This window comes from Desmodus rotundus, chromosome 13 (assembly GCF_022682495.2).
Source record: "Desmodus rotundus isolate HL8 chromosome 13, HLdesRot8A.1, whole genome shotgun sequence".
Taxonomy (NCBI): Eukaryota; Metazoa; Chordata; class Mammalia; order Chiroptera; family Phyllostomidae; genus Desmodus; species Desmodus rotundus.
In genome coordinates this window covers 19,703,019-20,856,451 of record NC_071399.1, presented here as the reverse complement: position 1 = coordinate 20,856,451, position 1,153,433 = coordinate 19,703,019, and the positions used below count along the sequence as shown (strand labels likewise).

At 40.5% G+C, this 1,153,433-nt stretch overlaps 1 protein-coding gene, 1 long non-coding RNA gene and 1 other non-coding gene across 6 annotated transcripts; 1 reads left to right on the top strand and 2 right to left on the bottom strand.

Annotated features, from left to right (window-relative positions):
* Positions 1-57,177: 57,177 nt before the first annotated feature.
* On the top strand, positions 57,178-135,053 carry LOC123479976 (uncharacterized). Of its 3 annotated transcripts, XR_008425920.2 has the most exons (5): positions 57,178-57,393; positions 84,640-84,805; positions 96,820-96,909; positions 105,971-106,072; positions 115,183-115,731. It is a non-coding gene; the product is annotated as an uncharacterized lncRNA (long non-coding RNA). The 3 variants fall into 3 exon arrangements; XR_008425919.2 differs by lacking the exons at positions 84,640-84,805; positions 115,183-115,731 and adding an exon at positions 134,522-135,053; XR_006655816.3 differs by lacking the exon at positions 84,640-84,805.
* Positions 135,054-203,181: 68,128 nt separating this feature from the next.
* Positions 203,182-203,287, bottom strand: LOC112306816 (U6 spliceosomal RNA). The gene has a single exon (XR_002974991.2). It is a non-coding gene; the product is annotated as a U6 spliceosomal RNA (small nuclear RNA).
* Positions 203,288-351,983: 148,696 nt separating this feature from the next.
* UNC5D (unc-5 netrin receptor D) lies at positions 351,984-831,843 on the bottom strand. 2 transcript variants are annotated; one of them, XM_053916817.2, is made up of 17 exons: positions 831,495-831,843; positions 568,165-568,383; positions 553,881-554,024; positions 529,661-529,764; positions 461,390-461,570; positions 460,380-460,547; positions 458,465-458,629; positions 436,660-436,692; positions 421,250-421,435; positions 414,373-414,750; positions 409,583-409,667; positions 390,774-390,942; positions 388,961-389,188; positions 381,368-381,517; positions 374,283-374,447; positions 366,960-367,138; positions 351,984-354,310 (listed from the first exon to the last, which is right to left on the bottom strand). In XM_053916817.2, the coding sequence occupies exons 1-17, from the start codon at positions 831,601-831,603 to the stop codon at positions 354,106-354,108; spliced, it is 2,868 nt and encodes a 955-aa protein (XP_053772792.1). In that variant the 5' UTR covers positions 831,604-831,843; the 3' UTR covers positions 351,984-354,105. The 2 variants fall into 2 exon arrangements, with proteins under 2 accessions (XP_053772792.1, XP_053772793.1); XM_053916818.2 differs by lacking the exons at positions 436,660-436,692; positions 460,380-460,547.
* Between the last annotated feature and the right edge of the window lie 321,590 nt (positions 831,844-1,153,433).

Sequence of the window (1,153,433 nt, the reverse complement as noted above, 5' to 3'; positions counted from 1 at the left end):
GAATAGAACAAAAGACTGAGCAAGAGAAAAAAAATGGCTCTCTGCCCGGTGGTCTTTGAGTTGAGGCATCAGTCTTCTGCTGCCTTCAGGCTTGGACTTGAACTTACATCACTGGCTGTCCTGGTTCTCCGGCCTTTGAACTGCAGATCTTGAAATATTTCAGCCTCCACAATTAGATGAGCCAATTCCTTATTATCTACCTTCTATCTCCTATCTTTTTATCTATCCATTTATATATCTATATCTATACTATCCATGCTATTGATTCCATTTCTTGGAGAACACTGGCTAGCATAGGGATACAGGACCCATGAAATTCCCCCAACCAGTTTTACATTTCCCCCAATATTTTGTATTAAGATATGAAAAATCTTACCCATATATTAAATAAAATGAGCATAAAATGTGGAATACTTCTATTCCTTTTCATTGCAAAATGAATACAAGATGTATATCTCTCTACATGTGTTTATATATACTGTACCAATTATATATTTTTAATCATTTTATTAGAGATATAATAGTGAAGAGAAGGGAACTGGGATCTCAGAACTAGAAAACTGTTTCTGCGACAGGCCTATCAGCTAGGCTGACCAGGCCAACATAGTTAGGGTTCATAAATACAGTAGGATACCTGGTACATGTGGCCCTACCGTTAGTGGAATAACATGGGCCACATGTCAGTTCCCCCAACTACTGTGAAATAGTCGGGGGAACTGTTACTTCCCTCAGTCCCAACATTTCATGGTGCCATGAAATAACCTTCAAGACCATTTTGGAGAATCTCTTAGTCTGTTCTTCAATTTTCAACTGTGTGTGTGTGTATCTGTATTTGTGTGTGTGAATGTGTGTAAAAGATTTTCAAGTGTTAGAGGCATTCATGAGAACAAATATCCAACATGGTAAAATGTCCCACCAATAAAACTTATTTATATTTGTTTTTCTGTAATTTATGAAACATTGGTGAGACTCAATGACCATGAAGAATATTTTCCTAGTAAAAGCAGAATTCTAGATAAGTTCTCGTGTGCTGTATAGGGGTAACTATTTTTGCAAGGTCACTGACAAATAAAAAGCAATATAAATACTTAATTCTTCCCATTTTAGTTGACTATATATTATAAAATATTAACCTATGTTTTTAAAAATGCAAAAAAAAAGCTTGTTAAATAAATGTTTAAAAATATATATCTATACTGTGGCTGGTGTAGTCTGAGAGACAAAAACAAAGAAAAGAGAATGTAATTGGGAAAAACGAAGAGATAAAGAGAAGAAAATAGTTTGCACAGGAAGATACTGAGTGTTGAAACTGGAGTGAAAACAAAGGAAGAGAGAGAATATGTATACAGGACACATTCACAAACAAACATACAATAAACAATCATGAAATAATTTATCCATGTCGTGGTCTCTTCAGATCTACTTTAAACATTCTAAAAAGTTGTTCTAGTGAAAACGGAAAAAGTACTTGGAAATGTGAAAACCATACCAGCCGATCGATACTTGTGGCCCCTCCACCCCCATTACTGCTTTGCATGTGATCTTCAGTTCTCTTCCTGCTTCAGCCCCGCTTCTTCCTCCCCGCAGTTCCTTTCAAAAGTGACAGCGATAACCTTGGTTCAGATTGTTAAAAGTATTTATTTATGCCTGTGAAACACTCTTGAAAGTTTGTCTTTTCCCCCCTATATTAAATAAAAAGAGCTGTCCCCCTCTCCCCCTGTGATCTGTAGGGTTTTATGAATATTAATTTAAGATTTTGTTGTTGTATTAAGCCTTTTATAGACTTGAAAAGAGAAATAGGAATATAATTGATCTCTTTGTGAATGTCAAAATTTGAAACTAAGCAAGTAAAGCCAGCTAGCTGGCCTTGAAGTAGACTACAAACTGTTGTTTAGAAGAAAGCTTGGGGGTGAAGGCTGGCTTCCACTTTTCAGAACACTTAGCAGGTGACAAATATGATAATTGTCTTTGAGCACATCTGAAAATACATCTGCAAATGAGTAAAACTGCAAACATCAAAAAGATAGTCTACTTTTCAATAAAATTTGTAGCAGGTTCATTAACAGTGTCAGCCCCTCATTATTCCAAAGGCACGGGAAAAAGAGAAAGTCGTGCACACAGCTGTAGCGTACCATCAGGATGCTATCAAGCCCATCATGAATTTTTTGGTTCATTTGATTGTTTGGAGACATCTCAGTACCACACTCTGTTTACTAATAAACTAGTTTTATTATTGGACCCTCATAAACCTTAGGGTCCAATTCAATGGCTTTAACAAGGTTTCTTGTTGCTCTTTAACATAAAAACTCAGTCACTAGGATTTGGTTTTGCAGTTTGTGGCTTTCTGGACCTTTAAATTAAACACATTTTTAAAAACTGCATGCATCTAGCAAAGATTGTAAGGTCATTCATCAGCCTTAGAGACCGTCCACTGCCCTCACCTAAGAGGGGGCAGCAGGTGGGTCTGGAGCAGTAGAGAGATTGTTCCAAGGTTAGTTTAGGGCAGAGCTAAAAAGCAGACCCAGGTAAACTGGTGTCTGGTCCTGAGGTCCGGTCTGAGCCCCACTGCTTTGCACCATGTGACACTTTGGGGAATGTTTCCTCCCGTTTGTCAAGTGCCCTTCCTTCAAATTCAATAGCTGAAAAAAGTACAATAGACTCCCACTGTGGCTGAGAGAGGAAAGCTGTGGTTTCTGGCTCCATTAGAATAGATTCTGGACAGCACCTCCAGCGTTCCTTAAAGGAAAAGAACATTCAGCTGGAGCCCCCAGGGGGCACCTTTACTAATTAGCATGCTGCTTCCTCCTCAAAGTAAAGGTTAAATGTTTGAACTTCATATATCACTTCTAAGCCAAACCTGCTCTTGCTGTACTTCAGGGAAAGATGAGGCACACCCTCTGATTCAATAGGTGGAAAGGGAACAGATTATTTGACTTTTGGACATCAGTTAACAATATGCAAGTTGCTTTTCAAGGAGACGGTCACCGGCACTGGGCATCTGCTGAACTGAATTTCACACAGAGGGAAATACGGACTGAGCACATGTTTTATGTCAAATTCTGTGTTACCTGACAGTGACATCGGGGCAAAAAAAAAGACACCACCTCTGCTTTGAAGGAACTCACAGGCTGATGGGAATAAAAGACTGCTAAAATTGTATCACTACATAATAAGGAAAGTCAAATGGTAAAGATGGGAGGAGAGCATAAAGGAGATGTGCTTGGTGGCTGAGGGTTTAGAAAAGCCTTTTGAAGGAGGTGTCTCAGCTGAGTCCTGAAAGAGAGTAGCCGGATAAAGAACAGTAGGAAGGACTTCCCATGCGGAGGGGGAGAACATACACGAAGACGTGGAAGAGGGAAATAACATGGAGAATAAGAATTCTGAGGAATTTTGCAAGACTGATGTATTAAGAGGTCATTAAAATGAGGCTAAGAAACCTTCCTGTGGTCACCCAATGCAGATCCTTGAAGGCCAAGCTAGGGGGGTCTCAATTTTATTTTGAAGGACACTCAGGGGCATTACTGGGGTCTAAATAGAAACGAAACCAGCTTAATTTATAATGCATGTAGATTATTCTGCCACGTGGTTTAGAAATCTTATAAAAGAAAGGACAAAGGTAGGGAGGAGCATTTGAAGGCTATTGAAATAGCTCATATCAAAGCTGACTTACACCTGAGCAAAGGCAGTAGTGGTCAAGATGGAAAGGAAGGAAAAGGGAACACAAGGTGAGATTTGGGGATGCGCTGGAACTGAGGGTTAAAATATTAGGAGGAAATTAAGATAATTTAACTGGTTCAGGGACAGAGTTTTCTGTTTCCCATTTTTTGGAGGAGGATAAGCAAGTCTCCAGTTTTTGAAGGATGGCTGCATCCAATTCGGCAAAAGCATTAATGTATGGTCGCTATTCTATGAAAGTTTAACCTGCGTTCAGGAGAGTATATACATGCTGACTAGCCAAGCAAGTGACTGGTGTAAGCTACTGTCTCTCAGCTCGCATCCTCTGAGCTGTTTGGTGGAGCGGGGGCTGAAACTACGACAACTATTGATCTCCTTTGCCACTGGGCTCCCTCCAGCACCCGCCCCACCCCCTGCCCACGCATAGGGTAACCCAAGGGGGATGGATATGTTCCGGGACCCCCAGTGGATGCCTGAAACCTTGGATAGAACCAAACCGTATTTACATATGTTTTTCCCTTTACATACAGACCTATGATAATTGTATAAATTAGGAACGGTAAGAGATGAATAACTAATAAGATAGAAAAACTATAACAATATACTGTTATAAAAGTTATGTGAATGTGGTCTCTCTCCCAAACTATTTTATTGCAACTGTACTCACCCTTCTTGTGATGACGTGAGATGCTAAACTGTCTCCGCGATGAGATGGCAAGACGGGAACGAGACATTATCAGGTAAAATGAGGGTGGCCCGAACACAAGCACGACCCACCACGCCACAACCCTCCACTCCTCACCAAAACAGCCGCTAGCAACAAACGCGGGCTGAGCGCGTGGCCGCGGGGGAGCCAGGCTGCGGGGAGATTCACATCCCGAGCCTCGTTGAACAGGGCTCCAGAGGTTTCATCGCGCTGCTCCAACAGCGCGCAATGGAAAACTTAAGAGTTCTTTACTTGGGGATGTTACCAGTTCATATTTTTGGACTGCGGTTAACAGTGAGGTGCCAAGAAAAGCAAAGCTGGCTTAGGGGGAACTGCTGGGCCAAAGCAGCCTCCTTGTGCGTCCTGGGAGGCGCCAGCCGCACTGCGGTTTGGCTTCAGACGCCTGAGCCCCGGGTCTGGGCCCCTCTCGATGAGCCAGGCGTGTCCCCTCGTCAATAACTTGTGCTCCAGGCCTGCAGGAGTTCTTGTCTCAGCTTGTAAATCCTGAGAACCCACGCATCTCCTTCGCTTCCCAGCGCCGGGTCGTAATGCTTCCGGCAGGAACTGTGCTTATGTTCCCTCAGTGTCCTGTTTTGGCTTTTCCAGTACAGTGTAGCCAATTCCTTACATTAAAATCTGTTTGCTGAGATGTGCAGTGTCCTTTCCTGACTGGACCCTGCCTCATTCAGGCTTGAAGTAGGAGAATTTTTTCCGTCAGTTGTGGTTGAGATGCCTATTCAGGTTAAATTGGTAAATCCAGCAAGTCATTGGGTTTTATGAGTCTGAAAATCAAAGGAGAAGACATAGATATTTATTTGGAACTCCTAGTATATTAGTGGTAGTTAAAGGCTTAGAGTATATGTGAGATTACGGGAAAATCTAGGACAGGAGATACTGTTCCCTGTGAATTCTGTGGTACTGAGAATTCCCCCAAATCATACACCTCTGAGGATTATGTATTTCCATTTATGCCTTGTGCTATGTTTGGCATAAAGAACTTAATTTTTTTTTGAGCGAATGGAGCAAATGAAAAAAGAAAGCTGAATAGGAGCAATTTCAGGTTGAAGGGCACAGTAGAAGCTAAGAGTTGCTTACTCAATATATATTCTGCCTATGTTATTAAGTGAAAGAGTCATGATTTTCTTGAGGCCGTTAATGACTCTATTTCCCAGATTCCCTTATAGTCATGTGACTAAAGTATGACAAGCTGTTACAGAACAGACGGGGGTGGTGACTGAACGACATAAAAGACCCCCCCGCTTTTCTCTGGAGGTTCCTCCCCCGTCCTAGGTTTGCTTTGCCTGCTGCCAGAGGGAAGACGTCTCTCAACGCCAGAGATTGATAAAAAGGAAAGGAATTATTATTTATTTGAAATAATATAGACTAAAGTTCTTTAGAATACCCACAAATGCACACAGTCCTACCTTCTCCCCTTTGTCTAGTCTGAGGTATCATATCTCAGGAAAAAAGTAGAAGTCTGTGATTCAGGCTCCCAGCACCATCCACGTGGCAAAAAGGGAGCACTTCCGAAGCTGCATGGTCTTCACTCCGCCAAAGCCGCGTGGTCCCCCAAAAGATGCCCAATGCTTCGTGGTCCCCGAAAGGATGCATGGTCCCAAAAAGAGATGCCTGATGGCTGCCACGCCTGGGTTTAAATCCCAGCTCCAATCTTCCTCTGTAGCCCCATTTCCGGCCCCTTCCACAATTGGCCACAGCTGCCAGCATTCCGGGCAGGTATGACTCTGTGGTGTGGAGCCAATTATCTCCAAGCTCTTCTGGATCTCATTACAACTCCTTATTTGGGGTCCCCCTCTTGGCTGCACCCTGTTCCCGAATGACAGAATGTGTAGTATGACTTTCAGGGAGGATCCCTAAGGGAACTGATTCCACTAGGGATGCATATCTTTTATATTTTTTCCTTCCTGCTTTCTGTTGTGTGGATGCAAGGGCAGGAGCTCCAGCAATCATCATGGATCATGAGGTGACCTTGAAGATAGTGGATTAGAAAGAGAGGAGTCTGGGATTCTGAAGGCTGAAATGGTCATGCACGCTCCAAGCTGCCTGCCTGTCTGTAGGTGTCTTTAAATGACAGAAATAAATTTCTCTTTGTTTAGCCAATTTTTTAATTGTATATAGTTCAATGTAATAAAAAGTTTTATAAATGGGCCTTAAAGATTATCAGGGGTATTTGAATGCCCTATTTGACCTTTTCATCTTTTTGTCAACCCATACATGCTGGCAAGAATGCCTCCTGAGGAAATTACTCTAGTTTTTGGATAGTTTGAACTATTACAATTTTATTAAATAAGAGAAAGAATTTCTATTTGTTGTTCCTGGATCTAATCTACAGAATGTCATCAAAAATATCAGTTTTTTTCTTCATTAGGAAAGTATTCAGATTTCTAAGAACTGTTACTATGCTCTCGCACGTCTAGGCTAAACTTCCCAGCTTCTTCCTGTTTGCAATTAGACATGGTGCAAAATTTCCATCTTAACGTAATTTCCAGATGATAGCCGAGTGGAGGAACACCTACATATTTTTTCCCAATAGTTTTCTTATGAGACTCCCACTGCTATTGATCCTGAGACTATGGGAGTGTTAGTGAAATCTTACAAATAGTGTGGTTGCCTGCAGGAGCCCTCTGCTCCACTGGAGAGCCACGGAGACAGTACTGAGAGAGACAGAAGCATTTTCCTAGTGAACATTCTCCTTAAGAATGTCTACATGTATCAGTTAGAGGTTTAGGTTTTTTCAAGCCATATTCTCTATTGAGAGGCAATGTCCATAGTCACTAGGAGTAGACCTTGGAGCCAGACTGCTGAAGGTCAAATCCCAGCTCTGCTTCTCACTTGGCAATTTTTTAAGTCAGCATCTTCATCTGTGAGAAGAAACCCTGATAGTATCACTTTCATACAGTAACCGGGAGGATGAAATATAAACTCCATGTAAATTTCTACATAGATATTTCGAAGTGCTGGTACCTCTGTCACATCAAAGTTTCAGAAAGCCAGAATAGTAGTTACTCCATAAAAGTGTTCTATTTTTACTAGTGAAATCTGATTCATTGGCTGTGTCCATGTTCTATATTGTTCTGAGAATCTTGATGGACTTTCATATTTGCTTCCTAAATTGGGTAATAAGAAATATGATTTTCTTTTCCTGGGATAGGTCTTACTAATACTTTAAGACTCAATTTAAACCTCCCACATTCCTTGTTGACTGCCTTGTCCATTAACATAGCAAGTTCCTCCAAAGCAAGGACAACATTCTATTCATTTTTAATTACCCTAATGTCTACTGTAATATCTTGCATTCCATAGGTGATTACTAGAATTTTGTTGAATTATAATAAATTATTGAGTCATGAAAATATTAGCTGTTAATAAAACAATTATTTTATATCACCTTTTTTTTAAAGAGAAGACTTTAATTTTTTGAACCAGCATATTTAATTTCAGGCAGGTTAACTCTCTTTTAAAAGTAACACTTTTCTGTCACTATGTATCAGACTAATACTTTAGTGTGTTAAGTGCTTTACATATATTATTTCATTCAGTTTTTTCAAAAATTGCATGGAATAGATATTATTAGTCTCATTTGACAAACGGGGAAACTGAGGCTTTATAGAATTTCAGTAACTCCTCTAAGCTCACATGATTAATAAGTGGTAGGTTGAGTATTCAAAGTCAGTTCCCTTTAATCTCAAGTCTGTACTTTCAGTCAGGATGCTCTACAAGTCCTGTTTGAAACTCAACATGAACTAGACAAGTCCCCCGGGGCTGTTGCTAAATGCAGATTCTGATTCGTTGGGTCTGAGATGGACCAGAGACTCTACATTTCTAATACCTCCCAGGCAATGCTGGTGCTGTGCACAGACCACATGTTGAATTCTGTGGTTCTGCCCTCCCTCCAGATGCGTCTCAGCTGCTTCGCTTCCCTCTGCCCTGTTTCTCACTCACTATCCCACCCTGACGTTTTGGGCTCACCTTGCCTGTGATTCAAGCTTATTTTTGAATGTTAGTTGAGAGAACTCTTTGGCTCTTGGCTTTTTGAATTTAGAGTTGCTAAGAAAGATCTTCAGCAACATGAAAGATTTAAAGTAACATGAACCCCTTGTAGTTCTAAACACAAAGTAATCCTGGATTAAACAAAAGAAAATCAGACACATATAGTTAGATTTGAAAAATGGTGAAATTACTTTCTCAGATATAATAGAGAATTTGTAACCAAGGCATTTACTGTACAGGCCAACTCAGTGGCAGTGCAAAGGGTATTAGACCTAGATAAAGGCCTGGGCACTTTGGGGAGATGGCTATTTTATTTAACATCCACCCGGGAGCAAGAGCTGTATCCTTGGAGACTACATGAGATAGAAAACTAGAACTAAGAACAAAGTACCAAGTAAAGTCTCTGGAAGACCTGCCTCCTCCAAGAAAAAGGGGTAGAAAATCTCCGCTCATTGCCACGCACAGCAACATGAAAACATATCTTCTTCCAGGATCTTCCAGAGGGAAGAAAAACCTGTTCTGAAAATCAAGAGGCCAAGACTTCATCATGGACCAACATGAAATTTTAATTTATACCACACACGCTACAAGTATCCCAGCATAATGAATTACCATATAAACTGAATTCAGAATAGCACCTGTCATGAGGCCTCCAGCAGAAGTGCTTGCCATACTGCTCTGTTTGTGAAATTTCAAAGGACATTGTGCACAGATATCCATCCCCCAACTCCCACTACACACACATACACAGAAACCCACAAACTCCCATGAAGGTGAGCTCATAAGAAAGCATTGAAAATCTCAAGACTTTACCATGGACAGATGTAACACTTTAATTTGTACCACATGGGCCACAAGTATCCAGGGTCATAAACTGACACATAAAAAACTGAGAGAAGTCATTTCCCCCCAAGGACTGAAGTAGAAGCTCATGTCATAGCGCTTTATTCAGTAACCACAAAGACCTAAGCTGCACAGACGTCCCGTATGTGCACATAAACTCACACACACACACACATGCAGAAAAACAAATAAGCAATAAGAGTTTTATTGAAGATGAACTCATAACAAGACACTACAGATCTCAAGAGTCAAGACACTTACGGTGAATTAACATATGAACTGAATTCAGGGTAGCAATATCCCCAGTGCTCTGCAGTAGAAGCCCATACAACAGCATTTTCTTTGGAAATTTCCAAATCTCACAGTGCATAGATCTCTCCCCGAAAAATCAGCTCTGCTGGAATATGGGCTCATAATAAGACATTATGAATCTTTATGGAATTGCTTTACCTTGTGAGTGAGTTGACACTGAAAACACAACCTCAAAGAGACTATAAATTTATTTAAAAGTATTAAAGAGCACAAAGGAAAATCACACGAAAGAAAGGGCACTATGAAAATTAAGTAGGAAGACTTTTAAAAGAAGCAAATCAGACAAGTTATTTAAAATACAATTATCAAAAGTAAGGACTCAGTGGATGAATTAAAAAGAAGATTTGACAAAGATTTAGTTAACCAAAAGAAAAAAAATGATGGAGAAATTACTGATAATTCAAAATAAATAAAAAATATAAAAGTGAGATTAAGAGACAAAAGATAATATGAGGTGTTTTAACATATGCATCTGCGAGCTTTCAGAAATTAAAAAAAGAGAAAATGAGGGAAATGCAATATTTAAAGAGATAAAAACAGACATTTTCTGGAACAGAAGCTATACATGGATTCTCAGATTAAAGAAGCTAACCAAATCCTGAATTCCTATAAAAAATCCTGTAGAACAACAAAAAGAATAAAAAAATGGTCATAGAAGCAACCAGAGGAAAAGGGCTGATCACCTACAAAAGAAAAACGAGTTCAACAAACTGGCAGCACACTTTTTTGCAGCACAGCCGGGAAGACAAGGTAATGAAATGATATCTTCACTTGCGTTTAAAAAACAACCATCTACATAATATTTTATATTCAGTGTTTTCTAATAATTTAATAAAGGTAAAATTCAAGTTCTTGTCTAAAACAAAAGATCAAGAGACTTTTCCTAGGATGGATTTCTAGAAGCAGGTTACCACATGTAAGCATGGAATCATTTTCAAGCCTCTAGATATCTACTGCCAAATTGCTGTCCAGATAAACTGTATTTGTTTAGTCTTTCGTAGGACACGAGAATTTTCATCTCGTGGAATTCTTCTCAGACCTTAATACTAAAATATTAGGAGAAAATTATATTAAAAAAAGAGAATTTTGTTCTGTACACTTTGGTGAAGGATCTCTAAAAGGATGCACTTAGTAAGAAGATTGGCTAGAACCAATAATAAGCCAATAAATTGTTAAATATGAGGGTTAGTAAATAATAATTAATCTTTTAAAATTTAATAATTATAAAGTTCTAAAAATTTTGGAGAATTAACTATAAGGAAAATTAGAACACTGGATAATTGCATAAAGTTTGAAATGGCACAATTAATGTGTTCATATTTTCCTTTATGGTTTCAGTAAAATGTAGAGATGTTGGTTAAATTTATACCCTGCTAAGTCCAATACCCATTTTCATCTAAGGGCTAAGAGAACAGAATGAGAATAATTTTCAATCCAGAGAAAGGAGATATAGGTATATTACTTTTTTATGGACGCCATAATAAATAGCATAAGTTGGATGGCTTACGACAATGGGAATTTACTCTCTCACAGTTCTGGAGGTCAGATGCTCAACACGTTTCACTGGGCTCAGTCGGTTCCACAGGGCCACACTGGCTCTGGAGTTTCCAGGGGAGAGTCTGTTCTTGCCTCTTCTGGTTTCTGGTAACGTGGCTTTCCTTGGCTTACAGTCACATGACTCCGATTTCTGCCTTCATCACTTTCTCCTGTGTGTGTCTGTCTAATCCCCTCGGCTTCCAAGGCCACTTGTGATGGAATTTAAGGTCTATAAAGATCATCCATAATGATCTCATCTCAAGATTCTTTACTTAATCACATCTGCAAAGACCCTTTTTTGCAAACAAAATAGTATTTGTAGGTGCCAGGGATTAATATGGGACATGTCTTTGGGGCTACTATTCATCCTTCTGCAACGGGAACGATGAAAACACAGTTTATTAATAAACAACAAAGAAAGAGAGGTAATAAGAGCAGTATAGCAAATAACCATTTTTGTCCACTTTGAATACTTCTGGCCTGTTTCATTTCAACTTATCCTTTTTACTCTGAACCTAGATTGAAGTAATTAAAAGCCTTAGAAAAGAAAGAGTCATTAAACTGTGGCCAGAGGACCAAATCCAACTCCCCACCTGTTTGGGGGAATAAAGTTTTAATGGAACATAGTCACATTCATTCTTTACATATTTTCTATGGCTGCTTTTGTGCTCTAACAGCAGTTGAGTAGGTTGCAACAGAGACCATATGGCCTGCAAAGCCTAAAATATTTACTATCTGGTCTTTTCTAGAAAAACTTGCCATACCTTGAATTAAATATTTTACTGTAAGTGAAAATAGGAAAAAAGAATTAAATAGGTTAATTGATGGACTGTATGTATGTTATGCACTTTTGAATTAAGGTCCTTACTGATAGTCTGATACTTTCAATGGCGTTGAAGACCTCTCAGAGAATTGACAAGGAAAAAAGTTTTGCTTCCTTGGATTTGGAAGTTTGGATTCAGGATTTTCTTCGACCCTGCAGAATGTTCTTAGAAGATTTGCAATGAGACCCTAAGCATATCGAACTGGAGGGATAAGGAGCAGTAAATACCGCCACAACTTTTACGAGAAGTGCATGCAGCCCATATTTTACTTCTAATGGGATGCACATTTTGGCCTCATTTTAGTTTCACTTCCATTGGAAGCTGGCTCAGATCATTTTGGTGGAAGTAGATGTGGTATAAATAAATAACCGTACACGGACAGCACAACAGAAAGAGAAAATGTGGAGTAGAAAAAAATAAATCTCCTAAGTAGTTGTATTTTAAGTGGAAGGTCAGGCTTGGCGTTAGGTAGTATTTGTAAGGCATTTGTGGAGTGCCTCAAAATGTCATGAAAATGTCAACGATGGTCACAGCTCTTAAAAACAATAGTGTCGGAATCAGCTAATGTAGTTTCTCCGTTGCTGCTTGACTTTCTCTTCTGTGAAACAGGAATGGGATGCCTGTTCCTCAGATTTCGTGTCAGGCTCGGAGGTCACAATTCTCTCTGGCCCGGGAGCCAGGATAGCCTTTATCCTGCTAGCGCAACAGGACGGATACAGCTGGGCTCCGTGAATTCCCAATAAGCGTGGCTAAATATTTAGGAACCTGACAGTTTGAGTTTCTTTTCTTTTTTTTTTTTTTTCTGCGAGTTAGAGGGGAAAAAAGGATGGAAATTTTTATTTTATAAGAAATCTCCTACATTATTTACCTTAATACCTATCTGAACTGCCTTGAAAATAAGTTGGGGGAATTATCCCTCTCTGGCTTGAGACAGACTTCTTCATAAAGAAAGCTGACAAGCATAACAGGGTTATGCCACCCCTCACTCAACCCTCAATTCATTATGCTTGGTCTTTCATCTTGGTCCTGCCGGCTTTGGGGATTTTCGGCAAAGGAAGAATTCTCTCAGGATGGTGTCTGTAAGCAGTACCTGGTGGAATAGGGAGGGAGTCAACTCCGGACTCCCCAAAGAAGATCAGAAGATGTATTGATGAAGCGACCCTGTTTCTCTGGCCACTTCAGTACCGGAGGGTACAGCCCCAGTAGAACCTAAACAGTGTCTGGGAAGAGGGAGTTGAGCAGAAGCTGTTTGAAGGGTTTTGTCAGTTAAGGAAATCTTTTCAGGCAAGAAAATGGCTGGATTTGCAAGGAGGTATTTTTACGCGGTATTTTAAGACTGGTGGGCACTGTGAAGTGATGGTTTTAAAGCCAATCTTGATAAGGAAATACTTTTTGGATACATGAGCTGTTTGCCCTAGGGGACAATTTATTTATCCTGGTAGGAGAGCTATTTACTCAGATAAACAGACTATTTGTTCCCATAAATTGATTTGCAGAAATTCCCTGAAGCAAACAGTGATATTGTTTTTATTGCTTTACAGCCTTACCTTTCTGGGCAAGAGTTAAGTCAGGTTGACACAGGTGACCTCTTTTTAGTTCTATCGTAGGTAGTTAGGGATGAGCATAGCAAGGAGGGTGGGCCAGGTACCAAAGGTCACCAGGGGGAAAAGCCCTGGATGCCTAGGGAGGGATAATTGTAGGGTGAGACCTTGCCCCCAGGGTGACCTTCTGTTCCTTCACAGCCACTGAGGTCCTGCTGCCCTCCAACACCCTCTGGGCAAAATTCCAGAAGCAAAGATTTGGTGGTAAAGGAAAGGAATCTTTATTCAAAAGCTTCACAATTTTGGAATAGAAGCTTTCGACAGGAATTAGTCACTTAGGCCTATCAGTTAAGGCTAAACTCTTGAACTCTTTAGTTGCAGCTTTAATCATTTAAGCCTACCGGTTAAGGTTAAACTTTTTAACACCTGAGTTCTGCTATCATTCCCCCTGTTAGTTTTAATTATCTTATTTCCATAGGGTTAGTTTACAAGCTAAAACAACATTAGATACAAAAGCTACACAATTTTGGAAGAATGGCAGGTTGCTACCTCAGAGGTAGTCCCCTCTAGGACACCCAAAGAAGAATGACCTTGCCACCCTCTGCCAGGCCAGCCCAATCCTAGGTTGTGCCCTCAGTTCCTGCGGCACAATCAACCAGGCATCCTCGAGGAAGAAAAGCCCCAGCCAGCGAGCCAGCCCATCTGAGATCCTTCTTTATGCCAAACCTCACCCATAATTCCATGTACTCTGGAGGCATTCAGTTTCTCAGCCAGTCCCTAGGCTGTTTAACCATTGCCTTGGACAAGGTCCTCCTATGGGCCCTCCCTACTTCTCCCCAGTGATCTGATCAGATTTCTCTGTATCACTTCCCTCCCCTAGCGTATCACTGGTCATGCTGCTTAGACCCTGAAGCTTTCGTATTGCTGGCCATGCAGTTCGGACTCTCCCCTGACCTTTCCTCCCTGAGCAAGTCACTAGTGCGCTAGATCTCCTTCGAGGAGAAACAAGGTGACTGGAGAATAGCCACATAAGACTCCCATACAAGCCCTGGCAGGACCACTCCCTTAAGCTCTAACCCCTCAGGACAGTGAGGTTCTGACCTGCATCAAAAGATCTCGAAAGCAGAGTCTTGGGTCTGCTGACCACAGACAGAGTTTTGGTCAAGCTAGAGAGGACATCTAGGCTTCAGCTGTGTTTTAGCTGCAGGCCTAGAAAAGCAGCAACTCCAGGCAGGGCAATGCCATGGCTGACATCAGAAACAACTGCAGTGACTAATGACTCCCTGCTCTGGCACTGACCAATCTGTAAAGACCAGGGCCATGACCCTGAGAGGACATACCTGGAAAGCTGATGAATATTCTGTTGAGATCCTCCCCTGGAACTGCCCCTAAAGTCCCCACCCTTAAAAGTCCTTAGGATGGAGGACACAGGGCAGCTCTCTCTAGCGCATACCTCGCCTTTCCCCATTCCCTTCTGTCCCCAACTCAAGCACTCTTTCTGAAGCATGCCCAAGCCTTTCTCCCGCTCCTCCCCTCCACGCATGTATATCCTTGCTTTCTTTCTCCCAAGCTCCAAGGGCCCTTCCTTTGCCTCTGTAACTTGTCTCCTGAGCCCGCACAGCCAGCTAGCTCACTTCTACCTCAGTGACCTTCTAAATAAATTTTTGCTTGTATTTGAGTTTTGGCTCTGAATCCTTTCTTAGCTGTAACTCAGGGACTGAGGTTGCTGAACTGTGGTTGAATCATCTGTAAGATTCTGATGTGCTTTCACTGCTAAGAGGCCTGAGGTTATATGGATTCAGGAGAGTCTCCATTCTTAAAGGTCTTGCCCTAAAATGTGACACAGGTTTACAGGTGAGGGTCATTCCTGTTTCAACACTCTTGGGAATTCAAACTTATTCATTACATCTCCAAATATATTCTCTGAATGTAAGTATCTAAAGCTTATGATTGTTTTGGGAACTTCGTTAACACCTATTCTGGTCTGGTCACATTCAGGTCTATGCCTAAGTTCCTTTTACTCTCAACACTTGCCCAACCTTCGGTGGTATTGCAGTTCTCTTAAAGAATTGATAATTGAAGAGAAAGTAGTTAGTCCCCTTGGAACTGGAAATATGGACTCAGGATTTCTTTCAACTATGCATTCTGCTTTCTTACATGAAAGGTTTCGGTTAGAGACTAAGCATGTTGAATTAGAGGGAGAAGGGTTTATAAATGTTGACAAAGTCATGCCTACTAAGCTGCATTCTTTACTTAACCTACTCACTAAATACCAAGTTTCAAGGAGAACACATGTATGAAATTTGGACAGATGACCATATTTTTGGAACCTGATTCTGCTTACGGAAGCCTGATGGTTTGTGTGGCTTTGGTTTTGCCCCTCCAAAAGGCCTGGATCATCTCTGTAATGCAAGAGTTGGTCCTCATATATTATCAAATGCATCTAGAAGTAAAGCCCGTTACCAATCAGATTTTTCATGCAACCACTGCCCAGAGGCTTCTGGCAATAAGATTAAATTTCTCGATTGGCATGAATTGGCCATGATTATTTGTTCTGTGATTAGAAATGATGGCACCCTCTCTTACTTCACCAAGTCTCCTAGAGACCATTAATTTCTTTGTTCTTTACATGTCACTATAGATCCTGAATTATTTTCTTTACTTCATCAGCCCACAAATACAATTTTACCATGGCTCTTGGGCCGGGTTCGTATAATAACTTTTGGCAGCCGAACTATGGGGAAGGCTGCCATGTCCTGAACGTGTATTCCATTGAGACTATCTTTTTTGTTTGCTTGGGTTTTGTGTGTGCATGTGTGTGTATTTAGAGAATTTTTATAAGAGTTTATTTGAGCCAAACTGATGACATATGTCCAGGAGCAAGATCTTAAATGCTCCAGAGAATAACAGTTATGCAGTTCCTCTTAGGCATTTGAAGTTAGGAGGGGGTGTAAGGAAGATTATATGGAGGTGGGGGTAGGCAAAGAGAGAATTACATTACAGGATAATTAATAAGATTAGGTGCTCTCCTGAGGGTGGTTAGGACTTATTTCTAAGGTGTGTTAACCTAGATACATAGAAATAATGGACAGAGCTTGCTTAAAGCAAAGATAAACCTTTTACTAAAGAGTTATATGCCTGGGGCATGACTACGCATCGTGACCTGCCCAGTTAGGAATGTATGATGAAATCACTCTGTGAGGTTACTTTCCATTAGACCCCCTTTTTTTCAATCCCAGTTCCTCCTTTTGGTATAAATCAATCTGAAGGATGCATTGATGACCTTTCGGTTAGTCTTTCAGCACTAGAAAGGCTCATTCCTGGGAAGTCTCTTTATCTACATGCTCTTGTTGACCGTTGAGAATGGGGCAATACCATTACCATGACATAGGAGTTGAGGCCGAATTTTTCCCAAAAAGAAAGGACAGGTAAATGGATGGCAGTGAGGTCTCACGGCCTTCATTGAGAAAAAGAAAAAAAAAAGAACCATTCTGGATTATAATCCAAGTTTTTGCTTCTATGCACTGAGGCTGTCTTATTATTTAAAGCCAAATCACTTCATCTGAACTGGTGAAAAGTTAACAAGGGAGCTGTTGTTCGGTCCCCATGGCCCCAGTCCCCTTTGAACCTTACCTTCTCTCTAATTAAGCTCCTTGATTCTCATCTTTGCTGAGTCTATTTAAGGTTTCAGGGGTGTTTGTTTGTTTTTAAATTTCAGAAAGCCAGCCCAGGCTCTGACATGGCATATATACAGAGGCCACTTCTAGCAATTGTTACTAAGATCTGTACCTGAAAAGCCACGGAAAGAAGACCAGCTGTCTCTACACCAAGCTCAAATACCCCAGTCACCAACTCTAAAGGCTTGAAGCACCAAGATTCTGCCTCTACATGGAGAGGAATCAGATACCACCATGCAGCCCAGACCTAGTTAACATGGAAATCCAAGGGGAAGAAATTACAATCTGAGTTTCTCAACTGGACTTCCCTCCTTTAATGGCATTTTGTTTTGTTTTTTTTAGCCACTCAGCACCTCCTAAGACCTTCTGAGGTGTTAAATCCTGGTGCCTCATGCTGTAGAGGCAAAGGCAGCTCTTCAAGTCTTCTTGTCCAAACACTGCCTCTCAATGCCCCTTCACCCATGATGCGGATAATCAGCCATTCATTTGGACTCTCGTTTCTCAGGGGAAGGACGGAAGTCTCTGAGGTTAGGCTCCTGGGGACATTGCAGAACTAGCTCTTCCTCCTGTTACCACTGCCTGAAGCCATCTGATTTCGTCTCTTTCAAGCTTGGTTCTGGCACCCTCTTGCAACTTCATGCATTCCCTCTGCCTTTTCTGTGGATTCCCTTTTAAAAAAGTTAACCAGAGCCTGTTTCTCTTGCCTTCAGCTGCAGTGCCTACCCAACTTTGGTTGCCTTCAAGTGGCTGTGCATTACGAAGTTGTTTTTGGTGCGATCCAGTTGAGGGCTGACCTCTTTATTACAGCAGGCTGGCCCAGGCCCTTCTGTGGTAAATGGCAATCAAATGCACATATCCTCAGTCAGTCATGGTCAGTTGTCCACACAAAACTCTATAGAAGGGGGCATTCTTACAGGAAAAACATTTTCTCTTAAATTGTATACTGTATCTGGTTTACTTCTGAGCTCAGGGACAAGTGATCTCCTCCACTCATATGATAAGCCAAGTCTGCAATGAGACCATTTCAAAAAGCAGTGACTCACTATCAATTTGGGCTTAAATCTAGTCAGTCAGAAACCAGCTCCTTTCTGAAATTCAAATTCAGTTTATATTCCTGCCTGCCTCTGTGTGTGTGTGTGTGTGTGTGTGCGTGCATATGTGTGAAGGAGGGGGGGAGAGTGAGCCGCCCTAAAATAAAAGGAAGCCCAGAGCTCAACCGAACACCCCAGCAGTGTTTGTTCAGTGCATAACAGCTTTATCCCAAGGGAGTGCTCCTTTGTTCTACTTTCATTTGCTTCTAAACTGGTTTTAAAATCTCCTGTCTTTCTTATCTAGTCTTTCTTTTGCAATAATGATCAAATGGCAATTCGAATGGCACTAAAGTTAAGATTTCCCATGAGCCTCGTATCTTAAGATTTCCCTGTGAGGGGCAATGGCCTTTGTGACCAGAGAAAGTCTGTTTGTGCCCAGTGGCCCTCATCTACCATTCATCTTCCTCCTGGACTTTCTTTCCCAGTAAATCCTGTGACTGTAAAGAGCAGAGGCTGTGATGGAGAGAAAGAGGAATCATGAAAGGTTAACAGTATGGAGAGTGCTCCCACTTGCCCTTTTTCATAATCATGTTAACGATAAAGAATAGACATGGGTCAGTGATTCATCAATAATATTTACATAAAGCATTAATAGACATGCTACATGCATGCATATACATATGTAAATTAAACATAGAGTTCTCAACTTTATTTCTTACAACCTTGTTATGAGATAGGTATTCAGTTTATTAATATTATTAACTCTAATTTATAAATAAATAAACCTGATGGTCCCAGAGTTTCAGTGACTTGCTTCAGTCACAAATTAGTAAATCACAGAGGTATGTCTCTAGACCAGTGATATTCAACCTTTTTCACCTCATGGTACCCATAAACTAATTACTGAAATTCTGCAGCACACCAAAAAATATATTTTTGGCCAATTTGACAAAAAATAGATACAATTTTGATTCATTTATACCAAATGGCTATTGTTGTGCTGGCTATTTTCATTTTTTATTTGACAGTGTAAAGGAGAAGAGGTCAGTGCCCCTGAATAGCCAGGTATTACATGTTTTTAAAATTCTTGTGGCATACCATTGAAAATTGCTGCTCTAGACTCTTGTTAAATAAAGGATGTCTGTGAACCAGCAATGTCAGCATCACCTGAGAGCGAGGTGGGATCCAGACTCTCGGGCCCCACCATAGAGCTGCTGAATCAGGGTTGGGATTTTAGCGAAAGCCCAGGTGATTCTTTCGTGCAACAAAGTTTAAGGAGTATTGCTCCAGATTGAGTGTCTGTTATGTGTCATGAAAGCGTAATGGTTTTAGTCACCGGCTACTTCCTTCTTCCTCAGGATCATTTTCTAGGAGTCTGGCCAGTAGAGTGAGAAATCACAGTCTGTGGCCTGAGTTTATCCTTGGCTTTCCTTCAGTCTCAGAAGTCATCCTTTATCATTTCCAAGGTTATCACTATTGGAAGATTAAAGTAAGCATAGCTACAAGAGGTCAGAAAGCAGGAAAAGAAAAAGGAAGTGTTCTCAGTAGATTATTTCCTGTTCTTTCTGATTTGAAGAGTTGCAAAAAACACAATCTGGATTAGATTTTGAGTAGAATGAGCAGAGCTGCAAGGAATCATTTTGCTGTGTCTTGTTAATGTAATCTCCTAGGTAGACAGATGTGCTTTTGCTTCATTTGTATCAGGGCTCTAGTACACTCTGTCCACTGTAAAATTTTCACGATGAAAATAGTATTGTTGAACAATGTGCAAAGTTCTCTCTCTCTCTCTGGGAGATCTAAGCTAGTAGTACTATCCGCTGAGGCCAGGACTTCATTATAAAGATGCAAAGTGGCAAAGACTGACCCGGGAACTTGGAGGCTGAATTCTGCTCTTCTAGGCGTTGCCCAGCCTGCCTGCTCCCACAGAGCATCAGAAGGTTAGCTATTATCCGCAAAACAAAGAACAGTAAGCTGAGATGCTGCGTCAGTGCTCTTGTTATGATCACACGTAGGGCTGGGTGTTAATGCACGTCTGGTCCATTATCTGACTGATGGAGCTCAAAGTGCTGCGGTGGTTCTAGTTTGGCACTGTACCCACCCGCCCCCAAACCAAGCAACGCCTACCTACTAAGTCTTTTTAATTTCCTCAATTTACTCCATTTCCAGACATTTTCCAACAGCTTTTCCTTGGCTGATATGTATTTTTCACTTTAAATCAAAAGATGGTTTTTATTGTTGTTTCTTTTGTTTATATTTTATTCCAGAAAGTTAAAAGGCATAGTGCTCAAATAGGGTGTGCAGGAGCTGAATGGCTGGAAGCTGGGCCACATGCCCATGTTACTTCAGCAGAGATCTCAAAACTTTCTTCCCTGATGGAAATAAGATCTAGTTAACAAATGCAGAAAGTTTCAAAATTCTTCTGGTATCTTTTTCTATAAACTTGTGTTCACCTTACTGAACATATGAAAATGTCATTGGTGAGGACACATATGATTCTGAGAATTATCTCTAGTGAAAACACTGATGTAACAGGCCAGAGACCAGAAGAGAAAGACTAGATAGGACAATTAAGTCAAACAACCTTCACATTTGGGGAAGAGTGCCTTTGCACAGTTGCTTTCCCATCTCCATTTGTAGCATGTCACATTATTTGTCATGGGGTACTCTTTCATCCAACCCTATCTACAGAGTATCTCTGATATGCCAGCCTCCTCCAGCCATGAGGTGAAGAGAGAGCAGGGAAGTGGGCAAGTTTCCTATTCTCTTGGCTCTTATACTCTAGTGCTGTTGATTATTATGATGGCAGAGGAGGGAAGTGACCTGGGAGAACAATAAAAATGACGTTTTCATATGAAAGGGATATGGGTTACACCAATCTTTGTGAATATATTCATGGGAGCTGGTAAAGTAGTCAGTGTCCTTGATCTCAAGATGCCAGCCTGTATCATGATGTCAAAAGCTTTAAGAGACACTGCATGCCAGAGTGCCTGTCTGTGCTTTTCCCTTCGTGATCAGGTAGAAGGATGCCACAACCACTGACAGAAGTCCAGTTCCTGAAACCGATTTCATCTAATTATTAAGGTTATTAAATTACCTAGATAGTAAAATAAAACATAAGGGACCACTGAATGACCAGCATCTAGGGTTTATGTTTTGCCCACCAAATTGATTCACCCCAGGTGTTCCACTTTAAGAGAAATGAATTCTTACATTTACTCCACTTCCCATGGAATAAGCTGTACTAGCAGGCGACCGCAACGGCTGTCATCTATCAGCAGTTATTACCGACCATTAAAGTTAAAGGGAGTGTTAATGAAAAATATTACAGCATGCTTTGCAAAATTCACAAGCCATTTTAATATTACCCCCTGCCAAGCTGAATATAGAGGTCTGCCTAATCACGAAATGTTACCTCTCTCATCCACTCCCCTACCCAACTTGTCAGATATGCAGCATCCATCCAACCTGCAGTAACAAAGGCTACATTCCATTGCTTAAAACAGAATTCAGTCATATTTTACCAGAGGTTATTCTGCAAGATTCTTTTGTGTTTTGTCTTTCCATGTTCTGAAAAGAGTGTGTATTGAAGGTTGCAGACCATTCTTTCTGAGTATAGCTTTACATGGACTCAGAAGCCTTGATGCGCTGGCTGCTGCAGCTGTAGGGAAGCTAAAACAATGCTCTTCAGTAAATCGGCTTTGTCTGCCCACACTGGCTAACTGCTCCAGAAACAGTACATAGGCACGATGCTACTGTGTGTTCCCTACAGGCATTTAGCACTCCTGCACATAGCTTCCAAATCTGTCATCTTTCTATTCTGCTCTAGCCAAATTCCTATTCTCCATGGCCAGGGCCTTAAGACATAAGCTTCTGTTCTAGTCTCAGGGGCCCATGGTCATTCTAGTCTTGTGAATGGTCACCGCGGTGGGGGTGGTGTTGTGGGACTAATTCCCCATGGCTTAAGAAGTAAATTGCATCTCAGTGCCCAGAAAGTCATATGCTAATTGGTGGTTCTAAATGCAAAAAATGAAGAATGGTGAGTAAACCTATAATCAGTAAATTGTAGACAGAGTTATTTCTGAGCTCTTTGTCATATCTTCCTGTCTTCCCACTGTGACTGTCCTCAGAATGACCTGGACAAGCACGATACTGAGGAGAGACAGAGACCTAGTGAGGCGAGGCGGCCTGCCAGGGTGCACCCAGTTAGTGTCCAAGCTGGGACCAGAACACACGCTTCCTGCTCTCCATTTGACCAACTGTGAGTTGAGAAACTACTTCAGAGAGGAAGAGAACTTTGAGGTAGGTCTTGCAAGTAAATATGTGTTAGGAGAAGGAAAATCTGTGAAAAAGTAAAGCCGCATACGCAAAGGCAAACACATGCTAACAGACGGCTTTCCAAGAACCCAGCAAGGAGCCCAGCGAGGTAAGACACAGAGCGCGTGACAGTGAGTCGGCATGGAAAACTCCAGAAGTCTTTGGGGGTGGATATGGAGGGACATCCGAGTGCCTCTAAGGAGCTGCTGTTTATTTCTTGGGTGATAGGGACAGGATTAGATTTCGGTTTAGACAGATCATTACACAGTCCTGCTCACACAAAAACAATTGTCCTTGATGTTGGAAACTAAGAATATCAAATGTAGGCAACAGGTCTCGCTCTACACCAAAGTGTCAAAAGAAAAATTCACTGAAGAAATTTAGAAACTCCAGGTTTCGTATGCTAGCTGGAAAGATAAAGACATGTAAGCTCGGTTCTTTAGAAATGTGGGTTCTGATTGGATTCAGCATTTATAACAAGCATTGTGATAACATCTAGCAGAGGACGAGCTTAAAGAGTGGCTAAACAGATTTTTCTGACGAAGAGGCATTTTGTTTGGGTTTTGATGGATGTGAGAAGTACGAATAAAAGAAGGAAATAAATACTAGAAAAAAGCAATCTATGGATACATGGAGTCAAACTATTTGTTTGAAATGTTTGGTTTAAAAAAACAAGCTACACAGATGTTAGTGACAAATGACTGTGGGGAAAATTCTAGGGGTGCCAGCATTTGATTGGGACACTGGACGCCAGACCAACAGCCTCACGGCTTTAGCAAGTTACCCTCAGACTAGGTTCAAGGAGTCCATCTAATATTATTCAATGGCTTAAACAAAGGTTTTTGTCACAGCCAGAGTTATTTGTCAAAAACCACTGAAACTGATCTCGGCTGATTTAAGCAGCAAAGGGATATTTTGAAAGGATATCAGGTATCCCACAGGTTTGCTGGCAGTTGTGAAAAATGAGCAGGAATAAAGTGAGAATATTTGGTAGACTGTAACCAACATAATACTACAGAGACAGTTCCCTGGGGCGATGTCACCTCAGTTGCTGAACACCAGGCGGTGACTCACAGCCCACATTTGTGGTCACCAGAGCCTGATGGCATCAGTGCCACTGCTGCCAGGAAGGGTATCTCCTGCCCTTAATCCTGGCTCAAACCCAGAGGAGGTGTGACTGGCACACTGAGACTAGGTCACCGACTCAAACATTGAGTGGGATTCAGATAGGAGGTAATACCAACACCGGTCATATTTACCACAATTTTCTGTCATTTTCATTGCTTTTGGAGTATACATTCTTGCATTATTGTCATTAATTTTATGGGAATTAATAATATGGCTTCTAATTTCCTTAAGTCGTCTTCTAAATAACTGTAGTCTTTATAACAATATCAGAAACATCACTTGACCCTCCAGGATTCTTGCTCTGCTTTACCAAAACACTTACAGGAGGCCAAATTTCCCTTTTCTCCTTTTTTCATTGAGATGACACTCACCCTTGTAGCCATTTTAAAGTATTCAACTCAGTGGTTTCAGTACATTCATGGTGTTGTGAAACCATCACCATTGTCTAATTCCAGAATATTTTCATCATTCAAATTTTTAAAAAGAGAGAGAGGAAGAGAGAGAGCCTCTGTACCCATTAGCCAGTGATGCATTAATTTCCCTCCCTCCAAGCCCTGGCAACCACTAATCTACTTTCCGTTTCAATGAATTTCCTATTCTGAAGGTTTCATATGAATGGTATTATATAATATGTGAATTTGTGTGTGTGTGTGGTTCCTTATTATTAACATAATGTTTTCAAGATTTATCCATGTTGTAGAATATGTTAGTGTTTCATTCCTTTTATGGAAAAATTATATTCCACTGCTTGTCCATAACGCACTGTTTGTTTATCTTTTGATGAACTTGGGCTGTTTCTACTTTTTGGCTATTGTGTGAGTGAGGCTGCTATGACCATTAGTATAAAAATATCTGTGTCTCTGTTTTTAATTCTTTTGGATATATACCTGAAAGTGGAATTGTTGGGTCATACGGTATGTTTCACATTCTGAGGAATCACCACCTATTTTCCACAGCTGTGCCATTTTATATTCCCACGAGCAATACATGAGCTCCAGTTTTCCACATCCCTGCCAACGCCTGCTTTTCCCCTTATTATTATTATAATTACTATAACTATTACAGTGAATTTGAGGTGCTATTTAATTATGGTTTGCATTTTCTTAATCGTTAGTGATGGTGAGCTTATTTTTATATGCTTATTGGACATTTGTACATCTTTGAAGAAATATCGACTCAAGTCCTTTTTTTAAAATTGGATTGTCTTTTTGTTGTAAGGGATTTATGAATTCTTTCTATATGGTGGACATTGGACTCTTGTTAGAGATACGATTTGCAAATGCTTTTTCCCATTCTGTGGACTGTCTTTCTACTTTCTTGATAATTTCCTTTAGTACACAAATGTTTTTAATTTTTATGAAGTACAGTTTATTTTTTCTCATTACCACGCTTTGATTGTCATATTGCCAATGCAAGTTTGTGAAGATTTCCTCCTGTATTTCCTTCTAAGAGTCTTATAATCTTAACTCTTACATGTAGGCCTTGATCCATTTTTCGTCTGTTTTCATATACGGTGTGAGATACATGTCTAACTTAATTTTTTTTTGCATGTGAATATCCATTTGTTTCAGCACCGTTTGTTGAAGAGACCATTTTTATCCCATTGACTGCCCATGACAGCCTCAGCAAGAAAATCAATTTACCATAGACATATTACTCTCTAGTTCTGGATTCTCAATTCTAGTCTGTTAATCTAAATGTCTCTCCTTGTGCCAATACCATACTGTTTTGATAGCTTTTAGTAATTTGGAAATCAAAAAGTATGAGCCTTTCAAGAGTATTGTTTCTAGGTTGTTCTGGCTACTTGGGTTTTCTTGCAAAGTCCAAACAATTTTAGGATCAGCTTGTCCATTTCTGCAAAACAAAGGCTGTTGGAGTTTTAATAGGGATTATATTTAATCTGTATATTGATTTGGGGGGTACTGCCATTTTAACAATATTAAGTCTTACCATGTGTAAATACATAATGTCTTTTTATTTATTTGTGTGTCCTTTAATTTCTTTCAACAATGTTTTTTAGTTTTTAAAAAAGATTTGCAGTATACAGGTCTTAGGCTTCCTTAGATGAATTTATTCCTAAGTATTTTATTTGTTTTTAATGCTATCATAAATGGTATTATTTTCTTAGTTTCCTTTCAGACTGGCCATTGGTATTGCATAGAATTACAGAGATTTTTGTATATCAATCTAGTAGCCTGAAACTTTGCTAAATTAATTCATCTCTACTATTTTATGGAAGGTGAGTGGGAGGGTTCTTTGGGATTTTCTATACATAAGATCATGTCATCTGCAATTAAAATCAGTTGCATGTCTTTCTTTTCAATCTGTATGCATATATTTTCTCTTCTTGTCTGACTGCCCTGGCTAGAACTTCCAGTATTGAATACAGGTAGAAAGAGTACACATCCTTGCCTTATTTCTGATCTTAGGGGGAAACCTTTCAGCCTTTCATCATTAATTATGATGTCCGCTTTGGGGCTTTCACAGGTGCCCACTTTTAGAGTGAGGGCGTTTCCGTCTGTGTCAGAGGTTGCCAAGACTTCCCTCAGGCTTGATGATTCACTAGGTGGACTCACAAGACTCAGAAGCAGTTATACTACTCAGAGTTTTGGTTTATTAATCAAAATGATATAGACTAAAACCAATCTAGGGAGCAAGTGCATGGGAAACGTGCAGAAAAAATAGCAAGCTGCCAGTTGTCCTCTCCCAGTAGTATAGCATGGACATGCTTAATTCTCCCAGCAGTGATGTATGACAACATATGCAGAGTGTTGCCAGCCAGAGAAGCTCAGCCAAGCCGTGGTGTGTAAGACTTTTATTGGGGAGGCATTCACAAAGGCATGCGGTGCCCACATGACTGACTACAGCTACTAAGGCTCGAGCCAGGGGTGTCCAACCCGCAGCCCATGGGACGCACGAGGCCCAGAATGGCTATGAATGCGGCCCAACACAAAATCGTAAATTTACTTAAAACCTTTTTTTTTGCTTATCAGTTTTTGTTAGAGTTTGTGTATTTAATGTGTGACCCAAGACAACTCTTCTTCTTCTTCCAGTGTGACCCAGAGATGCCAAAAGTTTGGACACCCATGTGACCCTCTCAGAGAAGAATGAGAATTTGCCATAAATCTTGTTTATTAGTATATATTATCTCATCAAACTGGTACCACATACCCCAAGGCCTCAGGCAAACAAAAGCAAGTGTTCACTCTAAATCGTATTTGTTAGCCAATGACCAGTCTGAAGACAGGTGTTTTTTGGGGATATACAGGGTTCGAGCAATCCATGCCAGCTAATTAACCCATTTCCACACATTCCACATCTTGGCCTTTGGCATAGACTCTCATGAAGCAAACTGATCATATCCTTCTGGGACTGTGCACGTGACGTTGCATCGATACATCCGATCCAGCAATAGCATCTGCATGAGTCTGCCTAACATTTGGAAGGGGCAGTGTGGAGACAGACGTAAGAAAACAAGCAATCCTTCCTCCAAAGCCATTACAAATTATTTCATGCTTTTGCACTAATTGGATACTTATCTCTCCCTTGATTTACTATTATTTATACCCTGTGATAAACTTGTGTGGGGCTATTTAAAGTAGAAACTAGTTGGTGATTAACTAAATCCCATTCTTTAGGTGATTTATTTTCCATTAGCACCACATCTGAGGAAGTTTTAATCTCAATTTCTCAATAAATTGTATCATTAGTAGTATCATATAACTTATGTACACAAGTGAATCTCACCAAAATACCAATGTTATACTCTATCTCAATATGGTTGTGGTACAATTCAGTTTTAATACATAATTAATTACTAGGAACTACAGAGGTAATTTCCCAACTGAATCAGCCTTTGCTCATATGACAGATATCACTATGCATAATCATTGTTACAATTGACCCATTATTCCGTTATTTCTAAGTTGCAAGTCAGTTGGAGACAAAGCCAGTCACCCTGTCTCCGTTCTCAGGCTGCACTAAGACAGGTATCAATTGTGTGCTATTGTATAGCAAGGTCCACTTCCTTCCTCGAAGTAGGTCATAAGTGTTACTCAGAATTGTATCTGTCTCTGCTGGCTGTACTATAGGGTGTGTCTTATTCTGATATATTCATGGAGTGAGTGCAGTCATGGTACATCAGTGTAAATTGCAAGTACCCACAGAGATTTTTGAAAAGCTTGAAGGTTCATAAGATTCTCACAGGTGTGCCCTTCAGGGCTTAGCAGCCAAAAAGGGGAAGCATTGCCATACAGCTAGTTTGCTCTCCATCTTTATTAATACAGTCAAGAGGCCCTGTTGGGTCAGCATACAATCTATTTTCCACCCCTGCTCCTAAACATTATACAGCATTAGTTCTCAAATCTGCTGGACCCAAGTCAATAAAATTGTTATCTTTCCAGGCTTATTCCCAACCTTTGCCTTCTCCTAAAAGAGAATTCCCTCTAATTGTCTTATTATAGTTAATAATTATTTTCCTCTGAATACCACTCCTTATTAAAAGTGAATTCAGCTTGTCCCATGGTGCCTAGACTGGTACCTTTCTCTCCTAAAGCTCCTCTCTGTCTTGTGGGCCAATGTTATTTAGTCCATTGTGAATATTGTTGCCAATATATACTAGTGGTGTGAGTACAGTTAGGATACGTGTTCTATACCTAAAAATGTTGAGTTTCCGTTCTAGGGTTAGGTGAGTGGTAGCCATGCCCAGATGTAATTTAGTCTGAGTATTCATTCCATCAGGCCTCCCAGAGCCTTTCTGGTCTTGGAGTAGAGAGGTTTGCTCGGGAATTCAACCCCCCACGTTAAGCCTCCTGCTTTTTTTCCAGTTGGAAACCCATCATTCCTTTCTCTTCTGTTCAATAACTTTTCATTTACAAAAACTAGGGTGCTCTGTTTTTGTTAACAGCATCGTCATAGATGCAGCTGCTATATGTTTTTTGTTATGACCAGGGACCTTCTAAGCATTTGATCATCAAGGTTTATTCTTACAGTCTGCTGGGAATTGTACGCTACACAGTCTGATGGCCAGGGGATTAGTTCCTGGAAAATCCTTCCCAAATGATATTTTTTGCGTAGCTATAGTCTGAAAAATGAAGTTGAAAGATACTGACACATTGCTAGAGTTCTACTCAGTTATAAACAATTGGCCCATTTCATTATCGTGCCATGTGACCAAAGTGTTTCCCACAGCAGTGCCACCCAGGTTGGGAGGCTTCCATCTGACCATGTCAGGTCCAAAAGCAGAATGTCTTGGAAAACATATGACCTCCCCATTTTGAGCACATTGGGTCATTGTGATAAGACAATATGCTCTCCTACTCTGATCCTCTCTCTAAGTACCAATGTAATGTTGGATTTCCCTCGTTGTGTAGCCCATTTCTTTGTTCATTTATCCTCAGCTGCTAAGTCTCCTGCTCTCTCTCCATTTGTCATTGATTTAAATCCAAACTGTCCCACCTGTGGAAAGAACATATGTTCAGTCATCGTGCTGGTCTGCATTGCTGGCTGCAGTCCCACACTAGCAAGTGCCTCCTCCTCATCCACTCCTATTCACACAAGGTCAGGTTACATAGGCACAGAACTAGTGGGCTGTCCTAATCACTAGGCAGTACAGTTGTGTTCAGTACTAGGCAGTACAGAGAGTAAGTGTCTGTTTACTGTCAGGACCCATTTATAGTTTCCCAGGTTTACTGGTAGTGATCCAATGACATCTATGTGCCAGCCATGTGTCGGGCCTTCCCCCGATGGGGAATCTGCCCCATAGCCATCTGCAGTTTCACTCTTGCTGGTATTTTGGCCTTAGAAGGTGCAGGATGACAAGTGGTATCGATGTTCAGCTCCTCTTGACATTGCTGGAGTTCCCCCGTGTCCACTCACTACATGGGCCCAGGTAGCCTGAAGTGAGTGCAGGAGGATATCCATTTGATGGGTTCAACCCCATGTCGATCCTGGAAGAGGATTCATCTGATGGGCATCCATATGTTCTACTTTAATATGTCTCTTAAACTCCCATATTGGTTTAAATTAGGACTGTGCACATATAGGCATGCCTTTAATAATCCAGTTCTCCATTGCTCATCTGCCTGACCACATGCCAGACCATTGGTCACTATCCAGAAGTCTATATACACCCAAACATTAGGACTGTTATTGTCCAATTCTTCCATCACTGCAAGAAAATCAGCATGCAATTTAGCCCAGTTAAATGGTCTGTTCTTACCTTCATCAATCAGAATTTTTCCAACAGTCAAATATAGCATGGTAGCCTTCTTCTGAATAGGATGCTTTCTGTCCACCGTGGAACTTCCATCCATAAATCAATCACTCTTGTTGGTCAATCAAGAGTTAGTCTCACTTATATGCGGAACCTGATGAACAAAATAAACTGGCGAACAATATAAAAACGAGTCATGGACACCAGGATCAGACTAACAGCTGTCAGAGGGGAGGAGAGAACTGAATGAAAGAAGGTGATGGGATGAGCCAAAGAACGAATATTCACAACCCATAGACACAGACCACAGTGTGGCGATGGCCAGAGGGCATCGGGAGTAGGGACTGGGTGGAGGCAGGCAGAGGGGGAGGGAAAATGGGGATGACTGTAATAGTGACAGCAATAAAAACAAAGAAAACAAAGAGTTGTTAATACTGCATGGGGACTGCCCATGTATAATAAGGACCCAAACGTACTCAGCTGGTTCCAAAATCAGCCCCAGAGGAAAAGGAGCTCCCTATTCACGGGCACTGTGAGTACCACCTTGCATTCTTCCTGTGCTGTGTTCCAGCATAAACCATTTATATTTCATTATGGAACTCTTCCCGTCACTGCCTTTGTTATTAGAGTGTTTCTGTAACATCACCCATGATGTTATAGGTATTTTAGGTTTTAAGATGATTTTTGGTCTTTAGTCATATGGGCAGTTTCAATTAAAGCCCAGTAACAAGCCACTGTCTCTCAAATGGTGTGTACCATTTGAACACATGTGAAAATGTAGCAGTCAAAAATCCCAGCGGTCACTGCTGGGCAGCTTTCACAGATTGTTGCCACAAGCTCTAGTTGACATAAATAAGTGCAAGTAGCAGATTCTTCCAAAATAATTTGAGTGTGAATCATAAGGACCTAATGGAATTGACTGAACCACAACTATTGGCAGTTCTGACATAGCCTCATGTTATTCAGGTCCCCATTCAGATGCTTCTTGCAGGTAGTTTTATGGGTAAGATGTAGCAATATTCCCAGATGTGGAACATCCATCCTTGCAAATCCAAACAGTCTGACCAAGCGCTGTGCTTTTTGCTTAGTTCCAGGGGCAGACAACGACGATAGCTTATTTTTAGTTGCCTGTGGATGTTGTGCCCTGGATGGCCCCTGGCCAGCTTATTCTCAGAATGTCACCATTTGGGCAGGCCCTTGTGTCTTTACTAAACTTACTAACCAGCCTCTCTTAGTCACGTGTGTCACCGCTTCATTAAAGTCAACTCTCACTTGTTCTTCAGTTTCTAACATTGTCGTGATATCATCAAATGTAGCATATTATCACACAGAGGACCTGCATCAAGTTCAAATCCCTTCTATTAAAATGATGATAGAAGCTGGTGAAGTCAAATACTCCCGTATAACATAGTAAATGTAAATTGGGATTGTTTCTACGTGAAGGCAAACTGCGGTTGGCTCTTTTCCAAGATCAGAATTGAGAAAATAGCATTTGTAAGACCAGTCCCTGAGTTCTAGTCTCGTTCAGATTTTTGTATTTTTTGCACTGTTGAATTCATATCATAGTTTTCTGATGCTCTAGGCAGTACTACTTTATTCCGGCTTTGAATATCTACTGTTAGTCTCCATGAGCCCCATGCCTCTTTCATGGGCCACACAGGGCGATTTGTTGGTACCGATACTCCAAATTCTAACATGTCATGAATTAAAGTGGTAAGCTCTTTTTGCCCACAAGTTATTCAATACTCTTTCAAATTAACAAGCTGTGTGGATTTAGGCAATTCTAAAGCTTCTCGTTTAGCATGTCCAATTAATATTGGCCAAAGTATTATAATAATAGGTAGGGGAAATGTTCACCAGTCAGACATAATTTTCATCTCAGTAATGTATTTAAATAAAAGAGACACAGCCACTTTACATAAATTCTGTTCAGAGATTCCAATTTCCGTCCAAATTCTTGCCTAAATATCATCAACCACTGCACCCCTATATCCTCCCAATCTAATTGTAGCCCATTTGAAGATGTCACCAACAGTTTTGGAATCACTGTGCATTATGTTTCTGTGTTAAGGAGCACCGGAAAGGCTTCTTCTCCACTCTTGGCCACTTTATCCACACTCATGCTTATGAGTGTGGGTCCCTAGCCAGGAGCTGTGCTCATAGACCGTGGCCACTCCTTCAACCTTCATTTCCATTATAATTTGCCAGACCATTGACATCTGCATTTTGAGGTTAGATTTACTATTGTTGTTTTATTGTCCAGCTTTGTACATTCCTCCACACTAAGACAGAGTGGATTTGTTTAGGGCTCTTCAATGCTGAGGAACAATCAGGGGCTCCCACCAGTCTACCCAACCCCTAATAGTGTTGCAGGAAAACCTTTGTATTGACTCATTCAATAGCCACAGTATTCATACCATTCCTTAATAACACTGTACAGTCTTTCACTGCACCAGGGCAAGTCCCTCGATGTCCACCTTGTCTTTCCCCATTCTCTCATCAATTACTGTAATTTTCTTGGCGTCTGTAATACCCAGAAGGGGGAGCTGAGACAATAAAGCTGGCATGGCTTCTTGTGTCATCGCTTTTTCAGCAGGAAGGTGACATGCGATATCCATGTAATGGGATGCATTAACCAAAGCATTTACCAAGACCTTAGTAAGAAGCATATTAGGTGAGTGAACATTTGATTATCATAAACCCAGTCCAGCTTAATTGGCATATACAACATATTGGCCACTTTATCTGGAAAGTTCCACTTGGCATTAGAGGAGCAATGACAGTTACCATTCTCGGGGTGGGAAAAAAAAAAAAAACTGCATTAGCTTCTATCTAGAGCACCAAGCTGTCTCTGAAAGAAAAGCAGCTGTGGGTTTGGACCATGAACGGTCATCTGTAATTGTCAATAGTAAGTTGTATTACCTGCATCAATCAACCCAAATATGCTTCTCCATTCAAAATCATGAAGACTGTTTCTAAGTTAGTCACTCTCACAGTCCATTTGGATAAAGGTTATTCAGGAACTAACAATATCAATCCACAAAATTAGACAACTCCATCACACTGTAACTCCTGGTTTCAGTAGTTCCTTAGTTTTGTAGATTCAGACTACATTTTTGGTGATTAGACATTATAAAGGCTCTGTCTGTTGTTCCAGCAAAATGTTCCCCTTTGGTAGTGGCCCTGAGGTTAGTGGTCATAGTTTAGACTGTCCAAAACCTGAACTTCACACAGTGCCAGGATATAGCCCAAAACTCTTCTTCACTTCAATCTGGACTATTACAGATGAAAATAATCAAGATAGTGTATATTTCAAGCATGCTTTTCATTATTTTGCATGCCCTGATGTATCTAGTGAACGATTTCTTAGGAGTTGAGTCCATCATTGCTAAGTCCCACTGGTAACTTCACTCCAGTCACTGATTTCAGGACAACTGCTGTCTCATACCGTGAGTGGCTCAGTAGTCAAAGATACAAAGGTGGGCAATCCTCCACCCCATCATCTTTCATTTTCCCAAATACCACTTTCCTCAGAAATGTGTGAGTGAGTCAGAGTCAGGCTGGTGAACCCCACTTCTGATGTCAGTTATGCCAATGTCTCCAAGACCACTCTCATGCAGCCCATTAAACTGACAACGCATGGCCCAAAGCCTCAGAAATACAAGTACACTCTTATCAGGCAGCATATTCCAAGGGTTATAACACTCATGTCCTAGGAGTCAACTAAGAAATCATACTGAAGACACTTTTCCAGGGAATGTGCAGGATTTGATCAAACTAGGCCTATTACACATCTTCAATTCCTAGAGTTTTGACAATCATTTATAACCGAAGCGTGTTGGATTTTGTCAAATGCTTTTTCTGTGCCAACTGGGATGATAATGTGCTTCCCCCCTCTATTATATTAACATTGAGGATTATATTGATTGACTTCTATATGTTAAGAGACCCTTGCATTCCTCAGATGAATTCCACTTGGTTATGGTGTATAATTCTTTTCATATGATGATGGATTTGGTTTTTATTATTTTCTTGAAATTTTATATGTATAATACACTCATCAGATACATGAGTCTGTAGTTTTCTCATAATGTTTTATGACTCTAGTATCAGATTAATACTGGCCTTATAGAAAGAGTTAGAAAGTATTTTTACCTCTTTTATTTTTTGGAGAATCTTGAGAAGTACTGGTGTTAATTCTTTTTAAACATTTGGTAAAACTTACCAGTAGCTATCTGGTCCTGCGGTTTTCTTTTCTTTTCTTTTCTTTTTTTCTAATTGATTCAATTTTTTATTAAAAGTATATTTATGTTTTCTATTTTTTCTTGAGTTAATTTTCATAGTTTATTATTTTCTAAGAATTCACTCATTTTTTAAAAATTTGGATAAAGTTGTTTAAGTATTCTCTTGAATTATTTTTAAAATTGTATAAGGTCATTAGTAACATCCCTAATTGTATTCCTGATTTTAGTAATTTAGATTGCTAGTCTTCTCTCGTTTTTCATTGGTCATTCTAACTAAAGGTTTGTCAATTTTGATGATCTCAAAAAAGTAACTCTTGGTTTTGTTGATTTTTAAAAAACTTTTCTAGTCTCTATTTCTGTTGTTTTTCATTCTGATCTTTATTCTCTTTTTTCTCTTTGGTTTGGGTATGGTTTTTCCTAGTTTCAGAGGGTGAAAGATTAGTCTATTGATTTGTGGTCTTACTTCTTTGCTAATTTGTGTTTAGAGCTTTAAATTTCCCTCATAAACTTTTTTTTTGCATCCCATAGTTTTATTATGTTATTTTTTAATATTTATCTCAAAGTTTTTTTAATTTATCTTTGGGTCATTGGTTATTCAATATCGAATTGCTTAATTTTCACATTTTTGTGAAGTTTTTATATTTTTGTCATTTAATCAGCCTTTTATTGTTAGACACTTAAAAACAGTCTTCCAATTTTTTAATAATTTAAGTATGTGTTTATTATAGTCCATGTGACTTTTTAATATTTTCTTCTGCTAGTGATGTCTCATTTTATTTCATTGAACTCATAGAAGATACTTTGTATGATTTCAAGCTTTTTGAACTTATTGGGGCTTGTTTTGTGGTATAAAAATAGCCTGTCCTGGGGAATGCTCCATATGCACTTGAGAAGAATGTGTATTCGGCTGTTATTGAGTGGAGTGTTTTATATATGTCTGTTAGGCCTTACTGGTTTATAGTGTTATTCTAGCCTTCGTTCCCTTGCTTATTTCCATCTAGGTGTCCTGTTCATTATTGAAAGTCGAGATTCAAGTCTCCACCTATTGCTGAGCTGCCTATGTCTCTTTTGATTCTGTCATCATTTCATTCATGGATTTTTGAGCTCTGTTTTCAGGTACATATATGTTTGTAATTGTTACATCTTCTAAGCTGACCACTTATGCCCAAATAATGTCCTACTTTATCTCTTTTAACAGTTTTTGTCTTTAAGTCTAGTTTGCCAGATGTTAGTACGGCCACTCTAGTTCTATTTTGCTTGAAATACCCTTTTCCAGCTTTCACTTTTAACCTATTGTGTTTTTGCATGTAAAGTGAGTGTCCTATAAACAGTATAGAGTTGGGCTATATTTTTAAATTTACTCTGACAATCTCTGCTATTTAATTTTAGAGTTTATTTATACATAATCTACTTATTAACAACTTCTTTGTGTTATGTATTTTCTAGTGAACCATTACATTTTTTCTTTTACTAAATATTTAAGTTACTTTATTAGCTTACAATGATCTATCAATAGTTCAGATTTCATTTTAATAGTATACAAAAATTTTGTTCATGTATAGTTCTGCTCCTCCATTTATGTTGTTATTGTTAAACATAACATTTCATACATTATACAACTATCAATTTAGATTTATAATTATACTTGTTGTTTTACATAGTTGTTTTTTAAGTTATATAAAACAAAAAGTTACAGCCCCCAAACATATTAATTTTGATTTTGATTTTTACCTACATAGTTACCTTCTTGTTGCTCTTTATTTCTTCATGTGGATTAAAGTTACTGTCTGAAGGATTCTCTTTAGCTTTGCTTGTAGAACGAGTCCATTACAAACTGTCATTTTTGTTTATCTGGGAATTTCACTCTTAATTTTTCTGTATTTTGAAGGATAATTTAGCCCTCTGAATCTTTTCTGTGCAGCTGAGAAGTTACTGCCAAACCCTTTTCATTTAAGGGTAGTCCACATCGCATCCTGTTTCCTATCAATTGTCCTGCCTCTCTCCTTCCCTTTCTAGCCAAATTTCATTGACTTATTCTGATTATAAAAACTATAATCCCTCTATCCATTTTACCCTCTATCCATTTTCTCAGCATTCTTCAAGTGAAATGTACAAACATTTACCAAAAATAAACAGCAACTACAATGAATGTTTCTTACTGTTTAATTTGCTCCTTTCATCAGATACCGTAATGGTGTAATTTAATAATTTGTTGATGTCTTTCGAAGCTCCTTACACACACACACACACGCACGCACACACACAAATTCTAGTGAGGGAAAACTTTATCTGGAAATTTTTTATCAATGACTTTCTTACAGGGTGGATTTGTGTTCTATGCCTTGAGGCAACTAATTAATAATTAAAAAGAAATGCGGCATTTCAAAATTCACCTTAAACATCACTCTATTGTGAAGACCTGCATTTCGTGGACTGAGAACGTTTGGACTGGGTCAGACAAGAGTTTCTGAGTAGATAGAGTCAAGCCAGATCTACTTCAAAAACTAAATGTAACGTCAATGGCTGTACCTACTAAACTCTTTCTGTCTCCTCACTCAGGGAAGCAGTGAGCGTATACAAGTAGGTATTCAGGAAAGCCCATACTTATAAAAATGATGATTCCACCCCCATTTCAGGAGCCAGTGGATAAGCCATCTGTGTCTGGGCTAGGTTAAGCAATTCCCCATGAATTTCAACACATTGAGGGGTGAATGGCTGAGGCTAGCTCTTGATCTAGACCCTGGCACTGTACAAAAGACAGAAACAGGTAAATGCCCCCAGCGGGTAAACCTGATTTGCAGAAACATGCATTTAAGTCAAGTCCAGACAGTTAGTCTAAGGGGAAGAGTGTCTTTCAGCTGAAGGATGGATCCAGAGATTTAAAAAAAAAAATCTAGGGCAGGTTACTACTAGAGTTAGAATCACGGGCAGCAGATTCTACGTAGGCAGCAGGAACTCAGTCACTGCGCCGGGCTCCAGGTGTGTGTGGATAACGGTAAAAACATGACAGGCCCGCAGTCTGAAGGCAGTTAAGGCAATGTGAAAATCGGAAGTGTGTGCCATGGAGAGAAAAGACTGCTGAACAGATACATCTGAACTGCCCCATACAATTGAACACAATTAAGTCAGCAAATATTTACTGGGCCTGCAGAACAGGAGAAATAGATTGAAGATAAAAGAAGGATCATAAAGAGTCTTTATTCTTTAATTGGTATTAGTTTGGGAAGGCAAGATATAAATAGCAAAAAGTGTTAAATAACAACGCAAAAATCTCACTAAGGTAACATATTAAGATATGTCACAATCTAGGACATAATTCAAAGGTTTGTTTTTGAATCAAACAGCATTCATTTGTTAAAAGTATTACTAATATTAACTAGAAGAAATGATAAATGCATTATGAAAGTGATTTTAGTTTATGTTACTGAGTAACTTGTCCTGTATTTTATAGCATTTTTAAAGATGAGATATCCTGGGATGCCCTTCCTAATTCCTCCTTCCTCTTGCAATTACTTTTCTCCAAGTTTTTCTGAAACAGGTCACAGTGAGAACCTCTTGTCTGTTGGACCACCCCCAGGGCTGGCTACAGACAGGTGGCACCCAGGCCTCGGCAGCCTGGCTTAGTGAGGGTGCTTCCTGCCAAGTTTACAGCGAGGCTCACTTTGCTGTGTTCCCCTGACAGTACCCAGTCTGGGAGATATCCCTTCGATGACCCAGGTGCTACAGCATTTTGCGATGCCAAGGGACCATGTGAATGACACCCCACTTGTGTGATTACCATGACTGCTTTTAAGCTTAGATAGTCCTTATTTCTGAGTGAAATAGGTTTGTATCATACAATGACGATGAACTAGTTTTGTTCACCAATGAATTAGCTGCCTTTCCACGAACATACCACTTTCATGGACGTGACATGGCTGTTGTTCTAGGGGACAGGGTAGCAAGTAGGGTTTTCTTCCCTCTCTACTTTCATTCTTCTCTCCTTTTCTTAACTTTCTAAAGAAAAAGTGAGCTAGTAGTCATGTTAATGTGTCAAGTTCTCCATCATACAACTAAATTGCAGTAACACACATGGGCAATGGGTGTGAAGGAAGCACCTAATTTCCCTCCAGTTTCTCTCCACATACAGTTATAATAAGATATCCTCTTTCGTGAACATTGCATTTTAATAAATTTTAATGTGTAAAGTTTTTGAAAGTTTTAAAAATAATTCTTTTCATTTTTGAGATCACTTAAAGAAAGGATTTGAAAAGCTTTGCCAAGGAGGAAAAAAATAGTATTCTAGAAAAATCCAAAGTAAAGTGTTTTGACTTTTTTTTCTTGTGTTAAACTAATGGCAGTATTATGCTAGCAATTACCATCTTTCAAGTAAAAACTTTTAAGAATCACTAAATATCAGCTAATCAACGACATTGTGCAAATCACTAAGAAAGATTTGAAGCTCAAATGAAGGGGAATGATTTTCAAGTGGTTTTGATAAGCTCCAAAGATCAGTCTTTATCTGAAAAAATCTGATGGATTCAGAGTGGAATGGAATGTCATAATAAACCAGGGCCATTTCTCCATCTAAACCATTTTTCCAGTATTGAACTTAAAACTAATTCAGTTTGAAGAGGGCACTTTCTGATTTCTCCAATAAGATATTTTACAGGTCTGCATGAAACTATCTTTCTTGAAATCAAAATTAAAAAGGTGGAACTCGCAAATATGAAATTCAGCATCAGAAAACACCTTTTTAAACAAAATTTGTTATCTAGTTAAAAGGGGAGTCTCATTTCATTATGGTGCAGTCTTCATCGACATTCGTTCCTTTACGCAGGAACATGACGTTGGAGTGAGTTAACTTGCTGGGAAACTTTGTCCATCTCTCCTAAAAGAGATGATTTTCCTGAAAATGTACTATTTACTTTCTCCCTAAAACAAGAAAACAAATGAAAATCTAGAGATGTATAATTGATTGTTTTATGAAGTTTAAGGGAAAAATAGTTTTGAGTCGCACTTTCATAAGGTTTATCTAATTTTCTGACTTCATGACAGTTTTCTTAAAAGGCAGATGCTCAGGATAAGAAATCGTCAACCCTCTCTTGTGCTGTATCATCGTGACTAACACCTACCCTTTCTCCTCCTTTGCCCTAAGTTGTGAATTAGAAGTTATTTAAGTCTTTCTTGAATCAAAGCAATCAGTTTGTGCTGGGTTTTAAGTGCTTTTAGTAATTTAATAATTGTTTCCATTTTTTAAATATTAACAATTAGCATTAAGAGACTTAGCAAACTCTGCCACTTAGTGGCTGTGTGACCTTAGAAAAGTCACTTAACCTCCCTGGGCCTCACCGTCCTCATCTACAAAATTAGTGGGTGACCATCACAATAATGTAGGAGATATGGGCCTCAAAGAAATGACTCCCATAAGGAACTACCAAGGGTGGTAAGGGTAGGACAGAGTTCTGGGAAACTTTGGGATATGGGGGAAAATAATAAATGCATGGGTAAGTGAAAATCAAGAGGCTTTGGAATGGACAGGAGAGTGAGGACTTTGCCAATGCCTGTGGATGTAATTTAAAACCTTGTGTGTTTCAGGAACGGAGAGCCAAGTGCATAGCTTTGGGATGTTGTGAAAGGCCCAGGAAAAGCCAACGACTTAGAAGTGGTTCAAACAGCAAGAACTTTGCTGCTTTTGATTTTACCCTCTAGCCTTTGCCTATAGGATTGAAAAGCGGGGTGATTTAGAAGGAGAATGGGAAATCATCGTAGCAACCTGACCTGTGGACCAACCTGGGGTATAGAACCTAGTTCTATGACTCATAGCACACAAAACATCGGGGAGGAGGGCTGGTGGTTGAAGGTAGCCGTGAGCTGTATAGGCTTCCAGTCCTTGGGAGCTATGGGTGACAGGCTAAACAGAAAATGGAATTTGGGGTATCAATCCTGCCTATGCTCATTGTTTGTAATAAGCATCCAATTACAGTTACCAGCCTAACACCTCTCTGTAACCAATGGACACCATCCTCCCAGGTTACCTCAGGGTCCTCACTTCTAAAATCACCAGTGAATCATTTTTGTTTGTGTTTCATACTCTTTTCTGGAAGACTGAAATTTAAGGTAAATGTCAGAAATCTTGATATTTTTATGGTAACATTCTATCACACTTTTTTCCATCTTTTGGCCCAAAGCACCAACGCAACATACAATCTACCCATCTGCCCGCCCTCAGTTGTTTCCTGCGGTTTATCTACCGTCATATATGGTTTCTGGTCCCTGAGGAGTCCAGTGAATGGACCTGCTTTCTGAGAGGAACATGTGAGCTCTGTGTCTCAACTAATCCCTTGCACCTCACCAACCTTGCCTTTATTGAATTAACTCGCCAATTTAATAACCCCATCTGTCTCGTTGAGTAGTGCTTTAATACTTTCCAAGAAGCCACCACTCACACAAGGGGTGGAATTTAGAACTCTGATAGGAGAAATGCCCAGAACTACACCATGAATACTTTTCTATTGTTTTTCTTGGTAAGTGACTCTAGACAACTCCCCCCCTCCCACATTTTTTTTCCTTCTTCTTAAATCAGTTTAAGATGGTGCTTTCCCTTGTTTACAGCCAAAGACAATCTCAATGATGAAATACCTGTTCTAATGTAAGCTCCAGGCTCTTTGGTGTCATTAACATGGTGTCGCACCTGAGATTTCTCTGTGGGACATGATTCCCTTATATCTGAAACATGGAGATTGAACTAGGTAGGATACACTTATAATCATTTCCGCACATAAAAATCAATGATGTCCATGAACATGATCCCAAACTCATTTCAAAGTCTAATTATTTCTAGACCTTATCTTGAAAGTCAGATGCAGTAGAAGAAAAAATGATACCTGAAAGCCAAGTGTAAATGAAAGGAAACAAAAGCCATCCAGGCTACATTTCACTAGCTTTATTTAGAGTTTCAGACAATTTGTGAGCCCTGGGTTTACATTACTACTCTGCTTAGGAAACACGTCGATAACAAATGGAAAATATATTCACTGTGATATGGAATTGTTGATGATTTAAAGGTGTGGGCACAACAATTACTGAGACAATCTGACATAAAGCAAAGAGGACATCTCTGGTAGAAGAGTTAAAGCAAATTTGAAAATTAAGGAACATCAAAATAAAGTCAGTCCTCTTCAAAGTGGAAATGCTTTCTTCAACTTATCCATGGTGTCTTATGGAACTAGCAAAGCATTCGTGTTGACATTAATTCCATGGGAATTATTTTCAGAGAATATTGCAGTAGCTTTCTTATGTATTTTCCTTAACTACCCTGTCCAGCGGCATTCCTGGAAATATCTAAAACCCAGGGCTGATCCTCTAATTGCATTGTTATCTCAATGAAAATTTGTAATGTGACAAAATAATTTGTAATTTAAATAATGTTTGCATTTTACATAATACCAAAATGTGTCTGAAATCACACCTTTGAGTGGTACTTCACCCACATGAATAAAGTTTTTACATTTTTCTGGTGTCATCATCCCCCATAATCTGAGTGAAGATGACTAGAGCCATAGGCAAGAACCCTCTCTGCCTCCACCTAGTTGTAATTTTTAAAAAATTTTTATTTATTCAATTACAGTTGTATGCCTTTTCTCCTCATCCCTGCACCCCACCCCAGCTGAACCCCCCCTCCCCCACCTCCACCCTCCCCCTTGATTTTGTCCATGTGTCCTTTATAGTAGTTCCTGTAATCCCCTCTCCTCACTGTCCCCTCCCCACTCCCCTCTGGCTATTGTTAGATTGTTCTTAACTTCAATGTCTCTGGTTATATTTTGTTTGCTTTTTTCTTCTGTTGATTATGTTCCAGTTAAAGGGGAGATCATATGGTATTTGTCCCTCACCGTCTGCCTTATTTCACTTAGCATAAAATGTTGATGTAGTTGTGCGAGAAGGCAAGCCAGGTTTACCTGTGCCACCATCTTGACTGGAAGTCCCCCATTAGGCATCTTTTGCCCAGTGGTCCTCTAATCTCCCTTAGATTGAGAACATTTCCCTGAATATAACCACACTATTATTTTTTAATGTCAATTCAGTGTTTTAAGAAGACAGTTTGTTATACAACCAGGAGAATTTTCTGCCAAGAACTGAAAATTTCAATGTGTCTACTATAGAGGCTAAATTGGTTTAATGTATTAATATGCTACATTGGTGACTAAAATCATAGTCATAGGTTGCTTCATATTTAATTTTTATAGACCAAATCAATTAGATTTAAACTCATCATGGTCTCTGTCCCTTAATCTATTTTTGAAATACAAATAAATTGATAATGTGGCAAGTACTTAGAAAATAAACAACTTTATCAGCTATAATATAAGCTTAGTAGATGGCCAATTCCATTGCAATAAAGATTAAACTTTAAATATGAAATAATAATCATCACTCAGTTCAGTTGGGTGCACAGTTATTGAGCACCTTGTCTGTGCTAAGCACATGCTGAGCACCGTGCGAGGAACTATGGTAAATAATTGCTTCCAGAAGGTTATAGAAGAGACCCGATAGTCTTCTGACAGCTCTCAAACATGAAAAAAACTAACATGATTCTGGCTGACCATGACGAATTTAAGCAGTATGCTTCGGATAAATGGAGAAAGGTGTGATTAATTCTTTGAGAGGAAATTTAGTAAGGAACAAAGGACAAGACAGGCCAAGGATCCAAATAAACAAAAGCTCTCCACTAGAAATTCTTACTTCTGGGAACATATCCAAATAAACCCAAAACACTGATTTGAAAGAATGCTAGATGCACCCCTAGGTACATCACCCCTAGGTCCAAGATTTTGAAGCAGCCCAAGTGTCCATCAGTAGATGAATAGATAAAAAAGCTGGACATTTGCACAATGGAATACTACCCTGCAGTAAAAAGAAGGAAATGTAACCTTTCGCAACATCATGGATGGACCTAGAGAACATTATGTTAAGTGATATAAGCCAGTCACAGAAAGACAAATGCCGTATGACTTCACTTATATGTGGAACCTAATGAAAAAATGTAACCTAACAGAATAGAAACAGACTTATAGGTACAGGAAACAGACTGAGGGCTCTCAGAGGAGAGGGGGGTCTGGGGGCTGGGTGAAAAATGTGAGGAGATTGAGAAAAAAAACCTCACGGACAGAGACAATGGTATGGTGATTACCAGAGGGAAAGGGGGTGGAGGGAAGTGGAAGAGGGATAACGGGGAATAAGTGGAGATGCAAGGAAACTTGACTTGGGGTGGTGAACACGAAATACAATATACATATTATGTGTTATAGAATTGTACACCTGAAACCTACATAATATTATTAACCAATGTCACCACAATAAATTCAATAAAATTTTTTTAAAGAAACCCTTACTTCCCATTGTTTTGCCTATACTAAAGATACCAACTATCAGAACAATAAAGTAACTATAAGCACACACAATTGTATTTCATCTCAGGACCTACCCGATCACTGAGATGGCGCCAGTCATGGCAGGAGAATGAAACTGCACGTAAAAATTGACAGCATCTCATCAGTTTTTAAGTTTCAACATGCCAAGGAAATTGTTTTTAATGCATATAAGTGGGACTTTCTTGGAGCCCTGAACTGTATTGCAGCCCACTACCCTCTTCAAGTCAAGCCAATAAAGTATCTAAATAGAGCTTACCATGGCTTGCAGCCTGCCTGTCTCAGCAATCTCACCATCAGCCGCTTCCCCACACAAATGTCGTTTTCCAAATTCGCAAGCCTTTCTGCTCTCCGCCTTTATGCTGTAGTTTTTCTTGACTCTGTCTTCGTCTGTCTGTATTGTTCTCTCAGGAACACATGCTTCTTTTCCTCCACCTGCCTCCTGGCTAACTGCTTTCTATGAGAGCTCAAGATCGCTCCTTTTGGAAATTTTCAGTGACACCCTCTTCGGGAATAAGCACATTAAGAGACACCTTCCCAGATTATTAGGGGTACTAGAGACTAGAACCACTTTTGTGACACTTAGTTTACTGATATTTATCTCCCACTAGGTCTGGTGATTTGTGAAGATTGGGCTTGTGTGCTACTTTTATCTATTTTTATCTATTGGTGCTTATGCAGAAATAATAAATGCATGACATATTTGCCCTCATTCTCTCTTTCCTCACATACTGCAGACAGCAATAATCCATCACTACATAATTTCTTCCTGAGTCCTTGCTCAAAATCATTCTTGTCCTAATTCTTCAGCCAGATACTGCCAATCGTTCAAAGCTGGCACACATATCCATGTGGCTCTTTTGCCTTGAGTTGGCTCTGAGTCCTCACATAAATAAATAATGTGTCAAAGATTGCCCCTTGTTTTCCTAATAGCACACCTGGAACCGGTCTAATTGGTACCTGCTTTGCTCACACCATCTTGCTATGTTATTTATACACATTACCTCATGTGATTCTCACAAGAATATGTTTATGCTATTGTTTAATTTCTTCATTCCCCTCGTATGAGGATATAGACCCAGAGAAGTTCAGACACTAGTCTACAGCTATGCTAGTACGTCTGGATTATAAGCCACAGCTACAAAGTTTCAGTTATACAAAAGGAATTCATCCTAAAGGTCTACTGTACAGAAGAGTGGCTGTAGTGAATAATACTATATTGGAGATTTGAAACTTGCTAACAAGGTAAATCGTATGTTAAGTGTTCTTATCACACACACACAAATACTAAGAATAAGGAGGGGCAGCGGGAGGAAACTTTTGAAGGTGATGGATATGTTTATAACGTAGATGGTGATGATGGTTTCACGGATATACACTTACCTCCAAACACATCAGGTTGTCTAATCCAATACACACAGCTCTCTGTATATGACGCATACCTCAATAAAGTGGTTTAAAAATAAACAAATCAGCCACGGCTGTTTGGCTTTCGAGCCTAGGCTTGTTCATTGTCTGAGGCAGCTAGGATTTATTTTTGCTGTTTGTTATAAACCACAGCTTCTAGCCATGTGTACTTGAAGAACTCCAAGTCAGGCATTGACAGTCACTGTTCCCTCTCTTAACTGGCAGGACCTGCCTTTGTGCTACAGTCAAGAGACAGGTAGACCTGCCTGGTGCAGTGAGGCAAGGAGAATAGTCGAGCTGGCCACGCAGAGAAGGGGGTTCCTGGCTGCATACGCATTCCAGGGTCTTCATGACCCTGCAGAATTGGCATTTTCCTCACCTTACTCCCATCACGGTTCCCTCACTGGTCCTTATAATTGCCCTGGGGAAGTTGGAAATGGTGGCTGCTTTTCTAACCACAGACACTCTCCTGGTCCGTCACACACACAGGCTGATCTGTTATTTCGGGGATGTTCCTGAGGGCTGGGCTGTTGCTGATCATTGATTTTTTTTCTATCTCGGAAAAATGAGCTGCAAGGCATTGCCTTTCAAAGAAAAAAAAAAAGAGCTAGGGAGAGAGAAAAACCACACACATCTGAAGGATTCCATGGACTTCGTAAATAGATTTGTTCCCAAAGGTTTTTATTTTAATCCAATCAAAACATTGGAGCAACCTGTGTGGTGACTCTGCCTTTAAAGGAACTAGGCTGCAATTTTGCAACAGAAACACACCACTCTGAAGTTTAACTTAACGTGAATATGCCTTTAGATTTAGTCGCTAGGAGTGAAAAATTATCATAGAAAGTGGCAAAAATGTGTCTCTTTCTAGTTGCCGTTGCCTCTTTTATTCTCAGTGCACGATCTTCCCCACATGCTTGTGCTTTGAACTGACTTCAGTTCTAAATCAGCTTGGTCACGCCTCTCATCTTTCAAATCTCAGATTACATTACTATCCACTGCTCCCTGCCTTAAACCTCTGGCCACCCCCAAAAACCCTCTGCAGAATTAAGAGTGAAGGTAGGAACTGGCACTAGGTCACAGATATATGAAATGCTGTTCTTTCCACCACCGACGCCATTGCAACAGCTGATTGCCGTTGGGAACAGTCCAGCGAGGGGGAAGGTGGCTGTGAAAAGATTTTGCATTGTATTTTTGCTAAAGTGAGAGAATATAAGCAGGTGCAAAATAATGAGCCGTTATTTTGCATTATGCTTTACTGCTGAGTAAAACTCATACGTACAGCGATGATCATATCTGTCTTTATCATTCTTAAGGTGAAGGGATGGGCATTATTACTCTACTTTAGAGATGAGGACAACATGACTGGGGATTTGAGAGTATTGCCGGGGATAGATTTGCATTGTTGGCTGAATGCCTCACCCCTCCCTGTATCAATCCCCTCTGCCCTGTGTCTCGAACGTCCTCCCCTGAAAGGAGTGGAGAATATTTGCCATGCTCAGACTGTGATTGTGCCTTTATTGCTCACATTGGCCAATGCAAGAGCGAAGCGATGTGTCACCAATTCTGTTCCAGCCCCAACAATCTTGTTTGTTTACATCTACACTCTGATTCTCCGCTGACAGTATGAGAAGAACATGCCCCCTGTGGCCATCTGGGTCTCAGGAGAAAGGTGAGGGTAACAAGGAGCAGAGCCACTCTGCTAAGCCCAAGCTAGATCCGCTGACCAGCAGTCTCATGAGAAATAATACGCGTATATGATCAGAGTTTTAAGCCACCAGTTTTTGGCTTGGTTTAGTAGTAATAACAACTGACACCTCACCCAAACCACACAATTCTTTAGGAATAGTCAGAGATCACCCATTACTTTGGACTCCAAAACCATCGATAGTCCATCACGTCAAATTGCCTACTGGACATATTGTTAGAAGCTGGACAGATTTTCAGGTATAAGGTTAAAAACTTTCTTTCAGGAAGCTGTCCCTTACCTAGCCAACGTAGGTGTTATTATTCCCTAACACAGTTCTCTGCTATAAATAGATTGGTGTCCCTTCCAGCAACCTTTCATACACATTATCTTTCCTTCTCGACACACTCAGTCCTATTGGCCACTTCTCCCTCTGTGCCCAATCAAATCTTTCACTTACTTAACACCCCACTTCTAATCCATCCATTTGTTTGTGAGTTCTCCTCTGTTCATCTATTTTCTGCTTACCTAGTACTTAGCATTGATTCGTGGTCTCAACCCCACACAATTACACCCTTAATCCCTGCTCTTGGTGATTGTATGTCCTGCCTCCGTAGTTAAGTATAAGAGCTTCTCACAGGGGCCAAGACCTCTGCTTCCCTGGTGTCCCTATGAATAAATCGATGAGTGAATAAATAAATAATAATTGAACTCATAATGTATCAGCTATAGTATAAGGAGGCTAAATTAGCACAACATCTTTTTAACTACTTATGTAATTGCTTCTCATTTCTAGAATGCTAAAGAGCAAATGCAAAGATTCTGTGACATTACCTTGATTTCTTATCATCTGACATAATATTGGAAAAGAAAAAAAATAAGTACACCTTATCCAGAGAGAAAAATGCTTTCATTCTCCACCAGGGGTCTCCTCAGGTTCAGCCATTGTTAGCAGCATCCCCAGTACAAGATGCGGTTGTGGCTAGGTGTAGCTTGCTAGGAAGCACAATGCAGAGGAAGCTCACCTACTGTAGAGGACTGCAGGGTTTTCTACACACCAGAGCAAAGCAGGCAGAGATACAACTTCAAAAGATCGCTTCCCCGTGTGTGTGCACGATGTGCGCACGACAGTTACAGTATTTCAAAACGCACACCTTTTGAAAACATAGTTCATGGATCATTACTTATAAAAGATTACCCGTTCTTCTTTTAAAATGTCATTTCCACCTCAGGGAAAAACTTAATTTCTATGCATCTCACACTCATTACCTTTGATACATAGGTGGCCTATTAGCAGCTTTGGGTTTGCTTAAAGATTGCTCTATGGGAACGTTTGCATTTGCAAGGAGACCAAACCAGCAATAGCAAGTCAGCACTGGCTCTGCCGTTCTTTCTAACTGCTGCACTCCCAGTCATAGGCTTGCATGAGCCTTAGCCAAAACTGTCAACCTAAAGAAGTGTTCTCACCCCAAGTAGTTACCTCGTGAGTCTCCAAAGCTGAAGAGTTTCCCAAGATGCTTTCAGGGCCAGGTCGTTAGAGCCGCATAGTCGGTGAAGGAGAAGGAGGTGAATGTGCCAGCTTGTGTACAGAAAGACACAGCTTTTCAAGTGTCTTTATACAGCCAGGCCTTCCTGGGAAGGAGTTTTTTTCTATTATTATTATTATTTTTTACATTTAGCATGTGTGGTGTATCACTGTTTCTTGCTATATCTTTTCAGGGTTTTCCCTGGATATTTATTTTCACACACATTTCTCAGACGTGTTTGTGGAGGGGGTTGTGCATGCCCACACACCTGTGCAGGCACGATCTATAAAAGAGACTCAGTACTGCTTTGTCCTGAGCACTATACCTTCTAGGAGTGGTCTTACCTGGGGAGAAGAAAAAACATTATTCTTCCACTGATTAGCTAATCCCTATTCCCACCGAAACCCATGGAGTTGAATGATTTCGTGTTAATGTCCTGTCTATGACCTAACATCAGATCAGGTCAGAATGAGGACAGAGATTAGGCATGGTCAATGCATGTATTATGGGTTGAAATTTGTACCTCCCCCCAACCAAAAAATACACTGAAGTCCTAAACCCAACATCTCAGAATGTGGCCTTACTTAGAAATAGATTTTTACAGAGGTAATGAAGTTAATATAAGGTTATTCAGGTTGTCCTAACTCGATATAACTGGTATCCTTATAGAAACAGGAAATGTGAACACAGAGACAGACATAGGGAGAAGGCCATGTGAACATAAGACAGCAATCAAGGTAATATATCTAGAAGCCACGGAACTCCAAAGACTGCCAGCAACCACCAGAAGCTAGAGGAAAGGCACGGGACAGATTCTCCCTTCCAGCCCACAGAAAGAGCCAGGCTTGCTGCCACCTTCATCTCTGGCCTCCAGAACTGGGAGGAAATACGTGCAGCTACTCAGTTCGTGGTCTTTTACAGCTGCCCTCAGAGACTAATACAAATTGGGAGGGAGCAGAGATTCGGTGCTTCTGGCCTGATTGATAAAAGTAGTTTAAACCTTGTTAGGAACTTTTATTTAACTTGTGGTGGGTGGAATGAGGATCAAAGGAGCTGAGACAGGAAAGGCATTCCTGGTTGAGAGCTGCACTTCTGTGTTAATGTTTATGAGCTAACCGGGTACTCTGACTCCAAAAATTAGGGTAACCTGTATCCAGTAGTAGGGTCAGTGTAGTAGAGTTTTCAGTAACTTGCTAGTTATGTGTTTAATAGGCTTCCTGCAAGATGTAGAGTTCTGAATATAAATGCTTGATATTTCCTCATTTTATTGGATAATATTTAATGTATCATAATCCTGGTGTAAAATGGGTCTTAGGGGTTGGTCCTAGCTGGTCTCCCCATTCACAATTAGCCCCATCTATTCATTAAATCCCAAGGAGATTTTGTGGTTAGGGTTATCATTGTTATGTTAAGCAAAAATTGTTCAAAATCCCAAGGTGATGTATTTACCTCTAGTGTCAGTTTTGTCCTGCCTTTTGCCTTGTACAGTGTTTGGATAGGAAGGCGTCGTTAAGCTTTGTAACAGTAAGGATCAAATAGACGTTATTGCCAAGTTCTGTGTCACTTCACTCATCACATTTCCCTCAGCTCTGAAGCAGGCCTGGTGTGTGTGACCGTGGGGTTCTGATAAGGGCCTGGATATCAGCATTCCTATCTTTTACTACTGTTGAGATCTTCTCAAATGCATCTCAAATGCAGATACTGTTGTGGGCGTACAGTAACGGTACTGACTACTACTCATGGTCTGGTCTCACAAGTCTGTAAGCTGGTCAAAGCAGTTTCAGAGTCGAAGGGGGAGTGAGTAAACCTCTCGATATATTCAGTGACACATAAAAGAAATGCGTATTTGTCAATTAACCAGCTCTACTTACATGATGGGAGTACTTCACAGCGCACATGGCGCTCCTTAGGTTCCCATTCAGCCCAGTTTAACTCAAATGCATTACAGACCCACCATGCACAGAACGTGGCGTTGGGTTTTATGCAATGTTTCTCCTATTTTATTTTCTTGCTTTCAAGAAAAAGAATTCTTCCAGATTGCTTCCCCAGTCAGATTTCTTTCTTGTTAAAATTGAACAACAACAAAATAATTTAAAAATTACAAAACCAATGACTTTCAAAGTAATAGAGGAAACCAAATTTCCCTTTGATGAATGTATTGGTAAGTGTGTTTTCCCCGGGACCTGAGACCCAGGAGTTTGAAGCTGGTAACTGCTTGTGACTAGGGGAGTTCAGGTTCCAGGTGAGACACGATAGTGAGAAGCTAGGAGAATTCCTTGGCTAGTGGTACAGGGAGACTGAGAGGTGAATACAGTGGCCCAGCAATTTGCAGCCAGGTACAAAAGGTCACCTCCCTAGAGAGAACACCCTGGTCTCAGTGGTGTTTCAGGTCCAGGCCCAGAAAACCAGCAAAACCAGATGGGCAAGGCCAGAACCAACTGCAATAACTAAAGATTACCTGTCCTGTCACTGACCAACCAGTGGAGACCATGACCCTGAAAGGGCGCACCTGCAGAGCTGACAACAGTTTACAGAAGACTTCCCCTAAGGTTCCCATCTGCAAGATAGAGACAAAAGCCTCAAGACAAAGGACCCAGCCCAGCTGGCATCATTACCTCTCCCTTCTTCTTCCCCCACTTCCTTCTTCATAGGCACACATCTCCTAAACTCTAAGGCAATAGGCAGCTGGCAGCTTGTCCCATACTAATCCCCTGAACCTGTCCCCAAAGCCGCCTTTCCTCTGACTTCCCAGCGAGCTCAGGCAGCCCAGCCCAGGCTCTCCTGCTGCTTTCTCTCTGCTAAGCCCTTCCTTGTTTCACTGTCCCCAGCTTTAATGCATGGATCCTCATAGTCACCGGGACTGTGTTGTGAAATCTTTCCTACAGGAAGTCAAGAACCCACACACTACAGCTGGCCCTGGGCAGACCCCCTCAGGGCCAGGTCCCTGTCCGGTAACACAGAAAGTTTCACTCTGGGCCAAGTGATAGATACCTTTGACTATAACACTCTCCAAAAAGAGCAGTTTTGAGTGACTACATAAGAAAGCACACAGCTGGAAAGGGAGTGGTGATCAAAATAGAGTGTGGGCCTTCTGAGGGAGACGCCCTGGGGGCAGGGAGAGCAGCTTGGTTGCCTTTAATTCCAAGTAGCTGACGTAAGGCCTGGCCCCAAAATGAAACCTCATCAGAGAAACTCAGTGAATTACAGCGGAGTGCTCATGACCGGACTTTTCAACACTGGGCCACATACTCATGTCTGGACCTTGAGACTCTACCCTCAGAATCCGTGCTACTCTTTCTTACTCAGCATCAAAGTGAAGTTGTTAAATCAGCAAGTCTCAAACCCTGTGTTGCTTGAGACTTGCATCTCTTGGCTTGTCGGGTGCTGGCATGGAGGAAATAAGCGGTATTATATCTGAGAGTGCTGTAGTGTTACTACCTACAGTGGGGAGCCTTTCTGAAAGATTCCTACAGGGACTGGCCGTTTGAAGTTTCCTCACCCCTCCCACTCCCCCAGCACTGAAATCAGTTCAGCTCGTGCAGGATGGGTGGGGTGAGTGACGGACCAACCCGAGAACTATAGCACACTACAGGTAGAAAAGTCGTCCTCAGGGTAGCAGCCTGTGCACCCAGAGCAAAAGAAATTCAGCCTTCAGCTCTCAGCACTGCCTGGATTTGTGTATCATTAGAAATAGCAGTCGCTGTAGATCCAGGAATAGTTGACGTGTTAATTATTAGCAAACACACAGAGAGAATTCTCTGAAAAAGGTCTTTAGCGTCAATGCAAGGAAATAATTAACTCAGGGCAGGAACGTTTAGGACACAGAGAAGGATTAGCAGAGAGGCCGCGACCAGGATTCTTAAAACAAATGAGGCTCCAAATAGGCCCAGGGCACAAATACTCTTTCTCTCTCATGAGGCGGCTGGATGTGATACCAACCCTGGGACCACAAGCATACCAGTGGCAGTTGTAAATATGTGTTTACTCTTCAGCTTACTACGTAGCTAATAGTTTACTCCACCGTATGGACCTGGTCATTCCTACTCAAGCCCTGAATGCTTATTTAATGATATCCCAAATAAAAGATCCTCTCAGTTATTATAAAGTTTTTTTTTCTCTCTCTCTCCGTGGCTTCCAGTTGACAAGTGCAGTCAAGATCCCAGCTTCTTTCTAGGTAAGAAAAACAGGTGAAAAGCACCTCGTGGAGAATGCTGGTACTGAAGGTGTGCCTCTCACTACATTGCCTCACAAATTCTGAAGCCGGCTGCACCTTAATTGCTGTTTGGATGGCTAGCAAAGCAAAATGCTGAGGAAAACAGCATCTGCTTATGAAAACAAATTCTGGCTTTGAAGCTCTAGGTAACAGAAGTAGCCGCGACGTCAGTGGTGAAAGCAAGTTATTTTCTTTTAAGTTGTGACAAACGCTAAACATATACTTTTCAGTCATTCTTCCCTTGGGAAAAGGGCTGCTGCAGGCTCCCTGCTGACTAATTCATTATCCTCCTTTAACAATAAAAAGTGTTTTTTCCATAAACAGAAGTGAATTTGCTACATTATAACTCAATCACCAACAAGGAGAATTTTCCTTCTGCATCAGTTGAAAAGCATTTAAATCTTTCTCCATTCTTTGCTGCGTAAGAATTCCCGTGCTTTTATATTTGCATTTTTAACCCTGAAAAAGTGGTTCCTTTCATCCTTGAAACCCAGTATGTTCTAGGCACTTAATTAATCAAATCTCCCCTTATCTTCATAAAGTTGGCATAAGTTACCTGCATCTCAAAAGGCACTAACTCTCAAATCATTAAATCCATCCAAGTGAATGAACCAGAGATAGAATTGGGAACCAAATGTAAATCAAACTGATGCCCAGGTTTTCTGGGAATTCTTCCCGTAATTCACTTATTTTTTCTTATTTGTAAGTATTTGCAACCTAGATTGGATGCAGTTGGGCTGAAGATACATTAGAAAATAATATCCTTTTCTGTAAATAGCTAGGACACAAAAGGGGCAAACATTTAAAAAATACGTTGCTTTCATAATGGTCATTTAACTTAGAAGATAAAAATCAGTAAGTAATTAAATATCAGTTGATTGTTGAAAGATTATGTTGGAGGCTATATGTATCTAAATGTAGCTGTGGTGCTACTTTCTCCAAGTTACACAAGTATCGATGTACAGTTGGGGTGCTGTTGTGATTTAAAATGGTGATGTTGTGAGTCCGGTACCAAGGAGTGCCCCGTATGAAAGAAGAAGGCAAGACCCATCACCCAACAAGGTATCTTGGGGTGCTCTGACACAAGAGCTGTGTCTATGCAGTCAAGTTTAATTCAAGTGTTATAGAGCATTCCCCGAGAGGTCCAGGCTCAGCTCCATTGACATTTACAACATTTACATCCTCAAAGTAAGAACAGTTTCCAAACTTTGCTGCACATGGGAATCACCTGAGCACCTTTCAGTGCCGACACCCAGGTCAAACCCCGTCTTCATAATCATGCTATCTGGGAGTGGGAGCCGGACCGGCAGTTTTAAAAGGCCCCCCAGGTGATTCCCTTGTGCAGTAGAATTTGAGAATCACTGACTTATTAAAAAAAAAACAAAACATTTAACAGATTATAATCAAAATTAAGTGTCCAGGCAAAGAGTCACATTTTGATAGGATGGACATAAGTATGGGCTCTCATTTCCTCGTGTGAATCCTTCAGGAATGAGTGTGTTTTACTATTCAGTGTTTAGAAGTTATATAGTGCATATGTTTATAATGTGTAAGTCCCTGATCAAGATATGGGGATGGAGCACTCAGAACCACAAAACTGGTATTTCTACAGGAAACGATTCACACTAAGTGAGAAAATCGAAGCTAGATAAAATCACATCTACTAGAGTCAAGTTTTGCCACCAAATGTATTTGCCAACACTTAGAAAACCACTTTTGGTTCTCAGACCTTTTGTGAATGTATTATTATTGATAAGGGTACATGAACCTTTACTGAATCAAACTTGCAGCAAACCAAACCAAGACCTAACACAACAGAGCCCATTTGGTTGTACGTACTTACACACAATGTACATATATCATACACACATATGTGTGTGTAATTACAATGCCAATCCATATATAGGTCATATACCTTAAACAATCAACCAGCCACATTCCATAAGAGTGCACAGTAGTCATGGATTCCCTGGCGTGTATCTTTCAAGGCTGTCAAACACAAACTATGCCATCATTGACACTACGCTGTCATTTAGTATCTGTAAACCACAGCTGTGGTTGGATAGCTTATGGAGTCAGGCAGCCAATCTCATTAGAACCAAAACAGAGCATGCTGAGTCACTTATTGGAAATAGTGTATTGGCTTTCTGTCCTGGGGTATATTTGCTCACTGGTATTAATTAGATGATGAGGAGACTCAGAATTTTACTGGGGCAAGATGTATGGTCAATGAAAACAGAACCAACCCCCAAATTGAAGCTTTTAATCTGGAAGCACCTAGAAAAAATATAGCTTCATGAGATCCAAGCTGGTTATTCAGCTCTGATAGTATTTAGCCAGTGGAAGACACCCCATAATGAGGCTCTACAGGGATCTGATAGGATTAGCAAATGAAAAGAAGCTAGAATGATCGCCTTTGTGGCCTGAGTTCCCAAGATTTTCTTTAGGGACTTTTTGAGGAATAATCAGCCTTACCAGACCCCCTGGGTCTTCCCCCAACTCCCAGGGATACCAAACTCAACAATCAGGCCTCTCTTTCCAGCATTGTTCCACACAGCCAAATACAGGTTTTATCACACTAAGAGAATTACCAAGGACAAGAGCTACCATCTCCATTTGAAAATCACAGCTTGGTTTTCGAAAATAGCCAAATAATCTTTTACTTGTTGCTATTCACCTGCCTCTAACTGATTGTAGCATTCAGTACAAATATAATTATTCTTTCAAAGTCCTCTATCCTCTGTCTCGCAGGAAATGAACCTACTTGACTGAACACAAAAAGCCTATGATATTTAAATTCCCTCAGCTTCCTCTCCAACACCTACAAATTGATCAGCGTCCACACACACTTTCTAGTCTCCTTCCTTCTCTTCCAAGATTTCCCCTCTGTTTCTCCAGCAGCTCAGGGACCTCTCTTCCGCATCTTCTATATCCTCTCCCCAAAAGTTCTCTTCTTTATCTATAAACATACTCAAATCTTTCCCACCTCCAAAACAGCAAAAAGAAGTTACGAACTTAAGTTTGCCAAAGTTTCACTATTTTTACTTTTATAGCTTTGTTTCTTGAAAGGGGTGAGTGGAAGGTGAAGAAGTAAAAACACTTAACTCGCCTTCCCCTCCCACCAGGACACTGAGTTTGTCAATAAAGGGTCAATTATCCTAACAGCTAAATTCAATGAACGTCTTTCAGTCATCTCATATCTCACCTCTCTGCAACATTTTTCACTCTTTCTGAACTGGAATTCGCCTTTTGTGACTCCACTCTGTCTGAGTTTCTTTCAGGCCTCTAGGTAGAAGCTTCATTTCACTTTTCTTCATGAGTTCTTCCACTTGCCAATGAAATGATTTTGATTCCATGGCTCCGTCACCGATTTCAACTACACCCTTAATATTACCCAATCACATCGTCTTCTCTTCAGCACCATTGACATTAATTGATTTAGAACTTCATCACTTCTGTTTTAGATTTCAGCAGCAGCCTTCTATCTGCTTCTTCCATTGTTCTGGTCTTGTGTCATTTGCCCGCTCTTTGATGGCAAATATACGGCACATCATCTACACTTCTCCACTACTGGGCCCTCGACAGCCACAGTTATTTTTTTTACAATGGAGAAACATTGTATTTCTCTTGGGAGCTGAATCTTTCCCTGACATACTTTTATCAATATTAAATCTTCAATATGCCCCACATTTCCTCGCTGTTGAGTGGTCAAGTGAGATGTATTTTTTGGAAGTGATGCCGTTACAGGAGATGTCTTTTGGAAGTTGTTCTGGAATAACAGCCATACGTGAATACATAATGATGGCCTTGGTTCCAGTTTTACCTAAATATAGCACCTAAGTAATGAACATAGTGCCAATTAATGAGAGTTTGATGCTGGTTGAAATCTACTTGTCTTTCTTATTTTGAATAATCACCATTGTGCTACAGTGTGGTCCTCCTAAAACAAACAAATAAACACAAAATATGGTGCTGCCACAACCTGTTGAAATGTTTAAATTATTCTTTGCTGATAGGATACAGTCTATGATTTTATTCTGCAACAGAAGTTCCTCCGGGACCTGGTTTTGCCTATCTTATCGATCTTCCTTCTAGCACTCTCAACCTTTCCTGGTCTAATCTGCAACTCTCACAACCTACTTACCATTATTGAGAGTTCCATGTGTTCTTTTGTTTCTGTAAGATGTTTAAGAGTTGTATCTGGTGCCTAAGGTTAACAATACTGTGTTGAATCTTTAGAAGTTGTTAAGAGAGTGGATATTAAATATTCTCACTACCACAACAACGAAAATGTGTGAGGTAATAGATATGTTAACTAACATTACTGTGGTAATCATCTTGCTCTGTATGTGTACCAACTTATCACATTGTAAACCTTAAACTGAAACAGTGCATGTTATATGTCCATTATATCTAAAGAAATAAAGGAGACGAGACTTCATCTCTAAGGGTAGAATAAGTCAACCAAGAAATGAGCACTTAAATAGGAGACAAAAGAACTCAGAAAAAAACATGGGAGGAACATATATGAAAGGGATTAAAGAAAAGAGAAAGACTAGAGAAAGAATGAGAAAGAAAAGGAGAATTGTCAGAAAAACTAGTAGAGCAAAGTGTCACAGAAATTAATGAAAGAACAAAAGAAAAAAAAATATGTGTGTTTGTGTTGTATCTGCTTGCACTAAAAATGCTAAGGGAGGGTGGTAAGGGGGGCCAGAAGGGTGATTAGTAAATACAAATGTCACAGTAAATGAGAACAGAGTACAAGCTGTTCAATGTGGTGACTATATTGACATAACTTGAAATAGGTGTTTCAGCTGAATAGTGAGGACAAATTCAGATTTCAAAGGATTATGAAATAAGTAGGGAGTAGGGAAGTAAAATAAGGTGAAGATAAAAAAAGGTCTTCCTCATTGGTGAATAAGTTTCTTGAAGGCAGAAACTAGGATCTAGGACAAGACCTGTGCATGAAGTTCTTGAATAAATATAACTTATAAGATATCCAGCTCTGTAAAATCTGCAAGCCAAGACCTAATTAATACTGTGAAGCTGAAAACACAAGAATGACTTTAATTGACCTTTATCAAAGCTTGCTTTGGGGGACAGGTAAGACATACTATGTTCCAGTGGATCAGAGGTTGGGTGGTTTTCATACGGAAACAATCAGATTTCAGAGTCAATGGCTTTTCATTCAAAAGTGATTTAATACATTTGAATGATCCAAGAATAGACCATCTGATCTCTACTGGAGAATTATTTGAATGACAGAGTATTTAAATGAATTTTCTTCCTCATTTTTCTGTGTGTTTTCTTTTTTGTTTGTTTATTTTGCTTTGTGCTACTCTATAATCAATATGGAGCTTGTCTCATTTTTGCCTTCATCCCTCTAAAAGGTGGACTTCACAATTGTAATTATACCATGTCTTAATTCCTTCCTTTTGTTCCCACGGTGCTACTTTATTCAGAACCTCTTCACTTTTCACCTAAATTTAATAGCCTTTTTGAACCTAATGGTGTCATGTTTTTTTAAATTTCCTTATAGATTATTTTCTTGTTAAAAAGGAAACAAAAGAAATAATTTAAGATTCTTTTAAATTGTTCTCTAGTACCATCTAAAAAAAACTTAACCTGATTTTCAAGGCTCATTAATCTAGCGCTCATTTTTAATTTAATCTCCAATTACTTCTTATAAACTGTACTCCAAACAAACCAGTAAGTTCCATTTCTGTCCGAGTCTTCTGCTCTCTGACTTATCCACATAGTTTCCTCCTCTTTTCCTTACTTCTCGGTATGTCCAGATTCTTTTTCTTTATATTATGGGCAAGGTAATCCACTCCGTGGAGTCACTCTTAGTCTTCCCCACCTAGAATTTACTTTGTTTTTTTCATTTTGTGAATGTTCATAGTCCTCTATGCCTCTCTGGTGAGGTCTATCATGTTCTGCCTGTATTATAGTTGTTTGCATATGTCTCGATTCTTCCACTGGATCTTCACACAATTCTTTCCCCAGTGCCATCCACCTTGCAAGTACTCAATACACATTGGGTGCATGAATGAATGAAAGAAAGAATGAGTGAGTGAATGAGAATACAGATGCAAGGGTAACTGGAATTTAAAACCAATCTTTGGAGATTTCCTAAGTGGTCTATTTCCTTAAAATACGTCAACTTCTAAACTGGCTAAATTCAGCAAACAAAATATCATGACATGTCTTACATTTTGCATTTAGTATCAGATCCAGGAAGACAGTCAAAGCATCCTCTTCATTTCTGACTGCACTGATAGTGTAAGCAACTATACCAACTAAAAAGGACAAAGGATTGGAAAGTCTGTTTGATGTTAAGCAAATCTTTACTGCACAGTTCTATGTTTTAAATATTTATTTCTACATGCTGACCAAAGAATTACTAATCTTAGGTTAGCAGTGTCCCAAAAAGTTTTTAATGTAATCTTTTAAAAGCAATTTCAACAAATAGCTGCATTTCTTCTTAAAATATTTTTCCATAAAAAACCTAAATATATTCAAACCAAGCCTTTTAAAATATATTAGAATTAGGAATGGGATTAGAAAGCATAATGGAGCCAGCTTAGATTAGAATCAGGTCAATCAATTACTTGGAACATGATGTTAATGAGGTTGGGGTTACATATTCAATCCACACATTGACCAGTTAGCTGGACTCCATTCAGGTACCAAAGTCTACACTCCAGTCCCCAATCCAATGAGAGAATAAAGCTGGATCAGCACAAATGCATCCTCATTCTTAGAAATTAAAACAAAAAATTGTCCCTTATGTAAAGAAAGTCAGAATAGTCATCGAGTTATAAAATATAGCTCATTAAATTTGGGGCAAGTTTAAAGATAGAAGAGTGGAGAAATCTTGGATAAAAAGAAGTATTCTACGGTTGAACAGGGAGCACAATAGCTGTGGTCTCAAAAGGAATTTTGGAAGTTGAAGGATTAGGGTGGGATGTTTCAAAGTACCTTAGTTTAACAGAAAAATGTTTTAAAGGAGATCTGTGGAAGACTGAGCGCCATGAAAAGCTAGAGGAGAATTTTGTAAGCTCTGCTCTTGCTCACTTCTCAATTTCGGGTATTATCGCATGCTTGTCATACTAGCTTACTGCATCTTTTGGGGGAGTAATAAGAATAACACCATTATCAAAGGGTTTACTCTCAAGATAGTTATGCTGCTGAAAAACAATTGAATGCAAAACACCATTACTTGTAGGATGCAATGAAGCAAATATTTTTTTCTTTTATTTTAAATTTACCAGGGATTTTTCTCCCCAAGGCAAATATAGTGGGTTGGAGTTAAAAAGTAAACAATTAGAAGTTGGGAACTGGACGAACAGTCAGAAAATGTTACTGGAACTTGAACTTTTCTTAAGCAAGTAACCATGCTTGTCTATAAAACTGCTTCAAGTGAGAAAAAGAAAGAACATTGATTGAGGCAGAGAAATCCACTATGAAATGCTCATGTCTCTTTGGTGTGCAGCACATTTCAAAGTAACTAATGCTTCCAAATTACTTTATCCTGGGTGTGTATCCACTTCCTGTCTCTCCCTGTACCATATGTGTTTATAATGACATATTGATTTCAAGTCCAGCTTGAAATGGAATGGAAGCTGCACCTCCACCAGAGAGGGGGATATTTTTCCTGAGTCAGCTCGCCCTGTGCACATTCTCAATGTACCATCTGTCTACTGGGTGATTGGTCCTTGGACCATGTGGAGAAATGAGGTTGAAGAAAAGGGGGTAGGAGAGGGACAAGAAAAGAAATGTGACCTTTCTCATTTCAGTGGTGAATTGAGTTCCCGGCTTGGGTTAGTAGTTGTCTATCAAATACTGTCCGAATCCTTTTCAAAGTCAAACACTTCAAATTTAACAAACTTGACAACTCAGGATTTACATTTTAAGCCACAGAGCTCACTCAGCATTCTACCTATGCATTGACAGCCGCTGCCAGAATTATATGATAGATTTATTATCCTACCATGATTTGTGTGGGGACTCATGAGTAAGACACAGACCAAGCAAACAGAAGACCTCAGAGAGTTTCTATTCTAATCTCAGTTAAATGAACATCCTTAATTCTGAATAATTGGTAGCGAATAAAGTACACAGTAAAATACTGCAGCAACAAATCACATGAAATTACACAGAAAATATTAGATACACAGAGGCCAAAATAAAATGCATACAAAAAGTAAGCCAAAATTACAGATGTTTAAAAAGCAAATATAGTTTTATTGCTTTCAGCTGCATGCAGTAAATATTACAAGAGTGTTTACAATTATTGAAATGACTGTTTCAATAACCTTCAGTTTTCATAGAAACACAATAGCATGTCTTTAAAAAGGCACTTTGAAGTAAGGTAAGGAGCAACTGTTCATGGAGTCATTACTAAATGTTGAGACCTGAGTTAGGTAATTTACATGTGTCGCTTCCTTTCAATTAATTTAATGATAAAGAGTATTTAATATCTCCTTTTTTATAGATGAGAAAACTGAGGTTTGAGAAGGTTAAATAACATGCCCAAGTTTATACAACTAGCAAGTGATAGAACTCAAATTTTAATTCAGTTTGGGGTATTAAAGCCCATGGGCCAGGTTAAATGTGCCAAAGAACGCATCTGTGTCTATTATTAAAATGCACCATAGGAAATGTGGCCAAAAAATAAAGACTGGCTTATCAGATGAGTAAAATTATCTATATCAATGTTTTACAGAAGTAAATTAGGAAGGTTTTAAACTTAGACCACTAATACCAGCAATCATAAACATTTTATATATTTAGAATTCCTCTATGGAATTTCCTTTAGAGTCAGTATGAAACTATATTTACGACATTTATTGAGCACCTTCTAAGTCACAATCACTAATATTGGGAGAAATAAAAAACATGTTTAAAAATTCAATAAGGCAATTCCTGCTCTCTAGTAATTTGGAATCCAGCTGAAATACAGGGTGATGAAATTTTTATATATCTACCTCAACATAAGGCAGTATAGCAGTGCACACCCCCCATGACTGGCAAATTATTACATATTGTGTGTGAGAGAATAGACGGCTACTCTGTAATTAAGTTTGGCCCCCTGGAGAATTTTGGCTTTAATTAATTTTAAATTTTTTTCCTTGAAAACGATTTCAATAATGTACAGAATGAATCTTACACATGTATCTGGAAGAAAAGACACCAATATATAAATGGAGGGAGTTCATTTTTAATTCCAGTCCAATAATTATTAGACATTCCCTGTGTGTGTTGAAAAAGTTAAAAAAAGATAAATTCTACATGAACTGATATGACTTTATTTTTTGGGCAGTTTACAGGATTAATTGATCATTCTGTTTTACCGACTGCATCCTGGCTAAAATAATGGGTCTCATTGCCTAATATGGCCAATGATAAATATGGCCAAGAGTGGATTCAACTCCTACCTAAGTTATTTAAATTTCATCTTTTAAGGACTTTTTTAGAAATGAGCAAAATTGTTCAGAGCTATAATAATTGAAAAATTTAAAAATGCCTTATCATAACGCTGATGACAATTTTAAGAAAGAGTCAAGATGTGTGCATGACTCCTGGGAAAGGGACAACTTGCCTTTGTCAGAGTGTCAGACCTCGTATGTAGTAAAGCACTTACAGTGAACAGTCAAAATCCTCCAGTCATTGGAAGCTAAACTGGTGAGATTTTATTGTTGCCATGAAGTTAAATGATTTGGGGCGAGGGGTGGCCTGGCTTTCTTCACTTTTCTGATGGGCATAGGCAGCAAAATTTGCTTTAGCTCAGAGACCTTCCAAATCAGCCTTTGTATTAAACACAATGCCTTTTAAGCAGTTGTCAGTCCATATTTTCTCTTGTTTTAGTTAATCTAATTCAATAAATGTATGTTTACCTGTGGACAAAAAATGGGGACATTTAGTAATTATCTGGTTGCTAGTTGATGCAGAAATCCATTGCAAAAAATTCAACAATTCTGTCATGTAAGTGGATTTTTTTTTTTTGGCCTGAACCGTACAACTAGGCTATAATGAGCTGTGTATAACCATGAGATTTTCTCTTTGTTAGTGCTGTAAATCAGTGGCAAAATGAAAAGACTTCCTAAGTGTGGTGTAGATAAAAAGAAGGACACAAAAAGCAATTTTGCTTCTGCGTTTTCCTTCTTAAGGCTTTAAAATTCTTTATTATTCATCTGCTCTGGGATGTTTCTGTCTGTGCTTTTTTCTAGTTACCTTCTAAGCAGTTATTCTAGGAGACTTGCTCTTTTGAAATCTAACCTTTCAATAGGTAAATAAATATTCTAAAGGCTGGGACATCAACAAAATTATGTTTTTCCCCAACTAGTCACCAAAAACAAATATCAATAACGTATTATAGGATGGAAATGGCTCAGGCACCACTCTGTGTGGTTGAAACACCTGCACTCACTATGTCCTGAGCAAGGAGAAAAAGTATCATGTTATTGCTGATTTCCATGGTGCATTGCTGTAAAGATTTGCACAAGATATGCTTAGGGAGAGACTTCAGGTCAAGATGGCAGCATAGGTAAACACAGCTAGAATCCTCTCACAACCACATCACAATTACAAATAAAATATAGAACAATTATCACTCAGAACTATCAGAAATCAAGGTCTGACAACTACAGAATTAGAAACCACATCCATCCAGACTAATAGGAGGGGCAGAGATGCAGAAGAGGCTGGTCCAAAATCCATGTGTGGCTGATTAAAATTTGTGAGGGATATCTCAGTAGTGAGGAGTCCCAGCCCTATACCAGGCCCCCCAGCCCAGGGTCCCAGTGCCAGGAAGATAAGTCCCCATAACTTCTGGCTGCAAAAACCAGTGGGGATCGAGTCAGTGGAATAAACTTCTGGAGTCCCAAGCAGGTCCTCTTAAAGAGCCCACACATGGACTTACCTATTCAGACTTTCTCCCTCTGAGCTATGGCACCCAGGTAGCAGCTTGAAAAGCACCAGTAGCATAGGAGGAACTAAAGTGTCTGGCATCAAGGTGAGAGCTAGGGGGCAGCTTTCTCTCTAGCAGAAAGATGGGCAGTGGCCATTGTCCCTTTTCTGAACCCTCTGCCCCACAAAGCCACAGAGCCAGCAGGCAGGTGCCATATCTGAGACTCCATCAACCTGGCTAACACTCTTTGCCCTGCCCTGGAAATCCCCTATGGCTCCATCCCACCCAACTTACAACTGTTAACAGTGGCTTTTCATATAAATGGCTGGTCTTGGCTCAAGCTTCACAACTTCCTAAATCCTTTCAAACAAGCTCGGCAGGCCTCAGTGAGCCCCTGATCCTGAACCTCTTTATAAGTGGCCCCAGGCCTGGCACTAGCAATAGCCAGCCTAGATTCACAGCTTAGCTTTGCCTGGGAATCTCCAAGCCCTGCACAAGTAGTAGCCATCTCAGATTGCTTTATAACTTAGGCAGGCTGTGCCACTGGACCTTACAGGTCACCTACTACATTAGGCCACACTACCAAAGCAGGACTCAAAGCATCTCTACCTAATACCTAGAAAAAACCACAGGGAAGCTGCCAAAACAAGGAGACAGAGAAACATGGCCCAAATGAAAGAACAAATAGAACCTCCAGAAGAAAAGCTAAACAGAATGGAGAGAAGCTATCTATCAGATGCAGAGTTCAAAACACTTGTTATAAGTATGCTTAAGGAACCTAGTGAGGACCTCAACAGCATAAAAAGATCTAGTCTGAAATGAAGGATACACTAATTGAAATGAAGAAAAATTTATAGGGAAACAAGAGTAGAGTGAATGAAGCTGAGAATCAAATCAATGATTTGGAACACAAGGAAGAAAAAAACAACCAATCAGAACAAAAAGAAGAAAAAAGAATCCAAAAAATGAGGATAGAGTAAGGTGCCTCTGGAACAATTTCAACAGGTCCAATATTTGCATCACAGAGGTGCCATACAGAGAAGAGAAAGCACAAAAAATTGGAAAACTATTTGAAAAAATAATGAAAAGAGCTTCTCTAATTTGGTGAAGAAAATAGACATGAAAGTCCAAGAAGCACAGAGAACCCTAAACAAGATGGATGCAAAGAGGCCCACTCCAAGACACATAATTAAAATGCCAAAGGTTAAAGACAAAGAGAGAATCTTAAAAACAGCAAGAGAAAAGCAGTTAGTTACCTGCAGGGTAGTTCCAATAAGACTGTCAACTGGTTTCTCAAAAGAATCTTTGCAGACTAGAAGGGATTGACAAGAAATAGTCAAAATCATGAAAAGCAAGGGACCTACAGCCAAGATTGCTTTACTTAACAATGCTATCATTTAGCATCAAAGGATAGATAAAGAGCTACCAGATAAAGATAAAGAGCTCTTTAGCAGATAAAGAGCTTCCCAGATAAGAAAAAACTAAAGGAGTTCATCATCACCAAACCATTATTATATAAAATGTTAAAGGAACTTATTTAAGAGAAAGATGATCAAAATTATGAGCAATAAAATGGCATAAAATACATATATATCAACAATTGAATCTAAAAACAAACAGCAAAAAAGAAGAACAGAGATAGAATTATGGATACAGAGAGTGTTTTGATGGTTGCCAGATGGGAGGTGGTGTGGGGGAATGGGTGAAGAGGTGAGGGGATTAAGAAGTATAAATAGGTAGTTGCAGAATAGCCATGGGGATATAAAGTATAGAAGAGGAAATGAAGTAGCCAGAGAACTCATACATATGACCCATGGCATGAATAATGGTGTGAGGATTGCCTGAGGGATTGGGGGTGCTGGTTGGGGGGTGTAAAAGGGAGAAATGTTGGGACAACTATAATAGCCTAATAAATAAAACATAATTTAAAAATATACTTAAGAAAGCCAAGTTTTTTGCTGGGCCCAGAGTTGAAAAGGTAATCTAGAGAGTGGAATAGTTAGAAAAATAATATAGTAAATATTCCTACCTTCCTGGCCATTTTTTTTGAATAAGAACTAAACCAAATATGAATTAAATTTCTATTCGGTGTCTTTCCTTACCTTCTGTACCCAACCCTTTTTCATCATGCCTCTGGTAGCATGCTCTATCCCTCTTTCTCCTCTCCTTTACCCATAATCCTTCACCCTCATGGCCTCCTTGTAGATTTAGAAACCACAGGTATGGACTCTAAGCCAGCTTCCAAGGTTCTCACTTTTGCTACATCTGGGCAGCCTGTTGGCACAGGGAGGTGATGCTATTCTCATATTCCCATAGGTGAGGATGAGGAGCATTCCAGTAGCAGAGGAGAGACAATGAGGGACACGTGCTGTACAATGCTCCAAACTAAGATGCATCCTTATTTTTGTAGTCATGGATTTGTAGTAATTTTACCACTTTTACAATGTCACTATAATTTAATAAAAAAATTTTAAGTTAATTATGATTCCAAACTTATTAATTATCCCTAATGAACTGAATTCATTCACACACACACACTCATGCCAGAATACAGCATATAATTGGGCTCTTGATTCTTGTCAGTGAATTTGAATATTGTTCAACTGGCATCTGTATTCAGGTGAATCAAAAAACTATGCCATTTTCCTGAGGGCAAGATCTACTCCAAATTTTGACTTGTTGGATTGTGTGATGTTGTCATTATCTTCTAGCGTCCACAGGGTCATATAATCAAAGAATCATCTTGAAAAACCACCTAACCAATGCGTGGATTTTCCTTTACAATATCTTCCCATTTCTGGTTGAAGTATCCAAAGGGATTTGAAACTCACTGCCTCGAATTGCATCTTGAATGGCTGCAAACATTAGAATCTCTATTGACATGAAATCTCCCTCCTGTCAGCACCATACTTTGGTCCTCTATTACTCTTTGTCACCACGTGGTTTCATTCCTCCACAGGGAAACATTTTGATAAATGTTACAAATGGAAAAAGTTACCACTTATTTATGTAATTCAGAAGCTATAGATACCAAAAAAATCCCTACCCATTTGCTGCTTCTGTGTATTTTTTGTGTTGTTACGTTGTGAAATAATTTCTGTTAAAAACATATAGCAGGATCACACACATGGGTAGAGGATAGGGTTTCCCCACAAGGGAGTGGATATTCAGACTGTTAACTTTCCTGAAATGAATCCGAGCCTGGAAAAAAAGATTTATGACACAGAAGATAAGGAGAAAAGTCTATTTTCTCTCATTCTGACTCTATGGAGACTAGGCTGCTAGAAATATGGGGAAGCTTAAGGGTACTTCTAGCTGGCAGGGAAATCTGCCCCAAAGCATCCCTGTAGTTGGACATGGCCATTGCTCTGTAGTTTCTTAGAGACGTCTCTCGTTAGAGACTCAAGGGCCTCTGGGTCCTGAAAACAGCCAGATCTAGTAGTTGTTGGCAATATTTTCCTGGTTTAAGACATTCTTTAATCTTCAAATGTCCTTTACTCTGTTAATAGTTACACAATCTGGGTTTAGCTAGGGTAAGAGTTGGACTCCCAGAGCCAGTGTATTAAAGGTAGCAATCTCTAGAGCAGTGTTCTCTGACAAGGCAAGCCATGCTTGCTCCTCCAGGGAATATTTGGCAACATGTGAAAATGTTTTTATTGTCATAATTGGGGTGCTACTGGAAACTAGTGGATAAAGGCTAGTGATTAAGCTAAATATCCTATAATGCACTGGACACCTTCAAAACAAAGAATCATTTGGTCTGAAATGTCAACAATGTCAAGGCTGAGAAACCCTGCTCCTAGGATAGCCTGTTGCCTCAGATCAGGAGGAGTTGCAGAGTGAGGCCCATGAGTGAAGGCACGACTGGCCACCTGAGCCAATTAAAGTGAGGGGCAGAAGTAGGGGTTGGGACCATATCAGAAGCACATGTGTGATACCCACTGTAGATGCAATGGAGTTTCCTGGAGTAGAGAAGAAAATTTGACAGGGAAATTGAGTTGCTTTTATCATTCTGGTGACTATGAGAAACATTAGGTTCTACCAGTTTGCCTCTCCAATCAGCAGAACTCTTCCAAGATTCGGTGAGTCCTAGACCACTCTGAAGCAGGCAACCTTGACTTGGACTTGGCCGGTATTGCCTTAGGCCCTCATCTACTGCAGCTTTCAAGGCAAAAAGTCAGTACCTCATTGTCCAGAGCCTAGCTGTTGTCATCGCCTTGTGCATGTAAAATGCACAACCTTTTACAAGGATTTCGTGTATGGCTCCACAGTCCTAATAGGAAAATGTTTCATTCTTCCCTTCCTCAGCCTTATCTAGCTATTAGTTTAGTGTTTGTCAGGATTTTTAATCCCTTTTATCTGAAATATCTGATTCTTAGGTTGATTTTTAACTTGCATGTTGCTGAGTCTTTGATTCCAGTTCAGTATGTGCCTATACATTTTCTGTTATCTTGGCACACTAGATATTTGCCTGGAAGGAATCACAATGACAATAGCCTTTTTGTTCTAGGGTTGATTCTGAAGTATTACTGTGCCATTTAGCATGTTGCATCGTTTCTACATCCTTCATCATAGTTACTTATCCATTTGTTGATGGGGCTATGCCCATTGTAGATTAAAATGCAGTAAATATTATTACAGTGTTGATAATGTTGAGGACATATTTTTGCAATAACATTGAAATGTCATAAACCATCTGCTTTATTTCTAAAATAGATGCCTTTTCTATAACCATGTAGTTATTTAATATCTATGTATCCTGTTCTTGGTAATTTTGCAGTTATCTTGAATAACTCCCTCACTTGATTTAGACATTTTTGCCTGTTTTTTGTATCAGTGACTCTGTTTATGTAGTAATTGTCATGTATTTTTTGAAATCTCCTAGGGTTTTATAAGTTCATGTACCACTAACCAGAACTGATTGACTCCACTCTGTGCCTGGGACTTAGAGGATGGAGGTTATTGTTGCAAATGGTGTATAGAATCCACCAGTGTTTAAATTCAGGGGAACTATAATCTACCTTGAAACCCAACCCAGATTCCTCCTCCCCTGATATCAATTATTTCTGTGTAATGATGTTTCTGCAACTTTTTGAGATAAGATTCACCCTGGATTCAGGTTTGCAAATTATGACCTTCAAGAGGTGTTTCCGATAAAAAGGGAGAATGAAGATACTGAGTGTACACATTCTTGTCAAGCTTTACAAAGTTGTCTTGAGGACTCTTTAAGGGTTAATAGCATGAATCCACCTCCCTCCTTCTAGTTGACTTGGCAAACTCAATGTTCTATGATACAATTTAAAACAGAAGGAACAAAGAGAACACACAACAGTGGTTTATTAGGAATGTATTATATTCCATGCTAATGTCAATATAAATGCAAAATGAAAAGCCTTAGAAAGATTTCTTCGTTATTCTTCAGAATTTCATTAATCCAGTCACAAATAACAGAGGGCTGGTCTGTCTTCCCACCCCACCTCTGTTCCCCCACCTCCAAGTCATTGTTCATTTTAAACAGTTTTAATGGCTCTGGAAGTATTCATGAATTCCAGTTGCTTCACTCTCCTAATCATGTTGTCGGCTTAAAATTCACATTTAATTAACCTCTTCACCCAAGGCATAAATCAATAATAAAACTCTAAATGCTTACCATGCCAATAGTGATTTTCATTTGGAAGAAAACCGTTGAAAAGTAGACATTAGAAAGCCTGAAGAAAAGCAGAGAACTAGTGGCGTGGAGCAAAAAGGAGCTAACACATAAACTGTGGTAATGAAAGCTCTGGATTTGAGAGAAAGTATTCATTTATTCAAATTTCAGAGACAAGTATATGTTTAAGATGGATTCAGAAAATGCTTTATCTAGAAAAATGAGAGACAATCTAATGCATTTTTAGAGGAGTAATATAGCACTCAAATTCTCAGTAGAGGAAATGATAAAAGAAGAGGTGTTATTTAGGGAAAGGAGCGAGGCTTGACAAAATTGGTTCAAATTCAGGCACCAACATTTTAAGTATATGACCTTTATGATATATTTTAACATCTCTACATGTTAATTTTCCTATATGTGATATGGAAATACTGGCATCTACCTCATAGAATTATCTGAAGAATTAATTAGGATTAAGTAGATTAAGGAGATGGAGGAGAGGTTTTGTGTGTGCATGTGCGTAATTAAGACCACAAATGCAAAACACATACACACAGACACCATATAGCAGAGAGCCTGACCTTCTAATTGCTATTGATTATTGATTGACGCAAAGGAGCATTTGAACCCAAACCAAGACAATTAGTGTTCTTTCCTGGAATTTTTAACCAAGAAGTCAGTGGTTTCAGTCCCTCTCCACTAAAAATACTATTAAGTATAAGCCAAGAAGCCATGTTTTCCTGACAATGAAAAGTGGTGTGCAGGAAGTACAGGTCAACAACATACACATACAGGCACACAGCGAGACACAAGCACGCGTGCACACAAACACGGAAGTTGAGATGGAAGCTACTGAGATTGATTCATGGTATCGAAGATAAGGGTTACTGTGGTTCCCAAAGAACAAGCTATATTCATGTCCCACTCCTTTCGACTGGATGACCTCTCTCTTTATTTTCACCTTTAACAGTTAAATTCTCATTATAACAGTTTTATTATTTAACAGAGATATAAGTTACATATCATAAAATGTGCCCATTTTAGGTGTGTCATTTAATGATTTTTAATACATTTTTAGAGCTATGAAACCATTAACACATTTCAATTTAGAATATTTCCGTTACTCCCAAAAGTTTTCTTGTGTTGTTTTACTGTCAGTTCCCATTCTTACCTTCAGTTCTAGGCAACCACTGATCTGCTTTCTGTCTCTTATAGATTTTATTTTTATAAAATTTTGTACACACAATCATACAGTATCTGGTCTTCTGAGTCTGTCTTCTTTCATTCAGTATAATGTTTTCAGGTTCATTTATGTTGAGGCATGTATCAATAGTTTGTTCCTTTTAATTGCTGAATAATATCCCATTATATAAAGGCACCATATTAGGTTCATCCATTCACCAGCTGATAAATGTTTTAATTATTTTCAGTTTGTGGTTGTTATGAATAATGCTACTAAAAAGTTTGCATATATATTTTCATGTGGTCAGGTTTTCACTTCTTTCTCTTGGGTAGGATTTAGAGTATAATTGTTAGGTTGTATGGTAAGTTTACATTCAAATTTTTAAGAAAATTGAATTGAGTATAGAATTACAGAGTGATAATCATAACTCCTTTAATCTGATCACATATTTCTATAAAGGCTTTTTTAAAATACTTCATTTAAAAAAATAATCATCTTGACAAATCACCTTACACAGAATATTTTGAAATTATCAAAAGCCCTGAGATCCTTTTATATAAACTGCTATTAAACCAGAGCTTGCATACCTTACTTCCCCTTCCATTTTACCTGAACAATTCATTTAATTGAGACTAAATGATAAAATTAATATTAACCAGTATAATTTTGATATCCTTGAATACTGATTCTATTGTTCAACTTCTTAGCTATTCTTCTTAAATTTTGTAATTTGCACATTAAATGACTGTGATTTTTATGTCTTCACTACATTCAAAAAATTATCAAGAGTAAGAATGATTTCAGACATGAGAAAATAATAGGGTCCAGATTTACTCTCCTACTTTAAATAACTGGAAGGTTGGAAGAAATATATAAAACAATGGTTGTCAGACTTTGGACAATAAGCAGTTTGAGACTGATTCCTGAAAGAAGAGAAACAAATTAAATGAGGTCTAAATATACCCCAATTTATTGTTTATATTAAATTTTCAGGCTGTAGCATAGGGAGGAGATACGTAGTTGCAACCTAATTGCCCTCATGAGTTGAACAGCTTGAGATTCAAGTTTAAAAAAAATAAACAACAGAAAACCCCTAGTATTTGTGAAGCAGATTACCAGAGAAGAGAAACCTTCCAGAGAGAACTCCAGAGATCTGTGTAGGTAGGGAGTCCCCTTCGATCTTTGGCATATAAAGGAAGTAACTACTTAAGGCCATGGAAGAACCATGAAAAGCAGTAGGACAGATAATCTTCAAATTCACATAAGAATGGGAATGTTTTACAACCCATCCAGGCAGTGAGATGATCTCAGTGCAGGTGGCTTGAGACAGGTTCCTGAGAGGATACCTTAGGGATTGAACTAAATTAGCCTAAGACTAAAGATTAAACTGGCCCCACTTTAACAAACTCTGAAACCAAGACTTGAACTGATCAAAGTAACACTCATTTTATCATTAGGGCTCTGAAACACTCTCAGGAACTGAGGACAAGAGACCAACTATTAAAACAAAAGATGTTCTTATTGCCTTTATCACTCAGGAAATTACAAGGGTTTTGGGAACTGTGAGCCAGGAACCATGGATGAAGACCAAAGATATATGAGAAATGACCAAAAATACATACAGAGTGGGGAAAAAGTAAGTTTACAGTTGTTTGTATGGAAAATAATGCAAGAATTAAATAGCAATATTGTACAGGAATAAACTCTGTTTCATGTACTCACGATTGTGAACCTTCTTCTGCCACACCTGTATTTCTTATAAATCACACTATCACCTGACATCCAATAGAAAATTACCAGGTGTTCCAACAAGGAGGAAAATAGAGTGTGGTGGAGAAATCAATATAAACTGATTGAGAAATGAAAGGGATGACAAATTTAGTAGATAATGATATTAAAACAGCTCTCATAAATATGCTAAATGTACTCAAGAATGGAACATGTAAATATGTCTAAGAGGGGAATAAATGACACCAAAAAGATACAAATTAAACTTCTGCATATTAGAGATACAGCATTTGAAATAAAAAGTGCACTGGACAGAATTAATAGCAGATCATACACTGGATGTGTTTAACAATGGATTAGATAATACAAAAGAAAAGAATGGTAGACCTGAAGACACAGCAATGGAAATTGCACTAAATGGAGCACAGAGGGAAAAGAAAGGAATGCTAAATGATGAAAAGGCATCAGTGAGTTGTAGGACAGTACAGAAAAGTCTAACACATGTGCTATGTGACTTCCAGAAAAGGAAGAGAAAAAATATGTGCAAATATGAATATTGGAAATATTCCAAATTTGATTTTTTAAAAAACTATAAACTCATACATCTAATACACCCTGCAAATTACATGAGAAATAAACATAAAGATAACAACATCAAGGCATATTACAATAAAATTATCAAAAAGTAGTGATAGATAAATATTAAAAACTATAAGAGGAGAAAAGATATATTCTGTACAAAGTTTAAACAGTAAGAATGATGACATACTCTTCATAAGAAACTGCACAAGGCAGACAACGGAGGAATTTTGAAAAAATATTTAAAGAATAGAAAACTTGTTAACTTAGAATTCTATATTCAGTAAAAATATTTTTTGAAAATGAATGTAAAATACTTTCAGAAAAATGAAATCTGAGTAAAAACTTGCTGACAGACTTGCTCTACGTGAAAAGTTAAAGTTTTCAGGCAGAATCATATACACAACACAATTAAGAGTGCTGGTAAGAAAATCAAAACAACCCAAATATCCATTAACTATTGAATGAATAAACTAATTGTGGTATATCCAGGCAATGAAAGACTGATCAGTAGTAAGAAATAATGAACTAGTGATACATTAAACAATATGGATAAATTGCAAAAGCATTATTCTAAATGGAGAGAGAGAGATTCCATGCTTTGTAATTCCATTTATATAAAATACTAGAAAAATTAAAATCTAGTGACAGAAAGCAGATCAGCGATTCCAGGGTTATGAGCTGGTGGGGGAAGCAACTGACTGCAAGGGACATGAGGGGGCATTAGAGTGATGGAACTGCTGGATATTTTGTTAGGGGTGATGGTTACATGTCTGGAATTTACAAATACTCTCGGAATTGATCATTGTTATGGTATGGGAATTTCATGTCCATAAAGTTACTTTTTAAAAAAATTATCAAGCATTTCTTATGATCTAGGCCTTGTGCTAGATACTCAAATAAACAAGACATAGTCCCTTCTTTTATAGTCTAGTTGTAGAGATGTTATAGAACAGGCGGGGGGTGGTTCACAATAAATTATTACAGAAAGGATCCCCCCTTTCTGTCTCTGGAGGTTCCCCCCCCTGCCACACACACACCTACTAGGTTCGAAATGCCCACCGCCAGAGGACAGATGTCTCTCAATGCCAGAGACTGGTGAAAAGGAAAGGAATTATTTATTTAAAAGTCACACAGACTTAGAGTAATGACTTAATGTCTTCATTAAAATACTACCCACAGATGCACAGTCCTTCCCTCCCCTCTGCCCAGTCTGGGATACCGTATCTCAGGAAAAGAAGTAGAAGTCCATGATTCAGGCTCCTGGCACCATCAGCTGTGTGGCTGCTGCAATCTCCAGTTAATCCAAAGCCATGTGGCACCTTCTCTTGGCCCACCAGCAAGAGCCCTTTTCCTCCTTTTCTTCCCAGCAGAGTCTCTCCTGCTGCCTAAGCCACGTGGCAAAAAGAAGCACTCCAAAACCACAGGGTCCTCTCCTATTCATTCCGCCAAAGCTGCATGATCCTCTCCCTTCTTTCCCAAAACCTTGTGGTCCTCCCTCTTCTTCTTCAGAACCGCGTGGTCCTCTCCCTCTATGGCTGCTGCACCTAAGTTTAAATCCCAGCACCCATATTCCTTTGCAGCCCCATTTCCGACTCCTCCTACAATCAGCTACACCTGCCAGCATACCCCTATTCTTCCAGCTTTACTGGGCTGCCATAGTAAGTTTGGGCAGGTGTGGCCCCTTGGCATGGAGCCAATCTTATCCAAGCTCTCACGAAGGCTCTGTAACCAGGGGGAGTTGCCTCCCAGCTACATCTTAGGTGGAATTCGCTCCCATCCCCCTGACTCAAAGCATGGGCACAGCTATTTAACATATCCATGAAACCAGTTAAAGGTTATAGATATGTTAAATGACCATGCCAGGGGTTAGCTGCAAAGCTGTTGCTATACAAAACAGCTCTGAATGTCCCTGTTCCATGTGTCCCTTCCCCCGGCTCAGGCATGTGGGGGTGAGGACATCCTATATGTATTTCTAATATTTCCTGGACACATTGAGTTCTGGACCCCATTACAAATCCCTTCTTGGGGCCCTCCTCTTGGCTGCACCCTGCTTCAGAGATAGACAAACACATTATGCATGATAATATAACATGTGATACAATAGGTGTATACACAGGATTCTATGAGAATAGAATATTAGAGATTCAGAAAAAGTTACCAGACGAGGGGCTAAGGAATGGAAACCACACATCCCTATCTCAGCAACCAGTTGAATTCACATCTCCCACTAATACGCATCACGTAAAGGTAAAGAAATTTGTATGCAGCATTTTGAAAGGTTTGGTAAACAAGATAAATATAAATTTAAATTCTAAAGAGAATGCTCTATTTTTGCATTCCTTGTGTTCTTATACTATCATTTTGCCCTCATTTTTATGAATGATAATATATATATATATATATATATATATAGTGAGCTACAGAAATCTTAATTGTACCACACAATGAATTTTTATGAATATATATTTCCTTACAACTGTGATCAAGATTTAGAACATTCTTAGACTCTTCTCTTTATTGGAGGCCTTTGACTGCTGGTTGATTATTATTGGCATTTTTGAATCAGATACAGAAGGCAATGCTGTTATTCTATGGAAAAACTGTAGGGGGAGAACAGAATTGTCATTGCTACTTACAGGAAGTGTTCAGGATGATCAATTTGACCCTGTTGGCTTCATTATGAAGATGGCTAATTTAGGTAACATTTGTAAGCACTCCCAGGTGAACCCTGTCTTTCTAAGGAGGTGAATATCAATATTCTGCCCTTGGGAAAGCTACTGGGATTTTAAAATAATTTCTCTGCAGGTAGAAAATCATAATTTTCAGTGGGAGCACATAGAACCCTGAATAGAATGGGTGCCTTACAGTGAGGCTCCTCTGTGCTTTTGCATTAAAAAAATACCTTTGTGAATTGACCTTAAAATACACTTTAATCTATAGCAATAGTCTATGGCTAGCCACTTGAAATAATAATTAATGCTAATGAAATCGATGATTAGGAGCCATTCTCAAATTTAATTAGACATACAAGTATTTTAATTAACCAGTTTTGGAGTTGGTCTTGAAGTTGAAGGTCCTTCTATTCCTTGACAAAGGATACAGACAGCTCAGGAAAAATGACATTTTGTACCACAAACTGCTCTTACCACTTGCAAGCATTCCACCTTCAGACTTTTATCAGAACTTTTCTGCTTCTGTATCTCATCTAGAACTATTCCTGTCCCCAATTCCAAACTCACAGTAAACAGGAACTGGGTATGTGCTAAGTCTGGGGCAGTGCCGTAAATGTCCTTAGCTGCAGGGTTTTCCTTTTGTTATGTAAGAAACATTGAAATCTGTAGAGGATTTTTGTGAGTTTATTTAAGATAAACTGAAGACAATTGTTGGGAGGCAAAATCTCAACGGATTGAGAAATGCTCCAGAGAATGGCAGTTAGCACCTTATTTTATACATTAAAGGAGGAGGCCTAAGGGGGTTACAGGAAATCCATTGGTGATTGATTACAGAGGCGGGAGAAAGCAAAGCAGGGAAACCTCTGGGATTGGATGAAAAGTAAAATGATAGACACTTTTACACAATGGGTACAGAGTAGTTAATAGTTGACAATTAACATCATAACAATGACAATGAGGGGATCTGTGGTCTGCCTCTGGTGTGGTCCTGTGCTTTGAGGGGTCTGAAAAAGGAAATTTGACTCTCCAAAGGTATGTTATCATAGATGCAAAAGACAACAGACAGGCTCAGTTAAGGTAAAAATTGACCTTTTTTAGGGAACAATACTGGCCTAGGACATGACTACCCGTCATGAACCACTTTTAGTTAGAAAGTTTTAATTTCAGACCATGCTATGTGGTTACTTTAGGTCTCGGAGTTGGTAAGGCTGCCACGCAGGCATCTCCAGAGCTCATCAGGTTTTGTTTGTGGCCCCTTTTCTTCATCAACGTGAGTGAGTGATGAGAACTGCAAGCCCTTTTCAGCGTTAGCCAGGCGGTGTTTCTGGCACATCTGGCCGTTTGCCTTCCTTTGGATCACCTTGTGTGGGCAATCGTGTATTCTGTCTCTGTACAATGCAGGGCTGGCTCTGAAGGCCTGGATGCCTGAGCCTCTGGATGGCAAATAGATGACCCTGAGGAGGTCACATCTACCACAAGGAGCACTATTCCTGACGGCTTGTTTAACTGATCTCATCCTGAAAATACCTTTGGAGAACAAACCCTGCTTTCTTTCGTAGCTGGGGAAACTGGCACAGATTCTTACTGGCTTTCTGCGAGTTCACTTAAAACTCACACCACAAAGGCTGTCTCGCTGCTTGGGATTCAAGTAGGTTAATTTTCTTTGTGTCGTCCATCATTCCAGTATCCCCGCCTCATTGACTAGAAGATGATGGTCTCAGTATCCAATTCCAAAGACGCACGCCGCCACTCACAAACACCCCAGACTCCTGGCGTCTCCACTGCAGGCGACAATACTACAGTGCACACCATTAGAATGAGAGGGGTTTGTTTCACTTTCAAACAGAATAAAAGCGGTGGCTGGCCAGCCGGTCCGGGTCTTTACCCATCATCTTTGTAAGACAGGGTTTCAAAATGTCCTAGAACATCAGGGCTGAAGGACATTGTGCAACAGCTTCCAGATCCTTTTTTTAATGCTGGATTTCTTTGGAATAACTTGGGGAAAACATATTGTCTGGGATCATTTTAGATTTCTAGACAAGGTGCAAAGATAAAGTCCCTGTACACTCTCACCTGGTTTCAGTGTTCCCTGGTGTTACCCTGCCACACTGTGGTGCCTTTGTCAAAACTAAGGAACTGGCACCAATACAGTAACTGAACCCCGGATTGTATTTTAATTTGCCCAGGTTTTTTTTTTCCATTAATGTCATCTTTTTGTTTCAGGATTCTATCTCAGTTGCCTTCTCATCTAATGTGTAGTTCTTTTGATCTTCAGATATCAGTGTTTTCTGTCCAATAATTCTTTCGGTATGCCTCAGATCTTACGGGGACGGTAATTAAGCCCTACGTTCCATGTTGCTTATTATTTTGTTTCTCTCAACAGCTAACACACCTTCAAATGCTTACTGCTCTAGACTCAACCAAAAGGGTTAGAAGGGCAATAGGTTTTTAAAAGGTACCTCATTTGGTTTTTACCAAGGACACCATGGCATAAGCCAGCCTTCTTTCATTCTTTCTTCTGAGTGAAAACATTTAGGTCAAATTTAACTGAACTAAAAAGCAGCTGAAATTTTCCCTGGAATCAATAGAATGCTTCCCCAGCATTCACACCGAAACAGAGAAAAAGCCCTTAAAGTGCCTGGGATTCTGTCCTCTGTGCACCTGCAGGGTCACCCTTAGGCTGCAGCCTTTAATACCAGAGTCCTTTTGAACTCAAAGAATAACCATAAGGGGAATGTTTCCTTGGCCTGGGAATAAGGGCCCAATAATGCATCATAACAGATTCATTTTGCAAAACCATTTTTGCTAAGATTAGCTCGCCAAGTATACAGCTCTGGTGTTGGCTCTTTGAAGCTTATATAAGCAGCGACCTTTAGTTGCTTTTTTTAAATCTCTGAACCTGAAGTTTTCCATCTCTCTAACCAATGTCAGTTCACAGTAACTCGATTTATTGATGCATGTAAATAGAAGGAAGGCAATTATTTCCGAGAGTAGCCAAACCTGTGTTCATGGGGCGGGGAGGAAATGGTGATGAGGATTTTAGCACATTTAATTCACTTACTCATCAAGTGAAGGAAAGGGCAAGAGGCAGGAGGAAATTAAATTACAGAGTTTTTTTCTTCTTTTTTATGTCCACTGCCTAGAGAATTATTACAGGCCTATCCTATTACACAGTTACATGGACAACACAGCCCGCTGATACTATCACTTAGAATTGATACCTAACTCTTCTGGTTAAACTTTTAAGCATGTGTTGGCTTAAAGCTGAATTACTTTAAGATGCTAAAAGCATGTTGTTTTCTTAGTAAGTTAACACTGTAAACAAAGAGTCCTTTACAAAGGTTTAACCCACCAATAAGAACAGCTGCTATCAAATGGAGAGGGGCTTGACTCATTGGGCTAAATTAAAACATGAAAGTTTTTTGTTTTTCCACTAGCTGCTTGGCTGAACTCCTGCCCACCTTCATTAAAGAATAGGCTTTATTATTTAAAATAAAGTCTAAGTGTACAGTCTTCAATTACATTTAATTATTAAAACAATAGCTCTGTTCACTTAAAAACCATTATTATCATTACTGATTCGGAAATGTACTCTCCCCACCCTATAGCAGGAAGAGGAACTGGTGGCACCAGTGGTGCTCTGGAAAATTCTGCACTCTCCTGCTCTCTCTCTCACCTGCGCATGCGCCACACACACCCACCACAGCCCCACCTCATTCCCCCTTGCCCTTTGCTTCCTGCCCATCCCGCAGCGGGTGTGAGTACACAGCTAGCTGGGGGAGACAGATGTCAAAGCAGTACCACAACCTCAAACTCCCCTTTCAGCGGAGCCAACGGCTAGATGGAGGGTCTCTTGTGGATCCCCCTTTGGCTATTATTCATGATAAGTGTATTAATTTAAAAGTACTTATGTGTATAGTTAACTTTCATTTCATGTGTTAGTTAGAACTTCGGAAAATGACAAATACTTCACAAATGCTTGAATAAAATAAAGAAAAAAACCCAAAGATGATGTCATCAATTTCAACATTTCAGTTGGGTTTTTTTTTTTTTTGGCTCTATCTTATTAATTATAAAGTACATAAATAGTTTTTGAGGGGAAAAGTAGATACAATTTTTAAAATTGTTTATGACACAAACCAAAGAAGTCAGGGTTAATAACCAAATGAACTATTAACCTAAATTTTTTGGCTGGTTTTTTTTTTCTTTATCTTGTCTATTGCAATAATGCAGCAACGTTGAAATGAATGCACTTCATTTGAATGAAATTAAGATGATGATGATGATTATAAAACCTCTTTTTATTTTAATGATTGATTTATTTTTTTGTTTTATATAATTGATTTAATTCTACTCTCAGTCTCACATACTCCAAGGAGAGAGAAGCGAAATCACCCATGGGGACTTTCTTAGGACAGTCCAGATGTTTGTATTCCCTGCATTCCAAAGAGATTTAGATTTCAAGGGGAAAGCAGAGAACTCAAATCTGACTTCGTGCTCCTTGCACTATCTACCCCCATTTCCTCTCACCACGAGGAGCCTCCTTCTTGCTCTTCCTGTGCAACCACCCCGCTACTTCTATGGTCCTCTATGTGTAAACCCTTTAATATATTGTTGTTCCTTTCCCTGGGGCCATGCTCCTCACAGTCTAGCTTTAATGGTAGAAATGCTACTGAAGAAAGAAAAACACAAATTGCTCACCAATAAAATATTTCCAAATATTATTCTCACTGCAGAACTATGTTAGACTAAGTTTATGGTCGGAAGAATGTTACCGACTTAATTCTTTCTTGAATCCTGAGCTGTTATCAGTGACTCTGCTTTCATTAAACTGGAACATGTGGATGGTGTGTGCACTCTAGGCTTTTTCTAATGTGGCCGAGAAACTCTTTTCAGACAAATGATTATTGTACTTTGCTACTTATTTATCTGGGAGCCACCCTGCTATGTAAATCAATGTTTTCTAATCTTTATTTCACTTAAAATGTAATAAAGACGCCCACTCAGTACATACATAGGACCGCAGGGAACACTAAGAGCCACTGTAAAGCACGCTATTGCCAAGCAAGTGGGAAGGTAGTTGGTAACCTGGACACAAACTTGAACGATGTTTGAGCAGTTCACTTGACCGTATTGCGGTTGCCCTATGCAGCCCTGCCTGTGGGGGGAAATGTTGGTGAGTAGGTTAAAGTAATTAGAGAATGTATCCTTCTCAAAGTTTTTAAGTTTACTACACCTAACTGAGACCTGAATATATGAATATAGACCTTAAAAGTTCTCAGCTCTAATTTATTTCCTGTGAATTTCGATGAATGGCATTTAGCTACTAATGTGGAGGCTTTAGAAGTTAACCAAAACTGCATTTACGTTCCTAAATACATATAGTTTTCTTCCATTAGCAAAAAGCCCATCATCTTTGAGCAAGCTCTCAACTTTGGGAGGGTCACATACAGAAGCGCAGTGGAAGGAGACACTGGCTGTTTGGGTGAGCTGAGCAGTGCGACATCTGGGGACACAGCCCAACTCGAGCACCCCTAACCCCATAGATTTGTTATTTTTAAAGACTGTATTGTAATGATCAATTTATTCTAAATTAGGGCAGTTCGAAGGTGTCTCTTAAAAGTAGTCTCCTCTAGGCACCAGTGTATCTTTTAATTTAACCTCAGAGATTGAAAGTTCATCTTCTTAAACTGAGTTAAAGAGATACTTTCTAGACAACAGCAAGGATGTATAAAAGCAACCTAAACTCTCTGGAAGTTTCCTCAGAGGTAAAATGAAGGAGAGAGAGAAGTAAGGTCTCAATCTTTAGCTTGTCTCAGAAAGGAACAAAGACAGATATTGAGCGTATATTTTCTGACTGATTTCCTTCAACAGCAAAATGAGGACAGAGCTCAACGGCAATCAGGGGCCTGACGTGCACATGCCATGATGATTTCTCTCCTGCGTTAAGGACGAAAGAGTTTTGCCGAAGGTTGGAGGAGCCCCCTGAGGGCAGCCCCATAGAGACATCCAAGGGCAGGGTAACAGGGAGAGTTTGCGTGTGGTTAGTCTGGGTGAGAGGTAAACACATTTACATTAATTTGAGCTTTCTAGTATTAAACAACAGAACCTCTCACTCTATTAAAAGACCCCAGAGAGAGGTATTCTGGAGATCAACTTACCCTAGACAGGAACTTTTTCACAAATAGTGGCACCATGTAATGGGCCTGAGTAGCTAGAGTTTGGGGAATGGCACCAACAGTTTGTGAGAAGTACCAACAGAATATGGGGCATGTTGGGGGGAAACCTGGGTGCAGACGCACCTGGTTGGTTCTGGTAGGCTTGGATAAGTCATCGGTGGGTTTTCTTGAGCCTCAGTTTTATCATCAGTAAAATGAAGAGGCAGGTGACTACCAAAGACCTTCCCTTTCAACTTACTATTACTGTCAACCAAGTCCCAGTGTTTTAACCTTTTCCTTGACTAACACAAACAATTCCATGGAGAGTCCAGTGATGACACCATGTGGACCAAGTTCTCCAGCAGGAGAAAGAATGAGAATTCCATCCATAAAATTTATTTCTGTTGAAGTAATACTTTTTTACTAGCAAAAATCCTAGGAATCCAAAAGGGGCAAAACACAACCATGTGAGTTCAGTACCCTAGCATTCAAAACACAACACACAAGCAAATGCAAATACTTTAGGACAAGGTGAATTTGAAGTACTGAAGGGGCTGACTCTTAGCATATTTGCAAATTAATACAATTTCATTATGCATTAGGACTTCTAACAATTTGGATTATAGGGCAAAGTGAAAATGTTTAAAGTTTCAACAATTCAAAATAAACTAAAATTAAGGTTAGTAATAGGAATTTCAAAAGGATTGGATACTACTGGATTTTGATACTAAAGGATTTTCCTACAAAAAGTTTATTCTTTCAAATAGTTTAAGCCTCTTGGTACCATTTAATAAAAATATATACATTTAAAAAATCAAATAATAAACAGAGTTAATATGAAGGTAGAGTTAGTCTTACTTCATTTATGATCAATTCTGAGTCAGTGTAATATGACTAAATAAAATTTACCAAAGAAAGTATTAACTCAAAATGAAACAAAATTTTGATAACAGGAGATCTCATAAAGGAAAGAAAATTAATCATCAACTATGTGCCCTAAATATCTTTTTTATCTTTCCAATGTAATATAGTATTGCTTTCAAAATCAGTTGGGAAATGCTTTCCTTTTTCGTACTTTTTTTTTCTTGCTCTCTTCTTTTACTTACAACAAGCGTCCTTCAGTGGGCATCTTACTTTACTCTTTCTGACATGATTGGCAAAAACGGCTGCTGCTCTGAGACTGTTGCTCTTTATCAACCAGATGGCGATGATTTCAGTAGTAACTTCACATTTAAATAGATCACGTCTCACAAGGCCCCTCACAGTTCCTCACTTGCTCATCTTTCCAACTTCGGAGTTGAAGACATGGTTTGGCTAATCATGCCCTGGAGTGGAGAAGCTAGAGATCCATGTGGATAAAGAAACGACAGGGAAAGGCAGCATATTGGAATGTCACAAGCCAAAGCCACCCTAAAAAATCAGAAATGCCGAGAGAAGATTTCCTTTTTTTTTTTTTTACAGCCGAGTAGTATTCCCTTGTGTAAATGCACCACTGCTCTTTTATCTACTCATCTACTGATGGGCACTGGTGTTGCTTACACATCTTGGCAATTGTAAATAAAGCTGCAGTAAACACAGGTGGGATAAATGGTAGCAGGAAAGACTTGACTTTGGGTGGTGAGCGCACAATGCAGTGTGCAGATCCTGTGTTCTAGAGCTGAGCCCTTGAAACCCGTATGGTTTTATGAACCGATGTCACCCACATAAATTCAATTAAAAAAAGATATGCTGAAATGTTTCCAAGGCCACAATTATACTTCTAAATATATTCCCTCCCAAATCCTCATTTTATTCATCATCATTTAGGAATGGAAAAGGAAATTCACATTAGACCATTCTTTACGTGGTAGATCAGTATTCTTGAAGATATCTGCGATGCCTTTTGCCCTGGAGTTTCTGCCCCTAAGCAGGAAGGCAGATCTCTTTCCAAAGACCTTGCCTGGTTTAACCCTGAAAGTAACCCTGGCACCAGGGCCTGCAGAAGTTTACGCCTTTCAAACTACTGCTTCCTGGGCTGTGCTACAGACATGCAAGTACTGGTAAGGACTATGAATGAATTTACTTAGTTTTTGACAACGCAAATTACTTTTAATTATTATGTAGAGAGTGTTGATAAGTAACACTTACAATGCAAAGATTTTAATAGACTTATACTGTAGGTTTATGCACTATTCATTCAAAATTTTAGGATTGTTTTGGGGTTCATTAAGGATTAAAAGACTGTACTTAAGGGGGAACAAAACCCAAAAGTGGTTTTTATACCTGAGTGACAATTTGTTTCTACTTATATATCAGGGGAAAAGAGAATCATAACTTTTTTCCATGTGATTAACTTTTATTGGGAATTCTGTGTTTGGTGCTAGGAAGACTGGTGAAGGCTGCAGGGCCCATGTGATTGCTCAGTATCCTCTATAATGAACTATAAGAAACAGATTTTTTCTGGCCCCAACCCACAAAGGAATAATACTTATTAAAGTCATAGAACAATAAAAAGCTAATATGTAGAATATAGTTCAACCATGTCATTTTTAAATACTTAAATGTGTTTTATTTTAGTGTTAAATGTACAGAAAAGTTGCAATGATAATACAGAGAGTTCCCATATACCCCACACCGAATTTCCCCTATTGTTAGCATCTTGTATTATTATGGTCCATTTGTCACAAATAATGAACTAATACTGATACATTATTATTCACTAAATTTCACTCTTTATTTGGATCTCATTAATGTTTCCCTAACCTCCTTTCTCTGTTCCAGGATCCCATCCAACAAAGCACATTACATTTAGTTGTTATGCCTCCTTAGGCTCCTCTTGGCTACGATGGTTTCTCACTTTCCCTGTTTTTTGTGACCCTGGCAGTTTTGAGAAATACTGGTTAGATATGTTGTAGTATGTCTCTCAATTTGGGTTTGTCTGATTTATTTTTTTCATGATCAAGTTGGAGCTACGAGTGTTGGGGAGGAAGAGGATAAAGGTAAAGTGCCCTCTTATTACATTATATCAAGGGTACATGCTATCAACAAGGCTCATCACTAATGATCTTCACCTTGACCTTAACTATATACTGTTTGCCAGGTTTCTCTACTTCAAAGTTACTTCTGGTATCACTGCCCATACTATAATATACTCTGGGAGCAAGTTGCAAAGTATAGTCCTCACTTAAGGGCTAAGAAGTTGTGCTATTCACTTGAGGGGGAGCAGTCTATGGAAATTATTTAGAATTCTCTGTATGGGAGATTTGTCTCTTAGTCCCCATTATTTATTCCATTACTTATTTATATCAGTATACATTCATAGATAGGTATTTTATATGTTGGCTTATACTTTGAGTTTTAATCCAACATTATATTATCTACTTTGTTGCTCAAATTGCTCTAGCAGTAGTCATTGGGAGCTTGTTCGGTTGGCTCCTGTGCCCTATCATATTGTTTTTTGAGATCACTGTTACTTTCTGTCACTACAGGTTGTTCCTGGCTCATCTGATCTATTCCCTGCTTCAGTCTTCTTATCAGACACTTTTTAAGTAGCCCCGACTTCTTTCATTGGAGAATGGTATTAGAAACCGAGATCTGTGTGCTGGCAACATTGCCCTTGCACAGATTACATAGCCGGAGCTCAGAGGAGTTAAGGTATTTATTTGCTCCAGGTCTAAAAGGGACGAATTGCAAAGCCAACACTGGAACACAAGTATCCCGATGCCTGGGTCACTAACTTTCCACTACACCACTGTGCCTTTCCTTTCACATTCCAGGATATGCAGCCTTCACGGCCATGCAAATGAAAACATACGTCCTTTGTTCCTGCAGTCTAGGCATTCTGAGTGTCCTGCAGTTACACGCGTTTTTATTTATGCAGACTTTTGAATGCTTGCCATGAAAGAGAAGATGAAAGCAAAGTAATAGTTACCTTTATCAGGACAAAGGAAACAATGAAGGCTCATTTCCCCAAGCAGGGTAAGGCTTAGGTGACACAGAGAATCTTGGCATGTCTTTTTATGCTCAGAAAATCTGCTGCGTCACTCAGGGGCATACCTGGCTCATCAGTTCTAAGATCTCCATGTATCACGTTGGAGTGTGTCACGTTTCTTTCAGACATGTATCTCTACATCCGTGCAGACCCAGAGCATGTGTACTAGCTTGTACATCTCAAAAGGGCAAAAATGATTCATAGAGCTGGACATTTGAAATCTGTTGTAATATAATAAAGAGGAATGCTTATTGTTGCTTTTTCAAGGGGTATGTAGCCGATTTCCCTATGGTCTTTGAAATGTGCAGGATTTAGAGATCAGTTAGGACATAAAACATTACCAGAAACTTTGACAATATTCTTCGGTGACAGAGGACAAGCATAGTAAACATTTCATATCACCTTATTACATATATTATATAGAACAATTTTATATTTTAAAGGTCAGTAGCTTATTTTAATATTAGTGCTTAGACTTACTTCTTTTTATCTATATATGATGTGTTCCTAGTAGATTCCATGCACTTAATAAACAGTAATGCTCATTACTACTGCTGGGTGTTATTAAGACTGTTCCAGCCATTATGGGTGATATAAAGATGAGTAAGTCCCAGATCCTGTTGATAAAATGGAACCCTGACTTACATTTTACTGTGAACGCCCATAGCTCCCAGTGCAATATAGCATACACAGTAAGCATCAAGGAAGCAATCATTGTTTAACGAATTGATGGTCAATCTGTAGGATGTTGGGCTTTTGCTGTGTTTACTGGTAATTGTTTCAATCAAAGTATTTACACTGCAATTGGTCAACAGTGCACAATCTGTGTTAGAAAAGCTCTTAATAATTACTTTGTATGTCTGTCAACATCTTTGTACTTTGATAACAAACCCTGTAAGTTAACAACTGAGTCTATGGCTCCACGAAGACTTTCTTTCTCATTTATCTCATCAGTGAAGACATAGTGAGACCATTCTGATGTATCATTTTCTTGAATGTTTATACATGTTGGTCACCCCAATTGTCCCCAGTAGCAAAGAACCTACCCATTTAAGTTTTCTCATTTTTTTCCTAAAATGGAGACTGTATTTTGAATCACATCCTTAAAAGCAATTCCTGTCAATTATTCTAATTTTAGTAGATGAAAATATTTTATATAATTTTGAAATTTATGCACATTGTTCAATTTCACAGTGTGAGGGTTTTTTTACCTTTTTATTATTTTAAATTTTATCTTAAGTTGCTATTTTTATATGTGATTGCAATTAATGCAAATTTATGACATTTACCAATTGCCAGTCCTGTAGCAACAACCAATTACTTGTACCAAATGTTTAATGCAGGCAAAACCTCTCACTCAGTAGTAAGAATAATCACATTGTTACTTACATTTTTAGTGGTTTGTCAGTATCTGTCTATTATGTAATTTAGTGAAACGTTATCTGAAGGAATAGTCAAAGGTATAGCGAAGGCTTTTTAATAAGTCATTTTGAATGGATTTGTACTAAAAGAAGCTAATTGATGTTAAAGGCAATATCTTCAACAAGCTTATTGAAGAATTTTAGATGCCGAAATACACGTATTTCTTCTTTTTTCCTGATTTATGTAAGTGGAACACACCTATACCTCCTTTGGAGATTAGGTGAAGTTCTTCCCATGTAACAAAGGAGTGGATATTAACAGACACCACAACTACTTGTTTATATTTTGGTAAATGATGTCATTTGAAAACAAAAACAATCCATGGTTAATGTTGAGACTGCAGTTGTATTCTGAATATCTGAATGCTCAGCCCTAGAGAATTTTGAACACCCCCCATGTTTTTGTGGTGCTAAGAGAAAGATATGAACCAAAATTTTATCTCCTCAGACAAAATTGGATTTGTAGAACATAATCCTAGTAGAAGTTTGGTTGGCCTCAGTAGATATCACCTTTAGGAAAGGGAGTGAGGTAAATATATCATTCAAAGAGAATTTGGGGCATAGTAACATCCCCCATGCCTAGAAAAACATGCAGTTTGACATAGGACTCCTTTTTCTTCTCCCTCCTGACTCTACAACTCCATCTTAAACCTCTATTTTATGGTCTATATGTCCAGGGACAAACTGTGGAATGTAAATGAAAGGAGGAGTTGGCAAACTATAGCCTATTAGCCGAAATCTGGCCTACTGCCTGTTTTTGTAAATAAAGTTTTATTGGAACACAGCCATGCTCATTCACTGCACATTACCCATGGCTGCTTCGGTGCTACAACAGTAGAGTTTAGTAGTTCCAACAGAGATTGCATGGCCTGCAGTTCTGAAATATTTCTTACCTGACCCTTTGCAGAATAAGTTTGCTAACTGTGAACCGAAGGGTCGACTTTGGATGTGCAAACATGGCAGTATTTGCTGGCTCAGAAGGCCACCACTAATCATATATATCACATATTTTTTCATGAAATGATACAGCATTTCAAACCTTAGACCATTTTCTCATTTTCACTCTGCAAAGAGAACTACGTATTGCATGTTAGTGAAGAAAATAAGTAGTTCAGCAGGGAGGAAACTCAGAGTCCTTCATCTGACTCCATTGCTTTTCTCCACCTTAGTGACTTGAAAACCATGTGAATTTTGAGGACAATAGCATTTCATATTTCTTTGCAACCTACCCTTGTGACTTCATGGCAGAGTACAGTTCTTTTGCATGCATGCACACACACAGATACACACACTGCACATACATACACACAGCACACACCTATAGAGCTAGTCTGCGCGGACACCCAGCTCCTTTTCTCTTTTTACATCCGCTCAGGTACTGACCACCAGCTGGCACAAATGCCAGATGATCCTAACTTTCAACAGATGTCTTTTTGACCTCAAAGATAACGGAAATGACAAACAATAACTTTGTAATTACCTTAACTTCAACCAAAGCATAAGCTGAAAAATAACCAGATGAGAACTACAGGGAACATGTGGGACTGACTTCCCATTTAAGCCTGTTTAAGTGTTCTTTGTGCTGTGCAGCTCAGGAACTGTGCCAGGAGAGTGGAGAAGGCAGCGAAACATGCACCCAACCATAAATCTTCTTGGCCCCATGATAAACAGATAAGATTGTAGCATCTGCACGCACAGCTGACAAGAAATGGAAAAATGAAGATTAAATGGGAACTAGGGCAGGCAGAGCATGGAGTTTCACAGTGCTTTGGATCAGATTAAAGCCCTCTAATTAAAAATACATTTTTAATGCTCACATTCTCCTTTCTGTTTGCTGGGTCTGGTCCTTGAGAAGAAACAATGAAAGACTAAAAAGGCAATTAAACTGATGAGAAGACATGCCTTTTGCTGATATTCTTGGATTGGAAAGTGGGTTAGACAGCAGTTGTAAAATGCAGTGTGTCATTTCTACCCTTGACCAATGCCATGGCTGGCTGGGCTCCATGCTTTGAGGAGATCCAAAAGATCTCTGAGCATGGTGATACTTATTTTTTAGAATCTGTAGCTTTTTTCAGCAAAGTCTTTGACTAAATATCCAGAAGTAAATTTGTTTAGTTGGACTGAAAATCCTAACCATGGTTTCTGGAGATCAAGCACTCCATGGGTAGAAATGGTTCTTACTTGTGATAGCTATTTTTGTGTCAACTTGACTGGGCTGTGGGGTGTCCAGATATCTGGTCTACCATTATTCTGAGTATTTCTGTTCGGGTTTTTGGATAAGATGAACATGTACATTGGTAGACTGAGTAAAGCCGATTGCACCCCTTAATGTAGGTTGGTGCCATAATCACCTTCAGCAGGCTAAATATCTCAATTTGATCTAACTATTCCTCATTAAACATAGTTTAAGTTCTCCTGCCCTCACAGTCACTTTTCTCTAAGTGTTCTGTAGTTTGGGATAGAGCCTCCTTTCAGTACAGAGTAGCATTATTTCCCCTGAATTCTTCTTCTTCTTTTTTTTTTCTGTTCTGCTTGTTTGTTTACATTGCTTTTTAGAAGCAATTGTTGATATTTATTTATTGCCATTTTATCATTCATATTTCTTCTTCTTCTTCCTCCTCCTCCTCCTTTCCCTCTCCTTCTCTTCCTTCTCTTCCTTATCCTCCTCCTCCTTCTTATTTTTCTTCTCCTCCCCCTCCTCCCCTCCTTTCCCCCTCCTCCTTCTTCTTCCTCTTCTTCTTCAAGAAGACCCTTTACCATTTCTTATAAAACTGGTTTGGTGATGATGAACCCATTTAGCTTTTTCTGGTCTGGGAAGATCTTAATCCATCCCTCAATTTTAAATGATAGCTTTGTTGTGTAGCAAGTTCTTGGTTATAGGTTCTTGCTTTTCATCATGTTGATTTTTTTGTTGCCAATCCCTTCTGGCCTGCATAGTTTCTTTTGAGAATCCACTGATATTATAGTGGGAGCACCCTTATAGGTAACTAACTGCTTTTCTCTAACTTCTCTTAAGATTCTGTCTTTCTCTTTAATCTGTTGCATTTTAATTATGATGTTTTTTAGTGTGGGCCTCTTTGGGTCCATCTTCTTTGGAACTCTCTGAACTTCCTGGACTTATATGTCTATTCCTTTTACCAGGGCAGGGCAGTTTTCTGTCATTGCATTTTCAAATAGGTTTGCAATTTCTTGCTTGCTCTCCTCCTCCTCCGTGATGCTAATGTTGGTACACTTAAAATTGTCCTGGAGCTTCCTTAGACTATTCTCATTTTGGGGGATGCTATTTTCCTTTTGCTGTTCTGATTGGATGTTTTTTGCTTCCTTACATTCCAAATTGCTGGTTTGATTCTCAGCTTCATGTACTCTACTATTGATTCCTTATAAATTATTCTTTATTTCAATTAATGTATCCTTTATTTCTGACTGGTTCTTATTTGTGCTGTTGAGGTCCTCACTAAGTTCCTTGAGCATCCTTGTAACCAGTGTTTTGAACTCTGCATCTAGTAGATTGCTTGTCTCCATTTTATTTAGTTCCTTTTCTGAAGTTTTGTTCTGTTCTTTCATTTTAGCCATGTTTCTTTGTCTCTTTATTTTGGGTGCCTACCTGTGTTTGATTCTTTTTTTTTTTTTTTGAGATCATATTTATTTAGTGAAGTGAAAACTTTACATATTAAGGTCCTTGGAATTTTTGTGATTTTTTTTAATTGTTATTCAATTACAGATGTATGCCTTTTCTCCCCATCCCTCCACCCCACCCCAGGTGAACCCACCTCCCTCCCCCACCTCCACCCTCCCCCTTGGTTTTGTCCATGTGTCCTCTATAGTAGTTCCTGTAATCCCCTCTTCCCACTGTTCCCGCCCCCCCCCCCCCCCCCCGCTCTGGCTATTCTTAGATTGTTCTTAACTTTGTATTAGGTAGAGCTGCTACATCTCCCAGGCTTGGTAGGGAAGCCTAATGTATTAAGTATCCTGTAGGGCCTAGTAAAAAAACCTCCCCATTCATCCAAGCTGGGCACTCCTGGTGTGCCCGCACCCCCATGTAGGTTGTTACTTCCTCCTGTTGTAGTTAAACTTTGATTGCTGTTGGCATATCAACAGGAGGGATTTACCCATGCTGATCAGCTGCAAGGACAGGTTGTGACCACTGACCACTGACCTCTGACCACCATGGAGGATCAGCTGTGCAGGGGCCCACTCCACAAACCAGGACTTACTTCAGCAGGGCTCTGGTGCCTGCTGAGCTTGCCCCTTGAGTGTGTTGCTTGTGGAGGTAGTTAGGTGGTAATGCTTTGATGTGGTCTGAAGCTGTCCACTGAGTGCGCTGTCTCTGGGTCCTCCTGGGAAGAGCAGGCTGAGATCAGCCACTGCCTGTGTTTTGCCCAGGGACACCCAGCATGAGCCACAAAGCATTCTTCAGATGGCTGCTACTTGTGTTTGGCTTAGAGGTGCCCAGGCAAGGCCAAGCTGTGAACCAAGGTTGGCTCCTATTAGTGCTGGGCCTGGGGTGACTTAGTAAGAGGTACGGGGCTTGCTGAGGCCAGATGGTGCTTCTTTGAGAGAATTTAGGAAAATCTGAAGCATGAGCAAGGCAGCCATTCCTATGGAAAAGCTGCTGGAAATAGCTTGGGTGGACCCAAAAGTTGTGGGGGGCAGGTCTCAGGGAATCACCAGAGTGGAGCAAACTGTGATCCAGGTTGATGGTGTCTCACATATGGTGTCTGCAGGGCTCATCAAAGGAATGGTGGCCTCTGCCAGCACTTTTGCATGGGAGAAAGCTGTCCCCTCAGCTTTTGCCCTGATGCTCAGCAATTCAGTTCTTCCCTATATGTTTCTGTTGCCTGTCAAGCTTCTTCCCAGCACTGGAGCTCAGAGAGAGTGAGTCTGAGTGAGTCTGTGCATGGGTCCTTTAGGAGGAACTGCCTGGGACTCCAGGAGCTTCCATCTCCCTCAGGCTCAATCCCCACTGGGTTTTACAGCCAGAAATTATAGGAACTTTACTCCTAGCAAAGGAACCCTGGGCTTGGTGACCTGGTGTGGGAGATTCCTCGCCCTTGTGGGGGGACCTCCAAGCTGAGTTATCCCTCCCAATTTTTATCCATCCTGGGTGTGTGTGGAGTCAGCCCATTTCACGTTTCTGCCCCTCCTACCAGTCTCAATGTGGTTTCTTCTTTAATTCCATAGTTGTAGGTCTTCCATTCACCTCAAATTCAGGTGGTTCTGAATGATGGTTGTTCTGTAGTTTGGTTGTAATTTTGATGTGGTTGTGGGAGGAGGTGAGCACAGCATTATCTACACTGCCATCTTGACTAGAAGTCTCATCACCTGAATTCTAATGCTGTCTGCTGACTAATGAAGCATGCACTGGCACAGGTTTTCCATGATTATATTAGTTTTGACCCACATCAGCCTAAAACTCCTGCTACATTAAATGTTTCTGCTAAACTACCTCCTTCTGTGTAGTAAAACAAAATTAAGTACAGAATAGTTTCCATTGTTAGCTATAAGCTGTTCTCCCTTGAATCATTTCTGGACCAAATCTCTCATCTAAGCTCCAGCACCAATTCAGTCACCTACTGGAACATTCACACCTACACTGCTGAGTGTAAGCTGTCTGAAGGCTAGAACTACTGTTTGTCTTATTGCTGTATGTCCAGTGCCTAGAATAGTATCTGGCATTGAGTGGATAGGGTCTCTGCAAGTATTTTTAAATATATATTTTGCAATTATATAGATGAATCTTACAGTAAACATGTTCTAATACAGTCTTATCGACTTATTCCACTTTCTATATACCCTCTCAGGAGAGTGGTAACACCACGCATATTTGTACCAAAGCCAAGTATTTTAGAGTCATTCTGTATTTCACTCTTAATGTCAACTCACATATCTAATTAGATGTCAAGGAGCACTGATGTTTTTCCTGAATGTCTCTCACATTGATCTCTTTTCTCTTTTTGACCATCATCACCTTAGTTTAGGTCTTCATCTTCTCCCTGTTGATGTCTTTCAATAGCTCCCTAAATAAATTAACTTTATTCTTGCCTCTACTCTTTTAATCCATTCATTCTTTAAACTTCTGTCGAAGTTGTCTTTTTAAGACACAAATCTGGTCAAATTATTGTACTGCTTAAATCTCGTAGTGGCTTCTCCTGGTGGTCACAGGAAAATACAAATCCCTTGGTAAGGCATCATCATTCACAGCTCTTTAATGATCTGACTCATTCCCACACTTTCAGATTTATTTTTATATGCTTGCCCACCAACAGTCCCATTCTTCAGCTATAATGAGAATGCCAGACTCTGACCTCTGACCTGTGCATGTGTTATTGCTTTTGTTTGTTCTCTTTATGTATAGAGTTAGCTATAACTCACCAAACTATTCAGGATGTCAGGAAGTGGTTGCTGATTATCACCAGGCTTGGTAAGATACTTTGTCTACACTCACAGAACACCTTTGCCTAACCTCAATTGTAGACAATCATAGTAAAGTATGATAAGGGCACTCTCTCACACTTGACTCTAAAATTGTGTGAATTTGTATTATCAGTGCTCATCCCAGTGTTCAAGACATACCAAGTACTCAGTTGAATGATTTGCACTCTATTTAGCACATTTCAAAATATGGTTGGTAGAGGGTGGTGCCTGGGGGACATTTCAGAACAAGCAATCCATGTGAGGAAAAGCACAGGGGCAAGACAATTTTGCTTGTATCTGGGAGAGCCAGGCACATGGAATTCAGGAAGGGAAGTAGGGAGCAAAGGACTAGAAAAAATGTGCTTTGCAAGGAGAATTTCTGAGGTCAGTGAGTTGCCATCTGGCCATCCTGCTGACCTAGTGTTCCATTCTAGTCTTCCCGCAAGCAATAAATTATATGCATCCTACAGACTTGCCTCTGAGTGTCCCACATCTCCCATTTTGCACTGTCTCCCCTTCATCAGCAATACCAGAAAAAGCTGCTGAGTTCGGCACATAGTATCTTGTTAGCAAGGTTTTCCCTCCAGGGCTGCCTCTTTGCATCCCAATCTCTCTAATGCTGCCCCCCTAAAATGGCCTGCTGTCCAGATGTAGATTCAACATCAGAGTCAGGAGCACTAAAATCTGTGGCAGTATTGCACAAATGTGCTGGCAGGCGTGATGATGGTTTATCTCTTGCACATATAGTGGAACATTCCAAAGCTCTCAGCTGAAATAACTCACTTTTATGGAGTATTTGCTTTGTACTAGTTATTGTTCTAAGTATTCCACATGCGTGGCCTCACAGCATTTCTATAAGATATTTACTATTGTAATCCCCATTTTACAGATGACATCATTGAGAAACAGAGAAGTTAGGAAAACTCTCCAAGTCATGCAGCTGACAAGGTTTGGAGTCAGAATTTTTTAAGTGTAGCTCCAAATTCCAGGAACTTAATCATCATCCTATGGTGCCTCTTTAAAATGGGCAAGAAATACAGGACCAAGAAAGAGAGCTTGACTTCTAATATCGACTTTGCTATAACTGTGTGATTTGGGATCAGTCAGAAGCCCATGGAACTTAACTTATTTCCCTGCACAATGGCAGAATTTCTATACAAGAGCAGACTTCTAACATTTTTACTTCCCCAGCCACTAACAGAATTTAAAGAAATATATTGTATCCCTTTGTACATTTTAAAATAGCATCTAGGTTTCAATAATATGTTTAAATATTTGTACAAAAGTACATCTTATAAATATAGATTTTTAAACGAAATTTTTATTATCCTTTTTCTTTTAAAGATTTTATTTATTTTAGACAGAGGAGATGGGAGGGAGAAAGAGAGGAAGAGAAACATCAATGTGTGGTTGCTTCTTGCACATCCCCTACTGGGGACCTGGCCTGCAACCCAGGCATGTATCCTGACTGGGCATCAAACTGCTGACCCTTTGGTTTGCAAGCCAGCACTCAATCCACTGAGCCACTCCAGCCAGGGCTGTATTATCCTTTTATAATGTAGGCACTTTGGCTCTCTTCTTGTTACTGTGTGCATTGTATACATTTTCTATCCTTTAACTTTCAACCTGACTATGTCTTTAAATGTAAACTATGTCTGTTGTATGGATCATATAATTAAATCTTGCATTTTCTTGACTGATGATTGATTCATGCCTTTTGATTGGAGTCTTTAGTGCATTCATACTTAATGGAATTTTGATATAGTTAGATTTTTGTCTGTCATTTTGCTGTTTGTTTTCTATATGTCTCATGTATTTGTGTTGTTGTCATTGTTCCACTGCTTCCCCCCTTTACTGCCTTTTTTTGTAGTAAACCAATATTTTTCTTATAAACCACTTTAATTACTCTGTTGAGATTTTAGCTTTGATTTTTTTGAGTTAACTTTCAAACTGTTTTACACCGTGGATTAAAATATGCATTAAAAATAAAACTGTATATGTGTAAGGTGTACAGCATAATATTTTGATATGTATGCATAATGCAATGATTACAAGAGTCCAGTTAATTAACATGCCCATCTCTTCACACGGTTGCCATTTTTTATGTATGGTGAGAGCACCTCAGATCCACTCTCGTATCAAATTGCCAGGATTCAATGCAGTGTTATACTGTCGAACATTATTATACATTAGATCTTATTCGTCCCACATAATTGCAACTTTGTATTCTTTAACCAACATCTATTTTCCTCAACTCACAGTCTGCTTTGGATTAATGCTGATCTAATTCTAATAAATATATAGTTCCATTTCCTCCTCCTTTGTGGTATTATTGTCATATACATTATATTTATATATACTATAAACACAGTAACAGGGTTATAATCATTGCTTTAAACAATCCTTTAGATATCTTTTTAAAACTAAGAGAAAACAAAATATATAGTAAGTACTTTATGTTTACCCCTATATTTATCATTTTCTGCTCTTCTTTTTTTGTGTATTTTACTTCACATCTGGTGTCATGTTCTTTCAACTTAAAGAACTTCTTTTGTAGGACAGATGTGCTTGCTAGTGAAAAAATCTCTCAGTTTTTGTTTATCTAGGAATGCCATTATTTTGCCTCATTTTTGAAGGATAGTCTTGCTAGATAAAGAATCCTTGATTGAAATTTCATGAATGGCTACAGTCCACTAAGTTGGGGCAATTAAGATTTGGAGCAACATCCCCCAAAGAAGTATATCCTTTGAAAGTTCAGTTGATATGGAATATCTGGGGTCTGTTACAGTTCAACAATGCTGGTTTCTTTACAGTAGGGGTTCTCAGTCTTTCAAATGCTAATATGTGTCTTGACTCTTGAAGAAGGTAGAGCTTGAAATGCTTCCAGAACTTCTTTTTTCTTTTTTAAAAATTGATACTACTTTTCTTTTTATTAAATTGTTGTTCAAGTACAGTTGTCTGAATTTTCCCTCCACTCCTCCCCCCAACCCCAGCCATCCCCACCTCCCTCCCTGATCCCACCCCCCTTGGTTTTGTCCATATGTCCTTTATAGTTGTTCCTGAAAACCCTTCCCCCTTTCCCCTATTACCCCTCCCACCTCCCCTCTGGTTACTGTCAGTTTGTTCTTAATTTCAGTGACTCTGGTTATGTTTTGCTTGCTTGTTTGTTTTGTTATAGGGAACTTTTCCTTCTGAGAATCTCACTGTACTAGTGTTGTACAAGCTGTATGTTGACCAATGTTAATGTAGTTTGGGTAAGTAAACTGAGGCAAAGGAAAGAATTGAATGTGGCACCATGGATCCAGTAATGGTACAGTGAAAAGAAAAGCAGGATGATTATATTTCCATCCCATTCATTCCCAGCAGTATCACAGCCAGAATCATGCTATTGGAGAAGCACGGGTTATGACATTTGTTGACAGTCAAAAAATATGTTGTAATTTATTACTGGGTTGTTTTGTTGTTGGAAACTATTGCATGTACTTGACCATACTAGCTTGATAAGTAATCTGGAACTTACTTTTATCTTCACCTTAATGTAATTACACATTTAACAGTTACAGTTCACACTGAATAGGAAAAAAGTATACATAGCAGTTGAAACATCCCTGCTTTATAATTACCTTTTGATTGCTGAGGCCTTATCAGGGCATCCTGCAAAGCTCAACTAATGCAAACATAATTCTCCTTTAATACAAATCCCAGGAAGAGTTTAACTGAGAACAGTAAGATTTATTTTTGAGTCTGTAGATTATTTTAAATACTTGGTTGCTAGATTTTGTGCACTGTGTATGAGGGAGAAAACATAATCAGAGAGTTCTACTCTTTCTACTCTTCTGCAGGGGCAGGGAAAGATAAAATGCTCACAGCAGTCAGCTATGTGGTCCAGGAGGTGATGTAGGAAATCTGGAAGATAACTGCAGGACAAACAGGTATACTCTCACCTACAGCATCTAACTCTTCGGGTATGATATATGAGAATAAACTATATATTTTATAGAACTATAATTAACAGTATGGTTAACAGGTACTGAAGTCTTGCTATATATCTTTCCTCCACATGATTATCTAATGAGGGAGCTACTATTATGTTTTATAAAAATCAGGAAACATAGCCCAAAAGATTAAGCAACATGTTTAAGAATCAACCCAGTATCTTGCCTGTAACTTAGTATGTATGCTTTTAACCACTGTTCTACATTCTAGATAACCATATAGCAGGGGTTCTCAAAGCATCGTCTCTAAAACACATCAACACGACTTGGGAAATTGATAGAAATGCAAATGCTTGGGTTCCACCCCAGCCCTGACTAAGTCAAACACCCTGGGGATAAACCTCAGCAATCTCTTTAAACCAGCCTTCTAGGTGGGTCTGAGGATCTCTAAAATTTGAGAACTACTGCTATTTAGCATGATACTTGATAAATGTACTTTTAGTTGAGGTTTATTTTAAAAGACAATGTAAGGAATTATTTTTATGACTCATTAGAAATTCAGCTCTCAAATTTTCATTGTCAACTTAAAGAGCACATTATAACATTTAATTTAAGTCTTATTTATAAAAATGCAGGATAAAATTTTGTTTTGTTTCTCTTTGTCCTGTTTCCTGTATCAGCAAGTGTTCCCAGGGCCCTGGAATTGTATGGACACCTGATGCTGCTGCCTTTGGAGAAGCCAATCTTGCTGACATTCAAGTCTCCTGAGCTTTAATTTCCTTATGGATTTACCTCATTTATTCAGCAGAATTCACCAGTGTCCAGCACGGTCTCTGGCACATAGCAGATAATTAATAATCAAAATAATCTGTTAAATTAAGCTCTGATGTAAATTTTAAATGATTATTATAGATACTTTTTTTGAAAGTGGACTTTTAATTCTTTTTGACTCTCTGATTTGGGTATGAAGAGTATCCCAAAACCAGGCTTCATCATATATCAGTGAGACATACCTGACAAAGGTGGTCATTGGCGGTCTTCAAAGAAGGATTCTCCAATGAATAGTGCTTCCCAGGAATCATGTCCTGTGTAGTGACATTGTATTAATTTCAAGACTAGATCATTAAAAGCCATGCAGTTTCTGCACTGGTCTCTTGGATTATGTGTTCAAGGGAAAATTAGGCACCATGTAAGAATTCTAAATGGAGGCCTCCATGCTATAAGAAAGTTGAAACTATCTAGCCAAATGAAGAGGCTCTATGGATAGACAGCAATGCCCAGTCATTCTCAGCTTCCCTGAGCTTCCCAGGTTGAAGCCCAAGACCTGAGCTAGGAAGCTCTCATGGGGAGCATTTGAGACCTTGTTTCCTGGCATATGTCATCAGTTTGGCTCAACTAAACTCCTGTAAAAATTCAAAAAAAAGAAGCCATCATGGACATCCAGCTCATCTGAGCCTTTCAGTTGGTCTCCATCGATCATCTGACTGCAATTCTGTGAGTGACCTCAGGCAAGAATAGCCCATGTGGGCTCCATCATTCACAAATCTGTATGATAAATCTTGTTTTAAGTCACTATAGTTTGGAATAGTTTGTTATATAGAGATACATAACTATAACAATAGGTCAAGGTTTAAAATTCTCCCATATATCGGAATAATTGGAACACATGTCATAGTGTCTAAATATATTACAATAAGCTAAGGGAGAAGGGGCAGGTCTGTGCATAAGTTATTTCCCCTTGCTAGCTTTAGGAGCACCTTTGTGTTGCTTAACCGTGAACTGTAAGTGCTCTTACTGTAAGTATGAAAACTAAATTTGCATGGCAGGCAGTGTTGCATATTGCATAGTTCAGTTGAGTTAGAAATTTCATTAACAGCACAGGGAATATTTTCATGAGTGTCCATGAAAGAAAGAAGGATAAAATTTGTATCCTGTTAAAAATTTTATAACTTGAGTTATACTGTGCATTAAGGAGATCAGCTTCTTATACAGCCTAAGAAAAGTGACTAAATGTTGACCGGTACTGCTTCCATAAACCTGTGGACTTTCGTCTCATAAAGCAGCATCCGGTTCTCATGCGACCATGTGCTCATGGAGCCAGTTAGATACACACCTTCCACACTGGGGCTTTCTCTGTGACAGCTGGTAAACCGTCTAGTTAGCACACTGCAGCTTAGTGTTTGTCAAATTCCTGACCCTGCAAAAACCATCTTTTATATTAAAATTCTTGTTTCCTTACCTCCCTCCTTCTCTGATATATAGTGGACTAAATACATACCTTTATATACCACTTACCATTTATCACATGGTACATATGCTAGCTTTATCCCATATACAACTAAATTATAATGTATTTACAGGCAAAGATTATTTTTTTCAAGTTTTATTGGGCTAAAATTGACATATAACATTGTGTCAGTTTAAGGTGTACAATATACTGATTTGATACACTCATATATTGTAAATGATTACCATCATAGAATTAGCTAACACCTCTAAATGTTACCACCTTTATTATGTGGCATAATTACCATTTCTTTTTTATGGTGAATACATTTAAGATCTACTCTCTTAGCAACTTTGAAGTATATAGTAAAATATTATTGACTATACTCACCATGTTGCACATTAGGTCCCCAGAACTTATTAATTTATAACGGAAAGTTTATACCTTCTGACCAACATCTCTTTGTTTCCCCCAGCCCCCAGCCCTTGGGAACCACCATTCTATTCTCAGTTTCTATGACTTAGGGGTGTTTTTAGCTTACACATGTCCATGAGAACATACTGTGTATGTCTTTCTCTGTCTCACATATTTTACTTAGGACAATACCCTCAAGGTTTACCCATGTTGATGCAAATGGCAAGATTTCCTTCTTTCTCATGGATATATACCGACTTTTGCCAACTCCTGTACATCTTTTTTGGACAAATATCTATTCCAAAGTAGGATAAGTAGAGTAAAGGGATGCATTTTGCAGCGAGATCTGGAATCCAAGTAACAAAATCTACAAAAATATGGAATTCTATATTCATTCTACTCAACCTATTTCCTCTCTTCATTCCACCCTCCTCCTCAGAATCCTCAGAAGCGATTTTTGAACTTATATGTACAAAATTCTCACAGCACATATTGACAGCTCTGCCTAAGACTATATAAGTTATGTTATAATGGTAATAATGCTGCTGAAAAAAATTAAGTCAGCACTTTCTCATTTCCATACAAGTCCCAGGAAAGCAGCACATCTGTGCAGCTGCCTGAAACATCTTTCTGTGCTTTTCAAACCATGAAGCCTTAATTCTTTGTCAGAAAATCGCTAGTGAGGCTATTGGAGATGTAAAGTAGCAAAGAAATACTAACCTTCAGCATCCTTACATTTCAAATTTGTTAGCCATGGAAGTTGTTTCCATTTTCTTTTAATGAATACTTGCGGTTCAGACATCCAGATACAACAGACACTCAAGTTCTAGTGATGATTAGCAGGTGACACAGCGACCTGCGTCCTGCCCCACAGTTCAATCACCTCTCTTGTTTCATCTCATCCTGCCAAAAAGCCTACCCCTCCCATCTCAGATGCCACTGATTCACGAGCATCTTCCTTCCTCCTCAAGTCAGATATGCCCTCTTCCTTCTTGCACTTCTCCATTACCTGTGGTCTTTATTGCATCCTGCCTTGGATTCTACTTATGCATCAGCATCCTAGCTCTCATTGTAAACTATCTACTCTCTGAAGGCAGGATTATAGCTTGTTAACCTTTGTATTGCTCTTAAGTTTTATATATAATGGATTATTGTGATAGGCACTACATTATGCCCTTTAGCTCATTATCTCAATCTTTAAGACACCAGCTGTAGCTGTTTGTGTCCTTGAGCCTGGAAATTGTGATGCTCCCAGGACTTCCTGATGCCAGGACCAACATCTTTTTGCCAAGAAATTACTCTGAAATCTGCTATGCCAAAAGGCACGGTAGGTGAAAGTGCTGGAGAATTAATGTTTATTTCCAACACTGTCTCTCCAAGAGTCTTCAGTAATGACTGACAAGAGTTGGTATATAAATATCCCAGCTACTTTTTCCCCCTTGATTGAGTAACTCTTGGAAGGGTGTTCTGCACATGCTCCCAAAGTTTCCTAGCTCATCAATTCTCAAAGTTGAATGAGCAACAAAATTATCTGCAGGGTCTTTAGACCAGATTGATGGGCCCACATGCAGGTTTTCTGATTCAGTAGGTCTGGAGTGGGACCAGACCTGGAGAGAATCTTCATTTCTAACTAATCATTGCCCAGATGATGCAGATGCTTGCCAACCATGAGCCATACTTTAAGTGAGTCCTTGCTCCAGGTGTAACAGTGACAACTTGCTTCTTAGCTGATCCTTCATTGGTTACCTTCTCTTCCCTCCCTCTCTTGCTCTCTCATTTCTGAGATAACCTTGCTGTTAAACTATTTGTATCCAATCCTAATTTTGGGGTCTGCTTCCAGGGAAACAGAAAACTACTATCTACAAGACAACCATAATCTAGGTAGTTATTCTTACCATGATGTACATGAGAACCTCTTTGCTTAGAGAGATTAGGCCCCTTGTCCCAGGTAACACAAGAGGAAAAATCCAACTATTAACTGCCAAATGAAGCTGTCCACTTGGCATAATGCTTTCCCCATATACAATGCTCTATAAATGTTAGTAGAATTAAATTCAATGCTGTTGATCGACTGTCTCACAAGTATTAGAATCAGAACCTGCTTACTGTTTGGAACTCTCAAAGGTATCACTATGAGTATTTGATGTCTTAGAGCAGAGCCACGTATCTGGAACAGTTACCAGATTTGTTTAGGCAAGTCTAGCACCTAAAGAGTACCATTGGCTTGGCTCTGCATCAACACTCTCTGGTCTTTTGGTGAAACTGAGTTCTGCTGTTGCACTCTAAAAATGCAAATGCTAGACAGGAGAAGTTTACAGCTGCTTGACAGCTGGAGTCCAGACCTTATAATGCCTCCCTCAGGAGATAATTAGACCCATTGTCTGCTGTCACAGCTACACTTTGATTCATTGTTTTATATTAGCCAAGAGCCCAGCCAGATCCATTTCTCTCCAGAATGCATCATCTTTGCCTCAGCTCAACACTCTTAAAAATCTTGTTGCATTTTTTTTCTTTTTTTCTTTTTGTAGTGATGAGAGTTGTTTTTCTCACACAGAACAAACCATATGTTGTCATTTTTGAGAGGTCTTATAATTCAATCACACTACTCTTTAAACAACCTTGTCAAAAATTTAGAGGTGGTTGAATAGTCAAAGCTCAAAATCAGACAGGACTCTGGCTTCATCGATCAATCATCAAGTATTAGGCACCCAGAGAGCATTGTACAAAACAGGAAAATAATATGTAATTGTGTGAACAATTCACTTTATTAGTTTCCTTGGGATTAAGCTTGTACCATCTATAGTAGCTTTGACAGAAAAGGAAGAAAAAAGGGAAAAACTATGTGCAATTCTCATAACTTATTCTGTAATAGAATAGAATTTGAATTGAATTGTGTGATAAGCCAAAAAGAAGAAATACTTAAAGTGAATATAAGTTCAATTTGATTTATTTTTAATTAACTTCAGTGATGGTGAAACAAGCCAGATTTCCAGCTTGGGAGTTAAGACAATACCTAGAACAACAGAAAAAGTGAGAAAAGAAGGTAATTTTGCATATTCCTTGTAAAATGTCAATAGCACTTCCACCATGAGAATAAATACCTCAAGTCAAAGGTTTGGAGTTCTTATAGACAACCCCTTGGAACAGCCTCAATTGTATCAGGCCCCATTTCTTAAGTATATTTGTGCAAAATAAGAATGAGACCGGTATTTTGAAACAAATAAGCATTGTCTACTAAGTGACCGATATCCACAAAATAGTACTGTTATCACTATAAAAAATAATAGCAAACACTCACATAATACTTATTTCCAAGGACAGTTTTATGGGTGATGAGCACAATCCACAGACTCTTGCACTCAGAAGGGAGACCCTCACTGGTCTTTAATATTCTATAGTCACCATCTTAAAATTCTTTATAATCTTTGATCTTTGCATCTTTGATCTCTGTTTTCTAATAGAAATCCAATGGCACAATGGAGCATGAACTGGAGGTTCAGAGTCCCAGCCCATGTATATTGCCCCCTCTGAGTGCCCCCCGTATCTCTAGGAGATGGGCTCAGCCACCTGCTGTCCCACTGCTTCAGGCCTCCCTTGCCACCCTCTGCCCCCAACAGGGTCCTAGGTGTAGATTAGGTCCATCCCTAATCCCTAAAACTATGAATATGATGAGGTATTGTACCTTGATTATGTTATGCTACAAAAGGAATTTTAAGAGGTTATGAAGGTTACTAATCAGTTCACTTTGAGTTTATCTAAGTGGGCCCAATCTACTCACACAGGATTTAAAAGCAGTGAGGTTTTTTTTGGCTGAGAGCTTAAGGAGAAGTCAGAGATAGTCAGTGTGTGAGAAGGACTTGGTGTACCATTACTGCACTGGGTAGTGGGGGCCATGTAAGAAGGAATGTGGGGACTTTGGGGAGCAATGAACAGCCTTTGCTTAACTAACCACCAGAAACTAGGACCCCAGACCCACAGCCACAGGAAACCCGACTGTGAAAACAACCTGGATGATCTTAGGAAAAGATTCTTCCCCGGTTCTTATATAAAAACCCAGCCTGATCTTGATTTTGACCTTTTAAGAGCCCAGACAAGTGAGCCTGGGCATCTGACCTATACAACTGTGAGCTAGTAAATGAGTATTGTTTAAGGTGCTAAGTGTGTGGTGATTTGTTACCTAATAATAAACACAAATGGAAAACTAATACACCTCCATTCTTCGTAAGTGGTCCTTTGGCATTTTTTTAAAAGAGGAAGCCAGTTATTATATGAAATTAATGGTTGATTCAAGTAGACTCTCCAAAGACAGCTTTTTTACAGACAGTATGCTTCTATGAAATAATGTATGACAATGCTGACTAGTTTTATGAGTGATAACATTTATAGTTATGTTAAATACATATAATCAAGTATGCATTACAACATAAGAACTCTGTAATGTTCTAAAACAAATTTCTAGCCACACTCCTATTTTGTGCAGGATACTATAAAACTTAAGAGTAATGTTATTTTTACCTCTCTGAAGGTCATAATTATTCTAAAAAAATGTGTCAAAGAGAGGGCAAGAGAGACCTGTTATTTTTGGCTTAATTTGATCATTGTGTCTTTCTGGTAAAAATTATTTTCCTGTGAAGTAAAAGGGGGCTCAAACTTCAGCATCGATGAGAAACATGTTGGTGAATAAATGGGGCAAGAAAAGGGAAGGGGATTTGTGCTGAACTGAAGGGAACCCAATTCACGAGCAGCCAGGATTCAGGCTTGGACCAATCAGAGTTGTCCCCAGTCACCAGCTTGTATTTAAGTTCATCATCATTCAGTTTCCCTGCCCTCTTTGTATATCAGCCTTTCCTCCCTGGTCCTCCTCAATGTGGGACCCTCCAAAGGCTGACTTTTGAAATGTTTAGGGAAATCCTTTTATCTGTTCTTCTGAACACTGTGAGCCAATTACTATTCCAACAGCTGATGCTCTCTTTGTAGTAGAGTGTAACCATCACAATTTCAAACTTTTCTCCTGAAGCATCTGACTAATCCAGAAACAAAAATAATTAAATCAATGATCCATTACGAATAAATGGAATTTAAGTCAAGAGCCGTATTGTCATTTTAGATTTAATCCAATGGAGGAAGATTGATTTCACTCTGTGTATGTGTGTGTGTGTGTGCGTGTGTGTCACTCAGCCAGGAGACTTTTAAGCACAGCTTGCTACCAACCATTATTTATGCTCCTTCTCTGAGCAGCACCTAATAACTGCTAATTAAGTCTTTTGTAGCCTGACTCTGAACTAATTAGGGTAAATTGACCCTGCTTGTGTATTAGCTATTCTAGCTCTTGTTCTGATAATCAGGATTTTGGAGCACATTGGGTATTTAGTCAGTTAGCTTAGACTTCTCTCCACTAGGCATTCAGCTGCAGGCCTTTGTCATCTGTTAATGGTCAACAGTGCACCACTCTGCTCGATTTGCATCTTGCTTTCTGGTGTGTGTGTGTCCAACAACCAAGGAATGTTACAGGTGAATGAGTCCAAAAAGAATGGACAAGCAAGAGGGTTAGTGTCATGTTATTTCAGCTTTGACGTTTAATCTCTAAGGGTTCTCTCTTCAAGGAGAATGTGAATGGAGTTTCTGAGGTTCTGTGTTTGTGGTGCATAAATAAAACTCATTTTAGTCTTCCTTCCTAGTCCTATTTATTGGTTAGAGGGTTGTGTCTTTGAACCGATTCTGGATTGTGGTGTGCGTGTTATTGAGAGACCTATGAAAGTCAGCTCCATTTCATGTTATTTAAGACCATTGACAATCCAGCCTATTTTTGAAACTGAAATAAAAGATTTGATCACTTAACTTGGAATCCCATCCAATTATTCAGCTGCATTTATAATAAAAACAATTCTACATAAAAACAAATTTCAAAACATGTTTACTCTTTAGTTCTCATGGTTGTACTTCACAAGACAATTAAGTTGAACAAGAACTGAAGATAATTTTTAATGTTATCTAATGACTTTCCTAATCTCACCAATATCACCAGTTATTCAACAATTTATGATGTATGTATTATCTTATTAGCTAGAATTCATAGCAAGTAATCTGGCCATAAAAAAGATTAAAATGGTATTCTTTGATGAACCTCTGACAGGGAGGTAGAGAGAGGTCACCCTTGAAGCAAGCAACTCAGGCTATTTTTCTTGCATATCTAATATATACCTAACAAGTGTTTGCTAAATAATGAGGGACTGAATGAATGAGACAATGAATGAATGTGTGTAAAGAACATAGTGAATGATAATGTTATCTTCTCTATCTCCATTTATATGTGCAATCCATATATTTATGTTATACAGTTCTTTAATTCTATATTTTTGCTAGGTTAGCAGTTGAAAAGATATTACCGATCATTCATTTTAACCTCTCCCTTTACAGATTATGAAATTAAGGATTATATAGGTCAAGCGATGGACCCAAGTTCACTCACAATCAAACAATAGCAAATCTGAAATCCAGGAACAAAGTTGGTCTGTGCAGGTAGGTTTCATTGTGATTGGAAATTCTGAGCACTGATACGGTCTGTGTCTCGTTATCAGCTGGAAACTCCTTACCTTCAGAAATATGACTAAACCAGTCACAAAACCCTGAATTACAAACCTCCATCTTTGCGCTAATGCCCATACGGCATCCTGTAGCAACAGCCCATTTGACAGCATGCTATTGATGAATATTCATTTTACTTTATGAAATTTATGTAAATGTGATCCAAGAAAAGTCTTTATTACAAGGCTTTTACTTTAGAATACAAAGCTACCTTTAAAAACATATCCAACTAATGTAACTAACTAGTTATCTATATAAAGATGAGCCCATACATGTAAGGACTCAAAGGTTATATATAAAGCATATAACTTTATAAGTAAAGACTGAATAATTTGGTTTCTTTTTAATTGAATCCAAAATTAATCAATAAAATTAATGTTAATATATTGTCATTGAATTCTCAAACCCTTGTTCCAATGGCTTTAAACCAATGATTATTTTATATGCATTAAAAAGCATTGCCAACAATTGGCAGTGCCTTGAAATAATATCTAATTACTTCAGTAGGTAAGGGAAACAATAGAATCTGTAATTGTGCCCTAAAAAATGCGGTTTAAGGCATGCGTGCTGCTGTTAAGATTTATGATCATACTAATCAAGTTGCTGTCAGGATTTATTTCATAATGGGAATTTTATGATTCAGAAAAACAACCACGACGGCTGAGAACAAGTTAAATGGATTTTGTCCAGAGAACGATGCGAACATATACTGCAGTGTGCCAGGGAATCCCTCCGCTTCTTTTTCTCGTAGCTCCTTGCATTCTAGTGTGACAAATATTACAGGCAATTTTTAATTTTTCTGGTATGCTTACTGATACAGGCACTTGGGGGAAAGGGGCATGCAGCATACGTCCTTGAGAAGGAATGGGCGAGGTAGGGTAGGCAAGGTTAGGATTAGACAGATTAAAAGCTTCACCAGGCTTGGGCTACAGGGCTGGTCTCCAGGTGTCTGGTACAGACTCTGGGGGATTTAGGGTAGGGGAAATATTGAGGCTGTAGTGTGTGAGAGCTCCATGAAGACGTGGTTGGGCTGGGGATTTAGATTGGTCGGGGTGCTTATGAAAGGTGTGCTCACTGGAGAGCCATTTTGGTTTTCGGAATCAGCGAGCCCGGGGAGGGGCAGTCTTTCCCAGTCAGCAAGATACCAAGGTGTCAAAGCATCATAAAATATAGAAACTTTAAAAAAAAGATAAATACAACTATCCCTTAAGCTTTCTCTCTACTCTTCTTAGTTTGTACAATTTCAAAAGTAAACATCGATCAAAGGAGGAACCAAATTGAAATGAGGGGAAATCAGAGGTTTTACTGGGTTTCCTACATAAACAGATTGTTTTCACATTTGACTCTCTGGTGTGTTTCCCATCACTTACATGCAACACTGGGGAGCTGGTTGTGTGTGTACGAAAGTCACACAGATGTGTGTCACTGCTGTCTAGCATTTCAAACTGGTATGGGGTTATTTGCAAACCACGACCTAATGTGCCTCCTGTACAATCTTTTGCTTTCCCTTCAGAAACACACACACGCACCAAAAAAAAAGAATTTTGAAATTCTAAATGCAAACAAGGCCTAGATTTCATAACTGAGAATAGGCATTAATTAGCTATAGATTATTTTGCTGAGTCTTTTGACTCTATATTGGAGAGACTAAATTCAGATCTTCATGTTTCATTAACTAAATATCTATTTTGGTTTTATTTCCTAAATTTTCCCTTTTCTTCTGCTTCTTACCTACCTCTTGCCTCTTTTGCTTGTCTTTTGTTTTCTGTTATCTTCTTTTAACAAAACATTTATTGAGCTCAAGTTGTACAATAAGCTGGGTAAGTACTGGTGATGCAAAGATAAAGAGACATGCAAATCCTCTAAGAGCTCGAATACAGGCACAAAAACACTGCTGAAACGTGAATGTTCACTGGACATTCTAGGAGCTATTCTAGCTCCGAGTTATGTGAGGAGGCAGCATAGAGCAGGGAGATCAAAGTGTGTTGAAGGAGTCAGGGAGATGGTCACAGAGGAAGAGACTCAAGCTGAGAAGGTGTGAGCATTTGAAAGGCAGACAAAGGATGCCGACATTCCAGGAACTGTGAGAACACGTGCTCAGCAGCAAAGGGAAATCTGGCGTCTTTCTGCCTTCAGGGAACTGCAAGTAGTGGAAACTGACTGTAGCTTAGGGCTTATGGGAAGGGGAAAATATACGTTAAAAAAATAAGGGAAGTCCCAGATAATGACAGATTTCATGTCATGCTATAGAGTTTATATTTTACCCCCACCTTTCACAAATATTTATTAAGAACATATTCTTTGACACATTTTGTAACATTGGGAATATGACAGGAAATTAGGCATTCAAAGTCCTCTTACATTCCATTGGGAACACATAAACACACAAATTGTATCAGATAGTGATACTTGTAGAGAGAAGATCTGAGATTTAGGTGCTTTTTAAAAAGGGTGATCAAGAACATTCCCCAAAGCACAAGTCAATTATTTATTTATTTGTTCTTTAGAGAGAGAGAGAGAGAGAGAGAGAAACATCCATGTGAGAGAGCAACATTGATTGGTTGCCTTCTCCTACGTGCCCCCACCGGGGATTGAACCCACAACCTTTTGGTCCATGGGACGATGCTCCAACCAACTAAGACACACTGGCCAGGGCCAAAGCACAAGCCTTTTAAACAAGGGTTGATTGAGCTCTAAGGAAGTGGCATTTGAACAGATGGGAAGGAAGTGAGGGGGAAAACCATAAGAATGCTCTAAGCGAGGCAGGGATGAGCTTGTAATATTTGAGACAACGAGGAAAAACAATAAGACATGAGCTATGTGTGTGAGGGGCTGGCTGCTGAGAGGGAAGGTGGGAGAGACGGGCACACCTATGTAATTACACAGGTAAGAAAGAACATTGAATTTCATTCTGTGATGAGATGTTTTTGAGATTTATGACAAGTAATGTAATGTCATTTCTTAAAGATAGCTTTGATGTTTTATGTCTTAATTGCATGGTGGTGTCACAAATGTGTATATACATCTATACCTATATATTTTCAAAGCTCATCAAAATGTATACCTGTGTTCATAAATGTAATGTTCAATATCTGTGTTTTATCATATTTAAATTATGCCTCAACATTTTTTTAAAGATGCCTTTTCCTGTTATATGGAAATTTGTATATAACTGAATAGAGACACTAAAAGCTGGATGGCCAGATTTTTCTTCTTAGCATCAATTGAGGGTAATTGAAAATTGAAAAGTCAGAATTATATGTATACTTTTGAAAAATAACTTGGACAATGGAGTGCAGATGGACTGGGGAACCTGAGAACAGGAAGCCTGATTAGGAATACACAATTGCAGTAGCCGGGTAGAAAATGATAAGGGCTAGTGCAGACAAAGAAAAGAGAAATAATTAAAGTATTCAGGAGATAGATTTGACATGATTCGCCCAATTGGGTAAAAAAGGAGAGTCTAAAAAGAATGACTCTCAGGTTTCCGGCTTTGGAAGCTGAGGAGAATATAATATTGAGATAGAAGTTATAAAAAAAGAACCTGATTTTAGGGGGTGCAGTTCCATACGTGACATGTTTAATTTGGGATGTGTAGGTAACACACAATTGGAAGTGACGAGAATGCAGGTGTAGATAGAGGTCCCAGAGCTGACAGTGGGCTAGAGTGTAAATAAAAATGTGTAAGTTGTTGCTAAATGAATATTGGTTAAAACTATGAGTGTGAATATGAACGCCCCAAGAGAGTTCTGAATGATGGTCTACAAAATATCAAGATAATTACTTAGTGTGAATGGATGATTTACCACTCATACATTGCCCATATCATTTAAACACCTTTACTAAGCACATATTATGTACTCGGTGGTGAGCTAGGCAGTGTGGTTGATAAAAAAAAGAACTGTAACTTACATAGAATTTTTCTCTTAATGAGAAACATACATATAATAGTTAACAGAATCATCATACCTTTTAAAAATCTATCAAGTCTTAACTCCCTTTTATAAAAAAAATTACCATTTATTATATGCCAAGTATTCACCAGGAACTGGGTGATTTTCCCATAGATTGTATTGCTTTATTAAGCTGCATTTGAAGGTGTCCCCAAGATATCCTTCCAGTAACATGTATGCTCTGCAAAATGCTGCATCTGTGAATATGATAGATTTTACTCCTGAGATTAGGTTACATTCAATAGTTGGCTTTAAAATAGGGAAATTATCCAGGTGGGCATGACCTAAACAGAAAAACCAGTTAAAAGCTGAAACTTTTCTCTGGCTAGTGGCAAAAGAGGAAGTCAGAGAGGAATGCTGCATCGGGCCTGGAAAACTGCAAACATCCACCTTGTGAACCACACGGGGAACCCATCGCGAGGAACTGCCCTCAGTTTTCAGTTGCCGGGAGCAGTTGCAGGCCAAAAGCTAGTAGCAAAACAAGGACCTCAGTGTTACAGCTCTAAGGAAATGAATTTTGCCCACAGTCTGAGCTTGGAAGAAGGTCCTAAGTGCCAGGTAGAAGCCGAAGTCCTGGTCAACACCTTGGTTTCAGGCCTGTGAATACCTGAACAGATGCCAGCTACCCTGTGCCTGGACTTCTGGTGTACAGAAACAGTGAGCTAATAAATGGCTGTTAAATGGGTGGCAATTTGTGATACTCTAGTGAAAAACTAGTACACACTAGCTGCCTAGAAATTCTCCATGCTGAGGCTCAGAGAGGTCAAGGCAACATGCCTAAGGCTCAATGCCTAAGTGGAGCAGCAAGGGCTGCTACCCAGGTCTGCCTGACTTCAAGTGCCCTGCTTTCCTCCTTCAGCTCATGCAGAGAAACAATGAGGCAGCAGTATGGTAAGGTGGTTTTGTGGGAAGAACTGAAGCTTAGCATCCTCACTGTAAGCCTTTTTGCCTCTGAGCTGCATTACCTCTGATCCTATCTACCAAACGGGAGCAACATCTCTTCAGCATCAGTCTATCTGACTCCATGGAGAGCAGTGAACACTCTTCTCATGTAGCAATTAATCTTTGACCACCAAGAGTGCCTAAAACAGGCAGAAGGTGAAATGGACTCTTGTTTTTAGGAACTGAGCTGAGACCCCTGATTTACTTCACCTTGTTTGTGAAACAGCAGCTAATGATTTTGTTTCATGGCCCACCTGGATGAGACTCAGGCAAGGTCGTTTGGATGGAGTCACAGGAGAGCACACTTCGGTCATCAGCCAGCACTCTTGTGTCTTGGCTGTGATTCATCCATCCTCTCTCAGGTTCTAAAGGCTTGGGTAATCAGGGAAACATTTACTATGGTCTTAAAGACCTAAAGATTATTCAAGATCTTAAAGATCTTAAAGACTGTGCATGAACCAGTGTATATTTCAGTTCTTCCTACACTCCAGATAACCCAATAAATATTCCCTTTGTGTCAATAACGATAAAATACTAAAAATCCCTGGCCCTTAGATTCCTTATCTTTAACCTGAATATAGCAACAACTTATAAAAATATTGTAAATGTTATAATGCACACAAAAGTCATTAAAACCTCTTAAGAGCTAAGTGTTATCCACAATTAAGATGTTATCAAATTAGGCTCAAGGTAGATGTCAATAAAAAGCAAATTTGTTAAAATACTTGAAACTTTATGCAAGTAGAGGCTGCTCATAGGATTATCCACTTTAACATCTCCAATCCATCCTTAAATCACCTTGAAAAACGCTCAGGTTTTATATCAAGTGTACCCCATTACTCTCAGACTCATGCTACCAACCTCTTAGAGGCAAGGGTGGCATTACTTACAGCTAAGTCTGTACTTTTCTTACAGTTGAGTCATTCCGCCTGGGATAAATGGGATTGTCTTGGTTCTAGATATATGAGAACCATATACTAGGATAGAGAAAACTGTCAAATAAGATGCTGAAATTGGTAGAGAACAGAAATAGAATTTTTCAGCTCCTAAAAGGGAATTACCCTCCATGGTGAGTGAGAAAAAAAGAAAAATTACTGAGGCGTATAAGAGAGTTACTGAAAACACATTTTTATGCATTGGACAACAGCAAGAAATTTGTCAACATTGGGCAGCATTATGGTTTGCCAGAGCTATAAAAAGGTTATGCAAACAGTAACCCAAAAGGAATAGAAACACATTAGAATTTATAGGCCTAAATTGCTCACTATGTAAATGAAGCTTTCAAATATATATGGTTTATGGAAATTAATGTCATATTTATTACTCAGCTCCAAGATTAAAATTGGAAACACTGATTAGGTAACGTTATAAATCAATTCCCATAGAGAGAAATAATAATAATAAATCAAAGTACAAATGCTCTGATTAAACAAGTTGATATATAAGGAGGAAAAAGACGTGTGCTTTTTCTGACTGCTGCTTCTGAATGCTAGTCAGTTTTCTCCTTATTCTTTCCAAAACAATGGGCTGAAAGTAAACAGACAAGCTGGTTGTGACACTTCCTATTTCAGTAAACACCCAGGGAGGAAAAAAGGGAGAGAAAGATCTGGGCTCCTTTCCTGCAAGTTAAATATCAAATCATGTGAAGCTTGTATTGCTGAATTTGGCAACACTTCGAGTATCACAATTAATATAGCATTGAGCCAAAGAGAACATAGGGAGGCAAATAATGTATTACTGTCCTTTAATGGACCATCCTTTAAGTCCAGGCTCTCAGGGAAGGAGGGTTATAAGATAGAAAGGACAATATTAAAAGAATAAAGCATTAATTAATTCAGTCAGGTGTACTAATGACCTATGGAACCTGTTAGGATGGATCCAAGATGTCTAAAAAACATTAAAACATTTTATCCCAAAAAGGAGGAAAGATTTTACTAAAAGATAACAGAAGGAAAGTAAATTTAAATCTCAGTGCCTGGTAGGCTGCCATGCGAAGAAGGAGAAATTTCTAGAAGTGTGCCTCAAAGCCTTCCGTAGGGGGACCCTTGAGCAGAAGCAATGCTGATGAAAGTGTTGTACCTGAACGATGTAGCACAGGCCTCTGTACGTGAATGGGTGCAGTTATTGGGAGGGGAATTACCAACAGATAAACAAAACAAACAATTTAAAAATAGATGTTTTTTTTTAACTAACAAAAGTGATTTCCCTCATCATGTTGCTTCTCTCCAGACTCACCACAAGCGTCTCATTTATAAAGTAAGTCATAGTTGCTCACAGGCTAGCTGATGGAGAAGGGCTTTCCACTTCACTGAAGAAGAATGCGGTAGACTTTTAAAGCAGCTTCAGTATTTTACAGCGATTCTGTTTTCCCAGTCACGTCATTTATTTACTATGGGAAGTATAATGACCGCATTCATCCCTAGTGTTGGGGTCGTCAAGGTCGCATGGAGAGTCTGGCCCCCGGCCTCTTACACCTGCAGGTGTTGGTTAATATGCCCAGAGTTGGACCTCTCAGGCTTCAGTTATCTGCAGTGTCACGGTACTGTCAGAACTGTAAGAAGAAACATTGGAACTTGCTGTCCAGTTAGCGTGTGCCGTGTTGATGAATTATATCTGGTAACTTCAGAACATCACCATTTTGTCTAGAGACTGCCAAGTAAGGCGGCATGCTTGTGGCACGGGACTCGCCAGTCTTTGAATTGACTGCTGTGTCAATGCTGGGATGGTTTTGACACCATCCTGGACATTTATGCCTTGATGTTGTCATTTTTAAAACAGGGGGTCTGGGAGTGATGTGTAGGGTACTGTCCCAGTGAGACGGGGGACACCAAAGTGAAGGAGGTGAGAGCCCTGCCTTTGAGGGGTTTTTAATCCAGTAGTGGAGATAGGAGAGATAAATAATGACTTCCTTATATTATTATTAAATTTAGTGTCATAAAGGAGATGCAATGAAAATACACGGGCAGTTCAGGTAAATCACCAGGGGGCATTGCCACCAGGAGGAACAACAGCATTGCCCAAGGCTGGAGTTAGGAGGAGTGCTGACGTCTGCCAACCCACAGTACAGACTTGTTACATCCCTTCTGCAGTGCCTGGCCCTCCGGTGGAGCATCCCCACCCCAGGCCTCTACAGGGTCAGTTACTACTCAGTCTCCTCTAACTCTTCACTCAGGTCCCACCTGCCCTCATCCTGATATCCATTATGGGATTCTGACTTTATCTCACCTGTTTCCTTTTATTCCCAAACTAACCTTCTATTTTGTTCTTTTGGTACCAGCCATAAACTCATTTCAGTTTTTGGTTTCATTATTCTTTTTCTTAAAGCTCGTATTCTCTGAGAATAGGAGAAAGCTTCATGAAGGACTCAGCATGGCTTCTGGTATTTGAAAGACAGAATTTGCTTGTATAGAAATTGGTGTGAAGGGAAGGGGGGCCTTTCCTGCAGAAGGAATATCATGAATCAAAATAGAATAGGGGGATGCATATATGTTGTTTTTTTTTGCAGTTTAGCTGTAGCACAGGGACAAAAATAGAGACAAGTGGAGGAGAAAGTTTTAACAGTCCTTCTAAGACTAACATGGAAGATTTCAAATATCTGAGGTATGTGAAGATTTAATTTCATTGGTATTAGAAAACAAGGAAAGATTTTTGAACCAGAGATCACAAGATCAGAGCTACTCTTGGGGAAAATAACTTGTGTACAGAATGCTTTAGAATGCAAGGGGAGAAAGAATTAAAATTAGAGAGAAAGTAATTACAACAGTTCTTAAAACACTATGCTGGTCTAAATTGGAAACACAGGTATGGGGAAGAGAAGACTCATTATTATTGCCTCAAGAGAGCTGTGGCTGGGCCCATAAGCAGAGGTAGCCTGCTATCTTGGCTTTCGTTTCCAAGAACTGAGCTCTATAGTAGACCTTATGAAGTTTGTAGGAAGTACATGCGGAAGCAGGTGCTTAAGAAGAAACAAGAGAAGAATGGAGATTTCTCGAGAATCTAAAAGGTGTTCCTCTGGGCTGGAAGGGAGAGAGAGGTCTGCAGCTGGCAGTGACAGAACTAGGGCCCCAGGGATGCCTGGCAGCAAGGACCAAGCTGAGCGCTGAGACACCTGAGTCCCCAGCCTCAGGAGATTTTTTTCCTCCTATGCAGGGTGAGAAGGGCCCAAAGGCACCATGCAAACAGGGAACAGATATATGTCATCGTCACAGATACCTAATAAATGGGGACTCTCTCCAGATCGATGCCTAATCATAGATGTCTTGGAATTGCTCATGGCATTATGGAAACAGGATGGAAAAAGCCCAGATATACTGAGTTTGAATTCCTTGCCAACACAGCAGGAGTGAGCCTCAAGAGAGATATTAAATGGCTTCAAACAAAATGAAAAATTCACCGTTCTTATCCTCCTGGATTTGTGTACTGAAATTCACATACTCTAAACATCTTATGCATTTTTATATTCTGAGCATATAACGCAGCACCTGCCAAGCAGCCTATACTCAATAAATAGGTGTATGTAAATGTTAGTGGATGAGAGTCAAAATGAATCCTGTTTATTTAAAAAATTGCCCTATAGTACATAATAATAGAAATATTTGTATGTATTTTTACTACTGATAATTGCCTCCTTTTTTCTCCAACTATCTGATTTCCTTGTTTTGAAAGTCAGATGACCAGACTGCATACAAATAAAATCCTATTTGCTCACTGAAAGTTCCTGAATTTGGGTTTTTTGGTTTTGTTTGGTTTTCCTTTTCTTTTTTTTTTAACTCAAGGAAAGCCTAATATTGTTCATAGATTTTAAACTACAGGAAATAAATTGCTCCATTTACTTATGACATTAACAGAGAGTAAAATGGAACTATTCTGCAAAGGAAAAAATTAATTGTGGATTTAACAACAACAAATGTCTAGTTTTAAATCAGACAATCACTTGCTTTTTTGCCCCATTTTAATTTTATTGATTAATGGTTTGCATCAGTTGAAATCAGACTGGAGTGCAATTGCTGACAGAACCTGCCCCAGATTTGTGATTGTCATACAAAAGCCATATTTAATTCCCTTGCACTGAAAACATCTGGAAAGTTTCAGAATAGCATCCAGCTGGGAATGTCCTCTCTGTGGGGCCATTTACTTGTGGGGCCAGGCATTTTTCAATGGAAAGGACACCTCCATGCAGTGACTGAAACCTCATTATGCTAAATGCTGAACAAGAAAACTAGGACCTTATCATTCCCTCCCCCCCTCCAAATTCCAACTTGGTTATATATTAGATTAAGGTTCTACTTGTCTTATAGTGGAAAAGTTGGTCTAAAGAATTCAGCAAGTTTTCATGCCAATGATTTTTACTCATATTTCTGTGGTACTAAGTTTTCAAAGTGTTTGGGGGTCCTTTGCCTTATATTTATCTTGATCTCATGAGGTAAACAGACATACAAATCAGGCTGAGAGATACTGGGTTGGCCTAAAATTCATTTGTTTTTTTTCTGTAAGATGGCTCTAGTAGTGCTTTGTTGTCTTTAACTTCATTCAAAACAATTTTTGTTAGATTGTATTGTGACAGCTGTTATATAAGTGTGCATTTAAAAAAACATCAAAATTGGTGAATTTTTGCATAGCCATTTTAATATTGAAGATGGAAGAAAATAGCAACACTTTTAGCATATTATGCTTTGTTACTTCAAGAAAGGTAAAAACACAACTGAACCACACACACACACAAAATTGTGCAGTGTATGGAGAAGGTGCTGTGACTGGTGGAATGTGTTGAAAGTGATTTGCAAAGTTTCATGCCAAAGATTTCTCGGTGGACAATGCTCCATGCTCAGGTAGACCAGTTGACCTTGTTAGTGATCAACTTGAGATGTAGAGAACAATCAGCCTTATACCATGCAGGAGACAGCCGACATGCTCAAAATATCCAAATCAAGCATTGAAAATCATTTGCACCAGTTTGGTTATGTTAATTGCTTTGATGTTTGGGTTCCACATAAGTTAAGCAGAAGAAAAATAAAAAATCTTCTTGACCATATTTCTGCATGCAATTCTCTACTTAAACATAATGAAAACATTCCATTTTTAAAACAAATTATTACAGGTAGAGGATACTTTATAATAATGTGGAATGGAAGAAATTGTGGAGGAATTGAAATGAGCTACCACTAAACACACCAAAGGTCAGTCTTCATCCAAAGAAGGTGACACTGTGTATATGGTGGGATTGGAAGGCAGTCCTCTATTATGAGCTCCTTCCGGAAAAAACCCAACAATTCCAGCCAGTACTGCTCCCGATTAGACCAACCAAAAGCAGCATTCCACAAAAAGCGTCTGAAATTACTCAACAGAAAATGCATTATCTTCCATTAGAATAACGCAAGACCACATGTTTCTTTTTTTTTTAAATGGCTTATTAAAAAATAAAGGCCACATAATAAAATAAATAAAGACCACATAATAAATGCCAGAATAAATTACAGAGCTTTTAAAAAATACAAGCACTTAAGCTTCTCCCTGGAGATTCTAATTCAGAGGCTCCCAGATAGGGCCCGTGCATGCTTTTTTCAGAGCTCCACAAACGATTTTGATGTACACCAGAGTGAGACCCACTGAGACAGACCCAATAGTCTGTCTGACCAGAAATAGCAATACAAAGACAACTTAAAAAATGGAAACCTTTTCCCCCAATAAAATGTGTTCTACTGATGAGCCTCTTTCATCTCTATGTATTTAGTTGTACTCTGATAAATTGGTAGCCTGTGAACCTAATCCAGAACATGGAGCAGACATTTGATAAACACAAACAAGACCACATGTTTCTCTGATGACCAGGCAAAAACTCTTACAGCATGGCTGGGAAGTTCTGATTCATCCGCCATATACACCAGACATCGCACCTGTGGGTTTCCATTTATCTTAGTCTTACACAATTCTCTTAATGGAAAAATATTTCAATTCCCTGGAACACTGCAAAATGTACCTGGGACAGTATTTTGCTCAAAAAGGTAAAAAGTTTTGAGAAGATGGAATTATGAAGTTCCTGAAAGATGGTGAAAGGTAGGGGGAACAAAACAGTGAATATGTTGTTCAGTAAAATTCAGTGAAAATGAAAATGGATCTTTTATTCGTACTTAAAAACAGAATGAACTTTTTGGCCAACCCAATCTAAAGTGACAATTCAGGTTCAGGTAGGAGGCTTAAGGCTTTTTATCTCTCTGATTTCACCAGATCACTTGCAGAATCACTCCTCTCTATGCATTTGTTCTGTTTTCTTGTGTGAAAGGTAAAATGCACTGAACAATGAAGGTGATTTTACTTAGGGTATTGCCTTAGGGAGAACACTTATTAACGAGGGTCATCTTAAAGAAGAGGGAAAAAACTTGGTATTTCTATGCAACAGAGCAAAGGAGGAAGACTGAAGGTGGGTCTTGTCTCAGAATATGTAAGGGCAGATTGATTCTTTATGGTTCTCTGTTTATCCTTACACAAAAGGATCCCAAGAGGGTGGGGGCATTTCTCCCTTGCTCTGCAGGACTTCACTTTGCAGAGAAGCGTGTCCTGCTTGCTCTCCAGCATACATGACCCAAAAACAGCCGCTGAGAGTCTACCTTACCTCCTGTCTCCAAAGACAACTACAAACCAATTCCTGATTGAAATTCTCAAGAGGAAGAGGGTTAGAAGGGATCAGATATTTACCCCTAGAACAATTACCTAGCAAAGGCTGGGGTTAGTAAATATTGTGTTGGTGGGGAGGCAGAAGGTCAGAGTTCTCTGAGAAGAAATTTTGAGCAGAGAAAACACACCAATAAATGTCAGCTACTTATATGATAACTCTGGTGCAGCTGCTTGGAATGCCAAAACTTCTGTACTAAATATTTTAAGGGGAAAATGTTATTTATATACTAAAGTAGATGGAATACTGATCAAAATGGTAGATTCTGTAAATATACCTAACTTCATTTCTACTGAAGATCTCTAGAAATGAGCAAAAATATATGAAAATAAAAATGAATTTCTGCCAGCATTGGAAATCAAGAAAGTAAGCCAGTGGCAATTTTGAGGAGTTCCTGGAAGAAAATGAAAAAAGTTACACTGAATTAACCTATTGAGAACGTTGATTGACATTTAGAAAAAGTCTTTACCTTGGGAACATAAAGATGATTTGATATCACGCAATTTATTGACCTATCTCACTAAAGAAACTTATAAAAGAAAAACAAGAGAAGGTGAGTAATATTTTTTTTTAAATTTCAACTCCCATTTTCTATAAACACACAAAACAAGCTAGGAACAGAAGAATGTAGCCATCATTTATTTATTTAAAAGTATCTTCTAGGAACCAATAGTAAGCATCATTCTTAATATTGAAAGCTGAAAATAATTCCCATTGTAACAGAACAGCAAGTTTCCTCATGTTTTCTTCATTTTCCAAAACTCCTTTCATCTCTCTTTTAGCCACCCACTAGTAAGTAGCAGGAGCTGAAGCATTCAGTTTAGTCCCGTTTGACTACAGATATAATATGACCCAATAGTGTAGACAGTTTTTCTAGGTACAACTGTATATTACATGAGATGTTTGCTCAGCCTTTTAGTTTTCGCCCCTTCTCCACAGCTCTCCAGTTGCACCTGGTCCATGACGAGGGCCTTAACAACTTTATGATGTTGGACAGAAGGGGAACTTCCGACTTGTAACAAGCACTGTCTGCCATTGGAGGCATGTGCACTCTGCTAGTGTCTGCATTTACCTTTTGTGACTCTTAAAACTTCCTCCTTGGTTCTGTCAGAGACTGATGACCTCTCCCTCCTCAGTCAGTATTCTTGCAGGTCTCTTTGACATAGCCTCTCTCCATGAGCCCTTGTCCCATTTTCCTTTAGACCTTGGATAAGGCCACCATCACTCAGTGAGTCAGTCCACCAAGCATGCCCTGCGGAAAGCCTTCTGGCTCTTAACTCAGCATCCAGGACACACTGGAACTAAAATAATCCCGAAGAATTCCTTGTTCACTCTATCTCTGCCTGACCTACACTGCACTTGACTATTATATTCATTGTTGGTGCAACCCAACTTGCAGAGCAGAAAAAAAAAAAGAATCATTCAGCTACATGGATGCCAGTAAGACGGTGGAATAGGAATTTCCAGTGCTCCTGCTATAGCACATACATCAATTTGAACAAGTATCCACACACAAAAATACCTTTATAAGAGCTAATGATTCCAGAGGAGAGATTAAAGCACCAGGGTAGGTCACAGAAATAAGGAAAGATGCATCGAAGAGGGTAGAAAGGAGAGTTTCACATTACCCCTATCACGTCACTGCTCCCACAGGTCTGGGAAGCCCAGCATGGGGAGCGACAATTGCCCATTAGGGGAAGAGGACTGATGTGAGCAGCCAACTTCAATGCAGACCCCAGCACCAGGCACAGCCCTGTGAACCAGTGCCAGGCCTGCCCCCACAGCCCTAGGCACCTGAACCCAGTGTCCGGATTTGCCCCAGTGCCAGGGGGCCCCCCAGCCCCAGCTCCAGGCCAGCAACAGTGAACCCAGTTCCTAGGCCAGCTCCCATGCCGAGGCTCCCAGTCTGCTGCAGTGCCATGCCAGACTCAGAGACCAAGTCTCCAGACTGGAACCTGTGGCTCAGACAACAGAGTTGTCCCTGTGGTCCCAAGCTCCCAGCTTAAGACCCCAATGCATCCCAGTACCAGGCCAGTCCTCAGGCTTCATTTCAGCACCCATATACCCAGGCTTCAGACCCATTCTCGCAACCCCAGGCTCCAGGTCTGCCTCAACACCAGGTCAGCACTCATAGATCCAGACTCCTGGCTGGCCCCCACAGCCACAGGCCCCAGGCCAGGACACACGGAACCAGGTTCTAGGTTCCAGACTAGTTCCTGTGGCCCTAGGCTCCAATGGAACCAGAGTCTAGGTCTGCCCCAGTAGACCTCAAAGACAAGGCCAGACACCATGGACCCAACAATGGCAACAAATGGAATGAAGGGAAGGAGGGAGGGAAGGGGGAAAAAGTAAAACAACAATCAAACACAAACCAAAACAAACACACATAAACATACATACATACCTACCTAACTAACTAAATAACCCAAAATAGGCAGTTCACAAAATGGAACTCATAAAGGATTAATAAACACTTGAAGAGAGCTTCACATTGTTAGCAATCAGGGAAATGAAAAGTTAAACAACAGTGGGATATAATTTTCCCCCCATCAAGTGGACAGGGATGGTGTAATGGTCAAACGTATGGACTCTAGAATGATTCTGCCTGACTTTGAGTCTCAGCTGCATAATTAATTAGCTATCAAATCCTGAACAAATCACCCTCTCCTGGTCTCTTTTCTCATCTGTATAATGGTGATAGTAATAATACCTGCCTCATAGGGCTGTCGTGACCATACGACTGGTCAATATGTGTAAAATGCTTGAAGCGGTACCTAGACAATAGTAAGCACTCTTAATATGTACAGTAAATTGATAAGACTAGTGTTAGCATTTAGCTGTATCATCTAAATCATCACGGCAGAAATTAAGAGAAAACTTACGGAATGAGTATTTAAGTGTCCAGGATCTGTCACAATAATATTAATTCCAAGTCTCACTGCTCACATTAGTCTCTTTCCACAGTGAACTGCCATACATGGCCCATTTGGGAGGTTAGGCCAGGGTCTGAGGTCAGTTTTGGGTTCCATGAGTACAAAACTGGGATGAGATACTCATGAGAGGGAACCAGGGGCACCAAGGCTAGGGGATAGCCAAATCCCTCTCAGTGGGGAAAGCCAAGATTCAATTACTAAAACGCCCAGTTTAAATTCTGAAATGAGTTTAGAGGCCCAAATTGAGGTGAGAGTGATAAAGCCAGCAGATGAGAGTTGCAATGCCCAACTAATTCATGAAGGTGGCCAAAGCCACTTTAACAGGCCATGAACTGAGCAAATCCCATCAGACTGCAAATCTGAGCCTGAGATTGCCTCAAAAACAAGTAGAGTGGTTGAGTCTACAGTCGAAGTTTCCCCATAGGAAAGAGGTCAAGGAAGAAAAAGACTCCAGGTATGATGGAATTCACTTTCCTTATTCTGTGCTCAGCCCAGTGTGGACTATAGTCACCATAGTCCCTCCCAGGCCAAGTCACTGCCACGTAGCACTCCAGAAAAACCTCTTTTTCCCTGCCAACCACCTTACTCCATTTTCCCCTGATAGCATAAAACTTAAACCTCTGACAATGAATGGTGTCCCATAAGAAGTGGGATACCCTTGCTAAAACTCCAAGTGCAGCTTTCTACTACGACTCAATCAAGAATTCAGAGTCAGGACCTGGAAGCAGGAAAGGAAGCTTTTAATAAGTATGGAAATGTGTCTGGGTCTCCCATGGGTAAGGGTTAAGACAGAGCGTCAACAGCAACTTTATTAAGCAGACATAGTCCAGAGAAAGACCTCTGGGAGGCTATAAGGGGGGAAAGCAGATCAGTCAAGTCCCTGACAGGCTGATGGAGAGAAGTCAAGGCCTTGCCAGCTGAATTTCTTACTGACTTTGTTGACAGAAGACCAACGTGCTCCTGGAGGCCTCAGCCAAGAATAGCCCTTCAGAACCTCTCATTAGGGGAATATGTGTGCTTTATACTGTGCAGGGAACCAAGAGGGAGAAATTGGCAAGCCCTTGACAAAAGTTGTGCAGAGCTTCCTGCCAGCCTCTTGTCACACTCAGGTTTATTGACTATTTCAGTCTTTGTTTTGTGTGACTTATCTCGTGTAGGATCTCAGAAGCCCACACACTCCTCTCCCAATGGAGCGGATTTAGTAAGAGTCATATACCAGCTCTCAGAAGTGTCTTCCAGCCAATCAATATGCTGAGAGGCTCTATAAAATAGGCGATAGCCATCACAGCAAGTCCAATTTCCCTGTGCGTTCGCTTTTACATCTGTTAAAGGTCAGAGACTATATTTATCACAACCAAACATACATGGATATTGAAAAGATAGCTTTGCTGCATATTGTTTTGAAATGGGATGGGGTATGGAAAGGCTGCCTTCTGGTTTTTGAAAAGTTCACACTGAATTAAAAGCACAGTACACTTTTATATATTCCTTTTCATCAAAAGATTCCAAAGTACTTAAACAACTTTAATTAAGCATCTCTCAAGAGTAAATCAATATTTTTCATACTCCTTGTTATAGGCTAGGGATATAAAGTCTAGCCCCTTCCCCTAACCTCAATTCATATTTAACATTCTTTTCTTGAAATATAAAAAATTCCTTTTGAATATATTTCATTACAAGGGAGTAAAATTTTTCTCTTAATGTGCCTTCCCTTTTTACCTATTACAGATGAGAAGAAAAGAAAAACAAAAAACGAACGCCAAATAAGAATCTGAGAAAATACGATTTTTTAGGAGGCCTAGATATGAAAAGCAAATACAAAATATATCTTTCATCTCTCAGGCAATATGGGAGACTATCTGATTTTTTCAGGCTGTAAACAAAAGAAGTATGGCCATATTTTTAGAGCCCTAAAAGATTACAAAAAAAATCTAGATTTGTGAAAGCAGCAGAAGTAACTTTTCACTTCAAAAGTGCCACCAGAACAAATCAGAAATTGTCCTTCTGTAAACCGACGAAAGAAAAGGGGAGAGTGCTGACGGACTTCTGTTCTCTTTGTGGGATAACTGGGTTTAGCTGTGTCGTTTGATTGAGGATTGACATTCTCTGCTCTCAAACGTCTAATTGTCCATTGGGGAGAGAGTGGGCTTCTACAGCAAGCAATAGATGTTGGGCTGTACTTAGTGTGGCAAGAGGACAGGAAAAGGCCACTCTGTCCTCTCTGAGGTGGCACCATGGGGACCCTGGAGAAAAAAATAATCCAGGAGGAAAAAAAAAACAAGTTAACTGCCCACATTTCTCCACAGGGGGGCTGCTGCTTCTAGGAAACAAATTGCTATAATAATAGTTACACTTCTGCCACCTTCCTAGGTTCACCTTGGAGACGGATTTAAGCTCCTGAGATGGAGGCTCTTTGCTGTTAAAGGGAAAGTGTGAGTGCTTGCAACTCTCCGTTAATGGCTTGTGGAAATAGAGGCTTTCTGCATGTCCTGCCCGGGAAAGCTCTCAGTCTGAGAGCATCTTAGCTGAGCTGTATCTAGACTTATGTTTAAGCAACAGTTTCACTGCACAATGAAACAACCTCCATTTCTCTATTCATAGCATAAAGCAAAGGAAAATGGCAGCCACTGGGCATGAGAAACTGATATTTTAGGTTTATAGCTATTTGTGCCTTGGTGATCTCTTCTGTGACACTTCATCTCAATATTCCCTGAGGCAGTTTTGGTGGACCTTGGGGATCAATACGGGTTGACATTCTCCCTCCCTGTTCACACCTGCGCTGCTAGGGAGAGTAACCTTCCCCGAAAGAGAATTGGTTTTTGATCTAAGGTACACGAAAGTAATAGGGTGGGTTTGAGTTTATGAGAAAGGCTAACCAATGGCAGCATCTTCTTTCCCCGTAGGCACCTCTAAGAAAAGAAATCAACATTGCATTTCTAAAGAATCCCGTAGGAAGTCCTACACATAGGGTAATTTTATACCCCGGTTATGCCTGGCTTCCTGGCATGGTTATTACTAATGCTCCCTTTTACGCTTAGAAGTGTCCTGATTTGGCTGATACGCTGTATGGTCACACTACATGTAAATACCCTCCTCCCAAAGTGTGAATAGGGAGAAATACTTGGAGATTTAAAGGTCTTGGATAAGGAAAACATTTATAAAGACTGGAAAGAAAACTGTTTTGGCCAGTTCCCTCTTAGCACCTGGACCTGCCAGGTATGTTTACTGAGGTTAGATGCCAGGAGCTAAAGACCTGAACTATGTCAAGACCCCTACTCGCAAGCTGGGACTGCATGTTGCATGTGGATGGCGTGGACTTGAACCATGTGCATACCAGCCACCACTGTACTAGACCGCAGACTGCAGAATTTTTCTTCGGTTTATGGACACCAACATAAGCCACCTGTCTCCCAAACTATTACTGAATTTGAATTTCTCCCAGCCATGACTAGTGTGGGCACAAACTCAGAACTAATTTGATTTAGAAAAATTAAACAAAGTGGTATTTCTTACAGCCAGGTGCATAGGAAGAAAAACATACATACAGGGTCCAGCAGAAATACCACCTGCTTGAGTGTGGTTGCTAGGGTAGTAATATGGGTGTGATAATTCACAATTTTAATTTGAACATTTCACCTACAAAGTCATATGGTGTGCTTGAGTGTGATATTGTTCTGTTGTAGAATTACATGCTTATGGTTTTGTAATAAGAAAAGGGGCTTTATTTGTGCTGGACCCAGTACTATAGAAGCAACTAGGAACTTCTGTTTGCATCACTAAAATAATTGGTGGACAGGTGGCGGTTGAGTTCAGGACCAGGTGGTTGAATCAGGAGCCTTTATCTCCTTCAGTAAGCATGTAAAGTTAGAGTTCTCAGTGGCCTGAGATTTTCTCAGAGCCCGATGAACCAAATGGATAGGAATGGAGGGAACTGCTCACAGAGGCACTGTAGAGTAATTAATTTATTCAGTTGATTCCACAAGTATTCATTAAGCATCATTAACTCTTCCTTGGCTGAGATGGAATATTTTGTCTCTTGCCCTTAGACTCTTTGGCTATGCCCTAGTCCCTCTTATAAGTACATGTTGCCTCAGACTGAAGAGTCAGCTGTGGGGGAGAGACTTAACAGGAGAGGTTTTAGGGTACAGGTAAAACACAGTACTTCACTACACATATGGGTCCATGGATTATTATCTGAGTTGAAACACAGGAGAAACCAAAGTGATAATAATTAAAAGACTAAACAGAGATATGATAGAAAAGTGTCCAGGGAAATTATAGATTTAAATACTGTTAATGAGCTAATTAATTAATTAATTAATGTTCTACCTGTTTTTTTAATTACATAAGAATTCTAAGGTGTAAGCTGGGTAAGGTAATTAAGAAGATAGCTTGAGAGAATGTACACCCACCTTTTATATAAGTACTTTATATATGCTAGGAATAAGGGTGCAGGTGGTGTGTGGCTGCTATAGGTAACTTCTGGAGTTGATATATTAAGGAGGACCTCAGGGAAGGACTCCTTGGAGGAAACCACAGTTGTTCAAATTAGGACATCTGAGGGCTAGGCTAAGCCAAGATTTATGAGCCAATGAACTTACGGAGATTTTAATGCCCTACCTGTTTCCTACTTGAGCATCCAAATGAGAGTACAAAACAATTTGATAATGAATGATAATGAGCCATAGACTGCGGAGGAAATTGGAATTCATGGGGCATCATGGGATTACTGGTCCCAACAGCTTTCTGGTGGGCTGGGCCCCGCGATGAACTTTGAAGTGTGGTTGGGACATGAGCGGAATAGAAGTAATGAACTTCACACTTGTTCCTGACCATCCTGACCAGCAACAAATGAAGCTAATGTGCTTGTTTTTTTTCCAAATTGGTATTCAGCTAGATGCCCTTTAGTGTATGCATGATGATGATAATAATAATAGTAATAATAATAATAATAACAATAACAACAACCAGCCATGGCCTAGACCTTGAGGGGACACAATGATGAATATCTACCCTAGGGCTGGTGCTCCTGTTTGCCGTAAGAATTAGCCCTGGGTGGTTGCCCAGGAGAAAATTGGACAAGTCCACTATCATTTACTGAGGCCACAAAGGAGCTGGCAAGTGAAGGTGACCTTCAGCCACAATCAGCTTTGGCCATGGAGTGAGAGGCACTGGTTATAGACTATCCTCTCTCTGACAGGCTCAAGGACTCTTGGCGTGTGGTCCATGTAAGCCTGGCAGCTGTTGCACTGAACACTGTTTGTGATGCCACCAAAATCCTCGTCTTCCTGCCCCCTTCTCAACATAATCGTCAGTTACAGCACGGATATTAAATGGTGCTTTAAAAAATTAAAATACAGCTCTAAAAAAAAAACCCATATAAATGTAGAATTAATTGCCGTCGGTACATGCTTTATTTTATTTCTGTCACAGCAGAAAGTGCTTCATCAGGAAGAATTCATGTGAAGATCCAACCACATGCTAGTTTTTTTGTATTTAATATGCTTGAGATGTTTAATTATTTTTGATTAATTCATTTGCCATTTAAACTGCCCAAATACTTTGACATGTTCTGCACTGTGTGGCTTGCCAGCATGTTAGCTCTATGGTCCCAGCCTTACAGGAGTCAATGCAAAAACCCAGCATTGGGGGGTCAAAACAGATTTGGATGCAAATCTGGCTGCACTGCTTACCCGTTGTGGGAATTTTGACGGTAAACATCTCTGAGCTACAGTTTTGTCATTTGTACAATGTGTGATGCACTGAATCTGACTTCCTAAACTGTAATGAGAACTAAATGAGAAAAGGAATGTAAAGCATATTAAATTATGACCAGGGCAGGCATGCCCTCAACAACTGCGAATTATTACGGTTATTGTTATTCTGTAGAAATGCTAACCATCTAGTATAACAAAAGTAAGATACACCCGGTCACTACTTGCTTTGTCCTGTGGTCACAGGCAGATTTCTTGAGATGAGCCCCAGTCCCAACTCAGACAAATCTGAAAGACATCAACTTAGGGACAGGTTCTGGGCTGGGCCCATATCACCTTTGTGTCTTATCTTCTCCCTTACTAATACCCCCAAAGAACACTGCACATTAGTCACAAAGCACTCCCACACCCCACTAAGCACTCCCACACCCCACTTACTTCTCCTGCAGCCTGAGAGGCCTTCTGGAGCCACTATACCCTCCCTTGTAATTCCCTCTGGCACTTTTTGGAGAAATTGCTCACAGAATCAGAGAATTTAGAACGTAGAAGACCTCACAGAATGTCAAGGAGAGACAGGGCTGTGGAGATCATTTAGCCCTCTTTTAAAAACAAGCAATCTGAACCCTGGAAGATTAAATAACTTGTTCAAGGTCTTGCAACCAGGCAAAGGAATAAAGACCCAAGTAGAAGCGGCATGAAGACACAAGACTCCCCACTCTATTGTTCTTACCACCCTTCCTTAGCGACTTGGCTTGATTTGTTTCAATTTGGCAACTTCTTAGACAAGAGTAACCTAAAATTCCCTGAAGGGAGATCTTGGGGTTACTTAAGTAGCAGAACAGGAATTAGAGGGAAGTATTTGCCCTCTGTCTTTACTACCCATGTGTAAGTGTCTATCCCTGGGAAGAAGGAAAAAGAGCAAGGAACTAACTGTTACTGAGTCCTGACTGTGTAGCTGGCCCAGACGGCCATGTCCTTCTCTGGCCTCACATCCTCTAGGCTTCACCAACCTGGAACTAAAATGGGAACAATAAGTGCCTTTACCCACCTGGTAAACCCAGGTGTCCCCCAAATTCCTTTTCTGAACTCAATTCTGGGCACCCTATAAAGAGTCTCACTTCTACTATGCACATCCTCACAGCTTCTAAGTAATGCCCACCTGCCCGCCATTTTCCACTTTTTGAAAAAAGAATTTCCTACAGGTATTGAACACCGTCTTTTAACACCACTAACGCGGCCGATAAGATGCAGAATGTGCAGCCACTGCCATGTGGCCTGTGTTTTGTGTTTCCTCACACGGATGTGCCTCACAAATCAAGCCGCTGCGTTTTTCTTCATCACATCACGTTCTGGCGGAACTTTGGAAGGAGGAAATCGCTGTGCATCGGTACAAGCACAACACATAGCTACTACAAAGCAAGTCTTTTACTCTCAGCATGCATCTGGTGAAACGAGGCTTCTGTTGTTGTTATTCCTTGTAGTCCATCTCTTAAGATTCAGAAATAGGTCCACATGGATTCTATTAGTCAGTGTATCGCCCTGAAATCACACCTTCACTCCAATACTTCTGTCATGTCCTTAAACGAAATTTGTCATCTCGGCTTTTCCCTTGCCTTAGAATGAGTTACCTCCCCGGCCCTCGTGAGCCTCCATCCTCCCACAAAACGTCCTGCAGCAGCTATCCTACCAGTCCTATCTGAACACTAATCTACATTTATGGGCTTGTGTTGACACAAACTTTAACTCATTTGCTTTTTATAAAACTGTTAGAGGTAGGAAATATTGCTTCTGTTTTTCTTGCCAGCTGAAGGTCATAGAACCAGTACCCACAGCCAGGAATTAAAGCCAGAAATTGACCCTCTGAGCTCTTGCTCTTAGCACTGCACAACTATGCCTCCCACAGGACTTGAAAGACTCCATTCTCCACCTCCCAACCACGGTCCTCCAGTACCCACCAGTCAGTTCCACGGGCCTGATAGCTTTCTTGTGTAAGAGGTTCTGTCATTTTTATTATTCCTGCTGTGAATAAATTTATTGCAGTGTTCTTACCCAACCTCCATTGACCTGCTTGGGACCACTCTAGAGTCTCCAATGTTCTCTTACAATCCAGCAACATATGTCTCCTGTCTGACTTATTATAACAAGCATTTTCCATGGAAAAACACAACTGCACCATACTTCTGATGAAAACTTATGGTAGACTAGGTACTAGCAAGAAAAACTGTTAGGTATCCTGACAATGACTAATAGTGGCTTGTGTGTTTATGTATCTTTTAGTGAATTATATATGCTGCATTGTAGATACAGATGGAAAAACGTGCTATTTATCTCCTATTCTCTTTAATGGTCTGGCCCATGAAAATAGGTCAGTCATGAAGAGGACCTATTGGAATGATAACCTGGAAATAAAACTTCCATAACGACACTCATATAATTAAAAATCCAAAGGAAGGAATGGATCCCTTAACTCTGATTTAGCCTGAAGTTACTGCAGACACATACGACTCACCAAGGAGATTCCCATATATTCTCAAATCTGGGGGCCATTGATTATAATGAGGATTGCACACAGGAAAGGTTTCTGACAGGCTGGTCTCTCAATATATGAGCTTCAGTAATAGGGCTTCCAGGAATTAGCGTCATGGATGATCACTCTGGACAGCAGATGACTATGCAGTGAGAACCCTTGTCTTATATGCCCCATGCTGAAAAAGTGCCAGTGCTCTTAACATCTGGGAAGAGATGCTGTCGTTGAACTTTTACTTCCTTATATAACTTGTTGTAATTTTGGGAACAGCAAAGACATACGCTGTTCTGTCTCTTTGGGATTAGAAATCTCTATCAGTGCCAAGAGGAGGCTGACATTGATACAGACGTTCCAACACATTTGTGAATCTGTTATTTAATTGCATTCTTTAACCTTAGATCAGTAGAGAAATAATATTAGCAGCAATGACTAGCGCGTAGGTTTCTCATTATTATTTCCAAAATATTTTCAGAAACATCAGTTGATTTACCCTCACCATGTTGTGTCATAATGTCTTCTGTAATTGTCTTGTCTCCTTAAACACAGGCTTTAATCACAAATCAGCCAACTTTTCTCCAGCTAAAAATAAAAACATATATCCCTTGTCCTCAATCTAGCCTTGTTTGCTATTACTGAAATTCTTTCTGTTCTTGTCTTGAAACATTTTCCTAAAGGCTGTAGATCTGAATTGTCCAATAGAGAAGCCACTAGACACATGTTATTATTTAAATTTATTAAAATTAAATATAATTAAGATTTTGGTTCCTCTGATACACTAGCCAAATTTCAAGTGCTCAATATGTCTTGAAATAGCCATGTCTTCTCATGGTTACTGTAGAGCAGCAGTTTTTTACCGGTGTGCCATGACAGACACACTGGCCTCAATAACTTTTAAAACATGCAATGCCTGACCATTTAGCCAGGGGTACTGATTCTTTTCCCTTAGATTATCCAATACAAGAGTGATACCAGCCAACACAACAATAACTGTCTGGTGTGAATGAATTCAAATTCATCTTTTTTGTCAGGTCAACAAGAAAATGTATTTCTTAGTGTACTGCTGAATTTTAGTAATTAGTTTATATGTACCATGAGTTTTTAACAAATGTTATAAATCACTGTTGTAGAGCATAGTACAGGTGCAGAACATTTCCATCAACTCAGAAGTTCTATTGAACAATGTTGCTCTATGGTGAAGAACCAGTTATTGGTGACATGTTGTTTTCTCAATCTATCACAACTTATTTTTGATCTACCCTTTATTCAAGAATTTCTCTTCAGCCTACAGTGGGGTAACAGGACCATAGTTATCTTTTAGTTTTAAACAACTAGAAAACGGAAGAAGTACATGAACTATATTTTTAGTTTTGAGGCATTAGAAAAGAAGCAGCACAGAACTTGACCTCTGAAATAAGTAAAAAAAAAAAGCTATGTTCTATGATTCACCGAACACATGCTCAGTGACAGCCTAGAAGTCCTCGTGAATCTCTGTAGAGGAAACAGATATTAGAATAAAGGGTGGTCAGCAGCACTGGAATGTATGAGGTGGAGTGCCAAGAGAAGTGACTGCATAATCAAGAAGGAAATCCCGATTTTTACAGAGAAGTCCCTTTGTGTCTTTGACTGATTACTGATCTATACATGTATAACAAGAAACTACCCAGGGCTGGAAAAAGAACCACAGAAAAAATAAGCCAAAAAATTCTCAAAGAGGACTGTGAATAATTTTTGTTCCCATGAAGCCAGAACTGGAAAAATCCACACAGTACTCATCAGATCAAGTCTTGGAAGGGTTCACCTTAGTAGTGGGTATAAAATAGCCTAAAAATATAGAATGCTCTGGACCCCCTTTAACAAAGCTTAAAAACAATATTTAAAATGATCTAAGGATATACCTACCCCTCAGTGTCCAAACTGAGTACCAGAACAACATATACTTTTTAAAGAAATTTTAAAAACTCTAGCTCCCCAAAACATAAAGTTGACAATATCTAAAATTCAGCAAAAAAAGCAACAAGTATACCAAGAATCATAAAAATAGGACCCAAAAACCAATAGAAAATTAATCAATTAAAACATACAATTCAAAGGCACAGATAATGGAATTAGTAGATAAAGGACATGTAAACAGCTATCATAAATATGCACCATAAGACCAGCAAGGCAGAAGAAAACAAGAATATAACGTGGAAAGAAATAGAACATATGAAAGGAACCCAAATGAAACTTCTACAGATTACAAATAAAATATCTACAATAAAAAAAAACACACATTAGATGAAATTAATAGCTGGTTGTACACTACAGAAGAAAGATTAGTGAACTTTAATACAGCAATAGAAATCATTGAAAATGAAACACAGAAAAATGACTGAAATAACGAAAAGAATAGAAGAACAAAGGCAGACATGTGGAACAGTATCAAGTTACCTAAGAAACATATATTTCAGTTTCAAAAGGAGAAAAGAGAAGGAAAAAATAACTGATTAAAAAGTGACCCTTTTTTTTCACATTTGATGAACACTTAGAATCCACAGAACCAAAAATCTCAATAAATTGAAACAATAATGAAATAAGACCATACCAATATGTATCATAATCAAATTGTTAAAAACCAATAATAAATAGAAAATCTTAATAGCTTTCAGAGAAAAAAGCTATGAAATATAAAGAAAGAAAGAGAAGAATGTTAACAGATTTCTCATGAAAAACTAGGCAAGCTAGAGGACAGTGCAGCAGCATCCTTAGTCGCTGAAAGAAAAAGCAGTCTACAGAGAATCCTATACTCAGAAAAAATATTTTTCAAAAATAAAGGTGAAGTAAAGACTTTTCAGGAAAATAAAACCTGAGACAATATATCTCCAGCAGACCTACACTACAAGAAATGATATAGAGATATATTCAGCCAAAAGCAAAATAATACCAGATATAAATTTTGATCAACTCAAAGAAATAGAGTACCACAAATATGGGTAAATGTTAAAAAAATAAGTTTCTCAAGAATTTTAATCTCTTTGAAAACAACTGCCAGTTTAAACAAAAATAGCAACCATATATTATGGGTTTTATAGTATATGTATATTAAAACATATAAAACATAGTCACAGCATATGGAAGCTTACTCTTTTAAGGTTCTTGGCTATACATAAAGTGTCTAATTTTATTTGAAAGTAGACTGTGATAAGTGAAAGATACTGTAAACACTAGAGGAACCACTAAAGAGTTATAGCAAATGAGACTACAGGAGAGAAAGGAAATAATAAAAATAACAGCAGAAGTCAATAAAATAGGAAACACAAAGGCAGTGAGTATCAATTAAACTATATGCTGGTTCTTTAAAAAGTTAGCAAATTCGAAACACTATCCAGACTAATGAAGAAAATAGAAACAACACAAATAATCAAAATGAGAAATATGAGGGATCAATAATACAGATTTTTTAAATATTAAGAAATATTATCAGGGGCTGTTATGACTAACTTTAAGAAAAAGTGGATACCATTGATGCTGTGCAAAATATCTGTAAAAGACATAAACTACCAAAGCTCACAAAAGAAAAAAATAGGTGAATAGTTCTATATTTAGTTTAAAGATCGAAATCATAAACTAAAAATTCCACAAACAAAATGGCAGACCCAGATAACTTTAGTGGTGAATTTTATTCAACATTTAAGAAAGAAATAACACAAATCACACAAAAAAATTATCCCAGAACTTAAAAGAAGATGAACCCTCTCCAGATGATTTTTTAAGGCTAGTATTAGCCTGACTCCAAAGACAAAGATATTGAAATAAGAAAAATTACAAATCAATATCCTTCGTGAGCATGTTTACAAAAATACCTGACATACTTTTAGCAAATCAAATCCAGCAAAATATGCATCATGACAAATCGAAGCACATTCCAGGAATGCAAAGTTGGGTTAACTTTTCAAAATCAATATGATTTACTGTATTGACAGTCATACAAGAACAACTGTATGATGACCTCTAGGAAAAGTATCTGACAAAATTCCACACCCATTCACAGTAATATTTCTCAGTAAACTTGGAATGAAAGGGAACGTCCTCAATCTGACAGAGGACATCTATAGTAAAACCTAAAGATAACATCATAGTAATGGTGAAAAAATGAATATTTTCTCTTGAGATCGAGAATGAGGCAAGAAAAACCCACCTTATCACTTCTATTCAACATTATTCTGGAGGTCTTTGGTAGTGAAAAAAGAAAGAAACACAAATAAAAAATACACAGATTGGAAAGGAAGAAATATGTACCAGACACTATACTAAACACAGGATTCCCCAAAATGAGCCAGGCTCAACTTCAAGGATAGGTCCCCAGTGTAATATATGTGAGACAAAATAAGTATGTACGTAATAAATATTTAAAAAATATGTTTACAACCATAAGTGATGAGAAATTATTTGTATTTGAAGAATGGGAGAATAGAAATGTAAGAGGAATGCTGTTCAGGAAAATCTTAATGGTTGAAAATATATTTGAATTCACAACAGAAGTAATACAGCAACCCAAGCCAACCCACCTAAGAATGAACTTAATGAAAAGAACTTGATGTCTCATGTTGGTTATTTATTTTTATTTTTTCCATTATTTCCATGATGCCTTCCATGCACGGAACAGCGGGAAGTGTCCACTGCAGCTGCTGTCACTGCACGCCATTAACAAAGCCAGAATGCCAACTTTCATGTAAACATAAAGGCATCTGTGGATGTGAATGAAGGGCTGGAGACAAATCCCCCAGGTATCTATTTATAGGACCGCAGAATAAGCCTCCTGTCAAAATGTGGCCCAAACCAAGAAGAGAAAATGGAGGGATGGGGCAATCAATTGTTATGTACTAAGCCATCATTGAAAGGATGAAGCGGAAAACATGAGGTCGTCACTGAGATAATCCAGTTCTTTTTAACTAACACTTATGACCCAGAAACAGTAAAAGCTGCAAGATAAATTTCAATAAAATATCACTGTGACACTGAGAGCAGTATTGGCCTTGGCCATGGCATTTGCAAAGGCAACAAGAGCAGTGGTACTGGCAAAATTCATAGTGATGGGGATGATGGCCACAGCTGATTTGTTGCTTCTGTCAGCATCAGGTTCGCCTATAGTGTTAACCTAATACTGAAATGTGAGGGTCTTCTTATTTCCATATCCAACCAGCAAATGGATTCCAAAGCACATAAAACAAACTGAAAAAAAGATCATAGAAATCTTCAATAAGACAGGTAGTAGCATATCCCTGTTTTCAGAAAACTAAGTCTAAATATAGAACAAATGGATTTTAACAAATGGACTGCTAGAAATTTCATTATCTCAGGGCATTTTCTCTCCATCATCTCTCTTCTTCTCACAGACCCAGAATATCACACAGCTTTCTGATTCACATGCAGAAACAGACATTTTTCTAAAAAATTAAAGCTTTTTTAAAGAGCAATGGCTCTCACATTTTAGTGTGCATTGGAAACACCTGAAAAGCTTTTAAACCCCAACTGATGGGTTGAACCACACAGTCTCTGATTCAGTGTGTCTGGGGTGGGGGCTGACAATTGGCATTTCTAACAAATTTCCACATGTTGCTGATGCTGCTGGTCAGGATACTCAACTGGAAGAAGCACTGCTTCACACTATCCCCATCACTATGGGGATATTTCCTGCCATCACTATGTAGCAGCTATTGTGTCTGCCTCTGTCCCTGTAGTTTAGGCAGGGCACTGAGTAGGGGTTCAACACATATTTGTTGTGTAAGTAAATTAACAGATAAATGAACAAATAGTGAATTGTGAATGAATGACAGCATTTACTTTTTGTTTGCTTCAAAACCATTTAGAACTACCCTAAACGCAACAAAAAAATCTGCATAAACAAGAACCCAACCAAAACGATTATATCTCAGAACGGCAGAAGAGTCTCTCCAGAAGATAAATTTCCTGTTATGCCTTTCAAACCATACAAAGCAAATTTCTGGCACTTTTCAAATGTTTGCATTTTCTGATACACAGGCTTTAAAAGTTTGCACACTGAACACTAGTCTCAGCATGTCTTTCTGTATAGTCAATGCATTATTTTATGATTTTAAATCCAAATATTATGTCTTTAAAACAATAATACCTTCATTAAATAAGGTAAGTTGCACACATACACTTATGTCTTCTCCTTCCTAGAATCCACTAAGTCATCGATCCACAAAGACAGGGAGTTTTGGAGAGAAATGCCACAAGAAGAGAGAGGTCAGTGATGTTCTGGAAGATAGAAAATACGGGCTGAGTGGTAACGGTCTTTGCACAGCAGTGAAAGCAGGATCCCAGGTGACTGCAGAGAAAGGAAGCAACAAGGAGCAAGTGGACCTGTGTAGAGAACATGAAGAGAGCTCAGGAATTGGAGCATCCAGATGCCTCAGATGGTCATGATAGGAAGAAGTTAAAGCAGGAGTATTAATTAAAAGTTGAATAATGTGAAGTTTGACTTACAGACATCCTTTCCAACCACATGCTGTTAACTCATATTTAAGATCTCAAAACATTTGAGGAGCACCATTATCATCAAAGGTAGAAACCAAGTCAAACAAGAAAAGGACAATTAAAGGAAGCAGAACAAAGAGGAGACCAAAAAAAATTTTAAGGCGTATATCATCTTTGAAGAGATGAGAGAAAATTTTGCATGCCTGAAAGCAAATAAAAACTGTAATAAAAATATTTTTAAAAGTTCTTTCAAAACTGCCATACACTTGGATATAATTATATGAGAAACTATTCCATTGCAGAAACAATGCTTTTGATGACTCAGGTCATCAAGTCAGGCAGCTGCTGTTGCTTCTCCAGCCGGGGCTTGAGTGCATGTCTGTTCCATGCAGTGGTGCCCTGTCCAGACCTCCACTTGTTTAGTTCTGGGACATCCCATATGACCACACACACTGATCTGAAGCACACAAAGCTAGACATGTAAAACCATTTAACCAATTTTGACGTTAGGAAATACTGTCATCATATCTATGAGGTCTGTCCAGTAGGTTGCCAGCTATATAATATGAGAAATAGAGGCATTTATTGAAGAAGATGCAAGATACAGGAGACATTGTACATAGGACAATGACGCCTCAGTCCCCTCAAAGTAGGCACCGTGGGACCTCACACAGTTCTCCTGATTGCCATCAGCTGCCTGTTGTATTTTACTGAATCTCATTGATGGTCTGAAATCTCTTCCCTTTCAAAAGTGATTTTAGTTTTGGGAAAATCCAGAAGTCTCAGGCTGCCAAATCTGGGATGCAGGGGGCTGAGTCACCTGGGTGATTTGCTGTTTCTCCAAAAAACTCTGCATGAGATGTGATGCATGAAGCTGCCAATCACCAGTTGCCCATAGCTGTGGCCTTTTGAGTCACCCAAATAATTTCCACAGAGGAATATTCAAGCTTAATGCAAAATTTGGTGCAGATTCATTGCTCTACTCGCTCAGTCATTTTGAATGCCACGGCCACACAGTGCACATGCTCATTCAATGGCGTCTACCGCCCCCCACTGACTAGTACCGTGAAATTGTCATTGTTCACGCATGCACATTCCTTGGTTGCCAGGTTATATCACTGTCCTACAAACCATTCTCATTATATTAACAATGGTTGGACTTTTTCTGGACAGACCTCATATTTCCAGTGCTAGGCAGAGTTGTCCAAAAGACAAGCTCATTGTAACATATAGAAGCATGGAAGATTCTGCAGGCATATATAGACCATTATTGTATAGTTATAATGAGCACATGGATCTTCCCTATTTCTAAAAAAACAAGAGAAAAAGAAAGAAAAAAGAAAGAGTGGGAATAGAAAGTATCTAAAGATAGGTCACATGATTATAAATAATTTAAAGAAGAAACTGTATTTCATTGATTCCAGCCACACTCTTAGCATCCCTACCCATGAACCCCTATGGAACTGTCATTTAAGACAATTAAGGTTGCTCCAAGAGAAATTAGAGCCCAAACTCCTGCCAGCCAGCTGGGTCCTGTAAGTGCTGAGCTCACTCCTCCTTCCGAGTATTCTGTACCTACTTTTCTCCTACTACCCCAGGCCTTTGTCTCTGCCAGTCTGAATCCTACCTGTCAATCAAGGCTTAGTTCAAGTATTGTTTCCTTCAAAAAATGTGCCTATAACTACTATCTAATGATTTCTCATTATCTTCAGGATAAAAATCCAGACTTCTTAAGGAGACAGACTAGGTCCTTCGTGATTAGGTCCCAGCTTTCCTGTCCAACTTAATCCTTTGCCACTACTTTTGCCCACCTCTAGTACTCTATCTTCCAGCTTTAGGGTAACATCTGGCTTTCTCAGACCTCTGGGCCTTTGAACACACTGCTCCTCCTCTCCTTAACTCCTCCCATCCTTGAAGGCCAGCTCAGGTCATCTGTACCTTCATGTGGCTTGAATAACCCAACTACATATTACTCCTGTTTGCCTTTTAAAAAATCCCCAGTTATATCTATGAATAACTACTATTTATTGAGCATCCATGATAGCAGACACTGAGATCAGTGTTGTACTTATGTTACTTCTTTTAATCACTACACCACCTGTGTACTACATTCCATTACACCTATTTTCCAGAAGAGAAAAGCAAAGCTTAGAGAGGTTTAGCAACTTGTCTAGCCTTCTAAGTAGCACAATGAAAAACTAAAATTCCAACACAGGTTGATTTTACTCCAAAGCTCATCACAGTTTTGTATTTAGCACTCTGAATTCTTTATGTGAATGAGTGTATGATTATAAACTATATAAGGGCAAGGATCACAATGAGCATCTTAGCATTATCTCTCCATCATGCAGCATAGTGCCTGGTTTATAGTAAGTGCACAGTAAATATTTGTTGAGCGAATGAATGACCTGTTTGTCCAACATTTTCTTTATCATCAGTGTGTTCCATGAGGCTGAGAACAGTATATGAGTCCCCTTTGTGTCCTGAGATACCAGCGCAGTATTTGTTGAAAGAATAAATGAATATGTCACACAGTTTCTTTCTTTCTTTCCCTCACTCCCCGACTGCCTCCCTCCCCCCCCAACCCTCTCTTCAATACAGACGCACAGACACACACACCACATGTCTCCGTCTCTCTCACACTCACACATACACTTTACTAGTTATCGATTACTCATTAAGGGCACTGGAATCATACTCTGCTGGTTTGGGGCATGCGTTATTACTCAAACACATCTCAGACCTTTCAAAGTCAAGAACTGTGTCTTTTAGGTTGGGATATCTCTGCACTGGTTAGCACAACACCAGGCACATACTCGATGTTTAAAAATGCTGCTTTTGTTGCCTCTTCTTGCTGCCTTGCGATGAAAAAGATGAATCTGTTCAGTAGTTTCTACTAAAAGCTTAGGTATCATTTGCTTGAGCAACTCTGGTTTATCCCTTCAAGTGAAACACATGTTTGGCTGTGGAGATTTGAAAGCCATCCGACATGGACTGGCCAAAATGATACTCTGGTGCTAAGGGGAGTTCTGCCAGGTTGTAAATTGTGTGGATTCCTGTGATGAGAGTGTTCCAGCAAAAAAGCCATACCTGTCTCTCAGAGCCAGTGCGGACGAGGATATGGGTGAAAGAAGAGCATTAACATTTTACATCTAGAAATTAGATGTTTTGGCATCCCTGGGAAAAAACAATGTGGCTTTTTAAAGCCTGCAGGAGCTGCTGCCAAATGTCTTTCCCCTTGAAACAAAAACTGTGTTCAAGTCTAGATAATTACCACTGAGCTGTGCCAAGCCCAGAAATCCCTCTCAGCCAACCAGCCCCACAGGGAGTTGAAATTTACATTTATAATCATTTACCTCCAAAAAAACAAAACTTAGTTTTCAGGACCCAGCTTCACATACATGACCTTAGGGTTGTATGTGATTTAGACCTGAGGCTGGACCTACCCACATCAGCCAAAGAAACCCGCGTAAGCAACAGCTTTTTTCTTTCTCTTTAATTTAATGGAGGATGCTTGGAGGGGAAATATTGAAGGAATAGAACAGCTGAAAAATCAAAAGCAAGATAACCTTTGTACTACCATGTAGCCTGTTTTTCTGGAACTTTGCAATCCCAGAAATGAGCAAACTGTTTCTCATTTGATCTCCAGAAGACTCTCCTAGACTCAAGAGAGACTCAGTTCTCAAATCCTTCTGATCCCCTTTGCCAATCCAAGCAGAATTAAAACACAGAAGCCCAAATATTTGGCCAAACAACAGAAGTAGCCAGGCAACAGATACTTACTTTAAAAAAAACTCTAAAAAGACAGATTATCATCTGCCTTTTCTTCTGGTAAAGACCCAGTCTTTGTTGTCACTGGAAACACTCATCGATATTATTCATGTCTGATTAACTCATAATAAGTCCCAGTTTTCTGTTTTTGATCCCATTGTTTTACGAATTCAGCATCATGAACAAATTGTGTTTCAATGCCTTACACTTTTATTTTTTCCCTGGGGAAATTAGTGTCAGTCCCCGTTGATTTCTCCATCTCCCCCTAAATGAGTTACCCAAAAAAGCTAGAAGATTCAAAACAGAGATATTTGATTGAAGTGTGAATGGTGGAGGGGTGGACACTGGTAGTTACACAAAGTGGGGCCGGGGTAGTATTCAGCTCTCTGCATTGTCTTCCCTTGGGGTTCACCAACAGTGGGAAAGATTTAATTGTCCCTCCTTCCTTCTTGAAGTGTGACAAGGGTAATATATTATGCCAAACCTTGTGAAAATGTTAGGAAACACTATTGCAGCTGTTAGAGTCAATGAGCAAAACCATGAGTCTTGTCAATTCCTTCTGCTACTTCACAGCATAAATCCGGCACTTCATTAATTAGATGAGTGTGTTGCCACGCAACGCCCATACACTCACTCTTCATCACCGATCTTTGTCAATTTTGGTAATAAAACAGCAATTTAATAATCCCCTCTCACACATTAGGAACTGCTTTATGATGGAATTCCAGTTTCCTGGTGCACTTGATTAATCAGTCTGGGGAGGTCTTAAAGAGATGTATTAGGAGCTTAATTAAAAGGCTGGCTGCAAAGAAACCAACTGAAAGACACATCTCAAAGAAAACAAGTTCAAGTGATGACTATGTGATGAAATTAAATATTCTAGATAATCAGTTTATTATATGAGTCAGGCTAAAGGCAGATGAATAGACTCACAGAGGGGCACCATAGAAATCTCATGTTCTGTCTACCCAGTTCCACAAAGGTGTTTTCTTTATTGTCTACTACCCTCGCCCCACCTTTCACCTGACATCACCCCCTCCTCCCATGGCTGGAAGTGATTCAGATGGCCCAGCAAGCCCTTTCAGTCTGTGTCCAGGACCTGGTAATAACCCTTCTTGTGTCTCTTGGCAACAAGAGTTGAGATACCGCTTTCTTTCTCTAGGAGGAGATTCCATGGAATATTTAAAAGTAACCTGATTCCTCTCTCATGGAGGGGAATCTCAGCTATCATTAAGAGGGTATACATTAGAAACTTCAACATATAAATGGGACAGGAAAAATTGGCTCCCTCTCTTGCACACACACAGCTGCTGAGGAGCAGCCTGGCGAACTAAGAAGTGCATCAGTCCAAAACCAAGAGAAATGGGTTCTTGCCTGGCCCTGCCACTGGCCACAACAACTGTGCCTTTGAATTAACCAGTTAACTAACTGAGTGATTTGGGGCAACTGTTTTCATCTCTCTCTCTCTCTGCTTCAATTTTGCATTTATAAGACCTCTAATGTCCCTTCCACTTCCAACACCCCTGACTCTCTGCTAAGCCTTGCCCATCTTCCCTGCCCCCTGCCCCTGCCCCACCTGTGTGGCTCTGACCAGAGCTCCAAGGGCCCTGAGAGGAAAAGGAGCTGGGGGTACAGTTTAACTAGGAAAACATGTGGGTGCAACCTTACTAACAAAATTCACAGGTAATCGTAAGACAGTGCCATCGCATTTCTAGTTTAAATTATACATCACAAAAGGCCTAGACTCTGAGCAAAATAAGGGAGAAGATGAGTCTGTGAAAAGAGTACTGTAATATCTAGGTTAAAAGAAAAGGTCCCATAATTCAAGCAACTATAAAGAAATATCAGAGAATCTTTTTAATCGTTAGAAAAGACGAAATCTAAGGTCCATATAAACAGTCAAATTCTGTTTGTTGTGAGCCCTTGAAACAGAAATAGAAAATATTGGCAAATCTTGCTCCCAACTTTGATCAAGAAAGACACATCCCACAGTTTGCTTGAGATGAAATGTGTCTACCCAGGCACCAGTGCATTTCACAGGACTTGCCACTCAGCCACTTGTCTTTTCTCTTCATCCTTGCACTCCATTCCCCGAGAAGTCCTGCGAGTTAATGAATTCCAGCTCATAAGCGTTCGTGCTACAGTGTACAGAATCGGGTTAATTATAATCCTCAGTTCATGATAACCTGTCATCAGTATCTGACAATAATTTATTTAGTTTATTAGTTTTAAAAATATAATAAACATTCATAAATGCACTACGCAACTTAATTAGAACTCTGACAATAACTTTTATCAGTTTACATGCTCCTCCCAATCCTGTTTTCAAGCCTTTCCACCTAAAAATAAATTCAATTTCGAACTTTATATTAATTATTCCCTTTAATATTTAATAATTTTAGAAATATAGATGTATGCTTAAATGATATATTTTTTAGTTTTACTTGTTTTTGAATTTTGTAAAATATATGTTGTTTATAGCTTTTAAATTCCATTACACTAGCAAGATTCATCCCCATTGTAACGAATATATGGGGTTGATTAAGTTCGCTGCTCTGTAATATTCCATCATTTGAATATATTATATTTTAATTGTCCATCCCCTTAAGGTTGTTTTCAGGTTTTTTCTGTTTTGAACTGTGGTGATGTAAAAGTTTTTGTTTACATTTCTGGTGCTCCTGTGCAATGATTTTTTTGGGGGATATATACCAAAAAATTGAATTTGGGGGTTATAAGATATGTAACTATTCAACTTTCCAAGATAACACTTTTTCTTTCCCAAAGATGTTACATCATTTTACACTTCAACCAGCAATTGGCAAGAGAGCATGTTGATCCACATACTCTTTAATACTTGGTATCCTCAGGCACCTAAATTTTTTATTGATGGAATGAGTAAAACATTTATGTCATGGTGGCCTTTTTATTTGTTTATTTTTTTTTGCGTGTCCCTCATCACTAATGGAGTTGAAAATCTCTAAATATGGTTATTGGCCATAAATATCTTTTCTGCCATGAGATGCCAATTTTCCCATTTTAATATTGTATTGTAGAAGTTCCTTATTCACTAAAGAGATAGTGACTACCCTCTCTCACTTGTATGCGTGGCACATATACCCTTTTCTCTTTGTAGTATTTTTCCATTTTTTCTAAAGTTATTTTTTCATTATCAGAAATTTTCAATTTATTTATTTTTTTTATAAAGGTCTTCTTTATTGTATTTTTTCCATTACCATTTAACCCCTCTAAGAGATGTTCAATTTAATATACACAAATTTATCTATCTTTTCCTTTATGGTTAGTAGTTTTGATATTTTGTTGAACAAAAAGTTTCCTATCTTTTTGTCAGCTCTGTTATCTACAAAGTTTTACTTTTGATATTTAAATTTTCAGTGCATCTGAAGTAGTTTTTTTGTATAGTGTGAAGGAGACATACAATTTTCTAGTCAGCAAAGTAAGCTGGGGGAAAAAAGTAAGGTATAAGCTTTAGAAAGGAAGAAGAAAAACTGTCATTATTTGCAGGTGATATGATTATGGATGATATGATGTTTAAATAGAAAACCTAAAAAAGAGTTATTATAAAATCTATTATATAAAGTCACAAGTATTAAAAAATAAGAGAATTGAACTGTTTTTAAAAGGAAAAATATATAATTATACTGTATTTATCTACATCAAAAGCAAATAAGAAAATATAAATTTCAAAATAAAGATATTAACATATCAAGTAACTATAAAATATTTAGGAATAAATCTCACAAAAGATGTATAAGGCCTGAGAGCAAAAATTATAAGGGTTCCACTGGTCAAGATGGCAGCATAGGTAAATTTGGTACTTGCCTTCTCCCAAATCCACATCAAAATTACTAAACTACAGAACAGTCAGAACCACCTGACATCTGGCTGAACGGAAGTCGTAAAACTAGGGAGTTAAAGAAGAAGCCTCATGGAGACTGGTGAAGGGGCGAAGATGCAGAACATGTTGGTCTCATACCCAGGTGTGGTGGATAAAAATTGGGGGAGATAGCTTGGCTGTAGAGGTCCCCCTGAGGAGGAGGGGTCCCAGCCCCGCACCTGGTTCCCCAACCCACGGTTCTAGTGCCAGGAAGAGAAATCCTCATAACTTCTGGCCATAAATACCAGAAGGGATAGAAGCTGAGGTAGACAGAGGGCTTCTGAAGGCCCAGGCAGTTCCTCCTGGGCCTATGTATGGATTTACTCGCACTCACTCCCTCTGAGCTCCAGCACTGGGGCAGCAACTTGAAAGGCACCAGAGGCATGCAGGGAGGAACTGAACTGTCTGCCACCAGACTGAAAGCAGGGAGGCACCAGAGGCATGCAGGGAGGAACTGAACTGTCTGCCACCAGACTGAAAGCAGGGAGGCAGCTTTTTTTCAGACAGAAGTACTTGGCAGACGCCACTGTTTCTTTGATGAGCCATCCCCACTCAGAACCAACAGGCAGACACCATATCTGAGTCTCCATCAACCTGACTTATGTTGTTTTCCCTGCCCTGGTGATTCCCTGACATCCAACCCCACCAAACTTTCAGGCCCACCCAAGCTGTCTCCAGTGGCTTTTCCATATGAAAGTCCTATTGTGACTGATGCTTCAATTTTCCTAAAATCTCTCAGACAAGCAGCATCTAGCCTCAGTATACCCTGTACCTCCTACTAAGTAGCCCCAGGCCCAGCATTAGCAGCAGCCAGCCTTGGTTGAGAGTGTGGCCTCACCTGGGCATCTCCAAGCCCAGCACAAGTAGCAGCCATCTTGTACCTTGCTTTGTAGCTCATTCTGAGTGGCCTAAGAAAGAACACTGGTGGTGGCTGACCTTGGCCTGCACCTCCCGAGAGGCCCTAGAACCAGCACACCCAGCAGACAGTTTCAGACTACATGAAAGCATCACACCCAACTACCTCCACAAGTGAAACACTCAAGGGGTGGACTCAGCAGGAACCAGAGCCCCACTGAAGTAAGTCCTGCTCTGTAGAGTAAGACCCTGCACAGTTGATCCTCCATGGTGGTTGGTGGTTGCAGCCAGTTCTTATAGCTGATCAACCTGGGGGTAAATCCCTCCCACTGATGTGCCAACAGCAATCATGGCACAACTACAACAGGAGGGTGTACACAACCCACACAGTGTCGCACCTCGAGTGCCCAGGTTATAGGATCAGGGATGCATTGCCACTGGACCCTACAGAACACCTACTATATTAGGCCATTCTACCAAGCCTGGGAAATGTGGCAGTTCTATCTAATACATAGAATCAAACACAGGGAGGCTACGAAAATGAGGAGAAACATGTTCCAAATGAAAATAGAACTCTAGAAAAAGAAATAAACAAAATGGAGACAAGCAAGCTACTCGATACAGAGTTCAAACACTGGTTATAGGTGTGCTCAATGAACTTAGAACTTCAACAGCATGAAAAAGGCCAGTCAGAAATGAAGCATACACTAACTGAAATGAAGAACAATTTAAAGGGAATCAACAGTAAAGTAGATAAAGCTGAGAATCAAGTCAGCAATTTGGAATATAAAGAAGCAAAAGACACCCAATTAGACACACACACACACACACACACACACATAATCCAAAAAAAATGAGAGTCGTGTAAGGAGCCTCTGGGACAACTTCAAGCATACCAATATTTGTGTTGTGTGGTTGCCGGAAAGAGAAGAGAGAGAACAAGAAATTGAAAGCCTATTTGAAAAAATAATGACATAAAACTTCTCTAACCTGTTGAAGGAAGTAGACATACAATCCAAGAAGCACATAGACCCCAAACAAGATAAACACAAAGAGGCCCACACCCAGGCACATTATAATTAAGATGCAAAATGTTAAAGACAAAGAGAGAATCTTAAAATCAGAAGAAAAAAACAAAACAAAAAGCAAGGATCTACAACCAAGATTACTCTACCCAGAAAAGCTATCATTTAGATTGAAGGACAGATAAAGAGCTTCCCAGACAAGAGAAAGCTAAGGGAGTCAACACTACCAAATCATTATGATATGAAATGTTAAAAGGTCTTCTTAAAAAAGAAGAAGAAATAAATTTGAACAAAATGTCAATAAATACATATCTATCAACAATTGAATCAAAAAATAAAACAGAAGCAAAACAAACAAAAAAACCAAATAAACAGAAAACAAACAGACTCATAGATACAGAGAACATTTTGACAGTTGCCAGATGGGAGGGTGGTCAGGGGGATGAGTGAAAAAGGTGAAAGGATTAAGAAGTACAAATTGGCAGTTACAGAATAATCATGGGGTTTTAAAGTACAGTATAAGGAATATAGTTAATAGTACTTAATAACCACGTATGATGTCAGATGGGTGTAAGACTTATTAGGATCATCACTTAATAAGTTATGTAATGTCTAATATCTGGTGTGTACACCTGAAACATGTAATAATGTACGTCAGTTGTAAGTGAAAAATGAAAATGAATTAAAAATAAAATTTACAAAAACCCTGGCTGGGTAGCTCAGGTTGATTAGAGCATCATCCCAATACACCAAGGTTGCAGGTTCAATCTCCAGTCAGGGCACATAGAAGAATCAACCAATGAATGCATAAAGCAGTGGAACAACAAATAGATGTTACTCTCTCTGTCTGTCTGTCTGTCTGTCTCTCTCTCTTCTTTATATTTTTATATATATATATCTTTAATATACATATGTTAAAGATATATATATATATATATATATAAAGAAAAAATTATAAGCTTCCAGTGAGAGGCACTGAAGAAACCTAAATAATTGGAGAGCTCGTGTTGGCGATAGAAACACATCACAGAGATGTCAATTCACCCCAAAGTGATTTATAGACTCAATGCAACTCCAGTCAAAGTCATAGACAGACTTTGGATGAGGCTGATTCTTAAATTTTTATGGAAATGTGAAGGGCTAACAATAATCAGGATATGTCTAAAGACAGCTAAGAGAGGAGACGTGTCCTGTCATATATCAGAATTTATGATGAAATTACAGCAATTAAGACTGCATTAATGCAGTAAGAGACAAATTGACAAATGATGTAGAATAGAATAGAGAGCCCATAAAAAGATCAGCACACATATGGAATTTTAAATATGATACAAGTGGAATAGCAGATCAATGTGAAACAGAGATTATTATAAAAATGAAACTGGAAAAATTGTTATTCATAATGTCTGTAGGTAGAAAGTGGCTTAATGCCATTTATATCATCAATTGGTGTTCTTTAAATTAGCATTTCAAAGCTCTCAGACTTGTCTTCATTAATAACAAGCTCCTAGAGGTCTTTTTATTTTAAAGGAGAGTCGGAATGTCCTCAGGGTACTGAATTAAGATCTCTAAGGGACATGCTTGAATAACAACAGGTAGTCTTTATTGCCCTTTCAAGAAGGATGAGGCTGGCAACTGAAAGCTTTGGGCTGGGGACTGAGGGATGTAATTTGAGAGCAAAGTTGAACTGCATGGGGCAAAAAGGAGAAGCTGAGCCTAAGTACAGCAGTCATCCTTCTTGGTCCTTCTCCGCCCACCCCCACCCCGCCCCACCCATCGCATTCATCCTCTCATTCAAAGAAATGAAGGGTAGGTTTTAAAGGATTTTAAATATTTAGCTCATCTGAACACTGCTATACATGGGTCTGCTTTTGCCTCGACAGTGATTAATAAAGTCACAACTCGTTTTCTTGGGTCTACATTGTAGTGCACTTGCAAGATGTGTATTCATCACTGACCTATGTGTCTCTCTCTTCACCCCAAACTTCAACCCACTGTAGTCTCCATATCTGAAGCCTATGCACACTCATTTATTTCAGCCCATAAGTGCTCTCTTGTGGAAATTTACATGTTGTCAATGGAGGCATTCACTTCACCATTCTTTCAACGACTCCACTGATAATTTATTAAAATGTCACTTCAGGGTTCCTGGACAGTACTCAGTAATAACACAGTGTCTCCCCCTTATTCAAGGGCAACACATCCCAAGACACCCAGTGTATTACTGAAACCGTGGGTACTACTGGATAGTACCAAACCCTATACATACTATGTTTTTTTCCTGTATATGCCCACCTAATTTATAAACTAGGCATGATAAGAGAGTAACAACAACTAACAATACAACAGGACAATTATAGCCATGTCCTGTAATAAAACTTGTGTGACTATGGCCACTTATTTCAGGGGATCTCTTGCTGAAGTCTTCATGTAGGCTCGATGCTTTCTAGTGCAGTACGTTACCTTAATCAGCACCCATTTTCTGTGCATGCCTTTCACCCACAAATGTAATGCCTTTTCCATCCCAACTAATGACATACACTGTGTCCGTACTTTTTGCAGTTTGAGGTGAGACAACAAAGTTAGCGCAAACTTCCTTTTTCCTTCCTCACAATTTCACAGATAAAAGGTTCATTATTATTGTACATCTTAGCAAGCTCAACATATAATTGTTTTTCTATATTAAATTGGGAGCTTTCACCTTTTCATTTGAAGAAAGCACTTTAAGGCTTCTCTTTGGCATAACTAAATTGTCAGCATCAGCTGCTCTTGCCTTCGGGCCATTATTAAGTAAAATAAGGGTTACTTGAACACAAGCACAGCAATACTGTGACAGTCAATCTGATAACCCAGAGGCCCGCTAAGTGACTCATGGGCAAGTAGCATTTGGCATGAATACAGTGAACGAAGGATGATTCACATCCCAGGTAGCACAGAGCAGGATGCCATGAGATTTCATTGTGTAACTCAGAACAGCGTACACTTTAAGCCTTAGGAATCCTTTATTTCTTAATTTTTGTATTTTATATTTTTGGACTGCTGTTGGCCACAGTTAACAAACTGCAGAAAATGAGACCACAGATAAGAAGGGGCTACTGTAAGTACTCAAAACTTTTCCTTTTCTCACCACATCGGACCTGAATTCTTCTGATTCATTATACCCTATACTCAATGTCCCAATATATTACTGATCTTCTCTTGGCTTAATGCTTTTGTGGCAGAACCCTGCCAATGCTGTTCTGGAACAGCTGTGAGGTTCACTTGCCCACCACCAAGAAGTGTGACTCCCAGTGCAAGAGTTTGGTGGAAAAGGGTTGTTTATTGAAAGGTTATACAGATTTAGAATAAATGGCAGATTTCTGCCATTGAGTCCTGCTCCCTTTAAAACACCCCAAAATACATAGTCCTGCCTCCCTTTGGCACAACAGGCCAGTTTCAGAATATGCCACTTGGAGGTACCATCTTTCAGAACAGCAGAAGTCTACAGATCAGCATTCCCGGTCACAGTTCAGCCTCAAGCATCCCTCCTGAATTCGGGTGGCTAGGCAGGTCCCCCGCATGTCCATCCGCTTGGCTGTCATCTTCTCCAGGCAGACTCAAATCTGGGTGGCTAGGCAGGTCCCTGGCCACACCAGCAGTTCTGGAGACTCACTGAACTTCTGACGTGCAGACCTCCTCTCTCACTCAAGACCTCATGGCTCTCTCTCTGACTTTCAGTGCCCCCCTAATTTAAATGCTCAGCCCAGAACTTCCTGTGTGCCCTCATATCTAGTCCTCTCTATGGTGTGTTCATGTCTGCCATTTTTTCCAGTTACCCAGTATCTTTGACCTTCTTTTGGCTGCCATCTTTAGTCAGGGCAAAAAATTCCCCAGCGATGAGCAGGCCTCAGGGTGGGCATCCGGCCCCTGCCTCTGGTGCAGGTGCAGTATGAGCTCCTGCCTCACCTGCAGGCTATGTCAGGAGCCACTGAACATTTTCACAGTTAGTACACAATTTTCCCCGGGCAGCAGCCCTCTTCCCTTCAGGAAGGCACAGCCATTAACTTTCCATTGTTATGTAATGTACCTTAAATGCTGTACCATCTACTCTTCCCTTCCACAGTCAAGGATTGTGGGGGTTGTGTTCTGTACTCTGTCACAGCTTGTCTCTTATCTATTGACTCAAATCTTTGACTCCTTGTGTTAGCCTGCAACTATAATTTCTCTTTGTTTCTAACATTTCTGGATCATTTCAATCCCATTCCCAAGAAGCAGGGCCAAAGCATCCAGTTTTAGCACCAGTTCAAGTCTCTGGCTTTCCCATCAGGCTTGTTCCCAGCAGGCACATACATTTAATAATTACTGTAATACTCCCAGGTTAGCCTATGACTTCTGTAATATCTCTGCCTATTCAGATACATTCCATGTTTCTACCTGGAAGAATTCCACCTCTTGTGGGAAGTCTTCTAATTACCTAGTTTACAATTTGGATTAGAGCTTTCTCTGCACAGAAAACAAATAAAAGTATTCCCAAATCAGACAAGACCTTAGAATGGACTTGTTATTTGGAATCTTTTCCCCATGCTGGAATCCCTATAGCCATTAATGACTGTTTCACTCATTTGACAGATACATTAAAGACAATTAACTATAGATTATAGAATATATGGCTTGTTTCCCCTATTAGTTCCTTGAGAACAGCTCTTCTTCCCTGCAATTTTTTCTTTGTATCCGTCTGAATCCCAGAGGAAGCGGATGGCTTATTCAGACTGGTATAGTTTGAGGAAATTTGGTTCAGGGACTACTTACTACCTTTAAAAGATAGTGTAGTGTGCAGAGACTAGTAATTGTGGAATTGATTCCTTGACTAGTCTTAAAAGACAAAAAGAGAGAACAGTCATCATGGCAGAGAAAGCTTTGTGGAGCATGCTGACTGATCTCTGTTCAAGGGAAGCGTCTAGGAGTAGTGCTCCTATAAGGAGAGTACTAGGATGCAGGATGCAGAATTAGCATCCTGCTCACAGTTGCCTTACCCCCTGCCCTGCAGTCCCCTGGCAGTACTCCCCATTGAAAAATCAAAACTGAAGCAAAGGCCAATGCAAAGACATTTGGGGAGAGTAGGGGATGTGAAGTACCTACCCACAGGGACAAAAGGAAGATGTATATAGCACAACCTCTGGGCTCAAGTTACATACATACAAGACAGACCAGACCAAAATGGAATTAAATCAGAAGTAAATAACAGAAAGATATCTGTAAAATCCGCCAATACTTGGAAAATGGTGTTTTAATTTCTTTGAAATTAGAAAGCATAACATATCAAGATCTGTGAGATGCATACGAGACAGTACTTGGAAGGAAATTTATAGCTTTACAATGATCTTAGATTTAAAAAAGGTTTCAACCTAATGACTTCAGTTTCCACAGCTAAAAAAATGAAAACTTTGAAAAAGATCAAATTAAACCTTAAGAAGCAGAAGAAAGGAAATAAGTTCTGAGCAAAAAAGCAATGTAATAGAAAATAGAGAAAAACAATGAAACTAAAAAATGGTTATTTGAAAAGATCAATGAAAATGACAAACTTCTAGCCAGACCGATCAGGAAAAAGAGAGAAGACAGAAATAGTATCGTGAATGAGAAAGGTGACATTACTACAGGTTCTTCAGATTTTAAGAGGATACTAAGGGAATATTATGAAACAACCATATGGCAATAAATTTGACAACTTACATGAAATAGCAAATGCTTGGACACAAATTGAATTTATAGTTAAAAATCTTCTCACAAAGAAAACTCCAGACCCAGATAGCTTCACTGAGGAATTCTATCAAACATTCAAAAAATAAACACCACCAATTCCACATAAAATCTTGCAGAAGAAAATTAAAAGGAAAAAATAATTTCTAATTAATTCTAGGAAGCCACCCCCCTCTGAACCCTTGACACTCTCCTTCCCTCACACACACAGGATCGACCCACAAGTCCTATGGGCTCCATCTTCACAATATATTCTTAATCTTACCACGTCACCCCGCCCCCACTGCGGCAACTCTAACTGCGGCCCGCCTGACATCTCTCCTACGCTGCGCTCTCTTCCTTCACTTCTGTCCCCTTAAAATCAATTTGCCTTCACTTAGCAGCTAAAGTGATCTTACTCCAGCTTAAGTCTCATGATGTTCAGAACAAAATTCACACATTTGACCGTTATCGATTCTGCTGCGATCCGTAGGGTACCACATAACACAGCCCTTCCTAATTCTTCTACTTTATCTTCCACCTTTTCTTTTCTCTCACTTTGTTCTAGGAACAGTGGTCTTTTTTCTGGTCCTTGAATGTATCAAGCTTAATCCTGCCTTTAATACTTTGAATTCTCCGCTCTCACTGCTTAGAATGCTTTCCCCCCAGACACCTGCATCGTGAGTTCCTGCAATTCAGTCACAGTTCTGCTCAAAATTCCCTTGCTCTGAGAGGCTTTCTCTGGCCAAGCTATTTAAAATCGCTCCTCTTTCTCCAATTGTCACTTTTCATTTCCACATCCTGCTTCACTTTACCTTACAATTTGTATTTATGTGTTTAAGTGTTTATGATCTACCTCCCCAATAAGAAATTGAAGTTCCTTGACGGCAGGTTCTTTTCCTGTCATGTTCGCCCCTCTACACCCAGTGCCTAGAACAATGTTTGGTCCCTAGTAAGGGCTCAGTGTATATCTGTTCTAAAGAAATGGGGAAAATATTATACCAGATCTATACATTCCGTTAAAACTTGACTCTGCATTGTGATTTAGTTATTCCCCTTTTATATGGCCTCTTGTTAATTCCATTCTGTAAAATAAAAAAGGAAAAGAAAAAGAAGTGACTTCAATAAAATAAAAAACATCAAGGCAAGTTTAGATTTAACTATTAAAAGCATGAATCATAATAATGCCCTATGTTTCAATAACATTTATTGGTTTTCTTGGTACTCTCTTATATACTATCCCATTTAATCCTCATAACAATCCTTTATTAGCATCTCCATTTTGCATATGAGAAAATGAAAACTCAGCAGAGCTGAGGGACTTGAATCAGCTTATGCTGCGAAGAAATGACAGAGACAAGATTAGAAGCTGTGTGTATCAGACTCTTCACCAAGCATTCGTTCCTGATATCACACACCCAAAGCTAACCTGAATATTTTCTACTCCGTGCCAGGTCAAAGGTAAAACAAACGCACAAAAAACAAATTAAAAATTTTGAAAATGACATTCCATGGCTCGCATTATGAAAATGTATATCCTTTTTAAAAGCCAAACTCTAATATGAAAAACTATTTTTTCTGATTCTGGAACTCTGAGAATGAGCCAGACAAGGAGCTCAGCCCTGCAATACAATGTACAGTAAAGGGACAGGGGCTCTAATGTGGGTGTGAAGCAGAGAAGACCAGCAGGATGGGGGCACGCCTGGGCCCTGGCAGGTGAAAAGAGCAGGGGGGTCAAGACTCAAGTGACTCAATACAGAGGAGCAGCTGTAAATACATAGCTTATGGGTATTTTAGTTGGGGTTTTATTTTATTATTTTATTTTTATTTGGTCCCTACTAATGTGGTGAAAACGATTAGTTCTTTATTTTAAATTAGTTCCATATACTTCATATTCAAAGGACTTCACATAAAAGTTTCCCAGCTTTTGTTTCGAAATTGGAAGGCAGAAAGACAGCTCGTTTACCAGGTAAAATCCAGACAAACCATCATGTGGAGTTACAGCTACCTCTTTCCATGGGGCATGTGCTTCCTGTTCGACACACTCCCCCTTCTTTACTCATAAATTCCACCTTGCTGCTTTGCTTATTTACATTGTTTGCTTGGCTGCTGTAGATATTTGAGCTTGAGCCTTTTGATTTAGGGATTCCGAGCTATGAAATATGCCGAGAGAAGCAGAAAATCGTCAGTGAGGTGAGGTGGTATAAACGGGCTGCAGGAACCTGAATCCCCGAACTGAATATCTTTTGTTCGGGGAAAGTGTATGCTCATAATAAATGTATTATAGCTAGGTTAGATAAGGAGCCAAAAAATCAACTTGCCTAGCAGGGCTGATTCCCCAATGTAACCCACTGCCTTGATGTATGAGCTGAGGGCATTTATTATGAATTGCTTCCCCTTAAATATCTTCTCCAGCAGTCTCTCATAAAGACTTGGAGGGATACCTCCAGAGGTACAATGCAATACCTTATTTATAAAAGGGGGAACACACTACCCAAAATACAGATCAACCGTTTCTGTTGGTGGCATATAGAGCAGAGCCAAAAGGAAATGGGGAACGAGAGAGGGAAAAGGCGAGAATGTCAGGTGTTTCTAGCAAGACAGTACTAGGATAGTACTAGGATAGGGTATTTTTTGAAAGTCCCCGTGCTACTTAGGATAACGCCTGGGCATTGGGTGTTGTGAAGAAAGAATGGTACCTGCAGTAGGAGAATTTCTCCTCTACACCCTGAAAGAGAAGTGTATGAGAAGGACTCTTTCACTCTTCCAACTCTGAAGAGGAGGGATCATTTATGTTACAAGTCTTACATTACCAGCACATGCTCAACTCAGATTCTTCATGCTCAACCCCAGCCAGCCTGCAGAGAAGATGTCAGGCTCCCTGGGGAGGGACACTTGAACCAGCCCTGACAGATGGACAGGAAGCAGTCATTGAAGATCTGTAGGAACTGTGCCCCTGGCTCAAGAAAGAGACAGTAAGACACAGAATTTGTTAAAGACTGCCTGGACTTACCTATTGTGCAGTTTCTGGTTGTCAGACTTTTGATCTCCATAGGTAGGGAGTAGCACCAAGTACAAGTATAATTTTTAAAACTACTATCAAAGACTTAAAATTTGGAACTATGAAGACAATAAAATAATGTGTTGAACATAAACAAAACTATGTTTTAAAATGAGATCACATAAAAACAGATTTTTTAACATAATTACATGCAAAATATAGTTAAGGTTTTAACATCAAGTTCTAGTTCCTTTTCACTAAAATACTGGTTAAAACACTATCCAATAGTGGGGCTACAAGACAAGTTTTGGTCCAGTGTGGGCCTACTTTTGTCTGATGCACAATTGCTTTTGTCCCACACAATCCGACCCGCTCAGAGTATTTTCTTTTCTTTATACAATGGAGTAGAGATAGTCTATTAAATAAATGGTGCTGGGAAAATTGGACTTACACATGCAAAAAAATGAACCTAGACCAACTCCTTATACCATATAAAAATAAACTCAAAATGGATTAAAGCCTTAAAGGTGAGACCACAAACCATAAAACTTGTAGAAGAAGACATAGGCAGTAAACTCTTTGACATTGCGCTTAGTAATAATTTTTGGATGTGTCTCCTTGGAAAAGGGAAACATGAGACTACATCAAACTAAAAAGTTTTTGCACAGCAAAGGAAACCATGACAAAACAAAGAGACAAACTACTAAAACAAAGAAGATATTTGCCAATAATACAACCAATAAGGAGTTAATGCCCAAAATTTATAAAGAACTTTTACAACTTGACACCAAAAAGAACAAGCAAATCAATAAAAAAAAAATGGTCAGAGAAGCTGAATAGACACTTTTCCAAAGAGGACATACAGATAGGCAATAAATATATGAAAAGATGCCCAACATCACTAACCACCAGAGAAATGCAAACTAAAACCACAATGAGATATCACCTCACACCTGTCAGAATGGCCATCTTGGATGAATCAACACACAAGTGTTAGTGAGATCATGGAGAAAAGGGAACCCTCGTGCACTGTTGGTGGGAATGCAGATTGGTGGAATCTCTATGCAAAACAATATGGCAGTTTCTCAAAGTATTAAAAATGTAACTGCCTTATGACCCAGCAATTCCACTTCTGGGTATATATATGAGACACTAATTTGAAAGAATATATGCACTTCAATATTCATTGCAGTGTTATTTACAATAACCAAAACATGACATCAGTAGACAAGTAGATAAAGAAGTGGTGGTACACATTTATATAATAGAATGTTGCTCAGCCATAAAAAAGAATGGAATCTTACCATTTGCTACAGAATGGATAGACCTAAAGGATACTATGTTAAGTGAAGTAAGTCAGCCAGAGAAAGACAAATACCATGTAATTTCATTTATGTTTGGAATCTTTAGAACAAAATTGGTAAACAAAATAGAAAAGGCTCATAGATACAGAAAACAGCCTGATGGTTGCCAGAGGAGAGGACGGTTAGGGAGCTGGGCGAAAAGGTGAGGGGATTAAGAACTACAAATTGGTCTTCACAAAATAGTCACAGGAATGTAAAGTACAGCATAGGCAATACAGGCTGTCATATTGTAATACCTATGTACAGTGTCAGATAGGTGCTGGAAATATCAGGGGAATTGTAAAATATATGACTATCTAACCACTATACTGTATACCCAAAACTAACACAAAATAATTTTGAATGTAAACAGTAATTAAAAATAAAATTAAAATAAAAGAAAGCTAGAGAAATTCATAATACCAATAAGGTGTTCCCAAATTTTTAGATTAAAAAAAAAAAAGAAGAAGAAGGAGAAGTATTTGCTTCTTATTTCAGGGTCCTTATTTACTTATTAGCCAGAGTTCTTGATCTTTTCTAAATAATCCTAGAAATGGATTTTAGCCTCTAGGAAAATTTACCACAGCCTCAGGTGAGAGTCAGTGCTCCGCCTGTAGGAACAGAATTCTTTGGTTCTGGCCTTCGCATTCTTTGTATCGTCTCTCCTTTGTTTTATGTACTGTGGTGTTGGGGAGTGGCTTTAAACCTCTTTCAGAGGTCTGTATTTCCACGCTGTGTGGGACTAGGGACTGAAAATTTATTTCCAACATATTTACAGTCCATGAAGTTTCCTACCTTCCATCATAAAAATAGTGACTTGGAACATTATTTTTTAATCACTTCATTCCCAGTTCAGTGATTTTCAAATGTCTTTGTGCGGATGAGCTGCATCACAATTTCCTGGGAAGTATAATAAAACTATAGATTCCTAGGCTCCAACCCAATCATTTGGGAGGAATTCTGGGACGGAGAGCTTTTAATCTGTAGTTTAAACTAGGACTAAGTAAATTCTTATTTCACCCATTTTGGGAATGCATAAGAACACAATGAATATTATATACTTAACATCAGCAGGTACTATTTTTGAATTAAAAAAATAATCAATAAATGGATGACATTCACAAGTATTACAAAGACAAAAAAGAACTCTTTTGAGCCTTCCAGAACCTAGATTCCAGACAAGTGAAAGTCAACCATCTGTTTTAAAAACAAGGCAGTCTACACTTCTACACATGGTTAGAGTGCAATGGTAAGACAGTGTAAGTCCCAACAGCCAGAAAGAGTCAGATGTATTGCTCAAACCCACATATTCTAAGGCATCAAAGAGCTATGAAAGCAATTAGGATTAGATTACCTAAAATTTAAGGGCAGAATATTTCCAAGATGACCTGATCATATTCAGCTTGTACCTTCATCTAAGAGCATTTCCTAATGGGCATGAACCGATGAAAGTCCTAGCTGAGTGCCCCTTCTGTGGGAATGACAATTAGTAAAATTTGGGGGAGCTTGTGTGGTGGTGGACTAAATTTAGAAATTTGAGAATACAAAAATACCTGGTTAGTTTTTCCTGTGAGACTCTTGCTAAATTTTGGTGTTGTAAGGATAGTTTCTCTGATGAATTGTTTTCAGCATTTAAGAGATAAAATATATAATTTTGTACAAAATCTTCCAAAAATTAAAAAAGAGGAAATACTTTAAATACTCTATTTATAAGGCTAACATGATCATAATTCTAAAACTTTTCAGAGGACATTACAAAACAGTGAAATTACAAATCAATATCTCATATAGTTATAGGTGCAAAAAATCTTTGACTGTATTAGCTAATCAAAATCAATAATATCTAAATATATATTTTAAAAGATAATACATCACAATCAACTTGAATATTCAGAAGTACAAGCTTGTTTTAAAATTTGATAATTAGCCTTTTTAATATACTTCATTAATAAAACAAATGAGACACTCATGTGATCCTTTAGATAAATGTAGAAAAATCTAACAAAGCAATCCACTATGATTTCAAAAACTTTTAACAAACTATAATTAAAGGATATATTTAAAAAATAAACCTAGAGCAAATACCATGTTCAATAGTGAAACATGAGCGAGTTTGCTCCTGAGATAGAAGCAGAACAAGCGTGCTCACTGTAGGCCACTCTGCTCAGCACCATGCACTTGAGGGCCTAGGCAGCGCCATAGGGCAAGAAAAGAAACAAAAGGCAAAGTGATTAGAATGGAAGAGATGAAGCTATCATTATTGGCAGACTATGAGATTGTGTATAAAAATCTGCCAATTAATGGAAAAACTTAGAAAAATATAGTGTAACTTGTTGGGAACCGCCCTGCCTGGTTTCAGGAGCTATAAACCCCCATGGCTAAGACTGAGTCAGAGACCTTGGGACCATAAGTCAGTAAGGAGACAAAGCTGATCTCCCTGGCAGGGGTGCCACCTCTACCCACTTTACTTCACCCTGCTTGGCCTTGAGCCTGACCAGTTAGCCAATGACAGGTAAGATTCCTCAAGGGAGGGATGACCTAAGACAGGCATGGTCACGATGAGGCCCACAGGGAAGGACTTGGGGGGCTATAGAAAAAGGGGGTGACAGACCCTCACCCTTTGGCTTTGACATAGTCTGAGTCCTCATTCTGTCTGCCAGAAGTCTCCTAATCTCTTGGCTGACTTACTTCCGCTGCCTGACTTAAGCCTGAAACAATGACAGAGATGGGTGCAACCCTGTGCTGGAAAGGGCAGGTTCCCTGGGGGAGATCAGGCCTAAGAAAGAATACATAAAATCCTGTGAAACCTGCTTTGCTAATACCCTCAATTTAAATGATAAGGGTCCAAGCCTGAAATGAGTTTGTTTCCCAAAGTCTTATAGCCCTTTAGCTAACTGACCCTGACTCAGAATAAGCCCTCAGAGTTCTTTGTTTGTTATCTATTATTTGATCCTTACTGCCTGACATTGATTGATGAGCTTTACCTGTATTCCTGTACAAATTGAACCCAATAAAAGCCCATTGAGGAAAAGGGTCTTGGCCCTTCTCCTTTGAGAGATCGGTCACCTTTCCTCCCCAAGCAGATTATGTCTTGGTAGACTTATTCTCATCCATGGAGGCTGAGGGGCCCCTGCAGGTGGAGCCCCCCGACAGTAACTAATAGGTGAATTTGGCATTTTTATACTAGATCGATAATTAAAAAATCAATTTTATTTTTATATACTAGCAAAAATTTTAAATACTATTTATAATAGTATCAAAAAACTTTAAGTGCTTAGGAAAATATCTTCTAAAAGATATCCAGGGGTTGGCCAAAAGGAATTAGCCAAGAACATATATGCGTAAATCATAGACATAGAAAGCAATGTGGTGGTGGCCGGAGGGAAGTGGATGTGGTGGCTGGATAGAGGTGGGCAAAGGGGTGGGAATGGGGGCATCTGTAATATTGTCAACAATAACAGTAAAGTAAAAAAAAAAGATATGCAGGATTAAAAACTAAAAATTACAACATATCTTTGAGAGAAATTTTAATAAACCTAAAGAAATGGAATATATCACTTTAATGAACTGATGACTCAGTATGGTAAAGACATCAATTTTCTCTGAATTAATGTCAGAAATCAACATAATTTTGCTTTTTAAAAATGCAAGTTTCTGGTAGAATTTGAAAAACATTCTAAAACTAATGTGGAAATGCAAAGGCCCAACAATATCAAGGCAATCTTAAAGAATCAAAAAGCTGACTTAGTTTTTGGCTTCATGTTTTCCTGACATCAAAATTCATTACAAAAACTCAGATGTAAGGATAGACAAACTGACCAATGCAACAGAACGGAGTCCAGTGACATCTGCATATCACATACAAAACAATTCTATTCAATAAATTAATAAATATACATATGCATGTATACATGTATTAGAATGTTCACAGCCATGATAACCATAAGAGCCCCAAACCAAAAGTTATCAAAATTCCCATTAGCGGTTTAATGAACAAGAATATTATGATAATTACATGGGAAATACTATGTAGTATTGTAACTGAATAGTTTCTAGCAATTCTAGCTACATTAAAAATATTAAAAAGTTAATGTTGAGCAAAGGATGCCAGTCAAAATTACGCAAGCAGAACATAAACAAACTCATAGACGCAGCCAACATTTTGATGGTTGCCCGATGGGAGCGTGTTAGGGGGATGGGTGAGAAAGGGGAAGGGATTAAGAAGTACAGATTGGTGGTTACAGAGCAGCCATGGGGGGGTGAAGTACAGCATGGGGCATGTAGTCCATAACCTTCTAATAACTGTGCATGGTGTCAGATGGGCTGAGATTTATCAGGATAATCACTTAGTAAGTCATATCATGTCTAACCCCTGGGGTGTACCCCTGAAACTAAGATAGTATTGTATGTCGACTGTAATTGAAAAATAAAAAATGATTTTAAAAAAGCCTATAGAAGTCAGGATGGTAGTTGGCCTGGGACAAGCAAGTAGTGACTGGAAGAGAGAGTAAAATGGGTGCCGTGGTGCTGGGAAAACTGCGTTTTTGTATCTGAGTGCCGGTCGTGTAGCCATGTTCAGGTTGTGGAAAACCGGACTAAAAGCTGAATCCTTATAATACAGGCTGTTCTCTGTGTGTATGTATATACGGGTTTATATTTTTTAATAAATCCAAGTCAGCATAAATTACTACAGAATTCTAAGCTAAAAGTCATTCCAAAGCGTCATTGTAAGATTTAGATACTTATGGAATGAATGAATGACGGACATAGGATCTTGTAGGAAATTAGAAAATTGAACAAAAATTTATAGAGCACTTACTATACAAATGCTGTGATGAATGTGAAAATGACCAAAATCCCTCTTCTCAACAAGTTTATAATATATGAGATTACAAACTCATAATAAGAAGATTATTAGAAGGTCTGGTATAGTAGGTGCCATATGATAAATATAAATAAAGCACTATAGGATAATATCTAACTGGAAGTGGGAAGACAAAAAGCCCATGGTAGAATGGTATTGAAACTAAGGTTGAAACAACGGTATTGTTGAAACAATGGTAATGAAACAATGGTATTGACCCTGAAAACTAAGGAAAATTTCATCAATTGAGGATGAAGCCAAGTTACAGTAGTATTCCAGGGCTATTTGTTTCAATTCTCATTTTTACTTCATATTCAAAGAGATAATAGTTCATAAAATAAAACATTGTTTTTTATTCAACTCATTTCTAGGGGAGGCAACTGCCACTCCCCTTGCCCATCACAATATTTTGTTGTTGTTGTTAGAATACTTCCAATTCTGGCCTCATTTTCTGGTGCACATTTCAGCATTGTATTTTTTGCCGTTGCACTTTATTCTGGTATGTTCAAGGTCATTTTGAAAAATTTTTCTTATCTTTCAGATGGTTAGCACTCATCACAATTTACACCAAGTCTATGTGATGGTATGAATTGACTGTAGCATGATCAATTTCACATTTTTAACCCTCTTAGTGATTGGCCACATAGCAATTGATTGAGATGAAAGTATAAGGATTCAGCAATTTTGATCTGTAAGAGTCAGAATGGACCATATATCAAGGTTTATGTATTTTGAGTGTCTAGCTTTGGTGTCAAACTTAATCGCAATAAAATGATAAATTAGGAAAACACACTTTACTCTATTTGAGACAAAATCCAATCTCTGACTTTCTTACATGCTGGGATGCTTCTTTATCACATAACGGATGAGAGGCATTTATGCCTGTCCCGAGCCTATTTGCCCTCAGATCCATTGTCCGTGCCTTCTCTGCTTTACTCTACATTGTAAGCAAAGCAGAAAGCCTGTTTCCAGCTGCTTTTGTCCATTGAAAGTAAAAGGGTGAAGTGTGGAAAGAAGAAAATATCAAGGCCTTCCCTCCTCTTTCAGGAACACCTTTAGGACAAGCTGCAAGTGACATCAGCAGGGTGACAGAAATCAGACGTCCCCTTGTTGTACTCTCCTCTCAACAGCCACAACTAGCATCTGTTCACGGACAAAAGTGCTTTTATGGAAGACGTATGATCCAGCACCATATGCCAAAGACCCCAGCAGTCTTACCCACCCAAGCATTAGGTATTAGGCAGACAGGCCTCAGTCCCAGCTTTGGACCCTGACATGGCCCATGACCTGGCTTCAGCCCCTCCTGGCCACAGTCTGGGAGTCCCCAGAAAACACTGACTCAGATAATAATACATGGATAAAAGCCTTTATAAAGGTTTAGCTGTCCAATGGAGAAATCCCAGCATACCATTGAAATCCCAGCAAACAAACAAAAATGTCAGCTCGGACTCATTGGAGAGGATAAGAGGAACAGTTTGACTTTAACCTCATAACCCTTCCATCAAGGCAGCACAGCTCAGTGCCAAGAGAGCCCTTCAAAGCCAGTGATTTTGCTGTGGGGGAAAATGAGAACATGTGAGTGAGTGCCCAACTTCCCCAGCTGCATGGGACTCTGCCAAAGAGGCCATTTTTTTCTCACCCCCTCAGGAGTAGTAAGTCAAGAGCTGTACAACTAAGAGATGGTGAGCAGAGGAGGGACTAGCATCCAGGGCCCAGATAATACCAAAGGGATGTGCCACTAATGGCATCACAGCCTCCACTGGGAGGTCTGCCAGCTGTTGAGGCATCTCACCTGTAGATATGCCCAGCAAGCTTCTCGACATCCCCAGGACTCTGTGAGCCTCTCCCACACACCCCTCCACCCAGTGGCTGGCTCCCTGTGCGCGCGTCTGATAGTGGCGAGTGTAAACTTTTGCAGAAGACTAGTGGGCATACGCAGAAAGCTGGCCCAAATTTGCAGGCCAGAGAGAGACCTCAAAGTTGAACACTTACATTGTTTAGGGAAGGCATAAGGGAGGCTATCACTATCGAGTCTGATGCATTGCAGGATGCAAAGAAGGCATGCAAACTTAAGAAATCTGCCACAGAGGGAGCAGAAGTGGAGGACAGGCATATCCCTAGAAGATCTGAGTTATTTGCAGCATCCAAAGCACATATATGGTCATGTAATATTTGGCAAGGGATCCTAGAATGCCAAATAGGGGAAATATGATCTTCTTAATAAAATGGTGTTGGGAAAACTGGGTAACCACATGCAGAAGAATGAAATTGGACTCATGTTATACCACTCACAAAAAATTGATTGAAAATCTAAGCATAAGGCCTGAAACCATAAAACTCCTACAAAAAAAAAAAACAGGAAAAATCTTGTTGACATTAGTCCTGGCAACAATTTCTTAGATATGGCACCAGGAAAACAAGCAACAAAAGCAAAAACAAATGAGAATGAGTCACACTAAAAAACTCTTCCCAGCAAGGAAAACATTAACAAAATTACAACATAGCCTACAAAACTGGGAGAAAATATTTGCAAACCATATATCTGATAAGAGGTTAATGTTTAAAATATATGAAGAATCATACAACTCAATAACAAAAAGACAACAATCTTGTTTTTAAATGAGCAAGAGATATGAATAGATATCTTCCCAAAGAGGACATAAAAATAGCCAGCAAGTACATGAAAAGATTCACAACACTGGTCATCAGGGAAATACCCATCCAAACCACGAGATTTCCCCTTAGAGCTGCTAAAATGGCTATCACCAAAAAGACAAGGGGTAACGAGTGTTGGCAAGGATGTGAGACAAAGAGGATGTGGTGCACCGTTAGTGGGAATGTACACTGGTGCAATCATGGAAAACGGTACAGAGATTCCTCGAAAAATTAAAACTAGAACTACCATGTAATCTAGCTACCCCACTTCTGGGCATTTCGCCGAAGGAAATGAAATCAGAATCTCAGAAAGATATCTGCACTCCCATGTTTATTGCAGCATTATTCACAATAGCCAAGATACTACCCAAGTGTTCATGAATGGAAGCATGACTAAAGCTGTGATGTGTATATGTATGTATATGTATAGGTACATTAAAGATGTGAGATATATACATGTACATGTATATGTGTGTATGTGTGCACACACACACAATGGAGTATTAGTCGGCCATGAGAAAGAAGGAAGTCCTGCCATTTGTGACACGGATGGAACTTGAGGGCATTATGTTAAGTAGAAGAAGCCACACACTGAGAGACAAATACTGTATGATCTCACTTATATGTGGAACCCAAAAAGGCTGAACCAATAGAAACAGAGAGGAGAATGGTGGTTTGCAGGGCCTGGAGGTTGGGAGAAATGGGGAGATGTTGATCAAAGGGTGCAGATGTCCAGTTACAAGATGAGTAAGTTCTGGTACCTAATGTGCAGCTCGGTGACTACAGTCTACAATACTGTATTATGTACCTGACTCGAGTGGCTGTGTCAGTGATCTTAAATGTTCCTGAAACGCACACATAGGTAATTGTGTGAGGTGATGGAGATAATAACTGATCCCAGTGTGGCATTTATTTTGCAACATATAAGTCTATCAAATCATCTCTTGTATACCTTAACCTCGTACCATGTTATATGTCAATTGCATCTCAATAAACTTGGAGGAAAAAATGAAGGAGCTGCACTGCTTTTGCTGTTGTAACTTTTCCCTGATGTAATCATTATGGTTGCAGCTTCTGCTGGGAGCTCTTGACTCTTGGCTTCAGTAAAATTTCCTCCTTCTTCTGTTCCCCTGACTTCTTTTCTGAATGACCTCTCTGCCAGTTTTTGACTTCTCTGTTCTTTTATTCCATTATCTATAGAAGTAATTCCCTACATTTAGTACTTTCTCTCCTAAATACTCTAAATATTGTTTGATAAATAGATCCTGACTAATATAACTCTCCATGTTTCAAATTACAAATTGACAGCCATATTTCACTCACACCAGCACAAGTTGATTATTTCATTAATGTCACAAGGAGTAGGAGACCAATACTCTTATTTGATACAGTCAACAGGTTGTGAATCTGGAAATTCTTGTGTTAGTTTAATTAGCCAGAGAAGTTCAAGATTGATTAGCATGCACTTGCTTGTCATCACATGTAACTGCCAAAGTCATAACAAGACAGAGAACAAGACATGCATTACTTCCCTTTTAACAGATGTAAAAACTGAGTCACAATAAGGGATCATATTCATAGACTTACGGTCTAAGGGATCAGAGTGATCATCCTGAACAAGATTCTCAAATCGGGGTAATGCGTAAATGCTGCGCTGGCACTTAATCTAATAAATACCCTGAGAATGCCCATCGAAATGCCTTCATTTATAAATGCATAAACTGGCACCCCAGAAGGATCTCAGAGAAGGCTTGGATCTGTCCAAAGGGAAGGCTCAAAACTCTCATGATTCTTGACTTTCAAAACCATACCCCAATGAAAGCAAGGCTCCAAAACTACTCTTCTGCTTATGTCCCATATTTCCATTCTTTTCCTGAAAACCAAAGAGAATTAAGCTGTTGTCGTGGTCATTCATAGTAGATATTAATTTTATAATGGCAAGATTAGTGTTTTATATGATACATAATCCTTGCAGATTCTGCAACAAGGCTTTCAATTTCAGTAGCTGCATAATTATTAATTTTCTACTACACTCGAGACACCACGCTATGTACATTTATAGCCATTCAAGATTTAAATCAGATTCCCTGCTACACACAGCATTCTGCTATGTGAACAGTTAATTTGGACTAATAAATAAAATATATATGCATTTATTTATTCATTTAGCAAATATATTTTGAGCACTTACAATGAAATAGACTCTGTTTTAGCTACTAATGATTAGCAGTGAATAAGACAGACATGGTCCCTGCCTTCCTAGAGCTTTGAAACCGTGGAGGATTAAGACATAAACGATAATTTCAGCATGCAATAAATACTGTGAATGAAACCAACTGGGTGCTTTCATGAAGACTCAAAGGTTTTAGGAATGCTGTGTACAATCATGCACGTTTTACAGAATACAACTTTAGGGGGCGCCGTTCATGTCATGGACGTGAGAGATTTGTATATTTATGGCAAAATTTTCCCAGCAGACATCAGTAAAGTGTCTTGTTCAAAGAAGTCGGTATATTAAAGTCATTTGCTGACCATGTATGTGAAGAGTCTTGAGGAAGGATTGCTTTTCTCCAGTTTGCCCAAAGACATCATGTGGACTATCAGAGGCCCTGGAAAGGGGAGGTAACTTTGAAGAGAAAGTCAGATAAGACAGTTTTGATAAAGTGGCGTTTAAGTTGAGGGTACGTAAGAGTCAGTCATTGGAGAGTTGGAGTAAGAACACTCCAGGAAGGAGAAAATACAGATTACCCACTCTTATTTTTGGTTTGTCTTGACATTATGTTCCCACAATTAAAAATTATGAAGTTCTTTGTAGATGAATGTAATTTTCATCAACAGAGTCTCTGTTTTGTGTGGTTTATTTTTCCACGGGTGATGACCTCGTATCCTTGTTCTCTCCCTCAGCTTTTTGCTGAGGTTGGGAATATGATCTTTGGCCACATAACCTAGCTGGTTGACCTCACATAAACCAAGGACAGAGAAAAATAATAGTAGCAAAAATTTAAGAATTTTCATGACAGTTACTGTCATTTGTTGAGCATTGACTAAAAACAAGGCAATATATTAAATGGAAAAATGAATTTGAACAATTGTACTGAACAATTAATCTGATCTAATTAGTCACCACTGAAGAAACTTGAACCGTTATGCATTTATCCTTTCCATCTTCCTTCCTTCTGTGTACCAGGTAAGGTACTTTGCCTTTCATTTATAAGACAGAGTTTAAATATCTACAATTTAATGTTGTTATGGTAACTGCTAACACTTGTAGAGTGCTTATTAAATATCAAGTACTATGCAAAAAGCTTGCTAACTTTAGCTCGTTTAAACCTCAAAAGCCTAGGCCGGATATTATTTTACCTAACTTACAGAAGAAGCTGAGGCTTAGCATGCATTAGATTTATTGAGTTGGAATTTTCCCCAAGTCGCCTGACTTCAGAACTCATGCTGTTAATTCTAAATATGGTACATGGTCTATAAAAAAGACTTCAATAAATGTTTGCTATTACTAGAGGCAGCATAGTAGAGTGATAAAATGTATAAACTCAGTAAGTGCAAATCTCTGCCTCCCATGTGGTTCTAATAATAACCCTGAGAGAAGATGTTTTCAGTCACCAAGATTTTCTTAGAAAAACAGGCCAACCTAACTCAACTAACATCGTTTTATTTTTCTGTGTGCTTTCATAGGTTTTCTGACCCCCTTTGTTTCAGAAGGAAGTCTTCACCTTCCCCAGTGCAGTCCTCAGAATGAAGCACATTTACTTGTCTCCTGAAAAAATACCTGATTGCAAGGAGGAGATACAGAACATGGCTCACATGGTCTGTATTCACTCAGGTGCACCCTCCCAAGAGGCTCCTACAGGCATGCCTAGATGATGGAAGTAAATGGCAAAGAACACCAATTAACAAAAAAGTACTTTCTCTCCTCCTACGTAGTGTAGGAATAATGGAAGAATATTTACAGTGTTGTGGGGTAGACTTTGTAGAAATTTGCAATTCTGAAGTACAAGGAAAACCCACATCATGATATTAATTTGATAAAAAGACAATTCAAAGCCAGGAGACTATTTAGACATGTCATTTTATTAAACATCATAAACTCTGCTGTGTTATAGGCACAGTGGAACCAATAAACCATTAATATGGCATCAAGCAATAGCCAAGAGCAGAATATCAACCAGCTTTGATCAAGAGCAGGTGTGAGCACAAAGCAGAAAGTAAATTGTTCAATCAATTAATGGGAACAGAGTTAAACACTGTTGTCTATCAGTAGGTTATAAATCATTGCATCTCAGTGGGAAAGGCTATAATAATTCCATAACAAAGCTCAGTGATTCAAAACACTCTGCAGTAAATCTTTTATCAGCTTCAGCCTGGCATCTCTGTCTCAAGAGCCAATTTTTACTTTGTGTGTTCAACCCAAATCAGTGCCCAGAAAAGAAGATTTCAGTGAAAGGGACTTGTGAGCAAACCTCCAAATGTTCACATTCCAGATCTGGATAAATACCCACAAGTTCAGTGGCTTATGTTAACTGTTGAAACATGAAAAGCCAAGCTGGAATATGTGAGAACAGGCGTTTGGGGTAGAACTAAATAAGCCCTTCAGAGAAGCCAGGAAAATTAAGCCACTCCAGGAAACAGGCATCCAGACATTTTGCATTTTTTTAATTAGCATATTGAAAGGTATTTTTGCTTTTGTTCCTAGACGGCTGTGCTCCCAAGTCTCTAAATATGGCTCCCTAAAGCTGAAAACTCCCTCCTGCATTGCAGCTGAAATGCGAAACAAGCACTCTGAAAAGGCAGGGCTTGCATTTGGAAATCTGAAAATTTGAAAATCACAAGCCAAACCTCAGCCTACTTAGAAATCTGAAAATTGGTTCTTTTTTCGTCTCCTGCCTTTGTAATTTCCATCCAGCTCCCAGTTCAACAATAATTACCTCAATATGCTTACTGAAATTCTGCCAAGCAAGCCAGCTTCTACCCAGACTCTGAGACTAATCTCTCACTTAAATGAGGAACATACATGAATTGCTCACGTGTGGCAGTAGCACACTAGCTCACCCTCAAGGTCAGTCTTACTATCCAGTCTTTCTGACCTTGGTAATAAGCTTCCCAATAACTGGATTCTTGCCGTGTTCCACAGTGACAATGAAGTTGATGCCTTGACCCCCTAAATACCAGTGGCCAGATTGTGTCCCTGAACCTTAATTTCTCCAGTATTTGTTCTAAGTCTCTACACAGGTTACCACCCTATTTGCTTTTACTCTTCACTGCTCTGCATTAGCTTGACTTGCATAGATTTTCCTCTGTCACAGGAACGAATCTCTCAGCTTTAAATTAAATTCTTACTCCTTCTTCTCTTCCTTCCAAATCTTTATGGCATGTCTATTTGGAACTGGGGTCAGAGAGAGAAAATAACGAAACCCTTGACCTTAAGAGTAACCATTAGTATCAAGATCAAAATTCTGATTTTGAGTAAAATCAAGATACTGCCTAAGCTTTAGGTCCTATTGTACCCCACATAGGAAACTGAAGCTGAGACCCTAAAAACACACCAAATATATTACCTGAAGCTGATAAGCCTGCAGTCTTAATTGATAGCCTCACCGAATGACGTTCTTACTGCTAACTGATTTGACTTGGTTTCCTTTTTTTTTTTTTTTTGTCTATTGTGCCTAATTAGATTGGGGTATATCAGAGTTAGAGTTCATCACAAATTAATCTCTGCATTAAGGAAAAAATATTTAGTAATTTTTACCATAGACATATAAACTTGATACCTAACTAGGATAGTCTTTTTTTAAATTTCAGTTAGATTATTTGCTTTAGGTGGTGTTCTGTCCTGTCCTTTGCCAAATGAAAGCTTGAGGTTTTCCACACAGGTATGTGAATGGTGGAGATTCACCCAGTAATCCACCCAATAGCTTCTAGCTCTGATTTTGATTAACAACACATAAATTTATGGTTAAACTAAGAAATTATATTCCTTCATAATGAAAGCATAAATGTAATGTATTTTCTTACTTTTCTTTCTTGCTGTGACATTTGTCCATGTTTCTCAAGCCAAGTGGAGTCCGAAGCCTTTGCTGTTGTAAGGAAACTCTCCAGGCAACATGGATCCAACGTATTCACCCTTCCTCTCTTCCTTTCTTCCGCTCTCTCTCTCTCTCTCTACACACACACTTTTAAAATTGTATTCACTCTTTTAAACAGAAGATAAAAGTAGAAAGGCAGCAAAAACGCAAGAGCAGTCCTCTATGTTTTGTACTTTCGGCAGTGATGGAAAAGACGTCCACAATTTCAGATCTCAACCAAGGGGACAAACACTCCCAAGATCATGCAGAAAATAACAACACAGTTTAATGAGAAACCGGTATGCACATCAGAGTATTAATAGTTATCTTCGGAAATTACAGATTTTACCAATTAGCAAGTTGTTGCTAAACACATCACTTATTCATGGAAATGGATTTTCTTTTCTTCACCAAACCATAAGTTGCCTTATTCAGTTACGTTACAAATAAAATACCTGGAATTATTCTGTGTTCTTGGGGGACTTTATAAAACATTTTGCATTTCTAGAAAAGAAACTAGACTTTCAGTCAGAAGATACGAGGTTGAAGCTTAGTCCCTGTGTGCATTAATTGTTTTATATTAGAAGAGATAGTTAACTTCTCTGTCACTTGGCATTTCCACATATTTACAGCTTGTTAACAACAGTATAATAACTGCTATATATATTTGATTAGAGTTTTGTGATTTTTAGTACACTCTTATTGTGGTAAAAGATAACATAATAAAAGTTACCATTTTAACCATTTTTAACTGTACAGATTTGTGGCATTAAATACATTCACATTGTTGTGCAAACGCCAGTACCATCCAGTTTCAGAACTTCTTCGTCTTCCCCAGTTGAAACTCTGTAACTCTTAAATAGTAACTCCCCATCGCCCACCGTCCCAGACCCTGGAAACCACCGTTACACCCTCCGTTCCCACAAAGGCGACTATTCCAGGAACCTCACCGGAAGGCAGGTGTGAGGTTTGGTGGTACAATATTTATCCTTTTGTTACTGGCTCGTTTCACTTAGTTTAATGTCTTCAAGGTTCACCCATGTTGTAGTATATGTGAAAATTTTCTTTCTTTTTAAGACTTACTAATGTTACACTGTATACTTACACACCACATTTTGTTTATCCACTCATCTGCTCACGAACACTTGGGTTGCTTTCCCCTTCGGGCTGTCGTCAATAATGCTGAGGAGAACGTGGATATTCAAGTATGTATTCGAGTTCCTGTTTGCATTTTTTTGGGATATATATGCATCCAGAAATGGGATTTCTGGATCATATATATGGTCATTCTATATTTAAATCCTATGTTTAATTTTTTGAGGAATTACCATACTATTTTTCTTCTTGTTTTTTAAATAAAATAATCTTGGAAAGAGCTTTGAAACTCTTAATCTCTATAAAAATATAAGTTAGATGATAGCACAGTATGTACTTTGAGATGTTTGGAGAATTTCTTCTTCAGAATTTTCCTTTTATCTCTAACTCAACTTCTGGAAGCCTCAGAATTGTTGCTATAAAGTGAGGATCTTAATAGCGACATTGCAAGTTTGTTATAAAGTTACAATGTAATAACAGTAGGTTACACTTCTAAAAGTTGTTATAGGTTCAACTTGGTCCAATGTTGGCAATTTTATATACCTCAACCTAATATGTCTGTGTTAATACTTATGGGCACTTCCAGACTCACTCGTCATCCTCTGCCACGTACTGTGCTCTGGGTCCTAAGAGACAGAGCTGCAGGAACAGCGCTCCTGCTCTTCGGCTTCCAGTTCATTTAGGAGAGACAGACGCGGATTGCAGGGCAGAAGAGGGTGTTTGGGGTGTTTATGCCCCAGCTTCCCACTGCCAGATGGCGGTTGGGCCAGCAGCTTCCATCCTCCTGTAGATTTCATAGCTCTTCCCATGTGGACTCCTTCTGCCATTACAGCAACAGCTTCAGCTTCGTCCATATTATGTGCTCCTCCAGACCTAGGGTGTAACAGCTCTCCAACATTGATGGTCTCGGGGTACTCCACACCGTTTCTTGGCTTCTCTTAAACACGTCCTCACCTAAATAATTCCTCTATTTAACTCACTTGAATTATCCTGTTTGAGTGTGCCATGTTTCTTCCTGCAGGGAGGTAAACTGATATAACACATAACATCTTTACTATATGGCCTCATTTTTTAATACATGCTCAAAACTGGTAGTACCTGTAATTGTCATGAAAAGTGCTTCTAACTTTTGCTGCTATTATTTTTCTCTGTCTTTGGTTAACTATATATTTTTATCAAGTCAAAATTACTCATATGCTGGTGGCATGACCAGGAAATCATCTTTGTCAAAACCATATCTAAAGGTAAGATCTTCCTTCAAGTATGCATGTTGGGTTGTCCAAGTAGGCAACAAGCTGGAAAACAGAAGTAAGGTAGCTGAGTCTAGCTTCCAAAGTCCTTAATCTTATCTTTGTTTTGTTATCCAAAAATAACTTATTTGAGAAGCTAAACAACCCAAAGGTTACTTTTGGTTTCCATGTAAAGAAAGCGGTTGACCTCCTGTTAAAGATGAACTGTCCCTTAGTCAACAGGTGTCAATATGGAGAAGAGCCTAATTGCAATGCTAGTTCAGACAGAATAATGGCAAAAATGGATTTACTGTGAACTCATGAATCTTATTAAGCTGCAGGGCCTCTCACTTGCATAAGCTCCTTTCAAGACTCTGGCAAGAGCCCAATAACTGTGTGTTCAAGGTCATATGTGTTTGTAAATTTGAAAAAGTAAGACAAATTACTCTTTCCACGGTGACTTCCCTGATATTACATTTTCTCTTATGGTGGGTCGAATTGAAGTGGCTGTGGATATTTAGTGGGATATGACTAAGAGCAAGTTGAAGTGGGCATTTATTCACTGGGTTTAGTGGGAGATGTTTATGCTGTTTAATAGTATTTCTCAGTAAAGTTAATTTAGTGCTAGCTGTTCCATAAAAAATGACTCTGAGAATTCTAATATTTCTGGCCACTTTGCCGACTCAACCACTGTGACATTAAGATGCAAAAATAGAGGCTGTTCCACAAAATAAATGTGTCCTACAACACTTGGCACAGAAATGTGTGAGTCGTGCAGGGAAAATAAGATTTGCAAATATGAAGCTAGATGCTCATCTATATAAAAATCCTTTCAATCATTAGACAGGAAAATTGTATGCAGAGAGCTCAGTTCCTGTCAATGTCTAGTCGAGACAGGAATATACTCAATAATGCAACATATAAAATTAGAAAAGCACCATACAGTTGTATTTTTGTATGGTGATCATGCCAATTTTTTTTTAACCTGAATTCCTGTTATTGTAGAACACTAACCATAGGAATACAACAACAGCAATGAGTATGTCTGTAATAGTTCATAAATGAAAGAAACTTGACAGAGGTTTTTAAAAATTTGGCTACACTACTAAAAAAATATTGCATGACAGTATTATAATGAATTGTGAAGCAAAAGAAGAAACTTTTCTAAACCCTATTTCATAAAAAAGAATGATAAATCATTTATTACTATGATTAAATTTGTGATATCCTTCCTAATTCTAAATAAATATTAACTCTAATTAAAAAGATTTATTACCTATTCTATATAATGTTTTCTGGAAAATAGAAAAGAAGGAAACATCAGCACTAATATATTCTCAAAGACAATACAATGGCATCTCCAAACTGCTGAGAGAATAAGGTTGCTTTCAATGTGAAATTCAGTACTCAGTGAGGTTACCATGCCAGAGTGGAGAGCAAAAAGTATTTTGTAACAAACAAACAAACTGAGATAATCTATATATTACTAACTTCAAGTGAAGGAACTTCTAAATAGTCCTGTTTCATTTAATAGGAAAGAAAATGGAACCAGAAGAAACAGGAAGATATAAAGTTAACACGAATAAAGAATTTTTTAAAAATAAGTTGGTAGAATTTAAAATGAGGATAATGGGGATATAAAATGTTAGTATGAATAAGGAATTAAAAATATGTTAAAATTTAAATGAGGATAACTATTCACAATATTACTAATGATGTAAACTGTTGTGCTTAAACATGATATAAAACTAAAATAGAAGCGATAACATGAGAATAAAAGTAAATCTGAGTTAAAATATTCCAAAGTTCGTGTATCATTCCACAAAAAGATACAGACGTGGGCTAACTAGATAGTTACGTAAAGAGTGCTAAAACTTTTAAGTGTAACCACTAAGAGAACAGAAACAAGTTATATAACTCAAGAAGTCAGGGGGGAAAAAAAAGAAAAAGAGAAATAAAAATAATAGTTTAAAGTTTAGAAATAAGTTTCAATACGCTTGTGAGAAAGAGAAAAAATAGTTCCTCGGGTCCAGGAACTAGCCTGACAATCACAGGTCGACCTCAGAATTCTTAGACGTAGGCCTGTCACTCAAAGCCAGGCTGCGGTGCTCTCTGTTGGACGTGAATCATCTCACAGAACCCCAACTTCAGACGAAAATCGCCGTGAGACCACAATAAAGTGACACGCAGCGAGACCACTTTACAGTGCTGTCTAAGCACAGTCCCCTCTCTGTGTGACACAGAAAACACCAAACATCCCCCTCTTCTGGCCGATGTGAGTGAGTGCTGCTTTTTCTTCAACAATCACGGCTTTTGTCCCGCTCTGATCAGCTCTCTCTACAGCTTAGTTTTGCTAAAATACTCAGTTTTACAGTCTCCCCATTTTCGGTCAGTATTCAATTCAGAATGAACCTCCCTTTTTCTGAGATCCTCTCCCAAATCACACAACCAAAGCCCGAATCTGGTGATAGGTCCTTAATGACAATTTCTTAGTGAGGCCACCCACCCCATCAGGTGTTCCCAAAGGTGCATAATCTCCCACGATTCAGTGAGTTATGGACCCAACATTCTGTTACAGGTACATGGCTGGGGTCTTCGACTGGAGAGCAGCAACACCTACCATCACAATAAAATAAGAGGGTGTTTTAGTTCAGTCTTCCGATCACTTCGCTCCTAGGTGAACTTTGAAATAGTTCTGCCAACAGTCCTGAACCATACGTACCCCACCCCCCAAAATCCTGTGAAAGTTTAGAATACTGTGGTAAGCATCGATATTCTTCCACTGTTGAGGGTTCCCTTTCAGAAATATGATGTATCTCTCTCCATTTATATACATCGTGGTGTTTGGTTGTAGTTTTATTCACATATATATTGCATATGACTTGTCAAATTTATTTCTAAGTAATATACAAAAACTTATTCTTTGATATTTGTGTAACCATATTTTTACATATATATACATTTCCTTATATAGTTTATAGACATACTTCGAGTTTATTCCTATGCACTTACATATCTTGTGCTATTACATATCAATAGTATATTTTTTGTTTTCTAATTAACTAATATCTTTTTTCAACTCTAAGTTCTTTGGTATATTTTCTTGATTTCTTTCTACTACTTAGAATAAAATAATTTGCTAATTTATTTTCAATAGGCATTTCAGAATATGGATTTTCTCTGAACATAGGTTTGAACATGTGCTATAAATTATCATACAAATATAGAGTTCTTCATGTGTTTAATTCCTAAATAATATGATGTTGTCACTATCATATTTTATTTTAGTTATTTAGAAAAGTTATTTTTCAGGTCAAAAAGCTTTGTCTTTAATTTTTTGTAAACAATTTCTGTTTTTAGAACATGATGTTAATAGAATCTTACCTGTAAAATAACTAAAATTTTTTATTTTCCTCATGTATCTTCATTTTAAGTGATTTTTCATGAATATTAAAAAGGTAACATAGTCTCCAGAGGATATCAACATATAGCTATATATTCTTAATACAAATTCTTAATATATATGCATCTTTACAGATAAGCTTTTCCATATACATTAAGCTCCAAAGACTGTATTTTTCCTTTTCACTATTATGTTGTTAGAGCACAATGCCAGGCATACTCAAAAAATATTTGTAATTCAATGAATTAATAATCATTTGTGTTTATGCTTTTTTCCTAAATTATCTTTCAAAAACTAAGAGATGTGTTTAAAAATCCCCTGCTGCTATTACTATGTCAAATGCTCCTTACATGTTTAAAAGCATTCTTTGAATATATTTATATTCTACGTTATCTGATGTGTTAAGGCTAATAACCATTATATCTTATTGTCAAATTCTCCATCAAAATAAGATCATCTTGTCCCACTTACTGCTTTTAGAATTGATTTCGGTTTTGATGCAGGCAGCAGCTCCTGCAATCTTTTCCTTGCTGTTGCCTGATCCCGATTTTTCCCGATTTTTAACTTAATGAAATTCACCCATAGTTGTTTCTTGTAAAAAAAAAAAACAACTATATAAAGTTTGTGTTGTTTTAACTAATGTAAGCCTTTGGCAAATCTATTATTTCATCTGCTGTTAGTTTTTATGGTTCCTTTTTTTCCTTTACTATATGGTGTTTTATAAATGTCTCTCATTTGCTTTGTTCTTTTTCCTGATAAGTCAGAAAATAAACATTGTATTTTAATAGTATGCGCTCTCAAATGCCTAGTATCGGAAACTTTCTCGGTACATCAGCATAACAAAGGAAATAATGTACTGCTTCCCATCTATGTTCTAGGTCCTCAAACTCGCGGTGATTGAGAGCGCGCATCACCTCTGGATTCCCCGTTCATCAGGTAAGTCCACTCCCCGGTCCAGTTGCTCACTGCCTTCCGGGGCAGGTGTTTCCGCGGGGTCCCGGGAGGGTTTCTGCGAGGATGGGCAGGCTGGGTGCTCAGCATGTGACATCATCAAGTGAGGACTGAGCTAGCTCTGCGCGCAGCTGCTTGGTTTGCAAACCAGGACTGTAGGTGGGTGAGAGGGACTTTAAATTCCAGCAAGGTTTTCAGAGTTAGGCCTTCCCCTTCCTTCTCTTTCTGCTTCTATGCCTCCTTGTCTCCCTCTCCATCCTGCTTCTCCTCACTTCCCCACAGTGCTTTGTTGACAAATAGAAGGCAAATGCAAAGAAGATGAAAGAGAGAATATAGTGTAGCAGATGAATTTGAGAGGAAAAATTGGTGATGGGGTGGCAGGTTGCTCTTGTAAGTTCAGTACTTTTATAAGATGCTTACCCATGTATCTCATTTTGTTACTATTGCTTGGCAGTTGTTTTGATTTTCAGTTTTTAGTCTCTCTTGAACTTGAGAAAATTTACTTTATGCCTTTATTTCTTCTCTTTCATATGTTCTGGTGTCATCATAAGGGATGTAGCTTATCTATACTTTTTTTCTTTTAGATCATGGCTTATTTTTTAAAATTTTATTGTTGTTCAAGTATAGTTTTTTGCCTATTTCCCCACCTCTCCCCCCGACCCCAGCCATCTCCACCTCCCTCCTGATTCCACCCCCACTTAGTTTTGTTCTTGTGTCCTTTATAGTGGTTCCTGAAAACCCTTCACTCTTTCCCCCACTTTATCCCCTCCTATCTCCCCTCTGGTTACTGTCAGTTTATTCTTAATTTCAATGTCTGTGGTTATCTTTTGCTTGCTTGTTTGTTTTGTTGATTAGGTTCCACTTAAAGATGAGATCATATGGTATTTGTCTTTCACCACCTGACTTATTTCACTTAGCACAATGCTCTCCAGTTCCATCCATGCTGTTGTGAAGGGCAGCAGTTGCTTCTTTCTCTCCGCTACATAGAATTCCACTGTGTAAATGTACCATCATTTTTTGATCCAGTCATTTGCTGATGGACACTTAGGTTGCTTCCAGCATTTGGCTATTATAAATTGTGCTGCTAGGAACATTGGGGTGCATAAGTTTTTTGGATTGGTGTTTCAGGGTTCTTAGGATATAATCCTAACAGTGGAATTGCCGGGTCAAAAGGTAGTTCCATTTTTAGTTTTCTGAGGAAATTCCATACTGTTTTCCATAGTGGCTGCACCAGTCTGCAATCCCACCAACAGTGCACTAGGGGTCCCTTTTCTCCACATCCTCTCCAACACTTGTTGTTTGTTGCTTTGTTTATGATGGCCATTCTGACCGGTGTGAAGTGGTATGTCATTGTGGTTTTAATTTGCATCTCTCTGATGGCTAGCGACGCTAAGCATTTTTTCATATGTCTCCGGGCCCTTTGTATGTCTTCCTTGGAGAAGTGTCCAAGTCCTTTGCCAATTTTTTAACTGGGTTGTTAGTCTTCCTAGAGTGGAGTTGTGTGAGTTCTTTATATATTTTGGAGATGAAACCCTTGTCTGAGGTGTCATTGGCAAATATGTTTTCTCATACAGTTGGTTCTCTTTGTATTTTAGTGCTGTTTTCTTTAGCTGTGCAGAAGCTTTTTATTTTGATGAGGTCCCATTTGTTTATTCTTTCCTTTATGCCCCTGGCTCTAGGGGACATATCAGTGAAAATATTGCTGTGTGGAATACCTGAGATTTTCCTGCCTATGTTCTCCTGAAGGACTTTTATGGTGTCATAACTTGTATTTAAATCTTTTATCCACCTTTGTATAGGGTGTAAGTTGGTGATCAAGTTTCATTTTTTTGCATGTAGCTGTCCAGATCTCCCAACACCATTTGTTGAAGAGGCTATTGTTACTCCATTTTATGTTGCTGCCCCCTTTGTCAAATATTAATTGACCATAGAGACTTGGGTTTATTTCTGGGCTCTCTGTTCTGTTCCATTGGTCTGTGTGTCTGTTCTTATGCCAGTACCAGGCTGTTTTGATTACAGTAGTCTTGTAATACAGTTTGATATCAGGTATTGAGATCCCTCCTGCTTCGTTCTTCTTTCTCAAAATTGCTGCAGCTATTTGGGGACATTTATGGTTCCATATAAATTTTTGAAGTGTTTGTTCTATATCAGTGAAATATGCCATTGATACTTTAATAGGTATTGCATTGAATCTATAAATTGATCTGGGTAATATGGATGGACATTTTGATGTTGTTAATTCTTCCAATGCATGAATATGGTATATGCTTCCATTTGTTTGTGTCTTCCTTTCTTTCTTTCTTCAGTGTTGTGTAGTTTTCTGCTTATCTATACTTTTGACCTCAAATCTCTGTCTTCCAAGTGGATATACTCTCTTACTATTTCTGTTCTCTCCACGTTTGAAAAAATAGTGTCAGTATGTAATCCACAATTCAATATTACCCAGTGTTGATTCTGTTCTCTACTGAAATTAATTTTGATTTAGTTATTCTATTGCATTTTTTACTAATAGTGCAGTCTTGCTTTGCTTTATCTCCTTCAGCTCCCTATTTCTTCCTGTCTCTCAACCGCCGCCTTTTAAATTTCCTTTTCCTGTTATTATTTTTGTCAGCCTCCATCTCTTATTTTGGGGGGTCTCTTAATTTTCTTGAATGTATACACTGCATACTTTGTAAAATTTACTTTTGTATCCAATTATGAATACCTTCCTCTTTTGCAGCTTTAATTCTCATTTGTGTTGCAGATTATTTTGTAGACCTTATCTTGTTTGTTTTTCCTTTCATATTTCATTGCCTCCTTCTTTAGGAAAGGCAGATCCATTCACCTAAAAAGGGGATATAGTTTGATTGGCTCTCATTATTGATTGCTTTCTGACTCCTCCACTTGGATCACAAGCAGAAATGCTAAGATGCACAGACCCATGCCAGATAGCTGGTAGCTATTCTGAACAGTCTTTTTCTATTCTACTTGTTTACCTTTCCATTAGGAGCAGAGTTTAATCTGTACAATCTGAAGTGAACTGTGGTTCTTCACCGATCAGAAATGCTAAGTGAGAAAATATAGGTACACGTAACTCTCCTGCAATTGTCAACCCACTGCCTTTAAAAACAGGAGGTCTGATTTATAAAGCAGCCTCCTTTCCATTTACCCATCAATTCTATTTCATGTTGAAAAATGTGTGGTAGAATCATGTCAAAAGGGGAAAACAGGACTGCTAAACCATCCCTGCTCAGGGGAAGTTGGCTTTCTTCCCTTTGAAAATGGTAGGCCTTTTTTCTCTGAAGTATGTATATATAAAGTTTTGGATTGAACATTTTATCAACTTTTTCTCCATGTGGCTTGTCATTCTGCCTCAGGACTTCATCTGAGCTATGGCGTGTGAAAATTCTTCATTAAATCTGCTGTGTCCCAGAGTCTAGGCTCTAGATGGTTATTCTGTACTGTTGAAAATATGCATACTCTGCTGTGTATTTTCAATGATAAAATGAGATTGGTCAGGCAAATACACATATTTGTACAGGTTTTCTTTGCCTTAGTAATATGTCTCTCCCTTCAAAAAGAAACGGGCCCAACTCTGGCCAGGTAGCTCAGTTGGTTGGAGGGTCATCCCATTAACTGAAAGGTAGTGGGTTTGATTCCTGTTCAGGGCAAATAAATACCTGGGTTGGGGGTTTGATCCACGGTCAGGGTGCGTGTGAGAGGCAACCTATTGACGCCTCTCTCTCACATCAGTGTTTCTCTCCTTGTCTCTCTGCTCCCTTCCCCTGTCTCTAGAATCAATAAGCATGTTCGCAGGTGAGGGTAAAAAAATAATACTAATAAAAGTAAAGAAATATTTAAAAAACTTACATTCCTCACTATGGAGTAAACTGTGAGCTGTGGTAAAGAACTCAGAGACTCCTTCTCCATTTGAATTGAGAAGAATGAGAAGTAACCCATTTTGTAAAGTAGTGTGAGGGTGACAATTTGTGTTCTACTCCGACCTGGACGAGGGAAGGCCCTGAGGCAGAAATTAGGAGAGTGACTGGAGGATAATGGGAATGGAGCCATACCATGCGATTTGGAGAGGTGGGCATAAACCAAAGCACAAATATTTTGAAGGTAAAGCATAACAGATAAGTTCTAAGTAGTGTGGGAAGCCATTGAAGGATTTTAAATAGTGAGTAACATGGCATTTTAAATAGAGAGTAATGCCATATATTTCAGAAACGTGATTCTGGGGTACAGCATGGAGAGGATGTAGAACAAGAGTGGAAACAAGAAACCCATTTAGATGATTTCAAAGTCTACACCAGAATCAGACATATTTGAAATGTCTAACAGGTGGAATCAATAGGGCTTCCACTATTTGAAGCAAACAGGGGTACCCCTCGGGTTCTTGCCTGAGCGCCTGAGCAGATGATGGTATGCGCCACTAAGACGTGCAAGTGTAACGGAGGGCCAGGTTTATAGAGGAAAGTGAAATCAAGGGCTCCTGTTTGGATGTGATGAGTTTGCAGGATCCTTGAGTCATAAGTATAAACATAGTATTTAAAGACATATAAATGAAACGTATTACCTGAGAAGAGAGAGTAGATAAGTAAAGAATTTTTTTCGATACAGAGAACAGACTGACATTTGCCAGAGGGGAAGGGAGGTAAGGGGGCTGGATAAAATAGGAAAAGGGAGTAAGAAGTAGGGATTGGCAGTTACAAAATAGTCATGGGGATGTAAAGGACAGCATAGGGAATACAGTGAATAATACTGTAATAACTATGTACAGTGCCAGCTGAGTACTGGAAATATTGGGGACAACACATTGCCTAACCACTATGCTGTATATCTTCAATTAATACAAAAGAATGTTGAATATAAACTGTAATTGAAAAATGAAATTTTAAAAAAGCATTGACCATAAAAAGAAAAGAAATTTCCTGGCAATTCCAACATTTAGAAGTTGAATAGAAGAGGAGAAGCCAGCAAAGGACACTTACAGTGGCAGAGAACAGGGAGATGCAAGGAAAACTAGTGCAGTGCAGACAGATGAAAGCCAAGAGAAGAAAGTGTTCAGGGAGAAGTTGTAGTCACGTGTGTTAGAGCTGCTCAGAGGTTGAGGAGGTTGCTATGTCTTCATATGTCTTCAAACTTGTAATCACAAAGGTAACTAGCCATCTTGACAAATGCAATTTCATTGGAATAAATGGAGGTGGAGGAGCAGGAAAGGAATTTGGAAAAATATCAAATTTAAAAATTAATTTAAAATGAATGGAAATAAAATAGTGAATTACAATTGGACAAGTAAGATAGCATGTGTTGACAATTGTTCGAGATCTTTGTCTCTAAAAGGGGCAAAAGAATGGGACAATGTCTCCAGGGGGACAGGATGTCAAAGGTTTTTAAAAGATGGGTGATTTTAGAGCATATTTATCTATGAGTCATAATGATGCAAAAGGGGTGAAAGAGGCCAGTGATGCAATGCAAAGAGAGATCATCTGTAAGAGTAATATTCCTGGGAAGCTGAAAAAGAATGAGATCCAGACACAAACAAGGGATTGAATTGGCTAACAGGAGGGAAACTTTAGCTATTATAATAGGAAGAATGAGGAGGAAGAATGGATGCAGATAGTTTTATGGGCCTATAGAACAAATCCAGACTTTACCAAACCCTCCTTGGTCAGAAGAGCAAATAAGTTTTAATTTCGTACAGCAAAGAGATAAAGATTAAACCAAATCAGACTTCTCCTTGCTGTCAGATCAGTAGAGCCCTACATTCTAACTTCTCCAGCGGTTCCCTGGAAGTTGGATGCCAGATTTGGGGTAACAACACAACAGTGATAGTAAAAGGCAAATTCTGCTTATCATCTAGAATAGCTTTCCCTGCATTTACTCACATACTCTATACCTGCTGCTATGAATTCTTTCTTATCGATGGTATAAAAAATCATTTTAGTTTAGCAATAAGGGTTTTTAAGTTGTCACTTTTGTTTTAAAAGTCTAAAAATAAGAAAGTGTATACAAAGACTGGGAGCGGAATGCAGTGTGCCTTCAGACTACACAACCACAGCCCCGGAATGCTGAAGAATAAGACACCAGCACGGCCTGTAAGCCATTTTTCAGCTCACTTCTTAAAAAATGTTTTTTGCATTATCTTCAATGCAGTGCCTTGGGATTTTGAGCCACGACTCATATAGCTGGCTGACACGGACATAGTTTTTTGTAGACACATCTGACAACCCACAGCCCCACTAGTCGGCCGGCCTACAGTAATATTTATGGGCCTTTGAACTCCAGCACACAGCAAGACGACAGAAGAAAAAAAAGCAACGACAACTGTTAAATAACACTTGGCTTGCTTTTCTATTTCTCATTACGTCAAGGGTTAAATGCATACATTGGTGGGGGAAATGCCTGCTATTATGGAAGAATGAGCTGTATAGTATACTTAGAGGAAAATTTCAAGAAACGTTGCATAGTAGAGGATTTTTCTCCCCCGAAAATGAAACATCATCTAAGGTTTCCATCTATATCTGACATTTAAACTATAAAACAGATTTTATAAATCAGAAGCAACAATGGGGTGCTGGGTGAGTGTGTGTACATGTGCATGTGTGTGTAATTTTTAAATATTTAATGTGCACATTTTACACTCCAGAGGATTAATCGAACTGTCAGGTCCAAGACCAAAAACTGAAAAGCACACACAGTATGTCATGGTAACTTAGCAACCAGAGCTGAAGAGGTTAAGACAGAAATTGCTGTCATTTTCTTATATTTAAGAATTTCTACATTATAATCTCCTGGCCCCCTCACTAAACACACTTTCTGATTCCTCCAGGTGGTAGCTTACTGAATCAAATCTTTCATATATTTTAATGATCTTGTATTTGACAATTTCTATTTGTGGAAGATAAGAGGGCTCACCCACTGAGTGCAGAATCTCAAAACATCTGTGGACGCTCCACTGATCAAGGCTCTAAGTCTTTGTGCACAACACAGGTGGTGCCCACTGCACTCACAACTTTTCATCAAATCTGAACATACGTGTACAATGAGACATGGTAGACATGTAAGTGTAGCGACAGAGGGACGTGAGCAGTTCCATGACAGGTCTGTTCTGGTGCTAATGGCAATCGCCTCTGCCAGGATGACGGTTGTGCCGCAGCCCCTGAATGGACTCCAGTATCAGGCCTTTCTATGGTAGGTCCGCTAGTCTGGCTTAAAAAACATAAAGGAGTTCTTCAAGTTGAGGCCTGAGCAAAAAGTAAAAATTAAGTATTTGCAAACAAAGGAGGAAAAACAGCACGATTAGGGTATTTAAAATGCTGGTATATTTCACAGTTTACTTAGTGCCCCAAATGGCCTTCGATTAGTTAAAAGATAGAAGGAATGCTTATCTCATTTCTCCTAATCCCATCAACAGCAGCCTGCCACACTGGGCACTCTTTACACCGGCTTCTTACATCCAGGAGAAAGGCTTATGTGAGGGTAGCAGTGGGCAAAGGTGAAGTGGCACCAAAGGCATAATCCTTTTTCTCCTGTGCTGACCCGAGGACAGGTTGCTTATAAGATTGTGTTTTCTTTAAGATAGATGTGGCTGGTGGTAGGTCAAAGATTAATAACCCCTTTTTACTGTAGCCTAACTGTGCTGCATTTGTGGTGAAACTTCTAAAAGAAAAAGTCAGAATTTTAAGATACTGTGTGAAAAAGAAGAATGTGATTACGCCAGTCGTCGTAACTCCTTTTCATGATTTGAGAGTCAGCTCTGTTAGTGTTCCTGGCCACGCCCCCGCCCATCCCAAATAACTGCACCCGACTCCTGGCTTGTCGTTCCCAAGACTGTTAAATTCAGAGTGTTGAATGTTCATTGGTTTATTTACTCTTAAGATGAGCCAGAGCTCGATTATTGGTTCATTGTTTCATCTTAAGAAGGACAGTTAAATAATATTCCAGAAATAAAAATATTCCAGGGTCAGACATTATTGGAAATAACTGTTATAATTTTTTTGTTTGATGTTGTTTTTGAAATCACAGTTCTTGCAGTTTATAAAGATGTTAACACTTTTTAAATTTTTTCCTCACTTCCTATGTGGATAGTCTATTAGGCTTATGGAAGCCCTATAGATAGACAGAAATAGGTAGGTACACATGCAAACAAGCAGAAGAGAAGCGATAAGACTTCTTTTGTGTTTATTCCTACCCTGATTTGTATTTTTCGGGGGGTTGTATACTTCCTGAGCCTCAAAAGTTGCTGACCACATATACTTCTGCTTGTGTCTGACGTCTGATGATCATCACACTAGGTTTTATACTCACATGAGATATATTTTTTCTTTTTTTGTCATTGATAAGGCTATTTCACTATGCCTTTCTCTCTGTGGTGTCATTTATTTATTCATTCACCTAAGGAATAGGAAGTGAGCTCCTTTTGGGCCAGGTATCACAGACTCAGAAAGAAATAGGTGATTTTCTGAACCCTCAAATGTATGAAAATAGATACACTTCACGTTATGAGGCATTCCAGATCAACCCCAGCCTTGAGCTTTCTCTAAGCTCCGCTCCCTCTTGGTCAAATAGCACACTGGTCATTTCATTGTCCTCTAAGTCAGTGGTGCCTGAGGAGAGGTGTGTACACTTTCTGGATTGTGGGAGATGATCCTGTGGAAATAGGAAGAAAATATTACAACTTTTTACTTTTATTTTTAATATATTTTATTGATTACGCTATTACAGTTGTCCCAATATTTCCCCTTTCCCCCCCTCTACCCTGTACCCTCCATTTCCTTTAGCAGTCCATTCCCTTAGTTCATGTCCCTGGGTCATGCACTAGGTTCTTTGGCTTCTCCATTTCCTATACTGTTCTTAACATCCACCTGTGTATTTTGTACCTACCAATTTATACATTTTAATCCCTGCATCTTGTCCTCCATTCTCCCCCTTTCCCCTCCCAAATCACAACCCTCCAAATGATCTCAATATCTATGGTTGTTTTTGTTCTGCATGTTTGCTTAGTTTGATTTTTAGATTCAAATGTCAATAATTGTGAATTTATTGCCATTTTAATGTTCATAGTTTTGATTTTCTTATTTTTCTTAAATAAGTCCCTTTAACATTTCATGTAATGATGGCTTGGTGATAATGAACTCCTTTAGCTTTACCTTATATGAGAAGCACTTTATCTGCCCTTCAAATCTACATGATAGCTTTGCTGCATAAAGTAATCTAGGTTGTAGGTCCTTGCTTTTCAACACTTTGAACACTTCTTGCCAGTCCCTTTAGTTTGCAAAGTTTCTTTTGATAAATCAGCTGACAGTCTCATGGGAACTCCTTTGTAGGTAACTCTGCTTTTCTCTTACTGCTTTGAAGATTCTCTCTTTACCTTTAACCTTTGGCATTTTAATTATGATGTATCTTGGTGTGGTCCTCTTTGTGTCCCTCTTGTTTGGGACTCACTGGGCTTCCTGGACTTGGATGTCTATTTCCTGCATCAAATTAGGGAAGTTGTCTTTTCAAATAAGTTTTCAATTTCTCGCTCTTTTTCTTCTCCTTCTGGCACCCCTATGATTTGAATGTTGGTACTTTTGAAGTTGTCCCAGCAGATCCTTACCCATGTTTTTTCGGATTCTTTTTTCTTATTGTTGTTCTGATTCAATGTTTTTTCCTACCTTATGTTCCAAATCATTGATTTGATTCTTGGCTTCATCTCCTCCACTGTTTGTTCTCTGTAAATTTTTCTTTATTTCACTCAGTGTAAGCTTCATTTCTGCCTGCGCCTTTTTTTATGCTGTTGAAGTACCTAATGAGCTCCTTGAGCATCCTAATAACCAATTACCCAGTGTTTTGAACTCTGCATCTGATATTTTGCTTATCTCCGTTTAGTTCTTTTTTTGGAATTTTGTTCTGTTCTTTCATTTGGATCACATTTCTTTGTCTCCTCATTTTGGCAGCCTCCTTGTGTTTGTTTCTGTGTATTAGGTAGAGCTTCTATGACTCCCTGTCTTAGTAGCCTGGCCTATTGTAGAAAAGCACACCTGTATGTTGGATGGGGCCTAGCCTTACACAATCACCAAGTGGGGCAACCCTAGTCATCTCTGTGACCCTGGGTGGGGGAGGGCTCAGAGGGGGGACAGTGCTGCTGCCTGGCTTCTGGGGTTTTGTCTAGGAAGACGCTGTCTCCCAGCACTCGCCCTGAGGCCAGTCACTTCACTTTCTCCCCATATGCCACTGGTGTCCTTCCAGCTGTTGCCCTGGTACTGAAGCCCAGAGGGAGTGAGTCTGCTTAAGTCCAAAGTCTGTTGTGGGCCCTTTAGGAGGAGACTAATCCCACCGTTTCTTCCACTGCCCAAACCCTGACTGGCTTTTACAGCCCGAAGTTATGAGGGATTTTCTTCCTGGTGCTGGAACCTTGGGCTAGGTGGTCTGGTATGGGGCTGGAATCCCTCATTACCAAGGTATCTCTCCCAATTTTTGTCCACCATATGTGGGTGTGGGACCACCCACTCCAAGTCTCCATGCCTCTCCACATCTCTGTCCCTCCTAGCAGTCTGGGTGAATGTGGCTTCTTTAATTCCTTGGTTGTCAGACTTCCATAGAGTTTGATTTTCTGATGATTCTGGGTATTATTTGTTTTGTAGTCTAGTTGTAATTTTTGCTTTGATTGCAAGGGGAGGTAGGCCATGTTTACCTATGCCTTCATCTTGACCAGAAGTCCAGACCATTTTAAACATAGTTTTTTTCAAGGAAAGGAAAGAAAGTATATGGAGAGTCACATTAGCTCATTCTCATGGTTTTTTTCCTACTTTCATAGGATCTCATGTTATACCAAGTGTATCAAGTGCCCAGAAGAAATAGGCGAGTCTGCCACACAGGGTCTAATAATGGCATCCTCATTTGCTTTTAGAGTGTTGTGATATTGTGCAATTTAGATTTTCCCGTTTAAGTGGCTTTATAAATTTTATTGTCCAGTTTTAGCTGAACTAACCCTCAAAATGTACAATTGGCTTAATATATTATTCATAAATAAAACCACCACTGATTAAAGATGATAAGGCAAGTACAAGGAAACAACAAAAACTGATGGAGTTGACAATCTACATTTCCTGCATATTTTCTGTGTGAATTTTACTAGGGAAAACAATGGCAATGTAATGAGGGCTCATGAGAAGTTGCTAGAATTTTTAGAAATTATTAAGAAAGTAGCTTAATATATGTTTTTATATCCACTCTTTAAAGACGTCCCTTAGCTATGCTTCAAAATGAACTCCAACCCAAGTGAATTATGTTCTTTATGATGTAAGCTAGTGCTGGTGTTGTACATACATCATTTATGAATAAATATGTATGCATTTATCAGGGTGCATATTCCCAAAAAATTTAATAACGTGGGCCTGTTATCAAAAAGTTTGGGCACCACAGCTTTAAGTAATTATGCTGTGGTTCCTTTTCTGGTTTTGGTTGCCAGTCCAAGTACAATGGCTCTATAGGCTGAGCCCCCTTGACTAATCTGTCCCTCGGACCAGAATTGATCTGCTTCGCATCTTGTTCACATTTCCTCTCCTGATCAGACTGTATTTTGTATCAAATCCTGAGGAAAATGTCTGGATTTTAATGAGAAGAATCATTTCATTAGTGCCTCACAGAATACTGCCTCCTGCTAAATGTGGAATATGTCTTTTCTCTTTGGCCTTTTCCTCTTTTTGTCTCAAAAGGTTGTCAGCCCTAGATTTATCCTTAAATACGGCTGAATCATACTATCCTTCAACAAATATTCTTTGTGCAATTTGCTCTACACAGTTCCACAAACAAGCACATTGGAGAAGCCAGCAATTTGGGGGATATGTTTCCATATTCACACAGCGCGCCACAAGCATAGAGACCACCCCTTTCCACCCAGAGGTTGACGGCCGACCTGAGATTCCCTCCATGGATGCTTCTTCCCCAAGTCCCATTTCTTCAGTCTCCTAGCTGGCTTGCCAATTCTTGGCTCACAAACTTTGGGAGCTTCCCAGGTAAGATCTGAAACTGGCCTTATACATGGAGGTCAAGGAGAGACCAAAGGAAGAGACAGACCATCCAGATTGGTAGGTGGCAGGTCTAACAACAAAGGAAACTTACCTTCAAGGTCTGTCTTGCACAGCTGCACGAAAAGTAGAGCTCTGTACCCACCGACCAAAATCTGAAAGGTTTACATGGAGGCCTCAGCAGGGGTCAGTCACGTATACCCTCCAGACGGTCTCAACAGCGCATTGCTCCTCGGGGCCATGTCCCTGAATATGGCTCCCACTGCGGGAATGTGGGGCAGAACCTATGCTTTAAGGAAGGACAAGGAAGGGGATGAGGAGCTTTTAATTGCCCAAGTCCAGCTCACGGTCAGCCAGTGGTCATGACCTTGAGATGACCCTCCGACAGGGTTTCTCATCCTCAGCACTACTGATATCTTGGGCCAGACGATGTTCTGTTGTGGGAGCTGTCCTGTGCATTCATTGCAAGATATTTAGCAGCATTCCTGGCCTCTGCTCACTATATCCCAGCAGTGAGTCCTCCCCTTCCCCCCAAAATGTCTCCAGACTTTACCAGTTGTGTTCTGGAGAACAAAATCACTCTTGACTGAGGTCCAACTGTTTAAAGTGCTAAAGAATAAATGAAAGATTGCTATGGTGGAAAATATTAGGCAGAGAATATTTAGATAGGGCTACCTGAGAAAACAACCCTGAGGGGAGATATACAAGCTGATGCCTAAAGAATGAGAGGAAGCCAGTCTTCTAGTGTGGGTGGGGAAGAACTTTCTCGATTGTGGGAATAGTGAGTGTGAAGGCCCTGAATCCTGAGCTTGATGGACTTGGGGGACTGAAACAGGCCAGAGTGGCTGAAGTACAGTGGTGAAGAATAGGGTGGGAGATGTCGGCAAAGGCCAGATGACTCAGGGCCTTGTAGGTCATGGTGAGGATCAGTCCTGGAAAAACCCTAATCTGCAGTCAGCCTGTGCTCATTCTGTGTGTTTAGACGAAAACTACCATGAATACCCTTGTGTGGCTTTTAAGGAAATGGTGATACTGGAAGTTGCAGATGAGTTCATCTTTCTACGTATTGAAGTATTTAAACTGTGGAGTCTGGGAGCAGGGACTAGTTACACAAAAACAGAATTTACTTCATGGGGCAGGGGGTTGGTTTCATCAATAAACAGATTGTTAGAATTAGCTAGTGAATATTCAGAATATTTAGTTGTTCTTGGTAGAAATGAAAAGTTGATGAGAGGAGAAAATTAAGATGTTATTTCTGCAACTCAGGAAGTACAATTACCAATTTCTCTAAGAAAGTACTTGAGAAATTAATCTGCTGTATTCCAATTTGCATAATTAACTGTGTCTAGTGCCCAATCTCTAAATTTACCTGCTTTTCTTGGGGAAGGTACTGTTTTGGCAGTTTCAACTATTGGACCTCAGTTTCACTATCTGTAATATGCTGGGATCTTTAAGGCTTATTCAATATCTAAAATGTTTAATTCTCTGATCTTTTATATTTGCCCCCCAAAGTAAATATAAATTAATTTTGTCTGAAATCGTCATGGCTATGTAGAATAACTGGAAAAAATATTCTCTTTGATCTCTCTTGTGTTGATTGCTTGGATTTGAGTTTGAGGTGTCATACAATACCATACTTTTTCATAACTCAATTTCCTTATCAAAATCTAAGGTGAAACCTGTAGCTGTGTCTGGCATCTGGCCAAAGATATATCCGGGAGCAACTCACTGAAGACAAATGAGAAACTTTCCTTTCTGCCAAACTTCTCTGTGCCTGCTACTCTTGAAAGGTATTTCTACAGAAGACAAAAATCTAAAAAACAAATATAAAAAGCAACAGTTGCCTCTGTTCAAGTTCCCGTGACATGTGACCTGATTTATCAATCCTCTGTGATGTCTGGACCCTTGTTTCCCAGCAAGAGCCAAAGCAAACTGCTTTCAAGAGTCCCCATCTTCTGTCTGTTTGCAAACTATACCCAGTTGGCCCATCAGGCAGACATCTGGCACGGGGACAACAGCACAGCTTCGTCATGGAGCCTCAGTCTGAGGCAGCCGCCACGCTCTAGTCTGTCAGAGCTCATTTGAAGATGCAGAGGTCACTGATGGGCAGGATAAATGAACTTGGTTTTGACACTAGAACTAAATAGAAAACAATGTGGGACAATGGGTGGCCTGAGGCTGATAATGTTTTCTGGAGAAGAAAGGTGAAGAATACAGCTGTCTGCCCTTGAAAATGCTGCTGCCAAGGGAAAGAGTGCCTGGGTTGTCTGTGTGTGTGTGGTGTGTTAGAGAGGGAATATAAATATGCAGTTAATAACTGAAATTGATGACTATCATCATATCAGTCTATGGTAATTCCCCAATTCCTTCAAGCCCTTCTTAAGATCTATTTTTAAAGAGCTATTTTTATAAAAAGTAACATGGATTTCCAGTGTATTTTGCTATCATTTGTACCTGCTTTTTGCTGTAGTCATTTACTGAAGTTACTTCCTGACATTTTGGACAAAACCAGTGCTTTGAGAGCCAAATCAAAAATGTTGTGAAAGGGTGCTTTTGTACTCTGGCAAAGGAAATTCTGCAGATCTCCTTTGTGTGTGAGAAAATTGTGATGCCTGGGGTTCCTTAAACTTAAGGGTATGTCCTTGATAACCTAAACCCTCTAATAAAATACTACTTGGATCAAGTTTGTTATCATAGCATAGTAGGTAATTCCAAAACATCACGGATTAAACCAACATGCATTGATTTAGTTCACATTCCTATGGACTGGAAATGTAAACCGTCTTATCTAGTGGTTCTTCCGGCCTTGGTGCGGTTCCCTAGCAGTCAAGTGCATGTCAGCTAGGCAGTGCTGCTGCTAGGGCTGTCCGGCTGTTGGATGGAGTGATGGCAGTGACTGGGCTACATTTTGCTCCTCTTCCAGAATGCTAGCCTCAATCTATGGCCATACCACCCTGAACGCGTCCGATCTCGTCAGAATGCTAGCCTCAGCATGTTTGCACGTGCTCACAAGGGTCCAGGAAAGCAAGCACAGGCCTTGACTCTGAATGGTGAAATGTCTACTAGCCCAAAGCAAGTCAGACGCTGAGGCTCAATTTGGCAGGTAGGGAATTAGACTCTACGATTTAATAGAAGGAGATAAAATATTACCTCGTAAAGGGTGTGGACACAATAAGGGAGGAGCAATTTTTGCAATCTACCTTACTACTCAATAGTACATGCCACATGCTAGGAAACTTACATTTTCACCAAATTTTACAAGAACCCGGCAAGTTAAGTATTTAAAAATTAAATATTTTTGCATTTTAGAGTTGAAGAAACTGAAGTTAGAGAGACTAAGTAGCTTGTCCAACATCATAAATAAGCAGTTAAGCAAAGTCTTGAACAAGGACTTGTGTGACCCCAAATATTAAATTTTTCTTTTATTACATATATTATTTTCATAGTTATCAAATTATGTGAAATTCTGTTGTAAAAGTCTTATATCTATATTCCTCCATCTCTTTTAAATATTTTATTTGACTTTATCACTGCATATATATAAGTTATTCCAGCGTTCTCTTACTAAAAGAAAATTTGAGAGTTGCTAGATTTGGTAAAGGCTAAAACTAAAACATGTTCACCTTCCTAACTAAAACCTAAATAGTAATCTAGACTATGGATTTATTTCATACTGAAAATATTTCTTGGCTATTCAGTCTTTGTGGCTACACTGGTTCTGGGTAGATGCATAATTTTAGTGGCTCCTCATGTCTTGACTCTGCCCTGGGAAGATCTAGGGTGAGAGCCCTGCACTTGGTGTGGAGGGAAGAGTCACGTGCTGGAAATCGGAACTCTGACCTCCTGAAACCCCTGGATGAGTAGCCAGTTGCTTGAAGATGGTGTATCATTTTACTTCCCTTGACCTCAGTTTCTTCACTAATAAACCACGAGTGTTAGAGGTTTAAAAACCCTTGGATGTACACTATTCCAGCATTCTTATTTATTGCACAAGGACACTTGGAGGAGGGGATTTTTAGGGCTGAAATTCAGCCTGCCGGCCATGTTGGTTTCTGCCTGCCAGAATAAAGTGCTATCTCTGCCCAACTTGTAAAAGAGTCAGCTTTTAGTAAGAGTATGAATGTTCCATGTGTCTACCAAAAGGGGTACCTTTTTAAATTCTCATAAATTGCCATGTGGTTAGCCTCGGTATTGCCCTTAACGGCCGCTACTCATTGCGTGAGACCCTGCACACACTCTGTGTTCTCCTATTGAACTGTGGATTCGCATAGTCACCAGTTTGTTCTGATTGAGTACAAGCACGCAGCGGCTACAGCAGCGCTTCCCCCTTATAAAACTGTCACCTCATGTTCACTAATTGTTAGTGGCATTCTCCCCACTCATGCTCTGTGTCTGAGATCAGCTTCCTTTCAGAAAAAACGATTGAAGAGAAAGCTTGAGGGGAATGTTTAGAGAAACTTTGGTCAGGCAATGTCTGCTCTGGGCTTCAGGAGGAATGCTCTTGCCCTGATGTCTCTTCTGGCTTCTCAATGTGACCTGGGGGGTAAGAGCCTTAGGAGGTCTGGTTTTGGTGGGCGGTTTTAGAATAGCAAAGGATGAAGAATCCCCATTCCCAGCTGATACCCAGCCAGGCACATCAGGTTTGGGGTTCCACACAGTGATTGGGACAAGAAAATCAGTTTTTAATACAGACATTCATTGGCTGGCTTTATCAAACTTCTAATACCCTCCAGAGAGGAGAGAAAACTAAATGATCGTGCGAGTGTGTGTGCTGGGGTGTTCTGGGAGAGATCCCCTTCTAACTCTTGAGAGGCAGTCTTTGCTTCTTCACCAGGCAGCACAAGACTTATCTTAGCATACCAATAAATGTTGTGCCTGGACATAAAAACAGTCAGTTCTAGCATAAATCCAACTTCAGTATTTAATTCCTTGACCTTCCTTGTCACTGATTCCCACAAGCAAGCTACATGCCCTGTGAAGTGTCTCCTTTTTATTGGCTCTAAATTTACTGTCTGATCACTTTTTAGCTTCTGCGCTCGCCGTGTCGTGAGACAACATAAAAAAGGACTGTCCTAGAGACCTTCATATTTTGGAACATCTTCATCTGTCCTACTCTGACTATTCCCTCTGCCCCAACTCTTCCATATGGTAATGAATCTCCTGCGGAAGGCGTGATTTTTTTTTTTTTTTTACACAGAGTTGAAGCACATGAGAGAAATTCTTCATTTCAATTGAGAATGATACTAAGCTGAGTCTTCTGGAATATGGTTTCTGCTTTCTCTGTTGCTTTATTGGGAATATAATAACTTAAAAGATTTCCAATTCCCATTGTTCATGCTACAATTTTTTAAAGGTGCTATTCAAAAGTACAAATGATGGAAATGTCTTTTTTAAAAAATAATTCTTCATAGAGATTGTTAATAGAGCCTTGTTTATTTGTAAGGGTGTATTTTAAACAGTATGAAAAACCTCCTACCCCTATTTCTTTTACTCTTGAAAAGATTTCCCTTTTTACTATTTTGAAATTTTAATTTCCACTTTATCACAGTTTTTGTCTTTAATTACTAATTTACCAAGGAAAGGTAAGACAAACTGTTTGCCTTAGCCTGGGAGCATCTGTGCCTACGATTTTTAAACAGAGTTTGACAAAATAACTCCTGGGGATTTTTCTAAACTGTACTGCATGATTCTTCTTCCTGCAGAGATGCAGATACACTCTGAGGTGCCACAAATCACAGAGTGACTTTCACCAGTGCCAGCCATCGCGTTTCTCAGCTATGTCCGGGCTGTCAAATAAGATCGAGAACCACCAGTCTGGATTACAGAAAATATTTTGTTGAATGGAGTTTGTTAGAAGATAGAGGTTTAGATATTTTTTCCCTGAGTATTTTGTCTTCTTCCTATATAGCCTTACCGGTGCTGCTCCCTCAACCTGGATGTCCTTTTCTGCTTCTCCGATTCATCTTTAAATGCCAGGCAGAACCATCTGCTCTCTTGAATGCCTGCTCCAGGCTGCCAGGCAGACTTAGGTGTACCGGCCTCTGGACTCTCATTGCACCTTGTAGTTAGCTCTTGATGCCTCACCTGTAATCATTTCGGAGTCTTTCCTTGCTCTTACTAGACTTCTATCCTTGAAAGTTAGGGTGATAGGGATCATCTTTGTATCCCTAGTACGAAGAAACATGTCAGAAACATGTATTGGGGGTTCAATGAATGGATGCAAGTTCACACTTTAGGGAGAGGACACGCCAAGTTTGAGGGAAGTGAGGAGTGGGGTGTGGGGAGAAATGTAAACAATGCAAAGACAAGCTGATGGGCCCTTAACCTGGCTGAGGGATGAAGACCAAAGACCCATTTTGCCTCTTTCACAAACTAGCTGGTTAGAAATGGACAGCGGGCTGGAGAAAGTTTCTCTGTAAGCATTAACATGTCAAGGTTGCTTCTTTAGCCTCCTACTGTCCAGCAGACCGTTCATTCTAATTTGAGTGAAAGTGTGAATGTTAAAATTTCGCCCACCAAGAAGCACTGATACTTTTCTTGCTCCAGACTCAACATGGCAAGCCAGCGGAGATGTCGCTGACAACAGGTTAAAAATAATAGAGATGTTCTGAAAATTTGATGAAAGCTTCAGGGTAAATGTTATTTTAATATCACAGGCTGCAACAAGAAGACTAAATCCTAGAACTTATGAAAAAATAATGAAAAGAATTTGAGAGTGTTGTCATTTCTAATAATAAAAAGGATAATGTTATCATTTAAGTCAGTCAAAACTGAAAAAGCCTGACAGACCCCACAAGAAGCAGCATCCTGAGAGCAGGCGGAAGCTCCCTTTGCTGTGCCCAGAGCAATGAGGGACATGTTCGCTCCTCCTTTATGTTTCAACACAGATTATGTGCTGGAGCAGGACCTAGGGCTCTGCAGTCAAAAAAAAAAAAAAAAAAAAAAGGCCAAGCTCCTTAAATTTCTTCCGACTTTGCAGATAGTCATTTGTCCAGCTACCCAAGGCTAGTGGAAATTAAAATGGTTCTCGCCTACAGTAAAGACAGGATGGTTCCTCCTGAAAAATACTTAAAATGTATACATGAGCTCCTCCTCCACTTCTGCAGCCTGCTATCCTACTTCTCATCTGAATGCCCTTTCATTCTCCGAGGCCCAGCGCTCCTTAAAAAGCCAGAGAAAATGAACCACGAAGTAGCTAACTCACACATTAGGAGAAAGATCTGTTTGGAGAAAGCCTGGGGTAAAAGTACACACACCTGCGTGAGATCTGACACTGGGAAGCAGAGGAGGGAGCACAGGAAGGAAACGCTTTGGCTTGGGAGGAGCGCAGTGAGCATGAAACCCAGGAAAAGCCAGCCATGCTGCGAGCCAGGCGCCCTCAGGCTGCCTTTGTGGGGTCCCTGCTCATTTCTTGGCAGCAAGTGGGTATTGCGATTTAAATGGCTAATAGGATTTTTTCCCTCTCACCTACTAGAGCTCCTATCTACAAATCACAGGACTAGGCAAAATACCTTGCTAGAATCTGTGTGAAGTCGTTATCACAAAACTTAATAGAGTAATGACAAACTCCTGGCATTGAAGCGTCCCTGTCAGAATTCAAGTTTTCCGGAGAAGGTCAAAGCTCAGTTTGCTTCTCTGTTATCTGGCTGCTCCTTAAATCCTTCTGAGAGAAGCTGTGACTTTTAGAATGACTCAGTGGATGGCGAATAAATGGAATTTGTGAATATGCCTTCTCTCCTCGGGATGGTCCCTATGCTGAGGAGTTTAATGAGCTGAATTTAAAATAGGGACCAGGAATGACTACTAGCAAAAGGGAAGCCGTCCGCTGTGAAGAGCAGCCAGATGGTGGTGTGTCCTGTGATTGGCCACTGACTGAGGCAGAGACTGTCACGTGCTCTCATAGCTGGCCTTGTGGTCCTGCTGGGCACAAACTGGGCCACATTTTCAGTCTCCTTGACTTTTATACGAGGCCATGTCACTGGCCGGCCAATGACAGGAGAGTGGAAGTGATATTCGCTACTGCCATGCCTGGCCCGTAGAAATGAACTCCCTCTTTTCTTCCCTACTTGCTTCATGGAGAAGACGTGGCAATCAGCAGGACAAGGGTGTTCCCACACCATGGCAGGATAACGGAGCTCACTGCTTCCGTTTCTTTGTCTGTAAAAGGTGGCCAATACCTGCCTGTCCTCTTTCACACAGTTCGGGAGCTACTAAGTGAAAGAATATACACATCAAAGTTTTGGAACATGCAAATTATGACACTGGCATTATTGCTTTGCTCTGTGACGGACCCTTGCACGATGTCCCAATATCCAGCAGTTTTCCTATCCCATTTGCCATCCCCTGTACCTGAGCCGCAGCGCAGGCCTCTCCACTGCAGTGGGGGCCATGGATCCCAAACACAGCTGGGAGGGGGGAATCCCCGCTCGGTCTTTCTTGGAGACCATGGCGATGCTTAGTGATGAATGAATTCATCAGGTTTCTTCCATCAGCAGGACTGTGTTTGATTTTGTTTTCTTAGAAAGGAAGTAAGAGAGCAGGTTACTCCAGATAGATAAGAAGGGCACTATTGTTGTCCAAGAAACATTTCTAAGACAGTTTCCCCAAGAGTGAGGGTAGGCAGAGTCGCCTCCTCGGGACAGCCTCTGGCTGCTTCCAGGGTTCTGGAACAGGAAAGATGAAGATCACTCCCTGGTTTTGACCAAGAACAAGCTCCCAAAAGAAAGAGAAGACCCAGCCACAATAGTGTGTGAATTAAGTGGAGACTTCTGTGATTTAATTTGAGGAAAGCAAATTAAACACTCTCTACTATCCTAAGAGTAGTAATGTTCTGACAAGAAAACATAAAAACAGTATTCTTCATTCTTAACTTGGTAGATCATGTTTCTGTGCCTACAAATACAAAGTATCATTATGGCCTTGACTGTAGCAGGTGTCATTTTGGATAGTTGTTCACTCTGGGGGTGGGGAGGTTGGGGTAAAGGACAAAGGTACCATGCATTCCCGTCTCCACACAGTATATGTGAATGCAATAAAGAACAAAGTTTCCTTATATTTATGGAAAAAGTACAAATTTTGTAAGTTCTTAGTAAGAGCCACGTCATAAAAACTATCAGGGTATAGGCATCACATTTGTTTGACAACAGTTAGCCTTTCACCTCAGCCAAAGAAAAGCAGTTGGAACAGAGCTGCTGACATAAAAACACCCAAACCTACAAGAGAATTTGTAGGAGTTTATCTGAGCCAAGCAGCGGTCATCCTGAAAGCAGGATCTCAACAGACTGAGAAAGTGCTCCAGAGAATGACAGTGTTGCAGCGCGCGCGCGCACACACACACACACACACACACACCCCGCACATCAGGAAGCAAGAATGGAACTGAAGATATGGGAAAGTGGGAGAGAGCAAGGTGGGAAAACCCCTGTGGTGGAATTTCGGGAGAGCTGACAGGATTATGTTCTCCCTTGAGGGTGGTTATGCTTCCCAGGGGTCTAAAAAGGAGGACACTAGCATTTCAAAAGTGCCATAATTTATCCCCTAACTGGTGTGGTTCAGTGGGTTGGGCATTGTCCCACAAAGCGAAAGGTGGCCAGTTGGATTCCTGGCAGGGCACGTGCCTGGGTTGTGGGTTCTCTTCCCAGTTGGCGCATGTATGAGAGGCAACAGATGGATGTTTCTCTCTCACATCTCCATCTACTTCTCCTTCCTTTCCCTTCTCTCTCAAAATAAATAAACAAAATCTTTTTTTAAGTGTCTTATACTAGACAAACAAGAACAATGGACAGGGGAAAGATAAACATTTTATAAGTTGTGGGCCTGGTCCGCCCACTTAGGAATTTATGATCAGATCATCTGTGAGGTTACCTTCGGTCACCGAACTTGTCAGATTTGTCATAGAGCCCCCTTTTCATTCACATAGTGAACTTTAAGTTATGCCATCGATGGGCAGATGCGGGGCCCTTTGATGACAAAAGATACAATGAATAATATTGTTTCTTGGCTTTCGGCTGCTGCAGGCTGGCTGAAGTTCCAAAGACTGGTCACATCACTGCAGATGCATCCTGGAAAACTCAAAATGTATTAAACGGATCGCCTTAACTATATGCTTTCCCAGACTTGCTCCACCTAGACCTTTCTCATCTTGGTTAATGTCAAACAGCAAAATTGCCAGAACAAAACGAAACAGAAAGTAACTTAGACTTGCCCTAATTTATCTCCTTTTCTTAGACTCTGCATGCAGTCTATTAGGAAATCTCGTCGGTCTCCCCTCAATATATGTTCCAATGTGACTTGTTTTGGTCACCTGTACCACATCTAAACCATCATTATTTCTTGCTTGGATTTAAATATAGCTTCTTCACTGGTCTCTCTGCTACTCATTTTGTTCCCAATCACCTGCTATCCCTGATTAGAATAATCCTGTTAATGTGTCTGTCAGATCTTGATCTTGTCATCTCTTTCCACCCAAAACTCTCCAGCAGCTTCCCATCTCTCTTAGGTCAATAGCCGAAGTGTCTGCAATAGTTCATAAAGCCGCCCATCACCCAGCCCCCTCCTACAGCTCTAACTTCATCCTCTGCTCCTCCACCCTCACTCACCGGCTTCCATCGTACTGGCCTTCTTACTGTTGCTCAACAGGCCACTCACTCTTCCATCTTCAAACACTGAACACTTGCCCTCTCTTCAACCTCGTACACTTCCTCCTAGGGAGTCACGCAGCTTGTCCATCACTGCTGGCCTTTTCTCTGAAGCCACCTTCTCAGTGAGGTCTCTAATGGCTCCATTTAAAATGGAAACCTCCCCTACCTTTCCTGCCTATCCATCCTTCTGTGCTGTGTTTTTCCCTGTACTTTTTACCATCCTATAGTATAGCATATTATTTATGTTTTTAATTGTCTTACCTCTTTAGAATGTAACCTGTGGAAAGGCAGGATTTGGGCTGTTTTGTGTGTGGTGGTGTATCTTCAGCACTTAAAATAATGCTACTCAAAAAATAGCTGTTGAATGAGTGGATGAGTGAATGAAGGATTGGGAAGTCAATGAATAGATGAAAAGCTCAGTGTGCCTGGGATTCAGGCAAATGCTTACTTTTCTGCTGTTCTTAGAGATCAGCTTCAGGGTAATGAGTTCTGCAGCGGCAGCCTGCAGACTGCAGAGCAGAGCTGTCTTCTCTCCTCCGCAGTGTTGCTTTTGTTTTCATTGAATTAAATGCCTTTAGGAAGATCATGAATTCCTATTTAGCACTCCTTCTGCCCTCATATGTCTTACACTTGGCCAATTTACAGATTTATCCTACCTGCCTGCTTGGATTTTGAAGGTGTTTGAGTTTGTGACCCTGTTAATTTCACTTTAAAGCCCGCTCTAGAGGGCAGTGTTACAGAGGTCAAAGCCGTAATTCATTGATTCATCGTGAATTGGGCATTTGTCATGGACTGGGCTAACACCAGGGAACCAAAGATGCAGACGTCCCTTCTTCAAAAGCTAGAAATGTAATGAGTTGTCACAAAAAGTCTGACTCCCACACTCAGTAGACCCTCAGGCTTAACACAAAGAGCCCTTCTTTCCTCCCCCGGAAGGCTGCATGTCAGAGATACTGTCATTTTGACATAGCATTAGATATTTCCTTCTTTCCTTCCCATGGCTCAGTTTATTTTTTCCCCTCATCTTAACTAAATAAATTGATCTCTCTCTGAGAGGTCAGGCTCCAGGCCAGACAGAGTCTAATGTGTAGTCTTTTCTGTCCAACCAGGCTTTGCCTGTCACCTCGTGGGGAGAAGCTGCCCTCCCCAGTCCAGACTTGCTTCACAGCCAATGCCCTGTGGTTTCCTGGAGAGGTTTGCAGTCACGTGCTTACCCAGCCCCACCCTGGTGCAGCCACGCTGGTGTGTGTGCCTAGCTACGGTCCCAGCCCGGGGCCTCCTTTCAGAGGCCTCCTTCTCAGGGGCCTTAACGGAGGTCCTTTTTTCTACTTGGACTCAGTACCCTTCTACTCCTCACCCTACCCAGACCCGGAGGTCCGAGAAGAGGCAGGGGCCTTTTGTTCAGGATGCTTCAGCAGTGAGATGATTTCCCTTTTCTATATTGCTTCCATCTGACCCTTGCCTGCTGCTGTTCTGCGGGAGGAAACTGAACACCAGGGAGCTGGCACTTCTCTGTGCCTCTTGCTTGTTACTGATTTGGGGGTACTCTGTACATCCCAGAAAGTTATGGGAAACTAAACTGACTCCTAATTCTCCTGTGTTTCTCCACTTTTATTTATCACAATATCTTGGGACCAGTAGAAAGCACAGCATTCTCTTGGTTTTCACCTATTTTTTTTGAGAATATGACTTTTCACTTCTGTTCAATAATCCTTCCTAGTTTGGAGTTAATCCCATCCACTAAAAGCCACTGATGACGTCCAATTGTACTTCAAATGACATTTAAATTCTTTATTATTATGGGTAATCATGCCCCCAAATATCTGACCCTTACTTCTTCTCAAACCTTACCTCCTATCGGTCTCTGCCTCACTCATTACATCACAGCCATGCCAGTCTTCCTTCTTGAACACATCAAACCCTTTCCTGTGTCAGGGACTTTGTACACAGTTTTGCCTCTGCCCCAGCTCTCAGCCTGGCTGGCTGCTCATGCCTCAACCCAAATGTTGCCTCCGAAGCGGGTTGTTCCTGTTCGGGTGTGTTCCTCATGCGGTCATTCTTATTCCATTGCCTTGCTTTATTTTTATTATAGTTAGCACTACCTTAAACATATGTTGTTCATTTCCTTACTTGTTTATTACTAGAATGATGTTCCCATTACCTCGATTCCAGGGCTCAGGACAGGGTCTGGGGCATAAATAAATGTACTTTCTTTCTAGCCTCCTAGTTGACTTCCACTAACATCCAAGTCACTCCCTGTGCTCCAAATGCACTGAGTGTGGGTGCAGGCCACACAAATGGCCTATTTAGTGCCCTATTGCACAGTTCCGTGAGTCCCTCTCCTGAAGAGTATTTCACCATCACTCTACCACAGTGAGCTGCTCTCAGAACCATAATTGACCATCATCTCAAACTTTTAAAATTCTTCTCTCAGACGATTACTACACCTCTTTCTTCATTCCTACTTAATTCTTCCTTGTAGCTCTTACTGATTTTAGATACTAATCCTCCTAAATTCTTCTACTTCCTAACAAGCCCTCTAAATTACATTTTCTCTCTTTTTGGCTTGGAACTCATGACTCGATATTACAATGCACTCTTTCAAGCTTTTATAAAATTCCTTTGCAACATAACTATACATTGGACTTACTTTGGCAATGTACTTGGTCTTACAGTATTGATATAATTGATTTAACAATGAATGGACTTAGCAATGACAATATTCTTTTCCTGTTGTCCTGTTCCAGGGTAGAGAGTATAGCTAGAATCTTAGCTCTGCTTGGTAACCCTTGAATTCACCTCTATTGTGCTAGGCTTTTTGTTCTTCAAAAAATAAAGGAAGAAAGAAACAGATCCTCTTGTTTGCTCAAGCCTCCAACTATACCCTCATGCTTCCTAAGACCACATCTCTTCTATGGAAAAAAATTTTTTTGAACAGATTACCTTACCACCTTGATTCCAAACTTATCTAAAGCATCTCCTGTCCTTGTTTTTCTCTGACTTATCTCAGAGCAGAAGTACACAATTTAGTTACTTGTGTTCAGCACCTAGTATACTTCTGATAGGCATTTGTTATATGTTGATTGAGTAAATAAAATATTAGCAGGTAGGCAGTTCAAACTTTATTTGCAGGATGTTTAGGATTCTGAAAACCAATACAGATGTGCTTGACAGCTCTGTGGTCTGGAAGAGAACAAAGCTAAATACTAAAAAGCCTTTTGACTTGGTAAAATTAGTAAGAGCACTTAGCTTCACTGTCATACTGGGTCACACGTGACAGTGTGGTTAAACAGATGCCACGCTGATCCTGGAGTCAGGAGACAAAGTTTCTAATCTGGACTCTGCTAATAGATGTCATTAGCTCTCCAGACTTTAATAACCACATCTGAAAATGAGGGGCCCGATAGTCTCTAATTTCTCTTCTGCCTCTAAAAATCTGTGATTCTTTTATTCTCTTGTCATTGTATCAGATTCACAGTGAACAGTGGTGACTTCATTATAGAACAGGTGAGCCTAAGCGATAGGCTAAATATCTCAAGCTAGACTCTGGAAGGAGGACAAGCACTGTGGACATACTGGGTCTACGTCATTGTTTTATTTGGGCTACTCCTGTGGAAGACACGAAGGCTTATTTCATAATACAGAGTTAGCAGTCAAGAAGTGCATCCGAGTAGCAACAGGTATTAGAAAGTTTGTTGCATACTATGCAAGTAATCTTGCAGTTTTAGTGTTGCTGCAAAAGGAAAACATGGAGGGCTTCTGCACGGTGACGTAGATCTTCATTTCAGATATCGTAGAGACAGCCTGGCTGTGGTGAGCATAGGAAAGCCTACTAATTTTCCAATTAGTTTAAATGGGCTATAGGACACAGTTCATGATTGATTTTGAGTGTGACGTGTCTTAAGTGGCTATTTCATAACTTTTCAGCTTATGGCCAAGAAAGATGAGGAAATGGAATAAGGATAGGTAAAATTATTGTCCCTTACTTTTTTGAGACTATTAATGCTCCTACCCATCGCACACTCAAAAAAATGATTTTAATTATTAATTTTAAAATCTGTTACATTTTATACTTTTTGTCATTTAGTTTTATCCTAAAGCTTCATATTAAGCCCAAGTGAACTATGTATACAGCTTTGCATATGCTATTATTGACAAGCCCTTCCAGAACCAAGAGGATACAAATAAGCAGAACTCTGTTTCTTCCTTTCTCCAATATATTGTTTCTGTGTAGTTCTGAAGCTGAGACTGAACTCAATAACAAAGTTAGTGAGAAGGTAGATATTTTTGATGTTATTATTTTCTTTATTTTTTAAAATACGGACTGCTTCACAGATTTGCATGTCATCCCTGCTCAGGGCCAAGCTAATCTTCTCTGTCCCGTTCCAGCTTCAGTATATGTGTTGCCAAAGCAAGCACTGATGTTATTTTTTTCATTGTGTGTGTATGTGTATTTATTTAAAGTTACAAATTAATAGACATTTTTGAATAATTAGATGCCAAATGGTAGGTACACTGGTGGGCAAAGGAGTGTGTGGGGGCACTATCTCAATTGGACTTGTTGATTATGAACATGTTGTGAAACCAAAATAGTATATTTCACTTCCATCTGGAATAGCCAGCGTTGGAGGAATAAAATTTTTGATTCAGTCATCTAGAAATGAGTGCTGCTGTCTTTCCATGAGAAAAATTAGGTAAACAGGAGTTCTTACAAAGACATATCTCATATACATGCCATCATCTTTATATAAAACAAAAACTACATGTTTATTTATGTGACCATTGCCATTTATCAGCAGGTCTGTGCCATTATTGGTTACTGGAAGTGATGGATTCTTTACAAGCAGGAATAAAGGAAATGAATTATACCGCATTGGGAAGACAGTTGGATGTTTAATAAATGGCTTTATTTTTTTAATGATTGAGAGCCATTTTCAGTTGCATTTAGTTTTATTTACTTAGTGGCTATGGGGTGCCTGGCATTCTGAGGATGACATGTTCTGCAGAAGCTTCCACTGTTAGCCTAGGCAGCTAGTTAGTATGAATAGAGGATGGGGGCACCGGGAATCAGACGGTAAGCATAATAAACTGGGGAGCTAAATCCGACAATAAGCCTGCTGTGCTAGGCTTCACATACTCCCCAGGGGACTGCTGCATCCCGTGCCCTGGGGACCTGGTCCTTCCTCTGGGCAGGAAGGATCCTTACTGGTCATTAGCCTGGATTACCAAAACAAAACAGGAAATTCTTGTGCTGGGCTTCGCCCAGGGGAGGCCAAGATGACACTGGGGGCGGTCCTTCTACTTAGACGCCTGTGCAGTGGGAACTAAGAGGTCGCCCATGAGGGGAGGAGTCTAGCTGGGACAAGGATCGGATTGGATAAGGGACACAGAAGCCTGGAAGGTCCAGGAAACGGATTGGTTAGGGAGAAGGCCCGTCCTTCTCAGACCTGTGAAGGATTGGGAAGTTGGTTGGTTTGAAAGAGTACCTGGGCTTTCCGGAGACCAAGGTAATATAATCAGAGCCTAACAAAGTCAAAGTCCCTGTCTCTCCCCCTTCTCTCTCTCTCCCTCTTTCCCTCTCCTAGTAACAGGCATTTGTTTGCCCATTTATTTGTGTGTCCCGGCTCCATAATAGCTTTGCTGGCCTGGCAGCCACGCAGGGCCCAGCAGGCACACAGGCCCCAAGCACAGGCCTGAGTACAGCAATGCAGCGCCAGCCAGAGTGCAGAGGAAGCAGAGGTCACGCTAGCCCGGTGGGGACAGAGACTGAACTGGACCAAGCTTTGACATGGCCAAAGCAAGGGCAAAATTTCGGGGCCCTGGCCTTTCTTCTGGGATCGATAAAGACAAGACTGCACTTATTCCACGGTGGGACGGAGCTGGACCGGGGACAGTCCTTTGTGTTTGCTCCAGCTTCAATAAGTCTTATCACCGTTTCTCAGCCTCCCATGCGTGGTTGATGAAATGCTTTTCTCGCAACATTGGAAGAACCCCATTTCCACCAGCAGCACTACCCTTTAATGCAGATGGTCCAATTCGGACAGTTATGCAGTCGCATAGTTTCATACACCCACGAAATGCACTAATCTAAATACTGCATGGGTTGGGCACAACTCTACTCATCTATGAACGAATAAAAGTGATAAAAAGCAAAACAGATGCTGGTTTAAAAGAAAAGGCAATTTAATCACCCTTTAACTTTCCCCTTAATAGCACTAAAAATGATATAACATGGATTTATTCACTGTTTACTTGAAGGAACTTTTGCATCACTATTTCAAGGTATTCCTTTTAAATATCCATAAGACATATATTTTAAACACCATGTATTAAAACACCTGTAAAGTCACACAATCCCAACTCCTTCAGGCCCATGGTAGATGAAATACCAAATAAAAACAAAAACAATTTCCAGGTTCTTCTTTTCCTAACAAGCAGGAAAACCTATTTTAATACCTGAATATTCAGCTGTAATGTGTATAATTTTGTAGTCTTGCTGTAAAGAATATTTTTCCTCCTTGTACAAAGATATAACAGATGCAATCAGAGAATATTATATTGTCATACACATCAGAGGAACAGAGTTGGTATTAAATCTTCCACAAGGCACGCGAGCAAAGGCATCGAAAAAGGAAATGGCATTACTCTGAACCCCTTTCACCTTTCAACCCCAGGGGGCCTCATTATATCCGAGGAAAGGTATTTGCAAAAGTCAAATGCAGAATGGACTATAAATTATCATGGGGAGTGGTGGGGAGAGGAAGAACTCTCCTCATGTCAAAAGCAGCACCCTCTCAAGGACCAAATGAAGTGCTGATTTTACATGCTTTGTGGATCGTCCAGATACCGAGTACAGGAAGGGGAGGTGTGATAGATGAGACAGCCCATTTAAGGTGGCAGACAATGGTAGGTGATGGCATTGAATAACAATGGCTGGAGAGCAATTCATGCACAATCACTTGCAAATCCTGGTTACAGACAAGACACCTACAAATGACTGAAATTTGGAGGTATCATAGTCCATGTTTATCAGCAACTTGGAGCAGCCTCTGTGGGGTCATCAACCGCCAATCTTCATTGTATTAATATTCTAGGTTTTATATTCATTCTGGTGAAAAAGTAATGAAACTTCAAAACAATGTAATCATATTACAGTATGTCTAAACCTACCTTCTAAGACACCTTCTGTGCTTTGGGTAATGCTTTTTGTCATTCAATGACACTCTATTTTTTTTATGCTGCATTGGATAATAAAAATTGCTATTGCAGAGAAATGGCAATGTCTGTGAAAGTTTTCTGATGGCTGTTTCTCAGTTCCTAAAATATATTCTTCTTGAATGAAACTTTTTCTCTATAAATGGGAAGAGAAACTGGAACTTAACCAAATTTTTTCTTACTTTGAACTTGTACATATCCTAAAATGTATTTTTCAATTTATTGAGTACTTACTAAATGCCATATATTTTTACATATGCTATTTATTTATTTAACAAATACCTGTTAAGCAGTAAATGCTGTTCAAAGAACTAATATTATAGCTGTAAACAAAGTAGACAAGCTTTCTTTATTCATGAACTTGCATTCTATTTATAGTAGGCAACAAATGAACAAGCTAGAAAATAAGGACACAGTCTGTGAGACATACTATAGTAGAAATAAAGTGTGTGTACCAGACATTAATTGAACATCTATCATGTGCAAAACAATGTACAAGATGCTTTAGGATGCAGAAATGAATAGCAAAGTTAATTTCCTGCCCTCAAGGAGCTTACTGAAGTACAGAAAAATACAAATCATTAATCACTTTGTTCTTGCTAAAGTATTACATATGTGATTTGTTATATAGTTTTACCTCTAAACTTAATTACTTAAAATCTATTCATCAAAACTTTGTGTTTGAGAGTGCCATAATAAACAAAGGCCAAATTTTAGGAGAGTTAGATACAAATCTGAATTTAAATCCAAGAGAGAAAGTTAACTGACTTTCTATCCAAGAATCCAATTGAATTGTCTGAGTTTAGATCCAAGAGAGGTGCTTCATAGAAAATGTTTTATGAATAATTTTATAATGTCAACCTGTATTGGGGGACAGCAATGTGAATTTCTCATGTTTTTTTCAAAGTTTGATAATTGGCCAGATTTGTGAAGGAAGAACAGAAGTTGACCAGGTTGTGGAGAGTGGAGGTGTGTTATAGATAAAATAGCCTGTATACTGGCCCTACATTGGTTGGCTGGAGTGTGAAACACTCAGAGAATTGAAAAAGAGGGCTGAGTAAAACAAAGTGAAGCTACAGATGGAAAGATGCATAGGAAGGGTCCCACAAATGTCATTGTTAAGTAGGTTAACAATGTTAATTTTTATTTTAAGATTGATAGGAAGGCATTATAGTGCTTTAAGTAGAGGTCAATATGATCATAACTGGTTTTTTAAAAAAATTTTAAAGCAGCATTTTATTACAAAATCTGGAAAGTATAGCAAAATTAACATCATAAAAAGTTACCCATAGGTCTATGATCTAGGATAATGACAGTTAACATTTGGTATGTATCTGTCCAGCTTTTATTTTATTTTTATTGTGTTTTTTCCATTACCACTTATCCCCCCATCCCCTCTTCCACCCCCAGTCACGCCCCTCCTCCCATAGTCACCACACTGCTGTCCATGTCCATGAGTGATCATAACTGTGTTCAGAAAACATCACTATATTGCAAAATAGAGAACTGATCGAAGACTAGCACAATGTGCGCACTAGAAGAGCTGGGCGGCTCTTGAGCTAGTCTGCTCCAGGCACAATAGTAGCTTAGGCCAAGTTCCTGGCAGCAGATGGAGAATGGTGGATACCTGAGAGATAATTAAGAGGTATAGTTCATAGGATTTAGTTACTGAATACATATGAAGACTAGAAGGAAAGGAGACTTACAGGAAAAGATCTGTTTTTTAAGTTGTATAATAGGATGAATAGGATGAACAGTCATGCCTGCAGTTCACTGAGATGGCTAAGTTTGGGCAATCAGTAAAAATTTGTAGGCCGTGATGAGTTTGAGTTGCCTTTTAAACATTCGAGTAAAGTTGACTGTCGAGTAAAGTAGCTGTTTTACAGGTACTATATCAGTCAGGGTTCAACCAGAGAAGCAGAACCAGTAGAAGATATGTCTAGATATCTACATAATATGTGTATGTGTTCTAGAGAATTGGGTAACAAAGTTTGGGGAGCAGGTGAAGCAGTCAAGTCTCTATAAGGATGTTGTCTCTGCATCTGATGCTGGAACTCGAAGTCCATAGGACAGACAGTCTGAAGGGAAGATCACAAGCAGACTGGAATCCAGGACATAAAGAACTGGACCCCCATGAGAGCAGACCGAATCTCATATTTGCTCTTATTTCTCCTACCTTGGTGATGAGGGTATCTCATAGACCCTTCATCACAGAGCTACACACACACACATACACACATACACACACTCATACCTGGCCCAGGAGTCAAAGTAGCTGAAGAAGGATCTAGGGAAAAGAAGAACAATTCCAGGCCCAGCTGCTGCTTCACGTGAATCAAAGTGAATCAGCAGATTAGCAATGTCCAGAAAGTATCCAGTCATGTACTATGAAAAATAAAGACATTTATTGAAGAAGACACAAGATACAAGAAACATTGTAGATAGGACAATGACTCCTCAGTCCCCTTCAAAGTAGGCACCCAGGGACCTCACAGAGTTCTCCCAGCATCTCTTGCACTGTTCAAAACACTCCGCAAAATCCTTTGTTGGAATTACCATCAGCTGCCCCATTGTATTTTCCTGAATCTCACTGATGGTCTAAAATCTCTTCCATTTCAAAGGTGATTTTTGTTTTGGGAAAAGTCAGAAGTTGCAGGGTGTCAAATCTGGGCTGAGTCATCTGGGTGATTTGCCGTTTCACCAAAAAACTGCATGAGACCCGATGCACGAGCAGACACGTTGTCATGATGAAGCTGTCAATCACCAGTTGCACATAGCTGTGGCCGTTTTCATCATACTGTATCTCTCAACCAATGAAGAATATTGAGGTAGTACTCCTTATTAATTGTTTGAACTAGATGGGCATACTAATGATTGACAATACCTTCCCAATCAAAAAACAGAGTTAACATGGTCTTGATCTTGCTGTGCCTTTGCTATGCCTTCTTAGACATGGAGAACCAGGCAACATCCATTGGGATGACTGGGCCTTTGTTTCTGGATCATATGTGTAGCTGTAGACCAACGATTCATCTCCGGATATGATATTCTTGAGGATGTCTGGTTCATTGGTAGCAGTTTAAATCAAGTCATTAGCAACTGCAGCACAATGTTCCTTCTGCCCTCGTAGCAGAAACTGCAGAATGAATTTTGACATGACATATTTCACGCCAAGATCAAAGTCTTGCACATAGTAATTTTTGGAATCCCCAGATCAGCTTTTAGTTTTCACACTATCAGTCACCAATCTTTTTTGATTGCAGCCCGTACACGTTCAACATCCTCAGATATTCTGCTTGATGCAGGTCTTTTAGAGTGTGGGTCACTTTCAACAGATTCTTGACCATCTTTGAAGCATTTGTGCCACAGTTTTATTTGCTCTGCACTCGTTGCATCATCCCCAGAAGCCTTCTAAGTCATCTGAATCATTTCCACAGAGGAATGTTCAAGCTTAATGCAAAATTTGGTACAGATTTGTTGCTCTGCTCACTCAGTTATTTTGAATGCAATGACCACACAGTACACATGCTAACTCAACAGCACCTACTGCCTCCACTGACTAGTACAGTGAAGTTATCGTTGTTCACACATGCACATTCCAGTCCATTTGTCTCGACTGCCAGGTTATATCAATGTCACTCAAGTCATTCTCTTTACATTAACAGTGGCTGGACTTTTCCAGGCAGACCTCATCATATGTAACCTACAGAATGGATGCTACTTCTCTTCTGCCTTCTGAATTCCCCAAGACTCTCTCAGGTGGCCTGCCCTACCAGGAAATATACAAAAAGCAAATTCTGGAGATTCTAGTTCAGCCTAGCCAAGTTGAGATTTCACAAAGCCATCACAGGCACAGTGCTATTTTGGACGAGTACTATGATGATTAAGACCATTTTTTCTGTCTTTGCATAACTGGCAATTTTCATATTATTTGGTGGGCTTAAAAGTAAAGGTACATATACACAGGTGCTATTGGAGCCTATAGGGGCATTTTTCCAAGCATGAGAGTTCAAAGGAAACTTTCTAGACTGAGTTAAGTTTTAAATAATATGTGTGAAATAAGGAGACAAAGAATGCCAGAAATGGAATTGCAGACAAAGAAAGCATCAATGTGAAGACACAGAAAAGGTACATAACTCAGCTTTCATTAGGTTGTTTGTTTTGCTCACATTAATGTCCATTGCATTTGGCTGCATCTTTCCTTCTAATCTTCTTCATTCTAGCCCCAGTCTGAAAAAGCAAACCTCACCTAAGAAATACCTGCCTCAAAGAAGAGGGAAAAAACCAAATAATCAAATGATACAATGGCTCTTAAAGCTACCTGGGAAAATTACAGAGCTTATTTTCTCTCATATTTCATTGGCCAAGGAAAGTCAATGAAGTAGAGACATATAAATATAATCATCTACATAGAGCAGTAGAAAACATTTCAAACAAATAAAATATCAGTGTCTTGGTCACAAATATTCACTTTCCTCCCTCTGTGCACTAAGTTCACTTACTCTTTCTCCTTTCAAGGGAGACAACCCAAGAGTCTCTTTCAGGCTTAAAATCTAGGATCTTTTGGTGATCTCTGTATCAAATCTGGAGACGGCTCTTCTTGATTCAGTGACCCGTAAAGCAAAAAAATAAATTACATTTCCTTACATCTAATATGTCATAGTGGATCAGGGAGATTGTAACTAAAATAAACCCTCCCATTTGGAAAGGAGACACTCATTAGATGTTGGTCAATAGCCATCCAAAAATTTCATGGGTTAGAAGTTGTAAAGCCCATATGAAGGCATAAAGGCATATGAAAAAAATGTTCAACATCACTAGCCATCAGAGAGATGCAAATTAAAACCGCAATGAGATGTCACCTCACACCTTCCAAAATGGATATCATTAATAAATTAACAAACAACAAGTGCTGGAGAGGTTGGGGAGAAAAGGGAACCCTTATGCACTGTTGGTGGGAAAGCAGACTGGTACAGCCATTGTAGAAAATAGTATGGAATTTCCTCAAAAAATTAAAAATAGAACTTCCTTTTGACCCTGTGATTCCACTGCTGGGATTATACCCTAAAAATCCTGAAACACCAATTCAAAAGAATTTATGCATCCCCATGTTCATAGCAGCACTATTTACAATGGCCAAGGTTTGGAAACAGCTTGAGTGCCCATCAGTAGATGAGTGCATAAAAGAAAGTCTGGTACATTTACCCAACAGAATATATGCAGCAAAAATAAAAATAGAAAAGGAAGACTTCCTACTTTTTGCAACAGGGTGGATGGAACTGAAGACTATTATGCTAAGGTGAAATCAGTCAGTTGGTGAAAGACAAATACAGTATAATCTCTCTTATAAGAGGAATCTAATGAATGAAATAATGTAATGAGCAAAATAGAACCAGAGGCATAGATCATGGAAAAGACTGATAGCTATAAGGGGGGAGGGGCAGGGGGGACTGACTGAAAGAAGGTGAAGAGATTAGTCAAAGAACATGCATGAAGGATCCATGGACATGGACAAAGGTAGGGGCACTGACTATGGAAGGGAGGAAAGAGCTGGGTGGAGGGGGACAAAAGGGGGAAAATGAGACAACTGCAATAGCATAAATGATAAATATTAAAATTTAAAAAAATAAATAAAGTTTAAATAGAATAATTTTAAACTGTTTAAAAAAGTTGTAAAGGGTTTCTAGCCTGGAAATCTGACATTTTTCTGAAATTTTCCCAAAAGTTCTACAACCTAGGAATAGCTCTTCTCTTCATCATCCTCTGTAACCTTTGTCTCCACTCTTTGTGGATCCTTTATCCTCCTTTTACTATAATTGGCTACATCTGCAGGTGATATTGGAGACTGTGTCCTCCTTTGAGAATCAAGAGCACCCTAAGCCTGCTTCCTGTCTGTGAAATATTTGGGGTCCCAGATTAACTATGTTCTCTGCATTGATTCAGAATTTTTACCAGAAAGTTTGTTGGCAGCACCCTAAATTTGGACTGTGCCATTAGGCTGTTTTAATTGGCCCTTGGTGTCCATGGATCTTCTAGATTTTATATCTTACAAGTCAGAAATGGCAATCAATTGCATCTTCAAACTCTGGAAGTCTCATAATTTGGGGTTTTCTGTACTCCTTTCAGTTCTGTGCAAATGCATTGGTTCCTTTCTGAGCTTATATTTTGTCCTACAGTACTTTGTCAAATAGATCCAATAGCAGTCATGTCCCCAATATTCTTTTTTTCTCTTTATTTCCCTAAACCCACAAGTTTACCACGTATATTATTTGACTTCTGAGCTATTACAAAACAGAGGATGGAAGAATAGTGACAAAACATGATCCCTCAATTTATTTGACGTAGAAGTCAAGCTACATATTTAAGTCCTGTTACTAGGAGGCATCGGTTTTCATGTTAGAGTCCCTCACACTATGCCACAATAACAAACAACCCCTGCACTTCAGTGGCTGATAGTAATCAAGGTTTGTGTCTCACCTGCATTACTGTCCATTGTTAATGGGCTGTGGCCATGCTCCACGCACTCTTTACTTTGGTGCTCAAGTGGAAGGAGCGGCCCGGCCAGAACAGGCCATCCTAATGGCAGAGGGGACAAAAGTGAATGGCTAAATGAGCCAGTGGCTCTGACAGATTCTGGTTTGAAGTGGAAAATGTTACTTTCACCACATTCTGTTGGCTAAAGAGAGTCATATGATCAAACAGCATGATGGAGTACGGAATTGTTATCATATCAAAAGGAAGAGCAACACATATTTTGAACAGATACTGCCATCTCCTACAAAATTTAAGGTGAAGGGTGTTGTGAAGGGTGTAGTAGTAGAATGTAAAGCTAATACTGGATAATACTAGAGCATTAAATACAGACATACATTGGGAAGAGGCTGTATACAATGTTAAAAGTGTACTTTTGTTTTAGAAGCAAAGGGGAATTCTTGAAGGTCTTTAAGAAATGGCATAGTGATATTTTTAGTTTATGCAGCATTCCGACAGCGGTGGATACAAGGAGCCTGGGATGTTGTTTGTACAGATTCAGTGAACGATGGTAGCGCATGAACCAGGGCCATGGTGAGAGGAAAAAATGGGGGGGTGTGTATTCGCAGTTGGTAGATAACATAGTCATATATAAAAAAAGGAAGCATTAAGAAGGGAAGGGAAGTTGACTAAATTGAAAAGAAAGAGAATAATGACTATCCTAGGGGACATGGCAGACAATAAGTGAAGTTAAGGATACATGTTGTATGCAGTCAAAGGGGCAGGCTGTTTGTTCCTGAAGGCTTCAACTGCCCGTGTAAAATATAGGATGTTCACTTAAATTAAAGGATACAGAACTTAGGTAGGAGGTTTGAATATAGTGCCAAAGACAAAGTCTCTGAGAGGAGTGGGAGAGAGAACAAATAAAAGTTAAATCAGTAAGGTAATCAAGAGCCTTGCCTACTGAGTTTGTAATGACTTTAAAAGGCACATTTGGTGGATTGTCTTCACCAGCATTAAACAGCCTAGGGGTTTGAAGAGAATATAAAGCTGGGATTATGAAGGTCAGGTACGGTGGAAATGCTGGGTTTCAAGGTAATTGAGGATGTTAGTGAGAAAGTGATTGAGGTAATAAACGAAGTAGTTTAGACAAGTTAGGGGAATGAGAGAGGGGAGACTCAGAGGCAGCTGATAAGCTAGAAAAGAGTGAACAGTCATAGGGCCTTTCTCCATCTGCAGCCAAAGAGCAGAAGTCAGAGTGAGGGCATGCGAGAGATTGAGAGAGTCTGAGGTGAGAGGAGGGAGGGTTGCATTCAGGGTTTTGGATTCAGTTCTCATTCCTGCTTGGTGATGAGGATAAAGTGTACAGCTTGAGGCGTGCTCAGGAAAAGGAAAGGTTTATATTGAATAAATAAAATAAATGTGAGTATAGTTGGAGTAGTTATGAAAACTGATATTGAAGTCATTCTTGATGATGTGAAAAGTAGAAACAATTGACGTGGCTTTTTTGGAAAGGTGCAGTTACTACAAGGATGGCTGGGAAGAAGTAAGAAATTATTGAACTTCTTGATTCCTACTTGTGGTTGGAAGAAATCTAAAATTACCTCTAATGATTCAGACCCTTGTTAGAATGGTGTGGGCTTGAATGTGGGTGGGACCTATAACTTGCTTCCGACCAATGGAACATGCAAAGGTGACAGGATGTCATTCCCATGACTCTGTTATGTCACATGACATTGCTGAGGGATTTTTGCAGATGTAATTAAAGTCCTGAGTTGATTGACTTCTAAGTTTATCAAGAAGATGATTATCTTGAGTGAGCTCGGCCTTGTCAGATGAACCGTTAAAAGAGGGTCCAGAGGTCACAGATGGAAAGTGTCAGAGAAATGCTCTCCTTCTGTCCATTAAGAAGCCAAGATGATGTTAATTTCCATCAGGGGTCGGGGGAGGTAGCCTTCAGGAGCTAAGAGGCTCATTCCTACAAGCACAAGGAAATTAATTCTGCCAACCACTGCACGAGCTTGGAAGAGGACCCAAGCCACAGATAAGCCTGGCTGACCCCTTGATTGTAGCCTTGTGAGATCTTGAACAGAAGGCCCAGCTAAGCAAGGCCCATCCTCCTTACCCATGGAAACTGTGAAATAATACATGTAAGTTATGCAGCAGTAGAAAGCTAATATACTAAATGAACTATATCACCTGTTAAGAGACTAAAGTCTTTTCATAAACTTTGTACATAATTCTATTTTTAAAAAGTTTTCAAATATTTTTCCCTTAAACTTTAATTCACAGAGACAAAGAAGAGACAGTTTCTAATTTAAGATTGTAAATTACAGCACAAGAAGCAAGCTGTGCGGTAGATGGATATAGAACAATGGGACGGGTCCCAGTCATTCGTCTCATTACTCCTACTCCTCCTTAGTCAACTCGTCCGCATGGAGCAGAAACAAAAGGAACAGGTGTGTCCACTCAGAGGGGCGGATCTGCTGGCAGTCAGCACCCCAGGAAAGGGAGCTGGGCGAGGAGGGGAGTAAAGGATGTGAAATTGATTGAACAAAGTGAGACTGAGAATGAAAAAGTGGTCGAAAGGGAAACAGAGACAAGGGAAGGAGAGGAGAGAATCAGCTCAGTGGCTGCTTGATAGACATAGGACTTTATGATGGCTTTCTGGCATTCACCCTCTCCCCTAGAATAATTCATCCTTTCCACCAGTAGGGGGAGCTTGCCTAGCTAGCGAGTACTGCCAGTGCAATTTTCTCTGCATTTCCTCTGCATTCTGAGTTCCACCCCTGCAAGATTACTAGCAGTAACATTTAACTATTCCAGGACACCAAACAGATCTGTATAAAAGCTTCTTCTATTTTTTTTATTCCATCATGCCTGTCAGCTTCCTTCTAAGTGAGCAGAAGGGGCTTAATATCTGTTGGCTACAACAAAAATTAATGGCCATGCAGGAAGAAAGCATTAATGGTTAAATGGAAAAAAGTATAAAAACGTTTAGTAATGTATGAATTCACATCACTTCTACTTCCATAAAACACATTTAACATTTCAGTTCTGTTCTAAAGGTTCACTTTGGAGCCAGAATGCAAAACTTTATGAAATTGCTAAGTGTTTCAGACGAAATTATGAGTAATACTTTGGGATACGGTTAAAGATTCGTTACCCACACCACAGAGCAGTTTAAAGTGTGCAGTGATTCAATAAGGCGCAGGAGATACAGTGGGAGTATGGGATTCGTCATTTATGGAATTACACTTGAGCCATCCCTACACGGTAGTTTTTTAATAGTAGGCATGCATTCTTGACTGCTGTAGCTCACGGTTACGGGTAAAGGAAAGGCGGAGCTGATTACCAATTCAAGATGAAAAAAATGTCTTTGTTGACTCAAAATGCTCTGCCGACCCACTGAGAAAAGGCAGAAATCACAGCAATAGCCAATATAAACTTCTCACCATGGTGTGTGATTTGAGAGTAATTTGTATGTTTACGACACTACTTTTAAACCACAGTGCATTCATTCATTCAAGGACTGTTTTATAAACACATGTATATCCTTTATTCGGAGTGATCTTGACATACCTTTCGCTCAAAGAGATAAATTAATACCTTTTCTTTTCCATTTATAAAAGCTATTGGACTAATTACATTACATGATGGTCTTGTCAAAGTCTTTATCTGGTGAGGACTGAGTTAGGTGGGGCAGGCAGACTTGATCACTAATATGTTTACAATCTGTATATCTAAGTCTGTGGCAAAAGTAGTCACAAAGGAAACTGAGTTGGCCAGTAAGTTAAAGATACTTCTGTTGCTGGTCCACGGTATGTACAATGAATGAAGTTGGTGTTCAGAAATGTATCATTTGGACTGAGCTAGGGTAGATGTGCAGAATTTCAGAGTCCCATACTTTAATAAAGTTACATTAGATGTTTTGAGCCTATGTTAATCAGATGAAAAATTAGTAGAAAAATACCCCCCTGGGCAAGATTAGAAAGAAAAGGATCACAACCAATAAGTTTCTGGTAAGGACCATGAATAAGTATCTGAGGGAAATTGTACCAAGACTGAAATATGGAGATGGCCCAGTGAGAGCCACTCCTGCCTCTGATTTTTCAAGCAATGGGCAAGAAAAGGCGTTCTTACCACCCTCCATGGCCGCCTCCTGCAGGTGAAAACCTTTCAAAGCAGAGAGCACGTTTTCCTCCTGCTCTGTCTAAACTCACATGTAATATGGACTATCTCCATGAACAACTTCTCTCTCTGTCGACCTTAATAATATTTTGTCATGGAAAGAATGACTATTTTTCAAGAACTTTTTAGCTCCCAACTCCTCCAGAATAAAAAAAACCCAATTCCTTTAGACTGCTTAGGAACTGTTATTTTCCCGTGCCATTTAATTGTCTCTCTTGCCTTTGTTACTGGCCTCCGTTCGGTTTTCAGACATCTCTCTTGCCACACGGAAATTGAAATGGATACAATGCTCTGTTAAGGTCTTGGCCACTTGTGAACAGAATCTATGTTTCAACTTCAGAGTCATTGACTGTGGGGTCCTTTTCATGATAAAGGTCAGGAGAGCCTGTCTGAGCCCTCTTACAACCAGAATAGTGTAAGTGATAACTCTGTCCGTGCTCACTGACCACAGGAAGTTGCGGGTTCTTGGCTCTCTCTAGACATTGTTAACATCGGTAGCTCATAGGCAAAGCACTTTAAGCAGTGTTTATTTATAGGCTCTCCTTCAGCAAAGTGACGTGAGGCTCCCAAATGCTGTTCAAATCACTACATGATGAACGGCACATGAGATGATCTTCTGGCACCTCTGATACTAACTCCCAAGGATCACTTTAGACATGTGTATCTCCTTTCTACAAACTGTGGATAAATCAAAAATGGTTGTTTGACTTCCCAGATTTAGAGCTGATCTACAATATGATTTTCTCCCTTGTGGAGATAGTCATCAGCTACAATTTTTTATGGTAAAGTCATTAGGTTACCCAGTAACTCAGCACTCACAGGTTGAAGGGGGGGAAGATCCCAATTATAAAGACCTTTGGGTTTGTTTTTGCTTATCCCTCATGGTCATCTGCATGCCTTGCATACTGCTGGGTGTTTTTTTTCTTTTTAATCACAAGATATTTACATTCCTTTAAGATATTCTGACAGTGGAATTGGAAAGAATCCGTGATTTAAATATTGCACAAGAACCCAGCGTTTTAAAGGGGTGATTACAGATGAGGTTTGTATCCAAGCCATTTTCCCCAAGCAACTTCTCAGCTGCAGGCCACTTAAGTGCAGTTAATTCATTAGAACAAGAAGAACTTGAGTTAAATACATTAGTGAAGACCTGTTCATCTGTAATAAGGCTGACTCATGCTGATAATTTCTTGCATAGTTATTATTTGACATGTGCTCTCAAGTCCTGGCTGAAGGCTAGGAAAACACTGAGAAATGCAGCTTGTCTTTTGGAATCTGAGTTTAAGAATTCTCTCTCCATGGTGCTGGCATAATTTGAGCATCTCAGCTACACTTCACAGACAGGTCACAGTTAAAACAGACTAAGCACATTTCTAGAATACCAGACAATTCAGGGAAGTCTGGTGACCCAAGAAATTTAGGGAACAATGTCAGAGGATGGGTGAGCTTGTTCTCAAAGGCTCACGTCTTCCACTCTGGGCCTCACAATTATCTCTTTAAAACAAAGTGAACCCTTCTTACAGCCAGTGACTCACCAGCAGTCCCTTACTCCCTGAGCAAATAAATTAATTTTGCAGTTTCTATTCCGCTCTCCAGACCAGCCACGTGCTCTAATTGCCTATTTCCTCTTCCCCAGTTTGGAATGAAATACCTTCCCATCACTTCCTGTGTTAAATCAAAGCATGTGCTAGCATCTGCTGGCCTCTGACCAGCGCTCCCACTTGCCCTTCTCCCCTTCCTGCCCCTCTCCACCAGCATGCCTTCCATCCTAGTCAGTGTGTTCAAACCCCTCTCTTCCCTCATTTCTTGCCCTTTCTCGAGATTTAGAGTCTCCAAGGCCTCTACATTGTATGAATCTTCTTCAGGTGTTGTACTTGTAAAACTCAAACTTATAAAGTAATAATCAATAATCTGAATAGAGGTTCTTTAGTAAAAAAACCCCCCATAATTGCACCTTTAAAATCAGTGCTTTCCTGCTAGTGGACGTATAAGGCTCCCTAAGTCTCTCTCCAATCCTAATCAGATGTTCAGAAATGGGTGCTTTGCAGGATTCCTATTATTAACCAGCATACATTGCAGTACCAAGGATTAATCTCTAATTTTAAGAGAATCTTACTGTTTCTCTTGAAAAAATAAGAGAACGCTGTGTGAGATATATTGAAGAATGAGGACTTACAAAGCACAAGCATAATGAGTTGAAATGTGTTTAGAAGTCAGCACTTTCTAGTACAGTGGACTCGAGTCAAGACTAGTATCGGAATGCTAACTGGGGTCCTTGTTAAAAATGCAGACTCCACAGCCCAGCCCCCGGACCTACCGAAGCACGGGTCGTTGGGGCTCGCACCTGAGAATCTTTGTTCTTAAGCCCCTCACTTAATCATTGTAATTGTTCGGTCTCCATCTTTTAGGAAATAGGCTCTTTTTGATTGTTTTGCTCACTGTTATATTTTCATGCCCGATTAGTAGCTGGCACATATCAGTTGCTCAGTGTTTTACTAGTTGAATGAATAAACTCTCATTTGGAGCCGGGCTCCATTGGATTAGTAGGAGGAACCTCGGAGCCGGATAATAATTGGTTTGAATCTCAGCTCTGACTGTTAGTACCTGCGTGACCTTGGGCCAGCCCTTAATCTTGTTGAGCTTCCATTTCTTCATTTTTAAAATGCTGATCATAAATCCTAAAATAAGTATTTGTTGACTCAGTGAATAAAACTCGCAGGCCACTGTAAGGATTGGGGGTGATACATGTTAAACACAATGTCTCACTCAATAAATGGCATCCATTGTTATTATTTGGGTGTGGAGGGAGAGAAGATTGGTTAGCAGAGGTCATTTTTATGAAACCTGTGGAAGCTCATGGGAAGACCAACGTGACACAATGAGGTGAGTCTCTGGCCCTCAGAACTGAGACTGCTGTGCTTGATTCACGTCCTCTAGAAGAACCGAACAGTGAGTTCTCTCTGTGATGGGAGTTAGTGTAAAGCCACATAGCAAGAAGGGGGGGAATCAATCTCACTGGCAGTGCCGTGGAGCCTCGTAGGGACCTGGAACGTTCAGACCCCCCGCAGCCCCGGTGAGCCCACAGAGTCTCACCATCTACCTTCTCCAACTCGCCTCTCTCTGCTCTGCTTCTACTCTGCAGCTGCCAAGTGCTCTTCAACAGAATCCCGCTTCCTCTTTCAACCCCCTTTTTGAATCCCCGCCTTTCTTTAGTACTTTGCAATCTTTCTTTTTGTTTCAGAAACAACCAGGAAAATGTATTCTCACTTAGAAAGCTTAGTCATATTCTAGTGTAGACCACTTAGCTTGAGTAGACTTTTCACACCAAGCCACCTCACAGACTTTGGGCAGCCTCTGCAGGCAATGGCTCGGTGCAGAGCATCAACCCACAGTGTAATCCGTACCCGTGAGGGTCACAGGGTCACTCCGACTTTGACAACATGTGTGTAAGAACTTGCTTTCGGTCATTCTGTCCGGGAGAGTTAAGAGGTTGTTATTTTACTCTTACTGCTTGGATAATGTGTTTAAGAAGTAGCTGGATACTCTGTGTACCTGTCACCCTATCGATCCCTTTGGGATAGTTTCTATTGACATTTTACATCATTATAAATATCGCGTTATGGTAATGCTTCCCGTCATGTACCTGATGAAAAAAGTTATCTAGTAAAATATTGGAGAGCATATCACTGTCTGCTTATTAAGTTCTTAATTTTAAAAAGTCTGTCTTTACCATCATAGTCATGTTGTTGTACATGTGTTAAACTTGTAGAGGACACAAAATTAGCTGGAGTACTCGGAGGGAGAGGATGTACAGACACCGTGTCTGGGGTAGAGGTCGGTAGTCCCAGTGTGGAAGGAAGATGAATGTGTCAGGGCGTGTCATCTGTCAGACTACCCTCCAGCCTTGCCCCTCGGGGACAAACTGTGGTGGCTTCCTAGGAAAGGATACACTGAAACCTGAAGCAGGCAGGCGAAAGAGTGACATCCTTAGAGGCCAGGCTAGAAGATACATAAAAAACAATTCTCTTTTGTGGCTTTAGTGGTAGACTGCAGCGCAGGAGAGGAGGAGTGACCTTTCTCTAGATCAGCGTGGTGGGAGCCGGCACACGACAGAAGACCACCCTACAGCGGCAGCAGACGGGCTGTAGCAGAGGGTAAAGCCTCCCAGGACCAGAAGAGGGAAGCCAGGTGGAAGCAAGAAAGGCAGCATCATTCACGAGCCCTGGAAGTCCGTCCCACTCCCTCCCACATATGCACATGCCCCCAAAAGAGAATTCAGGGGCTGGGGTTCCAGAGGCTCTGCTAGAGGGTGACGAGTCTTCTATTGGTTACCTCGTGCTGCATAGCAATGCACCCCCAAACTTTGTGGCGTAAATCAAAAAAAACTTTGTTATCCCCTTAGTTTCTGCAGACTACGACCATGAGTGTTTCCGGCCCAGGGTCTCTCATGAGGTGGGGACGAAAATATCGGTCAGGGCTCCTGCCATATGAGGTCTGGTCTCGAGCTGGGTGACCCGCTTCCAAGCTCACTCAGTGGTGTTTGCCGGGAGCCCCAGTTCTCACTCCGTAAAGCTGCTCGAGTGTCGTCAGGATATGGCAGTTGGCTTTCCCCAGGCAAGCAATCCAAGAGTTACTAAAGGGAGGAAGCTACAATGCCTTTTATGTCCTCGTCACAGAAGTCACACTCCGTCACTTTCCTCTAACTGTTCATTAGAGATGAGTTCAGCCCACACTCAAGAGGAGCAGTAGTAAGCTATACATCTTAAAAAGAGATATATCAAGATTTTCTACACATGATTTAAAACCATTGCAATTTGTACTCTGGCCACAATTTATTTATATTTGTCTCATATGCAAAATATGTCCACCCCCCACAAGCACCCCAATACAATATTAGCTTGAAATCCAGAATGATGCCATATAAATGCCATCGAGGCTTGAGTTAAGCCTCTCAGATGCAGTTCCTTAGGTAGAGATCTTTGAGTGTAGTTCCTCTTGACCCAAAGACCTATGAACTAAAGAGACAGTTATTGCTTCCTCCCCTCGCCCTATATTTAATGGTGGGAAAAGCACAAGATACTCACTATAAAAATGGAAGGAACGCTGGAATCACTGGTCTATACCAATCCTGAAATCCACTCTAGCACAGGCTGGCAGTTTCTTGATTGAGACTCAAGGCCTGGGAATAATTCTCCGTGGCCCTTGGCTTCTTTCTTGTTTTTGCCTTCTAAGTCATCCTTCCTTTTTTTTTTTAATAGTTTATTTTTATTATATTTTATTTTCATTACTATTTATCCCCCTGATGCCCTCTTCTACCTCCACCCCTCCCCCGACCCCCACCACAATCACCCCACTCTTGTTTGTGTCCATGAGTTCCTTTTTTTTTTTGCTCCATCTCTCCACATGTCCCCACACCCTGAGCTGTCAGCCTTCTCTTTATGAGTCTGTTTCTATTTTGTTGTTAGTTCAGTTCGTTAGATTCCACATATGAGTGAAACATATGGTATTCGTCTTTCTCTGATTGACTTGTTTCACTTAGCGTAATGTTCTCCAGGTCCATCCATACTGTTACAAGGGGTAAAATAATCTTTTTACATCCAAGTAGTGTTCCATTGTGTAAAATGTCCCATAGTTGTTTTATCCACTCATCTACTGATGGACACTATTGAAGCTTCCATATCTTGGCGATTGTAAATAAATCTGCAATGAACATAGGGGTGCTTATGTTCTTTTGAATTAGTGCTTCAGGTTTCTTTGGATCGACTCCCAGAAGTGGAATTGCTGGATGATAAGGCAGATCCATTTTTAATTTTTTGACATTTCTCCATACTGCTTTCCACAGTGGCTGCACCAGTCTGCATTCCCACCAACAGTGGAAAAGGGTTCCCTTTTCTCCACATCCTCACCAGCACATGTTGTTTGTTGATTTATTGATGAGAGCCATTCTGACAGGTGTGAGGTGATATCCTACCCTTCATTTTTAATGAAAAGTAACATGAAAAATAACATGTGTTTTATGAAAGGTACATGGAAACTGCATTTTCTGAGCCCTGTTCTTGCCAGTGTGTGTGTGTGGGTGGGGGGGGCGGTTGTGTCCAAAAGCCTCTTTTTATTTAGTACTATCTCTGTCCCTTTCAGTTCAAGCTGACAGTGTTTCTGCTGATGTAATTCTTTTCTACAACTTTGCGGGTCTCCTGTGAATGTGTATGGGGCTCCAATTCATTAGATAAATCTACACATATAAATCAAGATAAGCTCTTCTCTATGTGGGGCTTCTGCTGAGGGACAATGTCCTTAAGCTCCTTAAAGCCACACTGTTTGATTGAGGGGAGCTCTGAGACAAGTGGATCTTCCGAGAGCCCTTTTTTTCTTACTAAATGGTATTCTGAAGGTGCAGCATCGATCGTTTTGAAGTCGTAATAAGAGATTTTATAGCCACACCCTCAGCTTCATTGTTAGACCTGGCAGAAACCTTGATTTGATATTTGTACAGAGACTGTATCTTAATTTATCATCTTCACCATCTGGAGAGGCTGGGAATTTTTGAAGCCAAAACACTAGCTTCTTTTTATTTATCAGACCTTGCATATGCTTATCTCCCTCCTCTTATCTTTCACTATAGATGGAAAGAAACCAAGTAGCACCTTCCACACCCTGTGTAGAAATTACCTTCCCCTGTTCCCTCAGTTCATGAAGTCATTTTCTACTTTCCATATTACTGCAGGTTACAGTGTTGCTAGTCTGCCTGCCACTATGTAACAAGGGTCCCTTTTCTCAGTTTCTAAGAAGATAGTCCTCACTTTCCTTTGACTCTCACTGACAGTCTCCCTAAAAAGCTCCAACTTCTGCTAATAACCCGTTCGAGGTACGTAAGCTTTCACTAACCCTCTCTTCAAAGTCTTTCTCCCTTCCACACATTATTTGGTTCCAAAGTCACTCCTCATTTTGAGAGTATTTGTTAGAACAGCACCTTATTTCCTGGTACTAAAATCTGAATAAGTTATCTATTTCCACATAACAAAGAATCCCTAAAGTTAAAACAAGGAACATTTATTAGCTCACAGTCTCTGGGTCACAAATGTGGAGGCGGCCTGGCCGGTGTGGCTGTGGCTCACAGTGGCTCCTGAGGTCACTGTCAGTTCCAGAAGGACACCGCAGTACTTTACACCCTAACTGACATCACATGCTTTCACTTCTGTCACAGACAATAGAAGTGAGCCACTAAGTTCGGCCCCCCGTTAAGGGACAGGGTATTAAGCCCCATCTTTTGAAGGAGATGTATGAAAGAATTGGTAGTCATATTTTTAAACCACCGGAAGCCTAAAACTATTTTATAATTGGTATTGAAACCATATTGTACCGTAGGAAGATACGACAGGAAAATGATGACTACGTTGATAATAAGAGAATTTGCCAAAGCTTTCAGCAAGCATTAAACTCTGCATAGCTAAATCTCAGTCCTCGTCTTCCTTAACCTTTTAGTAACATTGGGCGTAGCTGACCACTCTTTGCTTCTTGAAATAGTTTCTTCATTAGGCTTCCAGGACATCCCACACTCTTGGCTCTGCTCTTGGCTTTGATAACTAGCTGCTTGCTTTCAGTCTCACGTACCACTTGCTCATCTCTCCAGTGTCAAAACATTCGCTCGAGCCCTAGAATCCACGACTCGAGCCTCTTCTTTTCCTACACTCCTTCCCTTGAGGACCACAAGTGCTCTCGAGGACCTAAACACAATGTGCACTGGTAACTGCCCGATTTTTGTCCCCTCCTGTGAGGCTTTCTCAACCCAGCCTCGCCTCTACTTGGAAGCATAATAGGTAGTAGCATCAACCTCACTTGCCCCAAACGGAGCGTTTGATCTTTACCTCAAACTCACAACCTTCTGCATTTCAGTTCATGCAACCCCACCCTTGCACCTGCTCAGAATTTATTGTCATTCATATTCTCTGTTCCTTTTCTTTGTCTCCCTCTCTCATTTCCTTCCTTCTTCTCATTTCAATTTTAACCCATCAGCAAAATCTGTTCCTTGCACCTACCAAATATGACCACTTTTCACAAGTTTCACAACCTGTGTGGCCCCAGCCACCACCTGCTGTCTCCTGGATTACCAAAGCTGCTAACTTGCCACCAAACTTTCTTTCCATCCTTGCCTCCCTGTAGTCTCTTCTCAGCACATCATGAAGTAATCCTGTTAACCATAAACCAGTTCATATTACTCCTCTGTTTTAACTCTCCATTGCCTCCCCAGCTCACTCAGCGTGAAAGCCTCCTTCCTTAAAGGGACCCGCACAGCCCTGCAGGACCTGGCTCGTGTCCCTGTCTGATCTCTGCTCCTGTAGCTCTTGCTTTTTCTCCGCCTGCCCCAGCCGCGTTTCCCTGCCCTCTCTCCTTCAAACACACCCGGCACGCTTTTCCCGAGTGCCTGATAACTACTTCAATACTCTGTCCTTCAATCCTTAAGATTTGCTCCCTCCCTTCTTCAGACATTGCTCATGTGGCACATTCTAAATGAGACCTACCTAAATGACCTTATTTAAAGTTGTTCCCCCAATAGTCTTACACAGCTTTCTTTTTCCATAGCTCTTATCACCATCTAACAAACCATTCAACTTACTTATTTTTATGGCATGCAAATGATGAGGGAGGGAAGTGATATTTTATTGCTTTATCCACTGCTGTATTGTTAGCACCTAAGATTCCTCTTGGCACATAAGCATCATTCAATGTTTTTTGAATAAATAAGTAAACTGTCTGTTGGTTTCTTCCTTCTTCTCTGGGATTTTCTTCCTTCTCTCCTCGGATCACCTAAATGCTGAACTCACTCCGCAGACTGGCCAGTCAAGACCTGTCTTCTCCAAGAGCCTCTTCTCACCGACTGAGCCTTCTTCATTTGGACTTTCTTCAGCCCTTGTGGTCACAGGCAGGTCACATTATTGTGCGCCCTGTTGTTCTTCATCTTGCCTGGATGTTCACGCCTTGTTTGTCTAAGTGGACCCTTGAGAAACCATAGTCACGTCTTTTTTTTTTTTTTTTGGAACACGCTTTGGCTGCTTTGTAATTATGCAACATGCACTTTACAAATCCCTGCTTCAGAAACAACTGCAAACCCGCTGAAGTGAACTTCCTGACCCCACGCAGCTGATGGAAGATGCTACTTCAGGACAACACACTGTTTCTGTAAAATGCATACAATCGTTTTCAATTTTTACAGTATTAAGTTCCAGGCAAAAGCAGCTGAGCTACACAAGAAGCTCCATTCTAATACTTACACACTTATTATACTCTCTTTAGGAAACAGAATCCACTTTTCCACATGGACTGGAAATCCTTAGACGTTAAAAAATTTTAAAAAGCTCCGCTGAGATTCAGCTTCTTGCCATGATATGCTAAATTATTTCAGCATTCTATAAGGCATTATAAAACACTGTAATTTACATGCTCCTGAGCAAGCGCCTCTAAAGTGCTTGCCAATTAGTTTTGTTTCAGAACCTGCTTCTGATATCCCTAAAGGTACACAAGAAAAATCTCTTTGTATGCAACCTGAGAACTATAAGACAATATCAAAATCAGTTAGGTCAGCTAAATATTGTCATAAGAACAACTCTAAATTTTCTGATATTTTGAAACGTTAGAGAAGCTCATCAAATGATTATATAAGAATTATGCACATAGATTTTTACTTCTGTGAATTTAACATAACTATTTTTTCTAAATTAATCTGCTTTTTATAGCATGGCTCTGATTTCGCTTAGGAAGAAATAGACTGAAACTCTCTCAGTCAGCTCAGCTTCCTCTTTCTCACCTCACCTTTGAAATTATGTTAATACATGTCCACTTTGGTTACAATCCATCTTCTTGGGTGCAGACACACCTGTACTCACAAAGTCTAAGAGCTTGTGACTAACTGTTCTTGGAGCAAGAATGTTAGTGTAATTAAAAAAATAGAAATTTTCTCAACTATATTCATGTGTTGAATTAGGACTGTCACCTGAGAGCATCTAACCCTAGTCCAGTTTATTGAACTCTTTTATTGAGTTTATTTATAAGTAAACTAAATTAGATACTTCCTTTTCTCATAAAAACTTACCTATTCCTTTTATGTAGCAACTGTTAATTTAGAATTTTAAATAATTTTGGAGAACATATAAAACAATATGAAAAATATTTACCCTATATATTACATTAATTTTACTGTAAGTTCCTGGTATTTCTCATACATATAATTGGAATCTGTTGCTCTTGTTTTTATCAGAGCCATTACTCAAGCATCATCTTAAAGAGTAACTCTGAAGACAGGAATTTACCACATGAAGCTACAACATGCTTATCATAAATATGTATGATTGCAGAGATAAACAGGCCTTGGTGGTCATCTAATCCATGAGTTTACGACCTCTCTTGCACTCAGCGTATCTGAGAAACACTTTGATCGTCAGCAGAAACTCATGGTAGTACACTGTTTCCTCATTGCTGCTCTAAAAAGTCACCACAAGCTTAGTGTTTTCAAACAACAACATCTGTTAGCTTGCACTTCTATATGTCAGAAGTCTGGAGTGAGTCTCACAGAGCGAGAATTGGGATGTTGACAGTGTGGCCTTCCTTCTGGAGGCTCCAGGGGAGACTCTATTCCTTGCCTTCCCCAGCTTCTAGAGGCTGCCCCCCCCGACATTCCTCAGCTTGTGGCCCTATCTGGTGGTCACATCACTTAGACCTGCCTTCTCTTGCCTCCGCTCTGAAGGACACCCATGATTAACTAGCCCCACCCAGATAACCCAGGATAATCACATCTGCGAAGTCCCTTTCATAAATTGCAAGGGCTAGGATTTAGAGACAGTTTTTATGAGGGGCTGGGAGGCATTGTTCTGTCACCACAGTTAGCAGTCTCAAGTAAGGGAGGAAGAGTACAGTGGCACGTGTCACTTGGAAAACCGGCAGTGTGCCCTCGTGCTTGAGACTGTGGACCCTGGTGCCAGATGGCCAAACTGCAAATCCCAGTTTTGCTGTCCAATAGCTATGAAATCTTAAGCAAATTATTGAAACTCTTCGTGTCTCAGTTTTGAGTTTTATAGCATGTAAAACCAAAACTGACAATATTAGTAACTACTTCATATAGTCGTTTTAAAGACTCAATGTATTTATACATGTAAATGTACTTAAAATAATTCCTGACATATAGTTAATGTCCAATAAATATTAGCCATTATTATGTGCCCTCATGGTCTGAGAAGATCAACTTAGTTCACATGTCTTTAACAGATGAGAAAATTGAGTTGCAAATGATTTAAATGATTTACACAAAATTCTATAGTGGTATTAGATTATAAAGCTAGTCATATTAAGATTATTTTATATTGTTGAATCAGCATCTTATGAAGCAGTGTTGTCATAATTGTAAAAGTACCTATTTTCTTATTACTAGTAATTCTTAATTACCCTGGTGGCATTAACACTCTTCGCTCATGTTTTAGTAATGGCAACCACATGAATATATTTTATCTCTTCCTCAATGTTCTGTAGCCGATAGGGCTATACTGCTTCCTGAGGGTAAGATATTCTGACAAACTAACAAGAATTTGAAAAGACCCCGAGGCCAAGTATTTCAAATGATTAACTTGTCTTTGACCTTTTTACCTAGATAACAGTATAGCATGCCATTAAAGGGGTTAGATGACAGTGAACCTCTGTTTAAAATGTTTGTAAATTTTTTTATGTTTATAGATTTGATGGTATCCATTTATGAATTGTGCAACACAACCAACCCACATAGCCAACTGACCATTAGAATCGCCAAATTAAACAGATGGCTCAAGGTGATGAGTTTTGATAACTTTTATTATGTAGAAATTCTCACAGGTTTTTAATTTTTAAATATGCTTAAGACTCTTTCCAGTCTAGAATTAGGATTCTGAGAGTAGATGTTATATCTTTTATATTTATGATCCTTCTACTTCTATCAGGCTTGAGATGATTTTTTTGACATCTTTTGTTACTGATGTGTTAAGCATAAAGTACAAAGAGAAAACTATTTTATATGGAGAATTGCTAAAACAAAATATGTTATTTTATCTTTGTGATAAAATAGAAATTTCCTCCTAAAAGTTAAAGTCTTTCCCCTCATTCCTTAACTAACAAATTGAATAGGTCATGAAATTTAAGAACTAGAAAGGAACATAGATATTTTCTTGGTCAAAAGCCCTCATTTTGTAGATGAGGAATGATACAGGGAAATATAAAACTGAGCAAGTTAATTTTAGACATCTGAAAAAAATTCAATCATAGAATTTTTTTGACTGTAGGCTCATAACCTTTCATTTGATTGTGCATAAGGTACATTTTCGTGCACTCTAAGCTTTTTCCTCTCACTGCTCTATTCTTTAGGAAAAGGCAAATAAGTGATAATCATCACACTGGCCTTGATAGCGCTGTACCCTTTTTCTAAATGATTTCTGCTGTTGTTTTGCTGCCAGCTTAAGATGGCCTTGTGCTTTTAACATATTTTGAATTAGTTTTTTATAAGAAATGTTTGCATATTCCTAAACTACTGTGCTTATTCAGTTATCAAGCATCAACTTTGCATTCCTCCATTTTTTTTATTGAATATGCTGTTCTTTTTTTTTTAAAGTTGAAATCCACTCTGCAAGAAAAAGTGTAAGCCCTTCTTAGATTCGACAACGAGCTCTACTGGTCGCCACCCCCCTCCCCTCCATGACCTTGATCAAGTCACTTAGACACAGTGTCTGCCTTTCCTGTCTGTAAAATGAGGGCAATAACACATTTGAAATGGGATAATTATAAAATGGAGGTAGACTTCATATATAAATGATCATTGTGATTGCTATTCTTATTTCAATTAGAAACATTAATTTTGGGATGGCTCCCTTATATGCCCCCCCATTAACCAGAGGCCCCCGCCCCAGGTTTCTTGCCTTACTGATGACCTACATGCTGGGTGCTCCAGCACCACCTCCCCCCCAGGGGGTGACTGGCTGTGACATCACAGAATTAAATAATCCCTTACCTTTCTCGGTCCCTCTATTTTTTAAGTCTCCTAAATTTTAGGTGATTCTCTATTATGTCTTCTTCGACATGGCAGGGCCAGACTGAGCTCACCCCACACATACTCAACTTTGTGGAGTACTCGCATTGTCTTAGGTAAATTTACATATAGTATTTCCTGTAGTCCTCAAATATACCTATGAAGGAAATGTGGTTATATGTTAAAAATGCTGACCAAGGCTCAGAAACATTAAGTGACTTGCTTAAGGTAATTCAAAGTAAGTGACAGTATCATGATTTGAACCTGGCTTAGGTTGCTCATAGTCCTGAGGAAGATTAGTCCTTTCAGCTGACATTGTTGGTCTGAAAGGGCGAACGCTTTAAACACTCTTTGGTCCCACTTTTAACAGCTATTTGCTGATATCATCATGCCTCTGGAATAATCTGGAGTTTTACTTTTAGCCAAAGAAAAGGTAGCTCCTGTACCTCATTTTCTCTTTAATATGATTACCATAGCTGGTCTATACAAGAAACATCTGAAAGGAGTATCTGAAAGCCACAGGAAACTGCATTCACATGTATGATGATCACACAAAGTAGTGTAAGAGACGTGGCTAGAAAGAGACTTTAAACCTGTTTTGCTGTTATATGATGTCACAATGGGATACAGAGCAGGGCCCCTGGAAAACATGGGACCCCCACCAGCAGAAGGCACAGCATTTGAGGCACATTGCATAACAAAGGTGGAGTAACAGCCTGTCCCTTCTGGAAGGGAGGAGCCCTGTAAGAAGGCTGCTGCCCAGGGCAAATTGTGCATGTGACTGTGAGAATGTGCACTGGCCCGGTGACTCATGACACAGCCGGGGGACAGGGTGGAGCTCATACAGCACCTGTGTGAGCTGCAGGGGCCGGATGCGCACTCTGGATGCCTGTGTGTGGCTGAGAACTCTTGCCCTGACTAAAGATGGCAGCTGAAAGAGGGTCAAAGATACTGGGGAGCTGACAAAAGTGGCGGACACTAATGCACCATATGAGGATCCTGATATTTGGTCATGCAAGAAGTTCTGAGCCAAGCATTTAAAACTGGAGCAGGACAAGAAACACAAAAACTAGAGGTCTGGAAGTCAGTGTGGAGGTCTGCCTGTGGAAGAGCTGGCGACGCTGTGGGGCACCTGCCTGGCCAAGCCCACAGACACCCAGGTGAGTTGATGGCTGGAGTAGAGGCAGCTCCAGAGGAGAGAAACGGTCATTGTGAGAAGGACGCGGGCTGGTGCACACAGACTCGTGAGAGATGCTTGGAGTCGAAGTGTGACCAGGAATGCTGAGCTGCAGGTTTCCGCATTTCTGAAGGATGGTACTATTGAATGGCATGCTCTGAAACTGGTCTGGCTTGGCAGAGGAAGGCAGGACTATTTATTCTGGGGTGTTTTTCAAAGGGAGCGGGACTTAACGGCAGAAAGGCTCATATTCTCTCTCTCTTTTACAGGGAGACTATTGTAAGAGTTAGAATTTCCATGTGAAAATTCCTTCCCACATTTATCAGGAAATTTATTTTTCACAAGAAAAGTCAGTCAAAGTTCATAAAAGCAGGAAAAGTAACATAGTCCTCCTATGAGAATTAAAGCTCCACAATTCACATAAAGACTGCTGGCTTGAAGGAATCCACTGACATGAAGTGACAAGCCAGCGCAGGAAATGTTGACATGGATACACGGAGTAAAAGGCTAATAAGGTCAACACTTCCAGGACCTGAGACAGAAGCACACAGGCGAGAGGTGCTCACAGTCTAATCAGTTAGTCTTGCTTGTCGTTCTTGTTCCATCGCAAGTGTGTATCTGCAGCCCCTTATGCTGATGAGGTTGAGTTGTTCTTACAAATATAATCAATTAATAAATTTTGTCCCATACAACACTTCATACAAATTCTATGTTTGATGATCCAAAAAATAACAAATGTGGGATGCAAAGTTCTTCATTTGGCAATTTTGAAACATGTATCTGAGTAGCGTTATTAAGCTTGCTAGGAATTCCAATGTCATGTTATTTTAACACTTCGCAATAAATGATTTGCTGGTGCTTTCTAGTGTTTGAATATTTACTATGGCTGTAGTTCAGTATAAACATTTTTACAGAGGAAGTGCAAAGAGAAGGGGATGTTCTTGTGGACACTTCAACACAAAATTAGAAACTGACCTAAAATTAGCAAAAACAATACAGATTTCATGGCAAAGCCAAAATTGGGGCAAGCAGACAGAATACTTTTGTTGATAAGAGAAAGTGAGCTTCCTTGAAGCAATATGTATCTTAATACTCAGTTTGAAATCCTTCTGGACTCTTAAAAATTTGACTGCCAAGGAATAATGTAAGAAATAGTTTTGCTTCTGCAATATTTGTCATGAAGCAAAGTTCAAGGCTATTAGGGCAATGAATGCTTTGTTTTTAAATTTTATTTTAAGAATAACTTTATTAAATAGTTGGAGTTTCATATTTTAATTTTTGGCACTTATTCTTTATCAATGTTTCCTTTATTAATGTTTTTGGTTACTAAATGTCTTAAGCAGAGATGACCTCTATTTTTATGACTTGTACTAGGAAAAGTACAAGAAAGAGATGGTAGTATCTGGAACTATAGTGGTAGCAATGGGGATGGAGAGAATTAGATAAATTCAAGAAATATCAACGAAGTGAAACTCAAAGGAGCTGCTGACAGCTGGAAGTGGGGAAGGAGGTAAGCAGAACATCAGGAGTGGGTTCTAAGTGTCTGGTTTTGTGATGGTGGGTGCCAATTATTAAGAGAGAGAGGATAGAAGACGACCAACGTATCAGCTGAGTTATTCTTTACAAGCAAGCATCCCCAGATTATTAATGATGCAAACAACAGAGCTTCAAAGACAGAAAGCAGATTAGCCTTTGCCTATAGCTGGAGGTAGGGATTGGGATGGGTGGGATTGAAAAGTCACTACTAATGTGTATAGAGTTGCTTTTGGAGTTACTGAAAATGTGCTAAAATTATATTGTAGTGATGGTCATACAACTTTGAACATACTAAAAACCTTTGAATTAATTTATGGTATATGAAATAGACCTCAACAAAGGTGTCACAAAGCCTGTAGTTCTTGTCTCGTTTGCCCTACATGTCCTTTTCATGTAAGACAGGAGCTCTGCACCATGGCACATGCATTTAGGAAAGCATGTTGATGACGTCTCCACCACCTGAAACGTTGGTGATTTCTTTGGCAGAAGGGAAGGGACAATCACAGATTTTACAGCAGCTCTTCAAGGCTGCTCATATCCCATGACCAAAGCCATTTGTACGACCACACCAAACTTCAAGGACACAGAGAAGTACAGTATACCAGAAAGAAGAGACCCACAGACAGCACTGATGACCTCAGTCCCCAGCGCTGAGGGGAAGATCAAGAGTCCGACTGTACACTGGTTGAGTTTGAGATGCATTTAACACATCCACAGTAATGTGTTAAACAGGCAGTTGGCTTTGCAGGGCTAGGAACTCAGAGGAGAGGTCTTGGCTAAAAATATAAGTCAGGTGGTCATTGATATGTATGTGGTTATTTGAAGTCAAGGACATGGAAGAGATTGCAAAACTAGATGCCATCCATAAATACCCTACAAGGTCACAGTTCTCCTGTCATGCACATAAACACACACACACACACATCACATCACATCACATTCCATTGTGACTTCTCTCCAGAGCTGTCTGGAATTATAACCATTAAGAGAAATGGATAAGGTGTCAAACTCTCTTTGGTGTCTTAGAAGTATTGAAGGTGACTGGAAAGCAATTGGTATTTTATGTCTGTCAAATTTTATTTAAAAGGCCACCTGGTCAATGAAAGTCCTGAGATTATGTATGCTCTCTTTGTTCTTCAAATTCCAGAGCATTTCATTTAGATCTCTCTTATAATAAATTTTATACTGTATCACTAAATGTGTTTATATGATGTCTTATATCTCCTTCTAGGCCATAAGCCTTTTTAGTTAAGGTCTGTGCTTAATCATTTTTTATAGCTATTAAAACACCTACCACCTTACCTCCTACATGGTGATTCAAAGCAAAAAAAAAATGTTACATTTAACACATTATTTTTAGAGATTATTTGTATTGCTTCTAGGTGAAAATATATGAACAAAAATGCCTAATAAATTCCCTTTAGCTTTTAGCAATTCAAACTTTAATATTCAAAGCTATTAGCTACTATCAAGAAAAGGATTAAAGATAAGTTGGCCGGATTAAAAATAAGTTGGCCTTCTCTGTCTCTGAAGTTTCAGAAAAATGAGTTATTGTTTTGTCAGATACTTTATTCTCTATAAGGTATTCCATGCCTGTGGAATCGTATTTTTTTAAAGATTTTATTTATTTACTTTTACAGAGAAAGGAAGGGAGGGAGAAAATAGGGACAGAAACATTGATGTGTGATAAAAACATCAATTGGTTGCCTCCCACACGCCCACAACCAGGGACTGGGCCTGCAACCCAGTCATGTGTCCTGACCAGGAATTGAACCGGCAACCTTTCGGTTTGTGAGACAATGCCCCTCTCACTGAGCTACACTAATCAGGGCTCTGGAATCTTATATACAAAATTTTAGAAATGCTTATATTACTAATTTTTACAAATTAAAATTTTGAACTAAATATGAATATATTTATGTATTATACACATGTGTGCACATATATGGACATGTATTATAGTATGATCATTAATTAAGTCATCCCAAGTGACTCAGTTTATAAGCACTTTAAAATATAATGAAATATTAGTCACATAGACCCAATATAATTATATATTAATTTCAATATATAGCCCATATATAATTGACAGTAATAATCAGTTCTAGAATATAAAAATATGAGACAAATGCTCAAGTAAAACAATTTGCCTTGCAAAGATTATTATTTAAAAGTATCAATTTAACTGCGATACAAAAATGTTACATAAAATAGCAAGACTTCTGGTCAAGATGGCAGCATAGGCAGACATGGCTCACCTCTTTGCACAGCCACATCAAAATTACAACTAAGATATGGAACAACCACTCAGAACCATCAGAAACCAAGTTGAATGGAAGTCTGACAACTATGGAATTAAAGAAAAAAAAATCCATCCAGACTGGTAGGAGGGGCTCAGACATGGAACAGGCTGGTCCCTCACCTATGTGTGGTGCATAAAAATTCGGGAGGGATATCTCAGGAATGAGGAGTCCCAGCCCCACACCAGGCTGCCCAGGATTCCGGTGCCAGGAAGATAAGTCCCTACAACTTCTGGCTACAAAAATCAGTGGGGATGGGTCAGTGGAACAAACTTTTGGAGCCCCAAGCAGTTTCTCTTAAAGAACCCACACATGGACTTACCTACTCAGACTCAATCCCTCTGAGCTCTAGCACCAGGGTAACAGCTTGAAAGACACCAGTGGCATATAGGGAGGAACTGAAGTAGCTGGCATCAGGGCCAGCAAAGGCTAATGTCCCTTTTCTAAACCCTTCCCCCACATAGCCAGCAAGCTGGTGCCATATCTGAGACTCCATCAACCTGGCTAACACTGTTTGACCCACCTTGGAGATCCTCAGAGACTCTGCCCTACCCAAGCGGCTTTTCCATATGAATGGCTGGTCTTGGCTCATGCTTCACAACTTCTTAAGTCCTATCAAAAAAGCAATAGCTGGCATCAGTGAGCCTGAGACCCGGCACTAGCAGCAGCCTACCTAGATACAAGCATGGCTCTGCCTGGGAATCTCCAAGTCCAGCACAAGCAGCAGCCATCTCAGATTGTTGCGTAGCTCAGGCAGGGTGGCCCTAGGAAAACACAGGTGGGGACTGACCTTGGCCTGCACCATCCAGGAAACCCCAGAGCCTGTTCACCCAAGGAAAAGTGTGTCCAGACCATGTTGGAGCACCATCACTCTGCCCCTGCACAGCTGATCTTCCAGAGGCTGGTGGTAAGTGGTCATAGCCAGTTCTTGCAGCTGACTGGCCTGGGTAAATACCTCCCATTGATCTGCCAACAGCAATGAAGGCTCAACTACAAGAGGAGGGTGTACTCAGCCCACATGAAGGGCAGACCTCAATTACCCAGCTTGGGTGAAAGGGGAGGCTGTGCCACTGGACATACAGGGCACCTACTAAATTAGGCCACACTACCAAGACACGGAGTCAAAGCAGCTCTACCTAATTCATAGAAACAAACACAGGGAGGCTGCCAAAATGAGGAGACAAAGAATATGGCCCAAATGGAAGAACAGATCAAAACTCCAGAAAAGAGCTAAACACAGTAGAGATGAGCAGTCTATCAGATGCACAGTTCAAAACACTGGTTATAAGGATGCTCGAGGAACTTAGTGAGGACCTAAACAGCATAAAAAAGATCCAGTCAGAAACAAAGGATACACAAATTGAAATAAAGAATAACTAACAGGGAAACAACAGTAGAGTGAATAAAGCTGAGAATCAAATCAATGATATGGAACAAAAGGAAGCAAAAAACAAACAAAAATCAGGACAAGAAGAAGAAAAAGAGAATCCAAAAAAGATGAGGATAATAAAAGCAGCCTCTTGGACAAGTTCAAGAGGTCCAACATTCACATTCTAAGGGTTCTAGAAGGAGAAGAGAAATGGCAAGAAATTGGAAATCTATTTGAAAAAATATTAAAACTTCCCTAATTTCATGAAGGAAATAGACATGCAAGTCCAGGAAGTACAGAGAGTCCCAAACAAGATGGATGCAAAGAGGACCACTCCAAGACACATCATACTTAAAATGCCAAAGGTTAAAGATAAAGAGAGAATCTTAAAAGCAGCAAGCAAAAAGCAGTTAGTTACCTACAGGGGAGTTCCCATAAGACTCTCAGTTGATTTCTCAAAATAACCTTTGTAGGCTAGCAAGGATTGGCAAGAAATATTCAAAGTCATGAAAAGCAGATACCTACAGCCAAGATTGCTCTCCCCAGCAAAGCTATCATTTAGAATCAAAGGGGAGATAAAGGGCAAGAAAAAATGTTTCCCAGACAAGAAAAAACTAAAGGAGTTTTTCATCATCACCAAACCATTATTATACAAAGTGTTAAAGGCACTTATTTAAGAAAAAGAAGAAGATCAAAACTATGAACAATAAAATGGCAAAAAATACATATCTGTCAACAATGGAATCTAAAAAAACAAACTAGGCAAACAAGAACAGAGACAGAATCATGGACACAGAGAGCATTTTGATGGTTGCCAGATAGGAGGGGGATATGGGGAAATGGGTGAAGAGGTGAGGGGATTGAGAAGTACAAATAGGTAGTTACAGAATAGCCATGTGGATGTAAAGTACAGTATAGGAAATGGAGTAGACAAAGAAGTTATACATACCACCGATGAACATGAACAATGGTGGGGGGATTTCCTGAGGGAGTAGGGGTGCTGGGTTAAGGGAAGTCAAAGGGGGAAAACCAGGACAACTGTATTAGCCTAATCAATAAAATATAATTTAAAAAATTGAAAAAGAAAAATAGCAAAAATAAAATACAAATCTTTAAGAAAGGTCATAGTCAAATATTGTATGTATACAGAATCTAAGCCCAATAATTAAGAAGGCTGGAAGACTAAAGTTTATTATTATATTTTATAGAATTTTCAAATAAAGCCAAAGTCTAGAGACAGTGAAATGGCTTTAAAGACATAAAACTCATTCAGCTAGTTCGTAATTGTTGCATAATCTTCCAGGCCTCTTAATAAATTGGAAATTGCTCCCACCATAAAAGATCCTCTCAAAACAGATTCTCTTTTTTAATTTGCAGTGCTTGAGTCATTGCTTTGTAAATCCAATGTAAATAAATATTTATAAATTAATATAAATAAATATAAATTTATACTTATGCAAGCCAATATGTAAAAGTACATAAATAAATGTATTACAAGTGTATAAAAATAAATATAGACCCAGAACAAGCTTGCTATTGTAAATTTAACAGACCAATGGGTATCGAATCACAAGAAGGTGGGATTGAATTGGACAGTGTTAAAAAAAATTCATGAAACAAAATACAACCCTGAATTGTGATTTGGCTTTTTTAAATCATTGCCACTATTGCAGCTGTCCCACTTTCCCCCACTTTGCCCCCCTCTACCCAGCCCCAGCCTTTGCTACATTGTTTTCTGTGTCCCTGGGCTATGCATATATACATACATGTTCTGCTTCAGTGAAATACTGCACATCTTTATTTAGCACCTATTTTGTACCAATTATTTTTCTATGATTCAAAAGTGAAAAGAATACAATTTTTGCCTTCAAGGAATTTAGACCCTAATTCTACTATAAATCCTAATTATTTTGAGAGTTGATTCTTCCTTTTCACTAAAGACTGTGAAATTCTAGTTTTCACTTCCTTGCACAATAGCAGGCCCTCACCTCCCTTGGCCAGTGAGTTAACTGCAGATCTGTGCATTTTATTTAGCGAGGCAGGAGAACGCTAGCTGTTCCTTTTGAGAAGAAGACAGTCTGATGTGGGGCTGTCATCCTAAACGTGCAAGAATAACCAATCACCATACCGATCCCAACAACAGACTTTTAATCACCTCAGCTTTAGCACAAGGAGAAACAATTGCCTCACTCCCCCCTTTCTCAGACAGAGGATAAGCCCTGCGGGCTGGTGGCTCCTGAATGCCGGAGCAGGGCCGCTGCAGGCCCCCTGAGATACCCAGTCCAGTATAATGAACTGTAATGTAACTAGCTGCTAAACTAAGGTGATAATCCCAGCCCCTGAGACTTACCCGTGCGGCTGAGGCATGGGCTAGCTCCCAGTCAGATTCCAGCTCAGCATTTGCTGCTACGGCAAAATCATTTCCCACCACCAGCAATGCCTAAAGATAGTCATGAAGACTCACGTAGTTGCACCCCTTGTGCACACGGAGCACACGGAGCACACACGTTCTTCCTGCACCGAAGCGGAGACCCACTGCATCGGAACACGTCAGTGAAACCGTGAAGCTGAGCCTTGGCAGTGGACGCGTTTGCCGTGGGAAAGGCAGGGCTTAGACTGACAATTTAAGACTTAAATGTCTTTACTTCACGTGGTAGGAGCATTTTAAGACATGTTTCCTTTCTGTCTCACCTCCATCACCCAAGCACCAGCCTGCAGGCCTTCCGCCAGAACCCACGGAGAGCCTGCAGGTATCACAAAGGTAAATCTCTCGACTTTGACCACATTTTATTACCAGGAAGCAACAAAGAGAGGTTCAGACTTGTCAGAAGTCCTGACAGATTCTAGGCTTTATTATTTCTACCAGTTGGGTAAACTAAAGCAAGAAGTATAATATCACTGAGCCTCAGTTTTTCATCTGTGAAAATGACTATAAGAACACTTAATTGTAGAATTTATAAAACAGGAGGAAATGGCCAAAATTTTTTTTTTTTTTTTACAAAAAAATGGCTGTTGGACTGCTGTGGCGAGGTCCCCACAGAGCAGTGTTGTCGTGAAGAGAGATTTTTACAAAATCGCACTTTCCATTTCCGTTGTGCAGGCTTGGTGACAGGGACAATGGTTGGTCTTGCCAGTGCGGCTTCTCATTAGCCACATACAGGTATAACTCCTGAAAGCTTATGCTTAATTTATTTTTTGTTATTTTTTAATCCTCACATGCATGCTTCATTTAAAATGAAAACCGGAACTACCAAGGGGCACTGGAGTTCTCTGACCAGCACACTGTCTCCTTGGAGGAGGGGTCCATGGGAAGCCAGACTATTGTTAGAAGAGTGTTTTCTGAATAGGCAGAACATTTAAATCTCTGACTCTATGTCTGAGTACAACATACTCAGATCTATGAACCCATCTTCATAACAAGAATACATCTCTTACACAATTGGGTAGGTCAAGTTCTTGGGCACTCTCTGTCTTAGAGAGCGCTTAGTGGTCCCTGACAAAGGAGGGCCCCAAAATGCTCCTTTGCCTAGGCTCTGTTGGGGGACAAAGCTCTTCATAGTTGGTGTATATTCTTTCCTTAATAAATTTAATTAATTGATATTTTCAAATTGTAATCAAGTGTTTCTACCTGGAAATATTCCTGACTTTAAATGGGGATTTCCCATACCTTTGCTTTGATCAATTACATACATACTGATTTTAAAGACACTTCCCCGAGGAATACTTATTTCAAAGTTTTACGTACATTTGTGAGACTTAGAATGGGGAAGGGAATAGGAAACTAGATGTACAGAATCTCATTAATTTTCATTAAATGAAATATATGAAAAGTCTATAAGCTTCTATGTGCTTTGCATAATGAAAGCACTACAAGAAATGTTAAAAGAACTTCTTTAAAAATAAGGAAAAACATAAATGTGAATAATAAAATGCTTATAACTACATACTTACCAGTAATGTAAATGGATCAAATGCCCCAATTAAAAAGTATAGGGTAGCTGAATGGAGAGAAAAACAAGACCCATGCAACTGCTGTCTACAGGAAATATAAAAAGATACACAAAGACTGAAAGTCAAGGGATGGAGAAAGGACATTTTATGCAAGTGGAAACAAAAAACAAAATCTGGGGTAGCAACTCTTGCATCAGATAAAGTGGACTTTAAGACAAAAGCTGTAATAAGAGACAAAGAAGGACATGGCAGAACAATAAAGGGATCAATCCGGCAAGAGGATACAACCTGGTAAACATTTATGCGCCCGGCATAGGAGCACCTAATTATATAAAGTAAACACTGACAGACATGAAGGGAGAGACTGACAGTAATGCAGTCAGAGTAGGGGATTATAACACCTCCTTGACATCAATGGACAAATCTTCCAGACAGAAAATGAACAAGGAGACAGCAGCCTTAAATGACACATTAGACCAGATGGATTAAATTGATGTTTTTAGAGCATTTCACACCATAGCAGCAGAACATATATTCTTTTCCAGTGCACATGGAACCGGCATTATTTACAGCAGCCAAGGTATAGAAGAAACTTAAGTGTCCATCAGTGGACAGTCAGATAAGGAAGATGTGGTACATATATAAATGAAATATTAGTTGGCCATAAAAAGAATGAACTCTTACCATTTGTGACAACACAGATGGACCTGGAGGGTATTATACTGAGTGGAATAAGTCAGGCAGAGACAGACGAACACCACGATTCTCCTTATATGGGGAATTGAAAGAACAACATAACTTTGAAAAAGAAACCATGTTGTAGATTTTCAATGCCACATAAAATACTTGCAGACTTTTAAACTCTGAATAGAATGTCCTTCATTAGGATGTCACTTTTTCATTCATTTCCAGAAGAGACTCACTGTCCTTTACTAAATGTTGAAGGCTGCCAGAGTAATTCAGAATGAAACGGCTACTTGCACAGGGTACATAAGACAATTATGTGAACTTCAGTCAAAATTAGAGACTAAAAGAATATTTGAACTATGTCTTCCCGAAGGATAAATTCTTCCTACAGCCAATAAACTTTTATTTAAAAAAGTTCTGTCTCTTCCTGCTGCCGTACCCACATACACCAACCATCTGTACACGAACAGCTCTCCTCAGGACACAATCGGGTCAACCCAAGCTGCTTTTCTTCAAAGCCCTTTGAGTGCTTTTCCTTCACACTCACGACTGATATTTTTTCCATCTGTGTTGAAGGGGTATGTGTGTCTCATGCCAGGGCCACAAATGGCAGGACGGAGAAGGGCAGACAGTCAGTCTCACCAGTGTATGCTGAGCACTGAGTAAGCAAGAGGGGCAGAAAGAGAAAGAACCTATGTAAACGCAAAACCAATAATGAGAAAAAATAAAATAAACAAATTAATGGTTTTAGATTCATTGTATCATCTTTTTACGCAAGATGACATCCTCGTGTTCTATCCTTAAACATTTTTCTTTCACAAAGCTTACCTTGCTAAGGAGCCCCTGCATTTCAATTGTGAAAATAAATCATTTCAGAGACCAGAAAGTAAGAGGATTGGCTTTTGAAGTACAGATAGACAAAGAATATTTGATACTTCTGTTTTGCTATCTACTTTTTAACTAGATTTCAGGGAGGTGGGGAAATGGTGCTAGCTGCTTCTGGTGCAAAAACACCATTTATTCCAACTGAGATAAACTGAAAACTGCTGAACGAGTTATCGTCAAACTTTTCAAGGCAATTTATTGCCAGCACTGGAGCAAAAATGATTATAGCCTTCACACTCTTCAAATTGTATCTGAGGGTGTGTTTAAACACACACAATTCTAATTGTACACAGGCATATGTAGAAAAGCTTTCATTTGGCAAATAGTTTGATATATGTCAAGACTTTCTGATTGGGTGATTCAATATTTAGAATAAATGGCCATGTAAGAATCTGTGAATGAAGCTTTCCAGGATTTCAATTATAATTATCTCACTGTCCAAATGCCATCTTTTATTTCCTAGCTTATGGCCTCTGGTATGCTAACTCCAGCAATCCACTGACATGATTAGGACCTACAGCCCACTGGCCTACCACCTCTTTACTGCTCATGTCCTCCTTTTTCTCATTGCCCATCCAGCTGCCTTACCCTCTAGCTGCACGTTTTGTGCTGTAGGGCAGGGCCAGGATGCCCCCTTCAGGACAGAAGCATTCATTCACTCAACTGCTAAGACAATTGGCTATTCTTGGCTTCTAAGTCCCTCCCCCACCAGCAATTACCCTCCACCAAAGGGAGCTGACCTATGCAAAATTATACCTTCTCCCCAGGGGCACCTTATAGTCAATGACTGGTTGATGTAGGGATACAAAGGCCTGGCTTTTTTGTTGTATTTGTTTGTTCAGTCAGAGACATCTCTGAAGGACCATCCCAACTCTATTCTCCCAGTGAATCAGCTAAGGACTTGGCTCTGTGGGACCACATTGCAGTATAACTTCTCCCTCTGCCTGATCCAACTGCCCCTGCCCCTATGCAGGTGTGTTCCCCCATCGCTGCCCTATGAAACGCCTGTTCACCAATCTCCATCTAGGAGTCTGTTTGGTGGGGAGGAAGACTTAGACAGTTAGTATGCGGGGTGGTGCTAGAGAGCAGATTCTAAAGTCCAGTTTTGGAACTGTCTCCAATTGGGGAATAAGGACACATCACTAGAGGGAGGTGGAGTCATGACAGGGTCTGGCTGTGCAGTGGTGTGGTTGTCAAACTGCCTTTGGTGGTAAACTGAGATGGGAGAGGATTCCCTGAGAGATACAAAGTCCCAAGCATTTGAAAGCTGTAAGAGTTTCTAATTATGAGAACTGTACAGTTGGATGGCTGTTCCTGGGGGTTGTGAAAGCACTGTAGAAAGCTAATGAAAAGGTCAAGGGTAATAAATCCTCTATTTCAGGCAAACAGTGAAAGCCTCCTTGACAACATGCAAAGAATCTCTCATCTGCTGAAGCTGGAGAAGAAAAGAAAGATAAATATCAGGCCCAGGACTTGATTGACATTTGAGTGCCATCTAAGGTTGAATTCTGAGACCTGGAATGTTTGCTCCACCAAGGTTAAGGCCTTGGTTGGGAAGTAATGGGACTCGGAGACTTGAGATGGGAACACATAGGCATCTGAAAATTTTGAATTCCCAGATTTCCCGGAACATTCTGGGACTGCGGGCACGGCCCATTTCTTTCTGTTAAAGGCTAATGCTCTCCCCTTTGCTTGACTGGAGATGAATCCGCTTCCAGATTTATTAAAGTTGTTGGAAGAATTGATTTCCTTGCAACTGTAAGACTTAGAGCTTCAGATTTTCTCTGCTGTCATTCAGAGGATGCCCTCAGCCGCAAAAGACCATCCATGGATTGCTGCCATGTGTTTATAGTTGGCTCCATTATACAAAAGCTTGGACTTTCAGAGCCAGCAGAAGAGTATGAATTAGTCCACGGGCAACACAGAGTCTTATATATCTTAATATAATCGTGAGAATTACACCCCTCACCTTTACCATATTTTGTTAGTTAAAACAAGGTCAGAGATTCCACCTATATTTGGGGGGAGGGGATTACCCAAGAGCACCAACATCAGCAGATAGGCATCCCTGAGATCACCTTAGTGTCTTTCTGCCACAGAATTCATTTGCCACCTTGTCAGTTAGGGAACAGGTGTGAGTAGTCTAGGATGAGTGATGGCAGACGAAGACCTAGAGCATCAGTTGTGGCTCCAAGACCAGCACCAGCAGTAGAGACCATAGTTCATCCTACCAATATTTGTCTTGCAAATTTCCCCAGTAGAAGAGACCATCTGGAATCTGGAGGAGCTAGTCTCAGATGGTGAGAACTTATGCAAAGCAAATGGATTTAAATGGCAAAAGAAGTGGATGGTAATGAATTCTGTGGTATGCTTTCCAGATCTCCTCTTTTGATACCTAGGCGATCATTTCCCCTGTTACCAGAAGCATTGCCTCTGGTGATTCACACCTGACTCCCTCTCCAGGCATCGTCCTCAGCCAAATAAAACTACCTTGCCCAGAGTGGCCCTCCATCCCTAGGGCAGATCACATCTAGTTACTGATGGACATGGCGGTATAAGGCTCTCTGCCCCCTTTCCCACATCGAGGACATTCTTCAAGGGTCACTCCGGTTTCAGAATAATGAGGATCTCTTAAAGTCCACACCACGGATCAGTTCATCTTCTCTTTCTCCTCAAATCAGCTTCTCTCACTTCCTTAGAAGTGTTTTTCCCAAGAGTACTTCCTACAAAACCACCTATATGCAAATATCTGCTTCAGAGTTTATTTTCCAGGAAACAAAACCTATGACCTTTATGCTAAAGCACACCCTGGTTAAGTATAATTCTCTTCTCATTCCATGTTCACATTCATGAAGGCTAGAGAAAAGCACATAGCGATGCTTACTGGTCTCACTTTAAATTCATGACCACCAAGTTCAAATAGACATTTAGTGTTACACAGAAATCTTAGCGTATTTTCTTTGTCCATTAACTCTCACACTAAGAGCAATTCCCAAGAGCACTTTTTTAGATCACTACTTCATATCTCCCCTTCCCTCCTCAAACCTCCAGTACCTCAACATTCTCCGTTTCAGCTGACAATCTTGTTTATATGAATATATTAATGAGAAAAATAGAAGAGCAGTGATAGAACTTCCATGTACTCCCACCATCTCATCAACCCACCTGCCTGCATGTATTCCTCTTCCTGTTCATCCCATTTGAGCTCCTGGCAAGGGCTCCTTCACAGGTAAAATATTATGCCATCTGCTTTGTCCTCAAGGACATTGCTCCAGAATTTCTTGCTTCATTACACATTTCTTGTGTAATCCTGCTTTGTCTCTCTATTAGATACTCCCCATCGGCGCATAAACATGATGTTATTTTTCTCTTCAACATCATTTTATTATCCAGTTACTGCCTAATTTTCTGTTCTTCTTTTAAGCTAAGATCCTCAAAAGAGTTGTCTATACTCGAATCCTCAGTTCATCTCTTCATATTCTTTCTTGAACTTATTACAATAAGGCTTTTCCTTATCTACTCCTTAGAAACTTCTTTTTTGAAGATTGCCGATGAACACCATGTTACTAAATCTAACAGGCAGCTTTCATTCTTTGCCTTGTAATATCAGGAGCATTTGACATAGTTAATCCCTCTCTCTCCTGAAACACTATTCACTTGACTTGTAGGAATCCATGATATCCTGGATTTCCTTCTACTTTATTAGATATTCTTAGACTTTACTACCAATTCCTCCTCACCTTCATAATGTCTTATAGGTGGAGTACCCTAAAATTCAGTCCTTTTGCCTCTTCTCTACTGGAGCTTCCTGCCTTGATAAATTTATCCAGTCTTATGGCCCCCAGAACAATATAAAAGATAGTAACTGTTATTTCTTATTTTTTACCCAGAACTTCCCTCTGAACTCCGGATTCACCTGTCCAATTGCATTTGCAATATCTACACGTGAATGTGTAATAGACATCTCAAACCTTTAATATGCTGAAACTTCAAGTCTAGTTCTGTAGTCCCAAACCTTTTCCTCCTACAGTGCCTCCCATCCCGCTTAATGGATACTCTATCTTTCCATTTGCTCAGTGACAAGCGCTGGAGTGATTCTGGAATGTACTCTTTCACACACTGTCTTTGTCCTTTCTAGCTGCTATAACAACCCCAGACATTTATTTTTCATAGTTCTGGGAGCTGGCAATTTCAAAATCAAGGTGCCAGTAGATTCCTACTAGCACCTGGTCTGGTGGGAGCCTGCTTCCTGGTTTGTGGACAACCATCTTCTCACTGTGTCCCACATGGAGGAAGGGACCAGGGAGCTCTCAGGGCAGTAATTGCACTTATAAGGGCTCTTCACTCAATGCTTAATCACCAAAGGCCCACCAAAGGCCTACCAAAGGCCCCACCTCTGACTGCGATTACATTGGGTGTTAAAATTCCAAAATATGAATTTTGGGGAGACACATTCAGTCTATACTATACACCACATCCAATCCAGCAGTAAAGAGTAAATCTGCCCAGTGCTGTTTTTTAGAGTGTATCCATAAGCTGACCACTTTTCATCTTCTGCCACCTCCCTGCTCCAAGGCATCAAAATCTCTCCACTTGATTATTGCAATAGCCTAATAGGTCTTCCTGATCTCACACTCTCACTTCCCTGTAGCCTATTCTTAGTACAACATTTAGAGTAATCCTTTTAAAACTGAAGTTTCATATGTTATTCTTCTGCTCAGGACCCTCCAATGGCTCCCTGTCTTACTCAGGGTAGAAGTCAAAGTCCTTCCAATGGTTGATTTGCCCTGTAGATCCTGCAACCCCCTTAGTTATCTGAACTCATCTCACAGAATTTCCCCCCTCCCATTTTATCTTAGCACACTGTCCCAGACACCCCCACATTCCTCTGCCTCTAGGCCTTTGCAGTTGCTATTTCCTCAGCCTGTAATACTTTACCTAAATAACAGCTTTTTTTTTTTCTTGTCTCCTACACCCTTTACCCAAATGCCACCTTCTTCATGAGACCTTCCCTAACCTCATTAACTAAAATTGCACCCTGCCCTTCCTACATATATGCTTTCTATCCCTCTTTCCTCCTCTATTTTACCTGCATAGCATCTTCCACCTTCCAACATACTGTAATTTAGCTGCTGCTTTTATGTGTTGTCCATCTCCCCTGACTAGATGTAACCCTATTAAGGATAGAGATTTCTTGCCTTTTTAAAAACAGCATTTAGCCCTGGCTGTTGTGGATGAGTGAATTGAGTGCTGGCCTGTGAACCAAAGGGTCGCTGGTTTGATTTCCAGTCTAGATCACATGCCTGGATTGTGGGTCAGGTCCCCAATGGGGGGCCCATGAGAGGCAACCATACATTGATGTTTCTCTCTCTCTTTCTCCCCCCTTCCCCTCTCTAAAAATAAATAAATAAAATCTAAAAAAAAAAACCACCCTAGAATTGATATTTCAGGGCCCAGAACAACAGATAGCACATAGTATATATTCAATATTTATTGAATAAGTAAATCAATAAAAGAATAGATGAACAAGATGAATGAATGAATGAATAAAGCTAAACTCTTCTGTAACTTTTCATGAGCAGGAAGCACATGAAAGATTCAGATGGGGAAATTTAGGTAAGTTTAAAGAAGAGGGTATTTACAAAAGTGTGGACAGGAGTGAGAGAGACCAACCTGGGGGTGAAACACCCAGGGGCCAGGAACAGTGGGGCGTTGCTGTTACTCCTGTACATAAAGGGGTCAGGAAAGGAGTCAGATGCAACCATATGAAGAGTAGTTGTAGACAAAGCTGCCCGACAGGATGTGCAGACTCCAGCAGAGGAATGCAGCCGATCAGAACTGACTCAGTAGGGAAAGAGCCTAGAAGGTAAATACTCAGACCTCTGCCTCCTCTTGCCCTCATACATACTGACGAGACCTCTCATTGGCCAAGCCCAGCTATAGGTCAGAGAACAAGGAGCCTGTTAGTACAATTCCAAAGAGCAGTGCCCAGCCCAAGAGTAAGGTAAGAAAGGGTGGAGAGCAAATCTGGAAAGGCAAATGCAGACTATCTGCTTTTTCCATCTGTCACTTACAATATCTGCTGCATGGGACAGAATGAAAGTATGATTTTAAAATTAGCATATTTTTTCTGTAGAAGATAAATTTTATTTAAGCTAGTAGATCCCTAGCTTTCTTTCCCATTGCCTGTTTATCACTCATTTCTTTCCTTTTAAAATAAAAAAAAATATTCAATTCTTGGACAGTTTAGATTTTTTTTATTTTAAATCACTACAGTTGAGATTGTTTTCCCTAAATCAAATACTAACCTTTAACAGAATGTCTAAAGGCTACGTTCTTTGGCCTATTCTATTTAGATGACTGGGAAAAAATAGCATTGAAATTTGCTGAAGGCATCTTTAGAAATTTTTTGAAATGAGTCTTTTTTAAATAAATGGAAGTAAAATAAAAGGAACAAAACCAACAGCCCTGTTGTGGAAAGATAAAACTCAGCCCAGGTTTAAAATAGCATCATGATTGCTGATGCAAAAAAAAAGGAACATCTGGTAGAAAGAATACATTTATCAGGTGACACTTTTGAGAAGGTGCCTAAGGCATTTAGGACATCATAGCTATACCAATGCTGTGATAGCCCTGAGAAGCTGGAGCAGAAAACAAAAGTGGTGTGAGGCTCTGTCCTGTAGTATCAAGACTTTCTACTTGTGAAAGCCTTCCCTTGCCTTCATTGTGCCTTTACTTAAAGAAGCTTAAAAAGAAGAGGAAGAAAAACACATACTTGCAAAAAAAAGAGGTAATGAGTGACTCAACAAAGAGGGTAGGTGAGATGACTCAGTCACTGGAAGACATTGGCCCAATTCCGTAGACTCAAATGGAAGTTCTGTAGATGCAAGGGGTGCTAGTGTAATCCGGAATTGAGTAATAGTACTGGAGAGCTCTGCAATGACTTTGCGGGGGTACTATTCCATGTATGGTAGTACTTGTGAACCCTGGGAGGCATGCATGTGCTGTGGAAATGATCAGGGGGGTTGTTTTGCTTTCCTTCTGAATTTTGTTACTCTGCAATATCTCTCTTTTCATTAGTCCCCAAGCCCCTGGGATTTGTGATCTATTTCTCTTGTCTCCCATTTCTCCCATACAACTCAGACAAGCTCCCTTTTGCTCCCTCATCTTGGATTTGTGACTTTTTTTTTTTTTACCATTCTTTATCTTTTTTTTTTTTTTTTTTTTTTTAAATATATTTATTGATTATGCTATTACAGTTGTCCCATTTCCCCCCCCACTCCACTCCATCCTGCCCACCCCCCTCCCTCCCACATTCCCCCCCTATAGTTCATGTGCATAGGTCATACTTATAAGTTCTTTGGCTTCTACATTTCCTACACTATTTTTACCCTCCCCCTGTCTATTTTCCACCTATCATCTATGCTACTTATTCTCTGTACCTTTCCCCCCCTCTCCCCCTCCCACTCCCTTAATGACAACCCTCATGTTCTAGTTGTTTGCCTAGTTTGCTCTCGTTTTTGTTTTATGTGTGGCCGTTAATAACTGTGAGTTTGCTGTCATTTTTACTGTTCCTATTTTTGATCTTCTTTTTCTTAGGTAACTCCCTTTAACATTTCATATAATAAGGGCTTGGTGATGATGAGCTTCTTTAACTTGACCTTATCTGAGAAGCACTTTATCTTCCCTTCCATTCTAAGTGATAGCTTTGCTGGATACAGTAATCTTGGATGTAGGTCCTTGCGTTTAATCTTGGGTAATGTAATTATGATGTGCCTTGGCGTGTTCCTCCTTGGGTCCAGCTTCTTTGGGACTCTCGGAGCTTCCTGGACTTCCCGGAAGTCTATTTCCTTTGCCAGATTAGGGAAGTTCTCCTTCATTATTTGTTCAAATAAGTTTTCAATTTTTTGTTCTTCCTCTTCTCCTTCTGGCACCCCTATAATTCGGATGTGGGAACGTTTCAAGGCGTCCGGGAGGTTCCTAAGCCTCTCCTCCTTTTTCCAAGTTCTTGTTTCTTCATTCTTTTCTGGTTGGATGTTTGTTTCTTCCTTCTGGTCCACACCATTGATTTGAGTCCCAGTTTCCTTCTCATCACTATTGGTTCCCTGTACATTTTCCTTTGTTTCTCTTAGCATAGGCTTCATTTTTTCATCTGTTTTTCGAATAGATTCAACCAAGTCTGTGAGCATATTGATAACCAGTGCTTTGAACTGTGCATCCGATAGGTTGGCTATCTCTTCGTCGCTTAGTTGTATTTTTTCTGGAGCTTTGAAGTGTTCTGTCATTTGGGCCATTTTTTTTTTTTTTGTCTTGGCGCGTCTGTTACTTTAAGGGGCGGAGCCTTAGGTGTTCACCAGGGCGGGGTAACGGTGGTCGCTGAGCTGTGACGCTGTACGAGGGGGAGGGGCCAAGTGGGAGCAATGGCGCCCGCCTCACTCTCCTCCGGATTTCAATCCTTCACTCCGCTACCCACAATCAAACTGGGCCACTCTGGTGCTGGTTCCCGAGTAAGTGGGCCTGTGCACACTCTAGGCCCCTGTGGGTCTCTCCAACAACCTCTTCTGTGAGGCTGGGAGTCTCTCCTGCTGCCGCCCCAACCCCCAGGGGCGCTTTCAATCAGAGGTTTGAGGCTTTATTTCCCGGAGCTGGAGCCCTGGGTTGCACGGTCTGCTTCGTTGCCCGCCTTTCGTCAGGTTTATCTGTGGGCGAATTTCGTGCCGCGGGGTGCTACCCGCTGCTCTGCCTGCCCCGCTCTCCGCCACTCTGAGTCCGGCCCTCTGGGTTTATCTGTGCAAATATGGGGCCGCAGTGTCTGCTAATGCTCGGACTGCCTGCGCCATTTGTCCCACACTCCGCCAGTCTCAGTCCCACCACAGCCAAGTGAGTCCTCTCCACCCCGGTGCCCGTCTCCGCCCCTCCTACCAGTCTGGATGAATGGTTATTTTCTATTTTCTTGGTGTTGGTCCCCCTTGCTGTTCGATTCTCTGTCAGTTCTGGTTGTGCGAGGAGGCGCAGTGTGTCTACCTACGCCGCCATCTTGGTTCTCCCCTTCCATTCTTTATCTTTATGAGCTCCGTGTGATGGTGACTATTCCTTCAGTAAGTGCTAGCTGACTTTCAGTAAATCCCACTGTCAAATCACTTTCCCCCACTATGTCACCTCTGAGTCAGTGACCCTCCCATACTGCGTTTCCCCACCTCAGTAAATCTTCACTGTAAATGACAAAGAAGTTTATCTTTCATCACTTCTCTTTAGCCTTGAGACTCACTCAAAATTCCATTTTCTGTTCCAATTTGGGACAACGTAGGGGAGGAGCTCTCGACTTGGATGTCACAGTTTTTGTGCCCTACACAAAATGCATTTGCCTGTGGAGGCAACGGGTACCTATGCTAAGGCCCTGTTCCATCAGTGATCGTGTCTGACCCTTGTAACAACTCTGCAAAGCAGTATTGTCCTCCCCGCACCACAGTTAAAAACCCGGAGGTGCAAATGAGGAATCGTCCAAGGTCATAGAGTAGGTAAGTGGAAGAAGCAAATAATGAGACCACTTATCCAACTTAGTACTTCTCAGCCTTGCTTGTTGGAGTCATCTGGATCAGTCTTTGTCCATATTTACCGCACACACAGATTGCCTGGGCATCTTGGAAGGATGCAGATTATGTTTTAATAGATCTAGAGTAGAGCGCAAGGTTCGTATTTCTAACAAAGTCCCAGCTGATGCCAGTGCTGCTGGGGGTCATGGGACATACTTTGAGTAGCAAGGACTTAGGGTGGTATTAGGAAAATATTTTCGCCAGACCCCACCAAACTAATAAAATGTTTGAAGACATGAGGCCAAGCAACTTACTTAGAAATAAATAAAAAATAATATGAATTTATGAATGGATACATAGGTAGATATGTGATAAGGCAAGAATATAGCAAAATATAAATTTCAGAAGTTAAATGGTAGATATATGGATTTTCACTCTAAAGTTCTATATTGTAAAAATGGATTGGGAAGAAAATCTTTTGGGGGCTTTGAAACCTTCCTCTTCTTCAGTGTATATCAATTATACCATTCTTCTCATTCAAAATAACCCCATTCGTTACACCTTCAAATAATTTTTATTTTATTTTTGCTATGAGGTTGTTTGTACTTGTTTCACTGATGGGGACAGCTGAATTCTTTGCGATGATGTAGTACATTGCAGAGCATAAAATTTGGGATCAGCTAAACATACCAAGGTTTACGCTGTAAATGCACCTTGCCCTTCGTTTACTAGTAGGCAATTTTAGCTAAGTTACCTTGTTGCCTTTAGTTTGATAATCGGAAATTTGGTAATGATGCTAATAGTAATAATAATATTGTGTTCATGAAATCATTGTGAACATTGGTATATTTCACTTCCTGTTTAAGGACACTAACCCTGCCACTTAGTGTGTGCTGTCCCACATGGCCACGTGCGACATGGCTTGCTACTGAACTACCACCACCCTCCCCAGCACACTCGCACAGAGGAACAACTCATTAGACAAGTTTTAGACTGGTAACCAGGAACACTAACTAACAGTAAGTGACATCTAAGTAAGTTACTAAGTAAGTGACATCTTACTTGTGACTTCTTTCAAAAAGATGCACTAAAACCATAAATATGTCTCTCAGGAATATAAACCAAGTGACTGAGAAAGAGGTGGCAGTTGGTAGTAGGTTCTGAGCTAGAAAATCATATGGAGATAAAGTCGGGAGATCATCCCCATTTGTGTCATATTTATGATTACTAAGTATAGGAAAGTTTATTGAGGGTGGCAGAAGAAGTAGCAGGTGGCAGAGAGAAGCAGAAACATGAGAGGTGGTGCAGCTTCTAAGATGGGAATAAAATGGCACCAGTTTCTGAGTTTTTAGTTTCCTGTCCCAATGAAACCTAAGTGTTCTCGGTTCTGATCCAGGTTGTGCCTAAGACTGAGTCCCTGTTGAATCTTGCACTCAACTCCGCTGTGTTTGAGCTAGATTGAATGGATCTGTCAGTCAGGATACACTGTAGTACGCTGCTGTAACACAAAAATCAGTGGTTTATAGTAACAAATGTTTCTACCTTTCACTCATCCTACTCATTGTTTACAATAGAAAACATTTGTTTCTCACTCAGCTCAAGTTAGCAGGGACCGTGCTCCACATTATCTGGGGTTCTGATGAACAGAACCTTCTTCTTGAAACATAGCAATGATTAATTACATGGTTAGCCACCGTGATCTGCTTCACAAAGTTACTGCATAAAAGTACGCTTGTCCTTTTGGCTCCCATTTCACATGACCGTACCTGAGTTCAACAGGGCAGGGGTGTATACTCTTAGGGAGGGGCACTGATTACTGGCCAATAAAACAATCTATCGTGATATCTTTCTTTCTCTTTTCTTTTTCATAAACAGCACAAATGAGAGATAATACATAGAAAATGGCTGGAACATCATAGATAATAAATCAGGATGGCATTTGTCCTTGTGAAGTGTTGTTGCCTGTTAAAGGCCTTTCTCAAAGTGGTAGAATGTTCTTTATTCAGCCATTCTTCAGATATATAGAGTGTTTTCTCTATGTCAGGCAGGTGCTAAATGCCAGAAGTAAAACGAAGAGCAAGACAGACCCAGATCCTACACACACGGTGCATAGGGAGAGAATAATGGGTCATATAAACCAACACATTGGCAATTCCAATGCCTATTATGATTCCTGTAATAAAACAAGTAGTCGGTGCCTGAAACACAGAAGGTAAGTTTAATTTAGATCCGGGTCACAGGAAATGTTTCCTAGAGGGAGTGGCAACAGCTGAAACCAGATGAATGAGAAGGAATTAGCCAGGCAAAGGACGAGAGAGAGAGAGAGAGAGAGAGAGAGAGAGAGAGAGAGAGAGGTTTCCTAGATAGAGGGGCCAGCAAAGCTACAGACCCAGATGTGAAGAGCGCATGGGACATGCAAAGAACAGCAGGAAGGGAGAAAAGCAGGGCAAGCATTTGTCAGCTGTACTACAGAAACTGGACTTTATTCTAGGCAATGAGGGGTCACGAACGGGTTATAAACAGGAAAAGAATTTTAACAAATTTGTTTTCTAGAAAGAACTGCGAGAACATGGTAAGTTTCTAGGGCCAATTGTAAAAGCCATGCGTTTATGGGCCAATGCTTACATCCTACGCACACGCCCGTGCTTATTAAACAAAAAAGAATGGATTGGCATTTTCTCCATTCCTCATCGTTACTTGCGTGTGTGTGGCATGCAGTCACAGTGTGCTGAAGTGGGAGCCCAGGAGGCTAAGGGAAGTGAGACACACAGGCTGTATGTAGCTCCATTCCTGTCGCCTCCTCAAAACGTGCCTTTAGACCAGTCACTTAACTACTCTGAAAAACTGTCTTAACAAGTTAACTTAAGGACTTTGAAGAATGTAAATCTATTTACTAGAAAGAAAGTCCAGTTGGGGAACAAACCAGATTAGTGTGGCATAATTTACTTTATCCTGTGGATGCATTTTATCAATAATCTCTTTGGCAAATAAAATACGAAGGTGGTACTTTTCAGATATTATCCAGACACATTAATTGAAATTTTTCTTCAGTTCTGTGGATGACAGAGTAAAACGAGAGCCTTTGGGAGACTCGATTAGCTTGACCCAGGAGCCGTTCCTGAATACTGAACTTAGTCCATTTACACACATTGTCCTTTCCTAGTTTGGGTTGGATTTTCCAATTTGCATTTGAAATTCAAAATGTCAGGCCTAATACTCCTGCTGCATCTCTGAGGGCATGACATGGCCTTTATAACTAAATGTTAAAACATAACTCGATGCCTGATAGTTGCAATTCCATTTTCCAATTCTTGGTGCTGTCAAAAGCACTGTGCGACGTGCTGTCAAGCCAGGTTGGTCAGGCCGCACCGAATGCAGTCTCCTTTCTGGGTACCACTCTCGGAGTAGGGCGCATTTCATAGGCACTCTGCTTGTATCGCAGCATACCGGCCATGCCTAGAGTTCATTTTTGTCTCTTACTTGCAGGTAATTCGTGAGTTAAATCCTTTTGGAGGATCCAGATGTTGCTAAAGCTCATTATTTATTTCTCCTATTGAGCAATCTATTTTTATTATTTTTTTAAAAATATGAGGCAACTACTCAAAGGAAAAGTGTCCTACAAATAGGCAGATTCACTCATTTGTCAGGGACTGACTTCCACAGGGCTCAACAATCTGCGTGGGTGAGGGCAGAAGTACGGTTAATGTGTTCTAGGATAGAGGTGGCCTAAGGATTCGAGAATAACATAAGTATCAAACAAGTGTGAAGAAGAGATGTCCACGTGAAAGCTAGAACTGAAATGATTTTTTAATTCAATGAACTCAGTCACTGTTGAGAGTATCAAAAAGCCAGCTTAGTAAGGGCTAAATAAAGACTGACAAAAGACATTTTTGCCCATATATCGATGAATGATGAATCTTGATGAAAACAAAGACATAGCACAGGTTGTCACTTCTCTTAAAGGAAATAACACAAATGGGGGAAATTATTAAAATCCGCACATACACACACACATTTCTGACCTGTTGCTGAAGCTTAAATAAATATGGAAATTTAGGAAAATGAAAATAACATAATAAAGAATTTTTCCTTCTGGTAGTGGAGGAGTTTGTTGAAAATCAATCGTCCATCTAATGAAAACTAAAAAAGCTGGGCAATTTTTAAAACTTCTGTTTGAAGGCATATGGCATTGCTATGGCAGCCAGGACTTGGGAGCTTGGGATTCCAGAGAAAAAAGAATTGAGACAAATGTTTTTCTCTTCAAGCATTTATTGAGAACTAGGACCAAAGACAAAGATGCTAAGTGCAAATCAGTGGTTGATTGGAAAATTTAGCAGAACTTTCAACAATCTCATGAGGATGGAATAACCAAAATCTATTTTAAGGCCCACCAAGCTGTAGGGATCCTGGCAAACATCACAGACTCTAGTTAAGACCCAGAAGGGTTACTACATTCTAAGAGTAAGAACAACAAGACGTAGACTCAGTGTCACAAATTTTAAAACCTTAACTTGAGATGCACAGTCCTAAAACTCTAACTGCCTGTCCCAAAGCAAAAGTAAATTTTCTCTGGAGAACGATAACTTGACACAGAGTCTCGAGACATTTATATAATTTTTCGTAATAATGTCTGGTATTTAGTCAAAAAATGTGCCAGGAATAAGTATAAAATGACTGAAAACAAGGTAAAAATATTCTACATAAGTAGAATCTTAGGTGATCCAGATTTTATAGTTATCAGACATGATATCAAATCACTGACAACATATTGAATGTACTACAAGAAAAGATGGAGAATTTCACCAGAAAAAGGAAATCTATAAAAGTAGTCAAATTCAATCTCTAGATCCAAAAAATAAAATTAAGAACTCAATAAATTTCTTCAAAGTAAGTTAGACACGACCTCAGAGAGGGGAACTGGAGATAGAACGAGGGAAGCACCTGGGAAAAGGGAAAGAATGTAAGATGCACATGAGACGCAGTCAAAAGCAATGACGTATGCGCGGTTGGAGAGGGAAGGGAAATCAGTGGATCAACAAAGCTTGTTTTCAATGCTGATTAAAACAAATTAGGCCCTCAAAGCACAAAGCTCTCTACACTCCCCAGGCTGGTTAACTATTTTTTTTTTTTTTAATGCACCTGAACATATTGTGGGAAAACTTGTGAGGACCGCAGACAAAAGGGAAAATTTTTCGAGCGGCCAACGTAGGCTGGAGGGGTGGTGGGAGGTGGGAGATTTACCTTTTAAAGAAGCAAGGCAGAGTTGAAAACTATTTAAAAGAATGGGGGGAGGAATAATTGCCAATATAGAATTCTATTATATCCAGCAACAATATAAAATATACTTTAAGAACTAATGCAAAAAAGTGTTTTCAAACAACCCAAAACCAAACCAAGTGATGATTTTCCACCAGTAAACTTGCATGCAAAGAACTATTAAAACGAATCATTCAGGACACAAAATATAGTTCCACAGAAACATGGGAATGCAGGAGAAATGACGAATAAATGTAAATAAACATAAACTAATCCTGATGATGTGGAGTCAGTCTTTACAGGTAGCATATAGGTGGAATGCAAAACATGACAAATACAAAAAAGTAAAATGAGTAAAGGGAATTAAGTGCTTTTGGGTCCCTGCATTGTCTGAGAAATGGTAACGATTTCAATTTATACCAGATTTAGTAAGTCATGGGTTCATTCCATCATCTCTAAAATAACTGGAAATGAAAGATTGGAAAAGTACAACTTACAAACTAATAAAATGGGAAAGTTGATCTAAAAAAGTGAGGAGAGAAAAAGGAATAGGATGGGTGGGGTAAAAAGAAAGCAAATAGTAGGATGGTAGATTTAAAATAAATCAGTAATTACATTAAATGTAAACAGAGTAAATATTCCAATTAAAAAACTAAGCCAGCCAGATTAGATTTTAAAGTATATTCAATCATATGCTACTTATCCAAGAAATACCTTAGATTTTTAAAAACTACAGAAAGATTGTAACAACAACCAAAAGATATTAGAGCAGATTTATGATTTTTAAAAAGTGGATTTTAAAACAAAGAACATTACTGTAGATAATGAAATTAATGATAAAAGTGTCAATTCACCCAGAGAATGGATTTTTTATGGAGATAAAACAGTATATTGAGGTTTCAGCTCCAGTCAAGCTTTCTCTATTAGAGTTCACAAAGTTATTAATTTAATATACATTTGTTTATATAATTATCAGTTTACGACTTGTCTCCCTATTCATATTATAAATTCACTAAGGGTGGCAATTTTATTTATTATTATATAGCCAAGATCTAGCATAGAACCAAGCATAAAGTAGGCACTGAATAAATAATTTTTAATTGAATAAATGATTGGTTGAATGAATGGACAGTCAGTCTGGGCCCCATAAAAGCATAATATTTTGTTTACATGACAAAATTAAACTATTTCTGGGCAATGATTCTATAACTTTCAGATATTTTTAAAACTCTAAGTATAGATTTTTATAATGTATAAGGGAATACTAGGGATATCTGAGTTACAAAACTAAAACAATAAGTTTTAATAATTATTATAACTTCACTTATGAGTATGGCATATTAGAAACTTCCTCAAACCTGATTAAACTTGACCCTCTCTCTCCATCTATTTTGCTTGTTACTAGACCTTTGTATACACCTTTTTAGGGTTGCTGGAAGTCAAAGTGTGGACATGCCTGGGTCCTCTGGCCAAATGTCATCAGTTTCTCTCAATTTTTGCTAACAGTTATTTCAGCTAAGCTTGGTTTGATGGGTTTTGTAAATTATTTTTTCACTGCCAGCTGCTTTCCCTTTATTTCTTGTATTATTTAGATCACAGGTGTTTAGATAAGAAGATGGCAAAACACCAATGGCACATAGAATGAAGACTCTTTTAATGGGAACCACAGTCTTCTAATTCAGTCATTTCCTATGGTTTTATTGCCGATCATGTTCCTGCTTAACCTCTTCTTAATCTGTCACATTCATGGTCCGTGTCACCAAACCAAGTTGTCATAAAGAAAGAAAATCGAGGCATTCACTGTGTTCTTTAGAACATTTAAATTCTCTAGGCATCTGCTCAGTTTTAGTTTTTGCACAGAAAAGTACCTGCATCATAGTCATAAATACACTGCACCTTCCTGCAACCTATAATTGAGTTACTTTGGTTTCCCTGGCAACCACCACAATTAATTAGAATACTTGAGCATGGTAAGTTTATAGATGCAGAAAATATGTCATGTATAAATAGTGCAATATGTTTATGCTCAAAGGAATTTTCCCCCTCGGTTGAGAAATGGGATTTTTTCTCTTTTTTCGTGTGGATTAATCACATTTTCTCCCCCATAAACTCTGTAAGTAATATTCAAGAATTAATGCTGATTACCTTCTTTCAGCCAGCACTGGCACTTGTTGGGTGATTTCTGGCCTGAGTCCCGGCCCCTGCTGGGTGAGGCGTGATTGCACCCACGCTATATTTAGTGACAAAGCTGATGAAAGCATCCTCTGGGTCCCATCGACGTCCCTGTTTTTTCCATAAAATTAGCATGTGGCACAAACAATTGGATATTAGAATATTTGTGTTAAAATTGATTCTTCCCTATGGTAAACCTTGCACAACACTGAAAGGAGCTCATCAATTGGTTTAAAATCTATATATATTTCACCTTAGGAAAAAAGATATGGGAACTATTATTTATTAAATATTTATGTGATGAGTTAGTCATTTATTCCAGGGTATCACATAGGCTATTTTATTTAATCTTCACAGTATTCCTAGGCGATGGGTACTATGAATCTCATTTACAGATTTAAAAGTGGAGGCCTCAGTAAGTTCAGTAAATCCCTCGGCATCACTCACACACAAGCAGTAAGTATGGAGTTTGAACCTATGGAGGCTTCTCGAGATCAAAAGCCCAGGCGTTCACATTTCTGCCTGGGCTGTCACGGAATTTGCTCTGAAATGGAAGAAGAAATAAGAGAGATTCTGACTTTATATCAAAATAGGACACCCTGACTCCCTTGGTTTGCACAGAATCCATCTCTACTTTTCTTCTTAAAGAGGTGGAATGGGGCATATGTATGCTGTGTCCTTTTACTGAGATGTACCAGGCTCAAACTAATTTTTCAATCAGCAATAACTGGATGTTAAGCTGCCTCTCAAAAATATTTTTTAGCACATATGTGTAGCTCTTGTACACCCAGACTGGGGATGGGGGTGAGGAGGTCAGCAAGGTAGAGTGGAAAAGGCCTGGCCCTGGTACCAAGGAGTTCTCTCCCTGACCAGCTATCTGTTCGGGGAGTGCACTTCTCCAGTGTTCAGAGACAACACCATATGGTGCCACTTAGAATTTTACCTGGCAGAGGCTATAGGAACAACTACTCATGGAGGTAACAACCTGAACTCCCCCCATTCAATCTACCTAGAAAATACTCTCTAGGGCTATTATTCTATTTCTTTCCAAGCTATAGGTACAATAGTAACTACAAAGATTCACCTTTTTCCTCTTGTGGGAAAAAAGTTAAAATCATTGTAAATACTAACTCTGATTCTTTCTATGGCTCATCCACCCAAGATTATGTCTAAGATGATGGCATCAGGCCAAGTTTGGGAGAAAATGATCATCTTTCATGGCATCAACCTTAGAGGTGAAGGATCTCCCAGATCATAAACGTCTATACTAATTCTTTACCTTGAAAAATGAGAATGTTTTAAAAGACAGACCAAAAATAGTTAAAAGCTCTGTAACAACTTGGGCAACTACTTATTCCTATATCGAGATACTAATGAAATATGCATTGACTATTTTCTCGTATTTGCCTTTTTGTAACTTTTAAATGAAGTCCCCTAATTCTTCCAGCCTGTACTTTGGTAAACTTATGTCCATCTTATTTACAAACTTTGCTTTTTCATGTATATGTTACTACATCCCCTTTTGTCTATTGCTTCTATTGTTAAGACTCGTCATCATTTATCTTTCTTCATACGGCAGTCCCAGACCTACAATTTCTGAGGCATTTCAGATTCTTTCACCAAATTTCTTCATATCACAAATCTATATATAGGTCTGACCCCAGGAAAGGGACTAAGTTCAGCCTAGGGTTCAAGTAATTAGTCATGTAGACGTGCTTATCAGCAGCCCCAACTACTGTCCAAGGCAGGCTCCAGGTAGATAAAAACTGGTGCTCACAATCTAAATGTCCTTGCTGAGGACCAGCAGGATTCACCAAATGGCAGTGGTCCTTCTTCATCAAAGAGATGGCAGAATTGTGGCTGTTATGCAAACAAAGTACTCTTGGCCCAATAGCCCCCAAATGCATAACAGCATAACATTTGTCTCCTCTGATAAGTGTCATTAGTTTTTGGCCTTTGTTTTTTTCTGGTGGTTTCCAAAAATGGTACCTCACATGCCCAAAGACCAGTCATTTGCCTCTAAGCACATGACACATGCCCTCTTTTACTCTGGTTCCCACTTGTCACATACATGAAGTCCCCTCTCCACCACCACAACCCATGAGGCAGGGATACAGCCTCTGACGTTTCCAAATTTGCCATTTCTCAGGGAGGCAAAGCAGATCCGGGTTCTGTGTAGAAAGTAGAGAGAAGATCTTTCTTTCTATCACTGAGGTACGTTTTGTCACCTGGTACCTAAAGCAGCTTTGCTTGAAAAATAGAGAGGCACAGATTTTCGCATAAATGGTTTTATAATTAACAGAGCTCATCCCTTAATCCCAGACGTCCATCCCAATGAAGAAGAGAATTGGAGTTACGTGTCCCGTTTCCTCCTCATCCTTTATCTTACATTAAGAAGCCTCTCCCCCAACACATGATCTCCCCCATGAAGCCATTTTTTATCTCTCCTTTAGAACCAGAATTCTTAAACATAACTATTGGGTTGGCCAAAAATTCTGTATTTTTTTTCCATAAAATAAAAGACACATTTTTCATTTTCACCAGTAACTTCATTGATTTGGATATTTGCAGTGTGTGGACTATCTCCCACATGGTATAATGTTGATTGCTATTGATTATTGTCTCTAGTTGATTGCTGTCAACTTCAACTGGTCTGCCTGACCGCGGAGCATCTTCCAGCAAGAAATCTGCAGCACGAAACTTCACAAATCACTTCTGACGCCTTCTTCATACACTGCACAAATCTTTTTTTTTGCATTTCAGTTGCATTTTTACCTCTCTTGAAATAATAAAGCATAAAATGCTGAAAATGTTGCATATTTTCTTCTATCTTCAATATTAAAATAGCTACACAAAAGTTTACCAATTTTGATAAGGTTTCCTTTTTTTAATGCATGCTGATATGACAGCTCTTACAATAGAATCTCACAAAATTGTTTCAAATGAAGTTAAAGACAACTAAGTGCTACTAGGACCATCTTATGGAAAAAAAAAACTTTTGGGGTAACCCAACATTGTAGCAAGGCCTATGTTTGGGGAAAATCTGTAATAAATAAGCTTTTCAGTTATGCAGAAAAAGCAATCAAACCTTCATGTTTGAAGAAGCAGGATGTTCTCTTGCAGCTTTTAAGAAACAAATATTTCAGTGTTCATTCATCAAAAATCCAAGAAAATTCAGAGCAGGATCACCTGAGAGAAAAGGGTCACTGTGGAGAATTCTTTGAATGAATTCTGACAGTTCGATTCTTTGAACTGAGCAGAAGGTGGTGTGAGAAGGATCTACTCCTCACAGAGAGGGAGACAGTGGAGCCAAGTCACAGAACTCTAGGGGGCAGTGCACAGGCCTAGAGCTGGGCGGAAACTCAGGCACATAGACTGGGCTCCTCCTACGGGGAACAGAGGGAAGAGCCAGCCCTAGAAAGGCTCTACGCAGGCCACAGATCAGTCAGGCTCCAACATAACAGGGTGCCAGTTTCAGCCCGCAGTGACCCACACTCAAGACGGCAGATTTCTAATCCTCTTCTGTGACGGCTGGTCTTCAGGCAATGAGTGACACTCCAGCTTGGCATATAGCAACCAGAATTGAACTCCTTTGCACAGGTGAGGAAAAGCCCTCTCCACACCCAAATGGTATGGGATCAAGACAGCAGCCTTTGCTTTTTGGTTTTCAGCATCCTCCACGGTAGGATTGTGCCCCCAGGGGCCTGTACGCTACCCAGTATGTCAGGCAGGGAGAGGCCACTGCACATTTGGAGCAGTCGTTGGTTCTGTAACATCTCCGGGTGACCTTCCGCTGGGGGTCTGATGCTGCTTTTGAGAGGTTACAAAGTATTTATTAGGATCTCTGTGCTTATAATAGAGATAGTAATAAAGTTACCTTTTATTGGGTCTGTACTTTGGGGAGTCAGAAGAACAGCACATAAGGAGCACCAGGACCAGGCAGTTCCCACCCACGCTCACTTCCTCTCTGGTGCCCTCCTGGGAGTGTCACCTGCCCCAGAGTCCAGTTCCCACCTGTTGTTTGAGTTCCTCGTGCCTAAAAATGAATGACTAACTTGTGAAGAATAATCCAGTTCGTAAAGCCCTTGCACATGCAGTATCTTGCTTTTTTAAAACTTTTTATTTCTCAATTACAGTTGACATTCAGTATTGTATTAATTTCAGGTGCACAGAATAGTGGTTAGATATTTATATAATGTATGGCGTGATCCCTCCGATAGGTCTAGTGCCCATCTTACATCATACATAACTATTACAATGTTGTTGAATATTTTACACCCCCATGACTATTACACATCTACCAGTTTGTATTTCTTAATCCCTTCACCTTTACTGATACAACAATCCTGAGAAGTAGATGAAATAACCTTTCGTCTCTACCCACCCACACCTCACCTCTTCACACCCACCCACCCTTCTTTTTCCAGATGAGGAAACTAAGACTTAACGAGTGAGGTCACACAAGGCAGTGTGAGTGGAAGTCCTGTGAGCAGAGTCCTTCCCTCAGCACTCCCCCTCCTCCTCCTCGCTGCTGCTTCCTCCTGCCCAAGGAGCCCCTTCAGGAGGACATGCTCTGGTGGGTTGCCATGGGAACTGGAGGGGGACTTCCAATGGTCTTAATACCAACAGGCCATTCCTTCTCTTTCCTTTTGAAAATCCCACCTTAGAAGGTCAAAAACAAACTCTTTGGTGGCAGGTTTTGGGGGTTTTTAATGACTTTTTTTTAAATCCCTACCCTGAGTAGTACAAACAGTTGGTACTTTATATGCATTTGCTCACTATACTGCTATTGGCCAGCTGCAGAGGTGCAGAAAGCCTGTGTGATGGGTCAGATTTCAAGGGCACATCCATGGAGGAGCTGCCTGCTTCCTGTTTGCCAGCTTTCTGTGTTATTTGTTTGTATTTTATGGTTTAAATTCCCCAAGTACCCCTACATCAGCTCCCATTTCCAGTTGCTGTTGCTGTGTGTTTATTCATCATCGTTGCTATCAAAGCACAGAGCATAAATAAACTACTTAGTAAAGACTTCTGAACCCAGCACAAGGAATTGTTCAGCAGTGCAGAAACAGATGCTCATTCACTCCCTGACAGCTTCGGAACACGAGGTTCAGCGCGCCACGACAGAGGGACGCGGAGAAGAGCTGCTGTCTGGCAGTGGATTGGGCAGTAGAGTGACGTGCGTAAGTGGCCCAAGTACTCACTGCCAGGTAATCAGGTTATTCCCACCACCTGGCCACAGGGCAGGTGATGCTGTCTGCGTCTTCCCACTGCAGATGCCTGAGACGATGGGAGACGGACGGGCGGCACACACCCAGGACACAGCAGGCAGTGACTGAGCAGCACTGCAGAGGGAAGAAGCAACCTGAGAGCCCCTCACGCTCTGGGGAACAAACCTTTCCACAGGGTTGCTCTGAGCCACCTGCTCCATTACATGCACAGCCTTGGTGCCTCCCATCTACACACCTGACCACACACATATGTACATGCACACACACACATGGATGGGCACACACACAAACATATCCTTGACAGATATCTGTCAGCCTGTGGCTACCCAGTCCTAAAACAACCAATGAGAGATATATCTCATGCCTGAAATTCAACAAATCTCCCTTCAGCTTACACCTTGAAAAGATGCCTTTAAAAGTTCATACAATCCACACAGATGATTGGTGTAGAACAGGTGGCAGGAGGCAGGTCATGGCCAATGTCCCTGCCCACCAACTAAACTCATAGGCCTCAGGCCTCTGAGCCTCGGTCAGGAAGGAGAAAGTTGGAACAGAGCAACCGCCAAGTCTCTCTGTCCCCCAAACCAGTGAGTAAAACCGTCATCTTTCTGTAGCCACATGCAAAGAGGGGATCTGGAGCTGCAGCTCCTTCCTCGTGCTTGATGCTGTTGAGTGTGAGCTACTCCACAATCTGCATTAGCCATTTAAGACCATCTCAGTGTAAACAGAGTCGAATTCTTGGCATTTGTTAGCACACACAAATCCATTTATCTCTGTCCCTTTTTTTTGCTTCAGGAACCAACCTTGCATTGCAAAAGAAATGTACACATTGCTCATAAAGACTCGCTGATGGAGTGATAGATCTTTTTTAAACACTAGGGCATTACAGGATTTTATGAAGCAGTAAAACTTTCTCCAGGCATGAAAAGTGCAGACTGACAGAGACCATTTTATCTGTAAGGCATTAAAGTGTAAGTGCCACGTCGGACAAGCATAATAGAAAAAGAAAAAAATAATAATTTCAGGAAAGGCGGCTAACTCCTCGAGCAAAAAGGATCAGACCAGAAGGTACCTAATGATCTTCAGGAAGCCTGAGAAAGGACCCGCCTCTGCAGTGCCTGCAGTTTCCATCAGAGCAGCTCTTGCTGCCACGCCGTCCTAGTCTCATTGCAAAAACGCAGCAGGAAACGGAAGTAATTCCCAAAGCCCTTTTCTGAAGCAAGAAGTTTAGACACTAAGAGAAACAGAGGAAACTGTTTTCTCATCTCATTCTACCTTACTTTCCCCATCACTTTAACAACTATGTGTCTCCCCCCACACACAAATATTTATTGAGCACCTACTATGTACAAAACAAGGCATGATATTAGGGGGAGGTAATTTCTCTGCCCTTGGGGATCCCATATTCTTATGGGAGAAGAGGCACTATACTAATAACTAAACAAAGTGAACCAGGTCATTGCAGAGTAGTGTTGGCTGTGAGAGAAATAAAGGAGGGTGTTACGAGAGACTGATGAAGGGTGTGAGCAGGGATTATGTGATCAAAAAGAAATGTGAAAAAAAAAGAAGAAAAAAGAGAAATGTAAGAAGTAAGTAGTGACAGCTTTGCTGCATGCCCCCATTCCTTTGTCTCCTAAGATTCCATTTCTGGGAGGAATTTCCAATCTTCGATTCATCCCACTTCTCGCTCGTTCAATACTTTGGTTCAGAATCTTTCTTTCAGGGGGTGTCTGTCCCATTTTAAAAGAGGTGGATTCCAAATATTGTTTTTATACCATTCTAGTCTTCTAAATATCTTTAATCACGACATTTTTACTTTGATACAATTTCATGCATTGTTTAATTTAAACATCTGTCCAGTTTTTCCAGTTTTAGTAGAAGACTTAAAAACTGTTACTGTCTCACCAGCAAGCCTTCTGCTCTTCAGATAGACATGTTTATTTTCTTTACTTAACCTTTAAACATAGTTTCCATTTTCTAAGCTTTGGTTGTTTTAAAGTGACCTCCTCTGGGACATCTCGAGTGTTCTATCTTGCTATACAGGGTGCTCCATTTCAGTAAAGTAAGGATGCACAGTTCTTGATTTGAACTCAGCATGCGATGCTCGGCAACTCAGAGACAGACTCAAATCACTGTCTCATCCAGGGATACAGATCATACCCAGGACTGCCTAGAAGAGAATTATTCCCCAGGCTTCATTTAATCTGTTTGCCTCCCTTGCCATGGCCCTAACAGATAGAAGTTTGAGTTGGGGAAAGTCATTCCCTAAAACTGGCTTTCTCATTTCACTCTACTGCTCAGAAGTGTCCAGTGGCCTCTCATTGCCTAACACACTATGCACCCCTGACCCTGAACAGCCAAGAGGTAATTCGCATGTAATTCACAACCACAGAGCTTCCTTCCTTCAAGCTGTGTCTGCATAGACAGCGTGTTTCCTTTGCTCTTTCTAATGCTCTATCCCTCTGTCTTTCCTCTTCCTTGAAGCCATCCATTTATTTCAGGCCTCGTTGTTCTCTGTTTTTCGGAAGTCCTATTGTGATTATTATCCAAATTTCTCTTTCATAAGAGAATTCATATATCAGAACAAAAATTCTGTTATATAACTGGGAATTGAAGGTCCAGACAATATACAAGCACCATTCATACAACTACATTAAATTAAGTAGCATGTGGTAGGAAGTCACCAAAAGCTTATTGAATGACATTAACATTTTTAGTTGATTTTTTTATTTTTCAGTTACAGTTTACGTTCAATATTATTCTGCATTAGTTTCAGACGTGCAGCCAAGTGGGTAGGCAGTCACATGGTTTACAGAGTGCCCACCTGGCCCTGCACCTACTTATCTCTGTGTTATTGAGTTACTCCCGTGCTTCGATCCACATCTCTGTGGCTGATGTGTTAGCCATCAGCTTGCACTGCCTCACGCCTTTGTCTTTTTCATCTAGCTCCCCAACCCCGCCCCCTCTGACAGCTGTTAGCCTATTCTCGGGATCCGAGTCTGTTTCTGTATTGTCTATTTTGTTCATGAGATTCCACATACAAGTGAAATCATATGGTATCTGTCGTTCTCTGGAATGACAAAAGATTTTCAATGTTATACCTTATTTTGAAACCCTCATTGGGTTGGGTTTAAACAAATGAGTAAAATTATTGTTTTTCTTTTTTTTAAGTATGTTTTATTGATTATGCTATTAAAGCTGTCCCGTTTTTTTTCTATGCTTTGTCCCCATTTGCCCTGCACCTCCCCTCCCTCCATCATTACCCCTGCCTTAGTTTATGTCCATGGGTCATATGTGTAAATTCTTTGGCTTCTCTATTTCCCAGACTATTTTTAACCTCCCGCTGTCTATTTTGTACTTAAACCAATTATGCTTCATATTCCTTGTACCTTTTCCCCTATTCCCTCCTTCCCCTCCCCTTCCCCTCTGATAACCCTCCATGTGATCTCCATTTCTGTGTTTCTGTTCCTGTTCTAGTTGTTTACTTAGTTTGTTTTGTTTTTTTTAGGTTCAGTTGTGGATAGTTGTGAGTTTGTTGTCATTTTACTGTTCATAGTTTTGATCTTCTTCTTTTTCTTAGATAAGTCCCTTCAATATTTCATATAGTAAGGGCTTGGTGATAATGAACTTCTTTCACTTGACCTTATCTGGGAAACACTTTATCTGCCCTTCCACTCTGAATGATAGCTTTGCTGGATAGAATAATCTTGGATGTAGGTCCTTGCCTTTCATGACTTTGAATACTTCTTTCCAGCTTCTTCTTGCCTGTAAGGTTCTTTTGAGAAATCAGCTGATAGGGTTATGGGAACTCCTTTGTGGGTAACTGTCTCCTTTTCTCTTGCTCTTTTTAAGATTCTGTTCTTATCTTTAATCTTGTGTAATTTAATTATGACGTGCCTTGGTGTGTTCCTCCTTGGGTCCAAATTCTTCGGGACTCTCTGAGCTTCCTTATAGAAGATTTTTTTTCCTTCTTGGAAATTATTTTCATATAAGTTAATTTGTAAAGGTTACATGAGAAAAAAAACATTTTATTGTATGTTTATTGGAAAATGATATTGTATAATATCTATATTATATAACATCTTCTGAAAAAAATCTGGGAAGTATAGTACCAGCAGTACAGCCTAGTCTGAGTGTAAAGCATTTTCAGCGTCAATGGAAGAAAGCCAGAGGATACTAAATTAAATACATACGCACGTAACTTTCGTCTGTCCTGGACTCCAGCTAGACATTTCAGAGTGACTTGTCCTCTGATGAGACCAGTAGATCAGTCACGGTATTCCGTATCAGTATGAGTGTGATAGCTGCCCCAGATGAAGCCATCCTTGTTCCAACAGCATGCTGTTAGCTATGCCAGTGCTGGTGGATGGAGAACAATGTGGCCACCCTATTGCATAAACTTCTGTCTTTCTAGCACTTTTGCTGATCCCCATATCATTTAGCCATTGTATTCATCATCCTGTAGTCAAACACACCAGGGAATTCTAAATGGTGTGTAAAGTGAACATCTGTCCACTGCAGGACGGGCACATCTGCACCCATTAATATTTCATCATTTCCCTGAATCAGAGGTCAGATGTTTGCAATGTGCTAATGTCCTGGTATCTCTCTCCCATGGATTTTATGCCTCTGAAGCAGATCTTGCAATTATAAGAAAATGGCGTAGCTCTGGCGGAAAACGTGTTAAGAGCTGTGGAGAGCCAACTCCCATTCTCAATGGGGAAAAAAAATCTATTTTGAAAGATTGCATCTTCAAAGAGGATGGAAACAAGGAATGCACTTGCTGCTTATTAAATATGGATAGTCATCTCTGTTATTTCTAGTATGATTATTTAGAATAAGCATGGTATTCTTGCCTGAGCATTCCCTCTTTTCTATTGTTCTAAATGTAATGATCCATGGCATTATCTTCTTTTTCTTTCACCTTCTATCAGAACAGCTCACCAACTGTTATCTTTTTTACCTCTCTGTATTTCTCAGTCTTTTAAGTTTTACTTCATGTATTATCTTTTTATTCCAAAAGAAGAAGGCAATGATCTGGTGCTTCCGGACACCTTCTCTTAGCCAGCCCACTTGCTCAGGCTTCCTGGCCCTTCCCCTTTGTCTCTCATATTGGGTTGGGTGCAAGGTAGGAAAACAATTTATAACGATACAGGTAATTGTGACCTTTGTACATGGCTGGCAGGGATTAATGTCTGTGATGAGCTAACAAACATTTGCTGCAGAGGAGAAAAGTCCTCATGCAAATATTACCTTCGCGTATAGAAGCAAACTATTCTCAGAAACATCGCCTTAGTTAATTACCAATCTCATGGTGCGTTAAATATCTAAAAATAACTATTGATTGTCCTTCTTTGCAGAGAGTTGAAATCACAGCAGAGAGCCACAAAGAAAAAAGATGTTTTTAAAACTTGGACGGTTTCCCAGCATGTGTGTGTGTGTGTGTGGCTTCCCACTTTCCAAAAATACAAGGTAACTTCAGAGATTTCCCAAGCTGTCCTGAGGTTTGGAGACAGCACGTCAGCATGCTCGCTGCCCCTCAGGAAACAAGGCTCTCTGGTTTTCTTTCCAGCCTTGCAGTCCAGGTGAGCATTTTGTTAACAGCAGGTCAGCTGTTCCGAATTCATGGTCATTATCAACATAGACCTTGTTATCAAGGATAAGAAAATACTTTTTCTCAAGCCTGTTTTTTTTCTTTTTTTGAAGTCTCCCCTTTGTTAGAAACTGTAGCCATTACTGCTTTTGTAAATATATTTAATCAAACATCCTTTGTTCCTTCAATACATTCTCTGGCTCCATTCCAGGCTTTTCACAATGACTGTACTGCACAGCCAACCGCGGGCGCTGGCTCCCTCAACGCAGTCACTCTGTGGACGTAGTCAGCATAGGGCTTCTCTTTCTTTTTTAATAAAAAAGAGTAGCTTGGCATCCTGGCATCAGTTGAAGTGTTTGAGTTCTTGCTGTCTTTAGTCTTTATCAATCGATCACTCCAGACTTTGTTTCCGTGGAGCTAACCTTGATCAGGCGTTGTGGGAGGCGAAAGGGAAGATAATGATGCATTTTACATATGTATAGCACTCCACACTTTACAAAATGTTTTCATGAATACCGTGTTTTCCTTCCAATAACAGGTTAGGTAGTATAAGATAAGATACAGGAACAGTCTGTTTTTGGAGATAGGATTTATACGTGTCCACTGTGTTTAATTGGGAAGGAAGGCAATATTTACCTAACATTGCGCTAGGCATTGTGGTAAATTTTTACATATATTATCTTATTTTTCCTCATAACAAACTTGTAAGATAAATTTTACTATCCAAATCCACCTCAGCAAGATGAAGTAACTTGTCCTAAGTCACATATGTGAAGCCAGCTCCAACACCTGTTCCTTCTGCTAAATGACACAGACTGATGTTTGGGACAAATATTTTTCTGCTATATATTTTTTTTAAAAGCCTTGCTGCTGAGGAGCCGCAAGGCATTGGCTTTCAGTGCCCCTCACACTAGTTGTGTTAGTGAGGTCAGCAAGGTGGGGTTGCGCCGACCCTGGGGACCTCAGCCCAGACGGATGCTCAGCCTCACTGTGTCAGTGTGACCCAGTGCAAATGGGACCCCTGTCCTGATCTCCATGGCCAATGGGACCCCTGTCCTGATCTTCATGGCCAGCTTTCTGCGCCGTGCGGATGTGTTCGAGTTTCAGGTCCACCCATAACACTGGGCAATTGGAGTTAGATAACGACTTAGAAAACGCAGAGAAGATGCTGTTTGGTAGGTTCTGACCAAGGCTGAAAATAACAGACAGTCCTGCACGGGACTCCTTTCTCCTGTCTTCAGGCCCACGAGCACTGATTTCTAGAACCAGGCACTGTCCAATTTGGGGATGAGTTGGTTGTGTTCCATCTGCTAATTTACCCAGAAAAGAATTGCACGGACTACAAAGTGAGTTTAAGTCATTCTGGTATAAAACGGGCACAAATAAAAGTAGCTTCCCGATTGTCAGAAAACGGGCATACATGTATACTTCCAGTGGGACTTGAAACCTTAAGACCTACTTGATGGGAAGTCGTGCCAAAAGGTTTAAATGTTCACACCATTTCCCCCCACACTGCCAGGAAAACAGCCTCTAGGAATACATTACAAGAAACAAAGTTTGTGGAAATAGATTTATGAACTCAGTTGGTCACCACATGTTAACACACTGTTGTCCTATCAAATTGTAGAGTTTTTAAATGACTGAGGTATCATGTATGTACACTAAACAACATAATTAAAGTGTAAAGCTCAAGGAATTTTGATTTATATTTCCACCCATGCAACAATCAGAAGAATCGAATAGTGCAGGAGCATTTTCATCACCTCCAAAAGTTTTCTCCTGCCCCTCTGCAGTCCACCCCTCCCACCACCCTTACCCTCTGACACCTGCTCTCACTTTGTCGTCTGTGGGATGTATGCACATGGAACCACACAGCACACATTTTGTGCTGGACTCCTTCAGTCTGCACGATGGTCTCGAGATCCATCTGTGCTGTTGTATATATCGGTAGCTCTTTTCTTTTGATTGCTAAGCACTGTTGCGCTGTACGCATATACCACATTTTGTTTACTCATTCACCCATTGATGGACATTCGGGTCGTTTTCAGTTTTGGGTATTCCAACTACATCTGCTATGAATATTTGTATATAAAACTTTATAATGACCAACATTTTATTTCTCTTGGGTAAATATCTAAGCAGTAGGATGGCTGTATCATGTGACAGGTGTATATTTAACTCATTAAATAAAAACATGTATACTACCAAAACAAAAAATAATAAGGGAATTAATAATGCTATCTCCAAATGGAATACTATGCAATAATGTATAATTTTAAAATTATGATTCCGATGAATATTATGAACATGAGGAAATGTTCATAATACATTGTCAAGTGAAAAAAATTTAAAACAGGCTGTCAAACAATATGTGTGCTCTTTAGAAAGACAATGAAGTTTGTACAATAATGTCAACAATGGTGATCTCTAAGGGTAATTTTAATTTTTTTCCAGCTACCATTTTTTTCTAAATATTCTGAGACAGAAATGTATTATCAGAGAAAATAAATATATAATAAAATATTATATAGTTATGTATACGCAGGTACATGTATATACATGTATATACATCTATATATGTGTATATGTGTATGTATATATATATGTTTTTTAAAGTCTCCCCAAAGGTATATCTTCCCCCTGAAGGAAAGTGTTTTCCAGCATGGGAACTCTGGGGAAAGATGGTAGAGTCAGAATAAATGTTTAAATGTAGTATTTCAGTTGCTTTGCTCCTAGCTGAAGGTAGATGGTTAGCTATTAATAGAACTATAAATAGTATGTTTTAACTTGCTTCTAGAGCAAGACTTGGAATGAACAAATGAGTAAATTTTTAAATATTTCTACCATTTTACTATTTACCAAGTGTTTTTCACATATATTAACTGAGGTTAATCTTAACAACCACCCTTTAAGTGGTCCCAAAGGAGTCTATTGCTAGAGTAAAAGTATAAATTGTGAATTTAAAATTTGCTAGCAGATAAAGCCACCCCTTCACATTGTATTCAAAAGCATAAACTTAAAAAGAATCACTTTATCACCCTGACTGGGTGACTCAGTGGGTTGGGTGTCATCTGGAAAAGTGAAAGGTCACTGGTTTGATTCCCAGTCAGGGCACATACCTGAGATGTGGGCCAGGTACCCAGCTGGGGGTGTGAGAGGCAACTGATCAATATTTCTTTCACACACTGATGTTTCTCTCCCTCTCTTTCTCCCTCCCTTTAAAAATAAGTAAAATCTTTTAAAAAATCACTTTATCATTGGTTTAGTTTGCTCAATCTCTGTGCACAGGTGCTTCATGGTGCTACCAGTGAAGGAATAATTCTGAGATGCCTTTGTGTTGCTTTCAGCGATTTAGCGATGGGAGCAGAAATGTAGGTTCTGTGTCTCTGTGTCTATAAATTCAAGCACAGGAGTAGAAACCTACATAAGGAGATGAAGGATACCGTATATACATATATTCTAGCTATATACCTATATATTCTATCTATATATATTACATAATATATATATACATGCAAGTAGTGTATATATGTGTACATATACTATGTATAGGTAGTATCTATGGCTATATCTATAGCTGTACCTATAACTATAGATATCTATATAGACTATCTATAACTGTAACTATCTATAGCTAATCTCTCTATATTCTATCTTTACATGTCTATATATTACATATATACATATATGTCTATGTAGACATATAGACATACATATTGATATATAGATATATCTATATATGGTATATATATATTACATATGTATGTAAAATATATATATATAGTCCTTGCCTTAAATTCAATATCTTCTGCTCTCTCCCCATCTCAGATAATGTTTTACTCAATAAATGATGAGTGGTTCCAACTCTAAGGACTAAGTTGAGTAAATTCAGGTCAGTGCCCCGAAGGCTTGGGCATGTCTAGGAGACCTTGTAATGAATGTCCTCTCAGTGTTCCCATTCCGACCTCCTTCAGGAGCAGCTTGTCCATTAACTTTCTGTTGGAATCACACAGACTGATCAGAGACACGGAGCTCACACAGATGGACCCATGCTAGAACAGCAAACTCACCTACTCCCTTCCTTTAAAATGTCTGATCCCTTCTTTCTTTCACCTCTTTATTTTTATAGCATTTATACAATCCACTTAACTTCATTCAAACTTGTAATATGATTTCGTACAAATATTTTCCCACCTAAATTAGAAGCTGTCTTATATTTCTCCTCCTATTCATCTGTGCATCATTTGTAGAGCTCAGCATAGTGGCTTTGTACCTAGTAGGTGTTCAATATATTCAATATGTTGCTTGAATTGAATTTGTTTCATTGATTTACAGTCCATTTTACAAAATGCTAACAAATTAATGTACCTTAACAAACTGCTTTCATCGTACTTTTTCTGGCATAATGATCTCCATGAGTTCCCCACGGTCACCCGATGTCAGTCTCTTTAGTGCTAGCTTAATGCAGACAATGTACTTTCTGCTTGCCCTGTGGAGTTGTTCTGTGTGTGCCCAAAACGTCTCTTTCTCCCGCCGCAGCAAGAGAGAAACCTGCCAAGGTTTCAGCATCTTAAGAAAGATCAGTCTTTGGTATGATCAGTGTTATTTCTAGCTCTGTCATGTAACTCCTCTGAGCAGTATAAGAATTAAGAATTTTACTCCACCTGCAAGCTAACAAGTTGGCCTGCCACAGTTTTGTGGATTTCCTGGTAGAAAACATAGCACTCCTATGTCAGAGACAGAGGACGTTTATTATTCACAGTAGCAGCGATTGCCAGAGTATTAGCATTGCTGCTGCTTTTCTGACACAGTAACACAAAGAAAGCCGAATGGAACCATTGCATGAAGTGGGGTTCATTACAAGACAGGACCCTGCACTTAGGGAACTGGAATCTTTCATAATGGTTAGAAAACATGCATGTCCTTTGTCCCAGAGGAGACACTATGTCTGACTTCCAAGACTCTAAGTCTGTCATTTGCTGTGAAGGTAAACACAATTCCTACCTTTTAAGGATGTTTGCTACACAAGTATAGAAGGAAGGGCAGTCAGTGACTTGCTTCACAAGCTGTTCAGAAATGCAAGAGATGCATGGCAAATCATCTCCAATAGTATCTACCCCTCTTTTCTATGTTATCCCTGCTTTTGGCAAATTTTCCCGTGACTATCCCACTCCAGTGCCTACTCTGGTTAATCTGACCGACAGAGGCTAGGAAACAATCTATTCAATTTGTCTGAGACGACATTTAATAAAGGCTTCTGTGAACAAGACCCCGAGCAGCAGGGTGAGGCCGCCCTGCAGCAGTGAGCTCAACCGTGCCTCCCAGGATCCCAGATCCGGCCAGCTGAACAAACCATATCAGCCATCAGGTTCTACTTTAAAAAGTCAAGGGACTTTCTCTTTAAGTTTCTGTACTGAGTTTTCCACTTAGCCTGAGATATTAATCCAGGTATTGCAAGATGTATAAGGATTTTTCCAGACTCTGTACTTTGACCCATAAGAAGTTTAGGGCAATTTTATCCTCCATAATAACCCTTGCCAGAGAATGAGGGCTAAACCAAATGCCTTCTAGGGTAAAATTTGTGTAATTGATGACATCAGCTTGTATCAGACACAAATCTCTCATCAATTTTTCTAATTATATCGCACTTATCATACAGAGAAGTGTAAATCCTGTGGATGACTGTATACAGGGCGAACATAAATAATGAGCCACTTATGCCTCTCAGAAATGCCCCCTAATATTCCAGGGTAGCTTTACTTTGGAGAGATCTTGCAGTTATCTGAGGTCTGCATGATCTATTGTTGGTGTTTCCTTAGACACTTTAAAGTCTCTTATGATCCCCTGTAAGGTACAAGTCATCATATTTTTGGAGAGAGGCAAGTTAATGAATGTCTGACTTTCCCACAAGAAGTGCAGTGCTGAGGGACCACATGGTAACACTTGAAAAAGTTGAAAATTGTTAGGGCCTGTCCAGTAGAATTTGCATCAGTCTGATGGCAGAGGTTGACAGTACCTCCAGTACAGCCTCCCAGCTGCAGGTTTCAGGTTTTCCTGCTCACTTTGAACAATTGTGTTTGGAGGAACTTCCAAAAAGCAGTCAGCCCAATCCGTTGTGTTTACCCACACCACACTCTGGATAGCATTGGCCTGCCCCATGGAATGACCGGGAATGGTGTGCTGAAGACATTAGGAGGCGATGACAGGTAGAAACTGGGGCCATCCCCTGTTGTTTCAGATACGCCTGTCTGCAAGGTTCAGAGGAAACGTGATCAAGTCATGGTCAGGACCGCGCAGTCAGGAATCGCAATCCGACAATCAGCTAAGTTCAAGGCGTTTGCAAGACAGAGATCATTAATATCTGCCCCCACCAATCTCTCCTGAGGGCTAAAGTGTCCCTACCCCTGGTGCCTAGATTGTTGTTTTTATCCTACTGCCAACAGAAAAAAAGTGTTCTGTTCCCTACATGCACTCAGAACTTTTGTCTAGGAGGGTCAAGTGCAAAAAGAAAAAGGCAATTTTTATCAATCTTACGAGGACCCATTATTCTCCCCAACTTTGGCTCACATGGCCTCCAAATTGGGTATTCTGCAAGTGGAATACTCAACCAAGTGGTCATTATCTTTATGGTGTTGTACCCTATTGATTAAACAAGACATTCTAAAAGTGTGAGCCAGAATTAAGTTTCAATCTCCTAGGTCCCCTTGGGGCTGGGCAGTCATTCAAAGGGTATGCCAACTGAGCTGACCTGGGGTTATCATTAGAGAAAAGAAAAAGAGTATTATGCCCAAGGAAGAATCCCAAATTTTCAAAATAGGTCTATATTATTTTCTACTCCTTTCATCCTGATCATTACCCAGGAAACAGCTAAGAGAAGATGAACCCTTTCTAGGGAGAACTCATTCTGTGGTCAACTCCCCTCTAGAACTCTCCCTACAGAAGATAGGGAGATATAGTCAAAATCTTTTCTAGTCAATTTTTGGGGCCATTCCAAGCTCAATAAAAACAGATGCCTATGTATGATGAGGAATGTGAAAAGTTCATCAAGTATCTTTACTGTTAGCTAGTTGTTGAGTGGTATACCACTGTACCACATTTTCAGTCTGAAAATGATCCAGAAAGCTGAAAACATGGCATAATCACCATATTTTGCTGTGTATAATGTGCAGTTTTGGGCCCAGATTTTTGAGGGGAAAATAAGGATGTGCATTATACATGGGTATAATAATCCCATGTATAATGCGCACGAAAATATAGGTGCCCATAATACATGGCAAAATATGGTGATTTCAAAGGCCACGTGGTGGGTCCGGAGTTGGCTTATTGGACTGACACAGCAACACGACTACCTGCACCAACAATGTGGAGTCCTTTGTGCCCAGCCTGTGTGGTTGATGGGTTGCCATATATGGATAAGGGTGGACCCAGGCTGACGTGGTTATTTATACAGTGCAGCCCCCGTGAGCAGCCTGACTACAGTCAGTCTCATCAGAAAACAGGCCCTCACCATGGGCGTTTTTGTGAGTGATGCAGTGTTCAATCAGCAGTGCCAAAGTGCTGTTAATATGCTCCAATGCATGCCTTTAATATGCTGGGGGACCCAAAAACATGGAATTTATTTATTAAAAATTGTGCATTTATTCTTACATGTTGAAACCTCAGTCACCCTTAAAGAACTCCCCATTTGATGCAATACAACTATCGAGATGTTTTTTGCACTGCTCAATACAGTTTTAGAACTCATTGATTTTGATGCCTTTTAGTGCTTCTGCCACTTTTTTGTTTCACTTCTTTCGGGTAAATAGGGAAGATGGGGCATAGGGGTCATGCCATTTTTGGTCCAAACTTGCTGAATACTCAGCACAGTGGGGGCAGGCGCTATTATAAATCACCCACCATGAGATGGGCAAACTCACTGAAAAAATCTTCAAAAAAATTCACTGAAGCAGAACAGTGTCTCACAACGATGCCAGCTGGTACACTGATACAGATGGCTTCCTACAGTTGATACACGGATAGAGATGGGTTTCTAGAACACTCACCTAGCACAGGAAGCCTGAACTACAAGGGGCCTGCCCTCTAGAAGATAATTCCAGTTTTTGGGGGGTCCTCCCTTGTATGTGCCTTGGGTACCCTTAATTTGCCCCAAAGGATATCTTTAATCTGCCCTTCTCCAGTTTTCCAGGGGGCAGATCAAAGAGCCAGATCATCAGCAACAGCTCAAGAACCAGTGAAAACAACAAAGTTCATGAAGGTGGGTATTGGCCAGAGCTGTGAGAATAGTTCTGTCCGCATCCCTTTTCCCTGGTATGCAGTGGATGCAGCAACACAGGGGCCACATCAAGGGAGAGCTTAGCCAGACCACCTGTTAACCAGGCCCAAGCATTCAGGAGAACCTCTGGAATTCGAGTTTCATTGAGCCAGGGACTGTGCTACAGGCATTGAGCTGGGAGTGAAGTTCCTCTACATATAGAATACCTGTCATTTTTTTTCCCAAGGAAAACAGATATTGCTGAACACAGGCCCTCTACATGCTCAAATATGCCATTTCAAGTTGAAAAGTGGGTCTTGCTGGGCCCCTCCCACATTGCCAGTACAAACTGGTCCACCCCAAACAGAAATACCAGGCTGTAGAGGATTAAATCCTCCATGAGTTAAGGGTTTGATGTTCACAAAACCCAACAGCAATCTAATAGATGCTTTTCAACAGGGAGTCACCAAATCCAAAATCCCAAGGAACATTTCCAGGTAGAGTCTGGCACTCTCTGTCAGAGAATCCACTTGAAAAAATCCTAAGTCATGGAGACTAGTAGTTCAAAGTAGTCTATAGAGTTATAGGACCCCAAAGGCATGAGTACCCCTCCACATGCAACAACTGCTGATCAGAATAATCCTCACTGGTGTTTATGAGACAGAGACATGAAAGCATATATATTAATTCTTTCTACACATTCGGGTATAGAAACAATATAAGTACATTCAATTTGCCCAAAGCCCCACCCACAAGGTCATGTTCGTTTTCCTCTCCTACTAACCTTGTCCAAAACCCATGAGTTGAATTCCAGTGCCCACTCCCTTTACAAAATTGGGTAGGGTGCTGACTTAGTTGCCTGTGTCCAACAAAGCCATGAGTTTAATTGAGTCCCTCTCCTCCCAGAAGATCCCTAGCCTGAATAGACTAGTATATATGGCCTTTGGTAGTCCCTGGGGACAGAGAGACCTCAACCCTACCTCTCATCACCTCATAGAGTTGGGCAACCATCACCACAATCAATTTTAAAACACTTTCACCCTCAAAGTAGTACTCATGTGCATTAGCGTCATAACCGCTCACCCTCCCCACCACTGCCAACCCCTGGCAACCCCCACTCTACTTCTGTCTCTGCAGATTCTGGACATTTCATGTAAACAGAATTACACAATATGTAGACTTTAGTGTTTGATTTCTTTCCCTTAGCAGCGTTTTTTCAGGTTTTAGCCATGGATTTTTTAGCAGTTTTTTATTACTGAGATATAATTCACACAACATAAAATTCACTATTTTAAAGTACACAATTCAGTGGTTTTTAGTATATCCACACTGTTGTTCATCCACCACTGCTATCTTATTCGACAGCATTTGCATCGTCCCGAGGGGAAACTGAGCCATGTTAGCAGCGATTCCCAATTCTCCACTTTCTCCATCCCCTGGCAAGATTTATCCATAGTTTACCATGTCTCAGTTCTTCATTCCTTTTTATGGCCAAATGTTCCATTATGTGAATGCCATATTTTATTTATCCATCCATCAGCTGATGGAGATTTCAGTTATTTCTACTTTTCAGCTATTATGAATAAAGCTGCTATTAACATTCATGTACCAGTTTTTGTGTGGACACGTGTTTCCCATATTCTTGGGCATACAGTTGGGTGTGGAATTATTGAGTCATATGGTAACAATGTTTAACTCTTGAAGGAGCTGCCACACTGCTTTCCAAATCAGCTGCTCTGTTTTGCCATCCCAGGGACAATGTGTGAGGGTTCTAATTTCAACACATCTTCACTAGTTTTTGTTATTATCTGTCCTTTTTATTTTAGTCATCCTATTAGGTATGAAATTGTACCTCATTGTGGTTTTGATCTGCATTTCTCAAATGGCTAGTGATATTGAGCACTATTTAATGTGCTTATTTATATGCTGATGCGTCTTCTTGGAGAGATGTTCACTTCTACCCTTTGTGCATTTTTTAATTGGAGTCTTTATCTTTTTTTTAAGCTGTAGGCATTTTTAATGTGTCCTACAAGTAAATCTCTTATCGTATATATGATTTGCAAATACTTTGTCCCATTCTATGGGTTTTCTTTTTATTTTCTTGATGATGTCCTTTGAAGCTCAAAAGATTTTAATTTCAATGAAGTCCAATTTGTCCTTTTTGCCCCTTGTTCTTGTGATGTCATAGCAAAGAAGTCTTGGCCTGCCCCAAGGTCATGGAGATTCTCTACTGTGATTTCTTCTAAGAGTTGCAAAAGTGTAGCTCTAGCATTTAAGTCAATGGTTCATTTTGAGTTAATTTTTTATTTTTATTTTTTATTCAGTTACAATTGTCTGCATTTTTGAGTTAATTTTTTTTAGGGGTAAGGAAAGGATTTAAGTCCATTTTTTTTTTTTACACACAGATACCAGTTGTCCCAGCACTTTTATAAAAAAGACTATTCTTTTCTTTAGTGAATTGTCTAAGTATTTATGTTGAAAATTAACAGACCCTAGATGAAAAGGTTTGTTTGTGGCTTTTTTATTCTATTTATCGACATATATGTCTATTCTTATGTCACAGGAACACTTTTTTTAAGGCATCCATCTTAATCCCGAGCATTTGCTGCCCCTTGTTGTGACAACTTGTAAGTTCTTGCTGATTACAACACAAGACATAAAAGTATTCTTGGACAATGGGGCTGATCACAAGAATGTATCTGAATTCCTTTGAGACAGTTTCTCATTCTCTAATGGTTTAGCTTCAACAGCAGTGAAATGCATCCTGGGGCAGCAAAAGCCCAAGGATTATTCACTGCCTTATCTATGTTTCCTACAGGACATCTTCTCTCCCAGGGAAATCTCCCCAAGGAGGCTATACACTCTTATAGCTTCCAAATCCTATTGCGAAAAGCTCTGATACCTTGTACTGTCATCTTCAAGTAGATCGAAAGTTCGCGTAATAGCTTCAGGAAAGGCTGAGCCCTAAGATGGCCTTGCTGTTCCTTTTCTTCCTTCACAAGCATTACAGTCCTGCACCCCTTCTCCGGTTTTCTAACAAATTGCCTGAATTCTGACCATAATGACTCTGAATTTCATGATTGTATAGATGCACATCTCAACAGCTGTGAAAGCTCTGAAATTTGATTTCACTGACAAACTAACAAGTTAACCTGCTGCATTTTTCATAGATGCTGGCAGAAGACACGAGACTACTAAATCAGAGACAAAGAGGAATGTGTTACAGCAATATCACGAGTCAGAATAACTGTGTGCTAGTTACCTAAGCCTGTGTTCCTACCCGGTGGCATAAAGAGGGACATACGACATCTTCACATGCAGTAGGCTGTAACCCAAGAGAGAAACCCAGAGCTTTGGGAACCCAGTCTTCTATAATGGGCATAAGCATATTTAGTCTTTGTTCCGGAGGAAGACACCCCCTTTACCTTCCTTTACCTTCCAAGGCTTTAATCAAACCTGCCTTTTGCTCCAGAGGGAGACACTCTTATCTTCTAAGGCTGCTCTCCAAAAGAACATCCTTTAAAAGATAATTTGAACAAAGACTGGACAATGTGTCACTTAGCAAGGAGTGCAGAAATGTGAGACCCATGAAGATGTGTCTCTCAACAAACCACAACTGCCAAAGTTCAGTGTTTTTCTTCTGCTTATTGGATCCTTCTTAAGGTCTTATTTGAAAAACATCAAGCATGACTCTCCAGAGAACAGCAATAAAATATGAGGCCATGCATCCTATCTTGTTGATCTTTTTCCTTGTAAGTTTTTCCAGGAGAGCCTATTCCACTTAGTATCAACTCAAGCGATTTTGGAGGGGTGGGGGTGGGTATTTGGTGTTCTTCAGGAGTTCTAGTTTCACCACACTCTTCTGTCAGATACTTTAATGGATTTGCTTTTGTGTGGTGGAAAGGAAGAGTTGTGAGGGATGTGTGTATGTGTTTACATTTTTTAAGATATTATGTTTTTAGAACGCTTTTAGGTTTACAGCAAAATTGAGTGGAAGGTACAGAGGTTTCTCAAATGCCCTTTGCCCCAACGCATGAGTAGTCTCCTCCATTGCCAACATTGCCCCCAAGAATGGCACATTTTTTACCAAGGATAAACCTACGCTGACACATTATAACCACCCAAAGTTCACAGTTTGTCTCAGGGAGCATTCTGAGTGTCGTACGTTCTGGGGTTCGGACAAATACATGATGACACATACCCCTTGTCAGTATATCATGTAAAGTGTTTTCACGAACCTAAAATTTCACTGCGCTTGACTGAGCTTTTTGTCGTCTCTATAGTTTTGCCTTCTCTTGTCACATAATTGGAATCATTTCGCATGTATGTTTTTCATATTGGCTTCCTCTAAGTAGAAACACGCATTTAAGTTTCCTCCATGTTTTTTTTTTTACACCTTGATAGTTCATTTCTTTTTCGTGCTGAACAATATTGTATTGTCTAGAAGCACCATCGTTTATTTATCTATTCACCTACTGAAGGACATCGTGGTTACTTTCAAGGTTTGGCAACTATGAATAAAGCTGCTACAAATCTCTGTGTGTGGGTTTTGGTGTGGACGTAGTTTTCAGCTCCCTTGGGTAAATACCAAGGAGCACGATTGCTGGGTCGTATGGTAACAGTAGGTTTAGTTCGATGAGAAACCACCAGACTGTCATCCAAAGTGGCTGTGCCATTTTTCACTCCTACCAGCAGCGATGGGAGTCCCTGTGGCTGTGCATCCTCACCAGCATTTGATGGTGTTGGTGTTGCAGATTTTGGCCACTCTAACAGGTGTGTATCTCATTGTTGTTTTAATTTGCATTCCTTCATGATATATGATGTGGAGCATCTCTTTATGTGCTTTCTTTGTCATCCGTATATCTTCTTGATGAGGCGTCTGTTAAGGTCTTTGGCCCATTTTTTTAATCCAATGGTTTGTTTTCTTGTCTGTGGTTACCTTTCAAATTTCAGGACATTTTTTTCTCTTTGCTTCTTCTTATTATTATCAAAAGATGCTTCGTACTTTCTTTATTCTTTTCTCCAAGAATCTATGTTTTAAGGTTGAACCTTCAAACTGTACCTACTTTTAAGTCCTTTCCCTGTAATCTATGCTCTGATCTACCAGCATTCTTTTTTAGTCATTTTCTATGTAAGGTAGACTCAGTCTCTCCAGTGGTACCCTGAGATTGACCTACAGCTTCTTCCCTGCTTCCCCTTTCTGTCTTCCCCACCAGTTTTTCTTAGTCTGACTTTGTACACCAGACACCCTGCTGTGGAGAAGTGGGATGTGGAAACCTGAGAAAGAGTGTACTGAGATTGGGGCATTTTTCTTTCTTTTTAATTTAGAGTTATTTTGAAATTTGGACATTCTTTGTCTTTATACTGGGGGCGTGGCTTTTGTATAGACTTACCTTTCTTTTTTTTATTATTCTATATTCTGGAGAAATTATTGTGGGGAGGGAAGCTAGTCAACCACCATTGCCGTCAGGTACCTAGAAGTCCAAGAGGGTTTATGAGAACACAGATTAAAGTACTGATGCTTAAAGCACTCCTGGAGTTTCTGATTCAGTAAGTCTGGGGTGAGGCCTGAGAATTCGTGTTTGAAACAAATTCCCAGGTGGTGTTTGGTGCTGCTGGTCTGGGAACCATATATTGAAAAGCATACTTTCTTTTTCTGATGAAAACCTGCCACTTGAGAAAATAAAGAAAGTGGAAAGGATTATTCCCATAACAGAGGAGTGTGCACTTGACCCCAGATTAGATTACACTTAAACTGATTGCTTCCATCTGACATGGCTTCAGAAAAAAAATAAAATAAGGCCAGTCAAATTATCTTAGGAATTGAAACTGTAAAATTATGGTAGTAGAAGATAAAGCTGAAATAGTACCTAGAAATGGGGGTCACAGTTACGAGGCCATGAGAGTGATTCTGTCAGAGCTCAAGGTTTGAGGGAACGGATACAGAGGAAAGCAGAGCAGCCAGGACTGAGACAAATACCTATTTTAAAGTAATGATAAAGGTTATGAGGAAAATGAAATAAGGTTATCTAACAGAAAGTAAGTGCTTACAGATTTAGGGTTGGGCAGTGAGGCAGACAGCTTGAGACGGGTATAAAGCAAAGACGACTCCTGCTGAAGAGGTAATATTTGAGCTGAGGACTGAATGTTTAGCAGCAGTCAGCCATGGAAAAATCAAGGGAAGAGAATTCCAGAGGGAAGACCAAATGTGAATGTCCTGGAGTGGGAATGTCAACAATAAAAATGGCAGCTTCGGATTAACATCTTTATAGCTCCATGACCTAAGGCCAAATGTCACTTTCTCACCAGTTCCTGCCTGAAAAGTAGGAGTAGAAGACCTGGTGAACTGATGTGGTCCAAGTGCTTATCACTAAACCAATTGTTGTGGCCAGGGGGTAGGATATTATTTAAAGAAGAGGGGAAAGGCATGGAAACAGCCACCAGGGATGTGCTGGAAGCCAGGTAGCCACACCAGTTTGTATCTATTACATTATGTCTCTAAGATTCTCGGTGTATCTGTACATGTGTACACACAAGACCCTCTCCTGTACATACAATTTAAAAAATATCCTTGCTTATAATATGCAACTGTGTATATAAATAAGTACAACCATACTGATTTTCCCCACTGGAAGAAAACCAAAATCATGACCACCTTCTACCTCTTATGTTCAAATGTAATTAGATCCATATACATTCCTCATGATTTTGCAATCCTTGAGCTAAGGTTGCAACCATCTTTTATCATTTCAATGGACAATGTATGGGAAAAGTGGGATCATCACATTAGAAACACCAGTGTAGAAAAGGGGACATGGAAAATAACATCTAGTATGACACCCTGCTTTCTAGAACAGCACCGACCCCTTGTTGAAGTAACCTAGCCACCCTCAGTTTTATTCTTTGGAAGAATTTCTCTTGTCCATTATCCTTCAAGGCTAAGAAGGGCACTGAACAGGGCTTTTCTGTTAGGGGCCATTCCCTTTCAGCAGACCCTTTATTATTGGCACAACTATAGCAACTCAGAGGCTTCCTGAAAGAAGATAGAAGTTGTAGGCCTTAAAATGTGGTGCAGTGCAGATGATGTTCCGTTGAGTTGTACACTTGAAACCTGCATGGTTTTGTGAGCCAATGTCACCCCAATTAATTCAATTAAAAAATGTGGTCGTGGCCGAGCCAATGGCAAGCCTAAGAAGTGAGAAAAGATACCAGCTATGTTCAATTTACCTCTGACATGGGACTCAGTTCTGTTAAAGCAAAGCTTGGTTCACCTAGGCAATGGCTATAAATCTTTATAGTCTGTGGGAGGTCATAGCTGTTGGAACCTGTGATACAATAAATGAGAGAGTAGGAACATTTCTTAAACATTCATACCTCTACAGTTACAGATTTATTATTCGTGAATATATTTCTACTTTTCGGTCTTTGGGGATAGATCACACCTGGTGAAGAGAAGTAACTTTGTAAAGAGATCATTTTCTCTAACCAAGTTTAATAGATCCTCTGTTTACATACCACTGGGGGAGGAGGAAGTATCACCAACTCAGAATCCTATAAAAAGGAAAGGGGAAAATTATCTACAGAATTTGATGCTAATAGAGATCCTGGATAAGTTTTGTAAAATCCATTATACACACACACACTTACACATACATACATCATACATGTAAAGTTAATCTAGTAATCCACCCATGTAAAAAGTCCTTAGACACCTAAAAACTATTTTCTTTCCAGGGAGCTATTTTATTTGAATGGTGTCAATAGCTCTGATACTTCTTCAGCATTCCTGTTATCCTTCTATAGTCCAGTGATTTTCAAATTTTGTAGACACAGAATCAAATTTTGTAATGAGGTGCACAAAAGTCCCAATAAGTAAAACAAAATTATACTTATTAGTATATTTACACATGTAAATAGAAGCAATTCCAAATTTATAACATGTACTTAAATCAATAAGTAGTCAAGATAATGCATTGGCCATTTGCAATGTGTTAAATGTTCACATAATACATTTGAATATGCAGATTTTCTTTTTAATGAAAGTTTTAAAATAGTCTGAAGTAAAGTGAAGTGGGATATTGGAGCTTCCTGTGGGACCTGTAGATGCCTCTAAGGAATAAACTTGGTTGGGAAGGCACAATCTATTTTACTTCAAGTTTCTGTGAAGCAGTGACTAGTACTAGTTTAACTTGTTTGCAGTTTTTAAAAAATTATGGTCCTATAGTTCTTTTAAGAGCAAAGTATCTTCAGAGCTATTAATTCACTTTCAAACAATTATCCTGGTTAGGTAAGTGACCCCCAAAGCCGTTAATGAATTATGTGGTTAGTACATGCCCAGGAAATAGTGTTCATAGATTCTATTATATTTTCCTTTAGGACATTCTTCTTGGAAATTTGCCAACATAGAGATGGCTGTTTTCAATTTCCCATTGCTATAATCCTGTTAAATGTTAACTTATAAGGGGGTGTATTTGATATCCTATATGAACAAGCCTGCATATTATAGGGTTCTCTGCATACTATATTCCTCTCTTACCTGTGGTCATGCCTTCTGGGGTTTCAGTTACCTCGTCAACCAAGGTCCAAAAATATGAAATGGAAAATTCCAGAAATGAACAATGAGCTTTAAATGGCACTGTTCCGAGTAGTGTGAGGAAATTTCTCAGCATCCTGCCTGGGACCTAAACCATCCCTTTGACCGGTGTCTTTTTGTGGCAGATGCTCCCTGCCCATTAGTCAGTCAGTAGCCCTCTTGGCGATCAGATCCACTGCTGAGCTATCGCAGGGCTGGTGTTCAAGTCGCCCTGATTTTGCTTAGTCATGGCCCCAGCGTGCCGGAGTAGTGAGGCCGGCAATTCGGATACACTGCAGAGAAGCCTCGAAGGTCTTCCTTCCAGTGAAAAGGTGAAAGTTCTCAACTTAATAAGGAAGGGAAAAGATCTTATGCCAACATTGTTAAAATCTATGGTAAAAACAAATCTTCTAGTAATAAAAATGAAGTAAAATATTTTGAGAGACCACATTCATATAATTTTTATTACAGTATATTGTTAAAATAGGTCTATTTTATTTTTGGTTATTGTTGTTAACCTGTTACTGTGCCTAACTTATAAGTTAAACTTTATCATAGGTCTGTGTGTGCATGTGTGTGTGTGTGTATGATTTGGTTCTATTTGAAGTTGCAGGCATTCACTGGGAGTCTTAGAACATATTCTCCATGGATAAGGGGGACCCCTGTTCAGACAGGAAACTGGGAGTCTGGGTGGTATGTGTTTGTGTCTGTGTATAAAGAAGTATTCAGACAACCACTGATAAAGTAAAAAGCCAAACAGCAATGGCATTCTATTATGGAAGGATTTGGACATTATTTGAGCAAATATATTAGACAACTAAGTACTTGAAACATTTTCACTCTGTGATTTTTTCCAAAAGAGGATTGGTGACTATAAAACTTAATTAATAATATACAACAAAATAAACATGATTTATGACAAGTTTAAGTATTAAGAACTCTTGGGTTATAGTTCAAATTAGCTCTGTGACCTTGGTGAGCACTTTAATTTTTCAGAGACCCCCCCCTTTGTTTTATTTGCATAATAAAATTATTATGCAATCTGGGTCTCAATATAAATCAACTAGGGTGTTCTTAAAGATACTGATTCTTAGAAGAATCAAAACAAATCAGAATTTCTGGATCTGAAGACAAATTGTGGTATTTAATACATATATTTTTTCTAGGTGGTTCTGGTGTATGGACTGGGTTGAGAACCATTGCTTTGGTTAGATCTAGGCGGCCACTCAGAGCCTCTTCCTCATTAAGTCTCTTCTGTTTTTCTGGTTCTGTGTTCCTCAAACTTTACTGTGTATTTTAATCACCTTGGGAGGGGGGCTTGCTAAAATACAGGCGTTGGGCCTCCTCCCCAGGGGGCCGGGCGTGGAGCCCACAGTTTGCATTTCTGACAAGTTCGCAGGTGCTGCTGGGTGGCGGGACTGCACTTTGCCCAGTGTTGCATTAGCCCCTCACCACGTCAGCCTGCTCCGTGAAGCGTAAGTGGGCTCGCTTCCATCCTATCTATGGAACCATGGAGGTTTTCAGTTTGAATCAAGCTTTGAGATCCTCTCCCAAACACTTCACTTTATAGCTGACGTAACTGAGGCCCAGAGGATTGAGGTAACTGACAATGTCATGGTTAAAGACTATGTGGCTATTAGAATTACCCTCTTCTGCATTCTTTCCAATGGTTCAGAGAAGGGGAAGAAAGAATGTTTGCTTTCTAAACAAATTTTGTCATGGACAACTATCTTATTAATAAATAATTATATTAAATAATAGATCAATTATAGCTACATTTAATTAGTACTTACTATGTGTCAGACACTGTGCTTTAGATACATTATTATAGTCAAGCAAAAACTTAATGAGGCCTTGTTATGTGCCAGGTACTATCCCTAAGTGGCTTTCCATGTATCAATTCATTTAATCTCACAAAACTCCCGTGGTAGGTAACATTAACATCCCCAGCTAATGACTAATGATGAAGAGCTGAAGCAGAGGAGGGTAAATAATTTGCCCAAAGTCACAGAATTAAACACAAGCACTCAGCCACACTGTTCTGCTGCTGTCTTCTCATCTAGTCCTTGTAACAATCTCATAGGATCGTTATTATTGTCCCTCATCATAAAACAGCCAATATCACAGAAAAATTAAATAGGAAGAAAATCAACAGATCCATACAGAGCGTTGCAAACAGTCAATGAATCTCATTACACAACTAAGAAAAATGCCCCTTCCCCACCCCAGATAAACAACCATGAAACAGAAGAAAGCTGCAAAAAAAAATCACTTGAAATGGAACTAAATCGACTCCAGCAAGCATTTGAGAACATTAACCAGTTTTCAAGATACAAGAACTTAGGGGATTCTGCAGCATCCGCATCCCCTGTGAACTTTATAGAAATGCAAATTCCCAGGCTCCACCTTGGACCTACTGACTCAGAAACCCTGGGAACAGAGGCCATCAGTCTGCGTCAACAAGCCCTGCTCAGGACTCTGATGTGCGCTGGATTTGAAAATCACTGATCATTGAGGGGTTGAGAAGGGAAATCAACAATCAATACCTGGGGAGTATTTTCAAATTGCCTATTTCCAAACCACAGCCAGTCTGCAATGTCCCTTTAAGGTTTCTCTCTCTCTCTCTCTCCCTCTCTCTCTCTCACAAACACACACTTACACACGCACACACACAGGCAGAAATTCCCAGACAAATCACTTTGCCCCTCTGAAGGAATCTAAATTCCTCTTTTGTTTGCTTGTGTGTGTGTTTTTCACCCAGCACATTTCACCATCCCCAAGACCGTGTGCAAGTGAGTGCCTTGATCTGGGAACTACACAGAAAATCTTTGCTGAGCAAGAAAGTGAGGATGGGCCTCAAGTTAAATATCTTCTCTCACCTTTAGAAAATGGCAAAAATAAGCAGATGGATTTGTTATATTCACGTTGTTGACAAGATTACCATGAGCGCTACCGGCAAAGGCAGCGGTACAGAGCTTACTTCATCTGCCAACTGTTCTGTGTCTTAGGGGAATGTGTTGGCTCACTGAATGACTGAACTAAGCCATTTTGCAGAATATATGAATCTTGCCTCTGATCCTAGCACTTGATGACTGTGTCTCGGGACTGTGTTCTCCATGTCAGACACTATCTGTCACATGGTAATAGCACTAGCTCCTTTCCGCTCTTTCTCTCCCTATTTTTCTAAGGCTAAGAGAAAGATTCTGTCACTTACCACTAATATTTGAATCTTTCAACTACTTTTCACAATCCAACCTGGAAGAAGGTGATGGACTTCACTATTTTTTAGGTTTTAGTAACGATTTCTCATGCTCGTAGAATTGTACCATAATTATAAGATGGCATTTGTCTACTTGTTCATTTCTATCAGACCAGAGATCTGGAAAGGCATGTTCATAACACATGCAAAATCAACTGAGAAGGGCAATAATACATTTTGTTCTATGCATTTGTTTTGTTCTCTAAAATAACCCGGGAGCCCGTTTTACAAGGAACCCAGTCTGAAGCTAGTTTGGGTCTGACATCCCATTACTTCCACTTCCCTCCTTACATCTTTCTAGTCTAAAGTCCACAGTGGAGATACCTCAGGGCCTCAACTCTACCTTCGTTCTTTGCTTTCCACAGAACACATTTAACATACTCCAGGGATAGTTTTTATTGCTCTCTGTTCCCAGAGCCGTATGGAGCCAGAGGACTAAAAGAACCACATTCTTTTCTAGAGGAACCATATTGGGAGGCTATGATGCCCTAATCTGTGACCACAAATCATCCAACAGCAATGAGTGGCCTCAAAAGGCTAGCCTAAGCTCTCTTCCATTTGAGTATCAATCATCCCTTTGTCTTGGACGTGTCTTTGCTGATATTCTGCATCTTTAGTGGTTTCATAGATTACCAAGGAATGCCTGTCCTCTGGATCCCTTCCTCCCCCTCCCCATGTTTGCTAAAGAGCATATCCTCATTTTTTAACTCCCAACAGTCACAAGAGCAGTGAAGATATGAAGAGGGATTCTCACTAGGTGTGTTTTGAATGATCAGCTCACTCTTCTGCGGTGGAACGGAATGATATCTGGGCTTCACACCTGCGCTCTGCCACATGACGGCCTCATGAGCCCTTCAAAGCCTGTCTCTCCTTGTCTGTAAGCTACTGTAGATTATATCGATTGTGAGACATTGCTGTAAGAATTCATTTGTTATTTTAAACGTTCCAGCTGGGATATTCAATATATATTAATTCTCCCCTTTTTAAATTTTCCCTCAACTTATATCAATAGTAAATATATTTAAGCCTTGGGGTATTAAACATCACAATAAAATTCTAAACCTCAAGGAAACTAGCAATGGCATATGACTAAACTTCTAATGGTAGAATTTTTGTTAACAGTATATTGTAGTTCTTAGGGAAAATAATTCATTTTCCTTTTCTCACTTCTCTAAGCTTCTCAGAAAGCATAACTAACAGCTAGAGATGTGATCTCTACTTATAACCAACCCCTGTTACCTGGTTCAAACATGTCGATATTGCTAAACTTGTGTTTCTATCTAAAAAATTACTGAGTCTCCTGGACATCTTTAGAAACTATATTTTGCATTTTCTATCATTGGTATAAAATTTGAATACTTTTGCTATAGATGTGAATGCTATTAAAACTGCAGATGATTTTTAAATCTCTATAATCCAAGGATTGGATTCTTCATAAGTGTATGTATTCTCTGAGCTTCAACCGATTATGGTCTGAAACTTTTTTCACTATTAAGTCTGAAGACCAGAACTTTCTCTGAGTGTCAGTGTGGCTGCAATTTTGTACTGTGTGCAGCTAATAAGGCAAATGTAATCCCAGGGACAAGGTGACATTGTCAGAGCTAATGATCCTCAACATTACCGACTAACAACCTCAACATTTATGTAGTTGGAGTAAACATAATATTAGAGAGCAATTAAGGATCTACATTTCTCCAGGTTCTAGAGCAGCAACTATGCACCAAGTTAAAAAAAAATGAAATGCAGCTCTCAGATGTTATGAAAACTACTGACTTTCTTTTCCACAAATTATTCTCCTATTCCACTATATTTTGCCCCACATTTAAATTAGCAAGACAATATGCAACTAAAAATTCTGACACTTTCTTGTGTGGGGGGGGGTTTGCCCGCAGAGACCCACATCCGCCATGGATGAAAATAAGCCTACCAAGACATGATCTGCTTGGGGAGGAAAGGTGGCCGATCTCTCAAAGGAGAAGGGCCAAGAGCCTTTTCCTCAATGGGCTTTTATTGGGTTCATTTTGCACAGGAATACAGGTAAAGCTCATCAATCATTGTCAGGCAGTAAGGATCAAACAATAGATAACATACAAAGAACTCTGAGGGCTTATTCTGAGGCAGGGTCAGTTAGCTAAAGGGATATAAAACTTTGGGAAACAAACTCATTTCATGATTGGACCCTTATCAGAAAACTGAGCACATTCTTAGCAAAGCAGGTTTCACAGGATTTTATGCACTCTTTCTTAGGCCTGATTGCCCTGGGAAACCACCCATTTCTGCCCAGGGCTGTACCACCCTCAGGCATTGTTTTAGGTTTAAGTCAGGCAGGGAAGTAAGGCAGCCAAGAGATTAGGAGACTTCTTGCAGACAGAATGAGGACTCAGGCTATATCAAAGCCGAGGGGCGAGGGTACATCACCCCCTTTTTCTATAGCCCCCCAAGTCCTTCCCTGTGGGCCTCTTCATGACCATGCCTATCTTAGGTCATCCTTGAGGAATCTTACCCATCATTGGCTAACTGGTCAGGCTTGGGGCCAAGCAGGGTAAAGTGGGCAGAGGTGGCGCCCCTGCCCAGGAGATAAGCTTTGTCTCCTTAGTGGCTTATTGTCTCTGACTCAGCCTTAGCCATGGGGGGTTACAGCTTCTGAAACCAGGCAGAGTGGTTCCCAACACTTGTGAAATGCCTGATTGGAGAAGCTTCTACTTCAGAATCACCAGCTTCTGTAAAGTCACAGAGAAGGGCGTGAAAGCGAGCCTGGGACTGTCATTCCTAGCTTGTATTGGCCTTGTCCTCTGTAACCAAAGCAGAATTTGTTGATTTTCAGGATCCAGAAGAGCAACAAAAATCACAGAGCAAAAAAATACTCTTTTCTTGGTTCAACTCTCACTTGTCAAACTTTGAAAATGTCACCTCGTGTCCTAACAGTCCAGGTTTATTTTTCCAGTAAAATCTATAGGCCTAGTAGATTGATTTTCTCAGTGAATTTTTGTGTGCGTGTGTGTGAAATCAGATTTTTTAAAGGTAACATCTGAACAATTTCAAGTTGGAGACAATATTTCTATCTGTAACTAAAATCAAAACAGAGAAATAGTTCTTCTTAGTAGCCATTTCTGATTACCACACAATCCCTCTCTGTCTTCCATCTTCCTTCAAAAACACCTTGTATGCATGAGAGAGCAGGAGGCATAAAGTCATTTACCTGAAGGGAAAGCTTATGTGTCATAAAAAAGGCACAGCTTGTCATTGCTGGGAAGGAAGAAAGGCAGGAGAAGATGGGGGCAGAAAAAAGCAAGAGAGAAAGAAAGAGACTGGAAAGCAAAGGGAGAATCATTTTGTTCTGTTGGTATTCTGCTGGGTTTTCAGCTGTCAGATCTGACAAGCCCCGTGCAATATTCAACTCAATCCTCTTCTTAAACTGTTGGGCTTGTATTGATAAAATTAATGCTCTGCAATCAATCCTTTGAGTGTAGATGGATTTCTAGTGCCCAGTTCAGCAAATCTATTAAGGAGAAAGTTAGGGTCTTATAAGCTGCACCTATCAGCTTTTCTTTATTTAGTGGCAGAAACATGACAAATTTTCCTTTATTTCTGGCATTGACAGAATTATTCAAATTGTAAATGCAGAAATATGATTTTAATTTGCTAAATGCTCCTGTTTTGTTTACAAGGCAATTCCAAAGTAGTCATGTTAATGGGCATTCTATTGCCTAATGTGATGAAGGAATGGCACTTTGAATCTCTCCAGAGACCCTGTAACATTTTATACCTGCTTCATCATCATCCATCAATATTCATAGACACATCTATAATTTTCAGGATAACGAACAGAGCTGTTGGTGCTGCAGGAGAGAAAAACTAGCCCCTGGAAGGGCACTCTTATGAGGGAAGTATGGCGTCCTCTTTAAGACCGTCTGCCCAGGTTAGTGTCTCTTCTCCAGGTGTGATTGTCTTCCCACTGTCCACCGCTACCCAGAGCCCATGTCTGCTTCCCTTCCTCTCTGTTCCCCAGACATCTCGCTATAGTGCTAAAGTGATTGTAGCTATCTAATTTGCATGCACATCTTACTTGTTTATAAGAGTTTTTTGTGTGTTCCCCTGCCAGGCAACATGCTTACATACTTGCATTTTGGGGCTTCAATCTAAAGAAGAAATGCAACATTCTCAAAATGGTATTTGCTGATTATAATAGAGCTCAGGGCTAATTCCCAGACCATCTCATATCCATCCACTTGCAGGAAGAGCAACCTTGTTCCACCACCTTTTTGCTGAAATATGAAAAATCAATAACCAGCTTCTCAAAATGACTCTGTACTGGTGAGTCCATCCTAAGCAGCAGGAGCTTACTTCTCAGGTGACACCCTCTGGACAAACACATCAGCCCTTCGTAGCACTGCTGGCAGAAGTCCAGATGCATTTGTCACTCTGACAGCACTGTCATATGAGTGCCCCTCAGTCACTACATCCAACGAAAGGTACAGGTGTTCAGCACAAACAAAGCAAAGCACCTTCAGTATTATTGATGACAGGGAGGGGTACCCTAAAGGAAAAACTGCACGAGCTAAAAGGAGTATCTCTGGGGGCCCACTGGTCATTGCCCTGATCCCTCTGCACTTTGCAAACTTCCTGGCACCATCCCCACACCCTCATTCTCTATTGTCCTAACAGCAGCACAACTGTAGGACCCATTTTAAAGATATCTAAGAAATGCATCCTTCTTTGTCACACAGAGCTTTGGGGCTAAAGAATAAAGCATTTGCAGGCCTGATTATTTTTCACAGAAAGAAAAAATCTGCAGTTACTTGGGAAGCTTTTGTTTTCTCCAAGTCCCCTAGCTTCAGATATCCACTGTATAGACCTGTTTGGTGGCACCGCTTTGTACCGAAGACACTCTTTTGTTGATATTTTTTCCTTCCCAAGTAACTCTGGAACCATCTGGCATGCAGTAAACAGGCTTATGCATTAACTGACTATGCTTAGGAAACCTAGCAGTTAGCAATTAATTTTATCCCTGAATAATGCACTGGAAACGATAATCGATGGGACCAAAAGGGACAGCATTGGAAAAGAGCTCAGCAAACACTGCATGTCTACAGATGTGGAGGTCCCCGTGCATTCACTCAGATCAGAAATCGAATCAGTGTCCGATTATCTCGCAGTTTATGGATCCTAGTTGGTTGCGTAAATGGCAGCCCACTGATCATAAATTCCACACCATCTTCCCTTAATGACCTTAATGGATTGCCATTATTGCTCTGTGCTATCATTCAAAAAAAAGCCCATCTGGTATTCATAAATCCATGCAGAGGAGGGTGGACTTTGACATCTGTAAATGCGATTGAAGAATATCTCCAGTTCAGGTGGCATCAGGAGCTGCTCAGGTGAAACAGGCTTTCCTTCCATGAGTTTCCATAATTTCTGCCGTAGATGCCCACCATCAGGGACTGATGAAGTAAATCATGTTGTTTTGCATGATGAATTGTTATTTTAAAATACATATGCTTAAACTCAAAGGTGATGAAGAGAGTTAAGTGACAGAAGGACAACACAACTACCTCTGTACCATAATCTCTACCATCTAAAAAAACTGCATAGACCCATGGGCAACTAAACTTAACTCTCCTGGTCTCACTTTCTTCTCTATAGTAAGTGTCCTGGCTTGAGGTTCTGCAGAATGCACCCTGATGAAGGAATTTCATATAATATAATGGTTCACTAGGGTACTGACTCCAGGAAGCACAGTGAACAGTGAGAAAGTGAGAAACAGGAAAGGAAAGGGGTGTTAACTAGTGAGTTACTCCAGTGGAAAACTGGAGATAAGTCCTTCTGGAGACCCTCTGAGTTGCCCACTTACCACAATTGTCCACCAGCTTATTTATGTATTAACACATCTCCCTTATTGCTTGCCAGTTGCTCCTGGGACACTTAGTCCTACCCATTTGAACCAAATATGCTTCTGCTCTCCGAGTCCAGAGAGTTGCAGGAGACCATCTGAGCATAAGAGAAACCATCTAGGGTGGGCCAAGAAGGTATAGGCAGGATACCACCAGTATTTGCTAGAAGGTAAATGGATTAAATGATCTCTAATGCCTTCAACCTCTGATAAGTTGTTTAGCAGACAGGGATGGTACTGAATGATCTTGTACTACATTTAGAATTTTATACCATAAGCTTCAAAAGGCAAGAAATAAGTAGGTGGCAGGAAGTTGGTAAAATTGCCATCTTTGTTTGACTTTCCCAGAGATCAAATGCAAGTTGTTTAGCTGGGAGGTTATTCCAGAAAATATAAGGTACAGGAAAATGAGAGAGGTAAGGGATAAATCCAATAAAGAGTGTGCTATTAATTAGTTATTAGTTACTACAGTTGTAAACTAGCCCTCAATCCCACTGGTAGGTTCTGAAAGGCAGTATAGGTTATACCCCAGAGATATGTCTCCGTGAGAGCTGAAGAACCTGAGTGTTTATCCACAACCTTCCATCAGTCATCTGTGGAAAACTGCATCAACTAGGGCATGAAACCCCCAGTATTTCTGGCCTAAGCTATGGGTGGCATACATAATGGGCTTGGGTGGTCAAAGAGCATCCTCAGGCAAAGAGAGCAGGTGCATGGTGTCAGAAGTCAGCCGGATTGCACGGAAATGATGAAGACAATGGGAAGAGTGGAAAGATCGAGAGAACCTATAGAGGAACTTAATTTTTCAAGCCCTCGTGTTATATACAGAAGCATCTGTCGGCCCTGTGATGTATTATGCACACATCCTGTAGTTTGTTGCATTAATCTAGGGAATCCACTGCAGGGCAGGGAGACACAAACCCGAACACATCAAAGCCAACTCAAGGCCACTGCCTTCATTTCAAGGGTCTCCTAATCCCCACAGCTAAGTGTCTTCATCCTCTTCAAACTCTTTCCACGACAGTTCTCTCTACCTTTCATCCAGAACTGATGACACCCTTTCTGATTCTATAAGACAATGGCTGATCTTCCTCACTGTACTGTAAGTTTCCGTGGAGTGGAGCCTCTGTCTTCTCTTAGTGCCTAAAATACAGCACTGCTCCAAGTACTTGTTGCCTTGAATAAACTGTAAAAATTAAGTATGGAAAAACACTAAAAGGAAGTAGCTCTTTAAAATGATATCTATGGCGGGTGCAATTGTTTCTGGTTTTTGTTTTTGCTTTTGTTTTCTTTTATTTTTAACTTTTGTTTTTCATAAAAGCAATATGTGCTTCTTAAGAGGATATGGAAGGTATAAAAGAGTAATTTTGTTTAAATCTTACTCCTTTACAATGATGAAAGCAAGAAAGTAGCCTCCTTCTTCACATCTAATTTAGCCCTACATGCATGGCTGACTCTGCGTAGTACAGAATATCTCAACTCTTGGAGCACGTGGTGATTGTGTGTGTTAAGTTCCAGCTTCTCAAGGGGTTCTTTACCGATTTCCTTCTGGAACTCTCCAGATAACATAGAATACTTCCAAGTATAAAGCCTGCCTGATTTAATTTAGAAGCCAAAATACAGGTTAGTATAGGGCTAAGCTTGAGAATGAGCTTTGAACTGTAATGACCCTCCTTAATTTCAATATATCATTATAACTACCAGTTTAATTTTTCATGTTTTAGAGAAACCTAGGGCTCAATCAGCACATTATTAACAATTAATGGTCAGATTTAGGATGGGATACTCTAATTTTAATAAAAGCCTTCACAGTAAAAGTCAGTGAACTCTACAGAATCAATCATTTATAAGCAGTCTTTGGTTTTCACTGAAATATTTATGAATGATAAAATTATTTTGACAAAGCAAAGTTCAACAGGGAGGCCATTACTGAAAATATGACATTGTTTCATAAAAATTCCTGGTTACAATTAAAATAAGGCAAAAATCTAAGCCAGAAGAAGTGGATAATTCCATTTTAAAATCATCAAGGAAGAAGAGCATCTAATGTGGATATTTACATGATCATATATGCAACACATTCTCAGAGTCAGACCCAAAAAGGCAGCCAAGAGTCAAGTTTGAAATAAATATATGAGAAAATAAAACTGTTCTCCAGTGTCTTAGCAAGCAGATGTTTGGATGTCCCCCCAGCATAAGAATGGCAAAACTGTTTATACACATAAAAAATCAAGTCAACATTATTTTTAATATAGAATTGCCTATTCTCTTGTGACCAACTTGCTACCCTAGAAACCAACAGCATTGTGCTATTCAACACAACTGTAGCAGAGATCATAGCAAGTTAAATTAAGAGTGTGTACATGATGGGCATGGTGAACTGGGCCCACCACCTTGGGCATCACTGGAAGAAAGGGTTGCTTTTCAAGCTCTTTTCTTTCTCTAACATGTGTGTAAAATTAGCTGTAGATGCTGGCAGCATCACCAGACAAAATGGTGGTTCGTATTTGTTTTAATTCACATTCATACAGACAGGAGTCCAGGAGGAGGCCATTGCTAAATGGGCTGAGCACAAATGACTTGCCTCTCACCCCCAGTGTGCCCACAGGTCCACAGGCCCAGTGGGAAACCAAACCAACAAGGCCTTAGTGTTTGGCGAGAACTACTGTTTATTTGAGGAGCAGAATCAGGTGTGGTGAAATGAATCAAACAACCTTATAGGTCAGCAGCTTGGTTTACTTCCTTTCCTGTTTCATCCCATAATATAAAACATATGTAAATAAACTGGAGCCATTTAAACTTTCTGGAACTAGTTTGAATTTACTTACACTTTAACTTTATTGAAACACAGGACTTCTTGACTATGTAGAATGTTAGGAAAAGTAAAAACATTTATGGGTCTGATACATTTATAAATTTTGCAGTGTCCATAAAGTCACATTAATTTAGAATTATTAGGCAGAAGTGAAATACCCAGAATATAGGAATGTTAATGTTATTTTAAGCACATACACATATACATAATATATTATGTAATTAAACTGTTTCCAACAAGAGACTGTGAAACACTCTAATTGTAATATTCATGACACTTTTCTATTTTTAACATTAATTCTATGCCATTAACTATTTTCAAGTGGTCTCAGATACATACAAACAATTTTCTTTAGATTTGGAGGATGATGCTGGCCTGCCTTTATTAGTAATCTGCCTAAGGAGAAATTATTTTCTACAGATGGTACAGAATTTCCAACTAATAGGCCCTACTCAAGTGATCATAGATTCCAAATTAGTAAAACTACAGCATAATCAATATTTATTCTATCTCCAAGATAATTTGTTTCTGGAAGAATAGAGGTCAAATTCCATCAATACAATTACTAATACAAGATTTAACCTTCCGACCTTGTGACAGATGAGTTTGAAGACGTGGGTGCTTGCAAAACTGTGGTGTTTCTGCCAACCCAGAGTGAGCTCTGCCTCCATTTCCCTGTGCCAGCTCCCTCCTGCCCCCAGGCAGGTCCGTCTCCAGCATATTTGAGGACTCTCATTTACAATCCCTTCACAGGCCTCCCTTCCTGTACATTTCATTCAGTATCTCACTGGTGTGGTCTCTTGTCCCTCCTGGGGACCATGCCCCACCTTTTCCAAACCATTTTGGTTATATTCCTTTTTAAAATTGCATTCTATTCATTATGCTTTTACAGTTGTCTCAGTTTTTCCCCCTTTGCTCCCCTCCACCCAGCACCCCCAACTCCCTCAGGCAATCCCCTCACCATTTTTCATGTCCATAGGTCATGCATGTAAGTTCTTTGGCTACTCCATTTCCTATGTACTGTACTTTACATCCCTCTGGTCATTCTGTAATGACCTATTTATAGTTCTTATTCCCCTCACCTTTTCACCCATTCTCCCTTTCCCCCCATCTGGCAACCATCAAAATGCTCCATATCCGAACACAATCCTGACATTGGCATTTCTCTGTTCTCAAATCAGAGCACCCATTGTCTGATGTATAAAGTTCAAGTCCATGGGCAAGTAAGTGAATATAGATTGAGTAACACAATTAAACAGTTGTATTGGTATGGTGTGAAAAAATGTACTTGTTTTTGTAATTTTGTTCTGTATTAATATTCTCATCTGTCAAATACCTACATTAACTGTATTCTAAAATGATTGGGAACATTATTAAAAACATAGAAGTAAGAGTGCTCTGAAAGGTGTGAAACTCTATACAGGTATGGGTTCTCACTATAAGTATTTTGTAAAGCCTGTTGGCTTCTTTGCCCAACAAAGTCTGGTAGTACCTACCAGGTTTCTCAGGTTATCAAACACAATATGGGGGACACATTTCCTTCACTGGTCCTTAATTTCCCTTCTGACACAGAGGTAAATAAGCTGAAATCAGACACACTTAGCCCCTTGCTGTGAAAACCATTATTATTCTTTTTCTATAATTATTGTGCTTACAGATTTTGTAATTCTTCCCTTGCATTTGACATTTTATTTGGTATTCTGTGTCTAGTTTTTGTGTAAATCAATTCAATTTAATCTCACCATCAGCTTCTTGAAACCACAGTTTCAAAACACCAGGCTTCAAAGTCTCTCTCACTCCCGCCTTCTCTGACTCTTCACTTGGTATTTTCAGCATTTCATGTGGTCTCTTTAGAGTTCACCACATAAAAGAAAGGATGCAAACATCCATAAGGAAACATTCCAAGATGCTTGTAAACCTAATTTTCTGGGTCCTTACGAAGAGTCACATTTATAAAATGTTCACTAACAAAAGCTCAGGTACCTATTATAGTACATTAAACTTAATCCTCTGTGGACTTTTCTATCAGACTGAACTCCCATTTGATTAGGAATAGGAGACCCCCAGACATCAAAGCTGTCCAAACTGGATGGGCACACACACACATACCACACACGAAATCTAGCTCTTTAGAAACTGTGCAGCAGACATTCTTGCAAAGGGTCCTCAAGGTTTGAACTTGACGTTTTCATCTTTTGCATTTGTATAGATCCTCATGTGACAGATTATTTTGTGGCATTTTATTTTTCTCCACCAAAGAAGAAATGATGGAAGGAAGGAAAAAAGGGAGCGAAGGAAGCAAGGAGGGAGAAAGGGAGGGAGGAAAGAGAGGAGAAAAGACGGGAAAAAAGAAGAAAGGAAAGAAAATGGCCAATGTGTAAATGACAATTTTTTTAATTCCAAAAAGTGAGATAAGAGTGCAGAAAACACTCTTTGAAAGGCCAACTCTAATGCATCTCCTCCATCTCCTCCATCTCCTACATAAAAGACAGCTGAAGCAGTCATTCATTTTCTGAGTTTACTTCAATGCTGATATTCAGTGATGTCTGTTACTGAGAAAAAGGTTCTCTCTCTGTAGTTGAGAAATATAATAGAATATTGTTGCTAACACATGTATTTATGAATGAGCATGAGCCAACCCCGCTTTTGCATTTAAGGTTCGGGGTAGTTCATTCAGGTTTAAAGTTTATTGCAAGGCAGAAGCTTAACCTTTGCTCCTTTCCATTCCCCATGTGCAGCTATTTGGTAATTAGGCCAGACGCATCAACATAATGTATGTCTAGACTTCAGTGTGCACCTCTGTGGCTGCGGCTGGCACTTACATGGCGTTACAAAACAATGACAAAATACGAGTTGTGTTAAGAGTCTTGACAGAGGACATGAAGTATAATTTTCAAAGGAAAAGGGGCCTTCTTTCATATTTCAAAAAGGCCTGAGTAAGTGCATTTAAAAATACATATGATTAATTATTTTTAGTCTTTGCATTTGGATGATACATTAAAAAGGAGGTTCAATGATCAACAATTATCATTAAGATAAACTTTGTTTCTTCTAGTTTTGTCTTGCTGTGTTAAATTATGTCATAATTTTTTTTAAAAAGATAAAGTATGTTTCTTTCCTCAAAGATTACTGAAAGTTATTCTAGTTTATTACTCACCTGCATGAGACAGTGAACAAAGAAAATGAAATCAATAAACAAAGGAAGGAGAGCGAACGCAGGCAGAGTTGCATTATAAAACAGAATCTGCGTTACAACAGGAGTACATTAATTTAGAGGAAAATTAGCAAGGTTCTGTTAACAGAATAATGAATTGTTTCAAAGGTTTACCATATAAAAAAGCCCTAATTGTGTTCATTAATTTCCAACCCAACATTACTATGAGAAAACTAAACATGAACAAAGTAATAATGTTCCTCATATTCTCAGAAACCTTCTCAGATGCTTGCAATCCATTACATTTACTTTGGAACATCCCATCTTAATCACCATGGCGATATGATGAACGCAACCCTCTCTAAAGAGGAGAACAGGCGTTGACCTGAAATACGATTTTCACGGGTTGTGTGGGGAGAGGTTGAGAAGAATATATGTGGCCTTGTAGGTCAAGATAGAGTTCCAGAGGAAAAAAAATAAGGTAGTACAGTTGAAGAATTTATAGCATATAGTGTAGCTTTAAATCTGTTGTATTCCAGATATGAACAAGAATCTGGACTCTCAGAGAACTGAATTTATACAATTCGGTGGGAAAACAAAATTAGTCCACTTGGTGATTTGGAAACGTGCAGACAGGATGTTCAGATGAGTGACTGGAGTTTCCCCTTCTCGGACTGGTTGTTTTGGCAATACTGGACTCGACATTGATGTCTGTGTTCTAGGGGAAATAGGTTTCTGTGTTGCAATTTTTCATTTTTAATAATATTAGTGCAAATTTCTCCAGTGCCTTTTATTCCATTAGCTCAAAGCACTTTTTAAACCACTAATGAATTATATTTCCTGACATTCTAGCACAGCGAAAAGCATCCCATTCATTTTTATAGCAAAAAGCTTCACTTCTAGCAGTACTGGCATTCGAGAGTAGCCACAATTCTTTTAAACTATATATTTATCATTTTCTCACTTCCCATTTTATGTTCTGTTTCATAAGTAATCTGAGGCATTAGGAAGTTTAACAAGATCATCAAAAAGGGAGAGTCCAGCCCCTCAATCCTCACTAATTTTGTCTGTTTTACAGTTTAAATCATCCACAGGATTTTGATCTACTCAGAGGTTTCAGAACTCTCAGTGGGAGGCAAAGACCAAAAGAGGGATGCTCCCCAATCCAGTCTCTCATCAGTAGGCACCTCCATTATTCCTTTCTTCCTCGCCAGCCCTAACACGAAGCCCTGGAAAGAGCGGGTTAGGTGACACAAGGTATTTCCCAAAACTGAGTGAGTCATTGACAACATCATCCATCATATCCTGGGAGAGAAAGCCATTGCCACAGAGAACAATGTTAATTTCAGGTTCATTTCAATTCCGAGTCACTTCTTTATAGAAATCTGTCCTGAATGTGTCCTTTTGGGTTTATAAACAAATGAGGCGAGATGAGCACAACTGAATGAGCCCTTTGTTTGCACTTCAAATAATTAAACGTAAGCTTTTCAGTTATCTGTTCTGCAATTTTTATTGCTAAAATTTTTCACCGAGGGTACGGGATGGTTCTTATCTGTTCTTTGTCTACTGTATTGGCCATACTAAAACATGTAAAGTAACCATGATATTGTTGCCCCAAGTTACCTACCATGATTGCTGCATTTAGATCTTTAATTGCATGTTGCCATCACTAGAAAATTAGACACTTTGTTCTTTCTAAAAGACATAGGCCTTTTTTATTCCCTCCAGGCCAAAAAGAGTGGAGAGAGCGCTATATCGCAAGGGACACAATTATGGCTCCATAAAACCTAACAACTGCAGAGCTGCAGAGGCAAGAGAGGGAGGGAAGGGAGAAGCAAGAGGACTCAGTAGGGAAATTCAACAGCTGAGTCAGAACTTTGTACAGGACCGTAGAAATAGATGATAAAATCTGAAATTATTAGGCATATCTATAGTCAAATGGTAGTTCAAACATATTTGGAAGTTAAATGTAAATCCTATAAAAATTATTCGTTACCATGATAAAAACAACACCAAAAGGTATATAACAGCTCCAATTTTTGGATAAAGAACAGCCTGTCTGGATGTGTCTGGTGTGTTTCAAAGCACGCACTAGAAGGCAGATGAAGTGGAAAACACATTTCATAAGCTTCTGGATAAACCCGTAGTTACTCCCCGACGACACCAGGTGGCCTTATGCAGCCAAGTTCGCTAGGTGTCCCCCACATTAAAGAAAAGCCACGGATATTCAGAGAGCTAAAAACAGAACAAAAACAAAAGCCCTAAATATGTACATTGTAAGCACTTTAGATGAGCATATCCGCCAAATTTAAACCTATAGAAAAGCTGAGGCTACCTGTAAAGTTTTTTTTAAAGAGTTTGGTGTGCTAGTTTATTGATATAATTCTGTTACATCATTGATATTCGTGACAACTCCCTTGGAAATAGAAAAATGGACATTACTTCTTCTATTTGACTAATGGATATCAATATGGCACATAGAAATCAAGTTCATGGCTAGAAGTCAGTGAAAGAAAAAAAAGAATTTAGGGAAATGGAAATCACATGGACCTTGGACACCTAAGTAAAAATTGGATAAAATATAAAATTAGAAAGTCACTATATGTCATTTTCTAACTTCGTTGTGAAATTACCTTTCAAAGAAAGATCAGTCTCAGGCCCCAAGCAAAATATGTTAAGATCCCAGAATAAAACGTGCCTGACACTTTTTATTCTTATACTCCTATGCCCTCCCTTTGCTTTCTCTCCTTCAGATGTTAACGCTGGAGTATGTGCACATGTGGTACTTTGCCCAAGGTGTGGAGAACGCAAGTCACCGAGATATTTCTGTTGCTGTGTAGCTCAGACTCAACATGAATAATTGAAGCAGATTAAGACAGAGGGACTAGATGAACTGCCCTTGACAAGTTTCCATTCATGCTCCTGAGGAAGGAAAATGCATCTTTGCATAACCCACTTGGCACACACTCCTTGATAACGGGCATACATCACACTTCTCCTGTGTGTTTGCCATGGTTTTTTCAGGTGAAGTTGAAGTCACTAACAATTTTCTGTCCCAGACAGTGGTTATTGCTTTTAGTTTGGGTGATGTGTGTTATTTTAAAGGTGGACCCATTCTCAAAAAAAAAAAAAAAAAAAAGGAATCCTTAAACCGGTGTTCAATATGTAAATTTTGTATTTTAGCAAAATTGTCTTTCAGCTTGCAAAGATCTTCTCTTTCTGTGTTCATCTGCTTAAAATAGTGCCAAAATGCCAGTTACCTCTGTGTGAGCACTTCCAGAGGGCAGGCGCCAGACCATACCTTTCCTGTATCACATCATACAAAGGGAGGTAGGCCAAACAAGGTGCTCCTCTATTTTCCTTATTCTCTCTGGGCAAAAATAGTGCCTTCTCCTAAAAGTCACTAAACAGGAGGGAGGGGAAGAGTGGTAATGCCGAAGGGCTATTACTTTTGCAAGTAACAGCAACAAAAAGACTTTTTTTCTACTCCTTTTTGGGAGGTGGGGGCTAGGTTTTAAAGTGTTCCAAGTTTCTCTTTGACAATGGTTTTGGGTGCAGCTAAAAGGAAGAAAGGCCAGGTCTGCACCTGTATGATTGGTTGAGTTCCCACTCCTACTGCCTACAAGAGTTGTAATCCTGGAAAATTTTACTTTCCCTAAGCGCCTGTTTTTGTAAAATAGATATAACACTTTATTTGGTTTTAGAGTTAAAGTTGGGGCTAGAGTGAGGATTTACATAATATGGTGATTAAATGAGATTTTTGCATGTAGAATGTAGTAAGTGCTAAATAAATATCTGTTCTTCCTATAATTCAACATGAATGAGAGCTCCACCTAGACTTTCCCACATTTATGGGCAGTATTAGTTTATAAAGCCACAACATCTAATTCAAGAAAGAGTAGTTTTCTCATCCTGGTTAGTGTCTCATAAAAATTAAAGACAATTATCTGGTTTGTATAGCATAAAAGCAAAAACATTTTTCAACTTCCTCATCCAAGCCTCATTTTGCAGAGAGCCTCACAAAAGTACCTTCTCTTCTTTCTTCCCTCCCTCCTCTCTTACCTTCTTCTTTCCTTTCTCTTTCCCCCTCCCTTTCCTCCTTTGTTTCCTCCATCTTCCCTTTCTTCCTTTTTCCTCTTCTCTTCCTCTGTCTTTTCTTCCTTCCTTTCTTTTTTTCTTGTGCAAATGTCCCTATGTTTACTCCCTAATTCTCTACCATCTTACATTTGCTTCAGGGACTCTCTCACATTCAGACGAAACAAAATTTTCTTCCAGATTTTTAAAGGGAAACGACATGTGAACAAGCATGTGTGTGACACTCACTTTGGAGTAGAAATACTGAGTCACGGGGCACACGTATTGTTCTCAACTTTCCTTGGTGATGCCAAATTGTCTTCTCGTGTGGTTTTCATAGTTTTACTCCAGCAGTCTCTGAAAGTTCCTGTTTGCCCTGGTTCAGACCAACCTGTGTGGCATTGTTTAGTTTGTTAATTTTTGCCAATCTTGTGTATATAAAATGATATTTAATAGTTTAATTTGCATCTGTTATTGATAAGGGTTTTGATCTTCTTTTCCAACATCCATTGACCATTGGGTTTCCTCTTTCCCAAAGTGCTTTTTTATGTCTTTTGGCCTTTTTTCTACAGGACTGCAGGAGTTCTGTGTTTATTCTTGACACAAGCCCCTTGGTAGGTATGTGTGGCAGATACCTGTTTTCACTCTGTGACTTACCTTTCACTCTGCTCACGGTATCTTTTTTATGAATACGAGTTCTTAATTTTAGTGTTGTCATTTTATTAATTATTTTCTTCATTGTTGGTGCTTCTTACCTGTTTTAAGAGAAATGCTACTGTATCTTGATTTTGTCAGTTCAATTCTCCTTCCCCTTGGTTTGCCAAGAAGATTGAGTTTACCAGGCATTGAAAGCTACTGATTCCGGCTTGAGTCAAAAATGTTAAACCACACTCAGAACAAAACTCACATTAAATGGAAAAGTGCTTCACTGGCAGAAATAATATTTTATCCTTTTATTGGTGTGATGACATTGTCACATGTTCTTACTGCTTGTAGACCTGCACATTTGCTGGCTCAAAGCCCTTCATAGAAAATTATCAGTAAAAGATACATTCCTACTGATAGCTTAATCCTAGAGAAATGCTACCGAAATATTGGTTCTTTACTAGATAAAGTGGTAAGAGACAGAAGAATGGCAGGATCATTAAAGTATCATTCATTGTACTTCAGTTTTATTCAGGAAGTAAGAAACTTTATGCTATTAAATTAAAAAAATAATTGCTACCATCCCAGCTCTAAAGAAGTTAAAAATATTAAAAAGGATAGTGTAGAAAAATCACTAGGACATGGTTAAAATCTCATAATGTGATTCAGCATCTTTCTGCCTGGTCTACATCACCACAGAAGTATAGTATTTTTTTCCCTATGGCTTTCAGTTTTAATAAACATAGTAAAGACCCTCTTCTTAAAAGGTACCCTCCATGGCTTCTGGCCAAGATGGAGGCATAGGTAGACACACTGTGCCTCCTCATGCAACCAAAAGAAGGACAACAACAATTTAAAAACAGAAAACAACCAGAACTAACAGAAAATCAAACTGTATGGAAGTCCGACAACCAAGGAGATAAAGAAGAAACACTCACCCAGACTGGACCGGTAGAAGGGGCGGAGATTGGCAGCTGGGTGGAGAGGACTCCCGGCAAGGTGGTGGCTGGCAGACCCAGCGAGGTGGCAGATTGTGGAACGGGGCAGGCCAGGCTGCAGCTAGCAGACCCCACAAGGTGGTGGCTGGCAGACCCTGAGGCCCCACATTCGTGATAGATAAACTGGGAGGAACGGTGGGGGAGCGAAGCAGACCACGCAACCCAGGGCTCCAGTGCAGGGAAATAAAGCCTCAAACCTCTGATTGAAAACACCCGTGGGGGTGGAGGCGGCAGTGGGAGAAACTCCCAGCCTCACAGGAGAGGTCGTTGGAGAGATCAACAGGGGCCTAGAATGTACACAAGCCCACCCACTCGGGAATCATCAACAGAAAGGTCCAATTTGATTGTGGGTAGCGGAGGGAGTGACTGAAATCCCCCAGAGAGTGGAGCAAGTGCCATTGCTCCCTCTTGGCCCCTCCTCCACATACAGCATCACAGCGCAGCAACCAGCGTTACCCCCCCCCCCCCCCCCGCCCCGTGAACACCTAAGGCTCTGCCCCTTTAAGTAACAGACGCGCCAAGACAAAAAAAAAAAAAAAAAAAAAAGGGCCCAAATGACAGAACACTTCAAAGCTCCAGAAAAAATACAACTAAGCAACGAAGAGATAGCCAACCTATCACATGCACAGTTCAAAACATTGGTAATCAGGAAGCTCACAGAATTGGTTGAATTTAGTCACAAATTAGATGAAAAAATGAAGGCTATGCTAAGAGAAACGAAGGAAAATGGACAGGGAACCAATAGTGATGGGAAGGAAACTGGGACTCAAATCAATGGTGTGGACCAGAGGGAAGAAAGAAACATCCAACCAGAAAAGAATGAAGAAACAAGAATTCGGAAAAATGAGGAGAGGCTTAGGAACCTCCAGGACATCTTGAAACATTCCAACATCCGAATTATAGGGGTGCCAGAAGGAGAAGAGGAAGAACAAAAAATTGAAAACTTATTTGAACAAATAATGAAGGAGAACTTCCCCAGTCTGGCAAAGGAAATAGACTTCCAGGAAGTCCAGGAAGCTCAGAGAGTCCCAAAGAAGCTGGACTCAAGGAGGAACACACCAAGGCACATCATAATTACATTACCCAAGATTACACAGAAGGAGAGAATCTTAGAAGCAGCAAGAGAAAAGAATACAGGAGTTCCCATAAGACTGACAGCTGATTTCTCAAAAGAGACCTTACAGGCAAGAAGGGGCTGGCAAGAAGTATTAAAAGTCATGAAAGGCAAGGGCCTACATCCAAGATTACTCTATCCAGCAAAGCTATCATTTAGAATGGAAGGGCAGATAATGTGCTTCTCAGATAAGATCAAGTTCAAGGAGTTCATCATCACCAAGCCCTTATTATATGAAATGTTAAAGGGATTTATTTAAGAAAAAGAAGATAAAATATATGAACAGTAAAAATGACAGCAAACTCAGTTATTAACAACCACACCTAAAACAAAAACAAAAGCAAACTAAGCAAACAACTAGAACAGGAACAGAACCACAGAAATGGAGATCACATGGAGGGTTATCAACAGGGGAATGGGAGGGGGAGAGAGGGGGGAAAGGTACAGAGAATAAGTAGCGTAAATGGTAGGTAGAAAATAGACAGGAGGAGGGTAAGAATAGTGTAAGAAATGTAGAAGCCAAAGAACTTATAAGTATGACCCATGGACATGAACTATAGGGGGGGAATGTGGGAGGGAGGGGGTGGCAGGACGGAGGGGAGTGAAGGGGGGAAATGGGACAACTGTAATAGCATAATCAATAAAAATATATTTTTTTAAAAAGGTACCCTCCACTTACCAATGGAATTGCATATCTCATGCTCCACGCAGAAGTACACCATCCTTGCGCTGTGATTAATGTTTACCCCTGGGTTCAAAATGCCCATTCAGACTGCTGAGGCTTATAGGCACAAATCAAGAAGATGCAGCCACAAATCATTCTCCTTCAATAAAAAGGTCAACTTGTATTAAATTAGTTCATTTACAGAACTCATTGAAATTAGCAGCGTGTTCTTAAATTGCTTCTTGATTGAGGACATTTGCCTCATTAATTCTAAACAACCTGAGAAGACTATTAAAGTCTCACAGAAAAAAAATGACCAAAGGACAAGATGCACGATACACTTTTCACTTCGGGGGAGAATACTAAATCCCAGAAAATGTATACGCACAGAGAGAAGTCCAAGATGAAGGAGTTCAATTTCCACATTCTGTAACCGAGCAGACCGGGGCTCCTGTGAGTGGTGCCTTGATGCACGACCCAACGATTAGTGTTGAGGGAAACCGGTTTTCATTTACAGGGTTCCCACCTTTGGGGGCTGGGAGCCCTCCTGCTTGGAGCCCTGCTCTCCCATGAAACCCAGCACTTCCCTTGCTCCCCACCAGGCAATAAGCCAAAACCACACCCAGGAGTTCCCTATATGCTTATCTGTTCTTAAGCCAGATATGCAAACAGTCCTCCATCCCCTCTGGAAGGTGCCCTTGTGGGTTGCAAAGTCGCCATCCTCTTAAAGTAGCTCTCTCCTTCAGGATCTGGAGTACGTTGTCCTCGGCCTCCATGTAATGGTCCAGGAAAACATGTGCCGTGTTACACTGGATCATGGTGAAGTCCAGGAAGGCTCATGCCCCGAGAAAGTGGCCTTTCAGTATGTCCTTCAGAGCAGCAGAAGTCTTCAGCATTCCAGGAATCTCTCATGAATCCGTGCTTGGTTCAGCAGCTTCCTGTATTTCCCAGCTCCAGCAGCTTTTCTGAGTCTTTGTACAGTTCCATCAGCTTTCTCTTCCCACCCTTTCCTTGGCTGCCTCCCTACTCTTTTGTTCCTCATGGCAGAATTCTCAGGGAAGCAGAAGTAGCTCCTTTCTCACTAGAGACAGCATGGTGGAACCTCTCGCACATGGCTGCCCTCTTTGCTACAGACTGGGATTCTTGTTGCTTCCTCACTACTCCATGGCAGACCTGCCTCCCTTTCTCTGCCCACCCTTATTTTAAATGCTGACCTGGAACTTCCTACATGACTTCATATCTGGCCCCTTCTACAGTGTACTACTTTTGCTGGCTCACCCATATCTTTTTACCTTCTTTCGGCCGCCATCTTTAAGCAGGGCAAGAGTACCCCATGACACAGGAGACTCCACTTCCTGGCCTCTTGAGTAGATGCTGTAGTAAGTTCCCTCAGCTATGTCACAAGTCACCATACATTCTGAACGTCACATACACTTTTTACCTATGGCAGCAGCCGCTTCCCTTCAGGAAAGACATGGCTATCAACTTGACTTTGTTACAAAAAGTATCTTAACCACTGTATCATCCCCTTCCCCCGTCCCCCAACCATGGGCTGTGGGGAATATCTCCTATATTCTAGGGACCTCTCGCTCTGCACCCCATTACAATTCTACTGTGGAAATCTTCCACACTGGGAGTCTTCATCTTTTTTTTTTTCATTTATTTGTGCTTTCATTTTTTTTTTTAGCCAGAAAGAACTGTCTAAAACACAAACTCAGTTATAAAATTCAGTGAATCCATGGTTCCCTTTACCTTTAAATGAAGTCTTTGAGGATCTAGCTCTGATTTCCCTCCAGCTGCCCAGTTAAACTCCACAGCCTGACCCTTTTTATTCCCTGGGTTTGTCGTGCTCTGGCTCACCTTGGGGAAGCTATATGCCTTAGCTTCTGTGTCTTCAGCCTAGGCTTATTTCTACTCATCTTTTAGGACTCAAGTGTGTCTTTCTCTGAGCAGCCTTCTCTAAATCCGAAAAGCCTGCCCTGGGTACCCCTTTTCTGCAGTTTTTCTTCCCATAACACTTGTCATACTGATGTGATTGCCTGATAGTTCCTCTGTATCATCTACTGTAAGTTTTGAAAGACAGAGACGATCGATCTTATACACCATTTTATTCCTGGCACAATTGCCTGAGCTGTGCTGGCAACTTAACAAATAGTTGAGTGAATGAACCAATGAATAAATTGATCAGTCCAGCACTTATTGAGCCCTTTCCCTGCGCAAAGCGGTATTCTTGTGGAAGACCCATGATGTCACAGTACTGAGACCTATCCACAGTGAGCACTCAGTATGGTACTGGAGAGCCGTCAGGCGCCCAAGGTCCTGGAGTGTAAGGTACCGAAAGCTTCTAAACTTGAGTGTTCTGAAGAGGGAGCGATAATTGTGGAGACATCAGGGAATTGTTCTGGCATGGGAATAGGTGGCAGCAGGAATACCACCTGATGGTCTATAGAATGTGGGATAAAAAAAAGGAACAGAAAAACTCATTCTGATTACAGGGAAGGAAAAATATGAACAAAAAGCCAGAGGAAGAACATTCTTCATACATTCCTTTATTCATTCACTTTTTGGTCAGTCATTGAAAAGTTATGCAGTGCCTCCCCAGGATGGTGAGACACTGTGCTTGGCACCGGATTTATAGTAATGAATTAGACAAATTTAGCCCCTGCTCTCTAATGCTTTCATTAAAAAGAAAAAAACATTATATAGCTAATTATATAATTATCTACCTATAACTATAAAGGTACTTATAAGTAAGACGAATATCATATTAGAAAAGTGGGATTGAGGAAGGGTATTTTTACGAAGAATGAAAGGTGAGCATCCCGATAGCCTGGATCTAGAAGATAAAGTTATCAAAGAGCAAGTGACCAATAGCCTACTGTCCCATGAAAAGCTGAAGGGGGCGGTCTCTGGAGGACATGAAACATGATGACCTTAGATTGAAAAAACAAAGCACAGAAAACCAAGAGAAGTTGGGCCTGGGAGTCAGGTTAGTGCTTCAGGAGTGGTAAATTAAGGGTGCATCTGTGGTTGTTTTCCTGTGAAACCGGAGACTAGATAATTCCCTGACAGTAAAACACAGAGAAAGGGAATGCTGGACGAGGTTTGAAGAGCATGAAAATGAGCCTTTAGGGAAAGAAAAATACAACTCAGTTTGACTTAGGGTCTGAGTGGTGGGAAATCAGACTGGGAGTAGAAATCGGGGCCAGTGGTAGAGTATACAATTTAGCATGCCTGCCCTTCAGCGTCTGGCTGCCTTATTGGAGAAGTGAGAAAGGAACCTGTAGCTGAAATCTGTTTTTTTTAAAAAAGACTTAAATAAAGGGGACTTTCTTTAAAAACACCTTTATTTTTCTCAGTGGTGCTAGGGGAGAGACAAGGGTCCTGGTTTTATTCTGTGCTACTTCTGGACTGGTGAGAGAAAAAATTCTTGGACGAGAGAGTACACAGAGCACCCCTTCCTGAAAAAGTGCGCAGGCCACCTCACAGTCTCCGCACTAGCGGTGGACAGAGATGGCCCTCACCAGTGGTGCGGCACAGCGTATCGGATGGCACCATCACGACAGACAGCTGGAACAGAACTTAGGGACCATTTCGTTCACATGCTTCCTCTCCCCACTCACACAGCAGAGCTGGGGAGCGGAAACCCCCCACAGGGCACACCACAAGACCGAGAGTCTGGCACAGCTTCTGTACGGCATTTAAAAAAATTACTTAAAGCCTGTGTTCTTCAATGGTACAAAGAAGTTATTTGATTTGCCTAATTATGGAGTACTTTCAATTGCAGGTATATAAATCACTATTTTCTTTGCCAGCACAGCCTCCAATCACTCCTGTTTTAAATATGACTCTCCACACTACAGAGGTCACAAAATTTTAGTTGGCCAGCTTATAGCAGCCCCTTAAGTCTTCTAATGAATTTGGTGTTCTTCTCTGGACCCTGTCAAGACTTGCGAGACATGATATCTATTTTGAAACCGAATCAAGAACAGCGTCTCATTCTGGAAGGGTACACTTGGTTTGGGAGAAAGACAGGGTTGTATTTTCTATTTCTCATTCTACTCTGTCTCAGTGATGCCTCGGGTTGTGTGGTTGCCTTTCAGTTTACAGAATAGCTGTAAGCTGGTGTCTTTGGGACCAATCTATAATGTTCCCTCATGTCTTATTTTTCTGGCTTATTCACTGTCATTCTTTCACATTGTTTCCCTGGGGACATTCCCTTGAACATTCTCACACTGAAAATACAAATAGATACCTCACCATCTTTTTAACAAGACTTAGGGAAATTATCTCCATGTTTCTGTTCCTGAAATGCAAAAATAGTAAAAGAAAAGCACAGGTGTGAGTCCAATCAGCCCCTTGCTCTGCTGCTGAGCTTTACCGAGGCCCTAGCTGACTCTGACTGTGGAGGGAATTAGGAGGAGCGTAACTGTGGAACAGACTCCTATTTGTTTGCATATATAATTATGAGCAAGACCAATATTGATCTCTCAGACTACCTGCAGGCACACGCATTCTATAAGCTGAAATATGAAAGCACACTCTAAGGAAAGTTGGAGTAAGTAGGTGTCCCACCACCCCTTTCTGTTTACCATCCCCCCCAAAGGTGCTCCTTGGAATGGAATCACCTCGAACCTATTTTCTGTCATATCTAGAGATCCTTTTATGTCAAACTACATAGTGTCAACCTTACAGGAGACAGACGTACTGTAAAGCTGCATGTGCTCAGGTTGAGTTATTAATTTAGCCCCAAATTTTGATTTCGGACAGCCCGAGGCTGGCCTCCCTGGTTACCAGTGCTCTCATCATCCGAAAGCCCTCTGCACCCCCTCACCTCTGGCTACCTCATTACCCTCTCTTGCATAAGTATGAGCACTGGGTAAATGAGTTTGAGGGAAAATGGAGCAAAGCAATGTGAGAGAGAGCAAGGAGGGGTCTCTCTACTCTGCCACCCGACCCGGCGACACACCGGCCAGCACAACGTGGGCGCCAGGGCGACTAGTCGGAACGCTCTTTATGGCTGCCTAATTTCTAGCACGCCTTTAAAAAAATATCTCCACCTGACGCTGTGTTCCAAGGTTATTTTTTTAATGAGCTGGTATGTGTGAAATATTAATCCCGACACATGAAAACGGAGCCACTGCTGACAGGAGGCCCAGGGTGGTTTTCAAACCTTATTTTTATAGTTCTTTTATTATTTTTAACTCTTAGTTTTTATATGCACTTATGTGGTCTGGAAACATAAAGGATGCCAGAGTCCAATAATACAAATTCAAAATGTTCAGGCCGATTGAGTGAGTTACATTTCATGGTTTCATCACAGCAGAATTTTATGCATCCTCTGACTGAGAGTCTAAAAATCCCTTCCTTTTATAGAATAACACCTTTTGGCTACCCCATAATTCCCAAATTTATCTTTGCAAATAAATAGGAATGCATAAGAGATGAGAAAATCCCATCTACCCCTATATTTTCTCCTTTTCATGACCCAACCATACTATTCAGCCAAACTGCTGATTTCCAAAGACAATGGAAAGAAAGCACTGAAGAAAAGAAACTATAAAGTACTGTTTTCATTTACTTATCTAGCACAGGGAGGCACGTCTCTTAGGAATGCTTCTTCTGATTGTGTGTATGTAAGAGTGGAAAAAGCAATATGCATATACAGAGGTGAGCAAAAATAGGTGTGCAGTTGTTCATATGGAAAAATACAATAATTATTAAGTAATGATACAAGAATAAAGTCTGCGGGCCTGGCTGGATAGTTCAGTTGGTCTGAGTGTCTTTCCAATACGCCAAGGTTGTGGTTCATTCCCAATCAGAGCACATATAAGAATCAACCAATGAATGCATCAATAAGTGGAACAACAAATTAATGTTTCTCTCTCTCAAAAAAAAATCAATAAATAAAATTTAAAAACAGAAGAAGAAACTCTGTTTTAAGCACTTACACTGTAAACCCACTTTGCCCACCCCTGTATTTATTATCTCCTTTAAGTGAACTAATTATGGTGGACGTGCCTGGGCTGCTCAGTGGCAATGGGACTGTCTTCACATTCTGGCTGATCATCCTCATGCATGTGGTCTCTTAAGGCCATGGCAGCTCTAAGCCCCTTTAAAAGGAAGTCAAGGCAGTAAACAGGGATGTGGGGGAAAGGCTACACCTTTCCTAGGGAGGGTCTGTCTTTTTATCCTGAAGGTGACATCACCCCCTCTCCCACATCTGACTTTATGTCTTGTTGCTGGGGACTGAAGCTCGCACCCACACGGAGGGCGAGGTCTGGCACATGGATGGGATCGCTGTGGCTGACTTACACCAAGCACAGTTCATCTCCCGGGTCTAGGAACAGGGCTGACTTCTGCGGGAATGGAGGGTCTCCTTCTAACTTAAAATCAGGAGTCTTTCAGCAGCTAAGAGGAGAAGGTAGCTCCTGGGTAAGCAGTTAATGAGATCAGCCATACAGAATGGACATTGTGCTTCCAAAGCACGTGAATGTCTTCCTTCCATTGACAACAGTTTGCTGCTATGTCTTCACCCGTTACCTTCAGCTCACAGTTCACTCCTGGCAGACCTTGGGTCTTCAGAAACCAGGACCCTCATTCTCAAGTCAAGCACACTTTCCTGTGCCTAGACTATACCACCAACCACCTTCTCGCGACACACAGGAATACTCCCGAAAGTAGCCCTGACGGAGCATCCAGGAAATGATACTTGATGAACATATAAGCTACATAGTCTATGAAGTTTTTCATCAGCATCATTCTATTTTACCATTGAAAGAGTGAAATCGCTATTTAGGCCAGACCTAGATGAAACTCAGGGGAGGAAATCGGCTTGCTTGTCCAAGGTTACGTAGCTGTGTGGTCACAGAAGAAGAGCTTAACCAGAGACCATCGGCCCCAAACCCGGGGCCTTTTCCTCCGCTGCTCTGAGGCCACTCCCCTGTGACCAGAGCCGCTGCAGCAGCTGCGTCCACGCTGTCTCTCCACTGCCACTCTCAGCCCCCAGCCACTGTGCTGGTTCCACGCGAATAATGTCTTGATGTAGCCCCTCAACCATCGTTTAGGATGTCAATGATTGGCTTCGTTTTGTAGACCAAGACAGCGAGGTGCAGTTAGAGCTAAATTTCCTTGACCAAAGGTAGAGTAAGTGCCAGGAGGGGGACTGACACCCAAGCCCCAGTCACTCCAAATGCTATACTCTTTCCAATACGTGGTTTCCCTACCACTGTTCCCCCAAATGAGGAGGGAAAGGTGAAAGAGGAAATGAGAAGGGAAATACTACTGCTCTCTCGTAACATTAATGGGAATTCTCAAAAACTAGCTGATCCAATGTGCTTATTATCTTGAGATTAAGAGATTGGACAAATGGCCATTGGGGAGTTCAAAACAAACAGAGTGACCTTATTACTTATTGTACTAACTGGAATAATTTTGAAGGTGGAAGAAGGCCCTTTTGAAAATTATACAGGATATCAGGTGTAAACAAGGATTGTCCTAGCAAAATTAGGACATATGATTGCCTGAACTATACTATAAAAATAAGAGTTTACAGAGAACAAAACCTAAGGGGAACCAAATCAAGTGACATCCAATTTAAAGTTCTGGCATCGATGTTCACTCTCTGTGCTCCAATTCTATCGCCACAAAACTATTTCCACAACTGCTCTGTGGACAAAGTGCATCTGAATTGCTTTTACAAGTGGAACTCCCCTTATAAGATTTAAGTCTGGGACGAGTCTGGGACGTGTTGGCTTCTTTGTTCCAGCAAATCTTGTTTATCTGCCTTTCTGGTTTCCCCAGCCTCATTCTCAGGGCCAAGCTCTTAGGGAGGGGAGCTTCCAGGAGAGCCAGCTGATGAAAAGAGCTTTGTCCGCTAAAACTGCGTGGAGCAATGCACCATGGATCCAAAAGAGATTTTAAGAGTGCTGTTTGTGCTGGTTTTCCTTCAGTGCCCTCTAGGGAAAACTCGCTGGGAAGAAAATTGGCACTTGAGCCTGGCAGGATAGTGGGAGGATCTTCGTTCAACTTCACAGACTGTGTTGAACTGTTTGGAGCCTCTAAGGAGATCCACCTGAAAGGGAGCGAGCTGGGAGTCCGAACCAGTACACGCGGGTGTGATTCGGGATAGACGCTAAAACTCGGTAGTTCTTGTGTTGTTTCTGTTTCTTGCTGATTGTCCAAGTGAAGTCAAAGCTTCTGGCCATCTGGTTGCTGGGGCAGCGGGGAGGGGTAAAAGGCAATTTTATTTCACTTAGTCTGACTTCCTGGGAACGCTGGGGGAAATCAGAACAGGGGTTCTGTAGGCATGTGAACGGTACATGAGGACAGTACAATATTATTGTCTATGTATCACTATACATATGTATCACTATCAATATGTATCACTATATCAGCAATCGTATTACAATACCAAAATGTATCAAAGTAACATTGCATACCTTACACTTACGCGATGTCACCTATCAAATTTATTCAATTAAAAAATAGCGTACTGAAGGCAGCTCTGAATTAAAAAGGTGCCGGTTGAGGAGCAGCACATGCACAAAGGCAAAGGGATGACTGATCCTTCAGTCAGGTCCACTCTTCGTACACTGCAGTGGCATCTTGTACTCATGCCAGCCCTGGCAGCAGGGGTGGGATGTGTTGATTGAAACAGTCCGAGCCCTTTGGTTGTTCAGCAGGGATGGAAAAGCCCACTTGCAGCTCTGACCAACTTGCCTCATGCTGCAAATGCTGGTTTCCTGCTACTCAGCCCCTGATTGATGAGAGAAGGTGGTTGGAGGGGAGAGGGAGGCGAAGCAGAGTGCGTCAGGTGGTCCAAATTAGGGATAATTCAGCATATTAGCCTAATGAAGTCAAAAAGTTAATTTGTAGTTGCCAGCTGTTGAAAGGAAAGTTCTAAGCTCCACAGCCCCACACGGCCCAGTAGGGGGAACGCTAGGCAGAGTGAGACACGCAGAGGACTTTGAATAAACACAATCAACGGTGTCTGCTGAGAAAAGCTTAGCAGTGGCCAGGTGGCCTCATGGAAGAAGAGATAATGGAAATAATGATGGTGGGTGTCCAGAACTCCAGTGGAGAGAGAAAGGAAGGTTTCTTTGCTCTGGCACTGGATCTAATCCCTGGCTTACAGCATGCTGTTGTCAGCTGGTGCCAGGCTCAGAGGCCTCTGTTACCACAGGGGTAACAGTGTCATTTCTTGATTTCCAGCCTCATCCGGCAATTTATATTCAGCTCTCTTATCATCCAGGCTTTTTCTTTCTTTCTTTCTTTCTTTTTTTTTTTTTTTTTTGATCTACCAACTAGATGCTTTTTTAAAGCTGGCCCATTCCCTGCACTGACTCAGGAAGAGTGCAGTTCTAAGACAAAAGCAAACTTGCCGTTGTCATGCAGGAAGGAAAGTGGGTTCTTTCCTAGCTCAGAGTTAGGTCCAGGTTACCATGAGCTCCATCACTTACCATCGCCCATCCACAGGTAAATCTCACTGGGCATCGGGGAGGCCTCCAGTTCAGGGCAGTCATCCACCTACGCTTTGACCCTAGAGAAAAATGTAAGTGGTGTGGGAAGGTAGTAAGTGTGCTGTGCTTCAAAAAGTGTGCAGGTGAAACAATAAAAATAAAAGGCTTGCTTAATTTGTAAATGTTTCTTGTAAATCCATAGAAGTACTCTTAACACCTCTACAACATTCAGTAGACATCAGCAATACAGCACACCTCGTCCATCATGGTGTTCCTGTGTCGATGCGTGCTGTTTTCTGGTACGCTACAATCTCCTCCACGGTGTTCCAAGTGCCTGGAAGAAAGAAAGGTCTGAATAAATATCTACTGAATGAATTAAATTAAAAGCTACTCTTTAGATGGCAGCCATCACAATCAACCCTCGTGCTTGTTTTTCCTGCCATCAGATACGGAAAGCTGTTCACAGCATGCGTTTGAACATTAATCATCCACAAAAGTTTTTTAATTGCCCTGTATTCTCCTCGGCCCTGAACAGGGCTCTTTAAGAGCGTTGCAACTAATTCAAATGCATATTAAACTGACCTGCTTTCTCTGGGCTTGGGTCTTAATCTAAGAAAAGAAAAATGCTTCCATTACATCAGAGACTGGTTATATGCAAAAAGATTATCCTTTTGCTTGTTGGAAAGTTATGTAATGTTGTGGTCGTAAAATCGGGTCTTAATATCTGGCTGGTGATTAAGTCTATAATCGCCCACTCATTGTAGTGATTTAGGAACAGGCAAACAGACTGTTGAGGCTTTCCCCCTGGGGCTGGAGACTCCCTCAGCTGCACTGCTTGCAAAGTCAAGTCCAAGTTCCCTAACACTTAGATCTATCTGGCAGGGCACTCGGTATGTCTCAATTCATTAAGTCCTCATCACAACACCGCAATGCTGATTTTCTCACGGAAGCAGGAAGGATGATCACCACTTTACAAAGAAAGAAGATGAGGTTTGGCAAGGTGAAGTGAACGGCCCAAGTTTTCCGAGCTTGTAGATTGTGAATGTACCCTTCGAGCCCAGAATCACGCAGATTTTAAAACCCGTCTGTTTTTCAGTGTGGGGCTCAGAGTTCCTATTCCCACAGGTCAGAGAAATTTTTAAGAAAATGGGTTAATTTTCTGTTTAATGTAGTGATCGTGCGCACGAAAAACATAAGCACCTCCATCACCGTCTGCTCCCCAAACATAACCGTGTAACAACCTTGTAAACTAAATGTTCGGGTTTGCGTTTATGAGTGTATTTCTTCCGAGTGATAAGCAATAAATAATACAAGGGGACACCTTACAAATCAGTACTTTATTTTGATATCAGTAGCAAGAAGGAGTAAGGAAACAGCCATTCCATGGCCTGCAGTCTCAGACAGCGAAAGCTGTGCCCACGATGTCCAGGCCACGGGGCAGATCGCTGGGCAGATCGCCAGCCAGCGTCCTGCAGGGACGCAGTCTCTCCGTGAATCCACAGTGACAGAAAGGCAGTAGTAAAACGAAATGGTAACTGTTCCTATTCCTAATCCTACTGAAAATTGGCCATTGGAAAGCAGACTTCAATCATACAGCAATGCTGAGATTATTAGTATCTTTAATTGAATAAGACACTTTACAGAATGAAACTCCATTAAAATCTGCAATTATGAATTGATTGGTGGCAGTTTTGATTAAGTATGTGGTCTGATTAACTTGAACTAGCCAACAATGCCTTAAAGGTATTAATACTAATTTGTAAAACACAATTACAAATGAACATTCTCTGTATTATTGAAGTAAAAATATTGAGAGAAATTAAATATAGGCCCAAACTTGAGGCTATATTGTTCAATCATTAAACCAAACATTAGTAATTTTGTTTCATCAAAACAGTGCTATGTGTTATATTAATGTTATTAATTTAACATGTATTGATTTTACAGGGTTGTTTTTATATTTAATTTATAAACTTGCTTTGGTTTTTTATGAGAGCTATAAATATCAGGAAGACTGAGTTATATGTTAGTGTATGTCAGGTAACATTTTAACGAAATAACTACAGTCAGTAATCAGAGTTTACAATAATTTTATTTTTATTTATTTTAAAGGAATCCAAAATACTCAAGTATGTGTGAGATTGTCCTAATTCCTTTAGGAAACAAACAAATGCTAGAATCTCAATTTGAAAATGAAGCAAGCTGGAGAAAGTCATGGATAAAATTTATATATTAGATTAATACCCTGGTTATTTATTTTTAAATAAATCCAGTGATTACAATAGCATTTTTTATGCTGCTCTTTTTCTGTTAAACAGCTACACACACACGTGCCTAAAGAGATGCATATAAGGGTGGTCGTCAACATGCTGATAATGCTGTCTCAGGTGATGAGATTTTCATGTTTCTTTTTATATTTTATATACTGTTCATTCATTTTTCAAGGAGCTTTCAAAATTAGTACTATGTTATGCATATGCTTTTAAGATTGTATCTGCATATGAACAATGTTTGGAGAGGAACATTGGATATTGAGATCAATATTGAAAGGCGGAGGAGGTGAGAGTAGTGTTTAATTTTGTTAAGTTTGGGTTTCTGATTACTTTTCTGTGCAATTATGAAAACAAACACTCAAGTGCTATCAGAGGAAGAAAGGAGCAACAAAAGGAGGGAGGGAGGAAAGGAATGATGGAAAAATGAAGCAGAAACTGAGTTCCAGACCAGATTTCCTACCTCTAAATCCAGAGTCCTTCTCACAAAGAACTGATATTCATTCAATAAGCATGCATCGAATGCCTACGCTGTTGTAGGTGTCAAGAGACCAAAATCCCTGCCCTCACGGAGCTTAACTGTAGTGGGGAGAGAGATAATAAGCAAATAAGTAAGTTAAATAGTACAATAGAATCTGGTGTTACAGAAAATAAAATACATCTCAGAAAGTTGACTTGGGAACGAAGGAGGAGCAGGACATAAAATTTTAAATGACTGCCTCATGGGATTTTGAGCAAAGGTGAGGGAACATGCCAAGTGGTGGTAGGGTCGGGGAGAAGCCCTGTGGATATTTGGGAGAACATTTCTGGCAGAAGGGGTAGCCAGTGCAAGGGCCCTGAGGCAGGAACAAGCCTGACGTGTCCCAGTGTCACTGAGAAAGCCAGACAGAGAGGGGAGCATGGAAAGAAATAAAGTGAGACTTAATGGGTAGCAGAGGGCGAGTCACAGGGAGCCTTCCAGACCATTGTCAGGACTTGTGCCATTTACTCAGTGAGAAGTGGGGAGCCACTGGACTTTGGAGCAGACGAGGGACATGACCTGACCCTAGCAGGGTCATTTTAGCTGCTGTGTTAAAAACAGACTGGGTGAGGGAGGTACGTGGGTACAGGGCTATTGCTATAATCTAAGTGTATCAGTCAAGATCCGGGAAGAAAGAGTGGCATGCTACAGTGGGTAATTTGAAGAACAGCTTAGCAAAGGAACTGTTGTAAAACAATGGGCAGGATGTCAGGACACCACAAGGAATGAGGCATTTACTGTTACCCTCCCTAGGCCTGAAGAGGTAAGGGAAAAAAATCTGTCACAAGAACCCAGAGACAGAGAGTGCTGCACGCATAATGGGCTGCTGGATGAAAGCTGGGCCTTTGCTCCAGGGATGTAGCCGGGCTGGAGTGACTCTGCAGGTGCCTGTGGAATGCATATGCCAGCCTTGTCTGCAATCTCCCTCCCATTTAGTGTTGACATTTCCCCATTGACTGAAACCAGTGGAATCCACAGGGCAAGGGAGATCCTTGGTACAGTCCAAGTGTTGGCCCACCGTGGCCCGCAGGCCAGATCTGGCCTGCCACAGTCTGTTTTTGTAGAGACAGTTTTCCTGGGACACATTTTCATTTTCTGTTTACCTGCAGCTACTTTCACACCATTGTAGTAGCATTGAGTAGCTGCAATTGGAGACCCTGTGGCCAGAAGAGCCTTAAGCCTTAAGTATTTACTATCTAGCCAGCCCTCTACAGAAAAGGCTTGTTGACCCCTAGTTGCCCACACAAGTTTGCCTCTAGGGCACGAGACAGAAAGCTGGTAGATAGTGGATCAGGAGAGGTGAGGGGCAAGCGGCAGCATCTAGGGCCTCAGGCAGGAGGTAATGAGGGCTGAGATGTGTTTTGTTTCCCAGGATATGGTCTATCTTGGCACATGTTTGTTTCAGGAGCAATTGAAAAGCATGTGCACTCTCCTGCTATTTGGCCAAGTATTCTATACATGGCGACTATGTCAAGTTTATTGTTAGCAGAGGAGATAGTGAGAAGTGACTGGATTCTAGAATTATTTCGAACTTAGATCTCCAAAGACTACCACTGAATTAGATTGGGAGTTTGAGAGAAAGTGAGGAGCCATGGCCATCGCAGAGATTTTGGCCTGAGGAGTGGGAAGGTGGACTCTGAGAGGGGAAATGTTGGTGAAGGGATAGCGAGGGGTAAAGAACTCAGGTGGGGATGTGCTTGGTTGCAGAAACCTATCAGGCATCCCAGAGGTGTCTGGTAGACAGGTCTGTCTACAAGTCTGGAGTTCAGGGGAGAGATCTATTTCAGACATACACATTTGGGGGGTCATCAGCATATAGATGATATTTGAACTAGTGAAAATAGAGGAGACAAGAGATCTAAACACTGTAACCCTGGGCACTTTAAGTGCTCACGTGGAATTCTCAATATAATCCCATAATATAATTAAGGGATTATCCCTACTTTATAGATAAGAAACCCTATGCTCAGAGGTCAGCCTAGTCCAGAGTCACACCTCCATGAGTACTCAAATCAGGATTTCAACATCACTCTGAACATCAGAGCCCATCTCCTTAATGTTCCAGTGTGAGCCGTCCCATGCTGCTGCCCTGGAAGGTTCTTTATTTCCCAACCTCAGGCAGGACCCTCATTCCCTAGGTCCTTCCTGAATCTCTCAGTGTGTGTTCTACTCTAGGACTCATCTGCTGCTGAAGAAGTGGAAGAATGAAAGGAAGCAGAATTAACCAGAAGAAACAAGGAAAATAGGAAACATTTAGTTCATGCAGGATGCTATTTAACTTGTAGCAATAATGCCAATTTTTATAATGACTGTTAAAATATCCATGAAGAATAGTTCCAAGTGTATTTGCACGGTCAGTGGATAGGTGGGTAGTCTTTCCATTAAGCTATATCAAAGGCAAAATTAGCTTGCACGTAAATGTATAATATGTGTGTATATGTTTATATGTATGTACAAATATACATGTATATATTGATTCCCTACCCAAAGTCATTGCAAGGTGATGATAATCCTCTGTTCCGTAGCAATATGTGGAGTCTCTGTGGCTGAATTGGTTTTTTAACTTGTGACTTCAGAATCAATTTTAGCACTGAATATTTTGGAGTTTTTCTATTATTTAAGCTAAAATTATGAGACCAGTATCTACATTAATGAGATGACAAATCAGGAAAACCAATAGTCTTTCTGTTCAAAGGCGGTAGAACCACACGATGTCTAGTTTCCAGCTGGATCACAAGCAACTGCGCTATGAAGAAAACAAGGTGTTTCAGCAGAACTCTGTCAGTTGCTCATAAAGCCACGATGTGACTCTGAACATAACTTCCTCAGAGGTACTCGTAAGCATACCTAAGGAAGCCATGCTACATTCCCAATTCTGACGTTCCTCATTTACCTTCTTACTAGCAAAAAGTTTAAATTGAGTTCTTTTTAATGGACTACCAATTTAAAAAAACAAGCATGAAGTAAAAAATGTATGTTCAAATGATCCCATGTCATGTTAAATATAAAGTTCTATGATGGCTTATACTGCTGAATCTAATCAATTTATACACAGGTTTATAATTTATAATATATAATTCATATAAGTCATTAGATAGATAGATGGCTTGGAAACAGTTCTAGAGAAGTCGGCCCTCTGCCCCTCAGCCAGAGTGAACACACTGAAGGCTAGCCTCACACCGTTTTAGAGTTACAGGAACACCGTGATGACGGAGCTCCCCGATGCCAGGAATGTAAGTCGCCGTGTGTGCAGGGGCCCCTCTCACGACGCTTCGCACCAGTGTGCTCTCAGTCAGCATGGGCCTGTTGCAGTAAAAGAAAGTCAGCCCGTCAAACTCTGCACTTCCACTGCAAAGATATATGAAGACTTCCTCCTCCCGAGCATCAATTCACACTCGCCAAGCATGCGAGACACGGTCTGGGCCTCTCCCTCCCAGAGTCTTGGCAGGATAAACTGATGGCTCTGCACTCACCTGTGCCCCGCCAGCCTCACTGCGAGGGGGAAATCAGCAGAAGTGCTCCAGGTCCAGCTGCTTGGGCTGGTGTTGAAAAATGTTGAATAATCAAATTGCCCATTTCTGCTCAATTGCTCTAATTTATTATCCTAGGCATTCTGGATGCTAATGAAAACTACCTATCATGCCAGTGTATGTCATTCTTCTTTATAATCTTATTAAAATCTCTGTGTTCCTTAGCCCAGTGTGGACGGGTAGAGAGAGCGGGACAGCTGTCCTCCTGCCTCCAGTGTGGTTCATGTGCCCGCCCTGTTACTGGTCACGGCTGAATGCTTTAGGCCACGTGAGCAGCCTTGGAGTGATATTTTTATACCTGTGACAGGATTGTATAACTTCGAGAAAGGCCATTAGCAACCACAAAGCAATAAGCAGGAGAGGGGAGCAGGCAAGTAAATCTTTGGATTTGACTCTTCATAATAAAATGCCCTTCACATTTAGACTTAATGAGCTGGTTATCTCACCAAAAGGGAAGGGGCGATCTGTTGCCCAAGCTTCCCGGCTTTCCTCAAGATGTCCCCAGTTACAAAAGGGAGACGCCATGGACAAGAGATGCTGGCCCTGACTGCTACAGGGTGCACTGTGGCCAGGAAGCAGCCCCAGGGAACAATAAGCGGCCCTCAGATCTCCAACATGGTGACTTGGAAGGGAAGCCAGGAGGTCATGTGTGGGACCCAGATATGATAGAAAGCAAATGAATTATTAGCTAGTTAGCCTCTTAACATAACCGTTAGTTCTTTGTATCTGCTTCATCAAAATGGAAATAATACTATGTTTTTAAATTTGATTTTATTGATTTTAGAGAGACGAAGGGGGAAGAGGGAAAGAGAAACATCAATTTGTTGTTCCACTTACCGATGCATTCATTGGTTGATTCTTTTATGCACCCAGACCAGGGATCGAACCCATAGCCTTAGCATACCAGCACAATGCTCTAACCAACTGAGCTACTTAACCAGGGTAGAAATAACACTCTTTTGCTAGCACCATATGGCGGAAACATTTTACAGAGGCCTAAAACCATACTGCCTGGTTGGGTAAGGGGAGGAGCCAAGATTCTCTATTTCAATATTTTATTTTAATATTACTATGAAAACCATACAATATGAATGCTTCCAGAGAAAAAGTATTACTACCATTTTCTATTCAAGGAGTACATACCCTAGTTTCCTCTTGTAAACAATTCATTTGTAAAAGAAAAACAATATATTTGATATTTATGTGCACATATTAACACTCATTTCTCAAATTTCTATGTTTTTTAGTTGTAAATGTTAGCTCTTGTTTTAGATAAGCTCATATATAAAGCTGTGGTTTTTATTTTAAGTGTTATATATATAATATATGTGTATGTATGTATTTGTAAGTAAATATATAAAATTCCTTCATGCCCCCTAAGCTTACCAGCTTGTGGGTCCTAAGTCAGATTCCTATAGTCATCAGCCCCTGCATCTATACTATTGATAGCCTCCTCCCGCTGCACAGCAGGAGTTCATCGCATGCCTCCTGGTGTTCAAGGAGAGCTGTAAACTGGACATGGAATTTGTTTTACACTTAGTTGGGCCCTGGACTATACATCTGCTTTTCTTGCTAGCCCACCAAGTTCTAGTGCTTGCTCACCTATACCTGTTAAAATGGGTAGTGCCGCCCTGGCTGGTGTGGCTCAGTGGATGGAGTGCTGGCCTGCCAACTGAAAGGTCACTGGTTTGATTCTCAATCAGGGCACATGCCTGGTTGTGGGCCAGGTACCGGCTCCGGGTGTGCAAGAGGCAACCAATCAATGTATCTCTTGCACATCTATGTTTCTCTCTCTCTCTGTCCCTTCCTTCCCCTCTCTCTAAAAATAAATAAATAAATAAATAAATAAATAAATCTTTAAAAAGTAAATAAATAAAATGGGTAGTGCAAATCCCCTTACCTTCCACCCCCTACCCACCTGACCCCTCCCCTATTCACAGACCCCTGGGCTGCTGTGCTCACCTCTTTACTGTTTGAAATTCTTACCTCATGTCTCTGATGTTATCTCACTCTCTGGCTTGTCAGGAAATTCCTTCCTCCCTCTTTTCTAGCATCATCATTTTTACTGAGATGGGGGATGGTTATAGCAGGGGCGCATCTCCCAGCTCAGGTGCTTGTCCCCGCCCTTAAAGAATGCAGTCATTAGAAGTTTAACTCACAGACTTCCCCTCCCAAGGGAGCTGAGGTACCTTCAGGGGACTGTTTGGGAGGCATTTTAACATAGCCTCAGCATGTTGAATGATATACTTTTCCCTCCAATTTAGTCCATGTTATTGGTCCAGACTCCTTACGGTGATGCTTTCCCCCAAAGCCCTGTAGTCCCTCCCTGCAATCCAGTTTGGGTCAGGATCTGTTCAACCCCTCGTGAACACCAGTACTATTCTGAATCCCAGCTGCGGTCAAGGTTTATGTTCTGAACCATTGGCTCCTAGATCCCAGGCGAATCATGAAATGTGTCTATTCTTAGGGGTGGGTATATAAAATGTTTTCTTAACCCCACATTCTTTCATATCCCAGATTGAGATATCCAGCAGGCTCCACTTACTAGATAAGGAAGACAATTAGAGGAAAAACAAATGAAAAAAAGCACATGAGTCTGGAACTTGCTAGCCTGAGGTTAACTGATTTTTCTGGATATTTACTAAATGATATATTAAGATCCAAGCTAAACAAGGGGGAAATGTTATAAATGTTATTATGTGATGTCAAATCTGGACCAAATAACCATGTTAACATTGATCATGGATATGCTGCACTCTCAAATTTGTCAAATTTAACCCCCCGGAGGGTATACCCACAGAGCATACTGGTTGTCTGTTGTATGCGTCACCTGCCATCCAGATGTGGTTTTATATGTCTGAGGGTATCCATGTGGATATGCCAGGAAAGCAAAACCATTTTAATGTCTGACTCAGCCTTCTTCTTCTACTCATAACACTACTCTGGGAGGACAAGGACAGGGTACAGCATTTGTTCTAACTCACCAGGACAAATCAAGCCACTTAATCTATTTCAACTCTCCTCTGGGAGGATCTCCATGTGAGAGGTGTGTTTGTGCATTCATGTATGTGAGTGTGCATGTGTGGTTCACACGTGTGCAATGATCATCATTGCCACTGACTGTGAAGAGAAACGTTTAAGAGAGATTACACTAATAGTTGTAGCCTTTAAAAGCAAGGCACACTTATTACACATCCCAGGGTCTGAGAGGTCAGAATTGTTCTTATCTCAACTCTAATGCTCCCTCCTTTGCTTGGGGCTTCAGTAAACATAAGGAACTGCATGGCAGAGCTGGGCAGCATGAGTCCGTGAAGCAAGAGGATGGAGCTTCTGCACTGGTGCTGCCGGCCCCTTTCTTAGCCTTTCTGTGCCATGCCCTCCCTCTGCCACAGAAGAAAAGGTGTATGATCCAAATCCACCTGCTTATTCAAAGTGTTCCTTCTGTTAAACGTGCACACGCTTTCAAAGAAAGGCATCAGAAGAACCTGATAGCTAATAGAAAGAAATGAAGGGTTGAAAGTAAATCCAGAAAACCGATAAAGGCAGTGAGTAGGTGTTTAAGGGGAGAAGAGACAGGCTGCCATGGCTCCAAATCCCTCTGTAGCTTGTCACACTTCCTTGCCCAGCACTGAGACAACTGCCCGGAAAAACGGAGCTGGCAGGCTGAGTTTGGCTGTACAGGGGGACATGTTCCAGTTGGGGTAGAGAGCTCAGAGGTTAGTCAGTATCGTGTATCTTAAAAGAAAGCCAAACACACACAGAAGAATTGAGGCAACCGCTAACTCCAGGGAAAACCAATGGTACAGAAAGTGTAATATATTGCCCCACATGACTCATCTTTGAACACTGAGTATGTGTTTAATTACTAAATATGTTGGGAGGATAGGAGTGGTGGTAAAAGTTAGGTGAAAGTTGTAGTATAAGAATTAAATCCTCATCTTTTATTTAGAAAACTTAGAATTTTCTAAAACTGAAAATTTAGAAATAGCAATGTCATTCGGAACCATGCAAGTAAACAATATTAAAAGCGCCTGCCTCTGGAGAATGACTGTTTGGAAATGGACGTGGCAGGGACCTGCTGTTTGTCATTAGAGCGAGGGCTGTGGACCATTTGATCTTTTCCCCAAGCATGTATATGTATTTTCATAAAAATAAAAACTAAATTAAAATGTATTTTAAAAGCCTCAAGACAGGGAAAGCCAGTAGTGCCATCTTGCAAGGTAGGCTGTGGCTTTAGGAATCCAGGCCAGTGGGAGAAAGGCAAGTGAGTTTTCCTCGTGTCTCTCTTCAGGGATGAAGAACCCTCTTCCAGAAAGGCCCCTGCAGGTCTCTTCTCATCAGGACAGGTCAGATCCCCCTCCTTTAACCGACTGCGGGCGAGGAGACGAGACGCAAAGACTAACTTGGGCTCATCAGATTTGACTCTGCGCCACGTGGGGGATGGATGGGAACACCCGGCACAACAGGTGCTCCGCCAGCAAGAAACGACAGGACAGAGTTGGTGGGCTGGTCAACCGATAGTGTTGTCTATTGTCACACAAAACGTTTTTTATAAACCTACCCTTTATTGCCTTTCCTTTTGGTTTTTGTTTTAAATCAGGGAAGCAATGCTGAAAGGCTGTAAAAGTAAAACACATTTGAGTTCTTATAATTGTGAACTTATCACGACTTGATGTTTATGGGCTTTAGGCCTATATTCAAGCTGAAGGAAAAGCTTCACATACATAATGCTAATATGCCAACATGTGAAACTATGTGTTACTCATTTTTACCTGTTTTTTAGAAAGGGCAACTGCTTTTTTTCCCCCTGATGATGTATTAGTTCTCAGTACTTAATAGAGTTAAACAGTCTTATGATTCTAATGACTAAGATCTGTAGTATGTACTAAGAAAGGTTCTTAACTCTTTCAGACACTTCCAGATTATGCTTTGCTGAAGCCACACTTCCTAAAGAAGTTGGCCTGCTCAGTATAGTTGTGCAGGCAATATATATTATAATAAAATATTACCCATCCATCAGTACAAAGGACATCCTGTCCTTTGCACCCACGTGGTTGGAGCTCATTAGCATCATGCTGAGGGAACTGCGCCAGACACAGAAAGACACATATTCCATGTCCTCGCTTCTATGTGGAATCTAAAAGAGCTGAATGCATGGGATGGAGAGTGGAGTGGTGGTTGCCAGGAGCAGAGGGGTGGGGGAGTGGGGGGATGCTGGGCAAAGGGCACGGACTTCAGGTTAAACATGAGTAAGTTCTGGGATCTAATGTGCTGCATGGTGACTACGTGGTACCGTACTGTATACTTCAAAGTTGCTAAGAGCGTAAGTATCAGGACACACACACTCAAAACAAAATTATTTGAGAGTATGAAGGTGTTAACAAACATTATTGTGGTAATTATTTCACAATCTTATGTGTAACAAATCAGATCGTCAACCTTAAATTTATACATGTTATGGATTAATTCTTCGATAATGCTGGGAAGAGCCATCATGCACACTTATTACAAACACTCGGAAAGTTTTCAAGACTATTAGGCAGGATGTGAATGAAAATCATGGGGGATCTCGCTCCCCGGAGGCGACACCGTGGCCAGTCTCAGCAGGTTGAGGAACTCCCTTCCTGGCCTCTAGCTGCGTGCGTACCGCCAACCTGGGACGATACTTGGCAACCTGCTCTTGTTTTCTCCCGGACATCCTGAACTTTTTCTCAAGTCCGTGAAGTCTGTGACAACTGGGCTGAAAGAGAGAGAGACTGAGAGACAGACAGAAAGACAGACTGATAGACTGAATTGTCCAAATATAAAACTTTAAATGGAGGACAGCCCAAATTTTCACCTCATTGTACCCCACCTCATTTAGTCTCAATTATAATAAAAACAATGTGGATTTATTAGGAATTTATTTAGCAATTATTAGGAAATGAGATTTCAGGTGTCGTCTACTCTCTGGAACAGAAGAATGACATTTTTGTTTTTGAGTAGAAAGGAATCTAAACACAATGGACTGTGTAAAAGATTCTGTTTTATGAGGCCTGTAGGGTTGCTTGTTTCGTTGTCATATATATACCGCGTTCCTTTGAACAAACAGAGATTAACCTCTCTGTGTATTATAAGGGCATGTTAATGTCTTAGGTTCTCTTTTGAATGTTCTTTCCCTCTTAATGATATATTACACTAATGATGATGGAGATACCAGTGAAGTGTCTAAATGTTTCAATAGTGTCTGATATATGGTAGGCATTCCATGATGTTTACTTCTTTATACTCCATCATAGTACTTGGCAACTGTGTTCAGCACCCCGTATGTTCTCTGGTCACTTTTGAATATATTGCTCACACAAGCTGATGGAGTAGTTGAGGTACTAGATGGAGAAGTAGATTTTACAAGATTATGTGGAGGTTGGGGTACACGGGTGTGATGGGAATCCAGGTTCTTTGGCCTCTAGCTGCAGGATCCTGCTTGGCAAAATTGTGATCTCTGCTTACAACAGATTCTAATGAATAGAAGATACATAACAAAAATTTTCCTAATTTCACCCAAAAATGATGTTTAATTTTACATTTTAAAAACATAATTCTGTTAGCAAGCTCTGCCTTCACGCCATAGAGGCAAAATCTTTAGATTATTCTTAAGAAGCCACCAGGATGGAAAAAGACAACGACGATGTAATTCCTGTGTATTTCCTAGGCCTAATAATAATAACAGCAAGTAACATTGATTAAGCATTTGCTATATGCCTATCACTGTGCCAGGCACTTTTTATATATTCTCTTATTCAATCTCTAAATAAAACAAAACCTCATGTCTCAATGAGGTTTTGTCTCCCAAATTATTTCCCCCAAATTACTGAAGAAGTATATGACTTTTAAAAAGATTAAGTAGCTTGCCCAAGGTCAGACATCTAGTGAGTGGGATGAAATGGGAATTCAGATCCAGGTTTTTCCAATTCTAAATCCCAGGGTCTTGGAACAACTAATTTCTAGTTTTCCCTGCCTATTTCCATAAACAACTTTCCCACTGAAAAATACTATTTAGCTCTAAAATTATATGCTAGACTTTCTAAGCTAAGTCTCCAGTCTCTACTTTGTTGAGTCAGGCATCTAATCTTCCTGGACTTGCTCTACAAAACCTAATGAAAACACAGCTCAGGTGTTTTCAGGTGACCATCCACATGTAAACCCACTCTCTAGAATCTCAATACTTCTTCATTTACCTTGACTTTGCTCTGCTATGATCTAGTCCTGTTCAGCTGTTATTAGGGTGAAATGGAAATCTACTTATCTTACCCCTTACTATATTGTGATTTATAATATGAATTATATATTTGGTCTGTGTCCCTATTTCTGGCACAGAACTCTTAAAGCCTCTGGAATTTCCTGTGATTAGAATGATAAAGGTATTTTGTTATGCTAACCAGCAATTTTGGAAAGCACCCGAGGACAGGGTCTGGTTGCCAGTGGAGCCAATCATATGATTGGAGGGTTGGTCAGTCCCACCCCCCACCTCAGGGAGAGAAGCTGGAGGTTGGCCAGTGGTTTAATCAATCATGATCATGTGACAAGGCTTCCATAAAAAGCCGAAAGTCCAGGGTTTGGAGAGTTTCCTTGTTGATGATGATGAGGACATTGGTGGGTACTGCTCAGCATGCAGAGGGCGTGGAAGCTTCACACACTTTCCACCAGCTTGCTCCTCTTCCATCTGGCTGTTTCCAAGTTACATCTTTTTGTAACAGACCTGCAAGCTACTAAGTAAAGTGTTTATTGGATTTTTTGAGCTGTTCCATCAAATTAATTGAACTAAGGAGGGGTCCCCTATCTGCAGCTTGTGGGTCAGAAGCACAGGTGACTAGTGGGCTTTCAACTGGCATCTAAAATGGGGGGGGGGACAGTCTTGTTGGACTGAACCCTTAACCTGTGGGATCTGATGATACTGCCAGGTGGGTAGTGTCAGAATTGTGTTAAATTGTAGGACATCCAGCTAGGGGTAAGGAGAAAAACCCTACATGTTGAAATTGGTGTCAATACCCTTCTGCTTGGACATTTTGTGTATTTTGTATATTATTATTGTTTAGTTTGGGGCTCCTCTGAGGGTTGGTCAGTCTTGCTCAGAGAGTTGGTCTAACTGGATTTTGCCTACCACACAGCAGACAGTATTAAGTTCTTTAGAAATACTTTGTTCCCCTGCTTCCCCAGATTTCTTTTGGTGAGGAATTCAGTAACTAAACGATCATAATCATCCTATCACAAGAATTTCCAGAGACAAGAGGTTTACATTTAAAGAAACTCCTATATACAACTTCCCGTTTTAGCTAGGAGTTCTAGGCTGAATCTTATGAACATTTGTATAATGCACATGGCTATTCCTTCAGCCTCTCAGAAAACCGAATAGGCCCTGGAGGGTCACGCCTCAGGTTATTACCCTTGCCTGGGCAAAGACAGGGAAAGATCCATATCCTGAGAGGCATTTTGAGGAACTATGTAGCTGAGAGTAGTTCAGAGTTCAAAGTAAAAGAACGACAAACTCCAGGCAAGCACTCCTACGGCCATGACATGCTCCCCCAGGTGAGGAAGAGGAAGAAGAGTGTGGACACCTCTCTTCACAGTCACTTCTTTCCAGCTACCAGGAGAGGTACATGTAGCCATTTATCTCGTCACACGAGTAATCCTTGCAAATATAAGATCTTTTTATAAATGTTAAACTAGTTGTGTTAGAAGGCAGAACTCTGAATCTGTATTTATGGACTAACATTAGATTAGTAGAAATTATCCTATTTAGCTGCAACCCACTCTTAACCTAGTTAGAATCAAAGGACAAGTGGAGCGAAAAGGTTAAAGGAAACAAACATTGTTCTGCTTTATACTCAGCTTGTCTGATTAATCTGAGATTGGAACTATTCATCATTCACTTCCGTAGGCCTCCATGATTTTTCCCACCTACTGAAAAGGTGATCAGGGGGAATTTGGGGGAATGCCAGAATGGCCCATTGGCACCTGGCCCAGTCTCAAAGATCCGCTTCTACAGAAGGGTTCCCAAAAGGCCTCATGGGAACCAGGGGCACAGGTGGCTGCTCATGGAAATGCCTTGGCCTTGGAGAAGCGACACTCCAACTTGTGGTTGGTTTCCCCCTGTCTTGTTTAAAATTAATAGCTGATTACTTTCCAACCCCCACCTTTCTGCTAGATGGACCGTTCAAGGATGTATTCCAGACTGTATTTGTGGTGGAAAATATTTTCACTAGGGAGATGAGTTTAATGAAAAAAAAATCACTGTTCCACTAAAGGGAATTTAAAAGTAAGACAACATCAACATATGTTTTTAAACCATGTGGCAGCTGGTGGGTGTTATGTAATCACTGTAGCCATAGTCTCCCAAAGAAAAAAGCTAAATGATAGACAGGGAAATACACCCAGAATTTAGAGTAAATTGATAAAAAGAAACATGAAACCCTTAATTCCGACCAGTTCCCTGTTCTTCCCACCCCCTACCCCAAACACAGTGTGACTGCTTCCAACTCAAATGTCTAAACTATGAATAAAATTCAGACACCTTCCAATCACCAGCCCCAAACCACACCTGTTCCTTAGAGTCTCCCTCAAGGCCTCTCTCTATGAATCCTCTTGCTCTACTTGCCTTGCTCTGAGCCCTGTGTCTTACAAGTTTGCCTTTAATTTTGGTTACCTGTTAGTCATTATAAGAGTGTCCAAATCCTTTCTGTACATTTGATGTAGGCCAGTCACTGCCCTCCCCCCCAACTAGACTGCGTGCTGCCTGAGAGCAGGAACCGCATCCCATTTGCCCTGTTTCCTGCAGAACCTGGCACCGGGGAAGAGCATGGTGATTTTCTTGAGTGATCTAATTCCTTGCCTAGCTCATATTTCTCAATCAGACTATTGTGAGTATTCACCTTCTGGGGCTTGAAATACATTTAAAAAAATTCAGAACAGAGAGATATATGATGTATGATGAAATACTTGGTTGTTTCTGGTTTATAACTCCATGTGATTTTAAGCAGTTTGTCTGGACTCCCACAGCCTATTCTGACTTGGATTCAATCTTCTGCGTGTCAGAAAAAGCCACCTACCCATGGGATATTTTCAATTAGGCTTAGTACACGTAACCCACCCTCTAAGCCCTGTGTGCGCTGAAGATAATTATAATTCAGTTGCATCTGTAAAAGTGTGCTTGGCATTGAACATGGCGGGAGAACCTTGTAAAACCTCAGAGCAAAGATGATCACAGTTAACCTTTGGCTTCATGCTGGTTTCTGCTTAGCTCAGTCAAGGGTTTTAAGTTTATTGACACGATTGGTAAAGTTTCTTTGTTTGCATTCTTCGGTTTACAGCGAACAAATACATGCTGTGGGCGTTCACTCCAATTACGTACTTATTCTTTCCTTCTACTGTAAATTGCCTTTGCCAAAGAAATCTTTTCTTCTTTTAGAAATGCCTCATTGTCTTTTGACGTATTAGTTCCTTTTCTCTTTCCCTCTTTCTTTATCACAGTAAAATATACATGTAAATTTTACAACATTAAATGGTACTTCTGAGCTTACACCAGAAAAGAGCAGTTTTTCTTCTCCATCCTATGCACTCCTAATTCTTGGTCCCCTGGGGAAACCCCTTTCAACTATTTAAGCTACTCTTTTATATTTACTTCTGTTTCTGTTAATACTATTTCTGTACTACTCTTTATTGAATTATTTATTTAAGCTTTATACATGCTTCATTGAATGCTTACAAGGTGGGAAGAGAAATTGGTTCTCTTAAATACTTAAAAACACACCCACTCCTGTACACACAGACACACACACAGCGACATGTGCATGTGGCGACCGCAACTTCTCATTAATACCCTATTCCTTCAGTGTACTCTCCTTCAATATAGTTACATCACATTTTTGTTAAATTAATGTTACAGGTTTCTGTTACTAAGACTATGAAACAATCATGTACAGCTGAACCAAGTGGTGTATCACAATTTTCTTTCTTGAGGCAGGTTAGGCCCTTCCTGAGGTCTCTCGTTGCCACACTGTAATTTTAATTTTTGCTCAGAACTTTCACCAGCATTCTGGGAGTTCCTTTTGCTTCTCTTCTGTTTTGAATCTTTGTTTTCTGAATTCCAGATTTATCTCTTTCTAGCTTTCTCTCTTGTTTGCATTACATATCTTTTTGAAGTTTCCTAAGAAAATTGAGAACTTTTCTGTCTTAAAATATCTTTTTTCTATCTGCCTAAATTAGTGTTGGTTTGGCTAGTTACAGAATTTCAGATTATAAATTATTTCCCTTAGAATAGAGATGTACAATGATAACCTTTCTCATGGTGTTTTTTTTTTTTTTCTTTTGTCTTTTTTACTCTGAAAACATTTAAGGACTTCTGTTTGAGGTGTTTTGAAATAACAACGTGGTATGTCTAATTCTGGATCTTTCATTTTCTTTAATTCAGTTTTTCACAAGTGTTCTCAATTTATGTCATGTTCTGCCATTTGAGTTGTATTTTTAAAAATTCCTTTGGCAATTTCATTTTTAATGTTTTATTTGTTCTCTCTGGTATTTCTATTATTTGAACACAAACTTCCAAGTTAAATTTCTTAATTTGCTTATATTTTTTGATCTAATTTTTGTATCTTTTATTCTAGGTTTTGGTAGTTTTTCTCAACCATTAAGTTGAAACTAAACATTTCTATGGAATTTTTTAACATATTGGTATCATTTTTTAGGTTATCGGAGCCCCTTTTTGTTCTCTGATACTTTTTAATAGAATTTAATATTTCATAGTTGCTTTATCCCTCTAAGAATATTAATCAAAAATATTTTAAAGTTTTTAAAACATTTTTAAATTATTTTTTCTGCCTCTTATATTGCCATTTTTTTCTCAGTTATTTTATTCTCTCAATTGCCACCTTTCTGTTGGCTTCTTGATGCTTTCTCCGAATATGGGGTCATCATTGTGCATTTGTATTTCAAGGTGAGGCACACCGATACAAACACACTTTGAAGAGCTCTGAGTGGGAGGGGCTTGTCAGCTGAGGAGATTCACGGTTGGGTAATCAGGGTGGCCCAGCCTGTCTCTTTGAGGCCCTCCAAACGTCAGTGTCCGGTGTTCTTTTCTCTCAGGCTTGCCCCTTTTGCCTCAGGGAAATCCATCAGCTTCCTGCCCAGGTGAGACAAGCTTTGTAGGGGACAAGCAGGGGTGGGAGGAGCATCTGGTGGTCCCACTGTTCAGTATATTCACTGTCACTCTCACCGTTCTAAGCATGGTACACACTTTATGTAGCTGTACTTGAACTCTAGAGTTCTCTAGAGCTGGTTCAGCTCAACTTCTACAAAGTAAACAACTTCCGTGATGGGCACAGGGCAGCGACCTGTTTGTGACGGGGCAAGTGTGCTGGGAGTGGAACTGCAATTGTGTTAAAGCCTGTTTTTAAGTATTGTTTAAAACCAGCCCTGCCTGCTGACTTGGCCTCCCACCTTCACTATTTGTTCACTGCATATCCTCACTCTTAGAACGACGCTTGGCACATATTAGGCACACAATAAATATTTGTTGAACTAATGAAATGCATGACTTTTTACATCGGCCTCGGACTGCTGAACATTTTTTATGCTTGGTTGTGGACATCCACCCTAGAGGCCTAGGGTTCAAACGCTTTCTCAGATATGCTACTTCAGGTACCACCCTTCTACCCAGATTTATTTCCTCTCTGTTCTTTATCCTTCCCGTTCTTCCTGTCTTTGTGGGTTTATGGCCTGTTTATTTCTTTGCTGTCATTTTTGTGGGCACTGGAGATGGGAGAGATGGAGACTAACATGTATTTACTTTGCCACATAGCTACATAAAAAAATTCTCTGATTTAATTTTGTCATAAATATTTTAAACCTAATATTTCAAACATCAAGAAAGTATAGAAAATAATGCAGCGATCCACACCTGCTTTTTTTTCCCTGTGTTGTAGCAATCTTGGCTTCAGATCACTCTCCCCATATATTTGTACACACATGTCTCTTTTTAAAGAACCGAAGTATCACACAGAAGTGTAATTAAAGATTCTTTTAATTTCAATTTCAATCTTTTCCCTCATTTTACTTATTTTAACTTCACTTGGTATATTTTATTCCCTCCTATGTTTATATCTTAATGTCCTTATATGTAGCCCTAAGTAATTTGTGGTTTCATTTTGCATGTTTGAAATTCTATGCAAATGGTATCATATTGTACCGTATTTTTTCGGACTATACAATGCACCGGACCATAAAACGCACCTAGGTTTTAGAGGAGGAAAATAGGAAGAAAAATTTTGAAGCAAAGAATGTGGTCTTGCTCCTCCCTCCTGTGACCCTGCTCCACAGCTGCCCACACCCCTCCCCCCCGGCCCCCTGCTGGAGAGCCAGGTAAGCTACATTTGCACCATGAGGCGCACCCCCGTTTTCCTCCCAAATTTTGGGGAAAAAGTGCATCTTATCATCCGAAAAATATGGTACATATTGTTCTGTTACCATTTTTTTCCCACTCAACATGTTCCTGTGATACATATATGGTGGTGCATTCCCTTTAACAGCCGTAAGGCATCCCATGCATATACTCCATACCCTTTACTTTTGTCTGTCTTAGCTATAAAACTACCATAAACACGAATCTAGTCCTTAAAGCTCACTGCATTCCACCACTACAAAGAAGCAGCATCATTTTATGAGCCTGGACCCTGGTGTCTAGTAGATCTGGATTCAAATCTAGACTCTTTCATTTACTACCTGTATTACTTAGGGCAAGTTTCCTAACCGCTTAGGCCTTGGTATTTATAATATTTATAGCATTTATAACATTTAACATTTATAACATTTAAATACTAGTAGCATAGACCCTAATATTGTATTAAATAAGTATATAGATTTCAGTACAGTATTTGACAATAGTAAGTAGTCAAATAATGGAGCTGCTATTATTAATGTACAGTGGTCAACACCTCACTGATCTGTGGGATTTTAGAACTGGTAGTTCAACTGTTTTAGGATGCTCGAATTCTCTTTATAAAATTGCCCCAAAGTAGTAGTCTGGCCTCTGTATTTTCAAGTCACCTTCAGTGACTTGAAATTCTGAGCATTTATTCCAGATTTGGACAGCTCTGTGAAGAGGATGCTCAGTATAAGGAATTAAAAATAAAGTCTCTCTGTTTCTGCAGAATTGGTTCTAGTCCTATCACGTGGGACCAGGCAGCCCTGATCTAATCCCTCTTTCATATGACAGAATCTCAAATATTTAAAGACAAATATCAGGTCCCCTTGAGTCTAATTATATTGAAAATGGAAAAAAATAGAACAGAAAGAAAAGTAGGGGGATTGGTATGTGTCAGTGATGGATGGAGCCGCACACACTGAAACACAGGTGAAAGTGGAGATAAATGCCTTAGAAATTCCCATCCACTACTTTCGCCAAATTGAAAACTTGTCACCAGAGCCTCCCTTTGAGGAAGTCTTGTAAGTGCTATTGAACTTTTTTGCTCCTACCTTTTGGGGACCTGCCTTGATGGCATTAACATCAGTGCTACCAAATGGACTGGGAAATAATCTTTAAACTATCTTCTAAGGAGTCTTTATGACAATCTGTTATACTTTAAGCCTGAAGCAGATAACACTGGGAGGGGTGCCCCGGTTTTGCAGGGCAGCGATGTGGGGTCTGGGTAGCCCACCGGTGTGGTGAGGGGGCCCGCCACACACTCCAGCCCACAGGAGCTCCTCTGACAGGTGTGGGCCTGCTGTCTCTCTCACGGCCTGACCAGGCTCCGAAAGGGTTTCGTTAACAAAGTTCTGCTCCTGCTTCCCCACTGTGAGTTTCTGACTTTTACCCCAGGTATTTTGTTCAAAATACATACACCAACAAAATATCTTCAAATGGAGCCACTTCTTAAAACTGCCGACTTAGGTTTACAAAACATTATGATAGGAAGACTTCTGAGTGAGCCCTAGGACTTTTCTGCCCCGAGTCTCAGCAGGCTCTCAGCCTGCAGGGCCTCCTCTGAGATGCCAGTGAATCTTCCGTGTCCTTTGGGCAAGTTACAATGAGAGGCGAGGGCAGGAGTTGGAAAACTATGGCTCTCGGGGCCAAATCCAGGCTGCTACCTGCTTAGGAATGACTTGTAAACTAAGAATAGTTTTTAACTTCTTAACAATGTGTGATACATAAAAAATTATAGGTTAGGCAAATTTCAGTGTCCATAAATAAAGTTTTATTGTAACACAACCACTCTCATTTGTTACGGCGGCAGAGTTGAGTCGTTTCAACAGAGACCTTGTGGCCCACAAAGCTTTGTGTTTACACTCTAGCTTTACCCAAACTGTTTGCTCATTCTTGGGTTAGGGAGTGAAGATCTAGTTAGCGGGAGGAACCGAGAACCTCAATCTGAAGGGAAAAAGAAAAATTAGGTATATTCTAGTGGCAGCCTGGGAGGGAAGGATGTATCCAAAAGTAAAAAAAATGTGTCAACAAAGAGTGTGTGACTATTTTCATGTTTCATTGCAAGCCATGGAGCTTGTTTAAGGTTCCGTAGAAACTCCCCCCAGATTTGGACAGTTCTGTGAAAATGATCCTCACGATGCAGGGGTGTCCAACCGTTTGGTGTCTCTGGGCCGCATTGGAAGAAGAAGAGTTGTCTTGGGCCACATATTAAATATGCAAACACTAATAACAAAAAAGTCATAATGTTTTAAGTAAATTAATGATTTTGTGTTGGGCAGCATTCATAGCCATCCTGGGCCACTTGAAGCCCATGGGCCACGGGTCAGACACCCCTGCAAGGGACTAAAAAAGTCTCCTTGTAGTTTCTGCAAAATTAGTCCTAGTTCTACCACATGGGACCGGGCAGCCCTGGTCTAATCCATCTTCCATATGACAGACTTCCAGATATTTGAAGACAAATATCAAGTCCCTCTGAGTCTAATTACATTGAAAATGGGGGTAAAATAGGCAAGAAACACAAGGAGGGGAATTGGTACATGTCAGTGATGGATGGAGCTTCACACATTCGCACTGAAACAGGCTTTTTTCACCCCCAGCTCCTCCAGGCTTGCTATTTTATAGTAACTATAAAAACCAGTTTTCAAGTTCAGGATTGTCAATTGCTTAGATTTAGACAGGAATGGAGATAGAGGAGACGCCAAGCAACTTCTATCTTCCCCTCGTGGCCTCAGATGTTGAGTTACTGAAGGGAAACAAGCCTGCCAATTCTTGGGGTAGCAGAAGGAAAAAAAAGAAAAAAAACAGTAGTGACTTGGAAGGTCGTTGAGAGATGATGCACGGGTGAAGGCTCTCAGCAGATTTCCAGGACACACTCAGTATTGTCCAGAAGAAGTTGTCAAAGGCTTGAACTTGCACAAAAGAAAGGACGAGTGTCTTTTCGGTGAAGTGTTGGGTGTGGCTTAGCAGACCAGGGGATTGCTTGACTCCACAGGGGTGTGCTCCTTGGGCGGACCTCTCTTGACTTGCTTACATTGTAGTTCCTGAGGGAGAGAAGTTAAACTAGAGAAAACTGGAAGTACTTAACCTGATTTTTATCTGTACCCAGATACGATTGAGTTCTGCTATGTACAAAAGACAATGACAGCCCTGACTGGTGTGGCTCAGTTGGCTGGGTGTCATCCTACAAAGCTATAGGCTGCCAGGTTGAGCCCCAGTCAGGGCACATGCCTGGGTCGTGGGTTCGGTCTCTGGCTGGGGCGCGTATAAGAGACAACTGATCAACTCGATCTCTCTCCATCGATTTTTCTCTCCCTCTTTCTCTCTTCCTTCTCCTCTCTCTCTAAAAATCTTTTTAAAAAGACAATTACAAATATCACATTTTTATTGCACTCTAGGATATTAATGTATGTGTTATTCCAGTATTTATCAATATCTGATAGGGTTCTGTTATTACCCATGAGATTCTTGGCCCCAGAGACAGGGAATGTAGAGCTCAGAGGCTGTGTAACCAAATGTTACTTCAATATTTCCCACCTCTAGCCCAAGCTTCTTTGTCCTGTCAGTTCTTCACATATTTATTATTTCTTTGTTTAAAAGGTATAAAAACTTTCAGCTCTGGTCACTCCTTAGGGTCCTCATTTTCTTGTGAAGGCTCCCATTCACACAGAACAGTTTGATACAATGTGTGTTTTCTCGTTAATCTATTTTATATCAGTTTAATTCTGGGGCCCAGACAGAGACCCTAAGAGGGTAGAGGGAAATTTTTCCTCCCCTACAAATCCTACCTCTGAGTCTTTTCTTCTTCCTTTTAGTAAAACCTGGCTCTTCTTTAAAGAAACTACTTCCTCTGAGACCCTTTTTGGTGCTTTCTATTTCTTCTATAGTTTCTGTACCACCAGAAGTGGGGCAGAGTTCTCTTTTCCTTCTTGTGCCCATTTCCAGGCCATCTATCTCTGTCTTCCCTAATATTTTCCACTTTTGGTGTTTACATTTTGAAATGATACCAGCCACACTGTCTATCCTGGTTGCAATTATTTACAGATGCCTAAGCCAGTTCGTGTTTTTCACTGAAGAGTTAGGTCCGGGCTCACTCTCATTCTGTGCCACATACTCCTGTTTTAATTTTGGAGACTTCAGCCTACAGAGAGATGATTCTTCTAAGCTCCCTGCTCACTCAGTTCCTTGAATTTTGATTCTACAATGACTTTATCTTTCACCCTACCTCAGCTACTTACTGCGACCTAGAAACACATTATAGACCACTGGTTTTCAACCGTGGTCGCTCTCCAGAGGATGTTTGGGAATGTCCAGAGAAGTTTTTGGTTGTCAGAGTTGGTAGGTGATATTGGTGTTGGTAGGTGTTCTTGGCATTGGTAGGGTATAAGCCAGGGATTACTCAGCATCCTACCGAATACAGGACAGCCCCTCACAATGAAGCATTCATCATCCAGCCCCAAATATTAATAGCGCCAAGATTGAGAACCCCCATGAAGACCTGTTGTTTGTAACAAATATACCTCTCCATAATCTCCATTTCAATGATCACACTTTCTAACCTCCCTAAAAAATATTTCTCCTTTACAGTAAAGCTCCTCAAAAGAACTGATTACACTTGCTATCTCCCTTTTCCCATGTCTTTCTTGAATCTACTTTAAATAGGCCCCCCCACCATACCCCATCTGATAATACTATTGAAAAGAAAACCCACATCGCACCCTGGAACCCCATTCCTTGTTCCTGTGTCTAATGGACTCTGTATTTCGTTATTTAGTCAACACTCTTTGTCTCCTCTCAGAAGAATGAAATCTCCGTGACAGCGGGGTGTTTCGTTTTTGTTCACTGTTCAGTTTCTGTTGCCCCATAGTGCTTCCCCCATAGTAGACAGTCAATAAATATTATTTTTTAATAAACTCAACACCTGGGTAAACAAGTGAGTCAATATAAGGCACAATCAAACAGTAAGTTGTTTTTCCTTTGTTGCCAAGATTGTAAAGGACTATAAAAAGAAATCATAGTTTGGGCCCATTACTCTTCTTTCAGTGGTAACAAAAGGGTAGTTGACTTTGACATTTTATATAATTTCTTTACACTTACGATGTCAAAAACATACTGATATTGATGATCTTTCTCAAAGTATTTGGATTTCTAGAGATACAATGCTAGGAGAAAAGACCATTTCTGGTTTTCTGGGTGTCCTGGGCAAATTATTCAACCTAGGGATCCGAGGAGAAGAAGGAGCAAGTACAGGTCACTTAAAATTTTTACATGCATGTCTGACAATCAGTTTGGCTTAAATGTATGAATTTCTGATTTTTTGTTTACCACTGACAGTCACTATGTTGTCCTCATTCTATTAAAATACCTAGGTAGGACTTGTTGGAATATAAAGGTTTTTTTTTCACACACAGCATTTCTTTTGATACCTGCCATAGCCACATACAGGTAATGAGACAGGGTATTCATGATGCTGATGTTACAGATGTGGAAACTGAGACTCAAAAGGTAAAACTGTCCGAGACGCTGCTGGTAGGCATGAGCGCGAAGATGAGAACCTTCTTCAGTCGGTGCCTTTGCCGGCTCTGGGCTCCTTCCGTTTACTGCACAGCATGTTACCCATGCTGGACACCCAGCAGTCACACTTTGAAAGGAAGGATACAGACTTTTTTCTTGGAGCTTAGAGACAGCAAGGCTATTTGTTACAAGTCATTTCATTATTTGTAAAGATGCCTCCAGCTTTTAAACGTAGTCTTTATAAGGTGGAGCCAAATATTTATAATTCATTCCTACCCGTTTTAAGGGTGCATTTATAATTAGCTACAGAAAAACATGGCTAAATCAAGCATTCACAGGCAAGAATTAAAATGTTGGAAAGGTTGCCCTGGACTTACCATATGTTTAGAGATAAGAAATTCTGAATAGGACAAAGAAAAGGGTCGATGAGAAAAAAGAAGCTGGAGAAAATTTGGACTCAATCAATTTCAAATGGGGGGCCCGATTTCTCTCTTATACATCTTAAGAGGAGTGACTCCCCAAATGCGAACTGTGAGCTGTCATCACAGGCTCATTAACTAAGATTAGTTGATGATAAATATTTGAAAAATGTTGCAGACAACAGCCTTGGTTGAGTGAGTACAAATACATATTAGCATAACTTCTTTCCTCCAGGTTCCCTGTTTACAAAATGTGAGTAATAATAGTATTGACTTCGTGCCATTCAAGTGTCTAGGGTCCATTCACAGTGCAGTCCCTGCTCCCCTCACCCGTGCTTCCCTCTCTGTGACTTTACTTTCCTCAGTGTGTTACCTGTTGTCAACCTTGGTCTGAAAATATTAAGTGGAAAATTCTAAAAAACAATTCATAAGTTTTAAGTTGCATGCCATTCCAAGTAGGATGATAAAGCCTCTCTGTCCCTCCAGGGCTGTGACCCGTTCTGTCGTCCAGGGTCTGCATGCCCATCAGTCGGTCCCCTTCATAGTTACCAGATCGGCTGTCCCGGCAGCACAGTGCTTGTGTTGAGATTAGCCTAATTTTACTTAAAAATGCCACATTCACATAACTTTCATTACAGTATATTGTTATACTTGTTCTACTTCATTATTAGTTCTTGTTGTTAGTCTCTCACTGTTCCTAATTTATAAATCAAACTTATCATAGGTCTGTCTGTACAGGAAAAAACCACGAGATATATAGGGTTTGGTATGATTCGAAGTTTCAGGCATCCACTGGGCAGGGGTGGGGTGCTTTGTACATATCCCTGTGAATAAGGAAGGACCGCTCCATCCAAAAAGTGTCGACTATTGTTATGTGCAGAACTTTGAGAGGTCTCACAACAAAGAAATCTCTGTAAATGTGTTCATTCAGCCTTTCCCATACATGGCTAACCATAGGATCTGTACCTAAAGGCATAGCGTGGATGTTTGGAAAGGGTTGTTGTAGAAGATCCCATGGGTCGAAAGGACTAGAGGCACGAAACGCAGTGTGGCAGCCTCTCCTGAATTACATGCTTATTAATGCCGAATGTCCCATTTGAATGCTCTTCCTCCATTGTTTGCACCTGACAAATTCCTCTCAGATGGAGAAACTGAAACCACAACCCATATTCTCCATCCCTTCCTGGATCCACACCTTTTGTCCTGTGATTCTGCAGCATTTCCCACCAAGAGGCACTGTTTTCCTGTGGGGCTCATATTTTGTGTTATGTTGGCTACTAGAATATCATAGAAACGATGGTGTTTCAAGACTAAGCTTGAAAAGACTCTGCATGCTTCTCTTCCTCTACCTTTGCCATGAGAATGTACCCAGCCTAACCTCTTGAATCATGAGGCATATGGAGCAGAGCTTAGTCCTGCTGTTCTAGCCAAAACTCCAGACATGTAAGGAGGCCAGTGTGCAAAAGCCTGCCCAGCTGACGTCCAGGCTGACTGCAGATACCTGAGTAAGCTCAGCTGGGGTCAGCAAAACCAGGCTCAGAACAGGAGGACCTCCTGGCTGACTCAGCCATTTGTAAGAATAATAAATGGATCTAGGAAGCTGCAAATTAAGGGGTTTGTTACAAAGTATTATTATAGAAATAACTATATTAATATATCATTTTAAAAATATATCTGTCTTAGCCCAGTGGCAACTTGTCCGTGTAATTTTTTCCCACATCATACAACCTGGTCTTAATGTTCCTTTTTTATTCTCTCTCATCAACGTGTGCTCACCGCTTCAGTAACACTTGGCGGATGGTATGGTAATCTCTTGATGTCGAGAGAGGAAGCTTCTGGAGGCTGAGTCAATGTCTTTTATTTGTGAATGCCTGACTTGTGGCGGAGGGTGTGGCACACAGCAGGTGATGTGCCCGGGCAACTGCTTTTGTGCTTATGTTGTGCAGGCTTTTGGGTTTTTAAGGCCCCGTGTCATCAAAAACAGCAGAAATGGGCTCACCTCGTGGACGGAGCATCTGCTCCATGCAAGGTCACTGTAAGACAAAGTACTCTTTGTCTTAGCAGTAGACGCTCTTTAAGTGTGAACTTGTATCATCACGTGTCTCAAGTCTTTTCTCTTAAAATCGGTCTGTGTGATGTTGGCATGAACAGACCTACCGGTGCTGCCGGTCACACAGTAAAGTACAAGATACTTCACACTGATCATAAATGACTGTTACTGGTTTATATATTTACTAACTTTTTTATTGTTCGTTTAGAGGGTGCTCTGAACAAACAGTATGCTGTGTTACGCCAGTGCAGCCTCATACATGTCGTGTTTGTGTCTCTCGATTGCATCCCTTTTTTCTCGCATTTGATTCAGTCTCATGCTGTTTTGCGCAGTAACGTGCTGTACAGGCTGGTAGCCGGGGAGCCTGGGCCGTGCCACAGAGCCCGGGTGTGTTGTGGGTGAATACAACTCAGTCTTCTCCAAGTGCACTCTGTGGTGTCCACACAACAAAGTCGCCTAAGGACACGCGTCTTAGAGCTGTCCCCGCTGTGAAGCAGAAGACAGTAAGCTATTTCTTGAACACTTATTTTGGGCCAGTGAGCCTGCTATGATTATCTTCTTGTAAAGATAGTTTCTTGGCTAAAGTCACGTATCCAGAGGACAGCAGACCGGGATTCCCCAGCACGGGTTGATCCAAAATATTTTGTTAACTGCTGTGCATGCTACCTCTCTAAAACAAGATTACAGCTTATTTTTGAGGGGTAGTTGGTTGCTTTCTCAGTACCATGTAATGTGCTAAGGGTTTTATGTATTATTTTTTTCCCATTTAATCTTTAAAAATGTCAAGTATTTTGCCTGATATCAAATCTAAATGATAGTCAGGCCTTGAATCCAGACTTGGTTACTATGTAGTAAATGCTTAATAAATATTTTTAATGAATGACTAACCCCTATTAGAATAAATTGGATCAAATTACAACAAATGCTGGCTACATAGGACAAATGTAAATTAGCCCAAAGTAGCTTAAATCACTCAGAAGTAGTTCCTAATGAGATAAAATATTTTTTACCAAAAGATTTAAAAAATTATTTTGAACAGTTTATTATAGGTGTAAGTTGGCCTGTGAAGTTTTCATCTGAATGAACTAGTCAGAGCTGGATCTTTAAGTCAGTCACAGCATTTTTTAGTTAATGTCTACTTTGACCAACTGAAATCAGATGTATTTGCTCTAACCAAACTTGGTTTGGCTCTGCCTAATCACAGTAATCTACCTAGTTTAGTTAATTAAAACCATTTTATCAGTAACTTTAAAATATACATTAGTCAGCTTTACTGTACTGTGTAATTTAAAGTGCTCAGAAATAACACTAGGAGCTACTCACAGCCCTTTGTGGATGCTCATACCCATTCTTAGTGGTTCCATAGAGCGGTGCTAAAAGTGGGTCACATGGTCAGAAATGCTGCATGTACTTCCCCCTCACCCACGTTAGAGATCCATTCTATCTCTAAAGCAATGTTTAACCTTTTTAATTTGTAGCCACTAGTTTAAGTGGATCAGAAACCATGCTTGAGAAGATCATACTGTTTCAACGGGCTCTGACCAGCTCTCTCCACAGCTATTATTCAATATTCGGGAGCTCCCAGCATTTTAAAACCATTTCAAACCGTTTGACTCAGTCAGGATGTATCTGAAATGTACAACATTGTACTTATTTTCTTAACCTTTCCTCATGAAGAGGTGGAACATTTTCTGTGTAGCCTATAAAAATAACCCAAGCCTTTGGACGCACAAGGTAAATGGTTGCCTCACTTAGGGTAGGGCCGGGATTAGCTCAGGACACCTCACACTATATCCCCAGGAAGCTGTGTGTGTTTGTGTTGGGGTGAGGTGGGAAGGTACCAAGATAATCTCATCTTTGCTTCGGGAGCCTCAGAGTGTCTCCTTCGTGAGGCCAGAGGAGAAATTAGGTCTAACATGTTAACAGGTATTTGGGAATTGTCCTCGATGCGGGGGGCATTCCAGGTCCTGCCAGGGTGTGGCAGGTGGTATATACAGAGGGGTTCTCATTGGGATTTCAGAGTTCCACTCATGGAGTACCCCAAAATGTCAATAAAAGACTCTTTATTCATAAATAACTGGTAAGTGGTAATTTACGTCTGTACATTAACCTTGAAAAGTCTGTAACCATCCAGTTTTTTTTTGCAAACTCTACATAAAACATCCAAACCGTCCATTTTGTTCAATACAATATAACACAGCTGTTTGGCATTACCAAATATATATGTATATATATTTATAGATATGTACATGTGCTGAAAAAGAAGCCAGTGCAGCCTTTTCTAAGAAGTCCGCCCAAGTATTCACTGCACAACATTCAGAATTTACATTGATAATACAAGGCACAAAAAGTGTGGTATGAAGCCACGGCTATGCTGTATTCAAACCTCTCCCCTGGCTTGCTCGCGCCTTCAGCCTCATGTCAAATTCAGTTCCATTTGTTTGTTTGTTGGCTTTGAACACATCAAATAAAAGTTGAGAGTGGTATGGGGTTGAGAGATGAATCACTTGAAAGAACCACTCCCCCACCCCCCGCCCATGCACCTTCTCCGAATGAATAGAACAAAATAAAACCTGTTCTGAAATTCTTCCACATAGAAATGGAGGTCAATAATTACTCCTATTTTTCGAGTTTGGGCAGTAGAATATGCAAATTTTCCTCTAATTGCTTCTATTTGCAATGTTTCTAGATTGACACTTGAGGGGGTTGCATGTAGCCACTGAATCAGTTATGAGGAATGGGAACTTTTAAGTCAGTCTTTATTCCACTTTAGAAAAGGATTGAATTGTTTCCCTGATCAGAAAGCTCCCACAGATTGAGGTTTTTCCCACCTTTTATAGATAAGTGTTGAGTCGAATCAATGGATGTAATCTAGGACAGAATTTGGAGAGTTTCAGATTGAGTTTTAGTTACCCTCTGATGAGGCTTAGATTGAAGCCCCCTGGTGAGGGGGGATCTCCCTTCAGCATCATCAGACCTCCCTGCTGGAGGGGTATTAGAGTTATCAGAGCTATTTCTGCTCGTAACGTCTGTGTCTCAGTATTAGAGACATAAGGCATGCCACTCTGCTTACACACCCCCTCAAAGACCATCTTTCCTTTCCGTGATTCAGCAGAACCACAGTTAAGGCTCCGCCTCCCACATCAGATGTTAAGAGAATTGTTTAATTTGTCCAATTTTGGAATTTGTATATAAATAATGCTTGAAATAGTGAAATACTTTTAGGGGTTAGCAAAAATTCGAGTCAAAAGGCCACTTTCAATATAATCATGCCTTTTGTAAAAGTATTTAACATACATTTCCATTCATGCAAAGAATTACATTATTGAATTTAGTGACATTTTATGATTCCAGGCTATAACTTTTTTTGGAAAAAAAGATGTACCCCCTGCCGAACTCAGTAGTAGGGGTAGGGGAGGACACTTTTAAGCTTAGGCATGAACATGAAGCTTACTGCCTTTTTTTTTTTTTTAATCTTTGGGTTCAGATGAAGGGTGGGTTCTAAGACATGAAGTTGAAAGTTACTGCCTTAGGCCCATCTCATGAGGACACTCCAAATCCATGATCTTCACAGCAAAATGAAAACGCAAAGTAGCTGCTTCAGAAACCACAATTATTCTATGTGAGTGACATTTCCTACTTCAGATCACAGTACTACACACTAGTGACTAACGGCCAGGTCTGATCTCCATCCCCCTTGGTCTTCTGAAAGAACACGGCCAACAAACTGCCATTTTGCTTCTCGGGGACAACCCTGCGGGGGATGTGAGGAGTCCATGGCAGACGCTGGCTCTCCTAGAACTGCTTTTGCAAAAGACACCACATGCTGTCAATACAGCCAAACAGCTTTGTAACTGCAGCTTTTGAAAGAGTTTAGAAAGTAAAAACACAAAATATGCAACACGTCTAAGTGTAGTAACATTTTCACTTTGTGACATTTGACAAAATACAGTTTTGCTTGTAGCTCAGGAAAATTCTATGCAGACAAAACAGTGGAAACTGCGAAAAACGGTGGTCATTCAGCTTTTTGGCTAAAGCAGCAATTTTCAAATACAGAGCTATGACAACTAACACCCAAGGGCTAATAAAATTTTGTCACTGTCTGTGTGACAGCATTTTGCTCTCCCATTTGCTGTGGATGTCACCTCTGGCCCAGTCAATGGGAGTTGCTAAAGATTCAGAACTTGGCAATGTTTCATGAGGAAAATGAATGACAATGTGCCACACAACGGGCCAGAGAAGCACATTTCTCAGCTCCTTCCTGGTTCCTGTGACCTCCACAGATCTGAAACAATGACCTCTGAGAAAACGTCACCTTCAGCACCTCTGATGGCTATATTATTCAACACCTTTACAGAGGGACTAAGAAACTGGAGAAAAGAATGGCAAAAAGGAAAGACAAAAGCACATCAAAAGATTTTAGGACACACTGAAATTCACAGGTTGATTTGCCAGAACTTTGGCAAGTGGAGACTACCATCCAAAACCAATGATACCGTTATGTTATTCTACCTTGCTTACGTATCCTGATTTTGAGAATTTCTGTTAGGGAAAATAGTTGCAATAAATCCAGAACTTTTAATATAAAAAGAACCCCATTTTAGTCATCTGACTTAATATTCCCTCTCAAAGTCAACTGAAAAAAAATATAAGGGCCATGGCAAAGGAAATCACTTACAGTTGAAGATAAAAATAATAAAAAAAGAAGTCCCCTCTTTAAAGAGAACTGTGTCGATTTCTATTCATCTCTTACAAAAAGACCAATAAAATTTTTGCAAGACTACAGCTAAGTTTTATGAGCCTTTCTGCACCAGTAAATGAAGTCTGCATTTAAATCCATAGAGGGAGCCTCCTTTTGGCTTAAAAGATTTTAGTGTAAATTGCAAAGACTGCACAAGCAATGTTGTAAAAATTGTAAATTACCTTTATGGTGTTGGAGTCTGGTGCAGCTGTGAAGTGTACCATTTGGGTGGCATGATTTTAAGTGAAGTTTAAAGCATGACTATGAGATGCCTTTGAGGACTGAAAGACTTGGGATTAAGTGGGATATTTTGTAAAAATTTTAAGTAGCCTACCAAGTATTTACAGGCACTTTTAATTTCTTGGTTTATGTTGCATTAGGACAATAAGACTTCTGAAGTAAGTGCTTGGACGGATGATTAAATCTTTCAAGAGGGGGAGTTTGTGTTGACTGGCAAATATTCACACAGAACAGGGTTTAGGTCACAGTGAGTAACTGCGGCTTCAGTGTCAGTTAAGTCACTGTGATCTGTGATTTCATGCCCCTCTGCCACCGTCCCCACCCACACACCCTGGGGCTTGTAAGTCTCACAAGCCTGGGTTCTTGTGGGAACGCGGCTGTAAAACACCACACAGTCCTGACATGCAATGGCCACAGAATATCATACGTTTCTGTAGAAGTCAGTCCTATGTAGAATCCTCGCAGAATTCAGTAATAATGCACACAGGGAGCAAAATGGGCTGAAATATGGATTTGGACCTTGGGCTAAAATCAGGTGAATTATGTGAATTTGCTTCCTTTGTCACTCAATATGACATGACGAAGTGCATTTACAAAACCCAGACCAAAAAAAAAAAATCCATGGAGGATATTCCAGATATTCAGGGATGGATAACCACCACTTATCTTAAAATAAACTAGATTCTAAGAAAAACATTAAAATTGTTCATGTTTTTAAAATATAAAATATGTATCAAAAATCTAAAAAGGATCTGTGTGGATTCACAGAGTAGATGAAACAGTTATTAAGTCCAATTAGAAGGGAAGAGGATGCAAGGGTAGGATGGTTTAAAACAAAAATTCCCCAAGAGGGATACTAACAATCTTCATAATGTGTGTGTGTGTGTGTGTGTGTGTGTGTTTTACTAATTATTCAACAGTTAATGCAGATTCTTTCTGCATACTGACCACACCAGTTAATCTCAAGTTTATTTTGGATGCTTGACCAGCTACTCCTACTACTTTCTCTTTCAGAAATTTATCAGGGATGTCAATGATTTAAACTTTCATGCTTTCTCTCCATTGTTCCGTAGAATGAATAAACAAATTGAGCACACTAGCAAAAGTATATTTTCATGATCTGGATGTGGTATTTTTGAAATATGTTTGACAGTTCTAAGAGGACTTGGTTGTTCCATGTAATATGCCTTTGGTTCCTGAGAAAAACAAGATGCTTTTGAATTTTACGTAGCAGAGGCTTCTATCAAATATAAGGGACATACCCATATATACCACACATCAGTTAGAAAATGGCCAACACCTTCAAGGGTTCTTCAAAGCCTTACTCATGGTGTCGTAAATTTATCCTAAGTCTTTTTTCACTTATGTGGAGATTCACAACGTTTGCTTTTAAACATGGGATCTACAAAAAAATTGTTTAAAAAAACTGATCGTATCTCCAATGCCAGGTACTCCCCCATTCCCTGTACATTTTTATTTTATTCTAATGTAGCCAACGGCTGAGTAGCTGCTCAGCCTTGTGGTTAGTCTTAAGTCCTTGACTTTGGTTGTCCTGACTGTGGACAGCTAACGAAAGCATCCACCAGAAGATGAGCAGGAGCAGACCCTTTCATCTTCAGTCTGACATTTTTATCTTGTCAAAAATGATTAAACAGGATAAAAGATGAAGTCAGGTGTGAAGATGGGGGTCATGAATTATCTGCGGATTTTGATCTTCCACAGTATCATCGCCTCTTATTTAAAACATAAAGCAGTACATGACTGGTGCTACAGAGAAAGTGTACTTGGTGAGGTCTAGTTATCAGACCTTAAGCTTCCCCAAACAGTGCACATGTTTCCAGGACATTTCGGTAGAGGTCTGTTTCCTTGCATATCATTGAGAGCAAAGACTATCTGCTAATTTCCCAAGAGGCAGAAGGAGGGGACCTATGGCCTTGTGGAGAAATTTGGTGATAACATAGTACCAAAGGCTAGAAGATGTCAAGAACCTGGATAGGAAAGTAGAGTAAAACCCCTTCATCCCTTATAACATCCATGTTAGGGAAGTGGGGAAACACCCGCATCCCAGAATTACAGCTTACTTGACGTCTATGGCATCTGCAGTTCATGTTTCCTTGGGTCTAATTTGACCTCTCTCATCTCCAAATCCATGTAATAAGCTGTGTGCTATCAGCACTCTGCAATTCGAGTGGCTTAACTGGGAATAGAGATGGCCCTGCTTTGCTGAGTGAGAAGAAATAAATTTCCATATTGAAAAGTCTATGGCGCTCGAAACCTTCCCTCTACTATGAGTAAGGATGGGGAATGCGGGTAGATGTGTCCTCGAAGAAAATGAAGGTGGGGTGCACTGCAAGAACTAGTCTGTGGTCTATCTTAGCTCTCGATCTTGTCTCCACTAAGTGGCTAAGACAGATAAGGAATCGGTTGGTGCTGGTGTGATGTACTCAGATTCTAAATTCTAAATACCCTCCTTGATGTTGTTACAGTCCTCCAAATGGGTTGATGACCCTGTTTCACTTCTAAAAGCCAGTTTTACGGTGATTGCTGACATCACAGATGCCAGCTGGTAGAAATCTCTTGACGGTCTGGTACCGGAATTAGCTGGCCCTTCCGGGCACACCATTAAAAACCCGATGAAAACATGCACTTATTCGTTCTCTGCCTCCCCAGCTTTTTTGTAGCTCATCTTCTCCCACAGTTACTTCTCTCTAGTTATACCTTCACTTTTATCCTTGCCACCCCAAATCTGAAAAGTTCATCAAATGTTAACCCACATGTGGATTCCAAGGAGACAGGAGAGCCCTCTTTTATTTAAGAAAGCTTGTACTTTTCCCTATTAACATGTTTTAACTATATTAAATTCAGTTTCTTCAACCAGGGATTGTCACTGGTTATAAATGAAGGCTGAATTTCCCAAATGCCACTGGGCAGAAAGCTGCCTCTTTCTTCCATTTAAAGCATATGTCCCGAAGCTGGCTGTCACTCTGTCTCTTGAGAGGAGGTGGACTAGAGTCCATTTTGCCTGCTGTAGTTGAAGTCGGCTTCATCAAGCTGGGATTCCGTAATGTTTGAGAGTTTCGTGTGTGTCCTCCCAATCTCTTCAAGGGCACAGGCCAGGGAGTCAAGGTCACCATCATGCTGATGACGAGCTTCCCACAGGTTCAAAATGACAGCAGATGGGCTACTTTGTGTAGCAAAATAAGATAAATTCCTAGACAGAGAGTTAAATAAAAAGAATAACAAAGCAGAAATGAATATAGAAATAAAGGTAGAAATAAAAATCACTGTAAGGAAATTAGAAATGAATTGTAATGGATATTATTGTAATAGAGGTACCAAGCTCCCGCGGCAGGTCTGGGAGAAGTCTACTTTGTATCCAAACACTCAACTGCAACTGTACATTGGAATATCACCAATGACCTTCTTATCCTCCAGTTCTTTTCTTAGTCCTCATCTTCCCTGAGCTCTGGGTGTTTGTGTATTTCTCCCTGATTATCCCCCTTGAAAATTTCTATTTAATTAGCTTATGTGATTATATGACTCATTCCTATATTTTCAAAATAGCTGACCCCTTTTCATCTCTCCCTTGGTAAACATAAGGGCTGTCAATTATTTTATCTTTGATTTTTTCTTTCTCTCTTCAGTAGGCTCATGTACCAAGTGGATTAGTTACCACTCTAAGTGGATAGTGTCTAGATCTGTTCCTCTGGTCTTCTAGGTTAATGTGAGCCTGTTATAAATATTTAAATGGCCTTAGAATCACTCCAGTTAGATATGTCTCCTCATCCTAAAACTTAACACATCATAAATTTATATAATTATAGGCATTAATATATGTTAATTATATTATAGATAATATATAATTAATGTGTATATTATAATTGATATATACTTTTATATATAAATTTATATATATATAGTCTTCATGCCTCAAAATTGGTTCTCAATCTGGTGATGATACATATGTATCTCAGTAATTACCACTATGATTCTAATATCTCACGCTAGGGCATTTATTTTTGGGCCTTCCCTTTATGTTTCTTTCTTTGTGACATACTCATCTGTTTCACCCTTCTTTTCCATTCATAGTTCTTCTATTTAATTTATGCTCTATCATTTTATGGCTTAAATCACAGCAAAAGCTTTATAGCTCTTTGTGCATCCAAACTCTCATATACCCTGCATTCTGCTTCTTCCATTATCAGCTATCTATTTTGTTTTCAGTCTAGATCAAGCAACACGTATACATTTTTACTCAATATTCTTTTGTCCTTTCAGCCAATGATGCTCACTTAGGTAATACCTGGCTTCTTACTTGCATTCAGTCTATTTTGTTCACTGGGAATGCTTACTCTCTCTCTTTATCATCTGTTCATCAATACCCTACACTCCTACAACCTGGTTCAATTCTCATCTCCTCTTTGCTCAAAGTGATTTATTTCCTCTCTGTACTCTTTCTATGCTTGTGCTTCAATTTTCATGTGAGTAAAATGCTTATATAATTCATGTGTATGTGCTTGGCCTTTCCAGTGTGATTACAGACAACTTAAGGGGAAGGATCATAGCTAATAATTTTCCGATTCTGCAACAGCACTTATCATAATAGTGTGACAGGCGTTTATTCAATATCCATCGACTGAGTGATTGGCACGAGCTTTTTTCAGATGATATGGGATCTTCAGTGAAAACAAATGGTAACCTTTTGGATAATAACTTTGCTATGATGAAGACTAAGGCAACACAAAGTATTAAAGGTCACAGTTTTTCACAGGTACCGTTTACAGCAGGGATAGAAATGTCAACTCTGGTAAAATTGTGATAAGTTGAAAAGAGTTTCCAGAGTCAACCAAGGGTTGCCTATATTGAGGGTGGCACTACTTTTCATCAGCACACTCAGCATATGATCACAATGTAGACTCACACAGGGAAGAGCACTTAAAAGAGAAGACAAGCTCTTAAGGGCACATTACCATTCACAAGCAACACACAGTACTTTTTGAATGAATAAAGTTCTGTTTTATTCAAAGGTCTTAAGGGACTGCTTAAAGCCAGTCGGTTGCCAAATAGCATAAATATCAGGGTATCGTATATGCTTTCACTACATCTGAATCTTTAATTGAGAAAGGGAGAAGGCCAGCTTAAATGTTCTCTAGTGTCTTTATCTTCCCTTCCTTCCTTCCTTCTCCACCCCCACCCCCTTCCCCACCACCACAGTCCTAGAATCAAGATTGTTGTTCATTTTTACACTAATAGAAATGGCAAAGCAACCTTGCGTGGGTAGTTGAAGGGATTCTATTTTCTCTTATTTAAGGACCTTGTTTTGAATATTGTCCCTTCTTTATGTGGACGTGCTTGTAGGGAAGTCGTTACATCACCACATCGGTCTATAAGTAAACAGACACACCCCAGGTCTGAGTGAACTCTGGCTGGGCCCTGTGACAGTCTCTTCCCATGTCCTTTAGGTCAGTAATGACCCTGGGACACACATTTACTTCTGACATGGGTAAATTCCTTATCCTCTCCATTTTCATTTCCAAAAGGAAAAGAATGCCAGCAAGCACAACAATAAAAGCTGCACAGATTTGTCATCATTTTATTGAGGGTTTATATTTTGTATATTTGCTGTTTAACAGCCATGGCCAATGTCCTATGGGAGTGACTTCCGGAATTCTTGTGATCCTAGTAACCCCGAAGTCATACTTTATTCTATAGCAAGGATTGAGAAACGTTTTTGTAAAGGGCCAGAGATAATTTTTTTTTTTTATAACTTAACCTCATATGGTCTCTCCAGCCACTCAGCTCTGCATGAGTGTGGCAGTGGCCATCGACAGCACAGAAGTGAAGGGGCATGGCTCTGTTCCAATAAAACTATTTAGAGACACTGAAATTTGAACATCATACAGTTTTCACATGTCACACAGTATTACTCTTCTCTGGTTATTTTTTTTCCTGACTGTGTAAACAAGTATAAAACCTAGTCTAGCTTCTGGGCTGTAGAGAGCAGGTGGTGAGCCAGATTTGGCCCCACGGCCATTGTGCTGACCCCTGTCCCCCCCCCCCCCCCCCGCATTAAAACTATGGTACATTTACACAATGGAATTCTATGCAGCAGAGAGAAAGAAGGAGCTTATACCTTTTGCAACAGCCTGGATGGAACTGGAGAGCATTATGCTAAGTGAAATAAGCCAGACGGTGAGGGACAAATACCATATGATCTCACCTTTAACTGGAACATAATAAATAGAAGAAAAAAGGAAACAAAATATAACATTGAAGTTAAGAACAATCTAACAATGGGCAGGGGGGAGTGGGGAGGGGACAGTGAGGAGAGGGGATTACAGGAACTACTATAAAGGACACATGGACAAAATCAAGGGAGAGGGTGGAGGTGGGGAAGGGAGGGGGGTTCAGCTGGGGTGGAGTGGAGGGATGGGGAGAAAAGGCACACAACTGTAATTGAATAACAATAAAAAATTAAAATTAAAAAAAGAAACCCAGCCTAGGTTCCCAGAGGTAATAGCCCTTTGAGAGGAGCTTAGACTCAGCTTTTTGTTTTGTGCTGCATTTGAAAAGAAGCACCTAGAGGGTCAAAGTTGCTGGATGCCAGAGCTGCAAGTTCTGCCTCAAGCACTCTGACTGCTTTATCTTCAGGAACTAGATCTAGACCTAGTTCTACATCTTTGACATTTCAAGACAGGTGAGGAGGAAGACCTGGGCATAAAAGCAGTGCACGAAAACTTTAGGAAAGGCACATGGATGGCTGTGTTCTGGAGGTTTTAATGAATCTTTGTCCCAATGCAACATTAGGAAAAAATCGCAAATCTATGGGGGTGAGTGGGAAGGTTAACAGTGGAGAATGACTTCTGCCAGCCACATGGTTCTGAAATGTCCCGCAAATGTCCTGCTTTGTAGAGAAAGCACCAGGGCTAAAGGAAGCTAAATGATCGATAATGGCAGAAATACAACACTCATCTGGCACAGTTCTCGGAACATATTGGAGCAAGTGAAACGTGCTCCCCAAAGCCTGTTTCAGATTTTTTTCTCTGAATTTATACAAGGACGCTGGCTCAGCACAACACACAAACCTCAAATTCCACTCCATTTTAGGAGATACATATAGGAGCATATCGGCCTTATTAAAAATGATTCAATTAGCTTTGTGATAAAGAGACAACCTATGAAACTACATTTACCCATCTATGACAGAATCATTAATATATTAAAAACCCTAAAACCCTAATGCAATGGGCTATTGCTCAGACAGGTGAATTATGTTACTGCTTGCATATGTGCAAATGCACTATGATACTTTTTGAAAACTGATACACCATATATTCATTTGGTTGTCTTCACGCCACTCTTTTTAAATTATTCTGATCCCAATCTATGTGATCCATTTCACTTCACAAGGATGCTGGTGCATTCGGACACCAGCAAGTAAATGCACAAATAACTCAGGGAATGCTGTTAATACTAGAAAAGAGAATTCAGCAACATTTGATTTTAGGAAATTCCCTGAGTATCTTTGATTATTTATTTGAAGTGAAATAACATTTAGCAAAAACAGTGGTCCTGAAATTCAGGTGAACACCTTTAATACAACTCATTTTTTTTCTTTTTAAAACATGTTTAAAGAAGTGAATGTTTGTTCTCATCTTAGATGCTTCCAATTGTTCTATTAGGCACTGAACTTTGGGGAAATCTTTTGTCATAGCCTTTTCAAATTCTGATCGACCGAGGTAATTTTGAAAAATAAGGGGTTTTTTGGTGTCATAAAGACGCAGTATGCTATGCAAGTGAGATGATACACTCCGTAAATTTTAGGGATTTACTTTAGAATCATTCTGTGTCTTTGGTGCAATTCATCCCTCAGTGACTTTTATCTTTTTCTTCGGAACTATCACGGAAAGAGTGCGGATAAACTGTAAAAAACCCATGCTAAGACAGCTTAATAGATTCATCCACCTAAGTTCATTGCATAGCAATGGCTTACTAAGTTTAATATTGTTTGTTAGCCTACATACTTTTTATTCACTTGAGTTCCTGGGGTTTGTTTTATTACCTTGATAAATTTCATCCGTTTGAGACTTCTCTCTCCCCCAGCCTTGATCCCCAGTTAAAATCCCATGCTTTGTGTGGAAACAGGGGCAGAGCTGGGAACACAAATCTTCACCTTAGCAATTTTGCTAGCTAGACACAGGCCAACTTTATAACGGTGTGTGCGAGGGAGAGGGGTGTCACAAACTGAGTTTTTATATAGAATCTCAGGTTTCAAAATACATCTTCAAACTAATGACCTTGTTAAACCAAGGATGGAAATTAGGTTAGATATGGGGATTTTTGGAACGGCTTACTGTGCCTTCTGTTTTCTTCTTTGGGTACAAAGAGGGGAGGCTTGAAGGAACTGTGATAAATAGCATATAACATACTATTGTAACACAGGGCTAATTTTATAAAAAGGAAAAGTGTCTAGGAGTCCATTCAGTGTGGACTAAGAGATACCACTCTTTCTTCACACCGGAAAGCTGGATTCAAATGCCAGCGTCTTAGGGAATAGAACCATCTAAACCCCCAATCAGTGAACAGAGATTACACAGCAGTAATGGAGGAAGGCGCAGGCCTGCGGCTCTGTCTAAGCCTTCGGGGAAACGCATTGAAGAGCTATCAAGGGCACATTGCGCTTATAGCTAGATTTTTGTCTGAATTCCAGATAACAAAGCTTTTATTTTAGTTACTCAGAACCATATTACCAGGGGGCCAATATACCTATTCACAAGCTGTGAGCTCTTCTTGTGACTGAGGATGATTCTCTCACTAAGATATAGCCGGGGACCACACTTGAGCTGCCCATCGCATCCTTGGCGTTGAAGATACCGCACACCAGGTGCGTGCCATAATTTCATTCAGAGCTGAGGCTCACACCCGGCACTTCCACGGAGAAGGGAGCACTTGCACCTCTAACGTGAGGGCAGCACGTTTGTTCATATTCTACGAACTGCTGCCACGCACGTTAAGACACCTTTTTTGACATTAAAAAGGATATTTAAAAGGTACCTTCCTTCTGAGTAGGCTGGCAGTATAAAAAGTAAAAGCTAAGTTTAGCTGCCTGTAATAAGTTAGGAAACTTGAGTATAAGAATATACATAATCCTACTGTGTAGTACCAAAAAGGGAGCTGAAATACAGTCCTAGTGAAAGAAAATAATATTCCTGCCCTCAACCTAATTGTCTCATTTAATGTAAGCCTCTTACGTGACCAAACCAATCCTCCACGTGGTTCTTTAAATGCAAATAGAGGAGGAAAAACCACCATTTATTCCGCACAGTAGTAATTGCACGCACCATAAGCATTCGGCCCGTCCAGCTTTCCCTTACAAACTCAGCCTCACTGGGCACTCAGCAAACAGCAAAGCAGCTTCCAGGGTAACGCACGTCAGTGTCCCCTTTCTCCAGAATGAACACACGTGCACCATGATGTGCCTCTGCCTGCTGAACCCTTGTGCCTTCAAATGAAAGAAAGCTGGTGTGGAGACCCCAGAAGGCCAGCTACAGGCAGTGAAAACACGCCAAGCAACATTCTGTGTTGCCCTAAGAGGGCTGCCTTAATTTTTTTTAGGCCAATCAGTTTGGCAACAGAATTCCCCTCCTACTTCTTCCTTTCGCCTATTCCACTGTCCAGCTCCTGGAAGGGAGTAGCAAGGATTCTTCCTCCTTTGGAAAAGGTAGTGAAAGCCCCGGAGCTCTCAGGACTGCCTGTGAGTCGCCCAATGAGAATAAAGCCAATCGTACACCCTGTTTCCAGTTCTCCAGTTTCATCCCCGGCAGGCTAAGTCTATGTTAACTTCTCATATTTGGAACTGAAGGGCATTGAAAACTACCACATCAAATCTCTTCTTTGAATTGGGGTATGCCATGGAAAAATAGGTCACATTTCTATGAATTTTCCACTTCAATAACCTTGAGACATTTTCAAGCATCTTGAGGGTGATGCAGAATGACCACCATTTGTTCCAGGAGAGACCACTGTGCCGAGGCTGAATGAGGGAAGGGTGAAATATTCATACTTCTCCTTTTGCAAAATACTATGTGTTTGACTAAAAGCTCACAAATCATTGAAAAGGAATAGTTAATCACTTAAAGGATACTCTAATGAATTAGGTATAATCCTTCCTCTGATTCCACTTTCTCAAATTATGAAAACGTCATATTCAGGCACCCCGATATTGTCAGCATTTTCAAGTCCTGCTTGAGACAGATGGGGATTATTTAGATGCCAAAGGGGACTTAGCATGTCCATCTTTCCTGAAAACTGTAATCACTTCAAGGAGGAAAGCTTTTTTCTTCAGAGATCAGGACAAACTCACCCTTGCCTAGAAGGTATGCAAAATCCCTCGTCACCTCCCGTCCCCCCACCAGCGGGGGTTTGCAGTGGGAGGGTGACTTTGGTTCTCCTAGAGCAAAGGTGGCAAACACAAGGCCTGCAGGCTGGATCCAGCCCCCCACCTTGTTTTATCTGGCCCGGCACCTTGTTTCTACCTGGCGGCAGTGCCAAGCTCCTTGCCACTAGTTAAGGAGTAGTTACATTTATACAGTCTTAAAATTACATTCGGCCTTTTGAAGGCAACCGCGAGGCTGATGTGGCCCCCGGTGAAAATGGGTTTGACACGCCTGGACCTAGAGGAACATAAAAAGCTACTCTTCCATATTGCCTTAAGGGCGGACACCTGCCACTTACAAACCATGTACAGAGTGTTCATAGTTAAACCTGTCCCAGGGCTGTTTTCAGCTTCACATTAGTGGGGAGTTCATGACTCATTGACTTGGGTGGACCAAAGCCCAGTCAACTCACCACTTTGCTGTGTTGGGTCCCTCTGGCTTCACTGCAAGGCCTCTCTACATTTCGGACCCTGAATAAGTCCACTGGGCAAGAACCTGGAAATCTGATTTGAGCTGCATTGTGTTTTGCCTCCAAGGACCGATGCAGTGCTGTACCCCATGTATTAATTCTCCTTAAAAGAGGCATGGAGATTGTGTTTTAGAAATGGCAGCCTCCCATCCATTTTCATATCGACACATTAGAGTGTATTTACTAGCCTGTAGCTCGCAGAACTGAGAAAGCTTAGTTTGGTGTAATCGTGGTAAATCCCAAAACCCAGGATGAAGAGACTGTCCCAGTGGTCACGGGAGTGACCACCCACAGTGGCCTTCCTGTGAGGCAGGTACTCTGTGTGCATTTTCTCATCATCTCCTCTCTGTTTTCTCCTCCGCCTTCTTCCTCCACCCCATGGGAAAGCTGGAGCTGGGACTGTTCCACTTGTAATGAATTCTCAACAATTATTCGGACACAGATTAATAAGCTCCCTTGTGATCTTCCTTTGTCCTCTCTCCCTGCCCTCTGGCCATTTCACTGTTCCTGTACATCCAATTAGGAGGGTGGACAGAGGAAATGAAAGGATAGGACCTTAAGGTGAGAAGAGTCCTGCTTCTCACTAGAGGTCCTATTAAAAAGATTTGGTGGAAAAACAAGTTATCATAGCACTGCCGGTCAGCCATGAGGTGTGAAGTATTTTATTCATACATTCTTCACCATCACCCACGAACACTAACATCTAAAATACATTTGAACTATTATTAACCAGTTGGCCAATAAGAAATATATTTCTCTGGAAGTGCTTGTACATTTTCAAGTAAGTATACTATTATTAGTATAATAATACTAATTATTATAGTATTAGTTTAATACTATACTAAGTATTACTAAGTATACTTGGAAAAAACCAATTACTAAGATGCAGTTTATCTGCTATTTTCCATTTTGGAATTCTTTCTTCCATGTTGGCTGCTTCCTCTCTATTCATCCTCCCGTATCTCACGCAGTTTGTCCATCATCTGTTCCCATAGCGGCTTGGTCAAGCTGGCTAGGTTTTCACAAGGGTTTTTGGAATATGAAAATCCTGAGCCCTTAAAAAGAAAATGATCTAGTAGTATCGGGTAGTACATAAGACCTGAAAGAAAGCCAGGAATTCTCCACAACGTAAACTTGCTTTCTTTTGAAGCCAACTTTCAAAATCCTTTGATGCTTATTTTGTCTAGTGTATTATTATGAGGCAAAATTTTAAGGTCAAGTACACTATCCAATGAAAAAGTTCATGTCATTCATTTAATAACAAATTATTGATTTGCCCATAATATGATATGTTTAACTGTAATTAAAAAATAAAGTATCATAAAAAGACAAAGTGCTCTGGAAGCTGAGGGATGGGAGGACACTTCCGGCTGCAGCAGTTAGTGTCCAGTACTATCTAGTGTGTTCAGTTCTCAGCAGTGCTGCCCAGCACCTACTCCTGTGCAATCAGTCCTTCCTCTCTCAGCCCACCCACCTCGTGCAGCCAAGAACATTGAGATGGAGAGCACTGCACCGCAATTTATAGAATAAATGCACAGTCTCCTCTGGGATATGCAGCAAGTGGGGGCTCTGAGTAATAGTCAGAGTTTGCTCGCAGAATCTATAAGCACCACTGTTTTCTGTGACATTCTTTGCTAGGCTGCGGTGCTTACTTAGGGCGATCCACATGCCCGGCAAGCTGCAAGGCCACCTGTGTTGCTCCTTTATAGCACAGGCCACTGACATTTCTCACATTCTCATCGTTTGCTAAGCCTTTAACTTTACATTCCATGCCTTTAACCTATTCAGATCTAAGTAGAAACTTGTTTGGCAAAAAGGCAGATATCATCAGTGATATTTGCATTTACAAAAAGGAGGGGAAGAGAACACTTGCAATGGCAACAAAATAAAAACAAATGTTTCCTCCGCTTCCTTTGCAAAAGCCTCCTTTGAGGGCTGTTGCTTCACTAGCTTTTAAACACTTGGAAATTGAGAGAAGGGGAAGAGTTAGGTGAATGTGCTGTCACAAAATCAGGGCCAATGAATTCTTTCAATAGAAAGACTCACTATGTGACTTGGGATCATCTTTCTCTTGTGAGCCCAGAGTTGATGAAATCTCAAGGTACAGAAAGGTTTCTTACCCAAGGATATGGACACATTGGCAATGTCAGATTTCTGTGTTTTCACACACATTGATGATCAGTTCTATACTATAGCATTTATAGCCATAAGAGAGCAAGACCAGTGATTTGGGATTACACAGTAGAAAGTTGTGACAAATCACATCTGAAAATCCCCTTCATCTCTGTCCCATATGTTTCTTCCCACGTACAAGAAAAGGCTTGGATACAGAGTGGGATGGAAGGCCCTAGCTCCCAGTGTTACTATGAAGCGATAAGATCCTGAAGTTTTTACTAAGTAAGGGCAGACTCATTTCAATGAGGGGTCAGCAAACTATGTACTATAGGCCAGATACGGGTCTTTGTTTTCGTAATACAGTTTATCGGCACAGGTTCATGCCTATTTGCTCTGGCTGACTCACACACTCCAGAAGCAGAGCTGAATAGTTGCTGAGTAGTCGCAGCAGATCTGCATGGTCTGAACGGTTTACTGCGGTTCCTTAACAGAAAGTTTGCTGACCCCTCGTTTACATCATTCTTAATTAGACTACTTTGGGAGAGCTGAGTTGGAGGATACAGAGGAGGGGAGGAAATGCCATTCACTGATGTTAACTATGTTAACTAAATGAGATTTAACAATAGAAGTAGATTACATGTATGCATGCTATTCCAATTTATTATTAATTGTGAACATTTCAAAGGAAGTAACTAGCATTTATTGAAAATACCATTTTCTGGGGACCATGTTAGAAACTTTCCTAAGAGTAGGGCATTTGAATTTCTTATGTCAAGGAAATTTAGGCTTTCCTGAAGAAGGGATGTTAGGGGGAAAAAGAAAATCAAGCAAACAGACATACCAAGAGCTAATGTTTTATGACCCTACACACTGGAGGAGGGGCGGGCTGCTCCTGTGTAGCCCATTACTGCTCATTAGAGCCCAGAGCCCAAAGGATGTGAACCTTACTCTCCCAGTTTGAGATGCATTTTCCGTCCTTGGCAAGGTCAGAAGCCGATGCCTTCGGAGGCGCTCACTGTAGCTCTCCTGCGTGTGCTCCAAAGGGAGAGTAAGGTGAGACAAGGCAGGCTCCTTCGTGCACACGCTCACTCAGCGAAGCACGGCCAGCACCCATGGGCACGTGGGGAGCTTGGGCAGTTACTTTCTTATCAATGACGAACGAAAAACCGTAGACTCTTACAGCCAGAACGGGTTAGAAAGTGAGTGTAGCATGGCTTCTGGGAACTGCATTTGTAGAAAAGAAACAGGAACACTCGACACCAGTTGCAGAATCAGGAGGGCCCTGCAGATCTTTCGAGTCCCTGCCCAGTGTTCTTTTTTAAAACAAACTCTGTTTTGTGGGTTAGTTTTTTTTTTTTTTAAATTCTTTTAAAGATGTTATTTATTTTTTAGAGAGGGGAAGGGAGAAGGAGAGGGAGAGAAACATCAATGTGTGGTTGCCTCTCGCAGGCCCTCTACTGGGGACCTGGCTCACAACTCGGGCATGTGCCCCGACTCGGCATTGAACTGGTGACCTTTTGATTTGTGGCTGGCACTCAGTCACTGAGCCACACCAGCCAGGGCTGTTTTCTGGGCCAGTTTTTCATTCTTGTCCCCACGCTACTCAGAAAGTGAACTTGCTATAGTCGTGGTGCTCACGTGACAAATGAGACATCTCATTCTTTTTCAAAGTTGCTGGGAAACAGTCAAATTATTACTTTTATTTGTGTCCACACGTTCACCTTCGCATTCTTACATTTTCAATGTATGTCCTTCTCAAGTGTCTATTCTTTTCAGGCCTGCTGGCTCTGTAAATTCCATTTTCTCTTGTGGCAATGCCTCCCCTCTTGATTTCCCTCTGTGAACCTGACTGCTTTCTCGTTGGGCCCTTCCCTCTTGGATTCTGGATCCAACACTCTATTCTTTCTTGGCAGACATCCACCCTCCCTTTCAGAGATGAAAGAGTCAGGTGAAAAGAAAGAACAAAAAGTGGAAATGACAGAGCAAGCCAAACAGTAAGAAAATAAGGCTTTGCCTCAAAAGAAAAAAAAACATAGTACCAAAGAAAAGGGAAGTAAGTTGGTTCTGGCAAAACTTGTTCTCTTGTCCGTTCATTCTGGGGCATGCGAGGTGGGATAGGGAGAGGGAAGATACTATTTGTCGATGCCTCCCCCCACTAGGTGTCCGTGGAGTGCAGCCAAAACCTGCCTGCCCAGCCCTGCTGCTCTGGATAGCGTTGCCCTGCTCCTTCTCATCTGATGTCATAGAGCCCATTATGAATCTCCCCGTTCTGCTCTCAGCTCAGCTACAATGTTAGTGCAGTAATGAGCGGTGCAGTTTAAGCAGCAGACTCATTCACAGCGCCTAGGCACCCTTTTGCTTGTTGAATGCCCTCTGCCAACTTCCTTTGTCATACTGAGGTACCCACTTAGGCAGGCTGAGCTTGTCCCCACGAAGTGTAAATGATGCTTCAAGTTACCTGCTGGTAGGGAGGGGGTTTGAGAAACTTGCTTGTTGGTCTCTCTAACTCACAGTCTCAGCTTGGGACCCTCACAAGCACTGAGGTGACCTGGTCCGAGGCTCACATTTGTGTGGCCCGGTTAGCAAACCTGGGGATGGGACCAGGACTAAAGCAGCACTTTTTTGTAATGTCCCCCCAGCAAAGGCAGAGTGGGGTGGCAGCAAATGCCATGCACAGTATCACATACTTGCTCTTTTCCTATCTACTTAGTTGGACCTCTCGTGAAATATGGCCGAGGGAGGAAAGACAGCAGAGGCTGGAAGGCACACGGATACCCCCATCCCACGTCATCTGTGAAGCTCTTTGAGCAAAATCCTCTTTCAGCAGTTGCCCCACTTACCTGTTGATGCTGTTTTTCTGTGCTAACATCTGCCAGTCCTTGCCTTTGGCATTGGGGGTATCGAACGTAGCACAAATCCGCTGTCTGATGGAATAGGGGATTTTGAAGGCTCTGGGGCCAGTCTGCGCAGGGAAAGTGCTGTCCTCTTGTGCAAAGAAAGTGATGGTCTCTCTCTCACTCTAAAGCGAAACAAGGAGAGCATGATCAGATCCAGGTGGAAGCAATGCTGCTCAACACTTTCCTTTTTTAAAGGAAATCTGTGTTAATACACATGCACGATGTGCTTGCCTATTGTTATGAATGCTAGAAAATATATTGACAAGTTCCTCTCTCTTCTAAAATATTAAATAACTTCTCAGTAGCCTAGTAAATTGTGTACTGGAGATTTATAACAGCATCTTGCACTCAGGGAAGTCACAATGATCAGCTTCCTACATCTGAGGATCTATCAGGTGAGAGCAGAATCAGCCTTTGTTTGTTTGTTTTCAGGGATAGATCTAGAACCCATAGGATGAAACTGCCAAAGAGCAGATTTCAGTTCAGTAAGGAACAGCTCTCTGACAGGGCCGGCCGAAGATGAATGATGGGCTGATGGCTGGGAAGCCACTTGTCAGAGAAGCTACTGAGGGGGATGGATTGTACGTTGATCATCTTTAAGTTTATATTTTCCCCAGTTCTAAAGTTATGTGATTGTATAGTAAAAAACTTTGGCCTTGTTTTAGAATAAATTGCTTTGGTAAAATGAGCCAGCCCTGAGTCAGTGATGAGATCTAGACTACGGTGGAGAGGGGCAGGCTGGAAGGTTCTGCCTGCTGCCTGCCCACCCAGCCTCGGAGTTAGAGTTGCTCAGTGAGGATTTGTTATTTCAGTACATCATCGCAATCGGGTCATCTGTCCAATGTGGGATCACGTGAAAATTGGTCACATTGGAGCGGATGCTGATAAGTTTATGTGGACTAACAATGTTAGGGCCTGAAAAGGATGTGGTCGACTCACTCCCCTGATTACGATAGGTTAGAAGACAAAGGGGATTCTGCAGATGTATTGTAATTGAGGTCCTTAAAAAGTTGACTGAATTGATCAGGAGATTTTCCTGGGTGGGCCCGACTCGATTAGTTGGCCCTTAAAAGAGAGAAGAGGAGGCTCTTGTCTGGAGTTCTCTCCTGCTGACCCAGAAGGAAACAAGCAGCCATGCTGTGAACTGTGGGAGAAGGGGCCGGAAATGAGGCTGGATGTGAGGGTGCTCCCTGGGGGCTGCGGCCCCTACCCAACAGTCAGCAAGGACAGGGGAACTTCGGGCCTATAGCTGCAAGAAACTGAGTTTTTCCCACAACTTGAACAAGCTTGGAAAAGGGCTCTGAGCTCCAGCTGGAAACGTGTGTCTTGCCACAACTTAGCGAGACAGCCACGCCTAGGCTTTGATCCCAAACAAAATGCTGGACGGTAAATGGGAGTTGTTTCGTGCTGTTAAATTTGTGGTAAGTTTGTTATACAGCAAAAGAAAGCTAATACAAAGGGAAATTAAAACATCAAGTTTGAGATTGGGTTGAGTCTACTCAGGACTGAAGAAGTCCTCTACTTTAAACCCCAAGAGGATGTCCTTTGCATTAGGAACTTGTCATCTTGGCTGTCCTTCAAGTCAGCATGTGCCTTTTTGGAACTGCCCTGGGGTCCTACCCTTATTCTTCAGGTCATTACGTGTCTTCTCAGGGAGGGCACCCAGCCATGGTGGCCCTTTTATGGCTAGTGCCCAGGCTCACAGAGTTATGAGTCTTACGTCCTCAAACATTTAATAGAGGAAACTGGTTCATGCAGGGCTCTTATTAATGACTGACAATGTGTTTTGTCTTTCTATAATCATTTAACAGAGTTACATTTTGAGGGCTGTGTTTTGGAAATAATGCCTTAACCCAACATTTCCAAAAGGGTATCTCAGGATATGTTCCAAGAAAGAGCAGTCCCATGGTCAAATCCATTTGAGAAATGCTGCATATTTTATCTTTTTGGGAAATCAAAGCACATGGTACCATATTAGACAGATTCTACTCTCTGGTTTTAGTTCCATTCCCTGGAATACTATACAGCAGTGCCCACCAAAAGTCTTCCAAGAATTTGAAGTTAGTGTGGGCTAATAAAAGCATGGTTTTCAGGGTCAGAGTAGGAGTTTGCTCTTCTAGCTCAGTGACTGTGGGTGCTGCACGACCTCTGTCAACCTCAATTTCCTAATCAGTCTTATGGCATTTTTCATAGACTCCTGAGAGGTTATGAAATTTGGTAAAAGTCACCCAGGTGGTTTGTGATGTAGCTAAAACCAGAATCTGATACCCTAATACCTCCAGCAGGTCTCATTTCACTGTATTGTCCTGCTTCAAGACAAGTACCAAGAAATCCACAGAGCGGGGTGGTTAAGAAAAATGCTCTCTGAGTGATAATTGGCATTATGTTTCAGGAGTTAAGAGTAGGAAGGGCTTCAAGGAAAAGGCATTGGAGTTGGCCTTGAAGGATGGGTAGCTATTGACTAAATAAAAGTTGAGTGGATAAGTCATTCTTTTAGGCAGAATAGAGAATTCCTTTCTGATATGTTTTGTATACTTATAAAATAAACCAATTCTGGCTTCTTACTGCGTACAATAGGTTACAAGATACATCAGTTTTTTTAAATCATAGTTTGTAAAATGCCTTCTAGCTTTTAATAAAATGCAAATCAAGTAGGAACTGTTTCCTTAAATATTTCCTGACCTAAGGCAGAATAATGTCCTTAGAAAGGATGATAGAGACTAGGAATAGAGGAAGAAAAGGGATTCTATGCGGGAAAACATGGTAGTTATGATAAAATGGCACCAAACGTGTTAACGCATGAAAAGCTGAAAGGTGGCTTGCCAGTGAAGCTGAAGACATTGAAAGTATCCATGCCAAAGGACTGCAGGGGAGAGAGACCGGGCTGCTGGAAGCCCTCCTGGCATCTACGAATTGACCTAGTGCACCAAGCTCTATCTTTACTGGTAGTAGAAAAAAGACCACCTTGATAAATAAAAGCCTTCAGAAATAATTGAGTGCAATTTGAAGGTGAATGAAATATTATGAGACTAACTAAAAATAAGTGTTTTTTCTATTTATTACCCTTTACTAAGAGGACCCCCATTTCCTTATAGTTTCCAAATTTAAATATTTTCCATGCATAAAGATGACACTTTATGTAACATTTATGATGCACTCTAAAAGACATCTGGGCCAAGTAATAAGAATCCTGTAGATACGTCACGTTTTCTGATTGTTTAAATATTCAGCGGAACAGTAGGTTTTCATGCTCTGCACATCTGAGATAAGCAGCTGCTACCTGGTTAGCTTGGGAGTTGTAAATCAATGAGAAATTCTAAGTATTCTGTCTGTTTTGTAACAGACAGATCACCCCCAACTTCTGCCACTTTTGGAAGAAAGATAAGAGAAATTGCTCGAAGGGAAAATTGTAATGAGTAAGATTACAATTTAGAATTGTTTCTACCAAAAAGTATATTCTTCGATAATATTACATTAATAAGGAATGATGAAATAAGTTAATTAAATATTCTTCTCTTCAATATTGCCAAAATTATTTTGCTTTTGTCCACAATTTTTAGAGAGATGATATCATTGCTTTCTAGAGTATTGATTGGTGATAATCATTAGTTATCTCACTTGGGTTAAATTTGAGGAGAACCAACCTACTTCTAAAGATTGACATGATAATGGCCACTCTAAAGAACAGAAAAGATGTCTTAAGTTGATCACTGAAATAATTTTTAGTGTGAGAAGATATGAATGATTGTGTTTATCTTGCAGATAAGAGAGGCGTGGAAGAATATGATGGGTGTGAGGCTGACATGAAGAACCAAACACCTTTAATGAGAATAATCACTGCATTTAGATATTTAAAATCAACATTATTTTGTATATATAATATTATATATCATTATATATACATATACATATATGTATCGCTTTTACCTCTCACAGTTCCATTGTTAAAATCATGAAATAGCAGCACTAAGATAATCCAATAAAGTAAGGTAGAAATTGGGAGCCTTAAACGTAAACATGCAGGGACTTTTGGAGGAAGGGAGGTATTAAAAATGTATTTCAACAAAATCTTTTAAAATCTTCAGAAATTTTAGTTCCTTATTATTATAATTTTATTATTAACCAATAAAACCCTATTATTTTCTGATTAAAGCTACCTAGTGAAGCCTCTTTCAGTCTAGTGGCTGCGAAATATACAATTTAACAACTGATGTATTACTCCTGATCGATACAGACCTGTATCTGGAATGTATCCTACTTTCTCCCCAGGTAATCCCAATTTTTCAGCACTTTATAGATCTTCACTTTTTCTTGAACCATCTACCACAAAGGCCAAGTCATTTTTAAGAAGGAGATTGTTTTTGTTCATCAGCTATAACACCAGACGTATGTTTTTCCAACGGGTGAGACAGTCCTAGGGTTGGAAGGACCTGGAGTGGTCATTCAATCCAGACATGTCTTGGCAGGACAACCCATATGTGGGAAATTTGCTCTGTTCTTCAAGATCTACAGAATGAATTCTTATTTTAGCCCATCACACAAATAGTTACATCTCATCCTTCTGCAGTTTCAAGGAAAGACTACCCCAAATTTCATGTACTTTTATATTCAAAGACAAAATTGCTGGTGCTGTGATGTCTGTCACTAGTGCTGAAGTCTCCAAAGAGAGAGCTCACATCATGGACGAGGCCAGAGTTGGGACAGCTAATGTGGACCTCCTTGACTGGGATCCTGAAGCAGCGTCGTATGGAAATCCAGTCTTTGACCTTGAAGTCAGGTATCTCAGTAGGGAACTCTGGCTACCCATCCTATTAGCTCTGTGACCTTGGATATTAAGCTTGACCTCTTTGAGACTGTTATAGCATGTAAAATTGTCATAGGATAATACGAATCCACAGAGTTTTGATGGTTTTGTGTGAAAGCCCATGAAATGGTGCCTGGAAATATAGTGGCTTTCAGAAGTTATTAATTTTCTTCTCACATAAGAAATTATAACAAATTAGATTTGCCTAAGAAATGTAGTTTATTCCAAAGAGCTGAAGCTGTGCTGGGCCGGATTCCAGCAGTGACACTTGAAGCAATTAATAAAACGATCCTTACAGGATCAGAAGGGCTCATAAAGCTTCTAAAAGTAGCCTACAAATTGGATGACTATAGTCCAACATTGAATATCTAAATATTATTCACATACTTGCCTCCCTTTACAAAGACAGACTGTGATGTTATCTTCTTCAAGGCATTTCAAAGTGATTGTAAACTTTGTGAAGCATTAAAAAAGGAATTGGAGAGTAAAGGATAAGATTATGTTTATTAGCTCATTTTTCTTTCACGCACTTCAAGGATTTATTTAAGCACGGAGCAAAGGTACCGGGATGTACCAACTCTACCACATTCCTTTTACACAGATACCCTGTAATGGCAGAAGTTGATCCTCAATACCTGAGTGCCTGAAAACATCTTTTAAACTTAGAATTCTTAAGTTGACCTGTTGACAGACCCTTTGGGCAGTGTGCAACAGAGCCGTCTTTATTTTCTGCTTTTTCCTTCTCGCTTCTGAATACCAGAAGGAAAACCTTAGTGTTTCCTTTGGTTTTTATTTTAAAACTTTATTACAATTTTTATTTCACTTTGAAATGTATTGTGTTAAATATGCCATGACTGCTCAGGGAAGATACTCTAAAAATAGCCTACCTAGGTTTCTGGATATACCTTTCCCATCAAAACTACTTTAGCACATGATGCTAATTGGCAATAATGAATGCAAATACTGTATAAACATGTCAGTTAAGACAGCTATCAATTTTGAGGCACAGTCCTTTGGAAAGCCATCCGCTCTTCAGAAAAACTGTTCAGGGAATTAGCAATATTCATTTTGCATGAACAATGAACTGAAATGAGAATGGAGAGAAGTGATAATACTATAAGGCTACAAGTTTTCAAAGAAAAAAAATCCCTGAAATTGAGATGTATGTATACAAAATGCATTAAACCTTCTCCCAAGCCAAAATGAATATGCATATATTATTTATATATTTACACAAAATATGTATGTGTGCATGAATGTGTATATACACACACATTCTACGGTTGAACAGTAAATGTATGTTTTTCCTAAACTAGCCAGGGATTAGAATTGCTGAACAGAAGCATCACATGCTTCCCCTGATTCTACTCCTCAGCTCTCTTTCCCTCCACTCTCAAAAAACCATTGGGGGTGGGGGGGATGCCAATCAGAATCATGGCAGGCATCGGGTATCTTTTTTTAAAGGTTTTATTTATTTATTTTTAGAGAGAGGGGGAAGGAGGGAGATGGAAAGGCAGAGAAACATCTATGTGAGAGAGCAACATCGATCCGTTGCCTCTCATACGTGCCCTGACTGATGATGGAACCTGCAACTCGGACATGCACTGCGACCAGGAATTGAACTGGCAAACTTTCACTTTGTGGGACAATGCCCGATGATCTGGGCCACTCTGGTCGGGGCAGCTATCCGTTATCCTTTAGTGAAAGTTCCCTTCGACTCCCATTCTAACTCTGTCCTTCAATAGCGATATGACATTGGACAAGGTCCTTCCTCTCTTTCCACTTCTCATTCTGCAAAGTATGAAAATGGGTTAGTACCTACTCCATCTTACCGTGTTGATGAATCTCAGTTTAATGGAAATGGGGATGTGCAGAACCTTGAGCCCGGAGGGTCAGCTGAGGCCCTGACTGGGAAATAACGCAAATGGGGCCACTGACTCCTGGAGAACTAGTCAGAAGCAACAGAAAACTACCCGATGGTGACATTGTGCCTCTTCTGGCACATGCATGTCTCAACTGTACCATCGGACAATAATGAATTTCAGCTGCTATTCCAAGCCCATGTGGACTATTATTAGATTGCCGGTGGATTTGTGAATAAACAGCTCTGTAGCAGTTCCTTCCCCAAAGGTCCCTTCACAGATCCTAAGTTCTGATGCATTGTTTCCCTGACCAGTGAGTGGGGAGCTCAGTTCAATCTGAAGCCTGAGAAAAAGTTTCTTCTCCCTTATCAGTAATGAAGATTAAAAGAGCTGAATGAGAATGAGTGAGATGGTCAGTTTTCAAAAGGTAGAGCTGCCAGAGAAAGTAAAGGCCAGATGACTTGTCCAATCAGTAATGAGGGTTAAAAGAGTGCATTTTGAAGCTCTTTCCAGCTCCTTGTTTAGCACCACTGTGACAGGTATATTATTCTAATTGTCCTCTAGAAATGGGGTCAAGAGGCCTGTAGACCGAGGACTCACCTCTAGGATTGATGTCTGCACTTGGAGGATCTGTTCATGGCCTTTGAGCTGCCGGATGCAGATTTTGCAGGACAGCTGGGTGGTGGTGGGCGTGTAGCGCTCCAGGGAGAAGGCACAGTGCAGGGGCTGCCAGTTACTGCACCACACGCGGGAGAACGGGACTTCCTGCAGGGAGAAGCGGGGGAGAAGAGGGCTGTGGCATGCAGAGCCCGGCCGCGATGAGTGCAGAACAGGAGAGACTTAATTGCAATAATTATGATGGTGATGACGATGATTGCAGCAGAGGTAATTGCCTAAGTGACTTTGGTGGAATTGTTGTAGAAATAATGTTCCAGCATATGCCAAGCAGTACAAAAGTAATTAATGTCAATTCCAATGGATAACATTCAGCTTCCAAAACCACACTGCAAGAGCTCAGATTTCACTTGGTGACACAATTAGAAAGAACGCCATCAAACATGAATCATGTCACTTTTCCATTTCAAACATATTCTTAGAGCGCACCTATGGTCCATCCTTCAACCTAAGCCTGGGGTACGGTTTCTTTTCTCACATAAATGCATATTATGCTAAAGAACTAATTGACCAGAATTTGTCCCCATACCACACACTCATGCTTAATTGTATACACAGACCACAATACTGCTAATGTACCCAGCATAAAAATTATGCCTGCTGCAAAGTCACACACATATACCCACATTCCAGAAAGACACAGACACACCAGGCCGCCCCTAGCAGTCTGGTTTGCCCGCTCCTCACTCAATCATCCATTCCACAATGCTGTGCGGGCTGCCTGCTCATGCCCAGCCATTCCACTGGTTAGACCATAAGAAACAATAAGAAATTAGGTTCGGTCCCTACTCTCCAGGGACTTAGAGACAACTGGGCAGCAAAAGATAATTTTTCTAAATGAGGGCGGACATTGTAAAGTCTACAGAGATCCCCTTCCATCTACCCCCTAACCAGTTAGCATTTGCCACTGAATGGACTGTGCGCAGGTCCAGTCAGTGTCCTGCAGTCAGAACATCAGAAACTGATATACGTTCATCTACTAAAAAGTCTCATGCCTGCTTGCATCAGGCTGGGTCCCTGGCAATGATCCTGCGTGTTCAGCCTCTAGTAATGTTAACCCTCACTTTTAAAAAAAATTTTTTCTCTCCTCTCGTTAATTTGCACCTGTATCTGTTGCCATAAATACAGTTTCCTCTGATACTAACATTGAAAGGTGGTCTGGAAGTTTGAAAGTCTGAAGTGTGACTGGTGATGAAGTCAGTGTATGTTATGAGGCCACGGGCCATGATTAAAATTCAGTCTCCTCACTTGGAGGAACTATGAGTTACCTAGTTATTCCTGAGCTCTGCCGTCCACACTTGTGGTTTCCTAATTTTCACGATGGCAGTCTCACCGAGCCTGGCGTTGGACGGTCCTTGGGGGGACAAGCGTGAAGGGAGGGACTTCAGGGTGCTGCGCACTTGAAGACAGGAGAGTCGGCTCTCAGGGAGTATGAGAGGGAAACTCAAGCATTAACCCCGAGTCCCAGCAAGAAATGTAAGCACTGTGTGTTTTTCTTCATTTGTTTGCTCTTAAACCTGAATCAAGGGAAAGGCAGCGGGCCTTTGTCTCAAGAGGTAGAAACAAGGACTCGGAGAAGGTCTGTGTGTGTGACACTGTGAGGTGTTTCATTGACTTTAATCTCGTGCAAGATGTGGGCTGTTAGGACACAGTGCTGCTTTGCCATTCTCAGTCCTCCCCTGCGGGGCAGGGGCTGGAAGCCTGAACACTACATTTCCCAGACGCCCTAGTCAGCAGGGAGTTCACATTTCCATCCCGCCCCCGGGGGGCACTTGTGCTGGACTTGGACAGTGGAGGAAGAACTGAAGCCATCACTGGCCCTCTGACGTCGGCAAAGGCTGTCGGCAAAGGCTGTTGGTAAAGGCTTGGCTGTCGGCACACATGAGCTTTGCAGTGGCTTCTGGACACTCCCCTGAGAGCCGTCTGCCTCAGTGCTGCTTCCTGCAATTCCTGAACTGGCTGGTTTCCTAGTATCATGGGTGGCTTTCTCTGACCCTGGCTCTCCCAGACTTTCTAGCAAGCTCGTAACTCCTTCGACTGAATTTCTCCTTGTTTGAAACAGCTTAAGTGGTGGCTGTTTTCTTGACCAAAACGTTTCTCTAGTTAGACTCCAGTGGATCTGAAGAAGTTCTCTGAGAAGCTGACGCAGGCTGGACGACACCGAAAGGTGCCACCCATGGGAGCCACACAGAGACTGTCCTCTACCAGGGAAACGCTGGGAGAAGCGCTAAGCTAATGCCACTAAGGGAGCCCTGGCTGGGCCACGGCTTGCTTATACCAGCAGCAGGCCAGCACAGGCGCACGGAATGGTGGTGTTTTTCCACTTTCTTCCTATACAGAGGCTTCTATTGATGATCTCGTCTTGGTAGGCACGGCAGCAGAGCGCACTTCTGATTGGGGCACCTGCCAGCAAAGTTTAGGGGAAGCCATTTCCCTAAAACGCTCAAACATGACTGGACCTGCAGGCACGAAATCCTACCCCGATAAAACAGTGTGTGTTCACAAGCTCTGCCACGTCTTCCCATCGACCAATCTGACCCTTCTCGCGCCGCTCTCCCTCCCTGAGCCTCCATGTGTTTTGCAAAGCATCCGTAACCCTTACCTGGTATTTCAGCCTCCAGCACTTCCCTGTCTGCCAGCTGAGCTCCTAAAGGTCCCCACTTACAGGTCTCAAATATGCCCGACTGCCATCCCTCCGTGGGGGATTCCAGCAGTCACCTCGCTGGCACTGACTTCATTCCCACCCATCACTGGCACTGTAGGCTGAATCACTGCAAATCACGTTAGTTGGCCTTTCCTCTGGCAATCTACCTTTTGACAACTGATGATCACCATCTCACGCTCACTGGCATGCTTTTACAATTTTCCTGTTTCCATCACGATCCTCTTCCCTCACCTTATCATAGCAAACCGCAGTAACCTAGTCCCCTGGTCTTCCTGCCGCCAGTCTCCACTGCACAGAGCTGACGAGGGGGCCAGCGCCTCCCTGAAGAGGGGAACAGAAAGCAGTTGATTGGTGCTGTTCAGGAAACAGCACTGTGGTCTCTCTTTTACCTCTTGTGGTGACCAGATCACCTCTCATTACAAGATTCCTTTGCTGGGGTGGTGGCACCAGAATGGCCCCTTGATGCCTGCCGGGCTAACACAGTCCCCTGCCGGGCCCTCAAGAGCTTCCCTCATCTGTTGTCCTATTCTCTCTCTCTCTATTGTCATGTTCATGGCCCTCAAAGGAGTGCTCTTTCTCAAACCAGTCAAGGTTTACAGAGTTACTTTGCACCACACCCTTCAATGAAAGTTAACCATAACCTAGGTCTCTGGTGAATAACTAGTTTTGCTTAATTAAGGTGGTTTTGCCTTATTAACCTAGCTGAGGAAGCTTTTGTTTCCTAAAACTGAAATTTGATGCGTTACATTGTAATATAAGCTCTTGGATCGGCAGGGCCGGACAGAGCTGAACTCAGGGTCCAGCTCTGAAGCAGACCTACATTTTCGGTAGCGGATGTGAATCTTAGGTAAATCTCCCTCTCCCTCATGCTGCAACGACACTGACCGTTTGTTGGAAAGTGTCTTCTCTGGTATCACTGCTAAATTGCTCATACATTTTCTTGAAAACACCGGAAGAACGGTAGGAGAGGAATGCCCATCGCAGAAATAATCTGTCCTTGCCTAAAGATATGAGAATCAGCACACAACACAAAAATCCCTTTTTCTTTCCATTCCACTGCACACCACCAAGACGCTTTAAAAATCTGATTTTAAGACAGTATCAAAACAATGTTTTTTTGTTGACTTGAGTGGCAGCTGCCATTAGTGCTCAACAAAACATTAAAAAAATAGAATTAGAAGCACTGTGGTTAGTGTGTTTTCAGGGCAATCATCTTTGCTTTCATTTATTCAAAAAACAAAACCAAGCCCAAAACACCAAGATGCTCTCTGAGCTGAGAGGGATTATGGGGTAAAGAATGGGGGAGGACAAAGGGGAGCAAAGGTATGCATGTTTAAAGAGTTCCAGAAATGTTTTCATTTTGATTCCCATTATAATCAGGTTCCTAGCAGATGGAGAGAATGTACATCGCGTCCCAGCAGGGGAGAGGCACTGGGTTCTCCAAGCCACAGAGCATGCTGAAAAGGCAGCTGCTTTTATCCCGGGGAGGTGACAGCCTGACGCTGTGTATCGGAGGATTTTAAAAAAATAAATTAATATTTTACTGTAGATTGTTTATTATAGCTTCTCCACTCCACAGTTAGCAAGGACTAAATGAAACCACAATTAAGCAGCACTCAGGCCTCAGGAACCTGTTGAGAGCAGTTATTTACGTCCGAGAGGAGGGTTTCTGAATCTCTGGAGGGGACAAGAGCATGACCCTAACTGTGGCAGAGTCTTAAAAAAAAGCCTGAGATGAAAAGGGGGATCATTAATTGTTGATTTGGGGGAAGATTCCCATCGTGGGCCTCATTTTTTCTTTGAAATCAAAGTTGATGGATGCTGCTGCACCCAGATCTAAGAACTCACACAGCCTTCTCTTTCCTCTCACACATCACACCTGGCTGCATAATCAGCAGGGCTGTAGCGCAGCATCCCATGAAGTGTAACCCTCCAGAACCTCAACCGACAAGATTTACAACCCAGCTCGTCCTCCTAGACAGAGGCTCTCATCCCAGAGCTCTTGGCCTAAGCTTGAATTCACGGCATTCGAAACACATTTCTCCTGTGGTTGGCTGGTATCTGATAGAGCACGTATTAGCTGCCCTAGGTACCTCCCAGGCAAGTACCTCCCTGGGACAGCCCGCTTTTCCCGGAAGAAAACAGGAGTGTTTCTTAGGAGAGTTGGCCTTGGGTACCAACTGGAATATGTTGATTGCCAGATTCCTGATTTGAAGTGAGAGAAGAGAAGAGAGGAATAAGAAGACAGGATGCCACAGGTCTTCCATGTGCGAGGTTGGGAGAGGAGAGAAAATGGCAGGGAGATTTACCAGTGGTAGGAGGGGACCTGCAAATGATGTCAGAAATGGTCATGAGAGTTTCTGTCCCTCGGCAGCTCTCTCTTAGTTCCTGTCCCCTAAGGCCTAATGCAAAGCCACCCTCTCTTCTCCATGCGGAGTTTGTCAGCGCACGCGGCATGCTGCCTGAGGTTCAAGCAGGCAGAACACAAACCCTCCCCAGAGCACTTACATCCGACGCCCCGGAGCAAACTCAGCATGGCCATTTGAGACAAGCACCATATGTACTCGCACAGGCCGCGGACTTTTCAGTGATGACAGGGGCAAGAAAATTGGTGGTGGAGATAGAAGGGGAATAAAGCAGAAAGTCATCTGTGGGTAAGAAAACTGAAGTGGAAAGGAAAACTCAGCGGCCAGCTTCGTGGTACAGAGAAAATTAAATTGTTCCTCAGCCTTCCAAGACTCTTTCAAATTATGCTCAATTACAGAAGGCAAATATTTATACATGTTCACAACCTCCATGCAATCCAACCCGTCCCAGCAGTAAAGCTTGTTGGGTTTCCTCAGAGCCAATGCCCTGTAGCTTTGCCTGGCTCTGCCGCATCCTCTGAGGTCGGCAAGCATTTAGCCTCCCAAGCCTTTTCTGCCCAGGGTTCCCTCTGAAACCCCTGGTGTTGGAATTAGTGTTTAGGTGCTGCTGAAAGGTTATGTTTCTGTCACCTGATTTTTGATCTCCAAGTGTTAAACTTAATAGTTACTTTGGACTGAGTCACTTGCATGAGATCCAGTGAGGTGACAACCTTAAACCTATAAAGGTTAATCCAGAGGAATTTACAGGACGGTTAGTACTTGTTTTAATAATGCCCTGATCTTCAGTTTCGACTAGAAACCTTGAATACTGCTTTCTGGGAAACAAGGAAATAGGCCTAGAACATCTTAAACAATATATTTATTCATAGAAAACCTTCCTCCACGAGGAAATGTGCTGAATGTGCCAAAAAAATTGTTCAGAGCTGTGAGAGAAGTTATTATTCCCTTGAATGCACTAAAACTGTACATAAAGGGGCAATTCCCACGGTAATGAGACGCCTGGAAAGTAAATAGGAAAATACACAGCTTGTCCAATTTGAAAATTCTGCATCTCAGAAGTTGAAAGGGTTGGCAGTTCAACTTTTTCTAACTCTTATGGTGCAATCAGGGTTTTTCTCTTTGTGACTTGGCTTACATAACTTGTGGAAGTTCTTTTTTTGTTGTTTTTTTAATGAATGCTGCAAGGATAGAAAGGTTAAAACCCCACAGGGCTCTGCATGTTATGTTGATGAGAATGAAGTTCGAAAGCCTCCTGTGATTCCAGATCAATATGAGTCCGGCAGAAGCTTTTCCAGAGTTAGGGAAATGTCCTGCCACTTGAAGCACCAATGACTCTGGCTTAAGAAGCTACGGTAGACCAGCTGGCTGCTTACGACAACAGCACTTACTGGGAATTTCCAAATACTTCAGTGACAGTCACATGTTAAGAGATCTTTTTTACACATTATCCTCTCTTTGCCTCTGAATTTATAATTTCTTCTTCACATCTTGCCCAGTTCATTGGGCAGCGGGCAATTCATATATTTAGGGCATGGACCTCTTGTTCCCACCTGGCCAGTTACCGCTTTCTACAGCTCAAAACCACCCTTGCAAGGTTTCGCATTGACATCCAGCTTTTTAATTACTGAACACAACTAAATGAGTTGATTTTAATAAAAACAGACCAACATGCAAACCTTGGTCTCAGTCGTTAAAACGCTCCACCTATACTGAGCAACAATATGAACAGGACAGAAGAGAAGTGTCACATTACCTGGCAGCAAGCACCTTTTCCCTCACCTGTTAGAAACCTGTGGATTTATGACAATATGTTTAAGTCCCTATGTGTAGCCTTAACTGTTACATTTCTCTGACAGTTTTGAGATTAACACTCACTCTTTTAGAGGAGGAGGAAAGTCAAGAGTACCCTCACCAGGGTTTGTGACATGCTTGCTGGTTAAAGCAAAGCTGTTTCTGTTAGAAACCCAACGGGCCAGTACCTGACATGCAGTGAATGGTTTAATTCTCCAGAGGAATGGGGGGATATCGAGGACGGAGATCTGGAGGCTAAAGGTATTCCCTTTGAAATGCAGCAACTTTGGTTCTTCCAGTAGCTGTCCACCTTGATGCCTTTCATCTGAAACCACTTCCTATAGGACGGGAAAGAGAAGAGCGTAACAATGAAGTATCCAATGACCTCCACCTTTTCTTCCCATAGATATGTATGCTCACTCCCATGTATCTCCCAGAACTAGACAAACGGCATAACAGATGCGGTCCTCTCTTACCCCCTACACCCTTGCAAAGTCAAGACTAAGGGACTAAAAGTGCCTAAGTAATAGGATTTGGGCAGAAAGAAACAGTTGCTTTTTGTTATTATGTTGCTTAGCCTTTTAAACACACTATGCCTATCTTCAGAAGACCTTCATTGCACCAAGCAAGTTTTAACAATGATGAATCTCCACAGCTGTATGAGTGGCATTTTGACATTACCATAATTGGGATGTTTTTGTACCTAACCTGACACATCATCAGGTTTCACAATAAAGGTAGAAACAGGCCCGCCTCCCTGTCTGGTTCACTTGTTTGTCACTAATGTTGACATTATCCATATTTATCCTTTAGCTCAAAGCAGATGCTACTGAGTGAACATATCATGTTTATTTGTACTAATGTACATAGAAGTTAATATGCCAAAGGCCAAGGCAAAAAATAAGTTATCAATTCAGTTTTAGCTCAGAAAAAAATTCAAATTCCTGAGATAAATACTTCTGCATTTTTCACTGAGAAATCATTGTCAATATATCTCATGCAAACACAATATATCCTATTGAATGTATGTGCATATACAATTCAACCACTTAATTGCTTCCAAATTTGTGTGGTTCTGAAACATTGGAGAAATGATAGGGCATGTGAAATAATAGATATGGCTTCTGTAAAATCTTAAACTGCTGTGGGGGTGAGGCTTTTAGGGGCTGCTAGAGATAAGAGACCTCCCTAAATCCATTTTTTAAAAAATCACCATTAATGTAGTTATAATTTTCCTACAGAGCTAGAACAAATAAGAAAATTAAAATCTTTTAATTATATCCTATAATCTTTTTAGATTCTAAAAAAAGATTGTAAGAACTCAGGCAAATCGGTTTACAAATACAATATAAATACATTTTAATTATAAATATAAATTTCAGTTACCAGTGAGTAAAACAGCTTCAAAGTTTATCTATCTCTTGTTTAGGTATAAAATAACATTAATAAAACATTTCTAACTAAGAAGCAGCTGCCCAGCTTTAATCCTTCACGTATATGTAAATAGGCTGCCAGTATCTTGTCTTAGGCTAAATGATCCAATTCCATTGTCATTTCCTCCAGCTTTCTGGTCTTGCTAGAGGGAGGGTGTTTCTTGGGGCCCTTAGGTCAGTGCTGAACTCTGTGATGATGGCAATGTTCTCTCTCTGAGCTGTCTAATTGGTATTCACTCGCCACAGCGGCGTTACACACTTGAAAAGCGGCTAGAGTGACTAAGGAATTGGATTTTTCATTTTAATTAATTTAAATTTGAATCCTCACACATGAGTAGTAATTACTGTACCTTACAGTGCTGTGCTAAGTGGTCCATAACACTGTGGACCTAAGAACTGGCTAGAACAACATGGCCGCCAGCGTCTGCTGAGGGCCTCAAGCCGTGGAAAGAAAGTGGCAGGGTGGGGCGAGAAGGAAATTCATTCCAAACGCTGACTTTAGGTCTTGTATAGATGCTAGTCCCTGGTTCTTTTGTTTGAGATTCATGTGTGTCCACTGGAGCTGTCCTTGAACTGGACTTTTGGTGTACAGAAATGGATCTGTCTCTGCCACCAAGAGCTCAGTCTAGTGAGCATCAGTGGGCCTATGATGAGCGTGTCAGTAGGATCCGTCTAGTCAGAGCAACAGTAGGCACACGGTACTTGAGTAACGCGATGTATGCCTGCCTGGGAAGTTAAGGCAAGACAAAGGGTGCCTGACCCAGGCGGGAGGAGCGGGCGAGGAGGGAGTCAGGAAATTAAAGGAGGCAGCGATATTTGAACTGAATCTTAAGGTACAATTTGGTCTGGCCAGAAGGAAAGGAGGGAGAGTGCTTTCCAGACACTGAGCAGGGCATGCGAAAAGGCACGGAGGCCAGCAGAGCCGGAGTAGAAGGTTCAGGTGGAAAGTGTGTGGCTGGAGATGATGACAGTGTAGGGCAGAGACCAGGTCATGGGTTCTTGCTTGCTATGCTGAGGTCCTGTATTTTAGTTTAGAGGAATAGTGCTCGGGATTTAAGGTGCAGACGAATCTTCTGGGGGCTACATATACTTCTGAAGAGTACTCATCTTGTAAATCGAAATGGAAACTCAGGATTCTAATCTCATTTCTGTGTGGTCTTAGGTAAGCTACTTATTTTTCTTTAGGGTTCAGCTCCTTAGTTGAGTTTATGCATAGCCAAGCAAAATAATCTGCTTGATAATATACTAACCTTGTTTTGCAATTCTAGTGCAAGCTTAGAAACAAGTACTAATGAGAAATGTGTTTATTAAAACCATGTTTAAGCCACAGAATAACAACAGTGTTGACTCTTCAAAGTATACTTGACTAGGCTTTCTATAGTGTAACCCCTTTTCTTTAAGTCTAACCGGCCTGCAGGTACGGACAAGGAAACTGAGGTCAGGAGGTGAAATGACTTCTTAGAGGTCATGCAACACTTAGTGGAGAGCTAGCCCATTTTACTACTTAGAAACTACATAGAATCATCACCAGCAGGGAATTTCATCCAGTATTCAGTCACTGAGGACCTTCTTTACAGGAGAAAACAAGCACAACTCCTCCCGCAAGGAAGTTATTTGCCTAAAGCCACATGGTTAGTGACCACGCTAAGACTAGAACAGGGCAACTGGTTCATCATCTAGTACTTTTTTCTACTAAATTTCCCTGCATTTTCTCTACTGTGCTTGCTTTTTTTCTTTTAAAGGAGAAAATAATGTGATGGCCAGCCTACTATTAACTCTGTCCCATAAATAATTTTTCATTGGTGTGAGATACATGTAAAGATAATATAAGTTAGTCTGTGGTTGCCCCAGGGTAATATATGCTAACTAGTCTCTGAAATGTGGAGTAGAGGATATTAGGAATTTAAAAATGGGTATCTCTTTAGAATTATTACAGAGGAAAATGGTACCTTTGAAATTTTTCTGCTACAGGGCTCCAAATTCAAATACAACTGTGATTTATTTTTTCTTTTTTTAAAAAAGCTTATTGTGTATTGAACCAACTATATAAAAGTGTCTCATAATCTTCCATAAAATATTAAGCAATTATAGTTATTCTGTAACAAAACAATTAATGATTAAAACTGAAGAAGCCCAACAATGAACTAATCATTGTACTTTTATATTTGTAAAGGCACGGTTGGCTGTAGAATTAAAGAAATGAACTCCCAAGTTCAAGCTTTAAAATGCTCTTCAAATAGAATAAATTGTACTTAACACAGAATTCCCAGCCATGCCCCTAACTTATTGTGCTCTCCCTCAGGGGCTGGACCTGAACATCTAGATTTTTAAACACTTCTCAGATGATTTTGTTGCCTGGCTGGGTTCGGAATCAATGGTACGAACGACTCTGTTGAGCTCCTTCTGAGTCATTCACAGGGATGTGTCACCCCAAGGGAGGGGCTTGATGTTCACTTGTTTTTTTTTCCTATCTGCTTCTTATATAACAAAGACCTTCTGTTAACTCTATTGTAAAACTGATATCTGAATTAATTAAACTAGAAAATAGGGTCTGGCGGTTTCTTGTATGTAACACATAGCTAAAGGCTCTGGTTGGTGGTTTTCCGAGTCTACTTCATCATTTCACACTGGGGGTTGCTAGTCATCCAGTTCCAGGAGCTGTGGCCGTGAAACTCGTGCTCTGTGCCTCACTGAGCTCTTTATGTTGATTTAATGAGACAGGCAACAAAATTCAGGTGAGCTTCAGGGATACTAAACCAAGTAGGCCAAATTTACATATTTATGAGACAAAATTGCACTTAAGCGTGCTCACACACACACAGAGAAAAATTATGTCGCTGTGGTGTTTTCCTTTAAATGCTTTACGTGAACAATATTTCCCAAGGTTGCATTATTGATAAATGTAAGAACTACATCTAGAGGAAATCCTTTGAAATTAGATTCTAAATCCACATTAATGCCAAGTAAGTAATGAGTATCAAGAGGTACTGAATAAGAGTGCTGGAGGCAGCAGAGAAGAAAAAAACCTAGGGTTTGCTTTTTTTTGTTTTCTGAGATAGGGCAAGTGCTTAATTCCTTGCTTTCTCTATGTCAAGGTTTTTTGAGAGGTGTGTGTGTGTGAGAGAGAGAGAGAGCGGGAGAGGGGGAGAGAGAGAGAGAGAGAGAGAGAGAGAATAACAAAAACCTAGCTCTTCAAATGTTACTGCTTTGAAAGTCTATCACCATTCTTCAACCTTTGCTCTGAATTCATCAAAGGAGGTGATGTCAAACATTCAAACATAAAATGGCAGCTCTAATTATTACAGAAACACAGCAGCAGCAGGACAAGAAGTCCTTTGGCCCTTCTCACCTCCTTCTCACTTTAGACAGATGGCATTTTTATTTTTAAAGAACCTACCTGAGCTGATGTAATTTTCATAGAGATGTCCTTAGATCTAGTTATCAGAGCAGATCTTCAAAAAAATCTGAAACTAATTTAATTATGTTTTGCCAAGGTGTTTGAGGTACTTGTTTTTGTTGTTCAGAGAAACTACTATGATGCAGATACAGTATCTCCAGAACAAATGAGAAGCAAGAACAGTAGCTCTGCGTGCAAGACGTACAGGGAAAGAGGGCATGGGTGAAAACGGAGCATGTGTCTGTTTGATTACTACAATTCCTCTAAAGGCATGTTTTTTTTTGGTGGGAGCATTACATTGCCAGGCCCTCCCCAGCTCTGAGAGGACAGGAGAGGTGGGTCTGGAAGCTACCCTTGTCCCAGTAAAGGGCGGGCTCTGGAGGACGTAAGTTCCCAGGGCAGTATGAATGGTGGGAGAAACGCAGCCACGCCCATTAACCAGGCTCCTGTCTTGGTTAAAAGTGCAGCTCTAGTTGGGCACATATTTGTGTTATCATTTCTCTGAGATATAAAAAGTACACTACAACAAATACAGCAACTGTGCAAGCACACTTACATCTATTTCCAAATCCCAACAAACACTTTTGTTATACTGACGACTGCAGCAAATTCCTGGAGAGACAGTTTCTGTGGAGATGCTTCATGAAAACTACATGTTGATTCTGCTGAAGTCTGGGTTCCACCATAGTTGTAGAGACTGGGCAAGCTCGTATTAACACGTGAAGCCTCTCAGAGGTTCAAAAAGTGAACTGATGCTAAGGTTTTCTTAAAGGGGAACGGTTTTAGTGGGTTAATAACTACCTACTCTCCTCGAATTGAATACTACATTTGAAGTCATGAAAAATAAGACAGAGGTGATTTGGGATATTAAGGTGGTTTAAATGAGCCTGTGTAAAAGGGCCTGAACACAGTGACTTGGCAGGGTTAAAATCCAGACAGCAAGATCCTATCACAAACTAAACCCAGAGAGTAAGACGAGGGAGTAAATCGGTTCTGTTCAGAAAAGCTACAAGTTATGTTTTAATCTTTCTGTGGGTCAGAGAAGTTATTCAACCAAGGCTGATGCTCTGTCAGAACCCCAAGGGGTAAGCGTGTCCTTTGCTGCCCTGACGGCTACCACAGCCACCCTGTCAATAACGAGTACAACCAAACCCAACTTTCAAATCAGCTTTCTCTGACACACTCGGAGAGGGAAAGAATCACTGGAGGTAAAGAGATGTGAAAAATGGAGTCACAGATATTTCCACTGCAAAATATTTCTCTAAAGCAAAATTAAGTGTTTTAAGAAACATCTCTAAATGATGAAATTAAGGTATTTGGATTCAATTTAGAATGAGAATACCATTTTCCCTAGCATTGACTAAGAAGAGTATATTACCCACAGGACTGGAGAGTGGTTGGAAAAGCTGTGTTTAGGGCCTCATTTATAGTCATCGGTGCACGGTTGAGCTGTTGTAGAATGTGGTAGCATTCGACAGAAAATGAAAACAGCATATCAGGAAAGTCTATCAGAGTAAAATGTTTAACTGACAAGTTTAACTCAAGAGCAGTAGCACCCTTATTCAAAGCAAATTTGAAATTGGTTATGAGGGCTGACGTCCCAGGAGGCTGTGCTGACCAGATCCTCATAGCCACAGGGGGCAGCAGTGGGCTCCCCGCATGGGACTGGAAACGCCCCACGGCCCTGCAGGTTTCCTCCAGTGTTCTCAGCCTTTCGAATCCAGGAGAGTTACTAACCGTCCAGCTTGAGTCATGGCGCCTTCCACAGTTGCTAAGTGATAGCAACACTCTCCGTCCACTCTTTCTTTCTGATTACTGAAAGTCGCAGGTATTTTATCCTCTTAGCAGGGGTGGTGAAACCAGATGAAGTGCATAGAATGCCAATCATAAGATGAGGTGTAAACTACTCACACTGAAGTTCTTCACTACAAAATTGCACCGCCGTGAAAAACTTTTTGATGGGCAGCCAGATTATTAGACATGCCCTTCAAAATGACCTGTGCTACCTAAGACAGTCAGGGAGCGTTTGGAAATATGGGTTGGCACCGTGTGATCCTTACTGGCTTATGTTCAGGATTCAGGTCATTGTAGCTCCTCTCTTGGTAAACATGAGTTTTCCAGCTCAGTGTCTTAAAAGCTAGTTACTGAGGAAATGCTTTGCATAATGGACTTAATGATCCAGGACTGGAATAGCAGGGATCTGGGATGAGTTGTGTCAGGAGAGCTATGCTATTTATATGGGCAGAGCTTACACAGGCACTTCTGTATTATCCTTGCTGCTATTAATAAACACACACTCTCTGTGAGTAGCTAATTTAAAGTAAATCTTATGTGATTAAAAGCACCAGAAACGGAAAGGAACCTTGAACCATCTCTGCCCTAGTAGCCCTAGGAAGTAATAGACTGTGTGTCTAGAATATAATATAACTGTCTGGTGATAGGTATGACTTATTATTGTTGTTCTTTAACTCCAACTGTCAGAGTTGATTCAAGCGATGTTCTCAATGCCTGCTGCCCACCAACTAACTCTTGTGTCTGTAGCTCATGCCATTCTCCTTCCTTGACATGGTTTCCCTTCCTCTCTTCCCCCTACATCTCATCCATCCATGCAGGTTCACCAGAAGTTCTCCAAAACTCTCCTCCAGTTCCTCTGTTGAATTGGGTCTCTGTTTTTTGAATTCCAACTACACCTCTAGTCAGTTTTATAATTTAGCACACAATGTTCCTTACATGCATTTGGTTAACCCTTCTCTTTCCATGGCTATCAAGCCCCTAAGCACCTGGCTGGACATCCAGTAAACACAGGTCTTTCTTCAAGACAGGTATCCCTGCCAAGCCAGTGGTGTGGGTTCACTTCCCAGACCTTCAGCAATAGAATTCTCTTTCGATACCAATCTTTAGGAAGCCCTATATTATGATGACACCCCCAAAATTATAGAGACAAGACTGACCTGAAATGCACAAGGGGTGTTGTCCACACAATAGACTCTCAAGTTGTAGTCCAGAGAGTTACAGGACATGCAGCCAAAAACTGCCACTTTGAGTTGCTTCACAGCACAGTCTGTGATTGGTTCTCCAGTGAGGGCGTATGTCCCAAAGCTGTCCAGGAGTACGTGACATGCAAAGGGGTCCAAAAGGCAGTAACAGGATGTGGATTCATCCTCCACTGACATCACTTCCTGTTGGGAAAAATTGTGTTAAGTTCTCTCAGTTTGGAAATAAGATGTGAATTAATAATTACTTTCTGAGGACATAAGCAAACAAACTTTTTTTTTTTCAGAATATTTTCAGTGCCCTAATTTTCTTGATGTTAAATGTTTTTCCATCAAAATAACTGCTTACATCAGAAACTCAAGAAATGGTTATTTATACTCAGTGTTCGAAATCTGCTTAATAGGTTATAACAAACATCAGTTTCAATGTACTTCTATTTTTGGTTAATTTGTTCAACACTAAATTTTAAAAAAGTGTTAATCATTAACAGCAATAAGCAAACATTTATGTTTTAAAAAAGATCTATTTCTGAAAATGTCTTTCAATATCCTTAAGGAACTATATATTTTTTCAAATATTTTATCCACTTTCATTTCACCAAAATCATCCATGAGGAACCATTAAATAAATGGTTTGGATAAGATGTACTAAAAATATTTCACCCTTCCTGATAAGAACTTAGGTACGTGTGGCTGGTTTGGTGGAGCATAAATATAACACCATCTGGACGTAAAAGATTGTGAGGAAGTGCTGAGAAGAGAAACTGAAGTGGCGAAAATCCAGGCAAAGCAAAACGCAACGAAAAAGAGACTCAAACGTGGCCCAGTTAGGAAACCCGTGGAATGTCATGTCCCAGGAAATCTGCGAGTAGCAGAATGCATTTTCAACAAAGAATGTAGACCAGTTCACAGACATAGCCGGGCAGAGTAAATGTAATCCATTGCAGCAACTGGCATTTTTCTTCTCATAGAGAAACATGACTTTGCTTTTATTCTTTTTGCTGGAAGCACCTCCTGGGAGGTATGATCCCAGGGCTAGCTGGAACAGGTCATTATGTTCCAACCAGATAATCCAGCTGCTTTCATGCAAAAAAGGAATCCCTATCAGACAGATAAAGCAGAGGTTTCACTAAAACAGCCATTCCACTGCAATCTTTCTTTGCTGACTTTCTCCCTTGTTGTTGTTACCCTAGTCTCATGCAGCTTCTCTTTCCTTTCTTGTTCTGTTGTTTTTGCTTTGTACTGTAACTTTTTTACATGTGCTCATATACACAGGGAAACACTCAATTTTCAATGCATTCATTAATTCACCAAAACACTTCGTATATTTAGCACCCACTGTGTTCCTGAATACTTAAATGTAGATTTGCTATAATCCCTAAAATGACTAAACAGATACAGTGATTTTATATAATCCCTATTTATATAATCCCATATAATCCCCATGATGACAACAACAGATAGAGTGACAGAGCTGTATGTACCAAAGACAGGTACACAAGGGTACACGCCTGTGTGGGTAATGACAACTGTATTCTAAAACCAAACAAAAAGGCTCAGGATTCTCTCATCTCTCTCTTCCACTATCCTGGAAAACCACAAGCCGATACCTTCAGGGTGTTATAAAGCACATGTCACCAACCCTCTGGAAAAACAAGAAAATGCTCACAATGTCACAGCTCACTCTTGCTGGTGAGTGAGTATAAGGTAAAATCTGTCCCATAGGTGGAAGCCAAATCCTGTTTTCCAGAAAGGAAGAATAGGGTCTCACCTCCCACGTGCCCTGCTGTGTCCTCTTCTTTAAATGGATGTTCCAGTGCTCAGAACTGACGTCCGCACAGTGTGGTATGGTCAGTGCAAAGGGAGTGGTGACCATCATGTCTGGGGGACCACAGGTGACTTCAGGACTCAGGAGCACTTCAGATCCATCTGACTGCAGGCTTAACAGTTGGGAAGGGATAAAAGAGAGAAGCATTTAAAGGAGGGGACATATTTGAGAATTTGCTTCCAGGCCTGGATTCTCTTTAGGGTGAGCAGTCCTCTGCCAGTATTCCTCCTGGAGAGCACCACACATTTCAGAGAGCTGGTCTGACCACAGCCATTCATCCTGAGCTGTTCAAGCACACAGATGGAGCTTCAGCCTAGATTTCAAGTCTAGGCTTTGACAAGCAAATGACAAATGCTTCTTCCAAAATAAAGGGCAGAACAGAGGGAAGCAAAGATGCTGCTGGTGTGTCATACACCAGCTGCCGAATCCTGATAGTCCTTTCGCCAGTAATAATGGCCAAAGCCAAGAACACTATAGATACACTAATCTGGTAATGTTACCATCAGATCTCTTTCTTCTAACACATTCTCCAAGTATTTTTAATGCTAGAAAGTGATAAAAAAATTATTATGAAATAAAGCAACACTTCAACAAACTCACTTGAATCGAGGACGTCTCTTCTGCTTTTGAAAACATTTATTCTCCGCCACTGCACAGACACGTAGGTTACAAAGTGATAGCACAGTACACAGTTCATTGTAATGTGCATAATCAAATACATAAATATACATCTTTCACGTCTTCTCTATTTTAGATCTAAATTTAAAATCATTCCACCCAATGCTGGTGCTCAGGTTTTTCTGTATTGTGAATTATTTACAGTGGGGATGCAGAGTTATGAAACCGATAAAAGAAAGTGAAGTTTAATTAAAGGGAAATAACATCACTTCAGTGAATGCCTCCTTCTTTCATTTTCTGTCTTTTGTTTTTAATCTCTGCCCCCAAACAGTAAGGTGGGGTGCTTTATAGGGTAGTAGTCAGTTTTGAACAGCTTTTTTTTTTTTGCTGGATTTTCACTTGTAAGAGATGTAGTGATACAGAAGATATCTGTAGATTGGCTAATCAAGTCATTTAGGGCTCTCAGAAGAAACAAAGGTAGCTACACGGGAGATGGGACTGGTATTGTCTATGCTTTCTCTTACCTCACCTAAAAAGGATATTTAAATGTGTCATCCCTGGTACGAAAGTGACCTCTTGAGCAAGATGAAGATGAAAATCAGTACTAAAAGATACCATGTATCTGTGGTTTTCTGTGATCTTGTGAGAACAGTTTTTCTTTGAGTACATCTAAGGTGTTATTCATTTCTGACTTGTTTTTGTTGACATTGCTTGTTTTCGCTCAAGTTGGTCCTGGTTACACTCTAGTTCATTATCTCTAATTTGCTGCTGCAATGAAAGCCACGGCACATAACTGAGCAGAAACACCTTTTATCTACTGCATCCAGAACAGACCTGAATAGATCGCACGGCCTCCCTCCCTCCCCAAAGCACGGGAGATGACTCCAAAAAATTCACTCTTCCCCGTAGGCAACCATTGTCCAAAGCTGACAATTCTTTCTATACAACCAAACTGTAGGGTAACTGAAAAAATGTCTGCATTTACCTTTAGCAGGGGAGGCAAGCTAGGGGGTGGGTTTGGAAAGGGGTGTATTAGCAATAACAAATGCTCTATGAACAACCTAGAACAATAAGGTTTGAAAAAAAAACTACAAAATGACAACGTGAGCTATCAGCAGCAGGAAGCACCAGCCTGTGCGTGGACGCGTGCCAGGGGCCATTAGAGAGGGTTAAGCGCTTTCCCTGTAATTGCCGTCTGCATTCATCACAGACAGGAATAGCAGGGATGCTTATGAGTGACCGATGACAAGCTCTCCTAAAAGAACTATTTAATTGCTTTCAGAGAATCATCCCCCTTGTTGAACATATTGTTCAAACATATGGGAATTTGGGGAATTATTTAATGCCAAATGAACTGAAATCAGCTAATTAGATGAACTCTCACACTCACGAATAGCAAGGCTCCTTTCGGTAATAACTTAAACGGCATTAGGACTCGCAGGCGGAGCACATCCAGCCTTCGGCGCTGCATGGCACCGGGGCTTTGCATTAAGCAGGCACTGGGCCTTTCCACAAGTGCAAAGGAAGTAAATCAAAATTTATAGCTAATCCTCCCACTATGAAAGACAGTGTCTGGGTGTAGGTGTCTCTCTGGCAAAGGAACACGACTGAAAATCTCTCCATGTTTTCCCTATGATTAATAAAGATTTGCCCTTTTCTGTTACCTTTTATCTGTGGCAATCAGGGAGATTTACAAATATTAATTAAAGCTCTTCACACACCTGGGGAGGCAGGTGTTAACAGCAGAAGGTCACAGAGAAGTCAGTCAAAGCACTGGCAGCAAAATATCCCTAAACTTCTGCTCACAGGCTCCTGCTCTTGTGGCCAGATGCACTTTCCTTTTCTGTTACCAGCAGGAGGTTCCTGGTTAAATTGCTGGCTCTCCCGTGACATCCCAGGGAAAGATGGGGGTGGGTTGGGGGCAAGCACAGTCTGGGTGTAGTCATGGATATAGACCGAGGGCCTCTGAGGACCGAGGGCCGGGGAGAGATGCCTTTAATTGGACCTGGGCGAAGGTGAAGGTTCACCAGGAAAGCACTGACCACATGTGAGTTTTCCCGCATTATGGAGTACATGACAAGGAAGTAGCCATGCTCCAGCTAGAAAAAAAGGTGACACGGTTTGCTAAAATTGCTGTGGGCTAATAACAACTATGAAATAATAATGACTGATTTCAGGACCATAATATGAACCACCTCAGGGCATCACATACCATAGTGTAGATGGAAAAGTCTGATCATATGGGACTTTTTTTTATTGTGTTCTCTGTGTGTGTGTGTGTGTGTGTGTGTTTATGAAGCTTCCAGATAGGAAAAGATTAATAATTAAAGAGTCAGGTCTGTATAACCAGGTGGCTTGCTGAGCAACTGTATGGAAATATGGTTGTGAATTCAAATTTCTGCTCACACAGGGCAGCGGAGGGTTCTGGGGAAAACGGACAGCTTTGCAGCTTTGACGCGGAAGGCACACGGTGGGAGAGGGTGCACAGGAGCATTCTGCCTGGTAATCCGGCCAGACAGGAGGACCAGCATGGCTGACCTTGTTTAGTTACAGGAAGGGAAGCCTAGAGAACAGCAGCTACAGAGAACATGAGCTCCGGGCCAAAAGAACATTCTGTGTCCTTTCTGTGCAGTTCACGGCATCTCTCGTGTCATCCTCCCTCTGTCATTAAACCAGACAATGTGGCGGGAGGGAAAGCCCCTGCCTTCTGCGCCTCGTTTTCCTCGCATGGCAAATAACAGCTACTCTAATATTGTTTTGAGAGTTAAAGAAGAATAAAAAGCACTGAGTATGTGCTCATTAAGTGAAGGTTCTCCTTCCCTAACCCCAAACTCTCACCCCTCCTGCCTTTTTATGAGTCTTACTTCTATCGGGACTGTACTTCTTTGAGTCAGCCAATATACTCAATGAATTGTCATTGTATCAACACATGCTTTGACATTTTCAATGCCTTAGAGATGTGCACTATGGGGATTTAAGGTACCTTGTAGGTGCTTTTTCACCCTTACCTCCCAATCTGAGCTCAACTCCTCAGCCAGAGGAGTCCCACTGAAAGGCCAATTTGTTCCTGCCTCGAGGAATTACAGCTGCTCCAGAGTGCTTAGTGCTGCCTTGGAAGAGTGTCCCTCCAGATCCACACGGTGGGCTCCCCCACGCCCTTCGCTCTCAGTTCAAATGGCTCCTACTAAGGAGGTATTATCCCCTGAGCGTGCCTGAGCAGCGCAAGTGCGACCTCTCTTCCCCCGAACGCTGGCCTTCTCTCTCTCCATAGCACTTACTGACCTTTCATGCACTCTGACATTAATTTACTTAATGTTTTTTTTTTTTTTGCTTTCCACAGACTAGAATGTAAGCTCTATGAGGCTAGAATACATTTCTTTTCTGTTTTTTTTTCATTGTTGTATCCCCAGTGCCAAATATATGCTGGTGGTAAGCAGTAAAATGTATTTGTTGGAAAGGACATGGGAGCATGAGGTGGTTCCTATTGATCAAATCTGGAAAATTTTGAGCATCAAAGTAAACCATGGTCCTAAAGGATAATAGTAATTCATCGAGTAATGTAAGAACCCATCAACTATATGGCTATGAATGAATGATGGAGAAGGGAAAACTCTTCCATTCAATACAAAGGCAGCTAATATATGTAGAAAGTCAGCATTTGGCAACTAATATTAACATTTGACTCAGTTGAGAATTATGAAGGGATGCTAATCTATTTGGTGAAAGTTTGGAGAATAATAAGGAAGTGTTTACATGGTTTCAAAATATCTTTTAAACTGATTGCAAAGGGTAAAATATTACTGTATATGGGGAATCTTGGCAGGCACCACCTAACCCAAGTTGTCAAAGTCAACACTGCCATAATGATGAGTCAGCAGAATGTACCTCCCGATAGGACATAGTGAAGAGAACTCAGCATCACTTCCGCAACACTGCTGCCAGTAATACATAACCCGAATCTAATTGTAAGAAAATATCCAACAAGCCCAAACTGAGGGATATCCTGCAAAATAAAAAGTTATCGACCCTCTGAAAAGCCGTCAATGTCATAAAACACAGACAGACTTAGGGGCTGTTCCGAACTAGGGACTACAGACCCGTGGCAACAGAATGTAGCGAATGCACTCAGATTTTCATTTGCTACAAAGGACACTGTTTGGATAACAGGTGAAACGTGAATAAAGTCTGTGGAGTAGATGGTGTTATGTTAGTGTTAATTTTTTGATTTTGATAACTGTGCTGGTTAGGTAAAAGAATTTCTTGTTTTTAGGTATTTAGGGGCAAAAGGACATCTTGTTCACAATGGTTAAAAAAGATGTACATGCATGTTTTGTGTGTGTATGCACCCGCATGTATAGAGGATATAGCAAATGTAGTAAAATGTTAATATTTGGGAATCTGGATGTGGGATAGCTGGAAATTCTTGATACTGTTCTTGCAACTTCTAAGGTTGAAATAGTGTCAAAATTAATTTTTTTTATGAGTGGAAGTAGAAGCCAGGGAGAATTTTTTCCCAAATTCTTACAATACCATCAGCAAGGTCACTGACTGCTGTGTAAAATGTGTAGTGGAGGGTGACAGAGGTGCTGCATCGGGTCGTGAAGAGGTGATGGTCCACACCTCGCCACTCGGTAACTAGCGTTCTGCAGCACCCACCCCCATACTAATGCCACCAGAAGGTCACGCTGGTTGAAGGTCAGCAACGCTGCAGAAACTGCTAAGCACAGCAGGTCTGGAGGTGTATCTGTGCACATTTTGCTTCTGCTTTCAATATTTTTTGACCTGATTCTAGACTTGTAACATGTCACTCTCTTCAGGCAAAACAGCCAGCTCTGTATTTTGAGATGAGATTTTCATTGTTGTTTTTGTCTGCCATGCTGCGCTTGGTAATTATTGCTCCCTCCTTTCCTCCTTATGGTTTCTATTATAGATTAATGTAGGTTTGATCACCTTTACCCAGAGTATCACTCAGGAGTGCAGGCAGGAGAGTAATGATAGTTTTACTATGCCAGACCCTGGGTCGATACATAATTAAATCATATTTTAATGGAATAGACATAAAAGGCAGATAGATGGAAGCTGTATTTTGTCTTAAAGCTCAGAAAGCAAGGTAGCTCCGGTCTTCTACAGTTTCCTACCCATGAAAATACATAGTTTTAACTAATATTATCCTCTTTTTGTCCTTTCATTAAAACCCTCATGGTGACCTGGGGTGCTAACATTGCTGTGGATAAAAATCAAGGTTTGAGGTTTATTGTTTCTGTTGTTTTTCCTTGAGTCAGAAACCTGTCTCACTCTCTAGCTCTCAGATCAGCAAGAATAAAACAAAGAATGAACTCTGTGTTTTGCATACTCACGATTGTGAACCTACTTGGGCCCACCCCTGTATTCCATTAGTTGGGGCTGCGGCAGGAGCAGTTATAACGGTGGACTCCAAAAAGCAACAAGTATAGTCACCAAGGATGGAAGCACACTGTTCTATTATTAAAGGGTTTAAAGATCTGGGTCACCCACCCGGGGTTATCTGAAATAGCATCACAGAAAGGGAGAGGGTACAGGGGGAGCTGGGTGGGAGGGGAATTACATATGCGTGAGGGAGGATCTGAATTTGCTGAAATTTGAGCAACACCACACTGCGAGATTAAACTGTTTGCATATGTTAAATGGCTTTCGTTTACACACACATTCTTAGGGTGTTTACCAATTAATATACTAAAGGAATCACAAATCATGTGTAAATCACCAGTTCCTAGACACAATTTAAGCCTCATCTTTCATGCAGTGTCAGGCTTGCGTTCAGCGTGTTTACTACAAGAAGTGGAATGATGGCTCACTGAAGGTACTTTAAAAATAGTGAGGGAGAGGAAAAGAGTGATCTGTGCAGCGTGCTGCTACGGCATCTTCCTATCTGCTAGGCTGTTTATTCATGCACATTCTGAATGGGGAAAACAGCCTTCTCTAGGGGAAACCCGAGTCCCACTTCACAGAATCATTTCACTTTAGGCGGGGAAAGGAGCTAGGAGTAGCCAGACCCAACAGCACTGTGCAGCTGAGGAAAGGGACGGGCAAGGCCTGCGCTGGCGAGACATGGCCTAAGTCACACCTCACTGTGTCAGGGCTGGGACTTGAATCTCCTGTTAGTGCTGGTGGCCATGGGTTGCGGCGGGGAGGGGTTTGGGTCATGGAAAGAACAGCTGTTCCCTGGGACACAGTCTCCAACCTGGTATTTTTAAGGTAAAATGTTGGCATGAGAGTCGTTAAGACTGTACTCATAGACACTGGGCAAAGCCATAGGAAAGCAGGACCTTGAGCTATGGAGTGCTCAGAATAGAGCCTTGCACTTTTCCTATTAAGGCTGTGCCAGAGACTTATTGACTTAAAACAACACAAATTTATTATTGTATGGTTCTGTAGGCCGGTCCTCTCACTAACCTAATATAAAGGTGTCGTCAGCCCTGGCTGGTGTGGCTCAGTGGATTGAGCACTGGCCTGCAAACCAAAGGGTAGCTGGTTGGATTCCCAGTCAGGGCACATGCCTGGGTTGTAGACCAGGTCCCCAGTAGGGGACACGTAAGAGGCAACCATACATTGATGTTTCTTTCCCTCTCCTTTTCCCTCCCTTCTCCTCTCGGCTGCCTGCCTTGCTTGGCTGAGTCCCCTTCTTCTCGGAGCCAGCAGTGTGGCATCTTCCAATCTCTGCATCTGACCCTGATACTCCTGCCTCCCCCTTATAAGGACCCTGACGTGGGCCCACTTGTGTCATCTGGAATCATCTCTTCATCTCAAGGTGCTTAACCTGAATCACATCCACACAGTCCCTTTTGCCATGTACTGTAACATCTGCACGGGTTCCAGGGACCAGGATGTAGACATCTTTTATTTTGCAGGAGGAGGTGGCACCAGGCTTTTCATGGCTTGTTCACTGTAAAGTGAGAACCTAGAGACCCCTCTTAGGCCCCCTGATCCAGTATTTTCTCCCAGAGACCACAAATGGACCGAGGTGTCGGCTGACCTTTGCGTTATCGTCACTGTTTCAGCTGCCAGCATCCCCACCGTAATTTCCATATCTGCATCCGACCTTATGGAGTCCTGGGAAGTTATTATGGTTTGTCTTAAAGATTATAACTAAGGCAGTCAGGAGGCTGACCGCCCAGGTTTTTGAGGAGCTGGGGGGATTGTGTTAGAGAGCACTGAGGGCAGCCCCAGTGTGGGCTGGTGTCTTCTCCCAGCATTTTTATTGAGCTGTAACTAAGCAAAGTGGAAAGGATGATATATATTAAATATCTTAATAGGACAGGTTATTTCTACTTCCAGCATGGGCAATAAAAGACATGGCACATACAAATAAAAATAATTACAGTATGTGGTGTTCCTTCACAATGTGCAATTAAACTCGTGAACCAGTGGCTTTCCTCTTATTGAATTAAGGTGCACCTTCCATTCAGCTCTATTAACAACATTCACAAACCTCTGTTATCTAGTCGGTGGCATCTTTAATTAAAGACTCCTCAGGACCACTCTAATCACTTCACATTGTGAGCTCGTGGGGGCTTCAAATGCACGTTGATTAAAATGACGGCATTTTTTATGTATGTGTGCTTGTTTGTGGACCGAGGGGATGTGAAGTGGAAGGGGTGGTAATAAGCATGGTACGGTGAAACTCTCCTTCCCCCCAAAAGCAGATCATAAAATCACAATGTGAGGATCCCTGCCCCCCTTTTTCTTTTCCCTCTTTCTCTTCCCCTCCTCACTTTTTGGAGGTGATGGCATTATATTCCAACCCAAATGTCTTTGTGAAGAAACTGTCGTGATTTTACTGTGGAAAAGAGCACACCCTTCTGCTAAAGGTGCATTAACCCTTCTCGGCCATTAAGATACCATTTGATAAATTGCCCCTTTTATTACACTGCACAGAACTGGTAGCCTGAAAGAATTAATGTGTTTCTGAAATAGCAGCAATTTGCTCCCCTTGCACTAGCAGAAAGAGCCCCTTTGTTTGTGACTTAGGAAGCACCTTACCTGCTCAGCAGTTCCCTGTGCCTGACGTGGAGTAATTCATGCCAAATTCCCCAGAGGGGATAGGTATGTGCCTTTAATTTGACTCTTCCAAACGTTTGTAAAACTCACAGCAACAAACTGGATTCGAATCCACAATGGACCATTGAACAGAAATGGTGACAGAGATAATTTGCTCATTTCCACCCTCACTATTTAACAAGGACAGCCTGGCGAAGTAGACAGGGACAAAGCTGTTCAAGGTGGCATAGGCCACCTGCCCACTTGACTGGTCACTGATCTCCTAAATCTAACCTCAGCCAACCTGGAGTCCCTTGTTGGGTCCATAAAATCTACCTCTAAAGTACAAATCACGGGCCAGAATGTTCAGAGAACTAGAGGGAGACTCGAAGGGGCTGGTGCAGGGTGACCTTCGTGTCTTCACAAGGCTCGTGATTTGAGAGTGAGCAGCTCCTGTGTGCGTGTCACTGAGTCAGTCTTTCCTCTGAGTCTAGGAAAGTGGTAGTAGTCCAAGGAAAGATCCTAAAATTTTTTTGCAACATTCTCACAGAGCAAATTCCATGGACTTTAGAGAGCTTATCTATGTAATTCAAAGAAATGAGGACAGCCCCCAAAATAATATCAAAACATAGCATTCATATGACACTTATATTTTATCCCAGACTTCTCATACATAAAGTCCCTTTACTGTCCTTACTAAACTCTTGGAATGTAGTTAATAATAGATAAAATATGTAAGTGGTGGAATTGTAGTCTAGAGAAAGAAAATGACCTGGCTAAAGCCAGTTAGGCTGTAAGCGGCAAGGGAGATTGGAACTCAGGCCTTCTGAATCCCTGTGTTCGCCTCATTCTACGATGTCACCTCATTTCTGATCATTTTTTTTTTTAAAGATATTTAGAGTAAATGAAAGAGAGGGAGAAAAACACTGATCAGTTGCCTCTCGAACATCCCCAACTGAGGACCTGGCCACTACTCAGGCACATGCCCTGACTGGGAATCGAACTGGTGACTTTTAGGTTGTAGGATGATGCCCAGTGCACTGAGCCACACCAGCCAGGGTTCATTTCTGATCATTCTTTTTTCCTCATGTGATGTCAGTGACCAAGTCTGCACTACTTTCCTGACAGGTTATGTACATACTCAGTTCAGTTCAGTGAACTCCAGGATTGGCAGATCCTTACCGGGGAGGAAGGCACAGAAACCAGTGGATGGCAGGAGATTTCACCCTGCATGAAGCAGGCAGGCACAGTCTCTGCCCGATACTGTGACATTTTGCTCCAAGCAGTACTGCGGCCACGTGCCGTGGCCAAAAGCTTGATGTGGGATTTCCATTCAGCAGTCACATTTTTTCTTGGTTATAAGTATTATTTTCGCCTATTTATTCTTGAATCAACTTTCTTCCTATCACTTTTCTTGTAAGTCCAAGAGCTGTGTTTATTCACTGGAAAGAAATCCAGAGTGGCTTCCCGAACTATTATCACAAACTCTCAGGTGAACTTCAGCTGGCAAATCTCTCTACTAATTAATCATCAGTTCCCACGCCAATATGCTGGGAATTACTACCTTCAACTCCATCTCCTTCAACACACACACATGGGCACACACAGCCGACCTTGCTGAGTTCCTCCCAAGTCTCTCAAATCTCCCCCCTGACAGCAATGTTAGTATTACAGAAAGAATGTAAAACGTTTACAACTAGAGACAAGGACTCTCAAAAGTAGAACTTACTATCCAAATTGAGATACTACTCAGGGTGAAAACAGTCACTGTTAATAACTGTGCTAGGCAAAATTTTCACTGTGCTCACGAGGAGGGTATGGGTATAATGAAGACTTGAACTTGGGTAGTGGAAGTGGAGATAAAGCAGAAGATAATATATCTAAAATGTAAATATGACTAGGTCTCCTGAATCTTAAGCCTCGTCAATACCTACCCACCAGTAAATTTTACTTTCCCCAATTTTACTCTCTTTCACATGCTATTCTGATTTGCTTAGTTCTAAATTACTTGCTGGTATTTATTCATCCGTTCCTCTGAATGGTTCTATTCTTTTAATTTTAATTTTAATTTTTATTGTTATTCAATTACAGTTGTATGCCTTTTCTCCCCATCCCTCCACCTCACCCCAGCCGAACCAGAAAGAAGGAGCTTATATGGTTCTATTCTTTTTGATGGGAATGGCTTTTACTCTCTGTCTTCCAGTTTTAGGTCAATTGTCACTTTCTCTCTGAGCCTCTTCTGAGCCTCTGGACAGGGCTCATCTGTTCACTCCTGACTAACAATTGTGTAACTTTGTCACCACATGAATCACACTGCCATCTCGTTATTCTTTTGAGTAACTGGTTTTGCTTCTGCAGCTTCATCTATTAAGTATAAGTATTAAGTATCTAATTTTCCTAGTAGTTGCTAACAATTATGCTTAGTGAGAACACTCATGGTAGCATTTCATTTTGATTCTGTAGCTTTTCAGTAACATCTAGTTATTCAAATAGTTTGAATTTGTTTTTAGGACTCATTCTTGTTCATTTAAAAACTTTAATGTCATATCTGATTCACCCTCCATCCCCATCCCCCAGTACTCATGCACACGGACACACACATTTGCACACACACGCACACACAGGGCTCCGGATGCTCTAACTGGAAAGGAGGAAACAGTTGGAGCTTATTCCTGTGACACCGTGAGCAAAAGAGAAGGAAAACATACATCTTATTTCCGTGGCAAGAGGATGATCATCTTCTTGGGTGACTTAAAAGTTTCTGAAGATAATCCTTAATGGATTCAGTAGTGATGGGTGGTGACTGCAAAGGCCTCACTGACAGAGGGTGCAGGTGACTAGATTGTGAACAGTTCCCCCGAAGCATCTGTAGCTCCCTGTGGGTTTCAGTTACGTCTGCTAACTGGCTCCCAACTGACCACATCTTGACCCTGCTCTCTGAGCCTCTTTGCCTCACGTTGAGGTAGCCCCTGGGAAACCCGTTTTCTCGCTCACTTATCCAACTCCCAGCCATGGTTCATTCTCTGTGCCTCTTGGGAGTATAGGAACCTGGGAGTTATGGAAGTGCTCTTTGGCTTCAGTAGTACACCCTCTCTTCTCAAAGGTTTTTCTTTTTTCTGTTCTCTGGTAGCACAGAACAAGGCAACAAACTGATAAACAACCAGAAAATCAGGTATCCTTGTCTACTTCCTGCAGATGACCTAAAGTTTTGAGGAATTCTCGTGGGGCTATTTTCTTTGACTTTGGTGGGGGCAGGGACAACCACTTTTGATACCTGTACTCCTCCAAGATGTGACTTCTCTTTTTGTCTCTTTAAGTCCCAACCTGCTATCAGTAGGGAGAAGGAGGGCATGGTATGTGAGTGGGGGGGAGAGTGGTAGTGCCCCTTCTGAAGAAATGATGCTTCTCAACAGGTTCTGTAGGGAGGCAGGGGTACTAGCCTTGGCATTATAGCTGGCAAATAGCTGAAATTAGAAGGTCGGGGTGCTTAGTTCTTTTTAAAAAAAAATAAATCAGTTCTGAGCTTTGTCAATGTCAGGAATACAGAAGAAGTGCACGGTGTCCCCAAACATCATCCTGCTATGTATATACAAACTATATCTTGCAATCAACACCTCCACCAGAAACGAACAACATCATATAAGGGATCCTATTTTTCTTGGTACAGAGTACCAAATACATTTGGTACCTAGTAGTCGTTGACTGAGCTGAGCTCACGATCTCACTTGTGAAAACTGTCCTAGACATTCCATAACTTTACTGCAGTGAGAAAGTACAGTGTTTTTGTTGTTGTTGTTTGTTTCATTTTGTTTTGGTCTGAGGAGGGGATAGCTTGAGGAGGAATCTAGTGAGGAAGTTCTCTAAGCTGGAGAAGGCTAACAGAGAGGCAAATCGACCCAGAAGGTTCTGGTCAGGTTTTCTCCCTGTGGCAATGTTCTGGTAGAGCCAAAGGTAGACGCTTTTATTTTGAGCTGAAAAGGCAATTTTTGACAGACCACTCTACTAACTGCAATCGCCTGGTGCCAGCGGTTTCTTCCCTTGTAAGGTGTCAGAGCCTCAGAGTCCCCAGAGGAAGGGTGTGCGGAGTCCTGGGTCACTGGGATGGGAGGTTTCAGGGTGGCCTCAAATGTCTGCTTGACATAAAGGGGAGTTTACAAACAGACTCATTTCATTAAAACTCCATCTCCACACGTAACATGGCCGTACAAATCCACGTTTCTTTTCACCCTTCTAGAAAGGAGGCCCTCCGAAACAGTCTAAGGACATTTCTGAGGGCATAAGTTCTCTTTTAGGCATCATACGTATGGAAGAGTGTGTGTGTGTCTATAATTTTGGTTTTGTGTGCGTTCTGGCTACCGTGAAGGAGGAGCCACGTGAAGGCATTCAGGGGTAGCCTACACCACAGTGCTTCATTGTGAGCCTGTTTCTGAGGAAGAAATGCCTGCTCCTCTCTTCCACTTCCCATCGCTACTTTTCTCTGTCTTTCCAGTCTTGGATTCGGTCTTATCTCATGCTTGGCAGGTAAAAGTCGCTGTACCACCAGGCACTTTAAAAAAGTTCAAGCTTCATACCAACTCCATGTTTCCCTTCCTAGTCCTCACCCTGAGATGGGCCCATTTGATGGGGGGGGGGGGAACCCAGAAGAAAAAAGTGGTTGAGATATTCCTCTAGGCTGAGCCCAAAGTCTAAAAAATATGTCTTTTTGTAAATTCTGCAACAAGATTACATACATTTCCAATTCTAGTCTAAGCATTTGGTCAGGAATATCCACTTGACAGTGTAATTGGAAAAAGAAATGAATGTTTGCCTTTGGTTTCCTTGCTTCTCAGAAGAAAGCTCCATATAATGATTTTCTGGTCTGGTTCTCTACTCTCCAGCTATGGGGTGGGGAAGGGTGCAGAAAGAGCTGGGAGAGGACCAGTGGGGAGACCGTGCTGCATCCATACCATTTTCCTACTGGAAATACATGTGGCGGAATTTCTGAAATGAGACAATTGATTTTTTGATCCTCTTGTTTAAACACCTTAATTTAATTTTATAAAAATCAAAACCTGGTTAGAGAGGATTAAAAATTATTCCTCCCTAAAAGCTCCTGGAGAAAAAAAAAAAAAAAAGCCAAAATGCTTTCCAATTGATGTTGGGGACTAGAGGCAGGCTTTTTGACAATGATTACTGCCAGCTTGCTGCCCTCTGAAGAGGTATCAGAGGCGGTTTCTGGCATGTGCTATCTGCTCCAGTACCCCCAATCCAGGAGGACCCTAGGACTTCTCACCACAAATCCTCCGGCAGCCCAAATTTCATGCCCTTGCGTTTCTGTGAGACTACTCTAGTTCCCATTCTTCTGGCGTCACATCACTAAGCGCCCCCATTTTTGGAATGGGGGACTACCTGAAACCTAACTCTGTTCTATGGAAAGGCCTGGTGTAGGGTTGGATGGAGGCTGCTAAAGGCAACATTCTGGCATCAGAGTGACTTCAAAGCAGGGGGAAATCCCTGGATGTAGCCACTCTTAGAGACTCTCCCCCCCACCCCACCTACTAGAAAATGTACCCTGGAGCTGAAAATCATTGAGTTGCAGCTTTTACACCTGTCTTTGTCTGGCTAATTTCTACTGGTCTTCTAGAGTCAGCACAAGTTACATTTCCTTGGAAGCTACTCTCCCCAGCATCCCCTCTGAAGTCTACCTTGGAACAGATTAAGGGGCCCTTCTCTATTCTTCCACTGCTTCTGGGAAATTCACTGCTGCAGGGTAATTCCACACCGAATGGCAAACTTATCACTGTCTCCAAATCTGGGTCCGTCTCTGTTCGTTTCACGATGCATTTCTGTAACTAAGCATAAGCCCTGTCCCTCATCAAGCCTGTCTTACTGGACTCGAGAAAAATACGCCTAATTAAGCCTAAATTGGAGAGTGTGATATAGCCTAAAACTACATTATAAGACAGAAAACCTTGCTTTGGTGCTCCTTCCTGCTACAAAATTTAAGGTTTGCCTCTTAAGGCAAACCTTAAGTTTTCTTGGTCTTAATTTTCAAGTCTATAAAAATTAGGGTGATTACATATTGCTTACCATATCAAACTGATGTGAAGCTTAAAGGTCATACCGTAGGTAGGATGCTTTATCAAATATAAATGTATCAATTAGGGTTTCTTATTTTATTTTATCATCTTAGAGAGAGTTTTATCACTTTGTGGGATCATGAAATCCCACAATGTCCCTATAATTTAGGTTCCCACTATTGTTTTTCAGATAAGGACAGAGTCACAAAGAGCTTCATTATCTTACCTAAGGTCACACTGGTAATAACAGGGAAGCTTAGATCTGAACAAAAGGCAGTTGATACCTGAGCTCACACTCTTAGCCTCTGAGCTCAACTGTTTCTAACATCCTACAGTGTCTTCTAAGGATCCTCCCTGGAGTGAGACTTGCTTTGAGTCCTCTCTCAGGTCTCTAATGTAATAATAACAGCAATACCCCATGCAATTCCAAGAGAAGTTCACCTTGATCCTGCCTCTCCTAGTTCTCAGTTTGCTCTTCCAGAGCTCTTCCCGGGAGGCCTCTCTCAGGGGACAGGAGATGGAAGGCAATCTCAGAGAGCTGTTTCCTTAAAGTCTCCACCATCCAGGAGAGGTGGCGTCCTTTAGTCCATGAGCTTGGGGATTGGAGCCAAGTACTCTGACAGCAAACCTCAGCTCAGCCAGTAAGTAACATGCCTTGGAAACCAGGTTTGCTTCTTGGAACCATTTTTTAGATTTTTGTCTTACATCTCTAAAATTGCTATAAAATCCTCCACTTTTTGAACATTACTGTGGAGATTAAATGAGTCCAAGGTATGTGAGACACTTTGTAAAATTACACTAAAACAAAAGCAAGTAATTACTAACTTTTCCAAGGATGCAAATTCCCCTCCCAGCAAACCATTTAATTTGCATATATGTACAAAAGTCAACAGGGATCATTTCCTAAGCATCATAACCAACCCAAAGGTCCAGATTACTAAAAGAGGTTGGACAAAATTGATTAAGATGGTTGTTCAAGTCTGAAAGTTTAGATAGACCAGGGATGTCAGGAAGGAAAGTGACATTGTTCCACTTTCTGGAAAGTACAGATTGTCTTCTCTTGGAGGCTCCCCAGGAATGCAAGCAAGCTCCCCCAAGAAAGACCGGGCACATTCCATTCAGACACTGAACTACCTCACTCAAAACTTCCCCAAATATCGAAATATAACCAGCCCTCTGAGGCTATTTGAATACAGGGTGTTATTTTGAGTCTGTGATGCATTCCCCACAGCCATGTCCCTGGGAGGCCAGTAGAGAATTTGGATCAATGATATCAGTTACAGTTCCACTAAGTCATCTCCCTGCTACACCAGGGATTAGTTGAGAAAGGAGCAACAGAAATGTAACATCAATAGGAAAATGGAACAGACCTTAACCTAAATACAGCCCAGAGGTGCTGTTTGGAAGACCCCCCTCTAAGCCTGTGGCCTGTGTGTGGAAGCCATGAGTCAGAAAAATCTGATTTTCACACCTGCGCACTAAGAGGAAGGGCCCTGTGGCAGCCCTGGGGCTGAGATGAAGGGAACAGTGGCGGGGGACAGGGGGCCTGCTCTGCGCACAAGTTCAGAAGGACTCAAGGGCACCGTAAAATGAAAATGGGTTTTCAAATGACATCAGAAAGAAAAGGTGACAGGAAATGGCCTTCTCCTGATTAATCACTGGATGGAAAGCTGAAGGACTCAGATCCAAACAGTCTCCTGACAAGGAGGGAAAAATTTCAAACTGAGCTTAAAAAAGAAGAAAAAAAGCAACAGAAAGAAATTTGCTATTTTTAGTGGGTTTTGGGGGCAGGGTAAGTTGTTTGGAGCTCCTCAAAAGGGAGTGAAGATCGCCAAGGCCACTAATGGGCAGGGGGCCAGGCACTGGTCATTTCCTTAAATAGGAGCATCTGGAAGGTTTCAGCAACATGAAAGAGAATGTATGTTTCCTGTAATTTTAATTTCTCCTCCATTTAATAGATGGGAAAATGCACACACCTCACAGATTTGAAGTCTTGGGTGAACGGCTTCTGTCCACCCTCCTAGACAGCAGTGATGAACTCAACAGCTCAGATACAGGTAGAAAAACCAAGCTGGTTAACATGGAATTTGCTGAGCCAGCAGCGGTGCACAGAGTGACCATGTTAAGCCAAACCTGTCTTGCAAGGTCTATGGGCTCTGCTGAGTTTTTATGTATTTCTCCTCCTTATTTTATAACTACAGGATGCCCCGAGTGATATTTCCCACATTTTTGAGCCATTTTATTTAAGTCCTTGTATGTTTGATGCCTTTTGGCACATTCTAGTTCTGACCTCCTAAGAAGAAACTTCTAGTAAGAGACAGGGATGGAGGTGAGCTATAAATTAGGTGCCTTTGAAAATGCGAAGTTAGACCCAGGTTGGTGCTCACATAATGAGGTGGAAGACCCGGGGGATGGAATTGAGGGGACAGATTCTGATGAAGGAAGCAGGCTGCAGAGGCAAGGGTGTGAAGGAGGCCGTAATTCAGGCTGGGTTGAATACATCCTGCCTCACACAGGTTATGCCGGGGACACGGTCTGAGACATGTGTCATTAGGTGATTTCATGGTTGTGCAAACATCACTGAATGTACTTACACAAACCTATATGGTACTTTTACACGACTGGCAGGAAGGCAGGTTCGTTTACATCAGCATCACCAGAAACGCCTGAGTAAAGCACTGTGCTATGACGTTGCTAGGTGATAGGAATTTTTCAGCTCCATTGCAATCCTTGGGGACCACTGTTACATACATAGTCCATCATTGATCAAAATGTCATTAAGCAGCGCATGGTCGTATTTGAGTTTTGCAGGATGACGTGTTTACAAGCGTACGTGTAATTGATCTAGACCTTAATTTTAAACAGATATGATTTCTTACATAATTCAACCCGAGGGATAACAGAAGAGGTGATCCTTAGCCAGAGAACTCCATTTTCAGGTTTGCTTAACAGATTTTGAATAAACTCTTCAAATCTTTCTGTTTCTTAGTTTCCTCTAGTTAAGTAGAGGAAACTAAGAGGATAATTGAAAACTAGCATCCCACGTTTTCAAGTGCAAAGTAAAGGACCTAGCTCCACAGAGGACACGAAATCCCAACCTAGTCCAGTTCACATGCAAACCCTCTCCAGCCTCTCCAGCAGCCAGCTAGCAGGGCCTTTCTCCCATTTCTGCCCAACCCTCTGCACTCTAAGCCTTGAGATAAAACCACCAGGCCGCAAATCTGGAGATAGCCATCAAAATCTGTTCAAACCATCTGTTTCTCTGGCTGTTTTTCCTTTCTGTGTTTTTCCTTCATGTGTTCTTTGCTAACAACAACAAAAAATCTATTCTAAAATAACCAAGATATTAAAACTGAAAATGCCAGAGGAAAATACCCAGTTTGGGAGAGAAATCGCTTTCTAAAGGGGAGTCAGCTTTATCGTGTGTGGTGCAAGGGAGCCTTTCCACACACATTGCAGTCGTGCTAAGAAAATAACCCACTACTTTCATTAAAAGAATACGTGACAAGATTTGTATTTGTTCATGTCACTGAATTTAATGCTGCTGAAATTTGTCAGGCCTGAAAGCTATTGAAGCGAAGACCATATTTTTACATGAGGAAAACTGCCCAAGAAATTGTCTCTCCTGATTAAAGCAGGTCTTCTATTGACCTTAAAAGGTCACAGGCCAATCATTCCCTGCATTTGCATAATCCCTAGCACTAAAAAGTACCTCCAGGGTTGATTTTTTTTTTTTCCTTTGGAGAGGAAGACTAAGGGAGGCAGTCAAGGTTTGTGGAGAAGCACTTCTTACCACTTGCCTCCCAATTCACTGTTTTACATTTAGTGTCTGCTGTCTAAACGTCGGAGCCTTAGGTTAATTACCTAAAACTGTGAGGCTACCTGTGTGTTCCTTCTGGCCAACAGATTGGCAACTATGTTTTTCCTCTGCATCATCCAGTAGCTCGTCTCTCACCTACACATCTCTGCGTTACGGGTCTTAAAACCTTCGGATTCTCTGCAGAGCCCCCGCTCCGTGTTTAAGACATCATTAATACATCATCGTTTTCTGTCTCTCACCTGGGTTCACCTTGGTTGATAGACATATAAATCTCCCAAGACTTCTCCTCTGGGATGGCGCCGTGGGGTATGAGTAAACTCACTCCTGAAACAGAGAAAGCCCAGAGGTTATGTGTAGATTGTGCAATTACTGTGAAGCACCTCCACCGGGCACCTTACAACTGCTCGCAAGTCAAGGACCTTCTCACAGCAAGTTGTGCAGTCCAAGTTGGAGAGTTTATCAAGTCCAAAATGATAACGGGGCAACGTGGCGGACTAACAGTGACATATAGAACATATCATTCAACTCTGTATTCAAACTCGTTTTTATTTAGGGTCTTCCTACCATGTTTAAATTCTCTTAAAAAATTGGATGTCGTGGACTCTCAGACATATTTGAGGATATAGTTCATCAGTATATGGGTTAATCTGCCCCAAAGTTAAAAAACGTGCTTCTCTACCTTGTTTCTATGCGTTCATTTACTGAAAACATATCTGGGACGATGGGTGGACTGCACAACATTTCGCTACAAAACTGTCTTGTAAATTGTGCATCTTGAAGTAAGTTTGGGCAAGAGATCAGAGGAGTGCTGCATTTTGTCAAGGAAACTGGAGAAAGAAAAAGCTTGGATAAGCTTAGGAAACTTACGGGTTGCTGATGGCCACTATTTGGCCCTATATTTGTCAACGGAAGCTAGAAAAGGTCAAGGTTAAAGGTGACCAAATCATATTCATGTCAACATGACACTGAAAAAAGCCACCTCAGAATCTTTGCTTCAGTAAAATCCTGTAATGGAGGGAGTGAATGCAAGGGGTGCTTCACTGAATTTGAAATGTCCCCCCTCCTCTTGAGGGATGTGAAGTAAATATTTCACTTTGGCCAAGAGAAAAGAGTCTAAAGGGGGATTCTCTTTGATGTGGCTGCTTGTTTACCAAAAAAATGAAATAGAGACATAGTGAGATCTTTACAAAATAACATCTCAAGGCATCCTTTTATTCTTTGAATAATGCAGCTCCCACCCTTCCTCCTTTCATTTGAGCTAATATAATCACACAGAAAGCTTTCAGGTTGCTGATAATTTAAATCTAGAGATGGCAGGCTTTAGTGACATCCTTCTGCATGCCTGTTAGCTGCTGCAGAATCAGAATGCAAGACTCATTGCAAAACAAGTTATTTGTGATTCACATTTATGAGCATTACTCAGTAACATCCTAGTGATCACCAGTGTCTTTCACGAGCACCAAGAATGAGGCACATTTAAATTTTGCTTACAGCTTTTCAGCAAGGGTATCCATGTGTATTCTGGGCCGTAACGCCCATAATAGGAGGACTGCAATTGCCATATGTGGGGACCTCTGAGCAGGCTCCTCCTTGCATTGCCCATTTTTCCTTCAATGTAGTTGAGCAGAAGTTGTAATACATAGCACATTCAATGTGTGTGGATGTCAACTTGAATATACACCCTGGACATTGCATATTCTGTCTCTGTGTGACAGAGTGCTTTTTCTCTGTTGCCTCTTGTTCGGACTATCTAGGCCATTATGACAAGAGGCATTAAGTCACTACCTTTAGTTATAGAAGCATAGGAGACTACCATCAGGAAATTATGCCGTCTTAGGCAGTTAACCCCAAAGAATACCTTTATAGCTCACGTGTGTGTGTGTTTAGTGAGGTGGAATTCATGTGTGTGTGTGTGTGTTTAGTGAGGTGGAATTCATGTGTGTGTGTGTGTTTAGTGAGGTGTAATTCATGTGTGCGTGTGTGTGTGTGTGTGTTTAGTGAGGTGGAATTCATATGCGTGTGTGTGTGTTTAGTGAGGTGTAATTCATATGTGTGTGTGTGTGTTTAGTGAGGTGTAATTCATATATGTGTGTGTGTGTGTGTTTAGTGAGGTGGAATTCATATGCAAGCAAATGCATGTTTTAAGTGTGGAAACGGATGAGGTCTGACAAAGGGACACCTTCCTGTCACCATCATCACGTCCGGACACAGGGCACGTTCATCGCCGTACAAAGTTCCCTGATGCCCTTTAGAAGCCAGTTCTTTGATTGCGAGCCCAAGAGTTCGCTCACTTGCTTTCTGATATATTGACTAGTTTGCCTATCCTAAACTTTCAAATCAATGAAATCATAGTGTTTAAAAAAAAGGCAATAACGGCCTAGTGCCTCCATACATAGAGCACACAGCCCGGTACAGAGCAGGCCCACAACAGACAAATCACGAATACATGCCTGAATGAGGAGGATTCAAAATTCTGAGTCAAAAAAAAAAAAGGCCAGGCTTTGAGACGTGCGATGTTCTGTATGTCATGCGGGTCTGATGGTCAACTCCCAGATCCAATCAGAACAAACGTGTGTGGACTTTTGAGAAGGGGCTGTTTGTAGAGCAGATCACCTGTCATTCCTTTCGAGTGAGCTTACTGCTCTGTGTTTAGATTGAAACATTATTCATAACACTCCCAAATTCCACCCGGATCTACAGGATCATGGAGCTCTACACTATTTCATCTTTCCTTCAACCGGAGAGTGTATGATTATCCTTTAAACACAATTCCCTCCTTCCAGCCAGAAATGCAAATTGTGTATGGAGCCTGAAGATAGTAAACCGGAGGCAAGCGTGGTGGCAGGGTGGCAGTGTTGTGTGAAGGATGAAAGGCACTGTGGGAAATCTTCATACCTGTGGCCCCCTAAAGAAGTATCCATTTTCAATATGTCATTTAACAGTTACCTCTAATTAAGGGAAATACACTGTTCCCAAACTCCACCTGCCACCCTGATGGCCTTTTATTCGATATGACAGCAGAATCACCTGTCTGAGTTTCTTGTTTCATGTTTGGCACAGTAAATGATTTCAGGAGTGCCCTTTTTCAAGAAATCACTGCCAGGCACCAGACTACAGTTTGGGCTGGACCGGCAGTAGAACAATTTAATTGCTGCATCTTGCTTCTTTACACTTAGCTCCCTGAGGCATATTTTGCATTGATGTTCTGCAAATAACAGAGCATATGTTTCACTTCTGCACATTTATTTTTCCTGAAATTCATTTCTAGTGAACAGCTTCAATCTTGTGTGGGGCTTCTTGTTAGGAACTTTAAAAATGCCCCTTTACGGAGGAAGCCTTTGGAAATCAGCGACAAGGCCGTCAGAACTTTTTGTTTTCAATGCCAGTGCTTCTCAAGTGAGAAGGGAAGAAAGAAACATCTATTTATCATTTCATCTTTTTCCTTGATGAACATTAAACAAAACTAGCCAATGAATGGTCAATCTTGGTACTCCTTCCACACATGTGTAAACACATAGACACCCTGACAAATGAGGATAGGAACAGAGAGGAGGAGTGTGGCCAGTCTGTTCAACCAATAACTATTGAGAGCCTGCTGAATGCCAACCACCAGGTTAGAATGTGGAGATAAGTTAAATGCACAGCAACTCAATGTGTAACTTCTGTTTCTGACGAATATTCCTACTCTCCTTGAAAGGGTAGGGTTTGCATCCTTTAGGTTTCTTTCCTGCAGAACCTACACTTGCAGTTGATACAATTCTTCAGGAAGGGTACTGGGTAAGTATGGCTGACTGACTCCCTCCACACTGACCTGTCTGCCACTGTCACCCAGGAGTGCCTCACACGTAGACACTCACACAATGCCACGTGGACATATTTGATCAAAGACCCTTAGCACGTCCTAAAATACCGACCAAGGAAAATTTAGAACGTTGCAAATTTAGAAAACAAAACCATTATTAGAGCTATACTTGAGGGCTGTCTGCCTGAAATGAACTTTGTTAAGAAATTGACGCAGGAGAACAAGACTATTCATCAACTTGAAACAAACTGCAGTCTCAGGCCACTGAGCTAGCAGAGGACCAGTCGGCGGGAATGGTGGCATCAGACTAGTTCTATTACGGGTTTCATTTTATAAGATTAAATGTTTCATTGGAGAGGTAGGTTCGCTCTCCTCTAGAGAGAGGTCCAGCAAGGCCCCCATGGTCCCGACTCAGTGCCAACTTATGGTGTAGTAGGACTGGCGTACCCAGGGCCCTCTTTTCCCGCAGCAGCCAGCCCCAGTGGTGATTGAGAGCACACCTTAACCCTGTTGCTTAGAAAGCAGAGGAGAGATCGCCCTCTTCTGCCACCCAGTTAGGTCTCAGATGGCAACCCTGAAGACTAATCTGTAGACAGAATGTCATTTTTAAAGAGATCTGGGCTGTACACCTTAAGTATCCTTGTCAAACCATCTAACCAAAAGGAGAAAAAGTTCTTGAGAACTAAGCGTGCTTACGATACAGCCTTGGAACTATAGTTTTAATTAAAACATGATCCCTTATCAGTGCTCATCACAAAGTAACATTACAGCAAGGTCTACAGACACTGACAGTGTATGACAGGTCAGTCACTGAGAAAGTTCAACTATGATTTCACAAAATTACCTCCTGGTGCATAAGCCATGCGCGGCATGAACATGGTGTTTGTCGGTCATGTCAGAGAATGTTCTCAGTGCTTCCTGATCATGTCCTAGGAAACATGTTTCAAAGGAGCCTGAAGTCTGAGGACCACCCAAGTCTTTTGAACTAGTACTGCCGTCAGCTCTAACAGGGCATCGCAGGGTTCACAGGGGATGGAGGTTGAAAACTAATCTCAGCGCTGGTTCTGGTTGGTTTGCTGCGTCAATCAAGTAGACTGTCGAGACACAGTATAGATCTGATAAGCGGAGCTTAAACACCTTCGAAGTTAATCTGATGGGAGGTAATTGTGTAAATACACATGTTTAAACAAATGCTAGAAGATACACAAACGCACACTTACCACCCACCTGTATTTGGCATTACTAAGCGTCCTCCCAAATGGCCAAAGACACCAGTTGTCCTCAGTTCCGTTCTTGTGGGGAGCGAGGACAGATTGTGGAGGTAGGGGGCTTTGTTTCTGGGGTGCACCGTACTGAAGCTGCGGTTGTTTCCGTGGGGAAAAGTCCCGGAATGGTTCTTGCCATGGTACTCAGCTCTCTCAGACACTCCCAGGGAAACCATGAATGAGCTCTGAACCTTGACTTTGATGTCTGACAGAGGGTTAAAGAGGGAAGACTCAGTCATCAGTTCCTTGTCCAGAGGGTCCTGTAGGCAGATGGGACCACTGTATGTTCGACTCACTGTCAGGTCTGGCTGCATGGAGGAGTTCAGGAGCAGGGAGTTACCTGGCGAAAGAAAATGGAACTGTCACTCAGAAACTCAACGGCAGCACAGGTACCTGTTCACGTGTGCCTCCACTAAGTGCAGAACAGCCAGCCCGTGTGCTTGGCCACTGCTCCAGCCACAGCTGGGCCTTCAGGGCCACCCTGAGCACCTAGCGTGGCTCTGTTCAACTGGCCATTAGTGACCAGAGCCTTGCACTCCTGGAATCTGGCTTTCCCAGGCCATTCTCTGAATGCCGATGACCAAAATATTCACTTTCCAGAGTTTCTCACATGCTATCCTTTCAAAACAAGTATTTCTGGCACTTCAGGTATCTTTGTTTATGTGATTTTAACTGGCAAAGAGAAACTTAAAAAAAAGAAAAGGAAGAAAGATGTTTTGTAATGCAGTTTGGAGCAAAAATAACATCTGTGCATTTTAAATGGCAGGAGATGACACAGCGTGGTGACTACTAGGTGGAGCTGTTTATAACCGAGGCTCTGCGGGGCCCACACATCGCATGGGAAATTCGGGGCTGTTTCTGGGGCTGGGAGAGGAAATGATGTGTCCTCAGAGCAAAGGGTCAGGGGACCTCACAAATCACTCCATGTCTGAGTAGCCAATTTGCTCTTATAATGTGTATGCCGCTCTGAGAGGCAGAGGAGGCGCCACGCGGGGAGAGGGAGAAACATTCTGCGTGGAGGGCAGCTCGGAATGGCTTCCTTTCTGTCTCACAACAAATGGAAAAAAACAGTCTTTACAAAAACACGAGAGATTGGACTTTCTCATCTGGTGGGGCTTACCATTTTTTTTCTAAGCCAAATAGTACAACAAAATGCTGTGATATTTTCTTGTGATGAAGTAATCTCATTTATTAGTAAATAACAAAATAACCCTCAGTCCAAACCCTGCCACCCATATCAGTCCGTCAATGTGACATCTCAAATTGAAACCCAAACCATATTAAACCATTTTCCTTTGGGGTCTGACAAAAATGTTTAAAGTATGCTATTTTTGAAAATGTTGCAATTCCAGGCCACATTGTATTAGCCTCTATTGTTTTTCCATTTTCATAATCTGTCGCAACCCCAGCAGGAAATGTGTAATCCTGACTTTTCCCACCTCTTGTTCTAATGCTCTAAGAATCCAACATCACAGGGACAGAGGTTCAAAATGAGATGAAATAACCTAACAGCTCCTTGGTGATGCGATTTTTTTCATGCTTGAGGCTCTCTCAGTCAAGGGGCTGTGCTTTCTAACTGAGCTGCCTTGAATTCTACAGGCACCAGCCTTGCTCTTGTTTCTGGTTTTCCCAGGCAAGAAGCGGGACTTGAGATCCAGCTGGCATCTGAAAAGAGTTGGGAACAGGCGTTTCCACTGAGACCTGAAAAATCGTATCCCTGAGTTTCATGGTTATTTTATCCCAAGCCCTCACCTTCTTACCTATGCTGCCATCTTGGTTCCAGGCCCAAGCCCTCACCTTCTAAAGTTTAATTTCTGGCTGCTCTTAAAAGACCCTCCTAACCTATGTGAAGCCATGACACAAAAACATTCCCTAGAGTCAGACGTAGGCCTCACTTACACACTTAAATGGGAAGCGTGATTATACAGGCTCGGGGAAAAGGAGGTTTACAGTTACAGTGCAAATCAATAATACAAGAAAAAAGCTCTGTGTTTCTCCTACAACTGTAAACCTACTTTTGCCCGCCCCTGTGACAGCAAGTAGGTGCCACAGAGTCCAGAGTTGGCGAAAGGTGGCTGCCAGGTTGATTCAAGTCTGATCAGGGACACTCACCTGATCACCCCACGTTTCTCTTTGGAAACCCTTTTAGTTAAGCTCCTGGTCTACTCTGTGTGCCATCTTATTTGACCTTCTCACTGTTCACCTTTCTGAGGCTCTAGCTATATTTGCCCAAGAATGGATGCCCCTAAGATAATGGAGGGGAGAGCCAATCAGCATCAACGTGAGGTGGTATCATAATGGATATAGGGTAGAGTGGAATTTTAATAAACAACATTGCTTATATCGCTAGTTTTGTGAGATTCCTGGTTTTAAAAAAATCAAAATGATAAAGTAAGTTTGGAAAGGCTACATATTGTCTCAGAGATTTGCTGTGCATGTAAGCTCCACAGTTTGGAGATGCTTATTGCTTTCAGCTTATGCCAGTCAGCATTCTCCAAATGAGCGCCCACCTCTCGTCTGCTGCCTGGTGCTGCACGGAACACGGCAGCCTCCCGTGCCAAGGCAGGAGGAAACAACCAGCTGCTAGAATAATGTTCACTACATTTATTGAGCAGCTTCCGTATGCAAAGGTCTTGTTATTCCAGGTAATTTCATCCTCATAAGAACCCTCTGAGGTGGATGTGATCATCTCCATTTTACAGCTATAAACTGAGACTCAGAGAACGTAACTGATTAACTAGGTCATATAGCAATTTTGGACTTCGAAGACTCTGTACTTGAACACACAACTCTCAGACTACTACTTTTCCTCCATTTTTCAGTGTTAGGGTCTAAGGCACTGATATCTTATTGATGGATATATATTTCTAAGTTCTTAACATTTTTTTCAATTACAATTGACATACAACATTATATTAGTTGCAAGTGGACAACATGGAGATTAGACATTTATACAACTGACAAAGTGATCACCCCGATAAGCTCAGGATCCACCTGACACATACTTTGTTACTATAATATTATTGACTGAATTCCCTATGCTGTGCTTTACATCCCTGTGACTGTTTTTATAATTGCCACTTAGTACATCTTAATCCCTTCACCTTTTCTTCCACTGTCCACCGCCCCTTCCATCCGGCAACCATCAATTTGTGTTTGAATTCCTTTTTCTGCACTTCTTGTATATCTCTTGTAGATTTTTGGTTTATGGTTACCATGTGCTTCCTATATATTAAGCTGTGTTATAGCAGTCTGTTTTTAAGTTGACAGTTGCTTAGACTTGAACACATGTGAAAATCACTATAGATTTTACTCACCTCCTCCATGTTTTTGTCATTATTGTTTACTTTTGTGCACGTGTTTGTGTACATCTCTTAATATATTATTGTAATTCCACACGCTCTTCCTACTTTTGCCTTTTAGCCTTTGTACAAGCTTTACAGTCGGTAGATCCACGGCTTTTACTAAATGTTTGCCTTTGCTAGTGAGAATTTTTTTCTCTCCTATATTTTGTTATTGATGGTTTTGATCTTCTGAAAGAAGACCTTGTACTCTTTTTTGCAGCACTGGTTTAGTGGAGATGAACTCTTGTAGTTTTTTTCCTAGTCAGGGAAACTCATTGTTTCCCCTTCAATCTAAATGATAGCCTTGCTGGGTAGAGTAATCTTGGCTGTAAGTCTTTCCTTTTCATAATTTTGGATATTTTGTGCCAATCCCTCTGGCCTGCTAAGTTTCTGTTAACAAATCAGCTGACAGTCTTATGGGAGCACCTTTGTACATACCTAACTGCTTTTCTCTTGCTGCTTGTAAGGTTCTTTGTCTTTAACTTTAGCATTTTAATTATGATGTATCTCAGTGTGGGCTTCTTTGGGTTCATCTTGTTTTTGACTATCTGCGCTTTCTGAACTTGTATGTCTATTTCCTTTGCCAGGGTAAGATTTTTTGTCATTATTTACTCAAATAGGTTTTTTATCCCTTGCTCTCTTCTCCTTCTGATAAATGTTACACTTACTGTTGCCCCAGAGGTCCCTAAAACTATCCTAATTTTTAAAATTCTTTTTAAAAAATTTTTGCTGTTCTAGCCATTTATTTTCTACTACTTTGTCTTCCAGTTGCTAATTTGATCCTCTGCTTCATTTAATATTCTTTGATTCCCTCCAGTTAATGTGTTCTTCATTTCAGTCATTGTATTCTTCACTTCTGATTTGTGCTTTTTTTGTGGTTTCTATCTTTTTGTTGAAATTCTTCCTGAGTTCACCTATTCTTCAAAGTTTATTGAGCATCTTTAAAACCAGTGTTTTGAACTCTGTATCTGGTCAATTGCTTGTCTCCACATCATTTTATTTTTTCTGAAATCTTGTCCTTTAATTTAGGACATGTTTCTTTGTCTCCTCATTTTGACTAACTCCTTGTGTTTGTTTATATACATTAGTTAGGTCTGCTATGTCTTCCACTGTTGGAGGTGTGGCCTTATATAGTAGGTGTCCGTTGGGACCCAGTCCTGCCATCTCCTTGGTCACCTGAGGTGGGTGCTCGTGGTACCCCTGTGAGGGTTGTGTGCGCCCTCTTCTTGCAGTTGAACCTTGATTGCTGTGGGCATGTCAGTGGGTGGGACTGTCCCTTGGGGAGACTGTGAGGAATGTGTGTGACTATAGTGGACATGGTGTTGTGCAGGGCCTGATTACTTGGAGTGGGATTCACTTGTGTGGGGCTCCGTTGTCCGCTGAATCTGCCCTTCGGTGTGTCATGGTGGACCTGTTGAGGGGTGCTTTGGTGTGATCTGAAGCTGGCCACTGGGTATGTTGGTTCTGGAGTCTCTTGGGAGGGACTCTGGTGCATCCCACGGTCCTATCCTACTCTCTGTGGCCTGGAGCCACTTGTGCTGGCTTCTGCGTGCCTGGAGAGGTTGGGCTGTGAGCTGAGGCGCACTGTCACTAGTGCCAGGGGCCAGTAAACAAGAGGCACAGGGCATGCAGAGGCCAGCTGCTGCTATTTGGAGGTTTGTGGGCCTTAAAAGATTTCAGAAAGTTAGCAGTGTAAGCTGAGACAGGACACTTCTGGAACAAACCATCGCAAGTAGCATGGCTGAGTGAGGAAGTTAGGTGGGGCAGGGTCACAGGGAATCACAGGTGTTTAGCCAAGTAAGTAGAGAGCTCAGATTCGGCTCAGGCCTAAGCCTGAAAGTTGGGAGGGGCAAAGCTGAACAGAGCAACAGTGGCCTCTACTGGCACTTCTCCCCAGGAAGACACAGCTACCTCGACCCCTGCTCCTCCAGTGCTTGCCCTGAAGCTACACAACTCAGCTCGTCTCTGTATGCCCCAGTGCTTTTTACTGTCCCTGCACTAGAGCTCAGAGACAGTGAGTGAGTTTGTAAGCCAGTGAGTCTGTGCACAGTCCCTTTAAGACCTAAAGCTACTAGGTCTGTAGCAGCCTTCCATCCCATTTGAAAACAATTACCGCTGTTTTCACAGCCAGATATTATGGGAACTTCTCTTCTCAGCACTGCAGCTCTGTGCTGTAGAGGCTGGTGTGGGGCTGGGACCCCTTGCAGCTGAGATGTCCCTCCTGTTTCTTAATTGCCACATGGTAGATGTGGGCCCTGCCATTCCACTTCTGTGCCCCTCCTACCTGTCTTGGCATGGCTTCTTCTTTATGTCCTTGGTTGTAGGAATTCCATTAAGCTCGATCTCAGGTGGTTCTCAATGATGACTGTTGTGTAATCTGGTTGTAACTTTGATGTGGCCATGGGAGGAGGTGAGCACAGTGATTACCTACTCTGCCATCTTGACTGGAAGTCTCTATTTCTAGTTGCTTATGTAACATAAAGCTCAGTTCTTAATTGGATTTACTTCTAATTAAATCATATACATTAAACCCTATATGAGACTGAGAAAACTCAGACCTGTAACTTTGGTGCCTAGAAGTAAGCGGTGAGCAGCAAAGCACTTTGTTTCTCCCCTGCCATCTCCCAATTCCTAGCACCCCTGGGCTTCCATTCCAGAACCTGGTCTCTGCTGAATCACTGCCAAGCAGCGAGACTTCTTGTCCTGTGGGACAGGTGCTATTGACATGCAATAAGCAGAAACAGGGGTGATGATATTGACAGTGAGAGTCAAGGTAAAAATCTTCATCCACTGAAGAGTTTCATTATTTTTTTTTCTAAAATAGAAGCAATGTATGTCTCATCACCATCTTTCAATCAGAAATAGATTTGGTTCACATAAGAGAATTAAATGACTTTCTGTTTTGAAAATGAGTATCGCTGTAGTTCGACATGATAGATTTTCCTCCCCCACAACAGGAGATTGCCTGACTGGGCAGCACCTGGGAGTCATTTAAACTGGGAATTTCATTTTTTTCCTGGATAACTGACCCATCGTATATCCAAAATCCTTTTACTTATTTAAAGCAGAAGTACAAAAATAACTCCACCTAATAAATATGCCTGGGAATTTGTGGTATAGTAGTTGGTCCTCAGCCTTGAATAATCAGTATTTTACTTAACTAAATTAAATGTACATTCTTAAAGCAGACTTGTTTAAATAGGAAGTTGGGTAATCCGCAATAAAATAATTTATTAAACTTGCTACATATCAAAGATGGAACTGCCTCATTTAACATGTTCCTAATTATGAATTGAAAGCCATCTGTCCTCCAAGTAGCCAAGCCTTTAAGCAGACCACTCCGCTGAGTCAGATTTCTTCATGCATGAAGGCAGTTAGGCAGTGGCTCCCAGGGCCAAGAGCTATGTTCACACAGGACCGAAGAGCATGGGGTTCCTGTGTGAGCGTAGTCTTTGGTCCTGAAGACACGGTGTTGGGGGGACCTACGCCGCTGACCTTGACGGACTGTTTTGAAGTTGAAGGTCTGGAAGCCACCTGTCAATGCAGAAGAGTCAATGACGTCCACGCCGTAGTCACTCTGGCTCCGTCTGTAAAGAGTGACACCAATGACCAGGACTGCAACAGCCACGACGGCAGCACCCAAGCCCGAGTACAAGGCAATGTCACTGGCATTCTCAATGCCTGCAAAAAATAAGAGAAATTCTAAATGGCCCACCTGGGCACAGAGCCAAAGAGCCACCCCAGAAATGAAAATGCTATTGGGTTGTTGGAGCTGCTGCTCAGAGAACGCAGCTACCCACAAGTTATCTTCTCTTTCATCCAATAATTATGTTTCTAATTTACCTTTTATAAATCAAAGAGATTCTAGTTAAATATGTTAATTGTGTTAAGGTAGCTTACCATGTAATAGAATCTCGAAGACAATCAATTGCACAAAGAATCTAGTATTTTTCAAGTGAAAGCAGGAAACTTCTTAATTTACTTATTTTAGGAAGTCGTAGTTACCTGAAAATTATTTTTTTACATTTTTACTAGCGGGAACACATGAGACCCACACGCAATGACGAAATATGGGTGAATCACTCTACTTGTACAGGACCTGGGCACATGCATTTGGAGAGTGGTCACGGGTGAGAAAATAACACGCGGTCTATGAGCCAAAAGAGAGTAGAGCAGAGTTCACGATTTTGACTTTTAGCTTTGGCACACATCATTCAGTTTAAAAGGACAGTGACAACATCGGCTCAGGGTATATACGATCATTATGAGACACCTGCTGTTGTGAAATATGAAAAGGTCTTGGTCCTAGGTACACTTATGTCCATGGTAAATGTGTTCTAGCACCAACTAGATGCTAGACTCTGATACTTTTTCATGGAAGAGGACTGGTTTCTAAGAGGGCACATGCTGTTTCTCCCATACCTCTCCTACTCCATCCTATTGAATGCATGGGCAAAGCAAAAATAAAAGCATTAGTTTGAATTTCGACTGTGGGCATCTCCCCACCTCCCCGCCAAGATATGTTGTAGCCGATTTTCAACTCTTTGGCTCGATGCACGTCGGGTGTGGTTCGGTCCTGAACAGATCCATAATGACTACTACAATCCAGCATGAGATTTACCCAAGACTACATAATCCCAAAGGAGGTGTAACCTTGGAAAGTGTGTGGAAGTGGAAGGTGGCAAATGCTAACCACATAATTAATCTCCCTACAGATTATGTGGTCATACACTTAATAGGTCCAAAAGGAATTACTGTGTCGCCCTGTGTTGGGCTTGGAGGATAAAACAAACCCATCATATATTTACCTTGTGATCACAGCACTTGCTATGCATTCACCACACCCTAATTTGGTACTTATGTTATCAAATGGGTAATACTAACTATACAAGTAAAGTGAATTTATTTTCAACAAAGTTAGCAGACTGCAAAATAAGGCGTTGCCCAATTAAAGAGTGAACAAGGAAATCAAGCAGAACCAGTTCAGTAATAGGGCAGTAAACACAGCAAAAATGATTCGCACAGGAGAACACAATCCCCCGAAAGAAGACAATCTGAAAGGGTGGAGGATTATCGGACACTTTTAAAGACCACAACGGCCTCGGAGGTACTGAGAAATGTGTGATTTAGGCTGTAGTTCCAACTTCATGGTGGCTCGAGAGAGAGAGGTAGAGATGGAGGCCTCTGTGGTCGTCTTCTCTGACCACCCGGAACCATGGGCACAGTGGTTGATGACAACTCCCGAGTTCCAATGTCTGCCTGTGCCACGTGGAGGGGAAAGAGGAGGGCAGCCATCATCCTACTTAACACTCTTACCCTCCCTCTACTCCATTAAGTTCCTTTGAGGGAATAATAAATTATGCTCAGAGGAGAAAGAAGACACAGAACACGACAGCTACAGCAGGCCAGGGTACCAGGAGCAGTGAGAGAACTTTGGGTTGAAACCAATTAGCCTTTTCTCCCACTTCCCTCCAGTTCCTTGGGCACCAGTGACTGATGACACTATCATCTTAAAATGTGTATCTGGGGAGAACACACCTGCTCAGCAACTGAGCACATCCAGAAAAACAGCCTGGCAGTGCACTGAATGCAGCTGCTCTGTTGCTGAGTCGGCAAAGCACAAAGACATCTTTAGCTTCCCAGGTACTAAAATAGGAAGGGCCAGGAGGATGACCAGGGCAAAATATTTCTGCTGAAAAGGGACGTCAGTGGACACAAACATTTTGAGACAAAACTGAGTAGCAGGAACAAGTTGTCTTTGCTCCTCTGGATTCCTGTCTTTTCTTTATTTTCCAATCCCCCAGTACCCTGGTAACCAGGTAACCAGAAATCTCCTCCACCCTCCAGATACAAATCCTGTTTTTAGAAAAGGGCCCTACATGTGCCTTCAGACTGAGGTTTAGGCACGTGAAATGGACCATTGTGTTTCCTCTCCAAGGTATGTTTGCAGAATCTGTGTGATTTAAGTCAGGGAAATAGGCTGACTTATAGGATTTATAAAAATGAGTGGAGGGACTTTGGAGATCGGGTGTGGAAAGAAGGGAGAGGCCTGTATGGAGAATTCTGCACCCTTATAAGGCTCACCCTGGCACTTTGTGGGACAGCCTGATGTATAAGCCAGAAGTCAGACAAATACCATATGATCTCACCTTTAACTAGAACATAATCAACAAAAGAAAAAAGCAAACTAAATATAACCAGAGACATTGAAATTAAGAACAATGTAACAATAGCCACAGGGGAGTGGGGAGGGCATCATGGGGAGAGGGGTCTATAGGAGCTACTATAAAGGACACAAGGATAAAATCAAGGGGGAGGATAGAGGGGGGGTAGGGAGGTGGGACTGGCTGGGGTGGGGTAGAGGGATGGGGAGAAAATGCAGACAATTGTAACTGAATAAAAAAATAAATTAATAAAAAAAAAAGGCCAGAAGTCAGAGGACTTCTACGAAAAGATAAACTGGTGATATTTATTTTATAAGAATAACCTGTCCTGGGAATTAGAGAGTTCAGGGTCTAATATTTTCATTCATTCAACCTTTGTTGAGAGCCAACCATACAATGGAAATGAGGATGCATGGCTGAATTAACACATGGTCCATATTCTCAGCTTTCTTGTCTAAAAGTGGTAAATCCTGGTATCCAGGTGCAGATACAGAGGTAGACACAGGGACTCAAAGCCACATGTGTACACCTCAAGAGACTGAGTCAGGCATTCTCACCCACAGCTCAGATTCTTCTGAATTTGGACCGCAGTGCTTCCTCTGCTTCCTCTGCACCCCCTGCTCTTCCTTATCTGTCTGCTTTTAGTTAACCTCATTCTTTATGTTCCTTATTTCTCCTCCATACTGTTATCTAATCTGTCCTTCCAAGAAAGTAGAGTGGCTTTCCCTGTAAGGATTTCTGTGTGCTTCTGAACTCTGCCACCGATTTTCTTTTTGCGTATGTTTAGGACTGGCCCCAGAAGAACCTGAGGTTTAGTTCCACATATTCCACCACGGGCACATGTGGGCCTGAGCACATGGACACTCGGAGGGGTGCCACTGCAGAATCATCACATCCGTGTGCGTGTGCGAATGCGCGCACACAGCACACATTCAGCTCTTGCCAGGAGAACACCAGAAGGCACTGCCACTCCTGCCCAGGGGACCTGCTCTGCCAACATGACCATGTGGCGCAGGCACTTCGCAGGGCCTGACAGCTGCTCCACGCCCATTCCTGTGCTCTTGCTCTCCTTGGCTGCACTGCCGCATGCCCCAAATGCGATTGTAATTAATTTCCTGCTAGCTGGACGCCTGCTAGTGAAAGGCCCTGTTTACCTTTCCCATTGCGGTGACGGGTCATTGTCATACACCCCATCCCCTATTAGGCATCTAGGCACTACTCATCTCCATCTCCCCATCTGTCAGGTGACAGCTGAAGGCCCCCTTTCCCCAAGAAAGTAACTCTGTCCTGGACAATGTCACCAGCCCTGCCAGCCTGTGGTCATCTAATCTCTTATATCACGTATGCTTCCTAGAACTCATTTTGGATCATACTTTTTATTGGTAAGTATCTGAATGCCAGTACATTCCTCCTTACTGCTTCAAACTCTTCAATATCAGTAATATCTCTATCATTTTCCCAGAAGTTTTGCAAATCGTGTGTGAACCTATTTATCGATTACTTGCCTCGCCTCAAACTCTGGGAAGAGAAATATTAAAGGAACCGCAGTCTGCGGCTGGTTTGCAGAACCCGGCCACAGCAACCCTGTTTCCTTTTACATTTGCACACACATACGTTGGCACCTGTCTGCTCACTCACACACACGTGTGGTGCTGCTTTCTTTGCTCAAAGTGATTCTGAACAAACGCTTTGATACCCCATGACTGATCAGGCCGGTCTGCTTTTTGTGGGCACAGGATACTTTTCTGACTTTCTGTTTTATAGACAAGCTTTGCATACTAATGTCTTTGTGATGTTTTCCCTGTGTTTTCATCTCTATTTTCCTCTATCCAAGAACCACACAAGCTTTCGACAAAACAAGGAAGGATCCAACACGTGGCAGAATACATTGTTGCGTACAATGTACAGGGCTGTTAGAGAAACAAACAACCCGAGAAATTTCTCATATCCCAAATTACTCAGAAGGACCAGGTCCATAGAGAGTTGGAAACTAGGACCCTGGCAAGGAAATGGTTATGGGTTCATTGGGCCTGGAGAAAAGAGCTGTAAAGCCACCTGTGGCGACCTTTAATGCAGAAAGGTTGTTACAAGAAGAGAACAGGCCCACCCTAGTGCTCAGTGACCCTTCATTTATGATGAAGCTAGTGACCGACTCTTCCGCCATCTCTAACAAGGACTGAAGAGGGGGACGTGGCCTTTTATTATAGCAACTGGGGCTCTGGTTAGATATTAAAATGACCTTTTCTACAGTGAGGGTTGTTAAAAAACCGCACTGCATTTCTGAGGAAGATTATGAAATCTCCTTTCAGAAAGACAGCATGCCTTTACAATAGCCTGCAATTATTTATTTATTTATTTATTTATTTATTTATTTATTTATTTATTTATTGGGTCGAGGCTGGTGAGAAGAGCCAAATGACCTTTCAGAGCCTCTTTGAACTTCTCAGCTCAAGGAAGAGGTATTAACAAGTTTGATGGCTTTATGAATTACAGTCATACCTAGTCATTTTTAGTAACCAATGTCCCCACGGGATTCAACAGAAGGGCTGTCTACTTAGTTTGCCTCTCTCTCTCACATGACTCCTCTCTGAAAGACTTATTAACGCCACCTATGAATGGACATTTAAGTTGTTTCCCATGGTATAAGCTTAACGACGTATCAGGTTAGAATCTACTTTACAGGATTAGAGAGCTGCACAATATTGATGAAGGAACATAGCAAATGCCTGGGAAAACACACTACCCTTTTTTGCTCCCCTATTTGATATTATAGAACGCCCGTCGATCCCATTGCAGAAAAAAGCAACAACTTGAGTTGGTGTACAGACGAGACAGGCAATTCCTAAGGCATCCACACAGTGAGGCTTCACAAAGAGGGATGAGAGAGGCAAACCAAGGGAAGATGGAACAACTGTCTGCTGTGCTGGCCTCCCACAGAAGGCCAGGGAATAGCCATCCCAGGACACCCCACCCCCCAGTGGCTACCCAAGTGCAGGCAGTGCTGAGGACTGAGTGATGTGCCAAAGCAGTAACGGCATGCTGAAACACGATATATGGAAGTTATGATTAGAGTTGCTTATACTTGCTATCATCGAAAAGCAACTTTTTAAATTTAACACATGAGAAAATAGCCTTTAAATGGTCGAGTATGAGAAATTCCACTTACATTTCCATTGCTTGGAATTTCATAACCCCTAAACCAATCAACATCTCAGCTTCTTTCCGGTCTCCCACCCTCGAAAACCTCATTATTGTTATTGTGGTGATTGTTTTATTGTTGTCATTAGTGACAACAATAGCACATTCTTAAGTAGTACTTACTATACGTCAGGCACTAGTCCAGTACTTTAAACTTAGGAACTCATGCGATCTTTCAACAACCTTGTAAAAATGCCCCATTCAAGTGTATAAACCAAAGCAAGAAAAGCACTTGCCTTGCCCAAAGCCTGCTGGGTGGTAAGGAGCAGAGCTGGGATTCAATCCCAGACACTGTGGCTCCAGAACTGATGGATGAGGATAGGCTCCGCCCCTCTCCAGCCGTTAACCCCTGTCCTTCTGGTCACACTACTGACTACCTCTCCACAACAACAGTGACACAGTAACTGAGCACTCAGTTTGTGCTGGAATTTTTGAGAACTACAGATGTGACCACATTCTCATCCTCACCACCAAACCTATTTGCCGTATTATATTTTCTCTTACAGATATGACGTAGGTTCAGATAAGGTAGAAACTACTCTAGGTTTTGTAACTAGACAATGGAATAGTCAGGGTTTGAATACACATCTGTCTTCACCCCCAAGCTGCTTAACCATTACTCTGTGTGGCTTCCCAGCACCTTCTCCCTGCTAAGTGCCCGCACAAGGTTAACTTGCTTTACTTGGAGAAAGCCATAAACTCTTCTGGCTCTATCATCCGAAAAACCGATGCTCTGCAACCTTACCTGGGCCTTCCTGCAGCTGAGTCATTTATTCATGTCCTATAACCAAAAGCATTTGTCATCAAAACAGTTACTCTGGACTTCGTTTCCTCTCTTCAAGACTTCTACTTCTCACCTGCCCCTCGGTTAGGTGAAAAAATGGAGGTAGGTTATCCTATGTGAGCTCATTCCCCTACAGCCCAGAATTTCACTGCTCCTTCAATCAGTTTTTCTTCCCTTTTCTCTGCTCCCTGAGGAGCTCCTCCTCTTCTGTGTCAGGCCAGCTTGGATGGCACCCTCTCCTGCCTCCTCGGGGGCCTGGCCTCATTCCTGTTTTGCTTTGCATCTTCAAAATTTTCCTCCCACCCTGAGCCTTGCCCTTTGCCTGCAAACATAGCCTAGTCTCCCCAATCCCTTCCCCAAATCCTTCCCCCAACTTATTTTCTAATAAACTTCTCCAAGATGCAACAATCTTTATGTACACATAATTCTTCGCTCTTTGTTTAAAAGAATGTTAAGAATTTTTGACATTAAGCGTTTCTTAATACATGTTCCATAGTTTTCCTAAGCTTTGAACCTCTGCCCCTGTTAAAAGTAAAGGAATAAATAGAATGCATGTATGAAATAAGAAAATGTTTTAGGAAATATAAAAGTTACACTCTGCAAAGAGAAAACTTATCCTCCAATTACCCTTTCTCTGAAGTAACCACTTGGGATAGTGCCTTTGAGACCTTTCAGGAAAAAAAAGAAGTAAATAGCCTTCGCTTACTTTTCTTTACCCTAAAGGCTTCAGATTATACTTCCTTTTCTGTACTTTGCTTATTTTGTCATGTATAACATCTCATAGATCTTACCTTATCAGAACCTACGGAACGATATACTTCATTTCTTATATTTGTCTAGCCTATTGACGGGATGCAGGATAATTTCACGTGTTCATTGTTTCCAGATTATTTTATTATTCCCATAAAATCTGCCTTTTCCCAAACCACTGTCTGCTGGTTATTTTCAACCGCTGCATCAACAGCCATGTTCAAGGTCTTACTCTTCACCACTGCTCTGCAGCAGTCGACAAGAACAGCCAGACTTCCTTCCAGAAACAACAAAAAGCCCCTTAAATTTGATTCTATCTTTTCCTTTCTTATCATTCAGTAACTACAGTTGTATAAACGGGCATTAAAGTCCAGGTCTTGGCCCTTTTTCCTTTCTCTGTGCTCCTCTAACGGGATAATTTCTCACACAGCAGCAGCGCTAACTATTCCCTTGATGCCAAATAGTTTCTCATCGAGACCTACAGCTTCGTTTCCTGTCGGGTAGACATCATCTGATATTTCTGTCCTGCTTGATGAACAAAACCACCTGTGTGCTGTGCTAACATCTCAAATTTCTCATCTGGTGTACAAATTTATCATCCTTACCTGTTCAAATATTTTCCTCTCTGAGTCCCCTTTTCCTGGTGATGACACCACCAGTGATCAGGCTTGAGATTAAAGAATTGTCTTTCATTCTGTTTCCCTTGATTCCTACCCCTAACCAATCACACACCTTAATGATTGTATCCCCAGTGACTGTACCATTTCGATTTCAACAGGAGAGACCCCTGCTGACACCCACATCGTGGTCCCGTCTTATGAGTACCCATGCCCCCAGTCTTCGATCACTCAGAACCATTTTACACATGGGTCACCCTTCCCGAACGTGGTTCTGATACTCAGTACCTTTCAGTGACTCTGCTGTGAGTCCATTCCAATAGGAACGTATCTTACAGCTCGAGACACTTTATACTCTGCCCCACCCTGTTTTTCAACTGCTTTGCCTACTTCTCATCCATATGAACCCTACTTTGGCCAAATGTGATTACTCACTCTTTTCAAGTAGCCTTTGTATTTCCATGGACTTTTCCCCCCTCTAATCAAAGGTTCTCCCCCACCAAAATCTGTTTCAATTCTAACCATTCTTCCAAGATTAGCAATACAGGGAATCTAATTTATAAAATATTTCTTGATAGAGCACATTCAAACATGTTTTATTCCTCTTTTTTAAATGACATTGCCAGATTTAGCAAATAAAAGTATGACAGTTAACTTTGACTGTCATATCAACAAAGAATAAATTTAATATAAGTATTCCCCATGTAGTAGTTGGGACATGCGTATGCTGAAAATGCACTCGTTGTTTATCTGACATTCCAATTTAAGTAGGAATCCCCAATTTTCATCTGGTAACTGCATTTGGACTGCAAAAGAACTGTGCTTTTTCTCATCAGAGCCAAAGACCAAGTTAAAATGGGCTGGAATCAAAAAGGGCAGGATTTGAACTCCAGCCCATAAAACATGACTTGACTTTATTGAAGATATTACTCTATAAACTTTGAATATGCTAACAGGAGAGATGGGACCTGTGAACTCACATTTTTAGTAAGTACCCTGGGTGATTACGCTGGTGAAGGGCATATCGTCCTACTATGTACTCACCATGTCTCTGCTTAGTTCTAGGGCATTTCATGAACATGATCCGGTATGTCCGTTAAGAGCACAGTCACGATATCATCAAAAATAGCAGTAAGAAAAGGCCTATGCTTAGGAAGGGATAGAAAGTAGGTAATAAAAAATGGAAAGTGGTAAGACAACCACGGATTTTGCACATATATATGAATGGAATCGATTCACAGTAGGGACAGTTTTGAAGGACAAAGCAAGTCATGCAATTTGTGGAAAGTGCTGTAGTTATGTAATTGAAAATTATCAGTAGGGGATGAAGGAAAATGATGGGCAAAATAGAAAAAAAAAGTGTTTTAAGGCATGGGTAGAAGATCGGCGTTGACGCACATAATCTAATACCAGCTTAGAAGAGTCTAGAAGTCTGTTGGGAATTTAAAGTACCGCCCTAAGTGGTACTAGCATTATTCCACTACAGAGGAATCTGGGATATCCTGGAGAAAGAGGCAGAGTGGAATGTCTGGGAGTGGGGAGAAGAGTGTGCCCAGTTTTCAGACTTTAAGGAAACAAGCGCACTGTTCTGTTGGAAATGGTCTGGGAAGCATACATTTGGGCTTTAACCTAATACCTAGCACAGAAGAGATGATTATTAAAAGTTGTCTCCTTACTTCCCCTTTTCTTACATTAGTTATCTACTACCTTGTATTGAAATTGTGGGCAAGGAAAAAAAGTAAAAAATAAAATAAAATGAATTGTGGGGAAGAAACTTTGCTTATTTTTTTCCGTTCATGCTTCACTGGGCCGAGATTATTATATAGAATAATTGTATAATAAATACCTACTACATGACTGAGTAGCAATGAATGTGTCGAAGCGAAGTCTTTATTTTCACCTTAACAATAAAAGGCCCAGCGAGGAGTTAGCAGGAAGATGTCAGACCGCAACTCAACAAATAGTTATCGAACATCTATTACACATGCACAGTGGCAAATGCCACAGGTACACGGGTGAATGAATCTGCCTTGTCTACCAGAAGGCAGAGATTCATGTCTCTCAGAGAGGGGATCTAGGCCAGTATAAAGACACTGAAAATACTGTGTAGAAGGAAGGAAGGAAGTAGTCTGCTACTTGGCAGATTACGAGAGTAGTAACTAATTCAGACGTGGTAGGGTGTTGGTAAAGGCCCTGCAGAGACTGGGCACCTAAGCCAAAACCTGGAAGAAGAATAAGTTAGGTTTAGGATTAGGTAGAGGAAAAGAGTTTTCAGGCAGAAGGAACAACATGGGCAAAGGGTATTCTGAAAACTAAGCAGCTTTGTTTGGCCAGAGAATACAGGAAGTAGTGAGAGGGCAGGTGGAACAATACTAATAATTAGGATGACTGAGAGAAACCAATATGAATAAAAAAAGAAGGCTGAGATCAGATCATACACATATTAAGTACTTTCGACTTCATCTTACAAGTAACAGTGAGCTGTTGAAGGTGACTCAGCATGGCGGAGATGCCACCAGAATTTGTATCTTAAAAAGATCAGATAAATTGATGTGATGAGGGCATGACTAAATACAGGGAGGGAAGTGTAGAAATCCTGGTTAGGAATGCGATGGCCTGAACTTTCAAACTTTTCTGGGACACCGTTTTCTTATCACGTGGTTTTTCTCTTATCATGCTGGCTGCTACATTTCTGTCTCCTCTGCAGTGACTTCTGGCCTCTTCTACATCTAAGTGTTGATACCCTTCAGGGCTCAGTCCTCAGATCTCTCCCCTTCCCTCTTCACGCTCATTACCCAGTGATCTCATTCATACTAATGGCTTTAAATGCCATCTGGACACTGACACGCTCCAGATTTATGCCACCAGCCAGGACTCTCCTCTGACCTCCAGGCTCATATATTCAACTTGCCCACTCTACCTCTCCATTTAGATGTTTAATAGGTGTCTCCAACTTAGCACTGTAACACTGAACTCTTGATTCTCCCGGATTGCTATATCCCGTTTTTCCCGTGTCAGTAATGACAACTCCAACCTTGTAGTTGCATGGCTACAATTTTGTAATCATCCATAACACTTCTCTTTCTCTCCAACTCCAACCAATCCATCAGCAAACCCTTTTGAGTCTGCCTTCAAAAGAGATGTAGGATAGGAACTGTTTTTATTATTTCTAATGTTATCTATCTGGCTCAAGCCACAATCACCTTGAACAGAGATACTGCAGTAGCCTAGGTAATTGTAATAGATTATTGTTACAACAGATCATTCTAAGAGGTCTCCTTCCTTCTGCTCTCCTTCCCTGTATGTTTACACTCAACACAGCAGGAACAGTTTATCCTTGAAAATATTAGGTCACACCACCATGAATAAAATCCCTCAAAGTCATTACAATGGCCTCTACTATGCTTGGTCAGTTGCCCCCTCGCCCCATATCCCTGATCTTAGTTATGGTGACTCCTCCCTTTGCCGCTCTGCTGCAGACCTCCTGGCCACCTTGCTGCTCCTCAGAGAGTCCGAGCAAGCTTCCACCTGCAAGCCTTCGCATCCTGCTGTTCTCTTAGCCCGAAGTGCTTCCCCCAAGATATCCAGAATGTTTGCTGCTTTGCTTTTTTTCAGGTCCCTTCTTGAATGCAATTTTATTACAGAGAACTTCTCTGAACACCTGATACACAAAAAAGCAACACTCCCTCCAACCTCCCCTGAACCCCTTGCCTGCTTTATGTCTCTTTACAGCACAAATCACCATCTCCATGGCACTCAGCACTATACCTTTTCTGAATTCTCTGTTTCCATCTCCCCTCGCAAAAACCGTGAGCTTCATGGAAGCAGAAACTGTACCTGCTCTGCTCAGTGCTGCCTCTTCACCACACAGCACATTTCCTAGCACATCGTAAGCAGTCAGCAAATAGCTGTTGAATGAGTGGAGCATGTGTATGAGTAGAATGAAAATGGAATACGGGTGATGAACTTGAGATCTCTTTAAGTGATAGAACATTCCGACTGTAATGATTTACTGGGTACTGAGCAGGAGAAGGGGGAGGAAAAAGAGAGATTGAGGGGTCGAGAAGGCCGTCCGAGTTTCTGATCTAGACAACTGAGTCGCTGGGATGGTATTCATTAAACCGGAGAAGACAGGAGCAGGGCTGAATTAAGAACATGGACAAACAAGGATAAATTCAGTTTTCATAAGGTTGAGATTAAGGTTATCGAGAGAGAGAGGAAGCTAGAGATGACCTGGAGGTAGCTTACTGTAGAATTATTGATTGGATTCCTACTTACTCTGTTAGGTACAACCAACTCTGTGCAAAGCAGATGAAGAGAGAATCCGTGGTTCTGAGTTACTTTTTAAGGGAAAGCTAAATTTTTTTGACTCGCAAGGTGAACTTGCACAACTAGTCACTCCCTGGGAGCTCACGGCCTCTCAGAAAGCCACATCCCCAAACTTCCAAGGAAACTTATTGTCTGAACACAGCCATTTTTCAGTCTGACTCTGGGGGTGCGTGTTTGCCACTCAGAGCCTACTATATTTTACCGCACCTCCTGACATTGTTACACAACATTTATTGAAAGCACATTTGATGGTAATGAAGTTTCTATTAACTATGATTAAATCTCATAAAGCACCTGAAGATAATTTAAGATGTGCAGAAGCAGAAAATGAAACATTCAGTTTAGTACATTAGGAAACATAATTGATTAAATTATCTCATTTACAATAAGTGCTTTCGTGAGCTATGCACTGCGCATATTCTCCCCAGTTTGTCATTATGATTTGCCAACACGCACCTACAGATTTCTCTTTCTCTTTAATTTTTTCTCCTTTTCTAAACTGAATGTATTGGGGTGACATTGGTTAATGAAAACCACACAGGTCTCAAGTGGACAACTCTGTAACACGTCATCTGCACCCTGATGGTGGGCTTCTTCCCAAAGTCAAGTCTCTTTCCACCACCATTTACCCCCCTCGGCCCTCTTCCACCTCTTCACACCCTCCTTTCCCTCTGGCAGTCACCTAATACTGTTGTCGCTTGTCTGAGTCTGGTTTCTTTCTTTCTTTTGCAAAACACTTTACTTTCTTTTTACACCTCCCCGCAACTCAAAGCTGGTTCCTCTGTCCGCCAGCTCACAGAGGACTGTGTCCTGCGAGGCTCTGAGTGACGTTTTCCATCCATCAGGCCTCACAGAAGATCATGTGCACAGCTATATATAGGAACAGGTTGTTTCTCAATTATCTTCATAATGGACTTTGATTTTGCATCAGCGATGATTCATGTAGCCTTAAACTAAGCCCCTCTTTCACCGAGCAACTGCGGCCTCAATTTGTATACGGCACTCCTCACCAAGCAGCTTACAGAACCCCGATTGGATTCCTCTGGGAGCCTTTTGCAATCACATTGATTCTGTTAAGGTTTTATTTTTAGGAAATGACAAATTAAAACAGTTTAAGCAATTCGGTGGCAGTATCCAGCAATTAAGCTTGGTGTTCAGGAGAGAGAACCCCGAGCAAAAACTAATTCAGGAGTCCCCGAGGACTAGGAATAGCTATTGTGGGGTTTATGGCTGGAAGTACAGATGTAACCAAATTAGAATGGCACAGGACTCATAAACTAAGCATGAAATTAATTTTTAAAAAACACACATGCTTTTCTAAATAACTCTCACACTGGCCGCCACATGGATACCCGTGATCTTGCTTGTGCTAATCCCCAGAACTGCGGATGGGACGGGCTCTGTGAGCAGGAGGCAGCCCATTGAGGGTCCACTTTCCCAAGCTGTCACCCTGAGGTCAGGGCTCAGGCACAAGCCACATACGCAGTGACCCACTTTGAATTCTCCCTCCCTCAACATGCACGTACACAGACACACAACCACACGTACACAACCAGGTTGCTCCACGTTCGATCTTCCTGTGAGTTCAAAATCAAGCAATACGTGATGTCAGACGGTTGCCGCCCACATACCAAAGATTACTTTGTGGGCAGCAGACAGTGCAGAAAAGAGGTTAAGACAGTTTGCTTTTGTTGTTCTGCAAAGATCTCAGACTCTGCAAGCAATGGCATCTTTATATCTCAAGCCCGAATGAAGTGACATCACAAACTATGAACATAATAAATAGCTTTACTGGATCTTTCTCTCCTGTCTCCTGACCCCCTGTCCCAAGGTACCTATTTCTGTCTTCAAAGGGTCTTAATTCTTTCAAAAAGGTGGCTAACAAGAACTATTAACTCTTCAAAGCTATTTGAATTTTAATACCCTAGGATTAAATGATCAAAAGCCACTTATTTTATACTCAAATGGGCAATACTGGCCAGGGACATTTTTGGCAAGATTTACAAACGGAACCCTCCAGGCCAGGCCTCACTGCCCTGCTGCTAAGAACAGTGTTGCTGGCATCCTTCGATCTCTAGTATGTTGTACATAGTCCTTGGCACCTGAGAATCCTTTGGGGAACATATTACAATGTAGACTCTTGGCGTCCCTCACTTCATCCTAGGGATTCCAATTCATTTGTTCTATTCTGAGCTGGGGCATATGTAACAGGCTCCCACCACACCCCAACATTCTCATGCATGTGGTTGCTGATCCACCTTCTGAGAAACGCTTTTGTAAGACGGTGCTTCTCAAGCCTGGTTGCACACTGGAGTCACCTGGGGAGGCTTTAAAACTAGAGATTATCGGGTTCTAGCCATTCTGATTTCTGATTCCACTGGTTTGACAGTTTGGGAACTGGGATTTTTAAAAGCTGTCCACGTGGTCTTCAAGTTCAATCAAGGCCAAGAACCACAAGGTCAAAGCCGAGCTGCCAACCATTCGATCTCTGCTTCTTTCCCCAAATGTACTGGCTGCATAAGATGGAGTTAACGCAAAGGCCTGTCCAGTTTGTGAGCCTGTATTTAGAGAGCTCGAGCCAGCACCAACCCTCTACTTTTCAGCTCCTGCTAGTCTGACTGGGGAATACTGGCTCCTGGGTTACCTAGTTGCCATGGATTTCGCAGTTTGCATCCCAGGCTCCTCCTCCTGGGTGGAGAGAGGCGTAGTCAGGCTTTTGTCCAAGGCTGCTTTCATGAATGTGTGTGCTGACAAATATTTATTAATTTTAATGCTGTAAATCTCCTCAGAAATAAGAACTCTAGATGATATTTGCAGAGAAATGGACTTATAGGCAGGAGGAATCAAGAGGAGAGATTTACTATTATTCTGAGGGAGGGAGAGGCGTGCATATTTCTTTCTGATTTAAACCTCTGCTATGTGACTCCAAACCCAATGAGCAGAAGCCCCGAAAGCCCTGGCTCTGTCGCATGAACTTCAGTTCTGTTTGGCTCCTAAGCAAATATAACAGTAAAGCAGCAAATATGAGAATGAATTATATTCACAAGAGGAAAAATAACTTACTTTGGGGTTTTATTTCATGAAGAGGTTTTTTATCTAAAAGAAAGAAAGAGAAAAAAGTTGCATTTAATAAATTTCCACAGAGCAGATATATTTCCTATATCACTCTGTCTACCTCTGTAAATGAAACATTTTCTTCAGTTTTGCAGACAACATGGACTATGTTGTCCACAATTTTCCTTTTCATTCTAATTTTTTATTTTTTCCTTTTTGCTGTATGTTTAGGATGATTGCCTCATTCGTTTTTTAATTTTCCCTCAGGCTGCCTAGAGTTTCTCTCTCTGTTGCATTTGCTAGATTCTTATCAGCATGAGAGCAGTGAGCTTGCAGCCTGCCCATTTATATAGACAGCCAGAAGACGGCTCAGGTAAGGGATGCTATTTCACTATATATGCTGATAGAAAAATGAACCAGTGAATAAATACTTCAAGGGATCCTGAACTGGTCTGCAGTTATCACAGCCTGGATAAAAAGTTTCAAACCATGTCATTTATGTATTCTCGTCGTGTTTGCGTGCGGCATTGCGAGCACGTTGGAGGTTGTTTTTAAGAAATTGCACTTTGTTTCACATCTCTGTTATTTGCTAAAATGTGTACAGTTCCTCTGAATGGAAAGGCGTCACTTTGTAAGCACGGTACTGAGCAGTGCAGCAGTCAGGGGAGGTGGGTATGGAGGAAAGACACCCAGCCTCTCACTGAAGCTGGCCGCCCCAGCAAGAGCCCAGATGAGAAGTTTTATTAGTTCTCCCCATGGCTCTCCATCCGCCCTCTCCTGCCCTGTGTGTGTCACTTTGAGACTTACAGCTGGCGCTGACTTCGTTTTACACCCCAGCCCCTCCCATCCCCATTCCCCTTCCTGCGCCCCTCCCAGGCCAAGGACTGCTTGGGAATGCAGAGACCTGGGAAGCCTACACTTGAGACACCAATGCCAAGATTCCAGAAGACTTGCACAGTGAGTGGTCCTTCCTATTGGTCCCTGCTAGGGCTCAGAGGGAGCACTGTCGAAATACAAGCATTGAGGCTACTGCTGGGCTGTCACAGAATCACAATGTGGTGGGGTGACCTTGAAAGGTCACCTTGTGCAGTTACCTTTCTCCTTTTGCCCTAAGGAGAGCCCAGCGGGGTGAGACACTGTCATTTTGGATTGTATTTGTAACTGAGTCAAATCTAGTACAGTCCACATTTGAGAACTTCGTACATGTTATCTGACTGGCTACGCCGTACCCCCTCCCAGGCAGATAGACGCAGCTCTGTTCTGAATTCTTCACACACTTTGTCTTACCCTGGCCTACTCCTCCACTTAATGCCGATTTTGACGGACACCCCTGCACTGTGATTGAAGTCCAACTCTCGTGTGTTTTGCTGATTTGTTGAGGGAGTAGCTGTTAAAAGATGCATGTAAATCACACTCTTGCAAATGGGCCACCATTTTTTTAAATATACTGGGAGAGTTAACTGGCAAATAGTAATTTCTGGCAAATCTTTCTTTAAAGGAAAAATCCTCATAAAAGATAATAATTTGTTCCAGTTGATATGATCACATTCAGATTTTTATACAGCCAGGTTTCTTACGAAAGACAACACATTCTGCCTACCACGTAAATTTAATGCCACTCGCCTTCCTGAGAGCAGGTGCGGCCTCCCAGAGTCCAGTGCGAATGTGCTCAAGAATTAGAATGAAGACACTGTGGTGGTTTGAACCTGACTTCAGGTTCTGCTTATCGCATGCCGTCTCACAGCATTTGGCACAGGCACAGCGATGCAGGAGGGCCAAGTCTACAGCCCCTGAAAGTGATGCATTGCTAGCACGAGACAGGGAGGCTGCAGAACATCTGTTTAGAACCTTGGCTGAGCTGAACTGTAGTCTCTTCCTTCTAACCCCCGGGAAGGGAGATTATGCCAGGTAGCAAAATGCAACTCCATTAAAAATGAGTGATATATAAAACTACTCCCCAGAAAAATAAATCAGATACAGCCAGGCTGCAAGAAATTGGGGTGTCGCACTGAAGGAGAGAGTGAACGAGACCGACAAGCCTAGGGCTAAGGTCCCAAGACAGAGCTCAGGCCCCCCGGGCACACAGGACAGAGGAGTGGGGCACCCCCCTCTCCATTGGCAGTATGGTGATAGGGGATTAGTGCAAACTCTCAGAGTAAGAACAGATTTAAATCTTGAATTGTTTGTACTCATCTATGTGATCTCAGTGTCTTTCCCCAAAGTAAAGTGGGAATGATAATTTCCTTGAAGGTTGGTACTGGGGATTGTGGGTGATGAATGTGAAGTGTGCCCCACAGGGCCGGTGCATATTAAGCATCAATAAATGGTAGATAATAAGTTATAATTTCAACATGTTATAGACAGGATCATCATCATCATTTGTTCAGAGTTACACAAAAAAAGACTCTTGGAGATGAATCACAACTCCAAGTTCCCGTGAATTTCACGGGGGCCCGACAGGAAGTTAAGACACTTGTATCTAGTTCTGGCCTTGCTTTATGAGACTGAGGGGATCAGAACTCCAGTTTCCTGACATGGATAAAACGGGGCAGGGACCAGAAGACCCCATGGGCTCACTAGTGGGCTTTTGCCCACTATAAATCAGCAGAGTAGGAACGAAGCACATTCCATTTGAAATGTACTTGAAGTGATTTCCTAGAGCAGAGTGAAAATTATTCAAAGGGCTCCTGCTCTGCCGAGGGATTTGTCAAGCTCAGGTCCAGTGCGCCCTGTGTATCAGTGTGCCTCCTCTCGTGGAAACGGCTGGCAGCCCCTGGCGCCCAGGAGAGCTGTAGGCCCCTCGCATCAGCATCAAAACTGGGTCCTGCTGCATTCTGTGAAACACCACCAGCATCATGTCAGCCAACTGCTAGCACAGGACATTTTCCCAGCTTGACATGTCTAAATAGTCTCTGATCCAGGAGCTTGCCAGAGGGCTGGCCATTGACCTCACAGTCTTTTGCAAGAACTGCCCACCCCACTCCCCATGTTCTTTTATTCTGTTCGCATCATCATTTCCTCACAAGGCTGAGGGCCGTGCATCCACTTGGCCTTGGTCAAACAAATCCTCTCTGCTTTAATTTTACCTCTCTCCAAGGCCATGTTCAGATGACCCCTTATTAAAAGAACCCATTAGGGCCATAGCTCTTCATGTTGGCTGCACATCAGAATCACCTGGGGAGCCTTTTAAAAAAATACCCATGCCTGGGCCTTACTCCAAGAGCTCCTGATTAATTGGGGTTTGTGTTTTTGTAATTACCGAGGGCACCACCGCTTCTTGGCAACAAATCTGGGGCTCTGTGTCCTGAACCTCAGTTAGTCTCTGCCTCCCTAGGAGGCTTTGGGGTAGCGGTAGTATCCACATGGTTCCAGAAAGAGCTCTTTTTAATTTTGTAGGCCAAGGAACAGAAGTTTGAGCCAGTGGCAAGTGAGCTGAAGTTTGGGAATCAGAACAGTTTTCCAAGAATCTATCGTACACTGAGAGGGACCTTCTGGGTAAATGGAGGTTGACAAGTGATTCTACTTCAGTCTTGTAATTGTTTGGTGTGCTTATAAGCTAAAGATGCAGGAGTGTTTTTAATTTTAATAGTGTCTTAAATTCTGTGTTCTCTAGTTTATATATATAAGTCTAGGCTTTTTTCCTTATTTTATATATGTATAAAATTATGTGCACACATATACACTTATACATATCAGCCGGAAACTGCACAAAATTGACAGTTTGATCATTTTTTATCCATAAAAACATGGAATTGTCTTTTATATGTTATTCTGCAATCTGCTTTTGTTTCTTAGTAGTATAACGCAGATATCGTTCTGTATGTGTGTGCATATAACACATTTATAAGAGGAGAGAGGGAAAGAGAAAAATCTACCGTTTTATTTTTAAGGGTGAGTCATTTCTTTTGCAACTTTATTTAATTTCTTGCTTCCTTTGTTATATGGGATGCTCCCAAAGCATTTCCATGGTATCCATTGTTCTTAGGAGATATTTATAGCTGCACCCCTATCTTCCCACTCACATAACCCACATCCAGCCATACATTTTTGCCAGAGAACAACGTGGCCAGCTTCCTGCAGCCCACACGCTGGGAATCTGAGACAGCAGGCCCGAGGAGACGCAGCGTGTGTGTTCAATCTCCTACCTTTAGACTGGCTGAGGGGCTACTCCTCGAAACTGCGGGAGGTGATTATTTAAAATCTGCCCCTATGAGTGTTGACTGCTACACAAATATGCTTGATACCAGAGTCTACGTCGTTTTTGAGATTCAGCCAGGGAGCCACTCAGTGTGGACTAACACCCACCATACAGAAAGCCAAGCAGCTTCTCTTCACCAGGCAGCAGTTCACGTCCGTCATTAGAATGAGTGATTCCTATTTTCTTTTTTGCGAAACCAGCCATGTCCTTGTTTTCATCCCCAAAGACCGTTTTTATGATTTCCTTCTTCATAGATCATATTCTTGGAAACCTTTTTCATCCCCCTCCCCCAAGAGATACATGTTTCAATTCACCCTCCACGGTCTTTGAAATTTTAAATTATTTAGGAGGTGATTCTGAAATTTGTGGAATAGTCAGCGTTCCCTGTCCACTCCCTTACTCTCTGGGATCATTCTCTAGCATCGGCACCTGGGAATCTGCCATGGTTCCTTCCACATGCCTCCAAGTCAGAGCCAACCACTCTGCCTGCCTTTCCGGTCTTCCATTGACTGATGCCACCGCAACAATATGACTTAGTTTCCACAGCACCTCAACACAACTTCATGCCCCAGTCCGATCAGCTCACTGCCTCCCCAGCCTCCCCAAGAGTGCTGCTGCCCATGGCGTTGCCTCTCCTTGGGGGGTCCTTCTCCCTCCAAACCCCCTGTGTAAAAACGTCCTGACTCCGAGGCATAGATCAATTAAAAAATACTTCCCAATTACAGGCGACATACAAGATTATATTATTGAATAGTTTCAGGTGTACAACATAGCGATTAGATATTTACATACCTTATGAAGTGATCACCTGATAAGCCTAGTCCCCATCTGACGCCATATGTAGTTGTTACAATATCACTGACTAGATCCTTATGACTATGTTTCTACTGGCATCTGTACTTCTGCATTCCTTTAACCTTTCACACCATTCCCTCGAAGCCTTTCCCAGCTGGTGACAATTTGTTCTCTGTTTCTGTAAGTTTCTTTCTGGGGTTTTTTTTTTTTTTTTGGTTGTTGTTGTTGTTCTTATATTTGTTTTTTAGCTTACACATATGTATATGCAAATTTATATGGTGTTTGTCTTTCTCCTTCTCAATTATTCCATCTACCATGATCATCTAGTTCCATCCACGTTGTTGCAAATGGTAAGATTTCATTTGTTTTATGGTTGAATAACATTCCATTGTAGATATGTACCACATCTTTATCATTTGGCTATTGATAAACGCTTGGCTTACTTCCATATCTTGGCTATTGTAAGTAATACTGCAGTGAATAGAGAGGTGCATATATCTTTTCAAGTTAGTGTTATGGATTTCTTCAAATAAACACCCAGAAGTGTAGTTGCTGGGTCATATGGTAGTTTTATTTTCCACTTTTTGAGGAACCTCTATAGTGGCTGTGCCAATTTATATACCACCACAAATGAACAAAGATTCCTTTTCTCTACATCCTGGCAAATACTTGTTGTTTATTAACGTATCGATGATCCTATTCTGACAGGTATGAGGTGATATCTCCTTGTGGTTTTAAATTATATTTCCCTGATTATTAGTGACTTTGAGCATCTCATCATGTGTCTACTGACCGTCTGTATGTCCTCTTTGTAAAAATGTCTGTTCGGGTCCTCTGCCCATTTTTTAATTGAATTGTTTGGTTTTTTGGTGTTGAGTTGAATGAGTTCCTTAAATCTTTTCCATATTAACCCTTTATCAGATATATCACTGGCAAATATCTTCTATCCAGTAAGACTTTTTTTTTTCCTCATTTTGTTGATGGTTTCCATTGCTGTGAAAAAACATTTTAGTTTGACATAGTCCCATTTGTTTGTTTTTCTTTTGGTTTTGTTACCCAAAGAGACATACCCCCCAAAATATTGCTAAGAGTGATGTCAAGGAGTTTACTGCCTGTCTTCTAGGACTTCAACAGTTCCATATGGTCCCAGGCTTTGCATTTGTCTTTAATCTATTTAGAGTTTATTTTTACATATGGCATAAAAAAGTGGTATAGTTTTACTTTTATTTTTTTGCACTTATCTGTCCAGTTTACCCACCACCAATTATTGCAGGGACTGTCTTTGCCCCATTGCATATTCTTGCTTCCTTTGTCATGGATTAGCTGACCATATGGAGCACAGGTGGCAAACACAAGGCCTGCAGGCCGAATCCGGCCCTCCAACTTGTTTCATAGGCCCAGCACCTTGTTTCTACCCAGTGGCAGTGCCGAGCCCCTTGCCCCTTGCCCCTAGTTAAGGAGTAGTTACATTTATACAGTCCTAAAATTACATTCGGCCCTTTGAAGGCAACTACGAGGCTGATGTGCCCCCCCGGTGAAAATGAGTTTGACACCCCTGAGAGGGTTTATTTCCGGACTCTCTTTTGTTTCACTGATCTGTGTGTCTGTTTTTATGTCAGTACCATGCTTTTTTGATTACTATAACCTTATCATATACTTCAATATCAGATAGCACGATACCTCTAACTTTGTTCTTTCTGAAGATTGCTTTGGCTACTCATGCTCATTTGTAGTTCCATGTAAATTTTAGGATTATTTGTTCTAAATCTGTGAAAAAGGCCATTGAAATTTTGATAGGAATTTTGTTTTATATATAGATTTCTTTGGGTTGTATGAACATTTAAATGAGGTTAGTTCTTCCTATCCATGAGCACAGTTAGCCTTCTAATATTTGTAGGTTTTTTTTCAATTTCTTTCTTTAATGTATTATAGTTTTCCAAGTATACATCATAACTTCTTGGTTAAATTTATTCCTAGGTATTTTATTTTATTGGATGAAATTATACATGAGATTGTTTTAATAATTTCTCATTCTATAGTTTGTCATTGGTATATAAAAATTCAATGATTTCTGAATATTTTGTATTCTACTTTGCTGAGTTCCTTTTTTAGTTCTAAATAGCTTTTTGTTGGAAACTTTAGAGTTCTCTATCTACAGGGTGGAGCAGAATTAAGTTTACAGTTGTTTGCATGTAAAATAGTACACCAATTAATAAGTAATAACACAAAAATAAATCATTTTGCATGCTGACAGCTGCAAACCTACTAGCTCCCACTGTGGATGCTATCATGTCATCTGCAAACAATGACAGTTTTACTTCTTTCCAGTCTGGATGTTTCCACATCTACTTCTTGTCTGGTTGCTGTGGTCAGGACTTCTCATACTAGACTAACAGTGGAGGAAGCGGCTATCCTTGTCTTGTTTCTGATCTCGGCTTCTCACCATTGGATGCGATGTTCCCTGTGGGTCCGTCATAGACGGCCTTTATTTGTTAAGGTATGTGCCCACAGTCCCCACTTTGCTGAGCTTTTTTCTCATAAATGGGTGTTGGATTTTGTCAAATGCTTGTTCTGTATTTATTATGATCATAGGATTTTTTATCCTGCATTTTGTTAGTGTGGTATATCCCGTTAACTGCCTTGTAGATTTTTAATCCACCTTGCATTCTGGGAATAAAGCCCACTTCATCATGTGTAGTATCTTTTTAATGCATTGCTGAGGCAGTTTGCTAATATTCTGTTGAGGATATTTTTCACCTGTGTTCATCAGGGATATTGGCTTAAAATTTCCTATTATTGTTGTAGTGTCTTTGTCTGGGTTTCACATCAGGGTAATGTTTGATCTCCTACAAATGAGTTTCAGAGCTTTCCCTCCTCCATTTTTTTGGAATAGTTTGAGCAGGACGGGTATTAATTCTTCTTTGAATGTTTGGTAAAATTCACTTGTTATGCCTTCTGGTCCAAGACTTTTGTTTGTTGTGAGTTTTTTAATCACAGATTTGATTTTGTTAGGACTTATTGCTATTCAGATATTCTGTTTCTCTCTGAGTCCTGGAAGCTTGTATGTTTCTAGGAACTTACCTACTCCTTCCGGATTGTCCAATGTGTTGGCATATAATTGTTCACAGTGTTTCCTTATAATCCTTTGTAATTCTGTGGAGTGAGTTATTTCTCCTCTTTTGTTTCTCATTTTATTTATCAGGACCCTCCCTCTTTATTCTTGATCAGTCTTGCTAAGGGTTTATCAATTGTATTTACCTTTTCAAAGTACATGCTCTTTGTTTCATTGATCTTTTCTATTTTTTTAGAGTTTATTTTTTCCCCCTTCTGATCTTTATTATTCCCTTCCTTTCCCTTCCTTCTACTCACTTTGGGCTTTTTTTTTTTTTTTTCCCCTGTAGTTCCTTTAAAGTGTAAGGTTAGCCTTGGCTGGTGTGGCTCAGTAGACTGAGCATGGGCCTGCAAACCAAAGGGTTGCCATTTCGATTCCCAGTCAAGGCACATGCCTCGGTTGCAGGCCAGGTCCCCAGTAGGAGATGCATGAGAGGCAACCGCACACTGATGTTTCTCTCTCCTTTTTTTTCTCCCTCCCTTCCCTTCTCTCTAAAAATAAATAAATAAAATCTCTAAAGATATATAAAGTGTAAGGTTAGATTATTCTTTTGGGATTTTTTTTGGTTTATAATATAGTTCGGTGTTGCTAAAAATTTCCCTCTTAAAACTGCTTTGGCTGTGTCCATAAATTTGGGGTCATTGTATTCTCATTTTTGTATGTCTTGAGATATCTTTTGATTTCTTCCTTGACCTTGTTGTTAACCCCATTCATCGTTTAGTAGCATGTTACTTAGCCTCCACGTGTTTGTGTGTTTTTCAGTTTTTTCTTGTGATTGATTTCCAGTTTCCTAACATTATGGTAAGAGCAGATGCTCGGTACGACTACAATCTTCTTAAATTTATTGAGACTTGTTTTGTGTCCTAACATGTGGTCTGTCCTAGAAAATATTCCACAGGCACTTGAAAAGAATGTATATTCTGCTGCTTTGGTATGAAATGATATCAGTTAAAGCCATCTGATCTAGTGGGTCACTTAAGGCCACTGTTTCCTTGTCGATTTGCAATCTGGAAGGTCTACCCACTGGTGCCAGTGGGGTGCTAAGACCCCCTGCTGTGCCCGTATCACTGTCTATCCCTCCCGTTACGTCCATCAAATTTGCTTTGTGTGTTTAGGTGCCCCTATTATGGGGAGTGCATAAATGTTTACAACAGTTATGTCCTCTTGTCGGCTTGACCCCTTTATCATTACATAATGTCCTTCTTTGTCTGTTGCTATAAACTGTTTTAAAGTCTATTTTGTCAGATGTAAATATTGCTACCCCAGCTTTTCATTTCCATTTGTGTGAAACATCTTTTTCCATCCCTTTACTTTTGATCTGGGTATATCTTTCATTCTGAAGTGGGTCTGTTGTAGGCAGCATATACATGGGTCTTGTTTTCTCCTCTGCTCAGCTCCCCTATGTCTTTTAATTGATTCACTTAAACTATTTACATTTCAAGTGATTATAGATAGGTAAGAATTTATTGCTCTTTTATTCTTTTAACTTTGCTTCTCTGGTCTATTTTTTTTGTTTTGTTTTGTGATTCCAATTCTGGGAATATGTTCTAAGAAACCCAAAACACTGATTTGAAAGAATATATGCACCCGTGTCCATTGCAGCATTATTTACAATAGACAAGATTTGGGAGCAGCCCAAGTGCCCATCAGCAGATGAGTGGATAAAAAAGTTGTGGTACATTTACACCTTGGAATACTAATCCACCATAAAAAAAGAAGGAAATGTACTTTTTGTGACAGCACGGATAAACCTGGAGAGTATTATGCTAAGCCAGTCAGAGAAAGATAAGTACCATATAATTTCACTTATATGTGGAATCTAATGAACAAAATAAACTAACAGACAGTTGTCAGAGAAGAGGAGGAATGGGCGGTTTGGTGAAAAGGTGAAGGGATTAAGAAAAAAAAAACAAAACCCAAAAACCTCATAGACACAGACATCAGTATGGTGCCTACCAGAGGGAAAGGGGAAAGCAGTGTAGCAGAAGGGGGTAAAGGGGGAATAAGTGGTAGAATGACGATGGAAGGAAACTTGACTTGGGGTGGTGAACACGATACAGTATGTGTATACAGTTGACATTGTAGAATTGTACATCTGAAGGCTATATAATTTTATTAGCCAATATCACTCCAACAAATTCAATAAAAAACTCGTTCATATAAAGAACACAATTTGCACCTTTTATAAATTCTAATGACAAATATGTTATTTTATTAAATGTACTATAGTAGATACATTAGGAAATGTTTTAACCTAATATCTAAAGTGTCACACTGTCAATAATTTTGCTGGTTATGAAAAATGTATGATTTCTGCCATGGGAATCCCTTTACTAGAAAGCACAGATACACACACCCCAGTTACTGTGTTTACTATGGATGCTAAAAGCTTTGCATGGATTTACTCATTTCCTCCTCAAAAAGAACCTTGTCTTTTAGGCATATTATAACATTTATTTTATAGATAAGTAAATTTAGGCTTACAGTAGTTAAGAAACTTGCTCATAGTATTGCAATCAAAATTCAAACTCAAGTTATCTGATCACAGATCCCTGAGGCTTCAACCTGTCCTTTTCTATGGAATAAATGTTGAATTATGCAGGCCCAGCTCATTCTAGGTTCATGCCCATCTCTAATTTTTCAAACAGAATAACCAGTATGAACGAAGAATTAAAGGGGAAGGCTATTCAACCTTTGCTCTAAACGACAAATCAACACAGGCCTATCCTGGGCCAGCCCTCATGGAAGGCCTACCTCTGTATCTTCCAACAATGCCTAGCTCAGAACCACTGCCCTCCCTGTGCTTTGTAGGCATATATCATTCTACAAAATATTGTTCTTTTCATTGTAGTTGGTTTGCATTCCCACCAACTATCTGGTTCTATGTCTAAAATTTCATTTCCTTAAGAAATGTTTTTAAGTTTTCTGTCTCCAGTTTATATTGTCATGGGGATTGCTTCTTATTTGTCTGTTTAGTTTCCTTGGTTTTTGTTTCATTTTGCTTTGTTTTGGTTGTTTTCTGCTTTAAGTAATGTGATCTGGAAGTAATGTATCCTGCTCTCCAGATGCCCGAATTTAATTTTAAAGGCCTTCCTATTTACAGTGGAAATGTTTCATTTCAATTTTTCTTATAAAATGAATAAAGGTAACAAGATGTGCTTGAGACAAACTTACAGAGATCATGTTTCTGAAGCAGAACACAGCACTTCCTGTGTATTCCACGAAAAGACTGTACGCCAGGTGTAAAAGCACTATTGACATGTGTTGGGGGGAATGGACAGGAAGAGGAAAGAGTGGGTAGAAGAGAGATACAGGATGAACTGTTGCCTTGATTCTATTAGCTGAGAAAGAAATCCTCACCTTGGTTACTCGGTCCTGCCTATTTACACGTGGCACAGACGTATGAGGAAAGAGAAGATGGTGACAGAGGAAAACCTCCTGGATAACAAGACATCCTGTTTCAGAGCAAGTTGGTAAGAAAGGCCACAGATTTTTAATGGCTTAGGAAATACACATAAATCACTGCCCAATGGATGAATCCCCCTTATGTGGAGGAAGGATTATGTTTCGTCTATTTTTTTATTGAAAAGTATTTCTAATTTAAATTTTTTCAGTTGCAGTTGACATACAACGTTGTCTTAGTTTCCGATGTGCGACACAGAGGTTAGACACTTACACAACTTACGAAGGGATCGCCCTGATGGGTCCAGCACCCACCTGACGCCACATGTAGTTATTACAGTATTATTGACTGTATTCCCTATGCTGCACTTGACATTCTGTGACTATTTTATAACTGTCAGTGTGTACTTCTTAATCCCTTAACCTTTTCACCCATTCCCTCAGCCCCTCTCCCGTCTGGCAGCCATCAATTTGTTCTCTGTGTCTAGGAGTCTCTTTCTGTTTTGTTTATTTTGTATTTTAGATTCCACATATAAGTGAAATCATATGGTTTTTGTCCTTCTCTGTCTGGCTTGTTTCACTTAGCTTAATACCCTCTAGGTCCATGTATGTTGTCACAAATGGCAAGGTTACATACTTCAAAATAGCTGAGTAATATCTCATTGTATATATGTACAACATGTTCTTTAACCATTTGTGGATTGAGGGACACTGAAGCTACTTCCATATTTGGCTATCACAAATAATTCTGCGCTGAACAGAGGGAGCAAATATCGTTCTGAATTAGTGTTTTGGGTTTCTTTCGATAAATGGAACAATGCAATTGTTGGATCACATGGTAGTTGCTTTTGGTGGTATTCTGGCTGGAAGACCTACCCATTGATGTCAATGAGGTGTTCAAATCCCCTACTGTGACTGTGCTACTGTTGTTCTCTCCCTTTATGTCCATCAAGACTTACTTTACACATCTAGGCTTTTGATTGCAAACTTTAGTCCATTTATATTTAAAGCAATGAGTGATACACATGTAGTGGTCATTTATTAATTGTTTTCTGATAGTTTTAAGTTGTCTTTTCCTTTCTTACCATTTCGCTGTCTTTTCTTGTACGTTGTTGACTTTCTGTAGTGTTGTGTTTGTATTCTTGTCTCTCTTTCTGCTGTATCTCTTACAGACTGTTGGTTTGTGGTTGCCATGTGCTTCATAGATACCAAGATGTGTTTATAGCAGTCTGTTTTAAGTTGATGGTCCCTCAAGTTCAAACACATTCTAAAATCATTATAGTTTTTACTCACCTCCATCTTTGTGATTGTCATTTTTTACTACTTTGTGTCTCTATATTTATGTGTCTCTCTTAATTTATTGTTGCATTACACATATTCTTCCTACTTTTGCCTTTTAACCTTTATACTGGCTTCATAATTGATCCACAGCTTTTATTATTGTTTTTTTTAATTGTCAGAATTATTTTATTTTCTATCTTTCCTTCTTCAAGAAGTTCCTTTAACATTTCCTATAATACTAGTTTAGTGATGATGAACTCCTTTAGCTTTTATGTGTCTGTGGAACTACTTCTCTCTCCTTCAATTCTAAATGATAGTCTTACTGGGTAGAGTATCCTGATTGTAGGTCCTTGCTTTTCATTGCTTTGAATGTTTCGTGCCAATCCCTTCTGGTCTGCAATGTTTCTGCTGATAAATTAGCTGCAGTCTTATGAGAGCTCCCTTGTTCATGACTTCTATTTTTCTACTTCTGAGATTCCTGTCTTAAACCTTTGGCATTCTGATCATGACATTGCTTGGTATAGGCTTCTTTGGGTTCGTCTTGTCTGAATCTCCCTGCATTTCTTGGATTTGTATGTCTGTTTCCTTTGTCAGGTCAGGGAAGTTTTCGGTCATTGTATCTTTAAATGATTTTTCCATCTCTTGCTCTCTCTTCCCCTTCTGGCACCCCTATCCCCTATGATGCAAATGCTAGTACACTTGATGTTTTCCCAGAGGTCCCTTTACTATCTTCATATTTTAATATTCTTTTTTCATTTTGCTATTCTGATTGGGTGTTTTTCACTAACTCATCTTCCAGATTGCTGATTTGCTTTGATTTGTATTTGCTCTAATGTATTTGCTCTAATACGTTAGAGGGAATCAAATCATCTGCTTTAATTCCCTCTAATGTATTCTTCATTGCAGTTATTGTATTTATTATTTCTGATTTTTTTTTCACAGTTCTGAGTTCCATCTTTTCTTCCCCTACATTCATTGAGCAAACAGAGTTTTGAACTCTGTATCTGGTAGATTGCTCGTCTCAATTTCATTTAGTTATTTTTCTGGAGATGTGTCCTGTCCTTTCATTTGGCATATTCTTTTGTCTCTTCATTCTGCTCAACTCCTGTGGTTGTTCCTCTCCAAGTGTTTGCAAAGTGGCCTCATGTCATAGGTGTTCTGGAGGCCCAGTGGTGCAAACTTTGAGCCGAATGCCCCAGGGGTGTCCCTTATGTGGGTTGTGAGTGTCCACTTGTAGTTGAGCCTTAATCACTGTTGGCACATCATTTGGTGTGGCTGACCCTCAGGCTGATTGGCTGTGAAGGCTGTCTATAACTACAGTGAACAATTTGTTGTGTGGGGTCTGATCCCCTGAAACAGAGGAGTTGCTTTAGAGGGCCTCTGGTGCCAGCCACGTTTGATCTTCAAATGTATCATCCTTGGAACTGGTTGGTGCTCTTGTGAGGTCTCAAACTGGCCACCAGTTGTGTTGGTTCTGGAGCCTTTTGGGAGGGGCTTCATTGAAAGCCAAGTTCAATTGCCATTTGTGCTTGATTTGAGGCCACCTGGTGTGAGCCACAAAATGATCCTCAATTTGTTGCTACTTGTACTGGACTTGGAGGCACATGTGAGAGGCTACGTTGTCAACCGAGGCTGGCCCTAGTTCATTGCCAGGCTTGGGACCCTTTGCTGGGGGAACCACAACATGAACTGAGGCCAGCTGCCAGTAGTTCTGGGACTGTGGTTGATTAGTTGAGGTTCCATTCTAAGCCATCACTGGCCACGGGTTATGCCAGGCTTGGGGCCATCTGAGAGGAGTTACCATGTACGTTGGGAATGATCACCACTTGTACCAGGCTCAGGGGTGCTCAGCACGATGTATACGGTATGCCAAGGCCAGCCACTATTTGTCTGGGGTTTGTGAATCATTGGGAGCTTTTAGGAAAGTTTGTGGCTTGCATCAGTGCAGCCTGCTTGTGTGGAAAAGTTGCTGGAAGAGGCTTTAGCTGGGTGCATGAGTTGGGTGCAGCAGTAATCACCAGGGCAGGGCCAACAGTGTTAACTAGGTCAAGGGAAGGTTTGGATGTGGTGCCTGCTGGCTAGATTCAAAGAAGGAAACGAATGCCTCTGCCGGCACTTCTGTTCCAGGAATGAGCTGCCCTGAGCCCTGCAGCCAGTCATTTTAGTTCCTTTCCATAGGTTCCTGGTGCTTTCGGAGCTACTTCCCCTGCAACTGAGCCTAGAGTGAGTGAGTTTGTAGGCCTCCGTGCAGGCCCCTCAAGAGGAATGCCTTGGGCCCTGGCCTGTGTGGCTCAGTTGGTTGGTGTGCAGGTTCCCAGCCAGGGCACATACCTAGATTGCAGGCTCAATCCCTGGTCAGGGAGTATAGGGGAGGCAACCAACTGATATTTCTCTCTCCCTTTCTCAAATCAGTAAACATTAAAAAAGTTAAAAAGAAAAGAAAGGAAGGCCTTGGACTCTCACAGCAATCAGTGTCATTTAGATGCAATCTGGACAGGTTTTCATATCCAGATGTCAGGTGGGTTCTTTCTGGCACTGGTGCCTCAGGGTGGGGAACTGGGTGAGGGGCTGGGACCCCTCGTTCCTCAAGGGAACCTCCACAGCTATGATACCTCCTTATTTTTAATGTGTGGTGGGGCCTGTCTGTTCCGCATCCCTGCTCCTGCTGTCATTGGAGGAGAGCAGCACTGTGTTTGCCTACTCCATCATCTTGACCGGAAGTCTATCCTTTTATTAACAAGGTATAAAAGCAGAAAAGTCTACAGTGGGTGGGTAACAAAGGGGGGCCATTTTATGGTTATTTGTTGTTTATAGTTATCTTCATTATCTTTATGCTCAATTCCACTCATAGCAGTTGAGTCTGTCTTATCAAATGGCACAAAAGTGAAACTTTTAGCTTTATAAAATTAAAAAGTGGCTTTCACTAAAAGACATGAATATGGAACTATCTCTGCTTTATCTTCTTTTTTAATTAAGCACAGTGGAAAGTTTAGTCATGAGCCACTCCACTCTTGTCTCTTTAAAGCTTGTTACTCACTGATCTTCTTACTGGGTCCCATAATGGCGAAGTGTTTATTGGGTCATGGGGGAGAGATTGTTGCTAAGCTGCTAATGACACCATATGTTCCCAAACCCACATTCTTATTACTCTTGAGGGTGTGCAACACTGTATCCACATTTGCTATGCAGTATACATGAAGGCAGCTCTGAATTAATCAATTGTTTGTTATACAGAAAGTGGTTATTATAAAAAGGGAATGCATAGTACCTACTATGTACTATATATGAAATGAAAATGGGTTTTTAATATTAAAACTACTTGGGAGAATTAGTAAGCAGCAGGGAATTTCATGACAATTTAAGAATGCATTGTGCTAGCATGTTATCTTGCTGAGGCCGTTTTCATTTCTTTACTATATAAATTTTAACCACGCTATAATTAAGCAATTGTGCAATGCAGCTGGTTCTGAAATATGTCTGAAATACGAACTTATCCAACAAAAAGTTTAAGAATGAATCAAATATGATTCCAGACTTTCTGCCTAAAGAAAGAAAATAATGGCTTTTGTTTCAGTAAAGGGACATTCATGGCTATAATCCTGTATACGGAGCAGGCATTCCGTAAACCACTAGCAAAATGGAGAAGTTGTTTCAAATGCACTGAGCTAACTCCAGAATGAAACTTCTTATTTGTTGCCCTAGGAAAGACAAAGAAGGGACTCAGCTCATTACCGTCACGGGTAACAATGAGGTTCTAATGGCCCAAGAGAAAATGCTTACCACGGCAACCTGTACTTTAATGTGGTTACAGGCTCACCTTTTCAGGCGCTTCCTGTAGGTCATTTAAGTAGATCATTCAACAGACAATGTTGTGTTGATTATTAAATGTAGCTTGGGGTTGTTTAGTTGGACCTGCTCTTGTCCTTGATGTGGTTTCCAAACTGTCAATTCAGACTTTTCTTATCCATGTATCCATCAGAAACGAAAACACGTCCCCATTGAACTGTTACCTCAGTTTTTGAGCGAACAGTGTTGCACTGACCTATCTTACAACTTGACCAGAAGGACGGATTAAGTATTAGGCAGTTCGGCCTTTAAGGTTGCCTCTCTCTCTCAGGGCCCTGTGGGATTCCTCTGGCCTCGGTCTCACTGCCCAGGAAGGCACTGATCCCCTCTGAGGCAGATACATTTAATCTTCTCAAGCCAAAGCCCTTAGTTTTATATCTGCTGGAATAAAGGAAGAGGGAGCAGGCTTTTCTTATTTCACAGGATCAGACTGAATACCCTGCCGTTTTCACCCTTCCGTTCCTGTCAATGAGGTGTGCGCATGCTGTTTATCTCTGCTGTGGTCCTCAGAGCATAGGAGCAGGTAAATTCAGCTAGTAGAAAGGACAACAGTCAAAACCCCCACCTGATTCTGGTGTTTAAGTTTAGAATTTGTGGATCCACACAAGTTCTTGATTCTCAACATAATTATCTTTCTGGAAAAGAAATGTTTTATCAAAAAGGCACTGGAGGCTTAGCTATGCTTTCAGTTGTGATCCTTTTACTAACTGCTATTGGCAAAAATTGCCTACTCTTACCCCAGTCTTGGGGCATTTAATTTCGTGATAAGGACATTTAGGCATGGCCACCTGTGATGCCTTAACACTAAGGTTTTGTGCTCCAGCCACAGCTGACCAAGCAACAATCACACCCAAATATTAAAGTGATCATTCAGAGCCGGCAGCTCCATCTCTAGGAGACACGCGGCCCTCAGGGACAGCGAACACAATCCAGATGCCCTGTTGAAAGCTAACTAAAATCAAAGAATAATAGGTCCTCCAAGAGAAGTTGGGAATTGAGGAATTGCTTTAGGGTCTTGTTTGGCATAGATGAAAAAAACGGGATGAAGGCAATTCCCAAATGTAACATGACCCAGATCCTTCACGAAGCCACTGCTCCATAAAGCTGTTGCCAAATGCTCTTTTAATGAAACCCAGCCTTCGCTGGCTCTCTCTCCAGAGAGCACAGCCAGTTACTCGAAGGGCATTCGAACAGAGTACCAGCAGGAAGTGCAGAGCGGTACCGCCATCTTTTAACCAGAACGCAGGAAGCAGTGAACAGCAGAGATGGCAACATGTTCTTCCTTTTGACTGAACTGGGGGCCACTCTGCCTAAAGGGCAGAATAAATCTTGGTGTTGGAGTCTTGTAAACACGCCCCTTCCCCAAAGACATATAGATGTATTTCCTACATTTCTAGGACTTCTTAGTTGGTAGTCATCAAGATTCCTCATCATGTTTGACAGACATACTGATATGCATACTACGGAGACAAAGAATGCCAGAAAAACATGCTTCCTTAGAAAAGGGCTACCAGAATGAGTACACTGAATAAAAAGGGAAGGCTCACAGAGCATTCTAAACTCATATATCCGATGCCGAATATATTCCAAAACTCATTGTCTTCCTGGCTATATTATTTCCACCATGGAATACCCCTTCAACTATGCATGTGTGACAGAAACCATGCATGGCCAGTGTCCACAGGAACTGCTTACAGTGGCTGCCTGAACTGCGGCATGACTGGCTCTGGGAAGGAAATAAACTTTGGAACCTCACAAGCACACATGTGATGCTAATTTTATGTGTCAACGTGTCTGAGGAGGGGAGGGGGGGAGGGAAAGGGAGACAGAGGGTTATAGGGAGAGAGGAAGGGGGAGGATAAGGGGGAGAGAGGGAAAGAGGGAGAAAGAGAGAGAGGGATAGATGGAGAGGGGCAGATGGGAGAGAGGAGGAGAGGGAGGCAGGGGGGAGGGACACAAGGAGAGGGAGGGACAGGTAGAGGGAAGCAGGGGGAGAGGGGTAGAGAGGTAGAGGGGGTGGGTGGAGGAGAGAGGGATGGGGAGGGAGAGGGGTAGAGACGGAGGCAGAGGGGGAGGGAGATGGGGGAGAGGGAGAGTGGGGAGGGAGGGGCCCAGATAACTGGGGGAACATTCTGTGTGTTTCTTCTTTTTTTTTCTCTCTCTCCCTCCCCCCTGCTCCTCCTCCCTCCTTCTATCCCTCTCACTCCCTCTCCTTCCCTATCTCTCTCCCTCTATCTCCCCTCCTATCCCTCCCTCTGTCTCCATCCCCCACTCCTCTTCTCCCTCTCCACCTCTCCCTTTCCCTCTCCCCTTCCCCCTTCCCCTCCCCCCTGGTTATCTGTCTCCTTCCCCCTCCCTCCCCCTCCTCTAGCCCTCTCCCTCTCCTTCTCTCTGCCTATCCCCCATCCCTCCTTCCCCCTCTCTCTCCCTCCTCCTCTTTCCCTCTTCCTTTCACTACCCCTCCCCCCTCTTTCTCCCACCCTATCTCTTGCCCTGTCTCTCCCTCCCTCTCCTCCTCCCCCTCCTCTCTATCCATCTCTCCTTCTCCAGCTCTCCCAATCTATCCCTCCCTCTATTCCTTTCCCTCTCCTTCTATCTCCCCCTCCCTGTCTCTGTCCCCTCGTCCCCCTTTCCCTATCACTCTCCCTCCCTACATCTCTCCCCCTCTAGCCCTCTCTCTTTTCTCTATTCTCTAGTCCTTTCCCCCTCTCCTCTCCCCTCTCTCTCCATCCCCCCTCTATCCCTCTTTCTCATTCCCTCCTCCCTCCTTCCCCCTTCCCCTCTATCCCTCCCACCCCTCTTTTTTTTCCATTACCATTTAGCCCCCTTACACCCCCCTCCCCTCAGCAATCACTGCACTGTTGTCCTTGTCCAGGAGTCCTTTTTGCTAAATCCCTCCATCCCCTAACCTGGGCCCCCACTAGCTGTCATCCTGCTCTCTTATCTATGAGCCTGTGAGGGTGTTTTCAAGAGAAAAGCAGATTGCCCTTCATAATCACCTCCAGGGGCCTGATCCTTCTCAAGTAATAGAGGATTCTCCTGCCTGCCAGTCTTTGAAGTGCGGCATTGGCTCAGCAGACTGTGGACTTGCCCAATTCCACAATCATGTGAGCTTATTCCTTATAATCAGTTTCCTCTGTCAGTGTATCTGTGTGTCTCCTATATCTTATAGATGTGTCCTGCTGCAGGGGTCCCTAGCTCCTGGGCCCTGACCCCTACCAGTAGGCAGCCTGTTAGGAACCCGGCCGCCCTCCTGCAGGGAAACTCCCTGAACTCTGCCTCCTGTCTCCCACCTCGTCCCTGGAAAAACCTGTCCCTGGTGCCAAAATGGTTGGGGCCACTGTCCTACCAGTTACCTTTCTCTGGGTGACCTGACAAACACACCATCTCAAATTTGGGAGTTGCGATCTGGGCTGTCCAATACGCTCTCAGTGCTGTTAATTCCTTCCATTGCTAAACTACTTAATCAGCTGACAAATGCCAATAAATAATATTCATGTATGTGATAACACTTCCTTCTTACCTGAGGGCCAACCATTGTCTGTCTTCAACTGTAACTGGAAGACTAAGTATTAGTCAGCTTAGTAATAATACAAAGTTGAAGCCTCATAGCTGCAGGTTTCTTTCCTCAAGTGCAAGCCTACCCGGTGGTTGATGGGAAGGTTATTTCTGTGATTACCTACAATTCAGTCGGTAACGAAATGCTTATGTTGTCGATGCCTCTTTAGAAGACTTAGGAGTGTCACAGTCCTCATTGTATCAATTAAAATGAGGCTGTGTGTTAAAAAAACTAATCACACTTCCAAGGTATATTTCAAAAATATCTGGGGATAGTCCAGAGTAGTCAGAAATACATCTCCTTAAACCTCTTGCTGCTCAGTTTGCATTAGGTTTCCTTGCACTTTGGAAGGGCGGAGGCATTTGGAGGAAAGCAAATGGTTGAAATGTACTCATTAGAGTGCATGGCCCTTTAATCACTGAGACTAATCGCTGAGACTGATGCTACATTGCATTTTATTACAGCCCCGTGTGTTGTATCTGACACATGCAGGTACTCACTTCTACGTGCAAAAAAATAGGGCACTATGTGCTATTTAGTCAGCGCTCGTTGTTTAAATGTATTGTTAAAATGTACATGTATTTTAACCAATGTATTAACCATATAGGCTTTAAAAATGCAACAGCATGTTTGAATGTGCTTGCTTTCAAAAGTGGCCCGTTGTGTTGATGTAGAAAAATAAATCCAACATATATTTTCTGCATTCTGCCATCTTCCAAGAAAAGCCACTTAGCTCTATGCCCTGAATGTCTTGCTTTTTTAATGACCTAAGCGAAATCAGCATACCTTAGCTCAATGAGCGGGTGGGTGAAGAACGGGTTCCCATTGACCGAGCGCCTACTCTGCGCCATGAAACAGTCAAGTACATTCTCTTACCATTTGGTCTTCACAGTAACCAAAAATAGGTACCATGTGGGGACTTCCAGTCTGAGAGTTAAGCGACTTATCTGGGGTCACAAAGCTCATAAGGGACAGCACCAAATTAAAACCTGTCTCTACGCGACTACTTGATCCTCCTATACTTTCTTCCTCTGGCAGGGGCAGAATCGTTTGGAGATAGAATAGTGTCATCTCAGGAACAAAGGCTCAGGAGTCTTCAAATGAACGTTCTATTTCTTGCTCTGCCAAACCAACTGGCCACAAAGCCACCCACCTCCTCAGGTGTCCTATTTCCACCCCCATTGTGAGCTAATAGTCACAACACATGCCCCTGCCACATAAACACGGTCTCCGGAGAGGACAGAAGGCTTCACCATGCTGTAACACTACCGGGGGAAACACGGACATCGTGATCAGTCTCAGAATTTCACCAAACTTAAAAATGGAGGCCCCTGAAAGAAAAGCATTGCCAAGCTAAAGTCTAAAATGTCTTCCTACATCATTTCTCTTAACACCTTATCTGGTTAATAATAAGTGTATGCATTTATAAACTCAGTGATAAAATATGTAAAATAACCCATGTGTACTAAAAAATGTATTCGTCCACTTTTCTACACTTTTTACCCATTTTCTTTTTGCCCGTGGAGATTGGCTAAATGCGTCAGAAAAAGCACAAAGTGATAATTATGATGCTTCTGTTCATATTTCGCATGGACACTGAAGATGTTCACCAGGGTGTTACCTAGAATGCAGAGACCATCTGTGCAGTTTTCGGATTCCTGGCTTAGGCCTTCGCAGAACTTGCCCCCGTTTCTCGGGGGCGGCGCCGTGCACTCCCGGATCCGCAAATGCTCACACTCCGGACTGCAGACTGACCATTCGCTCCACACTTCCCAGCTGCCGTCCACTTCGGAGGGAAACAAAAGGAACCGTCGTCAGAACGAGTGAGGCAGCTGTCAGGAGACTCACCCCAGGACCGCTGTTCTTACAGCTGGATTTTAAACCAATAACCACCACAAAAACAAAATAACGGACTCATTTATCTTCTCTCCATGGTTTCTTTCCTAAAAAGATAGGCTAGCAAAAGCAGTGATATAATTCTCTGGCCATTTCAGGATGAGATGAGTGATTGAATTTAGGCAAGGATTCGAATTACTGGGGCCCTTGTGTTGGCTAATAATGTCATTATCCTTCCTTCCCCTGTCTTTCATGCCCAAGTGAATCTCAGACGGACAGATAAACAATGTGCAGTAACCAGCGGTAATCCCCGCTTCCTTGGGTGTTGACAGGTTAGAGCAGAGAGCAGAATGAACTATCTTTAAGTCCTAAAAGCCCCTCAACAGCAAAATGTTAAACCCATATATATTGATAGCATTAAACTAAAACAGGTCAGTCAAACCCCAAGATACCAAGACTTACATAAATAGAATTTCTTGGGTCATAAATTGCTGCTCCATGTAGAAATGAACAAACTGAACTCCACTAAAAATCAGCCCTAGAGATTGTGGCAGCTGTTGGAGGCAATTGTTCCACTACCTCCTAGGAATAGTCCAACTACACTTATGTGGGTTAAGAAACTGCAGTTTTTAATCTAGAGCAATTAGGAATAGGGTACCAAAAAAAAATTGATCTTAAAGCAAAATGTCTGAGTCCCTGTCTGTACGTTTATTGTCTGAGCAACCCAGAGAAAGTCACCGAGCCTATTTCTGTAACTGGGGATAAAAAACCCCAAAAAAACCTCACAACACAGGATTAAATGACATTACATATATAAGAGCATCCTGCACAGTATCTGGCACATAGTAAGCACTCAATAAATGCTTATTGAGTATAAGTTCAAACTGAAACTCCAAGAAGAGACCGCAGGCGAGAGTTTCACCTTAGCTTTGAGTGGAACTCGATTTGAAATTTTAGACGCGAGGCTCCAGGACGGTGTCCTTGGAGTTAATGTTTCATAATGCCTGTGAGACCCAGGATCAGTTCATTTCTCAGTGGGAGGATATGCTTTCCATAAAGAAAGTCATCTTCCATCTTCTCTATTTCTCACTCTGTGAATTGGGTTAGAGCCAGTACGAGATGAACAGAATAACTTACAAAAGCCGTATTTGGCAAAGGAAGCCCCTCTCTATTCAGAAAGCAAGGCAAGCGCAGCCACATGTAAAACTGCTGTGATGCTGTATAATCCCTGCCATTTGTATCGTAAATAAATACAAAGCGAAAACTGGTAAGGTTAGTTGATTGGTAACTGCTAATAAGGGGTCAAATTTTTGGTACCTGTTTTGTTCTTACAGAAACTCAATCTCTGCAGCTATTACACAAACGAATGCCACAAAACGGAGAACCCAGGGAGAGAAGGGCATGGCTTGGCCCAACCAAACACCGGTGGTATGAAAAATCTTCAAAGCCTTTGGCTTATTGATGGTGAGTATCCAAGGTCATTTGAGTATTAAAAAATATATATTATACATGCCCCCAAACAGAGGTATTTCACCCATGTTCTTGCTATTGCTCTCTACATCAGCCCTCTGGACGGACACTCCACTCTCTAAGCACGTGGAAGAGGGCCGCTTTGGGAAAGAAGGTTACACCGCATGCCTCACACCAGCTTAAGAGTGTTGGTGGCTCAGAAGGGAAAAGGGAATCTGTGTATATCTCACCCGGACAAAGAGAAGTGCAGGTAATTTTCTGCACTGACATGCCCTCACAAAAGGCCCCACCATTGAGAGGAGCTGGGTTGGTACAGGTCCGGGAACGTTTCTGCCATCCTCTACCACAGCGAACATTGCAGGCTGACCACTCTGTCCAGGAAGACCAGCCTCCATTCACTGAGAGAGAAAATGGGGAGGGGAGAAAAAAAGGAGAGAGGTTTTTACTGATTGCTTACTATGTGCAAGCCACTGTGCCAGGTGTTGTGAGTTAGGCGTCCCGGGACCAAGAGACCCTGTGGAACCACACTGGCCGCTCCATCATGAGGTGAGCCACACAGGACATACCTCATCTCTGCCCCTCAGTCTACTCATCTGCTATAAGGAGGGACACAGATAATTTTCTTTGGTTGGAAATTATGAAAAAGAAAGAACTCATCAACATATCTCTAAAGCACTTGAAAATCCAGACTATAAGGAGAATATAACAGCATTTGAATTTCCGTTACTTTAAGTGCTTCAAAAATAAGTCCCAGGGCTCTTCTACTGTAGAGGGGAATGCCTTTACTTAAATAGCTGGGAATTGCATTTTTTCAATAACTGAGATATTCAGCAAATAGTAGTGTTTGTTTTTGGTGGATTTTGTATGCCAGGAGAAAAACTTCCGGCAGCAGGCCTGGGAGAATGAGGGAGGGGAGCAGAAGTTGCCTGCCTCGGTTCTTTTCAAATATAAACACAATGGGAGAAAATAAACAACTTCTAAAATTATTTTTTAAAACAGTGAGACTGGAAATCTCACTGACTACCTCCCAGAAGCCCAATACTGGATGGAAGAGCACACGTTTGTGGGAACAGAAATGCATTCTCCCCCACCAAATGGGAGAGGCAGGACAGAGCCCGGCAGTGCATGGGCCCCCGTGACTTCTCGGCTCCGAAAGTTAAAATGTTAATGAAACACACATCCCTCTACTTCTCTGCCTTCTGCACGCCATAGCCATTCCTGGCCTTTGGGCTGGTCTTACCATAAACTACCACGGTGGCCGACAGGCTCCTCCTCTTGGCCACGATGTTGGCAGCCATGCAGGTGTAGTTCCCCGAGTCGGAGAGCCGCGCCTGCCTGATGATCAGGTTGTGGTCCGCCCTCGTGTCGATGTTCTCGTCTTGCTCCGAGTCGATGGGCTCCTCGTTTTTCAGCCATTCCACCTGTGAGGAGAAAGGGACGTGAGCTCTGCAGGTCACTAAAAAAACACACACAGAGTTTTTTGGAATTGGAAGGTGGGTCATTTTGGTGTGTGGAGGAGAAGGCCACAGCAACGATTTTTTCCTCTTTATTCTATGTCCTGCCCCTTCTACTTAGTAAGTTTGGCATATTCAGGAAATGAATGCTCAAGTTAATAAATTGGAAGCAGGAAAAGGACATAAATACCCTATTGACTTTGACCCATTTTCTAAAAATGCTGCGGAAGAGAGAAAAGAGGTGACTGCAATTAGGTCATTTTATTACAAATCTGATGATGGCGGCGATGTTTCGGGAACTAGTGCAAAAGGGAGCCCAGAAGAGCAACGCAGACACAGAACTTGTACTTTGCGCTGAGAGGGTATCAGCTATTAGACACGGTTCAAGTCACTGTGTTTGAATTGAAACACATTTTAATAAAGGTGTGATAATGTATACGAGTCAATGCAATATATATTTGGGTAATCACAGCCACATCGATTCAAATCTCAGTGTTCCCTGACTTGGGGTATACAGTTCTTCGGTGATCACTTACGTCACTCCATCAATGCCTGAATGGATGTTTAGACGCCCGACACATTTAGGGCCCACACTTTCTTCTGGAGAAATTTCCCTCTCACATCCTCTGAGTGTGGGCTAGTACCATTTTGGATTTGTTTTTTTCTAGTTTGCTCCTTGAGAACCTATTTTCGTCTTCCAGTTCCACCCTACTCCTATCCTTGGTTCAAACTTCTCATTCCCTTGGACAGCTGAAGAAGACACAGATGGAATATTCTGCTCCACAGGATCCTCATCCTCCCCCACCAGCTGGGGTGCACCACCCTCGCCGCCCCGATCACACCAGGCAGGCCAGGCTTCCCCTGAGCTACCTGCTCTCCTTCCTCATTTTGTCCCCTGCTTCCGCATCTAAACAACATCTCCACTCTCTCTTGCCCTCCTGGTAGCTCTGGACCGATTTCTGGTCTGACAATAACCATTTAGCTCTGGTTACCAGCATTACGTTATACACGGAGACCTAACCCAGAAAGCGGGCAGTGACTACCCCAAAGAGACCTCACACAGAAGCCGCATCGGTCATTGAAAACTGATTTTAGAATATGCCCCATTTCATGCTTATATCTAAAGAATTCTAATTTAGCATCGACAAACAAGTGGCATCTGTTATATCGCAGTTTGGTGTAAGAAAGATTTGTTGGTTTCATTAAAACGGATTGACTTATCCGGAGAAACCCATAGTCACTTTTTATTATGTTACTTTCCTCAAGTGCCACCATGTCAATGAGAGTTTAGAGTCCCCAAAGTCACCACCACCCCAGATCTACCCTAGAAAAGGGCTGCTTTAGAAAAGAAAATGATAGCAAATAGCCAAAGGAGGAGCTCTGAGAACTGCTTTAAAACATCAAGACAGCTGAAAAAGCCAGGCCATGAGGTAGAGAAGCCAGTTCACCAGGGACCCCTGCTGGGGTCACCAGGGTCCAGGCTGGAGGTGTGGGAACCACAGATGACCCAGAGCTCTGCTAGAGAAAGCAGGACAGTGCAACCACGTTTAAATCACATGTGGCTGCCTGCCTGTGACAAAATGTCCTCCGCTCCTCGCTAATGCTGCGTGCCTCCCAGCTGTTCACTTACCCCTCTGACACATATCCCAATGCTTATTGAGCTTGTCCTCCGAGGTGGGTAAAGCAAGATCAACAAAACCAGCAGTTTCTTCTTTCATGAATTTTATATTTAACAGGTACAATTAAATGCACATCGCCCCAAGAAAATAAAAGCCGGGAGTAACTGTCAACGATTTCTGAGATAAAACTCTCCCTTAAAGCCAATAGGACAGGATTTTTTCAAAGAATGAATCGGCCGGCTCAAAGTAGGGCTGGAGAGCTTTGTTCCACCCCACTCTGCCCGACTCCAAAATTCAGAGCCTAAATCGCCTGGTTTTCTGATTGATTCCCTACTCCTGAGATTTGCAGCACTTAGAAAGCTGCTCCCTTGTGTCCACACCTCTGTCATCTTTTTTCCACACTTCCCCTCAAACAGCCGGGCAGGAAGTCAGGAAAGTGTGGCTCTGGACTGTAAGTAAATTACTCCCAGTGAGTTAACTAGCCAAGAAAAAGCCCCTCGGCCGCTGTCTCTGGAGACAGAAACCAAGGAAGTCCCAGCTCCCGGAAATCAAAGCTTTCCTGATCAAGTCGCGCGCATGACTATCTATCACTGTGCAACTAATAAAAATAATACTGAATGTAAACTGTAAGTGAAAAATAAAATTAAAAATAAAAATCTTAGTCCAGAGGATATTAGAGCCACAACCATTAAGTAGGGGTTTGGCTTCAAATTGAAAACTTATATAAAAACAATCATGTACACAATTAAGTGGTGAAAAAACTAAGAAAATATTTGTCACAAATTTGATAAATATTATAATGATCTGAGGAATAATCTTATTATTTTAATAGTTCAAAAATCAGTATATATATTTATTTAAATCCCATTCTAGGTAATAGGGCATAATGATAAATTAACAATATAATGGGTTTTTCCCTATCAAAATAGCAAAGATTAACATCATACACATACGTATACATACAGTTTTTATTTTTGTGGTTGGTTTCATTTTTGCTGAGAGTGCAGGGCATAGGATGTCACCTCTATTGCTGCGCTACTACTGTTTCGTCTCTCGGATGTCAGTAGTAATTGCCTCTTTAGGAACTGGGCTGCCTGCTGCTTCCATTGTTGCCTCTACAGTTGATTTTCCACAGAGATCAGATCACATGACTTTCTAGCTTGAAATCTTTGAATGGTCTCAAATCCCACTTAGACCAAAATTGCAGTCCTTCCCAAGGCTATCAGCGTACTTCTGTGGTCTAGTTCCCTATCAGTCCTCTACCTCAGATCCTCGAAGTAACCCGGCTCACTCCACTGCAGCCTAACAGACTCCGTCCTGTGCCATGCAGGCCCGGTGCAAGTTCCAGCCTCAGGGCCTGAGACACCTGCTGCTCCTCTGCCCACAAGGCCTTCCCCCACAGGTGTCTCCATGGCTCAACTCCACGTTTCATTTGGATCTGAGGTCATATGTCACCTCCTCAGAGCGGTCTTGTCAAACAACACTTTCTAATACAGCAAGTTTCACTTCCCTTCACTCCCCCATCCTACCCTAATTTTTACCTAGTACTTATCACCATCTGGTAGTCTTAAAGACAGTAATGCCTTTTGTTCATGTAATTATGATCTCTGGAATTTACCCCCCCCCCCCAAAGTGTTAGGGCAACAAACAAAAACTCAACCACAATAAATTATTTTTGGTAAAAAGAAAGAAAAAAGAAAAATTATGCCAAAGCTACATGCGTGCAAATAATAGAGCTTTGTTTAGGTACAGAGGGAACTCAGTTCTCGAACTTGATTTGTTCCAGAAAACTGCTCCAGAGAGATTTGTTTGAAAACTGAATCTTTTTTGTCACCTGAGAGACGTGTGACTGTTCATAGAGGTATCAGTGTGGAGGGTTGTTGGGTCAAGAATCAAGACCCAACCGCTGTGTGACAACAGAGGCATGCTTTCCAGGAGCAACTTGGCTGAGAACTGAATTGTTCAAGAACAAAGATGCACAAGAGCCAAGGTTTGACTGTAAGTGGTGAATTAACAATATGATTTAGTACTAAATAGGCATTAAAAGTCATGATTTCCACTAGTGAAAACAGAAAACGCTCATAATACAGGAAAATTCAAATGCAAGTGTCTATGATTAGTGGTATAAACTTATAAAACAAAAAAATTTGTATATATGCTTTAAAAAAGGAAAAATGATTGGAAGGAAACATGTTTACAAAGGTTTTAAGAGAAGAATAGGGTAACTTCTTCCTGTTGGTTAATTTTGGCACCTTCAAGGAAAAGCTCTTTAGTAATCTGAGAAAAAAATCACTTTATTTTAAAAATATCTCTTTTCTTCTTCATGTAGCACAATCATTTTCAAATTTATATTTTGCCATAAAATGTTTCCTAGAATTAGTTTATCTGAAGTCCAAAATGGAAAAACGGATTAACAAGGAAAGACCTTATGACTGATGCAGAAGTGAGGGTATCAGAGCCACAGAAGCCTAAACTGAGTAAGATACCACAGAAAAAGACCAAGTTTGCATAATCCGGGGGAGATCCTTCCCCTTCTGTGTCGATCATGCCCTGTGGAGCTGTCCAGGGCACAACTCCTGCCATCACATAAGTTGTCCCTGCCATCCAATCTACCCCCCTACACACCCACATGCACTATGGACATACACAGTGGTCTGCTGCTGGGTCTCCCCCATCACAGCTTGAAAAGCACTGATATAGGATGAATGAGGACTCACAGACACACATTCTGGTCTACTTGGGGTGTATGGTGTCATGACCAAGGCCCATCAATCCACTTACATCTACAAACAGTCCTCACATTAGCAGACTCCTAAACAAGGGGCTGTTTTTATTTGTAACCTAATCGTTTATCCATTTAACTGATGGCAGGGTCTTTATGAGGAAATCAGGTTGATATTTTCTGGGCTTATAAAAGTGACAAATTGCTCTTGGATTTATGCTTTTGTCACTTAGAGAAATTTTAAAACATTTTTGATGAGCTAAGTGCTGCTAATGTAGACCAGTTTAATAAATAAGGTAGGAAAAACATTCCCGACGCCAGCCGTGGCAAACTCAAATGGTCCTGGGGGCCAGGGAGGTAACATAAATTACCGATGTGGTGCCGGGTGTGAGACATCCCTGTGCATGGCTTGCATATTAAAGATGAGGGGCCGGTCTTCATTTCCACGAAGGAAATGAGCTCGCTCTCATTTTTCTTAAAAAAATAGTTATCATTTTTCTTTTGTTTTCCCACTTTAGATAGAGATATGAGTATTTAAAAAAAATAACACTGACGGTGCCATGAAAAATGGCAATGAGCTCATTTTTGCTTAAAAGTCTCTTCTTGTTTTTAATGTATCCCAGTGGTCTTCTAATTTATGGAGCAGCCTCAGCGTGAGTACGCATGGGTAAGTGGTGGCAACTGTGACAAAGTGAAGATCACAGGACCTGTGCAGATGTGCAGCCCCCAGTCAGGTTCAGACTGTTGTTGCCAGGGCAACAAGATCGTCCATCTTTCACAAGAAGACATGCATGTGTATTTTAACATAATGTTTTTTGATTCTAACATGATGGCTCATAGATTACAAACTCTATTGTAAGGGACAAACATAATATATCTGAGAACCAGAAGTAGGTTTCCTTTCTCTTCTTCACAGATGCTACAAAACACCAGCTTTCTGGCACCTAGTGATTGTCTCCACAAAAAGGAGCTCAGTGTTCTTCCCTAAAGGTAACTCCTTTTCACTACATCTGCTACCCCCCGTGTCCTAGAACATTATTGTTCATGTGTTACTGCCCATTCTCAAGGCTTTTCTGTGGAAATGCCTGGCAAGCATCAAGAACTATAGTCTTTCTGCAAGTACCATTAAGGGCATGTGTACTGAGTTCAGAAATTATTTTACAAGAGGTTGTCCACAAGGAAAGCCCTAATTAAGCTCTTCACAAAAGCAATACAAATTTTCAGCTCAGCATTATGGGATCAATACATTGACCACCTCCAGGCTAATGGACATTTGTACCACTGATCCAAATGACCTCTTGCAAACAGGTCATCTCCTTGACAGAGAGGCTTAACATTCCAGAAGGTTGTTGGTAGCATTCGCCCCTCAGAGAAACAGTCTTTATCTGGTTTCTATTTATTTAGAACGCCAGTTAGGAGCATGGGAAGAAACTAGTTACTTAGAGGTAATGAGTTTATGGATTTACAGGATGTCCACATTCATTAGCATAGTGCCATGTACAGATGGTCTGCAATTGTGGACTTTTTCAGTTTATAAACAAATCTGGGAAAAGCAGACCGTCAGAGAGTTCATGCCAGAAAGCATGATCAGCTCCTGAGCAGTGTTCTGGTTAGCTTGGGACAGAAGCAGTGTAACAGACGAGCCTGTGGGGTTTCTGAACACTGGGCAGCACGGTGTGATTGGACCGGGAGGGAACTTGCTTTGGAAGGGTGGTAGATTGATGCTTTGTGGGAGATGATTTTATCTGAGGCCTGAGTTACATTTGACACTGTTTGTGTGAGTCCTAACATTTCACCCTTTCTGAACTTTGGCCGTGTGTGTGTGTGTGTGTGTTTATAGAGGGTCTGGCACAAATAACACCCCCTTTTATTATAAAATCATAAGTGTGTAATTCTGTAACATAACAGTATTGCACTCAAGCACACCCTATGACATTCTAGGTGAATTGTTCAACTTAAAGTTATAATTGTTACCTCCATATTATTAGCCTACGAAACACTCAAAAAGGCGTTCCTCCTGCCAGACCCTGTATGTATACATATACACACACACACACCTCCCACACATACACATGTGTGCATATATACACACATACACAAACCTTACACCTAAATGTTTATTTCCATCAGACGGTATGTCAGAATTCTCATGTTCTTGCCCTTATTCTTAATATTCTGTACGAGAATGAGAATGTGACTGGTGTTATTAACCACTGAGAAATGGCAGGTAAAAACCAGACTAGAAAGCAAAAGCCACTTCAGTAGGCAGGATCCAAAGCCTTTTGTCCTTTGAATCTAGAGGATATTAACTTGAAACTCTCCCATCATATTCCACAAAGAATGCCATTGAGCACCCGTTACTGACATTACCTACCAAGTGTTTCTATCCCTCAGTTCCAGTCCTCTGTATTAGGGTTTGCTAGACTCAGTATAAAATTGAGTTACCTGTATTATTATAGAGATAACTTCAGATTTATGACTTTCGAAAGCTCCTCAATCCATCTACTCATTACCCGTGATCATTTTCTTTCTGCACTGTTCATTGGCAGGCTCCTTAAGAACATGAACAAAAGTAAAGAAGAACACGAACAATATCTTAAGCCTTCTGATATATTACACAGTGCCTACTTCAGAGGATGTTCACTGGCACCTGCGGAATAAATGTTCTAGCCTAAATTGAGGTACATGCAAATTTAGAGACGGGTGTGATATATTCGCACACACACAGAAGCAGCTCAAACTGCATTTTAGATCCAGGACCGAGCACAGATCTGACCTAGGAGAGACACAGTTCCAGAGTCAGGAAGGCAACCCTGTCTGGAGAGATGGGGTGGAGAGGCAAGGCTGCACCAGGGAGGGTACGAGGTGGAGCCGGAAACACTGGAAGGCCACAGCCATTCACAATGGGGCCTCTGACACTCATAGCCTCTGAAACTTTTTGTGAAGTTACCATCTTACCCACTAACAAGTGTGATTGGATTTCTGTGAGAAAACAGAGAAGGGGGAGGTATGCACTCCAGCTGGTGAAAGGCTATGCTGAGAAGACACACAAGGACAGGTGGGGACAGAGTGGGCAAGGCAGAGTAAAGGTGGGGTTCGTTCCACTGCCACCATGGGGAAGGCTCTAGACGTTCACACTCCAAGAAATGGATCAAACCGATAAACGTCTCATTTACTTTAAGTCACATCACCACCTTGCTCAGTCATTTGCATCGTTTGCCAGATTTGGATGCAATGACCACATATATGCTGGTTGTTACTTATTTATATGTAGAATCTAAGAAACAAAAATGCACAACCCTCCCCCACGCCCCGAGCTCATACACGTAGAGAACAGATGGGTGGATGCTAGGGGTGGGCCATGGGGTGGGAGAAATGGGTGAAGGGGGTCAAAAGGTACAAACGTCCAGGTATATATTAAATGTCACAGGGATGCAATGTACACCATGGTGGCTAAAGTTAACAATACTCTACTGCATATTTTGAAAGTTACTAAGAGTAAATCTCAGAAGTTCTCGTACTAAGACAAAGATTTTGTAACTATGTAAGATGATAGACTTAACTGGACTGATCGTGGTAACCATCCGATGCATACAAACATTAAATCATTCTGTCCCACACCTGAAATTAATAATGTTACATGTCGATTATAGCTAAATGAATAAATAAAATGACGCAAACATTTGTCCACATGGAGCTCATGAAAAGTTATGGCAGCTCCCTCAAGGTTATCTGGAGTTTCGTTTTGCTTTCCGGTAATGAGCAGAAACGTGCGGGCCACATTGTAAGCCCATAACAATCTAATACAGTCAGCAGCCTTAAGCTATTCAAGAAGGCCAGTTGTGCCTAAGTCTGTTGGGTGACCCGCACAAAAGCGTTTGCTTTCCGGAGGAAAGGGGCAGGCAGGCATTTCTGGCCCTTCACCTGTCTGCTTGTGGATGCGACTCTGAACAGATGGCGGCTGTCTCGTGGCCGTGGATAGGAGAGAAGGCAACACACAGAGATAATGCTCACTGCCTCTGTGCTCACAGGGTACACACTGCTGTTCAATACAGGATCTTGTTCTATCCTCACGATAACCACTCCCTTGAAAAGGAGGCAAGGAAAATCTGATTCCCCCCACGGCACGGATCCCATGATCTAAGGTAACATGCTTGAGAATTGTGGAACTAGGTCTCATATACTGTCTTCAAACACTTTTTCTACAAGGAGACATGAGCTGTTTTCTAATGTCTCTCATCGGCCAAATGAACTGCCGCTCCTTACCTTTCCCGCGATGTCACTTGGCATACTCGCACACCAGTTAAGTCTTAACTGGGACTTACCCACTGATGTGTGTGACATCCCTCCACTCCTTAGGGAGCGTGTTATCTTCTAATGGTAGTTTAGGCCATTACTCTCTTCGCCACTTTCAGGTTAGATGTCGCCTGCCCACTCTCCTTGTTAGTATTTCCTTTAAGTTACTTATAACAGTACTATCGCGTTTCCTCTTTGTCTTCCTTTTCTTTCCAGACTGTGTGGATTGACTTGAAAGCCTCCTACATGGCAGTTTCTTCAACTGAGCTCTACTTATCTGATTATGCATCACAAAAGGAAGCAGAAATTCTGCTTAATTGTGAAACCACAGCAGCAGAACCAGGCAAATGACAGACACCTAATGATCACAGACAGAATCAAACTCACTCGACGCTGAATGGAATGATGGACATGACCGCCTCTGCAGAAGCCTGAATTCTGATTATGGAACTTCCTGTTCTGACATTGTGTGTCTCTTGTCAAATCAGTGTTGTCCTTTAACTTCCCTGCTTCAGTTATGAAAGTCAGGAGCAGCCTCATGTAATTTTTTTTTTTTTTTTATTATCCATTTTGACAGGAAAATGGTCTCTGGGAAAGTGAACACCCTGGATCCACTGTTAGGTGAAAATGTAACAGTGTCCCGAGCGCAGAATGAGACACACTTACATTAACGTAAGGCCTTTACAAGAAGGGTGATCAGAGGTAAGAGACATCGGACAGACGAGACAGTGTAGGAACGGAGAGAGATAACCAAAAGCCAGTTGTGAGGGAGGGCACAGGCTGTCATTTGCTCCTCAGCTGTGCTTTCCGTAGGGCAGGGCTCTCTCACTCTTGGCTAATTCTCTCTCTGCTTGCTGCCATCTGCCCGGGGAAAGGGAATTTTTGTTTTGAATCTTTGATGAAGCAACACGTAGGAGATGCTTCCAGAGCTTGGTATCCGAAGGAGTGATCTAAAATACTGTGTAATGGGCTGCTTCCTTTTTAAGGGATTATTTTAGGGTGGGAAGAGCTCTCTAGCCAGATGACAAAGAGTTGGCTTTCAGAGAGCCTAAAACTGTTTCCGCATTCACATTTCCTCCCACTATTTTTGGTATGTAAATAAGGTCTTCAGGTGATGGTGAGGGGACATTAATTAACGGTCCCCTTTTCCTGCTCGTTACTACCGCGTATTATATACTCAGGTGCAGAGACAACAGCCGTCCTCCTAAGGATTAGAACATTAAAGATGCTAAATGTTCAAATCATAAACTGGCTTTCAATGCTGGTATTGAAGTTATATATAATTAGATGAAGGACACAAACACACATTACTTACACATACATATATACACACCACCTGAGAAATCAGATCTGTTCAGAGTAACGATTCCATCAACCACAGTGAAAGGCTAATCATGTAATGATCTACAAAGGAAACTCAGGGACAGACATGGATTAGCTCAGCTTCTGTATATTAGGTGGCTGAGAATGAATTAGCATAATCATAAATTTGTTCCAATTACAGACGGCAATTATCAGAGACCAGCTTATAGCATTATCAAAATGAAATCAGCAAAGTGCACCGACATTCCAGGTAGATGCCATTGAGTTAATGGTGCTTTAATACAAAAAAAGCCTCTGCACTCATTCATCTTTCCTCCCTTTGATGACTGTACACTCCGCACACGTGTCCTTTCAGCTGACCGACACAAAGCCATCGGGAAAGAAGAAAAAGTACACGCGGTAAGAAAAAAAAGTGTGCTTGATGTAACAACACAGCTGCAAAATAACCAAATTCTAAAGCCTTATGTGGGTAATTTCGCCAGGTCATGGGTTCAGATGCTACTTTTAAATTTTAGACAGTAATTCACATCACCTCTTGTGTTCTTTCCAAAATATTGATTAGGAATAAAACTGTGACTAAGCAAGCCAGTCATTACCTGCTCCTAACAAAAGTTCTTTGTGTAGAAATGTAGTGCTGTTTTGCACAGATAGCCTCACTGTTGTTCCTATTTTTTTTTTCATTTTGCTTTCCCATTATAAATAGACGCTGTTGCTTTGTTAGCTATTGCAAAGTATACAGGACACACGTTTTATAAAGGAGGCAACAAATGTAGTCTCAAAATTTTAGAGCTGAAAGGGCAATTTAAATACCTAGGATTTTATACATATGTTGTGTCCAGCACTTAAGGAAACAAACATTAAGGAGATACTTAAGGGGTGGCAGATAATAAGAAAAAGGTATTTCTATTGTAACTAAATACAGTGTGTGTGTGTGTGCCTGTTTAATTAAAAAGGATGGTAGGTCCAGTGCAGCTGAGGTAGGGAAGAGAGTAGCAGAAGGAAAGGGAGACAAACATTTTACATGTATGGATGGTCTGCTGCGCATCAGGTAAAATTTCAAGCTCTTTTACACATTACCGTATCTTTCAGACTATAAGACACACCTAGATTTTAGAGGAGGAAAATAGGGAGAAAAAAAAAAAAACCCACTCCACTGCCACCACCCCCTCCCCAGTGAGCCAGGTAGGGTACATTCAGAGTATAAGACGCACCCCCATTTTCCTCCCAAATTTCGGGGGGGTGCATCTTATAGTCTGAAAAATACGGTAAACCACTCGGTGGAGTGGATGTTAACCATGTTTGTACAATTAAAAAAATAAGTATTAAAGAACGGAAATACTCAAGCATGCTCAAAATTTTGCCACTTTAAGTAAACAGAAATCTGCCCTTTTTTCCTCACAGTCATCTTTCTTGAATTCTTGACACATCTCTCATCACTACATTTCAGTCTGTCTTCCACCCCATCAATTCATGCTTCCGCCCCATCAATTCACTTAAATTCTCTCCCTAAAGTCACCGCAGACCTCCAACTTGCTGTATTCGGTGCGCACTGTTTTGACTTTCGGGGTTTAATGAGGACCTTTCTTGAATTTTCTCTGCCATTGGTTTTTATACTTTTACATATTCTCTGTGGCCATCTCTGCTGTTTTTTTTACTGGTTTCTTCTCTATCCCAACCTGACATATTGTATTTTTTAGGTCTCAGGACTAGGCCTTTCTCCACATCCTGCTGTGCAGTCTCCCCACATGACAACAGCAGACTCAGGTGTCGTGTGAGGCCATGCACTGGATATTCGCAAATTCGTGTCTTCAGTTCATTGACCCTCCTGAGCTACAGCTCCTTATGTTCAGGTGGCTACGCAGCATCTACTTTTGTGTGCCTCAAAGACACTTCGAGCTCAACAGGTGGAATTGGATTTACATTGTTTTTTCTTGCAGAAATAAAGGGATAGATGATTTCCTTACCTGTCTGACATTAAAATATTTGAACATTATCATCTGAACATAAGGAGCTGATGAAATAGGTTTACACTAAAAAGAATGCTCTTGACAGAAGAATGTACAGAATATATGGGATGCAGAGGGCAGGCAAAGCCAGGAGCAGAGATCATCAGGGGACTGACAATAATCCCGGGAAGAGACTGTGGCAGAGTGAAGGGGACGGTGACGATGGGTACACAGGAATGAGCCCTGACAAGACATTAAGGGGTGAAATAGAATGAACAGACACCTGGGCATAAGACTTGAAGACAGAACAATAAAAATTTGGAACCCATATTCCTGACTTGGACAAGTGATAGAGGAAAACTGGGTGAAAAGGTCATTTTAGATGCTGTACTGAACACACTGGCTGCATATCACCCTGGTGCCCAATATACAAAGCACATTCTCAGATTAGCAAAAAACAAAAGGAGAAAGACCAAACATGGCAACAGAAAATAGGCCAATTACTTGAATAATTAACTCGCTGACACACACAGTTAAGTTTAAGATGTATACAAGGCATTAAAATAAACACGTTCAACCCAGATCTCTCTTCAGCTCCAGACCTATGTAGTCAACTACTTTTGGGGCATATTTATTCCACAGCCTTCAGCATAAATTGCATCCTAAGCTATAGGCATGTATTAAATCAAGCAGCAAGTGTAAGATGGGGGGAAGAAAGAGTTTAAGATCCAACCTGCAGAACAGCTGCTCTTTAAGGTCAGAAAAGAGGAGGCTGATGTGAGGTAAGAGAGAATTAGAGAGAAATGTATGTGTCGTGGACACCAAGAAAATAATATTTTAGGTACAGTCACGCAGCACTTAATGACGGGGATAGTTCTCACTGAGAAGCGTGTCTTCAAGTGATCTGTCACTGTGCCGATGTAGCGTGCACTCACACAAACTAGATGCTGTGCAGCCTACCGCACACCTGGGCTCCATGGTGTACAGCCTGCTGCTCCGAGGCTGCAAGCCTGTACGGCATGTTTCTATGCAAAACGCTAGGTTACACCAAGCACAAGAGAAAATTATGCAGTCGAGGCAAGCAGTAAAAGCAAGATGTACGAGGCTACTGCTGGTGTAACAAAGAAAACTTTTACAGCAAACTTTTTTTTATAAGTAGAAGAGTATACTCTAAAATAATGATAGAGTATAGTGTATAGTGAATACCTAATACCTGAACCAGTAACAGAGTTGCTTATTGTCACTATCAGGTATTGTGCACTGCACATAATTGTATATGCTGTATTCTTACAGGAAGGGCAGAGCGCTAGGCGTATTTACTCCAGCATCACCGTGAACGTGTCAGCACTGTGCTACACTATGATGTCACGATGACTCTGATATTGCTAGGCGACAGTAATATTTTTTAGCTCTAATGTAATCTTATGCAATTTGTCACTGATGGGGAAAATTATTGTTGCACATGACTGAACTTAAAACTCCCTACTGAAATTAAAGGTGAGTGTAAGCCAAGCCCCAGGCTCTATGTTAACCTGAAGCTCCTTCTACGGCATGTTAGAGGACTCCGCTCTAGCCTCTGTTAATTTAAGGTTAATAATAATATAAATACTCTCCTCCTCTGTTCACGTTCCTCAATATTCGCTAAAACTTACCCCAAAGTCAAATGAAAAATAAAGTAGTATCTTGAAAAATTGCACTTTACTTGAAAAATAAAGCAGTATCTCTATCTCACTCCTTACAGCAAACCAAAACCCCAGGCATACAAAATATTAAAAAATATAATAACTGAAGCCACAAAAGTATCATAAGAAAGCATAGGTGAGTATGTTTGTAATTTTAGAGAAGGGTTTCCTGCATGGAGTAAAAGCCAAATTTATAAATACTGACTATTCAAGTTTAAAAATTCAATGTAATGAAAGGATGCCAAAAAAGGATAAGCATGAAAAAAAGGTGGTAATACATTACAAAGGGACATTACACCAAAAGCAAAGGAGATATCAAATATGTTTTGTAACATACAATCGAATGCCCATCCAATAAAAATAAATGCCAATTAGTACATCCTACCAGTATTTACTGAATAAAATACAAGTGGATAACTAACATACAAAAAGTTTTTCAACCTTTCTGATATGTCAAAAGTGAAGTGATAATTTTGGATAATTAAAATGAAAATGAGATATTACTGTTAGCTATTATCATGGCAAACTCTGATACTACATAGGTTGGCAAAAGTTTAAAGAAACGGATGTTTTTGTTACTTTATGTCATAGTTTAAATTAGTACTTCACTTTTGTGGGACAATTTTGCAATTTTTACCCAAACTGAAAATACTGGTATAATTTAATATAAATTTTCACTGGTTTCAGTATAATAATCATTAGTAAAAATCCAGAAATATGTGATGTTAATTATACTTTGTTTATAATGAAGATTCTGTAAACACCTTAAATGTTCACTAATGCAACAAATTATTAATGAATATTTACATTTATTCAAATGAAATACTATGCAAACATCAAGAATGATGCATTTTTGTATTTTAATAGAATGGGGAATATCTCCATGAGACATGATTGAGTATAAAAAAGCAGATCATAAAACTACATGTTTATTATCTCTGTACTCAAACGCAAAGATCCGAAAGGCAGTTCATCAAATGTTATTTGCATGGGGAGGTTTTTCAGTGGCTGGGATTTTCTTCTTCATAGGTTCCTAGATTGCTGTAATTCTCAGGATGAGCTATTCACCAAATATTTCTGGCTCTCTTCTTATCAAGAACATTGGCACTTCCTGGACCCTGTGTAGTTTGGTGGGGGTCAAGCCACTAGTGCTGGCCAATGAGATGCCAGTAAAAGTGACTCATCAGTTCCAGGGCTGAGCATTTAATTTCCTACTGAGACGCGCTAGACTTCTCTTTCTCCCTCTGCCACAACAGCTCACAGTATTTTGGAGACTGGCTCCTCCATGAGCCTTGGAACTAGTAAGAGTATCAATGAAACAGGGCACCCAGCTGACATGTGGCAGCCCTGTAATTTGAGAGAGAAATAAATCTTTGTTGTTTTAAGCCACTGAGATTTCTAGGTGGTTTGTTATTTTATCATTACCTAGCCTACCCTGTTTTCTACACTCCATATTATTTTTATAAGCAGATATAAAAGCTATTTTCATTAACGAATATATTTTCATTGAACAAATATATATTCCCCAAAATACTTCTAACGCTCCTTGTCTCTAAGAAGTAAACAAGTTATTTTAAATTGCACATCCTTCTTTTTCATAAATGAATACATTAGCTAGAAGAACAATCCATTTCTCTGTAGCTAGGAGTCTAAGTGTCTCATGTGGCATTTTATCTTCATTGCTGTCCTCACCTGGCTATTTCAGACACCTCGATTTTTGAATAAACTTACACAGTATACTTGGATAATGAGTCATTGCATTAAAACCGTAACCTCTATGTTCAAGGAGAAAAATGAAATTCTATTACTTTTACATGTCATACTTACTTCAATTGACTATACAATTTCATTAAGGAAATTGAGTTTTTCACTTCGTTTTTTTTTGTTGTTGTTAAATAACACAGGTAGCTTCATGGGTTACAAATATTCCAAGAAGATCTGAAAGGAAGTGAGTGACTTTGCGTGTCCAGCATGTTCTCGTTTGGGGAGGGCGTTTATGTCTCTCCTTTCATTCAGCCTGGTCAGTTAAATTGGACGGCGTCCTGTCTGTGCCTGTCCCGTTCACCCTCCTCTCCGTGCACTCGGTTTTTATGGACTCGCTCAAAGCCGCTGTTTGGTCTTCACGACACTACAGGGAATGTTTACAAAGTCAACTAAATTGCCTTGTGACTTTTTTTTTTTCAAACTTGGTGAAAATGAGATTTTTCAATAGCCTCTATTCTACAACCCCCTCCTTCCTTTTTAATTTAAATTTTGGTCCTAAAATGAGCATACTATATCCCATTAATATCACTAGGGAGACACTTGTTCTCTATGCAACGTACAGATGAGTCTATAATTCTCCGCACTCCCATCCATCATCATTCTATGACTTCAAAACATCTATATATAACACACGTAGCAGCTTGTTTGCCTTAAAAACCCTCCTTTTCATATTGCTTGCAGCTTCATGGTTGTACATTTACATACATACATATATAAACGTAAAATTGCCATGCAACCCCTCATCCACCCTAAACTGTTGTTGGAAGGAGGTGGCATTTATAGTTTTATTTCGGAATACTTGGGGAGTCGATCTTAAATAAAACATTAAAAAAAGAAAAACCATGATCAAAAACTGTCGAAAAAGAAAAGTGTAACCTGCATTGGAATTAAATATTTGACTGTTTGAGGATAACTAAATGCACATAAGTATATCTTAAATGGGTGTATAGTTCATAAAGAACTGGCCGAATACAGAATTTAGAAAACCAGTAGGATGCTAGACCGTGAAAGCATGCATTGCACAAACTCTATAGTCTACATAAAGATCATCAAGAGCTGATTTTGCGTAGTACCTGCCTATTAAATCAGTATGGAGTTAATCTCCCATTCTTCCTTTATGCAATGACAAAGATGTCACCTTCTCTCCCCTACTTCACATGGATCTTGGGAGATTCGAAATGAAACTGGGGATACATGGATTTTTGTAAAAGTGTGAAGCAATAAATTAATGTAATGTGGTAGCAGATTTCAGGAATACAGAGTCTCACGTGGCTTCATTCAGGGTGCCAATAGTTTAAAAGACGAGACCACAACAGCAGTTGAATAGAGGCCCTTGAATACTCAAGGAGTCAGAACTCAACCCTGGAGGCACAAGGGGCCACTGATAGATTTTAACTACAGCAGCTTTGCTTAAGAAAAATCTTTCTGGCTTCAATGTGGAAGGTGCCGGATGACACTGAGGATTAGACAGGCCACAAAGGGAGAGAAACAACGAGGGCCTGGATAAGGCAGTGCGGTGAAGATGAAGGTTAGAGACAAAATGCAGAATAAATAAAATCAGCAAGTAGTGATAACTGAAAATGAGAGAAAGAGTGAATGAAGGAACTGAGGAAACGTTCATGACTCCGAAGTTCCTAGCTTAGACATCTGGTACCTTCAACTAAGACTAGGTGTCCTGGATTTTCAAAGGCAAGTACATGTTTTTTACCTGTTAGTGTCCTTCAGGTGGCATGACTTAAGCAGCTGGACCCACCCAGCTAGCTCAACAGACATCCCGTCAACATGAGCTGGGGTTTCTGGGTTAAGTAATCTACAGAGTGATGTTCAGTGAAAACAACACTGTTTTGGGCTTCAGGTTAGTGGTGATAATTTTATAGGTCAATCTGTAAAATAAATTTATCATTTTTGAGTCACGATGAGGCTACTCTGACCTTTAAATTTACCTGACTTTCGACCGTGGTCAATAAGTGAGGGATACAAACATCAGAAGTGCCACATCCGGAACGTCAACACGCGGTGAAGAGAGCAATCAGTCATTTTCCGGATGCAAGATAAAACTGTAACCTATGTGATGTAGGAAAGGTCGACATCTGGCTGGTGGTCACCACTCATTTCCTTATAGCCTGTTCTTTTCAGGTTACAAACCATATTCTTATTAAAAAGTAAAAATTAGTAGAAGGTTCTTTACCCTTTATTTTTAAACCAATTTCTAATGTAAGTAGGACACATGAAAATAAACAACCACTTCATACTTCTCTGAATCATTTTAAAAGTGCATCGTACCTGGGATATAAATGAGAGCATTATATTTGGGAATAATTATGATCAAATTTTATCCTATAATTTTGAAATAACACTCTCTTCTCCCTGTGTCTTTGTCTTTCTCTCTGCCACGTCTACACAGTCACCTTCGCCACTACACACCCCCCTTCTCACCGCCACCACCACCATCACCCAATCAGTCTAGACAGACTGACAGACATGATCACTGAAAGGGGGGACATTCCTTATTTTCCTGGGAGTTTTAGCTTGTCATGAATAACTCATGTCACCATTAGGCCAACAGACTCAAACCATCAAACACACTGTAGCTGCCACTGCAATCAATGGAGCCAATCTGTCTAGTGCTTAAGACCAACAAGAATGTGAGCTGATTGGATTCGTCCTTGGAATACAGTAAGTTTGAATAGAGACAGGAAGGCTGTTTGGTCAGGAGTTGCTAAAATGACCAGACAGTCATTTCTACCAGGCTCAGGGCCACCTGAAGACGAGGAATGTGTCAGCTGGTCTTCCACCCTGCTCGTTGTCTCCGGCACATCAGTAGCTCAAGTCCACCCATTCATTGGTGTGTCTGAACACACTAGGTGGTAGTAAGTGAATCCCCTTCATGACACCCTAAAGGAGATGTTTAACAGCTTCCCTCTCTTCCACCAAGCTTGCCAACTACAGATAGACTTCATGTGACTTGTTTTCCTTTCTAGGGCTGCTTATTTTTAGCCCGAATTTGTTTGTTTTAAAGTGCTAATGGGGAAGCAATAAACTGTGGAGGGGAGGGGGGGTGTTGTCTGGTCCATGCTCTCCATCAACACCCCCTCCCACTCAGAACCTGGAGTTACACGGCCCTTTGCTTTCTCTGTACTGGTTCTGCTTTCAACCAGGACTCACCTCTGACAGGCTCCTATTGTTCACACCAATCACAGACTGAATGCAGTGGGTCACTTTCTCATCCGCACATCTGTAATCCCCATGCTTGGTGGTAACGCAGCGTCACCACAGGGCATCAGCGGCTTCGTGAGCCACCACTGGGACTTCAATGACGCGCAGGGCCTGCCTTCCCTGCTCCAGTCTAGTCTGCGGCTCTGTCTACAGATGGGGTTGCTGGACCTCATCTTATTACAGAACCAGATTTCACTTCAATCGGTCTAAACTAGTGCGCGCAGTTTATTTTTCTTTAAGGCTTTTGTTTTGTTCCTTTGGACCCTGCTAAAAGCAAGAGGTACGAAGCATCACACGTCCTCTGAAGTTCATAAAGAGAAAGTGCTGGAATTGATACACATTTATGAGAGTAATCTGTCCTGGCAGCGGAAAATGTGTTCTGCAGCCCTTTGCCCTTTTTCCTAAGACAAGATGATGCTGGCAGGGGCAGGGGGAGGCCTGTCTGCGAGGGAGGACGGAAGTGGGGAGCACCCTCTCGGTCAGAATCCATCGCTGGGGTCCAGGCAGGGGTCCCTGACAAGAAGCCCGTAGAGAGAAAATCACAACCTAACTAACTGGATACCGTGACTGGTCTGATTGCTTATGAAATGACATGTACTTCACTTCTAACTGAGGGTTGTTACCCAAAAGTGGTAGAATGTGGAAACACCAGGACAGGTCATGGAAAAGCTCTGATTTGGGCTAATAGGAGGGCTGATGGGTTCCGCACATCTAATGGGCTGGCCCAAGGCTCCTTGGACTTCCCCACCCTTGCAGAGGATTGGTTCTGGAGTCTGACATCAGGATCAGCCTAAAGTGGGGCCGAGGGACCTGGTTGGGAAGAGAAGGAAAGGTAATCATCGCAGATATAAGTGTGAATGTGATAGATTCTCTCTTCCTGTGGTTTCTTTCCATCACACTGCCAATACAGGGCCCATCCCCAAGCCCTTCCTAGCCACAAATCCCCCTCAGGGATTTAAACCAGAAATAAGATGAAGCCAGAAACAAGAAAACTGAAAATTAAACCAGAACAATTTTTAAAAGATTAAATTTAAAAAATAACCTTTTTTTATGGCCTTTGCAACAGTATGGAAGGACCTGGAAAATATTATACTAAGTGAAATAAGCCAGTCAGAAAATACAAATACCATATGATTTCATTCAGATGTGGAATCTAATGAACACACTGAACTAAAAAGCAAAACAGAGACAGACTCATAGATGGAGAACAGATGACAGCTAGTGGGGGAGGGGAGTTTAAGTGGTGGAAGAATTGAGCAAAAAAGAAAAAGTACTCACGGACATGTACAACAGGGTGGTGATTACTGGGGGAGGGGGTATAAGGGGACTAAATAGTAATGGAAAAAATATAATAATGTATATTTAAAAGATAATAATCTTAAAAATTAAATGAAAATTAAACCAGAAACAAGGAGGACACTAGAAATGACAAGCCTATTTCAAAACTTGGATTCAAGACCCTAAGTACTTTTGTCTTCTCAGCAAAAGAATCCTCATTATTTCAACCACTTGAAATGGACCCAATATGCCCATGCCTTTCACTGAAGCTCCTCTCCACACCAGTGAATTTCCGGAACATTTCTTGTCTGAGGCAACTCAGCTGTGCCTTGCAGTATTTAACTGGGAAGGAGTGCCAGAGGAATTTACAAATCACCTTTTTATTGTCCTTATTTACCTAGGACCCTAATCCAGTGACCAGAACTTATGAGAATGCACTTCACACCTGTGGGTAGTGTGGAGGGAGGGGGGTTGCTCTAAGCCCTTTGTGTGGAATGAGGGAAATTAGAGCCCAGCCAGAGTCAGGCAGGAGACAGTTGGTTGTTAGCCAGACTTCCTGTAAGATAGACAGCCTCGGGGGAGGAAATCCATCTATTTCAAACTGTCCTCCCTAATGTCTAGTTCCCTGGCATTCTTTTATCTCAGTGGATTACTATGTATCTGCAACTCTGTCCCCCTTTGGCTCCCTTCTTTCCCTTTGCCCCTGTTTTCCAACAGAAACGAACTCCCAGCAGAATCCGAGTGATGAAACGGGTGTCTTCGGTTCTGCATACATTACAGGAGTCCAAGCTCGACGCTGGGTGATGAACACCACGAGAGCGCACAGGATGCTCCAGGAGAAATGATCTTTAATGGAGCTGCTCGTAAACGTATTCACATGTGGCAGCGCTAAATATCATGAAGTCTCGGCTACAGATCACAGACCTGAAATACGTGAATATTAAAGAAGAAAACATCCGTGAAGCAAGTGAAAGGAGTGGAGCAAGCAAAGGGAAAACCACATTCATCAGCCTTACTTTCTTTCCTATGGCCAGCTCTAGGCAAAACCATACCATCGATAAAACTTTTTTCTAGATACATTGTCTCACCTTTTGTCTTTTCTTTCTAGGCTCCTTAATCATTCCATTTCTATCTTGTTCTACCTACAGAGAAAGGCTCTGAAAGTAATTATTTGGAGAGTACGTAAATGACAGGGCCCCCAGGTATTTGCATTTTAACCGGGGCAAGAGGTTTAATCTAAGAAATGACTCCCAAACAGTGGAATTTCAGGCAAGAATAGGAAAACAAATGCTAGGTAGGAGAGGATGGAAGTTTTGGAAAATGAAATCTTTAAATCATACCACATAAATGGTCTTCCTCATTGATACAATTTCTTTTTTTCCACAGGGACGACTGCTGGTCTAACTCTTTATTCTTTTCCCTCCCAAGAAGGGCAGGGGGGGGCGTGCTTAGAGCTTGGAAGTAGCAAGCTCTTCAAGCGCTAATGCCGTGAAGGCCCAGGTACTGCTCACGGCTTTGATGACACCCTCTGCATTGCTCCAGCGATGAGGAGGCACCTTAGGAACCACCTCGGTGCACATGTACGCGCTGTGAGGACAACGCCCGTCTAAGTAGCTGTCCCCTACGAGATGGGACACGAGGTCATGCCTCTGCATAGGCGTGCACATGTGTGTGCTTACGAAAATGCACTTTGAAGACTTAAGTCAAAATAAAAAATTGGGGCACAGAACTGCACTGCTACGAGGAAGTCAGCAGCATAAAGTGTGACACAAATGATTAATCTGAACTAACCTCCACAATATCCAGAATATATCACTTGGTTTACCAGTTCATCTTGTGCGTGTTTGCTTCTGTGACCATACTGTTATGTCATCAGAATAATAAAAGACATAAATCTTCATTTCACAGAATTGATCACAAATCTAGGAGAAGAGGAGGTCACCGTACCTGCTATATTGTCTAAACCAACGCGTCCAGGGATCTCAAGTCGTTTAATCATGGTGCTGTCATTTGGTTTGGGTAAGCATATTTTCCCTTCATTAGATTTAATATATAATCTCGTTATAGAAATCTGACACTCCGCACTGACTCGCGACTCATAAATCAGCTCCTACTTCTGTTCCTGAGGCCCGAGCAGGGAACAAAAAGAAACAGCAGTGTGCTGAGAACGCAGAGCATCACACAGTTTTAGCCACTCCCTCACAGCTCCACATCTTATCTTCCCTGTGGATGGCCCTCGTGCTCCGTCGCATGGGCCACCATGCTGACTTCTGTTTTTCTGTGTAATTTGACTGTTAGTCCCTTCTTTCCTCTTGTTTACACCACACTACCTGGAGGGATGGCCTCCTCCTAACAGCTCATTTGTCCCTAGCGAACTATTTTACCTTCCTCCTCAACATTGCTAGAGCACTTACTTTCTATACCCCAGACTGGAACTTAGCGTTTTCCAGAAGTTGTATTTTCAACTTCTTTTCCCTGTAAATTCTATCTCAACTAAATTGGAAATTTCTTAATTTATTTTTTTCTTTCTTTCTTTCATTTTTTTGGAAACTTCTTTCAGCATGAAATACACCTCTGGGAACCCCTGATATCTATGTTTATTATAAAATAGTTATTTTGTGACTATATTGCTTCTTCTCATGAGTAAGTACAGAAATGATCGATGCCATTCTAATAGAGCAGCTGAAGTACAAAAGGAGTTAGATACTTATAAAGTCCATTATTTTTACGTATGACTCCTTAGATACCAATTAAATACTCTAGAGAATTGGGCACTCACCCAATATCACTAATTGAGAAGACAATGTGTATGAATACTTGTTAAATAACCAGAAGACATTCATCTCAATAAGCGATGGCAATATTTTTGGCTAATATCCACATAATAGTTGGCTAAACCCAGATGAATATGAAAAAATTATGGATGGAATGATAGCTTGAACATTTTTATGATCCATGTGTAACAATTGACAACCCAATGAACTCTTTAAAAATTACTCAATGAAGCAAGTGAAATAAGCTTTCATCATATTATTATTGTTTCCTTTATTAGGAAAAAGAAAACTGAAGAGCTGAATTCTATGAGCAAGTTTCATACGCGGCCATTAATTTCTGTCCCACGTCCTAGTACAGTGGGTCTAATCCGTCTTCCTCTTTGGAAAGTACAGCCTGTGCCCCATCCGCACCACCATCAAGCCGGAGTCCCAGACAGAGACGGAGTCCATCTAGCTCACTTCCCCTGCTTTTGATCTGAGAAAAGTGGGGGCAAAGGAGTGATGCATGTAACTTGAAATTAGGTAACTACCGTATTTTTCAGACTCTAAGACGCACCTAGGTTTTAGAGGAGGGAAATAGGAAGAAAACCCCGCTTCACCACCGCCCCCCCCCAACTCCCAGCGAGCCAGGTAAGCTACATTCAGACTATAAGACGCACCCCCATTTTCCTCCTAAATTTGGGGCAGGGAAAGTGCATCTTACAGTCCGAAAAACACAGTAATCTGTGATTTTTGGCCTGGTATAGTAACCATAATTAGCTTCTCACACCACTGAAAGACATACCAAGCTCTGCATTATGCTCCTCCCCCTCCCCCAAATCTGGGGATGCTGGTTCTGTACCTGTGACAGAGCAGATGTGTAGAGAAATCCTTACTAGCACAGAACACCTAAAGCTAATATACAGCATGGGGAAAAAACCCTCTCTAAAAGCATAGCTAAGCTGATGATAAAATAACATAAATAATTGTAGTCCAGGAATCTCAAGGAGTTTCCTCGGTTAAGTGTGCATAGGAGCAGAACTTTTCTCCATCACAGTCCTTCCAATCCCTAGGGGAGTGAGTCACACACACAGGGACCAAGCTGGACATCCAAGTGAAACAGGAGGACATCAGAGACGCCCGTACAAAGCAAGTACCAACAGAGGGCAAATAATGACAGAAGATGCACCAGGAAAAAACAGTCCCCAGAAGACACCTTTTCATAGAGTCGACAGAAAATAGAACAGAGAAAACAACCAAAAAACCATTCTCTTAAGAGTTCCTTACTCAGCCCTGGCTGGTGTGACTCAGTGGATTGAGGGCCAACCTGCGAACCAAGGGGTTGCTGGTTCAATTCCCAGTCAGGGCACATTCCTGCGTTGTGGGCCAGGTCCCTGGTCGAGAGCACATGAGAGGCAACCACACATTGACGTTTCTCTCCCTTTCTCCTTCTCTCCCTTCCCCTCTCTAAAAATAAATAAATAAAATCTTGAAAAAAAAAAAAAAGAGTTCCTTACTCAAAGTCCACTTTGCAAAGAGGCCAGGATTTGTATGATAAGAAAATTGTCAGGGAAAAGCTTAAGCATCCCATGAGTGCTGTCCCTAAGTACCTAGCAGAAACAAGTTACAAGTACTCTCTAGAGAAAGGCATTCTAAACATAGGCCACAAAGAATTTCTGTAGATGAATTCCATCATAAATGAGTTCATCATAAAAATCTCTTTTAAGGACCGAAGGAAACATGTCCAGTGAATGAATCTGCAGAAAAACGAAGTCTCAGATTTGTGAGACTGATGAGTTATAATTAGCAAGTACAGAACACAAAATTGTCTTGATATATTCGAATAAAAACATCTGAAAGCCTAACCCATGAAAATGAGTCTACTGCAATTGATCAGGAAATACTAAAATAAAATGTAAATTTAAAACTCAAATGAATAAAGTTCAAAATATAACATATGACATAGTTGAAGAGGCACTTTATAAACTGATGCATACATATCAAGAAATCCCACGCAGAGCTGTACCAAGAGAGAGAGGCCTAAAAAGGCATGTATGGTCAAGTGGTTAGGAGGCGTGGGAAGCAGAGTGGAATGCTCTAACTCAGCTGGGTCCACGTGTGGCTCACAGGCCAATAGTATCGGCATCAGCAGCTCTCAAGACGCAATGTAGACCTACCGTATGGTAGGAATTTGTGCTATCAGTAAGTAAGTGAGTAAATAAACCCAGAGGAATTTGTGTAGGCTAAGTTTGAGACGTATTGGCCTAATGCACCTCTAGTCTGATTTCGAACCAAGAACAAATAAAATATTGGAATGGTAACACTGCAAAACATAGTGGAAAGTTTATTAAATTAATCAATGTCACCAGTCCTCACATTCAAAATGTTCAATGGATCCCAAACATGATGCATAAGAAGAAATCCTCACTTACAATGAAAATGAAGAAGACCAAAGAAACAAGAAGATATTAAAAGCATTCAGGGAAAAAATTCAATTTAGTGTCACAGATCACAAGAACAGAATCTAGCCCAGAGAGGGGTCAGTCCAGAGAAGAGCAGATGAGAAGGCCAGAGGAAAGATTTGAAGATACTATTCACTAAACACTCAAGACCTAACATCCTTGAATGTATAAAGAGAAGATTTTCATACCTGGCAAAAAAGTTTAGAGGTTGAATGACTGATAGACACATAGGAAAGTAAGAAAATGAAAAAAAAATCTAAAAATTACTCTGCAGGGAAAACAAAATATTGTATAATAATGGGAATCATATCACACCTTGCTCATCTATGAATAGCTTTTATACAGTCATACTAATATAAATATCATATGATAATGTAACAAAAAGTATATATGAGGGAGATGGGAGGCTGCCTGTAAAGTATGCACGCATGTAAAGTGTGCATATATGTAATGAGGGCCAAGAGAGAAGACATAGGTAACCCCCCCTTTTCTATGAGTAATGTAGTAAGTAGTGTGTCAGTTTGAGAAATCAAGGCTCAGTAATACTGACACATCAGTGGAAATACAAAAATGTTAAAATGACTATAAGTAGTTAGCTCTCAGGAGCAATGAATGTGCACTTTTTTAAAGCGAACTTTCTTAAGCTGGTTGACTAAATGGAAGCATGTTTAACTTTCATAAAATACCATTCTACCTCCCTGCTCACTGGCAAAACATTAAAAGCTTGGAAATACAGAGTGTTGCTGAGTAAGTGGAGCCGCAAGGATTGGTTATGGCTGGTGAGAGTTTTCCCTGATGTATAATTTGGCATTGAACGCCAAAGGTGGATGTGCAGAGACTGTTTCCCCTGGATTTGTGTACATTCACGCAAACGTGCCCTGCGAGCTGCTCCTTTACATCTGCACAGGAGACATGTCCAGGGTGGACGTGCCAGTCTTGTTTGCAGATGTCTAAGACCTGGGTACGACCCAAAGGTTCTTAAGTAGGAACAGGACTGCATGAACCGTGACGTGGAGTGAAGCAGCACACACCAGTGAGTGCAAACACACCAGAATTGTACACGCCAACCTGGAGGGATCTCAACCATTTAAATTTCATGAAATAAGATGCAGAAAAGTATAATTTCACAAACATAAAATTCAAATCTAGAGAAAACTGAATCATACCATTTAGGGATATATCTTATATGTTAAAGCAAGAAACTACAGAAAATGAAAGAAGTGATTAGCCACGTTTCTAAGTAGAAGTGATCTTTAGTGGGAAAAGAAAGGGGCTGTAAGTGGGGGGAGTCACCCAGCAGTGTTTTATTTTGTAAGCTGTTCAGTGAGATTTTCCTCACTTAAGCAAAAACCATGTTATATGTATTCTTTTCTATTTCATAATAAATCAAGGCATAACCTGATTCATCCACACATCAAGACTGGATTTCTCAAATAGTCCGATCTCAGCCTCTCCGAACCCAGCTGCAGCTCTGTTCTCAACAGCGTCCCGTTCTCGTTCTCCCCGTTTCCTGCTTCCCTCATTCCCTTCACTGTGCACCCCGGACGGTGACTCTCGGCTGCTAACCCTGGCTCCCTCCAGCAGTGCTTTTCTTCTTCTTTGGCTCCCTATATTCACACACAACTTCCTGTTGTGGCCTGGTCCCCGGGGACTCCAACTCACATATACTGTTTCCAAAGACAATCTGATCGGGATTGACCCAGTTTATAAATAGATACTGGAAAAATAAAGGTTGTATGCTTTAGTCCCGACCCAGCGCTGTCCTTTAAACCTTGTTGTGTCAAGCAATGCAACGGGTCAGACCACACTAACATCTCTGTCCCTGATGCGGAAAGAAAGTTCTGGGAGCAGAGCCTGTCATTTGCCCACAGAGCCAAACGCCTGCCAGGCCACTGAGACTACAGGAACTTGAAGGGATTTAAAGGAACAGATTAAATAAACAAGCCTATTTCTTGACAAGGTATCTATCTCATTCTCAGTGAAAGCATCAGGATTTGCAAAGGTGCTCTTGATTATTAGCAATGCAAACTTTAGCTCCCCGGCTTCTTTGCTATAACAGCTGTCCTGGTATTGCATACAAAAACAAAAAAATCTTTTCTATAGTGCCTCCACTTTGCACTCCAGGGTAGTGATCATTAAAAGAGACTGAAAGTACTCCTGCTCCCAGCAATCTATCCTATCAGGAAATGGCTTCATCAGGGCTAACAGAGGCTCCAGACACCTCGGAGAGGAAGCGACAGTGACCACGAGGCTCCTGCCAAGTCAGTAACAGAGCAGGAACCAGAGCCTGCACCATCAGCCACCCTCCAAGCTAAATTCCTGGTGCTACAGAATTGCCTGTTACATATGGGTTAGGTGGTTGCTTTTCTTCATAGTCTGAGTCGACAGTTTGCAACTTCTCTTGCCTGTTCATTATGAGAGTTTCCCTCTACTGTTTCAAGAAATCCCCCCCCCCCCGTTCTTGAAATATTTTCCCCCAAGGATTCTAAAACTCTGATGTACAAATGTGATTATGGAAATGTGACAAGATTCCTTTCCTTTGTTCTATGAACAAAACCTCAAAGACAAGCCAAATCTTAGCATGTGACAAAAATGCAATATTGTCGCCCTCTGATATTTCTTGTTCTTGACATTGCCTCGCCTCACTGGAGCGTACGCAGTTGCTTGTACTTTTTATAAATGCCCAAATCAGTTAAGTATTTTAGATTATAATCTCTTGCCTACAGAGGCACAATTTACCTTGTCCGACAGACTTCCTTGGCATAACATCGTGCCAGAATATAATGAACTCCATTTGTCAATGACATAACTTTATATTATTAGATCCTGAGTTGAATATTGCCAGGAGTTATCACTTTAACACTTCTTCTCTGCAGCTTCTGTCACTATTGACTTTAGAAGGAGCTGGGCAGCCCCGGGAGGGCACTGTGTCCCTTTTGTTAACGACGTTAACAGTCGTCAGATGAACATTATTGCAGGGTGCAGGGATCAGGTCCTAGATTTAGGCCATGTACTTACATAATAATTTTATACCTTAAAGATGAGATCAAACTACCAATGAAAGAGCATACCTCATAAAGAAGAGATATTTGGATTTTCTCTTCTGGTTTGATTGGAATACCCACCCATTCTTCCCTTCCTGCAGATGCTGTTGGCAGAAGGACCTCCAGATAGTTCAGGAGGTGTGTGGGCCACACCTGCAGGTGATGGACGACGCGGGGGGCGCACTTCCATTATTTTCTAGGAGGAAGTAAATGACCTCACTGTGGCTGAAACTCTGGATGCCGTGACTCCAACTCACAGGAATGCGAAGAGCAAATTGTCTCCGCTGCCTTTTGAATACAACTTCATCTTGCTAACTTGGGAAGTAAAGATGTAGAGAAGCACAAAGCCTCGCTTTTTACAATGGTTATGATGCAGATTTATAAAATCTAGAGTAAAAGATAAAAGACGTCCAAAATCATTGTCTATACTTCTTTCTAGTTTGTCTTCATTTATAATTACCCAGAAAGTGCCTGCACATTGCCAATGGGTGAGCTGCTCAGGAGGACGGCTGTGGATGAGAATGTGCTGGTTGTATTTTCGTATAATCTATTAAAAGTTTTGTCTATGCAATACTCACTTCAAAGATCAGGATCTGGACAATAATGAAAACTAATGCTATAAACCAGTGAACTTCCCCTCCCACATCTCCCATTCCCTAACATGATGATTAAGCATTAGAAAGGTTAAACACAACATAGAAAAAAAAGGAATACTTGCATAATGTTGGAGGTTCTTAAAGACACATTACTGGATATACACTAACATACACACACTCTGGTACACACGCACTACACAGAGCTCAAAACCCGGACTTTTAATGATGATGAAGCACCCTGATAAATGCACCACGGTCTGGAGAAATAAATTATTTCCCACCGCTGGCTTGTGTGGTCCTCCTTTCTGATTACAGCAGCAACTTGAGTATTTCTGCACTGTGTGTAAAAGCAATAGAGTCTACACGTGATTGCACTTAGAGTTATAGCTAGCCAAGAAGGTGCAGATATAAGACATTTTCTCTTGATGAACAGTTACTTTCAAAGTCTATATTTTTGTTTGTTTGTTTAAAAATGCAGGTGAAGTCAGACAGAAACATCATTAAGATCCGCTAATGAATCATCCTCCTATTTGCACTGGGAATACGTGTTTGAACTCAGCGCTATATCTGTGTTTGAGGAAATACAATTATTGGTTAACAAATGTGTTACATTTAGGTGGTATGGCTGGATGAATACTAACGACAAGCCAGCGTTGGGTCTGTTATGCTAGAAAAATACAGTCCATCAATGGCAGCATTCCATTGTCACCTAAGCAAATATACATTTATATTGTTATGTTAAGTACATTTATCAAGGCAGAGTTAGTGTTTTAAAATGAGTATTGCTCTTTTCACTGATGTTTATGGCAAGAAATGTAGAAAACAACAAATAATTACCGTCAATGATCCCATCATTCAGCCATAACCACTACTACACTTGGGTGTCTATGCTGTCTGTCTTTTCCATGTCACGAAAAGCCGTTTATACGTACACAACGTGCCCACAGTGGGAGCAGCGGAGAGGGACATGCAGCTGTAGCAGTATGACTGTAGACTGTAAGTCCTACAGTACAGTTTTTAAGCCCCCACCTCCACCCAGCGCACGACTGACCGACGCCAACTGTGGCACAGGCATCGTGGTTTTGTGATCCTGAGTATTTCCACAACTGGGCTGAAGCAGTCTGGTGGCAGTAATGTCCAAACTAAAGCTGACATCAGGGCGAAGGCAGAAATGGGGAGCTGGTTCTAACTGGCTCACGCTCCGCTTTCAGTGCTCTTCAGTGTTCTCCCTGTGCTTCATGCCTCAGGTCCTGATTCACACTGCTTCCGACACCTCACCACTTCCCCGGAGTTCCCTCGTTATCTGCAAGTTTAAAGCAGAGATTACATTCTATCTGCCTTTCCTAAACCCGGCATAATTCCTGCGCAGAAAGTGTCCAATTGTAGGCCGATGTTTTGCATTGTTAAAAGCTTTATTAATATTCTGTACTCTGGTCTTTTTTTTTCCAGATGTTCTCATGTCATTTCCATCCCTGCACGGGACAACAGTCTCTGCCGTCTCTGCTACTGAGAGACGCTACTGCTGAGTAACTCCAGAACCCTTAGCACAGTCTCTTGGGTAAAGGTGACATGTAACTCCTAAAATGAAAATCCCCCAAAGTAGAGTGCTTTTAGGGAATGAAAGCCCTAAAAGAACACAGACCTCAGTCTCATCGAGGACCAGGGGGCTAAAGACAAAAGGGAGTTGGGTCGAAGTCATTCTTTGACCTAAATGCCTCATCTGTCTTACCCTTGATCAGCAAGAGGCTAGGAGACAGCAAAGAGCAAAAATCTTTACATGATAATGAAATTCCTTTGCCTTGCCATTCTGGAGTTTCTGAAGAACAGCCACAGCTGCTTGAACGTGTCCTAGTTTAAAGACCCTCGTGTGCTGCTGTGTGAGGAAGTGAGGTTGCAGAGTGTCCAGGAAAAGCACCTCCATTACATGACATACACTAAAAGCAGAGTGGAAGTACTAGAAACCAGAGAATTCACTTAAAAGGTGTTTTCCTTGAGAAATATTTCAAGTGGTTTCAAAGAATCTTACAGTTTGAATGCATTTCTTTCCCCAGTTCCTTTCATTGTTCTGTTAGAGGCTCACGTGGAGGCTAAAACTGCAAGCCAGGCATCGCGCATGCACCTTCCTAGCAGAACATAGCGCGTGCCCAGGGGATACACACACTGATCAATTAGAGACCTGGCTGCTGCTTCAGCTTCATCAAAAACAACAAATTAAGCCCAAATAAGGGGTCTGTCACCCATTCAGAGGAAATTCCTCCATGTAGCTATCTCAGGAAAGCTGGTTCAAGAGTTTCAAGATGCCTGAAAGAGACATTAATATTAAGGCAACAAAATCAGACTTGTGCAGAAAGCAAGGGTGGAGGGTGGGCAGTTTGCAGTGTGTCTGCTTGAACTCTCCAAATGCCAGAAGTGGGAGACGTGAAACACAGCTAGGGGACATTGCAGCTACCTTGTCCAATAGTCCCTATCTAATTGCTCAGATGCTTAGATCGCTGGAGAGAGAGAGAGCGCTGTGGGATGGACTGCCAAGCACCTTCAGAGTCCCAGATATTACCATATTTATATCAGGTATTATATATATTTATATCAGCTTATATATATATGATATGATATATTTCTATGTATCTGGGGCTAAAGAGAATCAGTCCCAGAATTTCACAAGTTACTGCTAAATCTCACTGATAGGTATCTCTGTTAATGGAAATTCCAGTCATAGGGCATCTGAGTCTTTTAGTGATTTCATCTCACTTGAAAGAAGACTGGAAGTATGAGAAAGCAGTCAGAATTCACTTAAAAACATTTTCTCATGGAGAAATGTTGGAAGTGGGTTCAATGAAGCTCATGGCTTACATGCATTTCTACTAGCGATGCACAAATGTAATTAATCATAACCCTTCAAGATGATCAGAGAAGAACTTATTGGCTTAGCCACAAAGTCTCTTGCATTTTTTTCCCCATAAATAAAAGACACGTTTTTCATTTTCACCAATAACTTCATTGATTTGGGTAGTTTGAGGATGTTGGCTATCTCTTGCTATTGGCTTCTAGTGGGTAGGGCCAGGCATGCTGCTAAACATTTTCCAATGCATAAGACAGCCTCACAGCAAAGAATTGTTTGGTCAAAATGTCAATAGTACCAAGAAACTTCACAGACTGCATTTGACACATTCAATCAGTCACAGCACCTTCTCCATACACTGCACAAATCTTTTTCTGCATTTCAGTTGTGTTTTTACCTTTCTTGAAATAAGAAAGCATAATATGCTGAAAATGTTGCATATCTTTTTCCCTCTTCAATATTAAAATGGCTGCATAAAAATTCACCAATTTTGATAATTTTTTAAATGCATGCTGATATGACAGCTGTCACGATATGATCTAAGAAAATTGTTTCAAATGAAGTTAAAGACCAACTAAGCCCTACAAGAGCCATCATACAGGAAAAAGTAACCAAGATTTTGGCCAACCGAATACAGATGAAGGGAGACTAAGCTATACATCCTTGCAATAGAAGCTGAGGTGCTCTTTATCGATGGGGTCAGGAGCAGGCTTGAAGCAGGCAGACAACCCGAGTGAGGTTACAGCGGGAGCATTCTTAGCGCTCGCTCAGTTATTTTCAGTCCGGTGTAATTAACCCAGAGATCTTTAAAAGTGCTCAAAGTGGTGCTAAGTTGTAGACCTAGGAACTGAGTGTGATGAAAACCTTTCCATTCTCAAGGTCTAATAAATATCTGGGGGCGGGGGGGAGAGGGAAGATGTTGAATCAGCATCAATCAACACAGCTACACTGAAGACAAACTTCTTGGTCCCCTGTAGGTGCATTACTGACATCAATGATGCGAATGAGAAATAAGGGGTTTTTTTTTAAATGTTCAAAGCATGGCCAGGGACTGTTTGCAGGAGGCCCATGGGAAATCCCATTCCCTTTTCCTCTGTTAAACACTTAAATTTCAATGCTGTCTTCATTCTTATGAAAAAGGATCAGGAGATCAAAACCCCTGACTCTATATAAGCCTCAGTTTCAACCCAGAAAGCCTGGCTCTTTGACTGTTAGCAATGACGGCGCCACGGCACTGCGATTCCTAAATTTGTGGAGGGGCAACTTTGAAATGTACAGAGTCCCACTGGGCAGGAGTGAGCCTTTCCCTGGTGAGAAGCATAGGGATGGCCCCACACCCGAACAACCCGTATTGTTCCCCTGGTTTCCTGCAGGAATTATGAGCAAACTGACAGGCTGCATCCGAGCTGAGGGAATGGCGATGGTCTCGGGCTCGCAGCCTGATAAGGACCAGGCATTTGTTCTTCATCATATGCCAGTGCTGCTGGTACCGCTTGATTACAATGGTAAAACAACTTCTCTGGATTTCAGGTTCTTCTCCATTCTCCTTCCTGACCCATTAGCATTCTGAAACATTTTTAGACATTTAGACTCCACTAGATGATTTTGAATCATGTAAGAACCGATCTCGATCGCAGAGCTTTTAAAACAGAGACGGGGTGCGTGAAGAGATCTAAGACATAAAGGCAGAGTGAGGGTAGTGGTTCTCAGCTGAGGGCTAATTTTGCCCCCCCGAGAGCCATTTGGTCCTGTCTGGAGACATTTTCAGATGTTACCACTGCAGGGAGGTGCTAGCAGCATGCATGTAGCGGCCAAAAGTCAGGGGTGCCAGCACACACCCCACTCTGCACAGGGAAGCCTCCCAAAGCAAAGACTATCTGGTCCCAAATGCATATGAATGCTGAGGTTAAAAAACCCTAAAAATTAGGGAAGACTAAGGTCTCTCACTTTCCTATGGACAAGAAATAGCAGTGTGGCCAGAAGCTGTGTCCCCTTCCTTAATGATGACTTTGTAGCAAGTTTCTAAGCCTGAGATATTTAACCACTCAGTGGGCGTTAACACTGTTTCACAAAGGGCCCATACTTTACCAGATTTGGGGTGGGGCAGGGAGAAGAGGAAAACAATTCTTTGTAAGTAGAGAGGGGAAAAGAAAGGAATCTGTAATTGTGCAAAAATGTGTCCTCTGTGAGTCTCAGTGAATCGTTAAAATGTCTTATAGGTGCTGAATTGCTGAATGCCTCATTAAAATTAAATCTGTACCTGCCAGAAACAGTACTTTCCAGTCATCTTGAGTATGTACTAAAGTTAGCAAATGCTTTGACATTAGCCAGGAACGCAGCTAGAAAAGTAGCCTATTACTGTGCCTCCTCTCCAGATTGATCTGAATTAGCAGAGTTCAGAGGAGCACCATGGGCCAGTGCCATGGGTTCAGGAGAAATATCTACCCACCGGATATAGCCTGAGTGTATATTTAGATGTGTACCTCCTGTTCCATCCAGTGAAGGACTCTGGGTAAGAGAGATGTGTACTTACATTGTGTATGTTGCTGTTGTGATAGGATGCCTGTAAAAACTCAAGAATACAATATATATACATATGTATGTGTGTATATATATAAATAGAAGAAAAATCTCTCGATCCCAGGACCTGGGTTCTAACACTGCGTTCATTAACCCCCAGCTTCCACAAATCACGTACTTAATTTGCAGCTATAACATAGGGTGAGGCAGCAGCACTCCTGTGCATTCTTACCCCATTACTGCAAGGATACTGCATCAAGATCTGCATTATCAACAAGACAAGTAATAACACGCGTTGGAGAGGTTGTGGAGAAAAAGGAACGTTCTTCCACTGCTGGAAATGTAAACTGGTTCAGCACCCTGGAAAACAGTATGAAAGCTCCTCAAAAAATTAAGAACATAGTTACCATATGACCTAGTAACCCCTCTTCTGAGTATCTACTGGAAAAATTTGACAACATTCATTCACGAAGATATATGCTCGCCTGTGTTCATCTCAGCATTGTTCATGGTTTCCAAAACATGGAGACAATCAAAGTGTCCTTCTCTAGATGTTGATAAAAAAGATGCAGTGGTACACATTGGCAGTGGAACATTACTCAGCCATAAGACAAGACAAAATGCTGCCATTAGCAAAAACACGGATGGATCTTGAGAATATCATGCTAAGTGAAATAAGTCAGCCAGAAGAAGTTAAGAACCAGATGATTTCACTCTTAAGTGGGATATAAAAGTGAAAGCAACAAAGGAACAAATGAGATAAACAAACAGACAAAAACCCACAGACACACAGTATGGTGGTTACCAGAGGGGTGGGGGGTAGGGAGCCAGTACAGGGTCAAGGGGTCAAATACATGGTGATAGAAGATTTGACTTTGGGTGGTATGCACACAATGCAATATACAGACAACGTATCATAGAAATGTACATTTGAAACATAATTTTATGAACCAACTGTCACCCAAATAAATTTAATAAAAAAAATCTTTAAAAAATCTGCATTTCTATAGATCAGCAAGAGTAAAGTCAACTCTAACAGGAGTAGGGTCAGAATCTCACCCAGAGGAGATTGTTCCCGGGGCCGAGGAGCCAGGGGAAAGTCTCAGACTGAAAAGGTGAACTGATTGGGGCACTAGGCCTTACACAGACATTCTAGCACCTTGCTCTTCTTAACCGCCTGCCTCTGAGTGTTGGGAGGATTTTCAGGGTGTGAAGGCTGTGAGATGGAGCCACCAGGCACACCCAGGGAAGGACCTGGAGAAATAAGGACCCTGTGAAGTGGTTCCAGCCCTTTATATTTAGATTACAGAAACTTTAGCATCAGAACTGGAATCTCTGAGCCTGACATTTCAGATAGATAAAAACTGTTTTCAAAGTCTGTCTATTCAGCAGTCCTGCACTCCTATTTTGCCAAACAACCTTGAAATCACAGTGTGTGTGTGTGTGTGTGTGTGTGTGTGTGTGTGTGTGTGTGTGTGTGTGTGGACTCTGTGACTCGAGGCCAAGAATGGGAGTCCCAGCTTCTCCTTTCCTTTTCTTTCCATGAAACGATAAAGAACATATTCTGCTGACTGCCATAAAATATTGCAAATTAGGGACTATGACTCAATGTCTAATGAAGGCTAGCATTACTTGTAAAATGAAATCTGTATGTGCTCTCACTGAGGGAAAGATAATTATACCTTAGACAGGCCATTGACTTAAACAGTTGGCAAGGATCTGATCAGGCCACCATCCCAGGGACCTCTGACTGCCCAAGTGCTATCGACTCCTTTTTTCTGGAAGGCAGGGAGCTCTGTTATATGGCTATAATCCTGCTAGCCTCGAACTGCAAAGAGAGTGAATGACCGGCAACTTTTGGCTTCTGTAAAATATAGCTTAGTAGACTTTGCTTTCAAATGAGGAGGTAAACAGGACATGGGAAAAAATTCTGCTCTGTACTCATATCTCTACATAATTATATATGTAGAAATCAAATAATGACTAATAGAAGTCTTGAAGTGTGAGATACTTGTCTCCGAAAAACTTTGGAGAGCTTTCTAAGCCCTAACCTATATTTCTTGAATATGTATAAACAGCTCTAGGCTTTGACTGGGTCCAAATCTAATCCACTTTCATATCTCCAAAAGACTATCTTACAAGTGAAGAGAAACCAAAAGAAGGGACATGTGTGGGAGGTCAAGGGTAAAGTTCAGATAACTATCAGAGGATGAGAGCGAAAGAAACAGAGGCTCAGAGAGTTAGGTTTAAAGGACCAAAGAAAACAGGAAAAAGAATATCTAAAAAATCTATCCCACAGAAAATATTCCTTTACTCATATGGTAGAATTAGGGCATATTTTAAAATTTATAAGTTATTAAATAGAAATTATACAGTAGATCAGAATTTAAGAGGCATGAAAGTTATGATGACAAGTGTGAAAAGATATCTGAACTTCTAGGAATTTCAGCTGTTGAAAGACATTATTTGGAATCAGGGCAGAATTTTTAGTTTAACCTTTGACTGCAGTGTCCTCCTAGTTTATCTTTCTCCAGGCAGGTCTGTGATGAAGACACCCGAGCTTCCTAATACCACGGCTCTTGTCGTGACAGCTTCATATCATCCTCTAAAGATCAAACTCCTTAATCAAATCTGAATTTAAGCTACTCAGTCCATGGGGCATCGTACCAGGAAGAAAAAAAAGGTGTTTGACCACATGCTGATTTTGAGTTACATTCTCCTGAGTACACGCAACTCCGCAGTCCTGAGTGGAAAGGTCATAATTTGATCAGGATCTGAAAGCTAAAGGCCAAGGGGTGAATGAATGAATCCTCACTGTTGTGTAACCGAGGAACTCTGAGAGTGAGAGAATATTTGGCCTGGCTTGGGTTTAACCTCGTTACACATAAAGTAGGAATGAAAGTAGAAGCAATGTAAATGGGCTTTTATAATTGGTAGAAAACACTATTTTCACTTTCTTGAAAAACCTGTTTAAATATTTTATATAGGCTTATAGGAGACATTGTAAATATTTTTCAAAAGAATAAAATGAACCCTGTACTTAATTTTAGAAGTCAAAACATTTTAACTGACTTAAATGAAAAAGAGTAGTTTACCTCCTTACTCCTCAAGTTTTACATCTAGTATTTAGATCAATATTTACAAATAATGTGCATGTATGAATATGAGCTAGATTTTAGACTTTAATAATTGTCTATATTTCTCACTGGAAGGATGAGAACTTCGTACTATGCTATCCCTTAGGAGCACCCTTTTCAGTCATCGTGATACATACATTGCACGTTTGGCTAAATTACTATTCAGGTTTTACGGTGCCGTGACCCTGTAGCGTATTTGCATTTAAGGTACCTCATGTGCTAGATTACTTTTCTTTCTTAACCACCCCCACCTCCAGAGTGAACAATTCAATCATTTTTGATGGGCATCGTTTTTCTTCCAAGTCTCCAACGAATTGTGACCTCTCAGTACATACAAATAAATCAGGTAGCCGACAGATGCACCTTCTTCTTTGAGACATTCTTTCTCAGTCTCCCCATCACGCAGTTGCAATCAGGGCTACTTGCCTCCAGGCCTTCCGCACAGGCCACTTGCTTAGTCAGGGTCCAGAATTTCATTCACTGTCATTTTCGAAGTTTCATTTACTTCTCTCTTATGTGGGGTCCACTATGTGTTTGAAAAACCCTTATTTCCCCTTACACGCAAGGTTTGCTTTGGGTACATCTTTCAAAGTGAGAAGGCTATGTGTATCATGATATCTATAGCACCATTCCTGAACCTGACCTATAGGAGTCTTAAGATATGTCAGAAAAATGAAATAAACCAAAGTAGGTGTAACTCATATACCCTTGATTGCTTTTAGCGTGTCCTGTAGTAAGTTTCATTGTTAAGGATGTTCACGTCAGTTCTTTTCACCCACTCTTGATACTGTGACTGAGGCTAGTCTCAGAATACATTAGACTTTAATCCTTTCCTTCATAGAGGACAAGCGGCAAAACATGGGAAAAAAGATTATAGAGGGTACAGTCCATTCTTGTAGGCATTCACTTAGTCAAAGTGGATACAGGGTCGGCAACAGGAGGTTTACAGTTGTTCGTATGGAAAATAATAAAATAATAACAGATAATACAAGAATACACTGTGTTTTGTGTACTCAAAACTGTAAACCTGCTTTGCCCCACCTCGTACCTGTTATTTGCCAGACACTATTACAAGCACCACATTCCCATTCAGAGGATTCCTTCTGCCCTGAGCTGGTCTTCACACGCAGACACTGCACCTGTGTCAGCTGAGTCCCACCGTCCTCCTTCTCAAACCCCAGCATCGAAGCCCCGTGCTTACAGTTCAACGGCCATGAGACAAGTGACTGTTCTCAAAATACAATATGTGCCGGAGATGTAGGAAAAATACCTTCTTTCAATCTTATGGATCAAAAAGCAAATCACTGCCTTTTATAAAGATGGGAAAAACAGTGTGAAGAGCCTTTAAGTGGTATGCATGCAGTTCTTGGGATAAAAATACATAAAGAAAATATTCCATGCAAGGATGTACCATAGGTTTTCTCATTTTTTCCCTTTCCATCCTTCTCAAGACCGAGAGAGCATCGAGACAAGCAAGGTGGCGAGAGCTGAGAGTGACCACTGGTCCCGAATCAGAAACGGAATAAAGGCACATGGTTCGTCATGATGCATGCTGGTTGGTTGGGGCAAGGGGACGAAAGAACAGGGTCAGCAAAACTCCGAATTCAAAAAACGGCTCTTGAATAAGACCAGAAGGTGAGTGTCTCTTGAAAGCATCCTTGTTACCAGGCAGGGATGAAGGCGCCCCCTCCTAGGAAATAGAGCACACCACCTCTTTCCCCTTTGATTTAAATGTGTGAAAAGTTCCAATTAGCACCATGAGATGCCAATGCCAACAGAATAGGCTGAATTCTCTTGTTAAGATACTACCATGTGTTTATCTCATCATCACGGTTTAATATACTAATAGTGTCCAAGACATGCCAGACCCACTGGAGAGGCCTATGAAAAGGCAAACGCTGATCCCATCTCTCACATTCAGCCGGAAAATGGGCTCATCATCACAGACTCCCTCTCAGTTTTTACCAGTGTATTGTAAGGATAAAAGGGCCACTCCAGGAGTGTGGAGGGGGTTTTCCATGGAAGGTGAAGGAGAGCTCCATAGAGACTCATTGATTCTATGCACCTGGGAAGCCTGGCTTCCATGTGACATCTAAACAAGACAGTATGTTTGGTTGGTGTGACAACTGAACCTGAGCCGAGGTAGAATACAAGTTTGAGATTCACTCGCAAAGAAAAGGTGTGATTTAAAAAATAAAAGACAGAAGAGACAAACTCCTTCAGAATACAAATCTGTGTATAGACTTGGCACACAAGCAACATGTGCTGCTGATTAGAAACCGTTTTAGGAAAGCCGTGATTAGACCTCTGCTTGGGAAATGAGGAGCCGCGAATTGTACAATGTGCTTGGGCATGATCGTAGTCAATTCAGCTTTCTCCGCTTCACACATTTCTCGCTTATTGGTTGAATTAGGTGGCTTATTAGAGTTTTCTCTGTAGGAAGTCAGAATGACAGGCCTCAGGCAGACTAAAAGAACTGTTCCCACTAGGGCGTGGGACCTGTGAAACTGACTTGTGATTTATCGTCGGAGTAAATGCACAGGAATACTGCTGCTGGGGTTATTCTGCAACCCCTGAGTTAGCAGGAATGCAGCCGGAGTCTCCAAATGTTGAATAGGCAAGATACACAAAGGCCTCATGAGAACCGGAGGGGAGGATACGCTGCCAGAGGGCCCCATGGGAGTCCCTCGCTATGGGAGGGCCAGGACAGGAGGATTCCATGGCGTCACCTGCTCTGGAAGGCAGAATGTGTACAGGTCTTTACCTAAATCACTGGTTACACTGCAGACAGTTTTTCCCACTACTCAGGCAGAACATTCATAAATGCCAGAGACATTTCTGATTGGCACAACTGATGGGTATGTATTTTGGGGGGTTGGGGTTCTACTGGCATCAGGTTCATGGAGCCCAGGGATGCTACTGGACTTCCTACCATTCACAGGATAGTCCCACGACAAAGAACATTTTAGGTCACTCACCATCTCTTCTGTGACAGATGCTCAGTTACTGAAAACTATTACTTGTAGGTATAAAATCTATTGTTAGATTGTTCCCTTCCCAGTCGTGAGAACAAATCAATAGCTTGTGCATAATTCCAGGCAAGTGCAAAATAGAATTGGGTGGTAGGTGATCAGAACTCTGAGGGATTAGGAAAAATACAGTCACTACGTAGTTTTGCTTCCTCTGTGGCCATCCTTTTATACCTCTTCTCAGCCAAACGTAAGATCTTCCAGGATTTGTACTTCCCTCTTTCTAAATATACAATCTTTTTTCCCCACTGTGTCCACCATTAGAATCTTACTTGTTTTACTTTTGTGAAGGACGACTTGCAAGTGTCCTCTTCAGCTCACGGCGGTGAGTCCGGGAGAGGGAAAGCGGAGGACATAATCTTCTACAGCCTTGATGGGGAGGAAGACAACACAGACATGTCTTCCCTTCTCCTTTTCCCCATGATGGTTGATCTTCCGTTTCTACATACATAACGGTCTTCTTGTGTACGTGTCTTTTATTGTCAGGCAGCTCAAATCCTTTTGTGAGAGTAGGCAGGGAATAAATTACAAATAAATAAATGCCACACAGAAGAACCCTTTACTACATGCATCATGTGCTATTTATAGCAGGTTTCGCACAGCCTTCATCAATGAACTGCCAGCAGTCAGCGTTGTTAAAATGATTTCTTACAACTAAGGAGCATTATCATGTTTTCCAAGCAGGCAAGGCAATGAGTTATTATAACTTCTGCTCAACTTCTTATTAAGAGCTGAACAGCCTCAGAGCCCAGCGGGTTTTTGGATAGGTGAGTAGACCTTGGATGAGTGACAAAAAAAACTGGAAGACAAACACTTAATGGGTCAAGGAAAAAATGTACATCCCTTTCTAGGGAAAAGATTTTGCTGTGTATGGCTACACTGGGTGACAGTCACAGAGGCTACCAGTCTGCAGATGTATCACTGTCACCCAAAGGAAACACCTGGGTACAAACACTCAAAACCAGACACCTGAGATTGAGGCAGGGCGGGGGAATCCGGAGGAAGAAGGGGATGGCAGGTCCCTTCCTTTCCACAACAGGATTATATTAATGGGCCAAGGGATAGCGGGGGTGGGGATGGGGGAAACAAGAGCCCTAGTGACCCCTTTCAAGAAGTCTGTTTTGTGTAACTTTGTAGAAAAAAACAACAGGAAAAAAACCCCATAAAATCATTTCCTTACCTTGTAATTGTACAAAAAGCACTTGCAAATCAATATGTGCCATCACATTATGCCTTTCCTCCAAATCAGTATTTGCAACCTTTCAAAACTAAACTATTTGTCTCTCTGTACCCTGGAACTCAGGATGCTTCATCTAATGCTCTTAATTCTCCCAAATAGAAAGATTTAGGTCACCGTAGGCCCAGGAAGTGCGTTCACGCAGCTCCAACAGGAGTGACACAGGCAGAGCCCAGGGCCTTGCCACGCAGATCTTTCTCATCTTAGCATTCCCATTACCGGGGGGATGTAGTTTGCTCCAGTGTTTCTAGTCCATAGCCTTTGCTACTCCTTTGTCTGTTGCCTTGTTTAGTTTACAGCTTAACACAGAAGGAGATATATGCGAGCTTCTTGTGTCTTAGAGAAAATGAGTGCCATGCCACTTGCTTTGATTAAATGCAGATTCTATGTGAGTCTAAAAAAACCACGTAAGCGCAACAAAACAGCTAATGTTTTTAATCGCACTTATTAGCTTATATACCATTTCCCAAATGATCCTGATTTAAAAATTTAACAACAACCTAGGAAGATAGATATTATTACCTGGGCTGAGATTTGGAAACCATAAGATCACATAGGTCAATGGGTGGTAGAGTTAAAATCGAATGCCAGATGTGTGTGTGTGTGTGTACACACACGCATGGTTGCTTTGTGTTTTCACTGCAAAATCTGTGTTCTTCTCTGTAAATCTAAGGGATGATTGGTTTGGACCAACTACAAGGCTTTGCTTTGGCTCATTACCAAGAGTCTACCTTCCACGTGACTGTGCTTGCCACTCTGGCCTGGGGGTGAGAGACTTCCTGTCTCATGCCTAACCCGGGCTGTGACAGCACATCCCTGGACTCACTGCTCCAGACCTAGGTGGGACTGGAAGTTGGTACTGGACACTAGAAACTGCAGGTCTAGCCATTCTGACCAGATATTTGAAAGGCTGTACCTGGGATCTAAAGAGAAAAGGATTTTCATCTCAGGGAACAAAAAGAGGCTAAACCAATGTCTGCAGTGTTCAGCTAGAAGGTGTTTGTGCCCCTAGAATTATTGGCTGTGGTTTAGAAGAAGTCTGTAAATCAGCAAGTGGTGGAGCACAAGGGACCACTTACAAGGGAGTATCCAGGTTTTGGACCTGGCAGCAAGTTAACCGGCACATAAAGATAGACTGTTGATTTACCTAAACATTGTGGAGCTCCAACCCCAACCTTCTGCTCACTGAGTCACATCCACAAGGCAGCCCAGGCCATCAGGGAGCAGACAGCCTGGCTGCAGGTGCTGCTGCCAATGGCATTGTCAGAGGGGAGCCTCACGGAGGAGACTCCAAACACAAGGACCTGGTGAGAACTACCCGGGACCTAGACCACCGGAACTGCCAGCTGGCACCTGAGAACCAACTTCTCTTCTGTGCAAAGGGAGCTGAGTATTAAAGCTACAGTCTGAACAAAGGACGTGAGAACCCATGAACAGGCAGTCTGTAGAGAGGTGGGATGTCAAGGGGTAGTTTTGTCTGAAATGAATGATCCAGTGACCACAGGGTTAGATTTGCCACTGGTTTCATCTCACGTACACAGATATTAGAGCGAATAGTTTGCGTACAGCTGGTTCTTGGTCGTAAATGCAAGAGGCCCTGGTTGCCCTGTGGGAATGCAATAGATTTCCGTGCTTGAGCCTGGGAAGAATGGCAAGGCTTTTATCATGATCCTGATGGAGAGAGAACAATGCCAGACACACGCAGAATGCAAATGCTTATATGGACCTGTCAGAGATTCACCTTGTCATGAAAACATTGCATAAGCAACGCATAGGAATTATTTTCCGGCTAATATAAAATCATATTGGATATGAAAATAGTCATGGTAAAGCACGCTCTGAAGAAAGGGCAAGAGCTAGGAAACGCGAATCCCAAAGCATAGCTCTGTGCCAACTGTAAATAATCGCATACGGTCAGGCCCGAGGGTCATCACACTCATCCTCCTCATGTCACAGGTGAAGAAACTGAGTCCCAGCAAGGCACGTGCGTATTGCATAAGAGCTCCCCGCAGAACCAGAGTAAGTTCCTTCTTCATCTCCTCTGTTGCTGTGGGAGTGAACATCTTAGGTACTTTTCCTGCTTCAGTAAAGCCTAATTCCCCTACTCTGTACATATGCTGTCGTGACGACGACAAATGAGGCCTGACACCTGATGATCTGAGCGAACTGGGTCAACCGCTTTCTAGCAGGGGACAGTGTGTGTTGTGGCTGAGAGAACCCGGGGTCAGAAGAGCTGCGTTGAGCAGCTGCCTAACACCAGCTGTGTGACTGTGCACATCGTGGGCCACTCTGGATCTCAGCGCACCTTCCCTAAAATGAGGCAGTCGGGCCAAATGACCTCTCAGACTCCCTCCTGCTCTAATATTTTGGGTTCCCACAAGGCAGAGATCACAGACCCACCAGCAGAGAAACTGCTTCCATTCCTGAATGATGAGCATTGTGTGGATGCGGCCACATGTTCTCTTGAATTCTGGAGGCCCAAAGTGTGCCCTTGGGAGAAGCCTGGCTTAAATTTGGGATAAAGTTTGTAACCTTCTGGCATATCTTTCTTTTCCCCTTGTAAACTATTCTGGTGCTGAGTGAATCATAAGAGCTTTGGTAGCACTTTAAGTCAGTTAACTGGATTAGATAGGGACAATTTAGCTAGTGCTTCCCCCCCTCCCCCACCCTCTGGGGATCACTATACAAGAAAGAGAGAAATTGGGTCAGAAGGTTCATTCCTAAAATTCTAGAGAAAATGCTGGGAAGTTACCCAAGACATGAGTTTGTAATGTGGCCACTAGAGAGGCGGGCTGTCAAACACTTAAGGCCATAATAGTCCTGGCTTGCTGGCACAGAAGCAGAGGCGGCAGCTTCTCGGGTGCTAGTAAGAGTCAGCTCTGCCTTCCCCTCTACGCCAGGTGTAGCCAGTCTGGTCAACTCTGTCAGTGGCAGAGGAACAGTAACCTCTCCCCGAATTCTGAGACCAAGACTACTGAGAACTCAAATGAAAGCCAATCCCTGATCATACACTGACCATACAAAGCAATAGCAAGCAGGAAAAAACAATAACAAGTTGTAGGTCAATGAGTGCAAGAATGTTTGTACATGGTCCAAGTGGCTGAGGTCCAGTCTTTCCCACTAATTCCACTACCGTCATGTCGTAACACTTCCTATGAGAAGCAGATAAAGTAAAGCCCGGAGTTCATCTGTTATCAGGGAAGTAGTTTATGAAACTTACTCCATCGGATCAATCGACTCAGTCCATAAAATTAAAAAAATATGGTTGCCAGGCATGAAAGGATTCTAAACAAAGAAATCAAATTAAAAAAAGGAAATGAAAAAGCAGGAAATAAAAACACCACCACCACCATGTTTACACTAAAATTACAACACAACTCTGGATGTAGGCATCACACAATCGCGTCATTTGTAATGATCTCAGTGCTGCCATGACTCGGAGGGGAACTTATGATTGTGATAAATAGACAGTACGTTAGAGCGGTGAAGTTACAGCTGTGTGCTAGAACGCAGATTCCCTTTGGGGATCCAACAGCATACCCCTGCTAATTATGGGATGACTGAGAGGTTTAAAATGGAATAAAATGCCATGTGGAAGTAGCTTCTAGTCTTGGATCTAAAACAATGTGAAGCACCACTGCCATCATTTGGGTAGGGGAAGGCTGGCTATTGAAATGGTGCTGGTAGTTTGGGAGAAAAATGGCAAACACAAAGAGCAAGGGGTTAGACACTCTGGAGGGAAACTGCACGGTGGGTCTGCCCCCTATCTCAGCACCAAAGAAACCCACAGGAATACCCACACTGAGGACAGGGTACCAGACTGGATCTGACTGTGTTTGCATTCTGAAATTGATTACCTCACGTGTATAAATAGGGGGAGTATTATGATTCTATCCAGATTTGACAATTAGTCATTAGTATTCTATGAGTTACATATTTTCTAGAAGGGGTCACCCAGTTGGAAATCTCTAATTATTATATTGATGTACCATCAAGTAAGTCTCCTACTGGGATACAGCATTAAGCCAGCTCCTCATAGTGTCTATGAAAACAAGCTTGCTCTTTATCCCCTAAATAAACCTAACTTATTTTTTGAAACCACACAACTTATCCCTCTAGGGTTACTGAATTTAATATCCAATCCATTTCTGAAAATAATTAATTTCAGAGTATTTTTTAAGACGATTGTGGGTTGAGTTGTAAAATCTCTACAGTTCAATACTAAGGAATAGGAAAGAAAAAAAAAAAGCCAAAGGACAAAAGTAGAAACGGTAACATTTCCCTGATTCTACAATATATATTCACACGCTTCACACCGACATCTTTGAAATCAGGATGAGTTTATAGTTGATAACATGAAATCAGGATGAGTTTATAGTTGATAACAAATTTAAAAGCAGCCTTATTTAGTGGTCTATAAAGTAATGGTTCTTCTTACAATTGATGTCATCTTTCAGTCTATAAAATATGGTATTATCTGCCACATATGGACCAAACTCAACCTTTTATTCCAAGAGAAGAGAGAGAGAGAAAGAGAGAGAGAGAGAGAGAGAGAGAGAGAGAGAGAGAGAGAGAGAGGGGGGAAGAGAGACCAAAGGACAGTTCGTTTACCAACTGGAGAAGGCGTTTGGCATTTCCTGCAACGAAGACTGCTTGAAAATCTTGAGTCATTTTCCACAGAAACAAAGGGCTGGGTTTTTGTAAGTAAAGATGGCCGCATTCTCAGGCAGAAGAATACCCACATACCATACATACATTATTCTCTAGGGCCAAAGGCTGCACGGTAGCTACGAAGGGAACGGTGAAAAATTGATACAGTAACGGTGCCCTAAGCGTGCTAAGAACTGGCAGCCCCCTGCTCCTCTGTCATAGCAAGATGACGAATCAAACCAATCAGGGGAGGAATTACTAGATTAATTAAGCCAGGTGATTATGTCTGAACGTTATTGTTTGGAACTCATAACTCCACCTGAAAGGTCATTGGGTTTTACTCTAGAGGGTCTGTATAGAGCTGATGAGAAGAATTAGGGAAGAAGAAACTAACCTGATAAAATCAATGGACAGCTTTTTACACTTGGTCCCATTTTAAATGTTCAAGTCCCTGGATACATTTTGTTCACATCTGTTTAATGTAGAAAGGTGAATGAAGTTGCTGCCTTTTAACCATTCCTTAGTAGACGGAATGGTAGGGGTGAAGCACCCATTTCTATGGATGGAGAGTTAGGGTATGAGGAGTTACGAGTGTTCACCAGTGTGCTCAGAGCCAGTCCAGATGTTTACTTAAGTAACTATATCTCTGGCAGCAACAGGTCCGACGTCTGGGAGAATACACTAGCAATTACAAAACAGCAAGGCAGCTGCATACATAGATTCAGACTCCACAGGTATGGGTAGGGTTGCCTGATAGTATTATCAGAAAATGTTTGAACGTGTACAGAGAAACAATGAAACATCTCTTTTGCTAGAGTACTGGGGATGCTTGGATGATACATATTCCCAGCTGGTGCTCTGGGGAAAGTAACAGCAACACAGCAAGTGGAAATTGTACCTTGCTAGCTCCGCTTTCATCATTTTCAAGCACTCGTATCTTTCAGATGGCTTTGAACCCAAATGAGCTGAAGGCTATGTGTGCCCTACTATCAACGCAACACCTTACAGAATCTAATTAATCATCTTCATTCATTTCTAGCCTCAGAGCATGGTTTCCATGGTTTACCAAGCACCATAATCACATAGATACTTATAGCTAACCAGAGAGTTAAATTCCAAGGGGAGGCTGTAGTTTAATCTTTTCATTATAATTACCGTTTGAAACTAAATCCTACATAAAACACATATAGATATTTTTGGGGTTTCTAAGATATTACGATTATTATTTTAGCATGTATAAGATACTCTGGTGTACTGTGCATAGTTTACACCGTTAAGAGTTACTTATAGATTTATATTTCCTTCTTTCTTTGCATTAAAAAAAATCTGAGTAGCCCACAGGGGAGAAAAATCCTTGGGGTATTTTGCAGACACAGTGGAACATGGGGCCAGCTGCCCCTGTACTGCACACAGTTCCCATTAGTTATGAATGGGAACGACACGCATACATCAAGAGGGAAAAGAGACCCCACGGGTTCTAAACCAAAACCGAGACACAGTCCTGCTATCTGCCAAGAAGCAATTTAATTAAACTCTTATTTATTGCTGGATGCTCCTGTTTCATGGCTTTCAGAGGGCTGCAGCGGCAGCCGCCGTCTTTGCTTATTACAAAAACAGCCTTGCTTACTTTCCGAAGGGTTTGCAGATCAATAATCATTGAGACAGATATTGCACAGTCTGAATTGAGAACTGAAGCCGGTATGTCTTCAATGAAAAATGAAACACACTTATTGTATTTGTAACTAATGTTCCTTAAAAGTAAAGCAAATATTGATATTCCAGGCACACATAAAAACCAAGATCTATAACAAAGTGTGTAAAATGCACACTGCATGCATTTAATAATCATACTCCATTTTCAATAACGGGAAACAAGGTACAATGACTGCTATAATTCACCAACCCCTTTTTTTTCCTCCAGCAAGCACCAACCACATTGTTTTATTACAATATAGCAATCCTGCCATGTTACATTTTACAGTATGTGTACAAGAACCATAAATACACTAGCCCATCTAAAATGTGCAGCTCCAGACTCTCCCAGCTTTAGTGATACTTGCAACTTGGCTTTTTATGTGGATTTCACATTTTGTTGATGCGTTTGCAATGAAATCAGCACTGCCCAGAAGAGAAATTATTTTATATTTCCATTAAAAGCTACAGTAGTAAATAAACCCATCAGGGTTTATGTAGATATCCACTAGAACATCGAGGAGAGCCCGTTAAAGTGCCAAACCCTGTGTTAAACATTTGATAAAAGAGTACCTAGAAGGCACATTTTGAACATTTTTTTTTCAAGTGATGGAGTTTTAAAGATATTTTATAATACTGTGCCAACCTCTGCAGAACACTCAAAAATCACAGGAAGTTTATGTTTGTCAGCAAAGCAGCCACGCAGCTCTTCACCACCGACGCCCTGCGGTTGGGGCGGGAAGGGAGATGGCAGAGACTCCGGGAGGCAGAGCAGAGGCTACCAGAGACCGCCGAAGTTCACAGACTTCTGGCCTAACACAGGCGCACACGCACACTCCAAATAAGCATGTAGATTATAATAATTAAGGGGTGATAAATAATAATTAACGTGCCTGTAATTGAAAAGGCCCTCTTGTAAAGAATAAATTAACAAGGAGGCTTGTGTAGGCAAATACATGTAGGGAATGTGGGTCAAAACAGCTGGCTGACTGGGGAGGGAGGAACCACTGCAATTAGTTAATTTAGAGAGATGCTGTGAATGATGTGGAGATGTCCCATTTAGGTTCCCCCTTCAAAATGTGGCTGCAGGAAGATGAGAAAGAATAAGGGGGTGTGTTGGATGGTATCCCATGAGGCGAGGTGGCAGAGACATGCTAGTCCTTTCTGCCATTCTCACATACTTCCTTCCACAGAGACCTAGAGCGACCTGAAGGTGGGCCTTCTCGTCACTTTGATTCCTCTAAGTGAGGAAATCCGCTGCGAGGCAGGAACCCCTCCAGGGTCACACGGCCAGTGATTGATGGAAGTAGGGTCTGAATTGCTGTCTGTCGATTCCAAAGCTCGGGCCTTGCTGCGTGAATGGGTGAGTCAAACACCAAACGAAAACAATCCTCATAGGTCTGGCGTGTTGTAAATGAGCGCTATATCATATCTGTTTTCAAGACCAAAACTGTGCCTCCGGCAACACTAGTGTTTGAGGCGGGGTGTGTGTTAATGGGCCGCAGTGAATCCTCTAGAGGGTATCTACATAAACTCTCATTTTATTTATGACACTGTAGCTTTTAATGAAAATGTAAAAGAACTTCTCTTCTGGGCAGGACTAATTCCATTGCCGACCCATCAACAAAACGTGAAGAAAGGTATTCCTGACAATTAAAATGATGCATAGGAAAGTACTAAAGAGCTAAAGAGATCTTCAGTTGTTGCTTCTACTACAGATGTCTCCCCAGCCCTGCCCCTACCTCTAACCTAATCTACCAGTGCTGCGGGAAGGAGGAGAGCTGGTGCCAAGTGTCAATCACTCACCAAAGGCATGCTCTAAGATGACTTTCTTTTAGTTTTGTAGAGGAAAACTGAGAAAAACAAAAACAATATGATGCATTTATATAAATTTATTTAAATTTATAATTCTGAGATTGCATGTTGTTAAATGTCCTTTTCTAAATTAAATAACTAAGGAAAATTACTCTTATGTTTTAATGTCCTTCCCTGAAAAAGAAAATTAAAAGTTGGCCAACCCCTCCTCTTAGGGAAGAAGGACAAATTTTCCCGTGAAATCTGGAAGTCTGAGGGCCGTTTGCTCTCTGAAGGAGAAAGGCCAAGGAAGGGCACAGTCACTTCCCTGAAGCTGAACTAAGTACATGCAGAAGCCCCGAGAAGAGGATGCTGAAGAAAGAGGAAGGGAGAAAAACAACAGTGGGAAAAACTCAGGCATAAGGGAATAATGAAGTCATCACAAAAAATAATAAAAATAAAATAGAATATACGCCTCGGGTGTTTCCAGCACATTCTCTGCTCCTGAGCCCAAAGTAATAGAGATTTTTACTCAGCCAAAGAAAGTAATAAGGGAAACAAATAAACATAAAAATGACTCAAAGCTTGACACAATGGATGTATTGACCGAGTGCTTCCCAGACCTGGCTTGGGATCTCTCTGATGGCCTTGGTGGAGAACAGGACGACAACTATCACGGATCAGACAGGGAGGAGAAAAAACCATCCAAGAGGCATGCGGGGAGTGATAATTTACTCTTCTTCTTGCTGACTCTATCACTCGGAGCTTAGACCCATTAGTCATATTGATTCTAGGCCTTCCACCTTGACTGGTCCAGAGCATTTGCTATGACAAAATCAAGTTGTTCACATCCTTCATTGTTTTACTCGCAGAATAAATGTGTTTGTCACTGAGAAAACACGACTCCAACAGATGCTACATCCCTAAAACCAAAAGCGATCATTATTGTTTGGAAAGAATACATTAGCCCTGACTGGAATATGATGAGCTGGAATATAGGATAAGTGGGGAGAGGATGAAGTTGGACCAAATTGTTTTAGGAAGAGAGAATAATAGATGCAAATTTCAACATGACCTGAAGGCAACAACGTATTACAATGTGAGAACTGCACAGAGGCAGAACTAGTTCCTCAAACATGTCCCTGGTATGCTGTGGACAAGCAGAAAAACAAAGAAAATGTTAATGGGCTTAATACTACTGCTAGTAACAATTAATAGCCACCTGCTGAGCTATGTGTTAGGAACTAAGGTAAATGGTACAAAGATACCATCTCATTTAAATTAATCTTCACAGCATCCTTATCAGGCATTATTATCCCACTTTGCCTATGAGGACCCTGAAGTTCAAAAAGGTTATAGGATTAGTTCAAGATCAAACCACTAATACAAGGAGGTACTTGGATTGATCTCTACCCTTCTGCAAGGTCCACACCCTTAATAATCTGCTTACCAGTAAGTAAGCAAAGCCTTAGATTTCACAGGGGCCCCTAAAGATCGTCTTGCCTTACCTTGCAAGTGGAAAACGTAACAGCTCCACTTAAAATCCCAATGGACCATAACTCTCCTAGTTACAAGGTCGAGAAGGGGATCTGGAACTTAGGTCTCCTGCCTTCAACGCGTCACATTTCCGCTAGCCAGGTCAAGTGCAGCTGCGATGTTGGCTGTACATCTTGGGTTTGAAGGGACCACTCTCATGGCAACTGAGGTACATGTTCCAGGAATTCATTGTGCCCCCTACTGTGTACCCGTGGAGGTTTTGACATAGTTCAGCAGGCTCTCTAGTTTGGAGTGACTTCCTCTGCAGGGTGGTGGCCCCATGAGATTTGTCCATGGTGTGCATTCTTGACCCACCAGTTCAAGGCCCGTCTACCATTTTGCAAGGTGTATTTTAGGTCATGTGGAGGAAATTGGGCCCTCTGTAGAGGGAGCATGCAGGCAGTGACTGACCTTTGGGGAAGAGGGCACACACCTGCCAGACTCACTGTGCTCCTCACACCGATTTCCTCTTTATCAACCACTTCTCATACTAATTTTTTGCATCCTTCCCTGTCCAGAGCTCATGTCTCCTGCCCCCTACCAATACATCTAACTCCTTGATTAATCAGCAAAATCTAATGTAATCATTTGTTGTTTTGTTTTGTTTTGCTGGAGTTTTGTGCCTTCCCTTTTCATTTAAGCATCCCCTCAACATATATTTTCTGTGTGCCGATTATATGCCAGGCACTCTACTAAGGGCTGGCTAGAGAGAGCTAAAAATGACACAGTTTCCACCGCTTACAATGTGATCACAGGCCAGCAGGCATATAGTAACTGCCATCTATTGATGCTGGGCTTAATTCAAGAAAAATGTTATTGAGCGCCTGGTCTAGGACAGCCATTAGGTACCACGTACAGCATCTTAGTGAGACTCTAACCTACCCATGAGCAAAGACGCAGCTTAGGGATTCTCTACCAGGGCTGACATTTGGCAGGGTTTGTAGACATGTTTGGCTGTTATCACAGGGGGCATGAGGGTGGTGGTGCTATTAGTCACACCAAGCAGGAGAGCCCCCACAACCAAGGAGCACCCAGCTTCAGGGGTCAAAGGTATTGAGGCTGAGAACCCCTGGTCTGTCTTAGGCTCCTTCAAGTCCGAGTCAGACTTAAGTACTGACTGGCCAGTAGCAGAAAAGGGGAGGCGATTATCTTTGATATAATCTGTCCTCAATTGCCTCATGGATCCGTAGTCACTTCTTGGAGACAGGAAGGCAACATAAACCAGGAAACCCAGTAATAAGAGCATGATTAGAGCCAGGTTCTGAAGTGATTTAGAGCAAAATTTCAGACTTCAAAGGAGGCAAATGAAAGGGATAATGGTTCCAGGACTTTAAATGCAGCAGATAAGGGAAGCCACAATACGATGCAGGAGACTTGATTCAATAAGCCTGGCAGAACGAATGCATACTAGGTAGGAGCAAAGGCAAAGGGTAATTGAGACAAGGGGGAAAGGGTTGGAAGGAACGAGAAACCCTCTTCACAGGATGAATGGCAGAGGTGATCTGGGAGAAAACAAAAGCTCTTTCCCTGGACTGCAGTACCAAAGGACTTTTGAAAGCATAGCTGCATTATCTGGATGAAAAGACCCTGCCTCGTGGCAGCAATAACGGCAGCACTCCCTGTCCTTTGTCTGCTCTGAACCCGGGCGTTAGTGAAATGCTCAAGCCACTGGGCATACACACAGCCCGAAACGCCAGGGCTTTTCACAGGACTCTAATGGGCTCAAAGTCACCGGTGAAGGGAAAGACCTCAGCACTTTTTAAGGAAAATGTGAAGCACATACAAAGGAGGTGAAGGAAACCTTCAAAGGGCTTTGTCAAATGGTGGGGGAAGTCCATGTTGAACACAGAGGTGAGGGGCTGGCGCGGGGGCATCTAATGACATAAAGGTCTTTGACCCCTCTCTTCAGCTGCTCCCTTTGTTCTGAATCAGGGACGAAGAGGATGCCCATCAGGTGAGCTGTGCAGAGTCAAGGTCATGTTGTTTAGTGGCAGCAACATCAAGGCTGGTGACCATAAATGTCTGCATTGACCACACTTCCTCCAGTCAGCTCTGAGCGAGCCCTGCAGATACCAGGCCTTGGAAAGACAGGCCTGCTTCTTGCAGGGGACTGTTGAAAGTAGGCTTCTGCTGTGGCTTTGTCCTTCTGGTTCCTGAGCCCTTTCTCCAAGTTCAAAATTAGTTACAAGTATGTAGTTTTTAAAAAGTTAGTTCTAATGACAACATAGAAAAATACGTATTTAAAACTTACCCGTTTCTCTGTTGCAGTCTAAGTACTGGGTCCTTGAACTAAAAAAAATAGGAACTTTGGAAAGAACAGACAAATACATTTGGCATCCCACTTCTCCGACTGAAACCCTTCAGTAGCTCCCCAGCACCCGTGAGCAAAAAATCTAGTCTTCTCGGGATGGCAAACAAGGCTCCCTGTGACGTCACGCCACGTACCCCCACTGCTCTTCCCCAGCGACTCTCCCACCAGTTCTTCAGGCTCTCGAAATGAAGCTCACCGTACTTCCTGGCCAACCACGCGGTTTCACACGTGTGTGCTCTGACCACGCCCATCACGGGCCCTGAGCATTCTGTGTAACTTTCCACAACAATGACCTTCCACTCACAGGCCAAACACCGGCCTGCGAATAATACTCTGCAAAGCCCTGGTTGACCACTCCGGCCAACAGAAATAACCGTGCTCCTTCTATATTACTGTTGTTGTTATTTTTATAGGCAGCGCATTTTGTTTTAGACAGTTATTTACCTATTTATTTTATTTACTTGACGCTTGAGCTTATCAAGAATAGAGACCAGTGTCATTCAAGGCTGACATCTTGAGACAGAGATGCCATCTGTGAAAGTAGTAAGAGATGAGAGTGTATTACACCAAGCAAGGTCCATGATTCTGCTACCGGGGGCAGCAAAGCTGAGCCTGCATCAGTGAGCGGGTGGTGTGGTGGAATGGAAAGAACCCGATACTGGAATCAGACACACCCCAGCTAGAATCTCTGCTTCCTCACTTACCAAGTGCATATGGTCACTAACAAGAGAACTGTAGGGTGGTCTCAGGATTTGGGCTTTGAAATCAAAAAGAACTAGGCCCCTTACTGTCTGAGAGACATACTTCATCCAAGTCTCAATTTCCATGTCTGCAAAAGGGAAATGAGAATAGGACCTAGCTCACCTGAGAGAATGAAACAGGAGGACATGCGGTGAGTGCCTAGCAGAAGGCCTGGCATGCGGTCCTCAATGTATGCTAATTATTAAAGATCATGTGTGAAGATTCTATCATCTCAGCAGATCACAATACTAAATGAAATGACATGTAAACACAAGCTACAAAATATGAAATCATTTATTTGCAAAGATATGCTCCCCTATCTTCATTGCAGCGTTAGTCACAGTGACCAAGACATGGAAACACCCAAGTGTCCTTTGATAGAGGATTGGATAAAGACGTGGTGCATGTATACATTGGAACACCACTCAGCCTTGAGAAAAGATGAAACACAGCCATTTGCGACAACACGGACAGACCTTGAGAATACCATTCTAAGTGAAATAAGTCAGAAAAGGCTAAGAACCATATGATTTCACTCATCTGTGGGATAGACACAGACAACAGTAGGTGGTTTCCAGAGGGAAGGGGGTGGAAGGGTAGTAAAGGGTACAGGGGACCAAATATATGGTGATGGAAGATGATTTGACTTCAGGTGGTAGGCACACAAAGCAAAATACAGATCATGTATCACAGAAATGTATAATTAAAACCTATATAATCTTATTGACTAATGTTACCCTAATAAACTTAACAAATCAATAAAAATCAAAAAGTTGAAAGGACAAAACAAAAGCTATGCCTTGATGCCTTCCAAAATAAGCATGCTTGTTGAAATACACACACACACACACACACAATAAACACAACCTGGCAATTGTCAGTTCCCCTCTACTTTGAGGTCTTTTCTCCCCATTAGCTTTGCATTTTTTTCCATCTATCGTTGTGATTACCCACTCTATAACACAGTTCATATTGCTTATTATTTGAGTGATTTAATTAAAAATGAAAATGTGAATTGTCAGGCTATCAGGAAGGAGACACAGTTTTCCTTATCATGTGATACAGTACTCCTGTAAACATACCCAGACATTGTAACTGAGTCCCCCTCATCTGCAGGGGATACAATTCACTCCAAGAGCCCCAGTGGATGCCTAGAAGCACAGACAGTACCAAACCCACACACTCTGCATTTTCCCCTATACACACACACCTTCTCACTTACAGGAAGCGCTCTGTGGCTTTTCTTAGGTGTATAGGGACTGACAGCAGCCCTACTTTTGCACTTCGGGGCCATTATTAAATAAAATTAGGGTCAACTGACACAAGCACTGTGATACTGCCACACCAAGATGACTACTAAGTGACTAATGCCAGGAGCATCTACGGGGCAGACGCGCTAGACAAAAAGATGATTCATGTCCTGGGCAAGATGGAGCCGGACGGCATGGAATTTCATCATGCAACTCAGAGCAGCGTGCAAATGGAAACGTATGGAATATAATTTCTGGAATTTTCTGTTTAATATTTTCAGACTGGGGTGAGTGAAACCCCAGAAAGTAAAGCTGTGAATAAGGGTGGGGGGGCAGCCATACAGAGGTGACAAAGTTGAAAGGAAAGATTTAAATGGCCGACCACCTAGCCTCACACGCAACTGAGGCACCACAGTGACTGACTGCCCCTGTCAAATTTTGGTGGCATTATGTCGATCTGTTCTGGTGTCTCCCTGCAGCGGCACGCCAGAGCTTCCCCCTGATGGTGATCTCCAAATGACACTGTGGAGCCAGCACATGCCTGTCCGTCTGATACTTCCCCCGCCCAGAAATTGAGGTTTAAACCACCATTTGTAACTAGCAGGGGCCGGTGCTGGCGGTTCATGCACGATGAGGAATATCACACACGATTAATAAACACATCTACAGAGAGAATCTGTTGGGAGGACTGACAGCCAGATCTGTAAGCCAATACTGAATCAACAATTAAAAGAACAGTTCCAATTCAGTTAAGTCAGAGCCAAGAGAGATTCAGTTATATTTAAATCAAAAATCACCACAGCAGGGAATTATCAGCTGCTCGGCTCAGAATGTTGGATGTTTTTCTTGGAAGCTTAACTGATAGAACCAAGTGAATCTGAGTTATGTGTGGATGTGAGCTGGGTAGCTGCTAAGCTAGGCTGCTGTGCCTGTCATCTGTGGTGTGGGAGCCGCAGCAGTTTATACAAACCCAAGCTCTGGGAGTTTCAGAAGTCACTGTGTCACTCAGTGTACTTAGTGCGCTGAGTCTAAGGGGGCTCCAGGAGAAGATCCCAGCTCCTTAAGGTTTTTATAGAGTGGAGGAGTTTGAGAGCAATGCAGCACAAAGGAAGAGGCCATAGATTCTGGACCTGAAGCTAAATGGCAATAAGATCACCTGGGTGTATCTCGAATAGTACCTGTAGGCAGGTGCTTATTCTGCGGGTCTCTAAATTACCCCACAAAGGAGAAATGGACACGCTCTATTTTACCAGCAGTTATGTGAAAGATTGCCCGTGGTGCCACTGTGCTTTCTAGTCGCCCACAGTTAATTAAAAGCAAGAGACGTTACAGAGGGTGGCATTTCTGCCCAAACAGACTATACCAACAGCAGTTAGGATTGGCGAATCAAGGCAAAAGGGGTTACCAGAAGAAGCTGTTATTGTATGTAATGACTGGTGGCTTCCATTTCATTAAGTTCTGTTTCAAAAACAAAGGCAGTCGACAGTTGCTAAGAGAATCAGGATGGTGTGTGGTGTGCTTCCTAGAAACATTAAAATCCGTGCTGCCTCAGCAGGGCTGGGATGGAGTTCTTGATTCCTGCCCATGGAGCATTCCTGCTGAATTACACAACTGCAGCTCTTTATGGGGAGGCCTCCCAGACTGCGTTTACTCCTGCATAATTCAGGATATAAAGAGTGTTTATTGCTGCTAAACTGTGTAAGAAGGCACAGGACAGAGAAATAGCTTTAGGCCTTCATTATGTTAATTTAGAACCCACCCATTTCCTTTGCTTATGTGTTTTTCTGTACATTTTTACTATTGATTGATTGATTGCTAGCCTAATTTTCCCTCCCAACTGCCTTCCCTCTTGATCCATTTGCATCTTCTCCCAAATTGAGAAACCTTAAGCACAATATGACAATTTTATGTTTTTGAAAGAATAAAGGATGCAATTTCCTGCCAGAAAAAGCAAGGGATGGTGGGGGGGGAGGAGAGAGAGGAGGATAAAGAGACAGTTTGTGAGCAATGTCTCCCCATCCCATCAAAGGCTGTTCAACGTCATCTCTGGCACTGAGCAACCCTGCCAAACAATCTCCAGAACTTGAACGCAGTGCAGATTCCAATGTCACGAAATAGCAGGGTTTAATTGCCATGGAGGAACAATAAGGCTCAGACCTGGAATCATAGACCCAGCAACAAAACAGAGGAGAGCAGTAGGCCTGCACGTGGGTACACACACGCCCATACACATTCACATACACCGTCTCCCCACCTAACACTTGCAGCTGGAAATGTGCGAAACAAGGTGGTGGGCCAGTTAAGGACAGGCAAGCTGTCTAACCCCCCTCAGCTTGTGCTCAGCATGTGACGCCCCAGACAGAAGGAAGCTTCATCAGGGAGCGTTTGGGAGAATAGGCCGTCTGCATTCCATTACTAACTCAATCACTCAGTAACTGTACCGTCAAGTGAGCTACTTAATCCTCTGTTCCTCAGTTTCCATATTTATGCAACTGACATATGATTAGCACCCACCTGAGAGGGGTGTTGGGAGGATTCAGTGACCAGTGCCTGGTGCAGAGTGCATGTGGAACAAGTCAGCTACACAGCAGTCTCCGTGACCATATATATGTATGAAATCAAGGATTCTATAAAACAGGTATTGCTGTATTTGCCTACCCACAAATGATAGCTTTAAGGATCAAATGAGTCAATATATATGAAAGTCTTTGTAAAGTTTAAAGTGATCATTTAAATTTAAGAGTTTATTATTACGTGTACTCACAGCAATTTTGTAAATACTGATTCACTAAGTCACCAAGGCTTCCCAGATACCTACCATGTTCCCAGGTGCAGTTGCGTTTTCTGCTAAGTGGGGTGGGAAAGCTACCGCACTTCCTATCCTGCATCTCCTATCCTGAAGGAAATCACCTTGAGGACCTATGACGTAGAGTTATGAAAACTTGAATACAGGAGGAAGAGAAAAAGAAAAAAAATGTTCACAGCCATGTATTTAGGGGGATGGAAAGTATGTTGTCCCTATTTGAGCCGTCTCACCCATTAGGTTAGGTAGTTCTAACACCGAGAGGTCAGTGCCAGCTGGGGTGGCCCTGGAAGGAGTCAAAGACTGGCTGAGACCCTCCAACACCATGTAAAATACAGAGAGATGGAGGAGGTCAAGGTCTTTCCAAGCAAGGGAAAACGAGGAGCACACAGAGATAGGGCTGTAAGGAACACAGAGTGCGATGCTTGGGAAGAAAGGAGGAAGAGTATGTGAGCTGGCTGAACAGAGTACAGAGAAAGAGTGAAGGGGAGGCAAGACCAGCACCTAAGCAACCTTAGTAATATCCCCTGGAGTGTCTACCTTTGTTTTGAAAAGTGTGCAGCAGCCGCCCCTTACATACTTGGCCTACGTTCTAAGGCCCTTGGCAGATGCCTGAAACCATGATTAGTCACAAACCTTATTTATACACACACACACACATACACACTATGGTTTTTTCCCCATACCTACATACCCATAATAAAGTTTCATTTACAAATTAGGCACAGGAAGAGATTAACAATAACTGATAATAAAATAGAACAATTATAACAATGTACTGTAATAGAAGTTATGTGAATGTCATCTGTCTCTCAAAATACAGTACTGTACCCCGCCCCCCCTTTCACGATGATAGGAGATGATGCAATGCGTATGTAATGAGGTAAAATGAGGTACTCAGGTTGCCACACAATTTAAGACATAAACATTTTCCATTTAATATTTTTGGCCCCTGGTTGACCAAGGGTAATGGAAATCCCGGAAGGTAAAACAGAGGCTAAGGTGGGATGCTGTAATTCCCTCTTCCATGCTTTACCCCCTCTAGGAATACAGAGCAGGAAGAAAAAGGAAAATACATGCAAATCTGGAACTTCAGATGGTTTCTATCCTTTCCTTCCCCTGTAAGGAACTAGAGCTTCCCAGAGAAGGATGTGGGAAAAGTCAGCACATTAACAAAATTTACTTAAGGACCCGTATTAACAACGATGGTATTTGGGCTGCAGAAAACATCAGTTATTTAAAAAGGGACTAACTTCATTTCCCATCTCCCTTACGATGGCAAATTTTTTTGCAGAAATGTTTTTAGAGATGTAATTTACTGCCACTTAATTACTAGTATTTAAGCAATGCAACATTCTCTTTTCAAGAGACCATTAGGTTTCTATTATAATATTATACATTCTGATCAAATGTGGCTTCCTGCAAAGGTCCTCATTGTCAGTCTCCTCAAGGCAAAGTTTATCCGGACTATTAGACAGGCTCTCTGCTTTGGCTGCACCAAATTAGATTAATTATTTATACCCGAGGTTCAATGCTTCAGAACTTCGGCCCCTCACTTCACATTTCTCTAGTGAATTATTAAGAGTCTTATTTTTTAAATAAAATCCTCATTTCATAGTCTGTTTGATTGAGGTTAAATACAATAACTAGTGATTCTTGTATTAAACAGTTTGATGTCATAAGACTCTCTCCTGGGTTTTATGCCAACGAACACATTAGAAACAAATGAACCTTCCATCAGGAAGACCCTCCGGGGAAGAAGGGCAAAGGACGCCAAGCCTGGAGCCTGTCTGGCCCCCTCTGAGCAGAATTATTAAAATAAGTCATAAATAGCACGCAGATTCCACTGTTTGTATATCAGGAATACATTACAGAGATGAAAAGGGCCTTAGGAGCTCTCTCGTCTCCTTCCTTATGTTACAGAAAAAGGAAAAGAGATTAATATCCCACGAATGGCCTTTAGCTCCGAGTATCTTGATTTGTAGATACAGGTCACACGCACGGTCATGGGCAGGGTTCTTCACTGCCCACAACAAGCTCTGCTCTGGCTTTTTTATGTAGGAAAGGACCTTACTAAAAAGCAGTGCCCCAAACCTCCAGGAAGGCCCAGGGGCCAAGCCCTGTCACCAAGCAGCCACAATCAACGTCCAACGATGCTGTAGAGAAGGGGACACTCATTTGGCAACACCCTCACAATCCAAGACACGCCACACGGCTCACGGCCATGAGACTTGGGAGAGATGCCTGTTCTTCTCCACCTCTGTCCTCTCCAGAGAAGGGTCCCCACACAAACATCGCCTGCCCCTGCTCACCCCTCCACCCCACCTTGTGCAGGAGCACCTCATGGTTGGGGCCTGACCACAAAGAGGACGAGAAAAGGGTCTTCTGGCTTTTATCTTAAGGAGGTAAGATTGACAAAGAAATGACCCACACGTTAGAAATCATGACAAATGTCCACCAAGTCTAACAAGGTTAATAGAGCTTCTTAAAAAAATCTTAGCTTTCCACAAGGACATCTAAAAGGAAAATGATCTCCTTCGCCCAACCTCTGCACCCCTCCTCCCCCAATATTTGGCTACTAACATTCATATAAAGTGGGACCCTGGCACACTTTATAAAATAGAAACTATATTCTTTCATTCTACTTCTGGAACCTCCCCTCTTGTTAGACAAGCATGCGGGTCTAGGGACCCGTCAATGACAGAACTCAGATGGTGACAACGGAAAGCAGGGCACCTTCTCCTCACCCACTCCGCACTGGCTCAGGTCCATGACCTTCCCCAGTTTTCTAACTCCAGCTCTGTCTTGACTCCTTGATGAGATAAAAACAAAAATAGTGCCTAGCATGTAGTGGCTCAAGGCTAGAATCTGTCAGTTTCTTAGCTTTGGGGCCTTAATTCTCAAAGACACCGAATTATTTTGAGAAGGCTGTTTACCTTGATGTGAGCAGAATTAGCCTCAGACACTAAGCCTTTATGGCAAGTTTTATTGTCCAAGGCAAATCTAACCTGTTAAGATTTACAGGCTTTATTAACAGCAATAACCATTTTACAGCCAACATCAGTAAATCAGGGTTTATTGAGAAGTCTACAATTTTAATCTGTGGAAAACCATTAAAATGTCAGATTTTCATTGGACATAGCTTCTAACTTTTATGAAAGATAGATTTTCCATTTAATTGGGGAGTATAAAATAGTGCAGTGTGGGATAATGAATTGTTTTGAAAAGAGCAAATTGGTTTTAGCTAAACAACAAGTGTCAAACACTGAAGTTGCTGTCTTCAGTTAGAACTGCCCCAAGGTTAAGGTTAAAAGTAACTGTAGTGACACATGTGCTCCAGTCCATCTCGCTATGGAAGGAGCTCAGAGTTTAGAAAAAACTTGAATTGTCATTCATTCACATTTCAGGTATTGTGGAAAAAGTGCGAGAACTATTAATTCATCCAAACCAGAATCTAAGTGAGTCTGGTGAGGATCTCCAAGTTCATGGATAGTCTTTGGAAAAGTGTTTGTATTAACCATACTACTACCATTCATAAGACTCTTTAATGGGATAAATAAATAAGGTGAACACATATCGACAGTCACCAGCTTCTGTCAATAACTATTTATTTCTTCCATGTACTGATTATAAGAGAGGAAAGCAGGAAGTTTTTTGCCAAGTTTTTGTCCTTTGATGACCTTGAAAGGCAAGAACAGAGGGCGCAAGCAGGAGAGGCTATGAGGAGGGATGGTCTTCACAGCACCTACTTCTTCATGAGGCTGAACACGTGTTAGATATTGCAAGAGCTTCAGTTTTAATCTGGTTCCCCAACCATGGTAGGGCCCTGCATCTTTCTTTGAAAATCGAAGTTTCACGAAACTTTAGAAGAGGAGGAGGAAGAACTGAAATCACAATAATCTCCACTATTTATCTACTATTAGAAACTGTGCTGAGTGTTTTACATATTCTTGAAGTTGTTTCCCCTTTGACTCCCAACAGTCGTACAAGGAAAGTACTGTAGCCACTCTGGATGAGGAACCTGAGGTTCAGAGTGGCTGGGAAAGCGCTAGAGGTCAGAGCATTTCTGTGTGCTAGTCGGGCTTTGACCCTGGGTCTGTTTGGCTCCGAATGTCACACTTTCCCCGCACTGTGCCATAGTAACCATCCTCAGTTCTGTTTCTACCACTTCCCTACCCCACTGATGTAACCAGGGAAGAGAACCCTGCAGCAGACACCAGTAGACATTTATCAGAATATAAACAGGGCCCTTCAAGACGAGGTATGTCAGGGCCATGGCCAAAGGCAGGAACATTGTAATGCGGTAGAGATCACCCTCAGTCTTACCTTCGCTTTTATGTGCCCCTTTTCTTCTCCCCCGTGACCTCCTCTCCGTAACTTCAGATAGCCTACCCCCTCCCGTCTTCTAGGGTAGCAGCAAGCCCAGGCTCCTGGCCCTTCAGACCACAGGGTCCACAGACCTCAGGGAGCTGCTGCTGGCTCCCTGAGCCTCTCCACTCCCAAAGCCTCTACTCTCAGTGCTCTGCTCTGAGTTTTATCATGAGATTATCTATTTCCAATAAAGAAACAGAATTTACAGCAGATTTGGGATTAGCACATTAGTGAGAAGAGATTCTAATGCTAAAATCTCTGTTCCTACGGGTGCACTGGCAGGCACCATAGCAAACATATAAGCTATCACTGGCCTAGGGACTCCCAGGCTTCCCAAAGGCTTGGAGAAACTAACTAAACCCACAGTTGCGTTAAACACAAACAGAAACTATTAATGAAAGAGATGATTTGAGCTTTAAGGTTAGATTGGCTTCCTAGTGATCTGAGAGCTTGGACAAGTCCCTGTAAGATGGACATGAGAACCACAATAGCTTTCTAGAATCTCCACAAATTAGATGAAATAACATACAGAAATCACTGAACACAGCACCCGGCACATGGAGGCATTCCGTAAGTGGTAGCTCTTTCTATTCTTGTCCCAACCACCTGCTCTGGTCAGGTAGATGAGTTCATTTCTGAGTCCTATCTCAAAGCGGGAAGACAATTATACAGGTCTTGTGAAAACAAGACTTTTCACAAGACTTGGACTTGTCCCCAATGTGCCCTTCAATGTGTCAGGCAGGAGACCTCCTAGGCCACTGCAGGAGAAAACTGACTGCCCTGTAAACCACCTCCCTTTCCAGGGATGATGCCATGGGCCACCCCAGGAGGCAGAAAGGGAACCAAGTGGCACAGTGGACGGGGTGAAACGGCTTGCCCAGGGAAGATGACTGATAACGTTTCACAGCGACGATTACATAACTGATAGATTTCTGAGCACAGTTCCCAATCACTGTCACACCGGAGTCATTACCTGTAGGGTCCCCACATGGCTGTGAAGAGAGCGAGCACAAAGACAGACGTTTCATGAGCTGAGGACCACAGGACGGGCAATGGCGGATATCTCCACCTGAGAGACGCCGACTGTGGAAGGGGAAGAATATTTTCACTTCCCTTCCCGATCCTTTTCGTTCTCTCAGCTTTCCGCTCTCCTTCTGCCCATCCCTGCACAGCACCACAGGTGGTGGGGGTGGTAACTACAGCGCAGGCCACTGCTGAAACTGAAGGAGCTATAAATACCGGCGCACAGATAGAGGTAACACCAACTCATAAATAATTGAAGTTCCCAAATAACTCAAGTGTTTAGAACTGGGATGCTTGCCTGCATTAAGACGATGCTATAAATGCTTGTTAAGGTTCCACAATAGCTCATTCCACAGTGTAGTTGAAGCACTTCACATCCATCTACAATATAAAGTGTAGAAGCAGAGCCTTTTCCCCGTCTTAGCTCACAATTCATATTTTTAAGCCAACCTCCCGCCCCAGTTACTCATCAGAATGGACTTCTCTAATTTTAGTCCGCCTGACTCTGAAATGTAATCCTAACACTTATGCAGGAGTAAAATGAAAAAAGTTATATGATGTGAAACGGAGAATAAGAAATGCATTAAAGGTGAACTCGGTGCCCCTTCCAATTTCATGTCCACGTGGGACCTGCGCATGTGACCTTATTTGGAGATAAGGCCTTTGCAGATGGACTGTGACCCAGGATATTAACAGGAGGCCATACTGGATTTGGGTTGGTCCGAATCCAGTGTTTTGCATCCTTATAAGAAGAGAGCAATTCAGACACACAGAGAGAAGAGTACCACGTGAAGACAGGTGGACACTGGAGTGATGTGTCTTCAGGCCAACGGATACTACACACTGCCAAAAACCACCAGAAACGAAGAGAAAAGCATCGAAAAGCATTGTCTTCGAGAGCCTGCAGGAAGAACTAATGCTGCCTCCATCCGGGTTTGACTTCTGGAGTCCAAAACTGTGAGAGAATACATTTTTTATTGTTTTAAGCTATCTAGTTTGTAGTAATTTGTAACAGCTGCCCTAGGGAGCTAGTAAAGAAAGTGAAGCCCACAGTTTGGAAATCTGATGGGAGGGTAGGTACCAGAGAACAAAATACCCTTTCTTTTGGATATGTCTGTATTGTGTTCGCTCTCCCCTGTTCACCAACTCTCCCAAATATTTTTTCAGTGACACTTGCTTGTGTGGCTACTGGAGTTTTTCACATCCTGTTTTGTTCTTGTGGTTACAGCTGCAAAGCACCATTAGAAGCTAATGAAGATGGAAAATGAGTTGAATGAACAGGCTGAACTCATTTGCCTTCAAGAACAGGGGCAAGAAATGTGGAGGGATGTGCAAAGAGCTGTTTCCAAGTTTAACCCAAGTTCAGCCTTTCCCAAGTAACCGAACAGACAGAATACTGATGACTTCCTAGAGGTTAGCCCACGCCCCAGCAGAATCCCCGCTACCAACCCTGACCTGGAGAGCCTCGAAGTCCTGTAATTCACAAATGCCCCACAGTCTCCAGAAAGCTGCTCACAGTGTAGATGGGTGTTTGGGTATGTGTGTGTGTGTGTGTGTGTGTAGGGAAGTGGGTATGTGTGTGTACATGTGTAAAGGGATGGGTGTGGGCATGGGTGTGTGTGAATGCAGTGGTGTGGGTATGGGTGTATGTAGCAGTACATGTGTGCATGTGTGTGTAGGGTGGGCTCTGTGTGTGCAGGGGTGTTGGTATAGGTGTGTGTATGTGTGTGTAGGGTAGGTTGTGTGTGTGCAGGGGTGTGGGTATAGGTGTGTGTGTATGTGTGTGTAGGGTGGGCTGTGTGTGTGCAGGGGTGTGGGTATGGGTGTGTTTATGCTGCATGCACACTCATGGATGCATTTACACACCAAGGCATACTGTTCCTTTTGGCTATTATCTTACCAGAATGCACATCCTTTATAGTCCTTTCCTTTGTTCTCTTTTACTTACTTACTTATTTATTTTTTATTCATGTCTTCAAGGAGCAGGTAGAGAATGTTTTACTCACTTGCTAGTATCAGAATGGGAAAAAAACACCAAAATAAAAGTCTAAAGGATTTCACAGTTTTGTCTGGGGCAGGCTCTGGCATAACCTCAAATGTTCATCGATACAGAAAACTAGTTTTCATTCATACTCAACAAAATATTTATTGAGCACCTGGATATGAGAAGCAGTGTTTTATTTTCTGGGGATACAGCGAGAGAAAAAATAAACAAAAATGTGCCTCATGAAGCTTAAATTCTAGTGGCATAGACAGAAAATAAGCAAAGTAAAGACAGTCTGTTTGTGATAAGAGCTATGGAGAAAATATAAAGCAGAGAAGAGGGCTTGAAGGTATATTAGGGTGGTGGGTTAGTGACACATGCAATAAAGTGTCCAGGGCAGGCCCCATGGGGCAGGTGATATCCATCCGAGCAACACAAGAGCATGGGAAGAATGTTATAGCAGAGGGGCCATCATGTGCAAAGGGCCTGAGGTACACGCATGGCTGGTGCACCCCAGGAGGAGTGGGGGGGGCAGGGTGGCTTAGGGAGGTCAGATACAGAGTAGCAGAGGGTGAGGTCAGAGGTAACAGCAGGCCAGATGATGTTGGTTCACATAAAGTACCGAAAGAAGAGAGACTATTACGTTGAGTGTGTCGAGGAACCTTTTAAAGATTTTGAACACAGCTAGCCCTTAAATGGCTGCTAGACCTTTTGTAGGTCATTGATCTGAGCATCAGTTTTCTTGCTTTTAAAATGCAAAGGCTGTGCCAGGTAAATATCAAAGTTCTCTTCCAGCTGTAAAAATTGATTACTAGACATCTGAGAACGTTAGGTTCCCACAGGCAGGTATCTAATAAAAACACGACCTTCCTCCCTGTTTCATGACTCTCATGTGCTGCCAGAGTTGACAGCGGTGACCCAGCACAGGCCTGGAAGGCCGCCTGGCTGGAGGCACAGCCGGTGTGACGCGGGCGAGACATTTTGTTGCATGAAGCATTTGTAAGTGGGGATGTTGAGAGATGGGTAGCGAATGCACTGCTCTGCTGACACCGAGATGAGACTCCCAGGAGTGCTCGGGGCGTCCTCAATGAGGCTGACACCTTGCTGACGTTCACCTGGGCACCGACCGTCCCACCGCCTGACACCCTGCTCAGGAGACCAGGGCACACTCTGGAAAGAAAAGGGTGGTGGCCAAAAAAAAAAAAAAAAAAAAAGAAAAGAAAAGCAACCCCCCCGCCAAAAAAAACAGAAAACAAGAAAATCAAATAGCTCTGTTTCACATCAAATCAGAATCCAAAAAATAAGCATTCTCCTTTCTAATCATTTCATATCATGCATGGAATGTCCACTTTAATTTTCAAGTCCGCTTCCTGCATTTCTCTGCATCATCTGAACTTTGGACGGTGTCCATCCAGTGTGCTTTTGGTCTCAATATGCCAGTGTGTGTGTCTTTTCATTCCCCTTTATTTTTCTGCCCCGTTGTCTGTTCAACTGTGAAATCCCACAGCAGCATTAGCTAAAATGTGAAGCAGAGTCTCCTGTTGTATTGTGTATTTGGTTTTTTGAAATACCTCTTCTTCGCAGAGAATAGTCCACAGCTGTAAGGACAGTTTCCTAGCTTCCCAGAGTAAAGCCGTAATTCTGTCACGCTCAGCTCTGGCCTATGTTTCTAAACTTCCCATTCTATTAAGCATCCCTTGTCCTTCTGCATGAACCCTGCCCCCACCAAAACTGCCTTAATACCTGTATTACTAGCCCATCAGAACATCTTTCAATAGTGAGTGGAAGGTTTAGGGAGCCTTCCCTATTACCCTAGTGTCCCATTACTGACAGTCCTATTCCAGCAATATGACTGAAGTGCTAGAAAACAAGCAAAAAATAAAAAAACAAAAAAAAACAGTGACTCAGCATTCTAGATGCCTCACTGTGACGAAAGAATAATAGATGGCAGACCAGTGGCTCCATCACCTTTCACATGACGTCAGCACAGTGCCTAACATGTAATAAACGCTCACTGAATGTTCTGTGAGCAAATGAAGAATGAGCCCATGCAAACACCACTGAAACTTGGCGGCACTAACGCACATGACCTTGCCTGTGAAGGCGCAGACTGATCCATAAGCCACGTGTATGTCAGAGTGTCCAAAGTCACTGACTGAGGACACAGAGGGTGCCACCTACATGATCTGAGGTCACCAAAAGCAAGAACACAGACCAGATATACCCAGGCTGCCTAGCAAGAGCTTAGTGCCAACAGATAGTAGTCAAGAGGCAATTTCCTCTTCCAACTTGTTTCCTTCATAATTCCTTCACCGTCTTTCTCCTTTGGGTCCAGACAGCAAGAACGCCACTCGCAGGCTCTTCCACTTCACACGTGCGACCACACAGGACTCCAACCTCCCTCCTGGGAACAGGCCTGGACCCAGGCGTCGGTCTCACCTCAGCAGCAGGGACTCCCTCCGGGGGCCGGCAGTGCAGCACGATCATGCCTTCAATGGGAACCTCCCTTCCCTGCGGATCTTGCTCAAAGTTCTTCCGTAAATCTGCAAAGAAGTGTGAGAGATAGGATACTTAGCTCTGGGGCCAGAATTTTTTACATTTGCTCCAAAGACAATAAAATAGCGAGCTTACTGTCATGACCTAAATATACACCAAAAAGTCACTTGTTTCAGGATTTCTAGAGTAAGAGAATCAATTTCCCAAATATGCACAAGCACATTTGAAATAAACCTTAACAAAACTGTTCCTAATGCTCTACATTGATGAGAAGGATAAAGATTTACTGGGGAGCAGAAAAAACAAAACTCATCATTTCATGAGTCTTTGCCAGCATTATCTGCTTAGCAACAGATGAAACCCTTAGCCTAACAAATTGCCATCCACAGCCATTATGCAGTTGAGATGCATGTGATATTTTTTTATTAACTAAATAATACATTATTAATCTGTAACCTCTGCCATTCCCTTGAACTTCTAGCGGGTTCTAGGAGATGATAATAGAGTGAGATCACCTATTGGTCTTTTATTCGTAACCAGGGAATAGGGACCACATGGAACCCAAATAACATCTGTAATGTATCCAATCAAACACGTAATTAAAAAACACAATGCCCTCCTCTCAAACACAAAGTCCGGGTGTATGTGTAGTGCCCTTCATGGAAGGCTTGAGGCACTTTGCAAACAAGCTGCACTATTAACCTTTTGCACACGGAAGGGAGATGCCTGGAGAGGTTAATTGGCTTGCCAGTGGCCAGAGGCCTGCCGGTGATGGGGAGAAAATTCACCAAGCTTCCGGACATCCAGTCTGTCTGCTGACCAGCAAAGCTCTCTTAGGAAAAAGGACGCGTGGGCAGTTCAGAAAGGGCTTCATTTGCATGGCGGTCCACTTGAGCCTACGCTTCATTAACAACAGGGGCCGTTGACCTTTGTTTCCTTTGAGGTGTAATAACAACGTTTGGATGATTTTACAGCACCAGCTAAGCCCTTGCAGTCACTTGAAAGGCTGGGAGAGCAGAGCAGAGAGGGTTTCACCAGTCCTCCTCAATGCAAACGATGCCCCCTCCCTCCCTGACCAGGTCTTTTTCTTCAGTTGAGTATCTCAAATTATAGGCTGTAGATTTATTGATTTAATTTTCTTCAGTGCTTACAATAACATGAAATATGTTCCCTGTAAAGAGCAAGCTCCAGAATCAGTTACATCTTTATAAATTTTATAAATACATTAAACTCGCTTTTAGCAAGTCAAAAACACCCGATGAATAACAAGCATAGCCATCCATGTGTGCGCTTCCTTTTGAATTTTACTCTTAATGTTTTCCCTCCCAGAGGCAACCGATGTCTCTTGTCAGCGGTGTTACATATTTCAGAGATCTTCGCGAGTACATATGAGACGGGAGATCCTAAAAAGGCTCGCACTGCAGGCAGATGGCAGGATTCATCTTCTTGTTTCTCTGTCTCCCCCACACTGGAAAGCCGGCTTCCTTCTGCCGGAGATCTGCACCTTGTCCCAGCCCCGACCATTCAGAATTCCTGACTCCAAGTGTGATGAAGGTCACGTGACTGATGGCAAACTGTGAATGAAGGGACTGTGAGGAAACCCCAGAATAAAAAAAAAAATCTCACAAATTCTCCTTTGCTCTCCCAAAACAAGAGATGTCTGAGTGGAAAATCCCTTTCCACATGGCTCAATGATTGATCAGGATTATATCAAAACTAGTCTGTCTTGCAGGGAGAGTGACTAACAGGAGACCCCAGTTTACTAGCGGAAAGGGATGTGCTTTTGTGGCAAGTTGTGTTTAGTGTGTTTGCCACTTTCCCCACCCTTGTTTTGTTTTTGGCTCACTCAGTGGGGCCAAATAAAGACTGCAGGTCGACAATGGCAAATGATTTGTATTCAACCAGGAGAAGCACAGAAAAACCACCATTCGATAAGTAGATAATTAATATGCACATAAAAAAGGAAAGCCCTGTATTGACACTGGGATATCGGAAAGTGTATTATCATCTATAAACAAGAAACTGGGAAATTTCTAGTAGATCTCACACAGCCAGGATCAGTTGGAAGAAAGGACCTGCCCACCCTCTTGCCCTTCCAAGTTAACATTTGAGATCACTGGAGAGTGCCAACAAGAAGCATATTTCCACCTCCCAATAGAGAGATACAAGATTAAAGGCAATGGAGGAGGGGGGTGGGGTACTACTGGGGTGTCACATGTCTGGATCCAACTCCTAACGGACAGCCATTCATGCACTAGATGTCACACCAAGTGAGAAACCCACGTATGACCACCACCGGCCCTGCACCTAGTACTGGCGGCAGGCTATCCATGTTTCTGACTCCCACGGCAAACATGCTGGACGAAATTCAGCTAGCTACTGAGTACAATCAAAATGATGGAAATAAACCCTTAGACTCGGATGTCAATGCTTCCAATGGTACCTCGGATTCCCACCAGAGGTCACCCAACCTAACTGGTTTCTAAATTGGGAGACTAAATACTTCTATCACCTATGTTAGTGCCAAGGCTTGAAAGACTCACATAGGAACCTAGGCAACTTCTAAGAGTAGGGAAAACATCCCCAGCCACATAAGAAGAATTATCATACAAACGAAGGATATGAACCGTAGAACTGAAATTAAATGGCTTCTTCTTAAGATAAGAGACAAGAGGCATTTTTAAATAACATGTAATTTAAGTTCTTTAAAGTCAAAAGGAACTAGCAACTGAGAATCTAGAGTAGGGAGTTATAAATAGGATAACGTCTGAGATCAAGGAAACTGCCACTAAGCAGGAAAACCCCCTGCTGAAATAGTAATGTATCTATCATAGAGATAGTAAACAGCACACTGAATATTGCAGAAAACTGATGAAACGGGAGACAGGTGGATCAGTCAGGATCCAGGAAGTAAAACAAAGCACAGCAGTTGTTTAACAGAAAATATTAATGTAAAGAACTGGAGGGGGAAAAAAAGGCAAAATGGAAACTGCCAGAAGCAGGCCCCACCCTAGAAGGGGGGATGGAGGAACAAAGGGGAGAAGTTGGGGTTGTAGAACTTGGAAGCTCAGTGAGAAATCAAACGTCCAAGGAGAGGCTAGTGTTGGTGCTGGCACCTCAGACCTTGAGGAGTCAAGCCCCAAACCTCTGAAGGAGGACTGCCCACCAGCCTGGCACACTGGCATCTCTAGGGGGCCTGAGAAAGCATATAGTTCTGGAAGCATATGAAAAAAAATAAGGTGGAAATAAGAAGCAACTACCACGTCCAAAACGAAGACATTCTGCTGGGAAGGCGCAGTCAGGGACAGGAAATGAACAGGAAGAAGTACCCTTCTTCCCTCTCCCCCTGGCTAGTTTCCTCTGGGCCTCTGATGGGTGGAACCTTGCAGGAAGCCAGGTTCCCAGCCCCACGCTTCACAAACTATGGACCAGTGGTTTGACAGATGGGAGACAAATAACACACCCCAGCTTAAGAAATTTCCTCTCCTAGAGGTCTTAAAATTGCTTACTCCAGATCTGTTTTTCTCACTAGATCGAAGTTCTATGAAGGTGGGCTTCATGTCTGAGGTGTCCCCCTTATATTCCCAGCTCCTAGCGAATATCAGATACAGGGCAGGTCCTCAATAAAATACATGTTGAACAAGTGAGCTAAGAGAAAAACAACAAAATAATGAGTTTACCAGGAAAACAAGATGAAATAACAAAAGATAAAGTTGAGATAGAAAAATACAATATTAAATATAACAGGCATTTTAGGAGACAAGCTGAAAGATATGATCATCAATTTAATAATTTTTATTCTCTGAGCTAAAAAATGGTCATTGAATACATAGCAACATAGTGTTAAAAAGAAAAAGAGAGATACTAGGTATGTCAGAGTTGAAATTTTGAGTTTTAACATAATCAAGGAAAATTAAAACTAATAATTTTACAAGTTTATTTGTAGTAAATTAACAAAGAGAAGTAACAATTTCATGGACAGGAAGAATTGATACTGTTAAAATTCTCATACTATTTAAAGCCATCTTTAGATTCAATGCAATCTCTATTAAAATTCCAATTTTTCACAGAAATGAAAAGAAAAAGTCCTAAAAAATTCACAAGGAACCACAGAAGAGCCTGAAGAGCAGTTTTGAGGAAAAAACCCCCCAAAGCCGAAGGCTTCCTGGTTTCGAACTCTAATACAAAGCTTTAGTAATGAAACAGTATGGTGCAGGCATAAAAACATGTATTGACCAATGAAATGGAGTTAGGATTCCAGAAATACACCATCAAATATACAGTCACGTAGTACCTGACAAGGGAGCCCAGTGGATTAAATGAGAAAAGAATAGTCTCTTCAATAAATGATGTTGAAAAAGCTGGATATTCATATGCAAATGAATGAAATTGGACCCCTAGCTTACACCTTCCATAAAAAGTAATTCAAAATGAATTAAAGACTTTACTGTAAGACCCAAAACATAAAACTCCTGGAGGAAAACATAGGAAAAGCTCCTCGACATTGGTTTTGACAACAATTTTTTTTTGATATAACACCAAAAGCACAAGGAACAAAAGCAAAATTAAAATAGCATGACTATATCAAATTAAAAAGTTTCTGCACAGCAAAAGAAAAGACCAACAAAGTGAAAAGGCCACATGCAGAATGGGAGAAAGTATTTGCAAGTCAAGCATCTGATAAAGAGTTAATATCCAAACTATATAAGAAACTCATTCAACTCAATCGGAAAAATACAATCAGTTTCGTTTTTAAAAAGGGCAAAGCACCTAAATAGACATTTTTTTTTCCCAAAGAAGACATACAAATGGCCAACAGGTACAGGAAAATGTGCTTACCATCAGTAATCATCAAAGAAATATAAATCAAATCCACAATTAGGTATCACTTCACTCCTGTTGGAATGACTACTATCCAAGAAACAAGAGATAAATGCTGGTTAGGATATAGAGGACAAAGAATTCTTATAGCCCTGGATGGTGTGGCTCAGTCCACTGAGCGCCAGCCTGCGAACCAAAGGGTCCTGGTTGGATTCCCAGTCAGGGCACATGGAGGGGGCATGCAAGAGGCAACCACACACTGATGTTTCTCTCCCTCTCTTCCTTTCTTCCTTGCTCTCTAAAGATAAATAAATAAAATCTAAAAAAAAATGAATTCTTACATACTCTTAGTGGGGGTATAAACTGGTACAGCCACTATGAAAAACAGTATGAAGTTTCCTTAAAAATTTAAAATAGAACTACCACATGATACAGCAATCCCATTTCTAGATATGTATCTGAAGGAAATGAAATCACTATCTTAAAGAAATATCTGCTCCTCTGGGCTGCAGCATTATTCACAAAGATATGGAAACTTAAGTGTCCACAGGTGGATGAAAATGTCACACACACACACACACACACACACACGCAGATATGATTTAGCGCCATCTACCACAACACGGATGGACCCGGAAGGCACTGTGGTAGGTGAAGTCAGTCAGACAGAGAAAGGCAAAGACTGTATGACCTCACATATGTGTGGACTCTAAAAAAGTCGCATTGCTACAAACGCATTGTGACTGCCGGGGGCTGGGCGGGGAGAGAAATGGGAGATGTTGATCAACAGGCAAGACTTCCAGCTACAAGATGAGTAAGTCTGGAGCCCCAGGGCACAGCATGGTGACTGTAGGGAACAGAACTGCATTGAGTACTTGAAAGTTACTAAGAGGGCAGGTGTTCTCACCACAAAAAAGTGTAACTACGATGTAATGAATATGCTAATGAGCATTACTGTGGTAATCACAATATGAACATATGTAATTATCACATTACACCACCTTAAACTTACACAATGTTATTTGTTAAATATACCTCAATATTGTTTTACAAAAGAAGTAATTGACAATAAAAAAACAATCAGGCTATGAATAGAGCTTTTTCTTATATTAGTGTGTACCAGAGTATAAGTAATCAAATCTATTTTTTTTAAGAGTTTATTTATTTTTAGAGAGAGGGGGAGGGAAGGAGAAAGAGAAGGTGAGAAACATCGACGTGTGAGAGAAACATGGACTGATTGCCTCTCCTATGTTCCCTGACTGGGGACCAAACCAGCAACCCAGGCACGGCCCTGGCCGGGAATCAAACCAATGACCTTTTGCCTTTCTGAATGACATCCAAGCAACTAAGCCTCACAGGTCAGGGCTGGTTTTGTTTTTTAGGAAAAAACATGGGTACTATTTTTCTAGTCCCAAACAAGTTACTATTCATGAGCAAACTGACAATAGTCTAAACAGGATCAAGCCAAGAAATTTTAATAATCCTCACATGCTTCCTGAAAACATCTTTTTACATAAAATACACAAAGGAAAGGCACTCAAAATCATAAACTAAGTAATTGGAAGTTGTGGTCTTAAAAAAAAATCCGGCAGTAGGCAATGAAAACCACTTAAGTATAAATTTGAATACTTTTTATAATATATACAAATATTTATGTAATGATCCAGAAAGTCTGGAGTTATTATGACAATGCATAATAAATAATAAACATTTTTTTTAAAGATTTGATTTACTTAGTTTTAGAAGAGAAGGGAAGGAGAAAGAAGGAGAGAAACTTCAGTGTGTGGTTGCTCCTCATGCGCCCCCTACTGGGCACCAGGTCTGCAACCCAGGCATGTGTCGAGGCTGGGAATCTATCCTGCGACCCTTTGAGCCACACCAGCCAGGGCCAAACGATAAACACTTCAGCTGCTCGCTCCCTTGTTCCAGAAATACTCTAGGTGGTATTGCAAACCACAGAAGAGGGTGGGGCTGGATGGAGCCTGAGTATCGGGTTGAATTCTGGGGCTGGGACTTAACTAACGACTCAGTAAGTGTCTTTATCTCTCTTTGCCCCAATTTCATCATCTATAAAATGCAAATAATAATTCCTATTATAGTGTTTGTGAGAATAAAATGCTAATATATTCAAAATCCTTTTAAGAGCACTGGAAGCATAATTCACTTAATAAAGGTCACTTACGTTACTAAATCCTGTTACGAAGCCAGGATGAGTAAAAGGGGGTGGTGTGTCATGAATCATATATACAAATTAGTTAGAAAGTGGAGCATTTTTAAAAAGACAATTAAAAACAGTAAGTTAGTGTATGATAAAAGTGACATAAATTAAGTGGGAAAAGGTATTATTAGCATGCCCTTTTGGAGAAAAAGATAAAATTAGATTGATGTCTTATTTTATAACCAAAATAAATCCCACCTTAATCAAAATACTTTCTACATAGAACCACAGCAATATTAAAATATTTATTGGCTCTTAGGTTGGGGAAGGCTTTTCTAAACCTGAAATTGAAGGAAGAACAAACACTAAAGGTAATGACTGATTGATACTGTCAAAATTAAAAATCAGTTTTATCTAAAACACTACAAGCAAAATTGTAGGCAGAATCTTATTAGCCTTAATAGAGAAAGGGCACTTATAAGGCAAAGTGAGAAGGATAAATATCCTAAAATAAAATGGCAAAGGTGCAGGGAAACAGAATTTACAAAAGAAGAAACACAAATGGCTAAAAAAGATATTTAAAAGAACCAATATCAATACTTATTAAAGAAATGTCAACTTAAAAAGCATCAATATGTCTCTTTACTGATCCAAACAGGCTTTGTGTTTCTTTGTTTTAAATCATTTCTAGCATAGAAAGAGTATGGGAAACCAGACAGTCTTACACATTGGTAGAAATAATGAACATGAGCAAATGTAAAGTTGAAATATGTGTCAAAATCACTTTACATGTTCACTTATATGTTCATTATCTAATGAGTGAACAATGTATGGTATATCCATACAATGGAATGTTATTTGGCAATAAAAGGAAATGAAGTACAAATACATGCTACAACATGGACAAATCTTGAAAACATGCTAAGTGACAGAAGCCAAACTCAAGAGACCACATATCGGATTTCATTTAAATATAATGTGCAGAGTAGGCAAATCCGTGTAGCCAGAAAGTGGATTAGTGACCACCTAGGGCCGCAGGCGGGGCTGGGGTGGGGGAGGGCGCGTAGGATGCATTACTGTTATTGGAAACAAGGTTCATTTTTTGGTGTGGTGGAAGTGTTCCAAAACTCTGAGAATACCCTAAACACTATTAAATTGTACACTTGAATTAGGTGAATTAATTACAAGTATTATGGATTATATCTCAGTAAAGCTGCTTTTAAAAAGAGTTCATTCCTATGATTCGATAATTTGCACTTCTACAATTTTTTAAGAAAATAATTAGATAGCTACATGAAAAACGTAGTATGGTGGTACAGTGTAAAACATCATTCATAATGCTCAAGAACTGCTAACAACCTAAATATTTAATAATACAGCAATGGTTAATACCTTCCGGTGCTTTCGTATGATGAAATGCAATGCAGACAGTAAAAAGATATGAACTCTGCAGAGAATAATGCAGAGTGAAAAAAGCCAATGCCCAAAACTTACATTCTATATGATTCAATGTTTACATAACATTATTTAAATGACAACAATATAGAAATGAAGAACAGACACATGGTTACTGGGGGTTAAGGAGGGGTGAAGGCAAAAGGGAGCGGATGTGCCCACAAATGGGCAACATGAAGGATTCTTTGAAATGCTGTGAATGTTCCATATTTTGACTGTGTCCATCCACGCCAGTCCCTTAGCTGTGATATTTTATTTCTCCAGTCTTACACTATATTACCATTATGAGGAACTCGCTTTGGGTACATAGAATTTCTTTTTACTATTTCTTACAACTGAATGTGTCTACAATTATGTCAAAGTTGAAAATGTAATTAAAAATATTAAAAATTTTGCAAGTATATGTTCGAAAAAATTGCTAAACGAGACAGAAGGGTTTTTAGTGAAAGACCTCTATCTCTAATATATTTTAGTAAGAATTGTCTTCTTCCAAATGTAGCACTTATATTTTTATAGAATGTATCTGCTTCCAAATAAAAGTAGATACATCAGCATTAAAAACTTGTTTCTGCAGGTATCCATTCTCTTAATTCACCTTCAGGTTTTCAGTAAATGGGCAACAGCCTCCCTCATTCTCTCACGCTGCCAGGCAGTGGGGGTGCATTACTGAACTTGACATAGGCCACTCCAGCCCTCCCACAGCATATGTTTCAGCAGGGAGGATAGACATTAAACAAGTAATTATGAGGTATGTAGATGAGTGAGGAGATAGAGAAGTAGACAGTTATGTAAAAATGTATCACAGTGGGACCCATCTTAATCTGGTGAGTGATTCCAGGAAAGTTTCTCAGAGAACGTTACAAGGTGGCCGCGGCAGAGCAGCTCGCAGGCCTACGTAACGCACAACACACCTCATTTACTGGTTCAATCAGACTTTTAATGGCTTAATTTTTTTAAACATCTATATGCTCGCTTGTTCCTTTCTTGCAAGTCTCTGCAAAATGCTTGCCTCGCTACCTCTCTTTCCATAAGGTATCACACCACGTAAGCACACTCTTTTATTAGACTTGGTCTTCTATGCGTAAACACTGAGAGGGTGGAATATAAATAGATTTCCACCTTCTGATCTCGCTTAGAGTCACACTCGCGTAGTCTATGGGAGGGAGAAAAATAAAAACTGTCACATTGTTTGGTATTAGGGAGCTGAACCAAACTGCACACAAACACATCAAGATTGATGATTTAAAGATTTTAAAATAGCACCTGGTGTGGGATCACTATATATGAGATAGGAAAAGTCCTAAAGAGAAATCACTCAACATTTCAAAGATCCGCTACTGGATGATTATGGGTATATTAATTATCGTCTTCATTTCTTTCTACAGTGTCCAAAATTTCTGGGATGAACATGAATTACTCTTATAACCTGAAAAAAAAAAAAGCAGTGTTCAAAAAATTTCTCTTTCCTACTAGTTGCCAAGATCCTCTCTCTCTTAACTAGACCAAACGGACTCAGAAGCCAGGGAAGAAATGCATTTTGTTTCATTTTATCATGCAAGTCTCACTCCCACAATGCCTATTAAAGAAGGAAGCAAGAAGTACTATATTTGTGTCTTTAGTGAATTCTAAGATATTCTTCTGTAATTTGATTTTCATCATGGGAATCTGTATACCTGAGGACAAAAATTTTCATCTCTTTTCTTCATTGCCTTGCCTCTAGTGCCTGGAATGGTACATAGTAGTCACTCATCAATCAATACTTATTGACTGAGTGATTGACTGAGCTTCCATTTAAATTCACCTGAAGGTTTACTATAAACACATATACAACTCAGTCTCCAATTGGTAAGATGGAAAAGCAAACACATGACTAGATAAATGCACAACAGTGATGTTGGAGTGACACGTCTTCATTCTCACCTTCAGTGTACGTGCAAATAACACTAACAAACACCTGCCCTGGCAAATGTGGAGCATCACACCCTACTTCTGCTCCTTCCCCATCTCGCTGCCCTATTCAGCTGTGCAGTAGTAGAATGCCAAGGCCAAAAATGACTGAAACAAGAAGATCAGCAGGAAAGAGGAGGGAAAGGTGATGGAGCCAGGTACTTGACGGACTTGTAAATCAAGTAATCAGCAACAGCATCATCCAGAGTCAGCAGGACCTGCCAATAAGAAGTGCATGTGGGGCGAGGCCGTGGGAAGCGGCAGTCTCCCTTTCCTCACCCCCTGCCCTTCTTGGCCTTTTTCTCATTTTCCTTTCATGCTAATATGTTAGAAAAGTCATTGTAGCACAAGAAAATCAATAAAAATTCAATTGCGAATAATAGTTCTTTGCAGCTCAGCAACACTAGGGAGTTATCGGCTCATTCAGTGTTCTGGCAGTTAATGCAATGAAATAAAAATAATTTACTCATTCAAACCAAATCAGCCAGTGAAAAATCATAGTCATTTTTTTAAAGAAAAAAAATAGGCATGGCCCTAGTCATTTAAGACTGTAGGAGGACAGTACAAGGTTCTGTAAGTGTCCATCTACAATGATATGCAAATCAGCTTTCAATCACCCCACCCACAATTTTCTGAAGAAACAACAAACCACATTTGTCATACACAGAAGGAATTTGTAACTTAGCCAAATACAGATCAACTGTTGTAATGAAAGGGCTGGTTCAAATGCAGAACAGATGGAGGCCAGCAAAATGAAAGTCAAGGCCTGGTGCCCCCTTTGGTCTGATGGTTACCCCCTGAGAGGGCAGCTACTAACTTCAGTTCCCAAAGGAGTCATATAAAAAGGCTTCCTGTCGGCTCAGTCCTTTCCTCAATGATAGTCTTCGTGTATTTGGCACAGTATACAGTGTCTCTCGCCAGCCTGGCTTCAAGGCAGCCCTCTGCCTTGCTTAGATCAGTGAATTCTGCAAACTTCTTGCCTCACTGATCCACATGAATACTACAATGCTCCTATCTCTTATTTCATGTCTCTGTGGTGGGTCTTCTCATTCTGACCTTGCCAGTCTCCTTGAAAGACAACTGGCACTGAGGCGCAACTCCACGAGTAGGCTCCCCTGTGTCAGGGGCATACGGGGGGCATCTGTTCCTTCCTGGGATTTCTGAATATTGCGGACTTAACTCCTGCTGAGTATATCTTGCTGCAATAATGAAGGGACAACCGTGGCCGCAGTTGAATTGCATGGGCCTCTTCACCTTCCCCCTGCTCTTACTTTGGTGCCAGGTAAGGGCAGGCTCCGGGAAGACAAGGGGTCTGGCTGGTGCCAGTGGTGCTGTCACGCGGAGGCTCCTGAAGGCTGCTTTTCGGGGCCATAGAATAACTTTTGAGCTTTGTTACATCCCCTGTGCTCTGCAAGTCCTCTGCTGTTACCAATAAATCGTGGCATAACTAGCACTGTGTGCCGTTCGCCCTTTCACAACAAGTGGCGCGGTTTGTCAGGCAACAGTGATGTTGCAGAGGCAGAATCCAGCAGCAGGGACACATTACGGTGGGCAGACACAGCTGCAGTTTTACAAAATGCTCTGAGCACTAATTTGACTGGCTCTCTGTTGAGCTATTCCTTCAATACATTCCACTATTTGGCTGCTTTGTTTACAAGGGCATGCAAAAAAAAATTCATTCACAGATCCCATCAGAAGTCGAAGATTTACTGAAAATCAGGAAGACAAGAACTTTAACTTTGAGTCCAGGACTGATTGGAGACCAAGAAAGACCACAGACCAAGCTTGAGAGAAAGAACAAGGATCACAGAACAGGCAGGTCAGGTCTTAAAGAGACAGTAACGTGGCCAGGGGAGGGATGGAGAGATCCAGTGTAATTCCAAATAATTACCCAAATGATTTCATAGTTGTTTTAGCACAGATGTTGTGTCTCTCACTTCTGCCCCTCCTAAACAACTGCCTCTCGCTCTATTCTGTTTTAATGGCTTCTGCTTTTACTCATGGCTTCTCATAGTTCAAGGTCACTGCTGCCTGCTTCTTTGTCTGTCGTTCTCTCTCTGTTGCCACTATCAGTGGCTGACTCTCTTTCAGGATCAAGTCATATTCAGGAGCGCAAGTCCACAAGCACATAATCCCTTCACCCTCCTTGAGTGGGTGTCACCCAACTCAGTGAATCTGCCAAGGTGTGTGTTCTCGGACCCACGAACATGACAGTGGGCATCGGCAGCACATGACTGGGCCACAGATGTCTCAGAAGCCACTCAGCACCAATCCCCTCAGCAGGGACGATGGGTGAGAGCTCCACCCAAGAAACCGTTCCTGGGGAAGGATTTGTGGGGTTTGCTTTGTATCCAAGTTCCGTAAAAGGCACTTTCTGTGCATTGATTGTATTGCTTGGGCTGTGTCGATACTTAATGAACAGCCGAAGTTTGACCTAAATAGCAGATCTCAATCTTTAATAGGGAGAGGTTACTGGGTGAAAAATGAGAAATTCTCTAGTTCCTGGTTCTTGTGATATTCAATCAAATTAAAGTAAATCTAATAACTCACATTTTCTATCTATACATCATTTTCTACTGAAAGGTATAGGGGTAGAATATTCATAGGCTCCACAGTCTATATGTTCACGAGTACTATTGCTCTACTTACTGGGCTGCTAATGGGAATATTGACTCTTGTTTGAATGCAGAAATAGCTACAGACACAAAGTGCTTTGGATGTGGACCTTTTAAAAGTGCTATATTACCCATTCACTAGACTGGCTGCTCAGTTGTCCAGAAGTGTATAGAAAGATTACGGTGCTCATCTTCCCACTATCCAGATTGCTATCCAGGATGCTGGTTGAACCCCACATCCCTACAAGCAGCACCAGGGCTTATTTGCAGCTCAGCATCCCAATGAACACAGCAATGCCAAAGGGATTCCACGGTTGATGGGATAGAGTTTCCAGAACAACGTAGACATGAAGAATCATTCCTGACTTTCCTCAGTGCAATCCCAGCCCTCTGCAGGAAACCAAAAGGATATGAACTAGCAAAAGTTTAAAAAGAAATGACCTAAAAATAACCTTAAGCTTTACTACTCACCACCTCATTATAATTCAGTACTAGTAGAGATGGGAATTCAGTATGAGTACTAGATGGAGGGGAAAAAAAAAAAAAGGGAGAAAGTGAAAAAGAAAAAGCAATCCAGCAACTAGGAGACACATTTTTTACCTACCTTGTGAGCTTTCTGATCCTCCCCTACTTCCTGCCCCAGGTCTCCCTGAGGACAGGAAGGTTGATCAGGACAAGGTGTGGCCGAGTGTCTTGAGCGTGTACACCCTGGGATATGCCAACGAACACTTAGCACACCTGCCTCCCACTTGGCTACATACAGAAGAGGGAAAGGGAGGCAAACCACATTTTGCCTGACCTTCAATCAGTCTTGCCTGAAGGATCTAAGAGATCAGTCACTCAGAAGTTGTTCACTTTTTGGAAGCAAAATCCATTTTGTATAATAAATCTTATCAAGAAACAGAACAAATAATGCAGATAAAACTAAAGCTGACAGGAGAGAACCGACCATTCAGAGGTCTGGGGGATGCTTTTCAGGGAAAGACAACCACAAAAGGCTCTGGAATGGAAACTCTCATGGGCATTTGAGGAAGAAAAGTCACTGAGGCTGAACGAGGAAGGGGGCGTTGCAGTACAGGGATGGGAAGGGGGACTGGGTACCTCCTGTGGGGCTAAAATCAAGGAAAGCCAACGGGAGAAGTTCAGCCAAGACAACAGGAGGATTTTTTTTTTTTTAATTATCTTTCAGGCTACTGTGTGGAGAGTGGATTTTAAGATGGCCAGAATAGAAACAGTAAGACTATCACAGTAGAGAAATAACAATTGTTTATACCAGATGGAGAGAATTGGAGAAATTCCGAACATACTTTGGAGATAGAGTTGGCAGGACTTGATGCTGGTTGTGATGTGACTGAAGGAAACAGAAGGATCTAGATTGTGATACCTCTGTCTTGTCGTGAGCCTCTGAAGGGGCATTAATGAGCTGGGAAAGACAGGACTAAACACAGGTTTGCAGGGGGGTTGATGATATGAAAACCAAGAGAGCTCTCTTTGGGACATACCACATTTGAGCTGTCTAGTACATATCCAAGTGGCCATTAAATCAGGTAGTCAGTGAGCAGAGACATTGAGAGATAAGATGCAAGGTCGGGGCTGAGGGCCATCAGCATATAGACGGTACCGGAGCCACAGAATGAAAAATCTCACCTAGGGGAAGTCTCTGGATTAAGGAGATACATAGAGTTCTACAATATTTAGAGGTGGGAAGAGGTAAGAGTCTGCACAGGAAACTGAATTTTGGTCTGCAGGAAGGAGAAAAATAAGGGAGCGATGTTGCAAAACTTCCTGGGCCCCGCCCCCAGCAGCTACGATTGCGTAGGTCAAGAGCACGGTCAGGTTATCTTAACTTTTAAGAGCCGTGTCCGTGACTCTCATGTGCAGTGGGGTTTAGGGTAGTCTAGAACAGCAGGCAAAGCTACTTAGTTGAGACAGAATTCAAACCCGGGGCTTCTGATGTTAACCTCTGCACTCTCTCTACCACTCCTATTTTTCCATACATTTAAAAAATATGATCCCATCTAATCATCATGCTTACACTACCCATACCATCTCTGCTTTCTCATTTCCTGTTGATCCCTAGACCCACTGTAATCTCACATCACTCTGTCTTCCTACACTGCTTTGCCCAGGTCCATGGAGGCCTTCATGTTACTGAATCTAACTGATCCTTCTCACTTCTTACCTTAATCTTAACGGTCACGCTGACACTACTGACCATTTATTCCTTTACGAAAACTTCCACTCCCACTTGGATCCCCCGGTGCCCCTTTAACTTTGCTGCCTCAGTCTTCTTCATGCTCCCTCCACCCCCGCACTGTTCGCCCGTATCCACGTACAGAATTGCACTTGTGGCCTGCTGCTCCTTCTCTCCTCACCGGCAGTTTGGTGCTGGGGACACTGTGTAGTATGGAAAAACATCTTAAGCAATTCCGATACAACCCTACGCCCCCTACCTTCCTGATGAAGATGTCCTACCCTAATGCCTACCTACTTGCTGATGACTCTCAGCTGAGTTTGATATTAATACCTGGGTTTCAGGCTCAAAAATACAACAGAGCATGATGAAAACAGTTCACTGAATATCCCATGGGTCATTCACACATAACGTGATCAAAACTGAACTTGGTGTCTTGTCTTCACACTAAGCTTCTTCTACTCTATTAATAATGTCATGGATGGAACCGCCATCAACTCAGACACTAAAGCCAGAAACTAGAAAACCCTCAATTGGGAGGAATTTCTAAACTCCTGCCTTACTTCCCCTCAGCTCTATAGCCAAGCAGCCATGGACACTTGGTGACTTTACCTTCCCGGAACCTCACATTTGCCCCTTCCTCGTTGACCTATACCACCCCTGCAAAAGTTCAAGTCCCACTAGTGGTCTCAGATCGGCATAAAGCTTCTTTGCTTTGAGTCTTGTCCCTCTTAAATCTTTCTAGCTGTGGTAAAATGGTAAGGGGAGGGGTTGAAAATATGATCACATCACTGCCCCTGTTTATGTCAATGGCCCAGACCCCATAAACTGTTAGAAAATGCAACCCTCCACGATCTGACCTATCTGCTCGTCCCTGGTAGCCCCATGCCTTGTTTTCCCATGTATCCATGCAGTTCCCCTACTGTCCCACGTCTCTGTGCTTTTACTGAGGCTCCTTCCTCAACCTGAACAAGTTCTTTAAATGGGTAACCCTCCTTCTTCCTTAGGGATTAGCTCAGGAAGTAAATCTTAGACCTCAGGGATAAGTAAATTGTCCTTCTTGTGGACTCCTAACTAAAACCCACCATGCTTACCACTAATGATGCTTCATTGGAAAGACTTATTTGTAAGTACATCCCCTCTCTAAGCTGTAAACACTTCAAATGGAAGGGATGGACTCGTATTATTGTGCTGCCTAGAACATGGTGGATAATTATTCATGGATGGCTGACACTTCTGCATCTTCACACTCCTCTACCACTTAACACATTTCTAGAATGCACACTCTTGTCCTCACTTACTCTGGTGGAGGGGCGGTAAACTAATTTCAAAATAATATCACTAGGCTCAGGAAGTCTTCAGAGTTTAACAAAGATAAGTTTTTTGTTTTTGGCTTAACATCTGTTTGCATTATTTGTTGGAAGGTTTCTTCAGTGGAGAAAATAAGAGCTGAGTTGAAATAAAATCTATTTCTTCTTCCCCAATAAACTTTCGTTGAGATTTTTTTTATAGAAATGGCCATTTTCCAGGAAATTTAAGGCGTATTTCACCACAAGAAGGGCAGATTGAATTTAGTTGTGGTTTCCTAAAAAGGTTGTGGCCATATTTCTGCAAATTCTTCCTGGTAAAATAATGGTTGGCAATAAATAACAGGAAGGGAAATTATTGGGGGAAACCTTTTCATCCCCCACAGTAGGATCTATCATAAAGCAATATGAATCTACCTAGTAGTTCCCATCTTTAAGGCTGATGGACTCAATTCTGCACACGGTAAGCAAAGGTTGCGCAATTTATATCAATTTCAACAGATCATTCTACTCTGTTCGTAGAATCACAATTGTTTATCGTGCAGTGTTTCTCACGCTTCCCACCGAAGTGCCCATCCTGGCAGAGCGGAATAAATTCCCGTTCTCATGACATTTATGGGTGGAACCTAAAAAGATGTGGCACGCACAAAAGAAATGGCTTTGAAGTTTCAAGCTGCGTTTCCCCAACTCAAGCAAAGTTTGCATTCTACTGCCCACTATTCTCATGTTTCTATTTGACTGACCTAAAGGGGGAGTATAATCGATGCTTCCGAAAGATGCACCATGTCTATCTCGTGGATTCTTATCCGCCCACAGCGGCCAGCGGTGGTCTCCACAAGCCTAGCATTCTGAGAGATGCATGCAGTTAAAAATGGCCTATTAAGTAAAATGGTTCTCAATGTAGGTTTTCCTATGGTTAAATATGCAGTAGATGTTTTTGGAAGGGATGTCATTGAAGTGATACAGTCTTCTCCACCCAGCACAGCGGGAGACGCACACTGGATTTGTCCTGTTGCTCATTATATAAACTCCAGTCACTCGGTTAAGTTGGTATATGGCAGGGTTTTCTACTGCAACGTTACTAATCCCCCCTTTGTAATTGGTAGGTGTCTTGTGGAGAGATAGTCTGAGATTATGTAAACATCTGTTACTCCTGAAACTTTTACCCACTAGGTTTAGCATCCATAATACTTGTCTGAATCAATTAATATTAACGATTGATGCTAAATCGTGACTTTTCATTTCTTTCACTGCTTCTACTTTTATTCATTTATTCTACTATAAGGATAACTCTCCCTTTTTTCTGCATTTGTTTATTTACATATTCACTCATTCATTAATTTAAAAAATGAGTGTAGATTCTTTATCCCACCCTCCCCAAACCTCTCTGCCCTGATTAACTTTATTAAGCGATTCCCGAATTGGGCAGCATCCCATGTAGCAACCATCAGAGCACTCCCAGACTCACGGATGCTTATTTAGTGAGTTACGGTACTTCACTATCATTTATTTTGATGCTCATATTGTCCCAGATTTGGCCAATGGGAGGCCCTTCTGGGTTGCTGCAGTTTCCTTTTTACTTATTCAAACTGAGGGACATTATGAAAAATAACTGGCATTTACACTTCAAAAACTCAAGCAATACAGGACAAAGGCAGGAATTACATGGATTAAAGGAGGCTACAGAAACCTCTCAAGTAGACGTCAGCCATGCTCTAGCATTTTTGTTACTATCCTAAAGGGCATTACTGGACACATGATAAAATATGAATAAGGTCTCTAGATTATATACTAGTATTAATATTAATGTTAATTTCTTAATAATTATAGTAGAGTTATGTCAAAAATATATATTTTTAAAAACATACACAATGAGGTATTTAGGGGAAAGGGAGTGTCATGTCTACAACTTAAACAAGTTCAAAAAATAAACCTCAATGGTCTATATTCACATATATAGATAAACACAGAAAGAGAGGGAATGCCAGAGCAAATGTGGTAAAATGTTAACACTTGAAAAATATCAGTAAAGGGCTTCAGAGAATTCTTTGTGTTATATTACAAAAAAAGTCTGAAATTATGTCAAAATGAAAATACACTTTAGGAAAGTTCACACTAGTCTCCACCCCACCACATGTCTCGCCTCTCAGAGTAATTCCTTCTGTGTTGTCAGGTCAGGGAGGCCCATTGCAGCTGAAACATAAAGCAGGCTCCGATCTAGTAAAAGTAAATCCAAAAATAACTTCCAGAGATCCGATTCTGGGAAAATGAGAAGTACCATGGGAGGAGCCCTAAATAAATGTTGGGAGAACTCTGAGGTGGGTATTCAGATTTTATCAGATATGAAACTGGAGACGCTTGAAGGCTAGCTTCATCTTTTCCAATGGCTCGGCTGCTGTGTTGGGCTGCTATGGTCATTTAGTACTAAGGGATTTGCTAACCTAGGTTTACTGAAGGAGACAGCCTGCGAGATGGGCCTTGGATGTGGGAGCTGGTTGGGAAGGCATAGGGGTGAGAGATGGGGCTGAGAATATGCTCCAGGGAGGAGAAAGAATAGGAGCATGTCAGGAAGGGGGGAAACAAGTCGCATGTCCCAGAACCCGGGCTGTGCTAACCCAACTGGCACTCAGCACACCTGTATGGATGCAAGGGGAGATGAGGCTCGAAATGGAGAGTAAGGCTGAATCTGAATACCAGACCGACGTGCCTGTATTTATTTATTTTTATATTTAATTTGCCATTAGAGGGCGTCATCGATAGTTTTAGCAGGTGAAATTATATATCGAAGTCAGGAAGCAGAGATTCATATTTGAGATTTAATTGGACATCTCCCTTGTATACTTTTCAAAAAGATATGACCCCCACCCTTTGAAAACACTAATGAAAATACCATCATTTTTACTACCTGCCTGTAAAATGAGCTGGGTGTTTGACAGCTTTTAAATGAGGTTCTCCTTTAAGCTCTTCACTTATTCTTGGCATAACTGCATAGATATTGTAGGAGTATTTCAAATAAACAACATATTTAAATTATATTCAAGATGTATTATATATTTTTGAAAGAATCAATGAAATAGTGGCTTCCTGCTGTGTTTTATTCCAAGTAGTCAACTAGCTGTATGACTATAATGGGCAAATGTTTCTATTGGTCCCCTAACCCCAAAGCCTATATTGAAAAAAAGGCCCAAGTGTCGAGAAGAGATTGACCGACCAAGGATTAATGAGAGGAAAAACATTTTGTAAGCAGATGAAGACGAGGGAGAAAACCAGGAAAGAAAAGCAATGGCTAAGCAGCCAAATGTTCACCCATGAAAATAAAGAACTCCGCATAATTGAATATTCCTGGCTCTGACAACCACCCAGCCACAGAGGAACAGATGCCACCGCAGCCCGGCCACCTCCAGCTGGATGGAGTCAGATACACGAGAGCAGGCCCATGGGAGGCACTCCCTGGAGACGGACTTCTGCCAACTTGGTGGGAGTAGTGTCAGGGGTGGCTTTATTTACTTATTTTCACCTTTAGAAAAATCACTTTTGAAACGGGGCCTCAGCTATCCCCAGCGCCAGGCAGCTGGATGGGCAGCCAACGTCTCTGACACACTGTGGGATGAGTGAGGGACGCACGAGTGGAGGATGACAGCAACAGTGGCTGCACACTGTGGTCCAGGCACTGGGGCAGCCAGCAATGTGTTGTGATGTTATACTCATATAAAATATGTATTAACATAGGTCATATGATCATATATAATGCATAAACAAATATATAACTATATATGTGTAAATAATAAAAGTATATATAACTACACACACACACACAAATGTAAATATATAGGCAAACACCTGACAGTCAGAAATGCAATTTACTTGGGAACAGAACAGGAGAGCAATCACTGCCTTCCTCAAGGAAACCCTCGAATGCCCATGAACTTTTCTTTCTATGACGGTTCTCAAATTCCCATTTCACAGAAATAAATGAACATGGCTTAGGAGCAAGAGCACTCAGGGACAGGTAAAAGGATTTAAGGTCTGTTCCATGTCTGCCATCTGCTGGGTGACCTTTGGTCAAGTCACCTAACCTTCCCCAAGGTCACTTTCTCAGCCGTTAAATGATAAAGCTGAATCAATGGGTTCAATCACCTTTTCCCAAAGAGTGCTTCCTTAAGGTTTTCAATGCAAAGAATGGTCAACAAACCAACTGGCAGGGTCAGCATCATCTGGTAATCTCAGAAGTGATGGAGCCTGCAACTTTGGACTGGACTTAATGGAATCATTCTAACGGAATCATCTGTATTTTAACAGGATTGCAGTTTATCCGCGTGCACACTGAACTCTGAGAAACACCGTTCCTGGACAAGACATCCCAAAGTTACCCAATCATAGCACGACGTGCGTAACCTCATGCAAACACAGCTTCCCTGGTCCTCCCACTGGAGTCTGGTCCAACAGGTCTGCGGTGGAAGCCAGGAATCCGCAGATCTAACTGATTCCCCAGGCTGGTCCTTCTCCATGAAGATGTGAGTTATATAAATAAATAAAATGATTGTGTTTATATTGCTTTCCTTTAAAATCAAAGGCTCTCTGAGTGATACCCCCCCAGCGAGCTTCGTGGTGCTTCTGCAGATTAGCTAACCTGACCGCGTCCAGACAAACGCCAGTTCGGCACCCAGCTGAATGTCCAGCTGCCAGGAAGGTTTTGCCCACTGTGGTGTGGAGACTGTTAAATTCGTAATGGATCATTGGTTAAAGGCAGGAAGCGTCTGCAGCTCTGATGTTGAACTACAGTAATTTAATGAATAATATAAAAATGATACTAATTTTGCAAAGTCCCATCAAGACAATTGTCATCAGATTTATAAGCTACTTTCATCTATCAAAATCCTTATTTAGCACATTAAAATGTCTTTAGTACTCTAAAAACCAATCTTAAAAGGAAAAAAAATATAGTGACAATTATATTCAATTTGGTTTTTCATTTATTGGACATAAAGACTCTTAGCATGTGCAATGTGTTGTTTGTTGAGAAGTGCTTGCAAATAGCAGCCAGAAACCTCTTATTTCAACAAAACATGAACGTTATAAAAAAAAAATAAGTGTTTCTTTTTTTCCTAACAAGCAAATCAAAAGAATTCCAAGCAAGGTCCTAAAGGCAGTTTTTTCCCTCCACTTAGGATGCCATTAAACACAGTTAAATTTCAATTTACATTTTAATGTACACTGGTCCCCAAGTCAGATGCAATATTTAATGACAAATCAAGTCTTGACTTGCATAATTTTAAATAAATTAAAGAATCTGTCACTGGCGACACAGGAAGAAATTAAAAAATGTGTTGTACACAGTACTAGACAGTATCGTAATTACATAATACAGGCTTTCAGGATACTGCTTTTATAAACTTAACCTCATGTCTTTGCCATATTCATATGAACACGTATGTACAAGAATGACGAAATGATTTTTAATCCCTAAAGAGATTTACAAGATTATTAATCCAAAAGTATTGGGTGACTAGAAAAGTGGGGAGTGAGAGAAAAGTGTCTTCCATTTTTAACATTCTTTGATCCTATCAGGCTGAGGAGACCTGGATACCTAGGGCTGGCGTAGAATGGATTTTTAGAGTCCATATAGCCATAATCTGCAGGGAAAAAAGGCCCTAAAACTGTGATTTAGTTCAGTTAGTCTCAGTAACTATTAACACACCTACTAGTGAATGATGCTGGTGCTGGGGGGGGATCAAATACACCCTAAAACAATAGCTAGAGATGGCTAAGGGCTAACTCTGGGCCAGGTGGAGCTTCAAATACGTAGAGTTATCAACACTTCTAACTCTCGCAATAGTTCTAGGAACAGGTACCCTTTTGTCATTCAGGACATGAGACACAGAGAGAAATAAATCGTCTGCCATCACAAAACTAAGTGGTAGAGCTAGACCTGGAAACCAGCAGGACTCCAGTGTCTGGGTTCTTCACTACCAGGGAGTGTGTGTGAAACTGGAACCCACAGGGGCAAAGGAACAAGTCAGTGAGGCGAGCGACACGCAGAACAGCAAAGTGCTTGGAAGGGTGACATTGTGCACATAATCAAAGGTTATGGGAAATCAGTAAAGGTGAGTCTGAGCCATTCTTTGCCAAACTGTAAGCCAGGGGAAAACCCCTGGAGGTTTCTAGCAGGCAGGTGACTATCAGGAATTAAGAGCAAGGATGGAGGTGAGACAGGGGTAATCTCTCTAGGGGTAGAGAGATTAGGGAGAGGCTACTGATAGCGATTCATAGAATAGGTCCTGTGAGTCCCAGAGAAGTAGAGGAAGACGCAGAAGAGGAAAAGTGATGCTGAGCAGAAGAATTTGATGGGACCCGTGATGAAATCCCATATGCAGTTGCCTCTCCTGTCTCTGGACAGAGTCAGAGGATAATCTGCTTCCCCCTGACTGGGGCCAAACAGCCGGGCTAGCCTGGATGAGGCCACGCAGGGAGTTTAGAGCTAGATCAGTTAAGGGAGAGTAACAAACATATTCCCTCTCTCAGCCGACCTGCTACTTTAAAGTCATAAAGTATTTGTTGGCTAAGTCGCTAAGTAAGCATAGGAAAAATGTCTCCTATGGCTCTCACATTAAGGGCGCACAGCTTATAAAATGACCTCTTCTCCTTGGCCTACAGGGCCCAGCCAGCCGGCAGAGGGACTCCCCAGCTGCCCAAACAGTGAAGGTGAAATGCATATTTTGAGAGGAAGGTTTCATTTCCCAAGAAGCATAAGTGTCTCCGTGAAAGCAATTCACTCCTATCCTTAATCCCTAAACCATCGAAAACTGCTACGAAGAATTCCTGGAGCCCTAGAATAAATCCCCCTTGTCCCATATTCTTTATGACACTCTCAAAAGGCAGCATTTGAATAAAACAACAATAACCACCTCTGCGTTCTCCCTCTCAATTTCTTCCTCGAGGGGCTTTTACATTCCTGAGCACACAAAGCAGGTTTCATGGGGACCCATGGGGGGGGTGGTCGAGAAAGGAAGTTTGTGCATTTCTTGCTATGTTTGAGATAAAGAAGACACCGATGCTGAAATATGGTAAAGAAATCTTGGACTGCTCTGAAAGGCAATTTTCTTTCTTTTTTTTTTTCTAAGCATCTATTTTTTTTTTTTTAAAGTCCTACTTGGGGCAAACAAAAGCAGTTTTAAAACCCATTTTCATGTTTTAAGATTCAGAGGGAAGAGGCTTAACAGCAGGCTATAAAAATCCCTTCCTCTTTAATGTCTTATTTTTGCAGATTTGCTGGAAAGTACAGTAAACAGTCATTGCTCAACTTCCCCCATCAATGCCCCTTGAACTTCATCACTGACGATGAGCAGCAGAACCCATTTGCGCAGGTTTCTTTCTCCCGAGGACCGTTTTTTCCTGGCATTGTTGAGACACCTGCACTCTGACAATCTAGGCAGAATCTCTTAGCCAAACTGATTTGCTGATTGTACTCTGGAGGAAATTATCAAACACTTAATGTACAATTTAAAGAGAGTAATTCAGTAGAAGTAGAGACAATTCTGATGGTTTTCTGCTGTCCTCTAACGTTTATTCTGCAGGAGCATCTGACACGTCCGAAGCCCCTTTTTGACTCTATTTAAGTCTTGTCTGTGTTCCCACAGGACACCAAAGTCACCCAGGACATACTCACAGGCTATGCGCACAGAGGCCTTCCTGCTCTTGGAGGTCCCCAGGTGGCTCCAGGCCACGCACTGGCACCAGTAGTCTTCCGGCCCATGGAAGTCTTCCACCTGCTGCCTCGTGACGTTGATGAACACCTCCCGCACCTTCAGGCCTGATGGGGAGACAGAGCAGACCCACTGAGGCTGGTGTAGTTCTCCAACGGAAAGTTAAGGCTAGCCAAACCTTTCCTTGTTAATTAAACAATTCTGTTTTTAATCAAGGAGAGGTTTTAATTACTTTGACAATAATATATGACTGCTAATTAAATCCCAACAGCTGAGTAGACCAGAATGAATGAGGGTAAAACATCACTAACCAATGTGGCTCCAATACAATATAATTGCTTCCACAGTGCCTGGGCTCAGTGCCTTAAACAAACAAACAAACAAACAAACATCTCTCTTGTTGTAAAATCTATTATGAGAAATGTAGTACCCAATTAGTTGCTGAGATTTTAGAAGATAAAGAGGCCTCAACATACCAACATCAGTGACATAGTTCCAGGTGGTTCTAAATGCCCCCACCCCTGAGTATGACAGTGGGGAGAGGGTCACCCTAGCAGTGTGGCTGAGAAGGAAAAGGGGACAGCAACCATGACTGGGAAGGGTCAGCAAATGTGACTCAGACAAGTAGAACTAGGTTAGCCTTGAAGCCCTGAGAGGACTCAGGAGGGCCTGAAACAAGGAGGAGGTGAAAAAAAGAGGCTTTGGGAGAAAGGGGGGCTCAGGGTACATGTGTGAAATGAGATAAAACAAAGACCTTGACCTTTTCATGCTGTTATTCTTATTTAAGTATTTTGCATTCTCCTTCTAGTAGTGAGAAAATCTGATGTGCTTGGCACTTCCTCCTGGGGAGAGTGAGTTTCTTGCAAACCTGGGACTCTCAGCCTCTCTTTCTTGGGGAAGGACAGTCACCTAGCACAGACTGTCAAGAATCAACGGGCACACTCCTCACTAGCCACACTCGTGAAACCATCACAAGCAGGCAGCAGCCCGTCCAGTCAGCAGGCTCTCCACACAGCACACACTTGCTGAGCCTGGGCCTTGTTCGGCAGAGGCCATGTGGGAGGAAAAAGGGGATGCTTACTGCATGTCACTGAAGTGTCTAGCACCATGATGAGCCTTTAACCTATTCACTTACTACATCTGCACAACGCACAAATGCAGCAGACACCACTGTATCCCCACTTCGCAGAGGAGAGAACTACGGCTTAGAGACACGAAGTCACTGGTCCGCAGTCACACTTTCTGTAAACAGATCTGGGGGTTGAGCCGTTTTCTGTCTTACAGCAAAGACAGAAACTCTGTCCCTGAATTTTAAGTATTTATGGTATACTTCATAATGGAAATAAGGCTAACATAGAGGACATTCAAACAAAAGATGTGCCTAAGTTGCATAACTATGTTCTTACCTTTAAGTTCCAAATGAATTCAGGGGACAGAATCATGAATAGAAGCTAAATGAGCCAGGGACTTGGGTGGGAGGTAGACCGTGACTCTCTCTGGGGTGGTGGTGGGATTTACAGAACAAGAACAGAAGTGTGGGATTAGTCAGGCTGGGGAAACGTTCTCTCCCACCCAGTCAGTGACGTGTTATGTACACTGTGTGATGAGACAGAGTTATGGCCACATCCATTAGCATATACAATTTGAGTTACACTTTCCAATCGTGCAGGAGGTGCCACATATAGAAACATTGTCTTGATGACTGACAGTTTCACATTTCTGCTGTTTGTGCAAAGTGCACACGTACAGCTTTCCCCGTCTCCTGACAGAGAGAGCTGTCTCCAGCATCGAATAGGAAGGAAGCCTTATAGGTGTTGTTAGTGTTGTCGCAGCTTTCTTGTCCCCTTGGCATTTAAAAGAGGTGGGAGGACAAGGACAAGAAGGAGGAGAAGTTGGCAGGTGAAGAGAAAGGGACAATATCACGGAGAGAGAGAATAAAGTAAGGTTTAAAAAAAAGGGATTTTCAAGGCAGAAAGCAGAGAAGATGCAGCACCCGAGTCAGGGATCAGAAAGTAAGGCTGAGTGAATAAAACTAAGACACTAGGCTGTAGGAAAGAGGGTTTGTTTCATACTTTTCTCTCTGATTTGAGGCAAATGGTGGAGTATCTACTTTGAATAGTGAGAGGGGGAGAGAGAACAACAAATCAGTGCATCTCGGTGAGAGGCAGGGTAATTTTAATATGACAGAGTCCCCCTGTCACAGGACGTGGAGACATATTAGGAGAGAATACGCCACTACTTGGGAACCAGGGGTCTCACGGAAGAAGCACTCGATAACCCTGAAGGGCCAGACATGCCTTCAAGCCAATGGGAAACAAGTCTGTTTTCATCTTCTCTGTCTTACAAGAATGTCTAAGCTATCTGCCTCCCCTCGCCTGGAAGTACAGACTCTCTCCTTTGTGGAAATGGTTCAGGGTGATCATGTTTATGCGGCAGAGGGTTTCCACTTCCACCACGGTGCTGAAGATGCCAAAACTGACCTGGGTCAGTTTTGGTGATGTAGGCAGGACACACAGAAATGATGGTCAGAAGGGACAAAGTTTCCACTCACAAACCCCTGGAAACAGCAGGAACAGCAGGGCCACTCGGGGGAGATGGCAGGGCTGGTCAGGCCGCAGAAGGACACGGGAAAATGTGGCCAAGAGCCTTTGTCATGGTTTGGTTTCCGTGGGAAGCAATCAGAAAGTCGGGGAAAGCAGATTTAGAATTGGCCAGCTTGGGTAATTCCAGTGGGCTTTGAGACAAGAGGGCAGTCCCTAGTTGTCGGGTACCTGGGTCCTGGGGTCCGGGCAGGAAAATATTGGTCCAGAGTGTAAGAGCTCATTAAAGGAGGTGGTTGGGGGTAGTGGGCTCTGAACTGGTTGGTGTGCATATAAAATGCATGCTCTCAGGCAAATTGTTATCTCCAAATGTTCGCCAGTCCTGGGCAGGGCAGCCCCTCCAGAGTCAGCTAAACCCCAAGGTGTCAGAGCACCAAATACAGAAACTAGAAAACACGGTCACTACACACGGCAGACAGCTGCGCATTTGTTCTGGAAGGCATACGCAGTAGACCCCGGACCCCACCGTGGTCAGAACTGACCTGACCCCATTCTCGTCAGGAAGTTTGGCCACCCCTTTTTCAGACTAACCACAGGAGAGAGGAAAATGCTGAAGTTTCGCAGTTTCAACCTTAGAATGGCTCGGTGACAGGTCCTTCGCTGAGGTTCCCATTGAGATTGGAAAGACAAAACGAATGTAAAATAACTACTTCCAAAGGCAATGTATTTGTTCCTCAGGTAGTCTTCCGATGATAGGCTTCTCTAAAAGGCTCCAAGTGACGTCACCATCCCCCCACAGGTGGTGTATTATCTCTCTGGATGAGGCCTTCCTCTTCTAACATAAATTCATCAATCTTGTCAGTCACCTCCAGAACATGTGGAAAATCATGAACATTTTGTATGTATTATACTTTTTTTCTACCATAAGAAGTAACTATTGATTAATCTAAAAATTTTAAAACTAGTATATTCTCTCTCAAATCTTTACTATAGCTCTGTCTAGTGATATATATTTTATGTGTGTGTTTACATATATACTATACATGTTACACACACACATGCTCATGCACACATGTCACACACACACGAGAAGCCATGAGTGGGACACATTCATGGGAAGCAGGTCTATTGCAGGAAGCCTCCAGCCACCTGCCTGCTCTGCAGCTTGTCCAGCAGAGCTGCACATAGCCTTCTACTTCTACATTGCAAGAGCTGGCAGCTAACTTGCTCACGGAAAATGCTACAGCGGAGCAAAAATCCCAGGCAAACACAAGACGGCATCTCCTAAACAAGAGCAGCACTCTACCCGATAAGTTGTGTAACTCTAACAAGCATGGAGAAGTCCAACCCTTTAAATTATTGTGCAAATTATAACCCTTGGCCTTTATTATGGAGTAGGGTCTTAGAGAATACAAAAATATGACTATGGGACTGATATGCTAATAAGCTTTCCACGCCATTGCATGGTTGAGTCGTAGAAAGACTAATGCTGGCAGCAGTTGAATAATTGCTCTCCATGTACTAAACATAACAGAGCAGCCCAGTGCTCTATCATTTGTCAGCTTTATTTGTTTAAATGAGAAAAATGCTGACAGCAGTTATTGCTGTAATCCCCTTACTTATCAGATAGAAAACACTAGTTACTCTTAGCAGGCCTAATCCTATTGGGAGAATAAAAGTCAGAGCATTTTCAAACTAACTGAAGGTGTATATATATATATATATATATATATATATATATATATATATATACTCCATTGTTCAAAGAAGAGAAATGGAAAAGACAGGAGGAAAGAAACCGAAAGAGAAAAAGAATGAAAATCATTTATTTCTGGGTAATTTTTAACCAAAGGGCTCCAGTCTTCGTGCCAACTTGTTCCGCGGAAAAGGAAGAATTCTGGAATAGTATTTAACATTCAGCACCGTGCCAACTGCAGCCCAGTGCCTACTAACAGCTGTCCCCACGCCTTTTATCTATGCTCATTATCACACTTCCACAAAGCCCATCAGCGGCGCTCTGCCGTGGCTATGGTTGCCAACCCCTTCTCAGGCACACCTAGTGATGGGCACTTGGGGAGGAATTTAGCACAGCTCTCTGCCGCTTACCATTCCTCACGGCTTTATGTTCTTCAACTGTTTGAAGTCCTCTGTAGCAGGATGCTTGGCATAATAAACTGATTAAGTAAAATCAAGAAGGGAGGTGAGAATTCCTCTTTCTCCTCTAAGATGTTTTTCATCGCTCAAACTGCACAGAAGCAGTAAGAGACCAGTATGCTAGGCTTTGATGAAGCATTTTTTTTTTCATCTAAGCCTCTGTTCCTGTTCCCCTGGGTCATCTCAGCCCAGTGGTTTACCTACTCTGTGCCTGGTTTTCCATATTTTCATGTTTCGGGATTGAGGATTAAGCAAGAGGATGGTTATGTAGCTTTCCACAGACAAAGCTCTGAAAAACCATTCTAAAACAACTTTGTAAGTAGTCTCGGGCCTTGCTCAATTCTCTGAGAAAAAATATCAAATTCTCATAACGAAGAGTCTTCTCTGATGGACCGTCATCTCCCTGGGCAGCTCAGGCCCTCTGGTACTGTGCTCTGGCCGTGGGACAGGCCCTCCGTGGTCCTCTGCCTCCTGAGAAGGCAGATGACCCACTCAGCTGGAAGAAGGGAGTCCACCACATTAAAAATAAAAAGGTTTTCACTTTCTCTTACCAGTCCAGGATAGAGCCTAAAAAATATGCTTGAACAGTAAGAAGCTTCCTCATATTGTATTTTGAATAAGCACTGTTACTGTCATTATTATGATACATTTGTATAACTACCTTGTATTCATTAATACCATCACATGCATTATCTTACCCATCTTAACACCATGCTATCATTATTTCCACTTCTATTATTATTTTGCCACAGATCCCATAGCATAAGAAATAGATCAATGATGTAATATGGTTTATGACATATATTATTTTAAAAAACTATGTGCCTGCCACTGTGTCAGGTGCTGAAGATAATATGACAAAGCAAGTGACTGAGATCCCTACCCTTAGGCAGATTACAGGCTAGAAGCGGGGGCCCTTTAAGTCCCCCCACCAACACAGTGTTATGTCGGGGTGCTATGACCAGGGAAGTACAGGCTGAGGCAAGATCACACAGAGGACTCACAAACTTCCCACAGCATCAGCAAAATCTTCTGGGAATGGCTCCCAGTCTCCCAAGGAACCGAAGGCTCCGTCCTCACCTCGTGTTCAGCTGGTGTCAAGTACAAGTCTCTGGTAGGAGACAAGAATCTGACACACATTTGAAGTTTCAAAATTCTGAGATACAGGAAAGCATTTTCCAGAAAGAGTGCCTCCATTTCTTGAGAGGGGGAGGGGCTTAAATGTCTTCAGGCAAACATGCTACTAAAATAATAAGTGTAGATAATTAAAAGGTAGAACCATATTTCATTTTACTGGCAGATGCTTAATTAGGGCTAAATGTCTTTTGCCACTTCATCTGAGCCACAAGATTAAAGTGTATTTTGATTGAAAAATAGCCATCCTTTGAATGCGCACTCTGCCTAACAAATACGCTTTAGTTTCCCCGGATGATATCCTCTCTTCACAGTCCTCAGAAGCACCACAAGTTCAGTCTTAAGTACAGAAACGAAGAAGACACCCAAGCTCTCCAGTTTCCTCCACACTAGAGATTAGAATTAATCAGCAGCAAGGTGTCTGGCAGAGGAGAGCAAATTAACTTGATAGTTTTGCCTGATAACACAGAGAAGGGCAACTTCAGAGGCAGGAGTGGGCAGAGCTCAGAGGACAGCACCCTGTGCAGGACTCACTCAGACGCCATCCTCGCAACCTGGAAGGAAGGACAGGCATGATTTCCACCCCTGCCGCCCCAGTCAATGAATGACCTTCCGTTCCTGAAGTCACTAAGGTCACCTCTTGTCAGGAGATCGTGTCCTGGGGTCAGAACACTTATCACACCACTTCTACCTCCCACAGTGTGACCTTTGGCTCTGAGAATATTGTAAACACTACATATAAATGGAATGAGTGAATCCCAGGCAAGCAAAATGTTGTTCTGGAAACGATAATTATGTACTTGTTAACAGTAGCCCTTTTATCTTTTGGAATTGTAAAAGTCCATAATTTTGTATTTTCTTTTTTGAAGCACAATCACCAGCCGCTTGACCCATTTATAGAAAAAAATCAGCAATTTTGTATTTGTCACTTTGCAGGCTGACCTTGACTGAGTGTTTGCTATAGAGCAGGCCCTGAACTAAGCGTGGCGTGTACGTGAGGTTCTGCAGTCCTCGCGATGGTTCTCTGTGGTGGATATAATTGTCACTGCTGGTTTACACGGGGGAGACAGGTGAAAGGAAGCTCAGTAACATACGTACCTGAGAGAGTTTGTAGATGGAGAGCCAGATTTCAAACCTGACACTAACACCCATACTCTTAACCACTAGACTATCTTTAATTATTTTCCTTTTTAGATCCTGACAATTCCCACTTCAAATAAAAGAAAGATACGTCTGAATGTTGCCTGAACAGGAAAGCCTGATCAAGCCCAAAGACACTGGTCAAGAACTCGGGGCTTAGAACGAAGCTCTGCTCAGCGTCAGGACCTGTGATAAAAGACGCGGTTGGCTGCTTTCTCTCTCTGCGGAGGACGGAATGAGAGGAAACGATCTCCAGATTTTTTGGGAAAGGTTAAATGAGACACAAGAGACAGGTCCTTCATACTCTGTCACAGGTTTATGAAAGGAATTCATAATGTTTTCCTGAAACCCTTTTAAGATTCTGTCAGTCCTCTCTGAAAAGCTGAGTGATGGAACAAGATGCAATCTGGGATGGGGTGGGAGAATGTTTCTATAGAAGTGAATTTTAAACCCACAAACTGTCAATGCAACATCTGAGAAATTGATTATTTCGATGTTACGTGGTCTAAAATATATGCTTCCCAAATGTACTGTGGTGATTTCTGAGTCACTGACGGCAACTTCGAATTAATGATTTTTAGAGAGATACTATATTCAAATCCTCATCACCGGCATGGAAAAGTTCCTAGATATAAACTTTAAAGATTTAATACATTTTTATTTCTATTCTTCTCCCTTTTCTCAACACAATCCATTAACTTTCCCTGCACCCTCTCCCCCAGGGAGTGACTCAAGTTGTTTAAAAAGGAAACCACACACAATGAAATCCCTGAAAGGATATTCTTTTAGAAGAAAAATGTTAGTTCAGTGGAGTTGAGACTTTCCCCCATAACACACTGGGATACACATTATTCCACTCATTAGAGTTTGGTATCTCCAAGGTAGAATATGGTAAGAGCCATGGTGCACCATTAGGGAAACTCCTGTTTTTACTGAGCAATAAAAAAGTGGTTTGGCTTATCGATAAATCAAGCTTTCCACTGGCTATATTATCTTGATTGCCAACGATGTGTTTTGCTGGTGGTAGTGGTAGTGTGTGTGCGTGTGTGTGTATGTGCACATGCGTGTTGCCTACTTGTCAGATTAAAGCTCTTCATTTCTGTGTTTCTGATTACTCCACCCTTTTCTCAGGGGCATGATTCCTGGCTTGGGATTACCTCTCAACTCCAGATGTTAACAGAGGGAAAACACAAGGGAGAAAGAAGAGTTCCCATATTTCCAGAAGAAATGAGGCAGAACAAATGAAAGGATGCCCCGGTTCCTGCAGAGAATGGAGAGCGTGCATTACTGAGAGGTATGGCCACGGCTATGCGAACACACTAACTCATGTCAAATAAATCGTCCTTTTTGCAGGAAGGACCTCTAGCTCTGGGTTTTTCAAGCTAAATTGCATGAAAACACACCATCCTTTTTCTTCTTATTTGAACCGTTAGACGATGGGCCAAATTACCAGAAAGACCAAAGGCAGTTTGGAGCCTTAAAAAGTGGAAAAGACGGACTGCTTTCGTTTTGGAAATACTAAAGATGCTGTGTCTACTCCCAACAGGCCCAGGGCCTATGCATTTCCCATTAGTTCTGCAAAGAAAGAGACCTGTATGTAAAAAGAACATCAAAATTCTCCTAGATTTTAGAAATGGGGAATGCATTGGCCAAAGCTATAAAAGCAGTTACTTCTAACTTCTAAGAAGCATGTGAACATTTCTCTACCTCTGGTCAAATGTGGCCCCGCCACCCCTGGTCTCTCAGCATCGCTCACCGCCGCTAGACTGGAAGGAATTGTTTTACAGACCCAATCAAAAGGCATTAAGTCTGTAAAGGTAGTGAGGCCCTGAGCTCAAGCTCAGCATCGAAAAACCCAAGGGAAGTAATGCATCTATTTTCCAATACCTGAGGCCATTTTGTTTCCCACTTTAATTGCACTTATGTATTGGTTTTGGGTATAATATCTCCACTCATCTCGCTCCACTTTCCACTCTTCCACTATTAATACAGAGCTTAGGAAACATAATTGCAGTGTGTGGTAGACAGCGGTTTTCATTAACTGCACAGACGAAAACTGTTTAGGGAGAGACATTTCTTTCCTATTGATTCAATCAAAATGACTGCGAAGGAGAGGTTGTGCTTATTAAATTCTTTTCAAAATGGTAGCTCTTAAAATTCAAATTCTTTCTCAGCAGCATTTTTAAAGAATGGTATATAATCTCTTCAGATTTTGTCATTTATTAATTTTTGTTCTTTCCAGGTCCTTTTAAATTTGCGACTTTTTTTTTTGGCCTTGTTTTAAAAAAAACGGCAAGTGGAGAGGGAAAGCTTTTGCATGGAGACAGAGCACATAATCAGCGCTGCTATCTGGAAGACATGGAGTTGCCTAGCAATGCCGGGGGAAGTAAGAGGAGGAAGCAACAGCAAAACAGAATGTTGTGAAATTAGTAGAGGTTACCTACCGTGTCAAAATGGCTCACAGTACTTATCAAGAGGTCTTTAGATGAAAATGGATATAGGATTTTTTAACAGTGGTATAAAAAATAGCTGATCATTTTTCAATATTATTCCTCTTTTTCATTTGGAGCAGTTTACCCAATGGGACTCTGCTATTTTGAGTGCATCCCTGGTCAAAATTTGGACAGACATATCTGAGGATAAAACCGGCAGCCCCACTGAGCCACTGGTATTTGAATGCATTTGAGTCCTTTCCAGTTGGACTAATTGAGTACACGGTACATAAACCTTTCATATGCTACCGTTTTACAGGCTTTTGCTCTTGTGGTAAGTGCTGTTCCCTTGGTTGCCCTCTCCCAAACTTCGGGGTGTCCCTTTGAAATTTTCATGCCCAGGGAAACGGGACCACTATTGTTTGTGACTCAGACTCTCTCAACACCACATCTATCTTGATCCCCGCCCACAGAGCACATAGCAGAACCTTTGCTGACGTCAAGATCCGATGCACTGTCTTCTTTTGCCTTGATTACACCACACCCTTCTTTAACACACACAACAACAACAACAACAACAACCAGAAAGACCAACTACACCTGGAATCCTGGAAATGTCTCTGTATCTTTGGGTTGTAATAAACTTCTGTGTGATAGCACCAGAAACATGACATAGAATAAACAATTGGCCCTTACAGAGATGGCAGAGATGGACAGGAATAAATAAATTCCAAGTAAGTAACTATAGGATTACACACGCAGGAAGTGGAAACACTAAACAGATCATGAAGGCAAATGATGAGCCATGTGCTGAATCCCATCCTTTTGCCAGTGCGGGAATCTGGCAATAATTTGATTGACAAGGAGAACACAGGAATCTAGAGGTAACAGTGGCTTATAGTGACAAGGAAGTGTATCCGAAGTGCAAATCGGGAGAGAGAGGTTTGAGAAACAGCCATGCCACGAGCTAGTTGTACCTCGTGGAGTTTCAGACTTTTAATGTATAATATAGGGTGTTCTTAGGTTATCACTAAGATCCCGTCCAGTTCTCACATTTCAATTCCAGAATTCTAAACATGCTTTTGGTCCACAAAACAACATCTCTAAAACAGGCACATTGTTTCTTCTTCCTCATACTAGCTCCATACTGGAATGAACAGAGAATTGTGATAAGGATTTAGGTATTTCTCTGCCTTTTAAAGTTATATATTTATACTGCAATCCTAAGTTAGTTCAGAACTGTATAATAGTTAACACTGCTTATACACAAGGGAGAGGAACCCCCCCAAAAATAGAATTATCTTCTGGAGGGCTGGCCCCTTGTATTACAGGCTTCCCCCATTAGGTGAATGTTCTAGGAACCCATCTGTATCAATGTACCAGCTAGCATTGTTGTAAGAGGCTGCGTTCAGCTTCAGTGAATTTTATTTGAAGACTCTTTCAATGTGTTTGCCCATTTAATGATGGGTGATTTATGAGCACACTTGCCCACATCACACTGAGTGATCAGCAGTTTTTGACCAAAAATGGCATGGCCCCCATGACCCATCCTCCTTATTCACAGATTTCACCCCGAGCAGCTTTTTTGGGTTCCCTGGATGAAACAGTCCTCAAAGGGATATATTTTGCCAATGTGGAAGAGGTGAAATAAAAAAAAAAGGCAGAAGCACTAAAAGGCATCAAAATCAATGAGTTCAAAACTGTTTTGAGCAGTGGAAAAATATCTCAATAGGTGGATTGCATTAAATGGAGAGTACTGTGAAGGTGAGTGAAGTTTAGACATGTAGGAATAAATACACAATTTTTAAAAATAAATTTCATTTTTTTGGGGGGTCCCCTCTCATTTGCCTACTTCTTTATTGATTCCCAGGCAGAGCAGAGTATTATGTGAGAATCTTTCTGAAATAATTTTCTCCTTTCACTTTGGAATACAGCACACACTCTGCTTCCTTCTTTGTAGGCTGCTGCTAATCCCCTCCCTGTCTTGTAAGGAGGTATGTCTCCAGATCCATTTCCTTTTCATGTCACCTGTTCCCCCATGACAACTCCATCTCCATGGCTTCGCTCTTTACTGATGGTTACCAAATGCACTTTTCTGCCTCCGAACTCCACCGAGTTCCCGATGCACATGTCTTCACTGGATCCTGTAAGTATCTCAAATTCAGCTCGCCCAGGCAATGAGCTCACGCTTTTTTCCTTGCTATGTAATTATTTTAATTGCGTTACCCTTCTGCTTCTTTCACCGGTTAATTTTTATTCCTCCATCTTCTTCATTCATTCATTCAAGTCTGATTTGTTGAAGTGTTTCTCACTCCATATATATAGTCCTTATTTCTGTGATCACTGCTCTCGAAACAGACTCTACTTTCTCTCAACTAAATTCCCAAGTCTCCTAACTTCCCTTTTTCTCTCCTTCCCATTCCAAACACGTGTGCCAGACTGATTCTTTGAAACAGAGCTCCAACCCCTGTCCCTATCATCAACCCCCATAACAGCAAAATGTCCATAGACTAAGTAAAGAACTCCTCACTCTGGTATTTGAGGCCTTTCATGCCATTAATTAAATAAACTTTGCCAGGTATCAGAGGCTATTCTCTAACATCAGTTTTATATTTCAACCAAACCACACTTCTTGTTGAACATAGACCAAGCTTTCTGTTGTTTGCTGATGCTGAACTTAAGACTGCTGAGTCTCTCCCCGCACTTAGTGTAGCATCAATTACGCCTATTTGTATTTCATATTCATCAGTGTCCCTTTCAAATGCTACTGCTTTCACCTTTACTGATAGTCCTAGCTAGATGTGATTTCATATTCCTTTCCTCCACAGCACCATCCACCTCTCTTAGACATTTAATTTGTACTGTACTGATGGGTATACTGACCTTATACATATCAGTCAGTGTAAAGCCCTAAAGATCAGTGTTTGCATCTTACCCTTCTTTGACTAATAGGAAAGGCCTAGTCTAGTGTATTGAATAGCATTGGTATATGAGGTCTGTCTAGAAGGTATCCAGCCATGTAATATGAAAAAGAGACATTTCTTGAAGAAGATACAAGATACAGGAAACACTATACACAGGACAATGATGCCTTAGTTCCCTTCAAAGTAGGCACCTTGGGACCTCACACAGTTCTCCCCATCACCATCAGCTGCCCCATTGTATTTTCCTCAATCTCACTGATAGTCTGAAATCTCTTCCCTTTCAAAGGTGATTTTAGTTTTTGGAAAAACCACAAGTCACATGGTGCCAAATACGGGCTGTAGGGGGGCTGAGTCACTTGGGAGATGTGATGTTTCATCAAAAAACTGCATGAGACGTGATGCATGAGTGGGTGTATTGATGTGATGAAGCTGCCAATCACCAGCTGCCCACAGCTGCGGCCTTCTGAATCATCTGCATAGTTTCCATGGAGGAGTGTTCAAACTTAACACAAAATTTGATGCAGATTCATTGGTCTACTCACTCAGTCATTTTGAACGCGATGGTCACACAGTACACGTGCTCATTCAATGGCATCTACCACCCCAACTGACCAGTACAGTCAAGTCATCATTGTTCACACATGCGCATTCCAGTCCACTCTCCTTGGCTTCCAGGTTACATCGAGGTCATGCAAACAGTTCTCATTATATTAAAAATGGCTGGAATTTTTCTGGACAGACCTGATATAGTTAATAATTAAGCTGAATTGAAATTTTCTAATTATACTCAAGCTTTCTGACTTATTTAAAATGTAGTATCTATTGAGTGAGTTGGGATTAATAAAATCAATAATCTAGAGTGAGAACAGATTGGATTCAGTATAAGACTAAATTTTCAGGTAGTCTGAGGAGCCTGAGTTCAAAAGCATATACTGTTTCTGTTATACAATCAACTATAAATAGTATAATTTTTGAAAGTTTGGAGTCAAATGACCTTGCTCTGAGATCCAGGACAATCCAGGACAAGCCCTTATCTATAAAAAGGCAATGAGCCCTGGCTGGTGTGGCTCAGTGGACTGAGTGCCGGCCTGTGAACCAAAGGGTCACCACTTCGATTCCCAGTGAGGGCACATGCCTGGATTGTGGGGTAAGGTCTCTGGTAAGGGGCACATGAGAGGCAACCTCACATTGATGTTTCTCTCCCTTTTTTTTTTAAAAAAGAGAAAAGGCAATGATTGCCTTATTTAAGTCTAGAGGACTATTGCAAAAACAGTAATGTCTGTCAAATGCTTAGGTATGTCCTAGTATACAGTAAGTCCTCAGTAAACATTAGCTAGTATGATCATTATTCTTGTCCTCATCTCTCATCAGCCAAAATAGCCAAGCTAATAAAGAAAAGATGGTCCTAAAAGTCTTTCATACTAGAGATATATTCAAAGTTGGTAATCTAATTTGGGCTTTATCATCACATAGCAATCAAAAGAACTAAGACTCAGAAACCACCCACTGTGGAGAAGGAAGTATGCGAGAATAATATCTAAGAGGAAAGATTAAAGAAGCGGAAATTATGCTGCTTAAAAAGGCGTTGCTTTGATGAAAGATTTGTCTTCAAAAATATTTAGAATTCAAAAATTAAAACAGGGGCTGCCTGACTATATTTCCAATGAGAATAATAACTTCCATGCAAAATTAGGTGTTAAAGTCATAGAGAGCAGGAAAAAAAAAAAGACTGCTTCTGTACAATATTGGAGAAGACTAGCAAGGGAGCTGTGGGGTCACAGATACTGTTGCATCTTAGATTCCTGGGACGAGGTCAATATGACCTTATACAAGTTAGGCAATGGTGGGTGATTTGCACAACATTTTTCCAGCCATGTAACAAGGTGAGCTGCCATGGATTCTCGGATTGCTTCCCACTCCTACCTGAACTCTCATCCAGACTCTCCTCAGAGACGTGCTCATTTTGGTGGACCCACTCGCCGTTGCATTTGAAGAATATCTGCATGGCTGGCCGTGCTTTGCACCGCAGTGCGATGGGGTTGCTCTTGATGATATAAGCATCGTCTGGCTCCTCTATGAAATGAGGCAGTGTTCCAGGAGCTGATGGGATGGATTCAGGGAGGGCTTCGCCATTGTCGGCTCCTGTGAAATTGAAGAGCACATGAGAACACAGCCTACACTGGCGGCACCTCCGTCAGGACACGAAGCGAAACCGACACCAGCTCTAAGGGTCTTTTCTGAAAAACTTCCCACCATATTAGTACAGCATGCTTAGAAGGCCTGTGTAGGTCAGTTATTTTCCAGAGGCTGAACTAGCGTGATGTGGTATCGTTAGCTGGACACATCTTCAGGGTTGCTGGACAAATGAGAATAAATGAATAGGAGTCTCCCTCTTACCACAGTTTTGCATCTGCGTATCTTTGCTGAAAGAACTGAGACAATTATCAATGTAGCGAGAGGCTGACTCTTAAGACCCAGTCTGATGAGTGGGTTACCTCAAGGTGTTCAATAGCATAGTGGTGGGAATAGGTTTTGTTCTCCCATAAACTCATGTGAATCATGGTTATTTGATGGAGGATGCTCAATCATAAGCTATGTCCCAAAGATTCCAAACGGTCCACTTTCTTGACCTGTGAAACTTTGACGGCCATCTGTGGTTCTACCTTGGGTAGGGTTTCTTCCAAAAACTCTTGACTTAACTTTCTAAAAGGAATGCCCATTGTTCTGCCTGCCATTGGCCATCGTTCTCCACCCCCAGCACTCCTTCCCCGTGTCCTGTGGGTCTCAATGACAAAGGCTAGGAACTGAAACATATCACTACCATAGCCATGTACTTGTAGTTACAGACTTATGTGTTCAAAAGGGAGAAGTACACATGATTTCCCCCTAAATTAAGGGAACTGCTGAGTGGAGAAAAGCAATATAAAAAAGAAAAAGAGGAGTCCAGGCTTTGCTTCACTGCCTATCCATTACCTTTAGCGAGGAGTTGAGTCCAAGAAAACTACCCCGAAGTCAAGAGAAGACAGATGTGACTGCTGAGCAATGTGCAGATGGCCAAGAAGAATGATACTTCGTGCCTTCCAACGAAGGCATTACAGAGAAAGAACCAAGAATGTGAGGATTTCAGTACCGGCATCAACTAGGCCCTAGAAAGGGTCATTCCCATCATGTCAAACCAGTCTCGGCATTAATCTGGGGAAAATAACATAAAACCACCGAGAGAACAACCCAGTTCATCAGAGGAGACCCTAGGAGACTTCATCGGACTTCTGCATGCTATCGATAATTCTGAACAAACAGGACCTCTTGTTCTCTGAACAAACAGGACCTCTTATTCACACTGAAGGCAGCAAGGGCAATCAGTAAGCGCTGTCCTGGTAAACACGACTCACAACGTGAGGAGACTGTCTTGTGCGAAGAACTTTTTAAGGGGGCATTCTCAAGTGCAAAAGGAAGGGGGCCCAGGACACTAGAGGTAGGAATGCCTATAATTATTTTCTTGTGTAAGGAAGAAAATAAAAGAAAGAGTAATTATAAGAAAAATGCTCCTTGCCAAAAAGAACACACGAGCACTATTTTTGCCACTACACTGAATTAAACATAAAAACAGTATGATTCTTCAAACTATTTTTTCCATGAAATACATCAACTTAAGGGGGGAAATAATAAATGATTTAAGATGCTATAAGCTTTAAAATGTATTTGTAATAGGAAAGCTAACTCATGTGTAAGTAATTGGAAGTACTAAAAAGTCATCATAAAGCAAATACTCTAAATAGTGAGAGAGCAAATAGTTTGTCATAAAAGTACAATAAAGTCACTCAAAAACTAAAATATGTCTGTATCACATGGAATATGATGGGTTTCGGGATAGAATCTGAGAGGGTACTTTAAACTGTTTTAAATTATATTTACCATGGACTTCATAAAACATATATTAATTCATTTTGTTGCTGACTGTTTATGCCAATTTCCATCCTCAATAAATACCAAGTCCCCCAGACTTTTGTAAATCCATGCATTAGAGGAAGTGACAAAGGTATTAAAAGATTTTATATGGGCATCAAACAGCTCACACTCATCAGGGACCTGAGTTCTGTCCAAAGTAATTCACTGATGCAGAAAAGGGTCACCCCGATAAAGAATATGTACTGAAGCCTATGGCAGCCCAAGTGGATGGCCACAGGCACACACCTTAAATGATGCATTTTTGCTGAGCTAGTAGCAATGCGTGGATGTCTGGGGTAACTACTGAAATGTGGGGGTGGGGGGATGGGGAGAGAGGGGCTGGGGCGGGGATCATATAGAACAATCTCTAAGCAAAAAGTGAGGCTGCATTTATCCGGCCTAAATAAAATCACAAATAAAGGCACTAGATCATAAGATAAATCAAGTTTTAATCACCCAATTCACAAAACACAGAGAGATTTGAAAGCAATTAGTTTCCCCTCCTGCTATTTTAATAAATGCCCTTTAGACAAAGTAACAAGCCAACCTTCATCTGAAACGCGCAGAGCAAGAGCGTAGAATGGGAAAGTCTGCAGGTACGTACCCTGGCTGGCTCAAGGACTTCCATTAAGAATCAATCAATCTTAATATTCAGAGCAGAAAATTTTTAAAAGGCAGACTGTAACATTATACCTTTATTATTGAAGCTATGTCAAAATCATGCAGAAACAGGAAAAGGGCCCGCATCCATGAAAACAGGAAACAAAGAAAACAAATCAATTTCTTAGGGTGGCAGTAGGGAGGTGAGAGATCGCAGGTTTACACGAGTATTTGTACCTGTGTTACCATTTACTGCTTCCTTCCAACAAAGAAATCAAATGTGCGTAAGTAGAAGTATGCTGGATTTTCCTTCCTTTTTCCTTTTGCTTTGCATAATGAAGTGTTGGGAGTGATGTTTGCCTGACACTGTTCCCTATACCCCTGTCCTTCACCCAAGTTTCTCACCCGGCTCAGGCTCCAGTTCTTGGGGCAGCAATGCCCCACCCTTCACAGGGCTTCTTTGCAGCCAGAAGGCTGGATTCCCGCAGCAAGCTCTCCTTCCTTACCCTAGAGGGCAGTCACCTTCCCCTCTCAAGCCTCAAGGGTACCTATCGTGTTCAGCCCCACCTAGTGGCTTAGATTGGAATTATTCAGGAAATTCTTAGGGGGATTCATCAAGCGAAGGGGTAGGAAAAAGGAACTGAAGTGGGAGCTTTTAAGGGGCCTGGCTGCTGACAGATCCTGTTCTTTACAGGACGAGTGGAGAGGTAACACGTTAATACATTTTATGGGATATGGCATGAATAATTTTTGACTTTCAGGTAAGTTTACTTGCAGTATCAATGCAGTCGCCACTACTTTATACAGTCATTGAGAGAGAAGTTTTAAATCTGGTATGCAAAATGTTGGTGACTCTCCCGACCCAGCCCGCCGCCTTCTTCTGGACCACTTTTATAGCAAAAACTGGCCAAGTCACGGACTCCAGTTCCTTTTTTTGAGGGTAAGAGTGGTCGCATAGCACTGATCTAGCAAATGAGTCATAAGCAGAAGTTTCTGAAAACCCTTTTACCTTCCTGACCCCTCCTCTCCCTTCTGTCCCTGCCCTTCACTGAGGAAGATTACGTAGAACATACAAGCACCAGCTCTGACAACACAGAGAGGCTGAACTAACACCAGCAGGTGTCCACCTCTGGATACTCATTATTAATCTCTACTTATTTAAGCCACTAATAGTTTTTCTGTTGTTTTTAAAGAAAACATTCCTTATTGATACACCTAGATCTTGCTTAACGCCAGAGCTTGAAACTTCACTTTATTAAAACCCAATACACTAAGCGTGAAAGAAAGAATTCTAGACAAGCTAAAAACCAGGAAAGCCATGTTACCAGAAAGTAAAAATTACAGCTGCCATTGATTGAGTGATTGCAGGTTATGGTGATGAGCCCTGTAGATGGATTAAGTCATCTCAGCTTCACCGCAGCTCTCTGAGGTGGGTACTGGAAGCATCCCATTTTGCGTTTGAGGAGATGCTCCAATTATGTGTTTTGTCTTAGGTCACGCAGCTAGGAAATGGGGACTCAGAATCTGAACACAGGTCTCGGACTCCAACTGCCTCACAATTGCACTTCATTTCCGATGAGCAGACTTTTGGAAGTCTGGTACTGTAACTTAGTGAGTTATGGCAACGGCATGCAGTTCATAAAGCCAAAGGAAGATGAAGTAAAATGATGTATTATGTGTCTGGCACCTCACCACTTGCAGCAGCCATGTTAAAGACCTCTCCGGTAACCCGTCAGCCGGCCTGCGATTCCAGGCCAGCATGGGCGTGTTGCTGACACATCCGGAGAAGGCGTTGAAAAATAAGTATTTTTGAGAGAAAGCACACAAAGAACTCAACTCATTGTAATCAGCTGACTGGGCATCCGCACTGAAGTCAGGACCAGACAAGAGAGTTGAAGAATAAGTGTTATTTGAGAATAAAATAACGAGAAGGACTTTTCGATGTTTCATGTGGAAGTAGTTTCATCTCATCTGATGCAGAAATGTTTAACCACTCAAACTCCATTTAAAATGCAAGGAGTTTAACAGGAGACAGTGAACCTCAGCAAGAAAAAGGGCCTGGGACGCGGGCACTGTCATTCCCTTCTGTTTAACCATAAAACTCCCAACACTTGACCAGCTGATCTATTACCTCTGTGACGGGCCTGGGAACCCTGGAGGCCAGAGTCATTTCAAACTGGGACTTGTAAGACCCTGGACTATCTGTGACGTAGGCTGGTACTCCACGGGGCTACAGTCTAGGTATAGTTGAGTTTCACCAGATTTTAAGAAATTCTAAATTGTTTTTGTACTTTTTCCCCCCAAGAGTCTTTTGAAATACATTTTGTGTTTCTTTTCTATCTCCAAAGTGTGTTTGTCATCTGTTAGAAAACCCCATTATTTGTTCCAAAGTCCTGCCATAAAGCAAAGAATACACCTGGTAAAACAAAAGAAGTTCCGAATCAAATAACCTAACTTGAAGCCTGGGTTAACTCTGCGGCTGGAGTGAGTAACTTAATTCTGAGGTTTCATTTTCTCATCCATAAAAATGGGTGATTGAAATTTACCAGCCAATGTCTTGTGATGTTACAGTGAGCTAATATATGTTAAAAAACAGTATATGGTTAAATATTACATAAATAAAAATTGCCACCATCATCAGCATTATTGCCTGGATAAAGAACAGTAAACAAAGAAAAGGGAATTATAATTATGACCTGCATGATTTCCACTCCTAAAATTATCCTAATATTTATATTTCAATTTTATGGTTACTATTTGTGGTTTGTAACATTTCTTTAGTATTTGCTATCTAAATATATGTCAGTAAAACTCTTCTTTTACGTCAAAAACTCTGAAAACACGCAGTGAAGCACTTATTTATTCAATAAACACGTAGTGAGTGGTTACACCACAGAGTGGGCCCATGGCTGTCCTGTGAAGCCGTGTGAAGATGCATGTGGGCTTCCTGTGGGCCAGATCTGAGAACTATTGGCTTGGACAGGTGAGCAGTTACTACACATAGGAGATTTCAGAGTGCTCCAGAGTACCTCTCACTGCAGTATGTAGATGAAGCAAGGTATCTTAGAAATAGCTTTTTAAGTTCTACGCCATGTCTCTGGGCACATTGGCCCACAGAAATATGCAAGTCAGGGTAGAAAGCCATACGAGGGAAACCCAGTCACATAATCTAAGACAACAAGTAGAGCTGGGTTCTCTGCTTTTGTTCATGCAAATGTGACTTGTCTCCATGTGGTCACTTAATTATATGGGGGATGCACTGTACCCATTTAATGCAGAACAAAAGCCGGAATTTTACATGCCAAATACTTAATGTAGTTTATGAAACATAGACTTTTTCCCTAGGCCCCCATAAAGGTTTTCTCTTTTTAAACTCAGACACTATTCTGCCTTCTTCCCAAACTCTAATAAAAAATGAAAATATTTTATAGCACTGCATTTATATAGTTCATCTCACCTGCATCAGTCTTATATATTGGGAGCCTGAGACATTATTCCATCGAACAGATCTTAAATTCTGCAGAGCAGAAGATGGTAAACAACACTTACAACACATTCAAAAAATATGAAGAGCAATTCTTAGTTCTTCAAACAAGAAACTTCAGATTCCAGTAGTGCTTATAAAGACACAGTAATTTTTTCCCAAACTATCACAATTTACCTTAACATACTCAGTGTTTCTTATTTGACATATGTGTGCATGTGTACTAAGGTTAGGCAGTTCCGGGTATTCTGCACTCCAAGATAACTCAGACACAGCTTATTTCCTCAGGGAACTCACAGACTAAAATTAAAGACAGATAATTCCAGAACAACACGCTAACAGGGCACTGGAAGTTTACACAAAGTGTCACAGCAGCAGCGGTGAGAGAGACAGAGACAGAGGGAGGGAGAGACAGACAACAGACAACCTTCCCTGTGGCAGGCATCACAGGGAAGGTTATATTCCAGCACTGTTGGACATATGAGTTGAACAGAACGAAGAGAAGGCACTGCAACCCAGGCTACAGCAGGTGCCTAGATATGCCACGAGTATATGGAATGGAAGTCAGGTAGCGCTAAATATCACCCTCATTAGAATTCACAGTTTAAAGAGTTTACTTTAAGATTTGCATCAAACCATTGGTCTTATTTATCTCTAACATCTCTGGTTCCTAGAGCTTTCACTAAGAGCTTTCTGAGATGTAGAAACAAAGTAACCACCAAATTACAGACAGACGGCTGTCTTGGTTCACAGCAGGATGCTCAACCCGTTGAAAGTAACTGTGGGCACACTTTGAATGAGAGGGGAAGCCAGTTTGTGCTAATGACAGCACCAAGTTGATTCTTTCAGCCACAGTAACACAGGCGACATAGCACCCAAGGTCACAGCAGAAGTCTTTTGTTTGGGTTCGGTTTTTTAAATTGCAGCCGCTATGGTAGGTCTTGCTTGAGTCATCTGCAAAATTGAGTTCTGAAATTGGGTCTAAGCCAGAGAATTTACAGTAGTTCCAATGGCAGGCCTTGTGCCTTCATGGAAACAAGCAACATACAATCAGATTTAGCATGAGGCACCTGTTCCCCCCAGTTTCTCCAAAGAAACTCTGAAGTAAGAGGCCAAATTTAGCCCAGAAGTTTTCTACATGTCATGGGGTTATTGATGATTTAAACTTTTATTCAGCTTTTGGCTTTTTCTGTATGTTTAAATGTGTTCTAATGTAAGCACTTGGAATCCCATGAACACACACACAATTCTCTGCTCCAGTGAAGGAATACAGTAAAAGGCTCTGGAAACTATAGCAACGTCTAGATTTTTCTTTCTGTTATCTACCTGCTAGTGTAGTAAAATTCACAAGTTAGGAAAATACTAAATATTTTCCTAGGAAAAAAGTGGAAAGAACTAGAGTATAAGATTTATAAAAATATTCATTTTAAAATGTCAAAAAGGCTGATGTTTTGAACATAGTGGGTGAGATGGAGCTTATAAACTGTTTAATTTCCCCCCAACAATGGAGGCACTTCTGCGTGTATGGATGTGTATATACCACTGCCTAGTTTTCAAATTCGTCTGAAAACCTTGTGGGATTCGGGGAAGGTTTTGCTTTGCCAGTGTTACCACTTTTCCTTTGTAAGTGACAGTTTTCAAGAGTAAGGCCACTCATAGTTATGGAAAAATGGTTGTTTTAATACAACACTGAGTGACAGAAAACTAAACAATCAAGCCCCATTCTCCTATTTTTCATTCTTGGAAAATTACCTCAGGAAGAGCTTTGTGTTTTATGTTCTGCACACAAATGCAGCAGGGACTTTCCATCTCTTTATGACAAAAAGAAGGAACAAAAGTGAGGGAACAAAAGCATAAGGAATAAATACTAAATTCCCTTTAAAATATGTACGTCTCTATTAGATGTCCGGTCACACTTAAAAAACTCAGATTGTGACCGCTTATTTGCATATCTCAAAATTTGAACGTCGGCCAATCTGACTAAAACGTGGTTTGATAGAATCTTTTGTATGTGATCTAGACTCAGGCAAAATAGATGGGAGATCACGTTAGACACTATCTGTGCCAACGCTCCTATCTTAGAAGCCTGGCAGGCCCTCGGAGGTTAAACGGCTTGTGGACAAGTACGACGGAGCAGACAATTAAAATCTCTCTATTCACACCTAGAATACTATTTTCTCCATTATAATATGTTGCTTTTGTTTGGGTGAAGCACAAAAGATTAAAGTTAACAGCTGAATTTTGAGTTATCATATACTGAGAAATTTTACGCAGAAAACAATCTTATAAAATCTCTTTCATGCTGACCTTGTAACTTGTAAATATTCTAGTAAAATGAAGTATGATGAAAAAAATAAGTCTTTCACATTTTGTGCTGTATTTTCTATTGAAAACCATGGCTTATTATAAAATGCTAAATTATAGAAAAAGTACCAATTTTATGTATACATATTTATGTTTATAAATCCATGTAAATTGTTATCCCTTGTCACCCAATTTCCAAAAACTAATACTATTAATAATCTGGTACATTTCATTCTTTCTTTTTCAGATGTATATTTAATATTTTGGCTTTCTGGATATAGGGTACATATATGTTTGTAAGATATTATTTCATTTTTTCATGGTATTATTATTCCTTTAGACTCCAGGTTCCATGAAAGGCAAAGGGAATGAGAATCTAAATACACAAACATGTAAGTGAAACTGATGAAACTTTGTGACCATTATCGTTGTAATAAATATGTATTAAGTACATACAATGTATGAATAAATTAACTTTCAAATGGACTATGCAAACTGACATACTGTATTTTCCATGTATAATGTGTACTTTTTTCATTTTTCATTAAATCAATTCTTAATGATTGAGAGTAGATGTGTCAGTTTTTATCTTGCCATTTCCTTTTTAACATTTAGTTCTTTCCAAATGTTGGTTTATATTGATATTATGAATCTCCACTTATCACCTATATTGATTATACCTGAATTTATAACTTCAGCACAGTTGAAATCTGTATGTTAAATTGCCTCTAGGGGGACTCACCTCAATGTCTCCACAGACCCCCTCAAACTTCTGCCTAAAACAGAACGTACTGCTGAGCCCCTCAGACCTGTTCTTTGGCCCCTCAGACCTGTTCTTTGGCCTGTCCTTTAGGGAATCTATTCCCTAAATCCAAGAACGGCCCCAGTAGTCACTAAGGTCCCCTGATGCTGGGACCTGGGCATCGCCTACTTTCCCCCTGCTCAGCCCCCACACCCAATTCACCACTAGGCCCTCTGGGTGCTGTCTCCTAAATATGTTCCAAATGCTGTAACTGCTCTTCGTCCCTATGCCTATCACCCTGGCCACCACCATCACTCCCTTAAACTACTATGATTGATCCTGTCTTCTCTATCGCCCGTTCTTGGCCTCCTCCAATCATTCTGCACAGCGCAAGCAGAATGAGCTTTCTACAATATAAACTTGAATGTCACTCTGTCTTGAATCACTCCAGGCTTTTGGCTGAGATCCCCATTTGATGCAGCTTGTGAGGCCCTTCATGGTCCGGTCGGTGCTTACCTGTCTAGCTTCCTGACTAATCACGTCCCCACCAGGAGGCCCCAGTGATGGTCTCTTGAATCTTTCTGGGATCAAAGGCTTTGCACCTGGGACCCGCACCCATGCTTTTCCTTCTGCTCAGAGTACAAATTTTCCTTCTGTTGCTTAAAGCTCGTTCTCAGCCTTCAGGCTCAGCATAGCTGACACATCACAAGGGAAGCCCCACTGGAACATCAAGAATTCTGGGTGGCATTCCTCTCCTCTGTCCTTTGGTGACACTTTGTACTACTACACGATTATTCATGTATCTGAGAGCACCTTCCTCTAGACCTAGGCTCCGTGAATGCAAAGGGAGGGAGAACCTAAACACACGGAAGTGAAACTCTGATGCAACTTTGTGACCGTTAGCTTTGTAATAAATATGTATTAAGTACCTACGATGTATGGATAAATTAATTTTCAAATGGACTATGCAAACTGACACACCGTATTTTGCTGTGTATAATGCGTACTTTTTTTGCCCAAATTTTTGAGGGGAATGATAAGGATGCACATTATACGTGGATAGTACCCAAAATACCTTGTATCTGTTCTTGTGTTTTGTAATTATGTGTCACATAAAATTTCTTGTACCATAATATGTTCAAACATAAATGCTAAAATCCTTTATAATATGAAAAAGCAAGTCACTAAATTAAAGTAAAACATTGAATTAAAAAATTACAACAAAGGACTTTTTTCGTGAAAGCCTGGGCCAAACACGTGGGTGCGCATTATACACGGCAAAACAACAGTATCTACCCGCATTATAGGAGATCACCAACTTTCCTCCTCCTCACCGGCATTAAACATGATACTTTGGGGATATTTGTTAATTGATGGGTAAAAATAAATAAGTGTTTAATATAAACGTCTCCATTACTCGCAAAGCTGAATATTAAAACATGCTCATTAACCATTTTGATTCAACTTTTATAAATTGCATATTCACATTTTACCGTTTTGATTTTGTTTCACAGTGTTTTAAGATGAAAACAGGTAGCTGTAGAGTCTCTAAAAGTGAAATGTAACTTGAACGTATAGATTCCACTGTTTAAATATCAAGTGCTTAATAATATCAATAACTCATTTTTATATTATTTCTTCCAATCAATTAATTCCTTTATTTTTCACCAATGTGGAGTTACAGCAATCGAGAGATCAGTTTCACTATTCCAAAAGCAACAGCATATTGACTCAAATGGTTAGGTCTAGACAAAAATGCCTAATGCAGGAAAAAAAATTACATCTTGCAAAAAAGATCAATATTTTATGTGGAGGATTCATAAAGCAAAGGGAAGGAAACAGGCTTCTTCTTCCATTTCTTAAAGAAATGACCGTCTTTGGTGAATGAAGTCCTTCTTCTAGAAATCACCTAAGGGGTTGATATGAGGATGATGCTCATATGGAACCCTTTAATTCCTTACTTTTCCTAATTTTCGGATGTAGTTGAGCCTGCTGGGATGTGGTATTTAGTAAAGATTGATGACATACTGCCCAGCACTAGGTGGCCAGTCATAGAAGCTGGGTCCTCATTTGAATTGACAGGCATCTAATTAGGAGGTGGAGCCTGTCGAATAGAGGGGCCCGATTTCCTTAATCTCCTTCATGAAGATGCCAGACACCGCCAGAAACAGATTTATGCTAAGCCCTATTGGAAGCACAAAATATTGTTCTTCCTGCTATCTTTTATCAAGAGGCAGCCTGATACAAGGGAACAAATGTAGGCTTTGGAGTTAGTGCTAAATCCAAATCCAGGCTTTCTTACTAATTAGTTATATGACCTTCAAAAACATCTCACCTACCCGATGTTCCGTTTCATTCCACATAGAAAGAGAGAGATAGGGTACCATGGGGCTACTGAGTACATTCGAGTAGCTACATGCTAATTGACTAGAGTATTATATGACCTAAAAGTGGCAATCAATACATAATAGAAATTACTGTTTGAATATTGCTATTAATTATTAAAGGAAGATTAAGGAATGGATAGATGAGTGCAGGATGAAACAAAGGTAGATTTGCATCCTGCAGATTGTGAGGAAGAAATTGCTAGATCAAGAGCCCAGTCTATTCAGCAGCACTTCAAGAAATGCCTAAAAGTTGACCTACTTTTACTTTACAAAGCCATATCTAAGGTCATAACCCAGTGACCAATTTTGGAGACCCAGATGGTCTCAGAGGATTAAGGCCCCTCATCTTTTGCTGTAATGTATTTGGTAACAAGCTCTATGTGTATCATTTGAAGACCTGAAGTTGTACCTTGAAAATCTGGCATCTGATTCATGGAACCTGAGATTAAAAAAAGCAGCAAGAACAAAAAGCCTACTACCTTCTGGAGAGGCTTAGTATTAACTACTCAGCGTAGCTGCACTGGGGTGAAGCCTGGCACCCACAATGTCAGCAAGAAGAAGGGGGCGAGGCAGGGGGACCACTCTCATAGAGCAAGTTTAATTACATTATATGATTTAATTATTTAGCTATCTCAGCATCCTACCTCCAAGTATAAATGACTATGAATCAGACAACACATGCATATTGTTAGGCCATTCTAGTTGGCTATCTGTCATCAGTGGGTTGATAGCCTGCAGGTGTCTATGACTTACAGCAAGCACTTAGTTTTGTCGGCTTCTAGGGTGTGGGTTAAGAGATCGGTAATGACCTGTGTTACTACTGAACAGGTTTTGAAATTAAAAGAAACCACCAATACCAGTTGGTACTTTGGGGGAAGATATTAAACCATCAATCAAATGGGTCAATGTCCCTACAAGGAATGAAACATTTCCTGACCTGGACGTGTCTCTCAGGATAAAGATTTATAGAGTCCAGAGAGTATCAAAATATTTTTCTCGATAAGTGGAGATAGGAAAGGAGAGGAAAAAATGGATGTTTATCATTACACTATCATCTTTTTTCTCCTATCACTCAGGATTTTTGTGTAGGTCTAATATGCATTAAAACAATTTGGACTACCATGCTTTCCTAGGCAAAACCAGTTTCTGCGGCCATTTCAAATATAAAATTGGACAAAAAACGGCATTACAAAATCCCAGGAAGGAAATATTTTCTGGCGTTCTAACTTAAAAATGGGATTGTATATTTTTCAGATAGTATCAGATGTATCTAAATAATCAGATATATTTAAATGAGTAAATATGCTTATTTTGAATTGATATTTAGGGAAATCTAGAATCATCAACCCAAGGGGTTCCAAACAGGAGGCCAGTGGGGGTGGTTATACTTAGGGTTAGAGCTGCGTACCACATCTACAAAGCAGAAATAAAGCACACTTAGAGTCTGTAACTAAAGACAACATAATAATGTCAAGACATTAACAAGCCAATGTTAAATCTGCTTAAAGTTACAGCATAATGTCCACAACAGCACAATAATGCCAAGAGAGCGAGCCGACAAGAATGACATTACGAGTAGCTCATTGGTGGGGGGAAACACTAAACCTAGACACATGCTTCACTACCATTTCCCCTGTAATACAGTTCCTAGGATGGAAAACAGAAAGAGCAAACTGAGGCTTAGAAATGATTTTTCTCCACTGCATGTATAAATATGTAGATTAAAAAATGACCAGTTGATACCAGAAGTCACAGTAAACCTGATTGGAGTTGTCCATCCTTTGCCAAAAAGCCTCTGGAACAGAACGATTATCATCACATACAAGGGATTAGACGCAAAACAATCCCTCCTTTTTCGGAGCCATCTATAATGCCACTGGTGAAACCAGACACTGGCTCTGGAGGTCCTCAATGGGAAGGGATGCGAAGATCCTAAAGGTGTCAGTTCAGAACAAAGAGAAAAAAGCAACTAAGAAGCCTACAGCTGTTTACTATTCAACGTCTCAGAGTGCAACTTATAAGGTTATTCAGTTTTGTAATTTTTCAGGAGACTTTACATCACAGAAAGAAACACGTAATAAAATGTGAAGCGAAGATACACTGACTTTTGTGCCATAATGAATACTAGTAATCATTTACTCAATCATACATGGACAGGGGCAGGGACAGGGAGAAGGCCAGCGTGCCTGGCCATGCAGCTGGAACAGAGGCACTCACGGGGGCTTTGACAGATCAGATGTGTCAATATGCAACACTTAACTGGAGCAAACTGGTTTTCCACATGCCATTTAAAAAACAGGAGGCGTTGAGGACTTGACTATTCAGAGACAACCACATACTTGAGATAAACATTTACCCTTCTGGTTTAATTCCCTTTTCCTGGATAGCTGAAAATAGTCTCCTCGTAGGGAAAAAGGAAATCAATCCTTCATTGCTCAACATTTAAAGTTCTTAGAAATAATTCTGTAGAGCTTAAAATGATAACATTGTGAAAAACAAAAGAACTTGCTTATCTTCCATTCCCCTTAAGTCTGTAGTCCCCGCCCACCCCACAGGAAACAACTCAGACAATCACAAGGACTTGGAGGAGCAGTCCCTCAACCTTGGAATCCCCTTGGCTTCCAGGGCACTGAGTGCTTTTGAGTTCCTGTCTGCCTCGCAGAACCAGGTGAGATGGACGAGGTGAATTCCCGCTCTTCTTGTAACTCCAGGGTCCAAGGACTCAGGAGCTACTTTCTGAAGCGGGTGCTGCTTCTCCCTATGCTGTAGAGAGCAATACAAAACTTGGAGAAAAACATGGACCCTGGGCTTGGTTGAAGGCCTGGGCTTGTCGAAAATGCAGATTACTGGTGTTCTAGCAGTAAGTGGAGAAGACCAGATTTCCCTGAGATTAATTATACATCAGAGCAAGGTCCTCAGTCGACAGCAATAGACTCAGAGGTAAAACTGCGAGCACAGAAGCATGCTTCTCCCCTCTGTTTCCCAGGGAACGATTTCACTGCTGGGCCGTTGTTACACTGCAGTGAGTCACAGAAGAATGCGGTGCTTAATGAGCCAAATAGGAAGGTAATTATGGCAGTTATATTCGGTTCACACACAGAAGAGCGGACTGTATTTGCGGATTCTTTATGAACACTCTAGGGCGGGGAGAGGAAAGAGGATTTTCTTTCTTAAAAGCTGAACTGGATTTTACTATGACTAAATACCTTTGAAGTAATACATTAACTTTTTTGTCTTAATTGGGCAGAAAAGCAAAGAGTCAGAAGAGTGCTTTCATAATTTCAGAGGTTTCAAAGGAATTTTGAGTTGCTCTGAAACTCCAACACGATTTTATCCATGTGCCTCTCCAAGTGAATAATCGGATCTGTCATTTTTTTTTGAAAATTATCTGCTACTGCAGTATCTCTCCACAGTTGCTTTTTTCACTGTGGATTAATGTTCTCTGTAAGCCAACACAACAATGCTATTTTGATTATGAATAAAACCAGGTCTTAAATCATTAAAAGAAGTTGAAGAAAATACTTCTAGAGCCCCTTAACATACTTTATTATGCTAACTGGTAACTAGCAAAGATAATCAGATATGGGTAAATACTGTTAATCAGGTCTCTACAAGCAAGTTTTTCAGAGCAAGCGTACAAGTATTATGCTGTGTGGTGGGGGAAAAGAGTGCTTAAGAAAAAGACGAGGTGGACATTTTGTATCTCTTTGTTCTTGTAAAAGCAGAGGTGGTCGGAGCGGTCCAAATCCATCTTTGGAGGCTTTGCGTGTTAATGCTAGAAGGTGCTGCAGAAATCACCCACTTTAATTCATATTTACAGACAAGAAAAGTGTCAATCCCAGAACAGAAGTTGTCTAGGTATACTCAACTAGTTCGCCACAGAGTCAAGATCGGGGAACTAGAAACATCTCGATATAAATGATACTGACATTCAAGTGAAAAAAAACCCTGACATTTAAACCCAAAGTTGCCTTAAACTTTTCTCTCCTGCCAGATTAAACTTCCTCTCTTTGCATAAACAGCTTGCAGGGTAAAAATACCCCAAGGCATTTTAGGAATTGGTTGAAATCACAAAGCTCATTGTAATCATCTCAAGCCCTTGGAGTACTGTGAGGGCTCCAAGGATCAGAAAAAGGGCAAGTGAAATGCCTTTGCGGGCATTGAGATCGACTCCACAGGCGAGCTCATCAAAGAGGAGGAGAACTGACTGGGGGTCAGATTACTGCCAAGCGGGCGCACAACTGATTAGAACAGTGATTCCTAAAATCAGATGTTAGACATCTAAGTAAGACGCCAGAGCGCTAACGCATGGTCACAAAATTTACTCTAAAAGCAGTCTAAGAGCAAATTAAACATTTTTAGATGTTCATTTTTAGAATTAGCAGCTACCACACGAGGATACTAGGGTTTGTAGGGGGCGCTGTGCACAGCCCTTTGGTGGGCGGGGAACAAGACATTCCACCATCCGCAGCTTTGGATACTCACACAATCATGTGAATCGTTCCTCAAGGGTCTGAAGTTTAACATCCGAGAGAAGCACAGAGCTGATCATGGCTCTAATTTTTAAATACGTTTTGATTAAGGCTGGGATACAGAGAGTTGGTTCATTAAGGTGCTGATGAGGCCCAATTTAGATAAGTGTGTAACAACCTTAGAGCAGCTGCTTAAAATACCATGTAACTTTTACAGTTTTGAAGAGCAGGCATATAAAAACAGAAAGATACTTTAAAGAGGGAAATACAGACGTTTTAGATGGAAGAGTTATCTTGTAACCCAGGAGTACACTATTTTATAAGATTCATATGGGGATTTAAATAAAATTCTCTCCAAATGATGTACGGGGTTGGAAATCACGGCGTTAGGATCCACTGCTCCTAATCTCCCTGCCTTAGTTTCTGTCTTTTCCCCTCTAATTGGTTCAGGTTATCAACTAACTTTTTATGTCACGGATGTCACTCCTCTTCTGTGACACAATCACCAGTCTTAAAATGTGGTCCTTTTCCATGACTTCTTAAGGAGAAAAGAAAACTACACAGCAAAGAAAACCACCATCAAAATGAAAAGACAACCTACCAGGTGGGAAAAAATATCTGCAAACCATGTATCTGGTACGTGACTAGTATCTAAAGAACTAACTCATACAACTCAATAGCAAGAAATCCAAACAATTGCATTTTAAAATTGTTCACGGCAGAGGATCTGAATAGACATTTTCCCAAAGAAGGCAGATGGCCAATGAAAGGGGCTCAATATGACTAAGTGTCTGTGAAATGTAATCAAAACCACAATGAGATGCCACCTCACACATGTAAGAATAGCCAGTACTAAGAAGAGAAAATAAGTGTTGGCCAGGGTGTGGAGAAAAGGGAACTCTTATGCATTGTCGTTGGGACTATGAATTGCAGCAGCCACTAATAAACCATCTGAAGATTCCTCAAAATATTAAAATAAAACTACCATACGCTCCAGTAATTCCACTTCTGGGTATTTATCTGAAGAAAATGAAAACACTAACTCGAAAACATATCTGCACCCCCATGTTCACTGCAGTATTATTTATAACACACATGCACACACACACGCTCTTACATTCATGATGGAATAGTCTTCGGCCATAAAAAATAAAATCTTGCCATTTGTGACAACGTGGATGGAGCTTTAAGACATAAAGTGAAATAAATCAGACACAGAAATACATGTACCATATTACCTCATTTGCATGTAGAATCTAAAATAAAATAACATGTTAAAAGTCAGAGCTCATAGATGCTGAGAACAGGAGACTGGATGCAAGAGACAGGGGGTGAGAGGTAGGATAAATGGGTTAAGTGGGCCAAAAGGTACCAAGTTCTAGTTATAAAGTAAGTAAGTCACGGAGTCTATATTAGTGACATTGTATTGAATAGTTGAAAAGCTCTTGTCACAAGAAAACATTTGTAACTGTGTGTGGTGACGGATATTAGCCAGACTTACTGTGGTGACGTTTCACAACACATGCAGATACTGAGTGATTGGGATGTAGACCTGGAACTAATATCATGCTATATAAAATCATACCTCAATAAAAAAAATGAATAAAAATAATTGTCTGATTTACTCATACGATGTCTTTGTTGAAGAACAGGATTATTCTAATGCCCCCAGAACTGGAAGGCATTTAAGTTTCAGGAAAATATAGTTTAAATTGGGTGCCAGATGGTCATTTCCATAATAGTAATTGGTCCACACCAACATATAGTTCTATAATTTTTCTCTCACCTCTCAACCTTACCTATTTCTCTTCTGCTATTCCTTCTTAAAGAGGAAACCAAAGCCGATCAAAAACCCTTTTAGGAAAAAAAATTGCATTCCCTCCATTTTTAACATAAAGCAGATCAGATTCGTATAACCAAAACCACACTAAAGTTCTGGCTGAGCAGCAGGCTACCTCTGCTGAATGCCACCCCTTGTCCCTCCCTGCTGGGGTCTCTGCAGAATCAGGAGCAGTAGAAACAGATCGCCCCACTAATACTATCTCCATCCAAAGGTAGAGAAGGCTGCATTCAGGTTTTTATTATAAGTATGTGATGCATGTAATTTTCAGTAATAAGCATTGATTAAAAATAATTATGTAAGATAAACATCAGAAATAAAAATATAATAAAAAAACACCACTCAACTTAAGAAAATAAAACATTTTCAACACCATTGCTCTGTGATCCTCTGATATGATCCCCCTTTCTGAAATTCAGTGGCAACAACTGCCACTCTGTGCTGGGGTTTTTTCCCCTTCTTTTTCTGATCTATTTTTCCGTAACATCTTTTTAATATGGGTACACAACCATAGAAAACATTATTTAAATGCTTGCTTCTGAACTTTATAAAAATGGTAACTCAGTGCATGCATTCTTCTGATTATGTTTTAAAAACCTTGAGATGTAATTCGCCGATCATGAAATCCACCCACTACAAATTTAAATTGCACAATTCAATGGTTTTACAATAGAATATTCACAGAGTTGTGTTACCATCACTACACTCTACGCTCAGAAAATCGTCGTCAACACAAAGGAGAAACCCTGCACCCACTGCCGTCACTCCTCCTCCCCGACCCCAGCCCTGGCGACCATCAATCTACATTTTCTGTGAATTTGCCCATTCTGGACATTCTATGTAAGTGGAACCATGTCACATGGGATATTCTGGAATTGGCTTCTTTCACTCAGCGTGCTTCCAAGGTTAATCCATAATGTAGTGGATCTTAGTGCTCCCTTCTCTTTCATTCTCAAGTAGTGTAGAGACACATTATTCATCCAACCATTAGCTGATGGGCATTTGGGCCATTTCCACTATTGTAATTCTTCCTTGAACATTTGTGAATGTGTTTGCGTGAACATATGTCTTCATTTCTCCTGTGTGTATATCTAGGGGTAAAATTGGTGGGTTATATGGTCACTATATGCTTAACTCTTTTGAAAAACAGTCAACCTTTTTTCACAGTGGCTGCATCATTATGTATTTCCACCAACAATGCATAAATGCTTAAATTTCTCCACATGCTCTTTAACACTTATTATTTTTCTCTTATATTATAGCCATCCTCGCGAGAGTTAAGTAGTATCTCATTACGGAGTTGATTTGGATTTTCCTAATGGTTCATGGTGTTGAGCATCATTTCATGTATTTATTAGCTATTCCTATTCTTCTGATTGCTTTTTGCATTCAACCTTGTTTTTAAAATTCACTCTTGCCAATGCATATGGTTAGAGTGCGTGCATTTTCATTGCGGCACTCCAGTGGTTTTCCACCACTGTGCCACAAGACACACGCCAATGTGCCGCAAGAATGTTTAAAACATGCAAAACCTGAGTGTTGCGAAAAGGGCAGATTTCCCTGCCTTTATGTTGTCAAATAAAAAAATGAGAACAGCCAACACAGCAATAGCCATCTGGTATGAAGGAATCAAAATCATACCTATTTTTGGTCAGAGAGGCAAAAAATCTATTTTCAGTATGCCATAGAGTTTTGGTAATGAGTATATTGTGCCGTGAGATGAAAAAGGTCGAAGAGCGCTGAAGTATTCTATTGTGTGAATACATCAGGACTGACCCACCCATTCTTTTGTCAACAGCAATTTAGGCTGTTTACCTTGTTTTCTTTTGCTTTGCTATTGAAGATATTCCTGCTATGAACATTCTTTACCTATCTTCAGGTGTACTCTAAAGAATTATTCCCCCCCCCTTTTTTTAATCAACTAAATAAATGCCTAAGTAGTGAAAACTGCCTTTGCGCTGCGTATCAGCAGGCGTAACTGTCCAGCCTAATAGCCACATGCTAAGTACATATAACCCAGCCACCCAGGACCGCTGGCGCGTGAGTGTGTGATGCCTGTGTGTTATAGACACGCAAGGCTGCTAAGCCAAAAGGACACAATGTGCATGTCCCGAATAAAGGGAGAGACGCAGTCATATGTGTACATAGGTATAAATACAGAAAGTCATATATAAAAACTGTGAGCTCCTATCAGCCCTGTTCAAGGCCATCGTATACATATAAATGCATATATGTCTGTATGTGTGGGTATGTATATAATATGTAATTATAAGGCCCATAAGCTGAACAAGATATGGGTACATCTCCTACAGCCTTGAATACAACTGTACAAATGACCTTGGGGAAGAAGTCCTAGGAGGAAGGCTGAAGACACGAGGCTCATGCTGCTTAAAGAGGAAAAAAAAAACCAAACCAACACTTCAAGTCAGCATACCAGAATAGAAGGGGTTATTTTAAGAGTGAAGGTAAGTAGCTGGGCTTCATTACTTCTAGAGAGAGCAAGAGGGAATGGGGACTCAATTATGGAAGTAGGATTTTAGGTCGAATGCTATGAAAAATTTCCCAACTCCGGCGTTCGGAGACACTGAAGTATGTGCCCAAAGGGACTGGCGCACTTGGACTCTGGTGTTCTTCCCAGGGTGGAGAGAAAGTTTCCAAGCTGATTTAAATCTAGTCCTGTTCATGGTGAGAGGTGCGTTATATCAGTGACGTCCAATCCCTTTGACCTTTTCTTCTTTGGAGTTTATGATTTCAAGGTTCTGTCTGAGCAAACAGCATTTGCTAAGTAATAATTCTCACCCAATGCTTATTAATAATTACAGGCGTATAGAAATTTCCCCCAGGCCATGAGCCCACGTAAACATGAATAAATATGTTCTAGATGTTTTCAAGAGAAAAGTTAAAATCAGTGGATCTGTCTACTAAGAGTAGAACGAATACATCAAGTAAGGCATATTCGTGGAACGGAACACTGTATTTCAGTAGGAAGGGAACACTGATCTAGCTACGACATGGATAAATCTCAATATGTGTTGCATGAGGAAACAATGTTACAAAATTATATATTCCGTAGGATTCCATTTTGTAAATTTTTATATATCCCAGTCATAAAGCAATTCATAAATATTACTTACAAGCACATAAATATATGCTAAAACATAAAAGAATCTACAATCACTGAGAGGAGATGCTCTTGAGAAGCAAAGAAAATAGGATGGAAAGGGCGATGGAAGAAAAAGCACTTTAAGTTTATCTATACTGGTTATTTTAAACATATGTTAATTGATTTTAGAGACAGAGAAAGGGGGGAGACAGACTGGAGGGGGGGAAGGAAGGAGGGTGAGAGAGGGGGGGGGGAGAGAGAGAGAGAGAGAGAGAGAAAGAGATCAGAGAAACAGCAATTGCCTCCCATAAGGACTCTGGGGATTGAACCCGCAACCTCTTGGTGTACGGGATGACATTCAACCAACGGAGCCATACCGGCAAGAGCTATACTGTTTATTTCTCTTGTTAAACATATGCAAGCACTTATGGAACATACTACATAATAATAATAGTGATAATAATTAAGAATCACCAGGACTAAAGATGGGTATACAGGAGTTCCCTTTTTCAGTATTTTTAAAAATGCTCAGAGAAAACAAATAATCAGAAGCTGTAATTACTCCATCATTAGCAATATCACCCCACTGAATTTCAAAAGCTCCAGCCCAAAGCAGAGAAATGCATTGGGAGCAAATGCGCGCTTTTCGTTACATTCTGTGAAATGCTGAACATGGTACACGTTCCCCAAGTGCCCTGCAAACCCACGGCACCCTAGGACCCTCTAGGTTAAAGTCAAGGGGGTGAGGGCCTCTCTCTTACATCCTGTCCAGCACTATAACAGCACAGGCCTACACACCAACGAGTAAATGATACCTCCCCAAGCTCATTCCCTCTCTTTAAAATGAAAGGAAATGACAAAAATATTGCCTATTTTCAATTGTCCCCGCATGTTAAGATCTGCTTTGTAACAGAACTTCATCTCCCTAGCTAGATTCAGTTTCCACCCTTTCCGCTCTTTTCTAACCATACAGCCAGTTTCGGAACTCTTTGAACAAAATCACACGGCAGTTCAGATGCCCCATAAATCGTCCAGCTGCCTTGTCAGATACTCAGACAGAGAGGCAGGTTTCTGAAGGTGGGGCTGAACCACTGTTTTGGGGAAGAGGGGAAGTAAAGGGAACATCTTGGGGGAAAAAAGCAAACAGAGGGGGAAGTCTACGGACTACAAAAAGGCTAGGTAACATCAAAATCTTAAACCAGTACCCTTTAAATTAGTGCACTAAAATAACCCTAATGGCAGGGAAGAAGGGGTGCAGACCTCTTCACAGCGTAGGTGAGAAAAACAGCATGGCCACAAATGAGACATTTCTCTGCTGTCATCTATTTGATCTTAGAATTCGGGCAAATTTTGCTGTATAACATATGTAGTTAATAAAAAAAAAAAAAGCCCTCACATTTTTGAGTAAAATCACCACTCCAACAAGATGTGGCATATTTAACTTGGAATTCCTCATAGGCTCGCACACTTACCCACGACAGCAGAAGTCTCTTGGGAAACACAAAAGGAGGAAACAAAGATACCTCCGCACTGGGCTCAGGCGGAGGAAGGAAAAAGGAGCCCAGACGCTGAGCCTGAAGGGGAAGGTCTGGGCAAATGCTCTTGGGAGGGCGGTACAGAGACAGACCGGAGAAAAGCCGAAGGGCTTACAATCAGCTTTCCTATTCTGCATCTGGAGTGTACCAGTGTGATGCTGGGCTTCCAACAGTTTATCATAAGAACAATTCTGACCAACACAGTGGCTTCTAGCAGAGGGCTGAAGCCCTCAAAACACTGCAGTGGCCCTGCGAGCGGTGGATGGACATCAAGTGACAAGCCAGGTGACAGTCGTGAGCTGTGGAAACTACGAACATCCAGTAGCAACCAGAGCCCATTTTCAGAGGACACATACACAACTCATCCTGGAGCGAGGCTGTGAGGTCCATGGTAACGGCAACATAACAAAATGTCCTTTATGATAGACTGTCTTATTCTAAATCTGTACACAACTGATGGGGGGGGGACCCTGAAAGATTCCATAAACAATGTCTACAAAGTGGTCTGAGTTCACAAAGACACTATTTCCAGCTGCATGTTTCCTGGGAGGCTTTGTGGAGAGTGTAGAATTTGACGTAGGCCATGATGGGTAGGTAAAATTTCAATCTGATAAATAAGGATGAGGAACAGCATGAAGCAAAGCACGGGGGTTAGGTCATTTGCAAGAAATATGCTGGAAATAACAGTTCAGTTTGACTGGTTGGTAGGGCACACAGGTAGTGGAAAACAAGATGGAAAAGCCCAGTCAGCATCTCATTATCCAGGCACACGAGCGCGAGCCCAACAATTTCCGCCCTTCCTCTGGAGGCAGCTGAAGCGCCCTGATACGGCATGGTAAAATCTATACATCAGAAAAATCCTTCTGACAGCAGCAATATTATTATTACTTATGATGTTCATAAAGTGTTTGAAGAAACAAGGGGAAAACAGCTTTATATTTATTCTGACAGTTTAAAAGGTTGCTGCCATTATGTATGAATTTTTGAAATCTGTTTTTGTTGATTGTACTGGCTATGCCAGCTATATCCCTAACAAACTACAGAGGAACATAAAGCCCAATGGACACAGTAAATTACTGGAACCTGAAATCAAATGACAATTTCGTCGGTACCTCTGCACCAGTGTTTCTTTCTTTTTTTTTTTTTTTTGGTTCCATTTACCAGAAAGATGAACAACAACAATTTCAGGCAATTAATTTGGATCTTTGGCAAGGATACAAGAGTTTTGCTGAACACAAGAATTCTGTTACAGCATAAAGGATGAAAAACATCATTTGCCATGTGTCAAGTTGAGAACTGTGTGTGTGTGTGTGTGTGTGTGTGCACCATTGAAGCTACTTGTTCAGAAATTGCCTTATCCACCGGAAATCCATCCACTGCTTGAAATACACTTGAGCAAGCTGGACTCTGATATCAGGGTAGCAGTTTCATCAGGCCCCCTCACTTCCGAAGGATCCGCGGTATAAACTTTCAGAGCCGGCAACATAATCCTTCTCATCAAATATTTGGGCGACAGGTGGAAAATTGTTCTGCCAGCTGAAGAAGACAAAATCCATTCCTTCTGGCAATTTTCTGCAATGAAAACTCCAGAAATGAATGTGCAATAACTTGTGGAAATAAATTTCAAATATTATCACACAAAAGCAGTGTGCTCAAAATCTCTAACTGTAAACTAACTCCTGCTTATCTGAATTTTAAAATGTTGATTTCTCTTTGTGTTTGAATTGCCACAAAGGAAAGACAAAATATTTTTCAGGCAGAAAAAGGCCAAGAAATGCTAAATTCAGACAAAAGAAGGCCATGTTGAAAGCTGGACTTGCTTAGTAGCATCTCTCAGGTCAAGATGCAAGGACCAGAAGACCATTTTCTCCCATCACTTCATTCCTGGTGACCGTGAGATTATCCCCTCAGGTTAGCATGCGGCACACAAGCCAGCCTGGAAATGTATGTGGGGTTTTGCCTGTTCTTGGATGGTTACAGCAACTTCCATCTGCTTTGTGATTCAGAGATGGATCACTCTGGCATTCGGATAATGAGTCTTTTAAAGGTTCCTCTAAACAGCTCTCAATGGCTCACTCACTAACTGTAAGAGCTTGGCAGATGGGTACATGATGGCCTGGGGAGGCAAAAAGGGTCTGCGTCAAGTGAAAGACAACGAGAGGACTGCACACCAACACTGGGGGGCTGAAGTCTTGCACATGAACTGCTGGACCACCCTTCCCCGTATGGGGCGTCCACGTGTCAGCGCACGTGGCTGCTGAGATGCCTCACAGGTCCACTTGAGGGACAGGTGGGGAATAAGGATTCCACTAATGAAAAACCATGCTGAAAACTTAATTAAATCTACTTTATTTTATTTGGATTATTTTCCCCCTTTTCCTCTCTAGTTTTCTTATGTGGCTTACATTTGTACTGATAACCAATTGATTCCAATTTACATAGTTGGAACTTTATGCAGTCCATTTGTGAAGTGTATTTTTGAAGTAGCTTACCAATGTTAAATAAAAAAATGCAAACAAAATTACCAGTTTAATATATTATTTCATTTTAGCAAAGCAAATCTTTACATTTTCAAAGAACCGTCTAACAGGTGAACCACCATACTACGTCCACCACTCATTCATTCAACAATCTCTTTGGTCCCATCTTTGCATCAGACATGTGCTACTTAGTAATCGAAGGAGACAAAACCCCTCCCCTTCAAGTAGCTGACATTTTGGGGGGAGAAAATAATATGCGTTTTGTCTAACATATTTGAAAAATACATAGCATGTTAGGTGACAATAAAGTGCTGGGGAGAAAAACAGAAAAGAGGAGCAGAATTAGGAGTGTTGAGTGAGAGAGAGTCGCGATTGATGACAGTGTGGGTAAGAAAGGGCCCAGGGAGGCAAAGGCCATAGGTGAGGAAGCAACACACATGGATTCTTAGGAAAGGACATTTGAAGCACAATAAACAGCAAATGCAAAGGTCTTCAGGCAGGAGCATGTCTGCAATACATTAGTCCCTTCCAGTCCACAGTTTGTCTTTCCATGGTTCCAGTTACCCACCATCAATGGCAGTCTAAAATATTAAGTGAAAAACTTCCAGACACAGATGATTCCCGAGTTTTAAATTGGGTACCATTTTGAGTAGCACGGTGAAATCTCACACTTAGTCACCATCTGGGTTACCTATCACATTGACGGTAGCAGTATCTCAGCGCTTGTACTCAAGTAATCTTTATTTTACCTAATAATGGCCCTGTGACCATTCACATAATTTTTGTTTCCAGTATATTGTTATAATTGTTCTGTTTCATTATTATTGTTGTTAATCTCTTACTGTGCCTAATTTATAGATTAAACTTTATCATAGGTATGTATATACAGGAAAAAACAGAGGGTTTGGTACTGTCTTGGAACGTGTCCTCTGCAGATGAGGCAGGACTACCGTACTAGAGATATCACAGGAAGCAGGTGTGGTACAAGGTATATATATATTTATTATATATATATAAATATATATATACCTTGGGTGGGAAGGTGGCAGGGCAAGGGTGGGAGGGTGGGAAGGGTGGGAAGGGTGGGAAGGTAGCAGAGCCCAGAGGGGAGGAGGAGATGAGAATTAAGAAGGGGAGGGGAGGCAGCATGTCTAAAGCCTTTCAGGCTCCTGTTCTTTGAGTCTGAGTCCAAGTGAGATGAGGAAACTTCGAAGGTTCTAGAAGGAGGAGTCATGGTCTTGCCTTCACATCAGCCCAGATGTTACCTTCCCACTGAGGTCCACCCCAACATCCCTGCTTAACGCTGCAGCCTGTGCCCCTTTGCCTTCTCCACTCCTCATGCCCTGATCTGCTTGCATTTTCTTTTCCCATAGGACTTTGCATCTTCTCACTATCTACCCGTGTTTCTTCTTATTTATAAGGCATATTATTTACTCCCGGTTTTCTCTGCCAGAATGTCAGGTCCACAAAGGCACTGACAATTGTAAGCACCAGCCAAGTCCCTGGCACTTGAGCAGGTGCTCAGTAAGGCTGCAACCCTTATGAATCGTTCTTACTGAGTCATTAAAGCAGATGTTAAATCAAGCAGGTGCTATACGTGATTCAAGACAGCTCTAGAGGACTTCTGTATTTTGAATGACAAATGGATATTGCGGGGGAGTGGGAGCTGAAAAGAAAGTGGTTCTTCACCCAGGGTTCTGAGGCAGAAGAGGAAGGGTGGAAATATGGGTGAAAGTCCTCACACTTTGAATGAGCCAATGTGAGAAGTAAACACCTAATTCGCTAGTGTTCCTCTTTATGATTCCAATCTCCTGCAATGTTCAAGAAATTGTTCCTGGTCAGATTATAAGAATCTGACCAAATGATCCACAGGAGAAAAAAAAAACGTCATTTAAATTCTTTTTAGTAAATATAATCGGTTTTCTTGTAGAAGATGGTAAGAGTACCTAAGAATCAACAAGAATGCAGCCAGGTAAGGAATGAAGACTGCAGGCATGATTGCTTCTTTAGTGTCTTTTTACAAAAAGATTTTATGGGTTTTTTTAGAGAGAGGAGAAGGAAGGGAGAAAGAGAGGGAGAGCAACATCGACTGGTTGTCCCCAACCGGGGACCTGGCCTACCAACCAGGCATGTGCCCTGACTGGAAATGGAACCATCAACCTTTCAATGCACAGGCCAGCGCTCAATCCACGGAGCCACACCAGCCAGGGCTCTTTAGTGTCTTAATATGGGAGAGACAGGCTTCCTTCCCTTATTCATTATTTCTGGGTGAGAATGTGTCTTTGATCAATGGTCCTCAGAACGCACGCTTGAGATCAAGCACAACACAAATACATCTGCAACCTAGTCTGAAATTTAATAATTTAATAGGCATTAAGTATCCTTAATTTATACCCTAATTAGAAATTGTGATACTTTATACTGATACACCTCTATATTATCAATAAAAGGAGAGTTTGCCCAGCGAATTAAAAATGTAAATAGGACTGGGGAAAGAGAAGCCTGGTGAAGCTAGTTAAGAGATGTTTTTCAAGGCCTTCAGAAGCCTCCATTTTACATGGAGTCTAACATATAAAATAAGTTATCAAAGATCTTATTGACACTTTATATTTTTAGTGTATTTTACCATATGGCAACCTCCATTAGTTGATGTCCTACGGAGGTGAGGTATTTTAGTTGGGTGAGTTTTCTGGTTAGGATGATAGTATCCCAGAGAGGTGACAAATTTAAATCTCAACTCATCTCAACATTCTTTATGTGTTGACCTCCCATCAACACGTTGCCACCTTCCGAAGCACACCTGATGACCAGGTGACCACTGCTCTGAGGCTGCCCCTGCGCCCCCACCCCTAAGAATCAGGTTCAGAAGGTTCTGGCTTAAGCGTTCTGGTTTGGAATTAGCTTAGACTCACAGTACCCGCTACTACTCCTTAGTAGGATGAGACCTCAACAATGTATTTAAGTGCTCTAAACCTTTGTTTCCTTTATATAAAGGAGATGTAGAACTTCCTAGAGTGGTTGTGAAAATTAAGATCTAAACCACATAAAGCGCTTATTATTCTGGAAAAGACGCTGGAATCAGTAGTATTACTGTCATGATGATCGTTACGAACATAGGTCTGTACACTGGTCCTGGGCTACTTACTGCCGGTTAGCCAGATTCATGTCATTTACAGCCACACGCCACACGATGATGCTTGGTTCCCGCCACACCACGTAGGACAGTGGTTCCGGAAGAGTGTAATGAAGCTGAAAAACTCCTATCACCTACTGACCTTGTGGCCAACGGACCGCCGGAGCCCAACTTGTGGCTCACGTGACTGCAGTGACGCTGGTGTAAACAAACCTGCGTCACTGCCGGTCGTGTGAAAGCTGAGCGCACGCATTACGGCAGGAGGCTCTTCCACCAGGCCCGTGCAAGTGCGCCCGAGGATGTTCATGCAAGGAAATCGGCCAACGATGAACTTCTCAAAACGAATCCCTGCTAAGGGGCACATATGTGTGGTGACGCTGGGGTAAACAAACGCACTGCGTAGGTACAGTCCTTCGTAGTTCTTAGTGATAAACAACCACGAAACTGGCTTGTGTGTGCAGTATGCCCTACCCTGTATCATGATGTTAGACAGTGTAGCCTTCCGAATTATTAGACAATTGTTGTAAAACAGTAAGCCATGTCATGCTGGCAGCAGCCTCAGACATCTCATGTTTACCCCATCTCTGGACTGTATCATTTTCTCCTGTGCTTGATTTAATTGCAGGTTGCTTTCTGCAGTAGCGTGCTGCACATGCCCGTAGCCCAGGAGCCACGGGCCACACCATAGAGCCCGGGTGCGCCGTAGGCTCTACCATCTAGGTTTGTTGCAGAGGTGCACTCGGTGATGTTCGCGCAACAACAGAACCACCTGATGGCACATTTCTCAGAGTGTTTCTCCGTCTTTAAGCAGCGCATGACTGCGCAGGACCTCATGCCGGTAATTTGTGGTTGTCAGGGTTTTGTATCACTTCCTGAAGCTGGGTAGTAGGACGGATTGGAGGTCAGTGAGAGGTGCTGTTCTCCTATCGCCCTAAGGCAGAGTCTAGAAGGCCCTTTTGAGAGAAAAGTTCCTGAACGCTGGATTTCCTGTGTGTTGTGAATTCTCTTGCACATGCAGAAAGACCCCCCAAAATGATTAATTGAGGTCTTGCTGGTTGGGTTCCTTACTGGAGGCTCTGCTATATAATTGGCCTTTTCCTCAATTAGTCCAAATTAGTAAATTTTACTGCACATTTGTTCCTGTCAAGAATGAATTAATAATTTAAGTGTGACATTAAATAAATACCAGACCTGGATTTATGTGTGTCATCTTTAGTATCTTCAGCACATATCCATTTTCCTGTCAAGTCCTGGACGGTGTCAGAGTCGCCAGCCTAAGCTGGACTAAGCCGCCCCACTCCGAATCCTCCACTCATCATATTCCCTTCAAGGACCTAATCAGTGCTCTCAGACTCCAAAACAGATACGTGTCCTACCTGAAGCCAACAGGTTATCAACAGGAATTTTTGTGGGACTGGTGTATACTGCCCAGGGGAAAAACATACAAAGCTCACCCTTAGAAAAACAAGGGATTTGATTCTGATTTATACATTGTGGGGCCAGTGGGCTCCATTTGAGATTGCTGGGGAGGCTACGGAGGTGGGCGGTCTCCTGTTTCTTGGGCTCAGGGCAACCTCGTGGGGCAGAGGTTGGAAGAGGCTATTTGCCCCAACCTTAACCATGAAGCTTTATTTTCCCTAAACGAGTCACAGCCAAGAGGTGAGGCCCAGTCACAGGCATAAAAACATATACATACTCAGTGGGTGATGGCTATTTCTAAGTAGGAACTGCTGAGAAAGAAAGGGGAAAGTGTCCAGTGGGAGAAGAAAATACAAGAGAAGAAGTCCAGTGTGTGGTATATCCCAAAGTCCCCCAAAGCCACGTTTGCCTCAATTTAAAAAATTATTCCTTGAATTTCAGGCAAGCTAAAGATTTCTACATGGGACCTATATTGACCTTGTGACCCCTTCCTGGCTGCAGGACCCCAGCAACTAGTACTCCTTCCTGGGCCTCCCTTCCCACCGCTCAGCCCCTGCGCATCTCCCTGTATCCCCTGCAGGGCTGAGGCCAGGCCTCTTGCTGGCATTCCCATCATCTCGATGCAATGGTAAATACATCTTTCATGATCGATCCACGTGAAATGAAGTTGTGCTCCTCCTGCGATTCTGACCCTCCCTCCTGGCCCACTCACCGCCATGTACTACTTCCCTGTGTCCACACAACTTCTGAGTATGGACCTTTATCCTATGACACAGTAGAAAAAATCGGGAGACGGCCTGTGCCAGCAGACACAGACCTGAATGGGCACCGTTTCAGCCCCCAAGCCTTCCAGCGGCTGCATGTCCTGCTTATCTATTATGATACAGTATGTAATACCTACCTTAGAGAGTGGTAGTCATAATCAAGGAACACAAGTAACTAATTTTGCATGTTCATTAGACATTAGTTATTACTATTAATGAATGCAAACCATTACTTTTTAAGTTTTGAAAGTGCTTGCTTAATCAAACCTCGGGCATGCACACTGCTCAATTTCACTTTCTGAAGATGAGAGGATTCTGCAAAATACCTCCTGTTCATTTCTAGCCTACAAGCGAAGCCATACGTCTCTAGTTCCCAATGCTCTCCCTCTCGGCTCTGCCTAAGCTCCTCACCAGGGTGCATAATAAGGGCTCGGTGCTCTTGCGGCCTTCTAAAGGCACAGTCCCCACCCCGGCACCACCCGGCAATCCACCAGAATTTGTTTTCTGCCATTCTGCCCTTTCCCTCCCTGGAATCCTCTTTGTGAGAAGGAAGTTGGAAGAGATGTGAGGCCAGTTGCTACTTCCCAGGGGTACTTCAAAAAATGTGCAATGTGCCTTTTTTTGGAGGGCTCATGCTTGACTCGCCTGTTTTAGTAATTACAAGGGAAGACTCAAAGGCAGCAGGGTCTGGTGCAAACTCTCCCTGCCTCGGGGGCTCGCTGGTGTCTGGAGAGAAGCACAGTACTTCTCGCTACAGAACCCCTGGTGCTCTCTGGTAAAGTCAAAGTGCCGGGCCCTCTGCAGACGAGGGTAATTTAAAAAATTGAAATGATCTAGACTCAGGTCAGAGTTCTAACTTTTCTTCCCAGCTACATCTGAAAATGACCATTAACTTTCAAAAGAACAAACAAAAGATCGCCCAGAGTCCCTGTATGAATAAAGGAGGACTCAGTTCGAAAACCATAAAATGAAAGAAAATAAAATGCACTTTGGTCCAAATAGTGAGGTGACAGAATATCAAGGTGCCAGGAAGCCCTCAGGTGGAAGTTTTGAACTTTTAAAGCATTCCCACATGTATTAGCCTATTCTTACAATAGTCACGGGAGCTGCCATTTCAAACTTGTTTACCAGGGAAGAAAATTAAAGTGCCAACTTTGCCATCGAGTCCAGCATGGTGTCTTTAAACCAGAGCCCTTACCACCTGCTCAGTTCCTAAAGCGAGGCTGCTACGTCTGTTTTTTCCTGACTTCCTTTTTCAGTCACTGACACCCATAACAATCTCTCGTCTGCCAGACCACACTGCCGTCATCCTCTAGCACCTTCACCATGAAGCCATGCTTAACCACACAGAGTCAAGGGCAGACGGCCTCTACCGGCACCAGCAACTGTGGCGTCTCACCCATACTGGGGGCCTGTCAACAGGGACTGATGGGAAGGAAGGCTCTGAGGGAGATGCGCCCAAAAGACTCACCCCTACAAAAAACACCTTCAAAAGGGATGGATGAACCTGTGGAACGTGATTCTGATAAGCCAGGACACCATTCAATAAGTTAGTTAAGGCAACACGGCCTGTCTCATTTACTCCTAAAGGCTGACAGCCCTTTTCTGACAGCCCTGACCCACAGTCATGCCCGTCCCACTCAGGGTCACAGGTCCTTTCCACCTCACACTCCTGAGATGCCTTCAGAGTCCCTAGCCCACGCTGGATTAAGCCGCCCTGTTCTGAGCCCTCCTCTCCTAACACCCTCTGCAAGGACTTAATTGGCTCTCTCAGACTCCAAAATGGTCGTGTGCTACCTGAAGCAAATGGGTCTGGGCATTTTGTTGTAAGTTACAGTCTTTAAATTACGAGTTTTAGAGTCAAACATATCAGTTCTAAAACTGATGCATCATTTTCTGGGTAACCTTTGGCATTAGTCTTTGAACTTCAGATTCTTTGTCTCTGATGCTGAACGATTGTACCTATATCTCTCATGGATACTACTGCTTACTAACGTCTTCCTCCTTTTGACGAGAAAACCTTTGCAAAGCCCTGCAGTTTCTTAGCCCATCAGGATAATCCCAACTCTATTTCCCTTACCAGTAACAGTCAGGGAGGCAATTTTGACCAGTACGATGTGGATGACAATATGTTAGGGGGTGGTGGGACTTAAAGAGATCCACCCAAGAAGAAAGGCCCTTTGTTCTTCTAGACAATGTGTCTGGATGTGATGGCCAGAACGGCTGCAGCTGTCTTGTTACCACAGGGAGAGCCAGCCTGTGTACACATGCAACTCACTGAGGATTACAGAGTTCAAAGTACCTGGTGTTTTGATATCCTCACTGAACTGCTAAATTAATAACTTAGGTAGCATCAAATAATAAGCATCTGTCTAACTCAGATCATCTGAGGCAGGGCTGTTTCCTACCACTGGAAGCTCAATGACAGCATGTTAAATGAAAATAATGACAGTCTGTAACATCAAGAAATTTCTCCATGTCAGTATTATTTGCACCATTTCAGTACATGAACCTAATGGTCAAAGCCGTCCTCTGAGGCTGAGCACAAAGAGGTTAAGTCCCCTGCTCCATTCACTCGGGAGGGAGCAGTGAAGTGGGCATTTGAGCACAGGCAGGCTGGCACCAGGGCCGACCGCTGTGCAAAATCTCTCTCCTTACTTACATACGCGATCTCATAGGGGAGTAATAGGCTTAGCTTTAAAAATGAGGTCACATAGGTGGTCCCCAGTGCAAAGTCAGAACAACTCAAACATGCTGGTAACTTCTCAATTGTGATGATGCATTCCATACTCTTCTTACAATATCAGGCATCTCCTTACTGATTGTAAAACCTCCCAGTAGTAGCTTGATGACCTCAACCCCTATTACAGATCTTGTATCAAAGTAGTCTTACACCTGATTCTCCATGCTAGCTTTCCTTCCAATGCTGCAGGCCACGCAGACCCTCAAATCAGTTTTTGAACAACACCGATTCCATTTCTTCAAGGCAGCCAACCAGAGCATCTTCTGACCATTCAAATCCACTAGGATCCACTTTCCTTTTCTTCTCATAAATATTCCCACAATTTTCTGGTATCCTTATTCATTGTTCCCAAATAATTTGATCCAGATCATCCTGAATTGAGTCCACATGATTTGTCAAGTCTAGAGTAATAGCTCTTTTATCTTTCAGGCCTCTATAGGAGTCTGAATTGGCTGTTCCTCTATTTGCAGAGGGAACTTGGAGGTGGAAACACGGAGCTGAGCAGTTAGAGGAGAGGTGGATTCTGCTTTACCGTGAGGGAAGAAAAGCCATCATAGAGTCACCATTGTCAGACAAGGGATATATCAGAATTCAGAGCTGAAGCCTACACCAAACATAACACATCAAAATTTTAGAGACAGGCCCTGGCTGGTGTGGCTCAGTGGACTGAGCACCGGCCTGCGAACTAAAGGGTCGCTGGTTTGATTGCCTCTCAGGGCACAAGTCTGGGTTTCAGGCCAGGCCCCCAGTAGGGGGTATGCGAGAGGCAACCACACATTGATGTCCTGGCTGGTGTGGCTCAGTGCATTGAGTGCTGGCCTGCAAAGCAAAGGGTCACTAGTTTGATTCCCAGACAGGGGACGTGCCTGGGTTTTGGGTCATGTCCCCAGTAGGGGGCACATGAGAAGCAACCACACATTGATGTTTCTCTCTCTTTCTCCCTCTCTCCCCTCTAAAAATAAATAAATAAATCTTTAAACAAATTTTAGAGACGGGGCTCAAATATATGTATTTTAAATCTTTACTGAGATGATTCCAATGCATACTCAAATCTGGGACCAACAAAGGAGCCAACAGAAGGTTTGAATTGTATCTACACACCTTCGAATGTCCTTTAAGCCTGGAGTAAAACTGTCTTCCTTATCTTCTCTTCCTTTGTTCTCTTACATCACATCCCACTAGGGGACCTCTCCACCACTTACAAGATCAATAGCTCCACAGGTTTAGAGAAACTGCAGGAGTCCTTCCTTACCTGCAAGGGATGCACTCCAAGACCACCAGTAGATGCCTGAAACTGTGGATGGGACCAGATTAGTATACCAAACCCTCTATATGCTGTTTTTTCCTAAACATAATACATTTTCAACTTCTCTCTGGCACATCTAAATTGCCAGCATCACTACTCTTGAGCTTTGGGGCCATCATTAAGCAAAAGAAGGGTGAGGTGAACACAAGCACTAAGAAATCACCACAGTCACTCTGATAACCAAGAAGGCTACGAAGTGAGTAGTGGGTGGGAACCACATACAGGGTGGAGATACTGGACAAAGGGACGATCGCCTCCAGGAGAATGCAGCAGGATGCCATGAGATTTCATCATGCTCCACAGAACTGCAAGCAATTTGAAACTTATGGTTTATTTCTGGAATTCCCCATTTAAGTTTTGGACCACGGTTGACAGTAGGCATCTGAAACCATGGATAAGGGGGCACAACTGTATATCTGATGGCTCTTGGAATTCCCAAAATGGCTTGAAAACTAAACTAACAATTATAGGGCACCTGTGCTAGGCGATGCCTAAGCACTTACGTATATTAATGCTTTTAATCACCCTCATGACACTACCTCACCATTATTTTTCCATACTGCAAAGGTCAAAGCAAAAAGGTTAAATCACATGCCCAAGGTCACACAGCTGATCACAGCTGAACCAGCCCTGGAGCCAGATATCTGGTTCCAGAGTCGGTGCTCTTTAACAGAAGTCTGTTGTGCCAGAACTAAGTGAAAATCTATCAACGATTATTGCTTCACTTCACCGCAAAAATCCTGTGAGTGTGTGACACCCCCTCCCTCTGAACTTCATTCCATAACTTCCCCTGCCTTGGGATACCGTTATACCTTCGTTATCTTTCTGCCTCTTACCCATCCTTCAAGGCCTGCAGCTAATTAAGGTCAGCCAAACATGGCAACCATTTCATGGGTTACAACTAGAGAAGGTATTTCCCACTTCACAGGTTTGTTTTGGGAAATTTAAATCACATACGTTAAATGCTAATAAGCATGGTACCAGGCACGCTGCTGGCACACACAGCAGATAGCTATATTTAACGTTCTTTTCACGGCCCCACTCTCTTTAAGTCTTAAGCTGGCCTCAGACACAAGAGGTCCTTTTTACACCTACTTTTCCATGATGATGATTCGGAGGGAACAACTCTGGGTGTAGGACTGAGAGTTAAAATTCTAACTCCCTTCCTATTAAGAAAACTTCCAATACATTTTTAAGCATTCTAATTAACAAAAACTTATGCTACTCATTACTCTTCATTTTTCCATAAGAGGATGCAACTATACCAGAGAGTGACATATACAAGGTGGTGAGCTAGGTTCAAATGCTCTGACACCTGCCCACGATGTGTGACCTTGCACAGGTCATTTAAGCAGAGTGTGGACTCGGGCGCCAGCCAGCCCTCCGTTTGAGCCCTCGCTTTGCCAAGCTGTGTACATGCGGGCAATGCTGCAAGGCACCTGGGGATCTTATTAAAACACGGGTTCTGGTGAAGCCATTCTGGGGGGAAAGGTGTGACATTCTGTTTTTGTAACAAGTTCCGAGGTGATAGTGATGCTCATGGCCTACAGACCACACTCTGAGAAGCAGTTTCCTCATCTGCTTAAAAAAAAAAAAAAAAGAGAGTAAACACAGCAGTAGCTACATGACACAGTTTTGGGGAGGATTAAATGACAGAATCCATATGAAGCCCTTAGTGCACAGCCTTAGAAAGCAATCAGGTGCCCTTTGAGACACTACCTGTGAAAGGCTGGTTACTGAGCATGGGGAGAAAGGAGCTCAGGAGCCCTCACTTTCATTCAGGTGGTAGGACAGTCCTAAAATTCGACCTTGCCTACACACAGGTGTGACAACTCTGCTTAGACATAAAGAGTCTCTCTTCTTTATATTAAAAAGGCCTTTGGCTTGTAGGAAGGATACAGTAAGTCCTCACTTAACATCAATATATTCAGTGACTCTAAATGGAACGATGTATAAAGAATTCTGTTTTACCAGAGGCTAATTGATACAAACAAGAAGTTACTATGGAATCTCACCTATGTTATAAGGGAATGATATTGAAAGTAATGACCGATTTTAGCACCTGCTGTTTGTACCTTTATGAGCATTAGGTCTTACCTCAGTGAGATGCTGCAGAAATTAAGAGGGGGTAACTCCCCATAAGCCATGTTTATAATTGGCTAGGGAAGACGAACACATTTATCTCTAACAGGATTAATATGCTCATAAAACATGGAGTAGCAGTTTCTCTTGCCTGCTGAAAAGAATGCATCATCCCATCGCAGTCTCTTTTGTGTTTTCAGTCTATATTTTATTACCATATGTATATTTACAAAACCATCAAATTTTAAATATTAAGTAGAATGCAAGTTACTACAAATAATCACGCCTCCCACAGGAGGCCCAGGTTAAGAAAGGAAACCACATTCAATAAACATGAATCCGCCCGTCCCTCAAAGCACACACACAGTTTTAGTTAACAGATCAAACAAAGCACAAGACAGTATTTGCTCACAGGTAAAAATGCCTCAAGCAGGAAGTCGGTAAGGCTAGTGTGCATTTTCTATTCATTAAATACATTCTAATGATAACAAATGGGGGCTCATTTAATCCAAATCATGTATTTCAATTACTTCAATTCTGAATGAGAAGTGATTTTACATGTTTCTTCCTTTCTTCCTTTGTTTTTTTTTTTCTTTTATATTTTTGCAAGGTGCAAAAAGGACTAGAGAGGCTTGCTGACATGTTTATTTTACGGCACCTGTCTGCTGTCCTTGCACAGAGACTTCCAGGACCAAGACGGACACAGTTAAGCTTTGGCTCTGGGACACGTGAGCGATATTCCCCCGCGAGGAGCTCATTTTCTCTCCTGCACAGCACTCCACTGCCTGCACCCAGCGCCTCGGTTCCCTGCGACCTGCCTGTGAGAGCTCTCTTCCCTCTTCCCTAGGGCCCCTTCCACAGAAACCTAAATGGAAGCCGCTATCAACGCAAATGCAATACTTAAGGGACAAACAGGCTGAGAGCTAGCCACAGAGGGCTCTTCTGCTTTTGACCTTGGTCAGACAGTGCCTAAGTGAGAGAGTTCTTAAGAGAATTTATTTCCGACACTAAGCCTCTCTATATAGACAGACTTATTTCGACTGCCTTGGCAATTACATTTTGTAAACTGTGAACTTGCACAGACACTTTCATATCTGACTGCCTGCCTGTTTTGGGTCACCAGACATCACATATTTATCGAGCACCTACTGTATGCCATGTAACACACCAGGCACTGGTGCACAGGTCAGACGCCGTCCCTGACATCAACAAGCTTATAGCAAAGCACCCAGAATGCCACTGGTGAGAACTGTACTTTAAATGTCTGCAGAAATCCTTCTTGCGACCTTCCCTCCCATTTACTTTATAATTCTGACACTTTTATGAACCCCTATTATAGAGTTTTTTAGTTTTATTTTTAACTCATTTTAAAAATGTCATCTTTACCCACTCCTACCCCACCAATATAGATAATATCTGGCAAATTTCACAATGATCTGAGCTGATCATGTGCTTTAATTCATTCATTCATAGGCACACACTGAACAGACCGTCAGTCCTCTTCGGAGCAGCCAGGGGACGCTAGGCTTTGTGGCAGCTTGAGCATAACCACCAGCCCCGCAGATGCTCAGGGCCCAGTCATCAAGTAGGAAACACTCTCAGTGAGTACGGTGTGATGTGTAGTATAATGGGAAGTTCAGAAAAGGGATGGCAAGGGAGGCTTCACAGCGGAAGAAATATGTAAGTCATTGGTTCATGTATCCCCAGCCTGACTGGAAACATAAGGTTGTTAATAGAAGTATTTTATATCCTATAAGCCTACTAGTGTTAATAAAAACAATAAAGACAAATGTTGAAAATAAGTAATATCAATAGAATACATGGCCTAAAGCCGTTCAAACATGAAATCAATGATTTAAATAAAAGATGATGGTATTAACTTAGTTGTGTTGCTGTTTAATGCTGTCTCGGGTTTGAGTGGTGCAAGAGAACGTTTATCCATTCCCTATTTGATATTTTCACTTGCACAAAATTCAATTAGGTTATCAGATGTTTTGCATTGCCAGCATAAGCATTATTTGTTTGGTGACAAGATCTGTCATTTCGGTCAGTGAAGTTATGACGAATCAAAGAGACAAAAATCCAAGAGGGAGAGCTAATGGACAGCAGGACTAATACTCTGTCTTCCACAGAGGTGGACTAAGCCAAGTTTCCTTCCAAGTGTGACTATTGACTTAAGGTCTATGCTCATCAGGTGTCTGGTCTGGACCGTTTCTAATGTAACACGTGGACTTGCAAACTGGCAGGAGGACAGTAATAGATGAAACTGAATTCTGCCCTCACCATAATTGCACCTGTGGTGTGCTGCTGATTCTTAGCTAAAGAAACATTTCATTTACTGAAGCTATTGGTCCCTGATGCAATCCCCAACTTCTTCCCTCAACCTTACCTGCAGATCAATTGCCATGATTAAAGTTAGGGGATTTAAATGGGCCAACTGCTGAGTCAAACCTTAGAGGTGCTTACTGCTGTGCTATTCACGTCCTGCTGGTTGAGGATCTGTTTCTAAGCAAGGAAGATTCAAAAATTTGCTGAACGCTCCAAAGCAGATGTTGGGGAGCCAGATCCACCCAGGGAAAGAAGAACATAGGAATGAGAAGTCATGAAAAAATAGGGTAAGTCCTGGAAAACTAAATTTTTCACAACTATGGCGTGATTTCATGTTTCCTTTAGTGATTAAGACTATTGCGCTACAGCAGCTAGTTTTGCAGACTTTCTATATACACTCAACCGTGGCTCCGTGGTCACGCGTAATGACTAACTCCAGGCAACAACCTTTAGAGGAACACGCCAACCATGTCAACACCCACGTGTCAACAAGGCTAAAGCCAAGTCCTCAAGCCAAACAAGAATCTACTCACATCCCCACCCAGCCCTGCATTTTCTTCCAGGTGCACTGGAGGGTGTACGTCTTCCTGTTCCGCCTGCTTTACCAGGACACTCGCCCATCGTATCTGCCTTTCCTTCCTCTACATCGTTTTCCAGTTTTCCTGTACTGATCCTTCCAGTCAATACTGAGCTGTCCTAAATCTCTGTCCTATAATCAAAAACAGTGTTTGGATACACATTCCACTCTCTTCTCCTTCATGAAAGTGTAGCCTACATTATTCCTTGTAATCTAATCTTGAACCTACTCAGTCTAGGATTATTCAACCAATACAGCTCCCACAAACATCACCAAATGGCTTCAATGGCAACAATTGCAATAAAAATTGAGCCAACTTAATGAACATATATCATATATAACACATTTAACCACCCCTGTGTTCTTGAAATGTTGTCATTACTTTTGCTCTTGTTTGCCTTATCTCATGATGTTTCTTCTTGGTTTCCTTCGAAGCCATGCCCTACTCAACCACTAAAATGTTGGAATGCCCCGAGGCCTAGTCCTAAGCCCTGTGTTTTCCTGTTTCTTTCTTTTTTGTCCATGCTCAGAGCTTTAATACCACCTGTAAATTAGATACGTCCATCAAAGATCTAACCTCACACGTGACAGATCCAGAAGCTAACTCATTGTCTTTTCCTTCCTCATTGCCAGTCCCTCCTCTCCGCTGGTCCAACCTCCCACCAGGTTTCAAACTGCATAGGTAAGCTACGACATGGATGCCCTCCATTTATTTTTCTGAGTGAAAGAACCCAAACAAAAAAAGAACACACATTGTATGATTCCACTTATATGAAATGTCCAGAAATGGCAAATCTGTAAAGATCAAAAGTAGATTAGTTTTTGCCTAGGGCCAGAGATTGGAATGTGAGTAACTATAAATAATAAAGTTTCTTTTTAGGGTGATGGGAGTTTTTAAAATTAGATTGTGATGTTGGCAACGCCACTGTAAAAACACAGTAAAAGTTACTGAGTTATACACTTGAAAATGGGAGGATTTTATGACATGTAAATTGTATCTCAATGAAACTTTAAAAAAGTAACATAGGTAGAGGTCACATTTGAATCCCATGTCTCTCACCTCCGTTTTCTTGTTGTTGTTTTTTTAATGTATATATATTTTTTAATCATCACCAGAGGACTTTTTTTTTTCTTTTAGATAGAGAGAAAGGAAGGGAGAGAAGGAGAGAGGGTAGAGAGTAGGGGAGATGAGGCGGGGAGAGAGAGAGAGAGATTGAAAGAGAAACATCAATTGGTTGCCTTCTCATATGTGCCCTGACCGGGGATTGAACCTGCAAACCAGGCATGTTCCCTGACCAGGAATCGAACCTGTGACCTTTTGGTTTAGAGGATGAGGCTCCAACCAACTGAGTCACACCAGCCAGAGTTCTCACCTCCATTTTCAACCTATTTCTAAGTTACAACAATTAGACTGTGAAAATATTTCTTAATTTATTCATTCCTCTCTATCATGCTCTACTTTAAATTAGCATCTTTTTCCCCTAACTACTGAGATAGCTTTTTCACCAGTGCCTCCCCCATTAGTACTGGTACCCACAACAAACCGCTCTCCCCACTTTAGCCACAAAGATCTTTTCTGCTTAAAAACCACATACTGGCTTCCAAAAGTCCTCAGATAAAGACCACATTCCTCACATTGACCTAAATAACCCAGTGTGAGTGCCACTGACTCCTCTCCAGTCCCTCTCACTCCAGCCCCCATCACCCCACCCACGCCTTCCCCCATCTCCTCTGGGTCAGCCACGTGTTTTTACCTGTAGTTATCTTCCATCCCATCTTTACTTGCTTGATTCTATTCCCCCTTGGGTGGTAGCCAACTTGAGGGGAATTACCCTGATCCCTAAGTCTAGGTCAATTCCATTGGCTATTGTCCTCATAGAACTACAATTCCTGCCCTTAGAAAGTTGTGATGATTTGAGTTAATATCTGCCCCTCCCATCTGCCCACGTAAGGTTCCGGAGAACAGTGAGTGCATGCGCTTTGGGTCTTTTGGTCAGGCAGTATCTTCAGCACCTACACTGGTGCCTGACTGCAAATGATTATTCAAAGAATAATTCTCTGCCAGGAATAGTTAATATTAACGAATGAGAATTCCTTTCTTGATGGGCAGTTCAAAGGATATTGCTGTCATTTGGTATTTTCATGAAATTTTCATCTATATACACCCACACTACCCTTAATACACCTATAAAATAATCTAGTTTCCTGATCTCCATTGAACCCAGAAACCGAGGACTGAAATGAACAAGTTAGCTGGTCTCTGAGAGGCCCCCCAAAAAGAGCAGACAGAATGGAAATATGGGGAAGCCTCACCTCCTTTAAAATCAGACAGAAATTACTTTAAAGCTTGCCTCTAAATCATGGCTTTTCTCCTACTTAATAGAGCCTCTGCCAGCCAAATAGAAATGTTCACACTCTTCCAAAATCCTGCAAGGAGAAATGTTTTGACATCCTTTCCTTATCTCTATGTACACCGACTTTTCCCGGTGCTTCTGTTCTGAGGTCTGACAGTACCCATGAGTCCAGATTCCTCAGTCTCTTTGCCTGTGATTAAAATTAAGCTCCCAACCATCACTTGGCAATAAGCACAGCTGTCAAGCATCTAGTCCCAACTCAGTCCCTCTTCTTTATGCCCTGGGCCAGTCCCTGTAGTACCATCCCCCAATCCAAACCTCGGGGACCTGGAGACCATACAGAGAAAGAAATCTGAAATACTGGGTAGAGAAAGGAGCAAAAGTATGTTTCTAAGATTCTTCTACCAGACACTTTTAAAATAAAACAGTTTAAAAGAAGAGTACAGTTAAAACAGGGCAAGGGAACGTCCTTTTTTTATGAAATAGAACTGAAATACACTTGAAAGAAGAAGAACTAAAATCACAAAAATTGTATAACTGATGTATTTTGATGTAGATGGACACACCATTCTAATCTGTCAGAAATACTCTGGACAGTTGCATCTGAATAAATATTCCACACATTTGACTCAACTTATGCGAGGCACACACTTTAAAAATTAGAATTCGGCCAGTGTCTACAAATGGCTTGAATAACAAACAGCTGAATGGAACATATGCTTTTCATCATGGTCACCACCTGTAATTCTTAGGATATCGATTCTTCCTAGAGATTATAGATTTCCTATCTGTAAAATGAACATAATACCACCTGGCTTCCTCACAGGATTTTTTGAAGAACAACAAAAATATTATAGCATAAGTAAAGGTTCTAGGAGTTTAGGAAAGATACTGTAATACCATGCTTTGGTCATTAGGAAAAATAATCCAATCACGGCAAGAGTTCATTATAATGCAAAATAGTTTGAGAATAACAGCATGTTTAACACATTATTTAATTTTCTTTAGAAACATTTTGAACTAAACTCTTAGGAATTGTTCTGAAGATACACCAATGATTTAATTAGACACTTTGTTATTGGAAACTGCATAATTTTATATTTAACTTGAACTTGCAATGCCAGTAATCTCATGGAGAAGGTAGTTTACTTTTTTAGAGTTCAGGAGAGGCAAGGCCAACTGCAAGGAACCTGCAAACATTTAGAACAAGCAAGCAAGATGGGAAGTTGAGAAAGGTCATTCTGAGGACCTCACTCTTCAGGCAGCATCCTTTTTATTAAAGGGATCCACCGCCTAGTACCAGTGACTTAAATCGCCTCTCAATATAATCAAATGTTAGTTACTTGAAAACAAAGTAACAAAATCAAATTAATTTCTAAATATTTTCATGGATGTTCCCTTTGTTTGAGAGAAAACTTCACCTATCAATTTTGGTAATTTTCCCTGTGATATTATAGTAAAACCTAGAAATGAAAGGTCTCCTGGTCACAGAATTAGAGTGAACAGTTACCAATTAAAGAAAGAAAACGAAGTGTCCATAAAAACCCACTATAAAGCAAATCAAGCTTAACATTAAAAAACTCAATAATATTCTGTTTAATTAGAAAAGTCCCAATTATTTGATATTGGATTATTTTTCTTTCATATTTATAATACCAACAGCACTTTTTGTTTTAAATCCATTTGTGGGTACAGTTTTTTTTGTTGGTTTATTTACTTTTTTGTTTTGCTATCCAAACAACTTAAATCTACCTTTAAATTATTTGCCAAGTGGAAAATCAAACTGAGTAATTATAAACATGGGGCCAAGGACATAAGGAAGTGCATGGAGCACAAAGCAGTCGGCTTCCGGAACCACTGTGCCACAGCATTTCCTAACACACTCCCCAACACTCCCCTCAGAGAGATGGATAACACGCTCCCCCGTTTCAAGACTAGGAACAGGTGCTTAACTGCAAAGCACACTTTTTTTGTCACAGGCTTCCCTGGAGCAAATCTTTACTGTGGATGAAATTACAGTACAGATAAGAGCAAATTTTCGGTGCCATCATGCACATACGGTAGCTTCTGGGACCCCAAGTGCTCAGCCACTGATGACCAACTCTAGCTTTCTCTCTGTTAAGGACGAGAACGCCAGTCCAGTAGTCACTTTATGTTTCCCCTTATATATTTTCAACCCGCCAGCAAAGTTATTTCTTCTGACTTTCATTTCTCACAGTTAAAATAAAAAGAAAATAGACAAAGGATAAGAAATCAGTATGTTCTGAGAGGAAATCTATCTGCCGCATTTGACCTCAACTTGAAGCTCAATCTTTGCTTGAGGAAGTAATAGGAAGAAGATGTAGACGTACATTTAGACTCTAGGGAAGAAATTAGCAGATAAAAGTATAGTATTCAGGAAGCAATGGAAAATAAAGAAAATTAGGAAGTGAAATATTTGAGATGATTTCATTGTTATCGAGTACTTGCTTCATGAAAAGCCATCTACCAGAAAAGCAGCAGAGGACACTCTTGTCCTCTGAGAGGGTTACAACAGTGATGAGAAGGAAGTGGGGGAAATACACTAAAGAAGAAGGGACCTGATTAAGAAGTATTCCCACACAAGCTAATGACAGTAATATACATGGCTGATATATAGTCAAATTCTGGAAAATAAAGATTTGAGTGTATAATAAGCAAATGCAGTTAAAATAAGAGAAGCATATGGCAGGCAGTGGGGGGCAGATCAAACCAAAGGATATACATGTCACAGCATACCATTTTGTCAATCCCCACAGACCATTCCTAGAGGCTGCAAAAACAGAAAATCATTTTGAGTTGTAGATCGCCACCCACTGTGAAACAATTTCTAAAGTGTTTCCTTCTTCTGGGAGTGTATTTTTCAGCATTTTCTGTAACAAGCTACCCAGAAGAATAATGCTGGGGTCCTCATTTTATGGAAATGAACACATAACACATCTCATATTCAAAAAATTAGTTAAAATTAAAAGACACGGTGATACAATGATCTAGCATTGGAGGTATCTTTAAATAATGAGATCTTTTGTGTAATTCAGGTGGAATCTAATTTACCAGACATAGGTCTATTGTTTAAAGCCAAGACTGCCATGTTAACAGTTCATATTAGAATACGCGTTCATTTAATGATTTAAAAAAATCACACATGGTAAATAAATGATCATTTGCGCTCTGTAACAGAACATTTCTATTTCACTTTCACAAAAGCTTTAAATATGAAGAGACGCCTTCTGGAAAGATATCCTTATGTGATGATACCTATTAGAAAAAGACTTTCTTTACCTAAAGTTCACTCAGACGCCTCAACTAAATGTAAATCTACCTAAATCTATTTAAATCTACCTAAATCTATCTAAATCTATCTAAATGTAAACAAACGAATGGAAACCACTGGTGATCTTTTAAAAACTAATGTTAATTCTATAAAGATCTCATACTAAAAACTAGGCCGATCATTACAGTCTATTTGTGGTTATTTTGTACACAATTATAGCCAATTCAGTTGGTAAGGCACACAGTAATTAAAAATAAAGGAATGGGGAAGGAATACTATCAGTGAGTGGATGAGAAAGAAGAAAAAGATACATAAAAAATACTAAAAAAAATTTTGGGTTAAATAAAAAGTATAAAATTACTCCTAAGAATTCAAGGCACAGAGCAACCTGCAGCCGTCTGGTTGGAAATGGCAACCAGGGTTAAACTCCTTAATGTCTCCTGAGCCCCACTCCTCACAATGGAAACCTTAAGTCACTCAAAACACTAAATGCAGGTCCCTCTGACCAAGCAAAGGCATCTCATAATGTACTTAAAGACACTTCCATCCAAGAGTATGAGAGAGCTTGTTTCAGTTTGGGTACAGAAGAGAAGACTTTGGTTATCTAGAAATTTCTCCTCCATGGGAAATTAATTCCTTCATAGTCATTGAGGTTATCACTAGCTTTGATCCCATGGAACAAACCAGCCAATAATGATGATTAAAATATAACCAAGATTATAAATTTCCTATCTGTAATCTTAAATAAGGTACAACAAATAAGACATTTCTATACTTATGTTTCTGGCTGCCAAAGATAAAATAGAATTGCAAAATAAGAAAATCCCTGGTTATAAATAATAACCAACTCACAATTTTTAAGAAGAAAACATACTATAATAACAGTGTTACATATCCTTATAATCTATCCTTTCCACAAAGATTACATGGAAGTCAAAGTTTGTATGAATAGTGAGCTCTCTTTCTCTTTTTTAAATGGGCAATATTTATTAACTCTGGAAAGTAAAAGATAATCCTCAAAAATACACACAAATACAATAAAAATTGAATGTATTGTCTCTGAACATAAGTCTCTGATGGACCTGTCTCAGATGATGTCTCAAGATTCCAGAGTGTATGGAATGCGTAACCTTTACAATAACCTAAAGAACCATGTTAATGTCATCCAACAGCACCTTCCCAGAAATATCAGGAGTAATATCTGACCAAATATCTGGGCACTGTGGTCCAGCCCTGCGGACACACAAAATTACTCAAGACACCACACGTCATTTAATTGCATAAGGCACGTGCACCCCCATGCTGTGCCCCGCTGTGAGATCAGCAGCGACTGCCAGGCTCCACAGATTGAGGATTCTGCCCTTCTAAGAAGAGGGACTGGACTGGAATGTTTAGGCACTGAGCACAGTAAAAACTCGGCCACTAAATCTAACTTATAACATTGTGACCCGAGTCGAGTACTGTGGGTTGGGATTCTGCCAGTTTCCAGTGCAAGAGTCCTGTAATGGGAGTCCCGAGGTTCAGTGTCCAGCCTCAAGAGCAGTTAGTTGAATGACACAGAGAACGACGCCTCCCATCTCTCAGCCCTGGTTTCCTTAACTGCTCAATGAGAGGGTACAGGAGGAAAGAAGGCTGCTTCCGTCTCTACAACGCTAACACTCAGGGGAGCCTCTCCAGATATCCTGGGGAATCTCCCATGGTTGGGAAATTGGAAATGTGTGATACTTTCTTTTTCTAATTAAATTTATTGGGGTAACCTTGGTTAACAAGATTATATAGGTTTCAAGTACATATTTCCTTTTCTTTCAGTTCTTTTAATTAAATGTATTTGGGTAACACGGGTTCATTGGGTCATACGGGTTTCAAGTGCCCATTTGCACGATGCCTGATATGTATATTGCATGGCGTGCCCACCACCTAAAGTCAGATAATCTTCTGTCACCATATATTTGACCCCCCTTTGCCCTTTACTACCCTATATTTTAATATGATAATAGTATTAAATTCACTGAAGTAGGTATTTATTTCGCATTTTTTCTAGTTTTAAGGAGGCATTATTTAATCACATTCCTTACCTAATTCGCTCATGACATATTGTAGTCATTGAGACTTTCACTGGCTTTGATCTCACGGAACAAACCAGCCAATGATAATGATTAAAAAATATAACTGAGTTAATTATAATTGTTATATTTTGACTTGTTAATTTTTTTCAGACTCAAATCCTAGTAAGTTTCCCAGGAAGTGGGAAAGGGCGAAGATCTTTTTCCTAGTTATCATAAGCAGACTGAGATTTCAAATGTCTCCGTGGGCCCCATGCTAATCGTCATCAGTAGCAGGATCGAAGGACTTCTGGATGACCGTCGTCCTCACTGTGAGCTCTCGGGTGCGGGTTTGGGGAAGAATCCCATTAGATGGCATGTGCTGGGTGAATTAGTCTCGCGAGGCAATCTAGCCATACGTATGCATAGCAGGAATGAGAATGAGCTCCTCGCAGAGCTCAGCAAATGGCTTTTATATCTACTCATGCTAATTAGAAAATTACTGAAAATATTTCCCATATTTAAAACAGCAGCACTCCTCATTGATATGCCACTCTTTCCTTATATGGCAACCCTGCTATGAATCAAAGCTGAATAATCATCCATCACTGTCAAAGGTAAATGACTGCCTAGAAAAAAAAAAAAAGAAGCAGTATGACATTTAAAGCATCGGGAAATAGTCAGCCAGTTCCCCATGTGATCCCCAAGCTGCAAAAAGACATGGGAGAAATCAGCACCATGGAGGATCCACAGCCAGGGGAGGTCATATGCAACTTACCCCTCAGACCTCAAGGCCAACCGTGGGTGCTGGTGAGAAACCCCAGTCTGATCACCTCTCCAGTCTCCACTGTGGTTTTACATGCACTAACTCATTTCATTCTTGGAACAACCCTTAGGTTCTGATCATCTCCATCTGGTACGTTGGAAAAGTGAACCACAGCAAAGTTAACATTGTGATCAGGGTCTAATTTGTTAGTAGAAAGGGCAACGAAGATTGACAAGCAAAGTCTCTGAGAGGGCAAAGCCTTTGGTACTGTCACCGCCCCATGCTGCCCTCAGTCCTTGGGAGATTCAAGCTATCGTGGTGTGTGTTACCACGAAGCACCAGGGTAGGTGGGTTAACACACTGGAAACTAATCTAGGCTCTGGAACATGCAATTACCCGAAGCTTGCTATGCATCAGGTTGCACCACCACATAACACGGCAACAGTTACCTACCTTAAGGGCATTAAGTGAGTTACTTCTGAAATAAAGTCACAGTGCGTAGCGCTTAGTAAGACAGTTTCTTCCTCTCTCTCTAAGTTCTGAAAATACTAACTCATTTTAGAGAAATGTATACTAGTTATCTTGCCTGTTTCTCAGTAAGCTCACCCTGAAGGAATTCAAAAAACAAATATTGTCTCAGCCCTGGGGATGTAGAAACATTTATTATAATTGTAATCATCAGCATCAGAATAAACTTGGAAGCAAATAGTAAGGTGGATGGTATCAGTCTTTAACTATTACATCACTAACTCCCCCCACCCTATTTTCCTCTGCATTTTGCTTCTCGAAATTTGTATCTCCTGAGTCATCCAATGAAATTATATAAAATATTATGGTGATTTAGAGTGTTACTACCACAACATCCTTGCCTCAGTAAACAGAAAATAATTTTAAAAAGAAGGTTCTTTATTTAAAGGAAATCTATTTGCTAGTGCCGTTAAGAGACTGAGACTCAAGAAGCGGCCACATTAAAATGACAGGAGCCAAACGGTGCCAGCCCCGGAAGGATCAAGCCTACATTTCGCTGGAAAGTCAGTGAGTAGCCATCAAGGGGTCTAAGCAGAGGAGCGATGCCACTCAATTTACCGTTACAATCGCTTTCCAGGTGAAGAGTGAAGTGCAGGATGGCTGTCATGGGGCCGGGGTGCGAGTAGAGAGCCCCGTTAGGAGGCTGCTTCGATGACAAGGAGTATGAAATGGTGCCTAGCACAAGAAATTGGCATTGGGGTGGAGGAAATAAAGGGAATAGAAGTACATTTTGGAGCATAAGTGATCAAACTTACTGACAGATTGGGGTAGAGTGAGGAAAACAGAGAAAGCGAGGGTATTCTCTGGGGATTCTGGCTTGAAGAGCTGGCCGCCAGCCCCAGCAGCAGCCGGGGCAGCGAACAGGAGCGACATCACGCTTTGGCTCTTTGGGAAGGCTTTGACAAACACAGAATAGAGAGGTTCCGTGGGGCTGCCGTAGTCTTCCTTTTTATTTTTCTTCCCTTCCCTCTCCTTAACAGGCTTTTGACAAGGAGCTTGACATTGATGTCTTGGTGATTGAACATAAACATGCTTAATTCATTACAAGCAGAGATAAAGGAACTCCGCTTTCCCTTAAGGGTCATTATCTAGATATGATTATATTGTAAACTGAAGCCAAGTCTCCGGAGGCAGCCAATCGATTGGCCAGTTCACAAGCCCCTCCCCGTCTCCCCGCATTTAGATGCAGCACAAATTTCCTGAGTAGAATTTCTACTCCAGCAGCCCTGTGTTAACCACTCAGAGCCTCTCCTGCCGGAAAAAAACAGTCCAAGTGAGTACCTAGAGAAAAAATAATCAAGATGGTTTTTCTGTTCTTGAGGTTCATCCTAAACTAATATATTGATTTAACCACTGCTGCTGTGATTGATGTTTTTGAATCAATATCTCCTTCACCCATGGAGGTTGTGGATGGGTAAATAAAATAAAATAAAATAAAACAAAACCCTTAGTGTTCTCTGTGCCTTGACACTTATCTATTACGATAAATGGAGGGACATAAATTCTTGGGTCACCGTATTAATCAGGAGTTCGATATTGCGGGAAGACCCATATTGCTGTTTAGAAGCAGCAAAACAAATTTAAAAAATATAAGTTTCCCCTCTCAAGCCAACTTCCCTCAGTAACAGCCACCCTGTTGGTTAACCCAATCTAATCTGTGCTTCAGAACAACTTCTCGGGTACAGTGTACCGAACGGGGAGACTGTGGCTGACCTCTCACACACACACCTTCCACCAGTGACGGGGGAGAAGGAAAGATGGAAGGTCTTGAGCTCTTGATGGCAAGGACATTTATCAGATACACAACTGCACGAAATTTGGCCACCATCAGTAGGTGGCACTGCTAGTTGGTTGTGAGGTATCACCCTGAATTTCGGAAGGACAGGTCTTTCAGAAGACAGACCAGCTCACAATGAAGAGATGGGATCTGTATCACTCTGTCCTGCTAACGGACGAATCTGAGATTTGGAGGCCTCTCCGCCAGGGCATCTCCCGATGACCACAATGGCTAGAAGAGTGTTTCTCTTGTAATTCATGTGGACTGAACAGAAGCATGCGCGGGCGCGCACACACACAAAAGAAAAAGGATTTCTTTAATGTCAATTAATTACCTTGCCAATAATGTCCTTTTCTTAGACTTAATGTTTGTATTTGTAGTCTCTAAGTTTCATGAGCTTAGTATCTGTTTCAAATGTTATTTATCTAGACGATATTACTGAATCTGCATGAAGAAATGAAAAATTGGGGATTAATTAATAAATTCTAATTTTGCCAGGCCTCATTGAGACAACTGTTTTAAATTCTAAATTCCCTATTTTCAGAAGATCTTTAATGTGTACAGAACTGTATGACCAAGATGGCAAAGGAACTAGAAAGTTTGTTTTATTAGCAACATACAAGCCTGCAGTTACATCTAGGAATGGAATGGAGTGGGGATACAGGAGTGCCGTTTATGGATTCGAAAAATTATGTTTTGGAGAAATTCTATGTATTCTGGAACTTCAAAAGGAAAAATTAAAAACAAATTCATGAAAAGCAATAAAAGGCATATTTACTGCAAGTTTAGAAAGAACACGCTCACAATCTGAATTCCCTAAAGATTAAATATCTCCCCTGGGAAGAAGAGTAGATTTCGCCAGTGTATGCTATCTAAGTCACAGTCTCTTGAAATGCGGGAGAAGGTACCTCGAACTAGACCAACGGCCCCTTCCTTGTAAAATGCCAAGACTCGGTGACTTTTAATTTCTGGATTGCATGATATATTTTCACTTGTTTTAGATAGAAAGTGACATACTTAAAGCATGTTCTAGATTAATTGGTATACAATAGGATTTATTTGATGGATTAAAGACAAAAGCATGTAATTTTTGAGGTCATATATATGTCAACTGGAATGATAAAAATGAGCATAAATAGGAGAGAAAGAATTTGGGAAACTTGGGCAGAATCCAATCCACACATACTTATGATGACCAAGATTATGGGGGTGAAAGCTTTAAAATGGCACAGGATAGTAATCAAGTTTCAGGCACAAAGGAGCAAAGGAATAGCAGTAATATTGATAGAATTTTTTTCATTGACAGAGAGAACTAGCTTTGGAGGAAAAGGTTCAAGTTTAATTTTGAAGTCAAAAGTTTAGTGTGACACATTGTACGTATGAAAATATCCATCATAAGGTCAGAACTGGTCTCAGATTCAAGGGGAATCTTAAAACTCAGTAAGTGCTATAGCTCTTACGAAAGGAAAGGCAAGGGAGAAGGAAGAGCAGAGCTATGGAAGTCACAGTAAATGAGAGCACAGGCTTAGGAGAGAGAGAGAAATGCGCTCAAATCTTGGCTCCGGCACTTATTATCTGTGTCAGATTTGTCAAGAGTAACAGCTTGCATTTATTGTGTGCTAACTTTGTGCCAGACACTGCATAAAGTGCTTTGCAGGCACTACAGTCAGTACAAAAAAAAAAAAAAGGAAAAGAAAGAAAAGAAAATCATATTGATTGGCCATCCATAGAGGAACAATGAACATATCACAGTAAAGTAATAACATGCAATATTGTGTAGGCACTAAAAATAATTATTATGCCTGTATCTATAAACCTGGAGAGACAATCACTATATAGTATAGTCACAAATAAATTTAGATAGCATAATCCTAAAAGGACCACAAATTATATATGTTCTCTACCTACCTACTCACCTATATACCCATCCACTCAACTCCCTCCTTCCCTCCATGACACTTCAAATCCAATTTTTCAGGGAATTCTTTTATTTAACACTAGTTATCTTGGAAACTGGAGGGTGCTGGAGTGAGATATTTAAGACCAGACCAAAACCAACACAAAACACAACTGAACCAAAAGACTATTATACAGTTAAATGAAATATTAAAATATAAAATTCTATCCATATCAGCATAAAATGGAATTATTACATATGCAAATGGATGATAATTAGGAGGTAACCTTTTTAATGAAACCATTGACTTGAGGAGATGATGAGATTGTGGGCAATTTTAATTTTAATTATATGTTGTTGTAAGCCTTTTTTAATATTACACTTCTTAAAAAACTAATCCTTATTTTATTACTGAATTCAGAGATCAAAAAGATGTATGGTCAGTGAAGAGTTTAAAGTATCTGTTCTAGAGTTTAATACTGCCCCGACTAATGTTTTCAAGAGTTAAGCATATAAAGCGCAAACCTACAGTACAAAGTGGGCTTTTTCTTTTTTAATTATTTTTTATTTTTATTCAGTTACAATTGTCTGCATTTGTTCCGAGGTTTCTTACCTTGTGTTGCTTTCCACCGCTCTAGTTGCAGAGTGAAGAACCACCACAGCCTGCCTGAGCTCTGAGAGGAACGGGAATGACAGGACCCCTCTGCCTTCTGCCTCTGGTCCTCTGCCCTGTCAGATGGGCTGGGAGCACTTCATTCAAGTTAAAGGTCAATCCTTCCTCTGCTAGAATGCGTTTGCCCAATAAAATAGGTGCACAGCTTTACATGTTAAAAAGCAAATAAAGTCAGCTGGCTTCAACAAAGACTTTTTTTTTTTCCACCCAGAGAACCAGCTAAGAGACTTTAGCACAGAGGCCCTTCCCAAGAACCTCCTGACTCCTCAGGTTCTCAGCCTGTTTGTCAACTGCAGATGCTTAGACAGTGCTCCCACCTCCACCTGGAAGTCTGTCACCTCAAACTACACTCATCCAACACCCAAATCTTCGGGCCCCACGCCAACAGACTCCAACAAAGTTCCTCCCGTCTCAGTTAAGGCAACCTTATCCTTTTAGCTACCCAGAACAAGAAGAGGTCTGCAGTCACCATGGACAGACATTCTCGCATCCGAAATCCAGCTTTCCAGGAAATCCCGTTGGCCTGCCCTCCAGGATATATCCAAATCGGACCTGTTTCTTGCCACATCCACTGCTCTTACTCTGATCAAAGCATTCGGAATTTCTTGGTTGAACAAATAATTACAATAGTCTCATATCCAGTCCTACCCTGGGCTCCAGCAATCTGATGGAAGCCTAAATGAATGTTTAAAAGGTAAATCACATCACTTCATAGTTTGTTGCAAACCCTCAGCTGATTCCTCGTTCCCATACACTTGCCCTGTCAACGGTACACACGTTCTTCAACCTCACTAGACTCTCCCGCAGTACAGGCTCTGCCTGAGTTCTTCCCTCTGCCTGGAACGTTCTTATTTGCTACCTGCATTGCTAAGTTCCCCTTTTCGTTTCAACAGTTATCTTCTTAGTACCAGGCATCCTAACCACAGCATCCTAACCACAAACAGCAGCTGTCCTGATCTCGTTTATGTTGTTCTATTATTTTTCCATAGCATTTTGACTTTCTAGCTTTCTCTGTAATTCACTTATGAAGTTTATTGTTTTCCTGCCCTACCCCTGCTAGAATGCAAGTTTTATAGAAATAAATCTGTGTCTGTTCCAATCACAGCAAATCACAGCGACCTAAAACAGACTCATGCAGTAGGTCTCAAATAATATTATTTAATAATGCTTTCTGCTTTATCATGACAACCACAATTGAACAATGAGAATATTTTTATTTATCTTTTTCCACCAATAAACCTCTCTAACCTTCTTCTAGAACTCTACAAAAACATGTTGCTTTAGCATCTTATAATGCTAAAATAATTCTCAAAATCCAGCGAGTTCTTCATCTCACTGACAACTCTTCTAACAAAACTCTTCTAGGTATTCCAAGAAGGCTCGGAGTTGTTTTTTTAGCTTCGCTACCTTTTTCCTTCACTTAGAATCGTCATGTAATTTTTAAGTGACAAAGTGTGGATGGCTGTACATAACTTTAGTTTCCCTTGTCTTCAGAAGAACAGTGCTTCTACGCTAGTGCAATCACACACCTTTAAGGGCAAATATAGGGAGATCTATGATCAATAAAGACTAGTCTATTACTACTATTCGACATCTAAATCACTGTTACTGAATTCCCACACAATAAAGTACTGAAGACTAAAATGACCTTGAACACATTGGTAGCACTTCATTGCCACCTCCGAAGAGACAGCAGTAACTTGTCAGGGATCACCATTAGAAACTTATGGTAGAGGAGAATCACCCAGCAGTGCATTCCAGAGGACCCGGGGAAGGAGTCCCCGTATTTCAACATTCAACTGTTAACGTCAACCCTACGGCCATTCATCCAGAGTCACAGGACTGACACTTCTGCCCAGTAATCAGACGTGGAGAACAGCAATTACTGCTTGCGAATCCTGTTTCTTTCCTCTCTAAAACAGGACTGACAGTAGTCCCCCTTTATCCAAGGGGGTACATCCCAAGACCTTTATAGATGCCTGAAAGTGCCGACGCCCGCATTACATATACTATGTTTTTTCCTATACATACACACCTATGATGAAATTTATAAATTAGGCACCATAAGAGATAGTATAACTAATAAAAAACAGAACAATTATGACAATAGTGTAACAGAAGCCATGTGAATGTGGTATTTCTCTTTCTCTCAAAATATCTCTCAAAATGGAACCAATCTGATATGTAAGATTACTAAGTAACTAGAAGAAGGGAGCATTTGTAGTATGGACCCACTGGACAAGGGGATGATTCGTATCCCAGGTGGGATAGAGTGAATGGCGCCAAGACTTCATCATGCCAGTTAAGAACGGTGTTCGACTTAAAACTTATGAATTGGTTATTTCTGGATTTTTCCACTTAATATATTTGGTCCAGAGCTGACCTCAAGTAACTGAAACCACAGAAAGCGAAACTGCAAGTAAGGGGGGAACTACTGCTCCTACATAATGAATCACAGCCTCTCAGAGGCTAACAAATAATTTATTAGAAATTTCAGGAGGCTTGGTGCTCCAGGTTGGAGGCAAAGCAGCCTTGCCGGTTCTGTGCATGTCCTCGCCATCAGCAGGGAGGGGCACAGCTCCTCAAAGCCTCTAAGAGCGAACAGCATGGGTGAGGTACAGGAAATGCAGCAACGAAGTCCTGAAGATGTTTCTCTCAGCTACATTCCTACTTCTAAGCTCCAAAGACAAATAACATTTCTCTAAATCTCTCATTCTAGTTCTCCGAAGTTCTCCAAAGAGGTGCCTTTTATTTCACTCAGAAAATGTCTAACACCCCCTACTACAATGACTAGTTTGACACGTAATTTAAATAAACTCAATAGCTAAGAGTTCAGAGGTGCAGTGAATTCAACCAATAGAGCCTTAAATCCCTAGTGATCTAATTAAAAGCAGGTTAAAGAATATTGCACTTAATATTTTCTTTTTTTGCTTTTTTCAGATACATCACACTTCAAAAAAAAGCGTGGAATGTTTAATGTTATTAACACATCTAGATATTATCAGCTTCAGATCTGAGAGTCAAAAACATTTAAAATAAAACCCAAATTAAGGGCAGAATTCAGTGTTGATTTCTCCTTCAGAGATGGACATTTACCTGTAAGTAAAATATGGTCTGCTACTTGAAATTTGGTTCTCTTATGCAGAAAAAACTTTAGCAGCAAGCAGTTATGGTTGGGGAAATACATGACTTAGAAATAAGAATCTTAGTGAGAACAGATATTAGAAGCTAAGTGTGTTTATATGTTTGTTTGGTTTTGGTCAGGACATTAGTGATGTTACAACTATTTTATGATAACAAGTAGCTTTCATATGAATGCCTCTAACCTACAGACTACTGATATCCGGTAAAAAGATGTTTAGTCAGCAACCTGAGAGAACCGAGTGGAACATCAACATTTAAGCTAAGGCCACCGTGCTGACTTTCTTATGGGGGCTCACAAAGATTTTGTCCCATTTGAAATAGGCTAAATAAAAATTTAAAAACTTTTCAAGTGGTAAGCACAGATGTGCTGATTAGTTTGGATGTTATTTCATAATAGAGATTCTGAATATCAGCCTAAGATATGTTAATATCTAAGGGTTACAACATAGGAGAGCATTGGTAAGTGCATGAATTCCAAATCTGTACACAATTCCTTCTTAAAATGAGATTATCTGTTGATGACTCTGATGGCCTTTTATCCATTTTCATTAGTGATGTCAGCTCCCTGATACGAATTCAAAATTGTTCATGAATATTTACTTTTATTTACCAATGATTAGGCTCAAAGACTATCTTTCTACTTAAACCACTAGTGCTAGGAAGTTAAAAAAAATAGAATCTAGGTAGAAGGGGTTAATTACTTTGTGTAAGTACCAGGAAGCACTGAAGACAGGGCGGAATGTCATTTTTATAAGTTGCACTGTGTATCCAGATATAGCTGCTGAGTGATGATTAATGTGTGTTTGGTAAAAAGTACAGAATAATAATGCGATATTAAGTTTTTGGTCCATGAGATGTAGCTAGTTTTTAGTGGCTTTTGTTGTTGTTGTTGCTTAATAGCCACACATGATTGTCTTTGATTGGGTGTCAGGAGCGGTCTATGCGTAGCTCCAGTCCGACTTTCTCCAAACACGGATTCAAGAATAATTCCTTCTGGCACAAAACCCATCATCATTAGCAGTAGCATCTTTAACAGTGAACATCATAAAAATCACTCTCTGAAAAGAGAAGAGAAGCTGATTTTCAATGATGTGATACAGATTTTCAAATTATGTAGGTAAACATCAAAATGCTGTGCAATGGCTGAGAAAGAGAAAACTCAAAAAGACAAAAGAGAAGAGAAAATGCCAGGAGCCTCAGGCTTATGGAAGCAATATGTACACTGGGAATAATTATTTTGGAAAAGGAAAAAAAAATTCTTAAACTAATCAAAAGCACGGAGTGGGGAGGCTAAATTCTAAGGTTGAACAGACGAAAATTAGGCCCTAAAATAACATCAACATTGAGTGAAATGAATCACAAAAAGAGGCAATGTCTTTTGAAGTACAAAGAAAATTACCTTCGAAGATTAGAGGAGTGTCATCTCAACAGCAGCACATCACATAAACCGGAAAGACCCACAAGGCGGCTGGCTGCCGGCTAACTGCAATGGGTGTTGCTAAACATTCAAATAAAAGCCCTGTTATAATGATCACAGAAGGATTGAGATGCAGACATTGGAAAGAGGGACCTAATTCCAAGAGCAAGGGCTGGAGGGAGTAAGAGGAGAACAGAACGGAAATCAATATTAACGCCAGAATAGGTGATCAAAGTATCATAGACCCTGGGCTGTGAAGCTTAAAAAATAAAAATAAAAATAAATACATATGTATGACCCTTCATTTATTGTTCTGGTCTGAGCTTTGAGGAGAAAAAGAGTTGTAGATGGAGACTGTCTTAATTTTCAGGAGAGGTATGAATTTTACTCGAGGCTAATGTAGGACATGTGCCCTTGCAGAAGGCAGAGCAGGAAATAACAGAGACCCGAGAGCTTGGAAATAAACTACGGGAAGTGGCCAGTCAGTGGTGGTGTTGAGGAAGGACAGTTACTGCCGACTCTGGGTCATGGGTGCCCAGTTAGGGCCAGAGCGTGTTTATGATCTATCGTGTACCTGCTGATGGGAAGGAAAGATTATCAGAAATTTATCAAACTTTAGAGTTGAAACGAAACTCTGCAAGCATTTAGCAGGACACCTTTATAGCCAGATGAATAAACTGATACCCAGAGAGATGACATGTCCGGCTGATTTCACAGCAGGGCTAGGACTAGACCGCAGGCACCCCTTCATCGAGGCTGGCATCCTGCACCCCAGTATATCTGCGCAGGTCCATGGTCCAGCTCAACGGTTCTGAAAACGCGGGTCTGCAGCAGCGTCATTTGGACGCCTGTTAAAGGTGATTCCAGCAACACTGATCCTAACCCAGGAACAAGAGACAGCAAGCAGGCCTGAGCCAGAGAGAATCACTCCAGCTCTCACACAGCACCGTGACCCAAGAGATGTTATTTGAGGTCCACGTGCAAGATACTGCCTGACAATGCAGTCGATGACGACAAAAAAGTCTGCCCTCAAAGAACTTTGAATCTAGTAACCGCACCACCTACTCCAGGGCAAGCACCCAGTGGGTGCTCTGTAAACAGCAGTTGAAAGTGACGGTGCCAGAGCCCGCCAGCTGGCTGGCACTCAGCTGATGTTCGATAGTAGAACAAAATGATGCCTCTGTGAGCACAAGGTGGATCTCGCACTCCCCACGTGTGCTCCAAATAGAAATGGGAAGAGTCCTTACGGCTGTAAGTGCCAAGAGCATATACCACCTTTTTTAAAAACTTAAGAACAAGAAATTAGGACTCCGACCAATTCATCCACACATCTAGCTGAAACAAAATGCAAAACCATATGTAATTTGGGCAACAAATAATTCTCAAGGAAAGTGTCAAATTCGTTTCCTGTCCCTTTGTCCTCCCACACATCTGTTCACTGGAAGGGGCTGTTCACAGCCAGAGGCACAAGATAAGCCTTGGCACTTTATAAGCCTCAAGTTCTTGCCTGTGTAGAGGCATAGGCAAGCCCGAAGTGAAAGTCCTGGAACAGTCAGCACGGAGAAGGAGATGGCCAGGGTCTGCGTGGATGTGGTAGGTGCTTTTAAGTCACCTGCTGGGCCTGAGGGTGACAGCTGTATAGGCATGTCCAGCCAGAAAGGGCAGGCTGGAGAAAACCAGACACGTGACAGTCCCCAACCTGGCCCTCCACTGTTGCTCTACCAGGGCCCTCTCTTTCGGATTGTCTCTGATAGCACCACGGCTGGGTTCCTGATTCACACTCTTGTATATTTCACATTTTCGTTAATTTTTTTTTTGGGGGGGAGTAAACAGAAACCCCAAACCAGCCAAGTGAACACCCTTCCCTTACTCCAAATATTCTTTCCTGATCTCCCAAATGTGAAAATTCCCAGTTAAGCCTCCCAGACCCCTCTGGGGAGGACACTGAACTCAGCCCCTGTTTTCACCTCACAATCCCCCACAACGTAAGTGATTTACCTAATGAATGACCTCACCTACCGAGGCTCAGATAATCAACTCCAACCACCTAAGGAGGTGTTTATGATTCACTCCTCTTGTGGGCCTCCTTTCCACCACTATAAAGTGGTTTGCTTCGCTAAAGCCTCCCGTAAAACTTTATTAGTCAGGATAATTTATCTTAGCTACTGCAACAAGCAATGAAATCTCAGGGGCCTAGTACAATGAAGGGTTACTCCTTGCTCCCATAAAATCCAAAGCAGGTCAATGGAGGATCTCCTCGGTTCAGAACTCAAGGACCCATAATCCTGCCGTCCCGCGATGCCACCATCTCGACATGAGGCCTTCAAGGTTGCTGAGGCAGAAAAAGTGAGAAATGAGGAATTACGTAGGCTTCGAACTATTGTACCTCACCCAGAAGTAAAGTACGTATCATACTATAGTTCCACCACCAGGCTAGCCTCGTGGCTTTGCCCCAATTACAAAAGAGACCAGTAAGGATAAGGAAGCCCATATTTAACGTGCACAAACCCTGCCATGATAGCAATCATTTTATGTGTAATATTAGCATATATACATGTATATGTATCTATGGAAGGGCCTTAGCCCACCTGTCAATAGCTATCTTCCCTGTTTATGTTGTTTGTTTTTTGTGTTTTTTAGTAAGATAACTGGGTAAATTGAAAACCATTTTTAAAAAAAGTGTCAAAAAATTCTTTTGTATTTGCATATAGTAGAGATCAGAGAGTAGACAAGATTAAGAATGAACTGTGGTAAACAAGAAAGGGGTGAAGAGAACGTAAAAGGAAACATCACAATTGATAATATTTCTGATAAACACATGGGATGTATTTGCATGTGAATGTAAACATCCTATGGTACACGCACGCGCGCGCACACACACACACACACAACACAGATGCCAAAATAGCCCCCCAAATCACTGTTATAAGTTGTATGCACAAATGTCAGATTCTGAACGCCCCAAAGAAAGAAAATGTTATCTAATTATTCTGGTGGTTTCAGTATTCTCGGTGAAGAATGCTGACTTAATAAGGAAAAAAGTAGATGTCCTCCACGCTACTTTGGAGCTGTAGCGGGCCGCTCACGATGGGAAGTCCTTCCGCTCGTGGGTGAGCGCCATTCTTGTGCAGAGGTTGGAAAAAAGGGAGTGTCTGAGGCATCTGCTCATCACCCACCCACCCTATAATCCGGATTCCCAAGTTTGTAAGATATTTTTCTCGTTGGTCGTTTTTTCAGTCTTCCTTTCCTTCCCCAGTACCCTCGCCCCCCCCCCACGGATGAACTTCAGAGGCATGTTTGCAGATTCCACACCCTCTCACATTCCTCCCACATTGTCAACTAAGGTTGCCACTTTCCCTGTAATTGAGGTCATCAGCTCATCATTTCTTAGAGGTTCCGTCACCTCCTGTCAGGGAAATCACATTTAAAGAAACACTACCTTCTACAATTGACAACTTGAATATTATTTTCACGTTTGGCTTTGCTTGGTTCACTGCTCATCAGTCAGGTAGGGTGATGACTCTGGTTTATCTCTATGATTTGCTGTTGTTACCGTCACACCTGTGCCATTAACCCCCGAGGAAAAGTTGATTTCCAACACTTCACCTTAATGCAATGCCTTCCATTCCAATATCTTTTCCATCTTTCATTCTTGCTCATTCTCTACTCACAATTCTTTATGTCCAATGTGAGGGGAAATTTCATGGCTCATCTTGGCCACTAAATACTTCTGTGACTTTAAGCAAGTCCTTATTTCTCTTGCGCATTTCAAGAGAACTCTTGGCTCAGAGTTTCTGAGCAAACAGCCTTTTCTCCATCTTTGATTTACCAAAGGGCATTATGGTGATCGAGACTACATGCTCTGTTTTTATTTTCTGAGGAGGGTCTCTATTTCACACGTCTTTTCCCATAAGTACTCTGTCATTCTTGTCAGACTGTCTTAATTTCCATAAAAAACACAAACTCATAGTTAGTTCATAGGGTTGCTTACCAGGGCATTCTGCATTCAGATCAAAAGCCTCACACTTTTCTCAAAGTTTTTTCAAATAGTCCTTTTTCCAGCTTCCTCCTACTCTACCATTCACCTCAGCTTAAGACCACTTATCAACTTACTGTTCATCCTGCCAACCCACTCATGTCTCCAGGAATCACTCATCATTCCCTTATTTGTGGGCTGCTGGCCCGGGCGGCCCTCACCAAATGCTCTCTGCCCCTTTACAGGGCAGTTCTAGAGTCCTGCTGCTCCCTCCCGACTCCGCCTCAAACCCCACGCACACCTCTCCTTCCCCAGGAAGTTTGTCCTGACCTTTGGGAACAATTGTTCTTTGGAGGAGACCTTTTTGTGTGACTACACAAATCTCAAGACTCCATTTGCTTTCTTATAGATTTGCTTCCTAGGTTCTGCGTAAGTGCAAAACTTCATTTAAACACTGTGTACTTGAGATTGGTCGTGACATCTTATGGTCTCTCCTTACTTTGCTCTTGTTGTCTTAACTCCTTAAAGACAAGGCCTAAGACAATTAAACAGCTCTACTTGTCCAGTACTGAATCACAAAGCAAACACTTCCGTGCTTGCTTGTTTTGTTTTGCTGTAATTTATATAGCCATTAAATGGCTGGCAGTAATCCACAGTAAGGCATCAATACAGCTCATTGTAATGGCAGCTTCCTCTTTTAATAAGTCAAAGGATCTTTAAATACTCACCAAATGCCGCATTCTACAAAACCCATCAGGCAAAAGATGTGTCTACCAGTATGTGTTTGTTTAATTCATTAAGACATATATAAGGGGTTGTGGTCTGCTGCATCACGATAACATTGCTAGCACCAAGAATATTAATTAAGCCTTAGCTAAGCTGGAGGAAAGACAAAGAATGCACACTAAAGAGAGAAAGATGTAATACAATGATGAAATGTAATAAAGCAACAGTTGGATGTTATCACCACTTTTCTTTTGGTACTAATTGCTTCAAGGACCACTGGGGAACTTGGATTAAACCAGTTAAAAAAAAAAAAAAGTGTTTTTTTCCCAATGCTTTTTATGATGGTTTGCAAGGCAGTGCAATTTACTTTAATTATAGCCTTCACTGGGAGCTTTCTTAGCTAAAATAGGATCACCTTTATGCAGAGCCTGCCAGTTGCAGCGATGACAGGGAGGTACTCTAATTCCTCAGTTTTCTATTCCTTGTGAAGCTGTTTAATCAAACCTCCTATAGCAGGAAACAAACCCATGGAGATATTTATTTACTTAAGGAATCTATCGGAATGGTCAGTCCCTGGGCACTGGGCGTTTGGAATGAATGGGGGTGATGCAGTAGTCAGTGGCTAATCATCATCTGTCAGCTCTACTTGCAGAAGCTGCGTCAACAATAGTCTTGCTCATCCAACAGCTCTGAAACAAGAGGTGGGAGCTGGGAAGACAGCTGTGACCAGGGAATCAGCTCCCTGGTACTAGAATCAGGAAATCCGGGTTCAAGTGCCGGAACCCCTATTAGCTTGCTCTGTGAACTTCAGACTATTCTTTAAAGCTTTCTGAGTCAGTTTTTGCAGTTATGAAATGGAAACTCAGCCTTAAAGGACTGTTGCAAACGTTAAGTGAGATAATCTCTATGAAAGCATGTTTTAATGGTCCACAAAATAAAAAATGCATGACTTTAGCGGGGAGTAGAGGTGGTTTTCCAATCAATCCCATATAAACCCTATGCTAATTCGTTATGCCTAGTATATATGTATATATGTCTTCCTACCTTAGCTGAGCCATAATCTTCTTCACGTCAGATTCCACCATCAATTTCCCACAGGCCATCGAAGTCGCCATAACCCGAAGAAAAGATGCCCAGTCAACACTTGTTACATTAGTGCGTAAATTACACAAGGTTCTACCATGCTGTGTTTTGGTCATAAAAACATATTTGAAAGAGACTTTTCCTAAGATCCCCAACACTATCCTATGGTGTTTTCCAATCATTTTACACAGACCTGCATTCATATAGGTCTCAGATAATTGTAAGTATTTGTATGTATGTTTGTCTCCTCAATTATTAGTTGTATTCATTTACTTTTTTATCCTTAGTGCCTGCTAAATATTTGTTCATGATTTTACTTACTATTCTGTTGGAGAGTCCTCAAAAATAAAATTCAAAAAGTCTATTTACCGAGACCAGTGATTTGTCCAATGCTATGTTTACAACATCCCTCATCAATGATACCGAAAAACAAAGGTGTGGCTTGGTCACTATCCACCATGCGTTCAAGAAGCACAAACATTCAGCATTCTTTCATTCCCACTCTCCGTAAAGTGCCTTTACCATATACTTAAATCTCTCTCCTATTTTAAGATTTCTTCCTCTTGAATGGTGTAAAACCTGTGATGTATGTCAGACACAAATGTAACCACGGGGTCAGGAAATCGGATTTTGGGCTGCAAACCTCATATCGATCATTCAGGTCTTCTTGGGGAAATGCATTATAGTTTCCTTCAAATGCCCTTTTCTGGTTGAATGGAAATATTACACAGATTTGTAATATCAACTGTTCTGACTTCTCTGTGAGATAAGGGAGCAGTTAGTGCTACCAAGCTCCTGGGATAGTAGGGGATTTAAGGCACAGAAACGGCATTAAGTAGGTATTCTGAAGCAAAGTGAGTTATTAAATCAAGGTTGCATCGTTTCCTTCCCCCCAGTATGTGCACTCAATATGGCTGTTCCTGTTTTTTTTTTTTTTTTTTTTTTTAAAGACAGATGGTGTTTTTGGTAACTTACAGGTTTCTTAGCAGAGGTCCTGAAAATACCATTTAATTCTATTTACTGAATACTACCTATGGATGGATACTAGCCTAAGTGCCTTCTATGCATTATTTCATTTACTTTAATTTGCGTGATAATGCAATTAAGGCAAGTATTATTATTCCCACTTTAAAGATGAAGAAAATGAGTCTCATGGAGCCTAAATGAATTGCCAATGTTGAAGCTGAATCTAGTTCATTCCAAATTTTAACCAAGTATATGTCCTGATAATTGGAAGCTTTTACCTATGCTAGTCTGATAATGAATTGTATTCATAAAATTTGCTTTCTCTTTAATCAGAATAGGCTAATAGCTCCTGTCAAATCACTAGAGCATTTTTAACTTGCTGAGAAAGGTGTAATAATAGATTATTTCACATTATCAGCTACCACCTTCTGCAACTCCCACCTTCCACACGGCATGAATATTTTATTTTCTCTCTGCAGATACTTCTCTGGCCACTTTTCTCCCATTTCTAACTCCAATTACCAAGGGCTTGTCCATTTCCCAAGAACTCCTACACCCTCGGTTTTCTTCTAACCACCTGCTAATGCAGCACACCAAAGAAAAGAAACCTAATTGAAAAATTGTCCCATGCAAATCACGCCTTCTTTGCCTGGAGCTGTTCAGTGACACCATGTGTTGGTAGTCAAGAATCAGACTAAAAGCGACTCCAGGCCCTCTGTAAGATTAAAAGTCTCAGAGCAATTTGCTGCCACTGGCCAGGTGATAAGCCAGTTAGTACAAGAAACTACACATTCCAAATTGTGGCATAATTTGAACGAATGGAGAACCTTGGCCTCCATAAATACAGTCCCTCCAGGAGAATGAGGCCACAGACAGTAACAGTGCCACCCACATGCGGATGGCCACTGTGCACAGGAGAGCTCAGGATCGAACATGTATTTTGACAATTCATGCCATCTTCACAGGAAAAAAAAAAAGAGCAACTAAATACAACTTTTACTACAGTGAGTTATGCTACTCTACATGAAGGGTGATTATGATTTCCCAAACAGTGCATGCAAAATAAAAAAGTATGGATAGGAGGGAGGAGGGGGGAGGGAGAGAGAGGGAGAGTGGGAGAGTGGGAGAGAGGGAGAGGGGGAGAGGGGGAAGGAGGCGGAGAGAAAGACAGGGAGGGAGGGAGAGAGCCTGTGAGCACGCATGTGAGTGCAGGAGGTCCTTATTTTTACAAAGCTCAAAGGCATGTTCCTATCTCCATTTACCTGAGGCTTTATCCTACTGTGTTCTCCATGATTACTCATCACTCTAGCATTGGCAAAGCCTGTACACAATCCGGCTTCTAGGTTAGGTTGGCTTCCTCGGCTACTGCATGGGGGATACTATCTTGATTTATCTGACTAAAGTCAAGAGCAAGTGAAGTCTGTTCTAATAATTTAGGTAATGTAATGAGTTGGCACATTTCTGGATTTCTTTTAAAGACACAAAATTCATGAAGAGACCGTGTGTGTGTCCTTTTGATACCCATCACAGAATTTTAGATTTGGTGGAGGTGGGGGAGAAATCACAAAGATCTTTCAATATCATTCTCACCCAACCCTTCCTAAAACGTGACCACCTAGCCTTTTGTTGAAGCCTTTGGTTAGAGAAGTGCATTCCAGGGCCACGCTGCTCTTGCTGCAGAATGACGGTTTGTGACAGTGAATAACTCCACCTCCTCCCAACATCTGTCCTAAGTTCCAGTTTTGCCCTAATGCCACATGGAACGAGATTATTTTCCTCTTTTTCTGGCTGGAGGTCTTTAAGTATTTGGAGACAGTTATTGATAGGTTACTCAAACAAGCCTGAATTTTGGCCCTTCTCACTGGCATTACAGTGGGGATGCTGTCACCCATAAAAACAGTGGTCCTCAGCGACTCTGAACATTAACATTGCATACCTAAAAGGGGTGAATCCAGCCATCGCATGCATTTCAGCTGAATTTAAACTACCTTCCACCCCGCCTCCACAGCTTAGCTTGTGCTTTCAAACTGCCAACCTACCCACTTTGAAACCAAGTAACTCGGTGTGTCTACACGCAGCCCACGCGGCCTCGCCTCGTCTTCTCAGAACACAGCTCCAGGGTGAATTTGGCATTAGGAAGAGAAGAGCAGATAGCTTCAGCCGAGTTCTTAGGAAAGGACATAGACATGAAAAAGTAGCCATCCGTTACTCACTGTAAAGACACTTGGCACTGAGTTAGGGGTAATTTTTAAGGAAGACATCTTAAGGAAGATGAGGGCATATGAATTCCTGAACTTACACATTTTCAAGAAATGCTTGTCAAAAGACAGAGTGTCTTCACATTTGATATTTATTACAGCCGTACGTGTTCTCAGAACCCAGAAGTTCACCCTTTGCCAACCAGCCTCTCAGAGAGAGCATCCTTGACTTTAATTGGTATTCCAGTAGAAAAAGTGAAATTAAATTGCAGCAAGCGAGACCATTTCCCCATTTTCTCCTGACCTCTTGCTACAGGGAACACAGAAAATGTGCCATATAATGCAACTATGCGCAATGAAACACAACGCATCATTAGCCCGCGCCGCACCTGTGGGCACGCAGCTGCCCCGTTTATGAAAGCCCTGGTAGGCAAATATATTTTTACCTCTCACGTACGTGCTCACCAACTTTTAAAATGGTCAGTCAATGACATCTTTATTATATAAAATATTTTTAAATCCTACAATTACGATTGTGAATACAAGACTGCTGAAATTCCAAGACTCATTTTCAACTAAAAAGAACTAGATTTCTGTTTTTGAAAGGGGTCAAACAGAACTGATCTCATGGGCTGATGGAGATTTTTTTTTTTAAGGAAATAACTCCATCTTGTGGGCATTTAGGACTCTATGTTTAGCATCATTTCCACTGTGTTGCATTTTTACAATTTGTTTCAAAAAGCATTAGCTTGAATGTACAGCTTTTGTTGGTGGATTCCAAGGTGAACAATACACAAATTCTATTTTCTGGGCACTCACAATCCAAGACTGGTGAGAGAGACACACGCCCCTAATAAAAGAGAGAAACTGCTAATATAGGACATAGGTTTTAGGTAAGTATGGTAGAGGTAGGGTTAGAGAGATGAAGTTTGACTGCCAGAATCTGGAAAGTCTTGGAGCAGGTAAGATTTATATTAAATCTTGTAGTCTCTATCAGACTTCAGTAAGCCAGTATAGAGAAGCAGCTTATTTTCAACATAATGACCAGCTTGAGTGAAGGCATGAAGGCGGGTACATTAGTGTCCTCCTTTTGCTGTAACAAGTTACTACAAGCTTGGGGGCTTCACACAAAACTCCATTCTGGTGCAGTTCTGCAGTTCAGGAATCTCACACACTCAGTGTGTTAGGAGGACTGTGTTTCTTTCTGGAGGCTGTAGGAGAGGACCATTTTTGCCATTTCTAGCTACTTACGTGCCTTGTGTCATGGTTCTCTCCTCCTCTTCAAAGCCGGCAACAGTGAATGGAGTGCATGGTTCCTTTTTCTACCTTCAAAGCCAGCAACAGCAAAACAAGTCCATCTCAGGCCCTACCACACTCATCTTCTGTAGTCACGTCCCCTGGCCTCTCTTAGACTTTTAAGGACACTTGTGATTGATTACACGGGGCCCACCTGAGTAATCCAGGATACTCGCCTGGATTATTAAACTCAGCTGATTAGCATCCTCAATTCCTCTGTTCCATCTGCAACCTTAACTCCCCTTTTCCATGTATCCTACTTAGTCATACGTTCTGCAGATTAGAAAACATCTTCCGGGAGAATGGAGGGAGGTATGATTCTGCCTATCACAGTGGAAGAGGACCATAATAAGACACTGGCGAGTACATTGGATTTCACAGAAGGAAACAAAGGCATATGGGAAGGATGTAAGAAAACATAAAACTGGAAATGAGAGAACTGAGACTCCTCAGAGGCTTTTGAGCATGGAGAAGTATAATTCAGTCTTGTTATGGAGGATATAGTCCTGGCAGCAGTATGGAAGGTGGGATCGCCTGGAGGTGGGGAGACCAACCAGAAGATGGTCAAAGAGCCCAGGTGATACTAACACGGGTCTGGACTGATACAGTGAATTATGAAGGAAATATCAAATGTCAAAAATAGTAAAGAGAACAGACAAGACTTGGATGATAATCAGGGTTCTGCTGGAAGGAATGGAGGATTCTAACAGCCCCCAAATTTCAAATGGGAGAAAACTACTACCCTGTTAACCTGAGTTTGGGAACACGGTAGATAATCTGAGTTTGGGGTGGGGGGCCTATGATTTAAGAGAAGGTCAGGGAAAGAGATAAAGGGGGGTTTCCTTAAAGCCATAGGAATCAATATGATCGGTCAGGAGGACTAGCTGATATATGAAAATAAACAGCTAAGAACTGACCTTCACAGATTGCTTCCACTTAAAGCGTGCACAAAGAAAAAAGAAAAAAGTGGCTAATAGAATCAAGGAAGACTGAAGGAGAAGCTAGCTTACAGGAACAACTATAACAACAACAACAAAAACAGTAAAAAAATGAAAGCTAAACAATATGCTGAGAAGGATAAGAAGACCTACAAACCCAGAAAAGCCTAAATAACCTGGGCACCCAAGTGCTGGAGTCATTCAGCTTTGCCAAGGCTTTTCCTTGGGTGAAAGTAGTATCACCTATCACAAGTAAATACAGCTGGGCAGCTACCTGCGTGCAAATCATTAGTCAACGATCTCCTAATAAATCAGAACAAGGTTAGAAATGTGCAAGTGACAGTGGGCAAGTTCTCACCAATGCATAATAGCCAACTTTCACTGGACATTTCTGTTATTCCAGTCACTGTTTTAAGCAGTTCATATTTAAACAAACAAACGTCCTTTTGAACATATGCAATATCCAGGCCCTCGTCTAGGTGCTAAGGCTACATCAATAAGCAAACAGACAAAATCACTGGCTTCATAAAGCTTCCACTGTAGTGGGTTTAGTCCATCCGACGGTCCCCTAAGGCAGGTCTTGTTACTGTTGTTTTCTAGATTAACACCTGCAGCAGGTACTACTGACACAGCCACAGGATAAGCGTGGGAGGCAAGGGCAAGTGGTCCTGCCTCTTACTGTAGCATCTCTACCCAGTTTAAAAAAGTGATTCCTAACAGCCTTTTAAAAATAGTTATTTTCATATTTGCTTGAGTGCTTTCTAGATGCAAATGAATACTTTAATTTATCTTCTCACTTTCTCTCTTGGAACTCACTTATTTTTAAACTCTGATAGAGCAAAAAAGGAAACATCTTGGGAGTCTGCAAGCAGTGGCACGTGGTGTGCCGCATGGTAAAAATGGGGTGCGATTGTAGTTTGTGGAAACGCTTTCAGGCAATGCCAGGCCAGATGCAAATTCAGCTGGACATGCTTTCCATGTAACCTACAGAGTTGTAGTTCTGCCAGGGGGACACGCTGGTCAAGAAAATCGTTCCAACTCTACCCGACTCAGAGAGGTCCCGGAAGCATGACATAAGGGTGTGCTGTTCTAGAGGGAAAAGTCAGTCCACGTCTTAAGAAAGTACGAACAATATAAAATCCTCCTGCGTTAGCTGCATGTCTACTGAATGTTACAGCTTTGGGAGGAGACACCAAGAAATTAAATTCCATTCTCACTCAAATCTGAAGTTGGAGCTATGAGATCAAATACCTTTTAAATTTTTGGAATCTCTACTTTACCACATCCATCATTAAGGCAATGGCTTTGGCAAAAATCAAGGTGTTTGTCCCATCTGATTTTTTCAAGTCCACAATGCTCCTATATTAGAAAAAGCACCTATTTCCCTTGGTATGTGTTTTTTTTTTTTCTCTTAGTAGGTGAAAGTGTCATTTAATCCAAAGGAACTTTAGAGTAAACTACAAATATGATGAGCTACAGGAATCCCAGAATATTATCATTTTTGTTAAATTTAAGAATATTCTGAGTATAATTGGTATTTTTAACACCCCATTTGTAGTATTTAAGAGAATCCAACATATATGGCTAGGATATCATCTTTATGATTCAAATATTAAATGATGTATAATTAAATAACTTTTGAAACTGCAAATTTATGCTGATGGCTTTAAGAAAAATTTTCTAAAGTTGTAAATAATATTGTAACATGCAGAGGAGCTATCTGCCCCGTATTTATAACTTTAATTTATGAGATTTACAAGTTCTATGTAAGCATGTGGGAAAGTTTATTTGTTAGACAATTTAAGTACTTAAAAAGAAAATCAAATATATTAAATTTATAAGTGCAGTTTAAAATATTTAAGTGATTTAATTAACTAGGTTGTTAAAAATCTCTGTAAAAGCGAGAGCTAGAGTCACTAGATTCAGAAAAAGAATAATGGGATTTGTAAATTGAATTAAAATGCTTAAGAACTTGGTTTTTGAATTTGTAATTTTAATAAACCAACTATTAATATTCAAAATGGAAGTAACCCTTAATCTTTCTAAGCATTTAAGCCACATTTAAGGACACTAAACAGTTCACACATATATCATGCAGCTTCCCAGGGTGTCTGCTTCCTCATCTATTATGGAAGGCCTGAATTAAAGAACCTCTGAAGTCCCTTCCAGCTCCTGCCAAGTAAGCGTCCATAGGCCTGTGTCCACCCTGCGGGGCAGTGTGCTAGTTTATTCATTGTTGGTCATGTTTACAGTCTTTTACAAAGGGCGACCAGATCTAATTTCAGTTCTTATCACAGACCCACAGTTCTGACCTTAAGCAAATTGTTTCCCAGGAGGAGTTCCCTGCCCTCTCCCAGAAGCGGACCCCCTGCACCTGCTGGCTGGGATGCTGGACGGACTGATGAAACACTGTGCTTCCTCAGTCTTGTACAAGAGATGCATCTCTACAAGATCTGCTCGTAGCAACTTTCTGTCCTCCTTTGCTCCTGCAATGCTCAAAGGTATGTGTGAACAACATTCAAGGGGTGGGAGGGATGCGCTGCTTCTCCATTTGGAATGGGATTGCTATTATCATGTGTTACAATATGTTAATGGTCCGGTACTTTGGATTTTTTCACCTCCTCCAGGTGAGCAATGGGCTCTGCACCACTGCACACAGCTCCACTTTGCTTCTGCTTGTGGAATCTTTCCAGATGCAACCCTGAGCACCCCTCTTTTCATCAGAGTACAGCATAGAAGTAGGAGAGCTGGACCATAAGCAGTGGAGAAGCATGACATAGAAACCCAGAGACAGGAAGCTCTGGAAGTCAAAGGCCCCAGCTCACCTACAGAAACAATGGAACATGGCATTGTCAACAAATACCCTTCATTAAATATCCTTTCTCTACCCAACTCGCCCACCGCCACTCCTGTCAAAGAGTATAATGCACTGTAACTTTCTGCTAACTACCCAACTACCTCATCATGGCAACAATCCCGCAGCCTCCACATAGGTGCCTGGGTTCTCAGAACCACATCTCACACTCAAAACACAGTGTCGCTTCCAGCAATCCTAACCACAGGAATCCAAACTGCTTCATTTGCCTACGTGCTGAAGCAAAATAATATGAAGGTAAAGATCTGCTCATGAGCCAATAATGAAAATCATCCTGACCACATTCCCTGTTTTTCTTTCCAAACAAATACACCACTGGATGGACAAAGTTGAAAAAAATATTAATAGAATGAGTCACTCTGTTGCCCATGGGGATGACAAGTAAGCCTTCTGTGTGTTGAAGTAAAGGGCAGGGTGGTCCAGATTAGCCTGAAGGGTAGGCACATGCACAGAACACAAGAAAGGGAGAGACCCGTAAGGAAAAGTGTCTCCGATGTGCCGGCAATGGCTTTCAGCAGCTTGCAAAGCATTAAAGCCTTTATCACACTCTAAACAAAGAGGGGAAAAGATGCAGGAATGATAAATAAAACATACTCTCAAAAATCAATGAGTAAATATTAATTGGCATTGTGGGTTCGCACTGTAGCCACTGCATTTCCTTGGTTTAAACCTTATCTACCCTGGGGATTTTGAGTAATTGGATGAAGCCATGTGTATTTCAGAGGTTTTGTGGTCCTGGTGTAATTTCAAGTGAACAAGTTCAGGCTTTGCAATCCCTGCTACAGCATCTGGAGTATTTCCTGACGTAGAGTTTGTTTTATACTACGTTTTCATCAGGTGTCCTGAGTTGCTCCAACTCTGGTGTTTCCTCCAGCTGTCAAGATGGTCAGTCTCCTTAGGGAGATTATAACCTCTTCTAGGGAAAGCGAGCCTCAAGAATGTTTTGAAAATAGGAATCCATCACCCCTATAGCTTAGAAAGGAGCAGAGCCAGTATTTGCCATGTCATTGCCCATTTAAGAGTCCTTTAGCCTTTGCTGGTGTGGCTCAGTGGATTAAGCGCCATACTGTGAACCAAAGGGTCGCTGGTTCAATTCCCAGTCAGGGCACATGGCTGGGTTGTGGGCCAGGTTCCCAGTGGGGGGCACTCCAGAGGCAACTGCACATTGATATTTCTCTTCCTTTCTTTCTCCCTCCCTTCCCCTCTCTAAAATAAATAAAACAAACAAACAAAAAAGAACCCTTCTCTTTTCTGGGAGTAAGTAAGACTCAATAATCTGAGCTTTATAAATTTGGGGTTCGCATATAACCCCAAGCTCGGTTTGCATGTAAAACCGAGCTTAGGTTTCCTTTCCCCACCCTCCAAACTTGCAAATCACTTGGGGACTGGCTCTCTTGCTCCCATGATCTGTCTGGAACTCACGAGTTGCTCTCTCCACTTCCACTGTGTATGAAGCCGAATCCTACAGGATAGAACCCTCCAGTTCGTGACTCTCCTCTAAAGGCCATGCAGATCTGAAAATACCTAGTGGGTCGTGTTCATGCAAATGTTTGTCAGTTACAGGAGGGCTGTCCAATGGGATAAGCTCAGGCTGAAATATATGTAATGAGGTGTTAGAAATCAGGTAAAAAATGGCTCATTATTGCAACAGGAAGGGTCTAGACTTGACATAGGATGTTTCTCATCTGAGACTTAGTACTAGTGGGCTCCACCCTTCCCCATAACTAAGCCCTGCTTAAAAAAAAAAAAAAAAGATAACATTTCCTTCACCTAATCTGATAAATAATGCATTGGTGGCGGTGACAGGTTTGTAACGACTATGCTGGCCACCCTGGGGGCCATGCATCTTCTTAATTCTTCCCTGTCTGATACATGCCACGACCTTCAGCTTTGTGATTTGAACATTTGGCCTAAAATGTCAAAAGGCTTGTGCAGTGAGCCCGGCCAATTCAGCTCTGTGTGATTGGATTCACCACAAATTCTGGAATTAATGTGTGTTCAACAACAGTTATACTTCAATAACATTTCAGCATGAAAGAAAAATGGGGCCAAGAATTTAAAATTGAAATGTTATTAGCCAGCTTCCCCTTGTTACTGGCAACACTATTACTTCTGGTTAGAGGCTTAGCATTGCTGCTTGAAATTCTCTAGCCTCGCCTAACTGACTAAGGATACCTCGAATGAACGAATGCAATAGTCAGTTGCTGGTCTCCACAAAGAACCAAAGGGTGTCATCCGTAGGAAACCAGAGCTACTCGTGAAACCTGATAAATTACCCTCGCCAATAACACCCTCCTTTCTCCTAATACCACATTCTGTAAAAGAGCTAGAAAAAAATGAGTTATTAATACATCAGTCAATGGGTTCAACTGAGAAAATCTACCAGCTCATGGACATTCTGAAATGCATTCCCCATATGTGCATGGAAGTGGAGAAAGAGGAAGAGAGGAAGAGAGAGAGAGAGAGAGAGAGAGAGAGAGAGAGAGAGAGAGAGAGAGAGAGAGAGAATGAACAGGGGGAGAAAAGAATTTTCATACTTAATGAAAATGCTATTTATTTGGATAAGAGTAAGAAATAACAGGAATACCCAATAAAATCTAAGGCTTACATAGGTACCTTGGCTTTAAAAAGGCTATTCATACTGTTTTATTCCATTGCTTCCCTTCCAAAGCACGTTTCTGACTTGGATGGGTACCAGCCACTTCCAGCATCCCTGGGCTCTGCTCTTGGTGCACCTGTTTTCACCCATCTGGAAATGCCTCGTTACTGGAGATTGGCATCTTGGTTTTCCTTGGTGGCAAGAATGAAGATTTCCATGCCAGCCTTGTTCTCTTATTTGTTTTCCTCTAGGTGCTATTAATTGAAGATTTCATGCTGGAGTGAAGAGAGACTGAATCCCATGGCCAATAGGTTAGGGCTGGCGGTCTCAGAAAATGCTAGCACTATTCAACTACCAATCATGGTGAGCCCTCAGCAGCAAGCAGCTGATAGGGTCAATGACCACCATCAGCAGTGCTTCTCTGCAGAATGTGTCCTAATGATCATTTATGCTCAGTTACTAAAGGCATCGCTGGCGTCATTACAAGGCAGGGAAAGGTGTTCGTAGGCATTTGTGTGTCAGAGAAACAGTCTCCCCAGGAAGGCAGTGAGTTTTCATCTCTGTTCAACTAGGGGGTTGCCCTGGGCAACCGCCAAGGCCCTGCTCTCACACCCAGTTCTAATTGGGGACACCCCTGAAGCCACATTATCAGGGTGCAGAGCAGGCAGCAATGCTCTCCAGTGATCGCCATAAGGCTCGATGCCCAGTCCAGCACAGAGCTGACCAACTAATGAGACTCTCCAGGTCTTTGCAGGAGGCTCTGTTTTTTCACTTCCAACTAGAATAGGTCTTTGGAAAATGTGCCTGCCAATCTGTCATGAGATTCTTGGGTCACTTGGGATTGTATAGAAATCTTAACAACATAGTGCTATTTTTATCAGCTCCTTCATTCAAAAATAATAAATGGGGTGGGGATGGGGGACTGGCTGAAAGAAGGTGGAGGGATTGGTCAAAGAACATGTATGAAGGACCCACGGACATGGACAATGGTGTGGGGATTGACCATGGGAGCAGGGGGTGGGCTTGGTGGAGGGGGGCAAAGGGGAACAATTGGAACAACTGTAATAGCATAAACACTAACATATTTTAAAAATAAATGAATAAACACAAACAAAAAGAAAAAAAATAATGATTGCACCTGTACTGTGCAGATACTGGGCTAAAGCACTGGGAATGAGAGCAGTTAAGACCCAGCCAGTGTTCCCAAGCAGATTCTTCCCATTAGGTTCCTAAGGAACTCAGAGAAGTGCCCTGGAAACTTATTAAAACAGCAGAGAACTGCCCCAGAAACGTCCCTTCCCCATGGAATTAAACACAGTCCGAACACTTCTCCAACTCACCCCCTTAGAGTTCAGGCTCCATCCTGCCTGCAGGTCGCACCCACACCAGAGGGATGGACACATTTCAGACAGCTGGAAAGGCTCATGTAAAAGGGGATGCTTGGGTCTCTTACAGTAGCAGTTGATGAGTTATCTGTACCTGTCAGAACCAGACATTCAAGCTTCCCACCCTGGAGATGATAAACAGTTTGATAAGAATCATCAGTAGTTCCACACAGTTAGACCCTGGTTGTTGTCATCTAGTTGAGACAAAGGAGGAAAGACGATAAACAGAGTAAGGGGTCAGAATTTGAAGTTTGCCAACCTTTAAACTGGGGTGGGGGGGTGAGGGGGGGTGGACTCCAGTCTGAGACTGAAAGAGAATTGAAAACATCAGGAGACCAAAGAATCTTTCCAATTATGTCTGGAATCAGACAATGTCAATTAGTTTTAAAATGTTTAATATTAAGCAAGTGACATAAAAAGAGAGAGGGGAATAATTAAGTATGTATTGCATGCCAGTCATTTTACAGGCTACACGATTTAATCATCAGATCCACCAGAATTAAGGGTGGGTGTTATTTTCCCATGAACAGAGGAGGGAAACGAGGCTGTGTCACAGACGAGAACATTTGCTCAAGGACGTACACTAATAAACTTCTGGGCCAAGCCCCAAAACCTTGTCTAAAGCCACTACAAGTGAGGTGGGTTGAGGGATGTCACACATTAATAGATTATAGCTGCTAAGAAAATTAAAAGTGAGGTACATGTTTAGTGAGTGTGATCTTGCCACACCTCAGAGAGTGGTGCAATACCCACCCCATAAATCATGTTTCCCACTGTCCTAACAAGCCAAAGAACATTACTGAGAAAGTGCAAAATGCAGGCCCACGTTCTTCTGTAATGAAGTGAGGCACCATGGATTTCACAACTCTTGACTTTTAACAAATATTCTGACAAATAAGGTCAATTACATCAATAACGCTTTCTCCCGTAGCCCATGGCGGTCAGGCAGGTCCTGCCTCACTTAACACATTTTTACTTTTAAGCAAAGCGATGCTGCGACAATCACACTGAGATCAAAGCTTTCTGGGGGAGCACTGCCCCCCCATTCTCACAGGACATCAGGACGCACAGCCTGAGCCCGTGGGTAGAAGTGGGGGTCTGCAACTGAATGCTACACGGCTCAGTCCTCCATAAACAGAAGTTCAATTTACCCAAATATGTTGCGATTTCTTGTGTCCTTGAGGAATGGACCCATACTATGCTTCCTTAACCAGCAGCACCAGCAGCAGCCAGAAATGAAAATTTTTGGCTCCATCTCAGACATAGAGAATCAGAAATTCCCGGAGGTGACCCAGAGTGGGTAACAAGCCATCCATGTGATTTTGATAGGCATTCAAGTGTGAGAACCATTGACCTAAAGTAATCAGAGAGGAGGGGGGAGAGGGATAGTAGGAGATAATGGGGGGGCATTAAGGAACATGTATGAAGGACACATGGACAAAGCCAAAGGGTGTGGGTTTGAGGGTGGGAGGTGAGGATGGGTGGGGTGAAAATGGAGATAATTGTAGTTGAACAACAATTTAAAAAAAGAGAGAGAGAACAATGGTCTAGTAAGCCAGGTTCTGCATTAGAGGGAAGGAATCAGAAGCTTGGGTGAATGATAATGCTGCACCATATTCTGATGAAATTCTTTCCAGAACATGGGATTAGAAATACACTTGCCTCTTTTGATAAATGGATTCTCTTCCTTAAAGTCAAAACTATCTCAATTACGCAAGCCATTGGGGGTTCACCTTACTTGCTCGGAAGTAGAGTCTCTCAGTGCCTGGCTGTTTTGTATACTTGGTTCACAGCTTATTTAGTCATTTAAACTAAGACAAAAAGTAAAAGTTCGTCCATTTGTCCACCCCCCACTCCTTGCATCTGGCAACCGCCAAGCTGCTGCCTACTCCATGCGCTAAACATACAGGATGGGCCAGAAGCAGGTTCACAGATGTACATATGGAAAATAATACAATAATACAAGAGTAGACTGTCTCACAACTGTAAACCTACATTTGTCCCTCCCAGTGTGTGTGTGATTTCACATGTAAGAGAGGTCACACAGTATTTGTCTTTTCCTGACTTATTTCACAGAGCATAATGTCCTCTAGATCCATCCGTGCTGTCAAAAATGGCAAAATTGCATTCTTCTTTACGGCTGAATAATATTCCATAGCTTTGCCATTGTACACAATGCTGCAGGAAACACAGGGGTGCAGGTGAATTCTTGAGTTAGTGCTGTTGTTGTCTTACAATAACACCCAGAGGAAGAACTGCTGGATCATGTGGTAGTTCAATTTTCAGTCCTTTGAGGAACCTCCATAACCTTTACTTATCAAAGCCTGAGGACATTTTTTTTTCATTGCTTTTAGAGAGGTAGGAAGGGAGAAAGAGAGAGAGAGAAACATTGACTTGGTTGCCTTCTAGTACATGTCCCATCTGGGGGTGAACCTTCAACCTGGGTATGTGCCCTGACCGGGAATCGAACCTGTGACCTTATGGGCTATGGGATAATGCTCCAACCAACTGAGCCACATCAACCAGGGCCCTCCATAACATTTTCCACAGCGTATGCACCGATATAAATTCCCACCAACAGTGCACAAGGATTACCTTTTCTCCAAATCTTCACCAACACTTTTTATTTCTAGTGATTTTGATAATAGCTATGGTAACAGGTGTGAGGTGATATCTCACTGTGGTTTTGACTTGCGTTCCCCTGATGATTAATGATGTAGAACATCTTTTCATGTACCTGCTGGCCATCTGTACATTTCCCTTGGAAAAATATAGCCACATATTCTGCCCACTGTTCAATTGGTGTTCCTGTGCGCAACCTTTTTTAAGAACTGGAGATGGCCCAGGTTGGAGAGGTTCAAGAACAACCACCGCAAGAGTCATGGCCACTCCCTTCTATACAGCATGAAGGCACGGAGGCAAAAGAGAGAATGTTTAACAGGTTGGTCGATCTCATCGCAGTTCATTCATCCAGGGCTCCCAAGATCCAAGTATAATGTGAATTAAATGTACTATGTGATTAAAGGGAAACAGGTTCAATATTAGTATTTTTTCTTCTACGCTTTCATCTGTTTCTCTAATTCTGTAGTTTTCTACCATTAGGAGAAATGTGGGGTGGGTGGGGGGAGAAAAAGACGGGCTTGCAAAAAACAGAAGCCAGCCCCCTCTCCTGAGTGTGGGCGGGAGGTTAATTTTACACGCCAGCTAAAGGAAGATGAGGAATGTCCTGGTGGGCGGGAGAGTGGGTGGGTGGCAGATGTCTCACTCTGCCTTTTAGAAACACACTTTGAAAGTGGAGTCCTTGAGATGCAAGGCGGCAAAGAGGCTGCAGGAGGAAACACAGACAAAAAAAGAACTAGGCCAAACAGCAATTAGGAGAAGAAATTAACTGAGAGAATGCCGGAGGATTTTATTTTCTCTCTTCTCTTTTCCCCTGATACAAACTTCATGGTAAAGAAACACAACTATTCTCTGATTTGATTTGCTCTTCTCTTTACCGCTTTTAGGACTCTGTAACTAAGGGGGGACCCCGTGCATCCCTCCAATTATAATCACGTAGATTGATTGACGTGACTATGGATTGCTGGAAATGTGAACGCTCACAGGCATTGCCACACACTTCCGGGTTAACTTTGCCTTAGATTTCCTCTTTAGCACATCCATTTTTCAAGGCTCTCCAAATACAATACAGTCACTTTATAAATCTTTACTCTCCATTTTGAGGAAGATGGTACATAGAATGGACACTGTTGGTAATGACTTATAGAAGAACCCTGGATGATAATTCACTCTTCTCAGTGCTAGCAAATGCACTTAGAGACAGCAACAGAAATTCAAATATAAAAATGCACCTTCATGCTCATGCCATTCACTTGAGGTCAGTAATTAAATAGACTTCCTCACATTCCAATGAAGACATCCAGCATTCACAGAAGAGTCTGTGGGTATTTGACTGATTTTGCATAAGTGTGGGAGCCAGAAGCCTGCAGGACAAACGCATTATTTAATTTTCTACTATCACACACGAAACAGCTTTTCTGGACTCCAGACATCAATTTGTTCCAATACCAAAGGCCCCAGTGGTAAAAAGATATGAAAATATTCAAAGTAAACTAATGCCTCCGAAACTCTCGGATCAGAATACTAATGCCTCCATCTGGAGAGGCCAGAAGTCTGTTATCTTTCCATTAGAAACCGTTCACATGAGTCCATCTGGGCAACAAATACCTGCAGCTCACGCGACGACAGTCGGCTGCCTCCATCTAGTTTTTTACGTAATGACCTTCTTTGTCTGTAGGGCTCCTGCAAATTCATCAGCAACACTGCTTTTGTGCTTTAAGTCCTAAAGAATTCAAAGAAAGCTACAGCTATGTCTCTTTTTAGCTAACTTTGGGTGGTAACTAGGATACATCATGTGGATTAGCTGCTTGATAATGTTTGTTAATGAAGGAAATTAGAATTCTTTTTTACACACACACACACACACACACACACTGAAACTCTAAGCAATTAAGTTAACAGATTTGTGTGGTACGCTTGTGACTCACAACATTGATTCACGCACTAATTCATTAAATATTCATTAAGTGGTTGCTCGATGCCAGGCACTGAGCACTGCACTTTGAATTGGTAAGTGCTGCCTTGTCCATAAACAGGTGACCATATAAGGAGATGTAATTTATACAACTCTTTAATTAAACAAATGTGTTCAACTACTGCTCATTGCCTGCAGGTGAGGAGTAAGGAAAGCGGGATCCACAGCAAACGTTAGGGGCTGTGCACAAGAAACCTGCACTTTAAGTTTGCCTCCGAGCGGGAAGCAGCTTTCCCTTATAAAGGAATTTTAAATTTCTTCTCTCAATATCACAGTGTGCAGAAACACATGAATTTGGAGAGCAAACTCAACTCTCAGAAAGACTGACGGCACAGAACCCCAGCGACGGAGCTAGAAGCTTCTCGCAAGAAGTGCAGACTAAAAGCAACCTACACTCAGTAATAAGAAGAAGGGAAAATTGTAGCAGGACTCGGCCCTTTGGGGCACATACAGAGGAACAACGGACCAAAGTTACAACACAGCACACTGTTTAAGAATGTGAAGAGATCAGAACTCCGGAATACTTCTTTTGACTTGCATTTATAAAACTGAGATAATAGAACATAGCAAGGACTAAATGTCTAATTATAGAGAGAGCTTTAAGTCATGCCTCAGACCCAGTAGATGTTTTATAAGGATTTGCTAATAAGTGAACTATTCACTTGGTCACCTAGGTTATAAAGATTATTGCCAATGTCTTATTGAGGAAAATGCAGATTGCTTTTAGAAACTCTTACAGTTAATCGTCTGTTTGTAAGTATATTTTATAAACAGTATATAGCTCCCCTGAGAAAATGTAGAAAATGGTAGTACCTGTATTATAAGAATTATCATTTTCTCATTAGACATATCAAAAGCAATTTTCCCTTCCTAAATTCTAAGCTGAAGAACTAATCTATATATTACTATTGATATTAACATTCTATAGGTAAATGTAGGCCCAGAACAGGAAAAGCCAGGAGAGAGTATGGTTGGCCATTTACTGAGGATTATTTATTGGTAGAAGAGAATACTAACCTACTTTCTGGAAAAGTACTGTTGAATCTCCACAGCCTCTGAAATCCTGCTGGGACTGGTGTAAGACTGTAATTATAGCAGTGGACTCTGAAGGGAAAGACTGCAGGAAAAAAAACTCGGAACTGGATCTCCTACAAGAGATGAGGAGAGGAGGGACATTTTTTCTTTCCATGCTATGTCGGCACCTTTATGGTATCCGCAAGTTAGCAACCCAATTACCAACTGAAAAATGGGCAGAGAATCGGGATAAACATTTCTCTACTGAAGAGCCCCAAATGGCCAATGAGTAGACAAGTCAAAGTCACAATGAGATAACACCCTGGACATGTTAGCATGGTTATTATGGAAATGTCACAACATAATGAAAACCCTTTACACTCTTGGTGGAGAGAAGACTGGTACAGCCATTATGGAAATCAGTAGAGTGGTTCTTTAAAAAATTAAAACCAGAACCTCCATGTGATCCAGCAATCTTACTTTTGGGTATTTATCCGAAGGAACTGAAAACAGTATCTTTCAGAGATATCTGCTTTTCCACGTTCATCACTATGTTATGCCGAGAGCCAAGATGTGTATTGGGTTGGCCAAAAAGTTCATTTGATTTTTTCTGTAAGATGGCTCTAGTGGTGCTTAGTTGTCTTTAACTTCATTTGAAACAATTTTGTTCGGTTGTATTGTGACAGCTGTCATATTAGCATGCATGTAAAAAAAAAACTTATCAAAATTGGTGAATTTTTGTGTTGCCACTTTAATAATGAAGATGGAAGAAAATACACATTTTTGACATAGTATGCTTTATTATTTCAAGAAAAGTAAAAATGCAACTGGAACACAAAAAAAGATTTGTGCGATGTGTGGAGAAGGTGCTGTGACTGACAGAATGTGTCAAAAGTGATTTGTAAAGTTTCCGGCTGGAGACGTCTCGCTGGACGATGCCCCGTGGTCGGGTAGGCCAGCTGAAGCTCCCAGCGATCAGGTTGAGACATTAATTGAGAAGAACTGATGTTACAGCACACGGGAGATAGCCGACATACTGAAAACCACCAAATCAATAAAGTTATTGGTAAAAATGAAAAAGTGTGTCTTTTATTTTATGAAAAAAACCATATGGACTTTTTGGCCAACCCAATAATCAATGTAGATATCCATTGAAGGTTTACTGGATAAAGAAAAATGTTATATTCTTACCAGGGAACACTATTCAGCCCTAGGAAGGAAATCCTGACGTCTGCAGCAACATGGACAGACCTAGATGGTATTATACTGCGTTAAGTGAGCCAGGCACAGCAGAACAAACACAGTGTGGGTTGACTTACTTGTGGAACCTGAAACAGTCACATTCATAGGAGGAGAGAGGAGAATGATGGTTCCCAGTTTCTGAGGGGAGCAGTAAATGGGGCAGATTGTGGTCAAAGGGCACAATGTTTGAGTCGTGCAAGACAAATTATGATGTATACAATCTAGCATGGTGCCTATAGATAATTATAATGTATTATATACTTTAATTCATTAGGTATAGGATAGAGCTTTTGTTAAGTGCTCTTACCACACACTCTCACACACGCAAAATATTAATAATATGAAAGGAAACATTGGAAAGTGACGGGCAGGTGTATAGTCTTGATGTTAGTGATGGTTTCACGGTGTATACTTATCCCCGAATTCATCAAGTTGTATACATTTAAATACATCCAGAAAAAGTCCAGTCATTGTTAGTGTAACAAGAATGGTTTGCACGACATCGATGTAACCTGGCAGCCAGGAAGAGTGGACTGGGATGTGCATGTGTGAACAAGACAACTTCACTGTACTGGTCAGTGGGGGTGGTAGACGTCATTGAGCGGGTGTGTACTGGGTGGCCACTGCATTCAAAATGGCTGGGCAAGTGCAATGATGAATTTGCATCAAGTTTTCATTAAGCTGGAACTTTAGTCCATGGAAACTATTTGGATGATACAGAAGGCAGCAGGTATGGGCAACAGGTGATTGGCAGCTTCATCACGACAACACCCACCCTCATGCAACACATCTGGTGCAGAGGTTTTAGGTGAAACATCAAATCACCCCAGTGTCTCAGCCCCCCTATAGCCCATATTTAGTGTCCTGTGGCTTCCTGACTTTTCCCCAAACTAAAATCACCTTTGAAAGGGAAGAGATTTCAGACATTCAATAAGATTCAGGAAAATGTGACGGGGCAGCTGGTGGCAATTGGGAGAACCGTGTGGGGTCCCAAGAGCCTGCTTGGAAGGGGACTGAGGTGTCACTGTCCTACATGCAATGTTTCTTGTATCTTGTATCTTCAATAAATGTCTCTTTTTCACAGCACATGGCTGGATACCTTCTGGGTAGACCTCGTATGTGCAGCTTTTCACATGTCAACCATGCCGCAATAGAGTGGCTACGAAACAAAGACTGCTGGTACAAGAAAAGCAAACGCTTAGGGCAAAGAGTGAGGCATCAATTATACCATCAGGAAATTGCATGCACGGAAGACCTGGAATCTTCCACGAGTCAATGTTGTAAAAACCTCTAAACAGAAAACCCTTATTAAACATTACTTAAGGGAGCAGATAAAATCTGGTCCTTGCCCTCATCTTAGAATATTTATAGTCTAGTCATTGAGATAAGATCACTAGGTATGAATCACTGAACAAAGTATTTGAAAACACATGAATCAGGAACAATATATTAGGAAGACAAAAATAGCACTCATTAATCAAAGAACATACACAAATTAATTTTTGACACATGTTTTATGTGGCAGAGTTGTTTAGGGAAGATAAAAATTGGCAGTGGCAACTAACATTTGCATAGCACTTCCAGGGGCATTAATATTCCTGCCTCTACTTAGGACAACGCCCCCTAGGGAAGGCTGTGTGGGGGTGGGATTCAAAGGGCTTCTCTGTCTGGTGTGGTTTGACTTTGACAAAGACCTTGAACACATCAGGAAGGTACCCACAGTAGTGGTCACTAGACCATTTGTCTATCTGGAGATAAGCTCAAAATTAAAAAAAAAAATCAGAGAGAACACAAAAATTTTTAAGTTCATGTTTTAATTTTTTTTCATGAAACAAGTTTCATAAAAAGCTGCAAAGAGTGGATGTATTTTCTGAGAGACGTGGGCTGACTGGGTTTGGAAGGATGCACTCTCTCTGTGATTTGTGCTCCTGTGATGTGCTTCAGTGAGGCACTGGGGACTTTCAATGAGGCCATCAACACAGTCAGAGGGCTTTTAGGATCTTGGGTAAGCCCCGATGGCTACCGCTTCGTTTCTCACCTATGAGGAAACATTTCTCTGAACAAAAGGATGGAGTTAGAGTCCCCAGAGACCCATTGCTACCGCTCAGCATTACAGGTCACCAAAGTGGTAGAGTTGAACTTGAGGATGACTGTGGTGAAAAACCAGTGGGACACAGTGAGCAGCTTGGGAAGAAAAAGCATGAATCCAAAAAATACCTTTAGACCTCCATATAGTATAATTGGGTATATTTTCTTGCAACTGAAAATAATTTCCCCATCTCCTTTAGCTTACCTTGAAAAGGTGAATTATGCCAACCTCTGAGAGATTTTTGATTCTTTGACGCAGTCAAGAATTAAGGAGAGGTTTTTTTTTTTTTTTTCTTAAGCACACCAAAGGGTCCTGGGAAAAGATGATTTCCAGAGCCAGAAAATGACACCCTTCCTAGAAATGACAGGAATACTTTTGCCTAATGCCTCCTTTGGCAGGTACCAACAACGAAGTCTGGGGGATGAGGGAGATGCTTTTCCATGGTCTCTAGAGAATTCCGCTAAGGCAAGCCTTCATTATTTCAAACACACTGTGTCTGAAACCAGACATTGGTTCTTAAACCTGCCCAAGTAGTGCAACACTTGGAATTGATAGATTTGGGGAGGATAGCATGAAATATCGATGCTGCTCACTCATTTGTCTTGTCATCTATGGCCGCCTACTGGCAGACAAGAAGCAGTAAACACCAAAGAGGGCGATAACACAGATCTTGGAGAACTGTCGAAGGAGAGTATCCCACCAAATTTCGGTTTCCTGCAAATGAAGAACGGGCTACTCTCATTCTATTTTAGTAATACTAGAACACACTGTGGATCAGTTTGCAGAATGCTATGCTGGGACACAATGATAATTACTATGTATTGAGAGCCTATTGGGCGGCAGGTACTATTTTAAGTATTTTTCAAATATTTAAGAAAATCTCTGAGGTAGCTATTATTATCCACATCATAAGATCTAGAAAGAGGACACAGTTTAAATAACTTGCCCATGGTTACTGACATGACGACATCAATATCTGAACCAGAGCTATCGAATCCCTCTGGCCAGATTTCCACATTCTCCACCACTCTCTCCCTGAAGAGAGGCCCCTGCGTCCCCACCCATGGGCCCTGCAGTCTCTAGAGCCAGACCTGAGTCGGAAGCACCTGGCACTGGACTCCCACCACATGCCCTAATTCTGCTAAATGGCTTCTGATAAGTGTTCCCTGCTCTTGGATAAACCGATATCTGAAATTCTCCAGTTCTCCAGTTCTGGTTCTCTACCTTGCATGTTCTTAGTCATATTTTAGATCTTGCGACTTGCCACGGATTTTTGTGCCAAAGCAAAGTATGCAAAAGCCAGAATCAACACAAATTTCCCACCAAAGGTATTCTGTTTGATTATGTTAATTATTATGAGCAAAAAAAAAAAAAGACAGACAGACAATGAAAGAGAAAAAGAAACTATTGATCCCCGATAGCCTATGGGAGTAAAAGGCATGTATAGTTTTCTATATCCAAGGTGGGAGTTCATCTTTGCCTAGAACAGACCTGATTTCATGTCTATTGTCCTGGCATTATTATTCTTAAAATTTTTGTAGAGATTTTATTTATTTTATCTTATAGAGAAGGAGAAAGAGAGGGAGAGAAACATCTATGTGTGAGAGACACTTCTATCCGTTGCCTCTTGCATGCCCCCACTGGGGACTGGGCCTGCAACCTAGGCATGTGCCCTGACCAGGAACTGAGCTGGTGACCTTTCACTTTGCAAGATGACGCTCAACCAACTGAGCCATACTGGTCAGGGCCTGGCATAATTATTAACAGTGCCCATTTAACTCACAAAACAGTCTACATTTTACCTTAATCATGTGCACCATTCCGATATTGCAAAGGCAATGCACAAATTTCATTTAATCTTCTTGTAATTGTAACATGAGCTTGAAAATGTAGCTAAACTTATTCTCATTATACAAATGAGCTAAATTAAAATCAAGGATGTTAAAATATAAGGGGAGGCAAAAGTAGGTTTACAGTTGTTTGATGGAAAATAATATAATAATTAATAAATAATAATACCAGAAATGAATAAAATACCAGAAGCTAATAAAATACTAATAAAATACAGGTATGTAAATGTTGGTTGGGTTTAATCCCGAATACATACTAGCACATGGTCTACAGTATTTAACAGGTATTAATCAGGCAATCGTCTGTTAACGTTATGTTGTTTCATTCAGCTTGTTACTGAAAGATACTGGGAAGAACAGCTCTCTACTGCCAGAAAAGAATTTGCTGACCACTCTACACAGATCAAAACAAATTACATTTTTCCTCTGTATTTTTATCTTACACATATACCATCTATTCATTCAATGCTAGAGAACTTTAATACATTGATAAATCAAGAAGTCAATGATGTGGTAAAAAAAAAATGATGGTTTCCAAGAAAACACCTAACATTTATGCCATATATTTAGCTTTATAGTGGAAGTGACATACACAATATTCATCCTAACAACATACAGGCATACTTTGTTGCTCAGAATAACCAAGCATGAAAATAAGATGTTTTTAATGAAGTTCAGTTGTAGTAAATGACAGTAGCAAACTGAACAATATTCAAGTACTGCTACTTAAACATGCATTTAAAGCAGCTTCACCAACAACTGTGAGAACTGACAAATGAACTCAGTAAAGTTGCAGGGCATAAAATCAACATCACAACAAAAATCTGCTGTGTTTAAATACACTAATAACAAACTATTAGAGGAATTTTTTAAAAATTACATTTAAAATTGCATCAAGAAGAATAAAATACCAAGAAATAAATTTAGCCAATGATGTAAAAGACCTGTACACTGAAAACTATAAGACATTGATTAAAAAATTTGAAAAAGAAATGAAGATATTTCATACTCATATTTTAAAATGTCCATAATACCCAAAGCAACTTACAGTTTAAATGCAATCCCTATCAAACTAAAAACTTTTTGCACACCAAAAAAAAAAAAAAATCAACAAAACAAAAAGACAACCTACTGAATGGGAGAAAATATCTGCAAATGATACAACTAATAAGGGGTTAATGTCCAAAATATATAAGGAACTCATATAACTTAATACCAATAAAAACAAACCATTTGATTAAAAAAAGAGCAGAGAACCTGAATAGACAGACATTTCTCCAAAGGGGACATATAGATGTCCAACAGACATGCAAAAAAATGTCTAGCATCAGTAATCATCAGGTTAACACAAATCAAAAATACAAGGAAGTATCACCTTACACCTATCAGAATGGCTATTATCAAAACATCAACAAGTACATTCTGGGCAGGACGTGGGGAAGAGGAAACCCTGGTGGCACTCTTAGTGCCACTGTAAATTGTTGCGGCTGATTACATATGAAAAATACATGGAAGTTCTTCAAAAATTTAAAACAGACCTGCTGTGTGATCCAACAATGTCACTTCTAGGTGCTTATCTCAGGAAAACGAAAACAGCAAGTCGAGAAGACAGATATATGCACCCCGGTTCATGGCCGCACTAGGTGACTGTCAGTAGAGCAATGGATACACACACATGTGCGTGCATGCGCACGCACACACACACAAATATTACTCAGTAATAAAAAAGAATGACATCTCGCCATGTGCAACATGGATAGACCGAGAGGGTATTATGCTAATTAAAAATCAGACAGAGGAAACAAGTACCATATGTTTACACTTATATGTAGAATCTAAAAACAAAGCAAAACAAGTGAATAAACAAAGAAGAAACAGACATATAAAAACAATCTGATGGTTGCCAAAGGAGAGGGGCATAAGGGATTGGTAAAATTAAAAAAATATATATATAAATTGAGACAAAGAAAAACTGGAGTTTGTCACAATTAAAGGAAGAGGAACTAAGGAACTAAAGATTTCAGTAGTTTATGAAAAAATTACAAACAGAACTACCATATGATCCAGGGATTCTAATTCCAAATATTTACCCCCCAAAATAAAACACCAATTTGAAAAAGATACATGCATTCCCATTGTCATCGCACTAGTTATTTCCAACACTGAGATAGGCAAACAAACAGTGTCCTTAGGTAGACAAATAAATCAAGAAGATGTGGGCTGTATATACAATGGAATACTGCTGATCCATAAAAGTAATGAACTCTTTCTATTTTTGACAACATGATGGACCTTGAGGGCATTATGCTAAGTAAAATTAGTCTGACAAAGAAAGACAAATACTTTATGATCTCACATGGGGTGGAATTTCCTCAGAAAACTAAAAATGGAACTGCCTTTTGACCCAGCAATTCCACTGCTGGGGTTATACCCTAAGAGCCCTGAAACACCAATCCAAAAGAGCCTATGCACCCCAATGTTCATAGCAGCACAATTTACAATAGCCAAGCTGGAAGCAGCCTAAGTGCCCATCAGCAAATGAGTGGATCAAAAAACTATGGTACATTTACACAAGGGAATTCTATGCAGCAGAGGGAAAGAAGGAGCTTCTACCTTTTGAAACAGCATGGATGGAACTGGAGAGCATTATGCTAAGTGAAATAAGCCAGGCGGTGAGGGACAGATACCATATGATCTCACCTTTAACTGGAACATAATCAACAAAAGAAAAAAAGCAAACAAAATATAACAAGACACACTGAAATTAAGAACAATGTTACAATAGCCAGAGGGGAGGGGGGAAGGGACAGCAGGGAGAAGGGTTTTCAGGAACTACTATAATGGACAAATGGACAAAACCAAGAGGGAGGGTGGAAGCAAGGGAGGGAGGTGGGTTTGGCTGGGGTGGTGGGGAATGGTGGGGAGAAAATGCAGGCAACTGTAATTGAACAACAATAAAGTAATTTATTTTAAAAAATAAGAACAAAATGAGCTCACATATAAGAAGAACAATTTGATGGTTGCCAGAGGCACGGGTAGGGGATAGTAGAAACAGGCAAATGGGGTCAAAAGGTACAAGCTTCCAGTTGTAAGAGGATTAAGTCCTGGGGTTGTAATGTACAGTATAGTGACTACAGTTAATAATGCTACATTGAATCTTGGAAAGTTGCTAACAGAGTAAATCTTAGAAGCATGCATCACAAGAAAGATTTTATAACTACGTATGTTGATGAGTGTTAGTTAAACTTATTTTGGTAATCATTTCACAATATATATAATATTGAATAATTATGTTGTATACCTGAAACTAAAACAATAGTATATGTCAATTATGCTCTAATAAAAAAGAGAAATGCTTGAAAATATAAGAACAGCTTAGCACTCTATTTTTTTAAATGTAGATTTGTAAAAGAATAAGAACTTCTTGGACAAATACACACACACACACACACACACAGGCACACATCTCCCTAAAACTGAATTTATAAAAAATCGTGTATTTTTTCTTACATGTTTAAGCTTCAGTCATCATCAAAGTACTCTCCATTTGATGCAACACACCTATCAAGACCTTTTTTACACTACTCAAAACAGTTTTTGTACTCATCGATTGTTATGGCTGTTAGGACTCCTGTTGTCTTTTGTTTCAGCTCTCCCACATCCAAACATTTCCCTCTGAGGACTTTTTTTCATCCAGGGAAACAACAACAAAAAAAGTCGCTTGGGGAGAGATCAGGTGAATTCAGAGGGTGGGGCATGGGTATCATGCTGTTTTTGGTCAAAAACTTCTGAAGAGTCAGCACGGTGTAGGCAGATGAGCTCATAAATCACCCATCATGAAATAAGCAAACACATTGAAAGAGTCTTCAAAAAAATTCACTGAAGCAGAAGGCAGCCTCTCACAATAATGCCAGCTGGTGCACTGATACAGATGGGTTCCTAGAACACTCATCTAATGGGGGCAGCCTGTACTACCAGGGGCCTGACCTCCAGAAGATAATTCGAGTTTTTTGGAGGTCCCCCTTCATATATATATTTGAAATGGAAAATTCAGTGGATGAATTTATAATAGATTAGACATAGCTGAAGAGAAAATTAATGAATAAAATAATTTTAAAGAAACTAGCCAGTATGAAGTGCATACAGAGATGCAGACAAGAAGGCAAGGTCTGAGACATGAAGATAGAGAGTGAAGTTCGACATATATTACTGGGAGTTGTGCAAGAAGACAACTGCAGAGATAAGGGGAAAGAGGCGGTCTTCCAAAATGGCTTGCATTTTACAAAAATTGTGGTAAGACTCCAAAACTCACATCCAAGAAACACAACAAATTTCAAACAAGATAAATAGTAATTGCCAACCTCATAATTTTGGTAAAACTCACATCTAAAACATATTTCTTTTAATACACATTTTTTATTCCTTTTGTTACATTCTTATGTTAATGTGGTATGTATATTTAACACACAAAAATTTGAATGACAAAAAGATAAAGAGTTTCTAGATAATTTTCTTCCCCCCCAGTGTAGAATCATATGCTGCTTAGCACTAATTAATGATTTAAAAAAAAAGGCTCTAGGTGTGTTTTTTGTTTCTTTGTTTTTGCTTTAGGTTTTTAAATAAAACAGAAAAGGGATTCAGACCCTAAGTAGTTATGACTTTCAGGTTGTAGTCCCTGAAAGTTTGATAGTTACCAGGAACCTTTGCCTCCTGATGAGCTGACCACATTGTGATTCTTTTCTGTTGTGAGTCTTTTATGGAGTGTTTGATTGGTATTTACCTGGCAGCAGCCAATGTTAGCTCCCAAGACTTCCGGATGAGTTCATCCGTTAGCAAAACTGAATGCCACTGGTTGAGAATACCAGAAAGTTTTTCAGCTGAATAAGTGTTTTTGTGTGCGTCCTCAAGAGCAGTTTTTGAGTATAGGAAACACTATTCAGGACTTGACTTTAATTTCTATAATAAAATTCAATTAAAAATTTATAAGCTCCAAACCTAGATCTTTCTTAAAATTTTTTAACAATGAAATAAATATTATTTTTTATTTATAAATCTAATAAACTTACTGTTTTAAGAATGTTCTAAATATTTGTTTTTATTATAAATCTAAACTTACTCAAGTATTTGTAACTGTATTTATACTTTTACTATTTGGATATTGCAATGGTCTCACTGACAGAGCTTAGTGAGTAATTAAGTCACTATTAGAATCAAATATATTTAACCTATAATGTGAAGAAATAAAAAATATATAAATTAAATGTCTGCATTAGCATGTGGAGTCATATTTAATTGCTCGTGAGCATTCTTTAGTTAATCTGTTTTTTGTGTTTAAGATATTCCAAAGCAAAATTAAGTTTCCACTATAGAGCTGATCATTTATGAAACAAAGATAAAATGATTTAGAGACACCCCCAAATAATCAAGTAAAGGAGCATTCATTACCCCAAAACATTGACCGTTCTGCAGAAAAATAATACTCTACACTGTTTCTAGTATTAAAGGTCATTAATGTTTTTTTGAAATTTAGCACTAGCTAATGAAAAAAGAATCATGAATTGTACTGAAAACCAAATTGTGCACATCCATGAAAACATTTACTCACAAACCTGAACAATAACAGACAAAGGGCTGATTCCCATCCTTTCATTCATAATCAGCAGCATCATTGTTTTCAGCCTATCATCTGCCAGAGAAAATATTTTAACTATTACAATACAAATTATAGACTTTTTGTTACTTTAATGGATCTTGATCTAGTAAAGTACTTTCATGACACCTTTCAGGAAACTAACCTGCTTTGAAATTTTGGTTTATCATTAAAAATGTATGCTTCCTAATAAATGGTATATGAGTCACTCCTAAATGAAATTAAGACTATAGTGGGCAATCGCTCAAATTCATAGCACAAAAATAACAATTATGCAAGGAGAAAGAGAAGCGGAAATCAAAGAGGAGGAGGAAGAAAAATTGGAATTTTATTTTTGTAAAATAGTTTCTTATCAGAATAGCAATATTTTATTTTTTTAAAAAAGAAAATCTCCAGTTCCAGGTCAGAAGTTAAAAACAGATTTTTCTTCTTGTTACATAGGCATTACTTTTAATAAACATAATTATAAAACTACTGCCTTTGATTTCCAACACACTCTCACCCCAACAAAAATAAAAAAATTTTCATGTTGGAGAAATTCTAAAGCAACAACTGATATCTTCTAAAATATAAAATTGAACCAGTGAATGTTTTAGTCAAAATTGTCATATATTCAACTAAAATATTACCAAATTTATTTCTATATTTCAGTATTATGGATGAGCTAATTTATAAAAAAATCTATATAATATTGATTAGATTTAATTTACTGTTAATTCTATCCAAATATTTCATAAAGTTTACATGGCTTTTCAATAAAGGCTAAAATTATTACTTCCCCAAGTCAAGTAACAGATTTTAGTATTTTATCCTAAGACTTATTGTTATGTTACACCATCTAAGTTCCTTAATAAATAAAAATGTTAGTTAAAATGCAAATTATAAGATGTAATAAGATGAAAATAATAGAATATGCCACAAGTATATGTCACAAAGCAGATTAGGAGTCAGAAAAAGATGACTTGATAAATATCATTTAACTGATAACATTTCATGGATATATATTAGAATATATAGGGTGATTACCAGTGAAAATAGTATTTATTAACAAGAAACCAGTGATTATTTTACATTACAATATTTACAATTGCATTTTCCTTATTCTAATGGCCTCTGAGTACTAATGGTTTATAAACCAATTGAGAAAATACAAAAAATAAATATGTACATACTGTTCATAAATGTTCTATTCATTTATGTTTATATTCTATGCCAAACACACATACAACTCCTTTTAATAGTACTCTTTCACAAAAGAAGTAAACTTACATTATTATATTTTTTCACTGGAGGAGATGACTAGAAATTAGTTCATGTGAACTTGCACAATCTATTTTTTCTTTCTTAGCAATAGTTAGTGAGTTTTTCTTGTACATCATTCTCACGATGAACCAAGACATAAATTTTAGAAAATTCAGAGAATACATAATTTAAGACTCAACATTATATCTTTAACAAATGGACTGAGATATAAACGTTTTGAGATAAAAGAGGAGATTTCAAGGTACCTGTGACTATTACAGATGGATTCATCTCATCTGAGGTCCTAACCACTACCTTATCCATCCTGTAATTTGCTTCTTGCTATTTTTAGAGAAATTTGGCATACTAAGGGAAATTTATCATCCAACTTGTCAAGCAAAGAAGACAGCAAATTCAATTTTCAGAATCAGCCTTAGAAATGAGGTAATTATTCAATTCAATTGCAAATTTATGTGCCTACTATGTGCCAACACCCTTAATTGTCAAGACATAGACTCATACCTCAGGAAATCTCACAAATAACTTCTGAATATTCTTTCCTTTGTTTATTTGTTTAACTGCAAACTCACTATTTACCTATGCACCCAACTGAAACGATCTTTATTAGAATCCCAAGAAATTAATTGTTCCTGTCATTAGACAAATCTGCCTTGGCCTTGAAAGTGACTGCAGATCAAAAGGGTTCAGTGAGGACAGCCAACTGTTTGTTGAATTGAACTAGGAAATTGAAAACCTTTACTCCCAGGCAAAAATGAAAAACACACAATGTGATTTCAATGCAAGTGAGATAAGAGATGGTTGGTTATTTAACTGACAAGTGACCCACTTTCCCAAATCTTTCCACTGTAGAGCACTTTCCCCTGCTTTTCCACCACTGAGCAAATATCAATTTCATAGAATGATGCAGTTAATCCAGGATGTTTTAGCCCAAGTGATTCTAGTAAGAATTAAAATATTCATTATAAAGAGTAATACAGTAAAAGGCGACTGGGCCTTTTCAGCACCTCGGACAGTGCCACAGAGCCAGAAAAGGGAGGCAGTGCCGCCATACCTCACAGATGCTGGGGGCTGAGTTTTACATCACTGTAATAAAGTGAGTACCACAATAAAGTGAGTCGTAATCTTTTTGCTAGTGGAGCACCCTGTCTTCAGTTTGAAAAATGCAACACCTGGGAAGCACAATAAGGCAAAGTGCAATAAAATGAGGTATGCTTGTATCTCATAAAACGAGAAAATAAAAATTAGAGATCTTCCAGCTGAATATCTCCCAGGTTTTTCTGATTTATAAACTGCATCGTAATAATGTTTGCAAAACTGGGAGCATTAAAAAATATTCAGGGGAAGGATAATAATAATACAGGTCTTTCTGTGTACCTGATTTTATTTTAAATATTTTACGTAGCTGACCTTGTTTAATTGCCCAACACCACCATGATGTAGGCTGACATTGCTTTCCCTGCTTCGCAGATGAGCACAATGAGATTAAATGACTTTCTCAACATCACACAGCTAGCTCCTCACAGCAAATGCAGGGTTCCAAGCCAGGTGTCCCTACTCCAGAGCCCAGGCTCTTCCTCTGCGACATAAGAGACTTTAAGTTAATATCAATGCTCTTAAATACTGTGTCGTAAGATTATGTTTAATACTCTATTTAAAGTTAATTATAACGTATGAAAACAAGTGTTTACTTTCTTTCACTTAACTAGTGACCCATGCTGCTTAGTTTATTTCAATAATAACTTTTTTATTGTCTGAAATAAAGCACAATTTAGAAATTATTTTAAATTAAATATTACATTGCATTGGGCTGGAAAACAAGCACACCTTATGAAACGTAGACTGAAACTTACCTCTGTACTACCATCCTAAGAGTACAAAACTGCTTTCATTATTTGATATGTAGTATTCCAGAAATTTATTCATAAAAATAATATTTAATATAAATTTATAGTTTGTGTTGTATTTCTAAGTGATGACATTAGAGAGGTTTTAGGGTATTATTTTCAAGCTTTCCTCACAAAGAGTCTATTGTATTTACAGCCTTTATAACCCTCAAATTAAAAGCCAAAGTGGATATGATATTTACTGTTTTTCTTTCTACCATTGTTGGCCAAATGCAAAAATGGTACGTCTTGAAATTTTAAAAGTTCGTTTTAGGGCAAATTCAAACAAAATATTAACTGTTTGTAGTAGCAAAAAAAATAAAGTCAGTAGCTGGGGGAGAGAAACCACAAAGGGCAGCGAAACCTCTTGGAGGTTATGGAAAGGTCTGTATCTTCATCATGGGGGTGTCGCAGCTCATCCAAGGGTGTGCTCGAAAGGGTGTGGTTTACTATACACCAATTATATTGTAATATCATGGATAAAATGGGGGATATGTGATTTTATGCTTTGAAGAATGAGCTTATGGAACTCATTTGCCCAAAGAATAGGTTCCACCTAAAAAGTTACATAATAAGAATAATAACAATGAGGTAACAAAATAAATTCAAAAAAGACGTAGATAAAAGACCTTGCGGATGCTGCGGCACACATATCTAAAACGTTGAAGCTGACACTGTAAATGACAATTGGGGTTGAACGAATGAATGCAGCTCATCCCTATAACACTGTTATAGACACTGACGGAAAACATCCTTATTGGTGCTCTGATTAGCCACTGAAATACTCACAGAGGAGTAACAGGTTACATGGAGAAACACATAAGTGATTGCTTAATTTAGAACCTGAGTTTATCACTATCTCTGAGGGAAATCTGCAGTTCAAAATCTCTGGCACAACACTTCTTGACCTCATACAGGCATTAACCCACACCGCCAGGGAGGTCGGCATGATCAAAACGAAAGGGATAAAGAGAGGGCAAATGCAGTTTTTGAAAAAAACAGTCCATATTTATGCAGACAATCATCTATGATTTGTGTTCTACGCAATGTCAAGGAAGCATTAAACAGCCAACGGATTTCACTTTCATTGCTACCACGTTGTCCATGTAACTAGAAATCACAGGCGAAGGCTTTTAAGAGATGAATTTACTCCAGCTTAGCAACAGCTTCCATTTTCTCAATAACTAATCTATTACGATATTATATTTCTATATAAATTGCCTACTTTTTTCTAGTGGGTACTTACTGTTTATTTGAAGAAAGTAAAGGCTTTAACAAAAAGTTAAAATGTTAAGGAGAGTAGCCACTATCCCGCCCAGTGAGGTTGGCTTATGCTGTTAGTATTTTCCATTAGTGAGCTGTATTTTCATCAATACTGCAAAATTTTCCCCCAAATTAAGCTTGTTAGAAAACTCTGATGAATGAGTCCTTGTTGGTCAATGAACTTAAGCACTAACTTGTTAATTAATCTCAAGCATTCATTAAAATACATGGACATCCAACAAAAAATATTAGGTGGGGAGGGTTGTCTGACATGTCATAGTTTGAGTACTGGTGTAGAGTTTTTCATAGGCAACCGAAAATATGCCCTAAGTGGGGAAGAAGAGAACCAGGAAGAAACACCATCTTTACTCTACAAGAGGTAGGAGTGAAAATAGGATCTGACACAGCCCTGAGTCCATGACTGGTGTCAGTGAATGAGAGAGAAGGAGCATGAGCTGAGTTCTTGCCATATCAGTGCCGTCGGATTCTGACTCATCCATCCTCAGTTCAACCTGAGAACTACTTCATTTATCTGTGTCAAATATTGGGCTTCCATAAAAGATAGAGCTTGAAAAAATGGTTTGCTGTTGGACGTGTTTATAAACAACACTTGTGTGATGCACTCACCAGACCCACTGTGGCAGTGAGTTTAAATGCATAGGCTCGAAGCTGCCCCGATACAGAATGCCCTGCACTTTTATTAGCAGCAAAGGGTGAATATATTCTAGAAGCTGTGACTGAGGAATGAGCATTTCAGAGACAATCTTAGTTTGATCAAGTTGATATCAAACTGGAGATTATTAGTGAAAGCAAAATTATAGAAGAGAACCAAATGAGTTACCCCAGTCTGGTCAGTGTACAAGAAGAGACAGATTAAAAGGAAGGGACTCTCTCAGGATCGTAGGGCAGAAGGATCCTAGCTGAACTAATGTGTGATCAACAATTTCTCCCTATACTTTACCCACATTTCATCACCACTCCATCTAAGAGCCTCACCCGTTCTTCTAAGAGCAGTGTAAATCCCTTTGTCCCTTGAGGCTGATGGTAGACAAAGATATTCAGCTCTGTTTGTCATCCATCCTGCTAAAACACATGAAAAACTTCTTTGATGATAAAAGCAGTTCAGCAAGTAAAATTTCCTACAGCAGTAGTCTGAAAAATCCCCGGCTTTCTCATTCTGTTTTCCCATCTAGGTGGATGCTGCCCCAGGGGCAGCTACAGGTGGGTTTTTGAGGGTTGTTGTTCACTGGGACATTTACATATGTATACTGACCTGCAGGGGGGCGGGGAAGAAACATTCACCAGACTAGAGAAAGAGGGGATTTAGATAAGCAGAGGTGAAAACTGACATTGAATCCCAAGCATGTCAGCATCTCTTCATAGGTGATTTCATGTAGCAGGCTTGACAGAATAATTCAGAAGGAAAACAAACAGATCAACAAACAAAAAAACCCCTGAATTCTACCTACTGTATCCAACCAGAGCTGGAAATCCTCCAGTGCTACCCAAAGCTGTTTTGTCAATGCAGGAGGAATAATTCAAGAAAAATGTATTTCACCTTTAGTGGAGCCAAGTGATTGCAAGAATGAACTCGTTCACCACTTTCCATCAGTGAGAAATTTAGTAAATAGAGGCAGAATAGGAATCGATGAATGTGCCTAAATAATGCCTTAGCTTTGTGCTTGCTGTGCTTTTAATTTGGTAAATAAATGCCTTCCACTGGGCATGCACCCTAGAGCCCAGGCAATGACGTGGATTAAATACTTTGTTAGCTCTGCAGAGTGGAATGCATCTCAGAGGCCTAGCTAACTATAATGGTCCTGGAACATTTGGCCTAAATGTCCCTGCTGTTTAATTTCAAACACCAAAAAGGGCGTGTGGGGGCAACAAAACTCTGAGGTTATAAATACCACCTTTCTAGTAGTCTTAAGTCTGCTAACTGTATAAATAAGAGATATACACCTTTGAGCTAAGAAATACAAGTGAATGGATGCTTACGTAAAGCCATCACAAGCTGTCTTACTCACGGTATTAAGTTAACCCTACACAACTCTCCTGGTGTAGTATGAGAGGGAGATTTCAAAAGGAAAGATGCCCACTGTCCTCTTACTTTGTTTCACAAAAGTAATGCAAGAAGAGGAATGATTTATAGTTTTCTAAATTCCTAATTCTGTGGTTATTCAGAGGAGAAAAGAAAACCTTCACATAGGTTTCTGTTACTCTTTTATTTTCCTTATTTCTCCTTACTTATCTTCCTTATTTCTCTGTTGGTCAGGTCATATTTAAAGTGTCACGCTTAATGCATAGTCTCTGAAGTCCATTCAAGGGAAGAGAAAGAAAACTTTTATGAGAAACACATGAAAAAAAACCTCAAAATTACTCAGCGGAAGGAAGATAAGGCCAGTGGAAGATAGTGGTGGAGGTGGGAGAGGTCAGAGATAAGAAGATCCTTCTTTACAAATCCATCTGAAGGGCTGTCATGTTTAAAAGTCTTATACAGCTTCAAAGGTGAAAATTTATAGTATTCCGGATAAATTAATCGGGGAAATGAGCTATTTGTACATGAAATGAATTTAGGAGGTGGTGAAATTCCTATCACTGGTGTTGTCGAAAAATAAACTTGAAGCCCTGGCTGGGTAGCTCAGTTGGTTAGAGAGTTGTTCCCTATGATACGTCAAGGTCGTGGGTTTGATCCCCAGTCAGGGCACATACGAGAATCAACCAGTGATGCATAAATAAATGGAACAACCGATTGATGTTTCTCGCTTGCTTGCTCTCTTAAAAAAGTCAATCAATAAAAAAGTAACTTGATTTAATACCAGGACATTTAAAAAGGTATTCAAAATCATATTAGGAGTTAAACTAGACAGTTTTTTAGGTTTTTACCCACCCTGAGAGTGTTAGGGAGCAGATCAGTGTTATGTCACCGAAGAGCAAAGCGTCACAAACCCAAAGCCTACCCGTGTAGCTCCTCTGCAGTCGGGAGCAGGGGAGGGCTATTGGAAAAAACAAAGGACTTGAGCAATAACTAGGAGAAAGTCAATTGCTTCTAAAAGAGAAAAGCCAGAGCCCTGGAGAAACTTACAAGTTACTGTCCTTGAGCAAGTCCACTTAACCTTCTAAACTACAGCTTTGTTCAAATTTCTATAAACACTTGCTTAACTTACAGGCATGCTGTGTAGCTTACCGTAACCCTGAGTGACACAGTACCCTGAGCACAGCAGTGCCTTCACCTGGGCGGCTCTAAGGGTGTACGCATCAGCATTTACCGCATTTTGTGGCTGGATAAACAAAAGCACTGAGAAGCTAAAAGTGTAGCTAAAAGAATAATGCGTTTAGCCAGGGGCTGACACAAAACCTTTCTAGATTTCTGCCTTCTTACTGACTCTGTTTCTACGGAGATTTTAAAAAAGTAATGGGCATTTGAGCAAGGCAAAAACTGACAAACGAACGAATGGTAGACAAATTCCCTACCATTCACCTTTGCTAGAAGAGGGACAGATTCAAGCCTGTTTTTCGCCACCCACACTCTCACAAATATCGCCACCACTACCCCACATCCAAGGGTTAAACAAAGAGACAAAATATATAAAGAACTCACTCGACTCCACTCCAGGAAGACAAACAACCCAATTAAAAAATGGGCAAAGGACTTGAACAGACACTTCTCCAAGGAAGACATACAGAGGGCCCAGAGACATATGAAAAGATGCTCAGCATCACTAGCCATCAGAGAGATGCAAATTAAAACCACAATGAGGTATCATCTCACACCAGTCAGAATGGCCAACATAAACAAATCCACAAACAAATGTTGGAGAGGATGCGGAGAAAAGGGAACCCTTGTGCACTGTTGGTGGGAATGCAGACTGGTGAGGCCACTGTGGAAAACAATATGGAATTTCCTCAGAAAACTAAAAATGGAACTGCCCTTTGACCCAGTAATTCCGCTGCTGGGATTATACCCTAAGAACACTGAAACACCAATCCAAAAGAATCTGTGCACCCCAATGTTCATAGCAGCACAATTTACAATAGCCAAGTACTGGAAGCAACCGAAGTGCCCATCAGCAAATGAGTGGATCCAAAAACTATGGTATATTTACACAATGGAATTCTACGCAGCAGACAGAAAGAAGGAGCTTATACCCTTTGCAACAGCATGGATGAAACTGGAGAGCATTATGCTAAGTGAAATAAGCCAGGAAGTGAGGGACAAGTACCATATGATCTCACCTTTAACTGGAACATAAGCAATAGAAGAAAAAAGCAAACAAAATATAACCAGAGACATTGAAGTTAAGAACAATCTAACAATAGCCAGGGCGGGGGTGGGGGGTGGGGGCGGGGATAGTGGGAAGAGGGTATTACAGGAACTACTATAAAGGACACATGGACAAAACCAAGGGGGAGGGTGGAGAGGGGGGAGGGAGGTGGGTTCACCTGGGGTGGGGTAGAGGGATGGGGAGAAAAGGCATACAACTGTAATTGCATAACAATAAAAAAAAAAAAAAAAGAGACAAGGTTAGCAACCCTACAGAATTCACTATTTAAGTTCTAGTCTCTAATGTGCCAATCCCTTGCTTACGTAAAGACAAATTTGTTATATACAGAGTTACCTTCTGAAAGGCAGAGGTTAGTTTGAATTTGAAAGAGGCCTGAGACCCGAACCCATCCTAGAGAGCCACTTGTGAGAAGCTGAACCTGGGAGTCCCCTCAAAATCACTGACAGAAGTTCATCGACAGATACGGAGGTGTCACCCTGGGCTTAGCAAGTCTAGGTAACCTTACTTTCTAAAAAGCCTTCTAGATGATTTGCAGCTCACACAAGAATCGCGTGGTTTGTAGCTCAGTCCTGGCCTGACACCCCAGCTCCGCCCTGTCCAGCATGGTGGCCATGTGAGCTCATGAACATGTGAAACATGGCAGATCCCAATGGGGAGGCACGGCACATGCAAAAACACACCAGACACCCACAACTTAGTGCTAAGAGGAGACTGTAAAATATTGATTACATGTTGAAATGATAATATTTTGGGCATATAGTAAGAAATAAAATATATCATTAAAATGAATTCCTCCCATTCATTCCCTTTAATTTTTTAATGTGGTAAATAGAAAACATTAAACCATCCGTGTGGCTTCTAGGTAACATATGAATTGCCTCTTGCGTGACTACAGACTTCTGTATTTTGAAAGTGTGTGCTTTCCCATGCTGTGTCTCATTTGTCTCATTGTCCTTACGAAACCTCAACAGAAGGAAATCACTCAGGCTCCCTGAGAACTACACCCTTTATTAACTTCTTCTAGTTTATAAACCTCTTACTGCTCTTTTATGTCTTGACTCACTCCAGCTTCTTTGAAACTGTTGGTTTGAATTAAAGGCCACGGTCGTCACCCCTCATGCTTCTGTAGAAACGAGGCTACCCTTAGCTCTGCGCCTTTCACAAGATATTTTCCAGCGGCTTGATCTTCAAAGTGTGGTGCTTATTGAACATCACAGTCACAATTATGAATCTGGGGATCAACTGTTACTGCCTTTGTGGTGTTGGCTCAAGCATTTGTCGCTTCTCTATCTACTGTATCCAGTTATTGAAAATTTGCGCCCTGGCTGGTGTGGCTCAGTGGACTGAGTGCCAGCCTGTGAACCACAGGATCACCGGTTCGATTCCCAGTCAGGGCACATGCCTGGGTTGCAGGCCAGGTCCCCAGTTGGGGGTGTGCGAGAGGCAACCACACATTGCTATTTCTCTCCCCCTCTTCCTCCCTCCCTTCCCCTTTCTCTAAAAATAAATAAATAAATAAATCTTTTTAAAAAAAGAAAGAAAATTTGAGTCAAGTTCCATGCTTACGTATGTGTCAATCAACAGAGGGAAAGAAAATAAGTCACATGATTTCTAAACTGAAGAGAGTTAGTTCCATCAGGTTAGACGTGTTTGTACAAGATGATCAACTACTCCTTGGAGTGGGAGCAGCTGACTCAACAGGGAAGACATTTCAGAGACAAAAATGTCGTGAGTCAAGGTCAGGAGGCAAATGACTGTGTGGCTCCAGGGAGCTTAAACACACGTGTGGTGACAGTGGCTGTACGTGTCGGGGGGAGGGTGCAGGTGGGAAGTCTGAGGAGGAGCCCTACTCAGTACTACCATGTGCTATGTGCTTGCCTCACGAACTGAACTACAAGCCCAGTTCTCCATGCAACTGGAATCAGCTCAGGCCACAGAGCTGACCACTCAGCAACCCCTGTCTGAGAGGCACTGTAGCTGCTTCTCAAGGGCCAACGTGAATTTTCACTTGATGGGGGTCAGTGCTGAAGGAAGAGTGACAAGACCTGATTCCAGCACCTGCTCTTCAAGCAGTGACTGTGTTACCCGATGCAGGTCACGGAAACCGGGAGGCTCTGTGTGCGTCCTCCTCTGTGGGATGTTTGTTTGAGAGTCTCAGATAACACGTCTGCAGCCTTTGCCACCGTTTTCACTATGCCCACAACGTGGTAGGCTTGAAGGAACATAAACTTTGGAGACAGCCTGTGAAATTAGTATTTCTCAATCTCAGTTTCCAAACTGTAAAAGGGAGAAAATGCCATGTGCCTTGTATGCCTGTTACAAAAACTTAAGTGGGGTCATTTATATGAAGCACCTGGCATGGCACACTGTGTGCACTCGATCAATGATAAGGTCCTTCTCCCATTATTATTATTTCAAATGATGTCAAGCCACAGCCAAATTTTTATGCACACAAAATCAGCATTGGTTTTAGTCAAAAATGAAAAAAATAATAGTAATTCCCTGTGTGCATAGCTATTGACACTTACAGGGGAACAGAATTGCAGAGTGCAGGGGATGGCATGTCATCTTTTGTCATTTTATACTGTGGAGGAAATTCTTCCACTCATTAGTGCTTGAAAGCAACGAGGGGTCTTCTAGCAGGCATCACAACCAAGTTTCTAGACCTTCATTGACAATGGAAAAATGTTTTTTTTAAAGAACAGTCCATCCCTCTCCGCCACCAGGAATGATTCAAACACACTCTGCTCAGCAAAACAAAGAGAAACTGAGAAAATCACCTCCCAATGCAACTCAGTCCTCTGCAACCTCGTTCTAAGCATGAGACATTTTTATTAGCACATTCTTCTGTTTTGCTGTGTCCAGAGAGTCCCATTAACAGTAGTGCAACTGTTGCCATTGCCGTGCGCCATAAGCTCACAGGAAAGGGGCCACATTGAGGTCCACCGCACCTGGCGGAGACGCAGACAGCAACGGATGGGTCCTTCTGGACGTGACACAGCTCCCATCACGCCAGCACGTACACCCCCAATTAACCACACACCATCGCTTCAGAGTTAAAACAGCCAGAAAGTCATCACTGAGAAAGGTAAACCAGGCAGAAGGTTTATTACCCTGTTCAAAGTTTGGTTTTTGCCTTGTGTCTTTCAGGGGGGCGGCAACTAAAATGCCTGTACTCAGAAGGGCCCCCTGCAGAATATGTGAATATACAGGGTGGGAAAAAGTAGGTTTACAGTTGTTCCTGTGGAAAATAATGTGGTAGTTAATAAATTACAGTACAAGAATAAACTGTCTTTTGCGTACTCACAACTGTAAACCTACGTTTGCCAACCCCAGAAAAAAGGCCAAATTAATGTGTTTTTTTTCCCATTATTTTTAAAAGCTAAATGATTGCATAAATAAAGTTTAGATTGGTCAAAAAGTAATCTACAACTGAGGGGTGGAGTTATACACACATGAATACATATGCGCATTTGATATATAATTATTTTAATGGCTATAAAATACACGCTCATAAGAAAGTAACGCAATCGACACTGCAGTGCACGAAGTGTAACAGTTGTTTTTGTACAGCCCTGCTGACAAATGACAAATAGATGAATCACCAAAAAATTCTCATTATTAAAGCATAATTTAAAAGTCTCTACAAACAGGAGTTATACTTATTCACTGAATCTCTTCAGTAGAGATCTGATGTGTATTTGTCAACAACATAAGTGCCTTCCTTCCTTAACTATGTTACTAATAATTCTCTTCTCGCCTCTCCAACAGAGCTACAAGGGGAGGTCCAGAGACCAGCGCCACAGCTGACTGTCCAGGCGGGACTGGCAGAGCGGGGGCAAGTCTGCACTCAAGTCCAGAGTGGGAGGAGCCTGCACTTCAGCCTGGGCCACTGTAACGTAGTGAGAAGCCAAGCTTGACCCAAAATGCCACAGCTGCCTCACCCACTGCTACTGTGTGCAGTAGAGAGAACAAAGCATCAACACATACTCAGTAAGATTAAGGTCATAACCTTTTCTGAGATCAAATTTTGATTGGGGGTAGGGACGTAAAGGAGTAGCAGTTTGGGGCAAAGGGTCCCTCAATGAGAAGGAACAATGACACAACAGAGGGTAGGAATAGGGGGCGCTTTATACCTTCACCATGCAGCCTAGGCCCAGCGTTAGAGAGAAAGATAGCAGCCACCAAGCTATAAATTAAGTCAAAGTCCCTGGTAATGCCAGAACAAAGGAGTCACACATCATTTCTGACCTGTATCCTACTTGACTTGTCAGACACTTTATATAATGGTGATTTTTATAGCTCTCCTGGGTCTACCCTTTCCATACGAAGGCGAGAAATAGACACACTCCCTTCCAAAGTACTGAAATAGCAGTCTCTACAGGAAAACCCATGGTATTAAGGCATTTAATGAATATGGCATCAGTATAATTGTTCCACTCACTTACATCCTAAACTGTAGGCTATTAAGGGAGGAAGGGAAAGACAGAAAGCGCATCTGGCTCCCTAAGGGGGGACTGGTGTCTTTACTAATGCATCTGTTAGTCTATTCTTGAGTTGTGGCCCCCCCAGATTTCAGACTAATTGTATTCCAGTTAACGGCAGTAACAGGCACTTAATCCTGTGTTCCATTTTCATATCTTCCTTCAAGACACATCATCAGGCAACTCATACAGTACAGTAGCACACTGGCCACCACCTTTATGAACACCCAGAAAGGCCTCAGTGGAAGGAAAATAAATAGCAGAAGATGCTGTGTTAGCTGATTCTAATAAGAAGTTTCCTAGGAGGTCAGCTGTTGTTCTTAAATCTCTGATCTAGAGGATATGTATGAGTTATTCACCAGGTTGTGAGTGCTATTAAATTATATACATATCAATAAAAAAACTATGTGGCTTGTACAAGATGGCTCTTTAATTTTGTATTCTTTTCCTACAAAAAAAAAAAAAGAAAAAAAAGAAGAAGAAAAGGAAACTAGCTGCTTAAATGGTTTTCCATTAGCTGGCCACAAAGATGCAAAGGATTCTTCCTGGTGGCAAGGCCAGTTAGCTGAACTGGCATGACCTGGGATGCTACAGCATTGTTGTTACCCAGAAACCCACATGTGACGTGTTTCCCACTTTCTGCAAGGCACTGATGCCACTTCGGAAGTACGGTGGTTTAGAAGTAGGCGCTAAAGAGCCAGTTTGTTGGGATACCCGCGGCTGTATTTTGGGAACTGTGTAGAATTGTCAATTCTTCTACTAATAAGTGATTCTTGAGTATTTCCGGCTGCTTCTGCCACTGCACCCTAAAGTCTGTTCAAACTTTCAAAGTCCCAATCCTAGCAGAAGTCAGTGACCATCCAGTGGGAACTCAGGTTATTTCTACCCCAAACCAAATATTTAAAATATTAACACCCGCCTCTGTCACTTCACCCTTCCAAACCTGGAAACGCTTCCTTGACTCTACGGTGAAGGGTCCAGGAATTTGTCCTGAAGTTTTAGACACGAGCATAAAGAGAAAGGGAAGCGTGGAATGTGCCTGAGCCCTCTGGTGAGAATCAGCCTGTCCACCATGCTTGTGCCATGCAGAGCATGACATGACTGCTGAGAGATGGAGTGCCAGCGGGGGACAAGCTTCCTTGGCAAGGTCCTGCTCATTTCCACTCTTCTTGGTTTTGTTTTTCTATTTGTGGCTTTTTTTTTTTTTTTGCATTGCAATGAGGAATTCAGACCAGACTTTGAATGGTACTTTGACATATAGACATATATTTTAAAGACAGGGGAGCTAATGCTTTAGCATCTATCCAATTCAACAGAGGTACTTCCGTGCTCAGACAGGCTGCCATGGGGCCTTCGGCCTGGGTGGAAATGGGACCTCAATAAGGGCTTTAAAATCATCATTAATGTACAGTGAGATGAATAATAATATGCCCAACATGCCTTTACCTGTCAAGTATGGAGCAAGCTTCTGGCACCCACAGATGGACTGAAAATGAAACGAAATGCTGGCAGCGCTTCTGCAGACCTGGGAGGAAGCAGGTTGCATCTCTGATAACAACTGTTCCCCGGGGACTGTGAGATTGCTGTTAGCAAACGAAAGGAGGCAGGGGTCACCATAACCAGAGAGATTACCTCTGACTAACTGGGAGGAGCCCTGAGCAATAAGAGGCATAAAGGAAGAGGGCACAGTTCTTTTTTTAAAAAATTAAATAAAAATAGTATTTAAAAGCAATTAGCCCCAAGGTGGTCCTATCCCCATCTCTATTTTCCAAACTCACTGTGCAGCAGGCTCAGGGCTTGGAAGGAGGTTCGCTGGCCGCTGGCTTTCAACAAGAAATGAATGCACTCACCTGATATAAACTAGCTCACCTAAGCACTGTTCAGTGGAGTGGAAAATGAGCATAGTTAAAATCCAGAAACCAGAGTCAAAAGTCTCATTGTCTTCACTCCACTGATTTACTGTGTGACAAATATTCTGCCTTGGATGCTCTCACATCTGTGAATCAGGGATAATGATTCTTTTGTTGGTTTGGTTAGAAATGTGGAAGCAGAAATATAACATGCCCGGGGTGTCTCCTTGGCAATCACTTCTAAAATGAAGAGAACAGTTTCTTTTTAATGGGGAAATTTAATAACCCAAAGGTGACTATACACCATAATAAATAAGGAAATGAAATGGTATTACCATGTTTAAAATAGAAAATTTATTTGGGTAACACCTAGACTTTTGTCATTTAAAAAAAAAAAATCTCTGTTTGACTGTTACTTCAAGAAAAATGAGAATGGAGTGCAGCACCGGCCGATTCGCGGCATCGCGATGTCACCATGCCATGTCGCTGTTCTGCACACTAACTTTTTCAAATGGTTTTGTTGGATGAAATAAATCATTTGCGCAGCTCACTCTTTAGCCACCTCAATCCTACTTCACATGTAAATCCAAACCCACTGCAAGTGCCCAAACCCACCCAGCCCTGCAGAAGCTGATGTAAAAACCACCCCACATATCCTCCTTCGATTGACTTCTGGCTGCTAACTGAGCTTGCTGTCGAATCACGGACATTAAAAAACACACAATTACTATTGCATCTGCTGCCTTCAAAGGAAGTTTGTCTGCAACTGAGAAAAAACTGCACATGGCATGTTATCATTAGTAAATCAGTCATGTTCATTTTCTTCTCTCAGTTGGAAAAAAATCTCAATAGTAGTTACTTTTCACTTGATTTTTATCATGAGAAAGGAAATGTCATAAACTCAAACACTTGCTAAAACACAACAAAGGTGGAGAGTGCGAGGCCACCTGTATTTTCTTCACACATTTATCTAATGAGATATTTTAGGGTCATCCTCAACTGTACCTCTTACGATTGATGAGTGCATTTTCTATTATGTTGCCCAGGCCTTTACATACCAACTCATTTTTGAAACGCTGATGAAAACATATGCCAGATTTAAAAGTGTTTTCAATTAATCATTTTTTCTTAAAGGTTTTATTGATTTACTTTTAAAGAGGGAAAGGCAGGGAGAAAGAGAGGGAGAGAAACATCAATGTGCGAGAGATACATCAACCGGTTACCTCTTGCATGCCCCCCAGCTGGGGACCTGGCCCGCAACCCAGGCATGTGCCCTGACTGGGAATCAAATGGGCAGTCTTTTGGTTCACAAGCCAGCGCTCAATCCCTGAGCCACACCAGCCCGGGCTCAATTAGTCATTTTTAAGTGCAAAAAAAAAAAAAAATCAGTGCAATATAACATACAACTAACTCCCCCTAACCCCACCCAATGGGCTGCCTGCTTCTTTTCGATCTTACTGCCTACATCTCATTTCTGTGCCTGACATCTGGGCCTCCAAGTTAGTGATGCATCTAGCAATGTAGCCAGCAGGTACAGCCTCTAGACAAAGTCACTTCCTGTGGTTAGGCCTGCCCCTTCTTGGTAGAATCTCTCATCGGCCACATAGGGTGACAGTGACAGTAGCAGCAATGACAACGCGTCACTTTGTTCAGTACTTTACAGTCTGCAAAGCGCATTCCCAGAGGAAACCAAACCCGGACCTTTCCATATAAGCTCATCTATGTCCCTACGCCATTGTAGTTCGCTTTTTTGATCCATAAAATAATTCCCGATTTTAAGTCACTTACGTGGTTGAAGAGAAAAAATGTTGTGAGCATGGAGAGGGAGGTATCATCGCCTTCATAAGCTTTGGGAGATTTTCTGAATTACTGAATGCTAATAGTGGTGTAACTAAAAGTGGAGACAAAAATCAGGAAAGTGATAGGAACAGCTGATGTTTGAAAATTCAAAGTAACCTGGACAATCCTCCATCAGCAGGGGAGAGGGTGTTGCACCCACGCTCCAGGGCCAACTTGTCAGAGGTGTACACAGCGACCTCGACCTCGCTGGAAAGGAGTCGGATGGAAAATATTCAAGAAACCAAAGAATGATTGCTTTGGGGACAAGAGACAGGAAGACTTTCTACTCTCTAAGTCTGAATATGTTTTAAGTAATTCATAATGGACATTTATTGCCTATTTAATAAAGAAATAAATAAAATTGAAAAGAAAAAATAAATAAGCCAGGGAGACTGCATTGCCCAGGAGGGTCTGAATATTTACTTTTCAAACTTGACTTCGCATCAGAATCAGTGGTATTGACGCACGTGGCTATTCCTTTAGGGGAAAGGAGCAAGGCCTGAGGTTTGTCAGTCTGTACACATACACAGTTATGTCAAGATCACGTACAGATTTATAAACAAAAATAAATGATTAGCAGGGAAGCTATAATGTTTGTAGTACTGTCAGGAGAGACAAAGGTCCCCGAGTAGACTCTCCTAAATAATTTTGTTTTCATACAATCACCTGGGTCCCAAGACCCGCTTCCTCCAACGAAACTCCGACTTCGCGGACTGAAATGAGGTCTAGCCTTCTGTACCTTGAAGAAATCCCCACGTAATTTACACTCCTAGTTGAGATCCATTAAGCACCATGGCAGTTATTGGAGATTTTCTAATAAATGACGAGAGAGAGAAAAATAAGAATGTCCAAGACCCAGTGCCTATTTCTACGTTAAAGTTTATTATGATTTAGAAAACTGACCCTTAATGAATTGAAGGAAAACCAGGAACAGATATAACAATCTGTGTAATGAAAAGAAAATAGCTTTAAAGGTTAAGCTCTACCTCCATCCAGGTCAGAGTTCACATCGGTCCGTGGTAAAATTGGACAAACAAAACAATGTGATACGATTTTCAAGAAACTCAACTTCCTGTGATTTGATGACCATTTTAATGTCTTGGTTCTTAAAACTCCCTTTTTAAAAATGTAATTATCACAATAGCAAATCAGTTTTCGTTTTCCCTCTAGAGTTTCAAGTTGGCAAATAAGGAGTTGGAAAACCTTCATTAAGGCTAACAACTATGCTCGAAGGTTTTTGAAATATGACAAATTAAGATTGTAAGAAGAGTGTGTCAAAGGTAGAAAAAAATAGGCTACAGTTTGAGACTTGATAAAATATGATGTGTTAGAACTACATGAACACAAAGTAATCACCACAAACTTTAACCTTTAACGACAGCTAACTCCTGCACTAGGACGTACAATATAAATGGTCCAGAGGACACAAAGGAGACATCAGACACCCTTCCTGCCTCTGAGGGACTTACAGTCAGTATCGTCACTGGTTCGCGATCCATCTTGGATTCCCACGGCAGTCTTGACCGCAGAGCGCCCGGGAAGGTTAGTGTAACGGCTGGGAAAGTTGAGCTAGCAGGCTGGGTCGATGCTCCAACAGGTGGTTCCCAGCCTTCCCAGAACCTTCAGACCATCTGGGGAACTCTACAAACAAATACCACACTGATCCTCGGGTCACCTTCCAACCAAGAATCTGAGGATGGCTCTCAGACAGCAGTTTTCAACCTTTCCCATCTCATAGCACACATAAACTAATTACCAAAATTCGGCAGCACACTAAAAAATAAATTTTTTGCCAATCTGACAAAAAATAGGCATAATTTTGATATATTCACACTGCATGGCTATTGTGTTGGCTGTCGTCATTTTTTAATTCAACAATCTGAGAGAAAAGAGGTCAGTGCCCCGGATGAAATACTCAGGGAGTGCATGTTTTAAAATTTCTTGAGGCACACCCATTGGAAATCGCTGTGCTAGGACACAGGTATTTTTTAAAAGCGGGGAGGGGAGCTCTCCTCTCTGCCACTAGTTTAAGTGATGGATTGAAGTAGCTGCTTTTTCCTCCACTTTTCCTGATTTCCTAGGCCAGCCTCACTACTGTCTTAGCCATTCTTTCAGTTGAATGGGATGATTTGAGGAATCTGAAATACGTATTTTGGGCTTTGCACAGTATTACAAGTTCCCTGGGTAGAGAGACCCTTTCATCAGATAAAATCGTCTACTTTTACATTTTGTCATGTGCCCTAGATGATGGCAGGAATGCAGAGGGAAATCAGTCATCATCAGCATCACCACCGCCTCTGTCACCATCTTCATCCTCCTCCTCACCGGCCTGTCATCAGTACAGAGACAGCTGCTATTTTTACATTTAGAATGGCGCCATAAAAGGCTCTTGGTAGCATCGAAGCTTCTGGCTGTATTAATGAGTTTAAGAGAGGAGGGAATAAACAGCTGAATTTTTTTTTTTTGCAATGTCTGTTAAAACCCTAGTCTCCAGATGTCCATCTCCAATTTGCCTAAGACTGCAAAGAAAAGGGAAAACAATCACAGCCCCCAATTAGGAAACCTGAAAGGAGTATCTTCCGAAATCCAAGGTGCAGGGCCATGGGGCAAAGCTCAGGCAGATTCGTTTTGCGGGAGAGCACAGTGTAATTCACGTTGCTCTTGGAAGTAAACAAGCCAGTGCTGGCGAACTTTGTATGCAGCTCCTAGCATCAATCCACTACGCGGGGCATCCGCAGCCACTCCGTGCAAACAAGAAACTACCTTGGCAGTGAAATTCAACAGAACCAGGTTGTTTTATATGCTGAAAAGTAATCCTGTGAGGCCCGCGCGCGTAACAAAGCTTTCTCTCTGTAGACTGCATGGCTGCCTTCTTCGTGAAAGAGTTTTCTGCAGTTCTCAGTGGAGTCAGAGATGGGTTCTTTTGCTGGATTACTAATCTTGAGAGTTGGAACAAAAGTCCGACTAGCTGTGCATGATAAACAGGGACGTGCCAGAACAGTTTCCAGTACCTGGTAACGGGAGTTCTACTCAGAAGAAAAGGCTCATCAGAACAATGACAAATCTACCAAGGTCTCATCTTATTGTGAGAATTTCCTTTCTAAAAGGCTCAGATTGCTTTATTTACATGTACTGGTTTATTTTTGTAAGATTTCCATTCCCAAAAGGAAGACCCTCTTTTGTAACATCACGGAGGGTAAAACCACGGCAGAGAGAGGATAAGCACTCTGCCTGAGGTTAGAAAGAGCACTGTGGTATTCAGGATGGGAGGTACAGTTCCGATTTGTGGTTCCTGTCTCTCCTGTCCTTGCATGCAAAAAGGAAGGGACCCAGGCGACAGTAAAACCGTGTGCCTTCTTAGCCCAAGGGGACACAGCTGAAGTTTCTGCCAAATCATTTGTTTTTACTTAACATAATAGTGGCTGTATTTTTAGCTATATCAGATCAGAAGAGCCAATACCACCCACCTGAGCAGAGCCCTTTATCCCTATTACTGTCGGTGTAGACAATTTAAGGATATTCCTAACTGGGCCGTTGGGCGGTTCTAAAAATAGGACAAGTGGCAGGTGCTCAGGGAACCTACCAGACAATAACACTGCATTCAACATATATCTAAAACATTTATACTGATGTGGACGTAAAATAGCACACTAGACATTTACCAGGGGCAGTTTACACACCAGTAAAGAAACAGAGGGATAAAAACCATCAAGAAGGACAAAGAAGTGAACCACAGCAAGTAACAAACTTCTTTCAATAAAATGTTCTGTTCATTGTGAAAGACCAACTCCTTTTCTCTTTTTAATATTTCCCTAGTGTCACAGGGATAAGATAGGACATAAAGTGGCATATGATTTATTCTTTCATTTTGTATAAAATCTTTGTGAGCAGATAAGAATCATTTCATTCATCCAGCCAAGAAGCACCTATGAACCGATTTTTAATACAATGTGCCAAGAACCATTCTAGGTGTTATAAATGTAAAAGCGTAAATAAAGGAAACACAGCTCTTGCCCTCCTGAACATGGCATTCAAGAGAAAGAGAGAAAATAAATATTTTTAATACAATGACAGTACAATTTATAATATGAGGTTTTAAAAAGAGTAAAGTTGGCGAACAGCGTCAAGAGTAACAGCGACTGTGTTTACAGGTGGAGTGGCCAGGGTGGACTTCTCTAAATAGGTGGCATTCAACTTGATATCTAAACAAGAACTCCTTTATTCTCAGTCATTCAGTTCATGAACTGTGTGGCCACCGTCTACTCTTTGCTCTGCAGGGTTCTGGGCATGCAGTCAGTACCCATGAAACAGCGGCATTTGCAAAACCTCAGCTCCATAAGAAATATTTAGGAGTATGGAAGGGAAGAGACAATGCTGCCTCTCTAAAACGAAGAACGGTATTTTTAGTTTTACTAGCACTTGTCCAATCTATGTTTGTAGTTTTCACCTCCACCCCTGCAAAATATCAATACAATCCAATTCACATATTTAAAAAGTCACAAATGCAACAGGTTTGAAGAGCGTCACTAGCAAACCTCAGCCTGGCCTTTCCTCAATTCTGAGACAGGATGAGACATTTTACCCCAAGGTAACAACAAGCAAACTTTTGAAGCCCTGGAGCACCTGCAGGAATGCCCAAGGTGCATGGGGGCACAGCTGGGAAAGCACAGTCCTCCCCCAGGAAGCCTCCTTAAAGTGACCTGACAACTGGTTTTCAGTGATCGCTCTCTCAATTCCAACAGTGTTTTCCTCCTGGATTACAGGAATAATAAGACATCGTAAAATACTGATCATAGAGAATTAGCAATCAATAATGGCTTCTTTCGATGGGGGAGGGGCCTCGAGATAACCTCTCAAATCAAATACTGAAGCTAACATAAAGTTCAGTCACATTTCTCACTGTTGTGTACAAAGAAAATAAAAAACACAGTTCCCATAGAAACATACAATCCATCTTGAGGAAAAATCTAAAAGACAGTCATTTGGACCTTTGTCCTGAGAATCAGAAGATAGAAATTCTATTTACACTTGTGCACCAATTTGTTGTGCAAGCCTGGGCAAGTTACATAATCTCTTTGAGGCTCAGTTTTCTCGTCATCACAGTAATGATACGAGGCTTTCAAATATCTCTGCGGAGGCCAGTGCAACATGAGCAGCTCTGCTTTTATCTGTTTTGACTGTATTTCTGGGTAAGATTTCCCTTGAAAACACGTGTCCTGATGTAAAAATCAATTTGATAATGACTGGAAGAGATGTTCTCTGAAGCCCCTTTCTACTTCATAATACCAGGATTCCTAACCCCTCTCCGATTGGCGGGGGCGGCAGGGCAGAGATGGGAGAGCCGTCTAAACAAAGGAACTCTTATCATGCCTTACAAAGCCACTGGCTCCCTCTTTTCAAAGGTAGAAGGTGCTAACATAGCCCCGACAACACTTTGTGTTGGCAGCATGCTCAGTAACCACTGCTGAGAGTTTCCCAAATGCTTGTTTTGCCTTTTTATAAAATTGTGTAGTTTACTTTACCCCTAAAGGTTTCCCTTACTTAAAGTGCATAAGGAGAAAAGGCAAAATCAATAGTATCTTTGCTAAGCTGCTACTCTATCCAATAAATATTTATGAAATGCTTACTATATACCAGACACTTGTTGCTCTTGGCAGTTAGATTTTTCTCAAAATAGAGCACAGTCCCCAGTTAAATATAATTCCAAGACCAAACAAACGGAGAGTTGCCCAAGCTCATGGATTGGAATACTCACTGTTGTTACACTGTCAGCTCTCCCCAATTTTGTTTACAGATTCAACAAAATCCCAATCTCGGCCATGTTTTTGTTGATATTGATATGCTGAATTTCAAATGTATATGGAAAGCGAATGACGCTCGATGGCCAACAATTCTGAAGAAGAACAGAGGGGAAGGGCCCACATGACTCAGTTTCCATACTTCCTACAAAATATGACGGTAACCAAGAGACCGCACTGTGTGAAAGCAGAGGCCCAGAGCAACGCAACACAAAAGAGAACCAAGAAACAGAATCGCGCCGATACAGTCAACTGATTTCTGACAAAGTACAAAGTCAATTTAATGGAGCCAATGGTGGTTCTTCAACAAACGGCGCTTTAGCAGTTGGTTATTCTATGTAAATAAATAAACGTAAGTCAAACTTTATACAAAAATGAATTCAAAATGGATTACAGACCTGCATGTACAATAAAAAACTATAACTTTCTCTAAGAAAACACAGGTGAAAATCCATAGTGCATCGAATGTGGTGATGCTGGGTCTTGATATGACATCACAAGCGTGATCACAAAAGAAAACCTTGACAAATCAGACTTTTTCGAATTAAAAACTTTTCTTCTACTAAGCACAGTGCTAAGAGAATGAAGACAAGCCACAGATGGGGAGAAACTGTATTCAAATCACACAACCAGTTAAAAGCAAACACACAAAAAATCATATTCTGAATATATATAAAGAACTCCCAAAATTCCGAAATAAGAAAACAATCCAAATGTAGAAATGGGCAAAAAATCTGAACATCCACATCACTACAGATATACCTATGTCAAATAAGAGGATTACAAGGTTCTCAACATCATGTTATTAGAAAAATGTACATTAAAGTCAATATGAGATACCAGTCTCTACCTATTAGAAGGCTGAAATTAAAACAAGGCAACAACAAAGCTGACAATAGCAAAGATGTGCTGGAACAGGAAATCTCATCTGCTGCTGGTGAGAATGCCAATTTTTAAAAATAATGTTAATATATACTTACCATAGGACCTATCATTCCACCACCTAGATATTTATCCAAGCATAATAAATGTATGCCCACAGGAACACCTGTGTAAAACATTTTGAAGCATCTTTGTTCACAAGTGTTCAAAGCTGGAGACAATTCAAATACCTTTCTAACAGCGATGAGAAAAACAAACTGTAGTGCATCCCTACGCTGGAATACCACTCAGAAAGAAAAAGGAGTAACTACTGGTACATACAACATGGACAAAAGACAAAGGCATTAAGGTAAGTGAAATAGACTTAAAAGACTACATTCTACATACTTTGGAAAATGCAAAACGATAGGGATCAGGGGGTGCTAGAGGCTAAGAGGAAAGAGAATACTTCACTAAAAAGCAGGAGCAGGAGGGAGGTGTGCTGGGTAAGAGAGGCGCTTTGTGTCTTGAACCTGAAGGTGATTACATGACTCTGTGTGCTTGTCGAGATTCATGGAACTGTACACTTTACTGTTTGTAAATTGAAAAATTATTTTAAGAAACTTAAATGCATGGACATATGTGATAGACATAGATTTCTCTATCTCCAGTTTTACCTCTGTCTGCCTACATAGTTATTTTTATCTAAATGTCTGTGTAAGCACTGTGGGACTTTTTTCTGAAATCTTCTGGGTCATTGCAAGTTTTAATTTGCAGCAGTATTGAAGCACTCGACAGTTATGCACACACTTGATTTGGTGCCCCCCCTCCACCCTGACCATGACATATTTTAGCCCCTCTCTGACAGCCATGTGAAGGGACAGCCAAACTTTTGCAGGACGCACTGCCACTGGGGCCAACTGCCCAGATTCGGCTCCCTGCATCACCGCAGTTTAACGCAACGGGACAAATCAGACACACGCACAGAGACCATCACGCTGATGCACTTCTACATTCTGTCCTTCTCATTCCACGTAAGACCCTATCATTATTTAAAAAAGAATGTTTATTTCAGGACTGTCACTTAACTGTCAATGAAAAAACACAGGGAAATTTGTAGGAACACAAAAACAATTACAAAGAAGGAAGAAAAATACCATAGGTCTTCAATGCCTAAATGTTGAGTGAACTAAAAAACTTGAAAGGAAGTCAATACATGTGAACGTGTTTAAAATAGATTCTGTTGGCATGTTTACAAATACTGACTTTTTAAAATATTTTTATAAAAAATTTCTGTTCAAAATATGATGATCACAAACATTTTTGGACAGAGAATTGATCTGAAATGAACTGAAAGTCCAAGAACAATGACAGTTTAGTTTTCCATATTTAAGCCTACGTTTCCATAAGGTGGCTTTTGGGATTTTTCTTGGAGAATGATCCATTTCAGTGAAATGGAGTGTGTGTGTGTGTGTGTGTGTGTGTGTTCCTTAATGGTATCTGTCTTAAAGTGTATCACTGGACAATCAAACAGTTTATGCTCAAAAATATTACCTGTACCAGCTGGCGTTGTTGTGAGAGGCTGCATTCAGCTTAAGTGAATTTTTTTGAGGACTTTCAACATGTTTGCCCATTTCATGACAGGTGATTTATGAATACATCTTCCCACACCTCACTGACTGTTCAGCAGTTTTTGACAAAAACAGCATGACCTTATGCCCCACCCTCCCCATTCACCTGATCTCACCCCGAGCAACTTTTCTTTTGTTTCCCCAGATGAAAAGAGTCCTCAAAGGGAAACGTTTTGCCCATGTGGAAGAGGTGAAACAAAAAAAAAAGGCAGAAGCACTAAAAGGATCAAAATTGACTACTTCAAAAACTTCTGAGTTGTGGAAAAACATCTTGCAGCAAATGGAAAGTATGTTGAAGGTGACTGAAGTTTAAACATGTAAGAATAAATACACAATTTTTTATAAATAATTTCTTTTAGGGGGTTCCCCCTTGTATACACATAAATATGTGGCAATTCATCCACACATATAAACATATGTAATATATTCCACGTGTATGTAAATATACATATGTATCATTCTAGATCTGTACATTTGTGGTACAATGAAAATAACTGTAATACTTACAGGACTAATACACTAGGAAACTATAATCTTTAAATGCCACCAGCTGGCTTTGGGACTTTGGACAAGACATTTGTTTTCTTTAATCTTCAGTTTCCTAAATGTAGAAGGTTATTTCAAGTTCTAAAATAATATCCAAGTCCTGAGGAAGCCCCTCAAAGGAACTCAAAATCACTTCCTGCATATTTCTCCAGCCTGGCCTCTCTCACACCTCACTCCATAAAAAGCTCTCCCTGGGAAATTCACTTTATGAACGGAGGCCAGTCCTGTCTTTCACTCTTAAACCTTTTTTAGATTCAATGACTCTGTACTGATATGTTAGGGCCAGCCCAATATCACAGGAACAAAGCACAGTCTTATAAAATCAAGGTAACTAAGTTTTATAATGTTAAAGGCATCCTTGAAAAGCAATATTACTCATAACTGTTAGTGTGCAATGTAAAAATAACTAAGATTTGATAGTTACTGTCATCTTTTGATACAGCATTCAACTCCTATCACTGGAGAAGATTCGGCTGTGGTTTATGTTTTTAAGAAATTAAAGCATTATAATCTGGAAGAGGACAAAGTTTGCTATCCCTAGTCTACCCATTTTGAGGTACTATTTCACAAAAAAAACCCCTGAAATATAATAAAAAGGAAAGGGAGGTGAAACTTCCTCAAACATACTGAATTATTTATGTTCCATGATTAATGTAAATTAATGTTATTTTCATACATCTGGAATGCTTGGAAACATTTAATTCTTCATTTCCCTCCCCTTCAGTCCATTCAGATCTGCAAAGCCAGAACACCGCTAACTCTTTAAGTTACATATGTCAGGATCCTCCATTCAGCAAATAATATTCACATGGACACTATTTTTACATGATCCAGTTCATCACAACAAAAGGAAATACATCATCACATGTAATAATATTTTCTTATAGGAAAGAGGTGCTGAAATCTGGTCAGAGTTGTAAATAGAAATGAAGTTGAAAATTAGAAAATGAATCAAGTGATAATGTGATTTCAGAACCTGTAAAAAAAAGTTGTGAATAGAATGTCAACCCTAGAAACAGTTTAACATTAAGGGAACCTTCATTACCAAATGATCATGCACCTTTATGGCAACAGACTTTTTTTTTCACATTTGGCATTGGTTAAGTATTTCCGGTTATCATTTAATATACATATTTCCATCAGCAGGTCGGCTTTCTATGCAATTTAAGGTCAGTTGGTCGAATCTGACTATGTGAAACCACAGGCTCAACTTGAATCCACAAGTATCTGTGAGTTTTGTCTACTGGATCTTTAGACTTTCAGAACAGCGCACCACATTAGTTAGGACAGAGGGCTCATTTTCCTTGGGAACAAATGCACTCTTGCCATGTAAGACCCGATTTCTATGATAAAACCACTCCCTCGCTCCCAGCCATGGCGTCTAAAGGCCCCTCCTTTTTCCATCACCTGGGCGAAAGCAGCTGTCATCATGGGTTGGAATTGCTGCTGGAGTTGAAAATGAGATTCCTTGTAGGAAGTCTCTGAACTCTTGGCTTCAATAGCTCTCTGTTTAAATATTGTTTTAAAAAATGTTTTATGTTTTCATAAATGCTTTCAAATACATTATCTTTAAATATTTACAACAAAAGTACAAAGTATAAAAATATATAAAATCCCCATTTTGTAGATAAGGATAATAAAGCACCAAGAGCCTAACATATACAGTCATTTCAGCAGCGACTGTACAGCCAGTTGTTGAATGACATCATGTTGTTCAACACTGTTGGGTTGTAACATTGATGAGATGCCATAGGATTGCCTGTTTTTATCAACCTGCCTATGGTATTGATTTCATTACAAATGTAGTTTTGCTTAAAGTTGCAGAACCTACTGATGACATTAGGTGAGGATTTACTGTATGGATCAATGCTCATCAAACCTGAATATGATTAAGAATCAACTGGGAAATCTTGTTAAAATACAGGTTGTAATTTGATACTGTGCGGGGGCTGGCGCCTGAGACTCTGCATTTCTAAGACTCTCCCACCAGATGTCAACTCTGCTGGTCTCCAGTCATACTACAGGAGCAACAGTATAGACAACGTTTGAACCCATCTTCTTCCAATTCCAGGGAGAGCAGAACCCCACGTCTTTCATAACTAGTCTCTATTTCTTCTCTTCCTTCTCAATCCTGCTGATGGGTCTTGGGATAGTAGCAGGTATCTCACAGATAGAACAATCTGGAATGGCTCCCTTAGCCTCTTCCCAACCATGCAGAGGTCTGTTACTCCAGAAATGTCAAACCCTGCTGGGCAAACCCTTTCCCACCATTTCCATACACTCCTGCGTTTTCCAATAGATTTACCAGAAGTCACCATCCATCAGAATTATTGTGTTTTTGTTTTCAATACCAGAGAGGCTATAGGGACTTCATGTCCTCTTACAGGCTGCCTCAGGCCCCCGGGGTGGGGAGGCGAGGCTGGAGAAGGGAACACCATCTGCAGGACCTCGGGCTGGCAGAACAAGTGTCAGGAGCACATGTCAACACCCACACTCTAATCTCCACACAAGCCAGCTGGAGGGCTGGCGGGAGACAAGACTTGGTGGGAGGAATGGCGAGAAAGGCAGAGGAGTGGAAGGTGGACAGGGGAGCACGGACCTGGGACAGGACATCCCGCCAGCCCACAGGGCCTGTCTGGATTTAGCGAGGTCTAGTCATTCAGAGGACAGTTGAAGAAGATGGTGAGGGTGACCCTTTCTGGGATAATCCTCCACATCAGCAACAGCATTTTCTTAGTGCGGGTGAACTCAAGGCACGGAGGCATTTACAGTTTCCTCTACTTCAAATACCTCTGAAGACTCTTTTTGCCCCAGAGCCTAGTCCAGTGTCGTCCACACAGTAGGTGCAGTGTGACGGCTCCTGGCATGGTGAGGAGAGTGGTTCTAAGAAGGACATTTTAGGCTGGACACAGAAGTATTCTCCTCCAGCTGTCTGACAGCCCAGAGTAGGCGGCGACACCAAGCTGTGAACGCACAGCATCTTCACTGAGGAGGTGCCCCGAATGCAGCCTTTATTCATGGGGCAGGGTGACAGGGGTTGGCTGATCAACAAGCTTCAGGAAAAGGTGAAAGCATTAAAAATGGCTCCTGCTTTCACTTCCATGATTTACACGGTATAATGGGATGGCTGGGCCTGATTAATAAATACAGGGGACAGAAAGCAGAAACAGCACAAAGTAGCTAATGTTAATTCATGCATTCCCTGTCTCTCAGGAACGGATAAGGCCTGTCTTGTGATGACCTAGTAGCATCTCACTGTGACACTGGGAGGAAAGAACAGGTCTAGGAAGTCAAATGAATATTCACCCAGGTGTAGCTTTCCAAGGCAGCCTAGAAGCAAACACTGGACCAATAAAATCCAAGGGGGCTACAAATATCCTTAAATTAAACTTAGTATAAAATGGAATAATTTAAGGGGTATCAAATTGTCTGCAATACCTTTATGGCCATAGTTTTCAATCTCTATTGTTTTGGGGCTAATGAGGTAAGGATAATAAAAATAGCCTCAGGAGTAAGGATTAGTAAGAAAGAAATGGTAATTAGGCTCCCAATAGAGAATCCTAATGCCTCCTCCATCTGGAAGGTCAAGGTGAGAAGCCACGGTCAGACAGTAAACTGGTCATCACATTGGTGGATGGCCCAAGGAAACCAATCTTCTAGAGTCTCAAGAGATTACACAGTTTGCATAAATTTCAAATGCCAACTTTGGAGAACAGGAAATAATGACAGACACACCAGATGAAGAATCAGTTTTCTGTGAACCGTATCATAAGCAGACCAAACTCCTTGCAGGTTAGATTTTAACATTCAGAAATGTGGAGCCTTTCAATGCCCCACCTAGAGCAAGAATAACGGAGCACAAAAGCAATCACGCAAAGGGTGATCAGAGAGTGCACGGGTATGCGAGTGCGCAAAAGCTTTCCAGGTTTAATCCATTATTTATGAGGCAAAATTAAGATCAGTATTTCTCACCTTTCACTAAGAGTCCAGCATTTGAAAGTAAGCATAAAGGAGAGCAGCATTCGCACACGATAAAGCTGACTTTGCTGGTTATTTTTGAAGGCTTCTAAAAGGATCTTCGCTGTACATCTTCAACCACAGCAGTATTTTAGAAGGTCCATAAACATTAGATGTATTTTCTTTTTAGTTTGTTCTGGAATATGACCTCAGGTGATGATCTTAGCCTGCCCGGGGGTTTAGTAAGACACTTCCACGTTCCCGTCCAAGGTCTGCTACACCGCCTTTCAGGTCAGGTAAAGACAGGAAGGAAGTTGGAACAAGCAATGTTTCTTCACCTCCTGCAATTTCCCTTAAGGAAAACTTGGATGGTAGGAAGGCTTCAAAAGGATATACACAAGCAGAACAGAGGAAGCCTTCTACCTCAGAAGCACCTTGCTCATCTAACATTTCTCTCCTGGCTCTTTTCTCTCATTTTTTAGCAGTACCTACATCACAGTTAGGTGGATGCTGTTCATTTTAAATTTGAACATTTTATCTGTTTTATAAGAAGGACATAGCTTCTCTGGCTGACATTCTTCAAATCATATAATCCTACTGTTCATTTCTGATAATTCTAGAAAATATGGGGACTGCAGGTTGGGTTAGTATATGCATAGGACCATGCCAGGGAGGTGACTACTCCTGGGGACTCTTCCAGTGCTAACGAACAAGCAAGACATATCAGCGCTACAGCCTCTGTGCCCCTCCCACGTGTATGCACACAGGGCTCAGTGAGACAAATTACTCTGAAGGAGGGGCAACAGCAACTGGAGACTGTCTACTCCCACTTCTCCTAGCTTTTCCCAACAGTGAGCCTGAACCGGGGTGGGGAGAGGTTGTAAGTGACTCTGATTGTAGTCAATTTGGAGTGTGGAGGAATGATAATAGGGGTGGGATAGCTATAAAATTTGGTCAAAATTTATCACTTTCCATAAGCAAGTCTAGAATAATAACTGTGTCGATAAAAAAAAAAACAAAAACAAAACAACAACAACAAAAAAAAACAAAAACCCTACAAACCATGCTGGTATCTTTATTGTTCTAATGGCCCAAAGAAAAACACAGCCAGGAGAGATGGCTGTAGGGCTTTCTTTTATGAACCAAAAATGAGCTGTCATCTGTGGGTAGACCTGTAAGTAAGGAAGATAAAAGGCTAGTAAAGGAGAAAGGATCCTGGCTAACAAAATTATTTCTTAATTGCTGTTAGCATAATCCAGGATAAAGAATAGCATGTTGCCCAGGATGGTGTGGCTCAGTGATTGAGTGCCAGCCTGCAAACCAAAAGGTCACCAGTTAGATTCTAGGTCAGGTCACATGCCTGGGTTGTGAGCCGAGTCCCCAGTTGGGGGCATGTGAGAGGCAACTGATTGATGTATCTCTTGCACATCTATGTTTCTCTCCCTCTCTTTTGCCTTCCCGTTCCATCTCTCTAAAATAAATAAAATCTTAAAAAAAAAGAATATCATGATTGTTGACCACATTGGTAAAATAAATATCACCTGAATTCAGATACTGGCTCAAATATTCCACCAGAATATGTATGCAAGCACACCCTCAAAATGGGATCTTAAAGATCAATTTATTATAAATACATCTGAATTTTTAAATTAACTTTCCCAATGTATTAGTATGTGTCTTTTTTTTTTTTCTTCAAGAGATAGAATCTCAACTAAAAGTGGCTTAAACTACAAGAACATGTACTCACATGCTGGAGTATTGGGGCCAAGTGCTACCAAGGCTGATGCAACTGGCCAAGGCTGTCATTAAAGACCCATCTGTTTCCCTCTTTCCACTTGGCCATTCCCAGGCTTAGCTTTTCATGGTTGAAAGAGGGCTGCCATTGCTCCAGGCATCGCATCCTTATTAACCTGATCCAAAAGCAGTTTCTCCACACACGGCTGTATCTATGAGGGAAACATTCCCAGGAGTTCCCCAGCTGACTACACTCAGGCCCTATCGTCAGACGTCCTCTCAGGTACCACTGTGCCAGATGCCCATTCCTGGCTGCCAGGACTTCAGAAGATGAGAGTATTACATGTCCTAGCCTTTCAGTTGAGAACAGCACTGCTGGCAAAGAGATATCCTAGTGGACAGGCTACCAACTGTGTCCACAGCAAGCTTTCACAATTAAAATTAAAATTACTGTATTGAATTAAGATCAATGAAGAGCCTATCTTGTACAATGAAAGCAATCTTAATTCCATTCTCATTTTTTATCTTATCCCTTAAAGAGACACAGATGTTAAGTATACTAACTTTTGACATATGTATGCATGTAAATGCGCGATGCCCAGATGTAGAAATCAGTGTATAAACAAATTTCCAAAGAGAGTGGAAGACACGTGGCTTGGGAATTGATATGCAAACCCTTCACTCTGTGTTGACTTGGAAATACAGTAAAAGCTCTCACTGTGAGAGTGTGGTCTCAGAACAGCAGGATGACAACAGTAGAGCCAAAGTTTTTATTCCATCCGAAACTTGTAGACCCATTTGACTGGTTCAGGTCTTTGAAGGAAAAGGCAGCAGGGTCTGGGCCACCACCCAAATGGCTGGGAAATGCCAGAGGGTCTTCCTGGAATTCTCAATATGTTGCTCTGTTCATAGGAACCAATTTTGTGCTTGACCACTTCTAGTAGATGAGAGCAAATCCATACCTCCAAGGATAAGATAAATTAATTGATACAAAAAGAACTGTTTTTTTTTAATCAAATAGTACCACTATTTTTTTAATGATGAAATGAAGCATGCCCATTTTGAAGCATGCCCATTTTAATTTAAAATGCACACAAATCACCTGCAAACCGATATGCCTGAGAATTTTTGCCGAAGTTTAATGTTCCAACACATAACCAAATTAATTCTTTATATACTCTGTAAGGCAGCAACTGAAAGATAATCCCAAGAATGTAATGAAGAGCTTCTGAAGACATACTCAGTAGCGGGGGTGGGGTAGTGAAGAAGAGACTGATCCAACACAAGCCTGTTTAGAAGCACAGCCATCATCTAACCATGAACTTAGGGACTACTTAGGAAATGCCACCTGGCAGTGCTGGCTATATTGCCCATGAACTTGTAAAACTTCACAGCATAGCGAGGGTATAGATGTTAAACAAATAACCACATTTGTGATTAGCATGTAATTAATGATTACGAGAGGAGTGGTATGAAGGGAAATGTCTAGTTCTAGAGAAACAGTGATCCAGTTTGAAAGGAGGGGTCGAGACAAGGCCCTGCAAGGAAAAGACTGATCGGTGGGACAATAACATTCCAAGGTCACACCTGCTGACCTGGAATAAGTGTTAACAGCAGCCCCTTTTAAGCAATTAGTAGGTGTTGGCCCAACAATACCAAAGAAACACCAATGTTCTCTGTGTATGAGCGAGTTTGTTCAGGACCTGAGAATGGGGAGATCTTGGTGAGTTTGAAGAAGTGGAAGATGACCAGTTTAGCTGCAAAAATCACAGAGCAAAGGGTCCTAGATGGGGCTGGGCAGGTCAAAGTGAGCTGAGGTCATATTTACAGGCTCTGGGGTTCATTAAGAACAATGTGAAGAATTTTAAGTAAAGGAGTAATGCTATCTGGTTTTAGGTTTTAAGAAACAGTCCCCAGCTGCTCTGTGGCCCATGGATTAGCAGACGCTAAATGATGAACAGAGAGGCCAATGTGGACGCTACTGCGACTTTCCCATCTCGAGTAGACAGTGGCTTGCACCAGGATGTCGCAGGGGAGAGAAGGAAACCGGGCTACTCTGAATATATTTTAGGTGAAGAGAAAATAGAACTTGGTGGACACTGTGTGTTGGCATGAGGGAGCAGGAAGGAAAGGCACCTACTAAGTATTCAGCAAAATGTTAGGTACATCAGAGTTCTCAAGTAATGCCTGCTGTGTATAAAGTTTCAACATCTTTAGTAAACAAGTTGAGAAGGTTGTAAATTATTATAGAAATTGTGAAGAAGGTTCACATGGCAAGCCAGATGGCTATTCTTTTAAAGGCCTGTTTACAAAGTTTACCTTTAACTGGCCTCCAGGAACTGAAATTTCAAGATGGTTTCCCAGAACTGATCAAAATGACACTCGGTGATTAAACTGCTTATGTCAACAACATGGTTTACGTGGAACTCCTGCTTTCCTTATGGGGGTCTGGAACTTGGGCTCATGCCAGGCCCCTGCCTGGCCCCCAGTGAAGCCCCTGGGTGCCGAGTCTTTAATGAGCTTCCCTGATTGGCAACACCTCACATGTGTTGTGCCAATTGGTTTCTGGAGAGAGAAAGTGGCTCTGATGAGACTCCACCAGGAAAGAACCGTGGGACGCTTGTGCCTGGTTTCCCCTGGACCACACACTTCTCCCCTGTGCTCACTCTGTCCCTTTGGCTGAGATACATTTTAGCCATGAGTACAAGTATGTCCGCCAAACGGACCATCACAGCTGCGGTGGTCTTGACACTATGACCAAACATCAGAATGAAGATTTCCGAGCGAAATACAATAGGAGGTCAGAGAAAAGAGGGTGGACAATGCAGGAGAAACACTTCAGGGACATGACCTCAGGGGCCACTTACTCTAACAAACATCAAATTCTAAGTGCTCTCTGAACTCACTTTGCATAGCCACACTCTGGAGCTCTTCCCTCCTTTCCCAGGTGATCAAGTCACCGCACCAAGAAAAGAAATCACCGGTAACAATATTTTCCTGACATTCGGGTTACATGTTCCAGCGCTGCAGTGCCAGGCTCCCTACTGTGCTGGAAGATCAAGTTTAACTTTCACAGCTGTGGGCCACACCGAGCGCTCTGGGGAGTGACCGGAGGGAGTGATGGGGACATACTGACCTCAGAGGACAGTGATGTCAGAGGCTCAGCCACTTCTTGTGAACTTTCTTCTTAATAAGCGGTGCTTCTTATCTTGTGAGAATACCTGGATAGAATCAGCCATTGGTGACCTACCTGGACGAAGGGCACAGCCACAAAACACAGAAATACACCTTTGGGGCAGTGTTGGGGGATGGTGTGCTGAGTGTTCATGGCCTCTCCAAGAATTTGAAATTATTGCCTCTCCCATATTAAATCTAAATATAAGTTCTTCAGAGAAAATCTTCTTTAAATACAAAATAACAATTCTCACAATGTAGGCAAGAGAATCCAAATAAGCTTTCGGATCATTCTATTATACCATTGGCTCCACCTCACAATCTCCCCTGGCAAGCTTCCTTTTTTTCTTTTAAATGATATTGAAAAGGCTGTTGAAGTGAGTGTTGTCTTTTATGCTATCAGATTCAAAAACTCTTTATTTGCTTAAGCCCTCTATTTTGGGTAGCCATCTCTTTAGGGAAAAACAAGATTTACCTCTTCTTCATTTTATAATTAAATAGCATTAGTAAATATCCAAATAGGCAAGGTACTGTGCTAGATATTAACAACAAAAAATAAAAATAGAAATAGTCCTTATTTGTTCAGATTTTAACATTGGACCACTGCTGTTTTGGGGAAAAAAAAAGGTCTCCCTTCTGACCTGAGATTTTCAAAGCCCTCAATATACATTATTCATGTATCTTCTGACTAGTTATATGAAGAAAGAAGAAGAACCCTATGGTTGTTGTTTTGTTTTTTTTTTTTTTTACAAACATACATATTTAAAGCACTTTAAAGGGAAAAGAAATTTATCGGCCGAGGAAACCTGAGGCAGGCTGAGGCGCGTTCCTGTCCCTCCACTCATCTACTCATCCAAAAAGGACGAGGTTCTCTCCTAGATGCTGGAGATGCAAAAAGGGAGTGAACTCAGTTCACATGACCTTTGATTGAAAGATTGTCCCTTGTGCCTTTCTCGCAGCTAGTGTGATCCAACAATTATAGTGACACGATTCCTTGGAATAAGTTAAATAATAGCTCTTCACATTTACACAGAAACTCTGCTCCTACTTCCTTAGCGGGCAGGCTGTGTGGATGACACAGAAACCGCCATTAGTTTGACCCATTTTCCTGGACTAGTATTTTGTAGTTTGTATTCTTTCTTTTGCTTTGAATGGCTTTACTGAGCTGTGTTATATGCCGTAAATTCTCCAGTCTCCTTCATTTTTATTTCTTTCTTTAGACAGTAAAAATAAATGCTTATCATAAATTTCAAATTATCCAGATGTATATAAAGTAGGAAATAAAAGCCCCAACATGCCTGGAATCTTATTGTTATTAAATGTTTAATGCCTCCTTCCACATTCTTCTTCTTAGCATATATATAGATGCATAGTTTTTGAATACTATTCGGAATAAGATATATATATACACAAAAGTGCACATCATTAATATACAAACTTAGAGGCATTTTCATACCTCTGTAACTAGTTCCTAGATAAACATTATAAATGTACCACAAATTGGATTCTACTGTTCTGCAACTTCCCATATCAGTGTATAGTCACTAATTTCATTGCTTTCATAGATTATTTAACATAAATGTTTTTCATGAGCATTTAGGTAATTTCCAATTTTTCATCATATAGAGAATATGTAATAAATATTTTTATATGTTTAATTTTCCTCTGCTTGAGAAGAACTACTTCTCTAGCACAAACTTGCTGGTTCCATGACAGAGTGGTCAAGCGGTTAGCTAAAATTAGGTGTCATTTCAACTCCTGGGGCTGAGAAGAGACAGAGAAAAAAATTAAAAATGAGAGAGCAGGAAGGTAAAGAAAGGGAGGGAGAGAGGGAAGATGAGGGGCAAAGGAAAAAAGTCCTGTACCAGGTATATATTTATTATTATCTTGGTTTAAGCTTACAATGAGTTATCTAATTAAAGACTACCACAGAAAAATGCCTTTTTTTGACACTTACAAATCACGTTCTCTCTCCTTTCCTTCAAACTCACTTCACACAGGCCTCTCGGCTCTCTGAGCAGCACCAAGGTGGTCGGCAAGAACAAGCGCCTTATGAAAGCTGGCAGAAAGGGAGCCAAGAAGAAAGTGGCTGATCCATTTTCTGAGAAAGATTGGTGTGGTGTGAAAGCACCAGCTATGTTCAACATAATATTAGAAAAACACATCACAAGAACTCAAGAAAACAAAATTGCATCTGATGGTCTCAAGGCTCATATGTTTGAAGTAAGCCTAGCCAACATGCATTCAGAAAGTTTAAGCTAATTACTGAGGATATCCAGGGCAAAAACTGCCTGACTAATGTCTATGGCATGGATATTATCCATGACACAAAATGTGTTCCATGATCAAAAAAACAGCACACCCAGACCGAAGCTCATGTTGATGTCAAGACTACCGATAGTTACTTGCTTTGTGAATTCTGTTGACTTTACTAAAAAAAAAAAAAAGCAACAATCAAATGTGGATGAGCTCTTATGTTCAGCAACAAGTCCACCAAGTCCAGAAGATGATGGAAATCAAGACCCACCGGGTACAGACAAATGACTTAAAAGAAGTGCTTAATACACTGATTCCACATAGCACTGGAAAATGCACGGAGAAGGCTTGTCGATATAGTTGCCCATTCTGTTCTGTCCTTGTCATAAAGTGAAAATGCTGAAGAAGCCCCAGTTTGAACTGGGACAACTCATGGAGCTTCGTGGTGAAGGCAACAGCCCCGGAAAAGTTCCTGGGGACGAGAGAGGTGCTAAAGTTGAACGAGCTGATGGATATTGAGGCCCTAGTGTAAGAATCTGCTCAAAATTCAGACATTTAATGGTATCAACTAGACAATCACATTTGTGAAGAAAAGAAAAAAAAAACATACTTTACATAGGAGCCATGAAATTGTCCTAAGGTGGTTTGAGGCTTTAATGAGAACATCTTCCAAGGCTGAAAGAGCATATGATAATGAAAGGGAAGAAAGAAAGAATCGCCCCTGATCACAGCTGCCTTTCATTTTCGGTAACTGAAGTAGGGCCGTGGAATCCATGCCTGCCATTGGCGCTTTGCAAACTATGCAAAGACTATCCTGTTGTCATCTTCGATGCGGCGAGTGCTATCTGCAGAGTGCCTGAAACAAAGGAGGATTCCTGATCTAAGCAAAGCATTACTGAGAATGATCTATACAACAGTGTGATATAAAAAAGAGAAATGCAAGTAATTTCTCACTGAAGATAATTCAATATTGTGTCAAGGGAGTCATTAGAGTACAGAGAATGAAAAGAAGGAATAGGTATTCAGACATTTAGTTATATTTGCATAATCATCTAAAGTAGGTATCCCATGTCCTCTTGGGGCTAACTAGCATACAAAGAATAAATTAGTAGTTTCCTTTAAAAAAAAACCACATAGGAAATATATTTTTTTAAAGTGTGTTATCAAATAGATACCTCTGGCGTCCATCCTTATTCCAGGAAAGAGAAGCTACAGAATTCTTTCCTTTTATGAACATATAAATGCTAACATTAAGAAATAGCAAGAATAATCTGCATCATGAGGTCACGCTGGTAGCCGAAGGCTGCAAGGAGACAAGGTGCAATCTCTCTCCTCCCATGTGTAGCTCGAATAACACCACCACTTCTCCCCAAAAGACGTCCTCGTTCTAATCTGCAGAACCTGTGAATATGTCACTTTACAGGGGAAAAGGGACTTGGTAGATGTGATCTACAATGGCAGAAATGGATTATCAAAGTGGACCCAACAGGGGTACTTAAAATTGGAAAATGGAGACACAACTTTGAGAGAAAGGGTCGGAGAGATGCAAATTTGCTTAAAGGTGGAGGAAGAGGCCACTAGCTAAGGTGTGTGGGCCTCTAAATTTTAAAGGGTCCTCCTGAGAGAGCCTCCAGATGGGAATGCAGCCCTATCAACACCTTGACAGGAGTCGAGAGAGGCCCATGCTGGAATTCGTACCTACAGAACTGTGACAGAATGAATTTGCCTTGTTCTCAGCCACCGTGACTGTGGTCATTTGTGCCGGCAGCAACAGGAAACTAATCCACATCATTTCTCCATCAAGTTTGAGAATGGAAACCATCAGTTTCTCCAGTTCCTTTTCCGAGAAGGCAAAAAGCAGTATTTGTCTTTTGTCTCTGAAAGGTAAGACTAAGAACCAGGTAAAATGGGGGACTTACCTACAAGACTAACATTTTGCTCACCGGTATTTGCATCCAGACCCTGGTCTCACTGTGCCCTCCTGACCAGTTTTTATGCCCCAAACTGCCAAATCCTAACTAGTTCCTCACTTTGCAAGACCATCTCAAAACCACTGACCCAGGCTTTTCAGCTTGTAAATATCCCCCCTCAATTTTCTCCCTTGGAGAGGCTACCAAGAATCCTTAAGTTGTTACTCCCTCTTACAGCAATAAGTCTGCTATAGAAAACGTACTTTGCTTTATGAACAGTTTTTTTGTGTTTTGAGAGACGTCACACGTAACACGGGGCCGTCCTTCCATCGGCATAACAGAACATGTCATCACTTGGCTTTGATGGTAAAGGCATGTGAACCCAGAGCGTACTTTAAATTCCTCCTAAGCTGAGAAGGCAAATACAACAACAGGATGACAGAAGCAAAAATGTGTATTGATTCAACATGACATTTTTCATTTGTTTTTAATTACATATGCAAATTTTAGATGTATTGTAAGGGATAGTCAAATGAGTCCATCTCCAAACAACAATTCGCTTGGCTTATGCTTCAGAGAATGGAAGAATTCAATCTAGAGCCGAGGACTGATGACGGGGAGGAAGAATCCTGTGAATCTACCCAAGGAACGTATAGGAGACTGCTTTTCCCCCACTTCATAAGCCTGTTTCACCACCTTCGGGTGAACAAATGCCTCACCTCAACAGAATCAGGTCCAGCCACAATGTCTTTATCAAGACTATTCTAGCTATGCCTGCGGCATCCTGCCTGCCTCTCTCCCAACTCCGATTCCCTCCACTGCGCGCCTGGTTGCCAGTCACAGATAAGCTCACACAAGCTCCGCCTTCACACAAACAAAAAGGCTCACAGAATGCCTTCGAGCGTTTGGACATTGTAACTAAAAGCCAATTGGCTCTCTGCCTGTGGAATCTAGTGTTTGTCCTTGTTTTTATTTTATATTTTTAACTCTCTCCAAGCTGTAAGGAAAGTAGATTGGTACATTAGTTTAAGCAATTCACATGACAATGAAGAAGAGTTATAATCCATTATGCCCAAATTACACCTGTCACGTGGAACCAGGTTTGCACTGGTGAACATGACCATTTCGTCCATACAGAGGAACTAATGAGATATTTGAAAATGGAATACATGCATCAGTAAATTGAGAGAGGCATTGTAGGATTAATGAAATGGCAGAGTATTATCAACGAATGGAAAAAATATTTCTTTTGGGTGTTTACTTAACAAAAAGAGCATTTTTCTTCTTTAAAAAATTATATTTCATTTTTATCCTACCCCTTAAAGAATTTGATTCTCAAAATTCTTCAGATTTCTTATGTTGTATTCAACATGGAGAAAGTTCTCTTAACAGAATCTCATGAAAAATAAGCATTTTCATCATTAAAGATAACACTAACAACACCAATAACAATGATGGTGATTATTGCTAATTATTGAGGATTTACTGTATACCCAGAACTTTTTCTTTAACTGAACTTATTGGGGTGACATTGGTTAATAAAATTACATAGGTTGCAGGCATACAATTCTATAACACACCATCTGTATATTGTATTGCGTGTTTCCCACCCAAGAGTTTTTTCAACCTATTTTAAGTTAATGCTCTAAACAGGCACATATAAGAAGTAGGCATCTTTATAGGCGATGATAATTATAATTACGTAGACATAATTGTATCTGGCCATCCACAGACATATTCTTTCTCGTTTCTTTTAAGTTCTCAGTGCTTCCATATATTGCTCCACAAGACTGACTTTTTTTATCAGTCAGAACATTAACTTCTAGAATTCCATTAAGGAGATGAACCATGGTTGCAAAATTCTTTCTACACTGCAAAGTAGTTTTCAGGTTTGGTAACACATATCTAGTCACGTAAAGAAAGGAAAAAGACTACTTAGCAAGTTGTAATATTTTCTGTTTGTCATAAAATAGAAAGGGGAAGAACGTGAGGGTTTTTTCGGGTTAGACAGTGGACACCAGGGTTATCAAAATTGCCATCGTACTACGGGACTGTTTTCCAAAGAGCAGATCGTGAACTAGTTCTTTACTAGTCAAAGTTTGGGCTGAGAACCTATAGCGTCTGCATCACCTTGACCTTCTTAGACATACAGAACCCCAGGCCCCACCCCAATGCAAGGAGATGCCCAACTGATTTGCATGCATCCAAATTTGATAGCAACGATCTAGGGGTTTTTTCCTCAGAAATCAAGGACAACTCAGGGCTTTTCGATCATAGCTGTCCATTAGACATGAGGGCGAACGTGACCTACGAGGTCAGAATCCCCAGCAATAGACCCTGAGCACCTGCATGTAAAAAATTAATTTCACAGGTGGTTCTGACATGTAGCTGGTGTTGAAATCCACAGATAAACGTTTAAAGAAGCTTGCTTCCAACCAGCGAAGAAACTACTCACCCCCCACCCCCAGAAGTTATTCCGAAGCTCATGAAAGAAACATGAAAGCAACCACAATAAACTCTGAAGGGACTCAGCGAGAGGAGCCACTCCATTTACCTCAAAGATGCTGAACTCTCTTCAAAAAAGGTCTTACTCATTTTTACTGAGCTGAAACATCCTCGACTCTTAACATCAGAGCAGTACTTTTTAAAAATTTCTAAATGTTGACTTTCTTATCAATGCCCAAATTTTATGTCAATGGATAATTACTTCAAGTACATTCTGGTATGAATCAGTACTTTTCAATTCTAAAATCAGACACGCAAACAAAAGAGAACAGCTGTTTAGGAAAATAACCTGTTGGAATCTTGATAGTGGGGGCTGTCTTCCACCCATCTCTCTATCTGCAGCACTGAGCAGGGGGAGGGTGCAGGAAAGAATGTTTGCATTTAATTGCATTGGCTGAAAACTTACCGATAGATTGGTGTTTCTACTAACCCGCACCAAACCACCATAGTCATGCGATGCACTTGCCAGGGATCTATTCTACCTTAACAACACTTTTATTTGGACTGCAATTGTCGCAGCCAATCCTGAGTTCAACCCTTGAAACTCTGAAAACAAGGAAACACGGTGCCTTTATGACTACAGGTTGAATATCCTCAAAGTACGGTGGGCTGCAGGTTCAGTGCTCAGAAACTCAGGGAAAAGGAGCCAGTTTCCAGAACTCTGGATTAGCTTCCATTTTTAAATTATCCTTCTTAATGGAAAGCTGTTTCCTGATGAGGACTTGGGGAAATTCCTCTCTGGTATCACTTGTTACTCATTCTTGGCCCTTTCCTCATGTACGTATGCCCTGCTCTTTTGGAAATCTATTATTTCTCTTCTTAACTGCTTATCCCATCAAAGCGTGCTTTCAGAAAAGAACAAGGTAGCATCCACTTATACAATATTTTAATACTAAATATAGATGACCTCTTCCAAAATTATTTTTGTTAGTCATAATTAAAATAATAGGCAATTTTATTGCATAATTACTGGGTCCTGGGCATTGCCACTAAACATATGTACTTCCAAAACCCATTGGAATGGATAACATATTGATCACTGCATTATTCTATTCTACGCAGGAAAACACCGAAGACCAAAGAAGGTGCAGTTGCACACCTGCCAAGGGGCGTAGCTAGCAAATACAGGTGGTCGGCAGTCAGGGTTCTCATACTGGATCTCAACTCTGTTTGTGTCCCTACTGGCTTTTATTTACTAAAAGCATTTATTCAGTGTTAAAGAACCTGGCAGCAGTAGCAAACAAGGAGAAATCTTCTCAGCAGGTGAAGAAAGTAATTGGGAGACTAGAGAAGGAAGGGCTTATCTATAAAAACTGCGTAGGCCCTGGGTTCTCTCATTTCAGAGTGACCCCCGGGGCCTGAGAATCTGCATTTCTAGCAAGTGCCCAGGTGACGTTGATGCTGCCACTATTGTGGAGAAGGGAGGGGATTCTTTCTCACCATCCCTCATCAGTAAACTGCAAAAAGCACACTTCAAAAGTCACTCCTCACTTGCAGCCTCAGACTCTCCCTCATCATCACATTCAGAGTCTGGTTTAAAAGAAAAAAGAAAGTTAGCCCTGTCTGTATCATTTTCTACAAGAGCTTTCAAAGGAAAGGTACACACAAAATGTCCCTTTCCCCTACACAGATTTAGCTACTTATGTTTAAATTTAATGTGGAAAGCCTCCTGCATGCCGCTTCTGATAACAAATAACCCCGGGTGCTCTTCAATGCCACTTCTTCAATTATATTTTCTTTACTGCTCAAACAAGATAAATGGGGGGAATCCAAACAATTTTTCATAGGTCAGAGATTCAGTGCACCTGAAGCAGCCCACGTTCGGTTAACAATACAGCAATAGCTCTTCTAAAATTATCACCTGGACCTTTTCTTTTCCCCCCTCCTCGGGCTGTTAGTCAATTTCCCTTTCACAGCGCTGAGTCTCCTTTCACAAAAAAATAATTAACCGAAGAAATTGCTCAATCTTCCAGTTAAAAAACAATGAGGTACTGCTGTTAAAAGGCAAGCAACTGATTTATAGGCTCTTGGGGCTGATTTCCTTATTTAAATTGTGGTGTGTATGGCTGTGTGCGCGTCCCTCTAAGAAAGATATACCAAGTTCTGTCCTTAGCTAACAATTTTACTACTTCCTTATTGAAAAGTCCATCTTGAAACAGGAGCACGTAATGCCCTTACACAGTTTGGGTTAAATGGCTTGAAAATCAGTGATAGCTGATTTTATTTACTTCTTCCTCTTAACAATTTTTTACTAGGAAAAAAAAAAGAAACTGAGGAGAAAGAAATGGAAAAATCAAATTAGAAATGAGTGTTGACATTTCAAATAGAGGATAATCTCTCTCATCATTTTGAGTGCATAGAACAGTTGTTCCAGCCTACAAGACATGACTGAGAACTAAATGAACAAAATAATCCAATTACACACAGCATCAGAGTTAGGAGTGAAACTGAAACTATCTACCACAACCAAATACTGAATCATTGCCAGCATATGGTTAGAAGTGTTAGAAATTATTGTAAAACGTAAGAAAAGTTTTCAGCTAGAAGAAAGGCAGTCCTTTTTTTCTGAAGCTAAATATCCGCCTAAATCTGGAGAGGGTTCCTAGTCTTGTCTTTGCTGAGAAGATGATACAGGATATGAACACAAAGTGGCCCCGTCTAATAAAGTAACCATCCCTGTTGAAGAATTGCTGGCACGTAGTTTCAGGTGGGGTAAGAATTTTAACACAGGTTTGTGTGCAGAATGACAGTATGCACAAATCAAAAGAGATTCAGCACTGAGAAAAATCAATATCTTATCACTTACACCATTTCAAAGTGGACTGGGCAAAGAACTAGAGACTTAACTGTAAGGAACAGAGAGGGAAGGGGTGGATGACATGAAATAGACCTTTCCCGTCTTCATTTCCAAGATTCCACAGCACTGGCAAAGCCAAGAGACTTTCACTAAGGCAGCAGTGTGCTGTGAGCGGGTCCTTCTTGACAAGCTTCCCTCTGATTTTACATGGGCCTTCTCAGAATCCTACTTGGGCTATGGTTTCAATGCACGGCAGGAAGGATCTAGACTTTATTTACTACCCCCACTTCAGGGTCTCCCTAAAGGGCTCCCACGAATATACTGCCTGTTCACACAGATTCCAAAGCTGAGTGCCATGCTTTGGGCCACGTTCACACGGCTGCCAGACTGCGGTCAGCTCACAGACCTAAAAAGGGAAACCTGCAGTTCTCCCAAACTCCAGGGCTACCTTTATGGCAGGTAGCTCAGCCTTCCTTGTTGGGGTCAAATATCTTCACTCGGCCCATCAAGTTAAGAAATAAGAAAGAAATAAACTGCAACTTTTACCTGCTAATTAATTAGCACAATCTCTAAATGTGGGTCAATCGCTCACCTCTTTCTTCGATTTGTCCCAGTTAGGGCCTGTGCAGCCGCCACCATCTGCAACTTTGATGGAGAGCCCTGCATTTCATTAGGCAGCCAAAGGGCTTAAGGGACAAAAGCAGACTCATGTGCAAGCAAAGTTCCGCCAAATAAATGGACATTAACAACTGAAGGTTGACTCTATCGGCATGCACTGGAAAGATACAGACTAAGTCCACATTAAATGGGGAATGAGGAAAGGGAAACTGGGACATAAGGAGAGCGAGGTTGCCCGTCTACATATGGATGCGCCCACATTTACAGAACATTCCACGAGTCAAATCAGTATCCATGAAGCCCCTATTCTATGTGCACACCCTATTCTAAACACTGCAGGAAACAGGCGAATTTATAGGTACACCCGTCATTTTCAAAGACCGTGTTTTTCTAATTACTGTTTTTCCACTACTGTCACACAGGTTTGTGATGGGTTTACCTTTATTAAAAAGTTGAGTACATTCCAACTACCAAACAAGGCTTTAAACCAGAAGCTAAGCTTTTGTCTACAATTTACTGCATTTTGCTGTGTATAATGCATACATTTTGCTCAAATTTTTGAGGGAAAATAAGGATGCGCATTATACATGGGTAGTACTAATTCCATATTTATATGTGTTTTTAATTCTTTTATTTATGCTTATGTGTTAAAAGTGTGACTCTAGAAAGCAATAACAATATCAGTATGCAAAATAACACCTTGAAATACCACGGTTGGTTTTATTTCTAAATATAAATAAATACAAAATTGAATTTAAAAATTAAAACAAGTTTTTTTTCCTGAACGGTTGGGCTGAAAATGTGGGTGGCATTATATATGGCAAAATACGGTATTTTAAATTGCACCTATTTAGACTCAGTTTCTCTACCTCTTCTTCCTGTGCTCCACCACAGACCACACTCAGTCCTGCCACCATGGTTGTCCCATGCCTCCCCGTCCCTGTCCCTGAAACAAGCTTTAACTACTTGTTTATCTTTTATGCCTCTATGGAAAGATCTAGCCTCTTGGAAACCTCTCAGATAACATCAGTCAGTTTTTCCTCTATGAACTCAAAAGAATGGGTATATAATTATCTAACTTTAATAGCACTTCCAAACCTGCCTTATTTTCATTCCTCCCACGCGACTGGGGGCTGGCTCCTCAAGGCATGATCTAATTACTCTAATATGTAAACAGATTTTCCCTAACCCTTAACTAGGATATGGAACGGCAACACTTGTGTGTGACAGGTATTGCAGGAAATGACACAGATTAACAGAAGTGACACTGGCCCTAAAATAATAGGGCATGGCTTTCGGCCAGGGCTCTGCTTTTACCCGAGGCAGGCTGCTGGCCAAACTGTTCAATGTCACTGCGATGATGTTTCCTTGCCCATGAATCAGGAAGAGGATAAACTGACCTCTTATTGAATTGCTGAAACTTGATCATTGATGTGAAAGCGTTCTTTAACTTGCAATGGTCTGTCAAATCATCACTAAATGCATGTTATTCTCTCCTACTTGCTAATAGGGAGCATTGTGAGCATGGTTCCATTCAACACCTGGGCTTTACTGAGCCTATGCAATCTTAGAGCACAGAATTCCGGCACATTCAGTCAAAAGTAGATGATATGTGTATCAAGAAAACGTCAGTAGTACATATAACTTAAGAGAGGTGATTATGGTCAAGGATACAAAAGCGAGACACAAGCATTCACAGAAGCTTCAGAGCCATGGTCACATCACCATCCAGAGGACACAGACAACCTCACCAGCATCCTGGGTTCCCTAAACAAGCCACGTTTAAGCTGGCAGGAGTTAATGTCACAGTAGGAACCAAGTCCAGACACAGTTGCTATAAAACTACAAAGCACACATCTCCTTTGCAATTCCTATTCATCCGTTGGAATTTGTTACCAATGAAATATTAAAGCTCAGCCTCAAGACAATACAAAAGATAAAGTAATGTAGCCAGTAAACTCTACGGTGAATAAAAAAACTGCACTTTTTAAAATAAATAATATGTCCAGAAAGTCCCAAATCAGCAAAAGAAAACATTACATTTTTTTTAGATCAAAAAATAAAAAGGGGCCTCTCTGTTCATAATTGCACAAGCTAAGGCCCCTGAACAAGTAGGGTTTTCTCTTAGAAAAAGCGGCGTGAGGCAGTTCTGGAAGTCTCTCCACCGTTCTCTTCTCTTCTGTGTAAGGACCTCACAGGCGGGAAAGGGAGGAGAAATCCTGTCTGCTGGCCGGAGTCGCACACAAAGAATGTCATCAGTGGCTGCAGGGGAGAACACAGAACCTAAAATCCGGGCATCCAGATGCCCTTCATTTCACCTTGACAGACTGGCTTCATCTGCACAGAACGGTGACACACTCCTCAAGGTTATCTCGGGCTGCATTATGTTGACTTCTTGGGTCAAGATTTTCAGGCACTTGTGACTTAAAAAAAATGTATTTGCACCGAAACAATCCATGATTACAAAGTTCTTTCAAAATCCCCAAAGGCAAGTGAGTTCTTTCACACCGCTGCCGCACTCACTTTTGATATCACCGCCAACCGTCCAGCACGTCACCCTGGCGGTGCTGCTGCACGGCATCCACTCACCTTTCAAGTTAATGAAGATTTAATAGGAAATGAAAACTCTGGCACAGAACAAAAGCGGGGGAAATCTGTGACAAGAAAGCAGGAGGAGGAAAGGAAGCCCAGGCTCTGTGAAATCAAGCCCAAGTGAGTGTACAAAGCGCAGGGTGACTATATGCTCTGTGATAAAGGCTTCAGACTAGAATCAAAGGAGCAAAACTTCAATATTTCATGTTACCTTAGTGGCATGGGATGACAAAATATTCAGTATGGACCGTATTTTGCTGTGTATGATCCGCAGCCACGTTTTTGGCCCAAACTTTCAGGGGGGAAAAAACCTTTCATTTTAATTTTTTAATTCCATTACTTATTTATTTATATTTAGATACATGTCTTTTATTATACAGGAATTTTAGCATTCATTTTTGAACATATTTATGGTGTAAGAAACTTTAACACATAATTACAAAACATAAGAACGGATACAAGATATTTCAAATACTACCCATGTATAATGTACATCTTCACTTTCTCCCTTAAATATTTGGGCAAAAAAGTGCACATTACACACAGGAAAATACAATACTACCTAAACTAATGGAAGTGCTTCAGGCTTCAGACTGGAAAAAAAAGATGCATGAGATTAAGCATTCTAATGACTAGTTAACGAAACTTAAAAGAATATAGATCACCTTCTCTTGAATTAGACTTAAATTATTCACTCTAAATAACAATAGTTAAAAAACACAATAATGGCCCATTGTGGAGTCCTGCAGGAATCTTCAGGCAAACTTGGGGAGCAGAGTTGGCGATTATGTCAGGGTGTCCCTGAGGCTGGATCCCTGAGTGACAGGCTGGTGTGATGCCATTGCTGGGAGGGACTTGGTGACAGAGCCAGCATCCTCGCCAACGTGAAAGTCTACACTTATAAATCACCTAGCAGTCAGGGCCCCGGCGTAGGCAGAGGTAAAAAGAACAAGATAAATTATTTGGACTGTAAAGGCAGAATTTAAGTGTCATTTGCTCCATAAAAATCCTTCATGATCACCTCAGTAAACCCACACAGATCTCATTCCAAATCCTAGGAGTTTTCTCCTCCACTCATTTGGAACATTTAGGAAGCTGATTTTTATGCTGATCATCATACTAATTTGATTACCTCATATATGTAACTAGATCACTATTCTTCCTAGCTGAATTTCTCTCTCTCTCTCTCTCTCTCTCTCACACACACACACACACACACACACACACACACACCCATATCTATCCAATGAGTGTAACACAGTATCTTTCTCCTTCTCATTGTCCAGTGAGCAGTTTTCAGTTGATTAGAAAGTAACAAACACCTATAGCAAGAGAATGACAAACAGGACCCTGGCACATGCGATCGTAGACAAATCGCCTCAGGGCTTCTTTATTTCTCTTCAAAGGAGACGCAAAAACGGCTCTTGGTTGAACAGAAGAACCATGACAATGACTCACATACCATCGGTCTGAGTACGGTGTGCACGGATTAACTGACATGTTGCTGTAATTGTCAGTGTATGTCATTCCCAAGTGCACATGAAAGAGAATCTTCCTTCTTCATCTAATTTGGAGCTTTATTGCAAAACTGTTTGTTTCCTCTGCTTTAAAAGATCAAGTTCAAATAAACCTCATTTTCAACTTTCCGGCTTCATAATTTAAAAAGCATGATAAGTTACAATGTTGTTAAGGCATTTAATACCATTGTTATAAGGTTATAATAAAACTACACAATAAAATGATAATTTTACTAATAAGGTATAATCAATATTAATGAAAATTACCACCAAGTAATCCTTAAATGGTATTTCTCATGAAAAACTTTCAACATTCCCCTAAAAAGATCACACCTTAGAAAGCATCATTCTTTCAAACATGATGTTCTGTGCCCCATATTATAATACATTCAAACACATTAATGCACATGTGTTACATGTGCACACATATATGTTTTATGTAAATATATATTAAAAGGACAACCTTACATGTTAAAGTGTATGCTGTTTAGGCTACTAGACAATGAAGAACTAAACTTTAAAAAAATATTTTATTTATTTTTAGAGAGAGGGGAGAGGAGGGAGAAAGAGAGGAAGAAAAACATCAGTGTGTGGGTGCCTCTCACGTGCCCCTTTACTGGGGACCTGGCCTGCAACCCAGGCATGTGCCCTGACTGGGAATCGAACCTGCAACCCTTTGGTTCACAGGCCAGTGCTCAATCCACTGAGCCACACCAGCCAGGGCATGAAGAGCTAAACTTTATGAAGCCTCAACATTCTCTTTGTGTCACCTCACAGGAGCCTATGTATAAATGGGAGCTGTAGTTTTTTCTTTGTCCTCATTAAGTCACTGGTTTTCCTAACTAGAAATCAGAGATCTAAGGCAATGAAGAGCCCAGGGGACTTAGATGACAGGGGATGCAGAAGATGGTTAGGAATGTGCCCACATGTTTGGTACGTGGATCTGGCTGTAGGATTACAGGGCGGGATACCCCAGAGAGTCAGGCAGACCCACGGGGAACACTACAGCAGTTATTCTGGGGAAGGGTCATGCAGACATAGTGCCAAGTACCAAGAACACAAAGATAGTAAGAAGAACGGAACAGATAACAACCAGTCTGGGATGGCAGAACCCACCTGGTTCAGTGACTGACAGTATAAAGAGGAAGCGTGAAGGTGATGTTAGGGTCTTCTCCTTCCATTTATATGAAGAGGGAAAAGAGGAAGGTGGACTGATTCACAGGGTTGGTGGGGAATAACCTGAAATGTAATGAAGCAACCTGGACAGTGTCAGAGCAAATGGGAAGAACACTAGAGAGGGAGTCAGGTACCCTCACTGAGCAGCTGGGTGACCTTGGCAGGACATGCAGACCACCCTGGGCTTTAGTTATCTCCTGTGAAATGAATGGGCTGAGTTAGATGACTTTTATTCCTCCCTCAGCTCAAGAGACAACACTAATGTTATTACTCCCATTTCCCCAACCAGTAATAGAGGAAATAAAAAGTTATTCTCCTTAACATGGAGGTAGCTCTAAAAATAAGACTAGAGAATTTCCTTCTATCCCTTCTAGGGCTTTCCCAGTAATCGAGGACACCTGCTGGGGCACCTGCCCACCCACAACCTGCCACAACCTGGGACTTTGCCCTTCACTTTTTTGGGTGCAAGTATAGCACAGCGAGAAGGCAATCTGACTGGAACCACCGTAAAAATTCCCCAGCCCTCCATGACAACCCCAGGCTACAGTGTGCCATCCTGCATCCTTCCTTCCACAGCACCCTACCATCCCATGGCACCTTTACGATCCAGGTGCATAACAGAAATACTCATAGGAAGTATAGAGAGATTGTCCAGCTTGCTCTATACTTCCCACTAGCCTGTGTAGCAGAATGAGTTCAAAATCTAAGGGACTGGTGGTAGAACCACCATGCCCTGGGTGGTCACAGGACTGTCTGAGAAAGGAGAGACACCAGGTAAAAAGGAGGCAGGCACAGCCGAACCCACAGAGCCTGTGCACTGCCCTTGAGAGAGGATGCTTCCTCCTTTTAACAGAAGAAATGCGAACGCGCAAACTCACAGGGTAGGGCATGGATTTGGATATGGGACAAACTGGAGGGTGTAAACCTCTCGACACCAACTTAGGCTTCTAGTTCAAGGATATGGGCAGGAGTCCATCTCAAACAAAAAGCCAGGCAACGGTCTGGGTCACAGTGATTGGCAGGCATGAGAACCTGGGCAAACAGCACCCCCAGGACCTGGCTATTGATTCCAGAGGAGGGGAGCCTCTAGTCCAAATGGAACATCATGCACCCTTTTCAATCTGACAGACAGGGTAAGGTTTGCCTTCAAGCTTTGGGCAAATTGTTCAAAATCCTTTGCTCTGCCTGGACCCCACGTGGGAGGCCAGATGCTCCAGGGAAGTACTACGAGAGAATTGCAGGGTTGAGACCCAGTGACAGGTGAATCACAATGTAAAATTTCCTGTTTTGGCAGGAAATGCCCCTCATCTAGTTCTTTCTACAGGCAAGGAGACAGGGAAATGGGAGTTAGGAAGCCAGCATGCTTCTCCTCACAGTGGAGTTTTCAAAAACACTAAAGGTTTGGGGGTAGAGATGGACAGGAGGTGAGTGATGAGACAGCTAGGAGTCCTGGAAAGGACAACGCAATGGCAGCCAAAGCCCTGGGTGACACTGGAATGTTTGCAATATGGTGAGAAGATAAAGGATGAACCTCATAAAAAGGAAAACAGAATAAAGTATATGTCCTAGAAACGGACAACTTTGCTCAAGAGGAAAACTAACCATAAGCACAAAGCAAATGGAGAGACTCAAAAGGAGAGCACATAAAAACAATAGTGCAGATATGACCCTCCTGCTACACCCTTCAGAAAAGTGTCCCACAATGTCCCAGTGACCCAGCAGTGTCCACATCCTACAAATGACTTCCTCGGGGCTCACCCGGATCCTCCTCTGATATATATCACCACCTTTCTATGTAAACACAGATAAACTAGAGGAACAAGGGCAGATGCATCAAAGGGACTCCAGCTGTCCCCGCAGCCCTACAGAGAATTACTAATCCAGTCCCGGGCTGCACAGCAGGGCGCTGGGGTCAGCAGATGGGAAGGTGACATGGGGAGCAGTGCTGCGATTACAGAAACACTCTGCTTTAATAACCCCACACCCGGGACACACAGAGACACACCGTGCACTCTTGGCCCCGGTGCCCCCTGCTGCGCTCAGCAGGAGGCTGTGTGCAGCTGGAGCTGAGTGCTGCGATTCTTGGAAGATTTCAAATACAGACAGGACACCTGTGCTCCATGGCACAGAACAACAGACACTGCACACCTGAGCCTGGACAGGGTTCTACCGGAAAGCGTCTCGTTGGTACAAAGGTGAGCGGACTAATGTGCTCCAGATCGTGTCGGACATCCAAAAGCAACCCTATGATGAAGGTTTCCAGTGATCCGTATTGCCAAACACAAAGATTGTGCTGGGCAACAAGACACCATGCAGCACAGATCAGAGAAAGAGACCAAATAATATACCACATGGTATGTCTGCAGAATAGCCTCATACCCAACTGGAGATGACACACACGTAAAAATAAGTAGTGCATTTAAGGAGAGGTAAGGACTCAATGGCTGGCTCCTCAAGCCACTGCATCTACCAAAGGCAAGCAGAAAAGAACGAGCATTATGACATGAGGTAGTCAAGGACATTTTTATGAGACAGCCATGGTTTTTGCTGCCCATAAAAGATGGTCAGTCTGGGGACTGAGGGTAGGGGGGAGCAACTGCTCCCGGCTGATGGAATGCTGCGAACAGATGTGTAGGAAGAGGTGGCTGGTTAGACAGCACACATACCACATTGCAGAGTAATTGGAATTGCAGAGACAGGTTAGGTCCACAGTGCAGAAGGCTTTGAAGGGATTCCACTATCTGGTATGGGAACCGCTGAAAATTTTGGAGTTGGCGAGTGACTTCCGAAGGAGTGAACAGGTTTGCAGGATACGTCTTCCCACATACTTTCATCAGCTCTCTTTTTTCTCAAAGGCATCCACTTGCGTGAAAGCATCTTCTTTCCCTCCTTCCCCTCCAAACAGCCAAGCTTACATGCACATAACGTGAGCTTTTAAGCCCAGTGCTCTTCCTAACCAAGCCAACCACCTGCAATTCCACTGGTTCCACTCACTCAACACTCTTCCCCATGTTCGTTCTATCACACAAAGGACATCTCATAAGCCAACATAATTTTTTCACCAAATATTCCATTCTGTAGAAATCCTCTCTGGCCTATTGTCAGAAGTTATGATAAGGGAAGCCTTTTATGCAAAGGTGTTTGGGGAGAGGCTTACAATTCAAATGTGCCCGTCTTTGCTCCTACCACTCATATCGATACACTTACTCTTGCACAGGGAAAGTGCCTGGTGCAGCTATCACACCGAAGCTAAGGGCCCCCCCCCCAAAATGCCATACTCACCATGCTGTGCCTATGCTTCAGCAATACTTAAAGCACATTTTAGCTCATTTTTATAACCTCAATTTTACTTAAAGTGATTTTTTGTGATTAAAAAATAGCACAATATAAGCACTTCTTCCATATAAAACAGACTGTAGTTGGCAAAAATCAGCTTCTAAGAATGCTTCGCATTTCCTCTGGGATTCAGGAGGTGGAGTAGTACAAAGAGGTGGTTTTACCTAGAATTTTCATATCGAAAGAGAATCTAAAAATAATCAGCATTTAGGATTCCAAATACCACCCTCGGCTCCTACTCTAAAGGGATTAAAAATATAATTCCTCTTTAGAAAAATGCAATTGAACTAATGGGACAAATTCAATTGCCCAGCAATTCCTCTATAGCTTAAGGAACTCCAGAGTCCATGAAATTCAGTTGAATCGATAGTTTGGGTTAGGGAAGAAAATTCTCAATGACCTTTATTTATTCTAGAGGTTTCTCTCAAATGTTGGTGATTTCTAACAAATGGAATTCCCACTGCTAAAATTAAATATAGATTGTAAAGCCACTGCCATTAATCTTATTTGTTGCCACTGCTACCGCATGAGGGTGGCTTTGCCATCACTGCGCGTGGTCTGAGCTGTAACTCAGGTTGTTTTGTGTACACGCTGACTTTTTTATTGGATAAGAGCTCAACCGTGGGAGGGGGTTTCGTAGCCACCTCTAATTTCTGCAGGTGCCATTGGTCACAGCGGCTTTCTTTTTCCCCAGCAGGAAGCAGTGTGGCGATTATCTAGGTGCAGACCTTTAGGAAGCCACACTTCAGTAAAGCAGATGAGTTATTTTGTTCCCTTTAACAAAGCGATGGCGACAGACACTTTTTACTCTGTGGACAGTCTCACACAGAAAGCAAACTTACAAAGTTCTTTTCCTTCCCCTTTCCATGTGGGAGAGATGGCGTGAACTCACACATTAGTTTTTGGTTAATACTACCATCTGGTAGTTAACATAGTTTCCCCTAAAAATCAATCTCACTACCTTCACCTGTTCATCACGGTCTCTAATAATTTAGATGCAATCCTAGGATGATTTTCATCTTTATACTATACACGATAAAAAAATAACTACAAAAATACGTGATATCAAAAAGGCTTTAAAAAGAACATTAGCTCCTTATAGTAAAACAAATGTTTTCATTCTTCTTAAAAGTTTCATTTATATACTAAAATTTGATCTGCTAAGCTAATTAAAACTAGTCTTACGTTTGTATGAAAGCAGATTCTCGAAGAATCTCAGGTAAAGCTGTGAACATTGAATGTTCAATGTATTACCCAGCAAAGAGATGTGTCTTTTAAAATTCTACAGTCCGTGCCCGGGCTGGTGTGGCTCAGTGGACTGAATGCTGGCCAGCCTCCCGAGAGGTGGCCAGGGCACACGCCTAGGCTAGCGGCCAAGCCCCCACTTGGGGGTGTGCAGAGGCAACCAAATCTCTACCAAATCTCTCACACATTGATGTTTCTCTCCCTTTCTTTCTCCCTCTTTTCCCCTCTAAAAGTAAATAAAATTTTTAAAATCTTTTTAAAAATTCTATGATCCAAAATTACTACCAATTCTGCTTCCCTCACAGAGGGTCTGAGTCGGTGAAGTACCTGGACATATTCCTGGTCTCTGTTAGGACCCAGAGGAACGTTAGGGACAACCAAAATGAGAGTATAGCGTGTCCTTTTGAGAGAGTAACATATAATAAGCATTTGGGAGCTTACTGATGCCCACCTGCATGTGATGTGGGTGGATGAGAGTGGGGAAGAAGGGAGGGGGATGCTAATTCTTACTAAACTCCTTCCATTTTCTTCCCCTATGGGTCCAACCTCGCCCTGCACTGGCCATCCATTCTTTACACACAGAAGCTCTGTGCATTCTCAAAGCTGGGCATCACTTCTCGTAACCCCTCAGGAGGCTGTTTTCATAGAAGCTTTCCATCCCAACCAGAAATAGGCGAGCACCCTTTAAAAATCATCCTCACTAGTATTTCTTTCCTCCAACTTCTTTTGACTAGTGCAACTTTTAAACTCCTGATATTACATCATCATCTGTGGACACCTGGCTGGGAACACAAGACACACTCTATTTAAAACACATACATTCTGTCACCATTTAAGTGAATTACTTCTTGTGCTAAACAGCAAAGGAACAGTTTATGGCAAATGCAAAGGGAAGGAGTAGTGGTAATTTCTCCAACTGAAAAGCAATATCATCAATACAACACTTAAGATATACATAAAACTTACTCGCGTGTCACAAAAAAACAAAAAAAGATGAAGGAAAAACGTGATTTCTCTGTAAAGTTCATAGTATTTCCTGAAGCAAATCTGTTGTATAAAAAAATAGCCTTTTAAATCCACATCACTCACTTGCTTATTCCTTCCCTGAAGATAAATAATTCCCAACCCATTTTGGAAAATAAAGTACACCAAAGAAAGAAATCATTTTGATCTCTGGAACCCTGGTGCTCAAGTAAGATAAGAAAATGTCTGTACTGAGATATTCATCAACATTATTATTTTTTCTATAATCATATCGAGAAGGGGAAGAATGAGTTTAGACTCGTGAATTCTGAGCTAACTCTGGGATTAGACTTTCAAACAGTGAACAACTACAGAGAGTTGATTCTGGTCCTTCCTCTTAATTCTATCTGTCTTCCGGGTTAAGCAATCCTAAACATATTGCTGGGATGTTCTCAAGACAGGAGGAATTCAAAATAACAACGTCATTGGCCTTATCACGGGGCCTACGGCTGCATGAACTGTTGGCTTTATTGCACTAGAGACAGTAATCAAACCTTTGCCATCTATCACATATATCCCAGGGCAAGCAGAACAAGCATACGGCTTCATATTATACAACGCTTCTTAACTAGAAAATAAAAGCTGTGTTAAAAGAACATGCCTGACAGAAGAAGAGAAGGATAAACATGCCCATGCTTTATGGCCACATGTATTTTTTTAAAGAAATGCCTGTTTTACTGTGAAGTAGGTAACATTTCCCATTACGTGTGAAATCACTCAGTGTAGCACCATATGGTGCGGTAATGTCCCTGAACAGTGGGGCACAAATAACTCACAATTCAGCTCACTTTGTACTCATTTGTTTACAAAGCAAAACTATTCTGAGTTGCAACATTGCTACTTGAGGTCCTCTAGCATGAGGACAGGCTCAGCACTAGTGAAGTTATTTTTTTTAACCAAGAAGCCACTGAGGAAATACAAGAGGAGAGGATACCTCCTTTCAGAAAGGATACCGAAGTTAGCCGATGCACGAGAATGGGAGTGGACCAGGCAAAGGGAACTCAGGTGCAGTTTACCTGGCACACCAGCCAGAGCGAACCATTGGCACTCGGACTGAATCGCCTTTTGGCACTCCCTAGGGAGAACAAAGAGACAACTCAGTCAAAGGAATGAGTGAAATGGGTGAATTAAAATATTGACCCATTATGAAATTGGGCGCTTATTCCTCTCTATTCAGAAGTTTCAGCTGCAAATATCAAACAATGGCTACGGTAGATAAGCCAATCTGCTTCTGTAAAAGTATCTGAACTCCTAACGATGTATAGATTAATCAGTATCCAAGAGCCAAAACTAGTGATGAGTCAAATCAAGGGATACACCTTATCACGTCGTTACCAAAGGGTCAGGAGGAGGAGACTCAGACGAGAGGCTAAGAGCCAAGGGTCCAAAGAGCAGGTGACAGAGGCAATGATGACTCTCCCATAACCACCAGACAACCAGACAACCGTTCGCTGTTCACCCCTGTTTATTCAGCTCAAAAGGGCCGGAAGCCCACAGGCCCTATTTATGCCAAAGAATCATAGAACTGTCACTAACTCTAAGCACCTACTCCTTGATGGGGGACTTTGCCAAAAACACTTACCACAATACACTCGGAAGCAAGTAAAACTGTAAACAAACCAGAAACCTCTGGGACCAGAATGAAAATAGGGTGCACGAGACGTGTCCAGAGAAACAGACTTCACGAATTATGAGCTGCATCCATTTTTCTTTCTAAAACGAGTCCTCTGACGTGAGGACAGCTATTAATGCATAATGAACGGTAACTTAATTCAAGTTCCTCTTACCAAACCAGAAAGATAGACTTTCCATCATGTGAATCCCTTTCTTGCCAGGTGTTTACTAGACAAAGGCTTGACTTCCAGCCGTAATCCTTGATGAGCTTTGCCTGTCTTTAAATTTCCTGTATTTTTAAAAGAATGATAATGTCAGCCTAACACATGCCAAAAAGGAAAACATCATCAAATTCGAGGGAAGGGACGGTTTAAATAGCATTGGCCTGGCAGTAGGAATGCAATCTTCCGTTTCCCTCTTCCACATCGACGTCGCCCGGGTGTTGCAATGATGACTAAGATGCGGCGGTCCAACGCCAAAGCAGCACGCCGTGTAAGCCACAACACCACGTGCCTGCTACGCTCTCCATCTTCACCGTCTACTGTGCTGCTTTAAAAAAATTACAGATAAATTGTGCATTAAATGCTTCCACAGGTACATTACCACGACTTCATCGGAATGCCCCCTGGGTTTCCGCAGGTCTGACTCACAAGGCTGTTTTCCCACGCACTCAGTGACTGCATCTATCCGGCCCGTCTTCGTGCAGGATAACGACCCTCATCGCGCCACAGCTATAATTTCTTACATCGTTAGAAAACTATTGTCATTCTTGGCTCCGTGCCAACACCCAGAACGGATTCAACGGCCTCGGCGTGGTTTTCATGTGTGATTCATTTTCATGGCTAAAAGTTACTTTCATTATTTAGTCCCATCTTTTTTTCATCTAACAAAATAAAGATGAGTCTGACAGACTGTTAAAAAATATATACAACATTCTAAACAGCACAAATAAAAGTGAACCATAAAAATCCTGGGAAATTACTGTGGTTTTTTTTTTTTCCCTTCAATGGCGGTTTTAATTTTAAACGCTCAATATTCTTATGAAATCTTCTAGACCCAATTACATCAACAAGGCTTCATACATTTAAAAAGAATATGACAGAACACTTAGTTAAGTGTTATATTAAAGATGCATTGTAAATTAAATATTAAAAAGTATTCAATGGATTCAAGTGTGGTTCAAATCCATCTGTTACTACAAATTTCATTTTTTTTCCTTTATCCTAGCATTGCTATATGCCGTGGCAGAACACCCAAGCCCTTCTTATGTTTCCATTGGAACACTGTCCTTAGGAATGACTAGCCACGGTCAACACATGGCATCTCCTCTGCACTGCAGACCATCGCACAGTCCTACTTCTGGAGGTTGAAGTTAGGAAGACTACAGAGACTATTGAATCAGAAGAGGCCTTCCTCAGAAAGGTGCGTTAGCTTCTCAAATTCAGGATACAAAGTTCATTGCTCACTTGGCTTCAACGTATAGAAGAAAAACGAAGGAAAGATGAAAGGGAGTGATACCTGGAATGCTTGTAAGAGTGGGAAATAACATAGAAAGGAGGTGGTTTCCAAATGTAAAGCGAAATGACTGAAAATTCTGCAATGCGGAAAATATGTGGGTGGGTTTAATTCTCCATTCCTGTGCCACCGACGATGTGATTATCGAATACGCAGGGAAAGTATGGCAGAGAAAGATCTAATGAAACCCTTACTAAACCAAAGCACAAGGGACGTAGGCTGGCTCATTAGAGTCTATTCTGAGGAAAAAGAAAACCAAAAAGAGAGAGAGAATCTGGAATTGTCTATATACCACCTCACAGCAACCATAATGCCTATTCCTAGCGGAGCTATTTGCAAACAGAAAACCACACCAGAGGAGACAACTCTCTACAGGACAGAGCTGTGGATGGACACAGCCAGCTAGACAAACGGACAGCTCTCTAGGACCAACCCAAAAGGCAGAAGCTGCCGAGGTGTTAGATTTACATTACTATAGATTCGAGCCTTCTCTGATAAAGAAAGACAAGAAGAAAATCTGAGAGAACAAGAACATCTGCCCAACTCCTCCTCATAAATATTTCTGGCTCATGTTTTTTCCCTGACTATAAAAGCACTATCCTTGAAATGTTTATATACTTGAATTCTATTTCAAAGACTCTAAAACCTGATTATTTAAAGAAATACCATTCTACCTATTAACGTAAACAAAATTAATTCGAAGTGTAGCTCAATTTATCCTGTTTTCTGCACTCCTCTCAGCATTATCTAGATGCGGAAAATGCAAAGATAAAGAGCAAGTGATGAATGACACCCCAGTCTTGACCTTGAGGAACTCACCCTCTAGGGAGACAGACAACCTGAGAGACAGGGCTTGTCATTACCATCAGCTAATTACCAACATTGCTATTTCTGAGCTTTAAATCCTTACATTATTAGATGAAATATGTTTAAAGTAGAATTAAGATATCTTAAATATATTATGTATATTGTAATTTATTATATATTTTATGATATTGCCTTAGCTCAAGCTGCTGTAACAAAATACCACAGATCACCTGGCTGGTGTGGCTCAGTCGGTTGGAGCATCATCCCATAGACCAAAAGGTCCCAGGTTTGATTCCAGGTCAGGCCACATACCCAGGTTGCAGGTTCCATCTGTGGTTGGGATGCGTATGAGAGGGCAACCAATTGATGTTTCTCTCATATATTTATCTCTCTTTCCTGTCTCTCTTCTCTCTCTCTCTCTCTCTCCTCCCCCCTCACTCGCTCGCTTGCTCGCTCTCCACACCCGACTCCTCTAAAAGCAATGAAAAAGTGTGTTTGGGTGAGGATGAAAAAATACATACCATAGACCAGGTGGCTTAAACAGCAGAAATGTATTTTCTTACAGATCTGGAGACGGGATGTCCAAGGTCAGGTTACTCACATAGTGCAGTTGCAGTGAGAGCTCCCTTCCGGGCTTACAGAAAGCTGCCTGCTCGCTGTTCCCTCACATGGCCTTCCCTCGGGGGTGCACGTGGAGAAACAGAGCACGCTCTCCAGTCTCTCCTCTTATGAGGGCCTGAGTCCCATCGTGGGGGCTCCGCTCTCCCAAACTCGTCTAATTTCAATCACCTCCCACAGGCCCACCTGAAAAACCATCACCTTGGGGCTCCACACATGCACGTGAGGGCGGACACAGGTATTTGGTTCGTCGCAAATACCTAATATAAGTAATATATATTGTTCATATAGGTTATGTAATATATTTGACTAGATTATATATTCTCTTACATTTCGATTACATCTTAATTTCTATTAAATATTTAAGTTTACATAAAAATTTTGAGTGGGATATGATACGCTGGTTATACAATGGGAGGCCTATAGGTATATGAAAATTTCTTTAAAGTATTTCGCTTAAGGCCATCTGTGTGCACATGTACATATGTGTGAGTGTGTGTATGACAGGGAGGGAGGAGAGAGTGTGCACCAATGTTGCAAAACACTACTCAGTGGTTTATGGTTCCTTCGATTTCTCTGTAGGTTTGAAATTTTTCAAAACAAAAACCAGAGAGATTACCAAATTAACCACACTGATGTTTTTAATCTGAAGAGCAATAATAAGATCTCTTTCCTTTGCCAGGCATTTGGAAATACGTCCCCTAATGGACGTGATTTGTCTTGCTCCCCCATGAGCTCAACCACATTATTAAACCACTGCTTACGATCAAAAACAAAAGTAGAATTACACCTGTGTGCACAGGCACGCTATCCAGGAGATTTGCTTGTTAGTAAATGAAGAGTAGAGGAAGTTATACAGCTGTGGAGACAGGGAAGGAAAAGAAAGGCAGAGAGAAAGGAAGGAGCACAGGGCCTTGTAAATGACTTACATGCTGGCAACCTTTTTGCTGTGTCCCGCACCACATGACAGCAAGATTAACTGGTTTGGTTCACTCGCTCGAACAAGCTAAACAGACTACGAGCTAAAGTTGAGCAAACTTCAAGGTTTCTGCAGCCCATGACGCTGTCATTATAAATTCACTATTCTTGTCTATTTTGTTTTGTGAATGTCTGTCTCAATTTTTGACTTCACTGTCTTCATATGTGCCATTTTATACTATTACAGAAATGGAATGGAAGAATTTTAGCATTTACCTAGTTGAGGTATGCACGTTCAAACATTCTATTATGTTCTCAACAGTTACAAATGGGTTTCCCCCTCTGGGAAAGTATAGGGAAGTATTCCCACACCCACTATCAACACGCTGGCCCCCAACACGATTTGTTTATGGTCAGGTTATCATATGGGGAAGGCGTGGATCCTGCTGTGGTAACAAAGAACAGGGTGCCTAAAATCTCTCTTTTATATAGGAAAGAGATGAGAAATGAGGGGGAAAACGAAAGTTTAATGGCAGGCAGGAATTATGGAAGGGCAGAAAAGTGGGGGGAGGGAAGAACTCAGTAATCGTGCCCTCGACAGGTAGGTAGGTGGGTGGGTAGATGGGTGACAGGTAGATGGACAGATAGATAGGCAGACAGACACCAGTAATACTCCATGGCTGTAGAAGATACTCAGCTATGGGGAGAAAGAAAGAGTATTCCACGGTCAGTTGGGAAATGCTGCATCCGATAGCCTCTGCAGGATTCACAGCGAGGAGCGTATGACAGGCTACAGCAAGTTCTGCAGTAACAAAAACGCTGGTGCCGTTTTAAGATAATGCAGTGTGGTGTTACTTCTGCTAACTAAATTATACCCACTGCAGGCATGTCAAATAGCAACACATTTCAAATTATTTTATTAATCATATCCTACTTGGAGTTGTACAAAAGAAGATTGCACTAGGCTGATAATCTCTATTATGACACGAGCTAAGAAAATAATTTCCATTAATCTTAGGTGATTAGGCTTTTTATCAAGCTGTCTACCATGAGACAAAGTAGAATATGTAATATATCTTAAATGACAGTAATCATGCTTTAATAACCCTGTTTCCTTTCATTAACTGTTTTTCAATACATTTCCAATTATACCCATAGTTTCTCAATTACTCAGGGGAAGGAGCATCCAGGTTTTATATTTTCTAGCATCCCAGACTGCTGGACCATTGGTGAGTTCATTCACTCCATAAACATGCTGTGAGTGGTGAATACACTCTAGATGAATATAATGATGTATGCAACAGATACAGCTTTTGCATTCAGAGATGCAGAGAAAGAGCAAGGGGACAATTATGTAAGCAAATATGGTATGATATGCTAGATGCATTGGCAAAATAAATATAAAACTGAGAAACTTCACCAATTCCAGGGGGTTAGGAAAAAAATTACTTGAAAGGTTACACGTAAGTGAGACCTGAAGACTGAGTGGAATGAGACAAAATAAAGTGTGTTTTTTTTTTGGGGGGGGTGTCTAGGTAAATGCATATGCAAATGCCTGATGCCAAAAAGAGTTGGAAGACTGGGCAAATGGAAGAAGTTCATTGGCATCTCTATCAAAGGAAGGGCAAGAGCAAAGGAAGAGAGCGAGAAAAGATCACTGTGTTGACCCTCACACATTCCAAGATGTCTGTCTGCTTTTCCACGTACATATACGTGCACAGAATACATGATCAGTTCATTAAAATGGGGTTTAATTCCAAGTATGACTACATTTTGACCCAGTATCCCAGGAGCCCATATGGGATCACCTCTTCTTTCACCTCTTTTTCCTCCACTCTACCCAAAATCACAACGTTTTTGAGGTAATGTGTAGGGTACGTAATCACTTAAAATTTCTGTTTCAGGGCATTCTTTTGGCTAGAGATTTAATTCCTATTTGTTATGCTATGTCTGACTTATTCTTCCCTCGTAAGACAAGGACAGTGCTTTCACTGCCTAATTAATATAAACTGTAGGTGAAACATTGCATTTTCAGTTTTAGGTCAAGGCTTCTGCATTGTTCGTTGTTCATTAAACTCTCATTTTTTTTCCCAGTAGGTTACATGCAAAGTGTTGACTAGTCTTCGACTTATCTGGACTCTGGAAAGAAAAACTGCAAATTACATTTAGGACCAGCATTCTGTTCCTCCTCACTGGTGCCCGGCATTTGCAGGAACCATTCCTCCCAACTCTGACCAGGGGATTCTGCAACCCTCACCTCTCCTGACTGTTAATGACTGGTAACTGTGTTACTGTGTTTTCCCTCTCGTTTGTGGTGTTTTGTTGGTGGTACACAAGCTAAGTAATCCCCCACTGACAGAATTTTGGACACAAAGTGTAAGGAAGGAATTGTGTGGAGGCGTATGCTATAGGGGCTTCCATCTGAGACTTTCTCTTAAAATTATTCCTCATGCACGTTTTTGTTTTCACTTCACAACATATCCTAAAATTACCTCCAAATCAGAGAGATCGTCTTCATTTTTGTTACATCTGCACAGCACTCCATTGTGTGGATGTACAACACACAATAGTTAATTCAACCCCTCTCCCTCTGGGTGGACATTCGGGTTGTTTCCGATATTATGCAATTGCAAACAAAGCTACGATAAAGAAACCCTTCATACCTATGTAATTTTTGCTGCTCAATATGTGAAGGTATATAAAAATATCCATGTATCTGCTTATTTATATAAAATGAAGCATAAAAAAGATACACTAAGCACAAATGGGAGAAGCTACACCCAAAGGGTAAGTGGGAACAGAACATGAAGAAATGATTAAATGGGATTCAGGTAGAAGGCGTGGGAGGTGGCATTTCTCCCAGTATAACTTTTCATGTATTTTTGACTTTAGAATGATGGTAATTTTTCCCGCATCATAGACTGAATGATTCAACTAAATAAATATGAGAGGATGGTACAGAAACACTAACAAGCTAAATTAACTGCGTTACAAATGAGCGGCATAATCACAGTGAAGGGGGTCACTGAAAAAACCACGGAATATAATATATGCACACCACAAATAAAATGCACACCACTCATAGGTTTGTTTTCACAGGAGTATAGTTAGCAACTTCAAAACAACTCTATTTTATTCTAGGACTGAATGAATAAGTGAGCATATCACAGATAAGGGGAGCTAGGTTCCTCACTGGGAAAAAAGCAAAAGTTGTACATATGAAGGAAGGAGAGACTGGATTCCTGTAATGATGAATTGCAATTAGAAGTATTTGTATAACTATGGATATTGACATATATACTGATATATAGACATAGATACAAATGTGCATATCTGTTATCTACGTGTGTGTACATTGCTGGGTACATACAAGGTCCAGCAGAAGGAAGGCCTGCTTGAGTGTGGTGGGTAGGGTAATAATATGGGTGTAATCATTTATAGTCTTAATTTGAACATTTCACTTCAAATGTCATATGGTGTACTTGAGTGTCATGTTGTTATATCACAGAATTATATGCTTATGATTTTGTAATAAACAATTCTGTAGTGGAAAAGAGGCGTTACTTGTGCCTGATCCAGTATTTTCGAGCTCTGTTCACTGAGAGGGCCTGAGGTCAGTGGTAGCCCAATAACAATAGCGTGCTTACCTCCTCTGATCGTGGTTTCCAAATACTGTTCTTTCACTAAAGGAAGGAGGAATCCTGGGTAAAAGGCCTGATTCCAGTACTGGGGCAGGCAACGCACAAGAGGAGCCTACAATACCTTGGGGTGATAAACATAAGATTTACTTTAAATTGTGCTCAATAAATGAGGAGAACATTCAAAGGACACAGTAGCTAACGGGTGGTGCCCCTCAGCAGCCAAATCTGAGATAATTTTTAGAAGTAAAATAAATAGAGACAGCAATAAAACTTAGCCCAAAGTATAAAATAGGAATCCATGATTTCATACCAATACTAACAAATAAGAAATAAGGAAAAAAAGGCCCACACAGTAAAATTCCAACTGATAAGTGAAAAAGAAATACTGAAACTAAAATGTCACCACTTGGCAAATTTCACAATGTTAACTGTGGAATCAACAGCTACTAAGAAAAGAATCAACCATGGACATTAAAATTAATGGGCAAAAGTATGAGTACATAGCCTTGAAGTGCGGTAATTACAAAGGGACAATGGTAGCCGTTACGTTACAGATGGAAAATGAGTCCTCTTACAGTAGACAAGCCTAGCGGATAACATACTAATGAAATGGCCCGTGTTCCCATCACCAGTAATGGGATAAACAGACATAATACGCCTCCTGCTTTAATGTAGAGAAGGTCACAGTATTAACTTTGTGTTATTCTTAAAATGTACAATCTAAATATAGCCATGAAGAAACATCAAGAAAGTCTAAAATGACAGATAATTGTCAAAATAATTGGCCAACATGCTTCATAAGTTGTCAGGTCACAAAATACAAAAACAGATGGAGAAACTGTTTCAATTTAAAGGAAATGAAGGAGTTATGACATGCGATCTGGGATTGGACTCTGGACTAAAGAAAAAACACCACTGGGAAAACTGTCAAAAATTTTCCAAAAGGTATGTGGATTTCACAGGTTGACAAACTAAGGCCAGCTGGTCACCTATTGTTATGAGTAAAGTTTTTGAAACATAGCCATTACCACTCATGTGTCGTCTACAGCTGCTCTTGCACTACGACACAGGTGAGCAGTAGCTACGGAGACCCTACAGACAACCAAGCCAAACACGTCTTCAGAAAAAGTGTGCTAAACTCTGGATTGAATAAACAGTATCGGCTCAAGGGTAACTTCATGATTTTGATAATTGCACTGCTTTCCTTTAAAAACTGTTAGTTTGGGGTATGATCTCACCTATAAGTGGAACTTAATCAACAAAACAAACAAGCAAGCAAAATATAACCAGAGACATTGAAATTAAGAACAAACTGACGATAACCAGAGGGCAGGCAGGAGGGGATAATGGCAGGGGGAGGGGGAATGGTTTTCAGGAACAACTATGAAGGACATGTGGATAAAGCCAAAGGAGGGCAGGATCAAGGGTGAGAGGTGGGGATGGCTGGGATCGGGGCGGGGGGTGGGGTGGGGGGGAGTGGTGGAGAGAAAATGGAGACAATTGTACTTGAACAATTTAAAACACACACACACACAAAAGCCCCTGTTAGTTTGGGAAATCAGGGAGAATAGTTTCCAGGAATTTTGGTTTTTTTGCAAGCATTTGGGAAGTCTAAAAATATCTCAAAATGTAAAATTCAAGACTAAACCTATATACCTTGGAGCCTAGTGATTTCCATTGTCAGGGTGGCGCAGTCATTGGTAAGACGGACTCATCCTCGGCTTAGAACACTGAGGTTGGGCCCTCCATTGGCTCTGGTGAGAAATGGCCGTGCTTACCGAGGGCGAAATACCGAAATGCAAAACCATGCACTTAGCCAGACGGTGCTCTGGCCCACAAGGCCCTTTATGGCTGCCATTTATTCCGCACTGGGCTCTGGGCTGAGAGCTTTACACCTGCTTTCTTGTAGAGAACTGCCTTCACAAGAAGGAAAATCCATTTACTTAAAGATTTCTAATCCCACAAACACACTTTTTTTGTGTGGATAGTAAAGTAAGCAAGCAACCGCTACAGAGGAGCAGCATGAAATAGGGACTCAACCGTCAACCGGGTTATTTTTAGCAAATTTCTTCCATGCCCAACAGCTCAAACATATTAACGGAGGTTCTTTCTCTCTCTACTGTGTTATAAATATTACTGAATAAAAGGGCTTATAGCATGCCTGGTGACACAGGTTAATACCAAAATCCATCAGCTCTCATGTACCACTGACTGGAAGTCGCACCAGTATTCTATGTGCCACTAAGAAAAAATGTTTGCCATTTTTAATAGGAAAATATCATCAACTACCAGTACATTCAAACTCAGAGATATTAAAATGTATATATTTGAATAAAATACAACATATGACATATACTTAATATGTGGTCATATTAAGTATAAATATATTTTTGGAAGTGCCTTTCACTAATTCGGATTGGTCTATTTAGAATGATATGCCGCGTCTGACTTAAGCCAAGCAAAAAAACCAAACCAAAACAAACCAAAACAAACCAAAACAAAAAACCTGACTGAAGCAGATGGCCAGTTAAAGTTGTTGCTAAGACTCACACTAATGAGAATAGTGGTCAAAACTGAAAAAGAAAATTCAGATCCAACAAAAGAAGCTGCACCGGTGACTCTGAGCACCCAAATTACCTCCTGTACAGACTACGTCAGCTGCAAGCTAATGGCCTCTCCGACATCTCTGCATTTCTGTTCATGTTCTGCTCCTGGTATCAATGACAGTCAACACCCTCCTGCAAGAAATCAGTCCATTATTGCTGGTGTCTAAGCGTTCAGAGTCGGCATCTTGAAGACACTGGGACGAGAGGCTAATTTTTTGTCCCTTTAGTCCTGCGTGTTTGTTATTCTGCAGAGGCCGCATGGCCTAATAACATAAGGTCAAACTGCCCTATTTGTTTGTTTGTTTATTGTCCATGTTGCAATCAAGGAAATGTCATAGTTAGGCCTTAGATATATCATCCAGTCTGCCCAGACCACAATCCAGGTCTCCCCATCCCTGGTCCAGCGTTTCCATCTCATCACGCACACGTCTGAACCTTGTTTAACATTTGCAGCCACCTTGAAATTCCTCCGCTACCAACACACTACGGTCACAATCCTGGCCAGCATACCTATTGCAGATATTTTGGCATCCATTAAATTTATTTCCCTCCTTAAAAAATGAGTCCGAATGTGCTGTTGATGTTTGAGGACATATACTGATAAAAATCTTTTCGAAAGCAACTTCTGCAAAAATAAAGCCCTCTAAAGCAACAGCAATTTTGCAATAGTATCCCTTCCAATCACAAATCTCCCATCTGGGGAGACCAACTGGAAAAGACAATAGGGGTTTTAAACTATTATCAGTAGCTGTAGTTTGAATTTTTAAAAAATATACTGCCAATTTCATATCAGTTCTTGGAATGTATATTCACATGAACATATAGCCACGTTATACCCACACTGGGCCCGTACTCCTGAACTGTGTACTCAGAGAGCAGAAATTAAGACGTGGAACTCAGAGATGCACATCCTCGACTTCCAACTCAGCTTCAGTTAACAGTCAGATGCACGGAGCAGCAGACCATTTTCTTCCCAAGTAACGACTGGTAACCTACAGACAGCGCACTAAACAAGACAGAGTATGGAATTCTGGAACGCACTCAGCAAGCGTTCCAGAGAATATGTTAAGCAGCCCATCAAGCCAGTCAGCTCTGCAAAGCCCACGCTCAGAGGCTCCATCTTCCATAACTCTGATTTAATGATGTTCACAAAAGCCACTTTAAAGGAAGAAGCATTTGACAAGATTTAGGGTACAGGAATTTCTAACGACAGCACTCCCTACGGCACGGAAAGCTCCCGGTGTGAATTACAGGAACGCGGCACGTCAGAACCATCTGGAAGGGCTATTCGCATTTCACGTGACTTTAGAAAACAGGCGACAACACTGATACTTGGTCAGGGTGAGAGAAGCAGAGCACCTGGCCTGGGCTGGATGAATGCACTGCGGCCAGAGCCTTCGAGGGAAGGGAAAGAACGTGGAAACGGCACAGGGACACACAGCACAGATTCCTAGTGCACTGTCATTTGACTCCGCACACTGCAATCATTTCAACTAATTGAGAAAAAATCGAAAGTGATCAGAGCCAGCTAATGTATAGAAACTCTCCATTAACCCTCACTTCCAAGCCTGTATGGTGTAATGATAATTGGTATTCATAGCTTTAGATTCAATACCACTTTATGAGTCATCATTAAGGATCACCAGAAACACATCCACCTAAGGAAAACAATGTGGAGTTCCCTATGAATAAGCAGCTATACTCAATGCTGAGGGACTAGCGAATACGAAGATCATAATGTAGCTATTGAAAGGAGAGACCTAATGATACCGCATGGTATTTTTCAAAACGTGGTAATCCACATACGATATAAATGGTAACTTCACTTACTAGGTTATTCAATTCACCAGAATATCCCATGTCGAAAAATGTGGGTTTACCTATGATTGCCACATGGCCCACAATCCCCTCACACTCAGGAGACTTCAAAAGCATTGCAAATATCCACAAATAAAGACATGTGCGAATGGGTGTGTCTCCTAACAGAGGGAAGTCTTCTCATCCCATCATTTAGCAGTCACATGGAAGTCGGCATTTGTGTAAAGAATTTCTGTTTTGAGAGGATTAATAGTCCATGTGCAAGATGAAAAAGAAATTACAGGGTTATGAACATGTTGAGACCTTTTGTTAAGTGTGAAAGCAAGAAATTAAAATCAAGCAAAGATACATACATTCAAAAATAAATGCAATTTCTGTTTATAGAGGCTTACAATCTGTAGGTCCATTTTTTCATGTGTGTATATATTCATAAGCAATCATAATTTAAAATAATTAAAAAATAATTTTAAATAGGTTAATTTTTAACTTACTCATATAGAAGTACAGTATCCATGTATCCCAATAAAGGCTTCAGTACACAAACTCTACGGAATACCTAAAGATATAGTACCATTTCCTCCAATTTTATATATAGGAAATCATGGATGACCATCACTGGACATAAATGTGTGTATCACAAATCTAAGAATATTTCATAAGAAAAGAGACAGTTGCAATGGAATGACTCAAGGGTCACAAAACTTCTTAAAGAAGAGATGGAAACTAAACTATGATTTTAATACATATTATAGAAGATAACAAACAGAGAACTTGTTCTAAAATACCTGGATAGTAAGCAATGATCTAGGGCCTAGAGAAAAATTTCCCAGTGCTTCAAATTTGATATAAATATAGAAAGGTGCAATTATAAATTACAGTAACTCCCCATACATATGGAAGACAGTCATATGGAAATTTCAGCTGTCTAGATTAAAACAAAGAGAGAGAGAGGGAGAGAGAGAAGAGAGGGGAGGGGAGGGGAGGGGAGGGGAGGGGAGAGAAGAGAAGGAGGGAGGGACCTAGGGGGAGATGGGAGGAAGAAGAGAGAGGTGGAGAAGGGGAGAGAGGAGGGGAGGAAAAAAGAAAGGAATGGAGAGGAGAGAAGAGAGGAGGGGAGGGGAGTGGAGAAGGAGGGGAAGGGAAAGGAGAAAAAAACAAAGGAAAACTAGCTAGCTGGCTAACTTCTGGTGAGCAAAAAGCATGTTGTCAAGACAACAGGCTAAAGTGCTTTACTCGAAGAACTATTAGCCAAAGCATGTTTACTTATTTACCCAACTGAACCTTAAGTGGGGCCCAGCAAGTATTAGGCACTGTTCTAGGCACTGGCCATACAACCTGCAGAAAATGTAAGTGTTACTGAACTGAAGGTGTTCATTTGCCTGCGCACATCACAGCCCAATAAGGTGCAAACAGGAGTCTGCAGCAAAGAAAGTAAATGCTTATTTAGGGAAATGGCGCCAATCCTTGAGTTACAGGTGAGCGTTTGCCCCAAACCTGCCTTCCTGACAGCTTTTAGGGGACAGGTTATACAGTCTAAGAGGAGATACACACCAGCAAATAAGCCAAGCCAACACAGTAATGTGCAATGATACCTATCGTGGGGTAAATAAGAGGGTGAAATAGGAGCAGACAAAAGTGAAGTTTTGGTGGGCCAGGGAAGGCCTCTTGTGTAACAGCATAACCTTTTCTTCTTTCTTTCCTCTTGATTCAAACTAGTCTTGTCCAGTCTAGTTGCATGCTACCTCACCTGCCTTGCTCTTTCCTTGCATGTTCACTCCCTTAAACATTAAGCCCTCAGGACACCAGATTCTGGTCAGTATCAAACAGTCTTCAGAACAAAGCCTCAGGCCCCAGCCAGGTAGCTCAGTTGGTTAGAACATTGCCCTGATACACCAAGGTTGCTGGTTCTATCCCTGGTCAGAGCGCAAACAAGAATCAACCAATGAATGCATGAACACAAATAGATGCAACAACACATTGCTGTCTTTCCCCCCACCTCTAAAATCAATAAATAAGATTTTTTTTTAAAAAGCCTCACGACTGTGGACCCCAGAGACAGAGTTTCAGTCAAACTAAAGATAACACTGAGGCCTCGATTGGGTTTCAGTTCCAGACGCAGAAAATCAAACAACCCTGCTGCCCAGGTCCCAGCAAAGCCAGACAGGATGATGCTACGCCCAACATCAGGACCAGAGGCATTGAGAAACTACCTCCTTCCCTGGCTCCAAGCAATCAGTAGAGCCTACGACCCTAACCCCCTCAGTTACCGTGATGAATGATTGTTTCCTTTATAGAACCCATCTCCTAGAGCCCACCAGGAAGGCAGGTGTTACAGCATTCACTCCCCCGTGACTCTGGGTTTGGTGCCATTTCTCTAAATAAGTCTTTACTTTCTTTGCTGCAAACTCCTGTTCATGTCTTTCTGAGCTTTGAAGCATGCAGACAAACAAACCCCTTCAGCTTGGTTGACGCTGTCCTCCAACCTGAGACTTAAGAAGTGGAGGGGGTGAGAGAGGTGATGAGGAAAGAGTGACGCAGGCTGAGGCATCACCGCTCGCAAAGGCACGGAGTTAAGAATAAACAAAGCTTACCGGGGAGCAACAGGAGTCCACAGAGCTGCAACGTCAAGTGAGAAGGGGAACTGGGCCACACTGAGGCTGGAGGAAAGCAGGGGCCAATCACGCAGGGCCTGGTAAGTTACTTGACTTTACTCTGGCGGCAACAGAGCCATTAAAGAAATTTAAGCAAGGGAAATCACATCATTAGATTTTCACATTAGGATGATCACTTCAGCTGCAATGTGAAGAAGAGAATAGAAGGCATATAAGACTGGTGTCAAGGGAATTAATTAAGAGACTTTGGATGAACAAGATAAAATGTAATATTTTCCAAAACAGAGGTAGTAGAAAAGGGGAGAAGGGAAAAAAAGGGGGAGGGAAGGCTCATAAAAGTTTGGAGAAAATGATTGTTTTTATTACCATGCATTTGCATAGCTACCGTATTGAGCACTGACCATATTCCTAGAACTGCTTGATGCTAGGGAAGCACACAAATAAGAAGCAAAGTGTACTCTAACACACTGGCTGGGTAACGAGAGCCGGGGAGTTGGAAATAAGCTGCAGTGTATTATTAATGGTGGCACTGCATAGCTGGGCTCTCCGTGGCTACTTCGATCTGCTTGCCATACCAAATGGAAGACCAAGAAAGCTATTTTTAAAAGGCTTTTGGGGGAAGGAAAAGCAAGCATAGCTTTGGGAATGAGGGTTAGGTTACAGGCTGCTAAGATTAAGCGAAAGAACAGAAGCTGAACTCAATATTCAAAGTTCCCATCTGGGCAGGTACTTTCTAATAAAGTTAAAAAAATTACGTTGCTTTGACTTGGCAGAGAAACACAGGTTAATTGCTAACACTGTAGGGAGGTACACTTTGGGGGTTGCGCTAAATGATGGCATTTAAAAACTTCCCAATACAATCCTTAGATATTGACCAAGTCCTTCAGAAGAACGGAGGTGTGGTGGATTAAAATTGGTCATGCATTCTTCAATGTGCCTCCCTCTGAGGGATCAGGTCCATGCCCCCTTCCCTGGAACTGGACTAGACTCTGGTGGCACTGACTAAAGGACCAGTTTTCCAGGTCTAGTCCTAAAGGGATTGGCAGCTCTCACTTCCTGCCTCTTCAATCACTTGTTCTTGGAAACCATCTGCCTTGCAGGAAGAGTGACTATCGTGATACCACCAAACTGAGACTTCTGAGCTGCCTGCAAAGCCACTGTAGGACAACATGCTGTGTGGAGAGGAGAGCCACAGAGGAAGTAAGGTGCTGAACAATGAATGCAGAACCCATTTCAGAAATGGGTCTTCCAGCCTCAGCTATGAATCAGAAGCAAATCACAAGTCCAGTCCTTCATAACACCCTTACCCAGAAAACTGAGAGCTACATAAAATGCTTGTATAAACCACTAAATTTTAACACTTTGCCATGCAGCAATTATCCAAACGTAATTGGGATGGAATTACAAGTCAACTAAGAAAACAAGGCCATCTTTTTAGGACCCTAAGTAAAAAAAATACATCTTTAGTATCAAGAGAACCTCTCTCCCAAGTCAGGGAGAATAAATTAGCAACATAAAAAGTGACCAGGCCAATGATGCTGGCTACTACATAGACCAAGCAAAACGAAATAAATTATGCAGGACAAAAAGGAAAAGCTCAGTTACCTTGAAAACACATGCATATGAAATAGCTTGAGTTGCACAGGAGTTTACTGCACCCCTCTGTTAACATCTTGCAAGATGTTGATTTTAAGTGCTTATTAACAAAGATGTCATAAGCTTATAAAAATTCCCACAATGAACTTTTTCCAATGACAGGCTGTCACTCACGCATCGGAGCACTGTCCTGGCTTTGTCTAATACATCAGAAGTAAGAATGAGACAAAAGTGCGGATAGGAAGAAAGAACAAAACATTGGCACAGAAAGAAATGACCCACTTATTTTATCCTATTTGGAGTGTAGCAGCAGATAAAGACTTTAAAAATGGAGAAAAAAAACATGAGCACTCTTTGATTCCAGTAAATGTTCCTATATTCAACACAACCCTGCAAATAATTGCTGAACATTCCCAAACCAAACTGTGGGTACTCATTAATATTTCACTTATGTTGTATTTTAAATTTATTTCTTTTCAGGCCAAGTAATACATTTACATTATTCAAACTCCAAACTTTGTATAGGGAATAGAGAAAAGTTTGCCAACCCCATCCTCAGCCACACAATGGCCTTCCCTAGAGAAAACAGATATACTCAGTTTTCTGTGCATATTTCTAAAAATACTTTATTCAATGAAAGCACATGTGCTTTCCTATAATTATATTTAAATACATTCCATATATATTTATGGATTGTATTTGTATGTCCATTTTATATTAAAAATTTATGTATATGAGTATCAATATGTAGATGTGTGTAATTTTCCACCTGTTCTGCACGACCATTACACACTGTCTTGAACCTTTCTATTCCCAATATAGATTTGAAGGCTTTTCAAAATTAATACCCATACAGGTGTCACAGTCACTCCTGGAGTTAGAGCACAGAGCGACTGCTCTGTACTGACCCACGACCCCCCGGATAAACGCGAGGACGCCGGCTGTCTTTGCTCCTTTCCAGCAATGCTGTGTTGACTGTACTCGTAGATTCGCGGTTTGCTAGTATGCAATACATCTAACATTTCAAGATCGAACAGTTCAGGGTAAGAGCGTATATGTGTTCATAATTTAGATGACCGTTGTCCATTCTGTGTACATGGAGACTGTATGAAGTTACAATCCCCAAGTTGATTTCCTCCAGAGACATGACAATATGAAGACTCTGTGGATTTTGTCAATTGCATAGGTGAAAAATTAGTGTGTTGGTATGTTTTATTTTGTAATTCTTTTATATATTACTGTTGCTGTTTAAGATTCCTCTGTGCATCCTAACCTGTGAACCCTTGGCTCATATTCTTTGTCTCCATCTCTGTTGAGTCATTGGTCTTTTCCTCTTAATTTCTAGGAATCCTTTGTTTTAAAGAAATTAGCCTTTTGGCTGTGATAGGAGTTCCAAAAATCACTTTCCTGAATGACCTTTTGAATTTGCTTATAGGGGTTTTGCCATGAGAATTTTCTTAAAGTAGTTGAGTATATCGAATTTTCCTTTGATGGCCTGTGCATTTAGCGTCATGACTGCAAAGACAGCCTTTGTCTATTCGCTTTGCTTTAATGAGTCTGCTATCTTGGTCTACAAAAAGCAAACAGGAATTAGTAAAGTGTTGTTAAGAAATACCACCACTGAGAAATCTTTATAGAAAAAAATGTCTTCTAAGGTCCTTATTAATGAATCATTTATTTCCAACAACATTCGAATCAATGCAATTATAGTGCAATTTTAAAAGATGGAGACAACTTCTTGGTGTTTACTAAACAACAGAATTTTACTTGTAATGTTTCATGTTAATAGTTTTTGCTTTCAAAAGTGAGGGAATGACATCAGCTAGGCGGAGGACTAGAGGGTCTCCACACTTGTCTCCCCCACCAAAACAGTAAAATAATAAACAACTCCAAACCAGATTAAAATAAGTGTGAGAAAGCTCTGCATCAAGACAAAGAAGTGGAAGAAAGCACACAGAACTCAGAAACCAAGGACAGCAGCAGAGGAGAACGCAGGAAGTATTTTACCCACATCACCCCACTCCTCGGTCCAATCAGCAGAGCTGAGCATCTGCCCTTCCCCAGCTGCCCCCCCTCCGCCCATGGCCAGAGCTGGGACCCTAATCCATCATCCCCGGGGCATGCTACTACTTCATCCTGCTCCCTTGGCCAAAAACACCATTGCACCATGTCATCGCAGGACCTGTGCTGCTGCTGGTCCCCCACATACACACGGGGCCCAAGTCACTGCAATGAGCCCAAGTTCCTTGGGAGACGTGGACAGGTCTGCCTCTCAGACACCAGCGCTATCACCACAGAAAGTACACCAATGGCCCAGGACCCAAATGCTGCGCTGGTTCCATAAGCACTGATCCCAAGACCCTGCCTGTGCTGCTGCCCTGGTGCCAGCACACCAGCTCTGGCACCAAGAAGGACCCCCTAAGATAAAACATCCTCCCCCAGGCAAAACAGGAAGAGTGAGAGGATCCCAGCACCCTTCACCTCTGAGGTCTGGAATAGGCTCTGCCACTAAGAGAACCTCTGCAGTCCTGGCCATAGAAAACCGGAGATGACCTCGGTTAACAGAGATGTACAGAGACTACGCCACTGTGGCCTCCCAAAAACCAGGGATGCTAAACCCCACCCAGCTGGTGCCCTTGCAGCCAACAAGTGAAAGTGTTTGTAAAGCCAGCCCAAAAAAGGCCAGAAGAGGAAGCTGCTCTCTCAAATGCACAGACATCAATGCTTAACCTTGAGAAGCATGAAAAAGCAAAACCATGATACCACCAAAGGAAAAACGATATTTCATTAACTGACCTCAAAGAAATGGAATGAAAATAGTAAGCTTCACCTTTTGTAGGTGATGGTTATATAATGCTATGAACTTTTTTCTTTCCTAAGGAGAAATAATTCTCAGGTAGGGGTGTGTGCGCACACTTGCTGTAAGTTAGCAAGGACGATGCCGCCCGGACGGTGCCACGTTCCAGAAGATATGAGACTTTACAGTGTTCACACTGGCGTACGTCAGCGTGTCCACCTTTATAAAACATAATTGAAATGTACAGATACAGTTAGTATCCTGAGTTCAGTGCTTTCAGGATCAGAAATATTTTACCAATCCTTCTTTGAGATCATTTATAACTCTTAAAAGTTGTATAAGATAGAGCAGACTAGGTGGGTAAGATAACAAAAGTATAAGATTTTTAATGATCTTTTTGATAAAAAAATAAGTCTCATGGCTTTGGAATTGGGGCCTCTGATAAAAGTACTACATATGTGGATTCCTGCAACTCATGTTCAGTCATCAAAAGCTTAAGTATATTTATGCTAGTGTTTTCCATTGGCTGCTTAGAAACATAATTTCTCTCTCTCACACACACACACACACACACACACAGTGCTGTTTTAAAACCAGCAGAAAAAAATATCCTCACCGAAATAACTCGGGAGTCTCAAGACATAAGCTTCTATTTAAAAAAATATTTTTAGAGTAATTTTCAGAATTCTTCCTTTCCCATTAAAAGAAAATCTGAACATTGTTGACTTAGTGAAAATAGGAAATTATGCAGAAAACAACAAAAACTACAACAAATGCAACAATCTCCAAGAACTTGATGGTCACAGAAGAAGAGGGTGAACAGATTGGAAATCAAAACAAACTCGAAAACAGAAGACAGCATGTTCTTACACGCATTTCTAAACATAATCCCTCCATCCCGGCTTCGTTAAATGAGCTATAAACCTCACTTTACCAAAGCCTTAGAAGAAAGATGGAGGGTAGAAAATTGGACTCTTTCTAAATAATGACGTCCAAAACAATCATTTGGAAAATGTGAACTCACCTTTGGGGTCAGTTTTAAAGATTTCAGGTTTGAAACCCCAAGTGGGGAGGAGTGAAGGAGTTTATTATTCCTTCCGTGTTCTCCGAGACCATACTGTTGGGCTTTACATGCTCTTGAATTTTATTAATGGAAATCATTCTTTCACTAAGAAAAATGCTTGCTGAGGAACAATTATGTGCGAGGCACTCTCATTTATCTGAGATACAACATGAAAACAACAGCAGTCACCCGCGCTCACGGAGACCACGCTGCAGAAGGGGCAGCAGCCTGCTGTAATCGTTCACACACCGCTTCGTTCACCCAACACTATGCCCTTGAGAGAGCAGCCCACTGTATGACTCACTACGATGTACTCACCCAAGTTCAAGTCAGCGGTCATCGACGTTATTTCTGAACATCGTTCTATCACACACAGTCGAGCTGTACATATACTTGTACATGTAATTTAGTGAACACATGCAGGTTTCTTGAGGTAACTATTCTCAAAATGTGACCCACAGCACCCTGACAGTCCTCCACACTCCAGGGGATCAAACCTTACTCATAATACCAAAGTGTGATTTCCTTTTCCACCGCACTCACATTGCACTGATGGTGCGAAATCGGTGGTGGGGCAAACTCTGGGCGCCCCAGCGAAATTGGAACAGTGCGACCAGCCTCTGCTAGCAGTCTGTTTCTTCTACTGCAGCCCACTTGCAGAAGGAAAAATGTGCCTGCCTCAGGTCCTTGATGAAGCAGCAAAAATCATTAATTTCATTAGGCCTCTACCTAATGAAATGCAGTAGATGTCTTTTTAGTAACAAAAATTATGCAGAAAGCCCTTCTGTTGCGTACTGAAGGAGAATGGTTGTCTCAAGGAAATGCCCTCGTGTAACTGAGTCATAAACTGAACTAGCAGCCCTTCTCCCCAGGGAACACCCTGTTTTACTTGAAAGACTAACAACAACAACAACAAAAAAAAAAACTATCACTCAAACCTGGGTATTTAGCAGAGATTTTCTTGAAAATAAACAGAGAGAATATCATTTCAAGCAAACAAACAAAAAAACCTGATAGTACTTATGCCCATAACAAAATGTGTGCTTTATGTGGAAATTAGGATCTTAGAAAACTTATCAGCCACTATGAACTTTCCAGTGTCCTAGTACTCAACCCTTCAGGTAAAATGGGTAGTGGTACTTACGAAAGTCGTTTTCATATTGCATTAGGAAGTATGTCAACACGTGGACGAGCTACAGAACTCAGTGAACCAGTGTTTTCACGATGCAATAAAATTATGCATGGTGAAGACCCATTCTAAATGCAAGCTGACAGTGTAGAAACAGCATAAAGTTCTTTGAGAGTGTTTCAGATGGCCACTAAACGTGACAGAACTGTATCACTTGTCAAGTTTCGGTGTAGTATTAAAGCGAGTGCCCACAGACACGGGAAGAGCCTATGAAAATGCTCCTTCCTTTGCAAGCGTTTTGTGGGTGTGTGTCTGTGTGTAAACACACACATCTATACATACATACACATACACACATATACACGTCAGTGGGGGGCCAGAGTTTCTTCATACACTGCAACCGAAACAACAGAACACCAAAGACTAAATCCAGAGGAGACAGCAGTTGTTTCCTATTAAGCCGAACATTTAAGAGATTTGAAAAAAAAAGAAAGTAAAATAATGTAATTTTTTTGTAAATTTTTGTTTGGAAAAACAGCTACTTTTCATTTAAAAAATGTGCCATTCATGATAACATCTCATGGGTGATTTTTTAAAATTCTACAATAATATTTTTAATTTGACTAAAATCTAATGTTTAATATTGGTGAGCATCAGTAGAAAAAACCTACATCAGTAAAAGTTTTTTGGGGTTCTCAGTAATTAAGTTAAAACTGTAAAGGAGTCCTGAGACAAACTATTTGAGGATCTGCATTTTCAGATACGTATCTAGCATAGAAATGCTGGGTTTAGAATACATTACACACCTTCAACTTCACTAGAAAATGAAGAACTGTTTTCCAATTTTTACTGGTAGCTTTACATGTAAGTGTTCCCCCTCTCTACACCCTCTCCGATTTCTGGAACTATCAGAACTTTTGCTTGTCATTCATAGCAGAGAGAAATAATACACCATTGTTGTCTTGAAGTCCCTTTCCCACGACAAGATGAGAGCGACTTGGTGTAGTGACTCAGCGCTGATTTTCACAGGCAGATCTAAAGCTCCTAACAGTATTTCTACATATTTGAGTCCTAGTAATAAAGAAGCTAATTTTTACTGAATAAGTAACATCTGGTATATCCATCTTATCCTGCAGCATAAAATAGACTTTGCAATTATTGAGTTTGAACTTGTGCTGAATACTGAACTATGCCTAACACCATTCCAGACAGCCCTGATTTTTGCTCTCCAACTTACATGTCTGCTGCTCAAAACTTGTTCATTCCATAATATATATTTTAGTGAAAAATGCAATTTATGCTAATGTATACAGAATAATTTTATTAAAATAATACCACCAATGGCATGGGAATTAAATACACAACACTTCCACATATTTATACAAGGAATTCAGTGTAGGGATAGCAGCAAGCTATAAATACTGTTTGTATCAGGTGGGGGGATTGGGATAAAGTCTAGAGGGAAGAAATGAGATCAGCTCTATCTTTGCATTTCCTTGTTTCACCTGTTAAAATGAAGATAAAATAAAATTCTGCAATCCAAAGAATTTCAGATAAATAAAGACAAAATGAAACTGAGTGTTTCCTTCACTTTTAGTTCCCAATCACAGGCTATTTGTAGCTCTGAGTACTTTAGACCTGCGTTAGTCTTTGAGTAAACTTCTCGGTGCTTCCGTCATGTGACTACTGTGGCTATATCATGTAAATTTAAAATGAATCCTAGAGAGTTCCACAGAGTTAAGATCATCACACAAAAACCACAGATTAGGAAGGCAATCAGATAGTGCAGGGAAAACCCAATCTGAAGCCAAGTCACGTTCTCTCTCTGTTACCTGTGACCATGCCAAGGCTAAGAGCAGGCTTACAAGGAGGAACGTGTTGGAGTTTGAGCAACTCAAGATGGCATTTCAATGTCATCCAACCAAATCCTAAAGGAATCATGTCACAAGTGTCAGAGAATGAGCTCTAAGCATGCTGGGAAAAAAATGACACTAATGATAATGATTCTAATAAAACATTTGCATTAATATATTTTAAATATATTTAATTCTTAATACAACTCGCACTTCATCCTAAAAAAAATGCATGTCAACTACAATGAAAGGGAACACATAAGCATTTTTGAACTGAACTGAGAACAGACTAATATGGTGAAAGCCATATTTCCATTACATATCGAAGCACTAATCTCCTATTCAAACTATGAAAAAGAAGTTTGTGCTACAAAGCCACTAAAAGATAACGGCTCAGTACACACCCTGCAACACCTACCAGGCGGTGGGTTATCGTCTTGTGAGCTAACACGACTTGCTCATGCGGCCGGTCTCCGCGTGAGCTCTTTGCCAGAAAGAACTAATTCTGTTCCGAGTGAGTCGACGATTTCGACTTGTCAGTTGGTGCGATCTGGTGACCACACTCACACTACAAGGCTCAAAGGCCATTTTCCAAACATTAAGTTGTTCTTCACTGTTTTTTTTTTTCATAGGAGTGAGCATTTCTCTCATATTTATTTAATTTTAGTTCAACTTTGGCCAAGCACCAATGAGCCCAAAGAATAACGGCTGCTGTGCTCAGTGCATGAATGGCCTTGCCTGCGCTGCTGTGCTGGATTCCCATCACAGTGGTGTGTTACTCTGAAGAGGTCCAATGCAGGCTTACAGAAACAAACACAGACAGACAAACACCGCTGCTGCGAATGCCAGGATGTGACGCCGAGCACCGTTAGTGGACAAAACAAAGAAGATGTGTACGTGCGGAGCAGTGAAATAGTTTCACTTGTAATTCTAACAGAGAGACTAATATTTAGGATAGTGGCACTCTACTATGTACAGTCAAAAGGAGCAACTGACTCTATTATACATTCAAGGCCATGATACAATTATTAATATGATTTTTAATGTATCAAATACTTCATATTTAAGCTTAAAAATTCTTGGTTCTATGAAGATGTAATAAAATATTTATACATACAGGGGTGGGCAAAAGTAGGTCAATAGTAATAAATATAATAAGTAAATAAATAATAATACCAGAATAAACTATTTCCCATACAACTGTCAATCTACTTTTGCTCACCCCTGTACATAGTAATATACAGAATTGTTTTTCTCTCAGGGTTCTATTTTTTTTTCTGAATTTAAGAGATTCATGGAAATCTTCTATTTTATCCCTCCATGTTCTTATATCAATTAAGCCTGCTCCAATTACAATCCATATATTCACTATGCAACTATTTTTTTTTTAAAAAAACGCACTAAAATAACACCTAGTATTAAAGATAAAAATTCCATACCTCACGAATGTTTTATTTGATTCTTCAAATGTCTTCATGGACAAAATCTTTGCAATCCTAATCGGTTTTCATTACTTTCTACAATAATCTATGTTTAATGAGCCATTATCATGGAAAGTCTCTCATCTGATTTGCAATTCCACACAAAGCTCCTCCGTCTGTTCCTACCAGTCTAAATAGCAGCATCATAACTTCCACGGACAATTTTTGCCTACCTTACCCCAAACCACAGTTCATTTCCCTTTTCCCCTAAGAAAATATATAAAATAGCATCGGTAGAGCAAGGAGTTTTTCAACCTCAGGAATATTTTTCCTCTTTTAAGAACTTCAACATGATAAAAATGACCTGGAATTCCTCCAGAGAAAACAAGTACCACGACCCAAAAGGTCAGGGTCGACCATACCCAGGCACTAAAGACCACCGGAAATTAAATGTGCAAATTTTCTTTATCTTTCAACTGGCTGGTGGCACTCCTCACAAAGAGCTGTCTCTGCTTTTTAAGCTAATTTTTTATGCCTGGTCTGTATTAAAATCATAAAATCCCTGTTCCTTCCTTTGGACATTATCCATTATATTAGGCACTTTTGTGCATGAATTTTCATTCAGTGTTTGAGCTAAAAAATTAATGTTTCATATCCTCTAAATTTGTGTGAGCACACAGAGAACATTTAAAATGAAAGTTTGCAGCAAAGTTCCAGAGGTATGAACTTGGCGTATTGCATTTCTGAGCACACAGCTCTGTTTACTTCTAGTCCCAAGCTTTACCCTCTCAGGGATGACGAAGATTACTTTCCTCAATAAAAGACATCTCTCTCTTTAAATAAAAATAAAGTGAAACCAGGGGAAACTCACTAACATTGAATGTGTTATTCAAACATACTCAAAGCAGAGCACAACAGAATTTTTATTTCTAGAAATATTCCATATGACAAGAAGAACCAACCACATAGTAGGAAACTGCTTTCTGGGTTTTCTAGGAAAAGTTCAAGTTTGGGGTTGGCCAAAAACTTCATTTGGCTTGTTCTCATAGAAGGGCCCTTGGTAGCGCTTAGTTGTCTTTTACTTCACTTGAACAATGTTGTTAGATTGTATTGTCACAGCTGTCATACTCGTGGGCATTTAAAAAAAAACATCAAAATTGGTGAATTTTTGTGCAGTCATTTTAATATTGAAGATGGAAGAAGATATATAACATTTTTGCCATATTATGTTTTATTATTTCAAGAAAGGTAAAAAAGCAACTGAGAGGTGGGGGAAAAAAGATTTGTGCAGTGTATGGAGAAGGTGCTGTGACTGATCGAACACGTCAAAAGTAGCTTGGGAAGTTTCTTGGTACTTTAGATATTTTGGCCAAATAATTCTTTGCTGTAGGGCTGTCTTATGCATTGGAAGATGTTTACAGCAACCCTGGTCTCTACCCACTAGAAGCAAATAGTGGGAGAGAGCCAACATACTCAAAATATCCAAATCAATAAAGTTATTGGTGAAAATAAAAAATGTGTCTTTTATTTTATGAAAAAAAAATGGACTCTTGGCAAAAACCATATTTTCTTGCAGACATTTTTCCCCTCATACTTCTGCTATTTTACATTGACTTATTTTCTCCTCCGATGCAAACAGAGAGGGTAATAGAAAATTCTAGAAGAAATTCATTAAATGAGTATAGCAGGTCAAGACTAAATGTAGGCAATTTGAAAAATAAACAGCACTGCGTATAATCAAATATAATTAGATTATAAGAATTCTTTTCAGCTCACACACAGAGAAACATGTGCATTTTAAGGTAAATGTCTATAATTTAGCAAATACAGAAGTTAATATATAAGTTAAACTTTGCCATATTTGAAAGATCAAATGAAATTGAGTTGCACTGTATAATCCTTTTGGCATTGACTACCGCAAACCCATTACTCAACGGGCTAGGGATATGTGTACATTATCATTATATTATTTCTACATAAACACACAAGCCCACTTATGTCAGTATTAATATTTATCTAGGATATTAAACACTAACATAAGGAAATCATCTCACATTTTTAACACTTGTGCTGCTTAAATATATTTTATATCTATTAACATCACCATATTTCTGCCAAAATGTCATACCCGTCCAATCTTCACATAACATTTCTGTGTTTTCGAAAGATAAAATGTAAATGGTTTGAAGCATCAGAGTACCGGATAACCATTCTGAAAGGCAAAGACTCCATGCAGTAAACCTTTCTATGAGACCATAGTAGTTGGGAGATGAAACTGTAAATGGTAAGTGAAGATTGCTTTGGTTTAGAAAATCGTCGGCCATTAAACAGTTTACAAAGAGCCTACTGTTTCTATCTGCATCATTATCCCCAATGTGTCAAAGTCAGCATTTTCACAATACTTAGAGCACTCCCAAATTCCCCATAAATATCATTTATATTCCTGCACAGCCATTCGGCATGCCAAGGAATGTCACGTACAGTCATCGACAGTTACACGGTATGCCTATCCGAGCCAATGCACGTGAGCCTGAAATTACTGGGAAGAGCACACATTTCTCTCCAAGCAGACCCGTGGAGATGGTGTAATTTTTACTGCCCAGTTTGACTGAAGACTCAAGGCCATTGCCTGCTTTGCACGTGGAGAGTGGCCCAGAAAGCCAGCTGGGCATATTTGCAGCAGAACCTTGCTACTGAGCAACTGAACTGTGGAAGAGCAGCTGTCCCATGTACTAGCATTGCCATCTCTTTTTATTTATTTGCTTTGTGTTGGAAGAGGCCTTTCTTACTTATAAGAAAATAAAACCAGATCCAGAATTGTCTTTTCCTATCTTTCTACCTACTGAAATCCCAACAGAGCCATTTCAAATCAGCGTCTCCCACAAAAGCAACTGGCCAGCTTATTGATATGATCATGGACATCTCTGAAATTCTCTACCATTTGTCAGCAAAACCAATTTTCATTAGGCAATCTCGCATAACCTCCAGATTAATCCCTCATGTAATTCTTGTGGAGGTTAATAACGTCAGGCCATGAGAATGATAAAAGCAGTCCTTAAGTGGAATGTGGAATTGCAAACAAATTCATTTACATTCAATACGGCAATGCTACAGAATTAGGTGAAGTGCCTTCTGGTTTTCGAGGCTCAGAGAAACCAACGATGCTGACCACACATGAGAAGACCCCGCATGGGCTACGATGACTCGAAACACCGAAGCCTGGAGCAGTCACAAGCGGGGGGGGGGGGGAATCACTCAGCAAAGAAGATTTTTAATTTGTTTATTAAAACTGTCATCCCTCAAGTAGCCAATATAAAAGCTTAATGTGCTAAAAAGAAGATGCCAACCTGGGAAATATTTCCAAGATAAATGGATAACTTATTTTATCTATTAAGCACTCTTACAAAACATCAGGAGGAAAGCCCCACTGAAAAAGTAAGCTACAGACAGAAAGGTCATTCACAGAATGAAGAGAGGATTGTATGACAGACAAAAAAAAGGTAGCAATATTAAGAGTGATTGAAGGAACCAGATGTTTTACAAGATACCATTTATTTGTTTGTTTTTGTCTATTAGACTGACGAAGATTAAAACAGAAGAGTGACCTCGGATTGGGAGGTCCTGGCAAAATCACCATACCCTCATATATTTATTGCAGGAAGATAAATTGGCAACATACATCAGAAGATCTGAAAACTGAAATTTCCAACCTAGCCGTTCTACTTCTACAAATGATCCTAAGGAAAGTATTAACTTAGTACATAAATATGTATGCCGAGCAACTTATAGTAGGAGGAAAAAATGAAAATGCCATATGTATCCAGTAATAGGAGACTAGGCAAATAAATTAAAGTTTTAATTGAATCTATGAAACCCAATCATAACGACGACTCTGCATACACAATTATTAAAGAGCAAAGTATATAACACATTGCTGAGTGAAAAAAAATTTGTCACCGAGAAATAAAGCATGCTATAAATATCTGTGTCATAGAATACATACTATTAATTAAGGTCCTCAGACGCCCCGCCCCCGCCAACCCGTTAAGGGAAACCGGGGGTCAGTTTCTGCAGTTCCTCATCCTTCTAGCTAGTGACCCAGCCAGGCAGGCATCTTCTCTTACACTTTTAGTAGCATGTAAATTTGGGAAGGAAAAAGGAAGCACACGATAACTGATACCAATCTGATGCTGGGTGGACGTTTTTGGTGAATTTAATTTGGAGAGAAGTTATATGAAAAAAGATTATTTTTAAAGCTGCAGGAGCTGCTCTGGCATTTGCTGGGTGGAGACAGGAGGACAAAAGGACAGGTTAGAGGTGAATTACTCTGTTTCACATACTTCACCTTTAAATATACCCCCAAGAGTAAAATAATAGACTTTGTGCTACTTTGAATTTCCTCCCAGTTGAGAGGTGTGGTCTTTGAACACAGCGCTGCTCTGAGACTAGAGCCCCTGGGTCGCAGCCAGGGGTGTGCCTTGGTGCACCATCCCCCTGCCCTCCCCTGTTTACCTTTACCATTTGCCTTTAGATTATAGATAAACATTTAGGTTTGGGTTACCTGAATTTTTTAATTCTTCTGTAATGAGCATTCATTACGAATAAAATAAGAAGTATACCTCTCAGACAGATATTAAAACGCAGATTTTTTTTCTGTGTTCACTTTGTTTCCCAGTGATACTTAAGTCTCAGCAGGCCAGGCTGTCTCTACTCCCACCCCCAAAGCCACCTATGAGGCAGGGATTTAAGTTTCTTTGGGACGTATTGCTAGGGAGCCAGAGGACGTGAATGGACAATGGCAATGCCTGTCAAAGGGAAGTAGGGAAGGAAAAGAGGCCAATTTGCAGTCTAGACCCGAGTAGGTCACCCTGGACCATGCGGCCAAATCCTGCCGGGGACCTCTGGGAGATGTCACCAGATGCTTTCGGAGCTGTCCCTGTCTCAGGGTACACACCACCGATTCCCTGGCACAGATTCCTCCGGCATTTCATCTTCAGCACGCCCGCCCTCAGGACCAGCGTGGTCAGCCGGGGAAAGCCCACGTGAGCAGACTCTGAGGGGCAGTCTTACCACTTCTCTGTAGATGATTCAGTGTCAGCTACGGAGTAGAGTGGTAACACCTTATTCTGGAAGTTCCCTCCTTCCTAGTCCCTCCCCACACCCGTAGCGCTCAGACTGAATAAGAAGTGTTATAAGATCACACTCATCTCACCCAGTGCATCTGGAACTGATGGCTGATGTCCTTAGAGTTCAAGCCCTTCCGGAACAACCTGCCACAAGAACATACCCACTGCACTCTAACTGAATCAGTGTTCTCATCCAGGACACTTGGTTCTTGGCTGATGAACTTAGGAAGCAACAGGAAAAGAACACTTATGTAATGGGAATATAAACATACGGTGTGATTTTAAAGTGTGACCCCTTATTCGATGATAGACATTTGAAGGACATAAAAAAAAAAGGAAGAGGAACTTGACAGAGTGGACAAGAAACTGTGATTTTTGATTCCACTCTGAAAACAACAATTTGTGTCTCAACGCACAACAGGGATTCTCTTCTCTGAATGTGGCCCTGAGACAAGCAACATCAGTGTCACCTGGGCATTTACTCGAACCAGAAATATGTAAGCTTCACCGCAGACGTGCTGACTCAGAACTCTAGGGGGGGAATGGGGGGCAGAATGTGTTCTAATAAGACCTCCAGGGGACCCTCTGCATGCTAAAGACTGGGAGCACCACTCAAAGGACTGGTTTCAGACCACGTTGCTAACGGTACTTGCTGAACTTGCTCCTCTATGGCAGCAGTTAGAGACGAGGGTCATATTGTCTGCGGCTCACTTTGAAAGAGCACAAGGGCATTCTCTCTATACTAGACACACACAGATATAAAGGGAACTTGGCAAGTACTGACAATTTTGGAACCTAAGGGAGTGTATCAGCACGTAGTCTAGTTGGGTTATGTTAAAATAGGCCCGTGCCCAGGAATGTGGGATTTTACCACGTATGTCACATTTTCCTTAGGCGGATGGCTTGTACCACTTTAAAAAGCACTGCTCTAGACATCTTCCGTATTTCTTAGTAAACGATGGATTTTTCAGGGCAATCATCTACCCCAAAAGATACAAGCAACTTCTGAAACTCGACAGAGCAAATCTGTGGCTGGTTTTGTGGGGTTGTTTCTCTTGCCCACGCTCCCATCATCTGCAACAACTTTCCTGATGGCTCCTATTTTCCCGCATCCATCACAGAAGCTCACATTCCACATCTTTTGAATCAGAAGGAAACCTGGCCAGCAAGTTCATAAACTCACTGTGTGATCCTCAACAGAAAATCACGTCGCACACAATGAATAAAAACAAGTATCAGGGTTCAAGAGCGTCCTTCCTTCTTTCTGTCTGTTCATGAGACAAGATCTGATCTACCTGAGATTCTGAAGTCACAGGGAAAGATCAGAATTCACAGACCGGGCTCGTCGAATTTTATATTATTTAGAAAACGTATCTGCGAGTTCCACTGAGCCCTACAAATCCTATCAGGGCTTTGTTTACACCGCAAATAACCTGGGGGGAGAGATGACTTCAGTGAATCGCTTGTAAGTTAAACTTTTCATAATGTCACAAGATTGCTCGCCAAGGGTCTTGAAGATAGGAGGGAAGGAAGAGAACCTATGTTCTGCAGTACTGGTAGCATGAAGTACGCCATCTAGGCTAGTGTGAAATCGCAGTGCTGAACATTTTGCCCTGTTCTCCCCAAACATAAAAACTGAGAAACAATCCACACGTTATTGCATAAGTCGTCTATACCACACCTTTTAAGACATGTGTTTAGCTCAGAAAGCTGAGTTACCTATGAGTGTCTCATTTAAAAAATACTAGCTTATTGCTGCATGCTTCCCTACTAATGTACAAATATTTGTCATATCACTGGTCATGTATAACAACATGTTTTGCATTTAGTTATTTATCCTATCAAAGATGTGTCTATTTTGCCTAATTTAAATAATTATTAAGCATCTCAAGTTTCATGTGAGTCTTGTGTAAAGGTCATGTCTCAATGAGAGGCCAAAAATGTTGTAAAATGGTGAAAAAGAGGAGAAAGAAGTAAATCCAGTGGTTGTTAGCATACACAATGATCAGGTCAATCAACTTTAAGTACACCCCCTTTAAAAACAAAAATTCCTCTTCACCTATCCCTCCGCTCCATATACAATGATCAGTTCAATCAACTTTAAATACAGCCCCTTTAAAAACAAAAATTCCTCTTCACCTATCCCTCCGCTCCTTTTTGGTTTTGACTCGTCTGCCTACAGCCTTTTCACCTGGAAGGCTATCTGATTAACAGGTCAAGAAAGAATTAAATTCCATGTACCATGCAGTTATTCTCAAAAAGAATTAAATAAGCCCTGCCTTTTTCCCTTAGGTATACCTTAAAAAATGAATGGCAAATGTCTTATATTTGACATAGTTTTGAGTTCTTATAAAAATCACTTCTAGATTATGTTGAGAAAATATCAATTATTCCACCATGATTTATACTGTTGAAAATTTCTGGGGATGTTGCTCTGAGTGTTATAGCCCCTAAAATGGATAGCTTTGTGATTTAGTTATGTCAACATAGACTATAATAGCTGAATAATCACAGATAACTGCTATTATAATTGTCAGGGTATGTTCCTAGGTTCTGAAATCCACCATTTTTAAACTATGAAATATTTGATACAGGAAACCATTCTATTCTCCTGAAAATATCTTTCCCCCTTAAGAAGGTAGGTGTCAAAGGAGTACATTTTAACCAAAATATTTTTTACCTACCTAACACCTGACAGGAAAATTTTGGCTCCTGAGCTTCGCAGTTGGTAAGAAATCAATCAATCTTTATGTCTCCTTGTATGGCTATCATGTTCATTTCAACCTAGAGTCATCAAATCACAGTCTGATTTGTTGCCCATGCTCTGCCTACTAGCGTACGTATGCATACTCAGTGTTTCTCCCGATTGTACATCCCAAATGACCAAACAGATTCTGAAGACGAGAGCAAAGGAGAGGTAACTTCTCTGTGAGTGGCAAACGGAAGATCCCACACCAGCCCGTCTACCATGCAGCAGTATTCCTTCTCCAGCCCCATCTGCTGCCTCATTGTTTTCATCCACACTGTGTAACAACTGTGTGAACCCTCAAACACACCACACTAGTGCAAGAAAAGTAATTGGTTACTAAATAAAACCCCACAGAACAGGAATAGCTCTCATCCATACACGATTTGCTAGGTTGCTTTACCTGTCATTGAACAGTTCACAGTACTCCCCCCCATGAGCCTGTACAGGGTGTCCAATGCCAAGGCATTCCCAAGAATACTTCTGCTTGGACAAGGGTTCTCCCTATTTTGATAAAATGACTTTTGTGAATTTTTGTGGGAATAGGGGTGGGCAAAAGTGCATTTCAAAGTTTTCTCCCCATCATCTGATCCACATTTTCCAGGCTAGATTCACCCCTCTACCCTGACAGCCGCTCTGCCCCCCAGCAGCACACAGCTAGCCCAGGCATCCTCCACCCTGGATGCTTTCCTGCCTCTGCACATGTTGTTCCTTCTTCCTGGAATTTCCTTCCACCCCTAGATCCTTTGAATTCCAAAGTAAACGTCATTTTCTCCGTGAGCACTTCACTGTAAGCACGGATAATCCACAGGGGAGGAAGTAAGGCGTCCCTCCATATCCTGACTGTTACCACAAGCACAGCATGTGCCCAGCCCCGCAATCGTAACACTGGTCACATCACACAGCGTTGGTTTGCTCATTTCTCTTTCTCTCCCGCTATTTTATTAACTACCAAGGAGTGGGTGCCGTGAGAAAATAAATATTTGAGTTTTAATTCCTTGATCGGTGCACGGTTGACTGTTAATAACTACTGAAGGAAGGAGAGAAGAAGGGGAGGAAGGGAAGAGAAATGAGTGAGTACGTGCACAATTTGTACTTCACCCATGATGAGCAACAGATGGCAATGCACTTGTTACCACTTGGCATTACTGGAGGGATCATGTCTCTTCCCTAGGTTCTCTTGCTTTTCTCTTCCCACTCGTTTATCAGAAAACCATTTTAGGGATGAAAGAATGGTGCAGAAGGAACCTTCCCAAACAAACTTGTGATCAGTAATATGCCCTAAAGGGATGGAAGAAGCAGACCCTAGGCACTTACTGACTGGCATCAAGGACACCTAAGGTGGGATTACCATAGGGTAGCTTTCCAGGTCCTGACCCTGCGAAGGTGGAGAACTGGAGAGTGTAATTCAGGGCAGAAGTAGGTCAGAGTGCATTCAGCAGGGCAGAGCAGGCTGATGCGCAGAGAAAATGGCCTGGGACAGAGGCTGGAGGAGGGTCAACAGCAGACAGGAAAGCAGTCGGGCAACTGGAATGCTTCTAACACCTGAGCCAGGAAGAAAAGCATAGTGAAGCCAGATGCAAGAACAGAACCTCTTTGCCTCCAGAACTTTTCTTCTACCCTATGGGCCCCAAAACCAGTCCTGGAACGGGTCTGGTATCTAACAAAAAAATCTCAATGGCTGATGGGAAATCTGAATATGAGTTATATACCCAGTGCTTTTTGGCTCAGACGATCCGCTTCTCAAATCCATCCTCGGGAATCAGCTTTTTTCTTCTTTTTCACAAACATCTCACTGACCTCTCCTCCCTACCCCTGCCTCTGTCCCCCCACTCAGAGAAGCCAAACTTGATTAAAATGAATATTGCTGAACGTATCACTCAATTTTAGACTCAAATTCACTCCAGCCAATTGTTATTAGTTGCTCAGCATGCAAAAATAGCAAATTTGAAAATCTGGACAAATTTCCCTTTTAGGGGAGTGGCATCTGGCAGTCTAACCCACAAAAATTTGTTCTAGTGAAATTTCTACATTATAGCAGGGAATATATTATCTTTGGATTAAATGATCCTTTAACTTCCTAGAAATTAGGTAGAAAAACTAAAGATGCTCGAGAAGACCAAGGGATGAATGTGGAAAGGTTTCACCTTGAGTTTCCTTTTAAAACTTTGAACGAGCACTCTGATTATGAATAATGCACAAAAGTTTTAATATAATCATTTGCATTCTGCAAACATGTCGAAGCAATGAGAAAGCAAAAGGCAAATTACATTTTACCACATGCCAATCAACTTGGATAATGCAGAAGTGAAAAAACACCACAACCACAAACATTTAATATTTATACTTTAAAAATATAATTACCAGTTTGGAAATGTTTAAATTAAACCAACAATTGACTTTCTTGGCTACCTGATTTGTCTGTTTGTTTGTTTTCAGAATAGGAAAAGATAATAGAGTTTTTTCCATATTTGCACAGAATGAGGCTTTTATAGTTTTTCTAAAACAGATGACCAGAAGTTGAATTTGTTTGAGAGGAAACATTCCAGCAACGTACTGAAGGGAGCAAACTTGAGTGTACGCTGGATATCCCACCAGAATGCACAGAGGGCCTGCCCACAAACTGGGGCGTGTTCTCTTAACTCAGTAGGAATAGCTGACTGCATTTTGATGATTATAATCTCAAGTCCTGGCAGATCCACTGAATAGGCTAAATGTATAAATAAAATATCAGTAGTGACCCAAAAAATAACTTCCTTTTATGAGGATGGGGGGGAAAGCACTCTGTTTAAAAGCAAGATTTCAATAAGGCACTGCCAAACAAGTTTCCTGCCTCTGAGGATTCCTCAAGAAACTAACTCATTTTTCATTGAAGAGATATTAGCAACAACCATGGAAATGCCTACCCAAAATCCCCTCCTGCACACTACTAGATGATGATGTCGAGTTGGGAGTGGGGAGGGATTTAAATTTATTGAAGTCATTGATGTCTCCTCAAGTGTACATCTAAAAAAGACCACATTAAGATCATTCAGCAGTTGAAGTCTATGATGTATTATATCAGAATTTATAACCACTGCAGTATTTCTAAATCATTACTCTCCCATGATGGGGTCAGCATTTTGAATATTACTCAGGGAGAAGGAGCTATACATATAAATAAATAAATATTAAAAATGCAAATGATAGTCCTGACAAAAGAGTTCAGGGGAGTTATTGGACAGCAATCGCTCTCTGGCATCTGTTCCTCCAGCTGTGCGTTGAAAAGACAGAAAGCAGGTGTCCATTTAAGCGCAGCCTTCTAGTTAATTTCATATAAGACGGTGCAGAGAACAAAAGAATATCCAATACAGCAGTAAAGCTAAAAATAACATAGAAGAAAAATCACCCCATTTCCCTGAGTCCATCTGGGCTTTGTATTTGAGAAACTACATCCCAAGGAGAGGGCCCTTTCTTCGAGTACGCTTCTATATTTGGGAGGAAGGAAAAACGTGGGCTTCCTACCCGACCACTTTGAAGCAGTCACAGAGGGAGGGCGACGGCTCCGCTCTGGCCCTCTGTCAGCGATAACCTCAGGGCCTGGCTACAGCTCTGGTGATACCGCTGGTTTTCACTGTTTGCACCAAAAGATGACAGCACTGAACGTGGACACCCATGAAGACTCCTGCATAAATGCATTAAAATACTACACCGCTCCTTAAACAATCGTAAAACTCTCCGTGGGCATAATTAACAACGACTTAACTCAATGTTTAGATTTTAGGGAGTACCAGAATGGTTAAGGAAATAACCTGTCGTACAGTGTGCCACCGAAGCACAGACTTGTGAGCTGGAGGCTAATTCTTCCAAGTGGCAGAGAGGTTAAATGATGGCCCAAAGCAACGCAGCTAATAAGGAAGGAGGACTCAGCCCTCAATCTAGAGATCACTCCTCAATTTCTGCACACGAACGAAAGGAGAAGCCTCCGCGTTGCATTTTCTTTATCTTAGCTCTTTCGTCACTGACTCTCCACATACATACATACGGATATTTATTACTAACTCTTTTACAGTGGTGACACATGCCATGCATTTTAATATACAGAGTCTTTTAAAAAATGGAATCTCTTATTTCAATCTATCATTTCAAAGTTTGACTTCCTATCATCCTATGAATTTCATTAGCTAATAACCATGCATACACCTCGTGTTACAGTATATCTTTTAAATAGATATTTATTAGGCCCACTATTTTGCAGCAGGGTGGAATAATAACTTTTCACATGATTAAATTTTCCGGAGAAGAGAAGCTAAGAAATATCAACACTGAGATTTTCTAAAGTTTTTAAATTTTAAAGCTTTTATGAAACAATTACAGTTAAAATTGTAAATGCTTACCACAAGCTAGGAATGGGACTAAATGCTTTATGTGAGTCATGTAATTTAATTCTTCTAACAAACTTGTGCCTCACATACTAACAGGTTAAATGACTAACAAAATGTCATAAGCTAGTAGTTGGCACCACACAGATTTCAACCTAAGTAGTCGACACACACCTAGCACAAGACCCAGGCATCCCTCTTTTAGGGGTCGCCTGCACATCCAGAGATCGAAAGCACATCCACACAAACAAAGACTTGCCGTGATAGTTCATAACAGTTTTATTTGTAACGGCCAAAAAGTGGAAACAATCCCAACGTCCACCAGTAGCGAATGGACAAACACTGTCCCATAGACATACAGTGGAACACTAGTCAGTAATAAAAAGCAGTATGATGAATCTCAAAACAAGCTAAGTGGTAGAATTTTAACCAAAAAAAAAAAAAAAAGAACAAAAAAACAACACATACACACACACACACAGAATAATTCCATTTACATACATTTTTGGAAAATAAAAACCAGTCTGCAATAAGTAAGTACATCAACGATTGTCTGGGAGCATAGAGTGTGGGGGGAAGTATTTATAAGGGTATGAGAAAACAGTTGGGGGGGAAGGCTAGATTTATTATCCTAATTATCATGATGGTTTTATACTTGACTATGTAGATCAAAATTCATCAAACTAGGAACTTTAAATATGTGCAATTTACTGTACATTAACTGCATCTCAATAAAGAAATCTAGGCAGCCCTACTCCAAAGTTTGTGCCCTTAACCACCAGCGTATATCACCGCAAATATCATAAAAAGTCCTACTTGGGAAAAAGCGTATTGATTTTAATTCAGTTTTACGTTAGTGTAACATCGCTTGTTTTACTTTCTAAGATATAAAGGCCTAATTGATGCCTGATGTTCCAATTAGTAATTTTGTTACCTCGCTGCAAGTGAAATCCTTGGGGACAATTTCGGTTTTGATTAATCTGTCCCTACGCAGAATGGCCCAAACTGCTGCTGTTTTCATTGAAGCTGCTTCTGTCTTTTTCCAGCTGTCTCTGATCTTTACGGTTTATTCTTTGCCTTTCCAGGTAGGACTTTTTTGTTTTAACTTATTCTTTCCATCTATTTTCTTTACTGCCTGTGATTCTACTTCCTTGGGTTGTGAAGTCACGTAAAAGTGGCAAGTGTACAACAAATATACAATGAAGTTAAAAAAGTTAGCAAAAAGGTTTCACGCCTCTGCCATACCTTTCCTACATAGTAAAATGTTCTGTTAGAGGAATTCTATTGATGTTAGTGGTTAACTCACTTAGGGAAGCAGTACCGAATCTTTTTGGCACCAGGGGCTGGTTTTGAGGAAGACAATTTTTCCATAGTCTGGGATCAGGGGGATGGTTTTGGGATGATTCAAGCACATTATATTGAAGTTCACCTCCTGCTGGGGCCCTGTTCCTAATAGGCCTGGACCACTACCTGTCCACAGGCACAGAGACCGGACACCCTTGACTTAGAGTACTTAGGGGTGAATCCAAAGCGCCCCCAAAGTGTCCAAGATCTGAATGCTGGGTAGTTGGTAATTTACTGATACAAGTTACAGTATTATTTTAACACTTCAAAATATTGTAGTACAGAACCCTATGTTCTAAACATCCAAAGCATGATGAAAAATATACTAATTCTCTAGCTTCTGAGAGACCTAAAAATTAAACAAAATTAAATCAAGACTTGAAAGTAGCCCGTGCAAGTAAGGGGTTTAAAGCGTAAATGTTGTTCGCTACATGGGAAATCCACATCTGCTCTCAGAGCAGCTCATGCATCAGGTACCTGGGACACACTCCTCCCCCCAGATGGGCTGGGAAACTGCACAGTAATTAGAATGCAGTGTGCACCCTACTTAGAAGAGTAAGCAAGACTTGGAGATCTGAGGGGTGCCTATGTCAGTCAGCTCCGTTACTGCCGGAGAGAGGACCAGTGCCTCCTCTGCACGGTCTCTAGACTCCAGCCGCCCAGACCTCATACTGGGGCTGCTCCTCCTCCTCACCCACTGCAGTTAATGTATGAGGGTGGGCAGCGGTGGGTGTCTTGCACTAGACAGCGGTGGCCCGATTATCAAATTGGTTGGCTCACAAAAAAAGTGTCTAGAACTTATTTGTCTTAACTATGGCTGGTCTGCCCCATACAATTGACAGTTGATTATGAGTAATTATACTGCATAATGACCAATAGTATATGTTTTAAAAGCATATATTTTTTATAACGATGCACTGACCATCAAAACTCAACCTATGTAACCACAGCAACTAAAACAGATCTGCCTAAATTCAGTAAGAGCTCACGTGAAATCTTTGCAATTCAAACGGTATTTCAAAAGATATTACTAAAAATAAAAGAACGATATTTGCATCTTTTGTTGTTGTTGCCACTAACTTCCCTAGAATTTAGAAGATGTGCATTTGAGAATATTAGAGAAAGAACTTTTAAACTGGGCTTTTAATAAACCTGCCCCTCTGCATTAAAGTGGAAGAGCAAAAGCCTCTAAAACAAACACAGGCCAGTCATAGAAAAGGCTAACTCTCCATATAACATTATTATGTTTTTAAAACTGCCAGGTGAGTATAAACCTAGCATCCTCGTTTCACCATGTTTAGGCCGGGATCAGAAGGTTTATTGTTTATCCCTCAACAGAGGGCCCCGGCCACGTGAGTCTGAAGCCTGAGCACACGTGGGAAGCTTCAGTGTAAGGCATCCCTACGAGAAAAGAGTGCACTATCTTCAGGCAAGAGGGAAAGCAGGTGTGATCAAAATCTCAATCATGACTAGCAAATGTGTACCACGTGCTGTATGCTGGGAGCTCTGCCTTATATGCACGGGGGCCACCTGTCCCACGATCTGGGCAGAGCAAATGCTTCCCCGTTTTCAGATGAAGAACAGGGAGGTAGGAGACTCAGCAAATGTCCTGCCGTTAGCAGTAATGGGGGCATGATGAAAGGCTGACTCGAAAGCCCATTCTTATTTTAGATCAGGAGGTTGACTGTGTTCATTTCACTTTCATTATCCTTCTTCAAGAGAAAATTGGGTCCCAATGCAAAGAAAACTAAAGAAATGTGTAAGTTAGGCCAGACTGCAAAGGTTGGTCCATGTTCAGACTTGAGAAACTGACGGGTAATGTAAACTGAGATTGTTTTCCCTCTGGTTAAGGAGAGAACCAGCAGACTGGGAGTGTGAATGATGTAAGAGACAAGGATAAGACAAGCGGCACAGCTCAAGGACTCCATCAGTCTGCAGGTCCTCTGGAAGCTTTGCCGTCACTGCTGCCTGCCCGGATGTAGCAGTTCGCCACACACAGGGGGCAACGGGCATCTGCGCTGAATATTCGAATATTCACGTCGCTGGGGCTGAGGAGAGGCGATGTGGGGGCTCAGGAGCCTATGCACTGCTAGGGAAGGCAGCTGCAATAGTCCTCAGCTTTGGTGTTTTCATTTTTTTGGTTGTTTTGGATCATTGGACTTAAAGCAAGCCCAGGGGCCTCCCCCTGTGCCTTGAAACTGTTTCAAATTCTATATAGGTTTATGAATTATTTCTCTCATCATCTTCCTTTTCCTCTGGTTCTCCTTTTTTCCAGCTTTTCTCTTTCTCAATCTCTCTGCCTTTATTTTTTTTTCTGCCTCTCAAAAAATCCCCTTTGGATAGCAATTCCTCAAAAAAAAAAAATCAAGACTAAGATTATCTTCATTTAGCAACAAACAAACTACCTTATTGTTGGCAACCCTAAGCAACCCAGAAAGCACTTTTCAAAAAAAGGAAATGAGGCAGCCTTACATTTCTGGTGTCCCTGGGGCCAAACGCTTCATAGTGCAACAGTGCACTTCTCTTAGATAATCATTTTTAAACTCACTTATCACTTTATCCACATTTTGTATAATACAGTGAAAGAATACTCTTGAAAGCCAAAGCATCCACACATTAAAGAGGCCTGTCATGGTTCATATCGAGTTCAATTTTATAGGGCTTTTTATTGCAGCCCCCGGCTATGCCACCGACTGGTAATCAAAGTCAGCCTCTGTTCATATCATCTTATGTATATTTCAGATTTCCAAACTCAGGGTTCGAAGCCTAAATATATTTTGTTTTTCAAACATTCTGAAAAATGATAGAGACCCAGCAAAAACGTATCTAGATTGGATCTAAATGGAATTATACCACTACAGCTGAACTGAAGGTCCACTGGAATAATGCGATAGCTATTTGCCCAATACTGGGGCATCAGCTTGCGGTTTTGAGTTATTTTTCTAGTCACCACTTCTGGTTTTATTTGCAAGAGTTTAAAGAGACTTCAGAGCTCATTTAGCCCTCTCCCCTTCATTTTGCAGATGAAGAAAATGGAGTCCAGAGAGTGATAATAAATTATTGATGTCACAGAGCTAAGAGCAGCATAAATGTAATTTAAACCTTTATCTTCTAATTATAAGTCTAGTGTTTGTTTTAATAGAATACAGTCTCTCTCCTATTTTTCAATCCAAGAAGCACTTATTGAGCAATTAATATGTGATAAACCCTGCTTTAGATAACAGAAGTCTTGTATGAACTAGGGTTATGGACTTGGCCTAGGGAGTCAGAAAAATTAAGAGTTTGAATCTGGCTTCACCACTTTATCTCTGACTTCAGACAAATTACTTAGCAGCTGTGAAACCACAGACAAGTTATTAAATTTCCAAATGTATTTAGTTATTTCCTTTGTAAATGTGAACCATTAAATGAGATAATGCAAATGAAGTGCTCAGCACAGTGCCTGGAATTTTATCAAGGATTTGTTTAATGTTAGTTATTATTATTATTATTACTACAAGTTGAATAAAGCTTTATTCGTACCTGCTCAAGGGCTAGAAGATCCAAGTCTACAAACAAGCAGAGAAACCAAACGTAATAAAGGAGTGAGTTTAGTCCAATCCACGAGGCATGTGCAAAGGGTACAGAAGTCTCATTCTGCTGAGGAGGCCACCCCTGGGCAAACTGGGCTGGGCCCCAGGCACAGACTTTTTATTTTTATTATTATTAGTTGTTTGTTTACTACTGGTTCAGGTTTTACAGCAAACCTGGTCATAGCCTCATACATGGTGAGTATTCAGGGAGGAAGAAATAACAAAATGCAGCTGAAATGAAAAAGGCTTAACCATTGTTAACAACGATGTTTAGCATTTTTCTGGTGCTTTTCTATTCTCTGGTCTCCCTGGAATGCTAATCTAGTATAATTCACCCCGATTAAAAAACCAGGAAACTGGAGCTATTAACTACCTACACTACTTTCATGAACTGAAACATCTCTGTCTATAAAATACATATAATCCTTCTATACGAGAGAAAAGGAACAGGAGCACTGGAGACTCAAGCATGGGAACACAGAATAGGGCTTGGGGTGTGGACCATTCCAAGATCAAATTTCGGCTGACTTTGAGCAAGTGCTTTAACCTGTCTGAGAACAGTTTCCTATGAGAGAGAAATCACACCTATTTTACGGGCACCAGTACTGATGGGAGGATTTAACGCACACAGGAGATGAGGCAGCCCCCCAAACAGGAGAAGCCTGAACTGCACAAAATTAAAAACAAAAGCTGGAGACAATGACGACTTTACGCATCATCTGCAAACAGGAACTCCACAAACTCACTCTTCGGTACCTCAGAAGACACGACTGAGATCCACTGAGGCAGGAGTGCGTGTTGTAAAGCAGGGATTTGGCTCGAGAGGATGCAAGAAAGACGGGCAGAGGAAAAGACACGTAGAGAACTGTGATGTGTATGTGCGCACGGTTGGGGAAGACACGAAAACAGAGTACTTCCAAACTGTATTGGGAAAGAACGGGTTCACCTCGGTGGTAATATGCTGAACGATACCCCGGGGCGGGAAGAGTAAATGCAGCTCCTGATACAGACTGACTGCTGCGTTAGAAGTTTACACATCGGGCCAATCGGACTTTATTGAGTTTATATGTAATGTCGGAGCTGGTGTATTAAAATTTTCTCTTGGATTCAAGTCTTAGCTGCCTTGGGAACTGCTGCGTTACAGCAGGAGGCTCAATACCAACCGAAGCTGGTAAAGAAGGAGATCCGTAGATATCTTTTGAAAGTGTAATTTGGGTAATTGTTATAGCGGGAAGAAGAGAAGAGTTTGAGCCTGTGCCGTGAATATAGCTGTTAGTCACAAAAATAAGCGGAGCCTGGGTCCCTGCCAGGAAACGGGCATCAAAAGCCTTGCTCCTGAGCTAATGTTTAGACCTGACAATAAAAAACAAACAAACAACATCACGAATGGTGATTTAGTTTTACTCTCCCGTGGAGGAAAAAAGTGCTCACTGTCTGAAGAGCACAATTTTCTCGGACTCTGTAGTCTGTGATGAAAAGGATTTGACCCGACACTCTCTGTGACTTTTCAAAGGGATTATCCACACACCATTAATACAGCACTGGGCATACACAAAGAATAATTCTTTATTAAAAATGACTTCCAGGGACTCTTCGCTTTAGGTTTTACATTTCTTTACAATACAGACATATTACATTATACAAGACTCACAATACGAAATTTGGGGTCACCCTCATCTTTGCTGATGTTATTCCAGCCCAAACATCCTGGCATTTAAATAGTAGGAATTGTCCATGGAAACCTTTCTTTACCCCAATTTCCCAATCACACAGACCACAAATTAATAAATGAACTCACTGTCATCCATCAAAGACCTTCCTATCCCATCTCCTGTGAGTTATTTCTCTAAGTAGCATGTCTAACAGCTGTCACCTCCAACGTCCAAACCTCTGGGTTCGCGCTTCTGATAAATGACTCTTGAGACATTGTACTTGTGAAATCAACTGACCAGCTGGGAGCTTAGAACTCTGACTCAGGCTGTCACCTTCAATCCGTCATTGTGGATCGGAAGTGTCGCAGCTCTACGGCTGCGACCCGTGCCAGCCTCAGGAAGAGCAGAGGCAGTCAATGAAGCACTTTAGGAAGCCACTTCCCAAGTTCCCCCCACAACAGGTAAGCATCCTGTTCCAGGGGAACATTTGAACAGTAAATGCAGAAGAGGGACCTCAGCCACGTGCCCTAGAAGAGCTCTGTCAAGCCTCCCTGCAGTCACAGAAGACTGGAGGAAGAGAAATGGCCTTCCTGCCTAGTACGGGCCATGTGGCATTTTCCCTAAGCCGAGAATTCTCCTAACCTTGAGATGCTGGGATGCACTGACACCAGCTGCATGCACAGGTCGCTGACAGGATATAGGTCAGCAAACACGCCATGTGGGAAGTGTACATCCAGAAAAAGCATTCCTGAGCAAAGAGCATCACTATAATCATTTGGAAGGGCCATTTAGTCCATGTTAAAATTAACCGATAGGATTTACAGTCTCGAGTGAGCGAGCTGTATGCTCAGCCCTGAAATGTCCTTCGGGAAACACGGTGTAGAAAATATCATTGCGGCTATGATTCAGAACCCAGTGGGTGTCTAATTTTAACAGGTGACTCCTCCTGTTCATCTTTCTGCCAGAGCACTCCAGTAATGCCCATTTGGTGCTTTGCCTTTCTTAGAAATGCATATCTGGCCACATCCACTAATTCAGACAAATTTCTCCCTCAAAAAGTCAATCCAGTGGGGGGCAATGCTCATTACAACTCCCCCAGAGCTGAACCTTAAAACAAATTATAATGATGCTCCTTCTGAGTCAAACACATTCACTTAGATATCCGCCATCATCCCGGGGCCCTGTGATATACACACTGATATGGCAGCTGTCATAGGGACTGCTGCCTCAGCAGACCCTCACCTCAGGGTCGGTGTTCTCAAGGTGCCGATGGCTTGTATCTCATTTCTTCTCCACATGAAACCTACTCTTTGGCCTCCTGTGGGTTTTCCTGCTTCTCAGCTACCTGCATTCCCTGCCTTATCTTTTAAACATGTCTTCTGATTTCTGACCATCTGCCTTGACCTACCCACCCTTTCTCTCCTGCCTTCAGCTTCCCTCTTTGGCTTCTGATCTGCTCCTCACTCTGACACTCAGCCTGGGTTCATTCATTCGTATCAGGAGACACACCTTCAGGGTTGGAAAGGATCCACCTACAACTGCCCCTACAACAGTCCAGTCAAGGGGAGAGCCTGCTTTGTCCAGGCTAAATCCATAATGAACCACTTCCTTCCTCATTCAAATTTGTTTTTAAAAACAGTACGCATTATATGGAATCCAAATCACTGTTAAAGTTCCTACCCATTGGTCCCATTTCTAACCCTGCAGGGCAGAACAAAGCAGGTAATAAGGAATATGGGCTTTAAAGGCCAAATGGCCCCAGTAGGACCATGGAAACCCCTTACTATGTAAGGTTCTGCCTAAAACCCAGACTCAATAAGCCTAACATTTTCCCGCTACCTACTGAGGAACCATCATATTTTTTGTGTGTGAAGATTAATTGTGATATTTTGTCTAGTACACAGCCTAGAACACAGGGAACATCAAACCAATGTTCCTGCCTCTTCTATTTCTCCCTCTTTCACCTAACCTTCTCGGCTGTGTGAAAGACCCTCAGCCTTCCTTAAACAGTCTGGGTTTTAAATTCCTTCATGCTAGTGCTGACTCTCCTTTGCACATATTCCACTTGATGACATTTTTAACGTGGTATCCAGAATAGAACCCACTATCTCATGTGTGTTCAGGCCAGTATATAGAGGAATTGTGACTTTCTTTAATACTGATGATGATATATTTCCAACAAGAAACTCCTCATTCCCTCTGTTGACTCATGTACCCCACACCTGATCACTTCGCCCAATCTTCCCCCTACCTCCACCCACTGGTTATGTTTTTTCAAGCTTACTCTTCTTCCTGTTTTTCTTAACCTGACGCTTGTATTATCTACCTTTGTTATAAAACCATGAGTGATCCTCTTGAATTTCGACTGGTGATTTAAACACTGGTGACCCTGAAATCACCTAGAAGTGTTTAAGAAGTATTAAAAAGTTAAGTCCCTTTAAAAATAATAACCAGAAAATGTGTTTATTGCCCTGACCAGGTGGCTCAGTTGCTTGAAGCATCATCCTACACAGCAAAAGTTTGGGGGTTCGATCCCCAGACAGTGCGTATATCCGGACTGTGGGTTCAATTCCTAGATGGGGCCAATCAATGTTTTTCTGTCACACTGGTGTCTGTCTGTCTGTCTGTCTGTCTCTCTCTCTCTCTCCCCCCCTTCCTCTCTAAAATCAATAAACATATCCTCAGGTGAGGATTAAAAAGAAAAAAGAAAAACATTTGTTTTTCATCTCCAAACCCTAGTCTCTTAATGTACGTGTCTTAAAGATTGTTTTGACAACTACCTGGATAACCATTAACTCCAAAGCCCACGACTCTTCATTCATTGATAAAGAGCGCTTTGTCCTGTTCCTGCTGGCTTCCATCCGCTGAACTGCCTGAGCCCTCATTTCAAGGGTCTCCCCTCCCTTGGCCTTCATCAGTTTCACTTTCTCACTGGCTAGCCACAACCCACTTCATCTGAAACCTTCAGTCTTTCCAAGATTTGCTTCTCCTTTGAAAGGCCTGGCTATCTCAGATTCGGCCCTGCTTATAAATGAAGTGATGAGTGGTATAATGTAGCACGGGTCCTGGCACGGGACGGTGATCCTCCCCTGCCCTTTGCTCTTGCCAATGCCGGAAAAAAAATTTTTTTTTAAAGAAGCTAAGAATAGTCCTTAAGAAATGACACAGCTTTACAAACACTGTCCTGTGACAGGTATAGGAGGCCTTCGGCAGCTCAGAAAACTAATTAGTATTCATTTTCCATAACAAACAAGTTGCTAATTTGATTTAGAAAAAAGCCAAGTAAACCTGCAGCTTCCCTTCATCATAAGATATTCATTTTCATTTAGCAACACAGCCATCTCACACTGAATATTAGCTTTGAAATTTTAATTGACTATGTGTCTGTTACTCAGTAACCACAAATACTACTCAGCCATAGAAAAGAAAATTTTACCCTTTGCAATAGCATGGATGGGCCTGGAGAACATTATGCTAAGTGAAATAAGCCAGTCCGAGAAAGACAAATACCATGTGATCTCACTCGTATGTAGACTCTAATGAGCAAACTGAACTAACAAGAGGGCAGGCTGAAAGCTCTGGGGCCAGGGGCCTGGACGGATGGAGGGACTGAGCAAAAAAGGGGAAAAAAAAAAAAAAAAAAGAATGAACTCATGGACAAGGACAAGAGTGATGATTGTGGGGGAGGGGGAGGGAATGGTAGAGGTAGAAGAGGTTGTAGGGGGGATCAATGGTGATGAAAAAATACAAATAAATAATTAAGAAAAGAGTATAAATGAAAGAAACAAATGATTGAATGTACCTATGAGTAGGGCTTATGAAAAGTTGTTCAATAAAACAAGCAATAACAAAAAAAAACCCCTAATATTTTCACAGCACTTTAGGTATAAAGAGCTTTCTTAATATCTACATTAGCCATTGTAAATACTTTAAAACAGCAGGAAAACAAAAAATGGAAAAGATGGAATGAACGACTTAAATCGCATATGAAATTGGGAAAACAATTTTTATTACTCCTCTTTTTGTCTCTAAGTCCCTTATATCGTACTGGGTATACAGTAAGTACTCAGTAACGTCCATTTAACGAACGGGTGATAGATGACTCATCATTACTCTTACATTTGCCCGGAGCTGGCATACACATGGCATGCTCTCAAGGGCACTGAGCAGGGACTTTTCCTAACAAAAATAAACAACTTGCCAACCTGAAAGCCTGATAAAGGCAATGACCTTGCTATCAGTTGTCTTTGTCCAAGTGCTTAAAAGTACGAGGGCGGACCCAAAAAAACCTGGAATTATCTTCTGGAGGGTGAGACCCTAGTAAACAGGCTTCCCCTGCTAGGTGAGTGTTCTGGGAACCCATCTGCATCAGTGTACCAGCTGGTGTTATTGTGAGGGGCTGCATTTGGCTTCAATTAATTTTTTTGAAGACTTTCAACACATTTGCCCATTTCATGATGGGTGATTTACAAGCGCACCTGCCCACATTGCACTGAATGTTCAGCAGTTTTGGACCAAGAACAGCATGACCTCCATACCCCTTCCTCCTTATTCACAGATTTCCTCCCAAGTGACTTTTTCTTGTTTCCCTGAGTGAAAAAAGCCCTCAAAGGGAATTGTTTTGCTGATGTGAATGAGGTGAAACAAAAAATAGCAGAAGCACTAAAAGGCATCAAAATCAGTAAGTTCAAAACTGACTTGAATATTGCAAAAAATATCTCAATACATGTATTGCATCAAACGGAGAGTACTTTGAAGGAGACTGAAGTTTACACATGTAAGGATAGCAACACAACTTTTTGTAAATAAATTCCATTTTGGGGTCCCCCTGATATACAGGAGACACACTGCTTGGGTACAGATTCAGCTCTACTGCCTAGAAGCATCTTGGGTAAATAACAAACCTTCTGTGTTTCAATTAATTCCTCATTAAAACAGAAATAATAAGAGTATCTGCCCCATATGGATGTTCTAAAGAAAACTAGATTACCATATTAAAAATGCTTAGAGTTACGTTTCACACACTATAAGCACGGTGTATGTGTTTGGCCTTAGTAATAGCAGTATTTCCAGTACCTAACACAATGCTTGCCACAAATAGTTGCTAAAGTGACAGTTGTTGAATAAAAATGTACCTTCAAACTTGTTTCTACTTTAAAGAGATGTATATTTTTCATAGTTTATATGCCCTTGAATCACTCAAATATGGTAAAGGACTGGGAGTAGCAAACAGGTAATCTGGCCATTAAAGATGGTACACTTCATTTCCTTAGAAGCCAAATGACTTAGAGAAAAGGTTGTGTCACGCAGACTCCATAAAGCCTAAAGGTACCAGTTAGGTAGCCCATTCCCTTTTAGAGAACACATACTAGTCTGTTGAGGCAAGTTTAGTACTGATTACTTCTATTAACAACGAATGGTACCAGATGTTCTGGCAGAGTTAGAAGTTAGACCTTGGTCCTTAGGTTCTGCGAAGAAAAAATTCAGAGCCAGAAACTCTAATGAATCAGTTTATTTAGAAAGTCACAGAGGTAGAAGAGCTGAGCCAGCTGGGCTGTGCAGGCTCAGGAAACAAGTTACAGAGGCAAAAGAGGGCCCTTGGAGCTTGGGGGAAGAAAGAGAGGTATGCAGCTTGAGGGAAGGAAGGGGGAGGAAAGGCATGGGCGTGCTCCAAGGAGAGAGTGCACTGGGTCCTTCATCTTCTTGGTTTTTATCTGCTTTTCAAAGGCAAAGTACTTTAGGGGAGGTCTCAGGGGAAGATCTCAACAGAATATTCATCAGCTTTCCAGGTGTTTTCCTTTCAGGGTCATGGTCTCTACTGAGCAGTTGGAGCTAGGGGTCACTAGTCATTGCATCTGGTCCCAATGTCAGCCATGGAGTGTCTTCATCTGCTTCATCTAGTTCTACTGTTCTTCTGGGCCTGGAGCTGAACACACCACTGAGGTCTAGATGTTACCTCTAGCTTGACCAGAACTCTGTCTCTGTGGTCAACAGACCTGAGGCTTAGTTCTTAAGATTATTTGAAGGGAGCCAGAACTTCATTGCACTAAGGGCTTAATGCTTAAGGGAGTGGTCGTGCAAAGGCTTGTATGGGAATTATATTACGCAATCCCCAGGGCCCCTTGTTCTTTCCCCCTCTAAGGGGGTCTAATACCACATGACCAGCAACATGCCAGGGGAAGAAAGGTCAGGGGAGGGTCTGAACCACAGGACCAGAAATACGCAAGGTCAGGGGGTCAAAACCACATGACCAGGATACGCTGGGGAGGTGGGGTCACCCTGGAGGCGAGGTCGCACTGTACAATACTCGTTTTCCCAGTTTTGCTCATTGCTGGGCACCTGGAGAGCTTTCTGCCCTGGTAACCTTCTGTGCCTGGCCTAGGGTTCCCAGTCTGCTCATGTCTGTCTATCAGCCCACTACACCACGTCCTCACGTGGCTCCTGTCTCACGCGGGCTGGAGAAAGGCTTTTCTGAAGTTTAATTTATATAGAAAAGGAAAGGAGAAAGGGAAACAGTAAAATGCCAAGGTTTTCTTTTTTATGTCAGAAATGAAAATGATGTAATGGATTAATACCTACTCCCTGTGATGGGGAGTATTAGTTCAGCTTTTTGATTAAATGTTGTCTGACTCTATTCTGATACATGTGAAGGTCACGTTAGCCCCACTGTTAAAACGATTGTCAAGGCAGAGATGGCTGGCCTAAAATAAAAAGCCTAGGCATCCATCATCCAGAAATACAGCCTGCTTAATGGAAGGACTTGCCACTATAACTAGATATTATGTGGTAAAAAAAAAAAAAAAAAAAGTATGGTATGATTGTCTCTTTAAACCTGTCAATCTGACCTCTTCGGAGTAGTAAACTCATCAAATCATTATAATGATTTAGAAAGATCATTTAAGAAATCATAGCACTGAGCCAAAACTTTGTGCCATGATTAGGAAAAATTAGAAACATTAAGTTACACCTATAAATAGGAAATCAACATATTAACCTTTAGTTTATTTAAAGAGGCAGACACAACATGCATTGCAAATGAGGGACATTGGAATACACTTATTCCCTATTCACATTATGATTAAGTTCTCTCGAGAAGGCAAGGTGGAACAGGAGATTAGAGCACAATTTTACCTAGTCCCTTGGGGGAATCCAAAAATATATTAAGTGAAAGCAACAATTCGGGACAGGGAGTGCGAGACTGTAAGTAAAAGGAGGCACCCTAAGCAGGTGCTAATTCCAAGTTGCTAAGGCGGCGAGTGTGTAGAAGGAAGGCTTACATGTTTTGTCTTAGTCAATTTAGGAGGTGCTCCTGTAAAAGAAACACTGCTATCTAATTTCAAGGATCCAAGAAAAGGGGAAAAAAACCGAGAGAAACCCTTTATTTGTTTTCAATTCTTTACATGAGGAACAAGAACTGTTAAATATTAAGAATTAACATGCCAGAGAAATAAGCAGGTAATAAATATAAATATGTGCCATGTTTCAAAGAAAAAAAAAATCCTTGAGCATTTAAGTAAATAACCCCTTTAATAAAGCTATCACTGACCACCAGAATCTGCTGATATGTCATTATGCACTTTATTCATTAAAAAGAATTTTCATTTCATTTTTTAAACATTAAAAATATTGTCCCCCTACATAACAATTCTTGGTTATGTAAGTACGTAGGTAACAATAACAGCTAGCTTCTACTTTGTTTAAAGCACAGAACTGAGCAGTCCATATTTACGTTTCTAATGAATTTGAGAAACCTGTGAAATAGATACTGAGTACTTTAGCTTCCTGCCTATAAAATGGGAATAAAAATATCCACTTAGAGGTGCAAAAGACTTACAATTTGTACCACAGAGTTCGTTAATTAGCGTAAGAGATGGTGAAATCAGAGGTGACCCAGACAGAGAGCCAGGAGCCTCCTGGTGTCTCATAGGCAGCAGGCACAATACATAGCCCTGGTGACCAGCCAGCCTGGCCTGTGCCCGGACTGTTCAGGTATCTGGTCCTGTTATCAGCTGTCATCCAATCTGCTATAGAGTTTGCCTCCTCTACGGCAATGCTAGTTGTAGGAATGAGACATAATCAGGCCCTACGTGACCCAGAAAGGCTGTATGACAGCTGCCTCCTAACAGATGCTTGGGTGTTGAAAGAATGTGCCTGCTATTACTATAACGCACTGTCCAAAGCAAGTTGTGGTGCAAGGAATATGTAATCTTGACTTCAATTCTCTTTGGACTCCAAATGCTACTGATAGTTTCCAAAGAAACATGAAAATTATGGAGGAACATATTATATTGGTCACTTTACAAAGTTTCAATCACATCAGAAGCTTATGGCCAAAATATAGTCTTCTTTTCTGGCTTTCCCACTATGTAAATTGAAATCAATTTATCCCAGTCAAGTGATTCTCTGAGCTAACCACCATTTTAAAGGAGAAAAAGGCAAAAGCTCAGGCAATGTAAGTGATAGTGGAGTGGACTTCAGCAAAACACACATTTCAAATAGACAAAAACCCATTATGTCCTAGGGAAATAGACCTTAGCCTGACCTTTATCCAAGTGCGCACTGCAGCAAGGATTCAGACAGCCTCACGCGCAGCCCTTAAAGGCTCTTGGCTGTTCCTTAAATAACAACAACAAATGTGGTCCATTACTGACAAGTAGAGGAGCAAATGATGAATGCAGTCTGAAAACAAGCAAGTCAACAGCGTGGGGGCCAGTGGGGCACAGAGGGAGAGATGCTCGAGTTTCCATAAATGAGATGTGAAGCTGGCCTGAAAGGTATGTTTTGATAGGAAGTTCTAGTGGGCTGTACACCTCACACAGGAGCGGAGGGAAGTCCGGGTTTTATCACCACACTTCCGAGGCCCGGATCAAGATGCCCTGGTAGCTTAAAGTACTGAAGATCACAGAACCCTTTTGATTTTGTAAAACACCTGAAGGAAGAGTAGATGGCCCGTTCGAGGAATGCTGATGAGGTCCTTCTCTAAGGCTCCATGGACTCGGGCAGATTTCCTGTTGTCTAAAACTCCTAAGTGAGTATTAATTTTTGTGTATTATAAGGATACACCTTCCGATACATTCTAGATGGATTAAGTTACAGCTATTCCAGAAACCCACATATTTGTAGTTAGTTATGCAAAGGTTTCTGGTCCAAATTTGTATTCCTACTGAGAATGGGCACACCCTGATATCGGTCAGGCTACTCTGTGTGTAGGATGATAACAATATCAAAAAGCCTTATCAAATGGGACGGTACCTTCTCCATCTTTAAATATCGATAATCTACAGTTCTCAGATGGAAAATATGTAATTACTAAACACCAGTGTGGTAGTCACATTAACAGAGCAATAAAGCATTCAATGTACAGGATTTCTTGTAACCCTAAAACAAACCTTAAAAGCTAGGTATCATGAGGATGTTTTGAATGATAAAAGGAACAGATGCAAAGATACTTGCCCCAGGTCACACAGTTGGTAAGGAGTGAGGCAAGTGCGGCCTGCTTCAAATCCTGCATCTGACTCCAATCCTATCTTTTTTTTTCATCCTCACTTAAGGGCATTTTTTACTTGGTTTTAAAGAGGAAAAGAGGGAAAGAGAAAGAGAGAAAGGTTAATTGGTTGCCTCTCGTAGGCTCCCTGACTGGGGATCAAACCCGCAGCCTTTAGGTGTATGGGATGACGCTCCAACCCACTGAACCGCAGCAGCCAGGGCAAGGCTATCCTTTTAGTACCTGCGTTAGGGCTTCATGCACACATCTAGTGCTTACTGTTTATACTGCTTACAAGAGACATCACCTGTCAGTTTTGCTACTATTAATGAGTGAAGGTGAACTAGTGCTTAGGACTTTTCTGAAGACCAGAAAGTAACTTGACATTTACATAGAATTTAGACTCTTACTTAGGATTGGAGGGAGAACACTGAAATGACAGTGAGGTAATGTAGTATCTCCCGAGAACTGGGCAGATAAAGAAATTAGGTTGCCTTCTGAAAATATAATAGTAATATCATAACAGAAACATGTAAAAAGCCTCCTTCCAGAATCAGACTGCCTCTGAAGCCTGCCTAGACTTGACAATGTATTAACAATTGTGGTGGTTGGGATGCGGAAGGAGTATTAGCCAGAAGAGGGGATAATCAGGACTTGAGTGAGAGCACAGACAGTCTCTAGCACGAGGTTTGACAGGGCCTGTCCTCCTGCAGACCGGGAGGTGTGTTACCACACTCAAAACCTACGCTGTCCTGCCCCAGCCAAGGCAGTCCTACCGTGGACGTGATGGGCCACGTTTGCTTGGAATCATGAAATAGTTGACAACTATCCATCTACTCTGACTCAATCTCTGAGGTCGCCAAGCAACCTGGCTTCCTAGGTCAGCAGAATCAGGAAAGTGCACATAATGGGTGGAAAGGAATGTCTGCTTTGACTGATGGTTATGTTTCTCATTGCAATAAAATGAGCAGAAGGGTGCTCTGACTTCTATCCATTAGTCTCTTTAAATCAAGTATTGTAAAGACTGTGACAAGATGGCGGCGTAGGTAGACACACTGCGCCTCCTCGCACAACCAGAACTGACAGAGAATCGAACAGCAAGGGGGACCAACACCAAGGAAATAGAAAATAAACATTCATCCAGACTGGTAGGAGGGGCGGAGACAGGCACCGGGGTGGAGAGGACTCCCGTGGCTGTGGCGGGACTGAGACTGGCGGAGTGTGGGACAAATGGCGCAGGCAGTCTGAGCACTAGCAGACCCTGCGGCCCCACATCTGCGCAGATAAACCGAGAGGGCCGGACTCAGAGTGGCGGAGAACGGGGCAGGCTGAGCAGGGGGTAGCACCCTGCGACCCCACATTCGAACAGAGATAAACAGGGCGAACTGTGGGGAGCGAAGCAGATCGCGCAATCCAGGGCTCCAGCTCGGGGAAATAAAGCCTCAAACCTCTGATTGAAAACGCCCTTGGGGGTTGGGGCGGCAGCAGGAGAGACTCCCAGCCTCACAGGAGAGGTTGTTGGAGACACCCACAGGGGCCTAGAGTGTGCACAGGCCCACTTACTCGGGAACCAGCACCAGAGTGGCCCAGTTTGATTGTGGGTAGCGGAGTGAAAGATTGAAAGCCGGAGGAGAGTGAGGCGGGCGCCATTGCTCCCACTCGGCCCCGCCCCCACGTACAGCGTCACAGCGCAGCGACCAGCATTACCCCTCCCCGATGAACACCTAAGGCTCCGCCCCTTAAAGTAACAGACGCGCCAAGACAGACAAAAAAAAATGGCCCAAATGACAGAACACTTCAAAGCTCCTGAAAAAATACAACTAAGCGACGAAGAGATAGCCAACCTATCGGATGCACAGTTCAAAGCACTGGTTATCAATATGCTCACAGACTTGGTTGAATCTATTCGAAAAACAGATGAAAAAATGAAGCCTATGCTAAGAGAAACAAAGGAAAATGTACAGGGAACCAATAGTGATGAGAAGGAAACTGGGACTCAAATCAATGGTATGGACCAGAAGGAAGAAAGGAACATCCAACCAGAAAAGAATGAAGAAACAAGAACTTGGAAAAATGAGAGGCTTAGGAACCTCCCGGACGCCTTGAAACATTCCAACATCCGAATTATAGGGGTGCCAGAAGGAGAAGAGGAAGAACAAAAAATTGAAAACTTAATTGAACAAATAATGAAGGAGAACTTCCCTAATCTGGCAAAGGAAATAGACTTCCGGGAAGTCCAGGAAGCTCAGAGAGTCCCAAAGAAGCTGGACCCAAGGAGGAACACACCAAGGCACATCATCATTACATTACCCAAGATTAAACGCAAGGACCTACATCCAAGATTACTGTATCCAGCAAAGCTATCATTTAGAATGGAAGGGAAGATAAAGTGCTTCTCAGATAAGGTCAAGTTAAAGAAGCTCATCATCACCAAGCCCTTATTATATGAAATGTTAAAGGGAGTTACCTAAGAAAAAGAAGATCAAAAATAGGAACAGTAAAAATGACAGCAAACCCACAGTTATTAACGACCACACATAAAACAAAAACAAGAGCAAACTAGGCAAACAACTAGAACATGAGGGTTGCCAATAGGGGAGTGGGAGGGGGAGAGGGGGGGAAAGGTACAGAGAATAAGTAGCATAGATGATAGGTGGGAAATAGACAGGGGGAGGGTAAAAATAGTGTAGGAAATGTAGAAGCCAAAGAACTTATAAGTATGACCTATGGACATGAACTATAGGGGGGGAATGTGGGAGGGAGGGGGGTGGGCAGGATGGAGTGGAGTGGGGGGGGAAATGGGACAACTGTAATAGCATAATCAATAAATATATTAAAAAATAAAATTAAAAAAAAAAATCAAGTATTGTTAACGTGATTCAACATCCTTGGTCGAGCTTATCCTCATACACTGTTATCACTTAATTTCTGGACCAGTAAGCTAAAAATTATACCTCTGATCATGACCAGTTTACCAAGACACTGTTACAACATCCTTTGCAGCCAGTGAAATCAGGTAAACGAAACAATCCAAACTGCCTTCTTTTAAACATCTTCAGAACCCACTTAACAATTCAAGAAGAGATGTTCTTTCTCAGCAAATGTACAGAGCTCTTGATCTACCTCAACAGGTACACCAGTCCTCTTCTGACACATAATATTTAGGGATAAATTAATCACAGCTTTTACAGGCCACTGAAATAGCAACAGATGACCGAGGATGTACTGAATGGGAACTAAAATGTTGGGCTATTTTCCTATCTCTGCCGCTAATTAACTACATAAGCTTAGAAACATGGCTTAACTGTTCTGAGCCTCAATATCTTTACCCATAAAATGGAGAAATTGAAATATATGCTGTCTAAGAACCTTCCGAAGCTCTAACAATTGCTCACTTTGAGACGAGATGTTAGCTTATTCTCTAAAAGTCGGCACATTTATTTTATGCTCAATGACTTCATTTTCTCTCAAATATTGGCTCTTTGGCTGTCACGGCTGCTCTTGGTGATTAAATGAATATCTTCTGGTGGCCCCTGATATTGGTAACCCATCGGACAGTGTATTTCCTGAAAATGCAAAGTAATATCAGCAATGAAGGGAACTAATCTCCATAGTCTCTGCACTATCTGTGACCTGACTTACTCATCACACCCAAATGCAGGCTCGATAAAAATGTAACCTAAATAATTATACTCTTGATTAAATCTGTAATCACTTTCATTTTGGTTCACATGAACCATCCCAGAAATTAAGAAGCTAGGACTTGCTATATCAAATAAGATAAGAAAATCCCCCTTTCATTCTTAAACAGTTAGGGTAATGCATCTGATTATTCTAAGATGCTAAGTCAGTATTCTGTAGAAATATATTTTCACACCTTGTCAGTTGGTTTGGCAGATTGACAACCACAAAGGGGCTTCATGTTCATTGAATAAGCACCATCTATACGTTTCACTTGGAGGCAGATGGGGACTGGCAGCTTTACAAGGCCAATTAGCAAATGTATTTGTTCAAATCCCTTTCACACCTCCACTGTCAACTCCAATCATTTATTTATATCAACTAAAATCTTCTGCTTTAATTACTTATTATTAATTAACAAAGGATAAAGTGTACTTCCCTACATGTGTTACAAACTCACAACTCTGGTTTTCCCAAGCCACCAACACTCAATCAATACTGTCATATTTATATGAACTTTTTAAAAACATGCTATTTCCTTAATTTAGATGACACTAAATAGTAATTCAACTCTCACTACTTTGGGTCATTCTTCCATCAGTATCCTACTGGATTAATGTAACGGCTAGTTGGTCGGTGGATTTCCAATCTCGCCCTCCCACAATTCCTTCTCCACCGTGCAGCTCAGCTGATCTCTATAAGCTGGAAAGCTGATCACGCCAGTCTGCTGACCGTCATTCTTCAATGGCCCTCTAGTCCCCTCCGGATAAAACCCCACCTTCGTACAATAGCATACAAAGCTCTTTATGGTATGTACCTATCTCACCTCTCTTCCAAGGAGCCAGACAGGCACAGAGGTCTGGGACAAAACTCAGTCCCAGAATCAGACTGCCTCACTACAAAATCCCAGATCTGCCACTTACTAGCTATGTGACCATGACCAAGTTAAATCTTCCTGTACCTCAGAAGTCACTGGGGTTGACCATAACAGCACCTGCCTCACTGTGACTTCAGTCATAATAGATTACAAAATTGGTCACACGTGTTTTTTCTCTTCTCAAGATGCAGAGTCATTTTCTGACATCCTTCAGGCTGGATTGATCCTGTGACTTCCTTCGGACACTAGCAGAGGCTTGTGACACACTTAGACACAGATTTGCTATCTTGCTGATCCTGGGACCCTCTGACTGTCACGTGGACCAGAATGGCTTACCTGCTGAAGGACCAGAGACGCAGAGTCATCTCCATTGCCCCAACCAAGAGTAACACAGCTGCCAGGCATGTGAGTGAGGCCACTGCAGATGTTCTGGACCAGGTGACCAGCCAGCCGAGCACAGATGAATGGCAAAATCTAGCCAAGAGGTCCCAGCCTGGCCCATACCAGGAGAATGACTCTGCTCATTCCTAGACTCACGAGTAACAATAAATGACTGTCTCAAGTCATTAAATTATGGATTTGGTTGGTATGCAGCAAAAGCTAATAACAGAGTCAACACAATTAAATGAGTTGATATATGTAAAGCACTTTAAAAAGTTCCAGGCACATAGGAATATAAGCTATTATAACTCAGCAGTCTCTACCTTCCTTTCTACTTACTACTTGGACCACTGGTACTCACAATCCTGGAAGGTACATGTGCTCACATTTCTAGGCCTTTCTACAGTTTATCACCCTCAAATATCACTGCCCTTACCCTCGCTTGGCAAACTCCTAATCCTCTTAGTTTAATTATATCCTCTTTTGAGGCCCATTTCCTGACACCGGCATTGTTAGTGGTGTCAACTGTCCCTTCTGTGGATTCTCAACACCACCATGCTTATCTTATCCTATTGTAGCATTTCCATACTGCACTGCTACTCCTTGTATATTTGTCACCCACACTATTTTAACAAGATACTTAAGGGCAGAGGCTATGTCACTAATGGGTATTACTGTTTCACTCTAGTCTCCTTTTTAACATGGTATTTAAGTCAACCTTATCTTACCAACAGAAGTTGACTCTCCAAAAGAAAATCATTTGCATGTAAAGGTTCAAAAATGTTGTTAAATAACATTCCATTAAGCCTAAACCACTTTACTGCTCAGTATTTGTTAAAGTAAATTAAGATGACTTTACATATATTACTATTAAGTTACCTCATTTGTTTTAACCATTTTATTGTTCCAATTTCTTGTTGAACCTCACATTTGTCCCCAATATCAAATACCGCTCCGAGGTGTGTCTCACATGAATTGCACGTCTTCCGAATCCCCACAGAAACCAGGAGCACACACCCTGAATGAGAGTGGGCGAGAGGACTGCACCTTCTTAAGCTATGAGAGACCCCCATTCAGAATGACAGTCACTCGTGGTATTTTCCACCCATGAAAAGTGACTCTACTTGATCAAGGCCACGTTTCTTCCTTTCCATCAAAATACGCCACGAAAGAACCCACACACTTTTCAGAAATCCAGACAGCGCATCTCTTATTCCAACAATCCAGGAACTCTTTCCAAAAAATGTGATTAGGCTAGTGTGAAATGGCTTGCTTTTAATTAACACATTGTGATGCTCAGTGACCACCACAGTTTCATTCTGAGTGCTCAAGAGCCATCTGTTTAGTAATTTTGACCAGAATATTTCAAAGGAGAAACTGTAACAATCTATTATTTTCAGAATCGAAATATTCCATCAATTTAGAAAATTAAAACAATATTTCTCTCCTCCTGACACCTTTCTGGTGCTCAATGAAGCCTCAGAACATTTAACAGTATTTAATTTCACCACACCAATTCATATTAACACAAGTCAGAATAAAAATAATGGCTAATTTAGTGAGCTCTTACTCTGCGTCAGGCACCGCTCGAAGCGTGTTTGGTATATCAACTCATTCGATCTTCCAAACAATCCTGTAAGGGTTCTCCTATTACTCTATCTATGCAACAGATGCAGGAATGGTTATACAAAGGCTGTAACTTGCTAAAGTACATAGCTCCTATGTGGCAGGGCCACGATTTGGACCTGGGCAGTCCTATCCTATGTCTGTCCTCTTTACTATTGTGGGGGCAACAAAAAGAAACGACTGTAAAATGTCTCTGATGACCGGTGTGATCAGTCAGGCCTCCCACCTGCGTTCACCTGTTCACCATTTCACAGCAGAAACGGCAGTGAAAGGCCATGGGAAAAGTCTGCCCATCTCGGGCTGGAAAGATGGTTGGGTTTCCTTTCTGCAGATGATCACCAAACTTCCATGTGGAATGGAATAATCACAGTAATTTCCTATCGCTTGGGACATGGCTCTATTTCATTTCATGGAAGAGAAAGTTTGATGGTCAGTCTACAATATGTTCCCATGCTTTCTGTACTGCAGCTCAGCACAGTCAAAAGCAGGATCACGAGGACAAAGATATTAAAGAGCGTGATTGCTTTCAATAACAAGGAAAACACTTCCGTAAACTATATCCATTTATATAAATATTTGAATGGATGCATCCGATTTGCAGTTGATGTGAACTTGTACTCCTTCTGTTTTAAGAACAGCACAGCGCATACTAATGACCTATCGCGGGTGAGCTCTAACAAAATAAACGTGGACTAATATCTATGCCAGCAGGGACCCCTGTACTCCCCCGTAAGTAGAAATGTCCATTGAATTCGGACTGGTTGTTTCTTTCAACAGATCTGTTGAATTACTTTCAAGTGGTTACACAGTTGTTTGACAGAACTTCCTTGCTAAGTAACATAAAATTGTCGAATGAGTGCATATCGATAAAGCCAGGTACTCTGTTGGTCAGGCAGGAAGTGGCTGAGGGAGAACTCATTTGACAATTTAGGTTATAAAGCAAAAAGAGTAAATAAATTTTAGGCAACAGTGATGACTTAGAGAGAGTTTGTGTTATGAAGTGCTGTCCTAATTTGAAACACTAAGTGCTGAAACAGAAGGGAAAATCCAACACAATCTCAACCCTCCCTCCGATGCAGCGAGTCTGTGCTATGATCTGGCGCCTCTCCTAAGGCAGCTGGCGTCACCGGAGGCCATCGGTATTGAGACGCTGATCGTTTGTTATGAAGCCTACCGAACGTGTCAAAATTCACTTAAAAATACCACCCAGAATGACAAACCCATCCCTATTCCCTTGGAAAGATCCTTGTATCCAATTTCCACACCTAACGATTCTTCTTCACAAAGATGGGGCTGGCCTACCCTGCCTCCTTCCCAAACTTGAGCCCAAAAGGAAGACACATTGATATGCGGAGCATTAAACTTGAAAGTCACCCAGGAGATCTTATACTTTGTCATCTCAGTAGAGAATGTATTTTGGACATATATTTAAATGTTCAACTTGCCTGTGGTGGTAATTTCTGACATTTTCAAGTGGTAGTGAATGCTACAGGCAGTAAAAGCACAATTACACATTTGACAATTATGTCCCCCTGGTTAAACAGTCAGAATATTGCTACGAGCTGTGTCGGATCTTGCCACAAGAGGTGTTTTCAGAAGCTGGGTGATGACAGCTAGGCATCACAATGATTCGTAGTGTTCGTGGCAGCATTCAATGACGTTGTTCTTCACTGATTTTAATTAATTGAAAAACAATGTTAGTTTGGAAAATGTGACTGTACCTCTGAGAATGAGATACTGACTGAATGGAGTACATCACCAGCATAAAAGCCCAGAATTTAAAAAGAATGAAGAAATTTTTCTTTTATGTTGCGGGATTTTTTTTCTTTTCATTACTCTAGGAAGCAGATGGAAATGTATTATGCCAATGTGGAGTCAGGAGTGTTGATACAAGGATTGCAGAAACACAGATTAAAACATATCCCACTAAGTTTCCAGGACCTAACATAAGGTTCTCTTCCTTATACCTGTAAAGTAGCTTTGATCTGCTGCCTTTGCCTGCGGGCCCTCTCCACTCTTTCCTCCATGCAGCTCCTCAAACTACAGGCCTTGCATGTTGCTGACGAGGGTGGGACAATGTATGTTAAATTCTATACAATGTTAATATTATGAAACCGTGCCCATCATACACATGAACTGACTGAAACAAACCATCTCCACTCCAGCATATATTAAGGACTTGCCCTATGGCAACCACTTTACATATATGATCTCATTTAGTCCTCTCAGCACCCTGAATGAAGAGGGAGGATGGTTATCCTTATTTTAGCACGAGGAAGCAAAGGTTTTCTGTGGCTAAGTAATCTGCCCAACCAAAACCTTACGAAGCCCAGCATTTGAGCCTGCACCCTGGGCTGGACTAGGCCTACCTGTTCCACAGGAGCCCAGTGACCACGTGACACCTGTGCACAAAATGAAGGCTTTGCATCCATGGGCCAAACCCCTCGGCAGGGCGTCTAAACCTTTTCCAATAGTCTCTGAAAGATCCTTCTCAGCTTTATGACCCACTGTTTCCTGTACGCATTCTCACTTCTACCCCTTCTAATTTTAGGCACCCAAATAAGCAACTCCTATGCCAGGCACCCTGCCTCAGTTCCCACACACCAGTTTTCCTTTCATGTAATTAAACTCAGCTCCATACACCTGTTTCAAATATAATCCTCTCCATGCAGCTTTCTCCATAGGTCCTATGGCAGCTTTGTTCTTCTGCAGGCTTTCAAAGGTCCTCTTTAACCTGATTACATTATTTGCAGCATTAGAGAGGACATCATCTCTAGACCAATTAGCACACTAAATTTTATATATTAAGACCTGTTAACTCTTAATCTCACCTCTGTATCCGTTGTTATAGACTGAAATGTGTGCCCCTGCCCCCCACCCAAATTCATATGTTGAATTGCTAACTCTCAATGTGACTGATTTGGAGATAGGGCCTTCAAGGAGGAAGGTGAGGTTAAATGAGATTGTAAGAGTGAGGCCCTAATTCACCCTGACTGGACCTTGTAAGAAGAGATTAGAACTCACAGAGAGGTACCGGAGGTGCGGCCTACACACCTCTGTGAGAGATACTGAGGAAAGGCCACGAGAAGAGACACAGTGAAAAGACATCCATCTGCAAGCCAAGGAGAGAGGCCTCAGGAGAAACCCACCCTGAAGGCATCTTGATCTTGAACTTCCAGCCTCCCAAACTTTAAGGAAATAAATTTCTGTTGCTTAAGCCATCCAGGCTGTGGTACTTTGTTACAGCAGCCCTAGCAAGCTACTGTATCTATGGCAGTTTGTTCCATATACAGCAGATAATTAAAAACAGTCAGTGGATCAAATTAGAAATGAATTTGTAGTATCTTTCATATATGGCAAGAGCCAAGCTTCTATGCAAATAATTTGCAGTATATAATTATTAAATACTTTTCCCCTCCTTCCCTTTTTCTAAATTATTATTAAACAATGTGGTTCTAACTGCTAAATATCCACTACTTTTTGCCCTTTGTAAATTAGCTGTAAATTCTTGAAGGCCTAATAATTTTAGCTGATGAAAGTATAGTTCCCCTTCTATTCCTCATCTTTCATTCATTTTATTTGCTTACTGAGAGATTTCTTTTAAGAGGTAACAAGCAAATGGGATTTCACTTTCACATTGATTTATACTCGGAGACAAACAAAATACAAAAGTTAAGGTTCAAGTGCAATGGCACATCATTCTTCTAAAAAAGACACTTGTAACTTTAAAGAATACTTGCATAAAACATCTAAGTATAAAAATCACCTTATCAAAACTGAGGCTGATCCATGAAGAATCTCGAACAGCACCAAAACTATAGGAACAGTTATGTGTATTTCTTTTAAAGACAATAGTATGATATATAATTTCACAAACACAAAAAACCACAGTGACTAAAATTTAAAATTAATCAGGATTCAAATCAGCACACTTGGTTGATGATTCTCCAAATGTCTGCTGATTATCTGTAACAGACCCACCTGCAGGTTTGCTGAGCATGTGATTTCTGGGGCCCCACGCCAGAACTACTCAATAGCAGCCTCTGGGGGCCATAACCTTGGAGTCTGCAACTTAAATAGGCTCCCTAGCAGAGGCTTATGTCTTTTAAAGTTTGAGAACATTCCAAAGTGCTAAGTAAAAACAATAACTTATATTGACAAAATGTGAGAGAAATGACTTAGAGGAATTCTGGTATTTTGGTCCAGAACAAGTAATCCTGAAAGCCACTACTAATAATAACTATAAACAATTAATCTTTTGGATTAATACTGAAGTTTTATTGGTCGTAGTTGGTTTCAAAGAGGACTTACACTTAAATGTATATGTTGACAAAATAAAGGTATTTGTCCACACACATATTTTTCATTTAACACAGGCACAGACCTGCAAAAACTAAGAAGAACGTGACTGAGCTCTGAAGGAAGGACTGGACACCCAGTGACTTAAGGCATTGTCCCTGAACAAATGAAGTGTGACCACGCCATCCAATGCTCGGCTTAACAATTCTGTATCTACATGTCACGTCCACACTCTGGGGTCACGTCTGCACCTCACTGTCACATCTGTATGTCACTGTCACTTCTGCAACAGGAGTGCGCAGGGCTTTTTTAATGCACTTCCTTCTGCTTTGAAAATGCGTGGCTTTGGTGGCAAGGCCATCAATTAGAGGCTTGCTTCAGGTTCTCAGCCTACAGGTGGAAACACAACTCCATGAGTTGGCAAACACTGCTTGTCAATGCCCACAGTTGCGGGGCATTTCCCAAGCATTTGAAGGCCCCCAAATTGTTCACTGTTGAGGTATAAGAGAGTCCAGGTGAGCAGAAATCGGCTCTCAGCCAGTGTTCTTATGGAATGCAGATTTCCTAGAAGGCACCAATATAAACAAATTTGAGAAGCAGCCATGGCTGCCTTGCCGCCACCAGTGTCATCGGGCTGTCATTCATCTGTTCTGGCCGTCTCCCCCCACACCTCCTGCCTTCCAGCGCTGAAAGCACAGGTTTCGCGTCCTGTAACTTTTACAGCATAATGGCTCTTTCCTGTGCGAGGCCGAAACATCCATGACATGGAATAATCACTATTGATTCACAAACCACAGCTCTGCTTGTCTTTCTTGTCTAAATATCAACCGTGCATTCACCTGAGTCCAAACCACCCCTTCGAAGGAACCGTCGTTCTGTACGTATAAGTATTGATGGAGCTTTGGGTCCTACTACCAGATGGCAGACCCCTGAAATTCTAATATAGCTGAGGTGACTCAAACAGATTACCAGTCACGGACAGACACTGGAGACCACAGTGAAGGCCAAAGATTTTATTTCAAAAAATAAGTAATTAGAGTTGACGGCAGAAGTGTACATAGGGCCCAAATGAATAGATTTGCTAATTGGACTTCCCTGTGGTAGTTGTTAACCCAGAAACGTTTGGTCAGAAAACATGTTCACATGTCTATAGTTTCACTGTAAGAATGTCCTTGGATTCATGACACAAAATGGCATCCCAGGTGAGGCTGTAGCATGATAATAACCAGTAAGAATTCGGTTCTGTCTCCTCACCGTAAGGCTTCCTTAATTACTTGCTGACAGAAGGCCCTTTTGACAGAGACCCATGATACACAGACTCATGTGCTGGAGTAACAGCTGCCCTCTCTCTAAACTTATACTTACACATTCATTTTTACCACCATATGAAAGAGTCCTGAAACAGGTAACTGTATTGGTTCTATCGCAAACACTGTCTTCTTTTCAGGAAGAAATACATAAGGCATCATCAAATTGGAATGAAGAAGCTGCCTCTATAGCAATTGAGAAGTGGACTACCACAGGCCCCAGCCCATCCCCCAACAGCTCCACATAAATCAATAATCAGGGCCTGCGCTTTCATACACTCCAAATGAAAATTTCAGGAGGTTGCCCCTGACAGTGTTTTCCATCGCAATCAATGTTGTGCTTCTGACATTGAATCAATATTAATTGTAAAGTCCCTGCATGGCATTTCCATATGCATGTGCAGGAAAGCAAGGTCAATTTTATCCCAGAGTCTTCACTCCTCCCTCGCCTACCCCAACAACTGCACAAGAGGAAACGCAAGGTTAATTAAACCAGCGATACTGCAGATGACAATGCATTGACTTTTCTTTGTATTTCAAACCCCATCATTTAAATCTAAAGCAATTTAAAGTATGTTACATTAGCTTGGACTTCTCTTCCCCCTGCTTATCCCTTCTTCTCACTCTCTGGAACCTCTCCTCAGGTACCCAAAGAGTAACTTTTAGGTCATCTTACTGTCCTCTGAGTAACTAGAACCGGGCAGATGACAGAGTCACAACCATCTCATGGAATACTGGAGACCACCTGCTGCTCAGGTTAATGATGCCTCTGTACCTGAGCCCCTTGTTAAAGAGCCACAATCTAGACTAGAGAACACCAGGTGGATAAGGAATCCTGTCCGGGTAATCTGTGGTCAATTAGCAGTAAGGAATCAATGCAAAGTATAGCATTTACCTCAAAATAAGTCCTGTGCTTGAACTCTAAGCTATGGTGTTCACTATCATTATTATTTTCCCCACCGTGAATAGCCTTTACTAACAAAATGCTAGATTTTTCCAAGTTGTCTTTCAAATGGAAATCTCAAATGACTACCTAAAATCAACAAAGCCAACAACAGAATGAGTGTGACCAATGTTTCAATTCCCACTGAAACGACTTTAAACTATTCCAAACATAAACAAAACTTTACTTAGAAAAAAAATGTGTACTTGACCCAGAAGTGTATTCCAATTTAGAAAAAGGTTTTCTGTAAAAAATTCTCAATGTCAAGTTTCAAAGATAACCCATCATGGTGATAATGTATTACAAAAGGTCTTCTTCCTCAAACCGCTTACATATAGCTAAAATAATTCTTGCCGAAGTTACCAAGCTGGTCACTAACGCTTCACTAAGGACTTAAAAACCTAAATGATGAAGAAAGCTCTCTCAGACTCCCTTAGAAGGGACAGTCCCCCTGCTGTGTATGTGTGAGAGCACGTGTGTGTGTCTCTCCCTTTAAAAAAAATGACTCCAATTACACTTATAAAATTGTACTTTTAAACCTGAAAATATAACCTTGAGAAAGTGAGAAAAAAATCAGTGAATATTTTTAAGCAAGTAAGACACAAATAGGGTAATCGTTAGGTGAGAATGTATTTGTCATTTCATAAGTGAAAAAAAAACACATACAAAAAAAAAGTCACCAGATCCAAAATTCATAATTTTACATATATCTGTATATATATGCAGATATATATATATAACATATACAATTTTATATTATATATATATATATATATATATATATATATATATATATATATAAATTGCCTAACCTGCATCATTTATTCACTATTCCGGTAGTTTAAATCAACTTACTGCTATTCTATCATTTCAGGTGAAGAATAAAACACAATTATCTTTATGCTGAAGTAACATTTCCTTAAAGTTTTGCAAATAGATCAATATCAATATATCTCACTGGGAGCCACGTTAACCTAATCATATTTCTACATGCAAAGGAAAAAAAGTAACCTCATCCCCTTTTAAAATATACTATAGAGACATAAGTTTGGAGGCATTTTTCCCGAAGTCACGATATCCAAGTGCTTACTCACAATTCTACAGTATTTTGCAACCCAGGCCCCCTCTATAGGTCTGATTTCATGGGAATCTGGGCTGGAAGAAAAAGGACCTCAGATGATTTTCCTTTTTTTTTTTTTAATCCACCTATCTAACTTTGGAGAAATTTCTGGGCTTACAGGGAAGGTACTTGCAAGTAGGACAGAAGACACTAGGGACTCACCTGCTCTCAAATTTCTATCTACCTTTAAATAGTTCTGACCATAAACATTTTCTCCTTCTAGTCAATTCAAATCTGTCTTGTTACTTCCATCTGCTGATCCTCTCTCTCTTCGCCTGAAGTCATACGGGACAAATATAACCCTTCTTCCATATATGTCTTCACATATTTGATGCCAACTATCATGATTTGCTTGTATTTAAGTAAAATAAAAAGTCTGAAATTATTACATTTCATGAATATGACCTTCAGAGTAAAGCTGGATGATTAGGGTAGAAAATCATCAATGGCACTGCTTCAATTATTCAGCCTAAAATAATATAGTACATTTCTGTGGCTTTCAAACTAATATAAATGAATATAATAACTTCCTTTTGTTCATGGCCGATTACATTGTGTTACAACAGCACGACTTCCAGGGCTAGCATGCAAAAGTAATTTATTTTTCTCCCACATCTGTAACTATTTGAGAGAGCAGCTAAGTCTTCATAATTATGCTGCAGACACAGTAAATAGAGCAAATCCAATAGGTCACACTGTGACTATAGTTCAGGGAGAGAACAATTATTTTATCCCATATAATTTGCATCCAACATTTCATATGGAAAACTAGAGAGAAAAACAAAACACTGGCTTACGAAATTACCACAACTTCTTAATATTCGCTTTTTCTTTTTAATGGCTGTTCTGTCTGAAATAGAAACACACACAGACACACACACTGTAAATGACATGCCTGAACAATTTTCATTAAAGAGCCATTTCCTTTTAGGTTGTGATTCATTTTACTTTGTCTGACATAGATTATTATAAATTAACTGAAATTGCTGGCATGTCATTCCATTTCTCTTCTTTTACTCTTTTCCTTCCCTCTCTAAAAAAAAAAAAAAAACAATTATCCACCACGTGAAGAACGGTCAAAGAAACAGGGTTTGCCGCTTTCTTCAGGAGACATTGCCTGCCAGGTTTTCCTTTTCCAAGTCAAAGAAAACCTGCTGTCAGAAGTGCAAATCGCTAGCAAGTACCTTCCCTGGGAACTATGTCTGTTACAGAGACGTACGCTTCAAGAAACGAAACCAATGTGTTTGTGGGTTTTTTAAATATTATTATTAGTGAAAAATATGAAACATCAAAATAATTCTCTAGTGATGGTAAAAAAAAAAAAAATCAAGTCCATGGCAATTTCGCCTGCCAATCAAAGGATTTTGTCTAGATTTCCCTTGTTTTAGAAGCCCAAACTCCTTCTTGGGGATTTGAGTCCCTTGAGAAATCTGGTCTAATAGCCCTTGTGTTTAACATGAGAGAGGCCCAAAATGCACAAAACAAAATCAAAAACGCTGGGACAAGGCCAGGACTGCTAATGAAGCGAGACTAGGAAAGCCTTTGCACTTCCTTGTGGCAGTGACTGCGATTAACTAAGAAAGGCATTAGCATCTGCCTGCGAGGTGGGCTTGCTGGCTGCTCTCTGAAGGCCCGCCTCCTCCTGTTGATAAACAAGCTGCCTCACAGTGGACAACTGATTTTAGGCACTCGGGCCCATGGACTTGGAGTACGATTATCAAACAGCAGAGGAGAGAATGCACTCAGCTAAGTAACCACACAACTTCTGTTAAGCAGCAAAAGGTTCATACTAGAAGTTGGAGTTAAGATCATGAAATCCTGAGTCGTGCTGACTCAGATTAAATGTCACTTCCAGCATTTCTGAGCTCTCAGGGCCTTGGGTAATTCATTTTAATTCTCCGAACTTGACCTGTCCCGTATGATACCCAGGAGCCACATGTTGCTACTGAGCACTTGAAATGTGGCACGTGTGGCTGAGAAGCTCAATTTTACATTTTATTTTAGTTTAATTAATTTAAATTTAAATGTGAAAGCAAATGATCTATTACAACTTTTAGGCATGTTGGAACAACGTTGGCATGTAAATTCAGTGTGCATTTTACTAAATCTAAACATTGATCAAGTATTTCTAATGATAATTTAGCATCCAAATTGAGATGTGTTCTATGTATAAATAAGCTCCAATTTAAGACAGTATAAAAAAATGTAAAAGATCTCAATAATATTTTATGTTGATTACATATTGAAAATTTTGAATAACTGAGTTAAATAATACATATTATTAAAATTTATTTCATGTGTTTCACCTTTTTCATATGGCTACCAAAAAGTAAAAATTATATAAGTGGCTTCTGTTATACTTATACAGGTGATGCTGCTCCAAATCTTAGCTTCTGTATCTTTCAGATGGAAAACCAGTCAACTACACTGCAGGGATTTGGAAAACTTCAAATGCACATATAGAAAGCATATCCCGTAGCGTCTAACATGCCCGTTAAAAAATGGCAACCTCCATGAATTCTATCCTGTACAGAGAATGGCTCACTTACCTGAAACAACATTTAATACCTTGAAATCCTAATAAACTACTTGAGTTTCCTAGGCCAACAATTTCTTTCTCTTTAATATTTTACAATACAAGATCTTCATGAATGCTTAATACGTGCTCTCCAAAGTAAAGGAATTAAAGGAATAGATCTCATCTTCTATCCTGTCTTCAGATAGCATCCCTCCCAAATTCCTACAAATTCTTACACTTTGTATATGTGCACGCGCGCTCGCGCTCTCTCTCTCTCTCTCTCTCTCTCACACACACACACACACACACACACAGGTACACACTGATAACACTAATATATCTGGTCAAGAAAAGGTTCTTCAAAGCAGCTTTCAAAAATCCTCTAAAAGTCCTGATGCTGCACTGCGTCCAAGGGAAAGAAACCGGATAGAAAACCCCGCAATTCTTCCACTTGGCGAGAAGGTCATGTGGTTGCATCGCATTCCAGTTGGCTTTGGTTTAGCTTTCCCTATCACAATGCAGGAAACACCCCGAATCCTAAGAAAAGGAGAGGGGGGAGAGACTGAATTTCTCCCAGGAAAAGTTTTCCAGATTTGGCTCTCAGCCCATCTCCATTTGGAGAGTGACCGCTTCTCTCATTCCTTGAAACCCAAAGGCACCACTGAACCACTCAATGCCAAATAAACATTTCAAATAGAAGGGTGAGCTGTTGAATGTAACCAGGCTGGATTAACAAGAGTCAGAGTCGACCCTTTCTCCCTCCTCCTGCCTCCACAATCTCTCAACCCCATTTAATCGGGCACAAAATTTATTGATTCTCACCCATGGCTTTCTCACCATTGCTGAATTTTTTAAATCAACCCAGGACCCGTATTCCTTTTCTTCTCTTTCTCCTAATCATCTTAGGTTTTCATTGTACCAAGAGTTATTTTACACTCTTCTCTCATCTTCCCCTAGTAATAATATCTTATTAAATCATAATCTAATTATGAAACCCAAGAAATTCACATTGGTACAACATTGTTTACTGAACTACAGATTTTATCAAAGTTTCATAAGGTCCCCCATGGATTTTTTGTGTCTATTCCGGGACCCAAGCCATGAGCCCACCTTGCTTGCAGTTGTCGTGACTCCTTATTCTCCTTCCGTCTATGGCAGTTCTCAGCCTCTCCCTGTCCTGACATCTGAGGCTAGCCTCATCGTCAGCAACTTACTCCTGCTGCCCGCTCTATCAGGGGACTCACCATTCCACAAGCATTCCGTGCTCAGTTCACATGTTCTAGCTTTGCCCACCTTCTTCCTTTTACCTGCAACTCTACACCTCCACCTACGACATCTTACCTGGTAGCCATTACTCTCACTCACCCTTCAACTCAAAGGTCAATCCTGCTCCCTTGGAACAAGTTTACATTTTACATACTCTTCAGCATTCTAGCATTTCTTCATTCACACCATTTTGGCTGCACTGAACCCACTGTGGTATGGTTGGCTCCAAGTAAATCTGCCTTCTTTGCACGTGTTTAATCTTTGATAGCGGGGACATTATCTTACTCCGAAGCTCTAATACTGCAGGTGCGCAAGTTTTCAAAAGGATGCATGACCCAAGGACATGGACCACGATGTAGAGTTTTCCAGGGGTGGGGGGTGGGTAAAGGCAGACAAAGGGGGGAAAGCGAGGAGGGACAACTATAATAGCATGAACAATAAAACAGAAGAAAAGGAGTTAACAAGTCGTGAAAATAACATTACTCTACATTCCAAAGCAGTGTAATGGTTTTATTAATGTTTAAGTATTGCTTCTCTTAACACGTGTTAGAAGAGCAGACACCAGTACTTTCATCTAGTATTACAAAATACATGTCCTTCCCACACTTTTTCTTCCTGACAGTATTTGGATATTTGCCCTATTTCCTTTGCTTTAATTTCTTAGGCTATACTGCAACCCTTGCTGCACCGAATGCATGTCAGGACCCCAACCCACATACACATCCTTTACCAGCACTCCTTATTGCCTCCACATAACACCCCAAGAAACTGGGGCCATCAGTAACACTAAAAGTCTAAGCAATCACTCTTTGTTCTGACAAAGAGTTAGGGAACAATACAGTCCACTACGATATTAATTTGTGTTTTGTTTGGGTGCCACAGCAGACCTCCCATACCCTATCTCCAACATACGGTCTCCAAAGAACACCTAAGCCCTTGAAACTAAGAGAAATGGACCGGTCTTTGTCCAAGTAAGAACTAACAGACGGCTGTTTTTAAAACACATTCAAAGAGGCCATGGAGCTAGTTTGGGGATGAGGTGGATAGGATATGACCAAGGCTAGAAGGCGGCCAAAGTGGCCCAAGTAGGGAGAAAAGACTGGCTTGCTTGAGACTAGGAAGGTACAAGGGGATGAGGGAGTCTTTTGGTGAGTAACAAGAGTCCTGGGTCCGGTCCTGTTGTATGCAGAGCCCAGATCAGTGGGAAAGGGATCTAGATAGTCATCAAATGCTTCTCCCTAGAGCTGCACTTTCCAGGACAGCAGAAAAGGCTCCCGTTATTGACCCTTGGGTCTACTGAGAGAACCACCACGAAAGGAGGACTTATGGGCAGCATCTCTGAGACTGACTGGAAACAGCACCCCAGCTAACTGTGAGTTAAGGGAGAACCACACTGACAGGTGACCAGGCTCTTGCCCTGTTCCAAACTTCAAATAAGCCCCCAATATTTGAACCCACTCAATGACAGTCACAGTAGCTTCACCTCGAGTAAGTCTGGGTTCTTAGTATTTTTACCATCCTGCTAAGTAGGGATATTGAGCCTTATTTAACTTAGTAATGTTTTTAAAGAGACATCTCACAGAAAGTATTAAGGAACACAATTTATGCCTGTCAGTTATAGCCTATTAAATGATGAAGGAACTGGATTGGGATTTTTCTATGCACCTCATCACTCAGTCTTCTAAAGTAGGTAAGAAGGGAGCTGAGGTTAGGTGTGATGAAGGACAGGCGGGGCCTGTGTCCTAGTGGGAGGACAAGAGACCTGCTGGTGTGAATTTTGGGGTCCTCTGGTTCTGCACCTGCCCAGCACGGACTCAGCCAACCTATAACAGGAACAATCTCCTGAAGTAATGTGATACCATCATGCAGATACTTTCATCCTTTGCTACTCAAATCATTGGAAATGAAGGTCCAAGTAATTGAACATAACATCATTTCATAGGCACTTGCACCCTCCTACTCAAATTATTTCTGATATCTAGATTCCTATAATTTATTCAAAAATGGGAAAGCTGGTTAAACCATTATTTAGAATAAATTGTCTTAAAAATTAATCCAACATCCAAAACCCAATTGTATGACTAGTTATAAGAAAGTTGTCTTTCTATATATGTAGAAAACTTTCTATAGAAAACTTAGTATAGAAAGTGAAACTTCCAGCCAAGATGGATATGCTGTGCTTCCTTGCACAACCAAAAGAAGGACAACAAGAAATTTAAAAACAAAACACAACCAGAACTGCCAGAAAATCGAACTGTATGAAAGTCCAACAACCAAGGAGTTAAAGAAGAAACATTTATCCAGAGTGGCAGGAAGGGTAGAAAAGGGCAGCTGGGATGGAGAGGCCCCATTGCAAAGTGACAGACTGGGTGGGTGAGGCGGAGGCTGGAGGATGGGGTGGTCTCACATTCACATGCAGATCAACTGGGAGGAACAACTGGGGAGTGAGACACACCGTACAACCCAGGGTTCCAGCACGGGAAAGCCTCAAAACCTCTGGCTATAAAATCCTATAGGAATTGCAGTGGCAGGAGAAATGCCCACCCTCAAAGGAGAGCTCATTTGCATACATTCCTAGAACATACACAAACCCACCCACCCAGAACTTAGCACCAGAAGGGCCCAAATGCTTGTGGGTAGTGGAGGAAGTGACTGAAAGCCCACAGAAAGCTGAGCAAGCTGCATTGTTCCCTCTCAGACCCCTCCCCAACAGCACAGTGACCTGGGTTGTCCCTCCCTGGTGAATAACTAAGGCTCCGCCCTTTATAATGTAACAGGTGCACTGAAACAAAGAAATACGGCCCAAATGAAAACAGATCAAAACTCCGGAAAAAGAACTAAGTGATAAGGAGATAGCAACCTGTCAGGTGCAGAGTTCAAAACACTATAATCAGGATGCTCACAGAAATGATTGAGTACGGACATAAAATAGAAAAAGTGAAGGCTCTGCAAAGTGAAATAAAGAAAAATATACAGAGAATCAACAAGTGAAGGGAAGGAAATGGGGACTCAAATCAACGATTTGGAGCAGAAGGAAGAAATAAACATTCGACTGGAACAGAGTGAAGAAACAAGAATTCGGAATGATCAGGAGAGGCTTAGGAACCTCTGGGACAACTTTAAACATTCCAACATCTGAATCACAGGGGTGCCAGAAGGAGAAGAGGAAGAGCAAGAAATTGAAAACTTATTTGAACAAATAATGAAGGAAAATTTCCCCAGACTGACAAAGGAACTAGTCATGCACATCCAGGAGCTCAGAGAGCCTCAAAGAAATTGGAGCCAAAGAGGAACACACCAAGACACATCATAATTAAATTACCCAAGATTAAAGAGAAGGAGAGAATCTTAAAAGCTTCAAGAGAAAAGAAGAAGGTTACCTACAAGGAGTACCCATAAGACTATGAGCTGATTTCTCAAATGAAACTTTCCAGGCAAGAAGGGGCTGGAAAGAAGTATTCCATATTGAAAGGCAAGGACTTACATCCAATATTACTCTATCCAGCAAAGCTGTCACTTAGAATGGAAAGGCAGATAAAGTGCTTCCCAGATAAATTCAAGTTAAAGGAGTTTGCTTCCATCACCAAGGCCTTATTATAGGAAATGCTAAAGGGACGTACCTAAGAAAAAGAAGATGATCACAACTATGAACAGTTAAATGACAACAAACTCACAACTATCAACAACTGAACCTAAAAAAAAAAAAAAAACCCTAAACAAACAACTAGAACAGGAAAAGAATCAAAGAAATAGAGATCACATGGAGGGTTATCAGTGGGAAGGGGGAGGAGGGAAGATGGAGGAAAAGGTACAGGAAATAAGAAGCATAAATGGTAGGTACAAAATAGACAAGGGGAGGTTAAGAATAGTATAGGAAATGGAGAAGCCAAAGAACTTATATGTATGACCCAGGGACACGAAGTAAGGATGGAGGCAATGCTGGAGAGGGGGTGCATGGCAGGGGGGACAAAGGGGAGAAAAAATGGGACAACTGGAATGGCATAATCAATAAAATATACTTAAAAAAAGAAGGAAAGTGAGTGAACATGTATTTCTGTGGGCGGCATAAAAAAGTGGTCAGAAAGGAGTGGTTACTGATATCCTTCGCTAGTTTGCCTGGAGTCAACCCCATTGATTCAAATGAACGGAGGCAAACTGAAGCTTCCTACTGATGGTCATTATTTACACATGTTTCTCCCATGACTTAAAAAGTGGTTTTGTAAGTGTTTTTAACTGAACTAATTTCAAATACGAGAGCGTGAATTCTAAAGAATCTGCTAATATGAATATTAGTATGTGATTGACTCTGGAGATCACAGATTGGCATGGTATCATCTGCTGAATGTCCTTAGACTCAAACATGTGAGTATGACAACGTACAGTGTGATGTATGAGGGAGTGGTGTGGTATATTTATTTTTGACTCTAGAATATAATCAACTAATTTATTTAAAATAAATTCAAGTTGCTTCATAATCATCTCTGAGAGCTTTGACCAACGTCCAATATTGCAATGCTACAATAATTAGAACAAAATTTTTCCACTGGAAATGAATTAATAACTGAAGTCTGAATATGTAGCATGCACTAATCCTGGTTTTCAAAATCCCTAATGGGCTTTGTAGCAATGCAATTTGGCAAAGTGGGTAAAATCCTAACATTAGAGAGAAAGGTAATTAGAGATGCAGAACAAATTCTTTTTAAATGCCCTGCATGCAATTCGGACACTAGTTCTTTCTTCGGAAATGGGAAACTAGCAAAGGGAGAAAATACAACAAATCAGGAAAGGAGAAAGGGAAAATCGAACTGTATCAATCACAAAGGGATTTGGGGTTTGGGAGCTGTTAAACTCTTTCCAGCTATTTGACTTTCCAAAATCTCCCAAGAAACTGGCCCAGTTACAATTAATGAGTCACTCCCTTGAAATAGTCTAACTTCAGTTAGGTTGCCAAAATCGGGGGAGATACTGATGGTCTCGGGAATTAAAAGGAAACCAATGGATGAATGTTTTAGGGGAAATGCACCCTCTTTCGTGTGAGTGCACAAATCTTTTCCATAACTAACAGCGATCATTTCAAATAAGAACATATTTCTACCTGGTACAGGAAGAAAAAAATTGGTTTATTACATATAATATATATTATGTGGCTCATCTGTGTATATTATTATATCATATACTATGTATATTACACAATGTTATATATAATGATATAAATATGGCATTTATATTTATAATACAGTAAATACTTATAATATTATAATATATTAAATACATACCTCTCGTGGTGGGGAGCTTCAGCTGTCCAGATACAGATATCACACATCAAAGGGACACATTTGTTATAATGAGGGACAAAGTATGACATCTAACTGGGTACTCTGTGTATGTGTGTGTGTCTATTGTATACACACAGAGAGAGCGAGCAAATATTTCTGTTATTTATATAGTTATAATTTAATGATATTAATCTATGCAAATATTCTAATACTTAAGTATACAACTAGGAATAATGGGAGACCCAGTCAGACTTCAAAGTGAACTTCATCACGACAGCACATGTATCTCTCTGAGCTACATCTGTATCGGGTCGGCTGAAACTCAGCAACACAAGAGGTAGAAACGGGAGAATGGAATGGATGGAATTGCATTTAGAATAAAGGTATATTACAAAAGGAATGGCCTTCAAGGTCACACTGTCCACCACCCAACTCGTTTGAGAAGCAACCTAAGGCCCAAGAGCCAATCAAATGAACAGGGAAGGTTGCGTACAGAATCAACTCTTTAGTTTCCCAACTCAAGGTTTTTTCCACGGCAGAAGCCATCCTGTTACCCCACAAGCATCTCCAGAGGCCTCTGGACATGGAAGCTCACGGCCAATGATGATCCGTAGACTACCAGGATGTGTGAATTTGTAGAGACATTTCCTTAAGGTACTTATTTTTATAATAGTTGGTAGACTGACTGGTACAACAACAAAGACGTGATTTCAAATTCCATCACTCTCTTTTCTCTCAGCCTATGAATGACAACTCTGAACAGCTCAGTTTCCCCTAGGGAACTGGGCATTGAGTTTGATTTTAAAGCCTCTCCCTAAGAGTAGCCAGAAGTAGCTGATCTTTGGCTATTTCTTCCAATTACTTTGACACACTTTCTAGTCACTTTCTTCAAGTCCTGTATGTTGGTTATATGACAGACAGAATAAAATGCAGCCCTATTTCTGATGATAATGCCTTTTAACAGTTGTCAAGACAGAGTTAACCGAAGGCTACAGGAATTCATAACTCCCAAACAGCTTCCTCATCTTTATATAAAACTTTGGAGCCCCGTGAATAGCTATCATTTTGAGCTGGGTTTTTTTTTTCCTTAAAAAAATGACGTCCTCACTAAATTGTCTTATGTTTCTAATATTTCTGTTTCTAATATTATTTTTAAGTGTAAAGGGTCATATAAAACTACTACCTGGATAATCACAAGACTTTCACCTCTGTGGCCTACGAACCAAATGTGGGCAGACTGACGTGAAGCCGCTGGGCAGTGTCCACAGGCTCACTGTCGGGTTACAGAGGAGGGGACAGGTCTGTGGATTGCCCAGCCCTCTGGCGGTGAGGCCAACTTTTCTCTAGGTGAAAGACTTTCCATGGGCCTTACCAGGAAAGGGTTCCTCAATAAGAAACGTACCTTGAGGTAGAACGTTGATTTTTTTTTTGTTATTCTGTGCTCTGGATCAAAAGAACAGATTGTTTATTCTAGATCCCTGAATAAATGTACCTAACCAATTTACTTGATTTTCCCCCTTTATTTCATATAAATATTCATCTATCATCTCCTATGAGGACAACTGAAGTATTATTACAGAGTCACAGAACCCCAGATATCAAACTTATGTGAAGCTTCATCTGAAACAAATTATTGCTTCTAAATAAAACTATGGCCAAACATTCAGGATAATGGTTGCCTTCCCTTTGCTACACAACGTCCTAGAATGAACACTATACTTCCCCTGGGGAGGCCCAGGGAAAGATAAACTGGATTATCCTGTAGAGGATGGGCTGGGGAAATCCACAGGGTTTTTCCTCATCCATGAACTTGACAATGAAGCTATCAACATTGTCTAGGAGTTTCACATACACAGAGGTCAAAGACTTACGATTATACAATTAGTGATAATGCATGACAGTATATAAAAAACACCAGAACACAAGTGCCACCTACTTAGCAAGTGGGCCATTTAGGTGTTGATAACTATCTCAAAGCCAACCAGGTGACTATGTTAACATCAGTGGTTAGAAAAGTATGTGGAAGAAATGTGCGCTCCAGGTCAAAGGAGGAAAACTGATTATAACAACGTTACCATACAGCACCCACTCTACATAACCCAGAGCAAGAAATGTTTTACCTATAGAAAATACACATTATATTTTTAAATAATTTTTCTCAGACTTTGCCTGCTGCTAAATCGAAAATAGGTGTGGCTTATTTACCAGTGAAAAGCGATGCAGAGAAGTGAACTGTCAGGAGGTAATATATCTCCACCTCACTGCATTGAACCGGGGTTCCGATGGATGGTGCTCGTGGTGGCAAAGGAGGGCGATGTTTTTGCCATTCTTATGCAAAACAAAATTACCAAAAACTGATAAGTGTTTCAAAAGTTTTAATTATTTTTTATTCTAGAGAGAGGAGAATGGAGGGAGAAAGAGGGAGAGAAACACAGATTGGTTGTCTCTTGCACAGGCCCCAACTGGGAACCAAACCCACAACCCAGGCTTGTGGCCTGACCAAGAATTGCACCTGCAACTCTTCGGTTTGCAGGATGGTGCCAACCAACTAAGGAGCCACACCAGCCAGGGCTAAATGTGGCAAAGGTTTTGTTTTTAATTAGTTAAAAGACGGTTTTGTAACCTGGATGATACAAAATACTTCAAATGTTTGATAGAAGCCAATCACACCCTCTACGAGTCTGCACTGTTTTACATGTGTAATTTTTAAACAGCACAATCGCTTCAGAAAAGCAGTACACACACACAGTTTGACATAGCTGTGCGTGCTCTTTATCTTTTTCTGTTTATTTATAGAACTGGCCGAGGCCAAGATTTTCCTATGGTAGATTCTACTAAACTGTTTATCAATGTAAAAGGCATTCATCCCCAATAAGACTTCTTTTCTATACCTATGGAAATTACTCTGTTCAAAGGTTTCCAGGGGTTTTCTTTCCGAAGACTGTAGGTATCTGAATGATTCCTGATCTGCGTCGTTCTCAACACTGGCCCTGCTGGAGTTATTTGGGCAGCTCTCAAGAAACACTGATGCCTGGGCCCCATTCTAGTACAGCCAAATAAGAACCACTGAAGTGGGGGTCTAAGAACCAGTGTTTTTTAAACATCCCAAGCGACGCCAACACGCATTTGGGACCCTCTGCCATCAGCTAGTTTGTAACTTGACACAATGCGTCTTAGTCACAGAGTTCGTTCATCCTTCGTCTCGTATCCGGATGTCATTACAGAGAAGACACACTGCCAAAAGCTGAGGGTCAACCAATGGCTCTACTATGAAGAGTTACAATCAACCTTTTCTCTATATACTGGGGACAGAGAGTCAGAGATAGATCCCAATGGGTAATGCCCTATTAAAAAAGAAAGAAAATTTTACATGAGCAAATTTTCTGAAATTAAAAGGTATTCTCTCTTGTACATGACAACGGTATTTGCTTTCATGTGTTAAAACTACCTTTGTAAACATTTTTACAAAGATATTTTGAACTCAAATACTTCAAATTTAAATTTTGTTGGTAAATCACTTTCTTGTATAAAAGCAGCTCACAAATTGATATTATCTACGCCATCTTATCCAATCTCTTCTTAACCACAGACTGTTCTATTCCCCCGTGAAAAACAATGTCTTATTCCTTACCACTGACAATCTCAAGAGTGAAATCTTCCCCAAACAACCTCCCAAGAGCATTAAACCATCAAATGAATAATGTCCGTGCAGACCATATGTAAACCGACAGTATTAGTTTTAGCCGACCTGGGGGATCATGAAACATTGCAAGCGCTTGTCAAGACTGAAAAGCGTTCAGATGAACATACTGATGCTTTCACATGGTAAACGATCCGGCAATAAAATAGAGAATCCTTTGTACGATGGTTTACACTGAATTTTAAATATAAAATATCCATAGTCAATACTTTTATGAAGTTCCATTCCTATTATTTCCAGGGGTTGACTTTATGTCACTGGTACATGTTACTGCCCCGGGATGGGATGCCAAGGAGAAGACAGGTCACGTCATCTGACCCGTGAGAGCAGCAAGGCGATGTTCAGGACTGAAGTGACATACTTTAAAGAGTGGGGAGCATTTTGTGCCTCAGCCATTACAGTACTGAGTCAAGTTTTGTAAAACCCCTTGTGTATCATCAACTTCAGTAACATAGAGGGATCTATGCAAAAGTATATGTACATGGGACAAAAACACAAAAACCCTATCCTCGCTCCCTGACCACTGCTCCTCCGTACTGAAGAGACCTCACACGTGACAAAAATTTCTGCTACTCCATTTATGGAAGTGAGGACATGGCATTGAGGACAGTCATGAGGCTGCATGGTTTAAGTTTGGTTTGTCGTTTCCTATCCAAGGAGGGGAAGCTACTTTACTGTATTTATATAATCTCCAACTAAATGTGAGCACTAAGCAGGTGTAAAGAAAAGAAAATTATTCAGTGAAGTTGTTCCAAGAGGCGGGTAGCCAAGGGAAGCCAGAGCATGCTGTCCTGTGGTCTCAGATGCCATGGCAACAGCAACAGGAATATTCAGAGTGGCCACTGTTTCACAGGGTATTTTAAAAAGAAGCCAATTGGCCCTGGCCAGCTAGGTGGGTTGGTGTCATCCCGATACATACACAATGCACAAAGGTTGCAGGTTCCATCCCAGTCCAGGGCACATACAAGAATCAATCCGTGAATGCATCCATGGCTGGAACAACAAAGCAATGCTTCTCTCTCTGTTTCTCTCTCTGTTTCTCCCTCTGTTTCTCTCTCTCTCTATCTCTCTCTCTCTCTCTGCCCCCTCCCTCTATCCCTCTCCCTTTTAGTACCTAAAACAATAGCTGAATTCATGGTATTGAAAAAAGAGGTCATTAAAAGTGGATACTCAAATTGTGCTATAAAAGTCATTCCTAACACAGAGAATGTAAAGTGGAAAGGATGCCTGGATTGAGGACGCTATCATAAAACCATTCCCCAAACAAAATGCAGGAAGCAGGCTAGACACGGAGAGGATGATACCCACAAAGAAGCGTCAAAGGCACAGCAAGATTTATTTCCTATAATAAGGAAGACGCAGGCCACAGGGACAGCGGAGTGAGGCTGTCCTCGACTCCTGCTGTAAGGCATGTTCACTGGGGAACTTTCTACAAAACCCCTTTGCATGGCCCACAAGAGTGTCTTCGGGGCAGGCAGAAAAACAACATTAGAGTTTCAAAAGGAAGACAGCTTTGGCAAAAAAATACAAGAGGGAAAGAGCTATAATTACACATTTAGTGAAAGAATCATTTGCACACAGGTGGACCTGTGATAAATGCTGCCGCTACTGCACCCCACATGGCGGGTGGGGGGGGGGCTGGCCACAGAAATGTCTCTCCGTCATTGAATCAGGGCAGTGAGAGCAAGGAGAAAACGAGGAACGGCAGCATAGCCAGGAAACAGGTAAGTTTTCATCAGGGCAAGGCCTTCGAAAGAATATTTGAAAAAAGAAGTTTGCCCACAGGGAGAAGATACACAGAAAAGTGATCACAGAACGGAGATCTGAGGCCCAGTGCAGGCCTGGGGAGCGGTGAGGAGCTGAGTGAGTTCCGGCGAGGGGAGCGGAGAGAGAAGGCTTTGTGCCTGACTGACAGGTTAGAAAGAATCAAGCTGAGAGATATAATGAGTTGGCAGACAGGCGCACATGTGCTTTAAATAAATATCACTTGGGAACTTTATTTGTTAGGCAAGGAGGAGGCAGAGAGGGAATGTGAGGAGGAGGAGGCGACAGTATTTGGGAGGAGCACTAGAGGGGTTAATCTGGAGATCCTGGTCAGAATGAATGGATGGAGAAGGGCACCCAGGATAGAAGTCCACTTAAATGTAGTCTTGTAGGCCAGAGAAAACTAGGTGTCAATGAGAGCAGAAAGAAGGGGCAGTACTAAAATAAAATTCACAGATATCTAAAGATTTAATTTGTTATAAGGGTTGGAGAGTATTGCAAATACCGTCAACCTATATGAATTCCATTCTGGCTGCCGGCAGGTAGAGAGCCACTAAACAGAGAATGTGTTCCGGATGACTCGGCCCAGCATCTTCCCAGGGGCAAAGACCCCACCCCACCTCACCCCAACACACACACACACAGAATTTCACAGCGCATCGCAGGCACAGGGGAAATATCACTAAGGTCAATTCTGTATCTGATACATAACACAGGACATAACAGACTATCTCGCTCAATACTGAATCATTAAATACCAGAACTTCACTATCTTTTCAAAAAGATCCTCTATCGCAGGTATTATGCAGAGTCATTAGGGATCATTTATGCATTTTCAATCATTTATAAAGAAAAGGTAGCATTTCTTTATATACAGTAGCTATATGCAAAGTAACTACATGATTAAAAAGATTATGTTCAATTTCTACCATAACAGTATCCAGAATACTGAATTTTTCCTTTTTTAACTTTTTATTTATTGATTTGAGAGAGTTAGAAGCACTGACTTGTTGCTCCACCCACTGATGCCCCCATTGGTCGATTCTTGTATGTGCCCAGACCAGGGGTCCAACCCACAACCTTGGAGTTATCAGAAGGACACTCTAACCAACTCAGCTACCCCACCGTGCCCTGAATTCTTCTTGATTATACAAGACCAAGTCTACAGATGTTATCTTCTGTCTCTGTCATGGCTCAAATTCGCTCTTAGCTAATGGGAAGCTGGGGATCTTGGCCTATGGGAGAGCCAACAGCAACAACAGCCTGAGCCTGCCTCTACCTGAATGTCTTTCTGAAGCAAAGCAAGGTCATCTCATAAGTGTTCATCATCAGAGCATTTATACGCGTGTGGGGGGGGCGGGGGGGGTTGGGGGATGAAGGTGGGAAGAGGCACCATTATCCCCGAGGTTTGAGGTTTACTCTGGTAAGCAGACCCGGTTATTAACTGGCCGTGGAGGACGACTTCCTCTTTCCTCTTTATTTTACCTTTGGGATGTGTTCATTAATCACCAGTGTGACCTACAACAAAAATACAGGGCTGACAATTTTTCTCCTCATTGCAAAGGGTCAGTCAGCCTGGGAGCAATTTGCTCCCCACATAAAATTTATTATTATGTTTATGTTCTTCAATAGTTTACAAGTTCAGTACTGTATCTCCCAAAGAGCAGGTTCTCATTCCCAGCATGACCTCTCCCCACTGTCAATACAAACACACGAGTTATAGGTGCACAATTGAGGGAAGTTCCTCATATGTATTTTGAGTTTATTTACTTTCCTCTTTGGGAAACACCCAGGGAGTGAAGCCTTAACTCCCGTCTGTAAGCAGCAGTCACTATTTACACAGTGACTGAGCACTAAGGCGTTGAGTCTACACAGCATCCCTGGAATTCAGGACACAACTCCCTGTCCCCCTCAGGGTATCTCAGCAGGGCGAGGGAGATTTTGCTAGAGACTCTCCTTGGCTGGGGCACCGAGCAGGGAGTCTGGGATAGGGCAGAAACTGGATTCTTTTCAAGGCGACAAATCCCGCATGTTTCTTAGGGCAGATAATGGCTCATTGTTGGTGATAATAACTGGGACCTACCATATTCCACAAAACAAACATCGGTGGGCTGTTTTTAAAAGATCCTTGGTTCTATAGGCAGTATACGGACCTGGACACATGAAACTCCGTCTCCTAAGTCAGACACTCACTGAAATGACTGAAACTAGGTATTTTAAAATAAGGAGTCATCAATCCGCTTATACTCTTCACACCAGACGACAAGGACTGTCTGCTAGGTATACTGCAGATGGAATGAAACTGAGGAAAGCACGACCCGATGAAGACATGTTAAATGTGAAGGAAGTACAGAGCTGGGAAGGCTGTAGAAAAAATGACCCCAGAAAGTTAATTTTGTTAACTCCCATCAGGTTACAGTAGTAGAGCTGGCGGGCGGTGACACTTTCCTGGTGTACCTCGGGGAAACCGGGAGCTGGAGGGCACTGTGAATGGGGATCTGACATCAGGATTCACTGCTAGAGTAAACCTGGCTTTCACTGGCCATGAAGGATGGGGCACAGTCCTGCCTGGCCGCGAGTCAGGAGATCCACACCAGGTGAAGGGATGAGGCGGTAGTTCAACTGATTCCTGAAAACCACACTGAACGTAGAAATAGACTGACAGACAGGTTGAGCTGCCCGCAGTCCTTCTTTTGTTCTGGTCACCCTGGCCCAGGCTGCTGAATCTCTCAAACTTTCCCTTCTTTCATTAATGACTGAGAAATTTGAAGAGTATTCAGTACCATCTCTGAAAGAGCACATTGCAATTGCCCATCTTTGAAAAGCATAGATAAGCTTTTCATAAATAAGCAAAATTTGGAAGAAACAAAGTGATTCTCTTGCTAAGAAAAACCATTACAACAAGATGTGGGAGTACTTATTTTAAAAGTTTTCCTTTAGTGGAATTCAAAAGGACACTGCCTACCTGAACAGAAACAGCCAAGAGGAGGGAAAAACAAAAAGCCCAGCCTACATACAGACCACAATAAAAGCAGAGAGGAGCAGGCAGGTGTGCGGAAAAAACAAATCAGTAAAATAAAAGCTTGAGAAGTCTCCTAAGACTCAAAAAAAATAAAAATAAAAAGGTAAAGATTTAAAAAGAAAACCGAGGTGACAATGAAGAGAGGCAAAGGATGGACAATATGCATTATGAACATCAGAGACCAGAGTAAATAGGAAGAAAGAATTATCAAAGGGAAAAATAATTGAAACTCTCCTTAGGGGAGAAAGAGATTTGAAAATACCCAACCAATTCAGCCATCTTTAAAAAACTAATCTGAAAATATATTCCTGCCAATCGACAAACTAATAGTTGCAATGCTAAGCTTAATTAACAGTTATAGATAACTGTCCCAAACACTAAATCATGTAAAATTCACCTGGCTTCTTCTTGTACACAGATCTACGTGGCAAACGATGCCGTAACTTAGAAAATCCTTTAGGGAGTATGAAATCGAAACACGTGGAAAAGATGGATAAATCAAAACTTTAACGACACCACGTAAAGTAGCTGGACACAGTCATCTCAAAAGACGCATGGCCCTGCCCATGGCTTCAAGCGTTGGAACTCACTGGCAAAGCTCAGCGGGACCTGGAAAGCGGGACTCCTGGCCTGGCTTGTCTTCGCGCTGCAGTCCAACTGACAGGCTGACGGCTTATTTATTAGCTATGCTACCAACGTCAATCAGGTTCCAGGCCAATCTCGCTGGCCCCAAAACAATTCTTACTCCCGCCAAACAAACAAACAAACAAAAAAACTTTCCATAGATCTCACATGTGATCTTGCACATGTAAACACGGAACACGCAGAGGGCAAGCTTAGTGTGGTCATCACTGTGTTGCTAAGGTACAAATTAGCATAACTCCCTGTGCTGACAACTCATTCAGAAAACTTGAAATATTTTTTGAGAGAAGTGATTAAATAGATATACACTGAAGCCTTTATTTCCTGCAAATAAAATTTAAAACTAAGAATTTTATTTTAAACTTCTATGCATCATTGACAGAAACACTGATCCTATATTAAACCACAAAGGAAATCTTATTCTATCTCTATTCACTTCACCTTCCAAAAAATATAATCAGAATTCACACATATCTATCTTATTTCTCTGTCCACAAACCCCTCCCTAATCCCCTGTAAATTGTAAACTATTTTATTTACCACAGGGCTTGGGCTATAAAAAAATTCAAAGCCACAAATGGAAACTATCTGGTATATAAACAGATTGACTGACACATATAGATATATAAAACTTATGGGTACGAACAAAAGTACAGTTAGAGACAAATCAGACTTTCTATCCAATCTCAAGACAAAATGGGGTACATCCCACAGCACTGAGATTTGAAGTTCCTGTTCCAGACGGATAAAAATACTTGTGCTGAATCCACCTGTCATTGTCACCTAAGCTGGACACATGCAGGTCTGTCTATACACACACACACACACACACAGCCGCACGCGCACACACACACACACAGAGGTGCTGGACCTCACCCAGTGTCTGCTGAGTGCATGGGTTACAAATTCCGTGCAGCCAGAGAATCATTTTCTCTCCCTTACGAAAAAGTTTAGTTTGTTTGGACATGAATGCCGCTCTGCTAGACTTATACGATGGGTTCTTAAGACAAATCCTTCTCTGGAGATTTGCAAAATCATCTGAAGAAAACATTTTACTCTTGGCTTTGCACCCTGGTGGTCCTTTGGCATCGTGGTTCCTTTAAAAACTCACAATGACATCATAATTGGAAGAAACCTATATGTTGTAACGACTAAGAAAGATCTTACCCTTTAAATGCCAGCTGGTAACCCACAAGCTCTTCTGAACTTGACAGACACGATTTGGGATTCTCAAAAGTTAAAAAAAAAAAACAAAACAAAAACTCCCATTCAAGTCATAATTATGCTCAGTCAGTTGAAGTAGATAAATGAGCCCTCATTCCTGAGGAAGTTAAAAAAGAAAAAAACCTAGAATGAATTGATGACAAGTTCATAATAGGCGCTGAAATGATACAAGGATACCTGTGACAAAAATGAAATGACTTGAGTGTTTGTTAAGCTCCGTATTTCTCCATGAGTTATAAATTAAATGTACAGCGTGGATGTTACATTTTCATTTAACAAAACTCTTCCAGGCTCTGTGGACTCTTGGTAAGAGGTTTCCGACCCAATGGAAAAGCAACTGGATTTACATAAACCAATATACACCCTGAGTCACAGGGGAATTTTTCGAATATTACCAGTCTTGAGTGGTTAAGATAGGAAAGTAAAATATTAGCATTAGGTTGAGTATATCTTTGCTGAGTTTTAGCTAGCAGTTTTCTCTAACTTTTCTGGGGAAAATATATCTGAAATCAATCTTTTGGGGAGCTTCCCAAACATACAGGAAACTCTCGAACACTGTTTCACAGTGGAAGTCAGGGAGACCCCCGAGGAAGGAAGTGAGGCTACTTAAATCCCATAGAGGCCTTGCTGTAAGCTTTTTCATCCTAACCAGATTCAACATAAACAACCAAGGGGCAAAGTTGGGGCAAAGAACTTCAGTACTTAAATCTCACCTTCGGACTCTATCTTGAAACACAGATAGGTTTCCTCATGGTTGTGTGTGTGTGTGTGTGTGTGTGTGTGTGTTAAGATGAAGAGCAACTGAATGATCCTAAGGTACACAATTGCCACTTTCCTAACTATCTAAATGGACCTAGTTAGCTAATTTAGGTAGTGTTTTGATTTTGTACCCAGGCCTTTCAAGACTTGTGTCTGCAAGGAAGACTATAAGGCATTTGAAACTTAGTTGCTATAGCAAATGCTGTAGGTTGTGTTAACTGATGGTGGTTGGTGCCAATTTAAAGCCAATAGGAACCCCCAAGTTGGGGCGCGGTGAAGAAAACTCTTCAGTGCTAAACAGCTCAACAGTGACAGCGCATGACTGAGAAAACACGGCTGTGATTGCTGCCCTGGGGCCTGGCCCCTTTCCAGCTACTCAACTCTGCCCTGCTGAGCACTGGCCTGCTCCGTCCTGCACTGGTCTGCTCCATTCGGCTCCGGTGAGACATCTCTGGTGTTTCACCTTCTTTTGGGGAAAACACAGTCCTTGGTGGAAAGAGAAAGTATACTCTCAGAGCAGGAGGGGAGCAGACACATAGACAGAAGTCCCCACCCCTGGTCCCTGAGCAGTTTGTCCTCATGCAAATGAGGACTCTAAACCTTGCAGTTTGATTGGTCCAAAAGGCACTGTCCTGATTGGTCAGAATAGTGCTACTCTGATTGGTACCTAAAGAAACTGATGGGGATGAAGCTGTAAAGCTCCAATTAGATGGGGAAAGCTCCTATTAGTAATAGTACTCCAGGAATTCTTTTATACGGGCTGGCTCAGAGGGCAGAAACACAGTGTAGGCAGGCAGTTCAGTGCAGGCTTCTCCCAGAGGCATAGCTTGCGTGAGAGTCCTCTATCTAGAAATGGCTGCTAGGCTCTGTGTTTTAAAATGTGAGCCCAGTGAAGCCACCAGGAGCGCCCTTCAGTAGGTATCTTCTTTCTCAGGGTCCACAGTTGCAACCAGATTCCATCTTCAGGGCAGAAGCACATGTCCCCTAGCTTTGGGGAGCATTAAGATTTCAAATGACTGACAGATTTCAGCTGAGCGCTTCTCTTGCAATAATTGCTCTAGGCCAAAGTTCCTCAAACTTTGTCACTTCTGGGAGCCTTTCATGGCACTCCATAAATTAAAAGATATACCCAACCTACCATTTATAAGTAGGTCAAGCCACTTAAGTATTCAGGTCCTAACCACTTAGCACCCACCAGGCACTATAATTTCCAACCTTGGAAGATTAGACACTACCGTCCTCATTTTCTGTTTTCAATTGATTTTCACATGGTAGTTGCTTTTTTCTCCTACTGACTGCTGAAAACCTGGTTTCGAAAGGAAAATGGCAATCAAATGCGGAAACTGGAGTATTTTGAGCTAGTTTCCTTCAGAGTCCCTATGAATTCACTGGGGCACCATGGCCCGTGTAGGTGTATAGTTTGGAAACCAGCTCTGGGCTGATTTCTTACCCAAAGGGTCTCACTCACTCAGACTAGCAGCCCCTCCCCGTGGAGGCCAGGTTTGGTGACTGTTAGAAGCAGGGAAAAAAAACACCCCAAAAAACAATGGGGTATTTTTAAAGGCATAGGCGCTTGCCTCAATTTGGGGCCAGTCTAAAGGGCCATTATATTTTCATAGCTACAGTGGAATCACCTTAGGCCTCTGTTGCAGGTAGGATGCCTTTGAAGTTCTCCCTCATCCAATCCTGCCCCCTGCCAGTCCCCCACAGTTGACTCCCAGCATGCTCCACAATAAACCTCCTGCATGTGGTCTTCATCCCAGCATCTGCAACCCAGGGAACCCAACTATGACAGCCACTTAAAATAAAAATCTTTTATATGCAAGAAAATATTACGTTCTCCAGCTAGATGACTAAACTTGTACTTTAAGTAACATTTATGTTATAAACTTTTCTTTTTCAGTTTGCTTTGGCTGGCATAAATACTCAGCAATTCAAATTCACTTTCCTTCTGAAAATTCAACAATTTCAAAGACAGCATAGGATTAATTCTATTCCACTGCTGCTGTGAGCTCCTGAGTTTTATGTCAGGGGTGGGCAGATTGACCATATGTTACACCTAACCAAGGCTACCCTGCAGGTGCAGCTACAGAAAGCTTTCATCCTTACTATGCTCGCCATGTAGCTTTACCTACAGCACCGTTACACGAACACTTCTAAAAAGCTATCCCTAGAGTGACAATGTAAACATATCCGTCCAAAGGGAAGCCCAACGAAGGGAGACCCTTGTCCACCTTATCCCAGAGCCTATAGCAGTGTCAGGCCAATTATCGATGCTTAATACATATATTTGTTGAATGAAACAATCTTTCAAATCCTGTTTGCACACGCTCTTTAAGGAAGGTTACTTTCCTGAAATACAAGCACAGGACAGAATTTATTACTACCTCTTTAAAGATCAGTTCTGATTATTGTGATATGTATGTATTTTAAAAACAAAGCTGGCCCAACCAGATGTGCTCTGCTGATGAGAAATAGCAGGAGACCATTCCCAGTAATACAGTAATATATCCATAATGTATCCACAACACTCTTAGAGGAGCATTCCAACGTTCAAAGATAAAGAGATAAATAGTGATTCTTTTTTATTTCAGTCACATGTACAGTGCCACAAGTTGGCAACTGCAAGCAACGACTGCCTATAAATTTACTGTATGTTATGAGCCACTGTTTTAAATGGCCATGAAGCAGGCGTCTGCTAGAGGTTCATAAAACTATAAATGAACAGTGCAGCTCTCAGATCTTATACTTTAAGGTCTGACAAATACAAGGTTTCCTTTTAACTTAAAATATGCCAAACCACACCAACCACTATTGTGAGATAATTACACAGTCTATTAATTTGTCATAATAACTAATTAAGTACCACAGCCTATTTGAGTATTATTGTTATTATTAAAGCTATTCATAAGAAAAAGCAAAAAGAAAAAAAACCCACACGTGAACATTATTTTCAGATAAATCTGTGGCAAATTTATACCACTGGGCTTTGCATCCAGTATGAGAGGAAAGAACAGTATTGTTTACTCTCATTTGTCAAATAAGAAAGTTACAAACTAGGAAGTCTGCTAACACTCACAAGGTACATCACAGGTCAAGTGAGGGTCATCCAGGAGGACGGGACGAACTGAAAACATCAAACACCTAATTCTCACCCCTAAGGCCAGCTGACTTGTTTGGGCCGTATTCTTAAATCTACTCTACTGTTATCAAGGCTTATTATTCAAATGCTCTTTTGAAGCCTAAAGTCATAATTTTTTTAATAAAATGCCAGATGTGAAGTATCATCATCACTAGGTTGAGTGAGAAAGTCCCACTATGAATTAAAAAATAATAATTTATTAAGTATCTATAATGTGCAACACATAAATAAAACAATCCTTTAAAGTTTAGCACAAACTTACACACATAGGCCATCCATGAATTGTAATCAGAACAATAAATGCCTCACTTTAAATACCGTTTCAGAGAGGAATGATTTATTCTGCTCAGTGGAATTACTAGCAGACTTTCCACTGGAGCGCACCTTTGAAATGGGCTTAGAAGACTAAGTAGGAGTTAGTTCATCAGCCTGAAGGGTTGTCAGGCAATCTGTGCCTCGGAAAAAAGCGGATACAAAGGTGCAGAGTTGTGAAAAGTTCGTGATACATTTTCGTGGTCGGGGTGTCAAGCACATGGTAGATAGTGGCATAGTGGCAAGGCACGAAATGTAGAGTAGATAGAGGGCAGATTACAGTATCCAGCAGATTTTACTTTATCTTAAAGGCAACAGAGAACTCTCTAGATTTTGGGGGGGGGATAATAAAAATGAGCATTTTAGAAATAGGTTTCTGGTACTGAAAACGAATTACTATGGGATACTGGAAGGCAGCCCAATCTTGCTCTAGTACCTAACATTACAGGATTCCTTCTTGAATTTATGGAGTGATTGTTTTTCAATGTCTGTAAATCACTTTGGCAAACAGCATAATGATTTCAAGTATTTTGCTGAGAAATGAAATTTCCAGACCAAGAATCTTCACTGTGAAGGGGACATTTTGGTGTGGAGCGGGGACACTAGCAACTGGGACTCCCAGCCCCAGAATCTAGCTCACTCTGGTTTTCCAAGAAAGCCCTTTTTTTAAGTGTTTCAATACAATCTTAGCTCCTCTTGTGGGTGAAAATCCCTTTCCTATAGAACACAATGCTTTAAATTTATGCTTAGAAAGGATTTTTTTTTTTAAACTGGTATGCCTGTGTCCAATTGTTAAGTAAGCTTTAAAATCGTTTCAAAGTGAACCTAATAGAAAAGCCCAAATGTTTCAGAAGCCAGAGCAGTCTATTGGGCAAATATTTACACAATCTTTAACACATTCGATATTTATTCCGCCGGCCATCATTAGTCATTTCTAAGACATTAGTCGGTTTAAATACATGCTAACTGGGAATGGGGGGAAGAAACGACCCTTGGAGAGAGGAAGCTCTCATTGTGGTAGCTACCTGTCCAGGTGTTCAATGCCCTGAAGTTTAATACTACAAATGAAGTGTTCATTAATAAAAAAGTTGCATTATAATCTCTGATTAGTCCCACCAAAACCAAAGAACCTCCCCGCACTGACTGTTAAAACTTCATGTACAGGCACACACACTTAATAACGCCCCACTGCCTGTCAACCATCCCCTTACACGACAAAGGAACCCTTGGAGGTATCATTCACACAGCTCAATACGAGGGGGCCAAGAAACCCGGGAAGCTATGATAAACCCATTTTTATTTCTTGATAGCACTGGCTTTATTTAGAGGCATCACATATACTCTTTCTAAAGATATATTTAGTTCCCAACACTAAAAAACAAACAAAACAAAAAAAACAGCAGCTCGAGAGCTTAATTAAAAACAACCTCCTCCCCAAACCTACCAGAACAATGAACTTCTAAATACTCCCTATGACGATGCTTTAGAAAACAGTAATACAGAGCACCTAGGACTGGACTCATCTGTTACGATGTCTGAAAACCATTTTCCAGTCCTACTGAGGGGAGCAGCCCATATCCTGCAGCAGTCATGAGCCTCCTCTGAACACACACGCGCACACGGGAACCACTGGGAGCCAGGGTGCAAGCCCCTTGGAAGGCGAAGTGCAAAGATGAACACTGAGAGCCCTCCACTGAGGAATAGCTCGGGCTGGCTCTCGCGTAACAAACTGCTGTTTACTTTTTTGGGTTCTATTTATGCCACATGCACATTGTTCATCATTATTAAATGATCCTTTTTTTATCTCTCTATGACAGTTACATATTTTAACAGGTGACAGTTTGCCTTTCTAAGCAGCAAAACACTGGTTTATTAGTATGCTTGTGTGGCACAAAATAGAGTTCATTTTTTACTGAAATAACTGGAGGAAAGAAACATCAATTGTGCAGGGTTCGGAATAGCTCAATGGGTATGGAAGGCACTGGTAATAAATTAAGATAGGTTTGCTTTATTTATGAGTCTTAGGTATTCTTTCACCGTTGCTACTGCACATGAATTTTAAGTGGCCCTTTGATATCCACGTCCATCAGAAGCAGCGTCATAAACTTGTAACAGTTTCACAATTAAGTGCTTCTCTGTAGTAAACTCAAGGAAGAGTGTAAGTCTACCACTGAGAAGATTGTCCCTGTCTCCTGACAAGACCAGTGCAGGCTCCCTTATGAAACGAAAAGGAGAAAAAAAGAGAAAGGAAAGGAACTGTCATTATGATGCCACCGAGTCACTGAAATGGCAAAGTATGTTCTCCTTTGGCTTTAGACTCTAGCAAACCTCAGCCCAACCCAATCTGGACACAGCCTGCAGTGCCCTGCGTGCCTTCTTGGAGCAGGGGCCTGGGGAGCATCCTTCGGACGGGTCAACTGGTGCCGTAATCCCTGGGGCACCCAAAAGACGACACAGTTTCTGGCAAATGGCATTCAAGAATCAGAATGGCCACAAACTCCCTATGTCATTGTTCACATTTATATTTCATAATAAACATAAATAAGTAAAATCCCACCTGCAGATGACTCGATCTTGTATGTGCTTCGGGGAGGAGGCAAACAGCCCATCGCACACAGAAGGCCACCATCTAGTACTGCCAACGAAGCCTGAGTTAGTAGATCATTTCTATAGCTGCTCGCAGTAAGCACCTCATTGGGTAAAATATGGCCCCTTCGGATGATGGACCGCTCCAGAGGTGTCTGCGGCATGTAGGTGCGGTGCAAAGATAATAGGCCTGGCTGGTAGCTCAGTTATTTGTTTCTCACCTGACAGGTGAACTGTTCTCTCTGAATTTTCGAGGAGACATAACTACACTTGTCACTCCAAAGGCAAGACTCACTCAAGAATAACGCTGCCAAGCTCCTAATGCTTCTGGTTTCACTCTTGGGGTCAGAAATTTAGCAAATCCATGCCAAAGAATGAAGCAACCATTTTCTCAATTAAAATCTTGAGGGGGGGACACCGCTTATCTGTGTCTTAGGGTGGGTTTGGGGGAGCAGGATAATGACTGTTTCTTTTCCAGTCAGTTACAAAGAAAAAAATCCAGACACTTCCCAGCATCAGATAAAGCTGTCTTCTGCTTCACCTGTGCACCCTCTCTGTCTCGCTCCCCCCTACCTCGTCCACCTTTACACCAGTGTCCACACACACAGGCCCGGAGGGAACGTCTCATCCATGTTTTCATTCTAACACTTAAAAAAAAAAAAAAAAAGGACCAGTCAACTTTTTGCACTCTTTTCTTGCCAAAGTTGCTTCTGCCCTTTGAAAATATGAACGCTCTTGAGTGATTTTTATATTTTCAAAGGGTAAAAGTGCTAAAGAGCACTTCTTTATTTCCGAGAGGAGGAAAGAAAGTAAATCAGCCTGCCTAAAGTGTTCACTTGGAAGAGGTAAAAATGAACTGCCAACGTGAGGGGGAGTTGTTACAGCACCTAGATTTATACCTACAGCACCCTGGAGTCCACGGCTCGTTCCAAGACTGCGAGGCACTGGCCTCAGCTCAGCTCTCCGTGGTGTCTGTTTCCAGGAGAACCGAATCCTCTCCAAACTACTATCACGAGGACAAACGTCCAGCAGGCATGAATGTCCACTCTGAACAATACTGTAATGTGGGAAGAACCTATGTCCACTCCCTCTCCCCTCCCATCCTGCCCAGCAGCCGGTACCCCCGCCCCCAACACCTGCTCTCCCCTGTTGGAGGCTTGTCCTTCTTGGTGTGTGGGTTCCCTTTCCTTTCAGAAGTGCTCAGACTTGTCTTTAAGGCACGGTTGCTGCTTCTCTCCACCTTCCCACCCAATTATTCAGAGTACATTATAGAAAGGATTGGATTTCAGAACTTAAAACCCCAGAACATCCACCAGTTACCTTCCCAAGGACATGGGCATTTTCCCTTTCTCCAAGGAATATCAGGGTTTGTCTTCTATGACATGCACAGTCAGCCAGGGGGAAGAGCATTTCTTAGGAGTCGTCTCGCCCTGCACTTATGCTGCCCAGAGCGCTCTCTGATTCCCAGACCTTCCTCCTCAGAATCCATCACTCAGCTGCCTGGCTGTCAGTTCCTCCGGGGAAACACCAACTTCCAAAATTTGAGGGCTCTTGACTGTACTTGGGGAGCACCCTATGAAGACTCATTCCCTGAGTTTCCCACAATGCCTTGTAAAGTTTATTCTGGCAGCTTCATCACTAGACTGTAACATTCTTGGTGACAATGACAGCGGCTTTTACCTCTAGACCCCAGTTTCCAGCAGTGACTCAAACATAGGAGTAGTAGTGATAGAGAAAAAATCACGTACCAGAATTATTTTAGGTACTTTGCATGTACTAATTTACTCAATCCTCACAATACCACCACACAGTAGGTGTGACACATGACATATCCCCATTTTACAGAGGAGGAGGAGGAGACTAGGACCCAGGCTCTGCAGTCACACAGCTAATAAGAGCTAAAAACGGAATTCTAACAACCCAACTCCAGAGACTGTGTGCTTCGCCGCTATTTGCCATTGCCTCTTTCAAATATACATGCACATTAAATATACTCAGTAAATGTTTTCTGGAAGAATTTTTCAAAATATTCACCTCCATCACTTACAATCTGTATGACCCAGGCCTGCCAATTTCATTTCCTGCCCTGCATCCCCTCTGAGCACTAAATAAAAAGGCCTGTAATCTGGTGAGCATCATCACGGACGTGTTCAATCCATGTTAATTCCCCTGCCCAAATAGCCACCGATGGGGTTCATTCTTAGTGAGTCTCAGGCAATAAAAGCTCAGTTAGAGATGCAGGTTACTAATTTTACCTGAGGTGATCATTTGGCCTATAAATAATATTTCCAACTTTGTATATCAACACATGCACACTCTTTGCCCAGAGCAACGTCAGTCGCATACCAAGATCACGGCAGAGGGCTTATGGTTGCAATTTTCCTCTGGATGTACAGGAAGCATCAGTTAGGCCCTGAAACCAAGGAACACGCAAGTTAGGGCCTAGTCACCAGCCAGCACAAGGCCCACAGAGTGGGTCTGCTGGCCACCCAGGGCCTCAGATAGCCAGCCTCCACCACTTCTGTGCTCGCCATTTAAAACAAACCACCAAAGGGGAAACCAGGAGCAGTGTTCAAGGACATCTGCATGGTAGGAAAAACTGTAATCTATAAACCGCGGATACCAGAGACAACAGTCAAAAAGAGAACCAAAAGGGTGGGTTTCAGGGCACTTCTGCTCAGGGAACCCCTGCTGTACCTGGTGAGCAGGAAAGGGCTGAGAAAGCTGCTTTGGAAAACCAGCGACAGCGGGCTCTGAATGGAGTGTTACACCCAAAGAATCCCGGACACTCGTGCAAATCTTTGTTATAAGGCTGGAAGGCCACCTGACATGATATTTAAAACGGAATTCATGTTTTGGAGCTGAACTGACCTGTGCTCAAATCCCTACTCTTCCACTTACTGGAAGTATAAACTTAAGGAAGTATATTTGGTTTTAATTTCCTGATTTGTAAAATAGGTAGTAATGCCTACCTTTTAGGGTTGTTGTAGGGATGAAAGTGCATATATGTTAAGCATCTAACATAATGAGTGATGCATAGCAGACATTCTCATAATTACCCAGCTAGAGCTCAGCTACCAAATAAATATCCATTGCAAGTTGGTAACCACGAGGTCTGTCCAGAAAGTATCCAGCCACATGCTATTAAAAAACAGAGCCATTTATTAAAGAAGATACAAGATACATTGTACATAGGACAAATACGCCTCAGTCCCCTTCAAAGTAGGCACTTGAGACCTCACACCGTTCTCCCAACTGCAGCACGACGTTCCTACTACTCTGGTAGCAGAAGCCACAGAACAAATTTTGCCACGACATGCCAAGATCCTGTGTGAGAATCTCAGACACAGCAGTTCTTGGAATCCCCAGATCAGGTTCTAGTTCTCACACTGTCAGTCGCTGATCTTCATTGATGGCGGCCCGTACACGTTCAACATTCCCGGGCGTTCTGCTTGGTGCAGGCCTTCCAGAAAACGTGGATCACTTTCAACAGATTCTCAACCATCTTTGAAGCGTTTGTGCCACACTTTTATTTGTGCTGCACTCATTGCACCATCCCTGAAAGCCTTCTGAATCATCTGCATAGTTTCCATGGAGGAATGTTCAAGCTTCATGCAAAATTTGATGATTCATTGCTCTACTTGCTCAGTCATTTTGAATGTGACAGCCACACAGTACAGACTCACTCAACTGCATCTATGGCCCCCACTGACTAGTACAGTGAAGTTGTCATTGTTCACACATGTGCATTCCAGTCCTCTCTCCTTGGCTGCCAGGTAATGTGGATGTCACGGAAATCATTCTTGTTACATTAACAATGGTTGGACATTTCCAAGACAGGCCTTGTTATTATCCACTCATCTATTCACTTATTCTCTGAATTACTAAAATGTGCCAAACAACAATAAGCCCCTGTCATCAAGGTGCTTCATGAGAAAACAAACAGGAATTCAATTCACTTCACAGATAACTATCAGCTACAAAACTCTGAAGCTATTGCATACATACACACATGGGGGAACGCTTTTGCAGTTCAGAGTTGCAGAAGCTTTCCCTTCGGAGGTAAGCACTTTGGCTAGGAGGGATGGTGGCGGTGGAGAGATAGATGAATTGAGAACATGTTAAGCCACGGCTTGCCAAAAAGTGTGATCTTCATATTTTTTTCTACATCTTAATTACTTCAGACGCATGTTATTAGTAAGTCGGTGTAAGAAGAAGGTGGGACAGGGACTTGGCAAAGACGAATTGCTCTAGTCTTAATTTGTGTATGAAAATTCCATGAAATTATTTCTATCCAAGTCCAAGGGGAAAAATGGAGAATATAATTTGGACGTAGGCAATGATGTCACTGCTCTTGGCTACACAAGGCTTTGACGCAACTGAGACGGCCTCTGTACAAATAAGAACAATAAATATTTAAATAAGTTTATCCCTCTTTAAGTCTACAATAGTCAGAAAAGCTCCTACTACACCAGGTCTGATCGATTCTGATGCTGAGGTAAAATCAGTACAGTAAGTCCCCACTTAATGCGTAGGTTCTGAGACTTTAATCAAAGTGATGTATAATAACAAACCCGATTTTACCAAAGGCTAATTGATATAAGCAAGCATTAAGTTCCTAAGTCATCTCATCAACGTTACAAGGAAATGAGGTCGAACAAAACAATGTTATTCAAGGATCTGCTGCTCAAGGCAACGCACTAGGGGGAGGAGAACCATCCTTCAAAGTTGTCTTGGGAGAGAGTCAGAAACAACAATAAAAACACCTCCGTCCCGGATGTCAAAGGAGTAATCCACTCGCGACCATCAAAATACTGAGAGAAAAAATGATTTTTGTGTCTTATGTAGTTAGTTCAATTAACACAAGCTCTGACTGCTACATGGTCTTGGGAACTAAAAGGGTGTGTCCACCAGCTCTGGCCAGTTGTTAAAAAATAAGCAATATGTGGTATCTTCACATTATCCAAAGCACTGAAGATATATAACGGAGACACTCAGCATCTGCTACCAAGAAGTGAACATTCTGAAAAGATAAGAACAGCAGAACTAAGGGATTGGGTTTAGTGCTTGGGTAATTGGTTGGTTGTTTCTCTTTCCAAAAGGTGGGAGATAAGAACCAGCAGAGACCTGCAAACTAAGAGGCACCAGAAGGAATATGGCTTCTACCTGGAGAACTCCCCCGTGATAGTTACCTTTAGGTTATCTGTTGGGGATGTCTATTTTCTTTAATACTTTCCTGTATTTTCAAACGTCTTACAACGAACATATTATTTTTATAATTCAGGGAAAAGAACGCTTTCATCTAAAAAAGTTATTTGAAATAGATGCAGATAAAGCTCTGCTGGTTTCCTTATTTGTGCTAATCACCTGACTTACAGAGTAGAGAAGAGGGTGCCAGCTCCCTCAAACCCTGCTCTCCGCCCTGCTGGTTTGGTGACTTGCATCCAGTTGGTGCTCTACTACTAGGACAGAATAGCAAGAAGCTAGGACAATTCCTGGGCAAGTGGAATGGGGAGACTGAGAATATTAAACCAGGCCAAACAGTCCTAGCGACTTACAGCCAGCTGGTGAATCACAAGACCTCATCGCCCCTAACTAAGGACACTCAAAAGCAAATGGTTTATACTTTTCCTCCCTAACCAGAGAATACATGGCTTAAATCTCCCTGGTCTGGAAAATACAGAACAGAGATCCAATTAATGCCACTTGTGCCAGCGAAACCCAAGGACAGATGAAGTCAGGGGAACAATAACAAAAAAACCCATTAAAAGCCAGATAAATCCAAGATAAAAGCAAAACAGTATAGCAGACCAAAGAATATTCCCAGGCCCCCTTATGAGCTCATTGTTACGCATCAGCATATTGAAAATGCACCTGGAAAGCTGATGAATATTCTGCTGAAACCCTCCCCTAAGATTCTCACCGGAAAAGAAAGATAAAAAGCCCTCAGGACAAAGACTCAAAGCCCAGGCATGAACGTTTTATTTCCTCCTAAAATCTAAGGGTCCCAAGGAGACCTGCAGCCAGGGGAGCAGTGGGCAGTGGCAGCTGGACTTGGGCTTACCCCCTGATCCTGTCTCCAGGGCCCCCTTCCGCTGACCCCCAGTGAGCTGACAGCAGCCCCACCTTGGCTCACTCCTTTCCTATCACTTTTCCAGCAAGCCAAAGCAGGGCACCGCCTAGGCTCCCTCCTGTTACTTCTTGTACCCTAAGACCTTCCTTTGTCTCACTGTCCTCAGCCTCAATAAACGTACTCTCAAAATCACCTGGACTCGTGTTGCAAAATCTTTCCTACTGAAGTCAAAAACCCACACACTACAGGTTGGCTGGAGGCAGACCCGCTCCGGGCCAGTTTCTGTCTGTAACACTTCTTCAGGATGCTCACCCCAAAGCTGTCATCGTCTCTGCATGTGTTTTCCAGGGGCGCTCAGTGGGTCACAGGGTTACTGGTAGCTGGTGACCTCTCACCTCTATTCATTTTCCTGTAACCATTCCCTTTTTTGGAGCATAAACCCAAATACATAAGACCCATAAGTATTCTTCTGATTTTACAGATTCCCAACTCTATAGCCTCGTTCAATCAGAAACCTAGTATGCTATTTTCTTAGACATGGATCCTTTTAATAGGTGTACCAAGTTGGCTGATTTCGACTGTGGTAGCCGCCAATACTATGCAAGTATGTTAACATTCCCATAGTCTTTGTATTTTATTAGGTGGGACGGAACAATGACTTATACTCCTAAATGGTGCAAAAAGAGAACATATTTATAAGCTCACTTGAAAGTATTGGTTTTTGGCTTATTTGCTCTTTGCACTTAGAACATTGTAGAAACATAACTTATAGCAAACGTAGCCCTGTGTTTGGTATTGAGGGGACACAATAGGGAAAAAAAATTGTCTCTGACCTTAGGCAATAAAAATCTAGAGTGAGAAAAACTTATAAAAAGAACTAAAATATGGCCTGATCACTTCTTCATAACAGAAGTGATGCCAAGGTATGCAAATATATCATTCAATAAGAAGAAAATAATCTCTAGGACTGGGGAAGATTCATGGATGGTGGCCTATAAAAACAGTTCTGTTGAACAAGGGGCATAAATAAAGGCACAGAGATGTGAGACCGCACAGTCTACTTGGGAAATGCCCGGTGTGTGGATGTGATATGAACACCATTTTGGCAATGAACTCGTCTGATAGTTCCGTTTTTTGCCTATGGAATAGATGATGAGAGGTGTTCTGGAATAAGGCCAAGATAAAAAAAAGCCAGGGACCCAGCAAAGTATGTAACTCTGGGCATTGCGCTCAAACACTACCAAACTCAGTGACCACAGGTGGGAAAATAGCATGAGACTGGTTGAATAGTTTCTAAGATTTCTCCCAAACCCCAATTTAGGCCAATGATTAATCAAATATCTTTTAAGTAAAGACGCCGTATTCTGTGCAATGGTGTCGAATCTGAACAACACACCATGGCTACTTTAAAAATTTTACATATAATACGAAGTGAAAGAGAAACAAACAGACTGAAAACAAAGCACCAGAAAGCATGTGAGGGGTATAAGAAAAGTGCAAAATCTGCAAGACAAAGAAAATTCAGGAACAGTTTTGCAGCACAGCAGGGATTCTCACTGAGTAGAGGGTAGAGGAAAGGGCGGTGGAAAATAAGCCACAATGCTTCCCTGCAACTGTTTTGAAAAACATTTAATGCCAGCCTTAAAAATCTTCACGCATATACAAAACTTTCATACACTCCAGAGGTGACGCTGCCGATCATTAGAGAAAGGAGGGGACGCCCCAGGAATGGTCTTGGGGCAACCGGTTAGTCACATAAAAGAATGAAATTAAATCCCTAACTCAAACTCTTGCATATAAAAGACCAGTTACGAAATTTAGAACATAGGTGAATGAATAGATTTAATGAGATTTAGGAAGAATTTCCTAAGCACGACAAAAGAGCTAAGCATAAAATAATTGATAACATTGATTATATTGAAATTAAAACTTTAGTTCATGAGAACATAAAAAATTCAAGTCGTCAGAAAATAAAGTAAAAAAATGAAGTAATTTCAATCACACATTAAGGATTATTAATTATATGTACACACACTCACACATATATATTTAAAACTCCTGTAACTCATAAGATAGAAAGAAAAAAATAGCAGAAATCTTGAGTGTTTCACAGAAAATAAATGGCAATAAAGTATATAAAAAATGTTTAACTTCATTAGTAATTAGGGATATGGAAATTAGGCCCATGCAGAGATAATCATATCAGACCTATTAAATTAACAGAAATCTCTAGGCCTGGAAATTTCAAATGTTGGACAAGGTGAAGTAATGGAAACTCACATATTTGGCATTATCTGGAAAATTTAACATGTTCATGCCCTAGCTGTTAGTCCTCTACTCTTAGATATATGAGAAACACTTGAAATGGTTAATATAGCCCCTGTTTTATAGAAATACATATACGTGTAATTTAAATCGTAAGGCAAAACAGTGTAATTCCGATGTAACAGCAGACGTGCACATGAATGTTCCTATAGCCATTTTCATCACAGAAAAATATTTGAAAACAACCCAAATTTCAGTGACAGCAAAATAAATAACTCAATTATGGTCTAGTCACACCACTGAATATTGGAGTTGAGGGAAGTGAATGAAAAATAGGACATGAAAACAGTAATATATAGATGAAACGATACCATGTATAAAAAATGGTGAAGACTGTAATTTAAGTATATATTTAAAAAATCAAAAGTAAACTGTGTAAAACAGGCCATTAAAGTAAAACACAGTTTACTTTTGATTTTTTAAAAAGTACATCCATATGTGTTTAAGTTATTTATAAAGAGGAGGAAATAAGCACCGAATCTGAGGGTACCTTAAAGGTGAAACAGAACAATGTTGAGTGTTCTACTGAAGAATGGTGTAAATTCACAGATAATCCGTTCTAATGTGATTTTTAAACTATATCCACATGCCACAATTAATAAAGCACACAATGTTTTACCAAATTTGTAGCTGATTTCGCAAATAAGGAAGCACTTGTAGTTGTGAACAGAACAGTAACAGGGGGAAAGCTTGCTTTGGGGGGAATTCCTCTGCCTCATTTCCTCAAATGTCAGAGGGGCGCCCGCTGTCCCCGATGACTTCTTTTAGTCACCATGATGGTGCTGACTGGGACCTTGTCCTGCACTGCAGGAGGAACAGCAAACCTACCTTCTTCAGACACCAAGACCAGTACAAAGATATGAGTCCATCATAAATATGGTCACTTCTGTCTGGGCCTAGGGGGCTTCAGATGAGGGGTAAAAGAAAATAGGAATCTCCATTTGCAGGCCCTGGAAAGAATCTCCATTTCTTCCATAAGACAAACGCACTCTACAACCTCCAACCCTGTGTTCTTAAAAGTCTCCTCCCTTACTACATAATGGTTTCTTATATTGAGCATAATCTCATTCCTTCTATTAATTCCACAGTGCTTCCATACTAGCAGTAAATGTCTAGCTCTGAAAGGCTGAAATGTGTTGCACCAGCATCCAATTTCACTCACCCAAGTCATTTGAGATCCATTGAGATCCAACAGGGAACGATAAGGCCTAATGCAGAGGGGGAGGAGACTCGTGAGCGGTCACCTTCATCGTGCACACTTCTGCTCTGATAGGGATTTTTAAGTTTCTTCTCTAAAACTCAAAAAAATATCACTTTCTACACTGACACACAATCCACACACCCATTAAATCAGAGGCTCTCAACCTTGGGTTCTCAAACTGAGAAGCACTTAAGGAACTTTAAAAAAAAAAAAAAAAAGTCAGTGGGCCTTCCTCCCTGAGATTCTAATTTAAATGTTTGAGACAGAGGTCCTGGCAACAGCTGATTGAGGATATCAGAATCACAGGGCTACATTAAACATCTGGTGGTCCCCTCTCCTCTCAACCTACTATGTTTCAATAAAGCTACTTAAATGCGCCTTCAACTATTAAACATCAGTTTTAAGTACATTGAGAGCACCTGCCTATCATTTTCTCACCTAACCCGGGGTGACAATATTACAGATGTGTACCTCCCTGTGAATTTCAAAATGGCTTTGGGTGATGACTAGTGATTTGAGATCCTTCACTGATAATTGCTAAAAATAGCCCGACCCTGAATATTTTGACACCTAATCTCCAAGAATCAGAAGTTTCCCGCACCCTATGTGTCTTACACTTCCCAAGCAAGGAGGCTTCAACATGAATAATAATCATGACAAGAGTCTCCAGAGTTCATAAGCTCCGGCTCAACTACAGGGGCTGCTTTCTGCACGTTACCACGGCCTTCAGAGATGCAGGCTTCACTTTCAAATCAAGAATAAAGGGCACCTGAGAAGCAACTGAAGCTTTTAAAATTATATCCACTCTCTTTGGATGCAGATTTGTGGCCCTTTGAGGGCATCATTGCTATGTTGCTGCCAACATCCAACACTTTCTTCTAAGAAGCACAAGTCAAATGCTGGTGAGCTTTGAAATCTGCTCCAGCTGGAGACCCCTGAGTGCCCAACCACACCGGCATTTCAGTAAACCCCTCAAAACACGGCCCTGGCCCCCCATTCAAACTGCGGTGTCACCTTTTCACCAAACGTGAAAATCCAGATTTCAACAGAGAAAAATGGAAATGGGAAGAGATTTACTCATCCAGGTCCAAAATGAGTAGCTGTGTGGTAACTACCTTGGGTAAAGAGTAAAGCTCTGTATTCTAACACACGGCACTGACATCCCAGAGTTATTAGCAGAAATGGAGTGAATGCATTTTCCTATATATAGATTTTTTTCAATGTCCTTTGAAAATATTTAGGATCTACTAGTGGATTCATTCTGACCAAGTAATTGGAACAAAAGCTAAGATTTCCCCTAAATTCCAATGTAAACATAAAACAAGTATCATGTAAACCTGTTTTACAATATCAATTAGCTCTGCAGCACTGAACCAACTTGAGTACCTAAAATAATAGCCCCAACAGTCTATGATTAAGACCACCACCAAAGGGGGGGAAATCTGTCCAATTCCAAAGGCAAGTAGAAAAATATAAACATTTTTAATAAAAGGAAAACATTCTTTAACAGAAGGGTGAAATGATCAATACACTAGTCTTCCGATCTCTTTTTTTTTTTCCCCATTTCTTTGTGCCTCCATTGATTACTTTGGTTATTACAGTCCTGAAAAGGAAAGAGGCAAGGACAACAATGAGAAAATGAAGACATGGATTCACGGGCCAGCTCTGGGAGAAATGACCACTAAAAACCAAGCAAGCTACTTTGCTTTGGACCTTGGTAGTTCTTATAAAGATATGGGCATTGGCCTAGAAATTTTAGGGTCCTTTTCAGCAATATAATTTTATGATTCTTCTTTACGAATGAAAAAGAGAGGTACATAGAAATTCAGTGATCAAAGTTATGTTTATCAAATGTTAAGTAAAAGGCCACTTAAGTGCTTTCTATTACCTTCTTTTAGACAATGTTCCTCCACAAAGCTAGAAAAAGCTTTATAAGCATCACTCAGACAATTATAGAAAATGAGGACCAGCTGATTCCCTGATCCTTTAAATCTCAACAAAATGGAAAACAGTCGCTGATTTGAGACAAACTGGAAGGCCGAATGCTGAATCTTGTGAGTTTGAGTCAAAGGTGTTTTTAGTAAAATAATTTGAGAAGACTTCAAATCTGGAAATGTAACCTGTAATGTCATGTTACTGTAAACCTATTCTTGTCCTACTTCGTCCCACCCTGTGTATGGTTTCTGTTAGAAAAACTTATTCTAGCAACCACGGGCCTGTGCACCCAACTAAGCAACAATGAGCTTATGCACTGAAGGGATTCCTGGCCCCTTTGACCAGTTTCCACTCATTCCGATTCTGTTGCTATATATAGTTGCATAGGTGAGCATTAGTTACCAACCACTGATTTAAGAGAAACTGATACATAAAATTAAATTTATTTTTGAGACAGTCTTGAAAATCCTTAAACCACAGCATCATCCCCGAAGTCCCACTAAACTTGTCCTAAACATTCTACTTCCTGAGCATTTTTTTCTTGAAGGTTTTGATACACACTTAAAATGCCAAGAAATGCTTCCTTAAATGATAAAAGATCCTCTGAATAAATGGTACTGAAAACAGTGGGTAGCATCATAAAATGTTAAGAGTGGGAAAGAGTTTTAAAAATAATCTAGTTACTTTACATTTGAGAAACGAGGAGACCCGGAGACAAAGCGACATGTTGAAGGACAATGGTCTCTACCTGTCTGGCCCGCCACAATGCGTACATGAGAAGGGTGTTTTATCTTGAGAAGAGACAGGGAGCTAGAGAAGACTGAGATTTGGGGGATAGACGGGAGACACCGCAGAGAAAGAGAGAAAGGGGAGAGCCTGAATTAACAAGTGGATTTTCAAGTCGAAATTGTGTCTACATCTCAAGTTTAAGTGTTATTAATGCCATTTAAATTAATAGCATAGAACCTTAATGATGTTTGCTATAATGATGATATATGACATTCTACTAATATATAATACATGCACACAGATCTCCATGCAGAACAGCACTTAGCACCTTGACACTTATTAACAATCGGCTGTCCAGTGATGGTGTTTTCTGCTGCAGGATGGGATACAACATAGCTGTCTGCTATCCCAGAAGTTCATGTGCATTTCAACCTCTGTGCTGAACTTCGGAAAATCTCCAATGGTTTTTTTTTTTTTAAGGTGAAAAAATATTAACGACAAAGTTTTGTTTTCTTTATTTCCTTAAAGCAAACGCCCAAAGATTTAACATCCCACCCACACACCTCACACTGACCAAACCTGTAAACTTCCTGATCGTTTTTGGATTTTGTTTTAAATGGGAAACAACGTAGGGAATTTCCTAATGCAGGCTGCTGGCCAGCAGTGTAGCTTCTGGACGCAGGACTGAGGGAGACCCGGGGTGGCCTATTTAGATGCAGGACAGTTAAACTCAGTCCAGCTCCTTTCCAAAGGCTTATAACACACACTTACTTCTCTGGCAGAGAATTTTATTTTTGAAGTTTTTATTTCTTCCCTACTTCTTTTTAAAAATGGGTTGGATAATTCTTTAAAACACATTGACGAACATTGTTATCCCAACACAAATTAAAAGACTTCAATCTGGTTTTATAACTATACACAGAAAGAAAAAATAAAGCACATGCATGCAAAATTAATAATAAAGACTAGGTATGTAGTAAACTAGGCAGACTGAGGAGCTAGTATTATATTTCTAAAGACTATCCGGTACCCATAATGGCATCATTAAAAATAAAACTATACAACTAACTTGTGATTTTTTTAACTTTAATGAACACTTTAAATTCTTTTATTTTTAAGAAAATATTATTACTTAGCAAGTTCCTCAGAATATTTCACATACCACTATTCCATCATTACAGTATACCATTTTTAATATATTCAAAATCCTACTTTCCTCCCACCACTGCTGACACATGCACTTTTCCCAGGTGGAGCTCTTTCTGTTTATAAACAAGAGAAACATAACACTGTGTATACCAAGAAGATAACACAGGTATCATTGAAAAATGTTTATTCATTTGTGTCCTGTGCTCATACATCCACAGACCTATCACAAATGTAATGTGAACAGAATGTTATATTGTCCAACTTAGGTGCAATCCATCCACTTGGTAATAAGAGAGAATTACATGCCAAAGAAGTCAAGAAGGCCCAGACACCGTTTGGTGACTCAGCTTCTGGTCCTCGTGCTCTTTATTGCTACCTGTAGACTTGGGTTGAAAAATATCAGTAAACCTCAATGTCATCTGTTCAATCAATGTTAACTGTTCAATACCGGGGTGTATATGAAAACACAAAGTGATCAGAATTGTCAAAGTACCTTAAAAGTGTCAAGGTCCATGCCAATGAATATTATTTAAAACAGCTGTCCATGAGAGCATCGCATCATACACTTAATCATCTTTCTAGAATAGTCTATCTAGGAAGGTAGACTTTACGATATGTTCAGAAAACAAAATATAAAACCCTCTTACATTTAAGTTTTCTCTGGGAACTAAATTTCCCTGAGTGATTTGTAACAATATTGAGTAAATTTTAGAAATGTTAAACTCAACATTATTTACACCTTAACATAAAAAGGTTAAAATAAAAAATAAAAAAAAGAAAACTTTTGCACATTGGACAAGCACTGCCGGGTGCCAGATGAGTGACAGCACATGACAGGCCCTGCCAAGGAGAGACAACTCTCCTGTGGCAAAGACAGACCCAAGCTCCAGCTCCTACATGCGTCGCGACGATGACAATCCAGCTGCTTGGGCAGCATCAGTACCCCGCGTGAATATTGGTGGGTTTTTGTTTTAACCAACTGGGTTTAGGGGTGTCCAACCCATGGCCCGCGGGCCGCATGAGGCCCAGGATGGCTATGAATGTGGCCCAACACAAAATTGTAAATTTACTTAAAACATTATGAGACTTTTTGTGTGTGATTACGTATTGTGATGTATTTAATGTGTGGCCCAAGACAACTCTTCTTCCAGTGTGGCCCAGAGACGCCAAAAGGTTGGACACCCCCGTATCTACATCATAACTAAAGCCTACTTCTCCCGTCACCCTGTACTCTGGATCATTTTAAGTGTCACTCAAGATATACAATAAAGTGAAGAAACATTGAAGAGGGTTCATACAGTTTCATATTTGACAAAAATCTGACATTGGGCAAACTATTCAACTTTTAGAGGGCTGACTTTCCTCTTTATTATAGGAAATTAATTAGATGCAGATACAAGTCCTCAACTACTTCAAAATAAAATGTAAGACTTTTAGAGTATTGCATCTGTAATGTTGCAAATGCTGGAAGTAAGACATTATATTGCATGAGAATGGTGCTCCCTGACTGTCTATTAGTTTTATGGGTGGCTGTAATGCTTATCTAGGTTAAAACCGACATTAGTGTTTCCCTAGTCCTCTACTGGCATTTTAAAAATAGTCTTACATTGAATTTCACTTCATACTGGCTTCCAAGTGAAAAACAATATTGAAAATCAAAAACCTGAATTACTATCATCCATGGCCCTGCTACCCAAAGTGTGGCCCACGGATGACATCATCTCGGAACTAGGCAAAAGTGCAGAAATTCAGGCTCCTCCCCATACTTACGGAATCAGAATGGGCATGTTAACAAGATCGGCAGTGATTCAAATACATATTAACATTTGAAAAGCACTCATTTGTGAGTCTCGCATAATACCAGCTTAGCTTCTACAACCCATGAGCCTTTATTTGGCCCCCCTCTTCTCCCAGTAGATTGTATTAAATTAAATTCGAGTAAAGATGACAACTTCTAATAAGTACTGTTACTAGCAGAAGCCACCAATCACTGTCACACAACTTTAAACAACATGCCGTAAATATGTTTACAGGCAAATATTCTCATTCAATATTTAGTAAATACATTTGCTTTTATAGTAGGTTATCAACATTTATGAATCACATTAAACATGGTTATCTCCATGTTGGTTGGGTCCTTGAAGTGGTCAGAAGGGTTTCTTCACTTGGGTCTCTTGTATCTCCTGTACCTGTGCCTGCCCGCCCATCTGCTGCCTTCTGGAAGGTCAACAATGCCATTTCCCCCTCGACCTACCTGATTGAGAAGTCACGTTTTCAACTTAGGTAACAACAAAATACTTGTAAATCCATTCTTATTCAGGTTGGACATTGTTGTGGTGATATTTTCCCACATAATTCCTTCTATCCTTACCAGGCTGGGTTACCGGGAGACATACATGTACCAAGGTCTTTCTCTTTCTGGGGAGGGAAGCTCTTTTGCGCTTTAGGAACCAGAAATTCGGGGTCAAAGAGTCAATATCACCATTAAGTGGAGCTGCACTGACCTCACTTGGAAGACAGCTTTCAGCTCTGCAGTTTCCTTATTTCTGTAGGAAACCGTCAGAGGAACCGGCCATATGGGAAGAATACAGACCTCACCTTACTCCTGTCCTCTTGGACACAATACTAGGAAGTAATTTATGGCCTGTAGTGGTCTGATGTCCTAAGAGACACATAACATGTGTTCCCTGTTTTCACTTTAGTCCCATAAACACAACTTTAATATGTCTGCCCCCAATTTCTAGTTCACTGAAGTCGGGATGGGGGTGGGGGGAGGTTTGGGGGAAGGACAGGTTAAGGATAAAATATGCTGGACACACCATCCTGCACACAAACCCACTTTCAAAAGACAGACTCCAAAAGCATGACCGAGTTCACAGTAGACTTCTAAGGCAGTCCAGACTGAATGCATTAACATCCGCCGAGTTCTGAAAACTGTCTACACGCGGCATGTGTATGCACACAATAAGGCCATACGATGCAATGTGGCACAAACAATTAAAAGTTCTTCTCAAAGTGGAAATGCAAAATAGAATGAATATCTATTTTCTATAAATGAATCTAGCCATCTGTCTTGCAAAAGCAGCAGCAGGAGCCCCCGAAACAGCAGAAACAGCAGCCTCTGCTGTTAACAATCTATTCTCAAATCTCATGCTCCACATTTTCCCGGCAAACGAGGCTAAAAATATAAGACATGCAACAAATAGCCTCCTGGGATCTGCCATTCCATGGATGGTGTATTCAATCAGAGTAATATTTTCTGTTGAAACTCAAAATTGGGAAAAAAAAAAAAAAAGAGCAAGCTATCACATTAGAAACTGGCATTCGGAATGTTAAGCGCGAATCCAATCCCAAAGTATATGAAGCTGAATGGTGAGAGGGTGGTTGTTTTCATACAACATAAATCTCTGAGATTTATCTAAATATATTTATAGATTTATTTAAGCTACTCTAAATTCCTCTACAACTCTCATGGTTATAGAGATACAATTTTAGTACTTTTTGTCACCAAAATATAAGGTCATTTTATTTTCAGCAGAGTTTAGGAAATTAGCCTTGCTATAGGCTCTGGAGTTGGACTAAGTAAGTTCAAATCCTGGCTTCTCCATATACTAGCTCTGTGGCCTTGACCAGTTATTTAACCCCTGCACACCCTTCTTTTCCTATCTTCAAAACGCGAACAATCATCTTCCTTACCTCACAGAGTTATTTTAAGAATTAAATAAGCTTATGAGTGGAAAGCTTTTGGAACAATCAATGGCACATGCGACATACAATACTTACTATGATTCTTTCATATTCAAACAAGGCTGCAAAGATGCTTTCTCTTGAAAATAAACATAAGAAGTAGCCACAGTACGATGGTAGTTCTCATGCCAACACTGGGCACGCAGCAAGTGAAAGGGTTAGCAGATCGGTGCCTTTATCTAGACTGTGCGGTTGAGAACGACAGAGGTCCCCATCGGTTATTCCATCGTGCTGTTGGCTCATGGAGGCAAAGGGATGAGGCGGCCAGAGAAGTCCACAACAGAGCAGATCAAGCGACACTGCCTGGACTGCAGGATAATCAGAATGCCAAAGGTGTCGTCAAGAGGCAAGGCACATCTGGGCTCTCTGGGAACAAACGTGCCCGTCCATGAAGAGGACACCCTGCATCCCCACCACCGCCTTCCTCGCCAGGATGTTATGGGATAAATCCTTCTCTGTGCACCCATCTTTGGGATTAGATTTTAATCCGTGGGATCCAGGACTCTAGCCTCCATGTTCAGAGAGGAAGAAGAAAAGTCCTAAGGGACAGGTATCATATATTTGCTACCCTGATCAACCCATTTCTTGCCAAGTCTTTAAAGTTGGTGCCATTTTAAGGTGTGTACTGCATCTGCTGGAAGGAGGACAAGTCACTGAAGAGACGGAAAGTGCTTCCCGGACTGATAACAAAGCAGGGTTTGGAAGGACCTGACGGATTCGGGGAGAAGGTTCGGAGGAAGCCCATGGAGCATTTGTGGGCACCCTAGGTTCTCCCACCCCTTGAAGAACCACAAAACCACAGAAGGGTCATTCAATAGTGAGGAAGGATGGAGGGGTATTGTTATTTGTCGTAGTAAAACCATGAAAAAGGGTGACAAGCGCTGTGCCATTAAAGAGCCAAGTCACAACAGTTCATCTCTTCTTAAGAACTAAGATACTGAAGAGGTTCCTTGAGCATAACTTTGTAGGGTAGGAAAAGAGAGTGCCGCTGGTCTGCTTAAGCTAAGAGCTCGCCCCAAGTGTCAGAAAAAGACAAGCCCAGCATAAATTTTAAGACAAGTACTCTTTTTCTCACAGCCCTACAGAAGGACAGATTTCTGGGGAAAGGGAATGGAACGAGGAAAAGGGGTGAGGGTGAGTGGGGGTGGACTGATAACATTTACTAAGGAAGAAATAGCTGTAGATTTAAAACTGTGTGAACTGGGTAGATTTAAGATGCGTAACCATATGACCCTATTATGTCTATAAAATAAACATGTACTTCTCTTGCCCTTAATGCATTACTACAGTTATTAGAAGGAAGATGTCATCATCCAGGAAAATTGTTAAAGCAAGAGAGTGTGAAAAGGTCCTGCCCGTCTAATATTAGCCCCCTCCCTGCCTTGAGACTAGACTATCTTATGTACACTGTCTAATGCAGGAATCACCCGGTCAACAGCAGTACTCCTTCTGACAAAGAGCAAAAGCAAATCAGTACGACAACATGATGCAGATTCAATTAGCACCTGGCAGGTCACAAATAACTTTTAAACAACCTTCTTTTAAGTTGGAAAGTGTTAAAATATACAGTAATCACGGCACCAATGTGCCTTCCTTACAGCACGCCACCAATCAGGAACAGAAATCTGAAGGGTAAGTCTTGCTTCAAGGGAAGGAAACAGGACGTTGCTATTTGGGCCACTACTGGTTTCTACAGACACTCCCTTACCCCAGGTATCTTCCTCTTTGAGTATAAGCAAAGTCCATCATCAGAGATCCCCCTCTGAACTTCAGAAGGGTGTACATTACGTGTGGGAGAAGAAAGAAAAGGAAAAAAAAGGAGTTGGTGAATCATGAAAACAAATAAATGAGGAATAATTGTAAAGAAAATGCTACCGAATTGTTAAATACGCTTATATCATCAAAGCAAATGGCATAATTCTGTATATCCTATTAACTAGGGAAGGCAGACTATCTTTGGTTCAAATCGACATGAAAAGGCTTGCCGAAGAAAAATTAGTTACTTGTATAAATAAAAAACAACCTAGGGCCAACCCAAAAGAGCCTGGTGAGATTTCTGGGCAAGCAGACCTCAAGAGCACACCTGATCTTGCTTTTAATCAATGGCCACCTTCCTGCGCTGGGAGAACTTAAGTAACATTGATGCACTCTGTTCTGAAAACTCAATTGTGCCCACCTGTCCAACGCCAGGTGCACGTGGCTTCACAGGTTTTCGCAGCCTGCTGACTGAGGACTCTCTGACAGATGTTAAGGGTAATGGGCTTCATGCCCCAGAAAGTAAAATATTACAAGGGGAATATTAGTCAGGTTTAGTGCTCCACTCCATGTGTCTCAAACGCTACTGTGATCTGTGCAGCACATCGGTCGTAAATAAGCCTGCAGAGTGTACAGTATGTTTTCCAGGAGACTAAAGAACAGCTTGCAGACAAGAGGTGCTAGCCTTAGTTTCACAGCCAGCAAAACCCGATCCAAGAGGTTTTGGCAGGTCCCCACGTCTTGTTTGGAGCTGGCTTCGAGACAACTCCACCAACCAGTCTAAGGGGTCAGGACATGGAGTCAGGCACTGTTAGGTATTCCATATCCTAGTAAGTGGTAACTCAGGCATTTAGATTTACAGCTAGAAAAGAAAAAGGCCCGCTTTTCCCCATAGCAGCATATTAAAAGCAACTCAGAGCTGACTTTGCAAAGGAGGCATTCTCAGTAGTAAAAGAAATGGTTGAAGCTTGTGCTTCTCCCAACAAGGGAAAGAACCACACTCCACCCTCAGCCAGTGCGTGCAACAACCAAGGCTCATTTCCAAACCTCTCCTGCTTTTTCAAAACCCTGCCCCATTAAAAAAAGAAAAGAAAAAAGAAAGGAGGGGAAAAAAAACTTTTCAGGAAATGAAATGCAAATAGTCACTGAACAGGATCATAAAACAGAAAGCCTCAATCTACTTCTTTTTTTTTTTTAATTCTTCATTCCAGGCAGCACGGCTGCTTTGAACACAGTGTTAGCTTTATAAAAATGAGATTATATTGGTTCTTTTGTGACCGTCCTCAATCCTTTCCACCCTTTTTTGTCTCGCAGCCACTCACAATACGTTCAGGATAGCCAGCAGGGCAGAGGTGACCAGTGCCGCCTCTCACCAGACACCCAATAGGTACATCATTTAATGCAATTACATATTCTAAGCCCTAATGGATGCCACACGGGGAAAGAGAAAGGTAAAGAAGGGCTGGAAGGAGAGGCTACTGGATTATTTCAAATGTAAAACCACAATACTCAAGCCATGTGTAAAAATGTCTCTGATCATCTTCAAAGCAAGTCCACGGGATTTATCCTTAAGTTCATGCTCCCTGTCCTCGCTCAAGGTGGAGCTGAAATAAACCAGTTGCAAAATTTCACTCTACCGGAGTCCAGAGGCTCCAGGAAAATGGGGTCTATGTTTCTAAGCCGGAAGAAAAACACCGTTTTCCCTTCTGCTCCGAGGGGCCCCGCGCTCGCCAGCTCCCTAGGTGTAGTAGGCACCGGGTAGGGCGAGGACGCGCGGGCTGAGCGGCCTCCGGCCAACTGCTTCTCCGCGCTCTGCACTGCGGGCGCAGTTACGCGCGGGAGGTGCACAAAGCTCTCCCCAGCTCCCGCACACACGCAGCCTCCTCGAAAGAAAGCCCAGTGCCACCTAGGTCCCCGGGCTAGTGTCACCCGAGGGGTGTCAAGCTTAGCAGACTTCAGCCTGGGTGCGGCTCCCCGAAGGGAAAAGACGCCTCTCCATTTAAGCCCACCCTACACAGACTCCCATCACTCGGCCCCTCTTCCTAGGAACTCTTGGACACCACTATGAGCGCGCACCCAAGAACGTTCTCGCTTTGGAAGGCAGTGGAGAAAACAGGGGACAGCGAGATTGGAGGCAAGAGGTGGGTACTTCGGTCTGCAGCAATTGGGGAGGGCTTGAAAAATGGAGCAAGCGAGGGGAGTTAAGGGTAGGGACCCCGTCATAGCAACCTGTAGGATTGCGACGATCTCAAACTTGGGGTGGGAGGCAGTGGTCCCCTCGGAGGTCCTCCGCCCGATTCCCACCCAGCTGGGGCTCGGTGCGCAGAGGTTCAGGGCTCAACTTGGGAAGCGAACGCCGTAGGTGTAGGTCCCACTCGGTCTTACTGGAGCCCGCTCTTCTCGCTCCCAGCCCCGCCGCCTGCTTTGCCCAGCGCTTACCTCGGGCAGCCGCAGCCGCAGCCCCCGCCGCCCAGAAGCAGATCCCCAGCCAAGGGAGCCACCGGCACGCTCCTTGGGCGCCTCCACTTGCGGCGGTCGCTCTCCCCATGCTCTCTTCCCGCTCTAAGTACGGCTCCTCTTCCACGTCCGGGAGCCCGGGAGCTGCACAGCGAGCCAGGGGCCGAGCGGGTGGGTCCCGGGGGTCTTTGGCGAGTGACTGCTACTCGGCCGCTCCCTACAGCAGCCGGGCAGGGCGCTCCGATCCGTCGCTGGCTGGACACCCAGCGCACGAGCGCGCCCCCATGGCCTCCCACGGCGGGGCTACCGCTGTTGCCACCGCCACTGCCGAAGTCGCTCGCCGTACCCACCGCTGCCGGGTCCGGGACTATTAAGCGGAGAAGCTAGTCCGCATCGTTAATGAGACCCCCGCGACCGCCCCGTCTCCTCCCCTCCGAGCGGCAGCCAATGAGCCGGGCCTGGGCGGGGCGGCGGGAGGGGCGGCGGCCGCGGGCGGAGTGGGGCGGGCGGCGCAGGTGAGCCCCGTGGCGACTGCGCGCGCCCCCAGGTTTCTCCACGCTCGGCGAATTGCCCCAGCTGGGGGAGAACCGAAGCGGGTGGAGGCCAGCGCAAGGCTCAACATGTGAGCAAAGCCGGCGGGTCGGTTGGAGGCGAACCCAGAAAGATGTGGACGTCTCGGCAGCCTAACTCACAGTTGCTGCTTCCGCGAAACCTCTGTTTTATTCAACTTTGAGCCCTTCCACAGCCCTGCCTCTCCTGCTTCCATTTCTTTTGAACAGCAGATCAGATATCACTACTGAAAATTTCAAAGAAAAAAATATTTTAAATGCCAAGTTGGGAAAAATATACTAGAATATATCCATTATTGCAATTATGCTACATATGCACGTATGTAAATAAAGAGGTGGGGGAAAATTACAATCTAGATGTGTCAATGGGTATGGGATCGATATTCATCCCCCCCATTCCCTTGTCTGTGACCCTAATCACTCCCGGATCCCCCAAATTTTCAGAAGGTTCTTCATTTCTGTTGGCTCCTGTTGTGTTTGTTTTAATCTAGGCCCTGGGAATTGTCTTTATCGTGTGTATCGGGGAAACGAAGTCACGCTGGGCCTTTCTTGGAGGGCTTTTCTTAAAAGGGTGCATTGTTTTGATCAGACAAATCTTTTTTTTTTAATTCAGTTACAATTGCCTGCATTTTCTCCCCATCCCTCCACCCCACCCCAGCCAGTCCCACCTCCCTACCCCACCTCTACCCTCCCCCTTGATTTTGTCCTTGTGTCCTTTATAGTAGCTCCTATAGACCCCTCTCCCCACTATCCCCTCCCCACTCCCCTCTAGCTATTGTTACATTGTTCTTAATTTCAATTTAACTGCTTTTCAAAGTACTCGTGGTTGCTTCTTATTCTCCCCTCTGCACCTGGGAAGTTGACCCTGAGCCCGAGGTTCCAAGGTCAGAGCCCGAATTGTCTCTCACAATATCCAGCCCCCACCTGTTCCCCATAACTCAGCTGGTCAGCACATGCATCCTCTTTTGCCTGTTTGACCTCAATAGGAAATGAAGTCTTAGGATGAAAGAAAGACAACCTTCTCAACAGTTCCCTGCTGTCCACACTCAATATTGACACAAGTACTTTTTAAGAGCCCATCTTTCTTGCCAGAGTACTATTTGTTCCCTCAAAACCCCTTTCTCTGGAGAGTAAACAGCTTACAGCAAGGTAATCGTTCTGGATGAGGTAATTGCACTAACTCACTTTCTTCCAAAGATAACGGGGATGATAGGCAGGAAGATTGATTCCCCGATCAGCACACGTGGCATCCCTCTCCTGAGGGCCACCAGACCTGTGACTGTCAGGGACAGGAACGGATTGTTTCCTCTAGTCTTCTTGCAGCTCAATAAAAGGTTTGGGACCTGGTCAAGCAAACCAAGCTCTAGGGAAGGAAGGTTTCAAGGCAAAGCGATGCGGGGCCAGCTAGGGACTTGCCTGGAGATCTCTTTAGAATCTTGGTAAATGAGGGTTTTGTCCTTTTTCCTTTGAGAAGGTGAAGGTGAACTGAGAATTAATCTACCAAATATACTTTACCTGTCTTCTGGAAAACAGTCACTCATCCTCTGGCTTTCCTTATTCTTTAAGCTATGTAGCAGTTCTATCACAAATGAGTATGTTCATTAAAGAAGAGAAGAAAAATACAACTGACTATGTCTCCAAGATAGTATTTAAGTATTACTGCTGTCCCCAGAGGGAAGCAAAAGTAAAAACAGTTTTACTTTGAAAAACTATTGAGGGAAAGATGATATAATTGTAGGTTAATAATTCAAGTAAAATTACAAAAACGAGAGAGAAGGAGGAAAACTAAGACCCTTTGATTGCATACCCTGCTCATGAAATAGGTCTTTCATATATGCAATTTTTTAGAGTAGAATCAAACCCTGGAAGAAAGGCTCTATTATCCATCCCTGTTTGGCAGATGAGGAAAGTCAGACTGAGTATAGAAGTGATTTGCCCAGGGTCACGTCACAAATGAACTACCAGTTTGGGAGCAATTCCAAATCTAAGATGAAGCTGGAGGTAGTGTCCATTCCGTCAGGTTTTCCAGAGACATGTCTCCTTACTTTCCTCCGGGCTATGTAGCTAGTGGGTCGGGAGAAGTTTAATCTTCAGCATATCATGTATTGATTGTACATCATATATTAATTATGTTCCACATATTTATACACCCTGTATCAATCTAATCCTGGCTATTTTGAAACGTGTACGAATAGTATTCCATTCCATTTAGAAATATATCCACATCCCTCACTACCCAGGGGCACTGTGTCTGGGCCAAGGGCCAAAACACAGAATAGTAGAAGAATCGGACTGAAAGTTAGGGCACCGTCCCTGACACCGGTTGTGTGCCCTGGGGCAAGTCAGCATTCCCCGTCTATTTTTTTTTTATTTGTAAAATGACAGTGTTTTACTGGATGATTTTAAGATCAATCCTTTTTAAGACCCATCATTTCCAATTCTAGCATGTTATGGTTTTGAATATTCGATACAACCAAATTGAAAATTAAGTCACCTCTTCTGGAATTGGGACAAATATGTCACAAATGTGTTATGTTCTAGAGAGATTATTTTGAATTAGAGCTAACCTGTAAGTATTAGGTGTAATCAAGTAATGTTAATTTAATGAATGGACTTAGTAAAGTGTTTTCCCAATTCCTTGTTGTTTGAATTAACTATACTTATTTTCTAACATGTTCTACATAAAGGTAAACAGAAAGTTTCTATTTCCATTGCCTTCTTTTTTGACATGTAATTGACACATAACATCATATTAGTTTTAGGAATACAACACAGTGATTCCATAATTGGACATATTGCAAAATGATCACCACAGTAAATATAGTTAAAACCCATCACCACACAGTTATAATATTTTTCATGTGATGACAAGTTTTAAGATCTGTTTTAGCAACCTTCAAATATACAATGCAATTTTATTAACTGTAATCACCATGCCATACATTATATCCCCAGAAGTTATTTATTTTATACCTGGAGATTTTTATCTTTTGACCCCCCTTTACCCATTTTACCACCCATCCCCCCCACACACCCTGCCTGTGACAACCAGTCTGTTCTCTGTATCTATGAATTTGGTTTTGTTTTGCTTCTGTTTTTGTTTTAGATTCCACATATAAGTGACGTTATACAGCATTTGTCTTTGATGTATTTCACTTAGCATAATGCCTTCGAGGTCCATCCATGTTGTCACAAATGGCAGGACTTCCTTCTTCTTCCATCTCCTGTTAATATTTTCTTACCAAGCTAGTCTTACAAAATAGAAAATATTTGAGTCAAACCAAACTTAGAGGAAGGGAGATAGAGATTATGCATAGAGAGACAAGCCCTTCCAAATATTACAAATTATCTTTAAGCAGTTTACCATAATTCCTGAGGAAAAGCTCTATATTTGCCTGAAAAAAAATATTCTAAGTGACTTATCCTTTGTGTCTGGTGTAAGTGGTGTAACTCCAAGAGAAGTTAAAGAAAGTGGAAATATTTTACAAGAGTAACAGGGAAGAATGTGTTGTTCTAGGAGGTGGGGAGGGAAGAGAGGAGCCAAAGAGCTGGTGGTAAACCACACCGGCCAAGACGCGGTCTTCCCCTTTAGAGTTCAGTCATCATTGAGATTATGGAGGCAAGTGAACTCTTTAGGGAAAATAGTAAAGGGGTTGCAGTTTCCTCCGAGATTACTATAGGCAAAATAGACATTCGGAAGAGAGAAAACGGACGTTAGACATGGAAGCTTTCAGAAAGTATGGAAACATTTTTGGACTGCCCTAAACAATAGAACTGGATTCTTTTATGAAAAGCTGGGGGAGGGAGGAGTCATTTAAAACCTGAACTATAGCAAGGTGTCAGAAACGTCGAGATCAAAACCCGTCAGAGTAGAACACACTTGTAGCTGAAAAATAGAGGAGATGGGCTTATGAACAAAGGATGAAGACATAAAGAAGAGCTGAGAAGGTTCCACAATACATTTGTACATCGCTTTTAGTTAACCTTCTGGACTGAGTGGCTGGTTTTACTTGTAGCCACTGTAATAATTTTTCTCTCTTTCTTAGGGTCTTTTCAGGCTGCACACAAATGCTTCCCTAGACATGTAGCATAGAGAGGCGATCTTCCCACATATGGGAAGCTAACATGGTAGCGTTCCTCCTTCCTAACCCTGATGACTACTTCCGAGACCCAGCTATTTCTAGCTCTGCCACTGTTGACATTTCTGATAAAAGCCACTGTCTCTATTAATCACACAATTATGATAATAAATAGGGAAGGCCAAAAATCAACTGGACAAAGGGCAACAGCTGGCAAGTTTGATTGCTGAACTTGGCAATGCAATTAAATGAGATATTCCACAAGCAGTATTTCCAGTGGGAATATGTTCTGTGCCAGTCATTTTGCAGGAAGATCTTGTGCAGTGAGAGCGGCACATTTCAGAAACGCACGTGACTTGCAGAGAGCACGCTGAGTGTTATTCACCAGTGTGTGCTCTCAGTCCTGTTCATGATTCATGAACCTGGTGGGACCGGTGCGGGTTGGGGGTGTTAAAAGCCAGGGAGCTGTGAGTGGTTTCCAGGCGATGTTCTCTCTGTGTACAATAACCCAAGTTAACAACCTTGCCTGTTAGAGGCAATATGGGATCGTTTGTTAAGTAAACTCTTTCACACACAAAATTAGAGAGGTCTATTTTAGATATTGGGCTATGAAGCAGCAATAAAGTACAAAAATCCAATACATTTGTTTAAAAAGGGCAGCAGGGCACCACGATAAGACTCTAACTAAACAAGTTTTTCCTGACACCGCAAGTGAGCTTTCCTCTAGGTGCACCCTGGGAATTCTTCCTGGAATCAGGCGTCTTGGAGTGTCAGCTGCAGCTGCTGACGCAGACGAATGAAAGAACTTAAAAATAATAACAAAAAACACAATTCTTTGACAGTAAAATTAACATGTGAGGGCTTTAAAAAATAATAAACTGTGATGAGAAAAGATGAGATGTGCCCACTCATAAAAGATGAAGTCTCTAATGACAGCGTAATGTGCAAACCCCAAGTTCCCTGCCTTTGGCGTCTGGCGTCAGAAACTTGACGATGTCCACATTCCAGTACTTGGTGGCCTTTGGGGCAGCGCGGGGGTAGCTCGGAACGGTTCCGTACTGGGGGAAAATACCATGACTCTCACTGGTGAATGGAAGATGCTGCCAGACCTTTGTGGGGTACTTGATAGGTTTCCGCTCCCCTGTTTCGTCTCTATTTGTTCCTTCCATATCTCTCCTCGGGACATCATTTATTCATTTGTTACTCTCTACCTACTCTGGTAGGCACTGTGCCTGCTGGAGGAGACAAGGGAAGAGGCGCCCAGCGACAATTAAAGTAAAGGTATAGTTCCAGATCCTATGACTGTCTTTACACAGCGATAAACCACACCGCTATCTCCAAATAGGAGGCTGAAGGCCGGAGGAGAAGCTGGCCCTGCAGGCTCTGGTCAGGAACAGAATTAAGAGTCAGAAATGTGACAAATGGAACAAACTTCTATTTCAACCTCCCCACTACTCTTCGTTACCCTCACACGATGCAGGGGTGTGTGGTTTTCTTAGAACTGGCACAACTACCCGGAGCACATTGTTGTGGGACAGCAGGGTTACCCGCAGAGGTTATAGAGCGCAGGCGTGAATACCCCCGGCAGATATCCTTATCCACTGAAGCTGCCCGTTTCACTCCAGAACAAGGGCTAAGAAATAGAGGGATGTGGTCAGGAGAACATCTGTCTGTCAAAGATGGAGACCGAAAGGGAATATGTGCCTTTTGGGGTTTCAAAACCAAAAGAAGGAAGTGGGACCTGCGACGAAATGTGACCAATGGAATGATAGCGTACACATTTGAGGAGTGGCTTATACAACCAAAGGAGTTTATCTGAGAGCATTTACCCACAACAAGCCACTTGTACAACTGCCAACTAGAAGTCACTAAGGAAAGGAAGGAATGGCTTCTGTGAAAGGTAAAACAAAAGAAATAAGCGATAAAGTTCTCTTTTTTTCTGCTCTCATTTCCCCTTTTCCTTCCCTTTCCTCAACTCCTCTTCTGCAGTCAGACATTATGAAGAAATCCCTGTCACTAGGAGAAGGAGGAAAATACTAGTATATGTTTTTCTTAAGTGGGGCTTAAGTACTTGTTACATGATTTCAACTGGCCTGCAAAGAGAAAACGCCAGCTTAACAAACAGAACTGTTGACAATTTTCAAATAAAGCTTTGACTTCCCTGTCCCAAATCCTACTCTTTCTGCATCCTTTTCTCCATATATGTAGAAAAAAAAACTATGAATTTACAATTTGTTACATCTTAAGGCTCAGGCAGTGGATTTAAAAGCATTCGTTAGTAAATGGCTGTCATGCGTTTTGAAGGGAGAGAGATCTGCTTTACATGTTAAGTAGTATTTTACTGAAAATAAAATTTAAGAGAATACCATTTGCAATTTAATTCAAACACATATTCCACTTATCTTGTCAGGTATAAGGATGACTTCATCCAAATTCAAGTATGAACTTCCCTTGAGACAGACAATGGAGCTCTGGAATAGATTTTGGGGATCACTAGAAGGCCAAGATCACTATTAGTACTTTGGTAAGAAACTAATCCTAACAGAACAGAATGCTAGAACTCTTCGCTTCTCCTGCACTTAAACTACTGACAATATACATCTGTGCTGAGAAGAGAATGCAAATTATACACATGTGTATATGTGTACACATATATGAACTGTTTGTGTGTGTGTATGAATAAGTGAGTTAATATATCTACATATGTCATATGTGTATATTTATACATATGTGTGTGTATGAATGAATGGCATATCCACTCAGGGTTTGTGTGTGTGCCTATGTATAAAACACCAGAACTGAAATACTTGAAGGTATTTTTTAACACTCTAAAGAAAAAGAGATGACATCGGATCCAGATGACCTAGTAATTTTACACTATAATCCTTCTCCGCTCTAGACACGTAGGAATGAAAGGTAGCACATCAGGAAGAAAACTGAAGAGACATAGCCTGGTTCAAAACCAAGATAAATGTCTGTATGGATCGTCAACAAAACAACTGCCAAATGGTAAGCAGGGCCAAATCCGTGCGCTTTCCGAGGTCTGGCTCTCAAAGCAGGCCGCGGTCAATGGAGGCCTGAGTGATGCAGGGTAATAGGGAGTAAGTGGCTCCAGGTGAGATGGGCTGTCAGCGCCAGTCACACAGCTTAAAGAAGAAACCGGAATTAAATGCTCTAACTCAAGAGAAGCTCCTCAAAAACATTCATCCAACCTGAGACTGCTGTTTAGGGCAGCGGGAATTCCAAAGACGCAGCTTTTTTCCCCGGGAACTTACCCTGACTGTACAGTGGCTCAGAGGCTGCGTGTGCTACCTCTCAACAACACTACAAGCCAGGTGCCCTCAGTGACCTTTATAAGGCTCAGTTTTAGAATCCAGGCCCCAGGTTTAAGTGGAGGAGGCCACAAATCTCAATTCAAAGAGTTGTAATTGCAGAGAGAGATGATGACTAGAGAAAGAAACCAATTCTCTTCTTAAAATGACCATATTAACCAATATCCTAAAACTCTGGAAGATGTACAGTGTTAAAAAATACAGAAAAACAAAATAAAAAATTGCACATCAATTCACATTTCATAGAAAAATATTGTAGAACTTAAAATATACTTATTTGAAATGCCCTAATATCTAAGGGGAATAATTATATTTATTTCAAAATTATAAGAAACAAATATAAAAAATGAATTAAAACAAAGTGATATAAAACAGGTATTGTTGGATAGGAAAACAATATAAATATAGGGATTAAAAATAATAAATACGAGGTTCAAGCCTGGCAAAGATGAAGAGACATCAGATATAGATAAAAAATGCAAGTACAATTTCACACATAAAAGAAATTCAGAGATTGTGAGGTTAGATTGAAGTATTCTGACAAACATAAGAGTTGAAGAAAATTATCATAAAGGAAATGGTGGCCATATAACTTCTTAGGAGCTAGAAGATGAAAATTTTCCATGATTAAAGACATAAATATTTAGCTGAAAATTACACTAAAATTACTGAGTACAATATATAAAAATGAATCCACATATCAACACATATGATGATATAACAAAATATCCAGGATTAAAAAGGTATATTAAAATATCAATTAAAAGAATACATATGACCCAGAAAGAAACAGATTTAACATCAACCATTGTGAATAGCTAAAGATCACGGAATGATGTCATCAGAATGTTTCAGTGAAATAAGTAAACACATAAAATATAATTAATTTGATCTATAATCTAGGACATTTAAAGACATTTTTCACTCATAAAAGATTAAGATTCATTACAAAGCACAGATCAATATAACGATATGATTAATCATTTTAATGAACTATAAGAAAATATGGACAGTTTCAGCAATGAACTAGAACAATCAAAATAATCAGTTGAAAAGTCCAGATCTAAAAAATACAACAATGTAAATTAAGATCTTATTGGATTGGCACCATTGTCATAGACACAGGTGAAGAAATAATTGGTGATATGAAGAAGAGATCAGAAGAAAGTATCCAGAATAAAGCATTGAGAAGGGAAGAAACAAAAATAAAGGGAGAAAAGAGCACAAGACCATGTTAAACTCTGAAAAGGTCTAATTGGGATTTCAATATCAGAAGTATAGAAGGGAGAAGGAACAGTTTCACTATTTGAAGACCTAACACCTGAGAGGTTTATAAAGACAGTGAAACTCATTAAGACAAAGGGTCAAAAACTCTTTTGCTAAAAAGGTGAAGCAGGAGTCGAAAGAAAACCACATCAAGACATTTAAAGTGAAACTGTTGGGAAAAAAACAATATTTTTTTTGTTTTTAGCAGAAGCAGTAAAAACAAAGGCATGGAAAAGTAGTGATAGCAGTAACTGCTCACGACTCAACGAAATGGGGGGAGTGGAAGAGGTGGAAGAATGCTGTCAAAAGGTTGAAAGAAATGCCAACTTCAATTCTACATTCATGAAGAGACCTTTTACAATGAAGGTAAAGGGTACGTCCTCACACAAACAAAACATGAGAGAATCTATCATCAGCAGTTACAAATTAACAGAAGTCCTACAGGGAGTTGATCAGGCAGAGGGAAAATGATACCAGGTGAAAGCACGAATATGAAAATAGAGAAGAAAAGCAATACAAAAATGACACTTTGAGTAAAACAAAAAATCATTACCTCAAAACAATAAAATCATAATGTGTTTAAAAATGTCTACATATATAAATTTTAATTATGGGCAAACTAATACATAATATTAGAAGTGAGGGACAAGGAAAAGCATAATTAATAAATTAGGGCAATAAGACTGTTTTGGCTACTGGTGTTATCCTATTTATCAATATAAGTGAAGTTTTATGACTGTGTTCACTTTGTAAGAAATCACTAAGTTGTACATTTCTGATTTTTTCATTTTTCTATATGTGGCTTATACCTCAATGAGGTGATTTAAGAAAAATTATGTCAAAACATAACAACAATACCAAAAAACAAAGAGAAAAATGGGGAACATTTTGGCAATTTTTGTGACAAAAATTAGTTACTATATTTAAAATACTATGCTTCCATATATTGACAACTAAAAGTAATTTAATAATACACTCGAAGGAAAGGCAAGTATCCAAAAAAAGGAAATCCAATGGAAAATAAACACATGCATAAGTGATCAAGCTCATTAGCAGTCTGCGAAATGCCAATTAAATCTATGCTGTTATACTATCTTCCACCCATAATATTGTAATAATGGTAATAAAATGAACAAGAGTGAGTTACTCTCACATTTTACTCGTAGATGTAAGAATTACAATAACCCTTTGGGAAATTTTTCAAGATATATGTATTATACTATAATCACCCTTTGATAATTTAAAAACTTGAAAATACTTGTACATAATTGATATATACAAATATGTTTATTTTTGAAGGAGCAAAAAAACCCAAAAAAGAACTTTATAAATCCTATGTGAATATTCATCTACTAAAGGAAAATTTGAATAAATTGCAGCTCATCCACATTGTGGAATATTATGTAGCTGTGAAAAATATGTGATAAATCTATGCATATAGGCCATATCAAATATATAAAATATCCTTATTTTAGGAAAGTAAGTTGAACAGTATGGATTCCATTTTAATAAAATCAACAAACCCTAGACAAAAAAATGTAAACATATAAAGTATTTGTGTTTTTATAAACATAAAAATGTGGAAATAAAGTAGGAAAAGTTTGAGAATGAGAAGGGATTACTATGCTTTTTTAATTTAAAAAAATTATTGATTTTTAGAGGGAGAAAGGAAAGGAGAGAGAAAGAGAGGCATTGATTTTTTTCATCCACTTATTTATACATTCATTCGTTGATTCTTGTATGTGTTCTGACTGGGAATCAACACTCTAACCAACTGAGCTTCCGGCCAGGGCCATGAGTTTACTATCCTTATTTTATATATACTTACATGATTCCACTAGCAAAAATGAGGATGTATTTATTTTTAAATTCAAAATTCAATAAAGAAAATTTAAGAAAAAATTTTCCAATTATAAAACTCAGCATAAGTCAAACATTTAAATGTATAATATGTACCAGAAACAGAAAACTACATATCAAATAATTATGATATGAATATAATTACAAAACTCTAAATTAAAATGAATGCACTGCACATGTATATGTATGTATATAATATATAAAATAGATATTAAAATATATAAAATACATATACATTTGTATGAATGTGTGTATCTATGTAGATATGACCAGGTTGGGATTTTTCAATTCGGGAACACTTGGAAAAGACAGTTTCCTCCCTTCCCTGAATGCCATCTTTGGACCCCTGCACAGCCACATAAGAGGGGCCTTGCACCTGGGATACTTCTTTTCAGAGAGACAAGAAGCCCGCACAGCCTGTGCTAGGCATGGTGCCTCGTTCAGGACTGCCCTTCCATGCTTCTTTTCCTGCCTACGGGTGTGCATCCTATGGCCTTCAGGCATGCCCCGGCTTCCTGTCCTTTAGGCCCCACAGGGGAGGGGTCGGAATCCTGTGCTTGCAGAAGGAGGGGGTACATGCAGACCACGACCCTGCATCCGTTTGGGGAGAAGTCCAGCTGGCTGTGGGGGCCAACACCTACTCCTGAAGCTGATGTTGCTCTGTCTCTTTTGTTTGGGAGTAGGTCTTGTTTCATCTAGTGTCTGTGTGATGTGTGTCGCACAGGTTGCGTGACCCTAGACGGAGTGAGCAGAAAGCCTGGGACTGCTGCTCCTGGTAGAGTGAGACTCCTCCCTTGGAAGTGATAACAGCCAATGATTACTCAACAGAAATACTGTGGTACTTGAATACTTGAAACCTGGCGGACATTGCAGCAGGTGCTGAAAAGGCATTTGCTACATTTGCTACATTATTCATAGATATGCTGACTAAAATTTATTAAACTATAAAGAGTGAAACCCTTATGATTGACTATTCCAAACCAAGAGACAAAGGTATAAAGCAAAATGCATGTCATTCTTCTTAAAACTGTGAATAAACTAGAGGGCTATCACTCTGTTATCCTAAGAATAGAAGGCCAAACTGAGAGGCAATGAGCATTTGAGATCCAAAAGAACAGCTACTTGAGAAGTACTGATTCAGGCCGAAATCCAGACTGTGTTCCAATTAGGGGGCGAAGGCAAGGGGGTTTATGAGAAAGGGAAGGGAAATAACTGCATGCATAGAAGGAAAGAATTTATTGGTGTTAATAAACCAAAAAAGGAATTTCCATAGGTATGAGTAAACCTAAGTGATTTGTGAGCTGTACACGGTGATCCTAATTCTAATGAATGTCTTTAATGTTCTGGTAATCAGAATGACTGCTTTCCCTTTAGCTTTGCAAACACTTGTTTGGAAAACAGTATTTGTTTGATCCAGAGCAAAGGTTATTTTGCTGACTTTAAGCATTAGAAAGGTTTGAGGGGTAAGAATTTTAAATGAGGCCTTCTTGAATATAGGTTGGAGGGTCAAAAATACATTACCTATATATTTACAGAAAATCAAAACCATGAAATTAACTTGTGCTAGATGAGTAGTGTCCCGCGGTATGTAACAAAAGAAAAAAGATGCCCTCTTAGGAGAGCAAACTCTTGAAAACAGGGATTTTTACCCCATAAAACACAGACAGATATGAGCTTACAATTTATATGACAAATACCGGGAAATAAGCCTCAATAACAGTGCATGAGCAGAATCAACGAGCTAGAGAATCACATTGCTGAGAAATTCAGACATTGCAATTTTGTTTATAAGCCTTTTTGTAATATTTAATAAAATAAAATATTTGAAAACACAGGCAAGAGACAAGATGTCATACAAAAAAAAAACCCTAAAAGGATATGAAAAATAACTGAATAGATTATTTCCCTCAGGAAATTTGCAGGGTATTCTATTTCAAGGAGTGTGTCATATTTTTCTCTGTATCAATATAACCCTGCACACAATTAGTGGACAGGAATTGTTCATTAAGTGTTTGTCATTGTTATAATAGTCCAAAATGCCACTGAAGACAGAGGCATGCAGGACCAAATTTATGAAAACAGAATTAAGAAACAAAACAGAACACATCCAAAGAAATATTGTTTTATCTAACTTACTTTGGCGGGCTGGACAATCCAACTATTTCAGACTATTCAAAAGTTGATAAAGAAGACAATCTCTGCTTATGGAGGCATTGTCAACCAATCCTATTTGAAAAACAAAAGTTGAAAACTGGTTAGCCCTTTTAATGGGGGAAAGTGAGGCAAATCAAGAAGACAAAATGAAAAGACAGACGGTAGAACAGTGGCAGTCTGCGGCCTCTCCTTCCTCCCCAGTTTGACTAATGGGAACTACAGCACAGCCCAGCACAGCACAGAGCTGGCCTTAAATCCTCGCGGTGTGGCTGCCCGAGTGGGAAACTCAGTTTTTGGCGGGGGTGGCATGGTGTAGCTTTGCCTGCTTTAAATGGCAAACTCAACAGGAAATGCCTGGGAAACAGCTGCAACTGTGCTACCTGAAGACTGCAGTCCCAATTGTGGCAAATGTACAGTTAGGCAGAAATTAACGTGAGGTTTTGGAAAGGTGAAAGCCATAGAAGTGCTAAGGTGAGTTCTCTGTATCTACTTTGGTGACTGGGAAACTGCATATAAGAGCAAAAGAGACCTGAGAGAATCCAGCAAAAAGTAAAAGGCAAGGGAGACGTGGGAACTGGCTCAAACTGAATCTGAATTGAGTTCACAAGGAGATGTAACTGCATAGGCTGGTGGCCTTATGGACTTCAGGTGTGTGAATCTAAGGTCTTCTTCAGTCATTGGCTGACCATTAGCTATGGGGGTACCCTAGGGAACCAGACTAAAAAGTAACAATGGAAATATCAAAAATTAAGAGGAAACGTCGCAGTGAGTGGGAGAGAGATTCTACAGCTTAAGTCTAGACAAGATATTAAAAACAAGACAAAATTTTTAAACAGGAACAGAACCCTGGATGTTGCTACAATATGTTATCTTAGTTGTTCATTTCTTAAGCAAAAATTTTTAAGCCATGCAAAGAAATTTGAAAATGTTACCTATACTCAGGAAAAAAAGACAGTACAAAATAAATTTTTAAAATGTCACAATAAGTAGCTATTGATAAGTATTTTAAAGACAAATGGATAGATTAAAATCTCTAATCCAAACACACTGACTGACAGAATGGATGCAAAGACACAATCCAACTATGTGTTTTCTACAAGAGACTCGCTATACCTACAGGTGCACACAGGTCGAAAGTCTAAGGATGGAAACAGAAATGTCGTGCAAATAGTAACCAAGAGAGAGCAGGGGTGGCTATAATAATATGAGACAAAACATTAAATAAGAAACTGTTACAACAGATGCAGAGTACATTATGTATTGACAAAAGTATCAATTCGCCAAGAAAAAGAAAGTATAAACATTTATGTATCAAGCATCAGAGCTCCAAGATATATGAAGCAAACTTTGACAGGATTTAAGGGAGAAATACGTACCTCTACAAGGTAGTAGAAGACTTCATAATCCCACTCACAGTAATGAGCACAACAACCACATAGAAGCTACGTAAGAAAACAGATAACTTCAACACTATGGAGCATTTGCACCTGGCAAATGCAGACTGAACACTCTACCCAGCAGAAACATAATGTACATTTTTCTTGTGCACTAGAACACTGTCCAGGGTAGACCACTTATTAGGCCACAAAATAATTTTAATGATTTAAAATGATTAAATTCATACAAAGTGTCATTTCTGACCATACTGGAACAAAACTAGAAACCAATAGCAGAGGGAAAACTGGAAAACTACAAATAAGTGGAAATTAAAAAACTCAAACAATGGGTCAAGAAGACTTCGTAAGTGAAATTCGAAAACATCTGGAGACAAAGGAGGATGAAAACCCAACACACGAAACCTACGGGATGCAGCAAAAACAGCTGTAAGAGGGGAAATGTATGTATAGCTGTAATGTTAACATGGTTACAGCAGAGATAAACAATACAGAAAATAAATGACTGAGAAAACCAGTGAAACCAAGAATTGGTTTTTCAAAAAATTCAACAAAATTGACAAACTTTTAGCTAAACTGCCTAAGGAAAAAGGAAGAAAAACTCAAATAACTAAAATAAGAAATGAAAGTGAGGACACTGTAAGTGATTTTACAGAAATAAAAAAAGAATTATGAGAGTACTATAAACTATTCATTTACAAATTGGATAACTTACATGAAGTGAACAAATTCCTAGAAAAACATAACCTACCAAGACCGAATCAGAAAAAATAGAAAATTACTGAAAAGATTTATATTTAGTAAGGCAATTGACACTTCCCAATAATGTAAAGCTCAGCACCAAATGGCCTCAGTGATAAACGCTACCGAATATTTAAAGAACGAACACTAACCCTTCTCAATACCTGCGAAAAACTGAAGATGAGGGAACACATCTCAACTTATCATGTGAGACCAGAATTATCCTCTTACCAAAACGAAATAAAGACATTGTTTTACTTTGTTGTGATCCCATGTGTTCTGAATAAAAACTTAAAAAAAATTTTTAGTAAAAGGTGCCGAAATAGTAATTGGTGTCTCCTTTGTTCTTGCTTTCACAGAGAACCCAGCTAGTCTAAGCTCATGATGTCACTGCATGATTTCACCTTCAGTCTTTCTCTGGGCTCCTGTATCCTAACTATTGGGCAAGGAAACTTTTCTAAGTTGCAGTTACAATCTTTCTGGTCTCATCATATGCAATGGTTTCTTGCTTCTATTCCAGTGAAAATAATTTAAGTTGGTGTTGTACCATATGTGCAATGCTTCAGGTTCTCAAAGGTTAATAATAGGACATTATACCAAATAATATAAAAACATTTATTCAACTTCAGCTGTTAAAACCTAGGAATTTGAGTAGTAGACACATTCCCATTTTCTGTCAAATGGCTACCTTCTCCAGATTTCTTTTCTTTTGGTTAATACATTGATGTAGAATCTTTAATACAGCAACTAGTACATACCTCACAAGTCCTAAGAAGCAACTGCATCTTTCCCGAGAGGGCAAGGAAGTGCTTTTTGCTTTGATACAGCCAATTATCTTAGCATTTAAAAAGTATAGACGTTCACAGGACATATCACATGACAAATGTTCACTGCCAAATGCCACGTTGTAAGAATCTTGGACTATGAAGGTCAATTCACTTAAGCAGAATATAAGAATATGTCTGATACCTAATGTACATTTTAGTTAAAACTCATTTTCAAAATGGAATTTTATTTCTTTTTATGTGAATAGCATTATCCTATTACCAAACTTTTTTTTTCAAGTTTGAGGTTGTATAATTGGGTAAGTTACCCCAGCCCTTGGACTTATGGTCATTCTATTAGAGATAAAACAGGACCCGATTCCCTTGCTGTGTAGAGTTACTTCTTTGCAACTACGTCTTCCCGTTGTCTAGGGTACCACGTGATGGCCTTGTTGTCTGTACAAATGTGAAGATGATTATTTTCAAAATGGTTATGATCATAAAATATAAGGTACTAGAGAAATTTCTGGATATTAACACAATTTTTGAACAAATGAATTGAGTATATGGAAACTAAAATCTGGCTTAGCTTTGTTCAAACCATGTTATTTATAAGTATTTCCATTAGCTGCTTACTAATTAGCATTTGACAAAAATGACTCTTTTGCTACATTGTACAGGGAGAAGTTAGCATTCGATTTAAAGCATAACTACAAGGATCGTCTGTACTTTATTCTTGTCACTGCTAATTAAAGTCTTGTCTCACCTTGGTGGGTTCAAGAGCTTATTCTCAGGGGTTTGACCTGAAATCATTTGGCTGCTGTGTAATTCCAAGCCCATATGAAACAGACAGACAAGAATGCTCAATTACTATAATGAATAATAGAAATAACTACATAGACAATCCTACCTATTTCTGAGAGGTTGTGATGTGTGGTGAGTATGTTGGAGTGTTCTGATTAGGAAGCCACATTCTGTAGACAATGGTTGTTTTGAAGGCATAGAATTGAAGATGAGGAAGGACCTTGAGAGAAACTTCTAACTCATTTTCATAACATCATAAATGACCATTCTTCATTCTAGGGCTTTCCTCTATGGAACCTGGGCTGGTCATTAGAATTATCATCTCCACTGGATACCTTGGAAAGTATAAAAACACATTAGCAAATTTTTGAATTCACATATTTTCTTTCTTTGCTGTTGTTTGAGTCATCAAACTATGCTGGCATAGGACACTACCAAATAATGTATATATAAAATCTCAAATACATGTTGATTCTTTGTGAGAAAATGTTAGAGAAGAATATCTTCCAAATTTGTAAGTAAATTCTTAAGTGGGAATGGAGATTCTTTTTACAGAGTCTTAAGGGCACTTATTACTCTCTGTAAAAAATATAACTGCATCAATTAAACCTATTAACACAAAAATACAATTAGGTTTGTACTAAAGCAATATCTAATACAATTGTATTGTGCTTAATTTTATTTCAAAAATAAACTATGTATTTGTTCTCATTGTGCTAGGTCAAGGCGATTATTAACTTATAACTTAATGCACTTCTATTGTACATTGCTTAAGTATTCTGTCAAAGAGTGAACACAACTGGGCATCCCAACATTTAAGTCAGCCACAGCCGATGTTGCTATTGCTGCTTTATACAAAAATCTGTTTGCAAGTTTAATCAATTAGGGTTTTCTTTTAACACAAGGCAGGCAGTGTCCCTGTCATCTAGGGAGTCTCATGATAACCATGTCAGAAATAACAGCATTCTCAAAAGATAAACATAAAGAAGGCAGAATTTCAAATACTGAAAACAAAAGAGCAAAATCACTTGGTCAAAATAAATGTATTGGGCATAAATATTGGTGTGAGAGGGTTCTGTTTGTTAAGAAGCATAAACTACAAATCAGAAAATGAGAGCGGGGAGGGTGGCTGTGTGATGGCTGTGAAAGTGACCAGCTCATTTCCGGTCTCCGCTTCCCATGCTGCGGACAAGGGGAAGTGGGGTGTTCTTTACTGACACCTGGGGACAGGCTTCCAGGATGACAACAGGAAACACTCCTGGCACTGAGTATGTAGAGTTGGAGGCAAGGGACAAACAAGCAGGGGAAAGATTGCGCTAAACGTAAATCTACTGCAAAGTAACACCCTTGTTTTCATCTGTAGAACAAATATGGCATTCCTTGCGTGTATGACATCTGCTTGGTGGTGTTTTTTTCCCCTGAATGTAGTTATTTAATTACCAGCATGTAATTAAATGATGCAAAGCATTCCAAGGTGCGCAGTTACGAAAATGAAGAATACAATAAAAATGCAAGTTTACTTATTGGCTATTATATTTATATATATACACACACACACACATATGCACACATATATACATGTACACACAGATGTATATACACATACATATCTATATGTATATGACTGAGATATATATAGATACACATGTGTCCTCATATATGAGAGAGAAGAAAATTGTATCTGTACTCTCCTCCTCTCATCTACTAGGCTGGAGGAAGGGACAAGCTTTGCCTTATTGCAGTAATACCCTGAGTTCAGACCCCATTCATTACCCTTGAGTAATGAAGGGTATAAAAATGTCTACACTGAGCCAAATCATTTTTTAGCACTGCCTTCCTGCCTTGGTACCCACTGATATTTTGGGTGTATTTCCCTCCATGATTTCATTATGATCCAAATAAGACATGAGAGCAAAGCCCTGACAAAATAATTCATTGGTGTGTATGACTCTCTGGTGAACAGTCACAATTGCTGGTGCAAGAACTGTCAGAGTGACAAATGGCTCATGTGCAATGAAAGGCTGAGCTGGGTTGAGTGGCAGTATTGCTGCTAAAAGGATCTGCTTTTTGGCTCTTCTGGGGGTTGTCTCAGCCTGTGTTTTAGGTAGTGACTGGGCCCCATTTGAATTCCATTACCACGTCCTTGTTAACGCTTTGGTTTTGAGTTGTTCTCATAGGAAAAAATTCTCCCACACATCTGGGTGGTGTCGTGTGGATGAACCTCAAATACAAGGACAGCTATGCGTATTCTATTGTTAATGGAGGTGGCTGGAATTCAGCGACAATGAACACTGGGCAACTTGACTTTTGAACACTAATCTCACCCTTTTTGTGCTTCCTGAACCACCAAATAAAAGGAAAGGAGTTAAACCAGACATAATTTGGCACCCTAACACCCAAGAAGACATGGTTTAACCTTAGTAAAATCTTGAAGAATTAAAGAATTAGTCACTTGAAGGTGATTTAATTTTTTTTATTGTTCAGTTACAGTTGTCCCCATTTTTCCCCCATGGCCCTCCCCTGCCCTGCCCACCCCACCTCCCACATTCAGCCATCCTCCACCCCCGTTGTCCTTGTCCATGGGTCCTTTGTACCTGTTCCTTGACTTGAGCTGTTTTAATCATGAGTCAAGATCCTTATTTGAATAAAAAGCAAAAATAGTTGACTACATGAGTCAAAACTTCAGGGACACCATAAGCACAGAAGCTGAGGTCAGGTACTCCAAGGAAACATTGTAAGACAAACAAGAACTTCTTGAGCAACTGTAGATCCCTGAACATGGAGTTCAGCTTGATGAATTCAGTGATTTTGTAGCTGAGTCAGGCATGGTTAATGTCAGAGGAAAAGAAGAAAGATTGATTCTGTGAGTCACTACAACTAGCTGAAAGGGGAATCAACATGTTTGATATCTTCAGAACGTTTTTTTTTAATTAACTTACAGTACAGTTGAGTCGATGAGGATAAATTTACACCTGCTGTGCTGCTAAAAACATCACCCTGAGTGGCTATTGAGAAGGTACAACATTCGTGAGCATACAGAAGTCCTCCTTTTACCTGCAGTTTCTCCTTCTGCAGTTTCAGTTAACCTCGGTCAAACATGGTCCAAAATATTACGCAGAAAATTCCGAAAATAAGGAATTCCTATGTTCCAAATTGCAAACCATTCTGAGTAGCTTGATAAAATCTTGTGCCTTCCTGCTCCCTCCCACCTGGGACTTGACTGGTCCCTTCGTCTGGCATCTTTGCCCTGTTAAACTTTACATGCTCTTTGGTGACTTAGCAGCTGTCTTCATTGTCAGATGACAGTAGTGGTATCACAGTGCTTGTGTTCAGGTCACCCTCACTTTGCTTAATAATGGCCCCAAAGTGCAACAGTAGCGATGCTGACCATATATGCTAAAGAGACGCTGGAAAGTGCTTCCTTTACGTGAAAGGGGGAGTACAGTACAATAATATATTTTGACTGAGACAGAGAAAGACCACTTTCGCATAACCATTATTTCAGTGTATTGTTTTAATTTTTCTACTTTATTGTTAGTTGCTGTTACTCTCTTACTATGTCTAATTAATAAATTAAGCTTTATAATTGGTGTATGTGTAGAAAACAAAACATAGCATACATAGAATTCAGGACTATGCATGATTTCAGGCATCCACTAGGGGCTTTGGAACTCTCTCCCAGGGATGGGGGAGGCACTGTATATTGTACCAGTAAGAACATGCCACAAAGGTTCTGCCTAGAAATTAAAAGATCATTTTTCTAGTTATTTTCAACAGTGAAAACATCAGAGGCAATGCTCAAAATGGCCATGCTTTTTCTGTGATTTTTGTCACAAAATTTTTGTCTAAAACTCCTATGTGACCAAGAGCTCTTCCTTTTTTTAACATCAATAACGGCACTTGATGAGTGAGAGGAAGTGGGAAGGGGAGGGAATGAGAGTTGACTCTCGTCAACTAAATAGTTGATGAAGACATTTCTCTTCATAGAAATATTAACACTAATGACTGAAGAAGATATGATAGAATTAAAATATTACCTTTCTGAAATCTCTCATGAGTTAATGTATCTAAGTAGTGATTTTCAATTCTGACGACGATCATAACGAGAGGGAAAAGTAGAAATTATTTACCCTTTGTCAGAAGAACACACTACCACCTATAGACTACTCAGGAAAAAATCAAACTTGAATATGAGAATTACCAGTGTACATAAAATACAGAGAACAGCGGAGCACGTTAACATTATGGAGATAAACTTCGCAACGGTATGAGACAAATTCTACAAGAAAATATGACTAGATTCTCTAGCAATAACAGAAAAATGCCAAAAAAAGAGAGAGAAACGGAGGGTGAACCTATAAATTAGAAGACACAGAACAGCCATGTCAACCAGTGACAAAGCAGAGACCTTGTTTGGGTCACAATTCAATAGGCAAAAAGTGAAAATAATAGAGAACTTGTGAAAAGTGAGTGGTGTGTGGGATGCTCAGGCTGACTGAGGGGCGCCCCCTAGGTCTGTCTGGAGCTCCCAGGCACAGTGGTCCTCGGGCTGGCCACGGTCTTCCAGGATCTCCACGCCCGAGGACACTTTGGGTCCTGGGCAGAGTCCAGAAGCCCCAGGAGATAACTCACAAACTGTGAGATGTGACACTTTCACACACCAGCGGTACCTGTCCCTCCGCACCCTCTTCCTTGCAGTTGGCTTCCCTTGGGCCCTGTCCCCCGACAGACATGCAGTGAAACTGTTGTGCTGGAAAGACCCTTACAGTGTTTCCTGTCTGACTGGCTACGCCAACGTTTGAATTACACAGTCATACTTATTTCTTTTTCTTTTTTATTTCTAGGATCACTTTAAAATGTACTTTTGTTTAATAGTTATGATTTTCAAAGCATAATGACTAAACCAAGGTATATTCAAAGAAGTTTAGCTTGAATTGTCTTTTCCCTTTACCTCACTCCCACCTACCCTCCATAGGTGCCACACATACACATACACACACGCACACACATCTGTATTCCCTTCCCCCCTCAGATAAATGATGGCAAGCCAGGCGTCCTTTCCAGTACTTTTAAGAATGCTTTTTAAATTGGCATCGGGACAGTTCCCGAGAACGCAGCCTGTCATGCCAGCGGCTGCTGCACAGTGAGTGTGTGGGGGAGAGGTGTCTGCTAGACACAAAGCTGAAATTCATCACATAGTACAGTGAACATTGATTTGCATTGTTTTATGGCTTTTCCTAATGAAATTCTTAATTGCTATTTACTTGCTCTTCTTTGTTTGTGCCTGGTTTTGCCAGATAAAAATGCTTCTTTGATTTTCCTGAGTTAAAGATTACTCTGTTGAATTCTGATAGAGTTTCACACAGGTTTTTTAAAGAACAGGCTGCAAAATTCCCATGTGCACACACATCCCGTATGCTACATGCACACCTCATGCAGGAAGACCTTGGCTTTCCAATGTATTAGCAATTTAGAAACACAGTTTTCTCTTTTGTTATTTTCAATTTAATATACTACTTTTTGCATTTAAAGGAGTCCGTAATAAATGAAACTGGATTGGTGAATTTCACTATGGATTACTCTTCAATTTAATTCAGTTTTCTTTTGCCAGCCTTCTAGAATTAACATAATGAAGTAAGTTCTGGTGCCAAAAGGAAAACATAGGCCATTTTCAGGTTATATGTTCTTTTTATATTTAAAACACATTTTCTTTCAATTGTGTCACAAAAATTAGTGCTCCTGTAATCACCCCAAACAAAATACAATTTCAGATTCTTTTTCGTCACACTAAGTCTGGAAAATGAAGGTGGCATTAACCAGAGGAAGCAAAGACATGCCAGTGAACTTGTTGATTTTATAACAAACGTTTCTGATCCTGGTGGGTGAGGGTGGGGAGGGTCTGAGAAGAGCCCCTGAGAAGGAGCACTACGGAGCTTCCGTGAAGGAACACGAAGTGGCGTGGACCTGGGGAGGCTGAATCTCTATGCACGCGCTGCTGCACTTGGACTTGAGTACGGACACTTTGTGTAAATACTCACCTAATTATATGCACAAACCTCTTTTAAATAATAGAATCAAAGAGTAATGTTCTTACTAAAGCCTCATTTCAAAAATCCAAATCATTCCATCTAACATTATTTTAACAAAATTGAAACTACCAAAAGTTGCAACATAAGACACAAATAAATAGGAGATAAACATCATTTACTAAAAAAAAGTCATTTCTGATTTCCTTTAAATAGAAAACCTGCCTAACATTCTCAATTCACCAACATTTAACTTAGCTATAGCATTACATATAAATGTTAAGTAAAAGTAGGTATATTGAGGATGATAATTTTTATCGCTTTGATCACATGAGGTCATTGGTGACGTTGGAAAGTCAACTGCAAACATTTATGGGGTAAGTAGAAGATGGCGAGGAAGTGGAGAAAGCTGATAATCATTTACTCATGCTTTCATTAAAATAATATTTATTACTCTTTTAAGAAGTCTGAGTGTATATGAGAAGAAAGTAAGATGATAGGATGAATCAAAAGACAGGTTTCTGATGAAATTATTGTGGTTAGAATGTAATGTGATATATTTTAATTTTAAATATTTAATTTTTAAGTTTTTCATTTTTATTTTAAATGAAAGAAATACATTTTTACAGTTAATATTTTTATTTTAGTAAAGGAACTCGAAGCAAGGTAAGGTGTAATGTTTCCCTCCAAGGCAAGCCCCCATTTATTCTGGGTTTTGTCTGTTGGCCTCTAACAGGCAGCCTAATGTATCGTTTTTTGGAAGATCTCTCCTGATTTTTCTTCATGCAATCGTACTTTGCCATATATAATGCTCACCCATGTTTTTGGCCCAAACGTTCAGGAAAAAAATCTTGTGTTTTAATTTTTTAATTCACTTATTTATTTATTTATTTACAAACAAAACCAATTATATTCCAGGGTATTATTTTGCATACAGATATCATTATTGCTTTCTACAATTACACTTTTAATGCATAATCATAAATAAAACAACTAAAGCCATTTATATAGATACGGAATTAGCACTACCATGTATACTGTGCATCCATATTTTTCCCACAAACAGTTGAGAAAAAAGTGCGCATTATACACAGCAAAACATGGTGTGTCATCCATGGTATTTACTGGCACTTCGAGTAACGCGGTGTTGAAGTGTGTGTGTGTCGGGGCGGGGGTTCTGAGAGGGGAACTTCTGAGATCCTGTGCTCAGTTCTCAGTCTTTCCAGGAGGCCCTCTGGGCTGTGAACGTCACAAGTGTTTCTCATCTCCCCCCTCTCCCTGGGGTTGGGGAGGATGGCTGGGGGGCTGCAGTTGGGTGTTCCCTCCCCTCGGGACATCTAGGCTCTAATAATACCCAAGGCGGTTAGGGTCTGCTTAGTTAGTTACTCCTATTTACGTTAAAAAACTGTACACCCTGTCATATTTTAAAAAGACGCATTTTCAGGTGACTATCACTATAATCATACCTAGCATCTCTTAGTTTCCTTTTACGAGCATTAAACATTACTTTACATCTTCTTGTATTATTCATCGTTATTCCTCCCCCTCCTTTTTACCTCCCCACCCACCCCCAAAGTAACTTTTCCTTCATACTTACCAATGTACACTTGTATTTCTACTAGTTGATTTGCTAGCTTTAATGCTACCTTTGTCACTCAGCTCCTAGCAATGAGGCACCTGCAGGTTTATTTTACTTGCACTCTCTTCTATTTTGTTAGCTGTTTTACTTGTCTGTTATCAAACCATCTTTTATTTCTATACCGTTGTCTTACCCGTATCCCCCACATGCTTTCATTTTAACTGGCTCACCAAAGGTTTAGTCTGCTGCTAACCTCTTCCCAGTCATTTCTTGGCTGAGTAAAAATCTTAAAATCATTTCTTTAAGTGCAGCTGATTGAAAAAGTATTCTCTGAATTTTTCTATTTTAAATTGTTTCTATTTGTTGTATATGGCTTCTTTATTTCTTAAAAGATAGCTTGGCTAGATATAAAATCTTTGACTCACAATATTTTTGCCTTTATTATTTTTTAGGTGGTACTTCACTGTCTCTTGCCTTTGGATATTGTAATAGAAAAGTGTGATGTTAGCTTGATTATGTAGCAATTAAAAAAATTGAGAATTAATTTTTTTGTATCTGGAGGATTCTTTTATTATCTTTAACATTCAATAACTCTACTAGTACACATCATAAAGTTGACTATTCTGGTCAGTTTTGTTCTGGGACAAAATGTAGGTTCCAGTTTTCTCTACTTTCAGAAAAGTTTCTTTTTTTAATTAAGCTTATTGGGGTGACACTGGTTAACGAAATTATGCAGGTTTCAGGTGCACAGTTCTACAGCACATCCCAGATTCACTGTAAGGAGTGTTCACCTCCCCAAGTCAAGTCTCCTTTCCTCAGCACTTATCCCCTCGTACCCTTCTCTACCTCCCTTCACTTCCCCTTCTTGAATTACATTTTAAAACATTTACTTGTTCTACTACTTTTGTGTTTGTTTTAAAGAATTCCAAATATGAATACACTGCCTACCCTTTGGCTCTATCCTCTGTATGTGCTTTCTAAGTCTTTATCCATTTTTTTCTTTCCTCATTTCTACTTTGTCCCTGCAATGGCTACTGATGGCCATGGTAACAATTCTCCTTGCACTCTTTCCAGTCACTTTCACTTCTGCAGCCCCTTTGTCTTCCTTCTCTTCTTTTCCTGAGTTTTGTCAGCTCAGGTTTCACTCCCCTCTACATTGTGGCCCTTTGCCCCTGTGCATATTCTACCAGGGGTGTCCAAACTGCACCCCAGGGTGGCTATGAATGCGGTGCAACACAAAGTCATAAGTTTACTTAAAACCTTTTCTTGCCCGTCAGTTTTTGTTAGTGCTTGTGTATTTAATGTGTGGCCCAAGACAACTCTTCTTCTTCCAGTGTGGCCCAGAGAAGCCAAAAGTTAGACACCCCTGCATCCTTTCTATTTTAATCTAAATAAAACCAAAGCTTTTTTGTGGGGGGGGGCTAAATTTTGTTTGTAGTGTATGAGGTTTAGAGTCTATTGTGAGTGTGTATGCACATGTCAGAAGGCGTGCTTACATTAGAATGTTCTAAGTAGTCTGCTCTTATTTGTAGAAGTGCACATGCTTCCATTTACTGGTACAAGCTTTCATTTACTCATGTAAACTGTGATGAAATCCTTACCTCTGAGGTCCTGAAATAACCCAAACTGTCTACAGAATAAAGCCAACGTATGCTTACGTCATAAAGTAACTCAGAGGGAATATGCAGAATAGTGTAAAAGGAAGGTGAACAGACATTCTAAATCTGACCACATTCCGTAGAGAAACTTGTGACCGAAACAGAAAATAACAGGAGGTGCTTCATTCTTCAGTAGAGTACGTACAAAGCTGTGATTCTGGTCACGAGAAGATAACGAAATCCAGCTCTTGAATGATCAGATTCAGTTATTTAAAGAAATGGCATAAATCCTTATAATACATTCCTTGTTTTGTAACTGAGAGAAATGATCCCTACTTGATATTCTCTTGACTTCATTGTATCATGATCCAGGTTCAGAGGAAGAAACTAGTCATTAACTACTTGCTTCTGATTTTAAGTAACTTTCATACCTGGAAAGCCAGAGTCCAAATCAATCTTTACCAAAAGGGGTGTTACCTCCATGACAGCTTTTCATAACACAAAATCTGTGTCTCCTCAGACTGACTCATTAGCACATAATAGAAAAGTTTCAAAAAACATCTGCCTCAGGTTCTGTAAGGCAGCCTTACAGTAAAGGCTTGACAGGCAGCAGACTCGGAAGCATAGCAGGGAGACAGCGAGGCGGATTCCTGGCGGTCGTGCCTGCTTGCTTGCCGCTGCTGTCCTGTTTCTAACCTGGGCGAAAACATCCTTAAAGGAGGTTAAGTATGACAATGTAAGTATCGGTGCATGTAACTTTTTCCATTCCTTAAAAATGAATATTGTTGCAAGTGTTTATTGTTGAAAATTGCCTGGAATTCAAGACGTGAGGAGGGAGACAAGGCAATCGTGGTAGGATTAAAATGAAATCTGTGATATCTTACACTTGCTTAAGAAAACAAAGGAAATCGAATCAACAGAGTAATTTCTGCCTCTCAGAGAGGCAATTTAACAGCTTGACTATATGGAAAATTGTGGGTTTGGGGTAAAATATTTTAGACTCAAACATCACAGGAAAGTTACCCAAGGTGATCTTTAAAGACAGCTTCTGCACTGTTTTGCGCATCGCTACATTGTCTAACACAGGGGTTGTTGAGAAGGAAAAGCTGCAGAGCCTCTATAAGAGAAAGCAGGAGAGAGAGATGGTATTTAGCACATAAAACGTGGAGAAAGAAATAATCTGAGATAGTTTAGGAAGCAATTCTTTATGTATCTATTTTCTCCACCAGTTGAAATTGCCATTACACACTCATGGGCCATAATAAATATTTTCTCAATAAATGAATGCTTTATGCCACAGTCACTCATGACCAGCACTACCACAATGCAGAGAGAGGGAACAAAGAAAGCAAATGGAAGGAGAAAGGTGTGAAAAGGTAGATAATTATATCAGTATATTATTTGAATTTAGGGCTTAAAAGTAGACACTGGATCTTGCACCCACTTAGGTTCAATCCTGAACTTACCATCTATTCTTGCCTGTCACTCACAAGCCATTAAACTCCCCTGGATTCCATTTCTTCATCTACATAATGGGGGATAACAATAGCACCCACCTCATCAAACTCTTATGAGGATTGAATGTTATAAGCCATGTTAAATACTTAGCATACCATTAACATGTAGTAAGAACAAGTAAATATTAGCTATCATCATTACTATATTATTAATAAAACATTCTGTAGTCCCGCTTGTTTACTTTTGCTTTTGTTGCTTGTGCTTCAGGTGTCATATACAAAAAAATCATTGTCAAGAACTTCTACCCTATGTTTTCTGCAAGGAGTTTTACGGCTTCCAGTACTACATTTAAGTCTTTAGTCTATTTCAAGTAAGTTTTTGTGAGTAGGATAAGATAAAAATTTAGGTTCATTCTTTTGCATAGGAATATCCAATTTTCCTAGCAACATTTATTGCTTTTTCTCCATTGAGTGTTCTTGGCTCCCTTGTAAGATATCAATTGACTGTATATGTATGGGTTTATAGTTAGCGATACTGCACTGTGTATTTGAAATTTGCACAGAGAGTAGACCTTAAAAGTTCTCATCACAAAAAAGTGTAACTATATAAGATGATAGATGTTAACTAAACTTACTGTGGTAATCATTTCAGAATATATACATATATCAAATCATTATGTTGTACACCTTAAGTTTATACAGTGTATATGCCTGCTATCTCTTAGTAAAACTGGAGAAAGGAAGAAACGAAACCACATTATGACGGTATGTAGGCTGTCCTGCATGCAGGGAATCACTTCGAATCTCGTTATAGCAAAATCTCTTAAACGCTGAGATATCTATCAATTTGTACCTCAGACAAGGAATGTTGACTTAGCAAAATAAATAATAAAAACCCAGTTACTAAATGCATTTATAGGTTCTATGTTAAAAGAGAGTCTGTGAAGGCAAAAGCAATCTCATTTGGGGCCCCTTGTCCACTTACACGGGGGTTGTGTTTACCTTAACTGAAGACATTTCACTAGGCTTTGATTTGCTCGTTGCTTTGGAGTAATCGCATGTGGAAATTTTACTTCCTCCTAGTTAACCAGGATATTGAGACCTGCTACAAAATAATGAGCAGAAAAAAGCCTCCATTTTGGGCTGACCTTTATCAAATTCTGAAAGGTCTGGAAACCTGTCTCCTTGTGCCATTAACTTGCTTCCTTCTGCATAGAAATAGCCTGCAATATAGCCTTAAATCTAAAAGAAAACTGAAAACAATTTTAAACATCTTATTTTTTAAAAGATTTTATTTATTTACTTTTAGAGAGAGGGGAAGGGAAGGAGAGAAGGCAACATCAATGTGTGTTTGCCTCTTGTGTGCCCCCTACTGGGGGCCTAGACTGCAACCCAAGTACGTACCCTGACGGAATCAACCCGTGATCCTTTGGTTCTCAGGCCCGTGCTCAATCCACTGAGCTACACCAGCCAGGGCAACTTTATATATCTTATAAACCATGGTCCCAGGTACACTGTATACCCCAGGTCACTAAGAGGATCATGTGACATGTGGAATAGGAGTGGCTTGATGCAGCCAGAGAGATAGAAGAGGCCAGTCAAAATCGCCTCGTGGGAACCTTCCCCCAGTCTCCAGAGACCTTTTGGATAAGAGGGGAACACATTCATCGCACAGCCGGGGGTTGAATTCGGATCTCACTAAGACTGGGTTATACTAAGGTACAGAAAAGATTCTGGCTAATGAAGCGTAATAAAGCACAAGAAATTTTTTTTCTGCAGTGGATGTATCACTCCTTTCTCTGTGCCAGCAACACGCCCACGGAGAACAGGAGCAGGCGCGCTTGCAGCCATCGGTGGACTTCCTTAATGCTTGCAGCTTAGGTAAGGTATCCTCCTTATGACTTCAAAGTGAAGAGCTCCATCGGGTTTAAAGCAGCACAAAGTGATATCGGAATTTTTGTCAGTAGTTATATCGGTGACAGATGTCCCTAACTGAACACTGTTTGTGGGTGAAGAGAGGTTATTACTGTCATTATTTCTTTCTCATCAAGTGCTTACAACAGACTAGGTGCCATATGGGATGGTAAGTGAGATCCCATCCTGCCAGGGCCAAGTGCGATTCTGCCGGGGATGTGGCTGAATGGGGATACTCCCCAGGGTGGCTCATGCCAGCGCACGGCTTTGATGCATTTCAGCCTGACAATGTGATTCTCAGCTGTTCTCTGCGATGCCTCAGAACCACTTCAAATCTTTGTCAGATGCATACCCAGTGGGGACAAGCTGACTTTGGCCTCTTCGTTTCTTCATTTGGGAAGCTCAAAATTCAGTCCCCCCTGGAACATTTTCTGAGAACTCAAATGGATATTGGCATGAGGGGGTGGGGGAGGGCAAGGGAGAAGGAATAAGGCATCACACAGGTTCCCTGAATTAAATAGAGCATCTGGCCCTACGATGTTAGAAACTCAAAAACATTGGGCGTAAGACAGTAATAAATAACACTTCCTAGAGCCGTGTGTTACCAGCCATTGTTGAAGCTTGTTGTTGATATGGTCTCATTGAACCCACAACCTATACAGAAAGACATTATTATGACCTCCATTAGACAGAGGAGGTCAGGAGGAGTCTAATGATCCGCCCATGGTCACACAGCTGCCTAGCTTTGAATCCAAGCCTTCTGGTTGGTTCCACAGTCCACCAGATAATTTGTAGTTTCTATAGGCTTTAAACATTTTGGGGGCTGTATTTCCATTGCTGAATTAATAGGACCTCGATTTCATAAATAGTTTTCAATTAAATAGTGAGTTTCCATCATGCTCTTTGCAATAAATTTTTTGTCCTAATGTAAGAAAATTCAGAGACCCTTCTGTTGAAATACTGGATATGGCCTTATTACGGAGTGATTGCTCATATTCTTTTTAAAAGCAGTTCTATTTCTCCACAGACATCACAATCTGTATTTGAGAGGCTGTCTGAAAGAGCCTTATTATTGCAGCATGTTGCTGACAAGCAATGCACTATTGCCATCTATTGTAATGGAGAGTAAGTTGATTTACTGCAAAGGATAGTGAGCTAATAGGAAGCATTCAATATGCAGCTGGGAACTGCAATTCATTGTTCTCCTCTGTTCAGAAGCATCTCTCTAAAGCTCAGGGCAACCTACATACTTTGCTCTTGTGGACAGTATTTGACCTGAAGAAACCAAAGCCTCTCTCTGTCCAGGGTCAGGAATCCCATTCTCTGATGACGAGGCTAAGCAGGATGAAGCAGCTCTTTGACGCTTTTCCTTTAAGCTCAGTGGGAAACATTTGTACCATCTTTTGCAAAAGCAGCATTTTGCCAAAGATCTAATTCAAATACCATTGGAGCAAGCGAGGCTCGATAGAACTAAGCTCCTAGGGGCTTCACAGCGTGACAGGGAAGGAAATGCTCTCCTGTCCTTTCATGCTGGCACCATCTCCTATCCCCCAAGGAGATGCAAATAACGGTTCACTGATTTTGGAGGGGTGTCTACTGTCTCCCATTGCCTTCCTGCCTTCTAAGCTGATCGGAAAACCGTAAGGGGGCCTGATACTCACTTCGTTTCCTGCTGGCCTTAAATAAATTTGTGATCTGCTGATTGGTGCTGGGATCGTTCACAGAAGCTTCCTCATTTCCGATCTTCCGTGGAGCAGCCCAGCGTATGCTGCCGATCTCTGGAAAGCTCTGCAAACAAGGCAGCCAGCATCACTTGCACTTAGCCCATGGCGGCTTAAAATCTGGCACATCCAAGCACGTCTCAGATAGTGTCAGTTCTTCTAGGAAATTAACTTGAATTCCTTTCCATTTATGCTTAACCTCTTTGGCGTGCCGTCTCTCCTCCTGTGCCAGGAGAGCACATGCCTTTGGTTTGGTTTCCCTCTGCTCTGTCTGCTTGCCTGAATTTAGTGCTTCTCTGGGGGTAATCAGACATCCCTGCTCCAGCTCAGAGGCCTGTGCTGCTCCTCTGGGTGCATCAGTTTCCACCTTTTACCTCTTGGCTCTTCCCATGACTCTTAAGGGAAGTGGGACAGACTCTATCAGTTGTCAGAACCTGCCAGTTATGTTTTCTGTAGCAGTTTTGACCTTCAGAAATATTTAAAAATGGAATTATAGTCCTGCGAGGTGAAATGTCAGGTGACATTTGAACAAAAACCCTGTACAAACGACCCCTTCTAAGGGATGCACAAGACACTGACGGTTCCTGGGACATCCAGCTCCCTCATGTGCCTCACTGAGCACCTGTCTCTTCCCATTCTTCCGTTCCAGTCAACAAATACTCCTGAGCTCGAACTGCAAGCCAGGCACAGAGCTGGACACTGACATGCAAGGATGAATAAGAAATGACCTTCATTCTCAATGAGTTTATGGAGCCAGATATGACATACAGGTGCTTCCAATGGACTATTTCAGCGACATGAGAGAAAGGTGCATAGCACAGAATGAGGCTTTGGGAAGTTTCTGGGAGGAGATAATATCTGAGCTGAAACTTGAAGCTAAGCAGAATAAGGTAAGTGAAGAATGACAGAGCAAAGAACATAACCAAGTTACAAAGGATGACTTGGATCAACTGGAAGAGTTTGATATCACTTGCGTGTAAAGTGTGCAGTAGGCAGACATTGAAAAGATATTTATTTATGAAAAAAAATACAATGTAGGCAAGCTCTACCTTAGATGTCAGGGAGGACCTGCTTGCTTATCTACATCAATACTTCCAGTAGCTTAGAGTCCAGGTGCCTGGCATTCTCATTGGATTACTCTTTTTACGAAGCCAGAAGACCCTAGATGGCGCCGCAGACGTCTCAAAAATTTGTAAGCATAGGAATAGGAATAGAAAGCACTGTGATGAAAGAAAAAAATCTGGACAACACTTGTGTATAGACTTTACCCAGGCAACTCAGATCTAGCAAATGATGTCAGCTCTAGCTTTAGAAACAGAATTCTGTGAAACTGCAGTTTGCAAATCCATTACAGGGCTCTGCTGCCTAATTTGTCATGGATCCATTTACTTGATTTGGGCAATTTAATCAGCGTGAAGATGAATCTGCTGCATATCCCATGTAAGCATGCATCATTGCTCCCCTCTGCTTGGAATCTGTGTTTGTTGAATGAGTCTCTCACAGGAGCTCTCACTAGGGACGGGGTGCAGTAGGAAACAAGAGCCAAAACGAACATAAAGCTCTAAATGTGGTAGTAACAGAGCCAGCAGGAATAAGGCAAAGTTTGAAGAGAATTTTAGGGTTGCCCAAGGCCCATGCCTCCCTGTCTGCAGCCAGCAGGGAAAATATCCCATCAGTTTAGCATTGTGATCATCACTCGCCCCACGGAGGAAAGTACCACTGACTCTTCTGATGAAAGAGTCCTTTCTTTCTGCTTTAATCAGTGGGTTGGACTCTCTCTTAGGCTTAAATAATAATGGTCATATAATCTAATACAGTAAAAAAATCAGCAAAAATATCTAGAGTTATTATCTAAGCAGCTTAAAGCAAACTGTGTTTGCTCTGCCTTTTACGGATCTGGAATTTTTACATCTATGTAAGGGGAAAACATACACACAGAATTTTGAGGTAAGAAAAAATTTCTAAAGACAAAATATAACACGCATACCTTGTTGAATTATCTTTGGTTTGTGAACAAAACTTTGCAGCATTAGATCACTTACTCTCTTCTGAGAAGGCTCCTCAGAAATGCTGGTTCGTAGAGGATTTTCCCTTTGCTGAACTCCTAGTTGGTGACTGTACTTTAATTTGGCTATTAATCACATGGGGCGCGTGACACCCCTTATATTGTGTATTGAACTGTTATTTATCTCTTGTATTGCGAGCTACCTTTTCATGGATCTATGATGTGACTCAGCATGGGAGAAAGGATATGGGGCTTAGGGAGAGAACAATTTGGATTTTAATTAGACAGGAAAAAATCTGGATTGACCGTTTTATAGCTATGCAGGCTGACACAATCAGGTAACAATTCTGAGCCCTGGTTTCTTCATCTTTAATATAGGGATGATAGTATTCCATTTACATGGTTGTTATAAGAATAAAATAAAATACAGGGTTTGGCACAAATAACACCCTTTTTGATTACAAAATCTTTTTATTACAAAATCATAAGCATGTAATTCTGTAACATAATATCACACTCAAGCACACTGTATGACATTTTAGGTGAAATGTTCAAATTAAAGCTATAAATTATTACACCCATATTATTACTCTACCAACCACACTCAAGCGGGTGTTGCTTCTGTCAGACCCTGTATATTCATAACATTTGGCATGGGAATAGGTGATCATTAAACTATTAGTATTATTTCATTTTATCTATTCAAAAGGACTTAAAGTTCTTGGCACAGTTGCTTGGGGAAGCCAGTGGCATGTGAGAAGTTCAACTCCCTTGCAACCTGCAGGCTGTGAAGGACCCCTGTGTCAATACTGCATGGAGGGAGAGAGAGAGAGAGAGAGAGAGAAAGAGAGAGAGAGGGAGAGAGAGAGAGACACTCCCAACAAGTGCCGACCACCCCCCCCGCCATTGCTCCAGCCATCCCAGCCCAGGAGTCACATGTGAGTGAACAAGCCTCTGGATGACTGTAGCCTCATTGGTATCCCCACATGTGAGTGAACAAGCCTCCGGATGACTGTAGCCTCATTGCCATCCAACTCCAACAGAATGAGGGACCAGAAGAAAAACCATCCAGAAGGGCCCAGTCAACTCTCATAGCCATCAGGGACAATAATGGATTTTTATTTTAAGCCACAAAACATATTTGTTATTTCTTTTAAATATGCTTTTTATTACATGTTTTGTATTTTCCAAGATCTAACGCAACCCCCTTAGGGAGCAATCACTATTTAGAGGTGGCCTGTTATTTGACTTTTTTAAAAAAAGATTTATTATTTATTTTTAGAAATGGGGAAGGGAGGGAGAATGAGAGGGAGAGAAACATCAATGTGTGGTTGCCTCTCATGCGCCCCCTACTGGGGACCTGGCCTGCAACTCAGGTATGTGCCCTGACTGGGAATCGAACCAGTGACCCTTCGGTTCACAGGTCAGCACTCAGTCCACTGAGCCATACCAGTCAGGGCTATTACATCACTTTTATATCTTTTTTAAAGTACCAGTATACCACATCAATGGATCTCTCTAACAATATAAAGGTTTTTAAAGCATTTGATTTTTCTCTTCATGCATTTTTATAAAGAGGTTCTCTTTTTTTCAAACATTTATGGAGGTATAATCACATATATTTTAAAGCATGGATCATTGAGAATGTATGTTATGCTAGTACTATGTCCAATTTATCTGTAAATCACAATAGAAAAAATTAGAAAAATCTCACAATGAAAAATATGTGGTCTTGGCAATGAGTATTTGAATCTGACCCCAAAAGCAAAGACAACAAGAGCATAAGTAAGTATGTGTGGCAACTTCAAATGAAAAAACTTCTGCACAGCAAATAAAACAGTCAAAAAAGTGAAAAGATAGCCTACTAAATGGGAGAAAGGAATTACAAATCATATATCTGATAAGAGTTAATACCTACAATATATAAAAGCACAACTCAACAGCAAAACAAACAAACAAACAAGAAAGCCCCACTCTGACTGAAAAATGGGCAGAGGATCTGAATGGACATGTTTCCAAGGCAGATACACAGATGGTGATCAGGTACATGGAAACATGTCCGATGTCACTAATCATCAGGAAAATACAAATAAGACACACAATGAGATATCACTTCACACCTGTTAGAATGACTACTACCAAAAAGAGAAGAAATAACTGTTGGTGAGAATGTAGAGGACAGGAAACCCTGTTGGTGGAGATATAAATTAGCACAGCCACTATGGAAACCGTCTGGAGTGTCCTTTCCTCAAAAAGTTAAAAGTAGAACCAGCATAGAATCCAGCAATGCCGTTTCTGAGTGTTTATCTGAAGAAAATAAAGACACTAATTTGGAAAAAAAATGCTCCCATGTTCATTGTAACATCATTTACAACACCAAGATACGGAAACAACCTAAGTGTTCGTTGGTGGATGAACAAATAAAGAAGATGGGGCACATATATACATGTTATATATATTACATATATATTATACATAACATATATTTATATATATTATTCAGCCATGAAAAGGAATACAATTTTGCCATTTATAACAATGTGTATAGACTTTGAGGGTGTTATGCTAAGTGAAATAAGCCAGACAGAGAGATAATACTATATAACCCCATTGACATGTGTTACCTAAAACCAAAACCAAGCAAACTCCAGGCTCACTGACACACAGAAGAGAGTGGTGGTTGCCAGAGGTGAGGGGTGGGGGACAAGCAAAAGTGGTGAAGGGGGTCAAAGGGTACAAACTTTCAGTTTTAAAATAAATAAGTCATGGGAATGCAATGCACAGCATGGGACTATAGCTAATAATAATTATCGCATATTTGAAAGTTGCTAAGAGAGCAGACCTTAAAATAAAATAATGTAAGTATGTATGGGGATGGATGTTAACTATACATTTGTGGTGATCATTTCACATTATTCAAATATTTAATCATTATGTTGTATACCTGAAACTAAGAAAATGCTGTATGGTAATTATAGCTTAATAAAAACTGGTGAATTTGGCTGGGGTGGGGTAGAGGAGTGGGGAGAAAATGCAGACAACTATAATTGAACAACAATAAAATTAAAAAAAAACTTTTCTGCATCCATTTGAGATATTCCATAACTTCTAGTGGACTCTGGTCACAGCAAACAAAACAAAACAAGACAAAAAACAACGCTGATTACTTTGAGAAACTAACTCAATATCCATTGTATTTAATAATCTCCAACCCCCTTCTGTTGAGGGTTCTTAACATGTTATTAAATGTATTTACTTCCCACTGGTGATTATCAAAGCTATTGGACAATTTGTTAAATTAAGATTCCAGGATGGTTAACAATTATGGGTACATCTTTATCATGTCACTAAAATTTTAAGTGTGAGTATTAATTCTAGGATACTATTCAGAAATCATAGCATATAAAATTATATATATGTAGCATATAAAATTATATATATACATATAGATATATAGATATATAGAGGGTTCTTTTCATATTCTTCTTAGGTCCCAAAGAGAGACCTGTGAATTCATAGAAAACAGAGTGCAAATTCTCATAGAAACTTGGATTAAACAGTGCACTTAAATGTCCTATTTAGTCTGAGCTTTAGATATTACGCCGATAGATAGATAGAAGACTTCATGTGGTCTTTGAAGCCTGAAGAAGCACGCATTTAGGTTCTATAGAAGAGACGTGTCTGGTGCCGTTCTGTGCAAAACAACCTGACAAACCATGACACCTGAATTCCTGGGTAATAATGGACAAATCCTTCAAAAGAAAAACTGCTAGAAGATGCAAAAACTTACTTCATGAAGACTTTCTTATAGCGGTCCTAAATCAAAGTAAGAATGTAATGTTAGATTTTAATTCAGTGAGAGTATTCTGTTATATTTGGTCTGATACCAGCAAAAGGGTGAAGACTGGCAGGAGCTGGTGGTGAGCTGCTTTGCTGGTGAAGCAGTGAATTAACCTTACTCATTAAGTAAATACAGAATTGAACACTGAGATGATGAAATACATAAGAGAATGACAAAAGCTGTTTAAGAGAGAAACCAGAGCTAGAGCCAAGAAATTATCACCTGGTGTCAATAACTTGAAAACCAGGTTGAGCTGATGACAGGAAGAAGTACAAGAAGAAAGCAGATCACAAATGTCATTGGTTGTGAAATGCTCCCTGCTAGAGTAACTCTCCGTAGGGCTAGGCTATTTGTGATGTCCCCAAGGTGTTCCCTGGCACCTGATAAATCAATGCAGGATGAAGGAAACACATCCTACATTATCTGTTCTCTTTACCAGCAAACTCAAGGAAGCCCAGAAGAATGGATGATTAGAATGTGCCTTATGCTACCCTTGACATGTAACGATCATTCTGCGTTTTCTTTTCACACGAGCTGAATAAGAGCTAATCTGGATTATGATTATGCTTTGACAAGAATCTGGAGTTCAGATTGGCAGCCCTTTGATAAGCTCCTTCATTTGCTCTCCATAATGCTTGTCTAGATGGCAAAGTTAATAATCTGATAATGATGCCAAGCTTTCCCATAGAAAAGATCACACGCCTTCTCTCAGGATGGGTAGAGGTACCTGCCTGTGGGCAAGGGTTCTCAATAACAACTACGACAGCAATGCAGATGGTAACTTAACGCGTATCAAGTGCCCACTCTGAGTTGGACAATCTGTTAAACACTCATTCATTTTAATCTTTGCAGCAATGTTATGCTAGCATGCAATACTATGACTATCATCACACCATTTTACCAATGGGAAAACTGAGGCCTAGAAAGGTTAAGGCCTCATGGCTGGTAAGGGGCAACTTTCCATCTCTCTAGAGAGTTTCTATGAACATTTGCCTATATATGGGAATATTCGCTTATAGAACACATCACTCTGCATACTTATAGGATTTATATATGTCTGCATGTATTACATATTTATATATGTCTCTATATATACATACTAATTTGTCAGTTTCATCATGTTGAACCAAAACATAATCACAGAGTTTATTCAAATATATGAATTTATTCAAGTACATGAATTTACCTGTTCATCAACTTACAGAATTAACTCCAGAATTTGTTGCTGCAACAAATTCAGGAAAGATCTGTAATGAAACCAAGTCCTACAAAAACTGCTAAGTAGTCAGATGTGTCAGATGGAAATTAGGGACTGGCAAACTTTTTTCTGTGAAGGGCCAAATGATAAATATTTTAGGCTCTGTGGGCCAGACTGTCTTTGTTGTAGCTACTCAGTCCTGCCATTGTTTGTACATGAAAGCAGCCATAGATGGTATGTGAAAAATGAGTCTGGCTGTGTTCCAATAAAACTTTATTTACAAACACAGGCAGTGGGGCAGGATCTGGCCCTTGAGTGTATTTTGCCCAACGCTGATATAGAAGCAGTCCATGCACACACATCCACATTCAAAGCAGGCATGTGCAATATAAAACTATCTTCTTTCCACTTTCTGTGTCATCTCTCTCTGATACTGGTATGACATTCAGCCAGTCTTTGTAATAGTACTCTAATAATTACTTTCCATAAAAAGTATCATAATTAAAAAGATAAAAAATGATAATTCAGTTAGATGTTATAAGTTATTGCTGTATAGATTTTATTGTATATGGTTCCTGATTTCTCCTCCATAGGTAGAATTTTAACTCACACTGTCAACGAATTGAGGTGAATGAGCTGGACTTTTAAGGCTAAGATGCTGAGATGAGTTAGATGTTAAGGGTAAAATGCTGAGATTATATTTACATTTGATTCTTTGCCTTTTGATATAGGTGTATTTGCAGATGCTTTACACAGAGAGAAGATTCAAAAATATTTCTTGCTTTTGTTACTAATATAAGATAGACTTATGTATTTTTATTTTAAATTTGGATTTATTTTACCAACAGAAAAGGAAATACTTTCTATCATTCATGGTGTGCTTTTAAAATCCCACTCAACTTGGGTAATTGAAGGGCAAGCTTCTTTCTAGTCAGTGTCTGGCCATTAGCACAACAACTTTTCTCAGGATTTTTATTTTTTATCAAAAATCCAGATGATGCGAATGAGGGGTAACGTTCTCTGCATTTTTCATAGGGTTAAAAATATACATTGATCAGTTTCTACAGATGATTTCACACACACTGGTTTAGTGTACTCTTACTACATTATTTTTTGCTGTGTGCTCAGCAAAAATTCCCTACAACACTAATATTAAATACTGAAGCTTAAACAATAACAATGCCATTTTTAAGGACTTAATATTTCATTTGAAAGGCAAGCATATAAAAAATGCCCAGTTTCAGATTCCCAGCACCTTTTTCGCTAGTTCTCACAAATCCATTAATGACCCCGGGGCACAGGACGGTGTGGCAGAGGAAAGTTAGGCTTGGGAGTCCCAGAAGCTTGGTCTGGGGTCCCGCCTCTCAGCTGAGCTGTGCCTGAGTTACATAAACTCTGTGCACCCCAGTTTCCTTACCTGCCACTGGGGATCAGTGGTGGTATCTGTCACATGGTTATTATGAGGAAGAAGCAGAGTAATTCATGATGGAGCATCAGCGTGCCACATACCTCTTCTCTTCCGTTTAAAAAGTAGTGTCTTCCTGATTCTGAAAGTCGCCTCTTCATTTTAAATAACCATCTTCAAAATGCGAGTGCTAGTGAAGAGGAAGCCACCCAAGTAAGGAAGGCAGAGTGGAAATGGATGAGAGGGTGCACCCTGAAACGCACACTTAAGAACAAATCGCTTCATGGAGAGTGAGAACGCCCATTCCCCTGACTTTGGCAAATCCTTTGGCTACAGACCAAGACAGAACTAAAGGTTAAAGGAAGGTGATTCCTGATTACTTAATGGGTAATTGTAATGAGCTACAATAACAGAATTATCATCTTTCAAAGCTTGATGCTCTTTTTTTTTGAAGCAAAGAAAATGATTTCATTACGTAGTATTTGAAATTGTTCAGATTAGATTTGAGCATGACGTCTAAAGACGTTTTGATGACAAAGTCCCCTTGAAGGCTGAAATCTTACTTATATTTGCTGAAGCGTCAAGGAGGAAAAAACTGAAGGGGTGATCATAAGACAGGAAAAGATTATTTTATCAAAAAATATTGGGCATCATGTACCCTTAACGTAACAGGGGGAGCTTTCAAGAACATCAGCTGAGATGCTTCTCGGTTTTGCAGCAAAAATTGAAGTCAAAGAAAAGAATTTTTCATCTGCAGAGTTCCTAATTCACAAGAAAAGCAAGACATTCTTTGTAAATTGATTTTTGAGGTTCTCATCTAAGGTGTGAAAGAAGCCATGGTATTGTTTCCCTAGTAAACATTTTTTTTGTTTGCCTATTGCTTTTTTCTTTCTTTTTTTTTAGAAAGAGAATAAAATCCCTCAAGCTTATCAAACTTTAACTCCAAGACTTTTTGATGCCAGAGACTGATTTCTTCGAAAAGGCAGTTGGCGATCCAGAAATGTCACACTATCCTTCTCGGCAAGGTGCCATTATTTTCCTCAGTGATTTCTCATCCGTGCATCTATTTATCTCATGTCAAGCTATCATGTCAGGACACCCTGTAACTTGTTCAGCTGGGGATGTGACTGCGTGGGGATGGGACCCACTCAGCTGGCCAACGCTTACTCGCTTCCTCTCTTGGTGACGGAAATCAATCAGGCTTCCTGCTGATCGCTCTGCTGGATCTTCCAGGAGCAGCTTTGCCAGAGTTTCCACCGCCTGCTAGATGCAGGAGGCCCACTCTGCAGCTTTCCCGAGCAGCGTATCCCCCTATTGATCATGCCTTGAAAGTCAGACAATTTCTGAGTGCATGCATGTGAGTGTGTGGGAGGGGGAGACCGAGGAGGAGTGTGCTTTCTTGTTGAAATGAAACAGAATTTATGAGTAGGAACAGACAGTTTTTGCTCCCGTTTGGCGCCATGCATGAAAAGGAGGTTCGCGTGTCGGTTTTCTTAGGGACTCAGTTCCAAAGAGTTTGTGGTGTGTGTGTGCCAAGGAGGAAGGATTTCAGAGCACGGGGGAGAGCTGAGAGAATTCATGCAGGCAAATTCAGGAGCGCGGAAGAAAGAAGAAAAATCGGTTCTGAGGCACAATGTTTTTTGACCTTCAGAAGATGGAATGTCCACAGAATGGAAACCGCTTAAAAAAAGATTTTGTTTGAATCTGCACAGCCATGCCAAGGTCTGCATGGGGCATCACGCTGCTCTCCGTAGAGCAGTGATTTTCAACCTTTTTAACCTCCTGGCACACATAAACTAATTACTAAAATTCTGTGGCACATCAAAAAATGTATTATATTTTTTGCCGACCTGACAAAAAATAGTATAATTCTGATGCATTCACATTGCTGGCTATTGTTGTGTCGGCTGTTGTCATTTTATTATTTGACAATCGACGGGAAAACAGGTCAGTGCCCCTGACTAAATAGCCAGGTGTGGCGTGTTTTAAAAATTCTTGCTGCACACCGGTTGAAAATTGCTACTGCAGAGGATGGAGCACCTCTGGGACAGGCCAAGGTACCAGGTGGGCGAGGGATATGCCCAGAGCTCTTGGTTCCAGTTACCTGGACTTTCGGCCTCTGGAATGCTGGCTTGGATCCCTCATTGGCACCAAATTCACATTCTTATGCACCATTATTTTCTGCATGTATTAAAAGGCATTTTTCCCTTTGCTGGATCAAACCACACTGTGAGTCTAAGGTTTTAACCTTAACATGCTGTATTTTCAGTTTAATTAAGTCCATATCCTAGGAAATGCTTTCCTGCCAGCCTCTACAATAAGACACTCCTGTCAGGCAGGAGCTAATCTTCAGTGCTTTCTGGACTGGCCCATAATTAATTTTAAGAACAAAAGTAGACTTATTAAAAACTATCCACATTTGATCACACTGAGGAGGTGTGCAAAATACATACTCACTTTCAGGATTACTTTGTCACCTACTGTTCATGTTTCCACGTGGGATTTGATAAAGACGCCTCCAGCCACAGAAACTCTCCCTCCCCTGCCTCAGTAATTTGTTACCAGTGAGATCTTGGCTTGAGCAGCAGTAAATTCCTGGGAGACAGAGGTTTTATGGGCACATTTTTACACTTTTCATTACTAGCAGGAAAGAACGCATTTTCCTCTCCAAAAACTGACGATTGTTTCCAGGCTCGATTCCCTGTAATGAGAGCTGTGTGTGTGTGTGTGTGTGTGCGTGCGCCCATAAGGGCTGATTGCGATGAGGAGGGTAAATGTGTGTTTGCATTTGGATGGTGAGATTGATACTTGGAAACACTGCCAGGCATTCTAATGATTGTCAGTGAAACAAACAGAATGAGGGACTTCGCTTCCATGCTTCATCTGCGGTTCCTATCATTAGTCCAACTTCATCTAAGGAGCATACTAGCCCTCCAAAGCAGCGATTTTCAGCCTTTTTCATCTCACAGCGCACACAAACTATTACTCAAATTTTGTGGCACACCAAAAAAATATATTGTACTTTTTGCCAATCTGACAAAAATAGTTTTAATTTTGATTCATTCACACCGAACAGCTATTGTTGTGTTGGCTGCTGTCATTCTTGTATTTGACAATCTAAGGGAAAAGAGGTCAGGAGTGCATGCTTTAAACATTCTTACAGCACACCGGTGAAAATCGCTGTCCTAGAGAACTAGCTTTGTAATTTCCCCATAGAACTTCCACGTGGAAAACGTGGGGGACACTGAAGGAGACCGCGAAGGGCTCTGGGGGTGCTGCAGGGAGCTTTCTAGACGAGGATCATAGGGGATGTGGAAATGCACAATGCCGCAGTCCTTCCGGACAGACTCCTTGCAGTATAACTGTTAAATCTTACAGAGACACCATGGACATTGCCAGTAATGATGACTCACATCCTTCAAGGACAACTATGACACGGCTTCCGAGTAGAGATCACCTTGGGAGGAAAAAGAGCCAGTAGCTGAGGACAGTGACTCTGGAGCACATGGAAGGGTTTTTGACTGACAAATGCAAAAAGAAACGCACACAAACCCTTAGTGATCTAGGGGAGCCCACATCACTTCTCACTGTTCCAGCCCAATAATAAGAGTTCAATCAGACTCGACGATTTGAACATCTCCACTCAACCTCCTTGTGAGACAATGACTTAAATAGATGTTTTATCAACTGTTTTAGCCAGTAATGAATTCACTGATAGCTGAAAAACATGCCCCAAACCAAATCACAACAAACACTATGTCTTTACTAGATACACAAGTTGATGGATTATAGCATGGAACTCACTCTTTTTTCTAGGAATAAGGGTAAAGACATTTTCATTTAGAAAAATAAATCTTGCAAGTAATTAAATAAGATGCTTGTACTGCAAAACCATTATTTATACAATAACAGAGGCTGGCTACCTCTGCCTTCCATTATTCTCTAGCCTGAGATTTAGTCACAGTTCTCTTAACCCAGCTGTGCATTCAGCTGCTATATCTTTCTTCATGTTGTACCTTCGCTTAATTTCTAAGTCTTAACCACCCTTCAACATCCAATTTCTAATATGCTCCCCTGTTGATAACATCAGCATGGTATCCTGTGTCACCTTTGCTCTTCACTGCCCACTGGACATCTGTTATTAATGAACCTTTTTTTCTTTTAGTCTCCACCAATCTGATAATTTCTCCGTCTTTCCTTTTCTTTCTTTTCTGTTTTGGCGTGTGACCTTGACACTTTTGAAGGGTCCTAGACAAGCATTCTGCAGACTATACCTTTATTTGTGTTTGTCTTGGGTTTTCTCATGACGGAGTGGAGGTTACAAATTTTGGGAAAGAACACTAAAGAGATAAAGTGCCTTTCTCATCACATAGCTCCAGAGGGTACGTGTTAGCATTGTGACTTATTACTGGTGATGGTCACCTCAAACACTTTATTACACCATTGTTTGCCAGGTTTCTCCACTGTTACTGTTTTTTTTCTTTCCATATTCTGTTCAGTGATTCACTAAGTTCAGCCCATGTTTCAGAGGAGGAGAATTATGGTCCATCTTCTGGAGGAAAGAGTATTAAAGAATTTCTGGGAAATATTAAAAGCCATGATGGCAATTAATAAGCATTATAGGAGAGATGCTTTGAGGCTTCTCGTTTACCCTGTTTTCCCTTAACATTTTGCTCACTAATTTTAGCATCTATTGGTAAATCTTGCAAGAAGCCAGATTTACTCTGGTGATCTAATAGTGCTTTTCTATTTCCCTCATTTCTTTATTATTTGGGATACTTCTATAAAGAATACTTGTCCATTTCCCCACTTATTTCTTTATTCTCTCATTTATCTATATCAGCATGTCATGGACATTTATATTGTTCTTGGTGTTATAATGTAATAATTCCTTTATTTATTTTGTTCCAGTGTTGTCTGTTGGGAGCTTGTGCATCTTTTTGAGACACTTAACATTTCTTTGAGCACTTCTTTAATTTCTGGGACTTCCAGATACTCCCGGACCATCTTGCATCTTCTGGACTGAGTTCCGGTTCCCATGACCGGAGAACTGCATGCAGGCACCAAGGTCTGGGCACCAATTGTGTTTGCTGTGACAACCTGTCATTATTTTTAGGTCCTCTCACCACACAGAACTAGGAAACATTTCTGTATGGATACTGTCCCACGTATATACTCGAATCGGTATTTCAGTACCTGCCCGCACTCTTCTCTCTCTCTCTCTCTCTCTCTCCCTCTCTCTCTCTCTCTTTTGGACATGCTCACCCCCCCCACCATTCCTTTACAGAGACACACACACACAGAACTATATATCGAATGTTCATACAACATCAGTTACTCTGAGTCACCTGCCATTTGATTTTGTAATTTCTTTCTTTGGCAGTGAGAAACAACAGCTTATTTGATGATTTGTTAAATTCTAGAATACAAGCAAAGCAATTTCAGAATTATTAGCCTGCAACCCTGAAAAATAAACTTACCAACTATAGTACAGTGTTTATGTGGAGTTCTTTTTTGTCTTATTTTTCCATACAAATCATTGTTTACCCAATTTTCTTAGGTCAGCTGATCTGGGTTTTTTTGCCCACCTCCTTCAGTACAATTTCCTTACATATTTGTAATCCAGTTAAATTCATTTGTCAGAGTCTATATTTCATCTGGGATCCCCCAACATCCTCCGCTTGTTTGCTTTAACTGCATGTAATAAACTTCACTTTTTGTGGTGCACGGTTTCATGGGCTTTGGCAAATCCACAGTCACGTACACACCTCCCCAGTGCCATGGAGATCTGTTCTGTCAGCCCATACGTCCTGTTGCATGCCCCCGTCTCCTCAAGTCCCTCAAAGAAATGCCTGTTCTCCATCTCCATACTGTCTCCTTCTCAAGAATGTGACATAAATAGACCATACCACATGTAGGCTTTAGGGTCTGTCTTCCTTCAGTTAGCAAAGATGAATTTAAGTTTAATCAATAGCTCATTCCTTTTAATTGCTGAATGATACTCCATTGTATGGATGTACCATACTTAGCTTATTTATTGACCTCTTAGAGGATATCTGGACTATTTCCAATTTTCAGCAATTATAAATAAGGCTGCTATAAACCTCGGTGTACAGATTTTTTTTGTGAATGTAACTTTTCAATTCACTTGCATAAGCACTTAAAAGTGGGGTTGCTGGGTCTCATATATGCTGGGTCACATGGTAAGTGTATGTACAATTTCCTAAGAAACTGGCACACTGATTTTAAAAGTGGATGTTTGCTTGTGCCCCCAACTATGTATGAAAGTTAATTAACTTTTTATATTATTTCCACCTGTAACACCATAATGAGTGGGGCATTGTTTGTCTATTCATCATAATTACTTGGTAAGTGCCTATGTATCAAGCACCAATCAAGTGTTTTTAACAATGAGTTCATGAAGTGTAAGAAAGAAAACAAATGTCTATACAAATAGATAAGATACATATAGAGAGTGACGAATGTATTAACAATATTGTTCTATGGCTGAGATGAACCACTTCTAAGAACAACAGCCTTAAAATGTCATTTTCCCCACTGACTAAGAACTTATAAAATTGATTGAGACCAATGAATGCATCATGAGTGTTCTGCAGAGATGCTCTGGGAGTGTGTTACTCAAAGAAAATTCAGTAAACCATAATCTTTCACTGGACCTCTGGTTCTAAAATCTCTTGCTCGCATAGCAAGTGAGCAATTATCTGTTGGAGTGAGCACAGGCACCTGGGGTTTTTTTTGTTTGTTTTTAAAAATGTTATTTGGAGAATGAAAAATGGGGAGCAGAGGAGGAGAGAAATCAGAAATAGAGGGGATTCTCAATAGGTGTCCAGGATGCGCCCTGCATTGACTAAAAGTTGACTGTAAAAAGGCACTATTAAGGAAAATTAGCTCAACTGGGTTACAAGTATTCCTGTCTTTGGAAATGGAAGACAACATTTTTTTAAAGGAAAAATTTCAAAGACATCATTTAGAGAGACAAATAGTATCATGGATGGAAGCAGGAACGAACTTAATGTTTAGCTGTAGGAGGTTTAGGAATTGATTTTCATAACACGAAATTCACGGTTCAATAATTTTCCATTTGGATGGAGGTCAGGGTGCCAGAGCAGCTTCTCTGATACCACCTCATTTCTCTTAAGTAGAAACACACTACTTACCTAACAGGAGGAGACAGACTTTTAGGAACAAGATATTTTAAAATATTAATCATGAAACTCGTGCCAGTGGAATACCTTAAGAATGCTGAGAAACTTAGGATGGTGCCCAGCTTAGGTTTCAGATTCGCTGAGCATGAAGCTGAATGTGCCAAACCTCTTTCTGACCTTCCTTAGAAAGACTGAGCTTGGCAGGAATGTGATGATGTCACTGGAGTGGAGACCAATTGAGTGGCCCAGACTTTAATGGGGACTATTGATCTCAGTAGCTGCCGTGTGTCCCGATTCACTATTGTCCTACTCAGCTCTTCCAATCTCATGAAACCAACACTTACCTGTTCTCACTTGCTGACGTAGACCAGAGATTTTCAACCTGTGTGCCGTGAGCATTTTTAACACATGCACTAATTGACTATTTAGTCCAGGGCACTGACCTCTTTTCCCTTCAATTGTCAAATAGTAAAATGACAACAGGCAATGCAATGATGGCCAAAGGAATTTAAATGTTACTTATTTTTCTTTGTTGGATCAGCAAAAAATACATATTTTTTTTTGGTGTGCCGGAGAACGTTAGTAATTAGTTTATGTGTGCCACGAGATGAAAAGGGTTGAAAATCACTGATGTAGAGAGTATGTAGTGGCTTCTGGAGACAGTTCAGTTAGCATTTCTTAGGGAAGAGTATGGCTTTGGGGGGAAGTTATTTTGGGTGTCATTGGAAATTAATGCCTTGCCAGAATGATGACCAAAGTTATTCATTGCGGAATGCTCAGAATCATTTTTCTACAAAGGAAAAAATCCAGAGATGTCGTATGTATTTGGAAGAATTTGTACTGGTCTGTATTACATGCTCTGTGGAATCATAACTCCAGGAAGCAGAACTCTAATATCACTCGCTGGCTAATGATCCCCACAGTCATGAAGGAAAGATGGACAAGCACTGAGCAGGCAGGAGGGTTTGGCCTTATTTAGCTTTCACTTCCTCACAGCTTCTCTTTAGCGGATCAATAATGCATTTCAGATAGAGGTGATTTTCCACTTGTTGCTTCATTCTCTCTGTCAGGATATGAAAAGGCATTAACGAATACAACATGGAGGAATTCCACAGGGAAGAGTATATAAATACACACACGCAAACACACATATTTATATATAATCTTTGATCTAATTTTGATATTTTTCCCTGTCTCTGATGGACAGATTTCCGAAGTCAGAGCTTCTGTCCTTGTCTGTGGCCGGTGGCATCATGAGACAGATTTCTCTCAAAGCCAAGCCAGAGCCCGGAAAGGGGAGAAAGATGGGGGAAAATAAAGTCTCGTTTCTCATATATTAAGACAGACGTCAATACTTTAATAGCAGGACTTGCTGAGGGAATTGTAAAGAAATGAATATTTTAAAAAACTTAAAGAAGTATAGTTAAGCTCATTTAAGGGAAAGAATCTAAAAATGATTAAACGGAACCCTAGATTTATCTAATACAGGTCAAAGTTTGGGTCTTGGACAAATGTGCTGTTGTAATTTGTGGGTGATCACCTGCTTAGTAAATAAATACCATTTTCGTGACATACATAAAGCCGGCGCCTGCTCTTTGTCAGGGTGTGCTAGGGTCTGCGTGCTGGAGTGCACAGGCGTTTCCGCAGCAGGCTGGCTGTTAGGCGTACGTGTATTGATCTGCATTGCAACAGCTCCACCTATCGCTAACCAAGGGCAGGGGTCAGACCAATGCAAATTGACTTCAAGCAGATTTTACCGCTGGGCTGTCGTGTTCCTCGCTGCTAGGGAACAGAAGTTAGCAGGACAGGGGACCGTCATTTTGAACCTGATGGTGCATGTTATTCAAACCGAGCTGAAGGGGAAGCTGTCATTGTGTGTTCGTGTAGTGCTGGCTCCGGGAATAAGCTCTGCTATACACAAAAGGATCGTGAGGAGATTTGCCCACTAATTGAAGAGAAACGCTGCCTGAGGATTTCAAGCTTCATGTTACTAACAAAGATTAACAAAGATTTTCATCCCTTGGAAACTGCAGCACTAAACTTCTTTTCTCATCTGTCAGGTGGTCATGGAGAAAGAAGTTCAGGCCTCTTTAAAGATCGTAAGCTTTGAACATTTGACGGAGGAATTTCATTCATCAGACAGACTTTCTGACCTACGGATTTCAGAGGCCTTGGAGTGCAGGTTGCAAACTGACATTGCAAAATATACAACTGTCCGTCCTCCACGTTCTAGGCAGGGTGGTGCCAGCAGGACGGGTGGTCTCTTTAGCGGGGGCTTAGCGAGGCATTGTGGCAGTGCTGATGTTGGAATTAGGTGGCTTGGCAGAAAATTCAGAAACACATTGAATACCAATACTTCCTTAACTTTTCATTCTGAATGTAATTGGAGCCGTTGCAATTTTCTGGTTGTTGTTATTCGTGTTGTTGTTATGGGAGAAGAGAAAGAGAGCTACCTAGCAACAGTGGTGGTCCAATCTTCTTGGGAATAGCTTTCTTTCTGTCCTCTGCTTCTGATGGACCGTTCCTGTCTCCTGCCCCCAAATTCGATGTGTGAAGGAAGACAGGTGGATTATTTTGGTGCCCTAAGCAGGATCCAGTCAGGGCTGATGGACAGGAGCAGAGAGACCGTTTCCTCTCTTTTATGACTCTCACATTTCTAAACTGGAGCAGGTTTATTGCCCTGATATAAATGTGATTTCCGTGGTCATTTACTTATCTTAACTACATAGCCTCAGGCCCAAGGATCCAGCTGCAGGCCCTCATTTGTACCAATTCTTCCTCATTGAAATAATACGTAAGTCTAAGGATCTGAGACAAGAATATAGCCAAGACGGAAACAATTCCTTCCTGACAGTATACATAGTAAACACAGACAATGAAATGGGTGAAACAATAGCTGACTGTACTAGGGTACAGAAGAGTAAAAATTGTGATTTATTACGAGCCTCGAATTTTAAACTCCATGATTAACAGAGGGAATCTTGCCATTTCTCAGAACCCATTCTAGAATTATGTATGAGCAAACATTCCAGTCCTAAGCAAAATGAGACGAGTCACAAAATAATTCCCTTTCCGCCCTGGCCGGTGTGGCTCAGTGCATTGAGCGTCAGCCTTGGAACCAAAGGGTCACCGGTTCGATTCCCAGTCAGGGCAGATGCCTGGGTTGTGGGCCAGGTCCCCAGTATGGGGCATGTGAGAGGTGACCACACATTGATGTTTCTCTCCTTCCCTTTCTCCCTCTCTTCCCCCTCTCTAAAAATAAATAAATAAATAACATCTTAAAAAAATAATTCCCTTTCATATTGTTTCACCAAATTGTTCCTGTTCAATCAAAACACACCAAGTGAACCTTTCTGGCCACAAGTGCCTTGATTACCCTCACAAAAGTAAGGGACAGCAAAGGTCAAACATACAAAATAGGGTTACATTAACCAACTAAGACAAAGAAATGCACATACTTCTCCAAATAAAAGCATGAATATTTCACTGTGTATTCTAAGGATTAAAACAAAGCAAAACAAATTTTGAGTTAATACTTGGATAATATATGGAGCAGACCACTAATTCCCGAGGGAGATTTTATGTTTGATGAGTTTAAATTCTAGCAAGGAGATAAGGTGTATGCATATTAAAATTAAACAGCAGCAGAATAATAGTAGGAAGCAATAACATAGAATATCAAATAAGGCAGTGAATAATAAGCAAATGAGTGATACATCATGTTCCGAGTTAATAAGAACGAGTGGTTACTCTTGGTCTGAAAAGGCAAAGGAAGATTCTTTTGGCTTTGAAAGATAGATAAATTGAAATAATTATATGGTAATATTACTGCTCTTTCCTATTTCTCAAGTGTACTTTCCACGGTGTCTCACCTGGATCCCTTGCACATTTTCTAAGGTAAGTGGTTTGATGCTTCTTAATTCAAGAGAAGCCTAAAATATGTTGTAAAATATTTAAAAAGGTAAAAGGCAGTTATGAACGCCAACCTCTTCAAAGAGTTGAGATAAATGAACAACTATAACAAACAACAATAACAAAATTTGGTGAATTGGAATATTACAGAGAGAAACCATTAGACTTTGCATTGAAAGGAGTGAGTTTACCACGAGCCATTTTTATAAATTACTAGTGCCTAGCAGTGTGCTTCACAAATGAAAATATATTTGATATTTCATTTGTACATATATTCATTTCTACAAACATTTGTCAAATTTTTATTGGGTACTACCTTTAAGCACAAAGGTTGGCTAATGAACTAGAGAATAAACACTAAAAAAAGACATTGATACTTGGCTGTAAGAATCTCTCAAAATAGTAGAGAAACAAGTATAATATTCAAACTAAGCTTAACAATGTAATAAAATATTTATATACATGAAGGGTGCAGAAATCAATTCTGATCTTGGAATTAGAGAAATATCCAAAGAAGGTATGACTTTATTCCTTAAAGAATAAGTAGAATTTTGATAGGGCAGAAAAAATATGAAGAATTAAAATTCTTTATAATTATAAACTTGTAAATAAAATAAAGTGATGAAATAAGGAAGTACATAGTTTGAGTGAAGTGCTAAATAGTTTGGAGCAGGAAAAGTACAAAGAACAATTGTCATAGAACATCGAGTGCCCTGATAAGGAATTTAGACTTTACGCCCATAGTCAAGGCCATGGAACAATTTTAAGCACTGATTGCTCAGATGTTGACTTGTGTTTAGGGATTAAGGTAGTTGAGAAGAGAGTTGAATTGATCGGATATTTGAAGCAAAAACCAATTGAGAATAAATTGCATTCATTTTAGAAAAAGATATGAGCGCATAAGAATAAATAGGAACAATTACACTGGGAAATAATGGTAAAAACAGAAATTTTAAAAAACAATAAATAGGGAGCAATTCTGGGAATTGTGAGTAACTGGGTATGCAAAATAAATAAAACCCAGTCACTAATGACTGACGTTGCCCATTTAGGGTGCTGGTCAGGGTAAGTTAATTTATGTGACAACCCCAGCAAACTGTGGCTGAACAGAATCAGCATTTATTTTACATCCCATTGCATTCTGATGAGACTGGACAGCTCTGTTCCATGAGGTAATTCAGGGACCCAGGTTCTTTTCATTGTGAAGCCCACAACTTTGCAGCATTTTGCGTTCCTATACTGGCCAACAGGTAAGGGGAGAGAATAAGACAATGAAGTAGTTCATAAAGCTTTAAGGTCAGATTCAGATTCATCACTTGCACCCACATTGTCTTAGATAGATCTCAGTCACATAATACATTTAACCTCAAGGGGTCAGGAAACACCACGAGCAGTGTGACATTAAGGAATGGAACACAGATATTTGTGAGCAATTGGCCGCTTTCTGCTACAGCGATCAGTGTAGGGTAATGCCATGAACCAGAAAAGGGACACTTAAAAGCAACCCTAATGGGAAGCAAGGAAAATGAGTTCAACGTTGGACATGTTGGGTTAGTGTTGCATGTGTAACTGCAGGCTGGTTGAAGTATTGTGCAGGTACTGTTCAACTCTCGTCCGAGTATTAGGGTAGAGTTGCTGATGTGGGAGTCATTAGTATAAAGGTGGTAGAATAAATAAAGTTGCGATTGAAATAAAGAGAAAGCCATGGATAAAACGTTAGTGGCCACACATTGTAAGGCATGTTAGAGGAGAAGAAGCAAGAAAGAGACATGGAAAAGGGGCAGTTAGATGTGCAGAAACAATACCTGGAGAAAAGGTAGTCGAGGAAGCCAAAGCAAACTAGGTAGAGCGAGGAGGAAGAACACTTCAAAATTTTCATAGACTGCTGGAGAGAATTTAGGATTGGAGATGAGGAGAAATGAGTTTTAGTGAAGATGAAAACATTTGCTGAAAGTGAGAACCTCAGGAGAGGTAAAGGGACAGGAAAATACAAAAAGGATGGAATCCATTAGCAATGAATACAAACATTGGCAACGAGTACTTTTTGTTGAATTAAATTATATAGTAGATTGTGAATTCTAGAAATGTGAAAAGAACAGTAGAGTAGAATTTGGATTATATGGTTTGAAGTTCAGTTCTGCTTAGCTATGAAACCTTGGGCGAAGTATTTAATATCACGTAGTTTTCCCATATGTGAAACAAAGCAATTGGACCCAGTGTTCTCTAGGTCCCTTCTCTCTTTACAAAGTTTAGTCATTTTGTTAGTTAAGGCAATCCAGTATAATAAGGAATAAATGAGCTCTGCCTTAGTTCTGTTCCTAGGATGCAGCTTTAATCAAAGTATTATAATTCCCTAACCTTCATTTTCTCATCCTTAACATGGGGATAATAATGGCATCTACCTCCGAGGATTGTTTTCAGTTTTAAAAAAGTCCTGATTATAAAACACATAGTACAATGCTAAATACACAGTATATAATCTTAAATGTGAATGCCAGCAAGACTATAGAATAATTAGACCATTGGACTGGATGTGATAGAAAGGAATTCAGAGAATGTGCTTGATGTAAAATTCTGGAAAAAGGAAAATCAGCCTGTAGTATCTAGGAATCGTTTGATTCTTGTTGATTACACAAAGAGAATGTGTGTGGGCATGAACAGGTTACAAAACAAGAATGAACATGTAAGTGTATTCATTCAATAAACATTCAGACTCTGTTCTTGGCACAAAGACAGAGAGAGAAAGAGACGAATAGGGAAGAGTCTGGGTTCCATGTTTATCCTGCGCAATGACTAACTTACATCTAGTTTGTATCCTGTATGGCCTTAACACAGTGGAGAACAGTCTTGTCCTCTCAACATTGTATGTATGTAAAGGACAAAGACTAAAATACAGGGGGAAAATAAAACAGCATGCAAACATTTTGTTCCTTTTTTCTGAAGTGAGCACCCTGAAAAAGACCACCAGTAAGTACTTGAAATCTCCACTTTTAAGTGTCTCTGGTAGTTTTTCACACCTATTATTTATTTGATTAGCAGAACTGTTTTCTCTCTTACTTCAAGTAGAAAAATACCTTTGAAAAAATATATGCACCAGAAGCAAGATAAATCAACACCCTTGCTACAGTTGAATTAGTTGCCTGTAGAAAGTGTTTTATGGGCTGTTTCACTACCACTTTAATTAACATCAAACAAGGCATATATTCTGGCTTTGCTCTCTTTTTCAAGTATGTGAAGCTGTATTCCACATGTGTCATGATTGTAATACTGAATTCTACCCCTTGGGAAATCAACCTGACCTTGATTGCTCTGAATTGTCCAGTGAGTACACAACACATTCAAGCTCTTTAAATGACAAAGGACAATATGAAGAGCCTTGCCTTCTATGTCCTCATTGGCTGTTACCTTGTTCCTCCGAGCCAATAGCAATAACAAGCTCAGTTAGTAGAACTACCATTGGAGTCACGGATGGGGATTGAGATTAAAAGATGTAATTAGGACTAGGAACATGGTATTATAGCTATTACAGTTATAGTCAATATTTCTAAAGTTATTAAAGTTTTCAAATGAACTTTTAAAAAATAGAGTTTGGTTGTTACAACATGCATTTAGGAGTTTTTTCTTTACTTTTTAAGTGTATGAGGTGTATTCCTTAATTTTCTCTGTTGTACACATATACTCCTTTGCTATCTGTATAGTTACTTTTTACTAAACACGTCTTATGTGCTAGGCAATATGCTATGTGCTTTGCCTCTATCATTCTTGTAATCTTCCCAATCACCCTAAAACTTAGTTATCATCATCCCTACTAAACAGACAAAAGAAATGAGGTTAAAAATTGGTAGAGCTTGTACAGTAGTCCCCCATTATCTGTGGTTTCATCTACCCATGGTCAACTGTATCCAAAATGTTAAATGGAAAATTCCAGAAATCAACAATTTGTAGGTTTTAAATTGCTCACCATCTGAGTATTGCCACCATTCGTCTCCATCCCACCCGCCCCTTTATCCACAGTGTTCAGGCTCTGCATGCTCCTACCTGGTAGGCTCTTAGTAACCCCCTGGGTTTGCAATTAACCACCATGCTATCTCACTGTTTGTGTTCAAGTCCCCCTTATTTTACTTACTAATGGCCCCCAAATACAAAAGTAATAATGCTGGAAATAATGATCTGCCAAAGAGAAGTTGTAAAGTGCTCCCTTTAAGTGAAAAGATGTCTGTATATAGGAAAAAAGCAGTATATATATATAGGGTTCAGTACTATCTGTGTTTTCAGACATCCACTGGGGTTCTTGGAATGTATTCCCTGCAGATAAGGGGAAACTATTGTATTTGAACACAAAGTCTTATACCTCCAGCAAACACACTTTCTAATCACAAGGCTATATAGCCTACCAATGACCACGTGTTAGAATAATTAAAGTAAAAAATAATTAATATTAAAGAAATTAAGACTAAGTGTGGGCTGAATCTTGTGTCAACTATTAGCTGAGCTTGTCTTTGGGAATTTCCATAGGATCTGTTCCTACGTGCTCCCTCTAAGGTCTTATAAATGTGATTTTTTAATATGACAACTTGACTGAAGAATTCTTATTCACAATGGACAGAAGACAGGAAGGAGAGTAGAGCCAGATTTTGAACTGGAAGCAGTTGTTATTTCTTTTCAGCTGTGGGATGGACCAGATGACCTTATGGGATGCCTTGCTCCTTTATACCACCTGAAGCTGTGGTCAGCTTGTGAAAAGTAGAAATAGACGTGTTCTCAGTTAGGTTTGGCTCCATCTACAAATTTAGTTAGGAAAGGAAGAGATTTCTCTGTGGACACGTGAGCTGAAAAGGCAGCTTTTCTTAACCCTAGAATAGTTAGTCACTAGCACAATACATGAGAAGCTCAAAATGGTAAAAGCCTGCCAAGTACCTGTGGTAAAATCAAAGTTCCTTCACCCCTCCTACGGTCAAGAAAGCTATTAATATTTCTCATTTTAATTTTCTAAGGTGAAACAGATGCAAACAGCTCTGTGTGTGGCTTTAGAAAAGGTCAGTAATGGTCTCACCTGGCAAGGATTGCTCACAAATATGAATTGTTTTGGCTCCTTTTTTTTAATGGTTGTTTGTAAGCATGAATCCATCAGTATTCCTCCATTTTCCATGGATACAAGAAAAGAGCAATTATCACACGACCAGTTTCCTATCTCTGAAGATGTCCTCCCCTCCATTAGGGACCTAGCGTCTTGGAATTTTTAGTGTGTCTGCGTGTGTGTTTGTGGGTCTGCGTACATTGTTCTGATAAAAAACTGACACAGAGGAAGGAGCACTGGCAGCTTATTCAGCCCTGATCCTTTCTGACATTTCACTGTCATTTGAATGAGTCACCTTCTTTCCTCTGGAGAACAGAGAAAACAAATCCTCTAACTTGAGATTTGAACGCCAAGTTAGAATTCCAGCTTCACTTCACTATTCTGAGCCTTAGTTCCCTTGGCTATGAAATCAACGTCATAATGCCTACTTTACAGATTTGTTGTAAGGATGAAAATGAGATGATGTAAGAGCAAAAATGTGACAGGAAAAGCATCATGCAGGTCTAGTGTGGTATTAACAGCATTGTCTTCGGGTGGTTGTGATCGCTTCTGCTTTCCCCTTGCTGTGTCCAGCCTACCTGGACAGGCATCTGATACAGGTAGTGGCCAAGGAAAGTGAGGAGGGGACAGAGCCAAGGCTGATCTGATCTGCTAACTGCTGCTAAAGCAAGCCAGGGCTCAAACCCACAAATATTTCTCAGCTCTTCCAAAATGCAAAGGCCAATCCTTGGTGTTGGCCATTAATTACCCTTTTCCTTTTAGGCATCTAAGGTTAAAAATTTTTGCAACTTATTAAAACTTCTTGTACTCTTTTGGGTTAAAGCAGAACCTATGCAAACATTAGGGATAAGATGACATGTAAGGAAAGATTACAAAAATTAAAATTTTATTTTGACTTCATACTTCCTAGGGATAAGTTTGGGCCCTAGGTCAGTTTGAGACATCCTTAAGAGATAAGATAAGTTAAAGATTGTGATCTTTCTTTTCTTTCTCTCCCTCCTTCTCTTTCTCCTTCCCTTTCTTCCTTTTCCCTCCTTTTCTCCCTTCCTTCCTCCTTGCTCTTTCTTCCTCTCTTGTTTTCCACCAGTTTTATTGAGAAATAATTGACATACATCACTGTATAAGTTTCAGGTGTACAGCATGATGCTGTGATTTACACACATTGTGAAATGATTACCAGATCGATTCAGCTAACATCCATCTTCTCACATAGGGACAATAAAACAAAAGAATGAGGGAAAAATACTCTCCTTTGATAAGAACTTATAGGATTTACTCTCTTAACTTTTCTGTATATCATCAGATATATATACACAACTCGTTATCCATTATTTACTGATGGACACTGATGTTATTTTCATGTCTTGGCTATTGTAAATAATGTCGCTATGAACAAGATATCTTTCTGAGTTAATGTATTTGTTTCCGCTAGATATAGTCCCAGAATTGGAATTGCTGGATTGTACGGTAATTGTTTTAAATTTTTTTAGGATCCTGCATTCTATTTTTCATCATGGCTGTACCAATTTACAATCCCACCAACAGTGCACAAGTTTTCTCTACATCCACACCAACATTTGTCACCTCTTGTCTTTTTGATTATGACCATGCTAACAGGCTCTATCTCACTGTGGTTGTAATTTGCATTTCCCTAATGACCAGTGACATTGAGCATCTTTTCATGAAACTGTGGGCTTTTTATATAATTTCTTTACAGAAATATGTATTTATGTCCTTTGCCCATTTTTTAAACTTGGGTTATTATTGGGTTGGCCAGAAGTTCACTTGACTTTTTCCATAAGATGGCTCTAGTAGTGTTTAGTTGTCTTTAACCTCCTTTGGAACAATTTTGTGTGGTGGCTGTCATATCAGAGTACATTAAAAAAACTGATCAAAATTGGTGAATTTTTGTGTAGGCATTTTAATATTGAAGATGGAAGAAAATATGTAACGTTTTGGCATATTATGCTTTATTATTTTAAGAAAGGTAAAAATGCAACAGAAACACACAAAAAAGATTTGTGCAGTGTATGGAGAAGGGGCTGTGACTGATCAAATGTGTCAAAGGTGGTTTGCAAAGTTTCGTGCTGGAGATTTCTCACTGGACAATGCTCCATGGTTGGGTAGACCATTTGATGTTGATAGCAATCAAATCGAGATATTAATTGAGAACAATCAACATTATACTACACAGGAAATAGCCAACATACTGAAAATATCCACATCAATAAAGTTATTGGTGGAAATAAAAAATGTGCCTTTTATTTTACGGTAAAAACCATATATACTTTTTGGCCATCCCAATATTTTTCTATTGATTTGTATGAGATGTTTTTATTTTGGATATTAACTCCTTATCAGATATGTGGCTTGCAAATACTTTTTTTCATTCTGTAGTTTGTCTTTCCACTTTGTTGATGGTTTCTATTGCAGTGCGTAAGTGTTTTAGTTTGATGTAGTCCCACTTACTTACTTTTTATTTTTTATCTTGTGCCTTAGATGTCATACAAAAAATCATTACCAAGATGTATGTTAAAAAGCTTTGTTCCTGTTTTCTTCTAGGGGCTTCATTGTTTCATGTCTTCCATTTGTCTTTCATCCATTTTGAGTTAATTTTTATGGGGTTGTAAGATATGGATTTAGTTTTATTCTTTTACATGTGAATATCAAATTATCACAGTACCATTTATTAAAGAAGCTTTTTTATTCATTGCATATGAATATTCTTGGCTCTCTTGTCAAATATTAGCTGGCCATATATGCTTGGGTGTATTCCTGGACTCTCAATTCTATTCCATTGATCTATTTGTGTGTTTTTATGCATGTACCATACTGTTTTGATAGCTATAGCTTTATATATAGCTTGAAATCAGGAAGTGTGATACCTCCTGCTTTGTTTTGTTTTTTTTTTTTTCTCAGAATTTCTGTGGCTGTTCTGGGTCTTTTGTGATTCCATATAAACTCTGGAGATGTTTTTCCTATGTTTGTAAGGAAATGCCATTGCAATCTTGATAGGGATTCCATTTAACTTACAGATGGCTTTTGGTAGTACTGACATTTTAACAATATTAGTTCTTCCAATCCATAAACATGGAATACCTTTATGTTTATTTGTGTCTGCTTCAATTTCTCTTGATGTGTTTTAGTTTTCAGCTTGAGATCCTTTACTTTTTTCATTATATTTAATTCTAAATATTTTATTGTTTTTGATACCATTGTAAATATGATCAATTTCTTTATTTCTTTTTCAAGATTTTTTTTGTTAGTGTATAGAAATGCTACTGATTTCTAAATGTTAATTTTATATCTTGAAATTTTAGTGAATTTATTGATTAGACCTAACAGTTTTTTGGTTGAGTCTAGGATTTTCTCTATATTAAATCATGCCATCTTTAAATAGAGGTAATTTTACCTCTTCCTTTATAATTCTGATACCTTTTATTTCTTTTTTTTTTTAAATATATTTATTGATTATGCTATTACAGTTGTCCCATTTCCCCCCCCACTCCACTCCATCCTGCCCACCCCCCTCCCTCCCACATTCCCCCCCCATAGTTCATGTCCATGGGTCATACTTATAAGTTCTTTGGCTTCTACATTTCCTACACTATTTTTACCCTCCCCCTGTCTATTTTCCACCTATCATCTATGCTACTTATTCTCTGTACCTTTACCCCCTTCTCCCCCTCCCACTCCCTTATTGACAACCCTCATGTTCTAGTTGTTTGCCTAGTTTGCTCTCGTTTTTGTTTTATGTGTGGTCGTTAATAACTGTGAGTTTGCTGTCATTTTTACTGTTCCTATTTTTGATCTTTTTCTTAGGTAACTCCCTTTAACATTTCATATAATAAGGGCTTGGTGATGATGAGCCTCTTCAACTTGACCTTATCTGAGAAGCACTTTATCCTCCCTTCCATTCTAAATGATAGCTTTGCTGGATACAGTAATCTTGGACGTAGGTCCTTGCGTTTAATCTTGGGTAATGTAATTATGATGTGTCTTGGTGTGTTCCTCCTTGGGTCCAGCTTCTTTGGGACTCTCTGAGCTTCCTGGACTTCCCGGAAGTCTATTTCCTTTGCCAGATCGGGGAAGTTCTCCATTATTTGTTCAAATAAGTTTTCAATTTTTTGTTCTTCCTCTTCTCCTTCTGGCACCCCTATAATTCGGATGTTGGAACGTTTCAAGGTGTCCTGGAGGTTCCTAAGCCTCTCCTCATTTTTCCAAGTTCTTGTTTCTTCATTCTTTTCTGGTTGAATGTTTGTTTCTTCTTTCTGGTCCATACCATTGATTTGAGTCCCAGTTTCCTTCTCATCACTATTGGTTCCCTGAACATTTTCCTTTGTTTCTCTTAGCATAGGCTTCATTTTTTCATCTGTTTTTCGAATAGATTCAACCAAGTCTGTGAGCATATTGATAACCAGTGCTTTGAACTGTGCATCCGATAGGTTGGCTATCTCTTCGTCGCTTAGTTGTATTTTTTCTGGAGCTTTGAAGTGTTCTGTCATTTGGGCCATTTTTTTTGTTTGTTTGTCTTGGCGCGTCTGTTACTTTAAGGGGAGGAGCCTTAGGTGTTCACCAGGGCGGGGTAATGCTGGTCGCTGCGCTGTGATGCTGTACGTGGGGGCGGGGCCAAGAGGGAGCAATGGCGCCCGCTTCACTCTCCTCCGGATTTCAGTCTTTCACTCAGCTACCCACAATCAAACTGGGCCCCTCTGGTGCTGGTTCCCGAGTAAGTGGGCCTGTGCACACTCTAGGCCCCTGTGGGTCTCTCCAACAACCTCTCCTGTGAGGCTGGGAGTCTCTCCTGCGGCCCCAACCCCCAGGGGCGCTTTCAATCAGAGGTTTGAGGCTTTATTTCCCCGAGCTGGAGCCCTGGGTTGCGCAGCGGTCTGCTTCTCTGCCCGCCGTTCGTCCGGTTTATCTGTGGGCGAATGTGGTGCCGCAATGTGCTATCCGCCACTCTGCCTGCCCCACTCTCCGCCACTCTGAGTCCGGCCCTCTGGGTTTATCTGTGCAAATGTGGGACCGCAGGGTCTGCTAGTGCTCGGACTGCCTGCGCCATTTGTCCCACACTCCGCCAGTCTCAGTCCCGCCACAGCCACGCGAGTCCTCTCCACCCCAGTGCCGTCTCCGTCCCTCCTACCAGTCTGGATGAATGATTATTTTCTGTTTCCTTGGTGTTGGTCCCCCTTGCTGTTCGATTCTCTGTCGGTTCTGGTTGTGCGAGGAGGCGCAGTGTGTCTACCTACGCCGCCATCTTGGTTCTCCCCTGATTAGATTAATATCCTTTTATTTCTTTTTATTGCTTGATTACTCTAGCTAGGAATTCCATCCAGTACTATGTTGAACAGGAGTGGTAAGAGTCAGCATCCTTGTGTTACTCCAGACCTTAGAGAAAAAAACTTTCATCCTTTTACTAGTGAGTGTGATGTTGGCCTTGGCCATATTATGACCTTTATTAAATTCAGGTATGTTCCTTTTATGCCTAATTTGTTAATAGATTTTCTTTTAAATCATGAATGGATGTTGAACTTTGTTGAATGATTTTTCTGCATATGTTAAGATAATCATGTGATTCTTTTCCTTCATTCTGATAAGGTGATGTATCACATTGATTGCTTAGCATGCGTTGAACCATCCTTGCATTTCAGACATAACTCCCACTTGATCATGGTGTATGATCCTTTCAATGTGCTGTTGACTTTGGTTTGCTAGTATTTTATTGAGCATTTTTGCATCTATGTTCATCAGGGATGTTGACCTCCAATTTTCTCTTCTGGTAGTGTCCTTTTTTGGTTTTGGTATCAGGATAATGTTGGCCTTGTAAAATGAGTTCAGCAGAGTTCCCACCTCTTCAATTTTTTTAAACTGTTGCAAAGGATGAGTGTTAATTCTGCTCAAATATTTGGTAAAATACACCAGTGAAGCCATATGGTCCTGTGTTGTTGAGAGATTTTTTATTACAGATTCAATCTCCTTACTAGTAATTGTTCTATTCAGGTTTACTATTTCTTACTGATCTGGTCTTAGTAAGTTGTATGTTTCTAAGAATTTTTTTTTAAATTTCTTCTCGGTTGCACAATTTGTTAGTGTATAGTTGTTCATAGCAGCCTCTTTTGTTCAAACTAGACTCTAGGGCTGGCAAAATTCCCACTTGAAGGATCTGAGTCAGACAGATCTGTATACCCTACTGAGTTCCCTTGTCTGGTGTGTCCCTGACTTGGGTCTGCAGATGAGCAAAGCCACTAGTTGGGATTAGCACTGCAGGTATGAACTTGGTCTGCCAAGATCCCTGTGCTGTTTGTTGCAAACCTCTCCCCCCTTGTCCATTACAATCAGGCCTTCAGTGGTGGGGCCCCACAGATTCCCCTGTAATCCCAGTGGTGCAAGTTCTAAGCAGAGGCTCCCACAAAGTGACCCACAATGCTGCGGGAGGCTGGTTTTCTCCCTGGGTTTACTTCTCCCCCTAGAGGAGCCAGGGGCTCATGGCAAACCTTCCCACATGGTGCTGTGCTGTCCGGGGAAGGGCAGTGTGGTCAGCATGTGGCTGATTCTCTTCTACAGCCTGCGCTGGTCTCTGAGGTGCAGGGAGGGGCTTCGGCTTCAGCCCTGTGTTCTAAGATTCTCTCAGTGGTGTCTTGTTCCTGAGTAGATATTTGTTATTCTTGAGTGTTCGTGGTGGGGGGAGTGAAATCAGGAACAGTTTATGGTACCATCTTGGTGACTTTACTCCTTTATTTCTTTTTTATATCAAGGAAATAAGACTAAATTTATTGGAATATATTTTTTAAACCTTCAGGAATGTAACTAAAGAGATTCTGATTGTCAATCACTCACTCAGAGTTTGGTATTACTGTTAGGAGGTCAATATTCATATTGACATTTTACTTGGACAAGCTAAGGGATAGTAAGGGATTGAGTTAAAAAATAGGTAAAGATCTTTGGTTTAAAAGTAGCTTATTTTTGTGGGTTGCAGATGTTTCACTGAAAGGGAGCCAAAATATGCTCCTTCAAAATAAGCCTGGAATCGACGCCAGAAATTGACTCATCGTTATTAACACAGAGAAGAACACAGATTGCTTTTTCAGAATTTATATTGTCCCTCCTTCAGTACTGAGAAGAGTCCCTTAAAAAAAACAAAAAGAGACAAACCAAGAAACTACCACTTCCCCATTAGTCCATAACCAGCAGAGAGAAAGTCTTATTCAGTCAGTGAGACCATAGAAAACATCTGGTTGATTAACAGATGTTAATGTCAGAATAGCTTTGGTTTGATCAACGATGTAATCAATCATGAAAGCTATAATTTTAGCAAGGTTTAGACTGTTCCATTAAATAAAGATGGGACATGTCTGGAGTTCCAGATATTTAAAAAAATGTTTCTCTAAAACAAGTATTTGTGGAACATCTGCATACTTATAATTTTAGATGCAATTTTTAACATATCCATATGGCAACTACCTTATGCAAAAAAAATGATACTGTGAAGTGAAAGGTGCAGATTTATATTTCCTCATAGCTGGGGGAGAATATGAATTTAGTTTGACTTTATGAACTACAGAGACAATAGAGAAAACACAGGCTAAAAGACCAACCGAGATTCAATTAATTGATTTACCAGAGAAATATTTAATGCTGCAGCTCAAGTATGAAGGCAGAGTAGAGACAGAATGGCCTTTTCCTTGGGGAACCTCAGTCCTTTTTCTTTTAAGGCCTTCAACTCACTGGATGAGGCCCACCTGCATTACAGAGGGTAACCTGATTTACTCAAAGTCTACCAATTTAAACATCAATCTCATCTAAAAAATACTTTCCCTGCAACTTCTAGACTAGTTTTTGAACAAATACCTACGTACGATAGCCAAGACAAATTAAAATACAAAACTAACATCATGCAATGAAAATATTTCTTCTTAGCATTTTTTTTTGGCAAAGAGACATTGACCTCTTGTACCTAATCCAAAGACAGTAACTGAATATTAAGATGCAATGCTGATTTCACAATTTGTTTGTATTACATGTAAAAAGGTACATTTGTCAGTTGCATAGCTCTCATGGTAGGTGGCTGGAGAGAACGCTGTTACTCCAGGTAGAAGAGGGCCGGAGTTTCATGCTACCCTCAAATGCTACATTCTATGCCAGCTTTGATGTCTGTGTCCGGGACTGCAAACTATACGCTGTCTCTTACTGTCATCCCTTTGCTTGTCCCAGGGGGATGAGCCCTATCCTTGATATCACGTAATAATGTGTGCCATTATGAGGGATGGGCAGAGAGCATTTAATGTTGAGGAGTCCCTTTCATTGCTTGTAGTGTTTCGGAAAGTTAACATCCAACCTGCAGTCTTTTATTATTTTGGGGGACATTAAAAAGCTGAATTTTTGTGGAGCTGCAGGGCTTTTGAGAATGAATTCAGCTGACACATTGAATTGGGATGTATCAAGATGGATGGCAGATTCATATCCCAGTACACCACGTGACTCGCATCAGTTTAGCATGTCAGCTAAAAAGTTTAAGGAGAGGGGAAAAATCAGTTAAGGAAATTTCATCTCTAGTAAAACTGGGCTTAGGGAACCTGTGGTTATTAAAGAAGTCTTATATTGTAAATTGTCATAGAAGCTTTAAAGGCTGTAAGGATGGTGGTGCTTCTGTTTGAATTTGGATGCCAATATAGTCAGTGACTGAGATTTGGGACAGCATGTGGGATTCCAAAAATAAATAAATAAAACAGGGGAGCATGAGTGGAAAGTGGTAAATGTAAAGAGGAAATGGAGGAATGTCCATCGTTTAACATGAGATGATCTGGGTGATAGTAAGTAGAGAAGTAAAACTACAACATTTTTCTTCGGCAGAGAGTTCAGTTCAGTCAATACAGGAAGTAAGATTGTGTGAAGTTTTCTAATATTTAGGTAATATTTTTAAAACTAAAAAATAAATACATCTGTGATGTGAACCAAAATCTATTTACCTACTATGTACCAGACTCTAGCCTAGGCACCTGGAATTCAATTAATAAACAAAGCAGAGAATCTCGGAATTGTATTTTTGCAGGGGGCAGGAAATAAAAATAAGCCACAATGATAATAAACAAATAAATTAAGCAGCACGCAAGAAGGTCACCCGTGCTCTGGGGTACTGGAAGAGTCCATTGGGCTTGCGGAGACAGTGAGTGCCTCGCTGGTGTTGGTAGAGGGCTTCCCTCTGGCAGACCACACTGAGAGGGTGACATGAGAGAAAGGGTAGGTGTGGAGATTCATCACTCGGCTGGCTGGGGGAAGAGCCTGCCAGGCAGAAGGAATATCAAGGCTGAAGCCCAGTGGGGGATGGGGAACAGTGTGAAGATATGAAATAAGTGGAAGCCAGGGTTCTAGGGATCATGTATTGAGTCTGGTCTTTGGTGGTTTTGAGAAGGGAAGTGAAAAAGTCTGACATATGTTCGGAAAAGTGGACTACGGCTGCTCTGTGAGAATAGACTGTAGAAGGTAAAGACAGATGCAGGACATTTAGGAGGTAAATACAATAATAATCCAAGAGAGAGATGATGGTGATTAGTACTTGAATGAGAGCGGAGGGAGACATAAAGAGTTGGTTAGGCACTATATATATTCTGAAGGTCAAACCAGTAGTTTTTTGTTTTGTTTTGTTTTGTTTGTTTTGGATGGTGGGGGCAGGGGCAGCCTGGATGTCAGGAGCAAGAGAAAGACAGCATAGGCGACTCCAAGATGCTTGGTCTGTGCAGCTGAAAGGATGCAATTGCCCTTGATGCAGATGGCTGGACTGAGAAAGATGTGGTTTGGTGGAGACAAGCAGTTCAGTCATGGGCAGTTTAAGTTGAGTTAGGTATTAGAGAGCCAAGGCAGATGCTGAGCAGGCATTTGGCTAAATTGGTTGAGACTTAAAAGATACATCTGAGCTGAAAATTGGCACTGTGTGTCTGCATATGTTAAACCAGATACAACTGATGATGCTTGATGATTCTTGACAGAAAACAACAGCAATTTCATATGATTCAACCTAATGAAAACCTTTGGAACTGGAAGATTACCAAGCTTTAGGGTACAGATAGAAAGAGTACCAAGAATAGCAACTTAAGATAGTCTTACATAGAAAAGATGAAGAACTAGTCAAGGAGACTAAAACAGAGCATTGGAGAGGAAGTAAGAAACTGTGTTGCCCAGGAAGCCAACATAAAAAATAAAACAATACAAAAAAAACAAACAAACCAAAGATTCAAAGTGGAGGATGCAATCATTGAGTCAGATGCTGGTGATAGGTTATGTTAGATGAGAATTGATCATTAAATTAAAAATCATGGAGGTCATTAGTCACCTTGATAAAATATATTTTTGATGGAATGTGGGGTTTAAAGCATAATGAAGTAGTTACAAATAAAATGGAAGTGAATGGGAGATCATACTTATAGATAAGTCTTTTAATCAATTTTGACACAAAGAGAAGCTGATAAATGAAGTGTTTGGCGAAGTGTTTGGTCTTCTTATGTTTAGAATATTAATATCTTCTTAATATTATGTTTTGCAAGAACCTCACATGTTTTTAACATGGGAGAAAATTTGTATACTGACTGAATGGGCCCACAGAAAGGGGAAAGTTTGTGATACATGAGATATAGGGGAAAATCACTAGAGCAATGTTTGGGGGTAAGCAAGAGACACTAGAACTCAGCTTACAGTTAGATTTGTATACCAGTGTGTAGCTTCAGAAAACCACACAACTGGTTTAACTCTAGGGATAGAATGGAAGGTGGACTATATATGAGCACAAACATAGATGAGTTGAAAAGTTGTCCTGATAAGATCGTGTAAAGTCCTGTTGTAATTGTTTTTATTTTTTAATGGAAAAGAAAGCAAAATCATCAGCTGAAAATGAGGAGGAAGGGATAGATAACAGAGGCTGCAACAGACATAAAATAGTCACTGGGGATTTGGAGATTGAATGGAATAGGGGACATAGTAGAATTGCCACATGGCTTTAAGGGCCCTTTGAGGATGGTGGTCATAGATTTAAAGTAACGATAACCTATGGTGTATGGTTTTCTTCCACAGGAGAGCTGGGATGCTCAGGAAGAGGGCTGAATTTAATCAGGGCTAACGTTTTCCAGGTGCCTTGGACCAATGGAAAGGAGAGCAACTCAGTGGAATGTATCTCTACAAAAGAACATTCATAAATGTAATGACAATGTGGTGTTAAAACCGTGTAAGATAGCCAGTGAGGAGGGGAGGAGCAGGAGAGGAAGTGAAAAGAGTTTAGGATCTAGGGGTTTAAAAGCTTTTGGAGTTGGGGTTCTAAAGTCAGTTAGCTGGAAAGATAGTAGGTACTGCTTGCAATTGAGGATACAGAAAAGATGTAATTATTGGATAGGAGGCCTAGGGTATGACTATGGGAATGAGTGGATGAGGTAGGGAGGGAGGTAAGACCATTTGAAGAGAAAAAGTTAAGTACCTGAGAGCCTCTTCATTGGAAGTATCCTCAGTGAAGACATTGAAATGATCAGAAATGAATCTAGTAGCCTCATTTTATTCTGGGACAATATGCATAAATATTGTAATTTAAATATGTTTAAATGCAAATGATCAAAAAATCCCAAATGGTTTTATAAATTGAAAGCATGAACAAAGAACTCTGTGAAAATAAAATGAGTGAGATCCTGCAAAATTTTTGATTCAATATTCAAGATAATATTAAAAAAATTTTGAATGTCAAAAGTTATAGTGAGGATTCATATTAGCAGGTATTGCAATATACTATAAATTAAGATAAAAACAAAGCAATAAAATAAAATAACATGGTATTGGCCCATGGATTAACAGAGAGACCAATTTAACAGAGTAAATAACTCAGAAATAGACAAGAGTATATTAGATTTATTGAATGATAAAGCTGGCATCACAGGTTAATATGTTGAGAATGTCTTACTTAATAACTGAATCTAGAATAGACAAGTAATTCCTTGGGAGAAAAATAGACTCCATCAGTGACATAAAAGTGAAATTTTAAAGAGTTGTGTGGAAAAAAATAAACCAGAAATAGAAGATAATACAAGAGAATTATCATTGCTTTTTGTAGGGAAGGGACTTTTTCAGTGACCTAGTAAGACTGACATGTTAGAAAGGTTGCCATGGCAGTTGTGTGCAGAATGACTGGGAAGGCAGAAGCTGGCCGGGAGAGGTGTGGTCCAAGGCTGTGGCAGTGTGCAGGTGAGACACAATAGTGCACACTGGAATGTAGATGCTTCTGATGGAAAGAAAACACGCAGATTTGACATGTGCATCAGCAAATCATGTGTCTGGCTCCAGTTATCCATACCATCCAAAAATCACATTCCTAAGATGGGGTGGTGCGGAAACTGCTCTCAGAATTTGAATTTTCCCTGAATCTATGGTTGTTTATTTCTGCTATATCCATTCTATTTTGTATATTTTCTTTTATTTTTTAGGTTTCCTCCCAATCCTGAGATAATTACAGAAACACAAGAAGTTGTAAAAATAGTAAAATTTTGTTATTCTTCATCCAGCTTGCCCCAATGGTAACATTTTTTATAACTGTAATTAAACATAAAAACCAGGAAACTGCCCTTGCCCAAAAGTAAAGCCATACATATGTGATCAGCTAATCTTTGACAAGGGAGCCAAGAATACTCAATGGAGAAAGTATAGTCGCTTCAGTAAACGTTGTTGGGAAAACTGGATATCTGCATGCAACATAATGAAATTGGCCCTCCATATTACACTACTCACAAAAATTCATTTGAAATGGAGTAAACTTTTGGAAAAGCTCTTTGACATGGGTCTTTGCAATGGTTTATATTTTTTTGGCTATGATACCCAAACTACAAACTACAAGGTAAAATCAGTAAGAGGAACTACATTAAACTAAAAAGCTTCTGCACAACAAAGGAAAATAACCACCAAAATAAAAATACAATCTATGGGATGGGAGAAAATATTTGCAGGCCATATATTTGATAAGGGTTTAATATCCAAAATAAATAATAAACACATACTACTCAATACCAGAAAAAAAAATCTGATTAAAACACAGGCAGGGGATTTTTATAGACATTTCTCCAAAGAACACATACGAATGGCCAAGAAGTAAAGAACAGGCGCCCAAGGTCACTAATGACCAGGCGATGCAAATCAAAACCACAATGAGATGTCACCTCCCAAGAGTCAGAATGGATCTCACCAAACGGACAACATACAACAAACGGTGGTTAGGATGTGGAGGAAGAAGAACTCTGCACACTGTTTTGGGGGATATAAATTGTCACAACTACCACGGAAAACAGTATGGAGGTCCTTAAAAAGTAAAAAAACTAGAACTACGCATGATTCAGTAATCCCACTTTTATGTGTTTGTTCAAAGGAAATGACATGACCACCTTAAAGATGTCTGCACCCCCATGTTTGCTGTAGCATTATTCACAGTAGCCAAGATGTGCAGCCAAGATGTGGGTACAACCTACGTGTCCACAAGCAGATGAATGGGTGAAAAGATGTGATTCTCTCTCTACCTATCTATCATGGAATATTATTTAGCCCAAAAAAGAAGAAGAAGAAAACCACCCTGCCATTTGCATCAACATGGATGGTCCCTGAACTCACAGAAATTTCAAACTCATAGAGAGCAGAATGGTTATTTTCAGGGGCTGAAGGATGGGGAAAATGGGGAGCTGTTTGCCGAGGGGCACACACTTTCAGCTGTGTGATGAGGAAATTCCGGGGGCCTAAGGCACAGCACGGAGAACAGGCAGTGCTGTACATCTGAAGGCTGCACGCGAGTATAGCTTGAGCGTTCCCACCGTAACTCACCACCAACACAAGTGAAAATGCGTGAGTTGAAGGATGTGTTAACCAACCTTATTTGGGTAAACATTTTTCAATATATGCATGTATTGAATATATAAATTACTCCTACAACTCAATAATAAAAATGCAAATAACCAATTAGAGACTGGCAAAGAACCCACAAAGACATGTTTTCAATAGAGACATTTAACGGACAACAGCATGTGCAAAGATGTTCAACGTCATCAATCATGAGGGAAATGGAAATCAAAACTTTGATGAGATACCATTAATCATCAGCTAGGATGGCTGTAATCTAAAAGACAGATAAGTTTTGCCAAGTCTGTGAGGAAACCGGAAGCCCCATGCATTGCTGGTAGGAATGAAAACGACGCAGGCACTTTGGAAAACAGTTTGGCCGTTCCTCAAAAAGTTAAACATAGAGTTACTATTTCACCCAGCAATTCCACTCTTAAGTATTTACTCCCCACAGGAGAGAACATATGTCCACACAAAACATTGTGCATGAGTATTCATAGCATTATTCATAATAGTCCAAAAGTGGGTACAACTCACGTGTTCAGCAACTGATGAAGTGATAAAGGAAATGTAGTATATTACTCTGCCATAAAGAGTAATGAAGTAACAATACATGCCACAACATAGATGCTAAGTGAAAGAAGTCGGTCACAGGAGGCTACAAATTTTACGGTTCCATTCATATGAAATGTCCAGAATAGAAAATTGATAGAGGAAGGAAGTAGATTAGTGATGTTTTAGAGCTTGGGGAGGCCGTGGTGGTGACTGGGGGAAACTGGAAGGATTGGGGATAATATCTAAATGGTATGGAGTTTCTTCTGGGGGTGATGGAACTGTAAAAGTGACTGTGGTGATTGCTGCGCAGCTCTGTGACTGTCCTACAAATCACTGAATTGTACTTTAAATTGATAAATTGTGTGCTATGTGAGCTATAGCTGAATAAAGCTGTTACCAAAAAAGAAAGCACAGCGTTAATCTGCTCCCTGTGTTTAGGGAGAGGGCTGTGTGTCAGAAGAGTTTTTCTAGCATTTACATTATGTTACTGCATCCCAGCCTTTTATGCCTGTCTGCACGTGCACCGTGGGTGGTCTGTCTCCAAGTTCCTTCCCTCTCCGAGCACAGCCAGTCTATGGTCCTCATTACTCAGTGCTTTTGCCAGGCTGGTGAGGGTGGTTCTGGTCCAGCCTCCGTCTTAGGCAGGCCCAGCATGCCTGGGCCTCAGAGAGAGGACTTTCTTACCCTTCTTGTCTGTCAAAGCCTTCTCTGTGTCTGCGGGAAATCCGGAACAGAATTTCTGACACATTCCCCTGTGGTAAGTAACCTCCAATGGAACTGACATATGATCTAGGACCCAATGTTACTTTTCCACCAGCAACAGAGTTGTTTTGTTTTGTTCTCTTCCTCTAGGCACGGTAAGTCTTGATGTGTAGCCTGTAATTAATGGCATTTATTAGTCTCCTTAAAAGCTAACGCCTTTAGTTTCCCATGAGAAAAATGTCTGTGGTAGGGGATTAGGGGAGCTGAAGCTCCAGGCCTTTCCACAGAGGCACCTCATCACCTCCTCCACATCTGCACTGAAAAGCAGGTGCGTGGAGGATTGCTCTGTCCCCCGTCCTGCCACCGGTATTTCTCCAGAGCACCTATGAGGTTCCATGAAAAAGAGCTTCCAATGAACCCACCGGAGTAGCTTGAATAACCACCTCTCTCTCAGCACCATCACGGGCAAGTCAGCCTGGGTATCTTGGCTCCCCTGGGAGGGGCCTGTCTCTCTCTGGTTATTCAGCTACTTGGATGGGGTTGAAAAAAGGTATTATTTTTTAGTGGATCCAAGTTTTTTTCATTGTTAATGTGGGGTCCAAGCCTTTTCCATCTTTTTACTTCCTTGTGGAAGCAAAATTCATTTTCTTCACTACAAATCATTCTGCAAAACTCATCTATGTACATACATTTGTATACACTGAGGAATTTTTTTTAATGGGAAATAGGACCAAGAGCAGAAATTCAGTGTTAAATGGTATGAGTAAATTTAATTTCAATTGCTGCTGCCAGATTTCTTTCTACATTCCGCAGTGATGGTAACAATGTACATTTCCATCTCATATCTCTGCCAGCAATAGATAGGTTTTTGTAAAACTTAGTTGCTAATCTTAGTGGTATAAGGTTATACTCTATGATTACCTTAAGGTATATTTATCTAACTAGTATTAATTTTGTTATTAGAAGTTTCTCTTCTGGGAATTGCCTTTTCTTAGGGTTGCTTGTAGTTTTTTTAAATCCCTATTCATTACAAACACATGCACTTATTTGTTATCTGCATTATGCTTTTCAAAGCCAACCACTTCCTTGCACACTTCTTATTTTATATTTTGGCACACAAAAGTCTTCCTATACATATTCAAGTAGTTGTTTCTTAGTAGGTTTGGGTTTCTTGTATACGGTGTGAGGAAGGGATGTGATTTCATTTTCTCTTCGATGCATGGCTGTTGTCCATTTGCCCTTTTCAAAAGAAATTATCTTTTGCCATTGAATTGAAATACCTCTTTGTCACATATTATTATTTTCTTAAACATAGTTTGGGTTTTCTGTTTGGGTCTAATAATCTATTTGTTTCTTCCTCTGCACTATGACATTAATTATATTACAGTGAGATTTTAGGACATCCTGATACCTGGTAAGGCATTTGCCTTATATTATTTACTCCTGTTCTTTTTTTTCCATGATTTTCTTGGTTATTATCAAGTATTTATTTCTAAATATAAAGTTTAAGATAATTTATAGAATACAAATCAGATAATTTTAATTTTCTTGTAGTTTGGCTATTTTTCCACAGTAAGCATGAATTTATAATTGATAATGAGAAAAAGATGCTATTACAAAAATGGAAACAAGGAGAGAATATTGAGAACCAGGTCGCTGGTGTCATCTCTGGGGTGTACGGAAACTAGATTCAATCAGCATGTTGCAGGGTGCAAGTTCCGAGGCCGGCAAGGAGAACAAAGATACGTGTTTCCGGCTTGTAAAAGTTTCAAGACCACAAAGCTGTGTACCATACGTGGCAAAAGATATTAGACTCATATCCCATGAAAAATGTTTGCAACATAAAAGGAGAAATGAAAGTAATATGTTTTGTTTTGCACAGGGATTCCCCGTGTGGGTTGATACTGCAGATTGACTAGGGCTGGGTCCCCAAGTTAGGTTTCCAGAAATGCTGGTTGCCTCTCTTGATGCATCAGGGTGTTCTTTTCTTAAATGGATGTGGGAAATGCAGCTCATTTTGTTCAAAGCTCTGCAGAATGTGTGCATGTAGCTTTGTTCCATTCAACGTTTCTCAAATTTAACTTAACGTGAAATCATTTTTTTTCTGAAAGCATCTTGAAACTGTAATGGAACTCACAGAGGATACTTTGGAAGATGTCGGTCCTGGAGGGGGTGGAGCAGGGGTTCAGGTCGAATGCACTCATAGGTCATGAATACGATGGCAGATGTCACTGGAGTCAAACTATGTTTATTTGAATCCTTCTGGACAAAGTAGAAAAAATTTTAAATCTCAGAAACATGATGTAAATCTGAAATCACACTAAATTCTTATGTTTGGACATAGTTACGCCTTGATGCTGAAAAGAAAAATTTGTAAATGTCCTAGTTAAAATTCTCAGTGCCCTTTCTAAAAATGTCCTGATTAAGTCATCGTTCATTTTCATTTTTGTCTTACAAATTGTTTTCCTTTGAGGTTGACAGTTGGTATTTATATCACTCAAAAAAACCCCAACAAAACAAAAAACAAAACTGTCCCATGCTTTTGCTTCTTATTAAGTCTCATTTTCTGGAAAGATGCTCAGCGTTTTCTGAAACGAATGCTCAGTGTGTCTCGTTTTCCCAAGGCCACTACTAGTTAACTGTCTCTGTCTTCAGCAGAAGTAGGAAGACACATTGAGGTAGAAAAGGTGTAAGAACTTGGCTTCATCTTTCGCAGCTTTACCAGTTCCTTAGATATGTATGGCTGTTCTTCTGAGGAAATCAAATCACTTACACAACCATTTTATACTTGTGTTTTTAAAAATGTGTACAGACTATGTTTACAAATACTATACATGTACACACATACATACACATAAACTGATTACTTAGCGTTTGTTGTAGTTGAAATTCCTGGGAGCTAAGAAAAGGCAGGTTTTATGTGTAGCAGCTGTGATGTTCAGATCCCTGGATGTGGAGGGTGGAAATTGGCATATACCTAGTTATGCTGTTAAGAAAGCTGTACATCCAAATCTCTAAGGTATTTTCCACCTCTAAGATTTTAATCCTCCCAGGGAGAAAAGAATAATTTCAAGTACAAGTAACAGACCGCACACATTAAACAGTGAGGCATGGCAGAATTAGGACTGAACTTGGGCATTCTATTCCCAGTCTACAATCGTTCCATGCAAAACTTCCTTTTAATTTAGTTTCTTTCCTTGTGGCTTGTGCTTTGGAGATTGGATAAATTAGAAAGTGCTATTTGAGATTTTTGAATTCAGATGGAATGGGTAGCTAGCTAGTGACCAGAGGCTTTGGCAGCATCAGGGAAACTGGCACGGTCAACGTCCCCGAGGCTGGGCCACCTTCTGCCCAAGCAGATGGCAGACATAAGCAACATCTTGAAAAGGTGAAGAACCAAACTGAAACTGGTTTCTGGAAGGGAGTTTCCGAATGTGGCAGGGCTGTGCACTGCACCTCTTGTCTCACTGCGTGATGCATTCCCTTCTCCTCTTGCACTTCGCCCCTAGAGCACTCTTTCTTTCATCATTGGTAAGGCTGACTTCTCTTTGTTCCTTTGAGTGTGAGCTTACATATCACCTCCTCAGAGCAGTCTTCCTGGATGACCCACCTAGGTCAGTTTTTTAAAAGTATATTTTATTGATTATGCTATTACAGTTGTCTCATTTCTTCTCCTCTTTATTCCCTCTCCACCCTGCATCCCCGTCCCTCCAGCATCCCCTCCAGCATGTCCACAGGTCATACATGTAAGTTCTTTGGCTTCTCCATTTCTTATACTATTCTTAACACCCCTCTGTCTATTTTGTGCCTATAAATCATGCTTCTTATTCCTCATACTTTTCCCCCAATTCTCCCCCCACCCCCTCCCCACTGATAACACTCCATGTGATCTCCATTTCTCCAATTGTCTGTGCTTTTAAGTCATTTATAGCATTTACCATAATATCGTATGCAATTGCTGTACATTTTTGTATGCTTGTATGCTTATTTGTACTCTTTTTCTTTCTCACTAGTTTGCAAAATCCATGAAGATTGAGACCACATCAGGGTTTGTTTATTTTTCTGTGTAGGCAGTGTGTTCTGTGGATAAATATGTTTTATGAATCAATAACCATGACCCTGACCGGGTGGCTCTGCTGGTTGGAGTGCTGTCCCATACACCAAACGGTGGTGGGTTGGATCCCGGTCAGGACACATACCTAGGTTGTGCCCATGCCCAGTCGGGGCACGTACAGGAGGCAACTGATTGATGAGTCTGTCTTTCTCACGTCAATCTCTCTCTCAGATCAATAAACATATCCTAAGGTGAGGATTAAAATAAGTAAATAAATATATAAATAAACTCTGAAACCCATTTTTGTACTATTTTAAAATTTGTAATATTAAAATATAATATTTTAATACCCTTCTCAACAGCATAGATGGAACTAGAGAGTATTATGCTAAGTGAAATAAGCCAGGTGGTGAAAGACAAATTCTATATGGTCTCACCTATATGTGGAACCTTGCTTAATAAACAGAAATATTGTTTGTAAGAGTAAATTGATCCAAATATTTTGACAATCAATTAGGAAATACCTAACAAAGGTGAAGATGAGTATAACCTATAAACCAAGAATGCCATTTTTAGTAATATATTCTGGAGAGAATGTAGAATATGTTCAGATGCATTCCAGCTTTATTTGTAATAGCAAGAAATTAGAAATAACCTAAATGGCCATCAACAGAAGACTAGATTGTAGTATATGGTAAAATGGAATACTGTACAGCAATTTAAAATGAGTTAACAGCTCTGTAGTTAAGTATGGATAAATCATAAGGAGACAACATCGCAGGAGGACATAAACAGTATCACGGTATATATGGGGGTGGCCAGATGTAGAACTATAGTCCTTCATATGGGAAATAATACAGTAACTAATAAATAATAATACAAGAATAAACTCTGTTTCATGTACTGATGACTGCAAACCTACTCTTGTCCACCCTTGTCTATAGTCTGTGAATATGCACAACAATGCTAACCCTGTTTTACTAATCATGCACATGTAAAAAATTAAAAACCAAGCATGGAAATCTGAAGTGTCAGATTCTGGAGAGGAAGAGAAAGGGAAGGAATCAAATCACAGGGGAGGATATATGGGGGTTTCAACTGTACCAGTAATACTTTGTTTCTGGGAAAAAATTATATGAAGCAAAGATCAGTAGTATTTTGTTTCTGGGAAAAAATTATATGAAGCAAAGATCAGTAATATTTTGTTTCTGGGAAAAATTGTATGAAGCAAAGAGGATATATGGCAGCTTTAACTGTATCAGTAATATTTTGTTTCTGGGAAAAATTATTTGAAGCAAAGATGGCAAAATGTTAAGATTTATTAAAGCCGAACAGTGGGCAAAAAAACCCCAAACCCCCCAAAACCCCACACAAATAAGTGAGCAAAATAGAACCAGAGACATGGAAATAAAGAACAAACTGACAGTGACTAGAGGGGAGGGGGAAAAACAGGGAAAAGAAGGGGAAGGGTCATCAAGGACCATGTAGAAAGGACACATGGACAAAGACAATGGGGGAGGATTGAATGTGGGAAGCGGGTGTGGGTAGGGCAGGGGAGAGTAATGGGGGAACAATGGGACAGCTGTAATTGAACAACAATAAAAAAAAGAATTTGTAACAAAAAAATATTAGTAATATTATAGCCATCTTTTAAAACATGTCATCTGGCAGATCACATATGAACACTACATAAATGGTAGTGTGAAATGAGAAATTATTTTAAAAATTAAGAATCATAGCAGGTAGGATTGAAAATATGGAAAATTCTAAAAATGCTAAGAACAATAAGTACCTGTATTTAAAATTACATTAATAACCACAAGTCAATAAAAGGAACAAGGCTTGCTGCCCAGATGGGTGAGGGAAGTTGTCAATATGCAATATTGATATATGATAAGGAAAATATAACAACTTTAATTTTTTTCTTTCTTTAAAAAATTTTTATATTGTTCTTTTGACTAACGATGTTTTAATAGGAACAAAAGAAAATAGAGATCCAAATTTAGTAAAAAAAAGCCTGTGAGAAAATATCAAGCTGCTATACAAATATTAACTTCTTTGGCTAAATACAGATTCCGGCACATGTAACGTCCTTTTTTATTACATAAAAATCTTCTTTTACAAAATCATAAGCATGTAATTCTGTAGTATAACAATATCACACTCAAGTACACCATATGACATTTTAGGTGAAATGTTCAGATTGCTCTCCATCGCATGGGAGACATAGATGTGCCCTACCAACCACACTCAATGGCGTTATTTCTGTGGACCCTGTGTATTTCATTTCAGGGCACAAGAAGACTCAAAAGGGAAACTAGAGAACTCCCACTTTTAGGAAGATGGAGTAGACCTACTTTTCCCTATTCTTCCCCCAAGTACAACTAAGCGTGATGAAAATTATGTCTGAAACAAACATACGAAGACTCCCACAGATTGAAAAGAAGAAGGCAGAATGGCTAGGGACCTCCAGCAAAGGACGGTACCTGGTGACTTCTGTAGGTTTTCAGTTTGCTTAATATATCCCAGACCAGAAGAGGAAATACAAAATGGGCAGAGAGAGAAAGAGAGAGAAAGAAAAACAGCCCTGTGCTTTCCAGCCAAAGGGCAAAGTAAGGAGAAGCACGACCAAACAGAAAACTTTACACAATCACTCTTCTCCAGCCAAACACCACAGAAAATACTCCATCTCACCCAAGTCTACAAGAGTCAGATGGAATCCTGGACTTCCACCCTCACCCAGCCGAGCTGAGGCACCCCAGCCCCACACCTCTGTGGTGTCTGTGAAGGCTGAGTAGAAAGCTGAGACTTCCAGTCCTCTCTGGTGATGATATTATTCCCGCCCTCTCTCCCTGTGTCACCGAAGGCCACATAGAGATTTTAGACCTTTCCCCCACTCTCTCAGCCAGCAATAATGAGGGGCCCAACTCATTTTCTTCTGGGATGATGTAAGAGAATCTTAGCGGAGGGTCAGGGCTTCCACCCCGCAGCAGTAACCAAGCCACCCCAGTGTTGTGCCAGTGGACCACATGGGAAGCAATCACAAAGCACTCTCTTAGGCCCCAGCCACCGTGTATCAGTGCAGGCTGATTGAGGATCTGGAACTCCTGTCCCTTCCCAGGAGGAATGAGGAGCCCCCACCCCAGCTGTGTGGCAACAAAGGCCTAGCGAGGAGGGCAGAGTTCTACCTGACCTGGCATCAACAATGCAGCACCCTCCCGCCTTCCCTGGCCTGGCCTTGCCCGAGCAGTGTCATAGAAAAGCCAGATATGAAATAAATAAGACCCGAAGTTTCATAACATAATATAAAAATATCCAGGTTTCAATAGAAAATCACTTATCATGACAAGAACCAGAAAATGTCAACTTGAATGAAGAGAGACAAAGATAATCAATAGATGCCAACATGGAGATGAAAGAGTTAGAATTATCTTAGAATGACAAAGTAGCCATCATAAAAACGCTTCGATGAGTAATTACAAAAATGCTTAAAACAAAGGAAAAAAAAATGGACAGCCCGAACAAAGCAAAGAAGTGGAAAGTCTCAGCAAAGGAATACGATGAGTGAAAAGAACCAAATGAAAACAATTAGAACTGAAGTATACGATAAGGACATTTTTGTATCAATGTATTAGGTCAAAATCAGAAGGGGGAGGAGGAGAGAAGAAATCACTAAATTTGAAGATAACAATAGAAATTACCCCCCAAAAAAGCAGAAAGAAAATACACTTTTAAAAGATATAGAGCTTTAGCAACTTATGGGACTATAATTAAAAATCTCTGTCATTGGAATCTCAGAAGCAGAGGAAAAGTGAGGCCGAAAAAGTAATTGAAGACTAAAAATTGAATGCCTGAAATTGAATGCCTAAAAATTTTGAAACTTGGCAAAAGACATGCACCTTCAAATTCAACCCCAATATAACAAATTCAAAGAAATTCACACCAAAACACAGTCTACTCAAAGTTCTGAAAACTGAAGACCAAGGAAAATTCTTGAAAGCAGTGCCAAAGGATAAGAACAATTTAACTGACAGCAGTTTCTCATCAGAGAACACTGAGGCCGGGAGGAAGAGACACATTTTAAAGGGTGAAAAGAAGAGAAATTTCAAACCCAAATCTATATGCAGTAAAAATGTTCTTTAAGAATGAAGTGAAAAATCAAGACAGTCTCAGGTGAGGAAAACTAAGAGAATCATTACCAGTAAGCTTACTGTAAAAAGAAAAACTAGAGGAAGTCCTCTAAACAGAAAGAAGAAAAGAATCGTGGAAAGACTAAAAATCTTTCACTCCCAAGGTGGTAGTATTGAAAACACATAAATACAGTAGGTTGTCTTTCTTGTGTCAAATATCTTTAATTATGTTTGATTATTGGGACACAAATTACAGCCCTGTTTGATGTGGACCTAAATGAACGCAGAGGGTTTATGTAAGTGAATTTTATTATCGAAGGGGAAAGACGAACTGAGATACGGTTTCTACACTTCACATAAATTGGTAAACGGTCGGCGTTCGCAGAGTGTGGTAAGTTCCGGATAGATCACATAATAGTCACTAACAAGCTATACAAAAGTTGCACTCAAACAGTATAGATAAACTAAAAGGGGATTCTAAAACATATTCAAACAATTCACAGGAAGATAGAAAAGAGAAAACGGAGAGGGGGAAAACAGAACAAACACAACATGAAAAATAAAATAGTAGCCTTCAGCTGCAACAGAGTAATCATTCAGGCAGTGTCGCAATCTGTTTCTGCCATCAAACATTATTTAGAATACTGAAAAGGAGGAAAAAGCCTTTTGCATGTACCTATATTTTTGTTTACTGTGTTCTTCCTTCTTTCTTAGTGTTGTAGGTTTTGTTCTTACAGCATTTCATTCCTGTTTAGCAATTCTTTTAGTGGAGGTCTGCTGGTGACAATTTTTTGTTTGTTTTTTCTTTACCTGACAGAATCTTGATTATGCCCTCATTCCTGAAGAATATTTTGGCTAGAGGTACAGGGATCTGGGTTGTCAATTCTTTTTGCTTACTTAAGACGTGTCTCGGCGTGTATTTATTTGGTTTTATCTCGCTTAGGTTCACTTAGCTTCTTTTATCCGTAGGTTTATGTCTCTTGCCAAATTTGGAAAGTTTTGCGCATTATTTCTTTGAGTTCTTTTTTAGCCACTCTTTATCTTCATATCCTCCCAAGTCTGAAATGGCATGAATGTTCAACCTTTTATTGTAGTCCCACATGTTTCTCCGGGCCTCCGATTATTTATTTATTTATTTAGCCCATTTGTTCTCTGCGGATCAGGTTGGGTAATTTCTATTCCTCTGTATTTCTGTTGATTGATTCTTTCCTCTGTCTACTACATTTTGGTGTTGAGTGTTGAGCCCATTCATTTTTCTTTTGGTGGCCTTATTTTTAAGTTCCAAAGTTTCTTTTTGCTTTTTCTTTATATCTGCTACTTCTTTGCTGAAGCTTTTAATTTTTTCCATTTGTTTCTATTATTTTTACAATTGTTTATAAAACGCTTTTATGATAGCTGCTTAAAAGCTTGGTCAGATGATTCTCCCATCTCTGTCATCTCAGGGTTGATATGTAGCGGCTGTCTTTTTTCCTTCTGATTGAGTTTTTTTGTGATTTGTGATATGATGAATGATTTTCTATTGAAACTTGGACATTTTCATATTATGTTCAAGACTCTGCTTCTTATTTAAACTTTGTGTTTTAGCTGATTTTATCTGACACTGCTTTGGCAGGCAAAAAGGAGGGGGGCACTGCCATATTAAAACCAGGTAAGTTAGAAGTCCATGGTCCCCACTCACATCCATTGGCAGCTGAGCAGGGGAGCATCCCTGTGGGCAATGGTGGAAGTCCTGACCCTGTACTCGGGTTCTGCTGATGCCACTCCAGCAGAAAGGGATTGAGGGACCTTGTTAGTGCTGGGCAGGTGTTAGAACCCAGGCTTCCCATGGAGTCTCTGATATTTCACTGGTGGGGACTTGCTACTGGCTAAAGGATTGGCAGGTCCAGCTCTGATGTGGTTAGCACTCCTACTACCATGGCAGGGCTGTTGGGACACCTCCTATAATATCCTAAAGGTGATACTGTAGGCTCTTCTTTCGGCCTTTTCTGATGTGGGTGGAAGTTTAATTACAGCTTTTTTCTGTGATATTTTCTATAGCAGAATGGTTATTGTCTAAAAGTTTTCTGTCTTTCTAGGTTGTCCTTTTCTTTGTCCATTGAGTAGAGATAGCAGGGCTTTGGGGGCTCTCTGTTTTCTGCACGTGTTGGTGTTTCTGGATTTCTAACTACTTCAACTTTAAGTGTGGAATATATGAAGCAAACAAAAACAAGAACTCAGGAAATTATCACTATGCCATTCCTTCCGTTCTGAGACACTAAGCTGAGCTACATTCTCTTTTTTTCTGATTCTTCCTATATTTATTTTATTTATAATGTCCAAGTTTTTAATTGTACTTAGTGGGAGGAGTAGAGATAAGAAATACTCCATCTTCCCAGAAATGTAATTTTCTATACTGATTTTTATTATACATGGATTTCTTTCTTTCATCTTCTTTGGTGCTATTTTACCTGCCTTTTGGTGCTTCCTGTTTCTTCCATTTTTATAGTCTTCTATAGTTTATTTATTTTTCCAGTTTACCACCACTGATTCAGCATTATATATTCTCTTTTTACCTTTTAGCAAATACCCTTAAATTTTTAACATGTGTACTTGACTTTTCATATGCAACAGCAAATGTACAGTATGACTTTCCTTCCCCAAGAAAGATACAAAGATCTTAAAGTTCTTTAACTCCCATCGCTCTCTCTCACTTACAGAATATTTCCTTATTTGCTTTATAAATTTGGCTCACGAAATGATTTATTGTTTATACTTTGGGTGGATTTCTAGGTGACTTCATTTGAGATATGTGAGAGGTTTTGTGTTTTATGCTGAATTCCCCAGAGTTGTCACTGGTCAAGGACGATTTTTTATTAGCCTGGGGATAGGTGTTTTTCAACCATGCAGGTATTACCATAAATTTAAATCTCAAATACAGGCGTTACCAAGTTTTAGTGAGGGGGGCTTTTTCTAACCATAGAAGCTAAATGAAAACAAAAAATTTTAAAAAACCGACAATAGAAACCCCCAAACAGACTTCCGTGATTCTTCCCGTTCCAGTGTCTAGAGTTTTTCTAGTGCACTCATTTGCCAAGTCTGTAATTCTAAAGAGGTTTTGATGGTGTCTGGCAATCCCAGTTTCCCTCTCTTCCTGGGAAGGGCCACGCCTGATCTCTTGCCTTTTGTTCATGTTCGTAGGCTAGTCCCTTGGCAGGAGTGTTGGAAAACCGGCATCTTCTCAAGATGTTTAAGGTAGTAAATTACCTATTGCCGGAGATTTTCAAAACATCTGTGAAACTAGTGTAGTGATTCCTCAAGATCCCTGTAATTTTTCAATGGTCCAATACTGCATAAATATTATCTCACATTTTGTTTCACTAATGCCATGCCTACGAGATCATGAGCTCATCAACACCGAGTGTAACCAAACTAGATGTTTGATGACATGGCAGGACTGCATGATGTGGGCACAGAGCAGAAATATAAACGGCACAGTGAGAAAGCACCACCATGCCCCAAAGACGTGCAAAATTAGAAACAATCACACGTTTTCCTCGGGAATCACTATAAGCAATACTTTCGAATCTTGGACAAGTGGCTGACTGTGTTCTTTTAGAGATAATGATAAATATAGATGTTCTCTTCCTATCATTAATGACTCAATAAATAAAACCCCAAGACACTTTTCAAAAGTACAGTGTGATATCCAGGATGTAATAGGCAGCTGTGCCTCCTAGTGATGTGTGGAAAATTTGATCAAATGCCTCAACTGTTCTGAAGATTAAAAGTGCCGTGTACCATAAATGATGAGTGATGACCATAAGGCTAGAGAAGGGTCAAAGACTGGAGACGCTACAGTTACCTGGCAAAAGTCTCTTCCTCTTTTGAAACACAGTAGCCCTGCTATTTATTTATAAAGGACTTTAAGACCCCTCACATAAATCTGGTATTCAGGAAAAGGAAAATTTTCTAGACTCAATGCACTATCCAGAGAGAATTTACTCCATTTCCTTTCTTTCTTAAATTAATGAAAAGATACTTCCTTGGTAATTGCCCTATATCCTCATATGGTTACTATTTTAACATATTAGGCAACTTAACTTACTCCTCTATTCTCCTTCAGATTTATGGGTAGTGGTTAACTACTTTTGTGGAAGAACAACACAGACATAAAATATGAGATTGGATAAAACTGACATTTTAATTCTGTTTTTGCCAGCACATTCTATTGGTTAAAAGACCATTTATTTTGTCCATATGAAGTCTGAAGGGTTATAAAAATAGGAGTTAATTTGGTTGATCCAGCAATGGATTATGCCAATATATGTAAATGCTTTTATGTTCTGCTTAATAATGTAAGCAGTTGGGCATATAGGGTGACTCATCGGGCTTTTAAAATTCAGGATGGGATGCATTAGTGAAATTACTGCTAGCAATGATTCAGCTTGCACAGCTGGATCACCTTCAAAAACGCTGCTCTCAGGCACATTTGTTCGTAGGAGGCTGTTGTGATTTGGTACCTAACCTGCCTGCCTCCTTGGGTTTGGAGACATACAACAACATTAACTGCCCTTGGAAAGACCCAGTGTAACGCTAGGTGAAGAGTGGATTAGAGAAGATGCTGCAGGTGTTCACAGCTAAGGATGTCAATGCCTAATTGGCTTGAAAAATCCAGACGAAGAATTCCATTAAAAGTAAATTTCACATAACAAAGTGTGGGCCACAGAGTTAGCAAATCTGCAGTGAATATGAAATATTTCTAGCATGGTGATCATAGATCCTCAGCACATAGGAGCAGGTGTTCTACAAAAATATCAGCTCTGGTTCTTTGTTTAAATGAGTTTCTTTCTCTTGATGCTCACCGACTCACTCAGGCTTACTGTTCCAGTTGAAAGTATTCCCAAAAGACAGACAACCAACAGACTTTCTTTAAAGTCTAATCTTTTCCTTTGGATGCATCTTCAAACAGGAAGCTTTGTGAGGCCAACTAGCTGCATTTAAGATCCATTCCTTGTCCCACCGTGACAGATGTAGCTCAGTGGGGTTGGGCGTCATCCTGTGAACTGAAAGGTCACCAGTTCAGTTCCTTGTCACGATGAGACCATTGAAGTTTCCCTCACTTCTTCCTCCCTCACTTACCCTCTCTCTACAAATAAATAAATAAAGATATTTAAAAAATTTAAAATTAAAAAATCCATTCCTCATCCCTAAAAAAGATTAAATATTTCGGAGTTACATATTGAAGGCTATGTCATTTTTATCTGCTGCCTCAAATCAAAACATGCCCGTGTGTTGGCAAGACCAGCATTGAGAAACCAAAGTGCATTAAGTTCTCTCTCATCCAGAAGATACTGAATCATGCTTTCAGATTTAATTTTATCTTTTCTGTGCAACTTACACAGAAAAGCATTTCAATGTCATGTTTGACCATAGCCAAATAATAACATGGCCCTTAATATTTGTTCCCCAAAACAGACTTTACTGTACATTCTGGACCATAAAATTGCCCAAACTTTCCACCTTTTATTTAAGAGCTCTTCAGAGCTTGATGTGAATGGGCAAAACGTTTCCTTACACATTGAAATTCAACCACATTTTACAGCCCCATTCCCTGATATCTATGGAACTCTGAAAAAAGATGTCAATATTAAGAAGAAATAAAAGAACATGAGAAAAAGGAGTTGGAGAATAGGAGATGAATGGTTAAGGGAGTGAGAGACAATATGCAAATGGGCAATGGCCAGACCATATATGGAAACAGAAACTTGATCCACAGTCTTCGACAAACTGCTTGGGAAGCCAACCCCTTTACCTTCAACAAGCAGCCCAGGAAGTCCATTTGGCTTAAGTTAAACTTGTGAAAAGCCAGATTACTATCTCTGATAACAACCCAAGAGGGTAAACACTAACTCCTATGACAATCATCCCCAAATGACCAGGACTTGATTAATAAATAACAGCTTCCCTAATTTCTGTCCTTGCTTCCGACATAGGATCAACCAGAGAAAGCCACGTATGCACCCAGCCCCTGTCACATAGGATGCCTGGTCAGCCTGCCTACAGCTGCCCATGCTGACAGTCCCAATGAGAGCACACCTGAAGCCTTCCTTTTTTCCCCACTGTAAAGCTTTCCCGTTTTTTCTGACTGCTTTTGAGCCCCTGCCAAAATGCAGGTGATGATAGCTGACTCCCTTGCTACAGAAAGGTCTATAGTCTCTGTTCTCACTTAAGTGGCCTTTCATTTATTGTCACTGGAGAAATAAAGGAAGAAGGAAGAGTAAGATAAAAAGGAAGGATAAGATAAGGATTTAAAATCGGTGTGCAGGAATTGTGGAGGAGTATCTGTGTGCCTATAGGCTGCCTGATAGATTAGAGACACTATCAAATAGGTGTGAAATGCGGCTCTCAGACTCAGGCCTGTCTTTCATTGATGATATTCCAGTTCTAAATATTGAAGGTTTGAAGCAGTCCTGATCCTAGAGTAGCTTGGCCACTGATAAGAAGTAGTCTGAAAAACAGGGCCCTATGTCCAAAACCAGAGAGAAGATTGGGTTTGGGCTTCAAGACCCAGGCAGAAGACCTGTTGTTAGAGTCCTGTCTCAAGTTCAGAAAAGGAATAGTAGTCAGGTGGAAGAGTGACTTCACTGAGTCATCTGAGTCCCGACTCCTTAAATTCCCTTCAGTAGGGACCCCATTTGCCTCTTTCAGAGCCTCAGACAGGACTGAGCTTGAATAAGAATAGAATGGCAGTAACTCTGGCAAGACAAGAAGGTAATGAGGCTGGGATCCAGAGAAACAGACGTGGTATCTCATTTCTCGGGCAATTCGTTTTTTGACTCTTTCATATTGCATCTCTGATTCTGGGGCTCTGAAGCAGTCGCTAGATGGTTGGCAGTGGCTACAAAGCCTCGAGTGTATGCTCCTTTTAAGTTCCTGCTTCTTATCTTCTGCTTTACACCCAATACTGACTTTAAATATCACCTGTATGCCCGACACTCCTATATCTATACCTCCAGCCATGAATTCTCCCAGAATAGCCCTCTTTCTCTTAAGATGATGAAAAATTCAGAGTAAATAAATCAGAGGTCTTGGTAATCTCTCAGGCCTTCCCAAACTTACCCTTCCTCCTATTTTTCTATTTCACAGGTGATTAAAACTAAGGATAAAGAATTTAATGAATTTTTACTATTAGGCAACTTTTCTAACTTGTCACAGAGATAGTAGCGGGTAAGGAAGAGCATGGCTCCTGAGGCCAGGGTCTCAGTCACAACGACCTACTAACCCCCTTTTAAATTTCCATTTAAATTGTTTTCAATTTTATCTTCTACACATGCTTATAAAGCAAGATGTTTTTGTTTTTTCAGAAGATTCCTAATCTCATAAAGATTGAGTGAGTTCCCCGATGTCACAGGTTATTGATATGCAGAGGTGGGATTGAAGCTTGGGGTTGATTTTCTGCCTCTCCCTTGCTTGCACGAAGGTTATTTGTGTGCTGTTTCCTCTTTTCCACAGGTTCAAGCTCCTTGATTCAAATTTCTTAAAGATGATACTAGTACCTCATTCAATTTCTCCTTAGTCCTAGCATAATTTTGATGCATAGGAGATGTTTATGGTATATGATGTCTAATGTGGTATTGATTCAATTTGCTAACATTTTGTTGATAATTTTTGCATCTATTGTACATTAGTTAGGGATATTGGTCTATAATTAATCAGGGATAATGGCCTATAATTTTCTTTTCTTGTGGTGTCTTTATCAGTGTAAAGTGGGAATTATTCCTGGGAGGCAGGGGTGTTTCGACATATGAAAATCAGTAAATGTGATATATCTCCTTCATAGAATAAAAGAGAAAAAATACAGGATTATCTTTTAAATACAGAAAAAGCATTTGACAAAATACAACTTTTTTGATGATAAAAATGCTCAACAAATTGATTATAGAGGGAACATGCCTCAGCACAATAAAGGGTATATATGTCAAGCCCACAGCCAACATTAAACTCAAAAGTGCAAAATTGAAAATTTTTCCTCTAAGATCAGAAACAAGCTGAAGGTACCCAATCTCTCCACTCCTATTCAACATAATACTAGAAATTCTAGCCTGAGCAACCAGGCAAGAAAAGGAAAAAAAAATGGCATCCGAATCCAAAAGGAAGAAGTAAAATCATATTTGTTTGCAAATGATATGAACTTATATATAGAAAACCTAAAGATTCCACCAAGAAAAAAGTAAACTGTCAGAACTAATCAACAAATTCAGTAAAGCTGCAGTATGCAAAAATCAACATACAAAATCAGTTGCATTTCTATACACTAACAACAAAACATCTGAAAAAGAAATAAAGAAAACAATTATATAAACCATAGCAACAAAAACAATAAAATACTTACAAATAAATTTAACCAAAGAGGTGAAAATTCATATGCTGAAAACTGTAAGACTTTGATGAAACAAATTAAAGACAAACAAATGGAAAGATGTATCATGTTCATGAATCTGAAGAGTTAATATTATTAAAATGTCCATACTGCCAAAAGCAATCTATAGATTCAATGCAATCCCTATAAAAATTCCAATGACATTTTTTTATAGAAGTAGAAAAAAATTCCAGAATTTGTATGGAGCCACAAAAGACCCTGAATAACTAAAGTAATCCTGAGAAAAAAAAGAACAAACCTGGAGGCATCATACTTCCTATTAGAGCTATATTACAAAGCTCTAGTAATCAAAACAGTATGGTACTGGCACAAAAAGAGACACAGGGATCAATGAAACAGAATCAAGAGCCCGCAAATAAACCACTGAGCATATAATCAATTACTATTTGACAAAGGAGCCAAGGATTCTCACCAGGACAAGGAGAGTCTCTTCAATAAATGGGGTTGGGGAAAATCATGGAAACATTAGGAAAACAAAATAACCAAGAGTTGGAAGCAATCCAAGTGTCCACTGATGGATGATATATGAATAAATAAGTTGTGGTCTATACATAAGATGGAATATTATTCAGCCTTAAAAACAACAAAAAAAATTCTAATGCATGTTACAACATGACTTTCAGGACATTATGCTGAATGAAATACGCCAGGGACGAGAAGACAAACACTGTATGATTGCATTGACATGAAGTACCTAGAGCAGTCAAATCCATAGGGACAGAAAGTGCAATGCTGGCTGCCAGGGTCTGAGGGGAGCGAAGTACGGGGGATTTTTATGGGAACAGTTGGAGTCGGGGTAGATGATTCCTAGAGATGAATGGTGGTGATGGTTACACACAATGTGAGTGCACTTAATGCCACTGAATAGTATGCTTCCAAACCTTTTAAATGGTAAACAGTATTTTATATATATTTTACCACTATAAAAAAATCTTAGAGCAAAAGAAAATAAGTAACCACATGAGGAAGAATGAAATTGCCCCCTACATTATACCACTCCCCAAAATTAACTTGAAATAAAATAAAGACTTAAACATAGACTAAAACCACAAACTTCCCAGAAGAAAACATAGACAAAGCTTCCTGAAATTGGTTTTGAAAATTATTTTCTGGATATGACATCAAAAACGTAAGTAACAAAAGCAAAAATTAATAATTAATAGATGCTCAATAAATATTTATATAAAACTTTATTTTAAAATCTGAGGAATGGCTAAAGCTGAAATAATTTGAATGACAAATAAAGTAGTACTGGATTAAATCCCAGAGTCTGAAAAATATCCCATAAATATCCATGAATCCATACTGACATAAAATGATTAAATAAATACATAACTAAGTAGAAATAAAAAAGGCAGCAGAGTCAAATTTCTCATGCAAAGTTCCAAATATTTACTTCACCATGAAGGAGGAGGAGCCCAGCTTCTTCTGCCTTAAGTGTGAGCTGCACAAGTGACTTCCTTCCAAAGGATATATTATGGAGTGGGTGAAAAAGAGTAATTTTACGGTGCAAAACCTGACAAACACCACCTCAGCCAGTTGATCAGAGTCAAAATCTGTAGTGATAGGTAATGTTGATCGTATTACCTTTGAAACAAAGTGATGAAGATGCTATTTTACCTCTATTATATGAAGGGTGACTACAGCTTCATGGGTATACCAGATACACAAATGCTTTTGGAATCACCAGTAAGACTGGAGATGTAATGAATGGATTGGCCCATCCAGAAAAAGTATGGGCCATCTGTGACTTGGTGTGTCTCAGTGGTATGTAGAAAGAAATGTCTGTGTATTGTATTCACAAATTAATGACAACCACCTCCCTGTTGATTTACAGTTTTCAGTTGCACATCCACAATCCTACCACACTGATGTTACACCTGACTTAAACTAGACCTTGTCAGACGGAACTGTGGTGATTTTTGAGACTCTACCATGGTTGGTCTTCAGTTCTCCAGAAGTTTTCTAGGGAGGTTCAGGTATCCATGGAAGAAAGAATTTGTGTTTATCTTATACTTTTTAAAAAAAGATCTTTATTTATTTTTTAAATTATATTTTGATTATTCTATTGCAGTTGTCCTGGTTTTTCCCCCTTTGCTCCCCTCCACTCAGCAACCCCCACTCCTTCAGGCAATCCCCTCACCATTGTCCATGTCCATGAGTCATACGTGTAAGTTCTTTGGCTGCTCCATTTCCTATACTGTACCTTACATCCCCACGGCTCTTCTGTAACCACCTATTTGTACTTCTTAATCCCCTCACCTCTTCATCCATTCCCCCATATCCCCCTCCCATCTGGCAACCATCAAAATGCTCTCTGTATCCATGATTCTGTCTCTGTTCTTCTTATTTGCTTAGTTTGTTTTTTAGAATCAATTGTTGATATATATATATTTTTTGCCATTTTATTGTTCATAGTTTTGATCTTTTTTTTCTTAAATAAGTCCCTTTAACATTTTATTTAATAATGATTTGATGATGATGAACTCCTTTAGGTTTTTCTTGTCTGGGAATCTCCTTATCTGACCTTCAATTCTAAATAATAGCTTTGCTGGGTAGATCAATCTTGGCTGTAGGTCCTTGCTTTTCATGACTTTGAATATTTCTTCCCTATCCATTCTAGCCTGCAAAGTTTCTTTTGAGAAATCAGCTGACAGTCTTATGGGAACTACCCTGGAGGTAACTAATTTCTTTTCTCTTGCTGCTTTTAAGATCCTCTCTTTGTCTTTAACCTTTGGCATTTTAATAATGATGTGTCTTGGAGTGGGCCTCTTTGCATCCATCTTGTTTGGGACTCTCTGTGCTTCCTGGACTTTTATGTCTATTTCCTTCATGAAATTAGGGAAGTTTTCTTTTAATAGTTTTTCAAATAGATTTCAAGCAGACCAATGAGAGGGATTTACCCAGGCCAGTCAGCTGCGAGGACTGGCTGTGACCACTGACCACCACCCTTTGCCCTTCTCTGTGGAGGATCAGCCATGCAGGGCCAGGGTGGAGGTGCCAGACATGGTCTGTAGCTGTCAACTGGGTGCACAGGATCTGGGGTTTCCTGGGTGGTGCAGGCCAAGCTCAGCCCCAGTCTGTGTTTTGCCCATGGCCACCCTGCCTGAGATATAAAGCATTTTGAGATGGCTGCTACTTGAGCTGGGGTTGGAGATTCCCAGGCTAAGTCAAGCTATGAATCTAGGCTGGCTGCTGCTAGTGCTGGGCCTGGGGCTCACTGAGGCTTGCTGTTGCTTGTTTGAGAAGATTTAGGAAGTTGTGCAGCATGAGCCAAGACCAGCCATTCACATGGAAAAGCAGCTTGAGTGGGCCTATAAATTGGGTGGGGCGGAGCCTCTGGGGGCTCTCCAAGGAGGGTCAGGCAGTGTTAGCCAGGTTGGTGGAGTCTCAGATATGGCATGAGCTTGCTGTCTCTGTGGCTCTGTGGGTGAGACAGTTTAGAAAAGGGACAAAGGCCCTTGCTCACCTTGATGCCAGACACTTCAGTTCCTCCCTGTATGCCACTGGTGCCTTTCAAGCTGCCACCCCAGTGCTGGAGCTCAGAGGGAGTGAGTCTGAGCAAGTGAATCTATGTGTGGGTTCTTTAAGGGGAACTGTTTGGGGCTCCAAAAATTTCTTCCACCGACTCCTTGCTGGCTTTTGCAACCAGAAATTGTAGGGACTTATCTTTCTGGCACTGGAACCCTGGGCTGGGGGGCCTAATGGGGGGCTGGGACTCCTCACTCCTAAGATCTCCCTCCCGAATTTTTATCCACTACATGTGGGTATGGGAGCAGCCCATTTTGCATCTGCACCCCTCCTACTAGTCTGGATGGATGTGGTTTCTTTACTTCCATAGTTGTCAGACTTCCATTCATCTCTATTTCTGATGGTTCTGAGTGATGGCTGTTCTATATTTTATTTGTAATTTTGATGTGGTTGTGTGAAGAGGTGAGCCGCGTCTGCCTATGCCTCCATCTTGACCAGAAGAGCGTTTATCTTATACTGTAGTGCATGGAAACATCTAGCTTTCACTCCTAGGATTGGATGGATACTATGCTGATAGATGAAAAAACTGATGCCTGATTTTTTTAGAAACATAATTCAAGCATGTCATTTTCTCTGTCTACAATTAGAGGGTAATTTCTCTTCTGCCCACCTCACAGAGCAGTAATCTGTCTCAAATGACATAATGGTATTAAAAAAATCCTGGAAATTATAAAGTGTCAAATTAGAGGGGAAGACAGGAGAGAAGTAACTTCAACAAAATGCCTACTGTTTGCCTATGCTTTATAAATGTAATCTCATTTAATTTTTACAATAACCCTTTTAGGATGGGAGATTCAGATTAGTTAAATAGTTTCTCAGATAGACAGTTCATTTTGCTGAATAATTTCACAAAAAGACAGTGGGAGGACTGGCATTTTAATCCCACTCATTTTAAATCCCCAAAGTCTTGTTATTTTTGTTTCCCCTTTCCATAAAGATGAGATAGAATGTCACCAAGAAAAACGTATCTGGCTAAGTCTTTTCCACACTGTACACCTTTTTCACATGTAGCCTGAGAAGGAGAGAAGCATAACAGACATTGTTGACTCTTCCACAGTCTTTGAGTCTACACAGTGAAACAGAAATAGCACTAGTGGAAAAGAGTTTAAAAAGAAATAAAAACAATGGATCTGTGGCTCTTCTCATGGCTGCTTGTGTTACCTAGAGTCACTTAGATGGACTTTTTTTAGTAACTTCTCTGTACACTGCATTGGAATCGGAATTGAGAATAAAAAGATCAAGGCACTGCCCCTAAAGTGGTAAACACGCAGCCAATTATTTAATAAAATATAGATAGTCTAAAATTGGGGTACTATTATAAGAACAAAGGGCTCTGGGCCTGCAGCACTTAACTGGTGTTTTAGCCTACGTAGAAGCTGGTCAGCGGAAGAAAGGGACCAGAGCGTTGCAGGTGGAGGTAGGAGGAGTCATCGGAAAGGGGGGCATTTGGAGAGCATTGGCACTGTGCCCTGGACCTCATTTTGCTCATCTGTAAAAGGAGGAGATTAGACATCATGGTCTCTATATCCTATTAACTTTTGCTCTTCCAAGATTCTGCTTCTGTCTCTCTGACTTCTCCTTCTCATATTCCCTTTTCCAGTGTGCAAGAAAGTCCATTGTTGCCCTGGCTGGTGTGGTTCAGTGGATTGAGTGCCGGCTTTCCAAGCAAAGGGTCACCGGTTCGATTCCCAGTCAGGGCACACACCTGGGTTGTGGGCCAGGTCCCCAGTTGAGGATGTTCAAGAGGCAACCGCACACTGATGTTTCTCTCCCTTTCTAAAAATAAATCAATAAAATCTTAAAAAAAAAAAAAGAAAGTCCATTGCACAAAGAAGCCCAGTCTTCTGCAAGAATAATACAATTAAACTTTAATATGAGCAACTTACTGGCAGATTTATCTACTCTCAGCTGTGAGCTTTTGAAAAACATTACACACAGGTTACTGGAAGGCTAAGACTTTCCTTAACAAGAAGTGATTATATCCCTGAGTACATTTGATTCTCCCACAGGCGTTAAAACAGCAGGGACTTTGATTTCCACTGAGTTTTAAAAGGGTTAAGTGTCAGGCGTGATGCATGACTAGGGAGTGTCATCTAAAATGGATGAGGCCACTGCCCTTAGAGCAAGGCTCGTCGTGGGCCATCAGAGAAATAGCACTGACATCCCATCACCTCGCTGCATTTCAAGGGGAAGGATCACTTTAGGCAAATAGAAGGCAACTTGTAAGTACTTATTTTAAGAAATCGCTCCCATAGGTCTTAACAGATACCTTCTGTAAATGTTGGTCAAGCAGTTAATCAATGCAGAAGCCAAAAATACTTCCCATTTTGATTTATTCTAGATACCAAAGGAAAAGAGCATCCAGGAGCTGGTGGTTAAGAAGAAGGGAAACACCGTCCTGTTAATTCACAGAGGCAGTCAGGGTTCAAAAGCTTAACTAATTAAAAGAGACCTTCTTCACTTCCCTGGGGGTATTTTTTAATTATTACTTATTGGTGGGAGACGGAGAGGGAGAGGAAGAGAGAGAGAGAGATATCAACTTATTATTTTACTTAGCTATGCATTCATTGGTTGATTCTTGTATGTGCTGTGACCAGGAATCAAATTTGCAACCTTGGTGTATCAGGACGATGCTCTAACCAACTGAGCTACCTGGCCAGGATCACTGGGGGTAGTTTTGAGTTTTGTACATGGTTTGGTTCCCCTAAGTACTAGTATTATTGGGCTTTGTTTAGTGAAGTGTGCAAACTGGGGGAGTTATTCAATTGGGAAAATAGATTTTCATTTTTAAGTGAAATGCTGTGCATAATGTAATAGTTCCTCTTATTTGTTTTATTGCCGTAGTTAGAGGCTCACTACAAGGGCTGCAGCACTTAGGACCTTCCCAAATGAGAGCGCAAGGTGTACGGATTCCTCCTAGCCCTGGACTGCTGAGGTACATAGAAGGGGACACATTGTTGCACAAGTAGCTTGTCCATAATTTCAGTTTCCAAATTTTTTAAGAGCACATCAACTTCATTGGTAAAAAGAAAAGCGATACCATATTTCTTGGTAGCCTTTGCCTGTGAGCATTTTATGGAGGCATATTCATCAACGTTATCTCCTTTATCCCAACCTGGATACAAAAGTTTATGTTCACCAGTTAATAGTAAGGTACTCTCAATACCCTGCAATGACTCATCTACTTATCACTTCTGCTTAGGCTTAAGTACCAGAGCAGTCTCCAGCCTCTCTCCCTGCAGAGTGACTGATTTGATTCCTACTGCCTAGAATGTAGGAAATTTTGTTTTACTTTTATGTGTGGTGGGGACCTAGAAACAGTGCCAAGGTTCAGAGCTCAGCTCCTGGGTATGTGCCATGTCTTCATCTCACCATTTCTTTCAGATGATTTTCCTTCTACATCTTTATTATTTCTGGCCCTTTAAATCTGATAATTTTTATTTCACCTCTTGCACAGCCCAAGGTAATAAGAACCAGCAGGTACCATGAGTCATGCTGGGTGTTTCCTATGAAGAGGCAGAGTATGATTGAGCTAACAAAAGGTGCTTTGTTTAGTGCAGTCGATAAAAATCAGCCCCACTTCACAATATATCCGATGTCTCTTGTCAAGGGGGAGGAAATTAGAAGCCTGACTTGTGGCAGTATCTTTGCAGAAATCTGTTCAGGCAGTAGAATGCTTAGTCTGTGCCAGTTCTGGTGATGAGGTGCTAGAGAGCAATTCAATTGTTGGAGTTACCTGATTATAAAATTATAATAATCTCTCTCTCTCTTTCTGTCTACCTTCCCAATCTTTGCCAGTCACTATAGTACTCAGAGTTTATTAATAACAGAAAGGAAATAGTTCAAAACATCTCAATCCATTACCTTTCAGGGAAAGTAAAAACTGAGAAACCTAGTTACTCAGCAATAATTCATGTAAATACGCTGGTGTCTTAATTTATAAACTCTTACTTAAGAAGCTAAAAGGCAAAAGCAAAAATATTCCTCTTAACCTCCACCAGGCATACCTTTCATACTCCACTCCACACTATTGCTCCAAGCAAGGATTTCAGCAAAATTTTCAGGCAATAAATGAAGTGTTCTGATCATTGTTCACTAACCCTGGCCATTTCAGACCTGATACTCTCTCATATTCCCAGTGCTTTCCCAGACTTCTTATTCTGGAGGTTCTCTGCTTCGGAACTCCTCAGACCTGCCATTTTTGTATACCAGCAACAGTGAGCACAAGTGCCTACCAGAGCCTTGTATCACAGCGGCTGCAGCGTATGCTACTGAGCCGGACTTCACAGTGGCTCTGCCACTGATGAGCTATGTGGTTTGGGTAGGTGATTCAACCTTTCTGTGTCTTAGTTCCTTTTTGCTAATGGGTGATAATTTTAGCATTTAAGCATTTGTGAGAATTCAAAGTATATATGTGTGTGTGTGTATATATCTCACATAGAATAGTGTATGAAACACAGTGCTCAAAATTGTTACTTACTATTATCCAACATGTGCCTAGTGCCTTCATGAGGGATAATTTGGCTGTAAAGGGACATAAAGGCACAGAAACTACCTCAAGCAAAACACATATATGAAAATCTATTTTTTAAAGTTAAAACAATATCTTATGGAAACCAGAGAGGGAAGTGTTACTGGTTTGCAGGGTATTTCTGAGCCAGAACTTGGAAAGCCTTCAGGATTCCAAGGCAGACACTCCATCTTACTTTCTTGGGGGGTCACATGGTCCCTTGTCCCTGGTCCAATCAATTGTAGGTAAAGGTCCAGGAGCAGGAATCCTACTTATTCACAGTTATTGTGGGAACATACTATAGGAGAAAGGGCCTGGGGAAGACATATCAATTAGTCTACTGACTTGAGCATGAAGCATGCTGGAAAAATGCCCATTAATCCTTGGTAGGCTCCTGGTATATGTTTCCATCTCTCCATAAATAAAGTCAAATAGAGGAAGATAAAGAGGCCAGTGGTGAGATGCCTCTTCAAAAAAAATCCCAAAACATAAATCCACACATCCTGTCTTGGCCTTACGACATTTGAGTAAGTGTTGGGTACCAGTCACACTGTTGATGGCAAATCCAAACTTCTCCCACGTCATCTTTATTCTTGCAGTTCTTCCCTACTTCCCCTTTTGAAGAGTGCTGCTAGGAGCATTTTTAATATAGTATTGGAACCACAAGCTGGGTGAGAATTTCAGTTTTATATTTTTAATATACAATTTAACACAGCAGATTTCCATATTAGATGAATGACTTTTAGATTCTACATGTCTTTACAGATTCAAATTTAAAATAAAAGCAAAGAAACCAGAAAATACAACTCCACATCATGGCAAATTCTTGCGTCTTCTTTTATTTCTTAAGAAATAGTGCAGTGCAACTTTCTCGTTCACATATAGATGACTTGGAGACCTAGAAAGAGGATCTGACTTGGTCAAAGTTAAACATTTGTCAGTGGCAAAGTCTGTTAATACTTTACATGCTAATCCACAGGGAAAGAATACAAGAAATAAAAGAAAAAAGAGCAGGCCAGAAAGAAAACCCTATAGTTGTTTGTAATTTTAATACAATAAGACTTTGATCAAGATTGCCAGTGGGAATGTGAGAACCCTGAACCGAAGTTTCACCTACCATTATACTGAAGAAATGAAGCCCCATGAAGTACTGTTGGCATTTGGTCCCAGGCTGAGTTCACCCCACCACCAAGAGACACTGGGGGATTAGAGCTCTTTGCTTTTTTGTGTGACTTATATGTAAAAGAAACATAAAAGAAAAAAGCAGAGAGTGATTAAACATATGCAAATAAAACCAGCTAATTGCAGAGATGAGGTGAAAATGTAGTCTTCTGACTGACAGTCAGGGGCAGCGTGATTGAAAGACAGCACTTCTATTTCCAAGCTGAGGATGTTGAAACAGATTACTTAACTTCATTAAGTTCACTTTCCTTACTGTAAGAATTGCTTAAATTCTGAAAGTCATTCTCACATTACTTTTTACCTTTCTTTTCCCTCCTCTAACCCTCAGATTTATTTTTCAATACCAAAGTGTTATCTGTAAGTAGTACTGTGAAACTGTGATAAATTGAGCAGAGTTGAGTGGAGATAACATCTAATTCTTAAACACTTCCTTCATGACAATTACGGACACTTAGGGTTGGAGGAGCCAGTTCTCTCCCACTCCCCTTCTGCGCCCCTCTTCTCCCCAGGTTAGACTCTTCCTGCCTTAGAAGTACCGCACGTGTTCCATCTCTCCCCCTAGCAGCTAGGGGCTAGCTCCTTTTAATTGTGCTGTATGGAGACTTTGTGATATTTTAAGCAAGAAATCTAATTTAAAATTTTTCTTCCAGTGATCTTTCTATTTCTTAGCATTAATTGAAAATTGGTGTTCACCAATGGCTTACTTTTCCTAAGTTCCTTACTAATCTTTCTCTGCTCCCTCACCTGGATGATTCTTGAGGCAAGTCAATGGAGTCAGACTTTTTTTAAACCTCTTTCATGGTATGGCTACTTCCAGACTCTGGTTCTACTCAAAAACGTGTTTACCTTGGAGGGGTATGCCATTGTCTCCAGCATCCTTTAGATGACCAGTTACGTTTACCACATTCATCTGTCTACATCCAGAGCCCTTCTCCAACCATCGCCATGAGTCGAGTATCTCCCTTGCACATTTCCTCCTTTTTGTTTTTGCCATTGTCTGGACTCTTTCTGTTTCAGATACACAGTAGCGATGATGCCTAATAGACCTCATTATCATTCAGAATGAGATCTCTAAGATGTGTGTGTGTGTGTGTGTGTATGTGTGAAGGGGATCATAATATTTTATCAGGCCCTTATCCTAATCCTGTTTTCTTGCTGACCTGGTTTTCATCTTCTTCATAAACTTGAATCCCCAAAACTCTCCCAGTTCTTGTAGTTTACCAACTCTGTCTGAGTCCATTTGCCTTCCTGCAAAGCCTGGAACCCACGGTCGGACAACTCAGGGACACATTAACAACGCAGAATGCTCCACCACCACTCCCAAGCTTCTGTCAAGTCTACTTTATAGATCCCTAACCTTGGATAACCCCATCTAGCCTTGTCTCTACTCTTTCTGCTGGGCTGTCAGCAGTAACCAGAGAGAGTCACAAAACTAAAATAATTGGGTCCACTGCAATTTCATGCTAAGGAAACATAGTTCGGGCTTCCCTGCTGCTCGGTAATCCTTTATTTATTTATATGTGGGGGATGCTAGAATCATCCTCCACGGCAACTGCTCCACATTATTCTTCATTATTAATTACCTCAGGCTGCCACCCCTATGCATACCATCTAAAGGTGCTAACTGCACCTATGATACTGGCAGAATAAAAAACTTCTGGCTTGAGTTTCTCTATTTTCTCCAACATCTCCGAATCATCAGTGTTCTTCTGGTACTCCTCTCTTCCCGCTACAGCATCGCATAAAATTGTATCCTTCATTTTTGTCAAAGTTTTCTCCTATGCACCTTCTCATAACCCTTTCTATTTCTTCCGGACCAGCTTCCATAGACTGACTCTCTCCTTTAGCAGTTCCTTCAACATCCCCCTGTCCACAATTTCCTCCCTTTGCTGTGTCAGAGACCATCACCATATTCTACTATTCTAGAAAAGTCTTCTTTGGTTATTCTACAGAGAGAATAACCAAGTCATCTCTATTGTAACATTTCAATAAAATGGTGGTCTCTGCCTCCGCCTGGCATTCGAGCTCCTGATATTTGTTATTTACATTTACATTAGGTAACCTCCCTGATTTTCTGGTAAGTCAGAGACAACACTTGAATAGTGGAGTGGGCCATGGGGATTTTTGGAGGTAATATTGACTGGAGTTTTATAGTGAGTAGAGGACTGGGTGCTAACATTTAGAGAACATTTATGGCAAGTTGATAGGGAAGATGAAGAAAGTAGGAATGAGCAATGTTAATAATTAGCTGAACGGATGACCCCAAGGTAGGCTGCCGATCACTCAAACCACAGTGTCCCAGCTTTTGGAAAACACACTTTGTGGATCATACCCCAAAATGGTTTCTGGTGTGGCAGCAAAAGTTTTGGGTCAGTAACCGAAAAGTGGCCCCAGGAGAAGATGTCTACAAGCAAACAATAAATAGGTGTGTGACCAGGGTTGGTAAGAAACCTGATGGCCAGTCTCCTATTTTGAATATGAGTTCTCTGAGGTCGAAGTCCACATATTTCTTACATTTGTATTTTCATGAACTGGTGAGATTTTGATCAGTATTTACGCTGTAGTCCCTTGATTTAACAGAATTTAATACACAAAGTGGGATTTAATGAATATTCAGTGAAGTAAGATGAAATGTAACCAGATAATTCAGAAAATGAAACCTTGGGACTAGACAAACTGTTTGCAGATGGGAGGTGGGAAGGTACACCTCAGCAACTACACAAGTGTTCAACCCTGTCACCAAGTCTAACGCAGAGTCACAAATTTCAGACTCACTGCCACTGATGGTGGGAGGATATCTCCTGACATACTGAAGCTCATGGTCAGAACTGACTGGTAGCTCAGTCTGCTAGTGATCTTCTCAGTGTGTAAAGCTGAGAAGGCCTGGCCAAGGCAAGTGACCAATTCTCACTCCCTTTTGGTAAGCGTTTCCTTTTTTTCCTCCAAGGAAAACTGAGTTCCTTCAGTGTTGGATACATAGCACATTCCATCTTCAAGTGAATTAACTCAGTTTGCTTACTGAGATTGCTTACTGAGGCAACCCGTATTATCTGTGTAACACTCTGTCGTAACACTTATTGTGGTCTATACGCTACATCTCTACAATCTGTTGAAATACCTGGTAACACACATATCAAAAAATGGGATTCCCATTGGCAGAAAAAGGTTCAGAATTCACTTTGTGAATGGGAGGATTAAGGTGTCTCATAGAGGTGCTACTGCAGTGCGTGGTTTCCAGTATAAAAGTCAAGGGCTGCTTCCAAACAGAAGGAGTTTTTCCGTGCAATTCCATGATCAGTGCTGGTAAGTAGAAACGCTTCCTGCTTTATTGACATAGCAAAATTCTCACCCAAACACAGTGCCATTCTGGGCTCCGGTGAGCCGTGTGCAAGGCTGAAAAGACAGATTCGTGCCCTTCCCGGGCCCTAGATGGCTTATTGGTTTTCTTTTTCCACTGACCCAACACCACAGGAGGCATGAAAGTGAGCCTCTAGGAGGCTTGATTAGAAAAACACGAAGCAAAGAGGGTGGCTTGGTAAACATAGCAGAATATCTGCTGGTTATTTCTACTTTCTTAAGAATGTATACAAACAGATAAGTGCTTTTTGTTTGAGGTAGATATTTAGACTTTAATATACTTTTATAGTTTTATTAATGTATACTTCACATTTCATAAACTGCCTGTGTTTAAAGTGTGCCACTTGGTAATTTTTGACATATGGATACACATTCCAGTAAAGACAATGAACACATCTATCACCCTTGAAAATGTCCTTAGGCCACTTTGTAACTCCTTTCATTCTCTTCCTGCCCCACGCCCTGTCCCAGACCCAGGAACAAGTGATCTGATTCCTGTACTACAGTTACGTTCACATTTTAATAATTTTATATAAATGGAACCATGCAGTATGGACTCTTTGTTATTTAGCTTCTTTAATTATTTTGAGCTAAATTCATATTGTTGTGTGTATCAATAGTTTATTCCACTTTGTTGTTGAGTAGTATTCCATTGTATGAATATGTAGTAAATTGTTTATTCATTCACATACTGATGGCTATATTGATCGTTTCCAGTTTTTATTTTTCTATGGCAAATAAAACTGCTGTGTATATTCATGAATGACTATTTTAGACAAATACTTTTATTTCTTTTGGGTAAATATCTGGGAGTGGAATATCTGGATGTATATCATGTTTATGTTTAACTTTATAAGAAACTATTTAACATTTCCATTGAATGATTTTACATTTTCACCAGCAATAAATGTGAATTCTAAATACCCCATATTCTCACCAATAATTGTTAATACTATTTTTAACAATTTTAGTCATTCTAGTGGGTATGTAGTAATATTTTATTGTAATAGCAATTTGCATTTCCTAATGACTAATTTCATACTTGTTTGCCAAACATATATCTTTGTGAAATGTCTATTTAATTATTTCTGCCTGTTTTTTTAAAATAATTGGGTTGTTTGTCTTCTAAACATTGATTTGTAAGTATTCTTTATTTAATCTAAGAATCAAAGCCTTTCTCAGATATATGTTTTGCAAGTATTTTCTCAAAGTGTGTGGCTTGTCATTTCACTTTTATAGAAGTACCTTTTGAAGAGCAGAAGTTGTTATTTTTATTTTGATGAAGTCCAAATTATTGATTTTTGCATTTATAGTTCATTAGTTTTGTATCCTATTTAAAAATTGTTGCAAGCCCAAGGTCACTAATATTTTCTCCTCTTTTTTCTTTGACATAATTTAGATTTTTAATTCTTACACATACATCTATGCTCAACTTCTTTTTGTATAAATTGTGAGGTAAGGATTAAAGTTCATTTATTATATACAGATATTTAATTGTTCCAGCACTATCTTTCAAAAGCTATTCTCAGTAAATTCTCTCATAATCTCAACAAAACAGCAATCGGCCACATGAATGTGAACTGAATGGTCTAATCCCTGTCATCGTTCTACGTTCCTACCTTGAAATCAGTACCACACGGTCTTCATTAGAAAAATATTATCATCAGCCTAGAAGGCAGGTAGTATGAACTTCCAACTTCTTATTTTTAAAAGTTGTTTACTATGGGCATTTCAACTTTTTGAAGAATGTGTACAAGTGGACATTATTTCTTAATGTAATCCTAAGGAAAGACAAGGAGGGAGTAATTGACATGACACTCCTGGCTTTGTTCTTTTCTGCCGACTTGCTAACTCAGAACAGAAAAGCTTTCCTCACCGTAAACAGGCTACTCTTAAAGGCCGACACTCTCAGCCTGGAGCAGGGTTTCACAAGGTCTGGTCTGAAGTATTACATCGGTTGATCCAAAACTTCTAATAATCATTCATTGTGCATAAAGAATATGATAATGTACACAATTCTCATATATTTATTATACAATTAATATTGTAATAATTTTTAAAATTTATAAAATGTTTTATAATTACAAAGTAGTTTTTATAAAGTATTTCATTTGAATCTCATGACAGTTTTTTAAAAGAGGTCTTGTAAGCATTATTAGTAATATAATTATTGCAATATCTATATTGCAAAACTGGCAGCAAATAGTTTTGGATATCTATTATGTATGATAAATAATATATTACATACAGCTTTATAGGGCATAATTTGTTACCTTCGAAGACAATAATTTTTTTTAAATTTACACACATTATGAATATGTATATTAAAATTATACATTAATATAGATTATTGAAAATTATATATTATACTAAGAAATAAGTAACTAATATTTGAGGTAGATAGCATATTATACAGGAATTCAAAAGAGGGAATGATAAGCCTTAGGGGATTGGACTAGCCATGAAAGCGTTCCCAAACTAAAAGGGACTCAGGTTCATCTTGGAGGAAAAATAGCAAATTGAGAGCCAAGAGGAGCATGGAGGATAAAAACGCATCAAGTCTGTGTTGAAATAGTGAAAAGAAGATATTCTCTGTAGGAGAGGAATTGGTAGAAAATGACACAGATGATGCTAGAAGTGCAGGCTGAGGTGGGTTGTTAAGGACTGTGAACACGTCCTCACACAGACGCAGCTTCTACGAGCACCGTCTGCGGACGACTCTTACACCCACGCTTCCAGCCCAGGCTCCGCCCTGAATTGCAGCCAGTGGGCTTAAATGCCTGCTCGGGGTCAGCCCCTGAGTAATCCCACAGTAACTCAAAATAAAAACCGTTCAGATGTAGGCACAGCTTTTTTCACTCCAGCTCACTCTTCCTCCTCTGTTCCCAATTTTATTAAAGGTACTATAAACCACCCAGAAGCACAAGCCAGAAACCTGGGAGTCTCCTTCTTTGTCACCTTTCAGTATAACTCAGTTACATGAATTCTAACTTCAAATATCTCTTCGACCACTTTCCTCTTCTCCATAACCCTCACCGTTGCTATCACAAAAGCTGGTGTCTTTTCCTTTTCAGGACTGTTGGGATGGCCTCTAATCAGTTACTTTGACTCTAGTCTTACCTACCTTTGCCCATCAGAGTAAACAACTGCACACTCTTCTTCACAGAATTCTCCTTCAATAGCTTTTATCAGTCATAGGGCCTTTCAGTTTCAATTGCTGTCGACATCGCCCTTCTCCCGAGGCCCCACACTGCTGTCACCCCGGTGGGTACCTTTCCTCAGATGTACCATTTCTTTTATGTCATTGTGCATCCGTGCCTGCGGCTGTCTCTAATGGGGTGTCTTCCTCATCATTCTTTATTGTGTCACACTCAGGCTTTATGTGTCTGGTTTCCCCATGTAGAGTTGGGATTCTTTCTTCACTACCCTTGGCTCAGGCTTTGGTTTATTTATACGAATGCACCCCAGCGAGACTGTGTGGGCCTTTTAGGAAAAGGACCACATGCTGTTTCATTTTCCTATCCCATTTTCCCTAACTGCCCAGAGTTGGTGCTCTAAATGTATACATCTATGGTTGAAGTGAATAAATAATAAAATCAAATACTTACATATACAAACTTAGGGATGATGAATTAGAACAGAATGGATGGGAATGGCGGGTGGTGCTCAAAAGCCTGGTATCAGAGGAGTTTTTTCAGAGGAAGTGGTTTGGTGGTGAGTACCTGCTCTTTGGATCTTGGCCTTAATCTGGATATCCATTTTTACACTACCCTACTAAAGCTTGAACACTTTGAAATCACGTCTACCCCATTTACCCAATCACTCACACCAATTTTTTCCAGTCCATTAAGAGTCTGATGCAGAGAACTGGGGCTAAAATTGCTATGAGGAAGATAAACTGGGACAGAACATTCAAGCACTTGGTTGCCAATTAAAAATTACATCATTTTGGCAGGCTTACCTCTGCTTCTCTAGTAAGAAACTATTTGGGAAACCATACTGGAGGTCTTACTTACCCCAAAAGAAAGGTGATGGTAGAGAAAAGAGGCACAAACAACATCTTGAGGAAGTCTATTCTTATATATTTTGGAAAAAGTAATTGACCATTGGCAGGACCAACATTTTAATCATACTTTCTCTTCTATTCACTCACATTCTTTAAATCCAGCCCACTACTCATCGACTTGGAACACTGTATTGCCTAATCTTGCTACTTTGCTGAAGTTCACCTGGTGGTTAAATATTTTCAATGCCTTTAACATTCTTTAAAAAGTGTTATAAAATGATGCTTAGCCTTTGACACAACAGTTTCTTCACATTTAAGCATGGAGACAGTCCAATATACCACACAGAGTTGCTGTCACAGGACAGAATAACAAAAGCAAGAAGAAAGGCTCAACAGCAGTGATGTTGGTATTGGGGGGAAGCACATGTCACATACAGTTTTTATGCCAACTGCCTTTTTTCCTTTCTGACCTTTGTATAAACTACATTTTCACGGACTTCACCTTTTACACACACAGCAACACAAAAATGCCTTCAGAGTTTTTTGGGTTTTTTTTTAAGATTGGGTGGGACAGCAAAGGAAGTCAATATAAAGAACAGTGAACACTAAGAGCAGCACTTGGTGAAGGCTGATGAGAAATTGGTATGTCAGATAAGTAAAGCAACAGGAAAGTCATGATTAGCACCACAGGAATGCTGGAAATTCCAGCTGTAACAGAGAGCTTACTTTATTCCTGGGTTTACTGCCCACTGTAAAATGTGTTTTCACAACTACCCAGTCCATCACTCATAAATCTACTCCCTGTGCTGGATGTTGCGGAGAACCATAAATCAAGCATAAGACAGTACTTACCTACTAAGAGCTTATGGATTTTCTAGGAAGGCAAGCCCACGCTGGCATTCTCTCCAACCAGAGAGAACAAATACTCAGCTGCCTCGTCGTTCTTGTCCTTGCATTACTCTGGAAAGGAAACAGGGTAAAAGAGTTAACTGAAAATTAGGAGGGCCTTGAGTTCAGAATCTTGGTCTCAGTTAAATGCCCGAGATAAAAACGCTTCAGAGAAACATTTGGCACCCAAGGGAATTGTACAAGAGGGATACAGTGGACCATTCTGTTCTTCCCTTGGACTTCCTCCGTGAAGGTATCACCTAACAATGATTATAATATTACTAGTTTAAAAAATGTAATTGTTATGACCTAATTCACTGGATAATGTCAAATAAGGTTATATTGTATACATATTTTTAGTTTTCAAATGTAAACTGACTTGGATTTCTACCGGACAGCTGAGCAGGCTTGTGCGAAACCAGGGAGGCTTACGATGCTCAACTGCATCACGGCAAGAGAATGTAGGGCTGCTTCTCACTCACTTGCCCATCGCTAAAGAACTGGTCCAGCGGGTCTGAATCTATCTGTTTCATTGGGGATGTTTTTTCTGTTCCAAACACTTGCAGAAATCTTGGGGGTTTTTCAATAGTAAGGTCCATTTGTCCATTCATGTTCTTTAGTTTGTCTCCATGTTCAAAACTCATCCATCGAATGTAATTCGCCTTATTCAGACTACGTAAGACGTTTTGACTGAAGTCCATTCCCCTGGGTCATTGAATGCCTATCAGTCTTACATTTATATTATCACGGAATTCCACTCAAGTGATTATTCCTTGATCAAAACACAGTCCAAAGTAACCGTGGTCTCCAAATGGACAACTCTCAATGTCAGCTTGTCTTTAAAAAATAGGAATATAATACGCGAGCCCTGGGTTCCTTAGCTAGTTTATTAGATGCCCACTGTATACTGACATCGAGATGGACCATGATAGCTCCTTTAACACGTAATGCAAGTCTATAGACAGAGGCAGTGAGACCGCTAAAACAATTTTCCATATACAACTGTAATCTTCAATTGCAATTGTTCTGATTTCAAATACTCTGGTGTTTCTTCCATGTTAAAATTCTTCGTGCTGAATGTACACTAGAAACAACTGAGATCTCTACCCTGGGATATAGATCAGTGTAAAGATTATTTCTGAATTTTAATATTTACAAGGTAGGAACCATTAACATATTCCCTAAAAGAGAGCATATTTCTTTTTTGACTTTAGGAGAAACGCAGACTATTCTGGAAGCACCTGGGAAATTAGTGACGGGTGGGTTCAGGACTTAACATGACATGCATGCCCTCAACAGACCGAGATGTGTAAAAACATCGGCAACGTACACAAAATCCAAAAGTATTTATGGATTTAAACATTGATGAAATGTCACTGTGTTCTAGACACCAAAATAAATTCCAGAAATACAAAGACATGATTACTGTTTTCAACAAACAGTACAGTGGCAAAACTAAGTCTTTCGGTCACCTCAGCATTGAAAACATTAATTTGAGACAATCAGATGATCAGCTAGCTTGTCAGATAGTAGTCCCGGCACAATGGACAGCTCATTGTAATTACTAAAATATCAGGAAAATGTAGCACCCTACTAAAAAATGTTTAATTCTTTCTCTCACTCTTAAATATTCACCTATAGCCTATTTCCTAATTTTCTGAGAAATGGAAAGAATCGGAGTAAAGCGTCCACAGTGTCCTGCATGCTCATCTACTATCTTAGATGCTGCCAGGGTTGAATTCATCCCCCTCCCCAAGGACATCACTATAGCAACTCACCTTTGCCCAACATCAGCAATAATTCTTTGTCTCTTTTTAAATAAACTTAATTGTTTCAGAGTAGTTTTATGTTCATAGTAAAATTACGAGGAAAGTACAGAGATTTCCCACATATCCCCTGGACCACAGCTGCAAGTCTCCTTCATTTTCAACACCACTCACCAGAGTGGAATATTTGTTACAATGATAAACTTATATTGATCCATCACCACCCATGTTCCATATTACACTTTAGGGCTCACTTTTAGTGTCATACATTCTACGGGTTTATATGAATGTTACAATGACATGTGTTCATCATTTGAATAATATACAGACTGCTTTTACTCTCCTAAAAATACTCTTCTCTCTACCTATTTCTCCATTCTTCCCTACCAACCCCTGGCAATGACCAATCTGGTTTTTTTAATTTTTATTGTTATTCAGTTACAGTTGTCTGCCTTTTCTCCCCATCCCTCCACCTCTATCTTTTTATGTCTCCACAGTTTTACCTTTCTTAGAAGGTTGTACTGTTAGGTCACATAGTACATAGACTTTTCAGATTGGCTTCTCACACTTAAATAATGTGCATTTCAAGTCCCTTCCTGTCTTTTCACGGCCTGATAGCTCATTTCTTTCAGCCCTGAGTACGACTCCACTGCCTGATATACCAGAGTTTACTCAGCTATTGAAGGACATCATGGTTGCTTTCAGATTTGGGCAATTATGAATAAAGATGCTATAAGCATTCAAATGCAGGTTTTTGTTTGAAAATAGTTGCCAACTCATTTGGGTAACCAGGAGCACGATTGCTGGATCTCATGGTAAGAGTATATTTAGTTTTCTAAGGAAATACCAAACTTTCTTCCACAAGTGCTGTACCATTTTGCATTTCCACCAGCGATGCATCAGAGAGCGTGTTGCTCCACATCCTCATCAGCATCTGATGTTGTCAGTGTTACAGATTTTGACCATTCCAATAGGTTTGTGGTGGCATTTCACTGTTGCTGAAGTCCATTCCCCTGGACTTCAGTTTGCATTTCCCTGATGATATGTGATGGGAGCATCATTTCATGTGCTCGTCTGCCATCTGTATGTCTTCTTAGGTGGGGTGTCTGTAAAGATGTTTGGCCCATGTTGTAAATACATTGTTTGTTTTCTCACTGAGTTTTAAGAATTCTTTGTATATTTTACATAAAGGTCCTTTATCAGATATGTCTTTTGCCAACATTTTCCCCAGTCTGAGATTCATGTTCTTGGTCTCTTAATGTTGGCTTTTGCAGAGCACAGCTTTTTAATTTTAATGAAGCTGAGCTTATCAATTATTTCTTTCACGAATGATGTTTATCTAAAAAGCCATCGCTATACCTAAGGTCATCTAGTTTTTCTCCTCTGTTATCTTCTCTGAAGTTTACAGTTTTGCATTCTACATGTAGGTTATGATCCATTTTGAGTTAATTTTGTTAAGAGTATAAGGTCTATGTCTAGATTATTATTATTTTTTGTTGTTGTTTGAATGTGGATGTTCAGTTGCTCCAGCTGCAGTTGTGGAAAAGTCTATCTTTAATCCATTGTCAAAGATCATTTGACTATATTTAGGTGAGTCTATTTCTCGGCACTCCATTCTGTTCCGTTTGTCTGTTTGTCTAATTTTTCACCAGCACCACATTCTCTTGATTAACGTAGCTTTGTAACACAAAAGTCTTAAAGCTGGATAGTGTTACTCCTCCAACTTAGTTCTTCTCCTTCAATCTTAAAAGAGAAAAATAAACTCTTATATTTACACAGATATTTATCATTGCCCACATTCCTCATCGCTTCCTGAAATCCAAGTTTCAATCTAGAATCATTTTTCTAAGTGTAAAAATCTGCTTTTACATTTCTTTTAGTGTGGATCAACTGAGAAAGAAGTCTCTTCATTTTTATTCGTCTGAAAGGGTTTTTATTTGGCCTTCATTGTTGACTTCTATATTTTCAAGATATGAAATTCTGAAATGGCAGATTTGGGTTTTGTTTCCTCCTTTCACCATTTAAAGATTTTTTTTAAACTATATTATGGATTCCACTGTTTCTGATGACAGTTCAGCAATCATTCACAGCATACTCCCCTTTCATGGCATGTGTCATTTTCCTCTGGGTGTGTTCAAAATTTTTTTTCTCTGTTTTAATCCATCAGTATTACTATAATGTATCTAGGTTTGATTTCTTTTGTATTTATTCTTGGAGTTCACTGTGCTTATTAAATACATAAAGTGATAGCTTTCATTGATTTATCAATTTTTCAGGTATTACTACATCAAATACTTTCTCTGATTTCTTCCTGCCCTTCTAGAGTTATGAATATATTGTATAAGTAGCTTCTTATTTTTCCAAATGTTTATTACTCGCTTCATTTTTTAATTTTGTATTTCAAATTGGGTACTTTAATTCATTGTTTTTAAAGTTCCTTGAATATCCCTCGTATTTCTTCCTTCATCTCTATTCTGCTGTTGAGTTTATATGGCCTCCTTCTGTGAATTACTCTATTCAACAAAGGTTTACTGAACACATGGACCTACGTTTTGAAGACTAAACAGCTAAAAAATCCTATCAGAGGTCATAAAACAGAAGGGTGGAAAGATCACTCTTTCTCTACTTGTAATTTGCCTCATGACATTTACTTGATTGTTGTTTTGTCTGATGCACTGTTTCCAGGTGGTTTGGGGGCCAGCTGGGGTAGTTTACAAACAGCCTATTTAATTCTTTTAAAGCACCAGTACATGATTCAGCCCAATTAAGTACTTTTAAATCCAGACACAAGAAATGAAATGAAAGAAAAACCTACCCTGTTTGGAGTATTGGAATAAAGGAACAGTTGAAATAAAGTTAACCAATTCCTAATTTCCCACCCCTGTATCAGGGTAGAATTAACTCATGGTCTGGACACTTTGCTCATGTGAAATAAGTATTTTACAGCAGATGTGATGCTGGTTAAAAGCTGCTCCTGAATCTCACATGGTTTGACTATGTGCCAAGTTGGGTATTTAGGGAATCTTCTGAACAGGATGGAAAAAATGACAACCACACAAGGTTCAGCTATGGCTTTGCTGTTGTGTATGTCCCTTAGCTGCTCCCACACAAATACACACATAAAGCCGCTGTCTGTGGAAGCAGGGCCAGCTTATTCTTCCACTCTAAGACACCTCAGAAGCAAGAGCTTATCTTCTCATTGGCTTATGTCCTCAAAAGGGAAGACATAATTTCATTGGATTAAATAAGTTTGATACATCAAATTATCTTTCTGTATAACTCTACTGACCCAGTAGAAACCTGTTGTTAGAACAATCAGCATGCCATTTTGACCATTTCTTCTATTCCAATAGCAAAATTCATGTTAGATATTGGAAAATTGTTACTGTAAATGGCCCCAGAGTTATCTTTTGCATCTTAGTTTTTAAGGTCGAGCATATCCAATAATACTTAAAATTTTTACTTGGTAATTCTTAGTTATTACACCATGGTTTGCCAAACTTGAGGCTACAAACTGCTTAAGAAATTTGCCTATTTTCTTTTTTTTTGGTGGGGGGGGAGGTCAACCAGAAAGCCTAATCATATTTTAATATCTAAGTAATAGTCACCAATATTCATTGTTTAATGAATCTTAGATTAAAATACTACAATCAAATTTTATTCCTTACAAAATGATAAATATTAAGCAATAGCATTTTTCTTCTTCTCCCTAGGATGTAGAGTTCCTACTTCTTTGAGCCAAACTTGAAGAAGAAACTTATTTAGTTTTGAGACATGGAACCAAATCGGTGCACAAGAGAAAAGAGTGATTATACTTCACTATGAGCTCCAGACATACATACTGAGAAAGAAATGAGGTGTTTAGTGGAAACAAGGCCACTCCACCTAGAAAGGGGCCCAGATTCCTAGGCCTGTCTGGATCTTGTAAACGGACCCTTATTTATTTACTAAACTTAACTTTAGATGTGAAAACAAAGCTCGCATGTCCTTTCTTTTTTAAAAAATTATTTTATTGTTGTTCAATTACAGCTGTCTGCATTTTCCCCCCACCACTCCCCACCACCCCAGCCAAACCCGCCTCCTTCTCTTGCTTCCACCCTCCCCCTTGGTTTTGTCCATGTGTCCTTTCCAGTAGTTCCTGAAGACCTTTCCCCTCATTGTCCCCTTCCCACTTCCCTCCGGCTATTGTTAGATTGTTCTTAATTTCAATGTCTCTGGTTCTTTCTTGGTTCTAGTTCCTCAACCAGGACCTGACCTTCCTTGGATTCTGCCTCGAGACAGGGATTTTACTGGTTTTCTTTCCCAACAGAATTCAACACTCCTAATCAGTATTTCACTTAATCTAGGTCATTAAGCATTCAAGGCAATCAGAAGGTTAAATGGCACACAGCAAACAACAGTGACTTGTGCACATGTAATAAAAGTAGGAGGTATTCCTGGAGAGTGGCAGGCCTGGTAATTTTGTGAATTGTATCATTAATAAAATATATTTTATTCTATTTGATGCTGACTTCAGGAAGGTTCTTGTGTGTGATGATTACATTTTTAAGCAGGCATTGTTTTTTTATGGCTTTACCCAAGGCTAAAGGGAAATCTAATACAAAATTCAAACCGACTTAGCTGAAATGCCCATTAAAATTTTATTTGTGTCCTTTCAGGAGTTTTTAAGAACTATATATTTATAGTTCTTAAAGCTGTCCAATTCAAAACAAAGTGTAACTTTAACGATTGCATAGCTCATCATAAGTAGCCAACTAAAGAAAAGTATGGGATCATGGTTTTATATTTTTAATTCCAAAACATCTTGGAAGGTTCTTTTTTCCTGATTAATAATATTTAAAAGAAGCTTGTGTTTGGGAAGAGACCACCATCTTATTGGTGATTAATTTTTTCCAAGTTAATTGACAGACAAATTTATTTATACCATCTTTTTATACCTCACATACCTAGAGGAGTACTCTGCCATTAATTAATTAGTTACAAAGCCTTTAATCAGACTGATTATAGTTCTATTGACATAAATCTGTTCTATTTTTATGAATAATGCTAAAAACTATACTAAACAATATTTGAAAGAAGATAAAGGTGGTGTCATGCTGAGAAATTATGTCTCTATCATGCAAAAGATCCTCAGGATGAATTAAAAGAAAAAGGATGGAAGTTGGAGAGCTTTTCAGTATATCTGGAATCAAACCTCCCTAGGGCAAAATTCCTATTTTAATTTCAATCAATCATCAAACTGTCACATACTGGTCTCTACTTCTTATTCCAACATTTAATGAGCTCTTCCCATGTCAAAGACCCTGCTCTGGACACTCAGAAATATTAAAAGATGATTATGGTGCAAATCTCTCTTTCTCAGAAAATTGATAATCTATAGAAGAAGTAAACACCATTCGTTCACAAATGTCTATAATATACATGCAAAGCAACCAAAAGTCAAAACTCAGAAAGAATCCCTGGTGGAAAGGCAGACCTGGGTCAAATGTTAGTGTGGTGGGTAACATCAGGATGCCTTGGTTCAAGTACTAATCTTGCCAAAACATTGTTTGACTTTGGGAAAATTAGTTGTCTTCTCTTGCTTTAGTTTCTTCAGATGAAAATTTGGGAAGAACATTTTCACCTCAAGGGGTTGTTATGAAAGTTAACTGAGATAGACATTACATGTAAAGCTCTTAATCTAGAGGCCAGCATATTATAAATCCTCAATAAATAATCGCTATTTTAATTATTCAACACCTAAAATTAACTCATTATTCACACTTTAGATCCACACTACATTGGTTGGAAAAACTAATACTTGGCTATAATATATATATTAGTTTCAAATATGTGAATAGAGCAAGCAAAATTCTATCCACAAATGGAAGTGGGTGATGGGGAGACAAAAGTAAATAGATGGATTGATAGAAAAATAGATGTGGTGTGGTGAGAGGTAATGAGTTCTCAAAAAACAACCAAAAAAATAAAAGAAAAGAAAGAGAAGGGAGTAGACGAGGTTGGGAGATTCTAATTGTAAATGATTACGGATGACATCACTGATAATACATTTAAGTAAAAATCTGAAGGAGTAAGAAAACAAGGTATAAACCCATATGAGGAAAGCATTACAGGAAATGGAAACTGTATCAGAAAGTCCTAAGTATGTATAAAATCTAGGGAAAGAATAGCGAGAAGGCCAGTGTGGCTAGGGCAGAGTAAGTGAACAGAGGTAGCAGGAGATGAGATTTGAGAGGTAATGGATGAGGCCGATTGTGCAGGACTTCTAGGCTCTTGAAAGATTTCTGACCTTTACTATGAGTTGGGTGGAAAGCCATTGGAGAGTCTAGAGCAGAGAAATCACAGGATTTGACCTACTTGGTTGAGAGTAGATTTAGGTTTGGCGACAATCTAAATGGGAGACAAGTTATGAGAATATGGAAATGATTCAGGGAAGAGAAAATTGCTGCTTGGGCAGATACATATAGTAGGGATTGTAATAATGGAAGATTCTGAATATACAAGGTCTGTCTGGAAAAAGCCCAGCCATTGTTAATGTAACATCAGTTTGCAGGACATTGAGGTAACCCGGCAGCCAAGGAGAGTGGCTGGAATGCTCATGTGTGAACAATGATGACTTCACTACTAGTCAGTGGGGGTGGTAGTTGCCATTGAGCGAGCATGTGTACAGTGTGGCCATCGTGTTCAAAGTGACTGAGCACGTAGAGCAATGCATCTGCATCAGATTTTGTGTTAAGCTTGAACACTCCTCCATGGGAACTATTTGGATGATTCAGAAGGCCGCAGCTATGGGCAGCTGGTGATTGGCAGCTTCATCAGGACAATGAGTCCACTTATGTATCACGTCTTATGCAGAGATTTTTGGTGAAATGCCAAATCACCCAGGTGACTCAGCCCCCATACAGCCCAGATTTGGCTATATGGTGCCCTGCGACTTCTAGCTTCTCCCAAAACTAAAATCACCTTTGAAAGGAAAGAGTTTTGACACCATGGATGAGATTCAGGAAAATACGACGGGGCAGCAGATGGTGACTGGGAGAACTGTGTGAGGTCCCAAGGTGCCTACTTTGAAGGAGACTGAGGCATCATTGTCCTGTGAACAATGTTTCCTGTATCTTGTATCTTCTTCAAGAAATGTCTCTATCTTGCGTATGCTGGACACTTTCCGGACAGTCCTTGTATATTGTAATGGATGCAACAGACTTTCCTATTTCCTGACAGATTTCCCTAAGCAGCTGGGTACATACAGCTCCATTAACTGAGATGGAGAAGACTGTGAGTGGAATATGTTTAAAGGGGAAGATTATGCATTTAGTTTGGGGCAGGTTAAGTTTGAAATGTCTATTTCCTGATGGATGTGCTGAGTATAACATGTCTGGAATTAACAGGAGAGGACCAGGACCAGTCTTTACATACAAATTTGGGACACATAAGTATACAGATGCTATTTAAAGCTAGGTTACTGGGTAAGATAAATGGACAATAAGAGTATATACAAAAGCATAGATAGCCAAAGACGAGTCCCGTGTTACCTAGAAGGCAAGGAGATGAGGGAAAACCAGATGAGAAGAATGAGGAGCAGCCAGTGAAGATGAAAGACCAGAGTGTGATACCTTGGAAACCAAGTAAAGGAGATATTGCCAAAAGAAAAAAGTGATTAATTATGTTAAGTATTGTTGTTACATCAAGTAAAGTAACTAAGAATTAATTTTTAGATTTACGAACATGGAGAGCTTGTGTGAACTGATAAGAGCAATTTCAATGAAATCTTATAGGCAAAAGCCCTATTGTATTGGACCCAAGGGTAAATAGGGGAAACCTAATTGAAGGTAATGAGTATGTCTCTCTAAAACACATTTTCTTAAAGGGGAAAAAAAGAAACGGTAGTGCGAAAGAAATGTTGAGTTTAAAAAACGATAGCATGTGTGTATGTGAGTGTAAATAATGCATTAAAAGGTAAGCCATGAGTCATGGTTTCTGGCTCCTCATGTAAGGAGGTGGAAGCTGCCACCCCATCCTAACAACAAGTAAGAAGCTGAACAGACTCCTCTAAGATCCATAAGACAGGTGAGGACACAGGGCAACCTGCTGCCCCCAATATTGGGCTTGCAGACAAATACACAGAATAACAACTTACTGGAGCAGAGGCTCATAAGTGGAAACTGCTACAGGAACTGTTTCTGGGACAGAGAAACCTGAAGTGTAACTGAAGAATTGCTGGAAGCTCAGTATGGGAGGCCAGTCGTAGGTGGGCACCCATCATAGTGTATAGTGTACTTCCAGGTGCTCAGCCAGATTTCCGTAGTGAATAATGTGGGTACATCCCCTCAGCCATCTGGCAGAGAAAGGGGAAAAGGAGCCATTTAAAAGTAACAGGAGCACTCAGTTCTTAACAAGGTCTGCACTCAGGAAGAACTAGTTAACCAGAACCTGGCCTGCTGTTACTTTATCAAAGCCTAATAGACCCGGGGAAGGGAAATACCAAACTCCAGTCCACCTAGCCATCCTCTCCCATCTAAAGGGAGCAATGAAAAGCTAAAAAGTAATTGAGAAGTTTACAGTCTAGAGACATAGGCTCTCTAAAAGACTAAGATCTAATCATAACACTACAAAAAGTTTCCCCTCTCCCCACACCTCACCACCACATTACTAAAGGCTTATTATGTACAGCAGCTACGTTTACATAGTACATTGGGTCTGTCTATCAAGAAAAAGATTACAAAGACACCAAAATACAGAAACACAATTTGGAGAAACAGAGCAAGCACCCGAAGCAGACATGGCAGGGATGTTGAAGCTATCAGACCGGACATTTGAAACAACCGTGATTAATACACAAAGGGCTGTGATGGATAAAGTAGACAGCATACAAAACGCGTGTGCAATGTGTGCACAGAGGCGGAAATTCTAAGAAAGAAACACAAAGAAATGCTAGAGATAAAAAACACTAAAATAGAAATAAAGAATGCCTTTTATAGGCTTATTAGTAGACTGCACACAGCTAAGGAAAGCTCTCTGAGCTTAAGGATATCACAATAAAAAATTTCAAAACTGAAAAGGCAAACAGAACCAGGAGTGGGAAAAAACCCAGACTATCCAAGGACCGTGGGACAACTACAAAGGGCTGAGCATACACACATAATGGGGATATCAGAGGAGAAGAAAGAAAGAAAGGAACAGAATAAATATTTGAAATAATAATGACTGAAAATTATACCCAAGGTAAGGTTAAACACTAAGCCACAGAGCCAGGGATGCCCAGAGAATACTAAGCAGGATAAATGCCAAGGCAAAAAAAATAAACAAACAAACACACACTTCACACTTCACATAGGCATATCATTCTCAAATTATAAAACAGCAAAGGCTTTTTTTTTTAATCCTGAAAGAAGCTAGACACATCTTACATCTAGAGAAACAAAAATAACAAATACCTATGTATTATCTCAGAAACCATGCAAGAAAGAGTGGAATAAAATATTAAAACGTTGTGAGAAAAGAAAGCACCAACCTAAAATTTCATATCCTACAAAGTTATCCTTCAAAAAGTAAAGTAGAAATAAAGCCTTTCTTAGACTAAAATTGAGAGAATTTGTTGCCAGGGGAATTTCCTCAAAAGAGATATTGATTACTTTATATATGTAAGAAAATTGGGTAGAGAGAAAGAAAGAAACAGTGTGCATCAAAGAGGAATTAAGGAAAGGTAAAACAAAAACTTGTATTTTTCATAATTAATCTATAGATGATATTTTATTCACAATAATAAGAGTAACAACATATGCAATTATGTATTCTTATGTATAGATCATCTATATATTGTTTATAAATGAAATGAATGGCAGCAATGATGGAAAGGAAGAACTAGTATTATTTTGTTATTATAAGGTACACTACCAGTGAAGTAGTATAGTGTTATTTAAAAGTGGACTTGGATTAGTTGTAAATATATATTGTAAACTCTACGGCATCCACAAACACAAAAAAAAGCTTATAAAAGAAGTATTAACTGATATACTAAGAGAGGAGAGAAAATGAATTATACAAAATTCTTAATTAAAATCACAAAAGATGACCTGGCCACTGTGGCTCGGTTGGTTGGAGTGTTGTCCAGTAGGTGGAAAGGTCATGAATTTGATTTCAGGTCAGGGCACATGCCTGGGTTGCAGGTTTGGTCCCTTGTTGGGGTACATATGAGATGTAATGATTGTATTGCTCTCCCTCTCTCTCTCTCCGTCCCTTCCCTTCTCTCTAAATCAATGTGCATGTCCTCAGGTGAGGATATAAAAAAATTTTTAAACCTGCAATGTACAGAAAAAATATAGAAGACAAATATAGAAACAAAGAACATGTGCAACATAGAAAAGTTACAAATATAGAGGATGTTAATGCAACTATGTTAATCACAGTGAATATCAATGGTCTAAATGCACCAGTTAAAAGAATGACTCGTCATAGTAGATCAGGGAACATCACCCAACTTTATGTTGTCTACGAGAAGCTCACCTTAAATGTAACACATATATGGACTAAAAGTAAATGGAAGGAGAAAAATATACTATGAAACAGCAGTCCAGAGAAAGCAGGAATAGCTGTATGACTTTCAGACAGAATAGACTTCAAAGCAAGGAAATCATAAGGGATGAACAAGGAGATTACCTAAGGATAAAGCCTTCAGTTCTGTAAGAAGACGTAACAATCCTTAATGTATATGCACCTAACAACGAAAAGTCAAACTACATGGGACAATACTTGATACAACTGCAAAAAGACATAGATACATTTTCTATCATAGTCTGAGACTTCACCACCCCTCCTCCAGAAACAGAGACCCCGTCTGCAGATAATTGGTGAGGCCCTGGCTGATCTCACGCACAGCAATAATCAACCGGATATAACTGATGCTGATAGACTCCTTCATTCAAAAGCAGCAGGACACGTGTCTTCTCAAAGTTCCCATGGAACGGTCACCAACAGAGAGCACACTGTGGGCCACAAAACACACGCGAACAGATGTAAAAAACCACAACCCAGAAATCATACCATATCTGCTCTGAGATCCCAATAGAACTAAACTTGAAGTCAATAACAGAAAGATAACTGGAAAATCCTCAAAATACATGGAGATTAGAAAGTGCACTTCTAAACAAGACATAGGTAAAAAAGAATTCTCAAGATAAATTTCAAGATATTTTTTAATTAAATGGTTATGAAAGTACAACTTAGCAAATCTTGTGGGATGCAGGAGGAGCATTGCTAGAAACAAGAATGGTCTAAAATCAATCACCTAAGTTTCCACATTAGGAAACTAGAAAAAGAAGTACATATTAAATCTGAAGTAAGCATGAGAAAAAAATTAGAAAAATTAGAGCAGAAATCAATGAAAATAAAAAAACAGGAAATAGAGAAAAGCAATAAAACCAAAAGCTATTATTCCCTTGAAAAATCAATAAAATTCATGAGCCTCTAGCAACACTAAGAAAAAAGAGAGAGGACAAAAATTACTAATAGCAGAAGTGAAAGAGGAGAATCAGTACAGATTCCACTGAAATTATGAGAATAAAAAAGGAATACTCTAAAGAACTGTATGACCATAAATTTAATAACCTGGATAAAATGGATCAAGTCCTTGAATGATGCAAATTGCCAAAACTCATACTAGAAGAATAGAAAATCTAAATAGGTCCCTATCTATTAAAGTAATTGAATCAATAATTAATAAACCTCCAAAAGAGAAAGCACCAGTCCCAAATGCTTGGTGAATTCTACCAAACATTTAAGGAAAAAATTATGTTAATTTTATGCAATCTTCCTCAGAGCACAGAAACAGAGGTAACACCATATAACACTTCTATAAAAAACAAACAATAAATTTAACCCAACAATGTAATAAAAAAATTATACAACATAACCAACTTGGATTTTTCTTAAGTATGCAAAGCTGATTCAATAGTTAAAATCAATATAATCTATCACATAAACAGGCTATACTAGAAAATTCACATGATTATATCAATGGAAGCAGAAAAAGCTTAACAAAATTCAATACCCATTCATAATTTAAAATCTATATAATCTAGGAAATAGAGGGAAAGTTTCTCAACCTGATAAAGAATATCTATGAGAAAACCCATGCTAACATCATATTTAATGGTAAGAAACTCAAGGCTATTACAATAATGTTAGAATGCCCCCCTCACTATCTCTTTCCAAAATGGTACTGTAAGTCCTTACAAAAGTCAACTTGTCCCGTATGTCAGCAACTAACAAGTTCATATTGAACTTAAAAACATATTTAGATTAGCACCTCAAATTTAAATTATATACAAGTTCTATATGAGAAACAATATGACAATATGATTAATGAAATCAAAGAATAACTCAATACATGGAAAAGTATGTCATGTTCTTGGATGGGATACTGTAATTGTAAAGATGTTTCTTCTTCCTAACTTATAAATTCAAAATAATCCCCATCAAAATCTCAGCAAGTTATGTTGCAAATATCGACAACTTTATTCTTTTTTTTTTTTCAATATTATACATGTTTCTCTTTTATTTATTTCCTAAGGACAAGTTCCCGGCAGAGAGATGACTGAGCCAGTGGGTACAAAGGATTTCGAGAAGTTTTAAATATACAACTTAAATGCTTTCCAAAGGGAACATACACAGAGACTTTGTGGCAAAGGGTCTAGTGGTTTCACTCTCAGCATTTGGCCTCCAAGGTCTTCGCTTCTGCTACATCCCTCGCTATGTCAGCACAGTGCTGATCTTTGTCTTAATGCCACTGGGTGACAGCGTATTTTCTCTTCACATCCTGTCGGCACCCACTAAAGCAGCGACACTGCAGCTGCTAGTTGGCCAGGTTAAAAGTAACAGACCATTTCTGTGCCTCACGCTGGGCTCCCTTTTTCATTTTTATTAGTGACATGTATATTCCACTAGGATGCTCTTCCTCAGACATACTCAAAGCTCGCACTTTTACTTCCATTACTTATATCCTCACTCAGATGTCACCTTAAATTTAGGTCTTGAAAGGCCTTACTTTATTTAAAATGGCACCCCCTCTCACATTTTATTCTCCCTTTCTCCCTTCCCTGTTTTCCTTTTTCTTTTCTTTTTTAAATTTTTATTGTTATTCATTTACAGTTGTATGCCTTTCCTCCCCATCCCTCCACCCCACCCCAGCTGAACCCACCTCCCTCCCCCACATCCACCCTCCCCCTTTTCTAAAATTCGTTGAAGTAGTAAAAGACCAAGTATAGCCAACACAGCATTGAAGGAGGGAAGGCAATACAGTGGAGCAAAGACAGACTTCTCAACAAATGGAGCTGGAACAACTGGACATCAGCAAGAAAAGAAAAGGCCCTAGACACAGAGCTTACACTCTTTACAAAAGCAACTCACTGTGGATCACAGCCTATGTAAACGACAAAGCCACACAATTTAGAGAATACAGTGTCAGAGAAAACCGAGATGATCTTGAATACAGCAATGGCTTTTTAGATACATCAATAAATTCATGAAACAAATGTTGATAAGCTCCACTTCATTAAAATTAAAGAATTCTGCTCTGCAAAAGAAGATGTCAAGAGAACGAGAAGATGAATCTCAGATTGGGCAAAAAATGTTGGCAAAAGATACATCTGAATATACACAGAAGTCTTAAAACAACAATAAGAAAACAAACAACTTGATTTAAAAAGTGGGCCAAAAGGCAGATCTATTTTAAATTTTTTAACATATCTCCATACTGTTTTCCACAGTGGCTGCACCAGTCTGCATTCCCACCAACATTGCACAAGGGTTCCCTTTCTCCACATCATCACCAGCACTTGTTGTTTGTTGATTTATTGGTGAGAGCCATTCTGACAGGTGTGAGATGGTATCTCCTTGTGGTTTTACCTTGCATTTCTCTTATGATTAGTGATGTTGAGCATCTTTTCATATGTCTATTGGCCATGTCTTCTTTGAAGAAGTGTCTATTCAGGTCCTTTGCCCATTTTTTAATTGAATTGTATTTTTTTGGTGTTGAGTTTTATAAGTTCTTTATAAATTTTGGATTGTAACCCCTAATCAAATGTATTGGCAAGTATGTTCTCCCATTCCATGGGTTGTCTTTTTATTTTATTGATGGTTTCCTTTGCTGTGCAAATTTTTAGTTTGATGTACTAAATCTCACTTCTGAGAGTCTATCTGAAGAAACCCAAAACACTATTTTGAAAGAACATAAGCACCCCTATGTTCATTGCAACCCAAGTGTCCATCAGTAGATGAATGGATAAAACAACTATGGGACATTTGCACAATGGAATACCACTTGACTGAAAAAGAAGAAAATTTTACCCTTTGTGACAGCGTGGATATAGACCTGAAGAACATTATGCTAAGTGAAATAAGCCAGTCAGAAAAAGGCAGATGCCATATGATTTCACTCCTATGTGGAACCTAGTGAACAAACTGAACTAACAAGCAAAATAGCAACAGCCATAGATGGAGAACAGAATGACAGCTCTGGGGGGTAGGGGCTAGAGGTGGAAGGATTGAGCAGAAAGGAAAAAAGACTCATGGACATGGACAATAGGGTGGTGACTGTGGGAGGGTGGAATAAATGTGAATGGAAAAAATAAAATTAAAAAAATTAAAAATAAACATTAAAAAATGGGCCAAGACCTTCACAGACACCTCACCAAAGAAGATATGCAGACGGCAAATAAGCATATGAAATGATGTTCCACATATATGTCATCAGGGAAATGAAAATTAAGACAATGAGATGCCACTGCAAACCTATTAGATGGCCAAAATATGGAACACTGACAACATAAAATGCTGATGAGAATGCAAACTGAACACAGTTTGGCATTTCATTACAAGACCAATCATGGCCTTACCATATACCCTGCAATCACCCTCCTTGGGATTTATCCAAAGGAACTGAAGACTTATGTCCACACAAAAATCCACGTGAGTCTGTTTACAGCAGCTTTATTCATCATTGCCCAAACTTGGAAGTGATCATGTCCCTCAGTAGGTGAATGGGTAAATAGACTCTGGCACACCCAGACAATGGGCATTGCTCTGGCGAGCAATGTTGGTAATGGGGGAAGCTATGCATGTTGCAGGCAGGACATTGATCTGTACTTTCCTTTAAATCTTCTATGAAATTTGAGCTATTCTAAAAAAAAGTCTTAATAAAAAAGAAGAGGAGGAGTTGCAAAAGAAAGAATGGAAAAATATTCAATATTAGCAATAAGCATAAGATAAAACTGCCAGAATTGTTATGTTAAGTACTATGCTAGCAGTAGGCATGAGAAAGCTTGATGGGTGCATTTATATTAGATAATATATTAATATCAGATAAGGCAGACTTTAAGACAGAGTATTGCAGGGGATATAGGGCATTTCATAAAGATAAGTATGTTAATATTAGGAAGATATACAATCATAAATATGCATATGGCTAATAATAAAATTTTAAAATACATGATATGAATATTAACTGAGGTAAAAGAAATGACAGAAAAAAATCTGTACATTTATTTAAAATTTTTAACACCCTTCTCTCAAGTGTACTTTATGCATTCACCAATACAAACCATATCCTAGGCTATAAAACAAGTTTCAATATAACAAGTTTTGCATATTTCAATATGGCTAAAAGACTGAAATTTGACAGACAATATCCTGTAATCACAATGCAATTACATTACATATTAGTAACAACAAGGTATTTATAAACCCTTAAAGACCAAATAATAAATCATAGGAAATATTATAAATTAGTTACCTAATGATAATGAAAAGATAAAAACCCATAATAAGTGGGATTAAGCAAAGAGAAAACTTCATATCATTAAATAGATATATTTGAAAATGTAGGTCTAATATCAATGATTCGTAAGTACAGCTAAGAAAAGCAAAGTAAATATAAAGTAACTAGAAACATGGAAGTAATAAAGATTGAGCAGATATCTGTGAAATAGAATACAAAATTATAATAGAGAAAATTATGAATTTGAAAGTTTTTCTTTGAAAGTATTTAACAATTAATATATCCTTAGATAGATGGATAGAGAGACCGATATTGTATCAGGAATGAAATATGATGTATCAGAAAGATGTAGAGATATTAAATTGTACCAAGGGAATATTATGAACAATTTTATGCCACTAAATTAAAAAACTCAGACAAAATGGGTAAATTACTTGAAATTTAAACATACTTCCAGCCAAGATGGAAGCATAGGTAGATTCAATTTGTGTCCTTGCACAGCCAAAGGAAGGACAACAACAAATTTAAAAACAGAAAACAACTGGAACTGCCAGAAAATAGAACTGTATGGAAGTCTGACAACCAAGGAGTTAAGGAAGAAACATTCATCCAGAACAGCAGGAGGGGTGGGGATGGGCAGCCGGGTGGAGAGGACTCTCTGTAAGGTGGCAGCTGGTGGAGCGGGCGGTCCCACATTCGTGTGCCAATAAACTGGAAGGAACAACTGGGGAGCGAGACAGACCCACAACCCAGAGTTCCAAGTCAGGGAAAGAAAGCCTCAGACCCTCTGATTGAAAACACCTGTGGCGTTGAGCTGGCAGTGGGAGAAACTCCCAGCCTCATAAGAGAGTTCATTCAAGAGACCCCACAGGGCCCTAGAATGGACACAAATCCCCCACCTGGGAATCAGCACCAGGAGGGCCCAATTTGATTGTGGGTAGTGGGGGAAGTGACCAAAAGCTGGCTGAGAGCCAGCAAGGGGCACTGTTCCCTCTTGGACCCCTCCCCCACATACAGCATCACAACAGGTCACAGTGGGTTGCCCCACACTGGCAAATACCTAAGGCTCCACCTCTTACAATGTAACAGGTGTGCTGAGACAAAAAAATATGGGCCAAATGAAAGAACAGTCAAAACTCCAAAAATAGAAGTAAGCAATGAAGAGATAGCCAGCCTATCAGATGCAGAGTTCAAAACACTGGTAATCAGGATGCTCACAGAAATGGTTGAGTATGGTTGCACAATAGAGGAAAAAGTGAAGGCTATGACAAGCAAAATAAAAGAAAATGTACAGGAAACCAACAGTGACTGGAAGGAAACTGGGCCTCAAATCAACGATTTGGAGCAGAAAGAAGAAATAAACATTCAACCAGAACACAATGAAGAAACAAGAATTCAAAAAAATGAGGAGAGGCTTAGGAACTTATAAACAACTTTAAACCTTCCAGCATCTGAATCATAGGGGAGCCAGAGAGGAGGAAGAGCAAGAAACTGAAAATTTATGTGAAAAAATAAAGAAGGAGAACTTCCCCAATCTGGCAAAGGAAATAGACTTCCAGGAAGTCCAGGAAACTCTGAGAGTCCCAAAGAAGTTGGACCCAACGAAGAGCACACCAAGACACATGATAATTGCATTATCCAAGATTAAAGAGAAGGAGAGAATCTTAAAAGCCGCTAGAGAAATGGAGACAGTTACCTACAAAGGAGTTCCCATAAGACTATCAGCTGAATTCTCAAAAGAAACCTTGCAGACAAGAAGAGGCTGGAAAGAAGTATTTGAAGTCATGAAAGGCAAGTACCTACATCCAAGATTACTCTATCTAGCAAAGCTATCATTTAGAATGGAAGGGCATATAAGTGCTTACAGATAAGGTCAAGTTAAAGGAGTTCATCACCACCAAGCCCTTATTATATGAAATGTTAGAGGGGCTTATCTAAGAAATAGAAGATGATTAAAAATATGAACAATAAAATGACAACAAACCCACAACTATCAACAACTGAACCTAGGAAAAAACAAAAACAAAAGCAAACTAAGCAAACAACTAGAACAGGAAGAGAATCACAGAAATGGAAATCACATGGAGGGTTATCAGTGGGAAGGGAGAGAGGGGAGAATGGGGGAAAAGGTACAGGGAATAAGAAGCATAAATGGTAATTACCAAATAGATAAGGGGATGTTAAGAATACTATAGGAAATGAAGAAGCCAAAGAACTTATATGTATGACCCATGGACATGAATTAAGTGGGGGGGTGGAAATGCTTGTGGGATGGAGGTGCAAGGCAGAGGGAAATAAAGGTGAGAAAAAAATGGGACAACTGTAATAGCATAATCAATAAAATATATTTAAAAATAAGAAATAAAAATGCCAGAAAATGGTACATGATAAAGCAAAATCTGAAGACTCATACACCCATGAAAATAATTTAATTACTTGTCAACATTCCTCCCACAAAGAAAATTCCAGGTCCAGATTGCTTCAGTGATTAATTTTGTGGAACACTTAAGAATGCAACACTACCAATCTTACGCAAATATTATGAGAAAGTAGAGCGGGAACCATGTACCAAGTTGTTTTAATAGACAAATAAAGTATTGACATCAAAGCCTGACAAAGATATTCCAAAATAGCATGTTACACAGAAATATTTCTCATGAACATGACACCAAACCTTAAAAAATGTATTTGCAAATTAAATCTGGCAATTTATAAAAGGATAATATATTATGAACAAGTGGGGCTTATTCCAGAACAGAAAAGTTGGTTTAACATCCAGACCCAGTCAATGTAATTTGACATATTAACAGAATAGAGGAACCTCACATCACCATCTCATTAGAGGAAGAATCCAACACTGACTTCATAATTCATAAATAATAATTAAATAAGACATTTAAGAAATAATAAGTTATTTATATTAATAATTAATGCAATGTTAATCAACTTCATAGCATTTTAAAACTTTTAGCATCTAGGAATAGAAGAAATCTTTCCCACTCTGACAAAGCCCGCGCTAGCATCATACTTAGTAGAAAACATCAAATACATTATCTCTATGATGTCCGCTTTCACTAATTTTGTCTGCACCGAACTGGCTGTTTTGAGTCAATACAATAAGATAGGAAAATAAAAAACATATTTATTGGAAAGAAAGAAACAACTTTTGTTTATTCTCAGATGATATGACCGCCTGCATAGAAAATCCCAAAGAATCTACAAAACCTACTAGAATTAAGTATAGTGAATTTATGAAAGTTAGAAGATAAAATGTCAATATATAAGATGAACTGTATTTCTATATACAAACTAGTAACGAACTATTTGAAATTTAATTTAAAAATATTTAAAATAACATAAAACCACAACAGACTTAAACATAAATTTAACAAGCATGGCGCAAGACTCCTACACTAAAAGCTACAAAATATAGCTGAATAAAATTAAACAGATTTATGTAAGTGGAGAAATACACATATTCATACATGAGAAGGCAATCATTCAAAGATGTCAGTTCTTACCAAATTCATGTATAGATTCGATGGCATCCCGTTTAATATTGTTTAACCAAGCATCTTCCAGAGTTATTAAACACAAAAATCCACTTTACTCGAAGCAAATACTGACATCTCCAAGAAAACTAGTTTGAGAATTACATTAATATGAAAATCACTGATGTAGTTTCATAAGAAGAGTTTCAAAATAGAGGAAAAATAGAATTAAAGAATCCCAAGATGGCTTTGCCAGTTTCAAAAATTCACTTAAATTTAGATCCACATTATCGCATTTTCTTTTTTTGCTAGTCCTAACTTGAGGGAAAATTCAGTATCTTCACTCTAAACACTATATTCTCTATGAAACTATAAATCCCCAACGGGCAGATGTGCACCTGTTTTATTCACCTTTATATTAGCCAGTATCAGGCACAGTAACTGTGTGGTAGATGCTTAACTCATTTCTTCCTTCCTTCATCCATTTCTTTCTCAAATATTTAATGAGCGCTCACCATGTGTCAGGTGCTGTCTCAGGTCCTGAGGATATAGCAGGAAGCAAAACAAATCCCCGGCTTTCATAGACCTTAAAGTCAGCATTTGTAAAATGAAAGAATGAGTGAAAGAGAAAAATAGCTCCTAGTGAAGATGCTAATACACATGTATATTTTCATGTTTTCCACGCATATCATTTCATTGGAGTTTCCTTGCGATGCTGCAGTGGAGGCAGAGTTCTATATATTTTGCCGATAAGAAGAGTGAAGATCAAAGAGACTGAACCACAATGATAAAGCAAGGACATGCCTCTTGGTCTCCAGAGAGGAAATCTCACTTCCATTATTCTTCCTTTAAAATGGGCCAGAGAAAAGATGAAAATAGACAAGCCCCACAACTTAGGATTTATTAAACCTGCCACCCCCTTTTTCCAAACATAGAATAAATGGGTGCTTTAAGCAGGTGCTTTAGGGTTCCACAGCAGCCGCTGTGGCTGGTCTAGGGATGCTGGCTTGTTAAAAGGAGAAAGAAGCATGGCTGTTTTGACAGAAGTTTTCTCCTGTGGCCTCCAGAGGATCGGGCATTCCTCATGCACCGTTATTTATTTATCAAGTCTTAGACACTGGCCTCACTAGCTCAAGTAGGAAAAAGCAGGTTCCTTTTCCCCAGGGAAGGCCAAAGGTGATGAGTCAATAATTAAAAAGCACCTCAACAGCTGACACTTGTGCCTCCCTGAAAAGCTGCACAAGGGTAGTGGAAACAAAGGCAAGTTTCTTCTTATGAAATCAAGACAAACGTTGTCAGGACAGGAGGAGTTACGTGCAAATGCGAGTAAGAGACTGAAGGGGGCAGGGAGGACAATCAGCTTAATGTCAGTTAGAAATGCACAGACTCCACCCAACAGCAGGTCTGATGTGAGTGCTTTATAACCACAGAAGTGCTGGGAGATGAGCCCATCAGCGTAGGGGGCACTGGGAAAAGACACAGACTTTTAAACTCCACCGAGTGAGGGAGAGAGAAAATTCTGAGAGAAGTTTCTGATGACTCACCCCCACCCCCCAAAACAATGACAAAGGTAAAGGGAACAGAAAGATGCATTATTTAATTTTAAAAACCACAATAAACAACATTGAAACCAAAAGGATACACTTTCATTTCCCCATGAAGCAAGAGGAGCAGAAAGGGAGGCTATGTTGTGATAAAGGTGTGTTAAGATAAACCAATTAAATCAAGACGTAATTGTTGGCATCCTTAAACAAAAGTATCATTTTTCTCCAGGGAAGTATTTGATTCTGATCTGTGAGGACTTGTAAGGACACAGTCCTAACTGTTGTGTTGGGGGTCGGGGCGCAGAGAAGGGCAGGGCTTGGGACGCTCTTCTCAGCCCTGGAGTCTACCTTCCTTCCTTCAGCCCCCCAGGAGGCTAAGCTTTCCTTTTGACTGATGCTCAGCGCCAGGTGTCATCACCCACGTTGATTTCATTCATGGAGAGCTCCAGATTCTGGTGAGCGGTGCTGAGTTAATTTCAAAATGCCTTTATATGGCTGTCTGTCCTCCTTTGCTAGCTACGAAGAGAAATTCCCAGAACAGAGGTAACCTTCTTAAAAATGATGTTTCCTCTGGTTGTATTTCTTTCCAAGGCATAAAGTGTCTTGTCTGAAATTTTTTTTAGTATTGTTAGCATTATTTTAGATAAAGAGAAGAGGAAAAATGTCCAAGTTCATAAAAGGTTTTGATAAAGTAGCAAATGGAAAAACAATTACTTGAGCTTGCTACTTTCTTCATAGCACCGGCCTTAAACACCTTCTGTCTACAGTCCGTAGGGGAGAGGACCTGAAGGAGAGGACTTAAAGCACAACTGAGTGTAAGGATGTCCTTCAGCTACACAGATCAAGCAAGAGGAACTCCTTGGAGAAATTCCTGCCTTGGCAGCCCCAGGATTATACTGCAGATCAGGGAAGTGCAAACCAGGGGCATCGAAGACCCAGCAGCTGTGCGTGGGGCATGGCCAGCAGACCCACAGGGCCCGACTTCGGGGTCCTTGAAAATCTCACTACCTTTCCAAATGCTTCTCCAATCTCTTCTCTTGCCTTAAATTCCATTATGAGAACTTTTGCTCTTTGGCTTACCGGTTTTACCATTTTGATGAAGTTTCTGTGGAATGTGAAGTTTCCTGGGGGGCAGAGTGTAAGGCTTCATACAAGAACAGGAATCTGTTGGTCAGTCCCATTTATAATGTCAATGGCTGATTGGGCCGAGAAATGAAAGCATGGAGAGAGCATTCCGCCACACATCACAGACACAGGTATAAGCAAAATAGAACTAGGAGCAAGTATTGAAATGATTCTTAAATCCATGTTATTACATACAGCTAGATCAGAGCAAAATGCTTATTGATGCTGTGATTTTTGTCTAGTTCATACTTTGGGTTAGAAACCATGGTGAAGTCTGGAGATGAGCAAATGATGCCTCTTATTTTTTCAGAAAAAGAAGATAAATTTCAGCAAATAATAGACTGCCGAATGCTGCAGGGAATAAGCTGATTCATTTTTTACAGCTTTAGTGAGATATAATTCACAAAACACATAATTCACCCATTTAAAGTGTACAATTCAATGACTCTTGGTATATTTATAAAGGCATGCATCCATCAGCACAGTACATTTTATAAGATTTTCATTGTCCCCCCCCAAAAAAAAACACGCCACACCATATCACTGAGCGTCACCCCCCCTCCCCCAGGCCCGCAGCCCCAGGCAACCACTAATCTATTCTCTGTCTCTGTAGATACGCCTGTTCTGGACAGTTTCATATAAATGGATTTAAACTGATTTTTACTGCTCCTTTCATTTTTTAAAGAACAAATCCTGCCTAAACATACTGACTTCTTTGTTGATTAAATTACTATAATCTCCCTTAGAAATGTTTTGTACAAGATATATGTAAATCTCAATATATCACTTTTCTGAGGGGAAAAAAAGAAAACATTTCCAATACTCCATCAACCAAAAAAATTAGTAAGCATAAGGAACTCAAAAAATGGACAAGTTACAGTATAAAATACATCAACAAGTTACACATACTTAACAGGCATTAAATTGTTTATAATATACAGGATCCAGCACAAATAATGCCCCTTTTTATTACAAAATCTTTTATTACAAAATCATAAGCATGTAATTCTGTAACATAACAATGTCATACTTAAGCACATCATATGATATTTTGGGTGAAATGTTCAGATTAAACCCAAATAATATTTGGGTTAATGTTATTAAAACTATAAATTATTATACCCATATTATTATTACCCTACCAACCACACTCAAGGAGGCCTTACTTCTGCCAGACCCTGTAAATGTCTAAAACAATATTTAAAAAGATATATAATGAAAAACACATTATTATTCATAAGTTTGGGTCCAAAAGTCCGTGTCATTATAGCAAAACTGATAAAGAAAGGGTAACAGAGAAGGAAACTAGGAAAATATATACTCTCTCATCTTAACAAAAGGAGGAGTAGACACCATAATGGGGAAAAAATAGGTTCAACATGTTTTATAAAACCGTAAAACCCTTTAGATTTAAAAAGTAAATGTATAGTCTAGATTATATAGAGGGGGAAAAAGTTAAAAAAAAGTTATCTTTTAAGATAGAAAGTGATAGGAAAATAGAGACATTAAGGAAGTACACCAAAACATCCCCACCTTCTCTTCCCAGACTCACTTCACGTTGTTCAGACCTCATTTTAAACTCCTCTTCCTTCCCCAGGGGTGCCTAACCTCAGCCTCGACTCGATCGCAAGATTTAGATAAATCTCCTTTAACTGTACTTCCACATCTCTCAGCTCCTACATTATTAACATTAATCTCACATATAATTACTTGTTTAACTGCCCTCTCTCCTGCTCATAGATGTATTATATGTAACAGGCATCTTATAAACACACGTTAAATTATTGAATTCCTGGATGCATGCTCGATTATAAGTACAGAATGACCCAGCAAGATTTCAGAAGTACAAAAATGTCAATGCATCCATTATGTGGAATGCTGAAGACTCTATTAAAGTCATGTTCTTTTGTGAACATTTGTTGCCATGGACAATGCTCACGGCACCTCATCAGAATTGCCTTTACCCCCCAGATTTCCATCAACATTCTGTGTAGGGTGACATAGGTGCTCTCTAAGATGTTTGAGGCTTTTTGTACTGCTCTCCTCTTTTCTTCCTAAACTCTCGCTTGAATTGCCCTTACAGGTCTGTTCACAGCAGTGGAGGCTCTTTCTAACTTGCACTTCAAAACTCTTTCAGCATCCATGCACCTATTACCCAGCTCCAAAGCTGCTTTTATATTTTTAGGTATTTGTTACAGAAACTCACTGCTCCTGGTACCAGTTCCTGTTTCAGTTCATTTGGGATGCTATAACAAAGAGATGGGGTGGCTTGGAAACAAACACTTATTGCTCACAATTATGGAGCTGGGAAGTTCAAGATTAAAATGCCAACAGATTAGTTGCCTGGTGTGAGTCCATTTCCTGGTTCATAGATGGCCATCTTCTTGCTGTGTCCTCACATGGCTGAAGGGCACGGGAACTCTCTGGAATCGCTTTCATAAAGGAACTAATTCCATTCATAAGGGCTTCACTTTCATGGCCCGATTACCTCTCTAAAGCCCCACCTCCTTATTCCATCACAGGGAGGTTTCCACACAGAGATTGGCCAGGACGGAGACACAGTCCACAGCCCTGCTCCTGTCATGGTAGAGTGGTTAAAAAATGCTGACAAGAGCAAGTGCTGGCAAAGAAGCAGAGGAACTGGAACTGATCTGTTGTTGTTAGGCAAGCAAATTGGAAAAGGGAATGCAGAAAACCCTATGGCAGTTTCTTATAAAGTTAATCAGATACTTAATATGCTCACCAACCTCACTCACAATCCCAAGAAAAATAAGAATTTATGTCCACACAAACCCCCTACATGAAAGTTTATAGAAGCTTTATTCATAATTGGCCCAAACTAGAAACAACCAAAATATCTATCGACTTGTGAATGGATACACAGCCTGTGGCACATTCATACAACAGAATATTGCAATAGAGTAATGCCCAGCAATTTCATGTGAATTATTTTAAGTGAAGGAAGTCAGACTCAAAAGTTTAAATACTGCAGTTGTATTGTAATCTGAAAAAGGCGAGAATGAAAGGGACAGAAAAAAGATCAGTGTTTTTCTGAGACTTAACAATGTTTGAGGAAGTCGATTAAAAAGTGGGCTAGAGGAGGCATTTGAGATGGTAAAAATATTCTATATATTAAATATGGTGGTCATTACTCTACTATGCATATGTTCAATTTATATAATTGTATGCTTAAAAAAAAGAAAACATTGGCTCTGGCTGGTGTGGTTTGGTAGATTGAGCGCCAGCTTATGAACCAAAGGGTCACCGGTTTGATTCCCCGTCAGGTCACATGCCTGGGCTGTGGGCCATGTCCCCAGTAAGGGGTGCATGAGAGGCAACCACACCTTGATGTTTCTCTCCCTCTCTTTCTCTCTCTTTTCCCCTCTCAAAAATAAACAAACAAAATCTTTAAAAAAAAGAAAAAATGTATTGTTAAGCTATACATCAATGAGCTTGTCTTAAAAAAAAAAAAAAAGCAGAGACAACAGTTGCACCAGAAGAATGTGTCTATTGCAACCATGCTGGAGCTCCATTTCCAAGCTTGCTGAGCTACATTAATATAAATCCATGAATTGGATGTGTAACCATCCAATGATGCATTAGTATACACTTAAGAAGCTCAATGAACTCCATGCAGATGAAATCAAAAAGGGTGCCACCAAGACACATTATAATCAAGCTTTCAAAGTTAAACATTCAAGGGATAAAGGAGAGTATCTAAAAGGTTCAGTACAGCAAGAAAATATTAAAAATTTATGCATGTAATAAAAGACCATCAAAATATAAGAAGCTGGCATACAAGGTCTGTCCAGAAGGTATCCAGCCATAGTAGGAAAGAGACATTTATTGCAGATGACACAAGATACAAGAAATACTGTACACAGGACAATGAGCCTCAGCCCCCTTCAAAGTAGGCACCGTGGGACCTCACACAGTTCTCTCAATTGCCATCAGCTGCCCCATAGTATTTTCCTGAATCTCATTAATGATCTGATATCTCCTCCCTTTCAAAGGTGATTTTAATTTTGGGAAAAGCCACAAGTTGCAGGGCACCAAATCTGGGCTGTAGGAGGGCTGAGTCACCTGGGTGATTTGATGTTTCACCAAAAAAACTGCACAAAACATGATGCATGGGCGGGGTCATTGTTGTGCTGAAGCTGCCCATCACCAGTTGGCCATAGCTGTGGACTTCTGAATCACCCAAATAGTTTCCCTGGGGGAATATTCAAGCTTAATGCAAAATTTGATGCAGATCTGTTGCTCTACTCACTCAGTCATTTTTAATGAGCACACAGTGCACATGCTCACTCAACAGCTCTTACCACCCCCAATGACTAGTACAGTGAAGTCGTCATTGTTCACGCATGTGCAATCCAGTCTACTCTCCTTGGCTGCCAGGTTACCTTGAGGTCGCACACACCGTTCTCATTATATTAACAATGGCTGGACTTTTCCTGGACAGACCTTGTACACAGCAACCTTGGACACACCTTGAAGACATTAGGCTAAGCAATACAGGCCCATCATAAAGGACAAATGTTGTGTGATTCGGCTTGTGTGAGGAAATCAGAGCGGCCAAAATCATGGAAACAGCGAGCAGAATGAGGGCTGCCAGGAGCTCGAGGGAGTGCTCACCGGGGGGTTGTGCACTGCGTACCGGGTCGGTTTGGAGAGGCGAAACGTTCTGGATGTGGACAGTGATGACGTCTGCGTGCACTGTCGATGTACTCGATACCACTGAACTGCACAGTTAAAAACTGTTAAGATGACAGATTTTGTTTTATGTACATATAATACCACATTTTTTTAACAAAAAGGGAAGAGAAAAATTGGAAACAACAAACACAGTGAACTTTTAAGAAAACATTACTATGATACGGAGCAGAAACAAGGAAGTGAAAACTGGGATGGAATGGGTTCTTTATTTAAATATGGGAGAAATTCTAGCATGTTTGCACACTGATTGGAATGACCCCGCAGACACAATGATACAGGACAAGGTGGATGACACAGAAGCATTTCTGTAACGACCCCTTGAGTAGGTTAGAGAGAGACTGACTTATTGCCAAGGGAAAGGGTTGGCCTCAGGTACCATTAAAATATTTACTCTCTAGTAAAGCCAAACAATAATAGTAATATCTATAAAATAGAATAACAGTTGGCACTGATGTCGCACCTAGTGGGTGGCAGGCATTGTTCAAAGCGTTTCACATGTAGACACATGCTACCCTTACAACAGCCATATGACAGAGTTACGATTCCTATGTCTCTTTCACAAATAAGGCAACTGAGGCACAGTGACGTTAAGTACCTCACTCAGTCACGCAGTTAGACAGTCTGGCCCAGAGTCTGTTTACCAACAAGAAAATTGTATTTGAAACGTTGACCAGAAAATTGAGGCTCAGAGAGGTCCGTGAACTTGCCCAGGCCCCACAGCTATTAAATGTGGAGCTAGGTATATTGGATCTCAAAGACAAAGCTCTTTCCTGCATCTCATTTTGCCTAACCTCTGAGAACAGCCCTGGCCCAGGTCAAAACGTAGCGTACCGTACCTCCCTGGACTGTGGTTCTGATGGTGTAACACTGACACCAGGGAGCCTGACTGCGTGCCCTCTCTGCCCTCTTCCAGTCGTGTGTGCTTAGAGAGGCTCCTCCATGCATCTCCGACTTCTTAGATAAAAAATGAAAACACGAAGTCTCGCCTCCTATGGTTTGTGAGAAGTAATGATTTCTAGTGGTGTTCTGCACACAATATGCAATCTGTAAGTTCGTTACCATTTGTAACTTTTATGCCCCCCATTTCCAATGGCCATGATTACCTAATTCATCTAACGCATTGTCAACACAAGCTTATTGAATTCTTAATAGCTACAGAGTCTTGTGCTAGGACACAGGATACACAGAATTGGATTAAACAGTACTCTATCAACATAGGCGTATATATGGATAAACACATATTTAAACAGAGACATCATTTTTAATTTGGCAAGGACAGTTTGAATCACAAACTCCAAACTCTCTGCTTCCCGTCATCTTAATGAGCTTCCAGTGCCTGATTGGACAAGTGAATCAAAAGAGCCGCAGTCAGGGTTGTAGGTCCTACATTGCCTGGTACAAGCCCAGTCCACAATAGGTACTTACTAAATGTTTGCTTAATAAAGAGACTTGAAAGTAGCATAACTAACAGTCATGAGAGATGGAGCGATTTGTGTGCTTCACCTCCGAGCTGAGCATTACGACGTACACCATCCCTAAATCTGCAGTGAACGCTAAGTCTACCTGGACATTGGAGACACTGATGCCAATAAGGAAGTGGCAGACAGGGAGGGAGCCACTCATTACTCCCAGAAAGCCGCGTGGCTGCGGGCTGTGAAAGATGCATCATGAGCCACTAAGAGCCTTTTCTTATTGACTGTTCACAGGCAACTGCTTGTCATCTGGCTTCTGACAAGAGAAGATAGTTTTCCAAAGTGGAATCATTTTCCCAGGTAAATGTATCTTGTCATCTCCTGCACTTTGATGGAGCTGACATATTTAGTGTTGGATGCCTTCCACGTGAAGATTTATCATTTAATTATAACTATGAACACGGACTAAATCCCAGCTGCTTGGGGAAATTACCTACCTGAAATGCAGGATTCTCAATAAAAGACCAGGCACTTATTTCTGATCCACAGACTCAAGATTCTGAGTCCCTCAAAGTGACAAATGATTCAGGCTCCAAGGAAAGGACAAACCCTACCTATGAGGTATATAATATTTTCCAAATCAGAGAAGTACAAACATGAGCCGCTCTGAAGGGCACTTAGTGGTTGGGTCAGAGACGTGTTAAGTCCTCACTCCACGTGGCTAGCACATGCCCTTCTCCCTCCGTCAGCTGTGACCTAGGGCATCCCGGATAGTGAGTCTCTCAGGCTCATGTGGGGAACCATGCTGCCTAATCACTCTGTTCAGTGCAAGGAAACAGAAAATGTTGCTGCTGGGCTTTTCGTTTTTTGCTCTCATAACCTCAAAACAGCATTAAAAGGACGGAGCTTTCAGGCAACCTATTTCATTAAGGAAATTAATTCAATTTTACAGAGAGATTTGAGGCTTACACCATTTGCTGCTATGAGGGATCTCTAAGGTCTGGATTCAAGCATTGGAGGCAGTTTCGTGCAGGGAGGCACTGAGTCCTGTTTTACAATGCAGAATTCTGAGTGGTGGATCTCAACCCTGACTGTGCATTCGAATCATTTGGGAACTTTAAAAAAATATTCGAGTTTTGCTCCTCATTTTATAGATTCTGATGTAATTGGGTTGGTATATAGTCTTGGTACTGGTATGCCCAGCATACCAGGGGTATACAAACTTTTGGCATCTCTGGGCAACACTGGAAGAAGAAGAGTTGTCTTGGGCCACACATGAAATACACAAACACTAATGAAAACTGATGAGCAAAAAAGAAAAGGTTTTAAGTAAATTTACAATTTTGTGTTGGGCTGCATCCATAGCCATCCTGGGCTGCAAGCTGGACACCCCTTTAAAAGCATCTAAGATGATTCGTATGCACAGGCCCGGCTGAGAATCATCGTCCAGTGTAAAATTCTCCAAGTCCATGTTGAGCTACCAGAAAGAAGAATCTTAAATGGTAGAATGTCTCTGGTAAAAAAACTGAGGAATGAAGGAACCAAGTCTTCTCCTTGGTTCCAGCTCCATGTGGACATGACCACTATAGTTCTAGTTTCTTTAGGCAACCCCAAATTTAGGGTTCAGTAACACTTTTCCTTCCTGGGTCCTTTGAGCCAGAAAGAAGCAGTGGCCTGCAGGCACTAACCTCCGGGCTCCATCTGCTCATGTTGGGGCCTGTGTTCGTCTACTTCCTTAGATCACCTTTCTTTAAATGCTTGGAGAGGTTTATATTTTACTGGTGGATTCTTCCTGCTGTATCTCTCCTTAGAAACTTCCTATTAAACACTACATCCTCCTCAAGTTCGTTACATTTCTCAGGTCCCCTTAAAATTTACCAATACTTGTTTCTATTTCCTCTTGTATTTTGCCTTAATCTTTCCTGATCAAGCTTTCATCTGCACTAATCCAACAAATCTATTCTTCAAGTGGAATCAACTGCGAAATAGAATCGATAATCTCAGACATTCTCTTACATAACTTCTCAGCAGCATTTGACACAGTTTATTATTCTCTTTTTGATAAGCATTTATCACTTGATTTATGGGGCTCCTCTTTTTCTACTGGTATCTCCATCTTAGTCCCTTTTTGTGGATCCTCTTGGCCTTCTGGAACTTTAAATAGAGTTATAGTGCAGATGAGATCAGGTCTTGATTCCACCAGAGGCACCACCTGAGGCAGAGGGCTTGGGAAAAACATCCTCTTGTCTGCCAATCTTTCCCCATTTTATCTTACTGACCAAACTGGGAGCTTACTAACCTGTGAGCAGGGGCTAGGTTCTGCAGAGCCAGGGAGGTCCAAGGAGTAGGAGTAGGTACGATACGGGAAATAGAATTGTGCATTTGTTTACTCCTAGGAATAATCAGCAGAGAGGAACAAACTGATGTAGAAGAAAGAGAACAAAGAGGAAAGGTTATTTGGTAGCAACTAAAAGTATCCACATCACTCTGAAACCTACTCTCTTCTATCTTCGTAAAGGGCACCACTGTATACGTCATCACCCAGGCATCACATACACCCTACTTCAACAGCAAGCCCTATTGGTTCTATCTGATGATGTAGCTTAACTTCTGTCCAAGCCCATCTCACTGTCTCCTTGTCAGGCTTAACCCCATCATCTGTGGCCAGATTACTCTGATGGCTTTTTATAAGGGCTCTGCTTTTGTTGTGCTGCCCTGCAATCACTCGCCTGCGTAGGAGCCAAGGTCTTCTTAACATTTAAACAGATCTTGTTACTCACTCCTCTGCCCAAACACTTAGCCTCAGGGCCATGGTCCATACTCACACTGATTAGTATGTGTGGACTAGGAAATGCATGGGGCCTCTGTTGTGAAGCAATGTCGAGGCTCTGCAATGAACACAACTTCATTATTGAGGTCTCCAGAGCCACGCAAGCCGAGCACACTGCCTGGGTCCCCCCTGCCCCCCATCATTCCGCCCCTAGCTCACCATACTACAGCCGCCCTGGTCTTCCTTTTCTTGGACACACCAAATTTATTTAAATCCCAGGGAGCTTGCATTTGCTGTTTCGGTAACCCAAATGTTCTTCACCCACACCTGTGCTTGTCTTCTTATATTTTATTCAGGCCTCTGCTCAGAAGCTCTTCCCTCACAGCGGCCTTGCGCGCCCACCTGTGTAAAAGATGGCCCTGAGCCCGAAGTTAGTCTCTTTTTAATTTGGTTTAGTTTCCTTGTTATCGCATTTATCTGCCTGACAATATATTGCACATTTAGAGAATATTGTCTTTTTTTCTCTAAAATGTTAGCAAATTTTTTTTGCCTTGATCTCTGCAATGACCTCGAGTAACATAAACACCACCAAACCCTCAGTAGCAGGAGGTCAATGTATCTTTAAGTAACTAAAAGAAAACATCAGTGAATAAATGGCGGGGATCTGCTTTTGCCAGAGTTGAAAGCGCCCTTTCTGTAAACGCCTAAGACTCTGCCAGTGAACTTATTTGCAACTACAATGTGAATCTCAGAGAGTCAGAGTGTTGCTGAGTTCCGTGCAGAAGTCAGAAGAGTGATTTTTCTGCCAAGCCCCATCTCACACATGGGCCTCACAACAGAATTTATTTTGATTGGTGTTCCCGCTGTTCTCCCAAACCACTCCTTCAGGGCCTAGCCCTCACCCCACACCTGCAGGGTCAGTCTCACTGAGAAATTCTTCCGCCCACCCCCTGCCCTCATTCAAATCACAGAGACCAGAACTCCCGCCAAGGGGCCAGGCAGAAGGCAGTCACCATGCCAGCACTGGGCCACTCCTCTTGTTTCTCCCGGCATGTCCTGAGCTTCCCAACCAGATGCAGGCATGTTCCTGCCAGTGGAGGGAAGCATTCTGGGCATAGAGGAGAGGGTAGGCTCTCTAAGAGGGCAGCCTCTGATCCCCAGCATTGCCAGCCAAATTATTCTGCACCAATCCCAAACATCTTAAGAAACGTTCATACTAATGCAAGTTACACTGAAGTATTTATGACAAAATGATAGGATGCCTGAGGTCTGCTGTAAAATAACCCAGTGGAAGCAGGGAGAAGAGTGGGAGAGAAGAGATGAAACACGATTGGCAAACAATTGTAATGTTGAAGCTCAGGGATGGGTGCCGGAGTATGCCCATGTGTATTTACTCTTTTCTACTATTTATGTTTGAATCCTTCCACACCTAAAAGAAACGGGCAAAAGAAAGGAAGTGTGAGTTTAACATGAGCAGGCTACCAAACACCTTGCAGCTTGGTTTGTAGTTGCGTTGTCTGGCTTGATTTTCCCCCTAACACCCCCAGCCCCCAGCAAGTACAGACTCCAGTTCAAAGACCAAACCTTCTCTCTCCTCTGCCAAGTGATTCTCCTTGGCAGACAAGTTCTCATTTCTCAGTGAAACGGCACCAAAGGGTATCTAATCCATCTTTCTTGTTGTCCTCTTCAAAACAGAGCTTCTAAGTGTTTGCAGAATCTTTCCAGACTCTTTCCTGACTCTTTCCTGACTCTTTCCGAGGAGGTGTTTTGGTGCTGAAACAGGGACTCTGAGGGGGAGGGGCAGATCTGGCCCACACAGGAGTGACTTGTCGAAGGCCTTGCATGGGGGATGCCTTTCCTGCCACCACATTCTGATACCAAATGCTTCAAGCAGGGGGCCATCGGCAGCAGCACCGGCACACCGATGCTCACGGAAATTTCCACAGCGGAATGGCAGTACAGTCTCATCCTACACGGTCCTCGGTTTCACTGGCTGGTGTTTACATGGAATTAGGAGACAAGGGGCTTCTTTCTTAGTTGCAGTGCACAAGCCTCCCTGCTCCCTCCTCTTCGACCCACTTTTCTAACCAGCATGCTGTCACCTGCCTGGCCACCGCCCCAGCCACAGCCCTATTAAGCCTGACTTTGGCTTGGTTGTCCAGAATTGGTCTTTTCTCTTTTCACCCAAAGAGACCCAAGGTTTCCCTCGTCTTCCGAATCAATTTATGGGTAAAAAAATCCAGGCAGCTAGGCTAGGTCAGTTTTTGGTTGTCTCTTAGACAGAACACTTGTGCTCTTGCTAGCATTTCTTTTGGTCTCAACAATTAATAAACCAATCCTTCCTTAAGTATCCTTTCTTCGTGCTCACATTTCTGACCCAAAACAAGGAATACCATTGCAATCAATACTGGAAAAAAGGAACTCAAGAATTCTTTGGACTCCAGGGTTGGCAATGTCGAAGCAACCGTGTTCATCAGCAGCCAACTTTGTGCCTTGGGAGATTTTTCACTAGGCCTGCTGCTCACAGGCAGAAGGATGAAGATTATTAGCCACAGGAAAGCCTTCTGACTGAGGGACCGAGGGCTGAGACATTAACAAAGTAATTACCCTGCTCCGAAACACACCGGTTTGGCCTGAGTCAGAGACGCGAGGTTCCTGGCACCTGTCTGCCTCAAGCATGTGCCTCACCTAGATTTTCTTTCCTCCCTGGCTCCTTATTACCGATTTTTCCACCAGGCGCCCAGTATCTCTATGCTGCCCTAATGTTTTCTATCCTTGAAAACTAATTTATTCTAAAATGTTTCAGATTTTCATGTTAGGTATTTCACACAGGAGAATTTGAAGGAACGCTTAAAGAGTAGATGGTGGGGTTTCAGTACTGAGGACACTCTGGACAGGCTAGACTTTTCATTTTGGAAAACTTTACCAGACTCTTCACATCTAGAGAAAGCAGTGAAGGGAGAATCTTGGAGACCTGACTTCTAGTTTGTACTGTGGCAATAATCAGCTCAGTGATTGAGGAGAACTGACTCACCCAGCAAAGTGACAGGGTGGAGCTTGGGCTGTCACATCCGGTGCCTCCCACCGCACCTGCACACTGGCGCTGTGTGCTGTCCACCCACCCCAAATGTGTGCCAAGTGAACAAAGAGCAACTGCTTCACCCTGTGCCTCCCACCACACCTGCACACCGGTGCTGTGCGCTGTCCCCCCCACCCCAGGTGGGTGCCAAGTGAACGAAGAGCAACTGTGTCCAGCCCTACCATTCTAGGGTACTAACTTGCATCTTGAAAGCAATGATCTACTAATGTGTTTGTTTAGTCCAGATGTCAGCCTCTTGACCAATGTGCTAGCAAATTCCATCTGCTTGGTGGGAGACTTACAGAAGATAGGGCCACATTCTCTAGTAGTTCACATTCTTATAAAATAAACAGATATTCCAAAGAAGCTTGAAACAGAAAGCGGTAATCTGCTTCAGATAGAGATTCGGTTCTGGATTTGTGTAGGGCACAGGGCAGGCCCGTAATAAACAGTACAGGTGAATCATAGACCCTAAGTACCATGTAAAGTATAAAGTGGTAGAGAATATATAGTATAACGCAATAAAGAAGGGCCATGTCTACAGAGTAGCATCCATGGGATTTTTGAAGCTTTAAAGCTTCAGACCTTCAGTGAGGTTAGTGGGTGTTTCTATAATGCATTTCTGAGGACAGTTTGCACTTTCTGGAAAATTGTGGAAAATATATCAACAACACCAACTTTCTATGGATTTTAGGCATTGGGGAGCATACCTGCTTGCTACAATACATTCCTTTCTTCTATAGTGTATTCATATTTACTTATTCACTCAGTTAATAAGTTCTCATATGAAGATATGTTAAATGCCACCCACTCTGAGTTTAGGGTCTCTAAAGGAGAAAATACAGTCCTTATTACTGACTGTATCATAGTACAGTTGGGAAGGTGGGTGGCTAAGCATAATTACATCAATGTAACAAGTATTGTGATAGAGACTTTGAAACAGTGTGATTCACTACTTTGGAATAATACAGGACAGGGTAAAAAGTAGCTAAATCTTAAGCTGAAGGGTCAGGAGTGGTTTTGTTGAGGAAATGGCACGAGTAGAGTGAGTGAAGTTCACTTCCAGGTATGCACAGGTAAGGAGGAGCATAAATACCCCCCCCCCCCCGCCCAGTAAGCTCCATGATTATTTGGCACACAGGTAAGTGGGGGACAATACGGGTGAGGCTGGAGTTGGTGGCAGAGTTCAGTGCAGGACTGAAGAGCTCAGATTTTCTATCAGAGCCACTAGGGAGATAAACTGGTCTTTGCTGCTCCTGTCACTCTCAGTGCTATAACAGTGACACACAGGGAAAGGGTACCTAGTGACAAACATAACCCGGGCCTGAGAAGGCATCCTGGGATAAGACCACACGATTCATTTACATTCATCAGCGGATTTTAATTCCCACACACCTCTCTTGTCTGTAACTGTATTCCAAGGCAGTTGCCAAATAAAGGAAATTTACAAAGACAAGGTCACTTGCTTTGCAATCATTCTAGGAGCCAAGATATAGACGCAAAGAGAAGAGAGAGGAAAATGACAACACACAAACAGGGGTTGTGTGGTCTGGCCCAGCCTGGTGTCCCCACTCTGAAAACTCTTCTGTGCTTGGCCTTTCAACCTCCTACCCCCTGAACGCACTAACCATTTTATTATTTTGGCTCTTTTATCTATTTGTCTTCCTAGAACATGATGTAACTGGAATCACACTCACGTAGCCTTTCACTGCGGCTTCGTTCACTTGGCGGAACGCACTTAGGATTCATTCATGTTTGTGTGTGTGCCTGAGTGTGGCTTCATAGCTCGGTTTTTATTATTGATAAATAACATTCAATTTTACAAATATAGAATAGCTTGATTATTCCCATATGGAAACACATTTTAGTCGCTTCCTGTTTGGGGTAATTATAGATAAAACTTCCATAAACATCAAGCGCGGGTTACACTGTGGGCGTAAGTTTTCATATCAGTTAGGTAAGAATCTAGGAGTGTGACTGCTGAATGGTATGGGAGGACTATGTTTAGCTTTGTAAGAACTCGTCAAACTATCTTCCAAAGCGAATGGTCACTTTGCATGACCACCAGCAGTGAGTGAGAGTTACTACTGCCCCACACTCTGCCAGCCTTTAGTTATGGTCCTCCTTTTGGGAATCTTTGCTGTTTTTATAGGTGTTAGTGGCAGCACATTTGTTGCTTTAATTTGCAATTCCCTAACAAAAAATGAGGATGAACGTCTTTTCATATGCTTATTTGCCATCTGTGTATCTTCTCTGGTGATGCACTCAGGACCTTTGCCCATTTTTAAATTAGGCTGTTTGTTTTTTAACTGTTTAATTTCTTAAGTTCCTTGTATATTTTGGATACAAGTCCCTTGTCAGATTTGTGTTTTGCAAATTTTTCTCCCATTCTGTGGTTCTTCTTTCTATTCTCTTACCAGTGATTTTTCCGCAGCAGAAGTTTTTTAATTTTAATGAAGTCCTACTTATTTTCACCTTAATCTTACTTTTGGTATTGCATGTAAAAACTCATTGCCAATTCTAAGGTCTCCTATGTGTTTTCCCAGAGGTCTTAAAATTTTGTATTTTACATTCAGGGTCATGATTTATTTGAATTAAATTTGTGACAGGTGTAAGACACTTCTCTGTGCAATTTTTTCCTTTGCATCTGAGCATTCAATTGTTCAGCATTATTTGTTGTAAAGACTCTCCTTTTTCTTTGGACTTTCCCATACTCCTTTGTCCAACATTGGTTGACTACATTTGGATGGTTCTCTAGGCTGTTTCATTGTTATGTATGTCTATTTTTTTTTTTAGTAATACTACATTGTTGATTACTATAGTTTTATAGTTAATACTTGAAATCTAGTTAGTGTGAGTTTGCCAACTATATTCTTCTTATTCAGTATTGTGTTGGCTATTCTAGGTAATTTGCCTTTCCGTTTAAACTTAAAATCAATTTATGTTATTATCTGCCTAATATGTTACAGGAATTTTGAGTAAAATTGCATTAAATCTCTGGATCAATTTGGGAAAAAGTGATATTCTAATAATATTTAGCCTTTCAATCCATGAACACAAAATATCTCTATATTTATGAAGACATTCTGATTTTTTTTCCTACCGGTTATAGTTTTCCATGTATAGAGTCTCTACATATTTTGTTAACTTTATACTTAAGAATTTCATTTTTGGTGCTTTATAAATGGTATTTTTCTTTTATTTTAAATTGTAATTGTTTATTGGTGGTATATAGGAAGGCATTTGACTTTATTATATTAACACTATATATTAGAATCTTGTTATACTTTCTTCTTAGTTTCAAGGAGTATTCTTGTTGATTCTTTGAGATTTCCTACATCAGTGATCCTGCCTTCTGAGAACAATGACGGCTTTATTTTCACCTAGCCAGTCGGTGTGTCTTTTATTTCTTTCGTTGGTCTAACCGGAGTCACTAGGCCTGGGAGCATCATGCTGAATCGGAAGGAGCTGAATGGCTTTGTTACTGACCGTAGAGGGGAAGGTGTCCAGTACGTCACCGTGAAGTATCAGGTTAGCTGTAGGTGTTTTTGAGGACTTTCTAAAAATCAAGCTGAGGGAGTTCCCGTGGATAGGTAGTTTGCTGAGAGTTCTTATCACAAAAGGGTGTGATGGCAAGTAGGAAAGAGAAAGCGTTTTATAAACGTGAGATTTAATCCCAGTTGCTGAAGGACCTGAGTCTCGGAGCCCTGTCCTCACAAGTATTCCTCCCTTGTAGCTCTGCTCCTCTCTTAGATGGGACGGGGAGGCGAAGGGGCTGCGGCGGCAACAGAGAAGCCCTCGGAAAACTCTCCTTCCCTGGAGAGTAGGTCTTCGTCACGGAGAACACTCTCACACTCACGCTGATTTCTCTCGCAGGACAAGGGGATCTTTCTTGGATCTCCACTTTGAGAAACTAGTAGGTTTTTTGGAGGTAAAGCCCACGAAGGTCTGGGGGCTCCCTTCAGACTGCAGTTCCCAGATTTGCGTGCTTTAAGAGTTCCTAGGAGATTTTGACTCCAGGAACTTCTGCTCTAGGCGAGCAGACTCTACTTAGCTTGCCTGTCTCCTCAGATTTCACACTGGATATTTGTCCCTCAAAATGCAGTTATCTGGTGGGTCCAAGGAAATCCAACGATTTCTAGTGTGTTCCGTTTTTCTTTTTTTTAATTGTTGTGATAATGGGAGTGACACTTTCCAAAGCTCTTTACACGTGGGACCTGAAATCAGAGTCGGTACATTACTGTTCACCTCTAACTTGTGAGAACCTGAACTTTAGAATCTGATCTGTTGTGTATTTAATTTGTCCTGCAAGCTTCTGTTAGTTGTGGAAGCAGAGACACAGGTACCCCTGGAGCAAATGATGATTTCAGTTTAGTTGAGAATAGGTTGAACGAAAGCATGACAACTAATATAAATGAATTGTTAACTTTCACTAAGCAAAAAACCTTTTTCATGAACAAAGAGTTTTCATAAAATATTTTTCTGGATGGAGCTCTTGAGAATGTGGAATCATTTATCTCAGATATTAAGTACCCATTATATGCCAAGCTCAATAGGAGGTGCCGAGGGCATGAGGATGTATGAGACAGATGGACTCGCTGTACACACGACTAGGAGAAGATGTACAATTTAGTATATTTAAAGGATGATTGCAGGATAATCTTGCAGGCAAGGGAAAAAGCCAAAGGTAACTCCAGAGATAAGAGAAAATAAGAACTGAAAGGAAAGTATTCCAGGATGGATGGAACATAGAATTTGTTCAAGTCAGTCACAGCAGGAAATAAATAGCACATATAAAAGGTATAACTGAAGATAATTTAAGGAAGGAACCATTTGCAATGATGTCAACAAGGTTAATAGAAGCTATCAGGACCTAATAAAGTAGTTACTACCTTAACTATTAGTAGTGGGACAGGTGCGAGGGGAGAGATATGACTGCAGAAGAGCGTGGAGGAATGCCCTCAGCTGAGCAGTCAGAAGAATGCTCAGCTGAGGAATGCAGCTTCCACCAATTCTGGCTTGGCCTGACAGGCAAAGATGCAAGGCTGTAAGTCTTTTGCCCTATGAATGTCCCATAGTTGCCTACCATTGGCTGAACCCAAACAGAGGCGAGAGATTTCAGGCAGTCCATAGCCTTTCTGAGCAAAAACCAAAAACCAAACCAACCAACCAACCAACCAAAGCAGTAAAAAAGAGAAAGTGAAACCGGCGGGGATGAGTGTGGTGGCAAATTGAGATGATGGAGCGAAGTCCATTAATTGTGCCCCTCAGCATCCACTCTTGTTCTTTATCTAGACAGCAGCCCATGTTCCTCATGCGGTGGGTCAAATCCCATCAGCCATCACAACCTCTCTGAGTGCTACAGTTTCAGTCAGATTGCCATGTAAAGCCAAACACATTGGTCCTCACTAATAGGCTCCGTACTGTGCAAAATGGGAAAAGTGGAGTTACTGAAATAGCGATAGCAATTCAGTAAAACAATATACAGATACAGCAGTCTCTACTTCTGTAGCTGCTTGTAAGGACAGAATTGAAAATCTCAGTTTCCTTTTTCTGACACTAATTTCATGATGGAATTTTTTACAAGGGGAGGTGAACCAAACCATAATTTTCACAGCAGCGGGGTCCTTGGAGCTCCTAATTTTATTGGATTGTCTCAGTTTCTTATTGATAGTATAATCGGTTAAGAGGCATCCAGGAGAATATGCTGCATTTCAGGAAAGTTCGTGATTTATTTAATTTTCCCTTAGTAATCTAGATGAATCGTCCTGCCAGTAAAGCGATTACTTTCCTATCTATTGGCTAAGCAGCACGAGGAGGCTCTAAAGGCCAGGAGGCAGCCCTGGTTTCCAATGTAATCTGTACCCCCCAGTAGATGCACTTCTTTCTTGGGCACTGGGACCCCCCAACTCAAGGTACTCAAGCTACTGGAGAAGGGAAGTGGAAACCCCTTGCGTGTTGGGAGCAAAAATGAGAGCGACCTCCTCTACTGGCACTCCTCGTTTCCAGGGCCAGTTCACCGTTGCAAATGAGTAGGCTTAACTATCTATGCTGCATCTTATGGAACACCGCTCCAACCCTGGATCCTAATAGAAATAAATAACTGCTTATTCCATGACGAAAATAGATCCAATGTCATCAACCTGCCACCATGTAGGTGGCTGCTTTTCTAAGTAATAATGCTCTTGGGGGGCTTAGTGTTGGCTTCTGCTGTCGGCAGTTGGGTCACTCAGTCGCGGCGCTAACTGGCCATAGTGCCAACAATCTTAGGAAAGCGAAGGCTATGCTGTGGTGCTCAGGTTTCCCTCCGCCGCCGCCACCATGCCCACTTCTAAAGCAGGGGCTCTGAGCCCAAACTTGGGTGGTTAAGAGAAGAGGCCCACTGACATTTGCCTATCTCCTCCTTGGTGCGTGCCTTCCGCGGGCAGGCACAGATGTCTTTCTCTCCCCTTTCTGTTCTAAGAAACCCGACTACGCACCTGTCCTCAAGTCCCCCATATCATCAGTCCTCCATTCTTGCGCTGAATCCCTGACCACTGACACCACTAGCAACTGCCCATCAATCAGCGCTCATCTGTACTTCAGACAATATCTTCCTCAAAGAAAAGAGACAAACAGATTCTTCTGCTTCAAGTTTTTTGTATTGGGTCTCCTCTCTGCATTGTTTTTCAAAGCCGACCCTCGGTAGGGCTTAAATGTACCAACTATGGACTTCTAGCTGATACTGGCATACTACTCATCCCTGCCCCATAAGCCAGGCCCCTGTATCTTCTTCCTCTGCTAACTGATCATATGTGTGGGTTGAAGGCGAGGTACCAACAGAAATTACTAAGAAAATCGGATCCACCTGCTAATGCACTTTATTTGTAACTTTTGTACCCTTTTAGATTTGGTCTAATATACACTATTTCTATTTTCCACTTGAAACAGCTTTACCACTTGATTTCCTGATTCAGTGTATCAGATAATGCCCAGTTCCTGAAGAGCATTTTGGGCTGCAAAGTTAGTAGGTATCTCACAGCCACGTGTTTAGTCTACCAGGGTCTGGGAGTCATCTAGCATTTTCTAAAACAAGATACATCTGTAAGAACAAGTACTGTCTAACTCCAGAACCCTAGGAAGCTTAGCCAGAGACTCTTTGTCACCAATATGTTCCACAGATGACATACAACGCCACTGGGACCACTGGATTGTAAGACGTGAGTAGCAGGGGGCATTGCAGAGCCTGCTCCTAATCCATAGGCTCCTCCTTCTCCAGATATTATGCAAAACAGGTGGACTTTCGGATTACCCAGGAAACTGGACACCACAGTGCATCCGAATGTGGCATTTGTTGTCTCCCAGCATCCAAAGAGATCTCCCAAATTCGGTGCCTCATTATCTGAATGGGTAGTCCAGAGGCAGACTTGTCTCCCACTTTAAGGAAAAGGTTTTTTATGTCTTCATCAGTGGGCTGTTAGAAAATTCACCAGCGTGGTGGGCCCTGCACTTTCTTTGAGTTTACCTCCCACACTCTGCTACAAATGTGTTTACTTAAGCATGTGCAATAATGGCAAGAAATCACCAGGGCAATTTAGGAAAATCATCCTTATACTATAATAAACCAGTGTGGTCTCCTAGGGAACATCGACGATTTCAACCCCACCCCCCATCCCCAGCCAACTGACTGGAAGGTTGGTTTATCTCCAAGCCTCCATATCAAAGCTGAATTGCAGTCTTTGCCCCCTGAAAGCAAACTGCTTTTGATCACTCTCATTGATGTGGCCTGGCACTGAAGTATTTGTCCCATCAATATCTGCATTATCAAGTACCAGGAACCGGGTTGATTTGCGATAGTCAATTCCACCTTCAGAACTATAACCACAATAGGCCTCACCATCTGATTAACTTTGTAACAATTTATAGTCACTCTCGAAGGTACATCTAGGTCTTGTAAATGAGACAGCAAACACCCACTCCTAAATCTTGGGAGCCTTTGGTGGTGTCACAAATCACTGCGTGACTCCCAGGGAAGGGATGATGGTTGGGGTTACTATTCTGGAGGGTGGAGATGCAGCACTTTCTAGATTCCTGGGTTTCTATGCTTTGGCTTTATTCGTCCAAAAGTACCGGGTGGCCAGGACTGCGGGTACTATGATTCAGAAGCCTGTTAGGGCCTAAGTGTTAAGCTGGAACACTTTCCAGTGCCATTAGCCCACGTCCACGTTAAAGTTTTTTAAAAAGCACACAAAAAAAGATTTTTCTGAGGTCAAGGTCCAAAAGAATGACACATAACCATTGGAGTGTTGTTGGACAAATAGATCAGATAGTCTGAAAAAATCCTCAATGTTTCAGTTGGGAGGGAAAAGAATGAGGCATGAAATGTGAATACAAGCCATTCACCAGCCATGGAGGTTTCCAAGGGTGCCTTTAAGCTTGTCTGGATTTTCAGCATAGTTAGAATTATCGTTCTTTTCCCAGACACTGACTCTTTCTGAAATTAGTAATAGAATAGATATTGTATTTGTCTCTGTACAGAATAAAATGGTTCATCTCCCAGACAGTTGGAAATATGAGAGTCTTGTCTTAAACCAGGAACATGCATGCTTGTTTCAAAAAGCATTACAGAGACAAGTGTGCACCCGGAGAGCATTTGGAGGGGGGGGCACCTTTCTGCATCAGACGATCCTGAGCTGCTGCCCGAGACAAATCCGGGCCATGCTTCCAATATTGTTCCATCAGGACTTGTCTATGTGTGGTGTTCTCTGGAGGTCTATAGTAAATTTCAACCCAGACTACTAATTTTATCTCTTTATTTTTAAACTTTTTTTTTTATGGACATAAAGCTTTTCTTATATAAGATTGGTTTAAGCGATCTAGATATAGAAAAACGCTTTATTTCTCTTACAACTTTTCCACTCTAACTTATATGATCTGGGCTCTTGAGAAGCCAGTAGGTTATCGTGTTTTCTAGGAAAATATAGAAAGGAGAAGTTTGAACATTCTCTCCAATGCTAAAGATGATGCCCTGTCACTAGCTTACTCTCAAAACCCAAGGGCAGATTGCCTCTGAAAACCATCTGGAATGCTCACTCTCTTCATAGTGACTGAGTATGCCCCACACTGTCCGTCAGAGGCTGCATAAATTCTGTTTAAGCACCATGGAGATGTACACCGTGGTTCTCCCTTTTCTTGTTTTCAGGGATAAAACAGTCACTGCAATCAACATTTTGAAATAAAGAAAAAATGCTTTAGTGGAGACAGAAAGAAAATGCTATACTGATTAAGGAGGGAAAAATCACTTTGGGGGCTGGAAAAGGCTCAATGGAGAAGACATGAGGTGAGGGAGTTATTCTGGGTGTGGAAACAAGCAAAGGCAAAATGTACGATTTCAGGAAGTCGGAGAGCAGTCTGGCTTGGCTGAAGGTAAAACGAGCGTAAGTGGCAGAAGAGGAAGGAGGTTTGAAAGGTGGATGGGTGTGATGGGTAAGAGATCTTCCCAGGAACTGAAATGTCAGTCTAATGAGTTCTTACTGCCCTGGGAAGAAACAGGAGGTTTTTCTTTTTCTTTGTTTGATTTCTTTCAGGAAAAAAAAAATGTTGCAAAATATTACAGCAGAAGAAAGGTCAGAGCTTAAACCCTGCTTAGTTGTATGATCTTGGAGAAGTACTTAATCTCCCTAAGCTTCACTGTCAGTAAATGCGGAAGATAACGCATCCAAGGACGGTAGTACATTCACAAGGTTAAGAGGAAGAAATACCTGCTACAGCATCTAGTCTTTTATACACACATGCTGTGAGCTGGGCACTGAGCTAGGTCATGGGTAATGCTGACAATGAAGACTGATAGCCAGGCTGAGGAGGTGTCATGCATAGTTACAAGCTGACTCACCCAGTAGAGTTGGAGGCCAGGAGCGCCTCGCTCTGAGACCAGTGGGCATGAGGGGGGAAGCGATGGGACTCTTCTTCAAAACACGTTCTATTGGACCGCGGCCTACTTCTTTTACTTCCCTTTCATTTGCTCATTCTTTATTTTATTACAGTTTGTTGCAATCATTAAAATTATATACAAGTACACAATTTCATAACTTTAAATAATATATGAAAATGTCCATTGCTTAAACCAATTTGGATTGTTAACAGGCTTTTACACCAGATTCCCTACTCTCAACTCCACCTCTCCACCCCACTCAAGCCCCATACGTCTTCTGCGTCTTGGAAAGACATCTGAATCATAATGAATCATAACCATTATAATAATAGCTTGTTCTTGTGAGGCACAGGCACACACAGTTGTTTAGTGAGCAAAACAACCCTATGTGTATGTGTTATTTTTACCCCGATTTTAAAGATGAGGAAACCGGGATAGAAAGGAATCAAATAATTTGCCAAAGCCTTACTGAGAAGCAGAAGTGCAATTCACAGCTTAAGTGCCAATCACACGCTTTACCTGCCCCCTTTAGCCCACGCTGTAGGGCATCAGATTTCAGGGGTCCCACCGTGACCCAGCCTAGCAGAGATGTGTGGCTTTACATTTCCATCAAAATGACGCCCTGACTGTCTCCTTAGTCCAGGTGTGTTGCAGCTGATTTGCCTCTGATAAGCTGAAATGCTCTTTCTCTGAGCTATACTCTGCCTTGAAATTTTAGAAGTTTGGATTAAAAGTCTAGATTTTCTTAGCAGCAGAATCCATCCTCTTTGGTTTCCTGCTCTTTCCCTCTGTCCGCACTGAGCCCTGGACACACAGGGCCTCCTTGCTTTGTGTCTGGATGCTGGGGTGAGCCCACTGGTGTGGAAGGCAAGTTCGGTTAAATGCAGCCCTCTTTCTACCCCTCAGCAGAGCGCAAGTGTGGAGTCAGTCTGAATTGGGGAGGCCATTAGAAGGGTCTTTAAGGCCTTTGGGGGGAAAAAGGAAGAAACTTGCAACAGAGAAATGTGAGGAAAGATCAGAAGTGCCTAGTAAGAATTTTATTAAATTTTGATGTATGTGTAAATTATTTTTTGCCTTCCCATAAAAGTGCTTGCTCTCTCTCTCTCTTTCTCTGTATCTATCAATCTATCTATCTATGTATCTATCTATCTATCTAATATATTATGAAGCTGGAAATTTTTCAGGTGAGGGAACACCCCAAGTTCAGGTTCAGTATAATATCAAGGTGGGCAAGGTCGAGAGCCAGGGCTACAGAACTAGTAGCCACCCACATCTGGACTACATCTCCAACATCTTAATACTAGCTAACACTTATCTAGGAGTTACTATGAGCCAGGAACTATCTAAATATTAACTTATTCAGTCTTTACAAGAATGCTGTAAGTTAGATATTATTCCTGGCTTCACTTTACAGAGGGAGAAACTGAGGCACACAGAGGTTAAATGCTTGCTCGCAGTCACCCAGTTAGGCTGTGGCAGAGCTAGAATCTGAACCCTGACTGACTTGTTTCAGAGACTACACCACAATGCTGTAGTCCAGAGATTTCTGAATTCTGACTTCTCCCTATATTACTTTACTTTTTCTCTACCTCAAAAATACAATCCTGTGGAGTGCCTGCTTGGACTTTATTTATCAACAAGGCCTTCTCTCGCAGCAAGACATAAGCCCCTCATAGCCATGTTCCTACCACGGGATTCTGACTCTGGGACAAACCCGATTTCACCAGGGACTGGAACGGGAGCTGAGAACGCAGGGTGAGCGCTGTGAGCAGCAAAACTCCAGGGCAAGTTTGTCAAGTTCAGCTGTTAAGATTCCTAGGCTGCTCTGGCTCCCATCATTCTGAGTGTTTCAATACTGTCCTTGGATTTTCTGGGGCACCTGGGATTCCTTCTAATCAATTTCTTTTATGATTAAGCCAGTTTGAGATGGTGATGTGGAAGCACGGGTCTTAACTGTGCTTCCCATTAGCACTCTTGCACACAGGCCACCTGTTGAACAACCCTCCAATAATAAACACTATTTTGCCAAAGCACACACTTACTATTATTCTTCCCTTAGGAAAGGGAAGGCATACTTAAGTACTCATACACAAAAGTGGCTTTAGCTGTATTTCACTTTTTTGCATCAATGTTTTTCTTCCTATTTTATAGCTAGAGATTTTCTTTAGGTATTTCAACACATATTTTGTAGGAAATAGAAATAGACTATTGAATCTAAACCTTATCTGGAAGCCACTTATTCTTCACTCGCACTGAAATCGCACTTACGGCCTTACCACATCGCTGAGCAAACCCCTCCAAAAGCCCAGTGCTCCGACTCCTCAACGACAGTTCTGAGTGGGAGCACTTAGCAAGAGCAGCAGTGACAGGGAGGCAAAACTGAGCAGGGAAAGACAATTTTATTCTTCTACTGTGGTTTTTTGTTTTGTTTTGTTTTGATAGCAGAAAAACATGTTTATCCCACAGTGTGAAATTTTCAAATGCATGTTTTAGTTCTATTTAAATATCAAACCAATCAGCTTATCAATCAATGCATATGTTTTAAAAAACCAGCTAGGTGCCTCGTGCTTGGCTAGGCCATTTTAGTGTTTCCAGCTCATCTGCCTTTATTTGCTTCCCAACTCATCTTTGCCCATGCCTCACACTGATCCTCAGTATGGCGATTGCCTTCGCTTTAACATTATACCACGAGCGGTCTGCAGAGAAATTCATGACGAGAATGGATTGACAACCACTAGTGCCCACTCAGCTCACCCTGTCTTGCGCATTTTTTGCCTCTATGCCACATTTTGGTGCTGTATCTAAAATTTATATGTATAATTTGTATCTAATTTTTAACTTCAAACTTTGCTACATTATTTTCATTATTTCTATCCCTGGGTTTCTAGATCTCCTTATAGGTGAACTTTATGAAGCTGGGAAACATTTTTGTTATCTAGGATTATCTTGTCACATAGTAGGTATTCAGTAAACATTTGATTTAGTAAATAAGTGGACACATTTTTGTGTAGAACTACTTGATTATTCATTGGATTTATTTCTTTTGAAGGATATTTACCTTTTTGTTGTTGTATTTTAGTCCACTTGAACAAGTCTTAGCGGTGATGATAGCCACAGTGACTTTGATGTACAAAGTATGATAATATATGTAATGTTTTATTTGTATTATCACTATCCAGTCAGGAATCTTTAGGTGGGTAGGAATAAAGACTGATTCAAACTAACTTAAATAAAAGGGATTTGTATACAGAAAAAAAAGTGCTGTCAACTTTTCTTAGGGCCCTCTGAGCTTTCTAACTAGCTTGACCAAGAATGGACAAGGAAAGCTTATTGTCCCGTTACAAAGTGGTTCTCAACCAAGGGTGTCTTTGCTCCCCAGGGAACACGTGGATATGTCTGGAGATTTTGTTCATCCCATGGGCAGGGGAGAGATTGTCATCTAATGGGAAGAAGTGAAGGATACTCTTACATATCCTACAGTGCACCAAACAGCACCCCTGCCTCCAACGCCAGTAAGTGCCAAGGTTGTGAGACTGCTGGACGGTTAGCGTGAAGGCAGTGCTGAGAGATGGTTAAGAGCACAGGTTTTATAGCCAGACAGACCTGGCTTTGAATCCTGGCTCTACTGTTCGGTAGCTCTATGCTAGTATAAAGTATTTTTGCTAGTTGTGCCTCAATTTTCCTATCTATTAAATAGAATAGTAATGATCATTTTTGTATAAGTTGGGGGGGAGATTAAATGATCTAATCAGTACATGTGAAACACTTAAATGTTTGAAGCACATAGTACTTGACCATAAATCATGGGTGTAGTGCTCTTCACCTGAGATACAGAGTTCTTTTCAAAGAAACTTTTCTAGGAAATGAAGTCAAAAACAGCAAAAAACCAAAAACTGAATGCAAAAGCACAGAAGTAGACACACTTATCAAGATTTCTTTTCCTAAGGCCACTGAAGCCCAATCACCAAGAGGCCTGCTAGACCCAGCTTAACGGATCCCCTCGTCTTTCTCTGTTCGTGTGGAGCACAGGTACGGCAAATTTGAGAGATCACAGGGGCCAGACAGGTGACTTGCATGGCACAAGTGGCCCGTTGTTGGCATTTTAAACATATAGGAATGTCTTCATTTCTATAAAGAAATATACTTTCTCCCATTTTTCTTGAATCATGTTGTTCTCTTTCTTATTTTATATTGTATTTTTTCCATTGCCATTTAGTCCCCTTATATGCCCCTCCTCCCCACAATCACCACACTGTTATCCATGTCCATGAGTCCTTTTTCCTTTTTGCTTAATTCTTCCACCCCCTAAACTACCACCCCCAGCTCTCAGTTGGCTCTCTACCCATGAGCCTGTCTCTATTTTGCTTGTTAGTTCATTTTGTTCATTAGATTCCACATATGAGTGAAATCACACGGCATTTGTCTTTCTTTGACTGGCTTATTTCACTTAGCATAATGTTTTCCAGGTCCATCCATACTGTTGCAGAGGGTAAAAGTTTCTTCTTTTTTATGGTTGAGTAGAATTCCTTCATGTAAATATCTCATGGTTATTTTACCCATTCATCAACTGATGGACACTTGGGCTGCTTCCATGTCTTGGCAATTGCAAATAATGCTGCAATGAACATAAGGGTGCTTATGTTCTTTCCAACTTGTGTTTGGGGTTCATTCAGATGTATTCCCAGAAGTGGGATCACTGGGTCAAAAGACAGATCCATTTTTAATTTTTTAAGGTATCTTCATACTCTTTTCCACAGTGGCTGCACCAATCTGCATTCCCACCAACAGTGCAGAAGGGCTCCCCTTTCTCCACATCCTCACCAGCACTTGTTTGTTGACTTATTGGTGAGAGCCATTCTGACAGGTGTGAGATGGTATCGCATTGTGGTTTTAATGTGTATTTCTTTAATGATTAACAATGTTGAGCTTCTTTTCACATGTTGACTGGCCATCTGCATGTCCTCTTTGAAGAAGTGTCTATTCAGGTCCTTTGCCCATTTTTTAATTGGATTGTATGTTTTCTTGGTGTTGAGTTTTGTAAGCTCTTTATAAAAAAATTTTGGATATTAACTCCTTATCAAATGTATTGGTGAATATGTTCTCCCATTCAGTGGGTTGTCTTCTTATTTCGTTATGGTTTCCTTTGCCATGCAAAAGCTTTCACGTTGTTCTCTTAATCTACTTTTTTCCTGCTGCTGACACAGATATATGTACAGAGAAATAATTATTTACTTTTATCCAGACAACAGCACAATAACAATGATATATGGCAACTAACACTTGGCCTTGATGTTGTAAGATAATTGCAGGGCTGTGCAAGCTGGGGAAGGCAGGCCTCACCTTAAAATGGCAGGTACTACTCAAGTTCAGATGATTGTTGAAATGTGGGAATAGAGGTCCAGTGGATGCCAAGTCTTTTTTACTTTTTGAAAAGAAGCCAGAATTCTAGATTATTTATGTGAACTCTCTTGATATTTAAATATTGGTTTATATCACTGAAAAATTGCCTTGTGAATAAAGCAAAACATGGTTGAGGACGGAGTTCAACCTAAGGGCAGCATGTCTACTGCCTCTAGACTAATAAAACAAGGCTTCTTTTCATACCTTTTAATCTCATTACCATTACTCAAAATTCTCAGCAATGTCTAATGCATTTTTCTCATTCAAAAATTCTTATGGAATATCTACTGTACACCTAGTGCTGTTTTAAGTGCAATTTGTATAGAGGGTGCAAAGGCCCTGACTTAGCAGAACTGAAGAATAGCAAGCAGGCCAGAGCACAGTGACTGAAGACCCTCAGTGGGGAAGAGCCTGGGGGTCCAGGTAAAAGTTTGGATTTTCCTTCCAGTAGATGGGAAGCCATTGGAGGTGTTTGAGCAGAGGAGTCGCTGTGTTTATTTATATTTAAATAGGATTACTAGGACTTTTCTTGAGCATAGACAGCAGAGAGACAGTAAATTTAGGGCTCTCTGACAGTAGTCGAGGCTGAATCTTGGTAGCAGTCAATTGTGGACACAGCTGACACTGGCTTTTCAACTCGACACCACTTTTCCCGAGCCCTCTCAGTTCTCTGTGGAAGGTGCCCGCCCTCGCACTCACAGATGCATCGTAAATATGCCCCGACATTGTGTTCTTCTTCCTCTCCAGACGCTTCCAGGTCCCATAGCTTTGCATCTGCTCTTCTACCCTCTGCTTATGCCTCTGACTTTCAACTGGAACAAACTCCTCTTCATAAGCTCATCTCTAGCGCAGGAAGCTATCTTGCTTTACTCTGCTCTCCATTCCCTTGCTTATCCCTGGATTGGGGCACCATCATCTTAAACACTGGCTCTCTCCTCCTGCTCTCCTCCATCTAGAAGAGGTTTCAGGGAGTTTCCTGTGTCCTGGATGATGTCCACCTCTGGCCATCTCTTTTCCAGGGATGAAACAACAAGCAGTCGTGTATCTCTCACTCTTTCAATCACTGCACCACCTCTGAGTGGAGCTCCTGTTCTCCCTTTAAAAGTTGTTCTTACTTCCTCTTTTTCTTCATTTCATTAAGAGCGCAGGCTCTGGAGACTGTCTATTGGGGTTCAAATGTTGGCTATGCCACTTCCAGTTTGTGGGTCCCTAGGCAAATAACTCAACCTCTCTCAGTTTCCTTCTGTGTTAAATGGGGATGATATGACTCAACTCATATTGTTGTGAATAGTAAATGAATTAATACATGCCAAGTACTTAGAACAGTGCCTGACAAATACTAGTCTTTTAATAAATATGAGTCACTATTATTACTGTAACTTTTCCCTTACATTAGTTACTTTTAAAAGTACATGTATATACACATGTATAAAATGAATATACATAATGATCAATAAGTCCATTTTTGAAACTAAAAAGAATAGTACCAGTGGCTTGTGTGTATGTAGTACCAGTGGCTTGTGTGTATGTAGCATGCCGTTGAATCAGCTCTGACATCCAGCAATCCTATGGATGACTGATGTCCACACTGTCCTGTCCTCAACAGTCCTGATCAGGTCCTGCACACTCACACCTGGGGCTTTCTTTATGGAGTCAGTCCATCTCCAATAGGCTCCTCCTCCTTTCCTGCTGCCTTCTATTTCCCCAGCCATGTTGTCTTTTTCAGAGAACCCTGCCTTCTTGTGATGTGTCTGAAATAGAATGGCTGCCATTTTGTCATTTTTGCCTCCAGTGATGTTTTGGGTTTAATTTGCCCCAGGACCCACTTGGTAGCCCTTCTGTTGGTCCAGGGTGTCCACAGAGCTCTCCTTCCAAAACCATATTTCTAATGAATCACTTTTTTCCCTACCAACCTTCACTATCCAACTTTTGCATCTGTACATTGTAATTGGGAATACAAGGGTATGGATGATCTTAGCCTTGATCTCCAATGGCACATTGTTCTTAATGATCTTTTCTTATTCTTCCTTTACTGCCCTCCCAAGTTTCAGCCATCTCCCATTTTCTTGGCTAAAGTCTCCATTTGAACTGATGACTGGGCAAAGTTAAGCAACATCTGGAACAATTTTAATATCTTCATCGTTTATATTGAAGTTGTATATGTCTTCTGTAGTCATGATTTTTATCTTCTTGGAGTTCAAATGTACTCCTGCTTTGACATTCTCTTCTTCCATTTTCATCAAAAGTCATTTCAAATCATTGCTCCTTTCTGCCAGTAAAATGGTGTAATCTGTGAGTCTTAAGTTACTGATGTTTCTTGCAACACTACTCCCTCCTTCCTCTCATTTGAGCCCAGTTTTTTTTTGTGTGTGTGTGTATGTCCTGTGTACAGATTAAACGAATAGGAAGATAACATGCACCCCTGTCTGACACCTTAGCGTACAGGACACCATTCTGTCTCCCCACATTCTGTCCTGACAGTGGCTTCCTGTCCACAACACAGGTCGTTCAAAATCAAGTACCTTACAGAGGTTAAATATTCACTGAATAGAATCACCATTAGCAAAATGTTACTTGGATGACTCTTTTTAAAACAGGAGGAAAAGAGAAGGATTCTAATTTAAATGAATTGAAGTTCTATTTCACAAGACTGCCAGAATATGTGTGTATCTCAGGAATTTTAAGCAGGAAGAGGCAACCTTCCATAAATTTTTCCTTACTATATTCAAATCTGACCCATTTTAGACAATGAGGTCCCTCATGGGGTATGAACAAAAAGGAGGCGGGAAGCAGAGTGGAAAGGAGGTTGGATACTGCTGTCTTTTTCCTTTGTCTTGAGAAAAAATAATGGCCTCAAGAGATCAGACTTAGTTTCCTTTTAACAAGAAAGGTGTGGAGAGAAAGAGCAAAGCCATGAAAGAAAGACAGCTAGAAGGACAAGGAATAGATTGGATCATTTAAAAACCTTATAGTGGGTGTTGTCATTGGCATTTATTTATGGTTTCCTTCCTTTAGGAAATTCAGTGGGTGGATGTCTAGCATGGAAAACAGATACAAGGCAATCCTTGCTTTGTATAGGATTCAAGACAGGGTTGCTTTAAAGATAAAAGTTTCTTAGTTGTACTTAAAAAAGGACTCAATTGCAGGAAAATCAGTTTGCAAACAGCTTATTAAGAACCATCCTTTAGAGTGCCCATAAGACTATCAGCTGATTTCTCAGAAGAAACCTTACAGGCAAGAAGAGACTGGAAAGAAACATTTGAAGTAGTGAGAGGCAAGGACCTACATCCAAGATTACTCTATCCAGCAAAGCTATCATTTAGAATGGAAGGGCAGATAAAGTGCTTCCCAGATAAGGTCAAGTTAAAGGAGTTCATCATCACCAAGCCCTTATTATGTGAAATGTTAAAGGGACTTATCTAAGAAATAGAAGAAGATAAAAAAAACTATGAACAGTAGAATGACAACAAACTCACAAGTATCAACAAAAAAACCTAAAAAAAAAAAAAACCAATGAAAACAAAAACCAAAAACTAAGCAAACAACTAGGACAGGAATAGAATCAGAGAAATGGACATCATATGGAGGGTTTCCAGTGGGGAGGGGGAGGTATACCGGGGGAAAAAGGTATGGGGAAGAAGAAGCAAGGTTGGTAGGCATAAAAGAGATGGGGAGAGGTCAAAAATGGTATAGGAAACAGAGAATTCAAAGAACTTATAGGTACAACCCATGGACATGAACTAAGGGGGGGATGCTGGAGGGTTGGGGGGTGCAGGGTAGAGGGGGGATAAAGGGCAAAAATTGGGAAAACTCTAATAGCATAATCAATAAAATATACTTAAAAAAGAACCATCCTTTAGTTATGTATTAATTTATTTATGTCATTGTTTTATTAATAATAACTAGACCTTTGAGATCCCTGTTAAAGTCTTGAATCTTTATCTTTACATTTCTGAAGGAACAATGATAAAGAGATTGAAGAAAACAGATGATACCAGCATTTGAAAAGACTTTGAAAAAATAAATAGGAGACTCACCAAGACCTTGTTAGTCCCTGATGAAGGGTTCTTTCTATTTGATTGACAGTGTCGATCAGATTCGATCATCATTTCAATCTTTTTTTTTTTCACTTGGGGCAAGGAGTGACAGGTACAGCCCTTTTTCTAAAGATCATCTTTCCCTAATTCCTATTACCTGGACTTATAAATTTCCTTCTTTATGTTATACATCTGTTTAAATGAAATGTTTCTACCTGTTCAAATAAATCTATACCTTTAAGTGAAAATACATGTTATGTGTATCTAAATGAAAATAACTGAGGCTGGAAGGTGGATTAACATCTTCTAGAATCAGTGCCCTTTAGGAGGTGGTTCAATTTTCCCATTAGTTCATTTATAAATCTGCTGCCTCCAGTTTGCAAACTGCAGTAATTTGGTTTAACCATTGGCCTGGTGTGCTACATCTTCCTCTGAGTTGAATACCTTCCATCTCTGCACGGCTCCCTGTTAAATATTTATCATTGAACAAGATTGGAAATCAAGTGAGATTTTGCATCCAACAAAGACACAAATGTTCCATGCTGAGCCCCTCCCTTAATTAAAACCCTTGGAATGAGCACTTGAGTAAAGAAAATGAAAGAACAACAAAAGTCCCCTGATTAGGCCAAACTGTATTTCCAATGCCAATGTAGTTAAAAAAAAAAAAAAAAGGTAAGAAACAAACAGTACTACAAACCTTTCTCTTCCTTTTTCAATTTTTAGGTGATATGTCAATTATCTTTGCTTCAAAACAGGGCATCAAAAAGTGATATACTTATTAGAACAAATTTATTTATTTGATTAACTCTTTAGTTTTATTTTGGTTGTGTGAGATTAGTAGTAGAAGACAAAAGTGTATTTGAGTATGGAAGAGTTTGGTCAAATAGTCTTTCTTTTCAGTTACACTGGAAGAAAAATGCTCTTCTTTTTACCACTGGCTTTTGTTTCCATGTGTTCAGCAGTGTGAGCCCAGGTTCTCCCCAAGAAGGCACAGATGAGAGCATCTTCTAAAGGATAAAATTAGCTCCGTTCTGAAGGTTGTATCACTCATTGGCCTGTTTTCTTCCCTGGCACTCTGTTAACAGATCAACAGACACTAAAGCTACATTTTGGAACTCTTCCAAAGCTGAGTTCCAGCTCCGGCCAGGTAGAACAATGCATAGCAGAGTCGTAAGAAACACAATGACATTGTAACGTTCTCTGTATTTGACATGATCTCTTCTTGGTTTTGAGAAAAATTGTCAATCTTGTTAAATCACTGTAACTAAAGCTCCTTTTCAGAAACTCAGAATGCAAATCCTCTATGAAGGGCATTCCTCTCCACATCCCTTCCCCTGATGGAAACTGAGTACGGGGGAGGCTATTGTGTGTCTGCAACACACACGTCCCCACTGACATTTCTGGAGGTGTTCACATTTTGCCGGGTTCCAGCTTCCCTGAGTGCTCTTTGCTGATGTCTCCTGAGATGTGCCAGTCCCACCTGGTTCTGCTGGGAATCTTGTTACACCTGCTGCTTAGTCCAGGCTCCTGCATTCCTGACACGTGTTCTGGGGTCAGAGACTCACAGTCTAATGACTTGTAATCGGAATCACAAGCCTTCATAATGAATGAGGTCCAATAGCAGAAGGTGTTTTATTTTAAAAAGTTAAGATTTTTTAAAATTATTTTTGGTCATAGATCTTAGTGGCATGTAAATTCAGACCTGCTTCATGAGGTAACCCCTTTGTCCAATTAGCAGCCTCTCCTTGCTCCCCCTGGGGCTGAGATACATTCCAAGACCCCCCAGTGGATGCCTGAAACTTTGGATATGCCAAACCCTACATATACTAAATTTTTCCCCATACGTACAGACCTATGATAAAGTTTAATTTATAAATTAGGGACATTAGTAGATTAACAATGATAATAATGAAATAGAACAAATATCACAATGTACGGTATTCAAGTTATGCATGTGGAGTCTCTCTCTCTCTCTTAAAACGTGTTATTGTACCATGCTCACCCTTCTTTCTTTTGTGATGAAGTGAGATGACAAATTGCCCATGTTATGTGATAAAGTGAGGTGAATGACGTAGCCACTGGGCCGTAGTATCAGGCTACTATTGACCTTCTGACACATTTGAGGCACAACAGTGAGACTGGCAGGAATTTGTTTTTCCTTCTTCGCAGTTTCATGGACAGAAGATTCGTTCTTCCCATAGATCTTACGAACCTCATGATTTTTTTCCTTTCCTGATTAAGTTGTGAACTTCCCCCTTTTCACTTACAGGGATCACTTTGCAGCTTCTCTCTGGCACATTCGAATGGCAGCACCCCTACTCCTGTGCTTTGGGGGCCAGTAGGAAGGAAAGTGAAGGTGACTTGAACACCAGCACAGTGATTCACGACAGATGAGATGATGACCTAGGCTGCTTAGTGGACCAGGGGACAAAGGGTGAGTCACATCCCAGGCAAGATGGAGTGGGGAGGCACACGCTTTCATCATGTTACTCAGGACAGCGTGCGATTTCAAACGTGTGCATTGCTTCTGTCTGGAACGTTCCATTGAATAGTTGCAGACGGTGGCTGACCGTGCGTAACCGAAACTGCAGAGGGTGAGACTGCAGATAAGGGACGACTGCGCAGTGCCTTCTGCTCTAAATGGAGGGTCATTAATATTCTGACGTCAGATGCAGGACAGATGTCAGTTATAACTTTTCTGCCAACAGAGCTGTTATTCGGGCGAGAAAGAAATGGACACAAATTGATAAACAACTATCCAGCCACATTTTCCTCCTGCAAATGAAAACCATGAGTCAAGGGTAGGAGAATGGTATTTGAAGTGACTTTGAGTTAACTTCCTAGTGAGGTAAGTTTGAGTCAGCATTTCTTTCCGAAGGCTTTAGGCTAGTTCTGTATAAGATTTGTATAGATTATTGCACATAGAGGATATTCAACATTAGCATTTACTGTAATTAGCACTCTCCCTGCCTAGTACATTTCCTGACACACCGCAGGCACACAAAAATATTTGTAAATTGATGAATGGATAGCCATTTCATGGTGTGGCTGCCTGGAGGTGGAGATGCTAGAAAGAAGCTATGAGTTCAGCTTCTTAAAGGTCAGGAAAATAAAAAAGAAGAAAGAGAAGGACGGAGGAGTGAAAGAGCAGAAAAGGAATAAGAATCCACAACAGAGAAGCCAGAGGAGAAAGTTTTCAGATTTCTCTGATATTCATTGTTTAGTTTTTAAAAATTTTTTTAAATTTTTTTTAGAGAGAGGGAGAAAGAAAGGGAGAGAAACATTGATGTGAGAGAGAAACATCAATCGGGGGTGCCTTTTGCACACACTCTACCCAGGGTCTGAAACTGCAACCCAGCTATGTGCCCTGGCCAGGAATCGAACTGGAGACATTTTGCTTTGCAGGACAACAACCAACCAATTGAGCCACAGTGGTCCGGTCTCACTTATTATTCTTAAAAATGTTTGCCTCTTTGTAAAAATGCCTGAGTGTTTCGCTATTAACTACAATGTCTTGCTATCGTTATTTTGTTGCCCTTGTTAACTTTTCCTATTCATACCGGGTTGTTTCTATCTTTTAACAACTCAAGCATATGGAATAACAAGTCAAATTCCTGCAGTTTGGAATTAACAAAATTCCGAATTGCAGGAAGCAGAGGCTGGAGAGTAAACAGTTGTTCTTGCCTATTCTTTCCAGAAGCTTTCTAACATCAAAGATCTGGGGTTTTTTTAAACAAAAAATGATGATTTTTTCACACCCTATGAGATTTCCAATCCATATGAATCTTTGGCTTTGGAGTGCTTCCTTTCAAAGATCAGAAATAAGACAAAGAAACAAGACAACAAAATTCACAAAACAACAACAACAACAACAAATACTCATATTTTTACAGGGAGGTCTGGAAAAGCTCAAAAGAAGTGGGAATTCTCTAATGATGCACAGAAAGCAATAATTCTTCCTTTGCTGACCTTGGTATTTACAGACTACCATGGCCTCTGAAGCCGGGGCAGCCCCTTGTAGGCAGAAAGGTGTTTTGAGGCTCACAGCACTCAGCAACCCTTCCTCACCAGTTCGCTGCTCAGAAAGCACCTGCACTAAATATTTTTATGCCAAGGCCACGAACATCCAGGGAGTGCAGCTGTCCTCAGAATTTCTCATTTCTTACCTGCCAGAGCGAGGTCACTGGGTGGCTGCACAGATGACTGTGGGATGGATTGCATGTGGCAGGGCAAGCCGAAACCAGGAAAGAGATCGCACTGAGCCCCTTACGGAAAGAGGCTGCCTTCTTGCTTAGGCAATTCACAGAGCAGGTCGAGCCAGTGGGCTGTCTTCATACATTGTGAAAGGCTTCCTCTCATCCACCCCGAGTTTTAGGAGTGTGTTAACACATGGGTTCGCCTCTTTTAGCTTTAGAAGAACTATTCTCATGTGTAGTATTGTTTCTTCATATTAAGATTCTGAGTCCGTGTTCCTTAGCTCTGCAAGCCTCCAATCTCTACGAACCTGTTTCTTCTTGAAGGTGCAAAATTGTCTCTGCCTACCTCATGAACTTGCTGCAAAGGTCCAAAGAAAATAATAAATGGGGAAATGCTTTCCAAACTAACATACTAGGTGAGTGTAGGTGATGAGTATTGACTCTGTATGTCATACATACATATTTCCCAGAGTTTTCCAGAGGACAAACTGGGTGTCTGTGAACTTGGAGCTCAGTCCTCCTGCTAATTTACACAATTGAGACCCAGGCCCTGCCGTGACATCTACTTCACTGGAAAGACCTCTGCATGTGGGACCCCTGAGGGGACGGCTACTTCGAAGGACAAAGTCCACTGCAGGAAGAGGACAGGCACAGGACCCCTAAGAAATACGTTACAGCAAATTCTTGCTCCTGGTAAACTGCCGGAAGATTTCCCCATGCTTTTGAAAATGCTGTTTATTTCCATTTCCCTTTAAAACCGCTTTTCTTCCAATGTTCTTTTTCAGTTGCACATTTTTCAACTTTATATTGTAAGTTCCTCATTCTATTCTTGATCTTTAATCCATTTTTTTTAGATAGTTAAATTTTTATCTCAAGGCCTGTAGTCTTTTATCTTAATTTTTCATTATCTCTACTTTCACTGTGCTTGACCTTTATCTCATCAGCTGCCTTCCTGCTCTCTACCTTTTATTTTACATCTAATCTATTTTATCTTATTATTTTTGACTTTTAACCTTTTAATTTTATTGGAATTTTAATTTTTTATTTTTAACTTTTTCTGGATTCCTTTTATTTTCTCTCATACTTTACTCTCAGTATTTTAGTTTTAATTTACAATTCATGGTAGGCTATAGAGTCCTTATTTTAAAGAAGAAGAAAGTGGAAGTCTTTCTCCTGTAACATTTATCCTTTTTTAAAATTTGCTTTTATAATGACTAGCACAGGGGTGGCTATAGGTGTTCTTGTATCAATGAGAACCTGAGCCCCGAAGCCCCGAGGAGGCGCCTCCTCATTAGTCTGTGTTGGTCACGCAGCTCACACCTGAATATCAAGAGATCTGGAAGCTGAGCCTTTTCTTGTCACTCTGGTACATTTGATTTTCTGAGTAATGTTGCTTCCTACCATTTATCCCTCCAATGCTTACATGAGTTTTTGTGTGGTTTTAATCCTTGAGCAGAAAACTTTATTTGGTTGCCTCATCACTGAGGCCTGGCCCAGCCCACATACACTGTAATATCCTCCATTCCCTATAGGAAACTCCACTTCCAGTTAGATGAATAGAGATAGTCAGATATGGCACAACGCACTCAGCTGGGAATGGCTGGTTTCTTGAATCTAAGGTGCACAGTAAGTCAAGAGTTCTATTTCTTTAAACTTAGGAGACTTTTAAATTTAAATTGAGGCTTCCGAAGTCACCAAACAAGATCACGTGGCTAGTGTCCACACAGCAAAAATGATTTGTAAGCCAAAACAATCAAGGCATGAGAGTCAGTCTAGGCGACTGCAGTGATGGGGAGTGGACGCCAGTAGTGTTAGCACCAGCTTCCAAGTTACAGGCCTTTACAGCACATGGAGGGACTGAGGTCTGCGAAGAGTGTGAGGAGCAAGGACCCAGCTACACACCCAAGCTCAGGAGTATGAAGTGGAAGAGACCAAGGAGCCAGAGCAGAGAGAGCTTCAGGGGAAGCAGCACCCTCCTCTTTGAGCTCAACAGCGCAGCTTGAAAGCAAAGCATGCAGAGAAGCACCTGAAAATAAAAGACGCGGGACTGATGAGGCATCATGTCACAGGGCATCGGGAAAGGTGTCAGGAGGTGAGAGAGGGCAGGAGATAGATTTAGGTGAGGGGCTGTCAGAGACTAGGGACTGGATGGAGAATGGGGGAAACCGGAGGGAGTGTGGAGTGTCTCGTGGTGAGCGCCGTTGAAAGTGTTAGGGGCACTGAAGGGATTTACCTAGATGGCCTGTCTCTGAGATGGTGGTGGGCAAGCTGAGAGAGTTCCAGAAGAGACAGTGGAGACTCATCAGGAACACCCAGAGCTTTAGGGCTTGGCCCTCTCCATGTTCCAGGTAAGGACAGTGACAATGGGAGCTGGTTCCCATCTGTCACCTCTCACCCTGAGGAGGAATATTATGGGCTGGGGAGCACCCTTACACTGTAACCTTATTATAGCTCCCTGGGAGTCATTCGCACTCATGAGTTAGATTTGATCGGTTAGAGAAAGGACAATATTTAGATGTGCGAGGTGGATTTCAAAATCTCTTGGTGACCCGTGGTTATCTGAGGACCTTCAACTCTGTCTTGGAAAAGTATCTGAACAAACAATTCACTGAAGAAAAAATACCAAGAGCCCATAAATATAGAAAAAAATGTTTGGCCTGTATATCCTCAAATGCATGCAAAGAATGCAAGGAGATAACCATTTTCAGCTGTCAAATTTGCAATGATAAAAGTAATTATAACATTTAAAACTCATGGAGTGGGGTCCCAGCGCAATAGTATAGCTACTAGTATAAATTATCATAACTTTCCTGGAAATATAATTTAGCAACATGCTTTAAAGACTTAAAAATGCATATTTTTCCAGTAATATTACTTCTATAAATCTGTCTGTAAAACTTTATCAGAAGGTTTGAAATGTTTATGTATGGAAATGTTTATTACTACATAAATGTAAGAGCAAAATTAAAATAAACTTACAAGTTAAAAATAGAAAAGTATTTTAAACTTTATGATCCATTTTTATGATGGGAAACTATGAGACCATTGAAAATCATGCTTTTACAGTGTTTTTAATGAAATGAAAATATTCTCATAAAACACTTTGTTAACCATGTAGGATATTATGTGTGTGTGTGTGTATACACAAATACACACACACATATAAATATACACATGTAAATATATACATATACACACATATAAATATATATGCACAAATATATACATATATACATACACACACATATATACATATGACATAATAAAAATGAAACAGCATATGTAATTCAAAATTGGTCCTTAAAATTAGCGTAGCTCAGAATTGTCTGGAAGATTTATTAAAGTCACAGATGTACTGGGCCCACATCATACTTATTGAATCAGAATCTCAAGTGACTTATGAAGTAGGAATATGGATAATTACAATTAAAAAATAAATCATGTTCTAAAAGGTATGGTACTGGCATAAAAGACACATAGATCAAAGGAACAGAATAGAGGGCCCGGAAATAAACCCATGCCTTTATAGTCAATTAATATTCAACAGAGGAAGCGTGCACATACAATGGGCTAAAGATAGTTTATTCAATACATGGTGCTGGGAAAATTGCACAAACATGTGCAGAAAAGTGAAACTAGAATACCTTCTTATACCAGACACAAGACTAAATTCAAAATGGGTCCAAGACTTAAATGTTAGACCCCAAACCAAAAAATCCTAGAGGAAAATAAGGTAGTAAACTCTTCAACATTGCTAATAGCAGTATTTTTTCTGACATATCTCCTCAGGCAAGAGAAACAAAATAAAAAAATAAACAAATGGGACTACATCAAATTTAAAAGAAATTTGCACAGTAAAGAAAACCATCAACAAAATAAAAAGACAACCCCCACTGAATGGGAGAACATTTTCACAGATATATCTGGTAAGGAGTTAATATCCAAAATTTACAAAGAACTTATAAAACTCAACACCAAAAAACCCCACACAATCCAATTAAAAAATGGGCAAGTGACATGAATAGACACTTCTGCAAAGAGGACATGAAGATGGCCGGTAGACATATGAAAAGATGCTCAACATCACTGATCATCAGAGAAATACACATTAAAACCACAATGTGATACCATCTCACACCTGTTAGAATGGCTATAATCAATAAATCATTGCAGCATTATTTAAAAATAGCCAAGATATGGAAGCTTCCTAAGTGTCCATCAGTAGATGAGTGGATAAAACAACTATGGGACATTTTACACAATGGAACACTACTTGGATGTAAAAAAAAGATTATTTTACCCCTTGTGACAGTATGGATGGACCTGGAGAACATTATGCTAAGTGAAACAAACCAGTCGGAGAAAGACTAATACCATATGTTTCGCTCATATGTGGAATCTAATGAACACACTGGACTAACAAGGCAAACAGAGACAGATTATAGAGAGCAGGCTGACAGCTCTGGGCGGGGGCTATCGAGCAGAAAAGACACAGAACTCATGAACACAGACAAGAGGACGGTGATCATCAGGGGAAGGGTGGGTGCAGATAGATGAGGGTGTAAGGGGGATAAATGGTAATGGAAAAAACACAATAAACATAATTTTAAAAATTAATTAAATTTTAAAAAAACCCTTCAATGGTCCGGATTCTGAACTCTGACTATCCCAAGCCACTCCTGTTAGACTCCCTTCCAATCCCCCCAACCCAACCTTGGCTGCACTTTGGAATTACTTGAGGTGGTTTCCAAATAAGTACATAAATCATGTTTTTTTAAAGGAACACTTACTACTTTTAATCAGGAACATGCAATAAATGTCATTAAAATGTAGAAGAATATCCTTCCAGTCACTGAAAACAAGTCATTATCAACAGTGTTGATATTCTAAAATTAATTCTACCCTTGGAGCACATCAGTAAACAGGAGGCTCCTGTTCTAGACAGTGCCAGGTTGAGCACAGATTAGCAGGTAACACAGTAAGACAAAATATATTATTACTGCAAAATGTGAAGACCTTCTCCAGGATCTTTATTCTACTTAAAATTATAAATCCCAACACAAAAACTCAGGTGCAATAACAACGTGCAGTAAAACCCAAAGTCCCTGGTGACGGACCGATGTGGGATGCAAACGATATTAAAAGTGCACACCCTAAAGAACACAGAGGAGCTGGCTTTCCCAAGCTTCACAAATCAGGCCAACTGCCCTGACTTCATAAAGCCAAAGCCATTCTCTGATGAGGTGCTGACAGTATTTGTTTATTGCCCATATTATTTCATAATTGGAAGAAAACAAAGTAAAAAAAAAAAAAACAACACGGAGCTGATTTCCCACTTTTAAACCCATCCAAAGCCTTTCTTCATGGTTGATGGATGCACATCCTCACTAATTTATTTATCTTTATCAACTCCATGAATATTATCTGCTTTGCCAGAATCCATTGTAGAACGTATCAGTTTTTTAAAAGAGATCAAACCTTTATTCCTCTTAATTAGCTGCCATTAGCTCACTAAACATTCCATATAAAGCATTTGCCTAGTTCCGGCCAAGATGGAGATGTAGGCAGAAATGCTTCGCTTCCTCCCATAACCAAAAGAAGGATAACAACCAATTTAAAAACAATAAACAACCAGAACTGCCAGAATATCAATCTGCATGGAACTCCAACAACCAAGGAGTTAAGGAAACATTCACCCAGACAAGTAGGAGGGGTGAAGGTGACCAGCAAGGCGATGGACCATGCAGGAGAGGCAGGGGCTGGCTGAAGGAGAAACTAAAGACTCAAAACCTTTACCTGTAAAATCTGTGGGGGTTGCAAAGGCAGGAGAAACTCTCAGTCTCATAGGAGAGTTCGTTGGAAAGTGGGGCTAAAATAGAGCAAGCAAGTGGCATTGTTCCCTCTCTGACCTCTCCCTCACAGGCAGTGCCACAAGGCAGCAAAGAGGGTTGCCCCACCCTGGTGAATACCTAGGGATCTGCCCCCTGACAACATAACAGGTGCACCAAGACAAAGAAAAATGGTCCAAATGAAAGGACAGATCAAAACTCCAGAAAAAGAGCTAAGCAACAAGGAGATAGACAACCTATCTGATGCAGAGTTCAAAACACTGGTAATCAAGATGCTCACAGAATTGATTGAGCTTGGTCACAAAATGAAGGAAGAAATGAAGGCTATGCAAAGTGAAATAAAGCAAAATATTCAGGGAACCAACAATGAAGACAAGGAAACCAGGACTCAAATTAATGATTTGGAACAAAAAGAAGACATAAACATCCAAATGGAACAGAATGAAGAAACAAGAATTCAAAAGCATGAGGAGAGGCTTAGGAATCTCCAGGACAACTTTAAGCACTCCAGCGTCTGAATCATAGGGGTGCCAGAAGGAGAAGAGGAAGAGCAAGAAATTGAAAACTTACTTGAACAAATAATGAAAGAAAATTTCCCCAATCTGGCAAAGGAAATAGACTTCCAGGGAGTCCAGAAAGCTCAGAGAGTCCCAAAGAAGCTGGACCAGAGGAGGAACACACCAAAACACATCATAATTAAGTTACCCAAGATTAAAGATAAGGAGAGAATCTTAAAAGCAGCAAGAGGAAAGGAGACAGTTACCTACAAAGGAGTTCCCATAAGACTATCAGCTGATTTCTCAAAAAAAAAAAAAAAAAAAACCTAACAGGCAAGAAGGGACTGGAAAGAAACATTTGAAGTCATGAAAGGTAAGGACCTACATCCAAGATTACTCTATCCAGCAAAGCTATCATTTAGAATGGAAGGGCAGATAAAGTGCTTTCCAGATAAGGTCAAGTTAAAGGAGTTCATCATCACCAATCCCTTATTATATGAAATGTTAAAGGGACTTACCTAAGAAATTGAAGAAGATCAAAAATATGAACAGTAAGATGACAACAAACTCATAACTATCAACAACTGAACCTAAAAAACAAAATCAAAAACTAAGCAAACTACTAGAACAGGAATGGAATCAGAGAAATGGAGATCACATGGAGGGTTATCAGTGGGGAAAGGGAGAGAGGGGAGAATGGGGTGAAAGGTACAGGGAATAAGGAGAAGAAATGGTAGGCATAAAATAGACAGGGGGAGGTTAATAATAGGATAGAAAATGGAGAAGCCAAAGAACTTATATGTACAACCCATGGACATGAACTAAGGGGTGGGGGGAATGTTGGAGGGCAGAGGGTGCAGGGTGGAGCGGGGATAAAGGGGGAACATTGGGACAACTGTAATAGCATAATCAATAAAATATACTTCAAATGAAAAAAAAACATTTGCCAATTCTGTTATTGATTGCTGTGATGTTCATCCTACAGCTGGTATTCTGCACAAAGAGAAAACAGGCTTGATGTAAGTTATACTGCTGCTGACCCCCATTCCTGTAACTATTTACCGCCTCATGTACAAATCAGCTGGAAGAATACGAGGGTATGGCTGTGACTGACCTTCTTACTTTCTTTGTCTCTGTAGACATGAATTGTTGCCAGGTGAACCGCTGGAGCTCCAGTTACTGTATCATTATTGTTCATATAAAACATTTATCATAATGCTGGAGGAGCTATTATCAGATAACTCAATTTTTAGCAATTCAAAATTAAGATGTGTGCTGCACCTCCATTCTTTAACTTGTTCTTTACTAACTTGAAATTACTTTTGGATAAAATGAATGTTTGTCCCTTACCACAGGGGGAGAAAAAAGAGGATGCCTTCTCTTATAGGCAGATTACATAGATTTTTGTCCGCAGAAGGATTGGCCTTAATAGAGAGCTGGCATTTTTGTCAACTGCTAACATGAATGTCTGTAAAATGAATATTACAAAATCAATTTAGTGATTGGTACATGACCCCTGATATTTAAGAGGTCATATACCAATATATGCCATATACCCCTGACTTGAAATCAATACAGTCGTCTGGGGGGATACTATCCAAGACCCCAGGAGAGGTCTGAAACCACAGATAGTACCTCTACACACACTGTTTTTTTCCTCTTGTTACATACCTAAGATAAAGTTAAATTTATAAATTAGGCCCAGGAAGAGATTGACAACAATAACTAGAAATAAAATAGAACAATATCTTATTTCACAAACAGAAGATTCCTTCTTACCAAAGGCCTTAGCCACGCCAGCATATGCTTCTTTTTCTTTCTTTAGTAAATCTAGAACGTTCACTTTTTCACGTAAGGGAAGTACTGTATGGCTTCTCTTCAGCATATCTAAAATGCCAGCATCATTACTTTTGTGATTTAGAGCTGTCGTTAAGTAAAACAAGGGTTTAGTTTGCTTGACCACAAGCAGATACCACAATATGTAGAGGGCTAGGCGGTGACTACCGCACGGGAGCGGCTGGGGCCAGGAGAGGCGGGACAAGGATGATTTGCATCGCTGGTGGACGGAGTGGGCTAGCATGAGATTTCATTGTGCTGCTCTGAACCGCAAGCAATTTAGAACTTATGAACTGTTTACTTCTGGAATTTTTCATTTCATATTTTTAGACTGTGGTGGACCAAGACAAACTGTGGATGGGGGCAACTATTGTGACTGATTTAGGGAGTTAATTCATGCAGTTAGCGAGGCTTATATATTCAACCAATTTACCTTGGTGGGCACACCAGGAAGTTATATGGCCCAAGGCAGAGGTATCATCTAGGGGCAGTTTATAATGTTTGTGGAGGCCCTGTTTATAAGATAAAATAAAAAATCATTGTTCTTGTTTACTTAGACAAAAAATCATAACAAATAACCACTCAAAAGAAACAAACAAACAAGCAACAAATACTACAGAGTTCATACATGTTTAAGATCTTTCTAGAGCTTTACAGAGCCCTATAAATCAGGACTTTGTGATTTAACCCTCATTAGCTCCATGTAAATCCATCTCTGAGTCCTTGGGAGCTTTACTGAAAGAAACGCTGATGATGATGTGTACAGTTTGAGTTTGTCTGCTTTAAATATGTTCAAACCTAAATGATGTAGTCATAAGATTTGGAGGCAAGTAGGCAGTTTGGTTGGGGCTTGACTATGGCTGCTAAAAGTTACTTTTTAGAGAGAATTTTGGTCTTTTTCCAGGTACATTTATTTAGGAGGCCTCTGTGCACCGAGAGAGCGGGAGTGAGTGGGTTTAAGAGCACAGATGTGTCTTTTCCAGGTTCTCAACTTTTATAGAAGGATGCCAGCCCGCAGCTTACCTTAGCTAGCACTAAAAGATAAGGATCCACACTCTACTGCTCTCCAGGCACTTGTCAGAAGTTCACGGCCCTTAACGCTTCTCCAAAGCTCAGTTGGTGGAAGCAATGTTTATTGCTCTCTCTCTGGAGGAGATGCATTCAATTTGTTCCCCTAAAAACAACTACCATCTTTTTAGCACAAGGCATGAGTTCTCAGATGTGGAGAGGCTAATTGAATGGGTGCTGTCTGGGGTTATTACCTATTAGTACTTAGTGTCGGGCACCTTGGCAAGTCTTTCAGCTACTCTTTTCAAATCTCAGTGTTTTCAGACAGACATCTTTTTCAGAGATTTTTATTCTTATTTCTATCAGACTCTCTGTACTTCCCCATAGTCTAAAGGTTTTTAAATTCTATCTTTTACTTACTGGGACCAGGTTATCTTCATAGTCTATAAAATAAGCACACCACTTTCATCTCTAGAAAAATTCAAATAATCCCTTTCGTATACAGAATAAAATCTAAATTTCTTAACTTGGAGTTTGAAGTCTGCTTTAGCTTTTACGTTCTTGTTATTCCAGCTAAATCATGAAACTTCCAGACTTCCCAAAACTTCTGCTCAGAGCTTCTCCTCACCGTTCTACTCCAGCTCTAATATTCTCATTACTCCGTCTGTCTGTGCAGTTGTCCTTCAGGGAATAATTTAAACCATTTTTATGAGTGTTCTGAATCATCCAAAGCAGAGTTAATCTACGTCTCTATTCCTCCAGTCACCCCCCACCCCGAGGTGTGTGTGTACATCTCCGGCATACGCTCATTACAAGTTCCTGGTGCTGTGTCTGTTTCTTTCTCTTCCCTGACAATGTGTGTGTAGACTTTCTTACACTAAGTCAGACCATGTGCACTGGGGTGAGAGCTGTTGTGCAAATGTGTGTTTGGGACACAAAGAGCTCCCTTCCCCCAAATTTAACTCATGGGCGCCTTTGTGCAGTAATGGCGAGATGTAGAATCAGTTACAGATCTGCGACGAAATCCTGACTCTGCTGTTATTCACAAGCTGGGTGACCCGGGGAAAATAACTTAACTTCTCTAAGTCTCACTTTGGTCATTTGCAAAATGGGTAGAACAGTCGTCTGTGAAGATGATGATGTGAACTAAATAAGGCAAGGAAAACACACAGCACGTGTTTGAGGAACGTGGTTGTTTTATCTGGACCGTTTAACTCTGATTTCTTTTTTTTTAATATATTTATTGATTATGCTATTACAGTTGTCCCATTTCCCCCCCAACTCCACTCCATCCTGCCCACCCCCTCCCTCCCACATTCCCCCCCCATAGTTCATGTCCATGGGTCATACTTATAAGTTCTTTGGCTTCTACATTTCCTACACTATTTTTACCCTCCCCCTGTCTATTTTCCACCTATCATCTATGCTACTTATTCTCTGTACCTTTACCCCCCTCTCCCCCTCCCACTCCCTTATTGACAACCCTCATGTTCTAGTTGTTTGCCTAGTTTGCTCTCGTTTTTGTTTTATGTGTGGTCGTTAATAACTGTGATTAACTCTGATCTCTGATTTCTTGTCTCTGGTGAGAACTGTGAAGCTCTCCAGAGTCAAGGCCAACGTACCTGCATCTACTCCAGTCCTGAGCCCTGGGGACCTGTGTGGAATTTACTTGCTCTCAATCTCTGTGACTGAGTCAAGGCTGTTGTCTTTAATACTGATCCCCTAAAAGAAGCTTACATATTTTTCATGATAACTGAAGGCTGGGTTATGCTGACAGGCTATGAATTGATTCCTAGCAGGCAAAACAAGAAGGAAATTTAGCAAAGACAAGGCTCTGATGCTGGGAAAGCATTTCATTCTGCCGCTGTGAAGTGCCAAGGGTAGAATTCCTTAGTTTCACCTATAGGCGCCAGGTGTCTTTAGCTACTGTCATCTCCTTACTCGACTTTTTAAAATTTTATTTCCTTATGGGTAGCATTTTACTAATGCCTTGTGGGCTGAGAACCAGCTGAGGGGCGAGTGATTACAAAGTGAGATTTATAGTGTTTCCTTAAATCATGTAAAGGTCAGTGACTATATTCTCTTACACACAGATAAATTTCATTCACGTACACAGAAATAAACAAGTGAGCCAACCCTCCTAGGAATGATTTGGCTGCTGAAAAGAAGTGCTACAGAACAATAGTGTGTGTCTGTGTCTGTGGGTGAATATACTTTTTTTTTTCATGGATTGAAGACATCTCAAAGTATCTCATAACAATGAATATTGCCAGCCTAGGGACTCTGCATGTGAATGAAGCACACTATTTGTACTGGGTCCTGCATCTCCTTCAGTCAAAGATATGAAATGTTCTTTATTTTTTACCTTTTTTGAGGCTGTGGAACTGTGTAAAATCCTAAAATATATTATGTGATATCCCCTAGTACTTTTTTTAATGCTAGTAATATACTCTTGCCAGCTCCCCTAGAGAACAGGCTTTTGTGAAATGATTTATCTGAAAATGGTGTATACGCTCCTGATACATGTATCCGCAAATGCCACCCTGGCGACCCGGCTGTAACTCTCTGAGGGTCACTTCTCTTCAGACTCCGGGTGCCCTATGATATAGTAATCTGTATGCCTTTAATATCTGACCAAACCATTATTCCCCCTCTCCCAGCCTCTCTCTCTCCCCCGACGTCTCTCTCTCTCCTTCCCTCTCTCTCTCTGTCTCTGCGCCCCCATCCTGCCTCCCTCTCTCATGCATACACACAAACACATACAGGTCATTCTTTCTTCTCCCTGCACTATGGGTCCCTACAAGTTCTACCATTACATATAAAGAAAATTATAATGGAAAATGAGGAAGAAAATTCAACATGTTATGACGTGTCCCGGCATTTCCTTAAAATTGTTTGTCTTATGTGTAGGGACAAACATTCATCTGTGTGATGTATTTCGGCCTAGAGTGTTGTATTTATTTCTGGTAAGAAATTGAATACATAAAACTTCTATTTGTTTAAGCAGGGGTGACTCTTCTGAAAATATCCTTTCATTATCTTGATGCTTAATTATGGCTGTCACAAAATAGGGTTTATTAATAAAATACATTACAGATGCCCCTATGAAAATGTCAAGTTGATCCAAGATATAATTAATACTTAGAAGCCTACACTTAAAATATCTTCAGATTCCATCACTCTGTCCCCTTTTAAACCTGATGCCAAATCCACACCTTTCTCTCCACACGTAGAGGACCTCTCCACTTAGACTGCTGATACAGTTCCCAGGAACGTGGCCCAGTCACACAGCTCACATCGAGTTGTATCACGAATCAGGCAAACCCTAAGAAAGGACCAACACTTTTCTTTACTTCTAATCCTAGATATAAAATAACATCTCTATGTAGCTAGCTCATCCCTACACCGTCTCGACAAAAAGATCCGTTTTTGTCACTTTCACACACAGATAAGACTTGTATCAAGGTTGTTGGGGAAGGCATTGCAATTTTTCAATTCAAGCAACTGCTCGTATCAGTGAAGTCTTGGTTATATAAATTCCCAGTGAAACACAAGATAAGGCAAATCTATTAGTATATTAAATTGAAAATTTGTTGCTGTATTAGGTGTACCAGCAGGGAAAAAATGAGGAGAGTATCTGGGTGTGATCTGATAATTACTCATTAACCACTGCAATTAATACATTCTCCAGACAATTACCTTGACCCAAATATTTGCTCAAGTCGACAATCATTACGCTAAAGGCAGATGACAAAGAGATCTCAGACATAATCGTGCCCTGCTTTACCTCTGCCTGCTTGTGCTGAGTGGTGGTCACGTGGTCCCGCTCCATCAAGCCCAGGGGTTCGATTTGCTCATGTTTGGTTATAGAGATTGGGTTCAGGGAATAGGGAGAGACAAAGACATGAAAGCAAACCATTTGCCTTGCTCAGTGTGGGCTACTCTAACAAAATTCCATAAACTGGGTAGCTTCGACGGGCGGACATTTAATTCTCCTAGTTCTGGAGGCTGGGAAGTCCAACATCAAGGTGCTGGCAGATTTGGTGTCTGGTGAGAGCCCGCTTCCTGGCTTATAGACAGCAGCTTCTTGCTCACATACGCGCTCACTCACATGATGAGCTGTGGTCCCTTCATCTCCTCCTTAGGGCACTAATTTTATCATGGTGGCTCCACATTCAGGACCTCCCCTAAACCTAGTTACCTCCTACAGACTCTACCCATAAATATCATCCCCCTGGAGATTAAACATATGAATTTTGGGAGGGCTCATTCAGTCTATAGCAGCATTTCCTTGATTTCCAAAAAGAAAAAAAAAAAAACCTTTTAATATCAATCTGAAAAAAAATACAATTAAAAAAAATCTCAAAATCACTGTTGGACATAGAGAAAAAGCAGTGTGATTTGGTCAGGGGGCAGATGAGAAATTAAGACCAGCGTCCTTTATGGGAAGCCTCTGTCCCAACATCTCTCCGTTGCCGGCATCTCAGGGGACTGCAACCCTGCCATTTGTCTTCCCTGAAATCTCGCCAGCTTTATTATCTCTTTCTTGAAGTAGTTTAACAAGAATTATTACACATACTAGTCCATGTGTGACCTAACCAGCAGCTGTATAAACATGTTTTCCTGTTTTATGTCCTATATTCTTGGCTGGTCTAAAAACTCTATTGGCCTTTTAGCCACAGAAATATATTCAACAAGCGTCATCAAGAAACAGTCAAATAACAGCCAGGATCATGTTCTTTTCCCCCTTTCTATTGAACTTATTGAGGTGACACTGGTTAACAATATTGTACAGATTTCAGGTGCAGAATTCCACAGCACATCATCTGTACACTGTATAGTGTGTTCACCACCCCAGGTCAAGTCTCCTTCCATCATAATATACCCCCATTTACCCTTCTCCACCTACCCCCAGCCACCCCCCACCCCCTGCAATCACTGCACACTTGTCCTTGTCAGTTTCAGTTATAAAATGGGGTTTTTATATCTAGGGGTAATATTCATTAACGTTGCATAGGGCAGTGTTTCCGAACTCAGAAGTAGAACCCATTAGTTGGTCATGCCATATATTTTACAAAACGAAAGGAGGAGACAGAGAGAGAGAAAAAGAAAGAGGCAGAGGAGGAGGAAGAGAGAAAAAGAAAAGAAAAAACAATAGAAAAATACTATATAATTTCATTTCTTTGTGGAATCTAACGAACAAAATAGCTTAACAAACAAAATAGAAACATAATCATAGACCCAGAGTACAGACTGACAGCTGTTAGAGGTTAGGGGGTTGGGGAGCTAGTGAAGGGACTAAGGGAAAAATAGTCATAGACACAGACAGACAACAGCATGATGATTACCAGAGGGAGAGTGAGAGGGGACAGGTAGAAGAGAGTAAAGGGGGAATGAATGGTGTTAGAAGGAGACTTGACTTTGAGTGGTGAACACACAATATAATGTACAGATGATGTATTATAGAATTGTACACCTGAAACCTATATAATTGTATTAACCAATGCCACAGCAATAAATTCAATCAAAACTAAAAAATAAAAATAAAAGTAGAAAAAGAAAGAAAAATAATGGAAATGACCTCACCAGATAGTTAGGTATTGTTTTATGAAACGTAAATGCACAAAAATATATTGTGCACACTAACAGGGTTGTAACGCAAAATGTATTCCTACTCTAGGTTATGATTAAAAAGTTTTAAATGCTACTGTAAAAGGAAGTGAGAAATAATACCAAAGGAATAGAAAATATTAACTTCAGAAGTCAACAGGACACCCCTTTTTACATGGCAGATATGTGTGGGTAGAAAAGCAATTGGCAATAACTATATCCAGCATGAAACAATAGTGGTAGGCACCTCATCACAGGGGGAGCACCATGAGGCTGGGCCACCCCAGTGTCTGGTCATGTCTGTCCCGGAGACAGGCACTGTGCAGCCAGCAGGGTGAAACTGCCGATGGCCCTCTGCCGACGGAAGCATGAATGCATTCAGCTTCACACGTGTGAAACGAAACACAGAAGAGGGCCAGCCCAGAGCTGTTATCTACCATCGGAAATTACACTTAAATGTTTCCATTGAGTTGTTTTCTCCCTTTCTATCTCCCCAACTTTTTCTTTTAAAGAAATAACTGAATATAAAGTAAAAGCAACTCTGAAATAATTGTGATACCTTGATTAATGCCTTTGTGCGACTTCCAGGAAAGGACTGGCTGTATAGGATGGAAAGTGCACTGGGCATTTCCCATGGTGAAGGCAGCGAGAGCAGGTGGAGGGGGATGGTCCCAAGCATAGCTTTTACTGGCTCTTTTTGTCAACAATGATTGACAGATTGCTTCAGCTACAATGATGAGAACATCTTCCCCTCATCATCTCTGCAAAGGCAACTGAGTCTTTCAGGCATTCATACATTTTAAATTACTCATTCTGAGGGGATTTTGATTTTGCTGGAGATGTGGTGGGGGAGAGAGAAGATCTTGAAAGATAGTCCCTGAGAGAATGAACTAGAGAAAGAGTTCATTCACTGAACCTTCACTGAACTAGAGAGATAGGTTTTGTTTGAACTTTGGAAAGAATCTCAGAGGCGGAAATGAGGAATTTTGCTGTTTTGCCTTATGACCTCATAGCAAATAAATTCAACCCAATTAACTTTCTGTAATACTTGGTAGAATAGGGGTTCTGATCGAATAATTTCAATTTAATACACATTACCTTAAAGTTAACTATGTTAAGGGTACTGAGCAAAGTATTAGGGGCATAAAGAAGAAGAATACCTTATCATCTTATGAATTCAACGTGAAATAACAAACCTTAACATAAGGCATTACAGGGTGTGTTACGAGCATTGTAGACAGTGGGAGGCTAAGGTGTGTGGAATAGGCTGTGAGGACCCAGACTAACCCAGGAGCCATCCTTAACCCCTCACGGGGGGTCCACCACAGCTAACAACGCCCACCTGTCATTGCGGCTTCTCAGTTTCCGCCAAACCCACCCAGGCCACCATCACCTCTCCAGGGGATTCCAGCTATAGCCTCCAAATCACTTTTCCTTTTAATTCCTTGAGCACACCAGAATATTTGGCTCCAGAAAATGCATTCTTTTTTTTTCTGACTTATTTTGACTAACTTCTGCTGATCCTTTAGGTCTCAGCTTAAATATCCTTTCCTAGGGAAGACATTTCTTGACCCAAGAGCTAATTAGATCCTATGGGCTATGTGTTCTCATAGCTCTGTGCATGCCAAACCCCATAACAGCACTCAATATACTTGAACTATGATGTCTGGCTCAATGTCTCTTTCCTGCTACATTGCAAGTCATGTTCAGTGCTAAATTAGCACAGTGCTTGGCATATATGTATGTTTTCTTCATCTGCTCCAATTTTCTAGCTAGAAAGGTAAAAGTATTATCAAACAGACAAGCAAACCATAAAGAGAAGCATTACTAATCAGCACTCGAAAGCCAACCTCACCACATTTCCCCCTTTGTTATGGTATGACTTGGCCTTATTATGAACAGTAACCTTGATATATATACGCACACACATGCGTACATATATATCAACATCAATATCTATCTATCTATATATCTCTCAATATACAACAAAGTCTGCCTAGAAAAAGTCCAGCCATTGTTAATATAATGAGAATGGTTTGTGTGATATTGATGTTACCTGGCCGTCAAGAAGAGAGGACTGGAATGCACATGCGTGAACAATGATGACTTCACTGTACTAGTCAGTGGGGGTGGTAGACGCCATTGAGTGAGCATGTGTACTGTGTGGGCGTGACATTCAAAATGACTGAGCAAGCAGAGCAACAAATCTGAATCACATTTTGCATTAATCTTGAACATTCCTCCTCAGAAACTATTTGGGTGATTCAGAAAGAAGGCTGCAGCTTTGGACAACTGGTGATTGGCAGCTTCATCACAACAATGCATCTGCTCACACATCACGTCTCGTGCAGAGTTTTTTGGTGAAACATCAAATCACCCAGGTGACTCAGCCCCCCTATAGCACAGAATTAGTGCCTTGCGACTTCTGGCTTTTCCCCAAACTAAAATCACCTTTGAAAGGGAAGAGATTTCAGCCATTGAGGAGATTCAGGAAAACATGACAGGGCAGCTGATGGTGACTGGGAGAACTGTGTGAGGTCCCAAGGTGCCTACTTTGAAGGGGACTGAGGCGTCGTTGTTCTACATACAATATTTCTTCTATCTTGCATCTTCTTCAATAAATGTCTCTATTTTTCATAGTACATGGCTGGATACCTTCTCAGATCATATATATAGTGTTTGAAGCAATTCGCGAGCAGAAGTGGAGGTAGAGAGAGAATAGATGATTAGTTATTTTGAACACAGGGAGATCATGGCGATACGTCACTCAGCTATGGGGTGTCTTTACTACATTAGAGAAGACACTGAGGTCGTGACACCCAATCCAGAGCTTATCAGCTGTCCCTTTTTGGGCAGGTTAAATTAAAGTTGAGAATAGAATAAAAATAGTCCTTCTGATGAACCTTCAGACCCATTAATTCTCTCAATGCCATGTGTACTTTCCTATGAAGAAAGCAGCAAACAAGAAAGGGACCTGACATCATCACCCCTGACGTCTTACCTCACCTAAAATCATGGAGCGGTGCTTCAGCACCTCTAGGTCCCCTCGGCAATGCCATTCTACAATTTCATTCTTAGAATGTGTTTTCTGGTTGTCCTTGTTATATTTTACAATTTCTTTTTATGAGAAATGTTGGTCCATTAGACACAAAAGGTCTGGTAGATGCAGGAAACATCGGACAATGTCTCCAATCTTCTCTGCTTAGATTTCCTCACTATTTCATTCTTAAGAACTAAGGAGCCACTTTTGTTTATAGAGCCTGCACCCAGGGTCCTGGAGCAATGCCCCAGCCCTCACATTTTGACACATATTAGATTCAAATATGAAAGTTTTCTGTTGTTTCTATGACAACAGGGTTTTTCATTTTTCAGGGGTGCATAGTTCAGAGGGGGCATTTCTGAGACACGTCCCCTTCCTACTTCTTGGTAACTCAGGAAGTATGGTTCTTTGACACTTACATTTTCAGAGGGAGTGGCATGAGCCCAGATTCTTCAGAGCAGAATCCGGTGTCCGAATCATTTGGATTAGCTCAGACAGACCTAAAATGGATTTTTACCTCTCTAAAGGCATCCCATTTGAAACACTGTATAAACTCTTTTTTTTTTAAATTAAGAAAGTGCGTTGCTGAGATTGACATTGTTTGATGTTGTAAAATGTGATTGGATCTTTGACTCAGAAGGTCCGGGCATTGGCCTGTCAATGGGAAGTGAGGGGAACTTGGGAGGAGAGGTCTGCCCTGTTGGGAGAGTATTTTGTCATTGAAATTGCCACTGAATGATGATAATGAAGAGCAGACTGACTTTTAATTGGTTTTATAATAGTTTTTAATTTCTCTTTAAACAGTATCTACCCTTTTGCTGCCTGCACCAGTGGGAGGGAGCAGACCATCCCTATTGCTTCCTGCCCTTCCTGTTTCCTCACTTACAAAATTTAGAGACTTGCAGCTCTAATATTCTTTGGTTTATAATGCTAAGTACAAATAAGTTAAGCTATAACCTTGAAATCATCTGAATTTCTGTAACAAGGGCAAGTATGTTCTCTGTACCCTGTCATAATTCTCTTTGACCTCCGAGGTCTATACATTATACCACTTTAATATTAAACATTTACTGAAAATACTAGATAGAGAGAAACACACAGTTTTCCTTCTAATCATCTGCCAATTCTGTAAATTCTCAGGGTCTTGAAATAGGGTCAACAGGGGGTTATTTTCAAATAAGGTAATTCTACTAATCAAGAAAACTCTTTATTTTCTTTAAATAAACTGTGAATGCCTGAAGCTTCCAAGAGTCATTCCATGCTTATGAGGTGAAAAATAATCTTTCCTAAATTGGATTAAGTAATGTGTGGATAAATATGTATATAATATTTTAATAAGGGGAGTAGACTGTTTTCTTTCATTTCATCTTCCATTCATGTTGCCCTGAATTTAGATTACAGAGGAAGTTGTTAAATTACATTTAATAATAGAGCGTGGTGTTTAATGTATATTAATTAAATATCAGCAGATGGTAAAGGGAGTTCTTGCTGAGTATGAATAAGGAGAGAGAGAGAATTCTAACTGCTGTGTAATTAAGCTGAACCTGCAGAAACAATGGAGGTGCGATTACTTTTTTATTAACACATTATACTTTCATGTGATGTGGAAGAATTTAATTACTCTGTTAACTCCTACTATGTTAATCCAAGTTGCTCTCACACTGAGTTGGTCTCTGTTCCCAATAAACACGATGCACAGCCAGAGTCACACTGTTTCCAAGTGTCTTAATTGTCGTGTTTGGCGAGTTGAGAGATGGTCCCTACGTGTCTCCGTGCCTGGTGTGTCTCAGGACCGCAAGGCAGCTGGTGTATCACCTCTTTTCCTGCTAAATGTTAGTGGGCAACTCTAAAACCTCATAGAAGAGCAGAAACGGGGGAGCGACACACTCATGTTTCTTGCTGCAACATATCTTGGACAGATCACATTTGATAATGAGGTTTTACCAAGGTAGAGAACAAGTTAGGAAAGGAGAAAACAGAACAGTTTCTGTCTTGAGGTTGGTAAGCAAGTTAGCTGCCTAGCGTTGGAAGCAAACCACTTTCTGAGGGTGTATTCACCTTTCCTGATCACTTGTTTGTTTGAATGAAGTTGTATTTATTGAACTGCTGTTGTCACTTGCTGGTCATTGATCTATGCTTTAGAATTTCAACACAATGAGAGAATTTAGACTTTTCTTTTCTGGTGGTGCTGGTCTAGCTTCCAGCAATGTTTTCATGGAATTCTCAGCAAGTCGATGATCTTAATTAAAGGCACAAATGCTAGATCTTGTTATTTCTGTGAGCTGGGTCCTTGATTAATATTCTGTGATTGACCTAGACCTCCCCTAGTCTGTTAGGGGCATATGAAAACTCATCACGGGGAGGTGAGCTATGAGTAGCCAATTGTTCGCAGTTCTCAGTATTATGAGTGTTCAGGAGAAAGAGTTTATGAGACCATGCCAATCTTTAGTGATTATTTTCTTTCCAGAGGAAAAAGTAGGCAGTTCTTCACATAATCCAATTTTCTAACCAAAAAGTAAAAGGTTTTATCAAACAGACAAGCAAACTATAGCCACAAGCTAGACTAATCAGCACTCAAAAGCCAGCCTCACCACATTTCCCCCTTTGTTATGGGAGGACCTGGTATCTAATTGGTTGTCTGTGTCTCTTCTCAGTGTTGGGGCTATAAATGCTGACTACCGGGCATCGGGCATCGCCAACTGTGAGCTATCTATTCAAATGAGCCCAAAGCCAGGGATGATTTTAAGGAGCCATTGTGAAAACTGAGGTGACTCAGTTCAGAATTAAGCCAACCTAAGTTCTAATCTCTTCCTTCCTTTTTCACTTATGTGAAGGACTAGGTTTTCCAATATGGATTTCAAACCAAACCCTCATCTTAAATTCTAATTTCTATAATTGGATCTCTATTTTCCGAGATCCTGAATTGCTAACTCGCTCAGTATTCAAGTTTCTTTAGAATTTAGACAGTGTAACAACTCACCACAATCCCGTACTTATACATGACGGGGCTGAATTCACCGAGAGCTGTCGGACCTCAGGGCCTCAACTATTAGTTACAAAGCTCTGATGACTTTAAGATGTTTTTGGTCTTGGCCATGTCTCTAATTCTCAGAACTTTATCATTTTCATTGTCAAAAAAATGATCTAAAACGTCGATAGCCTCTTGAAGGACAATACATTGAAAAATTCTCTTCCCTTTTAAATTTGGAAGTTGCTTTAAAAGTTACATACTCCAACTCATGCACACACATCCACTTTTTTTCAGATAAGTGATGTGCTCAGAAATCTGATGTGCTTGCCACTTGTCCCACCATGCGATTTATGTTACCTCCCTCTAACTCTTGAACTCTTCCCAATGCTGTCACCTGACACATCACTGGATTCAACTGTGTTGTATCTGCTTAATTATGCTTGGAAAGTAGCAGTGGATGTGGTCCCTTATGAATCCAAACCCAAAGCCTTGTGGGGGCACTGCTTACCTGCATGCAGCTTTTAATGAGCAATTACAGTCCATGTGTAAATAAGTACAGTCATTTCCATTAGAGCCTGGCATGCTCGTTGGGTTTACACCAGTTGCATGCATTGCCAGAACCCCCAGGAATAAAGTTCAGCGATGCTCTCTGCTTCTTGTAACAGAGCTCAAGCATCGCATTACATACATGGACTTTGTCTCCTTTGAATCTATTGTTTCTTCCTCTCGTCCTGCAACAAGATTTGCAACCAGAGCTGTCTTCTCCAAAATCAGGGTTTGAAACATAGATCAGCATATGTACATGCGCAATATGCTCACTATAGTTCTAAACGGAGCCTCTTTCTAAAGATAAACTTAAGAAATCAGCCCTCAACAATTAAATTATAAGACACAATTAATAATTTATCTTTATTAATGGAGATAATTCCTCAGGGTCATTTAAAATGCTTGTGGCAGTGCAGTAGAGACCCAGCCAACAAAACTTCATTTTTTCAAGTCAGTCTTGTCATTTCTCTAAGAACCTGGACAGATGTAGGCAGCCCGACACACCACGGAGGGAAAAGAAAAACAAAATCTCAGACATTAAAAAAATGATGGTTTCCAATAATAAATAAAGCTACCATGGCCTTCAAAAATTGAAAGAATACAGGAAACTTTCACATCTAAAAATAAGATAGAACATTATATCTTGGGTGTTTTGCCACTGTTGGCAAAGGAACATCTGGTTTTTCTGAAGCGTGAGAAGATAGCTGGGCAGAAAAGCTCTATTTTCTTGCTATACTATATTTAAAGAAAGTGCTCTGATTGCATGGACCGCGGACCCCAGTTCATTTTGGGGCAATTGTTTTGCAATTTCAGGATGATGCTTCCTAAGCTGCAAATAAATCCCAAGAAAAGTAGTCTAATAAAGTGAACTTTGAAAAGTGGTTATAGGGTAAAATATGTTTTGGCCCCTGTAGAGAACACAGGAAATGTATCAGCTTACTGTGTAGGGACATGAACCACACCGGCTCAGGTTCCAACTGAGCCTCCCAGGGCTGGGTCAGCCAGGTTGGCCTGAGCTCTCCCCCAGTTCCGATAACCAGAAAATGTCCCTGCAGATCCTGATGTCTCTGTTCTCTGTAAGTGACTGCGACCACAACATTTCTCAGTGTTCCTAGGCAAGGTGACATGCAAACTACAGCAGGTGATGGACCTCCATCCATGTGAAGTATACATTTCCCTGTGTTTTAATTTCAGTTCATTTCCTGTTTCTCTTTGTTTCTATAAATGAAATACAGCTTTCCCACAAAGAATGAAGAAATGGCTTCTATACTGGGACCCTTAACATGTAAGTTATTCAGATGTGGTCTGAACTTTGGATTTGTTCTTTTTTTTGCACACCCCACATACTTTTTCTGTATGTTCTACATTCAAGATCCATTAAGTAAGCCATCACCTCAACATTCCACTTCTCCCACGCTTGTCCAAGCATCCACCCTCTCTTGTCCAATTTCAGTTGCCAGGATATCTTCCCCAACTGATTTCTCTGCTTGGACCCACATGCCTTTACGGCCATTTTCAGAACAGTGTCCAAAGGGATCCTTCTAACTGTAAGCCAGATCGCGCCATTCACCTGCTTACAGTCCTCCAACGGTTTCACAGGCAGGAAACTGGCCTTCGCTACCATACTGACATAATTTCTTTTACCCTCTCCCTTGTCTATTCTCTTCCTACTGACTTTCTTGCTCATCCTGAGATATCTCAAGCACAGTTTCAACCCTGGACCTCTGAATTTGCTGCAGGGAACCCTCCACAACTGTGAAGAACTTACTGTGGGGAAACTGCCACATGGCACACTCCCTAAATTTCTTAAACATCTTTGTTCAGATGTTCTGTGTTCAGAGAGGCCTTCCTTAGTCAATCTTACAAAATATCAAACTTCTCCATTCTCCACATGCTTCATCAGTTTTGTCCATAGTATGGTTTATCACCTGAGTGATCTGGTTTGATTGAGTCACTGACTGCCCGGTTCCTCTAGAATGGGAGCTTCTGTACGAGGCTTTCCTGTGGTAGATTTGCATGGAGACCTCTGTGTGCCACCTAATGTTTACTCAATACGTCTTTGTAGAATGAATGAGTATTTAAGAGATTATTCTAATTGATTATAGCTAGTAAATTCATTGCAAATGGCCCCAATTAATTCTTAGTGATCCAGACAGATTCTGGCTGGTCAAAGATGATCCAAACTGTGAGGTCCAGTTTTCACACAGGTTCCCACCACTCCAATAACGTCTGGGAGCTGATTAGACAGTGGGATTTTTGAAGGAAGGACTATGTCTTTTTTTGTTGTTTTTACCTCCAGCACCTAACATAGGCCTGACCCATAACAATCACCTAATAATGTTGATTAATTAAAATTTTGCCAGTACAGGGTGCATCAAACCAAGTCTGATTAGTTTAAACAAAATCCACCCATTTTAAATGTATATTTAAATGTTATTAAAATGACATCCACAGCATATCTGCAACTCATGAATAAACAATTCACCGTTAGCTTTTTTTTAATACAAAAAATTATATGAGCCGCCAAGATCTTATCGTTTATAAGTTCAGTCGTCACAAATAGTGTGTGAAGTTGGTGCAGAGAGAGGCTTTATGACTCTTAAGAGTAGAAAGTGAAAACCGAATACTTCAACTTTTAAAAAATATATACAACTACTATTTCAGTGTGGCTGATTTGAGGACTCTCTTCTGAATTAATAGTAAGATTAGTTCTGCCTTTTATATAATTCTCTGGGGAAAAATTTATTTGTGCAAAGTTACTGATGGTCTTCACTTAAAGAAAGCAATGATATCAGGCAATTGCAATAGACGACAGGCAGGTATCTAATTACGAAGTCACAGCTACTGTACTAATATGCCGGATATCACTAATACTCTGACATTTCAGGAGCCCTTCACCAAATGTCAAGCATTTTGTCAAGAGCTTTAGATGCGATGCTTAGTTAATCCCTAAGCAGCCTTATGATATAGATACAATTATGTCTATTTTATTGACAAAGAAACTAAGATTTAGATATGTTAGTTTTCTCAAGATGACAAATTACTACTTGATCGAACCTGGGGTCAAACTCAGGTTCTTCTGGTCCCAAAGTATAGGTTATTAGTCTCCAGTTTTATAAGCTATGGTCAGTTATATGAGTGGAGAATGTATCCTATTTTCTCATCAAAGTATCTGCAAATTAATTACAAAAGATTCTGTAGAATATACCCATATTTTGCCGTGCACAATGCGCACACTTTTTGCCCCAATTTTTGAGGGAAAACTAAGGATGTGCATTATACCTGGGTCTAATGATTACATACCATGGATATAATAACCCTGTGCAAAATGTGCACAAAAACGTGGGCATGCCTTACACACAGCAAAATACAGGACTATAATTTACACAGGAGTAAAATCGATGTGAGAAAATATTCACGTATCTGTTCATTTATACAAAAGAAATAAAAGAAGGATAAACCAGAAAATAGTGAGATGCGTTACCTAAGAGAAGAGGATGAGGAAGAATTGTGTAATGGTCGTAGGTTAGAAGGGATTAGGGGTGGAACTTTAAACACAGATTTTTGTTTAGCTCCTGTAAAGTTTTACATGCTCAGTGTGATACTGTGATTTATGATGTGATGCATATATTTGGTTTTCACTGTTTTTAGCACAGAGCTCCTAAAACCCTTAGAATTTTCTAAGTGAGGAGAGCAATAAGGCTGTCTTTTGTTATGTTAATGCAGTGACTTTTGGAAGCCACCTAAGGAGGGGGGCTGATTGCCAGGGGAATCAGCCCTGTAATTTAGGGCATCAGTTCCCAATCTTTTTGGCACCAGGGACAAGTTTCACAGAAGACAATTTTTTCCTGTGTGGTTTGGGGATGATTCAAGTGCATTACATTTAAGCTCACCTCCTGCTGTGTGGCCTGGTTCCTAACTGACCCAGACTCTCATACTGGTCTGCCTCCTAGAAGTCCCCTGATTTAGGGGGTTGGGACTTTCATCCCCTGGCTTTCAGAGATGGGAGAAGGGCTGGGGGTCGAATTCACAGCCAGTTGTCAATGATTTCATTAAGTGTGCTTATGTAATGACTTCCATAACAAAGTTAAAGGACAGGGTTCAGGGAGTTTCTGGATTGGTGAACACGTGGCAATTTGAGGAAAGGGACGTGCTCAGAGAGGGCATGGAAGCCTGCTCCCTTTCCCATACTTGCCCCGCACATCCCTTCCATTGGCTGTCACGAGTTACATGCCTTTAAATAAACAGTAACTCAGTAAGTAAAATCCTTCTCTGAGCTCTGTGAGCCACTCCAGCAAATTCCTGGAATCCAGTGAGGGTGTCGTAAGAACCTCCGATTTGTATGCAGTAGGTCAGAAGGACAGGTGACAACCTGGACTTGCAATTGGGATCTGAAGTGGGGAGGGTGGCACTTTGTAGGACTGTGACCTTAGTCTAAGGGATCTGCCATGTTGCCCAGGTAGATAGTGTCAGAATTGAGTAGAATTGTAGGATACGCAGCTGGTGTCCTAAAATTACTTGTTAGATATCAGGAGAAATCCCTACTACCGGCTCCAGAATTTGGTGATCGGAATCCCCTACTCAACAAGTAAATAGTCAATATGAACCAGGATGTTGTGGTGGCCAAGGGGGGATGGATCCCAAATGGAATTCGAACTGTAACAAATGACCATTAAAACTTGAATAAAATAATCATTTTGAAGGAATGGGAAAGTAAAGGACTGATCTAAATAACTTCAGAAATTAAGGCTTTGATTATATGCTGCAGGGATAAAAACAAACAGAATTGCATGCTGATGTGCCATTCTCATCGGTACATGTGGTTTTTATGGGGATGCGGCTAGGAATTCCGACACTAATTTATGTAAATAGTAGGATTGAGAAAGTAAGTAAAGGTATAGTATGTAACGAGAGCCAGCTTTCTCACCGTTGGAAAAAGAAGTTACAGATAAGAAAATGGACAAACCTATATCTGTGTATATATGAATATACATACATTTACTATCTTTGTCTAAAGAGAAGACCTATAAGCAAGTAGAAACGAACATATCTAGTATCTGGATCTCGGTTTCCAAATACCACTTTCAAGAAGAGAAAGTAGGTGTCCTTGGAGAAATGATTGATTATAGGACTGTGGCAGGAGAAATACAAAATCACCTTGGAATATTTTATGATGCTAAAAAGTAAGAAAGTGCTCAAAACAGGAAGGAGGTATGCCCACAGAACACAGGAACCAACTGAAGATAACTCTTGGGACAAACACGTGACACCTTGAACAACAAAATATGGCATTAATAGGTTATAACACAAAGAATAAAATATCCATGAGGTCATACTGATACGAATAGATAATTGACTAAATAAACCAATAAGGGACCAGGAAAAGCATCTTCTTACAGAAGAATTCCAACTTAACAGTGTGGAAGGAATGATAGAAATAAAAGAATTCACTAGGAAAACACTGTGGTAATAAAAGTTGCAGACAAGGTTCAGTGATGAGTGCTAAAAGTAGTGGACAAAAATATGATGAGAAAAGGACATTTGTATAACCTTAAAGTATCTCTTCACAAGATACTTATGAACTGCAAAGGGAAAAGAATACCTATAAAGTGGAGATACTTGACAGACACCACCTTACTAAAGTGATCAAAATTAACATCACCAGTAATAAGGCATATCAAAATCAGGTGCTTCCTGTTATGAAGCGCTGAGAAGGGCAGAACATCACTTCCATGGTATCCTTGTCAAAATTGCATAACCTCAATCTAATCTTCACAAAGTATCAGAGGTATCTAAATTTTAAAAAATATTGCATAAAGCCCCTAACCAGTATTCTTCAAAATTGTCAAGTACATAAGAGATAAACAAAGACTGGAACTTTCACAAAATGAAGAAAAAAGAAGCATAACAATTAAATATGAGGTGGATTCTTGAATTGGATCCAGCACTGTAAATGAAAATACCAAGGACTGGGTGGCTTTAACAATGGGAATATACTTGCTCACAGTTCCAGAGGCTCAAAGTCCACGATCAAGGTACCAGCAGAGTTAGTTTTTAGTGAGGCCTCTTCCTGGCTTACGGGGAGTCAGCTTTTGCTATGTTCTTCAGTGGCCTTTCTTTTGTGCATTCACAGAGAGTGAGTGAGAATTCTCTGTTGTCTCTTCCTCTTCTTATTAGGATATCAGTCCCACTGTATCTGGGCCCCAACTTACAAGCTTATTTAACCTTAATTACCTCCCTAAAGGCCCCATCGCCAAATATAGACATGGGTTTTAACATATGCACATTTGGGGAACAAAATTCAATTCATGACAAGAACCAACTGGACTTATTATCTTCATATGTAAAAATGCAATGCATATATTACTGGAGATTTTCTATAGAGAAAGGGAGAGAGCGAGGAGGAAGATGGGAAGACAGAGGAGGCAGGGACTAATTCTCTGTAAGACGATGTAGTGAAAGAATGCATGTCTTATGTATGACTACTTACAGAATAACTTTGCTGGGGCAGTACCCACAATTTGATTATGACATAAATCATAAGTTAGTGACACAAAAGACTACATGGAGTGTGAGTGTGTGTGTGTGTGTGTGTGTGTGTTGAGTATAAGGCATAAAAACAGTTTGATTTCTCATCAGATTGCCCAGATTCTTCTATAACCTCTGAAAACAAAGGGAAAAATATTTACTAGCAGAAGTAGCTCCATTAACTCATACTAGCCGAATCTCAATTATATTACATCTGACATGAAACAGACAAGAATGACATTTAAATGAAAAGAATTGACAGACCTCCCTTCCCCCCACCCATTGCACTCTAAATAATAATGAACAATAGCACTTCCTAAGTACGTTGTTTGACATTTTTCTGCGATGAATGGAACCCATACTAGCATCACTAGCTTTGCAGGATTTTCTCCAGGGAACAGGCAAAGCAGCTGCCAGTTTTAACCAGCTGGGATAGAGGGGGAAAACAGGTAGGATGAAACAGAGTAAATCCCTGTAGTAAATTTGAGCTGTTTTGTTTGCAAAACTGAAAGATGAAATAAATATTACAGCTTTTGAATACATTAGTGAATGGAAACCAAACACTTAGGTATGAATGACTGCAGTCCAAACCAACCAAATCAGAGACCACAGCCAAGCAAGGGTGGGGGGAGTAGGAGACAAATGACACCAATTTCCATGGCATGCATCTGGATGTGTAGAGTTTTATCTGTATGTTTGCTCAGCTCTTCCTCGTGTGAGGAAGGATTATCGGTTGTAAAATTTCCAGTGCTTTTGCTCATCACAGTTACCATTGTAGCTTCCCCTCAAGCCCTAGCTTTCATTGCCCACACCTCCATCAGGGAGTGAGGCAGAGGGCTCTTACATGAATGAAGTCTATAGCACTGGTCAGAAGCACAGGTAATAACCTGGACTTGTGATTGGCATCTGAAGTGGATTGGGGGGTTCAGTCTTGTGGCACTGAGCCCTTAACCTGTTATAGACAACATTATATCCAGGTAAATGGTGTCAAAATTGAGTTATGTTGTAGGACACCCAGCTGCTGTCACAGAAGTGCTTGGTGTGGGGAAAAACCCAGACTTCTGATGTCAGAAGCGTCGTGGGTATTATAGCAGTGTGAGAGTAAAGCAGAAACACAGGAATGGTGTAAGTTTTTCCTACTCGACTAGGAAATACCTGTTTGGGAGGAAGTGGAGATGGGTTCCTGGTTAAGAACCAATGGAGTCATATTGAAGGCATTTGATTTATTCCTGCTGCCCTTCTCCATGGGGCCAAGCAAAATCAATAGCTGCCTGTAGGACTTTGGATTGAGGCAAATACCTACAGCCACTCACAGTGGTAGCCGTGCACTTTCTCGGAATCATCAACAACTGATCTTTGTGTGCCTGCTGCCAGTGGCACCAAAGTAGTAGGAAAGAACTAGGCAAAAACAAAAAAAAATTGTGGCACTTCATGAAATTCTCTACCCATGAGTTATAATGGCAAAAGGTTAGTAGATAAGTGGTTATAATAAAGTGAACAAACTCTTTAAGCTTAATGACACTCTTCAGTAGGTTAACAGTACGGGGAAAGGAGAAGGAAGTATAAAACTTTAGCCTGTTATCTTTCTCCATACATTGGGATTCAGTCTCAAGGAGTGTCAGGCGGTGTTCGGTCAGCCTGCAAATTTAAACAAGATCCATAAATGAGGCTTTAGACTCAGAATTGTCATTGTCTTGCTTGTCGAGTTCTCATAAATCTTTGATTGTTCATCTCCAGGGGCCATTAAGTGGTAAAGAGGAGGGGAGAGGCTAAGACAGAACAGGTAAGTATAAATGACAAAGAGTAAAAGGGGTTTCAAGCATAGAAAGAAAAGGAAGGTAGGGGAAGGACCACATCAAAGTGTTTTCATGGTCTTGGATGGCCATCGAGTCCAAGAAATTGCACCAATGCTGTACAAAGTGAAGTCTACAGCAAGCACCCAAAGTTTGAGAGATTGGTCTCTTACCAGCAGTTGCCAGAACTGTACTGTGCTTTATGATGTTCTGCCTACCCCATTGCTACCCTGTCTAATGTGTACAGCCTGCCGTCTACGCCACTCTTCCTGTATGACCATCTGATGGACCCCTGCCTCTCAGCTCTTGTTTTGGATCTGCTGCAGGACTCCTCCCCTCTGACATGGCATTTGCTTTTAGTAACAGACCCACTGGTTAAGCTCTATTTTTGCCTTTTCCTTCTTTCACAGGAAACCTGGATTAAGAAATCTTGACCAAAATGTTGGCTCTGTCTCATCTCTAGCCAAGACCCCAAAGCCTAAGACCAAAAGCTTGGAACAGTGACAATTGTAAGCAAAGTCTTCCTGTCCTCACGTCAAGATACTCCAATTATACATGTTACATATCCATGTGGCCTTCAGCAAGCAGCTTAAGCTTTAGAATTTCAATTTTTCCATCTATAAAACTGCTTACCAACATATCACTCATTACAAGGATGTCCATACAATGAATGTGGAGTGTTTTGTAAACTATAAAGCCTATGGAAATCCAATTTACGAAAGAAATATGGTGAAATTCTCCAGGTTACCAACCATTTCCTCTTCTTCTCCAAGGGAAGACCTTACTTGTAGGGCCTGATACAGTATGCCAGGCACCAAAATTCACCCCGTGGCACCCTCCTGAACTACAAATATCCCTGGAAGCGTGAGACATACAAGGACAGCAGCTGGGCTCACCAGAGCAGATGGCTGGCTGCCAGGCTTGAGGTAGGATTTCATGAAGCTTAAAAGAAATACCCACCCCACCCCTACCTTCACGACTGCCAGGGGCAACACAGGACAAGGAAGGAATGAGTGTATATCAGTCAGAGTGCCCAGGAGGAAGTCAAAGGCCAGGCCCTGGACAGACCAACTAGAGGGATCAAGCTTGAGGAATACGGATGCACAAGAACAGTGCAGACTGTATCCAAGCTGAAGAATCCCCCATCCGTGGGTGGAATCCTTGACATGGGCTTTCCAAGACAATTGCTGCGACTCCTAATAAATGTTTTCAAATTGCCCTCAGGGGCTGGGGGTGTGGAATTAAGGGCCGGACAGCTGTAAAGGCCACAGTCAGGACAGACAGCAGGCGAAGAGAAACACACGGCTGAGGGAGGCCTGCCTTGAGGGGTGAGGGAGGAATCCCCAAACCTCATCAAAGGATAACAGCACATGCCACAGAACCTTTGGTTAACACAAAGATGAAACTTTGGCCATTGCCATAGTAATTCTATGCACCTCCCTATAATGTACCCAACAATGTAGTAATAACATTTCTTTATGCAATGAAATCTTGTTAAATTGATATAGTTTTATTCAAAACAGCATGAATTTGAAATAGTTCTTTCTCCCTCATTGACTTAAACGTCTTATTGCTCTTAAATAAAATATCATATAATATATAAAGTTCTTTTTTTATAGTTTCCTTCGAATAAAATTAACAATGTGTTACTCAATTATTTAGAGTTTTCTGGTAAAGTGCCTATAAAGCCTTCACAAAAATAATGGGAAATATGTTCATAATTTTCATCTGGCATGGGAGAAAACTCAAATTCTGGAAGTCGGAGTAACTTCTGCAGGCTGCAGGGCCACTCTGCATATCATGGACTTAACTGTGGGATGCGGCTGAGATCCAGGCTTGGTCGTGGGAAATGTGTGAGCTTGAGTGTGGGTAATGGCGGAGGGCAACAGTGCTACTGGGATCGGGCATTCAGGACATATGGTGTCAAGCATACTGTGCCCTATACATTCTTCAGGTCATTAGGACTCGAGTGCATTACCTGCTCCAGGTGCGCCCAGGTGTTTTTGGTCAAGGAGAATTCCAAATGTTGTACACACAATAATTATGCCCCTGTTTCCTATCACTGTATAACCAACAGGCATGAAACTTGGTATACAGAAACAAGAGGTGTTTATGTTTCTTTCAAATCAGAGATTTGGGCAGGAGGTGTGCTGCTGACTCACCTCTGCTTCGTAGTGTCTGGAGCCACAAGCTGACCGGCTCAATGGCTAGAGGCCGGAAGAGCTGATCCTGCGCATCTCTCTCATCCCCTCATGGCTCCCTGCAGCCTTCCCTGTGGTCTCTTCAGCATGGTGGCCAGGAGTCCCACTTCTTGCATAGCAGCTCAGGGGTCCAAGAGGCAGTGTGCACAGGGGTCTGGGATAGTGTCCATGTAATGTATTCATATAGGCTAAAACTAAGAGAAGAATTTTTGTTATTGATTTAATACTACCAAGTAAAATCTACATAGAGAAGTTATTTATACCTCTATCCAAGTTGCTACTGAATATCAACGATGTTGTGGCAGGTGATGAACAAAATAAACTGAATGAAATAATGATGGATTTAATGAAAGCCAGAAATTGAGAAGCGTATTGTTTACAGTTCACAGAACAAGCAGTGGAAGAATAAAAAAAATAGGAACACCATAAATTAGTCTCAGTTAACATCTCCACAGAGGACAAATAAAGTGAATAATCATTTTACAGGATGATAATTTCACCACAACGAGTCAGCTTCATTCATCACCACATGTTGCCCATATAGGTGTAACTCACAGACCTTCCTTGGGTTTCTGAATAAAAAGCCTCTTCAAGCCTGTTAAGGTCCCTAAAGCCCATGATTTCATCCAGTTTCTGGTACTTAAGCCCCTAAGACCCTCCTGTCCTAGAGGGAGTAGTAGGGAATATGCTTGTTTTATCATAGTTGGAAAGTGGACATGGATCGGGAATATGCCCTCTTTGACCATTTTGACAGCCATAATCATTCTCTGATTTTACTTTCTGGAGAATGCCTACAACCCGTGTTGTCCAAAGGGCCCTAACTCCTCCAACAATGGACATCCTGACATCATTCAGAGAATTTTTACTTAGTCCATCAAAAGGTCGTTACTTAAAGCTCTGAAGTACCAAAGAAGCAGGGCTGTATAGTTCTACCTGTGGAGAAGCTACAACTTAGGTGGTATTTACTGTATCACATTAATGTTCTAAGCACTTTACATACAATTACATCTTCTATTCTTACAACAACCCTATGAAGTAGTTACCATTAATTACATCCATAGGACAAATGAGAAAATGGAGACACTAGACAATTAAATTAATTTGCTCTGGACATTACTCAAATAGCGGGTGGCAGAGCTGGAGGTCTGAATCCAAAGTCCAATTCCTCTATTACTTCTTAAAGGGCTCATAGAACACATTGCTACAGAAAATTATTAAATGACCACAGAGAGGAAAGGATCTTTACCCAAGTTCACATTAATAACAAGAATTTTGTCTCTTCAAAGCTTCTCTAATCTCAAGTCAGGCTTTCCCACTGCTTGGTCCATTGCAGGTGGATGGAGTAGACAGGAAGGAAAAGGAATCTAGAGCTGTCTCCAACCTTTGTAGTGGAAGAGATGCTGAGAGATGGTCTCAGGTGGAGTAGCCATTTCAGCAGGTGGAGCGTGGTTTCTAGAGAGTACATGCATTGACTCTGAGGAAGTGTGGTTGTGTGTGAGTAATGAGTAGAGGATCCTGGGCTCGGCAATTTAGAATCTGGAGATAAGTGGAGCTCCAAGGAGACACACAGTTGTCATTGGAGAAGTCAATCTTTGAGGATCCAAAGCAAGCTCGGTCATGGAAACTGGTAAATAGAATTGTTACAGAGACAAACGTGCCTTATTGTTGTGTCTTAGACTATTAGAGAAGAGCTTCCTAAATTCTTCCTTTTGCAGGAGAAAATAGAAGCACAGATCTGTTTATCACGAGCAAAGGTATAACAGGAGAAATGTGAGAGGAAAAACTGTAAAGTGAGTTTGAAATCTGAAATATCAATGAGCAAATAGAATAAAGTAAAAGCAATGCTGTCAATTTTTCATATGGACCTGTTGTTAAATTATGAAAAACACAGAAAACAATGAAGGGAAAATAATAGTCAACTTAAATCTCCATACTTGTAAGTAGCTGCTTTTTAATATTTAGTATATTTTTCTAATAATTTTCAGTGTGTCTTTGTTTACATTATAGAATTGGGATAATATTTATACCTAAGTTTGTATCCAGCTAAATGTTACACTGTAAACATCATTCCATTAATCATATTGTGAAAAATATTATTTGATAGCATGAGTTTTAATAGTTGTATAATACCCCATCCTGTGTGTATATTTAATTAATTTCACCATCCCCAGATCTTTAAACACTTAAATTATCTTGTAATGTATTACTATTCTCAATAAATATGAATTAATATTCTTGTATGTAAGTCTTTAGGTACATTTTTTGTTATTTTTGAATAGTAATTTTACAGACTAATTGTTGAGTGAAGAGTTAAACTTCTTAAAGGTTTTTAGTATATTTTGCCAAATTGATTTCCAGAAAGGTGGTACTTATTTATCCTCCCCCTACAAACCTGAAATGTTACCTATGATTATTTATTCAACCTCTGTACATTTTATGGTTAAAGGTGGGATTATATCATTGATTCATTCATTCATTCATTCAGTAAATTGACTATTCCCTAATGAAATAGTTATTGTATAAATATTGTATATCTGGGTATACCTTGAAATAGAATTGCTCAGTTATATCATCCACAATTATAAAAATTAAGAAATAGAAAAACTGAGAGCATATTTAGGAATGAGGAAGAACAATTAGGCAATTATAAGATTCAAAATGATCTCCCCAGAGAGCATACTTTCCAAAGTGTGTAGCACAAACCAGTTGGCAAATAACCACAGCAGCTTGGTGTAGCCTCAGAGGGATATTTACTCTTCTACCTGTGCAATACTGTCTCTATTTGAATAGACTCTGAAGTGGGTCCTGTGCTCCCGAGGCAAATTAAAGATGAAACCCAGGAAGAATCGACATTCTGTTCCCTAGAACCCCAAACAGCTCTAATTATTTTACAGTATGTTCAGATGGCTTAGCACAAAATAGTCTACCTGCCTTTTGAGAACTGAAACCTGAGTAGAATTTCCCCAAAGTGCTTCTCTTGATGTGCTCAGGGAAGCTTCAGCATTACACAGTAATGTAGGGGATAATTGTCAGGTTTTGTACTACTTAATGCATTGCTGTGTTTGCCTTATGTTTTTACACTCAGTAATAATGGGCAGTTTCTGATTCCGTATCTGAATTTCCCAGTGCTACAGCTTAAGTCATCCCCACCACAAATGTCTCGACCTCTGCAATCACTCTGTGCATACGTGTCAGGTTTTGATTCATCAGCCACAAGCTGGGCAAAACTTCAGTCCTAGAAGGGCGTGGAGGTGAGCCAAGGGGAGCACCCAAGCAGGAGAGTAATTTGTTCAGCTTCACCAATTCCTGCTAACAGGAACTTGTCTGAGTGGCATGACAAACTTTAGTGTCAGCTGTCCCCAGCCTGTTTGCAGGAGGTCTACCACAGTGCCTCCTTTGTGTTAAGAATGTTAACAGCAGGAGCAGAAAAGTTCTCCAGATTATCTTGTCCTGCATTTTTTCTATAAACATCCTGTGTGACATATCCTGGAAGGAGAGGAATATAAGGTGGTAATAAATGAGCAGAACTGTCTCAGATGGTAATTTGTTTCTCCAAAGGTGTCCGTGGGGAGTGGGTGAGGATGTCCTAGTTACTGCCTAATTTGTGAGGCTTCCTATAATCATCCATTTATTTGCAATCGACTTAAAAGCTACCAGCTAATTTATCCATTTCTACATGGGGATCCATTATAAGAAAGCACTTTTCTTTTCAAAGTAAGACCCATTCTTCCCTGTTCCCCAGAGTGAATTATCAAAGGTTAAATTATTTTCTAGACAGGTGCTCCACACCACTGAACAACTCGATCTGTGTTCTTTCATCTTTGCGTCGCTCATACTCTGCAGTTTCTGTGCTAGTTTGTTAGCTTTTTACAGGCAGAGGTCCATTTTCTGTAAGGCTCTCCAAAACCAGAATAGTCTTAGTTTGGGCTCCCTTCTCTTTAAGACCTGCTTTTCTGTTTACATTGTAAATAGCCAGTAGGAAAAAAGGTAGAGGTCTCAGTTTTTATTTGCAAACTAAACTGCAATTGCAATCATTGTTTGTGTGTGTGTGTGTGTGTGTGTGTAAGAGGGGCACTAATGATAGGCTTAGGGGCCAATAATATATACTAAGCTACTTAAAGTAAAATTAATTAAATTTAAATGAAATTAGAAATTTTGTTCCTTAGTCACACTGGTCACATTTCAAGTGCTCATTCACCACATGTGATACATTGCTACCTGATTAGGTAGCACAGATTTTAAAACATTCCCTTCATCACAGGAAGTTCTATTGCATGGCATTGCTTTCTTGGAGAATCAAGTTCTTCTGAACAAGAGCCTTTTTTAAGCACCCTTATAGCCCAGGATGTTAGAAATTTTATGAAAACTAAACCTACTTTAACAGAATTCATCTCAGACTGAATGGTGAGAAATAAATAGAATTGATGACCTAGCAATGCTGAATTACAACTCCCTGAGATTTTCCAGTTGGGACACATTGCACCTACAGAGGACTTAGAAAATTATATGTAAATAACAAATCAATATAAGGAAGAAAATAACTAAATATGTTACCTGGTTACTGAGAAAGATTAAAACATTGACAGAGACACGTCAATGACTAAATAATACTTCAAGTCAGTGAAATAAGAAAGGCTATCACGAAATGCTCTACACGATTAATTGCTGGGTGAGTTATACTTGTTTTACAAGAAGTCTCAAGAATGAGAGTGTGTGGGCAGGTGATGGGTGAGCGATTTCACAGAGGAACTGATGCCCTGCACAACCTTTTGATGTGACTGTGATGGTGACCTGCCTACAAATCGTCAGTATCCCTTGCATCACTAAGCACAATTTCAGAGATCTGGAGGGCCAGACAGGCAGCTTCCCCTGCTTCCTGGATAATTCTCAGAACTGAATGGTCTGTCAGAAAGGACCCTCTTTCCTGATGGAGAAATCCCCTGTCTTCAGAAGACAGGGTAGCTCTGCTCTCCTGCTGGGGTCAGTGAAGGGAACTTTGCCACCTTTGCCCTGAGTACTCTGATCACAGCTTCACCATGGAAGCCCTGGCCTGCTTCCCAAGAGTCCAGTCCTGCAGACATCACAGAGGCCACCCACCCATATGAGATTTCATTAGCTCTGGCAACGGAAGGAGGAAGCATTGGGGCTGATGAAAGAGCTCACAGAAAACAGATATGATTAAGAGCATAATCCACAGAAACCCAAGACCTTGTGGGACAGATCCTGCGGGACAGATGTCCTCTGGCAGTCGTCCTGCTCCCCCAGGACATACAGCAGGAGGTCACACTGGAGAGTCAGGCCCAAGAAGAGCCACTCCATGTGGAGACAACGTAAGGGATGGATAGAAACACACACAATATATCCTTTTTCCAAAAAGAGAAACAGAAGGAACTACTCTCCACTATTTCATGAAGAAACAAAAGAGAAAGTGTTCATAAAACCAGATTTATGCAATGTTTTTTTTCCCTAGGTAATATGTAAGATTTATTTGCCAATAAGGTAAGCACTACTCTGGCAAGTATCTTACTCAAATTTTAATGTTAGAAGCACAATTAGCAGGAGCTACACAGAAGAGGTGGCGTGGTCTCCTCCCCATCTTTAACATTTCTATAGATATTTCAGTGGGCTTCAGAGGGCAAGTGAGCATACTAATGCTTGGCGGGGAGAAACTTGCCACGCAAGAAACTTCTCCTCCCTTTCTCCAACTTGATCACAACCCAAAACACATTAACTTTGCAGGAACTTTCCTCGCCACACGGAGTTGTCAAAAGTGGACGGAAGCAGAGGGTAGAGGAGGGCAGAACTGCAATCAGCTTTGTGAGACCCTGGCAGCCTGGTTTATGCTTTAAGTTCAAACCCAATCAGCTTCTGTCACACAGGGCAGGGTCTCGATGAGCTTGTAACCTCATGAACAGTTATCTGGAGAGACGTGGTGAAGCTATTTGAATGTAATTCAGCCAGGCAACACATTGGCCCATCCCTCTGCTCACAAATTTCTATGTGGACCAGGCTGCCAAAACAGGGATGATGGTCCTCTCGGAGGAAATCTTCCTCTAAACTATGCTAATTGTGTGGAAAATCCAGAGTTCTTTGAGAGTAAAATAATTTTTAAAAATAAAAATAGATGTGTGATTTTCTGAGAAGCAGGTGTTCTTCTTACAATGATTCTCTAAGTTAGGAGTTACTCACATTTTATATACGAAGGAGATTGAAATTCTGAGACAATAATATACTTTCCAAGTTACACAACGGATAAATTAAGAAAGGCATTTTTATATGTATTGTCATGGTTTGAAAGGGAGGCTTTTCCTAAAAAACAACAAAAACATGATTCCCTTATCTTCTGGTGTGAAAACAAAATTGTAAATAGTATGAAGTCCCAAAATGCACCTTCTAGTTTTTATGATGGGAGAAATTTGATGTAATGGTTTTATTTTTTTATTTTTTTGAACATGGATTAATTGACCATTTCCTACCTGCTTGACACTACGTGTCTTAAGAAGAAAGTATCTAGATTTCTGATCTCAAAGAAGCAACAAATTCTTCTCTGCCATAAATTTCAACTAGAGTTCTTCGACTATTGTGACTTTCTGACAGCCTGTCATGGCTGCAATGGCAGCCAGAATGGCATGTGACGACCACCCTACAGAGCAAAATGAGGCAGTGATACAGGCAACAACAAAAGAGAAAGCCAGGCAGGGAGCCTACCTCTATTTACCTGAGGGCCAGGGAGAAAGAAAATTCGGTACTAGGCAGCACCAAGGGCTTCCTTGGAAAATTCGTAGCATTATCTGTAATATAGTTCTTATATTTTTCTTACTAATTTCTCATTTTCTTTGGAGATCGGGTATAAGCACAAGGAAGCGGTAGTACGTTAGGATTTGAATTAGTGGGGAAGAATCTAGATGGCTACAAAACTTAGTCAACAGGCAGGCAGACTTCATTTCTAGTAGAAGACTGAAAATATTGAGGTTTCTGCCTGAGGATAGAATTAAGGAATGAAATGATTGTAACAGATAATAATCATCAAAATCATCACCATTTTTGTCATTCTTCAGAACTTCGACAATACCGACTTACTGTATTCCAGCGAGCATGCTGCACTTTGCAATTTGGAGGACAGCTTATTCCTTACTGACTAAACTAAACTAACCTAAAATGTTATTTCCTAACCACTTTCCATATGTTTCCTTCTCTGTTCTTTCTGTTTTCCACTCCAGGGTCTTCTATCAAAGCTGGGCTAATTATCAGCTAGCTATTAGTATGGTGCGCTGGGGGACTTCCATTTCGATTGCCCAGGTATCTGTTGTAATTGTCTGGCACCTCTGCTGTACAGTGTGCCAAATAGTGTGAAAATTTCTGTTTAGTGGGATAGTGCCTGTTCAACACGAATACTCCATACCTGTTAAATCTGCTGTTAATTTCAGAATTTTTATCCTTTTAATTTTTGTCTTGGCCTTCTAAAAGAACGCTTTGGCTTATCTTTCTGCTAATTTAAATATCCATATTTAAATGTATGTAAGCTGTAAACCTTCTACTCATTACTCCTTCTATTCACTCTATTGTTGCAATCATATTTCCAAAGTTTAATTTTCAGTAACTTTGATTATTGCTCTTTCTTGGCAATTCCATCCTTCCTTTCCCTCTCTTCTCTTTTTCTCCCTCCCTCCCTCCTTTTCTCACTCCCTCTTTGTTTTTCTTCCTATTACATTATCTTATATCTAAGAATGAAAATTGTACTGTTTCACATGGAGAATGTTTTTCTTTTCTTTTCATTGTATCTATGAGATAATGTAACTTAACTACACCTATTGTGGTAATCATTTCACAATATATGTAAGTCCAACCATCAAATTGTGTTCCTTAAACTTTTACAGTGATGCATGCCAATTAATTCTTAATAAAACTGAGAAAATTACACTTTGTTATATTTATGTTTCTTGTATTAACTTTGCTTCCTTAATGAATAATTTTTGTTTGTTGATTTTTAAGCTTCATTTTCATAATAATTTTTCTCTCAACTTTTTTATGTGTGAGGTTCTATATTTGCTCAATTTTTGTAGCTAGAAAGTATTTCCTCAGCTTTGGGGGATAGGTCTGTTTTCATGGCAGACAACAAGAATTCCAATTATGCCTTTTGCCCCAGCACAGCGGGGCAGAGCGAGGAGTAGGTCTGTCACCAGACAGGTTGCCCTCACAGAACATAAGAAAATGCACTGCCTTCATAGGCCAAGCAGGTAAAGCAATATCCAATGCTAATGGGGTGTTAACGTAGTAAAAACTGGTGGCTACTGTGGTGAACTGGACAGTGTACCTTGTCTTCATTCTTTCAAAAAAAAAAGTTAAATTTTTTTTTCTGCCAAATGAAAAGAAGTCTTCTGTATGGATAAGACACGATCTCGTATTAAGGAATCCTGTTTTGTGTTATGCATGGAGTTTGTCTTCTGGGGGTAGGGTTTCCCTGTCCCTTTTGGCAGAAACAATTTAGGTAGGACACTGCCCTACTTCTATAGCACTAGCACCTGCTTTGAGAATCTCTTGTGTCAGAATTCCTAATTATTTTGTGAGAAGTAAACTTGACTTGTTTTATCCTGAGGGCAAATGCGGGTGCCTACTTATATGAAAAGGCATACTTGACACATTTTTCAACATCAGTTATTAATTATGCCTGGCTACGGCAACCTGCGTTAGTTAGTAAATCCTCATTTCTGTTCCAGCCCCATCTGCGGGAGCATGGTATTCACTTGCCCAGTAACACTGGGTTTGGCCACATCTCACTTTGGGCTTTGCAAAGCCATACTGCATTTCCACAGAGGCCTTTTAACCATATTCGTGTGTCCTCTTTTCATCCTGCATTCAAGCATGAAAAGAGCATGCCCCAGGTAACTACTGCTCCTGTAGCCTGGCTCTCTGCAAACCAAGCACATGTGACAGACCGAACCCCTTCCAAAGCCTAGAATACAGCCTCTGCACATCTGTGAGCATGAAGTAACTGCTTGCTATTGTAAGGGTTTGATCTGGGGACTATTTCTTACTGCAACAAAGTTAACTAATATAGAATGTGGTGCCAGAAATGGGGTGATACTGTTAAAAGAAAAAAAAAAGCAAAAGCAACAAAACTAAACAAAAATATGTCATTGACTTTCGGGCAGGACAGTGAATGGCAAGGAAACTGATACAGACGGTTGGAAAGAAGACAACCCATGCTATTATGCAGGCAAACAGTTGATTATATTGCCTCTCGTGAAATCTTGAAAGTAGTCAAAATATCTGATAAACCCGTGCCTTTGATGTAGTAGCAAAGAGAATGTTGGTAGTTGGGTTGATCGTTACTTACTGGTAGGGTTTGAGAAGGTTCTAAAGAAAGTGACATTAGCTTAAAATAATTTAAAAAGGATTAATCAGTTTGAAATTAGGCATAAGGGGAAAGAAACAAAGATCCATACACGTTGTCACTTGCTGGAGCTAAATGATTCAGTTCCTTCTCTTTGTCAACCAGTCAAAGATAAAATTGAGAACAGCTTTGAATGAAAAAGGCCCAGTGAGACCAAGATCAAGATCTGGCCTCAGATCAAGGGCTCGACAATTTCACCTTTTGTTAAATCCACTAATTGAATTATTCGGATCCAAGATTATCTTTTCAGCTGGTCAAAATGACTCTTATAACAGGGCATGTTCCCACAGACAACCAAAAAACTCAAAATCATCAGAAACTCAGTTACATTTTGCAGAGTTGTGAATGAGAATATTTACATCAGGAGCTGATAGAATAAAATATATAAGGATAAACCAAACCAAAAGAGAAACACAAAGTTTTTGACCAAAGCATTTCCAGTATGGAGTAAAAGACACTTAAAATATTTTATATATAAAACGATACTTGAGTGCTTGAATTTTTGATAGGCAGAAAGCAGGCTGGGATGCTACTCAGCCACCTTAGAATATTTTCTAAAATGCTTTTCGGGTGCATTCGAGGAGAAAAATGAAAGAGGAAGGCATTCCCAAGGGCAGAGTTAAAAGCTAATGAAACAAAATGCAATCAGGGGTTACCCCCAGGGAGTAAGACTGTTGCCTAATCAGTTCTCTATCACTTGAATTAGGGAACCTTGCAAAGTTGTCCTGTGAGATTTCAGACTTTCTGTGGACCAACGACTGCCGTATGTCTCTCATTCTTACCCGTTCTGAATACGAGCGTTTATGCAATTATCCTATTTCTGGCCCAGCCTTGTATGTTGTGTGTTGTGGGAGCAGATAAACTGGCACTTTAGGTTAGAGGTCTCTGGGTAAAGAAGACCTATAAATTTGGAACCCATAAAGGCAAGATCCTGAGGTCTTAAATGGGACTTTGAGTTTCTTTATTGAGAACAAGGTAAGTGTATTTTATATTCTGAATCCAGTGAATATCTGTGACTAACAGGTAGGTCCGCGGTTGATTTGATTATTGAATACTTACAGTGTTTCTCCCCTGTCCTCTTTAGTTTTGACTGTATTTCTTGCCCCACAGATTTTGGACTTGGTCATGTGATTTGCTCTGACAAATGAAATGCACCCCAGTTCCAAGCACAGGCTTTACAGGCATCACAGGTTTCCACTCACTTTATTGTGCTCCGGTCTTTGCCCATGAAAACAGGCCACCCCAGAGAGGATGTGCTATTATTTATACAGGATGTGCTTTAGCCTGGGTCCTGGAATGAGAAAGCCGCTGGAGAGGAGCTGAATCTAAGCCACACCCTGAGTGAAACTTCCAGAGCCAACCTTTGAACTCAAGAGCAAAACACTGATGTCTATTATTACAAGACAATGAGATTTTGGATGCATTTGCTCTCACAACAAAAGCTGATTACTACATCAGCCTACTAGCCCATGGCCCATTCTTTGTATTGAACCCCACTAACTGAGTCCTTATTGCAAGTTTCTGCCAAGAAGAGTCCTCTTATTTTGGAGAATCTTTTCATTTTTACATGTTTGTAAGTTCTGCCTTTCTGTTGGATTTCAATCAATAGAATATATTTATATCTTTAAGAAATCAATACTTCAATCTGGGGATAGCATTATTCTATTCTTCCAGTATTGCCATATATTTTTTTTTATATCATCATTTACTATGCCTTTTGATGGAATTTTAAGAGGAAGAAATACCTTGCAAATCTGGTCACTCATTTTGACCAGGCCTATCTGGTTAGATTGTCTTTAATCACGTCAGTATTAGAAATGCATCCCCATAAAGAGGTTTGCCAGACAAGGAGGGCATCTCTGCCTCGTGTGAAGGTTTTCAAGCTTTGGTACGATCAGATTTCAGTCGGGGAGAAGCAGTGGCAGCACCAAAAACACTGGAGAAAGTGCACATATCTTGAGGAGGCCTCCTGCACCCATTGCACTTTTCTAATAACCTCCCAACAGTCTGCTGATCTGAAACAAAAGGTGTCTGATATAGGTGCTCTAAAATCCAAATAATTTGACAGTTGATAAAACCAAGGGATCCTATTTAAATATAAATGCTACCATGCACTAGTTAAAGCACACAAATCCTTCTGTATTCACTGTGAACTGATGAAATAATTCATGATACTTTAAAAAATCCTTAAAAAATTGATCCTGAATAAAAGGAAGCAATAAATAGATAGATAAATAAATAAATAAATAAATAAATAAATAAATTCAGGAGAGGTAGGAGCCAGAGAGAAATTCTCAAAGGAGCCTAATGTTAAGCTACAATTGTTTGTTTTCTACCATAAAACTCTATGACATTAAGAATTCCTATAAGTACACTGCTGTTTTTAGCAGCTATTGTTACTGGGAACTTTTACTCTAAGTTGTAGATTTTCATATTATTCTAAACGTTTTTTTCACAAATTATATAATTTTCCACCAGCATTTTTCTCTAAGTTTGAAGCTAATACAGTCACAGGCTAGAAACTGACTTTCCAAGTTCATTCATGCCAATAGGTAGATCCTCTGTATTTACCTTCTGCTCCACACTGCTAGTTTAGGGACGAGTAGCAAGTATGCTTTCATCTTAGCGTTTTGGGGAAGGATTTATCTGATCTCCCCCCATTGGTGTGTACATGGCCATCCATGTGGCTTGAATGACGTCATTCTTCCAGAACACTCCCGGTGAATGCCATCAAGTTATCAGCTCTATCATCATCAAAACAAAAAGAAAGAAGCAAACCAGATGATCCAAACTTTCAGCCTTCAAGGATATAAAGCGGTTACTTACTTTCTGAATGGAATTCTTTTCTTTTCGAATCTTAGAGTAGAATTCGCAGCACTGGCACCCGCCTTGTCGCCAGTCCTGACGTGCTAACTGCTGTGACAATCCTCCAACACGGCCCCCGTGATCCCACCTGTCGGTAGTCACCCACCTGTACAGTCCCCTCCTACATCTACCAAGTGTGCTCTCTGTGGTAAATGTAATATGGAAAGAGTGAGTGTCTGGCATTTCTGAGATTACAAAAGACTCCACAACTCTGTCTCTCTCTCTCTGTCTCTCATCACTAGCTCTGGAAACTATACTGTGTACAGTGGAATGGACACGTCCATGTGGGAAAGAGCTGAGGTCTTTTGCTCACAGCCAGGTGGATAAATGAGTGAGCTTGGAAGTGAATTGTACAGCCCTGGTCTGGTCTTCAGAGATGGCCTCCTTGTCCCACAGCTGAGCTACAACATCTGAGAGGCTGAGCCAGCATGACCCAGCTAAGCAACTCCTGCATTCCTGACCCTCAGAAACTCTTGACCTGATAAATGTTTCTTATTTTAAGGCAATCTGTTACATAATAGATAATACAAGAAAAGAGCCATGGAACATCTCTGTATCTATTTCCCTTCCTGTAAAATAATATGAAATATTCTTACCTCCCTCATCCAAATAGTTTCTAAATAAAATACAACAATACTTTGCTTTGGGAATATGTGACAAAAGAAAATATTATTTAAATCTAAATTTTTATTGTTCCTAATAGAAATCATGTATGTTATTTTTAAATTGCCACATGGACAATATCATAACCGCTTCTGTTTGCATAAGGAAAATAACCTTAAGATTCTTTTTTAAATCAACTAACAAAAATAGTATGAATTTAGCCATGCAGTTACAACTTACTTTCTCCCAGAGGGGTAGGACAAAGCTTTTGGACTCAGATCTCTCTGCAGAGTTTACTTGTTGATCACACTAGGTCCTCTGCAGGAAGGTACAGTATCCACAGAGAACTCTACTTATTACAGGTCTTGACTTCTAGACAACCTTTAGTACTGACGGCATTCTTCAAGATTTACTGGCAAATTAGTTTGGCTTTTAGCTTGACCGAATTAAATACCTATAGAATTTAAACAGGCTCTTGAAAGCCAGTTGGGAAATTTGAAGGTAGACATTCAGCACTTACGTGAAAATGTCTCACAAGTCATCACTTGGCCACAAAGACTTCCTTGACTCTGAAAATTCTGTGATCTATCTCAAGATATCTGGCAGTATCTGTAGCTTCTAATTGTCATGCCTGACATGTGATAAGCAATTCTTTTGCATTTGTCTCAATGACAAAGATGCACAGCTTTGCATACGTGAGGTGTCTACTCTTTTTATGTCCTGAGGCATTTTTATGTCATAAATTTATACCATCAAAATCTGTTTCTCTGCTCCTCCAAATAAATAGTGACTTTTCCTTCCAATGCAGCACCACACTGCAGTTTTTCCAAAAACATTTCAAACTAATTGTAGAAATCCAAATGTAAAATTCAATAACTCTTTGGTACTATTGTATAATTCAAATATTACAATAAGATGAGAAGTAGATACATTACACCCTTCAAAAGTCTATAAATGCAAACAATTTTATCATATGTATATCTTTTAAGAATGTTAGAATTTGAATGAAATATGTTACAAATAAGTTACTGAGGCCGTAATGTAGTAATGGCCTATATCTTAGGTAGCCCTTTATGTGTTTTCTTTATGTAAGCTTACCCACGGCCCTTCTGGACTCCAGATGCAGGAGTGACGCCATGAAGGCTGAGTAACCCGTTCAGGAACATAAAAGGTAAGAGACCAAGGTGGAATTCAATTCTCATTTTTCCTTTCCGAATATTGTACTCAGTCTAGCATACACTCCCGCTTCTCAAATGATATTATTGATTTTACTGTAGTCTTTAGTCTGTTCCTACTACAGCAATATCCATGAGAGAAAATTGTTTGTTTTTACCTTGGGAAATGGAAAAAGGATCTAGTAGTTGCGCTTGGTGTCTCGATAATCATTCTGTAACTGAGCTCACACTATTATGTGCAAGCGTTTCCTGACAAAAGTTCACCCCTTTTCATTTAAAAGCAGTTCTAGCTTTGGTGTCAGGGAGCAAAGCAAAAAAGCAAGAAGCCAAGGTGATTGCCAGCAGGGAAATTTTAGCATTTCCTAGAAAATAATTAGTTTTACCCATGATAACTCAAAAAAGTCAAGTGACCAGGAATGCAGGGGTTGCTGATGCCTGGTATTTGCTCCGAACACCGTGACAGAGGAGCTGGTGTTGACTTAAAAAAGCCGACCCGTGGGAGTGAGGAAGGGTTGCATATACATGTGTTTGCCCACAGAAATACATGTGTAATAAAAACAGAATTTCAATTTTATGGCTTTCATTCCCAGGATCGCTCTCCAGTTACTTAAATAAAATAGTTTTAATTAAGGGGACTCTCTACAGAGGGACTGCATGATTCAAATAAGGACAAAATTCCACAGAGACACCTTAGTAATTCAGGGAGACACGTCAGCTACAGCTATGGAAACCATTCTTCCAGCCCGCTAGCTGCCGCTTTATTTAACATTCTGGTCAACCCATGCCTATTAAAAAAAATCTTATATATCTTAATCTGCCCATAGAAAATAAGGGAAGGTAGAAACAACTTTTTTGGAAGATGATTAAAGTTATCATATGCCTTCCAGATGCAAGAGGGGGACTTATGTAATTTTGGTGTTTAACTTGAAATTTTATTGTGATCTCATCTTGTTTTAGACTAAAATCTTATTTGTGTGCCTACATCAAAAATACTCATTAATGTATAATTTTTCACAAAGTAAAACAATGCCATAAAACAAAACAAGTTTATAAATTTTAATAGTAGGTTGCCAATGCTTAAAATAAGAATCAGACGTGTTAGTACTTGTAGAAATCACGTTGAGCAGCTTCTATTCCAGTGGAAGAAATTGAATTCATACAGCCTAAGTCGCTATGTCCCTGAAGCACACGTATTTTCTCGTGTTGAACTCATTCCTGCTTGCGTTTACCCCCCTGGTGATTTCATCAAGCCGCATGGCTTCCAATATCCTATGTATGCTACGGGCATCCACATTCCTATCTCCAGGCTGTGTCTCATCCCCGAGCCCCAGTCTCACACGCTCATCTCCCCACTTGGCATTTTCTCTTTGGTGTACAGTAGGCATCTCAAATTGACTGCATCCACATGGAAGCCCTGGCCTCCATCCCACCGAAGACCACTCTGCTTTCAGTCTCCCTCATTTTATTGAATGGTAATTGATTCTTCTAGTCCCTCAGACCAAAAATGTGGAGTCATTCTTAATATTTCCCTCTCTCTCTGTCTCTCCCTCCCCCCCCCCATTCTCTCATCAGCAAATACTGTTAACTCCACCTTCAGAATGGACACAAACAGTTAGGACTTCTTCTACCATCTCCACAGCTCCTAGCCTCGTCCTTGGCATCATTATCTGACATAGTGTCAGTTGGCTCCTGCTTCTACCTTTGTCCTCCTAAACTCTATTTCTGACACAAAATCTTGAGTAATTGTGGAAAATCCTAAGCCAGTTTATATCCCAGCTCTAAGCAAAGCCCTCCAACACCTCCCTCTCCACCCACAGTAAAAGCCCAAGGGGCACACAGGCTATAGGACCTGCACCCACCCCTTGGCAGCACCCCCCCCCCCCCGCCCCTCACACTAATCTTTTTTCCAACCTCCTCTACTGATTACTACTACGTATACTTTTATTACTCTGCTGCCATCTCACTGGGTACTTGCAGTGAGTTCTTCAAATGCACCAGGCAGGCTCTCTTGTCGCATGCACTTGTTCCGTCCTGGAGCACTGCTCTCCTAAATGTTCATGTGGCTGGGTCCCTCACTGTCTTCACAGCAGTGCTTGGATGGCCCTTTCTCCGTGATGCTTTCTCGGACCATTCCCTTTGAAACTGCAAACCCAGTCCCAGCACATCCTGTCCCTTTTCCTGCTTTATTTGCTTCTCTTAATAGAGTAAAAATTCCAGAAAGGAAGAGATTGTGTCTGTTTTCTTCAATAATATGTACATAGTACAAAGGGCATTTCATGGCATATACAAGGGAGGGATCCCCCAAACTCAGAATTTATTTATAAAAAAGTGTATATTTATCCTTTCATGTTTAAACTTCAGAAACCTTCAAAGTACCCTCCATTTGATGCAGTGCACCTATTGAGACTTTTTTTCTACTGCTCAAAACAGTTTTTAAACTCATCTATTTTGATGCCTTTTAGTGCTTCTGCCATTTTTTGTTTCACCTCTTCCACACTGACAAAACATTCCCCTTTGAGGACTTGTTTCATCTGCAGAAACAAACAAAAAGGTGCTCGGGGCAAGATTGGGTGAATAGGGAGGGTGCAGCATAGGGGCCATGCTGTTGTTGGTCAAAAACTGCTGAACACTCAGCGCTGTGTGGGCAGGTGCACTCATAAATCACCCATCATGAAACGGGCAAACATCTTGAAAGAATCTTTAGAAAAATTCACTGAAGCAGAACACAGCCTCTCACAACAATGCCGGTTGGTGCACTGATACGATGGATTCCTAGAATGCTCACCTAATGGGGGAAGCCTATACTACAAGGGGCCTGCCCTCCAGATAATAATTCTGGATTTTTTGGGTCCCCCTTCACTGTATGTGTTCCATAAATAACTGGATGAGTGAATGAATGAATGCCTTTGCTAATTTCTAGCAATCAATCAATACATTAAAGGCTTAGGAAAATCTTTGCACAGGATATTCTCACTTGTCATGTCTGTATAATCATTACCCACTAAGAAGTGATTTTTGGACCTGAATCATTGTAGTTTATTAGTAACTTTTTGTAAAGATTTTTTTCTATTCATAAAGTGCCAAAGTCAGCTAAGGAGGTAACGCCACTCTGGTCCATATGAATCATGTGAATTTGCACTTTCTATCTTTGGAAGAAAACTGTTGGGGTTACCTTCTTTGGTAGCTAGAATTTAACGTGATGTTGCAGGCGGTGGGTGAGGGTGAGATGGCGGGCACCTGGTCGACATTCTCAGTTACAGGTTAGAACACAATAACGTTCACTGTCCTAAAAATACGTTTACCTCTAACAAAGGACAGTTGCAGGAATCTGTTCAACATCTCCACTCAAACCCAACGCCCACTGAAGCAATTTATTCCTGTGACTTTTAATGCACCATTTATGCAAGCAGTGAACTTACTTATAAATATAGGACTTTAAGTAAATACAAATAGGTTTTGAGGTCTCCTATGTGAGGAGTATGTGCTATATTTTTCTGAACTTGTCACAGGACTGGAGACTCAGTACTCAATGGATGACTGATTTGATAGAAAGCCAACAAAAATAAAGGGTGTGACTATTTACTTAAGAAAACCATGGAAAATCTTTGTGTATATGAACACAATATGAAAGGATTTCTTAACATTATCAGTTTAGTGCAGTGCTTTTCAACCAGGGTGACACATACATTTTTAAAACATGCAACATCTGACTATTTAGTGAGGGGCAAAGACTTCTTTTCCCTTAGATTAAAAAAATGACAACAGCGAACACAATCATAGCCATCTGGTGTGAATGAATGAAATTATGCCTTGTTTTCTTTGTCAGATTGGCAAAACACGCATTTTTTTGGTGGGCCACAGAGCGGTGGTGACAACTCTATGTGGCCCGTGAGAGCAGCAAGGCTGAAGACGGCCGCTCCGGTGCCAGGCTGCATTAGCGCGGTCCGTCCTCCAGCACAGATTTCCACCGGGCAGGACGCGGACCGTTGAACTTCTCTCTGAACGGCAGTATGTACAAGGGCACGTTTAATAAACGCCATTGGACAATGATTGCCTCTGTTTAATATTTACTGAACACCTATCGGGACCTTGAGACCTTGGCCCAGGATGAAAAGCTTATAAAAGGATGCACCTAATTAAGGAAAACATGGTCCCAGCTCCCAAGAAGCTTATCTGCTAAAGCAGACAACACTGATGTGGGTGCACAGAGAAACTTATTATTATATTTTTTAGCTAAGTGCGGAAAATAGCAAACCAACCACCTTTATGAAATTGCAGGACTTCTTCTCTCTTAACCTCGCTTTCTTGATGAGGGCCTCCTGTTACATGCCTGGCAAAGAATGAAGGTAGGAGCCGGGAGAAAGGACAAGGGGATGAGGCGGCGAAGGAAAGGAATGCTAACAGATGGCGAGGCGGCAGGCTCTGCGGCACGAAGTAAGGAGCAGTTGGGGAAGAAATCGAATTTCTGCAGGTGGTTGCTGTGTTTTTTATATTTTTAAATAATTATAATGTACCATCATCATCATGATTAATCACCATTTAACTTCAGGTGACAAAGGGGATCAAACAGGAATGAATCGGACATTGGTTTCCTTCCTTTTAGACACGCTAAGAAGCACAGCTATGGCAGAGGGCAGAACCGGCGTGGGGTTAAAACACAGCACAGTTTATTAGGATTGGCTTCCCACTGTATCTGTATTTATACAGCCAGAGATGAGAGAGCTGAGAATAACCTAGGAAATAATTACATACTATGGTTTTGTTTACACTTCCACTGCAAAAAATAATTACTTTTTTAGTGTATTTTCATTTCTATCTTGGATATAATAAGGTCAGCACAGGAAAGTTTTCATTATATGTGGAAAATAACATCTACTTGTGTAATAAAAATATTTGTTTTATAAAGAAGCTTGTTTTATTAGATCCAGAATGGAATTTTACTTCCCGATTTATATAACCCAAAAGTTACCTTTGGCCATATTAATTGCCATTTGACTTTGAACTCTGTGATAACCTCATTCCTGGCTTTCCAGTTTAGGATGACAGTGAGATGGGAAGATAAGACCAAGGGTCAAAATCCAAAGGCAAAGCTAGAAGTGCTAAGTTTGGGAGCAAATTAACATGTTAATCTCAAAATCCCAGAGACATCCAAGGCAGGGATGACAATGATTATTCAAACCAAAGAAAAATATCAAGCTAGAGATGCTGAGACACGCCAACTGAGGCAAAATCCCAAGACATGTTCTTGAAACCAATTACTACCGGGTGGGGCCAGTCTTGCATTGAATCCACAGAAGGCACTGCAGGGCAGGTAATACAGACCTCACAGGGTCTCAGTTATACTGAGTTAATCAAAGACAACGACATCTGAATAAGGTTGAGGAGAAAGACTGCAGATTCAAGTATACTAAATGAAAAAGCAAGATTCTTTTGTCACAGAAATTCTTTGGAATGGTGACAACCCGTTCACTGTGCGGTTGGTTTCTTTGATGCTGGTCCCTTCGCTCCACTGCCAGTTCCCTGCCTCTGACCACTTCCCCTTGCGGTGAGGTTCTGCTCTGTGCCAGGGTCTCTTAACACCCACCTACCATGTTTGTGTCAATCTGATTGACCCAAACAAAGGCGATTTCACCTTTCTCTGACCCCTCTTAACATTTCATTTAGATACTGAATACAAAATTTGTTGTATCCCACGTGCATTTTATTTTTATATTTATCTAATGTATGTTAAAGAGAAAAGAAGCTTCTTTGGGGCAGGACTTATTTGTTATTGCATACATTGAAATGCTTATCATCTGACACCTACATTTAGTCAGAAGTCAGTAAAATTTTGATGTGACATCTGTAAATGTGGAAGAAAAGGCCCGGCTTTAAACACACACTTGGGCGGCCGCATATGCCTCCATCCTACCTCAGATGTGACTCTCATTTTTATCCCCATGATAATCCTTACCTACCATGGTAGTTACGATCCTCAGCTATCACTAATAATCTATAGAATAGGACTAATGGGATGTTTTGGATAAATTATGGGCAGGAAGACAAAAATAAACACTTCTCTATACATTTTGATCCTTATCAAATATTTTACTGTAGAAATTTATAACTTCAATCTTTTGGAAAGAATGCGTTCACATAATGAAGATCGCGATATAACTCTATTTGAACTTCATGTGCATACTAGAATTTTCCTTCAAATTCACCTTGTATCTTGTGATAAGTCTACATTCCAGATCCTACTGTTCATGTTCATTTCAGGCAATATAGCTGACATGAACGTCTCAAAAATATTAAGCGTCAAAGTAATCTTTTAAAAATGATCTCAAAACATTGAGCTTTTAATTTGTGCTTATCATTCTGAGGTGTACAGAAATGAACCAGGTACAAATCTTGTTCCTGAAATTTCCTAATGTGGCAGGGGGCACGGGTCTCTGAGGAAAGAGGTGCCACGGACGTTGTGAGAAGGTGGGGAAGATGGGAGCGGCATTAGCTCTGGTCCCGAGCACGGGTGAATTCTCATTACAAACCAGGGGGAAGATCAGTCCGCTGACGGAATTGCAGCTGGCATCGGAAATGGACCATCACATGTATCTCCAGGGCTGAAAAACACTTGCAACTCTCCAGGACGATGTCTGCCTTCCAAAAAGGGGTTCAGTGCCTTTTCTTTTTCTTTTTTATCTTTAAATATTTTATGTATTTACTTTTAGAGAGATGGAAAGGGAGGAAGAAGGAGTGAGAGAAACATCGGATGTGTTTCCTCTTGCACATCTCCAACCAGGGACCTGGGCTGCGACCCAGGCGTGTGCCTGGACTGGGAAGTGCACCAGCGACCCTTGGGTTCGCAGGCCCGCGCTCAATCCACTGAGCCACACCAGCCGGGGCCAGTGTCTTTTCCTTATGGAAGGTGGGTTATAAACTACTTCTTCACAGACTTTATTCTCCTGTTGAAAGGGGACACTTTAAGTGTTAACTAACTCCATGGTTACAGAATAACTGGAACTCTTAGAGAAAAAAACAAAACAGGCAAACAAACCAGTGCAAGAGAAATCCAGTAAGTGAAAGGATCTTTCTATCTCTAACCTTTCCAGTTCTTTCAGGCTTTGAGCAGTAAAGGTGTAGAGTTTTTTTTTTTTATTTTTTGCTCTTTCTTGGGGACGGGTTGGGGGTTGTTGAGATCAGCAAGCAATAACAGTCTGTTCTGTGTTGCCCTGGGAGGTCCCTGCTCAGTAGTTAGTAGCACATGGCTGGCACTTGATTGAGGGTTTGGGGAGTTAACCAGAATGCACTAAAGCTTGGAAAAAAGGTTCTCTTGGGGAATTAGCTATTTTAGTGGGACAATGAAATTTCATTGACTGAAAATGGCTAAACAAAAACTTTTACCAAAGGTCCTGGGGTGTGGAAAGAGCACTGGGGGGACTGGGATGCTGGGGGAAGTTTCTATAAGCACCGTTTATTCTGGTTTGCCTGTGCGGCTTTCTCCCTTCTGTCCTGGGCTGCATGCCAAGGGCCTGCAGCCAGCATCTGGTCTGGAGGGCCCTACTCTCTATTTGGTGTCCCAGGTCATGGCACCTGCTGCTGAGACTCTGGGCTGGGACCTGTGTTGTCACAGCAACTCCAGGTTTCTAGCTGCCAGAGCACCTCCTCTAGTGAGAGGATACCCTTCTCTTAGAGACAGGACCTTTCTGTGTTCTTAGTGGAGAATCAGATAAACTGATGAACAACTCCAGGACCATGGCTGTGAACTAGCTGAGGAGGGCTTGATGGTACCTTTAGGAACTTCTGTGTTTTTTCAAGGATCAAAGACTTTTGAAGAGCATTTCTAATAGCATATTGTGCAAGTAATAAAATAATGGTAGTAATAATACCATTGATGATGATGATAACAATAATAAAAACAATACCAGAAAACTCTTCTAGCATTTACTATGTTCCAGGTGTAATGTTAAGTACATTATGTAAATTATGTCAGATGATCCACCAGGAGAAAATGATCTGTAAGATAAAGACTCACAATGCTACCTACCTATGTTGCTCCTATGACAGAGAATGGCTATATTAGGTGGAAAAAAAAACAAACCCTATTTCCTTTTCCTGGGCACACAGGAAGATTCTGTTTCCCAGACTTCTTGCAAACAGGCAGGGGCTTTCTGGCCAATGGAAAGTGAGTAAAAGGGTTTCACATCACTCGATGGCTAGGCCATAACATCCCTTAAGTAATTTCCGACACTCTTCTCTTTGGGATGGTAGGATATAGAAGATCTAGTATAGTAATAACTCCAAGGAGACCCTACCATAGTCTTTCAGAGCTGAGGTTCTGTGGGCAAGTTAAGGCTCAGAGAAAATTATTTGTGTGATTCTTTCCTCAGTTCTTCCCAGGGTGGAGCATAGATAGTAGGTGCATTCTAGATGTATAAGAAAGATGTTATGTTAGATATTCATGGATACCTTAGGTCATCAAGTCTTAAGTTTTTCCTGGACTCCAAGAAAGTCTGCTCTGGGCTAAAATGGTACCATACAGTGAAAAGAGCCTGGTTCCTTGAGTCATTTTTGGGCAGAGAATTGCCAGGGCTTTTTACACTTAACTTCACAAAAGGAAAAAATAAAACAAGTTTTATATACAATCACTAGAATTTGGGAGTTTACGTATTAGCAAAGCATAGCCTAGCCTGCTCTGGATAATCCCTCGCCCAACCCCTTTTCTCAGGAGCAATTTCTCTCCTATCTTCTTTAAAGTATAGCCACAGGAACGTGTGTCTGTTGTAAGACAAACATTTATGTAACTGTCCCATTCTGTCTAGTCAGCACTGGAAAACATGCTTTCTTTGTCCCTGCTCTTCTTCAGGGACTTTATCATATCAGAACATCTTGAAGTAAGAGGTACCTATATTGATGGTGATAGGAAATTTGTTCCAAATGATGGGAGCTATGTGAAAAGGACGAAGCTAAACACCTCAGAAAGAAAAAAAAATAAGAGGAATAATGACATTACTTAAATAGAAGGGAAAGTTCAGAAATATGCCTATTTTTCCAAACGACTGCACATTTTTTCAACTATTCCCATGGGTAAGAGAAATAGGGTGAGATTCTTGTGACTCTGTTACGCAGACGAGGGTAAAGCCTAACTCTAAAATGTCATTTTACAGTTTGAACCCAGTGTGGGCAGGAAGGACAGCGCAGATTGCAGTGTTTTATAGACCCAAAAGCACCCTTAACCCTGCCAGTGACCTTACACATGTTAGCAGATGAGGTCACAGGCAGTACAAAGCGAGTAAAAGGAAGGGGGGAGGTCAAAGTACAGTACTTTCCAGCAGCTAATTCAAAATCCACTCTTCTGTAGGAGGGACATTAGGCTAAACACCCTGAAGTTTCTGGGAAGTTTAAAATTGGGACAGTAAGAATCGGAACAGATATTGAGAACGGTTCTCCAGCATTCACCTGTGCTCTGACCCCCTTAGCTCTTGTGGAGCGACTGAACAATGCGACAGCTAATGAAAGCCCAGGCATTCTTCTTGCACTGGGGGCTTTCTTTAGGCTCAGAGAGGGGGTGCATTAATGGGGGGTGCAGGGGTGCTATACAAAGGGAAGATCACCATTGCCTCCTCTCATGTGCTCCCAACCAAACTGCACGCTACTGGAGCAGAACTCAATTTTATATTCCATTTTTACCCACCCCACCCAACCCTAATCAACACCTAGAGACGTTCTCAGTATTTAATAGGTGCTGAGATTGATTTTTTTGATCTCCACATGTGACAAACGGCATGCTTTCATTATGTGCGACTCCTATTTATGAATTGTTAGAAAAATAATGACTAATTATATTTTTGAAGACTAACATGAAACTTGGCACTCTTAATTTAAAGACTTTTACACAGAATTTTATTACGAAGACAGTTTTTATTGTGTGAGCAATCATGCACTAAGTAAAACCTCCAGGTTATAATAAGAAGAACATTAAGTTTATAACATGGATATTAAAATATTTGAATTTTTTAATAAAGCAGAATTGTAAACACTTTCGAGTTTAACTCTTTCCTGCTTAATCACCCTTGCTTCATTTGAATAAATCATTGCTTAGGGTATTTGTCTGTAAGATTTTCCCTTTAGTACTAAACCTCCAGTCAGGGAAAACATGTCATCATTTCAGACTCAGTACTCAAACGGTGTCGTTCAGACCTGGAGGTTTGATACGAATAGTATTTGTAGAAGTACATGTGAATTTTCAACCATAAACTTTCATTGGATACCTATTATTTCTCAGAAAATGTGGCAAATACTTTTTGTCATAAGAAAATAGGAGGAAATGGGAAATTTATAGATACAAGAGCAATTGGAGGAAAGAAGATGGCCAGTTCTTAAGAAGAAATTTTGCAAAATTTGTTTTATAAGTTGATGTACTGGAACATTAGGCTTCCTTTAGTATGACATAGAGTGAATCATAATTTCCATTCTCAAGGGCCCCTCAATCTGCTCTCAGCATACAATAGATGACTGGTTAACCTAGCTGACTAGAGGACACAGGTCTAGAAGTTCATGTCACCAGAGGGGACTTTGTTGCACAGCAACCAGCGTCACTCATTCCAATGACACAAAATGTACCCAGCTCCAGTCAGCCTCCTCAGCTTGGAGCACCGCGACTCAGCATGTTTTGGGGGCCCCTAATGGACCATGGTCCGTAAAGAAGGTGAAAGGGAGCACTGAGAGATTTTTACGGCAATTTACAGAGTAATTTGATCCATGCTCCATCTTATAATAATTTAAAAATTGGAGTTCTAACATGGACATATATTTAATTTCATTTTTCTACTTATTTTTAGTGTACTGTATAAAAATACTTGCTTCTAACATGTTACAAAACAAAACAAGTCAAGGCTTTGACCACAGACAGTTTGAGAAGAATTGGCAGTGGGTGTTTTGTCTTGGACACAAGACTGTGCTCTAGAGCAACCCTGCACAAATTCCAGTGCCAATGTCACCATTTTCTAGCTGTGTGCTGAAAGGCAAATTGTCTCACCTACATGGAGCTCATCATTCTTACTTACTTATGGGGCTGACGTTAGTATTACCTCTACGATTGTCGTGAGGATACAAAGCACTTAAAGCCTGGTGCATTGTGAGGCCTCTCGTTGGATACAAGGGGACAGAGCTGCCGAATGGCAGCATGGTCGTGGTGGGAATTCCGGAGGGCAGAGGCTAAAAAACAAGTTGTCAGCCCATAGGACCCCGCAGCGATTGTCTCCAGAAATAGCCGTCTTGATGTGCTCAGAGTCTAACCCCTCAAAATGGGTATCACACGAGTTGAAGAGTTTCATTACAGCCTGTGCTATACCGGCTCATCAGTGGATGGTAACAAGCCTGCGCAAAAGCTGGCTAGGTCTGGAGTACATAAGCAAATAATTATTTCTTACCCTTTTCTAATTTACCTCCCTCCTCCTACTGATTCAGATAGATGAACCACATATCATGTTCGTATCTCCCTCTATAGGCAAATGTGTTTAGTCATTCCTTTTACATTTTCCCAGTCTGAAACATAGGTCCCTATTCATTTATCTTAAGCTTTTTCTACGAAGTAAATGAAGTGAATGAAGAATGTATATGATTCCTATGTCCCTCCCAACCAGATTTTCCTTTTCCTGCTACTACTCTTGACCAATTACATCATCATTCTTTAACGAACCTCTTTAATAGTAAGCACATTCATTCAAGGATGAAAATCTCATGTACTTTGGAGAAAAAAGCCAAGGGGAAGAACTGAAGGCTCCTTTTAATTTTTGGTTACTTGTCCAGTCTCTGGAACGACAGAACTAGTTGTATACATGTTTGGGTGATATGTTTGGGTATTAGCTTTATTTCTTTCAGCTTTGTGATCTTGGGCAAGTCACTAAAATCTGAGCCTCACTGTTCTTCCTGCTAAAACAAAAATCAGCCTCAATCACATGGCTTTTGTAGTAAGTAATAGTTAGCCACTATCTAATGAGAGAGGCTCTATGTTCTATGAAGCATGCGTACCATATAAAACACAAATTATATCTAGATTTTAATCCAAACAGTGACTTAAGAAGGTAGGCATGATTACCCTCCAATTTTCAGACTAAGAAACTTGCATTTAATATCACGTCAATAAATTGTTCTAAGTAACGCAGCTAATAAAGAGCAGAGCTGGGACTTAAACTGAGATCTCTGATGGACAATCCATATTTTTATCTTTATCTACTCAAAGAAATTAAGGAAGTGAGCGTGATTGTAAGTCAAGTTTTTAATAAATATCTGGCATTCTCATCTTCCAGTCCCACTTCTAGAACACTCCTAGCCTACCCACAGCAGTTCAGTAGTGTGATCTCCAAAGCTCAGTAACGATCAGTTCCAATTATTTTACCGAGCAAGAGGAGACAACTTCAAGCTGCTGTCTTCTGAGGCAGCCAGAACAGTTGGCCATTTTTCATCTCTGAAACCAATTGCTTTTCCTACGGGCATCTTCACTGGAGGACCAGTTGCCAAAGCAGATCTGTCTTTTCGAGGCTTGCTTTTGCTCAGACTCTGTGGGTTCATTTGATAAAGGCGCTGCCTCCAAGCCTTGCTTAATCTTTTCCTCCAACGCCTATGTTTGGGAGTTGGCTCACAAACCGCCCCTCAAGGGGAGGAGGGGATATGACAATAAAGGGAGAGTTAGGGACTGTGAAACCTTTCTGGACAGGCTGTCTTTCCTGGAATTAACTAGGAAAGCCAAATGGATGTTATTAGGGGACCAGTGTCAGGAGGTGCCGCTTTCATTGGGCTCTGCCATTGGTAAGACTCCCTAATGGCTGAGCTTGGAAGGACCACACAGCAGCTGTGCTGGGAGATAGCACACACTGAGCGCCATTAGGGTAATGCTTTCTTCATTGCTTCCGCAATAGAAGACAGGGTCTGAGAAAACGCACCAGGTTTTCACCTCATGCACAGGGAGACAGGTGGGTGCCAGGCAGCTGCAAAATGGTAGTCCCTGTGATCCAGATATAACTGAGTTATTCAGCCCATGCAAAATAGGAAAGGGAAAAAAAAATATATATCACCTACCTTTATAAGACAAAGTTAAAAAAAAAAGATCTTCAATGACTAAACAGAAGTAATGGGAAAACCATGGAGAAATTTATGGCATTGTGGTATAAAAATTAGAAAGTCTAATGCCTTCCCAGATCTGCGAATCACTTTTTGGGTAACATTAAAAAAGTCATTGTTCTGAATTGTGCCTCAGTATTTTCACCTGTGAATTGGAGATATGACACCCATTCTACCAATGCCAAGGACATTTTGTAAGAATCGAGTATGTGAATGGATCTAAAAGTGTTTTGAAATGTAACTAGGTATTATTGGATCCATGTTAGATATTTGGTAGTGAGGTATATTATTCAGTGTCTGATTGTATAAAATGGAAAATATGGGGGAAGATATTAGAAAACTCCTATGTGGATTGTGTCAGGAGTTTAAAAATAAGCTCTTGAAAATCACGCTTAGCTAACCACTTCTAAAGCCTTCTTACATTTTTGTTTGTTTTGATTTTTACCTGCTCAGCTTCTTTTAAAAAGTGCTAATTACAGACAATGGGTTGTTCACAAAATCAGAAACAGTCTCTGACGTTTAGAATTCAGTGTTTTTCCCCCAAAATGGCAATTGTCAAGACTATTCTAAAGGTAGAGAAATCCTAGATTCCACTTCACACTTGCCTTATCTGCCAGTGGAGGAATACTTTTAAAAATAAGAGTCACTTCTCTCTTTCTCTCACACACATACACACAGGCACACAGATATACACACGTACACACACCACACTTCTGTGGCAATACCAAACCTTCCATATTCACGCCCTTCACCTGAGCAGGGGAGAAGGGATCTCCCTGTGTTTCCTTTGACTTTCAGTTCAAGACAACCGGACTACACACCCACTTGATCTTTCATGGAACCTAAACTTAGTTTCGGATGTCTTTTATTGGATGTGCTTGTCCTTTGCCAACACACCTAACTTAAGGGCATTATGGAAATATTTCCACAGGAAATAACATTGAAGGACCATATTCACTTGGCTTTATAAATTTTATGTACTTGTTATCACATTGGTCTCTACTTTTAGCCATTGTTATGGATAATTTTATGTATCAAGTTGACTGGGCTACCAAGTATCCAACTATTTGGCCAAAAATTATTCTAGGTGTTTCTGGAGGGTGTTTTGGGTGAGATTAGTGTTGAATTTGGTGGACTGAATAAAGTAGATTGCCCCCCTAATGTGGGTGAGCCTCATTCAATCAGTTGAAGGACAGAATAGAATCAAAAGGCTGATTCCCCTCCAAGTACTGAAACTAAACCATCAACTCTCCTGAGTCTCCAGTTTGACAGCTCACCTTGCAGGTTTTGAAATTTGCCAGCCTCAATAGTTGCATGAGCCAGTAAACCAATTACTTATAATAATTTCATCTCACATATAGTCACCATTACTTAATGGTGACTGCAGTTAATAATATTAGATTGCATATTTCAAAGTTGCTAAGAGAGTAGATCTTAAAAGTTCTCATCACAAGAAAAAAAGTATAACTATGTAATTGATATTAATTGGGTTTATTGTGATGATCATTTTACAATACATACGAATATTGAATCATTATGTTTTATACCTGAAAACAGTACTAATGTACATGCTAATCATAAAAAATTTCAAAGATATCTTTATTTTTCTTGATATATATGCATATACATGTAACATATTTATCTATACCTATGTATACATACTATTAGTTCAGTTTCTCTGGAGAATGCTAATTCATACAGTCAGTCACATTTTGCACTTTTATGAGAGAAGGTTGGCCATTGCTCTGTATCCCATTGTTTTTCTTACACTGGTTTTCTAGGTAAATTTCTGCATGTGCTAGATACATAAAAATTAATAATGTTACTGTACATGTGTGTCTACATAAGCAATTTATATATGGAGAATTTTTGCCAAAGAAAAAGATCTTTATTACACTTAAAAACACACTCTTTTTTTGAGTACATCTAAAATACTCCTGTCTGATATTTGTTTTCCTTCACTTTTGGTCAGTAATCCGTTTTCTGGCTGGTTGATGTTTTCCATCTCAAATATGCTGTAAGATTGATGGCCTCAAACCTTCGACTTCTGCTTTCCTTCTTTTGCGAGTTAGGATTATGCTTGGGTCCACTCTGGGTCAGAAAGGTATTAGGTTAGTCTTTTCAGATTGTGTTTGGATCCATATATCAAGAACGCACGAAAACTGAGGTGACTTCTTCTGCTGCCCTCCCAGACCAGTTGACCTCTACGGTTTGTTTCCAGTTGTGGTTTTGTCGTCATAGTCTGTCTATACACCTTATGTTGAAAGTGCTACAGGACATCATTTCTTAAAACCCCAAAGTGCTTCATATATTTTAGTGTCTTTTATTTATTTAGTTAGTTTAGTCTAGCAAACGAAGTATTTCAAATAAGTTGGGGGCAGTTAGCATTGTGTTGGAAGGAATGCTGTGGTGGACCTCAAACCGCTCTCTGGTCCTGGATTCCTAACTGGGAGGCTGGGTCACTTTGGGTAAATCACTAAACCTCTCTGATGAAGATAGCACTGCCTACCTCACAGGAATTGAGAAACAGGTAATATTGGATTTGTAATTAATTTAAAGTTAATTCCTCAGCTGTTAATTAATATCAAAATGTATTAAATTTTTCTTCATTTTCCAAACTGTGGTACCGTATCTCCCACTTCCAATTTTTACATTACATCCAAATTATCATCTCCTCTCTTTGGTGCTGGATAGAGGATACACATTCTGAAGCCCCTGAGAATTACTGGCGAGTTGTTCTCCATGTTACTGTGTGTGTACGTGTGTATGTACACATAAGCAATTCATATACGACAATTTTGCCAATGAAAAAACCTTGTAGTATATGAAAAGTATAGTGTAATTTCACTGGAATTTTGGTGAAAATACGACCCAGAAGCTTCATGCCAAGCTTCCTCATGGTCTCTCTGTTTCCTGTTTCTTCTGGGGGGATGGTTTGACCCTTTCGTCTCAGGGCCTTTGGTGGCGATCAACTGGTCACCACAGAGAGGCCTTCCATTTTCACAGGGGAGACAAGGCATGTCAGGTTTGGAGGGTGAGCCACAGAAGGTACAGCCGCAAGCCTGTAACTGATTTAACTTGGAAATGCTAAGCTTAGACAGCAATTTCATAACAGACAAACATTTTTTAAAGGGAAGAAAGATTTACTTGAGAGAATGATGGGGAATCTGTAGATATGGGTTCTAACCCTGTCAGTACGTGAAATAGCAATGGGGTTTTAGGTATATCTTTTATCTCAAGTTCAGATTTCATCTGTTAAACAGTGTTTGTACTCGATCTTTAAGAAACTTCCTTGCACTGACCTCTCTGATTCTGCCCCTCTCCTCGAGCCTCTGGTTCCTAGTAGAGCCAGCAAGCTATCTATTTGCAGGAGACAGCAGTAACGGCATCTTCCTCTTTGTCTCCTATTTCAACTTCCAAATGAGGTTATATGGGAACGGAAGCTCTCTTCTCCAGCAAATGTATATTCACTGCCTTCTCCAGCAGTGAATATATATTAGTTACTATTCACAACAAAAAATACACTGCCTACCCTCACAAAGCTTATTCTTTTGATACATTTTAAAGATTTTGTACTAATTCTGATCCAGGAAACTGTTTATTTGGACATAAACAGAATCCTCTTGATAAGAAAGCTATAATTATTATGATTGAGAATAACTTCCATCTATTAAGCACTTATTATACTCAGAAAGTAACATCCTAGTCTCACTAAAACTTGACAACAATGTGAAATACTGACACTACCTGTACGTTAGAGGTGAGGACCCTGAAGTTCAACAACATGGTCAAATCACACAGATGATAAGCAAACTAGGAGACTCATTCTGGATGACCGCTGTCTTGATGGGTTTTCCTGTGATCTAAGAGTTACCCAACCCAACATGAACATTCACAGGAAAGCGGTGTGTTTAGTGTTTCATTCTTGACCCACTATACTTCTTCAGGAAGGTCACACAAATTTTCTTCCCTTCACATTCTCTTCCTTTGAAACCGGAACACGAAGTTCATGTGAACCTCACATGATCGGAACATGAAGTTCATGTGAACTTCACATGATAATGTATGGCAAAGCAAGCAGACTTCCATCATAGATATTGCCAAGTTTTCTTTATTATAGCATTTCCTAACTGGAGTTTGATTTTGAATCAATACCCAATCATGTTTTAGAAATTATTTTAAATATCTTTGAAGAGCATTTTACAGAAAAGAGACAAAAATTTTTACTGTATGTGGTACCTGTGCAGAAGATGCTCAGTAATTTTCAATTCTTGATAACTATAAAATAAGTTAATATAAAAAAGAACAAAAAGTATTAATTTAGTCCTACAGAAGGATTCTATGATACACATGTTAGTGGTTTTAGTGTTTCCCACCTGACAGATGAGGCATCTCCTTAAGATAAATACAGGTTCTAAATAAATACTAAGGAGAATTACCCTAGAAAAGAGGATATTTTCAAAAATAGAGGAAGTTAAAAACAAACTATTAAATATTTCTTTGAATCACTCAAACCCTCACTGTCCTACATCTGTGCCCCATGTCTAAAACCTTTTCTTTCCTTACTCACAAAGTAAGTAAAAATTACATGCCTTTAAAAATTATCATGAAATCCTTCTTGCCTATGGGAGTAGTTCAGCTTCATTGCAAAGATATAGGCAATTTCTTGATTAATCTACTAAGAATGTATTAATGTCACTCAATATATGTGTAGGCCCCTTGTAGTACAGGCTTCCCCCACTAGCTGAGTGTTCTAGGAACCCATCTGTATCAGTGTACCTGCTGGTGTTGTTGTGAGAGGCTGAATTCAGCTTCAGTCAACTTCTTTTGAAGGCTCTTTCAACATGTTTGCCCACTTTATGATCGGTGATTTACAAGTGTACCTTCCCACACAGTGCTGAGCGTTCAGAAATTTTTGACCAAAGATGTCATTACACCCATGCCCCACCCTCCCTATTTACCATATCTCTTCCCACGCCACTTTTTTGTTTGTTTGTTTCCCTGGATGAAAAGAGCCCGTAAAGGGAAAACATTTTGCCAATGTGGAAGAAGCAAAACAAAAAAATGGCAGAAGCACTAAAAGGCATCAAAATCAATGAGTTGATAAACTGTTTTGAGCAGCGGGAAAAACATCGTGATAGGTATATTGCATCAAATGGAGAGTGCTTTGAAGATGACTGAAGTTTAAACATGTAAGAATAAATACATAACTTTTTATAAATAAATTCCAGGTTTTGGGGTGCCCCCTTGCATTCATTGTATGTTAATATGCACTATATATTAGATTATATATCTCCCAAGAGTTGTTTTCACTGACGGTGGTAATCCTTAACTCTGGCTGCACATTAGAGCCTTGAGGATTCTAATCACTGATGACAGGCTTTCACGCTAAAGCAGTTGACTCTGTATCTCTGAGGATAAGGCTCAGGCATCAGTGGGTCTTTTTTTAAGTTCTCTAGGTGATTCTATTAAGTAGTCAAGGTTGAGAAACACTCCTTTACAGCAAGAGAGTGGACACACGTTGATCTTGTCAGTAACGATCTCTTTTGAAGCAGTCTTTGTCTGGTGGTTTCTACTCTCACTAAATCTCTAATTCCTCTTCCAGCTGTGGAGTCTGTTGCTCTCTGCTGACCCTGAAGTTGACTTTGGGGTTTGTTGTTATCACTCTGTGGATCATCCCCAATGCTGTTCTAGTTCCTGCTGTCTAATATCACGTGAACAATCACTCTGCTGGAATGGAGAAGGGCTCTGTCCCCTCTGTATAAGAATTGCTTATTAAGTCCTGGCTAGTGAGGCTCAGTGGATTGAGTGCCGGCCTATGAACCAGTTTGATTCCCATCAGGGCACATGCTGACAGGCCTGGGTTGGGGACCAGGTCCCCAGTCGGAGGCGTGTGAGAGGCAACCCCACACTGCTATTTCTCTCCCTCTCTTTCTCCCTCCCCTCTCCTCTGTCTAAAAATAAATGAATAAAATCTTAAAAAAAAAAGAATTACTTATTATACCACAAACCATGGGGGCTTTGATGTCCATTTTTAAATAACTCAAGGCATTACTTCTTTGTTATTTAACGCTGCTTGATTAGCTTATTTAAATAGCAGTTTTGTATGTCTTCCCTGAGGGACTAGGACAAAAATGCTTTAATTAATAACACACTATTTCTCTCAAATCATTCACACACAATGAATGTGTCTGTAATAAGATACACACGAACTTTACTTTCTACTGAAGTGATTTTCTCAACTAATAAATTTCCCAAGAGTTTAAATGACTATTCCTATATATAGTTTTTCCTATTCCATAGTTTCAATTTTGGTATTGGTCATTTACCACAACATACCTTAACTGTCTTTTCCTTTAGGATATTAGGTCTTCGGGCAATGCGAACCTTCAACATAGCAGAACATCCCCTTTCCCTCTGCCCCTTTGATTTGAGACAGATAGATAGATAGATAAATAGATAGATGATAGATAGATAAGGTATATATATCCATATGAATAAGCTCAGTTCAGTTTTTGTGTCCATTAGATTTAAGGCCTTAAAGGACAGCTGCTAGAACTTTATAAACAATCTCAATAAATGTTTGATGAACGAATGGAGAAGTCAATAGAATTTCCCAACATAAGGCAATCAGGATGGGAAAAAACCTCAAACGTTATTCATCACGATGCTCACAGAAGCAGTGTTGGGCTTTTTGAAGAAAGGAGTGAGATCTTACATCTCCTTCGCTCTCTTGCCAAGTTCAAACTACCTCCCCACCGCATAAGTGAAGAGGCTGGTTCAGGCCACTTTAGGAAGAAGCAGTCCCTGCTGGCCGAATCAGGTGGGACAGGGTCACATGCTCACCGCCTGGTTACAGTAATCAGTGCTGCGGTGGCGTGTAAGCAACAAGTTAGACCCCAATGCCATGGCTCAGTGAGCTAAAGAGCTAAAGCAGATATTCACCCTCACGTGTGTAAATCCATTTAGCTGTAATATCTGGCTGCCTCAGCTAGAGTTCAGTCCCTGACAGGTTACAAGTGTGCCTGACAGGAATGCTTGTTTCTCCTTGGGAAGATGATGAGAAGGAGGCAGGTGGGAGAGATAAGGAACAGCAGGAGGGAAAAATTGAGTCCCTTGGGGTTTCTTTACAAGCTGTTTACTAAAAAGAACAACAACAACAAACAACAACAACAACCCCCAGTGTCTGAACATGCTGTACCAAGTAGCGTTATCTTCCAGCTGTGTTCAGTATCTGGCCATTCTCCTCCCCCTTTGCCCGCCAGCCCCCACTTACACTGCTGTCTGACTTCGAGGGGAAGTCACCATATTCCTCCCCAAAGACCTGTCAAAAATTGGGAATGCAAGGGAGCAGTCGGGCTAGCCTGCCGGCCGCTTATTTCCTATGAATCATCTGGCAATTTTTTAGTTTGACAATTGCACCTCATATATTTTAATATTGGTTTTGAAAGAAGAGAGCGGAGAACTTCCATTTCTTTACAGCTCCCTGTAATTTTGACTTGCTCTTTACTTATGTATGAAGTCGAGTTGGGTGGAAAGGTTAGAGGCAGATGAATTTCTAGTTTCACAGCCTGGGAAAGGCTAATAAAATGTGCAATAATCTTAATGCTAAGGTTTCATGGAGCTGAAAGTATGTTTTATATTCACAGATGACACTCCTTGAAAATGATGAGAGGGACAGGATTATTTTTTTTCCTTTGAATTTTTCTACATCCCAACCTGTTTAAAATTTCCGAGAGAACTATCAAAACCAGAACAAAACAAACAAGAACCCATCATGATTAAATGGCATCCTAATACTTTCAGATCCAGTAACATGAAATATAAATTTGTTTGATTTTAATCCTTTCTGGACCAATTGTAAAAAAGCTGACAAGTTTTCTAACCCCAAATACTTATCAATCTTCCTACCTATGAACTCTGCTTTTCATAATTTTTATTCATGAACCAGTTTGCTTTTGACTGACTACTACGCACAATTAAAGAATTAGATCAGAGACTCTGGAAGATATAATAGAGGATTAGTTATCCCTGGTGCTGCAGGTTAAATAAAATATCATAATAATAGGTGTGTACGTACTTAAATGTTTAGACTTATCAGGACAATGAGATGAAACTTTGATTACCCCTCCTTTTATGACTGTTGCCCTAGGGTAAAATAGGGAGAGAATCAAAAAGAAAGGGCAGGAAAAAAATGAAGAGATAGGATGTCTTTTCAAATGTGAATTTAAGTGTTTGAACCACTATATAATATGTTTATCCTGAAACTTCTGTTCCTCCTATTCTAGAAGTTTATAGTCTCTTCGGTACTTGCAATTTTACTTATCATTGCACTACAAAGCATCAAAATAATAGCATATTTCTATGGAGATTTGTATTTTTCAAAGGATCTCATTTTCATTACACCATTTTATCTTAACAATAATCCGTGAATCTTAAAATCCTATGGTTAGAAGGGCCCTCTGCTACCACTACTTCTAAAATAGTCCCCCAAATTATGATCTAGTCTCTAATTTTGGAAAATTCACCATATTATGAGAAAAACAATCCCATTTAAAAAAAAACTTTTTTCTCTTTATAATGAAAAAGTAGCACTGTTCATTTTTGAAAGATTAGAAATTACAGAATAAATAAGAAAAGTAAAATCACTTAAATCTACCACCAAGAACTGATATTAATATTTTGGTATACTCCTATGCTGTCTTTCAGCATAGGAGTATATGTATTATATGTATACAAATACATATAATTTTGGGGGAATGAATAATTGCTGTAGCAGCCTACACATATATAGCTGTACTGGTTGGTCTTTGAGGTGGAATTTGATGCAAAGCAAGGCCTGGTTATCAAAGGGCACCAGGATATCAAGAGGGAGAGGGTGGGCGTTGGAGAGGAGAGTAGGGGTAGGGATTGGGGAGTGGAGAGTCAGGAGTGTGGAGGCCAAGAGAAGTGATGGAAGTTCAAGTGCACCACAGTATAACTCATCCCCGTCACCCCAGACACACCCCTGAACTTCAGTGAATTCAATTCAAAGTCATAAATTGTTTGGGATGAGTGGGTATTTTACGGAAACTGCTAAGAGGATAGAGCATTTGATGTGGGATGATGATGACTGAAAATAACATCGCCTATAAATTTAGGTGCTGAATTAGGAGGGTTTGAGCCTGGGAACGAGTAGAAATCTGGGGGGATGTTTCTGTATTTCCACAAATCATGATTAAAGGGTGGAATCAAGCTTTAACTAGTTCTCTGAATGCCAGCGTGCTCCCCAATGACCTCTGAGTTGTAGGTGGAATTATAATATGACCTTATTAAATATTGTTCAAATGATCTCATATTCTGTCCTTTGTCTTTCAGTTTTGCTTAATATTATTTCTCTTATAATTACATACTGTTTATAATATGATTTTTAACGTATGTCATGTTTGACCTGCATTATATATATCACTGGTATGTGGTCAATTTCCAATTTTTACTATTTCAAACAATATAATGAATATTTATGCATATAAAATATAAAATTAAATGGTATGTATAATTATTTCTTTGAAAATGTCCCTAGAAATGGAAAGTTTTGTTTAAAGGTTATGTATGTATTTTTATGTTTTTGATGTATATTGCCAACTTTCAAAAAAAGCCGTATCAGTCCATCTACAATCCCATCAGCAGTTTATGAGAGTGCCCAGCACCCATTCCACAAGTTAAATTTTAGCTACCTATCCAGCTGTCGACACATTTTGGGATTTTCATCTTGTTATCCATTGTATTAGCAACACGCGTGGGTTTGGTGACACCTATTTTCTTCAAGATATGACATCTATTTTACTCAGGATAACTACAAAATATTAAATGAGGCCAGGTATAGTCAGAACCTTTTGGAAAACCATAGAAAATTTTATCCAGAAAAACAATACTTGTTGATTTAACAATACTTTTTGAACATGATCCATCAGTCTAAATTTGTACTGCATTTTAGAATCATCAATAATCTTGATTACCCTTTACAGCTACCTTAACGTACCATACTCTCCTTAGTCACTTGTATATTCTCCACCACCAGTACCCACTGTGGAATAAAGCAGTAGGTCCAACTTTCTAAGGGGAGGGTGGCTTACTCTACCAATAGAAACAAGGACAGGTGCTATAGGAAATGCCCCAGACACAAAGTGACATTTCATGTTGACTTTGGCGAAGCAATCAAAGTTCTCTGTGTATGAAGGGGACTAACAGGAATTCCAGGAATAGAGAACATTATCTTTAAAAAGTGCAAAGACATAAAACAGATTTGTATGGAAGGGTCACGTATGAGAGGGTTTGATATAACTGAAGCTTAGTACTGGGAGGGTTGGAAGGAGGAATCTGGAAAAGAAAAAACAATACAATCCCTTGGTATCACCAGGACAGAGGCTTACTTACCCTTTGCTAGACTTCACACACTTCTCAGGTTGACTTTAGTTCAGACTGCATCAGACTCAAAAGCAAGAGATTTGGTCTTAAATTTAATGTTTAACCAACTAAATAGATGGGAATGAGGATGGATGAAAGGAATATTGAGTTTTCCATGTCTAGTCTGCTTATCTGGGCTTTGGTTTACTAGTATAATTCTCTCATTTCTTTCTCCTTTTTCTCATTCCTTCTTTCCTTCCTTCCTTCCTTCCTTCCTTCCTTCCTTCCTTCCTTCCTTCCTTCCTTCCCTCCCTCCTTCTCCAGGCCCTTCTGGGTAATAGAATTAGGTTAATAAAGCAGAATTATCTCCCTTATTCTAGCTCTCAATTTGTTTGGGATGTCTTGGAACTTGGTTCCCTATGGCCCCCTTCTTCTCTTGAAAAATAGGTTTTACTTTCCTCTTCCAGCTGCCTGGGCTGCCAAACAGGATGTGCTCTGAAATGACATTTAGGGTGTGCTGAGTTTGAGGGCACTGCATTGTCTCATGGGGAAGATCCCATTGTCCAAGGTCAGGCTGATGAATCTGATCAGGACTGAGTTAAAGTGGAGTGATTAGGCAGTTTTAGGGATGGGCATCAGCACTTCAGAGACATTTGAATAAATTCAGGTAGGGTTCTGTTAAGTAACTGAGAGTATAGGGCACAGATCCAGAATATGGGACACTGGAAACTGGCATGAACTAGGTAGAAAGAAATGAGCAGGAAGTTCAGTTCCTCAGTCGACTGATTTGTAATTTACTGCAAGATTCTGGTCTTGGTAGGGAACTAAAGTTCCTCCTGAAACTACACCAGAGAGCAAAATTAGATGAATTGATACTGAACACAGCAGGGTGGTTCTTGTGTAGTTGTCCAAAGGTAGAGGTTTAAGGCTATGGAATCACTCAAGAGAAAGGCTTCCTGATTTCCGTCTGGGCTCAATCATCTTTGGTTTGGGTTTGAGTAGAATCCAGTTGGTTGTGAGGTAATTTGAGATACCTTGGGGCTGAGAGACGTTAGATCCAGGGCAAGTGTAGGTTGAACTTGATGAAGCTCTGCTCCCCACTGTTGTGACTTCTTTTGTGACAGCATCTAAGGTGAAAATTTGTGCCAAGAAGCCTTTCAATGGGCTGTAAAAATGCTATAAAAACATGAAAATTGCTACCATAAAAGAAAGAGATACAACAAAGGAGGGAACCTACTAAATTCAGAAGCTAAGAAATACTGAGAAATAAATCTGTTCCACATAGTCCAAGGAGTTTGGGGGTACAGCACCCTCGCAAACATTTACCCAGGCAAGGATTGTTTACCTTCATAATACTTTAGCAAACCTCTCAGCATTCTGCCACTATGTATGTGTGGTCATTTGGCTTTCCCTGGAATCTGCCCTTCACTGGAATTCCTTCTTAGCTTGGTTATCTAAATTGAAAGAGTGTGACTTCTTCTACTATTTCACAAAAGCCCATTTCATGGGGAAAGGTGTTTATATTACTTCGATGCCTTGGAGAAATGATGCTATGTTACAAGCATAGTTTATAATGAGCTCGTCAACTAGCAATTAATAGAAAGCTCATTTGAAATATTCCCTATAATAAATCTGAGGATCACACTTCCTTCCTGACAACTCCACCTTCGCTTTAATTTCCAGTATTTGTTTTCCCAATAAAATTTCTGGATAGCCATTTACACTGGTAATGTGGGGTAAAGCGTGCAGAGGGAGTCCATTTTCCATATGCCTTTTATGCAGATGTGGCTATAATGAGATACAGTAAGTACTATCAATATCTCTTATAAAATTCTGAACATGCTCAAGCAATTGTCATAAACACATTAAATAACAGCAACCCGACCACAAAGAGCCCCTATCTGCCATCTGGGTGAGCCCCTTCTATATGTCATTTTGATGTAATGCACTCCCATTTCTGCTGTTATTAGATGCAAAGTATTTGAAAAGATGCTAGATTGAATTGAAATTTGATTACATCTCGGTTTGGATTTTTGAGATAATACCTATTTTCCTAAGACACACTGTTCTGTTTTCTTTTTAATCTCAAATATGTAGACAAATTCACATCCTTTCATTTCAATCTCCTCTATATTCAAGGTGGATCATATGGAATTTCTGATTCTTATTTTTAACATATAATCAAACTATAGAAATGATGAAGCATTATATCATAGATTCCCACATAGAAAAAGCAATAAATAAAGAAAGAGAAAAGGAGGAAAAGAAAGGAAAAAGTGAAAAGATAAATGTTGAGCTTTTGATATGATTGCAGAGTTATGGTCTGCTGCACACTGAGTCCACAGCATGTTCGCTTGCACCTCATGGAGTTATCAACCTGTAGGTCATTCAAGAACATCTCTATGATCATAAATTGCTTCATATAGATTTGTTTTCCTTATATAATCACCTTTCACAGGGGACCTTAAATCAATAGGAACACATCTGATTAGTTCTCACCATTGCTTTAGTTTGGAATGCAACGTGGTGGTTCAGCATGGGCCATATAAGACTGTATGAACTGAAGTCACAGGACATGCACACTTATTTTTCTAGACCTTCTCTCTGAAAAGTCACAGCTATTTATGAGTACTGTATCACAATCCAAATGTGAGCACGTATCAGGATACTATTTTCTAGTGTACCTTCTAAAGTGATCCAACCATATCAATTCATTTATGTAAAATTTCAATTCCTCTAATGAGCTTCAAAGGATGAAATAGAGAAATTGCATCTCGGACAGGACAGGGAAGATGACCCTCTTCTCTGCAGGGGATTGAAATTTGTGGGGGACAGTGCTATGAGAAGCGTACCATACAAGGAGACTGCATAGCTAGTCTGTCACCAAGACAACCCAATAAGAAGCTCCTCCTTGGTTAATTGGGCACAGTGCAGAGCAGGTCTCAAAACCTCTGTCTTGTCCAAGGCCCACAGTTAATTGGACCCAATGAGACACATTCAGCTAGTCGAATTTACAGGGAACATATTTGTAAACAAGAATGCCAAGGATTTCTTTACAGTGGGGATAATACTTTCTTGAGTCTGTAGTATTCACGATTTCCAGCCAGTACTTTCTTGATATATATGTATGAGAAGCCAAACAAACAGTTAGATATTTCATCGGTGATGTTGAAACTAGAGAAAAGCGAGGTGGATGATTTTTTAGAGAGTTGAGTGTCCCAAAACACACAGGTTACACATTTAGTGACAGTCTCTTGGTTTTACTCCCACGGAAAGCTCCTCTCTCTCTCCTTCTCTCTCTCTACCTCTCTCTTTTTCTTTCTTTTGAAGTACTTGGACAAGGCCATGTTCTGCCTACACATTACCTAGTAAATGCTTTCACCTTTCCTTACACAATCAGTGACACTTCATAGTCATCAAGCCCTGTTTTTTCTTAAAAAAAGAAAAAAAAGTGAATTCCAGTACTTGCCTCCTCACTTCTGCCTCTTACCACCTTGTGCTGGAAATTTTTAATAGTATCCTATAGGATATCCATTTATTATTCTCTCTTCTGGGACTCCTACCTCCCAAATAACTGCATGTTAACAACTAATCAATTTTCCTAAAACAACAGTCTTCACCCCGTTATTCATCTCTTTCAAATTTTGATAATTTTCCATTTTATGAAGTCCAGACTCCTCAACTTGACCTTGACAGTCTACACCTGAGCTGCCTTTCAAACATCATTTGCCACGGTTCTCCAACAAAAACAAGCAATCCTCTCTTCTCGCAGCCTGCCATCACACCATTCTGTTTTCACCCTAGCCCTTCCTTGATAATATGAGCTTCACTTTGTTCTTTTTTTTTTAAAGCACTACTAGTCCTGCTAACAGCCCAGATTAAGTGTCATTTTTAGGTATCCCCTTTCTCCAACAACCCATGCCATGTTCTGGCACTGTGCTTTTTTTTTCAGAATTTTTATTTATGGGTGTCTGTTTCCAAAACTAACATACAATTCCAAGGAGACTTACAATCTAGTTAATTTATATCAAAATAATATGGCCACAGCAAAAAATACATATATGTGTGTGTGTGTATACACATATATATACATTTTAGTGATAACTCATTATAAATATAACTTTTAAATCTTTCTGCCATTTGCCTTGGCCGGTGCTGACTGTTCCATGTGATAAAACTTTAGGGAACAAGATGTGACTCATTTTATGTCATGTCATGGACACTTAATAGTTTACTAAGTGATTTGCAATGATAAAATAATGAGAAGGACCTCTCTCTGACTTAAAAAAAAACCAAGCAAGCAAACAAATTTCTCCACAACAGAAAGCAGTTTTGGAAATAAAGATGGAAGAATGTATTTATATCACTATTTTTTGAGAGTCAGATAGAATCACAAAGCGTTTCTGAAACCGCACCCGCATTAACTGTAACCTGCCCTGACACCTCTCTTAACCCAGTGCATGCTTTTCCGTATCTCTTGACAGTTCTCCTTAGTTGACCTTCAATGGCTTGCCCGACGGCACTGTCTTATTGGGCATAGACCATGTGTTTCAGGATTTTCTGCCCAACCCCCTCATCCAGCTACATTCTGAGGATGAATACCAAGAAAAGAAAGGGTGGGGGGAGTTACTGTTTCTGAATTTCAATACACTGACCCATGGGTACTCCTTTCATTTCCCATATTTGGACATTTTTTTGTTGAGTACCCAACACAGAGTAACTAGGTTTAATAAGTGTCTGTTTGGTGCAGCAATAAAAAGGTATAGGTTTCAAGACCACTGAGAAGAATTTCAGATCTCTGCTCCATCACACGCTCTGTGGCAACCTTGAACAAGTTATTCCGATGATCAGATCTTATGTGTACTTATGGCTAATGGAGAAGCAAAAGAACAAATTTTCCAATGTTTCTGTGAGGCAAGCATACAGCAGGGGGAAAGTTCTAACTGTGAAAACAAATAGCTGAGTATGAATCATAAGTCTACTACTAGAGTTGTGCTGAACTTCCCGACCAGGAGAGTGAATAATAATAACACTCCTCTCACAGGGTTGTTGTAAGGATGGAGTGAATGAAGGTGTGTGAAATGCTTAGAATAGCACCTGTCATATGCAAGTGGGGAAACATCTAATGAGGGTCACGTATCATTACTGAGAGGACACAGTGCGTTAATGCACAGGAAGTGTCTACCACAGTGTCTGAGCGGTTGCAGAGCTGTATAATATGACCCTCCCTCCCCTCACTGCCGCACCTACAGTCCTTCCTCCCGCTGCTTTTATTGTTGGAGGCTTGGGGTTGACAGTCAGTTCCCACTCCCTGCAGTGCACCGCCAGGCACCCTGGTGGGAATTCAGAGCCCCCTGACTGCCAGTCCCCATGCCACAGGGGACCCAGGGTTGTGTGACCTGAAACTTCTATGATTTTGAGAGCCCTCTTTGAGAAAACCACCACAAAGTTGCTAACACAAAAATGAGTGCAAAAATGGTTATTTATAATGATAAATCAATGGCAATAACTTTTATATTTAAAATATGATAAATAGTGAAATTATCAGAAAACTCAGAAAAATAGCATAATTTTTATCAATTAACTACTTTGACACCTCTAACCATTTTATTCTACATGTTTTAGCTGCACACTCTCAGAAAGCACCTTCTTAGAATGATTTTTAGATATAATTTTCTATAGAAAAATAGATAATTGTATGGATTATGATTGACTAAACTTGTTATGTTTTCATTATTAATCATATGTAAAACTATCAGCTTCACAACTCATAGATAAAGCATATTCCATTTCAGAATGTTGTCCGTTTTGGCGACTTTTTCAAGTTTTTTCAGATATAAGCTCTACAGTTTGCAGAATTTTCCCGAAGATTAGCTTCTGGCTTTACGCATTTCACATCTTGCTCCTGCCCCACTGCCGACACACTGCAGAACCACAAATGGGCACTTTCTTACGGTCAGACAGCCTGGGGTCCCGCACCCGAATGCCATGGCTCCCAGCACTAGACCCGTTGGTGGTAGAAATGTCTTCCTGAAAGATATTTCTATGCTGAAATGATGGTCAATAATTGAACTACACATGAAAGAACTTGTAAACCCCATACATATCCCACTCAAAGCAAACTATTAATTACTAAATTAAATTCCATCTAGATGGATCTCCAAGATGCCCATAGCCATTCTTCAGCTACTTGACCGAAGGAGAAATGTAAATGCAATAAAGCCGTAGTAGCAATATACAGCAGTCTTTACTAATTGCCTGTAAAATAGCATACATGTTTGCAATTTTACAAACACATATGAACAGATAAACATCATTAGGGCCCTCTCAAGGCCTTGAAAGGAAGGATCCCAGGCAAGTCAACGCTCCTGACAGTGAGCCATATTAGCTCTGCCACGAACCTCCTTGGTCTAAGGCAACTTCCTTAGCGGGGGGCAATCTAATGAGCCCAAGCCCTGCCTCGACATTTCAGGTAAACAGAATCGGTTTACCTAAAGAAATTCCCTTTGTGTGACTTAATTTTTCTCCATTTCACCAGCTCTATTCACTCTCTCTCTTTGTTCTTCAAATTTTTTCTCTTTACTGGTCCTTCCCCTTAAAACTAAAAATAGATTCAAGGATTTCCCATGACAAAGACAGTGTTAAACCCTACCTCTCCACTACTGCTGTGCCTCATAATCAAAACACAGTTTTATTTTTCTTCTTTCACCACTAAAATTCTTACAAGAGAAGTTACAACTATTATCCATACTCTTTTACTTTTATTATTGCCTCGACCTATTGAAAATTGGCTTCTTCCCCTGAATTTTATTGTAAATACCTGTATCGTGATCATCCATAACCTACTTGACAAATTCAAGTGCCCTTTAATTTCTCAATCTATAAGACATTTTGGCTGCTTGTGACATTTGGATTTTTGAAACTTTGTTATTCCACTCATCCTTTCTGGCTAAACATACATATACTGCGTACAGGAAGGTTCATCTCTGAGCATGTGACCCTCTGAAATGACATACATCGTATATGAAGTTGCTGGATCCCAGCTCATCCCAGTCCGGCTTATTCCGCCGCCTCTTGAGACCTAAGTTCTTGTTGTGACATTTCCCTAATCAAGAGGCAGTAAACAACATTTTCAGACCACATATGGGGCACTGTGAGAACTGATGCTCATTTGAGTGTTAAATGAAAGTCAAGAGCGGAGTACCAAACATTTGCTATAAATCAAAATTAACAAAAGTGACTCAAGTTCTCAGAAGGCAAAACACTTCGGATCTTAAATGATATGGCTGTCAAGAATCAAAATGAGAGATGTATTTCTCCTCAAATATGTGCATAGATAAAATGCAAAGTAGTAAGCTGTCAGGACAGACAAGGAGAAGAAAATCTGCTGGTTGGCTCTGGAAACAAGTTAATTTAGCGTTATGAACCACTGAAGTTTCCTTTTCAAACAGATCCGTGTGGAAAATCCAGATGGCCACACGCGACTCATAAATGTGAAAACTAAGCTTCAAAGCCTGACATAGTCAGGAAGTTTTACTTACTTGTTGCTGAACATTTTTATCATTACATTTCAGAAAGAAACCTTAAGTTGTTCCTGAAGAAAAGAGTATTAGTTCATGCTGTCTTTCTTAAAGGAAATCAGTTTGCTGGATTGGAGGGATAGAGAAAAAGAGTCGAGGAAGTTGAATGCTTTAGAAATGAATTTAAAATTTATGAAGCATCAGCTCTGGGTTAAATACTCCATTGCTATCTTGAGGCTACAACAACTTAGTTCTTTGGGGGAATCACCTAACTCAGTTTATTGCTAAAGCCCCCCCCCAAAAAAAATCAAATTCTCATTGATTATTATTAGGTAAAAATCATCCTAGACCGTGCCTTCTCATTTATCCTCTTTCTCACTTCTAATAAATCATCAAGCAGTACTGGCTTTACCTTTTGAAAGTCTCTTCAACATGACCACTTATTTTGTCCACATGGCCGCTGACTACTTTGGGCTTTCATGATCTCCTAGCGAGATGACAGTGACTTCTTCCTATTTCCAATTCATCCTTCTCACTACCTTCCAAGAGCCCTTCCTGTCTAGAAAATCAGTACATGTCGGTCTCCTGATTAAAGTACCTTAGTGGCTGCCTATAGCCCACACGATAAAGTTTCAACTTCTTAGCATAGTCTAAAGACTCCACTACTGGTATTATCTCGTTTCTCACCTTTATTCTTCACACAGTCCAGTCTTTCTGAATTATTGGTGATTCTCCCAGATACATCATGTTCTAGCATGGTTTCATGCCTTTGTACCTCCACTCCTTCTGCCTGGAAGGACTTGGGGGTCTGCTCGGGTGTTTGCTAGTTACCTTCAAATCTGACCGGCAGTTTCACGTTAAGTTTTCACTGACTACCAGATCCACACGTGTTGACAATTAAGGACTCATCACAAAATCTTTGCCTTTTGTTCAGCATAAGAGATTGCTCAACCTTGTAGGAATGTCCTGTGAGAGACTATATAAATTACTGAGTGTCCAAATAATCTATCTAAATAAAGAAAGGGAGAGAAAATTCTCTACTGGCTTCCATGCTGGGGTGCATGTGTGTGGGATTAACAGATTCCCTGGCACCTCACACCTCAGTAAAATCAGGAAAATGTGGGGTGGGAGGTGAGAAGTACTGATGTGAATATAAGCCTGGCACACTCCAATTTTTTCATGTGAAGTCAGCCACAGAGCAATTGGGGTGAAACTAGCAGCCAGATGCGTCAGAAGCAAAGCATAAGAGTGTTTGATGCAGAGAGATTTACATTATACTTGGGAAGGTAGATTTACAAATAAATTATCACACACAAACAGAAGCCGTCCCTCCTTTGCACGACTCCAATATGCCTGGATTTTCGTTATGTGATCCACAGCTTAAATAATACCAGCTCCTCAACAACATTGTTTAAATTTTACTTTCCACAGTATATTAACTACAAGGACAGTCAGTCCTCTGTATCCAGGGGTTTCACATCCATGGATGTGAACAGCTGTGGACCAAAAATATTGGGGGGGAAGTTACAGTTCTGCTACATGTACTATGTAGTTAGGCCTGCAATGGTTGTGTCTGTACCAAACATGCACAGACTTTTCTCCTCGTCACTATTCCCTAAACAATACCATATGACCACTATTTACATAGCATTTCCATTCTAATAGGTATTGTGAATAACCTATAGATGATGGAAAATACACGGGAGGATGTGCGGAGGTCATATGCAAATACTGAGCCATTTTATATAAGGGACTTGAGCATCCGTAGATTGTGGTATCCATGAGGGGTTCTGGAACCCATCCCTCATGGATCCTGAGGGAGGATGGTAATTGTAAAAAGTACACACTCCGTTGCTAGCTCTCCCATTCACAAATCGTAATGTAAATAACAGGCGTGCATCGTGACCTGTGACAAACGTATCACCTCTTTTACAGTCTGTCAGTGATCATTCACCATGCACCTTCAGGCTCTGACAACAAAGCGTGTACTTTCGTTGCCTGCTCGTCTCCTAGTTATATATCCCTGGGATATTTTACAAGTATTAATAATGAAAAGAAGGAATTGGCTAACAAGGATGAGAACTCAGCCAAAAAAATGAACAGCGATGACATTGGAAGTGAAATTCAAATTGGCCCTCAATAGAATTATAGAAGAGATATGTGACTGTGGGAATGTCAACACCGCTGCCACTCGAGAGACCCCGGATGAGCAGCCAGGAGGACTCAAGGCAAGCAAGCTTGCAGACCTAAAAGAGGAAAGAGCTTATAGCCAAGAGGGTGAAGATGTCCTGGAGGAAGTGAGGCTGGCAAAAACTTCGCATGAAAGAAATTCTTCGACACATTTCATGACACTGAATGTTCAAGGACTAAAGTGTTGGAAGCTGATCCAAAGTTAGAAATAGGACCATTTTTTAAGACATAGAAAAGATGCTTGTTCTGTTTTGTAAATTATACCACGAGGAGGAAAGAATGCTACCTTTTTTCCAAAGAAATAAAACTCTAATTCTCAATGCTTCTAATCACAGTGTGCTAATTAAAGATTCATTTTATTTTTTATTGCTGTATACATGTGTAACTGACACTGAGAGAGAGAGAGTGTTTTGACAAAACAAATCAAAGTTCATGGAATAATTATCCTTTTTCCAATTAATTATCAAGATCATTTTGCTTGGTTTTTAGCTTGCATCGTCGTTATGTAATCCTGCACTATTGTGCAAAATAAGGACTGCCTCTCTCTGCATGTACACCGGTATACAACACAAATATACATCTACATGGATATTCTATGAGAAAAGACGGTACTGGAGCTGAGTCTCCAAGGCAAGGCAATTGCTCACCAGTAATAGGAGACGAGGAGGACTGGAATGGTCATTAGGGACAGGAGGACAGCATGTGCAGTGGCCACATGCTTTTGATGGAGTACAGTGAGTTCAGAGAACTAAGGCGGTTTGGTACAGCTAATGCTCCTTGTGCCCAAGGTAAAGAGCATCCCTGGATAAAAACCAAAAAGGTCATCTGGTGCCAGGCCTAATAGGGATTTCTCTGCTTGATGAAGGATTTTGATTTTTATCCTTTAGGTTCTGGGAACGTCTGAAGGTTTTTCAGCAGATGAGTGACACAATCAGACTTATTTGAGGATATTCCCTCTGAGGAGTTTGGAGGTGGGATGGGGTGGGGCCTGCAGTTTGGAGGCAGGACCATCAGGCGGCTGCTGCAGGTAGAAATGAGAGACTGAACCGGGATCCTTGTGAGTACGCAGTCACCTCGCTTTGCCCTTGACCGTCACTAGAAAACTAATGTTTCCTTAGAATCCAATTTCAGTAGCAGGTCTCAGTTATTCTCCATTTAAACAGATTAAATGGCACACCCTTATGGACTGAGCTCTGATCACACTGCAGTCTGCCAAATACACTAAGGATAGAGCTGGACTGGGCCATCCTGCTGGTTAGCCTGAACACCAGCTGCCTTCTCCCTTCTCTAGTCAGTGACCCTTCCCTTCTCTCCTGCATGTGCACCTGGTGGAACACAGCTTTGTTTTCCCTAGCCGGATTGGTGAAAACTGTTCGGGTAAGATGCCTCATTAACATACAGTGTTGTCTTGTTACTTTCAAGCTGTCTCCTATATTTTAATCCACTGGGCAATGCTAATGAACTCAACAGGGGACCTCATATTTTCCCCTGGGGATAGAGAAAATTAGAAAATTGCCAGGTAAACCTAGGATAGTAAAGACAAAGCAATGACAAATTCAAATTTTAATATCACATGTTGCCCAGGTAGTCAAGGGTAGGAATGTCACTGAAGTTTGCTTTTTCATATTTTAACATTTTAAAGGACTAACAATACTCTGGGAACAACCACACTATATCCTTTTACATATTAAAGCATTGAAAAATGAAACAAATGAAAATATTTTCTTCTTTATATTAGAGATTCCAGCTTCCCATTTATCATATTATTTTTTTTAAGATTTTATTTATTTATTTTTAGAGAGAGGGGAAGGGAGGGAGAAAGAGAGGGAGAGAAATATCAACGTTTGGTTGCCTCTTACACACCCCTCACTGGGGACCTGGCCCACAACCCAGGCACGTGCCCTGATGGGAACCGAACCAGTGACCCTTTGGTTCACAGGCCAGCACTCAATCCACTGAGCCACACCAGCCAGGGCTCAGTCATCATATTCTTAATTTAGTTTCATATTTTTTAAATCAGAATTTTACTTTTTGTATCCAGAAGCCAGCGCCCTTTCACCAATGTAAAACTCCTTTTAATGATAGTTTTTAGCCTCATGGATCTGAATTGTATTTCATAAGAAGGAAAAAAAACCTATTATAAGTGGGAATTGTCATTTTATAACTCTAAACTGCACCGTTTTCTCCAAGTATGTCCACCAGCCTTCAACCAATGCTTTTGTTTTGTCCATATTGATTCTCTATTATTAGCTCTGCCCTTGTATGAGATTCTGTTCTTTCCCAAAGAACATGTCCTAATTTGGTTTTCTTTGTTAAGACATTTTCTATTGTAGTAGCGAGCAGTTTGTGATTTTCTCCACACACTTGGCAGATTTCCTCATTCCTCTTGAAGATAACATCAACAGCAGCAGTGAATATCAATGGTAACCGTCTCCCTCTCCAGGCCCCTTCCCAGGCTGGTGCATCTGGGCTCCCTGAGTGGCATTCATTAGAGGCCAGGGCACCGAGATAATAATGTACCAAAGCCAATGATGCCAGCTTTCACCCTTCGACCGGTTACCTCCTAGACTTTGTCCGCACTGAAACCCAAACACCCTGAACAACTCTGTTCGTCTTTAGAAGTTCTAAAAATACTTGAGAGGCTACAAATAAGATTCAGAGCTTTTTTGGATGATAGGAAAAGATATCCACTTTATCTAAATAATAGCAGTGTCTTCATATATTAACACAGCGAACGATAGTTTTCCATGAACATTCAAAGGGATAATGCACAAAATACTGATAGTGCAGGCCACATATTTATACCCACAACTGAAAGACTACCCTGTGGTGATCGAAGTCCTGAATGACAGAAAAATGAATGAAGAGAGTTTTCTGAGTTACTATATCAATGAAAGTTGTATTATATTAGTAGCGAATGGCTATATTTCTCAGGTATTTCCCACAATATAATTATGTCATGAGTGATATGGAAAATAAAGGAGAGTGGTAAGACATTTATATAGGAAAGGTAATTACTACTTTCTCAGACTCAAGGAACACAGTGTAGCATGGGAACTGGTAAAAAGCACAGTAAGGGAATAGACTTGTCAGAAATACTGCAAAACCAGATTGAAGATGAGTCAAAATGACACAATTATTATAAGCGTTTGTGGAAAGCCCCTGTAATTCCTCATTAAACCATAAGCTACACACTTCGAAAGGCCTTATTGCTGTATTGGTGTGTATACAAATATACCATATGCTTGCGATTATTTGTACATGTGTTGGTGCATGGACAGATACATACAAACATAGATACACATGTAAGTTCCTCACATAAGGCTTAGCACCAGCTCCAAATAACTCTCTGTCAGACCCTGTAATTTCCATTAACTGACATTCTGCTTATCATTCTTTTAATTGGTATTTTAGAAGATGTATAGTATTAGGATATTTTAAAATATTGTAAATTAGTATAATAATTAAGAGAATGACTTTTTGAGTTCTTTCTTGGAAACCACTGAAAGATAATTCTTTGGTAAATACAACATTGTTTAATCAGAATCTTCCATTTTTAACAATACTAGGTAACAGAAAGTTATTAAGTTTACATTAGTTGTACATTTGCTTATGTTCCTTGACATTGATCTGCTTTTCTTCTCAATTAATTTATAAGCTTCTCAAGAGCAGGACTTTAAAAACAGTTAATTCTATAATAGCTTACAGCCTTTAAATATGGGCTAACGTGTTATTTTAAATGGTAAAATTAACATAAGATCTCTTCTTAGGTTGTGTTAATTTAGATACTATTCTGTCTTGGTTGTTATAGCTCAATTAGGTTGTTATACTCAAGGTCACAAGCAAGAGATGACCAAGAGGTAAGTTTCCTCAGAAGTAGAATGTTCAGGAGGGTACTCATGTATTGAATGAGGGATGATTTTCATCAACCATGAGCTTGGCACCTATGAATCAGTAAGTCACTCCATAACTTAGTTTAAAAAAAAAGTTTTACTGCGATCAAATATTTTAAGCGTTCAGGAAAAAAAATGCTTACTTCCTAGAAAAAAATCAAACAAAACAAAACAAACATAAAAACAGTTACAGAACTTTAAAATATACTGAATAAACTTCTGCTATGTCTCCCTAGACTAGAAGTGAAGTATGTTTCCAAAACATCTGTTTCCCAACCGGGTAACGTGTTAGGGAAATTAGAATGAAAGCTTTTATAGGTATTTAGAGAGTTATTTTCTTCTGGCCACAATAATATGTAAAGTTGATGATAAAAAAAGATTAAAAACAAAAAAAATAAAATGACTTTTTATTTTCCTGTTTCAAAAGAAAAATACAGAATTTATTAGAGAAACATTTCTTTGAAGGGAATTGTAAATAGTAAAAAAAATCTCTTTTATTTTTGAAAGAGAAAAGCTTTTCAAATTCCTTACCTTATCTATTCTATCATCTAGAATCTACTAGAAAAGCTAAAGCAATTAGGGAGAGTTGAAAGTGGTCACTTGGAAACTGAGAATGGACAGTGCTCAGGGAGAAGTTAAAGGTGTCTCTCAAATGTAAAAAGGAGGGGATAGTGGGGAGAGAGGTTTTCAGGAACTACTATAAAGGACACATGGACAAAACCAAGGGGGAGGGTGGAGGCGGGGGAGGGAGGTGGGTTTGGCTAGGGTGGGGTGGAGGGGTGGGGGAAAATGCAGACAATTGTAATTGAACCACAATTTTAAAAAATTAAAAAAATAAGAATAGAAAAAAAATTTTTTTTTAAATAAAAAGGAAAACTTACACCTGGAATGCTAATGAATAGGTAATTCTCAGACATTTACCTTGGCTCACAATCACCGAAGACATCATAGAAATACTCTACATGCTGCTGGAAAACAGTGCCTGGATTTTATGATGCTTGCGTGTTGGGGTCACGCTCTCCGCCTTGCACCAGGGTTAGTTCTGTGTGTGGGCTGAGTAGGTGGGAGGACACCTACTTTTACTCTGTGACTTTAGGGCTGCTGACAGAGCCCTTCACCAAAATACATTCATCATACACCTGTCACGGTGAAAAAGACAAAACAAAACTCCATCGGGGTCACTCATTAATAATTGTGACATAAAGAATCATAGACTGTTAGAGCCAGAAACCCCACATTGTACACACCAGGATATAACGCCCAGAAGTAAGGTGATTAGTCGACACTTTTTCCCAGTTAGTCCATAATTACTTTGTGTGAGCAAGTGAAGAGCAGGGGTAGTGGGCAGAGGTGTTTTGGAAAGATACTCTTAATGCAAGAGGTTTCATAAGGGCACTAGGACCCTGTAACACAGCTAAAAGGATGTCTTCAAAGAATAACCCACCTCTTCTCTGACCCATTATATTGCCATTTAAAGGTAGCACATGTATACATATACAATTTAGCGTACTGTAGCCAATATTAATAATGATACACCTACATAATCCTTTTTAATGACTTCCTTAGTAATTCATGGCACACGCATATTATGATTTATTTAGCCAATACTATTATTTAACACTTAGTTTGTACTCTCCCCTTTTTTACCTCCACACATGATGCTAGTCAATTTCCAAGTAGTAATATCTTTACCATTTTGGTTATCTCCTAAGAATATGGTTTTGTATGTGGTATCTTTTAAGTCAAACAATATAATAGCGTTTGTTTCTGAAAATACAAATATAGTCACTCCAGCCCCATGCACGGGAAAAACTTCTCAGTGACTGATCACCACGGCCATGCACAGCCATTCCCCACTAACACGATGGCACATTCAGGCTCCCTTCTGTCCCTCTGTGTCCTGCTTGCCCGGATTCTTTCTGAGCTTCTTGTTTTGTAAAGCCTGAGTGATCTGAAATGGACAGAAACCAGACAGGGGAGAGGAGAGAAAAACAAGTGCAGAAAGGAAGAGAGAGGTAATAACCAAAGAAACAACCCTTCATTTGATCAATTCTGGAATCAAAGCAACCTCGATTACCACAGGGAAAAGAAAGAGGTATGGTGGGACACAGGTTTCACTAACAATAGCCAATCAGAGCATTCGCAATAATACCCACCATTACTGCCAGAATGATACAATTTTTACTAGGAGGATAAATGAGAGGGAGAGAGCTGGAAGGATTGTCAATTGTTTGGGAATTTCCCACTGCCCTTACTAGATTTCAGCCCCTTCCCTTCCAGACGGGTAAGCCCTCTCTGAAGCTCAATTAAGCCAAGGCTCTCTCAGGTTACAGGTTACAGTAACTGTGTATACACTGTGCCTGGAGTCATAGGCAAACGCGAATTTACCCATTTCTCCAGCCATGCCATTCTCAGGAAGAGTTTGCCTTTTTAATTGCTGAGTTAGGGTTCATTGGACATAATTGAACAGCTACCCGATTAGAAGGCACAGGCTGAGAATGGCAGGAGCCAGCTGTCAGCAGTCGCTGGCACTCGAGTGGGCTCCCTTTGCCTGCTTTCCTCCTGCTGCGGTGAACGGAGCTGAACCCTTCGCCAATGCTATCTTGACTGGGGAGGAGGATAGGAAGTCCCTTTGACCAAACCAGTCAGCCAGCGGCAGGAAAATAGGCTGCCAAGAGTTTCTCTTTCAATACCAGATGTTAACTGAAAGCCTCAAATTTCAGGGATTTCATTAAATGTGAGAATCACACCTTCTTCTCATCACCCTATAGAGCTGCAGCCTCCCTGAGGGAGAAAGGCAGCTCACTGGCTGAGTGCTTCTTTCCCAACTCCCTGCTGACATTCTGAATAGGGCTGATGCCAGGAAAAGGGATCTTGTTTCTACTCCTGAAAGGCCTCCAGACAGGGAGCATTCATGTGGAAGGAAAGAGAACATTTTCCGCGAGGATTCATCTTTGCCATTGCCACAGTCTCACTTCTAGCAACGAAAGTTCATCAGCTTCTGGAATACATTTTGCAGTGCAAACAGCTGCTCCAGCATAATTTCGCAGACAGTTTTCAAAACATTACAGTCAGAAACTTCTTAGCCCGCCCACAAATTTTCATTTGTGCCTCTCACATTGGTTAAGGCACATTTCTCATAACTATCCATAATTTCTCCCACTTCTGTATTATAAAATGTTAGGATTTTAGAATTGGTAGCAGAGAAGTTTTTGGAATAGTCTTCCTTTCATGGCATTTATTTATGATAGCAATAACAGAGGTATAACCTTATGTAAATAAAGACACAAGGCATAAGGCCAATTGAGCATATATTATATTTGATTTAGTGGATTATTTCTTTTAACCTGTCTCCAGCAATTCTTCCTGGCCAACGAGATGGTGGTAGACAGTGGTGGCCACAAAGGGCAAGTGACCTAGCGGCCACAATCTCAAGCCCAGGTTGGCAGTGACATTGCTTTTCTACAGGTGGGATAGATACTGCCATGTAAAGATAGCTTAGCATCTGGCCGCTGCAACTATGCGAAACACGGCCCCTACAGCACCCAGACAGGAAGAAGCATTTGCTCCCTGCTTCCCATGGGAAGCTTTCCTCTTGAAACATCTTGAGAAATTAAATTGGGACAGGGAAATTTCTCCTCCAAAGACTAGACCAAGCTGTTCCTCTGAGATCACACTTACTTTATTACTGTACTCAGGACCAGCGACATACTTTGCAGAATCTAGCGAAAAATAAAAGATATCAGTCTGCTTGTTCAAAGTTATAAAGAATTTCAACAATGACAGCAGAGTCACAAACCAAGCAGAGGGTCCTTCCAAGCCTGGGGCCCTGTGTGATCACCACACGTCTGACAACCAGGAAGCTGGCCCAGACCACCCTAGATTTTTTTCCTCCCCCCCCCCCCCGAAGGGCAGCATTCTTGGTCAATTTAAATTGCATAACTTATTGTTACAAGAGCCGTAAGGGATTTTTAGAGAACAAATTATATAGAATTGATGTGATTTAAAAGTGTCATTTTATGTTACTCTATTTTTTTTGGCATAGGCTTAATTCATTAAATGAGTCCCTTTGGTTTTCAATCCCCTTTCTGTTCGCAGGCTTCGTCTCTAAGCATAAGCTTTTGGAACTACTGGTTTAATTTGCTAGTCCGCCCTACTAATGCCCCTAAACTGAAAATTAGTTGTGTATTTTTACCCTCCTGAAAACATTTTTTTTTTTTTTGGCTCTGAAACCAGGCCCACATCTGTCAGTTTTAATTTGGTTCTTTTAATTTGAAGTACTCTTTCTCTTTTTCAGTTTTTTTTAGGCTTCTATCTAGAGTGGTATTTCTCCATTTTTTCCTTTAATTTTCCCCACAAAGCATTTTTAGACATTTTTTTCCTAATAATGTACTCTAAGAAATTTTAGTATGACGTGTATATGACCTATCTATCTTGGGTAAGGAAGAAATCAACTCTTCTAGATTCTTTTTCCTGGTCTAATAACTAAGTAGCATAAAATGAGTAACAAGAGAAAATAACCAGATTTAGTTACATATGTGTGTATGGTAACCCTACCTGTATGGGAGAGTCCAGAGACAGAAAGGTAAAATGAGATATATATGACATCCTGAGCCAAGGAATGGGGTCAGGCATCTTGGGGCTTCAGGTGGAAGGAGGGCAATTCACGGGATGCTAAGAAGAGCAGATGTTCAGTAATTAGAAGCTTGCCCTTCACTACAGGTAGGGAATAGAAAGGTAATCCTTCTTATTATGGGAAAGGTCCCCATTTAAATTTGTCAAGAGAGAAGTAAATGTTTCTCTTTAGCCTGCAGGGTCTCGCTTGCCTTCAACTCAAAATAATTCACATGCCACAGCGGCACGACTGACGGAGCCCTGTTCTGGACCCCGGCACTGTTTCTCTTTCTCTCAAAAAGAGTCCAAACCACTAGTGTTCACATCCCCGAGCCTCTCCGCTCAGCTCAGAGTTCCACACCAACAACTGGGGACCTAGCCACAAACACTTGTGTACAGTGACAAAGCCTATGTTGCGAATCTACCTGCATTTTAATCACAACTTCATATTCTTGATTTCTGAAGCCGATTCTAACATATGAAGAGGATACTTTTAGGGAAAGATATATTAACACAAAGAAGTGATGGGGTTCAGGACATGCTACTCCAAAATGTGGTACCCTGGCATACTGGACATGTTAAGGAGAAGGAGTTTGCCGAAACAGAAGCAGGAAGGTCACTGACCTCTCCTTTTCCCTTCACCCCTGAAAGAGGTCACCAAACCTCATGTGAGACGTGACCTCTCTATCACCAAAGGAAAGGAGCAACCTTATCTCCAAAGACAAAGTGACACCAAGGAGCTTCTGAAAAAATAGCCACTTCTCCTGAAGACAAGATAAAACTTTCCCAGATCTTTTTCAATGATATTGTTCCATTGCTTGATAAATTACCTCTTCTATTGTATGAAGGCATGGCAAGAAGATTAAAGTAAACTACAAAGTATTTACTTCCATATAGCAACTAGCTAACCATGGAATGAAGTGGAACTCGGCTTGAAAATAGATAGCATAATTTAAAGCAATTTACTCTCTTGGAATTATTTTGCTTGTACCACCTTGAAATTATATTGCTAAAGCAAGAGAGCTAAAAAAAATAGATTGGCGAAATCATCAACCCCCATATTACCTTGTTTTATCAATCTCTTTTATATCTATACCTACCATAACAGCTCCTGAAATAAAGAAACATAGAAGTTTTCTTTTTCAGTGTAGGGAGGAGCTAGCTATACAGTAAGGGATGAAACCAACAAGTGGGCAAGCAACTGAAAACGGTCTGTTAAGAACACGTACCGTCTGGATGGAAAGGCAGGAAACAATAATTCCCAGCGTAGGACTACATGATGTTCATTGCTTATTTTTGCTCTTATATCTTCATGTAACAATGGTCATTAAGCACCTATTATATACAAATGATTGTGCTAGATTGTCCATGAGATTGGGCTTAAGCGATAGCAGATTTTTATCTAACCCTGCCTTCTAAAATATTTCTACTGCAACTAATGGCTCCCTCCGTTTCCCCACCTCCTACCCTCCACGGACACCTCCGAAGCTCTTTTATAATTAGCTGCAAATGGTTGTGAATAAGGCACCTCTTGGAACATATATAATGACTAACCTTCACAGGCCTATAAAACATTCAGTGGTGCAGTATTATTTTTCCTAGTTATATTAATCTAAATTTGGAGTGAGAAGAAAAGCAGGAGAGATAAAGCTTGACTTTTTAATGGAAAAGCAAACCTTTCTCAAAAACAAATCCAACCCTTTAGCTCATAATTTTTTTTGTTGGTATAATATCTGTAATCTGCTCCAACAAGCTCACTATTATTTTACAGGTAAGCTCACTTTTATTTTTTCCCAGTTAACTACTTGAACACTACCTCCTGCTATTACTAAGAGAATATTCAGGGCCTGCCTCTTACTGACTTCCACATCACCACATCATCCAATCTCGAGTAGGTTTCCTCAGAGTACAGTGCAATATTCCAGATTCTCTGTGTCAGCTGAAGAGAGAATGAGTCTCATCAGTCCTAGAAACCCAAGTTTAGGGCCTTCCCTGACCATCCTAAAGCCTTAAGGGCTTTCTTAAAGGGGGAAACCATCTCCCTTCTCACAATTTCCCTTCTACTAATAGGCTGGCAAAGTATGGCTCGCTGGCCAAGTCCAGCCTGTGGCCTATTATGTGAATAAACCATTTTTTAAAATAAGTATTATTTTAAAACAGTGGTAAACAAAGTAAAAACAAAAACAAAGAAGAATATGCGGCAGATTCCTTATGTGGCCCCCAAAGTCTAGAATATTTGTTAAAGTATCCTTACAGTAAAAATTTGTTAACCACGGGTCTACAGTAACAAAACTTTTCTATTGTCATCATTTAGTGTAACTTTACTATTCCAGGAGATTCTTGGCCAAGAAAAGAAATTGCAAATAACTTCAGTATTTATTACAAGAGCTTCCAGATAGATTGATTTGCTTTTAAATAGAAAAAGCATCAACAGGAAGTTTACATCCCAAGACCCTTGAACCCCTGTCCTCAAACTCATCCTCTGGCTGTGTCCACACATCTTGAGCTCACACATCATGACCCTTACCAATACTAATCAATACCACCCTTCCCTCCTGAAAGAACTGTCTTAAACTAGACCTTGATATCTCAGTAGAGTGGATCTTATCCTTCCTCCTCCCAGACTCTGTCAGGCTCTGTTCAGGCAGCGGTTGTTTTTGGTGTGATAAACAGCTTTGTCTTGCCAACACGTTATTCAGGGGATCTTTGGAGAGTATTATAGAAACAAATTATTCTGACACTTATTAAAATGGTAAAGAAGCCTTCATTCAGGATTATTGCAATAGGAGTCAAGTCTATTACAATAGGGGTCAAGTCCATCACAGTGAGAGAGATCAGGCTACACTCTGACTAGAGCAAAGACAGGTGAGGACTGACAGCCAATGAACAGGAGAAACAGGGATCAGTAGATGGGAAATTACCAAGAGGAGGGACATCAAGGGTGGAGGAAACTTTTGCTAAACAACGGGATTCTTGCTGAAGACATCAGATAACAAGAGTGGGGGATGAGGAATTTGATCTCATATCAAAAGTGATTCAATATTAAGGGTGGGGGATTCTCAGTAAACTGACCTAGCAAGATTCTTGCTAAGACTTCAATATGTGGCTCTGGCAATGACAGGGGCCAAGGTCAAGGCCTAGTTGAGAAGAGGGCTCAGAGGAGCCTAAGGTTTGGTAAAGGAGAGAGTCCTTGTCAGGGGCCAGCATTCTCCAGCCAAGCTCCACACAACTAATTCTGCTTCATTTTCCTCACTGTAGATAAGCCTATCTTAAACAATCTAATTCCTTCAGTTGCTTGTTTATTTTATGTCTCTGCCACTAGAATTTAAGTTCCTTAAAGGCAGAGATTATATCTGTTTTGTTTGCCGCGGTATCCCGAGTGCCTAGATGAGATCTCATTACACTGTAGTCACTCAATAAATATTTATTAAATAAATATTTGAATTGTCTTGAACAACTCCATAAGATGTCACTAGAGAAAATAAGTCCCAGACAGTTCTGAGCATCCTTGCCCACTGCTGCGTGCCTTTATTAGCTCAGCTCTCCGCACATCTGCAATGGTGCCTCCCACCGAAGTTTGCTAAGGAGCTGCTAGTTTTATTTCCTCATCGCATTCTCAACTACTGCTCTTGTGAGGGAGGACAAACAATTTTCCTTCTACTCTTCTAAATTGTTGACTAGGTGCCTGATAAGCAAAGAGATCAATAAGAGAAAAACACGTACACCTCATCTTGAGTGCAACCCTGCAGTCAGTCCCCTAAGTTCCCATGAAATGTCTGGGTCATCCTGCTTGTTTCCTATTTGTGTCCTGTGGAGCTCTCCTTCGGCATTTTGCTGGTCCCTTCCTGCCGGCAGTTCTCAGTGAGGAACATCTCAGCAGACAGAAAAGGTCTCTATGCAGCATTAAGTCTCAAAAGGGAAAAATTCCGGCTTTATGCCCTTCCCCTCTAGGATGGCCGTTAGCAAAATTCTTCAGTGACCATTTTTCATACCAAAGTACATTTAGAAAAAATAGCCTTCCAGGTGCCAAAAGGTTCTCTTGTCCATCCTCATGGGCAGTGGGTGACTACAGTCAACTTACCTGTCAGTAACTCGAGGAGGGTACTCAAGGAACGCTCTGTAAATCACAATTTGCGCTAAGGTGAAGTTTGTGTTCCTTTGCACCGAGGTGGGGTACCCGGGGATGTATGGCCCATCGAGACCCCGTTCAGGAGTGAGGAGCCTGTCACCACAGCCCTGGAACTGCTGCAGGCCGCCAGTCCTCAGGAGTCGGCGCCCTTTGGGGCCTGCCTCTGCTGAGCAGAGCCAAGGTCGTATCCCTTCTTGGGCCTGTCAATGTTAATGACTCATCTCTGTGGGAGGAGAAAGGACTGGCCCTCTCCCACCCACTCAGAGTACCTCTGAGCCTTCAGAATTCTCTGTCACGCTGGCTGCACTTCCTCCAAAACTGCATCGCAGCCCAACTTCTCCCTCTGACCAATCCTGTTTTCTCCCCTTTTCTTCCATGGCTGTTATTCCTAAGAGTCATCCCCAGTAAACCTTTTGTATAGGAACACAACATGAGGCAGCCTAGCAATAATTGCTATTTTTATTGTTAAAACCCATCCCATTATAATGGAAAATAATCTGTGACAATTCACTTCCAATTTGTTTACAGTTTGAGAATAAAGATTCTAAAGTAAAATTTCAGTAGTGGGGCTAAGCAATGTCTAAGGTTTTATGGGAATAGAATAAAATTTTAAAAAGATAGGTAACAGAGAAGTGAGAGACTAGTTCAAATGACTAGAGAGTATATGAAATTAAGATTGAAATGTATCAGGGAAAGAGGCAAACAGCTTGTCCCCGATTTTGCATGCAGTGCTGACTGTCGATCCAAATAGTAATTCACATTTAAAATTTGTTTTATCATTTCTAAAAAAAAATTTACATACATTGACTTATTTTGACATCTCATTAGATCTGGAGAGAAGAAGGTAAAGAAAATTAGATTTGTAAGAAACAGTGAAAGCCCTAGAATATACACTCTCTCTGCAACGTAAGGACATGCCTTAGCTTTATCATCGACAGGACTTCTGCAAGAGTACAGTAAATATTACTTATAAAATATTTAACATATGCTCAAATATAGTAGGTGTCTGATCAATGTTAGAGACCGCTGTCATCCCCCCAGCCCCCCTATAACACCCTTCCAGAAGAGAGAGGACAGAACTTTGTGGTTCGCTATTGATTTTCCTATCTCACCAATATTAGAGCTCTGGCTCCAGGAAGGGAAAAGCTCTACTCAAGACGGAGGGGATAATTAGTGTCATAGGCAAGACTCAAACCTGGGTCTTCTGAGTCCATGTTCATGGGCTGTTCCAAGTACCTTCGGCATGTGTTGGAACCCTGCATTTTCCCTCAGATAATCTGATTCCTTCCCGTTGGTAGATAGATACCCATACTGAGAAACTGTGAGAAGTGATATGATCTCAGTTAGAAAATGAGACAAAATCTGCAAGGAATTTCTCTGTTCCCTGGATACACAGTCCAGTCTCTCCTATAGCAAGGGTGAAAATAAACACCAGACATTACACAGGCAACAGGGCTGGGGTGACCTTGGATGATTAAGCTATGGGATCTGTATTAGAAACCTAAATACAGTTCTTAAATCATTGACTCAACACCCTCAGCCCCTCCCTGCTCATACCCTTGTATAAAATCTCTCTCCCCCCATGTCACTTTGTTCTTATAAAACAAAAATGATATATTGCATTTGTTTCCTTAATGTCCTGGAGATGCTGTTCAGTTGATTATTTTTATTTACTTACCTATTTACTTTTTGGCTTTTAAAATGGAGGTTCATTGAGGAGATTTGTAAAGGCTTGTAAGGAGTTTTGGGCATTGGCAAGCTGTTAGCTTCTGAGGTCCTTTAATCCTGCCACTTCAACACCACAATATCTGGAGTGGACAGTTTGCAAAGGGACTCTCTTCTATCACTAGAAATATGTATCTCATATTTTAACACTACTTAAGAAAGCCAAACTTGCTATTTGGCACGTTCTTGCTGCTTTATTTGCCCTTGCATTTCCTAAATTTTGATTTTAATCTTAACATAAAACTTTTAGGTCTCTACTTCTAAGTAGAGAGTACTCAGGACAAAGTTGAAGAGCTATTGAGCTGTTTTGTAATTTTGTATCTCTCAAGGAACAAAAGCAACAAAGAATCCCCTGGCACCCAGTTCTCTGAATGAGGCAGTGACAAAGCTGGAGGGTTACAGGATTTTTTACTGGGGTCTTGCCTAGAGATTGCAAGGAATGTCAGGTTTACTAAAACTGTGGCCCATCTGGAACCCACATTTCCCTCCTCCTTTTTGTAGAATGAAGGTCAGAGTAAGTAGGATTGAAGAAAAAAAATAAGTCTTTACCCAGATATAGTGCTAAGGAAGAGTCGCTGAATGTTTGAACCTAAAATATGGAAGATACTTGGAAATCATTTCATTTCCCTTCTCCTTATTTAGTATTTCTGGAATATTAAACACCACACGCACCGAAGTTTTACTTATTCGTAGTGAAATGTTTTGCACAAGGTCCTTCAGCATTAATATTGAAAATCAGAAATTGAAACCAGAGGGGATATCATGAGGTGAATGTATGCCATGACCTTGGGTGTTGCTGAATAATCTATGTTTTTCTTGAAGACACCACATTCTCTTTATGTTAAAATCTCCCCCTGCCCCCCTGCCCCCAGTCCTGAGATTCTGAGAGGCCTTGGTAATCGACTCATAAACAGGTCTTAAATTTCAAAGTTTCTCACAAAACAGTAACAACAAAGGTCAAGTAGGTATGTTCAGATTTTATAGGAAAATTGAGTATTTATTCCCTGAGGCCAAAGAACTTTATGTAGTGTTTACACTAAGAATCAATTTTGACGACAAATTGTAAGAACCTCTAAGGCAAGTATCTAAAATGGAAATGCTGAAAAAGCCCCTGTAAGGAACCTACTTCAGGGAAAGGGAGCCGGCCTGGAAAGGCCTTTGTCTTAGATCTTCGCTCAGAACTGGAATCGCTCCCTGGACAACACGAAGAGGGGCAGTTCAGGAAGCTTTTGTTGAAAAGGGACTCCACGGCTGAAATACATTAAGAATCTGTCAAGAGGAAGGGCAGGGAAACATAACGATTTTATTTTTTATTTTATTTGTATTCAGTTAAAACTTGTTTAACATTTCATTAATGGAAAAACTTAAATATACAGAGAAGTAGATAGGATAGCAGGGTGAACAACCAAACACTCTTCCTAGGCTTTATAATGAATCTTTTACGCTGACTTTACCTAGTGCTAGCCACCAACCCCCGCCCCGTAACCATTCATCGGTCCACCTTATCGTGTTGACACATTTTATATGAAGTTATAGATTTGAGTACTTCATACCACTACGCGCGCTAGTGTGTTTGGCATTAGTTTGCACATTTTTGTTCATGTATATTTCAAGAAAGTTTTGCAAAGAAACTTGGACAAACCATTTCACCAAGAATAAGTAAAACTTTCCTGTATGTTGTATCTACTTTTCCAGATATGCTGGATTTGGGGACATTGACCCATGAAAGTGGTTTCCATACTCAGCTTTTACGATGACCCATTTCCTGTCTCCTGTTACTATATTTTAATATTTATATAATAATATATAGTTTAAATTATATCACGTCATTTCATAAAACCCAAGAATCATACCACACATATTAGAAAAGCAGAACCTCTTTAATTTAAAGCAAGTAGTTTAGAATAGAATTAAATTAATAACTGAATTTTCTGCTTCTTCCTTAATTACTAGCCCCACTCCCTAGGAATAAATTATTTATGCTGCTTCTGTTGAAACCTAAGTAGGTAATTTGGGAGATGAAAGGTTATTTCAGAATATCAGACTAATATAAAAACCGCAATGATTAAGGTAAAAAAAAAATTTCAAAAAACCAATTTTTCTCAATTAGAAAACACAAGAGATGAAAAAGTCACTAATAGCTTTTCCTTGATTGAAATATAAGAAACATGAGAAATAAAAAACCACACAAAATATTGTCTTTTAGTTTATTGAACATATTTTGAACATGCTATTGTGCCCTTTACATTTTCCTATCTATCTATCTATCCATCTCTCTGTTCAACAACAAAAAAATACGTTTTGAGTTCTTACTAAGGGCAAGTTCTCCACCGACTGCTCCAGGCTCATGGGCTGTGGGGCCTGTGTGGCAGGAGACAGTAGACAGGCAACAGACCAATGTAAAGAAAGCCCCTGTGTCTATGTGAAAATGAGGAAGGTGTTTGGAAGGAAAGGAATCTGGCCCAGCCTGTGGATGGGGGAAAGCTCGTCTCTGAAAGTGATCGGGGGATTATGAATGTGTTCAATGACGAAGAGAGGACGGGTGTACAGACACAGAAAACTGCATGTGTCGCGTTCCTGTCGCAGGAGACAGCATGGCACGTTGGAGGAATTTTAGGAGAGCTAGTGTGGCAAGTTCCAGGGAGCGAGACAAAGAATATGTAGAAAGAGGTGTCAGAGGTCAGGAGCTTGACAAATACTCCCATAAGGACTTCCTGTTTCTCCTATCCTTAGAGCAAGGAAACACTAAAGGTTCCAGACAGCGTGGGATTGGGGGAGCAAAATCATATTGGTATGTTGAGATAATGAATTTAGATTTATTTTGAAAAATAAATTATAGTTCTCAAGGATTAGTGATATTCTATTATAGGACTCCAGATGAGAGAGGATGTCAGCTTGAGCTAGGCTGGTGGCCATGAAGATGGAATGAAGGAATGGAATTGGAAAAATATTCACAGTAAAAAGGCTTTGAATGGACCTTGGCAATGAATGAGAAATGTAGGTTGATGAAGAGAGAGAGACAAGGGTGCCCCAAGGTTTCTGGTTTATGTAACTGGTTGAATGATGATAAAAGGCACCGAAAAAGAACCAGATATTCCCTCCCTGTACATGGTCAGTGAATCATGAAATTAGTTTTGGTTGTGTGGTATTTAAAGTATATTCCAGGTATCCAGGTAGAGTCTCTGACTGGGTAGGCAGTTACATACATGGGTCTAGAGCTCAGAAGGGAGGCCAAGGCTAAAGGTCATTGGCATGTTAATACTACTTTTTTAAAGATTTTATTTATTTATTTTGAAAGAGAGGAGGAGGGAGGGAGGAAGAGAAGGACAGAAACATCAATGTGTGGTTGCCTTTCACATGCCTACCAGCAGGGGACCTGGCCTGCCACCCAAGGCATGTGCCCTGACTGGGAATGGAACCAGCGACCCTTTGGTTCAAAGGCTGGTGCTCAATCCACTGAGCCACACCAGCCAGGGCAACATGTTAATACTATTTAAAAGCATGGGATTGAATAAAACCTCTAAGTGGTATTATAGAGTGAGAGGAAGGTGAGATTCTGAATTTCAAGACAATTACATAATGCCTGGTTAGAGGAGAAATAATTTTCTAAGAAGCTGATTAAGAGTGGCCAGAGAAACAGGAAGACAACTAGGATAGAGAGTTCCAGAGGCCAATGGAAAAGCATTTCAGGGATCAGTGGCTAACCATCAAATGCTGCTGAGATGTCAAATAACATGGACTTCATTGAGAATTCCAGAACTAACATTTTCAATGCAGTGGTCCTCAGTGAAACAGAGGGCACTAACTACACGGAAAGTGTGCCCAAAGGGGATCTCCAATGACATACAGTTTCAGCTGTTAGTACTAAATTGAACGATCACTGTTAACATCTTAATTGTGATTCAAATGTCAATTCCTGTATCAATAAGTATATTCCTTGTAATATTTACATGTAATTCCTATAACAAGAAGGCTTTCTTACTTCCAAATACTTGTCCTCTCCTTTCCCTTAAACTATGTCTTAACTAAACAACATTCTCATCAGATCGCACCATTCCCAATGGTTTCAAAGTCTTAAAATGTCCATGGCCAGTGCATTGTTTCCAATGCCATCAAGAAAGATGAAAAATTCTTCAGAAGACTCAAATCCCTTTACAGGGTTGCTTAGGAATCAGCTGGGGCCACTGACCGAGGCTCTGTCTTTATAATTCCACAGCTCTCACGTGCCCGTTCTTTTCACTGTCCTGTCTGCATTGGATGCACATGGGTAATGAGGAAATGCTTTGTTTGCTGCATTATTCCTGCCATACTTATGGTTTCCGGTAAGTAATTTATTTGGTCACTGTGTTGTTTCTGAGTATTATAGTCTTCTTTACTCACTCTTAATGTGTAAAGTGCTTTAAAACCCTCGCAGCCATCAGAGTAAAAGATGCAGCACAGTGCCTCGCTCTCCGGCAGTGCTGCAGGGCTCAATCATCTATAGATCATGTAATAATTTCATTTAGCAGCACAATAAAAGTCAAATTAGTTTCCAGGAGACAGTTATGTATGATAATCTGGATTACTGTGGCCTCCTACTGAATGTATTAGCATTGTAATGTTATTTCCGCTGCTGGGATTCTGGTGGAGTTTTTTCTCTCCGCTTATATATATTGAATAATTATGAAAACTGAGTCCTTAAAGTCTCGAAGAAATGGATTTCTACCAAAAAAATTAATGTGTAGTGATAACGATCTTTACTTCCAGTGTATCACTTCTCTCCTTTCAAGAAGTTATTTTAACTGCCACAGCTCCAAAGTACATGAAAATGTGCCTTAATGAGCCCGCAGTTGAAAACTAACAGCTAAGCCCTGTGCCTGCACCTGCCAGGGTCAGCACTTGCCGCAGGTTTTCAAAGCAGGGTGTCAACACAAGCTGTAGAAACTTATATGGCTGCTAAAAGGCCAGGACTTTTCAACGCAAATCCCAAACAAATGCTACTTGGTACTTCTGTAGAAACTGACAAGCTTAATATTTAAATGAAAATGCAAAAAGCCTAAGCTACCAAAGGGATCTTTATAAAGAACAACAAAGTTGAAGCTCTTATTCTACTTGATATCAATAATTACTAAGTAGTTACAATAAATAACCCAAACAGTTTCATTTTAGTGAAAAAATAGACATATAGATCCATAGAACGATAGCTCAGAAACATACCCAAACATATACCGCTAACATAGGTCAACATAATTTTTAATAAATTGTAAAGACAATTCAGTGGGAGAAAGGGAAGTCTTAGCAACAAGTAGTGCTGGATCAATCAAATATTCATACAAAAATAACCAATCCTTATACCACATCATACACAAAGATTAATTTGAAATGGATCATACTCATAACAGAGAAAGCTAAAAGTATTAAAAGAAAACAGAATAAAAAATATTTATGTCCTTGTGGTGTAAGGTTTCTTAAAATATTTTAAAAATTTGAATAATAAAAAGAAAAACGACATTTTGGATCACAATTGGATCAAAATCAAAATTAAAAATGTTTGCTATTTAAAAAATACCATTTTAAAAAATCAAAAGAAGAGACAAAAACTGAGAGAAAACATTTGACATACATATGTCAGATAAAGGAGAAAATTATGCATGTGTATATATGTTATAATTAAAAGCCTTTTTAATTCAATAAGACAAGTAGCTCAATTTAAAAAATAGGCAAAAGACTTGAATAGGTATCAAGCAAGTAAGATATACAAATAACTAATAAACACATAAAAAGATGTTCAACACCCATAGTCATTAAGAAAATGCAAATTGAACAAATGACATTCTACTATACACCCATTAGAATGGCTAAAATTAAAAAGACTGAGAACATCAAGGGCTGGCAAGGATAGGACACACTGGAACTCAAACGTTACTGGTGAGAAAGTGAAATGGTTAACCTCTTTCGGGACACAGTTTGACTGCTTCTTTAAGGTTACACCTATGCCTAGCATACGATCCATGTATATCACTCTTACGTATTTCCCGGAGAGAAATGAAAGCATTTATTCAAACACACACAGGAAAACTTGTATACAAATACTTTGAGAGGCTTTATTTGTAGCCAAAAAACTTGAATAGACCAACTGTGGTCTATTCATACAGTGGGATACTAATCAGCAATAAAAAGGAACAAATTATGGAGTAATAAAGAAAATGGATGACTCTCAATATTTGTGTTGAATTAAAAAATAGTAAAAAAGAGTATTTACTATATTGTTCATTTATATACTATTCTTTAACATTAAAATGGCTTCATACTGACAAAAAGGTCAGTGATTACGTGGAGCCAGTGGTGAGAATGGGCAGAGTTACAAAACGGAAGGAGGAAACTTTTGGAGGTCATAAAAATGTTTGTTTATTTTGTTTGTGGTGATGGTTTCACAGATGTATACATGTTAAAACTCTTCCTGTTGTACACTTTTTATTTTATCGTGTTTCCATTATATAGCATTAAAATTGTCAAAACAAGAAGGAGGAGAAGGAGTGGGAAAAGGAGAGGGAAGGAAGAGTGAGAACAAGAGAGACTAGACCTTGGGAACAACTTAAAAATTTCTAAAAAATATTCCTTCAAAATGACCAGAGTAACGAGTAGGTGCAAATTAAAATACATGAACCAGGTACACTCCTATTTTTAATTATAAACAATTCTTGAAATTACCTTATCTGTGCCATACTTTTCTCAGGTAAAAATGGGGACAATAATGATCCCCCCATAGTGTTGTTGGGAGGATACAAAATGTTATTTATGTAATGTTATGGATACAAAATGATGGTAAATAAATTCTGCTTCTTGTTTTCCCTATATTGATAATCACTGAGCAAAGACTTTCCATTCCTGAGAACAGTCTTTTTGGTGACATGGGCTAAAGAGTGAACCTGAGTTGAAAGATTATAGAATTCACAAACAATGGACAAAATTCAAAGTATCTCATATGAGACAAAGCAGTAGGACTCTGGTATTTTCAATCCTTTTTTTTTTTCCCCCATTATGGTCTCCCTAAAGAAGCTTTGTAAATTTTTTCTTTCCAGTTTCCTCCTCTAGTCCCACACTTTCTATTAAGGATCACACACCATTATGATGTCTATAATTTTTTCACCCCAGCCCAAAACTCTTTACACACCCTAAACTAAATCTAAAGGGTTGTACTTTACGTAAGTGATTTAGTTGGCAAAAACATATGTGAACACTTGGTGGCAATATAATTTATAATTCAACCAAGGACCTCTTCTGAGATTAAAAGGTGGTGCTATTAATAATTATTCATGAGCATCGGGTATAAACTCAGACTATCTCAGGCAAGCTAGGACTTACAATCACTACATATAAATTTATTTAGAGTATGTATTCTATAGTTATTGGCATATATTGACTTCTTTTTCTGCTTAGGTATCTTGTATTTGTCATCTGAAAATTGAAATATAGTTTTCAGTGTGAGACTGAATAATTGTCCAAATTTTGCATTAACTGTTTCTATATCCCAACCTCACTGTGTTCTCTGGCCAGAACTTTAAAACCCTCCTTACAAAAGTCATGATTTTTGGTAACCAACAATTACAGGTGTCCAGAGTTTGATTCCTATGCAACAATGAACCAATATTCGGAGTAATATGCACAGGCATTAAATCAACTACTTACCTTAAAATTGGAAGTTAAAGGGCAATAATTAGATATTTATCCTGTATTTTCAGCTGACATTATATTTCAGAGAACTAAACCTCAGCGGTTGGGGAAAAATTCTACTTAAAAAAAAAAGAAAGACGGCTAACCATGCAGACAGCGTGGCAGAAACCCGAGCCCCGCCCATCGCAGTCGGCATCACCAAAGCGGCACATTACCAGCTCCCCCATGTGGCTCACAGCCATCCCTCCTGCCCCAAACCCTCCTCCCCCTCCTCCGTGTTTATCATCAGATCCTTCAACGTTGAATGTGGTCTCCAGTCTCAAAATGGCGTTTCCAGCAAGCAGTGACTTGGGTGAAATTCCTTGCTAACAAAATCCTTTAGCAATGATGATCTGTATCTGTGCATTTGTAAAGATACTAAACTAAATCTCCAACTAAATATAGCTGACCTTAGAACAATGCTGAGATTAGGGTGCCAAGTGCCAACCCAGTAGAAAATCCATGCATCACTTTTGACTCCCCCAAAACTGAATTACTAATAGTCTACTATTGAACAAGAAGTCTTATGATAACATAGTCGATTAACACATATTTCATATATCATGTATATCATATACTGTATTCTTACAACAAACTAAGGTAGAGAAAAAAATGTTATTAAAATCATAAAGAGCCCTGACGACTCTGGCTCAGTTGGTTGGGTCTGGTCCCACAAATCTAAAGCACCCGTTTGATTCCCAGTCAGGGCACATGCCTGGCTTGCGGGTTGGGTCCCTGGTCAGGGGGTGTGTGAGAGGCAACAGATAAATGTTTCTCATATGGATGTTTTTCTCCCTCTCTTTCTCCCTCCCTTCCTTCTCTCTAAACGTAAATAAATAAAATCTTCAAGAAAGAAAATCATAAGGAAAACACACTTACAGTATTTATTGTAAAACAATCGTGTGTGAGTGCACTCCCGCAGTTCAAGCTGGTGCTGTTCAACCATCGCCTGAAAACAGTTTCTAAAACGCAGAAATCACGTCTACTGTACACACTCACCCTCAGGGACTCGCACGTTATATATCCACACTTTGTTGATAATAAAAAGTATATTCATGTCCACAAAAGCACAGTAGAAACAGAAAGTCATTTTCAACTATTAATAAAATTTTGATTTGGGCAAGGATCACCATTTGGTATTAAAAGCATTAGGTGTGTTGTATTTTTGTCATCCTCACACAAGGATATGTTTTCATTGATTTCAGTGAGAGAGGAAAGGAAAGGAAAGGGACAGAGAAAGAGAAAGAAACATTGACACGAAAGGAAAACATCAGTCGGTTGCCTCTGTAAGCACCATGACTAGGGATCAAACCCACAACCTCGGTATGGGCCCTGACTGGGGATCAAACCCTCAACCTTTTGGTGTGTGGTACAACACTCCATCCTCCTGAGCCACCCAGCCAGGACCACTAGATGTCTTTTTGAAGGAGAATTATACAATTGTATGGAAGGGAGGAGGATAAAATAATACCAAACCAATTACTCTCTGATTATAGGGGGGGAATTATAAGAGCGATAGAGGAATCCAGTGGCCAAAATTAACATTGCTAATGATGAGACAGTTAGTTACTGTGTGTCTTCTGATATGATGCAACATGTGGTATATACAATATCACCTCTAACACACTCTCATTGTAAATACTTAATTTTAACTCAAGACTTTAGAGCTGTTTTAAAGTACTAGAAAAACAAAAAAAAAAAACAGAGAAGAAAAAATGACACTCTGAGGAAACAGACAAATCCAGAAAGTAAGGTATTCTGCAAGGTAACAAAGTATGGCTTTGTTTGTTATGTTTTTATAAAAACAAGTCTCTGCTGTTAAAACCCAGCCGATCCACAAACAGAACAGACACACCTTTCTTGAGCAAAGAGAATGACTGGCTCTATATGCAATGCCTGGTCCTGGACTGATTCTGGCCTGACACAAGTGTCTGCAAAGGCATTTGGGGGAACAACTGAAGTAATTTGAATATGACCTGGATAGAGATGATGTTAAGGGATTATTAAACTGTGACCATGTTATTGAAGCTACATGGGAAATACATTTTAAAGAAGGTTTTGTTTTTGTTTAAAAAGGAACTCTAGGTATCTATCACCTACTTGAATACATAAGAGATAGAACAGAACATTATCTCTATCAGACTTTCACAAGGAAGCCTAATATGGCACACCTCTTCAGAGATGCAGAGGCTGTAAGGAAGTTACTCAAACTCCTCCAAGTTTTCTATAGAAAGCTAGTCCACATATATCCTATGCTATCACGTTCCAATCTGTGCCTTCTGCTCTGCCCTCAGATAGAACACGAGTTCATTGGCTGTTCCTTAGTTCCATTACTTTCCTATCCCTACAAAGCTGTTCCTCATTAGCTGTCCTTCATAAGGCCATTCATTCTCTCTGTCCACTCCAGGTGTTAACTAGGAGCTCCTGTTATGCCAGATTGCTCATCTCCACGCTTCGGTACTTTTTAAAGTGCTTTTTCCCCGCCCTTCTTACTTGCAGCTGCCTCACTTCAGTTCACAAGACAGCATCGTCTGAGTTATTCTGTTATCTTAGTGCCTCCGTGTGTGTCCAACTCAGCAAAGCTATGAACTGCCGAATCATTTCAGGCCTGCGGCACAGGACTTCGTAGCAGGAGCTCACTGGCAATGGTCCTTTGGGGGTGTTTTTCATTAGGCACAGAGGAAAATAAAGAAACAAAGTAAAATATGCACTCTGTTTGCTACTCAAGATATGTCTGTGCTAGGAAATGGAAGGTTATAGAAAGTGTTGAAGGGAGGAAGAGGAGAAAGAAACAAAAATGAGGGAGAAAGGAAGTGAGGGAACTGGAGGGAAAGGGGAGAAGACAGAACAAATTTGCAGAGAGAAACCTGATTTTATTCTTCATTTAGGACGTCAACTCTTTGTAGGATTTACCCTTCAGGAAAGAATGCAAAACCAACCTTGACAACACTCAATCCCCCTTCTGTCATGTTGTAACACTTGTGTCTCGTGTTGTATTTAACTATAAATGAGGTCCACCCAGTTTCACATAACCCTTACATGTTTCTTTTATTCAAAATGTCTGCAGATAACCACAAAATCGATTAGAAAAAAGTGACAGGAAAATCATCATGAAATTAGCAACACACAGTTTACCAAACAATCGACTTAAACCTGGATGACGCGAAAGTAAACGGAGAGCACGTGTAGTGAGCCCTATTAATGCTGACCCTCGCCTACCGAAAACGTGTAGCATCTACAGTCGGGGCATCTGCAATGAGTTCTCTTCGCCTTCGTGCAATCCAGGCCTCATCTGGCTCCACACCATCCGCTAATTATTTTTGCTATTCTTGGTCTTTGCCAAAATGGGCTATTTCTATGATGTGGCTTTTAAAAGAAATGAAAACGATTCTCAGTCTCTCTTTCAGTAATTGCAAAAAATTCAGAACTTCCAGATAGACAGTCTTCACCAATTGTAAATTCATAATAACCCTATTTATCTCTCTTCTGATTTCCCACTTTACATTAAAAGCGTCATTTATTTCAGGGCATTGAGTACAAAATGATTGTTACTAGTTACCCTCAAATGACAACTTTCTCCGTCCTACCTTCTCATGTGGTGGTTGAAGAGATTATGTAAATTTCCCTCTCTGTTTGTAGGAAGAAATAATGTTAATAACTTGATGGTTAGGTGAAAAAATCTACCCCATTAAGAGCAGCCAATGACGTTATGCAACTTCCCCTGCTGTATTATAAATTAATCCTTCTCCTTCCCCCTTTAATGTTTCCTCTCCACCTCCAGCCAGAAGCTCTGCCGGCTCTACTGATTATTTCTGTTTCGAATATTCACGCCCCAGATAAGGGCTATATTGTCATGAGACAATAGTTATGACATGTGTAATGCATGGTTATGTGCAATCCCATCAGTCTTTTAAGGGACAGTAAGTTATTCAGAAATCATAAAATATGGTATTAATTACCATTAAAAAAATTAACAATGAGTCCTGGAGATTTTGAGAAATATGTGCAATAATTACTCAGAATTTAAAATGTATTATTTGTGATTACTCTTCCAGATGACTCAAAATCTGTGTTTCTTATTTAAAATTAAAAAAATGCAGCATCCTGGGTCATAATAATCCCTTGAAACAATGTGCTAAAACAAGGCTTATTAGCACAGACATTATAAAAATAATTGATCTCTTCTATAATAGATAAATATAAAGTCAAGTTTTTTAATATTTGTATCTGATTCTACAGAATTCTTAAAAGACAAACACTTCTGATAGGGAAACATTCTATTCTTGAAAGGGAAATTATAAGATATCAAAAACTGAGTTGTACACATTGGTATCATCTAGTATCTGAAAAATTACACATTCCTGAGATTCCAATAGAGATTCCAATTCAACAGGTCCAGGGTTGAGCATAAGAATTTGCATATTAAAATGGTTATACAAGCCCTGGCTGGTGTGGCTCAGTGGATTGAGTGCGGGCTGTGAACCATAGGGTTGCCAGTTCCATTCCCAGTCAGGGCACATGCCTGGGTTGTGGGCCAGGTCCCCAGTACAGGGCACAACAGAGGCAACCACAAATGGATGTTTCCCTCCCTCTCTTTCTCCTTCTCTTTGCCTCTCTCTAAAAATGAATTAAAAAAATCTTTAAAAAAATGGTTGTACAAGTTAATCTGATGCATATGTCCCACTGATTGTTTGCCTAAGGTTACACAGCCAATAAGAACAGAATCTACACCCAAAGCGAGTTATAATATATTTCAGTAATATTTCTATTATGCCGTTGAGCAAAAGAAAAAAAACAGAATACAGTCATTTCTCCTGTGTGGTCACGCCCTGGGAATGAGACCCTAAGTCAGGGCACCGACCAACCAATGCACCAGGTGAGAAAACGTAGATTTGGGCAGTTTGGAGAGTGAAAGAGTCTAATCAGTACAGTCCCTGGTTATTGGTGAACTGCGTGGTTCTGGGAAAGGACAGGGCTAGAGGTGAAGTAGTAGGAGTGGCAAAATTTGGAGTAACAGAAATAGGGAAAGATTTTGGAAGAGTGTGTTGTTGAAGAGTAACAGAAATAGGGAAAGATTTTGGAAGAGTGTGCAAGTATCATCACAGGCCCACTGTGTAATCAGATGGTGAACATACAGGGAGAGTAGACACAGATGTGAAGGTCAAGGCGACAGAGAGACACACAATGCTGTAGAGAGCACCAAAGAGTTTAGAAAACTAAAATCTTCAAGCAGTGGCCTGATGCCCAAATCCCCTTGAATAGGCATCATTGCTCCGCCTGGCCTTGGTGTGTGCGTGCGGGCCAGGGCAGGACTCCCATTTTCCACGCCCACCCCTCTTCTGTGAGGGGACTGGGACAGCTCCTGACCTCGGTTTGAAAGGCTATTTCAGGACTAGTTATTACGCTAAATTTGTACACATCAAAAAATCACATTTGATCTCTCTCTACATCTCATAACAAAACTTAATATTAACAGGGAAAATTTGGAACACGCGAAGAAACTAATATTAGCTTCTTATGGGAATATGTAACATAAGATTGTGTGAGAGGTTCTAAAAGTGGTGACTTAGTTTGAACACATGAACTTTGGTAAATTTCACTAACAGCCAAGAGTATTTTATGAAAGGTCTGGAAGTCAAACACTAATAGAAAGGAAATCAGAGAGAGAGAGAGAGAGAGAGAGAGAGAGAGAGAGAGAGAGAGAGAGAGAGAGATCACAGAATCATGCCCAACCACACTGCAAACTCAAGCCCCGTATCAGTACCCAGTGACCCCATACACCAAACAGCTATTTTATTGCACTAAAATTACTCCCCAGAAGCAAAATTCATGAACTCAACCATTCTGATCAGGGACAAAACCTGTGATTAATTTACTAAAATTGTCTAATTAGAGCCAAACTATGTGAAAGGGTCTCTGATTTTATATTTTTCCAATCCTTATGGGGTACAGAATAAAAAAGACAGCTAACGCCATTGTACCAAATCAGTTCAATACACGCGCACAATGAAATGCATGCCTACTATACGCCAGCCGCTCTGACGTTAGAGAACACGGAGAACTAAAAGGCCATCTATTGGTTCACAGCCTCAGGAGTGGGAGAGATCTGAACGTGGTCCCTCTACACCAGGAGTGTCAAAGTCATTTTCACCCAGAGCCACAGCAGCCTCGCGGTTGCCTTCAAAGGGCCGAAATAATTTTAGGACTGTATAAATGTAATTACTCCAATAAAAAAATAAATAAATAAAAATAAAGCTAAAAAGAAATAAATGTAACTACTTCTTAAATGTTAAGGAGTTGAAATTACATTCGGCACTTTGAAGGCAACCTCGAGGCTGCTGTGGCCCCCGGTGAAAATGACTTTGACACCCCTGCTCGACACCGAGGGCAAGGAGAGACCTGAGAAAGAGGCAGACCATCCGGACTGGCACATAGCAGGTTTAAGGAGCAAGGGAACTTACCTCCGAGGCTTGTCTTGGACGCGGCGAGATGAGACACCACAGCGCTGCTGGCATCCTAATCTTTACACAGACGCTTTAACGGGTTCAGCCACTTTCTGGTCCCTCGGGGCTGCACCCCTGAGAATCCCTGCAGTGCGTGAGAGCCATAGGGACCTACGTGCCACGCACCACGCACGGGAAGGGGTGGGGAGCTGGGGATTGCCCGGGTTCAGCCGGAGGGTCAGCGAGAAGTCAGGACCTCTCAATGACCTCCCCTAACACTCTGCCTGCTTGGAGGAGCTCCCAGTCTAGAAAGAAGAGTAAACAAACCCGCAGACAGCGTTTTATGGCTCTTGAGTGCGCTTCACAGGTGCTGCGCTTTTCAGAACCTGAAGGCTGGACCCTCCACAGGCAATACAATTAGGACTTGCTGCACTGTGATACTCACATAACTGCAACAAGATAAAGACAAATACCATGTGATTTCACGTATAACTGGAACCTAATCAACAAAACAAACAAGCAAGCAATATACAAATGGAGACACTGAAATTAAGAACAATCTGACAGTAACCAGAGGGGAGGGGGTAATGGGGAGAAAAGGGGGAAAGGTTTTCAGGAACAACTATAAAGGACTCTTGGACAAAACCAAGGGTCGGGGGGGGGGTTGGGATCAGGGGAGAAGAGTGGGGATGGCTGGGGTGCGTGGGGGGGTGCTGCGGGTGGGGAACGGAGACAATTGGACTTGACAACAATGAAAAATAAGTTTAAAAAAAAACACTCTCTGCATTGCGATACTCCTGTAATTGCAAAAAGAATGGGACTCACCGCGATACTCGCGTTTTGGCCGTGGTCTGGATCCGACCCTGCAGTGTCTCCGGGGTGCGCCTGTAATGTAAAAACAGGCGCAACGGAAGACTGCCCGCAGTGCTCTGGAAACCCTTACATGTTGTGCAGGAAGGGAAGTGGGCAGAGGAGCCCCCAGGGCGAAGTCCACGCCGAAGGTCTTGGAGGATGAAGGGGTTCGTTCTCCAGGTGAGCACAGTGAAGAGGGATGGAGAGGGAATCCCAGCCTGAGGACCAGGGCCCGGGCAAGCACAGAGTGCGTGCACATCCCGAATATTGGGCAATCAAGGGCAGTGACGATGTGGCCTGCATGGTGCCCCAAAGGGAGCCTGGGACCAGGGTTCAGCGGTTCTCAATCCATAGTGTGACACTGTGGGCAGGGTAGGGGACAGACGGGGTGCAGTTACAGGATTTGGATCTGCATCCTGTCTCTCCAATTTAATGATAGTGTGATCTTTGAAAAGGTACCACCCCATACTGCTTCTGTTTTCTCATCTGTAAATTGGGAATGATAAAAATGATTCAGACCTCATGGTATGGTTTCAAGGATCAAATTAAAAAACATATGTAAAGCACTTAGAACAGTGCTTGTCACATAGAAGTGTACAAAATAATGTCAACAGTGTATTATATGAGTAGATATGTCAATATGTACAAATAATGTTAACTTATACAGGGGTGAGTGGCATTCTTTCGAGTTAATAAAGCTATTGTGATCATCACAACCTGCATGTCTTTTTCCATATGAACAACTGTAAGCCTCCTTTTGTCCACCCCTTTATAAATGTTAATGAACTTGGAAGGCAATGTGAAATGATGATTAGTAGCATGGACTCCAGTCAGGTGGACAGACTGAGGCAGCATTTAGCACTCACTACTCAGATCGCTGAGGGAGTCACTTTACTCCTCTGCATCTGAAAATTGAAGACAGTAATTGTGGGGTATTAGAGCCAAGACGCAGAACAGTTCGTGCAAGTCCCTGTCATATAGCAAGTGCTCAGCGAAGTCGTCTGTTCTTTTAGAGCCATTAAAGGGGAGGTGAGAGCTGTAGAGTTTGTACAGGTTAAGGAGGAAATGAGGTATATTTACCTCCTTTAAAAAATATCCCAAGAAAGTAAAAATCAGAGTAAAATGTACATAGTTTACTTTGGCTTTGAGAAGCAAATGACTAATGCCTTGGGGGAGATAGGGGTGGTTGTGGCAGTGCTGTGCGTGCACACGTGGGTGAAAATACAGCTTTTGACTGTTTTTAAAAGAGGCAGGCATTTGTGGCATTTGCTTGGCCAATACACTGGCTTCCAGCCCTTACATTCTTTTGCACATAATTGCTACAATCAAGCAGGGCCCCAAATTTCTCTCTTCACAGTCACTAGCGAGACTCCTGACTCTGAGCATTAAAAATGTATTTAGTCTGTGAGGCTGTTTGGCTTTGCAGATGATTAGAAATGGCAGAAGCCGTGGTGTGCTCGGTGGGGGTGGAGGCAATAGTGTAGAGGCGCTGGCCCGGAAGGCCACTTAGAATAAAACTAACAGGCATTCTAAGCCATTCACTTACTTGTGGGTTAAAAAGCACTTTTTAAAAAGAAATTGTTATTGAATTTATTGTGGCAACGTTGGTTAATAAAATTAGATAGGTCTCAAGTGTACAATTCTATAACACATCATCTGTATTTTGTGTTGTGTGCTCACCACCCAAAGTCAGGTCACCTTCTGTCACCATGTACCCTCCTTTACCCTTTTCCACCAGCCCCCATGCCCTTCCCCCCTCGTAATCACCATTCTGTTGTCCACAGCATGGATGGAGCTGGAGAGTGTTATGCTAGGTGAAATAAGCCCAGTAAGAGAAAGACAAATGCTATAAAATTTTACTTATATGTGATGTGGAATCTAAAGAACAAAATAAACAAACAAACAAGATAGAAACAGATTCATGGATACAGAGAACAGACTGGTAGCTGTCAGAGGGGGAAAGGGTAAGGGATTTGGTGGAATAGGTGAAGGGATTAAGCCAAAAAGAAAATAAAAAGAGCTTTTAAAATATATTTTACTCTCAACAAACAATTCTTGATTGTTGTTATTCTATTGTTTTCCAGATTAGAAAAAGTGGTTTCAGATTTGTCAACTGGCTTCCCCAGAGTTTTTCCTAAGGAAATGGTGGAGCTGCTTTGGGTGTACATGCACTTCTGTACACATTTTAAAACCTCTTACTACATGTGAAGTGTGTGTGTCTGAGGTTTTGGGGCTGGTGGGCAGAGAAAGATTAAACAGTAGGTTCTCCAAACATAAGGAAACTAAAGCGCATCACTCCCCCTTCCTTGTCACAATATTTATTTAAATAGTTAACTCTGATATTGCTTTAGGGATGTCCTTATAGAAGCATTATTCTGTTGATGTGTACATTGCTCCTGAAAAATTCATTAAGCTATTGATAACTCCTCAAACTGAAGAAACAAAGGCAAGCCATGGGCTCCTATAAATGAAGTTAACACAGTCCCATACTTCTCTCTCATAATCATACAGCGACTGCTGAGGAGGGAGGGTTGCATGTATGCGCTCGAACACTGAGTAGCACTGTGCCCCTGCTGCCATTCTTGAATTATTTCTGTTCCATTTCTGGGATCCTTACCTTTGCTTTGACTTTTTCAATCCCATTGGCAAGACACACTTTAAATGCTTCATACATAAAATTTTCTAATTCTTCAAAAAGCTATACTAGGAGACATGGCATAACCTAATAGGTTTTTCAGGTGTATTATATGTAGGCAGGTGACCAGGAAATGCAGGGGTCAGTGAAAAGCAATGTGGAATGGCATGCCCTAATCCATTTTGCCAGCTCCCATTTTAGATTATTGTTCTTCCTTTCCTTTCCAGGGCCAAAAGCTCAGACACACTGGGGTTGAGAGAAGCCAGCCATTTGGTGGGATGGGGAGAAACAAGGAGCAATAAGGAAAGAAAGAGGTTTATTCTGTTTTACTTATCTTTTCAACCTTATTCTAACTCTGGTCTATAAACATCCTTGTGTAACCATACAAGGGGGAACCGAGAAAACCCCAGAATTATCTTCTGGAGGGCATTCCCTTGTAGTACAGGCTTCCCCCACTAGCTTAGTGTTCTAGGAACCTATCTGTATCAGTGTACCAGCTGTTGTTGTGAGAGGCTGTGTTCAGCTTCAGTGAATTTTTTTTGAAGATTCTTCCAATGCATTTGTCCATTTCATGATGAGTGATTTACTAGCAATCTGCCCACATTGCACTGAACAGTCAGCAGGTTTTTGACCAAAAAATGGCATGACCCCCATTCCCCACCCTCCCTATTCACCTGATATCCACCAAGCAAATTTTTTGTTTGTTTGTTTCCCTGGATGAAATCAGTCCTTGAAAGGAAATGTTTCCCACTGTGGAAGAAGTGAAACAAAAATGGCAGAAGCACTAAAAGGCATCAAAATCAATGAGATCATAAACTATTTTGAGCAGGGGAAAATGTTGAAATGGGTCTGTTGCATCAAATGGAGAGTACTTTGAAGGTGACTGAAGTTTAAATGTGTAAGACTAAACACACAATTTTTTGTAAATAAATTCCATTTTTTAAATTAAATGTGCTCCTCATATATTAATTAGCCCATGTTCCTGCAAGCCCTTTAACCTTAAGCAACTTTTTCTTTGATTTTCAAATGAGTTTCTTTGACCTCTCTTACCATCCATGGTAGGCAACTCAGGTCTCCTTTTTCTCTGGGAACTCAGACCATCTTTGGGAGCTTATACTCCTTTACTACTCTTTTCCTTTATCTCTTTTTTTCTGAAAAAAATTCTTGTTCAAGTTTGACAGACTCCCTCACTTTCATACCCTGTAGTTCTTGAAGCCATACTTTAGGTACCGATACAGTTTTGTTTTCCTTTAACCTTAAAAACCCCACTCACATAAGGCAGCCGTGTGTAGCAGACTTCGTTGATGAAGGTCAGGAATACTGAATGGGCCTACACAGAGTTTGAACATTCCCCTGCCTCTTAGGCATTAAAGTCCTCAGGCATCCTCACCACCATTTCTGGGCAACCTCATCCCTTCAATTACAAAGTCTCCTACTATAGGACCATCCCTGGCCTCCGGGTCACTGATTTTCCGGCCTGTATCCCTTCTCCCCACCCTGTGCCCTCTGGTCCTGTTTGTCCAGGCCACTCCTGGAAGCTACTGTTTTCATTATGTTATTATGCATAGAAATTTAGCTTCTCCTTGTTGCTCCTCCTGTTCATTTCTCAAAATCTAAAAAAGGGAGCTCTTTTCTCAAACTAATTTTCCTGCCTTAAAATAGCAAAGTCTTCTGGTAACATTCACAGCCTATTTTAGGGGATAGGGAAGGAAATAACACATTACATTTACATCAGTCAACAATGAGCTAGTTTCAGCAAAACATAAGAAAATATTACCTGTTTTATTTTGTAAAATACAATGTAAACCAGAGAACATTAAAATCTATTAGGGAAACATATTTAAAAGTGCTTCACTCTTGCCCTGGCCAGGTGAGAACAGGTGGGTTTAATTCCTGGTCAGGGCACATGTGAGAAGCACCCAGTGAATGCATGAATAAGTGGAACAAGTTGATGTCTCTCTCTCCCTCTCTCAAATCAATAAATATAAATATAAAAATAAAATAAAACAAAAAACAAAAGAGCTTTACTCTTGTTCTAAGAACCAAAGTTTCAAAGAGTCTTCTAAATTTTGTGTATTTTTGAAAATTGATGCCTTTTGTGCAATTCGGGATTTTCTTAGATTTAAATGTGACATTAAAAAGGCGTGTCACTGTATTTACTATAAATATATGAGATACATGGATAAGAAGAAAAGCAGGACCCAGGTTATTAAGTAGCTGTGCGTACACATGCAGTGAGGTACAACCTCCTGTAGAAAGGTGCTGTGAACTCCCATTCTGACCCAAGAACAGAGCGACCTCAACCAGGTACTGGAAAAGGTTCAGCTAACAGGGAATGTGGACACATCCAAGGATGTCAGTTTCTTACAGGCTACTAAGTAGATGGGAAGGAATGAGTTTTTATATGTCCCCCAATGCCCCTGAACTTACTGACCCGTCTCCGCACCACCCACAGTTGTGGTGGCTCAGAGTCCCGCTTTGTGAAAGCGCAATGCGTCTGAAGCCGACTCCAAAACTCCAGAAATCTTGCTATGCTGTGCATGAATTCCCCTGTAACCTAATATTTCTATTGAATTTATAGACCGATACTATGAATAAATGTTGGGTAGACAGCCACGCGGCGGGTTAAGGGTTCCTTCAACTATTGATCTCAGCACAATAAAGAGTAAGTGGTGCCAGTGGAAATTTGATTTTTCTGTGATGGAAATGTGCTGAATCATCGATTATAGTTATACCCCATGTGTTTCAGGGACATTTATAAAGCTGTAGGGCTAAATCAAATCAGACTGGGAGAATGTAGAGAAAATATTTGCAGAAAGCATCAGGGAGTCCTCAAAAATATGACTTAAAAGAACATTTAGGGCCTTTCTGGAATAATGCTGTGCAGACCTTGAAGATGTTTGAAAGCACATCGAGTGCATTTGCATTCATCTAATTCCTAGAAATAAAATGCAAAATAAATAATTTTAGTAATAAAATATGTAAGAAGGGCACAAACTAGGTTATGTACTACAATGGCTATGAATCGCGTTAAACATCCCAAACACCAGGAAAACAGAATATTTCTTACACTTACATCAACTTTTAAACTTGGGAGGGTAAAAGAGAACTTCATAGCTTGGGAATGAGTAGATTTTATAAACAGCTTGATATAACATTATACAGGGACGGGGAAAAGTAGGTTTACAATTGTTCGTATGGGAACACACATGCAGGTTATGATTATTACAACAGCTTTGTTAACTTGAGTTCTGCATATTCACAACTGTAAACCTCTGTTTTAATAGCTTCGTGCCACCCTCTGTATTAAGCAAGAAACTAGCAGGTGAATGCTGAGGTATGGAAATTTATAAATGCATGAAATTCTTAAGTGATGGATGATAAATGTTAGGATGTAGAGCTGGAAGTAAAGAAGCACTTACTATGGGGAATGCTGATATTGATAATGTGATATAAACTTAATTGAGCCCTCAAATTTTATTTGGCAAACTCTCATGAAGAAATCTGGCCTTGTTGTGAATAATCTGTTACTTATTGTTTCTGATCTATTAAAGAAAATATGATGACTATTGTTTGCGGGCTGATTGAAGTGTTACAACACATTTGCAAAGCCCAGCCTCCCTGTGTGGTTTGTAACCACAGCATTAGGCATCTCACCTCATAAAGTAATGTGAGAAATCGCTGGGGGCTGGCCATTACTGGAGTGTAAGGTATTGGACTTTGCACCAAGAAATCCATAGTGTAGGTTTTCACTCTTCCGTAACTAGACGTATGACCTTGGGCAAGCCATTTAATTCCCCTGGGCACTTAGACTAAACAGTGTTAATATTTCCAGTTTATTATATGCCAATATTCTGCTAAGTATACTTTCTTATCTCATTAATAACCCTTCTAAGTAAATATACTCTCCATTGACACAGAGAAGAAACTGGAGTTTAGAGCTGTAGGAAAATTGCCCAAGGGTTGCCAAACTACTAAGGAGTAGAAATGGGATTTTAATTGAGACATGTTTGTTCTAAAACCCAAGTCTTTAATGGCTATGCTATCCTGCCTTCCAAAGAAGTATGCACCTTTCTAGTTAGCTTGGTCACAGCATAGATTGGGATCCAGAAAGCCAGAATTTAAATCCCACTTATTGACATTAACTAGCTTTGTGACTTTCAGTAAACTACTTATACTCGTGTCTTGTTTTCATCTGTAAAATGGGGGTGATAATAGTATTACTTCTTAATGTTATGCAATATAAGTAACCCATTTAGAATTGATGCATAATAAGTACAATATTAATATTAATTTTCATATTAATGTTATTTTATCTGGCACAAAATTTATAGATATACACCACAAAAAGTACAATTGAATCAATAAACAGTGTTTATTACATCTTAATATATAAACCTATGCCAGGTGTTTTAGGAAACAGAATGTGAAAAAAAGACATTTTTGATATAATCTCTGTTCAAAACAACATTCCACAGAGAGAAATTGCTACCTTCCTGAAACATCCCTTTAAAGTGTTAATGACCATAAGGAATTAAAAGTTCAAGAAAGAAGTAAAGTCTCCTATAGAGTGTTCTTTTCTCAGAAACACCTACCACTGTCAGACTACACACCCCTGTGCCTTTTATCTGTGTGAGTATGATGTCAAGTACATTTTTTCTGTTCTGGGGGGGAATTATTAAATGGTGTATTATCAGTAACTTAGTTTTTGATTATTGCTTTTTAAATGTATTCTTTCATTATAGATTTAAAGATATTGTGAGTGACTTTATTTGTTGTGGTTTTTCTTGTGGCCTGGAGACAATGCATTAATACTTTGTAGTAACTTATTTATATTTATAAAGTTTCAAAAAATGAAGTTTCAAAGCCAAAGATTTTGACTTTGGACTCATGTGTTACAACAATTGATGCCTGAAAGACTAGAAAGTTAATTGTACTTCTTTTAAGCGGAAGTAGTTTTTACTTAAAATCAACAAATTTGTAATTTAACAGGCAATATTTTCCATACAATTACTGCTGAGATATCATTAGACGCTAAAAGTTTGAATATTTGAAACATCTTGCATAATATACATTGCAGAATCCCAAAATATTCTCTAATAAATAGTGTACCTGAGATCTCTGACGTAAGATACATTGAGGAGAAGTATTTATGAATCTATATAAGGTCACAAAGCAAAGCAAGACAGGATCTGAAAATCCCAACTTGATCAAAGGTTAGGATATCTCTAACATGCAACTTGGTCTCATACATTGTATATATTATGAGGGTAGAAAATAAATTTAATAATTCCACACATATTTACTGAATACCAGTGTGTGCCAGACATTTTCCTCCCCGATTATCAGAAAGTAATCTCAGAGTCGTGCAGGTTACTACCATATTTAATTTGAGGGAAATGAACCCTACTGGGGTTTGGATTCAGCAAACAGTCGCTCTCCTACCCGTCCCTGTGGGTGAAGTATAGTTGAATTAAATGGTAGGTTTGGCCATGGATTTGATTCGGCCAAAAGGTGGTGTAAGACACAATCCAAGCAAAGACTTGAACCGTGCTTCTGCACTGGAGACAGCTGTCTCGTGTTTCTGACCTTGCTCTGAGAGCAGTGTGACTTCACAGATTGTTTGTCTCAGAGGAATTCCTATTCCTACGTGGAGCAGAGCTCCCTTAGGCGGCTATCCCATGAAACACTGATAACTGAGTCAACCCAGCCAACCTATAGATCTGTAGCCTGAAGCATAACCACCGCAGTTTACCCAAAGAAATGTGAACATAGTGATAAATGTTTAATGTTCCATGTCGCTGAGTTTTGGGGTGGTTTGTCACGTAGCAATAGCTGACTGATACAATCACTTTATCCAAAGTAGACAGTTAATCATTGGTGGGGGTGGGGTGGGGGTGGGAGAGTCTTCCTTTCACATGGCTTATAATATAGCCAGGAAAAGAAGACAACCTCAGATCGATAAGCAGTGATTGATAACCTAGACAGCACAGTTTAAACCATATGATCTTTTATAATTCCCACAGAGGGAAGATCAGTGAGAGTTGGAGTAGACACATAACATTTAAAATTGTGAATAAGTTAAGCAGCTCTAGATTAGGGATATACAAGTATGTGGCATAATTGCCATCAGCCCCACATCTTGAACTGATGACATGGATCCCCAATCAATCATGATCCGCATTCCTGCAGTGCCTAGGAGAGTCTCAAAGTCCTTCTCGAAGGAGTAGAAGGAGTGACAGCCGACTGAGTAGAGTTCACACGTGAGCTCAAATGTGTGTCTCACTTCATCTTGGCAGAAAATCTTTTAAGAGATATTAATTCCTTCCCTTTAAAAGCAAATATTCTAAGGAAAGTTGATAGCAAAATATTTTATATTATCCATAGATATGGGATAGCATTCATTTTGCCGAAAAGGGAACTCTGTTTCTTTTATGATAGAGCAAGATGCCTCACCTGGCATCTTAGAGATTTATCAAGAATCTCTACTTGCCAAACACTGAAGGAAATAAAAAGGTAAATACTAGACAAACTCTGCCTTTGAGATGCTTCAAGTGTAAAAGCAGTTGAATAAAACAAAATGAGAGGGAAAAAAACAACTTTAGCAAGTGATCTGCTTATAATAAGGGTATCCAGGAAAAGCAAGTGAAAGCAAAGAGGTGAACGTCTTAGAGTAGTCGCTGGGCTTCGTAGAATCCTTACAACATACTTGGTGGCCTTCCCTGGCAGGAAACCACCAAGCACGCTATACATAGCATCTGGCAGGAGGCAGGCGCGGCAGCCCAGCACGACTGCTGTGGAAGTGGGATTCGGGGGGTTGAAACATTTCCTAGCATCTGCAGCCTATTTTTTAAAAAACATTTTCAAGAATTTCTGGCTTCAAAAGAAACCTGGTTCTCCTTTGAGGTTTTTGAATTTTTTGCAGTCTTACTAAGTTGAAGTTTTCCTTCTTCCACTCAGCACTTAGTTTGAGAGCAGACATGTGGTCCCTATAATCCTGGGCCCTTGTTCTGTTTTCTCTGTCTCCTTTTGAAAAGTCCTATTCCTCTGATTCTCACACAGTCATCTGTGGAATCTTCGAGTAGTGCCACTCCATCATTGTTATCATTTGCTGTCTCAGCCCTTAAGAATTTAGTTCCTGGTTCAAGGTTGCCTTTTTAATTTTTCTAATAATTCTTTATCTACTCACTGAACAGTGTATATCAGAATTTATTAGAATTAATTGTGTCTCAATTCTACCAGACTGGAAGTTACACAATAGCGACTGCAGATGTTTCATTCACCCCTGCATCTCCAGTGCTTAGCATAATACTTGAAACGCGATGCAACAAATACATATTCATCAAAGGAACAATGACACTATTATAGCTCTGGTTAGTTGCAGTGCCGCAGATCCAGTGGCTTAGTGCCATCTAGGACAGGTTAGGCTGATTCATTCCGAGTCATAGGGTCTATAGACATGTCAATAGTGAGGAAGTTAGGAAGATAATTCGAGGATAAATTGTTGAGGTGCTTGGTTCCTACAGTAGTGGCTACAGGCAATAAAGATGATACCCCTCAGAGTACACCTGTTTTGAAGTACTTTCACCTGTGTGCACTCTTCTAAATTTATTGGCGACTTTCTTGCAAGGTAAGTAAGGATAGCTAGCAATTGCTTCTGCTAAACTAGCTCTGATTCTGCGGCATCCGGACGCAGGGTGTCATCTGCAATTATACTGGCAGCTAAATAGCAACAATTGAGGGAAGAGTTGATGTAAATAGAACAAAGAAACTCTGAATCTTTGCTGGGGTGGCGTATTCTATTGCACTTTAAATGAAAGCATTCATTACTATCAAACTCAAAAGAGATGGCAGAAATCCCCGTTGAAAGTGGAAGGTGGGAATGTTACTATGGGCTGCTAGTGGCCCCCACGGACACCTCTGTGATAGTAGACGACGTGAGCAGCAAGGGAGTACCGCCGTGTGCACCTCGCCGTGTGCATCTCGCCGTGTGCATCTCGCCGTGTGCATCTCGCCGTGTGCATCTCGCCATGTGCATCTCCCTTCTTCGGAAAGCAGTGGAGAGCAAAGAGTTTCCTGTGTCCTTCTGGTTTCAAAGTAAATGTGTAGCATTTTGACACCGAAACACATGGGCAAATGCTCACAAAACCTGATCTTGTCTGACAAAATAGAGCTGATTAGCCAAAGAGCATATATGCCTGTACGCCTAGCTTATGGACACAGACACCAGTGCAGTGAAGGCTAGGGTGTGGGGCTGGGTGGAGGGGGACACGTGGGGGGAGATGGGGGACATCTGTAGTAGCGTTGATAATAAAAAATAAATAAATAAAGCTGATCCAAAAAAAGTGTCATCCAGAAAAATGCCTGTGGATAAATAGAAGAAAATGACCTTGAGAGATGCACTGACTCATATAACAAAAGTCATGACTTATATAGTATTTTTTGGTAAGCAATGTTTTATATTTAAAAAAACACAAATAAATGTTTGCTATATTATAAGGGGTTTTTTCCCCATTGTCACTTACTAGGCTCTGGTTACCTATGGAGCAGAGAAAGAACTAGCAAAATATACCACGTATATTGCATTGATAGAACAATTATATAGGCATCTTGGATGTTATCAAGATCAATTTTCCATGCAGTATATTTATGATTTTTGTAACTGCTGCTCACACCAGGACTAAGAAACCTATGCAGCTGATTTAAACCCAACAAAAGCGCTAAGGATTCTTTCATCTGTCTTTCAAACATGGATAGATTTTTTGTTGTATTTGGTGATGGTGCTGCTGATGTAGTTATTTTCCGCCCACACAAATATAAATAAAAAGACCAGTAAGGAGCCAAAAACTGTGTGAAAAAGAGATAGAGGTAGCGATGGTGCATGTGTGTGTGTGGGGTGACGTGGGGAGGGAGAAATTGAAAGAGAGAGAGAGAGAGATTGAGAAAGGGAAGGAGAGAGTTTGTTCTGACAAAGCTCTGGCGCTCTGATGCTCAGTGACTTTGCCCAGTGGGTTTCACTGTCTCATGACCCCTCTCAAACAAGCCCGCTTTAATACATTTTTAAAAAGTTCCCCTTTCATAAATCTCTTCTCTAGTTGATCTCAACTTCAACCAGCAAACAAACAAAAAAGTTCTTCTCAACCGCACATTAGCCATCTGCAAAGAGGACCCGGATCGATCTCATGCTAACCCATACCCAAAAGAGGTCCGAGCATCCCATTCTTCGTAAGTAACAGCCCGTGGTGTTTATTATAAGCACTCATTCCTAGGTCTTACCCCAGACTTAAAGTGAAAGAACCTCTGGGGACACACCCAGGAGTGTGTACTCTAGACCGTCCCCCCCTTGTGTTTCTGGTGCACATGACAGTCTGAGAGTGCTGTAGTTGACAATGAGAGACGAGATCAGCTGGACCTTGGCTGAGGCCTGGGTCTGTCACAGGGGGAAGAGCTGCATTAATCATGGGTGAGGCTTAAATTAAAAATATAGTAACAGTGGCTAACAGCATTTATTGACTGCTTAACATATGCCAGACACTGTTACATACACTTACACGTTTTATTTCATTCGTTCTGTATAACATGACTATGAGACAGATGCTACTATCACCCCTACTTGAAAAGTGAGGACACTTCCAGGGTTGAAGATGTTAAATGAGTAGTCACACGAATCCTGAAATGTAACTCCTAAAACTTTTTTCTGTAACTATTTCGCTGCACTGTCTATGGAAAAGAAATAAGGAAATGTTGGGTATCTATCAGTCAAGTCCTACACAGACTAGTATGACCACAGGATCCCAGCCCTTGTCAAATCATGTACAAAAGGCAGCACTGAGACTTTCTCTCAATGATAGTTGAAGCTTACTACTATTTTTCTAGATCTTTTTTTTTGAGAATTTTTATGAGTTTATTTGAGTCAAACAGAAGATATTGGCCTTAGGTCTGATTCTTAAATGCTCTAAAGAAAATACTATAGACTAAAATTTTCTTGTTTAGAAGTATCATTTTCTTTCTCTGTACTAGTATTCTTCCTAGTTTTTTTGTCTCTATGATACTTCCTTTTGACGTTACATTTATTGAAAGGGTCTATGTACGCTTAGCAAATACCCACTGTGTACCAGGCACTATGGTAATATTAAGGATAGTGAAGAACAATAGTTTTAGTCCATATGCTCAAATAAACAAACAAGTAAAAACACTACCATATGATGCTAAGTGCTAATAAGGAAACATAATCAAGGCTGAGATAAAAATAATCCCTGGAGGGACCAATTTTAATTAGGAAGATTAAGGAAGTCTTCTTTGAAGAGGTGGCATTTATGCTGAGATCTAAAGAAAAGAAAACAGAGGGAGATTATCTCATAGAGGAAGGGGAGCAAGTTCAAAAATTCTGAAGTGGCAAAGACCTTGCATGTCAGAGGACCTTAGAAAAGACCTGTGGAGCAAGCATTCAATGAGAAATGGGGGTAGTTGTTCAGTACCGAGGTAGTCTTTTATACAGATGGTAAAGAAATTGGGTTTCCTTCTGAGTTGAAAGGGAAGCCACTGAGGGGTTTATGTAGAAGAGTGACATTATTTAATTTGCCTCTTAAAAGGATCACTTTTGCTAAAACGTGGAGAAGAGTTACAGGGGAGTGAGGGTCACTGAGAGGCCAGTCAGTAGTCTATTATGATTGTTCAGATAAGAGATGACCGGTGGTCTAAGGGGATGATTTTGGGGAAAAAAACGAGTGGATGACTCTAAAATATAACTTACACACACAATTAACAGGCATGAACACAGCTGTCAGAGGGGAGGGGCTTGAGGGACTGGATGAAAGAAAAGGAAGGGATTAACCAAAAACATATATACATAACACATAGACACAGACAACAATGTGATGATAACCGGAGGGGAAAGGGAGTGGGATGGGCAGAGGTGGGCAAAAGGGGAGAGAATGTGTACAGAAAGAGACTTTGCTTGGGGCAATGGGTGCACGATGCAGTGTGCAGATGATGTTTTATTGAGTTGTGCACTTGAACCCTGTATGGTTTTGTGAATCAATGTCACCCCCCAAAATTCAACAACAACAACAAAACAATACAGTGGATTTAATAGAGGATAAAGTGAGAGAAAAGAATCAAGGATGACTTCTGACTTCTTAGTTTCTGAATGTAGCATCTTAGAAATAGGAGATATTTCTGGGGACAGGTGGAAAGAGTGGGTTAAAGAGAATGAATATAATCAAATTTTGTTTTAATAAAATTTTAGGTATTTATGAGGAAATCAAGTGCAAATGGCCATTGAATATCTTAAAATGCAATGCTAAAATACAAAAGAGAATTCTATACCAGAAATATAAATTTGAGAATAATCAATATAAATATTGTTTAAGTCCATGGAGTGAATAAGATCATGTAGACCCAGAAGAGCATTTAGAATGGAGTCCTAAGGGACTCCAGCATTTAGAGGTCAGCTTGAAGAAGCTAAAGCATCAAAGAAATTTCAGGAAGACTGGCCCTAGAGATAAAAAAAAATAAAAAAAGAGGATGTTGTCATGGAAGCCAAGATAGGAGTGTGTTAGAAAAAAAGAAGACAAGAAGACATGGTCAAGTATATTGAATTCAGGTCAAGTAAAATAAAGGCAAATAATTTGCACAGTCAATTTAACACTATGGTTCTCATCAGTGACCTTGACAAAAGCAGTTTCAGTGAAGTGGGAGAGAGTAAAACTGGATCACACAGAGGTCAAAGAGTAATGGGAACAGAGCATGTTTTCAGAAAACTACCATAATCCAATGTATAGAGTCCAAAATTTTCAACTGTATAAATGTGGAGTGCCGTTATTTCAAGGTTAATGAAATGACCTGTGTAAACTGTCATGCTGGGAGTTCAAGGGTCTGGCTGTATGATCCACATTCATCCAGGTCCCAACTACAGTTTTTCACCACATAGCCATTGTCTGCTCCTGTTCCAATCTAGACAGATTCTGGATCCTGTGTCTGTCTGGGACTCCCAGGACACCTACGGTGATTGTGATGTCTTCTGATCTTAGACTCATTGAAATTGTGCTGGGAGAAAAGTGGGAATTTGGTGCCCACGCTCCGCCATTGTAATTAAGATCCTATGATTTTCCCAGCCTGGACACTCCTCCCGGTCTCCATTTCAAAGTAATGAACTTTAGTCCACTCCTTCTTGCAGCTGTTGGTCAGAAAACAAGATTAAAAATTTTATATAGAAATTTGTGTCATTTTAAGTTTTTATTGTATATAAAGGGTGAAAGCTAAAGTGGAGTCAAGAGCAGGTTTTTTGTTTGTTTCTTTATTATGTTTTGTTTTTAAAGTTGGAGCTAGTGTTGCGTATAAGATGCTGATGGGAATGGTCCAATACATGGTCCTTCGTAGGAACACAAAATTGCCGACAGTGAGATGCGCAGCAAGGGATGGCCCCATATGTCAAGCTTACAGTCTGTTTATCTGAATTGAATGCAGAATATCTGATCCTGAAAGTACAGGAAAGAAGGAGGTTAAAATCCTTGATCTAGGAAAATATGGGAAGTCCTGTGAGAAACTGGAGCAGTGACATAGGCTAAGGTAAAAGGAACCCATCCCAGTTCCTGGGACTGGGATGCAAAGCAGAGTTTTGTTTTAAGAAGCAAAGCAAAATTTCAGAGGCAGCAGATTAGAACTAAATCAGATAAAGTTCATTCAGCTCAATGTTAAACTTTCGGGGCTATTAATTATGATTTTTGGTTAGGAGGCAATTTAAGAGACTTATAGTCCAAGGCAGGGCTAAGTCAATAGCTGGTGATTTAATTCATTATCAGAAAGGTGGGCACTGGTGGGACATTGGGGTGGGGTCATAATGGCTGTCATTAGCTATAACTCCTGATTTAATATCTTCACTTCTTTATCTGTCCTCCTATGTGCCTTCCACTTACTTAAGGAGATGTCCTTCCATCACATATATGTCATATATTTGAAACCTAGCTTACCTTTTCCTAATTAAAAAAAAAAATCCCACTTCTATTTCTCTGTTAGTTATCAAGGCTCCAAATATCACTTACAATTATCTGTCAACTGGACTTACCTTTTAGATTAACTTTCAAACATTTACCAAAGTTTTTTTGTTACATTTATAATATAAATTTTAGTGTTCTTCTCTCCTTTTACATTTCCATAACCAAAGATGTGCTAAAGTGTAGAAAAATAAACATTTTATAATCTTACACACCCAGTTTCAAATCGTTGCTTCACCATTTACTACATAGGTAATCCTTTTACAACTGAAATCTAAATATCCATTGTATGAAATAGTGATAATAATTGGTACATATTTAATGTTTTCTAAAAGTAAAATGACTTATTGTATGTAAAATACAGATTATAATCTAATACACACTACATACTCAATAAACATTAGTTTCTTCCTTCTTTGACAATTTATTCAGCACGTATCAATGGAATAAATGGTGAATTCCTCCTATTCTGTCTGTGTTCTTTGTCTGCTTCCCTTCTTTTCTGAATAAGTTCATATCCTTAAAGTATCCTTCATCAAACACTTAACAAATGCTCTTTGTCAATAAGATAATTCCTACCTTTGGATCTCCCATGATCCCTTACATCAATTCTCAAATTTAGCTAGCTAGATTCATCTATTCATTGCTTCTTAAAAACAGCATGTTCTTTCAGACCTGTGTTTCTCACTGCTTCTCCTGCCTAGAACTTCTTCCTAATTCGCTCAGCCTACTAAAGCTCTATTTATCAATGCTCAGCTCTAGAGTTCTATAGCCACAAAACCATATGGTTTCCCTTAGCAAAATTTTAATCATACATAGGGGGCCCTATTTGCTATGCTTTCCAACAGTGTTATTTCTTGCTCATTCCATGCTAGATAACAAAGAATGCCACTCTCCTTTGCTGGACTTCATTCAGTACTGTGCTTTCCAGGACTAGGCCTGGCTAAGACACCAGACAGTAACACCACCTCTTGCTATGTTTCAATTATTCATTTAAAGCAGATGAGGATTCTATCTATAGAATCCTATAGATATCTGGCCACCATCCCAGTTAGGAAAGATTATTGTGACTCTTCTAACACTCCTAAAACATACCTTCTTAGCCTCTCCCCTTGGGAGTCATCTCTCTTCAAGGAAAATGCTTTTGATGTTAAGGAGAAAGGTGGGGGGGTGAGGATCAAAGAAAAGGAGAGGACACCTCTTTCCACACACACATAATTCAAGTAATGAACCATCAATTATTTTCATACTTCTATGCCTTTAAAAATATTATCCCTTTTTGAGTGCAGCTATAAAATTAGTAAAATGATATCAAAAACCTTTGTGTACTATAGGAGATATCATGGAGGGTAAATATCAAAATAGGTGAAATCTTTCTGGACAGTCTTCACAGGAGAGAAGTTACTTAATTCACCTATTCAGTGCATGTTTATTGATCATGAACTAGGTGCCAAAGAGTTTGGCTATAGTCTAGGTACAAAGATGAAGAAACCCTTCCCCTTTATGTAGATTGGGGAAAGTACACATTAATCAAGTTGTCGCACAAGTGTGAAATTGAGATAATGACAAGAGCTGTGGAGGAAAGGCACACAATCTCTGGGACACCTACCAGGGAACTTAGTCCTAGTAAGGGAGCATCCAGAAGGTTTTCTTAAGCAAGGAGGAATAGCTAGGTGAGAGAGCAGAGACTTTTCTAGGCAGAGGAAATGGCAAGTGCAAAGATCTATGACAGGATGGATCATGAAAACTACGAGGAACCAACAGAAAGTCAGTGGCAGGAATAGGATTGATGATGAGAGAGGGATTAACAAGAGAAAGCTGAAGAAATCGATGCCTATGAAGAGCCTTTCTGGCCACAAGGAGGCATTTGATTTTATCCTAAGATCATTGAACCATTTCTAAGTACATGAGCCTTAGAAAAGAGTAACACCAATTGTCTTTTATTCTCAAAATATCACATCCTCTTCAAAGTGGCAAGTAGAGAAAGAGAATTCAGGTAATCATTAGAAAACCGTTGCAATAATTTAGGCAAAAGAAAAATAGCAATGGGCTAAAAGGGGTAAACATTGAGATGGAGATAAATAAAGAGATTTGTGATATTTTTGGTGGATAAATTAATAAACATAAAATATTGAAGAAAACTACTATGTTTCTGACGTGGTAAATTTGGCTATGGTTTTGAATAAAATCCCCTAGCAAGAAAAAGAGAAGACATACTAGGAAAGAGTCTTGTAAAACTCCAGTGTTTAATGTCTCACAGATGAATTTAAAAAAAAAAAACAACAAGGGAATAGGAGTTGCCAAAAATGTAAAGGGAAAAAAACAGGATACTGTTGACTCACAAAAGCTAAGGGAAAGTCATGTTTCATGAAGGGCAAGGTGTACATCAATACCTACTGCTGCTAGGAGGTCAAGTAAGATGAGGATTGAAAAATGTCTGGTGATCATAGCGACAAGGCAGCCAACGGTGTCATTAGTCAGAGCTCTCCAGTGGGATGATGGATTTGATCCCATCTGCTTGTGTGCGGAGGTGAGAGAGAAAGGTGAGAAGCGAGAGAACGTAAAGAATAGACAGCTCCTTTGAGAAATTTGGCCTCAAACTGGAAGAGCTAGGTAGAGGAGAAGGGGAAAAAACAAGTGGCAGCTTACAGTGACAAGGACATGAGTGAGCATGCTTTCTTTTTCAAAAGGTGAAAGGCTTAAATGCTTCAGACAATAGCAACAGCACCCGTATCAACAAAACTTTGTGCCCAAGAAGCTCTCAGAGATTGAAAGGCTGAGTGTACAATAGAGAAGCAATATCGACAGTGCAAATTTTCTTGAGAAGTTTATTGGAAGGATTAGTCTTCTGTAGAAAGGTGACAGATAAGGTAGGTTTACTTGTCTGATATCTTAAAATATGAAGAAGTTCCTCTGTGGGGAACTGTTCCAAGCATGGGAAATGTGGCTCAGCCCCGCTTGGAAAAGCCAGTGGGGAATGAGGTTGGCAGACAGGACCCACGTCCATGGATAGGTTCTGCAGTGGGAAATCAGGCCTGCATTGTACCTTGACTGCTATGAGACTTGATCTCGCTAAAACTCCCTCACCCTGAATTGAGGCAGCAAATGTTTACTGAGTATCTTTAACTTCCTAAAATCTGTGCTAAACCACCCAAGTATGGAGTGTGAGCAGTTTCCCCCTTGAGCTGTAACATCCTTCTCTTTGAAGTAATTAGCAGTATTCTGTCCTTTGTTGTCCTTAAAAGGTAATCACCTGTGGTGAACCTGTGCATCGTAAATGAGAACCATCCTGGATGTAATGTGCCCAGAAAAGCAATAAAGGCCTGTCCAGGCAGGGGTCAACTCTCTCTCTTGGGCTCTCTCTAGCCCTCTCGCCCTCTCTCACTTAGAGAGCGGCCATGCCGTCCCTTTTCCTCCACAGGATTTCTGTAGTCCATGTGTATTTGTATATCGCAGCCACAACACTGGATCTTGCGGGCCAGGATCTGCGTCATTCCTCGCTACAGGATATTTGATTAATAAAATAGGTAGCTGATAAAAGTAAATGAACAGTGTGAAGAGCGTAGGGAAGATGTGATACAGTCTTGGAGGGTGGCAGAGTAAGTTGACAGAAGAGGGATGGCATGACTTTTCTGTAGTGTTGACAGATCATGTGATGCTGTATCATAAGTTTACAACGAAAGTCACCTTTTGTGTAATTTGCATTTTGCTAGTATGACTGGTTAGCTCTCCAGACATAGGCCTAGAGAAAGTGGATAACTGGTATTTTAGCTAAGATTTAGGGTCAACCATGAGTAACCAAAACCAAAACAATAGCAAACCCAGAATAACAATAGTCGTAACTTAACTTAATGAAGGGAGAAATATTCTTTCTCTCAACATTCCATAAGCTTAGGGACCATCTGTGTATGAGTGTCACTGTGCTCCTCAGTGTCCTATCTGATTCATCAACTGTGTGTGGCTCCCTTTCCCAAGGTCACTGTAGGAGACAAAAGGGTTTTTGCATTTTAGCCATATTTCTACTTTTCCACAAGTTGGAAAGAGGAAAGAACAAGGAAGCCACATCCCCTTCCTCTAAAGCCATTCCCTAAAATTGTGCTGACTAGTCACCTGGTCACTGTTAGCGGAAGGAGAAGTTGAGAAATTTGATATTTATTCAGATACCAGGTGCCAAGACAACATCTGAGTGTTCTGTAACCGAGGAAGAGGGGAACCCTAGAAGTCTTTCTCAGGGTTAATGCGATCCGGGAAGAGAATTTTCAAAGTGGGTGTTAATGGAGGTTGTGAAAGAAGCAAAATGGATAAAGAACAAGGCTATGGTTCAAATGACCTGCTTAAATTGAAGTTTGGAAGGCGGAGCAGTTATGAATAATGAAATCGCCAAGGCACAGGGGAGAGCGTCCTTGGAAATGAGGTGGAGAACTGAGAAGCAAGTTTGGATGAGTCAGGGAAATAGATGCTAATGTTGTTCCTAATGAGCACAGTGCTTGGAGTGGGGAGGAAGCTTCTCCCAGGTGCGCAAGTTTTTGATGAATGAGAAGGAATTATCAGAGGCATGATAAATGATAACAGTAGAGAGAAGAAGAGGATCATATAGCTGAGTGTCATGAGCCTTGAAGGGATAGGCTTTTACAATTATATTGGTAAAATAATGATCTGAAAGCAGGAATGATAGCACAGATGACTCAAAAGAGTCATCTCTAGCACATCTCTAGTTTGAAGATAGGAGATGGGGGAAAATAAGCCGCCGCCATCTCAGAGGGCCGAGGAAGTAGAATCCTCAAAATATTGGCAGGTGTCAGTTAAGACATTGAGAAAAGAAGTTTAAAATCTGAGAGAAGTTTGTTCATCAATGAGCTGCACTTTTATAGAGGGAGAGTTTGGGAGGCTTGAGGGTGGAGGACAGGACTGGTGGAGGCTTCAGGGAAATTTGGAGATGATCGCTGGGAGAGGACTGATGGGAGTATTTTATTTAAACAGGGAGGAGAAAAGGCGCTGGCTATCTTTACAGTCATCTTGATGGGAATGGGCACTGGGCATGGTGACCAGTGGACTTTTCACTCTGACCAGGCGATGACAGATCCAGAAGTCAGAGACTCAATATGCTCCACAGACTGAATGAGGGTGGATTCAAACTGAAGGCTCACTGGTTGCTTGGTTTGGATTCCGGTAGTTCCAGAAACTTGGATCACTCACAATCAGTTTACTGATGTCAGACCTGTTAAAAATGCCTCACAAAAATACTTGCTTTAGAAATAAATTGAATTTAAAATGTTTTGTCTCATTACTAAAGTAATACATAGTTATTGATAAAATATATACACACATCAATAAGAAATTTTAAATCACCTGTAGTTTCATTTTCTGAAGAAATCCCTTCTAATTTAAAGAATAAAGGCAAATGTTTCATTTTAAACATGTGTCAAAATTAACCTTTTGTATAAGGGTAACTAAATTTTTTCAAAATCTATAACTTTTACATTATTTTTGGATCTTTTGTATAGTCTATGAATATTGTACATTTTCAACCTCAGTTACTGGATTCCAAATAAAATGTTACTCTCTTAAATGACTACCAAGATTTAGAGTTGGCATTTGCCAGGTGGCTCATCATAGCCATAATTTATTTAATATAGAACTAATGGTGAGCAATGCAACATGATGGTTCCATTTTCTTTGCAGTGGTTGACTTTATGCTGTCGCTTCACAGAGTCATAAAAAGACAAAGCTGAAGGTAAAGTTAGAAATCATCGCCTAAATTTCTCTCACTTTATGGATGAGAAAACAGTTGTAGAGAGGAGTATGTCATCCTGCCACTGAGCTAGTGTGTGGTACAAATAAAACCGGAGTAGAGGTCTCTTGTCTACAAAGCCAGTGCCCTTCCCCCAGTCTCTTGCTTCCACAACCCTCTGTTTCCCTCTGAGTACGTACCGCTCGGAGGGCCTGTTCAGGAGAAGGGGAGGCAGCAACCTTCTGGGCTTTTTGTGCCATCTGTTGTGTTTTATTTAACCATCCTCATATACAAAGTTGTCCTTCCTCTTAATGCTTCATCTCATTTTTGCCACTGCTGTCTTCCCTCAGCCCCAAGCACACTTGCAGAGAGAGTGTACCTTCAATAATGTTTGCTAAATGAATCCTAGGCTAAGCACATGAGTTCCCTTTCTTCAGCTAAGGTGTGGCTGGAATCTTTTTAAAAAGCGGATTATTTGCCCTTGCAGAGGGGAGCAAAGACCATCTCAGTAGGAAGTAGTGCTGCTTCATGAAGGCGCGGAGTGACCCCCTAAATGGTGGCGCAGCCACCAGGGGAGGTTGCTGAGGGGATGTGTGCTGAGGTGGAAGCTGCCTTGTGAGGCCAAGGCCAGTTTAGGGAGGATGCTTGTCATTTATATAGAGACAGGAACACTTGGGTTTACTTGACAAAGCTCTGCTTTTATTATCTCTGTAAACCAAAGCTCTGAAGTGTATCAGGACTCAAAGCCAACCTTTCACAAGGAACAATGAACTTAAATGAGTCCTTTTGTGTTGATTATCTGAAGATTTATTCTAATGTATCAGTCACTTTTGGGCTAGGCTGAGGCAGAAAAACTACGGGACGTGTTCAGGTGGCATCTTTGATTCATGGCCTTTCTTTTATGATTTATTATTCTGATGTATTCAATTTGCAAAGCAAATAGTTTGATGCTAAGTGATAGATAATTTTTCTTTAATGTGAAGAAAGCCACGTTGACAAGCCAGGAGAGGAGCCATAACAGTGAGAGAGAACCCATCCCTCAGGAAGCGGGGATGGCTCTAAAAATGTGAAACTTTTTGGATGAAAGAAGCAGTTTTTGAAGCCTCGGTGCTCCTTTAATAAATAATTTTGAATGCCAGTCTAACTAAGGGCAAGCCCCTAACTAAGCCCAGTGGGAGAATGAGAAGTAGGGGGCGGTCATAAGCTCTTCGGGGAAGACAAAACATGTAAGAACCAAATACAGGACATGCGACTGAAGACCAGTGAAAGGGCATCGTAACAACAGCATACTGAAGTCAAGTAACAATATTCCCAGAAGGGAAAAAGAGCAAGCGAGTGATTGTAGTGGTAGGAAACTTATCAGGGAAGGCTTCAGAGGAAAACAATAGGACCTTCAACTTAAACTGGATTGAAGTACTTACAGACAGTGGGAGACCAGGTGTGTCGAGGTGGCTCCCAAATCTCTGGTGTTGCGAGGTTACTCTCAAAATTCTAAAGAGAAGAGAGGAAAAGAGAAGAGTAGGGAATGCACTAGGAAAGAGAGAATTATAAAATTATTTTAGTGATATTCAAACAGATACAAATAAAAAGATACATATTTTTTCAGGGAGGAGAATATTGTGAATATATAAATTCTAACCAGGTTTATCCATGTATTCAATTCAATTCCAAATAGTTCCTCAAAGGTCTTCATGGACTTGATATGGACAAGATAATATGATTGCATAATTTATTTGGAAGAGCGAGGGCCATGAACGGCCAGGAGCTCTGGAGCAGTGGGGAGGGTTCGGGCCTCTCCAGATGTCAGGGCTTTTCCAGATGCCGTGGGAATGAAGAAAGGTTGTGAATCCAGGGGTAAACAACTGAGCAGAAGAATAGGATAGCAGGATGAAGTTCAATCCACATCTTTCAGTGTCCATGTCAGAGACGGAATATAAGGTTGATTTGGGACAAAACCCTAATTTCAAACAGGAAAAAAAAAAGTTGTAAGCACTTTAGTAGCCAAAATGAATCTGCTTCATAATGGATTTCACTTTCCAGTGAATGCCACAGATGCAGATGGCATTCCTTTACCCAACCGTCTTCTGAATGAATATTTTAATTTTTAAAATTAAAAGATACATTTTCCATTTCATCATTCGATTTTAAGTACTGTATTTTGCCATGTATAATGCGCATCCACATTTCTGTGTGCATTCCATACCGGAATTATTGTACCCATCATTATACCCATGGTATGTAATCCTTATACCCATGGATAATGTGCATCATTATTTTTCCCTCAAAATTTTGGACAAAAAAATCACACATTATACATGGTAAAATATGGGTATATGGTTTTAAATTTAAAGAAAACGTGAACGGCCTTACTTGGACATCTTTAAATGTCATCTCCCTGGTAAGCTGCTCCTGATTCCCTGAGGCAAAATAAGCTACTGTGTCCTCTGAGCTCCCCTGGCTATCTACAGTACTCAGCGTCCTGTATTTTCTCCCTCTGTATCTGTCTTCTCTTCCAGAATGTGAGCTCATCATGGTAAGAGGCACCGTCTTCCCATCTTTGCATCACTGGGCCGGATGGCATCTGTGGCCTACGGTAAGCATGCAATGAATATTTACGAAACTAATGAAAGAAGGAGCAGAGCTCTCTGAGATGGTTTACATGAGACACTTATGGAATTCAGGGACAGAGCCTGGAACACTACATAGGGAATCATTTTTAACACTGTGTTATACTTCAGTGATGAAATAAGAGTGGGGGATGTTAAAGATCATACAAGTAAAAATAAATAAAAAATTTCCTTCATCCAGAAAATGTTTTTCTTTTAATTACAAGGCATTTAAAAACGTACATCATTTATTGTCAGTACTAAGCTGGTAACTCTGTAACATTAAGAAAAAGTTATATTTTATGTTGCTGCCTTAGCACAAAGCACATTAATTATATCCGCGTGTCCGTGTGAGCAGGAATAAAAGGTATCTTGAAAATTCTAAACAAAGCGATTTCTCAATGACTAGAGGTGAACCAATTAAAATCAGATGCTGGAAAGAAAAGTTTGGCAACTGCTTCGTGATAGACATTTTTGTGAGCGCTTCAGAGAAAATGATGCATGCACATCATTTGTTTCAGCCTAAAAAAGATGAGGAGAAAGAGACCTGGCAGCAATGTTGCACAAATTGTAGCTTAATGCATTGGTTTGGGATCCACTTGTGAGTTTCCAGAAGAAACTTCTTTGTCTTTTTAAAATAACTAATCATCCTAGTCATTTGTCCATATATACTCCTCTCTGCCCTACTGTATGTTTTTATTAAGGGAATATGACAAAAAAAAAATTCACCATGTTCTCTATTTTCCTTCCTAGAAACTTCTATTAGCAAAAACTTCACTATTTGCTGTTAGTAACTGATTTTTATAATTCAGAGCTATGAACGCTAGCTATACCTTTTAAGTCGTTCATTTAGATAAGTGGTTTATTTTGGGTGCTTAATTCCATTATAAAGGTATTTGATAATTCTCATTTGGTGTGCCCCAATTTCCAATAAACTAAAACATGTCCATTTTGAGAACATACAGTTTCACGACCTTTCTGGGTACCACAGAGTTTGAAAGCGAAAGGAGCCCTGTGCGGGGGATGTGAACAGAAGCTTCGTAGCCAGACGGTCTGGGTCTGAATTCTGGTTCTTGACTTGGTCCCATTACTTTGCACCTGTATTTCTTCATCTATAAAGTGACAATGATGATAACCAAATTACCTATTCATAAAATTATTTTAACATTTGAACAATTTATTCCAAGTTAAAGTGTTTAGAATAGAGCCCAACACTCAGAAAACTTTGCAGGGACAGTTATACCCTTGAACAACATGAGTTTGAAATGCGCAGAAACACTTATATGCAATTTTTTTCAATAGATAACCAGTACCATTTTTAATCCAGGATTGGGAGTTTTCGGATATGAGGGGCCAACTGCATGCCTTGATCCACACCTCACATAGGGGACTTGAGCACCTGTGGGTTTTGGTACATGTGGGGACACTTGGGTCTATAACCTGTAGATATTGAGGAATGATTAAGTTTTGGGGAATCAAAACTTATAAGAGTCAAAAGTTATAAGTAGATTCTTAGACTGCTTGAAAGGTCAGTGCCCCTAACCCCTCTAGTTGTTCAAAGGTAAACTCTCTTTCTTTGTTATTGTCATTATTATTTTCATTGTTATTTTTCTAGACTCCTGAAGGATACCATATTGTTTTACCATACATCTTCTTACTTACTCATTACTTACTAGATGTCCAGTTAGGGAGAGTAGAGACCTGTGGTGGAATCAGTCATGACTGACCCAGCGTTGTTCATGGATTTATTTGAAAATAAGGAAGATTTTGTATATGGAGTATAGAAGCATATATTAGAAAGGCACACAGGGGAGAAGGGATAAAAAGCCACCACCTACCCCCTTTGCAGCACCACCATCCCTACACGCAGTATAGGACTCTTTATCTTTTCTACTTTTGCAGATCAGCTTACATCAGGGGGTCAGCAAACTTTTATCATAAAAATCAAGCAATTACACATATTTGGCTTTCTTGGTCACAGTGTTGCTGTTTCAAGGACTCATTTGGGAATGTATCATGAAAGCAGCCAAAACAATACGTAAACGAATAGTCATGGCTGTGTTCCAAAACTATTTTACAAAAATTGGCTGGTTTTTGTCCCTGGGCTCTAGTATAAGGACACATGGATTCCACAAATAATGATTCTAGTTTTCATCTTTTGTGTTGACTGTACTTGTTATGATGTGATGCAGAGTAAATGGACACTGATAATAGTCTTTGCTTTTCTTCCCTTTTCTGTAAGTTGCCTGTCTTCTATCCGTGGTTGATTGACTGATGAATCACAATGGGGGTTTGGATTTTTGTTGGCTCTATTCCTTTGGCTTCCCCAGACTCGCTCCCCACAAGGCTGTACTCTTGTTGGATTGTCATGATGATAATGGAATGGATGTGGGGCTATAGGGGTTATGGGAGTGGTTTTCAACTGGGTTCAGCCAATGGGGATCCTATTAGAGATCAACGGAGAGAGGATGGTGAGGTCAGGGTACTTCCTTAACTTGTCTCTCTGCAATCCCCCATGGCAGCTGTGTTCTTCCACAGAAGTGCTATTCACCTCAAGACAGGCAACAATATCACAACTTGTTTCTCTTCGATTTCAGGAACTCTTTGTTTACCTCCTATCTCTGGGCTTATGTGAGATAAGCCCTGAATTACTAAATTCCACCTCGTGACTTCTTCTGCCTCCACGCCTCTGGAAGTAGTGCTCTTGAGAATGAATTCTCCTTGAATTATGCTTTGGGGTATACCATTGGTTTCCTGTTTGCACGTTGGCTGACAAAGACCCTGCCTTCCAGCATCAATCCCATTGGAGCAGAACTGTCACAAGCAGTCTCAGCCCCAACATGCTGGGATTGGAGTTTCCTCATGAAGCGTAGTCAGTGGGGACTGTCCAGGTCTGTAAATCACATGGTATGTGGGAAAGATTTTTCAAGGATTAGCAAAGAGAGGAAGTTAACAGAGAGCTGGCATAAGTGCAGAGAAATGAGGGCAGAGATAAAGTTCTTTGGAGATAAAACTGATGATTAAAGGCCCAACCCAGAAAGATCAACTTCAACTTGTTTCGGGCCAGACACCCACATGAAGAGAAATGTAATCAGGTGGACAGAGAAGAGTACAACTTTGGTACTGGGACACAGGTGCAGGAAGTTCAGACCCGACGTCCGGTGTCTCCTGTGGCTGGGTCTGTGAGTCAGCCCACAGGTCTGTGCTTCTGTCGTGCCTTGGAGTTCACATTGAAGTAGACATAGGTGGAACTGTCTTCTTGAGATTCCTTCTAGACCTTTGGAACCAATTCCTGACTAGTCCATAGTAGCCACCAGGTACTACGATAACAATTTCCAGGTCCCTACCTCACCACGTTGAATCATAATTCTTTACATCTCCAACCACTGAGGTCCTATCACATTCTAATATCTAAAAACTGAAATGCAAGAATGCCTGTTTTGGAAGTTCGTGCCCTCTCCCTGAGATTTATTGTTGCTCCGCCCTTTATCCAAATTGGGCTTCCTGCAATGAACCCGTTGTCTTGGACTTCTCGGCTGTGCTTGCCTAGACCAATTTCTGTAGCCAGATTAGTTAGTTTTCCTAGGCCTACATCCCACAGCTCAGAGAAGGGCACTCTGATCAGCAGATTTCCTCCAGATTCACCGCACGCTGCCCATCCTGAACGCTTTCCCACGCTAAATGCCTTCCGTCTTGAAGTTGATCTATCTGACAATGCACTGTGGCTGTTGACCTTGAAAAATCCATACATACATGGCTTTGATTTCTAACTGCACTCGGTTAAAAACAACTAGATGGATGTGTGAAGTAGGGAGGAATCAGGAAGAGCATCTACTGAGAGTCAGAGTGCAGAAGTGGTCATGGCTTTACTGTCTGTAAGAGAAAAAGCCAAGCCAAAGGGGATGTGTGCAGAGGGAGGAAAGTGCACACCAGTGGGTGGCTGGCTAAACTCATCTTCACTAATTCATTTAGAAATGAGTAGCAGAATAAAGGCAGAGAAGTCTGAAAATGTCAAAAAGAGAGGCTGATTAAACGACTTTCTACCCGTTAACCAAGGTCAGGAGAAACAATAGCCTGAAACCATGGAAGTCCTGGCTCCCAATTTTCAGTTCGAACGACAAGATGATATGCCTTGTTTTTCAAGGTCCAGTCCCCGTTTTTAGAGGGATGAAAAGAAAACAAACCCACAGATAAGCAAATTTAATCCCGATTACTCTGGCCTTATCTGTTAAATGGCATTAGTTTAGTGCAAGTGGCACTGTGTGTGAATTATTCAATGTCCATATCCTTCCCAACTTTAAGGATTTTTTTAACGCTAGGTATCAAGACCATTAATAATTGATAAAGCGTTTGTAAACCCTTAGCAAATGAACAGTCAAGGGACACATTAATAAAACATCTTTAAAAATCTCTGTCCCTGGGTTGATTCTCCTCACGCTGTCCCAGAGCAGAGTAAATGGGGCCTCTCATCCTCCAGGCTCGAAGCCGGGCACGGCGTGTCTGACAAGGGGACACAGAGGGTGAAGGGCAGTGCTTTTTAGGAAAACAGGGCCATCCTTTCGTTATCCGCACTTCTCCAGCTGATTCAGAGCTTAGAACCATTCCCCAAATAAATAAATTCTTAGCCCAAAATCTTCTGCCGGGTCACTAAATATAAATTCACATACAGACCTTTTGACATTTCTATTTGCAAAGCAAACATTCAAGATCCTGGGGGAATGGAGGGTTAGGCATTTAGGAAGGGCCAATGGAAATCATTCCCTCGAGGTCACTGTGCAGATTCAGCTCAGGCTAAAGGAGCAGGCAGGGTCACTGAATGCCACGGCTTTAAAGCAGTTAAGTGGTTTGGCTCATCTTATTCTTACTGGATAATGCAAAAGAAATAACAATGTATTTTACTGACATAGCATCTTTCGTCATTACAATGAGGAGTCATGCCCGCACAAGAAAAGAACCAGCTATTAGCATCCCAACCTGTCACTGCCCTTGGGCAGAGAAGGGGTTGTCAAAAAATCTCAACGTAAGTAAGATCAACAAGCAAGGGTCAGAATTCCTGTGCAGGAGAACACCTGGCACCATCCTATAGCGAAAACTCCCCTCCTGGGTGTGACTTGAGATTTCCCAGTAAGGATTTCCTTATCAAGTAATTTTCTCCCAGGTCAAGGTACAGAATGGTCATTTTTGGGATTGTGAACAATTTTTTCATATTGAACACCAGCTGTATGTATGAACTTGTAGTCACTGAGAGTACAGTGATATTATAGGACCCAGTCTGTGCTTTCCTGAATAGTTCACTCAATTTTTGGAGGAAAAATTCATAGGTAAATAGAAAAATAGTTTTTCGAAGTGGCACAAAAGTTCCAGACATTAATGTAGAACAGTGTACTTTAGTACTGGAGTACTGAGGTATGTATATCAAGGTCTACAGCTGATTCAATCAGGGGCATCATAGTTTAATGAGACATAGAATCTCCCCATTCCTATACTTTTTGCCCTAATTAACATTGTATCTTCTTAGATTCCCATTTGCTGGTGCAGTTCTGTTCAGCCCAAAAGAGGGAGGACAGCCTCTTATTTGGAGGAATGGGAGTTGAGACATAGACTTCCAGAGTCTTTGGTCCATCTCTAAAAATGTACAACTTATTGCCTTGGCTGATGTGGCACCAGCCTGTGAACCAAAGGTCACCAGTTCAATTCCTAGTCAAGGCACATACTGGGTTGCAGGCCATGTCCCCAGTAGGGGGCACGCGAAAGGAACCACACATTGATGTTTCTCTCCCTCTCTCCCTCTCTTGCCCTCTGTCTAAAATTAAATAATAATCTAAAAAAATAAAAACAAAAATTTACAACTTATTAAACCTATGTCCAAAGGTCCAAAACAAAATAAGGCGTTTGCTCTGTTAATCCCTTTATTTTGTTTTAGGATTAGAGGAAGGGTTGGAGTTCGTCTTGTGTCAGGTTTTCCTGATTCTTAAAAGGACGTTTCCAAAATGGAGATAGATTCAGGAATCCTCTTCTTTATTTCATTTACTTAATCACTCATTTATTTATTCTTCAACAAAGCTGATTGCTCAATGCTATATTCTACCCTAGTCCAAGTTCCATTGACTCACAACTAGGTAGTATGAGAAGGTAACGTTAGTTTGTTCTCCTTTCCCTGTGAAGGACTCCAGGCACTGTGGCCTTAGACTCTCTCTACTGACTCCGATTTTCTCTCTCAAAACATCTTGATTCATAACTGACTCAGCAATTCCTTAATTAATTAATTAATTAATTGTTGTTTAAGTACAGTTGTCTACATTGTCACCCCACCATGCCCCCTGCCCCACCTATCCCCACCTCCCGCCCTTGAACCTTCCCCCTTTAGCTTTGTCCATGAGTCCTTTATACATGTTACTTGATGGCCCTTCCCTTATTTTCCCCCACTATGCCCTCCCCCCTACCCTCTGGCTACTATCTGTTTGTCCTTTATTTCAATGTCTCTGGTTATATTTTGCTTGCTTGTTTGCTTTGTTGATTAGGTTCCACTTAAAGGTGAGATCATATAGTATTTGTCTTTCACTGTCTGGCTTACTTCACTTAGCATAATGATCTCCAGTTCCATCCACGCTGTCCCAAAGGGTAGGAGCTCCTTCTTTCTTTCTGCTGCATAGTATTTCATTGTGTAAATGTACCACAGTTTTTTGATCCATTCATTTACTGACTGGCACCTTGGTTGCTTCTAGCATTTGGCTATTGTACATTGTGCTGCTATGAACATTGGGGTACATAGGTTCTTCTGAATAAATGTTTCAGGATTCTTAGGGTATTATCCCAGCAGTGAAATTGCTGGGTCAAAAAGCAGTTCCTTTTTATTTTTTTGAGGAAATTCCATACTGTTTTCCATAGTGGCTGTACCTGTCTGCATTCCCACCGACAGTGTACTAGCGTTCCCTTTTTTCTCCACAACCTCACCAGTTCTTGTTGTTTGTTGATTTGTTTATGATGGCTATTCTGACTGTTGTGAAGTGGTATCTCATTGTGGTTTTAATTTGCATCTCTCTGATGGCTAGTGATGCTGAACATCCTTTCACATGTCTCTGGGCTCTTTGTATGTCCTCCTTGGAGAAATGTCTGTTGAGATCCTTTGCCCATTTCTTAATTGGTTTGTCTGTCTTCCTGGAGTGGAGTTGTGTGAATTCTTTATGTATTTTGGAGATCAAACCCTCATCCAAGATATCATCGGCAAATATATTTTCCCATATGGTTGGTTCTCTTTTCATTTTGCTGATGTTTTCTTTAGCTCTGCAGAAGCTTTTTATTTTGATGAGGTCCCATTTGTTTATTCTTTCCTTTATGTCCCTTGCTTTAGGGGACGTGTCTGTGAGGATGTTGCTGCATGGAATATCTGAGATTTTTCTGCCTTTGTTTTCTTCTAGGACTTTTATGGTATCATGACTTATATTTAAGTCTTTTATCCACCTTGAATTTATTTTTGTGTATGGTGTAAGTTAGTGACCAAGTTTCAATTTTTGCATGTATCTGTCCAGATTTCTCAACACCATTTTTTGAAGAGACTATTTTTACTGCATTTTATGCTTCTGCCCCCTTTGTTGAATATTAACTGACCAACTTGAGTTTATTTCTGGGTTCTCTATTCTGTTCCTTTGGTCTATGTGTCTGTTCTTATGCCAGATTGTTTTGATTACAGTGGCCTTGTAATAATACAGTTTGATATCAAGTATTGTGATCCCTCCTACTTTGTTCTTTCTCAAAATTGCTGCGGTGATTTGGGGTCGTTTATGGTTCCATATAAATTTTGCCAAATTTTTGTTCTATAGCTGTAAAATATGGTATTGGTATTTTAATAGGGATTGCATTAAATCTATAAATTCCTTTGGTAATATGGACATTTTGATAATGTTAATTCTTCCAATCCATGAACACAGTATATACTTCCATTTATTTGTGTCTTCCTTAATTTCTTTCTTCAGTGTTGCATAGTTTTCTGAGTACAGGCCTTTTACCTGCTTGGTTAGGTTTATTCCTAGGTACTTTATTTTTCTTGTTGCCATATCAAATGGGATTTTTTTTCCTGATTTCTGATTCTGATATTTCATTGTTGATACATAAAAATGCCTTCGACTTCTGAATATTGACTTTGAATCCTGCTGTTTTGCCAAATTCACTGATTAGGTTGACTAGTTTTGATGGAGTCTAAAGGGTTTTCTATGTACACTATCATATCATCTGCAAACAGTGACAGTTTTACTTCCCCCTTTCCAATTTGGATGCCTTTTATTACTTTTACTCATCTGATTGCTGTGGCTAAGACTTCCAATATGATGTTGAATAGAAGTGGTGAGAGCAGACATCCTTGTCTTCTTCCCGATGTGAGCAGGAAAGCCTTTAGCTTTTGCTGGTTGAGTATGTTGTTGGCTGTAGGCTTCTCGTATATGGCCTTTATTATGTTGAGGCTCTATGGCTCAGCATAATAATCCTTATGTCAAGTCTAGTTATCCTGTTTCTCCCCAATAGACAGAGCTTTGGACTTCTCCTGATATCTAAGCTTTTCAACCTAGGACATTTTTTTTTTTTTCTCCTTATACACCTTACACCCACAACCAATGATAATCTCCTCCTTGAAATTAGTTCAGGTCAGAGTATGGGCCCTTAGGAAGGTTAATGGTTAACTTTTTTCATGACCAGAAACATTTAAAATATTATAATATTGCCAATAATACAAAAATATTTAACCAAAGGTTTTTAAATGCAGCATTCTTTACAAATGAAAAACATTGGGAATTTTCCAAATGTTCATGCATCGGAAATGAGTTGAATAAACTATGATTTACCCTCATAATAAAGAACTATGAAGATACCAGTAAGAATGAGAAAGATCTCTATGAAGTGATATGGAGGAATTTCTGGAATATGAAGATGAAAGGGGTAGTCATCCCTCTCTAAGTGTAGTTTAGTTGTAGTTCTGATTTTTAGAATAGACCTAAAAATGAATGAGTTTATGAATGAATGAAATCAACTGAATTGCCAAGGAAACCCAAAATAAAATTCAAAAAAAATAAATTCAACAATATTACAAATAAATGACATAAATACATTGAAATAAGTAGAAGAAAATAACACATTTACATAACTCTGGAAAAGAGCTTTTTGATTACATATTCTATAAGGCAAAAATAAATATACACAAATGTTGTCCTTGGTTTCATAAATTTGGTTTTCACAGAAGTGTGGTTTAGCAATTCTGAAACAACCTTGTTTGTATACAAGAATTGAACAAATAAATAAATATATGTATTGTGATTAATGAGGGCCATATTTCTCACTAATGGGAAAAAGCTGCATGAAGGAACTCTTATTTTTACAACTCTCTAGTAAGTCTAATATTTCAAAATAAAAATTAAAAAATTGCTATACTTAGTCCTCATACTTTTATTTTTTTAATTTTTGTTATGTTTATTGATTTTAGAGAGAGAAGAAGAGAGGGAGAGAGAGGGGGAAAGAAACATCCATGTGAGAGAAATATCGATTGGTTGCCTTTCATATGCTCCTTGACTCGGGACTGAATTCGCAGCTCAGGCATGTGCCCTGGCCAGGAATTGAACCAGTGACCCTTCAGTTTATAGGACGATGCTCCAACTAACTGATCCACATTGGCCAGTGCCTTAGTCCTATTGTATAAATATTATTACACTCACCTACTAAAGAAAGTGAGACCCAAATGGAAAAGTACATACATTAATAAGACAAAATAAATGAGATATTAGACCTAAGTCTATTTGACTAATATGAACAAATTTGCACAATAAACTGCCAAATCTTTCCATGGTTGATGAATTCTAAAATTGAGTGAGATAAGCATCATCTTTGCTTTTCCTCACCGCCCAGCACGTAATGGACAACAACAAAAACATAGTCTTACTTTAGAGGACAACAGAGGCCAGGAGCACTTGTGCAATATTACAACAAAATGAATAGTGATTGAGGGGGAAAAAGCCTCCAAATTTACCTAGAATCAAAATTGACTGTACAAGTTAAAGAAAACTGTAATATCATCTTGTAATCTTTATTCTCTATATTGCCAATTTAGTTGTTTTTTAGAGCAAAGGAAGTGGCTTGTATACCTTACCTTGTAGAGCTAACACTATTTAGGGCTATATAAATATATATACATGAAATATATATATCCCAGACCCTCTGCTTAGAGCTTTATACACAGCTTTACATTCCACCTTTGCAGTCTTCTGTGGCTTGGGAGCTGGTATAATCCTCATTATCACAGAGGTAGGTAACTTGCACGATTGGAAATTTGAACCCACACTTGTAGTCCGACTTGCTCTTACCAGCTGCACAAAAGGTTTAGTATAAATGGAGCATGAGTGCCTTTGACTATGATCTGCTGTCCTTGCCTCTTCTTTCTTTGGTCTCTTCAGAAACTCAGTGCACTGCTAGTCCATCATTATGACTGGCGATTTCTTGAAAAGGTCAAACAGAACCCCTCAAGGTTCATTTTTCCATCACACCGTATACAAGCATGTCTCTTCCAGCTTTGTCATTTGTTGCTATAGATTTCCTATATTTTCAATTATGTTCTTTTGGGGGAAGATTAAATCAGATTTGAGGGCAGCGAAGGGTTAATGAAATGATCTTGGTGTAATTCTTCATTATAAAACATCTCCGGTTTAGTTGTCACCTTCGATGCTTTTATTTGAAAATTAAAAAATCTCCTGGGGCAGCATCAACAGAGCAAGCTAATAAAAGAAAGGAGAGATGCCTGTTCTTCTGCAATTTTGATCACAAGTGGAAAAACATGTTACTTTTCAAAGGTGCTATTAGGAAACTCACTCAGATATGAAAAGCGGAACCAGAAAAAAAACAGCAACCTGTTTTGCTTTCCCCCGTTGCTCAGGAATATTTGTATTTGTTTGTTTAAAATGACAGGTAACACAAAGCTTTGTTTCCTGTTTGGTGCTTATTTTACATGGGGATCCAGACACCCCCAACTATTTCCAGCCCTTGCTCTCACCCTCTGCAAAGTGACTTCAAAGTGATGTGACTAGAACCCCTGGAACTTATAGTTGTATCTTAATTAAAGGAAAAAAGTAAAGCAGAAGGGAGATGGCAACGATAAATATGTGGGGTTGTCTTTTACCTAAAGCAAAATAGCTTTGCTCTATTCTTAATCTTTATTACATAGCCATTTTGTGGAAAGTGTTCTGGTTGATGCTTTGCTTTTCTGATGGGGAAAAAAGCATTTATATAACTCAAGCTGTTAAAGTAATGGATAGAAGTGCCAAGGTTTTTTGTTTTTGTTTTTGTGTTTTTTTCCAGTATAAAGACATGGTACATCATCATTTTGAGCTCTAACTTACCACATCCCCTTTGGAAAAACACACTGACCCCAGACACAGTTTGTTCTGACAATTTTTCTGCATATTTTTCTCATATCTCTGTTAGAGCATCTATTAGTTTCCCAGGGCTGCCACTATATGCCACAACAGATGAAGACATCTCGGTGACTTGAAACATCAGAAAATGTATTCTCTCATAGTTTTGGAGTCCTGAAGTCCAAAATCAAAGTGTTGGCAGGGCCACAGACCCCTGGAGGCTGTAGGGAAGGATGCTTCATTGTCTCATCCAGTGGCTCCTGGCATTTCTTGGCTTACACAGCAGAACGTCTGTCTTCACACAGACGTCTTCCTTGTACCTTCGTGTCTTCTTTTCTGTCTTTCCTAAAGACACTCTATTAAATTTAGGGTGCACTCAAATTCAGGATGATCTAATATAGAAACCACACATTTAAATATTTCTGCATAAACCTTTATTCCAAACAAAGTCACATTCTGAGGATCCGAGTAGACATATCCTTGGAGGGCTGCAATTATTTTTGTTACTTCCTTATTTTTTTGGGAGAAGCATACAGCTCAACCCACTACAGGGTAGTTACCATATTTTATTACAATTCAGTTGTTGTTTTATCTTTCTGTTTGACTAGATCTCCTCAAATGTACAATAAGACTCATGTCTTACTAATTTTATATACTGTTTTTTAGCACTTTGGCACATAGTTGAAACTCAATAAATGACAAATGGAATAAATACATGGATAAAAAAAATTTGAACACTTCTATATATATTTCCAGGCTTTAATTTCTTAATTTTTAAAGTGAAAGGCTTACTTTGCTTTATTCATTCTGGTCCCTGTCAACATTTAATGAATAGAACCAATACACAGGACTCTAAAATCTGGTACTCTGAGCTTCTTAGTAAAACTTTCCAAGAAGATCATCCCTTTTATTCTTTGATAATTTAAAATAAATTCATCTGAAAAAGACAGTGGTCTCCTTCTTTTTGTAGTGTGTTTTTCATGATGCTTGCCGCGGAGGTAACCCTGTGTAGCGGTGTGCCCCTGGTCCTCTTAGGGTGGCTCATACATCTTATGAGTGAGGAACTGGGCATACGACCTGACAGGAAAGAACCTGTTTATGGAGATAAAGTCACAGAATGTAAGTCAAGTGTAGTTGATGCCATGCTATGAATCCCAGTTTCCCCTTCCCCACCTCAGAGAAATATTGCCCCTAACCGCTGGGAATGTTGGCAGGTGAAAACGGTCAGTTGAGTCACCTTCTAGGAAGTGGCCTTAGAGGAAGAGAACCTCTTTGCCAATTCTTGGACCTCCCTGAGGCTAAACCTCAGTCAGCATAATGGGGGAACACTCGGAGATATAAGGCCCATCCCCCTTGCTTCAAGGCAGGACACCTCTGAAGGGCTACCTTGGCATCAGAGCTCTGGTGGGAGTAGCATTGTAGTCCAACCCCTCTCTCTGTGCCCAGTTATACTTCTGTTATAATTGAGGACCCCACCGTTATGACCTCAACTAAACCTAATAGCCTCTCAAAGGCCTCATCTTCAAATAACATCATTTGGGGTTTAGGGCTTCAACACACGAATTTTGGGAGCACACAATTTTGTTTATATCACACAGTGCTGCTCTAGAGCACAGAACTCCAATTATACCTCTCAGCCTCTGTTCCATATCTAACTCAACCTGGAACTGGCTCTACAGTGTTTTGTTTTGTTTTCAGCTTTGCAGTTATTATCCAAGACTGAGTAATTGCCTCCAATATAATTATAGCAGTTGATTATTTTCCTAGTAATCATCACTTTGTTGAAGAGGGAGAATATAGATATGTTGTATAACCACATGGGTTTATCCATTTCCTCCATGGTACCTAGGGTTTTGTTGTTATTGTTTAGGAGGGATTGTGATAGAAGGAAGAACAGATATCAAAGCCAGGATATTTTTGGTTCTTTACGCAAATAGCAATCTGTGAGTTGCCTCCAAATGTTCCCACAGAAAGGAGTGCTGATGTCTGTGGGTCTGTGGTCTGGATGGGATTCATAGGCTCTGCTTTCTATGCTGGGTGCCTTTCTCTGGGTTCACTTTTATGGGCATCCTCCTCAATTCCTCACAGTGTTGCATCTGTGGGAAGCAAGTGTGTGTGGGGGGGGATTGAGAAAGCTGGTAGAAAAGAGAAAGGGAAGAAGCTAATTGGAAGTACAACAATGACAAAGATATATATGAAAAATGGGTTGTAGACAAGAAAGAAATAACACATTTAGAACAAAACTAGGATATAAGTACATTTTCTAAACTGGTATAACATTTTCATTCCACTTCCAATTACATATGATATAATATAATAAGGATGTATTACTAAACATACACATACAGCTGTCTGTGTGCTAATGGTGTGTATGTGTGTATGTTCCACGTGGGTATTAGCTATTTGAAGATTAATTTGGGGGAGTAAAAACTGGTAGCCATTTTTTCTCTTTTTACAACATTTTAATTAATGGCATAACATGTAAACAGTTTTTTAAAGAGCCTAGTACATTTTGGGTCTTTAATTCATGCTAATTGTTTTCTTCTTTTGTACACTAGTTAAGAAAGGAGAGTGAAAAAAGCTTGTACTACTTCTGTGCTCACTACAATTTCTGAATACCTGCTATATACCAGAAACCTGTAAATAAAGCATTTCATTTGCTCTTTAAAAATTGGCATTGTTTATTAATTTCAGAAATCAACAAGTGCTGGTGAGATTGTGGAAAAAAAGGAACATTACTGCATTGTTGGTGGGAATGCAGCCTGGCACAGCTACTGCAGAAAACAGTATGTAATTTCCTCAAAAAACTAAAGATGGAACTGCATTTTGATCCAGTGATCCCACTGCTAGGATCATACTGTAAGAATCCTGAATCACCCATTCAAAAGAACCTATGCACCCCAATGTTCATAGCAGCACTATTTACAATAGCCAAGTGTTGGAAGCAACCTAAGTGCCCATCAGTACATGAGCAGATCAAAAAACTATGGCACATTTACACAATGGAATACTATGCAGCAGAAAGAAAGAAGGAACTTCTACCCTTTGTAACAGCATGGGTAGAACTGGAGAGCATTATGCTAAGTGAAATAAGCCAGGTGGTAAAAAACAAATACCGTATGATCTCACCTATATGTGGAACCTAATCAACAAAACAAACAAGCGAGCAAAATAGAATCAGTGACTTGGACATAAAGAACAAACTGACAGTGACCAGAGGGGAGGGCGGAGGGGGATAATGGAGAAAAGAAGAGGAAAGGGCAAGCCAAGGAACACAAATAGAGAACTCATGGATATGGACAATTGGTGGGGTATTGACTGTGGTGGGGAGCAGGGAAGATCAATGGGGAAAAAGGAGGGACAACTGTAACTGAATGACAATAAATTAAAAAAAAAGACATTGTCGTACTAATATAGAGGAGAATGGAAAGAGTTAACAAAAAAATAACTTGTCTAAATGCACATGGCCAGATAGTGATGAACATGAATATGGTAAGAATCAATATTTGTACCCAGAGATTTTGGATCAATGAGATCCTGACCTTTATGCTACATTTATAACTAGCCTCCTAGAGTCCCATCAGATGCTTATTGGTGAGTTCATGCCATTAAGCATGAAGGTGGAATGACCATAAAGAACTATTTGCATATAATAAAGGAAATTTTGTGAACGATCATCAGGGCCTCTGGCTAATTCTGTTCTTCTCCAGGACAAACACCCATACATTATTTGGTAGGAAAAAAAAATAAAAACAGTCATATCACCTCTGAGGCCCTAGGGAAAATTCCTAATACAAGGGAGAGAAAGAGAAGTAGAGGTGTTAAGTTTCTCAGGTGAAGAAATGCCTGGTGTATTGAAAATTATAAGGTGGGAGGGGTAGCATGAATTAAGCCTATACGCAAAGGGGAGTGTATCTTTCAGGTTCTTCAGGCCATTAGAAGATGTTTGAAGGTGTTCAGGGCATAATGGAAAGTTATCGAAAGGGTTTAAGTGGGAGAATAATATTCCCCAACTCACTAATTTTCAAAACATTCTTCTGTCAGGAGGATGCTGTAGAAAGATGAAAAGGATAGAAGCAAGAAGGCAGGTGGTCAAAGAAAGTTGAGGGTTGCTTGAGCAAGATGAAAGGAGATTGGGTTCATTAGTGTTTGGGAGCATTTGTGACACCGTCCAATAACTTCTCCAAACCAGAAAGCAAAAATATGAGATTGGTATTTTCCAGTGTTCTTACTTTCTTTTTCTGCTATTTTTGGAAGAAGAAATCTCCAGAAACAGGAGCAAGTTGTGATCATCGTGACACAAAAAGGGGCCACATGCTAGACTGACAAGCACAGGGAGGCCTGTGTGGAGGCCTTGTCAACTCAGGGACTTATAGTAACCACGGAGGATGGTCTGGATTAAAACTTGTTAGTTAAAAGTAGTGTATGGTGGGTGGTCTTATCCTAGGCTAGAATCTTCCCTGAAAAAAGTGAATCTTGATCTCAATAAAGCCTCTCTATTGTCTTTTTGCATCATCAATAACATACCTTTGGAATGTCAAAGTCATTTCCTTTTTCTGGACCCTCAAAGCACAGATACTGCACCAGAGGGAGACCACAAATCCCCTCAGTGTTATCAGGTTAACTGTTGACTGTTAACTATCCGGTACCCAGCTCTGTAAAAGATGTGTATGTCTATCATTGTACTTCTCACCCAGTCCCAGAAATTTCCCCACTTGGCTTTCTCCCACCTCTCTAATCTGCCTCCATTGGATTTCATGCAACCCCTTTACGTCCTCTCTTTGGATTGTAATGGATAAAGCAGCGTGTAGAACTATCATTCTCTGGAGCATTTTCTCAATCCGCTGAGGTTTTGCTTCTCGGCAGTTGTTGTCAGTCTGGCTCAGATAAACTCATAAACATTTCTTACAGGTTTGGATGTATCTTATGTTGACATAAGGATGTCTCTTGTATGTTCCCCAAGTCTTGGTGTCCCGTAGTTAGCTGGGTTCTAAGGATCCTGTTCAGCAGTCTTCATCTAGATTCCCAGTTCCAGGATTTGGCTACTTTATTAACCACTGTATGCACATCTTAGATTCGATCATAGTTTCATTTGTCACCTTTGCTTTGACCAAATGTGGCTGCCTTCATTGAGCTAATGAGGCCTTTCTCTCAGACACCAGGCACCACTACCACTGCTGTGCGGGCCAGTCCCTTCCCTAGCTTCACTGAACTCACCCCATCTTGATTCTAACAATAATCGGTGATCTTTCCCTTGGTATCACTACACTTCTGTCTTCCTGGGAATATTGGTCCAAATCACCCAATATGGGGTTAGGAAATGGACCTAAGAGAAAACTTAGAAAACCAATCACAAAGCAGCAGATATTTGAGGTGTTGTATGCATGAGTATTGTTAAGTTGACATGCCCCAGCAGAAGGTAAATTCTTTCTTCCTATGTTTATTTAGGAAAACCACCCAATCTTTACAGGTGCTCACTCATCTCTCATCACTTCTGTTTCATATGCCTCCTGCTGCGATCTGCTTTTATCTTTGTTATTTTTTCAGTGTTCACCAACCACAGTCTTTATGAACATCAAAGACAACTGTTTATAAATTCCTTCTCCAGTGATGTTATTTTACTTCTTTTAAAATTATTAAAAGATACCAACTTATATCTCACTCTTATCCTTTGTGGTTCTTCTGTGTTTTTCCTCTTGGTTAACTTACAAAGATATCAGAGATAAAGGTTCAGAGAGATATTCGCCTCAGCTTTCTGACCTGTGGTACTTACTTTATGACTTTTTCCAGAGCACATTCTAGGTCTCCCCTGCAAGGTTGGAAATTCAATGTAATGCAATTAGCTGTCTCCCTGGCATGGATTTCATTTATTTATTCTTTTTTAGAAGAATGGCAGGAATAAATCTTGAATTTCATCACCATTGGTGCCGCCATTTCTGTCCATCTGTCTAATTGCTATTGACCACGGAAAGGAGTTTTTGATTGAGGCACAATGTAAAGTAATATTGATTACAGTAAATGAACTTTTCTGCAGTTGCTGAGTCAATTAAGGAAAAAAAAAAATACCTAGAATTGCATCTCATGTAACAAAGTCCGATTTTCATGTCACTGACTTGTAGCCTTAGTTCATTGGCCTAGGCCTGGATATTTGAAGTAAATCCCTCCTTTTGTTTAATATCAAATCCCATTGCCCTGAGCAGAAGGATCGTAAGAATAAGTCTGTACTTTTGCTGTTCAAATAGAACAGAAGGAAATTAGAACAAAAACAGATTTAACTTTTAATCCTTCAAATAAGAAGCTTTTCCACGTGCATTTTCTATCAAAGCAATATACATTTTGTCCTAGGCTAACAGTCAACAAACCCATACCAAGATGCTATCAGCAGTTTGCAGCTGCTCTCCCACTGGCAGGGGGCTCAACTCTGATTTCGCTGAGATGACTGATAATGATAGCATTATAGGTGGATGGAGCACCTTTCACCCTAAAATGCTTGATGGAAATCACTCCTGCCATCTGTGACTGCTGATACTTAGGCCCTTAAGGACTTAGATGCAGTGACAGAAATGCCACATGAAGGGGGGATGCAAAGAAAAAAGAGCACAAGGACACAGGACGGGAGAGCTGATGGCTAGAGACCCATTCAGGAACAGAGACAGAGTTCTGAACTTCTACATACTCTTGAAATCCGAACATGGGGGCGTGAAGGTTTATAACCTTGAGATCTGTCACGATAACATCTCTCTAGAAATTCACGCTGACCTTTGATCCCAGGGTCTCAGGGCCTCCGGGGTGAAAAAGAAGGAAGTCAGCAGATTAAACATAGTGTCGATTTCTCTCTTCATCTGTTTAATTTTTATTGGATTTTCATAGTGATTTGTGCTGTGAAAAAAAAGTAAGTGGGTCTCTGTGTTTTTGGGTACTCAGTGCTGGGCAAATCCATGTATCATTATTACAAAAAATACTTAGCTTACTTTTAACCTTCATTGAAGCTTACAATATTATATCATATAGTTTTTTAAAAAAATTTGAACCCCATACTGTTATATGTGAATGCAAGGCTCATCGGTGCTGTTACTGTTATGTTGTCACTGTGTTATAGAAGGAAAAATAAAGGGTTGTGAAATGTAGTCATCTTGTGTAAAACCATGCAGGCAGCAACTGATTGTTTAGTACCAGATTCAAAGATGCCTTCCTCTAGCAAATGTTACTGAGGTGCGTTACTAAATGTTACTGGTTACATTTCTGCTGACATGTATATTCAAAATACTTCCCATAGAAACTTGTTATTCCTATACCATAGTGTCAAACTCATAATCTAGTAAATATCTCCTGTTTTTGAATATGGATTTTCTTGGTAATCAGTATCTTTGACTATTGGAATTTTGTTCGTTTTAGAGTTCAAATTGCATGATTTTAGTGATTCATACTGGTTTTAATGAAGGATCCTATGCCATCACTAGCCAGGTAAGATTTTAGGAAAATAGACTCCCCAGTTTATTTTATAGACCGTTTAATGTATTTTAGCCCTCTAGTGTCCAAGCCAAAGTACTGAACACCTTCATTACAGAATTTGATTGCTACTAATTTATTATAAGACAGTAATTAGGATAATTATATTATTCCACTGCGAAATTCAACCACTCTCCCCTGCCTGCCTTTCTGCAGATATAATATTTGCCAAAGTTCTGAATTAGAGCAACCAAGTCTTTTGCCAAGGTAATACATCATGCCATCTTTAGCATTGGGGGAAGTCGGTTTAAATAAAAGCTTTCCCCTCATCCCTATAGCTCTATAAATCTCTTAGGAAGAGTAAATCATGGTCATAAAATAAGGCTGTTTTTCTGCGTGTGTTTTACCCCTCAGTGGCAGCTCCTGTGGAGATGGCTGCACAGTGAGTAGGTTGGGCACTGGGCAGCCGAACTTAGAGACCTTGCCCCACACTGATGATGATAATTACTTCATTGCAACATTGAGTGCCCATTATGTGTCTATTTACTAAAAAATAAGAACGTGGTTAAACAAGATGACCTAGCTATCTGTTATAACAGCATGAGTATTTTAGTGTGTGACGGTGGGTAGATGTAAATAATTAAGCAAGAAAATACATTACAATGAGGGATCACCGCACTCCTGTTAGAATACTGAATTGTCAATTACTTTCTTCATTTCTATAAGACTTTGCTTCACGTATCTTGATGCTTTGTTATTAGGGGTGTACATGTTTATGATTGTTCTGTTTTTCTGATGGATTGATGTAATTTCTTGGTGTGACTAAAATAAAAGGGGTGATGTGAGAGTAACTCGAGGGCTCTCTTAGATCAAGTGGAGAGGAAGGGCATTTCTGGAGAGGCATCATTAAAACTAAGATCTGAATAAGAATTATCCAGCCAAGCACTGACCTGGGAAAGAGCATTTCAGGCAGAAAGAAGAGGTCCAAAGACCAAATGAAAAGAAAATATTTGGTTGGAGATTAGTAAGCAAGAGGAAAGTGATAATAGACAAATTCAGGGAAATAAAGAGAGGAGCAGATTGTGTAGGTACTAACCAATAAAAGTAAAGAGTTCATATTTCATTTTAAATGTAGCACGGACAAATTCACTTATTAGATTGATTAGGTTTTTTTGGTGGAGTCTATTGGGTTTTCTGTATACGCTATCATGTTATTTGCAAACAATGACAGTTTTACTTCCTCCTTTCCAATTTGGATGCCTTTTATTTCTTTTTCTTGTCTGATTGCTGTGGCTAGAACTTCCAATGCCATGTTGAATAAAAGTGGTGAAAGTGGACACTCTTATCTTGTTCCTGATCTTAGTGGGAAAGCTTTTAGTTTTTGCCGGTTGAGTATTATATTGGATGTAGGTGTCTTGTATATGGCCTTTATTATGTTGAGGTATGCTCCCTCTACTCCCACTTTGCTGAATGTTCTTTATCATAAATGGGAAAAGAGTCTGAGGGTCTCCCCTCTTCTTGGATTTTTTTTAGAATAGCGCAACCTAATATGTAAATTTGGCAAAACAGCAGGATTCAAAGTCAATATTCAGAAATCAAAGACATTTTTGTATACCAATAATGAAATACCAGAAACAGAAATTAGAAAATAATCTCATTTACTACAGCAACAAGAAAAATAAAATACTTAGGAATAAACCTAACCAAGGAAGTAAAAGATCTGTACTCAGAAAACTACACAACAATGAAGAAAGAAATTAAGGAGGATGCAAATAAATGGAAACATATACTGTGTTCAGGGATTGGAAGAATTAACATAATCAAAATGGCCATAGTACCCAAAGCAATTTTTAGATTCAATGTCATACCTATTAAAATACCAATGACATATTTCACAGATATAGAACAAATGTTTCAAAAATTTATATGGAACCATAAATAACCCTGAGCAGCCTCAGCAGTTTTGAGAAAGAAGAACAAAGTAGGAGAGATCATAATACCTGATATCAAAGTATATTACAAGGTCACTGTAATCAAAACAGCCTGGTACTGGCATAAGAGCAGACACATAGACCAATGGAACAGAATAGAGAGCCCAGAAATAAACCCATGTATCTATGGTCAATTAATATTCAACAAAGGGGGAAGAAGCATAAAATGGAGTAAAAATAACCTCTTCATCAAATGGTGTTGGGAGATCTGGGCAGCTACATGCAAAAAAAATGAAAGCAGGGAGAACTGAAGGTGGGAGACAGAGGGTAGTGAGGGCAGGGGCGAGGAATGGGGGAAATGTGGGTAACTATAACTGAACAACAACAACAACAGAAATAAATAAACAAGCAAACAAACAAATAAATGTAGCATGGACAGAGAGGAACATTTCGTGCAGTAACGGGAAGGTGAATGAGAACTTGACTTTCAATAGTGCAAATGCACCATTTGATTTCAGCAAACAATGTATTTGGGTGAGGCCTTGGACATTATGCTGGTTAAATTTTCTTTGAAAGTTCCTGGAAATCAAATAGGAATTACAGTCTGATTTCTCTTTTAGAAAGAATTCTCTGGAGAATAGATTAGAGAAGGATTATACTGGAGATTGGTTAACCATTGTATTAGTTTTTCTTAATGCATAAAATCACCACAAATATAGTGGCTTAAACAAAATTCATTTATTAACTCCTAGTGCTGTGTGTAGGTGAGGATTCTGAGTGGGCTTGGCTGAGTTTGAAGCTTAGGACCTTACAAGGCCGCAAGCAAGGGTTGGCTAAGATGTGCTTCTATCTGGAGGCCCTAGAACATACCCGTGCTGTGCTCCCCGAGCAGCTTATCAGAAACTTAACACTGAAAGAGAGAAGCTTAAGTCGCTAGAGCGAACTAAGTAGGAACTAAAGAAATAAACAAACAAATAGCAATAACAAACAATGGAAAAGGGACGAATACCCAGCATGGCTTTGTCTAAAATGTTTGGTTTCCAACAGCTACAAAATGATGACATTCACAAATGACAGAAAAGTATGACCCATATACAAAGAAAAAAATCATACAACCAAAACTGCCCAGAAAAGTGACCGGTTGTTGGATTTAAGAGATAAAGGCTTCAAATTAACTGTTATAAATCTTTAAAAAACTAAGGAAAACCATAAATAAAGAAGTAAAGGAAGGTACGGTGGGTAGGAGCAAAGCTGTACTGACTGGGCAAAGGAAATGACTTCATATAGTAACGTCATCAGAGATGGTTTTTTAAAAAAAGATTTCATTTATTTTAGAGAAGGGAAGGGAGGTTAGAAAGAGAGGGAGAGAAATGTGCAGTTGCCTCTCCTGTGCCCCTCGTTGGGGACCCGGCCTGCAACCCAGGCATATGCCCTGACTGGGAATTGAACCAGTGACTCTTTGGTTCTGTTAAACAGGCCAGCGCTTAATCCACTGAGCCACACTAGCCAGGGTTCTCAGGGATGTTAAAAAAGGTGGTTAGTATATCAAAAACTATAACCGTATATTTCCTCTCCTTTTTTCTCTGAGCTCTTTTAAAAGACAGACAATAATGTATGGTAATAATTATAACAACGTATTTTTGGATTTGTAACACTACTAGACACAATGTGTATAATAATTATACCATAGAAAGGGGAAAACAAATAAAGCTACGTAGGAGTAATGTTTATATATCTTACTGGAATTGTAGTATGTAACACTGAGGGTGATGACAGTTAGTTAAGATGTAAGCTGTAGAGGCACCACTACAAAACTAAATAAAAAAGTAAAAAAAAAAAAGAAACTTTCCATCATTCAAGAAATTAAAAATTTTACTATAAAATATTTCCTTAATATAAAAGAAGGCATCTGGAAGAAGAGAGGAACACAATAGACATGCAACACATATAAAAACGTGAAATGGCAGCTATAAATCCAACTATATAGAAATAACACAAAGCATGAATGGATTAAACAAAATCCATTCAAAAGTCAGAGTGTGTCAGTCTGGATTTAAAAAGTAAGATCCAACTACATGCTGCCTGCAAGATCACACTTTACATTTAAAGATAAAAGTAGAGTAAATATAAAAGCATAGAAAAATTATATTATGCAAATTGTAACCACAGAAAGGGGAAGTGGTTATATTAACCTGAAACAAAATAGGCTTTAAAACAAAGAAGGTAACTGGAGATAAAGCAGGGATACTTATAATGATAAAATTTATAATAATAAAATAATTTATTGAAAAGATAGAACAATTATAAATATGTGTGCACCTAATAAAAAAGCATCAAAACATATGAAGCAAAAGCTTTACAGAATGAGGGGAGATATTGACAATTTATCTACTAACAGATGTGAAGTAATATCTCATTATGGTTTTTCTTTGCATTTCCTTTATGATTAGTGATGTTGAGCATCTTTTCTCAACAGTTGTATTATGCAATATACCTGTTGGCCATTTGTATGTCCTTGAAAAGTGTCTATTCAGATACTATGCCCATTTTTAATCAGATTGTCTATATGTATATCTGATAGACCTTTTATTGGATATATCATTTGGAAATATTTTCTACCATTCTTTTCACGAGTGAATGAAATGACATATGAATTATATCTGGAATCTGTTAAAAATGAAACTATTTAAGTTATACAGAAATGTATTTTTAAAAATAACAATCTTAAACATGGCACAACTACTATAACTTAATCCACTCTTTCTTCTCACACATGCTGCTCTGTCCCTGCCCACTGTTCCAATCTTCTATTTTAAATGACATCCGGATTATCACTCTAAAGAAATTGCTGCCCCCCAAATGAACAGGCCTCTCCCTCTTTTTACTTAGTTTCCTTTTGAAGATACAATATAATGTCACCTTAGATCCTTTTGTTTTCGTTCTAAATGCCCACACAGCGGCCTTTAACTCGTTCTAGACTGTGGACCAGAATGTTCCAAACTCACTTTTGTTAATTCATACCAATTTACCATCTTGCACTTCTTGAAAATTGCTGACACACCCTTTTCCAATCTTCAGGATCCCCGAAGTTTCCTGATCCTATTTGAGGGATTTCGGTACCTGAAGCTCCTTTAGAATGCTGGTTATTCTTTTATAAGCCGTTTACTTCTTTAAAAAATTTACTCCAATTTTGCCTCATTAATGTTTGTTCTAAATCATATATATATTTAATCTCTCCATCAGTCATCCATCCTTCCACCCATCCATCCATTTATTTACTTATTTAGCTGGAAGCCCATTTCCTTTGGAAGCTAAGGAGCAGTTGATGAATTTATCTTCAGAGCTTCCATTCATTATTGTGTCATCAATGCCAAGCCGAAGGTCTATCTTTCTTTTATCTTTTTCCTGAGAAAATAACTTGGAAAGCCCTTTTGTGTTAATTAATTAAAACTATGAGTTCACGTGGTGCCTTCTCTTTCCTATACCATTTTATTATAAGAATACAGTCCTGTGTTACTTAGCGACAGGGTATGTTCTGAGAGCTGCTTCGTTAGGTGCTTTTGTCCTTGTGCAAATACCATAGAGTGCATTTGCACAGACATAGGCGGCAAAGCCCATACAGGCCTGGGCAATAATATGCTATAGCCTATTGCTCCCAGTGTAGCATGGTACTGTTCTGAATACTCTAGGCAGCTGTAACACAATGGAAGTATTTGGGTATCTGAGCATATCTAAACATATAAAAATATGGAATAAAAGATAAAGAATGCTACAGTTGACATGACCCGTTGGCTCAGCTGGCTGAGCATCATCCTGTAAAGCAAAAGGTCGTCACTTTGATTCCCGGCCAGGGCCCAGCCTGGGCTGCAGGATCCGTCCCCAGCCAGGGCGTGTGCGAAAGGCAACCAATCGCTGTTTCTCTCACATCGATGTTTCTCCCTCCCTTCCCCTCTCTCTAAAATAAATAGATAAATAGATAAACAAACAAACAGATAAATAAAAATCTTTTTAAGATGCTGCACTTATGTAGGGAACTTACTGTGAATGGAGCTGGCAGGACTGGAAGTTACTCTGGGTCAGTGAGTGGCGTGGTGAGTGAACGGCAAACCTGCCACATCAGTGTACACTAGTGTAGATTCTATAAACTCTGTGTACTCAGGCTCCACTAAATCAATAAAAGAGTATTTTCTGTAGTAATAAATTCACCTTAGCTTATTGTAACTCTCCACTTTACAAACTTTTAATGTTTTTAAATTTTTGACTCCTTTGTAATAACACTTAAGACACACATATTACAGCTGTATGAAAATATTTTATTTCTTTATATTCTTATTCTATAAGCTTTTTACATTATTTTTGTTTGTTTGTTTTACTTTTTAAAATTTTGTTAAAAGCTAAGACACACATACACACACTTCAGCCTGGGCCTGCACCGCGTCAGGCTCATTCATATCTCTGGTGTCACCTCCA

What these genes read in the sequence shown, in the direction of transcription:
- UNC5D (XM_053916817.2), bottom strand. Translation starts at nt 831,603, where the DNA reads ATGGGGAGAGCGACCGCCGCAAGTGGAGGCGCCCAAGGAGCGTGCCGG. An exon ending in CTTAGTAATGCCAAATACAG is followed by an intron (nt 409,668 to 414,372) that starts GTGGGTGGTAAG and finishes TCTCTGTTTCAG; the next exon opens with GAGTGAGTTTACTCATACCC. An exon ending in CACAGCAGGGCACGTGGGAG is followed by an intron (nt 389,189 to 390,773) that starts GTGAGACCCTAT and finishes TTTTCCCAACAG; the next exon opens with GAAGTGATGTCAGTGGAGGA.